The sequence below is a fragment of the Penicillium robsamsonii genome (assembly GCF_028829455.1).
Source record: "Penicillium robsamsonii strain IBT 29466 chromosome Unknown utg000003l_segment0_segment0, whole genome shotgun sequence".
Taxonomy (NCBI): domain Eukaryota; kingdom Fungi; phylum Ascomycota; class Eurotiomycetes; order Eurotiales; family Aspergillaceae; genus Penicillium; species Penicillium robsamsonii.
The window spans coordinates 881,020-1,838,115 of NW_026643221.1; the positions used below are offsets into that span (position 1 = coordinate 881,020).

A 957,096-nucleotide genomic window follows, 5' to 3' on the forward strand; every position below is an offset into this window, starting at 1 on the left:
GGCGTCATTTGTATCGGTTACTGGACAGGCTTCCCAGGAGCTAGCATAAAAGTCAGTACATTGGGAGAAAAGGGAGAGAGGAGGGCAGATAGAGTAATACGGCTGTACTTGCTATCGAGCACTGTTTATGGGAAAGGAGAAGAGGACAGAAGAGGAGCAACCATATACTATGCAATCCCCCACGGATCCTCATGATAGTCCTTGCGTGCTTGGAACTTCTACAGTCTCGAGTATAAAAACTCTCAAGAGTAGCTTACGGGTGGAAAGGACGGTACTATAAGCTAGCGCGTTATCATATACCACATTAATATTTAGCAGTAGGTATAGAGGAGTCTAATGATGTTCTTGACTGCCTAAGGTGCTATAGACTCGAATATCAAAGTACCAGCTTGGTTTCCACATGATGAATGATTTTGGCCTGGGTGCTCTCAATTCTGAACTTTTTTTGGACTTCCAGTTGGCTCATTCCTAGCCACGACTTACATTACCCGGTCAAGCCACTAAGTGCCACACGACCTCTTTCCAAAAACGCCCACCTGTCACGCGAAAAACTAATACGTCTTAAGACACCGTCGTAACTGTGTATGGAAATGCTAACGGCTATATAACGCCGGAGATGGGCCCGAAGGACACACAGGTAAGTGAAGCATACCGCGCCGGTCTAGCGAGGAAGCTCCTGGTGGGAACACCATCTTTACCTCTTCCCTCAATGGAGTTACTGGCAGAGTTGCTCCTTTCCAAAGATATCTTCTAGAGTTATGTCCATGGAGCTAGTGAATAGTTTTGTCACAGCTAACTAGTTAGTGAATATTAACTAGACTTACTATCGAATTATCCTTCTCATTCCCCTCCTTCTACCCAACCATTACAACAGCCTAACCGCATTCAATGTATTGCCGTAACAAGCCTTCCTTTGTTGGGAATGTCTGGACGCCTGCGTGTCTATCTTCTTGCAGTTCACTCCATCTCCTGTGATGTATTTATCTATTACAAGTATAAATTGAGAAAAACAACAACGCTAGCAAGGTATGCTGCGTATGCAAGAAATAATGTAGCCAGCCGTCTATCTAGACGATCGAGGCGAAAAAAATTGGGACGAGCCGGGATTGAACCAGCGACCTTGCGAACTTCAGTCGCACGCTCTCCCAACTGAGCTATCGTCCCACTTGGGATGAAAGAATCAAGAATATTTGGCTCATGAAGCTAATTTACAACTGCTGATGAAGAAATGTAAAAAACATATGGGACGAGCCGGGATTGAACCAGCGACCTTGCGAACTTCAGTCGCACGCTCTCCCAACTGAGCTATCGTCCCATTTGGGATGCAAGATGCAGGGATTATTGGACTCATGAGCTTATTAATTAACTAAATGTGTCTCCTAGACACAACTCTCATTGGATTATATTTCCCGGCAGTTGGTGTGTCTTGGTTGGGCGAGTATTACTCATGCGCTAAGAGCACCATATGGCATCTTAAGAAAAAGTGAACAAATAGGGCGTGTCATTTACTTTAACATAGATTTTCCTTCAAAGGAAGACGCACTCGCTCTCTTTTCCTTATCGCTTCGCATTTGGAGCGTTCGGTACAGTCGGCCTGTAGGCCCTGTACCTCTTGTCGTCTTCGGGCATATAATGCTGCACCTCGAGGGGCTGCTTTGAAGACGATAGCAGGGTCCACATAATCCCCATTATCTGGGTATTTGACTAAACATTCACAGGCGATATAGGCATCATTTCAGCCAGGGCATCTCTCAAAGTAGCTAGAAATTGCGGGTAGGTTACTCTCTCCCCAGTCACAAGAATATGAGGAAAATAATATGGGTAGTCTCGAGGAAGGACCAATAGTTGCGAACGAAGGCGGGACTATAATGCATCCTGGGACCCGTTTGTCTGGGGAAGATGATCTAGCCCGACTTCGAAATCTAGAAAATGCCCTTCGTCCCGATTGAATGGAAATAAAGCCTCGCCAGAGAGAGGGGGGTAAGATGCTGGTGTATAGAAGATGCACTGTAGACAATAGTGAAAACATGGGCATTAGGTGAGTTATCAAACTCGTCTGAGTATTCCCAAAGATCCTGTTGGTTTTATGCACAGCCCACGGCCACCGCTAAGCCTCTGGGGTAAAACCCGATATCGTCTACCCATGTGCGCGGATTCAAATCCCCGAGTGCAGTGTTAACTGTTGAACTGATGGAGCTGATCTCAGGTGTTGCAACCGAAAACCTATCAAGTAGTTGAGGGGTCTTTTTTTCTGTAGAAACTTTGAGTTCTTGGAGTAATTCACTGATGATTTTAACATCGCTGTGCGCTTTGATCGAGCGACCGAGCTTCTTGTTCAGCCAACGCCACCAAGCGCCCCATGAAGTCGTATCAGATAGAGAGAACCGTGAAAGACTAATGTCATGGAGAGATTCCTTGATTCTAACCGTGGCTTGGTTTCACCTGCAATTCGTATCATAGGCCCAGGGTATTCAAGATTTCCCTGGGCATGTGCTACTTCAACGAAGGTCCATTATAGTAGTGTACCGGGGCTGTTCTTTTTTTTTTATGTTAGGGAAGTCAGAATGTTAAGTGAAGAACATCATTCACTCACCCATATAAGGAGGTAGGTCAAATCCGATCCCGGGAACGAATAGAAAAGAAAGCCCACCAGCAATCTATTCGTTTTGAACGGGATTTTGGATTTCATTGCATTTGTTAATGACGGCAGTTAATCTTACGTGTCCCTTGATACATAACAATTTACCCGGAATGTAACTGGTAAATGAGTCGCAGACTCAGGGAAGCAGGACGGTCAACAAAGGAGCCGAAAATGGCTCCCGCCAGAAGAGTGAGGTTGAACGAGGATGGGGCGCGGCTGTAGCACAAATGGGCATCGGTCAATGGGCCTAGGCGCCAGGCACAGCTAACCCGAATCATATGTGGTAGTAAAACAGGTTTTTCCGTGGGCTTTAGTGCACGTAACGCTGTGTGCTATATAGTACATATGTATTCATTCTGAATTTAAATGGATCTAGCAGGATTTTACCTGTTAATGTACCCATGCGGTGTCATCCTTAGTTGAGGTAGGAAGTGTTGTATTGTAGGTGGATATTACGAAATACAAAAATGCATACAATTTGAAATTGCATAGACATGCATATATAGATGTGCTTCGAGGAGCCGGCTTACGTACGGCTAGGCAGTCAGTATCCAATGAGAGCGTTATTTATATCCATCCATGTGGCAGGCACACTTGGTCCGTAACTAGCCGAGCAGACGAATAATGCAAAAAAAATAATGGGACGAGCCGGGATCGAACCAGCGACCTTGCGAACTTCAGTCGCACGCTCTCCCAACTGAGCTATCGTCCCATTTGGGATGAAGAGTTAAGCTCTTGAATACATTATTAAGAAAATATAACATTTTTGTTCCACGTCTTCAATATTGTTTACAAATTCAATGGACAAGCATATAAGATCCGCGGGACGCTAGGGTGCATAAATGCGCATGAGAGGCATAGCTCACAGATTACTTGAATTGATGACCTAGCATGTCAAGAATTTTGGCATAGTATATATCGATATTGCATGGCTGTGAATATATATATAACGCATGCATTATTCTCCGCACCTTATATCGATCTCTCGTACTTATAGTAGGGGTAGGCCATCGGTGCTGCGTATAGCCTACAAGGACCATAATTTGAAATACAGTACATGTATGTAATGGTTATTTGCCATATTCTACCCATTTATGTGCTATGTACACATAGAGGGACGAGCCAGAAAGTAGATGGATGGATACATATTTTTGCCTTGGTTGCTTTTGATTTGGGAAATTTATTTCAAGCACGAATGAATGATAACTAATCTCGCAATTATTTAGATGATTATTGGGTTATCTCACAGAATATACAGACATGAACGCACAAAACGCGGTATCCGCAACTCAAGAGAGTTGAATGTAGTGACCCTAGGAGGTAATCTCCGTAGCAAAAAGTATGACACAATGCTTCACATACCCAAGAAGACCAAGGAGAAGCAGACAAGGAGATCACCCAAGTATTTTATTTAGTTTCATCATTCCACTGTTGGCTTTCTTAATACTCCAATCCTAGCGCCGCATTTCTCTCTTGAGAAATTACAAATATCCACCACAAATGGCATTCAAGCCCAGCAGTATGTATCAGTACAATGCTAATGACATCATTCCAACATGGGACGATAGCTCAGTTGGGAGAGCGTGCGACTGAAGTTCGCAAGGTCGCTGGTTCAATCCCGGCTCGTCCCAATTTTTTTGCCTCGAACTAGATAGACGGCTACATTATTTCTTGTATACCTTGCTGGCGTTGTTGTATTTTCTCAATACTCTGCTGGTAGATCCCCGAACGTTCAGTCAGAATTGAAATATATACTGAGGATCTTGCCCTAATACCTATGTAGTCATCACCATATACTCGGTTCGGGTTCACGCATATTTTGGAATGAAAAGTTCAAAAGGCCCTCTCGCTACATGCTCGAGACATTCAATTAAAAGGCATCATTGACCCTAGGCGTCCAAAACACTTCGCGCTCTAAACTTTCGCTTTTAGTCGTGCCTGGAGATCATGTTGACTTGTACTGTTGATAAAAATCCACCCCACGTAGAACTTGCCCACTTCTAAACCCCAAGTATGTACCTCGAAACAAACACAATATGCTAACTGAAACAGCAAAGGGACTAGGACTAAAGAACTATTATATGCCGCAAGGGCTGGGCACAAAGCATCCGGGTCTTCTCTCATCCAACCATATCATATAGTGGGACCATAGGAAGTTGTCTCTTACGAAAGATATCTGTACATGTGAGATCTGATTTCCAGCTGCTATATGATACGAACCCATTATGATAGGGAATGTCAATCATGGAGACCACTCAATGTAGACATAGCAGAGAGCGTTCCCAAAATTCCCTCTCCACTGTTCCATCTTGCAATATCATGTTCTTCAACCAACGTTCTGCAGCATCGACATCCCGAGAGCCAAATTTGACAATGACAGAGTCTTGCACGGAAGCAGCAGTTCATGCTTTGACAGATTCGCCGGAGTGCAAACCAGCTTGTCCATGGAGTTTCCCATCTGTTTGAATACGCGGGAGACGGGAAAACTCCGCGAGAAAGAAGTCGCCGAGAGAAGGAAATATTAGGCCTCGAATGGTGAGAGTGCCAAAAACCCCGAGATCGTCCATCTCATTCTTATCTTGGTAGACGATGTTTCATCCAGAATCAGACTATCTTGGATCAAGAGTTTCTTCATGGTCCCCCTTTCTGAACCAGAAAGTGACAAAACCAGGTTAGCTAGTGATATAACCAACAACAGAGTAGGCATTGATCAAACCCCGAGCTGGATTTCGACCGGATCAAAGCTTATGGCTACCACCTTGAAACCCGCTGGGACATCCACTCACTTAGAGCCCGGCGACACTAAAATTGTGAATTTGATGCAGATCAGTGGTCTCAAAACCATCAAGCGGGGGAGCAGTATTGCAACAGGAACCATTGACCTGTCCCACACCAACGCAGTACTGCAATGCACCAGGGAGGAAGGGTTCCGACACACTTCCGAGGAGGTGCTCGTTAATATATAAAAGCTCGGGCCCTTTGCGATGGATCAACTTTCATATATCTTAATGCATGGCCTGACTATCGGTGACTTGGTCCGTCTGGGCTCAACAGATCTGTGGGTGAAGATTGAAAAGGACTATATAGCACACGGAGACGAGTGTACGTTTAGAGGTGGTAAGACTCTACGCCACAGAATTGGACAAGCTGCTGGATGTGCAGATGACGAGTGTGCGGACCTAGTTTTGGTGAATGCGTTCTGGAGTGGAATCTTCAAAGCCGATATTGGAGTGAAAGATGGGGTCATTGTGGGGATCGGAAAGACCGGCAATCATGATGTGATGGATGAGGTGAATCCTGCCCCGGTGATTGGATCCAAGGCGGATATTATTGCTGCAGAGGGGAGAATAATCACTGCCGGTGGTATCGACATCCATGTTATGTTTGCGGTAAGCTTAATAAAGTCCTCTTCTTATCTATAAGATATCCTGAGCTGACAACAACCTAGCCCCTTTACCCTCGAGTAGTGTGGTTTTTGTTTCCAAGGCTGGTATGGAGAAGGGCTCCGTCAAATCCTACGACCTGAAAAGCAGGTCGAAATTGTGAAGAATACTCGCACAGTCACTAAGCTTGACATGAAATTCAACAATGCCACGCCAAAGATGGAGGTTGATGCCGAAGCCTTTGTGAGTCGGTACTTTATGTTTGAAACTATGGAATACGACTCGGAGACTAATCATTTACAGACGATTACGGCCGATGGAGTAGAGTGTAAAGTAGAAGCGGCTACCCCGGTTCCGCTTGCGCACCAATGTTTCATATACTAGCTCGACGTTTCTAAAGGCTACATCTTAAGTTTATTTTTATATATTAGAACTCTGCCCACGTACAACTTTGGCTTTAATGTGGCCGAGCGGAAGGGAAACCCTACTTTCCATACCATTCTATTGAAGGTATTTGGAAAAACCCGTAGCCGAAAATAGCTGTATCAGCTTCATGGAACTCAATCAGAGATAATCGCTACTTCAAGTAGCTTGGACTTGGACTTGGATTTAGGGTATCAATCCGGGGAAAGCATGGGGATGCTCGACAATGTTGCGGGTTGAACAGTAAGGGGTCATAATGATATCCGGCATTATCACCTAATTCTGTAAAATAGGCACTTGGATAGGAATATATGAGAACTTAAGCATATTACATCTAGCGACTCAACTCATTCACTCGGTCAGCACGTGTCTCGGAGTTAGTTGTCCTGGCTAGAACCTTCAAACGGTGGGTGGGATAAAAAGAAAGAGTCTCGAAGTAGTATGGACACCGGAAATCAGGGAAACTTGAATTTTGAATTTCCAAAGATAACTATAGAAAGACAAAGTAGACCCAAGCCGAAAACCAAACATGAATAACAAACATAGCAGTAAAATCGACTACATAACCGAACAGAAAAACCACAGCGGGTATAGAAAGCACTTTCATTGATCTCATTGCCTCACAAGACAGGGATCTTACGACCACCCTTCCATAGGAAGCGGCACACCCTCCCATTCACTGCCCTGCTGCATCATAGGAGCACTGACCTCCTCCTCGCAAGTCCCACCGAGCATCTCATCAGCAGCACCCCAGCCCATAGACTCAAGTTCTCGAACGAAGAAATCACGTTCTTCCTCCATCATAGACGCACCCTCGTCACCGCCCATCACATCTTTGTACTGACGCAGATGCCACCAGTGCGTAAGACCACGAAGCGCCTGTTCCAACGGCAAAGCCTCTTCAACCTCAGCGTCGACGTCAGAGCCAGCGAGCCAGTCATCGCGCAACTCGGGACGACAGTACAAGTAGATAGCGGTGATGACACGCATGTTGCTCTGGCGCCATTTGCGACCGCAGTAGGGAACTTGGGATTTGAAGAGTTTGAGGGTGTAGAAGCGAAGGTGCGGGTCTGGGATCTTGAGACCCTTGCGGAGGATGTTGCTTGATTTGTACTGCACTAGTAGGAGGCAGCGGTGGGCTTTATTGCGCGTGATCTTTTGCATGACGTGTAGGTAGTTGATGGCGGAGAAGAAGTTGCGGAAGGAGAATACTTTGATTGGTTCTTTGGGGAGGGGCGCGGTTGGGTACCCTAGTTCGTCGACTTCGGGGCGTGTCGGTCCGCTGAGGATATCCGTTAGGGATTCTTCCTCGGAGAGGCCTGGCATGCTGCCGTTTGCTGTTGGATCGGAGCGGTGGCGGGCGATCGGGGGTGGCATGGCATCGTCTTCGCTTTCCGTGTCACCGCAGGAGTCTTCTTCGGTTTCCACGGGGAGACCGGTGTTGCTTTGACAGAAGTGGAAGAAGCTGGGGTTTGTGTTAGTGGGCGAGCTAGCTTAGCGAATGAGGTTAAGTAACAGAGTAACATACGATAAGTCTTCGCGGTCATTTTTATACGCCACGGTTTGGTCAACATCTTGATGTGCAAACATCTTGAGAATCAAGGGGATGTAGTTAGAGTCAAGTAATAGCTGTGTCATATATTCAAATTTCAAGATATCTTCATGGGTTAGCGGTATGTCACCCATAAAAAAAGATTCGGGGAGTAGACTCACGAGATCGCTTAAACCACTTAAGCAGAAGCAACAGAATTCCAGACACGGCTTTCCCAGTGATCTCACGGAGACGAATATTGTCTAGCTCATCAATGGATGCATCAGAAAGGAGATTATGAGAGGAGCCATTCATGGAATGACCATTACTGAAAATTGTGTTAGAACGCATTCGTTGTTATTTGAAATGTCTGAGCTCACCTCATGCCCTGGGTAGTTTGGCTAGTAGCCTGGCTGACAACTGCGCTGACATTTGTCAGGATAATTTTCAAGAATACGATGGTGATGGACTGAAGATGAGATAGAGTATGGGTCTGGTAAACAGTAAGCGAATGTTGAAATTGGGTCTTAAGAAGCATGTACTCACATAGAATGAGTCAACCGCATCCAGGCGCCGCTGGATATCGGGGTCGTCTGTTTCTTTCTCTGCTGGCTTGGGTTTAGGCTCTGCCTTCTCGTCGTCACCCGACAAATCTAAATGTTCAAAATCATCTGGTAGGTCATCTGAGATGTTATCAGGGAAGTGAGCAGCGTCCTCGGAGTTCCAGCCGCGGTCGTACTGCATGAAGTGTTCACGCTCCTGCCAAAGCTGTCGCATCGCACGGGTCATTTTCACATGCGTCGAAAAGAGCTTTCCGGCTTCAATAATTGACGCAGGGACATCACTGCCTTCCCATCTCTTTCCAACCAAGGCATCCTGGCGCTCCGTTGTGCCCTTCCCGCCAATGCGGTTGCTGGAATCATCCAAGGGAGGGTACATGAAGGGGAAGTTCTGATTGGTCTGATAGTTTTGTTTTTTCCCAGCTTTCCCTCCTGGACCGGCGGGGGATGGAGGTGGAGATGGGGCCGGGGTTGCAATGTGAACAGCCTGCTGAAGAATAGAGCCATTTCCACCGGAGATTGATGGGGCCACACCACAAAAGATACCACTGGATGGGTTCATCCTGGCCACATTGTGGGGAAGAGGGGGTAGAATGGAATTGTTTTCCAATTCCAGTGGGACGATAAGTGGCGGAGGGTTGTAAGCTGGGTATTTGGAAGTGATTTCTTGCCGGAAGAGATGGTAGTCCAGAGGGGAGGCGTGTAAAAATGGAGTCCTGCGTTTGGAATCATCTTTCTCAGAGGGAACGGCAGGCTCCAGCACTTCCTTTGCGCGTTTTAAATCATCGGTCCCGCCGAAGACAAGAAGCAGCGACTTCCACAACAACAGCAGGATCCTGGTCAAAGGAATATTGGCAGATTCGTCCCAACGCAATCGAGCGATGATTTCAACAATGGAGACCAATAGACTAGGATTTGAGCTGGTCAGTGCATCGCGGATCGAGCTGCACTGAGGGTCGCGCGCCTGTTGCCTGCGACCCACTTCCACGGCAAAGTATAAACTTGTAAGGACCAAGTTGGCCTCACGCTCCGGTGCCGCAATATCACCAGGGCCAATTCGCTCGTAATCAACGTCGCTAGAGTCCGATCCGAGTGCCGAGCGGGTCTTATCAAAAAGGCGGCACATGTACTGTACCAAGGCGGTAACGCCCGAGCATTCCTGGAGAAGGGAAACATTCTGCTCGATGCACTGAATCTGCAATGAGTTGTGCAGTGGCGTTTCGGCTGCTGACTCGGAATACCCATCCGCAGGATAGTCGGGTGCTACTCTCCCACCGCTGAGACCCCATACACCAGTGACGACATAGCAAATGGTTTCAAGGGCTTCCAATCGCGCCGAGACTTCAGCAAGCTGCAAATCCCCAAGCAACTGAGAAACAAACGAACGACGTAAATCCTTGGATGCGTCAAGCCAAGACAAGCCGGGAGTGTCTCGCTGGCGTTGCTGGCAAAACGCAGGCCATTTCTGGTTAAAAGTCGTTTTCGTGCCGGTTAACATGACACGATCAAAGGCGTTATACTGGAACCACTCGTCGAGCTCATCGGGAAATGATTGGGCGTCGGCATATTCAAAAGCATAGGCTGGTTGCTCGATCTTGGGCATTTCACCCACAAGTTTCCGCAAATCCGATAAGCTCAGGGAGCTCGCACCCCGATCCGTAGTCTCCTGGGCGGGAGCTGGAGGGGGCGGCTGCATCGGAGGAGGCGGAGCAGAGCCTTCACGACGAAGCTCGGGTCGTTTCATGGATTTTTCGGGCGCAGGGGGCGCCGTCTCAGGAGCGGGTGCGGCCTGTGAGGCCTGTTCCTGGCGGAGCCCCTCAGCCACCTCCTCCATGAGTTGGTCATCTGAAACTGGCGATATATCGGTCCCAGTTTGATCGACCTCATCTGCCTTGACAATATGATGCTCCTGCATAGTGGTTTTGGGTGGATCTGAAGGCATGTCCATCATTGAGGACTTGCTGAGTTCTGTGTTCCTGGCAGAAAGTCGTTCGGTGGATCACCAAGGTACCAACGCTCCATACATCAGGTAAAAGAGTGAAAAGAAAGGAGCCCAGAAATTGAACGCGACTCATGCAAATGGATCACTACACATTTTCTAAGTCTTTGCAGTGCACGAGGGGTGGTCGGTAGCTGTTGAAGCGGGAGGCCAGCTGACACGTGACCAGACTACAAAGCCATTGTGCTATTTATTTCGAGATTTACGACGGTTGAAGAGAAAGACATAGAATACAATTGATTTCACACAATTTAATCAACAGACGAATATCCGCTCGCTACTATGGTAGGATATATACGCGAAAAGGGGACACCCCTTACTCTGACTTCTTACTAAGACCGCGACGCTTCAATCTCTGAGCCTCCCAACGTTGCCAGCCAGCCTCAGCCAGATCCTCACTTAGGACGAGATCACGAATTCTCACCAACCGGGACACAGTAGTCTCCATGGCCCATTCAATAAGCCCAGTGCTTCGGAGCAGGCTGGTGACCATGAACCAGCCACAAGCACATACGAATCCAGCACCACAGCCGGCAAGGACTTGTCTCGGGGTGTGGTAGTTAAGATAGACCCGGCTGGCAGCCACACCAGCAGCTCCAATGCAAAGGGCCAGCATGACCAGGACTCGTAGGAGGACGGCGACATTGGGGTAGGAGCTGGCGGAAGCTTTGCTGTGACGGAAGAGAAGGAAGAAGGTGAGGTAGACGGAGAAGAAGGTCATGAATTGGGCGTGTGAAGATGGCATTCCATATCCCTTGCCGAACATTTCTGTGAATTACACGTGTTAGTTTAGGAAGGTACCCACGAGACCATCAACATCGACAACTCACCTTTCGGTCGCTCTTCCTTGATGAAACGTTTGAGGACAAAGTTTAAGGCTTCACAGCCCATCTGTCCTACAAACATCAAGATGACTTCCACCTCTCTTGTTGACCAAATCAAAGTTGCATAGGACACACATAGTGCCTGTGGGATCAGGGCCAACCATGCTGAGGCAAAGGACAGTCGGTCCTCGGGGTTCTGGAATTAAGTCAGTAAAACATTTTGATATCCAAGCATGTAACTAACGTAGTGGACATGAGTCAGAGACAACGACGCCAGCGGAGTGTCTCCCATTGTTGGGGTTAAAAGAGTGAATAATAGGAAGTTTCCAAAATCCCCTAATTCGGAGATTCAGGGATATCAGGGTCAAAGCCAAGACCGCCAAGACTCTTTTCACCTTATCACGATAAGCAGATTGGGCAGCGGGGACTTCGAGGGCAAATTATTTCCTCCATTTTTAGGCATCCAAGGGGATTTGCCATTTCTTCTTTGGATCTAATCTGGATCTGTTTGTTCTTTCTCTTTCTTCTATTGTCTCCATCTACCCACTTCACTTTCAAACAATGACGCCGTTGTTCTCTCTTCAAACCCCAGACTCTCTATTGCATCATCTTCTAGACCCCTCCCGACTTTCTGCCGAACATTGGCCCATAGAACGAATACTCCGAACATCTTCATCTTTGGTTGGTCTGATTTTTTACCAGGGTCTCAGTCGCAACGCTGATTCGAAGTGATCTTCCTGCAGGATATAACCCCCCCTTTTGTGCCCGATCGTCCTTAGTGACAATTCACTTGGGATCGGTCATCATCATTACCTTCGATAATTTTACGATGAGCCAGTGTTGCTGAGTTTTTTTTGTTGCAGGAGACACTCATTGTCTCCAAATTGCGATTCACTAGCATCATATTGGAGGCAAAAAATATACAACCGCCCCCCCCCCACCTAAGAGAAATCTTCACAAGTGAGCATACTTGGTTTCATCTCGCTATGACCGAACTGGACTTCCCGGAGGATGACCGCTCGGTCGAGCTTTCCTCGATTGCTGCGATCTTTCCAGAAATACAAATCGATCCTTCCTCTCCGTTTAAAGCCGTCCTCGATCTTCCAGTCGCACCTTCCGCCCCAACCTCAATATATTTTCAGCAACCGCTCGAAACTGCACCCGCCATTACCCCTCCAACCTCATTAGATGAGTCCAAGGGGGAATTGGACCACCCACCCATCAGAGATGTCCATGTACTCTCACATTTGCCTCCGCTTAACCTCGAGATTGAATTGCCACAGGGCTACCCAACCGAAAAGCCGCCTATCATTCACCTGAGAACGATCCCTTCATGGCTACCTTCCTCGGTCATCAAACAATTATCCAGCGATTGCCACCGACTCTGGGAAGAATGTGGAAAAGATCTGGTCGTCTTTACCTACATAGATCACCTTCAGCAACTTGCAGAAACAACTTTCAATATCCAGGAGCCGTCTGGGGAAGTCTGTTTATCGCGAGACTTGAAGATCGCACTACTGGACTATAATAAAAAGGCCGAGCGGGAAAAGTTTGAGCAGGGGACTTTTGAATGTGGGGTGTGCCTTGAACCAAAAAAGGGCACCGTTTGCTATCGATTACTTCGCTGCTCCCACGTGTTCTGCATTCAATGTTTGCAGGATTTCTACAACAGCTGCATCACAGAGGGTGATGTTGACAGTGTTAAATGCATGGCACCGGATTGTGAATACAACAAGAGACCTGCAGCTGCACCGGGCGACGGCCAGATCCCGCCCCGCAAGAAGCGTGATCGTACCCTGGGACCAAGCGAGCTACTCCAAATCCCTCTAACCACTGAAACCGTTCAACGATATGCGTTCCTTAAGAGGAAGAAGAAAATTGAAGCCGACAAGACCACAGTCTACTGTCCACGGCAATGGTGCCAAGGAGCTGCACGATCCAAGCGACACCCAAAGCCAGAAGATCCCATGTCGGATGACTTGAATAGTTCTGACGAAGAAGATGGATCCGAGCCCCGCAACGAAGTCAATGATGGGGAGCTTCCTCCCATGGCGGAGCGTGTGTCTATCTGCGAAGACTGCAACTACGCCTTTTGCTGCGTGTGCAAGAAGGGCTGGCATGGCGAGTTGGTACGCTGTTTCCCACGCCGCGACGGCGAACCCACAGAGGAGGAAAAGGCAACCGAAGAGTACCTGCGTCTATACACTACCCCTTGCCCGACTTGCAATGTCCCCTGCCAAAAGCAAATGGGATGCAATCATATGCGCTGCTTCCAGTGTGACACACACTTCTGCTACCTTTGCTCAGCCTGGCTATGTGCGGACAACCCATACATGCATTTCAACGACCAGAAAGGCCAATGCTTCAATCGTCTTTGGGATTTGGAAGGTGGTGATGGCATTAATCCCGACGGAGCCGAAGCACTCCACCGTATCCCAGATGCACTCCTACACTTTGACGATGACCCACCGGTGGTAGCCATTCACGAAGAAACCGATGAAAGCGATGACGACCACCCTGCATTTGAATTTGATAACGATGAAGATGACCTTCATCACCGACACCCTCCTCCTCCTGCCCCCGTTCCACCCCAAGTCAACCGCGGGGGCGGCAGACCTGGCCAGCGTGACCACGCAGCTGCCCGCGCAGCTGCAGCTGAACGTCAAGCCCAAGCTCGTGCCATGGCCGAGGTACGAAACCGAAATGCGAGACGTCAGGCCAGACGCCCTGTCAGATGGGCGGACATTCCTGCCAATCGTCTCCCTCCACAGGCTGGTGATCCCAGACGTCCTGTCCGGTGGGCAGAGGTTCCTGCAGAACCATTGGCAGACGAAGACGGCCCCATCCAATGGGAAGCCCTTGCAATCCGACCAGGTAGAGCACAGGCACACCCTGGTCTCCAGCGATTTTTGGATCTAGTACAAAACGACCGTGAAGACGAATGGGATAGTGATGAGATGGACGATGATTTCTAGATTGGGCTTCTATGTCCACAACTCAACATTCAACCGGATATGAGAATTTTGGTCTTTTCCTCCCACTTAAAAAGCGTCTTGATGATATTGATGCATACAACGAATTCACGGTCTCTTTCTTTTCTTTGTTTTTCTTCACATTTTCCCCTTGCTTTTCATCAATTCCCCCTTTGTCTGCTTTTACACCCCGTTTCATTTCACTCTTGCTTCACTCATGCTTCGGTTTCAATTTGCGATTTGTTTTTATACTCTTGCTTTTTTCTTACTCTCATGCAGGCAATATTCATATATACTTACCCACACACATGGCGCGTGTTGTTAGCCCCTCATCTATCTGATATTCTGCATTTTGATTTGATACTGTCATAGTTTCATCGTGGTTGATCGTTTGACTTTGTCTTTGTTTTTGTAATATTGGGACCTGTGAATTACTGCATGTGGTTAGTTTTCCCGTTCCCGGCTTAGCACCCTTATATGCTGTTCTGTAACCTCCTACTATCGACCTGATATAAAAGACCAAACCTCGCTCTATTAGCCTCTTTTCTTCTTCCCCCCCTCCCTTTAGCTCCTCTATTTTACACTTGTCGCCCCTTTCTTCCTACTCTGGTCCATACTAACCACTGCGCCGCCTCTTTAGCCGACGCACTGCCCTTTTCATTTCACCGAAGATGTCGCTCCATCTGACACCTACTTATTGTCGGGTTTTGTACTACTTATTATCTGGTTTGTTTCCTGGTTTTCATACTCCATCTTTATGCTTAATTAGAAAGAAAATTGAATTGGTTTAACGCTACAGAACTACCATATTGAATCTTCAAATGTGTTGTCGCTACGTATACTGTATCCTGGAACCGCTGGTGGCAATCGGCTCTTAAGGTATAGGAGTAAGGTTAAATCGTAGCCATATATTGATTGGGGGAAAGGAGAGAGGATGTGGTATTATCCCGGTGCTGTACTCGATCTAGGTGTTTGGGCTCGAACCAATCTGGTTCCTGGATGGTGCTAACCTCCCACACAGGACCAACAAAATGTCCATGCGGGTTGCCTTGGAAGACGAATTTCCCAGTCCGAAACATACTACTCAGCTTTGAGGTCCTCGTATTACATTCTCATACTTAAAAAATTATTTGTTACCCTGAATGCTATTGGTGCCAAGTGCTGCTAACACAAGAGCATCTTCTCAACACTCTTTTCAAATACGCACCTCTGTTTCTTTAGAATTCCAGCTCCGCTTTGCCAAATTTTGGCAACGAGTGGAAGAACCTAAGCCCCCCATTGCGGGTTGCGGCTCGGATTCCAGTCTTCTTGGAAGCAAAGCAGGAAACTCGACTTAGGGAAATGTTCGAAGCAAATGCTTCGCTTCGTGAATGAGATCGCGAAATTGCCTTTTCAACATGGACAAGCGGCTCCTAGACGTCATCAGCGAGTTGAGCTCAATCTGGATCTTGAGCAGTCCAGGAAACTTCTCCATGCAATCAAGAGCATCGGTGCTAGCGTAATGCATGTATACCACGCGGCCATAGTCCTTGTGTTCAGAGATCTTCAATATCGTGGTCCTAATGAGCGAAATGTCTAATATATTAACTATTCCCTAATCAACAAACTTCCGCTCTGCAAAGAGCCCTACAACCCGCCTCGGCATGCGGCCGCTGTATATTATTCAGTTTCAGGATCAAGCCTGGTAATTGCCATGGACGTACCTTCATGTACGGAAGACCAAGAGCGCAATACTGTCAAAGCGAAGAAAGAAGAGTTCCTCGGAATTATTGAGCAGGTCAAAAATTAGTATCTTCGGATTCGTGATGACAAGGAACACATCTCACTGGTTCCGCACTACTGGGCTCTCTCTACTCCCGCTTATCCGGCGGGACCAGAAGTACCCCCTGTCCCAGCACAGAATGAGGCGCCCTCAATTTCTATCTCGAGCTTGGGCGTCATCGATAATATTGTGAGACCATGCCACGGCCAATTTGAGCTGGAGTCCTTGGGTAACCGGGGAAGAGTTAGGAAGGGGACTTGGTCTCTTTTGGGCGTGGCCGTATGTATCTTAGTGCTGCATACAACGATGCATGGCATGATGAGAACGAGGTCTCGAAATTTTTGAGAGATTGCAATGAGCTAGTGGCACTTGGCTTAGGTGCATGAAGCGGACTCCTGACTGGGAATTTTGGCGGTTTAAACTTTGGATTTAAGGTTATTATAGAACCAATCAGGTTCACCTCGGTTAGAGCCTCAAGTCACCACTGAACGATGGCATATTAGTTCATACTTTGTACCATTTCTCGACTACGCTTAATATATTTGATGTGGAATTTTGACGCAGGTACTTTGTGTTGCTCAATTAAGATGATTTGACATGCACTTGTACAATTAGATATCAGCATGGGCAAATTTGCGGGTTTGGATGAGCATGTCTCTTGCACCCATGATTCATGGAGCCAACCTGGTTTGGTGATTGCGATTAGCCTCTCCAGTCGTGCCAGAACTCATAGCTCATGACAGACAAATCACAGAATAGCAAAAGCAACCTGTAATGCCGAGAAGGGTGGTAACCATGCCAGGTCTCATGAGGTTGATAGATGTCCGAGGCATAGGCATGGGTTTCAGGAATTGTGAGGTTCGACTCTTTGGTGCAAGGGTCCGGTCCAGAGGGACTGGGAGCCCCACGTTCGGGCGGGTTTGCGACACAGGGCTCAGTTTTATCTGGGTTGAGCAGACGGTGGTTGAATCTCATCCGATCTTTGGGATTGACATCCCGAGGGATACAAGGGACATCCGGCGGTATCTCAAATCCAGGCATGGGGCTTGCAGCAATGCCCATAAGAGGTGGTGTTGGACATTCATCATCTCTCTCCTGGGTGGGAAAAGGGAGAAGCCAGTCTATGCGAAAGGTGTGGCCGATTTCCTCCTGCCATGTAAGAGTGATGATGGCAACTCCACCGGCCTGGGAGGCGGCAATGACAATCCCAAGTTCAGGGAGGTACTTGACCAAGTTTAAGCGATCACAGGAAGAGAACATAGAATATTCTACCAGCGATTGCAGAGGAGACCGAGACAGCGTCCGCGATCCATGGTCCAATGGATAAGGATCTAAAGTGATGTTGTTTCCAGAGAAGTGGATAATAGGGAAAAATCGCGGGTTGCACGCTGAATATCAGGTTAGCATCCTAATCCAATACATCAAAGCACATCTCTCACTTACGATGGGACACAAAGCACTTCAGAACATCCACATCGACAACACAATCCACGCCGCATTGCTCATTTTCTTCTTCAACCAAATTGGTAATACCACGTCTCACGCGGATCGATTGACGGGGAGGAGTCACCTCATGGTCTTGTGATACTCCGGCGCTTATATCAATGCTGTCACCGGCGGCACCAAGAGAGGCAGTTCCAGAGGTTTCTGGAGTTGTATGATCATGCTCTGGGCCCGGATGTTGCGGTCGAGGTTCAGTATGAATAGAACAGTTAGGGGGAAAAATATCGTCTGGTAGAAACAGGCTCGAAATTGTTGCATCTTCCTCATCAGCGACTTTCTGAGCAGCGAGGTTGGATCTGGCTATGACGTCGTCAGCCGTATCAGATACGTCAAAAACCATTCGACCATTCATTATTTTTGGCCGTGGCTCGCATCCACAGGCATCAAACTTGTAGCGGTGTTGCTGGACTCTGCGAGGATGCAAAGGTAAGACAAACCAGCCCCTTTGCTCTCGAGCCTCCCTCGAACAATTGTAACTGGATGTTTTGACAGGAGTCAGGCTGTCCCAGACTCTCCATACAAAGACTCGGTTGAGGATATCGGTGCTGATCATCCACAGACCGTTGGGGTCCAATTCAAAGTTGGCAAATGAAACGCATGGGATGTTGTCGAAATGACCCCTGTAGCTGAGCCGCAGGTTGCGTGTTCGATGATGGGGCATGTCCCTTTTCAGCTCCTCCATCGATGGGGCGCTGTCTATTGACACCCATGTGCTTTCTAATACACCAGAGTCCCCCATGTTCGAGGTCTCAGAGAGACTGGGACTGCTATCATCACTCTCAGACACATCATCCACCAATGCGAAAGCAAAGACGGTGATAACGCCTGTGTTCGCGCTCACGGCAATCAACCGAGCAAATTTGTGGGTGGCCAAGCCCCAGGCACTTAACTGAACATGTTCAGCAAAGAAAGGTTTGACTTCGTGCGCATTAAATGGTCGATCGCCTCCATATTTGGCACTCCTGTTGATTGCCGAGAAGATAGCCTCAACATTGTAGCCAGTGACGTTTCCGGAGTCTGTCGCTAATAGCAAAACCTCGTCGACTCCCAAATCGTCCACAATAACATGATTAATCGTATGAGGCTTGGAGCGATCGATATATCCAGGCGCATTGGGTTCCTTCATCACTGGGTGGATGATCATCTCGGGTTGGGAGCCAAGGAGCTGGCGAGATCCACTAGGAATCCATACGTAGATGTCGTCGACATGAGCTGTAAAAAGCAAATTTCGACGCTGTGAGAGGGCCGCCTTTCAAGATAAAGGTCAGAATTGAGGAGAAATTATACAGTCGAAGCAACATCTAGGTCAGCAGGTACTCACCAGGTTACACCTCCAAGCAGATACAGTTGGTCCAGAAACATCTCTATAGCACAATGATAATCAGTCACAGTGAATCCAGGCTGTACAACTGTAGATGCCCACCTAGGAAACTAGCATAAGTCAGTTCATAGTTCTCACGTGAGGTAACTTGGAGACAATCATACTCGTTCCTCTTCTGTTTCAATATTCAAGATTTGTACCTGTGGCCGATATCCTGGAATTTCCCTTTCAGTTTCTGTAGAGACACTCTCCTCGGTAAGAGGAGAAGACATTGTCGCAGACTAAGGGTGCTTGTTTCCAATGGCGGAGCGCAGAGAAGAATAGTTCCTTAGATCTGAGCAGAATGAGTGGTAAATAGCAAGAGAAGAAGAAGCTTGATCTGTCATTTCCAATGGCAGGAAGTCCAAGCCACAAGAGACAGAAGGGCAAGAACTTTGTAAACAGATCATGATCAAGCTGGTCGAAAACACCTCTATGGCTGCGGGGAGGTGCAATCATCGGATGATGGAATGGCTGACCGCCCGCGCACGGGCCCCGAGTACGTCTACGGGTATGGCTTCGAAGATGTTGGCTTCCTCCTTTCTACAACATAGTTCTTCAACAAGCTTCTCTCGCATAATGGATTTGGTTGCTAGTGTACGCAAAGAAGGCAGCCGGTAAGTTGTGTTGTTATTTTATTTCTACATTTGTTGAAGGTTACTAATTTTTGTCTCAGCGGCGGCCGCAATGAGTTCAAATGGTCCGACGTTCAAAGTTCCGCCCATCGCGAGAACTACCTAGGCCATTCAGTGATGGCCCCAGTCGGCAGATGGCAACAAAATCGCGATCTTGGCTGGTATGCCAAGGGAGACGAAGACGAGCAAGAACGAATCCGCAAAGAACGAGAGGAACTTCAACGTGTCAAGGAGGCTGAGGAGGAGGCAATGGCCATCGCTCTGGGACTTCCCGTCCCCCCGAAAGCATCCGAGAACGCCAACATGGTTCCTCTAGGAGGTTCCACTAGTACCGATACAGTGCCAAAAGAAGAAGAGATGCCAGATGCTGCTACAAGGGAAAAGGACCACCGCTCGAGTCACCGACACAGACGTGAGCGCACCCGAAGCCCGCGGCGGGAAAGACGACATGAACGAGGGGATGACCATACACGTGACAAGGACCGGAGACACCACAGACATCATGACGATCGAGAGCGCCATCATCGCAGCCATCGTCACAGATCACGATCTCGCGGTCGAGACCACCACAGACGGCGCTCGGTCTCTCGTTCTAGAAGTCGACCCAGCCGCAAAGATGAGGAACACCAGAAACGACGACGGATGGAGCGCAGCTACTCACCAGCTGAGCGCCGGCGACACCCCGAACGCAGACGAGACCGAGACGACTATGATCGCCGCCATTGAGCTACAAACTAGGGCTATAAATTGATACATTAGCTTGGCGTTGGAGGGGTCGATTCAAATGTCGGATAAATGATTGCATAAAACTATCAGAATGACCACTATCTAATATACGTGACGGGTTTTTTCACATCGAGCTTTAATAGCTTACAACTCGTCATGAGTGGTCTTTCCGGATCCGGCTAAATCCGGCATGGACATCATGTTCACCACCATACTGGTCCAGCCGGTAAAGTGCTGTGTCCGCTGGCCATTACCCGAGTCAGGGTTGTACTGTTCCCAAGCGAACCCAGTCTTCTTCCACTCGCGGAAGACATTCTCGACCAAATTCTTCCGCAAGTCGGAGTACATCTTCCGCGCCTGTTCCTGATGAGGACCAGATACCGTGGCAGTGTCCTGTGAAGGTGCTGTCAGATTTTGCGGGCAAATAAATCAAAAGATGGAAGCACTTACATAGAGATTCTTCAACACCAAGTAGTTGATGTTAATCCAGATAGGGCTTCTCCAATAGTTCTCATCGGTCTCGTAGAACTTATCCTTCTTGCTCAAACTGCGGATACCATAATCACTCCACAATTCTTGGGGATCACTGATCAAGTCCAACACAGCCTTGAGGCGCGGGCTATCAGGACCCAGCATACCAGTCAGGAAGGGGAATATGGAGATGTAACCCTTGTGGCAGACATGGACACTCTCTTCATATTCATCGATAGTCGCATCGCAGAAGGTTTGCTCCTTCTCATCCCAATGCAGGTCATCAATGTTACGAGTGATAGCTTTCTCGTAGGAGGCGAATTGCTCGACATCTTCTTCCTCGCCGAGGTTCTCGGCAATGCGACGCATAGTGCGAGTCATCATACCCATCCAACTGATCAGATCGACATGCAGCTCACCGGGGTGCGGCGGCTGAGCTCTGGGATAGTCATCGATGCCAGAAGTGAGTATGTGCTGGACGGAACGTCCGCGCCAGCGGTAGCCTTCCTTGGTCGAGAATGCTTCACGGTCGTACGACGCGATGTCGCCGCGCTGAGTATTCCTATACCAGTTGTAGTGCTTCTTCAGGAGCGGGTAGAATGAGCGAAGGTATGCCTCAGACAGTTCCGGGTATCGGACAGTGGCAGAGCGCAGGCTCGCGGTCGCATCTTGGTTGTCCAGGGATTCGAAGTCCGTGCTCTTGTTGCTGCTAGACTTGACTTTGTCCATGAATGCTTCCAGGGCCATGAACAGAGTAGGCGGGTTTGCGTAATGGGGATATTGGACCGTAAACTCCGGGGGAACCTTGCTGCGGGCCTCTTGGCCTAGAATCTGTTCACGAGCAATCCATCCATCCTCGTCCATCAGGTGGAACCAGCTCTTGATAATCTCGAGCCTACAACAAAAAGTCAGTATATCAACCAAAACCAGTAGATGAAACGAAGTAGATGTAAACGCACGCAAGATCTGTATCGTATTCGATCACAGGAACCAAATGGAAACCTTCATCCCAAAGGAACCCTCTGGGGAAGAACGGCCGGGAGGGAACGCAAGTGAAAAGCTCCTTCGGGCCTTCGATGACGGGCTGCACGGCAGCCCTGGCCTCGGCGGTCTCTTCCCAGAAACCTTCATTTTCCTCTTCATATGCAGGGTTGGCAGACCGATCCACAAGATCGTCACCGTGGAAGAACCCAATGCCACCAATGAGGTTAGACAGCATTGCCTTAGAGAAGCTCGAGTACTTTGGAGAGTCAAACGGCGCCTGTGGTGGGAGAAGGTGCTCAAAAGTTTCAGAAAATGAAGCCGAAGCATCATCGATTTCCTTAGTGAGAGTTTCCGAGGTCAACGGTTCGGGGGCGGAGCCGGAGGAGAACAGGACATCAAACTCAAATGCACCTGTGAAAACCTTCTGGACAAGATGAGCATTACCCTGGCCAGGCTTATGCTTGATACTAAACAGTTGAGCCGGGGGCGGAACGTTCTCTTTTCCATACTCTTCAAGGGCATCATCAACCTCCGCCTTCAATTGAGTGAAGAAGATTCCCTTGGCTTGCCAAAGCTGCTCCTCTGGGAAGGTCACACTGGCTACAATGCTGCGATCCAATGGCTTGTCTGTGGAGCTAGGATGATTGTAGCGGGGATGTGAGTTGGTTTCCGGTCCAGTGGTGACATCGATAGCGAAATCACCAAGTTCAGTGGTGTATCCTTCAAGCTTGACATTTCCTTCGACGCCAGTGGAACCAGAAGATTCAGAGTCAGCTCCCAAGTGACCTAAGCCCTCGAGAGTAGAATAAAATACCATCGAAATGGACTGGTCGGGATTTCCGTCTTCTCTAGGCGTGCCCTTGACTCGGAATCCCCAGCTACCTCCGTGTTGGCCACCGGGAACCTTGATGAAATCAATTGTCAAGTCCAAGTTGTTCCCGGCGTCATGAATAGTCTCTCGTCCACCCTTCCGGATGTCGTACTCGTCCCAGCCATACCCGGCCATTCCTTCGTTTTGTTCACATGTGTGTCTGAAGTCTTGGGTGCATGTTAGCTTCACAGTTCATCAATGCAACCGGGCTACCGATGAGCATACTTTGTTGAGCATCAGCGTAATCGTCGACTTTTCCCCATATTAATCCCGCTGTGAGACTCTTCGGAATGCGAGGACGCACTCCAAAGTAGAGGTTCGACTTGTAAGGACCCCATAGCAGGGACTGGTTGCTGGCGCGTCCGGCCTCTCGAATCAAGACGGATACATCATTGGGATCTTCGCTTGCAACGATCCCAATTGCATAAAGGAGCGATGTCAATAACACTGAAATCCTGAGGTGACGCATAATGTAGCCTCAGTCAATTGACTGCTGTCCTCTCCGCGGGATAAGCTATAGGTGTATGTACCTGAACTCACCGCCTACTTAATATGGACTAGTATCACAGGCGTACCGAACAATATCCACGGACGTCACCCGCCTTTCCCTTTCCGCTTTAGTGCTGCTACATGTTGTATAACTAGGTACTATGTCTCATTGACAATCAATATGCGTTCAACACCATAGAAAAAGGTGTGCTATATTTTCTGCTATAAAAATTGTGGTATTAAGTATGTATTCACATGAACTCGCGTGGGTCCAACGATGTAATGTTCGCGCTCTTCGCCTTACCATCAAATACAAACTCACTCATGAGCTTTCCTGTACCCGGCGCATTCTGGATACCCCAGCAGGTATGGCCAGCTGCAATATAAAGTCCCTTCGTATCAGTCAGGCCAACCAGTGGCCCAGCGCCAGAATCACAGTTTGGAAGATAGCAAGCTTGGCGAGTGCGGACCTCTCCGTCGCGCAGCTCGTCAGAAATACTACCCACGTGGTCTATAATTTCCTGGCAGCGTTCCTGGTCGACCTCAACATCTGCAGTAGTCTTTGGTAATGGAACTGTTCTATCTCCATCGCCACATGCATAGACAGTCGCATCAGGACGCGCGTAGATCTCTGGCGCAGCCACAGTTGGGCGGGACTTCTTCTCCGGGTTGAAGTTGGCCGGGATTTCGATATTTGTAAACAGGCAGTATGCACTGACTGGTTTCTTTGGCTGGATCACCACACTGTGGGCCCGCATGGCTGAGATCGGAACCTCCGGGAGGATAGTTTTCGTCCAGGGACCAGCAGCAACGAGCACATCGGTAGCGGCGATGGTTTGTGTTTCACCCGACGTTCTATCGGTGTATGTCACTGATTCGACAGAGCTCTTTGACCGAGCGATATCTGTAACCTGTCCAAGGATGATGTTTGCGCCCTTCTCCTGGGCAAGCTTTGCAATGGACGTAGTAAAGAGGTATGGGTGCACTTGAGCGGTTTCGCCCGGCCCACTCATACTTTCATAGGCCCGCAGAAGGTCTGGCTCAATCCAATCCAAGTCCTGGGGGATTTTGGCAGACCTCAGCTTAGACATTGCTGCTGTGCTACGTTTCTGGAGGGACTCTGTATTTCCAGCCCCAGTTTTTCCTGGGGTGTTCTCAGCGAGAGCACGACCTTTCACGACGAGTTGACCGCAATTGACCTCTCTGTATCCCCATCGGTTGATACCGTCGTGCTCCTTTGCGAGCTCGGCATGCAGCTTGTAGCTGAGACCGACGAGATTGCTCGGGAAAGCCCATTGCGCCAGCATGCCACCCGCTTTTCCCGATGCACCACCTGCGAGTTCAGAGGCCTCGATGAGTGTGATTTTGTGGCGGGTAGGGTCGTAGGATGGGTGTCTAGTAAGATAGTATGCAGAGCAGCATCCAATGATACCACCACCTGTGAGTATTTTGGTCAGCGAGTTGCGAGTATATCGTGCGGGGTACCAAAGCCGCAAATAATCTATTCTTACCAACAATAACAATTTCACGCCGATCTCCTGTTGCTGACATCCTTTTTGGCTTTATCTTGGGCGCTAATGATCGCAATGAAGCCACAGTGTAGGGAGTTGTAACTGACGAGTTTGGACCGCAGGTGTGCTGATATATAGGGAGGCCTACGTCACTGAAGATGTATGCATGCCCACATGTGTAGTCACATGTCGCATCCGCAATCAAGTCCAGCAAGACCGGTTTTTTTTCTACAGGTTTGCTGATGAATCATTCTGATATTTTTGTGGTTCACTAATATTTGAAAAAAAAAAGGGATTGGTAGTAAATCCAACAAGGGCCATTGAATAGGAACGTAAAATATCAAGCCAACAAAACCATGCTCCGCAAATGCAAATCGTGTCGAAAGAAGGCCGAAAAATGTCCAGTATTTTTGAAAAAAAAAAGATGAGACCGTAGGAATACATGTAGTAAGGATTCATCGCGATGGACTGAGAGGCCGGTTGAAACCGCCCTGGCGGTTCATGTACTGTCGGTACTCGATCTTCTTCTCCTTCCGCACACCATAGATGTTGTTTCCGGGGATTTTGGTATTCTTTGTAGTCCGGAACCTGCTGAAACCCATGGTCTTTCGCATTTGTGCTTCCATTTCGTCCTCGTCCGCATCTTCGTTGAAGTCTATGTCCATTTCATCCTCGTGACGTTCCGGTCTTGGTTGTGCGCCAGTTGCCTTCCGCCCATCTTGCAATCTAGGATCTTTGCGGTCGCCATGGCGGTCACCCTTAGGGCCTCGAGGGGGTGACCGGGCCTTTGCGCCATTGCGTTGCGGAGATCGGGAGCGGGAACGTTCGCGGAACTTAACGTTTTTAGGTGTATTGCCTGACATTCATATGTTAGCAAGGCCCAAACCTTCCAATAACTTAGATATTTGACCAACCTCGTCTATCCTGGTTGCGTTCCCGACTAGTGCTCCTTTTTCGGTCCTGGGCCCCACGCCCATCTTTGTCTCCGTCTCGTCTGTCCCTGTCGCGGCGATCTCGAGACCAGCTCCGTTCTCGCCTTCCATCTTTGCGTTCTCGTGAGCGAGAGCGATACCGGCCGTCGCGTCGGTCATCTCGTGGAGCTGGTGAACGTCTGCGGTCGCGGTCTGACCCTTGCTCTGGTACACGAGGCAGTTTATCGTTAGAATCCCACATAGCTGAGCTGTCGACTCGGCGAGCACGCTTTGCAGGTGGCTCCGCCATTATGAAAAGGTCTGGTCTGGTCTAGACGTTGCCCCGTACGGCGTGAGTGTTTGTTGCGGCTGGGGACAGATAAGGATGGCTTTGCTCAAATTTTGAGAGTTTGAGCAATTGGGATAGGTGTAAGGAGTAAAAAAGCGAATGCTCATAGGGGTAGAGTAGAGGGTATCAAGTGTCGCAATGGGTGTCGGCTTGAATATCCCAAGACCAAAGAGAAGTTTATTCCGGCTGGGCGAAGAGACCAGTTGCGCATTTTGTGACATGGCAAATGACCGATCTATAGCCCTACAATCTTATTTGCCAACATTGAATTGTAGAGCTTTCTTCGTTTTGCATGACTGGCTTAATGAAATCAGTATATTTCTATTGATACAATATTCGTCAATCTTAAGTTTGGACAGAGGCAAGGAACCCGGGTCCTACCCTGGATGTATATATATGCAGCTATATAGACAGGATAATGTCTGTCGGGTGGGGCCTTCCCTATCTGTGCTACGGCTATAAATGTCCGCCTGGACTATCCCGCCTACTATCCACGCCAGCACTAGGCTATTAAGTGTCTCTTCGGCTCACCCGAGTTCGATAGCTTATAGTAGACCTCCCTTTAGCCGAACATCTTCTCGCCGCTTATCATGTCCCCTGCTGTGGATTTCATCAAAATGTTCCGTGAGACTAAAGAGTAGGATACACTTCGCTTACTACTATTAAAGGACCGGCATTAACTATCGATCCTGATCAGATTAGTGTTATTACAGCTTATCTCTTATCTCTGGACTAGACCTCTCAATAGCCCACAAAGCCCATAGCCTAGCCCAACCCAACCCACCAAATGGGCTGGGTTTTGGGCCCTACCTTCGGGCCCATTGGTGGGTCATGGGCCCGCAATGAAAGCCCGCAAAGCCCCATTCGGGCCCATAATGGGCCCCAAACAATACAAACATGCCAATTTATCGTAGCTGTATAATTAATGCATTTTTCTCTGGTTTTTTTGGGGGTATTTAAACTACTATCTGAGCGATACATGAAGGTATACAGAAACCTTCTTCTTATAAGTTTATAAATTAACTCATAAGATGGAAAGTTGATTTTTATAAAGCTTTATTTTTTCATAAGGGGTACTTATTTTTGTTAGGGAATTACATAGTAAGTAGAGGTACTATTAGTGCTACTATAATTAACACCTGGTTATAGACCTAATATATATAGTTATATATCTTTTCATACTAATACTCAGTAATCCTCCTAAGTGCGAATTCGTGGTCAAGTTAGATCTTTTGGGGTGATTTTATATGAAATTTTGCATGAAATCTAGTATCATAATGCTTAAATTAGTATAATATTTACTGAATTCCTACTTCTTACTGTAATAATATGATGAAATTGAATATACAGGTTGGTACATGCGTAAAATACAGCCATGAATCAGCTACTTTATACGTGCTAAGACTGTATTTGTGCACAGAAATGGGCTTTTGATGGGCTTTGATGGGCGCCCATTAATGAGCTGTGGGCCGGGGGCTTGGGCCCATTTGCGGGCTATTGAGAGGTCTACTATGGACGACAGTTCCGCCCATAATAAGGCTAAATATGTCCAACTGGACCCGAGGATGTAACGGGGATGCAGATTATTACAATGATTAAGCAGCACATTAGTACGCCCGTCAAGGATATTAGTTATAAGGACGCTTCTTTCATCGACATGGTGTACGAGTATAAGTATGCAGTAACCAAGGAATCGAAGAACGTCATCTACTCAATCAAGTGGGCTCCCGAGACAGCGTGGGAAGACAAATGCTCGGCTTCTACGACCAGCCCAGCGATCTTGAAGTTTGCTGCTCCAAAGCGTACACCTGCGGATACGCTGAAGGTGTTATTGGAGGGCCAATGGAATTACATGTTGAAAATAGTGCTCTATAAGAATATAGGAACTCGCTTGTATTGGGGAATCATGATATCTATTGCTCGTAATCGTAAGAGATTGACAATCGAAGAACAAGGCGTGGCGTACGACTACCCGAAAAGAAGCAATCATGAAACAATCTGAAGTCTTGGTATCTCTAGCGATCTCTAAGAGAGAACAAGAAGACAGGGGAGACAAAGATCTCTTATAGGCCAGCAGGACAAACGGCGCAAGGTCTGCCAAACAGGAGTCTACCGAAGGGGAATCTCCATCTCCATCAGAAGGTATCCGTTCCATCCAGATATTTGCCGTTTAGTATGGGATTGCGAGTTTCGTGCTGGTCTACTTTCTGCGGTAGCATCAAGGTGGAAGTAAGTGACCAAATCATAATATTCCCTTCCACGAGGCCCTCCACGAGGCCCTCCATGGGATTTTCTGCCCGTATCTGAAACTATGCATTTGCGTTTAAGCTTGTCTTTTGTCCCTTGGTGGTAGTCAGAAAGTGAGGTGGATACGGAGATACTATTGATGAAGTCTGGTCAATGCATTATACAGGATGCCTATATTCTCTGGTCGACAATCCCTAAGTGTGTATAGAAGGCCTGTAAAATAGCGAGCGAGATAACTAATTGATTCCGAAACCAGTTTGGTATCCCACCGGCCTCCTATCTACCACCCGTGGGTCTCCCACCATGAGTCGGTCTCCCACCATCGGCACTCCACTCAGCCGCTTTGGATAATACTTTATTTAGCTTTTATATGGGCCGATGATGACCAATTCAGCAGTTCGAACCCTAGCATAAGTTCGGAGCCGGACAGATTCGTGACCCGACAGCAATAGTAATTGGAAATGCAGGTGTATCAAGAATCCCAACCCACAAATTTGGCACTGTATTGATTACTGATCGGGCAACAGCCATGTAGTGATTGGACATGTAGTTATCACCGGGTTGGTTCATAATAGTCATTGAGCCAGATGAAGGAGCAGAACACGTATAAATAACTCGAGGGAGGTGTTGAGTGACCGGTTGACACCCACTGCTATTTTACGGATAGCTGATACCTTTCCCCGTTCGCCTTGGTTGTGTTATGCTACTACCTCCTACGCCCTTGAAAATGACTGCTTTCAATTTCTCGACCACTGGGTCTGAAGTAGTTGCTGCGTTGGCAGATCGAGTCACTGGGAAGACATGTAAGTAACCCTTCCGTCCTGGCAATAACCGGATTTCCGTTATAGTGGGCAATGGAAACGATGTGCTGCTCGATTCAAAGTTACTGAGAAGCCGTTAGTTGTGATTACTGGAGCCAGTCATGGAGGACTTGGAGCCCACACATCCCTCTGCCTAGCAGCCGCCAATCCTGCGGAGATCATCCTTCTTGGGCGCTCCGAGGAGAAAGTCTCCCCAGTCATGAAGGAGATCAGTAGCATCAGCCCCTCGACCATTGTTCGATTCATCAAAATTGACCTCTTATCCTGCGTATCAGTGCGCGCCGCGGTAGCGGAGATCAATGCGTCTGTCTCTAAGATCGATGTCCTCGTCAATAACGCAGGCATTATGGGTGTTAAATTTGCTCTTACTCCTGAGAACGTGGAAAGCCAGCTGGGTGCAAACCATATTGGTCATTTCCTGCTCACCAACCTCCTTATTCCAAAGCTTGAATCTTCTGGTGGCGCTCGCATCGTGAATTTAGCCAGTGCTATGTACCAGCTCAGCCCAGTCATGTTTGATAACTATAACTTCTCCGACGGAAAGACCTATAACGCTTGGGAAGCTTACGGCCAGTCCAAGACAGCGAACATCTTGTTTGCTGTTGGATTGGCCGAGAAACTGGAGAAGAAGGGAATCAAGTCCTATTCCTTGCATCCTGGAGTGATACACACAACGGGCCTGTCCGATGTGGACCAAGCAGCGTGGCCAATTGTGGGAGCTTTGTTTGAAAACAAGAAGCTGGAGATGCCAAAGGAAAAGACCATCGGGCAAGGCTGCGCAACTACTCTTGTTGCGGCTCTGGACCCTACCCTGGACGGTAAGTACACGAATCTTGGCAGTAATCAGTGGGAACCGGGTTGACAAGTTCATACAGATCACTCAGGGTCTTTTTTGAATGACTGCAATCCAGAAAATGTTTTGGACTACGCCTCTGACCTCGTCAATGCAAACAAGTTGTGGAATCTCAGTGAGGTAATCGTCGGGGAAGAATTTCGTTACTGAATTGTCTCTGCGGTTCTTCCAGATGTTCTCCAGATGTGTTTTCGAACACTGCCTTTGGGTTCTCAGTAGCTAGACATATTGAGTCGTATTGATTTGGAACACATTCTTGAATTCTCTCCTCTTTTTGGGCAATAGCAATGTAGAACTACGATTAGTTGACGACCAAATAACAACTGGTGGCATCCACCGAGACATGATTATTTGCCTTGCACACGGTCGTTTATTGTATAGCTAGGGAAGGGTCCGACGGCCACCATTAAAACATGGACGAAAGGTTCCTAGTCCCCATTGTGGATAACTATCCGGAGGAAATCCCAAAGGGCGTGATCAAGTAAAAAGAGTAATAGTCAAATCTATCTAATGCAGCGATTCTGTATTTTATGATTAGTAAACTACCTTCCGAGTCAGGGTTAGGGAAGATGAATGATCGTCCAGAGCACCGTCACACCAAAACAGGTTCTCAACATTATCCGTACATAACATTGATACGCAAATCCGAAAATTATTCATTTACACCATTATTGCACATCCAATCGCCAGCAAATTCACGGCTGAGCGGAGTGCTGATGGTGGGAGGCCGGTGGGAGACTGTTGGGAGCCGGATCGCAGGTTTGTAATCTTCCTTCGGAAGAAATTACCAAGGCAATGAATAAAATTGCGAATGTTGACTCGATTCATGATTTTTTGACAAGCTTGCAATATGCGTGTATACCTCGTGGCGCGGGAGTTAGTATATAAGCAGGGTTAAGAACGTAATTATTTGATATAGATCTCAATAAGCATAACTAATTAACTGATATTCTTTACTATCCATCATTCCAATGGCTCCCCTTTCGAAACAACAACCCCGGTGATACCTATTGTAGAAGATAGGATAACGCTGAAAGGCCTTGAGCGAACTCCTCTCAAACCTACCGGTGTACTAGATGCATTCGAGTCTTTTGATGTGACCCCGGTTATTGGACGCGAGTTTCCCAATGCCAGCCTTAAGGACTTCCTGTCTGCTTCTAACTCGGATGATTTGCTTCGTGAGCTCGCTCTCACCAGTAAGTAGACTGCTACTATCTGTTTTCCTGATGATCTTCCCATACTTACAACCGTGTACAGTTTCGCAACGCGGCGTGGTCTTTTTCCGCAAGCAAGACGGCCTTGATGACAACTTGCAGAAAGAACTCGTCCAGCGACTGGGTGAGCTTTCGGGCAAGCCAGAGACTTCCGGACTTCACATCCATCCTGTTGTCAACTCTGGTCGTGAGCACGGCGTGACAGATGACGAAATCAGCGTTGTAAGCTCCCAGCAACGGCAATTGTTGTCCCCCGACCGCAACAGTCGCGGACAAACTGCTCGCCACGAATGACATAGCGACATCGCCTTCGATGCCATTCCATGCGACTACACTCTTCTACGCTTGACAGAGCTTCCTAAGACTGGAGGTGGTGAGTAAAAAACCCCGGTTCCAGTCTCAATATTCATCACTCATAGACTGGCTAAATACACTGTGGGCTTCCGGCTACGAGGTCTACGACCGTCTCTCGGAGCCATATTAGAAATTCCTCGACGGACTGACTGCCACCTATGCCGGACCAAACTTCAATGACGTTGCCAAGAAAAACGGTTTCGAAGTCCACCCTGGTCCTCGCGGTGCCCCCGAGAACGTTGGGGGGGGGGGAACTATCCGCGGAGCACCCTGTGATCCGCACTAATCCAGTCACTGGCTGGAAGAGTGTTTTCGCTGTTGGAAATATGGTTCAAAAGATCAACGGTGTCACTGATGAGGAAAGTGATCATCTTCTTAACTGGTTCCTTAGTCTGGTCGTCGAGAACCATGATCTGCAAGTGCGCCTCCGCTGGCAGAACCCGAACGATCTTGGTAGGTGTTCTTATTTTTCTCCGTATATATGGCTGCTTCTCTAATATTTCATAGCCATTTGTGACAATCGATCAGTCTTCCACGCTGCTACTTCGGACCACGAGGGGTTTGGCCAGCGAACAGGGCATCGTGCCGTTGGACTGGGAGAGAGACCGTATCTGGACCCGAACAGTACTAGCCGCCGCGAGGCATTGGCTAGGGATCCATAGAGACCGAGATGTAGAATCACTTTGTGCAACAGATTATCAACCGAGATCTTAACATACCTGGGCTAAGAATGATATTTGCTCCTGCTGCAATAGCTACGCTTGACTCTTCACTGCGTAGAACACGAACAGCCTCGTGTACAGCAATTAGACTTGATGAGCACGCAGTGTCAATTGTTATAGACGGACCGTGCCAGTCGAAGAAATATGATATGATAGGCTAGTAGACATGATGCTGCGGGCTGTGCCTGTACCGGTATAGGTAGGAATCTCGTCGATGTCGGTCTGCACCATGGTAGCGTCACACATGAGACCGACGTAAACAGCAGTAGAAGAGCCACGTAACTGCTCTATAGGTAGACTAGCAGAACATAGACCATCGTATACAGTCTCCATCAGTATCCTTTGTTGGGGGTCGATGCTCTCCGCTTCGTTAGGGGGAATGGCGAAGAAGTTTGCGTCGAACTTTCCTGGGTCTTCATCAAGAAAAGTAAGAGCGTTGAACGTTGGTTGCGCCATGATGGATGGGATCAGAGTGGTAGAAGCCTTTAATGTTGAACCTGTCTTCTGGAATCTTGCGAAGTGAGTCCCTAGGGCGTTGTAGGAGCTTCCGAAGTTTAGAAGTGGTACCACAACTCCCAGGAAGCCGGAAAGAGCTTCCCACGACCGCGCTGGGCTCCAGGGTAGAAGATATGCTAAGAGTCTTGCGGACTTGGATGCGGTGATGTAGACCTAGATATACACCTCCATGTGACATACCAGCTATACCTCCGCCTCTCAGGTGGAGCTATGGCTCGAGCAAATTTACATAGTTCAAGAGATAACAGCCATCACCATGTGTTTTTAAAATATTCAAGTATGAAAAGTTGGCTAGGGAAAGGCGTTTTGATTATGTTGATAATAATATTTAGACACAAAATGTATCTGGGTTAACTATCCTAAGCAACACAACGAAGGAATTAAGCCAATTGCTGACATCCAGCAGAAAAAAAAAAAAAAAAAACAAGAACCAGAGCGAGGAGAGAAGAAGTTCAGTTACGTATTCCCCATTTTGTAATCCTCACTTGCATACAGCGAACCCCCGGATCCTTCCTTGGCATGTGACTGGGCGGAGGACTCCTTTGAGTGTGTTGGAGACGCCTCCCTCGCCTTGCGCAGAAGATAGACAAGCATGCTGAGAATATGGTCAAACTTGCCACCAGCAGCTGTAACCATAACCGTGGACCACTATTCGAGAATTAGAAAAAGGCAATTACCTAGGAGATAAGTAAACCAACCCTTGACTTTTCGTCTATTTTAAGGAAGAAGAAAAATTGCGCGTCCGCCGTCACGCCGTACACTGTGCAATTCTTTTTCTTCTCCCGTCGTCTGAGTCGGTGGACCATACCTTTAAACTAGTTAGAATCTGGATAGTATAACATCGGTTATATTATAAGGTACTGACCCATATAGGCAAGGCATTGGGGAACTCCTTGGCTGGTAGAATTTTGAGACTTCGCTTCCATAATAACGATGTTTACTGCTATGTCGTCGACATTGCCATACCAGACTGCATAGTCCGGTTTGCCGACGAGCGCAAACTTCTTCTTCTGATACGTCACCGGTTCAAACACCCAGTTTCTTTCTGTCTGTATGCCGATATTTTGGCCGGCGTCGGGCTGGCTGAAAGTGGCGATGTCATGGGCGTACACAAGCAGTAAATCGAGCGTCCAACGAATGCTAGCTTCATTCAGTGGATTTTTAGAATGAGCGGCATCAACTTTCGTTAGGACACTCTTAAGCTCGGTCGAGGTCGAAATAAAAGGGACATGCGTAAGCTCATTGTCTGGTTGGGTTGCTTTTAGATGAAGGATCTCCTCGACTTTCTGAGTATCAAGGTTGCCGACAGCTAGGGTTGGCAGCTTCGGAGTTTTCTTTTGTGAGTTGCAGTACTTTTCTTCAAGTTCCTCTCGAGTCAGGCGACCCCCAAGGAAGTCTTGTACCATGGTCGACACCTGCTCAAGTTCATTGTGATGAGCCTTGAAAATGAGGTCGAAGACCTTTTGTCGAAGGTTGAATCTTGACGGCATGATGCTTTTGACTTGGAGGACTAGGTGGATGGGGAATAATGAGGTTAGAAGCTGCCTAGATAAGTTGGAAGCTGCATAGTCCCGAGACCTGAATAGGTATGTCCCAATTAGGCCTAGTAGCTTCATATGGACCCACATATTTTCTCCCATTGAGACCACTATAGCTCCACTGTGGAGCTCCCGTGGAGTAACCCTTCTATTGCCAGTTTCTGGATCTCTTCCAGTTAATTCACCGGTTCCAGCGCCAATTATTTTAGTTGTACTGTCTCCAGTTGCTAGGGTTCCTTATGGTTTCAACTGCACGATCACTTACATGTGCACAGTTGAACCAGTATCGAAGATTTACCGGCTCGTCTTAACCCAGTAACTAGCCAAGCCAGAATTGTGATACCAAATCTCGCAAAAATGAAGCCAAAACTCGATTTCATTTAAACTCAGCAAACAACCGTGGTTCTAATATCAATTACCCGATTTCTCAGCAGTCAGCTATTGAGATATCTGTTGGAACATCTGAGATAAAGTATGTCATCGGCCTTGTTCGGGCAAATATGAAGAGCAAGCTGACGGAAGGCTCAGCAATACGGTGAACTAGGCCGGTGGTGGCAGCCTGGGCATCATGATCGCATCAAAGTCTGGACCGGAACAGTCCAAATGGAAACGTCTGTTTTCAACGGACGAAGGGAAACGCATCGACGGGATTATTCATAACGGAGCCCAGGTAACTGGATAGACAGCCATGAAAACCTCGAACCCTTGAACATCCACAGGACCATCAATGTCTCTTTGCTCACCGATTCATGCTGCTGGAGGGTATATGCCAATGGAGTCAGAGAGCCATGCTGGAATTGCCAAGAAGCCCCCGGAAGAATCAGCGTTCAGTATTGTTCAATTGAACGCCTTCAGCCAGGACCTCCAATACCTCACTGTGTTAGGCGTGGATCAAGTTTCCAGTCTAATAACCGATGAGCTCATACAGTCGGACCAACAATCATCAGAAGGAATCGACTGCGTGGGTGGAGTCGCAGTTTCTATATTGCACGACGCTATAAGCAGGCAGATGCAGGTGCCAATTCGAAGAATGATTCATCAGGAGCAGATGGAGTTGTTGCAGACAGATGTTGAGTAAGGCACCTTTGACCATCCACCCATCAAAGTTTTGTTGGTTGGAGGAGCACCTAGGAGTCCATGGTTGATGAAGACAATATCCCACGGAACTGCTATATTGACCAAAAAGAAACGATTGTCGCGTTGGGTTTTGGTGTGAGGTATATGCCTGATATTGAATATCTCACGCAAGATGAGGCTTGTCGGCAACAGCTGGACAAATCGGCTGTGTTCAGCAAGTCCAGCTATTGATAGACAACTCGGAAGAATGATCGAAAAGTCGCCACCTTGTTTCAATACGTTTTGCCATATGTAGCTTTAGTGGCCAAGCAAAATCGCGCAATACATTTCTCCGATCTCAGGGAAAGTAACTGGAGTATTGGAGAAATGCCTCATCGATCTCTGGCGTTTTAGCACCGATGCGGCTCATCTCCGCATAGTTGAAGTTACCGTTCATCCAATCCACAGACGCAGAATCGGACATTAATTCTGGGGAAAGTTGATCAATTGAGCTGTCATCCTCGGCAATGACAGATATTGATGATTCTTTACTGGCAGAGCCTAGGACAAGAGGGCCAGGTTGGAGGTTCAGATGAACGGTGATAGGGTACACCATGGAAGGCAGGGTTTGTCCTATTTTGGTAAGCAGCAGGGGAAGAAATCTTCGACGTCCCCCGGGAAGACTGTGGATGAGAGAGAAGAAATGCTTGAGATGATCCTGCGGACCAAGCTTGAAGCCCGAAGAACGGAGCCCAGCCGCCGAGAGGCATGTCATAACATCAATTAAGGTGCACGCCACCTCAAATATTTTTTCGATCTACAATCTGTTAGAATGAGCTTGGTCTGCTTATAGGGGCAAATCATACAAGACCAATTCCATGGGTTTCCATACCCTGCTTGGATAATTTCCATGTTGCGAAGCAGAGATCTTGAGCAATTAGGAGGGGGTAGCGAAAATCCATGCATTCATGAGCAGGCTTTGTCGAGAGAAACCCAGCAGTTGTAGATAGCTGCCATATCATGATACGCAGCCATTGCTGGGATACTCGCAAGTCCGCCATGAGTATATCAGGCAGACCAAGGTCCGCCGGGACTGCACTTCGGATGCGCTCCTCGAGGCGAACTAGCGACTCAATCGAGCATTTTGCATTCGTTCCATTCCACTGACCCAAAAAGTCTTCATCGAATGGGAGGTAGAGGTTTACCAGACACCGAAAGCCAATAGCTGATGCATTTGGAAGTGGATCATCTTCCAATTGAGGGCTTGCGGGAGTGACCTGGAGGGTAATTGGTCTATGTCGACGGATCGCATGAGCTCTGCTCCTGAATTAGTAAAGCACCAACGAATAGCGTGAGAAACTACCTCTCAGACACCACCAAGAGCCAAAACAATTTGCCTGCCAAGGAAGGGTCATCGTCATCCACCTGTGCTGATGATGCTTGACTTTCCAGCGCGCTGGCCGTATAAAGCGTCGTGGATTCGCGGAGAAAGTAATATGCATGCCGTTGGTTTCCTAGTCCAATGTGACACCCGTACAGAAGGAAAGCGATGATAATGCTTTGTCGTACAGGATCTGTGAATGGGTCGATATGTTTTCGAGCTTCGGTGGCTTCCTCAATCAGGGAAGTTCGGTAATCTTCAGTACAGAACGCCTGAGAGAATTCCAAGGATGAATTCCCCACCGCAAATCCGGTTTGAGTTACCACAAAAGCGCAGAAAGCAGTGACTAAACAATAAGCATGGAGACATGTATCGGCAAGGTCCACCTGTTTTTGAAAACTGCCGGGTTGCAAAATGGGCACCGTTCCTCTCATCCGCGAGAAAAAATATTCCGCGCAGGCGGTGACAAGGTCTCGGTTCAAAAGGCCCGGTGTTTTTGAGAATTGACATCTTCCCGAGGCTAACAGTGACTGGGGTGTTGGTACAGTATCTCCATGCCTAAGAGTTGATGATGGCAGAGAAATATTTGCATCCTGCACCAGCGCCTGCTCAATTTCCTTTGCTCTGAGCTCATTCAGAATATTGGCTGTTTGGCCCTGTCGCCCCTTTTTCCGTCGTAGCGAAGAGGTCCGGCAGACTAGGCCAGCAGCCCGACACTGCTCACAAGGTTTGGGGAAAATGCACTTGACTTTACGTCGGCGACATGCGTCACATGCTTGTTTGACAGGTGGGTCTGACATCTAGAAAGCCAGGTGTAAATATACGGGTAGGAACAAGCACAAAAATCCGGGGTTGCGGGGGGAAGTCGGGGAGAAGCCGGGTGCAGATCACACCCGGGTGAAGAAATGAAACGTGTTGCCTTGTTTGTCAGGCCTAAACATGCCGCACAGGCCCCCAAATCCCAGTGGCTATTTAATTTGGAGGGGAAATTACCTCTTTACTAGCTTTGTTTTCAAAAAACGAGAAGGAAACTATAGAGGATCAGCCAAACCCCCCTTGGGGGTTCCTGATGAGCTACAACCCGTAGATTGCTGAGAAACCACCGATATCGGGGATATCGTCGCCAGCTGTAAGATGTGTTATGCATAATAGTATTCTAGAAAACTGATATTTCAATCAATATTCATGAGAAAATATCGCTGATTGGTACTGGATATCTCAAATATAGACACGTCCTTCGAAAGGCTTCAGGGTGTCCAGCGATGAATCGGAGTAGTTGCCCACAAGCAACTTCATGCCCGCGATCTTCTCGGTCTGTGTGAATGGCTGAGGTTGATCAGTGAAGTTCAGAATGACCAATGCTCGTTTATCATCTCTCGACTTCACAAAGCAAAATGTCTCCTGATTTTCGTAGTCAAGCACTTCAAATGCACCGTGGATGAACAACTCCCGGTAGTCTTTCCGGAGACGCAGAACATCTTTCCAGAAAGACAACACACTCGAGGTATCATTCTCCTGCCTCTTGACATTAATCTCACCATAAAGATCATGAGTTCGCATCCACGGTTTCCCGGTAGTAAAACCAGCGTGTTCTGAGTCATCCCACTGCATTGGCAGCCTAGAATGATCGCGAGCCAGAATTCGGAGACCATCCATGATGTGCTCTTTGCGAACAGGATCAACCCCACTCTCACTGCGTTGCTCTGCTTCTCGGTAATACCCCAAGCCTTCAATGTCCTTGTATTCCTCGATGGACCACTCGCGTGGTGCATTGATCATACCAATCTCCTGTCCCTGATAGATGAACAGAGTCCCAGTCATGGTAACCATCATCAGAGCCAACATCTTGGCAGAGATCTCCCGGAACTCGGGCGCATCAGATCCAAAGCGAGAGACAGACCGTCCGTTGTCGTGGTTCTCACAGAAAGCGGTGGTCCAGCCATCCGATCCCTCAATGAAAGACTGCCACTTCTCCACAATGGATTTCATCTTTGTCAACTTCCATGGCGTAAAGATATACTTCTCCTCCAGGGTAGGTCCCATGCCAATATGGCCAATATCCAAGTGGAAGACCATGCTCAGCTCTTTGGATGATGCTCCCACATACTCGAGGACGTTCTTTGGATTGGGTGTGTTGGATAGTTCGCCCACAGTCATGACATCCCCGTACGGAGCAAGTGACTCGTCATACATTTCGCGTAGGAACTCGTGGATTCGGGGGCCGTTGCACCACATTCCGACGGCAGGTTGGATGTAGCTTTTCGGATCTGTGATGGGAGCATCTGGGAAGTCTGTGTGTTTGCTGTACTTGTTCACTGTGTCCACTCGGAACCCATCGACACCTTTGTCTAGCCAGAACCGCACCGCACTGTTGTAGATAGCCTCACGTGTGGCTTTGTTATCCCAGTTGAGATCGGGTTGCTCTTTGGCGTAGAGGTGAAGGTAGTATTCTTCCGTTTTCTCGTCCCAGGTCCCTACATAAGAGATTTGTTAGTTCAAGATATTGTGTTGTCAAACATTTCAACGCACATGTGCTTCCTGCAAAATAACCCCGATAATTACTCGGAGGCATTCGATTTCCTGCCTCATCATATCGAGGAGGGCGCCAGAAGTACCAATCGCGTTTGGGATTGTCCTTGCTACTCCGGCTTTCCTGAAACCAAGCATGCTGATCACTGGAGTGGTTGACGACAAGATCAAGAATCAATTTCATGCCTCGCGAGTGACAAGCTTCCACAAGATTCTCCACGTCTTGTACGGTTCCATAAGCAGGGAGCACATTTTCATAGTCGGAGATGTCATAGCCCATATCGAGCATAGGTGAGTCGTACATCGGCGATAGCCACACAACATCCACCCCGAGCGACTGGAGGTAATCGACCTTTTTGACAACACCGGGGATATCGCCCCAGCCATCACCGTTGGTGTCATAGAAGGAAGCCGGGTATACCTTTGAACTCGAGCACACGTTAATTCTATGTCTCATGGAATGTCTGAATGTAGTGGCAACTAACCTGGTATACGGTAGCTTCCTTCCACCAGTTATTGGTTCCCGTAGGAACGGCTGAATCCTGTGTCGCGTGTGGTGACATAGTGGCTTGACACTTGCATTTTCCATCCAGACACCCCTCTTATAGTTTTTCATCATAACTCGGCATCAATTCGGACTGGGCAAATGCGGGGATATCTTCAGGAAACCATGTATGCCCGCAAAGCCTCCGGTGGGATGTTGCATATCCGATTAACGACCGACTTGCCGCCGATGGGTGCCTTTCCGGCCTGATGATTCGCTAGGGCTACCCCTCCCCACTCCAGTTTCCCCAGTTTTTTCTAATTTTCGGAAGCAAGTGACTTCCCATGTGCATTTTCCCCGGATCCGTGATACTCGTGGACCAAAACTATGCACGTATTTTGGTTTTGGGATCTTTTGTATAAATCAAGTATCGCCCCGAGGTATATTAGCTTTGATAATGCTTGAAGTATCGGGATATTCTCAGTCTTCAATTCTGTGGCCTTGACAAACGACCTATTGTTCGCAACTTCTTGTTTAGTCTACGATATCCGCTGGGCGCATCCAGCTTCAAAACAATGGTCTCAATGCACGACGCATCCAGGATGGACAGCAAAGTCTCTCCCACCCTCGCAGAGGGCAAACAAGCAGCGACGAAGGAGCAGTCCATGACCCTCTGGCAGGCTTTACGGTTATACCCGAAAGCTGTTGGCTGGTCAGTCCTCCTTTCGTCTACTCTGATCATGGAAGGGTATGACCTCGCATTGCTCAGCTCAATGTACGCATCACCTGTGTTCAACCAAAAGTTTGGAGTACCGACTGCCTCGGGGAAATGGACTGTTCCGGCATCCTGGCAATCCGGCCTTTCCAATGGTGCACGCTGCGGTGAAGTCATTGGACTTCTAATCAATGGTTTGGTCTCTGAACGCCTGGGTTATCGCAAAACCATGATCTATGCCTTAGCCACCATCACAGCAGTCATTTTTCTGTTTTTCTTCGCAGTCAATGTTCAGATGTTGCTAGCCGCTGAGATTCTTGCCGGTATCCCTTGGGGTATCTTCCAGACCTTGCCAGCCGCCTACGCCTCTGAGGTTTGTCCGGTAGTCCTACGACCTTACCTGACAACTTTCATCAACATGTGCTGGGTGTTCGGGCAGCTTGTGGCCGTTGGCGTTAATCGCGGCTCCCTTTCTCGCGATGATCAATGGGGTTGGCGCATTCCTTTCGGTGTGCAATGGGTGTGGCCAATCCCAATCATGATCGGCTGTCTTTTCGCACCTGAATCCCCTTGGTGGCATGTGCGTCAGGGTAATGTGCAAGGAGCTCGACGAGCGTTGCTGCGGTTGACTTCGTCCAATGACCCCAGCTTTAACCCCGACGAGACGATTGCTATGATTCAACACACCAATGAGTTGGAAAAATCGCTCTCTAGTGGGACCACATATTGGGACTGCTTCAAGGGAACAAATCTTCGCCGAACCGAGGTAGTTTGCATTGTGTGGTTAGTGCAAACCCTCTGTGGCCAGAACTTGATGGGTTATTTCGCCTACTTCTGTGTCCAAGCTGGCCTACCCACCATTCAATCCTTCAATATGTCCCTGGGGCAATACGGTCTCGGTGTTGTGGGTACAATAGGGTCGTGGTTCTTGATGTCTTATGCAGGCCGACGAACCATCCACATCTCCGGCCTTGCTAGTCTTTTCATCCTTTTGGTGATCACAGGATCTCTATCTTTTGCCCCAGGAGACAACAACGCCGCCAAATGGGCGATCGGCGTGATGCTCATCATTTTCACATTCTTCTATGATATCAGCGTCGGCCCTGTCACATACTCCCTCGTCTCAGAACTATCCTCTACCCGCCTCAAAGCCAAGACTATTGTCCTCGCCCGATGTCTATACAACATAAGCAACATTGTCGTCAACGTCCTGACCAACTACCAGCTCAACTCCACAGCCTGGAACTGGGGTGCTCGGTGTGCCTATTTCTGGGCTGGTACATGTTTAGCCTCCCTGGTCTGGGCATACTTCCGGCTCCCCGAGCCGAAGGGCCGCACATATGAGGAACTAGATTTGCTCTTTGAGCGCGGAGTTCCAGCAAGGAAATTCGCGACCACCGTCGTTGATCCGTATGAGGGAGAAACGACAGAAGTCCATGAGGCACATGCGGATAAACATTGATAGTTTTACGATTTATTTATCTCCCTAGGATACATACTAGGATATAGTCATTATAAATACTCCTTCTTTCGTTCTTCCATCTCAGACCACTTCGAATTCGACAGCCTCAAAAAGACAGCAACTGTCACAATATTCATTGCACAATTAGAAATTACTAGATAATATCAATAGTTAAAAACTTTTGTAATATTTACATAGGGAGATAAATAACCCGTGGACAGCACCCATAGACCTGAGTCACTTCGGTTATCGGAGTTCGTATTTAATGCTCACACAAGCTGAATTCACCCTCAAAATACTCATTATGCTTTCCTGACCTGAGCCCACGATATTTCAAGAGCTCCAATTGGTAGCCTTTGGCCTTCTTTGTGGTCATAAGGAGCTCCAAATCACCTTGGACGATGTTATGCGGCTCCAGTGACAGACCTGCCAAATCCTGCTTCACAGAATTTTCTCTCTCATAACCCCAAGCCTCCCGCTGCAGAGGCACATTGGCCGAGGAGATAATCCGACGATGAGGATCAACTAAAAATAGCGCGAGAATCTTATGACCGGGCTTCGACGGATCGACTAGGGAGAATGAGGAAACCCGGTGCTGAACGGTGGTGGGGAAGGTGGTAGCCGACCTTCTTTGCACAAGACGGCTCCAAGGTCTTGTTATCGCGGTTACTCCCTTCGCCCTCGACAACCTCTCCAAAGCCAAAGGCGGCTTGTAAGAATTCAAACCCGCTGTACTCATTATCAATATCTTCCATGTTAGTATATTATGTATCTTCAACACTCGTGAGTAACTATACTACATATTCTTTCCACTCCACTTTCATGGGAGGACCACTTGGGACGACGAAAATTCCGGAGAAAAAAACTAGAATATTTGATACAATAGATCTATAGTATTGAAACGCACAAAGGCTGGCCTAACACCCTGGAAATGTTACTAAAGACAGCAAGGGCATTGAAGAGCTGCAGACTGCAAACGCGGGCCGACCCGTCGAGCCTCAACTTTAAATTCCACCACGAAATTTTCGCAGCGCAACCCCACTTCCTGTGTGGTTATCAACCTGCGTCTCCAGAGAACAATTTGCCTATAACAGTATCTAATATCAGACGAAGATGGCGCCTATCAACCTTTCACACAGGCGGACGCACAATTTGCTCCTGATTTCGAAACTCTTGAGCTTGCGGGACACTGCGTCGCCCCTCACACTTGTCTTGGATTCTTTGGAGCAACCGGCTACGCCCCTCTTGAAAGAATACATTAGACGTGCAAAGGTATATTGATCTATAACGTTATCATGAGCGATACCTGAGTCGCCAGATACAGGAGTGGATGGCCATGCTAACTAGTTCGACAGCTGTCCAAAGTTCATGTCACGCTCATCGCTTTTGAAACTCTGAAGCGACCCGAGGGAGTAGATGCTTTTGTATCAACACGCCGCAAGAGCCCCGCCGATATAGTTAAAGAAGTGAGCGTGGTTTATCAACCTGTTGCAGCCTCCAATCCCTCACGCAGTAAGCATTGTGCGTTTACCCCGCTAGTGGACTCATACTTACTCCCTTCTTAGGGCGTCTTATCCTCATTGATTCAATTAACCCTCTTCTGAACTCAAAAAGAGTTGACCCCGAGTTTCACCTAGCCTCTTTCCTTGGCTCGTTTATTACTCCCGCATCGCTATCGGCCAAGGTTGATGCGTCACTCGTGGTGACATATCACCAAGATGTCCCTGGACTTCCACAGCAAAATCCTTACTCGCCATCACCTATTTCTGTATTGACATACCTCGCTACGAGTATCATTACACTCCATTCGTTCTCACACGTTCTAGCACAGAAGGCTGCGCGCGACCGCAGCCTGGCCCCTCCAGTCTTTGGGCTTGAGGAAGAGCAAGAAGGCGTTCTCCTCGGCCGCTTGGATAGATTGGCTGGTACTGGGAAAGCTGAAGGAATCGTCATTGAGCTGGAGCACAGACGGAAGAGCGGTCGTGGTGTACTGGAATGGTACCTTCTCCCACCTGCATCGCAGTATTCGCCACAGCATCTGAAAGAGATTGTGACGTTGCTTGACGATAACGTTTTGTACAACCCTCCCATGGAGCGAGACCCAGGTGCCGGCGATGAGGAACCAACATCGACCTTTGAGCTGGGTCTTACCGACAGACAGAGGCGCGAAAGAGAAGGTGTTGTGTTGCCATACTTCGACGCACAGCATGGCGATGGCCCAGGCGAAGGAGGCCGGATTCTTTACGACATGGGAGAAGAAGACGATTTCGACGAAGAAGAGGATGAGATTTAGACATCATCAAATATGATACATGTTCACGCAATTCTCCATATTCTAGAATCGGCGGATTGTAACCCGCAATCACCGAGGTATTAACTATGCGTACATTCATACAGCGAGGCCCATGAGCACGGCCACGGAGAGGAAGGAATCAGAAGAATCGCCAGAAAAGAAGAATGCAAATCACAAGCCCGACGCCAGCGAAAGGTCCGTACTGTGAGATGGTTAGCCAATCGGTCAGGGGGAGTCTGGGGTAATGTATAGACCCACCTGCTTCAACAACAATTCCCAGTTGATGCGTACAGCTGCCTTTCTGTACTTCTTGCTGTCCTCGCGCAGTCGCCCTGAAAGTTCGCCCATCCGCTCCAAGCTATCACCGCGATACAAGAGGTCCTCGATATTCTTCGTCATCACCTTGGTGACATCACGGAGCTCATCGTTCAGCTTGTCGAGGTTCTGAGATGCGCGACCGTCTTGGTACAGTTTCTTTGTGCGTTGAATAAAGGTATCAAACTCGACAAAAGCATATGGACGGAGGCTGGGTGAGAGGTATTGTGAGGAGGAATAGGTAGTTGTGAATTCGGAGGCCAGATCAGCCAGATAGGTGAAGGCGAGTTTGCGGGGGTAGGACTTGTCACAAATGCATAGGAAGCAGATATCATCCTGGATTGTGTAGCTGCATGGCAAGTGAGAAACTGTCCATTGATAATGTTGTGTGTGCGACTTACTGTAGACTGTATTGACCAGACTCAATACTGGCTTGGGGTGCGGAGTTGCGATTCAAGCGCCGAAAGATCATTTTAGCCTGACCCTTAATCTCAGAGAGCTCTGATTCAGCCTAAACATATCGTAAGCTCACGATTAGCTTAAATAATCGTCGTCACATACCTGCTCGTCGTCGACCGAAGCTGCCAGCATAAGGCCTATTTCACTTCAACATCAGTACTCTACCCCTCTCAACCTCCTAGAGAATTCCTCACCATCGAGCCTTGCAATTTGCGTTGACCTAACCATCCTGAAAACGTTGCTTTCTTGTTCTGAAGGACAGCGCTTTCTCCTTTGTTTTGCCGTGAGAATGGCTCCGAGGAAGAGAGACACGAAAGCGGTAGAGAGGTCCCGTGTGGCAGAACCACATGGTTCGGGGTAAGCTCCGCAATTACATTTCACCCTCTTTCTTACTGACGTCTTATAATGATGCCCTAGTCGTGTTGCTGCTAGTTCTGCCGATGTAGCAGAACAGTTGGGTCTCGCCATGTCGACTCCAAAATCCGAAGCGAGCTCACGAGCTAGAACCCCAAGAAGGCCAGCCGCTAGAGGGAAATGGAGCGAGGAGCATTTATTTACGAGCGACAAATCCCTCCTTATTGACTTTGATCTAGTGGTATGAGGCAATCCTTCACACATGCGGTACGTCATGATTCATGCTAACGATAAGTCCAAAATATCTAGAAACTGCTGGCACAACCTGATGCATGGAATTGTCTCGAGGAAAGCGACAAGCGCGAAATCCTTGCTCTACTCCCCCCAGATGTTCACCCGGAGGCACAAGCTACATCGGATGACCCAGACGCAAAGATACCGCCCATACCCGACTCTTTTATCCGCTACTCAAACAACTGGCGCGACGCCGTTCGACAGTTCCAGCTGGACCTCCAAAACGGCCGCTACGACCCTGAATGGCTGCGCCAGGCGCAGGAAGCCAGAGAGCAGCGCGAAAATGGCGAATTTGACGATTTCAAAGAGCGTGAATACGAGCAGTTTTGGGGACAGAAGCAGAAAGTCATTTGGAAAGCACCTGCTGGAGAAAGTGCGCGTGTAAAGATGGGAACTCTTATCGATCAGGGTGTCATCCAGCTGGGCGATATTTGGAAATTCTATTATGTTTACGGCAGAGGCACCGGCAGAATTGTCATCGAAAAGGAAGTCAGGGTATGTATAAATCTATCCACTCCTCATACAGCTGCGCCATTTCCTGACTGCTACAGGTCCTTGGCCGTGATGGGGTAAAATTGACTTTTGCGATTCCACCTGGTGAACGAGTCTTTCTTCGCAGCAACTTCGACAAAGTAGAGCCATGTCCCACACCAGAGGAGGAAAAGGAAAATGTGAAAGCCGACCTTGAGACAGAGCCACATCCAGCGACATCACCTTGGAATGATAAACAGTTAAAATACCAGGACCCAGAGCCACAGTTCATTAATTCAACATCCCATGGCGAGGAGATGAAGCTCGACACCGATCAAGCGCCACAGGAGGTCTCTGTATCTTTCAGTGACGAGGAAATGAAGGTTGAGAATGGCCGAGCGCCACACGGACACGGGATCCCCGTGTCTACCACCGACGGGATGAATATTGACACGGACACCGCCGCACAGCCAGTCATTGCGCCTTCGAATGATAAGGAGAACCAAGAAGAAACCCCGTTCAGCGTTGTTATCTTTAGCCCTGGTGGTACGCGAAATCAAAAGCCCAAGCGCACAATTCCTGAGCCCGAACCTCAACCCCCAGTGAAACGCAAGCGAGGACGACCACGTAAAATCCCACCAAAACAATCCGAGCCAGAGCCGCCCAAAGAGCAGGAGGTGCCTCAGGAAACAGAAGTGTCCCAACGTGACGAACAAAGCTCAACTGCTCCTCTTTCTTTCATGGCCATCTTGAATTCGAAGATTAAAGAAAACGACAAAGCTACAGCAGAATCCTCCCAGTCAAAGCCCCACTTCTTAGTGCTTTCTTCCACACCTGAGCCCACCGAGCTCCCTGTGCCAGAGCTATCTACACCAGTAGAGGAATCATCTATTCCCAATACCAATGGCAAAAATGATAAAAATGCCGAATTATTGGAATTATCCACAGCCCAGTCCGATCCTCCCGTGGAGAGCGTTGAGGCACCCATCGAGGCCCCCGCTGGGGTACATACTGTTGCATCCGTTGAGGCTGAGCAGGACGAAGTCACTAAACCCACAAATACTGAACAACAGAAGGTCCCAGTCCCGACTTCATCTCAAACTACTACTAGCGAGCCGGACGAGATCATTGTTCCAAATCTTTCTTCGCCACAAGCACTCGTCCTTAAGATCCTACAAATTGATGGCCGCATGCCGAATGCTCGTACATCGAATGCTTGGAAGGAAATCCGGTGCTACCGAAATAATCAGGACATGGGTAGCCTTTTTGATGTGCGAGAGGCTTGGTACCTCCGGCATGGACGACTAGAGTAGCTACCTCCCACTTCTAGCATGGAAATACCGATACAAGAGATCATTTGAATTTCGCGTACACTACCCTTGATATCATGTGAAGATCCGAATGGAAAATAGTCCATGTATCACTCGAGGTAGCTAGCTATCGATGAACAAATGAATCCTAAGGCAAATGAACCCTAAGGTCTGGTAATATTCTACAAACAAATTAACAAGTAGGAGTCTAGCATGGATGGGCAGTTGCCTTTGAGATAAAGAAGTCAGGAACTTTAAGAACGGACTTGCAATGTCAGGTCCTGGTGAAGATAAGTATGTAGAAAGTAGTAGATATGATTTGACGTTAACCCCTGGGAATTGAGTCCAGTCTTATACCATTTAGTCTAGGCTTGAAAACCCCCCTGTACCTTTGCTTTTGATGCTTTAACGGAGAAGCTCGTGTTCTACCCAGGTCTCTCGTTGTTCGTAGCCCGGTCTCGTATTTCATATGCTTCATCTAGCCCATATTTAGCTTGGCACTTCGTATCGCATGCAGGGATGAGGCTCAAGCGGGCTGTCCCACGAACTCAAACCAAATGGTGTGGCTGATCCGGGCGTGATTCTGCCCATAGCCGGCGAGAGGTACGGGGCTAAAATGGGAATCACCAGGTATTGTCAGGTAAAATATTCAGGCCAAGAGCAACGAACTACGCGGGACACAGAACAAGGAATTGAATTGGACCGACAAAATATTCGATGGAAAGTAGGGCCTCTTGAACTATACAGGAAGTACCTCACTCATGACGCCCGTTTCGGAAGGGATTATTTAACTGGACTCCTTATTCTCACTTTTGTGGAGTCTTTTCTCGTATTTCTTGTCGATGGGATGGCGTGGTAGAACTAGCATTGTTGATAGCGTAGTCTCTTGATATTTGAAGTGATATAAGTCGACGGCCAGGTAGAATGAGAATTACATAGCTATCCAAAGCCCGAGCTTATTGGTTAATTGAGAGATAAATATAATTGCAGGCTGATACTCTTCATCAAGGCCCTTCATTCATTTCAGATATACCGGGGATAGGATCTGAGTCCGCGGCAACATCAACAGCGAAGCTGGCCTGTATAAAGTCTTCAAGCTCTTCACTAACAGTCTTGAGCTTCTCCTTGACACTCGCAACACCCTCTTGCCCAACGATATGTCGCGAAGGAGGGTTTTCATGACCGCCAATTGATGTAATGGCATAGACTGTCTCAGCCACAAGCACTTCAAGATGCGCGGAGCTTAATGGTGGGTGCATTGATACAACCTCCGAAGCGGAGAATGGGCCATTTTCAATGGAGCTAACTCGGGCGTTTTCGTCGTACACTCGACTAGGTGTGACAGGACTATCAGATGAGACAGAAGCATCGGGAAGTTGGGGGACAAGGTGATTTAAGATCCCGCGGAAGAGAGGCGCTTGGTTGTTGGCGGGTGAGTAGGCGGGAAATATTGGAGGGACACTGGTTACTAGGTTGGTGAGGATGCCAATCTCGATGCTGCATTGGAAGATAGTGAGTTTGACGTTGAATGGGGCAATTTCGTAAGCCAGACTCTGCAAAGCTGGTTAGTTTCTGCGACGTGGATAATTTAATCAAGTGCTCATAGAGAGGCTGACATCACAGAATCCTTCAAGGGCCCAACCTGCTGCGCAGTACATTCCTAGTCCGGGTGTACCGATATGCGCCGCTATATATCATCAGACAAACATCCAAGCACTGGGCGAGATATCTTTCTTACTAATCCCTGAAATTATCATCATATGACCTGCTCGCTCTTTCCTCATATGGGGGAGTGTGGCCTTGATGATATTGAGAGGGCCGAAATAATTAACCTCGAATTGATCGCGTACGAGATTCATGGTTTGGATTGAAGCGGAAAGTTCTTCAACTGTTCCAATAAGGGCTGAGGAGTAGGTCAGTATATTGTTCAAGAGTACATTCAAGAATAGAGAGTCACCTTGACTTGTACAGCATAGAAGTATGTCTACTCTTCCAAATGTTGCGACTGCATCTGCCACGACTGCCTGGCACTCTCCCATCATTCTGTATCGAAAAATTGTCAGCAACCAAGATAAAAATCCATAACTGACTTGACTGCTTTGATGTAGCGTACCGGATATCTAGCGGAACTGTCTTGATGCGCTGTGCCCAGCCATCATGCTGCTCCACCTCACCGAGAAAAGTCTCAAATTCATCACGGCGACGTTCATCGCGTTCCAAGGCTGAATGTGCTAGTCCAAGAAATGCACAATCTCCATGCGCAAGGACCTGGCGCGCCACTGAGAGGCCAATAGGCGAATCCCCCGCGGTGATGAGCCATACTCGAGGCTCATTATGCGACGGGAATTGCACGCGGGCATCAAAAGGGGGGTTATTGTCCATGAGGGTCAACGCCAATGGCCAGACGCGCTATCCATCACGCGATTGCAATTTCAAAGCTATTTAATAGCTAACAAGTATAAGAGGAAGATGCCCGGAGGGTCGGAAGACTAAATGCCAAGACCGCGCCAGTTCCCGGGCCTCAATCTAATCGCGTGTTAATCGCCCACGTTAGCTGCCCTTCTGGCCTCTTCTCTTTTCTTCCTCATCCATCATGTCGGAACAGAGGCCACGCAGACAGGAGGAGTCCGGTGTACGTGTTGCTGATTTAGTGTTGTTGTGTTGAATTTACTGACCTCCTTTAGTCGGGCTTCAAGGGTGCCCTTCAGGGTCTTGGAATCTTCTTGTTGGCCCAATTTGCCATCAACCAGTACATGGGAAATAAGGATAAGACAGACTCTACCAGCGTCAATTCTGGTGGCATCCCCGCTTTTGCCGATCGCCCCGATCCTAGCGAAGTCGCTGAACACAGTGCTCTCCCTGAAACCATCGCCCCAATCTGGCCCTCCGACAGCGCTGTCGATCTCAGCATTTATGTAACGCCGTCTATCATTGTGCCTAACTTCAAGTCACCGGACAGTACTCTTGTGCTGGATGAGAAGAACTTCACACTTGGAAACTACAGTGACACTCGCGAAATCGACACTACCATCAAGGTTCCAAAGCAGGTCCAAAATAATGGAACTCTTTGGGCTCACTTCTTTTTGGCTCGCACCGGATACCCGTTAGACCCCACCGCTAAGGACTACAACACCGCTGATGCAGTCCACTTCCTCCGACCCCTCAACCAGTACCTTCCCAAGAAGAAGGTCAAGAAGCTGAAGAATCTTCTGTCGGCTCCCGAGGATGAAGACAACCAGGAAGAAGATAACACCCCGGATGTTACAACCGCGTCATACTATCACCCCAATTTCACCCTGTCCATGATCCCAGACTCCGGAACTTTGAAGATGGCCCAGATGAACCCCGCGGCTCGGCAGTATTTGCAGTTGGAGCGCACTGGTGCCCGCGATGCCAGTGGAAAGAACGGATGGTACTACCCGATCGCTTTCTTCAACACTTTTTGGCAACTGAAGACCCACATGACCGAGTTGAACTCTACCGTCGAGACCCTGCCTTTGCATATTACTCTCAACAACATGGCGAACTGGAAGTTTAACATCATCAGCAGTGTTGATGAAGGCTCTAAGCAAAGTGCTCGCCAGGCTGCCTATGGCAAGCCCGTTCCCGGTGGTGGAGATGGAACCGAGTGGGAGATGGTGAAGGAGATTCTCTTGGATACTAACATTTGGCTCCTCTGCACCACGGGTGTGGTCACTGTTTTCCATATGTTGTTTGAGACTTTGGCCTTCAAGAACGATATTGTAAGTGATACTTCACCATTAGAAGGTGTGGTGTCCAGCACCGCTAACATTCTCACTTTCTAGGCCCACTGGCGTAAGAAGAAGGATGTTGTTGGTACTTCAGTTCGGACAATCCTGGCAAACGTCTTCATGCAGGCTGTCATCTTCCTCTACCTCATGGATAACAGCGACAACACCTCTTGGATGATCCTGGCCAGTCAAGGATTTGGTATCCTTCTAGAATTCTGGAAGATCACCAAGACCGTCGATGTTCGCTTGCGCCCGCCGCCCGCTAACTCTTGGTTGTCCTTCTTGCCCTATGTAGTTGTCTTCGAGGATAAGCACAAGCTTAGCGAGACCGAGGAAAAGACCAAGGAGTACGATGAGATTGCCTTCCGCTACTTGTACATCCTGGCTGTTCCCCTTCTGCTCGCATATGCCGCGTACAGTTTGGTCTACAACACTCACAAGTCCTGGTACTCTTACGTTATCCAGACCCTAGTCGGCAGTGTCTACGCCTACGGCTTCCTCATGATGGTCCCCAGTCTCTACATCAACTACCGGCTGAAATCTGTTGCGCACATGCCCGGCAAGGCGTTGACCTACAAGTTCCTGAACACTTTCATCGACGATCTCTTCGCCTTCACCGTCAAGATGCCCTGGCTCCACCGCCTGGCAACTCTTCGCGACGACGTCATCTTCTTCGTCTGGCTCTACCAGGGCTGGAAGTACAAGGTTGACTACAAGCGCGTCAACGAGTTCGGCCAGGGAGGTGACAGTGACGACGAGGAGGAGAAAAAGGAGGCTACTCCTGCTATCGAGGGCGACAAGGAGGAAGTGGCTACTCAATCCTCTTCCAACGCTACCTCCAAGTCCTCTACCCGCAAGAGGAAATGAACGACGGTTTAGATGCAGGTCTTGTCGGCCAATAGGCCGATGAGCCTGGGATCAACGACTTTTGCATACGTAGTGAATCACTCGATTTTACTACTCTTGGCATGATGCTGGTGAGCATTGGATCATAATTATTACGATGTTGTAGCAAGCAATGTTTAATTCCGATTCTTTTAATTAGGATTCTTCGAGAAAACCACTTTAGAGTTCTGAACTTACTTATCCTGTATCATGAAAGTAGACGAGACAAACTTGTGATATGATACGAGTTGGTGGTCGTTTATAATAATAGTGGTAGAAGCTGTCCACGGGGATGTTGATGGTTACCCGATTGGGTTTAAGGCCATTTTCGCATCTTCGCGCCCACTCGTTCTTCTATGCAATTGTCGTCGGATCTGCACTAAAAACGTTCATTCCTTTAGTTTATTAGGCTCAAAATTATCACAGAGAATTGAACTGGACAAAACTTCGTTGCATTTTCGACACGCGTAATTGAAGGAAGCGCGGCATCGTGCAACTACGCGCCAAATACGACCACTCAAACAAACTACATCCTATCGCCCTCGACAACACACCAATTGTGGGAAATTTTGCATTACAATTAGTGTAGATGGATATTGAAACAGGTAAGCTGGTTTTATATCCTTTCAATCGAACTACGCTAACAATTCTTCAGGAAGCGACCAACTAAGTGGCCTGGTTGATGCGGTCGAGCACTTGGAAGCCGGTATGGCCCAAAAGCTCACTCATGTGAGATGGATAGTAAAACATTTTACTAATGAGAGCCGGCAGTTGCATTTGTCCCGCCCAAACAGAGACACACAGATGCAAGTCTACTAACCAAAACAATCGCCTCAAACGCGTACGAGAGCGGCATTCCGCAACCCGTGCTGGCCCGTCTCCTGAAGATTTTGACCACGAAAAATAACCTGGACCAGGGCACAGTTACAACGCTGATCAAAAACCTCTACCCCCAGGAGAGAATTGCGTCTAAGAATGTCACTCAAGTGGTGTGCTGTCTTGGGCCCAGCAAGAACAAACCGAGCCCCGCCACACAGGCTCTACTATTGCGCTGGTTGATTCTTGCGTATGATCTTTTCGAAGAAAGGACGCATCTCGCCAAACTTTATGCTGTTCTTTTCAACCACTTGGACATGATTAGTTTGCGGAAACCACTGTGTCATCTTCTCTCGCTTATCACAAGACGAAAACACGTCAAGCCATTCCGCATTCAAGCCTTGATGGAGTTGATTCAGATTGCTGGTGGCGAAGACAGAGAGCTTATCAGCCTTCTGAGGATTTTCAAAAATTATTACCCCGAGATCATTCTCGGTGAGTTTGGAGGATCAAGAAGGAATGCCCTCTTCTTCAAACATCCAGACCCCGAGTGGTCAAGCCATGTGAAGGTGCTTCAAGATCAAAATATGGAAAGAGTACAGGCCGGCCAGGGATCGAGTTTCCAAGTTGTTCATCGGGGGACTGTGAAAAGAAGTAGGATTGAAGTTGTTATTCCGACTCTACAAACTTCACGGGTATCTCATAAGCACACCTCCCTGGAGGAGCTTCGTGACATTGGCCATTTTGTCGATAGGCTTGACAAGATCGAGTTACCAAATCAGATTATCTCAACTTTGGGCGATGCAATGGCTCAGAAGTATCTTCACCTGGTCCAATCCGAACTTGCGCATCATCGTCTAAATGAATGGCTGAGAAGTTTCCTGGAGGATAGGCTGGAGACGCTACGTGAGGATGAAGATGATGAGCCCGAGACATTATCATATGTGTTAGATTTCGTTGTGGGATATGCATCCTATACCAAGGTGAGTTATTTGGACAGATCACTGTCAACCCAGACACTGACAAAACTTTAGGACCTCCCATCCTCGATACGTCCCTTTTTAAAGTCTTATCTACAAATGTGGAATGGCAAGAATAATCGTGACCAGGTTTTCCGCCTTCTCCAGTACATCCCACTCGAGTCTTTCAAGTCTCTTCGGAGTGAATTATTGTCACCACTGGAGTCAGCTGTTTTGGATGAGTCTCTTCGTTCCAGGACAGCGTTGCTCGGGTTCTATTCAGCATTGGTCAACCAATGGGGCGTGAAACTTCGATCGCAGTCAGATGCCACAGAAGAATCAGTTCATCTGAGTCAAGTCATCGTGCATGCCGAGCTCCTAGCATCTTCGATTTTAGAGTTTTCGGTGGAGGACGAAGATAAAAAGTCCAAGCCAGCTACAGTTTCTGTGCTCGACTTCTACAGAGCCCTTTCAGAACTATTTTCTCACGCACCCCAAGACGGCCGTTTCCGCCTCACACTTCCGCACGCACAAACTGTATACACACTCGCCTTCACACCCAGTGTTGCCGTGATCTCCACCCTCAACTCCATCTTGGCCATCTACAAATCTGCATTCGAGGCTTCTCTGAATTCCCAAGTTCTCCAAGCACAAAACTCCCCGGCTTATGGAACAGAACTCGTTGGTCGGTTCAACGGGTACGTCATGGACATGTGTAATGTGTTATGGCGCAACCGTGCACTGAACACCGAAGACCCGAATGCGCTAGGCTGTCTCGTTCCAGCACCGACCGCCACTGCTCTGACAAACTATATCAAAGACTTGTCAGAGGCAACCAGACACTATGATCGCGAAAGTGCATTCCACATTAATCTTACGTCGATATTCTCTCTCAGCCACCACGCTGCATTCTGCAATCTGTCTGCAGCTTGCTTTGCGGATCTGGAAGAGGACCAACAGGTTGCGGATCACCGCCCGAAATTGAGAAAGCCAGTCACCCAAAAAGCGCTACAGGCATTGGAGAAGGATGGTGGTGCCAAGATTACATGGCAGGAGTACCGTGTACATATGCTGGATTGGTTGGATGCGATTGGGTGCCGGGGTACTAGCATTTTGATGAGAAGCACGATGAAGGCTTTGCGCAAAGAGTAATAATAATAGTTCGGTGAGAATTGACACCAGTTCTAGAAATGAAAGTTCCCATAACGCCGTTTAAATGCTTGGTATCGGTATAATACATATTTGTACATGCTCAGCCATCGATATGAGACAGTCTCGGTTTCAGACTGACCACAGCATAGCGTTAGAGAGGTCAGAACTTCTCTATCGAGTTCAGGTAAATCTCCTGAACACTAGGATCTTCTCGCAGGGCACTCAAGAGGTCTTCAAGTTCTTTCACCTGTTCCTCGTCCTTGACCTCGACCATGCTATCCCTGTTGGGATCCCAGAAGATCTCCAATTCCTCAATGTTGAGACCTGACAGTTTCGAAAATGTCTCGCCCACAGTTTTGGTCTCTGACGGATCGGTCAAGATCATGAGGCGATCCTTGTCATCGGTGGTGATGTCTGCCGCGCCTGCTTCGATCGCCTGATCCAAGTAGTCGTCTACATTTGCACCATCTTTCTTTTCCATAACAACTCTTCCCTTCCTGTCGAAAAGGAATGTAGTTGGGGTGACAATTCCTCCGCTGTCTTTAATCATATAGCGAACGTCTTGTAGCACGCGCGCCTTCTGATCCGTTTGACACTCCACAACCGCAGCCACCGAACCAGGAAGCATGGCCTCAATTGTCACAGATTCTAGTGCTTGACCCGAGACACTAAGTCCTTGTCCGCGAGCAATTGCTGCCTCGATAATGATTTTCGGGATAGAGGCTCGTTTCGCATTCGACAGCGCGAGGGCTAGACGAGGATTGTACTTCGTGTCGGGTCCCCACACTAGAACAGAAGGTTAGGATCTCATATATGAACAATTGCATGAGTATACATACTCTGTGTAGCACTGGCGATTTCCTTTGCCACTATTTGGCGTTCCCTGCTCTTGGCCTTGTCGTTTTTGGCCTTGTCATGCTTGATCGTAGACCATTTATTGTGACCGGAGAGAATGGCCGATGAGGCGCTGAAGTAGCGACACTCATAACAGGCAGAATCAACCCGGGGCTGCCGCAGCAGCCTGCTAAGCCTGAGAGCCATGATGCTTCTCTTTCGTATATTGTAGATGAAGATCCAATCTCCATTGAGATTCCCTCGGGCGGCTGTTTATCCGATCTCCGCAGACCGTGAGGCCACACGATAAGGAGAACATGGGGTTGACGCAACTACTGTGAACTAAATACTCCCACCTTTTTTTTTTTTTTCTTTCTTCTTTTCTTATGGGGCTACGCTTGCCCTGAATCTATCTCATGTCTTCCGATACACCACCCTCTCCTCCGCAAAATGTGGTCCCTGAGCTCGACATCCCTAAACTACACGCCCTCCCCTCCGAACAACAGGAACTGTACATGCTTACGTTCACCTCCGACCTCGTACAATACATAACTGGATTGGAAACAGCGGAAGTTACATCGCAACAAAAGGATCTCAAGAAGGAATTGTTCAAGATATTGAACCTCCCTTCACCGACTATCACTCGTGTCCTCCGCACCAATCTAGGGCGATGTTTTGGCGCAATACTCAGCAAAGGGGATCGTGGGATCCTCTTCGAAACAATCACTGATTTACTGGCAATTGTAAATGCTGGCAAGAGTGAAGCCGAATTGAAGACCAAATTCGCTGCGGCGCACTGTCTAGGGGATGTCTTTGCAACAGCTGGCGATAGCGCGTTCATGCAGTCCAATGTTGCGATTTCGGGCGCTCTCAAACTGCTGAAATCAGCAAGCAATCACACCGGTCTAAGGGGGGCTATCTTTGCAGTAATGCGCAAGGTTGTTGTTGGAATTGGGGTTCCGATCGATGAAGGAACTGCCCGCGACATCTGGAAACAGGCCCGAAATGCTGCTATCAGTGACAAATCCACTTTCGTCCAAGTCCATGCATGCCGCTGCCTGGAGCAGCTGGTTGCCACAACACCATTCTTCGATAACGCTCATGACTTCGAACACCTCAAAACCCTTGTATGGAAGGTTATCGACAGCCCAGCTGCGCCGGTGCGGCACGCCGTAGCTGCGGTTCTCGGTCGGGCACTGATTAATCTACATGCTACGGATGCGCACGTAACGGCCACCCCGAAACCGAAATCGAAGAAATCGAAGCGCATGTCGAAGAAACCTGGTGCGGGGCTTGGAGATGAGGAAGATGCCGAGATGTCAGAGTCGTCGGCTCCTAAGAAAACAGACTCGCGCCTGTACTTCCTTCTTCCGGACTTGTTGAAGCAGCTTTCGACCCAATATTTGAAGAGTACCACTTCGAATCGCTCTCGCGCTGGGATCTGTATATGCTACAAATATGTTCTGCGCAATCTTGGGGACAAGATTGTCGAAGAGCGGTATGGTCAGATTGCGACGAACTTGCTTGTCGAGTTGTTGAATCATCCGACTGTCACATACAACCGCTTCCGCCTACTCATGACCAGGAAGTTTATCAAGAGTATCCTTGAGGATACTATTGGCCAGGAATTGCTGCGTGAGAACAGTCAACTCAACGCCGCAACATGGCTAATCAACGATATCCTCAAGGACTACCCCCAGGTTATCCAGGAACGTCGCGAGCCCAGCAAGTACACACTGACGAGTGCGGTCAGCGCTTTGTCCTCATTGATTTCATCACTTGGCTCCGCCTTCAGCGTTCAGGCTGATAACTGCCGAGATGCTCTGCTTCAAGTCCTTCCTCACCCTAGCTATACTGTTCAAGTCCATGTTGCACATTGTCTGCGAAACTTCGTTCTAGCCGCTCCTCATCAGCTGCTGTCATGCGTGACAATCTGCATGAACAGTTTGAATAGAGAAATCGGACAGCTAGGTACACCGCGTCAGTCGCCCCGCCGGTGTGTTGGCTATGCCAATGGACTATCTGCAATGCTCAGCACTTCTCGTCTACAACCACTGTATGGAGCAGTGGATGTGTTCGCACGCGTTTTTACTCAGGCAACCGATCTTCTCAAGACCAGCGGCACTTCGGAGCTTCGAGTTGCGAGCATCCAAATCCAGGTGGCATGGATTCTAATTGGAGGTTTGATGCCTCTGGGGCCCAGCTTTGTCAAGACTCATCTGTCTCAATTAATGCTTCTCTGGAAGAACGCACTCCCCAAGCACCTCGGAAAGGAGAACGCTGCCCAGCCAGGTACTGTTGAAATCAGTTTCCTGACTCATGTTCGAGAGTGTGCACTGGGCTCATTGCTAGTGTTCATGGAATTCAACAGCAAATTGATCACATCAGATGGTGCAAAGAGAATTGCTGCAATGTTGCAAAACACCGTCGAATTTTTAGATCAGTTGCCTAAACCGAAGACTATGGAAGATCTTTCCCAAAGGCTTCACCCATCCCTGCAATTGCAAGATTATTCTACTATGGTGCGCCGACGTGTATTGCAATGTTTCTCGAAGCTTGTGCATGTTCATCCACCCAGTCATGGGGACATTATTTCCCAGTCCAGACTTCTCAGCCTGGCTATTTCCTCATTCGCAGACCCCGATGCCCAGTACAAGCAACTAGAAAGCTCTATTTCCGGCTCTGCCGGACAATTCGATGGTCTATGGGATCTATGTGATAATTACGGATTTGGTGTCACTGGACTCTCCCGTGAATATATCCGTGCTACACTGTCTGGCACCCAGCAAGATGACAAGAGTCCTGCCTGGTCTGCGCTTGATTCCGTGGACCAGGTCGTGGACGACACCTTAACTTTCCCTATTTGCGAAGCTAGCGAGCATGACGCGGTTCTTCTATACAGTTTGCGAGATGGAGATAAGGTTGCCGTTGATCCCCCAACAACAGGAGTTGTCAACTCGGCAATCGGTTTGTTCTCTGTGGCTCTGGCTCTTCATTCTTCCAAGATCCAGGAAAGCAGTGTGGAACAGATCGCTACATTCCTCACTTCCCCCGGCCTACAAAGAAACCCCGGCAGGAAAACAGCATTGGTCGTCAACATCTCGGTCGCCCTTTTACAGACTCTGAAAGTTGCTGTTAAGGAGACAGATTTTGTGCCTGGCAAGCTAAATCCGTCCACTGATAAGATCTTGCAAGAGCTTCTCCAGAAGTTTGTCATAGATGCTGATCCCATTGTTCGTACAATCGGTGCCGAAGCACTTGGACGACTTTGCGATAGTGCCGGGAACACCTGCACCAATACACAGGTTAATTGGCTTGTTGATACCATTGTGGCGAACAGAGAGCCTAATGCTAGAGCTGGCTGTGCAGCTGCCCTAGGATGTATTCATGCTCAGATTGGCGGAATGGCAGCTGGTCTGCACCTCAAAACGATTGTTGGTGTTTTAATGTCTTTGTGTAATGACCCTCACCCAGTTGTCCATTTCTGGGCTCTTGGGGGCTTGGAGAGAGTCGCGAACTCCGCTGGCTTGACATTCTCGCCTTTTGTCTCAGGCTCTTTGGGGATGCTTGCTCAACTCTACATCGCCGATACCCACAATGAGGAGGCAGCCGCGTTGGCGACCTCCAACATAGAAATGTCATTCTTGACACCCGTCGTGATCAGTCGATGCGTGGATTCTCTCATCAATGTTCTCGGGCCGGATTTGCAAGACATTGCGAAGACCCGAAATCTAATTTTGACCCTGCTTCGCCAATTCCAATTGGAGGAAAACCCAGCATTGGTGACGGAAAGTTCCAAATGTTTGGACCACTTCTCGATGTATGCCGCGAGTTATGTCGACCTTGAGGCGTACGTGAAGCGACTGCAGACTGAGCTTCGGGCAAGGAACTTCCTCATGCGAGATGTGGCAGTTCGTGGGCTCAACAACCTCATGAAACGAGACGCATCGTTTGTGATGCAGACAGTGGGCCAGTCTTTAGAAGATGACATCTGGCTCGCTTTCGATGAAGCACCGAACAACAAGTCACTCAAGTCAATGATCCAGGACTGGCTACAGCAGACTGCTTTGACAGAAACCGAGATGTGGATCCAACGTTGTCAGAACATCATGACCAAGACACGCCACAAGGTAGAAGCTCCTAACACAGCCGTACAAGCTGCAGCTGCCGATATGCCCGATGATGAGGTTGCCGGATTTGCCTCGGCTGCTGGGGAAGGACAAGGTGACGCTGCGAACGAAAGCATCTCTGGCCAAGAACTATTGAAGTGGCAGACCCGCAACTTTGCCATGAGCTGTCTCTCCGAACTTCTGGCTACTGTTCAAGAGGCGATCCTCCCAGACTCTGCCATCCCAGCGGAGTTGGCTCTCCAGAAAAACGTCGGAGATATTGTGAGAATGGCATTTTCCGCATCTACCGCCAATGTCATTGAGCTGCGCATATGGGGATTGAAGATCATCGACCAGGTTCTTACCATGTTCGGCAAGACACCGGATCCTGACTTTGCTGAAGCCTCCCTCCTCGAACAATATCAAGCTCAGATTGGGTCTGCACTTACTCCTGCTTTCGCTACTGATTCCTCTGCGGAGCTGGCCTCGGAGGCTATTAATGTATCTGCGACCTTCATTGCGACAGGTATCGTAACAAATGTTGACCGCATGGGGAGAATCCTGAAGCTGTTGGTGCTAGGCCTGGAGAACTTCGCAAAGAACTCGGAGACTACTGAAATCGGTGATCTCAAGGGTTTAAATTCAAATGCTCGAGTTATGGTCAAACTCGCTCTGTTCTCGGCCTGGGCCCGGCTCCAGATCGCAAGCATCGATCAAGAATACTTGACCCAGGTGGTCCAGCCTTATATTGCGAAACTCACACCTTTATGGCTTTCTTCTCTTCAAGAATATGCTCGATTGCGCTTTGAGCCAGATATATCCGGTAGCTTGGGGACAAGCCCGACCGGTGACTTGGATGAGGTGTACGCCGCGTTAAATCGTGAGACTTTATTGAAGGTAAGCCCCAATCTACCTATTATATCCGGTGAACGCTAATAATAGTTTCAGTTCTACCAAGACACATGGTTATACTTGGTTGATGCAATTGCTGGGCTCGTCGAGAAAGATATCGACTTTGTTTTCGATGCTTTAGATGGCAAGTTGCAGCTACACGAGGAGCCTAGCGGCGCTGAGGGTGAGGGTGAGGGTGAGGAGAAACACGCAAAAGCCCTTAAAGAGAAGAAGGATGAAGGAAAGGGACATGACATTAATTACCGCGAAGAGCCGGTCGCATTCTTCTTTGTCTTGTTCGGGCTGGCTTTCGAATCCCTGGTCGATCAAGGAACTTCGGCATCGCAACGATTGGAGATTCTTCAGGCTCTGAAGCGAATCCTGAGGCCCGTTATCTGTGGAAATGCCATCTACCAAGACGCAATTTTCACAGAGACCATGGACAGTTTCGACCGTCTTGTGTTGACAGAAGCTACTCCTATCCAGACCGTTATTGTCGAGATTGCCCAAAACCTGTCCCTAGATCACCCCGCAGCAAAGGGTGATCTGGAACGCAGTGACCATCTTTCTGATGACATTGAGCAACTCTTCGAGCTCACAAGAAGCATCATTCTTGTTCTTGCTGGAATGCTTCCCAATCTCCGCGAATCGACACCGCTCGCGCGATTCAACGTCACCTCGGATGAGTCTTTGGCTCTTATTCGTTTGGCACTTCATGCTCTTGTTGATGTTGCGTCTGTATTCCCATCCATCATTCGCAACGATCTCCATGCTTGTATCCTACATATTTTCACTACTATCCTCGCAACTGGCATCTGCCAAGCGGGTGTGGTTCCGCAAGCTCTTCCCATATTCAGGCAGTTCGTTCACGGTATTACCCACGCAACGGAATCGGAATCGGAATCGGAATCACCCGAAGACCTTGAGGTCGTGTCATTCCAGCTTCGAGGTTGTCTCACGCGCTTGCTGACCATTCTCACCATCGCTCAGCGACGAGAATCGGATATCTCTATTCCGTGCGCCAAGAACACGCTTCTCGCCATCACTTTCCTCTTGACTGCCGGCGCACACGTCATCCCGCCCCAGGAGCCAGTCTTGATCCGAGTTCTAGATGAGTTGCTTGACTGTCTTCAAGACGTCGGTCTTGCTACTGTGGCAGCTAGCTGCCTCCGTTCAATCCTCATTAAGCCAGGTTCGCGTTCCATCACCGACGAAGTGATCAGCAGATACCTCACCCCACGACTCATTGCCTTCTTGGTTGCTTGCCCCCTGGACAACGGCGATATCCCCAGCGACCCAGAGAACTCCCGCACAGTGGTTGCCCGCACGCTCGTGTCGTGCATCTCCAACGCCACTTTCTGCACTTCTGAGCTGCCCGCCGCGACATCTCTCATCATGTCGGCACTTTTGGCACGCGCCAAGCGTGAAGGCGAGTCTGTGCACCAAGAATCCGCGGGCCATCTCCTCGAGCTTGCCAAGGCCGATCAACTTACTTTCCGGTCGCTGGTAGCTACTATGAACGCAGACCAGAAGTCACTTCTAGAGGAGGTCCTTCGTAGTGTTGGAGTCGGAGCTGTTACTTCGAAGACTGACGCTGATTCGGCAGACAATACTCCGCAGGCTCCGCCGAGCATAGCATTGCGCATGGATTTCTAGAAACTTTATACGGTATAAAAACCAGACGAAACTCTTATGATACAGTTAAATGCACACAACTATTTTTTTTCATATTCAACTCCAGAGGATCTAGGCAAATTATCAAGTGCAAATCAGCTATATATAGACCAAGACCATTGTAGAGGGCCATTATCGAGGACCGGAGCTTATTTTATCCCTACCCGATGCATCAGGTGACCTCTCCATTCCCATTTCGGTTGTAGCTTCATGTCTACATAGACTTCAACTTGGGATCATTGTATCATCAGATCCGATTTCGAGAGCCAGCCTCTGTTTGTGGGGTCGAAATGCCGCCGGACCGGGGTCGTGCCTCCCGAGCATGCACCTCATGCAGAAAACAAAAGACCAGATGCTATGAGGCCGGAATTCCGGGACGAGCATGTATGCGATGCGATCGGCTTCACCAGAGTTGCTCACTCATCCAAATTATTGCATCAGACGAGGAATCTGTAGCCCCCGCGCTAGGCACGGATGCTCGGTATGAATGCTCCAGCCTATGTTTACTCTCATACTGACAGGTTTCCATAGTTTGGAACGTCTTGAGAAGACCGTGGCTACTCTACTCGATCGGCTTGGAGAAGGCCCAGCAAAAACTCCAGGCCATGAGTCAAGTAGGCCTACCACCGCACAGGCGAGCCCGGGTTCTGGCGGTGCGTATAAGGGCACGGAGTCTTCCGCGGCTCCGATCATGGTCATTCGTGATCTAGCAACCGACAGCGACATCAAACCAGTGTCCGATCCCAGATCTCTGGGGGCCGTTTTGGATGAACTGATTTCGCCCGATCTCGCACTTACGCTGATCACAATGTATGCTAACCTTTACATGAATCGCTTTATTATAGCTAATTGTCACTAACGTGTTCTTAGTTTCCTTGAATATTATGGTAGATGGGTTCTCTTCGATCCCGAGTGTGAGCCGAACGAGCTTCTCTGCCGAGTGAAAAAATCGAGCTTGCTATTCTGCGCCTGTTCTCTGATCGCTGTGCGGCTATACTTCTGAGGACTTGGCTGCAAACCTCGCTCCGAAATTGTATGAGTATGCCCGTTCTCTAGCTTCCACCACTCTTCTAGTTGCTCCACAGCCCATTGAATTCTTCCAGGCCACCCTGGTCCTGTCTATGTGGTCGACGACTGTCGGACAGGTGCCTCTGAGTATTGATAGCTGGCTTCTGAGCGGGTTCGCTCTACAACACTCCCATTCAAGTCCACTGTTTACTGCTGTCACGACTCAATCTCATCCTCCAAATATATTGGATGAGGAAACTATGGGTAATTGCTACCTATGGAATCATCTCTGTCTTGCTCATATGCATTATTGTGTTGGCACTAGCCGTCGATCAATGCTACAGCCCTGGCAAATCGAGCGATGTCGTGCTATCATTAATTCAGATCATGCGATAAATTTTGAAGTTCGCATGGTGGCTGAGATTTATCTTTACTGGGCTGTATATGAGCATCTCATTCAGGAATCGGTTGATTTGTTGAAATCCGTGGCAGCTTTGCAGACCTGGCGACGAAAATGGGAATTTGTTCTCGGTATGTTATTTTGGCTTATATTACCTCCTTATATTACCTCAATCCTTCTAATCGATTTTGTGATCAGAGCAACCGAGATCTCAGTTTCTTTCAATGGGCTTCCATTTCTGCCACCTGCTTCTGTACGAGCATGCCCTGAAAGCCAAGTCTTCCCGAGCCCGGGAATCAGTCGTGTCGGAGATGATTCGCCATTCCACGGCAATAGTGCAACTAGCCATGGATACAGTAGATGAACGCACCCGCCATTTGACCGATCACATCTACCACATGATCACCTTTGCGGCGATTGTCATCTGTCGCCTATTGAATGCGTACCAAGAACAGGTTGCCACGACTCACAACATCGACGAGCTTGAATTACTCGTACGTGACCTAGTTCAGTGGCTGTACTGCATTGGGCTGCCATGCCATGCAGCGCATACTTTGGGGAATATCATCGCGAAGGTGCATCAAAAATTACGACCGCACGTCGAGCTACCACCAGCAAATCCACAACCAGACGAGCTACTTGGCGAACTTAACAATTACTATTTCCCGGAATTTCTTGGATTGGGGATGTCGGCTGACGGGAATTGGGATCTTCTGTCCAATATGGGCCTCTTTCCGGAAAGCTCATCTATCCCAGGGAGACCTGACTAAGATACCAAGCGACCTGAGAGATGAGACAAAAACGAGACAAGAACGATATAATGCGGCAACATTGCAATAGCTCTTCACTTGCCCCCATAATGCTTTTCAAGGCACCGAAGCAGAGGAAATGCGACTCCAGAGAACGCAAATGTCAACTCGTGACCTATATTTGCACCTTGGTTGCCAATCAAAGAAGCAATAGGACCTGAATACCACGCGGTTTTCATACCAAGGGCAGCACCCACGAACCCGAAGGCGAAAGCCCCGATCGCAGCCCATCCAAATGGCAAATAAGCGATGCTGTTCCAAGCATCGAAATCATATCCATTCCACCCACGCCGGAAAATGAAATGTTCTTCAATCACTACAGTGATATGGATTATAGTCCAATACCCAATCACGCTAAGCAATGTCTCTAGGGTATCAGAGAAATATCTAGCTGCACAACAGCCGATTATTATCGCCGCGATAAATCCAAAGGTGACCATAACCACACGGGGAATGCGCACAGCCCACGGTCCCAGATTCTGTGCGTGTAGTGCAAAGGAGTAGTTGTTTGGGATGTTATTCTTTTCCAAAAATTAGCACGCAACCTTTGAAACCAACGCCAACTGGCAGACTCATTAACTCACTGGAATTGAGCTCAATGCTGCAAGCACCATCAAGAACTTCCCAAAACCCCCTGCGGGCTCTAATGCCATCTTGAGCAACCCTCCAATCGAGGACACCGTATACGCCTCTTTCCATGCTGAATTCGTGATCGTACCTGTATATAAAGCCGCACCAAGAGTCTGGACAAGCACAGTAGGAACAAATATGCCCACATAGGTAGCGCTGAAGATCTTCCAGCGCGGTGTATCCTTGGGCATGCGCACATTATAATCCGCCGCGCAATTCACCCAGGAGACCGAGAAGGAGAAAATCAAAGCCATGAACGTAAGAATAGCAGCAGCTTTATCCGTGCCCTGAAGTTGTGCATGGTCCTCGCTGGTGAGCTGAGAAGCACCAGTTCCAGCTGCAACACACCACACAATCAAAGGCAGGATCCAGATAAATGTGTCAATACGATGAATCCAGTTGATACCTAGAACGCAGATAACCCAAACAGCCACACAGATCACGATGACGCCGGCCCATATGGGAAATCGGCCATCTGACAGGGCATGCAGCACAGCTGCACCGGAGATGGAGTTGATTGCATTCCAACCTGTTGTGGCGATCATGGAGAATATGACGACGAGCATGTTTCCCCAGTAGCCGAATGAGTATCGTCTGAGGGATTTGTGTGTCAGTAGAACATTCGGTGCAGAGAGAGTTGGTCATGAATAGATTACTCACGAGAACGTTGTCATGCGTAGCCCGGTTAACCCAAATACAGATGTCCAGGCTGGTAACAAGTTGCTTGTGATATTGACCAGGAGTATGACGATGAAACAGTCCCAGAACGGAAGGCCCATAGAACCTCCTAGGGAGCCTATGTTGAGGGTGGCCACGGCCATGTTTGCACTGAACCTATGAACAGAAAGATATATGTCAGTGGTGATTAATATTTACTCAAATATCAGACCTACCAGAATGTAGCAGCATGCCAGAACTTGGTTGTATTCTGTTGTCGCTCTTCATCGGTGACCCGTTCGATGCCACCTTCTTCAATAGAGAATCTTCCATGAAAGAAAGAATGATGGGGCTTCACTGTCTCCGATTCAGACTGTGACTTCTGGATAGATTCATTATAGTTGTTCATTTCGATGAGTAGCCCAAGATAAAAAGCGGAAGTGAACTGGTCAAATTGAAACTATACATCGGGGACATACTCTCCTTTCTATATCTCTACCATGTCTCCTTTTCTCCACATTACACCCGATTAAACACAATACACATGGGATCAACAAAGTTCACACTGAAATATACTGATTAGCATATAATGGGCTTATCTCACGCCATATCGAACGTCTCTTGGCTAATACTTATCTCCCGCGGCATACCGCGGCATGCCGGACCGGGAAACCCTAAAAAGAACGAGTATAATCCACTTCCCTCGATTTCGCCAAACATAAAGTCTCCTTCATCAGCATTGCTTTTCTTCTCTCCAAATCAATCTTTTCAATCAATTGACCCTTTTTCAATGGAGCAACACACCTTCCGCCGCCGAGGCCTCGGTCTCCGCGGAGTTGACGCTGAGCGCGTCTCCCCAGGCTACGTTCTATACGCACCCCTCACCTCCAACACAGCACACTTAGTCTCCACAACAGGCAAAGAAGTGCACCGTTGGGCTCTTCCCCATCGCGCCGGCCGACACGCTCGCATCCTCGCCGACGGTAACCTCGCCTACAACGGCGCGCACCCAGACGCCCCCAACCTCTTCCCAATGTGGGCGAAGTACCGGGGTGGCGTAATGATGCAAGTCAGCCCAGAAGGCGAGATTCTCCGCCAATACAGCGACCCGCTAGCACATCATGACCAGAACCACCTCGATGATGGCACAATTCTGTACACGACCCTGGAGCCGCTCACCAGCGCCGAAGCAGCGCGCGTGCAAGGCGGGATCCCATCCACCGAAGCCCCAAATGGTCTCATTTACGCCGACTGCATCAAACTTGTCCAGCCTTGGCCAACAAGCACCGTCTCCTCATCTGCAGACTTCGACGGCAGCGGTGGCAAATCAGGCGCCAAGCTCCTCTGGTCATGGCGTGCAATTGACCATCTTGACCCTGCAGTCTTTGCTGCGCATGCGCACTATACGCGTGAGCACTGGCCGCTTATCAACAGCGTTTCGTTTGACTCGGCTGGGGATATCATTGCTTCGTCGAGGAATGCATCGAGCGTGTTTGTTATTAGTCGTGCTACGGGTGAGGTCAAGTGGCATCTTGCTGCGCCGGTTGTGAGCCAGCAGCATTGTGCTCATGAGATTAATGAGGCGGGGGATATGTTGATCCTTGATAATGGCGTTTTCAGGCCTGGGATTTCGGTGCCATTTTCGAGGGCGATTATTGTTTCTAGGAAGGGGGTTGTTAAGTGGGAGTATAAGGATTTCTCGACGGGGGGATTGGGTTTTTTTACACCGTTTATGGGGTCTGCACAAAAGTTGGTTGGTGGGAATGTTTTGATTTGTGAAGCTGCTAGTGGGCGGGTTATGGAGGTTACTGGAGGAGGTGAGGTTGTTTGGGAGTTTGTTGTGCCGCAGCTGGGCGATTATAAGGAGGTTATGAAGAAAGAGGAGTTGACAGAGATGGAGGAGATTGGATTTGATTATGCTAGTAATGCGATTTTTAGGGCTTATAAGTATCGCCCTGAAGAGGTGCCTTGGGTTAAGGAATAGTCGAGGGCTTCTAGGGCTGTGAAAATGAAGGTGTGATTTTTGTATTTTGAATATAATGTACATGCGTAGGCCGTAAAATAAAAATCGGCTTTTGTCTAATTGGTGTTGATACAATGTGCGTAAGAGAGGCTGGTGAAGTGGGTGGATACATGAGACCCAAGACAAATGAAGGAAAATAATATGAGGCAGATGGTTATAAGGCATGGGGAGTGAAAAGTATCGAGTAGATAAATGAGAGGAGGGGTGTTAGGCGTCTAGGATTTATGTTCGAGATCTCAACCAAGGGATTCGCCAAGATGCGCTTCAGCAGAAGGAGTGTCTGTCTGGATGCCACCATCTTGGACCACTCGAGGTTCAGTAGCGATTTCTTTGGCGACAACAGGCTGCTCCGCTTTCTTGACTTTCTTGGGCTCAGGCTCCTTGCGCGTGGAAGCATACTTCAAGAAGACGATGATCATGACTTATGATTGGGTTAGCTACACAGAAGAACCAATTGGGGAACAATGGGGCACTTACAAGCACAGATAGCAATCGTCAGCGCGGCACGTCTGGTCAAAATCCATCGAAGACCTTCGATCTCACTCTTTCCATCGCTGTTCAGCGACACGGTGATCTTGTAGTTCAATTCCTGAACTGAGGTATCGATGCTCCGCTGCTGCTCTCGCGTAGTCATCTTGTGATCATTGAACATGCCCTTGATGTCGTCTTTCATGCCTGAAAGCTCTTGGCTGAGACGCTGCGAGATTATATCGGTTTCATGCTGCAATTGTGTGCGCGATGAGCGCTGATGCTGTATTTCTGAGTTGCGAGCTGTCTGAAGCGATGAATGAAGCTCAGAGCAGGCTGCTTTGAACAGGTATTCCTCATTCTCGACATCGGATTTGGAAGTGAGGCTTTCCCTGGCCAGGGAAAGGTTATTCTGTAGGATAGCCCGCACAGCCTTCATGATTGTAGTAGACTGCTCTTCGCTATAACCTCCTTTGGAGAGATCCTGGACCAGCGAATACGTGTCGAAATGGTGCACATATGGTGCTGGGGACAAATGTGGCCGGCTGTCGGACGAGGAGGGCCCCCCAGTTGGGGATAAGTAGACAGACGGCGAGGGCATGTGGAGGACATTATCGAACGGAGTTTGATTTGTGAACGAAGAAGTATCTGTACTTTCTTCCGACGGGCCTTCGGAAGGAGGGAGGGAAGAAGCCGGAGCCGGTTCCTCCTGAGCACCATCTATATCCGTTGCCTTCTCCTCGTGCGGTTCTCGGTCCGTCGGGGGGTTGTCTTTTTTTGCGTCGGCCTCAATTTGCTGATCTAGGGCTGGGGTTGCCGAAGAAGATTCTTTGGCGACATCTGCGGTATTTTGCCCGGCTTCCTGTGATTGCGTTTCCGACTGTGACTCTTCCGGCGAAGCTCCCTCCTGCTCGGAGGTATTTATACCCTCATGTCTAGAAGATGGGTCCTCTGGCACGTCTTGGACCTGATCATGTGGACCCTTCTTCGAGCGCAATGAAGGAGAAGTATTCGGTTCGACAGCTGGGCCGTAACGCCGCTGATAGGAATCGCGCTGGTGTTGCTGACTCGTATGGAAGCGTTGAGTGGGCCGGTATGGGATTCGAATTGAGCGGTATGTTCTCGGCTCGCATGAGCGTACAGCGCGCATCAAATTTGGATACAGGAACGGGAGCCTCGGTGTCGCCATGGTGGTGACCAGTATATGAAGAAGCGAACTTTCTTTCCCGCGGGGAATCATCAACGTCACCCGTCTCCGGGGGTATAAGATTAGTCAGCTTTGCACGTGCAGAGGTAATTTTGAGGAAGTTTTGATTTGCTTTCTGATTTTATTTTCGCATGTAGGCATGTGCAAGAGACCAAGGCATTATCTACAATTGGATATCGTAGAATCGGATTGAATTCCTTGTGATGAGACGAACCTCATTATAAAGATCCGGAGAACACACCTCGAGCTTCCCTAGCTGAGCTATCCGAGCTTGGGAAGATCTAATTGGTTGATTATCCTGGGCGAGTACAACATACCTAGTACGCATCTTTCTTTCTCATTGAATGCACCGAACCTCGAAATGCCAGTAACGTGAAGTCAGTCCAAGAACATGGCCAGCCAAAGGTTGATCCCAGAACCGACCAAGACCATTATGCGGTGTCACTTTGACCGCATTCTTTCCGAGATATGACGAGGTGTCACTGGTGTATCTAAATCAGCGACCATTGCGATATTACTTTAGGGCTAATTAACTGAATAGCTATTCATCGGCATCTTAAAAGATATCTCAAAAGCTATCTCAAAAAAGTATAAAAAAATATATATAGATACATTAATAAGATATCATAGTGGAATTGTAATTACAACGTCTATAGTATCAGCTTAAACAAACTTAATATGTAGATTATTCAACTGTTATTTCATAAATATAAAGGGCTCATATAGCCGACTATGTCCACAGGTATTCTACTTCTGTATAAATGACTATGTAGCCCATAAATACAGCGAAGCTCTCACCGGGTTGTATACTTGAATATCTGTGGCTATGGGCCTTCATAGTGCGCTAGGAACAGATGTCTACCCAAAGGAAGCGCCAATGGGACTTGCTTACACAAGTCAGAGTACGATCCCAGTGTCTTCCCAAGATGGGGAGATCCTTGGGGTAAGTGGTTCTGTTTTCATTGTCTTTGCAGCCCTTTGTTTTCTCTTTTAAAAAAGCCATTCATTGCCCATCATTGGTCAGGTAGCAGCCCCTAATAACTAGAGCTGGACAGTGAATACGCGGCAAATAAAAAAACTGCCCGTTGAACGTCTGCTGCAGTGAATTTGGCTTCTGTGGTACCACCACCTAATTCTGCGGAGATACTAGTGTTGCTGACCCCATGTGTGGCGGCCGCTCAACTACCAAGCGAAGTATGCACCATCACAGCACCTGGGTTTGATTTTATATCTTCAGAACAGCCAAAGATATGAAGCTGTGCAAAAGCAATTCAGCATGAAAGAAGTGTCTGTACCAGCATTCCGGCCGTATTGGCACAACCCCAACGGAGAACTATTTATCATACAACCTGATACCTACAGCCTGGGAGTCTTCTAGCTAAATCCAGAACTGTAGGGGACTTTTGTGGACTATAATGCTGAGGACTCTTCACTTTCAAATGACGGCAACCCGACAAGCACATATCGGTTTCCTTTCTTAGGGGTGTTCTTGATTCTTCGAAAATGCACTATTTTCTCTCGCACGGGGACGGCTAGAGAATAGCGTGTGTTCTCGTTTTTCTAAGTTAGTTACTGACCTGACTTTGTAGATGGCCGTGAGCTCTAAGACACCGATGGCCTCCTGGCGGACGAATGTTTACGAATAGAGCCCGTGGACTTCTAGAAGGAAAGAGATGGGTCTATGGATGTTTGTATTTGTTTTGTTTGGGACAAAGCTCTTAGGGAAAGAGCGACTGACATCTCCAGATCTGGAAGGTACGCGTCTAGACATATTCGCCGACCTCTCCTCTTCTTCTCTCTCTATCTCTTTCTCCCTCCCTCTTCCGTCGACTTGTTTACCTCCTACACATCTTTGTCAACTTAAGCTATCAATTGGCAAGACGGCAAGGAGCCCATCTTGTTTTGACCCAGCTTTCTAAACCTTTCAACCTCTTATCCTAGTTCTGACCACCATAAAACTCAAAAATTCCCCTCAAAAAAAAAAGAGACGTCCTTTGCTAAACACCAGACGCGTCGATCAATCCCATCCTCTGTCGACCGACCTCTCAAACCGTAAGCAACAAGCATTGAGGCTTATCATACCAATGGCGTCTGTACAGACACCATGGACCTCAATCCTGCTGCAGGAGAAACCTGGATTGCACGAGTACAACCATGCTCTGTCGAATGTCGAAAAGTACTACACTCGCTTGCATCGAGCCATGCAAGATGGATCCATCCACGACCAGCTAGTTCTCAACCCTAACCAGACACACTCACGCCTGCTGAGATCCTTCGAAATATTGCGAGGCAAACAGCTCCCAGGCCCTGTTGCTGAAGAGATCTTCAAAGCTATGGTCCTCCCATTCATTCATGGCAATATCTTCTCACCATCACAAATGATCCAACTCGTTGGATCAGCGCTCCCTCTCATAATAAAACAACACTCTCCATTTTTGCGAGACCTCGTCAACACCCTCCTCTCATCACAGGGATTGTTTGATCACCTGGTGACCGATGAGAGATACACAGTGATTTTGAAGGAATGGCTGCTGTCCAAAAAAAACCACCTTCCTCTTGCTCTCATCAGGCAGATTGGAGACAGGCTAACTGCCATGTGCAATGACTGCTCCGCTAACCATGGAACGGAATCGATCGTCGATAGTTGGGGCATTGCACAAAAGCTGGTGGAATCTGTCAGCTCGCTCATTAACACGTCGTACAAAGAAGAGCTGAAGCGAACAAAAGTGGAGAATCTGCCTCCTCTGGAATCAATGAAGCTATTCACTCGGGACGACAAAAAATCGACTCCAGCTCAAAAAGGCACTAAAAGACAATTCAAGATCTCGGATGAGATCCTCATGCAGATGAACCACTTCAACATCCCACCACCGTTGTCCGCTCGAGCTCTCACCCATGCCGCGGAGCATCTTCAAAACGAGATAATTCCGTCACTCATGCGCTCTGCCCTGGAAAGCTTCCCATGCAGAATCTGTTTGGATAGGCTCACTACCGGGAGCCTTACAGGAACTCTGGGCAGCTCAACAGACCTGCCTTTGGATCGAACTACAGCACCGGGAAAAGCCCAAGACATTTTCGGAAAAAGAGTCGGTCTTTGGAAGGTTTTGCTATCTGACGTCGCTTTCAAGAATGCAAAAAAACTGGTCCACGGAGGTAAGTCTAGCTGATTACCTGTTTGCCTCTAGTCTATGCAATTCGGCCGTTTCTAATCGTATCTAGGTGACTTTGACGGCGTAGAACAAAAGCTCAGAGATTTAGCAAGCGGCGAATGGAAAGGCAAAGATCTCTCTCGTCGCGTAGGATCTACACAGCAGAAGAAAAGAATGCAAGTTCCAATTCTAGAAGTGAGCGCTTCTGCGATTGTGTCAATCTTGTGGCAGGTCGATATCGGCTTCTACGATGAGCTTCCATGGGTACAGCAGCAGATTGTCAAAGGTAAGTGTCTTCAAACCATCTCATCAAGACTTGCGGATATATGCTAAATTTGGCAGTTTGGCAAATCGTGACCTCGGAAGAGGAGGTGTGTTTCTGAATCAAACAATATGAAACGTCTGCTAAATTGGTTCTACAGCTGCAAACTGCCATCGAGCAAATACTTTTGGTCCAGGAATCCTATACCCTGGAGCTTGTTCAGCTCTGTTTGAGACGTCCCGTTCAGCAATCCGATGGAACTTGGACGCCACAGCGGTTCGGAAATGTGAAAGAGACTGGGTCTAATAAGATGAAATCCATTGCTTCCTCCAAGGTAGCCCCAGCTCTGATTGAGATGACAAGTATGAGTTTATCCCCCTCAATTTTATCCCAACCCGTATGAATTGTAAGCTGATCATGAGTTTCGAGACAAATTTTACAATCTCACGGAGCCCTTTTTGAAGTCGATGGTTGATGAAAAGGACACGGAGGAGTTTCCATTTGATCTCTCACCTGAAGAATTAGAGATTGTGAAGCACTTCAGCACATCAAGCTTGATTCTAGGACGAAGCGGTACAGGAAAAACTACCTGTCTGTTGTTTAAGATGCTTGCCAAGCACAAAGCAAGACAATCAGACTCCGATGAGCAGCAAGCTCGACAGGTACGCCTCTCTCTCTTCTCACGATATCGGATGAAAAGCTGACACGAATAGCTTCTCTTGACGCGGTCCTCCTATCTGGCTTCAAAGCTTCAAACATACGCCAAAAGCCTGATAGACGCTCAGTCCCAGGCTTTATTGACTGAAGAGGATGTCGACTCTGATTTGAAACCGACTTCGTTCTTTGCCTTAAAGGATTGGCATTTTCCAGTTGTCTGCACTTACGATGAATTTCTTGGGCTTCTGGAGAACACAATCAGGTTTGAACATCTACAATGCCAAGCTTTCAGAGACGTCTCTGCTAACTTGATGTAGACTGGCTGATCGAAAAGACTTCCTAAGAGACATCAATCCCAACAAGACAAAGGCTCTGGACCCACAGGGAGGAGAGAAGCCACAGGTGATTGACTTCAGTATTTTCAAAACAGAATATTGGGGCTCTCTAAGTGGATTAGCTCCACAATCCTGCTCTCCAGAGCTCCTATTTGCAGAGATTATGGGCGTCATTAAAGGTTCTAGCATCACTGCAAAAAGCCTGAAGCCGTTATACCGTGCAGAATACGTCAAGAAGAACTCGAAAGCTTCTCCCGCCTTTACCTCTGAGACAGAGCGCGAGAAGGTCTTTGGAGCATTCGAACGCTATGAAAAGCAAAAGAAACTTCGCAAGGAGATTGACGAGCTGGATCGTGTCAGTGCCCTTCTGAGGTCCCTGAGAGATAACAAAGTTCTAGCTGAGCAGATCCAGCGCTGCTTTGAGGAGATCTATGTCGATGGTGGGTTACGTTTCAAATATTCGAGCGCAAAGTACTGACCATTTGTTTAGAAATTCAAGACTTGCGTTGTCTCGACATTGTACTGCTTTTAGGCTGCCTCAGTGACGCCCGTGGGATTCACCTTGGTAAGGTCCCCAAATATTGATCCGCGAGCTTAATCAACTAACAGAACCTAGCTGGTGATACTGCTCAGTGCATATCAAAAGATTCGGTTTTCCGATTCCCCGAGATTAAGGCTTTGTTCTACGAACATTACGAAGTCATTGCCAATCAACTAAATCAGCCGTCATTTGCCAAGCCTGTCCAATTCTCTCTGGCTAAGAATTATCGCTCGCACCAGGGCATTCTAAGCTTTGCATCATGGGTGATGCAGTTACTCTGGCATGGTATGAAAGATTGCAAAGATCAGAATTGAGTCTATCTAACTATTTATTTATAGGATTCCCGGAAACAATTGACAAATTGGATCCAGAGATTGGCCAGATTGGGGGACCGAAGCCAATTATCTTTGGTATGTCGCATCGCCGCATCGCCACATTGGCATTCAGCTACTAACATTTGTCACAGCGGGTTTTAACTCCTCGATTCTTTCTGCCAAGATGATAGGCCTAGTCAAGCTTAACGACAAGGTCGCCGATTTTGGCGCCGAGCAAGTCATCCTTGTCCGAGATGATGCATCAAAGGACAAACTGCAAACCCAAATTGGCGAGATTGCCCTTGTTTTGACAATCATAGAAAGCAAGGGTATGGAGTTTGATGATGTCTTGGTGTATGACTTCTTCGGCAGCAGTGGGCTTGGCAGTAGCTACCGGTGCCTTTACATGCTTGTTCACCCAGCACGAGCGCAGTTTGATTCTCAAAAACATGCAGTAAGTACTTCATGAAATAACCAGCCTGTTATGATTGCTAACATGTCGAAATTAGGCCTTATGCTCCGAACTCAAGGTATATCTATTCCTTTGTTTATTCATTTTCTTGCTAACAATGACAACCAGTCACTGTATGTTGCTGTTACTCGAGCGAGAAAGCAACTTTGGTTTATGGAAACCCAAGAGAACAGCGTTGATCCCATTATTCAAACCCTCTCACATAGTAACAGTCTCGAGCTTGCTGAAGTTGTGAAGCAGAAAGACCCTGACGTAAGTCACCTTTTAATCCAAGTGGCTCGCATACTAATTTCTCGCAGGTTGCAGCAAAGGTCATGGTTCTGCGGGCCGGCGGCTCGGTAGACCCAGAGAGGTGGCTCAAGAGAGCAGCACATCTTCTCCATCGAAAGAGCTTTGCAGAGGTACTATACTGTTTGACAACCGGAGGAGATCTTCGTGCTAATAAAAGTTTAACAGGCATTATTCTGCTACAAGAAGGCCAATGATCCTCGAGGAATGACACAATCACAGGCGTGTTTGCATGAGCAAGAAGGAAGATCTCACCGAGCAGCTGGAAACACTGAAGAATTCACAGCGTGCTATGAAAAGGCAATCGTTCTTTTCCTTGAGATCGGTTTTATTACCGAAGCGGCGTCATGTTATGAGGGACTTGCGCAGTTCGACAAAGTTGCAGGTTTGTTTTTCAATCGCGTCGAGTTTGAGGAATACTAACCTCTCTCCTAGAAATCTGGAAAGATCGCGAGCAATATGAAAAGGCAGCATCTTTCTATGAGAAAGGCAAGCTTTTCACCGAAGCCTCGGGGTGTTATCATTCTTGTGGTCAATACGAGGCCGCAATCGAGGTCTTGCGTCGCGGAGACCAGTTCGATGAACTTGTTACCTATGCCAACAGGTCTTTACTTCTTATTATTTTCTACATTGGTTACGAGATATTGACTCTATATAGGAACCGCGAGTACCTCAGCGAGTCCATCTTGCTTCGTTACTCAAGACTCTGCAATATCTTGCTGAAGCAGGGACGTGTCTCTGTCAGTCTGCGGGCGATAACCATCAACATGCTTGGATCAGATGTGTCCAAGATTGCTTTTTTCAAAGAGTTCGAAATGTGGGACCAGCTGCGTGCGCTCTATTCGTCAAAATCCAGATGGTTCGAGTACTACGATCTATCAGTGGCTGTTGGTGACATACCTGCGGCGATAAACACAATGCTCGTCCACAAATTGATATCAGTGGTCGACAAGCCAGTTGTTGAGAAGCTGTTCAATTACTCTATGGTTGAAGTCTTGTATGCGCATAGGGACATAATTCCGAGCAACCGTGAGCGAGACGGGCTACTGAAATCAGTCAAATCAACTTACCTCGAAAAACTTGGGGCCCAGTGGAAAACGATCTTGCTGTTGATCGAAGAATTTGAGAATATGGATTCACCCGCTTCAGTCAAAAACCTGGACAAAGGTCTTCTGAAAGATATCTTCTGTCTTTTTGTATGTTTCAATCTTGCTCTCACTTGTGAGCAGTGAGCTAATCATTTTCAGGTGATCGCTTTTGAGCCGTTAGTGTTCACCAAGCAGAAAGCCGAACAACTTCCAATGGATATTGTCATCCGAGTTGGAAAGCTGCTGCAAGACTTCTATGCTCGGAACCGTTACTCCCTTACTTGCCTGGCAATGATTTGCGGCATTTTTACCAACCCAAAACAAGAGAATCAGACGATCTTGCTCCACTGGTCTCCGCTGAGGACTAACACAGCAACAGCTCTTGATGAATCTTCCTTCGAGAACTTGCTTGACTTAGCGAAAGACTTCATTCAAGAGAAGTTTGCCGCAGCAATTACTGAATTCCATGAAAACGCATACAGTCTCATGAAGAAGGAATTTCCGGCGACATGTTTCCAACAGCTTTACAAGGGTAAGCAATACTCACTGATGCCCTCGTTTCAGGATCTCTAACAATTTGGATCAGGATTTTGTTCGAAGCTTAAAGTCAATGAATGCTTCTGGGGCCATGAGAAGCCTACTGCCGAATTCGCTATTGCGAAGTTGAATGTGAGTTAAACACCAAGAAGAAATATGTGATCAACTAACAATTATCTCCCGCAGTGCCTTCTCATCATTGCTGAGGTTTTTGCGCGGCTCACGCCTATTTACTATCAAAGAATCATGGGTGAGGCTTTCAGCAAACCATTTCTGGGTCGTAGTAAGTGGTCGGTCCAATCTCGTCATACGCTCCAGATCTAACTTACTGTAGGGAGAAATTGGATGCAACACATCCAGCAGGAGCTGGTGATAGTCACTTCACTGGAGCAGTCCTCCACGGCAATCGCAAATTTACGTGCCAACTTGCAAAGCAATCCAGAGTTTGCTGCAACCGCATACTGCCTCGAAGAGTTGCTCTTCTATCGCATGGACAAAGAATGGGGCTCGATGAGCAGTCTGAGCTCTTCTCTAGAGAAGGTGCAAGAAGCTCAAGTTCTCGGTATTATAAACTCCTTCTGAAATATCAAAAACTGACTCTAATGCTCAATCTAAATTTGCAGGTCCTCAACCAGCCACACGTTTTCAGCGAGCACTTGTTCTAAACATGGATCGTAGTATGCCACCACGCCCTAGAAGGTCGGGCCACCCGCTCGCGCTGCCTTTCACGACTTTGAATGCTGCTGAGAGGATCCGGTCAGCGGTGGGAAGACGCCACGGTCAAGACTTTGTAAGACATTATCTAACCCACATAGACTACCGAGCTACACTAACATTTTCATAGCACAACGGTGTCAATACATTTCTCCAATGTCTTGAGAAAACACCCAAATCCTCCCTTGGATCGCTCCATGCTGTTCTGTCTGTGCTCGAGTTTGCAGCTACGTACATTGTATGTTTCCAAATCTCGGCGATGATATAACAAGTTACTAATATTGTGCAGCTTTGTATCGCCAATCCAGGAAGGGGCATCGTAGTTCCATGGTCCTGGGCCTTGCAGCATCTTTCGACGATTATGCAATCTCCCGCTAAAGACTATACGTTCAAGGACAGAGAGATCCGAGTGCACACAACCGACTTGATGAACATTGTCGTCAACTTCTGCAACCTCATGGAACAGGTTGAAAATGCCCTTAGCAACGGCACTCTCAGATTCGAAGGAATGGGACGCAATAGCTTTCCAATTTCTATTATCAAACGGCGCTGCACTGAGCTTCTGACGACCGTGAATCTCAACCTGAACTATTGGCCCAAGCAGCCGATTGGCTTTAAGGAGATGGAGAAGGTGGCCAACAAGGTATGTGTTTCTGCTTGTGGAGAGCTTTCATGAAACAAGCCTGACTGGTGGTATAAAAAAAATAGACCCTTCGATCCCTTATTCCACCGGGAATGGCACTGGAATTTTCCAACAGTGATAGGTTCCGACAAAGTTGCATCCGCGAGTATGCAGCCTACAACCACAAAGACGAGCTGTGTGTCATTGCGCTTGATGACAGAAAGTCTGCTCCTCTATTCCTGCGGTCCTTCATACAAGGCAACGCGAAATTCGCCCAGCTAAGTGATATCTTGCGGGTGTCACGCATTGCCGAGAACCCATTATCGATGGGTTTGGGAGAGGATTGGCAAGTTGAGGAATACACCGGCTACGAGCTTGACATGATCACGAATCTTCAGCGACGCTGGCGACAGGTGATGAAAATCCTCGAGAACAACCGCCGCAGGGCACAAAACCGCGAGGGCAAACTTATCCAGCACTTCCATGAAATGTGCACGATACGGATGAGCCTTCTTCCCGCAGCCGCTTGGTCAACTCGGGATAAAATACATATGCGCAAGGTGATCTTTACCGATTGTATGAATATCACCATGTGTCTTAATGGTGTTTTGGCTAGCTTCCGACAGCTGAAGGACCGGTGGAGGCAGCAATTCGACAGCAATTGGTCCACCGCGAAGCTAGAGGAGCTCTCTGTCATTCGCGGTCGAATTTTCCCGATCGACGGGCAGCTCGAGTACATCGTTGAGCACTGGTCTCCCAAGGGCATTGAGGAGGGTATGATGACCGTTCAGGCTGAGAAACTGGGTATCTCGGCCCGTGAGGCCCAGCGCGCTCTCTGGGCTGTTCAGCGCGAGATTGAAATCATTCAATATCAGGTTGACATTATTGCGAAGAGTGCTGACCGGTAAGGGGGTTTTCCTTTCCATTGACCAGCGGAGGCTTGACAACGAAAATCTACAAAAACATTTGAAAATACAAAATGTCAGCAAAAAAAGTTAACCGGGGATGAGCTCTGTGGAAGGATATTGCCGAATTTCTGAATATCTCGCTTCTGATCATTTTATGTCTAGACGAGATACGATTTACGATTGTATGAAGTGAAATGTATGAGATATTGTTTACATACTTCGTAATGGATACTTGTCTGCGTACTGTGTAACAATGTATTTCCTGTTCGAAGATAAATCGTACATTATGTGTCCACTGCTTCTTGGACGAATAATGTAAAGCATAGATGGGTATTGGCAAGATGCGGCACATCCCTAGAGCCACTCAGTGTCTTGCCAAGAGACCAAACAGCAGCTCCGTCCGAGTCCAATACTCAGTTGCAAGCTTCTTAATAGTCTTCACAGTCTCCGCACTAGAACCAGAGCTCTTCTGAGCACGATCGACGACACCAGCCAGCTGATTTTGCTCGCCAAGCATCTGAGACAGATACAGAGAGTCGAAGAAGAGCTGAACCTTCCAGCCACGCAGAGATTCGACTTGATCTGGATCCGGGCTGTGGGTCTCTGGTTTCTCCGGGATCTCATCTTCCTTGTCCTTATCTCCTTTGGCAGCAGGTTGACCATCCTTGGTCTCAGTCTTGTTAGGCGCATCTTCGCTATCGAGATCATCCAAAGCAGATAAGATAGCCGCCCCAAGTTTCGTTTTCAATTCCTGCTTCAATGCCTGCACAGTGGACGGATCCCACAGGTCCAATCCACAAGTATCCATCGAGGAAGTGAGACGACGCAGGAGCTTGAAGCTCGAAGCCGAGGGCTGAACTGGGATGGCAGGCTCGCCTTCCCAGAGTGATCTGCCGGGCACGGTCTTAGCTTTGCCTGTCTGGGGGTTGGTCTTCGGGGACGGAATCAAGCTCAGCGATCCAGCCTTAGCGACTACTTCTGCTGCAAGCAACTTCTGTAGATCAGGGACGATTTCGCTCGAAAATACAAAGTCTCCAGATACAAAGTCAGCGGGGATATCGCGCCGGACGAGTCGTATAAGTCTCAATAGGAAAGTGGCTTTTTCGCTTGAATGTGAGGAGTTGAATGACTGGAAAGCGGTGCTGAATGATGTCTGAAGACTGGTGAATGCGTTGCGAACGGCAGAGTGGAGAGAACCAGATAGGTGTCGGGGGTCATCTTCATTGAGCCGGGGTGTGATGTCGATATCTTCATCTTCGACTTCACCTCCGACGAGAATGTCTGTCCATCGCGTGCGGCGTAGAGAGTCGATGGATTCGTTCACTTCTTGGATTGAGGCCAGCCATGCTTGATACGTCATAAGGACGGTAGAGATGTCTTCATCACGGCCCAATAATCTATCTGCTACAGTTTGTTTGAATCTCTGGGCGCCGCTCGTGTATTCTGCGGTAATAAGATCGGCATCCCACAGAGATCCGACGGGGTTGTGCTCGGTGTTCTCCCAGTCTGATATTAGAGATGAAACTTGAGTACCAACTTCGCCTAGGCTTTGTGCTTTCACATTCAGGATTCTGGTAAGCTGGTCATTGAAAATATTTCGAAGACTTTCGAGGACATCCACTGAGCTGTGAATGATAGTCGAGCCCCAGGATGACAGCCATAATTCCACGGTCTCTGAACGGAGCAAGAGGAGCTCGGAGAAATCGGTGCTGTGGGCCAAGCTCTTTTGGCAGCCTTCGGAGAATTTCTTGAAAGCCCGGAGTGACCATTCCTTAGTCGATTGCAAGCCCTCTGTTCTGTTCAGTTCGCTGAGCTTGATCCAGGGGGTGAAATTTTTGACCTCTGGAGCTACCCAGCGGCCAAGAACTTCAACCTCCAGCCCATCTAGACTCTGAATCTCTGGGTCGGCGAGGAGAGGTCGAGCTTTAAGCTTCGAGAGCACATCTGGAAATTGACGGGATCGCAGGACCTTTGAGGCATGAAGTGTCCGAACAAACAGCTGGAGGGCTCTGGGGATGTTCTCACGAGACACATCCAACTGGCTAACAATGACGTCCAGGCGCACTTTGTGGAAATGATCGATCGCATCGTCAGAAGAAGAGCTCGTTGCAAGGCAATAGGCAGCCAATGATTCAATAATAGTATCTTCTGTAGCGCTTGTAGAGGCAAGGCGTTTATCAATACGCTTGAGGAGTGTTCGCCGGAGAGACGCTAGCTGATTCCGGAGATCATCAATGAATGGGGGGAGTGACTCGTGTTGCGATAACGTCTTGTGTAGTAATCGGGAAACAACTAGAATCTTCGCAACCAACAGAAGCGAGCTGCGACGTCGCAAAAGCCGGCTGATAGAGGTTGTACAACGGTGAAGGAGAGAAAGCTGCGCTCCAAATGCGTGCTTCTCTGCGTCTATGCTCACAATATCAGCTACTGATTCCTGACTTCCTTCATGGCTAGTTTTCGTACCTTTCTCAGCATCACCAGTCTTAATTTGCCGGACATGAACATGCTTCCTTTCTATAAGTCGGGGGTTGCACCGGCGTCCAACATCAGCCAGAATAGATTCCACATCTTGAATGTCTCGGTTCATGGTCACAATCGTCTCAGCGGTTCCAACTAAGTCACGATATCGCGTGCTATAATCAAATTATATCATGATTAGCGAAGAAACAGCTACTCTGGCAAATCAAACACCTACCCCACGAGAGCTCGGAGCTTCTCCTTATTGCTCGCGATGTCCCGGCGCAGCTCCTGTTCCACACGGCGTACCGTAGGAATTGGGTATTGGAATGCATCGTGCCATGACTTCAAGCTCTGAGGATCAGGTGCCTCAGGAGCCATGCTGGCGGGGTTTGTGATGATACCGTTGGTTTATAGAGAACAAGTAATCCATGCGACACGGATGCCTGAGCGCCTTAGACTCCCCTGGATTCTCGGTCTTATCGTTATCGTCACATGATGGCAGAAAAAGTTCCCCGCCACCGAGGGGAAATCGCTCGTCCGGACATCGTCAACGGTCTTATATTTTACATAAACAATATCCAATATGCCGTTGCTTGAGTCGGATGCTGCCATGGCAGAGTCCTCATCCAATGATCTCCCAGATCGCCTCCCTTTCCCACCCACCACATACTCCCATATCCTGCATTGCTCTTATCATGATTGGCACCCGCGGTAAGCTTCCATATATGACTCAACACCGAACATATCTGACCGGAGTTCTAGGTACCGTACACTTGCTCCCAAGTCACGCGTTATTCCCTTGAGCCCTGCTTTTGTTGAATACCTTCGCTCCGACGGCATCGTTCTTCCACCCGAAACCGTCGCTCCAACCGATGATGATAACCTGGACACATTCTCCGATTCGGGCGAGGAGGAACCCGATCCATCTACAGAGTGGCAAGATATTCACACTCAGATCAAGAATACAATCTCTGATCTCGGTGGTATTGTCACACCTAAATTAAACTGGAGTGCTCCCAAAGATGCAGCATTCATGGCAGCCACAAACGACACCCAATGCCGTTCTCCGAATGACATCTACCTCCTCCTGAAAAGCAGCGACTTCATCACTCATGATTTAGATCATCCCTTTGACGACTGCGTACCGGATACTGCCACGGATGAACCTACACCATCCACCGTTGACTCACTGTTGCCGGATGTGCCGTATTCCCTGGTTCTCCGCAAATATGTCAACTTCAACCCTTCACTCGAATTCCGTTGCTTTGTGCGCAACCGCGTCCTTCTATGCATCACCCAGCGCGATCAAAACCATTTTGACTTCCTCTTCCCAATGCGTGATATGCTCCGGTCTCGGGTCCAATCATTCTTCGATGAGAAGCTCAAAGACACATTTCCCGAATCCAACTTCGTATTCGACGTGTACATCCCCGCACCACACCAGCGTGTCTGGTTGATTGATATCAATCCGTGGGCGCAGCGTACCGACCCGTTGCTGTACAGTTGGTTGGAGATTCTCCGAATGAAGGATCCGATTGGTGTGCAGGAGGAAGAAGATGATGGAGCCGAAGAGTTTGTGAGAATTTCGCTCCATGATGGTAAGATCATCTCTACCGGCACAGCGGAAGAGCTCGAGAAAGAAGATGATCTAGATTCTTCCGACTCGGAAGAAGAACATGAGGGTGCCGAAGGAGATGACGAACAAGCCCCCTTCCTTCCAGAATTCCGTCTCATCAAGAAGGATGATCCAGAGGCGTACGCATTCAGCTCCACTCAGTATTCGGCTCACAAGGTGCCGAAGGAGCTGGTTGATGCTTCGCTTGAGGGGCCTGGCGGTATGAGTGAATTTATGGGCCAGTGGCATGAAATCTTGAAGAAGCAGGAGCAAGAGGATCGGGATGCTGGCAGTGACTCTGAATAAAACAATCTCTGCTCAAAGCGCTGAGTGAGATAAAAGCATGGATTTTTGGTCTAATGGCGTTTGACTAGAGCAGGGAAATGATTATGGGAATTCCAAGGTTGCATCATGCATTACAGGTCAATATACGCATTGGCAATGAATAAAAACCAACATGTTTGTCACCCTGGTCTACAGTAGTCACAATCACAAAAATCTCTCAGCATGTATAAGAGACAAAAGTTGTTTACTATATCATATCAAAAAACATGGTGGTTTGATTGAATGGTTGCACTCTTCTGATGTTATGTTTGTTTCTTTTGAACTTCGTCTTAAATATCAAGATAACGTATCAAACGACATAACCCCCCTGAATGGGTATACCTAAAAAAAAGACCCCGAAAAGGTATGCATATACCAAAGTGAGGCCGTAGAAGAGGCAGCCGTAGTCTCTGATAACTATATACAAAGGTACCATCCAGCAACTAAAGCTTATGTCTCTTCTCACCGGATGCCAACCTCCGGAACTCTTCCTGCGGGATTCCCTTCATAAAGCGCTCAAGGCCCATATATGCCTCAATACCATTCTGGCGATCCAAAAGCTCCCTCTCAGGCCGTCTTACCAGCTCCTTAATCTTCAACAGACTAGACTGGTTCAAGTGTGTACCAAGACGATCATCAACCTCCTCAAGCACCTTCTTCAAGAACCCATCCGAGTCATCTTTCTTCCCAGACTCCGGCTCAATAACCTTATTGACAAAGCCAGTCGAAACAAGCTCATCGCAGGTAATCCGCTTGCTCATGATGAGCGCCTCATTCGCCTTGGCAATTCCGAGGCGCTCGACGAAGGCGCGGCTGGCGCCGCCTTCGGCAACAAGACCGAGCGAGGAGAACGGAGTCAGGATGAATGTGTGCGGGGCAGCATAGATGAAGTCAGCGTGCGCGACTAGTGCGGCTGAGAGGCCGACAGCAGGCCCGTTCAAGGCGACGATGAGGATCTTGGAGTGGTTGTAGAAGGTGCGGGTGACGTCGACATTATTTGCGACAAAGCCCTTGACCAGCTCACGACGGACGTTTGAGCTGAGATTGCTACCGCCAGAATGTATGCTTGTTACATCGGCTCCGCTGAGAAGACACGGGTGTTAGGTATAATAAATCTTGTCAAGTTTCCTTTTTGGGATATAGTTGCGGGATGTTTGGGGCTGGGGTGTGGCTTGTGGATGACATACGCGGAGAAGAAACGGCCGGTTCCAGTCAGGACTGTGATAAAGATATCCTCTCGTGAGTCAATCTCGCGTAGACGCTCGCCTAGAAGGTAGTACAGATCACCATTGAGGGCGTTTAGCTTGTCGGGGCGGTTCAGCGTCACGATCGCTACGCGATCTTGGTAGGTAACGGTAATGATTTGCTCGTTCGACATTGTTACTGTATATTTTGGAATAAAACCGTTCAATGGAATACAAAGTGAGACTGGAATTCAATGGTTTATTAGTCGTCTCTACATTAGGCTATCCGGATACAAAGTGAGATTGCGGGGAGCCGAGGCCCGCGGTGAACTAAATATTGGGGCCTGAGGCAAACGTAAAAAGACTGTTTGGCTTGTTTGCTCAATTTCAAGTCATCACACCCGTGACTGATCCAAAGCCCATGGGACCATTCGCCGATTGAAGGTCAACCTACACATTATTATTGCTGCTCTCTGTCTGCTGGAATCGGGGATATTACCAACTGACCACATCTCAACGATAACATTGAACTTCAATCCACAATTTTAGCAATATCTGAAACCCCAACATCCCGAGGGAAAAAAAGCAACGCATCAAACCCATACAATGTCGCAAATCTTCCGCAAGTTGCAGGGAGGCAACCTCGAAGTCCTCAAGGTGCGTAGCTGACAAGCAGGTCTCCTAGGCGGGAAATACCAGCTCCCACCTCCCACCGACTGTTCTTAGGATTAACGGAGTCCATATAGTTTGGGATGTACGTCCTCTTCCCCATCGGCTGGATGTACTATTTCGGTACCAACCTGGACGACCGCTTTGCCACAAAGAACTTCTGGCCCACTGCTGAGCAATCGCACAAGATCCCGTTGGACAAGGCCGAGATTGACCAGGAATTGGCACGTATGCGCATGGTGGATGCCATGAATCGGGAGCGGAGACAAGCGGCGGAGGCACAGGCCCAAGCACAGGCGCAAGCGCAGGCACAGCTCCAGGCAACGCAGAGTGAGCAATGAGGCTGCAATGAGCGGGCATGATTGCGAGAGGCTAGTGGCGTGGTCGGGAACACGACATGTCCTCGTTATCTAAGTCACCGGGGGGAAGGGCCTGGGAAAGGAGCCGCTATGTTCCCCTCTCTCCTTTGGGGGATTGACAATGACCGAGGACAAGATTGGCATCGGCCTGGGGGCTTACACATGTGCTGGTGATGGGTTTACTTGTACAACACTCTGCTCTGGGCACAAAGGCGTTTTGGGGTTTTCATCTTATATGTTGCATTATTCACCATCGTATTGCTTTTTTCTCTACCATCTATCGTCTACATTTCCTCTACATCATTCTGGAAAGTATGCAAATATCAACTTCATGATCACGTTCCAATGATAACACAAACTGGTATCAATCGACCACATAACTCTGCCGGAAAAAGGCATATCTATACACAGTGTGGTGCGAATGACCCCCAAAAAAGAAAAGATAAGAATTAATAATAATGTAATCCGCCGCACCGCGACAATGCAAGTCATAGGAATGTCAAGTTCCAATAACACAAGAACGCCAGCCGACAGAAAGAGGGGATATGAGGTTCCCTTGGATATGATATATCTCAGGTATTAAACAGTTCTCTTGGCAATAGAGAATGCAAATGCAACCATTATGCGTGTCGGGCGTTTATTCACAGTTCAGCTATGCGCTCGGTCGAGGTGGCAGCGGCATTTTTTGCCGTCTCGTACATCATGTCCCCGATTTGTGTGGCTACGCCATTTTCGCCAAAAACTGAGCTAATTGACAACCGGCCGGAGCTGAACAGGCGCTCGCCGGCCCAGTAGTAGTAGAGGCGACCGTAGATAGCGCGGAGGTGGTCGGGGAGGTAGATGTAAGTGCCCATGGCAATCATGCCGACGAGCCCAAGGAGGAGCGTGTCTGGATAGGTAATTAAACATCAGCATGGAGTACTAAGAGGATTTTGGACAGGAGAGAGGCGCAACGTACTGAAGATGAATTTCTCGATCGGAGTAAGCATGTAGAGGGAGAAGGTCACCTCATACTGGTAGACCTTCAATCGCATCCAGCGGAACAGGCTAGAAACAGCCCAGATAATGAAGTCCATAGTTGCGGGGGAGTCAAAAATATTGTAGGAAGCTCCAGTCTTTCGTTGCGTCTTGTGGCGTGTGGCGTGGTTCGTTCAAATTTTTTTCTTTTCACTATGTACCGCCGAGGACAAACGAGATAAGCAGATCCCAGAGACAGTCGTATGCAACACTGGCACTTTATGTACGTCTGGCCGGATCGTAGTGTTGTGAAGCGAAAAAGTGAGCGATGGTGTTCCAAATCAACACGGCTCGTGAAGTGTTGAGGTGACGTCGCGGAGACGTAAGCGATTGGGGGATATTCGTTACAATGAGGAAGAGCGTATGGACACGGAGACGTTGAGGTGGATTGACGATAGAAGTAAAGAAGAGAGGGCGGATAAGAGTTCGTGAAGCTGGGGCAACTGCAAAACCCTTCCCCTTTCCGTGTTTGCCGCGAGAGTTTGTACCCAGTACACATGTTTACACCTGCTTCGCGCCTGAATTTCAAGTACACAGTACTTTGTGTTTCAGAGTGTACAATTTGTACAATTCATATGCCACATTTGATAGTATAATTCAACACATATCTATATCCTTTATATCTCCTCGATACATCCACCCATTTTTGTCATTGGTCTCAGTTGTACGGAGTACTTGTATCAAGCCTTTATAGGCTACAATAGCGTAGATTTGCTAATAACCCCATATAAACATCAAAACAAGAACATGTACCTAATGGCCTGGAACTTCCATTGACCTAAACTACCAAGCTTTTAGGCTTTGGGTCAGAAACCAACCCAAAAGAGCCAAAAGAAAATAATGCGCCTGCGCATACTCCAAGCTTATCTCTTATCGCAAACCTCGGAGTAACTTCAACCTTCAACAAACCACAGCACAAACAAAAGCAATGCTCTCTCGTTTACACTGGTGGACATCGTCACGAATAGTGGCAGCCCCGGTGCGACTCTTCAGCCAAACCCCCATCGCCCCCGCAAAACCCCTCCCCCCACGGCTCAAGATCAACGATGCCGACGTATCAATATCCTACCTAAAAGGCACCGGGCCTGGAGGACAGAAGATTGTACGTCCCAAGCCCCAATCGCATTCCCAGGCTATGCGCTCCCTCCCCTGTCTCTTCCCAGAGCCCGCCACGATCCCCAACCAGCAAAACAGAACTAACAAAACCTAGAACAAAACCAATTCAGCCGTCCAACTCATCCACAAACCCAGCGGGGTGGTAGTCAAATGCCAAGCGACGCGCTCACAGTCGCAGAACGCAAAAATTGCACGCTCGCTACTCGCCGATAGAGTCGAAGCGCAAGAGAAGGGGGATAAAAGCCGGGTCGCGATTAAGGCCGCAGCGGCAAAGAAGAAGAAGGCTAGTAAGATGAAGAAGACGAGGAGAAAGTATCGAGAGCTTGGGGAAGCGGGCAAGGTGGAAGAAATTGATGAGGAGGAAGAGGATGAAATTGAGATTATGTGGGATGATGATGTAAAGGAAGAGGGAGAAAATAAAGAGAGTACACCAGACGTTGCAGATGTGTCTAAACCCTCTGGAGAATCCGGAAAAAAGACGGAGGCTACATCGGGGGTTGGAAATGAGTCTGAATCCTCTGGAGAGTCTGGAAAGAGTACATGATGTGAGCTTCATGCTGTTGCATGTGTTTTGGGATTTTGTGAAGTAGGTCTACTGCATTGGTGTTTGAGCGTTTACTTTGAGAGATCTACAATATCATGGATGTTCTTCTAATGGAAAATCAAACAAGCATTTATTTCATGGATCTAGTGTCTCATCGCAACATGCATATGGTGTAGTGGGTAATTGGGAAATGTGATTGCATTGCTCTCAAGGAGAAAACAAACACACGTAGGCTGAACTTTTTTAGTTTTTTGTGGAACAGAAGGGGGTCATAGCAAAGCAACTAAGAAATGTAATTTGCCAGGACAGTCTTTGACTGGTCGTCAAGGCGCTCCTGGGCGAATTGTGAAATGCGGCCATTCTGCTTCTTGTCAGCCTCCTTCAGGTATGAGCCCACCCAAGCCTTGAGGTCGGCGCCAGTTTCGGGCCACGGGTCCTTCTGCTGGACACGGATGGTGTTCAGAGGAGTAAACCCAACACCAAAGGACATGTCTTCGATGTCTGCATCGTTAATGAGATCATCCCTGCTGGCAGGCAGCGGCGGGAGTTCGAGGAGCTTGAGCAAGGCGGTGCAGGTGAAGCCCCATCCCTTCTGGCTGTAACGAGTGGCAAAGGCCTCCGAGTTGGCAAGGGTCTTGGTGAAGGAAATGATAGCTGTCTTGCGATCCAATGGCCGGGCAAGCTTCTGGGTTTCAGGCAGGATGACATTGACGTAGATGGGGGTGAAGAGTCTAGGCATAAATTAGCATATGAGCGATTTGCACAAGGTGATGATACATACCCCTCTTGTACCTTGTCAGTGACCTGGATGACAAAGTCCGCGCTGTAGCCCTTGTTGTCCTGGGCCGAGATAAAGTGGAAGAAGCGGATGAAGCGAAGAGTCAGGTTCTCTGTCTTTGAGTTCTGCAGGCGTTGAAGAATGATCTGCATGATCATGACAAAGTAGTTCTCAAGGGCAGTTCTAGCGAAAGCGAAGTCAGATCATAGGCACTTGAATGCTTGGCATATGTGATACGTACGGCGGGAAACTAGCAACAACTGTCTCCAGGAGATCAAAGCCAAAGCTCTCATTAGTCTTGGTAGAAACTAGTTTTTGGAAGATACCAAGGATGGGCTCGATCTGGTTGTGTTCCATGATGAACTGCGAACCACGGGGGATGATCGAGGAAAGTAGCCGGACCAAGGCAGGAATATTTCCCTTCGAGTCCCACATAACGGGCATCAGGATAGGGCCAATAAGCTCCTGGTAGTAGGAGGGAAGGGTACCGGACGGGTTGGCCTCGAGCAGCGCCGCGAAAAGCTGGAAAACGTAGGGCATGAATTCTGAGATTTGTCAGTAAGGGGTCGTTCTGACAAGGATATCGACTTCGTTTTGATTTGACTTACCCTGCACGTCATTCTGGAGGACACCTGCGAATGGTGCATAAAGAGCCTGCTCGAGCTTGTCGGGATTAGCAGGAGCAGCAAATCTATCATGATGTCAGCTTCTAGCACTTGGTAACGAAAGGGGATATGGTGTAAGAACACACCGAATGAAGGCGCCCATGGCTTCAAAGTGGAAGTAGTAGAATCGAGGGTTACTTGGGTTCGCGCTGATGATATTGGTGATGTTAATGAAGCGCTGGAGGACGACATCAGTGAAAGGTACCACGCCCTCCTTGATGACAACCAAAACCCGCATCACGCAACGCATCAAGAACTCATTCTCTTGCACTTTTTCAGGAGCAGGATCACTCTGGATCAACTGGAAGATATGTTCGAGAAGATCCTTAGCAAGCGGGGTGATTTCAGTAGGTGGAATGACTGGCTGTCCTTGGCTGTCAGTGAGGAAAAGTACTCGCTCCAAAGCAATGGCAGCGTAAGTGTAGACGACAAAGTTCGACGACGCCAAGTGCTTCACCAGCACAGGGAGGACCTGCTGCCACTGTTCCTTGGTGATGATACTGCGGAAAGTGTACAGATACTTGATAGCGTCGACCTTCAGGATAGGGTGGACGCCATCCTCGTTGACCAGGTCCGCGGCGAGGTTCTGCTGGAAGTAATCCGTGATACTGACCAGCTGGTTGGTCGCAGTAACACCGTGCGAGGAGGTCGCGGTGCCCTTGGCGGCGATGGCGGAGTAAAGGTACGTCGCTGTGTCCTTGGCCTTCCAGTTGGATGAATCCTTGGCATACTCGGCCAGATAGTGCTGGGTATACTTGAGGACAACCTGGGTCACTGGCTCCTCGAATTTCTCTGCCAGTTTGCGAAGGAAATCAGTGGCAGCTCGGCGTCTGGTCTCGCTGTCAGATCCTTCCAAGTCCCGTCGAATGAACTCAATTGGCTCATCCTCGAAGAGTTCTTCGTCGGACTCGCGGAGGCTCACGTTCGGCAAAATGACCTTTTCGACAATCTGGCCTAGGGTTTCCTCGGCTTGGAAAGAAGCAGCATGCTCGGGCATACCTGCGACAGATGTCAAGAAGTGCAATGCCCGGCTGACTAAAATATCATACTTGGTCTCCTGACCGATGGTTGTGAGGAAGTTCCACGAGCTCCCAATGAACTGTCCAACGTGAGGCTGGAACACATCCATGTACTTCTGGACGTAGAGAGTCAAAGCCTCAAAGATTCCAGCACGAACATATTCTAACGGACCAGCCTCTGTATCGTCATCGGTGTGAAGTAATTGGTTATCATAGGTCAAGTATTTAAGGAAGATTGTGGCGATTCCGGAGATGTTGTCTTCGAACATGGGGGGAAGATCGTGGGAGGACAGGTCGTAGAACAGCTTGACCATCAGGTTGAGCTGATTGAATCCCTGGGTCAGGTTCTCTTTGTTGGTCTTGTTTTGCTCAAGATAGGTATCCAATGCCTATGGTTTGTTAGTATTCGGCCCACCGAAGCGAAAATGGGTATAAAGCTGAAGATACCTCAAACTGGGCCAGGAACGGAGTACCGAACTTGCCAAGAACGTGGTTGATCTCGGTATAGAGTGCATCGGACTGGAACAAAGGTCTCCATCTCTTGAAAATTGAGTGTGCAACTTGCAACACACCAATGTTGACGGTGGGGTTGCCGGGTGACAGCTTCGAGACGAGGTCCTAGAGAAACCAAATAATCAGAGATAGCATTACAATGCGTTGTTGAGTCGCAACTTACATCAACCAGGGTATCCCACCGCTCCCAGAAGTCACTGTCGGCGATCACACTAACAGCCTCGCCCAACTGGCTCTGAATCCCTGGCGGAACCGAGATCATCAAGGAGATCAACTCGCGCTTGAGAGTGGTAACTTCATCCTGTTGGAGCTTGTAGTTTCCATCTTCGTCGGTCCAGTTGCGCTTGATAAAGTTTTTGAAGCATAGAGCACTAGCAAGGCGTGTGTTGTAGGGTGTGGCCTCCGACGCGGTAATGTGAAGAAGCTGTAGCGAGAAACCGGGCTTCTGTTCTTCCTGACGAAGAGTAATCTCGGCTGAAAGAGGAAAAAAAACCACATCAGTTAACTCAATTTCCAGTATTGGAAAGTCAACTCTTATAACTCACCTGCCTTATTTTGCCTGGGGTCCAAGCTTGCCTCTAACAGAGCTCCAAGACCCTCCGCCATTTTGTTACGTGGGGTATCAACACAAGTGAGGGGGAAAGATGAGGAAAGAGAAAGAGAAAAAGATCGATGGAGACAGAAGGGAATTAAGTATTCAGGAGGTTCAAAGGGGAGCAGAAGTGTTGACAACCACAGAAGGAAAAAGATAAAAGATCCAATGCTCAAAGATAATAATGCGAGCGCTCAATAAATTGTAAGAACCCACATAAACACTGCAACTACGCTAACCCCGATAGGGTTAGGACGTCACATGCTTGAGCCTCTCTCTGCCTCAGGCATCACGTCTGATATTCTGAGCGCTTTTGCATGGAAATATAGAAAATAGTATGTATAATTTTAAGAGTAGTATTATGTATGTGGTAAATATTTTTATTTAATTCTCTATATTCATATGCTTTTCGTGACAAATACAAACTCCTGCGGAACCATAATTTGGAACCATTAATGCTTAGACAATAATGTTGCCAATGCCGTTAGCCAAGTCCATCTCCTTGGCCTGGGACAAAGCCTTAACCTGGTCGAAGCAGCCAGCTGCGGCGGAAAGGAATCCGAGGAATGGCTTGCTGGGTGCCAACACACGGGAAATGTACTCGGGGTGGAATTGAACACCCACGAACCAGGGGTGCTCCTTCAGCTCGACAATCTCCATGCGTTCACCCTTGTCATCCTTGCCGATGAAGTGAAGACCCGCAGCCTGGAGCTGATCAATATACTCGGGGTTAACTTCATAGCGGTGGCGGTGGCGCTCATCGATAGAAGTGCGGTCCAATCCGTAGAGAGCACGGAGCTTAGACCATTCGGAGTTCTCCTGGAAGAGGGTAGGACGGGAGCCAAGACGCATAGTACCGCCAAGGTTCACCTGGTCGATCTCAGGCATGTACACCACGATCGGGTGGGAGGTAAGCTCGTCAAGTTCAACCGAGTTGGCACCCTCGAGGCCACAGACGTTACGAGCGTATTCGATAACGGCGATCTGCATGCCCAGGCAAATACCAAGGTAAGGCTTGTTCTTGGTACGGGCGTGGTGGGCAGCGCGCATCATACCATTGGTGCCTCTGGTACCGAAGCCTCCTGGGACCAAGATTCCATGGGCAGTGTGGACATCATACCAGGCCTTGTGGTACTCCTTGGAGTTGGTCTCCTCCCACTCGGTTTCAAGGTGAGAGGCATCGACCCAAATGATGTTCAGCTTTCGGCGGGAAGCCATAGCCGCATGCTCCAGCGACTTGATGACAGACAAGTAAGAGTCGTGAAGACTGACATACTTTCCAACCAGAGCAATGTTGACAGTTTCAAATGTGTGCTCCTGCGCAGTCGTAAGGGTCTTCCACTGTTTCCAAGTGGACTGACCCTTGAGAAACTGAGTCTTAGAGATCTCGAGCTTCTTCATGTTGAGAAGTTCACCCAGAACACCAAGGAAACCTTGCTCCTCGAGAAGCAGAGGAACGTGGTAGGTTGAGCTGACATTGTGCACGCCAATCACCTGCTCTGTCTCGACCTGGCAGAACATAGCGATCTTATCGGTCGTGGCCTTGTCAAGGGGTTTCTCGCAACGGCATGCAATAAGATCTGGGCTCAAACCAGCTGAGCGAGCGTCCCGGATGGCCTGCTGGGTAGGCTTGGTCTTCAACTCATCGTGGATGACGGGAACCAGTGAAACGTGCTAGGAAATAGTCAGAATTGTGTGGAATCGAATGGTCTGTTAGCTGAACATACGATCTGGACGAAATTGTCCTTGCCAGCCCGACGACGCAGCTGACGCAGGGCCTCAACGAAAGGGGCACTTTCAATGTCACCAAGTGTGCCACCAAGCTCGATAACACAAACATCCGGCTCCTCGTTGGTATCGTCGGCGGGGGTTCTAGCCACACGCTCGATCCAATCCTGGATGGCATCTGTCAAGTGCGGCACAATTTGCACTGTGCGTCCAAGGTAGTCGCCGCGGCGCTCCTTCTCGATCACATGCTTGTAGACCTTTCCGGTTGTGATGTTGTTATCCCGTCCAAGAGTGACTCCAAGGTAGCTAGCCCACAGAATATCAATTAGTCTCGTGTCGTTCTGAACACATGGAGAGAAAAACAAAACCTACCGCTCGTAGTTTCCGAGATCAAGATCCGCTTCACCACCGTCGTTCAACACGAACACCTCTCCGTGTCTAGGAAATCACCATTAGGAACATTGTTCAAAACTGAGGGCTGATCAACCACATACTCGGTAGGGGCCATGGTTCCCGCATCGACGTTCATATAAGGATCGATCTTGATCGAGGTGACTCGGGCACCCTGAGTCTTCAGCAGCAATCCGGTACTCGAGGCTGGAGAAAGTTAGACCGAGTGGACTTTTTTTTCTAGTTCGATTTATAGAGAGGTGTACCAATTACGCCCTTCCCGATGCCACTGATGACACCTGTTATATATGAGTCAGTCACTGTTTGTTCATGAGAGATCGACTTAGAATAAATACCTCCAGAAACCACAACGTATTTCATCCTGGCGATTATGGGGGATGAGAAACCCGACTGGGATAAGATATGTGAGATTTGATGTTAAGTTTAAAAAAGAGCGACCAGTATAACCAAAGACCCTCGAAAAGAAAAGAAATGTAGGGTGCCGTTCCTGGCTTCTGCCAAGGGGGAAGAAAAGAATAAAATAATTTTTGAAGCTGCAAAAAACCGCCTTTGCGTGGTCACCGCCACCCCACTTTGGTTGACTTTTCTGCCCGCCCGATAACTGTGAGTCATGTGACCTGAACGATATCAACAGGGTGGAGAGAGGGAATTGCTTCAATGGCGTCCACGAGTGTGTACTTTATAGGAGGAAACACCTTAGAAAAATTACATTCCACCAGGCTACATGTACCTTTGTGTAAGTCTTCAGAATCTTTCACACTCATCCCTATATGTAGTACTCCATAAAGTACATAGTAGTAAAACATCTCTAAACTTTACCTCGTCTCTCACCGCCCTTTCTGCCATTCATGCCGGGCGGTGTCTGACATCAGTACTAAGTACATCAGGTGATTGGGCTGGAATATCTTCATCTCCGGTGCGTGATCGATAACCCCCCCTCAGTCCACATCACATCACTTGCTTATTGTGTCATCGCTCTGGTAGTGTACTGGTTCCATTTATATTCATCATCCGACCTTGTGATCCCGGTCCAATTCACTATCCGCTGTCGATCCGGGTCATTTTGCGCTCCGATATTGACCACCAACTACCCACTGTCGCAACTTGCCAGGCATCATTTCAGTCCCTGCATGTGCATTTCCTTGTCATAGGGCTGCCTATGCAGTAAAAAGCTATTGTTTGTCACTTTTAAAAGGTGAATATCCCCTATCTGCCATTCGATGATACCTATCATGGATGATGCAATACTTATACTAATTTAGCTGTCACATAGTTTGGACACCACGTCCTTCTGACTCTACTCTCTGCCACTAGGCGAATGTCTCCCGATGATGTCCCACCACTCTCCCAACACAAGCCCTCGTCAACTAGCCTTGCAGATGTCTTCAAAACTCTAGGTGTCGGTCGACCTAAATCGCAATCCCCAGTCTCTCTGCAAGAAAGCAGCAGCGACTCGCTGCCTCACACGGATAGTCGCGGAACAAGTCGGCTTGGATACGGATTCGAATCAATGCATCGTGCCAGTGTCGTGTCGAGTTCCTCGGACCCTCCCGGTGGCCTGGATTTCGAGACATCCCTCCACAATCTATCGCAAAGGCAAAATTTAAACCAGGCGATTGAGGAAGCGGAGGGTTTATCAAAAAGTCTCTCATGTTTCAGCTCCGAGCAGTCCATGGTGCTATGGGAGGCGGCCGAATACCTCTTGCATCATGAAAGCTCGTTGGATGCGCAGCAAAGTGGTGCCCGGTTATTAGAAGCGATCGCAGCCCGTCAAGATCTGTCCCCGTCAGCTAGGCGCCTGGTTTTTGAATCGATAACTTCTTCGACCGAGCCGGATGTGATCGCTGCGCGCGTGCAGGCGTTGATCTCCTTATCAGATCATGGCAGGAAATTGGACTTCGCGGGTTCTTCAATTATCCATATAATCTCCTCGTGGATTGTTCCGTTCTATGAAACAATCGCATCTGCACGATCAAAGGCGAAAAAGGGAAAAGTGGTTAAACCACACGGACCCGCTGACGATGAAGCAGTTTTTGGAGATCTCTTCCAATTCGCGGTCGACCTGATCACTTTGCAGCGAAAACAGCCAACCCAGGAGGAAATCGAAATACTTCTCACGGAAACATTTACCACTTGCAGGAGAACCAGTGTCGCGGCAGATATCAAAAACTCTTTGGCCGTGTTCGACGCTGTCATTATGTATGCCGATGTGCCTGATGTAAGCTTCTCAACGCTCCTGGAAGTTCTTTGCAGCATCCATGCATCGGTCAAACCGCTCTCTGGGCCGACATCGCGAGCAGTGCGCAGTTTAGCCAAATCACGAAGACAGGCGGAAATGGTAAACACACTCCATGACTTCCTAAGAGAATCGTGCGTCGAAGGAAGTCGGAACTTGAATATTCTCCGTGGTACACTTTATGTGTTCTCGGATTTTGTTCGCGCTTATGGCCAAGATGGCATGCCCCAGCTTCCCTTTGATCAGCTCATTGAATCATTGCAAGTCATTGCCCAAAAAGACGATAACAGAGTGGATGCGGACCTGTTGGATCTGTGCCTAAACATTCTGGAAGGAGATTACGTTCGAGTCGCATTAGAAAGGGATTGGATGGAATTCGCCAATCTTCTCATACTTTGTTCTCGCAGGCTCATGGGCGTGTCGACACCATCCCCCACTTCTACGGCTAGCCCTCAGCTCAAACCTACGTACGACGAAACCAAATCCTACATCCTGGCAAATCTCATTCGCATTGCTTCTGTGATTGAATCTCATTGGGAACAACTCAACAGAGAGCAAAAACAACATGCGGTCCGGTTCCTCATGAAGATATACCAGCACATTGAGCCCCCACAGGCTGAACTCATCATCCATTCGATGAGAGAAGACAAACTTTGCCATCCTTCCGAGAACTCAAATTGGGCTCGGCATTGTCGTGAGCTGGTCGAGTGTTTTATTCAACCACGAAAACAAAGCTCGGACATCCGAATCCTGGCTTTGGATACGTTAAAAGAAGCTCTTTCTGGCCATGAAAACTTGCTTTTCTCTAAGGACCACGGCCTTCTCGGGCTTCTATTGGAAGATTTCGCGGCAGAACATGATCTTCTCTTCTTGGAGTCCCTGGTGTCTTTGTTAACCGACCCAGCGATACAATACAGTGATGATGATACGTTCAAGTTGCTGATAAGCACCATCGGAACGCCGATGCAGACGGAGCTTAATCGAGACGAACCACACGAGCATCCACCGAGCCTTGGATCTCAGCGCCGTACATCCACCACAAGTGTCTTGGAGTTAAGCTTGACAAACGTCTGCGCTGTGGGCCTCGTGAAGATGATGCTTCGTGCCTTGAACCTCTCCTCAACCAAAGCTGTGATGGTCTTCGAGGCACTTCTAGACATTGCTCAATCTCCAAGTCGACCAGTAGACTCTCGTCTAACGGTTTTGAAGCTACTTTTCCGACTGCGATGTGATTCGGCTGGATCAGTCACAGTCATATCAACATCGGAAAGTGATTTCTTGATGAACGTACTGGGTCGCAATCTCGATGGTGGCTCTAAACTCCAGCCCCCTAGCGATAGTCCCACCCGCGAGATTCCTCAGCATGATATCTCACCAATCTCACCAACCGGAAAACTTCCAGCGAGAGAGTCTACGTCGACCCCTATGTCGAGGTCGGCCCCGGGGCGTGGGTCTATCTCTGCCCGTGGATCAAGGCTGACTGCCCCAGTCTGGACATATGCTCTGCCACAAGTACTTCCGGAGCAACCACCTGGAGAATCTAGTCCTGTCGTATTTGCTTACGCCCACCCGGAGGAATCTGCCCCCACCGAATCAACAGCAGAAATAAGAACTACGGGGCTGTTGAAGGTCAAGATGTGGCTCGAAGTTGTCATCACCTTGTTGCAACGAGAAACAGACTGGGATGTTTACAGCTACATTCTTACTCATATTGGACCTCAACTTGGCAACAAAGACTTTTTCCGAGATGCTATCCCTCAGATTACGCTCCTTCGCAGCATTTTGTGTGATCAGGTCAAGAATGGAACTTTCCACGAACCTCCTGAGACTACGGGACTGAAAAAGAGCGATGTAGCTGCCTGTATCTTCGATGCGCTTTGCATGCTTGTCAGCTATCACGAACACTTTGCCAAGAGCGAAGAGGATGACCTCGTCCGAGCTTTCATGCAGGGTATCATCGGATCATGGGGTGGTACATCTCGTGGGTGCATTCAAGCACTTTCACTCTGTTGCTATGAAATCCCCATGTCAGTCACGAAATCCTTGAACAGTATTCTTGATAGGATGTCAAAGGTGATTACCATGTCAAACATTGCTGTCCATATCTTGGAGTTCCTGGCTCTACTTGCACGATTGCCAGCTGTTTACGTCAACTTACGTGAGGAGGAGATCCGCACTGTGTTTGGCATCTGCATTCGATTTTTGCAGACATCTCGAGAGCATCGGTATAAAGCCGCTGAGTTGGCTGCAAGGGCCTCTGTGTCAACCCAATCTCCTCAGTCTAAGCTCGGTGCCGGGGCCAAGGAAATATCCGCCCATGCAGCTGAAGCCATCGAGACCTCCCAAGATGGGATGTCCAAGTATATCTCGAATCTCACCTACCATGTCATGGTCTTTTGGTTCTTGTCTCTGAAGCTCCAGGATCGACCCAAACACGTGAACTGGATCACCAGCAGGCTCATCTATCACGACGAACATGGAAAAGAGGTGGTGGAAGAACAAAGCCAAGTATTTATTGATTTGATGCAGCGCGTTGCTTATTCGGATCTCGGAGAGACCATCCCCTTCGAAACCTTCCCGCCTTCCCCTGAGGATGGCCCAGTTGCAAAGAAGTCCTGGATTGTCGGCATGAGTATCGTCACCGTCGAGAGCGCCGGATTATCTGGATTGTCTCAGATTACGAAGCGCCAGGCATCGGGTACTACATACTCTGTCTATCAACAGCGGACGGCCCCAGTTCTGCCGCATCAAGTCCCTCCAACTCCAGATGCCCATTTACATTCCGACTCGATGCGCACGGCAGTCCTTCCGAGTCATATCATGCTTCAATTGACCGCCACTGCCTTCCCTACACCTACTGTCATGCAGCCTATCCCGGTTCCGGAAGACGATATCACTCGACGTGCAATCAATAACTTTGACCGCACCGACATTGTGGACGGTCACCGGATCGGCATTGTTTATGTTGACAATGGCCAGACAAAGGAGGCGGATATTTTAGCCAACACTGGTGGTTCTGCGGATTATGAAAACCTGCTGTCAGGATTGGGAACAAAAGTGTCACTTCGAAACCCTCAATTCAATCCGCAAGGATTGTATGCTGATACTGATGGAGAGCACACCTACGCTTGGCGGGATCGTGTTACTGAAATTGTGTATCATGTTGCAACAATGATGCCTACGGACTTTGACCGTGACCCGGCCTGCATCAACAAAAAACGAAACCTTGGCAATAACCACGTCACAATCGTGTTCAATCGATCCAACTTGCCCTTTAACTTTGACACAATCCCATCCGAGTTCAACTCTATCAATATTGTCATCACCCCATCGTCTCGGATTGCCTACGACGAGAGTGGCAATTACAATGGCGAGACGGACCCGCAAAAGCTCTACTACAGCGTACAGGTCATGAGCAAGGCCGGGTTTCCAGATGTGTCACCTGCTGCGACACCAAAGGTCATATCCGGCAAGAATTTGGCGGCATTTGTTCGCATTCTTGCCCTCAATGCGTCCGTCTTCTCGCTTGTTTGGAACAACAAGGGTGGCGAGCATACCTCGTCCTGGACCACCCGTCTGCGAGAAATCAAAAAAGTCCGCGAGCGGTCTCTGACAGCCCAAAGCCAAGGCTCTGATACCGCGGAAGGCGCTTATCCAGGTCTACGGCGGAACACGAAAGCCAACATCTTCTCGGAGGAACTACCTTCTCGTGCCCCTCAAGTACAGACCGATTTCGCTGCGGAATGGAACGCAGCGGCAGACACGAACATTGTCCAGAATTTGGATTTCTCACGCTGGGCTCGCTGATCCGTCTTTCTTGCCAATAGTCTTTGTGGTGGCAATGTTGGGCAAGATGAACCGTGTCTCTCTCGTCTTCTCCTTTTACTCCTCTCTACTCACTCACTCACTCCCATCCATTCTCCTCTTGCCTTACATTCCTCCCCCCTCTAAAGACAAATAACCGAATCCTTTCCCCTCTCGATGACCAATGACCCCCAGAAACGACTTCATGTACATCATCTTTTGTTTTTTCGTGATGCAAGACAATTGTCGCATTTGTGAATACCCCTTTCCCGCCCCAAAAGTTTTTTTTTTTTTGAATGTTGTCTTGCCTGTCAGCGACTCGTGATTAGGATTAAGGATCTATTTAGTGAAATAAATCAGTGTTTATACTGGACTTCACATGATGCTTTCTTTTTTGGCTGTTTCAACCCATGTGGCTCGGTTATTAGGCCTTGTTCATCATAATAGCCTCGAGTTCTAGCTAGTAGTGGATAGCTCACCATCGATAACCTAAGAGCCTACCTACCAGGTGACAGTGTCATGATAATAGTGAACAGCATAGCTGCAGCCTACAACACAGCTTCTACATCAGTTGATTGTGAAAACAAATGGTGTTTCTATATTCTAGCGGTATGATATGAAAGAAAGTGGCTCCGCGTTGTGTAATCAATCCAGTTGATTCCGTACACTAAAGGTACATTTGTCCACGTGCAGGCTTATTTGCACTTTCCGAAGGGCTTGTCCGCCAGTTGCTGTTATAGAACAGTTAGCATCTTCTTCTAGCTTTCGCAAATTGTTATATTCAGGCCCGTACCACACAGAGCTTGGATTCACAGTTACCCAAGCTTCCATCCTGCTTGCACTGTCCTCCGGAGGGGATCTAGTATTGAATTAGATGAGTTGAACGGGATATGACAGGTATGAAAGGATTCATACCAAGTTGGCCATGGAGAGGCCGACAAGGGCGAAAGCAGTGAGGATGGTGAAACGCATGACGGTAGAGGATTTGGAAGTGAATGAAGATTGTTGAAGATTATAGAAGACTTGTCTGTTGCGATGTAGCAATCCATGAGAACGGGGACATACTTATACCTATTTTCTGGGATCCTCTAGAACCGAGATCTTCTGTTGCATTACTTTGTTTGGTATACAACCATGCTCATCCCGATTAATCGTACCGATTAATTATAGACGGTCAATTTGGGGATTTTATGGGTCTGCAGAAACCTGATGTCGATCAATGACATGGTTCACCACGTCAATTGCTCTTCATCTTTAATCAACAGTTTTCCTGTGAGAACAAGTCACAAAGTACAAGGTCGACAAGGTGCCTTGCTATCAGTTCTAGATTTCTCAGCTACATTGACATCGTAAACAAACCACCTATTGACGCAGTTGCCGAGATTAAAGCGGTTAAGTTGTACATATGAACGTTACATTATAATTTCTGATAATGAAAAATATTCGGTCTCCGAAGAACTATAAAGACTAATAGAGGCCACTCTACCCGATATAGGGCTGTATATATCCGTGCCAAGACACGCCGAGCCATCTTCAGTTCCATGCTTCTTCGATATTGCAGGCCACTCTTGCTGTACTTTCATCCTATCTCTCTTACTGGCTATCAAAATGTCATCACAGGCAACCCATGTGGTAACTACCAGGACAGCAATACAATATATTCTCGTCAACGAGTCATAAAGCGAGCCAGAACCCCCGTGCAGCTGGCGGTGATCGAAAACAGAGCTTGAACACGCCGAAATTACCCAAACCAGCTTCACAACCTCAAGATTTGCACAATTAATCATGGGGACTGCACGATTATCCTACAATCACCTCCAACAGGTATCCCAAGCTAGACTATCAACAGTCTCGCGGGGCATCTATAGGTCCCGATGAGCCTCTCTCGCTTCATGATGTTCATGCCACCATTCAGTACCATCTATACCATCTAGCATAGCTCATCTTCAACCGGCGTCAGATCCTAGAATCGGGGTTGAGCCTGGCTTCTCAACTCGCAGACGGGTTTGAGGACCCGCATTGAAACAACAAGCCGTCCAATTATTCAAGTACGAAAAGCCTTCTGCCACTTTTTATCTCTCACTAGAGAGGTTTTCGGCGACGAGTCGAATTTGATGGTGGTAGCTCCAGGTCATACATTATAGCAAGTACAGTATCAGGCGAATTCTCTGCAACATAGGGCATGGGCTATGGTCCAGCTGCTGTGGTTAACCCACAAAGCGAAATATCAGGAGGCAAGGAACTTACAAGGCCGAGCCAAACTGGAACCTATTAGACTCTGAAATTTGGCCAAGAAGTCAAGATGATGTAGTTAATCTATTCGAGATCCCAACACATTGGTGAAATTGAAGGGAAAATACGTAGCCAAGTTTCGTCGGGCATTTATGCCGACTATAAATAACCGGTACCAATGAACATGTCTCAATTCGTGGGGATCTAGATACTAGATATATTCCTATAAATGATAGATCAGCGCAGGAATATATATAACTATAATATTAAAATACCTTTCAGTTCCCACTCCCTTCTCTTCAGGTTTATCACACTGTCATTTTTGAGAACTGCCTGTCACTACTCTTAGTTGCAAACCTCGCCAATCTTCTTTTCTATTCGTTCTCTTCATCACTTACTTTACATATTTACATTCCTATATCAATCTGGTATCTATAATGCTGGGCTACTTGAAGTATGCCGCTGCAGGCTTGGCCGCCGCGACTCTGGTCTCAGGCCAAACGTACAGCGAGTGCAATCCATTGAAAAGTATCTCACACTAAAGAATTCAAAACATAGTACCTTCTAATATGCTATAGAAACTTGCCCAGCCAATGTTGGTACAACCGAGTCGAGACTCACTTTCGACTTCACCAAGAGCCCCGGGCTAGATCAGTGGACGACTACTGCCGGCAACGTGAAAATAGGCTCGAACGGCGCGGAGTTTACTGTCAACAAGCAAGGCGATGCTCCCACCATTCGGACCAACTTCCACATCTTCTTCGGCGAAGTATCGGTCACCATGAAATCAGCCCCTGGCACTGGCATCGTCAGCAGTGTCGTGCTTCAGTCGGATGATCTTGACGAGATTGACTGGGTAAGTCATTAGACACCCATTCTCTCCAACATTCCTTAAATATAAACTCCATCTCCATTCCAGGAAGCCGTAGGTGGCGACACAACCCAAGTCCAGACGAACTACTTCGGAAAAGGAGATACCACAACCTACGACCGCGCAACCTTCGAGTCCGTTTCGACTCCCCAGGAGATATTCCACACCTACAAGGTAGTCTGGACCAAAGAAGCCACTACCTGGTCCGTTGACGGCAAGGTCCTCCGCACTCTCTCCTCCGACAACGCACAATCCGGCACCAGATATCCCCAGACCCCCATGAACGTGCGCATCGGCATCTGGGCCGGTGGTGACCCAACCAATGCAGAGGGAACGATTCAATGGGCCGGCGGCCTGACCGATTACAGCAAGACCCCTTACACCATGTATATCAAGGACGTCACTATCGTCAACTACAACCCGGCTGAGTCTTACACCTGGTCGGACCTAAGCGGCTCTGCTAAGAGTATTAAGTTCACTGGTTCTACTAACTCGACTTCCTCGACTACCTCGAAGCCTTCTGTTTCTGGGTCAGTTTTCACATCCTTCTGTTGACGCTATTTCTAACAAGCCTGAACCTAGTAGAAGCCTTATCACAGCTGCTAGCACAGCGAGACCGTCCAGCTCTGGCTCGATTTCTCGCCCCAGTGCCTCCTCCTCTTCTCCGGTTTTTAACGCGGCTTCAAACTTGAGCGCTGGTAACTTGGGCTTCTTGTCCGTCCTTGCGGTTGTCTCTGGGTTTCTTTTCTTGTAGATTGGTTAGTTGATATTGGATATCTATACATCGTCTGCTAATGTTGGCGATGAGTGTATCCAAATTAGGGAGGTGCTCGGAATTACGTCACGTCACTTCATGCTTTCCTTGTCTCCCGCTCTTTCCACTTTTCTCTTCGTCTCTTCTTCTCTTGTCTTAAGCCATATAGAGCCATTGTTCATCCCAGTAAGAGAATTGTACCCGATTCGATCCGTGAGCCATGGTGCAGATATTTAGGGTTGGTATCTGATAGCAAGGTAAATGTGTAGCTTGTGTTTTTGATCGACCGTGGTCATAATTATAATAAAGTATCTATGTAACTACCAACACATATGGTCGAACCAAAAAAAAAAAAGAAGGAGAAAGGAGGGAAATGTGACACAGAGCGCATGTACAAGTGAGAGAGCGAGTCGATGCGGAGAAGGGAAAGAAGGATGTGTGGGTTTTGCTCTGTACAAGGCTGTAGCCAGTAGGAGAAGTTTGAGATGGGCGAGGGAAAGAAAGACCTGGGGACAAAATTTCACATATCCAAGCATGTTCCATATCCAATCCGAGATTTGGGACTTATACTTCCCAGGCCATAATTCCTTTTCAAAACGCCATCACCAACCAAAGATCTCACCAACACTGAGGGTACTCCAGCGCACACCGCCGACAGCAACGATCATCAAGACAACATCAACAACAGCCAGCACCACCGAGCCCATCATGAAGCGAGGGCTGAAGATGCGGTAGAGCATGAGATGGCGTCGAAGATGGCCGGCCCACATCGTGGTAGCAAGATTGATAGTCGCCAAGTAGAGGATATGTGTTCCAGCAGCCTGTACGACATCGGAAAGGATGCGTGTGGCGGGGTTCTTGTTCGGGTTTGAAGCAGGGACACGGTCGTGAGTCTGGAGGGGACGTTTCCAGAGGACGGTGAGGGGGACAGCGATGGCGGCCAGGATCTGGGCACCGAAGGTATTGAGGATGACGAATAGTGGGGACCAGGGGTATTGGATTGTTGCGAGGGGGATGAAGGCTGTTTCCCACTGGATGCTAGAGAGGGTGGCCTGGTGGCCTGTTTTGAAGTAGTAGAAAGAGCCGAGGACGCCGAGGATGACGGGACCGATGGAGGAGTTTGTCATGGTTAGGCTGTTTGTGTCGAGGATTTCGAGGAGAGAGAGGATTTGCCAGAGGAGGAGAGCGATGGCGCCTTGGCCCATTGGCTTTTGCATGAGGATGATGGCGAGGGTGAAGTTGAGTAGTAGGAAGCAGAAGTGGGTGCCGTAGACGTTACCGAAGCCGAGGATTGTGACCGTTGTTCGTGGGCTTTGTTGCTGGCCGGCGACTATAGGGGTCGGTGGGCTGTTGGGATCTTCGATGGGTTTGCTCACGTTGATGCTGACGCAGGGCTTGGAGTAGAAGTATGCTGCAGTGCCTGCTGCGAACGCGAGGGCGAGAACAAACTGGGCTAGGAAGACGCGGACGAACTTGAGGGTTTCGTTGCTTACGGGCAGCCACTCACCGTCGTCGGCGCCTTCGAGGATCCAAAATAGGGAGGTGACGAAGAGACCGAAGCGGAAGGCAAAGCCGATCCATAGCGATGCGGCGCCTTCATAGGACTTGGAGCCGGCGTAGAAGGATCGTACGACGCTGGGAAGGAACAACGTGACCAGGAAAGGAATGGCAAGCTGCCAGGGAGCAGAGGTGGAAGAAGACGATGAAGCATAGTACGTAGAGCGGCAGAAGGGCATCTGTTCTTCGCGGCAGAGACGGGAGAAAGACGCGATTCGACCCAGGATCACGAACAGAATGGAGTGGTATACACCCAAGATGCGATCCGTGGTCTGCTTCTGTCGCATGGACGAGATACCTGCGCACACGCCGAATGTAGTGAGGAAGAAAAGAAGAATTTCATCTTCCCAGATGGTGTACGAGTTCGAGGCAAATCCAATCGACTGAGAAACGGTAAAGAAAAGCGCAAGCCATCCCCACATGCCGTTCGGAAGAGGCAGGGTTAGGTTCGCGGGCATCTTGACGAGAGCCGGCGTGGCGCCAAGGATGCTTCCAGCAGCAGCCAGTAGCACGGCTCCATCGACCATAGACATCTCAGTCAGGCCAGTCAAGCCAAACGCAGAACCGGTCATGGCACCAACACCAGCACCCACGCTTGCGAATTGAAGCAAACGAGACGTGAGTTGGGTTCGATCTGTCTTCAAGCCTCGGGCATAGATGACCAACAAGACAATACTAGTAAAGAGAATCACAACACCTTGGATCATGCTTGGCACGTCAAATTGAGCCCACAATCCACGGCAGATATCAAGAGTATGACGCTGGTACTTGCGGTAGAGTTCATTGCTAGCGCGGGCAGCGGTCGACTTGGACGAAAAGCCCTTGGAAGCAGACTTCCACTCCTCTTCTGCGGCAGTCCAAAGCAAAGCCGACTCTTCATCATCACCAGCACCTCTGGCAACCGCATATTGGTGCTGATACCTCTTGACCTGGGCTGCAGTCAACCGGTTGACAGTCGCCAGGTTTGCCCAGTTGTCCCCGCGTGCGCCAGAGAAACACTCTTCAATAGGCGATCCTAGGTTATTGAATGGAATGGGCATTCCAAGGAGCAAAGACAGCGTCGGAACAAGGTCGATTTGAGGTACGGACCTGTCGCGGGCGAATTGAGGCGGGAGGAGCGTGTTTTTGCTTGTACGTCCGAAGATACCACGCTTGGAATACATCCACAACGCGGCCTCAACCTCGTCATCAGACTCGCCGCCGTGGTCGCCCTTGATGTCCATCCCATGATCTCCCATGACGACCAGAAGAGTCTTATCATCGAGCGCATCAATGATATCGCGAACAACCCGATCCATTTCCTGGAGCTTGGATGCCATGGCAGCATGGTTAGGACCATATCGATGGCCTGCATGATCTACGCCGAGATAATGGCCAAAGATAACATCCCATTTCTTGCTGTTCTCCGGCCGGAGGAGCGGGAAGAGATGCTCCGTGACGCCATTGTCGACGGTATGCAAATCCCAGACGTTGAACGAGTCATACGCATGTGTGAGATTGGTATCAAAGTAGCCCGGAAACAACGCCTGCCAGGTATCATCACCGAGATGAACTAAGTTCTTCCCGGCGCTATGCAACTGTGCGACAAGATTATCCTCATCGATGGCGGTTCCGGCAAAGTTGGAGCCTGCTTCCAGGAAGGTGGGCAGGGTTCCGGTAGTCAATCCTTTCAGGCGGTTCAGAGTGGTTGTCGGGGGATCCGCGATGAATGGCAGGAGGAAGGCGTTGGCGGGGTTTTGCACTGCGGTCTCGTAGAGGACAGGGATGTTGTTGTGGAAGAGGTGGACTGTGTCGCTCTCTCCTTTTGGGGCGAATGGCACAGTGAAGTCATAGCGCAGAGCGTCAATTATGATAACAACGGCCTTGTCAAAGGTTTTCTCGTGCCAGCAGCCTTTCTGCTGTTTACTCCCCAGGGCTGTATTGTGTGGTTGAGCCAAACTGTCCTCGAAAGGCAGTACGTCGCATGATGATTTGTCCTCGAGGACCATGCGCGTGAGGAGGAACCCTTTTGTGAACAGATAAATACCGGCGACATGCAAGAGTCTGTCATTTATCCAGCGTCAGTTCGAATTTATTTTACGACAGGTCAAGCCTGCAGCGGGCCTTAAACCTCAGACTCTGCTAAGCTTAGGGAATCACTCACAGTATCCACGTTAAAACACCCATCACACCAAAATGATTCGCCTTGAACTCATTTTCAAGCTCCAGTGACTTCTTCTCCAATAGAGCAGCTTGCTTCCGCTTCTGCCCGTCAGATAACTGGTCGGAGCTGCGAGAGGTGGCAGCTGGAAGACCACTTTTGGGGCCGTTGGGGTTTGGACTAGTCCCCATAGTCCCTGCATGTGATGTGGCTACCATATCCGCGGTCTATTGTATGGTCTCAGGTCGAGGTCGCAGATCTGGCTGCTGGAGGCCGAAGGGGCACTGGAGGGGCCGTGGATGATGAACACGGTGTGTTTTTCAGGGGCAGGGAAGCCGGGAGCGAGCACAATTGAGCCGGTTGAGCCGGTTCAAGCAAGATCCATCGAAGTCGGAGAAAAAGTATAGGCGGGGCGAGGAGGTTGCGGAGGTTTGTACCCCTTTCTGTACTCTGTCGAACGGCTTCCCTATGTATCAAGAAGCTATAACATGCACATTGCTTGACGGAACAATGTGTGCAAAGCCCAATTAGGGGGAATGTGTTTAAGAAAAGAAATTAATTCGAGATTATGTGACAATCGCGGAACCCACGGGTTGGGGAGCTCGGAATCGGTGTTTCTGATTGGCCGGCCGTGGATACCCATACGGGAGATTCTCCAGATAGGTGAGATGCTGTGATATTGGTACTCAATTTTATCCTCAAATATAGAGAATTGATATAGGCCTAACTGTGTCCGGAATGGCCAGGGATTCGTGATGCTCACGACCCCTTTTGTGTTTCATACCCCACGTGGCTCGATATATTCTGAATGTCCGTACTCACACTGATATTGCCTATCTATCTTTGGGCGAAACATTATCTTTAGTCTCGCCAACCAGCAATATCTCGTATGTCCAAAACAGTTAAGAGCAGGTAGATTCCTTCAGTGGAGAATGCCATTATCGCTCATTCGTCGCAAAGACAGAGCCGCCCCGATCCCGCGCCATAATCCCCATTACATCTTGTAGTCACTCATTGGACCCCACACCGCCAACAATGAGTACCTGGTTGGAATCAACATGCGCCATTGCACGCTCAATGATCTCAACCAGCATCGCATATGCCGTCTCCTGCAAGGAGAAGTAGAGGTGAGCGCGAGTAGGTTTAACATTAGGATTCTGGTCAGCCTCTTTGCCAGTTATCCTCACATCAATCGAGGCTAAGATAACCAGAAAACGAACTGCCCATGCCCTTAACCACATATGGGGGATCAACAAACTGGCGCCCTTTCTTTGCGAGGTGCTCATTATTGCACCCCGGGAATGGCTTGTTGGGAATATGCAGCGTGTGTGCAAATCGATCCAGGCAGTTTCCAACAGCGATATCCAATGTCCGATTGAAGATACGCGTTTATCACTATACGCGGGTTATTACCACCAGGAACATATAGAACAACGGGATTACCAGCGCCAGTAATTAGACAGCCCATTTCAATGTCTAGGTAGGTAGAAATCCCCAAATTATATAAACCACTCTGCACATAGAGGCTTTAATGAAGCGGACACAGTCCACATCTTGCGGCGACAGGCATGCTTCTTGAAGAGCTGTCTTCACCATCTTGACAACCCATGCCCGGTGACGACACACCGTATCCTTAGGTAGGAAGTCCTCTCTCGACCTGTTGGGGCATTGTAGGAGTGTCGACTTCGCGAGAACCTGTGGTGTGCTGCGGTCTGTAGGATGTAGGATGATGCCGATTGCCACCTTGTTAGTAGATCTCTCCATTCCGATGGCGATTATGACGAATGACCAAGGATCCATTGATCGAATGTTGTTTTATACTAGATGTCAGTGGTAAGAGGTAGTTAGCCCGGCTTGACCAATTATTGGGATGGTTGATCTCTCAATCTGGAGATTTGTAGGGGGTGATCAGTTTCACTCTCAAGTGAGCAAAATGCGGCAATAGGTGAGGACTACAAGGGAATGAAAGACAAGAATTGCCAGGCATCCCTACATAGGTACACCGACTAGTATACACACAGAAAAAGAAGCAAAAACAAATATTTGAGAAAATGATAGATTTCAGATTTGCGTAAATGAACATAGGAGGACTAAGTACATACATTATCCAGCTGCCGGGTACCGGGAAAAAGGGCACATAAGAAGGGAAGTAAAATAGAGGAGGCCCCAGTAAAACGTAAAAATAGGACCCCATAAAGGGGATTGAAGAAGAGAAAGTCGAAAGCAGGAATGATGTCACATGTAGATCGGGCCCTAGGAACGTAGCAGGGGCGAAAGAGACATGAGGAACCAGGCTTAAGAAATGAAACGCCAGAAATCAGATAAAGAAAAAATCGGCAGGCCCTCGCTATGAACGATCCAGCTTCGATGAATATTGGAATCCAGGAGTACCCATGAGTCTGTCCAGAAACCGGGTATTCCAACAGTATGTATGCTTTGGAGGCCAAATAGAAACTGGAAGGCATATGTGCAAGCCGTGAAGGCCAGATCAGGGAAGGAAGGGTATGTAAATGGTAGAATCGCAAAAGATATTTGACAGGGTACTCGTCATGTTTTGAGAAGTCGTCGAAAATTGGAGAGAGAAGATTGAGCGCTATGCGGGCGATATATGCGGTCAGTGAATAAGGCAAGTTGGTTTGACAAGATGCTTTAATGATATGTCTTCCTCTCCTCTTTCTCCTTCAATCCACCCATCCGATCCATGTCCAGGGATTGGAAGCGACCGGTGTCGGTGGTTTGGTAAGGAGGAAGCTCCTCGTGGCAGGGTTCCAGGCCGACGCTGCCGGCATCACTGATGCGGACAATGACCATGCGGCCAGAAGTGCGTTTGCCGCTCGCATCTTCCTCCTCTGGGAAGGTAATGCGGATTTCGGGCACAGGGCTAGGTGGTGGGCTGTCGGAGTTTTCCATAAGGCTGCGTTTCTCATCATAGACAAGAATGGAGTCGGCTTTGTTCGTGGAAATGGTTAGACGGCGTCTGTTGGGGGACTGTCCGTTGTGGACTGGAAGCAAGTTTTGTTTACGCTGACGCTTGCGGCGAAGGACGAGCAGTCCACCGACCAGGGCAAGGGAGAGCAAAACGAGAACGAGGAGAGCAATGAGGAGGTCGACCATAGTATTTGAGAGTCCGCTATCGCTGTCATCATCGCGAGCAACGATGCGGGGAAATAGGTTGTTCATCTTGTTGATTGTCGGTTGTCGACGGTTGGATTTTTGATACCGTGTTGAGAATTGTATGGTCGGAAATCGACAGATATGTATGTGATCGACGAGTTCGGATTCCAAGAAAGGTCACGGAATGAATCCGGGGAAGTAAACAGTCAAAGGCGATGGAATGTGCGTGCGAATTATCGGTCACGGGTGTGGTCGAAAAAAGCCGAAGGGTCGAAAATGAGAGTGAGTAGGTTAAAGAAAGAATGGACACAAGGTGAGCCGCTGAAAGAGTGAAGCTGGCACCTGCGATGGAAAGAATGGAGGGGATGGGATGAGAATGAAGGGAAAATGGAAAAGGGAGAAGGGGAGAAGAGGAGTGTAAGCCTAGAACGCTTTGCTATTGTTAGTGTAGAGCTAAGCTATTCAGAGCTTAGTGGTGTTCCTTGGGTTGCACGGGGCCCCTTGGCGACAGGGGCCAACCAATCACAACCTTTCAGTGCCTGGAGAACGGACCCTCTGGAGGCTATTTGAGCCCTCTTACTGGTCAGGCTCCACTGAACTATGCCTGTTTATTTTGGTTCCCCTGAGATCCACGCTCATAAGTTCGCATAAATCTATGAAGTAGAGAGGATGTTATACATATAGATTTACGTCGTTTTCTTCAAGAGTAATTGATGTGTTGTATAAAAAAAGTAGGTCGTGGCTGGCGCTTAGTGTGGTCGCACAAGCGTGAATCCTTCGGGTTTGGGCTTATGGTGGAATAATACAAAGGCTAATTGTCTACATGGTATGATTTGAGCTCCCGATTTGTGCTCTCTCGAGATCGAGGCTTGTGCAAGAAGAAATCAGGAAATGAATGTTTCAGAAAATATGTGGAGGGAGATTAGATCTCATGCAGCTGATGCTCGAGGCATATAAACAAAGCCCTAGTACGCGTCAACCAAACACAACAACTATAGAGGTAAATAGCAACCATTGTTTGTTGTGACATAAACAAGAAGAAGCAAGGAAGAAATAGTTGACTTTGAAAGACGTGAGTTATTATATTCAACAAGGGAAGTTTACTTGGTCGTTGGAGTATGGCAACGTCTATAAACAAGATTAAGATCAACCACGAGTTAGTATGTTGTACATTTTTTATAGAATCTATTGGAATCTGATATGATGACCATAATTAATATATAGTTCTGTTCCTATTGGATTAATTCAAAATAAAGTAATGTGTCAAGCACTCGGGTGTCTTCCTGGGTGGATATTTATTAAAATTATTCATATTTTGGATATATATATCACAATGGAATAGGCTATATCCAAAGCAATTGTTTATAGTATAAGTACAGGCAACACAAGCCAGAGCACGGAGTAAATCTCCATACACCTGACATGCAAGGTAATTATAGCCACTGTTTGTCACATGCTAGATGTGTCAATATCCTGAACTGCAAGTATCCTTCTTGCATGGATTTTGCCGCCACACCGGGAACATACAGCACAAGAGCACGCGCCACAAATAGAACGCCCGGTTTCAATACAAGTTGACTTGGTGCGTGGATTTTCATTCTTGATATATTTGACTACTGGCAGGTGGGTATTAGTAAAGCTATTTCTTTAATATATCCTCCGTACGGAGTATAATGGGTCCATCTGTACTTGGGGGAAGGGACAACCTCAGCCTATGTGCTTGGGTAGTTTATTCCCCCTGCAAGTATTCGCCAACCAATATTGTATGCTTATTTGCAGAATATAATATGACAAGTGGTCTGTACGGAGTACTTTAAGTTCATACGTGGGGACCTTTAACTAGTTATTGCGTTGACACATGAGAGACATCAATGGAAGTACATATCGGGGTTTGGGGGTGATATGAACTAAACCTATTTAGTCGCTTCCCATACAAAAATCCAGAGGCCTAGCCTAGGGGACATGGAACAGATTTGATGCGTTACAACAAAATCCACTCCGGTTTTCTCTCGATACTGTCAAGACCTGACACTCGAGATGAAGAACACAACCAGCACCAGGTCACTATCAAAATTTGTCAACTGCACCGACTGACATGCCCTAGGTACATTCCAAGGTTATCTTGGTTATCTTGGCATACGTCGTAGTGGACAGACTCTGCATCTTTCATGATACGGTCAGGGGCGGCCAACACACAAATTGATACCTCACAAACTCGGAGAAAGGACGATCATCATAGGAAAAGCAACAACCCAGTACCCGGAAACTGGTAACGCGGCCAACGCCTGATAGTCACTGCAAGCCAGCGGTCATCGCGCCCGGGTTCACTGAGTGTTCCTAAGGCTATGGGCATTGGACGCAAGGCGGGCAATGCCCCTCAGAGATCAGATCCGGGGAAGATTTCTGCGAGTGATGGATGGCCTGACACTTGACCTGTGCAACCCCTGTGCAAGGACCCCAAGGCGAGTATCCTTGTCAGCCTGCAAGTTGTATGACTCTCCCTTTGCCAGTCTATGTCTCGGCCTTTTTCCAATCTCGCCGGGAGGGATTACACCGCGATGACTGGATACAGCAACGCGAATGGCAAATATTCAACACATGCTAGATGACAACCATTCTTTTTACTTTTTTTTTTTTTTTCAATGGGGTTCTATGGGCTTCTGACCCAGATGAGCAATTGCATCCCATCATTCAGCAGGGTGCATCCCACGCTTTTACCCACAAATTGATCCAAGGGTCAGCGTGATGATGTGCTGAAGCAAGGGGCTGGCCGAGTCTATGGAAGTCTACCCAAGTCGCGAACCTATTTTTCGCGGATATTCCTTCTGGACCTGGACCTCATGGCCCGAAGCGTACTTCTATCGATGATCGCGTGGGAGACTATTGCATGAGTCGCAGTTGGGGTTTGACTTGATCTATTGAGAGAATCAAGGGAGAAGACAATGCCAATACCAGCGCACGGCCGGATGAAAAACAGAAGATAAAAAGAAAACAAAAAGTCAAAAACACAAGAGCGAAACAAACACCCCCCTCCCATTGAGTTCCTGCCCAGACAGATAAAGTAAGCCAACGTCTTGCCAATCCTGGAATGGCAGGTTATCCACAGTTAGAAAGTGGCTCTTTCAAGAATGTTTCCGGATCCAACCGGAAGTTATACGAGACATTTAAAGAAGTGAGATCTAGCCCTGATAATATCTTACCTATGTAACTAGGTAGTAGGTAACTAGTTATATAACTATAAAGTGTACCTTACTTGAGGTTTTAAGGCTAAAGTGGGAGGGGCTTAGTGGGCCCGATCGGGCTCCAGAAACCTTTAATCGTCAAGCTAAGCTGTTGCCGAGGATTTATATTAAAGCCTTCATTAGTACTTCCCTGAGTAAGGTAAAACCTTGGCTTCGAAGATGCATGCTTTTGCCTGATTCTAGTTAGCGACAAAGCTTCCCTGTGTCTGTATGTCAGGCACCGGCTCCATTCGGGAGTATGCTCTCTATAGGGGGTTTAGGTCCCATGGTCAGCAGAGATGGCGGGGAGTTAGAGTGGATAGGAACTTTTGGCCGAAGTATTAAAATCTCTCTGGTGACTTCAGGTTTGCTCGTTCACCTCTATTACACCCATTCGGTACTGTTCCAGGGACTCTTTGTATTATGGACCATGGAAGATGAGGTTACCTAACACAGTATCAGAGAAGGTAGAGGAATAGAATATAGAATATAATAATAGAAATATGTGTATCATATCATGTATGTCCGTAAGAAGTGAAAACAAGACAAAGAGATGGGGCCAGGCTAAAAAAGAAGCGCCGGGAGTTAGATCGCGGTGACAGTCAGATACGTGTGTCATAAACAAAATGGCTGAAAAAGATACTTGAGTTTACAGCTAAACTCTAACCTAAATCGAAGTACCACCGGGTCCCCAGCCAGGATCGACCTATTCACATGGTCATGGTATTACGCAGCAATACAGCGGCTGATCTGCCTGAGAAATCATCTTTCTTCTTGTTATCTATCCAATTGACTCTGTTCTGTTCTTTTTTTTCTTCTTTTCTTTTCCTTCTTCGTGTGACTCTTTTTTTTTTTTTAATTGTCCTTTTATTTGAACCTCCTCCTCTTTTTTTTCTCTTCCTTTTTGACCTTTTTCTTTTTCCCTTCATCACCGCCTCACCAAAACACCACCCCCCCATAAACAGCCACACAAAAAAAAAAAACCTTTGGGCTGTCATGCTGGCGCCTGTGTGACAGCTGTGGACTACATTAATGCCGTGCCTTGTCTCTCGTCCACATTCCCTTCTATCCACTGAAGCCCGGATTCTTATCCTTCTTGCGCCAGCGCATTCCACTATCCTCTCTTAGTCTGCTCGAAAATCTTCCCTCAGACAACACCCCTTGCCTATCAATCAATCTAGGGTCCCCCAACGTTCTGATTACCATTCTCGGGGATCGCCTCTCCACAAGGCACATGAGGACGATCTGCAACTGGGAGATTCCTGGAGCATGCACGGAGCAGAGTAACGTCGCGGCGCCTCCCCAATTCTGAACCCTCCGGCTACCAACTTTCCAAAACCCCCACTGCAGCAAACGAAAGGGTGATAATAATCGTTCCAATTCTTTGTCACCTTGCATCTTCTATCGCTGTCAAGCTGGATTGATCTTCCTGCCTCAGTCAGCATTTCTCGCCTCATTCAGAGCTCGCTCTTCCTCCCTTCCGTCTCCCTTCCTCTCTTGTTGTATAATCTGTACATGTCCTGAGTTCGCCTCTGAGCAATACAGAAGACAACGTTCATTTTCTTCATTTCGCTGTTTCTTGTGATCCCTTCTATCCCCTCCTTTGGTGAGTCTTCCCCTTCAAGACACTTGGGACACCCTAGGTACCCTTGTACCTTTATCTGAACCTGGCTTCCCGATGCAACGTTGCCCAATATGGCCCAAAGCCTGCTAACTCGGCATTCTCATCACAGTCTTATATTTCCTTCGTGTACGCCGTCTCTGGTGCCTGGTGCCCGTTTGCAAATACTAGTCGACACAGCATCGGCCGATCGTCTCTCTCTGTGATTTATTACCACGAGACAACCCCTCCGAACCACCTACAGATAATCTTCGCCGTTCGAGTACATATCGAATTACTGTTCTACCGATCGGAGATTTACTGGGATGGCTTCTACCATGGCCGCAAATGCAACCAGCGTACACAACGTGAGTGGGACGATGTCGATTAATGGAATGGCGATAATAACACCGAATCTAGGCACGATCAAACCGGGCTTCCAACATGAATTCTTCCGGGATGAACGACCGCAACCGTGGATCACAAGGCAACAGTGTCGGTAAGAGTTTCGGTGCTAGCAAGGCTAGCTGGAAGAACAACATCTGGGGTGACTCCAACCTAGGCGGATTTGGTGATGGTAAGTTATCGTACACCAATTGCAAAATGGGCTACGCTGACGCAGATTGCAGATCAACATCTTAGCGAGACTCCATTCGAAGGGAAATCCGGATCGGGTTCCCTCCTCTCTACATCCGAGTCAGACGGCTGGTCGGGACGTGCCAACCTGCCATGGAGCACTGTCAACACCAACCCCACCTTCCAGAACAGAGGCCTCGCCACATCCCCCACCCAGGCTCGTGCCAATGACCGCAGTGCCCCTGCTATCAATGAAACCAGTGATAGCTCTTACTTTGCCCTACCCCGCACCACGGGCATCAACACCGCTGCTGGCACCGCGAGCCACCGACCCTACCTCAACGCTGGGTCGGAGGGTGTATCTCCCTCCGGAGAGGGTATCACCTTCGGTGGGTTTGCTGGTCGACGACAGATCAACACGACCGGTCTCGGTGGCAGCCCCGTGGGAGCGACTTTCCCTGTGAAGCCTGGCTTCTCGAATCCTCTCGATGGTGCAAGTGGAGATGGCATGGGTGCTTCAATGGGCATGCCATCATTGGGATCTGGAATTGCCGAGCATGTGTCTCCGCCCCAGGGTCGCAGCGCACTATCCCACGCCTCTCACAACTCTGCCTCTTACGCTACTCAACGTCCCGCTCATTCCGCTCATCCTTCCTTCTACTCCGACACTCACAGCATCGATGGTCGCTACAGTGGTGGCTCGATGGACCTCAATGCCGGCTTTAACAAGCTGCAGCTCAACGAAGCAAATTACTCATCCCAGGCTGCTCAACGACCCTCGTTCATTCCTCATGCATCCTTTGATGGCTCCTTCCAGCGCGGGAAATACCAGAACAATGAAGAAGCCTACCAAGCACTTGGATACACCGCAGAGGCTGCACAGGAGATGCAGCTTGCTTACCAGGCCCGATCCAGAGCTGCCAACACCGGCTCAATTTCACCCTCGGACTATGCTCGCATGGATAGCCCCATCTACACCGGAGTTGACGGGGCTGCCGGTCAATACCGCAACACAGGTGTGAATGAAAACCAAGTCGCAGCCTTTGAGCGCAGACTACGAAACTTGCAGGAGCAGGAACTTGCCCAAGGTTCTTCGCGGATGCAGTACCCTCCTTCTTACGATTTCCAAGCTTACCAGGCTTCTCGTTTGAACGCTCTCTCTGGATTCTACCCCGTCGGCCATCTTAGTGGGCTCGGTGCCGCTGCTCTAGTGTCGCGCACCCAGCGCGAGCATGATCCTACCCAGGTTGTCCGCAGTCCCCTCCTCGAAGAGTTCCGGGCCAACAGCAAGGGCAATAAGCGCTACGAACTGAAGGACATTTATAACCATGTGGTTGAGTTTAGTGGTGACCAGCACGGCTCTCGCTTTATTCAACAGAAGCTCGAGACCGCGAACAGTGACGAGAAGGAGCAGGTGTTCCGTGAGATCCAGCCCAACTGCCTTCAGTTGATGACTGATGTCTTCGGCAACTACGTCGTCCAGAAGTTGTTCGAGCACGGCAACCAGACCCAGAAGAAGATTCTGGCCAACCAGATGCGCGGCCATGTTCTGGCGCTGTCGACCCAGATGTATGGATGCCGTGTGGTGCAGAAGGCCCTGGAGCACATCCTGACTGACCAGCAAGCTGCGATGGTCAAGGAACTCGAAAACCATGTTCTTAAGTGTGTTCGTGATCAGAACGGCAACCACGTCATCCAGAAGGCTATTGAGCGCGTTCCTTCGCAATACGTTCAGTTCATTATAAATGCCTTCCGCGGTCAGGTCAACAGACTCGCCGCTCATCCGTATGGTTGCCGTGTCATTCAGAGAATGCTTGAGCACTGCGAGGAGGTCGACCGGCAGTCAATTCTGGCCGAGCTTCATGCCTGCACTTCTACTCTCATTCCTGACCAGTTTGGCAATTATGTCATCCAGCACGTTATTGAAAATGGTGACGAGAAGGACCGCACTCGCATGATCGACATTGTTATGGGACAACTCCTCGCCTACTCTAAGCACAAGTTTGCTAGCAACGTGGTTGAGAAGAGCATTGAGTTCGGTGCGGAACATGAGCGCATCCACATCATCAGCACTCTAACCTCTACCAACGACCGCGGCGAGAGCCCTCTCCTTGGTCTCATGCGTGACCAGTATGGCAACTATGTCATTCGTAAGTTCAACCCCATCCCACCTGTCAATGCTATACTAACCCCCAACAGAGAAAGTGTTGGGTCAATTGAAAGATGCGGAGCGTGAAGCCCTCATCGATCAGATCAAGCCCCTTCTCAGCCAGCTGAAGAAGTTCAGCTATGGCAAGCAGATTGTCGCTATCGAGAAGCTCATTTTCGACCCCAACTCTCCTGCGACTGGCCCCCTGCCTCACACCACCTCGACCACACCTCCTCACTCCCACAAATCCTCCCCACAACCCGCAAAGCGCTCAATCACCACCGAGGAGCCCCGGGCACCTTTCGTGGGTAATGCCCCACCCACCCCTCCTCCGACCGATGCCCAGACCACCGTCGATAACACCATTGAGTCCAAGGGCCTTGCTAAGAGCACTGTGACTTCGGTTTCGAGTCCCGAGACAGGCAACACCGGTGTTACCGTCCCGGTCGATGTCACCAGTGCTCACTAATTCGTTGCACACTTTATCTTGCTCGCCCAACATAATCTTTCTAATCCTGATTTGATCTGAGCCGAGTGATTTCTTGTTCTCTATCTAATACGGGGCGTATACATACCGGGGAATCAGGCGGGATATATGTTACCAACGTCTATGTGATTCTCCCCTACTTGACCATTGCTTTGACGGCGCAACAATGATGGCCTGGAATGTCTTTATTTCTTTTTTTTTCTTTTCTTGTGTTCATCTCGATTCTCGATCTCGGACCACCGACTTATTTCTTATCTTACCTTATCTGTTCTTGTTTCTTTCTTGACATGTTCATTTATTCTTACGATTGTGTTTGTGAATCATTGTCAATTCTTCTCGCTACGAGATCCAGGTCCGAGAATCGATATGACTCCGGCGTCTTTGTTTTGTCCACTTCTTCCATTTATTTTTATTTCGTTACGGGGTTAAGGCGGCTATGATGGGGGGGAAATGCGGCAACTGGCTTGGAAAGGGGGAACGGATCTGATATTTCGCTCTTCATGATTTCCCAGCGCATATGCCCATAGCATGGAGTCCGGGACCTTCCACATTCACATTCGGATCCAGAAAATACCAGGAAAAGAATCAAACCACTTGCACAGTCATCTTGTGCCATGGCATCGGCACGATCTACCCAGAACCACCTACTATTTCTTTCTACACATTTCCTTCCACTATTTCCTGGCCGAGTCAACATATTTCATCTCATGGCTATGATTTTCGATTCCGAGCTCCACGGCTTTCCTTTCACATCAAGGTGTTCTTACTTCTGTGCTCCTCGGTTGGCATGCACGATTCTGCTTGGCTATTGAGAGCTTGTTATAGCTGCTAGGCTCTTGTGGATTTCGTCTTGTTTCCGGGTTGCCATGCCGTGTTCGTAATTTCTCTTGTGGTTTTCTTTTCTTTATCTTGCTAGTGGCTGTATTATCAATGCATTATGACTTGACTTTAACTTTAAATTGAATTCTACTATATGTTCATACATCGTAGCATGTTCAGCGCCTTGCTCATGTCCTTGTGTAGAGTATAGCAATTACCACGTGACCATATAGATCCTATCACACGTGACATCAATCCCGTGATTCTCGATAAGGCGGCGCATTTTGATGGAGTTGGAGCAAACCCCATCTGCCACTTCCACCTTTACATTGACACTGTGACCAGCGCTATTTCTCATCGTGTCAACGGATAAAACCCTACGGTGTCGATTAATCCACCTATTATCGTTGACTTTCGAATCCGAGCTCGAAAGAACCTACATCCAGCCGGGATCCAGATTAGCTCCGAGCTCTCCATCCCGCAAAACTACAACAACCAATACTACCACAACAACCACACACAATCATCCACCAAATAATTTCCCACTCAAACCTCACTAAATAAGCTACAAATCAAGCCACACCCTAAACCAACCCACCAACCACCAAAATGTCCTCCAACGTTGGCCTCACAACCCCGCGCGGCAGCGGCACATCAGGCTACGTGCAGCGAAACTCCGCTCTCCTCAAACCCCGCAACACAGGCTACGGCGCTCCCTACCCACCCATCAGTGACGCAAACGGCAGCGGACCAATGGACCGACCATTCAAGCAGCGGGTGCCGGACAAGCAGATCCTCGAGCACGATCGCAAGCGCGCGATCGAGGTGAAGGTGATGGAAGAGCGAGAGCGACTTGAAGAGGAGAATGAGCGGATTGAAGAAGACACCGATAAGAAGAAGGGGAAGAGTGGGGGTAAGAAAGGTGGTGAGGATGGCGAGGCGGATGAGGGGGAGAAGGTTCTTACTGAAGAGGAGATTGATGAGCGGTGTGATACTCTTCGACAGCAGTTGTTGAAGGAGCTTGAGGAGGATTTGAAGCGTGGGGAGTCGGGCTTTAAGAAGCCTTTCGCTGGGGCTGGGAATGGTAGGGATAGGCGCAACCTTAAGTCTTATCAGGTTCATGAGCTTGCTGAGGCGAAGATTGAGGAAACGGAGAGGTTGCGCCGGGCTTTTGGGTTGAGGGAGGATCGGGAGACTGGGGAGATTTCTAGTTCCCGTGATTATCGGGAGAAGAGGAGGGATTAGATTTGGTCTTGATTTGATTTGTTTTTCTTCTGCTTGTGTTTTTCTCAAGTAATGGTGTTGATCGGTGCCAGGGTTATATTGGGATTATCATGGAAATAGGGTTGCATGAACAAGTTTCTTTTTTTTCTTTTTGTTGTCCATGTTATGCTGTACAATCTTCGAATGTAAAGAAATGAACAATTGGATATCATAACCTCATCTATAATACACCAAAACCAGTACCTATGCCACAAACTTTTCAATAACCCAACCCTCCTTGGCGTCCTTCTTCTGCACAACCTTCTTAGCAGGCATCGGCCAGCCAACACTGCCTGCATCACCCACCAATTCAGGAATAACCCAGCAAGATCTACGCGGCGGCACGCCCTCAATAGCATCAGCCTTACCAATCGGCTTTCCATACTTAATAAGAGGCGTATCATGCGCAATCGCCGAGAGCTGCAATGCGCTAGGCGCAACAAGCGGGAACATCCTAATCTTAGGCACCTGGTCCGAGACCAGTGAAGCAGAAGACTGCTGGAGATGCGAGTAGGTGATGAACTTTGGCATTTCCTTCGGCGAGAGCTTAGCCAGAAGCGAAGAAGGATGCACGTAGACAGCACGTTCCTCCAGATCCTGGCCCTTACCGTCCCGTGAGCGGAAGAGCGTCAGGTAAGGGACGTCTATGGCGCGACGGGGGTGCGCGGGTTCTCCGGCGGGACGGGAGCGAGATCAGCGCGGATAGCGACGTGATCGATGAATCCCGCAGTGACGATCTGCTTGAGGGCCTTGATTTGCTTTGCTGAGGGCTCTGGCAGACGGGCTTCGTAAGCGGGGACTAAGCCTGGGTTGTTTGAGCGCACGATGTCGGTTAACTGGCGACGGAGCTGGGTTGCTTCTTTGAAAGCCTTTGCGCGGAGGAACATTTTTTCGCTGAAGGCGTCGCCGTCTGAGGCGTATGCGTAGGCGCACATTGCGGAGAGGGATTTTAGGGCATCGGAGGTGTCGTCGTGTTTGCTGAAGAGGCGCATGGCGCGGGCGTGCGATTTCACGCGTTGCTCGCGCTCGTCGTCTTCGAGACGGTCTGCGTTTGTGTAGACCTTGCGTCTGTCGCTGTCGCTGTCGCTATCGCTGTCGTCGGCGATTTGCTTCTTGGCTGTTGTGGGCAGGGGTTGGTTGGGGTCGAGTTGGTTCTCGGGGACGAAGAGGTCGCCGACTGCGAGTGCTGCGACTAGGGCGATCACATAGGGCATGCAGCCGTGTTGGTGACCGATGTGGAGCATTTTGCTGAATCGGGGGGAGAGGGGGTATGTTGCGAGACGACGGCCGATGGGCGTTATTTGGCCTTCGGCTGTGAGGGCGCCGAGGTTCTTGAGGAGTTTCTCTGCCTTTGCGAGACCTTGGCGACTTGGGGGTGTGGGGAATGGGAAGTTGATTACGTTGTGGAGACCCATGCTCTTCATCTGGAGGACAACGCCTTCGATGGGTGTGCGGAGGATCTCTGGGTCGGTGTATTCAGCGAACTCGCTTTCGTAGACCGCAGAGGAGTACATTCGGTAACAGTGACCAGGCCCTGTTCGACCAGCTCGACCAGCTCGCTGGTTTGCGCTTGCCTTGCTGATCCAGCCGACCTGGAAGCTCTGAACTCCAGTGAAGAGATCGAATTGCTTCTCCTTGGCGCGACCGCAGTCAAAGACATACTTGATACCGGGGATGGTAAGGGATGTCTCGGCGACGTTGGTTGCGAGGATGATCAATCGGGAGTTCTCTGGAGCAGGCTCAAACACCTTCATCTGTTCTTTCGTGGGAAGTTGAGAGTATAGAGGCAAGACGTGAACGCGAGTTGACGAGTCCATGGCCTCTTCACCTTCCGCAAGTTCAAAACCTTCGTCCTCCTCTGCGTCATCCAGTCCGGTGATCTCCATGTCACTGTCATAATCATCATGTCCTGGATTTTCCATCTCGGTGCCACCCAGCTCAAGGTCCTCTGCTTCCAGAGGTGCCTCAGTAGCCGAGAGCTGCACTTTTGCCTGAGTCGTATCTTCCCGCTGAGTAGGTTTGAATGCCTGCTTCAGTCGCTTGGAAAGCTGGCGAATTTCGTTCTGACCAGTCAAGAACACAAGCATTCCACCGGCAGGTAGTTTGCGGTGTCCACGGGAAACCTTGCGGAACGCATCTTCAACGTAGTCACGCTGCGTGCGGCGGGAGAAATGAACTGCAACAGGATACTGGCGACCCTCAGCTTGGACCAAGGGGGGTGCACCGTTGCGGAAAAGACTTGGGTTTTCGGTGAAATCTGAAATACGGAGAGTGGCTGACATTATGACGACCTTTAAAGGCTTGACAGACGGGTCTTCCTCGCTCAAAGACTTGCGCAGACCCACAATACGACTGACCATTCCAATCAGGATATCAGTGTTGACGCTGCGCTCGTGAGCCTCATCAATAAGAATGATAGAGTATTTGCGAAGGGCAAAGTCGTCCGCAATCTCTCGTAGAAGAATACCATCGGTCATGAACTTGATGGCCGTCTTCTTCGATGCTGTAGACTCAAATCGAATCTGATAAGACACCTTCTCGGCATGTTGCCCCAATTCCTGAGCAACGCGATTAGCCATACTCACGGCCGCGACTCGGCGAGGCTGGGTGACACCAATTAGACCCGGATTAGGGCTGCCTGGGGAGCCAAAGCCGGATTCGAAGAGGAACTGGGGAAGCTGGGTTGTCTTTCCACTACCAGTGGCACCCCAGATGACGACAACTGAGTTGTTGTGAATCGCTTCCATGATTTTCTGTTCTTCGCCAACGACAGGGAGTCCAAGACGGGCGGTTTGGATTTCCTCCGTGCGGTTAACTGCGACGCTGTATGCCTTGCGATTGGGATCGCCATGAGTTACCTGAAGCTCCCGAGGGAGAGGCTCTTCTTGGATGGTATTGTGGGTTGCTGGTAACTTAGATGGGTCGAACACCTGTTCTTCCTCGGTCACGGCTCCCTCGGTGGGTTTGAACCCTGCAGCTTCGTTGATCTGTTGTACCGCCCAAGATTTGAAGGCTGACTGGCGAGTCTTGAGTGTTGGCTTATCTTCGTCCATCTCGTCGTCATCTTCTGACTCTTCTGAGTCTTCTGAGTCCTCAACCTCATCCTCGGAAATGCCCTCAGAGGACGAAATATCTTCCTCTTCGGAGTCCTCTTCGATATCACTTTCAGACTCCTCGTCCATATCGTCTTCATCTTCATCTTCATCTTCATCTTCATCTTCATCTTCATCTTCATCCTCCTCGCCCGAATCAAAGCCCTCCCATACAACCTCGGCTTTTACTGGTGCAGGTGCACGCTTCTTCTTCGGTGCGCGCTTCCGCTTCTTTAAAACAGGGAATCCATCAGGTCCTAGCTCTAGTGGTCGCTTAAGTCCACTTCCAGCAGCTGCCTCTTCTCGTAACTTTTGTTCATTGGGATCTGTTGTGGGATCGGAGACTTTCAGGTGGATATCCGAATCGTCGGTGTCATATCCTGAGATATCTGCGGGGGCATTATCTTTTGGCGCAGAAACCGCCATTCGTGCAGATGAGTCGTCGTCATGTCTCTTGCGCTTGTTGGAAAGATCTCTGGAGCTCTGTAAGGCCGAAGTGTCGACAGATGATCCGGCTAGTTTCTTCAACAATTCGATATTTTCTTCCTTCCTGAGTTTGTTTTCCTGCGGGAGTGTTAGAGCCGTATATTCCAAAGCAGCTATCCACATACAATGTATTTATCCAAGCGCTTCTGCTTCTTCGAGGACATTTGAGGGTGCTGCTCCTGTAGCTCTCCCTTAAGCTTCTGTCGCCGTGCCTCTTTCTCGTCCTTAGAGACGGGCTCGAGCTGAGCGACATTGGTATCAGCCGACTCGCCGTCTGGGTTTTGCCGGTGTCTTTGTTTTCGCAGACGTGGTGTGAATTTAGGCGGCATCTTGAATTACTGCAGCCAGTCTGACTGAGAAAAAAAAAGATTATTGGCTGAGTATGCAAGCTCTGTGATCCAACTGTTTCTTCATCAAGAAAAAAATTAAGGCGGTCGGATATTGCTGATCTGAGCCAAGGCGGTGAAACTAACCGCCCGCTCACCGAAGCACGTCCAAAGGTCGACCTCCGATACACCTAGTTACATAACCTATATCCTTCTCTTCAGCATTCCGATCAAGATCTATTCTCATCACCATGGCTGCCTCTTTTGATACAAGCTACATGCAGGATTCCCTCAACCTGCCATTTCCTGCCACCACCAAGCAGGTTGCGGGGTTAGTCAATGGCATACAAACAGATGTTGGAATAATGAACTTTAGCGATAAAATCATGGTCACGATCTCACAAGCAGGACGATTAGGACACTGGGTATGTTTCCAATATAACATTAGCGAATATCGCTAATGTTATATAGTTGCACGTACCGATGGAGAACCAGAACCCAGGCACTGAGGGCATGCACACCCTCAGTGAGGGTGATGATGCTCTTTTACCCCTCAAAAGTCTAACCACTACCACATTACTAGGGGGTTATTCTTCTGGGCAAGATACGACGGGTCAACTACTTGCTCGTCAGATTGCTACAGCTATTGCAATGAAAACACCTAGTGAAAAGAGGCTACTCCTTGTTGGTCTTGGACTTGACAAATCAACTGCTGATAGAGATTCATTTTTCGCTATCGTCGATCTGGTTCTGCAATGCCTATGAAGCTATCATAGGTCTATCCCTGCTGAAAGCAGGGCAGCCATCAGAACGAGGCCTAGGCCATCCGCTGGGCTTGCTTCAGGAGCCGATCCAAACTCTCACTTCTGATCCATCCGTGAATCCGAATTCTCTCAACGTGAGCAAAGGCCCCGCAGGTCAGAAGGCCGGCAAGGTCCACCTCGGTGAAGCCACCGCTTGTCCAGTTCTTTCGCAATTCTATAATCAACGTGCGAATGGCGAGGAAGCCATCATCTCTGTGCTTTGAGATAAATCTCACGAATTGCTGGTTTCTCCTCGCGGCCTTCTCGGCATCGTCGTCACCCAGTGCGAATTTGAGTGCTCGGAGGCGGACTGTCGACAGATCTCGAAGAATTGGGCAGGGTGGGCCAAGGTAGGCGTGCCGCGGGAAGTCCACCACTACCAGAGTCCGGTTGCTCATTGAATTGACCCAAGCAAACCAAGCTTCCGACATCAAGTCGAGCGACACAAATCGCATGGAAGTTGGGATTTTCGGTGCGATACCATCGTTTCTAAGAAATATGGCCTCCTTGGTGTTGCCGAGGACATACCCCCATATCTTGGCGCGAATATCCAGCGGGAGCCACTTGAATAGGGATGGGCTGCGTTGGTCCACGATCACCTCTGGGGGGTACCTTCTCATATCCTCGTGGAACCTTTCTTCAAACGATTTCCACTCGCCAAACGACAACGGGTTTCTTTCCTTAGAGTTAGGATAGGCGAAAGGGGCGACATAGCAAAGCGGGGTATCGGAACTGGCGCTATGTTAGATCATATGACATTGTTTATGTCAACTTACTACATGTATGCATGAGGCATCTTCTGGGATATCGGGACTAGCTCAATGGCTTGGTCAGACTCGTACGGGACTGCCGAAGCCTCTGAATCCGAAACCACCGAAGCTCTCGCTTTGTTGAACTTGCATATGGCCGTAAACTTTCCTCGAATGCACTCGCCTGTGGCCGAGAGCCCCCCGCGAATGCGCTTTTGCGTGGCCGAAGCCTTCGCTTGGATGCGATGAAAGAATTTTTTGATATTCTTCATTTGTTGAGTTGATTGTGATGCGTGGTGAATGTTGGGATGGATCGTGTCGACAATCGCAAAGCTAGGAATGGATGTTGTCGCCGGCGAACCCAGGCAACGGCTCGGCACTGCCCCACGAATACCGTTCATATATCCGTCTACATTTCATTGCTATCATCTTTTGTGACTCTGATATCCATGGGTGCTTGACTACTTTTCTCGGAAGAATTCTAGTGATCAATTTACTAGATACTTGTTCGGAGTTAGTGGTATACTTCCAAGTGGTTTATTTCGGTGTGCTTTTGTAACTGGGAATTGAGGCTATCTACTGGAAGTGATCACCATGCATCTTCAACAAAGCAGACGAGAGCCGATAACGTTTTCAAGATTAAATTTTGTAACTATTTCTTTTTCTGTTAAACTGGGTAGGGCATGTGTGGTATATTGTTCGGTCTTGTCACTCTCTTAAACATTGGCCAAGCGAGGCTTAGAATATCCACATATATAGATCCATGAGGTATTTCAGACTATTTAACCCATGAGAGGGTCAACTGGAAAATATATGCCTTCAGCGACCAAGCATGCAATTTAAAGCACAACGTGTAAGCGGATATGGATATCCTCCTGATATTGCAACATGGCCAGTCACGTGGCGATTATTGACATAACAGGGGTTCCATAAGAAGACTACATCTGAAAGTAGAACGTGAAAAGAAGCAGTTTAAGGCAATAGGCCACTAAGCCCCTGGGTATCTTGATATCTGCTGGTTCCTGTGAGTCCATTTAGTCACAGCCCGTGCGTACAGTTTCGCCTTGTCGCATTTGAAAATCTTCCCTAGGTCATACTCCACACATCAAACATTCCATTATTACCTGCCATCCACACCCTTTTGTATCCCTTTATCTTCATCTTTCTTTCTTTCTGAAATCTGTATTTCGATTTCTGTTAGGTTCTGCAAGATGGAGCCACTAGTGGATCCTGATTTTAACGCCGCCGTTGAGGCCTCTCGCCAGAACAAGCGTCCTTCATCTCAGGCGTCCCAGGATAACTTTGTGGATCTGACCAATGATTCGGGTGATGACTCGGACATTGAAGAAGTGTTCCCCAAGTCAAAGTCTGTGGTTAGTTCTGAGACCGAAGATGACCACGAGCGTGAGCAACTACAACGTGCTATTGCCATGTCGATGGAGCCTAGCGACGAGACCAAAAACTCTGAGAATGCACGGCCTATCAAATCCTCAAAAGCCCCACATGATGTCGTTGTAGCATCGGCAGGTTCACTATTGAGCATGAACCGGAAGCAGATGGAGGAGGAGCGTCTTGCACGTCTCTCTAAGCGCAAGGCCGATGAGGCTTCGTCCACTCCGCCATCTCAGGCTAGCCGGAAGCTCCCTAGGACAGAGCCACCCCATCCCTCTGTTGCTATACACAATCCGTTCCAATCCGCTCCCCAAGTGAGCACGACTCGGGTGAAATCTCACACCGAAGTCTGCCGACAGCTTACATCAAATGCCCCGAATAACACCCAGCCTACCTCCCGCTCAGTGGCTCAGTGGCCTCTTGGTGCTGTCAAGAAAACACACATTACCGGTTTCCCTCGCAGTGGAAACGAAATCACAATTGAAGAAGTTATCCAGCGAGATGACCTGGAGTTGGGCGTATTTAGCTCATTTCTGTGGGACATGCCATGGCTTTATTCCAAGTTTAACAACTTGACCACGAGAATTATATTCGTCATGCAAGCGAATGACGAGGAAACGGTTAGTAACAAACCGTGACACCATGGCCTCGAATAACACGGAGTAACGACTAACTTGACTTCGTTTACAGCGACAACAATATCGCGAGGACATTAGCAACATGCCCAATTTCCGTCTATGCTTCCCACCTATGGAACCCCAAGTCTTTTGTATGCATTCTAAGCTGCTTCTGATGTTCCACCCTGGATATCTTCGCATCGCGGTCCCCTCCGCCAATCTCACTCCCACTGACTGGGGAGAGGATAGGCTTATGGAAAACGTATGTGGTTATGTATGTCTGATGGCTTTGAAATTTCTAACAGTGTCCAGACTGTATTCCTTATTGATCTTCCCAAGCTCGAAGTTCCTGATGCTGGAAAGACCCCGTTCTACAAAGAACTAGTCTACTTCCTCCACGCCTCCGAGCTCCACCGCAACATCATCAAGAAGCTAGATGAGTTTGACTTCACCGAGACGAATCGCTATGCATTTGTTCATACAGTGTGAGTATTTGTTCCCCTACCAAAATATCAAACCCCCAACTAACAATATAAGTGGCGGAACCAACACCGAAGACAAATGGCAGCGTACTGGATTTAGTGGCCTGGGCCGTGCCGTCAAAACTCTCGGCCTAGAGACAAAGGCACCCATCAACGTCGACTACGTCGTAAGCTTCTTGACCTGCTATGCCTCATACACATGGTATACTAACAACACACCTAGGCCTCATCGCTGGGAAACATCAACATTCCATTCCTGCGCTCCATTTATCTCGCCTGCAAAGGTACATGACCATCCTACAAAAGCCAAGACCAATCAATCTAACCAACTCCAACCCAACAGGTGACAACGCTGTACTAGAGTACGAGCTCCGAACAGCCGCCAAGAAAAACACGGAACTTGTCACATCGCATAATAAAGAATGTGTGGAACACTTCCGCATTTACTTCCCATCAGACGAGACCGTACGAGACGTACACAGCAACCCCAAATACGCCATTGGCACGATCTGCTTTAATCCAGCCTGGTGGTCAAGTGCCAATTTCCCGCGTGACACGCTTAGAGATTGTGTCAGTGAGCGCGGAGTCTTGATGCATAACAAGGTAAGTAGTTCCGCAGCGGGCTGGTTATGACAATTTGTTACTAATACACATTCCTTGGTAAAGCTTGCCTTCGTCCATCCTTCTAAACCGATTGATATGCCCGATAACAAGGAATGCCGCGGGTGGGCTTATGTGGGGAGTGCGAATTTGTCGGAGAGTGCATGGTGCGTACATATTTATATCCCTGTCGCTGTAATGTCAAAACTAACAGCATCCAGGGGCCGTATTGTGAAGGATCCTAAGACGAAACAGCTGAAGATGAACTGTCGCAACTGGGAATGCGGCGTGCTCGTGCCTATCATAAATGAGAAGAAGGCCGGAGAGAAAGATAAGGGACCAGAAACGCAGGTAACGGTTCCTTCGGCTCCTCTCCCAGCCGAGGTCTTTAGGGATACTGTTCCTGTCCCGATGAGAGTTCCCGCTGTTCCGTTGGCGGAAAACCGAAGACCTTTCTTCTTTGGGGTTTGATTTGAACTCGAATCTTGAGACTTGGCTTTATTTGCACTCTACATCAGTCAGATCTAGGGCTATGTCTGCATCTGCAATGTCCAGTGAGGGTAGATTCTCACCATCCTTGTCATGAGTATTTGGGATAGGAGGAGTTCGGATCGGGTTGCCTGGTTGATTCAATGGGAAACAAATGAATGGAAAGCAGGTTGAAGCACTTCATGTATTAAGTACCAACCCACTAAACTGTGACATTCAAACGAAAAAAAAAAGTTTATGTTCTAAAAAAGCAATGAGATATGACTGAAACGATGTAATATAAATCAAATAACAATATGTAGATGTATTCTTCTAAGATTGATCCTGATATATCCGATATCACGCTCCATGTAAATGTATATTGAAATGAAAACAAAAATTAAAAGAAATAACCAAACTTTTGAAGCCTCTAAGCTTCATCACTCTTCTTCCCCTTGAACAACCCCTTCACACGATCGATCATCATTCCACCTGCACCAAATACTGAAGCAAGACCAAAGCTCCAACCTCTCACACGAACCGTGTAGATGAAGAAATAAACCAAAGCCCAGTTAATAATAACAAAAGCTAGGAAAATACCAAAGCATTTCCACTTATCATCAACCTGAACATTCAAATTCGACATATACTGCGCACCATCCGTGAAGGGGCAGTACTGGCAGTCCGCGGTAGCCTGGGGGTTAACCAGGTAACCGACCTTAGCAGAGTTGACAAAGTCACCTGCATAAGCGTCGCAGGTTTTGCCAGGCGGGGGGTTGAAATGTGTAGCTTCAAGTGAGGTACATTCAATCTTGACCTCTGGCAAAACAGCCGAGAGAACACCGCGCAGCCACCAGGTCACAGGGTTGACGTAGTACATCCAGTATTTCCAGAAGACGGGGTAATCCGCGTAGGGGCGGACGATACCGTTGAAGAGGTTGACCATGACGAAGAAGAAAGGGAGGACGTTTGAGATGACAGTGAAAGAAGGTGCGAAGGCGCAGACCCATTGACCCCATGAGGCCTGGAAGAGGAAGAAGAGGATCGTCATGAGGAAGACGTATCCTGCGTTTCCGGAGTCTGTTGGGAAGCCGACGGGGTAGTACCATAGCAGCCAGTAGATCAAGCCTGAGACGATGGCTGCTGGGATCTCGCAGACGACGTTTGCAGTGCAGAAGGCGACCCAGCCGTAGATGCGGGATGGGTATTCGCGAGCTTCCCAGAGAGCGCGATTGATGTAGAATTTAGGGACGATGGAGTTGAGGACGATGGGGGGGGATGAGGATGATTAGGAAGACGGAGAACATGCGGTCTTGCATCGAGGCTACAGTGTTTGAGAGCATGTAGAAGGTAAATCCGTTGAAGATGCCGATGATGACCGAGACGAAGAGTTTGCCGTAGTAGTAGGAAGGGTCGCGCCAGTAGTTTGTGAAGAGACGTTTCGTTAACTGGAAGGTTTGGGTTGATGTTGTTGCTGCGAATTCGTGTTGGGCGGAGCCAGATTCCTCGATAGGGAGTTTGCTGCGGTCTGAGCGGATGAGGTCGATCTCAGCGAGCATTTTGCGGTTTTCGTCCGAGTTGCGCCATTCTTCGTTCCAGTCAATTAGTTTGCCGTTTCGGTGGGTTGCTTTGGCGGCTGTTTCCAGGATGAACTCGGCGACGTTCTTTGATGGTGGGCAGACGAAGCCGCGGTCACCGAAGTACTTGACTACCGAGGAGCCTTCTTTGCCGACAGGACCGAAGTAGAAGGTGTTGCCGCCGGGGTTGAGGGCGAGGATCATGTCGAATTGCTGGATGATCATGGAGGAGGGCTGGTGGATTGTGCAGACGATGGCCTGGCCGGCTTGGGAGAGTTTCTTGAGGAAGCGGACGATGGAGAACGCGGCCTGGCTGTCGAGACCGGAGGTGGGCTCGTCTAGGAACAGAAGTAGACTGGGCTTGGCTGCAAGCTCAACGCCGATAGTGACACGCTTCTTCTGCTCGACGTTGAGAGAGCCGATGATGGCATCCTGGATATCCTCAAGCTCGAGAAGATCGATAATACGGTCCACGTAGTCAATTTTCTCCTGGCGAGGGACATCGCGGGGCTGGCGGAGGATGGCTGAGAACTCGAAGGCTTCACGGATGGTGGAAGTATTGTCGTGCAGATCCATTTGCTCACAGAAACCTGTGCCACGCTGGAAATCAGGACCTAGCTTGTGGCCATCGACGAGCATATCGCCAGTCACGACACCCATCTTCTGGCGCTGGGCCAAAGTATTGAGTAAGGTCGTCTTTCCAGCACCAGAGGCACCCATCAGAGCGATCATGACGCCGGGCTTGGCGTAGCCGTTAACATTGTTGAGGAGCTTGCGTGTTCCATTGCCGTAGGGAACAGTGTATTCAACATTTTGCCAGGTGAAGCAGCGCTCACTCGAGGACAGGCGGTTGAAAGTCGCATCGGCATCGGAAGAGGCCTGGCCACGGGCAAGAGCGGCATTGTCGTTTGCATTGGCGACCTTCTCTTCATCGTCAGCATTGTTGGTCTGGGCAGTGACCTTCTTAGCGCGCTTGGACTTTTTGAAGACCAGAGCACCACCGCCACCGCCAACAAACGAGAGAGTCTCAGCAGCGATGACAGTCACAAGGATATATAGAATAGTGAAAGCAATGACAACGCCAAAGTTACGCCAGAGATGGCTGCGAGTGAATTGGAAGTTGGCAGTCAAGTACTGTGCTCCTGGAACAGATGTTTCGCCCAATGTGGACCCAGTCAGAGCACAGCCCTGGTACTTGGGATCCGTCCCGGGACCCTGTGGGATAAGCTGAGATGGACTGCATTCCATAAGACGGCCGGCGAACTCATTTGTCAAGACCGCCTCGTAACTGTACGCGATTGGGTTGACATAGAACAGCCATCCGAACCAGATAGAGTCCGAGATAAGAGTCTGCTTGGGGATAACATAACCGACATACAGAATGAGCAGGTTCAGCGCAATACCACTGAAACGCACCGCGTCATCGATAGTCGGCGACAACGCAGCGAACATGCGGTAGAGCGAGGTGACGCAGAAGGTGGTCGTGTACACGAACAGGAAGTAGATGAAGAACTTGGAGGCCGTGGTATCGAGACCACACATGAAGTACATGATAAGCGTGAACGGGACGACCATGCAGAAGATGGCAGGGAAGTCGACGACGACACGAGCAATGGAGACAGCAGAGGGGCGGTAGAAAGCGTAATCCTTGTGGCGAGCGACGATGCCACGGCCGGTGACGGCAGGCATCAGCTCAGTCAGTTGCAGCCAACCAAGGAACAGAATCGAGAAGAACAGAGCACCGCCGCGCGAGAAAGCGCCGCTGGTATCCAGCGATTCTCCGTAGAACAAGGACGAAACGATGAGGGCATTAGAGATGACGATGAAGTACTTTGTGTAGAGGGAGGTTTTGTCGCCCCAGAGCAGCCAGAACTCGCGCTGCACGCAGGCCATGACCTGGCGCATGAACGAGACGGTATATGGCGACTTCTTGGAGACAGACTTGGACTTGGACTGCGCGACCATGGATTGGAAGCGGCGGGTGTCCTCCTGCTGGGTGTCATGGAGACGTTTCTCGTAGCTGCTGACATCCTCCAAGATACGGCTGTAGGTCTGGCTGTTCTTGAAGACTTTCTCAAGTTCCTCGGCGGTCTTCGGGGTGGAGGCTTCACGGCCGGGCTGGAACTCGCGGGCATTGGGGTCGCAGAGCGAAGTAAGGAAGTCTGCTGTAGTCGATTGCGGGGGGGGAGTAAAAGCCCAGGTCGATGAAGTATTGTCGTGCTTCGTTGGCTGGACCTTGGTAGAGCATGCGGCCTTCGTCAATGACCATCACCTTATCCATCAGCTCGTAGATGCTCTCTCCGGCTTGGTATAGTGTGACGAAGGTGGTGCGCTTGCTGACATCGGTCATGATGCGAAGGGACTTGGCATAGTCTAGGGCGGTGCTGGCATCCAGACCGCGAGTCGAGTTATCCCAACAGACCACCGATGACTTGGTAGCCAAGGTCTCCGCGATACTCACACGCTTGCGCTCACCTCCAGAAACACCGCGGACATACTCGTTACCAACGAGTGTATTCCGAGTGTGAGTGATACCGAACATCTTCAGCAGGGCATCGATGATAATGGGGATGCTTTCCCGATCATGCTTGCGAGTCTTGTTGATCAGGGAGAATTTGAGAGTTTGCCAGACAGTGAGGGAGGGGAAGTGCTGATCGTCTTCTGGGTTATAGTTGACTTCTCCACGGAAGCGCTTATTCTGGTCCTCGGCTGACAGACCACCATAGCTGACCTCGCCATTGACACCAGCAAAAGCACCACGGTCGTTTGCAATCGCCTTGAGGAAGGTGGTACAACCAGCACCGGGACGGCCCAGCACAAGCATAATCTCACCTTCGCGCACAGCACCGCTGAAATCATGGATGAGATCGCGAACAGGAGGGTGTTTGCCGAAGCGCAGCTGCGGCACGAACTGGCAGACGAGATTATACAAATCCGGACCGAAGGTACCCATCACAGCCTGGGGGAGAGTGCGCACGAAGGATGCACCAGTCTCCACACCCTGCACAGTGAGGTTCTTGAACACGACGCCGACCTTCTTGGCGGGGCCGCCGGCGGTTGTGCGGCGTTCCAGATGACCACCGGTCAGGAACTCACCCAGATCGAAGCTGTCGTCAGCCTCGTCCTCGGTGGTTTCTTCGTCCATGCCCTTTTCTTCATCGCGAGGGCTTACCTGTGACCTGTGGCGACGAACGCTCTTAGTGGCAGAGCGAGTGCGGTGCAGGCTGAGGCGGGTGAGTTCGCGGCGCATCTCTTCCATGTCTTCCATGGCGCCGCTGCGGGAGACGGCCTTTCCGGCCTTCTCTTCTCCCCAGCGGCCATCATCACCGCTTACCGACGAGCCGATGGTTGAGCTGTCGGTTAAAGTTGGATTGATGGGAGATTCGGCGGTCCTGAGGAATTCTTCGGCGGGTTTTTCAGAGCCCACATTCTGGTGGTAGGTCTCGCCATTCGAGCTGGATTGTTGCCTGGAGGTCTGTGTATAGGCTTGGGAATCCGAGACAGGATGCGACTGTTCGGAATGGCCCTCCATGTTGGGGCTCGGATAGGTTCTACTCTCCGGCAATATGCAATGGCAGATACAAGTGTATTATGTTATAGCCAGGCTAATTAGGGGGGGGGGGGGGGGATGATAGAATTAAAAGCAGACAATAATGTAAAGAGAATGATAAAGAAATGATTAGGAAAAAAAATATAGCAGACCTAAACGTCGTTTATATGAGAAAATATCAGAATATTCACTTAACTCCGAGCATTTGTCAGTCGCTAAAAAGGGATTACAGGCCCTGGAAGACTAAGAGGGAATATCGAATCACAAGCGAGATAATGATCCAAAATCGCGACTTGAAGAGCTATAGTGGAGTAGGTGGAATACATGACTCAGGATGAATCAAAAGAATTTTCTGGTTTCAAGCACGGAGATAAAGTCGGGCTTTAGCCGATAGGCTATCCATTGGCTGTTCACGGCCGTTTACTGACTTTATTGGCTATGCCACTTGTCAGCAAGACGCAATATCCATTCCTATCAGCCTTGGGGCTTATGCAAGCACGTGGGATGCCGGGGATAATCTCCCTTTTTTTTGTATGTAATAATAGTATATAAGTGGATTAACAATCTTGCTTACGAATACTCTTTTTAATAGCGAGCCCTCTAGAAAACCCCCTGGATGTAAAGAATGTGGAATAGGTCTGTGCCACATAACGCCGTTCTTTATCGGCCCGCCTACCTAATTCAGCCATCTCAAACACCTGCAGTTCGGCGACTTATAAGATCCCACGGATCCACTCGGCCTAAAAGAGCCCGACTGGCGAGATCTTGGTGATCGGAATCTATCACTTTAATTCGGCGCCTTGGCCTTATAGAGAGCTTGGCTGATGCCTGATGCACAATCCTACCGTCTATATACGGAGTATATACATGCTTAGTAGGCGTCTTATACACATATGTTTTCAAATGCCAACCTTCAGACTAACATGTGTCAAGGGTTCCCTGGTAAACTTCTATCAAACTACACGCCTCCACGTTATCATGTTAGATATATCACATGCCATGCAGGCTACGCTACACCTACTTTTTAGTATCCATGTGGTTCATGATTCAAACTTCATACATATGCACAATCCCCGTTGGAAGAATACGGTCTGACTCTTGGCATAATCCAACACTTGAATTTTATAATATTGTACAATAAAACTTCTCACTCTGCCTTGTTTTTGATCGCTACTTGCGCTTAGCAGCTGCTTGAGCGATTCGCTTCTGGATTTCTTCTTTTGAGAGAATCTTCACAGCGTTGTTGGAGAAGACATAGCTAAGTCCAGACCAGAGAGTGGTGCCGGCAACAAGGTACCTAAAATTGGTCAGTAAAAAAGAACCAATCAGAAACAAACAGCAAGCGAACTATGTATATGTATGTATATGCAAAGCCAAAAAAGAAAAAGAAAAAGCAAAAAACATACAACAGTGAGGATTCGCTGGTGGTCACCCACCCAACTACTAACTCACCGGCGTGTGGCTTAAGTACGGCTGAGCGGACGGGAAGCCCTGTTTTCCACACCCTATGGTCGTATGTACTGGAAGGAGCCTCAATTTGCCTTAGGGCGGACTATTGATCTCTGCCTTCCAGATACAACGAAAAAGAGAAGGGAAAGGAAAAACAAAAAAAAAAAAAACAAAAATGGGTATAAAATAAGAAAAGATCAAACTTACTGAAATCCGGTCATAGCCTCGCTCAAATGCCAGGCACTGACAAATGCCTCAGGGACCACAGGCAGCGCAATCGCACTACCCACCAATACCAGCTGCAAAGCGGTGTTGATCTTCGAGATCTCAGTGGGCTTGACTTCCGCCGACGGAAGCGAAAAATCCCAGTACCGGGCCATAGTTTTAGGCTCAGGCAGTGAAATCCAACGGTAATAGATAGCCGAGATAGCCAGACCAACGTCGCGACCGAGGATGATCACAGCGAGCCAGACTATTTATTCAATGCGTCAATCCATGTGCATATCCGTATACCACCAAAAGATCAGAGTAGACTTACTAGGAAGGGAGCCATTCACGGCCAGACACGCGACACCAATGGTCATCAATAGCTTATCGGCCATGGGATCAATGATGGTTCCAACCACAGTTTGGAGGCTGTACCGCCGGGCGATCCAGCCATCGACGAGATCAGTAATGCCCGCGTAGGCGAACAGGGATAGTGCTGCTGTGTGGTAGTTGTTGACTAAGAGATACCCGACGACGGGGGCGGCGACCAGCCGAGAGAGTGTGAGAATATTGGGTACAGTGTAGATATTCTCGTGTGAGGTTGGCAGGGGAATCCGCGATACAATAGGCTTTTTCTTGGATTCCTCGGGTCTACCCTGGGTTAGTTGCTAGTTCACTTGACCTGTGTCTCATTTGGACGCTGGGTATCTCGGTTTGGAGGCTGTAGACCTACTGTTCAGATGTTTTGTTTTCTGGCGATTTTGACCCGGCCCATCTTTGCTGGGTGAAGAATGATGGTGAGATCAGGGTGGTCTGTATACAACGGGGTTTCAATCCTCTGGTAAACAGTTAGAAGTGCATAAACGAAGCAGCAGCAGACAACCATACCCGGTTGGTAATCGGTTCAATGTTGATTGGACTGATGTAGATAAACAGCGGAATCCATCTCTTCGAAGAGCTTCAGTCTTGAACAAATTTGACCGAACAGAAAGACGTGCGCTCTTAGACAGCACTTGAGACCCCTGCCGGCTTGCCCGAAGGGACAACTGGGCTACGCATGAGCCAATCATGGTAACACGAACACAAAAGTGATGAGGGCAGGCGTTGGTAAAAACCCAAAATTGACCAGAGACACCGATAACCACAAGCTTTTAACCAGAAGTTTCAACTGTGCATGCCCGGTTGGTTTCAGGCTATGAAATGGTGATTCGGTTCAAGTGATACACCAGGAAACAGACCAACGGAAGGTGTCGCGTCGCACAGTCGGTGACAAATCTGCGAATACAAACCCTAAATCAAAATAAAATAGACGAACAAGCTGATAGCGCAATGAATGTAAATAAAAAGGCAGAATGCTATATAGTACAAACACAATCTAGGGATTGTTAGCTGGATGTGTCGGAATTCGGGGCAACTTGGCTGAATGGCACATACATATAAGAGAATTCAGAATATAAATCACCTCTACCAGAAATTCAATGAGCTAGAACCAATAAGTTCTAGATCACGGTCGCCTGAGGTTAGATGAGCATTGGAGATTGCACCTCGGCGATGAGTTTCTGGCCGGATAAATGGTTTATCCGCCCGTCTCTATATCCTCCACATGCAACAAATGGCCTTTCTTATACTTCTCCTACTTTTATACATAGAAACAAATATGACGCCACCTCTGTCTCTGTTGAGTTACATATCCTTGAAAATGACAACATCAGTTCTAGAACCTCAATCCCAGCAGTTGTATCACGGTGATCATGATCAAGCCTATGCTCACCTGACAGGCTCTACCACTCCTATGACCAAGAACCCCAGGTGATGAAAAACATCATCGAACAAGGAAGCTAGAACTGAAGTTTTATTAGCCATCCAAAAGAACATATAGGACAATATGTCACGCAGGCCAAGTCAAATTACAAAGACAGCCATCTGTGTCTAGAGCCCTAGAGCCATCAGAAGAGCGAGGCAAGGCTACCAGAACGAAACTGCGGTCTTGTCGTTTTGCGGTCGCCACGATGTCGTTTACTTCTGTACCAAACGGGCGTGTATCAGATTCACGCTCGTTGACTCCCATCCGCAGTGTACCACCAGTCAAAGAAACGGAACAACCTGATCTAAACCTGGCGAATCCACGTCTGCTTATCAACCGTGGTCTCATCTATGAGCGCCGACTACCAGGCGATGCTTATATCACCGCACATGTCCAGCGCCTTCAGCATGGCTATTACTCCAGCAATGTCGTCTCAGACGCGGATGCTGAACACGTAGATTTTCTCGCTATCGCATTCACCTTTCATTCGCCGCACACCATCACACACCGCATCAGGTCCGCCACCATTAGTGTATCAGTCCACGGACGCCGTGCCCTTTCAAGTTCGAAGTTATACCCTTATGGATATGCGCCCGGTAACCCACGCTTTCTTATGCATGCTCCGCACTTAATCTATGGCACTGTTTCCCCGGAGACCATGGAGTGGACATTCAGTCTGGCTGGGTCTCTTGGAATCTCGGAAATGCCCGTCAGTGCGAGCGTCATTCCCTCGGGGAGTATCAACAGTCGGTATAAGCGGTACGAGATGATGCGCATTCAAGGCTCCGCACGTACTTTAAAGAACCCATCTGGCCGCGAATTCGATGTCGAAGCTGGCAAAATCGTCTGGTCCATGGAAGAGAATAATGTCCAGAGATCTGGTCTACCGCGCGAGTTCACCTTTGTTATGTTGATCCAAAAGCCCGCGGCAAACACCAAGACTTCCCTCTCGATCGATGTCGACCCCGTAATCGACGCAATGATTGGCAGTTACCCGTCCTTGATGTTGAAACTACCCGAGTATCAACCTTTACCGCGCCGGGGTGTGAATTTTCAACAAGAAGTCGGACAGCGGTTTGAGCCCGCGGACCCGGTGCGTGGGTTCAACTTTGCAGAACTTGGGAGCATGTTCGATGAGTACATCGCTATGCCAGGAAGGAAGTTCAGCCGTCAGGTATGTTCACCAACCAAGAGATCAATCGATCTCTCACTGCATAGGTGATGATCCGAAACTAATAGATACTTCTCTCAGATTCACATCCCACCTGAGACTGGCATCCCTGATAATCACTTCCAGGCCGTAGACCTACTGTTCAGATGTTTTGTTTTCTGGCGATTTTGACCCGGCCCATCTTTGCTGGGTGAAAAATGATGGTGAGATCAGGGTGGTCTGTATACAACGGGGTTTCAATCCTCTGGTAAACAGTTAGAAGTGCATAAACGAAGCAGCAGCAGACAACCATACCCGGTTGGTAATCGGTTCAATGTTGATTGGACTGATGTAGATAAACAGCGGAATCCATCTCTTCGAAGAGCTTCAGTCTTGAACAAATTTGACCGAACAGAAAGACGTGCGCTCTTAGACAGCACTTGAGACCCCTGCCGGCTTGCCCGAAGGGACAACTGGGCTACGCATGAGCCAATCATGGTAACACGAACACAAAAGTGATGAGGGCAGGCGTTGGTAAAAACCCAAAATTGACCAGAGACACCGATAACCACAAGCTTTTAACCAGAAGTTTCAACTGTGCATGCCCGGTTGGTTTCAGGCTATGAAATGGTGATTCGGTTCAAGTGATACACCAGGAAACAGACCAACGGAAGGTGTCGCGTCGCACAGTCGGTGACAAATCTGCGAATACAAACCCCAAATCAAAATAAAATAGACGAACAAGCTGATAGCGCAATGAATGTAAATAAAAAGGCAGAATGCTATATAGTACAAACACAATCTAGGGATTGTTAGCTGGATGTGTCGGAATTCGGGGCAACTTGGCTGAATGGCACATACATATAAGAGAATTCAGAATATAAATCACCTCTACCAGAAATTCAATGAGCTAGAACCAACAAGTTCTAGATCACGGTCGCCTGAGGTTAGATGAGCATTGGAGATTGCACCTCGGCGATGAGTTTCTGGCCGGATAAATGGTTTATCCGCCCGTCTCTATATCCTCCACATGCAACAAATGGCCTTTCTTATACTTCTCCTACTTTTGTACATAGAAACAAATATGACGCCACCTCTGTCTCTGTTGAGTTACATATCCTTGAAAATGACAACATCAGTTCTAGAACCTCAATCCCAGCAGTTGTATCACGGTGATCATGATCAAGCCTATGCTCACCTGACAGGCTCTACCACTCCTGTGACCAAGAACCCCAGGTGATGAAAAACATCATCGAACAAGGAAGCTAGAACTGAAGTTTTATTAGCCATCCAAAAGAACATATAGGACAATATGTCACGCAGGCCAAGTTAAATTACAAAGACAGCCATCTGTGTCTAGAGCCCTAGAGCCATCAGAAGAGCGAGGCAAGGCTACCAGAACGAAACTGCGGTCTTGTCGTTTTGCGGTCGCCACGATGTCGTTTACTTCTGTACCAAACGGGCGTGTATCAGATTCACGCTCGTTGACTCCCATCCGCAGTGTACCACCAGTCAAAGAAACGGAACAACCTAATCTAAACCTGGCGAATCCACGTCTGCTTATCAACCGTGGTCTCATCTATGAGCGCCGACTACCAGGCGATGCTTATATCACCGCACATGTCCAGCGCCTTCAGCATGGCTATTACTCCAGCAATGTCGTCTCAGACGCGGATGCTGAACACGTAGATTTTCTCGCTATCGCATTCACCTTTCATTCGCCGCACACCATCACACACCGCATCAGGTCCGCCACCATTAGTGTATCAGTCCACGGACGCCGTGCCCTTTCAAGTTCGAAGTTATACCCTTATGGATATGCGCCCGGTAACCCACGCTTTCTTATGCATGCTCCGCACTTAATCTATGGCACTGTTTCCCCGGAGACCATGGAGTGGACATTCAGTCTGGCTGGGTCTCTTGGAATCTCGGAAATGCCCGTCAGTGCGAGCGTCATTCCCTCGGGGAGTATCAACAGTCGGTATAAGCGGTACGAGATGATGCGCATTCAAGGCTCCGCACGTACTTTAAAGAACCCATCTGGCCGCGAATTCGATGTCGAAGCTGGCAAAATCGTCTGGTCCATGGAAGAGAATAATGTCCAGAGATCTGGTCTACCGCGCGAGTTCACCTTTGTTATGTTGATCCAAAAGCCCGCGGCAAACACCAAGACTTCCCTCTCGATCGATGTCGACCCCGTAATCGACGCAATGATTGGCAGTTACCCGTCCTTGATGTTGAAACTACCCGAGTATCAACCTTTACCGCGCCGGGGTGTGAATTTTCAACAAGAAGTCGGACAGCGGTTTGAGCCCGCGGACCCGGTGCGTGGGTTCAACTTTGCAGAACTTGGGAGCATGTTCGATGAGTACATCGCTATGCCAGGAAGGAAGTTCAGCCGTCAGGTATGTTCACCAACCAAGAGATCAATCGATCTCTCACTGCATAGGTGATGATCCGAAACTAATAGATACTTCTCTCAGATTCACATCCCACCTGAGACTGGCATCCCTGATAATCACTTCCAGGCCACCTACCCAGGCCAATACGGGCCCCTCAACCCAATCCCGTATCAACAACAACTGCAGACCCACAACCTAGCCCTGCAAAACAACAGCCTCTCCCTGCAAAACAACCTCCTGCAGACAACTCTACAAAACATCTGGGCCACCCAGGCGAGGGAGGAAGAACCCCAATTCCACCAGCAGGTATCCCCCCAGACGCAAAACCAAAACCACTCTTCCCCTCAATCTCCCCACCCTCGCCCAGCACCACCAACCCCCTCCATCCCCCAAACCGCCATAACCATCCCCCTCAATCTCCACCTCGTCCGCGACCCAACTACCACCACACACCTCACAAACCTCACCCGGACAAGTCCTGGCCCCTCCCCCCCGGGCCCCACACCACACCCCAAGTTTACGGCGCACACAAGCACAGGAATTCCCCTCGCGCGGGGCGAGCGGAGCATCAAACACATCCACATGCTCCTCTCCCAGCCCCACAGACTCGATGACCCCGCATATGGGCGCGCATTCGCAGTGGGGACGCCCTCTTTTGGAGATCGAGGAGGGGGATGGTTCTGATGAGGAGTATCAGATGCTGCGCCGTCTACCGAGGCGCGTTACGAGACTGGATTCGGTTGGCGCTTCGTCTGTGGCCGGACGGGTGCGTGCTGGTGGTAGAACTCATCGGAGAGGTATGGGTATGGCTAATCCCCCACTGAGGTAGGGAGTTTCTTCCTATCTTTCCAGTGGTGCTCGGGACTTTCATCTGGTTGTCTGGGTCACATGGTGTAAGGTATCCATCATTCTTCTGCTTTGACGAGCCTTGGTTCTTTTTTTGTGTGTTGCTGATTGGTTTTGTATCATCCTTTGTCTTTCGTTCTTGTTTTGGATGAAAATCAAGGTTGGTGTGTATATGTTTGGGATATTTGCCTTTCTGCTCTGGCGAGTCTAGATTCGCTCCATGTGTTTACTTTGTATTTTGCCAATGTTTGTTCGAGTATATGTTTAATTGAGATACACATTGTCGATATATGAGTTCCGGGTACGTCTAATATGTTACTGTTCGAGGTGATGATAGTGTATAAATAGTACTTGGTTATAATTCTCCATTCTATATTTTCTAAATAGTAGGAAACTGTAATCAGAATGAGTGATATGTACTAAGTGACCTAGCTATGCTGTCTTAATAGACTTTAATCTAAGGTTATACATGGAAAAGTACAGTGTACTTGGAAAATCGAGAAGAGTGCCACAATATCTTCAAAAAAAGACCACTGAAAGTCATCACGAGGCCGCACAAGCGGTCAACTATTCTTGTGTACATAGTTCGGAGAGAGGTATCTGAAAACACCATTAAATGTCAACTAGGCAAGAATATAAATAGATTAATAGAGCAAGCAAATCTCAGAAAAGAAGACATATCTCATTATTTACTAGAAGCTAATATTAAGCTTAGTTAGATAGCACAAAAAGGTGAAGATAGGATATACCTCTTGGGAGATATGATATGTGTTATGAAAACATCCATCTTAATTTCATAACACATACCATATCTCCCATGTCAACAAATACACAAAGCCGAGAAGCGCAAAGGCAGCAAAGTATAGAGTATAGAGTATCAATAAAAACACATGGAAAAAAAGCAACAAATCTTTTGTCATGCCGAAGTAACTAATATTGGCATTTGGGAATTGTATATATCAAAAAGCGACCACTGGAGCACAGAGCCTACAATCCATACGGTAGACTGTGGGGAATATAGTATGAAGTACACGAACATACTGATAGCCATGACCAGCACCAGCACCAGCATCAAAGGAAGCAAAGGAGATATAGAAGCAATATTTGACCACAGAATGAGATGGGAATCACTAAAACCTGTCCTTTTGGAACTGGATAGAATAGAGAAGAGGAACCCGCCCAGAACTTGGAAAAGAAACCATTGGACACTGTTCGTGACCGGGACAAACATACAGGGGGTGGCCTTGGCAGCGAATGGAGATATAGCGAAATTGGGAGCAAGTAAAAAGTAGGAGTCAGTGTCCAAAGGTAAAGAAGTAATAAAAAAAATAGAACCGTTTTGGGGTTGGGTTGTTGTTGCATGACATCGTAAAGAGTAAAAGAACGCCGCCACCCGGATTCCCAGAACAGAATCATATCAGAGAGCCGACCGAAAACAAAAAAAAAAACAACAAAAGCAAAACAGTTCAAAGAGCCACCTCCATAACAAACCCATAAAGCAAAAGACCATAACCATATAGACAAAGAGACAAGAGTACAGCCGCTGTCAGGTACATATTGTAGCAATAAAACGGCGTTTTCCTCCCAGAAATAACATAACAGAAAGCGTAGGGGTCTATCTCCAGGAATAAAAGCAAAAGCAACTTGAACAAAAAAAAAAAAGAAAACAAAATTCCCCGACTCCCACGCTCCCATGGCCATAAGCAACCAATCACAAAGGGAAAGGTATCAAGAGATTAGATTTGTGGTTGTGCCATTTGTGGTTGTGCCATTTGCGGTTGCGTCGCTGCTGTAGTCGTCCATGTCGACATGGGTTGTGTGGCAGCGTAAGGCGTGTTTAAATAGTACTGGGAGCGATCCGTATTGTAATAGGACAGCTGAGGAGGGTTTGATTCGCGGCGAGGCACGCTGGGATCGAGACCGGGCATGCTGCGGTCGAGTGATGGGTGGTTATCCAGTTGGCTGGACATGCTGAAGCTGCTGCGGGAGTAGGTGGCTGGGGTGGATGGATCCATGGGTGAAGTAGCGTCTGTTGCTTGGCTGCGCGAAGAGATGGAAGAATTGCGGTAGGCGGAAGGGCTGTGTTCCGAGGTAGATCTGTTGCGCTCGCTGAGCGAACTGGGGAGTCCCGTGTTGAGGCTGCCTGGGATCGAGGCCATACTGTGCCCGCTCATAGAGTCCATGCTGCCGCCGTAGGGCCCTGCGCGGAATGAGTGGTAGTCTTCCTGCTTTGGGGGAATGGATTGCCCCGGGTTTGGCAGGTACTGGTTTGGTGCGGCTTGGGCCATCGGGGTACCCATCGAGTATCCCTGGATCGGGCCTTGCTGCGGGGGATGTGTGGCGGCATACGAGCTGGGGTGCATATAAAAGTCGTTTGAAGGTGTTGGCATGGGGTAAGTGGGTGGGGCCATCATCTGCGGGCGATATCCGTATAAAGCGGCATGGGAGGGCTCCTGGTTTTCCACGGCGTTGGCCTCGAGCTCGTCGATCGGGGAACGGAAGCTTTGTTTCTGGGTGAGTTCGGTACGGGGTCGGATAAAGCGTAGCGAGTCCGACATCGAGGGTGGGTTGAGGATCCCGCGCATCACGTCCTCCACACTGTAGTATGAGACCAAATGGTGGGTCACACCCAAAACCGTCACGCTCATCGTCTTCTTGACTAACCCGGAGTCCTTGAAGCCGTAGGAATCAACCAGTGACCCCACCAATGCCCGCTCAAGCTCCGATTGATGGGACGAACGGTCTGTGAAGGGGGCCGAGCTGGGAGATGTCGGGGAATAGCCCTGACTGCTATCGTGTCGCGGATAAGGTTCGCCTGGCCGGCCGGCTGGCACTGGTCGTCGAGTAGCTTTCTTCATGGCGCGCTTCTTCTCCCCTGGAGGAAATGGCTTGTCTAGCTCGCGGTACACGAGGAAGTTCCCCAAAATGCGACTTGGACTCCAGGTGACCCCATCGGTCCACCGTTTGATACCCGAGGCGTTTTCCTCATAGATGAAGACGCTCCCACTGCGCACGAGATGACTCCGTTCTCGATCGTGAGGGCGACGGGGAACGTGATGCAACACACCGGTCAAGCATGCTTCGAAGAGTATCAGGGCATCTTGAGTGGTTGCGACATACCCGTTGAATGTGGGTTCCAACACGGCGGCGGTCCCGTTCACCATGATGTAGAAATGTGAATCAGATATCCCAACCCCCCGGGCTTTTTGCGGATATATTCAAAAGAAAAAGAAGAATTAAGCTAATAGATCGACCAGGGTATGGAGAAGGATGGAGGTTTTGAGTTGTGACCCCCCTCAGTTGGAGAATTCAGGGATCGGCCAGCACGGGCCTTCTCAAGTCAGCTCAAGGTTGCACTTTGGAAAAAAGATGGGGATCTACTAGAAACCCGTTCCACGGTTTGAGTTGCGGCAATTCCCAAGCTTTCTTTTTTTTTGGGGATCCACTGAAGGGGGGAATAACTATGTACCTAAATAGGGACCCTGGCTAGTTAAAGAAAAAAAAAAGAGAGGGGAAAAAAAGTACTAAAAAAGAAGGGGGAAGAGGTCTGAGTGATATCTCCACATTATTTTGGATTAGTATTACTTTATTCTTTTTACCTTCTTTATACTGCAGTATGGTATGGTCACCCGGGAGTCTAATGGGTTTAATGTTAATGTTAAAAAAATAAAAATAAAAAAACTCGGAGGGTTGGAAGAAACTACACAGAACGCTGAGGCCTAGAGTATCGATGACAGATATGACATGCGATATTATTATGTTTTTGGGGCTTTTCTTTTCTTTTCGATTTTTATTTTATTCCTTTTTTTATTCTCGATTTATTTGCCATTTTCCGTATATGGTCTAGCTCGGCCCAGAAAATAGAAAAGAAAAAAGAAAAAGAAAAGACGGTGGAATTCGGGGCGGAGAAATACGGACAATGAAACATCAAAGTCATGATTTCACCATACCCTCCGCGAGAAGCAGGTACAGTTTCACTTTTATAGAGAACTTTTTCAGGTACTATATATAATCAAGTCGATAGACTTTCAATAGACAGGAATATATATAAAGTATTTAATATAATTAAAAGTTTATCAGTAGAAGAAGAATAGAGCAGGTCAAGATACCATCACTCTCCGTGCCATGGGTGATCCGAGTGGAGCCGTGAATTTGGATCGGAGGGTCTCCGTGACATCTTATACCCAAGGTAGCCACAAGTAGATCCTCACATCGAATGACGGACAATATACCAAAGTCTACCTACCCTTCTGACTCAGCACACACCTGCCCTCTTTGGAAAAGAGAACAAAGTGGTCGAGTACACAGAAAGACTCCCGGGGGTGCGACCAATAGCTCCAGTAGTCACAATATACACCTCTCATTGGCTCCCATATCTACTTTACCCCCACTTTCCCATATGACGCCCCATAAAAGAAAGGATCGACATTTGTCTGAGACAGTGGATTTAACCTTGGGGTCGATACCAATCCTCCGAAGGGCGTCATCTCTACGGGGCCTAGTAATCTCTGGTGCACAAGCTATTGAAAAATTGACCCCCACCTCGAACTCCGGATGGGTCATGATCATCCAACGGTAGTCAAGGATGAGATCCTCCACGGTCTGAGCCAGTCAGACGCGGGTCAAATTCCATCACACTGATGATTATTATATTCTTTTTTTCTTTTTTCTTTTTTCTTTCTTTTCTCCGGGCCTCCGGGTATCGGTGACTGTTATACTTGATGGATTTGCTGCTTCATGACTGGTCTCCCATTTTGACAGTCTATGGAATGCCCCCAAAGAGAAAACCAGAGGACTGAGCGTCAGGTAGATCTCCGCCTTGACCCATTTCAATATACAATCTACATTTGATGTACAATGTATAACGGGTATAGAGACAGAATACAATATAAAGCATCCCAATCAGCATGGTCGGATATGTAGAACCGGGGGACACGCGTAGATAAACAAAAGAAGGTTAGGCTTCCGGGCTTGGAGAGAGTTTTCGGTAACTTCACTTTACTTTTCTCAGGGCTAAGTTCCTCAAAAAAAACTTAAGAAGGGAAGAGGGTCCCGTACCTAACTAAACACCACTAACCAGTCACTAACCAGCTATCGTAAGACTAAGGAATCATGACTGGGGTTCGATTGGATGGTTTAAAACTTTCGCGGGAGATCCTCAGCAGATCCAGGCCAGCCTGCACTGCCACGCTCCTCAGCTGGACCGTAGACCATCTAGTCCCAAGCCATTGACATGTGGCCTGGCTATGCACCCCGGTCGAGCCATGGAGCTAAGGATTGAGGGATCGGCAGTTTTGCTCGAAGTAGAGGGAGATTGAGCGAATTTTGAGAAGGGGATTATTATGTTTGTATAATGTTTATAGTACAAGAGAAGGACTAGAATTAATAGAATGGGGTAGGACGTTAGATAGTCGGAGTACAGTGCTCCGTATTTAGAGTCACGATCTTAGTCCCAGAGAACTGGTTGACGCACGCTTGTTGAAACTTAATTGGCGCGAATGACAGATGCCAATATCTAACAAATTTTTACTTATAGCACAGACGCGAGAATAGTATGATATTTTTTTTCTCCAAGATAACGTAAGTATGTACGTAAGTCAATGTGAGGTATCAAGAACAGTATAATCGCCGAAGTCCGAGCAGAAAATCGGGAAGGAGCACACCGGGCCCAAATTCGATTTTAACATATTAAACATATTTCACTAAAAAGTTCTGGACCATATTATTCTGCACAGCCCATCACAAGCCAAGGATCTAAGCGCGGGGAGTTCACGACTGGACTCCGATTACGAGTTGGAGAACAAAAGATAGTTAGCGTTGGCGGTTAGGCTAACAAAGGCACCCAAAATATGGGAATACGGGAAAAACCAATCTAATTACCCCACAAATGCCTGAACAAATCATATCATAACCTCCGAGATATTGGATATTAGATCGAAGTTTACCAAGAAGATTCTGGATATCCTTTTCTGTCGATCATACCATTCGGCGAAACCCACCACGGACAGCGCCCGTACCAAGGAAGGATTCAGATCCATATAGTTTATGTATTATTAATCTGAGTTCCGCTTCCACGTTTAAACGCGTGAATTAAAAGCTGTCAAGTAGAGTTTCACTGTGAAGAAAATGGATTTTGAAAAAAAATTTTTTTACTAATTAGGGTTCGGCGCCGATACGATCGAAAAGTCGAAAAGTGGCTAGCATTACCAGGATGCACAAGGTAATAATAGGCAAATGCACGCACCTTGAAGAAGAAAATAAAAACTAACAAGAAATAACTCACAATCCTACTAGTCCCGGTGGCGTCCGTGCTATGCTTCCCTTGGATCGGACTAAGAAATCCCGCAACTTTCATGGGTTGTGCACTAAGGGGCGATCATCATTAGGGAACTTGGCGTCCACGAAGATCCGGTTTGGATCATCGGCTTATGGTCTCGGAGGATTGTAGCTTCAACTTCGGTGTCTCGGCGAAACTACAGATATTTGCACTAATACGGAGTAGATTAACCATAGATATCGTTGTCTATCCGAAACATCCACGAATTCTATTATTCTCGACTGAAGGATACCATAAAACGTACAATAAAGCGAGAGATGTGCATCGCATGTGCATCTACACATGCACCAAAATTCAAGTACTATGCACTGTGCCACAAAGCACAAGTCCCAGCCTTGCACAAAGATCATGGGGAAAGGACGAGCGCAATGGTACTACCTCCCTAATCCGTCCACAACCCCGAAGACTGTTTTTAGGGCTTGCTTCTCTCAACGGAATAACCCCGGCGTCTTGCCCCTGACTCTGATTGCCGATTATCTATTGGCTATTTGAATATTGCTTTTAGTGTCAGATTCCCACCTCCAAACACACATAATAAGATTGCCAATCCACCCCTCATTGGTCGAGTCTAGACTTAGGTGTGTATCCGTACAACAGTGATGTGGCCGACAATCAGGGCCATAATGCTTATTATGTGGTTTAAAGATAATGTCAGATGACGTGTATCTATAACTGTGGAGAGTGGAAACACATTTTATTGTCAGCCTCAGAGAGGGTCGAGTGGAATCATGATTCGTCGTAATCGTCTATTTATTCCCTTTCGGGGGGAGACGGAGGATTAGTGGGTGCGCTCTGTCCGATCGCGCTTGTGCATCGAACAATGGGCTAGTTCCTCATTCAGGTACTCTGTATCGGGAGGAAAGAGGCGAATGATGCACATAGGAAATAAGAAGGTCGGGTCATTTGTATAGTTCTCTACTAAGCATCGCCTCCACCTCGTATATCGAGGATATCAGACCCCGTGATCCTCGTGTCAAACCAGCCGATCGGGTGGAAACGAGGAACGAGTCCGAATCCAATTCATTAATTTCCAGTAATAGTTAATGATGGCGTGTCACACACTACCGATCCCACCCATGTGGTCAGAAGGACGACAGGGATTACTGAAACTCCCAGCGCTACGGCTCGTGTCTGGTTTTGTGCGACTTGTGTTTTTTTTTTAAGGAAAACCAATATTCTAGAATTGTACAATGGAAAGATACGTACGTTGTAGGTATTATAAAATACGGTGATGACTCACTTTCACCTGAGTGTAGGGCTTCCAAGGTTGATCGAGGGCTCTGATATTTGGTTAGTACGACAATGATAGAAAGCATTGAAATCATCTAGTTAATGTTTGCAAATTGAATTCTTGCTTTGGTTCTGTTACTTTGGCCCTTCTGGTTAGAATATGAAACGAGACATCAATTCTTGTTATATCTGTATGGATATTTGCCTGATCTCCTACAGAACGACTTCGATCTATTCTCTGTAAAGGCCAATTTGTATATCATGATATGAATTATCGTGATTGTATGAAGAAACCTACCAGTGTAAACAGGAAACCACCACCCTCATCCATTCCCGTTCTTTATTTCCCCATTAAGAGGAGCAAGACTCCACAACCGGCAGCTGATGGCAGAGGAATGCCGAGATGCCCTCTAAGTTAAGGTTTAAGTATTAGACCTCAGGCAGTATGGAGTACATATAACCCTTATACTAATTATACTATAGTTATGGGGTTTTATACTTCACGATCTGATCAAGATACATCGAACTGCCGAATGACCCACTATCAAAACTAGAATGACAGTAGTATAAAAAGGAGCTTGAGACTTCCAAGCAGAAAGTAGAGAATCAAATACCTTGGAAAATACTACGACCGAATAAGTGTTTCTATGTTGTAATTCGCTATAGTCTGTCTTGTATAGCCCGAGAAATTGTTGTATATCAAACTACGAACACAACCAGATTACCAACGACAGCCATATGGACGCCAATACCTGAGCCACTAAGCTTATCAACTTATAAGACTTTAGTCATATAAAATGCCCTTTGATGAGTACTGCAAGTCGAGACACATCGCCATACAACATATATCGCTCGGCATCGTCATAGTGGACATCCTCAACCTGGTGGGACGCGTAAAGCATTTTGATCTATGATATCAGTCAGATGAAATCCCAAATGTGAGATTCCAAGATCTGCAAGACTATTGAGGCTGATGATAAATAATGGTCTCCGTCAATTCATGTCTTTTGTGATTGATTCTAGCTAGAAAGGAATGAAGTACCTATCCGTCTAATGCAGGATAGAACAAAGAATGTATAACGTAGTAGTCTGTATGTTGTAGATCTTGACCCTGGGCTCCACTAAATAGTTCTGTTCCCCGAGATTGATTTAAAATGGAGGCGAACTACATCATATGTCGTATGCGATGTAGGGCTTCGGAATACTACCCACCTCGGCACTGCGGCATACATCATCGCTCTAGTGCCGAGCATTATTATGTTGTACTGAATTGTTTACTCCGTCCGCACAGATTGCCCGATATGCGGAGAACGCGGATGTGATGCACATACATGGAGCTTTGCCACTATCCCAGCCCAGCTGGAACGTGTTCCACGTCCCAGTTCGCAAGATAGTATCCAGCATTCTAGAAGGCAAATACTGACATCTTCCACCGACCCACCATGTGCATTCTTCACCATGCAGGAGAATACTTTTCCAGCTGCCAAGCCGTCTCAAACCATCATGCTGGTGACCATCCGCGAATTACAGGAATCAAACATACATGTACCTACTGCATGGTACCTATGCATCTTCTGAAAGAACTGTACTAGTACACATTATAGCAGCCCAAACCCAAATCTGCATGGGCTCGATCAACCACGCAAAGAAACGCGCTAAGAAGCAAGGAAGCATTCCCCCTTACCATCCCCCTCCAGCCGCCTACCCGATAAACACCGACCCCTCAATAGACCATACAACATACATGCCTCGAGGGGGAAAAAGAGAATGATGTACGGCGCTTACGAAAGAACAGGCCAGGATGCATCAATTCGATAGATCCGAACGCTCCCGCCGATCCACCATTTGCCCTCTCAGCTAACCATTACAACGCCCCGTTCCTCCCCGGGTCTAGTGGAGATGTGATTTGTGATTTCATATACATCACAGCCCCGGATGAGCGGAAGACCAATTGAAAGCGGCCAGCAAGCGATCCAACCGTTTTGGAAAAAAAGGCGATATCAGATCGATACTAACGGCTTATGCACGCCAGGTTTTCTTTTCACAATAAAACAGTGCACAAGCTTCCTGGAATGGATTGCATGGGCCTGCAGAGGTTGTCATGTACGAGGCCCGATTCGGTAGTCTTTCGTCACATTTGAATGAGGGAAGACGGTGTGGATACGCCCTGCAATCGGGATCACCAGATGGTGGGCGAGGTGTGTGCGTTGGTATTCTTTTGTAGGCTAAGGCACCGAGGTCTTTTCTTTTCGATCACCAATCGTGTTGTATAGGGGGAGTAATCGGTGTTCCTTGTTCCTGGCTGTCCTGATTTGGTCATAGACGTCTTGTCGCAAGTCCCCCTTGCTTGTTTTCTAGGTTGTTTGGTCGCGCCTAGGCCTCAAGGGTACATGGCTTAATTCTCCTTTTTGTTATTTTGCTTTTTCTCGCTTGCTTTTTTTAGGAGTATAGGTTTGGGATGCTTGTTTTTAGGTAGTTGGTTTATGCTTTTAGCTGAGAGGTTGTTTAATACTATTTCCCCCTATCTGAACGAACGGTACTTTATTACTTTGGTGTGGCTTGAATTGAGATGATAATGGAGGACCATTGGGAGAATTGTCAATATATTCCATATGCTTGGATATATGTAAATATGCAAATATGCACATTGGAGATCAAATAGTATACATGTCGATATTGTACAGTCAAAGCACATCCAGCGCCGAGTCACTCCCGCTATGCCAATATATCAAAGAAAAGAGAGTCTAGAGTCCATCACGCCTAGATATTCAAGAATCAAGGCGCCGAACGGAGTAGGTCAGCAACAGCAGGGTCTTCTCCATCAATCTCCTTAGAGAACCCAGTGCCCTTCCGCACATGCATCAGCAACCGCAAAGCACCAACAGGCGTCACGCCCTCGATGCGCTTCGCCATGCCAACACTGACAGGCCGCACACGCTGAAGGACCTGTCGCTCCTCATTACTGATTCCGTGAACCATATTATAATCTAGATCCGCAGGCAGCAGCAAGTTCTCATCCTGCTGGAACCGCTCAGCCATCTTCTCCTGTCGCTTCAGGTACGGCGCATAGCGGCCTTCGATGGCGACGCGGGTGAGGATATCCGGTGCAAACGAGGACGGGTTGTATGTGGTCCCCGTAGGAGACTCGATGATAGGAATGAGGGTGTTGATGTCGGCACCGTCCAGACATAAGATATCGAGGGCTGAGCGGATCGAGGTATCAGAACGCACCTTGAAGCCCTTGCGAGACCAGGCAGATGACGAGAGCTTCGTGTTGCTAAGGAGAGTCTGCAGCTCTAGGATCTGCGCTTCGGTATCAGAGAAGTGGTTCCAACGCTTGTCGGAGACGACGCCGGCATCGCGGGCCATGCGAGTCAGACGCAGGTCGGCGTTGTCGGAGCGGGTGGAGATGCGGTACTCGCTTCGCGTCGTGAACATGCGGTAGGGCTCTGAGACGCCCTTGGTGATGAGGTCGTCGATCATAATTCCGATGAAGCCGTCGGACCTGGCCAGGGTGAGTGGTGATCGGTTCTGTGACTCGAGGCCGGCGTTCGTGCCTGCGATGATGCCCTGTCCGGTTGCTTCTTCGTAGCCTGTTGTGCCGTTAATTTGACCGGCGAGGTAGAGACCGCTGATCAGCTTTGTCTCGAGGGTTGGTCGCAGGTTGCGCGGGTCTATGTAGTCGTATTCAACGCCGTAGCCAGGCTGGAGCATGGTGACGTTCTCGAGACCGCGGATTACTCGCAACATGGCGTATTGGGCGTCTGCAGGCACGGTCATCGAGATACCGTTGGGGTAGATGACGTCGTTTGGTGCGAAGCCTTCTGGCTCGAGCCAGATCTGGTGCTGGGTCTTGTCCTTGAATCGGATGATCTTTGACTCCAGTGAGGGACAGTATCGTGGCCCGCGCACAGTCTCGCGGATATGGATAGATTTATCCAGATTGGCGCGGATGATTTCATGGGCAGCTTCGTTTGTATGGGTCATCCAGCAGGTAAGCTGGCCTTCGTCGCCCACTGCAACAGTCTTGTTGAGATAGGAGAAAGGGTGAGGCGGCGAGTCGCCCTTTTGCACTTCGAGAGCGCTGAAATCAATAGTCTTCCTATCCAATCGAGGTGGTGTACCGGTCTTCAATCGTCCCAGTTGGAAGCCAGCTTCTCGGAGGGACTTGCTGAGACCATACGTGGGGGCCTCGCCCATGCGTCCCGAAGGGAATACATCCATTCCGATATGAATCTCACCACCCAGGAAAGTTCCCGTCGTGATAACCACACGACCAGTAGGAATAACCTCCCCGGATTCCAACCGCACGCCAACAATTTTGCCTTGTGCACCAGGTGTGTTCTCAATGCCTTCCGTGGAGAGCACAATGTCAGCCACCTTGCCCTCCACAATGCTCAGATTTTCCGTGCCGGCCAGCTCCTCGGACATATACCGTTTATAGAGATCACGATCAATTTGCGCACGTGGTCCCCAAACAGCCGGCCCCTTGGAACGGTTCAAGACTCGAAACATGACACCAGCCTTATCGATGATTCGACCCGCAACACCGTCCATTGCATCCACCTCACGAATCATCGTTCCCTTTCCAATGCCGCCGAAACTAGGATTGCACGAACAAACACCGATATTCTCCAACGAGGGTGTGACCAACGCAGTGCGCGCGCCAGAACGAGCAGCAGCAGCGCATGCCTCAGATCCAGCATGGCCTCCGCCAATAACAATAACGTCGTATGGCCTATCAACGAATCAATTAGCATACCTCTCCATACTAACAAAGGGGAGAGTAACGAACCGTGTATTGTCTGTAACAGTCGCGAAACCACGACTCCGACCCATAAATGAGCGGAGCCCGCGGCTCTGACGCATCAGTGCCACCGACCGTGCTCGAAAAGCCATAGCGGGGTGTAATGCAAATATTAACCAAAGATAGACAGGTACCAGCCTGAAGATCAAATCAAATCGATAAGGAAAATTGTATTTTATCACGTGATTATTATTATAGCCGTTAACCCCGAGGGCGGTCACACCCTGACATAATCGCTTGCGCCATCGTCCAATTGCGGGGCTGCTGATGTTAAGGTTGTACAAGCTGATCGCCTTTTTTTCTACGACTGACCCCTCTCTACATCTTTGAATCCACCAGCTCAACGAGCAAGACAATACTTCAAAATGAAGGCATACTGGTACGACAACATTGAGGTAAACACACACCAATTGGCTGTACCCAACTTTCCAACCATTTCCAGGTACAGCCCACCTTAGACTAAACAAACGCTGATGTCATTTGTTTACAGGGCGACCAGCGTGAGCCACATGACTCCGGCCGTGCCGTGTCAGAAGAGAAGCTCGCCTCGCTAGGCGTGCTATACAAGCACTGTCCGACAATCGACGCAGTGGACACCATCGCAGCGGAGCGTGGATACCGTAACCGTGACGAGGTCTGCGTGTCTCCTGCGACGATGGGCGCCGTGTATGAGGAGAAGGTTAAGTCGTTCTTCTCGGAGCATTTGCACGAGGATGAGGAGATTCGGTATATTCTCGACGGGGAGGGGTACTTTGATGTTCGCGGACAGGAAGACGAGTGGATTCGTATCTGTCTTGTTAAGGAGGATATGATTATTCTTCCTGCGGGAATTTATCATCGGTTTACTACCAATGAGCAGAACGTATGTTTTCTTATTATTGTGGCTGTGGATATGGGACTGACTTTGTTTGTAGTATGTTAAGGCCATGCGTCTTTTCCAAGACGAGCCTAAGTGGACGCCGCTCAACCGTGGTGCGGATGTGGATGTTAACCCGCACCGGAAGACTTATCTGGACAAGGTCATCAGCCCTACCGCGGCTGTTTAAGATGGACCACTTTGATATTGAGATGCGTTATGACTGAATTCTTTGCACATATACTACTGAACGATGGAAATCGGAATTTCTTGAGATTGTCTTATATCACTTTCGTTGCATGGTGCTTTTAAATGTACACGGGGACAGCAACCCCACAGTAAATCAATCGAAACAATACCTGAGTGAGTAGGAATGGTCGAAGGACACTTTATACTTATATCAGTTGTCTGGAATGCCAGGCGTTCCCACCGGCGTCCCCGCCGGCATCGCACCAGGCATATCAAAATGTTCACTCGTAGCACCGGCGCTCTCTTGCCTTGTCATACTCGAGCTGCGCAAGCCACCCATATCAACGTTGAAACTACTTGTGCGCGAGCCAGCGCGAAGCCCTGGCCGCGCTTCCAGGCCCCCACGGAACCGCAGCCCCTCTGGTTCCCGAAGATGCTCGTTGGAGAACATAGGCGGCCCGGATGCCTCAGTAGAGCCCGCACTGCGCGGTGGCGCGGTGGACCCAGCATCCGAGTCCTCGCCGGGCCGGACGCCTGTTCTGCCCATGCGCGGCCACAGGTCTGGAAGTCCGACGACTTGCACTCGAGGCTCGACGACACGCTCTTCGAACCACGCGTGGACTCGCGCTTCGACAAGCTGGGCTATCTTTGGTACATCCTGCAGTCGGCTGCGGGATCCGATGAGTGAGCGCACGGAGAGGTCTAGGCGGTAATCTGGGAGGAAGGAGAATGCGACGTTGCTTTTCCGGCTGCTTTTTGGTGGGAGTTGATCTTGCGAGGTTGTGTGCTCTCCGTGATCAGAGGATCGATTACCTGCGTTGTACCCTGGGTCTGATGTGGGAGGCGCCGGTGACCCGGCAGGCGTTTGAAGTGGTTCTGGCGGTTCGGTCGATGCTGGGATCAAGGATATGCAAAGTGTTCCTGAAAATCTCACGACCGAGACTGATAGCGCTACTGGCAGGATGGCAGAGCGTGGTTTAGGGTAGTTCAGAACCATGGATGTCTCGACGGCAATAGAAAGATTGTCATCGCTGAGGTCGACATCCAGTAGCGCCTGTAGCCGTCCACCGTCCGACATGGGGTCGTCAACGGCGATGATGCGGCAGTTGCTAAAAATTGGAAACTCTTCACCTAGTGAGATATCGGTGACGTTGATCTTGTCTATGAACGATGGTTTCTTCTCCGGGTTGTTCATGGCTGCCGTTAGGGAGCTGAGGATTGATGAAGTGGGCGAGTCCTTGAGGGAATAGGCCGTCTCCCTGTATTGAGCAATTGTCTGTGCAATAAGCACATTGAACCAGTCCAGCGACTCGGGCTGATGCGACGAGTGATGCATGCGGTGTCGGCCATGTTTGCTAGTAGGGTTGGTAGGAATGGCACTGTAGTAGGTTTTGCGGAGGATGGAGCGGGTGTTTGTAGAGGTAGAAGGTACGGGACGAAGAACATTGGACGTCGAGGGTTTTTCTCGTAATGATTTCTGGCTATCTTGAGGGGGGTTATAGACGGAGCTGTAGCGGCGGTGTGTTGTGCGGTTTGACATGCCCCGGGACGGAGGGGGAGGCGCTTCACCAAAAATGAAAAACTTGATGAAAGCGCCTATCAGGAGTACTACTGAGAGCTGGCCGAGAAGAAACCCTTGGGTAAAGGACAAGCTAAGAGGGTGTTAGCAAGCTCCCATAGTCCACTTCACGGGCAGAGAGCGTACGAAGATTGAGGCGCGAATGGCGCGGGCTCATCTACATTATTATCAGCACACCAATTCCAAGCCCTGGAGGCACCACCACTCACGTTGTTGGAGCGCCATTGTCAGCGGCTGTTGACAATACTTATTCACGGTGCCATCCCCAGATGGCGAAGAAGTTCGGATCTGGCTTGGCTGAACCGCATCTCTTATCGTTGATATGCCACCCGCGACCGCCTACTCCTAAAATTTTAAGGAAATGCCCTTAATCAGTTCAGGCCTAGCGTCATCAGCATCTATAAAATATGATCTACAACATGAATGTCTACCGAATAATGCCTGACACTCAAATTCAATCTTTTCTCTTTTCTGATTTAGTACTTGTATCTTGAATCTTTGTAATTTTAGAGTTAAATTGAGTACACCATTGAGATCATCCCTTTGTTGAGGATAATCCCCAAGGTACCGGATAAACAGATACCCCGGCAAAAGACCATAACTAGTTAGTTATAGTGTAACATTTATAGATGTCACTCTCTTCCGTACCTACACTCAATGACACTTACATCCTGTTATATACTAGAATACACCCACAGTTGTCTATTACCTCTTCATCTACATATGGCAACACCCCCTGAGCATCTTGATCCACTCGCTGATCATCCTCTGAGCGCCCTGGTTTGCGAACTAGGACGAATTGAGCGTACCGATGAGCGGCCTGAATACGCTATATCAATAACCTTTAGAGTTCAATGTGACATCCGTATAATTGTGGGTGATCTATAATTCTACTGACATATCGTCGATTCTGGCTCAACCTTCACATCACGATGCGTAAACGCATTGGCAATTATATCCTCTTAGGCACCCCCACCTCTGCCAGGGACTCCGTCAAACCTAACCTGACCCAATTATCAATCTCCTTCGTCGTAGCCACAGCGATCACCCCCAGCATGCCCAGCGAATTCACCCCAGCCTCCTTATTAATCCCGCCTCGTCTTCTCGGCAACACGATCATCCATCTCTTGGTAAGGATCATATTATGCGGACAGACTGCTCCAGGCGGCGTACTCGCCGTGTGGTCCCCGCCCACCTTCGTAGCCTCCTTCAGCAGGTCTTTGTAGACGCCGAACAACACAGCGGGTGTCACCTCGCCCTCAAAGCGCCGATAGAACCACTTAAACGGAACCTTGGTTTCGGGCTCCTCGGATGAATCCAGAAAGGCTGCAAAACTGTTTGCCGGTAAGGGCATCAACTGCATATGCTTATGCAGCCGACTACATCCGCCATTCTGGCCGCAGTTGAAAAATGCAACGTAGTCTCTCTCCATGGAGATCAAGATCCGCCACATGCTGTCTAGATCGGCTTCCTCAAGCGCTTCATACTGTCGTTTGTATCCATCAGACGTGAGAAGCATGAGGTGGGGCCGCGCAAAGCAGAACTTGTTCACGATCAAAAAGTGGCTATCTAGCGTGCCGAGTTCGAAACCGGTGGTGCTGATGTCGCTGCCGTCTCGCTCTTCGGGTCTTCGACTATTGACCTCGGGCTGGGACTGCGGGGTGGTTAGGGTGGGCTTTTTGGCGAGAGCAGAAGTTAGAACAAATTGGAACTTGGTAATTTTGTTAGTGGATGTTTGATTTAGATTACAAATTGGCAAGTGATACTTTGAGATTCTCATCAATGTGCTCAATGATTCGTTGTTTCTCATCGTATAGGACGAGGCCAGATTGGACGAGATTGTCGAACTTGGAGAGGACGAGGGATTCTTCCATTTTGGTGATTTTATTGCTGGATTATGTTAGACGTAGGTCTATGGTCTATATATATAGTTGGAGGTGGGGTAAAAATCCCAGCCCCCAGGGGGGATTTCAGGTTATTTATAATTCAATACCGGACAACACTCACACTCTTCTTATCCCCAAATCATCTCTGATCTCACTTCCGGGAGAATGTTACTAGTAGAATAGTACTAGTTTCAATCATTGCAAATTGGTATAATGGAATATATATGAAAGTGACTATCATTATCTACGATCAGTAGGCCCTTCCGCCATTCGTTATTCTCTCGGACACACGGATAGGGAAATACAAAACACTACGCATATCTTTCATGTTGGTTATGCGTACATTTCCACATACGAGTTGAAACTGATTATCGCTAGCCTGAATATATATGGGTGTATAGTGCTCTTCGTCACGTCACTTCCAGTGGTAGCCCAAATTTCCATCAAGACTTCTAGATTGGTCTTGCCATGTGGGATTCGCAGTTGCATATTGGGCAGAATGATGATGGAGAGTACGACCATATACGGATGAATGCTAGAAAGAACACTGCCAATTCAGGAAGTTATTCTAGACACGGCAGTAGGCTTTAACAAAATACCCTGCCACACCATGCCGGCCAGGCAAAGGGTATGTCACTCCGCTCCATGCAAGCCACACTAGTATAGTACAATGCTGTTGGTACACCGTAGTGTGTAGATATCAGCCTACTAAGAAGAGTTGGCGTGAACCCCTGGTACGAAGACCTTGGCATGGTGATCGTACCTGGGTTGGGTGCTTGGCTGATATTAAAACTTGTATCGAAACATAGAAAATCCTCGCGGACTCCGACGGCAATGGCTTTCCTGACTCGCCATGCGGGTGGGCGTAAGTCATAGAACTACATGGATAAGTTCATCAAGTTGAACTCCCCTGTCGGCTCGGGCGAGAAGTGAATCTCCGGTATGTGTATTATTCAGTGAGTGCAATAAAACTCCTTATGTGCATTTGTGAGAGACACAATGTTCATCCGGAGCCGTCTTGACAGGGCAAAGATCTAGAATTGAATGGTTTCTGAATATAGAATCCGTGCGCATGTTTTGTTTCTCCTCTTAGACAACTATACATATTGCAGTACGTTGATTTGTAATCAGCTGATACGTGGACCCGTCCGTCGAGCATTCTCGAGACGATGGATATGGCGAATGGGGAAAGAAGTGGTGTTGTGGGCGTGTAATGGGTGTAATGGGTGGGCGATAGCCACCCCGAGAGGAAAAGCTACTATCTACAGATTTTGAGGTCTGGTTCTACATCAACTCGACAATCAAATGGAAGTTCTCTGTTCTTTCCTGTGCCCTATACTAATGCTTATAAACGTGCTAATCCATTCTGGGTAGTTATGATTAACTAGTTAGTTGATAGTCCACCCATGTGTATTAGTCATTCCCCACATATCCACTGATCTCCCCAGGTGGAGTTAATTAGATATCACGGCTGTCGTGTGAGACGCAGTTACATCACATCTCTCATTCTCAAGCGACTTGACCAAAACCTCAGCGAGTTTGTCTCAACGTCTGATTTCCAACAGATTGACAAAGTCAAGTTTTTCGAGTCTCTCAAGTCGGCGATGGAGCGCCTACACACCCTGGGGCTAGCTCGTAACGATATCAACCTGGATAATATTATGGTGAAGAATGAATCACCTGGGTTGATTGACTTTGATTTCTGTCGGCCTTTCAGAAAGCGCTTGCAGTCTTTGGGCACAGAGAGGTGGTATGAAAAGGTGTTTTATACTGCTGAGAAGGAACATGACATATACGTACTCTCTCGGAAAAATACAGGAGTAGTTTCGGACTACTAGGTGATGTTGGAGTAATACACATATTCTTTATTTGGTGTTCATATATTTTCATCTTGACTATGTATGATATTAACATGGGATAAAAAGCCATGCCCGAAGCTTTTACTATCAAAAATTGTGTAGTAACTCTTTAACATTGTACAAGGTTCTCCTGCAATGTAGTTCTAGATGTCCTCCTTAGAGGTCTTTTGGATTAGTGCTATACTCTTATAGCTACTGGCGAATGCGTTGGCCGAGTCTATTTTTATAGCTCGCCCCTTGACTTGGGCAAATTAATGTTCTCGAATTATTGTGGTCGTTTTAAGGTTGAAAGCCAGACGCCAATATCCATAGTAGGATTGGAGGTATATATCCACATATAGATCTACCTGTAACCTTGGAACCCGAATCCCACGGCATACCTAAAATATAAGTTAGTATTGCTAGCGTGAGCCCATGTATGGGTGGTATGTGCACACCCGCAAGGTTAACGGGCACAGCTCCAGTCTGCCCCAGAAGCGAGCTAGGTGTGGTTGGTTCATCTGCATATACTATCAAATACAAAGACTGAGATTTGTAGGGTTAGAACATTCCCAGTTATTTTGCCAATGTCACAATAGGAAAGCCACCGCGGAAGGTCGAAGTTCAATTCAATATAATGAGCACTTACCTCGTGGCTACTACATTCGACTCGTCGTATTGCCGAAATTTTACCAGTCTGCCTAGGATCGAGATCTTTCGATATCGATGCCTCCTCAATATACGAGGAGCTCTGCCACAACTTCAACGCCTCATATACTACCCAGATTGGCTTTTAGAGAGATAACGTCGCTGATATAGTGGCAATCAATGGAGCCTTGATAAACTGCGGATGTATCAGTCAACTTTGGGCCAACTTTGGGGGACATCCTTAGGATGTGCCGAAGATACCCTGAGCTCTCTCTATATATGCTCTGCAATACTTAGTAACGAGGCGCTCAAATCAGCTATATACAATATGTGGATGCAAGATCCTCCTGGGGTCGGATGCACCATCCTCTTGGGCGCTGTTAATACGGCTAAGTACATCGGGCAACTACATATGATGACCGTCCCCGCCCTCGATGGAGTGCGTTGCCTTCCCTTGTTCCTGGATATAGCGATTTTAGTTCTAACTTTCTCTAGTGGCTCTACTAGACATACAGCCGGGCTATCTCTATCTCCAGCTCTAGACGCTAGGGAGCCAGTCACGTACCTCCCAATTCCCATTATTAACCAAATATATAAAGCTATGGGAGCCTCGTATGACATACTAGACCCAAACTCAGGTTATAAATTGCGTCGCAAAACAGAAATATTACGATTTGATATTCTATGATAACAACAAATTTCAACTCGGGTGAAGACAATTCCATGAAGATCGACAACGCAGTATCTGGGCTATTTCAGTGTTTATCACTAAATCTGTCCCAATCACAACTGTAATAATCAGCCTTTATATTAAAATATTTGTAGCCCACTTTCACTTCTAGTAGGTCGTCTGTTACATCTACTGCCCAGTAAGCCACTTCCACTAGCAGGGGCGCGGCGGTTGGTCCGACTAGCACCCCATTACGGGGTTGATTAGAGCATGAGTCTCGCTTACGCATAATATAGTACAAGAATAATTTCCTTCGAAAGTCCTTGTGAAACAAAAATAAAAGAAAAGTTCTATATTGGTAGGAGTTATATAGATCGTGCAAACAGAGCAAACAAAGCTATAGATTATTGTTCTCCACTCCCAAGCAAGGTTGAAGGACACGGAATCCTTAAAATAGTCGCCACCTATTGACTCATAGCATTGGAGCCTAATCACCTGAAAACGCTAGTCACATTGTGCTTACCACTAACAACAACCTCAGAACAACCCTTAACGAATATTGCTCCAGGCACTACAGACCATACATAGACTACAACCCAGAGAGAGAGCTGTCTAGCTCTCAACGAACCAACCATGCACAGTCTCACCAACCTGGCACTCACAGCCTTACTCCTCATCTCACCAGCAACATGCGTCTCAAACCCCAAACCACCCGGCAAAGACGCTATCCTACTATCAAATGTGCAAACCCTAACACTCCGCGCGCACCGCATGACAAGCTCACGCCGCATCTCACCAATCCCCCAACTCAGCTGCGCAGGCCCATCAAAACAAATATGCAACCTCTACCAACCAGAAGTAATGCGCTGCACAAACCAAGGCTATGACTACGACGCCGAAGACGTGCAGTGGACCTGCACCGCAGACATGCCGGCGGAGTTCAAGCTCGGCGCAACAGATGTTATCTGCGAGGGGTACCGGAATGCCGATGATAAGTGGGTGCTGAAAGGGAGTTGTGGGGTTGAGTACCGGCTTCTTTTGACCGAGGCTGGGGAGAAGAGGTTTGGGAAGAAAGGCGGGGACACGGAGTGGGATTGGGCTAGGACGGGCCGGTCCGGGACTGGGGTTCAGAAGATGATGGCGGTGCTTGGGGATTTGATCTTCTTTGGGTTCATCTCTGCTGTTTTCGTTATGATCTTCTGGCCTATGCTGGCGCAATGTTTCGGGTGGGGGAATCGGCGAGCCAGGCGTCCGGGCTCGGCCCCAGGGTGGGGTGGGTTCTGGGGAGGAGGTGGTGGTGGAGGTGGAGGTGGTGGAGATGATCCTCCACCTCCATACAGCAGTTTTGATCCCTTTAAATCTACTGGTCGGCAGCAGGGTTGGACGCCAGGTTTCTGGGCTGGTGCGCTAGGCGGTGGTGCCGCTGGTTACCAGATGGGGAGACGTTCTGGTAATGCATCGCGCGGCGGAATGCCAATGGGCAGGTCTGGTGGATATGACCCAGGTGAAGGCAGCTCGCGTTCGTCGCCACAGTTTTCATCTACGACTGCTAGTACTGGGTTCGGGTCGACTAGGCGTAGGTGATCTTATGAACGTGTCATTTACGCTTGTCGTCATTGGCTACCGACTTGAGGGGAAAGAGACATCAAAAGAGCCAAAAAAAAGGTCTTTGAGAAGGAAGCCACATATCTTTAAATGGCCTTAACTTCTTGTGGCCATTATGAAACTGGTACATATACAATGAGAACGAAGTAACAAATCAATTAGCAAATCAAAGGCTTGAAACTCCTAGCTTGATATCTTGTAATCCTACACCCAGAACGCCGTAATTTATAATCTTTCGCTTCATTAGATGTCCATTAGAATCCCCAACCTAAGCCGTGGGAAAGTCATCAATCGATCCCAAAACCTCCTCGGTTCCGCCTCCCTGGTTCTTCAATCCCACCTTCTTGCGAGACTTCTTGACAACCGTCTTGGCATCATTGGCATCCTTGGAATCCCCAGTTGGGTTGCGCAGCATGTCCTCTTGCATCTCTTTCTCCTTGGCGTGTTGGTCCTCAATCCGCTTCTTTTCATCGTCGAGTTCTTGCTGAACAACCTTGGGATCATCGTAGACAGTGTTCGTCATCTCTGAGTAGGTTGCAATGTCGATAGTCTCAGATGGGCCCATCAAGGTGTCCTTGATTCGTTGCGGATCACGGCGCTCTTCATTGTTGAACTTCAACTTGATCTGACGACGAGACCGGCCTGGGAACATTTTGCTGATAACCATGAAATCGGTGCCGAACATGCGGAGCCCGCGATAGAACAGATCCGTCATCTCTTCATCCCATGCTTCAGTCTTTGTACGCTTGCCGTATGATGCCTGATTGATCTTTCGGGTGAAAGAGCTTTCCACCACGTCTTCGAGGTCGCCGGCGGCTCGAGCGGCATCCGCGTGACGATCCACCTGCAATGACGTATTATCCAGCACGATCTCACCATTAACGATTCGCATAATAGGGCCATTTTGAGGTTTCCAATCGACCGGTTGTTCGGTTTTCTCCTGTTCGGCCTCAGGCTGCTTGACGGGTGTTCCTGGCCCAGGGGTTCCGCCCTGCTTCTTCCGTTCTTCTTCAGCCTTATCAATCTTGCGCAGTTCTGTCTCACGCTTGGACTTCTTTCCAGTTCTGAGATCTTTGCAAAGCTCTGACATTTTCACAACATTCGGCAATATTTCCACTGTCTCTGCGCCTTCCGGAGTGGGTTCGCGCTTCTTGCGGGTGCGTTTAGGCTTCTCGCTACCCTCAACATCCGAGGTACCAGCCTTCGAGTACTTTCGTTTCTTTGGCTTTGTTGGATCTGGAGTCGAAAGGTTGGATCCACCGGGCGTTGCGCTTGCATCTTCGATTGTAGGCACGATTGACTGGGAACCTCGACGGCTTGCCGCTGTGGATACAGACTTCTTCCGAGCTGGGGCCGCAACAGATGTAGTTGATGAGGTTCGAGCACGTTTTGCTGGTCGACCCTCGATTGGGGTAGTTTGTTCGGTTTCAGGTTGAGATTGGGGTAGAGCTTCGGTTGAACCGACGAGGTTTTCTGCGGCCCGCGCTGTTTCAATCCTGGCGTATTCTAAAAGAGCCTTTTCCGGTCCATGTTCCTCGGAGGATGTAGGCTGAGCCTCACTAGTCGGAACATTGGCGGGAGACGGGGTAGGTTGAGTGGAAGGAGGGGTAGGCGGGACAGTTAAGACGGATGTGGGTTGTGAGATAGAGGTAGAGGCATCGCGTTGCTGCGGGAGAGGAACCGCAGCCGGCTTTGGGATAGGAGTTGGCTTTGAAATAGCAATCGGCTTGTGGATCGGAGTTGGCTTCGAGATGGCAGTTGGCTTGGAGATTGGAGTGAGCTTTGAGATGACAGTCGGCTTGGGAATCGGAGTCGGCTTGGCGATGGGTGTCGCGGTAGGTGTGACGATCTGTGTAGCGATGGAATTGGCGACAGTGCTGACATGAGTAGCAATCGGGGGAGCAGCTGCAGTATCCAAAGTAATGGGTGTTTGTTCCGTGGTAGGCGTAGCAACTGACGCAGGTGAGTCCTCTGTGACTGCGCGTAGTTCCGGCTCGACAGCCACAGAAGGCGTCAAATCAGAATCAGCTACATCTTTCGCTTTGTCTTCCTGAACAGGCTCGGCTGGTGATTGTTGAACAACACTAGGTCGTCTCGCGGGCGCGGCGGCAGGCGCACGGCGGATAGGCGCCTTCGGGGCGAATTTCTTGCCGGTTTTATCTGTCAAACACACAGTTAGGGACCGTAAAGGTATGCTTCCAGCTCAGATAAAGCTCACTGATTGCAGAACTGGAGAAGGACTTCATGGCTGCCCATTGCTGTAAGGTGTGGATTGATGAAGATCGTAAAAAGTTCCAGGCCGGGGAAGTGGGCGAGGATCACGTGACGACACTAGCGGACGCTAAACCTCGTTGAAAATCCTCCTGTCTTCAACTCCTCGATCTCTGCCATCCCACCCCTTCTATCGTCTGCTCGCCCACCCTTCCTTTACTTCCACTTCTTTCGCTTTCTTTTAATCATTATTTCTTCTTCTACCGGACTCTCCTTCGACAGGATTGGACACAGTCGCGAGATCTGCGTCTGGCTGACTGACGGACGGTCCGGTGGTGATATTAGCCCTCCCATTCCAGTGTAGCCACTGATGCCGGCCGTCGAACCCCCCGTCCCGTCTTCAGAGCCCGGTCTTGTCAAGATGGAAGACCGGAAGAGGCCCGCTGCGGACAGCAATGACTCGGCTCCGCCGTTGAAGAAACAGGCTACTAGTGTTAACGGCGGCAGCAAGCCTCATCCCGATGCCGATATGCCATGGAAAGATGATCTGGAGGTGAGTTCGTGTTTTGGGTTTACTCCGCGATTTGGAGGTTTGCTTTTGGTCTCCTGCTGGATATATGCTAATCGGACCTTTCGCGATAGCGATTTCAAAAAGAAGCGATTTTGCGACAGATGCAAGAGTATAAGCGGGAGAAATCCTCATTGGAATCGCGTTTGAGCCAGATGTCAAAGGCTGCCACGTTTCACAACGATCATCTTCGTGTTATCGATTTATGGTTCAAACAGGTATGTTTCCATTCTTTTGTTTCGGTCGACCTGAGAAAAACCTGGGAGCAGTAACTAATCTCACAACAGTTAATTGATGAAGTGAAGTTGCTACTTGGATCATCGCAAGCAGAAGACCAAGGTCAGTACCTTGTTTTAGCCCCACATCACCCACTTTTTTCCCCCAATACTGACAATAATCCCAGAAAACCCCTTTAAAAGCTCCTTGCAATTCGAAGACGTCGAAGAGTTCGAGACGCATCTGAAATCGCGATCGGAGGATATTCGCGCAATAATTTCTCAAATTCAGTCTAAGTCTAACGATGCGCCTGCCGATCTATCAGAGGTACAGACTCGCCTTGCAAAGAAGTTGGCCGAGGAAAAAGTAACGATCGCGGAACTCGAAAAAGCACTAGCCGAAAAGCAACAGTTAGAGGAAAGCCTCGAGGAAGCCTCGTTGCGGTATCTGGTAGCCGAAAAGAAACTTGATCGCGCGAAGAGTTTGACTGTTGCAAAATTGGAAAAGCAGCAGTCTATGGGTATTCAACGACCTGGGGAAACGGCACAATCAAAGCGCGAAGAATCATCCCCCGCAAATGGAGGAACTCCCGCTGGAGACCGCAATCCCGAGTTGGAAGAAGCCAATAACAAGCTCACGGCAATTTCGGAGAAACAAAAGGAGCAAATCCGGAAACTGGAAGCCGAAAATGCCAGCCTACTGGGCCAAATTACCGAAATCAAAGTCAAGGTTGGACCCACCCTGTTGTTATATTGTCGTTTTGTCGCTCACATTGTGATCGCAGTCTTCAAAGTTTACCGACGACGATTACGCCCACACAGATTTGTTTAAACACCTTCGATCACAATACGACGATGTAGTTAAGCGAATCAACCATCTGGAAGCAACAAATGTTCAACTTCGTGAGGAAGCAGAGAAATACCGCTCAGAAAGAACCGCATACAAGATCCAGGTGGAGGACGAAACACAAAGTACGATTGCCGAGAAAGAAGCTCAGTTGATGAGGGCTGAAACGGACCTCGCCCGGATACGGAATGCCCGCGATGAACTTCTGGCCGACCAGCAGATGCGAAAGGCCGCGCAAGATCAGAAGAAGATTTCTAGTCTGAAACTGCAAGAACTGGCAGACGCTAGAGAGGCTCGAATCACAGCCTTAGAGTCCGAAAGTCAAAGGTTGCGACTGCAGATCGAGGGCTCCAAGTCTGACGACAACATCAACGATATGCCGCTGGAGGAGCTTCGCGCCAAGTACACCAGCCTGGAACGCCAGTACTCTATGCTCAACACCGAGTTAACATCGATGCAGACGGCATACACGAAGTTTGCTACTCTCGCATCGCAGAAAGTCACTGACTTTGGGGCCATGGAGGAGAAGGTCGCACGGCTGACTGCGGAGAAGTCTAAGGCAGATCAAAAGTTCTTTGCTGCAATGAAAAGCAAAGAGGCACGCGATGTCGAAGTCCGAACGCTCAGAATGCAAAGCTCCAAGACGTCAGATATTGTGTCCCAGCTGAAGGAGTCTGAAGCAACCACCCGGTCATTGGTGTCCAACATGGACAAGCAAGCCAGTGAGACCAAGGAGGCACTGAATGCAGCCCTGAGCAAGTACCGGGCCATTCAACAACAGTTGAACGAGAGCAACATCCTCACGGAAGGATTGAAACAACAGGTATCCGAACTTAAAGGACTTTCAATATCCAAAGACTCGACACTGGGAAGCACCACCTCTGCTTTGCGGCAAGCCGAAACAGAGGTCGCCGGCTTGAAACAGTCGCTTTCAGATACCAAGAAGAGTCTGGACAACTGGAAGAACAAGAGTCTTGGCAATTCGTCCTCAGAATATGAAATGCTGCGGGTATGTTAAATTCCCACTTTTGTTAACGAACCAAAGCTAACCCCGTTCAGACACTTGCACTTTGCACGGTGTGCCGTCGCAACTTCAAAAACACGGCGATCAAAACATGCGGCCATGTATTCTGCAAAGATTGTGTCGAAGAGCGTCTCACGTCCCGCTCTCGCAAATGCCCTAACTGCGGCAAATCCTTCGGAAGCAACGACCACATGCATATTACCCTCTGATTGACCTACAAATCTCCTGTATTATATCTTCCTTTCGATGCTTTCCTCTTTACGCCTATCTTTTTTTAGTGTGTCCTATCCGGACAGGTTCATGGTGTGGTGTTTTTTTGTGTGGTTTAGCAGGTGCAGGTCTGGTTTGGGCCGGCGTTTGATGAGTTATGCACGGTCAGCCCTAACTCGGGGCATCTTATGTTGTTTTTCTTCTTTCTTCTTTTCCTCTTTTCCCCATTACAAACCAAAACAATGGTGGGTTTCCTCAAGGCGCAGGGGCGTCGTTCGTCATTCTCTCTGGATGAGAGACCGGCGCACACTGATTTTCCTCAAGAGGCTGAGCTATTCTAGATTTCTGTGTCATGTAGGACTACCGTGTACGGAGCAAAAAAAAAGTACAAAGGAACATGATGAATGCAATGTGAGGATTTTCCATGCCCCTTATGACTTCAATGTCTCCCATCATAAAAAAATCTTGAATCTTGATATTGTCATATTCTCATGAGTTAAAGATCCGACTATACAACAATTCATGTCTGCCAACCCAAAGATCCAGCGCTGGCACAACCTGTCCAGCCTGCTCAACAGGCGTGTCCCACTCGCGCTCAATGCGCCTCATAATCGTATCCTGCAGCTCCTGGCTAGCCAACACATTCTGCGCTTGGTAAGGGCCCATGACACTCGCTCTAACAGCCGCACTAAGCACAGCCTTAGCATGATTCATAACAAAGACATACGCCGTCTGCTGCAAGTCCAGACCCATAGCCCGACAAACCACACCCCATAGCGGGGCAAAGTGGCCCTTGGGGCCGAGATCCTCGTCTTCCTCGAGACAAGACTTCAATGCATCGGAGAGATCATCAATAGCAGTGGCGGCGGCCTCAGCGTCCTCCGAAACCGGTTTCCCCGCGAAGCTGACTCTGAACGCGCGCTCCCAGACGCCGATGAGGGCACGTCCTTGGGCAATGCTTGCGCGCTGTGCGACGATGCACGGCGTTGATGCGTCCAGGTCGTTATCTAGTGTGTCGAGGGTTGAGGGGTGTCGATACCCGGCTAGCACGTAGGGGAGGGCTGTGCTTGCGATTGATGCGATGGAGAGTTTGAGGAAGCGGTGGAAGGAGCTTATTGCAACTGCGGTGGAGGATTTGTTGTGGGCTAGGTAGGACTCTAGTCCGCTGGAGTAGGCGAAGGAGCCTAGTGGGAGGGCGGAGTCTGAGAGGAGGAGGAGGGCGTGGAGGGATGTGTGGGTTGCGGAGGTGAGTTTGATATTATTTGTGTTATTATATGGCTCTATGTGGGGTTAGTTGAGAGGTATACGGTATTATTGGAGGTATATATTTGCCTACCTTTAACGGCCCATGAGGAGGGTGGACTTGGGTATTCGGAGGCTGCTAGTTGAGCGCGGGCATCTTGGAGGCGTGACTCGAGGAGGGTGACTTCAGCTTCGAGGTCTCGAGTGTCTTTGATCAGCATAGTGTAGTTAACAAATAAGTAGAGGTATAGTATATGTAATTTGTATAGAGTACAGATTTAATAGGTGAGAATTGAAGTATCTGAACTAGAGAGGAGCTTTGTCTTATAGAAAGAAGCTCGCCGATCGGCAAAAAAAAAGTGGGCAGGTCGGAGGCCGCCGCACACGTCCGAGAGCTCCCTATCAGCGTGACTGTTTCGCATTATCAAACTGTTTTGGGGCTTAGACACCTATCTTGCTGATCTTTTTTTTATCCTATTTTCCCCGCGTCATGATCTAGAGTCTTCTCCACAACCATGTCAGGCAAGCGTCTGCTAGACGCCCTCCAATTCCTCAATGTGTCCAAAACGGTGGCAGCCAAACACCTGGCCATTCGGCAACATCAACTAGATATCTACACGCGCACATCCTCCCTGACCAAGGGCATCAAAGCCCAAACAGAGGGGCTGATCCTGACCGCTCAAGCCGCCGCCGCATTGGCACGCCGATTTGACGAACCTTCGCAACCACCTTCGCCGAGCCCGGCAGACTTCCCCGAGTCGACGGCCGATAAGCCGCCCGCCAGCACTGCAACATCACCACCTCCCGACCTCGCCCACAAACTGCAGCGTCAGGCCGAATCGCAGATCCCGGCTTCCGCGGCAACATACAGCGGCAATGAGAAGTCGAGCGCTCTGGATGTGAACGAGCAGCAGGATGTCTTCTATGAGCCATCGCTCCGGTCGGAGCTGAATCTCTCGGGACTCCCGAGAGTGAAGGTACCCAAGGTCGCAGGCGATGCTCAAGTTGGTAGTGATGGATTGAATGCGGATGTCTTCCACTCGTCTGTTGAATCAAAAAAGCCTGCTCCGGTCGAGCAGGAGATGTCCGAGGAGATGATCCAGGGTCTTTTCCACAGCCCGAGAGTGTCGCGCATGATCTCCGGAAAGCCACCGCCGAAGAGGGACTGGAAGCTGGCCGCGAAGCCTCAGCAGCCGACCGTGAATGTTGCTAAGCCCATCTCCGCGGCTCCGAAATCTGAGACCAAGGAGATGGAGGAGCTTGCGGCCAGTGTCGCTGAAGACGTGGTGCCCAGTGCGGCCACCATCGGCGAGCCCAAGAAACAACAAGCATACCAAATGCTGGAGTCGCGTGTGCCGTCCTCTCGACTGGGCAGACTGTGGCAGTACGGTGGTCTGGCGACCTCGATGGCTTTTGGCGCTGTCGGGGAAGGTTTACGGCGGGCCACTGGCAGCCAGGACAATGGGTCGATTATGTTCAGTGCTGGTAACATGGAGCGAATGGTAGCTAAGCTATCAAAAATGCGCGGCGCAGCTCTCAAGCTGGGACAGATGCTGAGCATCCAAGGTGCGTTACATCATCTACCTCACTGGTAACCCTAACGCCCATGCTAATTTCTTTAGACTCCAACATGCTCCCCGAACAAATCCAGCAAGTCCTCCAACGCGTGCAAGACCGAGCAGACTACATGCCCGCCTGGCAGCGCGACAAGGTCCTTACTGACAACCTCGGACCCAACTGGCGTGACCTCTTCACCACCTTCAACGAGGTACCTATGGCAGCAGCCTCAATCGGCCAAGTGCACTCAGCCGTCTTGAAAAGCACCGGTCAACCTGTCGCCGTAAAAGTTCAATACCCAGGCGTCGCCGACTCAATCGACAGCGACCTAAACAACCTCTCAATTCTCCTAACAGCCTCTCGCCTCCTCCCCAAGGGCTTGTTCCTCGACAAAACAATCGCGAACGCGCGCACTGAGCTCGCCTGGGAATGCGACTACATCCGCGAAGCCGAAGGCGCCAACCGCTTCCGCGAGCTCCTAGCCGACGATCCGGTGTTCGTCGTCCCAGAGATAATCGCCCACGCCTCAGGCAAACAAGTCCTCACAATGGAAATGCTAGACGGCGTAGCCGTAACCAAAGTAACCGACTTCACACAAACCCAACGCGACTGGATCGGCACACAAATAATGCGCCTCTGCCTCCGCGAGATCGCCGAGTTCCACTACATGCAAACCGACCCGAACTGGACAAACTTCCTCTACAACGCGTCAACAAACAAACTCGAACTCCTAGACTTTGGCGCCTCCCGCGCCTACCCGGAAGAGTTCATAACAACCTACGTGCGCACTCTAATTGCCGCCTCCCGCAACGATCGCCAAACCTGCCACGACCTCTCCATCGAGCTGGGGTACCTGACAGGAATGGAATCGCAAGCGATGGTGGACGCGCACGTGAGCTCGATTACAACGATCGCGGAGCCGTTCATGCTTTCCTCGCCGGATTTGTACGACTTCAGTAACCAGACGATCACGGACCGCGTGCGCGAGTTCATTCCCGTTATGATTCGGGAACGGCTAGCACCGCCGCCTGAGGAGACGTACTCGCTGCATCGCAAGCTGAGTGGAGCTTTCTTGCTTTGTGCGAGACTTGGCAGCTCGGTGCCTTGTAAGGCGTTGTTTATTGAGGCTGTTGAGGCGGCGCGGCGAAATGGCTTGAAGGTGGAGTAGAGATTGTGGATGTGGCTATGTACTATAGACTGTAGACTGTATACTATATATCAAACGATTTTTGAAATCTTATAGGCTATCTAGAGGTTCTTACCTTGCAAAATAAAGCGAGTATTCTGTTCATGTCTTTCGCTCAAGATAGTAGAGCATAGATCGCAAAGCTTTCCGCCCTAAACTAGTGGAGTTGACTGGGAGCTATTATCGCCCAATGATAGGCTATTTCTGTGATCAAAATGCACTTGAGCCCCAAAATCTTCACTCAGGAGTTCCAACCTCTTGCTATCTTCAATATCACATTTCATTCGAACATGCCGTCGGATCTCACCGGAGACGACTATCTCAGTGACTATTCACATGTCAGCAAAGAGACGATAGATGTGCAACTTCTTCGGCTAGGCTTAGCCACGGCAGCTGTTGGATTTGTTCTAGTAAGTTTTCATCTCACAGAGTATATGAAAAAGAATGTATAGAATAGCGCATTGACTATATGAAGGCTGCATATGTGGATAGGAACGTCACTGCGACATTCATTGCAACCTCAACACCAAGGGAAGAACGGTGGATATTCTCCCTACAGAATTTCCGAGGCTTGCCAATCATTTTCCTTCATCGATTATTGAAGTGCCTTTTTCTTTCCTTATTCCCTGCATCTGGTTCCAGTGTCATGAAATGCTTTCTCCTAAGTGTGATATCAGACTTGTTACTTTCAACTCTCAAGGTATCCAACGTGCATACCGTTCTCAATTTACACGCGCAAGTGCCATTGCATCGACGCATCTTCAGTCAGTCGATATGGTTCGATATATTTCCGGCTACTTTATTATACAGCACAGCGTGGAACTCGTGCTTTTACCTTACCATCTACGCCATGCGTACATTGGGCTTTGTGGATCATGAATTCACTATAGTCTCAAGGAACATTGCACTCTACACTGCTTTTGCCACGTTTGGAATCCTTTACTTTGGGGCTATGGTCCCGGCGCATGCCATTTTTACCCGTGTCGCTGTTTCCCTGAACCCGTTGCAAGACAATCGCAGACAGACTAGGAATCTGGATATCAAAGGTGTCTGGGAGGGTTTGTCATGGCCTACTCTTGGTATGCTTCTTAGGCCGTTTCACATGGTCTTTATCTTTGAATTCCTGGCTGCATCCTGCATAATGTTGTGTTCTCTCATATACTTTCCTGAAGACAGGTACGATGAGGCGGGTCGGTTCTTTGTCAAATACGCTGGGTAGTCCGACGTTGTGCGTGGGGGATGAGCTGTCAATAGAAGACTGGACAAAACCAAAAAGATTTGACAGTGCAGATGGTTTGAAGAAGAATTGTAGATATTATATATGGCAGAAGTACAGCGGCCCTTCGGGGATCGCGAGATGACGAGGCATTGAGCCGCAGGCTGGTACGACGGTGACTGAAAATCCCAACACACAGAACAATGCCCGAGGGAGCAAAACGAGCAAGACAAGAGGTAAAGAGGTTGAGGGGCCTAATGCTTACAGCGAGACCACCAAGCTCGATCGTCACGATGATCATCTCCGCAGAATGCGGGCCTGTAGCGATATCCTAGGAACACGCATAGCGACTTAAGGTCAAATGCCTAATTTTGTAGGGTTGATGCCTAAATATGCTTAAAGCTTTTGCGCTTTTGACGCTCCATGTATTGTAAATGAAATTATAATTGAAGCTATTCCCACCATACAAATCCCCAGATTCATTGCATCCAATGCGTTGCCCGGCCGTGTTAATCCCGTTCAAAGCCATTCCTATAAAATTGTTAGGGCGGGCCTAACACCAGGCCAAAATACTGGTAATCCAAAGGTTTACCAAAACGACTACCCAAAGTCAACTGAATGCTTGGTATGCTAGGTTGCCAATTTATATACCCACTCACTCCACTCTCGGGTTCCATCCTTATTAGAACCCGTATTAGATCCTTATAGAGGGGTTGAAGTATTAGCGAATGAATACAACACATAAGAGATAAAGAATGAATGATTCAACAATAAAAGTCTATAATACAGAAGGAATAGGATTTTATGGAAGCTCGCTACCAACTGACTATGTTGGATGCTCTATATTCCGGTGGCACTTGCCGGCTTGTGTGAACAGCGAGGTTTAGCCGTATTTAGCTGTGGCAGTTTATTTTCCTGCCCGTTCTACAGCATGGAGGGATTATGACATCTCTTATATTGGGCGTTTTCGTATAGCCTATTATTTGAAAATACCTATGGAAGTGGTAGTAGGGGAAATAAAGAAACATGTAACTACTAGTAGAAGAATAGGACGATCTTTCAGTATCCAACACCTTACAGAGAGGTGTTATGGTCTGGTAACGTATTTTCCCCCATTACCCACGTCTTCGTTCCCGTGGCCTTTCCCCTCATTAGGCACCTGGCCTCGCATCTTAAAACTTCCTCCACGAGACATCTCTTATCTTCTAACCTACCATCCACTACCATGGGTGACCCTCTCTCGATCGCAGCTGGCATCGCCGGATTCCTCTCGCTTGGGATTCAGGTGACGCAAACCTTGATGGATTTCTATTCAGTCTACAAAAACCAAGACACTGATATCTCAAAGATCACCCAAAATATGGAGAGCCTTCAAAGCACTTTTCGCTCCCTAGAAATTGCAATCCAACAACGTCAAAGTCGGCCTAACGCAGAAGGGCTACTTCAAGAAGTCGACAAGGCTACACAGAGATGCCATGAAATAGTTAGAGAGCTCGAGGCTGAGTGCCAGAAACTTTATAATGAACCGGGTACCTGCTTGAAAGGTCGTCTTCAAGTCACTGGACGTCGCGTTACCTATCCGTTCCGAAAAAGTACAATTCAGAAAATCGAAGAGGATGTTAGCGACATCCGCGAAAACTTGTTATTTGCACTAAATGTGCTACAGTTTAAAAGCCACAATAGGATTGAGGATGAAATATCGACTGTCCAATCTCTTCTCGAGCGGATGAGCTCAAGCCAAATCTCTTTCGTTATCCGTGCGTGGCTTCAGGCACCCGATGCATCTGTCAATCATGACGCCGTCTATGCCAAACACCATCCAAAAACTGGACTTTGGCTTACCAACAGTCATCAATTTACGAACTGGCTGGTAGAACGAAGCTCTTTTCTCTGGCTTCATGGATTTACAGGATGTGGCAAGTCGGTCCTCTGTTCAGCTATAATACAACACATATCTCGTGGGATGAAGCATAGGACGGATATAGGAATCGCATTTTACTACTTCGCTTTTAGCGACGAGTCAAAGCAAGATGCTCACGGGATGTTACGCACGTTGTTGTTACAACTATCGGTGCAGTTCCAAGATGGCGAAAGGGAACTAGACCAGCTCCGTATACTGTCTAATTCGTCCACTCCCTCCAAGGAAGTACTACTTCAAACTCTTCGAAGATTTCTTCAACGATTCCAGGACAGCTATATCCTTCTTGATGCATTAGATGAGTGCCCACGAGAGAACGGGAGAGAAGATGTTTTAAGAGTGATACAAGAGATACGGGACTGGCGCTTACCTGGTGTTCATCTCTTAGTAACCAGTCGAGACCAACTTGACATCCGAAGATCACTAAATCCTTCCCATAAGTGTGATCTGTCAATGAAAAACTCGGGAATTAATAACGACATTTTTGATTTCGTCTCTTATCAGCTCGAAAATGACACCAAGCTCAAGAGGTGGAAAATGCGACATGGCGAGATTCTAAACAAGTTAACGCAAGATGCGCAAGGAGTGTAAGGATTATCTCATCCCGGTCCCATTCAGATACCCTAATAGGATTTATATAGGTTTCGATACGTGGAATGCCAGCTTAACTCTTTTCGAAGGGCTCGAAATCGAAATCAACTTGACGAATGTCTACGCACCTTACCTCGTGATCTAGATGAGACTTATGAACGCATACTTTGTGGCATCGATGAAACATATATTGAGGATGTACGGCGTATGCTTATCGTGCTCTCTTTATCTGTTCAACCTCTCACTATTAATGAGTTAATCGACGCTCATGCGGTAGAACTTGGTGAATCGCCGTATCTAGATCGGGAGGACAGATCCTACGAACAAGATGATCTCGTTGATACTTGTCTCGGTCTTATAGAGATTGTGGAAGTCAATGATAGTGATAGGGGAAAAATCTCAATCGCTCGCATCGCTCACTTCTCCGTCCAAGAGTACCTTCAATCGGATCGCATTCGTCAACAGAAAGCTGCAACATTTGCCATTGAAAGAGAATCTGCTAGCGCGGAAGTTGCACAAATCTGCCTAGTTTATCTATTAGACCCGAGGCTATCAGACGGCATTCTGAATGAGGTGAAGCTTCGAGAATTTCCACTTGCTCACTTCGCTGCCAAGCATTGGTATCACTATTATCAGGCATCCGAAGAGGGAAAGATAAAGGCTGAAGAGCTTTTGTTGAGGTTCTTCCAGAGGGAGGCAAATTCTTTCCTAACCTGGATTATGCTATACGAGGTTGACCGTCCATGGAACCGAGGGATCAGTTTTCAACAATTCCCTCATATGGGATCGCCTCTATACTATGCATCGTTTCTAGGACTAGAGGCCATTGCATGGAGTATCCTAGCGAGGTACGATGGGTCGTCTAGTCTGAATAGCTCAGTTCATGCCCATGGCGGATTCTATGGCAATGCACTTCAAGCAGCATCGAGCCAGGGTCACAAAGAGGTGGTCCAACTACTCCTAGATCAAGGTGCCGACGTGAACGCGCAGGGTGGATACTATGGCAATGCACTTCAAACAGCATCGAGCCAGGGTCACAAAGAGGTGGTCCAACTACTCCTAGATCAAGGTGCCGACGTGAACGCCTATGGCGGATTCTATGATAATATACTTCAAGCAGCATCGAGCCCGGGTCACAAAGAGGTGGTCCAACTACTCCTAGATCAAGATGTCGACGTGAACGCGCAGGGTGGATACTATGGTAATGCACTTCAAGCAGCGTCAATAGATGGCCACAAAGAGGTGGTCCAACTACTCCTAGATCAAGGTGCCGACGTGAACGCGCAGGGTGGAGAGTATGGCAATGCACTTCAGGCAGCGTTAATGGATGGCCACGAAGAGGTGGTCCAACTACTCCTTAATCAAGGTGCCGACGTCAACGCGCAGGGTGGAGAGTATAGCAATGCACTTCAGGCAGCGTCAAAGGGGGGTCACAAAGAGGTGGTCCAACTACTCCTAGATCAAGGTGCCGACGTGAACGCCCAGGGTGGATACTATGACAATGCACTTCAAGCAGCATCGAGCCAGGGTCACAAAGAGGTGGTTCAACTACTCCTAGGTCAAGGTGCCGACGTGAACGCGCAGGGTGGAGTGTATGGTAATGCACTTCAAACAGCGTCAATGAATGGCCACAAAGAGGTGGTCCAACTACTCCTAGATCAAGGTACCGACGTGAACGCGCAGGGTGGATACTATGGCAATGCACTTCAAGCAGCGTCAAATGGGGGCCACAAAGAGGTGGTCCAACTACTCCTAGATCAAGGTGCCGACGTGAATGCCCATGGCGGATTCTATGATAATATACTTCAAGCAGCATCGAGCCCGGGTCACAAAGAGGTGGTCCAACTACTCCTAGATCAAGATGTCGACGTGAACGCGCAGGGTGGATACTATGGTAATGCACTTCAAGCAGCGTCAAAAGGGGGCCATAAAGAGGTGGTCCAACTACTCCTAGATCAAGGTGCCGACGTGAACGCCCATAGCGGATTCTATGATAATGCACTTCAAGCAGCATCGAGCCAGGGTCATAAAGAGGTGGTTCAACTACTCCTAGATCAAAGTGCCGACGTGAACGCGCAGGGTGGATACTATGGCAATGCACTTCAGGCAGCGTTAATGAATGGCCACAAAGAGGTGGTCCAACTACTCCTAGATCAAGGTGCCGACGTGAACGCCCATAGTGGATTCTATGGCAATGCACTTCAAACAGCATCGAGCCAGGGTCACAAAGAGGTGGTCCAACTACTCCTAGATCAAGGTGCCGACGTGAACGCCTATGGCGGATTCTATGATAATGCACTTCAAGCAGCATCGAGCCCGGGTCACAAAGAGGTGGTCCAACTACTCCTAGATCAAGGTGCCGACGTGAACGCGCAGGGTGGATACTATGGCAATGCACTTCAGGCAGCGTCAATAGATGGCCACAAAGAGGTGGTCCAACTACTCCTAGATCAAGGTGCCGACGTGAACGCGCAGGGTGGAGAGTATGGCAATGCACTTCAGGCAGCGTTAATGGATGGCCACGAAGAGGTGGTCCAACTACTCCTTGATCAAGGTGCCGACGTCAACGCGCAGGGTGGAGAGTATAGCAATGCACTTCAGGCAGCGTCAAAGGGGGGTCACAAAGAGGTGGTCCAACTACTCCTAGATCAAGGTGCCGACGTGAACGCGCAGGGTGGATACTATGACAATGCACTTTAAGCAGCATCGAGCCAGGGTCACAAAGAGGTGGTTCAACTACTCCTAGGTCAAGGTGCCGACGTGAACGCGCAGGGTGGAGTGTATGGTAATGCACTTCAGGCAGCGTCAATAGATGGCCACAAAGAGGTGGTCCAACTACTCCTAGATCAAGGTGCCGACGTGAACGCCCAGGGTGGACACTATGGCAATGCACTCCAGGCAGCGTTAATGGATGGCCACAAAGAGGTGGTTCAACTACTCCTAGATCAAAGTGCCGACGTGAACGCGCAGGGTGGATACTATGACAATGCACTTCAAGCAGCATCGAGCCAGGGTCACAAAGAGGTGGTTCAACTACTCCTAGGTCAAGGTGCCGACGTGAACGCGCAGGGTGGAGTGTATGGTAATGCACTTCAGGCAGCGTCAATAGATGGCCACAAAGAGGTGGTCCAACTACTCCTAGATCAAGGTGCCGACGTGAACGCCCAGGGTGGACACTATGGCAATGCACTTCAGGCAGCGTCAAGGTGGCACCACAAAGAGGTGGTTCAACTACTCCTAGATCAAGGTGCCGACGTGAATGCGCAGGGTGGAGAGTATGGTGATGCATGCCAAGGTGCCAATGTGGGCACAGAATCACCTTAGAATCGATCTCTCAAAATGCAATAGAGAACTTTCTAACCCTCTCTCTGCCCACCGAATACCAGTGCGGTTTTGCTTCTTCATATACGAGGCCGGAAGCCCCTTTCCAGTCGGCAGACAGTCCATAGCACAAAGAAATATCTCACAGGGGACCTTCCAGGCAGCGTGCCTCAAATTGATTGGAAGAATCCTCCGTAGTCGGTTGAATCGAACGCGTGGGATTCAAGGGTTACTGTATCAAACTTGGCCGTTTCACTCGCTTAGGCATGGACTCTAGTCTAGGTGCCAAATTGCTGTTATGTAACTTTACAGAGTGTACGATGTAGGTATGTTTGGAAACACTGTGTCATAGAAAGAAGGGTATACAAATCATAATCCGGATTACCCCTATAGAGATCCTCTAATAATTGAAAATGCTCCGATCTGGCGAAACACCGAGCTGAGACAAATTACTCTCGGGGTTTTCCGGCAGGCTTTCCCATTTTGCTGAAATTTGTTCCACATTGGAATCCTGATGTTCCTGCCCATTGTGTTACTAGCTTCTTATCATTAGGGGGCCATGATCTTCGACTGAGTTGTAGACAACGATCCTGATGATTGACGAAGAGGTATCCGCACCGCAAAACTTGGCAAGTTCATGAGATTTGGCTTTCAATGTCTGGGATCCCCTTATGAATTTGACTGGCGAGTTCCTGTTAGGATACAAGTTCAAATATCATTTAATAAGAGAACTCAGACAAGAAAAGAGACAACGGAATTGTACAAGTTGGCGACGTTACAAATGTTGGTTACAGACGAAAAAGGTCTCATATTTATACCCGAAAGTTCCTAATTATTGGAACACCACACATTCTAATTTAAGGGAAGGTACTAATTTAGAAACACCACTCTGCTCGATAGACAGAGAGTGTGATAGTCATTCCTTTACTTTTAGCAAATTTAGCGTATTGAACTCTCTTCTACCATTAATTCTCCATTCCGTAGGCTAGCTGCTTTTTGATTGATTTCTTTAACTATCATACACAAGGCAGTACACGCAAACCAAGCCAACAACCGGAAGGAAAATACCAGTCATGCCTCCCGGCAAGACCCATGTAATGATCGATAATGCCTAATAGGCATTGCATATTAGGCCCCGAGGGGGTCCAAATCGTCATGCCATGCAGCTCGCACATACAATCAATCCTCCCCAAAGACAGTGTACCAGTAATCCCTCACCCCATCACAGATTCCCTGATACGCAACCCAACTCTCAAACTTATCCTCAAGCTCACAAGCTGTCCAAGTAATCTCCTCCCAAAATCCCTTCTCGACATCAACCTTGGTATTGAACCCGCGTACAACATCCACCGGAAGCGTCCAAGCCCGCGTGTAAGTACCCTCATCCGTAAACGCCGGGTTAACCTCATGCGGCTCGAAGATGGTGGCGGGGTTGAACTTGGGGAAGTTGGCGTGGATGAAGAAGACAGGTGGTGCAGAGGCGTCATCGCCTTTGACACGCCATATCCCACGACTGGTTAGGGCAAAGTCCTGCACGGGATCGAACTGCGCCATTGCAGAGCCGGCTATGCCGCCGTGGGTTCCGTGGCCAAGGGCACAAATAGACTCGCTGACTTGGTAGAAGGATTCGTGCACGGCGGTCGCGGCTGCGACGAAGGTTTCTTTATCACCTTCTCCAGCGGCGCCTTGTGAGAGGAGCGGGTAGTAGTGTGAGGGGCCGTGATAGTTGTAGTATGTTGTGAGTAAGAGGGAGCAGAGGTGAGATCTTTTGGAGAGGAGGACTTCGCCTGATTCTGTCGACTGACGCAGCTCCATTGGCGGGGGTGGGTAGTTTGCGATGTCATAGAAGAGTGGTGAAACGGAGGAGGCCCAGAAATCGGGCCATGTGACCATTCCGCTGGAGAGGAAGGGCTCGGCAGTGAAGAGACGCTCTGGTTTCTCGAGGGGGAAGGCATCTGCGTCTAAGAAGAGGATCTCTTCGAAGGACGAAAAGAGCATTGCGAAGGGCTTGAATTGATATTTCTGGATCCGGGCTGGGGCGGCGATGAGGATGTGGGATAGAACTACGCAGCGCGCGTTCAGTGAGGGTAGGACTTCATCGCATATGTAGGGTTCGTACTCGTCTTCGTCGGAGAGGAAGACTTCCATCGGGAGCGTGGAGCCGGTTCGGCGGAGCATGCGGAGGGATATCACTAGCACTGGGAGGTAGAAGCCACCTGCTGTTGAGACTATGCCTTTTGTACCGTGGATGTAAGGGAGCTCGGGCGGGGAGTCGATGATTGCATTGACGAACCCGGTATGCGCTTCTTTTATTGTGATGATGTCTTTCTCTGGAACGTAGAGGGTATCTGGGCGTGGTGGTGCATTACGAGGATCGAACCCTTCTGTCGATGCCTTCTCATATTTGATGATAGGCTCTGTGTTCGGCGCGTGGTTTTCTAACAGGGCATAGAATTCCCGCCAGAATTGTTTATGTGAGGGTGTCAGGCCTGTGACGGCCTGTGACGAGATGGGCTTGGTGATGTATATTTTGAATCCCAATATTGCCCAGGTGAGAAACATGACGAGTGTCAAGGCTGCCAACAGCATTCGTATGCGCAGAAATCGCGGGATCGGCGGGACCATCGTGAAGTGTCTCGGATGTAAGTCCGTTGACCCCACAGAAGCTTGATCGGACGCTAATATCGACGATCGCACCAATGACGTCGGAGAGGGCCAGGTACCCGTGCAAGTCATAGAAAGCTCACGAAAATGGAAGACTGACATTTCTAGAATGTAAGCTTGTAAGACTATCCCTAGGTTGCACAGTCTGCTTTAATATTGACAACAAACCTCTATCAAAGTGTCTCTAGATGTAGACATTTTGTTATAAGAGATCCTGAAAGAAATAAAAACTCGGTTGATAATCCATTGAACAATAACTATGTACTATATCTGTGTATCAACTTCAAATTTGATACGTGAAGGCCGGAAAGCCCTGTGCCGGTCGCCTAACCTCGTCTCTCAAAGCCTTCAGCTCTTTATCTTTCTCTGCACTTTCTGCTTTCAACTCCTCGTTCTTGTGGGTAAGGTATTCAATCCTCTTAAACGCCATTGAGATGGTGGTCAGCTTCCGGGCAAGCTTATGCGACAAATCGACCACAAACTCCCCTCCCTCTGTGATAAGTTCGTCCAGATGCTCGCCAACCAGCGTGGTGTACCGCAGTGCCACAAACTGAGATAGCAAATTTCTCGCATCGTCAGCAATATCGGTCGTCTGATAGATCAGTCGGATTGCATCCACTAAGTATGGGAATAGGACCTTGTCTGTTTGTTCCAGGGCAACAAGAACCTCGGCCAGACGGTTTAGAGAGAATTGCTCCAGCTTTTCAAAGTCGAGTTGACGTGCGAAGGAATAGACTTTGGCGTGGAGATAAATCTCAGCGGCGCTGTTTCCTTCGGCTTCTGGTTCTGGCTCTTCTTGATATTGCTCCTTCCTTTCATGGTCTAGAATCTTTGGTGCCAAGGTGTGCTCCGTAGTCAGAGTTACCCCATCGCAATATTCCAAAGGTGTCAGGGGTCGGTCATTTATGTCGCAGTCGGATAGGGTCTCGGATGGTGGTGAGTCCGGGGTTATGGGTGAATCGGGAACTGGTGGTGACCTTGCAGGTACAGCAAACATTGGAGGCGAGTTTGGCCATGAAGGGCTTTCGGGTGGTGGAGGGGACCTTGAGGGTGGGGATGGTGGCCATGAAGCATGCGAAGGTGACCTTGCAACCGGTGACGTTGGTGGTTCTGCATTGGCTGCGTATTAGTGTCTCACTCATCTCCATAATGAGATGGTATGATCTAAGAGGGGCGATTTCTTACCGGCTTCTTCATCCGCTTCTTCTGTCTCATCCACTACTTCTTCTTCCCCCTCTCCTTCGCCGTCTTGCGCTGGGGCCTCTTCCCCCACATCTGCCTGATTTTCCTCAACTGCCACAGAGGTCGCTTGAGGTGCCTGGTACCCTCCAGTGTAAAGGAAGCTCAATACGCAATCAATGGTTTGCTCATCAAAAGCGGACCAATCAATCGCATCCTCGTATTCGTTAGTTGACACCTTCAATCGGGCATCGAATGTGGGGTGAACTTCAAGCGTTCCACGGTGGACATAGTAAGCGCGCTCGTCACTGCCCACGCTGATCTTGACTGGCGGCTTTGCGAAGATCGACCTATTTGAGAGTCAGCAAGAATCAGAGAAGTGGTGAATACACCGCTATCTTGTGTGGATATACTTGGGAGTCCTGGAGTCGGACGACATGATGAAAAATAAAAACCAGGGAAAGTAGCAAGATGCTCAGATGTTCCTGGAAAAAAATCTAAGATCAGGATATAATGGTATGATGGTTTAAGTAGGGAATCCCAGAGAACATCTCGTAGCCCAGAAGTACTTGGCAAGTCCTTTTGGCTATGCAGTGAGACCCAATCTATTTTAAAAGTAGGGCGACCTCTAGCAGGAGTATATGTGGGCTCACTAGGCTGTCGCGTTCTGTACATATGTTAGACCGGCATATATATATCACAGCCCATGGCTTTTGCAGCTTTTATCAGTGCGGCCATGACTTTACTGATTACAAGGCATGTTAGTACTTACATAGGTAGCTATATGTACTTGATTTCCTCTGCCGGGTGGGGTTTTCCTATCTTAGCTGCCGGTTTTATGAGGGCGCTCAGAGCCAGGCTCACTGAGTAGATTTCAGTCCGCGCTCCGACTCAGTGAGCTGCTCAGATATATCCAACGTGACTCAACAGTGAGATCTAATGAACGCTCACTGAGCACTCAGTGAGTCTGATTGGATGCTCGCTGATTACTCAGAGACCGCTCAGAGTCCTCTAACTAATGAGCACTTAGTTAGTCTAATTCAGAGTATACCCAAACGACCTGGCCCAGGAGACCGATTTAGTCATTCTGTTGAAAGTAACGATGCTTTTCTACTGCCCAAAAGGCTTTGATGGTCGCTGTACTCGAGACTACTACCTAGCCCGAAAAGCTGCGGGCTCGAATACAGTGACCAAAACCCGCCCTTTTTGCGGGGCGTAGGCATGAGCGGCCTGAGTAAGCACCATCAATAACTAAAATGCAACACGCTAATTACGTCACGTGTATGTTTTTGCTTATCGGGAGTATACTATTAGGTCACCTGACATGTTCTGGTATAATACATGTAATCCAGCAAAATTTCGCTGGTAACCTTTCATAACCGTAATTCCGTCCACCACAACAACTCTCCATTTCTGTTCTTCCAAGGTCTTTTTTTCTTTCCTTGACAACCTCACCTTTCTGTTACTTGACAATGGAAGCTCGAAGTTCAAAGAGAAAGCGGGAGTTTTCCCCTGGTACAGTTGCGTCTAGTATCAGTCTTCCTATTGCTGTACCACCACTGCCGCTAGCCGAGACCGAACCAGGCGTCCCACATTCCAAAACTCCACCGTCATTGACCAGTGATAACGACTCCACCTCGAAGAGCTCTTGCCGTTCGCCACCAACTCCATCTCAAACTCGAAGTGACCAAAATACCTTCACAATGAGAGACGAGAGAGATATACTAGATCTGTACGCAACCGACTACCAACCTGTTTGGGCTGCAGGAATTGAATTCCCCGGTGTCATTCCAGAAGAGATATCACAGTATCTATATGAGGATGGCGAGCAGGTCTCCTTGTTCATCGGACCGTTGTCAAGCCTTTTTTGGCTTGAGGGGGTGGAAGAGCTCGAAGAGCTCATTCGCGATCCCGCATATGTTCTTACAGATGAGTACCGTTCGATCCCACAGGGTTCTCCGCGTCTTTGGATTGTTTCAATTTTGTTTGAAGAAGGGAAGATACCAGCAACATTCATGGACAAGATCTATGAAGAACCTGTCCGACGCCAGGCTTCCGCGCTTTCTTATGCCAGCTCTATTCCCCCAAATCTCACAACAACTCCTACTTAAAACAGGATTCAAGATGTCTTCCCCTCTGCGCGCCTCCAATCTTTTCCGCCAACTATTTCTTGCGTTAAGACAAAACTGAAGGGAAAGAAGAACAACCGTGATGAAAATTACGTTGATTTGATGAATACATTCATCAATTCACTTGGTGGCAATCTTCTTTACAAGGGCTTATCACGTCCGTCAATAGTCAGCCTAGCCTCACTCTTCGCGCCCCTCGTCTCTTCATACACGCTTCAGAACGAGTTCGGACCCGGTTTATACGCTACTTCCTCACTCAAGTATGCGTTGGACTATGCTGGCCCAGATGCGGTCATTTTGATTTTCAAGGATGTTGACTTCCGTCCGTTGGTTAAGATTGATTTGGCCGGCGAAGACTGGCGAACTACGGTAGACTATTGGACCGGGGCGACGATTTCAAATGTTTCTGAGCGTGTACCAGCACTCTGGGAGCGATCCGATATCTTGCAAGGCCAAATCTCCGTCAAAGATCTGAGGTCCAAACAGAGGGTTCCCGGACCAGATTCCCAGGTTGTGGGAGTCAGCTATGCAGGCTTGAATGCATTTGCATCTGCTTTGCACATGATCATTTGGCTAGACAGTTCGCGCTGAGAGAAGTTCGTTGCTTTATGTCATCTTGTTTTCAATTGTCTAGCCAGATCCGGGCTCTTATTCTTATCCAAGGAGCGGATCGTCTCTGTCGACCCGGCGTGGTTGTGGCTTTTGCTTCTGATATTATTTCCTCTATTGCTGTTGCGTGAAAGCCTATAGCTGGTGGAAAGATAATGGAAAGCCAAGAAGCGGCAGAGGAAATCAACTACATAGGTAAATCGCATCTACACCTTTGCATCGGAATATTATAATTGTTTAAGAACATAAGAATATTCAAACAATTCAAGGTCAGTAATGCAGCAATATGACTGGATCGGGTGCTTAGGGAAAATTAGGAACTAACTCTCTTTCCCGACTTATTCTCGTCTTCTTTACTTCTGTTCTCTATTACCCACGTTTAACATAAATTCCATGATACCAAGCCATCGAGCAAAGATAGCTTCATACCCCAAAGAACGCGAGGTAACTACACAGAATGTCGACGCAAAGACTACTTGAGGGTTATGGCATTCTCTGGGAGGTTACTGATAACCTTGGAAGGTAAGATAGTAAGTGAACAATACCTATATGAAGATCCTAGTTTGTTTTAAAAGGGTCCACATTCTATATAGTCCGGGCAGCCGACCGCTATGTTCAGGGCCTAGAGTGACTGAATTCTATACCATAGACACACATAGCCATAACATAGCTCCATTATCATTTTTCGGGGGCAGCCGTTCCTCTTCGAATATCTTTCCAACCCATTCCAAACGAAAAGACCACGATGAGCACACCAAGTGCAGCAGACATAATGAAGACATAACTAATACTTTTCGAATAAGCCACTAAGACACCGGAAAGGTCGCTACTAGATACCGCATTTTGAATGCCGGTAGCGCCCGCTGATATTATAGTCTGGAGGTCGACTTTTGGTGCGTACTTGGGTACAAATGACTTCAACCCCGAGTCAAACACCGCACTTGCTGCAGTGAGAAAAATTGCACCAGAAAATGTTTGAGTGAACATAAGAATCGACATAGCGATTGACACTTGAGTATGAGGGAGAGTATTTTGAACGGCAATGAGGGGCTTCGGCGCTATTCATCAATGATATTTCTCGTGTTTTGGGTGGAAGGGGAACGTACCGTTTGAAACGCAGCCCCTCGGCCTGCACCAGAGAGTATTTGATATCCAATCCATTTCCCGATGCTTGTGTCTGGATTTAAGGTTGACAAGAGTCCACTGCCGATAGAAGTGGAAATTCCACCAAAAATGGTCCACGGGAGATAGTATCCCATTTTCCCAACTAAGAAGTGTGTCAATAATCGGTCATATGTTCACAACAACCAATTGACTTACTCAAAATACCCGATGCTACTGCAACAAACAGTTGAGATAATATACCGGGGAGCGTTGAGACACCGCTCATCATTGGAGAGTTGTTTTTTATAGCTTGGAAATAGACGGGTAGATAGTAGGAGCTGCAGAGCGTGATGGCAAAAATGGCCATGATGACAATGCAACTAGTCCAAACCTGCATTTTTGCAACCATCCTCAGTGGTATCATCGCTTGATCTCCCTGGCGATGCTCCCAGAGCAGAAAGATGATAAACGTGGCGGCAGCGCCGCTGAACAGACCAATTACAGTCGCACTTCCCCATGAATTATTGTTTTTGCCGTATTCCAATGCGAGCAGAAACTGTAGAGCCGCAGGGGAGAAGAGAACGAACCCTATCAAATCAAGCTTATGAAGGATTGTATCGAGCGCCAATCGTACCGAAGGCTTGGCGACCTGGTCGGGGATTTTGATAAAACAAAGAAATATCGCGACCAGAGCACCTACCGGGAGGTTGATGTAAAAGCCTTCCAAGAACTTCAGTTAGTAATGAGCCCGACGCCGAGACTTTAAGTTACTTACACCATCTCCAGGTTAAATACTCTGTAAAAGCACCCCCGAGCAAAGGCCCGCCAATGGTACCAAGCTGAGATACTACATTCCATATTAGCGGACATACGGATCCTTGTGTATGAAGAGATACTGACAACCCATCATCACCCCAATAAGAGCTGTAGTGTGTTAGCAAGCACCTATCGCTCGGGAGCTATTAGCCACTCACGTGGAGATTTGTGCAGTGGAACACAAGACGATATGATGGTGAGAGCGCCGTTCATCAAGCCGGCAGACCCCATTCCAGCGACTGCGCGAGCGATAATAAACATCTTGGAAGAATTTGCGATGCCACACAGTAGAGAGCCGAGTTCAAAGACGAAGAAGAAACCCATGAAGACCCACTGTTATTATGGTGAGTTCTGATTGATCATGGAGTTGATTGGGTGCAGGGATTTTTGAGAGATATACCTTGGTGCTGAAGTTAAAAAAGACCCGACCTGCGAGAGGCTGCAAGCAAGCACTGAGATGTAAATTTATATGAGTTCTCTGGCCGATAAGCTAGTTTTTGAAAAGACTCACCTAGCCATTTGATACGAGCTGCCATACCATCCAATATCACCAAGAGAATGAAACTCTGAGGTCATCCTAGGGATTGCCTGCCGAGTGTGTCAAAAGAACTCAGGGAGGAAGGGCAAATGAGAGCTCACGGTTGAAATAATGGAGGTGTCCAACATAACCAAAAAGCAGACCAAGGTAACCCCAGAAAGCATGAACAGAAGCTTGAGACCGATGAGATATTCTCGTTCATCACTTTTCGCAGGAGAAGAATCCTTCTCCAAATTTTTCTTTGCACCATCTGTTGAACAACATAAATCTTTAGGGCCACCGTCTTCGGATGTAGGTTGAAAGTCCGGAGTGTATTTTGCGGTGGTGTATAGGGAGGTCTCGGCTGGGGTTAGGGCTGGATCTGCCATTTTAGCTTAATGATTGAGGACAACTAGATCAGTGATCTCGAAATTCGCGAGATGTTTTCTAGTAATATTTGTTTCGTTTCATCTTGGAAGATGCCCTACAGCCTTACTTTAATACTTTTGTTAATTGCGAATCCCGCCGTAGATGGCTTATTCAACTAAAAAGTAGGAACAAAGGAGTAATATTGTATAGAGTAGCCAATCACTACCATGCGTCGGACGCCAATCCCGCCGTCCTAATAGTAGTCCTATAGATCGGGGTCGGAATAATAAAGATCCGTGGTGAATCCCGCCGCTCCCTTTACCGTCATTTGGGCATTTGAGCGCCTCGATGATCAAACTCATCCGAAGATCTTGCGAAAATTCTCCCGGGATTTCTCTCGGAACACCTCTATCTCCGCAAATTTGAAGATAAGCCTTTTCATGAATGACGAAAAAGGCACGTTCAAGGTTCGAGAGTCCGCCTCGTACGGCCGAGCATGTGCCGGCTGCTATAAGGCCAAATGCAAATGCATATTGAGAGGACCAAGGCTCAACTGCGAGCGATGTCATCGCTTGAAGCAAGAATGTGAGCCATCTACTGTGGTGCGGAAACGACTTTCCCGGAAAACAGCATATAGGACGGCACATCTCGAAAATAGACTTGATGATCTTGTGGACCTATTAGAATCACAGGCTTCTGGGAGTTCTAGTTACCCGAATAGCGCACCATTGGTACGCTCAACATTTGCAACTCAGCCTGCTGAATATTGGACTGGCGAGAAAGGGTCCAGGAATAAGCCCCTTGCCCCTCGAGCCTGTCAGAATGCGTTACCAGCTCAGCGTACACCGCAGAACACGGACCCTCTCTCACAGATGGAACCTTCTACAGCTCAAGCAGAGCAATACTTGGCGACCTTTCAGCAGCAGCACCTCAATAACTTCCCCTTTTTCTGCATTTCTTCAACGACAACGTAAGTTGAAAATGAGAAGATTGTGGCTACTTGTTGTCTCACTGATGTCGTTTGAAAGACCCGTCCAACTGCAAAGGGAACGTCCGCTGTTGTGGCTTTCCATCTGGGCCAACGGTTGTAAATCCGTGGTACAGCAGCGCGCCATTGAGGTCAGAATTCGTGAAACTTTAGCGCAAAAGGTTTTGGTAGACCTGGAAAGAAACTTGGACCTTCTACTTGGATTAATCGCCTATCTCTCTTGGTAAGTCGATATTGTCTACATAATCCTTCGATCTAGAGGCTAATTGCTCAGGGCGTCCGATAAGTATAGTGGCAAATCTATTCTGGCCGTGTTTGCCAATATCGCCATGTCCCTTCTGTCCGACTTGAAACTTGACAGGTCCTTTCGAGAGTTTCCCTGCCGAGAATTAGATGCATGCAAAGCTTATTCTCATCCCATCAAGGAAAGGGTTCAGTTAAACCACCGCACGAATGAGGAGCGGCGAGCAGTGCTAGGATGCTACATTATTTGCGCCACGTAAGATATCCTCCGCAAGGGAATTGTCGCTATATATCTGTCTGGTTGCGGCTCCCAACTTACTTTACATAGGATTGCTTGGTTCTTGAATAATAGGCCTGTGCAATGGACGGTGCATATGGAGGGCTGCCTGCAAGACCTGGGTGAACACCCTGGAGTACCCGGGGACAGAGTACTTGTAGTACTCACCCAGCTGTTAAAATTGAAGAGCGACCTCCATGAGGTCTCAACTTGGCGACAAATTGAGGATCCTTGCCCGCAGACAAAGTCGCACCGGGCCCTTCATGTCAAATCTTTGCGAGGTGTTCTGGATAAGATCAAATCATCAGCTCCGCCAGAGGTTTTGGGGAATAGTAAGTGACTGTGATTCCCTGGGGTCCCATTTACGCTGACTCGAAAGAAATTGTTCTGTCATATGTGTATTTCACGGAGGCCTTGATCAACGAGCTACCTTTGTACCCGCTAGAAATGTCCGAACAGATGGGCTGCTTGGACTTTGGAAGGACGGAATGCTTCTTTGCATGCCTACAAGCTATTAAACACTGCATAGAAAACTTCGTCACCTTCGCTCCAGAGGCTGTTTATTCTCATACCATGATCCTACATCTACATTTTGGTCGGTGCACCCACATTCTCTACCGCCTGTCACTCATGGAAGACCCATCATGGAATCGTGGCGATATACCACATATTATCGACGTTCTGAGATCAATCGAGCGATGCGCATCTCTTTATGCGTCTGTACCGATGGCCATCGGGATGGACACGGATGGAAGTGACATGTACACCCAATCAGGAGAAATTTTGAGAGCTACGGAGGCTCTATGGCGGAGGAAGTTTGAAGAGGCTGGTTTAATTCCGCGCATTACGAAAGATCAACATTCGGACAACAATACTCTTGAAGCAGATGAGGGCGGTTTTGATCTACCAGCAGATGGCTGGTTTGCGGACATTTTTCAATGGGGCGACCCTTTCCATATCGACACGTAATGGACCTCACAAGTAAAAGGGACCTAGCTTGCCTCTACATTTTTTTTCCAGATTTCTTGGCATGCTGAAGTTCACCAAAGAATGTACGATCGGACTTAAGGCTTATCTCGTAGTTCGGTCTTTGGGGTCCGAACGATCAACTGCATTGAAGTCGACGCTTTTGTGTATTTGTGGAAATAGCGGGTCTGGGGTACTACCGAACCGGAATTAGGCCTTAAGTCCTATAGCCGGTGGAGCGCATCGGGCTCGTTTTGATACTTTGGTTATATTGTGCTGGCGGTCGACATAATGCAGGTCTCAATCAAGCAGCCTCAAGGGTCTCTTACTCCTTTCCTCTCTCATATTCTTCAAATTACACACAAACCACACAGTAACTATGCATGTCCTTCTTACTGGCGGCACAGGCAAGATTTCAATCCGCCTAGCCCGCTTCCTTCAAAATGAGAACATTCCCTTCCTGTTGGCCTCTCGTCGCGGTCACTCCGCAGCCCCCTCTGGCATGCCGGCTGTCAAATTTGACTGGCTGGACCAGTCCACCTGGAAGGAACCCTTCCAGTTCCGCTTCTCTAGTGGCGGAACCATCTCAGCCGTCTATCTCATAGAACCGCTAGTCGACGAGCCCTGGAAACCTATGAACGAGTTTATTGACTATGCACGCAAAGAACATGGGGTGGAGAGATTTGTGCTGGTGGGGGGTAGCACTACTGAGCCGTCGAAGCCGGGCATGGGGATGGTGTGGCAACACTTCCTGGACACTGGAGTCGACTACTGTGTGCTTCGACCCAGTTGGTTCATGGGTATGTACCTGCCTCGAAGTGGGTGTTGATGGTCTTTCGGTACACTAGCTAACCATGGAATTACCTCAACCCATAGAAAATCTCTCCGATGAAGCTCCTAGTATTGTCATCCGGGATCACAGCAAGATATTTTCGGCCTGTGGCGATGGGAAAATTCCCTTCGTGAGTGCTATTGACATCGCCGCGGTCGCATTCCGGGCCATCACCGACCCCAAATCACACAACTGCGACTACCGCGTGCTGGGACCGGAGCTACTAACCTACGACGAGGTGGCGGAGAAACTCTCCGCCGCGCTGGGGCGCTCTATCGAGCATGTTAAGCTGTCTGGGGACCAGCGGTATGAAGCCTTGGTCAGCTTTGGGGTCTCTGACTACTATGCTCGGCTCCTGGCGAGCCTGGAAACTGCGGCATCGACAGGAATTGAAACTCGCATGAACGATGACGTGGAGAAGGTGACGGGAAGGGCCCCCAGGACCCTGGATCTTTTTGCACACGAGAATGCAGAGGTGTGGAAGTCAGTCAGTGAATGAGGGACTCGGTAGCCGGGATGTTCCCCTACATGACTATTTATAATTCTCGCGATATTTACCCCCAAGCATTCAAGGTACAACTCATAAACTTGTATTAAGGAATTCAAAAGGCTATATATACAATACGAAACACATGGGAATCAACTTAGCTCGTGTAGATCGTGTAGTATGTGGAATTATTACAGATGGCACTATACTGCATGTATGTTTGGGATGAATATCTTGCAACGATATTGATATTATTGAAGTAGTACCAGCAGTGAATTACAAAGCTATATAATATCTTCCTTGGATTTGAACCCTCACTGGGAGGTATATATATCAATACCCTAGAAAGCAATTAGACAATTGTCTATTTTAAGCCCAGGATATCTACTTAATGGCGGCCTGCAGTGTGAGCAAGCCAGCGGAGAGGTACTCACATGGCATAAATTTTATGCTGAACCTGATACTCGTATCTTTCGAGGTTGTTGAACGGGGCCGGTATAGTCCTGGAGATTATCTGCTTGAACTTGTCTCTGATTGGCACCGCAAATCCGTCTGACATAGGCAGCGAGGATCCTTGAGATCGTTGGATGGCGATCGTATCAGCGCCAGTATAAATAACTGGGCCACTGCAGCATGTCGTGTGTTCCGATTTTTTAGTGTGCATAACCCGACGCAGAAGCTTCACGTCTAGGATCATCAGTATGATAGAAGACGTCCCAAAAGAACCAAGGAAAAAGACACTTGTGGCTACTGGCGAAGGGAATAAAGAGAAAGAAGAATCTAGAAGAAAGGGTATTTATACCCTACTTCCTAGCAAACAATCCGTTCAGTCTGTAAGCAAAAAAGGGGGATACGATCATCAACAAAGACCACCAAAAAGATCACTAAGAAACTACTTAAAGGCACTACTGTTTATGTTTATATCCGAAAACCCTGATATTTAAGAATATTTAAACAATTCAAGTAGTTGAGTAAGCCGTAATATGACTGGATCGGGTACTCGGGGGAATTGTGGAACTCTCTTCCCCAACTCCTTCTCTTCTCTACTTCTCTTCTCCATATAACCTGCGTTATCATAAAATCGGCTATGAGCCATCGGGTTGGCAAAAATAGCCCCGTCCCCCAAAGAAGGCGAGATGGCTGCACAGAATGTCGACGCAAAAAGGTCAAAGTAAAAACTTCCAAAGTTGCTTGCCAGCTGAACATTGCTAACAAAACGACCAGTGTGATCTAAAGAAACCTATCTGCTCGCGCTGCACCCGGTTTCCCAAGGAGTGCAAATATGATATCAATATCATCAACCAGAATGTAGTGATGCACACAAGGCCGGATGAAGCGAATTGTCGCAATGAGAGTCTCAACCAGAGCCTAAACCCTATCGCCCACCAGCCTGTTCTAAACCTTTCACCATTTCTATCATCAAAAGAATCTCAATTTTTCATGCACATCTTTAACACCGAAACCGCCCCGCGGCTGTTCCCCGCAGCCCCAGCGCTCTTCCTGCAAAGGATCATTGCAAGTTCCCTAGAGACACCCCATCTTCTATATGCCCTCCTCGCATCTGCCTGCAGTCACCACAGCCGACTTGTCCAAGACACAGGACCAAAGTCAAGGGTTTCCTGCTTGAGGTTTACGAATCTGTCAATTTCCAGCTTGCGCTCGGCGCTCAGTGAAAGAAGTGCAACACTGACAGCTGAGACTGTCACGACGGCCATGGCTCTGTGCACTAATGATGTGTGCAATGGAAATATGCAAACATGGAGGACTCATCTTGGCGGGGTAATGCGCCTTTTGGGTGCCTTTTTGGATAGTCAAGAAACACTACCCATTGCTGATCCATACATTCAATGCTTGGTCAAATGGTTCACAACAATGGATGTCCTCGCGGGATTATCAGGATTGAGTACTAGTCGTGTGATGAGCTTTAAGACTGGGCTGCTTGATTTGTCTTCTGATCTGCTGAACCCATATGTCGACGATATATGTGGATACTCCTTGCATTTGGCTCCCCTGCTCGTAAGGCTGTCCCAATTGGTGCAACGCCAGTACCACACTGAGCCTGAAATGCAGGAAGATGTTTTGGTAGAAGCTCGAAGACTTGAGATTCAGATTCTTTCCCTTGTTGAGTGCAGTGTTTCTGGCAGAGACTCCCTTGAGCTGCAGAGTACCCATCTTGCCTTTGTACACTCTGCTTTATTACACCTCCACCGGCGAGTCCAAAGACTCCCAATAAACCATTCGAAGGTGAAAGAGGACATAAAAAACACTATAACCGCAGTGGAATGCATCCCACCATTTTCTTCTGCGAATATATTGATCCTTTGGCCCATGTTCAGTGTTGGCTGTGAAACCGACGATACCGAGGAACGTGAATTTATCCACAACCGAATGGGCGACATGCAAAATCTTGGGATGGGAAATTTTACAAGAGCACGAGATCTGCTGAGCAAGTTTTGGGCATCAGAAACACGCTTGTCCTGGGACGTCTATTTTGCGAATCTTGGATTGGAATTGGTTTTATTTTAGGCGAGTGTCCTCAGCAAGCCAGCGGCAGGTTCTCATACTCATCATGAATGAACTGTCTCAGAGTGTTCAATCCATCAACTATCACCTGGTTATCCTGGACATAGCCCAGTCTCACATATCCGCGGAAGTCTACACCACTCCCGAAGCACTGGCTTCCAGGGACCAGCATAACCCCGGTCATTTCCTGAAGTCGCTGACAAAACACAACATCATCAATTGCCCTCCCTTCCCTATCAGCAAGTTTGATGAATGCAGTCGTTCCAGCCTTTGGCTTTGTCCACTTCATAGCCCAGCTGTGCTCTTCGATGAATGCCTCAAGGACATCGAGATTCTGTCGAGAAAGGCTAAAATTGCGCTGCAACAAGTTTTCCACGCATGGACGGGATAAAGCATGAGCTGCCACACTATCATCGATTTGGCCAACTGAGATGAGGGTATAATCACGGGCAGAGGCACAAGCTTCGAGAATCTCAGGATTCGGCGAAACGATCCAACCCAATCGGATCCCGGCCAAGCTGAAAGCTTTAGACATGGACCCTGTTGCAATGACATTCTCATACCCAAATTCAAGAATCGATGGGGGAATTTCTTGGTCGGAGTCCAGAGAATGGAACAAAGGTCGATAAACCTCATCAGAATGAATTAGGATACCGTGCTCACGCGCGATATCAACAATCCCTTGCAATTCCTCACGACGAAGAATCGCCCCAGTGGGATTCTGTGGGTTGCTATAGACTCTAGTCAATAAAAATCCAGTCAAGGGGCCAGCAAGAGCCATACATACTTCAAAATAATCATCCTCGTGTTCGGCCTAATCAAAGACTTCAGCCTCCCCAAATCCATCCCCCACTTATTCGCCTCATCCGACCGCCATAAAGTGACCTCCGCCCCAAAAGACTCGGGAACAGAGTATAATTGCTGATACGTCGGATATTGACAAATAACATGGTCCTCCGGTCCGATATGAGTATAAAGCGCTAAGAAATTAGCCTGGATGGCACCGTTTGTGACGAGGACTCGATCAGCAGAGACGGGGCTGGTCTCGGCAGACTCAGATCGCAAATACAAGTCCGCGATGTTAGTCCTCAGCGCCTCGGATCCCCGGATCGCGCCGTAGACTTGTTTTTGCGTGAAGTCTACGAGTTCCTTTTTCGGGGACAGGGCTAGTAGATCATTGAGGGAGATGGATGCACAGCATGTTTCAGCCAGGTTGTACTTTGCACTGGTTTCGTAGAGGTCCATCCACTTTTGGATGTTAGTTTCTGTGTAACTAGTAGGTTGATTGGGTATAATAAGGCTTGAGGGTTGCTTACTTGCTCCACGGCGAACGCATTGATTCGGACCATTTTGGGCTAGAAGTGATATTGCAAAGAAGGGAATTTGAGAAACGAAAGACGGATACAGAATTTTCAAGTCTGGATTATGGATTTTGAGGATATTATATACATCGTACCTTGGATTGTTGGAGACTAGATGTGGGCGATGTGATTGGCTAGATCGCATACATGGCCCAATCAGGCAATATGGGGGCCCTGGTCCACCGGACCGTGAAGTGGGTGCATTTGTGGAACATTTCTATCTCAAGTGGAATATAATGTCGCGCAGAGATTGGACAGGTCGCGTCCATTGCCTAGTGGGATTTTTGACACTGAGCGACAGGTTTGTGTCTAGCCCGCCAGTGATGGCAGGCTCGATTGCATCTTGTGATAATATAAACTAAACTTGGAAAGATATCTGTACATCAACCTGACTCGTGGCTGTTCTCTTCCTCCTCCAAGATCGTCGAGTAGGACGGGAAATTGCGATCCTCCATCTGCGCTTCTAGGTAGTCGAAGGATGGGTTCTGAGGTTCGAAATCTAGAAGCTCCTGCTTCACACGAGGCTGTCGTGACTCATTTGACTCTTCAATTTTTAGGAGCTGTGATATGGTGCTCCCGGTGAAATGTAGGATCATGCCTATAGTGGCTCCGACAAGCACAGCCCCGGTCATGAAGTAGATGAACCCCTGTCATGGCTTAGTAAATGCTCCCACCAAGGAGCTACGATATGAAGACATAAGATATCGTAGATGTCTATCTCATTACATACCTCTAGTATCACGAGGATGCGCAATGGAAGCAGTGCCAGGTATAAGACGACATGTCCGATGTAGATCAATGGCGATGCGAGGAAGAGAAGGGTTGTCAACAAGTAGGACAGTAATTGGATTGTAAAGCCAAGAACGAACGACAGAGGATATATCAGGATCGATATCCAGCCCATGATTATTATTATAAACGTATGTTGCAAATCAATCTATGCATCTTGACTCTGTTATGATATCCAAGTAACACGCGCTGCAGTCCAACTGCCAAGCCCTAAGCCCTATATTACCGGATTAGGCTTCCGGCGTCATCGGCGTCTGCATGTACTTTGACAAAGTAAGTACATCAATCGACTTTGTTTACTGCCCAACACCAATCCTTACTTTGAGCTGGCATCGGAAGTGTCTTTCTTCGGCCTGCCATTGTGACTTAGTTTGACCCTCTTCTCTCCTCGACTCCCAGCAAAAAGCTCGGCCCAAAGTCACCACATCTTTCCCCGCCTTCGATGGGCAACAACCCTTCCAAAGGCCCGGTGGGCGACGTGCCGCCGGCCCATGCTCACCACAGCTCTGCAGGCGAGCGTAAAGTCGCCCGTCGATCCTCCCTCAATGCGATCTCTGCCCCCAAGGCCACCGCGGCCGATCCTTCAGCTACAAAGGAGACAGCCGCCGGGCACTCGGCAGGATATCAAGGTTCCGTGCAAGAGCGCCTACAATCCCGAAATGTTCCCGAATCTTCACCCAAGAACATAGAGAAGCCTCCGCCACAGGATGCACGCCGAGTCGAGCCATCCCCGATCAAGGACATCCCAATCCGCGACACCTCAAACCCGGTTCAGGTCCCGATCTCGCGCCATGCCCCTGAGCGCGATCCTGTGGCACCATCTGCCCCACCCCTCAACTCTTACTATAGCGCATCGGCTCACCTACAACGCCCACCGCGCTTGCCATTGCCAATTGGTGATGCCAACACCACGCCCGGATCGCCTGTCGCCGGCCCTGAGGACTCGCATATCCAGTCGCTCCCCGCGAATGGCCTCTTGGATGAACAGATGGATCCGAATACTGCGGCTTCAGGTCATACAACCATTGATGAGGAGGAGTTGCTTGATGAGCTCCAGCCATTCACCATCAGTGGCGCCGGCAAGGCTGTTCCGGTCGTTATCGAATGGACAGCGCCTGCGCAGAAGGTCTACGTTACTGGAACTTTTGTTAACTGGGAGAAGAAGTTCCGTCTGCACAAAAGGTTGGTTAAATGGCTGATTTAATGGCTGATTTGGGATTCACGAAACTCGACTAACATTCGATAGTGAAAATAATCCGTCCGTTATGTCCACTACTCTGAACCTTCGACCGGGCACGCACCACTTGAAGTTCATTGTCGATGGAGAAATGCGTGCTGCGGATAATCTTCCAACCGCCGTCGACTTCACTAATCACCTGGTCAACTACATTGAAATCAGTGCGGATGATGCTCATGACAAGGACTCGACCGTTCAGTCAGGAGCTCAAACCCCAAACGCGGTGTTGGATTCCTCTAAACAGGATCACTCAAGGGATACCGAGGACCACCATCTAGAAAAGGAAGAAAACGAGGAAGAGGTGCCACCCGGTGATTTCGGTGACGCCATTCCACAATTCCTTGCCGATCTAGATAAGGAAGAAGAGAGCCCAGCCTATGTCCAGGCTGCCAATATCATTGGAGATACGGCTACCCCTCCCAGTCTGCCTCTCTTTTTAGGAAAGTCAATTCTCAATGGCACAACTCCCATGAAAGACGATAGCAGTGTTTTGAACTACCCGAACCACACGGTCCTGAACCACCTTGCCACGAGCAGTATCAAGAACGGTGTCCTGGCTACAAGTGTGACAACCAGGTATAAAAGAAAAGTACGTCATGGCTTTATACACTTTTCGTGGATTAACTAATCTTTCTGCAGTATGTTACGACTATTTTGTACAAACCGACCGGCGATATCACAGAATGAGCTATGTCCAGGCATATAGGTCGTTTTCAATTGCATGCATACATTTTTTTACCGAATACTACCTTGGACATGTTGTGGTTTGTCCCATTTGCAGAGATAAAGGGATTTACAAGCAATTTCCTGCCTTGTTCGACTCATTGACCCTCGCCAGTCTGGTTCCTGTCTGTCCAGATGTTCCCAGGTTCCTCGTCCATAGTGGCAACTAGATCCTACTACAAGATCACCCAGTCATTGACTACAACCAACACACATGAATGTGCGTTGAACAATTTGTCTCAGTGAGGAGATCACCACATATTGCATATTTCTCAGGCGTCACTTTTATGTTGGGTATTGGGAAAGGATTGGGAATTTTATCGTGCGCACTTCATACAGCTGTACAGGCGCTTGGATTTATGCAAGAATATTACAAATTTCTCGAAAGTCCACTTGAGATGAGTGATGAATGTTGAATAACTTTTTCCAAATTCATCTAACCGAATGCAAAGGATATCGGATTTGACTCGCTCAATTCATAACACATGATAGATATATTTTTGGTTCAGACAAGACATCGATTGATATCAGTCCCGCCACTTCACAAACACTTCATCTGTGCGGAAGCGCTGGGTACAAGTACTCTCCTTCAAAGGGGTCCGGAATCCGGTCCCATATGCCAGCATACCAGCCTGTGCAATCATAATTCCGTTGTCAATGCAGAACCGCTCATCTGTCGCATAAACACTTCCACCACGATCCCGCGCCATGATGCCCATCATCTCCTGCAAACGTTCATTCGAGCCAACACCACCAACAATAAGAACCTGCTTCGATCCAACATGCGCCATTGCGCGCTCGGTGATCTCAACAAGCATTGAAAAGACAGTTTCCTGGAGGGAGAAGCATAGATCTGCGCGTGTAGGCGTGCTTTCCAATGACTCGTTCGCGGTGGTAGTAGATTCAATGGTTTTCTGCTCATCTTCCCGCGCCTTCTCTTCCCCGCCTAACCCCCACTGCTTAGCGAGGCCATCGATCGCAGCCAGGATCCCAGAGAATGAACAATCCATACCCTTCACGACGTAGGGTAGATCGACTAGCTGCTTTCCTTGCTTCGCTAGCTGTTCGATGTTATATCCTGGTGCTGGGTCGTTGGATATGTGTAGTGTGCGCGCGAATCGGTCTAGACAGTTTCCTACTGCCATATCGAGGGTCTCGCCGAAGATGCGATATCGTTGCGAGCTGTATGCGATGACTTGTGTGTTACCACCAGAGACGTACAGGACGACTGGGTTGGTTGCACCGGTGATGAGGCGACCCATTTCGATGTCTGGAAATTCACATTGTCAGCGATTTGGTCGAGTTCCAACTCCAAATAGTATATCGCGGTGTGTATGAATTACATACGTCCAACACAGTGATTCACCCCGACGAGCTCTTTGCCCCAAAGCAGACTTAACATCCGCGCAGCGACCACCACACTCTGTAGCGGGGCACCCATTCCAGGACCCTTAGTGAAGCAAATGCAGTCCACATCGTCGACGGAGACCTTGGCTTCTTTAAGGGCTTGCTTGACCAGCTTCACAACCCACTGTCGGTGATGGCGTGCTGTATCCTTTGGCAGGAAGCCCTCGCCTGGTGGGGAGACATAGGTGTGTCTGATATTGGCGAGGACCTGCGGGGGGCTACCATCCTTGGGATGCAGCATGATGCCGATGCCCAGTTTGTTGGCAGAGCCTTCCATTCCAATTGCGATCATGATGGGCGGTATTTCAAGGTATCAATGAGAATGTATCAGATGAAATCTAATAAAATCGCAATGTATGCGAGCTTGGGAGACTATGATTTTCGTTATCGTTATCGAGTCTTTAAAGCGGCACCCATCGGTTGACCGAACTAAACCCGAGCTACCCTTCTCGACTTTAGTTTGCCATACTCCCGACTCTCTTCTTCTTTCCCCTCTTCTCCATTATTTTCTTCTTCCCTGTATCCACTTCGTTGGTTTCTTCATTTTACACCCTTCCCCTCCTCTTCCTTTCCCTCCCAAGGGATCTCTTCTGCCATGTCTTCGACAGCCCACTTCCCCGATGCCGAGGGCTTTCAACAACAGTCTGACAACTTCATGTCATGGTTGCAGGCCAGCCCAGGTGTACAGCTCAACCCCAAGCTCAGACTAGCAGATCTTCGGGCAACTGGAGCTGGACGTGGTGTCGGTAAGTGTTCAAAAAATCTATTACCTCAACCACACAAAAGTGAATACGGAGTGTTCCTAAAAAGTGAAGGTTCATAATTGTTCTAGTCAGTTTCTAATATACTGCCTACGCTCTAGTGGCCCAAAGCAGCATCCCGGAAGGCGAAGAACTATTCTCGATTCCGCGCGCCATGGTTCTCACCGTGCAGAATTCGGAGCTGAGGACTCTGCTTGGGGAGAATTTAGAGGAACAGATGGGTCCATGGCTTTCCCTGATGCTGGTCATGGTGTATGAATACCTGCAAGGAGAAAGGTCGAGATGGGCCCCCTATTTCCGAATCTTGCCTTCTCGTTTTGATACTCTGATGTTTTGGTCGCCAGCTGAGCTGCAGGAGCTGCAGGCTAGCACTATCGTCGAGAAGATTGGTCGGTCAAACGCCGAGGAATCTATTAAGGATTCTATCGCTCCTATTTTGGTAAAGAGACCGGATCTCTTCCCGCCTCCTCCTGGTCTTGCGTCTTGGGAGGGCGATGCTGGTAACGCTGCCCTCATCCAAGTGGGTCATGTCATGGGTTCCCTCATTATGGCCTATGCTTTCGACATCGAAAAGGCCGAGGACGATGAAGATGAGGGAGAGGCTAATGATGAGAGCTACATGACTGATGACGAGGAGGAAGAACAACTTCCTAAGGGTATGGTCCCGCTCGCGGATCTCCTCAACGCCGATGCGGACCGAAACAACGTGAGTTTGGACATGGTATTTTTTTTCTTCCATCTCACCTCTAACCCGCTCTCATTAGGCCCGTCTCTACCAGGAGGAGGGTGCTCTAGTCATGAAGGCAATCAAGCCAATTCAACAAGGCGAAGAAATCTTCAACGATTACGGAGAGATCCCCCGCGCAGATCTCCTCCGCCGATACGGCTATGTGACCGATAACTACTCTGTCTACGACGTACTTGAGCTATCATTGGAAACCATATGCCAAGCCGCAGGACTTCCAAACGCAGACACCGAGTCCCAGCCCCGACTTGAGTTCCTCTCAAGCCTCGACATCCTCGAGGACGGCTATGTAATCCCCAGACCTGTCAACGCCAACCCGTCTTTGCAAGACATTTTGCCAGCTGAGTTAGTAGTTCTTCTGGCTACGCTGTCTCTCTCTCCTGAGGAGTTCCAGCAGCGCGTGTCTAAGGACAAGGCTCCCAGACCAGTGTTGGACGCCAATGCGACCGCTATCTTGGTCAGGGCGCTGCAAAAGAGACAAGCTGAATACGCTACGTCTCTGGCCTCAGACCTCCAATTTAGGGCTTCGCTTTCTCCGTTGTCTGATTCTGGTGATGTGAATGAGGGGGCTCGTCGAGTTCGGATGGCCTTGCAGGTCCGCATCGGCGAGAAGGAGGTATTGCAGGCTGTATTGGGCATGCTGCAGCCCGCTGCTTCTGGTTCATTGAAACGTTCTGCCAATGGCGATGATGATGAATCACGACAGTACAAGACTCAGAGGGTGTGAATGCCTTTCGCTCTTGTCTCCATTTACTGCGGCCGATATCAGTCTGTTCTACTGAACCCAACAGAACAAAAAAAAAAAGTGCTTCTTGCGAGTGATTAAATTGTTTTAGATTTTCTGAATGTTTTTGAGCCTTTTTCTTTGCCCTCCCATTCGTCGCTTGCATCATAACTTCGGTTATCCATCATACAAAGGCTGCCCGACACCAGCCAACACCACCGAGATTCGGGAGAAAAAAGATACTATGTACACTAACAAGTGCAGATGCGCTCGGCCATAAGTGGCTAGCACCTGCGTCGAAACGAAATGTCGAGAAAGAGATGGGTGAGGAGAGGGTGGGCGGACAAGCAAGAAAAAGAAGAATCGGGCATCAAACCAGCAACCTTCGCCGCCCGCGGAAATCATCGAAACATGAGGAGTACTAAAACTACAAGTGTGGTAAAAAGGTGGGAAAAGACAAAGAGACGAAAAGATGAGGAAAACAGAGCCACGAAGAAAACGCCCGCCAAATGCTGTGAAAGAGGGAAAAGAGGGAAAGGGTCGGTCAGGTCTCTGACACCGACACGGCACTTGGTGCGAGATTCGACCCCATAGAGCCTTGGTGCTGACCATTTTGGTCCAGCAGTCGTCTCTGGGCCTGGGCTTGGGCTGCCTGTGCTTGCGCCTGCGCATGAGCCTGGGCAGCCACTGCAGCCTGTTCGCGCGCCTTGGCCATGGTGATAGCCCGGTGCTGCATGATTTGAATGCTGTACGCATCGGTATCATAATCGGGCTCCTCGTCAGAATCCTCTTGGTCGAACTTGAATCGGTCGGCCTTGAATGGGTCCATATCGACTTTACCGGCTCCCATGTTTCGACGATCGATCATCAACCGGCCACCACGTCCAACTCGTCGTCGGAAAGATGGCATTCGGTGTGGTTCATCGTGCAGTTCCATGGCGTGCGCAGGAAGCTTATCTCTAGAGAAGAGCGGGCTGGTGACATCTAAGGAAGTATCCATATCGCCAGATGATTCTGATGATGGAGGAGTGGGCAACTGTGCCGTGAATGCGGGTCGGAAAGCAGCCACATCGAATATTCTTTCTGGAGAAGGAGAGAGTGGTGCACGGGTGTGATCCACGTATCCCTCGTTCCACTTGATGTGCTTGGTGATGTTCTGCTTGATATCGCGCAGAATCTCGTTCTCTTTCTCGGCCTGGACATCCTCCAGGAGTTGCAAATCCTCTGCGCCTTGTCCAGCCTTGAGGGGCATACGCAGTTGAGGAGCATTGGGACGTTGGGTTGGCATATCGAGCACTCTCTTTTTCGGCTGTGGGAAAATGGTTAGCTTATGCACATACTGGGTGATCACAGTAGCCATGCTTACCTTTTGGTTGATGAGATCCTCGTCATCATCCTTGATGTTGAGCTTGCGCTTCATCTCCTTAACCTCGCAACGCTGCTTGAATAGCTGTCGCTCCACGGAGAGCATTTCCCTCCGAGCAACTTCACGCTGGCGCACCAAAGCAACAAGCTCGCGAGCATCTTCCAGCTCTTTGCGAAGACGTCTGAGCTTTTCGGCACTCTGTGCATCTCTACCACGAGTCTTGCGGATCTGGCGAACCTCGCGTCTACGGAAACAGACAAATGGATCACTGTCGTCGGTGTCTTGGCCAGTTTCAAACTGCGGGGATAGAAGTTAGTGACTTTGCATAGCCAATGGCATGGGAGAATAACGTACCTTGAGCTGTGGTACAAGTGCGTTATTTTGAACAGCCATCCGACGCGACTTCCAGTGCTCATATATCTCCTTGGCAAAAATCTTCATGGGATCTTCTAATGTGGCATCCATCATGTCTTGCATCTCCGCAAAGGATAACACCGGGGGATTATCAATCGATGCGTACGGCTGCTTTATCTGCGCCGTCTCCTCAAAGAAGTTCATGACCTCCTCGAAGATATCCTCTGTGCAACGACCAGCTGATGGATCGCGCTTCTGATTCATGATCTTAAGGAAGACATCATCCTCCTCTGTCATGTTGTACGGGCATCCGCAGCAATCCTCGACGGTCGAGGAGAACCGAATGTACGTCGCGGGTTGCGAGAAGACGGGAGGATAGAGTTCGTCATATTGGAGATTACTGAGAATGGTCTCTGGAGTAGGAATATGTGCCTCATTTACTTTTCCCTGGGCAGTGGCATTAATCGCGCGTTGCAGGTGAATTTCCTAACACGATTCTAGGTCAGCGCGAGTCATTTTATATTGGGGTGAAAATTTCGTGTCATTTTGGCGATCGTGTCACGTGATTGTGATAGGGATGAGGCTAAAATTAGGACTCACCGACTCCTCGGCTTTTTCGACGCCGGTTTCGATCTGCTGTAGAGAGCTCTGGATTTCATCGTCGATGGCATCGATGTCTGACTCCCGGACAACGGGGATGGATGCCTTGGAGGTGAGCTTTTTAGGGCGCGTCCTCCCCAGGCCCCCGTACCGAGTCATAGCGTCGGGACGCGCAATAGGGCAACGACCATGGGCGGGGACGGGGTAAAATGGGAATCAGAAGAAAGGTCTGTTCATGCGCTTTCTCGTAGACGTATTTTTGAGATGAAATTTGATGGAGGGGGGGAGATATTGACGACTGAAGATGGGGTGATTCACGGCTGGCGGTTGGGTTGACGTTGTAATGTCAGCCGGCGGTGGCCTGTTTTGGCCGAGTGCACGGCCTCAGGGGCTCGCTTGCCTGTCCGGATGCGGTTAGTGCGGGGCTGGGCGATATCAGATTCCCCGGCCCTTGGCAATAACAACTCTCCTGCCTCCTCTTTTGCTATCTTGCTCGATCTGGCTATTTGTATTTGGTGTTTCCCTAGTCCTGCGACCTTTATTTTCTACGCACCTCCATAGGACAAATCGCCACTGCACCTTGTTTTCCTCTCCAGCCACCCACCATGGACCAGTCGTCGTCCACCAATGAGCCCAACGCTGCTGCGATTTACGATGCACGGAGACGTCGCGGCTCCGTGGGTACCACCCAGCTCTTCGATAACATTGTGTCTACTTCCAACTGTATGTCTTCCACGGTCGCATAAGGTGTCAAGGCGATGGATCGGGCTTGTGACTGACTTTGCGACAACAGTCAACCGGGACGAAGTGGATCGCCTGCGCAAGCGCTTCATGAAGCTGGATAAGGTCGGTCACCCAGCATGGATTCAGAAGAATTTCTGGCATATTAAACAGCCTATAGGATGCCTCCGGCACTATCGACCGTGATGAGTTCCTCTCCCTACCCCAAGTGTCGTCCAACCCGCTCGCCACGAGGTTCGTTGCTCCCCCGGACATCCATACCCACACCCCCACCCACGATCTACGATCTGCATTATATACGCCTGGTCCCTGACACATCTCTTTTATGATAGGATGATCGCCATCTTCGACGAAGATGGTGGCGGTGACGTCGACTTCCAGGAATTCGTGACCGGCCTGTCAGCATTCAGCTCCAAGGGCAACAAGCAAGAGAAACTGCGATTCGCATTCAAGGTGTACGACATTGACCGTGACGGCTACATTTCCAACGGCGAGCTGTTCATCGTGTTGAAGATGATGGTCGGCAATAACCTCAAGGATGTGCAACTGCAGCAGATCGTCGACAAGACAATCATGGAGGCTGATAAGGATCAGGATGGAAAGATTAGCTTCGAGGAGTTCACGGATATGGTGGAGAATACAGACGTGAGCCTCAGTATGACGCTGAGTATGTTTTGATCCGGTTTGTCTTTGTCTCATTGGAGCTCTTCGTGCTGACTATAGTCCAGATCAAATATGATTGCCTTTCTCACTGGTTGAGTGGCGACATATTCAATGGTGTTTCTTCTTTTCTTCTCGGTGCTCGGATTTCTCTTTCTTGGTCTCGACATGACATGACTCAATGATCAGCGACGTGTTTGTAGTTTATTTTCTCAGTCCCGATATGGGAAGGACATATTATGGAATCATCTTTTTCGTGACCTTTTCTCCGGCTTTATCTTCCAGCTGTTAGATTTTCCATTGTCAGCTCAGGCGCCCAGTGTCAATGATACAAATACTACCCTGGAAAGTATAGTACGCACGAAAAGCCAAAATATATTAACAAGAATAGTTGGCCGCTTATGCGGCCTTCGGGGGTTTTCTCAGATATTATGTTTAGATGTCTTTTCTCAGCCATCTTTTCACTCTTCTCGGTTTTATACAACATAGGTAAGTAGACGACAGAAAGAACGACGAGGTTTGGTGAAAACGACTTTGCCATGTATACCTGGGAAGTACAGTATCAGCCACCCCTTGCACTCTACATCTCAACCCAACAACTTAACAACTTTATTTCCACCCGGTCCCGACCTCATATCACCATGCTTCAACAACTCCCAAACCCAGCCATCAAAACAAAGCCTTGACGTTTCAGCCGCATGAGCAACCCCCTTCCCATTCGGACCAACCCTGATTCCACACCCGCAGACTAATCTCGGCAGACACCAGCCCCTCTCGAACCTCCCTTTCCTTCTAGACCGCAGTCTCGTGGACTGGATGACGCCTAACAAATTGGGTACGGGAGCAGCCACAATGACAATCCTTGTTGTCCAGCACATTGCGCGTGTCGGTGACGCATCTACATCTTATTGCCTTATCCTTTTGCAGTCCACGAACTATACTCCCCATTATACTGTGTTGTGTTGTTCTAGCGGTTCTCCCGACCCCCAGCTCCCGTTTGATCCCTGCTGCATACAACATATGTAGTCTGTGCATATGGCCACGCCGGTATGTATAAAAAGAAAAGAAAGCGTGAACGTCAAAAGGTATAAGAAGTATGTATACTTAGGTATGTGTACTTCACTTTCTGGGTTATGTATGTTGTCGTGCCTAGGCAGAATGTATATGCTCCAGTGCCTACATCTGTGATTACCGACTATGTACTGATGTACATATGTGTATCTTCAGCCCACACTGCTCCCTATACGCCATTCCTATCCACCGTCCCCTGTATCGGCGACGTTCGTGCTCCTGACTGGGCAACCGGACTGGATGAGCGTGGTGAGACGATAATTTCGGAATTCCGAGGCACTGGATTCGTTGGCTCTGCAGTCCGATATGGAAGTCGTACGAGGCGAGGCACTGGTGTTTCGAGAGAAAGGTGTTTATTTATTTTATTTTTCTTTTAATAGAAATTTTCTTATCTACGAGGGTAGAGGGAAGAAAGAGTGATGGAGAGAGAGAGAGAGAGGGGGGGGGGGGGGGGGGGGGGGGTCATACTTTCGGTTTGCATACACTCTCATCCGATGTAGGTATCAGTGTTTCAGCTGGGAGATTGCCTAACGATGGCCCTTGTATAAGTGGTCATGGGATTAGAGAAGATTTTAGTCCAAGTTTTGTTTTGGGATTCTAAGATTAGATATTAGTGCATGTTTCGTCTGATATGTTTGGAGAGATATCCAAACCTGAAACAGGGAGTGTCATGGCTCTAGGCACGGCTAGAAGGATATCGTTTCCACCATGAACAATAACAATGTATCATTCCCTTTTCGCCCCATTACAAATACTCAGGTCTAGTTCCAGCCTCGTGTTTTGTGTTACCGGTCTATCCAACGTGTCGGGCATCTGGTTGCGGGCGGCCGAGAAGCACGGTGATCTAGGAGTTCGATCAAGTACACGCGGGTTTCTCGATCTGTCCAATGACCTAATTTATTCCTTTTTCTTTCTGGAATTTGATTCATTTCACATGTCGTACATCCGCATATTGGATCCTGTTTCGGAACCTAATCTGGATTTAAAGTCTGAAACGCCAGTATTAAGTACCTTCATACATGTACGGAGGTTAAATGCTCATAGGTACGAAGGTTAATGTTACGGCGTAGATCGTTTCGGAGTGGATCAAAGGTATATACACTCTGTACTTTATAAGCCGGATCTTTTGAGGTCGCATCCGGAGTGATTGTCCTCATCTCAACCAGACTGTCGGATCTAGATTAGAGTGGAATCTGGAATATGGGGACAAAGGTCAATAGTCCATAGTTTATAGTTATGGATGAGTAAACAAATACCTTTGTCTTATAATAATTGCTTTTCTCCCCACCTGAGCAATCAGGAAAAGAAAACGTATGTAGCCGTGTAGATCCAATCGGGCAAGTCTCCACTATTTGAAATGATTTATATTGGACTACGGAGTATGTACTTTGTAGATTCAATAGAATAATCTGACACTATGTCCACTCTGCCCATTAATATTACATATTAACCTCACCTATGCATCTCCGCGAGAGTTCCAGCAGCTGCCCGGCTAATCTCCCCGGAATGTAAGTATCCCCCTTTTTTATTTTTACCTTGTTTACTTCTAGTTGATTGCCTTTAGACTTTTTCAACCTTTGCTTTTTATTTTCCTTTTCTCATAGAACTCTACGCAAGGGGAGAATATTTTGTCTCATGTCAACTCCTTCATTATCAGCCCCAGGCAACATGGACGGCGTTACACACTAGAAGAGACTAGAAAAAAAGAAAAGAAAAGAAAAAAAAACCCCCCACCTGACCTCGAGAGCTGAACTGAATAAAGAGAAAATCGAATAAAAAAAATCTCATAAATCCAAAATGACAAAAATCCCGAGGAGAACCATTGCACCGGGTTCCCGAATAGCGCTAGATGTTAGAGGCGTAGATCCTTCGCCGATCATGTTATGGCTTTAGGGCTTGATATTTGATATTTGATATTTGATATAATTTATATTACTCTACGGAAGAAGCCCTAGTTTATTCCCCCTTGATGATTCCCTTTTTCTTATACTCTTATACCCTTTTATACCCTTTTATACTAGACCATTCATGGACTGGATTGTTATATACTTGATCTATCTACCTTACTATTTTTTACTATTAGATCAGCTCTTTTCAGACCCATCTACTCTTATTAATATCTCTACCTGACCTTGCCCTGATTTTCTGCCTAATTACATTTAATTCCGGTTTCTCTTTCGTTTTCTAAATTTTTTGTTTTCAATTCTTGTGTTATTTTATTTTCTCTATTACTTAAATCTGTGTCGCGGCTGCGTCAGAGGACAAGATTTGAATGTCTACTTGAACCGCAAGGATCACCTCTCATCCTTTCTTTCCCTCTCTCTCTTCTCCTCCCACCAACAAGGGGAAAACTCCTATGGGAAACTAAAAATTTCCTGGAATCCTCAAAACCATCCAAGCTGGCATCCTACGCAAGCCCACCGCTGTCCCCCAAGCATTGGGCTGAGCTTGATCTGCACCGATCCTGTGATTGCCTCATGGATGGCGATCAACGTATGAAGCAGAATGAAAGGTCAATGTCTCGGTCTGGAAATGCCGCTCGCAGAGCACCGGGTCGTGCAACCGATTTTGACCCGGCCATACAACCACGTGGAGACCAAACGGGGATGTCGCAACCCCCGGAGCAAGCCCCGATGTCCTACGACTACGGATACACAGGCAGCTCCTTCCACGGCGGTTCCCTGCAGTCGAATGACTTACAGAACTATCAGCCTCAGGACTTCGTACGGACTCAACGGCCGCAACAAGCGTCTATTCAACATCACCGACGGCGTGCACATCAGGACCCGGCATTCTCACCCTATGAGTCTAGCATGTTGTATGGGTTCAGTCAGCAGGGTCCAACCCAAGGACACTTCGAGGTTGTGCCACAGTACCAGACACGGCAGTCTGCAGCCATTGATGTCCTGTCGAACCAATTTGTTCCACAGTATTTTCCACCAGAGGAATCTGCAGGGTCTGGGGTTGCAGGACTCTCTTATCTGAATGCGCAACTCCAGCCTTATAACCAACCGGGTCCCATGGCACGCCCGAACACCACCCAGTCCTTTTCTGCACCCATCTCGGATTTTACTGTCGGTTCCGGGTCCATGAACCGATTGGATCAGCCCCAAACAGAGTCCCAACAGTCGGATCAGCTCAGCCTGGAGGAGGCCATCGGACGATATCACCGCATCTTGCGCCGCACTTTTGATCAAACGCGAGCCGGAAGGTTGGTAGAGGCTGGAGGATCGCTACTCGAAATTTCCGAGTGGCTTGTGACCAATGCACGGGATCTTGGTAAGATGCAGCCTTTTTTTTTTTTTTTTTGATATGATTTCTTATCGTTGTGCTTTTTTTTTGTCCCGTCGGAGAAGACAGAGGAACATGTGTTCACAGTTTACTGAGGATCCTCGTCTGTAGCACACAAGTCGCACTCCCGACTGGACCCTTCTTTTCTTGTTCATTTTGTCCCTTTAATGTTTCCTCTGAGTATGCAGGCACGCGTCATGCAAGCATCATTTGATACCGTGATGGGTTTACAGGGAGAAATTAATACTGATATGATACATAGGCCTCCTCCATGACGACAGCATCCAGTACTCCGACCGTCTGAAACTCTGGAGCGAATTCAATCTATGTTGGCTAGCCATCTGTCAAAAGCAAAAAGATTTGATAATGGAAGTGATCGCGACAAGCCAACAACCTGCGCATACGAGTCTGATTCGACGAGACCGCATGGAGACTATGGGAAGGGACCTAATTCAGCTTTGCGATCAACTTGAACCACACGGGTTAGTGGATTATCAGATGGGCATATGGGAAGAAGAGATACTATCCGGTGAGTTTGCGCTATACTCCACACCTATATTACCTCCTACTCATACCAAATCCAGTCTTAGGCCAATGCCTTGATCTCATGGACAGTAGACCCGACCTTCATCACATCCCTGTCAGACCCGAAGCCACGGCAGTGCCACAACCATGAACCAAGTCCCAAAGAGGCAACAGAGAAACCGAAAAGCAGAAAACGACCAAAAAAACAAGCCCGAATACCTCAATCATCACATCAAATTGAGCCCACTCCCAAATAAGAAAGACACGAGTGATGTACGCATTGAGCCAAATTCACCCAAGCGCTGCCGCCACGGGCAGGCTATTGCCTACTAGCGTCACGCCAACCCACGAAGAGGAAACCTGTCACCTCTAGCCTCGTCAGGCTCGCATTTGAGAGTTCGACCTCCTTCCATCTTTGGTCTTCCCGTTCCCCCCTCAGTGGGGGCGATCATTCGGTCTTGGCCAGCGCTTGATCCTTCCACATGAATCATACCTATCGCCTATTTAAATCTTAGCGAGGTGACTTGGCGATGTCGCATTCTCGTTCACAGCCATCACAATCACATCACAATCCTCTTTACCATATCCTAATGAATTTGACGAGTTGTACATAGTCTTTTGTGGGCGGTTCTCTTTGACTTCTGTTATTTTCCTATCTCATTTATTTTTTTTGTATTGAATCGATCCGAACTGGCTTTGCATTGGGGCGTGGGCACGAAAAACGGCAAAGGGCATCTGGCGCAAAAATGGAATGGGACCTTTGTGTTCCCGTTTTGGAATTGGGCTTGGGATTTTGGGGTCGTTTCATTCTCTCTTTGGTCTAGTGAATAGTCTATGCTTGTTGCTTCGTGTGATATCAAAGATCCATATTGGGTCCCGGCGTTTTGAATCGCTATCTCGCTAGCATACCCCTCCAAGGATTGGTTTGATCTGTTGGATCTGAGGAGTTGATGGACTTGATATCAAATATCAACTATTTTCACTATTCAGGTTTATATTCGAGACTATGGCAAGCAAGAGTAGTGGGGTTGGTAGTGCTCAAGTTGTAAGTTGTAGAGCAATATTTGCCCTAATTGGTGTGTAATAGTCGGTTGTCATGTTCACCCTGCCCCAAGGCTGCTACCACATCGGTGCTGTCTTGGATTCAATTGAATATTCCGGACAACTTAACATGGCGTCTGACCTCAATTGACATCCGTTTTAGTATCCTTCCCATGCCATTTTTCAACATAGGAAGAATCGCCAAGAGCAACCTTAGAAACATAAGGAAATAAGATAAACTTCATTACTCACGATCCATACTTGTTATAATGTATTCAGTGAGATATTAGAACCATAGGCCTCGAAATGGATGTAAACACGCTGATCTAATCATTCAATTCAAATCAAATTCAGTGTAAACCTTGGAATTGATGCCCCATATGCATTGAGAGTACAGGATATAAAACAAGTCGCGAACTCGGGGTGCCGTGGTTGGTGGAATAATACAATATTGAAACAAAAAGGAAATAGAAAATGCTCGAGCGATCTCGCTGGCCACTTAACGCTTGACCCAGGTAGGCATCTTGCGGGCCTTGACGTGACCAGGCTTCTTTCTCTCGACGCGACGGGCGTCGACTGTGATAGCACCGGCTGTAAAGGAATTAATGTTAGCAACAGTCCCAGAAATGGAATGAGATATAAGAATGGAAGCAAGAACATACCCTTCCTCAGAATCGGCTTCAACCCAGGTTCATGCAACAGCAAAGCTCGGCCAAGAGCCAACGTAATCGCCTCAGCCTGACCAGTAACACCACCACCCCGCACTGTAATCCAAGCGTTATACTTATCCAAACGCTGTGTACACCTCAGCGCCCAAAGCGCACTCTCACGATCATGAACCCGCTTAAACGCCTCCACCAAACTCTTCCCGTTAACCAGCACCTCACCCTCGCCCTCAACAAGCTGCACAACAGCCGAAGACTCCTTCCTCTTTCCCTTGCCGCGAGCGCGACCATTCTCATCCACTGTCCGGGGAACATTCTCCACCGCGTACGGGTTACCCGGACGCAAGAATGCGGCGAGGGTATCGCGCACCTCGACGGGCACCATATCGGGCTGGATGCGGTTCAACCGCTGCAGGATCTTGACGAGGGACTTGTATTTCTTCATAGGCACGGGCTCGCCGACGAAATCACGGAACTGGGCGAGCTTGAACCACGCCATGCGTGGTGCCTCGCTGGTAGCCACTGTAGGGAGCGAGGCATGCTTGGCCTGCAGAGCTTCCAGCTGCAGGACGTGGTCGATGAACCGCGGGCTGCCGGAGAAGTAGGAAGGGGAGGAGGGGATGATGCGAGCGGGCTTTTGGGAGAAGGCGCCGAAGTTGATTTCTGGGGCTGCGGCAGCGGGGACGGATTCGGCTTCCGTTGCGTAGGTCCGCGTGCGGAGGGTGTTGAGAGTTGTTCGGGAGGCTTGGGATGAGGGTTTTGTGAGGGTTGAGGTTAGGCGCAGTGATTGCATCGCCTGTGCGAGGCTGGTGGGTTTGTGCCACGCCATGGCTGGTGGAATTGGCGGGGAATTCGGGGCTGAAACTCGGCTCTGAGGTCCTAGATGGAGGCCGTTGATGGTCTCCGAGTGTCATGTTTTTTGTCAGGTCATGTGATCACCAGCAAGATCAGTTTCTCCGAACGCCGAGGTCGTCCCGCCAGCACAAAATTCTTGCGTGCCCCTCTCCTTTCTCCTCTTTCTTTCTTTTTTTCTTCATCTTCCAAACTTCACATACAAGATGGCTTTCGGAAAGCTTTACGGTCTGCCTGTATGTCCCTATCCATCTCTGTTGCATTGGTTCTCTGTCTAACATTCTCTAGGACAACGGTCGCACCATCTCCATCCTGGTCGCTGCTAAGCACAACGACCTGGACTTGGAGCTGGTTAACACCCAGGCCAACTCTACTGCTGAGTTCAACAGCAGCGCTGAGTACCTCAAGATCAACCCCACTGGCAAGATCCCCGCCTTCGAGGGTGCCAATGGCTTCACTCTCTCCGAGGCCATTGCCATTGCCGTTTATGGTATGTGAAGACTTCGTCCCCCCCTATTCAATATATTTCGCCACCCCACTCGGTCCATATTTCGCCTCAATTTTTTATGATGAGATACCATTAGTTATCCCTGTCAGAAATGTAACTGTTGAGAAAAAACAACTCTGAAAAAATTTTGGCTACCCCGCTCTGCGGGAAAATTTGGACTCGACTTTCCCCTTTTGATATGGACATGTGGTGCCATTGGCAACTCATTGTTCCACCGTTGGACTCGACTGAGTTTCAAAGCAACTTGACTAACACGTCCTGTTCATAGTCACCTCCCAGAACGAGAAGACCACCCTCCTTGGCAAGACCAAGCAGGATTACGCTTCCATCCTCCGCTGGATGTCCTTCGTCAACGCCGAGGTCCTCCCCAAGTTCGGTGCCTGGTACCGTCCTTTGATGGGTCTCGATGCTTACAACAAGAAGACCACCGATGAGGCCGCCAAGTCTGCCCTCAAGATCGTCGGTGCCTTTGAGACTCACCTCACTGCCAACACCTACCTGGTTGGTGAGCGCATCACCCTGGCCGATATCTTCGCTGCCTCCCTCCTCACCCGTGCTTTCGCCACTGTCCTTGACAAAACCTGGCGCGAGGCCAACCCCGCCACCACCCGGTGGTACAACACCATCATCAACCAGGACTCCTTCAAGGCTGTCGTCCCCACCCCCAAGTTCGCTGAGGAGGTGATCAAGTACGTCGCCCCCAAGAAGGAGCCCAAGCCCAAGGCCGCTGCTCCCGCCGCTGCCGCTGCCCCCGCTGCTGAGGCCCCCGCCGAGGCCCCCAAGGCCAAGCACCCCCTTGAGGCTCTTGGCAAGCCCACTCTCATCCTTGATGACTGGAAGCGCAAGTTCTCCAACGAGGATGTCCGCACCGTTGCCATGCCCTGGTTCTGGGAGCACTTCAAGGCCGATGAGTACTCTCTCTGGAAGGTCAACTACAAGTACAACAACGAGCTCAAGCTCACCTTCATGGCCAACAACTTGATCGGTGGCTTCCAGACCCGTCTTGAGGCTTCCCGCAAGTACCTCTTCGGTGCTCAGTCCGTCTACGGCGAGAACTACAACTGTGTCGTCTACGGTGCCTTCATGACCCGCGGCCAGGAGTGGGAGCCCGCTTTCACTGTCGGCCCCGACTTCGAGGGTTACGAGTTCACCAAGCTCGACCCCTCCAACGAGGCTGACCGCAAGCTCGTCGAGGACATGTGGGCCCAGGATGTCCCCGTCACCGTCAACGGCGAGGTCAAGGAGTGGACCGATGGCCACGTCTTCAAATAAGCGTGTTCACCCCGATCCACCCACCCCATCTCCTATAAAATTTCATCCCCCAATACCCCAATGGACGTGCTGTGCTTGAAGACACCCTACCCCTCACGTCCATTCTCTTCTTTCCTCTGCCTGAAATTCTTTGGGATTATCCAAATATCTTGACCTATGGTCTTATGTGTTGATGTTGAATCACGGTTATGAATACGTTGCGACGTGGAATGATGATCGACTGAGCTGGCTTGGGTTTGCTACTATGACAATCCCAGTCGGCCAGGTCGCTGCTAGTTTAGTTCTAGCAATGAAAGAACAGAGACAGTTCTCTGATTTCTTGAGTGCATGCTTCCTGTGCCTTGTAAATTGTCACGTAACACTTAGTAAAAAGAGGTCTTGGGGTGATTCACTTGTGAGTTGTGCGATTTTAGCCAGGATACATCACTCCCAGTCCGCCAATACCGCCTTCCTAAAACGCATAGTATCCATGAATATAACAGTCCTGGAATAGCACGCGAAGCTGCTTCTCGACACACCAAGCTTACCCAGGATTACTACATGTAGATATAGGTATTGGTGTCCCTGGTAGCCATTTATATAAACTGCTATCTGCAATCCCCATCCAACAATGGCGGAGAACAATAGGCAAGTCGAGTGCATATACAATGGCTCCTGTCTTCCTATATCCCTACATGGGATGTCTAGCGTGTAAATTGCTAGGGCCCTTAGTCGTCTTAGCAATGTCTCGTATTAGGGTTCATATACGGCATATCTAGGAGACTTCCAAAGGGTAGGAGAGAATGTTTATCAGAGTATCTTTCAGTCCTTACTACTGGTGATCGTAACAAAGCCTACCCAATCGCTGGTTTACAGGATATCTATACGACGTAAAACCCTGTCAAGTTTGCACTTGCCATATCTCAGTTGCCATGGATGAAGCTCAAGGAAGACCGAGTATGTTCTGTGTCGTTTCCTTGACCCTTTTCTTCCTTCGGACTTTCCTCAAGTACCTCGAAAATGGCGTCTCTAAAAACTGAAGGCTCTACAGGCCCAGATCTTTCTCTTCCTGGCCCTGTCTCTCGTACCACTTCCTCGTCTTCTATCATGGCCAATCTTCCAGATGGATACGTTGTCCACCACTTTTCCTGTTTCGAGTTGCTGCGCGCTCCCTCCCGACTGGCCAACCCTCACCATTGAGACAGGCCTTTCTGAATCTTTATCTCGCCTCAGACAGGAAGCACTATGGTGGCTATCTAACTCTTCTGGCATGGTCCGAATCGTCTTGTTCATATCTATCTCCAAACAAAGAGATAGAGTCTTCGTGGAGAAATGGCAACTGGCGCCACCAAACAGCCCGCGCCCCTTCACAAGGGCATACATACTTTGGGGAAGAGATTCGCTAAACTTATCAATACCCCAGGATATTGCTTTGCTTGTTCATATCCAAAAAAAAAAAAAGTAAAGTCTATAGACTTTACGTAGTATAGCTTAGGGCTCAAAGCTCAATTAGTAAGGGGTCGTGTAGAGGTCATAGCTCCAAGGATAGCATCAATGCCCTAAGATGTCGGCCAACTTGTTAGTCTCCAATGGCAATTAGACCTGGGCCTCAGATCGCACAAAATTTGTAAATCCGTTCAGCTGCTAGTTGACTTGAATGTACACACTTCATACAACATCCACCCTTTGTTCGAGTTTCGTCTTTTTGGTTGTTTTCTCTTTATAGTGGATTCAGAGTCTCGATGAGGGATATGGGGACTGGTCAGGTGGCCAAAGCCAAGGTGAGAAATGATGAGAGCCATGTTGTACTCAACTTGAAACAGAAAGATATTAGGTATGTTGTCGTCTACCAGCCTGGTGTGCACAATTCCGGAGGGTAATTGTTGCTGTGACTTTTATGTGAACGGCTCATGTTGATGTCAATGTATTGACAAGTATAGTTGGCCATTTATGCGGCCGCGTCATGTTTTTTCAAGGGTCTTTTCTGTGGTCTTCTCAGATATCCTGTTTATATGCCTTGCAGATATTTTCTCTCCCTTCTCGGTTTTATAGATAGCAGAAAGACTTTTCCCTGAACAACCGGGTATATATATCTCGAGTGGCAGACATAGGAACAAAACGGCCATGTACCGTATTACGATGTATAGTAACCTGCTATTTACATTTAATCTTCCCTACTAGTCTACTTTGATCTACATAAACAAACGAGACTGGTATGGCGGGGCAATGCCTTGACGTAGTTACATGTAGTATTCCGAGACAACTCATAGACCATCAATTCAAAACCTCTAAAAAGAGGCAACAATACACAGTGCGGGATATCTATGAAACAAGCCAAGGACAAAACAAAAAGATCCCAAACGCTCAGAATCCACGCATCAACCACGACAACTAAGCCATATCAAGGCTTGCGAATCCCAAGCCCCTCCTCAAGACGATCAAGCAACCAATTCCCCGACCCAGCCGATGAAGCCGGCGACGGAGATCGGTCATGCTTAGCACTCGACTCCGTCATAACATCCGGCGGAACATACTCGGCCACATCCAGTTCCATACCAACAGTTATATCCGCGTCTGGGGGGAGATACTCGGGCGATAATCCGCCTGTTACGGTGTTTGCGGCATTGGTGGCGTGAGCTGCAGCAGAGGCGGATTCGAAGGCCGTCCCGGGACCGGAGGCATATCCAGAGCCTGAAATAGAAGCAGATGTAGAGGCAGGGACATCTCCAGAAGCATGCTCATCACTAGACCCGGGATGACAAATACTCCTTTTTCGGAGGTTGTATCTTGGCTCTACCGGATCAGCATTCTCAGACGCAGAAGGAGGCTTGGGGCGATTAGCTTCCATCTGAGCCTTTCTGTTGGCGGCCTTTTGTTTGCGACGAAGCGATTTCTGACTTTTGGCGCTTCGAGAGCCATCCCCGGCACCGTCTATGCTGGGCTCGATACCGGCGATGACTTGATTGCTCGTTGCATTGTTGTAGCTCGGCGTGGGCATGTCATGGGTCTTGGCTTCGGGGACGATATTTGCGGCGCGAGTTTCTTCTTTCTGGGCTGCTTTCTTTGCTCTTTTGCGCGCTTTGCGGGACAATTTGATTTCGGCTTTTTGTTCCTCCGTTTTCTGGGGTTTTGGGTTTGGGTTTGTGGTGGTTGCAGTACTGGTGACTGCGGGAGTTGTAGTTTCAGTGTTCGCGGCTGTGGTTGTATTATTGGCAGCTTCCGCTTTTGCTCTAGCCTTGGCCTTCTTATTTTGCTTGACCTTGGGCTTAGCATTTGTAGGAGCAGGGGCAACCCCCACATCATTGAACGTCATGGGAGCGCCATTAGAGTTGGCATTCGGCTGCTTTGGGAGGAGACTCATCCCGCCATCCTCGTTATCGACAGAATCCTCATGGAGCCCAATATCCAAGTCGAGAATACTGCCCTCACCCTTGTCTACGCGTTCATTCCAGACGCGGAGGACCTTGCTCACGTCGTCGTGGTGGGCGAGAAAATCGAGGCGGTTGAGGACCTTAATGAAGAGCTTCGTCTCATCGATATTGGGATCGTTGTTGAACTCCGGAATCTCCAGAATATTGAATGGTTCGCTGGAAGCCTTGAGCTTGCTATCATCGATGAGGATGGTGTTCGTCTGGTCCCAGCGGTGGCCCGCGGGGAGCTTTGCAGCCTCAGCCTCGCGCTGCTTTTGCTTGCGGTTCTTGTGTGGCGGTTCGGCGCCTGGTAATGAGACAGGGGGGTCTCTTAGATGCTCGTTGCCTGGGAATGCGCCTTGGATATTTGGTTCCGCCCAAACTTTATGCAGTTCCTTGTAGACCTGGAGCTTTTTGTTGTATTGGCCAGCGGTGAGGCCGAACTTGTCGCGTCCCCAGAGGGCAACGAGAGCATCCTGCATGGGATCTGGGAATAGCTGCTCGCAGACTGCGTTTACAGTCGGGGGTTGGGAGCTGGACCAGATCATGACTTTGTAGTTTTCGATTAGCGTGGCTAGGAAGTGATCTAGACCGGTGCGTCTGGCAAATTTGGGTGGGAATTTGCGTAGCTTGCGGTAGATGAGGGTGCCGTTGAGATCGAGAATGACGAGGAGTGGTCGCTTTTCTGTCTTCTCTGGCTTTAGTGATGCTTGATTCATGTATTGCAGTGTTGGAAGCGGAACTTTGACTGGCGGTGTCGGCGATCGTTGTCTTTGGGCATCAGGAGTAAACCGCTGTTTTGCACCACCGGCCATCGTGCTCATGGGTCGGGTGTTTTGGAAGGGTAGTGGGGTATTCATATCGAAAGGGAGGAGAGGAAATGGGGGTGGAAATGTGATCCCGCTATCAAAGCCTGGATGCATCCAGGGCATATTCTGTGTCATTTGGAAGAAAGCTTGATCCATTTCCATTGGGGTTTGTGGTAATGTATTAAAGGCGCCAAATTGTTGGCCTTGTCCCGAAGCCATCTGCGGTTGGCTGTATTGTTGCGTGGCAGGAGCGTGTCCTCGAGATTGATAGGCCTGTGGCGTTTGATTTGCTTGAGGGATCTGATACCCAAAGTTCGAGTTATTATTCGGCGCAGGAGTGTACTGCGATGTTGGAGGATTGCTTTGTACAGGATAGTCCCCATATCCCACATTCCGATGTGTATCCCGAGAGGGCGCATTGCGGTCCCAAGAGCCGTGTGAGGGAGTCGGCCGGTTGCCCCCCCGTCCATTCTGTGTTGGTGCAGGTTTCATGTTCACTGCATAGTAGGCTGAATCGGCATACTGGGGTATCGAACTCGACTGGTATTCAAAGTCCGCGGCGTTAGACGCACGCTTCGTTCTTTTGTTTGCGCGAGACAGCTTGAAGGACGTAGGACGCGATGAGAGAAAAGTAGAGAATCTCAGTCGGGGTTTCAAAGCGCCAGAGTTTGACAATACGAGAAGCTGTTTAAAACAAATCAGAATAAATCAAGCAATTGGCGAACATGCTATCCACGTAGCGAATGGTGGAGGCAATACCTGATTGGCTGCTCTGGGAAGAGGCTGAGAGTGATGCAATGAGAAATTTGCGGATGAAAAACGAGGGAAGTCTCGACGCAGAAAATGCAGGGACATCTATAAAACAAATACAAATTGGCTAAGAGCGTTCCAGGTTCGCAACCCCGGGGGGCATCGCGAAAAATATCTAATCAGTTCTTATCTCTCTGACCGCTCTGGGCGGCAATATTTTTCTTTTTGACAGTTCTTCTTCCTCCGCGGGGTCTACCAACTACAGCAACAAAATGGCTATTACCGATATGCTCAATCGCCGAGTCCGAGCTCGGCCAGATGACGATGAGGTCTACTCAGAGGCATCAGGTTCCGACGAGGGCTCACAAGCTGGCTCTGATGCCGAATCCAACGGTTCCATCCAATCAGTAAGCCAACCCATACATTTACTCTAGAATCACACCTAACAAACAATCCAGCAGCCCGTTGGCTCCTACTCCGAAGATGCAGGCACAGCCTCCGAGTCCGAAGCCAGCAACTCAGAAAAAGAAGAAGAATCCGAATCCGACCACGACGACGGCGACGACTTCAAAGCCTCACTAGCAGACATTTCCTTCGGCGCACTCGCCAAAGCGCAAGCCTCAATGCGCGAAAAGAGCCGCAACAAGCGCACCCCGAAAGACGAAACACCCTCAACCGTCGATGAAATCCGCACAAAGCTGCGCGAAGCACGCGAACAAAAGCTCGAAGCCGCCGCCAAATCCAAATCCAAAGAAAAGAAAAGCAGATCATCCAAACACGCGCCCATGGAACAATCGTCTAAACGTGCCGTGACGCGCAAGCGCACAGCAGTCGAACTCCCGCCCGCGCCGCGGTCCCGGGATCCGCGCTTCGATGCGGCTGTCATGGGCCACAGCGGAGTCGGGAAGCACCCGCATGGCGGGAAAGCGTATGCATTCCTGGATGAGTACCGGGCGTCTGAGCTGAATGATTTGAAGGAGCAAATGAGGAAGACGAAGAATCTTCAGCAGAAGGAGAAGCTTAAGGGGGAGATTCGACGGGCGCAGGATAAGCTGCGGTCTGCGCAGAATAAGAAGCGTGAGGCGGAGGTGCAGGCTGAGCATAAGAAGCGTGAGAAGCAGTTGATCCGGGAGGGTAAGAAGGCCAACCCGTACTATCTTAAGAACTCTGAGTTGCAGAAGCAGGTTCTCGAGCGGAAGTACGAGGAGATGGGATCACGGGAGCGTGCGAAGGCTCTTGAGAGGAGACGCAAGAAGATGACTTCTAAGGAGCGAAAGGAGATGCCTTGGGAGAGGAGGGGGGCTGAGGGTGGTGGTGAGGATGGGGGTATGCCTAATGGTGGGAAGAGGAGGAGATTGGAGTAGACCTTTTTTTGTACTGGATTATGGCGTTGACCTGGGAATGAAGAGCACATAGTATTATGCATATGAATATTGAATATCTACATGTCCACGGGTATATTGTATAGTGAGGTGTGATGCATTAGGATTACCAGTGTCGGAGCTGAGGGCCAATATGGTAATAGCAAAAGGTAAAGAGAAGAAAATAAGGCATTCGAAACAGGCCGGTAAGAGGCAGAGAACTCATTACCATAATGCTTTATCTCCCAAAAACAAGTTCAAAAGGTATAGTACGAAGCAGGGAACCACCAACGCCCAAAGCAAACTTGATGCAGAAAGGAACCCGAACACAAAATTTTACAGGGTGTCAACGTGCCCTGTCAATACTGTCGTAACATAGATAACATAATATTGATGCAAGCATCATTGTGGGAAGGAAGGGTTTCGCGACTCGATCGTCCAGGATGAGTCAGGGAATATGGACATTCGCATTTGCCCAGGCATTGAATTTGGGGTTGGACTTGCCAAAGGAACCAAATAATTGCCTGGGACTTGCAGCATCAAAGGTCTTTGCATTCCAAGGCAGCAAACTCCTCAGATGTGTGCTATGAATGATGGAATCGGGGATGATCTGTTGGGTAGGGCATTTGATAGCAAGTAGGTTCAAGCAAATTCCATCATTACTTGGAACTCGCGAGGTACAGCCAACCCTAGGCCTCCGTAAGAGGCACTGCTTCCGAGACTAACAGAGCGATGTCGTATCACGAGTGAAACAGATCCCAAGCCCGTGCACAGAGACCCAGGAATTCATCCTTCTTTCTCCGCTGCGTCTCGGGCGAGTCTCTTCCTGCGCCGAAAGGTCCAGGGAACGAAGCATGTGGACCGGGTATGGAAGCTGGGTTGGGTCGGTGTTGGGAGTCGGGCCCATGACCCAGCGGCGGACTTCCGTTGTCGTGTTCATACTCGCTCCGAGGGCGACGACGTGCCGTAACATCGGACGGGGCGAACATACCAAAGGAGGCAGGAGGCGGACCGTGGGGCGCTTGGGGTTCTGGGGCAAGAGGCGCGGTCTTGGGGCCGGCGTGAAGTATTTGTGGGGATGGCGGGGTGGGAGGTTGATGACCTCCATAGTGGACAATGCGAGGCAGAAGTTCCTCCCGTCCCCCGGACATCTCTTGCACGGCTTCTTCGGCTGAGTGATATTCGCGCGGTCGATTGGGGGTTTGGGACACGCTACCCGGCAGACCAGGGGAGGGCATTGGGGCCAAGTTGTTGGATTGCGAGGAGTTGCTCGATGCGTTCAAGTGGATATTAGCGAGGCCAGAATCGCGGTCGCGACCCAACGCATCGGAACCGAAAACATCAGAAAGGGGAGGAAGACGATTGTTTGTTTGGGTTGCCGGTAGCTGATGCATGTGGGAGGTCGAGCCCAAGGTCGGACTCTGGTTGACAACATGGCGAGTCAATGGTTGTGGCTGGTACCTGCCCGTGAAAGTCTGGTGTAGCGGAGCAGATTGGATGACTCGCTCGTTTGCGAACTGGGAGGCGGATGGAGGGACGATGGACAGGCCGGCCGGTCGGCGCTTTGCGGTCTTGGGCATACCCATCAAATTCGACTCGGAAGGCTTAATCCCATCCGGACCATCATCCTTGGCGGATCTCTGCATGCGCTGTTCAATGATCGACCGCTGCTGATCCCGCACGGAGAGGCTGCGCTGCAGCTGCTCTCGCATGATCGGATCGTGAGTTTGGAAGCCAGGTGATAGGCACGCGAGGCCTACATGTTGCATCGAGGCTGTCAAAGGTCCCCCGGGAGCGCGAACCGACAAACCACTGGAGGATGGAAGACTAGTCGAAAGGTCCAATTTCCGAGGCCGGGGCCGACTCTGTATGCGTGGGGAGGATCCCGGTTCCTTCTTTACGGTAATCTGTGGGCCTCCGCTGCCTTGAGATCTGATGATTATGTTAGTCTGTGGAGCTCCGATTCTCAGAATCTCTCAACTTACGGAGACGCTGGACCTCTCTTCTCGGCGGGGGAACCGGGTACCGTGGATCCATTCTGGGGACTTTTGGACATCCGGGGCGGAGAGAAATTGGACGGGATGTTATTCGGAGGAGCCAAAGCCGGGAGATTTCTCGGGCTGGGGTTGCGAGTAGGGTGTGGTGATGACAAGGGGGCCGGTGCGGATGCAACTGCAGTGGACATAGTGAACACAACGATTCGAGTTCCAGGTATCACGCAAATGATCAAGCTGTGTATTGACTTGATAAATCTCCTTCACAGGATGCAAGGGCATCCGGCGGGCAAGGTCCGGAAAGCGGATCGAAACGTGGGATCGGCCTCTCGGTTGATATGTCCAAGTCGGAGAGTACCAAATCTCCAAAAGATAGAAAGGGCGGTTAAGCGTCAGGCGGCAGTGTGACAGTCCAGAGTAACAAGCGAGAGAAATGGACGAGAAAATGCAAAGGAGGGGGGGGGGGAGTCTGGGCCCTTAGAAAAAAAAAATATTAAAGGGAAGAAGAGATCGCCCAAGCTATCCAGGGGGAAGTTTAAAAAAAAAGGTGTACCGAGTGAAGATGTACACAGTACGTTGATCGTCTCAAGTACAAGGAGGGGAGAGAGCATTAGCGGTGACCCCAGTTAAGTACCAGATACCCAGCGGAGCCATCTGAGACATGTGTTTTTGGGAGTTCCAGGTCCACCGTTCATTTTATTGTTTTTCACTTATTACCTGTACTAGTATTTACTAGAGATATATGTAGAAGTATGCAGTATATACTGTATATAATTCTCCGTCTCTAATAGTTCACATGTCACCTACTTCTACTGTAGTTATTTACTTGATCATCAATAATTCGCAGGAATATATGTGGACCCCCTTCTCTAACATTAGTATAACAGTAACAAAATAATATTACCCCAAAGTTATCGAATCACATCCAAACACAGACTCGGCACACAAAGAAAAAAAAAACTAAGTCACATCACCTCCATCCTCTCGTACAGCGTTATATGTCAAACATGGCGCAGCGGGCGCTTATATCAAAAGGGGCCACTAGTGGCGTCCATAAAATAGTCCATCGGGGCACCAACCAACACCTGTCCCATGCCATAACACTGAAACTGAAACTGAAACTGAAACTGATTGAGAATATTTCCCCCCTTGATTCAGTGCTTTTCACGGCTTGCTCTATTTCGAAAAAGAACATTTGAATCATTATGGAGAATGGAGTAAGTTACTCGGTACACTAACATCCAATAGATCCTATGTAATCTACCACTGAAATTAGAGATGGCCCACTTGGCTTTTTTCCTGTTGGCTTTGAGCATGTAAATGCACAGACCATGGGTGCGTGCCTTAGACTCGCATATCACATCTGTGCTTAGGTATTGCCGACGCCTACTGCCCAGCCCTGGAGGTGGGCATCAAGGATGACAAATAGCTTGCATTTCCCCCACCTGGCCCCAGGCAGAACAGCCTTAGAGGCCCGGGGGGCATAGGGATTAAAGTATAACGATATTACCTTTGTTTCATGATTTATCTTACTGTTTAGGGCTGTGACTATTCAGAATTTTAATCTATCTGAGATGCCCTTATAACAACTACTTTGTATACTAGTAATTATCAAACTTATACCAGTTACTCCGTCTATGGATACAGGCGAGTGCAGAGTAGATCATTTCTACTACCGCAGTGGGAGGTATATAATCTTACATGAGCAGAGGCTTTATATGTGGGAAATTGTACTTGCATCACATTCCCAACATTATTATGTGCATATGTAGTGAATTGGTACATAGGCAATGGTTGCAGCCATAGGCTATAGTGATCCATACCTAGTCTGAAGGACTTTCTTAACACTCAAGGATACACATACAACACCGTTATACAGATCCTATACTCATAAGCTCTCTAGAAATAATCCTTACACCCTTTACCTTCACAGAAGACAATATCTCAATTTTATAGATGACAAAAACAGCAGGCGGTGAGACCCGACTATCGATAACCCACCTTTTTTTCTTCGTGATAATCTTCGACTTGGAGATCCAGATCGCGCAAATTTGTTACGCTGAAACTCCAATCGAGCTTCCAAACCAAACGCCAGCAAAGACATTAACCAACTGTCTTGCAAATCCCGGAACAGCCAACCACTACCCACCCACCCCAACTCCCACATCCACGCAAACAGCCTTCGACGTAGTGTCGAACTTGTCAGATCACCTACCTCACACCCCTCACCAAATCCAACACAATGCCTGAGTCTGTCCACTCCCAAGACCAGGACCAGTCCATGGTCGATGCAGAGCAGCCCGCCGAGCTGCCCCAGTCCAACGACCCCATCCTCGAAGAGAGACAGATTGTCGTGGTATGTATTAGATCTGCCCAGGATCCGAATTGTTCTCTAGATATGCCTAGAAAGCATCAAGCTAATACTATATTTTCAGCTCCCCGGTGCCACCGAAACCGCCGCTTCTTTCCAGTTCGAAGGCGAAGGCCATACCATGGGCAATGCGCTGCGGTACGCAATTATGAAGAAGTGAGTATATATGCCTATGATTGCGAGGATAGATTCAGTTCTCGCACTGGACTCTTTCCCGCAAGCTTTGGAATCAAATCCTCGAATTCATCTGGAGAACATCGTCACTAACTTGAATAGCCCCGCCGTTGAGTTCTGCGGTTACACCATCCCCCACCCCTCGGATCCTAAGATGAACGTCCGCATCCAGACTACCGGTATGTCCTGCTATCCTGTTACTTTCTTGTCTATCGGACTGTGGGAATATGTACTAACTGCCTGACTTCAGATTCCACTACTGCTCTCGAGGCTCTGGAGAAGGGCTTCAATGATCTGATGGACCTGTGCGATGTCGTAACGGAGAAGTTCACTGCTTCGCGTGATCAATTCAATGCGGAGAGTGGTAACCGTATGGAGGCATGAGGTTGTTGATTTGCATATGTATTATTTAATTGGCGTTTCGGGTAGAGGGAAAAGTACATTTTCTATCTCGGGCATGAGAAGTGCTTTTGGTTTCTTTGGTATATATATTTATAAGAAATACTGAAGATAGAGTTATTCGTGTGATGCACGCTACGAGACCGATATTGCCAAGTTCGTGCTGTCTAGGCCCAGCATCTCAAGTCTGCAGCTAGGCGTATACAGAAACTAAATAGAAATGAAATAAGATAATGGAATGGCTTGTTCAGACAATATATACACATCATGTCTATCGATGGCGCAGTTCCTTTAACTGCCACATCGCGGACCAGAAACGAGATGAAGAAGATAGGAAATGAGAGAGAAAGAAGCAGAAAGAGGGTTTTAATTGCGGCCCTCGAGGAAACCAGAGACGAAGTTGCGGGGTAGGCGCGCGCCAGGATCTTCTTCTGGGCGGAAGTACTTCATAACGTGAGAAAGCTGCTTCCAGTAGTTAAGGGTTTCCTGCATTGGAATGATGTCAGTATTTGATACTGGAATTGCGGGCTGCGATAATGATCAAAGAAAGACAAAGGACAAGCAACTTTTGCTGCTCATAATTGTCTCTTTGAAAGAATTCGTATGGCGAACAGGCATAGACGTATTATATATCCCGGGATAGAAAGGTGGACCTGGACTAACCTGGAACTCGGCGTGGCTCTGGTACAAAAGCACATCCACGACGTTCAATTGGCTGACGTATCGGTGCTTCTCGAACTCCTGGCGGATTTTGGTGCGGATGGCGGACACGGGCATGCCCAGGGAGTACATGGTCTGGATCTCCGGGGACTGTATTCGGTGATATCATGTTAGTTGAGTCCATTGCGGGGTCAAAATGTGGCCTTTTGAGCCATAGAAAAACAGCCACTAATCAATCTGCTCCTGCGATATCCACCTGGAACAGAGGAAAGGAGCGTAACAAGGGAGAAGGTGTATCGGCCTGGGATCTCGGGGTAGACTGACCGCGCGGAGCCATTCACGGTACGACTTCAGGACTCGGTATTTCGCATCGCCCCAGTTGACAGCTAGAAGACAAACAGATATATTAGCACCTTTTCGCGGGTGGGATAGACTCCATTGACGATCCCGCCAGGTGGACGGCGGAACGCATCGGGCGTGGAAGGGACGTACAGGAGCGCGTGCGCTGCGCCAGGTAGGTAGGGTTGATAGTCATATTGGAAGAGATTTAAGAGCCCACTCAATCCAGTGCAGTTCAATCACTGGGTGCAGAGAGACGGAGGGGAATTGAACGTGGGTTCCTGAGCTATGAGGGTGGAGGTTTCGATCTGAGGTTGGTGGTGGAATGAACCAGGCTCACCGCCTGCCTTTTCAAAAAAAATCTTTGCGAATTTGGGGATTATGGGACCGTCTGCGCGACGTTTCTCTGCTCTTGTTTTTTTCCCGTCGAATATTTTTTGATATCTCTGATTTTGTCGCAGAGGTATTGGATTATTTTTGGGTTGTTGAAATAATTACAACTCATTTCTCGCCAACCTATTAATCTTTGCCTTCCTTCCACTCTCAGTCCGCCTCGCCTCAACTCAATCAACCATTCAATTCTTCAAACACTGCGAAATGGCTCCTAGCAAAGGTCCTAACGTTGGAGGTGCAAAGGGTGCCGCAAAGGGAGGTGCAAAGGGCGGCAAGTCTTCCAGCCTCTCGTCTGCTTCGCGTGTCAGCAAATCGAAGGATGGTCCCAAGCGTCCCCCGGCCAAGGAACAGAAGACCAAGCCCCGCACTGTCCAAGAAAGCTTGAAGAAAAAGAAGAAGAGAGTGTACACCGAGAAGGAGCTGGATCTACCCGAGTTGAACCAAATTACACCCGTCGGAGTCATCAAGCCCAAGGGCAAGAAGAAGGGCAAGACTTTTGTCGATGATGCGGTACGTTTGCCTCTTATGCTCTGTTTTATTGGTTATACTCTATGAAAGTCTAATACTAATATATCACCTACAGGAGGGCATGATGACAATTCTCGCCATGGTCAACGCTGAAAAGGAAGGCCAGATCGAGTCCAAGATGATGAAGGCACGTCAATTAGAAGAGATCCGCGAGGCAAAGAGAGCCGAGGCCGAGGCTCGCATGAAGGAGAGGAAGAACAAGTTCGACGACGTCAAGGATTCCATCCGGCAAAAGAAGAAGGGCGGTCGTGGCGACAAGGCCACGGAGGCGACGAGTATCAAGGATAGTATCTCAAAGCCCGGGCGATCAAAGAAGAAGACCGTTGCATTTGCTTGAAAAAAAAAAGTCTGAAGAATTGTGTCTATACTTTGATTATGTACTTAGATGTCGGGGTTCGGCGTTTTCACCTATTTATCAATCTATGTCTATCGGAACAGAAACATCATTTTGCAAAAACACCGTCCATGCTGTGGTTCCCCCATTGTAAACCATGAATGACAGGTCGCTTTCGAACACGGTCTTTGTAGCAGTGGGTTGGGAGGAGTCAATGTTTTGAGGGGCTGCCAATTACAGCCCCAAAGGCAGCGCGAGTTTGCGTCGCATCGAGACGAACTCAGGCTTAGGTGCCAGGTCGGGTTCTTTGTTGTCCCCATCGTGGCTGGCAATATTTCCAGGGAGTCTTTCAGGGTGTTCGACAACACCAGGGATATTAGTATCGATTTCGTTTGCCATTGTGTTCAAGAAGTTTACCACCTGAAGGAAAGGTTAGTATGAAGTTCATTTCGATACTCATGGTCCATTGCAACATACCGGCTTGACAAACCACCTGGACCCTCCAAGCTCGAACCAGCCGAGATGGCCACCCCACGATGTAGTCAACATGACTCCATATGGCGTTTGGGTCATTTCCTGGTAGGGCAGAGCCTCCCAGCAAGCGATCTAATAAAGTCAGCGATGTGTTCACGGTTAGCATGATAGACTTCATAACTTACAGGATCATCCTCTGCTTGAATGCTAAGGAAAGGAATCCTGATAGCAAGCATGGAATCGGTAGAAGTGGCATCACGGTAATACGCTCCTTCGGTTGGGTAGCCCCAAGTTGGGCATTGCAGAGCTCTGTTTCATGTTAGAACCAAATTCATTTTGAGATGCAGAATGAACTCTTCTTACCGGTCGAACTCATGAAGGTAGGTAATGTTTCTTATCGCATCAACATCGATGCGAGGGTTTTTAGAGACTTGGTCAACATGTCTGTTTTCCATGTGGTTAGTTAGCTTTTCACATCAGCTGAACAGACTGGCACTCACGCCTCAAAGAGCTTCTTCATGCTTGTCCCCATGGTTCTACTATATACTTCCTTGCCAATCCAGGTGCTTTGCAACACCATAGAGCTAACATCCAAGTTCCACGGGCTCGCACAAATCACAGCTGCCTTCAATTCACAGGCGTCACCTTCCTCTCCCAGATACTACACAGTTTGTCAGTGGGGAGTGCAGACAATCAGTTTTGCCAGGGGGTCATACATTAGTGAGGATGTTGGCACCGAGTGAGAAGCCGATTCCGAAAAGAGGGCGATTGGGGAACTGCTTCCTGAGCCACTTCACCGATTGGCGAACATCCCAGGTAGCTCGAGCATTGTAGAGAACACCGGTACTGATGTTTGTCTGTGCACATCCTCTAGAATTGACAACACATGCTTCCCAAGCGCCATCTTTCACGAGTGGTGCCAGGACTTCCCGTAAGTATACTTCATGGGAGCCACCACTCAGACCGTGAAGAAGCACAAGCATGGGCTTGGTGTCATCTGAGGGCAACACAGCAAATTCATCCTGAGTGAAAAAGGATGTGCGTGGCGGCATACCAGACTTTTGGGTATACTTTCTCGCTTGATCGATAAGCTCCGGGTCTTGAGGAACGTCGTACGGTGCAACCACGAAATCCATGGCATAATGACCCGTAAATGCAGGGCTATCGGACTCGAACATTTTACGTTTGTAGTAAACAGGAACGTTGTCGTGTTTCATAGTGGTCCAGCATGTCTGTAGGTGCCCATTGAACAAAAATGGGTTCAGGTTGCATGTTTCTGGCGTGGCAGACCGACAGACATCCACGAACGTGATTTGTTCTTTAGCACTTGCGGCGCCGGAAACTTTGGTCAACGTCAAATTATTGTCTTTGGCATGATGAAAAGCTATGCGTCCCTTCGGACGAAGCCATGAAATCAAACCCATGGCGATCAGCCCCGATAAGAGGACTGATAGGGGGATTGAATTCAGAAGCGTTGGGATGAGATCGAGCATGAGGGTTTATAAACACTAAGCGCTGAAATCGAGCAAATGGACAAATCGATATCCTAGAGGTCATTCAACTTTTATATGCTCTTGATAAGAAGAAAAAAACCGGCTTGAAAAGTATGCAGAAATCCCAAATCCCTGATCCAAGGATGCAGACCACCATTTATTGATATCAGACTAGACCTCGGCAAAAAAAAAGTTATGTTTAGAGTTTCCGCTCATATTCTGCCCACGGTTCAGTGTGACTAAGCCAGCTTTATCCCATTTCACGTGATTCACAGACTTATGCAGATGTCAGGTGATCTGAGCCTCGAGGGTGGCTTAGTCATGATCATGATGGCTCCTGGGGCTGCCCAGGTGGCCGGGCACGGACACACCTGATAACATGCTGGCTTTTTTGTCATACGCCCGCAGTCAGTTGACAATGTCATAGCGCATAAAAGTCCTTCAAATTTGATGGAGGAAGGGCCCCCCTTATCTGGTGTTGCAAAAATTTGGAGAGAATTCCGCCGAATATGAAGTGATGATACTATGATGCTCAATGCGGCAATCTACTTTCCGCATGCGGAGGCCCTAAATTCACTTCCGGCGTGAAGTGACAGGGACAAACCCCCATATTTTCCGACAATAGCAATGTCCTTATCGAAACCGACCAACGATAAATGTAGGGAGAAAAGGTTGAAGTATCCGGTGTTCTGCATATGGATCATCGGACAAAGAACGTGCTGAGCCACCGATGATCAGTTCCTCTTCTTCTTTATATGTAATACTGATAGCATTAACGCCCATCTTTTGTGACCCAGTCCCATGGTCCGTTTCCGTGCGTCTTTATCTTCCAGTAGACTATTTCAAGGTCAACGGATCCATATCTTTTTTCTTTTTTCCCTTAAAGGTGATGTCTGTTTTGTCACGAGATGCGTTTGATCTCTGCAACATGATAGCTCCGTCGAAACGCCACTACCTATCTTGTTGATTCACAAATCTCTCATGAGGTCTGGTCATAACACATCTTTAAACGACCTTCGATCTAAATAAAAAGACCAGCCTGGCGCCTATGACTTTAATAAGAGACTTTCCTTCCGACATGTCCGATCGTCTATACCGTGCTACAGAGAAGTTTAAGACCATGATCAAAATGAGACCCTGGTCCCCAAAACGAGTGAGGAAGCAAGAGGGTGGCCGTTGCTACCTAATGGAATTACCCACCGAGCTGTTGCTGGAGATCATATCTCATCTGACAGTGCTGCCGGAGGCTGCGCTTGCGCTGACCAACAAGCGCATGTTCGCAATCTCCGGGGAGATCCTGCTCTCGAAATCCCTTCGATTCAGTCGCGACTTTGCGCCGCTTTTCCACCATTATCGCAATGGACATAACTTTGTCACACCCCGGTGGGCATTTCTCAATGTGTTGGAAAACTCCAGCTGGAAACTATGCTCCAAATGTTTGAAACTCCACCCCCGAGCCGCATTCTCATCTAGAGAGTTGAGACGGAAGCCAGAGAATCGAACATGCAATGTTGGAGAGTTAGCAGGGGTTGTCGATCTGTGCCCATGCAAGAAATTAACTTTCCGAGACAAACTTGATCTCGCAGATCATGTTCGAGTGCGGCAGGTGACGATTCAAGCCTTGAAATCAGAATTCGGGGACGCTGTTGACGACCGCTACTGCTGGCATACATGTACCGAGCAGTATGGCCCAACCGAACTGAAGACATCTTTGTTTCCAGAAATCAATGCCGACAACCAGCTGGTTCTTTGCACGGAATATCAGCTCACCACCGAATCGGGCCAAGTTGGCAAGGAAGATTATATCACACCACGCTTCGGGTGTGCACATCGATCGGTCGACTTGTGGCTCTCCGGCGTTCACCAAACCACTATATGTCGCCTCTTTGACTCTTTCTGCTCGTCCTGCAAGCGTATATCCGTTTGCAGTGCGTGCGATACGACTTTGACATGTCCACGAAAAGCACCATTCCACTCTGAAAAATCCGGCAGAGCGACATATTCATTCTCGACCCAAAGAAACCTCGGGGGGACAGGTCCAACTCCTGATCCAGCTTGGGGAGCACAACGAATTCATCCAGCCGAACCGTCAATCAGTGTTGAAAACTGCAACGAGTTGTGTCCTTGGACAGTGCGCGAACATCCAGCGCTCTCATTCGCGCCGAGTATAGAACAGGAAATTATCGATTCTGGAATAGGTAACCAACCCATCAGCCAACTTTACACATACATCAACACGATTTAACGATTTTGTCCAGCTGCAAGAGAGGCCTTAGGGGCAAGACCATAAAGAGTTGATGGACCAATTGGGGTTCATTTCTTCTCTTGTGTCCGAGTTTCGTCAGTATATATTGTATAGTGAGCGTTGGTTCAGCGTGTTAGATTAGTATTTTGGTTAGCACCAAGTACTTAGGCATATTCTCAAATAATCTAATCATTCAGATTTAATCATTCAGACAAGAAGTGACGGCTACCTTAGTGACTCTTCCTTGGACATTTTTTGCAAGGTCCTTTGTGTGAGTCCTTTGGGTATCTTTTTCGTCTTATCCAATCCCGTTGACCAAGAATACGACCCAAAATAAAACTGCAAATCGTCAAAGACGACTGTTTCATAATTTTTCAGATCTAGAGAAGTCTAGATATACCTCGATGGAGCAGAGTCGCGTAATCGCAAGATCCCTTATCAGCTGACCGCCCTGGGTTTATCCGGACCGACACGATCTACGCTCACTATCTCGCGCGTTCGACTTCATACTCGATTTATACGAATATTGTCTGTTTGTCGGGGCGATGAGCTTCCCACCACCCGGTCCCGGTCAATACCCGCATTATTTACCACCGCCGCAGTATCAACACGGGCAAATCCCCCCGCAGATACTGTACAATAATGCCAGTGCTCCGCCGCCCCCATACGATGGCTATGGCAAGCCAGCAATGTATCCTTCGGCCATGATGCCATATCCTTCATACCCATCGACGTATACTTCACAGCCGCAGTCACAGCAGCAACAGACGCGTCCTCCTCCGCAAACTCCCCCACAGCAGCCGCAGCAATTACCACAACAATCTCTCCAACGACGGCCACAGCCAGGACCACAGCAGCTTCATCCTCAACTACATTCCCCCCCTCCGCCTCAGCCGCCTCCTCCCCCGCCTCCGCCTCCGCCTCAGCCTCAAATCCAACAAGAAGAGCTGCAACATCAGTTTGTCAACCCGGCTCAACTGTTTGTACAACAACCTCTGCCTACTGCTCCGCGATCCCGATACGCTCAACTCTCTCCTCAATATGGCGAGCCACCTTTCATCCAGAATGCTAGTCCGTCCAAAATACCACCGGCTGCCTTGCCAGCTCCGCCGTCAGCCATACCTGTTCATGTTGCTTCTGCCCCGCCTCCTAAACCAAACACCCAAAGCAACCAAGGACAAATCAATATCCATACGCCACAAACACACCCTGTCATTAAATCTGAACCCGTGCCATCCAAGATCTCTCCAAGAGTAGAGTCTCAGAAAATACTTTCCACACCTATTGCGACGCCGAAACGACCCCAGCCTGCTCCTGCTCCTCCGCCGGTGACACATGCGACTCCGCAAGTCATGATCCCGGCTCGTTCTCCAGCGGTTCAAGCAAGAATTCAAGCCCAGACTCCGCAAAAGCAATCTCAACCACAGCATATTGAAAAGAAGGGACAGCCGACTCCACCAAATGTCGAAAAGCATGGGAAGCCCACGCCTGCCAAGTCTACGAAGCCTCCAGTCGACTATCAGGTTTTGCTGTTGTCCTTGGCCGATGAATATCTAAATGCTGCTCATGCTCGTGGAACGACGACCTCTTTGACCACTCGTGAGACGGACATTGAGGAATATTATAAGCTGGTTGCTACCGGATTGGGCTGTTTGGAGGCTGTCTTGAAGGTTGGTGAACTGCTCTATTGGAGAAATTTTGTGCCCATGCTAAGCAAATGATATGATAGAACTGGCGATTGCAACCTCGCAAAGAAGCTCTTGTTAGACTTCGCTATGCGCGTACATTGTTCGAGGAGACAGATAATGACATCGAAGCGGAAACAGCGTTGAGTAAAGGGGTGTGTATTTTTCTCCCTCGTCTGTCCCAGAAATAGTCACTAACTTTGAGCAGATCGATCTATGTGAACGAGTTAGTCAACTGCAACTTGATAGCGAATTTGTTCTGATCTCTAACTGTTATAGAACCGTATGCTGGACTTGAAATACAGCATGCAGCACCTCTTGGCACGAATGCTCCACAAGACTAACCCTAAAGCTTCCCTAAAAGCGGTCGATGGGATGATTCAGGATGTGGAAGCGTATGTGTCATTGCACTCTCTTTGACTATGGGATACTAATAACAATAGGTACCGCCATGCCGCATGGGAGTACGCATTTCGTTTCCTTCGAGTATCACTCTCGTTATCATCTCCGTCACACCAAGACTCCGTGCAAGCGTTACAGCATCTTCACAAAATCACTGCCATGGCTAGTCGTAACGGGGACAAGGCCGTTTCAGCAATGGCGGCTGTGATTGAATCACTTGCACACTTACAACAAGCGACAAATTCCGATTCTATCGAACAGGCGCAGCGTGCCGTAGCAGCCGCACGAAGCCATCAGCTGAATGATGAACTTCGCCATATACCTCAACTTACAACCTTGATTCAGATGGTCGATATCTGCTGCAGTATTCTAGAGTACGACGTCAACCAGTCTGGGCAGAAGTTGAAGGTAATGCAGGCTTTGATGGATGAAACCCTTAGCGACAGCAACTGGCGTCCCGATGGGTCATTTTCGGTCCCTCTCAACGGTAAATCCGCTGGGCCGTCGTCCATCGACACAGGTGACATCTTGCAGGTTCATAATGGCACATTGCTGTTAAGCTTCAACTGGCTTCCTCAGCACGATCTTTATGCGCTTTGTTATTTCTTAAGCTCGATCACACTCAGTGCCAAGAACTCATACGATGGCCGGAAAGCAGAGAAATATCTCGAGGAAGGGCTTCGAATGGTTCAAGGCAATTTCAAGGCCCCCCAAGAAATTTCAGAATCCATGGCCAACGCCAACCGTCGGGTTCGGTGGCGCCAGTCCCTTTACTGCAACCTTCTCCTTCAACGAGTCTTCCTGGCTTGCGCCCGAACCGATTGGGATCTTGCCAGCCAGACTCTCAACGACCTTCGACAAGTCTTCCAAGAGCTTGGTTCCAACCTTCTGGACACCATCGAATGTCTGATGGAATATGCCGCCGGCACCATCGCACAGGCAACTGGTGATCTCAAGGCCGCGCTAACCATATTCCAATCACCAATTCTGTCACTAGACCCGGCTACCAGCAAGACAGGACGCAATGACCCCTGTCGTGATACGCGCATCCTCGCCGGTCTCAACACAGTCCTGATCCTCCGTGATCCAGGTCACCCGTCACACTCGATGCTCAGCGCCGTTCTAGCAACCCTCGAACCCTTTTGCCAAAGCAGTCCAAACAAGTACATCCAAGCTGCCTACTTCCTAGTCTGCGCAACTGTTCACTCCGAGTCAACCATCCAAACAAAACAATACCTCCAGCAAGCTCTGCAGTCTGCCACCGCAATCAGCAACAGCCAAATCACCTGCATGACCCTAACATTCATGAGCTGGAAGTACTTCCGCGGTGTGGTCGGTGAGCAAGCCGAGAAAAGCGCTCGGGCCGGCCGCGCAATGGCCAAACGAGCCAATGACCGTATGTGGGCGAGCGTCACCGACGACATGTTGGCTGAGACTCTGGAGCGACAGGGCAAGGGCGAGGAAGCGCAGAGCGTCCGCGAAGAAGGCCAACGCTTGGTCTCGGGTCTTCCCCCTCGTCTGAGACGTTCGGCCTGATTGCTTTCGTCTATTGTTATGAACATGATATACCGATTTGTTTTCTTAACGTCTTTCCCTTTGGCGTTTGATTCAGAATTGTTCCTAGGGAGGCGCTTTACGATACCATTTGATGGCTACCCGGGGAGGCGTTTGATATTTTCTGCAGTTATTGTTGACAGGGATGCGAGCCGGTAATTGATGTTATTGGCGAATCAAGAAATACCTTTCTGATACCCTAAACACATAAGTTTCCCGATATATTTGTAGGTATTGTTGAGTTGAAAACACTGATAGGATTCAGCGCAGGGCGTGTATACCACACCTTAGGAAGATCATGAATTGCTTCGCTCCCTATAAAGAAGAACATGAACACCCGACATCCATGCGTAATGTACAAACACCATGGTATAAACCAGCCTGCAGTCGCAGACACAAGCTCCACCAGCAGAAGCTGGAGGCAACAGAATAAAACGAAAGGACAACTCCATGCCCATAATACGCCAGCAATGTCCTTGACGCTCCTCTCCCCATCCAGAGAGTAGAGTCACCACACCGCGAAATTAATATTAAACTCGAAAAAAAGCCGCCAAAATCGAGACAGTCAATAGAACAGCTCAGCCCAGCCCAGCCCAGACTCCGCGAATTCTCCGCGCAAGCTGGATATCCTTCTGCATAATCGTAACGCGTTTCGCATGCAGTGCGCACAAATTCGTATCCTCGAAGAGATGAACAAGGAAAGCTTCAGCGGCCTCTTGCAGAGCTTGGATAGCGAACGACTGCCAGCGCAGCTCGGCGCCGACGTCGGCGGGGAGGAGATCGAGCGCGACTTCGCGGACTAAGCGCGCAAAGGGCAATTTAGCGATGAGAAGGTCATAAGAGCGTTGGTAGCGGCGAATTTCTTTTAAAGCGACGGTGCCGGGCTTGTAGCGGCGGCGATGGCCTGTGGGGGTTGGGTCTCCGGCTAGGGGATTGTTAGAATGGGGTGATTGAATTTGTGGGGGATTGGTTGCAGAATTGCGCAAGTAGAGCAATTTAGGGCGCTCGTTGTGGTGGTAGGTGGAGGGTTGAACGTACGTTGGACGTTGGCGGTGGTCTTTGCAACTTTGTTTCCTGCATTTGTTTTGCGTGCTTTCGTTGGTGTGCCATCTCCATCTGCGGGAGCAGCGGCGGGCGCAGCGGCTGTTTTGCGCGCTTTGCCTTTTTGTGCACTGCCTGGTGCTGTCTTGCGGGCTCCCTTGGGTGGCATTGTGGTAGAGGAGAAACGCGGTGCGTGGTTTTTTTTTTGGTAGTGGGGTGCTGGAAAGCGATCAATTGGGAGGTCTATCGCCTAGCAACCAGCGTTCTGCGGATTGCCGCGTTTGTGTCGAGATTGCCCCTTGCAGGAACCGTGTCCGAGTGTTGAGGCTTAGACTTGCACACGAGGTTCAACTGAAGGGATTAGGATTACAAGTCGTATCTGCTAATAATTAGACAGTCTTTGTTGCGAAGGGAAGGCTGGGGGAGCTGTCAATATGAACTATTCGGGCCTTGGCGACCCAGCCCCCGTGATTTCTTACGTAGCAACGCGTCTCGTGTTTTAACACGTGACGATAAACTGGCCTACCTGGTCTTATCTCCGTCATACGTTGGATATACCCCAGAGGCACTTTAGAGAGCTCTCAGTGCTCGTGCTGATCATCTGCCCTGGCTCCAGCTTCTTTCTGATTTCTGTCCCCAGAAGCCACAACCACCATACATCATGGCCGCTTTTTGGGAGAACAATGGGCAGCCAGGCCAGTTTCCTCTCGAACAATGGTTCTATGAGATGCCACCCGTCACCCGGTGGTGGACGGTAGCCACCGTCGCAACTTCAGTCTTGGTGCAGTGCCATATAGTGACCCCATTCCAGCTGTTTTACAGCTTCCGCTCCGTCTATGTCAAATCGCAGTACTGGCGACTACTCACGACATTCCTCTATTTCGGGCCCCTCAATCTCGACTTATTATTCCATGTCTTCTTCCTGCAGCGCTACTCCCGCCTTCTGGAAGAAACCTCCGGCCGTTCTCCAGCCCACTTCGCATGGCTGATCTTCTACGCTATGACATCTCTCCTCATCATCTCACCTTTCCTCTCAATACCCTTTCTGGGAAGCGCGCTTTCATCTAGCCTGGTCTACATCTGGGCCCGGCGCAACCCAGACACCCGTCTCAGTTTATTGGGACTGCTGGTCTTCACTGCTCCTTATCTGCCCTGGGTACTGATGGGATTCAGTGTGATTGTACATAAGATCGTGCCGAAGGATGAGATGCTCGGTGTTGTCGTCGGTCATATCTGGTACTTCTTCAACGATGTCTACCCGCCCCTGCACGATGGCCACCGTCCGTTTGACCCACCTCGCTGGTGGCGGCGTCTGTTCGAATCCGCGCCTGGACCCAATGAGCGTGCGACAGTTGACCGCGAGTTTGTGGCTGCGGCGCCCGAGGTTCGATAAGCCATCTCTTTTTATTGACCAAGCGTCGCTTTTCGGGGACGAAATCTCGAGGTTCCTTGTGCATCGAACGGAAATTGAAAACTAGATCGCATTCAAAGACAGATCTCACTGGTATAAGTAGAGCCGAGGGCGCAATGGGTTCGATTCTGGCCTTGGACTCTGCTCAAAACTGGCTTTGGGCCATTGATATCAAAACTGTGAGCTGTGCACGGGAGGGGGCAAGCTGAACCTCAGCGAGTTCTCTTGGTGGCGCTTTTTTCTCACTCACACCGCATGAGAGCATTCGACATTATTCGGCGAGGTCTGCATGCAATACTGGTTAGCCATGGAAACTGGTCACTTTAGAGCTGTGTCAAAAGATGGTATGACGGAGACTGCCGAGAGGTCTGTCCGGAGCAACTCCTTTTATCTGATGATGTGGGACGTTGCCCATTAGCCCAGTCCGCTCAATGTAGAAGCAAGGATCAGGACTCGTTTTCTTCTTTTTTTTGTTTACAAGAGCGTGCATATGTTTGACATTGGAATAGCCATAGATACCCGAATTACTTTTTATTTTATAGCTATACCCCTTAGAGGTGCATGCAGACGCAGACCCTATGACGATATGTATCAACCCCTCGCCATGACCTCCAGTGCCAAGTACTCAAGTACGATTGCCGAGTACGAGCATTTGAGTTCGCTCTGTCCCTTAAAGTAAACTGAACACCACATGCTTTAAAAATAAAGTAGAACAAGACCGTGTGGCACGCATTAACCGACCACTATCGAAACTCCTTACTGAAGGCAGCCATGCATGATCATATGTTTGGCAGTGCCAAGTTCATTACAGGGCTGTACAGCTTCGATCTTGCATATGCATACGGAGTACGGAGCAGTATCAACAGGCAGCATGATACAGTGTAGTCGGCCTTGTCATCTCACATCATTATTAGTATGTTGTCGGCTATTCTTAGAAGGAGCTGTTGTACCACGATTTTAAGGAACCACGACGTCAGAGCAAGACCACGAGGAAATATGCATTGTACAGCGCCCCAGCGCCCCGTGCATTTTCATGTATTGGGGCCAAATTTCAGTCCAAACCAATATGGTACAGCACTTTTAATTAACCTGGGGTCCAAGAGACACATAGATCAGAATTCAGTAAATATCTCTTCAATACGGAATACGTCCATCTCTCCGTACAAGGTAGATGATCATAAGAGTAACATACGTTAGGCACTGTAATAGCTATCTTATTTTACCAAAGGAGTAATTCGCCGCCGTTTTTTTTTTTTTTTTTTGGCTTACGTCCCGCTTGTTAGCATTCCACGGCAGACGATCTTCGCAATGTACAATGATAGGCAGGTTTGTAAGTTATAGCGATTAGATTGGATTGGGACCACCCACGTCACGAGCTGATCTTAGAATGAAAACCGAAAAACTGGAGTAAGTTGAGCCGATCTCTTTCTAAGTCTGTGCTATGACGAGTTACCAGACCCGTTGAATCGAGATACGACGTGTTGAACCATGGGCGGATTTGCCAGGCCACGACCTCGGAACCATTCTAGATGGTAGGGGTGAACCAGAGATTGGGGATTATGGGGGGCCTAGGTAGTGGGGTGTTTTCTTACAGTTCCCATGGAAATGGAATCTCCAACTATTGATTGTACTCTGCATAGAAGTTATTTCATGGGTTTAGACTGAAACATAGATATACAAAATAATTGAACGGAGTTTTCAAAACCACGTCTAATACCATATACGAATACGCTAAGACCAATAACAATAATGGTACCCTCTAATCGCAGTGTGCACGTCCCGTGCAGGTGGTGGCGGTTCGCTTGGCGAATCGGTGCCAATTCCTACCTCGTGCTCGGTATCCTTGGTTCTTTCTTCTTATGGGAGTTATAGAAAAAGTTCAACCGAGGTATTGTCCCCGAGGTCTGATCAAAGGTCTACGTGCACGCCACACATGTGCGGCGAAAATACACATTCTACGTACAATTTTCTTGTACGGAGTATATTGGGTCCGGAGTATACAGAATAATGTATAATATTATTGAACTTTCCGTGCTCCGTTAAAATTATACTCCGTACTAACCTTGGAACGCTTTCTTTAAGACGAACTAGTAAATTAATAGACTAGCGGGTGCAAGCTAGCCTCGGCTTTAGAAAGGTACCGACCAAGTACATACCCAAATAGGACTAGCTCAATACACTGCTCACGCGTTGGCGTGGGGACTTTTTCCCCACAGCGCTATATTTACAATACGCTGACGAGTCCTTGCACCAATATTGGGATTATTTTAGCGACATGAAAGTTAGACATTTAGAGATACTTCTATTAGGTATATCGGTACGGAGTAGTGCATATTAGATTACTTGAAGAACAATTCAGAAAAAATGTTCAAAGTAATGTAGAAAGCCCAAATTCAGTTACGGGCCACATTCATACAATGTTGAAAGAAAATAAAAGGTTAAAAGAATTCCCCTTAGTTGCCCCACTAACGGCTCACCAATCAAAAAATATCTAAGCCGCTTAATCTTGGAACCACAGCCACCCCTTCTGCTCAGCCTCGTAATCTTCTCAACAGCTTTCCTTCCCATGTTTGTATCGTATTGTTTTCCTTGGTCACCCTTTTTCTTTTTTTGCCTCAGGGTTGTCATTTTTTAAGTCTCCTTTCCTCCTTAAGCTTTAGTCTCTCCACTCCCGGCACTCCTTATTATCGTGAACTAGGCTCCCCTTTTAAATACTCTTTATTCTCCCTTTATTGTCTACTATCCTATACCTTTTATGACCTGCATTTTCATTTGAATCCTTATCTACGGCCTGAGGGTCTGTGAAACTTGATACGACTTTACGAATTGTTGGGGTTCAATTGGTTACACTTCTCCTGTTTTGAGCCTTTGTCTTTCGCCTTCATCATGCGGCGCGGTCTCTTAATCTTCATCCTCGTCAATCTCCTCATCCTCTCATTGCTCGTCCGCAGTGTCTCAACGCTTCTGGCACTACTATTCGAAGATGCTGCTGCCGACGCTATACACCGCGCAGAGCTGCCCTCGCCGAATTCCAGCCTGATCGAGCACCGCCCCCAGATTATTCCAAAAATCATCCACCAAACATACAAGAATGAGACTATTCCAGAGGTCTGGGTAGAAGCCCAACAGAGTTGCATTGACTTGCACCCGGATTATGAATATATTGTCCGTCCATAGCTCCCCCATTCGATCTGTTTATTTCAACGTTCCTAACGTGTCATTAGCTCTGGACAAACGAGAAGTCGCGAGACTTTATCGCCGCCGAATACCCCTGGTTCTTGGACACCTTCGATGGCTACAGTTATCCTATTCAGCGCGCGGATACTATTCGATACTTCGTTCTCGCGCACTTCGGTGGTACATACATTGACCTCGACGACGTAAGCATACCTCCGAATGACCATGGTGTTTCGTTTCTAACGTCAACAGGGCTGCAACCGTCGCTTGGATCCTCTCAACGCTTATCCCGCCTGGGTACGCCGCACTGCACCCACCGGTATCTCCAACGACGCCATGGGTTCCGTACCACAACACCCATTCTTCCTCCGTACGATCGAAGTGCTGCAACAGTACGATCGCCACTGGCTCCTCCCATACATCACGGTCATGTACTCGACTGGACCGCTGTTCTTGTCTGTCATCTGGAAAGAGTACATGCGCGAAATGCCGAGCGAGGCTGGGCGCGTGCGCATCCTCATGCAGGATGAGTACAACAAGTTCTCTTGGAGCTTCTTCACCCACCACCGGGGTAACAGCTGGCACGGAAAGGATGCGCGTTTGATCTTCTGGGTAAGTGACACAATGAGTCTTGGTATCGAAATCTTGGAACAATGCTAACATCTCGCAGATGGGCCAGCACTGGGTCTTCCTCACGGTCTGCGGCTTCCTCCTCGCTGGAGTCGTTGGATTCTGCCTTTGGTGGAGCTACGGACGTGTCATGCTCCTGGGCGCCAAGTACCGCTACCGCTACTCCAAAGTGCCAAACATCATCAACCCGTCGCGACTTTCCTCGTCGCCAACACGACGCTCGCGACTCTCCGTCCCGACGCTCCTCCGCCGCGTCAGCTTCAAAGAAGATGAAGAGTCAGGTGGGGTCACCGAGACCTCGTACGAACTCGGACGTCGCGATGACTAGAGATCTAGAGATTGACTTCTCGACTCGCAACTTCGCCATTTTGCAGCTTGTGTATTTGTCTGTAACGATACGGCCCCGGACATGATCTCTGCATCACCATTTATTGTACAAATTTTGCTCTTTCTGTGTTTAGGAGCGCATTATGCATGGTGTCTCAATCCCGTGGACGGGATCCTGGATTGAATGCTCACCTGGAGCAATTGGGTTTGCTTTTGGACATGTGTGAAGACCAGTGTCTGTGCCTTGGTCTTATTTCACTGTCCCCTATTTTTATTATTTTTTGTCTATTGATTTGTAAACAAGCTAGATTTCGCTTCTTGGGAGACAGTGAAATTTTATGGACATGCCCTCTATGCACTCGGACCAGATATCTCCGTGGAGAAATGATGAATCAATAATGCCTTTCAAATAATCCATGTATAAAATCTGAAATAGAGAACTAGAGTTATAGTCTGTGCAATCAACCCAGTCTGAGAATTTGATACGTTAACCCCAAAGAGCACCTGATCCTGAAACCCTAATTTCTCCCTCCAATGACAAGCCTGTGCCTTGCATCGACAAGCTTTCCAAATAGCCCTATCAAATTTAGGCCTTTGGTCTTTTTACAAATAGTATGAGTATATGTATGTAGCTATAGCATGTTTTCTAAGTAAATAGGTCGTTGATTGTTGGCATTTTCCCTTGATATTGGCCTCTGCCGTCATCTAACATACCTCAGTCCACGTCTAGCATTCTCCGCGTCGAGCCTACAATGTACATACTATTCTTACCTTTGCCTCCCCTTTGTATGTCCCAGCAGCCTTGGACAATGCAAGCCCTTGTTTCACACACTTTCTACCTCTTATAAACATGGGCGAGGACTTATAAAGATGATCTGCTTGCTGCTCTCTAGATCCAGCACATAACCAAGATCCCTTTCTATACTATCCAACTATAACATTCAATCTCGATTCTTGATTTCTACATGATATAGTTACCCGTAACTGATCACCCATTTTTACATACTATACCTACTCTATCCACCATCTACAAAATGCACCTCCAAACCCTTCTCCTCTCCCTAACCCTAACCTTCACCATCCAAACAACCGCGACACCGATCCCATTCTCCCTCTTCACCCGCACCGCTGCCCTAACAGAATCTCAACTCATCGCAATCGCCCCAACATCCAAATCCTGCTCCGACGCACCAGCAAAAGGCGAATGCGCCACAGCAAACCAAGCCGCAAAGTACACCACCGAAGCTTTCGACACTTATAAAGTAACCTCGAAAGCTGAGCAAGCAGCCATAATCAGCATAATGGCTTTCGAAAGTGGTGATTTCAAGTATAATAAGAATCATTTCCCCGGTGTTGCCGGACAGGGCAGTATGTAACCCTAACTCTTACCCATCCAACATCCACATTTTATATACATGCATGCTAACCATATTTTTATCTTCCAGCACGCAATATGCAATCCCCATCCTACAACAAAAAATACGCCTCCTCCCTGCCAGACCTGAAAGACAAACTCCCTAGCGTCAGCAACAACCCGGCAGATCTACTCGATCTCCTGCGCAACGACCCTGCTACAGACTTTGGTTCTGCTGCTTGGTTCCTTACTACGCAATGCTCGAAGGAAGTGCGGGCTGCGCTTGCTGATGGCTCGGAGACGGGGTGGCAGCGGTTTATCTCGGATTGTGTAGGGACTTCTGTTACTGATGAGCGGAAGGAGTATTGGGAGAGGGCTGTCAAGGCTATTGGGGTTTAGATTTTCAATGATTTGGTCGAGGTTTATTCTTATGTGTTTTGATCTGGTTTGCTGTGTTCTTGGAGCTGGTTCTTCGATGTTGGCGTTGACTACTGTGTTTGCCAATTTGGATATTTGATATTTAATGATTTATGGATTATGGGATTAGATTTATGGTATAGAATAGCAATAAAGTTTAATTCAAAAGACCCGATCTCATTGCGTTTCGTTTCATAGCCAGATCGCACCGCTCTATAATGGGTACTGTGTAATCAATAGACAATGCTGTATATCCATCTCATCTCATTCATAACATAATTTTATATTTATATCTAAACCATTGCCCAGACCCCTTACAAAACACCCTTAGTGCTAACAACATCACCGGCACCGACATCACCCGCAACCCTACGCTTGCAAGCATTGCGTATGGCAACAGCAAGCGCCTTGAACGCACTCTCCGCGCGGTGGTGGTCATTATCACCATAAGTGCAACCAACATGCAAAGTAACGCCCGCCGCCTGCGCAAAGCTCTGCAGACCATGAGTGATCATCTCAGTGCTCAAATCACCGATCTTCTCGCGGCGGAAGCCCAAGTTAATGACCGCCCACGGCCGGCTTGAGAGATCAATCACAGCCCATGAGAGAGCCTCGTCAAGAGGCGCATCGCCACGACCGAATCGTTCGAGAGATTGCCGTGCGCCCAGGGCCGCTGTGAAGGCTTCGCCGAGTGCGAGGAAGGTGTCTTCTGTTGTGTGGTGGTCGTCGACTGGGTGGTATTAGCAATGACATTCCTTATATGTTTATTATAATATGTGTATAATGGTTAAGCGGAACTCACTGTATAAATCACCCTTTGCGCGAATTGCAAGACTCATCCCGCCGTGCTTGGCAAGCGCGTGCAGCATGTGGTCTAGGAACCCGATGCCTGTGCTGATGGTGATTTGCTGAGTCGGGGTGAATTGAGTGGCATGGCCGGCATCTTTGGGTGGCACAATGCCTGTCTTGGAGGCTTCGGCTTCTTTGGGGTCTGTTGGGGCGGGGAAGTGGGTTGAGGGTTCGTAGGGTGGGAGGACGCCGCCGTCTAGGGAGAGGGAGATTTGGATTTTGGTCTCGTTGGTGGACCGGGAGATGGTCGCGGTACGTGCGGCGAGAGTCATTTTGAATTTAGGAGTTGGTAGAGGTCAAGTTGACAGGGAATTGAATGAAATCGGTGACTTTGAGATGATTGCGATAATCGGATCTCTTTTTTGTTTGACTCGTCCGCTGGAGAATCATTGATCCGCTTTTTAGAGTATGGGGGAAATACATTTGAGATCGTAAGGTGAACAGTTTCTAAGACACTGGCTGGTCCCGGCTTGTATCCTTGACATCCTTGATATTTGATATTGTCTTTGACACTGCCATTGTCTGAAACACACATCTTCCCTTGGGTATTGTCTTTTACTTCGTTTATCGTCTCGCCGAACTCGGCTTCGATAAGAACTGACATCAAATCCCGAGGTCTCAATCCCGAGTTCTAGAATTCCTTTCCCGAGTTAGGCTGTTGCCTCTTGTTCACCACACACTCACTGTAAATACCAGGATGCCAGCACCATCCAACAAGACGGGCGGCATTGAACCCCCGGAGGAAATCTCCTGGATAGCCGCCCAGGGCTTCATGACCGGCGTGTTCCGCGTAAGCAACCGGACCTCTTCCTAAAGCCCTAGTGCAATCGCTAATATCCTCCAGTTTGGCTCTGTATCCATTTTGGCTCATATGATTCTTTCCTTACCCCACCCCTTCGTCTTCTCCGCGCCAAGTCCGCCCGCGTATCCCGCGACACAACCCCGTCCACGCCCATCCATCTTCTCCCGCGATTACCTCCGCTCACGACTCTTCCACCGTCCCCTGGAGGGTTTCTCAAGCTGGATCTCCCCGCAGTCCCGTATCTACCGCGGTCTAACGCCGCAATTCAAGGTCTTCCTGCAAGTTGCGGTGATGACTTTGGGTGGTTGTATCTGGCAAGAGAAACGCGTGACGGAATACATCGAGCTAGTTCGACGGATTAAACGCGCGGAGCGAGTGGAGGCTGAAAGGGCGGAGGGTAATCGCCGATAAAGAGCTTCAAGAGACATCGCCACTTGTTTTTTTGCGCCGACAAAAGCTTGAGCTTGGAGCATGACCATTTGCACCGGACACAATACACCTACTTTGTTGGAACCTCCGGATCAGCTGAATCTCATTTCCCAGTCATTTCCCAACCCTGCAAGGCCTCGCAGAATTGAGGCGAATACTTTGTAACTGCGTTCATCAATCGCTGATCCTGAAACTCCGTCATCGATGACGCCAAGTTCCTGGGGATATTCCCCCTGGTTGCCAGGATGATCTATTATGATCTCCTTTTTTGCGTGGGCCCGAGACATCAGTTACCCCTACGGAACCTACGGAAGCAGCAACATCGTGGAGTGTCGTAGACGCCGATCATATTTTGGGGGTGGATCCCAGGATTGAACCTATGATGTGTTGTTAATTGCAGTGTAGATCGTATAGGGGCATATGGTAGCTTCTAGGCTTATAAAGAACGGAGGATGATACATGCTCCGTATACCGAAGATGGTTACCGAAGAGAAGTCTAAATTAGTTTCTAATCCTTATACGGAGTAACCCTTAAGCTATATCGACGCTATCAAGTTTAGTGCGCCTCCTACGTGGTACTTATGTATGTGTAGAGATATAACGTGGGTCTTCGGTTTCTCACTATTTGGGTGTAAATAAGCGGGCATATCAAATAGATTATTTAATAGCTTAAAATACAAGCAAGTTTAAGCGCTAAAGAAGAATGTAAATTTAAAAAAATAATTAAATTAAGCCCAAAGAATAGAAAAGAACAAGAAAAAAAATTTAACTCAGCTGAAACATCTCTTGATCGTTACAGTTGGACTGCATCCGTCCATTTCTCTATTCTCATTCCTCCTTTTCCTCTCTCTCTCTCTCTCTCTCTCCCCTCCCCCCGATTGAGGGTTATCCCTGCGAATTTACACTGTTTTCATTTCATTTCCGCATTCAATCAGATCCCCTCATCTGATTAAGGAAGACCTATCAAATCACGGACTTAATTCGCTTGATACTGATATTGTGGATTCCCCCCTTCCGCAACCATCACTTTCGCATTGTTGACAAGGCCGCGGGAGCTATCCTAGATATAATCACTGGTCCTACATTGACCGGAAGATTTTTCCTGGCTTTTTGGCAATTGCTAATTGTTTCTCATGGCGCTGTGACAGTCTGCAGTATGTGCATTTCCCCTCATTCTTTCTCCGCTTCATGCTTTCCATATTGCCTGCCATGACGTATCAAGCTAATTGATCTAGTACGAACGACGTTGAGGTCGTCAATGAGATATTGCTTTCTCAGTACACTCGCGCCGCTACTCTTCCACACGCAATTTCCTCTTCTGTGCCACTAGTCCCTCTCCCCAACCCGACATGGCTGAAATCATCGGCAAACGACAACGAAGAAAGAGCCTGAGCGTGTTCAGTCCATCCCTCACAATATCGACTCCCCTCCGGCCTCCACTCCATGACCGAACACCCTCGGATGATAACTTGACCCGAGACAAGAAAACCCGACGGAATTCTGGCTTCTTCGGCCGCTCTCACAGTCCCAATAGAGGGTCCGATGGATCGAATAACCGTCGCCCTGGGACAGCAGGCTCCGACACCGCCGGCTGGTCAGCAACCACACCCGTCATTGAAACCCCTCGCCCACCACGGAGGAAGTCGCTGCAGAAAAAGCGAACCTCGGTGTTTGGATCTCTGAGGTCATTGCACTCATGGGAGGATGATGAACCTCTGAGTGCCTCCGTTGGTTCGGTGGCGGATGAGCAAACCATGGCCAGTCCCCGAAATGGGATCTGGTCATCTGCAATCCTCCACTACGGGGAAGTGCAGACGACTGGAGGCATGTGGAGGAAAAAAAGTCAATATTTGGTCCTGACGGATACGCACCTCATTCGATTTAAGAACCAGGGAAAAGCCGCCGATGTCTTTGGTTCTATCCCCGCTTCTTATGCCCGAGCTCCGGCTTCCCATCGACAATCAGTGGCTTCAGTCAGTTCTCTGCAGGACGTGCAACTAATAGCTACTGGAGATTCGTCCGCCGGAATCCCATTAAACAGCATAATTGCGGTCTACATGCTGGAGGATGCACGATTGTCCCCATCGGTTGAAGTGGCCTATCTCGATGAGCGCACACACAAAGCTACATTGGTTCAAATGCAGACATCTGATCTGCAAGAATTGAATCTTTGGATGGTGGGCATTCGCCAAGCCGCCCAAATGGCTAGAGCAAATTGTCCGATGCCGTTTAGCGGGGGATCGATTGAGTACGTAACTCGTATGCTGGAACACGAGCGAGATTACGACCCGGAGGTGTTCCGCATGTTCCGGGTCATTCAAATCGCCTCCAGCAAGTCAATCACCCGCTCTTCCTCTGATGACCTGACCAAACTGTCGCCCACGGGCTGCTATCTTGCTATTGGTGCACACAAGCTTCATCTGCTGCCCATGCAGAAGACAACCAATCGATCATCGGTCGTATCCCTGTCAGATTGGGAAGCCGGTACTTCATTTGGTCTGATGAACCTGACTGGTTTGTCGATGGAGTACGGTGACGATAGCCTGCATCTGACCTTCAGGGTTCCTCTCAAGAAATCGTTCAATGTTTTCTTGGCCTCTGTTCATTCTGTTGAAGTCGCTTGCTGGATCCGACAACATACTGAATATCTCCGTCCATTGTGGATAAGACAGCCGTATGAGTTTGTTGTTCCAAAAGAACTGCAAAATGACGACAACTTCCCGCCTGTTGCTTTAGATGAAGATTTTGGATGCTTCGACCGAACCCTCGTCGCCTACTCCGCCAGTTATGACATCGACACGTCAAATATTCGGTACACAATCGACCAGGAATGCGAGGATGCTCCATGCTTCCGTCTCTTGAAGCCTGCTTCCCCCAAGACCCCGCGGTACACCGCTCTAGAACTCATTGCGGTCATGCGCACACTTCGCTACAATGAATTCTTCCGGTCAATTTCATTCCGCGGTATCAACCTTGATGCATTGCAGGGCGTTCGTGATGTTCACGGAGTGGATCCCGACGTCCATCTGGACCGAGGAGGTGCCTCCGTGCACATACCAGGCCAGGAGAATTTGACTGTTCTCTCGCAAGAGGTGCGCGCTTTAGCTCTGAAGAGCAAATGGCTGCGCCGACTCGACTTCTCTTACTGCCTTACAAGAATACCGACACCAACTCTCGACAAGGGTACTCGTGATCCAGGCTGTGGGATTCCAGAAGCGATATTCCCCGTGTGCCGCCGAGAATTGACCAGCGTGGACTGGGTTGTGCTCAACGGCATCAAGCTGGGTGAGTCTGATCTGGACTATCTTGTCGATGCGGCTTCGCAAAGACGTAGTCACCTGCGAGCTCTGGAGGTCGGGGACTGTGGATTATCCGTGCATGATCTAGACCTTCTTCTGTCGACTATCGTCGCACAAGAGTCAACACTCGAAGCGATCAACATCTCAGGCGTTCAGGGCCGATTGAATCCCGATGTACTCCAACAATACATTGGCTACTTTGGACAAATCCGCAAAATCAACTTATCTCGCATCTCACGGACATCCGGCACCGATCCGCTCATCACGGCTGAAATGCTGTTCAACTGGCGACTCGAAGAGCTGGCTCTCAGTCGGACGGCTTTGAACCGCGAGTCCGTAGATGCCATTGCTACTTACCTGGCTAGCGATCGTTCTCGCAACCTTCGTGTGATTCGTCTTGATCAATGTGGTCTGACCGGAGAAGACGTGGCTATGTTTATGCACTCGATGTCCGTTGGACCTGATTCCCCACGTAGTCTCCATCTGCATGTCAATGAGAACCGCCTTGACAATGGCTGCTCTCATATTTTCAATGCTATTGCGAAGAATCAAACCCCCTCGCATCTGTCAATGCGCATGATTGATTTCAAGAAAGAAGACCATTTCCGTCAAATGGTGGATTCACTTCGGAAGAACAGCACCCTCAAGTTCCTAGATATTTCGAAGGCTTCCCTCCCATATGATGCTAGCCCTGAGACCTGCCGATCGTTGCAGGTGATGCTCGAGGAGAATGAGACTCTTGAGGCTTTGGACATTAGCGGTGACAATGCGCATCTTGATGTTGCACGCTTCGGCATTGGCCTCAATCTTGCGCTGACTGGCCTGAAGAAAAACAAGTCTCTAAAGGTCCTGAGAATTGAGCACCAGAAACTCGGTCTTCAAGGTGCGAATACGCTTGCCTCTGTCTTGGAGGAGAATGATTCGCTGCGTGAAGTACATTGTGAAAACAATGATATTAATCTGCAATCATTTACGGTGTTGGTCAACGGCCTCCGGTGCAACCGCTCCCTTCTCACTCTCTCCTGCATGGGCCGGGATCGAACCATGTCACTGGATAAAGTACGCCGAGAGGTTGATAATGTTCGATGGGAGTCTGGCAACAGCAACCAAACTTCCACCGCAAACTCGGTCCGTCGCTCTCTGTATGCAGCGATGAGCGTTGGCCAAGGGGGTCAAGGGCACAGATTGAGCAAAGCACCGCCGCCTAGCGTCGCTTCGGCCTTGGAAAATTCTCCATTCGCCAACCACAACGTTGAACTAGTCTTGCGGTCTCTGAATGATAGATGGGATTCGGAAGTCGCCCGACTTCATCGATACCTCCGCCGCAACTACAACATCGCCCATGGGATTGAGGAAATTGATGATGATGCTTCCAGCGATGGACGACCGGGGACAGCAGCGAGCCTGGGCACGATGCTTGACAATCTCAAATTTGACGTGTCCGTGTCTGCAGATGAGGTCCGAGCATCGTCACTGCCAGACGAGTCTCCTGCTGCCATCCGACTTTCAGAGGCATCCGACACCCTGTCCCAGTCCTCTTCGAACATCGAGCCCACCCCCTCCAACCAAAACGCCTTCCATCCGATACCCGCCGCCCTCATACCGCTCTTCCTGCACAATTCGTTCCATCCGGTCATGGTTCTTCAACCTCAGCTTCTCGCCTGGCTATCCCGGTTCCAGCTGTGCCCCCAGCAGTCCAGAAGGCCGAGAGCGTCCGCAGCGCGCGCAGTTCTTCCAGCAACGCCTCAATAGGCGCCGGCAGTACGCGGAGCGCCTACGGCGTCGCCTCGTCAACCCTAAGAGGCTTCCTCAGCGGCACCGCGCTGAGGGAACGTCGCCGTGCGGATGGAGTGCGCTCCACGCATGTGTATGTCAACAGTGACAAGCCGCCTCGGCTAGACTGGGCACCACCAAAGCTTGACTTGGGAGAGCTCCAGTAGCCTTCCTTACCTCCATCAAACTATCCCCCTCTTCTACCTTGTACAGCATCCTCCACACCTCACCCCAACACGAAACGAAGCCTAGCTCTTGCAGTACATATATACGACGAACCAGCTTTCGATTGCACACCCCTGCCTTCTTCTTCTTCTCCCTGTGAATCATATTCCTATCTTATTAACTCATAACTTATCAACCCAACCTCCATCCAATTCCCATTTCTTGAAACCGGCCAGTCAGCACTGATACCCTGGCGTTCCAATTTCTTTTTACAGAGACACCGCATTCTCCAGGCGTTCCATACTCATTAACTACTCATTTTCAATTACATATCCCAACATCTCTTACCAGCGCAATCGATATCCTCCTATCCGTTTGATCGTGCCTGTTTTTCTTTTTGACTCTCTTGCTCTTATTGGAAGGTTTCGTCCTCATTTATTTTGCGGTTTAATGGCTTGTGTGCATTAATGTTTATTGGGGCTGGGGCTTTGGGCTATTTGCTATTCATTGTGGTGGTTTTTTTGCGCTTGTTCTTTGCTTTGACTTGAATACTGTTTGGATAGACATGAAAACACCATTGTTCCTTTCCATTTGATCTAGTCTTGAGACTTTGTAGTTTAAGCGTACCTGGAGAGTTGCATGATGGTATAAAATATAAACATGATAAGTTGTACATCGTTGAACACCCAAAATATGTAACCAACCAAAACCCTAGAACGCATCCAGTCCAACTATGTAATGAAACAACGCCACGAAATGTATACCCAAACTATCTCAATATACAGTACAGGGAAAATGCGAGAGAGGAATTAATCTAATACTTTACAACAGGGATTCCAATCTCATCCCCCAATCCTCCATCTCCGCCCCAAGGCTTAAACATCCATATCACAAGAATCCTTATAAACAAGAATCCCACGGTCACGGTCAATCTTATTCAAACGCTTCCGGAAAGCACGTCCTTTCTCAGATAGCCTTTGCAAATTTGCGAAGAAGTCATTCGAATGATCTTGCACGTTCTTTCTTAGAACAAGATTGCGACGCTTCTTGATCGCCTGTAGAGTATGATTGCCCTGAACCACATCAATCTCGTCGAGCTCATAATCAATCGTCCATTTGTCAGACTGGGTAAAGTGTCCCGGCCGCTCCACTCGAACCCCGTTCACTTTGTTGGTTATGACGAGTGTCATAGCGAGTAGGTTCTCGTCGTAATCGGCGGATAATTCGGGGTTGGGCACGAATTTGGGCTTTCGTTTGGGCTTGGATCCCGCCTTGGAGTCTGGGCTGAGGCCGGGGAGCTCGCTCGTGGTATCGTGTTCTGGCTCGGCGCTTTGCTCGACAGTGCTGTCGGCCGGGTCTATTGGGAAGAGGGCGTCGGCCAGGGAATCGCCGATGGATTTCGCTTCGGTCTTCTTATCTGCTTCGGTCTTGTCTGCTTCGGCTTCGGTATTCTCTTTTGGAGATACGGGTTTGGATTCGGCTGATTCCGTCATCTCGCAGTTTTCGAACCGATCCGGGTAGAAGAGGCGTTCCGTGATGGCATCGACTTGGGCTTGGTTCTTTGACTGGATGGCGTCGATTTGTTCCTCCGTCACGGGCTGGGCAATGATGTGCATGAAGGGAGTGGAACCATTGCAGGTCTCAAAGTGGAAACGCAGGGACTGCTTGGGGTATTTTGCCGTTGCCTTGTCCAAAATCTTCTCCCACAGGCCGAGACTCAGTTCGAATTCTGTGTCTCCGAGTTCTGTGTTGGACGTGCCATGTAAAGCCTCATCCATCTCTTCGAGGGTGATATATTGGAAACCAAAAATGCGTTCGGTGTTGTGATACGCGACAAAGATGCCGTCCATGCGACCCACGCGTACCTGCAGGGAATACTTAAGGAATGCGGCGCGGATCATGTCGAAGTATTCGCGTTCGTAAGACTCCCACTTGCCAAAGCGGCGTCTGATCTCGTAGCCCATTCCGCGCTGGTGCTCCGCGGGTTCCATGCGGATCGAAACTACCGCACGTGTTTTCAAGTCGAACATGCCAGTACCTGGCAGTCTGGGGTCGTAGGCGTCAAGTTGCGATCGCATGAGGAATTTGCCTATGGTACTGTAGTGGTATGACTCCGGAACGCTTGCTTCTTCCTCGGCGGTGATCTTGTTCGCATCGCTGCGGCGGTAGCGCTCAAACTTTTCCTTTGGCAGCGTGAGTTGTTTCTCCATTGACTTGCCCAGGTGCATAAGGATGTTAGCCGTGTCGTATTCCTTGTCGGCATCAATGGCGTAGATATCCTCCTTCTCATTATAACGGAGGAACATGGCAGTTGGTGCTCGAAGGAGACGGGTGAAGGAGCGTAGAGGATCTCCGTAACTCTGAGTAAGTTTGGAAGTGTCGACAGGCCGCCACGCGGAGAGAAGATAATGGAAATGAGAGAGAACCGAAGTCATGCTCGACGACGAGCCATAGTACTTCTTCTCATGTTTTTTGGTCATTTCGCAAGCCGTCACATCTTTAGAGGAGGTGACGTACGGCTTCAAGGTATCAAAGTCGAATTCCGACACGGGCATGATCTGGTCTAGGTAGGGGTCGAAATTGTAGACAAGAGACCGAGGGTCGCGCAGCTGGTAGACACCGGGGCTGTTTGCTCTTAGTATATCGATCAATAATAGGGTAACCTCAACAACTCACTTGAAAAGCACTCGATCGAGACCAAAGGCGACGCGTGGGACAGGAGGCATGGGGGTACGCACCTCTTGAGTATAAAATTAGCCCAAGTTCAACAGATTTATGCCAAAGCTCGAAACTCACCTTTCAATTGCAGGCTCTTGTCTTTTGAGTTAAGAGACCCAGTGTCCCTAGATGTAACGTGACCCTCAAGGAAAGGAAGAGATTGACTCCTATCCTCGGAAAGCCACACATCCTCCATCACCTTCTCTTCCTTTTCCTCCTTCTCCTCTTTCTCGACCTTGGGTGATGGCTCATTTGGACTTGCAACACCGTTCTCGGAGCTAGTTTCCAATATTTGGGCCACCACATTACTGGACTTCAATTTGAGCGTCTTCTTGGGTTCACTGACCGCTGACGTATCTTCTGGACCGTCTGTTGCAATCTCGGCTTCGAGTTGGCTTTCTTTCTCCTTTTCCTTCGACGTTTTAGCCTCATGTTTGGCATTAGCCAACCATTTTTCTGCCTTGAATTTGGCCTTTCTTTCCCGTCGGGCTTCCAATTCTGTTGCAATCGTGTTCTGTTGCAAGGCCTTGATTTTTTCTGCTTCCACCCGTGCTGCCTCTGACGGGGTCGCCTCTGACAGTGCGGCCTCCAGCGGTGCTGCTTCTTGCTCGGTTGTTTTGGCCCGCGCAATTTCTAACTCCACTGCTTCCTTTAGTGACATTTCTCTGTTGGCTAGCATTGCCTGCTTGAACTTGTTGAATAACTCGTGATGCCTGTATTTGTAATTCTTCCGTTGGACTTTATTCATCTGAGCCCATGCAGCAGCAGTGAGTACTCTCGGTGAGTTAGGCTGCCTCGAAGATTTCTGGGGTGTGGAAGAAGCGCCATCTTTTGTCTCTGGAATCTGACTCTATAGCACACTCTGTCAGGACTTGTTCTCGCGTTGTACTTTGAAATGGAAGACATACATTGGGCGGCAATGGCGCTGGAGGTTCGATCGACGCGTCAAGTAAATTGACTTCCGGCTTCGTTTCACCTGAATCGGTACGGAGAGCAGATATGCGATGAAACTGGCGCAAACCGAGTGTACCAGGGCGCGCTAGACAGGAGAGACAAACATGTCGGCTTGAACGGCCTGAGACAGACCGCAAAGAGGTCCGAAGCATTCAGGTCAACGGTCGAGGAATAATCTGGGGATGGGTATAAACGTAGTCTCCCAAATGTACTTCGAGACGACAATTCAAGAATTCAACAAAGCCGTCAATAAGCCACCGGGGCGAATTGCCTCTCCGGGTTTTTTTTCTGCCGGAAGATTGGAGTCACCGCTTCGTTATCTCGGTGCCTGAGGCAATATATATCAGAAAATATAGTCCAGAGTACGGAGTAATGGGATATTGGTTTTTTTATATGCTTCATATATCAATTGAGGATGTGTAGAGTGTTATCAAACTATATATGTATATACAAAATCAATGTTCTTCAAGACTTATATAGAGTATTGCAATTGCAATCCTAATCCTACAATCTTATCCAGTATGATACAAGACACATAAAATCATAAACACTTAAGTCAATTCAATTCAATCAAATTTATACAAATACAAATATATTTCAGGCCTTTATCATAAGATACTGGCCGAGATCGCAGGGCTGGATTTCTAGGGTCGGAGAAACACCCAGCCGGAGGGCAGAAAAAAAGGTGAATAAAGTTTAACATCTTTGGACTCTTCATTCTCGCATACAAGCTGTTTCAATTTGCTTATAAGGTCTCCGTGAGGTAAGTAAGCTGTCGATTTTCTTATTATCAAATCTTTTTCAAATCGTTCACCTCCATCCCATTGCTCTATGACTCATTTTCCTTGAGGAGGGGCACTACCTACATACCCCGCGGGAATTTCCTACGTACTTGCTAACACCACCAAAGTCGAGACCCAGCTCCAACCATGGCCTCCGAACAATTGCGCATTCTCATTGTTGGCAATGGTGGCCGTGAGCATGCTTTCGCCTGGAAGCTGAGCGAGTCCCCCTTGGTCGACATCATCTATGTTGCTCCCGGAAACGGTGGCACAGGCCGGGGCAACAGCAAGATCACCAATGCCAATATCAAGGGTGACGATTACCCCGGCCTCGTGGCATTCGCACAGAAGAACCAGGTGAACCTCGTGGTGCCAGGCCCCGAAGCACCTCTCGTTGATGGCATCCAGGGTTATTTCCAGGCTGGTGAGTCACATGCCATTTTCTGTTTTTTTTTTTTTTTTTGGTCTTATTTTTTTTCTCCTGTTGTTTACGCCAATTGGTTTGAATGATTCTAACAATGTCTCTTGAAAATAGTCGGAATTCGATGCTTCGGTCCGTCCAAGGCTGCTGCCCGCATGGAGGGCTCCAAGACCTTCTCCAAGGACTTCATGCAGCGTCACCAGATCCCCACCGCTGAATTCGGCAACTTCTCTGACTACGAGTCCGCACGTCAATACCTTGACTCTGTATCGCACAATGTGGTCATCAAGGCCGATGGCCTGGCTGGTGGTAAGGGTGTCATCATGCCCACTACCAAAGAGGAGGCCCACAAGGCCTTGAAGGAAATGATGGTGGACCACCAGTTCGGCAAGGCTGGTGACGAGGTCGTGATCGAGGAGTGCTTGGAGGGTGATGAGCTGAGTATCCTCACTTTCAGTGACGGTTATACCATCCGCTCGCTTCCTCCAGCGCAAGACCACAAGCGCATCTTCGATGGCGACCAAGGCCCCAACACCGGTGGCATGGGCTGCTACGCGCCTACCCGCATTGCGCCGAAGGAGGTTGTGGATGAGATTGACCGGACCATCATTCAGCCTTCCGTTGACGGAATGCGAAAGGACGGTACGTTTTTTTAATAAAATATACATGCCCAAAGCATGTTGCTAATCCTGTCCAGGCTTCCCCTTTGTTGGTATCTTGTTCACTGGTCTCATGATGACCAAGAATGGACCCAAGGTCCTTGAGTACAATGTCCGCGGTGGAGACCCAGAGACCCAGACTCTGCTGCCCCTGCTCAGCAAGGACACCGATCTTGCACAGATAATGGTGGCCTGTGCTGACCACTGGCTGGACGGTGTCTCAATCAAGATCGAGCCCAAATTCTCCACCACCGTCATTGCTGTTGCTGGCGGCTACCCCAACGCCTATGCCAAGGGCAAGACCATCACTCTGGCCCCCGAGCCTGCTGGAACCCTCATCTTCCACGCTGGTACAACTTTGTCCGGCAACGAGTTGCAAACCTCTGGAGGCCGCGTAATCGCCTCCACGGCCACCGCCTCAACCCTTGAGGAGGCCGTTGCTAAGAGTTACGAAGGAATCAAGACCATCAGCTTTGAGGACATGTTCTACCGCAAGGACATTGCCCACCGCGCGTTCCGCCAGACCGCCAGCACCTCGCTCACCTACGCCCAAGCCGGTGTCTCCATCGACGCCGGCAACGAGCTCGTCAACCAGATCAAGAGCTCTGTCCGCCGTACCAAGCGCCCCGGCACTGACGCCGTCATCGGTGGCTTCGGTGGTCTCTTCTCCCTGCCCGCTGCCAACTCCGCGTACCACCCTCACTCCCCAACCCTAATTGGAGCCATTGATGGTGTCGGCACCAAGCTCAAGATCGCCCACTCAATCGGCATCCATGACACCGTCGGTATCGATCTTGTCGCCATGAACGTCAACGATCTCGTCGTCCAAGGTGCCGAGCCCCTCTTCTTCCTGGACTGCTACTCCTGCGGTCACCTTGACGTGCCCACCGCTGCAGCCTTCGTTCATGGTGTTGCCGAGGGCTGTGTCCAAGCTGGCTGTGCCCTGATCGGCGGTGAGACCGCCGAGATGCCCGGCCTCTTCGTCGACGACTCCTACGATGCCGTCGGTGCCGCCGTCGGCGCTATTAACACCACGGGTGACAACGCTCGTGCCATCCTCCCGCACACAGAAAACATGCGCGCTGGCGATGTTCTTCTCGCGCTCGGCTCGTCCGGCCCCCACTCGAACGGCTACTCTCTCGTCCGTAAGATCGTCGAGCGTGCCGGCCTGAGCTACACCGACCCCGCACCTTTCTCCATGCCCGGTCTCGACGCCGGCGTCTCCGTCGGCCGTGCCCTCCTCACCCCGACCCGCATCTACGTCAAGTCCATCCTCAGCGCACTGAACACCCACGGTGCTGCCATCAAGGGTCTTGCTCACATCACCGGCGGTGGTCTCACTGAGAACATCCCCCGCATGCTCCCCGACTCCCTCACTGCTCAGGTTGACGTCAGCACCTGGGCCCAGCCTTCTGTCTTCACTTGGCTCCAGCGTGCCGGTAACGTCTCCTCTGTTGAGATGGCTCGTGCCTTCAACTGTGGTGTTGGTATGATCATTGCCGTCGACCCCGCCTCCGAGGCCGCTATCCGTCAGACCTTCGAGGCTGCTGGTGAGTCTGTTTACCGCGTTGGTGAGCTGCGTGCTCGGGGCGAGGGCGAAGAGGGCTGTGTCCTGTCTGGACTTGAGTCTTGGTCTTCGTAATTTTTACGACCTTGACTTGAAAATTTTGATGTTGGTGATGTTGATGCGTGATGCTTTATATATGGATGGAGAAAATGATTTGCCTGGGTTATCTATCTTATAGATCTTTTTTTGTCACTGTTACTTTTTCTGGTTTCTTCGTATTCCCCGTCTTTCTTTGCTTGGGGCCCATCATAATATAGGGCTTTTGGATGCGTCCCGAACTAATGCCGGTTTTTCTACATGATGCATGATGCATGAAATTATATATACTGTTTTAAAAGAATTCTATTGATGTATATGTTAGATGTGTGCTGTAATTCTGAGTTGATACTCCGATCCTTGTTTCTGTCCAACTTCGCACTCCTGACCCTTCGCAGGGAAGCTACTCAATGTACTCATCACCTCTTCCTATCCCTCTCACTTTTACTTCACTCTGCTCTCACTGAACCCTCTTTCCAAACAACCTTCCCCTACCATCACTCACTCTCATTTAAACATTCTCCTAGATCCCTTTAACATCCCTCTTCTCGACTACTCCTACCCTCCTGTTTGCCGCCCCTACTCCGTCCTCTTCGACCTATACCATCACGACAAAACTGATTCGAACTCAATCGCGGCAAGGACAGCACCAATATACTCTGTTCCCAGTGTATATTTTGCTTGATTCGACCCTCGATAAGGTGACGTGTGACGATTGTGGACGAGGTAATCACAACCCGTCGTGATGAAATCCGAGAGCCACCCGGACGAGACGGCCAAGATGCCCCTCAGAGTACCGGGTCCTGGAAGACGGTCGACATCGGCTATTTCACCCCAGACCCTACGTCAGATACACACGTCCGCACCTTTAGGGGAACCACGCACTACATGAATGTCTACGCCTTCATTAACCAGCTTAAGGCTCTTGTCCCATTGAAATCCGAGGAAGGTGTCCGCGCAAATCTGCCTTCATGCCTGTGAGAAGCAGCCGCCCGGTGGTACCGCGCGGAACTGTCGGACGAAGAGAGACAGGATTTAGGTGTTCGCTCACTACAACTTGGCTGGTACGCCACCCTCGAGAAACGATTCAAGCCACGAACCACGGAGGCAATTGTCAAGGTAATGGCCCCGACATTTATCTACTCCTGGCGTGATGTACGCGCTGGACTCAGCGTCACTGAATGGGCACAGAACATGCTGAGGGAAGCCCGGCTTACTTTGTCCATCGAGAAGTACCCAGGTTTCCTAGTTGTCAAAATGAAGAGTTCCGGAATATGCTCAATGTCTTATCCTATTTTCTTCCTCTGTGTATATATATCTAGTCTTTACTAAATTAAATGGATTTAATACTGACATGGTTCTGTATACATAGGCATCTACACAATCAAGGCTAGCAACCTTGGGAATAATCAGGTTATATAAGGATCCTATTCTCCTCCAAGACTACGAATCGCTGATTGTAATGACGAGCATGTCCCTGCTGATAATCAAGCCATGTACTTCGAGAATAACTAGAGCAAACGGTAAAGAAGAAGACTTTAACTCAAGGGCTGACGTACGATATTAGATCTAGTGGCCCTAAGAATTGACGAAGTAGAAGTGAAGGACTTATAAATTCAAAGTTGCTGACTATATATGAGTGCTTCCTATTCCAGTTTGTTCATTTAGTGCCTAGGATACCTATGGAATGATTGAGTGATAGAAATGATATATATCGGTTATGGTAAAGACTTAATATGGATAAGGTCAAGACAAATGATGTTCTTTAAAAAGCCAGAGTGTAATGCGCAGAAGACATTCTAACAAGAAGCATTAGGTTTATCGACAGGTTTCTAGGAGAATACAAGACAGCAGTGGAAGATTTGAAGTCAAAGTCACGTTAAAAACTACGGCAAAGGCGGGCAATTTAGTTGACAACACAAGGGGCTAACACAAAGGCAGACGCCGAAGACGTTGAGAGAAAAGAAAAGCGCATCTTAAGCCCTATAGCCAAACCAACTCCATATACATCCTCGCCCTACAGGTAGACCATTGTCGCCGTAGCGCCAGAGACCCGTCCAGGCAAAACAATCAGAGGTGGACGAGGCAACGGATTCGAATGAATGAAAAAAAAAGAGAACTGTAAAGATAATAAAATGTTTCAAAGCAGAGATGGTTGGATAGAGAGATCGAGATAAAGAGTAAGGTAATGAGTAACAAAAAGAAAACGACCGACTCTATTCCACTAAAATCGAGATTCCATTTTCAGGCTATCCGCTTGATAATGCGAGTCCAACAACGCTTGCAATCCACCAGTGCCTCCATCCTGCTTTTTGATACACCAGGAAAGTACGAGCGAATACGAGTAGAAAAGTGCTGCAAGAAGCTTAGAAGCACTTGCGGTGAACGATGGAAGGACCGCTCTCGTCGTACTCCTGCTTGGAGATCCACATCTGCTGGAAGGTCGACAGGGAGGCCAGGATGGATCCACCGATCCAGACGGAGTACTTGCGCTCGGGGGGAGCGATGATCTTGACCTTCATGGAAGAAGGAGCAAGAGCAGTGATCTCCTTCTGCATACGGTCGGAGATACCGGGGTACATAGTGGTACCACCAGACTAGAAAAAAAAGAGGTACACGTTAGTAGGGGATCTTGTGCAAGTTCAACTCTAGGGGCTTTTCTTACCATGACAATGTTGCCGTACAGATCCTTACGGACATCAACATCACACTTCATGATGGAGTTGAAGGTGGTGACGTGGATACCGCCAGACTCAAGGCCAAGAACGTTTGGCTGGAACAGAGCCTCGGGGGCACGGAAGCGCTCGTTACCAATAGTGATGACCTGTCCATCGGGAAGCTCGTAGGACTTCTCGAGGCTGGAGCTCTGGGAAGCGGTCTGGATCTCCTGCTCGAAGTCGAGAGCGACGTAGCAAAGCTTCTCCTTGATGTCACGGACAATTTCACGCTCGGCGGTGGTGGAGAAAGTGTAACCACGCTCAGCGAGGATCTTCATCAGGTAATCGGTCAAATCACGGCCAGCCATGTCGACACGCGAGATAGCGTGGGGCAGAGAGAAACCCTCGTAGATGGGGACAACGTGGGTGACACCGTCACCGGAGTCGAGAACGATACCAGTGGTACGACCGGAGGCGTACAGGGACAGAACGGCCTGGATGGAGACGTAGAAAGCGGGTGCGTTGAAGGTCTCGAACACGATCTGGGTCATCTTCTCACGGTTGGACTTGGGGTTGATAGGAGCTTCGGTCAAGAGAATGGGGTGCTCTTCGGGGGCAACGCGGAGCTCGTTGTAGAAGGTGTGGTGCCAGATCTTCTCCATGTCATCCCAGTTGGTAACAACACCGTGCTCAATGGGGTAACGGAGCGTGAGGATACCACGCTTGGACTGTGCCTCATCACCAACGTAGGAGTCCTTCTGACCCATACCAATCATGATACTGCGCCCATGTTAGTATTATTTTTCCTTTCATTGCGGATCAAGTTGGCTGTATATTCCATATACAGCTAAAAATGAGCCAAAAAAAAGGGGGGATTATTTACCCATGGTGACGGGGACGACCGACAATGGAGGCTATCGAATTTTGTTAGTTATTTTATCCTCATATTCAAGGCTACTCCCAAGCGAAGAGGGGAAAAGCCATCCGACGCAAGGGTTGGTGGGATGGCGGCCTTTGCAAGGGAGGGGTGTCATATTCTGTGGGGTTGAACTTACGGAAGACAGCTCGTGGTGCGTCGTCACCGGCGAAACCGGCCTTACACATACCCGAACTACATCGCAAATCATCAGTATCATAGTTCTTGTAGACTTGGGAGCGCCGTCTGGCAGTTGTGGAGGGATGTGGAAAGCCATTGGGATGGATTCCATCTGCGGTCGTGGCGGATTAGGGGTGGCGACGACCGCGACCGTGCTGGTTTGACGACCAGGCCCAAACACAAGCCAGAAGCTCCGGGGGAGAAAGCGTAGCACATACCCATTGTCGATGACGAGAGCAGCAACTTCTTCTATAATGAGATATACAGGTTAGTTTCTCATTCGCAAGATTCGAAGCTGGGTAGGGGGGGGGGCAGCTTCCGGGGAAGCTGCTGATGTGGCCACATCAAGAATAACGTACCCTCCATTGTGACAGATTAAACAAGGAACCTAGGGGAGAAGGGAAAAAAGAAAAGAAAGATGGAATGAGGTTAGAGGGGCGGATATAGTTGGGATTAGGGGAGAAGGGAAGGAGGAAGAGAGTGAGAGAGAAGAGTGGAGAGGGGTTTGTGATGGCTGGGATTGTGCGCTGCCTGAGGCCTTCTCTTTTTACCCCCTCTGATCTACAAATTTCGGGGTACTTTATTTTTTTATATATAAATGAGAATAAGGCAGAACTATTTTCAATATGAATTTCTCGTCTTTTGATTCCTTCAATCTTGTCTACCTAAAGCATTGCGTGGACAATCTTGGGGGGCCTGTCAGATCCTTCTGGGGGGGGGGAACACGTACCTTGACCGGGTTAGTTATTTTAGTGACTTGTATTACAACGATTACAACAGCAAAGCATCCAGTCCAACTCAAGGCTACTGGATTCCCTGAGGCCAGTGGCGTGTTCTAAGTATAGGACATACCGGACCCAGACTTCACTTGGGGTAGACCCAAGGTTGTTGGAAAGTGGATAAGTACGGGATAATACGGCTATCTGAGAGTCTCGGATTGCCTGAGTTGTCTGTTACCGCCATTTCCTTTCCCTTTGAAGAGAAAAAAAAAAGCCTGGGTGAGGCGGTAAGGTGCCACGTGATATGGGGAGGAAGTACACTCGTTTTTCTATTCACCCCTGACTTTGACTCCTATTTTATATCTCCTGATTTTACAAAATGAAATTGCGTCAGCCCACTTTGACCATATCTGAGAATGCCATTTGACCTCTATCGGTAACAAAAAAAGCTGAACTTTCAGCCCCTTGGAATATATCTTGGCATTCAACTTTGATAACCGGGTTCTGGAACATTCGAAGGTTACATATGTACTTTCATCTGAAAAGCCATGACCTTGTCATGATATATCACCAGCACGAGGGCCCGATTATTCCTATCACTATCGAATTCACGCCGTCGTCGGTTGTTTAGTCTAGATTTCCAGTCTGAGATGGCTTAGGCCCACCGAGCTATCCGCTCAACGGTTCCACGCGTTTGAAAATCACACACACCCATTAGGAGCTTTCATTCGAGCCGAAACAAAGCTTGATACCATTCTTTTAGATCTTCCTATCTTGAGGGTTACTATGAAGGGATTGACCTGAAACCGAATATGCATTACGTGGGCCAAGACTGAAAACAGTTCGTAACTCAACAATTTGGGATGAAGATCACTCGGCTTCATAATATACCCTCCTATGCCAGTATACACAAATGCACAACACTACTTTACCACTTCTTAAAGAAAGCGTACATTCCATATTGTAGTCTATGATGAGTTCAGTTCCTTTTTTTTTTTCCACGATTTTGGACATGGTCACATGATCGAACCCGCTGGTCGCCGCGCGAATCACCCAGAGCCCTCCCCGAAACGTCAGATTATGTCAGCGGGGTTTTTTCCAGTAGAAAAGTATTGGGAGAAGATCGCGTTTGCAACAATACTGTGTGATACACAGTAAATCAATTTGTGACCGACACAGACTTTCTTCATACCATCCTCTTCTTTAGCCTTCCCCCAGAACCAATACCTACACCCGCCAGCACAATTACCCCGCCAGCCCACCATGGACCCCGAAATGAACAAGCTCCTCAAATGGAGTGTCGCCAACTCCCAGGCATCTGCAGGTGCCGATGGCGAGGGCAGCGCCCCTAATCTCCCGGCAGCTGCCTCAAACCTGACCCCGCAGATGGTCAACACACTCTTTGGTGGCCCTTCCGATGCCGACCTGATGCGGGCTGCGATGGAGGTCGTGCACGACAACGAGTCCGACCTGGAGAACAAGTTGATTGCATTCGACAACTTCGAGCAGATGATTGAGGGAATTGACAATGCGAACAACCTCGTCCCGCTCAATCTATGGAAGCCGCTTGTCGAGCTCCTCAAGCACGATGAGGCTGAGATCAGACGCTACGCGGCCTGGTGTGTGGGAACAGCTGTGCAGAATAACCCGAAGGCACAGGAACAGGTATGGAAAGACCCCAATTGATCTACCAAGCATGATAATTATTGACATATCCATCAGCTCGTCCTCCTGAACGAAATTCCTACCCTCGTCACCCTCGCCACGACAGATTCCAACCCCGCAGCCCGCAAGAAGGCCGTTTACGCCATCTCCTCCGCAGTCCGTAACCACCAGCCTGCCTTGGATGCACTGAACAAGAGCCTCCCAGAGGGCTATCCCACCGACAAGACCGACGCCGCCGACATGGACGGCATTGATGCCATCATTGATAAGCTGCGGTCCCACCCGGTCGACGCCTCTGCATGAAAAGGGTCCAGCTGTGACTGGACTGTAAGAGTTAAGATACCCAAAGATACAGAGGCAGCAAGATACCCACTAAATGCGAGTTCATCCCCTGGGACTGGCTGTGTGTCGTGCCAAGGGTTGGCGCTCACAGTGCGACAGGCAACTAAGATGTTACTGTAACCGCTTTGAGCGCTGTGATGACGACGCTAGGCTTCACTGCTGGTAAATGCCGGCGATCATTTGACGTGCAGATACCCGAAATGGATCTGCGTTGGTTTCTGGTTACTTGGTTGCCCGAGGGTTGCATCGGCATGATCAACCAACTTGAATTTTTGTGGCATAAGCATATATTTCGATTATCATACCCAGGGATTTTGTCCTACCATAAATGCAATCACGAATTTCGACTGTCAATGTCCATCTCCAGATACCTGGATCCATCCATGTATCTACTTGGATGCCTATGCTGCCTAATTTGTGCCGTTTGGTTGCTGTAATAGTACAGCTCAAATAACCCAATCAATACATACTATACCGTAGATGATTGATGAGAGATCTCAAGAGAAGCAGATATCAATTCGCTACAGATTAGAGCTCATGTTGCCGTTGGTTGATGATATGCATAGATATATCGGAACAACATTTCTCCACCCAGACATCGTCATTAGACTCCAGCTCTCACCAGCAACATCCCCTCAATCAAGATCCCATCCCCACACATCCCAAAAATGGACAGCTCAAGCAACCGACTCTTCCGCTTCTCCAAGCCTGAGTGGCTGAATAACTCTGCCGTCCGCAATGGCGGCGTCTACGTCGCAGGCGCGCTGGTAAGCATCCGATCCATCTCCACCTCCACCCTCCGGGGTCGCTCGTCGCGATAATCAACTCCAAAGCAAAGTGAAATAGAATTGAATCATTTACCTTCCTCAAATAAATACAAACCAGAATAATCCAAAGCTAACAGCCCCTCTTACCATAGTTCGCAGCAGGCTTCTTCTTCCTAATCGACGTCGCCTCATTCTCGCGCAGCCCGCGCAACGGCTCAGACGTGCATATCAAATTTGTCGACTGGATCCCGGGTATCTGCTCTGCACTCGGAATGCTGGTTATCAACTCGATTGAAAAGAGCCGGCTGCAGGCTGATAGCTTTAGTTACAGCGGGAGTGGGGTTGCGTGGAAGGCGAGATTTGTGCTGTTTTTGGGCTTTGCGCTGCTTGCTGGTGGGCTGGCTGGGAGTGTGGTATGTATATGTTTTTTTCCTACTACGTATACCTGTGGAGAGGGTGTGGGTGGTATTCGGGGGCTTTGCTGACTCTCGCTTCTTCGTAGACGGTTATGGTCCTCAAGTACCTCATCAAGGATTATCCTATCCAGACGCTCTACTTTGGAATTGCGAATATTGTGGCGAACGGCCTTGTTATGCTCAGGTACGTGTCTTATCTGATTTGATCTCATTCGATTTGAAGTCGTACTTTCATACTAACATTATTATTCTAGCTCGATCGTTCTCTGGGTCTCTCAGAACATCGAAGATGACTACACTTACAATCTTGCACTGTAAGGCGGGGTATTTCAATCTATAACTTGTCTTTCTGTATTCTACTCGATCTTCTTGGTGTGATGACTTTTTGCCGGGATGCATGATATGCCTCCGCATCTTTGGCTGGGATTGGCGCTTTAGCATGAATTCATTTGCATTTCTCTTACCTTTCACGTTGTCTCAAATTAAGAGTACTTATTATGACGGTCTTTGAAATATCTAGAATGTCATTGTTAGAGTTAGACATTATTGAGAAAAGTATCATTGCAACTATGCATAAAAAAAAAGAGGGCCCTAAGCCGCCCTTTGAACGCCCAAGCCCAGATATGCATTCATAAAATCGTAAAAACCACCATTTCCCACACTGCCTTAAGTCCCTTCAGTGATCCTCGCAGAACAACCTCAGTAACTCATCAATACAAGTCATAGCTTTCTCCTTCTCCAAGACCAAAGGTGCCAACTCCGGCGTCTGCTTCAAATACTTGCGGAGCGCAAAAGCAGCAGCTTTATACGTCGCATGGTACATAGCCTTGAACTCATCATCATCCGCAGTGGTACCCGGCGCAGGCGTTTCCGGACGTAAAGCTTCCGGCGCCGGCGTCATACCCGATACATCAGCTTCAGGCTCCAATCCAGCCCCACCTGGCGGTTTGCTTATGGACGCAGAGCGCATATTCGGATTTGCACGGTGGAATCCATACAGGCGCATACAGGTCAAGATCGTGCGTGTGATGAGATTCTTATTCTCCGCAATCACAGTATCGGGATCCTTAGCCGGCGAGCCTGGTGTAGACACCGGTTTCTCCTCTGAGAACGAAAGAGACGACGGGCCTTGGCTCTGCGACATCTGTGACCCACGACGCAGACTAGAATCTAAGAATGGGTTCGGCGTTGGAGCACGCTTCTGCGGATCGGCGTTGAGGCCTGGTGTTGCGCGGCCGCGCACGCTACCTGGGCGATGTAGGCCTGCCCCGATAGAGACGGATCGGGAACGGTGCGAGACGATCCGGTCGAGAGATGGGAGGGAGGGAGCATCTTCTTCAGGCTCGCGCTTGATGCGAAGTGTTTGCAGATTCTGTGATGAGGAAAGAGGTCGTGAAGGTGCCATTAGTTGTGAGACCGCTTCGCCGCCTCGCTGGCGGACGCGGCGGTGGTGCTGCGCGGCTACTTCGAAGAGTGTTGCTACCCTTTTGCGTTTGGGGCTGGGAGAGCTTATGTCTGGTAGGAACTCCGCGCAGCGCGGATTGGCGATGGGTTGGTCTGGGTTGGAGGGTGGCGGAGATGGGTAGGCTTGGGCCTGGGTGAGTCGTGAAGTTGATAGTGGTGCAGCATAGATTCTGAGTTCGTAGGGAGCACGTTGTGGTGTATTGCCGTGGCCTGGGATCTCGGAGGGGGATGAATGCGGCGGGGTGGGTGGGCGTGTACATGATGCTGCGCTGGATAGCACGCCGTAGACTAATAGGCTTGTTGGGCTTGCGTTGCCTGATTTGGTGTTGCCTTCGACGCTGACCAGCAGACCGACTGGGCATTGTAACGATTGCTGGAGTGTTGGATCTTCTTCATTTAGCCAGAGGGCGCCTGTTAGCTTCCTCTGAAGCCATTTTGATGTCCCCGCGTGGGATGTGTGTAGCTCGAGGTTAGGACCGGCTCGTGCATGCAGTGGGATGAGCGCTGGATTGACGAAGCTGCAGATATTGAGTTGGGACTCTTTGGATAGCTCGGACTGCCAGTAGGAATTCGGATCGACCAACCGAATCTCTTGTAAAGTGGTCAGCGAAGAATAAGATGCGATACGCGTGGGGTTTACCTTCTAACTTGGAGTCCGAGTTGAGAGGAATGGATCCTGTCCAGACATTCATCTTGTTACCTGGATCCCGGAAAGATGTTTCATGTGTTCAGCATGGTGATATCAATTTTGTATAGTTGTGTTGTTTCTAAACTGATCTGCTGCTATCTCCGAATCTCTCAGACGCGCCGAGTCCGCGCGCGGTCACGTGGACCATTTCATAGATCATACGAAAATTATCAGTTGGAAGGGAATAATTGTGAACAATTTCAAAAACAAGGTAGGTTTACATTCCTCGATTTTCAGAAGAATTTTCTATATCCATTGGGTTATAGTACACCTAGAGTAGCACAGCCAGGTGTTGGAGCCATCGCCATTTAAAGTGAGGCACACCCCCGCACCAAATCACTCATACAAAGCATATCAAGCATACGCTGAAATCAAAAGAAACAGTAGAAAAACAGATATCATCATGAAGGCCGGATGCCGCGAGGCCAACTGGCCTACAGTATAGGTATACTAGTCCTTGGCAACCCCGCCTTATCCAGTCTGGGCGATCAGAACTCTTCCTGTTCCTGGAAGAACATTGAGAAGCTAATAATGGTGCCATAGATCAAAAGGCCACCGAAAATAGACATGATCATCGCTGGAATCTCGATTGCGCCGCTGTGGGCGAGGACGATAGGAAGTGCTAAGGGAGAGGTCAGTTGAATATTGATCAATGGTGCAATGGGCCAACTAATATAGACAGATTGTAGTCTAGACATCAAGAGCCGACCATTCGGGGAATGATTTGTCCCACAAGAGGGGGTATTGTTGACGGAACCAACGACGTACCGATACCAGTAAGAACCAAAAATCCGGTCATGAACCGTCCAAAGTCCATCGCGGAGTTGCTCGAGCTGTCCATGAAATCATCTGGGTTTGCGCATCGTTGGCAGATCCAGTTGGGGAGCGGCGCAACAACATAGATGCCGACCACCAGCAACGGCCAGTACCGGTGCCATAGCGCGGAAGAGAGAATAACGAGGAGGAATCCAATTGCGAGAACCTGCTCAGATGTTAGTGTATATTTAGAAGCCAGGCAAACGTGGAAAGGAAACATACAAAGGAGAGCGCGATGATGGTCTTGAGTCCAGCGGCCATGATTGCGGAGACGCCGAAGCCCGTTCGATGAGACTAAAGGTGGGAGGGGTAGGAGTTGTTGGACTGGGTGAAACCAGGAGACAATATCAAGAGCAGATCAAAAATTACTGCCCCATTGGCCGAGTGCAGGATATCAAAGAGGGACAGTACAGCGATAAGCTGGAGATGAGCTCGAGAATGAGTGACGTTGGCGCCTGAAGGTCACTGGATATTGTGGCCTCAGGCACCAACAGCTCATGCTTCACACCGCGTCACTTTACTGCCTGCTCCAGCTCCCCCATTCTCCCTCCATCACCGGATTATCCCTCGGATTCTTGAGTCGCTGTTCCTGAATCTTTATTTATCAACAATAATCCACTTTCTCTGTTTGCTTTGATATCCATTCAACCCTTTCCGCTACGATGTTCAGAAACAATTACGACAACGATGCCGTCACCTTGTAAGACCAGGTACCCGACCTCCCTCGGATTCATCAGATGCTAACTCGAAGGATCTCAGCTCTCCACAGGGTCGGATATTTCAAGTGGAATATGCACAGGAAGCAGTGAAGCAAGGATCCGTCGTCGTGGGATTGGTGAATAAGACACATGCCGTGCTGGTTGGACTCAAGGTTCGCAGACCTACAACAGAAAACGAACAGGTCAACCCGTCAAAACTAACATTTGAATGCCCTCTAGCGCAATGCAGAAGAGCTCTCCTCGTACCAGAAGAAGATCATCGAGATCGACTCGCACATGGCGATCGCCATCGCCGGCCTTGCATCAGACGCCCGCGTCCTCTCAAACTTCATGAAGCAGCAGTCCCTCGGATCGAAGATGACCTACGGCCGGCCCATTCCCCTGGATCGAATCGTTGCCCAGATCGGCGACCGCGCGCAGACCAACACCCAGCAGTACGGGAAACGGCCGTACGGTGTGGGTCTGTTGGTTGCCGGTGTTGACGAGGCTGGCCCGCATCTGTTCGAGTTCCAGCCCTCTGGGCTGACACACGAGATGCTTGCTTGTGCCATCGGTGCCCGTTCGCAGATGGCGCGTACGTATTTGGAGCGAAACCTCGACAAGTTCGAAGACTGCAGTCGCGACGAGCTGATCCAGCATGGGCTGAGCGCGCTAAAGGAAACGCTGTCTCAGGATAAGGAGCTTACGGTGGACAATACTTCTGTTGGTGTTGTCGGTGTGACTAATGGCAAGAAGGAGAGCTTCAAGCTGTACGAGGGCCAGGACACGGCTGCGCTGCTTGAGGTGCTGGAGCAGCGTGAGTCCGCTGGTGCGGAGGGCGAGTCCATGGAGGTTGATTCATAATTGTTTGATTTGGTTTAATGATTCGCATAGACATGAAATCCTGATTATGCTTTGTCTTGTGTTTGCGTCCAAGAACCTCAGTTATTCAATCATCAATTCACAAGGCCCCTCTAACGAAGTAATCTACTTGTGCATATTCATATGTCCACTGAAATTTTCCACCACCGAAACCCAAAAAAACCCCGAAACAAACCCCGAAACTAACGGGGCGATATTGATATCCAAACGCCCCATTGTTTGATGATCAAACAGAGCAACTTCACTCTTCTCCCCAGTTCAACTGCATCCGCCCATTACTGACTTGATAAGCCAGCAACTTCGGCCAGACCTCGGAAACCTCCTTGGCCTCTGCAAGAATCTCCCCATTGCTAGCACTGATATATCCCTCCTTCACAGCATTGCGCACCCAAGCCAACAACCCATCCCAGTACCCATTGATATTCAACAACACAACACCAACCTTATGAATCCCCAACTGATTCCACGTCGTCATCTCCATGACCTCCTCAATAGTTCCAAACCCACCAGCCAGCGAAACAAACCCAGACCCAGGCCCACCTTCGAGGACCTTCTCTGCCATCATACGCTTGCGCGTATGCATATCGGCGACGATGGTTGTAACGCCGTACTCCGACTCGGGGATTCCATTAGCATCAGAAGCATCGATAACCCGCTCGGCGGCTTTGCCAGGTCCTTCCGCACTGGACTGGCCTTCGTGGTGGTCGCGCATGGCGCCGACGGTTGCAATTTTGACTAGTGCGCGTGGGATGATGCCGTGTACGGCTTTTGGGCCCGAGAGCGAGACCAGCGCGCGCGCTACTTCGCCCATCAGGCCCGTTGTGCCACCGCCGTAGACTAATTGCACATTGTGTTTATGGAATTCTTCGGCGAGGGTTCGGGCCGCTTCCATATGTACTGGGCTGTTTCCTGGCACGGAGCCGCAGCTGTGGACCCGAGGGGGTTTTGTTAGTTTAATGTTTCAAGGTAGTAAGGGGTATATGCAACATCTGGGGTCTGGGAGTCATATACGCCAGATTAGACGATATGGTGTTGTGACCTCGAAAGTGCCCAGGTGGCGGTGAGGGGTATGACTCACAATACACAGATAACGGCTGGTTTGGTCTCCGAGTATGCCATTTTGATATATAATTCGAGTTTGAGTGTACAAAGAAAGAGGGTTTGAAGGGGGTTTGAGCAGAGACTGAAGAGAAGATGCTCGCGAGAGGGAAGGGACTAAACAACCCAGATCCCCCACACCGATAAGAGATAGCGAAGTATAACGTCAGGGTCCAATCGAGGTGCTTTTTATGTGATGTAGCTAATATTTTACAACTCTTGTAAACGTAACCAAAGAAAAACCACAAGACTCATCATCCAGACCATACCCATGTATTGAATTCCGGGGCCGAAGGGGAATTCGCAAGGATATCGAAGATTGTAATCTTTTGCTGGCTTGGAATTGACGATGTTGAGATCATCTGGGCTAGCGGATCCGTTAATGACATGAAGTTGGGATCTGCGCTCTGCAGAAGTAGGATGTTGTGTTGTTTTTTTTGTCCTTCCATGTTTTGTTATAGACTAGATCTGGACTATCTTAAGAAGTTTTTAATAGCGAATTTGAGTGTTGCAATGAGTCTGACGTTTTAAATAAGAGCAGGATATTATGACATGTGTTACTAGAAGCCACCGACTTTAACAGGAAGTTAATATCATTATCAAGAGAGATCCTAATGCCTTGAGTGGGATTCCCAAGCTCACCTGCTACAAAGACGAGAAGTGCTGGAAATACGCATATCGTAGCATCCAGACCAACATTGCGATTACGACGCCAGAGCTTGTGCTATGGAATGCTCCGAATCCCCGGACTATATCTCGAAGGATGTCCCGGATCGCTCGCTATACGCTCAAAGTAAGCCGTTCACTTCGTGACTCTATATCTTGTAGAAGAATGAACCTAACGAGAAATAAGAATACCCCAACCGACCTCATATCTCTTGATAACAATTGCTCTAGTTACAACACAAACCACAGCTCCACCGATAGCAATCCTCAAACTAATCCAACTACTCGGGTAAAGAAAAATAACACAACTGTTTTTGCAAGACGTGGGCAGTTATTTTCCAATAAAAGAAAAGAGCTGGGCTGACCAGTTCACCTGCACAATCACCAGAGATGACAAGGCTTAGAGCTGATGAATCCGAGCCTAGAACTAATTACTCCATCCCTGAGACTGGAGCTTCTGGTTCTCTTCCTTCGTATCTTCTAGCCCTAACGGTGATAACTCCTCTTGTGAAGTGATGTGTCAAGCCGTGAGTACGCATGCGTTCTCGGCAGATTATTCAGATACTAACTTGCTGGTTCTATAGCTGCCGAGTTACGCCATATCTCACCACACACATGCGTTGGAAGTGGTTCGAATGTCCTAGTATAAGCTTGCTCCATGGCTACTTTTACACTGCTATCCCACTGCCGTCTACAACAACCGCAGAGCTACAGTGGTTTAGGATATTACAAGTCAAAACTTAACATCAGGCCAAGATATATGTAAAACTCAGCTGATAGTCAGCTCCTAGATACCAACAGAGTAGTCCCCGTAAATGCTATGCCCAATCCCCCAAACGCCCAGAGATGCAACCAAAAAAGGGTATCAAAAAAGCAACTCAGCTGACGATCCGGCTCTTCTTCTTCTTCGCCTTATCACCGGCGGAGCTAGGCGGCGAATTACTCTTCTCGGAAGCCTTGCCAGGGGTCTCGACGCGGACCTGCGGCGTCGAAGCCCTAACAGGCAGGGCAGAAGGCGTACCAGTCGCCGCCGAATTAGCAGCTATTTTTGGCGCAGCTTTAGCAGCCGAACCGATAGTTTCGCCGCCAGTCCGTGATAGGATGAACGAGCCTGGTTCGCCGACGAGGGGGCTCTCGTCCATGAATTCGTCGCCGTAGCGCGTGAGCAGGCTGAATGATTCAGCTAGACTGCGCGTATCTTGGAAGCTTGAGCCTGTGTTTGATCCGCCCAAGCTTGATTTGCTGGCTGTTTGGGAGGATTCAGTGGTTGCGAAAGATACATCTGGCATGGGTGTTGCTTCTTTGCTCTGTGAGGTTTGGTTGGTGGTTCCGGCAGTTTCTTTGCTGCGGACTCCGGGTGGCAAGTAGGTGTGTCCATGGGAGGCGGTAAATGTTGGTAATGTTGCGGCGGATTTCATGAGCTGGGTTAGGGACGTGACGGCCGATAGCTGTAGGGAAAAGATTCATTAGAATGCTTGTCTCGGAGCGGTTGGTGGATTCCGAGCGAATACATACAATTCGGTTGCCCACTACACTCGCAACTGAAGGAGCCATGTAGATGCAGTCGCCGACAATGAAGTACGTAGATATCACGGTCACCTCGTCGTCCATGCCGCTTCTTTTCCGTCGGTTCTGCTTGCGGATCACCCAGATGTTGGACGGCTCGTGGGCGAAGCGATTGTCTGTCTGTGCAGCTGCTTGGAGGGGGTCATATGACACGACAAACTCCAGCCCCTGCATTGTTTTCAGTCGGGCTTCGAACGCTTCGCGCGTCTCGACGAAATGACGGAAGGCATCGTTGTAGTTGGCTTGGATGGCTAACGAGGCGTTGTTGGAGGTCGAATCAAAGAAAGGGGATTCGGCAAAGTAAAACAGAACTAATTGACCAGAAAATTAATATTAGGTCTAGGTGTGGTAAGGTGTGCCACTCACTGTTGTTGGAATGAAGGAAACCCCCCATCATCTGGACGTGCGGGGGAGACCGCCAGAGGATCTCCTCCATTGAGGCATCTTGGTTCGCCATTTGCGATTTTGGAATAGACCGAGTCACCTCCGGTCTATCGAAGCTCGTGGCGAGCTTTTTTTATTAAATTGCGAAAGAGGTTTAATGAAAAGAAAGACGCAGCTCAGAAGTTGAAGCTGCGGAGAAAATGATGTTTGTTTTGTTTGCAACTTGACAGTACAACCTGTATGACGACGGGACCCTATTCAGTTGAAAGAGTGGTGAATATTTGCATTTCGAATTTATATGATTATTTAACAAAGATTGTAGACAAAATACAAGGTGATGAGAGAATATCAAAAAGCCAACCGAAACGCCAACGCTGTATGTTGAATCGAATCTCTATCCCAACGCATAGATCCGAATGTTGAAAGCAAGGAAAAGCGTGGATCATGATGCGACCAGGCACAACTGTCATAATGACCAACAACAAAACACTGCACCGAGTAGTTAAGACGTCGTAGCCGATTTCTCGCCTGCTTCAAGCGGCGAGAAGACGTTGCAAACTACACGCAGTTTAGTCAACATCTCATCCCATTCGCCCTCCGCTGTGCTGAGTGTGGTAATAGCACCCCCGGCGCCAATTCGCCAGGTCTGCTGCTTATTCTCGGTATAGTCTCGACCACCATAACAAGTGAATGCCGAGCGGATCAAAACCGAGAAGCTTCCACCGCCGCCAAGGTCCAGGAAACCCATCACACCAGAGTAAATGCTACGCTTGCGATTCTCAATCGTGCGAAGATGCATGCAAGAGCGTTCCTTGGGTGCACCAGTCATGGAACCTGGCGGGAGGCACCGCTGGAGGGTAGTCAAACCGTGGACGGACATGTTTGGGGTATTCAGCTGAGACATATGTCGTACGGCGAAACCAGGGTGGTTGGGGCGGATCTTGCCCTTAATATGAGTGATCATTGAGTAGACTCGGCCGTAGTCTGCGACTTCGAGCAGTTTCTCAACATGGACGCCGCCTGATCCGCAGATGCCGTACAGATCGTGCCGGATCAAATCCGCAATCATCAGGTTCTCGGCCATCTCTTTCGTGGAGCCAAGGATTTCACGGGCCTTCTCCATAGTCATTCCCGGTGATTTTCGGACTGTGCCTTTCATTGGCTTCATCTCCACTGTCGACTCACGGTCCCAGTTGAGGAAACACTCTGGGCTGCTGCTCGCGATCTTCGTGTCTCCCAAATCTGCAAAGGCGCTGAATGCAGCTGGGTTGTATATTTTGAGTCGCTTATACAGTTTCCAGGGAAACATCAAACGGTCAGATTCTACTTCTGGAACTGGCAAAGTGATTGACGTCTCAGAGGTTAGACATAGCTCATAAGATTCACCAGCTTCCAGCTCCGCTTGGCATGATTCGATTTGCCGTTTGTATTCCTTTTCCTCGGGGAATCTAATTTTGCTTTCCCGGAGAATTGAATCCAAGCCCATATCCACAGATGTATCATTGCCGCTGTTCGAGAAGCCTTGCAGCAGCTGCAGTGTCTCATTAAGCCAACCCGCATCATCATCGCGAGTAGATTGAATAACAATGGTGCCAGTGGAATTGTCAACCACGATACTTCTTTCACACCACAGAAGGTTGACATCAGGTGGATCCGCAAAGGAAGGATTAGAAGAAGATTCCCCGGTGCTGGGGGGCCTTGGTGACTCGGAAGCCTGCGTATGGCCTGGGTGGGGAAGACAAGTGAGGCCAAGTTCATAAGAGAGATAACCCAGGAAGCCACCCCAGAATGGCACCTGAGAGTTTCCTGAGTCCACTTTCTTCATTTCCATCAAATACCGTAAGGCATCCCACAACTGAGCAACGGTAAGATAACTTTCAACCTCTTTGTAGTCGCCATCCAGCTGGAGCAATCGAAGTTTATGTGTCTCAACATTGTATTCGAACCTCCATGAACCAGGACTCGGCACCGAAGCGATGTTGTATTGGCCATTGGATTGGAAAAGAACCGCCGGCGAACCTGGTTTGTTGAACAGCTCACTTATAAGCTCTGCAGTCAATTCAGGCTGTTTAAGGGACCGAGAAGCCGAAATTTTCGAAGTCGACTGGCTCCAGTTGAGCATTTCATAAGCAGCATCAGGGAATGGACTGGGGGCTGTTAGGGGGCTGATGACTGTGTTGGGAAGGGAACAATATCCCCCGCGTCCAACAATCTTGTTGTACCCAAGAGCCATTCTCCACCAATTTCGGAGAAGTGCCTGGCACGCATTGATTTCTGATTTGCAGGACTCCGGGTGGAACTGAACACCCCAGAACGGCTTCTTGAGATGGCGAACTGCCATTGGTATCTGTGTTTTGGCGCGATCCTGTAGAGACAACCAAGCCAAATATTCTAAATTGGTGGATGTTGAAGAAGCCGAGTTGGCATAGAGTGAGTGGTAAAGCGTCACCTCTACCTCTGGTAGATGTTCAAAGATATCCTTTGCTAACGTGGAGATCTTGTGAATCTGGCCATGAATCGGGTACGGGAGCCGCTCGATAGGAACGCCGTTATGAAGGCAAAGACTTTGAAACCCAAGACAGATACCAAAAACGGGAAGGAGATCTGAGTCATGAAGATTCCAAATGTCTCTCATGATACCGACATCGGTGGACACATTTGGATCTCCTGGTCCTGGTCCAAGAACGACAGCTTCATAGTGCTGTAGAAACTCGTTCATATTGGAACCTGGCCATTCTGAGTCGATGGTCATGACTGTGACCTTGACTCCCAGTGTCTCCTCCAGCATGGCAACAACATTGTAGGAAAATGAGTCATAGGCGTCAACATACAGAACACTCTTAGTCGAAGAGCTGGGATCAAGTCGTGGCACTGTGCTTTCCCTGTCTAGGGCATCCCAATCACCTAGCATTGGTGCCATTTTGATGTTTGAAGTTGATGGTGGGGTTTATATTAGGCTTGATTGGTCGAAGAATTCCACACCCGTAATGAACTTTGAGATCAAACAAAACCCAAGTGATCAAGGCTCATCTGCAAAGCAGGAGCTTCGATTCTTAATCTCGAGACCCAGACCTCGGGAGAGTTCGCCGCTTATCTGATGGAGTGAGATTGGAGTGTAGCAGCTCAGAACATGCCCCAATGAAGAAGGTAAAAATAGCTTTGGAATTATAGCTTTCAAAGTCCAATTTCCATGCAGAGAAACTAACAATGCATTGTCGTTGACGCAAGGAAAATTTAAGGTTGGCGAGAGAAAAAGATCGAAAGCGGGTACCGACGGAACTTTCACCGATGTGGCAATGGGACGTTTTTGATATTGAACTACGGAATACCTTTTTACGAGAATAACATCTACATTATTTAACTTGAAGTCATTGAATAGTAAAATGTCGGTGAGAAGCATGTAATGTATCACACAGTACTTATTATAAGCCCCTTAACGGGGTATATATATAGCCTCGAAGTTAGAACCTATAGATAGCATTATTATTGGGTTGTCTCATCTCACCTGTACATCAATGAAGCGTCAGATAACGCTAGCCAAGAAAAGCTAGGAAATATCAGACCCCAGAGAGGAATATATGACTCAAGAGTGCATAGTACCTGTCAAGTTGTGGCCCTGCTCCATGGCAATAACTACTAGCGTGCCAATCGGTAGATCATGGATACATGTCTTATATTAAAATTCCTTCTACCGGAAGATATCATTGAAAGGACTCTCACATTTACATATTTGCAAAAAAATAACTTAAAGTTCTAGAAAAAAAACCAAAGCATTGTAAATCCGAAAGGGGTCGCTAGAGGGTATTTAACAAGGCAAAACATCAAGACTATCTAGATTGAGGAACTGGGGCTGGGGCTGGCACCTGGAGCGAAGCGAGCTTGACAGCAACCTTGGGGAAATACTGGGCCACAAAGCCCTCCGTGTAGTAACTATGCGCAGAACTGTGGTCCCCGACCAAGTTGTGTGCCAGCTCATGGCACAGAATCACCCACCAATATACAATAGCATCAGCGCGATCTGGGCTGGCACTCTTGAGTAGTTCCTGCTCCTGCAAAGACTGGAAGTAAAAGTAGTTGCAGAAAATACTACCCGCGCGGTTAAATGCGATCGTCTTGCCGCCGGGGTCATAGAAGATGGATAGGCTGTCAGCCCGCATAGAGAAGATCGTGCCACAGTCAAGGAGGATCGAAGCAAAGATGTTAAATCCTACGCGATTTTTGGCGAGGAAGGCAGATCGCTCGGTGACTGATTTCGTGAAGAGGACGTTCACGCCACTGCTAGGTAGCGTGGCAACGAATTCCAGGTCGTGGCTTGGGCGTTCGTCACAGTAGGACTTGCTTTCCTGAATTTGGTTTGTCTCTGGGCGACTGTACACATCGGAGGATCCGTGAGGTCGGCACGCTTGGACGGCCGAGAGAAGCTCGGAGTTTAATCGGTGCGGAGAATTGGAATTAACTGGTTGCTCTGGGCGTTTCCCCTGAGTCTGGGGGTCATTGGGGGAATAAGGCGGCGGTGGGGGCGTGGAAGACTCGGGAAGCAGAGACCGGGATTGTTCTTCAGTGCCAGACTTTCCACCATTAAAGTTAAACCGTTTTGCCAGATTTACAAACATGCTTCCTTTGGGCCTCGACGGCATTGGCATTGGCTCTGGGGGAACGGCATGTGCTTCTTCTGACAGGCTCTTGTTTTTCGGCGACTCGGGGAAAACGCCAGGCATCGAATTCTGCGCCTGTTCTTCGGCCCTCTCTTCCTCGGCTCGCTGAGAGTCACGCTGGGCTTGACCCGCCGCCCAGGCAGCTTCTTTCTCCTGCAAGATACGCCTCTCTTCCTCGAACTGTCTTTGGCGCTTATCTTCCGCGATCCGAGCTTCTTGGGCTTTTTGCCTTAGAATACGTTCCACGTTGTAACCTCGAGCCCGGAGTTCTAAGAGCTCGGTCTTCAGCAGCATTTCCAATGTGAGGATTGAGTGCAGCTTCGGTCGCTTCAAAATCAAATGTGCCAAGGACTGGCTGATCTCATACAGGTCGTATCGATCAGGGCAGATGCACAAGACCAAGCCCGCCGTCTGCTGTGCGACAATTGCATTTCGCTTCTGTGTGTGCGACACCCGGCGTCCCTTCAGCGATCTCGTAAGACTGATCGAGGTTACAACCTGGACTTTGAAGGATTTCTCTAACCATCGTGCCCCATGTAAAACAGAGTCTGCAGGCTGATCGTGCAAGAAAAGCCGCGCACGTTCCAGGATCAACTTCTCTAGTTTGTATGCAGATGTTTGGTCGCAGGCGATGCTGCCAAACCGTGTTTGTTGTTCAACAAGACCGCTCAAGGATATAGCCCCAAGAGCAGCGTAGAAATCCTCTAATGTCTCTTCTTGCGGGGCGGCAAAGATGTGTTCTTTGAAAAGGTTGAAACTCTGGAAATCGTCTACTACGACAATATCCCTGGCTGAGGCGAGACTCCATTCTTTGATGTCCATACTGTCCTCATCGTCATGGAATTCCTTCATGTATGGCTTTTCTTTGTTATCATGATTTGACGAAGTAGGCGGGATGTCTCGACTGGCGAGAAGGAATTTTGCTCTCCGCATCTCAACGAAAAGGTCCTTATCCTTCTTCAGCGCCGCGAATTGCTCCGCGAGAGTCCTAAGAAGCATGAGGTATTTCTCCGAACTTTGGAATGAGGCAGATATGCGAGCGGGCTCTTTGACCAGCATGCGTGCAATCTCAATCTTAGTTGGTTCTCTTTTTGAGCCGATGGCCATCAGGAAGAGATTCGCCTCCGGGCCGAAATTGACAAAGTCAAAGATGTCTCTGTAATCTTCTCCGTCTCCAAGATAGCACACCCTAGGGGCCACAAGCCGGTGTTTGACTCCCTTTTCTGATTGATCGCGGATCGGAATTGGGATGATGGGAGTTTGGCTAATGCGGTTTATATCCTGTTGCTTCAGATCGGATACCCTGCCTGCTAGATATTTAAACACAATCCGCGCATCCCTCTGGGTAGTCGGGGGCTGCTTCTCGAGAACATGAAGACAGTCCGTCATGGGAGGATGAGGCTTGACTCCCAGCCTGGAGGCATGGGAGTGCAGACTCTTTCTGAGAAGCTTGAACCCGAACAAGGCAGCACCTTCATCGGTAAAGCACTTCTTCGGGGTGCATAAGCTATCAGAGCCTTCAATGGGAAGGAATGGCACTGTCACCGCACTGATATCGAACGAGGCATACCCATTTGTGTAATATTCGCCGATGAAATATGACAGAGCCTTGCTTGATAGACTATCTTTCTCGTTGCTTCCAGCTGACATGAGCATTACCAGCTCAGCGGCTGATGGGTAACTCTGAAGTCCCATCATCGTGAGGAATTTACCCTCATTGCTGCTGTTGTTATAAATGCCCGGCCACTCGATGATTGGTAGCCCGAGAGCTCGGAGTGCATCCTTCGGCTCATAAAGCTCGGAAATTTTGTACCGTTTGCCATCAGTGCCACTCCCACTTTCGGCAGTACAAATGCTCGTCCCCTTGAGTCTCTGGATATCGTTAGCGGGGATGTCCTCTTGTACAGAGGCGAGGTATCGGATGAGATCAACGTGGTTCCATTTCCTGGACGTAGGACCTTTCACATCAGTAGAGGTTGGAGTATTGATCAAACGGTCAAAGATCACACCAAGTTCCACGGTTTTGCGAACCCCAAGTTGGACCAAGATTTTCTCTTTGACGCCATTCAGGCCATGAACCACAGGCAGATCGTCAAAAAGGCGCACGGAAGCAAAATATGTCTGCACAGGCTGCTTCATTCCGAATTTGGTGGGGATCACAGTTTGGGGTTGAAGCATTGCGATGATACTTTGCTTTGAGGGTTGACTTAGAATTTCCCACTGCTTTGACAAAACAGGCAATATCTGGCCCGAAAAGGTTGCCGACTGCGTGATATCTTGATCTACTGAGAAGATATTGCGGTTTCCGCAATTGCTGACGATCCACCTAAGCCAAGGAACGATTTGCAGCTCGACCCAGCCAAGTGCCTCCATTTCATGCTTGCCCAAAGATTTGGTGAACTTGAAAGGTACCACGCTGGGTGGAACCGGCAGTTCTGCGGGAATGCGCTGAGGGTTCAAAAAAGTGGTGATGTCTGCAAAGATAATTAAACGAGTTGGAACCCCCTCTTTGTCCTCGTCGTTTGCCACCGCTACGCGTAGTAGACTTTGGACCGAAGACCCATCAAGTTGGCCAGCGACTGCTTTACGGCCAAGCCATGAAATGAATTCAAGGACTTGGTTAGGTCGCAAAGTATTAGATTCTAACTCGCGCTTGATGTCTGATACTGTGATTTCCGTGACTAACCCGAAATCTGTAAGCCTTTTGACAAAATCTTTAGAACCTTGCACAAACTCTTCGGGCAAAGCAGGAATTGAGTCCATGAAGCTGAGATCTTTGGGTGCGATGCGCGTCTGATGACTGGGGATGACACCGCAGGTAGAGAGGACCTCAATAGAGGCGTTCTTGTTGCACATCCAAAATGCATCTTCGATTGTCTGTCCCAAAATAGAAGATGGGGTAGATTCACGGAATACAAATTGGTTTGCAGTATGAATAGCCTCTGGGAGTACATCCACAATGTCTTCTTTCCGAATCTTAGATGAGCGCGATGGTCCAACTCTGGAGGCAAGTTTAGATTTCATCGTAGCCATCTCTGCGGACCAAGCGATTCGACAAACAATACCAACTGCCCGCAACATCTCGAGATTCCATTTGCTGATGTAACGAGTGTTTAAATCTATGCTCTCTCGCTCCACAGTAGGAATGACAGATGGAGCAGAGACATGGGCATTCAAGCCGGTCGTCTGCTGTGTTGGGAAACCAATAAAGACTCTTCCACCTTTCGAGGGTAAGATCGATGAAAGAACCTCTGACTGCGACGAGGACCTTCCCGTCGCCATGTTGGTATCGTAAGAAGGAGTCAGGATTGCGAGAGTCGCCTTCTTGGGTGGAGGTTTCCGTGTGGCTCGTTCCAATTCTTTGCTCAGATCTCTACTGATCGATGGTACGAGAGATGCCGTGTTGATATGCAGAAATACTGATGCTGAGAGCATAGTATTCATGCTACCTGAGTCTTCTTGGCGCTCAGGTTCCGGGTTCTGGCCGATAGATTGTTTCTCAGGTGTAGCCTGCGTAAACTTGGAGAAGAAGCTCCTCAGTGAACTGGTTGTATCTCGAAGATTATCAAGGCGGAACAAGCTTGCATTGGGATTCCATTCCACAATTCGCATCCATGAAGCGTCGACCTGCGCAATTTCTCGAGTGACATTGACAATTTTCATCAAACCTTCCGCAGTTCTAGTGTCAATGTCTCTCGGAATCGGGACATCGACACTGGGAGCCGTTTTTTTTGATAGCCCCAGCAGTTTCCAATCATCCAACCAAAGTTCGATCTCTTGCAATGAGACAAATGTCAGACTGCTCGCCAGAAATTGACAGAGCTGCAGCAACGACGGGACTGGGGAGGAATCGTTGCGGTAATCCAAAACAAAAGTTGTGTCTTGACTTGCGACTTCACCGAGGTCCAGTCGGCGGGTAAACAACGCATTCCCCTTCCAGTAGAAGGCCATAGCTTGGCTACCAGAAGACACAAAGGGCTCCTCGCAGTCATCGAAAACACTATAAAAGCCCACACCAAATGCGCCGATCTTCGTTTCATCTGGATTCCCGTCTGCGATCCGCTTCAATCTTGCCCAATCCTTTTCACTGAATGGAGCGCCGTTATTTGAGATCAGAACACGTCGAAGAGTGTGGTTGGTGATGGTATGTTTCAGATGTGCGGTGGGATCATTTGACGAAGGTGATGGTATTGTGGTCGATGGAAGGGTCTCAAACTTGATCGTTACCTTCGTTGCAGAGGCATCGGCGGCATTTTGAATCATTTCTCGAAGGACCGTCCTGTTTACAACAACAAGTAGGTTAATATATAGATCTCAAGATAGAAATGTATCTAGCTCTTACCATTTCCCAGAATATCGAGCAAGCACTTTCGAAATCAATCCTCTTGTATCGACCGTCACAGCTTCCTCGTCGGCCCCAGACCCCATGGTCCGCGCCTTCAACGCGTTGAAGTCCACCTTCGTAGCCATCTTGCCGTGTATGTAGTCTTATATCTGGTTATGTCCAAGCCGTTTATCTCAACCAGGTAGAAAGTTCATCCACACCTCCGTACGAAAGCAGATGAATGACAAACAAGATCGAGTTGTCTAGGCTGTCGTGAAGATTATGGGCTCGGGGGCACTGTTCGCAAAGATTGTGAGATGACTATGCAGCCCGAGAAAGCAAAATTTGATATAACGCTGAGTAGGGTTTAAATTCCGGTAAAAGCAAAAAAGAAATACACAACAAAGAAAGATTATTCGGTGAGAGGAGGCCGAATAGTTTGGGGGGGGATTGCGGAGTTTACGGGCTTATCTTATCGGGTGTATAATTGCCGCTACTCTCCGCCTTTGTCCCGAGCATCGTGTGTACATGTATTCATAGGAGAAGCCCCGGACCCGCTTCTCGTCCAGTACGCAATCTCCCCTATCGCATGACGCCTGAAGCTTGTCTAGGTAATTGTTTGGATGTGGGCTTAATATCATCAATCGTTCTCAACTGACAGGATGGGTGTTGACCCTCTGTCCCCAATTGCGCCTGTGCGCCTCAGGGCGCTCCTCCTTCCCATCGGCAAGATCAAGCGCTCGCGCTTCTTGAGCTTCGCTGCTCGACTACAAGCTGAAAATGTAGTTCGACTAGGGGACATTAGTCCCGATGCGCGGCCAAACAGAAGTATGCCCTACTCATGATTACGAGAAGCTTGTAGATATTGCTACCATATATACTAACGTGCTGCCTTGTTTAGACATGTTCTCACCGCTGGCATTTCCCACCGGATTGATTCTTTACGACCTCTCCTTCTCGGTCCCTCCGACCTCGCATCTCGAATTATTTCCCTTTGAGCTATACAGAGAGCCACTAGTGATCATTGCGATCGCAGATGGGTCCGAATTGCCCGAGAGCACCGGCGGCGAGCAGAATCACCCCACTCCGGAGGGACTGGATCAATTATTGAAAGAACTTGATGGGGTGAAGGAGAGGAATCCACGTGCTTTGGTAAACCAACTTTTGGTCTTTGATCACCATGGCTTGGATAAGATCACGAATGGACCGGATAATGTCCTCTGGGTTCCTCCGCCCCAGGCCTCCAAGGCCACGACAATGAAGACAGTCCTCTGCGATATTACGTCGGTTTTGCTCTCCGAAATGGATGAGTTTGCAAAGACCATTCAAAGCATACCCTCAATCGAGTCGCCTAAAGCATCTTCATGGGGCCCGCACCGGAACCCAGAACTACGGCCACGGCCAGTAGATCGACTTTTGAATCGTATGACTCTGCCCGCACAGCTACCATCTAGCCCGAACGGAACACGGGATGGTACTCCAATAAGCTCCAACGCCAGCTCCCCAGCTCCTAGCGATCATGAGACTCCTACAACGTTTGATGAGATCACTCGGGCAATTCACCTATCCAGTCGTACAAACTCGGGCAGATCACCTTCAATATCATCCCCAAAGGAGCATAGCCGCGACCGGATGTCTGTCAGTGGCATGAGTGCTACTGACAGAACTAAGAACCGGATCAAGGGTCGTGCTGGGGTGATCATTGGAACTCTTTTCCTGCAGGCGGGAAGATGGCCAGATGCTCTCAAGGAACTGACCGAAGCGGTCAATAATGCCCGAGCAAGCAGCGACTACATCTGGCACGCTAAAGCACTCGAAACCATTCTTCTTTGCCTGCTGATGCTTGGGTGGGCAGGCATGGATTTCCAGGTATGTGAATGGCTAACAACGCCATCAAATACCCTCGGTACTTGTGCCAGATCACTTACTTGCTTACTAGATTCCATCAGTCCTGTACCCTGTTGCGGACAAATCTTCCAAACCTTCCCGCGACTCAACAACCCCTAGTAGCGCTGGGAATAGGATTATTTCTCTACACAATCTGGCCAATCTCTTGCCAGACCTCTCAAACAACATCCTAAATCTCTACACCCGCGCCGCAAATATCACAGACGAACCTCTTCCGCAGCTGGTGTTTTCGGAGACGGTGATTCGCTTAGCGCGGCTGATGGTGTCTGCTCGCGTGCGTGATGGAGCTTTGGATGACAATGCTTTGAAGCACATCGTGATGAATGAACAATTGGTTCCATTGCTCCAGCTGGAGCTTCCTCGGGGGACTGTTTTGCTCCGAAAGTCCGAGATTGCCAACTTCTTATACCGGGCTCTGCCGCTTGCCCCTGGTGGGAGTCTACCTGCAACTGACGCTGTTCCCATCATCGTAGGCGTTGTTGCTGTTCTTAATATTCTTGACCTGCCCAGAAAGAAAGCATTCATTCTGCGTGAGCTTCTTTCTGTAATGGTACCAAGTCTAGTGCAAGCACGCAAAATTGGTGCTGCGGAGGTTGGCATTCATCCTGCTGCGGGGCTGGCGTCTCTCGGCGATACCTCATTTGATGTCAATTCTCTAGACACAGGCCCTGGCAATATGGAGTCAAGTGTGCGTCTCCTTCTTGCGACCATTGGAGAAATCTACGGAGTTCAACCTTCATCGTTCTCCGAATGGGAGAAGAGACAAAGCCAATCATCTGGGGTGAGCGAGGCTCGGGAAGGCACTGAATATGATTCGGTTGCTAGTATTGCCGAGCGGGCATTCCGACATGTAGTACTTGATCGTTACGGTGACTTGAACTTGAAAATTGATGTCTTGAAAGCATGCATCAACTGCTGCGAAGCGCTACCAGATTTTAATGGAGTTCTCCGTTTCACAGTTGAGCTTTTGCAGACTATTCGGGGGGATATGATGCTGGGTGAAGGATACAAGTCCCCGCCGTATCTACCGCAAGATGAACAAGTCCGTCTTTTGAACAATATTAAGCGCACCGTGGGCGCCAGCACCAGGCTAGGTATTTCTGATATGGTCGCAGAGTACTGGGATGACTTCCTAGTACGTGATGTCCAGCTATTGTCACTCCCAGATCCCAAAAGGCCTGTTCGGCGGTCCAAAACGGAACTGGATGCGGTTACCACAAGTTCGGACAAGGCGAAAAAGGATCCGTTCTTGTACAACCCCTTCGCCAAGCCTACTAGCAAAGCATTGGAAATGCTCACTGTGGCTGATGAACCTGCATCGTTCCAAGTAACTTTGCAAAACCCATACGAATTTGAGATCGAGATTGAACATTTACGCCTAGAGAGCAGTGGTGTATCATTTGATGCAGTGGCAGAAAACTTTGCCATCGCACCCCTCTCTGTGCAGGATATCACTGTTCTCGGCGTCGCTCACGGGGAAGGCAACCTTCAGATCACAGGATGTATCGTGAAAGTGCGACACTGTCGAACGCGAAGATTCCCCATCTTCAAGACATTCTGGAAACCTGAGCCTGATGTCAAAATTAAGCGAACAGGTTTGGGGGCAAAGAAGCCTCTTACAGAGCGCCCGCTTTCCTGGGCCTCAACGACCTCAAAAGATGGCAAGGTTGATGTCAAGAAAGGTCCTGAAACATCAACTTATGAAGTCAAGGTCATCGCCAAACAACCGTCACTTGTCATTGAATCTATGTCTCTATCGCAGTCGGCGATGATGGTACTTGAAGGCGAAGTTAAAACCTTCACTGTTACACTTCAAAATGCCTCTTCGTGCCCCGTGGACTTTGTCTTATTCACCTTCCAAGATTCAACCACCAGACAGTTACAGTCTGCACTGAGTAACAAGGATCTATTGCCGGTCGAGATCTATGAGCTGGAGCTCAAACTAGCAACCAAGCCCGCTTTACGATGGCGCCGCCAGGGCCAGGACCCCAGTGATTGTTCGATTGTAGCGGGCCAGAAGGCAACATTCACCGTTGATGTTCTCGGAAAGCCTGGTTTGCAGGACACAACAGTCCAGATTGACTACTCCTGTGTTGGGGCAACCCCGGGTGAATTGCCCGATATATTCTACACCCGGCAATTGTTTGTACCGTTAACAGTCACGGTCAATGCGAGTGTGGAGGTCGCCCGGTGTGACATCCTTCCGTTTACCGGTGACTTTGCCTGGAAGAACCATATTGAACCCCCCGTCGACTCGATACAAAAGCCGGATGCGCTACTTTCCACCACTGAAAACGACCCCTTCTCGCAAATTCTCGGGCGTCTCGGTAACGGGGTTTATGGACCTGATCACTGTGTCGTTTTGCTTGACCTGCGCAACGCCTGGCCAAGTCCTCTGTCGGTGTGGTTGCGCGTAAGTGAACACATAATGGCAACCCTTCCACCGAAGGAGACGGGCAAGGATTCTCCTGAGGGCAAGTACTCTGTCGATGGGGAGCTCCAGCCCGGCCAGGTTTCTCGGTTTATTCTGGTTTTGCCTCGCGTCTACTTGGATAATCCACATGCCTCTATCCCCGTCGTCAACACCGGTACTCGGAGACAATTCGTCGTCAGCGCCAACAAATTATCCTTTGAAGCCGAGGCGGCCTCGCGCGAAGCCTTCTGGTTCCGGGAAGAGCTCCTCAAGAGAGTTGTCGGAGGCTGGAAGGAGTCTGCCACAGGCCGCGAGGGATCCATTGACCTTCGAAACGTCCGATTGAACAACCGTATGGTCGAAGCCATGCGCCTCGAAGACGTCGAAATGAAATTCTCTCTGACCTTGCCATCATCTTCACCCGAGACGTCTGACGCAGTGGAACAAACGGGCCGCTCACGCTTCCGCGTCAAGACAGACGACCTCCTTACCTTACATGTCACCGTCCACAACCGCTCCTCCCGCCCCATCCACCCCCTCCTCCGTCTTCAACCCAGCCTCCGCCACCAGCCAAATAACATCGCCCTAGATCTAACCCGTCGACTTGTGTGGACCGGAATGCTGCAACAAGCACTCCCCATCCTACCTAGCGGCGAGTCCACCAATGCCTCCATCGGCGTCACGGTTCTCTGCCGCGGCGAATACGAGTTTGGCGCCAGCGTTGAGGAAGCCCGACTTCTGCGTCCGTCTTTCGATGATGGTGAAGACGATGATTCTGCTCCCCGCTACAACGAGGATGGTATCATGGATACTTTTGGTGCGGATGTCGTGCGGCGGCGTCGCATTTGGCATGCAAAGGAATCGTGTATTATCCATGCAAGTGATGCATGATCTTGGTGTTGGGCTCTTCTGATTTGGTCTGTCATTTCAAGAGCATAGACATCCATCTGTCCTAGCTTCTATTTTCTTGTCTTTAGCTTAATTCGATCATGACCATGTAGCATACCCCCCTGTACAAATCTCTGATACAAAGTTTTGCCACTGAATTACAAATATAAGGATGATGTCCAAGGTTCTGATTTGACCAATGCGGGTAGATGCATGTTCGCCACTTTCTATTGGTCCAGAGTATGCTCCACTATCCCCCGGGTTTCCTAAGGTTCAAATGTAATGTCCGTGGGGTAAAAGTAGTAGGGATATAGCAGAGTGTATACATACTACTTTTCACGAAATAGTATTGTTTAGAATTAGTCATACTGATAACATCTAGATACGGGAATCCTAGATAACCCTAGAACTTACTAGATAAGGATAGGAGCCCTCTTCATATCACCTCTGCGGGGCTCTTTATGTAACATGGCAATCGCGGGCTTTTCCCCGCACTTTACTTAAATAGCCCCCATTTCCTTGGGAAATTCATCTTTGACCTCTCTCTCTCTCTCTACTCGCAATCATGGCCCATCTCGTTACGTTAACCTATAAAGGCGATCACAACAAGCCTGATACCATCCATGAAACCCAAAACTTCGTCGACAATGAACTGGTCAGTTCCAAAACAACCAAATGGATCGAGGTCCACGACCCCGCAACAAACAATGTGGTCTCACGAGTCCCCGAAACAACCCTCGACGAGTGCAAAGCCGCAGTGATCTCAGCCCAGAATGCATTCCCCGCTTGGCGAGACACCAGCATCATGAAGCGACAGGAAATGATGTTCAAACTGACCCACCTGGTCCGCGAGAACATGGATTCCCTAGCAATTTCCATCGTCACCGAACAAGGCAAGACCTTCGCTGACGCAAAGGGCGATGTCCTCCGCGGCTTGCAAGTCTGTGAAACAGCCTGCGGAATCACCACCCAGCTTCCCGGTGAGGTTCTCGAGGTAGCGAAGGATATGGAAACCCGTTCCTACCGTCTCCCCCTCGGAGTCGTCGCGGCTATCTGTCCATTCAACTTCCCCGCCATGATCCCTCTCTGGAGTCTCCCCATTGCCATTGTCACGGGTAACTGCTTGATTCTGAAGCCAACCGAGCGCGCCCCCGGTGCCACTATGATCATCGCGGAACTCTGCAAGAAAGCCGGCTTCCCACCTGGTGTTGTCAACGTCATCCATGGTTCCAAGCCGGCTGTTGAATTTATCTTGGACGCGCCGGAGATCAAGGCTATCTCCTTTGTCGGATCGAATAAGGTTGGCGAATATATTTATGAACGTGGCACCGCAAACGGGAAGCGTGTGCAGGCGAATCTGGGAGCTAAGAATCACGCGGCTCTGCTGCCGGATAGTAATAAGAAGCATGCTTTGAGCGCCCTCGCTGGTGCGGCGTTCGGAGCGGCTGGTCAGCGTTGCATGGCGCTCAGCGTTTTGATCACAGTTGGTAAGGCCCGCGAATGGCTTCCTGAATTGATTGAGAATGCCAAGGAATATCAGGCTGGAAGTGGGTTCAATGCCCGCTCTGATCTGGGTCCATTGATCACACCCCAGAGCCGGGATCGCTGTGTGGATCTCATCTCGAGTGCGGAGAAGGAGGGTGCTACTATCGCCTTGGACGGTCGGGACCAGAAGCCTGAGGGCTTCCCTAACGGAAACTGGGTAAGAAAGTCGCTATGTTTACTTCAACTCCCATGAACCACCCTGCTAACACGTCAATTCAATAGGTCGGTCCGACCATTATCACCGGAGTGAAACCCGAAATGAGATGTTACAAAGAGGAGATCTTCGGCCCTGTCTTGCTTTGCGTTGAAGCCAATACCATCAACAGCGCAATTGACTTGATCAACAGCAACGAATGGGGCAACGGCGCAGTCATCTTCACCCAGTCTGGATCTAGCGCAACACACTTCCAGAAGCGCGTAGAGTCCGGACAGGTTGGAATCAACGTTCCCATCCCCGTCCCCCTTCCCATGTTCTCTTTCACCGGCAACAAGCGAAGCGTGGCTGGAACGGGACTGCTTAACTTCTATGGCAAGGACGGTATCCGATTCTATACACAGTGGAAGACTGTCACGTCGCTTTGGAGAACTGAAGATGCTACTGAGCTTGAGAAGCCGACCTCGATGACTTGATTGGTCATGATCACTTGCATATGGCGGACTCGGAAAACATATCTCGGGATTAGGGTGGATCCTTGATAGGCGTAAACATGTCTTGGGCATTTTAGATCATTGCATGAATAAGGGTTTACTGGCAGAAGCTTGCGATGTAATATACCAAAATTGACTAAGATATGTAGGATATGTTTAGGTGTAGGTACATTCATGGATACTGTATTGATATTAACTGATTCAATTACCCTGCTCGGGTGCCTCCCTGATAGCTTCTTGAGGTCAGGTCCCACAAATAATATGTTTGGATGTCATTTTGGATGTCATTTTGGATGTTTTTTCCCTCACTGATATAGCCAGAAGGAGTGTAGATAGATCTTTGACCGTCGACATTAGGATGAATTGTTGAGAAGTCTTGAGCTCGCGACAGAAGAGCAAGAAGTTCCTCATGGTTATTACGATCATCAAAATATGCGGAATGATTATGGCCGGATCAAGTTGGCTTCAATCTGACAGAGGAATCGCCAGTTTTTACGTCGTTTGGTAGGAGCAAATCTGGGATATTGAGTCTGGAATCCCAGCAGCTCAAGTTCCACCTGGACCGTACGTGCTTGCAGGTAGGAAGACTTGGAAGCGATGGAGAATCTACAGCTACTCCAGTGCAACATTACAAATTTGAAGACTGGAGGCTTTATTTACTAGAAATTGTTGGATGATCGCATCTGTCATTGTTTGCCAGGCATCAAGGTATAAATGCCTGGCTTTTTTCTAGATTGAATAACAATGATTCGTCTTTCTCTCCCTCCCTTCGTCGGTAGCCAGAAGGAAATGTCACTGCAATAACGGTCGAGCTCTTGTCTTCTTTCTGTCTCCATACCAATATCGCTCTTAGTTGGTATTCTATATCCCCTCATCTGACATTGAGCGTGATATGATTGGATTTTCAAAATGAAACTAAAACCCTTAGTTCCTTGGCATCTGCACACAGCCGCCCTGTGAGACGACAAAAGCTAAGCGTCGTCGTTATATTATCAACTGTGCCCTGCAATCATGTTTAGCGATCTACCCGCGGAAATACATTATCTAATTGCGCGCTATCTCAAGAGCAAAGATCTTTATCCCCTGGTATGCTCATCACGTCGACTGCACGCCGTATTCAAACGAAGCCTTTACACCGATGTGACTCTGAACGGACGGCAGGCTAAGGACCGAGCAGTCAACATCTTCCTATACGCCGTGACCCGAACCCCGAGGCTGGCTAGCTTTGTTCGGTCCCTGATGGTGAAGGGCTGGGATCCCAGAAGCTCCAATAGAAAGAATCAGCACAGAGTTGAATTTGACAGCAATCTTGTACGCAAACTAGTCTGTGAGAGGACGGGATATTCCGACGAAGAGAGATCTAATTGGTTGAAAGATCTCGAACGGGACAACGAAGATGCATGGCTGGCTCTGCTTATTCTGCAGTTGAGGGGATTGCGGAAACTCGGGCTCATCTGGCCGTACGGCTCATACTATGTTTTGGTTATGTTGCAAAAAGCTGCTATTGGTTCGGAACCGATATTTCCTCATCTCGAGGAAGCGTATGTAGCTTATGCGGATACAGAGGGCTCCTTCTCATCACATTACATGGACGCATTCTTTAAAATCCCGTCAATGCGCAAAGTTAGCTGCTTTATGTTGGGCGAGAATGAGGATGGCGATGATGAAGAGTATATGCCTGGATCAGATGACCCAAGATTTCCGATGCAAGAAATCATCTCGCCACGCTGCTCGAATATAACCGACATCGACCTCGAAGAAAGCAATGCTGCGGAGGGGATGCGGGAATTGGTTCAGGCCTGCAGAGCACTGAAATCATTCCGTATTACCCATGGTGGAGGACAAGTCTCCTATGATATCTATCAGCCGCGGAAAATTTACGAATCGCTTTCGCTCCACAAGTCAACGCTGGAGTCTATTTGGGTCGAGCCTAATGATGCTGAAGATTATGATGATGAATGGATGGGATCTTTTGTTGATTTTACCGCTTTGAAGGTTATTTGTGCTTTCTTTTGCAATCTTGTGGGAAATGATGAGGGATATGATGAGATGCGAAAACTCCGGGATGTTCTTCCGTTCTCGTTAGAGATCTTATATGTTTCTGTCGAGTACGATGAAACTTTCAATATCGCTATTGATCAGTTGGCAGAATTGACTGCCTCAGAGAGCTTCCCTAAATTAGCTACGATACATCTTGAATTTCATGGTCTCAAGATACCGGAGAATGTTGCGAGGTTTGAATGTTTGGAACAAAGGTGTCAAGAGGCTGGTGTTTTGTGTTTTTCTCACATCTCAAAGTGGACAGAGGAGGAGAAGCAAACGATGGGATTATGGCCCGATAACGAAGCCTACTTGCTTGGGTATCGTAATTGGGAATGAATCAAACAACACCTGGGTACAGAAGTCACTGGACCACCTTTTTCTCATCCAATTGGCCATTACGGAATTCTATTCTCGCTCTATCGCCATATCTTTCGATGATATATGATGAGTAGACATACCATCTATATTATATATAACCACAGCACCGCACTATATCAATGAAGGGAGAGTCATTCATGGGGAGTGCCGACTATTGATACTAAAAATCTTGAAGAGTAAGAGTGATATAGACAAAGGAATATAATTCGCAATGTGAAGTGGTAGCACAAATTTGGATATGATATGTTTGATAAAAAGGAACTACCGTGATTTTTTAGACCTTGGTCAAGTACCATTTTATTCTTCCTCTCTCCAACAGCCCGGCCGGGCTAGCTCAATCGGTAGAGCGTAAGACTCTTAATCTTAAGGCTGCGGGTTCGACCCCCGCGTTCGGCTATTCCTAAAAACCAAACCTGAGATTTCTTTTTTGCTTTGAATTTTTTTGCATGGGACGGATTTTTAAGGTCCACTTAGGGCTCGGGTGAAACTTTGAAATCTTGGCGGCTTACATAATAATGAGTATATAATCAATCAACCTTCCGAGGTTCAAGGTTGCATCCATGTTTGCAGTCACACCTGGCTTTAAGATTTTAATCTATTGACGCGTATGGAGTAATCCGTAGTAGATTATGTTTTAACATGTAACCAAATAATTTACATGTAAGCCTCAGTGGGGGTGATATGGAGAAAAGAATGAGCTAGGCGGCAAGTGGGGTCTGGATCTCCATTTCAATTCACTTTCTGGGCTGACAACCTACGTCGACCCCTTATTTTGACTCAACTTAGGCAATACCCCCCAAGCGCAAACCCAGTCAAATGTTACAACCCTCCCAGTCGAGCTGGCATTTTATATCTGTATTTTTCTGCAGCTATCAGAGTTGCCAGCATTCAGATTAGCATATCGCGACTTATACTAAGTCTCGCTTGATACATGCTCGGATCGGTACTTCAAGAGCATTCGCTTTCTTGCGACAAACGATGGCATTCGTAATCTAGAAGATATCACGAAGGTTGAAATTGCCCGCGAACGAGTTCAGGAGGTGTGGATGATACCAACCGTCTTCGAGGGTAGCGATTGACGACACAAAAGGACATTACAGGAATGCCATCAAAAAGCTGCGAAATGTTGCAGTGTAATGAGCTGGAAGCTCGTTTGGCCATATATCGAACTATGGTCACCGACAGTCGCTCTCTCCTTACATCGGAAACATCATTGTGCCAGCCAGCAATGTGGTGGTATTTACGTTGATTAATTGATGGAAATTCTAATGCGGATATAAGAGATGGCTAAAACCGACTCGACATTCACTTCCTGTTCCTTCTCACCCCGGAAGCGGCGCTGTCTCGCCATGTTGTACAACATTAGCCATAGACGAGTGGCGCAAAGCCATCATCATGAGCGTCTGCCCCCCCCCCAAAAATAGAGGTATTATGACCCATCCAACAAAGCTATACCACATAGTAAAGGTTTTCCATCCCCATTGCCCGCCGAACTCCTCATAATCAAATCATAATCGAATAGAATATGTCAAATACCGGAGCCATATACCCCGGTCGGTTACAGTACTAAAACCCCGGATCGGATACAAGGTAAATTTACCTTGGATCTCCACAAACGTTGGTTCCATACAACCGAACAAAGTGCAAGTGATTTAGTCTATTTATACTCGCGCGTTCATACTGTTTTATTGCTAGTCAGAGAGTTCCAATATACTCAGTTCATACCATACATTTCCATACAGTCAGATTTCTGTCAGAAGATTCCAAATCTATGGAGTATGAGTGCTTCATCACGTGCCATGGAGCTGCATACAGATATACAATGCCAAGCTCTCGTAGCGTATTCCGAGTGCGGGTTGAAGCTAGCCTTCCGCATAGCCTAACCGGACCCGAACCCAACCCGGACCCAACCCGTTAGGCTGGGTCCCTAATTAGGTTATAAATAAATGTATCTAGGTATCCCGACTACATAATTTATATAATCCCTTATTATAATTTTAGGTTTTCCTCTTATATACTACCTTTATTCTGAGTCTTATGGATGCGATAAAATTTAAAGATTATTAGAGTGTAAATTTAAGGTAGGAAGGTACTAATTTAGCTAACTAGGCTCGTTAGAAATTATTATTTATGCTTCCGTCCTAGTAAAAATGTATTCCCTTCGCTGCCCTACAAAAGGGGGCTTTGCAGGAGCTTTGCGCTTACTAACAAGGGTGCTTCGCAGGGGAGTGTTGCGACAATAAGGCCTCCAACGATTTGCAGGAACCTATTCCCCCTTCGTGGTGTCAGGGACCAGCATTCGAGTATTCCAAGAGTATTCGAATAAACACAGCCTCCAATTCAAGTGAGATGGTTGAATGCGATCACCGGATTCCCCTCCATTAGTTCAACTATGGTCAGGCAATACCCCCGGGATCAGACCTACCAGGCATAAACATAAGAAGGTGAAGCTCGAATATACGAATCATTGGCTTGAGTAAATCTAGTGATGCGGTAGGTGTTGTTCCCTGCGTATTCAAATTCATCGCTCTCTGGCCCGTTACATCGTCGGTAGTAGTAGTAGCTAGCCTAAGCTACACTAAAGATGCTCCTAACAGGACAGGGTTTGGTTATAATCGACGCATTGACTGTGGGAGAGACGGCACATTCCGATGGTTGATACAAACGGAGGTGGAATGTATGCCTTCCACCTTCATGGGAGACCCCAACCGTGCTGGAATGCTTCCTATTTGTAGTCCGTGACCCGACAGCTACTTATATAGGCCTCGTTAATGTAGTCCCCCACTTGTGCGACTTAATACATACTTTAATCACCGTTTTCACATCGGGTCACCACGAAACGGGAGTAACAACCCTCTCCCTTTAAGCACCACTCTTCACCAAAACTTTATTTACCATGAAGTGGTATTCACTGCTGCTGGTTCTCTGCACTGCTTCGATTGCCAATTCCGTCAAATTATGTCCTCTCCTGGGCCCGAGCTGGCCTGCTCCCACAGGATTATCCACCGACCCAACTGTTAGATCGGCTCTCCAAAATGTTACCACGACGATCCAGCAAGCTATCAGTGCTGGAAATCTGTCATCGAATTCAATTTCCTTGCAAATCTTCGAGGCAAATGACCCTAGTGCACTGCTTACCCTGTCGCACACTTCCGCCGAGATTGACACCACCATTGGTGTGAGCCAGGTCGACGAGAACACTATATTCCGCATTGGTAGCACATCTAAGCTCTTTACTATGCTTTTGCTCCTGATTGAAAACGGGTTCTCCTACCTGCAGGATCCAATTGCAGAGTACATTCCCGAGTTGCGCCAGGCCGCCGTTGACATTTTCCGGAATTCCACGAAATGGGAGGACGGAATTGACTTTACTAAGTGGAATGAAGTGACCATTGGAGAATTGGCTAGTCATTTGGCTGGAATCGCGCGAGACTGTGAGTGATCCTAGTTGTCCCTTGTTAGGGTTCCCTTGCGGCGACGCCCTATGAACAGTGCAACTGACAGAATACCTAGATGCTGTCCTTGACCTTACGGCGCAAGCTCCGATGGTCGAACAATTGGGATTTCCTGCGTTGCCAGAATCCCAAGTTCCAACCTGTGGTGTATCTACTCCATGCAACAGGAAGCGTATGTTCGCCCGGAATATCCCTATCTGGGTTGACCCGTATTAATATGATCCTATATATTAGAGTTTTTCAAGGGGCTGGTGCAGAGCCGCCCTATTTTCCCCACATCATCAACGCCGGTCTACTCCAATGCCGCCTTTCAGATCCTCGGATATGCTATAGAGGCGATCACTGGTAAAGATTTCGAGGATGTTCTTACATATGAGCTCCTGAAACCACTGAATCTCAGCCGCACCTTTTACAATACGCCCGATATCTCATTAGGTGTTGTTCCCACTTCAGGAGGCCAGAAATATTGGAATTTTCCAATGGGTGACGAGACTCCGTGAGTATCTTGACTGTAATCCATATTGGTCACAAAAGCTCATACATCTCCAGTGCCGGAGGAATTTACTCATCTGCAAAGGACATGGCCGCCTTTGGACGGGCCATTCTTAACAGCACTCTTGTCCCCACAGACATTACAAGACGCTGGATGAAGCCCGCCGCTCATACGGCATCCCTAGGTTATGATGTTGGGGCACCATGGGAGATTTTTTCAATTGGCAAGCAGCGCCCAATAGACCTCTACACCAAAGCAGGAGACATTGGCGTCTACTCGTCGGTGCTCGCTTTGTCTGTAGACCACGGCGTCGGCTTCACAATCCTCAATGCCGGTAACAACACTCATTTCTCGGCTGCACTAGCCTCGGATCTCATTTCAGCAATTTTGATCCCTGCTCTCGAGCAAAGCGCTAAAAACCAAGCACACCAGCGCTTTGCGGGAACATATTCTCTGGGCAGTAGTAACTCCTCAATTACCATTGCCACAGACAATGGGCCTGGGTTGGTTGTTACGAATTGGATCAACAACTCCTCCAATATGCTCAATGCATTCATGGCCCTAAATGGTATCAGTGACCCCTCGCAGCTCAGCGTTCGCCTGTACCCCACCGGCCTCGAGAGTCCAGGGCGGATCTCCTTCAGGGCTGTGGTTCCACCGGCTCTGCCATCTGGAATTGGGCCCTTTACTTCGTCCTGCATTACATGGGTGACCATCGACTCAAATGTGTATGGTAATGTGGGTATTGATGAGTTTGTGTTCAACCTGGATCAGAACGGTAATGCAGTGAGCATCTCCCCTCGGGCGCTGCACACAACTCTTCAAAAGTCTTGACTTGGGGTAATCGTAATAAAATAGAATATTAGGTTCATTCCTGCGCATGAAATGGGCAAGATCAAAAAATTCCCCCTTTATCGTTCTCCCCTTCACTCAACCTTAAATTGTGCCTTCGGTGCCCTAGAACCTTCAGCTGACCCGTGATTACCCTTGTCGCGATTCTTTGTTAGAATGGGCACTAACATTTTACATCGACCGCCAAAACTAGTGGACTTTAATTCCATGAATTTCTCAACCTAGAGTATTCTTGCATGTTCTCCCTTTGTGCATTCAACCCTATGCAAGATATGTTTCTTTTCCACATCTAACCGAATACATACGACCATGGCGTGTGGAAAACAGGGCTTCCAGTCCGCTCAGCCGTACTTAAGCCATGTATTCTACGCGGTCAATATTAAATGCACCCTCAGCACCAAATCGGCACCCCAGCGTGAGTGTGGATGATATGGGTGGGAAGGCTGGAGACTGGGTGAGAGGTGAGAACGAGGTGGCAATTCTCACCGAAGCTCTGGCTTTGCTCAGAATACTAAAATGAAGTCCTTATGGACGGGGTACGATGGATGTAGTTCAGATCCACGTGAATCTGGGGCTTTGGAAACCTTCATGATTATGTCTTGCTTATGCCTCGAAGGTAAGACATCAAGTTAACTAATTACACCCCTCGATCTGCAAGGGACCCTTCAATTTCCCCATCATCTGACTCGCTTCTCCTACTCTGCTGCCGGACACCAATCGTAGTGGCCCTCCGCGTTGTTTCCCCACCACGATGGGAATGGGTGCGAGACTCCACCAGCCCCGAAAACAGCGAATGAGAGGATGAATAGAACCGTCAGACTAGCGCCATCAAAGGCTCCTGCAATCAGATAGGAATAGTCCCTGAAGATCCGCGGCCGGTAGTTTCGGAGATAAAACTGAACGTAGAAACCAGCAAGGATCCAGGTGAAGAGGACACAGGTCTGGCTTTGGTTGTAGGGGATATAACCGGCGTATTGGATGAATTGCGGTAGATTGATTTCTGACGTATCAAAGTTTCCAATTTTGGGCACGAACTAAAAGTACCCGGCGTCAGCTTCATTTAGAACAAGAAAGGGCGAGGATACTTACTCGATGGAAGACGGCGTGAACCATCACAGCACCGGCACCGGCGATTATACCAAGGGGTACAGCCCCATATGGGGTACCGATCTTATAGATGTAAGGAGCCAGAGCCCATGATGCGGCATTGGTGTTGAAAGATTGTATAGTTGCACCACTCCAGGAGGAGTTTCCATCACCCTCGACAAGAAGATCTCGATTGCCCGATACAATAGAGATCATAATGGCGTAGTTGATGAAGCCACCAAGAATTGTGCCATAGATTTGTGTCAGGAACATGATTCGCGGAGGGATTTTGACTAAAAGAGAATTTTCAAAAATAAACATCGGGTTCTAATTAAAGGATGAGGGAGGTACTCACGATATTCGCCCATCTTTAGATCATTGGAAAGATTAACAGCATTGTTAATGACGTTATGCGACCATGCAGCAAAGTACATGTTACCGATTGGGCGTCCAGGAAGGATGAGACCAGCCAGCATTTTGGACAAATTGTTGGTAGCAATACCATTACCGAAGCGAGAATAGATGATGGTACTCTGTAGCACGGTCATAATCAGCATCGTTCTAGGAAGATTATTATCGGGAATCCTGTACTCACAAAGGGTGAGATAATGCATCCCAGCGCGAGTGAGACCACGTATTCCCAAGCTGACAAGGTGATGTTCTCTTTTGTGACGACAATTATACCCAGGATAAAGCTGCCAACGAGCACAGTGATATACCACCACCATGGAGCCTCTTTATAGTTCTTGGCCATATGCTCATGGTGTATATCATCGTACCTACCTTCTCTCGCGCTTTTATAGGCCTTCCAGATATCCTTGCCCCAAAATAGAGCGCAGTGAACGATCAGGGCACCAATCGCTGCGTTGGCCATAAACATTGCGAATGCAAACGTTCCAGTGAGTTTGGGTAGCCCATGTTCGACCAGGGCGGCTTCGCTAAGGACACCGCCGGGGAAGACCTCGTCCAAAGGGTATGTGGTGCCATTGCTCATGAGCATTCTCGTCGACATAAATGGAAGCGATTTCGCATTCCAGGCATTGCCATAATATATCCCCATCATAGCAATAAAACAAGTGGCAATCCCTAAAGCCTGATGAATTTGTAGTTTGAGAGGGAGGGAGGTTTGGAAAGATGTGAGCTGCTTCTGTTAGAGACATGCTAGATCAATAGGTGGGTATAGAGGGCATTTTCTCACATATTGCCAATCGAACGACAGCGTGAATAGGCCAATGCCCTGGTTGTTGGTGGCTCCACCGAAGACATTATTTAGTACGTTGGCGGTTTCACCAGTGGCCTTTTGTGCAGCCAGGCACTATAAATACGAAGTCAGTCACTTCTGTTCAGATCAAATCCCGATAACCGAAGAGAGTCAGAACACATTGAAATAGACAAACCACATACCGGAATAGAAACAGAGTTTAGCCACGGGAAGATATAGGCAGGAATGGTCTCGTATAGCGCCATGCCACTGAATGCATACCAAAAGTATCTAAGAGGCTTCGAGTTTTTAACTGTCTGCCAATGAAGTCCCTGGAGCGTCTTGACAGTAGGCAAAGTACTCCAGTAGACGGCCTCGGTGTGCCAGACAGCGATAGGACGCATAATACCACAGATACCGTAGCCAAATAGACCGATAGAGATAACACTCAATATCACAGTCGCCGGTCTCAAGGGAAGGTTGTAGAATAGATCCTGTGCTGCGAATACCGTCGCGCTAGTAGCAGCATTTGAGGCTGACGTAGCAGTAATTGAACAGATTGCGTGCTCTTTCAGACCCCATTCCCCCTGATTGAAAACCTTCATCGCCTTGATCCAAAAGGGTAGTTTTCCCTCGCCATTTTTCGCCCTCCAGCGAGCTTCAAATTTGTCGCCGCGGGGAAGGAATTTAGCCCAGGCATTGCCAAGGAAGTAGGAGATGAGCACGATGAAGGTTCCCTGAATTGTAACCATGGTCGGTTTGAACTATGGATTAAGTCGTTAGTGTCTGTGCAGGAAATGGATGGATTGAAAGTACCTGATAAATCTGGTACATCACAGCCTGGAAACATGCGAGGCCAGACGAAAGGAATATACTTCGAAGGGTTAAAACACTGTCATGGTCGTCTCGCAGAGGCAGCAGATGGAGAGCTGCATCTGCACCGGTGACGATGATCGCGCCCGGTTGGTCATCGAGGCCATCGTCACCGAGTCCACGCTCATCTTTTGTAGCAAGCACAGTAACACCAGTCTTTTCACCGATGGCTTCCTGACTAGCGACAGAGATGTCACTGGTCTTTACGGGCGACTCGGACATACTGATATATCATGTATATGATTATCTGTTCCAAGGACGCTGAGGTATGGCCATAAATATGGTTGCGCGTGTTTGTTCCTAGGTCCTACCGGCCTCTTATACCCCAATATAGGAGAAATTGCGTTCTTATCGGACCACTGGCGCAAATATCCCCATGGTACCATGCATCCCTAAAATGAGCCACAGGCTTTGAAACGATACAACCCTCTTTCGCCTCACAGCTCAATTATTTAATTGAATCCTGATATTTTTTGAGAACCTCCCGCTTAGTCCCGATGATAACATTTTCCCTAAGATGACAACATGCCAACCCTAGAAAGCTCGGACCCTTGGCCAACATCCGTATGAGATCGCAATTGGTTTCAATTTATTCTTGTGTTTCCCCAGGCCGCGGGGTTGTAGTTACCACCTGAGATAGTATCGCCCTCGAATCAGAATCTTATCATATCGAGTGAGATGCGTTGTGTGTATGGACAGAGCTTTTGGAGGCGTTTTTGAGATAAGCTATGTCCTCGGCTGATTATGCCAATTTGTTGGCGCTGACTTGTGCGTTCTTTCTTTAGCCAATGTATGCCATTTTGATACTATTTGGTCAGCTGGTAGGCACTTGGCAGGCGGAATTCCGACGGACCCCCTAAGATAACGTCGACTCCCCCGAGGTAGGGTAGTAGTTTTCTACTCTTTTTTTTTTTCGGACATTCCGTGGGGTATTTGAACCGAGATGAGATGTTCCTTCTGCTTTTTAAATTAGACTTCTTGGCTAGGCTCGACGCACTTGATAAAGCGCAAAGTATAGTATATTTCAAAAGAAGTGGGGAAATGGGCATCCGCTGTTTTTCCTCCCTGCTTGAAGTTTTATAAATTAAAGTGATCAAATCAATAGAAGGGCCGTGGAAATATTTATCACTCACTGGTGAAATTACGGCGAAGCTTAGAGGGAAAAATCTCCGATTATCATGGAAGAGACAGAGAATATTGGAAGATATTTGGCAGGAAGCAGCACATGGCAAATAGACTATTACGAGTTTGCCAGTTCGCCCGTCCAAATTGTGGCAGTATAATTTGTGAGCGTTTTATACCCCCGAATATACCAATATCGATAGTCAAATCTTAGTGCGCGTGTCCTTGAAGCTTGTCATGCGGGAAGCCCCCCGGGGCCCGGCAAGACTAGCACCTTACGGCTGAGACATGTACGAGGCATAAACATGTACAATTTTAAGACCGCAAAACATACAAACTCAGACCTCTAGGTCAAAGCCATATAGCCATATGCCTCTTTTAAATTATTTTACATGTTCCCTCGGGGGGTTCCAAAAGATAAGCAGCCACCTCCTTTGAGCTACTCGCGTGACATAAAAAAGCAGAAATCTGAACGTCGCCATTTCACTCTGAATTCGCTACAAAATGGCTAGTTTGTATACAGAAACAACCCCAGCGGTGGTCAAGAATGCTAAGGTATTGGCCCCTATAGTCTTATTTCGCTTGGATGCTGACCTCGGGACCGTGAGACTAGGGTTTACATCTTATCACCTGCTTGACTCCTAACGGAAAGAAAGTCCAGATCCTGCTTGAGGAATTGAAGGATATCTATGGACTAGAGTGGACAACTTCTTTGATAGATATTGACACTGATGAGCAGAAGAAACCGTGGTTTCTGAAGCTCAACCCTAATGGTAGAATCCTCCCAAAGTGTGAGGTGGTATGATTTCTTACACATATAGGGAAAATCCCCGTGCTCATTGATAACACGGGAGAACAACCTTTCCCGGTGCTGGAGTCATCAGCTGAGCTACTCTACCTTATCGAGACGACGGACAAGGATCATCAGCTGAGCTTTTCCAATGTCAAAGAGCAGTCTCAGATGATGCAGTGGCTTATCTTCTGGCATGCTTCGGGTCAGCCAAACCAAAGCCAACTGAACCACTTTGGAAGATTTGCTCCTGAACAGATACCCTGTAAGTTGACCTCTCCAAGATATACTTGGTACTGGAAGTGTAGAACAAACCTTGGAATAATTTATTAATTGGTTAATATCTGCAGACGCCATTGAGAAATTCAAGACCGAAACTCTACGCATTTACAACGTACTTGAGATCCACCTTTCTGGGCGTTTGACCTGTCAGGCTCGGGAATATCTTGCGGGAAACGGTCTTGGCAAGTTCAGTATTGCTGATATTGATGCATATCCATGGGTCCAAGCATGGAAGCGTAGCAAAATTTCAGAGGAGGAGATGGCGAGTTACCCGCACTTGAAGGAATGGATAAACCGGATTGGGTCCCGACCAGCTGTACAGAGGGGAGTTAGTGACTTTTACGACGAGGCCATTCATCCCGAATTACTCATTAGCACCTGATCAATAAACAAACTGGGTGTCCAAATGGTCTAGTCTAGTACTGATGGAAACACACGATGAAAGTGTTGCTGATAGCCCAAGGGGTATTTCCCATACGCAGTAGGAAGGCATGTCGAAGATGCCACTGCCTTCTGTAGGTTAAACAAGTAGGTTCATTTCACCGCTAAACTAAAGCAGTTTCACAAATCCCCTCCATAGGCCCTTGGAGGTGAAGATTCCACGAGGATCTACCGCCTTCTGGATATCCTTGAGTCTTTGCAAATTATATTCACCATAACCAGAAAACACCTGGCTGGCCTGCTCGGCTGATGCGTAGTTCATATACGTATACCGATTTGCAACGCCCAGCTTATCGGCTGTCAACGTAATCCTGTCAACGGCATTTGCGGTCATCCTGTTAACGGTCACATCATCACTTGCATTCGACCAGGCTGTGGAGACCAAAATAACTACAGAACGTGTTAGTAGTAATGTTAAAGATATCTGTGATCAGAAGAGCCTGAGAAGGAGAAGCACTGACTAAAAAGAGGCTCATCACGCTCGAGATCAATACCTAAAGCATTGCCGCCTCTGTTCTTCATGGCTGCGATGACATTCCTTTGTATCGGATAACAGATCAAGTTGGTATTTAAGCCGGGCACAGACTTGATAGACTCAACCTCCTGCTGGAAGATCTGGAGAGCCCGGGAGAGTAAGGAGCGAGATGGAGACACGGTCAGGGTAGCAAATAAGTTTCTGCCACACGATAATGAGTAAACAAAGAAAGAAAACCTTGGAAGGGTCAAAAGACCAGCACTTACCGAGTTGTACCCATTGGGATAGAACCATTCGACACACTGCTCATGAATCCTATGGTTGTAGCCCTGCTCAATGTGGGGATTTGGTCAATTTCGCGGAAGACCGGGGGATTCTGAATTGCCTTCCCGTAGCGCTGGGTGCCCATCAAAGTAAAGTCATCACTCGCCGAGCGGTAGCTATAGTATAGATCATAACCCATTTCCACGTCACTGGTGAGATCTTTATCTGTAAATAAGTCGTAGACCTTGTCAAGAACTTGCTCAGTATAATTCGCGGAGTAGGACGTCTGCCCGGTGAAGACAGGGCCTTGGGCAAATGTGCGGATTGTGAAGGCTGTAACAATGGCAAAGTTATTGCCTCCCCCCGGAGAGCAAAATAGAGGTCCGGATCATGCGTCTCGGAGGCGGTGGTAATCGTACCATTGGCGAGGACAACCTGGAAACACGTATTTCAGCGATGAATCTATTTTGCGGTTTGCCATGGAGCAAAACGTACCTCATATTCGAAAACATTATCTAAAGCCCATCCGTACTTGTTTGAGAATGGGGATGTTCCTCCACCGAGTGTAAATCCACCCATACCCACGCTGCCTACTCTCCCACCGACAAAAGACAGGTTCCGAGATTCCAGGGCATGGTACACTTGAACGCTAGTTGCGCCACCACCAACACGTGCCTTGTTCCCATTGTCTAAGACATCAACTTGGCTCAAGAGGTCTAGGTCCACAGTAACTCCGCCAATGGAATTAGAGTCTCCCGCAGTCCTGGAGTGACCACCACCCTTCACCGAAAAATAGCACCAGTGGTCAACGAGAACACTCAATGCTTTAGCCACATCAGAGGCACTGCTGGGCTCGATGCGACAGGATGGGCGAACCTCCTGCTGCTTCGCATCCCATATGGTGAAATCATCACTGTCAGGGTAGTGGACTGCGGATCCGAAGAATGTGGAGAGTTGGGCACACTGCACATGGTTAATATTGGAAGGCCAAAGGGGCATTGACATACTGCTAGTTGACAGTTTGCAGGGGCTTTTGTGATCAAGTGGATGGTTTCACCTGCGTTTGCCATAGCAAGAAATGATATCAACCAAACAGTGGTTCGCAGCATTGTCAGACAGCACACGTGAAAGTATAAGGAAGGGACTTGCGGTAGCCAGAAGAGCTATGGAGATTTATCTTCTACATCTTTCAATATTGTGAGACTTCGGACTTTATATATCACTTTCTGCTACAACGGAGGATCTTCGCAGCCAAAAATGATAACGTAGGCCAAGTGAAGAGCCGGTGCAATGATCGAGGTGGGTGGAACCCAACCTGAACCTCATTCGATGGCGATGAAATATGCATCGTGATTAAATATGTGACCTGCCAATTCGCAAGGGACAACATTCTGTGTAAGGGCAGAGTAATTCTAGACGGTGTATACATTGATCCATGGATCTCCACGGGAAAATATCGGCTAATAGATCCTCTATTCCTAATATGGATAAGCGTTATGCAGGTTGATGACAGGGTGGGTCAATGAGGGGTGCGATTGGCCCAACCTTACAAACTACTTCAAGGTTTCGTACAATTATATTTAGACTTTAGCTTTTTTCACTCTTCACGCTATCCCTACTTCTCACGACACCCATTTACTAATGTCCCGAAATTCCTGTCATCAAGGTGCATAAGGAGTAAATACCGTATAGATGAAACGCACAATGGAGGAGCCCTCTAAAAACCGGATAGTTTTACGGCCGTTCTCGGAGCGCCTCTGCGCATGGCCGGATGAAGATTGGTCAGGCATAACGGACCCAAAAACCCGCCGAAGGCTGCAAAATCGCCTAAACCAAAGAGCTCGACGTATGTTCAATCCATAGCCCATTACCTAGCAATCATGGAACTGACGGTACGTACAGGTCTACAGAACAAAGAACCGACAAAGCGCTCGGACAGAAAGGATCAACACGACATCAACTGTTTCGTTGCTAAACAACACGTGCAATCTACGCGTGATGCCACACATCCAACAAATGAACAAACTTTAGCAGCACATACCATGATGGACGTGACCTCACTGATCCCCTTGGAAGCAATTGAGGATGTGCATATCCTTCACTCCCATTCAACGGCCACAAAAATCACGATGCAACGTTTAGAGATGACGGCACGTGGATATTACATGTTAGGGTCTCCCCGCACTGATCTTCTACTCCACCTGATTCAGTTCAATTTCACCAGAGCACTCATGGAAAACACTACGGTCTTAGGCCTCACATCAGATCAGCTGCACGATGATGCTATCTCACCATTTAATATTGCTGGCCCATGGCAATGTGACTTTGAGAGCTCACTTCCACCCAGTCTACAACCCACTATGATCCAACGCTCTATTCCACACCACCCGTGGCTAGATTTGCTTCCAGTTCCGCAGATGAGGGATAATCTGATCCAAGCTGGAGACTTTGAGGAGGAAACCCAGCTCTGCCTGGATATGAAGGGGAGTGGGAATACTTACCCGGAGAGGACTGGGATCATTGTTTGGAGTGATCCTTGGGATCCGGCGGGGTGGGAGGTTACGGAGTCTTTTGCTTGTTCTTGGGGGTGGATTATCAAAGACTGTCTTGACTTGGCGCATTCCACAAACCGGTGGCGGGCAATACGGAATGAAAGACCGCTGTTTTGTGTGAATTGATATGGTAGATCTCTACTGAAAATTGAAATGAGAATACAAGCCTAGATCGGAAAAGGCTTACATAGGTCAACAATTAACGGAGACAACCAGAGCGACTAGAGCGCCAGGTCTCCAACTACCTAGGAATAATGGATAAATTAATATGCAATGCAAGATGAAAACTAGCAGAATTATGATATTCGATTAAACTAGCTACCAACGAGTCTCGAGGCGTATTCCCAAAACTTCTTTAGATCCTTGCTTGAGACACTAGACTAGTTTCGAATAACATGACTCTCTCCCTTGACTTCAATAATGCATATCTCATTGATGGCCAATCACTTTCTTGGGATCATATAGGTCATCAATGCTCTTCAACTCTTCGGGACTAAGCTCGAGAGAAATAGCGTCGACTGCTTCATCAACCCTTTCCTTCTTACTCATTCCCAGAATCGGGGCAGTGATAAAAGGCTTGGATAGGGACCAGGCAATTGCCACAGTCGCCATCGATACACCATGCTGTTTAGCAATCTTCTCGACCTGTTCATTGACATTTTTGTCTGCATCTGTGATAGGCTGACCAAAAAAACCCTGACCTTGATCCTCCCCCCGTGTGGTAGTAGAGAAATTACACCAGGGCCGGGCAAGGAAGCCCATTGCAATAGGGCTCCAGGGGATGCTGCCCATTCCGAATTTGGCACACGCAGGGTACATCTCCCGCTCCTCCTCACGGTAGATAGCATTGTGGAGGTTCTGCATGGAGATAAACTCGGTCCAACCATGGATGCGGGCGGTGTACTGGTACTCGAGAAGTTGATGAGCCCACATAGACGAAGCGCCAATATACCGCACCCTGCCCGACTTGACGACATCATGAAGCGCCTCCATGGTTTCCTTGACGGGGGTTCTGGGATCGAAGCGATGGATCTGCAGCAAGTCGACGTAGGGTAGGTCTAGCCTTTTCAGGCTGGCATCGATGCTGTCGAAAATATGCTTTCGGCTCAATCCGTACTCATTGATGTAACCAGAGTTATCTTTTTCATCGTCAGTCATCGCCATTGGTTGTTCGAGACCGCGACCGACAGGCGCCCACAGTTTGGTTGCGATGACAATATTCTGACGGCGCCAGTTGTATTTCTTGATCGCCTTGCCTAGGATCTCCTCCGAGAGCCCATTGGAGTAGGCATTTGCCGTGTCAAAAAGGTTGAGACCAGATTCGTAGCAGTAGTTGAGCAGGGGCAGTGCTTCTTCTTCTGGAATTGACCACTTGATACGGCCCTCGGGATTTCCAAAACTCATGCATCCCACGCCAATTGGGGCGATGCGAAGGCCGCTGCTGCCGAGTTGCACGTATTTCATGTTGGCTTGTTCAAGGAGGATGGATGGAGAATATAAATTGTTGGGTGTGAGGATGGGAGTTGTTGGGACAGAGCATGGTTTTATAATTTATGGACGGGGTTAGGGGATAAACAATATTTACAAATGGAGTTTCTGGAAAGACTTGCAATGAGATTGTCTGTCCTCTTTATGCAACATGATGACATATCGAACCTCATTGGTTACAGTTTTAACATAATGGGGCTTTGATTTTATATAGATATCTTGGCATCGGCGCTACAGATAATTCGACGACCACGCGCTCCCTAAAGCTGTCTCTCGATCATATGCCTCCCAATTGACTCTAGATTGATGGTTAGCTGGGCGCTGTTGAGCCTGCGGCGATGGTGTTTTGTTGAAAAATGGAGTACGTGAGGATGTGATGGAGGGTGTCTTCGTTGACTGGAACCCACTGCTGACGGTCGAAACGCGCCCTGAGTGTTTCACCTTGCTCCGACACGTATCCTACATTCTCGACCAGGCCGAGATTTATGGTGTTTTGTGCAGACCGGTGGCGTTACGGTAGCTGGTGAAAGCGTCGAGGAAGGCGTTGGCCGCTGCATAGTTTGCCTGGCCTTTGTTGCCGATGACGCGGGATATGCTGGATAACATGGCGAAGAAGCCCGGAGGTTGAGGTTGCTCACGCTGCATTGCGAGGTGCAGCTTCCAGGTGCTGGATACCTTGGCGTGGATTGAGGTGGTGTAGTCATCGTGGGCCGTGGTGTCGTAGGGTTTGTCGTAGAAACAAAGGAAGTTAGTTCGGGATTTCACTGAGACCACAGCAAATTAGCCAAGCATAACACACCCGGAGAACCATAGCGCCTTGGATCAGAACTGCGATACACCGGAGTTGGATGGACCTGGACACGTGTCGCACGAAATCTAAATCTCCGACGTCGCCCTTGGCCTCGACGATCTCGCATACATATGCATCGCAGTCGACATGAATGCGGGAGGAGGCCGCATCGTGGGCGCCGCTCCGGTTGATTGAGATGATGCAACGACACCCCCCCTCTGGCGATCCAGGTACAAAGCCAGGCTCTAACACAGACTGCGGAGCCCTCCCACAATGAGTTAGGCAGCCGCAGGATCGAGGTTTGGTGTCGGAACAGCCGGTCGAATGGGCAGCTGCAAATCGATCGCCTCCAGCGGATGTGCTTGCCACTGCGTATATACCATAGGGCGGGGAAGGCTTCTTCAAAGGGGTAGCGAATTATGGGATGGATCGGTCCAACATCACGCCGTTTACCAGGTCGAATATCTCGCTGAAAAGGCCGCTAATCAGTTATCGCCGAAAGGTAGAGATTCATCTTGTTGAATCTCGATGTATATGTATGTCGGGCTTCTAGGATGTGACGTCAATTTGTTGAAAACGTGCGAAGGTAGGAAACGCTATCGTCACGAAGGCCTATATTGAAACTAAACAAATTGCAGGCGATTTTACATAGCTAGCTCGTATCAGGTCAACCACCACCATATCTTACGGGCCTAGATCAACCTGCTTCCTATGGCCAGTGGAGAACACATTTCAAGGCTGCGCGTCCCATATCCATATTTACAAGACCGTGTAGACGCGTCGGGCCAACGAGAATGTCGTTTACTCCGTACCTAACCAGATGATATGGATCAGCTGAATTAAATGGAGCCAAACTATTCCGTGCTCGGTAGTAAATCTACCTGCAGGAAGTGACTTGTCAGATCTAAATGTGGAGTCTTGCATATAATGATCGTCCTTAGGGTTTCCACAACTTTCCAACCCCTAACTATCTATGTAGCTAAGTATTAGTTTATGATGTAGATCTGCAATTGGTGGAACACGTACAAAAACCATATTATTTTTTCAACCAGTTCTCCCCTGCACCCACTTTCTTTCTTCAGATCGAGGGTGGCTGGCGTTCACGTACATTAGTATTGCTAGTGTGTGTTTTTTTTTTTTTTTTCCCTTTCTTTTCCCTTAGATTTTCTATACCTAACAAGTTCGACTGGCCACTATTTTGAGTCAATTATTAATGGCACAAGGAAATCCCTGCAATTGTTGCAGAGGGCTCAGCTGCGAAATGATCTGGCTGAGACCAATTTTGATAATTGTTGCCCTAAAATCCACCGTCAAATATTCTTCACTGCATGATGACGAACCCACAGGACTCGTCACACTTTAGTTTATTTCCTACCAGGCTCTCAGTGAATCGTTTTCTCTATTTATTCACATGATCCTACATGAGTGTTGCAAGAACTTCATTCCTAGGTTCGAGATTTTATCTACTTTAAACCATAATGACTTCCGATACATACTCGTTAAGCGAAGTTATAAGGGTGGCCGAGATCCATCCTTTCTATAATTCCGATCGGAAGTATCCGCCTAGCCCAGAAGAAATCCAGAAGGCCCTTCAAAACTCACCGACGGAGCCAAAGAAGACAGACCTTGATTTGCAACCTTTGCTCAAAAAGGATGACATGTAAAGCTACGATTCCATGTATTTCGATTTTCGATTTCAACTGACCAACTTCAATAGTTATCGTGTCATCAAAGAGCTCACAAATGACACAGATCCGAGAAATGAATACCGGCGCAGCGTGTATATCAGTACTACAGGGGGAGGCTCTGGTGGGCTACCACTGATGTTTGCGACAGACACGAAGGAAAACCGCAAGCACAGGGCATTGTTTGGAGAATTTCTGAAGATCTGCAGAGTCATTGAGCCAAACGACTGGGTTCTCACAACCCACACGTCAGGGTTCCTTTACAGGTATGTAGATTCATGTGCGGGCTAAGAATATCCAAGTGTAACATTCTATGAGATAGATCCCTCGATCTTATCAGCGAGATCCTGGAAAACGCGGGAGCATCTGTTCTCTGTGCTGGGAGTCGCATGGATGCCGCAGAAGTTGTCCGTGCTTTGATCAACTACCGTGTGAATGTTTTGACAGGGGACAGTAGTCAAATAATCCATATTGTTCATCACATTTCGACCCTTCCCGCCGATGAGCGAAGTGAAATCAAGATCAACAAAGTGATTTATACCTCCGATTTGATGACATTTACCCAGAGAAGCTATGTTTCGAAGGTACTGGGTGGAGTTAAGATACTGTCGATTCTGGGAAGTGCTGAGGCAGGTCCGTACGCAATCAGCAACCCTGACCTCACCGGACGCTGCACTTCTTCAGCAAGAGACTTTGTCTTTGATACTCGCACCATGCTCATTGAGATTCTTCACCCCTCTATTGTCAACGAAGACTCTTCCGTTGGGAGATTTGGGGGGCAGCCGGTTCCTGAAGGGGAACAGGGAATCATTGTCCAGACGTCACTGCAGCGTCTGCGCAATCCTCTTATACGGTATATAACAGGAGACGTGGGGTCAATCCATTCAATCCCCGAGGCTGCCGCTGGAATTATTCCGGAATCAGAACTGAAGCACTTTCGAGTCCTCCGCCTTGGAGGTCGGGATCGTCGGTTCAGCTTCAAATGGTTCGGCGAGTATTTCAATTTTGAAGGGATCGAGAATCTCATGCAGAACGAGGGTTCAGGCATCCTACAATGGCAAGTTATCCTGGACTCTTTGGATTCGTCTCCGCAGTCCACTTTGGAGGTTCGCATGCTTCGTGCGGCTGCAGGTGATGGAATTCTGGATAGAGAAACTTTTGTGGACTTGGTCGAGACTTTCTTTTTCGTCTTCCCTGAAAATCGACACCTTTTCAAAGTCAACTTCCTTGATGACCTTGAGGGATTTGAGAAAAGCAGCACCGGAAGCAAGATCATGAAGCTTGTAAATAGATTTGATTAAACTTGCCAGTTGACGCTTCGATTTAACACTGGTTCTTGTCGGTGGGAGGGCGACCCTGTCCGGTTTGATGCATTAGCTTCGACGTAATGATCATCCATATGTTGGATACGTCGCCATCTAATTGTATATACCGTGCTAAGACCATATAAGAACAAGCTAAAACAACGATCTCACAACTTCGTACTGGTCAGTCTCATCATAGCGGGGCCTGCTTGGCGCAAGTGATCAGATAGCTCTCCACACCCAAAGATGTCGACCAAGGGTTTGTATTTGCCCCATGTTCGAATGAAGTTATAACACGACAGATCTACTGATTGAATTGCTCTGGAGTGGAGATTCCCAAGTCCGAGTATCTATGAACAGCGAGGATATAATTAGTGGGCTGGCCCTTAGAATCTCGGACAGAACCCTTCAATCCAATCTTGGGAAGAGAAAAATGGGGAATCTCATTACAACAGAAGATAAAAGCCGAATATTACATATAGCATCACCAGGTAAAATGAGCAGAAGCATTTATAAACTACCTGAAGATAGCAAGGGAGACAGTTCTGAAAGTGTTACGGAATAAGCCAGTGGTGGTAAAGATGATCCTATTCATATGCTAGAGCTACGTACGATGTAACCTATGCTTAGTAATGACAGTGAGGCCTAAGGCCGTCACAGAAAGAGGATTATGAGCGGAGAGTTTCTCGAGTCCTTTTCTTGGGATCAATAGGGTAGGAACCTTTTTTGTTGTAGACAAAGAAGTGCAGGCGTAGAATTTCAATCTTTTACATGGCAGAATAGTTAGTAAGGTGGTAGGATCCAATCTCCGATTGGCTCTCTGAGCTCCCAAAACAACTAAAGAGCCGTACAGAGTACTCCGTACATAGCAGAGGATGATTGTCAGATTGACGGAAGAAAATTTCTGATGGCCTCGAGACATCATGCAAGGATGAGCCGAAATATTCTCTTCCCCCGGGCAAGGAACCCGGGGATTCCTGACCCGAACGAATGATAATGCGAAATAATAATAAACACGGAGGAGATCGTAGCAATCAATTCGGTGGCGACCGGGTCTGATGTCACGTGCACCCCGGACCTGAGAAAAAGTCGACCCGCCCTTATCTTGTTATCGATCTGGACTTGTCAATCTTCGACCTTTACACGTCTTTCACCAGTCTCTTTCTCTGGGAGTCATCACCAGCCTTCAATCTTCAACCTCGCGCCTTTCATCGGTCTCTTGTCAGTCGATCTGCCTTTACATCTCCGACTTTCAACCCGCCTCATCTACACATTATGGATCACACACGCGATCCCTGCCCCTGGGTTGCCCTGAGCGATTTTGGCGGTGCCTTCGCCATGGGTGCTATCGGTGGTGCTGTCTGGCACGGTGTTAAGGGTTTCCGCAATAGTCCCTACGGTGAACGCCGGATAGGTGCTCTCACAGCTATCAAGGCGCGCGCGCCGGTCCTCGGTGGTAACTTCGGCTGTTGGGGTGGACTTTTCAGCATATACGACTGTTCAATCAAGGGAATTCGCAAGAAGGAAGATCCTTATAATGCTATCATCGCCGGTTTCTTTACCGGTGGTTCCCTGGCTATCCGTGGTGGTTACAAGGCCGCCCGAAACTCCGCTATTATGTGTGCCGTGTTCCTTGCTGTGATTGAGGGTGTCGGCATTGGTTTCCAGCGCATGATGGCTGATAACACAAAGCTCGAGGTATGATGAACCCCCTGCCCTTAAATTGACCTGTTTGGGGTTGGAGTCAAGACTTGTCTGCTAACCACGACTTTCCAACAGCTTCCTCCTCCACCCCCATCCGAGCACAAGGCTCTTGCTTAAAATCTCTCTCGTCTCCATTCACCAAAACGATCGACCTATCTACATTCGATCGCTCTCAACCTATCCTCCCTTCCATCTCTTTCTTCATACCGACATCCCGGCTTTGATTCTCTCTTCCTGGGTGTTCGATTTTGGTCACCATATTTAAACGACATAGCATAGAGGTTCCTGTTTTTTTTTTACTCGCTTTTAATACCGCATCCCGCAGCCTGTGTTTTCAAAGCATTGTATTTTATGGACGGCGGATTTGTTCTTGTGGCTGGTACCAAGACTGGCGTGTCTCTTTTCCGTGGCCAGGTGGCTGAATAAAAGAATCTCTCCACTACCTATTTGCAAAAAAAAGTGTTGAAGGCGGGTATTTTTTGGACTCCTGTATATTAATGTATGACAAACATGAGACGCATCTCTTTTCTATATATTGATTTCGGCTTAGATCACTCAGAACAGACCGAGTCCGAGTAGGAACTATGGTTTTTCCTAAACTGACTCCACACAATGAGCTTATATAACATGGATGTGGAGTTTAGACTATCACAGTTGCTCTGTTTCATCTATGACTGTCACTGCATCTTCCATAGAAAATTACGCTCGAGACCAGGTATATATATCTTGCATGAATTGATCAATATTTTCTGAACTCCCTAGAGAAGATAGACATTAACAGCATCAATCCAACATGTTCCTTTCTTGTCTGACAAGCTCGAAAAAAAAGTACTGGTGCTATCCGAACTGGCTAAGGGGGAAGGAGATTCGAAAATATTCTATTATGAGATGAATAATATTTAGTCCACTAGAAGTGCGTTCAAGATGGAAAGATGTAGTCTACGACTCTAGCTAGTGCACATGGGAAAATCGGTGGCCGTACCTTAGTGCCGCTAGTTCCGTTCAGCCTCAATTCTTATCTTTTTCAATCTTTCCGTCTTCGTCTAGACAGACCACCTTGCACAGCTGACGAGATGTTGACGTTCAGTCATCTGAACGCAGACGCATTCGAGAACCCCAAGAAAAACGGTCGAAAAAGACCCCGCGTTCGGGAGCCCGTAGCATGTAACCATTGTCGAAAAAACAAAGTGCGCTGCGATCGCAAGTCACCATGCAAACCGTGCCAAGATCGTGGAATGAACACACAGTGCACTTACTCCCGGTCCAAAAGTCCAGTTTCAGAATCTGTATCAATAATATCCCCTCGAAGCGCAGAGATCGATCTACTCGCGTTGCAACAACCGACAACCCGTTCCTCCGATGGCGAGAACTTTGACCCTCGATCAGTTCTACCACACCAAACCACCGTCAGTCATGCCAATAGTGCCTTCAAGGGGTCTAACTTCAAAACAAGGCTGATTGGTGGCACCCATTGGATGGCCGTGTGCAGCGATTTGCCCGTAATAGGGGCCATGCTGGAGAAGACTGTTCATTTCCAACCGACATGGAGAACTTTCGCAGAAGTCAAATATCTCCTTCGTGTCGCAAACTCGGTACCAGCCGGGGTGAATGGAGATAGTAAGAAGCTACAGAATCTCCTTCCCGATCGATCGACCTGCGAAAAGTGGATCAGGCGATATTGTGAAACATATGGTAGAATCTACCATGTGGTCGACCAGAACTGCCTGATCACTGAGCTGGAGGAAATGTTGATCGAATGCGTCGATGCTAATGAAGTGCACGTTCTCAAGATACTGCTGGTCATTGCGATTGCCATGCAGACCGACAAGTCAGAGCGACTACGTGGGCGCATGATACTGCAAGAAGCTGAGAGCCGTATTCACACATCGACACAGTTCCAAAAACCTTGTATCGGCGTTATGCAGGCCTTGTTATTGTTGCTCATCATGAAAACCATCACTGCCTCTGACACTGACAAGATTTATAGCCTCGGAGGTATCATGGGGCTGACTACGCAAATTGCTCTGAGCATGGGCTTGAATAGGGATCCGGCCTTGTTCCCCGGTGTCACTCCTTACTATGCAGAAGTTCGAAAACGATTATGGGCGTGTTTTTTTCGATTGAACCTCGACTATTGCATCCGGAGTGGGTCCCACTTTGGTATACGGCTGGAAGATGTGGACTGTCCTCTCCCAAGCCCTGTCGACCTTCTAACCCTTGACCCTGAGACCATGACGGAGTCAGGTGGCTTGTTGAACCATAGCCAGAAAGCAACGGACCAGGCTTTCAATATCGCTGCAATGAAGCTCGCTATAGTGAGAGCTCCATTGCACCAGCGACTTTGCTCCATAACTCCTCAATTATCAAGCGAAGTACGGAATCGAATGCGCGATTCCTTCCACAAGATCCTGCGTGAGTTGCCTCCGAATCTGCAAGAGGGAGCTTCGTCATGCAGTCCAATGGAAAAGCTTCAACAAGCCTTGTTATCAATGAGCGTGCATAGCTTCATGATCATTATCACACTCAATTTTGTCCTAGGAGTCCCGTCTCATAATTCACAGCGGGCTGACCTCTATGATTTATGGGACAATTCGGCGTCTATTCTCTGTCAGTTGCAGGAGGTGTTACAGATTAGCACTGATCTGTCTAGCGTGGCGTACCATCTTCTTTGGACTGACCTTGCCCGCGCAGCCTTGACCGCATGTTTGGTGGTTGGTCGCCTGCGGAGAATCAACCTGGGAACAACGGTCTCCAATGGCCCCCAGCCAACGCTGGTCATATTTCAACAGCTTTTGCTGAAATATCTAGACTCGTTATCGCACATTCTAGCGGGAAGATACCACCTCGGGCCTGTTGCAGCGAAGACAAGACTTGTCCTTGGTGTCGCAACAGCTGTCACCTCAAGCCTGATCAACGACTTTGGCGACTCACAACATGATTCCAAGTTCTTCAAGGTTGGCATCAAAGCTGCCGAGGATGTCGTAGCCGAGATGGAACGTTCCCTGAAACGTGAAGAACAAGACTCAACCCTAGCCTTGCTGGGATTCAATAGCACAGGGACTTCGGCACTACCAAGTGCACCCACCCCTCTTGCGGCAAACTGGATGGACCATGCACAAGTTCCAGATCCCTTAATTCAGACCTTGTTTCCGAGCGACTGCAACTTTTACCCAGATTCAGAATCTCAGGGTCTGGATATGCAGTCCGATCTATGTTTATCATATTCCATGGCGCCATTCAAATCTACTTCGACGATCCAATCCACGCCTAGTCTTTTATGGGAAGACGTTTGAATTTGAATCCGCTGACAGCTGACGTTCAAATCACTTGTGCATAGACAAATGGAGGATAGATATTATGTGCCACCACCCCTTCTTTTTCTTTATTTCTCTCCCCCATCTTTGACTGCTACCATGCCCCATCGATTTACATGTCGAAGTTACACTACATTGATCTTGTCCTCATTGGCCTCTACTATTCCCGCGAAATTTTACGGGGGGAAAAGCTAGCCGTATTTGTAGGTACTTTTTGGATGTCAGGCCCACATGAAAGGTACCTAAGACAAAAGTATGATTTGGTGGGATAGACTGTACCAGGCGTGACTCACTCTTTCCATTTAGGATCCTTTATTAGCGCCTCCTTTTCCTCCAACCTCGGGACTAGTGTTCAGTTAATGATCAGATGACTATGCAATAGCTCTGCGGTAGTTGTCAATCAAATTAAGCATGCAGATTTACATTTGCCATTGCCTTCTCCATCATACTCATGATCTGATCTTGTCTCAGACATGCTGGCCAGTTCATGGTGTACCCGTCTTATACACAATCTCAAGCCTTCTTCAAAGAGAATCCCACTTTTACCACACGGGCAATGATCAAGCACACACCTCCGGCCATGATGAAGAGTGCGGAGAACGTCAAAGTACCCCAGAAAACATCTCCCCCGGACGTTCGTTGGTGGTCTAGGATCGCACCCGCCACCGGGCTACCGATCAACAATCCCAGACCCGACGCAAAGAGGGTCATGCCAATGTTGGTTCCCAGCTTAGACAGATCGGGACAGAGGAAGGCGACCGTTGCGGGAAGCACAGCCTGGATAGAACCGCTTGTTAAGCCCACAAAGACCGAAATGGCGATCAGACCCGACTGGGATTCCACACTGATCCACGCCAGCATTAAGATACCGGTGAGTAGAACGGACGGGATCATGACCGACAGGTTACCGATCTTGTCAGCGATGATGGACGGCATGATACGGCCGGGGACCGAGCCCGCGTTCATGATGATCAGCATATAAAAGGACGAGTCCCGCGACATGCCGAGGTTGATACCGTACTGCTCAACATAGAAAAATGGGATATATAGACCGATGAAGATGAAGAAAGCGGCTAATAGCCAAATGGCGAAGACAGGGTCCCGGAGCGACTCGAGGTTGATCAGCGGGCCTGACTTGCGAGGCTGAAGGCGAGGCTTCATAACAGCGACCGAGATCAGAAGCGTTCCCAACATGATAAACGCCATGACTCGGACTGCCCAGGGTAATCCAATCTGGACGATCAACCGCCTCAGCACGACGGGGTAGATAATGCCTCCGACGCTTGAACCGGTGGCGGCTAGACCGAGAGCAGTGGATCGTCGCGTCGAGAAATACGTGCCTACGATGGCAACACTGGGGATGAATGACATTCCGGCTCCAATGCCGACACAAATGCCCTGGGCCAAGATAAGCTGCCAGTACTCCTTGCAAATCGAAGTCACTGTTGGATTAGCGTTTATCTCGTAAATGGGTGGCAATACTCACTCATCATGCCAAACACTTCAAATAAGACACCCAACGTGATGTCCATGTAGAAATACCCAGCATCAAGAGCGCGTCCACACAGAACTCCAATCACTAGCATCAGAAACGCCTGCAGCGATCCAATCCAAGCAATCGACGACTGTGACGAGTCCTTCAGCAAACCGGTACTATATTCAGACTGGAATGTGCCAAATGTGTTCAAGAGGCCCCAAGTGTTGAAATTTAGAAAAAAGGCCCCGAGGACTTGGAGCCATGCCGTCGTGCCTCCATTGGGCGGTGGAGGAGGCCCTGTGGGCTTTGGTGGTTCTTCTGCTACTCCTTCTGTCTTTATATAGCTGCCGACAGTCGTTCCATCAGACTCGACGTCTTTTCCAAACATGTAAGACGGCTGGGAGGATGCCATTGGGAAGTGGTATATGATCGAACCGAGGTCGAAGTTGAAAGCGCCGAAGAGAGTGATGAAGATGTCAATGAAGATGTTTTGTTTCTCATGCCATCAGCAACTTGTGGAAGACATTGACAACAACTGAGAACACGCCGAAATATATTGCCCGGGAGAGCTTCTAATCCACAAAACCAATCAACTCAACCAAACTGACCAAACTGACCAAATGTCCCTAATCAAACTAGATTCTATTTCAACAGAGTACTGTCTAACTCGCAATGTCCAATCACAAGAAGGAACAAACACCACATTAACAAATTTGAAATCTTTCCAGCCGATTACCCCATCGGGAAGTGCACGATCCGGAGTTTAATTACCGAAAGTGGAAGTGGATAGGGCTGATCAAGGGTGAGCCTCAATAGGCCTCCGAATCTGACTACCTCGCTCCCGTCTCATGCCGGCGGACTGATATTGTCGCTCTGAGAATACATGGCAAGTCTGGTGTAGGGGCACACGCTTGGTAAACGCTCGGAAGGCGTCCACGGGCCGGGGCCGGGTAGATGTACTAATCAAGATTAGCGCGATCTTATGATCGGCGAAGTATCTCCCTATATAATTTTGTGTGAGAAGTGACTTTAGTAGCAAGACTAACTAGTTAAGAAGCTTATAGTTGACATACAGCGAGCCTTCTGGTTCTAAGTCCAGGCCAATTCTTAGGATAAACATCATGCCATTCGAAAAAAAAAAAACCATACAGCAATGCTTAGAGTTCAACAAGTGTAGAAATTCTGGCGTTTTGTTCGATAGGACCGGACTCCAGTGTCGAAATTTAGAGGGGTGGAATAATTACGAGGTTTCTTCGTCAGTATATTTGGCCCTCGTGATGATACATAACGCTTGGGATCTCAGCCCGTATCCTATGCTGTTTCAGAATCCTACGTACAGCTATCTGGAAAAAAATGTGTTTCCAAAACCACCCAGGGGACCAGTTGGCTTGAGTTTATAGAAATTCGAGAAAGCCGTCCGTACATGCCCAGCCTCATTTATACCGCTGTTACGTCTGCGAATTTGGACAATTGTATTATACACGATGTCTGCGGCTCTAGCGCGATAATTGATCAAACTCGGAAATCTAGACACCTTCGTTCCTCGTACTGTTCCTCGCACTCTGATCCCGGTCCACCACCGAATCCTCATGCCCTACAAACTACTATAATCTATCCAACAAAAAGATGCGCTGATCACAGGGGGCATTTAATAATCAACAGAATAGAATATGAAAATGTGCGTAACTCTTAATTTGGAGTGGTCGTTGGTTTCGGGACTCGGGTAGAGGAAGACGGGATCCTCGTCGAGGATGGTGCGGCTGTTGTGGAGCAGCTTCCCGTGACGGTGGTTTGGGGTAGCTTAGTCCAGTCTGTGTAGGACTTATTGGGCGCGTTTTTCAGCGTAGCCGCCCAGATGTTGTGTCCGTTGTCGTGATAATGGAGGCTAATATCAGATGGACAGCCGGGGTTCCCCGGAGCTGCAAAGGACTGGACCCATCCCAAGTTCACCAGACCTGCGCTCGTGGTGGCGTTTCCACTCGCGCCGCCCTGAGTCCACTGCAGACAGTTTGAGCATCTGAAGATCAAGGAGTAGTGCGTTGCATTGATGGCGGACGAGATCTGGGTTAGCTTGGCGTTTCCGGTGTAGACGTCCGGCTTGTGGTATTCTGTGGTGTAACGGAAGGACGTGAGGATATCTTCACCATTGGGGTAGGCCAGCAGGAGAAGGGAATCGGTCATTGTACCCCCAAGCGAAACACCACACCAACCTGTGAAGGTAGCATTCGTCGAGGAACATAGCTGCAGGACTGCTTAGTACAAAAGACAGGCAGAGCGGAAATACACAAAATGAGCAGAGCCACACACCAAGTAGCCGATGAATTCGGTAGCATCTTTGGTCAGAGCATCGGATGGCAGAGCGATGCCAAACGTAAACCCTCCCTTACTCAGGGACTCTGGAACAGACCAGGTATCAAAGGCGATGCCTGTATCCGGGTCTGTGTATGCCACCGGTGCCCCGCTCTGGGCCATAGATGTTGATAAGACTGGATGGAACCAGGTTAGCTAGTGATTCACGCACCTCCCAGCAGGAAGAGGCGAGAGCTTACACGGCGTAATGGCCGCAATTGCGGCAAAAGCATGGGTGAAGAATCTCATATTGCTGTTCGGCTTATGAATTCAATCGCAGCGTCGAGCATGCCAGTATCAGGAGAAAGTGGTGTGCAACAGCAATCCGGGTGAATAGGCTTCTTATAATGTCAAACGCCACTCGGGCCCCTGGGCAAGTGGATAGACCTGCCGGGCTTCACTCTCCATCCGTACCCCGGTTGTAACCTCGATGGATTACCCGACAGGCAGGATTATATGGGAGGGTTGCTTAATCGGGCCGAGTCTGCATTGAAAGCGGAACTGCAACGACTAGTGCATGCATGGCGTTGACCCCTGGCAGGTCCTTTCTTCAGGTGACTAATACACTCGCTAACCCGTCGACCCGTAAAGGCAAGAAAACGCAGGCCGCCGCCCACGGTGACTATTATCTGAATATGATGAAGTACGACAAAAAAATGAAGCACCTCACACACATTGAGTCCGTCTCAAAGCCTCACAGCTACGAAAGCTAGCTGCGGAAAAGCCCGTTTCTCATCCAAAAGTGAAAGAAAGAGATCGGCAGGGCGGCATCGGAGTGTTTCCGTTTAATTATAGTGAAAGAGGGTACTAGATGCGAGATGACAACAGCCGGCCCGTTATTTGTCGAGCCCAAATCGTAGGGCCGATCGTTATATGAATATAGCTGTCGTTGCGGGGTAGGACTTGATGATTTGATGGCTCCCCGACGAAAGCCCGACGGGTACCTCGGGGGTGCGCTAGCTAGGGCGATCATTACGTCCCCGTCTAGTCCCGGCAAAAGCCCGACAAAATACATCTCTTGTGATTTTATGTTACTTCTATTATTTTTCTTGTCTACTATTTAAAACAATGATGTCAATCACATTTCTACCTCACATTGAATTTGTTGTACCTTTCTGTGCCGCTCCCTAACACTTCTCCTCTGAATTGCCACCAAATACTTTCCTAACAGTCGAAGACTAGAGTAAAAATAAAGGAAGAGAAAGGGTTGGAAACAATGCCGAGCTCTATAATATGAAGATCACTCTTCTTCGGATACCTTAATTGCCCAAATTCAGATTGCTGAACCTCACTAGATATGTTTGACAAGATCGGCTGAAGATGAAACGGCACGACTCGGCAATAGAAAAATGCGTTACAATATCAACATTGCTAAATAATTGAAAACATGCAGAACCAATATACCACTCCTTCAAAATACCAAAACCAGAGCATATACTACTCAATCAGCCTAACCCTAGTCGGCAACCCCAGCGACGGCTTAGCCGTGACATCCAAAACCTGATACATGAACGTCCCCTCTTTATACACAATCTCAAAATCAAACGTCCTCACTGTCATCACTAGGGCAATCTTTAGCTGCATCAATGCCAACGTCTGGCCCAGACACATCCGCGGTCCCTTCTCGAACGGTCTCCATGCGTCGCGGGGGACAAAGTATGGATCTGTGGGGTCAGTAACAAGGTGCCGTTCAGGATAGAACCTCTCTGCATCCTTGAAGAGATCTTCCCGGCGCATGGTGGCGTAGTTGTTGACGAGGACTGCAAAGGGGTATGTGGGCCATTCTTTGCCGTCTGCGTGGAGGGTTTGGTCTGGTTGGCCGCGGCGGAGGCTGACGCCTGTTGGGGGCCAAAGACGGAGGGCTTCTTTGATGACGGCGAGGGTGTAGGGGAGGTTATTTACGAGATTGGGGTCGTTGCGGAGGAAATTTGCCGCGGCGGAGGGGTCAGTGCCGAAGAGGGCGTTGTGTTCTTGTTGGAGGGTGTGGAGGACTTGGGGGTGTTTGCTTAGGGCGGCGTATGAATACTGACTATTGTTAGTAGTGGTGGAGTAAAGACTGCGGAGAACGTACGCAGAGAGTGCTAGCTGAGGTGTCGTGGCCAGCGAAGATGAGCGTCTTGACAGAGGCGATGAGCATATCCCGCGTATATTTATCCATAGAGGCGGTAGGTTGGATGGTCTTGTTGAGGGTGCGGCTGGTCGCAATGGCGTCGTCGATGGCGTAGTATATGGCCTTTTCACTTGGAATAGCAGTCGGGCCGCTCTCGACTCGCTGGTCTACCAGACGACCAACGTAACGGTCTAGGGCACGTCCGTTGCTCCACTTCCGATAGTATCGGCGGGGGCTGATGTCGTAGAGATACCGAGACCAGAAGTCCTGAGGTGCCATGGAGGCCTGTTTCCGGAAGAGCTCGAGGAATTCATCGTCACCCCTCTGCGCGTTGCACTTCAGTCCCCTATACTGTGTCAGTTTATGCTTGAACGGCAAAAAAGGACGTGTAGCTTACAAGATTACCCAAGCCGAGATGTTGAATATCATCCTCGCACCCAGATCTTCCATTCTAAAAATGTCACTCCTTGCAGAATGTTCTCTTAGAACACCAGCAAAAGCCAGCGCCTCATCCACAATCATCGGAATATGCTCCAGCAGCTTCCGCGGCTGGAACCCCGGAGCGAAAGACTTGCGAGCAATGAACCAGTCATGTCCATTCGCAGAGACCATAGACTTCTCGCCAAGGATAGGACCGGTCCACTTCTGCATGACGGCCGACTCCTTGGGAAGATTCATCTTGTGGACGATCTGCATGGCCAGTTCTGGGTGGGCGATTACAAGCTGCGGCGGCGCGAGCGGCCACAGATCAAGGTAGAAGAAGTCACCGAGACCGTACCTCTCACGCATCAACTGCGCGAACAACTGTGGGGTTGCATCGGGTGGTAGGGTGCTTGCGATCTCTCGCATGATTAAAAAGTGACCCCATATAGCGTGATGCGGTGGTCCAGGGAGATTTTTGAACATGCCGCGTTGCTGGCGCAGTCTCACGAGGAAGTAGCTCGTGAGAGCGACTAGGACAAGAAATAGAGCGAGCATGGTTGTATTCAGGTGTTGAGGACCAGGGGTCGTCGCTAGTGGAGTAGATGCAGAGTTGGAGCGGTGAAGAGACTGCGAGGTAGGCCAGGTATTCAGCTCCAAACATACTGTTGAATATGATTCTATTTGAATTGAGTTAAAATCAAGTCTGTTGAGGTCTTATATATTCGATCTCAAGGGGCCAAGGCGGATTCTGCGATGGTTGTGTCGTAATATAGAATCTATTTCTGGCTTTCTGGGGCCGAGTACCCGTATACTAACAATAGCTTGCAGACTGCGATGAATGTCGGATGGGGGCCATGGGGTTGCAAGATTGATCTCACGCCTCTAGAAAAAAACAATGATAATCCTGGCATCTTGGTGGCAATTTTCGAAGCGATTTGTAGTTATAGTTATTTACTACTGTATATTTAGAACCTTGTGCAGAACCTCCTCAAGCTCAACGTCGCACCCATCTGCTTGATAATTTCCAAGCTCACCATGTTCGCCCTACGAGATGCAATTTACCTGATCGAACTGGCATTCTATGCCCCCATCGTCCCAGCTATTCTTTTCATCATTATACTCCATGGCAATAAGCACCCTTACACATGGCGTTCCATCGTGGTCCCCCTCATTATTCTTTCCGGCCTGCGAATCGCCGCAGCAGGACTCGGCCTAGCAGCCATGGACCCGGCAAAATCCAATCTCCTAACAACAGCCACCCTCCTAGACACAATCGGCCTCGCACCAGTCCTGTGTCTCTTGATAGGACTCCTGATTCGAGCGTAAGTTGACTCATCTCATCAACACGTCTTCTAACACCAATTGCAGCAACGCCCCCATATACAAAGGCCTCCCTATCTGGGTCTTCATCCCGCTGCACATCATCACCATAGCAGCTACAGTGATGACTGCATACGGTGGGCGAGACCTCTACACAAGCCGGGATAGTCAAGCGCAAGACCTCCGCTTGATGCGCGCTGGTATCATCCTCTTTATCGCCATTTTTGCTGCGATCGTCCTTCTTTCCATCATCACTATGCCCAAAGTCCGAGTGAAGGTCTACCGCACTGAATGTACGGCTGTTGTTTGTGTCTTGCTCTGTGTGCCCTTTATGAGTGTCCGCTTGTTATTCTCAGCTGGATCGTTGTTTTTGGGGAGCCAGTCTGTGTTGAACCCGATGTCGGAGAATGAGACGGGTGTTTGGCTCCATTTCCTTATGGTCATTGTTATGGAGTATATAGTTACACTCTCAGCCACGGCTGTTGCTCTGACTGCGAAGAGGGTGGTAGTACTGACGGCGGGAAAGTTTGAGTCTCTTAAAGATGAGGATGAGGAGACGTGAGATATGTCGTTGATGTTGGTTTGGAAGCGGATTGGGTGTTTGGTGTCAAGTTTTGTTTGTGTCTTTACTTTGATTGATATCACTTGGTTAGTCTTGTTTTGAAAATGCTCAATGATCCACTACATGATGCTTTGTCCGTATGTGCAATCTAGCTCATCCTTGGGTAAGTAGATGGCTTTAGTAACTACGTCGCATAGTGTGGCAACATATATTTACATGATGCGCTGATACAAACAATCTCGATGCAATAATACAACCCATTCAATCTAACTACACCTGATGTAACCGAGGGACATCTAAAGACAGAGAGTAAATAAGTTAACATAAGCTTCTTTCTTAATGTATGATCATATCAACTCAGCGGTGACAGCAATGTTCTCTGTGGTGCTAGGATAAAGACAAGATAGCCTAAACGGCCTACTGCTAGAAGGCTTCACCCGAGGCACATTACTATAGACCAGAACATTCACAAATGTGAGACCTCTGATTCCGCCTCACACCATGTAGGACCCTATACGATGAAGATGTAACATCAATGCTATCTAATAATAGACACGACACTCATGCGCCGCTAGATACGAAAACCGCCTCAAATAATCTTCTTCGATGCTGACCAGCGCTTTAGCAGCGAAGGGGAGGACTAGATGATGAGCAGCCTTGTGGGCAGGATCTCTGGGTTTTTGGCCCCATGGGGGTTGATAGCCACTCGATCCTGCGATATTCTAGTCATGAAGATATCCCACGCGAGGCACACATGGTTATTTTGATATACGAAGTAAGCCTCCGATGCTGCATGTTTTGGCTGCAGACTGCCCCAAGCTGAACGACCACGTAGGGATCACTGTGGGGTCCAAGGTTACCAATTTAGGACGCCTCGTGTTGGGGCTATCCTTAGCGGGAACGAGTCAAGATCGTCAAGATCCACTATGCCGGTTGGATTGCTCAGGGCCCCATATCATGTCGGATTTGATTTATTCGTGAGCAATTCAAATTCTCCATGAAGTAAAGAAATTAAGCTATTTCTGTCCGCTGGACTGTTAGACTATTGGTTGCTTAGTTCGTGTTGCTTGTTTTGCGATGGGGGCCATATCACCTCACGACCCTGTACACCGCAGCCCACCAAAGATGAGTGGTCTACTAATAGGCATTGAAGGCACGTCAAAGTCAATCACTTCTCACTAACCACTCATCTCAACTACTCTACAACATATCTCACAATGGAAACCACAAAACTGCAAATGGACATGCACAAGTCCAACTCCCGGCTCTACTACAAGCTCGGCATTCACACCCTAGGTCTTGTCCTTCGATCTGGAATCACGATCACAAGCCCCGACCCCAAAGCAGATGCAAAACTCCAAGTCACATCAGGCGTACATCATGGAGGGACCATCAAAGTCATCGTAGTACGTCTACCCAGCAACAAAACAAAACTGACACATAACTAACACAACCTAGGCCGGACTCCCCCGCACAGGCACAATGAGCATGAAGCAAGCCCTTGAAGAGCTAGGCTATGGCTCATGCTTCCACCTCGCCGAACCCCTCTGCCAATTTGACAACCTCCGCCAGAGTGCCGCCATCGTCCACACAAAAGACACAGCCCTCCGGCGGCGCAAGCTCGCCAAACTCTTCCAAGACTGCGAGGTCACCCTCGAGGTCCCCGGGAGCGCATGCCTACCCGATCTCCTAGAAATGTACCCCGACGCAAAAGTCATCCTGACAGAACGCACCTCCGCAGCCGTCTGGCTGCGCTCATGGCGCGGTTTCGGCATCGATCTGCGGTCTGACTGCTTTCGCTGGGTCGGGTACTGGGTTCCCGGCATGGTGTCGGCCAACGATCTCTACCGCGGGTGGATGCAGCTTTTGGCTGAGCGGCTCGAGGTCGAGCCTGAGCCGTCAGAGGAGCTGTACCATGCGTACAGTGCGTGGGTGAAGAGTATTGTCCCGCAGGAGAGGTTGCTGATCTTCAAGTGTCAGGATGGGTGGGGGCCACTGTGTGAGTTTCTGGGGAGGCAGAGGCCGAATCTTTTCCCGCATGGCAATGAGGCGGGCTATTTGCGGTATTATAAGCGGGTAGCGCTTGTGTTAGGCATTTTCCTGTGGTTGGTTGTTCTTGCTGTTACTATTTTGTCATTTTCTGTGATGTCTTTGCTTGAGTAGATTGCTGCTTTGTTTCTATTTGTTAGGTCTTTGCATCTTGTTTTGTGGAGCATGTATGCCAGCCTCGGAAATTTACTTTTGCTTAACTAATTTTAACTGATCTGCGATGCAGGCCCCGGGGCCCCCATTGTGTATGCGCAATAAATTACAGTATATTTCCAATATCCCATTGTTAATTGGCCCGAAGACTCAGGTCATGCAGGTTACCGAATCACTGACCGCCGCCATCTCATCTCCCCCTGAAATTGCCTGTAGTTTGCATCCAAATTATATATAATTCCTATTCTATAGTTCTGAATTCAGGGATCTTGCACTTCATCCTTCTTTCTGTCAACATTTCCTCGCCTATATTCGTCATAATCCTCTAGACTGAGGAACTTCCATTGTATATGTTGTGACCATGAAACAAATAACCCAACTGATGTGATGCGGTAGAGTACACTACAACGTGCAGCTTTCCGGGATATTATAGAGAGGTACTCATGAGGCTATACCAGAGGGGGGGTGCATCATCACACACGAGGGAGGATGAATTGCAAAGGAAATATATTCAACCGGAGATCAAACCAATGTAGTAACCGCCGAAATAACAACTGTGTAGTAACCGCCGAAATAACAACTGCAGCCGTGATGAACGCCCTCGCACGCTCATGAGCACCAGGCATCTTCGTTGCCTCAGCAGTAAACCTTTCCCCCACCATAATAACCAACTCATAGTACGAGCTTGTTTTGGTCACGGGCAGTTTCGAATGACCTTATCAGGAGGGTTTTACCGAAGAACGACCTAAAGTAGCAGCGGCCACAGATACATACTAGCCAGTCGGTCGTTAGGAGATGAACTCGCGAAGTCGCTTGTGTAAGTTCAAGACAAACTTAGTAAATTATAATGCCATTTAACTAGCGAGAAGTGAAAGAATAAGACCTCTGACAGAATAAAAGACATAGGAGGAAAAAACAATTCAGTTCCTAATATGCTCCTTCCCTAATCAGATCTCAAAACAACCATCCAGTCTAATCAGAATTGATAGTGCAGCGGGTGAAGGTAGCACCAGCTTTCTCAACCATCACGCCAACAAAGTTCTTCTTGTAGTCGGTGACAACACGGTACTTGCCGGGTACGCCGCCTGTTCCAATGGTCAGTCTCGGTCCAACAACCATATTCTTGATGACCTACCAGTCCAAGTTCCACCTTGAATGATAGGATACTCGCGCAGGTCTTTGGTGACGCCCTGATACACCTGGGTATTACCGTTCTTGTTACCGAATTTGTGCGGGTAGCCGCCGACGCCACGGTCATCCCACTTATTACACTCCTTGAACGCACTACCGACATCGTCCTTGGAGAGCGTGACGCCCTCACATGTAGCGCTGCCAATCTTCTTCTTCTTTGCGCGGGTGGCCAGGTCGCTGACAGTGTGGCTGGTGGATTCCTCCGCGATCCCAATCTCAGTCGCCTGGACGTTGCGCTCCTCTTTGTTACCCTTCTTGTCGCCGTGCTTGTCCTTGTCCTCTTTGTCTTTGCCGGTCTCAGGCTTGGGTTTTGTGACCCGCGTGCAGGCCGTATAGGCGCCACCAACGGTTGCACCGGTATGCTGCATCACACCGCGGAAGTCGCCGCGGTTGTCCTTGTAGTCTGTGACCACACGGTACTTACCAGGTACGCCTACACTAGTCAGCTTGTGGCAATGTCTTTACTGTTTGTAAAGCTTACCACCAGTGTACTTTCCACCCACAATAATGGGGAATTCCCGCAGATCGGTGCCATCCGGAATATTGTCAAATACCTTTTGATTGTTGCTCTTGTTACCAAACTTGGCCGGATACTTGCCGATGGAGCGGTCATCGAGCTTGCGGCACTCCTTAAAGGCCTCGCGGATGTCATTTTCAGACAGTGTGGTGCCGTCAGGGCACTGGAAGTCACTGAGTTTGGCCCGCTTGCTGAGCTCGGGAAAGGGAGAAGCATGAGCCAGGGCCATCAGTCCGTAGAGGACGATGGATTTCATGTCGAATAACATTCTGAGAGGCTGGTGCTTTGGACAATGGTCTAGAAGAAGCAATAGGCTGATTAGCCGGAGTAGATTGCTTTGATACAGCTAATGATGAGGAATCTGGCGATATTCTCACGGTTTTATATCTTTAGATTCAGCTCACATTTCTAAATTCTAAACTTGGAACACTGATAGAACATCTCATGATCGTCAGTCTGAGGCAATATTCAAGGCTGAGCTGCATGCATGAATTGGCCCCCTACAGAGTAAAGGGTACTAAAAATGCTTGGTACCTTAGACCCTTGGGGCCAAGGATTTGCCAAGGCTGGGGGCCAATACTGGGCCCTGGAATAAGCAACTACCACTAGTCCGGTCGATCAACACAGCCCACCTTTGCCTTACCCGCTTCTGCGCATCTCCCATGTGCTTTTTGTCATTTCTACTTTCCACACATTCTCCATCTCAAACATTCAATCTACCTAACTTCTTTCTTTGACACCATGGGAAAAGAAGACTTCATCCGACAAATCGAAAACTCCGTGGAGTTCAAATTCCTCGATAAAGTAGTCAAGGAAGATGTCACACCGCAAGATGCAGTCCAAGAAACCATCAACATGACCATGAACGCATTGTCCATTCATGGTCCAGACAAACACAACGGCGTCGGTCTCCCAGACTACAACATCTCTCTTGCAGTAATGGAGCTCGCTCAACGCCTGGAGCCATCCAAACACACTAAGCTGGTTGAGTTTATCTCTCATCTCCAGAAGCAAGTTGCCGTTGATCCATCTACGAACAAACCCCTGAGGGTCCAGGATGACATCCTCTGGACAGGCATGCCCTCATTCGGCTACACGGAGCTTGAGACGTGGTACGAGTTTGGCGGTGATTACAAAGGTGATTCCATCCCCCAATTTACACAGTCAGAACGCTAACACATTCAGACCCATGTGATGCAACCCTAGATTCCCAGCAACGAGGTCGCTGGGTGAATCTTAACGCTTTCCTCGCGCAGCTCACTCAGGCGGCAGATATTCACTATACACCTCCCAATGAAGAAGTGCCGTTTTCTCCCCTGGACACATCACTACGAGCCATCTGGACCATGGCGATGGCACTTGAAGGCCAGCACCCTGCGTTGCTCGTAGATACGGCGGCGATGGAGGCCGCTTGCCAGTGGTTCATATACGCTGCAGAGCGGCTGTGGGCGAATGTGCTCAATAGTCGCACGTATCCTGAGGAGTCTGGCGCTGGGTCTGGGAAGAGGTTTGAAGAGAAGGGCTGGACGGGCTATACGCGGGAGCGATGGGGAACCTGGGAGGATGCGCTGAAGGAGGCTCGGGCTGAATGCCAAGATGAGCGGTTAGGGAAGCTGATTGATGATGCTTTGGCGAGTGCGAGAAGGGCAATGGCAAGTCAATAGTAGGTAGACCCATTTATTTCTAGTGGATGTTCATTTAAATGCTCTGGTTGTGCAGTATGATGATGTCTATTTCTTTTCACTTTGTACGAGTCTAGCATCAGCCTGATCTGATTATATTCACATTCATCCAGTCTTAACTGGCTGTGACCCTGTAATCGTGTTAAGCGCCCAACACAAGGTGTCTAAGTATATTTTGTATGTGCAAGCGATACAAAAGATACATTTTGAATCCTATGGGTAATTTGAATCTACTGGTGTGACCCGCACTTGGCACGATTAAAGCTTGGAGTTATACGCAGTAAAAGGGGGTACACTTAGCATACATTGCTGTTAGTGGGAGGTAGAAATTGCGTTTTGTAGCCCTCGATGGATTGCGAGGGTCCCATTCGGGGTTCAAGCGCCGCTTGATCATTTGATCAGGTTCTAAGCCAGGCGACACGAAATCACTGCCATTTGGAGGACTAGAAACCAGCAAACAATTAGATTTGAATCTGTAACATATATGAGACAATGCCTTTCTCATACCACAGCATTTCAATCTGCTTCAAAATTCCCCTAAGCAATGGCAATCGACAATCTTGAATATCATATAGATGTTCATTATCGACCACATGGTGAAGTATACCGAATATCTACCATTCCAATTGTCAGCATCGACTCTATGCAGCGGAAACATAAAGCTTCAGCAGCATCGTATAGTGATTCACTTACCTGCTGGCGATCATAAGTGTAAGCCCTTCTCAACTTGTAAGGTATGGCTGCTTGGGACTTAGTGGTAGGCGGTTAGTCCAGTTGCCCATCTAATTGATTGCCACAATGGGATCAAGGGTGGCATAATAGTTTTGTTTTTTTACTTCATGCACGTGGCCGTTCGGATTGGTAGAAACTACTAAAAATTACATCAGACCTGCCCTCAATCCCAGGGATCCCTTCACCAACAATCCTAACAAGCGGACTCTGCCCACTGTTGCGATAATGCCTCCCTTTAGAATCTCTACTCCACCTTCTGTGGCGGTCTCGCTGGTCAAGTCACCTACGAATACCTCCGCTCTGCCACCAGTAAGTATAGGCTAACTCCTTGTTTTGGCCATGTCGCCTAAGGATTGTCAGTTTAACATTCCCCCTGGCTGGACCTTGAACCCATCAAGTCCTCATTATCAGGAAGAGTGGATAGGCGCCGACTCCGAAGGTCAAATAATTGCTCGATCCTATGGTCTCCAACCAGGACAGCCGGTTATGGAGGATAATAAGGGGTGGCACACAATTTTCCTGTCTAGCAATAAGTTCTATCTTTGGGGGCGGATGAACGACGAAGTCGAAGAATTTGTGTCTTAGGATATCCGCGAGATCGCTTCTTCGATTTCCCAGTCGGGGCTTAGAGAGCTAGCCAGAAAGCCTCTTATTTGACTTCTGTATGAAATATACGACTCTGATCACGAGGGTAAACACCCTAACTATTATATCTCTTTTTTGACCGATAGACTGCGCTGGAGAGCTCGAAGGGCTACACGGGGCCGGCCGTTCGCGCTGGCGATATAAGGGTTAGCGGAGCTCGGTGATCCGGATCAATAGTAAAAATTCCTCACTCGCAAGACGTACATGAGGAACAGAGAGAAAGAAAGAGTAGAAGCGCAAAAAACAGTTAGAAGTTGAAGCGGCGATGAAGGTGACTTTAAAGAAACACGCACGACGATAGTAATGCGCCGATAGGCCCTAAACCCGAATAGACGCTAAACTTTTCTGCGTAATTCATCGTCACCGAATTATACGGAGTATATCCTAAATTATCTCACAGCCTCACTTACAGTGCTGATTTGAGCCTCACGAACTACACTTTTGACAAGGCTATTTTGATTTTGTGGGGGGCTGAACATCCTTTGCAATTTATTCCCGACTTATATTTCAGCCCCAATAAAGCTTTCTTCTGCATTGCCGAGGGGCCAAAGCCTCGTATCTCTGGATCAAGCGAATGGACAAGCTCATGCCAAGCCTCCCACAATGCTTAATACGAGGGACGGGATTTCAGCCTGGCCCGAATGTTGATCCTACCTGAATGATTGGCCCCAATGTCGATCTTTGTCTGTTGGCAACGTGGCGCAGCGGCTGCCAGGTTGACAAGCAAGATACCCAAGAAGGATGTCCTACATGGATGATCCAAGGCCTGTTCGTCTTACTAACCGCTTCTCCTTCTTTGTCTTATGTCGTTTGTCCTCTTCAGTCAAGACAGAACAAAAAAAGTGACATTTCTACGGACTTGCAACAATGACCAACTCCCTCTCTGTTGCTACCTGCGCCATCTACGCCGTCCTTGCTATCCCAGTACTCTACCTTCTCTTCCGACACGGTCGCTACGGCCTTCTAGGATGGCTCTTCCTATTCTTCTTTTGCACCATCCGCATAATCGGTGGCGCGCTATCAGTCAACAACACCAGCGTCGCCGCCAATATCATCTCTAGCGTTGGTCTTTCTCCTCTCCTCCTCGCAACAGCTAGCATTCTACACGAGGCGTAAGTAGTAGTCAGTCCACAAATATGAGGTTCATGCTAAGTCCAGCAGTCGACACTATCGCATCCAATCCCTCGACAAGAAAATGGAATGGGCCTTCGTCCTAGCCTACCATATGCTCGTCGTCGCAGGCGTGGCCCTAACAGCTGCCGGCTCCGTAAAACTTCAGGAACACAACCAGCCCCTCGACAAGGCTAAGAATATTGCCAAGGCAGGTATTTCGATTCTGGCAGTCGCGTGGGGGGTTTTGGCTGGCTGGACCGGGTTCTCGTTTATTGCTCCCCGGGGACGGAATTCCTCGCTCACGAGGGCAGGGAACGTCGTAAGTACTCACCCCCCGCTTGTATCGGAGTGCTATGTTAATGTTTCGGGAATAGCTGCTTATGGCCATCGCCTTCTCGTTGGTCTTCATCGGCATCCGAGTCTTCTACAGTCTTGCTGCACTGTGCACGCAGAGGGCGTCGCTTAATCCCGTCACCGGGTCACTGGCTATTCGTGTAGTGCTAGGGCTCCTACCTGAGGTAATTGCCACGCTTGCATGTATTTTTGCAGGGTTCAGGACGCAGGGGGCGGCACTGTTGGCTCATGTCGAGGAGGAGAAGGTAGTTTCGGTTCCGCCGAAACCGTCTAAACCTTGGATTTAGCTGGCTTGAGATGCGTGCGCTGTATATGTGTGTCTTTTACTATACACGTAGATGATGAGAGTTTGCAATGATCAGAGGAATTATAACAGACCCTGACCACTTGCGAAATAAGAACTGGCAATTTGTCAACACGGGCAGCTACTGCCTTCACCATCAGCTTGGGCCACGAAATGCCTCGTCGAGGCTCTAAGTTTGTCCCAGTAAGTGGCACACTCTACGTATACATGCGCGGATATATATAATTGTGGTATCCTGCATATGGCTGTCGATGCGATGGGCAATGGTAAATGAAGTCATGCATACATACTACAGAGATGGAATTTAACTATTTGTGGTGTACAGGATGTTTTAGCATCATACGGCATTCTGGGTCTGGTGAAAGGCGTTTCAGAGTTCCCTATGGCTCGAAGTGGAAAGACAGACTACGCGGCTATTGTGGACATATTCGTCTCTTGTTCAGACCAACGCACCTGGCTCGATCAATCAATCAATCAATCAAAGTTCAATTAACCTGTTGCAGTCTAACTAGTTGCGTATGACTATGCAGGCGCTTCATCCAACTGAAGCAAGAACTCGAAGCCAAACGCCGAGCGGGATCTCTCCCAGAGTATACAGATACAGATGCTGATCGTAAAGAGTGCGGAATCAGCCCATTCCTGTGGCCTGTAAACCCATAAATCCAACCCCATCCAACCCCATACATAAGAAATTAACATATAATGATAGTTGTGGAGTGCACCCTCCCCTTCCAACCCCCACGCCACTCTCTCCTTCTCTCTCTCTCTCTCTCTCTCTCTCTCTCTCTCTCTCTCTCTCTCTCTCTCTCTCTCTCTCTCTCTCTCTCTCTCTCTCTCTCTCTCTCTCTCTCTCTCTCTCTCTCTCTCTCTCTCTCTCTCTCTCTCTCTCTCTCTCTCTCTCTCTCTCTCTCTGCACCCCTCCTGCCTCAGTTTCAATTAATGGTGACGTTATCCTGGCCAGTTGATTGGCATGCTTGTCAACTCTGGCTGAGCTCTCGTTTCACAGCATCATTTGTCGTCATTGGCTAATACCCATCGTCTTCCACACCTAGATCCATTGCCGCGAGGCCTGTCGGTTCGTCGTCGTCGTCCTCCGCCGTCACATATCGGAACTGTTAGAGGAGACCTGTTCGGTGCATGAAGTTGACCACGCAGCGGGTGGCCTGCAGGTGGGAGATGATCTTATCATAATCTATCTCCTTGATGCCAACTACCCACGGCTGCTCCCACAATTTTGTGCGTGGAATGACATATCGCGGACACTGCATAAGAATATGCTTTGGTGTTTGTGAGCTCTCGTCACAATTACACCGGTCTGTCTCGGCTGCCTTGATCTTGAACAAGAAGTGTCGAAGTCGCTCTCTTAGCGGCTGCGGCGAGGCGGATTATCGGTTCACCCAAGCCCTAAGTGGACCTTGAAAATCCGTCCCATGCAAAAAAAATCAAAGCAAAAAAGAAATCTCAGGTTTGGTTTTTAGGAATAGCCGAACGCGGGGGTCGAACCCGCAGCCTTAAGATTAAGAGTCTTACGCTCTACCGATTGAGCTAGCCCGGCCGGGCTGTTCGTGGCTTCATCTTATTTGAAAACTTAAGGCAAAATCATTGATATTTAGCGTACCGTCCTAAAACTTGATATCAATCACCCCACTGAGGATCACGATCATTTTCTCGATATGGGGGGCCACTCTCTTGAGCATCTAACGCTAGCAAGCTGTGTATCGAAGGAAATTCGTGCCCGTCAAGTCATTGGTTCCCCTCGTCTCCGTGGCCAGGTGGCATTGTTCTCCTCTTATACAGAATATACCCCTAATTGCGTGACGAGTGGGGATGTAGCGCAAAGTCTGACTCCATTAGGAGGCAAAAGTCCGTCTCTTATTGAAGTCGAGCTGTGGCAGAAGTACAATTTGTGGAAAGGATCAACCGCCTTTAACGTTATTATGTCTGCCGCCTAGACATAGCCATTGACGTGGTCAGATTGACTGAGGGATGGAACACTGTCCTTGCACGGCACGACATTTTCCGGTCTCTTTATTACACACATTGATCGCAGTTAGTCCGGACTATGAGAAGTTCGTGGTTCGTGTCCCAAGTGCGTTACGTCTCGGATATTGATATCCAACAAGCAATCAATTACGAATTCGATCTTTCTGAAGATGTTCCCATCCGCGTCTATCTCTCACTCTATCTGCTGATTCTGGTTGCTTCTCACATCATCCTAGCTCTGACATCTCTACAGACAGTTCTACGGGAGGTGGAACTAATCGTCAAGGGCGGTCCCACCAGTGACCAGACGATATAGTGATACCACATGCTGGAATCGGGCTGTCGCTTCAAACGACCTCGATTTCTGGAATTCTTCACTGCGTGGTTTGCCTTTCTATCCAACCCGAAACGAACCACATTCCATGGGGTATCCCGGGTGTATAAACCCCCCGAACACGTCATGTCAAGCATGACAGAGTACGGTGTACGGTACGGAGTCACATTCCATCAGCTCTGTCTCGCCGCTATTTCACTATGTCTGTGTCGAAATAGACCCTCGGATCAGCCAGTGGTATTGGGAGCGCCATTTCTCAACCGAGGATTGGATGATCTTGACGTAGTTGGCCTATTTCTCGAGCCATTACCTATCCGCGTGATGCTCCTTCCGATGGACTTGGACTCAGCTATGTACGCGACACGCAAAAGTCTAGCCGGGATTCTCTCTTTCTCACTCGATCCCATGGCATGCGTTGTTAGATCATTTTGACATTCATCCAGATCACCCCGATGTCCCTTGTATCGAGGAATGACATTCCATGATCATCGAGCAGTCCGTGATTTTGACGTTCCTGGAGTAATACCACCACCTACTGAGGGCCTGGTGTCAGGGCGCAACGTTCAACTTCATGATGGAAGTTTGTGCCCAGAAAGACGGCTCCCTCTTTATACGCATTGAATATGACGATGGGAACTACGAGGCTATCAAGATCGATACTGTCCAGTATTCCATCGTGTTGGTGCTCATGGAATCGACTAAGGGTTTGGATATTGCGGGTATTCAGGCAAAATTAGATAATGTGTCTGAGATTCCACCATATATGGGTGACCAGTAATTTTCTATGCCAAATTTAGATGTTTCATCAAGGACACATAATAGTTGAATACAAAAGCCAAGGTCTGAGTACTCCAGATCCTTTTTACTAACTCGAACCATCACCCCAAGCCAACCTTCCCGTCCTTTCCAAGCCCCCAAGCCAGAAATCCACTCGCGTTAAACGCTCTCCTGTTCTCCGCAACGCTCTTTAAGTACTCAAAATCCCAACACCGTCTCGCAAACCCAGCACCCAAAAACCCATGCTCCGTATCAACCGCCGGCTCAAGCGTACTATCCGCCGAACAGGTAATCGCCTGGGCAAGGTAATCAAAGCAATGCGCTACATGGACAGAGCGGTTCCGACCGAAGTCGAAGCGTTGGAGCTCTGATTCAGGTGTATAATAGGCTCGTCGGAGGAGGTAGAGGCAGTGGAGCTGGTGGAAGGCGGATGGGATTACCACAGAAGAGGACTTTGGCTTCGAGGTGTTTGTGGCTGCGGGGATGAAGTAGCCCAGTCCGTCTGTAGATTGTGTTATTACCATATCTTATATTAGGTGCTGAGATGAGGTGCTGGAAAGAACATACTAGGTATTAACGCATCCCATATAGGCTCTGAAGCGTTCCCCTCCCGCGGTGGCTCCTCTGTGAAAGGAGATTTATGTTTGAATTTGCCTGCAATTTGGGGGAGCGGGAGGTGAGGCGCTATTGGTAGGTCTTCTACAGTCCCGGATTCATAGCTGCACGTTGTGGATGTGGAGATGAAGAGGGTGAGTAATACACCCACTATGAAAGCGGTTATGAGAGAGACGACGAAGCATATGATGTGTGGGACTGTGAACTGTCTCTTTAATGGTTTTGCAAGATGAGGTCGAGGCTCCTCTCGGTCTAAGTCCTCATTGGCATTTGAAAGAGGCTTATACTCGTGCTCTTTTGCAGTTATCAACATTACTGTGTTAACTAGAGCAAGGTTTTTTTTTTCAAAAAAGAAAGAGAAAGAAAAAGTGAATTCGTAATTTGAGGACGTCAGAATTGAAAATACGCCTAAGCTCCAACGCTTCGACTTCGGAACCGCTCTGTCCATGTAGAAGGCCGACTCGGATGTTCGGGTCAAGTCAGAGTATCCCTTGCTTTACGCCAACACAGTCAGAGCGGGTTGGACCGTCTGTCAATCGCCTAGGCATGGATGGTATGTCATCTATTTGATGGAGACCTGCATAGGCCAGTTGGAAATGGCCTGTTGGCGCTGGAATGTATCATAATGCAGGACTCTGCTATTTAAACATTAAATACTCCGTAAAAGGTTGATCCAAGCGCCCTTCTAGGATTGCGTCACTTCGGATCACATTTGCAAGGGTAAGAAAGGCTGTGAGTGTGTAAGGCGGAACACCTTGCATATTCTTTTTAGGGATCTACATACTATTACTGTACTAGTCACCTGTAGGTAGAAGAGGGGTGTGAATCATGCCCTCTGTAGACGCCCTTAACTGGCTGATCAACATGCACCCGGGTTGAACTGGAAGTATGCAGTACTATGATAACCAAACTACGATATTTATGACATTCCTTTCCTCGTGTTCTTGAGTAGGTATATTTAATAACGTCAAGTTGCCCTAGGCCACGGTCTATTTAGAGCAATCTCCAACTTTCAGAAATATCATCTTTGACCGTTCTATCCTCCATACAAACGAGTCCCCCAACCACCCATCATGCGTACATACCTCTTCCTCCTTACCTTCCTGGCCACCTTGGGATTGGCTGCACCCACATCCACTGAAAGTGAGTATATCCCCAAGGAGAGACACATCCTGCAAATGAACAGGGCTAACGGATGCTCTCAAGACACTGCGGTTTCCAGATCCGCGATGATCGCCAGAGAAGAGCAGGGAGCCAACGAAAACCAGGGAAATATCAAGTGGAATAGCAAAGACGTGGTTGTCGCAGATGGGTTTTAAAAGGGTGTTTCTCTGGCAAATCCTGGAGTTCTCCAAATGTACCTACGATCCGACTTGTTCCCTTGATTAAATTATCAGAGCCAATTCTAGTCCTAGCACTCCGTACTCTGTACAAAAGATCTCCCCCTACGTAACATCCTCTATACCTCCCCAGCCCCTGTTGCAATCGACTCTTCGGGCAACCCCACCAAAACCTCCTCCGTGGGCACATACCCCTCATCAACCACATAGCCACTCCCCTCCGGGCAATGCATAAACCTCTTCAACCCAACCTCATCCCCGGGCTTCTCAGGGCGCTTATAGCAAGCCGTATGAGCTTTCGCCCAATTTTCCAACTCCCCCCAATTCCTACAAACTCGATGCTGCCCAAGCCCACTAACAACCTCGGCCCTTCTCTCCGTGGCCCTGGGCGTATCATCCGCATCACATAGCGTCTGGCGTCTCAATGCATCAAGACAATGCGCGATATGGTGCCAGGTCCTCGATTGTTCCTGGCCGGTCCGAAACTCGAAAAGGCTGATGTAGATAATCTTCAGACAGTGCAGGTTGTGGAAGCCGTGGAGGATGTAGATTCCTTTACTGGTGTCCCAGGGAAAACGTTGCGCTGTACGAAGATTATGAGATGCGGCAAAGGAGTCGGGGAGGGCGACAACACCGCTGTCAATGTTTATGGAGTGCCAGAGGGTGTCGGCTAGGGTCGTGTTGTGGGAGTAGTCGGTTAGGAGGACGTAGGGCTCTGTGTGAGTGTGATAAAGGTTGGCGTATGTTGATGGGAGTTGATAAGGTTTGGGGTTTGAGACGATGATAGAGAGGGTGATTATGTTGGCAGTGAGGGATAGAAGCAGGATGGGAACTAGGATGAGGAAGCGACGCCTGTAGGGGTCCTCGCTCCTAGGACCATTTGGTATGTCCGGGTTCTGGGTCTTGTCGATATCGTTGAGAAGACCGGTGCATTCTTCCTTGTCCTCAGAGGGTATTGACATTGTAAACAGACTCTTCCAGAGTTAACTAGATCTTAAGGATTACAAAATTCAGTAGATTAGAGGGACAACACGATCTCCGCTAAAAGTTCGCGACTGCTAGAAAATCAAATCAAGTACCCCCCCCCCCCCCCCCCGGCATGCTGCAGCACGCCCCCCCTGCAGTTACTCGAAAGTCTTGCCCCGTCATGTTCCAAATCAAACCAACTGAGCCTTTGCCCTTCCGGGCCAACTTTATCTGTAAGCCGCTCGATCGAGTAAACATGCCGAGCTTGGGGTCATTCCTGGATGCCTCCCTTGGGTTTGTACAACATATAGCCATTCCTGAGATCATTTTGGAGTCATAAGCTTCATTTCTTTTACTAGCGAACCTTTTTTTTTTCGTCATCGCTAGTGCCTGATGGGTATACGAGCTCATTCTTCTTGCTCCACTTGATCGGTATCTACTATATACACCAAGGCTTCAGAGACAAACTTCAGCGGAAGCGCATTTCGGCGAATATCCAACAATGGCATACCACCGCGCCCTCCCACTCGTCAACGACCGCCCGGGGTTAATAGTCATGACATCGATATTCTTCCTGACGGGGATATTTGCAGTACTGCTCCGCTTCTACTCCAGACGACTCACAAAAATACCCCTGGGGCCGGATGACTGGTTTGCGCTGTCTTCTCTTGTGTGTCCCCCGTATAACCCCAGAGTTTACAGCGACGCTATACTGATGTCGAGGCGAACAGTTCTTCGTCCTCATTCTAAATGGAATATTCCTCTCGGGCATAATACAAGGCGCAATAACCGGTCACTCTATAGTTCTAAACAACTGGCCCCAACCCAGCGAGCTCGAAGTCCTAGTCCAAAAATACAAATATGGTTTCCAGACAACAGAAAAAATCGCCTTTGGACTAATCAAACTCTCCATCCTGTTCCTGTGGAAGCGCATGTTAAGTCCCATCCGCTCTTTCCAGCTGTTTTGCTGGGTTATGATTGGGGTCGTTGCTGCCTGGAGTATCTCTTTCTTCTTTGCGACTGTGTTCCAATGCGGGACGAACTGGGACTGGAACTGGGCGCCGATCAAGTTCTTTTTGACCGAGTGTACTGATACGCTGAATATGCTGACGGTGTTTTGCGGGACGGATTTGCTGACGGATTTTGTGATTATGTTTATGCCTGTGCCGATCATCTGGAAGTTACAGATGTCGGTTAAAAAGAAGATTGGGGTTACGGGTGTGTTTATGGTCGGGATATTGTATGTTCTTTCTCACGTGGAAAGAGTCGGATGACCTGATGCTAACCTTGCTCATAGCACGATCGGCGCTGGAGTTGCGAGGACATACATCTATCTCGTGACGTCTTATGACAAGGAGGATAACCCTGATTTTATTGCCGATTTCACCCTGTTTATCCTGTGGTCCGAGATTGAGGTGAATGTGGCTATGATTGTTTGCTGCATGCCAGTCTTTGGACCTGTTCTGGGCCAATGCCGCGATACTCTATACCGTCGTTTTGGTCGGTCAAACGATGGCGAGTTTGGTCTCCTTGGACATTCTACATCGGCATCAACGAATGACGGGAAGACACCACTCACAACTTTCAGTACTTCAAGTGGGTCCTATGCACACCGTGACCAGGGGTCTTACGAAGCAAAATTGGATGGTCCGGCAGAGCTCGGATATAGAGTTGTGAGGATGTAATATTGATTGGGAGAGACATATTTCCAGGTCATTTTATCCGTGACTATAGCTCAAGTTTTGTTTTCTAGTTTAATGAATGTAATGTTAATTCCCAGGAAGATTGCAAGTAATTAGGTTTAATACATTGGGCGGCCTTGCGTTTGCATGTAACTAGCCGTCAACAAAGAAAACGCAAAAATACAAGGCAGCTAGGCGCCGAAGCATGATCGTCACACCCGGCAGATCATCCGTACGGATATACACATCCCCCCTTGCTGCACCTTAACTCTCAACTTTCCTTATCTTCTCACTCGTGGGGGATACTCTAAGGAACCTTAGACCTCTGACATCTCGCCGTCATGGCTAACCGTTTGTTTGCGTCTGTGGTAGCTGTGCTTCTGGCCATTATCGCAATATATTATCAGGAACTTTGCGATACATTTTTTCTAAGCTCCAGCATAAAGGTAGTGGACTCGGCGCGAGGAATCTCTTATCTTGGCAGTCTATCACCTGTGGGAGTTGAGCATTTCCAGAACATTTTCTACGCGGAGGAACCCACAGGGCAGCGGCGTTTCGCACCGCCAGTCCCAACGAGACCAGTAAAGGGATCGGTCATTGACGCAACCCGGGCTGGTGCCTGGTGTCCGCAAGCGACGGGGGATATACTTCCGTTCACAAGTAGGGTGACCAACATTAGCGAAAATTGTCTGAGCTTGAGAATTGCGAGACTGGCAGGAACGCAGGAAGATGCTAAGCTTCCAGTTGCAGTTTGGATCCATGGAGGTTAGTCGGTTGTTTGGGAGGATGTAAGGCTCTGGAGATACTAATGAGCAGACAGGTGGCCATGTTTTAGGCTCAGCTTCTGATATTCTTTACGAACCTGACGGCTTGGTAAATCTGGCGGCTGCTGATGGACAGCCGCTGGTGTATGTTGGCATAAATTATCGCCTGGGCCGTAAGTGATGCGCCAGGAGTCCTTGAAACCTTGCGCCGAGATTGTGTATTGATTGTTGATTCCTGTTCAGTTTTCGGTTTCGCAACTAGCGAAGCATTGATTGAGAGAAAAGACACAAATGCAGGGCTTCGGGACCAGCGTGTCGCTTTGGAGTGTATGTATCTCGCTGCTCTTTTATCACACCATGAGAAGCTGAAATGTCGAGAAACCAGGGGTCCGCGATAATATCGAGTCATTCGGCGGTGACCCTAACAGAGGTATACTCAAACTACCATTTCCTGTATTCAAACACCGATATGCTGACAGGCTATATTCTAGTGACTGTCATTGGACAAAGCGTGGGGGCCAGTGACATTGGTCTACAGCTGACGGCATTTGGTGGTGATCAAGACGTTCCATTTCAGCAAGGAGTGTAAGTGAGTCCAAGCCTGAAACGGTGCAATGCTGATCCACGGCCCTAGAATGATGTCTGGTGGTCCAGGCCTGAACTTCAACAGCCACCCAGACCTGGTTGCGAGTCACACGGCTGCTATTGCACAGCAAGTAGGATGTGGCAGCAACCAAGATTTGCAGACGCTGGAGTGCCTTCGAGGTGTTCCCTTTGAGCGATTGGCCAACCTATCCGTCACTGCATCTCGCGCAGCCCGTCCGCCTTTAGGCGAAGGGTACTTTTACCCAACGATCGATGATGACTTCATTCAAGATAGACCCTCGGAGTTGACGCGCGAAGGAAAATTTACCAAAGGAATCCCCTTGATAGCTTCCTGGGTCACCAACGATGGCGCTTGGTACGCGCCTCCAACCACTGCGACGGACGACGAAGTTCTAGGGAGTTTCGGATTATGGCTGCACAAGCTTTCCCAATCTACGAAAGAGAAGCTGCTACATCTGTACCCTCTGGAGGACTTCGAACACATGATCAAGCCAGAGCATGAAGGTCAGCTTTCACCGCAGTACTACCGCGCTGCACAGCTGAATCGCGACATCTGGTTCACTTGCCCGGTTCTTGACTTTACATGGCAGTATGTCAAAAATGGGGGTGTGGAAGCCTCCCAGGTACGGCTGTTTGAGTTCAACCAAACCAGATACATGCCAGTCTTTGATTTCATGGGTGTGTCAATGTGGGGTGTAGCTCACCTCAGCGATATCCCCTACCTGTTCAACAATGACCACCTAGGGGCCGGTGCAGATAACTCGGACGCTCAGCTTGCGCTGGCTCGCGATTTCAGTCGGACTATTATTCAGTTCGTGCATGGCACCCCTAAAGGGTCAGACGATCGGCTCCAGTCATGGCCGCCTGCGTTCTCGAATGAGTTGTCGAAATCTTCAATAGGCGACCTGCCTAGTCACATCTCGGTACAGCTGTTTGGTGGACCTCATGGCTCAGCACCCACTAGATGTAGCGAAGGCATTGGAGCTGGCATGGAGGTCATGACCGACGCAGAGAAAGCGCTTCATTGGGAAAAGTTGTTCAGTCGCTGTGCGTTTCTCAATGGCCAGCAATTTAGAGAAGAAGCAGGGGTTTGATGAAAAGGCCCCATTGACCTCCCTCTTGTGATAGTATTGCAGTTCAGATTACCTACATACTCGTCACTCTTAGGTAGATATCGACCATCTTCTTATCAGTCAATTTAACATGCAGCTATCAAAGCCACGTTACGTTCCCATTCTGATCAATTGTTCGTACATTATTCCTGCTGTCTCGGTTGGGGGTGGAAAGTCCTACTTTCTTCGTAGTGATAAGAGGATAAAGTTGTGTTGAGGACGCCAGGGCTACTCGATGACTCCCACCCTATACACAACTGAGTGTCACGAGGGTTTCTCGTCCACCACCCAACCCTTCACATTTTCTACAGTTTGGGCTTTTTGCTGCCTTTTCATCTTTCTATCTACATATATAAGCTAGGAGGGGGGAGATGCCTTAAGAAGACGCCTGGGAAGAATACATGAGAAAGCCGCATAAGTGGCTGACTATTCTTACATAACTATAGTCAAGTAGGATTCCTTGAAAGTGCAGTTTTCGACTCCGCTTTAGCATAACAGCACGAGGCTAAGGAAACGGCTTAGCTTTGTGTCAAATCAGAATGCAGTTTCGACTCTCAATATCAATGTATCTCCCAGATATTCAATTTATGGTTTTAAGATATAAGGTGCGAGATTTGGACACCAACTACTTTTTATATGGTGGTCCTATACAGAAAGTACTTAAGAGTCAAATAGACTCTGTACTAATGAAAATCCCATTTAGTTCGCAGTAATTAACATGAATTTGGGATGATTTCACCGCTAAGCCTCATCCATTATGCCAAGATATGCTTAGCCTGCATCCAGATTATATACTCCGTAGAAGGGGCGGGATTTCAATTCGGACTGTGTTTAAACTGCTTCAACTTGCTTCCTCCGGAGGAATCCGTTGCTCTCTCCATTTCTCCGTGATTCCAACCATGTTGTCATAACAGATTGTATATTACATTTGGGGTTTTATTATTTGTATCTACAGGGGTATGAGCCCCGTAAACATGACCTTCTTACCAGGCGTTGAGAGATTAGACAGTTTACATCTTTTGATCATATACAAGATTTCCGGATGCCTTAGGGTCTGTAGTCGAACATAACTGAGTTACATAAAGACTGGAGGCTACTAATTTCAAGTAGCATTAGAAAGCCATAGGGTATAATGCCGATTAAGTGATGAAATAATAGGGCTAGTGTGTCAAGAAATACGTTTTATAGGAGATATAGATTTGGTCGCTGGCAGAACTATAGTCGGTAAGTCATAATTCCACAAATTGAGCACAATAAAAGAGCACGGGGGCGGTGTACAGACCGTAAAGAATAGCAAAGTCTTGCACACGAATTCACCTTAGTGATGTGAGTGACTTCAAGTATTACTTTGCAAGATCTTTTCCCACAATACATACTTTATGTAGTTTCTATACTCTACGTTTCAACAGTGCTAACCAGGTAATCGCGCCAAGCGCCCAACTCTCGCGCTTAGCACGAATGAAAAAAAAAAACCGCCAAAAACAGTGGGCCCGAGCCCGGGATTGAACCGGGGACCTCGCGCAATATTGCTTTGGGTGAACCCTAAGCGCGAATCATACCACTAGACCACCCGGGCGATTGATATGGTTAGAGTTTACCTATGTAAATGGTAGAGATATGTAATATAATACAAGTTCGACCCCATAACTTTGTGACGATATGGTTGTCGTTATCGACCGCCCTAAGGAATTTCCTTAATAGACCTTGCCAACTCCTACGGGACTACGAAAATTTTGGTCTCATATCCTGGTCCCATCAGTACTCTAAGCCTATTTAGGTAATAATATTATTTAAATTGGTAGTGATAGCCGATCTATGCATTGATTTTGACCGCCAAGACTTTCTCATGGGAGTGGGTCTATGGGAGTTGACAAGGTCTATATAGAGAAGAATCCTTATAGAACACTTCCCTTTACTAAGTAGTAATTTCTAACTATATAGAAGAAAATTGTTACGTGCCAGTTCGATCAATGAAGAAAGGGTGCATTCCAGCTAGAATATCAAAGATAGAGAAGAGGAAGAAAGAAGCAAGTGGCAAATCCCGGGGAATCTTATAGCAGAGTATCCCACGAAAGCAAACAACCTCTTTCCCAATTAGGCTTAGTATCAATTTAGAAACAAAGAAAGAAGCAACGGCAAACAATCTGGGAGAATCATGTGGCAGCATGTGGCAGGAGAAGTATGAGATAGCAGATCGTAACAAATATAATACATTATCCCCCTCTGCGATAATCACTCGCCTAGTCAACAGGTACTAACTAGCCTGACCGCTTAGTGTTCTTTACTCTATGTACTTACAAAAATTACCCGTAGGCGTATAGGATGGTACCCGTCTATGGGTATGTCTATAGCAGGCATTACTAGGGCCCGTGGGCAACCCGCACGTCTATAGGCAATGTCGCAGTCAGGCCTACTAATACGGGATATGTTAATGGGCTTGCCACAATCAAGTCTTGACCTCCTTCCCGGTATAGTTTGCTGATCGCAGCGAAGCAAAATAAAAATAGAAGAGGAATCGGCCCGAGCCCGGGATTGAACCGGGGACCTCGCGCAATAATGCTTTGGGTGAACCCTAAGCGCGAATCATACCACTAGACCACCCGGGCGATTGATGTGAAAGGATTCTTGTAAGAGAGATAGGAACATTTTATAGACGGCCTACCTACTAGTTACCAGCTTAGGTGCATTCCTAATTAGGTACATAGTTGGCTACCGCTCCTACCTTGACACTTCGTTCTGCTACCAATCTCGGAGACGAGTAAAGGCGTAAATCTCGCACAATAGACATATGTTATACAGAGTAGATAAGTATAGAGATCAGAAATAATACGTAAATTTTTATGAAAAATGCAGGTTTTTTCACACCATGTACATTGCTTTTAGTTGACGTATTTCACATGCGAGTGGTTCACACAAGCGAGTGTGGTCCACGCCAAAACACATAGTAGAGGCGATAAATTACAACATGTTAGTGCAACAACAGTCTTGTAGTTATATAGCCTGTTTCTTACAGCCTAGTGCTGTTTACGTGATGTCTAGTCACTTTACATATTTTAGGGGAATTTAATAGGTTGATAATTGAGAGTATATATTTCTAGAGTCCAGCGACGTAATTTTTAATACCACAACAATAGAAGTATTCGATTCGTTCAATATTGATGTACAAAATTAAACATGTCTATTAACCATTATCGGGAAGTCATGAAACTAGATAAAAACGTTGGTTGTTGAAATATAATTGACAACTATATCGCTTTTATTATGTGTTTTGGCGTGGACCACGAAATACGTGAACTAGTTAGTTCTGGCAGAATAATTGATGCCTTATTTATTAGGCAACAAACCACGGAAATCTTGTCTCCTTACTGAGATGTCCCACTCCACAGGGAGGGGCCTGTATACCAATACACAAAAAATATAGGAAAAAAAAGGGCCCGAGCCCGGGATTGAACCGGGGACCTCGCGCAATAATGCTTTGGGTGAACCCTAAGCGCGAATCATACCACTAGACCACCCGGGCGAATTGATATGGGGTTAAGTTCCAGGTAGACTATTCAATATCAAAGTATGCGAGCTGCAAAAAACACCTTAATCTAGATCAAGCTACTAGAGCCACGAAGACAACGAGATAGGCACTGTAGTCATCTATGGTATCAGTTCGACAACTGGAGGACCAGTGAAAGCCTTATTATATGACACAGAGTACACGCCAAATTCTCATACCAACTTAATCTCCCCATGGTCGGATCCTGGAGGGCTCATCTAAATTCAAGAATATGTGCATTGAGACAGCTGATGGAAGACCGATCCTCAAACTTCACTAGGATCAGAATCTCACATGGTTGACACAACTAGCCAAGAAAGAATAACTAGTGCGAACGATTGAGCGCAACAGGCGGATTTGATCGTTTCGTTTTTGCGCCGAAAGAACTATGAAGGGAATGATGAAGGAGGAATCATAGAGTGAGAAAAAAGGAGTCGACTCGGACTTGACATATGGAATGATTTGTGAGAAAAATCCGTCTATCACCAGCCATAAAATTTATGGCCTAGAGGGGGGTATATCTGTTATGCTTCTTGTCTGACACACCTAGGAGAGGTTGGTGTCTTGTATTGGGCTGCCCTATCCAGTATGTACATATCTATGATCATAATTGTCGTTTTGTATCAATGAGACTTGTAGGGATTGGGTCTTATTCCTGTATTTCGACCTGCAGCTGTGAATCCTGTTCCAGTTGTGCGATTCGCGTGTGCAGCATGATTTGAAGTCGCTATGGCTATCAAAACGGTAATCTGAACGGAGAGTCCTGAGGACAAGAATACTTTTCGATATTGCTAAAGCAAATATCTTTTTTTTTTTGTGGAAATTGCTGACGTTGGAGTTGGATAGCACTTGGATGTAGATGAAGTCAGAGAAAACTGAAGTTCAAGTTATAGAGAAGGATCGACGGATTTTTGGGACTTGACCTAAATAGAACGTACGGTTTGAATGCAAAGTCTATAGTTACTTTCTTTTATACATCTCAACTAGTTAGTCATACACAGATGGCCCGAGCCCTGAGATATCAGACCCTGAATGTCTATATCTATTGGAATCTTCTTCTTTCCCCTCATAGATCTCTTCCATCACCCTTGCCCACATTTGTATCTATTATAACGGGTTACCCCAACCATCCCATCGAACTATACACATGCTAGAAGCTCTGTGGAACCGAGTGATCAAGACTTATTTAGAGACCATAAAATTGGCAAAGTAACACACCTTCCATGGTAAGGGTCACTCTAACATCAACAGCCGGCGAAATAGGCGAGTACACGCATCTATCTCACAAAAACTAAGATAACTTTCGAGTCCATAAGCCAAGGGCATTCCCAATATGCAGTCCATTTTGATTGGAATGATGTTTGCACCCACCCTACAATAAATAAAATTACAAGCACGTCTTACACTACGCTAGGTCTTCAAGATCAAATATGACAACATAAAGCGAGGCTCGCGCGCATATCCGTAGATGCCGTCAGCTTAAATCATTAGACTTCCATGAAGTCTATGCATTACGAGGCCAATGTCTTTTAAAATATTTACTACTATTGCTGGGAAAGGCTGGCACCTGCACTATGTGGACATTATGACTACCTTCCTTTGATGCCGAGCTGGAGGAAGGCCGCTCTGCCTGGGGCCCAAAAGGAAGAATTCCCAAATCATATTAAACTGCTTTTGGAGATTATTTATGACCTAACACAATGCTGTAGACTATCTGCTCATTTCCAGGCTACGAATATCCAAGTCGATGCCTCGAGTCTAGATATATTTAGCTTGGAACTCAATATGCTAGATAGATATAGAACATAGGATTTACCAAAAAAAAAAAGTACCTGTATGGTGTACAGTATTCATGCAGTGTAGTATGTAAAAACATAATCTCAAATCTGTGGGTATGGACATCGCAAAGTGCGCGAGTCTTGTTCGGCGACAGAAGCATTCAACACCAGAAGCTGTGTAGAGCGCCACACATGTCTACATAGGGAAAACCCCCATGCAGGGAATATGCAGGTCTGGCCATCCTCTTCAGAGGCCCCTTAATCAGATTTGGGTATCATTGAAGACATTGACAAAGTCCAAAATCATCCATTACCCAATTCACTCCCTTCAGCTTGAACAGACTTATCACGCTCAGCACCAACCGGCTGCGTCTCACCCATCGGGAAACTGAGATGTTTCCAATCCTCAATCTCCTCAATAATACACTTCAACCGATCCCGTATACTCTCCACAGCATACGTCCCCAGAACCAGCCTCAGAGGCGGGTAAGAGCAATGACCAAGCTGCCAGACCAAATGCGCCGCCTTTACCGCACTAGCAGGCTGTTTATCACCCAGCCACATGAGCATACGTCGTGCATGCGCCGCCGGAGATGTAGTCGTATTATACGGCTCACTGGGCGGCTTCACCAAAAAATGGCCGTAGAGCGGCAACGGCGACGACAGATGATGCTCGGAGGGGTTAGTCGCGAAAGCCCCCGGAGAAACAACATCCCCATTATCATCACGACGCATATGACCCGGCTCTACAAGTGTACCCTTAATATTAAAGCTGTCCACCTCATACAGCATACTCTCCATCAAGCCCTCGACGGCATATTTGGAGGCGCAGTAGGGTCCGAGACCCGGCACGCCGAGCGCTCCAGACGTCGAGCTAAAAATGAGGTATCTCCCCGCGCGACGCTGGCGGAAATGCGGTAGAGATAGCTGGATCATGTTCAGGGTGCCTGTGAAATTTGTTTCGAATTGGTTGCGGATGTCGAATTCATCCTGGTCTTCGCAGGCGCCGATCACGCCGTAGCCGGAGCAGTTTGCGATTATATCGATTCGGCCGAATCGCGTGATTGTCTGGTCGATTACGCGCTTGACGGTCTCGCGCGCTCGTACGTCGCATAGGAGTCCGATGCAGTTTGCTGATTCGAGCTCTTTCATTGATGCGGGGCTGTTCTCGTATGTGCGTCCCACTGCTGCTACTAGGTCATTGTTGGCGAGGGCGGTTTTTACTAGGGAGCGACCCATGTGGCCCGTTGCACCGAAGATCTGGGGAGGTGTGTTAATGTGTTGAATGTGACTTTTGTTGCTCGGGGGAGGGGTTGTATACCAGCCATACGAGGGGTTTGGCGGGGTTCTGGGGACCGGGTGGATCAGTCGTTGAAGGGAGATGGAGTCTTGGTTCGCGTGATACTGGAGAGGAGGGCCCTCCTTTGGGGGAAGTCTGTTCCATGATGTGGCTCTCAGATGAGGGGAGAGGGAAAAGATGGAGCTCTCTCCGCATTTGGGGTTTCTTCTCTACGGAGTATATTAGCGACAAATGTGTAATAAGTTGAGTTGCCGTTAACTATTCTCTTTTTTTTTTTTTAGGAAATTTACTATTATTTGTTCAGTCTTTACTTGATATAATGCTATTCCATTACCTATAAACACACTAGCTAAGCACAATTATTGTCCCACCTCCCGTCGCAGCCGTCCCGCAGCCGTCGTAGGTCCTGGTTCCGGCCAGCTGCCCACTGCATCGTCAACCTCTTCCAAGAAGGTTGTACTGTTGTGAATGGAAGTACCGCCCAGAACGACTCGCACACCAGGGGAGCTGGCATTGACCTGCGCTACCATCTTGGCCTCCTCGTACGTGGTACCACCAACCATAAAGATGATGATGTCTTGCGGTTTGTCCCGCGTGTGTCCACTGCCCTCGAGGAAGGGGTATTGCAATTCCTTCAGGCGGCCTTTGATAAGATTTTGGAGAGTTACTTCCAGTCGGGGGGAGTGTTGCGTGTAGACGTTCTCGACGCCTTTAAGACCCTTGAAGCGGTCTCTTGCGCCGGAGAAGAAGGAGGTTGATTCAAAGAGGTCGGAGAACCCGCCTGCGACCGGAGGGGCTTGGAGGGAATGGTGATAGGCGAGTAGCTTGGGGATAATATTTACGCGGTGAGATGAGACTTCGCCGGCTGTGACGAGGAGATCAAGGAGAATTGGTAGCGCGTTGTTGGGTTGCTTCTCAAAACGAAGGGCATAGAGAGCCACTAGGCGCAGCTTATTGTCTGCTGGCACATTTGGCAGCGCGATGATTCGTTGTAGTGACTGGAGAAAAGTGAGTCCGTGAGTAAAGCATCATCAGTTTCACGTTTGAACGTACCCTAAGATCATTGGAGTGGTTATCATTGCATGCCAAGCTCTGCTCCAACTCGCTCACGTCGAGGAGGGTATCCTCACCGACGCGCCGACTGAGTTCACCTACCAGGGTAACGTGCTTGCTGACATTACCTGCCAGCTTGCGGAATTCGGGATAATCCTCCACAAAACGTTTCATGTCCGCAATAGACTCGATATTCGCAGTGCTTTGGGTTTTGGTCTGGTACTGCTCCACATATTCTTTAATGTTCTGGCCCAGATCACCAAAGTTCTGATACATATTTTTCTTGAAGAATGGGTCCTGGTCCTGAGCCAAGACAATCTCTTTCAGTTCTGGTCGGATATCTGGTACATCCTGCAGATCCACGCGGCCATTGTTGATGCCAAGCATCTCATGCACCATCGCCTGGTACGTCCATTGAGTCAGCAACGGCGTAATGGGATCATCGCGGCGGTCAAGAACGAGCAGGATAGGCGGTGTATCCGTCCGGCGGAAGTTAAATAGCTGCTCCTCCTGCGTGATGTGGTATCGGACCTCTGTCGCCAATTTCCGGGCCAATAAACTGTTCTTCTCGTAGCGGATAAGCGGGTTTTTCTTCAAGGCGAGGAGCAGGGCCAGAACCCCCTCCGTGGCTCTTTGTAGTGAATCCGGGTTCCATAAGTCCGGCGATTGACTCCATATCCGTTGCAATGGGAAACCCATACCCAAAGAGCAAAGGTCCGGGTTTATCACAAGGAAGTCGGCAAACTGTTCCTGGACCGACTGGACGACCTCGTGGCTGTCCGCTTCCGCAAGCCGCTCGAGGGCGGATTTGCGGATAATGTTACTAAGGTAGATGTAATATTCGCCGTATTTAGGTTCTCGGAGCTCATCAATCAAAAACTGAATAGAGGTGGGTGATGGTCGCACGAAGCAGAGGCATCGCAGATGTCGCATCTTCTCGCGCGCGGTATTGTCCAAGCGGTCGATTAGGTAGACTTCGTGATTAAGGAGAGCGGATTGGGTAATGGCCGTGGAAACAATAGGGACCTATAACCATAGAAGTTAGCGACCAAATTCAATATATTGCTAGCAGGGTAAAATCACCCACTGTCTCACTATCAAGAAGCAAGATCTTCATCTTTGATGACGACGCTCCTGCCGACTCACCCACGGTAACCATCTTGGAGATGTACCCCGAGGCAGCCGCGACGACGTCCATGGTGGGGAGATCCAATAAATCGAATTGGGTTGAAGTTATCTTAGCTCCTTGATTGAAGCTGTTGAAGCTGTTGAAGACCGAGGGGGTTGAATGTGGAGAGGGCGGGAAGTTGTTGGGGTGGAAATTCCACTTTCCACATGACAAGCTGTTTTTCTTGTCTTGTTTTTTTTTTTTTTTTCTCCTTTGCTTCTTCTTTTCTTCACTCTGATATTTTCTTTACTGTTTTGTCTGTTTTCTTCTCTTTCTACAAGGTCAACAATGTTGCCCTATGTAGATCAGAGTATGTCAACCCCCAAGCTTAAAGCTCCTCGGTCCAACTAACATTTCTCCCCGCAGTATTTGAGGTGCCAGCTCGACTCACTGGCGCATCGACTGATGAGCGTACGATCTTCCATTTCCATAAGCTCCCGACATTGCTAGCAGTTTCTGACTCCCAGCTCCAGTCAAGTTGATCGGCTCGTTCCTTATCTCCTACCCACTGGCCGCCCTCCTCAAACGTATTCCCGATGGCCAACCCTGGAAAAAGAATGCCTTCATTATCGCCGTGTCGATGTTCTATATTGTCGGACTCTTCGATCTTTGGGATGGTCTACGCACCCTACTATACAGTGCCGCGGGCACCTATGCAATCGCCTACTATGTGGATGGATCACTGATGCCATGGATTGGGTTCCTATTTCTCATGGGCCACATGTCGATTAACCACATCGAACGCCAGAGGGCGAACGAGAGCGGGGCCGTTGACATTACTGGAGCGCAGATGGTCCTTGTTATGAAACTTACCTCGTTCTGCTGGAATGTTCATGACGGCCGTCTGCCCAAGGACCAACTCTCGGACTCGCAGAAGTATTCTGCTATTACAAAGTTCCCGAGTATTGTTGACTACCTGGGCTACATCATGTTCTTCCCTTCTCTCTTTGCCGGTCCTTCCTTTGAATATGTGGACTACCGCCGTTGGATCGACACTACGCTTTTCGAAGTCCCGCCTGGCACTGACCCATCCAAGGTGCCACCCACCCGAAAGAAGCGCAAGATCCCTCGCAGTGGAAGACCTGCCGCAAAGAAAGCCGCCGCCGGACTGATCTGGATTTTCGCCTTCATCCAATTGAGCTCATACTTTACCGTCGACTTTGTGCTTTCGGACGAGTTCTTGCAGTATTCCTTCCTGCGTCGCATTTTCAACGTATATATGCTTGGTTTCACCGCTCGCACTAAGTACTACGGCGTCTGGGCTCTGACTGAGGGCGCCTGTATTCTATCCGGCATGGGATACAACAGCTTCGACCCGAAAACAGGCAAGGTCTTCTGGAACCGACTGGAGAACGTTGATCCATGGGCCATGGAGACGGCGCAGAACTCGCACGCTTACCTAGGCAACTGGAACAAGAACACCAACCACTGGCTGCGCAACTACGTCTACCTCCGCGTCACGCCCAAGGGCAAGAAACCCGGCTTCCGCGCCAGCATGGCTACCTTCGCCACCAGTGCGCTCTGGCACGGTTTCCACCCAGGATACTACATGACCTTTGTTTTGGGTTCATTCATCCAGACCGTTGCAAAGAGTAAGCACGACCAAGACATCTCCGTAATCCACCCCCTCCAATAACTAACCTTAAATAGACTTCCGCCGCTACGTGCGCCCCTTCTTCCTTACACCGGACGGCACCAAGCCAACCCCGAACAAGCGCTACTACGATATCCTCAGCTGGCTAGCAACGCAGCTAACCCTCTCCTTCGCCGTTATCCCTTTCATCATCCTCACCTTTGACAAGTCTTTCGCCGTCTGGTCTCGTGTCTACTTCTACGGTATCATCAACTGCGCTGTCTCATTGGTCGCGTTCGCCTCCTTCTCCCCACTCAGAGCCTACCTTGTCTCTCAGCTGAAGCGTCGCAACCGTCCTCATGCCGGTCGCACCACCAGCGCCGACTCCGTGCGTCCGCCCGTCCTCGGCTTGCCGAATGATCCTGAGCGTGACTTTGACGAGGCCGTTGCTGAGATCAAGGCTGAAATTGAGCACCGTGGTAGACGGGGAAGTACGGTTAAGATGCCTACGGGTGAGGAGTTGAAGGCTGCTGTTGAGCAGAAGGTTGGGCGGAAGTTGTAGGTGCCAGTTTTGGTTAAGACTAACTGTGAGTGGTGGATTCATTGGCTAGCAGGGGATTGAAGAGCCGATTTAGATCGGCTTTTAGGTGTTTCCCACTTTGCTATAAAAAAATAATTAGGAGTGTTTCATGGGTTTATGCTTTTTAATGGTGGCTTGGTCGAGATTGGTCTCGTCTAGGTCTGCGGATGTGTCTATAGATTCCAACTTGGAAGGGATGGTTTGGGTTACGGAATAGCAAGCTTTATTTAGATTACAATTACTTCAAAGTAGAGCAGTGAAGAAGTTGATCCTAGCCAAGCAAATTGTGATGCAATATAGAACGCCGAAGAGAAGAGTAAAGTAGCAGAGAACGAGTATGCATATGCGTATGTGGTAAAAAACAGATTCAACTTCAAACTCAAGCAGTAAAAAGCAAAATAACAATAAGCAACAATATATCCGTTGCACGGATGTATAGCAGAAATGCAAACAAAGGCAGTCGCCATGCATAGGAATACTAGCAAACATATGAATCCATAGACGAGTCCGAAGGCAAAAGTTCAAATGCACAGAAAGATGTAAAACAGAAGAGGATATTTATGTGCGTTGAAGTCGTGGAGTCGTTCAGAAGAAATGTGCAGTCAAGGAGAATGCAGAGAAGGAAAAAGAAGAACAATGGTAAAAGGGGAGGCTGAATGAAAAGAGAGAGAAAAAAAATCCAAATCACAGTAAGGATGTATCTGCAGTATTAGTGCAAGGAGAAAAGAAACCAGTCGACTGGTTGAGGGAACTCAACCCCCAAGAAAAAAGAGAAGAAAAGCATCATAGTCTGAAGCAAGCGATGAAAGAAAGTCCAAGTCGTAAGAGCGTAAAAAAGAAAAGATCGCAATAAAACGCAGTCCGAATGCAGTAAATAACCCTAAAAACCCGTGGTAGTCCCAATAACAGCCAACACAATAATAACAACAACAATAACAACTCCAAGGGAAATCATCCATCGATTAAGATTCCTCCACCACCGAGCATTGTCTCTCCTCCTTTGCTGCAAATTAACACACTGAGCCTCAAGCGCCGCACCAACATCCGATCCAGACTCATACTCGACCATCTGCGCCATCTTAGGTTTCGGCGGCAGTGGCAGGAACGCCGCAACACACCATGCAACGGGGAAAATGAACCCCACACAGAATGAATAGACCTGGATATTTCGACGGCCGAAGACAGGCTCGTTGCGAGAGTCGAGAGATGGCGCCCGCCACCGGCTTGTTGAGTGTTGTAGAACACGTCGGTCTGGGATGAGGTGTGGTGACCAGCTGTGTCGGAGACGGTGGAGGTGGTTGCCGGTGAACTCGCCGTCTTCGGGTTGTGGGGAGGGGACCCAGTGGGCGCGTGGATCGCGCGGATCGCTTTCTAGACGGCGTTGAGGGATGGGTTTGCGTTGTGGGGAGGGGGGTCTGTGTTCTGGGGAGCGGGGGCGGGGGATGTTGAGGGGGCCTGGGACGAGGTTGAAGACGCTTGAGTTGGAGGTTCCGGTTCCTGGGCGCGTGGATGGTGGGCGAGTAGATGGTGGACGGGTAGTGTCCATCATGGATAGTGTTGAGTTTAGGCCCATTGGTTCGCGTAGGTAGTAGACTTTTGCCCAGGTTGGGAGGATGCTGAGGATTGTGCTGGTCCCCGTGCCTGGGCGTTGGAGGCTGCGGGTACTGTTGCTGCGGGTACTTTTGCTTCGCTTTGAGCCGGAGGAGAGACTTTGGGAGAAGACTGGGCGGGTGGGGAGCTTGGTTAGACTATCGAGGCGCTCATCTTCGCTGTCGTTGGAGGAGTCGACAAGCCAGACGGAGGATCTGGTTGGCTCTGGACTTAGGGCTGCTGGTGGGGGTGGGGTTGGCTCTGCCATATCGCGGTCTGAATCTGTGTCTGCTTGTCCGGCAAGGTTGGTTAATTCATCGGCGGACCAGATGGAGGAGACTGTTGATAGGTGCGGGTTCCAGCGTCCTGATGCCAAGTGGGGATTGCAACGTCCGGATGGAGGGCCAGGAGTGAAGTCGCGTTCTGATGCAACTGATGTGCCGGCGCGGGAGCTTGAAGACGATGGCACGCGAATACGTGGGTATTGAATAGGCACACCACTGTCGATGGCTGCCTGCAAGTCAGAAGCGGAGCGGAGGCTCCGCGAAGAAGATGTTGCTGATTGGGAACGGCTGCCTGATGGTGCCCTGGATGAGGAGCGGAATGAAGCTATTGATTGCGTGGGTGGGCTGGAGTGGAACGAGGCGATGGACTGTGCGGGTGGGCTGGAGTGGAATGACGGGGATCCATAGCTTGAGTGCTCGGATGAAGCTGGTTGGAAAGCATTTTGGAACCAGGGTGCAGAGCCGACATGCCTGACGACGGTGCCTCGTGAGTTATACGAGGAGAGGGAATTTGTTCGCGGATCTGAGTCGGATGCTGTAGCGGAACTGTGGAAGTTCATGCTCGAGTTATCCAGCATAACAAAGTTGGGACTTGACGGGGCCCCGAGTTGTTCCACGACAGGGCTGGAGTAGCCAGTGACGGACTCGGCAGAGGACTTTGGCGACATGGATGGCTCAGAGATGACAGCTTTGATAGTTGGTGTGGTCGTCGGCAAGACCATCATCTCGTCATCCGAGTACTCGGGTTCTGAGCTCTCGGACCCATAGTCTGGTGCTTTCCCCGTGCCTGGCAGCGACGACTTGCTGGAGGATGGGTCATCGTCCCACAACGGCGGAGGCGAGTTGCCGGTATCCACGGTGGAGGATACATCCCAGCTCTCACCAATGGAGTGGTCTCTGGGGCTGTTGGGTGCCGGTTGAGTGAAGGCCGGTGGGGAATATGCTGACGATCCTAGGTGGTGATCTGAATAGCTAAACCCGGTGTCTGATATGTATTGTTGTTGTCCTTTGCCGGGGAGAGGTAACAGGATCTGCTCGGGTTTGGTCGGGAATGGGGTCGCAGTGTACATATCAAGCTCTTCGTTCGGCACCATGCGCAATGACTGGGTTGGTGATCTTTCGTTTGAGTGAGAGGGGGTACGCTCGTGCAATGCCCTTCGCGCGCGTGGCGAGTTCGACCGCGCGGTAAAAGACATTATTTGGACCTTATCGCATTGGTTGGAAAATAAAGCAACGGCGAAGGTTGTCAGGTGTCAACCCAGATGTAAACAAGATATCAGAAAGAGTGGATTGTTCAATGTTGTTGTTTTTCGAGTATTCAAGGTAAGGAATGTGGTACCCTTCGATATGGGTAGTTTTCTATAGGCTGATGTTCATCAAAAGAGCGTGGGTAGACGTGCAGAGGTTCGTCAATTAGTCCGTTTCAAACAAAGGCTATTAAAGAGCGACAGAAAAACAATCATTAGAACGTTTCAAAACAAAAAAGGGACACAAAAAGCACAGGAGTAAGAAGCCCGAGAAGCAGAACTTGAGACACTGGATGAAGGGGGGAGGATTTTTGTTGGCCAGCGGTGAGCGTCTAAGCAAGTGAGATTCAATTGAGCCAGACCGCAGGGGTTGATGCAAGCTGCATGGGCTGGTAGGCTGAAAAGCGTTGATAAATCGGTGGCTTTGGCTGATTGGTCAAGATGAGAGCAAAAGTACTGGACAAATTCTTTTTTTTTCTTCTTTCAGGGTGTTCATGAGTTGTTTATTTCTTATATTGGACTTGATACCTGGGCTATCATGTTTTAATATACAAAATCCATATTAATGCGGAGTATCAGTCAATTGAGAACCACAATTGACTCCTTCAAACGTGTTTGCTCATTTAATCGCGTATTTTAGGTGGATCCTGTGTGCGTTGTCCCTGATCCTGATGAACTGCCACTAGTTTATAGCGTCAAGGGGCCGAACAGAGCAGAACAATATATGCTCAATGTCAATAGTGTCTCCTCGTGATCGGAGAATAGATGCCCACGATCCCTCGCATTTGACTCACATCTGAAAACTCGGCCTCAAGGGGTGAGAACTATTTTTTTTTTCCCGATTTAGCACGGTCCACTAGTTCGAATCAGGTTTTGACATTTTAAGGAGGTCAAGGTGAAACCAACCTTGTTTATACCTTGTTTATATCCGAGATAGATATCCAGAGATATAGAATGGAATAACTGTCGCGATCACAAAGAACAATCGTAAGAATTGGCATTGATTCCCCTGTATCCATATGACAGTACCATACTGTATTGTACTGTTTCCAACCAATAACCAAATTTTTCTCTGTACGGAAGGAACAAAGAACCCAGGCCGTTCCTTTCTCTCTCAACCATAAAAGAGACAAATAGTCTCCCCCAACTCTGCATATGGCGCCAGTGGGGATAATGAGTCGACTCAAGAGTCTGTACTCCAAGCAGGGTAAGTCAGGGGCAAACCATCCAAAGAGTCTCAACTAACGCGACCCCAGATGAACCTGCCCTGTCAGAACAGACGGTCGCTTTTCTGTCTGTATGTAGAACTCCTAGAACAGAAGAAAAAAAGAAAAAACACACTTCACTCGACGTCCTCGTATCTAACTCCCCATTCAGGTCATCCTCACACTACTCTATGTGGTGCCATTCTATCTCTCGCCAACCACGCGCCCATCCCCAACTCTCAGTCGGGATGCCCCGTCCGTGATTCGCGCCCGCATCCGTGTAGTCACAGGCTCCTGTATTGTGGGCTCAGTCTTCGTCCTCTGGCTCATCGTCGAGGAAGGGAATTCCTCCCTCGGCGCCGGTACTAGACTCCTCGGTTGGTGGCCCGTCGGTGTGCTAGAGACCCTTCGGAGTCTTCTCCTAACCGCGATTCTGTTCCTGGGCCCGCTCTTTGAGCGTGGCATTGTTGAGGGCGAATGGAAGTTTTGGTTCCGTCCTAGTAAGCTCTCCGAGAGTCTCGGTGGCTGGATTGGCTGGAGGAATTATGTCGCGGTATGCACCTACATTTGCATCTTTTTGTTGGCGTTTGGGGGGGTTTTCCCTGTTTCGTCAAACCCAATCTAATATCCTCCCAGGGTCCCTTCACAGAAGAAGTCATGTTCCGATCCGCGATGGTCCCGCTGCATTTGCTAGCACACACCTCGCCGGGCCGAATTGTGTTCCTCGCACCGCTGTATTTCGGTATCGCGCATGTGCACCACTTCTATGAGTTCCGTCTGACGCATCCGGATACACCAGCTCTGGCTGCGCTGCTGCGGTCGCTCTTCCAGTTCGGATACACGACTATCTTCGGCTGGTATGCGACTTTCGTCTATTTGCGGACGGGCTCGTTGCTAGCCGTTGTTCTCATCCATAGCTTCTGTAACTGGTCTGGATTGCCACGATTCTGGGGGCGTGTTGAGGCTAGTGAACCTATCGGTCCCCCTGTGACGAGAGGAAAGGAGGATTCTGGTGATTGTATCGGGGTTCGAGGTAATGGTGGTTTGGGTGTTGGGTGGACGATTGCTTATTATGTGCTTCTTGTTGCCGGGGCGCTTGGTTTTGCTCGGGGTTTGTGGCCTTTGACCGAGTCCTACCATGCTCTAGTTTCGTTTTCGGGGAAGTCGAACTAGATTGGGTATGACTTGTGATCTCCGTCTTGCCTGATCTATTTTGGTTTGCTTCCGGCATATTCTTTCGCGGGGCTGTTATATTTGGTGTTCTGTTGCATCTGTCATGAACCAGATCTGGAGACCCATGTATGTAAAATGGGGGATCCTGACGCCATTTCTAAGTTATGTATACCTCGACTATAATCTAGTATTCATTGCAGACTACACTGGATTCCGAGCATCGCAGGCCAATGAAACTACCGTGGCGGATGTAGATGTTGTAAATATTATTGGTTATCAGAATGGAGAAAAAGAAAAAAAAAAAAGAAAAAGGGCCCGAGCCCGGGATTGAACCGGGGACCTCGCGCAATAATGCTTTGGGTGAACCCTAAGCGCGAATCATACCACTAGACCACCCGGGCGAATTGATATGAGATTGCTCAAAATTTGGCAACATGAGAGAGCTCTTCTTTTTACAACCTAACGGAATTTCAAAATCGCGCCGAGGTGAGGGCCTTGCCCCTTCTATCCCTTAAAACAACCTGAAAGGCACCTCTAACGCTACCGTCTAAGACTCCTGCTCTATTGGTGTCGTAGTCAAGCCTGTACGTAATATAACCAGCCGCAAAAACTAGTAAAACCCCCGGATTGTATGACCAAGCCATCTAGTATGTCAAAATATATAACCTGATACAGTGAGTATATTTAAACATATTTTACTTAAAAACCCCGTATACCATTCCCCTACGCCGAGAATACCAGTCAACCCACAGTAATTAACATCCCCTAGGATAGTTTCAATGCTCACAACAACTCCTGCATCGAAGCAAAGCTAGTCGTGCTCCCTAGTCCCAGTCCGGTCTACATATAAAGTCGTACTAAATTACCAGAGTGTAAGTCAACGATATTAGTTGATTTAGCACCTACCTAAAAGGTAGTCAAGGAGCAAGAGCAAGCCGATTCAGTTGCGGTATAGAGCTTTCATATATGGCGTGCAAATGCCAAAAGACTTGCTCCAGGGAAGAAAAGCACAGTAACACCACACATATACTTGGCAAGGGTAGTTCTCATTCTCACACCATTTTCACCTAGGTCGCGATGCTGAAGCAGTGCTCACCTATTTCTCACTGGGACACCTAACTATGGCACACAAGAAAGCCCCACGCTAGCGAGTTGGTAGGCTATGTAACCCGCACTTTGTGTTATGTTGATTCATAGCCTAAATAAAATAGCATGACTACATAAATTGATTCAATTTACCCAAGTAGTAATTATTTATTTCCCTTATATAGGCAAATTTTGAACCACATAATATCAATTGGCCCGGGTGGTCTAGTGGTATGATTCGCGCTTAGGGTTCACCCAAAGCATTATTGCGCGAGGTCCCCGGTTCAATCCCGGGCTCGGGCCCATCCTTTCTTTTTTTGTTTTTTTCCAGTCCTTTTAGTCCCCCTTCCGTCCTCTTGCTTGTTGTATATGGAGAGGAATAGGGAATATATTGTCATAAGCCCTCAACAAGGTCGAGGCTTACCTGGCCGTCTATTTGATCTCAAATACCGATTTGTGATACAAGCATATACGGGCTCTCACCTTAATATGCGGTCTACCGCCCGAGATATAGATCCAGCTGCTTAACTACTCGGATATCTCTCGTCTTCCGACTTCTATACAAAATCTAAAGAGATCTACTAGTTGTGGGCGAAGGCGATAAACGATTTTATTTTATTAGGTCTTTACATATAAAGTGTAGGTACCTGCTGTCTTGGTATATTGCATGGGGAGTTTAACGTAAAAACAGTGTGTATAATTAGAAGGCGGCAAGGAGAGAGGTAGACAAGAGCAGGTATCAAGGTATCTTTTGTACTTTTTTTAATACTTCGTATGATAACCCCGTACAAAATGTACCTAATTTCAAAATTTATTGTTCACTGGGAATTATCGTTAACTGGGGCGCACCAACACAGGAAGGTGTGCTGGGCGTTTGGCACGGTTAGTACATATATCTTTTTATATCTCTGCTTAGTCTATTATTGGATATGCTGTGTCTAGTTATGTACCTTATGGTTAACTAGTTATGTATTATAGTTACCGTATAAAAAAAAACAATTTCACAATTTAGCACCGGTGGGCCACCAACACTAGGTACAACATACGTATGTGTTGGTTTGTTTGCCACGATTAACACCTATGTATGTATTAAGGATGAGGCTGTACGGCATTTATTTATTTAAAATATAAATAAAAAAAGGATGGGCCCGAGCCCGGGATTGAACCGGGGACCTCGCGCAATAATGCTTTGGGTGAACCCTAAGCGCGAATCATACCACTAGACCACCCGGGCCAATTGATATTAGACGCTCAAAATTTGTTTATATGAGGGAAATGACTAAGTCAGTATGTATCACAACTTTTAAGTATACCCAGTCAACAATAAATTTTGAATTTAGGTACCTTTCATATGGGCTTGTCGTACAAAAAGGTACATAGGCCACAAAACTGATAGTCTCCATTTTCGTCAACCCTTGAACTAGCTAAAAAGATACTAAAAAGACAAAAAGATAAATAATACTGGTATTATAATATAAGTTTGATTGAATCGTTCTGCTACCAGCATCAATTCTAAATAATTAGTGTAAAGGTGAGAGATGCGATAAAAAAATACTAGTGTTACATTTTTTATGATAGCTTAGCCCATACAAAACTTCAAGGTACCTAATTTCAAAATTTATTGTTGACTGGGCATTGTCGTTGACTGGGACGCACCAACACACTTGGCACTATTATACGATGGCACGATTATACGATAGAACTACGGTTTCTAATGAACCTCTATAATTTATTTAACGCCTTGAATCCACCAAATTTTATATATTTAAATTATATTTTGTATAGTCTAAGCTATATCTACTATGTATCCTTAAAATAATTCAAATATATTCATTGAAGGCCTATAAGCGGGCCCTAAACATGCTATGGTACGTCTATTTGCACTATTTATTAAAGAATAGGCCCCCACAAATAGGTTAGGTTTTGAGCATCGTGGGCTCTCCGGAAGCCTAGCGGTACCCTACCTATATGCTGCTTTTCCTTATATAGACATATTTTGAAACGTTTAATATCAATTGGCCCGGGTGGTCTAGTGGTATGATTCGCGCTTAGGGTTCACCCAAAGCATTATTGCGCGAGGTCCCCGGTTCAATCCCGGGCTCGGGCCCATCCTTTTTTTCTTTTTTCCAGTCCTTTTTAGTCCCCCCTCCGTCCTCTTGCTTGTATAACGAGAGGACTAGGGACGGGACCATATTATTTAAACCCTCCATCTAATAAGTCGAGGCTAGGTATAGCCGTTATATTTAATTTTAAACACCGATTTGTGATGTAAGCATATACGGACTCCCACCTTAATATGCGGTCTACCGCCCGAGATATGGATCCAGCTGCTTAACTACTCGAATACCTCGCCTTTCGACTTCCATAAAAACTCAGCGAAATCTACTAGCCTCGTGGGCGAAGATGACCCAATAGCCGTAATAGCGGAAACCCCTAAGTCCACGCCGACTGTATTTTGCTCTAAAGTCGATGGCTAAGAAGGTGGTATTCAGAGATTATGAAAAGACTAGTTGGGACTGCAGAGATGTCGATGTAAGTTCCAGAGGCAAGGAATATTTCCCCTCACATTGGCAGATACCGACCTTAATTGTGTGGAAGTTGCTATCCTAAGCCAATCTTTACATGAAGTCCTTAGCTCTGGCCTCTAGATCGATCTTCTATTCTTACGACGAGAGCTACAAACGGACAGGTTATGCGGCAATATGGGAATACCTCCCATTGTTGCATCGACAGTACATATTCCACCAAAAGCCTGTGGCTAATGAAACTGCCCTCACGAGTGAGTTTCATCTCGGAACTAGACAGTGAGCGAAGTAGTTACTAGGGCGAGGTTGCCGAGGAAAACGCAAACCCATACTATCATATTGGGGTAAGCACCAGTTATGTACGCTGATCTCCCGTTAATGGCCGGGCTCCAAAATCTGCTGGACAGCTATCATCATTCAAAACAATGCCGGCTCATTGTAGTATCCATATATTGCAACTTTTAACTCGTCAGCCAAAACATTGGGAACTTTACAACCACGATGATGAAAGCACATAATATTGTAATACCTTGGATGATAGAAGCATTCACGCGGAACAAGTTGACATGTAATTGGTTGAGTTTCTTGACCCTGCTAGGAGGAGCCTGATTCTGAAATCCCCTTTGCCTGCGTGTCCTTCCGTGGGTGATTGACTAACACTCTTCATAAGCGTTAACCAGCTCAGATAGCTCAAATTTCCTATTCCGATCTTCCTGTCCGATGGAATGGGAGTATGTCATATGGAAATCAGGTGGCATGGATGAGATGGAGTCAAGGAAATAATATCGAGCATTATTATCGCCTGCTTGGATCAATCCTGTCCTTGCACAGCCCCTTTGAATAGTCTCCCAACCCAACAACTATTTGTTGATGTCGGTGTTCTTATGTAGCCCTCGGTCTTGATCCCTCCATTGCTGGCACAGCTTAGCAGCATATGCTGATGTTGGATCGCACGGACTCATAGCATAATCCTGCGAGTACAATGTATGATGAATTCAGTGACTCTCTAAAATGATCAACAGACCGCGGGAGAACGCCTGTACGACGAAGTATAATGATGAATTCAGTGACATGAAAACTCTCTAGCAAAACAGACAGGATAAACGCGCGAATTCAAAGGGACAAAATAACTCAACAATGCAGGACTGGACGCCGGTCGTGTGTTAATCTGGATATTTGAAATTTATTGATAGCACATTTGTTTTGTTCGTTTTCTTTCCCCTTGAAAAGCCAGAAAGAAACCGGATGAGAAGACAAAGCTCTATGCGATACCTAGCAGAAATAATATACAAATCTATCCAAGATAGTAATACAAATCCCACATCTAATATGGATACAGAAAGGGAACTCAGAAAACAACATTGACAAGCTTACCTCCCTTGACAACAATAACTCGTCGTCTCTTCTCCCAGTCATTCTTCTCCTGAAGCCACGACTTCCCCTCAGCAGTCTCCAAGACGCGACTAACAATCCAATCCTGTTCTTCCTGCGAAGGAGCATTCTTGCCCTGCGGCAACTGAGACTCCATACGCGGAATGGTTACAGCACAGCGGAGCTTTCCATTAATCTGGACGGCGACCGTTTGGCCGCCGCGAGATGAGAGAGTCTCGGCTTGGGGGGTGTGAGGAGGGTGCTGGGCCAGGGCGAGGAAAGGACCGACGGCACTGGTGTTGTAGAGATGGTGTTTGTGGTTGCGTGCAGGACTTCCCACGACTCAGAGGCTAAGGCTGGGGCGATGGGGGCTAGCAGACGGAGGAGGGATGAGACGGATAGATATAGGATGAGAGGGGAGGAAGCGGGGTTCGAGGCCAGGGCGTTGGTCAGTTTGGTTAGATCTGAGATGACTGTGTTCAGGCCGTAGGGGTTGCTTTCGATGCAGGTCGTGACGGATGCGATGGTGTTGTGGGTAGCCAGGACTGCGTCTGCGTCGGAGTCGCTCAGGTCCTGGAGTGATGATGGGAGGGGAGCGACGTGGGTGGTAGAGGATTTTAGATCTGCTTCTGAGACGGAGAATGATGCCTCTGTTAGGGTCTGCTGGGTGTCTTGGACGAGTTTCCAGAGTCGGCCGAACCAGCGCTCGACACCGACGACCTTGGCTTCGTCCCATTCTAAAACTTCGCTGACTGGTGCGGAGAACAGGATGTGTGCGCGTGTAGCGTCGGCGCCGTACTTTGATGTGGTGGTTGTAGGGTCCACGCCGTTGTACTTGCTCTTGGACATCTTTTCGAATGAAATGTTAGGGGTGACTGTTGTTCCCTTTATCAAAGGCTTGTCTGGATTGGTCAGATCAACCTCCGACGGGAGAAGGAAGCGGCCTGTCGAGGGCTCAGTGAGGGTCTTTCCATGGACCATGCCCTGGCTGAGAAGCATTTTGAATGGTTCTGCGGGTGCAGCAGAGTTCTTAGCCGGGGACAGCTCGGACTGAGAGAGGAATTTGTAGATGAATCGAGCGTAGAGAAGATGCAGAATGGCATGCTCGACACCACCGATGTACACATCCACCGGCTGCATCGCTGCAGGAGAGAACGGGGCTTCCTTATTAGCAGAGTCCAAGAACCGCAAAAAGTACCAGGACGAGTCCACGAAGGTGTCCATGGTGTCTGTGTCGCGTCGAGCGGGACCATTGCAACTGGGGCATTTTGTGTGGAGCCATTCCTCTGAGGATTCCAGAGGATTTCCCTTCTTTCCCTTGAGCCACTCTCCCTCAATCTTCGGCAGCTTTACTGGAAGATCCTTGTCGGGGACCGGAACAGGACCACAGTCCCCACAGTGGATGATGGGGATCGGCGCACCCCAGTATCGCTGGCGACTGATCAACCAATCCCGCAGGCGCCAGCTCTCGACAAACGCAGCCTGGCCGACCTGCTCCAGGTCATTGACAATCAGTTTTGATGCTTCCTTGGAGTGTAACCCTTGGTACTTTCCACAGCGCGAAGTCAAGAAGCCCTCTGGTGTGAAAGCTTTTGTGTTCGACGCTGGGATGACACTGCTGTTTGCATCACTGCCACTTGGCTCGGCCTCGATGACAACTGGGATCGAGTCGGTGTCCACATTCTCCTTGAAGAACGCCATGTCCCTGGTGTCATGGCCAGGAACACCCATGACTGCTCCCTCGCCATAGTCGCTAAGGACGTAAGGAGCTACAAAGACAGGAAGCTTCCTCAGCAAGTGGGGTGTTTCTGTATCAATCTTGCACAATGGATGAGACACCTCAATGTCAGATAGCCGGTATCCTGCTTTGGAGTCCGGTGCAAGCGATGACGCTTCACCCAGGAATTTGCGAAGCGCCTCGTCTTTCTCGGCAGCCTTCAGCACAATAGGGTGATTCAAAGAGAGTGCCAGATACTCCACACCATACAGAGTGTCTGGGCGGGTAGTAAATACGTTCACATCGACTTGGTCACCCGCGCGTCCGATGGTCACAGGGAATGTGACCTTGGCACCATAAGACTTTCCAAGCCAATTGCGTTGCATCGTGAGGACACGCTCCGGCCATCCTCCAGCAAGAGAATCGAGGTCTTTCAGAAGAGCTTCCTTGAAATCAGTGATTTTAAAGAACCACTGCTTCAAGTTCAACTTCTCAACCTTCGCTCCAGATCTCCACGAGAATCCATTGGCATCAACCTGCATGGAAATTAGATTAAATCAAAGTTGACCCTATGATCCCGACTCACCTGCTCATTTGCCAAAACGGTCTTATCAACAGGGTCGTAATTAACCAACGCTTCCGCCTGGTACGCCAAATCCTTCTTATATAACATCAAAAAGATGCGCTGAGTATGCTCATAAAAGTCCGGGGCACACGTAGCCAGTTCCTAGCCATAGATATCAATTAGCCATCCCATCGCAAAACCAACCCACGACCAAACCCGCCGAATCCAAACAATTAACACCAACATACCCGATCCCAATCAAACTCTGCTGAAATACACCTCAACTGCTCCTTCATCTTCGAAATATTCGCCTGCGTCCACACCGCAGGATCAATACCTCTCTCAATCGCCGCGTTCTCCGCCGGCAGTCCAAAAGCATCCCACCCCATAGGATGGAGCACGTCATGCCCGCGCATTTTATAGAACCGCGAGATCACATCTGAGATCGTGTACACGCGCAGATGCCCCATGTGCAGCGTGCCGGACGGGTATGGGAACATGGACAGAATGTAGGATTTGGGTTTCTGTGTCTCGTCCGGTGTTGAGCGCGGCGCGGCGCGGTCGCTTTCCCATTTTGCATGCCATTTTTTGTCGAGGGCTGGGAGGTCTAGTCGGCGGGTTGAGGTGCTGGATAGTCGGGTTAGGGTGTAGACTGGTGAGAGGGCTCGTAGGGTTGGACGCGTGTGAATGCGGCCAGGCGCGACGGCGCTGGTTAATCTGAGTCGTGAGAGGGATTGCATGGTGGCGGGCTGATCATTTCATCTCTGAAATTTTTAGATATTGAAGTAATTGGAGCGATTGGTCATGCCCACAATTTGAAGGTATGGCTTGATTCACTGCGCATCTTCAAAACTTCCCCGGAGCCCGGGTAGCTTTAGCCCCGATTTGGACTAGCGTATTAGCGGTATACTTTGGACATATTTCTTGAAGCTGTGAAGATGCCGAGGTCTTTTGGTATTTGCATGAGATTTGATCTTTTGGCAATGTTTTTAATGTTCAATGTATATGCATATCCACATGTATCGTACGCTCTACTCTATCCTAAGTTTACATCCTCAAAATATCACCACTCCTGTCAATGCCACCCCGGAAATGATCCGCAACCACTTTCCCTCCGAGAATAGTCTCCTCGACAAGACCCTCCACATGCTTCGGCTCAATGCGGCCGTACCAAATCCCCTTACCCGCCAGCGGGTGGGGCTCTGAAGAAGTTTCCAATGTCATCTTCGGCGGGATATAGATAATCACATTGCCTGCGTATTTGTGTCCTCCAACGTGACTGATCAGACCAATATTAGCATGGTTGGGGCCATCCACTGTGGTCCCATCACTGCCCGCAGAGCTGAATCCTCGCGCTCGCAGCACGCGCTCGAACTCGCTTTCCAACGCGGGGGCCATGATACCACAGCGCATGTCGCGACCTCCATGTCCGCATATTAGCACTGTCGGAGAGTGGTTGATGTCGATCACCCCCGGGAAGTTTGATGCTAGGTCTGGGGATCGGGTCATGTCTGCTTGTTTGCTTGTGGGGAGAGAGGAGTGCATGTCGTGGAGTCGTTCGGGGAGAAGATATGCGCGTACGAAGGTCGTTAGATCGGTTGTTTGGTCGGGCGATGAGGCCGTGTTCACGGGTATTGAGGGGATATATTTGAAGCTGGGGAAGAGGAATACCGACGCGGAGGCGGGAGAGGAGGTTGCAGCTGGCGCGATAGATGAATTCGTGACCAAGATATTGTTGAAAGGCTAGAACGATAGGATCTCAAATCAGCAAGAGTTTGGGTATCTATTGTCGGGTTGTACGATCCACTTACATCAAGATACGGCCCGCCACGACCTAGCAAGCTCTTCAGTCCCCTCACAAGGTTACCCCAGCCTTTATTTTCGCCATCTTCCTCAATGCGACTCGTCCAGTCTGGCTGTCCTGTACAGACGAGAATCTGCTGCGCGTAGGCAGCCATCGTCCCATTCAAGACTTGTTCATGATCGATCGGTAGATCCTCCGGCAGGTCGGGCGTAGGTGGACAATTGCAGTTTGATTCAGGACATGTCTTGGTAACGGGGAAGGGAGGGGGGATTTCCAGGCGCGCGCGGAGTCTGCTGCTGCGCTGAGGTTTACTGGACAGTAGACGGATTGTCTGGGAGTTTCGATAGGTTCGCCCGCTCCAGGCGCGCGTGAGCGATTGCGCGAGTATTGGTCGCATTGAATTTATGATCTTGGATGAAGCGGTAGAAGGTAGACAAATTCAAAGAAAAAGATGTTTAGAAAATAACGGAGATGCCAATGTCCGAGTGCCGAGTCCGAGAAATCGGAGATTCAGAGATTATCAAATCCCCACGTCTGATCTGCAGATCTAACAATTATGAGCAATTATCCCTGAATATTTTTTTTGAAAGGGGAGGAGATAGGTAAAAGCAGAAATAGCAAGAGTCTTGTATAAAAACAATTTTAAAAAAGATACGCAAGATTGAGAATCCTAGCCAGCACCTGTGGCCAGGCTTCCAAAGAGGAAATTTTCCCCAATGCCTTGTGTGGGATGGAGAGCTTTCAATCTTGGAATGTTTGTTGCAATGAACGAAAACCCATCATGTACATGGTTGTCTACAGATACTTTAAATTCCCGAGGTCAGAATTCCAAGTTGCGCCTCGAAATTGTGAATGTACCATAGCATTCAGTTTATCATCGCAATGTTCCCAATTCAAGCTCGTGCCAGCTGAGGATAATGGTATTCTTGGAACTGTCACGCTGGCTGACAAGGGAGCTGGCCCGGTGTGAGATATTCGACGCATACATGTTCCACTCATGATGCAGCTTGTCGTAATATTGACGGAAGACATACTCTTGTAGAAAGTGGGGACTGCAATTATTCTCTGCGTTGTATGGTGGCGGCTAATTTGTCTAGAGAAGTATGATTGAGGCCGGAGGTCTGTGCGGACTCGAGCGATTGGGCACATGATCCAAGTGTCCAGATGCTAGCATCGATATGGAAAAATATCGTGGGAGTATCACCGAAGGAAAGGTGCTGGTAATAGCCTTACGGATAGCCTTGTGGATGGAGATGTTTGGAGGTCTTTTGGAGGTCTTTTTTGAGACAGAGGTAGTTCATCGGTGGAACGTTTTGGGGTCTGACTGCGAATGTGTTAGATTATCTAAGATAGAGATGTTAATGGATCGTCACGCATGGACAATGCTCGAGGTTCCAACGACTGCAGCGTCTCTGGATTTGAAAAGGAATCACATATTTCATATGGCAATAGTACCCGGAAACAGCTTGACGTGCTTCCCCGTCCACTGCAGGCTGGAAGTTCGAGTGACTAATCGAATCCGACCCCCGGGCCTCCCCCGCACTGGTCATACGACATATGCGCCAAAGCCTCGAGACCAGCACTTCATGACTATCCTGACCGGTTGCATGGGTAATTTGAGTAATCTTGGGATGAGTTAGGAAGGGTAGCTAGTGCATCGTCGGCATCCTGCGAAAGTAATGGTGTATAGTCTGTTTTCCGATCGGAGGGCTCGTAACTATAACATCGGTCAGGGAAATGTTTTGAGGGTTCGCTGATCAATGTCCACATGCGACACCCAATGTGGTACATCACATCGTAGCAATGCAATCCCATGTCCGACCGGGGAGCAATGCTAATCAAAACACGCATTGCAGTTGTCCAATTGACCAGCAGTTCAGCAAACGCGCAGCGAAAAGACAAACATAATGGGTCGAAAGACCCGGGATACGGTGGATTAAAAATAAAGGAATCCTGCTCGAGCCCTTGATGCGGTCATGCTATCCGTGATCATGATCTGATCCGGAAAGCTAGTGGACCCGAGGACGGTTCTCCAAGACCTCCTCGCGAGGAGATGTACCTGTATGGAGTATGAAGTAGCGGGGCCGGAGTTGGAGAAGGTGGCACGAAGGCCGAACTTCGGCAGAAAGGCGGTAATTGCCCGGGATTCCGTGAAAGTAGCAAAGATGGGCTGAGGAACTTGGGGGTGAGATAGAATCTAGAGTTAGGAGCTATAGGAGGTTGGAGATGCTAATATCTGTAACAGTTGGGGGTAGATGGTATACCTAGGCGGTTGCGCGTAGATTCCACCCCCTCATTACGTAAGCTTATATCACCTACCCCCCTGCGGGGTAACTTTGGCCATTTTTTTGGTGGGCTGATGAGTTGGGAACTATTGGGAGGGTATAGCGATGTAGATACATATGTAGCTTTGAGAGATGCTGTATGAAAGGTGAATTTTACTTCTGTATAGCTGTATATACTGCATATATATAAATACTATCAAGAGTTCACGTTCATCCCTTTAGAGCTTTCCAAGGTTTAAGATATGCAGTAGTGATACATAGTAAAATATGTAATATACAATGTATGTGGGCTTCGGGGTACGTGGCAAGTTACCTAAAGTCTAAAGATGATAGGCTTTAGTTCCAAACAACCTTGGAATGTGCAACATTGGCCCCCTGTCCCTCATGCGGAGAGATCTCCAAGTGGATGTTCAGTGTCCGGCTCTCCCGTTTCTATGGCAGTTATTTTGAGGGGATGCAATTGCCTGTAAAGAGAGAGGGGGCCTATATATAATCAGCTCTTGCTGTTCTTATTTCTTCTCTATCCAACTACCTACTACACTACGATTTACTCCGATATACTCTACCTGTAAGTCTTGTATCACTTTTCCTATTTCTTCCCCTATAGTCAAGTCACATTTCTTGGCTACAACATTCCCCACTTTTCTCAGGCCTTGCCGCATCCAGCTTTCTATAACGCCGTTCTTGGACATTGACCGCATTGAGATGTGCATTTATTCATTATAACAGAGCGCTGACCTTTTTTTTCTAGCGACGTCTTGATTTTTTTTTTATAATCCATCACAATGGTATTTATCCGCTCTATTCCTCGTCAATTGACAGCCCTTTCCCTCAAGCTCTCTCGAGCAACGATTGCCTCCAGCCCATTCACTCGGACTTCACCGTTGGCCGGCTCTATTCCAGGTGCACGTACGCTAACCGCAACTACCAATCTCCAGGGCAAAGTTCTTTTGGTTCTCTACGATGTAAGTCATGCTCAGTTCATGTGGGACATACTTCAATCGCTAACCTGGACTCTTCTGTCATATAGGGTGGTGAACACTCCAAGCAGCAGCCTAAGCTGCTCGGTACCACCGAGAACGAGCTCGGCATCCGCAAGTGGCTCGAGGACCAGGGTCACACCCTGGTGACCACCTCCGACAAGGAGGGCGAGAACTCCACCTTCGACAAGGAGCTCGTCGACGCTGAAGTCATCATCACCACTCCGTTCGTTTCTCATGGCATAAACTTTCAAAAACTCCCCAACTAACGATAAAACAGCTTCCACCCCGGTTACCTCACCGCTGAGCGTCTGGCCAAGGCCAAGAAGCTCAAGCTCGCCGTCACTGCCGGTATTGGTTCCGATCATGTTGACCTGAACGCCGCCAACACCACCAACGGCGGTATCACCGTTGCCGAGGTCACCGGCTCCAACGTAGTCTCCGTCGCTGAGCACGTCGTCATGACCATCCTCCTCCTGGTCCGCAACTTCGTCCCTGCCCACGAGCAGATCAAGAACGGCGACTGGGATGTCGCTGCCGTCGCCAAGAACGAGTTCGATCTCGAGGGCAAGGTCGTCGGTACCGTCGCCGTCGGCCGTATCGGTGAGCGTGTCCTCCGCCGCCTCAAGCCCTTCGACTGCAAGGAGCTCCTCTACTACGACTACCAGCCCCTCTCCGCCGAGACCGAGAAGGAGATTGGTTGCCGTCGCGTCGACGATCTCGAGGAGATGCTCGCCCAGTGTGACGTCGTCACCATTAACTGCCCCCTGCACGAGAAGACCCGCGGTCTCTTCAACAAGGATCTCATTTCTAAGATGAAGCCTGGTGCTTGGCTCGTCAACACTGCCCGCGGTGCCATTGTCGTTAAGGAGGATGTCGCTGAGGCCCTGAAGTCTGGCCACCTCCGTGGCTACGGTGGTGATGTCTGGTTCCCCCAGCCCGCCCCCAAGGACCACCCTCTCCGCTATGCCGAGCACCCCTGGGGTGGCGGTAACGCCATGGTTCCCCACATGTCCGGTACCTCCATCGATGCCCAGGTCCGCTACGCCAACGGTACCAAGAACATCCTGGAAAGCTACTTCTCCGGCCGTGAGGACTACCGTCCTGAGGACTTGATTGTCCACAAGGGTGATTATGCCACCAAGGCCTATGGTCAGCGCAAGTAGAAAGTGTCTTTACATGATGCAGTGTGAAGCATTCTCCGGCTGAGATGCATCCTTTTATATCTTGTCTTTTTTATGTTCATAACAGTCCCATTTGCTCAGGATGGCATGGGCGATGCTGAAAAAAGTAGCATCTTTCACGATACCGATGAATAATATTTATAACCTTCAGTTCTTTTCCACTTCGATTTGCATTTAAATTTCTATACATTGACGTACAAAGCTCGATATGGGGTATAATATGCAGAGTTGTGCATGATGATCGGTGGAACTCTGTTAGTGGTACCAAATTAATTGAGCCTAGCTGGTGTCTTTTTTTTTAGAAATTCTTGATCAAGTATGATTAGTAGGAATAGTCTATAATACATAGATATCAATTGTTTCACCAAACCAAGTCTTGCTACATGCAATTGCATAAAAACAAACAGAACAACTATATACACGAAGTACACACCCATGCTCGAAACATCAAACATATAAACCAGACCATCTAGCTTGCAAAATATCTCTAGACAAAAACCTAACCCCAAGAATGTAGATATATATATATATGCGAAAATGCCACCAACATTTCAAAGCCTCCCTCCCCGTCCATTCTCACTCCTCTCATCATCACTGTCATCCATAAAGCCCTGCTCCAAATCCCGACTCAAACGACTCTGCGTGTCAGCCATGGTATCACGCCTCCGTTCCTCCAGCGCACCCCGCCTCACAGAATCCATATCCATCCCAACCAAGGTCTCCCCTTCCTCATCGTCAATGCTGATTGTATCATGGTCGGCTATGCGTGCGCCCAACCGCCACCGAGACGGAAGAAAGAAATGCATCACTTTATCGGCTATGCGATCGCGTAGGGAGAGAGTGTGCGCCGATATACTGTGTAGCGGGAGGTATTGCGAGTATCGTTGGTGGTAGCGGCGGAAGAAGGGGATTATCACACATGAGGCTAGGATATAGATTGAGAATGCGATTGCGGCTGGGATGAGTATTGTCTGTGGGGGTTTATTAGTTTGGTTTTTGGTCGCGATCTTCATGGAATGTGCTTCTGCCGGAGATGACGTTGTGCCTCGAGATAGGGAGTTTTGCGCGTACCTTGGCAAAGACACCTGCTGATCCCATGCTGGGTGGGAAATTAGGCTTCGGAGCCTAAAATACAACGGTTGAGTGAGGTTTGGTTTGGCGTGAGAAATTGCGGAGGTCGGGGGGGGGGGGAGCCTAAACTCAGGATCGGCAGATCGACAAAGCACCGACCACTCGGGATCTCAGAGTTTTGTTTGAACTTTTATACTATCACACTCTCGTTACTCAAAAAAGTTTCGGTTTCGTGGAAAACTAGTTACTTGACCTTCTCGTGGCCTAACCCTCAAGGCACTCTAACAAAATGCGTCGATGTTGGACAGTGAGACTACTTAGTCCCAGCGGCCGCATCAGTGCTAGGAGTACCAAGAATAGTCGCTAATAACTCCGAATAAGAACTTCCCTTGTCTTTCATCTTTCTCCTTTATTCCCTTTGCTCATCACTCGATAATATGAACGATCAACAGTAGGTCTGCTACGACTCTCTCGATATCTAGGAGAGTGACATTTTCTTTAATGAATCTCTGTTTTTTTTTTGTCCTTTTTCTCCTTCGTAGACTTCGGCTCAAACCCGCTTGAGTTTCAACTCCTTGGCTATGCCCTCTTGCTGTAATATATATCGCACTATCATGAGTTTATTTACATTTTTCAAACTGTCTAAGTAAGATTTACTAGCTAGGTATGCCACAAGGAGTTGTAAATAAAATATAGCCTATGAACTGACAGGGTACCATATATGGAGATCAAACTCCAGAGAATATATCCCTTTCCCTTCCTTCTCTCCAAGCCCCGCTCAAGTCGGGCTTACATGTTCCTCTATCGTCGTGGGTTGGAGCTGGAAATGCTCCTCTGGGGTTGTTGATATTGTTGTTAGTTGGAAGAGAAGAAGGAAAAGGAAAAAGAAGGGGGTTTATAGTAGACTTTTGGGCTGCGCTTTCCTAGTGTAGTTTTCATGGAAGGAAGCCATATCCCATATGGCTCCTTAACCTAGTACCGATGTATGCGCTCACTTCTATGGCCATACCGGACAAATGCCTCCATGGCATGGCAGTGGAAAAGCTCAAGGTTGACGTGATGGTGATGATTCAGTGCCTGGGCAGTAGTGATGCCCAGGTGAGTTCGTACTGATCTGTCTCACCCTCGGAACTATATAGTGAGAATTCTGCAAATGACGCTAATATGTGGCTGATAGTATGAATACAGATTCTCAATATATGGGTGTTTCATCACAATTGCTCTTCGAAACTCCGTTCCAAGTGCCCTGGACGTCTTTCAAGTATAAGCTTACGTGATATTGGCGATCACGTGCGCGGTCGGGGAGTTTCTCCGGGAGCCCCCTAATATCAATAGGACGGATTAGATGAACGCTCGGGCTTTGATCCTGGTGTCAAACTGGACTTAACATTTGCAAAAAAGGCTTGCATGTTAATTTTCTTTTCTCATAATTTGCCTTCTTTGTGGGGTGAGTGCCCGTGAAGAAATTCCCTTACCCCTCGTCTCTTGCGACTCCGCTGTAGCAACGGGTATACTAACCAGGGAGGGACAATACAGAGAGCCACTTTCGCCCCATTTGAATGTCATCACCTTATCCCATATCACTTGCGATCGACAGCGCATCATCGCGAAACCGACATCTTTATTTAATACGGTTCCCGAGAGTGTTGGAGGGGCTCTTATGCTGTGCCCTGCCTCATCTTAGTGACGCCCGCCAAAATGCCACCGAGTTCACAAGCCGACAAATCTAGGCAAACATCGAGCGGAAAGTCATTCTTCGGACGAAAATTGTACAAAGAGAAACCTACCGAGGAACGATACGATAATTATGGAGGGCCCTACGATAGCCTGGCACCTCCGGGAAGTGCCGCGGGCTCACGCTCGTCCCGCTATTCGAAGCGGTCTTCGATTCAATCTGTCGACATGACCCAGGATTTGGACCCAAGCAGTATCGCACACACCTCGGGCGTCATCACTTCCATCCCCTTTGAAAGTCTACCCACCGACACCAGGACCCCGATTCCCATCGACAACTCTCGCCCTGGCTCATCGCGCCACGAGCCCTCGCCCAACCATCTGGGGAAATCTGGAGGCGACTACCATCAATATCCGACCGTGACCTCTACCTCTGCGCCAAATGGGTACGCTTCACATCCTTCTGGCCCCCGTCCGCCTCCGCACACCTCGAACAGCACCTCAAACAGCACCCTGAGCAGCAGTAACTCCGGCGACCGAGGTGCCAGACCACAACAATGGGGACGGCCAGGCAGCTCTGCAGCGAATAGTGGGCCTAATCACAACTCCTATTCTATTGATTCGTCCTCCAACTCCCGCACTTCCCTCGACCAAGCCAGCATCTACTCCTCCGTTTCTTCGAACACGCGCGGTTCAAGCTACTTCTCCTCAGATAATTCCTCTCGCACTCTCACAACCTCGCATTCTGGTGACCGCACCATGTTCCCCAGCTCCAGCTCGGGCCGCTTGTCAAATGCGGGATCCTCCCACCAGATCTCTGTACCGGCCGCTGTCCCCCGGCCACAAGATAACTACCTCACTCGACCGAGAGATGACCGTATTGTGGATCAGCTGTTTCTAGAGCTGATGCAGAAGCGAGGATGGCAGAACCTTCCCGAACAGGCCAAACGGCAGATGCTGTCGTACCCCGCTTCAAAGAAATGGACATTGGTACATCAGGATCGCTTGACGGAGTTGCAAGGAGAGCAAAAAAGACGACAAAATGCGCGACAAACTCATGGCCACGACGGCTTGTCCGGTTTGCTTGAACGTGCTGATGAAGAAGGTAGTCCGGAATGGTATGTGAAGAAGGTGATGGATGATACCATTACGTCCAAGCAGCTTGCTAGTCTGAGTGTCAGCTTGCGGACACAGCCAATCAGGTATGAACTGCCCTTTTTCTCGATCTGGTGCATATCACTAATAACACAACAGTTGGGTGAAAGCCTTTGTTGAAGCCCAAGGTCAAATTGCTTTAACCAATGTCCTCTTGAAGATCAACAGACGAAAAGTCTCTGGTCCTGTCCCGGCACCTCCTACAGGCGATAAAGATCTAGACCGGGAATACGATATTGCCAAATGTCTGAAAGGTCTCATGAACAACAAGTATGGCGCAGACGACGCTCTAGAGCATCAAAATGTGCTAGTTGCACTCGTCACCTCGCTATCATCGCCACGTCTGAATACTCGGAAACTTGTCAGCGAAGTCCTCACTTTCTTGTGCCACTGGGGTGATGGACAAGGCCACCAAAAGGTCTTGCAATCCATGGACAAAGTCAAAAATGACCACAACGAAACTGGTCGCTTCGATGCTTGGATGCGTATTGTCGAGGTCACAATCGACGGTCGTGGAAAGATGGGAAGTCTGGTCGGTGCGAGTGAAGAGTACCGCAGCGGAGGCATTGGCATGGAGAACCTCCTCATGGAGTACGCGGTCTCAACCATGATCCTCATCAATATGCTGGTCGACGGAGCAGAAACGGACCTGCAGCTGCGTTGCCACATCCGCGCCCAATTCACGTCATGTGGAATTAAGCGTCTGTTGACGAAGATGGAGGGATTCCAGTATGAGGTTATCGACAAGCAAATCGAGCGGTTCCGCGAGAACGAGGCCATCGATTACGAGGACCTCCTCCAGCGGGAGGGCAGCAGCATGAAGGATAGTATCGAAGGCGAAGTCAAGGACATGAGCGATCCTATGCAAATCGTCGATGCAATCACGTCCAAGATCAACGGCAGCCGGTCCCACGACTACTTCCTCTCAGCTATGCAACACATGCTCCTCATCAGGGAGAACTCTGGCGAGGAAGGGCTCCGTATGTTCCAGTTGGTAGATGCTATGCTGAGCTATGTGGCCATGGACCGTAGGCTGCCTGACCTTGATCTCCGACAGGGTCTCACTTTCACTGTACAGAGTCTGTTAGATCGGCTGCACACCGATGCTGAGGCAAGACGGGTCTATGACGAGTCTCTCGAGGCCCGGCAGATCGCCGAGGCTGCCATTGCTGAGCGCGATGAGATGCGAGCGCAGGTTGAGCTTGGCGCAGATGGCCTAGTCTTGAAATTGCAAAAGCAAATCGATGAACAGGCTGGTATTATTGAGCTGCAACAAAGGCAAAATGAATCTTTCAAGGCCGAGGTTGCAGAAGTACAACGGCTACGTGCTCAGGAATTGCAGCGCAATGAGCTGGAAACCCGAGAACTATACCTTATGCTTCGAGACGCCCAGGATATTGCCGCCTCAAATGCCCGAAAGGCCAATAACCCTGAGACGGCGGAGGCCGCAGATCCATCCCAGATGCCTGGTATCATGGATCGCGAAAAACTCATGGAACGTCTGGAACGCCAGCTCGAGCGGACCAAGACCCAGTTCAAGCTCGAGGGCAAGGTCTGGGGCCAGCATGGACCATCTGACCGACTCCGTGAGCTGCGCGAGAAGATGGAAGGCGAAGCGGATGACAGTGAGGACTTTGCTGAAGCTACCCGCCGAAACCTCGACCCTGGTTCTTTGGGATCTGTTTACCGCAAGCGCAGCAATATTCCTACGATGGACTCGACTCTGGAAGACGTGGAGGACATCCCGGTGGATAGTAATGGCGAGCCGATGTACGAGAAGCCTCGTCTGGTGGAAATGCACCGCCCTCGTTTGAATCCCGCCCAGGCTACCGGCTTGCTAGGCGAGATTGCTTCCAAGGTTCCTAAGTTCGATGCCGAAGATTCCGATGCCGTTGAAGGGGAACACGTACTAGAAGACAATAAAGCTGCTGCAAAGGCTATGCCGCCTCCTCCTCCTCCAGGTGGTAAGATTGTTCCGCCGCCGCCGCCGCCGGGAGTTATGGCTCTTCCCCCACCTCCACCGCCAGGAGGCAAGATTCTCCCTCCTCCGCCTCCACCAGGGGGCTTGGCTCTTCCCCCGCCGCCTCCCCCGGGTGGAAGGGTTGGTATGCCTCCTCCCCCACCGCCTGGCGGAATGACTCTCCCACCGCCGCCTCCACCAGGTGGCGCCAAGGGTGTTCCTGGACTGCCGCCTCCACCTCCACCCCCAGGTGGGAGAGTTGGATTGCCTCCGCCGCCGCCTCCAGGTGGTGGTGGATTTGCTCCTCCCCCTCCTCCCCCTATCCCTGGAGCCAAGGGCTTGATGATCCCCCCGCCTCCACCCCCTAGCGGTGCTTTAGGTGCAGGCTGGAGACCGACATACATGGTTGGAGATGTTTCGCCATCTACAATCCACATGCCATCCATTCGACCCAAGAAAAAGCTCAAGGCTCTGCACTGGGACAAGGTCGATACTCCTCAAGTGACTGTTTGGGCTGCTCATGCACCGACTGCTGAGCAGAAGGAAGAGAAATATACCGATCTTGCTAAGAAGGGTGTATTGGATGAGGTTGAGCGATTGTTCATGGCCAAGGAAACGAAGATATTTGGAGCCAGCACTGGTGCGAAGCAGCGCACGGCCAAGAAACAGATTATCTCGAACGATCTATCCAAGAACTTCCAGATTGCTCTGTCTAAATTCTCTCAATACCCGGCCGAGGAGGTGACTCGCATGATCATCCACTGTGACAAGGAGATCCTGGATAATAATGTCGTTATGGACTTCTTACAAAGAGACGAAATGTGCAGTATACCAGAGAACGTCGCAAAGCTTATGGCACCATATAGTATGGATTGGACGGGCCCTGGCGCCGCTAGTACCGAGCGTGAACAGGATCCCTCCGAGATCACCCGCGAGGATCAGATCTATCTTTACACTGCATTTGAGCTAAATCACTACTGGAAAGCAAGAAACAGAGCGCTTGCTCTGACTCGCACCTACGAACCAGAGTACGAGCACATCTCCACAAGGCTACAAGAAGTCGCACGAGTCAGCGAGTCCTTGCGAGACTCTGTGTCATTGATGAACGTGCTCGGTCTGATTCTTGACATTGGAAACTTCATGAACGACGCCAACAAGCAGGCCCAGGGTTTCAAGCTGAGCTCCCTCGCCCGGCTGGGTATGGTGAAGGATGACAAGAATGAGACCACCTTTGCTGATCTGGTTGAGCGTATCGTGCGCAACCAGTACCCAGAATGGGAGGGTTTCCTTGACGAGATCAGCGGTGTCATTGGCCTGCAGAAGGTTAATGTCGATCAGCTCCGCTCTGACGCCGTCAAGTACATTAGCAACATTAAGAACGTACAGTCGAGCTTGGACGCCGGTAACCTGAGTGATCCTAAGAGGTTCCACCCCCAGGATCGTGTCAGCCAAGTCGTCCAGCGATCCATGAAGGATGCTAGACGGAAGGCTGAGCAGCTGCAGCTCTACCTGGATGAGATGGTCAAGGCTTATGACGATATCATGGTCTTCTACGGCGAAGACAACGCAGACGAGAATGCTAGACGAGAGTTCTTTGCTAAGTTGAGCGCGTTCTTGATCGAGTGGAAGAAGTCTAGAGAGAAGAACACGTCTCTAGAGGAATCCAGAAGGCGCACAGAAGCATCTCTCGCCCGTAAGCGAATCAATGCCAACCTCGCCAACAACACTCCCACTGCAGAGGCAGCGCAGTCGCCTGCTTCAAGTGGTGCCATGGACTCGTTACTCGAGAAGTTGCGTGCTGCAGCGCCTCAAGCCAAGGATCAACGAGACCGCCGCCGTCGTGCTCGTCTAAAGGAGCGGCATAACGTCCGCGTAACTTCAGGCTCCAAGCCACCTCCTGATTCGGGCGAGGCGGAAGAAGGCGAAGAAGGGGCTGAAAAAACAGCCAGTGGCGAAATCAATGACGAGAGCGGTCTTCTCAGCCCTCCAATAATCGCAGAAGAAGATGGAAAGCAGGAAGGTCAAGTGTCTGAAGGCGAAGACGTTGCCGATCGTGCTGCCAGCATGCTTCTCGGCCTGAGAAGTAATTCCGATTCAGGCAGTGGCGAGCGCCAGAGACGGAGAAGAGAAAGCGCAGACGAAGAGCGTCGTAATCGCCGCATGAGACGCCGCAATCCCGCTACAAGCGGGAGCAAAGATAGCGCGGATGGCTCTAGTGGCCTTGCTACAGTTCAAGAGCCTGCTTCTCCGCAGGCAGACTCGATGGTTACAGACGACCAACAACTCCCCAGCCCACCCAACGAGTCTCAACCTCCGCCTTCAATTGTTGTATCAGAGCAAGACGCTTCTTGCTCACATGATCCCTCAATTGACGGTTCTTCTCCCCCCAAACCAACTGATTTGTCGGATTGAGTCAAATCACCGACAGCCGATTTAATTTAATGTTTTATCGATTCCCATTGATGACGCAACGGATCTATACTTAAATGGGTTCCTTCGCCATCAACACCACCACTCACTACTACTACAACCGCCCTCGATTGTATAATACCCATTCCCTACCTACACTACTCTTTGAGCCGCCCTCCTTGATTTGACGAGCCGAGCATGGTGTGATGATACCATTTCTTTGTTTCTTCTTTTCCTTTCCCTCCTAACAGTATACCTTCATGTGCAATCATTGTCTCTTTTCTTTTCGTTATCCACTCCCGCATACTCATCTGACACCGACTCCCTGTCTCTCTCTCTCTCTCTTTGTACATAATCTCTTTCCCCCTGTCTTCATCAAACGCTATCTGCCATGGAAATGTCGCCATGATTGGAGGGCGTATCATCGAATTGCATATTGAGCCTGATGCTCAATGTTTCTTGCATTGTCACCTTGTTCTTTACTTCCTATTTCGGAGCGCAGGCGTGATCAAGTTTTATATCTGCTGTGTATCCTTGACCAGAGCTGCATTGGATGGACTGCTATTGCCTATGCCTTTCAGGATCAGGATCTAAATACCCACAGTTAGACAAAATCTATAGTTCTTATTAATCACGTGCACATCTTATCGCAAGATAAACATTGAGCCAACATTTGGACATTTTGAACATTTGAATACTCTTGACATTTACCAATATTGCGTTGGTTTAATCTTGCGCATGCGAGCTACTCACCGAGTACTACGTTGGGCTTCTCCCTTCTGCCCATCAAGGAGTCAACCGTGGCAAACAATATCAAATAAATCCTATATCCGACGTCATGGCTTTCTCTCCGAATCGCCAGGCCCCCGGCGGACTCCCACACAAGCTCGAGCTTTCTCGTCGACCCGCCCTGCCAGATTCATGCTAGATGGAGACTCTACAATCTATGCCCTCTCTACTGCAACCGGGCGAGCAGCTATTGCAGTTGTACGCGTATCGGGTCCGGCCTGTGCCTCGGTATGTATTCCCCTCAAGACAAATCAAAACCACCAAATCACCCGACTAACAACCATATCCAGATATACAAAAGTATCTGCCCAAACCACCCCCTTCCAAAACCACGCTATGCAGCCCTCCGTACCCTTTACGACCCAACCCAACCCCCAACCGCAAATACAATTCTCGACGCTGGCGCGCTAGTCCTCTACTTCCCCTCCCCACGGACCGCAACAGGCGAAGACATCCTCGAGCTCCACATCCATGGCGGACCAGCAATAACAAAAGCTGTTCTCTCAGCAATCGCGCAGACAAACACCCCAGAGCAAACAGTGCGCTACGCTGAACCAGGCGAATTCACCCGCCGCGCCTTCATGAACGACCGCCTCAGCTTGCCTCAGATCGAAGCACTCGGCGACACACTCTCCGCTGACACTGAGCAGCAGCGACGGCTAGCCGTACGAGGCTCGAGCGACGCATTGCTGAACCGATACGAGCGGTGGCGCCAGGGTCTGCTGTATGCGCGCGGCGAGTTGGAAGCGCTGATTGATTTCTCCGAGGACCAGCATTTCGACGAGTCAACTGAGGAGTTAGTTTCGTCTGTTGCGGGGCAGGTGCGCGCGCTGAGCGTGCAAATCGGGTTCCATATTGCTAATGCGTCCCGCGGGGAGTTGCTTAGGAATGGCATTCGGGTTGCGCTATTGGGTGCGCCCAATGCTGGCAAGAGCTCGTTGCTTAATCGGGTTGTTGGGAAGGAGGCTGCTATTGTTAGTACTGAGCAGGGGACTACGAGGGATATTGTTGATGTTGGAGTTGATCTTGGGGGATGGTATTGTAAGCTTGGGGATATGGCGGGTATTCGGGCCGAGAATGGTTCTGGTGATGGAGAAAAGGTTGTTATTGGGGCTGTCGAGAAAGAAGGTATTCGTCGGGCTAGGGAGAGGGCTTTGGAGTCCGATGTCGTTATTGTGGTTGTCTCGCTGGAAGACACTGCTACTGGCGTCCGGCTGTTCGTTGAGCCGGAAGTCCTTGGTGCTGTTAATGACTGCGTTGAGGCGGGGAAATGTCTCGTTGTGACCATCAACAAATGCGACAAGCTGCACACTGCTTTGGAACGTGGTGTACCGCAGTCATTATCTGATACGATCCACGACATCTTCCCTTCGGTCCCAGTAGACCGCGTCTTTGCCATTTCCTGCGAGGAAGCCAAGCAGGGAGCATCATCTCTCAATACCACTACAGACCCAGGTAATCTACAGGTCTTTCTACGTGGACTAATCACGACTTTTGAGCAGATTGCTTCGCCCCTTGGCATGGACGGAGATGGAGATGGTCAAAATAATCTTTCGTATTGGGAAGATTCTTTAGGTGTCACGCATCGCCAAAGCTCTAATCTACAAAGATGTCTCGATCATCTGGACGACTTCCTATCCCAAGCCTCTTCTGCTGAATCCCCTGGTGGCCCCTTGTGCGAGAAAGAACTCGGCCCTCTTGATTTCCATGCTGAACATGAGGTCGATATCGTCACTGCTGCGGAACATCTGCGCTTTGCGGCTGATATGCTGGCCAAGATCACCGGAAAAGGTGAGAGTGGAGATGTAGAGGATGTGTTGGGAGTTGTCTTTGAGAAGTAAGTGCTGAAGGATCTTGATATTGGTTTGCTGGTCCGGATGGTTTGAGCTGACTGTCGTAGATTTTGTGTCGGCAAATGAATACTACAATCCAAATGATGGTTCCAACGACGAGGTTGACCTGGAATGCTGTGGTGACTCGTTCAGCAAGAGTTGTGAAATCAACTTGCTGAGATGATTTAAATGATTGTTGGGAGTGCATTTCCCATCATGCACTTTCTGGACAGCCTAATTTTGGCCAGACAGAAGCTTGGGGCATGGGTGGTTGGCGGGGGCATTGTACCCTCCTCGGCCCATTGCAAGAATCATCATTGTGAATGATTTAGGCAGATATAACTGCTGGAATAGCTTCAAAGTGGTAGACGGGAGGTGATGTGTCGGCGAAGAAGTTGCGACAAGCCGATGCAATTGTGTATGAATAGCAGCTCGATAGACTAATAATGTATGCAATGATTAAACAACCAAGATCACTTTCGATTATCAACCCGATACTTATATAAAGAAAAGGGGCCACCAAAATTGTCTGCCTTGGTTGCCGGGGCCCCATTCATCATCATCATCCTAGGCACCTAGGAATGAACCCCGGGTTCATTTTAGAAAATGAGCCACAACACCCCTATTGTCCTTGTCAAAGATGCAGAGAAGTCTGTCAAACATGAATGATCTACCTGAGTCAGGATCCAGATACGGTCTCCGCAAAGTACCTACATAGTACTTAGTGGAAGTCTCAGTAGGGCCAGATGTACCGATACGAAACACAACACGCCCTAAATTGACACACTCAGGTTGGGGGCTATTCTTGTCATCATAGATGCTACGGTATCATGATAATTCTAATGCCGAGGCGAGCTTCAGCTGTATAGTCCTGGAGAGAGCCTAGTTTGAGGTTGAAACATGCTTGGGAGGGGCGTCGATCATTGTGATTACTCACATAGATACAAAGATATTTCTATGGCTTTTTTCCTATTGGTTATTATATCATATCTATTTGCTATTAGACTAAGATACATGTCGGACTTTGATGATTCAATTCTAAAACTCATGTCAGATCTAAGAATAGCGGGATGGCTGTGTGGAATGTCAACTCCTTCTAGAAGGATTGTAAATAGTCACAGAACATAGTAGAAAAGTGAAAAAGGGAAAGAGCCCTGAAAACAAGATAAAACAAGACAAGAACAAAACTGGACCCCCATCTTTGCTTAGAGAGAATAAAAAAATATATTAATTTATACTCTATAATAAGCCAGTAGTCTGATAGGGAAGGGTGAGGTTTGAAATAGGCCGGATAACCACCGATCTGGTTGTGCAGGGTGTGCTATGAATAGCTTCATCATCCCTGTCGGTCCATGTGGCTTCTTCCTGTAGGGGCTGTTTAGCTTTATTCAAAGATATGTACTCCCCGTTAAGGGTTTGCTAAGCCCTTATTTTTGTTTTTGTGTTTCCTTTGCGTTATTCCTTTGGTTTGTCTATCGTCTAGGGCCATTTCATACATGTATAGGAAGATCGCCTGATAGATGGTATTTGGTGATGTAAACTATTTTACCCATATTCCATGCCATTACCTTTCCGAACAAGGAACAAGGCACTACGCCTCATCTCACTGTAGCCCACTCATCCCCCTACAGAACAAACGAAAAAGAAACCATCGATATCTCCACCACTTTCGAAATGAGCACTAGGCAAATTGATCCACCCCAAAGCGCTCGCACCATACCTAGCAGCTCACAATTCCAATGGCGAATTGGTATCAGAACCCATGGAGAATAAAACTCAATAGTGGACGTAATCAGTACCAGGGCACTCGTAGTACTCAATGTAGAAGTCACGGAGAGCATCTAGGCACTCGGATTTGTCGAGCAGGTGCGAGCAGGAAGAGTTGCGCTCGACATGGTAATAAAGGTATGAAATTTGCGGAAATTGAGCGTGGCATTTGAAGCAGAAGAATGGATTATCGTCGGTGAGATGGTTCCCATAGAAGCCATACTCTGGGGACTCGAAGGCGAGGGTACGGATTCGGTCCTTCTTCACGCAGCGGCCGTCTTCAAGGTGAAAGAGTAGGCCGGAAAAGCCTATCCATCTCGTTGGACAGAACCAGCATTCATAGATCGGAAGATTCAGAGGGTTGCTGGGGTCTTGTTCGGCTACAGGGTGAAACATGGCGGGTAGTTAAGAGCGTGGATGGTTGTGGATGATTGGAAGTGAATTTATCGACGCACGATGATTGATGGGTGGTCGATAGACGATGGATTAAGATGGACAGAGTGATGAGAAGTGAAGGAGCGAAAGAGGAAGAGGTCGACTTCTGTTTGTTATGTAGGTGCTTTTTGTTTCGGGATGTTTACGGTGTCTCTTACCTATTTGCTATTTGACTTCACTTTAACATGTTCCTTCTCTGTCTATAATCTATATATCTTCCTTCTCATTCCGTTCTCTTAGATAACCCTCGCCCTACTAGGGAGCATCTTTGAGGTTGGTCCTAGATCCAGATACACCTACATCCACTCTCAGTGTTTTATTAAGGCTGAGATCAGATAGGAACCTTGGAAGAGACGACTTATCTCGTGGTCACTGGGCACTATCATAACATTATATGTCGATGATAGAGAGACCCTAGACAATATCGCCGATATGGCAGACCTCATTTGAACTAGAAAGGACAAACTACTACATCTGGAAATGGAGTGCCATAAGGTACACACTATTCAGCAGATGCTCAGTGACAAACTAGTGGGATCCATCTATGGAGAGCTAACTATGGCCTAAGCTGTACAAAACTCTCCTGGTCTTCCTTTGACAAAGTTATCTTCATTCTACTTCTATACTGCGACCTTCAAACCTTGGAAAGTTCGAAGATTGTCCAAAATCTCAGAATTATTACCATGCGACGGACCCCTCTCTACATAAGAAAGACCTACACTACTGGATTTACACCACAGTCATAACCATATATTTTTCAATTATGAGTTTGATGCATTATATCGTGGAATATACTTCGGAGACAAACACTGCAAACCAGGCAGTGTAGCATGTGACTCCCGATGTCGGCCTATTATCTCTGTCTTCAGATATTTCACTTTTCAGTAAGAAGAACAGAGGTTATGAAAAGAGTAATTGAAAACAGGAAAAGAACGAGATCTTTGCTCCTATCTACCTTGTCCATAAACCAATCTTGGAAGAACAGCCATTCTGTACTATACAACCTTGTATATGTCGATCAACCCCGCCATTCCAAAGTTGAGCTCGAATAGATTAGATCGTGAACAATTGGAATGCGATACAAGTCTTTGATATGCCTCTACTATGTATATCTAGTCAGTAAAAACCAAAGGGAATAAGTTTGCACCCTCACCTTCTGAGATGGTGACTCAATGGCCCATAACGGATTGACTCATACCCCGCCATTGCCAGGATTGACCTATAAAATAGTCAATTGGGTGTGTAAACGCAGATCCGGTGAATATATTAGGCTGCATGTTGATATTCTAGCAAGTCCTGCCATTTGAAAATATAAATAGCTATATTCCTTCTTACTTTTCCTCCAAGGTTTGATCCACTGCGGTCCACACTTTGAGGTTTTTCTCTCCCGCTTCTTCTCTTTCTCTTCTACCTCAAATCTACCTCAATTAACCTCATCATGCCTTCCCGACAAGAAGTCTCCTACTTTGGAGCTGGTCCCGCTCCCCTCCCAACCCCAGTCGTCGAGGCCGGCGCAAAGGCATTCGTCAACTTCAACGAGGCCGGACTCGGACTCGGCGAGATCTCGCACCGCTCGCCCACCGCCAACAAAGTCCTCAACGATGCCAAAGCCAACCTTTCCGCTCTCCTCGATATTCCTGATAACTATGAGATTCTGTTCATGCAAGCCGGAGGCAGTGGCGAGTTCAGCGCTGTCGTGCAGAACCTGGTCCCCGTCTGGATTGAGCGTCGCCGCCGCAGAGCCGAGGCCGATGCGAAGAAGGCAAAGCCCGATGCGGAACAAGCTGAGGTTGACGAATTGGTCTTCCAGAGACTTCAAAAGGAGGTCGATGAGGAGCTGAAGCTGGACTACCTTGTGACTGGATCTTGGTCGCTCAAGGCTTCCCAGGAAGCGAGCAGACTGATCGGCTCAAAATACGTGAATGTTGCTCTTGATTCTCGCAAGACCAACGATGGGAAGTTTGGAAAAATCCCCGCCGAGGATTCCTGGTCCTTGACTCCTACCAAGAAGGAGGGCGGCAAGGGTTCTGCATTTGTTTACTTCTGCGACAATGAGACCGTCGATGGTGTCGAGTTCCCGCAGTTCCCCAAGTCATTGGAGGCTCAGGGTCAGGATGCCGAAGATGAGCGTCTCGTTGTCGCCGATATGAGCTCCAACTTCATCAGCCGAAAGGTTGATGTCAGCAAATACGCTGTCATCTTCGTACGTTGGCTTCAATCTCTCCACTTTATAGGAATGGTATGCTAATGATATATACAGGGTGGCGCACAGAAGAACATCGGTGTCACCGGTATCACCATTGCTATCGTTCGCAAGGACCTCCTCCCTCCCCAGACCGCGACTCCTTCCCCTGCTCTCCTCCACCGCTTGAACATTGGCGGTCTCCCCGGCCCAATTGTTCTCGACTACGCAACCATCGCAAAGAACAACTCCCTCTACAACACCCTCCCCATCTTCAACCTCTGGATTGCCGGCCAGGTCATGGCCGACCTGATGACTAAGTTCAGCGCTCAAAAGGTCAGCGGCCAAGAGGAAGTCGCCAACAAGAAGGCGCAGCTCATCTACGGTGCTTTGGAAAAGTTCCCGCAATTGTACCAGGTTGTTCCTGACGTCAGCGTCCGCAGCCGCATGAACATCTGCTTCCGCGTCGGCGGCGGCGATGATGCAAAGGAGAAGGAGTTCATCGCTGGCGCTGAGGAGCGTCTTCTCCAGGGCCTCAAGGGCCACCGCAGTGTAGGCGGTATGCGCGCCAGCAACTACAATGCAGTTCCATTGGAGGATGTGCAGAGGCTAGTGAAGTACCTCGAGGACTTTGCTACAGCACAGTAGATTGAGTTTGAAGATAATATCGATGTTTGAGCGAATTCAACCCTGGGGCTTTCGGCCAGGAATGTGTGATGGGTAACGAAATAGGACGCTATAATATGTCCAGGACAGTTGCGACTGTTTATTCAACATAACTCCCAGTATATCCATGCTATATATGCTTTAATGACAAAAAGGTTTCGACGTTTGTACAAAAGTGGTCCAAAAAGCACAAGGGAAAGCAGTCAGAGCTTCCACACACCCCAATCTTTGAGATCAAGTTCTTTGATGACTCCCTTCAGAGGGCCCTGGAGCTCCTGACCTTGCGCCCATAGCTTAGGCCCAGCCATGTAACTGATGAACCCTTCAGGACCGGAAACCATAATCAACTTGCTCTTGCGAGAGTCGCTTGTCGCTGGGGCAATAGCACCTCGGATAGCTTCCTTTCCAATGAACGTATTTTCCTCGTCCAAATAGTAATCCACAGTGACCTGCCCGGGATACTGGGACTTGAGCGCCTCTAGCTCTCGCACAATAATAGAAGTGTCCTCTTTTCGTACAACATCAGCATTTTCCGACCAGGTTTCCTGACTCTTCGATGAGCCAAACCACCCAGAGAACCAGCCCCGGCGTGGCTGCGGCTTCAAGGAATCGCTGTGACCACCGGCGCAGTCGTCCTTCAACCGATTAGCCCACAATATATGGATCTTCGGCCGACGCTCCGTATTCGTGCGATTCAAAAGAGAATACCCAGCCTGCAGAGCCGGCGCAATCCCCGTCCCACCAGCAATAAAGAGAATATCCTCGGTCTCCTTCGGGATCTCACACTCGATCTTGGGTCCACGCATCTCAACGTCGGCGCCTACATCGATAGTATGCAGGTAGCGCGAGACCTCTCCAAAGGGATCCTTCCGAATAAAGAACCGCAGGCAGCCCTCATTCTCGTCGTCGACGCTTAGCGATGTCGCCGCCGTCGTGGGCAGCGGCGTATAATCACGTCCGATTTGTAACTGTGGTTGCTTGAACATCACACTCCAGACTCCTTTCTGCCATGCTTCCTCGTAGACATCGTAATTGCTGTCGCTGGGTTTGCGTGGCCGTAGCGTGAAAAGGCTGCTGGTTGCGGACACAGGTTCGCGTGACACAAGGCTGTATTTGGTAAATGTTTCTGGGTTCAAGGTCGCGGATGATGTGTTTTGAGATCGGATATAGGCACCTGCACCTACTGCTGCTGCGCCCACAAAGACGATGCTTAGCCAGCGCGAGTTGGAACGGGAAGGCTTTGGTGACGTCGAGGCTGAGGTTGAAGCATAGCGCACAGGCTGAGCTACAGCTCTGAGACCTTGGCTGCTTCTACAGCGTAAAGAGGGTAAGTTGTTCATGTGTGGAAGCGCAAATGGAGAGGAAAAGAAATCACGGGCGGAAATTCGAAGGTCGAGGCCAAGAGAGAGCCGATTGGGCGATCGACAAGAAAATACAAGAAAATACACCCCCTTGGCGGTTCTTCTTCACTTCAACTCACTTTGAGGATTTCTCCTCTCTACAGAATTGACATTTTCGACACCCTCGATATTCCTTTCAGGCAATGGAGACTTCCCTTGGCGACTCCTGACGACATACCTTTCCGCCATCCTCTCTCTCCTTAACTTATACACTCTGAACACAAAAGAGACTATGTCGAATACATACCAAGGCAACCGGAATGGCAGCCTCGCCGCCCGTCGAGATTCACTAGAACTTGCCTCTCTCGCATCCTCATCCCCTGGCTCCATAGGCGGGTCCTCACGCTCCTCCTCCTCCGACGGCATCTCCTCATCCCGCAAGCTCTCCCTCGCAGACGAAGATCCTCTCGCAGAATCGCATGATGCCGAGCTAGGAACAGGCCGCCATAGAGCTCAGAGCTCATATTCCATATCCTCGGCCTTTGATTTCGGGGCCACTCTATTCCCGCTGTCGCAAACACAGGGTGGCTACGCGCCCCTCGGTACTCCGTCCGCGGACAGACCAGGATTCACAGATGGGTCGCTGGAGCGGAATAAGACATTGACATATTTGAATGGGCTATCGCTTATCGTCGGACTGATTATTGGATCTGGTATTTTCTCATCGCCGAGTCAGGTCAACGCGAACGCAGGGTCGCCGGGCGCATCGCTCATCGTTTGGGCTGTAGCTGGGTTATTGGCCTGGACAGGCGCTGCTAGCTATGCAGAGCTAGGAGGAGCCATCCCGCTGAATGGAGGCTCACAGGTTTATCTTTCCAAGATCTTTGGAGAGCTGACGGGCTTCCTGTTCGCATGGTGCGCCGTATTAGTACTGAAGCCTGGGTCTGCGGCGATTATCTCTCTCATCTTTGGCGAATATGTCGTTCGCGCATTTGTGGGCGCCGATGTGGGTGATCTCAATCCTTGGATCAATAAGGGTGTTGCATTTGGAGGACTTCTGGCAGTGACTCTGCTCAATTGCATTTCCACCAAGTTCGCTACCCGCATCGGTGACTTTTTTATGTTCTTCAAGTTCATTGCCCTACTGGCAGTCACCGTCATCGGTATTATAGTCGCTGTGACTGGCTTTTCAGCTGGTGGACATGCAAATGAAGAATGGAAGACGACAGGATGGTTCGAGGGAACCAATACCGAGATCTCTGATTTCGCAGTGGCTCTGTATGCAGGTCTCTGGGCATTTGACGGCTGGGACAATGTAAGTTGACTCGCGCATATATCTAAAATGCTTCTACTCACACATTGCAGACCAACTACGTGACAGGCGAGTTCAAGAACCCAAACCGCGATCTGCCACGAGTCATCCACACAGCGATGCCAATGGTCATCATGTCCTATCTGCTCGCCAATATTGCATATTTCCTAGTTCTCCCTCACTCCACCATTGAAGCAAGCAACACCGTCGCCGTACAATTCGGCGCAAAAGTATTCGGTCCCATTGGAGCCCTGGTTCTAGCTCTCGTCGTCTCAGCCAGCTGCTTCGGAGCGCTCAACGCAACCACCTTCACAAGCGGCCGACTAGTCTACGCAGCCGGCAAGGAGGGATACCTTCCCTCAATATTCGGCCGCATCGGTCTCCACGCCTCTCCCACGCCAGGCCCTCCAGCAACCAGCCGACTACGCCGCCGCTCCTGGGCCCGCAAGTCCCTTTCCCGTCTCTTCGGCGATGAATCCAGCCTCGGCTTCACGCCGATCTATGCTATGGCCTTTAATGGCGCCCTTACAGCCATCTACATCATCGTCGGCGAGTTCGGCACCCTCGTCACTTTCTACGGTGTAGCCGGATACACCTTCTACTTCCTCACCGTTCTCGGCCTGATCGTCCTCCGTATTCGTGAACCCCAGCTGGAACGCCCTTACCGCACCTGGATCACCACACCCATCATCTTCTGCTGCGTGAGCTTGTTCCTCCTCAGCCGGGCTATCATCTCCGAGCCCCTGCAGACACTTATCGTCGTCGCGTTCATCATTACTGGCGTGCCCGTCTACTACTGGCGTATCTACCAGCGAGATGGTCGGATTGACCTCCCCAGCTGGAAATTCTGGAAGCGCGGTTCCCGATAAGTTCAAGGGAACTCTCCACCCGCTCCGTTCTGTTCTTGTTTGCTCTTATGATTGTGATTGTCCATGCATATATACCTGGGATGTACGGTACAAAGTGAAAGATGCCTTTGGTTTTTGTGTGCGTATTCGCGCTTCCAATGGAAGTCTTTTTGGCGACGATGTGATGACCATGGCTCTAGGCGGGTGCATTTTGATTGCTTCATCTTGCTGGTTTCATGATGGCCCACGCCGTGTCTGCTTCTACCCTGTTTTATTACTGAGATCCACTGCGCTGCATACTACATGCAGTGTATATTATACATAATGTTCATAATATTTGCATATTGCAGATTCCAACCCTATTTATATACACACAAAAAGGATATGTCTATAACCTCGGCGGTGGATTCGCTAACTCTCGTACACCAAGACCGTCCCAAATAGAAGCTCGCACGAGAACGGCAGCTGGCTGCCCATCATCCACCCCAGCATCAGACTCTGCAAAGAACAGTGCTCCGAAGCAATGATCTGCTGGGTGATAGATTCGTGTGGAGATGACCGTTCTGTCATTGACAAACACTTCTAACACACTCGAGTCAAAGAAAGCGTGTACCCGAAGCGTCTCTTCAATCTCCTCGCCATGTTCGCCCAGGAAAGTAAACAGCGTGTGCGGGGCAGTTTCATAGCCGTCATTCACGTCGGCATTGTCGATCAGAGGTCGATGGATTTCGAAGGTCTCACTTCGTGGATCCCAGGAAATGGTCGTACAGTTTTGAGCATCTAGAAGAACAAGTATCAGCATATGTATCATAGACCCGGAGAAGCAGAACCAATGCCTTACCAGAAGTGTGTAGAATCTTGATACCAACGCGTGCACAAGCTTTACTGATGGAAAATTCGGCATCGATTTCCCATTTAGATGTCCCTAACATCATTGCACTTTGTGAAGGTGAAGTAGATAGGGTAACGCCAGCGATATGGCTCTCCCGGGTACTTTGTCGCAGTCGTGTAAGTCGGCTATCTGGACTGATCTTCATGGTATGGATCGTGAAGGTACCAGTGCCAGGTGCATCGGGGACTACGTCGATTGAGGTGATTGAACTCAATTGCGAGCTCCGTGCGTTCTTGACCTTCTTCAATGTCATCAGTCCCACCACACGAGGAAGTGAAATCAAGCCGCTGAATCCTTGGCGATGACGCAGAGAATCAGACAGGTCCTCTTCTGTGATCCAGCCACAGACGATATGTTGCGAGGTTTGAGGGTCGTAGAATGAGTTGGCCGCATAATAGCAGCCATGATCGAAGATACCAGAGAATGCATATGAGGCCAGAGAAATGTCTGTGGAAGTAGAATTCTTGTCTCCGTTGGACGTGATAGACATCCAGAGCTGGGCTCGGGCTTCTCGTTTCCGGCGTGCTTCTTGGTCCCCGTTTTGGGTTGGATTCGAACTATCCAACGGCACACAGCCTTCAGCTCCCATGATGATGAAGTCCCGAGACGTGCCAGTGTCATTGGTCAGGGTCATTAGATTGGCGACTTCCCAGTTCACGCCGTAATCGCCAGACCAGCGAGATGGTTGTAGGTTGAGGCCAATGTCGACCAATGGGCCAATAAAATCCCACTTGCCGAGGTCTGTTGCCTGGACAGTATAGACAAAGATTGTTGGGGTTTTCTTGGCAATTCCTCCTGACATAAAGCCGTATAGTGTTGATGGTGTGTGTTTGGAAAGAGGTCCCTCGGCCCAAGTTGTAATGAAAGGATCTCTCCAGGCCGTCACGTTAAAATGTGGAGGCGGGCCGGTGAGGACCGGGTTGCAGTCCTGGCGTTCCCAGGTCTTGCCTCCGTCTTGCGAGACAGCTAAACTGAGAGATTCACTTCCGAGTGTATATGGTAGCGTGTGGTGGATCGGGAGATGGCTCACTGAGGTGTATAGGATTGTGAGAGCTCCCGGGTGTCCGGAGGCATCTGTTGCCTGTAGACATCCCGTAAATACGCCCCGGCGGTCGTATTTAGCAGAGGGCGTCAAGATGGGAGTGGTGGATGTCGTCCATGACACTAGATCTGGGGATGTAGCATGGCCCCATGAGATATTGCCCCAATCATTCCCGTGCGGGTTCCATTGGAAGCACAAATGGTATAACCCTGTAGTTGGGTCGTATCCCAATCCACACGGGTCATTCAACCATCCTGCAGGTGCTGTGACATGGAATGATGGCCTCCATTGTGAAGGATCTCGAGGTAAGCTCTTCTCTTCGTGCGCTTTGCAAAGAGCTTGCTCTGGTTTTTGCCCAGGCTTGTGGACAGACATGTCCAATTCTGTTATGATGACAGAATCAGATATGTTTAGCATTGGGTTTGATGCAAAAGCAGGAAGTAGATGATTTGTTTTGCAGCGGATGACCACGTAGAGATATACTCTATCGCAGTTCAAACTTGGCCACGTCGCTTAACAAATGCATGTGATGTTGGGATCCACTAAGGATTTAAAATTATGCATAACTAGTCTGAGAGAATGTGGTCCATAGAAAAGAACGAGATATTGAAGCCCAAATCGCCGATCCCTCGATTCGGAGGTCAATCGGGAATAAGTTCGGCATATGCAGGAGGATCGTCGGCGAAATTAAAATAGACTACTCCGTAGCTGATAGCAGAGTAGACAAGTAGATGGATAGATGAATAGATGAATAGACCTGGTAGTAGAGTGTATGCAATGAGGTATATCACCACATCCCTGCAGTGTCAACTGAAATGGGAAACCTCGGAGAAACTCCCCAAAAAATAAATCCGGGGGGGCTGAGAGAGTTTGGGGCAAAACCTGGGGGATCTGGGGAACTTTCCTTTTGATTGTTTATTCAATATGAATTGATATAGGGCATATAGGGTATCCGCATGGAAGTGTGTCTTCGAGGGTGTACGCTCACACTCCATTGGATCCGGACAATCTGCAACATGCCTTTCAAGTGCGCTTCGACTGAAACCCAACATATCGACTACTCACATTCGTCTCGAAAATCTCAAGCGATCAATGTCCAGTTGATCTTCGCCTGTACAGTATTTGCTGCCGCCTCGTTCTTGTTCGGATTCGACGACAAGATCATTTCCCCGGTTGCTGCATTGCCGGATTTTGTGAGTGCTGATGCAATCATAGCAAAAGATGATCCCAGCTGATTCGAATACAGGTTGAGAAATTTCAAGGACCTAACCCAGCCACTGGGAAGTATGTCCTCACGGCTCGCAATCAAAATCTGGTCTTCTCCCTTCCATTGGCGGGCTCGGTGATCGGAGGTCTGCTTGGTTCGCCAATGAATTTCCACCTTGGTCGCAAATGGCCTTTGATCATTGCGTATTTCGTATCTGTGGGTGGCGGATTACTGCAGGTCTTTGCGCCGAATTTGGGGGCCTTTGTGGGAGGTCGTTCTATCAATGGGGTTGCTTTGGGCATCGTGGGTGTGACTGCCCCTTTGTATGTCTCCGAGGTATTGATCATTTACCACTTGTTCGATGTTGAATGATGCTAATTCTTGTATTTAGGTGGTTCCTGCTTCTATACGCGGAAGATGTGTCAGTTCAATGAACATCTTGAATTTAACGGCTGGTGTGGTAGGCACCGTGGTGGTCTTCAGAACGGAAAAAATCGATGGAAACCTGTCATACCAGATCCCAATAGCTGTGCAGTGTGTCCTGCCTGTCATTCTTCTCATCCTGACAGTGCCCCTTCCAGAAAGCCCACAATGGCTGGCCGGAAAGGGAAATATAGAAGACGCTCGGCACAGCCTGCGGAAATTGCGTGGGTTCAGCGACGCTGAGGTTGAAGATGAACTCCGTCTCATGAAGCTATCTGAAGAAAATGAGCGCCAGATCCACAGCCAGATCAAGTTCTGGCACATCTTCCAGCGACAGCACCTCAAACGCACCCTGACTGCGGGTTCATTCTTCTCTCTTAACCAAATATCAGGCATCATTCTTTCAACAACATATGCAACCGTCTTCCTCACAGAGCTAGACATTGCAGACGCCTTCTCCCTGACAATAATCGCTTCCTGTTGCACATTAGCCGGCACCATTGTTGCACCTTTCGTCATCGACCGTGCCGGTCGACGTCCCACGGCATTTTTCGGGATGGGAATTATGTTCATAATCGACGCCGTAGCCGGTGGCTTAGCCTTCGACAGAGGCAACAAAAAAGCTACCATGGCCATCGCCGGGTTGTCCTTTGTATTCAACTTCTTCTGGGCATCTTCTTTCTCCTCGCTGGCGAACCTCATGCCCTCCGAAATGGCAACTCCCAAATTCCGCCATCACACCATGTCCTACACAGTTGCCTGTGCCCAAACAACTGCCGTCATCACCACTCTCGTCGTTCCACGGCTGACTTCGGCGGATGCGGCTAACCTTGGTGCGAAGACTTATCTCATCTTCGCTGGCTGTATGGCTGCCATCATTATCTTTTTTTACTTTTCCATGCCGGAGACACGTGGCCGAACTTTTGCCGAGATCGATGAGATGTATGCGGCTAATATCCCTATGTGGAAGTGGAGGTCGTATGAGACTTCATTTGAGGTGAGGCCCCATGCGTGAAAGGGCTCATGACATGGTCTCGCAGTTCATCTTTGCAATTGGAGTCTTTTGCCCATATCGCCTTCTATATCCCTTAGAATTATGTAGTCTATAAGATTCTTGTGCCCATGAGCCCCATCTATGCCTCGTTGAATCCAATTGTTGAAATATTAATTACGATTCCACTGAGATGTCTTTCCAATATCATTCGAGATTTCTTTTGAAATGGCTTTTCAGTTAGTTAAGATGTAGATATCTATGGTGTTTCTGGAGAACTTTCTCTGGGTGTGGCTGAAAGAAGCAAGGGTCAAATCGCAGTTTTCCATTACATATATTCCACTTGGGAGGTCTTGATCCCGAAGAGTCTGAGGTCCTCGACAGTAAGAAATATGGATTGATAAGAAAGGACAGAAGACGAAGCGATGAGAGGTGATAGACGGTGACATGCTCATTCAGACCTCATTTGACCAGAATAGGACGGATTGCAAAGAACCTTTGGATTTCGGAAGGCTAACGCTTCCATTAACATTATATTTATAAACACTTCGTTTTATCAGAGGCGGATATCAAGGATTAGTCCAAATTGTAGGTAAGCGAGGACACACCCACACGTATATATACTAGCTTGAACACGCTCTCATGATTTGTACGTACAAAAGAAATAGTTTAGCCCCCTCCATGAGTCATGACTGTTGAAAACTCCCAAGTGTTGAATAAATCCTCCCTGTAGATGCAGATGCCAACCCATAAACCCCGTCTATGCCTTTTGGTTGAACCCAATTGTTGTTGAATGGCACGTTAAATGACTCCTGACATCAGTGTTCGCATGCAAAAATAGAAAACACAAAAACAAAAACTGTCAGATCTCTTTCCAGATTATTTCTCATTCGGGTTTTTCCAGTCCGTAACCTCCAAGACCTTCAAGGGACTGGTAGGTCTTGCCCTGGTTACCACGGTTATCCCGGGGACCTCTGAGCTTCATATCCTCCTTGAGCCACTTAAGAACAAGCTCTCCAAGGCGACTATTCTCCGAAGTCCACTCGGGGACTTCGTCATGGAATGACTCAACACTACCCAGTGCCTTGACCTTGCCCAGGTGCATGTGGACCAGATGGGTAGGCCACTGGGCGAGGTTGTCCAAGATATGGGTAGCGTAAACAATAGTGCAAGCACGGGTCTCAGTCTCCCGCTTCAGGAAAGCCAGGAAATTGCTCCTGGACAAAAGGTCCAAGTCGACGGTGATCTCGTCGAGCAGCAGAACCTGCCAGGGACGCAGCAAGCCCATGGCAAGCTGCACGCGGCGGCGTTCTCCGTCCGAGACGGCATGCATACGCCAGCGTAGATCGATATCGAGGATATCGACCAGCTCGTCCCGGCGCTCTGGGTAGGCATTTCCGCCGACAGAGGCGAGCAGCGTCGGCACGTCGATGTCGGTGCGCACGATGCTGTTCAACACCCACTCGACTCCCAAGTAGGTCACGCCATCGAGGCTGTCTTTGAAGGGATCCTTGCCACCAATGGCGATGGTGTCAGTGGGTGCAAGGCGTTTCCCTGCTAGGAGGCGGAGGAGGGTGGTCTTCCCCGCTCCATTTGCTGTGTGTTTGGATTAGTCTCCAAGATTAATCTAAAATGGGGATGAATTTGACTCACCGCCAATCAATAGGGTGCGGCTTCCAGCTGGGAGGCTCATTTTTATATTCTCCAAGCCATCAGAGCCATCTTGGAACTTGTACGAGAGGTTCTGTACCTCAATGGAGGGGAGAGTGGGATTGGTATCCGCCATGACGAGTATGGGAGAAAAAGAAAAACCACCGAAAGAACTGAGACTTCGGAATTAAAAGGAAGATAAAATGAGTCAGACAAGGGTGTTCAATTCGAATTTATTTAGACTGATTTGATCTTAGCGCTCATGTAACATCGATGAGACGATTCCCCGGGGCCGGTACGCCATGGATGAGGTAACCCGCCTGATAAGGCAGATAACACCTTTTTTTTTCCCCTCGCTGCAATGAGCATCGCGGTATGATCTCGGCTCTACGATCTATCTGGCACGGTCAAAGAATCATGAATCCTCTCATAGCCGTTGTCGGTGCCACGGGCACAGGCAAGTCAAAGGTATGATCCCAAGTACGGTACACTTCCTCCAGACACAATGACTGATAGCTGTAGACAGCTTGCAGTGGACTTGGCCTCTCGATTCAACGGTGAAATCATCAATGGCGATGCCATGCAGATGTACCGCGGTCTGCCGATCATAACAAACCAGATTCCGACAGGAGAACGGAACGGCATCCCTCACCACCTCCTCAGTTGCATCGATTTAGACGCGGAACCATGGCGCATCGGGTTGTTCAAGCGAGAAGCCCTGCGTGTTATTGAAGACATCCGCGCCCGTGGCAAGGTTCCAATCCTCGTTGGGGGCACCCACTATTATACCCAAGCAGTGCTGTTTAAAGAACAGCTCGTGGGCGAGGGAGTGGACGACGAAGGCGAGCGGGAACAGCTCACGGAGTTCAGCACAACCTCGAAGAAATGGCCAATTCTAGATTCATCGCCTGAAGTTCTCTTGGAGAAGCTGCGCGAGGTGGACCCTGTTATGGCTGCACGATGGCATCCGAAAGATGCGCGGAAAATCCGGCGGTCATTGGAAATCTATTTTCAAACAGGACGACAAGCCTCGGAGATTTACAAAGAGCAGTTCTCTCAAAAAAGAAAGGCGATAAACCAGGAGCAGGGGTTGCTAAGGTTCGAGAATACGTTAGTATTCTGGGTACATGCCGAGAAGGAGGTCCTCAACGCGCGCCTGGATGCACGCGTCGATGATATGGTCAAGCAGGGCTTGATGACCGAGGCGGAGAAGATGTCAGACTACTTGCAGGAAAAAGCCTCGCAGGGCATTGAAGTTGATCAAACACGGGGAGTCTGGGTGTCCATTGGATTCAAGGAATTGGCGCCATACTTCAAGGCTATCCGGGACGGAGAAGCAAGCGAGAAAGAAATCGAAGATCTCAGACTAAAATCCCTTGAATTAATTCGCATCGCTACACGGCAGTACGGAACGTCGCAGGTCAAATGGATCCGCAACAAACTCTGGCACGCACTCACAGAAGCTGGAGAGACACAACGTCTTTACCTCCTGGACAGTTCCAATGTCAACGACTGGAGCAAGTGCATCACTGAGCCGTCCGAGAAAATTGTGCAACTGATGCAGCAAAGCAAACCGACCCCGGATCCCAAATCCCTTTCTCAGTTGGCAACGACAGAGTTCGGCGCGAAGGAAGCTCAGACCCAAAAGCGTGTACAAACAGACCCAATTGGGAAATGCTATACCTGTGACGTCTGCCAGAAGACTATGGCTTCTGAGGACCAGTGGAACATTCATCTGAAAAGTCATCGACATAAAAGTGGACTCAGGTCTGCGAGCAAGAGGGCACAACGCGATGAATATTTCCGAAAGAAGGAATTAGAAGCGCAAGCGAGCCAGGCTCCTGAAACAGAACCTCAGCCATGAGTGTATTGGACAGTCCAAGATAGATTAATCATAGAAATACCCAAGATTCTTCTTATACAGTCGAGGGGGATCCATGTAACGGTACCCTGAGGAATTCAGGCCGAACGTTCGTTCCTTCCCAGCCTCCTAGGGAGTCCCAATGAGGCAATTGAAATCATGAAGGCGCGACGCCTCCACCTCCGAGTATAAACTCCCGCCTTCTCTTTTTCATATTCCTACCCTTGTCACTGGCCTGTGCCTAGGTATGTTAGAATGAATTATAATAAGAGGCCAAATATTGCAATGATACATCCAAGCGACAAAGGCACATTAGCTCTCCCTAGCATACATGAGACTTTCCAGTCATGAACTTGCAGCCATGGTCGACCGCCAGGCCTTGAAAGTAGGAGAGAGAATATCGCCATGTCCTTGTTCCTCAACTTGATAGACCTCGATGACCGAAGACTTCTCCTTCTTCCGAATTCTCCACGTCCCCTCCCGATTGATAGTCTGCTTAAGCCCTGGAAATTGTGTCAGTGCTGCTATAAGCTCACCAAGAAGAATCACGCACATTCCAAAAATGCACCAGTAAAATTGATGCAGACGTTTCCATCCCAAGTACGCCGGCCGACACTCAACACTTTCCCGGGAATACTGGCTGTGTCCAGCTCCTCCAAGCTACGGCAAATGCCATTTTCATCGCGGAATCCAACAATGATCTTAGGAACACCGAGTAGGAATGACTGTGCCCAAAATTTGAGCAATTTCCGCTCATACTTTATCATATCGCGATCATTGCGGATCTGAGCCGATGTCTTCAGCTCGACCCAGTTAATGGGGTCTTCTTTTCGTGAGGGCTTGCTGTCCCAAACTAGATAGAGTGAGCACTGGCTATAGCCACAAGAATAAGGGTAAACATACTGGCATCAACCTCTCCACCGAGAATCATACGTACCTTACCGATGCCGGTGCGGACAACGGAACAATACTGTGCTGCGTTATTGACGACTTCGTTCTCACGACCTTCGATCTCTTCGCGGGTTGATTCGTCCCACGTCTTCCGAAGTACTGCCAGATTTTCGAATTTGTAGCCTAGGATTGTTAGCCGGTCTAGGTATATATTTTCATAGGTTGTTTTACGCACCCCAATACATCATGAGTTCCTGCGGTGCCATTCCAGGTGGTGATCCTCGCTTTCGTTGGATTTCCTTCTGTTGGTTTTTGTACTCATTGTTCTCTTCGATGAATCTAGAACAAGTCAGCGCCTCATACAATAAACTTGCTGGCTTAATATACACACATAGTGCCCTATAATTAATGTTAGATTATTGAAGCTAGAAATTTCTGTCGAGATTGATATCATACCTGGAAAAAAGTTGCATTCATCTCGAAGCTAGAGATAGCATTGGGTTAGAGAAATAGCGCGCTATGTTGGTGATGATCGGGGCTACAAACCCATTCATGTTATCAAAGGGAGCTGTTAGAATCTGTATATAGGAGTCAGAATTTGGTTCGAAATCAGATGATAGTCAACGCCAGACTTCAAGCCAACACACCTTGGTCATCATTCCTCTCCAAGTGATGATGTCTACATCACACTTCTTCTCTGTTTCTTTCTCATGGGCAACAATGGTATCAAGTAAAGCATCCAAGTGCTCATCCGGGCCATCATCGAGCTTCTCGAATGTTTCATAACCCTTGTTCAGGTCTGCAGGAAGAGCCGGCGTGTAATAGTAGGCCATAGACGAATCGCCCAGCGAAAAACGACGATGGTCATCATAAGAGAAGCAAGCAATTTCCTAACACTAGGTGAGCTATTTGTTTTCACTTGATTGACATAGCGCCAGGTCTTTGGCCTACCCTTGGTCTCCGGATAGAGGTATTTGCGCCGCCGAAGCGATGCAGGGGCTGGATGTTAAAAGTAGACCGGTTCATGATGAATTTGTCGCACTATTGAGTGATGGACATGGTCGAACGGCAAAGAGCGATTGTTTAGCCCTTGATGTAGATTGTCGCGACCTAGTTAGGAAGCTCGTATACTCGTTAGGGATGCCCGTAATGGCGTCGGTACTATCGTATTATCGCCGGAAACAGGACCAGTAGAATAAACAGATTCGAATCAACAGAAACTGCAGATTTTGCGTAAGAACGAAGCTGGTAGTTCCAGCTATAAAGTTACCCTAAGGTATTTTGGAGGAGATGACGGATATGCACATGTTCTCTGGGCGAATTGCCGCGTCCCCACCAAATCTCAACCTACTCCCCGCGAACGTTCTTACACTGTCCACTCTGCTTGATAGCGTCCTCGATTCTACTTTTCTTTGATTTACATGATCAGCGCTTACTTTTAATCGACAATGTCATCCCGGATTGATAAGGTCATCGCCCGCCAGCGAGAAAAGTGAGAATTCCACCTGGCCCGTAAACACCTTGGACCACCTTGGACCTCAAAAGATCCCATTCTGACTGTCTGTTGCTGTCTATAGGATTGCCGATGGCGCCTACTATGAGGCTCACCAGCAACTACGTGTTATTGCTGTCCGGTATATCAAGCAGTCCAACTACGATGCTGCGGCGGATATTCTCGCTGGTGGCGCGAAGGAGCTATTGAAAGCTGGTTCTCAGAAGGGTGCATCAGCCAGTGGTGGGGATCTGGCCATCATGTTGGTGCTCGAGGTATACAACAAAGCCGAATGGGAGATTTCAGGTGGTAATGATGATGCAGAGGGTCGGGCTCGGAAGAGTAAGTCTATCAAATATCGTTTGACTACTGGGGGTTGATTACTGCAGCATGCGGTAGTCGGTCTTGCCCCCCCAGTAGCTATCACAGACCTAACATTGCTAACTTATATATTTTGTTCAGAGCGCCTGATCGAGCTGCTGCGCGAATTCCCGTCCGAGGAACCTACACGAAAGAGATTTATCCAAGAAATGATTGGATGGAGTGCAAAGTTTGGACCATTGGAACGAGGAGATTCAGATTTACATCATGCTGTTGGCTCAGTATACGCCGAAGGTGAGTGATGTTGGAGCGCAATGTTTGATGTATTCTAACGTAGCGCCTTAGATAACGAGCCATACGATGCCGAGAAACATCTCATCCTAGGAACCTCCGAATCAGCCGAGACCCTTGCAAAGCTCGAGTATGAGTGGTACACCAGCGACGAGCCACACACCGCGGCGATCTATGCGTCACGCGCAGTCTTCCCATACCTCCTCACCGGAAATATCCGCAGCGCTAATAAAGCTCTGCTTATCTTCACTTCGCGGCTTTCAGCGGCCAATCCTCAGCTAGGTGTACAGGATGTCAGCAGCGCCAGCTCCGACATCCGGGTGTTCCCTGCGCTTCCTTTGGTAAACTTCATCAGCATGTTGATGTTGGCCATCCAGCGCGGAGGTGCCGAGCTCTTCCGACAGCTCACTACACACTATGCGGCACAGATTCGAGAAGTTGGTATCTGGGACGATGCTCTGGCTCAGATTGGCGAGCAGTACTTCGCCATCAAGATCCCGCGCCAAGGAAACCCCTTGATGGACATGATGAGCGGTATGTTGTTTGGAGGAGGTCAGAACAAGGCAGGTGGCAAAGCATCGCAATCCAGAGCTGCGAAGAAGGTTGAGGCGCCGCCAACAAGCATGGAGCTTGATTAAAAAAGACCAGATGCGTGGGTCTTTTGAAGCAGGCCTTTGCGGGAAACATATCCAACTGATAGTGTAATGAGATCAAGATGCATGCAGCAAGCGCAGCCCCGTCTAGTTAGAAATCGAGTCCTTCTCAGGCTCAAACATCCAATTATCGTCATCCAATGATGCTACCTTTTTGCGTAGGCTCTCGTGCACGATATTCAGAATCTCTGTTTCCGATCAGTATATGACCGCAAAAACAACCGTGACTCAAGCCAGACTAGACCGTAACTTACCATCAGGTTCACCGTTCGATTGTCTGGTCCGATGCCGAACCATCATCTCCACAAGGGCTGTCTCGAACTCTGTATTAAGTGTTAGTAGACTATATTTCACAGAGGAAAACAGCACCGAGTCAAGAACATACTCTCTTTGTCCCGTCCAGTGAGCTCTGAAGAAGCAAATCCTCCATTCTCCGGCGCAAGTTCAGCCAGCTCCTCTCCATCTTCTCCAACCAGAGCCTGCGGCAATGTCGGAATCTCAAGCTTATAGCTACCATTCTTGTCCCGAACCACGATATCTTTATTCTCCGCCATCTTGAATGGTCGAGTATGCGGTCCCGAGTCCGAAGACGTAGTCTTCAACCGGTGCGAGGGGCGATTGGAAAGGCCGTTGTGGTTCTGAGGAACTGTGCCGTTAGGTGGTCCTGCGGAGGCAGGTCGGCGGCTGAGGTTCCCGTGGAATAGGTTGCGGCGGACAGAGCTCTGGCTCATGATTCCAGACGGTTGCATGATTGTACAGACCGCTGTTTGTGTTTTGTCTGTTGTATTTGGCTGGAAGTTCTGAGTATGCGGGGAGCCGTCCGCGTCGCAGAGAGGAGGCGTGGATGTTTCGAGGAGAGGGTTGATTCTAGCCGTGCATGTCAGGGTGTGTAAAATGGAGGGAATATGGTCATTTCCCAGTTTCTAGGTATTAAGAATAATTGTTGTTGGGGTGAAAGGAGGAAGAATGGCACGGAATGAAGTAGATGAGAAAAAAACCACGACAACCACCATTGAACTAAACTATGTGTGCAATAGTCAGCATATTAGGATTAATTGTCTAATTAGGAGCCCATAGAGATTACACAGAATAAAATAATCAAAACCAACAGCTTCAATGCCTTAAATGTCACACATCCATCTGAAAGTGCACAGGCCAGCTGATAAGCCGTTATCGCGTTTCCCACGCGTGCTTCTTTCGCGTCTTCCTTTCACTGCAGTTCTTCACTTTGGAATCACCAAATCGCTCACAATGGTTCAAGCTGAATCTTCCTCTGCTTCTCGCAATGGTGCCAAGGCAAATACTGCCGGTGCCCCTGTGGACTATGAGCTCCCCTGGTAGGTAGAGTATCCTTTCGGAATATTAGGCAGAGCTAACCTTTGGCTTGTCAATAGGGTCGAGAAATATCGCCCAATCTTCCTCGATGATATTGTCGGCAACACTGAAACAGTGGAGCGGTTAAAGATCATTGCCAAAGATGGCAATATGCCACACGTTATCATCTCCGGCATGCCGGGTATTGGAAAGACCACTTCAGTACTATGTCTAGCGCGGCAAATGCTGGGTGATGCATACAAGGAGGCAGTTCTGGAGCTGAATGCTAGTGATGAGAGAGGTCAATACTTACATCATTTCTTTGAATGTTTGGGCGGTCCATACTGATGCTGTGGTCTAGGTATCGATGTGGTCCGGAATCGAATCAAAGGTTTTGCCCAAAAGAAAGTCACACTGCCTCAAGGACGCCATAAACTGGTCATCCTTGATGAAGCTGATAGGTTTGTTCTCGTTGGAGTTCCGTTTCGGTCATTGGACTCACATCTTCCCGCAGCATGACCGCCGGTGCCCAACAAGCCCTGCGACGTACTATGGAAATCTACTCCTCTACCACAAGATTTGCCTTTGCCTGTAACCAGTCGAATAAGATCATCGAACCCATCCAATCCCGTTGTGCCATTCTCCGCTATGCCCGGTTGACGGATGCTCAGGTTGTGAAACGGTTGATGCAGATTTGCGAGGCGGAGAAGGTCCAGCACTCGGAGGATGGCATTGCTGCACTTGTTTTCAGTGCAGAGGGTGACATGCGTCAGGCTATCAACAACCTGCAGAGTACTTGGTCCGGTTTCGGTTTCGTCAGCGGAGACAATGTTTTCCGAGTAGTTGACAGCCCGCACCCGGTCAAAGTCCAGGCCATGATCAAGGCTTGCTGGGAAGGCAAGGTGGATGTGGCGCTAGAGGGATTGAATGAGCTATGGTATGTTGTAAATGTGTTTGATTCGAAGTACTGGAGGTTTCTAACCATTTTATATCTACAGGACCCTGGGATATTCTTCTCACGATATCATCAGTACCATGTTCCGAGTCACCAAGACCATCCCCACATTGTCCGAACATTCCAAGTTGGAGTTCATTCGGGAGATTGGATTCACGCATATGCGTATCCTAGATGGTGTGCAGTCACTGCTTCAACTGAGCGGCTGTGTGGCGAAGCTTTGCAAGATTAACATGAAACCTGAACTGTTCGAGCCTCCCAAGGCTTGAGACTCAAGAGTGCTTGTCTTGTTGCATATTCCCACGGCGTTTTTCATTTAAGTGACTCTGGAGGCAGATATCCCGTCAAGCTGCATAATGAGTTACGTCTACCATATCTATCCCAAAAATTAGTTCAATCATCGGCGATGTACGTCTTTCAGTCTGCGAGTTGACCCATGTTCATATTCTGCCTATATGTCCTAGATAGCTCAATTGGATTTGTCGACATGACTTTTCCAGAGCTTCTCAATAACCGTAGCAGCCCCCAGTACCTTCTCTTCCTGGAGTTTCTTCCCGATGATCTGCAGATTCACCGGACATCCATCCGCCTGTTTCGCATCGAAGATATTCCAATTCCACTCATCGGGGCCGTTTCTTGGAACATAAGGCTCCGATGGCAACATATCCAGCTCAGCCCTCACTCTGTCCACCGGGAACGTCAAAGCCGGGTAGTCCAGCAAATTCCAAATCTTAGTATAGCCAACCCAACGTAGTTTCCGGTGGGGCACAGTCGTATGCGGCAAAGTAGGACTCAACAGAATATCGACAGGCCGACCCGACGGAGACCGCACCGCATTCCATTTATCCAGATACTTCTTTTGCACCGCAGTCTTCCGCTTGTTCAATTGCCAATACTCATAAACCGAGATAGCCTTGCCGCGGTTAAGCATCGTTTCAACGTGTGGAATAAACGGCTCGCCGGCAGCAGCTACATCCCGACGAATATCCTCACCCCCGTCGACCGTGTAGAAGAGATCCATAATCTGAATGCATTCCTCGTGGTCAGATGTATCCCAGACCACAACCTCGTGGCCATGTGCTTTAAGCACCCCTGAGAGTTCTAGCAGAGCGCGCGCAATAGGCGGGTGGATCTTTACCACACCGTCATCCAGGATCAAGCCGATGACCATAGGTCGGTCTTGGAGTTCTTGGAACGCAGTGTCGTTCCAGGGAAGAGGAACACACCGTGGATCGACATCCCAGGGCTGGCTGTTCGCTATCAGACGGCTCATATAGCAGATCGAGCGAAGATCTCGGGCCATCGGGCCGATAGAAGATGGGACATGTTCTTGGCCTTCGGTGGAGACGGGTACGCCCTGGTATGGGATCCGAGAGCTCTGTTTTTGGGAGATTATAAGCACATATCTCAAGAGAAATAAAGTTGTTCATGGCAGCTGTACTTACGCTTGGTTTGAAGCCATACAAGCCCACTGTAGCCTGTGGGATTCTTACACTTCCGCCGAGATCAGTTCCGAATCCGAATAGTGATCCATGCAATGTCAACAGAGCGCCTTCGCCGCCAGTTGAACCACCGGCTGAAAAAATGGGATTGCGAGGATTAGTCGTCAGTCCCCAGAGGGGATTCTCGGTCTCGGCCCACTGGATGTAAGATCAATGGTCAATGTCCGAATCAGATTCTATCAGTGGTGATCTCGAACGAACCATGATACTCTGTGGAAGGTTTGTCTTCGCGATGACGATAGCGCCCATGTTCTTTAGGATCTGCACAAGCACCGCGTCTTCCTGGGCCGGGGCGAAGGACCTGCCCACATATCCCAGGGTCGTGTCGACGCCTTTGACGTTAAATTGGTCTTTCAACGTGATTGGAATTCCATGTAGGGGGCCTTTGAGCTTTCCGGTTTCTGTGAAAACGGCATCTAGCTGCTTTGCCTGTTTCAGGGCATCTTCGAAAAGAACCTCGGTCAAGCTATTTGTCTATTCATGCCGGATTCTATCAACCAATTGGCCGGGGGCGGAAATTGAAATGAAGATGCGAGGCACATACCAATTGATGTGCTATCACAGCCCTACCGATGATATCAGTATACGGTCCGTTCCAACCCTCGCTAAAAGACATACCGTTGGATGTATGCCTTGACCACCTGCTCTGCTCGAAACTCCCCTTTCTCCAGACGTTCCAGCAGGGCGGCGACATTGTCAATATCTGTAATCTTTTGAATCAAGGGATCTTCTAGTCGAGTACGCTCCTCGGCATTCTGTACTTGCGGCAGACGTTCAGTTACGTCGATTAAGTACGGTGCGATGAGTTGGTCTCTAATGTTCCGTTTCTGAGACACAATTTCCTCCCAAGTCTGTGAGCTACCCATTTTTTTTTGCTATGAATTGGCTGAGTCGTGGAGGTCAAGACTAGCTTTATATAGTCTGCTCGGACAGCAGTCCGAGGGGCCCTCTTATCAAGTGGGGACGTGGCACACTCTTGTCAAATATCATACTTGGAGTCATTTCCCTCTTTATCTAACCGGGATTTGCCGGTCCCCTCAATAATTCGGGGTCATTTCCATATGATCTTTTGTATCTGCGTATTAGACAGAGAGACCGAGAGAGACGAGAAACAGAAGGTGAGAGCGGGGGGCGAATTGCCCATGTGGGTCAAACCTTCTTTGACCTCATGGATTTTATGTCCGACAAACTCCCCGATAGAGCTATAGCTCTGTGGCTCTCTACGGCTTTTGTATCATGGCGATGGAATCCAGACCGACTGGCTCTGCGAGCGCCATCCGCTCACACAAAGCCGCCATTGCCAAGCGTGCGTGCGACCAATGCAAGTTCCGCAAAATCAAGGTGAGACATCCCCCTTTTTATGTATCAAAAATGAATGTACTGACTTGACGATAGTGTAGTCTGTCGCAGCCATGTAAGGCTTGTCAGTCCATGGGCTTTGAGTGTACATTCCTTCAGCCACAGAAGAAGCGCGGACCAACCGGGCAGTGAGTAATCGCCCGTGACTGTGGATAGTATCACACTGACGAGGATGAAGTCGCGTGTCACAAATCAGACAGCAGCAAACTGTCATAAGTCCCCAAGAGGAACCTAAGAATGCCTTCCAATTTCAAACTCCGACCTCATCCGTGGAGTCTGGTCAAGGTTCTGTGCCCGGAGCACCTTGGACCCCCACTCATGGTCCAGCCCCCTTAGAAGGGGCCGGAGGACTGGCGCCTCCAGGTATACCCCCTCCAATGGCTGCATGGGGTGAGGAAACCGCATCTATAGATTCTCACAACAGCGGCGTGAGTTGGAGCGACCGAAATGACGTCGAATATTGGCTTCCAGATAATCTGGATTCTCAAGTCCCTGTCTTCGAATTTCCAAGTAATGTATATCTCAAGCCATCTCTCCCGTCTATCATTCAATCAGTCCCCGATACTGGGGCTATGGGAATGCCTCAGGAAGCTCCAAATATGCCGTTTTCACCAGCCGTAGGGTCTATGCACTCGGATACGCGGGAGACTGAGGCAATTTGGCCAGCTACGATCAACGAAGCAAATATGATCCCTTGGATTGACGTCTACTTTGATCGGCTACATCCGACCATACCCGTCCTCAACCGGTCGTCCCTGTACACTTCAATGCTCGCACAAGAACATCGCAAGAACTCTCAGTTCGGGGCCATGATCTTGTCATTATGTGCATTCTCGCTCACACAGCCAATTGAGATCAATGAGCGGCCAACATCCTCATCCCGAGCTCTGCAGGCACGAGCCATGATGCACGAAGCGACCAAAATGCGAAGCTGTTCGGATTTTGGCGAGAATCCGACCATTGAAGCTGTCCTAACAAGTTTTTTCCTCTTTGGCTGTTTGTTTGGAAGTAACCAGCACAACGCAGCGTGGCTTAGGATACGCGAGGCACTCGACCTTGCGGCCACGCTGGGTTTGAATGATCCCGAGTCATATCACGATCTGTCTGGGGAAGAGAAAGGCCAGCGACTACGAACGTACCTCGTCCTTTCTATCACGGAAAGGTAAGTAAATGACTTGGCCTTCTCAAAATCAACCTCGCTGACCATAATTGTCAGAGCATATGCTTTGCAACACCGACACCCAATAACCTTCTGGGGGAAGCCAGGATTCACTATGCAGTCAGTGCATGATTTTATCCACAGCGCCACGCACAGCGTCGTATCTGGCATTATAGTCCACAACGAGAAAGACGCCGAGGGAATGATGGGTCTTGCACGAATGATGGAACTATTCGATGCCATCGACGAAGATGTCATCGACTGCTGGAACCGCCGGTGTGATATCAGCAACGGATACTGCCAGCGACTCACCGAAGCCAAGGCACTCTCCATCCACCAGAATCTCAATCGAATCAACCAAGCCGAACGATATCGAGGCTATGACTGGTTCGAGCGAGCCAAGGGAGGCCGTAGCGAAACCAACAATGTCATATTTGCCATGGGCCTACGAGAAACCCAAGCAGCGGACGTTTTCATCACCCAGAAATGGCTCCAGAATCGTGTCTGGCTCCTCTCCTCAACCCACGGGCTTCTGAGTGCCCACGCCGAGCAACCCGAGCTAAGCTTCGGATATGCTGTATCCGTTGCTGAATCCACTCTTCAACTGTGCCAGTCATTACGGCTGAGCTCCATGGAAGCCCATGGCATCGGTCTGGTGTGTAACTTGCTCCCATCTATAATCTGTAGATGCGTAGGTTTGGCTTGTGAACATGACCCCATACTAACGACTCAATATCTAGGCCGAAAAACTGTACGATATCGCAATCTGTGCAACAAACATCCTATGCAACACAACCTCGCCTTACGGGGGTCCCCTGAACATCCCTGCCAATTTCACTGAAAGACTACCACCAACTTCAACATGCACGCCCCAGAGTCTCGCAGAAGACTTTTTGTTGCTTATGACCAGTTTCCGGGGTGGAAACCATCCTTATCTGGAGAAGTATAAAGCTCACCTACGCTCACTACAGATTTTGGAACCCAAAGCTCAGGAGTGGGCGCAATGATGGGGCTCTTAGAGGGGTGTTTGATATGGTCTGAGCCGTGATTTGTCCAAATATTTGTACGAAATGGATCTTCGAGATGTACGATTTACTTTTTTCTCTCTGATTAGCCCATGTTACAGATGGAAAACTCATTTTCGACCGATTCTACAGCCCACCAATGGAGCAAGTTTAACTAAACCCCGAATTTATGTATGTCCATGGTCAGTATGATGCGGATAGCGAAGAGCTTAGGCATTTGCCCTGCGGTATATATTTACAGACTCGAATTGGAAACCCCCAGCCCCTGTATTGGTCTTGTAACTAGAAGGATAAGAAGAATCGACTACAAAATATAGAACATACGAGGCTGTGAAAAAAAAAAAGTGTACAGTTTACAGTGTGCAAACCGGTTCTTCTACTTTGTATATACAGGAATAGCTGTCCCTTATGGGGTTCTTTTCGGTGGTCTTCTCAGATATTCTGCTCAGATATCTTTACCTAAGATGCAATATATATCTTACAGAATCTGTGTTTTACGTAGGAAGTGTAGGAACATCTTACAAGGTGGTTAAATTACTCTAACGTAAAAGATGATATCTCTGTGCCTCCAAACCGATCCCAATTGTACTTTCACTGATCCTACCCGTCGACTTCATCATCGCTACCTGATCCTACATCGGGGCCCTGGGTTGTTCTCAATCACGGGCTTCTCTACCCCCAGCTGGAATGCTCTATAGGGTCCTTACCTGGGGGTGGGGGTTTGTGTGCCCTCATTATGGCGGCGTGGGTAGCCGTGATTGTATCCCTCAGACAAGCGGCCCAACCGCGACATTCTTCTCGAGTATGCTCGGTCATCTCACAGAACGTGCACCATTCCTATTCTCAATGGTCAATCTATATATGGGTTGAGGGCAGGTGCTGATCAGTTCAGACGCTCCCACGCGATTCGACGCGTGTATTTCACCTACGGCGACTCGTTTTTTTGCCTGGGTTCGGCATCGCAGCTTATTCCGAAAGGAATGGAGGCAAGAACCAACAGAAACTGGCCTTGTGGAGGTCCGGGCTTGTTCGGGGTTTGAGTCGTGAGAGAGGATAGAGAATAGAAAGAGGAGGGAGAGAGAGGGACGGAGAGAGGATGGTCTTGTCTCGGGACTTCATCTGAAGTGGTAGGACCTCTTTCCTTCAAGGCTTAGACAGGGTTTATTTGGCATCTACAGGGATTGTTGAACACTTGGGAGTTTTCATCATAACTCATAAAGGGGGACTAATCCCATTTTGTTTCTACAAATCATGAGAGCATGTTCAAGATAGCATATATCCGTGTCGAGGTGTCCTCGCTTGCCACCGCCAATTCAAACTGATTCTTGGTATCCGCCTCTGCAGCTGGCACCGGTCGCCATGCTAATTGAGTAATTGTCTTTGAGGGTGAGATCACCTTGTCAATGGTCACAATGTGCTGTGCTTCAAGAGTGTCGGCAGCAATTCCGTGAATAGAGATGACACCACTGTCCTCGCCGACAGCAATCACATATGTGCCTTTGTATGTTGCGGGCAAGAAAGCAATTGCTGAGACCGCAGATGTCAGAGCCACGGTTGTTTTGCAGGCGAAAGTGTCTTCGGACTTTTGCCAGATCTTCACGGATTTGTCACGACCTGCCGTGGCAAAGACATGGTTTGTTGTAGCTGGGGCCCAGGCTGCACCTAGGATCATTCGAGAATGACCCTTGGGATTGATGCTGAGGTTTGTAAACGTAGTTGGGTCTGCATCGCTCCGCTGGAAGACCGCCCATTGGCGATCTCGTCCAACACTGAGAAGATAGCGATCGTCACTCGAGAATGAAAGGTCCGTAATGGTCAACGAGTGTGCAGTGAGAGACGGCTTGATCTCGTGCCAGTCCGACGTATCATAAAGGCGAATTACTGCGTGGTCGATCGAGCTGGCCTTGCAGGCCGTAGCAATGAGCTTACGGTCATGGCTCACTGCCACTGCTGAAATTTCATAGCCATGACCATAGAGCTTTTCATGCTCTGGCCACAATGTGTAACGTGACAACTGATCTTCCAGTGGCGGGTGATCGGCAGCCAGCAAGGCAGAAGCGACTGGTGCCTCAGTGGGGGTTTTTTGCCCATCCTCTTCCACCGGTGCCTCATCTCCAAGTGCCTTATTCGAGAGACCCAGCACTGGGATTTCAGCAGTGTCTGGGAGGTCCTGATCATTTGATTGTTTGAAACCAGTGAGGCTCTCAAGCAACTGAGCAATTGGTTTGGGCTCATTGAAAACACGCAGGAGCTTCTCCTCTGCGCCAGTCACAAACTGTGAGGGGCCCAGTGTATCGACACAGTTCAAATCGTACCCATGAATCTGAGGGCGAGAGAACTCATGCCATGAGCCTGTATTTCCCCGTACCCACTTTGCATGGAGCCGGGTGGTTTGGTCTGAACTGGTTGAAAGCAAATAGCCTCCGGTGGGCTCCCATTGTACACCGTTCGATGAGCGCACATGGCCCGAAACACCGAACCTCTGTAACCAAAGGTCCGAGTCGGAATCATGTCGCCAGACTCTCCAACTACCTGTCCGGCCAAGACTCACCACCTGCCTGCCATCTGGTGACCAGAGCCCAATCCAGAAGCCACCTGCACTACCAGTCGCTGTGGTAGATCCTTTTTGGACACTGATCTCTCCCATTCTCTCTGCGGACATCCAAACGCCTGACGCTTGATCTTGTTCCCAGATTGTGATGGTGTTATCAGCCGAAGCCGAGAGAAGCTGCTGTCGCTTCGAATCAGGATTCCATGCAATGGTATATATCCAGTCTTCATGTCCAAAGAGAAGAGCTTCGAAAGTAATGGAGTATTTCGATCCCGCAGCCTCAAACTCATGGGCTTTGTTCGATAGCGTAGGCTCCATTCCCCCAAGCAGAGGATCCGTATCATCTATCGGAGCAGGGGCACTTGCTTCACCCCGACGCAGTCGCCAAAGACGGATGTATCTATCTTGGCTTGCAGATGCTAGCAGGATATCACCGTTACTCTGCTTGTCCTGGGTGAAGGCAAGAGCTTTGATCCAGGCTTCGTGTCCCGCAAGCACAGCCCGGCGCTTAAACTCTGGCTTACCGACGGAGGTTTCCGAGACGTAGATCTGAACCTTGGTCGTTGTACCTGCAACGGCCAACACCAATGGCTTGTCCGAGTCGCCTTCAAGCGCCTGCAATGACAGAGATAGCGGGAAGAATCGTGGTGTCATTGTAATCGTGTCAAGTAGCTCACACTTCAATTCGCCCTGTGCATTTATTCTCCAGATCCGAACCGTGCCATCAGCTGCTCCAGATGCGATAATGTCCGTTCCATCAGCGACGGCAATCGCATTCACCGAGCTCGTGTGACCCTCAAGGGTAAACGCAAGGACATAATTGCGGGGATCGGCATTGTCCTTCTGCCATACCCGTATTGTGCGGTCGACGGAGCCAGTGACGATAAATCTCGTTCCTGAGGCGGGGCATGTATAAAATCGAACGACACTGACTTTGTCGGTATGACCAACAAGTAGGGCATGGATACCACGATCAGTCTTGTCCTTGGCTAAGTGTCAGCTTTTCCTTTTTATCAATGCGCAGTTGTTCTCAATGGACATACTAGAGGATCCCATAAGGCGACATTGTTGTCCGCACCAAATGCGAGCACACCTGTCTTCACATCCCAATCCGCGGCGCCAGGGTGCCGGTTTCCCCCACGCTAATATATTCTGTTTCGACGGCGACCATGGAGTATTATGAGGGAGTGTGAACCCTCCTGTCTGTCTGTGCTGCTGTATTAGGAATAAGTTGGAGAAAAGCCGCAAAGAAATTGCGGGAAGATTGGGGCTTATCGATAAGAGGCTCTGTCTCCGCCTAGCCCCTCCATCTCTAACAGAATCAACTGTGATCTCTTTTCGTTCTCAATAAGAGAGATAACTGCTATATACTCTATATTTCTCTTCATCTGCAACGCTATGGCTGATACTTCGAACGCGGACCAGGGAGATTTTCCTATCCCTATCACCGTCGAGTTTACGTACGTCAAATCTTTCCTTCAATCGATCAACCTTTGCTAATCATTGATCTCGATAGTGGCGGCTTAGAATTGCTATTCGGGAATGAGCGCAAGCATAAGGTCGTTTTACCTGCTCATTTAGAGGACGGCAGCAGGCCAAACATCTCATACCTGCTCAAATACCTCGTTGACAACCTCATGAAGGATCAGAGGATAGATATGTTCATCATGGAGGACAATGTGTATGTCAACATAGCTTTGGGACTTTCTTCAAACAGATGCTAATGGCTTCGATAGACGACCAGGCATTCTCGTCCTTATCAACGATGCCGATTGGGAACTCGAAGGCGAAGAGACATATGAACTTGAACAAGGGGATAACATTGTTTTTGTGTCAACTTTACACGGCGGTTAAACTTGATGGATTGTATTGATACTATCAACGCAACGACGACAAAAAGGAGACTTGATTCGAAGTGTGGCTAAAGGAATTCAAGAGCAAGATATGGGTGGTATTACCAGGCAAGGCGAATTACTGTGGACTTCTACCTAGACCACATCTTCAACATGCTGCTGTGAGATCCTTTCGCGCTCACGCGGTGTTCGGATTCCACTGGGTGTTCGATGTCCACCCTGTGGGGTTGCTTGACCTTCTGGGGTACCAAGCCCCTGCGTTGGTGATACCACTCCGCTTGGGGGCACTGGGATCTTCAAGTCCCCTGGAGGAGCCAGGACAATCTCTTCTGGGAGGTCGGGTATATGGATCCGCTGAGCCTCGTTCTGATAGCTCTCCGGAACGATCTGGAATAGTGTTAATTAACCATAGATACTAATATAATCCAAAGTCCAACTTACCTCAATGATTTCATCGCGAGGGAACTCAAGGAACGGAATGTCAGCAGCATTGCAGGCCATGAGATAGCCATACAAAACCCTCAAAACACTTTCATGTGCAATGATGAGCAGATCAGTTTGCTCCCTCTCCAGTTCAAGGATAATTGGCTCGAGGCGAACAGCCAAATCATGGTATGACTAATAAAAAGGGTCAGCAGCCACACACTTTTAAGTGGTTGAGGTAAGGCTAACCTCTGCCCGGGGATAACGGTGGTGGTAGGGGTCAAGCTCGTGCTTAGCAACCTCGTCTCCAAACTCTGCTCGGATGGCACTCTCAGACATCTTCTCACAAACGCCAGGGTTTAGTTGGCTCAATTGAGACCTCTGCCGGATTTTATATCCGTATTCATGAAGGTATTTCGCGGTTTCCACTGTCCTGCGCCGTGTGGAAGTCCAAACTTTCAAGGGCCTTGACTCATAGCCAGTCTCTCCTCGCTCAATCATTGCTTGCTTTTCTTCTTCCCGGTGAGCTAGAAGACGTTCTGTCATTTTCTTGGCGTAGTCTTCTCCCTGTTCTGACAACGAAGCATCGGCTTTGTATGAATCTGCCTCTAGCGAAATGCCAGCCTAGATAAAAAGTTAAACGCTGCATTATGGCAATAGGACAGTAGATGACCTACCCGGACAAAGTATGTGCGTCTCGATTTGATGTGGAGATTCAGAAGATAGAAGACTATGCGGTTAGAAAGATAACCAAAGCTCCGATTGTTAACAATCAGTCTCTCGCCGGCGTTGATCATCTGTATTTAGTGAGCAATTGCCATGCGATAAAAGCCAATTGCGCGTACCTTGATATAATTCAAGTCCTTTTCCTCCATGGTCTGGAATTGGGGGATGCGAGAATAGATACGGTTCAAGTAATGTTTCACGGCATCTTCCGATTTCCATGAGACGTACTAGTCATGGTTGTCAGAGATTCCATTCAATGCCAGGATATACAAGAGGCTTACATCAGGAGAGGATATCTTGACCCTGCGAACATTTTCTTCGATGATGCGTTCGTCATCACACCAAGACTCAATGAATAGGGTCTGGTTGGAGACATCAATTATTAGCCACTTATCATATATCCAAAAGATAAATTCTGACTTGCCTCGATATCATGCTTTGCAAACTCCTTCGCAAGCGAGCGCCGTCCTGAGGCTAGAGGGTTGACGGCATCATATATCGCTATTTGACCATTTTCATGGTTCAAAAAGTGATAGATGTCTTCTCGACATTTTCTCACAATCTTTTGGCGTAGAAGAACGGACTTGGCAGTCGCTAAACAGATATGTCAATATGGTCGTTCAGTAAGATCAGGGTACCATGCCTACCATTGACATAGAAATAATCATCTGGCATGTCTTCACCAAATGGGATTGTGGCACGACGATAGTCCCCCAGATGGAAGATTCTGGTTTTGACACCAAGCCTATCAATGCATTAGCATACCTCTGGAAATGCGCAGATTGTAGGAGTAAAGCATACCATCGCAGGTATCGTGCCAAAGCCACTGAGATATGTCTGCCATGGATTTGAAATTAGTTTACACCACAACACCAATCTGAATGTAAAGTATATCATACGTTTTGCCTCTGGCAGGTAAGCCGACGGTGATGATCACAATGCGGCCCGAATGGAAAAGCCGACCAGATTCGGTGCTGTACAGCTGGGCCGGAGCCAGATCGGCCTTTTCCGGCAAGTCATGAATTGCATCGACAAAGATTGACGATTTGCGACGGAATCGTGGGGAGTTGGCTATAATCTCAGCGGTGCTATATGATGTCAATTCAAGTCCATTTTCTGGCTTCACTCTTCAACTTCAGCTTCAACCTCTCCAAGACTATGTATGGCACATGGCTCGTTCTTATTTCTTTTCTTTTTTTTCTGTCTAGTGTTGCCAAGCAGGAATCACAAATTATGGGAGAAAACATGAAACTGCGAAGTGGGCAAGGCAAGCTTACAGTAAGGTGTCCATGGTGGGATGTCGAGGTGACGTAGCCTTGAGATATCACACAATTCGGTATTGAGCGTGTCAGAATTATCGATAGGTAGTGCTGAGATAGATCAGAGATATCTTGAGCCGCCTCAATGATGGTAAGAGTGTGCACGAAACAAGGAACCTTGCAAGTAAGGGTAAGAGGCGGTATAGGTAGTTGATCAAGACCCAGATATCGGGTGCAGATCATCGGCTTTATTTGCCTTGTTTTTCAGGCCGCAAAATACAAAGCAGTCCAAATGGAACCCAAATTCAAGCACAACTTTTTTAAGCATCAAATGGAATTAAATAAAAGAAGTTCTTCAGATGACAATAAAGATCAAATCAAATTCCTCCAGTAAACCCCATGCCCTCCCCCCCAGTCTAGCCTTGAACCGGGAAAGCCCGAAAAAAAAGCTTATGTAACATCCCGGCGAACGACAGCAACCAAAGACGCCGAGGCAGGTGACTAGCATTTTTCACAGCTTGGAAAGTCTTGAATTGCTTCCCCTACACTCCTGAGCGCATCAGATACAGCCCTTTCTACGCTATTTTATCAAAGGTCATCTGAAGACGTTTGTTCGTCCCAGATCCTCGGGCTGGTCTCAATCCCTTTTATTCTCAATTCTTTGTGTTTTCCCCCGAGTCTCAACTGAAGACCAACACGCGTGACGACACCTAATATATTCGTCAATTATCACATTTCAACCAAAATGGCCGATTATCTATCATCTCTCTCCTTTCTCGCAGAGAACCCTGCCGCCGCGGCTATCAACGAAGCATACTCCTCGTTCTCTGACCGAAGGGCCTTGCTCAACCTGCCCAACCCCGGCACCGTCGATAACCTCGCCAGGGAAGTGCAGAAGGATGTTCTCTTGACCAACTTCATGTTCTCCGGCCTCCGGGCAGACCTGACCAAGGTCTTTGGCATGTCCCCTCTGTTCCGTGTGTCGCATGCGTTCTCTATGGGCTCAACCGGCAACCTGCCTCCATATGCTTTCTCCGCCATGTACGGAAGCCCCAGGGTAAGGACAACTATCCCATGCGATCTATGTGTCGATAACCACAATTGTCAGTATCTAACAGATTATTCTCTGATAGGTGTTTATGCAAGGTAACTACGGAAGCGACGGTGCGCTCGCCGCCGTCGCCAACTACCGCTGGAACCAGGCCCTTGTCACCAAGACCAATGCTCAGATCATGAATGGTGGTACCCAGGGCTTGGTCCAGATCGATAACGACTATACTGGCCGTGACTTCTCTGCGTCCCTTAAGGCCTTCAACCCCTCTTGCCTCGAGGGTGGTCTCACTGGTATCTTCGTCGGCAGCTACCTGCAGTCCATCACCCCCAGTCTCGCTCTTGGTTTCGAGGCTATCTGGCAACGCCAGGGTATGACCGCTCGCCCCGAGACTGCTCTGTCTTACTCCGCCAAGTACAAGGGTGAGGACTGGATTGGTACCGCTCAACTGCAGGCCCAGGGCACTTTCAATGCCACTTACTGGCGCAAGCTGTCCGAGCGTGTTGAGGCTGGTATTGACATGAACCTCCAACTCCAACCCTCCCCCGCTACTCTTATGATGGGCGGCCCTGCTCGTGACGGTACCACTGCCATCGGTGCCAAGTACGACTTCCGTGCCTCTTCGTTCCGCGCCCAGGTTGACAGCACCGGCAAGGTCAGCTGCCTCCTCGAGAAGCGCATTGCCATGCCCATCTCTCTCTCCTTCGCTGGTGAGATCGACCAGGCCAAGGTAAGCAACATCCGTCTTTCTTTCTAATCGCAACCTCGATGCTAATTTTTTTTTTTTCTTTTTCTTTCTAGCAAACGGCTAAGCTCGGTCTTGCCGTCTCCCTTGAGCTTGCTGGCGAGGATGTCATGGAGCAGCAGGACAAGGTTGACCCTGCCACCATGATCCCTCCTCCCTTCTAAGCTCTCCTCTCGCATCCCCCGAGATAATAACCCTTTCGTCCCCCATGTTTTAGTAGTTCTTCACTCTCCATGTCTGGAATGACATATGTTGTCTCTCTTCCTCGGTATATCCTCTTGAATCTGGGTTGCTGGTGCAGGTGGCAGTTATTTGGCGCCATGGAGATTTCAGATTTTTTTTGTATAGATTCACACTCCGTTTCTTTGATTTCCCTTTCCATTACCACCTGATGCTGCATCTCTGTTTGGCCTGTGGTCTGATATCTTGTGTCTCCCTTGCTGTCTTTCCAGTTCATTTCCTTGCATGGCCATGTTTTGGGTCTATGGGATTACCAGGTCTGGGATGCATGGCTGCGCCTGCAGATAGCTCTGGTTATGTTTTTCGCATCATAGACGGGCCAATGTAAAACAAGTTTTGATTAGAGTTGATTCGATTGTAATGGTTTCATTGTATTTTTTGTCTTTGACTTCTGGTTCTTCTAGCTAAATACTTCTCCCAGTACGGAGTACTTCGTACAAGAATGAACAAAGTCTGCTCTTTGTCTACCCAGGTGATTGTTTAGGTATTGATATTGCCATAAAATCAGATCATTAGACATATACATAGACCCCAGTATTTCTGAATGAACCACAAATACTTCCGATTTAAGGTATCTAACAAGACAAAGCTCTATATTCCAGAATTGACTCCAAAACAAAAAAATATCCAGCCTTACCCGGGCACACAAATCAAAGCGGAGAGGAAAATGATCCCGAATAATGCCGGTGCATACCCAAAGCGGTGACCGGGACGAACGACGGCATCTTTCAAAGCCACAACAAATCAAACGAATCAACCATACAGCATTGCCCCACTCTATGCTGTGGCACTGGAGTAACTTATCCAATTGGTAGAATACTCCGGAGTGCAGTGGCCTATGCATCCCCTAGACTGGAACCGTTTCTGCTTCATTCTCCACTCAGTTGTTGGACTAAGTTTCTCGGTAAAGTGGGTTCATTTATATATTGGGTCCCTTCCATGTTTCGCTGCTCGAAAATGATACGGAGGATTATTGTGGAGAGTGTTTTGTCATAGAAAATGAAGTACATCCTTTGTACAAATGCTACAATGTTGTATATTAGGAAAATGGTATGTTTCTCTCCTAATAGGGCATGTGGGATCATCAGCCACTTACTCCATATCTCAAGCCTGACGACCCAAATCCACTTGTGAAGTCTCTTGATGGGCCATAGTCACCCAGTTCCCTGCTTTGAGTGTGGCTGGGTCGGAGTTACTGGCTCACGATTGGAAGTCCCGTTGATAGTCGGGGTTCGGACACTGATTATCGGACTTTAGTGACATCATATTCCCCGTTCAACCATTGTTTAGGGCTTTCTTTTTTTTCGTAAATCTCTTCCCGGGTTCCCGACTACTATATAAGAAACTAACTGGCCAGTTATCTTCGAGGCCTGAGATGCACCTAGGGATGTATGTCCCGGATAAATGGCTGTCCCGGGATGATACTCTTCCTAGACGAATGAAAATGAAGAAGAGAAGGAAAATTACAGTTTTGAGGGGTCCGAGTGTCTGCCCAATTGACATGCTCTCTAGTTTTGGTAATATACCTACAACGTATGGAGCACAACATGCTGCTCTCTTGAATAATGCAATTTCCTTTGGAAATGAATGTGGGTAGCTTGTCCACAAGGCAAATTCATTCCTCCCATGAGATTTATTGGTAGATGTCGGCGATTAATGGGAATGATTGCTTGTGTCTTCCTTTCTACTCGTTCCATGGAGGTCTTGCCCAAGGTTCGGTTCATTGTGTGCCTATTCTGGATGGATTACTCCGTATAGGCTGGCACAATGTAAAGCGATGTATTTGTTTCTCGGGGTTACGAGAATCATACAATTATACAATCATATAAGTATGCATATCTACCGTTAGTATTGTTATGGTCTAAATATGAATAGGCGCCATGTGTTCTTTTTCCACAGATCGGTAGATTTAGATATGAACATGACTGATCTAGCCACAGCGTGGGAAAAATAGATCCGATTTCGAGATTAAACCAAGAGCCTCCAAGATGATTCGCATATTTGCTTGGTTGCCTTGGGTACGATGTATGTGATATGAGTATGCAATTCCAATTCCAACCTGGGAAGACGTCAAAGTGCTGTCTCGTAGATCTTATATCTCTCTCTATGCCCACTATTCCGAGAGATAAGCCCACGTGTCTGACAGAGCGTAGAACGGAATGCCGTTCCTTGCGTCCATGCTTTACGATCCGTACATGCCGATGGTGCATTATTGGGCTAGGCATTCCGCCGATGTCCTCCCGTGCATATGCATCGACATTTTAAACATCGTGCCAGTGCCGGGAAGTGTTGCTTTTGCCAGGAACACACCCGGTTCCTCATCCCGGGTCCGTGAAACGATAATGTGACTGATATGTGCATTGTACAATTTTATACATTATCGAGTATGTATATACTCTTGTATATGAACGTCCACGGCTCTATTATATGTGGGTTCCAAGCTGTGGCTAATAGGGAATATCGAATTAAATCCACTCTCCCCGAAAGAGAAGCAGTTGATCAATATTGAGTTGTAAAGTCAGCAAATAGGGTCCATTGTTTGCCGAGACCCGATGGACACTTCGGAATCCCGAGTATGTATAGTCATGGTTGTACCGGTGCATAGTTCTGAATATGACATGGATTCCTCTTATTTTTTTCTCTCTTTCAATTTGACGGCGTCAGACCCCTGCTGAGGGGGCGTCATTTTCCTCAAGAAGATTCACCAAGTCGCATGACAGTTTGAACCAAACTGTGGCGATTCGGATCCCCAAGCCATGGTCACCTGCTCTATGTCTGGTGACGTCGATGAGGGGAAGCTCCAATTACTAGAGACATTATACGGAGTAAATATTACCGTGATATAAAAATTGATATACTACGTAGTAATACTATTCGAAGATGTACCTAGGCAGTGCTAAATGTTAAATGTTGTGTTGAAATTACCAAATACCATACGAATACAAACCAGTACGTAAATGTTCTCAATGTTAACCTTTTGAGCCAGGTGCATCCCTACAGTGCAGGGGCCAAGTTCAGTCGAGGGAACGAGAACGTCTTGTTTTTCAGTACCTGAGTCGGCTGCTTGCTTGTGTCAGGAACCAACATTCCTAAACCCCTTCGAGGATAAGGGTTCCTTTTTCCACTTGAGCTTTTTTTTTTCTTTCTTTTTTTCTGTCTATCGGTCGCTTCGCTTTTCTGATACGTCTCGTCTATGGATGCCGACTCGGGGTTCATCTGCCCGGTCCAGGTTTCTGGTAACAAGCTGCATGGACGGGACTACGGCTGGAACCGCAATTATTGTCCCGAGTTGGGCGTCGGCTGAGATAGCTTCGACTCACATGCCAAGGAACCCCTGCACAGACACACTTTGATATCGAGAGACGCTCGAAAGAATGGAAGAACGGAAGCCCCTTTCAATTCTGATAGATTTTTCCGGGCCGAATAGCTCTGATTAGTATATGGGTTTTCCAACCGGTCTGTTTTCCAATTTACCGGTGTGTCATTTTTGGTTTCGGAAGAGCTCATAAGCATAGCAGTTAGTATATAGTATATAAGTCCTAGTATACTGAACTTGGAATAGTCGGGTCCAGCTCCAATTGCAGCTTGGACCACTTGGCCCAAGCTTCTTTTTTTCGAGGTCAGCTGGTCTCGTGATAGTAAAAAAGATTACAGTACAGTGATTCAACCAATGACAATGGTTCCAGTGAAAATCACCGTTGGGTCACCCGACATCAGTTCTATCGCCTATTTTTGGAGGGGGGGGAATATATATTAAGGTATATATAGTTATAAACAGATACTATGTATAGCTTGACTATATTCCCACTACCCCGGAGACTCCGCTTTCTCCAAAGTCTTTTTTTTCCCTCCCAATATTTCCCGGATTTCACACACCGGCACGTATTGGTAAATACTCCAACACCCGTACCTATGATATCATTTCCCGAATGGTAAATAACAGTAAGTTACAGTACCTATACTGTAAATCAAATAAATAGAATTAGTCAGAGAGAGAGATACATACATATCTTAATAAATATAATGTAGCTAAAGAAATATTAAAAAAGAAAAGAAAAAAAAAAAAAAAGAAGACTAAAAAGACCTTAAAGAGTAGATACCTGAGAAAGTTGGATTTGAACTTGAACTTGTAGCTCTCCCGCCCCTCTCTTTTTCCTCTTTCCCCCCCTTCCCGAATTGCCCACTCCGTAAGACATTGGCTTTCATCTTTCTTGATTCTATCTTTTGATTTTGTTTCTTTCAAAATATTAGATCTTTTTTTAACAAAAAAAAAAAAAGAAAGAAAGAAAGAAAAAAAAAAAGGAAATCTATTCCATCAACGTCACCTTTCTTTCGCCCTGAACCCGCCCCAATTTTACCTAACCTTCCCTAGTCTAACCCGTCTTATTTCACTCGATTCGACTTCATTGGTTGAACATTCTCTACGAAAGTTGCCCACCTTCTCCTCTCTCTCTCTCTCTCATTCTTCTTCTTCCCTACTTTTTACTACATTCTTGGCTCCCGGGTGCCATTTTCTCTTCCCATCGGTCCTTCCGCCCCTCCCTACTCCACCCCGGTTTAACCGTCTTCCCAACTTCACATATCTATCTTCTTGCCGCGATGTCACAGAATCGACCCGGGTTGTTCCCAACTTTGCGCATGGGTGGTAAGAAAATATTGATCTACATTACAATGGGTTGGAACTGACCTTTCCCCAGAGGTGATCCGGGAGAAGGTCCAAGATGGACTGACTGGCGAGTCCAAGGAGATCTCCTACACTCAGTGCAAGATTGTCGGCAATGGCTCCTTCGGTGTTGTGTTTCAGACCAAGATGGCCCCGAGCGGGGAAGATGCTGCCATCAAGAGAGTCCTCCAGGACAAGCGGTTCAAGGTGGGTGCTCGACCGTCTCTGTGTGTGTTTGTGTGTCGGATCACTAACCCAGTCTCTTTAGAACCGTGAGCTGCAGATCATGCGGATTGTGCGCCATCCTAACATTGTCGAGCTCAAAGCCTTTTACTACTCCAACGGCGACAGGGTATGTTGTCTCCTGGGTGTCCCACCCGGTCGTCTTTCCGTCCCCCCGTTCCAATGGGCTGACCGTGTCCCCCCAATTTCCCCAAATAGAAAGATGAAGTTTACCTCAACCTCGTCCTCGAGTATGTCCCGGAGACCGTGTACCGCGCATCGCGTTACTTCAACAAACTCAAGACTACGATGCCCATCCTAGAGGTCAAGCTCTACATCTACCAGCTGTTCCGGTCGCTGGCCTACATCCACTCACAGGGTATCTGCCATCGTGATATCAAACCCCAGAACCTTCTCTTGGATCCCGCTACTGGAATCTTGAAGCTCTGCGATTTCGGATCCGCCAAGATTTTGATCGAAAATGAGCCCAACGTGTCATACATCTGCTCTCGCTACTACCGGGCGCCTGAATTAATCTTTGGCGCGACCAACTACACAACAAAGATTGGTACATATTCCTTTCCTGCGCATCATCTTCAAAGCTCTAACATATCTGTTTTTCTAGATGTTTGGTCGACCGGTTGTGTGATGGCAGAATTGATGCTTGGACAACCCCTCTTCCCCGGTGAATCGGGCATTGACCAACTGGTAGAAATCATCAAGGTTTTGGGCACCCCAACTCGGGAACAAATCCGCACCATGAACCCCAACTATATGGAGCACAAGTTCCCTCAAATCAAGCCCCATCCCTTCAACAAGGTATTTTTCCACCCCGTACCCAGGTCTGTAATGGTGCTGACCAAACTAGGTTTTCCGTAAGGCACCACCCGAGGCTATTGACCTCATCTCCGCTCTCCTGGAATACACCCCGACCCAACGGTTGTCCGCGGTTGAAGCGATGTGCCACCCCTTCTTCGATGAGCTCCGCGACCCAAACACCCGGCTACCTGATTCACGCCACCACAACAACCCCTCCAAGGATCTCCCCGCCCTTTTCGATTTCTCACGACATGGTAAAACATCCTCCCCGTCCCTAGAGAGAAACCCCCACTAATCAACCTTTAGAACTTTCGATTGCCCCTGATCTCAACGCCCAAATGATTCCCCCTCACGCTCGCCCAGCCCTCGAAGCTCGCGGTCTTGGCCTCGATAACTTTAAACCCCTTGCCAAGGAGGAGATGCTTGCACACCTCGACTGAGTTGACCAGTGTGTGTCCTCCGCCCTTCGCGAGGGATACGTCTGTTCGTTGTGCCGCCATCTGCACTGTGCGTGAGAAGATTCGACCTGCCAACCAAAGTTCCATCATGATCTCGAGTAAACTCTGAATTGAGAGTGCACTGCCCTGTCTTTTTTCTTTTTCTTTTTCTTTTTTTGAGGACTCGGTTTGTGTGCCTCAACCCTCGGACCTAGTGGAACTTTGGAACTGGTGAATGAGCAGGGAATGGTATGAAGTGGGAAAAGTGCATCCTTTAATGGCTGGGAAGCGGAAACTATGTTTCTTGGTGGTAAGGGCTGATGGTTTTCACGAAATGGGAGGTCATGGCCTGGAGTTTATTTTGAGGTGTCTGAGACAGCTCTTGGGAGGAAAAAGTGATACCCTTTCTGTGCACGTCTGCCTCTGGGGGTCGGAGACTGCATAGTTTCATCGGTCGAGGGGAAGAAACCCCAGACGCAGCAAGCCGATCTCAATCCCGGATGGAGGGGTGAATTTCCACAAATGCATGAGAGATCTTGAAGATTTCTTTCGATACACGTTTAGGGAGGGCCCCTTCTATGATGGTCAATCTCTCGTCTTGCAGCGCTAGAATCCCCGTTTGTTCTTCCCTTTGCGTCCTTGCTTTCTTTTTTTTTGTTCGCAATATCCTTGTATCAGATTCATCGGGCTTGGCTGGTTCCCCGGTCCTCCGACTTACCGGCCATGAGCTATATGTCGTTCCAGTTCTCAAGCAGACGGTTTTCTTTTCTTCCTTTCTTTTTTTTTCGGTAGTGATGCGTAAAGAATAAATGGGATTTGAACAGTGTAATTGTATAGTAGGTGGAATGTATTCTATTACATCCCTGGTTATATGTATACAATCGAAATTCTGTAGGGTTTACACTTTTTCCACTTTTTTCTACCGTTCAGCTATGAATTTGAGAAGGAAGAAAAAATATCTCAAAGAAAGACATCTCACAAGACATGTAGATGAACCACTAAAAAGACATGACGCCGCCTGAGCCAACTCTTTAAGTGAACTATTGTCCGAAAGGCAGGGGCACCGGGTCCGGAACTTCAATTTCCCCCGAGCTCCCCATTCACCTCAAGCTCCCAAGCTGTCACCTTTCCACTTACCCACTGTCTCTATCAAATCCAGTATTATACTGGCTTATTGACTTGGTTCCAGAACACAATGGCCGAAAACGACCGTCGAAACCAGGGCTACAGGGGTGGGCGCAAACGCCGCTACAGAGGTGAGAGAGACATGGATCTGACAAGTTTCCCGGACAACACGCTAACTTAGCTTGTGATTCTCACAGATGATGATGACTTTGATCGCCGCCCCCAAAGGCGCAGATATGAAGAGCCATTGTTCGTCCAGGTCCGACGGCAGTTGCTGACCATTGCGGAATCGGTACGGGCCTCGTTTTTTTCCGCCGCGCGCATTGCGCTCCACAAATGGTTGATATGAACTAACGCCTATGTCTCATTAATAGGCTGCTCGCAGAGCAGAAGATGATGTCCAGGGTATTGCGAAGACAGTCACGGATAACTACGATGACGAGGAAATCCGCCGTGACTTTGTTAATATCTCCCTTGATCTGTACGTGTCGGCGTACTCAATTGATCGTGGAATTTTACTAATTTGGATATGTGCAGCGTTCTCGAACAACCCATGAAAATTCCTTTTATCGCCGGTACGGTCCTGGTCGCACATAGTCTCAAGCCCGAGCTTGGATCGGAGGTATTGAGCAAGGCAGCGGAGGCCTTGCAGAAGTATATTGATATGGGCGCATGGCGTGAAGTCAAGCTTCTTATTCGCTTCTTGGGTATTCTCCAGCCGGTCTATGAGGGTGACGGCATCTTCCCTCTTCTGGAAGAGCTGTTCGCTCGTGCAGTCGATCTCCAGACTGCCTCTTCGGAAGATGTAAGTTGGGTTGTTTCCCTGTGATGATGAACCTTGTCTAACAGCTTTCCTCAGCTTCTGGGCCTTGAATTGGTGAAGATCATTCAGTTCACTATCCCTTATGTCATGCTGTCCCCCGCCTCTGGCTTCGAGGCCCAGGCTTCCGCGCTTCTGGAGAAGACCGACATTATTGCATCTACGCCGCACGCCCTCGTGGATTTGGTGAACTCGTTCAGCACCGAGGAGAACCAGGAGGCAGCTGGTCAAAGTGTTATCAGTTTGATGCAAACTCAACTTCAAGCGGAGGCCAACCAGGGCTGGGAGCTTAAGTGCCTCCCTCGTCCTTGGAAAGACGTCCGGGATGCCGAAACCGATGAGCCCAAGTCTTTCGAATCGGTGGCCAAGGTTCCTTTCCCCACAATCACTGTTCCCAACCCCGTACCAAACGGCCCGCGTCCTCTCTTCCCGGAGGTCTACCTTTCGGTGTATGCCAACCAAGAAGTAGACACCGTCCCTGCGATTACAGACATCTCCTCTTCGCTTATTCGGGACGCACTGGTTGATACTATTAACCTCCTTGACTTCAACCGTGTTGCTACAGCCAAGTTCCTGATCGATATCGACTGTTATTTCACTCCTACCACATTCGTGAAGCGTGCCACGCCTTTCGACCGAATGCGCGAGCTCATTGGAGAGGTGCAGCCGTGGAAGCCCGAGGATGTGGCAGTGGACGCAGTGTTCTCGCAGCTGTTCCAATTGCCAGCGTCTGAGCACAAACTCGTCTACTATCACTCTGTTCTCACTGAGTGCTGTAAGATTGCCCCTGCGGCAATTGCGCCCAGTTTGGGACGTGCAATCCGATTCTTGTACAACAGTCTGGAGACAATGGATTTGGAGCTCAGCAACCGTTTCCTGGATTGGTTCGCTCACCATTTGAGCAACTTCGGGTTCACATGGAAATGGAGCGAGTGGTAAGTAAAAAACGGCAGCTTCTACACGTTGTAATTAGTCATCTAACCATTCACAGGGCTGACGATCTCGATCTGCCCGCCATAGACCCAAGAATGGCGTTCATCCAAGGCGCTTTGGACAAGGAAATTCGTTTGAGCTTCGCCCAGCGCATCAAGGGAACTCTCCCCGATCCCTACCCAAAGTTGATCACACCAGGCAAAGAGAAGGATACTCCCGATTTCAAATATTCCTCCGAAAGTATGTTTACTCCATGATCAAATGGCAGCGAACAGTTACTAACTTGAATTCCCAGTGGCACCATACTCTAAAGAAGGGCAAGAACTCATGCAGCTTATTCGGAAGAAGGCTAGCGACGAAGAAATTCAGCCCGTCATCACAGCCATTGAAGACCAGGCCAAGAGTCAAGGCGTGGATGACCCCAAGATCCCCTCGACAGATGCATTCGTAACCTCACTCTGCTTCGTCGGATCCAAGTCGCTCTCTCACGTCCTTTCATGCATCGAACGCAGCAAAGATCGCCTCTTAGCCATCGGCACGGAATCTCAACGCGCTCGCTGCCAAATCATCACCTCCGTCATGGACTACTGGGTCGATCAGCCCGGTATTGCCATCAACATCATTGACAAGCTGCTTAACTACACCATCCTCAGCCCGCTCTCCGTCCTTGAATGGGCCCTCTCCGAGTCTGTCGCGGCAGGAACCATCCTCTCAAAGCCCCATGTCTTCGAGATGATCTCCGCTACTGTCGGCAAGGTCACCAACCGCATGCGCCAAATCGTCGCCGCCCGCACTCAACCTGGTCTCTATGAGCCCCAGCTCAGCATCATCGACGAGACCCTCGCCCGTGAACGTGCAGACATGCAAGCCCTCTTCAAGTACATCGAGGACTCCATCGTCTCCGTCGCTGCTGGAAGCAACGACGAGCAGATGGAGCGCGGTGATGGCAGCGGCAATCTGCCCGAGGACGCTATCATCCGCCAATGGGGCCGTCGCTGGCTCCGGGTGTTCCGGAGAAAGGCTGCCGTCGAGGAATCCTTCATTTCCGATGCCCTCGCTAACGCTACTCCCCTCGGTACCCAGGCCCCGCCTGTTTCTGGGCGGGAGGATGCTGCAGATGGAGATTTGGATATTGCCGATGCCGATGCGCAATAGAGTTGTCACATATATGAATGTCATCTCGGTCAGGTATCAGCTTACGCATGTTGCGTTCTCGCATTTGATCTCTTTGAACTGTTTCATTAAATGATTTATGTCGCGAAGAGCCTTTTCTTTTCCTTTTTTTTTTCTAGCTTTCACTCTGTATTGTATACTTTAACTCCGGGTCTCTTCGAATTAAAGCCAACAGAAATCTGAAAACTCGTTCGATTCCTTTCGAGTAATCTGCGCCTCCGAGCTAACTTGTCTTGTCTTGGGGCTTGTGGCTTCAGAATTGTAACTTGGCGCTGATTTCAATATAGTATAGGTGCCATGGTCTAGTGGTATGACGACACATTGTGGTGTTAATGTGTTAACTTGTTAACATGTTAGGTTTCCTGTGTCAGCCCCAGTTCGATTCCGGGTGGCGCCAATCTTTTTTATTGATTTTTGAATCTGTTTTCCCTCATGTCGGAGTAATATCGAGATATGTCTCTTTTATGGGGTGTTTTTTGCACGGGTTGAATACACTAGTTTAGTGCAAAATGTACCTTTTCTATGGGATCTAAAATACATTTCGAAGTATCTTTTATACATCTCGACTACATTATTCTTCTTCTATCAAATAGATATGGAGAGTTAGTATAGCTTGTAGTAGGTACATCAATTTAAAGGAACCATAGCAAGGCAATATGAAGACTATGAAAGACAACCTTGGAATTCAACATTGGAGTTCTTGAAGATAGAGGTTTGTCTTGATCGCTTCAAAGAAAGCCTCTTCCTCTAGGTCCTCTAGAGCCAGTTAACCTGTCTCCATGTTATACCTGGGGTCATCTTTCGAATCGACAAGAATTTCGCCGAAAATGCTCCCAGAGTCCCAGAGACTGTAATGAAGTGACGGGTGATTCCTCCAATATTCTGGATCGCAATGTCTTCCAATTCGCTCACGCAGGCTCAGTGAGTGGCCAAAGTACAGCGAACCCTTTTTCTGGCAAGAGGATTTATTGGATGATGAGTTGCGTGCAAGCCATTCACGCTGACGCGTCTCTTTCTTGGCCAGATGAGGATGCTGGCTGGTAGCAGTGGCATGGATGGGCAAGGGCGCGGAGGGTTCGATTTCTGGACCATATCCAGGTGTGGGTCGATATGCACGTTAACAGTACGTGTTTACTTATAACACTAAGTCACCGGGAAAACAATCGGCCCGATCATACACTAACGGCTGTTCTTGAAGTACTGAGCGAACATCCGTCTGCAACAAGTGGTCCCTTGTGACTGACGGCCTGACCTGCACGGCGTTGGCGAGCCAGGCGGGGATTACGCTGAAGCAGTTTTTGGCGTGGAATCCGGCGGTGAGTAGCGATTGTGTGACGAATTATTGGTTGGGGGAGGCGTATTGTGTTGGTGTTAGTGAATTTGAGATTCGAGTGTGGTCTACCGGCCAGGATTGTTGATTCTGTACATTAATCTGATGAGAATCAGATATAGTCCTCCGGATCCTGCTCCCTCTCTTCCACAAACTCAAAAGCTTTCCACTCCATGTTCTCCCCATCTCCGCCCACAAGATCCTCAAACGCCTTGATGACTCCGTCCTCCGGCCTCCAGTCCTCACCGACCTGCCACGTCACTTTTCCTTTCCCATCTCCAACGGCAGGCGCCTCGTATCTCACCCCCCATCGGAACACAACCGTCTCCTCCTCATACGAAGTTGGAGGCACGTCATCACTCCCTTCATACTCCTTCGCCCTCTGCTTGGAGGGCTGCCACGTAAGCCACGTAAACAGCTCGGCGTCTCGAAGGGCGGGCATCTTTTGCCGTTGCAGAGACGAGGCAAACGCCAAGAGCAAAGGGTTCATGCGTTCCGCTATGGGGCGCAGACGGAACATGTCGGGGTTGCGGAGGTCGTATATGTCCGGTGCGTCGCCCCGGTACTCTTCCTCCTCGTCAGACATCAACTCGTGCGTCTCGTCGTCGTCTTCCTGGCCGGGCGGGTAGTGCTCCTCTCTCGTGATGGCGAACCCTGTCGCGTGGGGATCTTCCCCTCGCGGGCCGGAAAAGTACCAGCTGCCGTCGGGCGCGCACGGGTGGAATTCCACGTTAAGGTGCCGCATGTGTGGCCATGACAAATCGTCGCCACCGGAAGGAAAAATATCTGGGGTGATGAGCGCGCAGACGTCTAGTTCCTCCAGGCGACTTCCCAGTTCCCGCAGGCCAAGAGACACAGGGTCCATGCCTTCAAACTCGTTGGTCGAGGACGATGACGACATGCCAACAAGATCGGGCATCTGCGCCGCTTGGTCCACCTCGTCCCAATGGGAGCTGGGCCTCCAGAACCAGAGACGGGCTTTGGTGAGCGAGGACGCCAACAAGGGCATCGCATGACGCACAGCCCGCGCGAACTCGGCGCGGTCATCGCGCCAAGGACCTGCCCAGACGCGGGAAATTATGCGCAGTGCCTTGGATGTGAAGGCAACGGGAAGGCGCTCCCACAGCCAGGGGCAGTCCAGCTCGCGGAGTTGAGGGAGGCGGGTGGCGAGTTCGAAGGGCGTGCGTAAGGAGACGGGCCGCATGTTGATTGGGTCAAAGGTGGAATCCCGGTCGGGGAGGATGCGCAGTTGAGTGACGCGGTTGAGGAGGGGCAGGCTGTCCGGGTTCTGGACGGTGAGGCGGCGAGTGTGGAAGGCGCGGTGCAAGCAGTCTAGGTGGGGTTCGAAGGACTGGTTGGAAACGCATATGACGGGCCGAAGGCATTCGTCGGGGCGGCAGAGGTGCATGTCGTCCGAGGACGGTTTGTCTGCCATGTCCTCGAGGTCGCTCAGTGCGTTGAAGAAAGCGTGCATTTGGGCTGAAAAGTGGGCGTTGACGGTCTCGAACTCGGCGGGCGGCTCCCTACACGGGAGGGGCCCGCCAGGCCGATTGAGAAGCAGCGGCATTTCCGCCTCGAGTTCGCACGCGCCAAAGACGATCTTGTCGCGTCCGGGCAGTAGGCGCGCATTGCAGGCGCGGACATTTTCGACGAGGGATTTGAGGATGGCGTCTTTGGAGGGCGGCGTGGCCACCTGAATGTGTTGGGACGCCATCGTGGACATTATCTTGGAGTGGTACTCGGTACCGTCGGCATGGCTGATTGGTGTTGTGTGAGCCTGTGATCTATGTAAAGGGAAGAATCCAAGAAAGAGCCCCGGGTGAGATCAAGCTTTGTACGCCATTTGGAAGTGATCTAAGTGGGGCTCCGGTCTTTTTTCTTGCCCAATCGCCTCCAAAAGTCCCTATTCCAAGATCGTTCAATTACCTAGGTATTGAAGTGGTCGATATATCACCATGTGTCCCGGTTGGAAATGGTCGAAAGATCCTTCTTCGGCGCCTAGATTTCTCCAGGATCGGGAGAGTCGGAAACATTAGTAACGAGCATGCCTAGGAATGGCACTTAGCAATCAGGGAAAGTACGTGGAGGCTCCGAGGCGGAGACGATGCATGGGGAGACGCTTGCTTAGAGTCAGAAGATAAACGGCATCCCCGTCGACACCAGCCTGAATGAATAAAGTCACTTTACTACGCACCAGAGTTTATCGGCTGCTCTTGGGAACTTTATTAGATAGTCCAGGCTCTGTGCACAAGTATCAAGAAAGTGAAGATCTTGAAGATGCGTATATAGAGAAAGAATCACGTGATCTATAGATATGATTGATTCCCAGATGGCTTTATGCTGTGGCGCATTGAGAATTGACCGCGTACTATAATGGGCTTAAGTACGGCTGAGCGGACGGGGTGCCCTGTTTTCCAAACCCTATGGTCGTATGTGGTTGGCAACTGGGAAGAGTAGAATATGGATATACAATAAATACCGAGTTTGGATATCCTTCGTATGAACCTTACATGCAAATTGTACTTACTCCTTGATATTTACGCTAGCGTACAGTCTCCGCTAGATACGGGATGGAATATCTGCGTCGCTTGAGGTATTTTCTCCCAAGCAGATTTGGAAGATCCCTGAACTTTGGACATTCTGTAAAACAGAGCCAGCAAAACGTAAGCCGAATACAGAGTACCACTTGGGGCAGAGAGAAGAGGGTTGAAAGCAACCTCACTGAACAAATCCTCCATCTTAGCAAGGAGCTTGGTAACTAGAGGTTCAATTTCGGCACTCTTCAAAGCCCCAAGACAGCACTTCCAGAGTACCTCTCTCACCTTGATGCGTACAGTCTTCCCTCTACATATATAATGGAATATTTGCGCAGTTTGAGTTATTTTACGCAGAAACAAAAGAAAGAGTAAAGGAGGAGCAAAGGTTGATCCGTAGTATTCGACGAGAAGGTAAGCTATCTCAATGAATCTCCGCAACCAAAAGTCTGTCTTTGGAGGCCTCTGTGGTTTAGCGGTCAAAAATCCAATTGACCATATTTTTTCAGGCAAGGTGTTGGACGGGCAATCCGTTTTTGCAAATCATTCCTGATATCGTCTTTTTCTGTTTGCGAAAGGCCAAAGCCTCAAAAGGCCATACAGCACCAGCACTCTGAAGTGCAATGCCCCATACCTTTCTTTCCCGACAGAGATCTGCGTGCGCAACATCCACACCCCCGACTACAGCATCATCTAGGAAACATGTTACGAAGGCTTTGAGTAGATAGCCATCCCCGTCTTCAGAGGGCAGAAGGAAAAGTAGATCGTCACCAACGAGGCCTCCTATGCTCTTCAATGCCTTCAATGTATTTGCGTCGGGCTGTAGAGAGTAATTTTTGCGTGTTACAGTACTGCTCAGCACCGGCGCTATTCCATGCTGCTAGTTTAGCTGGAATATTGATGGGAATCAAGTTGCCAAGTATGGTCCGACGAGCCAAACATAGAACTAATCAACAGCAGATTTCGCACTGTCCTCGTTCGATCAGCTCGTTTACGGTGGCATCCTGTATTTCTAAATATTTTTTCTGTTTTTGAATTAATAGCACATCACATCGTCACTCGGGAACCTATACTATAGTCAGGTTATAGTTCGGCTTAAAGGGCCGTAGCTTCAAAGGTTGCTTGTTTCTCCAGTCACAAGCCAAAAGTGGGTCAACTGGTAGGTGGGTGTTCGGTTCACGGTTGAGCCGAGGTTTTGAAGCACTGGCTTGGAGGAAAATATCTTGAGCCTCTGCTCAGTTTTTACTGACATGAGAAGAAGAGCTGAAACCAAGGCGATGCAAAAAACAACAGGCAAGCTTGGTCATTGTACAATACCGACCGACATGATTAATTTAAGAACGGTTGGGAATGGACAGTCTTTGGTAAAACATTGGGAATGGACAGTCTTTGGTAAAACACATGGTAAATGCGATAAATTGCAACTGGATATCTCAAAAGCACCTGTCCATATGAACCTTTCTAGCCCAATGCTTTTTACATAAAATCTTGCCACTTTGGGGAAATTAAGGAACTCATAACTCAAATCCATATTCCCAGGGTTAAAGACGTAATTTTTGATACTGTGACAGTACGAATTTTTGATCCTACTGGTGGCTACGGGTCATCGATGACCTAACGACATAGGGATTCGAACGGCTACATAGGTAATACCCGAAGTAGCTTAGCGGGAGTGTGTCATACAGATAAGCTTTTATAAACAAAAAATCCGCCATACAATTATCCCGATTTTAAGGAAGTATATATATACAAAGGGAAAAAAAGGATGGGCTCCTAATAATTAGGAACCAAAAAAGAAATGGCGCCACCCGGAATCGAACCGGGGCTAACACAGGAAATCTAATATGAAGAAACACCACAATGTGTCGTCATACCACTAGACCATGGCACCTTATTAATGAAAGAAGGGCCAGATTTAGGGTCCATGAAGCTAAACCATGCCTATGTCTCATCTTTGGCACTTATAGGTAATTAGTTGGCATGCATATCTTCTACTATAATATAAGAAAAGCAATAGTATGACATAGTCCTGTAAAAGTATAAGAGGATTCTAGTGAGAAGTTAAAGATGATTTATAAATGGAGCCCTAGGTAGGTAGTGTAGAGGGCTATTAATAAGCGTTTAGTAATAGATAACATTTAGTTATAGGTCTGGGTGATCTATACCTCCATAGGCCCACCGCACTGGTCTAGAAATCTTTAACAAGTACGTGCATAGGTATGAATACCCCATAGTTGAGGTTTAGCTTAATCAATGCTAAATTTGGGCTTCCTTCCATCAAATAAGGTGCCATGGTCTAGTGGTATGACGACACATTGTGGTGTTTCTTCATATTAGATTTCCTGTGTTAGCCCCGGTTCGATTCCGGGTGGCGCCATTTCTTTTTTGGTTTCTAACTATTAGGAGTCCATCCTTTTTCCCCTTACCTATCTATCTATCTATCTATATTAATTATATATAACTCTAGTTATTAATAAGCATCGAGACATTTTTTGTTTCTTAAACTTATATTATATAGTAAAGTCTGACCGCTCTAACACAAATAGTACTAATCATGTATCAGCCTCAAACTACATAGAATAGGTGCCATGGTCTAGTGGTATGACGACACATTGTGGTGTTAATGTGTTAACTTGTTAACATGTTAGGTTTCCTGTGTCAGCCCCAGTTCGATTCCGGGTGGCGCCATTTCTTTTTGTTGTCAATATTTTTGATTAGTACATTAGGATCTCTTTTTGTTTCTAAAGAGCAAAATCCCAAGTTGCCGGGCACGAGGGAAGGAAGGCGGTAGCAGAATAGCACTGTATAGCAATCCGACTAAGTTGTACAGAACTATAAAAAAAAAAGCAAAGAAACCAAGATCCTGTTCAACCGTACAACCTAGCACGGGGATATCCCAATTCCAAAATACATATGGAAAGTCCTCATGAATCGTATACACCTTGATAAACCCTAAAGGAAAAGAGTAAAGGAGAAATAAGTGTGAAAAGACCAAGTGGGATTTGGATCCCCTTCCTGCCTAGAAGAAAATGAAATAGAATAGAAGAAATTAACGATAAGAATCACAGGGGAATCAAGAAAAAAAGAGGGGATATCACAAAGGGGTGTGCAGACAAATACAAAGCAATATAAAAATAAGAAAAGGCCCGAAACCAAACCCAATCAAGGACCGTGACCGTGACCGTGACCGTGACCGTGACCATGACCATGACCATGACCATGTCCATGAAGATGATCCCTGCGATCAATATAATAAGGCTCCCCATCATCACCATCACTGCTAGAAGTATTATAAACGGAGAAACCATCCTCAAAGCTTCCACGACGCATCTGCACCTGCATCTGCATTTTCGAAGCACCCTCTTCAGACTCAACAGACTGTATTCGATCCATAGAGTCACAGCTACTCTGTCCATCGGACCGTTTTGTCGTCGAGATCCGCCGGTCCTTACCACGGCCCTTGATGCCTTTGTTGCTGTTTTTGTATAGCCCGGCGAAATATATCCACAGTTCGCGGTCTGCGAGGTTCATGTTCATCGGTCCGTTCTCGCCCATTTGTGAGAAGCGGACTGTTAGATTGTGGAGTGTTGCTGCGTGGAATTTGTTCTGGTGGGACTGTTTTTGGGGGAGGGTTGGTTAGCTTTTGTTTAAAGAGGATATTGTATGGGAATGATGCTGACATAGAGGGGATAATGGGGTGGCCAAAAACTTACCTTGAGGTTGCCTAACTGGGTAAACTGTTTGCCGCATTCATCTAGACGGCAGTCGAACCGTTTAGACTGGTCATGGGTGAGCTTGTGAGCGCGGACGTTGCCTCGCTGGGCGAATCGCTTATGACAGATTTCACATTGGAAGGGCTTTTCGCCCGTGTGTCGTCGCTGATGGGTCTAGTTTGAGAAACGTAAGTCAGTGTCTGCCTCGTGTGTCGTAATCACATAGTGCGGCAGCTGGAGGGGGTGTTGTGCTTACCTTGAGGTTGCCTTGTTGCGAGAAACGTTGCCCGCATGAGGGCTCCTTGCATATCTGCCACATCCGAAAATGATTAGTTGCTGATCCTACCAAATCTTGTGTAGGAATATGCCATGTACTCACAAATGGCTTGTCACCTGTGTGTGCCCTAATGTGGATGTCCAAGTGTGTTTTCTGCGCGAAGCTTTTGCCACAGCCTGGGAGGTTGCAATTGTACTTGCGCTTCTTGCCTGTGCGCGATAGCTGGCCTTCGTTGGCATGGTAGCAGCGCGGTGGTGTGGGTGAGGCAGTCGGGTAGGATACGGGATAGGCCTGTGGTGTGGGTGGGGCTAGATGTTGGAGTGGTGGCAGCGATTGCTGGGTCGGTGAAGAAGCATGTTTCGCCTGGATTGCCTTCATCAGGACATCCACGTTGGTTGAGAAGGCGATGTCAGCGGAAGTTTGCTTCTCGTCTGTTGCCCCGACTGGTGAACTGTGGCCTCCAGTTGAAAGCTGCACCCGTGGACCATGGTCAGGAGTAGACTTGACTGTCTGGCTGATGGCATTCTTTGCCGGAGGAATCTCTGGAATAGACTGCAACGGTTGTTCCGTTGTGAGACGCAGTGGTTGCGGCGGTATCGGGTGCTGACTAGGGACAAAGTATTGCTGGTAGGCATTCGGATGTGCATGTGTGTGACCCACGGAATGGGCGAAGCTGTAAGGCAAGCTACTCGGGGTCTGGTAAGGCAACGAGTATGGTGTTGTTTGGTGTGAATAGAAGGGAAAGTTCTGGTTCGGGGTCGAGTCCATCGGGCGTCTGTGTGCAAACGGAGCCACAGCATGGCCGGGGAACTCGTAAGAGACGGGCTCTGCAGTCTCCATCTTTCACTGTTCGTGTGGTCTTCCTCTCAGTATCAGAAAAGCAAGGATACCTTCTCCCTGCGGATCTCCCACGAGATACCAATGTAGCTCAATGTATACTGGTCCTCAGGATGCGCTAGGGTGGGTTTTTCCTGTGTAGTCTTTGACTAAGTTCTGAAACTCAATCCCCGGTGATATTTGGGTTCTGGCTGGTAACGAGTTGCTTTTCAAGAAAGCAAGGATAGGGACAATAGACAAACAGGCTGGCCAAAGCGCAATCAGTCTATAGATCTGGGTCTATATACGAGGGGAAATGAAATAGCAAATATATGCAGGTCATGCCGTGAAGAGGAATATAATGATTGACAACTAGCGATGATCTTCCGCATCGACCGTGGCGCCTCCCGATCTAGATATACCAGGGCCCCAATGCAATGGCGGGGACAACAGGGGGAAGGGAGTCAGCCGGTGAGAAGAGAGTCGAAAAGCCCCATTTTGATCGTCTGTATAACGTTTGGGGAAATGGTAATTTTTTTTAAAAAAAAGGGGGGAAGAAAAGGCAGTTCAAGAGAGGATACATGCAATGCGCACTGTACAGTGTTTGATTCGATCTCCGTAGGCCGGTGATCCTAGGTGATTGAGGCGACCTGACTCCACCGGGAAATAAAAAAAAAAATCAAATCAATCGGGGACGAACTGGGGTTCCTGGGGTTCCTGGAACCCGAAAAGGCCCTGGAGCCCCCGAAGCACTGGTGCATTGCATGGTCCATGAGATGCATGGTTTGCTTTGGACGCATCCATTTTCTGTACCACGAGGAATAGTAATTCTCATTAGTGGTAATGTATTTGGACACATTCGGTGTGAAAATGTGTGTCAGTCACACGAAAAATATACTCGTAGCCGCGACTGGCGACGAAAGCCTTCTCAGACTCCTTATAGTTCCCATACTTCTCCCATAGTCTGCACTTCCTGTGACTGATATTGTTGAAGTGACTGACATCTGTCAGACTCAATCTCCCCCCCCCCAAAAAGAAAGGAAACACGCAAACTCATCGTGCTGTGCATCTTTCCCCTCGAGGAGACGGGCCGGGCCTTCAAATCGCGGAATTCTCAAGTGGACCGTGATCGACCTGCAGTCGACATGTAGATTATTCAGTCGATCTCGGAGTCAGCAATCGCTCAATGGCCAGCTGGGCCGTAATTACGAGTCCCAGGATGCGCCATCCCGATAGTCGCCAATAGTGTCCGATCTCAGCCCATCGAATATCCCAGTTAGCCGCCCATGGCCCTAGAAAATTCTGTCCGGTGATCTGAGTCTCCTTGGAGAGCCAATCAAATTGTTCCTCCAGCCAGTGCGATCTGTCTCTCTCTCTCTCTCTCTCTCTCTCTTTTGGGGCAAGTGGGTGTCCAGGTGGGAGTCGATTTTGGCCCCCGTAGAAGGAGTCAGCACGGGCTTTTGGTCTAGTCTCGATGTTTTTTGCCCCCTTAGACTGCACCAAACGGCTTGGCTCATGGGTCACGTCGATCGTAACCACTCGTGGTCTTAGCTCCATACTGGGGGACGATCCGAAAAGTGACAGCCATGGCAATCTGACACGAGTGGTAACCCTGCACGACCTGCGTCGAGGTGAGGTATCGAGACTTGATAATGGTTCCTGCAGGGATGCGACTAGTCTCCATGAACTACTTCCTGAATGGGCGAAGGCACCTAAATCTGCATACACGCCGCGTTAAACATGTTTTGATGAAAATTGGATCAGCATGTACATTTCCATAGGAAGATCTGAGGTGTATTTTACCAATCTTTCCATTAAATAATATTCAACCCAAGAGTATTCAAAGTATTCAAAGTTTTTCGGAGTCAAAGAGTATTCGGAGGCTCTGTGGTAATTCAGACGGACAGGGATGGTGTTGTTGGGAAATTCAGCTCGTTCCAGAATGTGTGTCCGTGTGACCTTTTACGTCTACAACATAATATACAGCTGTTGTAGTTATATACCAGGTAGTATAGAGAATGGCAATTTTGGAATTGAAAAAAAGGTGTTCACGTATACACCAAGGTGTATAGAGTAAAAAATAGAAACAAATTCAGCATAAATAAAGCCCATAACCAAAGCAAAAACATCATACGCCCATAGGATCAACCCTTTCATCGTCCAGTGTATGCCGAGTATCTAGAAAGGAGTCAGCTTATGATCTGAAATACAGTCAGGGAAAATACTTACCTCCAGATTCGTGCACGCATGTCTCCACTGCCCGTCGCGAACAGGTTGCCAGTAGGACTGGGCGCAACCGAGATGACTATTTGGAGTTAGTTAAGAGATAAATAATGCATGCAAAGGTTAAAACTCACCAGAGTTCTTGTGGCCTTGAAGCATCATCTGGGCATTTCCAGTCACTGGATCCCAGAACTGAACACCGCGGTCCTTGGAACCACTCATCACCCAGGCACCATCGGGTGTCAGGCAAACACTGAGGACAAAGTCCTAAATTGTAGTCAAAAGTTAGCTTCTGCCCGTCTCCCAACGTACTCTTAGATCTTACCTTGTGGCCCTCGAATGTACGAATACACTTGCCACCCTTGATGGCACTGTGAGGGTGCATGCCTCGGGGGACAGTAAGCTCCCAGAGCTTGATAGTCTTGTCCAGACTGCCACTGACAAGGTCGCGGCCGTTGGGCGCGAACGCGACCGAGTAGACACTGTCCTTGTGGCCATCTGGGTTCTCCAGACGCTCCACCAGGTATCCAGTTGTCGTGTCCCAGACGCGCACGCTCTTGTCCAACGAACCTGCAGCCACGTAACGGCCATCCGGAGACATAGCCACAGTAGTGACACCATCCTCAATGCTAAGGGTGTAGACAAGCTTGCCATCGAGAATATCCCAAAGGCGCACGGTCTTGTCTCCACTGCCAGAGGCGATGAATCGACCGTTGCCAGCAAAGTCCAAAGAGTAGATATCCTGCTCGTGTCCACTGAAGATGTGCTTGATCGTGCGCTGGTTGATATCCCAAACCTAGAACCAATCGCATTAAGTCAGTGATCTTCCCATATGCTGCTGATCCCATATAATCCGAAAACTTACCCGAATCTGCTTATCCTCAGCACCAGTCGCAAGATACTTTCCATCCGGACTGAAGCAAACACTGCGAATGTACAAGTCACCGTCCTTATCGACATTCTCGTCCTGAAGAGTGGCCACGTTCTGACCGGTGGTCACGTCGAAGATTTGAGCCGAGCGGTTGCAGCCTGTAGCCAAGTACTTTCCATCACGGCTGAAGCGCACACAGCAAACAACGCTATCGTGATTCAAGTGGTGCACCAGCTCCACATCGAGAACACGCTGGACCTCAGGGTTGAACACGGCGTACCAATCGGAACCCTCACGCTTCTGCGACGGAGGCAAATCATCGGGGTTCCAGTTTGCCAGCATGTTTCCTGGGCGTTCGGCGGTGCGGCCGAGAGGGGGGTTCGGAGGAGTCGGGCGAGGGATCTGAGGGGATGCACGAGGGTCCGGGTAGGCGATGTGCGTTTGCTGGGGGGTACCTGGGCCTGGGGGAACGCGGCCACGGCCCTTACCAGGGCCCGGGGATGCAGTAGGAGGCGGAGGAGGAGGCCCATAGCCTGGGAGATGAACGATCCAAAGAGTCAGCGGACTGGGTGACCATTTTCATAAACACAACGACATACCGTTCACAGCAGCGCCAGCCGGATAGCCTCCAAAGGAGCTCTGCTGGGGTTGCGGTGCGCCAGGCTGGGCGACCGAAGCAGGCTGTTGAAGAGGATGCTGGGGAGGCTGCTGATCCTGGGGGAGGGAAGGGGCAAGACCGGGGCCACTACCTGGTGGGTTGGTCATGATACCGCCAAACAGATTGCTGGGGCCGTGGCCCAAGGCAGGCGGAGGAGCCTGGGAAGGAGCTGTATGAGCCGCAGCGGGTCCGCCGATGTGGGAAGGGATGGTTTGCACGCCGCGTGACTCGAGTTCGTGTCGCAGCATTCGAATTTCAGCTTCGTAGCTAAAAAAGAAGAAGATACGACGTCAGAGAGGAGTGTTCGAGCTTTCGAGGTAAGGGACGAACTCTTGCTTGATCTTGATCTGCGCCTGTTCCAGCTGATAGACCTTCTGACGGATCATCTCCATCTCCTGGAGTTGACCAGTCACTGCATGATCTGTCAGTTAGATAACATTTCAGCGAATGTCGGAAACCCGTGGAGCTGCAGCCATTGGGGGAATGAGCTGACAGCTGTATAAAACGATTGGACAGGGGGAGGGGAAGCTCTGAGGCGCAAGTGGCCCGAGCATAGGGGAGAGGTAACACAATATGTTGGAAGGGATACATACACTGATGTTCAAATTCACCGGTGTTTCGCGACTGGCTCTCAAACTCCTGGCGCAGTTGATCCAGCAACTCCGTCAGACGGGAGTTGGGAGCGGGTACCATCCCGCGATGAGCGTTGTACATGTTGGGATATTTTTTTCCTTGTTTTTCACAAATCACAGAAGGACAAAACGGATGTTCGGATGGCAGCTCTAGGTCAGCGAATGGGATCGCAACCAAGGTTTTGACCTGGACTCAATGATCTTGATCACTGAGGCTTCAATGCTTGGTGGATAGCACCGCGCAGCTAGCCACAGCGATGGTGGGCGGTACAGTATAAGCTGGGGGATGAGAATGGGGGTGTAGCGGTAAGAGGGGTGGAAGAGGCTGGCAGATGACACTTTAAAGCGGGAAGGTTTGAGTTTGGGGGGAAGGGCGGCAGTGGTTTGACGCGAGAAGCGAGTTCATAGGCGAGAAGCGCGGGTACACTATTTTTTTAATCTTGCACATAATACTTTGTATAACGTATAATAAAGAAAGAAAATGTTCAGGCGATTAGATGAGTACTGTATATACTCTATACATATATGAGACTAGAAGGATATAGGATTCTAGTTAAAAGTCCAAAAGTACTTTGTGAATGCGTATATTGGAGTACATGGATGGACCCAGATCGAGAGGGTTCAAATGTTCATATGAAACCTGTATTTTGTATTCCGGCTGAAGATACCCGAAATACAAAGGAATACTTGGATCTACACCCGCAAGTGCGGGCAGTGGAGGTACCTCTGAGTACGGGAAGGGAAGTGGAACTGGCTCGTGCAGTACCAATGTGGTACAATTACTTGTCATGTACTTTTTGTCATCGCCTGACCTATAAGGCTAAGAGCCACAGCATGGCGCAGGCACCAAGGCATCAACTGTGGCAACCAGGGGTATCGGTGTTCTTTTCTTCTTTTTTAAGCTTCTATCTCTTTTTTTACTCTATAGACCATAAGAGGTTATATGAAGTGATAAAAAAAGAACAAAATTGTACTTTCATATATAACACTATCCATTCATAAAATAACTATATCCCGCATCATACCATCCGCCCCTGGATGAATTGGCTTATTAAGAGGTGGCATCGCAACGGCTGTGGCGGTTCCGCGTTGGTGTGACTATTTTGTTATTCGCCGTGGATCTCCTTTTTTTTGGTTCCTTCAAATACCTCTCAATTCCTCTTCCCTTCCACCCCTCCACTCTATCTGTGCCCTCAATCATGGATATCATTCTCGAATTATGGGACACCTTTATTGGTGATCGCCTCTATTCGGCAGTCCTCCCCGCCTCGCTCTCTTCGTCCATCTCGCTGCCGGCCTTCGTCAATGCGGCCGCGAACACTTCAATGGCCCTTTTTGGACCGGAGCCTTATGTCTATGAACAGGCTACACAGATGATCTATCTGGAGCCCTCGAAATACGCATATCTGAGTGCTTGGCCCAGGAACAACATCTACCGTCAATTTACAAGCTTTTTCCTGATTACTTGGTAATGCGCCAATCCCTTCATTTCTTATCGTCACTTTTCCGCAACACAAGAACTAACAATCAATTAGGCTGTTTGGTCTGCTCGTCTACTTCTTGGTCGCATCGCTTTCGTTCATCTTTATCTGGGACAAGACAACCTACAACCACCCCAAATTCCTCAAGAATCAGATTGGTATGGAGATCAGACAGGCCATGTCCGCAATGCCTCCAATGTCCCTCTTGACAGCACCTTTCTTCGTTCTTGAAGTCCGCGGATACGCCAAACTCTACGACACCACCGCCGATGAGCCCTTCCCGTACTACAGCCTCATCCAAATTCCCTTCTTTATCTGCTTTACCGATTTCTTCATCTACTGGATCCACCGTGGTCTGCACCACCCCCGCGTCTACAAGACCCTACACAAGCCTCACCACAAGTGGATCATGCCCAGCCCTTATGCCTCGCACGCCTTCCACCCACTCGATGGCTGGTCCCAGAGTGTCCCATACCACGTCTTCCCCTTCATCTTCCCTCTGCAGAAGTTCGCTTACGTCTTCCTGTTCGGTTTCATCAACCTCTGGACCGTCTTCATTCATGACGGAGAGTACGTTGCCAACAGTCCTATTGTGAACGGTGCTGCCTGCCACACCATGCACCACCTGTACTTCAACTACAACTACGGACAGTTCACCACTTTGTGGGACCGTCTGGGTGGCAGCTACCGCAAGCCCAACGAGGAGCTTTTCCGCAGAGAGACGAAGATGGGAGACAAGGAGTGGAAGCGACAGGCCAAGGAGATGGAGTCGATCCTCAAGGATGTCGAGGGCGAAGACGATCGCAGCTACACTTCCGACAAGAAGAACCTTTAAAATGACCCGTGGACGACTACATCACGTTCTTCACGACTTCACAATGCTTGCTTGGTTCTAGACTGCAGGGACCAATCCGGGCCCATCATAGACTCCGATAGACGGGCTGTCAGCGCTTTCTTGGCCTGAGTTTTGGGTTTGGGCTTTTGCATCCCTGTTGTTCCCCGTGCCATTTTTTACACTAATTCAAGTACATTAATTCGCTCTGTGCATCTCTTATTTGTTTTAATACTTCAAAAACTGACCACCAGCGCTCTGCCTTGTTGGTGATCTACTCCATTCTGTACATAATGTTCTGTTCTTCTTTTTTCTATGGGCGGTCCAAATGCACTTGGTTGGTCTTTCTACACATTTTTCTTTAATGCGTTGGCAAGTTCAAGTGGTCTTAAGGCCGAAAATGAATGCATATGTATGATACTTTCGAATCTATGAAACCACAGATACCAAACTAGTATAAATTTATCCATAAGATTGAAATTAATATTAAGAGCCACCAGCTTTTTTTTTGTTTCCATCAACTACCCCAGCCCCGAGAGCGATGGACACCTTGTGTACGCTACTGGAGAGTCTGTATGATGACAGCCCGCGATCCGTCAGTCACATGAAACCCATTATCAGCCAAATCCTTCTCTCGACTCGGCCAGACCTCCGCACTAAACTTCCCAGATTCCGCCGAAGCAAGTCGCTTGTGAAGAGCAACAACTCGATTAGCCTGGCTAGAATCCCCACATTCCAGCACCGTAAGCTTAGCCTTCAACCTGAATGCCAGAGTGAGAATGCGGTGATAGAAGATATCCTCAGGCATACAGTCTTCTATCCTGGAACACGAGTATGGAGGTACAAGTGCTAGCTTGGGCTCGAAGCGCCGTACACTGCGTGCAGTGGTGCCGTTGCGGAACTCTGTTTGAGATATGTAGGGCGGGTTGGAGATTAATAGATCACATCCACTTTCTTGGTCGGGTGGTAATGTGTCCAATGCTCCAAAATTTTGGAACTGGGCTTCCAGTATTGACTCAATGGACGGTACTGAATTGTCATTGCCATTCCCGAGGACATCGGCGCGGCGGAAGCGGATGTCTGTGCCTGCGCTGGATGCCAATTGGCCCAGTTGCAGATTATGCTCGAGGTTATCCTGGGCGAGGCTCAATGCTGTAGGACTGATGTCCACTCCTGTTATCTCCAGCTGCTGGAAATGGGGAGCAAGTAATGCGTGCAGAAGAAGTGGTATGCAACCTGTGCCTGTGCAAAGATCAATGACGCGCAAGGGTCTCGCCTTGTTGGGAGCCTTGGACGCGTCTTTACGGTCCAGAGCTATTTCACGGACTAATTTGGCCGCTTGATATGTATATGATTCAGTTTCTGGCCTGTGAAAGGTTGTCAGCGAGAAATTTCGCTCTTTTAGAAAGTCGATATACAGACCTTGGGATCAAAACGCCTCTTCGGCAAAGAATCTCCAAGTCGCCAAACGGCTGATCTCCAAGGATATATTGGAGAGGATATCCTCTAGATCGCATCTGGCACATAGATCTCAATCGGCTCCTCCATCCCACCTTGGATGAAAGAGACTGGCTATCGCGAACTGCCCGCTCACGTAGCCAGCGAAGTTCATTGCGAGCAGAATCGATCGTGCGACATTCCTTGAGAAGTATAGGCAGAAGATGATTTTCCCGTTGGGCTTTTATGATGACAGAAAAGGGGATTCGGGGCATTATGGGAATTCGAGGGGTGGTCGGTCGAGGAACTTTGGTGCCAAGGAAATTCCACCTGTTGATGCCAAGATACAAATCATATACATCTAGCAAAGAGGCAATATATTTTTCAGTCTTATTGTTTACGTGGGAAATGAAGGGACATTAGATAGTTGTTTCAATTACCCCAGGGTAGGAGAAAATATCATCGTCCACTGCTAAAGCCCAATCGCGGTGGGTATACAAGATTTTTTTTTCCATAATCTCATCCCAGTTGAGATCATTGTCGTCCTTGCCTACACAGAAGCCCTAGGTGGGTTCCACCTGGCGTGGTTTTTCTTCAATCTGGAGCTTCTCTACAAAGTCCTTGTAGACACTTCTCTCGTCCATCATATTCTGTGGGGCATGGAGAAGCTGCGCTGCATCGGACTGAGAGACACGACCCAATCTCTAAAGCAGGTCAGACACCATACCAGGGCTACCCTCGACAGTGATATCGTAAGTATCAGAGACTATGTTCACTTACAAGTTAGCATAGACCCTTTGAATACTGACGATATTCAGAAGGAATGGGAAGGGACCAGATTGTGTAGATTGGAAACGTTCACGTACTGGACTTGACGGAGGAGGCAGGGCTAGAGGCCTCCACAGAGAAAGTAGCAGCGGGAGGTAAAGGAGGAAGGTGAGAAAGAGGCTGGCTAGTATGTATACATGTATAGGCTTGGATTTTCGCACAGAGTGGAAGTGTTTTTTTCTCCATTTTGCTTCGATGCGATATCAGAGGTTTGCGCAGTCAGAACCAACCCCTTAGTTGTAATGATCAGGCTTGACTCGCTGTCTCCCTGCCTCTATGGCTTTCACGCATCAGCTAGGCTACAGTCGCCGCTATTCTTGCCAGAGCTCGGGGTGCTTCACCCGGTCTCGACATACTTCGGTGATTGCAAATATGTCGCTTGTTCCAATTTTGTCCAGGTATCCACCCACCCGTGCGACCATCTAGTTCTCGCCGAATATCACTTTGCCATGCGGAGAACGAGTGAAGACCATCGGCACTACACATTGGGGATCGGAAGTGTAAGAGCTTTCAGGTATTGCGGTAACCTTCGTGGATGCAGCAAATGGGATATCGTTATCGGCAGCCATTGTTAGTCTTCGAATGTTGATATCGAAGGGTGTTCTGAAAGTGGAGAGGATTCGGTGTGTATGGGAGTGGAATGGGTGATGGGATGAGGATTGATATTGATTGGGGAGGTGGGAAAATGGGAAGGAGACCTGGAGGTAGGAAAGAACTGAGAAATAAAAACACTCCCGAGCGTAACCCAAGTCAAGAAAGACACTTGAATTCGATTAAGATTTATGTAATGAAACGCCATATAGATCCTATTAACTAATACTAGATGGGTTGATCTCTTCTGGTAGACACATATATAGCCTGTCATGTTTGACCAGTCATATGTGTAGACAACTTTCTACTCTACATGTACACTGCTATATTTGGATCAAGCATTGAATAATTCAGATGCCGTACGTTTCATAACACATAACTAGAGGATTAGGAGTATGACAGAAAAGAAATCTAGGTATCTTCCCAGACTCCAAATACACCACAGGATGCAAGATATATACATAAAAAGAAAAGTATGTGATCATCCAACGGCCTCACAGAACCAACATAGCTCCAACTCCGGCAAGGCCGACAGCCAGGTGTTTTGGCATACCTGTCACCCTGGGAAGGGCCATATTCCCTGTAGCAGTGGCAGTAGCCGAGATGCCGGTGGAGCCATGCGGACCTCCAATGCGAGCAGCGGCGCCACCAACTGGCGCGGTCGTCACTGGGTTCGAGACTTCACTCGCACCGGGGACGGAATCACTGCCAGTCCCAATCTCCAAGATATCACTCTCGGTGACGTTGAATCTGGTGTTGGCGAGGGAGATTTCATTATTGGCGAGATCATACACCACGTACGCACTGCGGAGGAAGGTATCTCCCAGGACTGCCGTGCTGCCTCCCGCGGGTACGATACCGAAAACGCAGGCTCGCTTGCCGTTCTTGAAATACAGATCGCCAACATCGATAATCATCTCGTCGATGCCCACGTCGATCGTCGGGGATGAGAAAGTGTAACTGATGGTGATTTCCTGCTCTGCTATGCTGCATTCAACATAGGCAATACCGCTGTCCGCCTCATAAGAAACTCCGAGATCGTCGTAGATTTTCTGAACAAGGGCGTCTGGAAGGTATGAGAGAGAGCTTCCCGAATCCAGTAACACGCCCACAGGAATGGAACTCGAAGAAAGGGCTATCTCGCTGGATGAATTGGTGATGGAAACGTCAGTGAGCGCAATGATGAACTCCGCATACTGTCCCTGGAGCTTCTGGATGGGAACTGTCTGCAGGGTGCCGTGGTATTTCTTCGTGTTGACTCCACCAAACAAAATCGAGCCTGTGCTCGCTTCCAGGTCGTTCAGCCAGAGACTGTAGGCATTTGATTGGATTATTCCTTTATTGACCATTGCCTTGGGCAAGTTGGCATAAGGCGCGTCTCCATTTCTGCCAACCTGAACTTCATTCGCAGGATATCCTATGCCCAGGACACCCTCTGTACACAAATATTCATGTCAGCTCTATAATAATTGGCGTTATATCTATCGCGAATCACTCACCCGGAGAACCAGACGAAAACCCAATGCCGAATTGGAAGTCTTTGATAGTTGTGCCTCCGATGGTAAGAGTGTCGGAACCATAGTCTCCGACGGCGCTAGATCCATCGGCATAGCTAATATTGAAATCAGAGTTCACAAATGAATATGAAGAGGAAGCACTCGAGTTGAAAGTACCCGATTGGGCACAGGCTGCTTTGGTTGATTCACAGAGAGTAGAATTTGGCGTGTTGCACCACAGATCACTACTTCCAGTGTCGAGAACCAAGCGTAAACTCTGCTTCGGGGTACCCAGCGTGACACTGCAGAAATATAAAGTCTCCTAGTCAGAAACATTAGCATCAAAGTGATGATGTTTCTAAATATATGCGTACCTCGTTGTCTAATGCTTGACTGACTGTATCGGCACGTTTCCTCCTTGCTTGATCTCTAGCGACGGGGTCGAGAACATCCTTTCGTTGAATATCCATTTGAACCACTGCGGGATTATCTCTTCGATGAAGACTTATACCCCAGACTGGCAGTACTAGGCCAGTGACCAATAAGATCCATGCATTTTTCATAGCGCCGATCGTCCTCGAATTCGGCCGAAATGTGAGAGATCGACAATATATTCGTTGAACTGTTTGATAGATGTTGTCCCAAGAGGCTGAGTAGTGACTTGGAGCAAGTTAGACAAAGATAAAGAGAAAAAAGAAAATTGGGGCAGTGATATCTAGGATCTAGATGTGTCAATGAGTTATTCGGTCCAGCCGGCTAGGCAGGACCACTTTATGTCTTTTACTCTGCCTTGATAAATTTACTACGGGTTAAGGCGGAATCTTCATGTGCTGTCGTCACCAAACATAAACCCGTACAACCTATAAGCGCAATCCACCACTTTACCTAATATATTAGTCCATAATCTTCGTCTTTGATTCATATTCAATCTTAGAACAAAATAGAATTATACAAGTTGGAAATCCTTAGCATACGTAGGCTACATACGTAGTGGATGATGACGCGGATGGCTCCACTTCAGCCCACTTTGGGCTTCGGAGTCTATACATATCTGACTCGTATACTTATATTTTAAGGTGTACATCTTACTATACAAATCATTCACTACTTTACTATTTTACAATCCAGACATCCTACTTGCCACTCACAGACCCATCGCATCCCGAATCTGCCGCATGGTCTCCCGACTGTTGGCCCGGGCTGCTTCGGCTCCATCCTCAGCCACTGACTCCAGGTACCCCGTCTTATCCTCCATGATCGTGATATAACGATCCCGGATCTCCTGCAAATGATATGCAATCCTGTCTGCAACATGCTCCTTGAGCGAGCGGAGACTTGCGGTGTGGAAATCAACCGCAATCTCTTGGCATGATACACCTTCCAGGTGACTTAGGATCTCGATAAGATTAGACACGCCAGGTCGAGAGATCGGGTCGTAGGTAATGTTTGCTTCCGAGTCTGTTAGGGCTACCTTGACTTTCTTGCGGATTTCGGCCGGTGAGTCGGTAAGGATAATCCGGGATTTCTCATCGGCGTGCGATTTAGACATCTTTGAGGTGGGTTCCTTAAGGGACATTACTCGTTTGGCAGGGGCTAGTCAAGTTAGTGTATGGTCTGAATCATTATGTTCCTTCTGGCACAGGCAAGCTGTTATCTTACATATCAATGCCTCTGGGATGGGGAAGATAGGCCCGTAGAGGTGGTTGAAGCTGTTCGCGGTATATCTGGAAAACTCTAGGTGCTGTCTTTGGTCTTCTCCAACGGGGACATGGGTAGCTCTGGTGATCATTAGTAAAGATCGCGTTAATATAGATGAGCAACATACCTGTGCACAAGGATATCAGCAGCTTGTAGTACTGGATAGGAGAAAAGGCCAAGTCGAAGTTGTGCCCGTGCTGTAGAGTCATCAAGTGTGGCATCGTCTGGTAGTTGCAGTTTACTCTGGAGGGTGTCAATAGAATGGCTTTCGTATATAAAAATTATAGGGCCGCTCACCTTCCACTGTGTCATGCGCGACAGATACCCCATGGAAGCTACCGTGCTGAGAATCCACATCAACTCAGTATGTGCTGGCACCTGATGAATGTCAATATAAGGTCTCCAATGTGTTTAGCAGCCGACAGGTATAAGACGGAACCTACACCGGACTGGTAGAATATCGTAGAGCGCTTAGGGTCCAGGCCCACAGCAAGCAACGTCGCAAAGGCCTCCTTCCTCCATCTCTTCAATTGGGCTGGGTCTTGCGGTACTGTCAAGGCATGTAGATCAACAATAGAGAAAAATAGCTTGGTTCCTTCGGCTGCAGTATCCTGGAGCTTCACCCATTGATGTAAAGCTCCTAGATAATTGCCCAAATGAGGCACGCCAGTGGGCTGAATCCCGGAAAATATAATAGGCTCATGTGCTGGTGGTGTGGTGTTTGAGCTGTTCCATCGATGGCATCTCCTTGGGAGAAGGGAGAGCCCGCTTGGACGGATCTGGAGATGTTTCGCACACAATGACCCCAGCGAGGCAAATTCACGTCGCATCGCGTTGGTAGACATCTCCAACAAACGCTCGATCGATGTGAGAAGGAATTTTTTTTTATGTGCAATCACTTCGTACTGCCGTAGTCCCTAATGACCCCGAAAAACGCGAAACGCGATATGTATCACGTGATTGACATCGTACAATGTGTCGGCACAAGATGGTAATGCCCAGATGGGCATCATTGTCTACACCTATAGGCTAATTTCACATATTGCAAATAATTTCGGAGCACGTCTATCGGGGACCCGGTTGTGGCGAGCAACCTCGTTCAGTATACATAAGCTTCCTTTCATCTGGGCTTAAATGAGAATAGTAAAACAGTAAAATACATATGGCCTAGATCAAAAAGGCTTTTGAATATAATGAAGACAGCGCCTGCAGCAAAGACACCAAGTCCGGATGTTCACGGGTATACAATTTCAGCAGTAGATCGCCATTCCATCTATAAACCCTTGCGCTCTCCGAATCGCTCACTGTTCAAAGTATCGAATATCGTGCCGGGGGCCGAGTTGTCCTTCCGCTGACCGAATTGCGCAAGCTCGGGGCGGAGGGCCTCTTCCACCTCGGCGACAGAAGCGTCCATAGCCTTACCAGCATCTGTTATAGAATCGATGGTTAGTACCTTGACCAATAAAGACGGCCATGCAGACGAAAAAAAGGAGAAAAATAGTGTAACCATACCGAGACTATCGTGTTCCCAGATATTTGCCTTCATACCGACTCCGTAAAACGCGTGCTTTCGGAGGAATGCAAGCCACGTCTGCACCGCTTGCGGGTTTCCATCCTTGATCTGAACCAGTCGGCGGAGGGTGATACGTTCAAAGTTCTCCTGGCTCTTCTTGTGCACGAAGTTGCTTCGGGGGACGGTCCAGCGTTCAACGATGCGGGGGAGAGGCACAGGCCCGGACACGGGGAGGTTGAGGTAGTAAGCGGCACGGATGGCGAAGTCGGTGAAGAACTCGACGTTACGGACGCTGTATGATCGCAATTGAAGGTCGCAAACTGGGAGGCCGTACTCTGCCTTCCTCCGCAAAGGACGTAGGTATATGGCTTGCACGCTTCGTGGCAGTCGGCTCTCCTCGCCGAATGCTCCTAATCGTTCAGACCTAACCAAACTATGAGTAGTGATCTTCGATATATTTTGGCATTGAGCCAATCGTATTGGATACTCACCATTCCTTAACGCTAGGCTTGGTGATCTGCTCGGCTTCCGTCGATCTGAATTGTCTCAATTAGCCACAAACCCAAATTCTACTAGATTTGAAGAGTGTCTCACGCTACTGGAGTAGTTGATGCAGGGGCGGTAGCGGCGGGGGTAGCGACGGGAGTCGCGACAGGTGTAGCGGCAGGAGCAGCGGCAGGAGTAGGGGCCACAGGGGCAGCTTCTGCAGGAGCGACTGGTGTAGGGGTCGGTGTTGGGTCTTGAGCGGGTGTCTTCTCTTGCTCCGGCGGAGTTGGCTGGGTTGGGGATGATAGAGAGCGGAATGGCACAGGCACCTTCCAAGGAGCTATTAGCGCGTGAATCGTGAATCAAACAAAATGAGAACATACCCTAAGGTGTTTGCTCACTCCAATTAAGGAGCGCGATGTGTATGAGAACATTGTTAATCGTGATTTTGAGGAAGATCCGTTGTTGTTAGCGGATGGGTTTTTTCGGGGAGCGACTCTAGGGCGGTGAGTGGGGAATTTGGATATAGAGAAAGCGACTGAGACTACGGAGTACTCCGGACAGTGATATATTCTTTATTTATTATCCTAATATTGATACAATAATGACAAAGGCCGATAGACTACCTAGCTCCCAGGGATTGATAATTTATATAATGATTAAAACCCTGAGTGTGCGATCTATGCCCTATGTTACCGGCTATATAGACATGTTCCCTAAGAGGTGATCAACTCTCTTGCTCCAGCCTTTTAGATGGAATATTCTGCTCAAAGACGCCTAGAGTTATCATAGTTATCCTGCTTATCTCAAGTGATTTCTATTATGAATCAGATTACTGCACCCCCGCCAAATTAGCGACCTAGGCAATGGAACCATGTGACTCCGCACTTAGAAACGTCGCCTTTTTGGCACAATCCTACCTTCCACTTTATATATTCTACTTCTTTAAATCTGTGTATACGACAAGACTGACTTCTGCCAACATGACCAAAACAGACCTTTCCTCGTTCGAGCGGGCCAACGAAGCGGTTTCTTATCTCAGAGCCAAGTTGCCAGAGGCTCTGCAAAAGCCTCATGTCGCAATTGTATGTGGCTCAGGACTAGGAGGGCTTGCAGATACTATTGACCCCGAGTCACGGATTGAATTTGATTATGCATCCATCCCCCACTTCCCTCGCTCAACAGGTTTGGTCATCTATCTCCTTCGGGTTAAAGAGAGGTTCTAACATTGCACAGTGGTTGGACATGCTGGAAAGTTGGTTTTTGGTCTTCTCGGCCAGAAAATTCCTGCAGTGTTGATGGTTGGCCGTGCTCAGTCAGCTTAAGCCCTCATTTCTGCTTGTAAAATCATAGCTGACTTTGGCTTAGTTACTACGAGGGGCACTCGATTGATCAGGTGTCATTCCCAATCCGAGTGTTCAAGCAGTTGCAAGTGAATACGGTTGTCTGTACGTTCTACATGATCCTTGATATGAAGACTGATGTTACAGAACGACAAGAATTAATGATGTTTGGTAGTGACCAATGCGGCCGGAGGCTTGAATTCTGAGTATTCTGTGGGGGATATCGTTCTACTGAATGATGTAAGAGAAAACCCCCATCGAAGCTATCGAGTGGAGTAATTCTAACACCGATTTACAGCATCTCTTCCTCGCAGGTCTGGCAGGAACTCATCCATTGAGAGGACCCAATGAGGATGAATTTGGAGTGCGATTCCCACCGCTATCTGACGCCTATGACCTTGAGCTCCGTCGTCATGTGCATCAGTCATGGAAAAAACTCATTTCACCGGAAAGCAAGAGAAAGTTGCATGAGGGTGTATATGCGTTCTGCGGAGGTCCCACGTAAGTCACCTCACCGCAATCCCTTTGCACTCGATTCTGATAGCATCAAGCTACGAGACAAGAGCCGAAAGTCGCATGCTTCGAATGCTTGGTGCCGACGTGGTTGGAATGTCCACAGTACCGGAGATTGTCACCGCCAGACATTGTGGCTTGCGCGTGCTTGCCTTTAGTTTGGTCACCAACAAGGTCGTCTTGTCTCCGGTGCCTCGGGGAGATGACGATTTGCTCCAGAATAAAGCAGCAGGTGAACTGAGCGCTCTTCTAGAGGAGGGCATGGCAGGACATGAAGAGGTCCTTGAAGCTGGCCGCGAGGCTGCTAATGACATGCAGGTAAGATCATTACATCAATTCTGGAAGACAATGAAATTGACATCGATCCAGAAATTGGTTGTCGAAACCCTTGTGGATGTCTTTGATCAGGTTTAAGACTGGGCTTGACGTGGATGATTGCATATGATGATCTCAGATCGTGACGATCTGAGTCCAGCTTATTAGGATCCTAGCAGAGGCGATGTTGTTGATATGTCGGCCATGTTTAACATGGAGTTGTTGCCGTTCCTGGCATGGTTTGACGAAAGTAGAGACCGAAAATTCACTTGTTCTTCCGGGTTCTCTTTGCCTGCAGGTCCTTGTAGAAGGATTTCTTTCCGCTTGTTTTGCTGGCTTGAATATCCCTGTATTTGGACTGGAAGCGCTTGGTGGCACGCTCGAGTGCCAATGTTTCCTCGACGAAGTTCTTCTTGCGGTCCTTCTTGACGATACGATTGCTGAAGAACTCGGTAGGACCCTGGATGATGGTTCCGACCTGGGAATATTCAGGCGGTTTGGCCTTGCCATTTTCCTTCTTGTAGTGACGCTTGGGATCCAGCACAGAACGCATCCGGATGAGCTGCAGATCTCTCTTAAGCTCTGGGGTCATTTCTGTCTTCGGGAGGTTGAACCACTCAGGCCCAGCAGTAGGCTTGTCCTATCAAGGGCGATAATGGTTAGCAATTGGCCACAAATATCGGACACCGAGAAAATATAGTAATTGTGATGAATGCTCAGAGTAACTATGAATAAAAAAGGCTCTCACTGGTGCAGCACAGCCCAAAACGGACTGCTGACGCCGCATCAAGCGCTTCGCGTTGGGAATATCTTCCTCATAGCATAAAAAAGAAAGGGCAGGGAGGCAATTGGGCGACTCACGGTATTCACTTTCTTGATCTCAACCTTGCGAAGAGAGTTGGCCAACTCCTTCTGTTTTTGGTCAATGATCTTTGCAGCATCGACAGTAGCAACATCGTCTCCCTGGCGAATGTATGTTTCCAGCGAGGACCCAGGTGTCAATTTCGGGATCCTAGTAGATGTTAGCCTAGATCCTAGCTTGTCAAATCTTAAAAAGGTTTCCATACCTGATAGATGCCAGATCATCAGTCTGGGTGCTCAGAGTACTGGGACCCTTCAGGCGGGTCTCTGCCTCGAGAAGCAGCTGCTGAATCTGATCATCAGTCAGGTCCTCCTGAACATCCTGAACACATGTTGAGTCAGCCATCCCTGGTGAATAGGGAGGGTAGCAAAAGCTCAAAAAGTTTCAAGGTGAGTGGAGAGAATTTATATTTTTTCTTAGCTTTGCTTGCTCTTTCCCGGGGCCGGAAAAACGTTTGTGAGAAATTTCTGCTTGCGAGAGTGGATCTGTGTCATGTGATTATTGGTAACTAATTATTTAGTACCTAGTACAAGCTAATTGGTTTATTTAACGCGTAGTAAGTAAGTACTAGTACTTACTTCTCAAGTACCGTCCGAACGGTACAGCTGTATTGAAAGTCGAAGGTCCCCGATTCACCTATCAGAGGTATTTCTCTAAATATGCCCAAGTTATAGATACAAATGTACATTATTTCCATTGCGACAGAGTAATACAATGATATAGAACCCCTTTACTATTCGAAATTAGACCTAATTATATGCAAGAGAGACATATACTACCATCTTAGATATAAATCCCTTATATCACATCCATACATTGTATAGGTATTATACAGCATCGAGCTCGGAGGGGTGTGGCTCGGGGGAACGTCAGACAGCTGAACACCAGCTTGGCACCCAACGCGCGACCTGGAACACCACGAGCTTCGTATAGTCTCTGACTGTGACACTTATCTAATTATCGGTTTTATATCACGTCAATTCTTTCTTTGTTCTAAAATATTCCACCTACCTCCCCGCATCTCACACCAGATCGCGTCGCATCCTATCGGTCCCTCCAGAGCACCATCTGCCCGACACACCCTAGAGGACGCATATAGCTCAACCCCAAAGCCAGCATGGAGCAATCCCCTCAAGGCACTGCGCAGCAGAGCAGACAACAGCCGCAACCGATCTATGATGTTAGAAATGGGGGTCATTATGGTAGGTTCCAAGTTTACCATTACGCCAAAGCTATGTTGTACGCGCCATAACTACGCATCGCGGTCCGTCAAAGGGCCACTCTGCTGGTATATTTGCTACTTCTTGGCTATACAATCGATATAAATGGAGACTGACAATAACCGTTATTATAGGTGCTAGCGCAGCGGTATGTCCATCGCGGTGAGCCGCGCGAGTCTTACAGCCTTACCTTCCCTCTACGATGATCGCGCAAAATGTCTTGAGTAGCAACTAATGAAAGCTGCATTAAAATAGCTCTCAGCGCAAGGTTATGCGCCAGTTGCCGAGTTGTACACTGGTACCTGGGCCAATGTAAGCGCCCAAGATGACCAAACACATATTGAGCTCGATACTCACCAGAACTAGGTAAACCAAGGCCTTCAAGGAACTGCGCGTGATATCCTAACGACCTACTGGCAACATGTCATCAATCACCTGGAATCAGACAACCACGACTACAAGATCCACCAGTTGCCATTGGCCCGCATCAAGAAGGTGATGAAGGCGGACCCGGAGGTCAAGATGATATCCGCTGAGGCGCCCATCTTGTTTGCCAAGGGCTGTGATATTTTCATCACTGAGCTGACTATGCGCGCCTGGATCCACGCCGAGGACAACAAACGTCGTACCCTGCAGCGATCCGACATTGCCGCCGCTCTGTCTAAATCGGACATGTTTGACTTCCTGATTGATATAGTTCCCCGCGAAGAGGCAACCTCCCATGCTAAGCGGTCGAGTCAGGCTGCTGGTACCGCCCCAGGACCTTCAGCTGCTCCCGGTCAGCTGCCCCCTGCTCCGCATGGAGTTCAACCGCACCAGCAGCACATGGGCCCTGCCGATTACGCCTCCCTTGGCCAGCACGGTATGCCTCAGGAGCAGGAGTACCGCCCGCAACCTGCCATGTACCCCGGAGCCGTCCAATCAGACCCATCTGCGGCATATGGTCAACCTCAATCCCAAATGTTCGAGGGCATGTATGCCTACCCGCATCTCCCTCCCCAGCAGGTACGTAGTTGTCACATCTCTCATCTTCAGCAGACAAGCTAATCTTGGTTGTCAAGTGAACGTACCGTCCGCACATGGTCCAGTCCGTCATTTTTATTCATGTAGTTGATGCGCGTTCAAAGGCGAATTTTGGTCCTTTTTTTTATTTCTCACTGTTTTTACTGTTTTTATTCGATTCTCTTATTATTTTATTTTCCCACGCAAGGCAAGGGCAATGCTGTAGTGGTGATTGAGCGACTCCCATCTTTCTGATCTTCCAGGATTCTTATATGTATGGAATGAGAAGGTTTGATCCTGGCCATAAAAGAGAAAAGATGTCGCATTCTAAAGACTCTGTGATATTACTTTCTTGATTATTAGTAGTATCATGTATGTCCTACGGCTGGTGTAGGTCTTGGGAGTATGCCGAGATTACAACCTGAGAGACAAGAGACATCCTCAGACGGTTCGGAGTCTTCAATGTCATAAGGCTTATTTATATATGCTTCGATGGGCCCCAAGACGTACTTCATCCCAGGTTATACATAGAAAAGTGGTTTTCGCCAATTAAGCCTTTTCTTGCTTTCTGCTATCTACCTACCTATGCTGCATAAAACTAAGATGAAAGAGACATCCAACCAGAATTTCTGAGAAGCTCACTGAAAATACACTGGGAAGACTACTGAAAGACATCACAAGCACAAGGCCGCATAAGCGGCCTTGTATTCTTCTTCTTATAGGTAAACATTGCATTACACATAACACACTCATAGATTTATCCAGTCTTCTTGAAGCGCGATGAAAGAGTCGCAAATTTATCCACCTTGGTGGGGGCTTGAACACTGCGTGTGAGCCTATTCGTAACTAGTTAGCGGGCAGTTCACGGCAATAAGATGTAGACTCCAAACCGTACTTTTCAAGCAAAATGGGCCCTTGCATGGCGTCAACACGTCCATATTTCTTGTTTCTCGTAGAAATGTCGTAAAACTCGTCTGCGCTGTCCGCTTGCATCAACTGCACGGTTTGCTGTAGCTCGTCGAGGTTCTCGCGAAGAATCGGGACATTTAAGCTATCCACAAATTCGGCAAGGTATTCAACATCTTTTGCTAACGCTGCCACTCCGTTGGGATTGATTTTCTTCACATCTGGCGACAATGGTTGCGCCTGTATGGCCAGTCAGTAAGTTTCTGTTTCGATGGATTAGGGTCTATAATAAACGCACCAGAATCATGTTAGCAGCATGGCTAAGGGCGTCAAAGTAGATGAGCTCTTTGATCTCCGTCGGCAGACCCAACAACGTGGAGTTCATGATGTTAGACAAGAAACGAGTCAAGGTTTGCATGTAGTTGCTCGGCTCTGTGGGAGGTGTAGGTGTCATCCACTCGTACTCTGCTGTCTCGATAAGGTCATCGATTTTGGAATTGACCACCTCGAAGATACGCTTCTCGGCCGCCTTCTTGTTGCTTTTGAACTTTTCAGTGGCCCTCAACGCAATTGAGATGCCGGTGGAGTTCTGTGATCGGGCTGCTGCTAATAAGAGTTCCAGCTCGCGGCAAGCTAGCTCGAAGTGTTCCAGGTTGATCAGAATCTGAACGATTTGACCTAGATATTGCGAGGAAAGACGTTCCACTAAAGTGTCACAGACTTCGTGTGAAAGGAGGTCATCCAGATCCTACTAGGTTAGTTGTTGAGTCATGGGTCTTGAGTGTTGGTTCGAACTCACATTCTTCAGTGTCTCATCAATCACATTTGTATTAGCGAAGCCGTCACTCGCGAAGAGATAGAATTGGCTCAGGAAATTATGGATATCAATGCAACACAGCGGATACATTCGGGAGAATGGTAATATGCATGGGAATCTAAAAAAAAGTCAATGATCAGCTAGGTCTGAATAAGGACCAATCGGCACTGGCTGATTTACAACTTACACTTGTTCCTCACGAGGTTGATCGGGGCTGTACCAGCTGACGCTAAGGACTTTGTCGTACTCCTCTTGGGTCTGTATGGGCATGGGCATATAATCGTCCGTTGACACAACCTGACAGTGTCAGCATTTGAAATAGATTGGGAGGGGAGCAACCGTACCTCCTGGAAATCGTCACTGAATCTTTTCTTCAGAAGCTCGGCATATTTGCCAAAGAGTGTCAGCAAGAAGTCATCAAAGACCCGCACGGGGAAGTTCCATGTCTGTTATATGGATATCAGTCATTTGAGCTCATGATATTAGAGAAGGGTCTACCTACATTCATCGTCTGCATGAATAGAGCAATTAGATTCTTAATGCTGAGAATGCTTTCAGCGTTGTCGACTTCATGAAGTGCTTTCGATATCAACACTACAGCCCCTTGGCACATCGAATCCCACAGCTCATCAATCTATTCGGAGGCATGAGTCAGATCATTGCTGGAAAGGCCCTCCTTGGAAGGAGAGTAAAAGGAAGGGAAATATGGTTTCTTACATCGACGGATGACCTAAGATCGGGGGCCCTTTTCATTGTGGCCCGTTCAACAATGGCAAATCCAGCCATCTCTTCCAAGAGATTGTGCAGACTAGAACCATCTTCATCAACAAGAGTGATAGAAGACGGAAGCAAGAGTTCTTTTTGTTTTCGGCGGGTGGTTGCGTATTCAATTCGGAATTTATCCATATGTCCCAAAGATTGATGGATATGCAAGCACTCGAACAGCGGCGTGAAGTCAACCTGGAGATCTTCATTCTCGAGTAGGTCATACTCTTCATCTTCATCGGCCACCAATTCGATCGCAGAATTCAAATTGAAATGCTCTAGATAAGGGATTCTTTCCGCTCTTTGTTTTTGTCTTGTCTTTCGCTGGTCTGTGTGGAAGAGTGCAATTTCCCCGAGGTATTGAGACATTTCTCGGATGCGATAAAGCCAGGTGTTCAGATCTGACATCACTGCTTCCGCGATAGCTCTCTGTGTCGCTGGAACTGAGCGTTGTATCATGACTGCAATCTTGTATTGCGTCACCCCCTTCAGATGGACATTTTGTAATTCCTCCAGCGCCCGCAACGCTGCGTAGTGGTTTTTCTTTGCCAAAAGATCATGGACTTGGTTGGCTAGACGCAGCACCTCCAAGCAATCCTGAATCGCACGACTGGTCTCATCAATGTTCTGTCGGTGGCCACGCGACTCCACCAGTGCTTTCTTCTGCTCAGCCAGGCGTTCGGTACTGGTTTGAATAGACTGATTCAAGTCCAGAATCTCTGCTGTCAAGCTCACTGTCCCCTCTCTAATCCGAAGCAGTGAATTGACAGAGGAGACGAACTCCTGGTGGTTTGTGTTGCATATGCTTTCGATCTCGGACTCCTTGTCGCCGGCAAACCGGGACAGTGACTGCAGGAGTTGTGGAGTGCGATTCCCAACACTGTAATCTCTGATTGAAGGAATAAGCTGATCAAGATAGTCTGTATCGGAGGGTGATATGATAATCTAAGGGCAAGAAAGTCAGTTAAGGTACATCCTCCAACGTGCTCGGCTGGCTCACTTGGTTCAAAACATGTGGCTCATTGAGCGTTGGAGCCATGGGTGGCATAATGGCTCAGCTTCATAGCCGAAGGGAAGCCCAATAGTCAATACTTCCCACTTGCTAGGTTTGCAACCTTATCTAGAGTAGATGATCTCAAGCTTATAGGTACTCATTGACGTCCACAGGCGGTCAGACGTTCGATCTGCCACCAATGTGCATTACCGCCTTTGAATGGCTATTTGCCAAGATTAATGCCTGATATTTCAAGTGTTGATGCCTGAATTATGTCTGATCTAGACCGCTTTTGACGTCGCTCTATACGGTGTACTATAAACATAAACATTCTCTATAATTAGAGCTCTTCCGACCGTACAAATCTCCATATTGATGTGATTGAAGCTATTCTTACCTTGCAAATATCTATGCTCACCCGATTCTAGGCGATTTGAAACCTCTTTGACCGCGTAAGTCTCCCTATTCACCCCTAGGCGTTGAAGCATAAATCTTTATATTTGACGAATCTAAAGCGATCCTCGCACAAATCTCTATATTACCAAGCCCTAGGCGTTAAAGCTGTCCCAATCGCATATACCTCGATCTTGAAGTCATATCCGACCACTTCCGGAACATACAGAAACACGTAGAATGAATACCTAGTATAGATGAGAATATCAACCGGACGAAAGTCGCTACGAAAAGCTTCAATCCTGTTTACCTCGGGTACCCAAGGTCATCCATGGATGTCTACAGAACATTGGCGCTAATCCTATTATGTACTAGCCTTGCACTAGCGTGAACCTTCAAATATAAACTCCGAGGACGGGTTTGCTACTATGATAGACAGCACGACAGAGAGTGCAGTTGCTGCAGTCTGAAAGAACACAACCATATTAGCTGATTTAAATTATGATGCATCGTGTGCTGGAAAGTTTACGGGCTAACGTTTCTGACCGAGACAGACCTAGCAATGAGTGCGCTGGCAAATTTACGGTTTTTGTGTCCATGGCAGCTAGCCGGAAGAGATTGCTGGGGTAGGTAGTACGTTTGTTTGTAGCGCTTAGTCGGCGCATGTATGAAATAGATGAGCTAGAAACCGTGACACCCTTTATAAAGTAGATTTCCCCCCGTCGCCAACGACTTTTCGATTCTCCTTTTCAAAATCCCCGTCGCTATTCGCCCCAGAGGTCGCTTCATAAACTTTCTGAACTTTCTGCATCTTCAATCGCTACGTTGCGCCCCTCCGCTCTCGTGGACATCCTTTTCTAGCTTGTATGTCCCAGGATTGTCTTTTTAACACTACCGTCGGCTCACTTTCGCCTTGCTTTAGATTCAAACATGGAGAGGCCCTCGTCAACTCGAGGTTCGCCATCTGAGCAGCTGACTGCTTTCGACCCTATTGGGTATGAAGCTTTCGCTCATCGGGGAAATCCTGTTCCGTTTCCTGGTGTGGGATCTGTCCGCCCGATCGGGTAAGTGCTTCGTTTATACATACGTTGAATAAAAAGCCCTAATAAATTTTGACGTTACAGTGATCCGTTTGCTAATTGGTCCAACGAGTTGCGCATGGCGTCGACCATAACTTCTCAAACGACCCCTACAAGCTCTGCTTCCGGCTATGCCTATGCGCCCCAGGCGTTCGAACACTCCAATGCCTTGGCTCAAATTGCGCCCGCAACTCTTGACGTAACTCTTGACCAGGCAAACACCCATGCCTCAGGCAACCGGTTTGAGTACTCTTCAACTTCCTCACAGCTTTCTCCTACGAATGCTGGTTCTGGTGGAGTGCGATACTCGCCTTCTCATGTCCAGGCATCACGGTCTGTGAATCAAATGCAGTACTTGCCTCATGCGTCGACTCACAGACGTATGCATTTGGGTGATCCACGCTACCTGCTTTCTCCTGTTCAGACAGCTATTGCCAACACTCGCTATTCACCATCCCGTGAGCAAATTAGTTATGAATATAGCCCTACCCCGGCTTTCATATCCAACTTGTTCGCAACCACTCACGATCCCGTAACTGGAGATGCAAATGCTGCGCCTGCGAATGCTGCGTCCCCAAATGCACCAATCCATGGAAACATCGATCACCAAGCTGGTTGCAACACTGGTATCACCGCTTCACGCTCCTTCAGCGGTGGAATTCATGATGCTACTGAGAAGAATCGATCCTTTATCGTGCACAATGTCTCTCTCGACACTTCGCACCGCTCTATCATTATGATGTTCCCTGTAAGTTGCAACACTAACTTGATCATAGGATAAACAAAAGCTGACTTTATCAAGATCGAGGAGTATCCTTCCCTTGAGAATGTTTGCCTCAAGCAGCTTGGGACCAAGGGCGTGTTCTCGTTTTCGTTTGGCGATCTTCGAGAAGCCATCAATGCCATGAACAAAATTCGCTCAACTCGTCCTGGATGGCGCGTCTTCCCGTCCACTGCCAGAGAGATTGCTAACCTGAATGGAACCAATGGACCGTCTGCCTCTGCTCTTTCCGATGGTGCATTCTTGCTTTCTGTGTTCGTCACCAAGTGGCTCATGAAGCCTATGGATGGGGTTGTCGAAAATGTTGTTGCCTCCCTTGGCAAACTGCGTTCATGCAAGCTTATCGAGAATGGAACGAACATGAGTCGGTACCACGTGGAATATTTCAACGTGCGCCATGCGGCTTATGCTTTCTCCTGCCTTGGTGGGTTTAGACTCGATGTATTTTCTTTTCTTGTTTTTCTGTTCTTACAAGTACAACGCTAATATTGGTTTCCTGCAGAGTCTTCATTTCGACGTCTCCCCAATTGATGCGAAAGAAGAGCCCGCTTTGTCTCACAATCAAACTCCTAGTCGTGTTTCCCCTCGGAGCCCTGTGACCCCATATCACCTCGTGTCCAAGGAGAACGAGATCGAGGAGAAGATCGACATTTCTCCTGCTTCTGAGGAGGGTAAGACGAATCCTGAGCACGCGATTGATCTCGATCGAATCAGGCACGGACTAGATGTTCGCAGCACTGTAGGTTTTCTCCACTCTGCTGCCAGACCGATTTCTCACATATTGTCTCATTACAGGTCATGATCCGCAACATTCCCAACAAGCTTAGCTCGGTATGACTATCTTCATCTTGTTATTAAAACCACGAAGCCTAACTCGATGTGATCAATAGGAACAGCTTCAGCGCATAATTGATGAGTCCAGTTATGGGAAGTATGACTTCCTCTATCTTCGCATGGGTAAGTTCTTCTCAATGATTCATTCGCTTCCTCTAGCTAATGCGGTCCCTAGATTTCACCCATCGTTGCAAGTAAGTTTTGAGTGCTCATTGTTGGTTTTCGATGTTACTGATCCTTTGTTTTTCTAGCGTTGGTTATGCGTTCATGAACTTTGGCGATGTGAGTATTTCTGCTGAGATCCCTTTCATCTGGTATCCCTTTCCTCCGATATTTTACTAACACCGTGTGCAGCCAATCGATATTCTCGATGTAAGTTATATCGTAGGCCAGTGTGTGACATGTACTTACCAATTTCCTTTAGCTTGTTCGCGCTCGAGAGGGCAAAACTTGGTATGCCCGTTCTCATCTTCCCCAGAGAACTGCACGGTTGCTGACTCAATTACAGGCCCAGCTGCATCTCCGAGAAGAGAACCGAGATCTCTTATGCTAGTTCGTGTCCCACCCGTTGTCAATGAGAATGATGTCTGACAAGTTTCAATAGCACTTCAAGGAAAGGATGCTCTGATTAGCAAATTCCGCAACAGCAACGTTATGACTCGTCCTCATGAAGAACGACCTCGGGTGCGTTTCGTCCTCTCTTGTCCTATTGCAGTACCGATATTGACTGGATATAGCTTTTCCATATCGACGGCCCTCGTGCAGGCACCGAAATGGCTTTCCCAGGCCCCAATGATGCCAGTAAATTGCGACGTTCAGTTGCTAGCACCACTCAGCAAGGTAAGATGCTATGTCCTTTGGCTTACGAACCTGCCCTGACCCTTTCACAGGCCTTTTCGCACCTCGTACCCGAGGTCCCACTACGCCTCACACCAACCGCATCCGTCCTCAGTCTCAGTCGTTCGGTCAGACTCCCCGAGGTCGAGGTTCTATCCGCACTTCCCGGCATTCTGCTGGTCGATCGGTCCAGCATGCCCCTGGCGAGTTTGCTTCGATGCAGACCGAGAACCGTCAATTTACATCGCAGAGGAATTAAGCTTTCACCACGATGCCGACCAGTCCCATTCTTCATGGGTTTCTGCATTAAAAATTCAGTTCGTACCTTCCCTGAAAACGATCTCGTCGACGAATAATCCGACAATCCATCTCTGTCCTGTTGAACCCGAACACATTTCAAGAGACATTCGTCGACAAGTCTTTGACCAAGACCCTCAAATTTGCCCTCAACAAATGAAATCCAAAAAAAATCGACGATTGCTTACCCTTTCCTTGCCTATTTTGAAAAAAGATTACGGTTGACTGTGCTCCTCCGGTAGATGTCTACTCGAGAGGGCAACACAGACTTCTTTATCGAAAAAAAGATGAAAAACAAAACAAAAACATCTGGGACTCAGTTCATTTCCCTTTCCACCAAAGATACATTCGGCTAACAGAAACTTCTCGTTTCCTGCCATTGATGTGCTCAACATTAATTGCCTCGTTGCCTTTGCTGTTCTTTGCGTTTTCTGCGTTTTTTGCGTTTTCTATTGCTTTTTGCGTTTTCTGCGTTTGCTATTTCTATTGCTTTTTTTGTTTTGAAAATCCGGAAAATCCCAAAAATATTGGGGGGAGTTAGTTAGCCAAATGGAATGATTGAGTATTCAACTCTGATGGTAGAGAGTAGATACATTCGACAGTAAAAGTACGTCGGGAAAACCCACTTTTCATCTTTTCCAACTCCCTACACAAAACATGGACTCCAAGGAAATCCTAGCAGTCCACTCAACGCTGCATCTAATCTTTCACCGTAACAAGAATCAGCATCGCCGTACAAAATGGTGGAAATGGCTATCCATCTTGAAGCGCGCCACCTTGGATCTCGCCCGATCGGGGGTAAAATCCCACCTGGCCACCCACATAATTCCGAGATGTTACATGTATGAAAAGGTTCTATTACTTTGCTGAATCAGACTAACTGTTTCCTTAGTGCCTTCTCAACTGTCATTGCCGATAACCAGTTCTCTACCCTTGGAATCGTGCTTCTAGCTACCTTGGCGCGACTGTCCAAAATCACTGGGATCAGTCATCAGCTGAAGGTGCAACCTGTGGCAAGCAAGTCCAAGCCTACTCCTGTTGTCGCAAAGGAGGATCTTGGGGAACGCATTCGTCGAATTGATGATGCGCCACTCACCCGCCCGGTCAAGGTTTTGCAGTCTGAGTCCAAGGTCTCCAAGGTTCCCAAAGTCCCCAAAGTCCCCAAAGTCTCCAAAGTCTCCAAAGTCTCCAAGGAGAAGAAGAGCACGGAAAAGCTTACCGAGGACGGTGTTTCAAAGCCTACGCTGAAAAAGAAAAAGAAGAAGAACGCTATTGATGATTTGTTCAGCGGTTTGTTTTGAGTCTCATACCCCTCTATGTATAGTGTTTACTTTTTACGGTTTCCAAGGGGTGTATGTCCAGGCCTTGTATTTCTATGCTGAAATATTGCTTTTTATGAATAATGAGATCGAGATCGAGAGAAAATAATCTCCCCCAGTAAATTGACAGCAACATGATTGGCAGTGGCCCACGCCATACTGTAGAGATATTTGGGGGAGAACACGGTCCAGATGAAAAGATGCGTCCGCAGGGCTGTACAGGCGGCCATGACAGAAACCAAGGACATGGCGACATGGAAGGTCAACAGTGCCGAGGGGTTTTGTTCTGCGGGATTCGTCGGCCGGAGACGATGGCTCTGTGAAGCCCACCAAATAGGTCCTGCCCAGTTGCTCGCGAAGGTGAGAATGCCCACGAGCACCACGCTGTAGTTATCAATGCCGTTATACCCACTAGCAAGGTCCACGGAGGAGATTGCGTTGGAGCCGCCAAACGCGAAGAACGTCATATATTGAAAGATTAAGGTTGTGATAGTCACTTCGATCCCAGTGAGGTTCATGGAAGAGAGAATGCCGGCCTGGATTCGGAAAATCAGGAACAAGGGGACGTTAGTGGCACGGGACTGCGTCATTAGGAAAATATGTAGAGCTTCATGGATTATATCATGTGGCGCTAGAGATGCTGGTCAGTAAGGACTCCAAGCTCAGAGGCAATTTAGCACGTGTGGTCTTACCTCGGGCAACTCTTGATCGGTTGCCAACAACGAGCGCTAGCAGAACAACAACAGCGAGTTCATAAAACACAAGCCTGGCATGTGAAACCAATGATAGACTGTACGGCCATTCCTTCATGATTTGCGAGATGAACGTCCCATCGAGGAGTTCGGGGGATTCCGAAGTCACGAAGTGCAATTTGAACGTACAGGCCAACACGACAGGAGCCAATGCACCGAGCTTCATAATCCCAGATATTGGTATACTCTTGAAAAGATGACGACCGGCATCCACGTATGTGAGGATAAAAAGCCCCCAGAAGATTTCTGGATGGCGTGCGAAGAAGGTACGAGCAATATCAGGCTCAGCTGCGAACTTCTGTCCTGTTTGGTTCCATCGTCGCAAGAGCCGCTGGGTGATTGCGAGCACAGGAATCATGAATTTGTTAGACCAATATGCTAACGACCCAAAGTGTTTGCGTGACACTGGGGTTGCAGATGATTGCGATTTGATATGAAGGTAGACAATCCATCCCGAGCAGATCCAGTACCAGAATTGTTGCTCTTCTTCCACGTAACTACTCGCAAACATCATCATCCCACAGGTGATGATCATGAGCATCAAAAACATCCCGGAAGATCCGTGACGTGTGCATTCCTTGTATGTAGCCGGAAGTACAAGCAGACCTGCAGCCAATGTAATTAGAAGACCCAGAACGAGTCTGGAGACATCGTAGTTACTGGCAGTTCGGCTCATGACCTCTTGTGCAATTCTTAAGAACTGCAACAAAGCGGGGCCGGCCGTAGAGTAAGAATCATCTGCTTCATCCCTGCTAGAGAGGATTTGCTGAACTCGAGCCCAAGCACATTGAGCTCCCTCAATACCCGATGAAACTCCCGAAGCACAGGATGGAATGCTATCGGGGCTAAACGTAGATCCAGGGAACGTAGTTGTCAATGTGTTCAGCAGCTGCTCGGCATTTTGATATAAGATTCGAAGTTTATGAGAACCTGTTTCCGAGTTAGTTCCTTGTTGTACTTCGCTTTGGTGCGTTTAGAAATAGAGTGCATACCAGTATCCCACATCTCTAGGAAGTCTGGGATGAATACACCAAGACTGTTTAAAGGAATTGGAATTCCAAGAAGCCCCGCCAAGGTTGGAGCAATGTCCGCTTGCTCAACGGTCTGATAGTACTGCATATCGCCTAACGGTTCCGCGGGGCTTTCTCTTCGGCCGCCTAAGGCTTCAAACTTGGGTGATATGAAAAGTAACGCGGGGGATGTTTCGCCAGCAGAGGACCCGCCGTGGTTTCCAGCCTCGTTCATGCCATGATCTCCGCACAACACGAAAAGTGTGGATTGGAGATGATCTTGTTGCTGCATTGCGGTATAGATTTCAGCCACCATAGAGTCCATCTCATGCTGTTTCGGTACCATGAAGGGACTAGGAAGGTCAGGGTTAAAAAAGCATTTAAGGATGAGGTAGCGGGCCGTATTTACCTTTTCGGGCCAGCCTTATGTCCTATGTGATCCAAACCCAGGTAATGCATAATCATAGCAGACCAGTCATCCTGGGCAAGCTCATTAGGAACGTGTCGAGTCACATTATGATCTACTTCCGTGAAGTCCTGTGAAAAGAAGCTCAGTTTCAATACTAATACTGCGGATACACAAACACCTAAAGTACAACTGACCGACACGAAAAAGCTTGTCGTTCCATCAGCTCGGTCAAACATCCCCGGGAAGAGCTTGAGCCAAGTGTCGTCCCCATACATCACAAGCCGTCCTCCTGCGGCCTTTATTTGCGCTAACCAGGTGTCCTGGTATGCCAGTGTTGATGTGGTATCTGATTCAGCGATGTTGAGAATAACATCTAGAAAGGATGGAACCGAACCAGTTGTGATGGCCTTTAACCGAGGCATTGTAACAGTCGGAGAGCTCGCATAGGCTGTGAATGGCAATGCAGCACCGGACCGAATCAAGCTAGTATCAAATCAGTTACTTATTTCGAGCGATAAAATAGTGGATTTCGAAGGCAACACTCACCTCTGTGTAAACAAGAAACCTGACTCATTCGAGTATACAAAGTCGCTATATGTGACACCTTGTTAGTTACCGGTATAGTTTGGGAGTTGAATTATCCCAACCATACCTCCGGAGCGCATCGACCACCATGAAGATAACTTTGTCAAACATCGCAGGTGTTGTAGCATTTGCGTCTGTTTCATCAAAAGTTGCTAATCCAGGGATCAACGGTTTATAAGGGAAGAATCCTGAAGAGAAGGTAAGTATGCCCATGGGCACTAGCAAATTGGCAATGACCGTCGTCCAGCTGCGGAAGCCCGCCATTTTGCAAACTGACTAGCGTTAGCACTGGCAGCACGACTTTGATGTAAAGAGCCCCCAAATCAAATGGACATGTCGAACTGTCCGGGGGAATCCAAAAGGAGGCAGAATCGTGTTTATGATCGACGCGCATCACCACACCGCCTTCTCGAGTACCTTGGTCTATTGTGCTCCATATAGAAGTCTACATTTACTTCAAAATTTGACCCCTCTATTCATGAGATAGAAGTTAACAGTGTTGGATGAAGCCATAAATTCGCTAATTAATCTTGACTAGGGTTGCTTATTGGTGATTTGGAATTTAAGAGCAACCTCTATTGGCTCCCCGGCCACACTGAGGTTATTCTTTTCCCACCGAGCAAAATCCAAGTAATATCTCAAGCCTTTAATGAAAAGGTATGGTATATCAGACATAGACTATGAAACATATGTACGTGAATCGCAGGTGTAATCGTGGACTCCCAAACGCCTTTTTCTTCTTTCCGCCACACCATCTCATCAATAATCCATTCATTGGCCCTCACTAGGCACACGCCTCACTTCCTCTTGGGACCCTTCATGGTTGTACCTAGACGCTTTTGGAAAACAATCGAGTTGCGGGGCTTCTGGTTGCGCTTGTGCACACGTTCAGGCTTCTTCTTGGACTTAAGTGCGTCGATATCCATCTCTGTGTTAGACGGGTAAGCGTTCTGTATTTCAAAAAAAGGTATAATCAAAAAGTTGAGCCATAGACTAACCTTCACTGTCGGCGGTCTGGGCCTTGACTGCTGTAATATGAGGTAAGCCGGTATCCTTGAAAAATGATGGTAGTATACATACCATCCTCGATCTCTTGCTCCTTCTTTGATTTCTTAGGGGGTTCAGGCCGCGGCTGTGCTGCAAGCTCCTGTAGTTTGGCAGCGAGTCTCTCGGTTCTGGCATCAACCACCGGGCCGAAGACCTTGGTGCGCAGAGTAGCTCTGTTGCGCTTGGAAACGCTGGCTCGGACACTCTTGGCCATTTTATGAAGATATAGAAGAATAAAGAGGTAAATGGGGTATCAAGACGTGAGGATATGGGCAAGAATGTTAAAACTGATGTTGAAACTGATGTCGGGTGGGAAATAAAATGGTCAAACTGATAACACAATCAACTTTTTTTTTTCCCGATAGGCTCGTCTTATGTCATCCGGAGACCGCACTTCCAAGGTTCACCTCCGAGTGTCGACTCGACCTCGCCGCTTTGTGACTGGGTTTGTGGCATTTCACATTTCACTTCAGTCGAGAGATGTATCGATGCAGAGCCCTTACAATTGGCCTGGCTGAATTGGACCCTTGTCTCTCGAGGAACACTGAACCAAGTCCTTGATTACTTTCGCACTTCTCTTATCTGCGCAGTCATAAGCAGCCATGTCGACCAGCCTGGCGTCAGAGGTCGCAACACTCACGGCCTTCATAAAACCTCTCACAAATCCACAACTGAAAGATTTGTTGAGGTATGAGGGCCTACAGGTATCCGGGTTGAAGGCAACCCTACAGTTCCGCATTATTCAACGTTCGTTAATTCCCCCGGTTCTTGTTATGGCTTGTTCATTCTATCCTCTGCATGTTTTACAATCCTTTCTTCTTCATGTCCCTGTTTCACGGCCCATTCTTGCAGAAATCTGGATACTGACCAACGAAATAGGCATCCAATCTCTCGCGGAATCCGACCCTGTCAGTTTCGATGAGCTAGCCAGGCGCATTCGTGCGACTGCTTTTCCAAACACTGTGCAATATCAGTCACCCTCTAGACCACAATACCAGCCGTCGCCTGTCTCTCAATCTCCTGCACAAACTCGACATGCACCGCTTGGCGTCTCCATGTCCCCTCATCCATACTCGTCCGGTCCGACTGCTCCTCTCATGAACCCTCCTGCGGCGGCTCATATATCTCCAGGTCCTTTGGTTTTCAAAGAAAGTCCATTTTACACAATCCTGGAGCCTTTGACCTCAGTCGTGGAATGTAAAAGTATGTTTCTTTGTATTTTTGAAGCTTGTTGAACATCCGTGTCTAATTTTACCCAGTTCGCGAACAAACACGGGATAGTGTTGAACTGAAGGTCATGCTATCTCAGCAAGTTGCCTATAGGCTGCAAACGGACTCAAATCTTCGAGTGATGGTTTATTGCGCCGGTGATTCAGGCCTCACACAATACACCAAGTCAGACATCGCATTTCCACATCAGGTCGAGCTCAAAGTCAATCTTGATGAAGTTAAAGCCAATCTCAGAGGCCTGAAAAACAGGCCGGGGACTACACAACCTGCAGATGTTACCAACTTGATCCGCAAAAAGCCCAATTACCCAAATAATATTGTCATGACTTACGCATTGACACAAAAGGTTGGATGAACTCGCTCCATTTTTACTTGGTAGAGCATATGTTAGGCCGGTCGACTAACTTTTTCTTGCACAGAAATTCTTTGCGCTTGCCAACCTCGTGAAGCAGCATCCCACTGAAGACCTTGTATCGCAGTTGAAGACACGGAAACTCATCTCGAAGGAGCAAGTTTTACGCGAAAGTAAGAACCGGTCCCTTTCCATTATATTATACCATGCTAATCTCGATCTCCAGTGCAAAATCGCGCAAACGACTCGGAGATTGTCGCGACATCAAGTGTCATGTCACTTAAATGCCCTCTATCTACCCTGCGCATCCAGGTGCCTTGCCGCTCTATCGTTTGCACACACAACCAATGTTTCGATGCATCTTCATTCCTTGAATTACAAAAGCAAGCTCCCACTTGGACCTGCCCCGTGTGTTCCAAATCGACTAGCTTTGAGTCTCTGCAAGTTGACCAGTAAGTCCTACGCGCCCCTCATTGACATCTCTATTTCGTTTCCTAACTGATCGCATAGATACGTTGATGACATTCTTCAGTCAACGTCACCGGACATTGATCAAGTCACGGTTGAGCCTGACGGTGTATGGTCAAAGCCCAGTGATTCCGACGCGAACAATTTGGGAGGGATGACTCCCACATCAGATGATGATGACGACGACCTAATTGAGATCAGCGAACCAGGGATGCCCGCTGTAAAACAAGAACCGGGAGCTTCGAAAATCTCCCTGGAGCGAACACCTGCGCAGTCGCAGTCTCAGTCACAGTCACGAGAGGCATCAACTCCGTCCTCTGCGATGCGCATGTCCAGCAAAAAGCGATCCATTGCTCAGGTCATCGACCTTACTGAAAGCGGCGATGAAGATGAAGAGTCTCCTGCGCCACCTCCTAAAAGGCCAGCTACCAGTCTGCCTTCCCGATCTTTTTCTCGTCAAGATTATCATCTCCCGCCTGCCAGCAGCCCTCTGAATGGCGGGTCATACCCACCATGAATTTAGATTCTTATTCTAGTCCAGCTCTTGTCAAGCTGATCACCAAAGCATTGGTCTTTTTTTTACCTGGTGCATATTTCCATGGAGTTATTGGCGGGTGGAGTCTTCAAGATATCACAAGTGGCTATGTATCTAAGGGGCAATTGTATCATTCTAGTTTTAATCGGGCAATGAACGGAAATATATTGACTATGATTATTATCCTTCTATTTAAATAACACAACCAAGGAGTTGTATTTTCTTGTATAGATCAAACGGCCAATATCAGGTGGATTCCGGCCTGGAGTTGTTAGTTTAGACCCAGCTCCCCGACTCCCCAACTCCCTCCAACTCCCCCATTTCCAGTCCTTCCCATCAACACGTCCTCGTTCCATACATCAACCCGGATCACTTGTTAATTCGCTAGACTTAGTCGCCTTTTATTGACTCTTTCATAATGTCAATCGATTCAACCTCCCCGTTAAATACCGATCCAAATGCCCGCGTCTTCAGCTCCTCATGCTTTGACTTCCTACTCATAGAATTGGTGCCAATGGCCGAGCGCATGGCAAGGGAACTAGCGACCGAGGGAAAGGAAACAGAAGACGAAGAGGTTAGAGAGACGACATTCTTCCGTCTAGAGTCTCTGGGTTATCGTGTTGGACAAGGCCTTGCGGAGCGGTAAGCCATATCTCCTTTTACATCGGCCCCTTTGCTTTCTCTTGCAATCCTACAGCGCTCTAACCTGTGTCAATCTCAATAGCTTCGCCCGCGACCGTCCTCGATTTACCGATAATCTCGACGTGATCAAGTTTCTCTGCAAGGATCTGTGGACAGTCCTATTCAAGAAACAGGTGGATAATTTGAAAACGAACCACCGGGTATGTGCAATACAGAGATGTGTTGTCGGGGAAACGCGACATCACTGCACTAGCACAGATGTCCCTGAAACTAACGCGGACCATAAATAGGGAGTCTATGTTTTGACCGACAGCGCGTTCCGGCCATTTGGTAGGATGAGCATGGCGGTACGGAGTGAAGCAATATCCATGGCGCAGGCAGTAAGCATATCCCCTTTTCAATTCAATGGGGATATCTTGGCTTATAGATTGATCTAGTACCTTTGGTTTCCTTGCGGTATCATCCGGGGCGCATTGGCGAATTTGGGTATCAACACGACGGTGCAGGCCGAGACCTCAGATCTACCAGGTGCAACTTTCCAGATCAAAACTCTCCAGCCTCGGCCTTGAATGTGAAAATGGTTGCGCCTGGGCCTGGGCTAGCCCTTTAACCAATTTACGCCTATTGTATGACTTATGACAGTTCCATCTTGCAAAGACCTTGTGGTTCATTCAATTTACTACAAGGGTCATTGATCATTCCAAGTCTCTTGGCTACATGAGACAGGATACCGAAAAACGGCCGAATATGAACGGTGAAATCTGTACTTCTTTCCATTGCAGGTTGGTTGCTACATATATTTGTGCCAAAACTACCCATCTGTTGGACCGTACACTACTCGTGTCTGCTCATTGTTCATAAACTCGTGGTCTCACATTTAAAGCCTATCTTTCCGGGAGAGGATTGGTTAGCAACGTTCTGTCATTTTCCGGTGATATCGCGGCCGTGGAGAAACCAGCGAGAAATGTACCGACACAAAGAGACCCACCTGATATACACGATGGATAACAGACAGGGGGGGAGGAGGGCTTACTTTGGTGGGGAGTTCTTGGCGAACTCAACACCCTTCTCGATGTTGCCCTGAAGTCCCTTGACGCAAGCCTCAAGGAGCTTCTTCTCCTGCTCGGTAATATCGTCAAGGATGTTGATGGCCTTCTCGGCACCGTTGGGCTGGATCGAGCATGTCAGTTAGTTGTCATAACACACTGGAAAATTGAAGACTTACACCGAGTTCCACGGGAGTGGAGAAGAACTCAAGACCGGTGGCCTTGGCAATCTCATCACCGCCGGCAACGCCGGGGAGGTAGACGAAAGTAGGCTCAACAATGCCCTTCTCGCCCTTGGAAGCCTTGATGACAGCCTCGGCGAATCTAGTATTTGTCAGTCATTGTGGTGGCTCCGGATTAGCGGGGTAAACATACCTGAAACCGGCAAAGGCCATAGACAGAGTAGCGGAACCAGCACCGTCCTTGGCCTTGACTACCTCGTCACCACCGAATTGGACACCTGTGGAATATCAGCAAATGCATCACACAGAAAGGACTGGTCACATACGGTTGACAAGAGCATCGTAACGGTCAGCGGGGATCTGGAAGTTGGGGGAAACCTTGCTGAACAGAGGAACAATGGTCTCGCCAGAGTGTCCACCAATAACGGGAACGGTGGCATCAGAGGCGTTCTTAACGCCAGAGAACTCCTGGGTGAAGGTCTCGGCACGAACAACGTCCAGGGTGGTCACACCGAACAGACGCTTGGGGTCGAAGACACCGGCGGCCTTGAGGACCTCGGCGGCAATGGGGACGGTGGAGTTAACAGGGTTGGAGATAACAAGGATGAAAGCCTTGGGGGCGAACTCGGCGATGTTCTCGACGAGACCCTTGACAATTCCGGCGTTGACCTTGAAGAGGTCGTCACGGGTCATACCGGGCTTGCCTAGATGTTACCATAAGACGTTAGCAAAACATCACATGCCGATTATCGGATCTACTCACGGGGAATTCCGGCGGGGATGACAACAATGTCAGCACCGGTCAGAGCGAGCTTCAATCCATCATCCTTGGGGAGGTAACCAGTGATTTTCTAGTCCATTGTTAGCAAGATTATTCACCATGCTTTCAGAGTATCCATGGATACGATACATACGGCAACCGAGGAGATGTGAGAGAGATCTGCAGCAACGCCGGGGGTATTGACAACATCGTAGAGGGCAAGGTCATCGACGAGAGGGCATGCCTTCAGCAAGAGGGAGAGGGGCTAGAGGGATCGATTAGCTGAGGTTCATAATGGAACGACTGAAATGCCTGGAGAAGGGGGGAGAAACATACTTGGCCAATGCCACCAGCAGCTCCGAGAACAACTAACAACGTATCAGCAAATGATAGACAGACCAGTCAAACAAACATACCAGCTTTAACCATGATGAATTATATGTGTGAAAGAGAAAGAAGATGGGGAGGAAAGAAGAGAAGGGGAAGCGTCCGATTTATAAGAGGGGCAGGTCCCCGGTGAGAGGGGCAACCCCAGACTGTTTTTATGTACAACATCGGCTTTCCACATGTAAGACGACATTCCCCTGTTGTACTGTTGTACCTTATATAGTTCTATTCTTTATTTTACTTTAAATTCTTACTATTTAATATTACATCTTCCATTCTTATACTTAATATCCTTCCAACATCCTGCCAATATCCAATATCCTTCAGTTATTGCTCTCTACAGGAATGCCGTCACTGCAGCTCTCGACCTTTCTCCAGACTCCGGCTATTCTTCCGAGGTATTCTCTTCACATACCTAGGTAGTTCCACCCGAAAGTTCCCCGAGTTACGGAGTACCGGGTCGTCATATCGGGAAAAGGCGGACTACATTCAGAAGATACAACCCGGGCATTGTGGCACGGGCCGACCAGTCGGTTGTTCAGTCGTGAATCAATTTTACTTTTATCCGGAATTTGTTTTGGAAATTTGTTTTCTCTTGCTTTAGAAGGTCTCGGCAGGACACTGGTTTTTTTTGTCCTTGGGAGCAGGATTGCTAGATTATGGTTTCCGAGTCCAGCATGGCGTTTTACATACGCCTATCAAGTCTCCCATCTCCTCTCCCCCAAATCCCCGATCCTCCATGGTCCACAATTCATCCTTGTTTCAAGACAAATTTACTCGGACTCCTCAGCCTTCTGGGCCTTGGAGCCACGGGCCTTCTTGGCGGGAGTATCCTTCTTGGGGAGCTGGGAGCGGCGGACGGCGCTGACACGGGCAACGGCCTCCTCGCGGATATCAGCACGGTAGCTGTTCTTGGCGGTACGGTCGGCAACACCCTTGTAGATCCTGGAGAAGATGACGGTCAGCATTGGGCCGTGAAAGTAACATACACCGTGTGTCTTGAATAAAACGAAAGGAAATTGGATGCCGCTTACTTGCGGGTGGAGGTCTTGGGGCCGTAAGTGACGGTAACCAAGTTCTGGCCGGGCTGGTTGGGGTTGGTGGGCTTCTTGGTGGTCACGGCGACACCGTTCTCAGTAGCCTGGACACCGACGGCCTGAAGGTAAAATAGTTAGCACGACAAAATGTTTAAAAGAAAGGCGACAACACCAGTAGTGCAGAGTATAATTACCTTGTTGTTGGCGAAACCGGCATACTATAATGCGCCAAAAGAGACCGTTGTTAGCCATCCATTCCCGGATAGGTTCATGCATTCCGTATAATCCCCGAGATGTCCCGTACCTTCAAGGAGTGCTTGTTGACCAGGTTGAGGGGGTCGCGGGAGAACTGGAAGCCGCCGGCGGAGTTGCGGTTAACCAGGTAGGCGTTCTGCTTGCCTATTCCAATTGATGAGCTCGAGTTCGGTTTCCAAAAGCTTTGACTTGAAATTTCGAAAGGGAAAAATGCGCAGGGTCGGACGTACGGGTGATCTGCCAGATCAGCTCGTTGGAGATGTTGGAGGAGGCCATTGTGATGTGAGGGGATGTTGAGTTGGAGAATTGAAAGATCGAAATCGCTATCAAAACCGTCTTCACGTCGATCAAATTGTGTGTGTCTCGAATGCCAAGACCTCAGATTGGACGGGGTCTCGCTAAGCCGGCTACTTTAGGAATAGCTTTAATGCCTTGGTGCCTTGATTACCTAATATTTGGTGCCTGAGCTCTGAAATACCTGGATGCCTCATCGCCGGTTTAGTAAGGCAGAACTGACAGCTTCCGGCGACCTCCAGGCTGCCAATAATATGAACGCGATGCTGACGTTGCCCCCTCCAAACTCTCCCTTCTAGTTAACAACCACTCTAATCTTCACATGCCTTCTTCATCGACGGCGTCTTACCTGATGTGACACATCATCTCTTACCTCTCTAGCGAAATACTCTCAAGCGCGCCAACTCCTCCTTACACCACAATATCACAAAGCTCTATACTACTTTACTAGCCACTCTACGCCGGAATCTTCCCCGGTATCACTCATCATCATGACCTACATTCTCTTTTATTTCCTACTCTTTTCAGTTATTATTAGCGGGACAGGTAAGCAAGATGTCTTTCCAACTGCAAAGAAAACAAAGAAATCATTCATAACGGATTTGGTTCTAATTGCACTACAGCGTTATATCTCACACGGTCACGATGGATGCCCTTAGTCCAAGTGCCTGATTATATCTATCACCGCCTTCCCTCAAGTTTCACCGCCGATCTTGAGGCCGGCCTGAGCTCGTCACAATTCGACATCACTGCCAACCTTGCAGATGGGGATTCGAGGGCTGGCTTGGATCAACGAGCAAAGGCCGAAGTGATGAAGATTATGAAGAGTCGAAAGGTCAACTTCGATGAAGCACGCCGGATTTACACAGAGCAACGATTCGCAAAGAATAACATCGGACCTGACGGCCGGCCAAGGGATCCCAAATTTGTCTCGTTTTCGTGATTCGCCTACAACCATATCACCAGTTCTAGCATGTTTTCTTGACCATTGTCAGAGCGGCCATCTCGCTGGCAGAATCCATACAAGTAGAGGTCACGGCTTTCGCCCAGTAATATCTCATCTTCGCTGTCAAAGCCCTCGGGGTACTACGATTACCACTTTGGCCAGTGCATTTCTTGTCTCTGTGGATCCTTGGCAATTGAAACCTATTAAGTTGATGTGTTATCAAAATACAACAAGTCTGTCTGTTTTGTCCGTGTCAAGTAGATACTTAATATTACATATTACCATCCAGTGCTGCCATTAGCCAGCCAGCGCCGAGGCACAGTTTGATCCACCCCACATAAAACACGTTTTGAGGCAACCAAGCAAGAGGAGAACATCAAACACATGGACCAGCGCTTTGGTCCTTGGGTCATCAAATCATATCAAAAAAAAAAAACCACCACCTTCCATAGCGACAAGGGCATAACTGTTGGTGGGGAGGGGCTCTCAAGACTGGAGGCCACTTAAGATCACCGATTGCCTCCATATCCGGGCTGTTGGAAGCCCGGTGGCAATGAAGGGGCTCCAGCTGGAGGTCCAAATCCAGGCGGCGGCGCAAACCCAGGGGGAGCTGCAGCCTGTGGAACAAAGGGTGGTTGACCTGCACCATTGAATCCAGGTGGTAAGAAGGCCTGTGGGCCGCCGTAGCCAGCTTGGGAAGGCGGGGGTCGAGCTGGGAGCCCGGGAGGGGGGGTATTGAGTGAAGGGACAGGAGGTGGGATATGTCGGTTTGGAGGGGGGACGGCCTGGTAAGGCATTGAAGGGGGTGCATTCTGGTAGGGCATAGCTGGTGGCATACCCCGGTTCATGCCTAGATCGGGTGCTTGTGATGGGGCTGCACTCAAAGGTCGAGAGATGTCGCCATTCGACGTAGGCGTTGCTGGTACGCCTGGGGGAGCGCCAGGGAACTGAAGAGGTTGCTGAGTCGGTGGCTGTACATTATGCTTGCGAGCCTGGGCTGCCAGCATTCGCTCCGCTTCATCACCATGTCTCTCGCCTTTTCCATCCTTCTTGTATGCATACTGTACCGAAACCTGTTTGTTCATCAGGTATTGGCCATTCATGTTGGCAATGGCCGCGTCCGAGGATTCGAAATCGGCAAAAGAAACAAATCCATATCCTTTAGAGAGATTGTTGTCATCGCGCGCAATCTGTAATGATAAAAAAAGGCTGTTAACAATGTCCATCTTGTTTGTATTAGAGGGAGATCTCACCTTAGGCGGACTGACGAGGTTGCCAAACCGGCTGAATGTATCGTAGAGAACCTGCTCGGTGACCATAGGGTCAAGATTGCCCACGAACAGCTCTGCGCCAATTTCCACGGTCTTTTGCTTATCGGCCGACGCTTTGTTAACACGAATGGGTTTGCCATGGAGACGAATTCCATTCATGATCTTCGATGCATATTCGGCATCTTCCTCGCTTATGAATTCAACAAATCCATACCCCTGGTGTAGCTGCGTGACCCGGTCTTTGGGCAGGTGGACGTTAACGATGCGCCCGGCCTGCAGCATCAGTTCCCATACCAGGCTGTCTGTGACCCGTTCATCGAGGTTTCCAATGTACACGGTCGCCTCTTTATCTTGTTCCCTAGATTGAGTTAGCATCATGGCCCTGTGGTGAGGAAAGAGGGTCTTACCAATGCCTTGTGTTAGACATGGTGAATTAATTGGAGAGTGAGAAAGAGAGGGGAAAAAAGCTCCCCCTAAAGGAAAAGGGCTCAAAGATCCAAGTACAATCAATTGACTAGGAAAATCCTGTTGGTAGAAGACCAACAAAGTAGACTGAGGGGAAGTGGAGAGGTAATAAGGTGTGAAGGTGTTGAAGTGAAGGAAATCCGGAGCTCAGGATCAGTGACCTTTCCCGAAAACTTTTGATTCCGCAAATCCTCCCCGTTTCCACTTCATCTATCAACCACATCTCCCACTGTTCACCCGGATCGACTTTGAACCAATTTCAAGTTATTCTTCTTGATCCCCTTGAAACCCTCCAACTTCAACTTCATAAATTCACAATGGTTCAATTCTCCGAGGAGACCAAGGTTAGTTGCAACCCCCGATCATCTATTATCCTTAAGACCAGGTTTCTAACACTCTGTTTCATTTATTCAGGAGCGCGTCTCGAAGGTCATTGATATTTCTCGCGTTGCGATCCACTAGTGAGCCCCATGGCACCTTCATGTCATCCTCCGAGCTGACCGGCGATAACCTTTTAGCGGATACTTGCCTCTGATTGTCTATCTGGGTATGTATATACCCCTTTGGCGTTTTCAACACCATAGGCTAACAAAAAGAAAACAGGCTACACCTACAGCGAGCCCAAGCCGACACTGTTCAGGTACGCTTCTCAACTCCTTGAATGCAGCCGTCATGACTAACTTGATACCTAGATTGTTCTCGCCTCTTGCCTAAACTACGCGTTGACCGGAGAAACCATACGGGATATGTGGATAGAACGGAGGTGCCCCAGTATATTCTTGAATGACCCTTCAATTATACCCTCTGTGAGGGGTGGTGGGTTTGAATATCTGGATATCACTTTTTGAAGCTTGTGAAAGCTGGATGATTTTGTATTTTTAAGTCTTTGGCCGAATATTTGTCTTTGGTACGAAATGCTGTAACCTTGTGATAATTCGGAGTAAACACTGAGCTTTGTATAAATAAATGACAAGAAAATAAGATATCAATGTGTTTTGATGTATGTTACTAGTACTCTGTACGGAGTTAATCGGCGGTCACATGTTCTGACGTTCTCGGGATATTCCCGATCTCGTCTTGTTTCTTATCTTCTTCTCTTGATATCGTTCTCCATACACTCTCTCCTTTCGTCTTTGTCTCTGTGTGTTCAATTTTCCTATCTTCTTTGAAGGCAGGTTCATGACTGGTCAAGATGGCTTCTCGACATCCTTTGTGGAGACCGTAGCGGGATTCACAGCGGGAATTGTGTCAACTCTGTCGCTACATCCTCTTGATATGATCAAAACAAGGCTACAAGGCAAGCTTCGATGTTATTTTAGCTCCCCTTGGGGTATACAGTAACTAATTTGTTTTGATATTTGTAGTCGATCGGTCATCTTCCCGATTTGGGGGTTCACTGCGAATCATTCGCAAGATCTTCTATAATGAGGGTGGCTATGTCGCTTTTTACCGAGGACTTACCCCCAATCTTATTGGAAATTCCACAAGTTGGGGTTTGTACTTTTTATGCTACAGCAGCCTGAAGGATACCATTCGAAGCCATCGTGAGAAGAGAAAGCAGATTCTCACATCGTCTGATTATCTTCTCGCATCTGGCAGTGCAGGTATGCATATATCATGTCCAACTCAGCATCGTTCCTCCGTTCCTCAATTAACCTGTGGATTTCCATAGGCGTTATCACGTCGGTCCTCACCAATCCAATCTGGGTGATCAAAACTCGCATGTTGTCAACGGGTTCCCATGCTCCAGGGGCGTATTCTTCATTTGCATCTGGAGCAAAACAAATATATCAAGGGGAAGGAATACGCGGCTTCTACCGAGGTCTTGTACCAGCCCTATTTGGTGTCAGCCATGGCGCCCTTCAGTTTATGGCATACGAGCAATTGAAGCTTTTCAGGCTTCGGTCGATGAATACCGGCTCAATTGAGGGCAGCCATTTGGGCGCTGAGCGGGCCCTTGGTAATGTTGATTTTTTTGCCATCTCCGGTCTATCAAAAGTCTTTGCTGGCAGTGTGACGTATCCTTACCAAGTAATTAGGTCCCGGTTGCAAACTTATCAGGCCCATCTGATCTACCGCGGGGCCATTGATGTCATTTCCCAGGTATGGACCAAAGAAGGGATTGCAGGTTTCTATAAGGGTCTTGGTCCAAATCTGTTCCGGGTACTTCCAAGCACATGGGTGACCTTCCTGGTATACGAGAATACCAAGGTCTACCTATCCCGGCTGTCTCAAAAAACATGGAATACTTCCTACTAATTCCTGCTTATACCAATTTGATCGTACTAGAGACCACCTGCTTAGGCTCTACTATAAACTCGGTATCCTCCTTATAGCGTCTGATTATAAATGTCCCCTTGTTGTTCTAAAAAAACACGCCTATTCGATGTAAAGAAGCTCTAATGATTTAAATGTTATTAATAAGATGTTTACATTGTAATGCCAATAAAGCAGCTATACATAGAAATATCCATAGATGACATCGTCCTCAAAACTTGATATCTAAAATTCGACTGTACATATAACCACACCTTTATCGAACAAACACTAGTTATTTGACATGATTGTTAACGTAGCAGATTAAAGAACAGAGTCACGCGTTCATAATCCACATCTGACCCAGGGGGGCCAGATTTCGGGACCCCTCTGGCCGGCCCAGCAATAGCTTCCAAGTCGACCTTCGTCATGCCAGGATGCAGATGTATATCATATGAAAGTGTAGTTGCATCGCCCAATGAATGTAGACGCTGCATACCCATGAGTGCAACGATTTTCACCTGTCGCTGGGAAGTACTAGGCGCTAAACGAGGCCTGACTGTCAGTATATTGTGCGACGGAGGAAGATGGATTGTGATATTCTGTTGCGAAACAAGCGACGAAGGTGGGATATCTAGGCAGAAGTCGGTTTGCAACGACAAAGAGGGATGTGTAAGAATCTGAACATTACGAATCAGAGCCATCTTTGGGTCTAGCTCGAAGTTAGCTGGAAGTCCCATCAATCTCAGCGGGGGTCAAACCTTGGCCTGATCGCCTCAGAAGCGAATCCATGGGCGATGAACCAACTTGTGGTTGGTAAGCTAACAAAGAGTCAGCAAAGGCCTGCAGCCGAGCAACACATTTGCCAAGCGACAAAATATCTACTGGGCGTAACGTACCAGAAGCCGAAGATGAATGCCGGGTGGCATCCGAAGAGACACCAAAAGACGCATTGGGGAGATTTTGCGAAGTGGACGTTGCTAGGGCGGTTACGTTTGTCACCGAGCTCGGTAAGCCATGCGCACCCATAGAACCGTTCTGTTGTTGCTCTGAGCCAGATGGTGTGGCTGTGGTGCTCGACCTGGGACTGTCAAGTTGCCCTCCAAGAGACCATTCTCGAGGAGATCTGCTGGTTTCTTGGCCTGCTAATCCAGCCCCGGAAATATCTTGCTTATGGCCTTGAGATTCGTTCTTGAATGTGACATCTGAGGGTTGTCCATCTTCCTTGGATGGTGTATCGGAGCTCTGCCCAGGCATTCTCAAGGTTAACCTCTGCGCCATTGGGGGCACAGGCGTGCCCACTTTCAATTTGATGCGAGACATCTCAGGGGTTCCATCTACCTGAAGGGGATCCGGAACAAGCTTTTTGGCTTCCGCAACCCGTCGGTGGAAGTGATCCTGGTCCTCCAATGTCAGCATGCCGAAGGGAACGGATAGCAAGGGCGTGGCAGTATAAGCTTACCTCCAAAATCCCCGCCAGAATGGAGATATCGCTGCCGTCTTCGTTGTACTCTCTAGCATTTCGCCATACATAGCTGACCTCTTCTTCAAATGACTTCCATGTAGGATATGCGGTGGTTCTGGATGAATTCTTCCTGCTGTCTGTACCACGAACTCTCTTTTGGATGCTCCGTAAGGACACGGGATGTTGAATGATCTCATAATAATCCCGGTAGAGATTCCGGTCCGGTTTTCCAATAAATGGGTAAGAAACATCCTCGCCACTAGTTCGGGTCATCAGCGTTGAGCAAAGGGTCGGGATCAGTGATAATTACTCAGAATCCTTGAGCCGCGTCAACTCGGACATAATCTTGTCTTGTGCAGTCTGAAGACTATCACCTTCAAAATCTGCCTCGGCTTCGGACTCGGCCTGCGACTCCGGGATTTGATCTGCTTCCTCTAGTGGCTCTGAGTCTAGATGCGACGACGCACGATTGGGCTCTTCGGGGATAATCTCATCATCCTATCAAATGCAACGCATCTTGAATTAGCAATTGAAACATGTGATCCGATCTATATGCGCAAAGAAACAATGTAGGGTTTGTAAATGACATTCGAACAGTGCAGTTCCAACTGTCATAGTCACAGTGTCGCGAGCTCTCCATTCAAGTGTATGATACTTACGGAAACCTTTCGGCGTTTCGTTCTACGAAACTTCATATCTGGGGAAGCTGCGGCAGCCGCTCGTCGTTTTGAGGTCATTTCGGATTACTTCTGATAACGTCCCGAGTCGCGAGTCGAGTCACACATTGAAGATAGTAATATGTGACTGAAGACCACAGAAGAAGTGGAAATATAGCTTTAATAAAGGGACAAATTGATTGAAAGAATTACAAGTAGTGATAGAGTATGGCAAAGGGAGATATTCACATAGACATTCCTCATCTCAGACGTGTTGCAGACGCGTCGGCGGAGCCATCCCGCCTTAGGTAAGGTGGCCCCCGGATAACTAATTATACTGTATGGTATCGAATGGTATCCCCTGTTACAGGTATCAACTAAATATCCAAGGTTTGAATGGAAGTTCAGCTAATCAGGTATGTAAATCTCGTATCCTGGGCTTTATAACTTTGTAATTTCGATACTGAGATTACGTACTGTAAATGCATGTCTTAAATCCAAGCACGTGACTGGAGCAGATTGGGTTGACACCTGAGGCAACAAGTGGTTTGTTCCCCCCCCCCACTATTTTCCCGAGTCCCGCAAAACAAGTCCCGGTGATTGTTGTTTCTACGACTCGCACCTCTTTCTCTATCGTGTCACACTCTCACCTGATCACTCATCCTCGGTACTTTGATTCCTCCATACCAGATCATCTTACACAACCCTAGGACCTCTATCAGAGCCCCGTGAGCGTACGTTTTCGTTGTCGTTACATGCGATAATCATTCCGCCACATTGTGAGGCGCATCCTCAAGCAACTTATTTACTAGCCCTTGTTGCTTGAACACATGGAACAGACTGGTACTGACAATCTGATATATAGGAGATCTTGTATTGCCATTTCTTCTCATTCCGCTATCACAATGGACATCGACCCAGCTAGGCGCAACAAGAAGCCCCGTCTCCTCTTGGAGACGGAGCGCGAGAAACTTGACGAATTTGTGGACTCCATCCACTACTCCGCAAGGTGAGGACCCCATGCCGTTGCGCTGGACTCTCCATTGACCCCTCCGTATAGATACAACGACGACAAATTCGAATACCGCCATGTGCAGCTCCCGAAGAACATGCTCAAAAAAATCCCCGCAGACTACTTCGACAGCGCCAAGGGAACTCTGAAACTGCTTTGGGAGGAGGAATGGCGAGCTTTGGGTATTACACAAGTATGTTGGACCTGATTCGAGGATGTGCATGGGTTCTAACAATGTACGCGCAGAGCTTGGGATGGGAGCATTACGAGGTGCATGAACCTGAACCTCATATCTTATTGTTCAAGTAGGTTATTTGTGAACTATTGCCTTGGCTATGTCACTAACTGTCTTATAGGCGCCCACTTAACTACCAGCCCCCTCTGCAACAATAAGTTAGTCATTGATCTGATCGGCGGCGTTGTGCTTGGAAATATGAGCAGTCGAGAAGACATTGCTTTATAGTCGTTTAGGCACACGCGTTCGCAATATTGCTCATTAGCGTCTACAAAAGCTTCATAATTGAAGTCCTGGAATGAGACAAAGTTTCATTTTCTCCTTACCCGCCATTTCATTGACACGCTAGACCCCGGGGCCAGGCCCTCTCTCTATTATGCCATACGGAAGACCAACATCTGTCTTGTCACGGACGCCTGGACTGTTCTAACGTGGCCATCAAATCGAGTTTTTGGCTGGTTATTCTCCCTACTGGCCAGTGGTGAGGCTGCTACGGATGCTGCGCTTCCCCACTCCCTGAACTTGGTGTGAATATCTTGAAGAACTATCCCAGTCAAGTTATCTTACATTGAAGAGTACTGTGGGCGAAACATAGGCCTCCTGTGTTGGGTCCCTCTAGCCAATGTCAGAGGGAAAACAAAGAGACCAAGTATTTGCAAAGGGACGGACAGATAGATGCATACCTAGGCCATCCACTTAGTGTTGTTGGTCATTTGGTCTCCAGCTTTAGTTGCCTCCCGTGATATATCATTCATGATTAACAAATCAAGTAAATTCTCATCCATTCCCACGCTGTCTGCAACCGTCACTATGTAGCTAGTCGTATAGTTTTCGTCGCGGATCTAATTCATTATGTTGAAAGAACATGGAAGTACAACACAGATTATTAATAACCCTCGTAGACATGGCTTCTTATGGATAGATCTAGAAGTAGTCTCGAAAGTGTGTTGATTCCTTAAATAACTGCGGGATATATGTATTTACATGGTGTTCATACAAAGGGCAAGATGGTTCTTGAGTTCAACACACATTCCGTGACCTGAGGAGGCCCGATATTTTTTGGGCTTTGAGAGGAAAACCTTTGAAAGTCCTGGGTATATGTGATCAACTTCCCAATGCCCTCTGTCTCTTCATGTTCAGATCCTTTAGCGTCATTTCCACTGTCCGCCATTCACGCTTGGCTGGATCATACTCGCCGCTCACTTCAAATCGACAAAACCCATTAGGCCCCTTCAGCCCAACTGGGCCCGTGATAAAGAAAGCTCCGCGGCGAGCAGACCTTGGTGCCAGGGCCTCTTCATGGTTCAATCGTAATTTGAATGCCTGTGATGCCAAGTGTAGTTCCGACCCAGGGCCGAGGTCTGGTAACGGTAGCCGCTGTAATAAAGATATGACGGAGGATGGGTGGTAGTTGGTATTCTCGGTATTAGGCGGCATATTTTCCTTGAGCCCGTCGGCCAGAGGTGGTTGTAGCTTAGATTGGTCTTTTTGTCCAATCCAGTTCCCTCTCTCGTCACCAGGCGCGGCAGAAGAATTATTTAATAAATCAAAGCCATCTAGTGGCTCCCCTTCGGGGTTCCTGAAACGATCCAGTTGCCTTAAGAATAGTATCAGATACGCATCTCTGATTGCTAGAGCAACATGAACCGGTTTCATGAAGGCCTGTAACCTGTCACCTATCTCGGGGTCCATCGGTTTTGTCACCCATGATATATTACCGTCATTAATCTCCAAGCTGTCTACTATCAGTATAAAAACCAAGTTTTAGGGGATCAGTAGTACATACCCTGATCGCACATATCCAGGAGGGGCACGGTTTGGAAACTGATGGACAAGCCAGAATCCTGTAAGGGAGAGGGGCTCCCCGAGTATATGTGCCATCTGCTTCCCCGCATGATCTAAGACGACTTGGGCCAGTTCATCTAGACTCGTAAGCGAATGATCTTGAACGGAGATTGAATCGATCGCTCACCTCTAAGTTTCTGGAGCTTCTTTCGATCTTTGGATAACTTCACGAATTCTTGCCACTCTGGATCCGATGTAGCGTATAGCTCGCCTTCTTGCAACCGAGACCAGGCAAGCGGTATGAATAGCGCACCCTCGTTTTCGACCTCTTTCCCGGTGATTTTGTCGCTTCTCGAGGCTTGACGCGGGGCTGTGTCCCTGGAGTTGGCCACAGGAGGTATGTTTTCGTCGTCGGTATCGTCATCAAATCGTACCAGCACGAAGGTGCTCCAGAGGTGGAAGGCGGTGCCGTACAGAAGACATTTGGATATGAAGGACCTGGGGGATTCTGCGTCAGTCTGACTAAAGAGGCCTTGGGTTGGGTTCAAATGGGGTTCCTTACCTAATCCAAGGCCGCCTAAATCTCACATGTCGCACATTTTCTGGTTTGGAGAAGTTGGAACGAGCATGGGTAGGCCTAAAGAGAGACGAGCGCGCGAGAGGACTTCGAAGCAGATACCTGAGCCGGAGCATTGGGAAAAGCCAATCCCTGCAATTATTCTCACTAGAGTATCATCTCAAATTGGAAAAGGGGATGGACAGAATCCTTGAAGCCTGATATGCACGGGGATTTGTGTTGCGAGTTTGTCGATAGCGACGGGCTCGGCGCTTTGGTCGATTATGTAACATGCGGCGCTGTAGCCCTGAAGGCCGGGCCTAAGTACCAGGATACACATTATGTACACTACAACATATGTAGGTACCTACATATAATAGTTTCTTCGAATAAATGATAATAATGGAAGAACAAACTCTTGGATTAGAGATTGATGACATGGATATTACATCTACAGGTGATACATGTATTTGCCAGAGCTATTTGTAGCTGTACATGCTATACCACGTGATATATATGTGGTATCTTATCGGGTGTCCCCCAAGTCGTCCGTAACCAAATGGTATTCTGTCCTTGACTCCTCGCCGTCGTACCCAACAAAACTCCAAATACCCCTAGAGGAGAACCTTGATGTGGGCATTGCCACGTCTGCCATAATAGTCTTGCCTTACCTCCCGCCGATTCTACCAATATGCGCTGGGTGTCCGCCTTCCTTGCCCTGGGATTAACAGGTGCATTGCAAGCAACTGCACTGGACGCTACGATCTTCACGTTTCCTCCCAAGTCTGCAACCTCTTCAACTATTAATCCCCAACAACAAACAATATCAGAAGATGAGGCCCGGCTTGTCTTGGAGCTTCGCATGAAGTCCTCTGTGGCATCGGTCCTCGGAACTGTGAATGCAGATACCGTGAACCACTTGAATCAATTTGCTCAAGATGATCTCACTCTCTTTGGGGGAGCTACTGGGGGTTTTGTTCCTAAGAAGAGCATTCTTATTCTGGAAGGGGTCAACCAGGAAGTTGGTAAGTGGAAGCGGACGCACACTTGACTGGAAGCTCTAGCTAATGTCCTTGCAGCCCTAGTCATGCAAAAAGCCCAACCAAACCACCTCCATGTTCCGCAAATTTCCTCGCCGTTTATCGGGTTTGACCTCCTGGAATCATTCATCGAAAGCAGCCCCACTTCAAAAGAGGACCGTGGACAATTCTGTACATACTTCAACGATGCCAGCAGCGCTGCATCATCGACATCCCAGGTAACAAAGCCGAATTTCAATGATCCTCATGTTCCCTCGCTAATCTTTCAGTTACATCAGACTCCTAAGGAATGCTTATCCAAGAACCCCATGTTTGCTGATGGGTCTGATTTGCTTACCCGTGACTTCCTTACACTGGTTGATTCAGTGGAATCTTGGATAAGCAAGGATCACAAGGATTCAGCTTTGAAGTTGTCCTTTAAGGTATCAAGTTTTCCCCTCTCTGACCCGTGAATAATTTCTGATTCCACGTCACCAATTACAGAAAGCTTCTGGTGATTCCAAGCTCCTAGAGACATTGCTTCTTCACCTAGCCGAAATATCGTCGACCAGCAACCGGGAAATCACGACAATCGTTCTACCCCCCGGTGTTAAATCAGAAGGATCCAACCCCCGAGGCGCGAGGCAATCATTGGCACCAGTCGCTGCCCAACAAAATGCCTTCAAGAGGTCCACCCCGCATTCTACAATCCCGCTGCACTCAACCCTCGCGCCTGTCTGTCATGTTTCAAACGCCTCGTGTGTCGAATCTACCAACGACTGTTCCGGGCACGGGTCCTGCTATCGGAAGTACGGCTCGGGTGTTGAGGGAAGTTCGGGCAATTGTTATGCATGCCAATGCAAGGAAACTATTGTTCAGAATAGCGATGGCACCACCAAGAAAGTTCGGTGGGGTGGAGCGGCTTGCCAAAAAAGAGACATCAGCTCACCTTTCTTCCTTGTTGCAGGCGTCAGTCTGCTTGCCATCCTTCTCGCTGGCAGTGCGATTGGAATGCTTTTCAGCATGGGCTCACAGGAGCTACCTAGTGTCATCAGCGCTGGTGTAGGAGGTCCTAAGTCTCAGATGTGAGCGTATGGAAGGCTGTGTAGGTGTTAGGGTGTGCTTTTTTCCTTTTGCCGTCTTTTTAGGGGGTCCGCCCTGGAGGGCTTCATGTTATTTACCTCAATCCCTCAACCTACTATGTATAAGCAAATTTTGCCTTTGTTTCCGATTACTCCTTCCCTGCGATCCATCAAGGGGACACTTCCACGATTGGAAGGTTCAATACAGCAGTACATACATGTAAAGTGGCGCAAATTACATATTTCAGGGGAACGCGGCTATATCAAAGAATATGTTGTATAGCATGTACGAAACAGTACTCAGTATGTACTCCAGTGTTGCGCACCAAGAAATATAAAGATGTTCAAGCAATGCACAATCCATTCAGCCCGCTAAATGGATCAAGAATCGGGGGGAAACAGTGGCTGTAAGTAGCACCATAGGACAAAGCTCCTCATAGCAAGAAATAATATGAGAGGGAGACAAAAACAATTCATGAATATCCAACCGAAAAAAGGGGGGGGGGGGGGCTCATGATCCATATGCGCCCCAGTCCAGTCACGCAAAAATCGATAAATTACACATATCAAGTCATAAACAAGGAAAATAAAACTCCAACCAACATTCCAGATGTGGTTCCGGTATGAGAGTATTGTGCAGATTAGCCAAATCGTGAACGGGTATGAAAAGAATAGTAGTCAAAGATCTGTCATGTGGTACCAGCTTCGACTTGACGAGGCGTGCGTCCTTCTGAGGGTAGAGGTTCCACAGGTGAAGTCCCAACTTCAGGTGGTGTGCGCAGTCTTCTTGGCGAGGAATGGAAGGAAAGCTGGCGAAGCCGATTGGGAATCAATCGAGACCAGGTAGATTGACCTGGAGAACGCGAGGCATAGGCTGAGTCCCAAGGCTGATGACGCCCATTTTGCACATGCTGTTCTCGGGCTGGTGTGTCTCTTTCATCCATAGATGCTCTGGATGTCGGTTGAAATATTCGGCTAGGGAAGCCCATTTGAACCCATCCATTTGCCCTGCCACTATTCCAAGCAACTCGAGGAGGTCTGAGAATTTCATCAGCGCCAGTCGAGTCTGTACGACGACCCTGGCGATCTGTGGCAGACGGTACTTCAGTCTGTGCACGGGGTTTAGGGACATAGTAATCAGCCTTGCACAGCGGGCAACATGCCCTTCTGCTAGTCAGCCAGGGGTCGACGCATGAGGCATGGAAAGCATGTCCACATGTAAGTCCCCGAATATCATCATCATCCTCAATGATATCTAGGCAAATCGCGCAAGAATCGCCAGGGTTGGGCAGAAGTTCAGCAGGAACAGCGTTACGAATGTAGGCATCACCATCATGGTCCTCAAGATCAATGTTCATGTTTTCATTGGTCAAAGAATGCTGCCATTTCTCTTTCTGGATACCTGCATCAGTGCACTGCTGAGTAGAAGGCGTCCCAGATACTGTAGGGCCCTTCTGCTCCAAAGTCTGAACCGGAGAGTCATCATGCAGCTCTTGGATGGTGGTTTTTGATGTATCATTGGAATCCACCCGTTCATGACCCTTGGTGGATGGTATTGTTGCTGTGTGAACCCCAACCGCTGTTGTCACAATTTCACTTTCGCCTTTTAGACTCTGTGGTCTGCTATTCGGGGTTGTGATACCTCCTTCTGTTGAAAGGCCCTGGTTGGCACGAGATGATCTCCACACTTTGTACTTGACGAGTGGAAACCGCCCGTTGACTTCATCCATCGTCATTAGCTTCTTCTCCCTTCTCCTGCGATGAGTTCGTGGCATAGCGACCAAGTCTATCGGCTCTCCTAATTCCTCACCGCGGAGCTGACGGTTTCGTTGATTATATCGAAAGCAGTATTTGACACCAACGATGATCCTGCGATGACCGTCAGATGCCATCACTGAAGCCGAAATGCTGGAAGGCTGGCCTGGACAGAGGGATGAAGCGACATACCATAGATTTGTGAACACGACACCAAACCCAAGAGCGACGAAGAACAATAAAGGTGAGCTTGTAGCATTATTTGAACCTGAACCTTCTCCGCCGCTATTAGCGCTTGTGGTTGCAGCACTGCTAGAGGCCGAGGTTGGTGTGGAAGACATTCCGACTTGAAAGTTGATACGAAAATAGCCGCGCTGATCCCACTCGGAACGTGGCCACTTAATTATTGGAGTCTCAGTTGCCCCGAGGTTGATTCTTCATGCCTCGAGTTTTGTGTACAGGGCAGCCCTGTATGTGGATTTTGGGGTAGACTCTAGCCGATTAAGTCCAAGGCAACGAGAAACTGGATAGGGACGACCCGAGAGTATGTATCACATGCGACAGGATGAATATTTGAAGATTAAACTTGATGGCCTGTCATGGATCGACCGTAAGCAGAACACACAGAACTTCCTGCGAAGATAATGTGAATGCCGAGAGTCGATCTCATATCATTATCAGCAGTAGAAGAAACCTTGGCGAGGCGAAAAAAGAGAGAGGGAAAGAGAGAGAGACGGAGAGAGGAGAGAAAGTGGATCAGGGCAAGGATGGAGCCAGGCTCCTGGTTGATTTAAGGATGCATGCGGGACTGACACCTGAGGCTGGGAATCACGGGACTTGGTACTGTCAAAGTCTCAGATACCTCAGATTGACAGGGGTCTAGAACTAAATCAGAGGTGTAAGGTACTTCATGCATTTACAGGGATGAGACACGGCTGTATTTGTCTTCCCCTCTCCTTTCCCGCTTCTATTTGAAATAAATTATAGTGTATTGCATGTTTATTGCATAACCACCTCTAAAAGTACATATGCCTTCATCATATGAAGACTTTAATTATCTGGTACTGTAAATACACAGGGCTTACATCGTATACACCTTGCCACTCTATAAATCAATACACTTGTACTTCATACATGGTAGTATCCGTAGTATATAGTAGACTATACATTAATCCATTAACCCTTTAAATCGCAAACAATAGCTTCAACTGTATTCCGACTTATAATTCTGGATCAGTTCAGTCAAATTTGTATTCACTATCAGTTAGAGATTCTGAAATTTTATTAAGACTGGACTGAAGAGGTTGATACTGCCTTTACATCACATGTTATATGTAGAAAAGTTTGCATTTTACATCCTTTTCACTATGTTCTATATTCTGCTCACTCTTCTTTTCCTTCTGGTATACACGTATATATTATTTGCTTCAGCAAAATGATATTATATTCTATGTATAAAAAAAAGGTCACATGGCCGCTACACCGCTCCGTACTTGCCGCCCCTGGTTCACCTGTGAGGGACATCAGATATCTATCATGCACACGTCCCTCTTCAGCACATCTTAACCACAATTTCACTATGGCACAACCTAATCCAGTGGTTTTCTTTGACATTGCCCTTGGAGGTAAGTCAGCTCACTTATTTGCATACTCTGGTGGCCTTGGCATCTGAGTAATCACCTAACATGACGAACTCTGCTAAGTAATATATACAGGCGAGTCTCTCGGTCGAGTGAAAATGGAGTTGTTCGCCAACGTCACTCCCCGAACTGCGGAGAATTTCCGCCAATTTTGCACTGGCGAGAGCAAGAATGCCAAGGGACAGCCCCAGGGCTACAAAGGAAGCAAATTCCACCGAGTGGTATGTAATGAAGCTTCTTGGGTATCGATTCGGAACTAATGCTCGCTGCAGATCAAAGATTTCATGATCCAGGGCGGAGATTTCATCAATGGCGATGGAACTGGGTCATGTACCATCTACGGCACTTCGAAATTTGCCGATGAAAATTTTACTCTCACACATGACCGTCCCGGTTTATTAAGTATGGCTGTAAGTCTGAACATCTCGAGACTGGGGTATCTATCCACACATAAAAGGACCCTTCACTGACAGCAATAGAATTCGGGCCCAAACACCAATGGCTGCCAATTCTTTATAACAACCACGGCTACACCATTCTTGAACAACAAGCATGTAGTCTTCGGCCAGGTGATTGATGGGATGGATATCATCAAAATGCTTGAACACACCCGGACCACTAAAGATAAGCCCAACCAAGATGTAACGATTGTGCAATGTGGAGAGATGTAAGAATAATTTCGATGGGGGTGATATTTGGGAAACAGCTACGTCCTACAGATCTATAGCTCCCAGAATTGCAAGAAATGACTTTGAATCATGGAAATATATCAATTTCATATGGCTTTAGTAACCAGGACTTTTTTTTTTGGATATTTCATAGTGGTTGGCACAGACGTGATATCTTCCCCCGAACAAAAAAAGACTTCACAGAATCCTGTTCTCATATCTAGAGCTTGAACTTACTCAAGTAGTCCGCAGCCAGTGAGATAGCCTCCTCGACCTTGTCAGGATTGGTACCGTTACCAATGGAAGTAGGACCCTTTCCTCCGGCTTTTCCTCCCACGGCGCCAGAGACGACGGCCGCCCATTCGCTTGCGGAAGCACCTTGGTCACTCAGTCCCTGTGTCTAAATCAGCATAAAAATCCAAAATAATAATATTCCACCATTCCTTCCCCTAAGATTCAAGAGGGATAAGACTGATGTATCCTGTTACTCACCTGAGAGATATAACATCCGTGTGAAACACGACCTTGTTCAGAGTCGGCCGCCAAAACATAGACACTCTTGCCCTGCATTTTTGATTTGACATGGTTGAGAGATTCACTGACAGCCTTGGCATTGGCAGAAATCGGAAGCTCGACCACAAGCCACGACTTATCTTGGTTTTCAGGATCCTCGAAATAGGAGTTAATAGTATCGAGTGCTTTCTTCGATTCTAGTTTTTGTTGGGCCTTCTGGCCATCGAGGACCTGCTTATTGATCTTGGCAAAACGTTCACGGAACTTGGCCTTGACGACGGCGGAGATTGCGAGCTGGTTGAGATCCACCTGGACTTGCTTAGCCTCCTGCTCCTTCTTGGAGCCCAAAGGCAATGCATTCAGACGATCAAGGCGCTGTCCGAATTCCTCGGCAACTCTCTGCACCGCATGTGCGTCCTCTCCAGTGACGGCAATAATTCGGCGAATTCCCTTAGCAATGCCACTCTCTTCCAGGATGATCAAATCCTTGATATCGCCTGTCTTCTGGACATGAGTTCCACCACAGAACTCAATGCTGACCTCCTTCCAGCGGGGATCCTTGATATTCTGCAGGATTTCCTCCAATTCCACGCCGACAGAGACAACACGAACAGGATCGGGGTAAGTCTCGCCGAACACGGCCCGAACGCCGGAAATTTGCTGGGCAGTGGCGAGGGGAAGATCTTTGGAGTAAACAGTACAGTTCTGTCGAATATATTCAGTCGCCTTGGCTTCGATCTTCTCGAGCTCGGCGTCAGAGATTGCGCTCTTGTGGGAGAAGTCAAATCGAAGCTTCTCGGCGGCCACCAGGGATCCCTTCTGGTCAATACCATCGCCTAGGATTTCCTTCAAAGCGAAATTCAGGATATGGGTTCCGGTGTGGTTATTCCGAATGGGCCAGCGTCGGAGCTCATCATACTCGCAAATCACAGAATTGCCGACAGTAAATGATCCGTATTTCATGAAGCCGGTGTGGAGAACGTATCCAGCATAAGACTGCACATTGCCAACTTCAAGCTCCGCTTGTCCATCAATGATGATTTTACCTGTATCATATTCCTGGCCACCCTGTTCGGCATAGAAGTTCGTGCAGTCGAGAATGACGCCAAGCTGTGCCCCCTCGGGAATATCGCCAGTGCTATTATGGAAAGTCTTTCCATGGTAGATAGCCTTGACGCGAGAAGTGATGTTACCGCGGCCAAATTTGGGCGAGTCATCAGTTTTTTGCACGTCGTTCATTTTCTCCAGATTGCCTAGATCGTGGACATCAAGCTTGACTGTGTCTTCGGCAGCCTTCTTCTGACCCTTGCTAGCTTCCTTTGCCTTCAAGCGAGCCTCTTCAAACTCGACGTCGTCAATGCGGAGGCCACGTTCCTCGGCCATGATCCGGGTCAGATCAACAGGGAAGCCGAAAGTGTCGTACAGTCTCCAGACATCGGCACCATGGAGCACATCGGTGCCCTTGACCTTGGCCTGCTGGGCGTATTGCTCAAATTGTCGCTCACCTCTATCCAAGGTCTTGGCAAATGACAACTCCTCCTCGTCCAAGATTTCGATGACATCTTGCTGCTTGCGTTTAAGTTCAGGGAACATTTCACCCAATTGATCCACAACGGTGGGCACTAGCTTAGCGAAGAAATTCCCGATATCAACCTGGAAATATTTCCGGGCATACCGAGCTCCTCGGCGCAGGACACGGCGAATGACATAGCCACGGCCCTCGTTGTTGGGAATGACACCATCCGAGATAGCGAACATCAAAGTCCGCACGTGGTCTGCAATAACGCGGTAAGCGGTGTCAATTCCATCGACATCATCTGTGCCAAATTTGCCGCGGTATTCACGGGCTCCAGTGGTATCCTGGATAGCCTGGAAGATCGGAGTGAAGACATCGGTATCGTAGTTGGAAGATTTGTCCTGGAGAATCGACACCAGTCTTTCGAAACCCATTCCGGTGTCAACGTGTTTGTTGGGAAGGGCTCTCAGGGAGCTATCCGGCTCGCGGTTATATTGGATGAAGACGTTGTTCCAGATTTCCAGCACATTTGGGTCGTCCTCATTGACGAGGTGAGCAGCGTTGCGCCCACCGATCCGATCATAGTGCACTTCACTGCAAGGTCCACATGGGCCTTGGTCACCCATTTCCCAAAAGTTGTCTTTCATATCTCCGGGAAGAATGTGAGACTCAGGAACGCCCACCGATTTCCATAGTTCTTTGGCTTCCAGATCTGGTTCCAATCCACCAGCTTCGTTGCCCTCGAAGTAAGTAACGTAGAGGCGTTCGGGGTCCAGGCCGTAGACTTCCGTCAATAGAGTCCACGAATATGTGATAGCTTCTTTCTTGAAGTAGTCGCCGAAACTCCAGTTGCCGAGCATCTCGAAGAAAGTCTAGGCTTCGTCAGTACTTCTTGTGGCGAGGGATAGAAAGGGGATTCAATACTGACATGGTGATAGCTGTCCTTGCCAACATCATCCAGATCCTGTTTCAGGTCAGTCAGTGTACCAAAGCCCCTCCAACAGCCCCTCTAGGGTTTACCAAGGCACACCCACGTTATGTTTTCCACCGGCACGGAGACACTATTCAATCATGTTAGCAACGGTCCCAAGTCGAATATTTCCGTGATGGTGATTATCCAATACCTTTTGCGAATTCGTTGCGCGCTTCATCTTTCCAAACTCCGACGAGGCGTCAACGGTGCCCAGGAAGATGGACTTGAACTGGTTCATTCCCGCATTGGTGAAAAGAAGAGTCGGATCCGACAGAGGAGCGACGGGGGAGGAAGGGACTGTATCCAAGAATAACTTCAAGTCAGTTCATGTCGTTGGCGGGGGTGGAGGGGTAGTGCAAAAAAAAAAGAGAGAATGGGTTCAACGCACCGAATGTATGGCCATTTTGTTTAAAATAATCTAAAAAGGTGTCTCGGACTCGCTGAGCGGTCCATTCCGAACCGAGAGAAGTCATCCTGTCGAATTTGGGAGGGTTGGTTGACTGGGAGTGAACAAAGCGAAGGTAAAAGGGTCTGGGTTGATTTCTGCGAAAGAGATGAGTCAAGGCCCGTTCCCCGTTCGTCACCACCCCAGAAACCCGCATCGAGCAACGAATTGAACTTGACCCCAGTACACCTAGGAGGAATCCAACCACTTATTTTTTTAAAATCACACACTTCCCAATACTCGAGAGAAAGAGAGAGAGAGAGAGGAGATGACGGGTGAGGGAGGTCACGGGAAGAAGCGCCCGGCCCCAGATGACCCCGATGTCGCGCAACCGTTAACGAAGAGATTTGGAGGCCTACGACTAGGTAGGTTGATCTTGAAGGTGTGGAAGTTATCAAGCTAACATATTTCTAGATAATAGCCTGCCAATCTCCGCTCGGGCCCAACCCAAGGGGCATATTCAGCACCAGCATATCCATAACCAGCAGAACCACATTGACCATCACCAATTTAACCAACTTAACCAAGGGCGTTCTTCCCCCGAACCAATGCTCTTGGATGACACCAAGCATACGACTTACATTCACAACCTGGATCAAGAATTAATCGAAGACGACTCTCCTGGTTTGGTCTTTGCACCATTCGCGGAGAAAGTCCTCTCAGTCCCTCAATCCGTCCTATCCGACTCGAAATCCTCGGGAAAAGAACTCGTTCTTTATACGGAACCATCTTCCCTGACGGTGCCCAGGGAAAAAGATAATGTTCGAAAGGCAATTCTTGAATCTCGAGCACGAGCTAGAGGGAAGGTTGAGAAGGATGAAGTTACGGAGAATGAGGATATATACGATCCAATGGATATTGATTAAAGGAATATAGTACGGATGTACAATATGGGTAATTAAGCTAGTGAATTGTATAATTTTGTACCTTTTTCACATATCGACGTGTATAATGTATGTGATAGTACATAGGAGTACATAGTAATACTACGTGCTCATTAAAAGGTACATTTACGTAGGATATGTGTATGTAGTATGTAATATACACGGTATTTGGTAACCGGAAACACGTGACTCACCGCTAAAAAAATTCTGGTTTTTTTTTTTGTGGCACCGACTAAATATGCACTCGGCTTGATAAAAAAATTTCCTCTCTCCCCCACCATCCCTCTTCCCATCCCTCCCTCAAAATCACATATACAAATTCATAATGGCCGATTCTGAGGTTTACGACGGTGCCGTCGGTATCGATCTTGGTGCGTCTTAACACTATCAAATTCGATCGCACAGTTGCTAATTGCCTTTTTATAGGTACCACCTACTCTTGCGTTGCCAACTACGAGGGCACCAATGTCGAGATCAGTACGCTTTTCCCCCAAAATTCGATCTCTCTCTCTCAAATACTGACTGTTTAATCAGTTGCCAACGACCAGGGTAGTTACACTACCCCCTCCTTCGTCTCTTTCACCGACAAGGAGCGTCTGATTGGTGATGCCGCCAAGAACCAGGCCGCCATGAACCCTGCCAACACCGTTTTCGATATCAAGTGAGTACTTGAAGAAAAAATTCGCGCCTATCAATTCGAGATAATGCGCATTCTCCACAATTCCAAATTGGTACTAACTCGAATGGAACAGGCGTCTGATCGGTCGCCGCTTCGATGACCCCATCGTCAAGAAGGATGTTGAGTCCTGGCCCTTCAAGGTCATCGACCAGGGTGGCAACCCCGTTGTCCAGGTCGAGTACCTCAACGAGACCAAGGTCTTCTCCCCCCAGGAGATCTCCTCCATGGTCCTCATGAAGGTATGGCAAACTATATATTTGAAAATTTGTGGGATTGGTTTGCTGACTACTTGAAACAGATGAAGGAGGTTGCTGAGATCAAGCTCGGCAAGAAGGTTGAGAAGGCTGTCATCACCGTGCCCGCCTACTTCAACGACAACCAGCGTCAGGCTACCAAGGACGCCGGTGCCATCGCTGGCCTCAACGTCCTCCGTATTATCAACGAGCCTACTGCTGCCGCTATCGCCTACGGTCTCGGCGCCGGCAAGTCTGAGAAGGAGCGTAACGTCCTCATCTACGATCTCGGTGGTGGTACCTTCGATGTCTCCCTGCTTAACATCCAGGGTGGTGTCTTCACTGTCAAGGCCACCGCTGGTGATACTCACCTTGGTGGTCAGGATTTCGATACTAACCTCCTTGAGCACTTCAAGAAGGAGTTCCAGCGCAAGACTGGCAAGGATATCTCCGGTGATGCTCGTGCTCTCCGTCGTCTCCGCACTGCTTGCGAGCGTGCTAAGCGTACCCTGTCCAACGCTACCCAGACCACCGTCGAGATTGACTCTCTCTTCGACGGTGAGGACCTTAACTCCTCCATCACCCGTGCCCGTTTCGAGGACCTCAACGCCAAGGCCTTCAGCGGCACCCTCGACCCCGTCCAGCAGGTCCTCAAGGACTCTGGCATTCCTAAGAGCAAGGTTGACGAGATCGTCCTTGTTGGTGGTTCCACCCGTATTCCTCGCATCCAGAAGCTCCTGAGCGACTTCTTCGATGGCAAGAAGCTCGAGAAGAGCATCAACCCCGATGAGGCTGTCGCCTACGGTGCCGCCGTCCAGGCTGGTATCCTCTCTGGAAAGGCTACCTCCGCCGAGACCGCTGACCTGCTCCTTCTCGATGTTGTTCCCCTTTCCCTTGGTGTTGCCATGGAGGGTAACATCTTCGCCCCCGTTGTCAACCGTGGCCAGACTGTCCCCACCATCAAGAAGCGCACCTTCACCACTGTTGTCGACAACCAGAGCACTGTCCAGTTCCCCGTCTACCAGGGTGAGCGTACCAACTGTGCTGACAACACCTCCCTGGGCGAGTTCACTCTTGCTCCCCTTCCTCCCATGCGCGCCGGTGAGGCCGCTCTCGAGTGTGTCTTCGAGGTTGATGTCAACGGTATCCTGAAGGTCACCGCCACTGAGAAGACCTCCGGCCGCACCGCCAACATCACCATCTCCAACGCTGTTGGCAAGCTTTCCAGCTCCGAGATCGACCAGATGGTTGACGATGCTGCCAAGTTCAAGTCCTCCGATGAGGCCTTCACCAAGCGCTTCGAGTCCCGCCAGCAGCTCGAGTCTTACATCTCCCGTGTTGAGGAGATCGTCTCCGACCCCAGCATGTCCATGAAGCTCAAGCGCGGCAACAAGGAGCGCATTGAGTCCGCTCTCAGCGACGCCATGGCTCAGCTCGAGGTTGAGGACTCCACCCCCGAGGACCTCAAGAAGAAGGAGCTTGCTCTCAAGCGTCTGATCACCAAGGCCATGGCCACACGGTAAATGCATACATGGGAAGGCATGAACATAGACTTATGGCCAACGAATTTTCCTTTTTCCCGGGACTCTGCTTCTCAGGGAATCTGCACCATGTAGACCTTGGGCAGAGTTGGTCTCTGTCACGCTTTGTTTATGAAGCCGGGCAACTTGGGCGCAGTTTTCTTTTCTTGAAAAGTACGATTTGTTTTGTTTTTTGTAGACGAAGTTCGCCATCTGCAATTTAATGACATTGTGATGATTTCCTCTCAAAAGTAATACTCGATATATTTGGTAGTTCTAATAACGTATGATTTTTGGCCGAGAGGCGGAAAGGCGGGTAACGTGAGATACCTCAGAACCTGTGCGCCTCCACTCTTAAACCCTTCTACATCAATCACTTCCACCATGCAACGCATTGTAACCCAATCAATTCGCTCCTTTAGCCCTCGTCTTGCTGCACGCCCTCAAGGGACTCAGGCGCTCCGACCTTTATGTCTTCTACCCCAAACCCCTCACGCTGTTCCTCTGAACCGGCGTGAGTTTGCCAACTCGCCTGCCCTATACAAGAAGAAGGACAAGGCTAAGAAAGCTTCTGCTTCTACTTCCGAGCCAGAGGAAAGCTCTAGTGCCCCTGCTGAAGATCCCTTTGATCTTTCCCAGTTACACAAAGGTATTTCCACAGCTGTTGCTCGGCTCAAAGATGATCTGTCCAAGCTTCGCGCAGGAGGACGGTTCAATACCGCGGTCCTAGAAAGCTTGAGGGTCCACCTGAGCAAAGAGAGCAAAGACTCAGTTAAATTGGGAGATCTAGCACAGGTTGTGCCCAAGGGAGGACGCATGGTTACTCTGTTGGCGGCCGAAGAGGATGTAAGTTCATGACGCTCGATTTTTCTTTCTTGTTTATTGCAGCATGAGCCTGCAGCTGTCCCTACGAAGCAGTTCTAATAAATTTCGCGTAGCACTTGAAACCTCTGACTTCAGCGATCGTCTCCTCAAACCTCTCCTTAACCCCTCAGCCTGATCCTCACAACGCCCTCCAGCTCAACATTCCTATCCCACCACCTACAAAAGAATCCCGGGACAAGAACATCCAAGCTGCCAAGCAAGCTTTCGAAAAGGCCGCCGGGTTAGTACGTGACTCTAGGGGTGCCATGCACAAACGTCTTCAGGATATGCAGAAGAAGAAACTAGCTCGGCCAGATGACGTGCGCAAAGCTCACGATCAGATGGAGAAGGTTACAGACCAGGGCCAAAAGGAGGTGAAGGATGCATTTGAAGCGGCCAAGAAGACATTGGAGCAGGTATAGGAAGCCCAATTGGCAAGCCAAGGGAAGATTATGAGAAAATTATAGCCTATGGCAATGGGCGTTTGTAATATAAAAATTTGTATATCCAGGTACAGACAAAGGCATAATCGGGGAAGATATGGGAAGAACATAAAAAAAGGAAAATGAACCCGATCAATGAAACAAATATAATACAAATCACTTCTAGCTAGTTCACATATCCTTAGGTGCTCTTGGTCTTAGCGTTGCGGCCAGCAGAGACAAGAGATTCAATCTTGGCCATGAACTGTGCGGTCTTTCCGGTTGTCTGGTAGGTACTGTTGTTCCTGAGGTTCTTCGACACCTCTCCCAATACGGCATGTCCATCTTTCCCGACTTCAGACGCGGGGTAGTTACCCTGAACGAATGTTTCTAAGAGAGACTTGGTGGTCTCTGCGTCGATTGGGCTAAACTCGACATTCCGAGGCTCCACAAGGTCACCCTTGCGCTGTGAAATTCGATCAGCACGAAGCTGAGACAATCGCTTGATCTCTTCCAAAGCCTCAGTTTTCTCATTCTCGCTAGTGAAGAGAACGTTCTGGCCCTTCCACATGCGTCTTCCAAGCTCATAGGGCGGGATATAGCCATTGCCAACACGGCCGCTCAGGCTGGAAAGCTTCTCATAGATGGCAGCCGAGCGCGAGTTCACGTCTGTGGGGATTGAAGGCCAGGTCTGTTTCAAAGTAGAGTAATTGATCTCCTGGGGCTCGTAGCGAATCGGGGTTGGCCGGGATTTGATGATTTGCTCTTCCAGAACTTGGTCGATAGCTGCACCTTCGGCATCTTCGCCATCGTCGTGCTCGGAAGTTCTGGCGCTCCTGCGCGGGCCATTTCGGTTGCCCTTGGCACCCTTGACACCTTTGGCGCCTTTGGCGCCTTTGGCGGAGGGTTTGGGTTTGCGATTTTGGGGTTGATCGCCGCCACGAACGTTGCGTGTTCTAGGGCTGCGGATAATCTTAGACTGCTCTCCACCGCTAGCTCGTGCTGCCGCAAAAGATCTGGCATCAATTACTCGAGGAGGCCGAGATTGATACTGGTTGGTGCGAGCTGGGGGTCCATTGGGGTTGCGAGGTGGGGGGGCGTTGGGATCGCGAGGCTTGTAGGACATAAAATTGCCCGATGAAGGGCGGGTATTGGGTTTAGGCTTGTCTAATGGTCGTGTGTTAGAATTAAAACGTCCAATGGCGCAATTATTTTGAGGCGCAATTGCATAATTGTATTTATCTTGCCCAATGCCTGCTTCCCTTGGATGTACCTACCGGATGGCTTGTCTTGACCTTCGTCGGCCACTGTACGGGTACAGGAGAACTGGCGAGCCGGGGTAGAAAGGCCAATTTTCGCCCGTTCACAGTGCAGCGAAATCTGCCTCAGCTGTGGCCGAAACATCTTGTATTCTGAATGAACCAGGTCGTGTCCCTGGAACGTTTTGGTAGTGAGACTCGATGCTGTTCGCCGTGGAAAGATTGAATGAGGAATTGCAGTCACGTGAGGCACCGCCTTCCTCTGGCCGCCGCTCAAGTAAACACAACCATAGTCAATTTGGAAATCTTCCTTGATTTATTTTGATATTTTTGACTGCCAAAATGCTTCGTCGAAAGCCAACAGCTATTGCTATTACCTCGGAGGATATTGCTGCCTTTGAAGAAGCTAGACTTCGCAAACTGTCTGAAGAAAACAAACACCCAGAACAGCACGCAAAGGCGACCTCCAATGTCAACCTTGACCCCAGCGATGAGTTGAAACCACTTCCAGGTGACAAGGCTAGGATTGTGCGGACACGTGAAGAAAGAATAGGCATTAGTCGACGTGGTTGATTCGACCTCGGGCCCCCATACCCACCGTTGCATGTTGGAATGACTTGCTCCACGCTGCGACACTTCAACATGAGGTACATGACCCAATCGTGATATGCTCGCATGTATTTCTTGATCCCTGAATCGCCTGAATCACTCCTTTGAGTCATGTCATTCACCATTAACAAGAAACAAATAGTGCAGGATCTTTGGCGTTGAAAATATGACACTCGTCACATACATCACACACCACACCCTCGTATGACAGCGAGCGATCGAACAATCATAGAGCGCGGTGTCTTCTAAGCACCATATGATCATGGTCTTGATAGGGCATGGGGTTTGCTCTCCCAATATCTACCAGTACCCTGGCATATCCCACCATTTCTCCTATGGTGACCCATTGGTTAGAACGGTGATTCAACACTACAGAAGCGAAGTGGCGGATTTGGAACATTTCCTTGACAAAGCAGCAGCAATGTGCACTACTTTTTTCATCTCTCGGGCATCTTGACAAAAACCGATGCTCTAAGCGACCTCTCTCTTTTGGCATATTCCGATATTTTTGTTCTGATCAGAGACTGTAGCTTAAAATGGACATAAAGCAACATATTGAAGAGCAAGAACAAACTGAGATTCCCTTCAGTATAGAACAAGTACTATATTACCACCGCTCTACCGAAATGCCCAGCAATCTGAATAGTGTTTTTCCGAAACTGTCAATTCTTCTCTAGATTCAGTCCACCAAAGAGAATCAATTAAAACAAGTTTATGATGTACAGCAGGATTCATGCATCAACTATCATCCCAGCCCGGCTGGTCAGAGACATCTTGATGGTTGACCATCTCTACCCTCTAACTTTCCTCGTCCATGCTTATGCTTCTGGCGGCCGTAACGTAAAAAGAAAACAAAGGAAATATTTCACAAAAGAAAAAAGAAATAGGGAATATAGAGTGGCAATAGCAAAGGTAGAGGTTTCGGATTTCAATGGCAATGGTTGCCTGGGATAGTTCAAGAACCAGCAGCAGAAAGAGGAAGAATCCGGCGACCGAATGGGATAGAATCGAAGTCGTAGATGATATGGGTATTTGTACGTCTCATCCTCGTTGACGCTTAGACATATTGTCCGGGCCAGGATCAACTGAATAATTCCATCGCCGTTTGGTCCCCTGTGGATCGTACACACTCGCAACACTTTGCTGCCATTCTCGTGCTGAAAACACAACTGGAGGTGCTTGGAACTGGGGAGGGGAGAGAGACTGGGTAGACGTGATAGAAGGCACTTTGTTAGGTGTCTCGTACTGGACGGGGTATTGGGGGTTCATAACGCTTTGTACACCCGGTACTGAGGTGTTTATAGGCATCGGCGGGGAGTTTGCGCTGACGGTAGCGGGGTTCACGGAGAAGGCCATGTCCCATTGACTAGATCGAAAGATTAGTAAGAGACCAAGCGGGAGTCGAGTTGTTGGGAGAAGTGGATCATGGACGTACGTGATGATTCGGGTCGGGTCCCATTGGTGTTCATCAACCGAAGCGGCTTCCATGGGATGAGTTGTCGGAGGCTGATGGGGAACCATTCCAAGAGACTGTATCTGAGAAGATGTGTCGGACTTCGAGTCTTCAGCATCAGTCGAAATTGGAGGAGTTACTGGGTTGTAACGCACTCTGGATTGGAGTTGATTCAAGTGTGGATGGTAGTGCGCATCCATAGGTGGACTGGGCTGATAGGGTTCCGAGGGACTCCCGTATGGGAAACTGGGCTTCAAGTCGAAAGGACGATGCATGTCGGCGGAGAAAGCCAGTCTTAATGAATCGATCTGAGCTTGAATTTCAGGCATGGGCCAGGCGGTGGAGCACGTCTCGAGAATTCGCATATGGCGGGTGAAGAATTCACGGGCATCCGAGTTGAACTCAGGGTCGGGGGAGGTAATCGCAATCTGCTCATATTAGAATCGCCTTGCTGCTAAAGACTCCCACGCGTTGTTGAATGCTTACCAGGTGTAGCATCGTACAAGTCAAGATACAATATATGGCAAAATTGATACCTCTTTGCATGTAAAGCAGGCCAGATAGCCCAAACCTTTGCAAGATGGCTTCTTGTAGTCGACAGAGGCTTTTCGCCGAGGAGTAGCACAGTGACATATGGATCTTCCATTCACCACCGGCTGCAAAAGATTGAGAAGCGAACAGTTGAGGGCGATGTAGCATAATAATGGCGAGATGGCAATGAGAATGCATATTGCCCACAAAATGAGATGGAAGCCACGGTGGAGAGCCATCGGTAGGATAATTGACCTGTAGGTCCGGAGGGAGGCTGCGAAGCCAATCTGCGAAAAGCGGGTTGATTCGCACAAATCTGGCATCTGCACCCCAGTCCTTTTGCTTCTTGACTTTGTGATAGATATCTGTAATGATGCGAATGTGATGTGCGTTGCGAATGAAATAGGCGTATTGTCTTGAGCGGTCCATCTCGTAATGATCGAGACCTCTGATATCTGGCGCCGGGCGCATATCCACTGTTTGAGGATCGACCCCGTAATCCGAACGGCCTACTTTGATCAGAAGCTGGTTGATTTTGACAAACCAGGCGGAATAGACTTACCTTGCGGCCCACCAATCATCACCTCAACCACCATGAGAGCCTGCCACACTCTGGTGTGCACCAAGCATTCAATTGGACCGAGTCCACACGGCTTGCCTTCAGCGTGACTGCTGTAATGTTCGTGGATGTCCAAATCTTTCGCCATTGATACAATAGTCTTGACAGTCTGCCACGACCGATAATAGTACCCTTTCTTTGGCAAAGACTCCCGTGCTTTTAGTAGCAGAAGTAATGCCTGGATAGTACTCAGACGTGGTACATCCATAAAGCTAGTTTCGTGCCCTAGGAAATGTCAGCTTTCTAAGATGGCTAGATGAATGTTTAGTGTCGACTCACTATTTGCCAAGGCAAGCCACTGAGCGCCTTCTGAAGGCTCATCAGATAAACGGCCCGCGCATGCAAAAAGGGCCTCGAGAAGAAGGGGGGAGATGGAATGGCGATCATGCTGCCATTGATAATACAGATGGGCACGAGATATGACAGGAACATATGGGTGTATCTCATCAAAGTAGATCTTGAAATAGGCCATTACGTCGTCTTCGGCAGGCATGAGCTCAGGGGGAATTCGAATCGTCGCACCCGATCCGGTTCTGAGAGGTGGTAATTGCTCTTCAGCCTCATCCTGGACAGGGGCGTCGGGCTCAATTCGATCTGTGCGTTGCCTTCTAATGTATGGGGCTATTGAAGGGGGGTGGAGTGTTAGCCAGTAGTCGCGGGAAAATCCGTAGAAGAACAATGTGCCATACCAATCCCACTCTCGTCAATCTTCAACTCCCCAAGTACATCACTAAGGTTTTCTGCATGCTCGTTATCGGCATACATATTCCGATCTGACGATCCCATAGATGGAGTTTGTGGCCCGGGAAACATTTGAGGCTGTTGAAAATTTTGGTGTGGCATTGCCATTTGTGGTGACTGAAGATCGTTGTAGATGCCAGGTTGAGCCTGAGGAGGGACGAATTGGGAATACATGCTCATTTGATCATACGAGGGGATTGTGTTCATGGTGGGTTGACTGTTGTCTCTGTAAACTGGGGGCCCTGGAAATGTATGAGAGCCCTCGTCTGCATTGGAGGGTCCTCCAGTCTCTAGAGTAGACTCGCCCTGGCCATCAGGGAGAAAGTCTCCATCTTGCCCGATGGTCGGAGGCACGCAAACCAGCTTTAGACGAGTGCATGCAGAGCAAGGCCACGTATTTGTCGTAGCTGCGTCGCACTTGATTTTCCTTTTCCGGCAACCGTTACAGGCTCGCATCACTAAATGTCAAGCTTATTAGTTTTTGTTGACTTGCGATGGACAGCTTTCCCTACCCTTCAGCCTCTTGTGTCGGTTGTGCTCATCAACGAATACATAGTCTACACGGATGAGTGATTAGCTGCCAATGCAACATGCAAGAAACAGATGGTCCTCGGGGCATACTTTTTTGGCCTTCTCTCGGGGGGCCCGCTGGGGGCGCAAACGAATAACCTTGCATCCTTGCCCGTTTGATAACAAGTGGCGGGTTTGGAAAACGGTGTAAAGTACGACGGTAGAGATAACTCAAGCTGGGACTATCAGGGTATCAAGGGAATAAAAAGTCCGTACTGGGTCTATCCACAAGGACCTGCCTCGGGAATTTGCCGCGAGTGATCCAACTGCGCCGTGAGAGACGAACTCCAGGTTGTCCTAAGGATGCGATCGACTTGCCGAGGCTCCGCAGAAATTGATCGGCAGAAGTCACAAAAGACCCGAGACGTAATGTTTTGTGAGGTAGTTGGAAGATTTGCGCTCTCGGCAAACCGAATGCAATATATATCGAAGCGCGCGAGGCTTGACACCGAGATAAAATCAGGTTGTCTTGGGGCTCGAATGTAGGTGAATAAATAGTTTGCTGCAACAAGCGCAGGGTCCAATTAGCGTCCCACACACACACATATATAATCCAGATCAAATATCACACGGAACACCGAGGTGCTTACAATTGTAAAAGGAGTTTCCGGTGCATATCCTTCGATACTAATGTAGAGTACTCCACATTCGAATTAATGAGCCTGGCGCATTGCATCTCAATTGGGGAATGGAAGAAGCGAGCATTAGGAAGAACACGCAAGTGGAGACATAATAGGAACGGGCGAATAAGCTCCTTGAGACAAGAGAAAGGAGGGGAAAATTAGAGCTGTGAGAAAGAGAGAGAGGGAAAGAGAACAGAAGCAGAGGGGTGAGAGGTACGAATGCCAAGTGTGGGAGAGGATCCAATAGCGCGCCTCCGCTGTGGATTTTCCCAGGGTGGAGGGGCGGGTGATTTTCTTATGACCTACATATATTGTAGGAAGATCCGATATTTGATTTATGGAATAATAGGAAATATTATTCCGGCCTATACACATAAAGTAGAGGGATATTTCCCCTGATATTACCTTGAATCAACGCTTCACCTTGCTTATGGAGATTATTGTAATGATTATAAATGTACATAGAATCATATACCTTGGCATGCAATGCCACATAGAAAAGGCAAATAATCCCAAGTATATAAACACAGATTCTAAATATTAAAAAGACACCAAATCTGAAACAAAAAAAGACACGTTCTGTGAAACCATGAAAATAGGCCAAAATTGCCGGGGACACTTCGGACAAAACATGATTTAAAAGCCATCGGCTCGTCGATCATCCCGAGTGGCTGAAATTGTCAGGGGAATTCCGTACAATATAGAACGTTAGTCCTATTATTAGGGGATATGTTAAGATGCTATCAATATCATTAGGGGGATATACTCACCCATTCCCCAAAGTTCTCTAGAGTAATTAGTCAAACTCCAAGAAATCATATATTAAACCCACGATTAAAGACAATGTACTTACCGAGGGCTGGCACGTGAGCCTGATAAGCGTTATCAGCAATTTCCCCCCCCCACCTTAACTCTACCTTCGACCTTGACCACACTCTTGACTCTACCAGATCCTTGCACCCCCTACTTCATCATGGCGGAAATGCAAAATTCAAACCCCACGATCATCAATGCAGCTGATCTCCCCACACGTCTGCGACCGACCGCCACTCGCAAGTCCGAATATGGTGGTATCTTCACATCGGCCCTGCCGCTCGCCCCAGTAGACTTCGATAGTGCCCCGTCATCTGACTCGGAGGATGACAACCTGATGGAGGAGCCTATTGATGAGCAAGAAATCTATGGTAAGACTCTTTCGGACACATGTCTTCAAAAAAAAAGCCCTATCCCTAGAGATGATTGCATAGCTTAGTCAACTAACACAACCAGATCTCATCTCGACAATCTCCGACCCGGAACACCCCATCTCGCTCGGTGAATTAGCCGTGGTCTCTCTCCCCGATATCACAATCAAGCCAACCCTTCCAGACGTCCTTGATTCGCCTTTACAAACTGTCACCGTGCTTATCACGCCCACAATCACCCACTGCAGTCTGGCAACCGTCATCGGTCTCGGCGTCCGCGTTCGTTTGGAACAGTCTCTCCCGTCACGGTTCAGGATGGATGTACGTATTAAGGAAGGTACACACAGCACCGGAGATGAAGTCAACAAGCAGCTCGCCGATAAGGAGCGGGTTGCCGCGGCCTTGGAGAATGGTGCGTTGATGGGGGTCATTGCCAAGATGATGGAGACTTGCCGCTGAAATTTTAAATCCCCCTTTGTACTATAAGCGGGGTCTGATTGCATTGGTGCAATGACGACCCATCACCCGGCAAATAGACCAGGCCCTCTAGTGTGACGACCGCCTACGACGAATGACTTTAGATTTTGAATGACTTGCATTGGAATGAGTATTAGAAGTATGTATGAACTTTGTTACTAATAAGATTGTTGAACACCGGAAGCACTCCCCCTCCCCGTAGCCAATCCTATTTTTTAAGTAGTGAAATTTTCTTCAGATCATGAATCCAACACACCACTTTCCTTCAATCCCTTCCAAAGCTCCGGCTCCAAAAACTTGCTCACAGTAACATCTTCGGCCAGACCCTTGCGCCTCCGTGTCTTCAAGACAAAGTCCCGGGCAGTGGCCATGGCAGGGGCCATCTCTAGGGGCTTAAGTTTGATATCACGGTCTAGTGGATCACCAGGAACCACGCTCCACTTATCGAACGCAAGGTTTACCATAGCCTGACCTTGTGTGTGAATTCGGAGATCGGTCTCAAATCCAAACGAGTCAATCACGGGGATCAATCCACGTACAGAGTAAAGAGGTGTTCCCGCAATAGGACCGTCTGACAGGACGTGACCTCTTCGGCGAGACAAGACTGTGTATACCGAGGCCACGGCGTCTGCAGGTCCTGTCATTGTGCAAGAATAGATCGGCTCCATGAGACGTGGGGACGCCATGAGGAAGGAGGAGTAAACAGCTCGGCGGGCTGTGGGGATAATCTGGCCTCCACCGCGGTAGATAGCCTGATCGGCCAGGGAGACGTCTGTGAGCCTGAACTTTGTGTTTCGAATGGCTAACCTTCAATTAGTGTCACATTCATCATTTTCACCGAGACTACAAGATCACTGGCGAATGAGGGGAGGGAAGTCAAAACTTACGTTCTTCACAAAGAGGGCCTTCCCGTGTACCCCAGCTGAAGCCTTGAGTGATAGAATCCCTGACAGTACCGAGAAGTTTCTTATCCACTTGAGAGGGTAAAGTGTCATCTTGCAGTATATTGGGACCCATTTCATCCGGGCCAAACGCCCAGATGCTTCGGGCGGCAAGCTTATCCCAGTCGTAATTGTCCTCGAAGTATCGAGCGACCTTCCGAATGGGATCCTTGATACTGACTTTACCGCTTTCAATATCTTCTGCAATCCCATCATCTAGAGGCTCCGCAATCATCGTGATCTTATTCTTCTTATTCGGAGTGATCGAGTAACACATGATGGCTGAGGTTTCCACCACAGTCTCACAGAAGCGTGTAACGGGGTCAGATACCTTGATCTCCATCTCTGAATATAGTTTCCGGAGATCATGGAGCACACAGTCCATGTAAAGCTCGCCAGTTCCTAGAACCACATGCTCACCGGACTCCTCAACCTTGGTTGAGATGAGGGGGTAGCTCTTATTGATTTTCCGCAATCCATCCAACATCTTGGGAAGTTCTGATGGATTGACCGGCTCAACAGCGACCTTAAACACTGATTCGGTCATGTGCCGAATTGGGCGGAAGATGTACGCCTCCTCGTCATCTTCGAGCTTCAGGGGCACCAGCGTCGCAGTTTTGACAATAGAGTTGTCGACACCACCCAAAAGAACCCAGTTTCCGGCGGGGACACCGGTGGTCGGGATGTTGTAACGCGTTTCCGCAATCCACGTGTCGGAGATGGTTGCTACTACCATGTCTTCCTCATCTTCCGGCGTGTAGCCCTCACCGAGGACACGGACCTGCTGACCAGGCCGCGCTGTGCCACTCATAATTCTTCCAAACGAGTAAAAGCTTTTAGCATCGGTACTGCTGAAGAGTTTGGTGACATGGATAACCAGAGGTCCGTCTTGGTTACAAGCGAGCATTGAGGCCCCAACATTGGTATCCAAAGGCCCAGTGTAGTATCGCTCCAATGCCCTCTCGGCGCCTTCCACCGGGGAAGGAACATGCTGAACAACCATGTCCACAAAGCCGGTGGCGGGTCCAAAGAAGTTTTCGCAGACCAGACTGAGCAGCTCCTTGGCATCGGTCTTCAGCTGAGATGGCTTCAGATTGACGCCGACGCTAGCTAGAGTCTGTTTCAAATCCTCGGGGCTTTCGCTCAGTGTGTGAGAGTAGAGCTTATAAATCGGCTCCAAGACAAACTTGACAAATGATCGCTTTGCGTTCTCCTCCACTCCTTTGCGAGTGAACTTTCGGCTCTGGGGATTGTAGAAGACGTCACCCCAAAGTCGCGTAGCAAATTGTGTCGAGTCCAGGCTCGGGTAAGTGTCTGCGTACATCCGGGCAAATGACTGCAATGTAAAGCACCAGTTCATCGAGCTTGATGCGAATGCAACATTGCCCTTCTCGGGACTCAGTCGTCGTCGCTCGCCTTGTCCGGGTAAAATGTTCTCGATAATCGTATTCACCTCCTCGATCACATGCTTCAGTTTGAAATAGGCATCATTGGGAGGAAGCTTGAGCTCAAGAATGAGTCGATCCATCTTGTTAACGACCAAGGTCAAGGGGAGATCCTCCAATACTGCATGCTTGATAATTTGCTCAGTATTCGCCTGAACACCTTCGACAACATCAACGACCAGTACCACACCATCAGCTAGGCGGATAGAGGCAGCCACCTCATCAACAAAATTCACATGCCCGGGGGTATCAAGGAGGTTGAGCAGGTGAGATTTGCCTTTAGTGCTTGGAAGAACGAGGGTCATCGGTGCCGACTTGATTGAGACACCGCGCTCTCTCTCTAGGAAATGGACATCGGTGTATCGCAATTGTTCTTCTCTCTTCCGTCCTGTGCGCTTCTCTAGCCGCTCTGTTAGGTCGTGTGTCTGTTTGACCAGCATATCCATGAAAGCAGTCTTTCCATGGTGCAAGTGACCAACGATCGCAACATTCCTTGTCTGTGCTGGGAAGTTCAAGAGATCAGACATGAACTCTCGAGAGAAGTGTACGGGTGGGAGTTCGGTCTCTGCGATCGCAAATTTCTTCTGCTGGACGGGGGCAATGATGGGCTCCGATAATGGCTGCGCATCTTCCTCCTGGACCATGGTTTCGACATCCTCGCCGTAAACTTGTTGTGCGCTGGGGTAGTATTGCTTGTCTTCGTGTAATATGACCGCATTGGAAGGTCCTTCTGGAGATGCGAAATTAGCGAGGTTGCAGATTGCGAATCAGGCATATCAACATACCATCGACTTCCATCAATTGTAGGTCATTTACTTCCTCTTCTTCTTCATCATCGAAAGCCTCATCGAACTTGAAGGCTTGTGGCTGTACATTTTCATGGTGCTCCTCGTCGGATTCGGCATCGCCGATGTAGTTACCGAACCTACGTACAATTAGTAAGATCGTGGATGTAGGGCTAAAGAAACATACTCATCATAGAGGTCATCCATAATGAATGGAGAACGTGAATGTGTGAAGGGAAAAAAAAAGAGGGACCGTAGCTCCAGACGCGTGATGCTGGAGAAGTTGAGGATCTCAACTTTCACTTGGTCCGTGCGTCCTTTCGGAGTACTCGTGCCTACACCGTACAGCTCCTCACTCTCCACCGTACAATTTACTCTTATAGATGCCCCTCCCTCTTTGATCTCTTGTCTCCTTTCTCTTCTGTATATTCTCCCTTTTCTTCTCTACTTCCATAACCGTTCTCTTTTTTTGCCAAAATGTCTTCTCTTCCTCCCGTCTACATTGTTTCTTCTGCCCGTACTCCCGTGGGCTCTTTCCTGGGGTGAGCATTCACGGATTCTTCTGTTTTTTTTTACCCCTGGAACCTTATCTGACATTGGTTACTATAGATCTCTCTCCAGCTTGACTGCTCCCCAGCTTGGTGCACATGCCATTAAGGGTACGACATATCACCCAAACTATACCACCCATCTTCAATACTAATAGTAATTTGTAGCGGCCGTCGAGCGGGCTGAGGGCATCAATGCCTCTGATGTCGAGGAGGTTTTCTTTGGTAACGTCTTGTCTGCTGGGTAAGTTATCTTTGCTACGTCTTATACCACAATTGAGACTGACCTGTCTTCGTTTAGTGTTGGACAGAACCCCGCCAGACAATGCGCCATTGGTGCTGGCCTGAACGAGTCTACCGTTTGCACCACTGTTAACAAGGTCTGCGCTTCTGGACTGAAGGCCATCATTCTCGGTGCCCAGACTATCATGACCGGAAACGCCGATATTGTTGTCGCTGGTGGAACTGAGTCCATGTCCAACACCCCTCACTACCTGCAAACCTCTCGCAGCGGTACCAAGTTTGGCAACCAGACTCTGGTTGACGGTATCCAGAAGGATGGTTTGACCGATGCCTACGGCAAGCAGGATCTTATGGGTGTTGCTGCCGAGGAGTGCGCCGAGGAGCACGGCTTCAACCGTGCCCAGCAGGATGACTATGCTATCCGCAGCTACGAGAAGGCCCAGGCTGCCCAGAAGGCCGGTGCTTTCGACAGCGAGATTGCCCCCATTGAGATCCCTGGCTTCCGTGGCAAGCCCGGTGTGACCATTTCCCAGGATGATGAGCCCAAGAACGTGAGTACCTCTGGTTTCTGCGGTGGATTATTGTGGATTTGACTAACCATTCCTCTCGGTTTATAGCTCAACCCTGAGAAGCTCCGCGCCATGAAGCCCGCCTTTATTCCCGGCACTGGAACCGTGACCGCCCCCAACTCTTCGCCCCTAAACGACGGTTCCGCTGCCGTTGTCTTGGTTTCCGAGGCCAAGGTGAAAGAGCTCGGCCTCAAGCCTATTGCGAAGATCCTGGGTTGGGGTGACGCTGCGCACAAGCCCAGCAAGTTCACCACTGCTCCTGCTCTGGCTATCCCCAAGGCTCTCAAGCACGCTGGTGTGACCCAGGACTCCATCGATGCCTTTGAGATCAACGAGGCCTTCAGTGTTGTGGCTCTTGCCAATCTGAAGCTCCTCGGTCTCTCCGAGGACAAGGTCAACATCCACGGTGGTGCGGTCGCCATTGGACACCCTCTCGGTGCCAGTGGTGCCCGTATTGTGTCCACCTTGCTCGGTGTCTTGAGCGCCAAGGGCGGCAAGCTTGGCTGCGTCGGCATCTGTAACGGTGGTGGCGGTGCTAGTGCCCTGGTGCTTGAGTCCATTTAAAGATAAACTCTGTTAACGAAAAACGGAGATGTGAAACGACCTTTGTTCTTTGCATATGAAATACCAAGTTCATTTTTGACGGGGAAGGTACTTGGTTCTCTGCAGACATACCCCATTCTGCGGCAACGAAAATTCGCAGTATCAGTACCATTTCTCGGTATTTAGAATAATTAATGAGATATCGTTGTGTCATATTCTGCTTCCCACTTGCTTCGTGTTGATATTGATGAAGAGTCGCGGTTTGAGGGCCGGTATTCTAGATTTTCAAGGCTGAGGCACTCAGCTCGTATTCCATCCCCATTTCTATTCTACCCATTGGTCACTGGAATCTGAGCGGCGGTAATATATATCAATAGTGATGGGGGATATATCCATAAACTCATTGCTTATTGGATCATGGATAGCTGTATTAGTGCACTGCCTACGTATACGGGGTAAGGGGTACTTTGATGGTTCAGGAATATATAAAGCAACCACTCTACCCAGGTGAGAAGATGAACCTCGATAGCCTAAGATTATCTATCTCGATATCATTCAAGACCTCAGCCATGATACCTAAAACCGAAAAGGACAATAAGAATATTGAGAAAGCCAGGGCCCTCCAGAATCGTTTCTGGGGAGAGGAATATGAACGAATGATATCGGGGATGCTGTAAGAGATACACTTCCTTTCTAGTATACACTCAAAAGGATCTAATTTATATACAGATACAACCCTCTAGGCCCCGAACTCATAGAGGGAAGGTCTAGAGCAAGACGTTTGATGACTACATTCAATGCACCTGTTTCATCGGAAGCCCCCGAATCGCAAGTAGTCTCTCAGCGAGAAGACATACTTCGAGAACTCTTTGGACGTGTTGGGCAAGGAGTATATATTGAGCCTCCGCTCTTCGTAGACTACGGTTGCAATATCAGTATAGGCACCGGTTTCTATGCCAACTTCCAGTGAGTCGAACTTCTGTAAGCAAAAGAACCAAATCTAACCCGAGCCCCTTCAAGTCTCACTGTCCTGGACTGCGGCCTAGTTTCTATTGGGAATGACGTTATGATTGGTCCTAATGTCAACATCATTACAGGAGAACACGAGACAGGGATCAAAGAGCGAAAGGCACATAAAGGGTTGGAGTTTACGGAACCTATTGCCATTGGCGATGATTGCTGGATTGGAGCGAATGTGACGATCCTGGCTGGAGTCACTATTGGCCATGGATCTTCCATCGGTGCTGGCTCCGTGGTAAAACGGGATATACCAGCCTTGAGTGTTGCAGTGGGTAGTCCCGCTCGAGTTATTAGATCGGAATAAAGAGGAATCAAGTGTTTCACGAGAATCCCCCGGGATGGAGTATATAGCCACAATAATTCCTGAAATGAATAGAGACTATTATTAAACATTTAGAAGAGGAAAGATCGCTTGCTTCGTTAATCTATCAGACGTTATAACCGAGAAATCCCAATCAATAATTAATGCTTTTAAGCAAAGGCTCCGACGAATGCCATGAGGAGAGCACCGCAGGCAACAGATATACAAGCTTCAACACGCCGTCTGCCCTTGAGGGTGTCATAACTTGACTCGCTTAGGAAGTCCTCGGCGAGGAGTTCCACTAGACCCGCGAAGAGCAAAAGACCACTGCTAATCGCATTGGTGATGCCAACCATCAGCAGACCTGTTGCGCTGGCAGGATCGTAGAGATTGTGTAGAACCAAACCGATGGCTTGGCCAAGGGGTGTTGTCGTTCCGTATGCCAGTGACATAAGCCATGGTTTCATGGAATTTGGAGCGAACAGATCCGGTATCAGCGACGCAATCCGCGATCCCAGGGCGAAACCTTCAAAGGTCTGATGGAAACTGATTGCAATCAACAGGACGACAAAGGATGTGCCAGTCGCAACACTGAGCGCCATGCCGATGAAGATGCTGTGAAACAAAATGCCAGCTTCCAAGAGGAGGCATTGCAGAAGCTGACGTTGCGGATTCTGCATTGGCGCATCTGTATCGGTCGGCTGCCGGTGGCTTTCGCTTGCACGGGGTCGATGCCGGTGGACAGGCCGTGACTGCGCGGAATGGGCTGCCTCTCCGCTGATAAGCGCGTCGTCATCCATGTAATCATCCAACCCATCGAGGTCATCCACATCGTCTTCCTTATCAGGTGATGGGTCTGTCAGGTGAAGACGGTCCGATTCATGGTCCGAACCGGAAGCTCTCGTTGCCCGCAACTTGGAGTTGTTCATGCTATCAAGATTGATACTGTCTGAAACCTGCCGGGCCTCTAGCCCCGAGTAATCCACATCTGGATCTCCCCCATCCCTAATTGAGTCACGCCTAGCCTCGCCAATGAGATTATCATATTCGCTTCCGTGCACGTGCTTTGCGCCTTTCATCGCAAAGAACATTTCCACGATCACGACCGCAAAGACTGCTATCATTGCAACGAAACCTGCCATAGCACGATATGTTTGACTCCAAAATCGAGGGAGACATGGGTCGGTGAGAGAGACGAATGCTGTGGGGAGTAGATGGACGAATGCCGTGGCGATCAATACGCCCGTTCCGAAATGTCTCGATATAAAGAGGAACCGACGAGGAATTGGGAGACCGGGGAAACGGCGTGCCAGAACCGGAAAAGAACAAGCTGTCGTAGTTTCAGAATTAGAAAAGGTTAACTGGAGGGATCCGAGAGAAGCTAGTGCATACCGAATGTACTCAACCCAAGGATGAGGAACAATGCCATAACATGCAACGGGGTGTTATAAGACCCGCGATCTTTGGATCCGCATGTCGGTGTATCAGCTGAAGCTCCATCTCGCCGAAGAAGCTCTGCCCGCAAGAGAGCATCGGGGATGTCTGAGATTGCGGAGATGGCACGCTTGAAGTCTGCTCGGAACATAGTTAGAAACCGACCACGATGGATTTGTAAAGATTGCTAACCTGATGGTAAATCCTGCGCATGCTGCATTTTGTTATCTCAAAGCTGTTGAAGCTGTTAATGACATCCCCAGTTGGACTGCCGTGGGGAATGTTTGAGGGTAGGCCGGGTAACGTCAAAGAGATATAGGTAGTCACACAATTGGGTCAACACAAGGGTAGGGGAAATCAACAAGGAAATTAGTAACACATAAGTCTTTTAAAACAAAAAAAAAAAAGCTAGAGGGGTTTGGGACACGCGATAATGTCTCGACTCCGGGCCCCTTGGCTTAGTCATACTGAATCACACGTGGGCAATACGCGTCCTGGGATTTGGTGTTTTACTAAAGTGATATGATATACATGGAAATAGTTGGTATATTAAGCCGATCTGCCTCTACCTGTTGCCCACCTTAGTCCAACCTTTAGTACCTTTAGGTCGGGAAGCATCGCCTTGAGTCCTCCCAGAACGTGTTTTTGAACTTGTAGCTCTGCTGTCTGTGTCCGTTTCTACCCTCGAGGATTGAGAGCCCGAGACAATGCCCTTGGGGGTTTGCGGAACAGATGGCTCAGGTGAATCCATGACCGCATCATCCCATTCTTTTTCTTCTAGCAATTCCCACTCCGCACTGGCCATTTCCCCTTGAAGATTGGACTTCAATTTATCCACAATCTTGGTTGGAGTTGGGAGTTTCCATATTCGCATGAATTCAACTCCTTCCGATGCCCCCAAGAACGAATGTGCCGTGCCATGAGAATAGTGACCCAACATTGGAAAAGAAGTGGTCCGCTGAATTGTTGTTTTGGGTGAATCTTTGGCAGATTTCATCTGTGTCTGTGTGTCTCGGCCGGCAAAAGCTCGCATTAGAGTTGAAGGATGGGCTGGCGGAGCAACCAGCAGTTGCCATAAGCTCTTTCCAATATCGCAGACTTCCTCCCAAGAGTCCGATGAGAGGTTTATCCCTTGGGTTCGACATAACCATGCAACATTCCACGCCAAGAGAGTGGCTCCTTCAAGAAAGAAGGCGTATGTTGCGGGGTCCTCCTTCGCTAGTCGGGCTAGAGGCTTATCAATGAAGAGAGGCCGCGGGTGTGGTGTATGGGTGCGCGAGTCCACTGTCCTTGATGCGGCTGGACTTGACGAAGACTGGTGATCAGCTCCGTCTTGACCGTCGCGCGAACGATATGATGCCGAGGGATTGTAGATTGTAGGCACGGGATAGTTTTTGTGAGGCAATGTAATTTCGGCGGGAAGTCTCAAGGAGAGATAGTGCGACACAATGACCAGAAGATGAGCGATGTTAGAAAAAGAGGAGGATATCTGTTCTTGTGGTATACCTGTACTGGCCCTGTTAGTATGCCACGGGATGAATAACTGTTTGGAAGCGACGGTGAAAACTTGCCATTCATATCCCTCAAATCAACGATAAGACCACTTCCAAGCATATATGTCTCCCGATTTTGGTTCTTTTTCGTAACCTTCCGCAGGCCATAGAGATTGGCGACTTCTCGACAAAGATAGATACGTGACTCTGCCGTCTTGCTATGGAGGGAATGCCAAACGTGTTCCACCCGTTTGCTGGTATTTTGAACGCCCGCCAGAATTCCAGCTTCCCGCTCTTCAAGTTGAAATTTGGCAGATTCGGCATCAGAGCGTCTGCGTGCTAAGGCTTCTTTTCGTTTGGCAATCTCGGCTTTCTTGGCTTCTACCTCTGATTTCAAAGCCTCAAGCTGGTGTGAAACCAATTCTCTCTTTGCCAAAGACACTGCATGTCGAGTGCTTATCGTTTGGAGGACCCAGCGGGGAGAGCAAGGTTTATCCGTATCGAGCAGGTCTTGTTCGTGCGGGGAAGACAAATCACAGGAGCTATCACAGGTAACAGCGACCTCAATTTGCTTTCCAAGGACTTCTTTCTCTAGAAGAACTTGGGTGCTGTCGATTCGTAGTTGATATAGCTCATTGCGGGCACATGTCGGACAGTGGAAAGAAAGGCGGGAATGAGGGACACGTGAGCATATGGAACAGCTCATCGCAGACAATTCGATTTTATTTTCAGCTGTTCTTTGAGAGCGTAAGGGGAATTTCCATGTTGCGTTCGAGGATAATTATGGGTGCTACTTGAGTCGCCGCCGAGAACCATATAGTGGAGTGAAGGGGTCATCAAATAGATGCAAATCCCACATGACTCAAGTAATATGCTGATATAAAGGATACGACCGGCTTCAAGCCCAGCATGTCAAGTTCGCATCACTTAGCCAATGTTTCTTTAGAGAGGAAGAGAAGAAAAGACGGGATGGTGTGCACATGCACTTGTCGACGTCACCTGACGCTCCGTTATCGCGAACCTTATCTTCTGGATAGGAACATCCACGAATCAAAACAAAAGACTTCAGATTCTATTGAATCAATCATTGGTTTTGATATGGATTTGTTCTGATACATCTTTCTACCAGTCAGCGAATTCAGTATGCAGTCAACACCAAACAGGACCAGCAAAATCCCTCGACCGGGGGCAATATCACCCCGTGTCAGTCAAGGAAGCAAAAGCCCTCCAGGCAGTGGGAGCTTCCAAGAGAGCAAGAGCCCTCAATCACCAGTCGAAGCTCGTACATCGACCCATATTCATGATGAGTTTCCACTTGTCTCTGAATTAACACAAGGACTCGAGGACTGCGACTGGGAACAACTTCAAGGGAAATATGCCGATGCAATGGAAGAACACGGCCGAGTAGAAGAGAATCTTCGAGTTGAAACAGCCAAGCTTCTTGAAGTAAGTTTTCGAAGCACATACTACTCGTAATTCTGTATCTGATCAACTGGCAGGTTTTCATGGCATGGTCTCAAACTACCGTTTCGCAAGATGAGAACAGGGCTTTAAAAAGGTTCGACCAACCCAGCTTTGAGCTAAGATATCAACGAACGAATAATTAAATGTTCTACAGGTTTAAGACCCAAATGCAGCATGTTCAAAATTCCGAAGTCAACGTGGAAAACAAAAAGAAGCATTGTAAGTCTTCTCTTACCCTTTTAATTTGAAAACAAGGTCTGATCGCTCGTCTGTTGAAGATGCGGAAGTAGTAAAGGCTTTCCAAAATGCTCTCGCTTTGCTAAACGATCAAATGAAAGTTTAAGCACTTGATGGTCACGACATTTATGACAATTATGAAATTATGTTACTCTGCCCCTTTCATCTGAGAATCGATATTCCAAGACAGGGATTAGATCAGTATGCAAAAAGCATTCATCTTGTATCATCCATCATGTATTTCTCACTTGTATGATGGCTTAAAACTAAAATAAAACCAAATGTACTACAGATAAAGGAAGATACCATTTGAATGCTTGGAGTCATTCAACTGGGACTGCTGGGAACATCACAAATCATTATTGCAGGTAAAAAAAGGGCTATTTAAGCTCTGGCACATATGTGGTCTCGGTGGCTAGAGGCTAGAGGCTCGTAGCCACCATCATCTGTAAGGCCTCGGTGATTAGCCCTGGGAGCGTTCAGTCCGGGCAGCTCTCCCTATGATGTCTTGCCAGCTGGCATTAAAGCGTCTGCCGGTATTCGCCAATAAGCCTTCCTCCTCGGCTTCCTCGGCATCTTCATCGAGCTGCGCTTCATCCAACTGAGGTGAACGGAAAAGGGAAGTAACAAAGACAATCAGATACAAGCCTGCAGTGTTGGTGTTAGATCAATATGAACAAGCAATTATGGTAGCAACGCAACAATATTTAGACATACCTAGGAAGACGAACTGGGCCCAAAAGAACACGACTCCAAAGAATGGGTAGTTCAGGGTGACCCGGTTCAAGAATGTGCTCACGACACTGGGTGTGCACACTTGCTGCGCAGCGGGAGTTTTTGCCAGCTCTGAGCATGGCTTGATAAGTTCTTTGCTGTTTGAGCAATCTGGCTTCCCGATGAAGGTACCCGAATCGCGGTCACAGAATGTCTGTGAGCCGAATGTGGCATACTGGGGGGCGACTACCATCGAAATGGAGTAATTCAGCGCTAGTATGATTAGCATTAACATGGCGGTAGCTAAGAGCAGAGCCTGGGGAGATGTGTGGCCGTTTCTGATTTGGAAAATCCTAATCCATAGGAAGCGGATTCCGACCACAGCGATTCCAACCACAGAACTGCAGAAAAACAGCAATACAAGTGCGGTAAATATGGCGTAGTCAATGGGAAAGAACCTGGCGGATTTAACAAGTGCCCAGTTGACAGGGTTAAAGATGTTAACATGTGCGAGGATGTATCCACAACGATGTTTGCAAATCGAGTTCATGGCTTTGTCGATTGCTGTCAAGAACATGGATACCCACGTGAGGAAAGCAATGAGAAGTAGCAATATGCCTCCCAGGAGCTTGAAGGGACGGAACACTGCTCCGATTTTGTACCATGCCCTCATTAACCAGCTGCGGCCTCCGCCTTGGGATTCTTCGGCAAGACGTTGGCGGCGAATCAGGGTTCTCTCTTCCCGCACCAGTGTATCAAGTTCTCGGCGGTCCTTGGAGGACAGGAGCTCGGGATCTCCAGCACATCGTCCCTCGAGCTGCCGCTGGCGCTCTTGGTTTGTGTCAAGTTGTTGTGCACTGCTCGCTTGCAATGTAGCACTGGAGACTGATGGTGCAGTCTTGATCAAACTGATTGGCAGAAGGGCCAGTCCCACGGATGTGTACAAGACATAAAGACAGAGCCCAATCGTCATCAATAGACCAAGAGCAAAGGTAAGGGCACGCTCGCCATCTTTTAAGAGTTATGTCAGCTCCACGGTTCTGTCAAACCCCAGGATACTCGGATACTCACGGTTTTCAGTCAGTAAGCGCCTGAAGTAATCCAGGTCCATGTCATTATTTCCCTGTGACACTGGCACAAAGAAACCAACTAGGAACAATATAACCACGACTGCAACAAATGAGAGCGTGTATTTGAGGGCACCCCAAATCCGTTGGCCCACAGTTTGCTCGCCCAACTCGGTCGCAACGTCGTCATATTCTTCATACCAGAAATATGTGAAGGGAATGACTAGAAGACAGAGTAGAGCATCCAAGGAATAGAGGAAATAATAGATGATGGTCAATGAATATGTGATTCTGTCCACCACATCCTGTGATGCCCAGTCCTTTCGTTGGCCTAACTTGGACGATGTAGTCGATGATACTAAAGCGACATCGACAGGCAGCAAGAGCACTGTTGCGAGAAGACTAGTAATAGAGATGATGCAAGTCAGAGTGACCGAAGGAGAGCGGTCGCGGGGAGTTTGGTAGACATAGATAAACACCGACGCCACTGCCAGTAGAATAGCTACCACCGCCCCATACAGAGCCCAGATAAGGGAAGTTTGAAGGAGGGCCATATTGCAGGATAACAGTTCACACTGTGCAGATTTGTTGTGAAGTCTGCATCAACACTTCTAGCAAAAGAATGAAGGTATGATGGCAGGAATGAGACCTACAATATTAAATCAAAATCTTCCCTTTCGAAGCTCTGGCGATCGCCTGTGTCGTCATTGTTAATTCGGCGCTAAACCATTTTGAGGCATATGCAGTAAATGGCGGTATGATTTATCTGGCAGAATATTTTGGCCGCTCGATTCTGCCAGACCAGTCAGCTGACCCGCTCCCATCTCCGCTTTGCTTCCGCTTCAAAGGAGCTACAAACTTAACTGCACAAGGCAGAGATCTTGATCTTGATCTTGATCGCTTCTCGTGTTTATATTAAATTTTTTATCTGTGTTTCTCTCTTTGTGCTTACAAGGCTTCACGTTCTCAATTTTCCGTCCCTGGGTTTAACAATTGCAATGTGCATCTCAGGCCATATCAAAAACACAATTTAGCTCATTGGCGGTTTCCTAGCAGTATCAAGCCTTCTACGAGCTTTGACGGTGGACTCAGTCTCAAAATGCAGTGCTACACAGAGCTATTACCCCCCACGGGGGTCACCCATGCTTTGGCAATTCCGTTCACCTCAGCAACCGCCAGCAATTTGATCGTTGTCAGAACTTCTCTATTGCAGGTTTTCTCTCTCGTTAAGGTCTCTCCTCAGCCACAGAAGGAAGGCTCAGAACCTCATTCTTTACAATTTTCTCAACCAGAAACGAAATTAGTACTGGAAAAAGAATACCCACTATCCGGAACCGTGACTGATTTAAGCCGAGTCAAAATCTTGAACACTAAGAGTGGCGGAGAAGCCATCTTAATCGCAGTCCGCAATGCCAAGCTCAGCTTGATCGAGTGGGATCCTGAGCGTTATGGAATCTCAACAATTTCCATCCACTACTACGAGCGGGATGATCTGACCCGCAGCCCCTGGGTGCCTGATCTGAGCCGGTGTGGGAGCATTCTGAGCGTTGACCCAAGCAGTAGATGCGCGGTGTATAACTTTGGAATCCGCAACCTTGCGATTTTGCCCTTTCATCAGGCGGGTGATGACTTGGTGATGGATGACTATGACTCGGAGCTTGACGGAGAACGCCCAAATCAGAACTCTGGTGGAGGCGCTCAGATCGAGAAGAGCAATGAAGGACCAGCGCACCAAACACCCTACTCCTCGTCTTTCGTCCTGCCACTGACTACCTTGGACCCTTCATTGCTACATCCCATCAGTCTTGCGTTCCTATACGAATACAGGGAGCCCACGTTTGGAATTTTATATTCTCAAGTCGCAACCTCCACTGCCCTTCTTCATGAAAGAAAAGATGTGGTATTCTACGCTGTGTTTACACTGGACCTTGAGCAGCGCGCTTCTACCACCCTTCTTTCGGTATCTCGTCTTCCTAGTGATCTGTTCAAAGTCGTGGCACTCCCACTTCCAGTAGGAGGTGCCTTGCTTCTTGGATCAAATGAAATTGTTCATGTGGACCAAGCTGGTAAAACCAATGCGGTGGGAGTGAATGAGTTTTCAAGGCAGGTTTCTTCATTTTCAATGACCGACCAATCAGACTTGGCGTTCCGCCTCGAAGGCTGCGTGGTTGAGCGACTTGGTGGTGATAGCGGCGACCTATTCCTAGCACTTGCGTCCGGCGACATGGCACTGATCAAATTCAAACTTGATGGTCGATCTGTCTCCGGTATCACTGTTCATCCCCTTCCGTCCCATGCAGGTGGAGATATTCTGAAGTCGGCCGCCTCATGTTCCACTTGTCTCGGAGATGGAAACGTCTTCATCGGCAGCGAAGACGCCGATTCCGTGCTTCTAGAATGGTCGCATTCATCTGCCTCTACTAAGAAAGCTCGGCTTGAGTCAAAACACACAGCCGATGGTCTTGATGATCTTTCAGATGATGATGACCAGATGGAAGATGATGATCTTTATTCCTCGGCGCCTGGATTGACACAGATCGATAATCGCATGGGGACCGACAACTCAACCCCCGAATTCTATAACTTCCGACTGAACGATCAACTTCCTAGCATTGGGCCACTGAGGGACATCACTTTGGGCAAAGCTTTCTCGAATACGAATTCCAAAAGTCATGATACAACTGAAAGTGTTGCCGCAGAACTGGACTTGGTGGCATCTCAGGGCTCAGGCAGAGGTGGTGGCTTGGTAGTCATCAAGCGTGAAATCGATCCCTTGACTACCATGTCTCTGAAAGTCGATGATGCGGATGGTATTTGGTCAGCCAGCGTCACCAAAAGAAGAGGTCTCTCCAGCACAGACAACTCCTCTCGTCAATATGTGGTTATATCTCGGTCTACGGATTCGGAGCAGGAGGTGAACGAGGTCTTCGTCGTGGAGGAAGAAAGCTTGAAGCCTTTCAAGGCATCAGAGTTCAACCCGAACGAAGATTGTACAATTGATATTGGATCTCTGGCAGGCGATACTCGTCTAGTCCAGGTTCTGCGGAATGAGGTCAGAAGCTACGACATAGGTACAGTCTATCTCAGCCTGTTAGCAAACGTTGCATAAGCTAATCGTGAGACTCCACAGATCTGGGATTGTCACAAATTTACCCCGTTTGGGATGAAGACACCAGCGATGAGCGCGTGGCTGTGAGCGCGAGCTTTATTGATCCTTATCTTATGATTATTCGGGATGATTCATCAGTACTGCTTCTTCAGGCGGATAAAAGTGGTGACCTCGATGAAGTGTCGCTTTCAAATGAGATTAGCTCCTCCCAATGGCGCTCCGGATGCCTTTATCATGATAATTCTCAGTCATTCGGTGTTGCAGGCTCATCGCCGAAGGACTCCTCAGAAGGCGAAGTACTTCTATTCCTATTGAATCTGGAGTATAAGCTATCGGTAAGTCGTCGTGAAAAGAAAATGCAGGCATTGGTTCTGACATATTATACAGATATTCCGCCTTTCTGACATGCAATTGCTCGCGGTCATTGAGGGTGTCGACTGCTTACCACCCGTATTATCGACCGAGCCCCCGAAACGATCTAATACTCGGGAAACCCTGACAGAATTCGTTGTTGCCAATCTTGGTGATACTTCTAGCCTTTCACCCTATCTGATTGTAAGAACCTTTCCTCTATAGTTTTCTCTGATCTCTAACCCAAGCATTCTAGGTTCGAACCGAAAATGACGATCTCGTATTCTACAAACCGAGCCTAGCCCCGGCAAATGCAGGTCATGGATCGTCTCGTCGCCTGCAATTATTCCGAGAGTCAAATTATGTTCTATCAAAAAACCTTTCAGGGGAGGCATCCTCTCAAATAAAAAAGCAACAGCGATTGAGACCGCTGAGGGTTCTTCCCAATATCTCAGGGTTTAGCACCGTCTTTATGCCTGGGGCTTCATCGAGCTTTGTCTTTAGGACAGCAAAGAGCTCACCGCACATCATTCGTCTCAGAGGAGGCTTCACACGTTGGCTAAGTTCCTTTGACTCGGCCGACACTGGCTGTGAAAATGGGTTCATTTACGTGGATTCTCAGGTGGGTCTTTTCGTTCATAATTGTTATGCTATTTACATTTACTAATTCTCTCTCTTCAGAGCTGTATCCGGACATGTCAACTACCCACTCAGACACAATTTGACTATCCGTGGACATTGCGCAAAGTTCCAATTGAAGAGCAAGTCGATTTCTTGGCCTACTCGACGTCTTCTGAGACGTATGTTCTCGGCACAAGCCATCAAGGTGACTTTAAGTTACCGGAGGGTGATGACCTGCACCCTGAGTGGCGGAATGAAGGTTCGTTATTGCTTCAAGCGTTTCCCATCGTGCTGTGCTAAATTTATCTCAAGAACTATCATTCTGTCCGAAAATTCCCGAAAGCAGCATCAAGGTCGTTAGTCCCAAGACATGGACCATCATCGACAGGTAAAAACCCCCACAAAACCCGCGGCTTGACGAATCCGAATACTAATATTTATAGTTACCCTCTGGATCCTGATGAGCAGGTGACAGCAGTGAAAAATGTGAACATTGAGGTTTCGGAGAATACACACGAGCGGAGGGATCTAATCGTCGTCGGAACCGCCATTGCTAAGGGAGAAGATATGCCAGCTCGCGGAACAGTGTATGTCTTTGATGTGATTAAAGTGGCCCCAGACCCAGAAAAGCCAGAGACAGGCCGCAAACTCAAGCTGATTGGCAAGGAGTCAGTGAAGGGTGCAGTGACCGCACTGTCTGGCATCGGTGGCCAAGGGTTCATAATCGTGGCCCAGGGACAGAAGTGCATGGTCCGAGGTCTCAAGGAAGACGGGAGCCTTCTTCCCGTTGCATTTATGGATATGCAATGCTACGTCAATGTCGCCAAAGAGCTCAAGGGCACCGGCATGGTTATCCTGGGAGATGCCGTGAAAGGTCTCTGGTTCGCCGGTTACTCAGAGGACCCATATAGAATGACACTTTTCGGCAAAGACCCCGAATATCTGGAGGTGGTGGCAGCCGACTTCCTCCCAGACGGGAACAAGCTGTACATGCTAGTCGCTGACAGCGACTGCAACCTGCACGTCCTACAATACGACCCCGAAGACCCCAAGTCCTCCAACGGCGATCGACTCCTCAGCCGAAGCAAATTCTATACAGGCAACTTCGCAACATCGGTAACCCTTCTGCCGCGCACACCAGTTTCATCCGAGCTCACAGAGTCATCTGAGGAAGCAATGGACGTGGATCAGACCTTCGCCACACACCAGGTTCTCATCGCTTCCCAGAACGGGTCCCTGGCGCTTGTGACGTCGGTTCCTGAGGAGTCATACCGTCGACTATCGGCGCTACAGTCTCAGCTGATCAACACCGTCGAACACCCTGCCGGTCTGAACCCGCGTGCTTTCCGGGCCATTGAAAGTGATGGCGCTGCAGGACGTGGTATGGTTGATGGCAATTTACTGCGTCTATGGCTGAATATGGGCAAGCAGCGACAGGCCGAGATTGCGGGCCGGGTCGGCGCGACGGAGTGGGAGATCAAGGCTGATCTGGAGACTATTGGCGGTGATGGACTCGGATATCTATGATGCCAGAAATAGACGTCTTTCGGTGCATTAGTTTTAAGGAAATTACAAACCCCGACCCACTGAGTGATATTCCTCGTGCGAATTGATTATAGTAGCTTGTCTGTATCTCCAAAAGAAAAAAAAATAAATGTTCAGCCCGAGATGGGATTATCAATATATGGCATGCCACGAGAACATGTATAGCTGAAGATTCTCTCAGCCTACACCGAGGAAGTCCCATCACGATAAAGTAAATAGCGTGATATCATAACACAATGGGATATAACTAAACCAGGACCCAAAAGGGAGATGGAGAAAAAAACAAGAGACCCTAGTACCTATCCCAACCAGTCCAACGTGGGTAATCCAAGTAATCCAAAACCCATCCCAATCCCAAAATTCACCACCCAAAAACAAAAGACAATAACTTAAGTCAAAACACCTCAGCACGCCACATTCGCCATTTTCGCCTTGCATGATTCGAATTCAAAGAGAACCAGATCTTTGAAATCGTACATGCCAAATCCCACCCGAGCCCCCACGAGCATCAATATCAGTAACACATTTGGCATGTCAGCTTGGAAACCAACGATGTTTTGTACTTTGTATTTCAGGGGAAAACACAAAGCCAAGTCTAAGAAAAAGCAGTAAAGAAAAAAAGAAGTAAAGAAATACCTCATAACAGAGTGACAATGCAGATGCGAGAAGAAAAAGACAAACGTCACCCAGCGCCATTAGCCCAGCATCCCAGTACTGAGGGGTTTAGCACACATCTTCTGCAGTGAAGTACCGTTTGCTCCGGCCTCTGGACGCCACGAATTTCATCTCCGGCATGTTAGTGTGATGCACTACATGTGGTCGGTAGACGGCGTCGACGGGGGCTTGCCAATCATCCAACCCGAGGGGGAAGTACTCGTAGAGAAGATCGGTGCTTTCGTTCGGAAAGGGGAGCGACGATGCGAATGAGTGGGGTAGGTTGGCAGTTTCCAGCAACGGCATGGACGAAGCAACACTCCGCGAAGGAGTTTGAGAGACCGCATGAGAGAGCTTGCGCATCTTAGAAGGCGGGGCAGATTGGTCGAGGCTCAGCGATCGCTGATGTGACATCTCAGCAGTGAAAGGAGACACCATCTTTTGATCAAGATGGAGATTAGGGTCACCGCCTTCTTCCTCGTCTAGCAACGACAGATTAATTGGCGCAGCGGCCGCTGTTGTGGAACTGACGCGGCGATGTGGGTCTGTCGCCTGGGAGAGTTGCTCCGGGCTGGAATGGGGGAACATTGACTTTGGGGCATGAGACATGACATTGTTTGAATTAGACTGCGGGATGGGGGTCCATTCCGATGTCGCTTTGGTCTGCTGCATAATGCTCGGTGGGGGGACAGATGTTGTTTCAGGAGAGCTGCTCTGGGCAGCTGGCTTCGTCTTGGCTGGAGTCACGCTGGCCCGACGCGGGACGGTGTCGCTTGTTGGTGTGCGGTTCATGGCGGCATTCGAAGAGCTGGCCTGGGCATTCTTTCGCGAAGCGGCAGCACTCCCACTAAGAGGGAGATCTTTGCGTGACTGGAAATTGCGTGGGCTGCGGCCACGAACGATGACGGGACCTGACTGCACCTCTGAGATGGGGATCTTCGCACCAGTGGATAACGTCGCGACCACCTTGAGTCGGACGACGAAGTGTTGCTGTAGCTCCTTCCGACGACCATTGTTGGCGGTCGCGACACGGAATTGTAGGCGTTTCCAGGCAATAGGGAAGGTCGCGTAGTCCGAATCCAGATCCTGACCCGCCATGATATCCAAGGGAATTGGGGGAGGCTCCTTCTCGATCTTAGAACCAGTGCTAGGGTTGCCCTCCTCTGGCGCCGTGCCAGAATTTGCAGCAGCCGCCGAGGGGGTCTTCCATGGCACCGAGATAATCTTCACCGGATTTCCTTCCACGGATTCTGTGGCTGATACGGTGAGTTCCTGGGCGAGGATGGGAATTCGGTCGCCTTGCTCCGTCATGATATAGCGCATCCCGCGGGGCAAAGTTACTGAGCCGGTAATTTGAAACAGATTGCGACGATAACACGTCAACTCGGCACCTTGTTGTGGCGGGGCATTTTCCGAAGGGGATGTTGTATAGGGGGACTCGGCGAGAAAGAACATCCCGTGCAACTGAGCCGACACCGATAAGTTGGTTCGGCGCATGGAATAGTCGAGGAGCGTAAAGTGATATACCGGTAGCGAAAAGCTCAACAGCTTATTGTTGTGGTCGATCGACGAGTCCTGGGGTTGTTCCTGGGGCGCTGGGTCAAAGGGCGCCGCCATCTCAGTGAAAGGGTCATCATATGCGGAAGAGAAGCGCCTCAGTTGATGTGACAAATTAGGAGGTGCGAAAGTGAGATCCTCACTATATATCAAATTAGCAAAACAATTTCCCAGCCGAGCGGAGTGGATAATCCACCCCTCTCGTCCCACTTGGAGATCTAATCACCCACCTAACAAAGGTCTCCGAATCGAAGTTGGACCGGTGATCCGGTAGATCCAAGCCGGACATCGCATTGAGATAGTCAGGACCCTGCAAATTCCCAAGACCCAATGGACTAGCCAAGTACGGTGTCATCGCCGCCATAGTATCGAAGCCCTCCATGGTCAGAGCTGCGATACGGAGGCACACGATGCGGGGGAGGGAGATTTATAGGATTGTCTTTTATATAAAGACAGTCGAGCGAAGAAGAAGAGGAGAAGTAAAAGATGAGAGTAAAAGGGTAAGAGAAAGAGGTCAGACGCAGAGAAGCCAAGGATGAGTAGAGACCTGGGGAATGCTGCAAGCAACGGAGCGGAAAGATAGGCTAAGGCGGGAGTGAAGGCGGAGAGGACATTTGAGACGGAAATGGAAAGGTCAGGATTATAGTGGATAAATAGTATATAGGTATATTAGCCCTGGAGAGTACCTAGAGAGAAAGAAAGAGCAAATCACCGGAGAGAGAGAGAGAGAGAGGAATCTCCGTTCTGCCAAACGATCAACGGATTCGGGGAATAGTGGAGCCGTGGTTTTTGCGGAGAACGAACGCAGCGCTGAGTCATCTTTTTATAGATAAAAGGTTTATGTTTAATTTCCATTTAATCTTTGATAATTCCATTAATTTCTTTTTTTTGGGGGGGGGGGGGCACGGGTGTGGTACGGGAGTATCTCAAGATCTCCAATAACAATTAACATGCAAATCCCTCAGCACCGATGGGGTAAGACTTGATCGCCGGCTCTCGGCTCTCGCTGGGCCCTGAAGATCAAGATGTGAAATATGATAACTCCCAATACGGATTACAGCATTCTATATTCTAATGCTGAGTATTAGTATAATCTGAGATCATTCGCTTTTATGATGAATACCCACCTGCCTATTAAGGTACTGCTGCTTCGGGTTGACTTCCTGAAAACGCCACATATTAATATTAAACATTGGTATTCCGTATTGGGGTTTGGGATGAGTATTGGTGCCTCCTATGTCTACTATGTAGGTCTGAATAGGTCTAGGTGAATATATAGTCATCTATGGTTGTTCTAATATTTTAATATTCCAACATTCCAATCAAATCATGTATCTACAGTATACATAATTCCATTCTTCCATTTCAACAATGCAATCACATTCGCCTCAAGGATGATCATCATCGGCTGTCTGACATGCAGATGTAGGGACCAATCAGAATATGCGGCGCATAGGATCAGAAAACGCCCCTTCTCGTACTCTGGACCCTGTACAACACTTTGGCGCCCCACTGGAAACGGCAGTAATATAACCTGCAATAATCTGCAATAACCTGCAATAACCTGCTATGTAATCATGCATGTAATATGTTCAGCATTTATATGTACTCCGTACCTCGGTGCCTTGGTAGCCTTAAAGTTCAGCTGTTTGGGCTCGGGTCCGGCGATGTCCGGATCTACGGAGTAACAGATTCCAAATTCAAAGTTCATACTTCATACTTTTTAGGTATACTTTCTGATAGTATGTTGTATGCACTTTTCTTAGTAAAACTCATAAAAACAATCATTGGGGAAGGAGATACAGCCAATGTCAGATGGTAAGACTGGGAGATTGGGTGGCGAAGAAAAGCTTCCTCGTTCTCGCATGTGAGCCAATGGGGAGTCTGTGCATTTACCCAATTTGATTATTCCCGAGGGAATGTCTTTCAGGTTTCCTTTTTTATTCTTCTTCCGGCGCGTTTCCCATTGCGGCCTAGAAATTATACCAAGGTTCTGACCACGGGAGTCATCCATGGTTGAACATGGCATCCAGGAAGGTTCCAAGGTTGGAAGCTCTGTCAAATCTATTATTTGGGTTTAGGCCTGAGATCCCGAAAAGCTTCATAGTATATGGGTACTACTGTGTCTGAGGAATATCTCTGCAACATTCCTGGGATCGTAGATCAGGAATGATCGGGAATGTACAAGACCTCTAGACTTCCAGTTCAGCTTCAAAGAAAAAAAAGAGAAAAAAAAGAAGATCCGCTTGTACAACTGAGGGATTTTTAACGCAAACAGAAAACTAAATTGGTTCAAACTCTGAACCAATGAAATTCATTGGTCCGGGTCAAAGTCAGGCCCCGAGGCCCGATAAGCCCGTTTGGAGTTTCGATTCTTTGGTTTGATATAGAAAACCTTGAAGAAAGAGAGAATTTTGCCTTTTATATATATATATATCAAATCTCTTCTAATGTCACATCTTGAATTACACAAAATACTACGGAGTACTCCCTGGCGTTCTTCTTTTTGACCAAAAAGGTGCTTGGCTTTTGTCCACCTCCGGCGCCAAAGCGGAGTTCCGTTCCCCCATCAAACCCACTTGAAGTTAAATGTGCCCGTGGACAAAATACATAGTCTAGCCAAGTTCGACTTCCAACGGACGTCCGATCCAGTTAGGTTTCAGCTTTAATTGTGATGCCTTCTTGAAGATAATTAGAATTCTGATTTCCCCAGGCTTAATTCTTGGACTAAGTTTGGGAACTCACCGACTAGCTATGTCCTCCCGAGGTCCAACACAAGGGTAATTAAAGGGTTTTTCTTACGTGTAGACTGATCCAACCCGATTCCCGAGGACATATACACTTCCCTAATTCACATTGGCATTTCTATAAATCCAGATATCTCTGGTGATCGCCAGTGGGAACCCTGTGACTACAGCATAGAGAATTTATTTGATTGGACCCAATGCGAGAACAGACTACCTGTCCTACCCCAGGCCCTACCAAATGCCTCCCCAAAGAATAGAAAAATAATGTGAAAAGAAATCCCGGGGAAAAGCAGTTACCGGATCGGGTGAAACAAAGAAAAGTGGTCCAGATCCAATTGGAAGAAAGAAAGAAAGAAAGAAAGAAAATAGGTTAAAACAAATGCCAAACCCAATGCGATATGGATATCATAGACTCGAGGAAAACAGGACCGGAAAGAGAAAGGAAATAAAAAGTAGAATCAAATCGAATCGAATCAAATGTGATCTCTACGCATGCATCATCGTCCACGTAGCTGCGTCACAGTTCACTTCTTCAAAGCTGTGTAGCATAGTGAAGCCCATGGTAGAAAGATTGTCGAAGTTGTTGTCGCCGTCGACCTGTATTGTGTTAGCGGATGAATGGGGATAAGGAAGCGAAGAGAACATACACAGTCCATGACCACGGCATTGGCACTCAACTTCCGGATCTGCTTGATAGCCAACAGGATCAGACCCTGCATAACGGTAGAGTAATCTTCGCCGCAGGAAGAAATGACGGGAGACGAAATGCCTCCGACGGAAGCCTGAGTGGCCCGCAGCACGGGCATGTGCTCTGCCAAGGCAGATCGCTCATTGTAGATCACGATACTCCCGAGTATAACCCCGTCGGAGGGCCGCTTGGCCCGGATGATCCCGCAGTTAGGCGCGCCACCCAGAGCCATGCGGTAAATGTCGGCCACGCCCTGTCGCGCATACGTTTTAATGTGATCGAGAATCGCGCGCGAAAAGTCCCAGCCATACACGAGGTCGTATGTGACCTCAGCACTCTGCAGGGTCGCAGTGAGCCCTTCGGGTGGCACCCATGTCGATAGATTGCGCAGGATCACGCTGCATACTGGTCGCGAAAGCGCGGTGTTCCACCCCATGTTCGCGAACCATTGCCGCAGCCGCTTGCGCTCAACAGGGTTGACGGTCGGGATACCAAGGTAGATCCCTGGTAATCGGGATCCTAGCTGGAAGCGTTTGATACCGCTCCGTTGGAGTAGAGTCCGAATCGCGCGGCCGTGGAGAGAATGTCCGATTGATAGTTTCCTTCGAGAAGGGTCCACGATCAGACATGCAAGGACGCCAGTGCCTGTTGATCGAAAGAAGTAGGTCGCGCAGAACCCATAGATGGCCTGGGTGCTACTGTTCCGGACAACGAAATGGGATTCGTCGATATCCTCCTTTCGTAGCAAGAAGCTGCAAGCGGTAGCTCCAAGCAGTTCTGATGGCTGGCCTAGTGCACAGTCGTCTCGGATGGTGTCAAGCAAAGCATCCAACGCGAAAGAGTCGCGGTCCTCGTTCCAAGTTTCGACAAGCCAGTGCTGTCGAGACTGATTGATTTTCTGCGTTCGGCCAATGGAGCCGGGGAGGGCGGCTGAAGGTGTCAAGTCGCCATACAAGACCTTGACCAATGCCTGGAGGGCTGTTTCCGTGAAGTCATACGTGCATATATAAGTGCCAATTGAGGAATCCATGGCAAAATCATATGGCGAGCTAACTGCCACCACAATCAATGGCTTCTCGCGACGTTCGCCAGATGTGGTATACTGTGATTGGCAGATCATGGAGACATGTTTTGAAAACCCTTGCTGATATACATTGCGATTTGCATCTGCCGTGACAACGACTACAGCACTCGCTCTTTGGATGAGGTCTTCGTGAATGGGACGCACACCATTGGAAGTATAGGAGGTGTGCAACACGCGCCCATTCCTCTGCCGTGAGAGTGACCGTCCAAGTTCTTTGAAGACGCCCTCTCCACTCAGAACTGAAGAGGTTCGTTCCGACGATAATGGATCAAGTGGCCCATTCACAGAGTCTGCGACCGAGAGAGAAACTGCTGATGTTGGGAGTGGCTTGACCAGCGGAGTCAGCAGCAAAAGTTCCTCGTCTGCCTCGATGACATTGGACAACGGAAGTAAATTATTCTTATCTCTCATCACTGTGATGGAAGAATTGTAGGCTCGGGTGGAAAGGTTCGTGTGCGAGGGTTGCATCTGTGTAAGTGAAGAAAGTCCCGGAGGGTTTAGTGCCTGTTCCCACGAAGTACACCGCGCCTTCAAATCCAAAACTCGGCGCAACGATTCTTCAATTCGCTGACGGTTGATGATACCGTTCTCCACGCCGAGTTTCAACCCATTGATGGCTTCTTGTTGGACCGGGAATGACCGACATAAAAGGACGACATCGCAGCCGGCGTTCTTCGCCATCACCGTGCCACCTCCTACTCCAATGTTATGTGTGAGTGCCTCCATTTCCAAGCATTCGGAAACGACAACTCCTTGAAACCGGAGATCTTTTCTCAAGAGCTCGTCGACCACCTGATCACTTAGGCAGGCGTGCATCACGTTCATCCCAGCAGATGACAATGAGACACCTCCCACCATCATGGCATCCAGACCCTGACTTATAGCGTTGCGAAAGGGTACAAGCGCGCTGAGACTGAGTTGCTCCAGTGATTCTGTAATAATTGGCACATCGGTCTGGGAGCCGAGAAATTCCAAATTACCATAGGATGGAAAGTGTTTTCCACAGGTCACTAAACCTGCTTCTTGATACCCTCTCATGAACTGGACACCATATTGAGACGCCTCTTGGGGATCGTCACCGGCAGTACGAACACCTAATGGCTGATTTCGCACATTGGTCAAAACATCCAAAACGGGTCCTAAGATCCAATTGACCCCAACGGCCTTCAGCTCCTGTGCTGTCGCGAAAGCCACCTCGTGGGCTAAAGATTTGGACCCAGTGGCTGCAATTCCCATGGTACTAGGGAATTGGCGAATATATATCTCATCATATAAACTGTTGACACCACCATTCTCCTGGTCCAGGGCAATTAGTAAGGGAACGAGATGGCCTGCATCACGCGCAATGGTTTGTAACTCCAGAACTAATCTGGTTGTTTCCTCAGCCGCTATAAGCGCGTTAGTGACTGTTTAAGTTGATGTCGAGGGCCTTTAAAAGATACATTTCAGATTTTTAGCAGATAGCAGCACAGCACCCAAGTGGTAATCCTCAATGAGTGATCGAATCTGTGGATTGACAGACGTTCCATCAAAGCCCATCATAAAGAGCTGACCCATCTGCCTGTGCCATGTCAGCGTGCCCGAGGTTTCATATTTTTATAGAGTGGAAATAGCCTAAAGGACCCTCATCCCCAGGTTGACTAAAGGTTCCACAGTGAAGGGAGGGTACCCAGGAAGATTGGGAAGGGGGGAGGAGGATTAAGGCCGATAGGGGATGAGCCAAGCGAAAAAGGTGATCGACATACCTATCTAGGTCCTCCCAGCCCGGGGGCAGCATGTCCTCGTTCCGGGCCATGGCCCGAGGAGGAATGCCTGCAGCGGCCCAGAAAGGTAGGATGCAAAGGGTGCAGTGTCGGAGGATCAAGGTGTGGACACCGCAAACGTCTGACAGTTAAGGAATATGAAGCCAGTGCACGCGCGTAGTCAGGTGACAGGGGGGTGGGAAAGGGTTGCAAGAGTCAAAATTTGGACCTCGGGAGCTTTGTCTTTCACCCCAGAGCCGCAGAAGTCGGGGAAGAATTAGGACTAGAGAGATAAGGAGATAGGTGCCCCCGCTGTTAGGGTCACGGGATCTTGGCATCTACATGATTTAAAGTATACAATTGATCTAACAGTTAAAAAAAAGTACATAGTTCAATTGTATATACAATCTATGAATTATTGATTATTGAATAAATCATAATATCCACCTGGGTAGTCCCCTGGCCACACACCCCAATATGGCAATCACGTGATGTGTATGTAACTGTAATCGGGTCCCGTCTCAGGTCACGTGCTGTATGTCCCCATACCAATACCATACCGGGGCGGCTGCGACCCTACAACGTCCAGGGTTGCACTCAGCACTATATTTCTCCAGCTTATGCCGACTTCACCGAATGCAACTCCTACACTTCTCAAATGGAACCTTCAGACCACCATGTGTGCTGTGGAGCTTCATACTCCAATCAGAATGTCTTTTTTTCTCTTTTTTTCGGGCGTCATCGCACCCTTGGCCTGATTGTTGGGCCACATGGAATACATCCGAGTGGACCTTGATAGAAACTTTGGAATCGGCCGAATGAGGACAATGGCTGTTTGGCTATCTCAGTGGATTCTAACTTGCCAAAATACGGTTACCCGCAGACGTTAGCCAGTCACTTAGTCCGAAAGACCCTATCCTATCTAAGGGCCATGGGCAATGATACATTTACGAATATAGCACGTGGCTCACTCTCTATACGACGTTCTTTTTTGTCACTGTACACTCCACCACACTGTAACCTGTCCCCTTTCCCTTGTTCTCTTTTATTTCCCTTAGATACCAGCTTCCTCCCTTTCTTCTTCTTCCATACTTCTTACTCCAATCCAAAAACCCTGACGTAATTATGTGCGTGACATTCTATATATCGCATCATGGCTCCATACTAATTTGGCTTCTCATAGGCGTGTCATTATCAGAGAAGATCCCCGTGAGGTGTCTGTGTATATTGCAGACTATATTATCAGTAAGCTGAAGCTCAGATCTTCCATGCGCCGATGCGCGCAACTCTTGCTGAGACTAACTGTCCCATCTTAGGCCGCATCAAGGCATTCAATCCGACTCCCGAGCAGCCATTCGTGCTCGGTGTGCCCACTGGAAGCAGCCCTGAGCTCATCTACAAGATCCTCGTGCAGCGTCATCGCGCCGGCGAGATCTCCTTTAAGAATGTCGTGACTTTCAACATGGTATGCGCAACAAAAATCACGGGGGTAAAAAAAATCCTACTAACCACAATACAGGATGAATATGTCGGTCTGCCTCGCGATCACCCTGAGTCCTACCACAGCTTCATGTACAAGCACTTCTTCTCCCACGTGGACATTCCTCCGCAGAACATTAACATCCTGGACGGCACCGCAACCGATCCTGTAGCCGAGTGTGCATCGTTCGAAGCACGAATCGCCCGCTACGGTGGTATCGAGCTCTTCCTGGGCGGCGTCGGACCAGATGGCCACATCGCCTTCAACGAGCCAGGTTCCTCGCTGAGCAGCCGCACTCGCGTCAAGACACTGGCCTACGACACCATCCTGGCAAACTCCCGCTTCTTCGGTGGAGACACCGATAAGGTGCCCCGCATGGCTATGACTGTTGGTATTCAGACCATCATGGATTCTCGGGAAGTGGTTATTGTAGCCACTGGAGCGCACAAGGCTTTCGCCGTGCAAAAGGGCCTCGAGGATGGCATCAATCACATGTGGACACTCTCCGCTCTGCAGCTGCACCAGCACCCGCTTGTCGTTTGCGACCGCGACGCCACTCTCGAACTCAAGGTCAAGACCGTGCGGTACTTCGAATCCATCGAGCAAGCCGGCACCGATGCCCGTACCCAGGGACCCGCTCTCGTTTACCGTCCTCGGACTTACGTCCCGGCCCCACTCCCAGCCAAGACCCCCAAGTCTCAGCAGCCTACTCCCGATGGAACCCCCGAGAAGACCCCCAAGGATCTCCGCATCAACACTGAGCTGCACCGCCGCGCACTGGAAGAAGAGGAGCTCACCCCGGATAGCATGTCCTCGCGCCTAGTCGACTCGGCTATTGGCGGTATTGACGGTGCGCTGAAGAGCGACTCTATCTTTGACCGCATGGGCACCAGAATTACCACCCTCTAATGGTGAATCTCTCTCAATCTTGTGGCACTTTCATACCGGGTTTTCTTCTTTCGGATTTAATCTTTTTATGGGCGGGAATATGGGTTCTGTCTTTTGCAAATCATATCTGCGTGGTCTCTTTTACTGCTTTCGCTTACAGGATCCATGCATGGGTGTTATCTAAGGAGTTTCGCTGGTCATTTCAATTATTCCAGACTTGATAGATGCGATGCGTTTTCTAGGAGTCAATTGATATCATGAAAGATTTTAGCTATAATTCAAGCTGTGTACATTTAATCTAATTCTAAATTTTAAATGTGCTTGCGTAGCGTGGTGTTGTTCAGTATATATACGTTGGGATGCTGGGACCTTGCGGGGTCAGAAATATGTAGATTAACAAAATGAAGATATAGAAAAAGCTAGGATATTTGCTTTAAATTGTGCCGCTCAAATGGGTCCATATTCTGTACATTCTATGATCATTGCTTTTAAGTCGTACATTGCATGACATATTAACATTATAGCTTGGCGAAGACACTGACCACGGCACCGCTCATATCAACCAGAGTGCTCTTGTTCTGCAGCCAAGCCTCAATGCCGCGGCGACCATTCTCCACGCCTAGACCGCTCTTCTTCCAGCCACCGACAGCCATCTCAGCAGGGCTCTCACCCCACGCGTTCACCCAGGTAATACCAGCCTGCAGCTGGTCAATGATGCGGTGAGCCTGGTTCAAATCTTTAGTGAAGACACCCGCAGCCAGACCGAGCTCAGTATCATTGGCGCGTCGCACGGCCTCCTCGACGGTGTCATAGTACAGGATGGACATAACGGGGCCGAAGATCTCCTCCTTAACGATGCGCATGGAGTCTGTGCAGTCCGTGAAGATGGTCGGCTTGACCCAGTAACCGGCCTGCAGGTCCTTGGGCACCGAGGGCTTCTCGACACCACCACAGAGTAGGGTGGCGTGGTCAGACTCAATACCGTGGCGAATGTATGCGACGACCTTGTCGTAGTGGGGCTTGGAGCTGAGGGGACCGAAGTTGGTCTGCTCGTCAAAGAGCGGGCCAGCCCGCACATATTGTATCTTCTCGAGCAGGCCCTTCTCAAACGCAGCCTTCATGGTGCGCGGGACGAAGACCCGGGTGCCATTGGTGCAGACCTGACCTGTGCTGTAGAAGTTGGCCATCATGGCGCCATTGACAGCGTTCTCCAGCTCAGCGTCCGGGCAGATAATCAAGGGGCTCTTGCCGCCCAGCTCCATTGTCACGTATTTCATGCTGCCCGAGGCGGCGCCTGCGACCTTCATACCGGTTGCCACTTGGCCGGTGAAGGAGACCTTGGCGATAAGTGGGTGGCCGGTCAGGTAGGCACCGACATCACCGGCACCGTTGACCACGTTGAAAACACCATCGGGGAGGCCGGCCTCGGTGTAGATTTCCGCGAGGGTCTGACCGTGAAGTGGGGTGAATTCACTGGGTTTATAGATCATTGTGTTACCGGCGGCTAGACAGGCAGCGGATTTCCAGAGGGCACTGATAAAGAAAAATCCAAGTCAGCTTCTTTTTCTCCATTGCAAACGCATGATCGAAGAACTTACATCTGGATGGGGTAGTTCCAAGCACCAATGCCGGCACACACCCCCAGAGGGGCCTTCTTAGTGTATACCCAGGCATCCTCGCGGAGGTGGGTAGTCTCGCCGTTGAGACCACCGCCACCAATGAAATTGGCATAGTACTCCAAAACATCGGCACCAGTGGTGACGTCGACGGTGCTAGTCTCAGTAAAGGCCTTGCCAGAGTCCAAAGTCTCGACGCGTGCAATTTCATCGTTCCGTTCGCGTAACAGAGCAGCAGCCTTGTGAAGAATTCGGGCGCGAGCAATCAGTGGGGTCTGCGCCCATGAGGCGAATGCACGATCGGCAGCAGTAATGGCGGCATCGACGTCCGCGTTGGAGGCGATCTGGATATCGGCCAACGGAGTTGCAGTGGCGGGATTGATAGTCTGGAAGGACTTGCCAGAGGTCGCGGCTTGGACCTTTCCGTCGTAATAGAGTTGACGAGGTGGGAATGAGAGGGCCATTGTGTATGTGAATTATAGAATGGAAGATAAGAGAAATGATAGACCTCGGGAAGAATGAAGCCCGCCTTATAGTTTCTCCGAAAAAAAAAATCGGGGTTTAGCGCACTACTTAATTTGATTAGGTACTCGGTACTCGGCCGCTACGCATGTTAGTACGTAATGGTCAGGTACTAAGTACGCCATCCGGTCAGCGGCTGAAGGTGGCTTGGAATGGCTGAATCTCTACGCGGGGTCAGACTTGTATTTCCGGGAATTTCATACTAAGAAAGGCATAGCTTAACAGTGCTATCTCGATAATGGAAGGGAATTCCTATCTGGGATCTACCTAGGTATTTCTCCAATTGAAATCACACTTTGAACATACACAGATAAAGCATATAGCCGTTTGATCTCGGGAGAGTCGGAGCAAATTATCCAAGAGATCTCTGACAAGGCTCTCTCCACTTTTAGTGATCGCCACCACTCAGAAGCCAAGGTTCGCCGAGTCTAACGGAAAAAAGAAAAAAAAAGAAAGGTAAAGAGTAGAAATTGGATCCAAGACCTCTCTCCGATCAGACCACCCCAACTGAAAATTCTCTTTAAAGGCGGTCCCCGTCTTCTTTCTTCTCCCACAGAACCTTACATCTTCTTCCCCCGGTATTCAACATGGCCACCACTAACGAGCTCCCCGCTGTCGATGTCAACAGCTACGACTACATTGTCGTTGGCGGCGGTACTGCTGGCTGTGTGATCGCCGCACGCCTGGCTGAGTACCTCCCTAACAAGCGCACTCTGGTTATTGAGGGAGGTCCTAGTGATTTCATGGACGACCGTGTTCTAAACCTGAAGGAATGGCTCAACCTGCTTGGAGGTGAGCTTGACTACGACTACGGTACCACCGAGCAGCCTATGGGTAAGACACCCTCCCCCCCCCAAATTTTATGGGAATGAGCTTATGCTGACTATCCCTGCAGGTAACAGTCATATCCGCCACTCCCGCGCAAAGGTCCTGGGTGGCTGCTCTAGCCACAATACTCTCATCTCTTTCCGCCCCTTCGAGTATGATTGCCGCCAATGGGTTGCCAAGGGCTGCAAGGGCTGGGACTTTGAGACCTTCACCCGCATCATTGATAACCTGCGCAACACTATCCAGCCTGTGCATGGCCGTCACCGTAACCAGCTGTGCAAGGACTGGATCCAGGCCTGCTCTACCGCCATGAAAATCCCCGTCATTGAGAACTTCAACGATGATATCCGTAAGACCGGTGAGCTGACTCAGGGTGTCGGCTTCTTCAACATCTCCTACAACCCCGATGACGGCCGCCGCAGCAGTGCCAGTGTCGCCTACATCCACCCCATTCTCCGTGGCGATGAGAAGCGTCCTAACTTGACTATTCTCACCAACGCTTGGGTCAACAAGGTTAACGTTGAGGGTGATATCGTGACTGGTGTTGATGTTACTCTGCAGTCTGGCGTCAAACACACTCTGCGTGCCAAGAAGGAGACCGTTCTGTGTGCCGGAGCTGTCGACACCCCTCGCCTGATGATGCTCTCCGGTCTTGGTCCCCGCGAGCAGCTGTCCGCACTCGGTATTCCCGTTGTGAAGGATATCCCCGGTGTTGGTGAAAACCTGCTGGACCACCCCGAGAGCATCATCATGTGGGAGCTCAACAGCCCCGTGGATCATAACATGACCACCATGGACTCTGACGCCGGTATCTTCTTGCGCCGCGAGCTGCCCAACGCCGCTGGCCACGACGGCAAGATCGCCGATGTGATGATGCACTGCTACCAGATTCCGTTCACCCTTAACACCACTCGTCTCGGCTACGACGAGCCCGTGAACGCCTTCTGCATGACTCCCAATATTCCCCGCCCCCGCTCCCGCGGTCGTCTCTTCTTGACCTCCGCCGACCCCTCCGTGAAGCCCTCGTTGGACTTCCGCTACTTCACCGATCCCGAGGGCTACGACGCCGCCACCATCGTGGCGGGTCTCAAGGCCGCTCGTGAGATTGCCAAGGAGTCTCCTTTCAAGGAGTGGATCAAGCGCGAGGTTGCCCCCGGCCCCAAGGTGCAGACCGACGAGGAGCTGTCTGAGTACGGCCGTCGTGTCGCCCACACCGTGTACCACCCCGCTGGTACTACCAAGATGGGTAACGTTGCCAGCGACCCCATGGCGGTTGTTGACCCCACCCTGAAGGTCCGCGGTCTTAAGGGCATCCGTATCGCCGATGCCGGTGTCTTCCCTGAGATGCCCACCGTGAACCCTATGCTGACGGTCCTGACCATTGGTGAGCGTGCCGCCGAGCTGATTGCTGGTGAGGCCGGTTGGTCTCGCAACCAGCCCCGTCTGTAAAGCAGGGGCTTTTTACGTGCCAAAGATCTGATATACCTGTAAAAGTTACTTTCTTCATTTTGGTCTTTATTTTGGTTTTATTATAGCATATGAGCGAGCGGCGCATAGCTCCGTCGGAGTCGGGCGTGGAGGATCGCCTTTGAATGCGGGCATCTTTCGAGTCTTGCTTCTCCCCAGCGTCTGCGAGACAGACCTGGATATTTTATTTATCTGACATATATACAATCATGTATAAAACTTGATATTTGAGAATAAGTTTCTCTTGAAATTTGAACTTGAAAAATCTGAAACAAAATATTCGAACTAAAGATGGTGCTGGCGCTATGACCATGCGCTTGCATATGCTCGATGCAAAAACCACAGCCTCAAAAACGCCTGTAACCAACCGACCGAGATGAAAAGAGCTGTTGAACATATGCTGGAATGAAACCAAAGAAAAAGAAACAGATCACCTCCAAGGTCGAAAACCTTATACCGCCACGGCAGTCTTGTCAGTATCGTGGATCTTAGCACCCAGCTTCCACACCTGATCAACCGTCAAGGTCGGCCCAGAGAAGGGATCCTCACTCTCACCCAACACGATGAGATCGGCATCAGCACCACTTTCCAACGAACCCTTAACACCCTCCAAGTTAAGCAGACGTGCCGGCGCAGCAGTGACAGCATTGATAGCCGCAGCCGTCGACGCACCCGACCAACGACGGAAGTTGTTAACACATTCGATAAGCGTCGCTGAAGACCCGGCAATCTTATCAGAGCCCTCAAGCGTCAACCGTGCACCGGTCTTAACAATCCGCTCCCCATTCGTCCAATCATAGACACCGTCCGGTAGACCACACAGACGCATCGCATCGGTAACCAAGATCAACCCATCCGGGTGCGCATTGTATGCGATCTTGATGGAAGTGGGGTGCAAGTGGATGCCGTCGGCAATAACACCGTAAAATGGCCTGCGGCGTTCACTCTGTCCCAGCAGACCGAAGATACCGGGGTTACGGTGGTAGAAGGGACGCATGGCGTTGAACAGGTGGGTGATCATGCGGGCGCCCTGGTGCGTGGCCTTGACAGCCTGCTCATAGGTTGCATCGGAGTGACCGATTGAGTAGATGATTTTGTTGCCCTTGGCGATTTCGGGGATGTGGGCCATCATGTTGCCGACTTCGGGGGCGGCTGTGATCATCTTGATTGGGCTATCTTCGCCCATGTTCTCCGCGCCGTAGCAGTGGATGAGGTCGTCAAAGGTTTCCGCGGCGCGCAGCACTTCGGGCTTGTGGATGCCATTGCGGCCGGGGCTGATGAAGGGACCTTCAGCGTGTGCGCCTAGTGACTCGGCACCATCTTGGGGCGTATGGGTTCCTGCGGTTGGGCCGAGAGAAGGGAGGACCTGAAAGAATAAATATTAATCTTTTTTTTTTTTTTGGTTTCTTTGGGGGAAGTTGGAGTTGCTGTTCTAAGCACTTTTGCGCTTTGCTTACCTTCCAGTACACCTCGGGGGTGGAGCTGACGAGCGTTGGCAAGTAGGAAGTGACACCGGTACGGGCCAATCCACGGTTCACCCTGCGCAATCCCTCATCATATTCCTCCTTTGTCTCGCAGGGTACAGAGAAATCAAAGCCATGGGCACCGTTCAACTGGACATCGATCATACCCGGAGCAATGATACGGCCGCCGAGATCGATGATCTCGTCGGGGGTTAGGTGCGATCCATAGAACGCCTCTTGGTCCTTTAAGATCTTTCCAGTCAGAGAGTCAATCCAGAGATCTTGCTCGACCAATTTCAAGCCGCACACCAGGCGGCAGTTGGTGAACTTGGTAATGCGCGGCCCCGATGTCTTGCCCGGCATTGTTTATTGTTTATAGGAAATACTCCTATCAGATCAGATCAAGTTTGAGAAAAAGAAAACAGAAAGAGGGGGAAAGCTCAAGTACATAAAGATCCAGGTACAATGATGTAACAGTAGGCTGAGTGACATTCGGCATGCCGATGTGGTATACAATATCTGGAGTACGTACCCTTTGTACTATACAGGTCGATACTCGGCCCGTAAATTACCGGCTTTGACAATACCGTACTCCATACGACACTCCCGGATGCGGGTCTTCCTTTTTTTCTTTTTCTTTTCCAATGCAACATCTCTGTCACACTGCATCTCTCACGTTACTCATAATTTATAATATGACTCCTTCTTATTTCCTGGGTTTCTCCAGATGATGACTCCATCTTTCCCCAACATCCCCCCAGCTGACCCAAGGTATCCATGTCGCATTAAAAAAAATGGATCCCTAGATAAGACAAATAGCGTGACTCGGTTATATATTAATTTGTCTACTAAGGACTAGCCTTAGCTTCCTAAAACTTCCTTGCGCTTATTTCAGAATTTCCCTTGGCAAGGGATTTATGTACATTCTTCACGATTCTTCACCTTCACGTGGGGAACATTCCTCGTGCCCCTTGGCTCGCTTGTTGATTTACACTTTTTTTTCCCCTGTTCCTGTAGATCCCATCTCCTACAACCATGACTGAGCCCGAGAAGCAAGCCGAGAAGCAGACAGAGGGACCGACAGAACAATATGCGTCCATGTCTACGACCGTGTCTGGTCCGCAGGACCCTGAATCTGGTGTGGACCAATCAGTGATAGGTCCCGCTTGGATGTATAAGCCACTATTCAAGATTGGCAAATGGGAGGCTCCTTACTTTGCCTCACCCGAGATGCAACTATACTTGGTGTCATTTGTCTGCTTTTTATGTCCCGGCATGTTCAACGCCGTCAGCGGTCTCGGTGGCGGCGGTCAAGTTAACGCCCACGATGTGAACAACGCCAACACTGCGCTATACAGTACCTTCGCGGTAGTCGGGTTCTTCGCCGGCTCCATCACCAATCGCATTGGTTTGCGACTCACCCTCTCCCTGGGTGGGTTTGGCTATTTCCTCTACGTTGCCTCGCTCCTATCGTACAATATTAACCAAAATGCGGCCTTTCTCATTTTCGCCGGAGCCCTGCTCGGTGTCTGTGCTGGTCTGCTGTGGTGTGCCCAGGGTGCGGTCATGTTGAGCTATCCACATGAGTATGAGAAGGGAAAGTACATTGCGATCTTCTGGGTGATTTTCAATTTGGGTGGTGTCATTGGTAGCTTGGTACGTTCAATTGCACACCTTCAATGCCTCCCCCCCCAAAAACAATATACTGATATCAATAGGTCCCTCTTGGCCAAAACATGCACTCGACCGCCGGCAACGTCAACAATGGCACCTACATTGCCTTCCTTGTTCTAATGGCCATTGGCTTCGTTCTCTGCTGGTGTCTTGTCGATTGCAAGCACGTCATGCGCAAGGACGGCTCGCGCGTTATTGTGATCAAGAATCCAACCTGGAAGTCTGAGTTTTTGGGTCTTTGGGAGACATTGATCAACGATTCGTACATCGTCCTGATGTTCCCCATGTTTTTGGCCAGCAATTGGTTCTACGCATACCACTTCAACGCAGTCAATCTCGCCTATTTCAATGTGCGCACCCGGGCCCTGAACAGTCTGCTGTACTGGCTCATGCAGATGGTGGGTGCGTTCGTCTTTGGAAAGTTGTTGGATTTGAAGCACCTTTCGCGTCCGTGGCGCGCCAAGCTCAACTTTGGCATTCTGCTCGCTATCACCATGGGCATCTGGGGTGGAGGATATGCATTCCAGAAGAGATATACCCGGGAAACCAAGGGTCTCGGCATGGATTTCACCGATAGCGGCTACGTTGGACCCATGTTCCTCTACATGTTCTACGGATTCTACGATGCTGCTTTCCAGACCTGCACTTATTGGTACATGGGTTCTCTCTCCAACAACAGTCGCAAGTTGGCCAACTTTGCTGGTTTCTATAAGGGCATCCAGTCTGCTGGTGCTGCTGGAATGTGGAGGTAAGCAACCCACTGTTCTTTGTCCTCTCTATTCTTTCCGTGACTAATGAGATTTTAGCCTGGATGCGCAGGATACCCCTTACATGACTGAGTTTGCCACTTGCTGGGGTATGCTAGTTGGCAGTATGCTTATTGCCTCACCTGTGATCTTCTTCAAGGTCAAGGACAGCACTGCCGTCGAGGACGATCTGCGATTCTCCGATGAAACCGCCGCCGAGGTCCTGGGCCATGCTAATGAAATGTCTGAAACGGATAAGCCTTATACAGAAATGCACTCTCCTACCGATACTATCCGCGAATCTCACGAGGAGAATACGACCAAATAATGAATTGTCGGTCAGGGAATCAACACCCCCACCGATCAGATGTACCACCACGCGGTCAATATTCGATTTAACCACCTTCTTGATTCTTACCACGGTGTGACGAAATGTTCATTTACGAGGCGTGTCGTTTTTATATACTTGCGAAAATCCCGGATCACAACTGCGCCACGGGTCGTAAGGATTGACAATTTTCAACGAATACTTGATGTCAGTAAATTCTTTTTATTTATTTAATGATTTGTACATGGTTTGGGGCGGATCTGCATTTTGGATGCCAAGGGGTTTTATTTGGGGTATTCTTCAGGTCTCCTATAGTTATGGGGGACTTGTTTATCCAAATGCGTACATAAAGTAATTACTATTGAATATTATCAATATATACCCAGATCGATCTATGGACCTCTCCCACAACCTCGAAGCCAAAACTAAGCCTTAGTAGGTGTAGGCAACGGTACCGAAGCCTGGGTATGAGTCGCGGACTTGGGCCCCGTCGAGCCAGAATTGGGCTTCAACTTCTTCTCCCCCTTGGGTAATTCCCACCCATTCAGCGTACGATTGAACAACTGCAACGAAGCCTCGGGTTGATAATACGGCACCTCATGACCCGCCTCGTAGACACGGGTGAAAGAGAAATTACCATACTCCCTCGTCTCACCATACTCAACACCATCGACGAGGAAGGGAGCGTAGCCCGCCTTCCGGAACTGTTTGCTGTGCTTGTATTTGGCCGCGAGGGAGATAGCCTCGCCGCCGAACCAGTTGCAGATGTAGTCTGCGTCGCCGTAGATGAGGGCGACGCGGACGGGGCGCGAGAGGATGTCTTCTAGGTCCTCAAGGAAGTTGGGCCAGACGAAGTCGCCAGTTTGTTGGAAGGCGAAGTAGACTTCGTCGTTGGACTGCGTGTAGTTTACGTCGACGCCTAGGGCGTTCATTACGGAGTCTTTGGCGAGGTAGTTTCCGTAGTAGCTTGGTGGGGTTGGGTCGTCACTTGGATGGCGGATGTCGTAGGTGCCTCGGCCGCTGAAGACGTAGTAGGGGCCCTCTGTATAGGGGAGATTGTTAGTTATTTAGTTGTGGTATATGTAGTCCGGGGGTATAGTTCACATACCGACATTGTCCCGGCACATGTTGGTTGCTTCGCTGCAAATTGCGTGGTCGGATAGCGAGGTGCGGTTTGTATATTTGCAGCTTGCGACCTGGTCCTGGCAGCCGTTTGGCATCTCATTGGCAAATTTCATGTAGTTGTAAACTGTCTCGTTGACCTGTATGTTTGTGTTAGTGTGAACCCATATCATTGAACATTTGAAGACTTACAGCCTTGATGCCATAGGAGTTGTGCACGGCAAATTCGGGGTAGTACTTGGCTTGGATACCTTCATCGATGATACCATTAATGATACCCAAGGTGTTGAAGTCCAGTTGAATGCCCTCATGGGTGCCGTTGGCAATCTTGAGGTTCTCTTCATAGAAGTGATCGAAGAACTGCCAATGTTAGAACTATAGGGAAATAAGAGTTAGACAGGCAATTGACTTACGGCAGGGCCATAATGTCTAGAGGGAAGTCAGTAATAATACATCAACGGATATTTGGAAAGCAGTAGAGGGAACTCACCCTCCATAGCTTTCGGTCCACAAATTGAAGCTCTTCGATTTGATCTTCGAGTCCAACTTGGGGAGACCACCTAGGAATCCCTGCAGGACTTCCCAGGTGGCTTTGGCAGCGAGTTCAGTTGTATCAATTGCAGTGGCATTAATGACTGGATAGCGACCATCAATGCCCGCAAAGGAGGGGTCTTCATATGAACCAGTGAAGGGGTTCAGGGTACCGGCCGCTTTCTCAGCATAGGAGAAACCTGTGACGATGTTAGCCGGATAGTTCAAAAGAGAAGAGAGAATGGAAAGATGTTCATACCGACACCCAGTGGCTGAGAGAGAAACAGCAGATTCGAGACCTCATTCCACGAGTTCTTGTTGATATACGATTCATTATTCTTGTTGACACCACAAGGACCCAATTCCTCGAACAATCCAATCAACGAGTCACTACCCGGGCCACCATTCAACCACAGTGTAATCGGGGCATTTTCAGGGTCATGGCGAGCCTCGAAGAACCAGAAGAAAGTGTGCTCTGTGGGTGAGAGGTCGACATAGCCCGCATAGGATTTGACACCTGGGGTAGTTTCACAAACACCCTCTTTACCAGGCTCTTTATAGCGAATAGTGACATTATTAGCCGTCTTGATAGTCTTGACGTGTGTTGGGTGATTGGGCAGCTGGCGGCGGAACAAGCCCTCCAAGGTATCGTCCGATGGTACCGCGAGTGCCGCTACCGCAGGCAGCAGTGGAATCCAGTGAGAGACACGCATAATGGGCTCTACGGTTTCTTGTACAGATTACCGAGGGTGTCTACAGGGATACTTATAGCCCCAGAAGAGGGGAAATGAGCAGTAATACGTGATCAGAGCCCAACTACAGGGTCGGAAAAGGTCGGCGAAATATGGATCTTGTCTTTGGGATCTCCGTAGGAGCTCCGGGGAACGGCAGCATCGCTTCAAGCGGGGGAAGACTTACAGCTCCACCAACTGTTGGAGGTTCATCTATTCGAGAGGGGAAAGATCGACACCAGATTGTACTTTGTAGGCTGTGTTAGCAAGAGCAGGGATCTCACCGGCATCTCGATTGGCCAAGAATAGGCAAGGAGAGGATGCCCGGGAATATCACGTGCTATATTCCATAGCCTATCGGGATTTATTCCAAGTTGTTTTCCAGAACGCTATAGGTAACCTGCACTATTGTCAAACATCTGCTGCCATATACGAGGCAATAATAGCCAAGCCACACACTGTTCTTCAAATTATAGATAATACCCAAAGGCGAAAGCCGATGTCATAATGTAGATTGTAGTTACAATAAGCGATATCTATAGAGCTTGGCCACATAAGGCCGGTGGGTGAAATAAATGCCAAGGCGGGAATGCCTAAGGAGGAAAGTCCCTAATACACAAATTGGATTTCAAAGCGATCAAAAGCTTATTCTAACATTGTTCCAAGTAACATGAATGTTGTGTTTGTATAGGCAAGTCTCGAGGAAGTAGATGTGAGGCAAATTGGCCAAAATGATATAATGTTCCATCTTACAGTTTTGAAGCTTCTAGACCGATCTCACTATTGGATTTCGCTATGTGGGCCACAATAATCCCCGATCATTCTTCCTCTTTTTCTTTAAAGAACCAGATATAATAGCTTATCAACGTACAGAGTACATCTGTATTCGCCACATTTCAATATTTGAAACAAGTGCTTATAGGGAAACCTCTAATATACCAAAAAAGGAAAAACATTGATCCGAAATTATGCCGTGGTCTCAGACTGCAAGATCGTCCTAGCCCAGCTCTTGTGGTTTGGATTCATTTCCATTCATTTCCGCGATACATTGGCACCAGCCCATTGGTTGGTTCCGTGTGTCAAGTGGGAATAAGTGGGAATAAGTGGAAATAGGTGGAAATATACCCAAAAGACAGCAACCCCCTGGCTAACCCCGTAATAAAAGCCCCATAATAAGGACAAAGGCACGGAAAGATTAAAATTTAGGGGGGAAAAAAAAAGGTAAGATTTAGGTCCGTGGCGATGGCGATTTACTCTCATAGCTTCTCCAATAATTTAGACAATATAGACGGTTGTGAAAAGGGGCCATCGTCTATCCTCTCCCTTCCGTTTACAACCGAAGCTGTGTTTCACTGGTGAAACTGGTAGACTTCCAAGGACATAAACTGTCTTTTATTCAGAATCAGAGTAAGTCAGATCCACTTCTATTGATTCTTTTTCTGATCCGATATAGAGTAATACCTTGCATGATTCAGACACCAGCCATCTACCATGACTAAAGCCACTTTGGGCTGGTTGCGATTGTGATTTTATAAATGGATAGAAGGATTGCTCAAAGCTTCCAAAATTATTGCAGTCTAATTCGCAACTCGGGGAGTTATATCTAAAGTGTGCAATCTCGACTTTGGAGACTATCTACATCGTATACTGCGACAGATCATGGCTTCTGCGCCAGAGACGCCTGTTCATACGTCCGAGGTTGCCGAGAACGAGCAAACAGCCACCCAAAAAACATCCAGCCCTTACCCATCCCATCCGATTGCCCAGCTCCAGGGCCCGTTTGAGGAATCAATCGTGGAAACGACCGATGGTTCAGGAAATAAATGGGTCGTTGACATTGACGCGCAAACCCGGCGACGTGATCTATTAGAGAATGATGAATACGAGCGGCTTTGTGGGCGAAAATGGCGCCAAAGAACCTCGGAAAAGTGAGAAAGCTAGCCTACTCATACTCCATACTTGACACCGAGAACTAACCCAACCGTATAGATATCATCCGTTTTGGAAGTTGATTTCTCAAATGATCTTCGGAGTTCATCTCCTAGCCAAGAGCCTGGCCAAATCCGAAGGCTCGGTCATGAAGATTCTACAGAAACACGTGAATGAGTTGGATGGCTTTTTGGAACGGACCACCGAAGACTTTTTGATCGTCCGACTAGACGTTCGCACTCGAATTCAGTATCTCAGTCTACCGCTGGGAAACCTCGATGTCTTCGATGAGATGCTGCAAGACCGGAATCTCCGGCTAGCAGTTGTCGCCTATAATGATCAGATCGAACATTCCATTGACAGGTTCACCCTTGTCATCACAGACTCGCTCAAAGACCTACAAAAGGCAAAAGAGGCCATGGGCGCACTGTGGTTCTACTTCCGGGAGCTTACAGACGAGGGTTGCTTCAAATCCGAGAGCCTCAAGGCTTTTCAGCAGGCCATGATGGACAATATGGAGGGCTGGATTGTCGCCATCTCAAAACTTCGTCGACGGGGCAGTGCTCTTAAAAAGGCCTTGGCTCAACTTGGCTTGGCGACTACCGAAATGCAACGACGAGTTGGAGTAGCGAGTAGAAAAGATGTGGTGAGTTGACAGAGTCTTGGGTTTCAATTACAGCGCTAACTATCACAGCGATCATTTATTAAACAAACCGGCAAGACGACAAGTCGAACCAAGTCAATTAAACAAAGACTCTTTGATAAAGAGCGGCCGATATCAGAAAAACCTCTTCCTCGCGATCCATTGTCGAAGCCAAAGGGGGCACCGACGGCTTCCAAGCAGGTTGATAGTCCCGCCACGAAAGATAAACTTGACAACCCCACGGACCAACCCGCCCCGAGCGATGGCATTCGTCGCAAAATCATGAGTCGGGCCAAATCATGCAGTGCTCTAATAGCAGAAGCCGGCGCAGGCGCCAGCAGCGAGCCGCCTCCTATTCCATCGACACCGGGAAAGCTCAAACACAGGCTCTCAAAGCCCTTCCTACCCAAACGATCTGCCAGCGAGAAAGTCGAAGTTCGACCGAAAACAGCACCTTCGCAGCCGTCACGCCTCACACGCAACATCTCCATAGAACAACTCCGGGCGTTCTGCGCCACCCCACGCCCTCGAACTGGCCAATCCACAGTCGAATCGCCCACGAAAGCGCGACAGGAGGCCCACAACCAACTCACAAATGGCCGAGAGACCCTGAAGGAGCAGATATCCCAGTTCCTTAAGACGGACCGCGTGGTCGAAGCCTGGGATAGCGTATCCAAGAACGCGTGCTGTACACGCCCGATCGCCAGGACGAAAGATTGGCCCAGCAGTGTCTTCCGGACCAAGTCTTCTACTACCCTCGAAAATAAAGGCAACAACGCAAGCCTCTCCGGGCCGGACCTGGACAGGCAGATGTCCTGGGTACAGGAGACATTCGACGTATTACCTACCTACTCGTTCAAACCGAAGTCTGACATGTTGCCCCGGATTCATGTTTTATCGGTGCAGATGACCCTCGATGAGGAGGCTAATGGGGCTGAGCGAGAGGCGAGTTTGGACTTGAAAAGTGAAGTCGGGTCGAGTATCACCGCGTTACCGGCGGTGCCGACACCCATTCCACCGGTTAGTTAATGGAAGAGCGTATCTCATGTATTATTGCTAACTTTATTATACAGATTACATTGGAGCATCGATCTAGATTGATTGACTCTACTCAAGCTTGAGGAAGTAAGTGTAGTATAACATCACTCGGGACTCAATAGAGACATAGACTTATAGATTTAAATCGAATACCACAGCCCATGTGCGTATTCATACAAGAATTATAGAAGAATAAATCATAATAATTATCTCTTCGTCAGCCCTGCGCCCCAACTGCGCCACCCAGTCTCCCCATTTGATTAGAAATTCTTTTTGTTTTCTTTCTTCTTTTCTTTATAAGATTCCTCTACTCTGTACTGTGAGTAATTTTCTATAAACATATCTTCAAAGTATCAAGTACCGGTACCAATATCACCATACAAAATAAGCAGAGAGACAAGTCATAGGTACCTTCCTAGAACGAAATTGCAGCCTAAACCGCCAAGGACCCACCGCTCTCACCAGCCCCCATTGACGTCGAACATCTCACATCCTTGCAATTGCATTCATCTCTCTCTGTTTTCGAAGGTTTTTTTTTTCATTCTTGTCCCTTCAATAATCAGCATGGCGGTCATATACCCTCGATATTGGTAAGTGCCATGATGAACATCCAAGAGACATATCACTAATCCCTCACAACTCTAGTTCTAGTTCCTATTACGGCAATGGCTGTTATTCCAACTGGGACTCTTGGGGTCGTTGGGTAGCGTTCGCCGTAATCGTCGGTGTAGCGTTCCTACTTTTCTTCGGGTTCGCGTGAGTCCGACCCCCTGAACTCAGATTCTGGATTCTAACCAGCCTTGTTCCAGATGCTTCAACGCACGCCGCCGCAGAACTCATGGCCAACGCCCTATTACAGGAACCGGGTGGATGGCTCCTCCCCCGGGTCCTCCTCCGCCAAACCAGCCCATTTACCAGCAACCCCCCTACGGCGACCCTTACTACCAGCAAAATGCGCCCCCTCAATACAGCCCGAACCCTCAACACCACGGCTACTTTGGTGCGCAAAGCGCGCCACCACAGCAGCAAGGTATCGAGTTGCAGCAGCCTCCGAATGCGTACGGTGCCAGCGGACCTTATGCGCCGCCTTCTGGCCCGCCACCCAACGGCCACAAGGGCTAGAGACGCATCTTTCCAAGGCTTAATGAGCGTGGCTTTGAAGGTCTTCCGATATTACATTTATCTCAATAAATGTGCCGGAAGTTAATGGTTCAGGTTTACGGCGTTGTCAACTGGGTGCGAAATATGGACTTCTTTTTTGATTTGATTGTATACCCGCATGGGTGGATGTTTTTTTTTTCTTTCTGTTATTACTCTACTGCTTCCTCATGTCTTCTGTGTCACATTTAAGTGAAGTTATGTGAAGTTCAGTTAAGTTCGAGCGTTTGGTCTGCAGCATGCGATCCCTGAAAGAATGGGACTTGAGGTTATCAAGTTCTGGGTTCTCTCGTACATTCTTCTTTCTGATAATATAACTTGAATGGCCCAATGGACTTGAAATGATACAAATTAGAATTGCGCTTTGGAAGTTGACTAGCTTTATTCCATTCACTGGGACATTGTGTAAGTTGTAGATCACTCGGTTTCCGGTTTCAGAGCAGAATGTCCAAATTGGCAAACGCTTTCAGACCAGGCCAGTCGAACTCACCAATTTTAGCACCTCAATTATCAACTGTAAACTAGCCTCGCAGATTCATGAACATGTATCATGGATATTTCGATACAGCGGGCTGATTAGTGCCCCAGGCACCCCATCTCCGCCCTATATCGCGCTCCGCCCTGCATTTTCCTCAATGCGACAACCTCTAAGCCCATGGATATCGACGACATTCTCGCGTCAGTGGACCACGGCCCAGGCGCCAGCTCGGAGTCCGCAGCGCTGGACCACCAGCTGCTCACGCGCTTCTGGGTAGCCGAACGCGCCGTGTCGGAGGTACTACCGTGGCCAGCGCCACTGATGGAGCGCATAATGGACCGCGTGCGGATACAGGTACACAGCAACGACACAGCAATGCTCCCTAAAACCAGATCGCTAATACACTCACAGATCGAAACAATCGAAGACCTAGCCGCCTCGTCAGAGTCAGCCCTCCCAACAACAGCAAACACGCACAACCCCAACCTCAACCTCCGCCTCTCAATTCTCCAAACCGACCTTGCCCGCACACAATACATAGTGCGCAGTCTTTTGCGAGCCCGACTATCCAAAATAACAAAACACAGCATGCACTATCTAGTCCTACTAGCCTCGCGCAATAAAAACCCCCTCGCATCGCAAACACAATCAACGGCCTCCTCGCAGAATCCGAACCAGCAACCCGAGGACTCCGTACCAGATATATCAGCCCTTACGGATCTGGCACCGCTGTCCGAGCCGGAAGCGACGTTCCTGCATGCTCACCAGACGCTCCTGGCGGGCCACTACGCGGGGTCTTTTATGGGGGCGTTCCCGCGGCAATTGAGGCGGTTGGATGATAATGCCGGTGGGACGAGTATGATCCAGGGGCCGGAGTTGAAGGAAGTGGTTTTTGTTCGGTGTCTTGGGGCAGAGGTTCCTGTTGTTGTTGGGGGTGAGGACGAGGAGGGGGATGAGACGGGGGTTACGATGCGGATGGGAGATGTTTGGGTTGTGAGGTGGGAGGGTGTTAAGGGAGCTTGGGGGAGAGGGGAGGTGGAATTATTGTGATTTTTCTTTTTGGGTCTTTTGGACTGGGGGTTGATATTCGACTTCATTCTTCATAGCGGAGTAGCGGTTCCTGGGCTGGTGTAATTTGGGCGTTGATTTACGACATATTTTCTTATTTCTACGACTGGGAATTGTTGAGAGATACTATGCATGTTCTGCCAAGGCAGTTTCAATTCCATCAAATCAGATGGTTTTATATGACCATTTCATTTCTTTCAATCCCTCGGAAGACGCCAATCGCTAAGCTCAGAGAAACGCAGGCACAACCTGAAAAAGCAAACACCGAGATGCGAGGACACCCCAGATCATAAAATCATAAGAAGCAGATCAAACGAGTAGATCAGGTAAAAGGCAGATGCATGATCAACTGAGATGGTCTGACTTTATGCGACATACCCGTATGTGGGTGGTTCTTCGGAGACTCGCTCCAGGTATTCGCGATCAATCAGACTTTCAATGCGACGCTTGATCATGTTCACATCTGGAACAAAGCGAGCCGAGAGTTGTGAAAGAGTCTCAGTCATTAGCTGAGAATGTGTAAGCGTTTTACGTTGTCTGCCAGAGATTAGTTCATCAGATCATATACGAGGGGATTATAGAGAGAGACATACTTCATAATGCGGACGATAGCAGCTTCGATGGTACCGTTGCGCTCGTCATTCATCTTCTTCTCAGTGACCTTGCGCTGGTCTTGGTTCTCGACCTTGTTCGCACCGCCGCTGACAACTCCGATACGCACTTTCACAAAGGGGCTGTGGAACTCATGGTTAAAAAAGAAGCGGTCGGTGGGTTTCACGTCCTTGGTCATAGGATCCTTTTTCAGAACCCGAGTCTTCGGGGCAACGGCAAGCGATTGCAAGTTGCGGATTAGATCGTGGTCTTGGATCCGCGTGCGAGTTTTGATCTCGTCATAGGTGAGACCTTCGCCGTTCGGTATGTCATTGAATAATAACAAGATGACCATGGCGTATGTTGACACGTTGAGTTCATAACGCTGAACTTTGCCATTAGGGCGTACAAAAGTGGCCCGAAGATCGCCAGTGCCCATGCTAGCTTGCCACGACAGTTTGCGGCCGCTGTGCTTGTCGAGATAAAACCTCTCAAAGCTTTGCTTCAGTGTTTCAATCTCCCGTGGGAAGATACAAGGCAATTGGACTGTTCCCTCTTTGCTTGCCATGATTTCCATCGGCCACATCGTACTGGTGAGAACGTTAATCTCCAGATCCACGGGTTTCTGGTCGGGATCGCCAGTGCGCGCAATGTGCTCCTTGTAATTGGTAGTAAGGTCTTCCGAGATGGTCATATCCTTGAACATGGACTCAATGCGCTGAGTAAACTGGTTACCGACCTCCATCTTCATCTTGGAAATCATCTGTCTTTCTGCATCCATGCTGATAGAGCGTTTCATCAATAGACGGCGTGATAGATGTTTCTTGTAATAGGTCTCAAAGAGATCCTTGTCCTTAATGTAGCGCAACAGTGTGATACCGTTGTCTAGGAGAACGTCTACCTCACTTTCTGTCTTTCCCTTGATCCCCTTCTTCAAGTTCTCATCGAAGAAAAGAGACAGGTACTCGGAGCTCCGTGAGTTCATGTTGATGAAGTTGGCAAAGCTGGCCCCAATTGAGCCTTGCATGCCCTGGTCGGAGGCGAAGGCATGCTCCCAAATGTGATCGAATTTTCGCTTGAGGCTGAGAATATCGTCGACCCAGCGGATTGCTGACACTGTTTGCTGATTCTGAGGCTTTTCTTTATCCTTCCCCTTCTCCGGTCTTTTATCTCCTTTGCCATCTTTCTCTGCCGACGGGGCTGGGACTTGTGGTAAGAGTATAGACGAAGCATTGATTTCTTTGCCCATTTCCACAATCCGTGTGTTGACCAGTTTTGTCAAAGCTTGCTTCTTCTTGTCGACTCTTTTATTGAGCAGGTAAACATCCCTTAACCCATCCAACTGATCGTGATCCAACATGCGCCGGACACCGGTTCCCTCAAGATTGACGACTTCTTCGATATTGTTCCGGATTAGCTGCTCGTCAAGCAACTCAAGTACCTTCGGTTCTGTCGTGACCGACAGCATATAACGACATCGCTCCTCCTCTTCCGTAATCCGCTGGGTTGCGAGTCGGCAAAAGGTGGCAGCATCTCCCATTTCCAACAACCGTTGCCCTTCTGCTTGGTAGAATTCTTTACTCGTTTTGAGAAAGGCTGGCTCAAACTCAGTTAGATAAAGCTTCGAGCTCTCTTCCTCTGTAGCAGTTTCATAGAGGCCCTCTAACATCTGAATGCAATGCCGAATGAGCGGCCGCTCAATAATGTGTCCAGACCGTTCCAGTTGGATCATAAATAGTATGGTAGATTCGAGCACATCCATAACAGTCAAAGGAGAGCTGGCACGGATGGGAGATCGTAGAATATGGTCTCGGAATAGAGCCATGCAGGCAACGTAGATGGGTGGGTGGGTACGACTTGTTACCATACGGTCCTGTGTAAGAAGTTAGAGCAATGTGGCAATATCTCAGAGCGTAACAACTCACCATGTACATCAGAACATCTGTGACCATGCCCATGCCCAGCTGATGATCTTCCCAAGCATCCTTCAGGACAGTGAGAAACTTCTCCCCCGCTTCCCTCCTCTCACTTGACTGGTCCTGCGCATCGGTGGATTTTTGCGCGCGCACGAGGCTTGAGGAAATTGAATCGACAATGAGGGTTCGGACATTGGTTTTCAGCCAGTCCTGCTCTAGTTGTTTGACATGCTCGTAAAGATCGGGAGCCCGCATCATCAACACGATCTTGTAGGCGTGGCGGTAGATCTCTTCAAATGCCAGGGTTGAGGCATTTTTGGTATTAATTTCTGTTAATGACGATGAAAGGACTGTCCATATAGAATCGAAATCTTCGGTATTGGCATGGGAGACTCCCTAGAAGTATAGTTAGTAGATAGCTTCATAGTTTTGACCCCGCGGTCAACGAACCCTTCGGGGAGCTCGAATCTTGTGACGAGCTCTCATTGCTGCCATCTTGAAGGCGCACACACGGTAAAAACAAGAGAAAGAGAGTAAATAGAGACGTCAAGAAAAAAAAAAAAAGGTGAAGGAGAACTGCGCTCTTCTCTCCGCGGAGGCCAACCCCGGAAATTCTAAAGTTCCGTCTGTCGCTGACCGAGCATCGTCATTTCACTGGTTGTTTTTTTTCCCTTGTGAATAGTATCTCTCCCCGAGTTGCAAACATCTCTACTACCTTTGACTCTTTCCTCTTCCAGATTTCAAATACCTACACATATCATTACCATGCGTCCTTTCACCTCGGGTCTCCGCCCATTGAATGCCCTTGTGTCGCAGGCACAGCCCTACACTACTATTGCACGCACACAATCCTCACGCTTTCTCTCAACACAATCCCTCTCTCTACACTCGGCTCGCCCATCATCTATTCTCCCTCGCTCGCAGCGCATCCTTGCCCAGACTCAACTCCGATACAACTCCCGCGCTCCTCGCCCTCTCACCGAATCACCCAAGAGCCAGACAGAGCAAGAGGCTGAATGGGAAGCACAGAACCGTGAACGTCGCAAGGATGAGGAAGCCTACCGCATTACATTCACCTGCAAGCCATGTGGCCATCGGTCTGCGCACCGCATGTCCAAGCAAGGCTACCACCGTGGAACTGTCCTTATCCAATGTCCCTCGTGTGACTCGCGCCATATCATGTGTGATCACCTTGGTGTATTCTTCGAAGAGAAGACAACATTGGAAGATATTCTGAAGGAAAAGGGTCAGACCTTGACCCACGGCCATACGGAGGGTAACCTAGAATTCTGGGAGGATGGGTCTGTGAAGAGTTATGACCTGGAGGGCAAGGAGATACTGGGATCACGCGATGATGATAAGTCGACTTGAGTTCATTTGAAGCGAGGGTCTTGCAAGGATCCTTGGTAAATTCGGTGCATGTCAGGTGTCGGTTTTGTCTCGTTGGACAGACGTGTATATTATGGCGATGAATGACTCTCCACTCTCAGCATGGCAGGATCCAAGCATCGAGGAGGAAAAAGGATGTATGGGGGCTTTGTACATTAGAAATCACTTTTGACTGGATTCTCGGTCAACCCCCTTAATTTCCAGGACAACTCGATCTTCAAAAAGACTACACATATTAAGAGAACACGAGATGTGTACAGAAGAAATCAAATTGTTCTGAAAAGGTATATACAATGCAAGTATAATTTATTAACCCATTCCACCGAAACGCCCAATTTTTTGTATGCCAATAACAAACACCATTTCATGAGACATGCAAATAGATGCCAAATCCTCTACCAACCGCGTCTCTTTCCACGGTGCTCCAAGCCCTTCTCACGGCGCTTGTCTCTCTTCCGCTCGTTCTTCTTCATCTTATCACGTCCGTACTTCTCAGGGTCAGAAACAGCTTCGATGCGACGCTTGGCCCGTCGTCCTTCGCGACGTTCCTTAATAGCCGCCTGGACTCTAGAAATCTGCTCCACGTACTCGGTGGTGCCGAGTTTCTTCTGGAGAAGATCCAAGACCTCGTGACAGTTGGAGACCAGGGACTTGTACGTGTTCTGGAAGGTCTCATCCGACGAGCGTGGCGCCGGGATTGATGGATCCGTTAGGTGCTGTAGGGGAATGAGAATGACACGGAGCGAGGGACGGATCTGATCAACTTCGACGTGGCGAATGAGTGCAGCAAGAAGCGTGATGGAGGCTGTCTTGGGGATGAGGGCTTCTGCTCGGCCGGAGATAGTTTCCCGGCGCAGAAGAGAGGAGACCTGCTTGAAGATGTAATGGATGGCAGATCTGTTGTACGCCACCTTGGCTCCCTCCTTTGCCTCTCCTTCAGCTCCACTTCCAGCATCCTCGTCCTCGTCCTCATCTTCGGATTCAACATCCTCGCCTGCCAGCTTTGGAAGTTCAAGTCCGTTCTGGGAACAGCAGCGTCCAAGGAAAACAGTGTTGCGTACACTCTGCATAGCCAGTTCCTCGGCAATGCCTGGGGTACGCAGACTGCGGAGACTGGCACGAAGAAGTTGCAGCATGGCCGGCTTGTCGATGGCGAGACCGGAACTTCCAGTCAATGGAAGGGAAGCGTAACCAGTAGCGGCATTTGTCTTGGCCAGATCAGCCATCCACAAGCCTACAAGGTTTGCAGCACAGGTCTTGACCCATGTGTGGGGGAAGAACAAGCACTCTTGGACGGAAGTCCAGATAGAAGCGCATTCTGGGCTCAGAGCAAGCGTGGGAGCCGTCTTGCAAAGCTTTGTGAAAAGTTGCAAGGCATAGTAAAGAGCTTCCCAGTTGCCATTCTCATGGTCATCAAGAACGGGCTTCATCAAACCGGGGAGGAGATCGATGACGAAACGAGCCTGTTTATCCTTCTCAGTTTGCTCGGCCTCGAAGTAGATTCGCATGGCCTGCAATCCTATACTACATAGAGCCATGTTGTTGGTCTGCTCCAACCACGACCGAAGGGGAGTAAGGATGGTTTTCATCTGCTCCCGATCCGCACGGTTGAAGAACTCTCCTAGCAATGTACCCGCCAACTCGCGGCATTCCGGCGAATCGTCGTTGGCCATAGCAAGGACGATAGGCAGGAAGAAGGTGCTGATGATATCCTGTGCCAATTCTGGGCCGGTCTTTGAAAGGAGCGCGTGCATCGCCTCCATAACTGACTGACGTCCAGACTGATGCTTGTAGTCCAGGTTCTTTGCGAAGAAAGCGAGCTGTTTGGTCCAGCGACTCTTTGCCTGCGGATACTCGATCAGGAAATGGACGTAGGTACCACGGGCAAGATCCCGGGCCGACCGAGTCTGGTTTGTCACCATCATGGTGGCGACGTTGTCCATCAGTTCATACATCTCGGGAACGACGAGCTTCCGGGACATGACTGCGCGGATGAAGTTGAAAGTCACACCTTGGCGATCTGGCTCCTCAATGTCGGATGCCAGACGCTTGAGCAAGTATGCAAGATGTCCGTCACGGAGCTTGGTGTCTTTTCGTTCACGCAGCATGGAAGAAATCAACTTCAGGGAGGCCTGTGCCGCTTCGGAGTTGGTGCTAGGAGACTCCTTCACAAGTTTGACTGCTTCCGTGAAATAGACGTGTGAGTTCTCGTCAATCTCTGGCAACGGAAGCTTGATGATCGTGGAGAGCAATCGGAGAGCAGAAACCTTCACTTCCTCCTGAGACTGGACAAGCGCATCGCCGATGATGGGAATGAAACCCGACATGTTAGAAGCCGTCAACAATGAATTGAACTTGTTCAGGATAGCACGAAGCACATCCATGGAGAACCGGGTCAACTTGTAAACATGAGAAGATGTCGTACCCCGGTGCTCGCCCCGCTTGGCTCCTTGCAATCGGACCAAGAACCGCTCCTCGTACCTGGTCTTGGGCGCAGCTGGGCCCGCATCCGGGGCATTGTCCCGATAGGCCTCTTTAATGACTTCGTAACAGAAGATCAACATCTCGCGACTTTCGGCATCGGGGTTTCTTAAAAGACCGATACTGATTCTTCGCATAAGCTCATCAAGCTTGTTGACGAGAGTCGTATTGAGCTTTTCGCGCAGCAATGCCTGCAAAGGCCTAACCAGGTTTGACAATTGGCTGATAGTTGAGATCTTAGCAAGAAGCTCCATAGAATCGTAGCTCTTGCTGCTTTTGACTTCCTGCATTTTGCTGGTGTATCCTTCAGCGTCCTTTTCTTGACCGACTGTGCCGAAGGTATCATCCATCACAACCGCAACCAGTTCTTTCAAACAATAATCCAAATCTCCTTGCTTGAAGTGATCGGTGGTGGTCACAAGCATGGAATGAACGGTGAATGAGAGAACATGAAGCTGGTAGCCTCGTGCGAGAACGTTGCGAAGTTCCTTGAGGATGTAGCCGAAATAAACAGGACCTAAAAGGAGAGCGATCTCATTGAGTGTTTTCCGTGCAGTATCACGAGAATCCTGTGCTTTACTCTTGAGAGTTGTGCAGACATCTAGCAGGACCGGCGGGAGACGAATAGCCAGATCTTCTTCGGGGAGAATCTTGAGAAGCTTGACAGTGGTAATCGAAGCTGGCAGACGCATACTCATCTCCTTCTCTTGCTTGTGGTGGATATAATTGGTCAGGAAAGGAATGAAGTTTGTGGTCAATTCTGTTGAAACCTTCGCAAGAGAAGGAACAGTCTTGGCGAGCGTGCACATGGGCTGCTCGACAACATCCATCTTGTCAATTTCACCATCAGTCTCGACAGCATCCGTCTTCTCAACTTCGCCATCGGTCTTGTTCTCTACCCCCTTCTTTCGGTTCATTGCGCTAGACAGCGCATCGGACATGCGGCCCAGTAGTCTGAGGATGTTCTTCTCCTTTTCAGGCTTGCTTGTCATGTAGCTGCGGTATCTCCGGAAGTTTGCTCGGAATTGGCCCCATTCCAACCATTCGGAGAGAGCGCCAAGGGTCGCAACACCTTCGGCAATCAGATTGTGGGCGTTTTCATCAGCAGCATCCTCAAAGACGAAATGCTCAATGAGAGGAATGAAAATGGTGCCCAAATTCTTAGCCTGAATGCAGCCTTTAGCTGCGTCTCCAGCCAGACGTCGCAAGGCACGTTGCCGGCGGTGCTGTTGGATGTGGAGAATGTTGGTGAAGAAAGAGGCTTCCTCGTCATCGCCAACGAGAAGAACTTGCATGTCCTGCACAGAGGGTCTCGTGGGGTTAAGTTTGACAAAGTAGCCAATGACAGCAACGACTTCAGAGCGAATAAGTTCGGATTTTTGCCGGATGCCGTATTGCAAAGACGGGAACAGGACATCATTGATGAGTGTTTCAAATTCTTCGTCTGGTTCCGTGGACGCTCTGTCGATGAACCGTCTCAGACCAAAGGAGGCACTAGATCGGATAGCAAGCTCGTCTTCATCCCTCAAATGGAAAAGCATGTTGTAAAGAAGAGGTCTCCACTGCTTGGCGCTCAAAGTTTGAGACAGTTCGTCGCTGACTATTCTGAAAGCTTGCAAACGTCTCGCATAATCGGGTTCGAGTCTTTTAGCGGAACGAGAGTTTAGATCTGCACACAAGTCGGCAACTACTTTCAGGTTCTCGTCGTGGGTAGCAAGAGCACCGAAAACCCGGGACAATGTTTCTCTGTTCGCGTCATCCTTGAAGTAGTCGAACATCGAGCACACCGCATCAAACACTTGTTGGGCAAGCTCGGCATCTTCCTTGGGGTCCCACAGAGGCAAAAAGTGTTCGAGAATCTTCAACAAACCAGACTTGGTTCTGGGGCTGACACGATCCGCAGGCTGACGGAGCAGATAAGTCGTAATGCCAATAAGACTAGCGGTCTCCTTGGAGGATTCGACGCAGGGGGCGATCAGAGAAAGAGCATTGACTCCGGAGTAAAGAACGGGTTTGGAGGGGCCTCTTTTGAGAAGACGGCTGAGGTGGAAGAGAGCATGCTCCAGGTAGGGGGAGAGGACTTCCGATTTGATTTGCTCGGCTGGGAAGTCAGACATCTCTTCGGTTTCCTGCAACTTTTTGCCCGTAGACAGCTCAACCAACGGTATGAGAATCTCATCCAAGACAAAGTTCTTGACTTCATCACGAGCAGACTCGACCGCGAGACAGTCAATCACCTTAGTCAAGACCTTGTCATTGTGCTGCACCAAGTAGAAGGCTGACCTTGGGGAAGCGGCCCAAGTGTGGAACAATCGTAGAAGGCCTGAAACACCCTGTGCTGTCTCAATGGGGAACTGATCCAGTCTGGTGTCAATCACCTCCTTGAAGATTATACGGACGTAGGGAGTCCAATCATGGTTCGGGACAATCGAGAAGACCAAATTGAGACAACGAATACACGCTGAGCGAATATTTTGGAGCACAGGCAAGAGGCGTTCATCTGGGCGATCGCTGCCCTCGTTGTAAATCCCCCGGCATGCTCGCACCAAACAGTAGACAACCACATCCATCGTCTGCGATGCAAATTCGGTCATACGGGTTTGGAGGGTCTCAAAGACAGTATCAATCAGCTTGAGCAGACCCAGCTGTCTTCTTGGGGTTGTCAGCTCTTCCTGGAAGACAGTAAGATCGCACTCATTGTTGTCTTTGACAACGTGTACGTTTGCAAGAGGACCGAAGGAGAGCTGCATGAAAAGTCCAAAGTCGTGCTCTGAAAGGTGCGAGATGGTTCGAAGAATGGTCTTTCGTCGGCCAGCTTGGCCAGCAGCGGCTGAACCAGCCTTAGAGATCATTCGACCATAGAGTAGTCGAAGGACCACAGGGAGGAGAACAGCTCGGTGCTCTTGTTGAATTAAACTCTCTTCGTCGCCGACATGCACGAATACAGCCAGCTCGTCCTTGAATCTGGCCTCATCCAGGAGATTAAGTAGGTTTTCCTGATACGGGCGAATATTCGGATCTTTCCAAGTGAAAAGCACTTTGAGTGCATGTTTCTGCAGGTCAGAGTTACCATGGCACAGGAGTCCCAGGACTGCCGCATGGACCTCGGGGGCCTTATACAGGACAATGGGGTTGAGGAACTGCGCGAACAAAGCAAGCATGGACAACCGATCCCGGAATCCCCAGCGCACTTGCGCATCGGCACTCTCACCAGTCTCGGTATTTTCAACCTTCGTCTCGCCAGTTGGAGGCGCGTCATCTTGATCCTCACGCAATGCCCAAGACAAGAACAATGGCACAATCTGGCGCGAGCGTTTCTCGGCAATTCCCGGTGCAGCGTTCAAGACACGAAGTGCATGGGTCCGGGGGCAAGCGGGAAGGATGTCTGCGACTGTGTGGTCCTGTTTGAATTGTTGAGAGAGGACATGATACGGATCTTCTGTGCTCTTGGTATTTGCGGCGAGTACTTTTTCGACCTTTGCAACATTGTAACACTTGAAGTGGCTCTTGACGAAAGAGCTTTCGTCGTCTTCTGTTGGCACATCGCTAGGTGCTTCGGAATCCCGCTCTGACAGCCACTGGATGGACAGATCAGACACAATCTTCTCACCCTGGGGATTCTCGCTAATAGTCTTCAATGCAGCAGCAGAGTCATCCCACAATGGGGCCAACTTCTTCGAAAACAATCCGAAGCAAAAGTAAGGGATCAGGGTGGCCATCCATCTACGGTGAGCGATTTGGGGGTAGAGAATTGCAAGCTTGCGGATATGCATAGAGATGGTTCTCACGGCGTCCATTGTCAGCGGGCTCTCTTCGACTTCGATGGCCAATTCCACGGGTGAGGGATCATCCTTGGCAATGCGAACTATTAATTCCCGTAGAATCTGGAGAGATACCAGCCTCAGCCTGTGTGACGGGCTTGCCAAGTTCACAATTAGGTCTTGGGCAAAGTCTTCCAGAGTAGGATGTTCGAGATCCGCAGAGTCTGGGAGAGAGGAAATGAAAGCAAGCGCACCCTCCAAAAATACTGGCAGGCGGGAGAATTTTGTAGCAGTGGCGATGATCGGTTTCAAGAGACTCGAGTCAAGCTCTCCAACTTTGTTAGCGAGTTCGACATATGTTTTGAATCCTTGACCAAGGAAAAACACCAGGCCTTTCGTCTGGACATCGCTGCCTTCAGAAGCACCATCTTGGAATGCTGATAGGAGGTTACTATGCAACTTGGAAACCATCTTGGACAATGTAGCAGAATCTGCAAACAAAGAGATAGCGGCTGGAAGTTTCACCAACGCGTTCAAGAATGCTTCGTCTTTTGTGGGGTACTCCAATGAATCAGTGATGCGAGATTTAAAGGCATCTGGGCAGGAAATGTAGCCAGGTTGCGAGGTCTCGGGGGTGATGCAACCAGCCTCATGCAGGCGTAGCAGTGTGAAACAAGTCTCCCACTCTGACTTTTGCCATGATGAGTTGATAAACTTCTGGAAAGGCGAAAGAAGTAAGCTCTGGAATCGCTCTGATCCCCACTCTGAAAATGTTGCGCAGAAGAATAAGAAATATTTTGAAAGCGGGCCTGTGGACACCAGGTCCATAATAGGGCGAAGGAAAGGTAGCAACTCGTCCATGGGGGACATTTGCAAGGCGTATGCGACGCTTGTAAGGAGCTGTGATATCATCGCTGGTGATACACCAGATGCTGACACCTGCTGAAGCAGGGACACCTGGATCTGATGAACAATCTTCCAGTTTTGGATTCTGACACCCTTACGAGTTGTCACAAGCAGGAACATTAAATGGCAGCACTCCGAGAGATTGGGATTCGGGGTTGATTTTGAGCGATCTTCGATATAAACCTTGACCGTGTCGAGGACTGGCCCGAAGGTATCAGGAGTTGTGGCGTGGACAAGGCTGACGACCAAACCAAATATAACTTCCGCGGGATCATTGTGATTGTCGCTAGTCGGAGGCATTTGATTCAGAACACAATGGAGGATATCCATGCCATTGGAGTGAAGCCCGTTGTTGACTCCCCTGATAGCATCGGAGAACATAGTCATCAGTCCTTCTCTGTAGTTCTCGGTATCTTTGTTGTCATCGGCAGCTTTCGAGATATCGTCGAAGAGGAATGAGACGGCAGTCTCGAGGGGTGCTTTGTTTTTGTAATAAACAAGACCGGCCTTTCTGATAAGGAATGACATCGACTCAGCGGCAAATCTCGCCACGAATGGCTTTTGTCGTTCTTTTCCGAGATATGGAGTCATGATATTCAGCAGTTGTCGCAGGTCCGGCACCAACAGACGAGAAAGGAATTTGAAGATCCACGCAAGACAGGTGAAACTCCATTCAACAACCTCAATATCGGGATGTGTTGCTGCAACGGACGACACCAGTGTCACCGCCGTAGCAAAATGCTTTTCGAACTTGACGCCTAGATCCCGAGCAAATTGCGCAAGCAAGCTCAATAGCGGCTCCATAGAGAGCTGGTCTCTCTTCTCTATGAATTCCACCAATGTAGCCATAATCTTTTCTTCATGATACAGAACTTGCGCAAAGCTCTCCGAAAGAGGGTTGACACGCCGTACGAATTGTGTAAAGTTGTCTGAAAGGTTCATCTCGAACCAGTGATCGAGGGCCGCTCGGAAATAAGAGGATGTTTCGTCTTCATCTTCGCCGAAACTGGCGCGGCGCACGCGGTGGATCGGGTCGATTTTGAGCTTTGTGATGCGTGATGAAAAGCCCTCGAATCGATGGTTTTTTGTGGTTTCGGTGCCCGTTTTTAGGCGCCTAACAGGCTTTGCTTTTGAGCCTGTCCCCACCATCTTGACGGGTCTGACGAGCAGCACTGTTCGTAAGAAAGGTACTGTAACTTTTTTTTTTGGCTGATCCGCATGGAATACAAAAAAGTTCATCGGGACGGTATTTCCTTATTCCGAAGCCGATATCTATGCTTATCACGTGCTGATAAGGTGGCCCAAGCTCCTGCTTTCGAGAACCCGGGATGTTCTATCCTGTGCATCTAGTCGCATGTAGTTGATCTCTGGTGGCACCTTTGGACAGTTTGGGTGTTTGAAAAAAAAGTCCTTTTCGAGGCTTCTCCTCTTCCTATTTTCCACCTTTCTACCATCCTTTTATCAACTTTCCATCAAATTTTTCAACCATTCCCTGTACCAACTCAACCTACCATCCAAGACAGACCCAAAAATGGTTCCCAAATGGTATGTATGTTCAGGTCTGCATGTATTCCAATCACTAACCCAATACATATATAGTATTGTCTTTGGCAGCTTGAATGGTCAGATACGGCCCGTGTTCACCAAGCTAGCCAAGCTGCAGCCAAAGCAGAATTTCTCCTTTGCCATCATTCTTGGTGATCTTTTCGGTGATGGCTCGACTGAAGACGAGCTCAAGGATATTACCGCCTTGATACAGGGGAATATTACTGTGGCATGCCCAACCTACTTCACCCTTGGTAACCGACCACTTCCACCTCAAGTGGTCGAAAAGATTGAAGCAACCGATGAAGTATGTCCTAACTTGTTCTTCCTGGGAAAACGAGGAACTTTGAAGACAACAGATGGTATCCGTATTGTCGCCCTCGGCGGAACCATGGGAGAGGCAGAGGGTAGATCCAAACCCGAGAGTAATGCTAGCGGCAAATTCCAGCAGACATACAGTGAATCTGATGCTCGTGCATTGTTCGGGATTCACAAAACCGACATTCTTATCACCAATCAATGGCCGAAGGATGTCCGTCTAGGATCTAACTGCGAGGTCTCTGGGGATAAGGAGACTGTGCCATCTGAATTACAATGCATTGCTGATGTCTGCGCGACCTTGAAACCCCGGTATCACTTTTCTCGTTCAGACGGTGCTTTCTTCGAGCGTGAACCTTTCTTTCACATGCCATCGGAGGAGGGTCAAGATGTCTACCAACTCACTCGGTTCATCTCATTGCCTACTTTCGGCTCGTCGAAACATGCTATTTATGCCTTTAACTTGGACCCAACAGCACCTTTCCCAAGCAGTATCCCCACAGGTTCCACCATCTGCCCTTGGTCGGCGGCGCAAAGCAGGCGCCAAATGCTCCCAAGCCAAAGCGAATCATACCAACGCTACGCACCCTCCGACAGAGATAGAGACCCAGGGCACCAGCGCCGACACAAAGAACGCGCTCCTCCCCCAGGCCCAGAGAATTGTTTCTTCTGCCTCTCGAATCCCAATATTGCCACCCATCTCATCACCTCAATCGGCAATGAGAGCTACATCACCACCGCCAAAGGGCCATTGCCCACGAAGGAATTTTACCCTTCTCTGGGCTTCCCGGGTCATATGCTCATCATCCCCTTTGAACATTCCCCGACCATCGACCTAATCTTTGACCCGGCCATCCGAGCCTCGACGTTCGTCGAGATGCAACGGTACCGCGAATCCCTGCACCAAATGCTGAACGAGCGATCAGGAGGCAAGCTCGGTGCTGTCACTTGGGAAGTCAGCCGCTCGAACGGTATCCACACACATTGGCAATTCCTGCCGATGCCAGTGGAGAAGATCCGCTCCCGGCTTGTAGAAATGGCATTCAAGAAGGAAGCCTCGAACCTGGAATATTCGACTTTCAAGACCGTGCCATCCCCCGACGAAATCCACAACCACCATATGACCGACTATTTCCGAGTCTTTATTTGGACACCTACGCCCAGCAATGAAGCCGAAGTTAAAGGCGATAACTGGTCTGCACCTGAGCACAAAGGTGTTTGGAAGACTGAATCTGGAGAGGAGAATGTTATTATTATGAAGATCCTGCCGGAGACCCGATTTAATCTGCAATTTGGTCGTCAGGTTATGGGCAAGGTGCTCTATCTGGATGAGCGTATCAACTGGAGGGATTGTGTGCAGACGGATGACGAGGAGACGAAGGATGCGGAGGCTTTCAAGGAAGCTTTCAAGAAACATGATTTCGCGATGGAAATTGAGGAGTGAATTTGAGATCGGGAAGTTTCTTCTCTACCAGGTTGATACATGACAAATGTATGTCATTATGATCAACATTGGAAGGGATCTTTCAGCGGGGGGAGTCTTCGGAAGCTCCCTCGTGTACAGTACGATGAAATGTGACAAATGAGTTCAAAATTGAAGCCAAAATTCACAAGTTTTACAAATGCCGAAGCACATGTAAAAGATGCCCATATTAACGAGTCCTCCCAAGGTATTTCAGCTAGAAATAGAGAGAATCAAGAAAGATGATGCGACCACGATCGCGATCCCTTCGAGATCAATACCAAATTCACAGGTTCTAGTGCGAGGCCAGTCAAGTGGTCACACCTTGTCGTTACTTTAATATACTACTAGTAGTAGGTATGTATGCATCCATGGATAGTAAAAACCCAACATATCCCAATCGGCAATCTAGAACCCTCAAAGCTCCGGATATCATCAATTCTATCAAGATAATCCAAAGGGTGTGGCATTCTCTGCTAGGCAAAAGCGCGCAAGGTCTACCATACAGGAGTATCAAACGAGTCGACCAAAGCCGACCCGGAGAAATGATGAAAAAGAAGAGAAAATTGTTCAATCCCAGGGCCAATTTCGGCCCGGGGTCATGGTATGGAAGTGAATATGCGAGATGAACGAAAACAAATACAGCCTGAGAATGGTATCAAAAGTACGTGAGGGAGAAAAAAAAGGGAAATGTTCTGCTCGTAACCGCCTCGATCGACGAGGGTCATACTCAAAAGTTGCTAGAAGCATTCAATGTATGCTTTTTACCGCTCTGCAACAAACTCGGGGGTCTGTTTTTGTCAGGTTCGGGGATGGGGGTGGTGTTGGCGTGGGGGTTATAGGAAGTATACTCGGAAGGCGAGGGAGCCGAGAAAGCAGGAGGGGGCGAAGAAGGGGCACCGGGGGAGAAGGCGCGGTATGGAGGCTGGGAGGTGTATGTTGGGGGATACTGGCTAGAGCCGAAAGACGGCTGGCGCTGGAAGCCTTGTGTTGGGGCCGCGGCTGTGGAATGGCCAATCTCCGATGATGGGGAGAAGGACATTGGCACGGGGCTGTAGTTGGTGTGCGGCTTGTATGCAGCCACAGGTGAAGGTGCTGTCACTGCGTGGTAGCCATTGCCTGTGCCGTAGGAGTGGTCGTCGTTGGCATCGTGGTACTGTTGCTGGTCATAAGGGTTGTGGACTGGTGCACCGACGGGCGATGTCAGACCCGGAGAGCGTGGACCGTATGGGTCATGGGCTAGGGGTGCCATGCCAGGCGAGCGGCGCCCGTACGGATCCTGGGTGGCAGCGAACGCCGCGGGTGGGCCCGGGGAACGTCGTGCGTATGGATCCTGCGCAGCACTGAGTGCCGCGGCCGGGCCCGGAGATCTTCTCGCATAAGGGTCAACGGCTGCCCCATGGGATGGCATGCCGGGCGAACGTCGGCCATATGGGTCTTGAACTGGGTTTAATGCTACTCCCGGGCCGGGAGACCGGCGTGCATGTGGATCAGTAGGCCCAAATCCTCTGTATCCTGCCGCGGCCCCGCCCATAGTTGGGTTGGGTGAATAGTCAGAGTAAGCAACACCAGGTGTACCGGCACCCTGTTTTCGGTCTGGGGGATTTAATGGCTCCATTTCGACGTCGTCGCGATGATTCGGGTCTTCAACATGTTTGTCAACGGCACCGGCCCAGGTAGGCATCTCAGGTAAGGCGTCCTCATTGATCTGAGCGGCCGGAGTCTTGGGCGCGTCGAAATGCGCAGTCTGCTGCGCACCGCGGAACGAAGGCGCTCCCTGTTGTGCACCACGATATGAGGGTGGGGCCGGTGGTGCTTGATAGGCTGGATTTGAAGCAGGTGGTGGAGGCTGGTGGAACGGAGGGTCATCAAAGTGCTTGGGCGTTTTGTTTCTGCGCCTGCCTGATGGACAGCAGCAGCTACAGCAGCACTTGCAACATTGATAGCCGCAACAAAGACAATTGATAACGCAAGCTAATACAGCGACTAGAACCACGGCGCCGACGATGATACCAACGATGACAGGCCACCTTGCGCCAATTAATTAGTATGATGCCAGACCATGCGCAAATACGAAGAGAGGGCGCACATTCCCTAGAACACTCACTTGCAGTACGATTTGGCCATACATTTGTCCCAGCTGGAAAAGGTGCTTGGAACTGACTGGAGATCACTCACAGTGTCTCGGGCCCATAGTGTAATATTTGCTGAGCTCATCTTGAGAATGAATAGCGGGTGCGCAAGGCGATAGAAAGAGAACCATCCGATTTCCAATGGCTGCAGAACAGCCTTGGGTAATGTTCTCCTAATATGATCGAAACGAGGGGCAGTCCAGTGTGAGTGAACTGTATCGTGAACTGGAGAGGTACAAGCCGGGGTGGGAGGTAACGAGAGGGGGCGGGGCGCGAGGCCGAGAGCGATAATAACGATGGTTGCGATAGATGCGACACAGTACACTCAATATCAATGAGCGAATATATACTCCGTACAGAGTAAATAGATGCTAATTCAAAGTGGATTGACCAGGCAGCAAGTTACCAAAATAGAACGATTTGACAAATAAAGACTGGAGAGAGTAAGACCCTAGAACGCGATCCAAGGAACTGAAGCGCAAAGTCTCAAAACGACTGAAATAGCCAAATAGGCACTGCTGGACGCGAGAGAAGAGCCCTGAAGAATGAGAGAATGAGTGAAATTGCCGAAACACCAAAAGTTCGACGGGAGGACAAGGGTTGACGAGGACAGAAAACCCCATAGTTCCCGCTTTCCCGCCTATCACATTCATCACCAGGACTCCAAACGACAATCCTCATTAATTCTGTCGATCATTTAAGAATTTTTTAGGAGTTGAAGTTAATTTGAATTGTTTTTTTTTCATTTTCACAAAGGGAAATCAAACATGAAGTCTCCTCCGTTTACCCTTTCCAGACCCTATTAAAATCTCACAAGAGAAACACATCCAGAGAGAGATGGCCTGTAGTACACAGGCAATTCTCGTTATGTACAGCTGTAAAGTCACTCTCGATGCAATATTACATCCTCAAGATCCTCCGCACTACCCCAATGGCACGGTTCAAAGGGGGATTGAATACAAATGCTCCTTGCGTTGAGCATCGAGATGGAAGTTTGGTACAGCGAGGAATGACGATGATCCCACAGTAGAAAGTCTGTACAAAGAAGGACCAAATAGTGGATTAAAGGGCGATAATGGTGTCAAATGAATGTTCGGAGAGAAAAGGAGATGCCAAAGTGCCGGCAAAATGTTCGATGAAAATCGTCGTTGGGGTATTGTTTTTCGTGGGACAAGACCCACGAGAAGTATGAGAAAATGGAAATCTGGCGATGATAGGCCGTCTTCGTGCGCATTTTCGGTGTCGAAGTTGCGAGGTCGTAAATAGACATATGAAATGGGACACTCAGATTCGAATGGGTCATGAGAGTCGATTGCCCGGGGGAGATCATGGGCGATGGTCATAGAGAGATGTGGCGAGATGCCAAGTAAAGGAAATGTTGAGGAAAGCATGAGCCCATGAAGTTAACAAGGGCCGTCAAGGAGAGGACGATACCGATACAGGTATCAAAGAGATGAGGGAAATGGTGAACACAACACAAAACAGACCTCAGCAGGACTGAGGTGGTTGAGAGAAGTTGAGGGTGAAAGGAAAAGAAAAAGCCGCCGTAAAGCATCTTGCAATGCATCAGCCAAACACCACGCTCCAAGGACAAGACAAGAAAAAAAGATAAGATGCAAGAAAATGCAAAGCACCAACAATGAAAGGTACGAGCGAGTCGATTTAGTAGGAAAGCATCCGGCGGCCGGGGGTTCGCGCAGGGACTGGGCTTTGGGAGAATGGGGAGCTTAAGTATCGGTTTCGTTCATTGTCGCCAAGTCGGCAACGTCCAGTTGGGCTGTCCTCCATTCCGGGTGATTGTTCTCCAAAGGCAAAAGTCTGGGCGCGGTTCAGCTTAGAGCGCTGCTTGACCTTGCCGAGCCCACGCTCGCAGGCGAATTCGTGCTCCTTGGCACTCATTTCGACATAGTTCTGAGGGAAACAGAAAGAGCGGTGCTCAGCGAAGAACGAGCTGTATCCCCCATCCAGAATGTACATATCTGGGTATGATAGGTGAGGGTAAGTATCAACGTTGATGGCGCGATCATGGTGACGCAGGTACTTGGCCATGATGGGAGCGCGGTGGGCAGAGTACTCGCAGTGCAGGACAAGCGCAGTGCGGGCCTGGGGGGCACTGAACAATTCACCGGCGAGACGTTCCTTGTCGTTATAGTTCAATGCACCAGTGATGTGGCCACCCTCATACTCGTACTCGAAGCGGCAGTCGATGATGAGAATGTTGTCGAACTGGTCGTTGAACTTGCCGCTCATGAGTTCCAGAAGAGTGCTTTTTTCGATGCGAGGCAGAGAGTCCGCGCGATCCTCAGGGATGAAGTGAGGCAGCTTCATGCTGGGCGGGCTCGAAATGTCACTAATGGACTGGACGGGTGTATTTGTCGCTACCTTGGCCTCTTTATCGGTAATAACATCTGCTGGGTTCTCAAACATGCTCAATGATCGTCGACATTGCTTGCGAGGACGCATCAAAGGATGAGAGGGTTTGCGGATTGAACTGGACGCGGGGGAGCCGCTGCTACGGGCATGGTGGAGTGACGGCCGCATACGGGGCGGCGCCAGGTGAGTTGAAGAGTTGTTGCGAGAGAGTGGACGTTCACGAGGAGGCGAGTCCCCAAACATATCTTCCAGAGAAGTGGACGTGCTAAGAGATGTCTTCGCTCCAGTTCCAAATCGGAACGGAGGTGCCTTGCTCTCTGGCGCAGGTCGAGTCAGTCCAAGCTGGAAAGATTGAGCCTTACTCCTGGCCAGGTTAGGACGCAGGAAAGTGGGCCGCTTCCTCCTGTCAGATAGAAATCCATGTTAGCCGAAGTGATTTGGTGGCTGGCTGAACATCACGTGCACTTACTCAGGTGGGCATAGAGGTGACTCCATTGGAGACGCCTGCAGAGGGCTTGGTAGCGGAGACACCATTGGTGATTCCATAGGACTACCCCCGGGTGTCGGAGACTGTATCTCGATCTCAGCAGTGACATAAAACGCCGGCTTGTGAGGCAGTGGAGACATTTCCATAACGTCCATAGCCGGAGCTGGTGAAGATGATGGGAGCGGCGGAGTGGTCATCACATCATCTATATAAACGTATCAGTCACTACTCCACCCTGCCATTGTAGGTGGCGATTGCTTACCACGTCCATTGGCTTGACCAAGCATACTGGCCGTGAACAAAGACCGCCGTGGTGTGGCTAATTGAGGACTAAATATAGAGTTAGCCGGGCTTTGTCTCTTTGAACCTCATGAAATGACCAAGAAACCTTTGACATACCTCTGATCAATATGGAAGTTCTGAGAAAGATCAGCAGCCAAACTAGCTGTGGGAGAAGATCCTCGAATTGGTTTCATGTTGAAGTAGTCCGAACTAGACTTCTTCATAGACAATTCCTTGAAATTGAACGGGTTCCCACCAAACCCGGACATTGAACCCAGTGAATAAGAAGTGGATGCCTCTGAACGAAAGCAATGGCCGAACATGACCGATGGAGGCTGCATAGCAGCGAGAGGTGAAGAGTGCTCCATGGCCGGTGACGATTTGCAACTGGACCAAAAAGCCGACGTTGTACAATTCCTGGGAAGGGAAGCAACCGGCGAAATAGAAGGCAAATCAGGCCCTGACCACAGATGTCTACCCAGTACTAGGTCCTACAAACTGAGGTTCAAAAAAAAAAGTCTCAACGCACGTCTCCACGTTTGCAATTTCAACGTTATGGGTCCCCACGATCGCCGTGACAACCAGTTCGGGAAAAAAAATCCTAGGTCCCAGACCCTAACCACCAACGGCAAGAGAGTTGTATTTTGTAGACACAGGATTTATCGGTCCATGGCAAGCTTTTCGGAGGATTTTGGGGGGTGAAATATGGTGAATATGTAGGTGATTGGAGGGGTCGGCGTGGGAGCTCGTGGGTGCTGCAGGGCTGAGGGGAAGGTCCAAGAATATGATATGGGGATGTCGGCGAACCCGAATAACAAAATTGAAACTCACAATGTCGAGTGAGGATTGTCGAGAGTAATTAAGAAGAGAAAAGTAGGAACAAAGCGGTTTGAAGAAAGAAGCCGTGAAGCTGAAGGGATGGGCTTGTTGCAATGGGCAACGCAGGTGGGGAGGATCTCCGAATGTACAAGTATTGAGTAATACTGCGGCTCCGATTTTCAAGTAACCGGGAAATTTGAATATTAAAAAGGCTAGAAGGGTAATCGACGTAATAGGCGTAATATAGTATTAAAGTGTATGGGAGATCAAAACAGCTAGTTCCCTTATAACCTGTATAAGGAACCTGTACGGTAAAAATAAAAGACGAAAATATATAATTCATGGGGAAAACTAGATCGGTATGCAATGGTAGTAACCATAGAGAGTAAAAGATAGACAGTCCCCATGCTCTGGCTAGGGGCCAAATACTTTTTTTTCCCTCTCGTTGCCCGGGGCTCCCTTGCCGCAGCAACCCAGCGCCTATCAGAGCTCATCACCTTTTTTCTACTATGTCTTGGGTCTAGCTTTGTCTCCCCTGCTCTATGGAAGGAGGATTGTCTCTCTCGGTACCCTTGAATATGCGAAATTACCTCTATTCCATGCATATTCCTTGGTTCTTCCAATAGTATCCACCAAAAGTGAGAAAACTTTTCTCCCGTGTGTGTCCGTCACCAAATGAACCACAGGCGAGCTGAAAAAAAAAAAAAAAAAAAACGGAGCCAAAGATCGAGTCTAATGCAAAATATCCACTTTCTTGGTCCTCGGGAGAAAAAAAAATTTAGAGCTCCTGCAAGTGATGGGAAGCAAGTGATGGGATGCAAGGGAGCTTCGATTGAACGGCTTCTTTTTTATTATTTTATTGCTTCCAACGTCACGATATGCTTCAATCCAGAAAAATCCTAGAAATCCTAGAAATGTCCCGCTCACTTGAACCTCACCCAATTATAGAACATAGTATAGTGCTCGATCGAGTCAGCCCCGATAAGTGATATTCATTTTCGGGAGAGCTTTAGGTGTTGATTGGCCACACCGGAGAGCGTGGAAGGTTAAGATCTCGTCATCTCCGAGAATTCAGAGTTCGCACTATCTGAGCTCTACTAAGCAATATGAAGAGCCGATCAGAGATTGGAATCTATGTTGCATGGAGTATGGAGTACATCATAGATTGCCGTTCAATTACTTCTAGATCGGAACGTACAACGTAGTATTGAGTAAGGAATGGTAGATAAACTCATTCTTACTCTTCAAGCTATAGTGCTCTCGCTATTCAGACATACCCGTGCTGCCCTTACTTGCACCCGCATTCTTGTTGATCAAGGGCTCGCGATGACCTTCAATGTCGCGCATCCCTTCCATCCCCCTTGGTAGGGTCACTGACTACAATATACATTAATTGCCTAAGGGCAGTTCTATTGAAACCTTCCTGTAGGATAACCTTTGCGCTTTCTACACCTGACAACATTGAAAGCAATTGCACCTGCCGAGGTACATTGCCACCGTCGCTCTAAAGCTAGGGCTACTCCTAACAGCAGTGATAACGAGCTAGTTAGGATCAACATTCATGCCATTGACCCGCCAGACCAATTGTGAAGGACATGTTTCGTCAACACCTTCAAGTTTATTCACCACAGATCTTAGTCCAGTCCCATTCGGGCTATCAGATGCGATATTTACTCCGTACCTAAGATCTCAGATTTGCCACCAGGCGGCTCTTTACTTTGTACTAAGTACGGAGTATGCCATACGAAACTGCTAGTCGCTGGAGTCGGCTATACTAGTGGTCCAGTCAAAAGTGGACACCGGGCTCAGGATTCACTACTGCACCCCACGGTGTGCTATTCTAGACCATCTCGCGAAACACCGGAAATCTCGAGCTTCACTGGGTCATCCTGGTATATCCGATCAATCCGAGATGCATCAACCCCCGGTCCTTTCAGTATTTACAATTGGCTGCCCTTTCTGTATATGCATCTATCAAAGGCCTTGTTACACACACTCACCCCGTGATAGACGATACGGTGTGCAACTCCACGACGTGTTCGGACGATTCCATTGGCCCGTGATGCTACGTCATATCTACTGAACATCAATCTATTGGTGCTCCGTGCACATCTACAAACCTGATGTTCTAATGCTCAATTTACGTTCAAACTCGGCCGGTTTTGAGACTTTGGCAGGTACCTCGCGTTAACATTTGTTTTGATATGTGTTGATATGTTGATCATAACACCGGAACACCTATTCACGAATCAGAAAGCACCTTGGCTCTTTTCAGGCGCTTACAGTTGCGAAACTCGCTGACATGCTGACCGTGTCAGCCCGGTCGCCCCGATCTAAGCACTTCTATGCGCCACGGCTGCAGAGATGCAGCTCAGGTGGGGTCGGGGAGGACTCCGATGATGTGACCGGTCAATCGCATCACAACGCCGCGCACGCTGGGGCCAGTCATATCCGCCCTCCAGCCGAGTGCTTCATTGCTGCGGGGTTCATCACATTTCAACTCGTGTTCTGTCAGATATAGCCTGCAGTGTTAGGGTTGTCTAGACCTTTTCCCCTCCTTGTCTCAAGTTTCTCCCCCTCCCATCGTCCAATGTGATGTCACGATGTTGATTGTTGATGGCGCGTGAAGCTTCATGTAAACAAAGCAAACCAGCTTCCACGAAACTAATACGTTGTCCCGTGATCACACATGACATCGAAGGGAAAATTCCAGATCAAGATTTCCGACCCTCCCCAACTAGGATTTGATTTGTATTTTGGTATTATACATCCTCCAGTACTGGAAATACCCTTACCCTTCATTTCCTTTGGTCTTTCTATATTTGTCAATTACTAGTATCCTCCCGGCTCGGAGACCCCGATCAGCGCCGCTATTGGCAACCCCCGGTCGTTTTGCGCCAGCGCCTCATCGGCTTCGTGCCTGTCAGCTCCCCTCCCCCAATCGTGCTATCACTTCTTAGTGACGCCCCTACTCCTTTTTCGGAAGCTGGTGACTCCCCATATCACACAGCTCCGATTATGGACCATGTCTCTGTCAGATGCCCCCGCCCAGCGTGATAGCTCGCGGGTCATACTTGGACGCCACTGGACTAGTATATTCCACCACCGTATTCTACCAATCTAGACGTTCTTTGTAGCACAGAATAGAGTCTCTTGGTCAATATAGTATATTCCTTTTTTTAACCCCGTATCGAGATCACCGTGAGCTAAACTTGTAGCCACCCCCGTCTTTACTTAAACACCGTGTGCATTCCCCAACCCCAGTGCTCAGACAAATTCCACTCCGAACCTCTGTACAACTTCCCAAGTCACACAAAGCCATATAATACGGTGAAAGTTGCATAATCAGGCAACCTACGAAGCCCCTGAAATCACAAAATCTGACACCCGACTCTACATCTATCACAACGGTTGCCAGGACTCCCAGGCCCACCAAGACGCCGGACTCCATACATTATCACTCCGAGACCCGTCCGCCTACATCAAAACCACCTGCGCAATTCCCACGAAATCCATTCCCACATGTTACCAGCACGACGACTACCCAAAACTAAAAACTACTTAAACCATGCAGATCCACGGCAGATGATAACCCATCCGTTCCAACACATCAATTCGACACAGAGGTAATTTTCTTCCATCTCCATAATATGTGATTCCATCAGTCAAATGGCCTCGCCCTAGCCAAATTGATAGTTCGATGCATGATTTCTGCTTTCTCTATCGACCGACCAAGAAAGTCGCTTTGTCTGGTATACTCGTATACAGATCAGCCCCGGGCGGGTCGGTGCATCCGCCAAAAAAAACAACACAAGCGGAGCCCGGATCCTGAAGCTCGGATCCCGCGCAATTATCGGATTTCTTCGGTGTTAAGCGATTATATAAATGGAAGCTGGTTTCCCGGTTGCCTTTGACAACAGGATATTCCTGCGTCTGGACTGGTGGTTTGAGGTTGATGGTCCGCGGCTTAACCTTGGGTGATCTCGTTTTTAGGATTCGTCATTACCCCTGAATCAGTCCGGACTTCTTTTCGACCCCGGTTTCTCTGACAGCTTCGAATACACTACATTCTTTCGTCTATTGAAACGCCGATTGCATGATGCCATACCCGATCTGTTGCGTGGTTTTTGAGGTATCTTTGCTACAGCTTCCAGGGGGCTCTGTTTGAGGTACGGAGTACTCCGTATATTCCGTACTCGGAGACAGTCTGTCTTGTGGCTTTGGGGGCTGGATTTTTTTTTATTGGCTTGGATCCTAGGTTTGGTGGGTAGAATTTGACTTGGTAGTTTTGAACCATCCTCTAGAATTCTGTGAGTAGAGGAGGATTAGTTTTGCTGGATATCTTGAAGTCTTGCTGTGAACGATATGCCTAGCTACTAGGCATGCTACAATATATATACATATATATATGCCTAGAAAGGTTCAATATAAGTTTGCACCATATCTTTGATTTCCTACCATGATCAATACACTATAGGTTCCAAATATCCTCTTGAACACTTTAGAAATATCTATCTTGAAAGGTTTACCCGTTCAACCCCGGTCTCATGGAGCATCAAAATTCTTATCGGCTTATCGGTCTAGACTAGTCCCAAATAGGCTAAAGCATGAATTTTTCTGAGCAACTTCAACGGCCGCAAGGAGTGTTGAACGTGCTTTTGGTTTGCAGATCTTCATTGTCAAGGCCTGAGAGCGGAGAATTCGATCGTTAATTGCACCTCACACCTATCCGCAACCCCCAACCCCCCCAGACTCAGCAATGGGCCCCCCCTTCGCCGGTTCAAAGAAGCGCCGCCGCGAACCTCACAATGTCGACGTGAAGCTGGTGGAACTCTACGAGGATCTCGCTAGCGAAAAAGATGAGATCCGACTCAAGGCTGCCCAGGCCTTAGTGTCGCAATTCACTCCAGACCAGAACCCTGCAGATGAACAGATCAAGAAGGTGCTATCGAGACTCTTCCGCGGTCTCTGCAGTAGCCGCAAAGCTGCTCGAATCGGATTCTCAATTGCCTTGACCGAGATTCTGAGCCAGGTCTTCTCATCTCCGAGAGAGACATCACGCTTCAGCTTCTCGGATGCACTGAACCTCTGGGAGTCTCAGTCGAGTTCCTCTGGCAGCGAGTCGGGACAGGTTGGTGGCCAAACATGATTTGAAACGTCGCATGCGCTAATGAGGATATCTCTTCGTTTTATATAGGAACAACGCGACCACCTTTTCGGTCGTCTTTTCGGCGCCGAAGCGATCATCAAATCCTCCGTTCTGTTCCAGCCCACCGTGCCCTTCGAGCAATGGACCCAGGTCGTCGATCTTGTCTTCGAGCTCGCACAGAAAAAACCATGGATCCGCGAAGAGTGTGGGTGGATTATCTACCAGTGTGTCTATGACCTGGCTGCACGCAAGATGGAACCCAAGTACCTCCAGTCTGCGCTGGAACAGCTGTGCGTGCGCGACCTCGCCCGGTCGCCTGAGGGTGTTGCTATCTGGCTGGCGGCGAAGGATATGTTCCCCGAAGCCACCTTCCCGAGCAAAATCTGGAAGCATGACGATCCCCTGGATACGAAGGAGCGCAACAGCTTGTCGAAGATCATGAAGGAATCGGGTGCTGCGGCCAGCGACGGTGAGACTAAGGTGAGCACTGCAAAGTCCTCTGGCGTCTGGAACAACAAGCTCCACTTCGCCTGGGATGCGGTTATCTCTCGGACCAGTCTTGAGGTGAAGGACAAGTCGAATAAGTCCCGTATGACCTTTGTTGATTTTTGGACTGAGGTTGTTGACAGTGAGTACCTATCCAGCGCTGGAATGATACATGAGACACATAAGAACTGACAAAAAAAACTCACTACAGACGGTTTGTTTGCTGCTGCGTCCTCGGATGAGCGCAAATACTGGGGCTTCCTTCTTTTCAACAGAATTCTCAACGACGGCGGGTCGAAGCAGGCCCCTCAGACTTTTACCAAAAATCTTATGCGATGCTTGACGAACCAGCTCGCTGTGGAGGACCGGTACTTGCACCGAATGGCCGTTAAGACGGCGAAGGCAATCCAGGCCCGTGTATCCAAGGAGCCTGAATTCGCAGCTGCGGCCGTTCGTGGATTGATGGGAACTAGCGGCACGTTGAACTTCGACCAGGCTACAAAAACCAAGACTGTTGAGAAGATTGTTGCCGAAGCCAACCACGAAGCATTGGAAGAGATTGTCCCATTCTTCGAACAACTCATTCAAAATCCCGGCACGACCGACGAGAAAACTGCCGCATCCAACCGTCAATTTGTTGCTGGTCTCCTTTTGACTATTGTGCGCTCCAAGGCTTCTGCCACCGAAGATGATACCGAAGACCTCCAAGCAAGCCTTGAGAAGATTCTGTTCATTTTCGTGCGCTTCGCGTACTTCATGGATGCCGGCAAGAGCTCCACTGCCCCCGAGCCTGCTCTCTCATCGGCGACACAAGAACTCTTGCGCAATCGAATCAACTCCTGCTTGAACAGCCTTATTTCTAACCAAAAGTTCGCCGCTACACTCCCGTATGCTGTGGTGAAGCAGATTCGCGATGCAGCCAAATCTGGCGAATTCGGCAAGTTCATCATCGCTATCGATGAGAAGCTGTCGGAATCTGTGAAGGCTGCTTTCAAATCTCTGAAGAAGTTATCCAGCAGGGTATGGTTTTCCCCCTCATCGGTCTCGTAGCTGCTTGTACTGACTACCATATAGGAGAAGAAAGACAAGGGCATGGCCGCTTTCAAGCTGCTTTACTCTATGACTATCATGCAGGTGTACAACGGAGACGCAGACGCGGTATCCATGCTCGATGAGCTGGAGTTCTGTTACACCAAGTTCCTGGGCGACAAGGAAACTAAAACGGAAGACGCCGGCGATGCCTCGGATGCGTTGGTTGAGATCCTTCTCAGTTTCGCATCCAAGCAATCGCAGCTGTTCCGTCGTATGAGTGAGCAGGTGTTTAGCGCATTTGCTGACCAGATCACCGAAAACGGATTGGAATCTTTGACCTCGGTATGTAACTTTGAGTTTTGTCAGACATGCATTTTCTAACTAGACCCAGATTCTGGAGGCCAAGGAGAGTCTCGCTGGACAGCAAGAGATGTTCGAAGCGCAAGATGATGAAGGCGAGGAAGAAGAAGACGACGATGCCGAGATGATGGATATCGACGAGGATGAGCTCGACAGCGATGTCGAGGTCGTCGAAGCCGGTGGCTCCGGCTCCACCTCAGATGACGACGAGGAGGAAGAGGAGGAAGAAGAAGACAACGAAGAAGATGCAAAGGAAGTCGCCGCCTTCGAAGCCAAACTCGCCGCAGCTCTCGGCGCACATGGCGCAGACGAAGGCGAGTCCGACTCCGACATGAACGATGATGAGATGGACGAGCTAGACGACAAACTAGTGCAAGTATTCCGCGCGCGTCGCCAAGAAACCTCCCATCGCAAAGACAAGAAAGATGCACGCGACAACATGGTGAACTTCAAGAACCGCGTCCTGGACCTGCTAGAGATTTTCGTGAAGAAGAGCCACACCCGCCCGCTCGCGCTAGATATCCTCCTGCCATTGCTCCGACTATCTCGCCGGACCAGCGTGAAGCAGATCGCCACCAAGGCCAATGGAGTGCTGCGCGAGTACACCAAGGTGTGCAAGGGTAATTCGCTCCCGAATATCGAGGACGATGCACAGGTAGAGGCGCTCTGGGAGCTGCTCCGATCTGTTCACAAGGAGGCTAGCCACAGTGGACCGATGGGCCATGCGACTGCTTGCAGCCAGGCTAGTTTGCTTGTTACTAAGGTGCTTGTTGCGCATGATAAGGATGCTATTGCGGGTGTTGTGGATGTCTACGCTGCTACTCGCAAGGACCAGCTCATGAGCACTAAGTGTCATGTGCAACCCTCGTTCTTTTCGGAATGGAACAACTGGTGTGTTTCTGCGAGCAAGCAGTTGAAGTGAGGTTATGTTTCTTCCAATTGCATAGAGCTCGCGAGTATGATCTGTCGCTAGTTTTCAATGTCAATGTCATTATCATGTTCATAACGGTTCCTCACTGTGAAATCACTACTACGTTCTATTTAGTATTCCCATTCCCGACTTTTTTATATCACGATATATCGTCACATATATATATATATATATCAACTAAACATCGACTTCGAAAGTAGTATCTAGCCTTATAAAAGGAGATCCACCATAAAGCTTGGAATATGTATCCATGAATATTCCAAAATATATACCAAGAAGAGTGAACAATTAGAGAATATTTCATGTTTGCCATTCCAATTTTGAGCCCACTCCCATTCTGTGTATATACAGCCCCCTCAAATCACAACGAATCACATAAACCTCTCTAGAAGCCAGTCATATATCGATGCTCAGTCGTCTCCTCCAAAACCTCCAACTCCATTCCAACCTCAATAGTCCCCTCATTACGCGGCGCACTCAACATCCCAAAACAAGGCTTATATTTAATCCCCTCATCAACCCTACGGTACGAAACAAGCGTGTCCCACGGCTGTTTCTTATGTTTGAGCGCCGTATCCGGATCAACATTAGGCACCTGGCAGCGCGCACAGCGAGCCACAATATCCAGATCAAGCGAAGGCCGAATAACAGCCTCGCCATCACCACACTTCTGACCGTTAATGCGAACCAACTTCCACGAATCCTCACTCCACGGTGCTCCGCCGCGAACAACGATATTCGGACGGAACCGCTCGACAGTAATCGGGTCAACGCCCGCCTTTCCCAGACGAGCATTGAGTTCTGCCAGCGAAGCCTCCGACGCAATCAGCACCGGGTGCACATCCGGAAAACCGGTCGTCTGGACGCGGCCCAGATGGCTGGGCGCGCCGTTACCCTTTAGCACGCGCGGGGTCGGGCCCTTGTAGACGAGGGCGACGTCGCGGCGCAGGAAAGCGGAGAAGGGGGCGTTGATTTCATCGCTGTACCTGTACCCATCTGTATGCGTGTCCCAGATCTGGACGGGGCCCGGATTTGTATTTTCCGCTAGCCATTGCGGGGATGGATGGGAAGGGATACGGATTGTGTGGAATTGATGCTCTTGATCTTGGTCTTGGTCTTGCACTTGATGTTCGAATTTGTCCTGACTGGACTCATTGGTTCCTGGTTTTGGGATACTCACGATCAAATCGTCGCCGTCGGCACTTAGAGCGGTGCGGATGCGGGTCATATCCGGGATTTGGCGGATGGTTAGGAAGGTATTTGAGGATGCGTCGATGAGCATCCAGCGGCGGTCAAGGTCGAGACCGTGCTGTTTTAGGACTGTCGATTGGACTTCTAGGCCTCGGCATGATTTTATGGGATACATGCGCAACGAGATGATCTCGCTGCATTGTTTGGGGCGCTGACGCCATGATCGGAGAAGTTTGGTTGGGTATTGAATTGATTTGGGCCATCCTGCGAGACGGGGAATCAGGATGATTGGAATTAGGAGTATGAGGGCTAAGATTATTGCTGACGCCATGTTGTGCGCCTGAAGTATGTTTGCTGTTTGGGAAGATGTTAAGGTTATACCTGATGTAACAGGTTGGTTTTGCCAAGGAGTGCCGCCTTTCGTTGCGAGGGCCTATGTGGAAGTGCTCAGGTCAGGGAGACGTGGTGCTTCTAGTTCATCATTATAGTGGTCTGTTGATATGCTGTACATTCCTATTATTCTACATTTAGTAGCTGCTTTAGATCCAATAATAAAGGAACCCGAAAGTATGAATTAGACATATGGTATCTGGAAAATGCCACATGAAAACACCATGCATGTATAGATATGCAATAAATGAGAGAGAAAGGAACCGAAAATGCATATAAGTCCAGGAAAAGCAACTGCTGAAGCCGAGTACCCGATATGAAAAAAAAAACCAACATGTACCTAGGTAGACCACCGAAGGGGCAGATGTCAAAGACAAAGCCGACGGCGATATTGCAATCTGTTTATGCCGAATGCTTCTTACCAAGCCAACATGTGACCATTGCCTTAATTAGGGCGAGTGTGACAACCCGGCCTTGCTCAATATCCGCATCCTCAGACCCCCCAGGGACATGGAGGAACAGAACATTGCGGTCCTGCCCTTGTAAGTGGGCCAAAGACATGCTGGTATAGAAAATAAAGTCACACAGATAGTGACCTGCGTCCTTGGAGATCCGGAGATCCGATTTGGGAGCAAAAGAGCGCCACGTCTCCAGGAACTGGTCCTCGGGTTGGTAAGGCGAAGCAGAGGAGGGATCGTCTGTAGCACGACCTGGGGTCAGAATGGGCGGCAGACCTAATTCTTTCCATCGCTTCTCGCCATCCACATAGCCGGGGCGACCATTGACATCGGTGATATTATAGTTATCTCGGTGAGCTAAAGTTTCGACGGAGTAATATTGCCGCGGAGCAGCGATGCCGATATGAATAATGAGATCAGGTCTGCGACCATGAGAGGCAACAAACTTCTCCAGAATTAATGGAAGAGCCTCTCGAACAGTGGCATATGCCACTGGGATTGGAGTGGGATGCACATGGAGTGAGACTCGTGAATCCGAGTCATCTGGGAAAAGAAAAGACGATGGAAGAGAGGAGGCGATTAGATAAGAGGCATTCACAAGGTTTGTCTTGAAGGGCTGGTTACACTGTTAGTTTGGGTCAGGTACTAATGTAGATCACTTACCCCAAAGCCGGTTATTAGAACAGATATCTCTTTAAGCGAGGGGTCGACAGTGGGGAGTATATATGGAGCAGTACCGTAGTCCCCCATTTTGACGGGTTTGAAGTTGAGATTTGAAGCGGGGAATTTATCGGGGAAATGGGAAACGAAGGGTCTTGGCGGAAATAGGCGTCGCCTATTTCTGTTGAGTTATGTAACCAGTTAGACGTTATGCAGGGTGCATATCTTGCTAGCTTAGCTTGTTATATATTACTTTGTTACATGTTCCCTACACTCTTTGGTTACGGAGAATCTTTTTATTGTACCACGGAGTACAGAGTTCCCCATTCTACCGTTCAACAGTCTTGTATAGACCTCTATTATCACTGGCTTATAGCTTGCAAGACATATGCAAGTGGATCCCAGACGGAATAGAAACTAATTCAAGAATTGCCTGTTTGGGTAAAGCTCGCTTAATCTGGGCCTCGTTCTCGCATTTCGCCCACTTTTGGACCAGTGAGGTTAGCTATATACATAATAACTAATCTAAGAACATTATTTATTAGAGCGTTGTCGATCCAGTGAAAGGGGTTGGTTAGCTTAGACCTTATTGGACCTGTGGCTTTTCAATGCTTGGCTTTCGTTTGATCTAGCTCAACTTGATATGTAGCATTTGATATTTTCCGTGGACCCCCCCCCCCCCTGGTTTGAATATCTAGTGCGAGGTCCGTGAGGGGGGAAAAATGGAGTCTCCCTGACTCGCAACCCAAGACTTTATAAATGAGAAAAGTCCCTCGGAGAATATCAGTTCTGTAGAAAACTGGGGTGTCGTTTCTACTGTCCCCCCCCACTTTTTTAAGTCTTGACCTTGACTATGGCAATAATCACCGAACTGATCAACAGTTCCTATGTCGTACAGGGTATGTGCATCGCCCTAGTGGCGGTGCTCATAACAAGTGTCTGGGCAGATATAGCAGATGAGATTCCCTATAGACACATTCCGTTGGTGGGAAAGACCGGGTGGGACCTTACCAACAAAAAGGCCCGGCTACTCTTCACTCGGTCATGTCGTCAATTAATTGCTGAAGGCTTTGCAAAGGTTAGTCCGGATAATAGACTGTAGCATTCTCCTCAAAGATGCTAACAGGCTTTCGCAGGGAGTCAATGTCTTTCAGATCATCGGAGCCACAAGCCCGGTTGTTATATTGCACCCCAAGTTCGTCGATGAAATCAAGAACAATCCAAATCTGAGTTTTAAAGACTCTGTCAAAAAAGCAAGCTATGAACCCGGAATAAGCTGTGACTATGGCTAACTTGCCCATAGACCTTTTTTAGCGATCGCATTTCTGGGTTTGAACCATTTCATAATGGCACGGCTTCAAAAGTGACCGTTGAGGTCGCGCGGACTAGTTTGACCCAGGCGCTCGGTATGTCTTTATATACCTCACCCGACGGACATAATTGACTCATCTTTCCCAATTAAACAGGGTCCATCTCACTTCGGCTCTCAAAGGAGTCTGGTGCGACATTAAAGAAAGGCTTGCCCGCCACCGATGGTATGCTGAAGCACCCCATTCGCACTGAACCCTCTCACTGATGTTGTCTCTTTTGACAGAATGGAAGCCCTTCCACCTCGCCTACAATATCCCGCACATGGTAGCCCGCATCTCCTCCTTGATATTTGTTGGAGAGACCATCTCCAACGATGATGAGTGGATTAATGTTTCCGTGAATTATGCCATAGATTCGTTTATGGCTATGCGTGAACTACGAGGATGGCCATCCGCCATCCGCCCGATCGTACACTGGTTCTTGCCCTCTACCCAAAAGCTACGCCATCACTTGAAAATAGCTCGCTCCATCATTGGCCGCGAGCTCGACAGGCGGGCGTTGATTCGCGCGGGCAAGCTCCCTGCAGAGGATCCACCCCGTGGACCTGACGCTATGGACTGGTATCGCGAGACCGCTGAAGCCCGGAATAACTTTACCTTTGACCAGTCTATTGCCCAGGTTGGATTGGCGCTGGCGGCCATTCATACCACGTCAAACTTGCTAACTAACGTCATATATGACCTCGCGGCGTACCCAGAGTACATCCAGCCATTGCGTGATGAGATTCGTGCGGTTGCTGCCGAGGATGGAACTCTAAAGAAGACTAGTTTGCTTAAGCTGAAGTTGATGGACAGTGTGATGAAAGAATCACAGCGTACTCACCCACTCTCATTCAGTAAGTTATCCACGGTCTGGCGATGTTTATCCGTTCAAAACTTGTTTCGCTTGGAAGAATGACTCGCTGACACTCCACAGGCTCTATGAGCCGCCTCGCCCTTGAGAAAACTGTGCTCTCCGATGGAACTGTGATCCCTAAGGGCGCCAACATCTTTGTTTCTACAAAAACACTGGAGGATGACAGTATCTACCCTAATGCTGCCACCTATGATGGTTACCGGTTTTACAACAAACGCCAGCAGCCCGGCAACGAACACAAGTATCAGTTTGTCACGACATCACCCGAGCACTTCGTGTTCGGCCATGGCCTCCACGCCTGCCCTGGCCGATTCTTCGCTGCCAATGAAATCAAGATTCTGCTCCTTCATTTGCTCCTGAAGTACGATTGGAAACTGGAGAGCGGCGGTCGACCTCCGAACATTGAAAATGGGTTCGAGTCTATCACCGACCCAAGGGTTCAGCTTCTGTTCCGGTCGCGGGAGTCTGAGGTTGACCTAGCTTTCCTAGGAGAGTAGTGGATGACTCTAGGGACATTCCCCCACTTTTGGTTCTATATATATTGGAATTGTTAGGGTTGGTGTTTTAATTATGATTTGATCATGGAAATGATGTTATTTATAAGCTGTGAGCCAAGCTGGATTCCGAGTACCCCATTTGAATATTATCGAGTTTGGAAAAAGGTCGAGTCCAAGTCTTAAGAGTACTTAGTGGAAGACTTTAAGAGTGGAGTTGATTGGCATCTGGCCCACAGTTCTGCGGGTATACTGTGGCTATCCATTGTAAGCGAGATGAGATCTCCCAAGACTAAATCTAAGAATTTCTCGGAGAATTTAACATGTGCACTATTTCAATGCTCGGTGCATATGTAAGTCACACAATCGAGATCGAGATTTCTGGGCACGTGATTGGTAATTATACAGTAATTATACGGTAACTTCCAACACGTGTGTTGGACGCGTCGCGCGTCAACGTGAAGCTCCAACACCCCCAATGGGGTTATAATGGGTCTTTGGGCTCCAGGGCCCCAGACCGCACAATGAGAAATAGTGACCGATCGACGGTACCCAGGTACCCGTACCTTTTTTTCCTTTGAACGTAACAAACCAATTCATGAAAAAGAGCTTTTGCTTTTCCAGACCCAAGCCACTCTATAATTGGTTAAAAAAAAAAAAGGAAAAATGAGCTGAAGAATATTGGTGCAGACTATCAGCTGCACTTCTACACGCAGCCTGACTGTTCTGTTCTGTACGAGCCCTTGCAGCTATAGAGTGAACGGCTGGAGACAATGTCTCGAAGATGGAGCACCGATCTGCCATACGGAGTACTCCGTACATGGTACCTGATCCCACCAGCCCCCTCATTTATGAAGCCTATGTATAGAGTACTTACTCTGTACCGAGTACTCCGTACTGCTTACAGCCTACGTTATACCTTCCAGCCCTAGAGCAAAAAAGTAATGATTTGCCCAGGGTGTCCCTACCTCCCAAACTTCCCTCCAAAGCCCCAATTTATTTGTCGACAGTGCATGCATCAAGCAAGGCCTGTGTCCACCATACACTATAGGAAAGACTCGAGAAAATCTAAACATCATTTTGTAAAGAAAGACCTGAAGAAAAGTTCCTATAGCAAAGTTTTTAGTCGACAACGCATAAGATTTTCGCAGTGGGCCGTTGAAGTAAGTACTAGGTACCAAGTCCAGTAGGCAGTTCACCACAGGGAGCACAGGTACCAAGTACCCCCCACTCCCGCACGCCTCACCCTACGCCCAATCCTCCCCCATCTTCCTCTTCGTCTTTCTCTCTACCAACACTTACTACCCATTATCGCGAGATATTTGCTCGCACCCGTCTCCGTTTGAGGAGACTTTCTTTTTCTTTTGTGTTTTTTTTTTCGGGTAATGACGAAATCCTTCATTCCCTACTACTCGGACGGGATGGAGCCGCAGATGTGATCTGGTGATCCCCGATTTCAAGTTGCCGCATTCCTTAGGAAGCACATCACGCACACCGAGACCTCGGTTTTTTTTTATTCTTTCACGTTCCTCTGCTCTCGTTGCATTTTCCTTTATCTTGCCCCTTCACGATTCACGATATTGACGCGACGCTGCGCGCTTCGACTCGAAGTCGCGCCGTACTCACCTACTCTCAACCTCGACACGTCCTCTTCCCAGAAGTCGCATTGACCAACATTCTGCGGCTCGTAAGACCGTAAGATCGGCAGAATGGCTCAACGTCAACTTTCGCGTACTCTGCCGAAGAACTTTACCTTCTCCCTCGACGACAATGAACCCAAGACTCCCGAGCGCCCTAGCACCACTATGAGTGTGCCTCCTCCACCTCGCCATTCAATCTCCAGCTGCCGTCTGCCCAGAGTTCGGGCTCGCGCCGGTACCAATGTCTGTGCTCGCATGGACATGGATATGTTTCAATTCCACGGCTCCGATGTTCCCCTACCTTCAATTGAAGTGCCCCCCCAACCGACCACCGACCTCGAGGCGCCTTTATTTCGTGATTTCGCCAAAGATGAGGGATATCTTGCGCCTCCTCGCACGCGAAGGGATTTTAAGACGCCGCCTGCGCAGATCCGTGGCACGCCTTTCGACTCCTGCGACAAGGAAAGTACGTGGCCATCGTGGGACCAGACACCTGGCCCAAATGACATCAAGCGCCCAGACTCGGCCTGCTCGACTTTGTCCAATTCTTCAGTTGAATCCATTGAAACGTTCGCGTCACGACCATCTGTAGGAAGTTTCACTAGTGTCGAGAGCGATTTGTTTGACTCATACTTCCCTTTGGAGATGTCCAAAGAACCTGAGGTTGAGTCGCCTTCGCGACCTCAGAAACAGTCGGTGAATGTCAAAGCGTCCAAGAAGTCCTGGACTCGCGAGATGGATACCCACTTATGGAACACCTATCAAATTTACCTTCAGGACCCTACTATGACTCCGTTCAAGATGACCCCTGGTAGTATTCCTCCTCTGGGAGTCACCTCGCGTGTTGCGCGACGCGCCAAGAAGACATGGGGGCAAAAGAGCAGTCGCATCGTTGAATCTGTTTCGATGAAGTCTGTTGACTCTATTGGATTTTCTACACCAAAGGCTGCGGACGAGCAGTTGCAACCAGGCTGGCCCAAGTCTGACTCCAAGACTCGACGACGCCTCAAGATGCTATGTCGTCGCAAATTCTCCATCTCTCCTCATTATCAGCGCATAATGCAGTCTCGCACTCCCGAGCCTGTCACGGAGATGTTTGGCCCTCCTACGGATACCCGCGTTAAAGACTTTGCTGATAACTCGGCCTACACTACTCGTGACCTCGGAATTTCTCTTGTCGCCTCCGAGCCGACTCCACTTTCTCAGGTTACACAAGACTTGCCCTTGACTACGGACTGGTTTAACAACCCTGTACCTACTCATGTCGAGCCACCAGTGGCCAAGACTCCTAGCCAGCATCTCCGTACCGGATCTGCCCCTAACATACCTCGCCTGGGATCTCCGTTCGTGTACAGCACTTGGGGCCCCGGTGGATCAAACCGCCATGTCCATGATCCCAATGCCCGACGTGGGACCGTTCATGTTCCGGGTTATCGTGCCCGACGCAACACATACTTGGACCAGTCCTTGCCCGACACCGACGATGTATTTGCGAGCGTATCTAGGGAGCAGAAGAATCCCTCGGATCAAGAAGTTGAACGTCGCTTGGAGGATTATGTTCGTGATAACAAGTTCCAAGACATGGGCCATGGTCGGGTCCGCGTTCGCAATCGTGGAGCCACCACTAGCGCTGTCAATCCTAGAGACATGGACCAGCTTTTCTCACCGCCCTCGTCCCTCAACTCAGGCCCCATTGAGCCCGAGGAGACCACACCTATTCTGAAGCCGCCCATGAACCCATTATTGGACCTTGGCGAAAACATCAAACGCCTTGGCTCACCCTTCCGGATCGAAGGAGGATTCAAGCGTCGCGAGGCTCCGAAGCGGCTCACTAGACAAACACCTGCGCTGTCTGATCCGTTCTTGAGCGGTGGCCCTTCTCACACCAGACTTGATGACAGCACTTCTCCCATGCAGGTTTCTCCGGCTCAAGTACATGATAAAGCCCCGGATCCTTTGCCATACAATGCCTCGGAGGATGGCCTTTCTGATGCCGAGCGCATCCGCCGGCAAATCTTGAATATGCCCTTTACACGCAACTAGGTTGCGTTTTTTTGCTGTCGAATTTCCAAGTATCCGTTTCATCGTGGCGTCGATTTCTTTGCGAGATTTTATCCCCTTTGCATAATGATTTGAACGAGATACCGACAGGGCCCTGCTACGGCCCTTGCATTTCCAGCCTTTTTACGACAGCAACACCATCCACGACTGTAACGATACGTTTGAGACCTTTTTCACGCTCAACCCTCAAAATCGCAATACTGAACCCAACGACAAAAAAAAAAAAGTGATGGGTCTTTCCACTTTTCATTTGGTCGAAACTCACAGTACATTGGCCTCTGGCTGTTGGTTATCCACCTACGAACATTGAGCTCGTTGGTCTTGTAACAACAACCACCATATGTGTGGTTCTGTTTCGCACCCCTTTCTCGGTGAAACCAGCATTTTCTTGATGCAGTTTCATCATCCATTCGCTCATCTTATTTCCTTCTCTACCAACGGGGCTTTCACCTCCAACAAAATAACCCAAAACCACCAAAAAAGTTGAAAACAACCGAAACCCCATATTTGCTGTCAGCAACCAGCAATCATTCGCTATTTTTGCGACCCACGCTCCTTACATTTTTCTTTATTATCTTCTTTTCTCAGACCTTGTCCAGTTGTTCATCTCCTGAACCTCCTACATGGTACATACCTTACCCATCATGTCATCCTGGAGATACGACACGACTTGATAATGGTCGCCTTTCGAATTACCCGTCACACATGGAAACGACTCCCTGCCTTTATGTTGACTATCGTCAGCCAACATCGATGGCACTGCACCCCCCAAAAGCGAATGTGCAACGATACATATGCAAATACATAGACGAACTGAAACGAAACGAACGCGCATGAATATTGCAGTTGACCAACGACATCCCTGATACGCAAGCGAGGTGTTTGGTTTTCTTTTGCCAGCGGTCCCATTTTCTTCCTAATTCGCATTTCATGATCTCAATCTTGAAGCTGATTTCCCCGGTTAATTCTACTTCTCGATTGTTGATCCACGATTTACCCCATGCTTTCAATTCTCGATTTGATTCAGCTCGTGCTCCATGATTCCCCTTGTGGCGAGCCTTATTGGGTTTGCATTCGGATAATCGCGTGTTTTTTTCCTTCTCTCTGGTCATTTCCTTGCTTCTTCTGCGTCTCCTGGCGTATGGATGTCTGTCTTTTTTCTTTTTTCTTTCAGAGCCTGTTTTTCTGGATCTTTGTGATCTTACTCTGGAGCTTGTGAGAGTTTGGCCGTTTTATCTACTTTTTTTCCTGATCTATTTTTCTCCTGCGGGGGTTGATCTTTTAGAGCCAGCCATTGGCTTTGTTTGACCAAACTGATCCGCCAATTGAAGTATTATTTATCTTCCATTTTCATCTCTTTTTTTTTCCAGTTGTAGGTTACCGATTGTCGGGTAACTCGTACCTGTGTTCTTGAGCTGATCCTCTATTCTCGCACCTGTACTTTAATCACTCTCAAATGCACTTTGCAGGCACCATAGGCAGACGATACACCCCCTATATTCTTCGGTCTCGCTGCACACATGTCACGACTTGTACATGCTCTTCTATAGTAGCCTTGATCAGCCTTGGGTTCCATTCATACTAGCTAGCTAAGCTCTATTTTGTCTGTCCATATACCCTTAATTTGTTGTACTCGGTCACATTCAAGCAGATGATGGATTATTTGTGAAAGTCCCAACAATCCGAAGTGAGCAAGAGGAGCCTAGGATACTTAGGTAGTCAATGAACAGCTGGCCTTAATGTAATGACGACTCAATATTAGATATTATCTACAGATCGGACAAGTACATCAAAAAACAATAGTAAACCAGGAATAAGAACAGGCAACAGGTAAAATGAGATAGCAATGGGGGGTATAAGTTATAAAGATATCTGCAGTGAGGCAATTCAACACAACAAGAAACGAACCAAAAGAAAATCACTTCTCCAATTTCCTCTTCCGCTCAGCAAGTAGAGCCTCAATCTTCCGAATCTGAAGAGCAAGACCCTTCTTCTCAGCATTGGCAAGGAGCCACTCCTCCATCCCGCGACGGACATGCCGCATGGAATGCAAGACAGGCAGAATAGGCGCAGACGACAAAGCTGCATCAGCTCCGTTCTCACGCTCGATGCGCTGCCAGCGCTCGGCACCGGGGTTCAGCAAGAGATCGAAGACACCAGCCCAGAGTTCACGGTCCCAGTATCGTTTCAGAGACTCGCGGATGCGATAGGTGCGGGATGATGCGTTTTCGTCGTTGCCATTGATAGGGGTGGATTCGATGTATTTTCCGAATAACAGGACATGGATCACGCCGGCAATACCGTACAGATCGATATGGTGGGTCCAGGGGCGCATCTCGCGGATTTCGTTGCACTCGTGCGTACCGGTTTCCCAGTCGGCCATGAATTGCACGCCTGGCGAAAAGGCTTGCATGTCGATGCTGCGGCCGAAATCAATCAAGGCTAGGCCCTTTTGTCGCCAGCCGTAGGAGCCGCTTGTGGAATAGTGGATGCTTTCGCGGGGATCCAAGGCGGTTTCATCGGCGCCAAGGTCGAGTAGGGAGAGGGCCTTGGAGGGTGGTTCATTTGGATTGTGGTCGTCTAGGCGGACGAGGCAGTTGTCAGCTTTGATGTCGCCGTGGAGGACGCCGTTGGCGTGGAGTGCTTCGACGGTGCGGAATAGCTCGACAGAGAAGAACATTGCTAAGACCTCCTCAAGACCGCCTTCGGAAGTATGGTTGGGGTTGATGGTTTCATTGCGGACGATGTTGACGAGGTCAAGTATGGTGCCTTGTCCTCGATAGTCCTCCACCAGGAAGCTTTCACGTCGGTGGACATGCAATTCGTGTGCGCGAACAATGCTATCGGTGGCGCGAGAATAATCCGTAGATTCTCGTAGGCGGCTATATGCTGTGCGAATCATGTAAAACTCCCATGCACTTGATGGTCCATTTTCGACTTTGACTGCTTCGAAGGGGAATCGGGGAGTTTCATAAGCGTTTGACTTTCTCAGTTGGGAAGTTTTGCCGTTAGGGCTTGTGCCATCGTCGGAGTCGGAGTCGTAGGATTCAAGACTGTCGACACTCTCCGCGAGGTAGACAGGGGCATATGCGCCGGCTCCTAGCTCACGCCTGATAATGTAGCTTCGTTCCGCTCCTGGAAACTCGAGGATAGGTGTGTCAAATGCCTCATTTCCGCCACTCTTTGATCGCCTGGTGTTAGTTTTGACGAATTTTTGGATCACCGAAGCATAGTTGCTATCCTCAACATGACCGTGATAACCCGTGTACGTCGCAAGTGGCCTTTCCAAGGAATTGAGAATCGTGTTGCGAATGCCCTTGTCAGTCGGATTGCACTGCGCATCCTTGATTATTGCTTCCCGTCTCCGTAGCTTGGGCGCGAGGGCCTTGAAGGCAGTGGGACTGAACGGTACGTCAGCCGTAGACGCAAGAGTATGATCTCCGTGGTATGGCGTGTTTGTCCCCAGTGGACTGGAAAGCAAAAAGCTGCCGGCCGGTGATCGAGGCTTCGAAGGCGTTTTCGCGTTATAGATGCTGTTTCGAGCGGCCGTCAAAGAAGGAATGGATTCCGTTCGCTCCACGATAGGTGTCATAAAGGGAAGGCGGTTTTGGGCCATGATCGCAGGGTCACGGTAGGTCCCCCATGGAGGAGCATAGTCCTCGGGCATTTCTGGAATAAAACCTTTCCTCTCCGGTGTTCCTTGTGTAGGACTACCTTCCGTTCCATCACCCACGACAGAATGTGAGGTGAGTTCAGCATTTTCAATATCCGGAATATCACGATCAGGATTGAACTCTGTCCAATCGCTGCCATCGCCATCAACGCTCTCAGCTCGTGTGGTGTTTGCATAGTCGGTGTCATCGTAGGATTTGTGGAATGTTTGGGTCTCTTCGTCTCCAAAGTCGCTCGAGGCCGCTGAGAGGTGCCCCGTGCCTGTACTGTCTCCAGTACTAGCACAATCGTCATCTTCGTAATCGCTACCGCAGAAGCTATCTGCGTCACCTTCAGTCTCTGCCTTCAATGGCTGGTTGAAAATGCCATAGATTTCATCTGTCGCTGCACGAGTATGCATCGTCATTGTCGGTTCCCGAGTACTCTTTCGTCGGACCTTCTTATTATTGGACGGGGAGTCAAACTTCATTTTGACTGCACAAGTGTGAGTTTAGCCTGCCCAAAGGATGAAAGACTTTTACTACTAACCGGTTTGTGTTTGTGTTGTCTCCCCCTTGATCTTGGTGCGGCTCGCTTTGTTAGATTTGTCTCCATGGCCTTCCTCTTGATATTGGGATTGGGTATGATTAGCTGTGGTGAGATTTTGGCCTAGATGCTCCGGCAGTTCCTCTGACGAGTGGGATTTTCCTAGTAGGGACTCGGTACTGCCAGCGTTCCCAGCGATCTGCTGCAAGGGCTCTTTTTGTTGCCGCCAATTATTGCCCATCCAACCACGCTTGATGGCCCTGAGCTCCTCAAAACTCATCTCATATGCAGGGTTGGTGCGGTCGGGGTATACTGATTCCAGGTCGACAAATACACGCTCGCGTCGGCCGGTGCGCGGGTTAATCGCTTCCCTTACATGATGCTCGGGTACCTTTCTGGGTGACATTGGTTCTTTGGAAGGAAGATCTGGATTGGACTGAATACATAATAAAACACCATAGGTTCATGCCAGCAATTAGTCCTGTGATCGTAAATATGTGGAGGTCTGAAAAGGGAAAGGACAACCAGGAATGGAAACTCACCTCGTCCCTGAAGATAGCCATCTTTTGTGTTGGCGCTGCTTTTTTTCCGGCCTTCAATGTTTCTCCTGCCCACGGCTTTGCCTCCACTTCGTTCTCCTTCTTGCGGTCCCGAATCGACCCAATGCTTTCCCACCCCTTTGTTGACCCACCAGTTGCGGGGCCCGGCGCAGCAGAGTCAGCGTCTGAAAAGATAGCCATCTTGGGCTTTCCGGACTTGGTTTTCGCGGCACCGCCCATCTGAGGTGGGGGTCGTGAAGCCTGTGGGTCAGCAGAGGCATCTGATGGCGCGAACGGGTTCATCTTGGCGGCCAGCGCAGGACGGACAGCTGGCAAAGCAGGCGAGGAGGGCCCAGTATCTTGTGGACGCTGATCATATCGGAATTGAAATTCGCTGTACTTCCGTGCCAATCTCTCGACCGGTCGCGCCTCGCGGTCCATACCGAGCCTGTACACCTCGTCGGCCTGCGACCACCGCCCAGCACCCTCTAGCCACCCGGCAAATTCCTCATAGAAAAGAGCCAGACTTTCACCGATCTGATGACGAGCAAGGAATGCAAATGTTTCGCGTGGGGCATCGGAGAAGAGTCGAACATAATGAAGCCATAATCGTAGATATCGAGGGTCGTTTCTGTAGTGTGATGATGAAAGGAATGACTTCGTCGCTCGTTCCAATAAGGGAAGAAGACCGGATTCTGCGGTCGCTTGTGCGGAGGGGTAGGCGTTCAGTGTCCATTTGACATAACGGTCATAAACATCAAGCGGGTCGTCCGATTCTCCTATCGACTGCAATTCACTCTCGTATTCTTGGCGTATAGCATCATTGATGGTCCTGGTGCCATTTGGCGATGGCGACGGGATCTTGTCACCGTTGCTGCCGGCTGAAAATATCCGGGCGAGTTCTCTGGCTGATCGGCCACCGGGCAGTGATTGGACGTTTTCCTTTTGTGCTTCGATGATATCGAAATCGACCAATTCTTCGGGGGCTGCCATGTTAGCGACAGTTACAACGACAGATGAGATGAGACCACACAGATCTCAGGTTCTGTCGAAGACCAAAAGTTCAAAAAAAGAGCAAGTAATAACTTTAGCGGGGCTACAAGGAGATTCTTTGGTTATCGATAAACATCACATGACCGTTGCCCCGGGGACAGTCACGTGGTACTTCTTCCTTGGGTTCCTAGCCTTATACTCTACTGACAGCATCGGACGAACATTCAAGCTAATCTATTCTACAAGCTCAATTTGTTCTATAAATACAGCCTTCATCTGTATTTTGGTTATTTGGAGTCTTCAGAGTGTGTAGGGTCCTATCTTGATCCACGAAGCTTGGCAATATCAACTTCTTCGGGTCTTCGATCAGGGTTACCCACTTAGCTCAAGAGGCTCTACACCGTGATATTTTCAGTGCTATGTGTTGCCAAGAATCCGAGTCGCCAGCGTGCGAAGACTCTGGATCCAAGGTCAACCATAAACGGAATCTCAGCAATGGAACATCTGAGCTCTCGCCACCCAGACGATCCAAACGACAGAAATCCACTACAAATTTGAAAGAGCCCTCTTCTCCAGAAGCCTCAGAGTCGGAGGCCGAAGAACTTGCTCCTACAGTGAAAAAGGAGGCCGACGAGGCACCTCTGGTTGATACTGCCAAGGATAAGAAAAAGAAGGCTCCAGTTAAGGAGTCCAACGAAGACGTCAAACCTAAGAAGGCGAGAAAGTCTAAGAAGGACCAAGAGCTTGAGAGTATGCCTTTGGCACCGCGGACTAAGGGTCTGCGCATGTTTGTCGGCGCTCACGTCAGTGCTGCAAAAGGTCAGTGTTCTCACCATCTCATCGTCTCAATTCCATAATAACTCGATGCTCATCGAACAGGCGTTTTTAATTCTATACATAATAGCGAGAACATCGGGTGAGTTTGAAGGTCTTCCAATCAGATTTAGGATTGGAATCAATTCTAATCATGGTATTAGAGGGAATGCATTTGCCTTGTTCTTGAAGTCTCAGCGGAAATGGGAGAACCCAGCTCTCCAGGACGACCATCGCGATCGGTTCCGTAAACTTTGCGCGGAAAAGGGTTATGATGCGTCCAAGTGAATTTCCTCAATCTGATTGCACCCGTATGGATCACTAACACCTACTACCCAGACACGTTCTCCCCCACGGCTCATATCTTGTCAATCTTGCCCAGAACGACAAAGCCAAATCCAAGCAAGCATACACCTCCTTCCTGGATGATCTCCGCCGGTGCGAGGCACTTGGAATCACACTTTACAACTTCCAGTGAGTCGACCGTCTACAAACTGTCTCAGCGCACACTAACACACCAAAGCCCCGGAAGTGCCAATCAGACACCTTTGCCAGAAGCACTTGCCCGCCTGGCAGAGATGTTAACCCAAGCCATCACCGAAACAACGACCGTAGTTCCCGTCCTGGAGACAATGTGTGGCCACGGCAACACAATCGGCGGCGCACTGTCCGAATTCCGCGACTTGCTAGCTCTAATCCCGAAAGAGCACCACTCCCGTATTGGCATCTGCATTGACACCTGCCACAGCTTCGCAGCCGGCTACGATCTGACATCCCCAGCCGGATTCAAAGCCTTCCTCGACGAATTCGATGAGCTAATCGGAATCAAATTCCTCCGAGCTCTGCACCTCAATGACTCAAAGGCACCGCGTGGAAGCAAACGCGACCTGCACGCCAATATCGGCACGGGTTTCCTCGGCCTACGCGCGTTCCACAATGTCATGAACGAGCCGCGCTTTGAAGGGCTACCTATGGTCCTTGAGACGCCTATTGACCGTGTCCCGGTACAGAATGTAGCAAATGGAGATGATGTAGCTGGTGGCAGTGAGAGCGAGTCTGGAAAGAAAAAACAGCCAAAGAAGGGCCCCAAGAGACCTGCTGGTGCGGGTGCAGCTGCTGTTCCCGATCCGGGTGTGTGGGCGGGTGAGATCAAACTACTTGAGTCGCTGATTGGTATGGACCCCGAGGGCGAAGAGTTCCTGTCTCTTGAGGCTCGGCTTTCGGAGGAGGGCCGTGCGGAGCGTGAGAAACACCAGGATCAGTATGAGCGTAAGCTCGAGGCAGATGAGAAAAAAAAAAGCAAAGGGGCCAGGAAAGACCAAGGGGCAGAAGAGTCTTATGGACATGATGAAGAGTGGCACTGCGAAGGAGTAGTCTCCTTGAGCTCAGAGGAAAGGTTTGCTAACGTGATGCGAAATGATGCTTGCTTGGTTTCTATGTAGTTTCTACATTATTCGGACCAAATGAAGAACAAAATCATTACAATACTCGAGATGTCTCAAATTCAAATTAGCAAAGATGTGAAAGATGTAGCTGTTCTGAAGCTGTTGAAAGTAGGGAATTCAATTGATGGTATCAGTTAAGCCAAAGCCAAAATCCAAACAACCCCCTTCATACAAGCAGAAATATGAAATTGTGTTTTGGTCAATCCAGAGTTCGACTAATTCATATTTGTGAGAGTAGACATGTGATTCCAAGAGCCACAGGTTCTCTTCGAGTAGGTCGCAGACCCTCCAACATCGAAGAGACAAGGGATGTAAAAGATAACTACATGCATGTGCAATATAGGTAGATCAAGATAAGAGAGGAGTAGTTAAGAATGAGTGTGAAATGCTAGTGTTGAGTGAAATTTTGGTTCCGAATGGGCGACACAGACGAGCTCGATTGCACACCTGGCGACGCTTCATGATCAGGGTTATGTAGGTGGGGGAACCCTGCCTCGGCCATTGTAGTGATAGTCGCAGGTGCTGATCTAAGAGGAGAAGCGGGCCCATCATCTTCTAGAATGATAGAAGTCGAGATTGAGAGACCTCGCCTGGAACCGCTAGCGCGCACTCGGAATGAGCGCCGTTGGTCACCGGCTGATGATGATTGATGATCATCGTTGAGGTAGCCGCCCGGTGCAGGGCTAATTATGCTAGAGTCTTGATGGGCGACTCGGTGATAATCTCCCGGATCGCCACTGCTATGCTCACCTTCATCGGTGTCAGATGCAGGACTCGACTCGCGACTCGATGAATCATTCTCCGGTAGCTCGCTGCGCATTCCTGCAATCTTCATGTAGTTGTACGCTGCAATACTGCTGATAGTGACGATCAAACCAGTCACATTGACCGTTGTGAGCTTATCGTGGAAGATAATGCCTGCGGCACTGATTGTCACTACCTCCTTAAAGATACCGCAGATACTCAGAGTGACAACCGAGGAACGCTTGAGAAGCGCAAACTCAGAGGAAATCATGCAGAATGCAAGTACTCCAGGGAAGATCAGAAGGAACGAGCCAAATAGGTCCCCATGTTTGCTGGCGAGCGCGAGGTATCCTTTGTAAATCTCACGCGGACCCTCGATAGATAGCGCGATTGTGATAAGTGAAAGGAACATGATAGGGGTTAGGAGAAAGAGAGTTGAGAATGGATTTGAAGTAGCCGGATGGCGAAGCAAGAGAATTTGTGTCAGGCCCCATCGGAAGCCCGAAAAGAACGCAGACGCAATGACGAGTGCGAAGCCAAGTGCGTTGAAAGCCGTCTCTCCAGCTACCATCATCACGACACCTATTGTCATTGTGGCAATGATGATGATTAATTTCATCGAAGGTGTTTCGAGTCGGAAAAGGAAGGCGAATAATAGGACGAAGGCAAGTGCAGACGATTTGCACATGGTTAAGAAAGTAAGAGAAATGAACTTTAAGGACATATTTCCGAGACCAACGTCAAGCGAGGTTGCTGCACCACACGGAACAAGGCGAGTGAAATAGAATAATTTGGATACGAGGGGCTGCGGTTGCTCGGGGCCATCGATGGGAGATGTAGACGCAGAACCTGGCGGTTGTTTCGGACGGAGCGATGGAAATATCCAGAGTATTATAGCGGAGAGAGAGAATTGGACAGCCATGTGTAAACTCGTTGTGAAAAGAGGGAAAGGGAAGACGATATCGTTCTCGGAGAACATCCATTTGTTGTACTGCGAACATGACAATTATTAGTTCCTTCTTGACTCGCCAATGCCACGATAAAAAAAAGTCACTTACTATTGAAATGGACAGCGAGAAGAGATACCACAGCAAAATCAGCCCGCCATTGATTAGCAGGTTCTTGACAACGTTTCTGTCTGACAGAATCTCGCGAATAGAACCCTGACCCTTGACATCTGCGATTCGAGCGTCCAACCTGCGGCGCTGCTTTCGCCGTCGACGTCGCTGACGTTTTTGATGTGTTGTGAGTCCCGTTTCTTCGTCATATTGGTCATCATCCGAACTCATCGGGTCCAGCTCCAGAGTCTCTGTAGTGGATATGTTATCGGACGCATCGGTGTCTTCTGCGGTCAAAGGTTCTTGTTCTTCGCGTTTGTGATTTGCTCCATCTCCATGCGACCAGAGTGCGTCATCTCTGCGCTCCAAAACCGGTTGTGAGGATCGCCCTGTCCCGGCAAGCATGGAGCTTCGCCGACGGTGGTGGGCGCCGGCCGAGAGCCCCATTATAATAACTGGGACAGTTACGAGGAAATGAAAAGATCGGAACCGAGATGTATCTCCATTAACGTGGACGGAATAAGAGTGTCACACGAGCACGAGGGCAAAAAGCCTCGGGAGTTGACAGGGGAATATGCTGACAAAGAAACAGGGTAGGGATATTTGGAAATCCAAAGTGAAGGCTCACAGAATAAAACAAGAAAACAAGAAATGAAACAAAAAGGAACGAAAATGGGGGAGAAATGTATCCAGAGGAATGGCAAAACTTGGAATTGAAGGGCGGTGATGTTCATTTCAGGACTCTCCTTTCCCTCTCCTTTCTCAATAACTCCTCTCATTGGTTACACATTTTATATCCCCACTCTCCGGTCGATCCGGGGTCAACGGGAAAAAACAATGAGATTTCGATATTTCGTCCTTCCGATATTGAAGGGTTTGAATGGTTTGAATGGTTTGAATGGTTTGAGAGGGCTGGGAGATGTTCTTGGTTGTAGGTCCTCATTGGTGGACTGAAACCTCCGGCCTCAACTTCGAGCTGTGAACGAAAGCCAACCTCCTTGATCATTCCACTTACCTCGGTGGCCTTAGATTGAACACGGCTTGTTGACAAAAGAGGCCAGATTTTCACTCTCAATATGAGTTTATTTGAAAAATGACAATGTGTGTCTAGTCGAGCTCATCATCTCTATCTCCCTGAAGAAGCCCTAAACCCACCTGGCATAGCCATGACCTCAGATCCATTAACATCATCATGTCGTGGTGTCTCCCTCTAGCTCCGGATATAATATATGTCGGAGGATGCGGATGATATGTGACAATGGGGGCATTGCATCTACCTCTCTGCTTTCATTTTCCGCCCTTCTCCTTCATCTCTTCCATCCTCTTTGGGTTGATGCTGCAAAAAAGCCTTTGATCTTCATCAAAAACCTTACTGGTATTCTGAACTTGCACCGGATTCCTTTAGATAGTTCGCTCGCGTTGTCATCATGGCTGAACCTGCGTACAATGCCATTGAGGACTACGGCTTGATCGGGGACATGCACACCTGTGCCCTGATCAGCAAGGCCGGTAGTTTGGATTACATGTGCTGGCCAGTCTTTGACTCTCCTACCGTTTTCTGTCGCCTGCTTGACGACAAGAAAGGAGGGTTCTTCTCCGTGAAGCCCTACAAGACGGTGGTAGATGCCCACAGCAAGCAGCGGTATCTTCCATACTCGAACCTGCTTGAAACAAGGTGGACCAATGAGGATGGCGTCGCAACATTGCTGGACTACTTTCCCGTCACACCCAAAAAGGGTGCGCAGGCATCCCGGTTGTTGTCAGGATACTGTCCTTGTAATGAACCGGGCACCAATCGCTTCAAGTCGGGACTGCAGCACTCGGGCCTGGTCAGAAAGCTAGAGTGTAGCCGTGGCTCGATGGAATTGCAAGTGCAACTGTTCCCGGCTTTTAATTATGCGCGAGACTCACACAACACTCGTGCAAAGCTGGATGACGACATGTCTACGCACCGGCTGCAGACCGTCCACTTCGAGAGTGAGACAGAGCGGCTGCAACTCGAGATCTTTGCGGATTCACGGGAATCAGATAAGCTTGGTTTCCCCTCGGCATCCTTCAAACTGGAAGAACGAGATGGCCTCCGTGGCCGCGGATTGGTGGCCTGGATCCGTCTGTCGGAGGGTCAGACCATTCATCTGGTGTTGCACAGTCCCGAGAAGGCTGTCCCCAGCTCGGCCACCATGGCTGCCTACCTCTTGAAAATGGAGGAGGAAACATCCGACTATTGGACCGATTGGACACGCAAGTGTGCCTTCCGTGGCCATTACCGGGAGACAGTCGAGCGCAGTCTCCTCATTCTGAAGCTGTTGACCTACAAACCGACGGGTGCAATCGTCGCGGCACCCACCTTCTCGCTCCCCGAAAATGTGGGAGGCGCCAGGAACTGGGATTATCGATACTCCTGGGTGCGTGACACAGCCTTCACGCTGTATGTCTTTCTCAAAATGGGCTACAGCCAAGAAGCGGAAGCGTATGTCAACTTCATATTCGAGCGGGTCTTCCCCCATGCTTTCCAGGACCTTGATCCCAACAGCAAGAAACCCTTCTTGCCGCTAATGTTCACTATTCGGGGCGAGTACGACATCCCCGAGGTGGAACTAGACCACCTCGATGGGTACAAAGGTAGTAAGCCTGTTCGCATCGGCAATGCTGCCGTCTTCCACACGCAGCTGGACATCTACGGCGAATTGTTGGACAGTATCTACCTGTACAACAAGCATGGAAACCCCATCACCTATGACCAATGGAACTCTATCCGGCGCATGATCAATTACGTCGTCGGTGTTCGAAACCAGAAGGATATGTCCATTTGGGAATCGCGTGGCCAGATCCAAAACTTTATCTATTCAAAGATCATGATGTGGGTGGCCCTGGATCGCGGAATTCGCCTTGCGGAGAAGCGTGCTAGCCTACCATGCCCGGATCGGTTTGAATGGATCAGGGTCCGTGACGAGATGTACGACGAAATCATGACCAAGGGGTACAACGAAGAGCGTGGCCATTTCTGCCAGAGTTATGAGAGTCGCGAGGTCCTGGATGCATCCATCTTGATTGCACCCTTGGTATTTTTCGTTGCGCCCAATGATCCGCGATTCATCAGCACACTGAAAAGGATTTTGCAAAGTCCCGAGAAGGAGGGCCTGTCCAGCGCTAAGATGGTGTTCCGATATGACCACGAGAAAGCCAACGATGGTAGGTACCATTTGTGTTTTCTAGTACCTTGAGTTATTGAAACTCTAGAACAAGTGCTGATACTCACGTTGTACAGGTATGACAGGAGGCGAGGGTGCTTTCATCATGGTAACCTTCTGGCTTGTCGAAGCTATGGCTCGTGTAAGTTTTATGAAACTACCCAAAAAAGGAAACATTGAACTATGCTGACATGGGCTGAAATTGGAAATGCAGGCTGCCAAATACGATGTGCCTATTCCAAATCTCTGGAAACTCGCGCTTTCGCACTTTGATAACATCCTGTCCTACGCGAATCATCTGGGCATGTTTTCTGAAGAAGTGGCCATTTCAGGTGAGCAGATGGGCAACTCTCCACAGGCATTCAGCCACCTGGCCTGTATCAGCGCTGCAATTAATCTGGGAAGAGTTGGACGAGTCGGTGACTAGAGTCATCTCTCGCTCAAGTCGGTAGCAGCTATAGACTGACTATGATACTGTTGTCTTTAAAAAAATTGATTGATGCAATTCTATACTTTCTGCTTACAGTTAGAAAACAAAATACAACTTTGTTCCTTTTCGTTATTTAAGTCGCAATTCACTCTAATATGTACTTTTGAAGAAATTGGCTGTAACATAAACCAACCGCTCAACTCCGAACAGTATTGGTGTTTTGAATTGGGAGATATCTGTGTAGCTGTGGCAAATACAGCTAGATAATACACCTTATATAGCTTATATAGCCAAAATATTCTATAGTTATACCCTTGTCCTGGTGTGCAGAATGCTTACATAACGGTCCAGATGATCATCCGGGAGCTCCAGGGTGGCAACGGCTACCCCAGATTCCCTTTATATCATCTTTGATTGTTTTTGTTCAAAAACAAAAATATCTGAACAAAAGAACCTCCAGGGTGTGCTTCTCTTCAGCTTCTAGCTGGAGATGTCTTCGCCACTGACCTATTGTGCTTTATTACCCCCGCGTTCGTACAGGAATCCCCACTCTAATGGCAGGCGCCAGCTTGCATTGGGCTGATAAGCCTAACGCCGATCTCGCCTTGTCATCGGATGAAGAGGACTTTATTTCCAGCCCAAGCACTGCTTCAAGGGAGCTTGAGGACGTTGCCAAGCAAAATCTAACCCTAGCTTTAGGGAAATTGCGCTTGGAGCAAGAGGACTTGAATCGATCCTCCACACAGGACGCGACTCCAACAACTCCCCGCACAGAAGGTCCAAATCAAACCCCCCCCGAACTGGAAATGGCCACCCCTCTGCAGCTGTTGGATTTACCTTTGGACATTTTGAAGGAGATCATTAAAGAGGTAACACAGGTCTTCCCCACAGATCATGAATAGATAGCTTACGGTTTTGGTGTACAATAGGTGACCCATACGACTGACCTAACCTCGCTCGCTCTTACATGCTCTGCTCTTCATTCCCTAGCTATCCCGCATATGTACTCCCGTTTCGACATCGTCTGGCCCGAGTCGCTAAACCCATCAACGGATGACTATTCGGGGGTGGATGCTCTATCTTATGGTCTTTCAACATTGGTCATGGGCGAGGATGTATTCAATCGGATGCCGTTATTTCCATCTGGCCAAGCCAAAAATAGCTGTGCGAAGTGTGGTTGCAATAACCTTCATCATCAGCCGGACTCGGACCCTGGCGACAACGGAGTACGCATCTGGTCACGACGAGGCAATCATTATGCCCAATATACCCGCACATTCTCTATTGGAAATGGCCCGCTCAGCTGGGTACAAGAATACTCGGTGACCAAAGAGGTGGGTAAGATGCTAGGGACGCTGGTCGCCTTAGCAGTTGCACGGATGGTGAACCTCGAGGCCTTTGTTTGGGACATGCCGACTGGAGTGGTCCGTGAAATTTGGCTGGCGCTTGCATCATTGGCAGATCGGCCAGGGCACGATTGTCGCCTGGAGCGCATCTGGGTGCGCTGGCATGACAATTCGGAGAATGCTTTACGCAGTTCCTCGGCAGCGGCAACGAGGCTCTTCCAGAAATACAAACATGTGGAACATCCTTCCTTGTCCGTACTGCCTCCACTCAAGAGTGTGGCTGTTCTTGACATAGATGAACCCGCTTATGTGGAGGAGCTGGCAATTCTCATTGAGCGGTCACGTCGCTGTCTGTCTGAACTCCGAATTGGTATTGCCGAAAAGGCCCACATGAGTACATGGCTGCTTTGTGGGAAGGACTCTGATGGCTCATCGAGTTGGCCAAGAGCTGATGGTGTACTTGGCATCTTAGCACAGCGGAATCTTGACAAAAAGCAGGACAATACTATAATCGCCTCCCTTGAAGAGAAGTCGATGCCATCTGACGGTTCGATGAACAAACCACCAAACACTACGGGAAATGCAGCTCCATTCACTCCAAATGGGGAACAGCAGCCTGCCAGCACAACCAAGGACAAAAGGTCCACACCAAGCTCTGGTTTGCCGAACCGGAGCACCCACTCACCGCTACCTTCCTACAAACCTGACTGTGACATGCTTTATCTCAAAATCCTCGAGCTGGAGCGCGTACCCCTTTCTGTGCCAACACTACTGCCGGTTGTTGACTGGACTGGATTGACTACTCTTACCATTATGCGATGCGAGGATCATGAAAAGCTTTGGAGGGCCCTTCGTCGGAAGTATACCCCTCCTGCGATGCCAGCAAAACGTCCACAAGATCCAGATGATCAAGTAAGCGCCAGCTCAGTTGAATACTCACTAAATCTGAAACATATCCGCACGGACAGTGTTTCGCCTTATCTTATACTGTTTATCAAGGATGCGCTGGCTCCGAATACCCTGGAAAGTGTTTATTTGCATGAAGCCCCAGGTCACGAATCTGCTGTGCAGATCGATGCTATCTACAGGCACATTCTGCGAAAGCACAGGCAGAGTCTGCGAAAGGTATTGATTGACGCCACTGACCGTATAATTGGTCCCGGGTATTCAAGCACACGATGGCACAAGTGGATGTTCAACCACGACATGGTATCATTTGTCACGAGTGGAAAGATGCCGCAGTTGAAAGAGCTGGGAATGGCGATGCATTATCGTGATTGGGTAAGAGAATGATGTCTAGCATGAAATATTTCGACCAGACCTCGGGGGCTTGTGCTAATGATGACTCCGCAGCATTTCTTCCTCCAGAGATTGCCGAATATGCCCCAGCTTCGTGCATTGTATCTGCCACAAATCCACCATACCGTCCACCGTGACTTGAAAGAGCTTGCGCTGCAAGTTTTGGACATCGTCAGCATACGTCCAGACCTGAAGATCGCCTACATTGGTCTCCACGTCAAATGCTACCAAATTCTTGAAGCAAGAAATGACGATAATCCATTAGATTTCGATGATAACCCCGCGATTGATAATTCCCCGGCGCATAGCGAAGACGAGGATGAAGGATGGGCCAACACCAACCACGAATCTGGAGAAGACAGCGATGATTCCGACGATGCCTCAGGAGCAGCTGACACAGACCTCCTTTCCAGTGGCCCGGACGACTACGATACCGAACCCGACGAAGAACCGGGTGCTTCGCGGATTCGGTACCGGCTACAAGAGATTTTATTTTACGACGAAAAAGTTTCCATTTTCAAGGCACGCCACGGTGTTTTGTGATCTTATGGCTTGCATTCTATATGCGCAGGGGTCGTCTGGGCCATTTACGGCGTTTACGGGGGAGAGTACACGAGATACCATGGCTGTGTTAGCTTAGCACTAAGGTTATTTGCTGTCCTTGGAATAATGACAAGTCGTTTTCAGTCAAGGTTGGTTTATTTCATTTGAAAGTAATTGATGGGAATATCACATCTAGCATATAATGGGGATATTATATGTCAACATCTAGCTCTAGCTGCACAATGGTCAAGTGACTGTATATCATTTGGACCAACAACCCGCCTATCTCTGAAGACCATTCCCCATCAAGTGTATCATGATGTAGTTCTTGCCACAGTCATCAGCTCCCCATCCAGTGAGAATGCAATGCAGTACAGTGGTTTGGAAACACCCATCTATCTTTTCTCCCATAGAGTCGTGCCCCATGCCACTGCCGAGACAGCCAACAATCTAGAAATTAATGGCTTGTGATCCGGGGAAAACAGAAAACAAGTGATAGGCCTAGAGAGCTCGAGAGACGTTCTGAGGTACCCTGTCTCTGTATCCCACATGCTAACTCGATCTTCCCAACATGTTGCAAACGACTGGCCATCTGGGGGGAAGTTCATCTCTGGTAGGTAACAGTGGCCTATGGCGCGCAATAACACACCCCAGTGACTTTCAAAGACCGTTAATCATGATATATGATGGGGAAGCTCATGTTCAAACATCTTTCGTACTTTACAATATAGTGGAGCAAAAGTCAATGCAGAGTCATACACCTGAAGGGGAACTGAGGCTGCGATCATCATGTTTTTGAAGAGGAATCTTTTGGCACCAGACCAAAAATCGGAGAATGTAAGATCTGTGTTGGTCTGGATTATTATAAGTTATCTCTTTATGACCATTCTTGACACCAAAGGGGGTCACACTAACCTCAAAAATGGACTGTAAGAGGCCTATCAGACTCACAGTGTATGTGGTATAGTCCCCAGTAAGCTCATGGTCTCTATCCAGTGAAGAAAGGGTTCCTCAAGGAAAGTGTAGATTGCTTTGCTCCAAAGGTGTTTTCACTTTGTCAATGATCGACCGCGGAAGAAACGCCGCAAATTTATCGCCAGGGCCTGGTTAGTTTGGAAATGACCCCGTTTAGGTGATATGCCCAATAGCCACAAGCAGTATAAGAATGCAAGCGGGTTAACATGATACGTGGGACTTTGGTCCTATTGGCTTTTATCGCCATAAAGTTGGCGTTCTCATAATAATTGATTAGGGCACTCATGGTATATTTTATACATACTATGTACCTATGTTCCAATTTATACAAAACAAGTCCCCAAACGGCTATAGATCAGTCACCCCTCTCGCTCTTCATTTCGATAACAACAGTCTTCATAATATTTGACCCAGGCTCCAGCATAATCTTCTGACTGCTATGCCTATCAGTATGCGATGGCACCACCCTCAAGCCCGAACCATCAACAGGCCCACTCTTATCGCCGTCCTCATTCGTCCACATCTCAAAAGCCCTATCATCCCCCGGCCGCAACGTCTGCGATACCGCCGCATCATAGTCGTGTGGAGTCCAAGACGCGTCGTGGCACGGAGCTTGTCCGCAAGAGCGGGCATAAGATGAGCCCTTGAAGGTATTGTTGAACAAGGGACGTAGGGAGGGGGCAGATGCGGAGATGATGGCGACGTTGACTTCGACCTGCGACCAGATGAGGATTTGGATCGCATCGTAGGAGACGTCTTTTGTTATTGTGTATTTGTATAGTGCGCTTAGGCGGATGATGGAGGCGACAGAAGCGAATGTCCCGGTCAGTAAAATGGCGATGAGTGCGTCTGTTGCTAGAATTTGTGATTAGCCTATAACTTTTTATTGTGGGGAGTGCACATAGGCTGAGAGGGAATTGCTGACATTTTCGCCTGTTGCGAAGGTTAAGTTTCATGAGTAGTGGTAGCGGCATGATCAATATTACTACATCTGTGAGGATATTGATCCCGGCTGTGGAGAAATAAGCCTTGGGGAGATTGTTACAGCCTTCGGGGAAGCTTGGATCCCATGCGCGCCAGGGTTTCGTGTGGCATTCGAAGGCCTTGACGGGGTCATATCAGAACATGAATTGATAGGGGGATATGTCAGAGTAGCACACTCACATTGACAAAAATGCAAGTGATAGTGTAGACGAAGACAAAGAGTCCGACCCCAATGGTGGCTATTCGAAATTGCTTGAGAGCGAAAATACGATAGTACTGTGCCAAGATACTGAACTTGACCATACCCACTGAGAGGGGATAGACAAGCTGGTAAACATACCAGTGCTTGAGTGTTGGTATGAGAACTTCCTCCAAGGGTAAATCGCTGAGGTGACGACTGAGGTATGATGCCTGTTAGCGAGGCCATTGAGGGGGAGATATGATAGACCAGCAAAAAGACTAACCCTGTGCCCAGACTGACATGGAAGCCATTCATTATGCCCATGCTAATTGTTACGATCAACCCTGCCACTATTAGGTAGTCGTCCAGTCCAACCTTATGCACGAGAAACACCCGGCAGTAGACTCTCAGCAGGACGCTTATACATGAGAGCAATAGTAGCAAGGTCATGACCGCAAGAAAGGCAGGCTGTAACGAGCCATTGCTTGCTGTTATCCCGGCCATGATGGACCAGATAGAGGTAGAATCGAACTTGAGTTCGTGAGAGCGTTGGTAGCTATACGTGCATATGTGCGAGAGGCTGGGTCATTTATCTTATATCACCTTAGCGAGGTAATAATCCATGCGCGTTACTCCACATACTTTTAAAAGCCGGCTAGAAGCCCCTTGAATACGGAGCATATGCTATTATTACTTAAACCATTGTATAGAATATCTGGCCAAATTTCAAGCAATGAATCAAGTTCAATTGTTTTCCCAAAATTCCCACTCCAAATGAACAAGGCAACGAATCACAGAATCCGAATTAATATACAATACTGTATTCTATGACATTGGAAGTCCAGTAGATTATATCTAGGTTTTACCTACCTTGCAGGATGCAGATGGCCCTACGCTAATGCGGGTGCTAGTTCAAATGTAAAAAGCTAACTGTACAACCATTGGTGGGTAGTCTCCCCCCTGCTTATAGAGACTTGGCAGGGAGATTCGAGGGCTCGGATCAATTTGCGAACGCGCTATCATTAGGGCATATTGGTGAGGATACGGAGTAGAGTAGCTCGAATTATGATGTGTCCGACAAAATCGACCAAAGGAAAATCTGGGCTAGCGTCTGTACATATAATCTTATGTGACTGCCAACGGCCAATTTCGCCAAGATCTCAATGCAAATGTGTATGAGTACCGAGATAATCTGAAAGAATAGCTTGGACAGCTGGAAAGGCAGCCGTCTCTGTGTACATAACCGGAAGGGATAAACCGAAGGCTTTTGTTTACACGAATGCCTGAACCTCCAGTACTTAGTCTCGGGCCACATGGTTGAATGTGCCGGAAAAGCCGCTTTAGCGTTGCTCACCTAATATGTGATAGTCCAGATCGGCCCCGAGATGTTAAAAGAACACCTCTCCCTCCATCTGGTCGAGCGTGCAAATTTTAGATGACCAAAAATGCATTTGATCAAGTTCATTTCGCTAGGGCTTTTGCTTCTGGTGGACAGCGTTGCTTCATGCAATAACCCCCCATTGCGTAAAGAATGGTAAGCCACATGGCGGAGGCTGAATTGATTTGGCTTTTCAATATTGACCTTTTTGCTTTTTTTCTCAGGAGAGATCTGAGTATGCGCGAACGCCGCGACTATATCCGTGCAGTTCGCTGCCTGGCGGCACGGCCAGCTATGACTGGTCTCGAGAATGTAGTTACGCATTTCGATGATTTCCAAGCTACGCACAGTGACCAAACCCCCAATATTCACTGGGTGGTAAGTGCTCATCTTTCCCGATCTATCGATTGTTGATCATGCTGATCACATCACTATGCATAGGGTCACTTCGTCCTCTGGCATCGATACTACCTCGCTACCTATGAGAAGGCTCTACGAGAAGAGTGTGGCTACCAAGGTGGCCAGCCGTAAGAATACACTTTCTGTCGTTTGTAAATGCCTAGGAAATAATCCACTAACCCCAATCACAGCTACTGGAACTGGTCCCTGGATGCATCCTCGACAGACAACAGCTCCATGGCCATCTTTGAGACCGACATCTTCGACCCTGTCCGAGGATTCGGAGGAAACGGCAAATACATGCCGGCCAACGAGACGCAGAACCCCTTGAATCTGACCGGCCGAACTGGTGGCGGTTGTGTTGAGGATGGTCCCTTTGCTCCTCCTAACTTCATGCTTGCCGTTGGTCATCCCAAGGGACAACCCGACTGCCTTCGTCGTGACTATATCCCATCGATTATGAACTTCTTCTCACGCCAAAGTCTCGTAGACCATGTGCAGGCCCAGTCTGACTATACCACTTTTGCACGGGCACTTGAAAATATTCCTGCCTTCACTCAGCCTAATATCCATGGCGGTGGGCATTTCGGTGTTGGGGGCGTGCTCGGAACATTGGGTGACCAAGCTCTCAGCCCTGGTGGTAAGCTTTCTTCTCTTGGTTACTATGACTGTGTGTGCTGATAAGCCTAGATCCTCTCTTCTATCTACACCACGGGAATGTTGATCGTATCTTCTGGGAGTGGCAGCAGAAGGACCTGCCGACTCGCTACCATCAAGTTGGGGGCCCTGTAAAGTCGATGGATTATACTGGAGTGAATGTTACCCTCGATTTCGAGATCAACATTGGAAAGCTCGCCCCCAACGCTACACTTGAGAGTTTGCTTAATACTGAGGGTGGTACTTTGTGCTATAGCTACTGGAATAATGGTAAAAGCTAAAGGTATGCAGGTGCACAGAAAGGCTTTATGTAACGAGGTACATCATACTGTACATCATACTTCTCTTTGTATAGAAACCAATAAATTCAAGCTGTATAGACAATTCTACAGAACGTAGCAATACAGTACATACATGTACTATATGCCTGAAGCCCATTGATTCTCGCAACGAAATTTAAAGCTTTCGCAAATCTCAGTTTGGATCTCAGCCACGCTAGGCAAGTACAAGATTGATCAATTATTCTTTCCATTTGTATAATCGTAATATCGTAGTATTTCTATGTTTATGGTAAGTTTAAAAAAAGGGGGGTATCTAAGAGAGTTCGCTAGTGCTCAATTGATATATATATGGCAAAGCAGGCCGGTTCATGCAAACTCCCGGTGCGCATTCTCATACTGGGCACGAATTAGCTCGTTCTCGATCACGCGTCTCTTAGCATTTTCTTCCTCGCTAGAGTTGTCTTTGAACACATGGTCCATCTGCTCGAGAGTTCGACCCTTGGTTTCTGGCACAAAGAAGTAAGTCCACATTCCGGCGAGTATGCAAAAGACGGCGAAGAAGACGTAAGCACCGTAACCGGTGTCTTGGACGAGAGGCGGGGTGATGAGGCCCTGCATGGATAATTAGCAACTTCGACACATGGTGTAACCTAATAATGACAACGAGAAACTTACAATGATGAAGTTGTTGAGCCAGTTGGAGCAAGTTGAAAGAGCAACACCCTTTGCACGAAGGGAAGAAGGGAAGATTTCTGACTATGTTAGATTGGCGCTTGATAACAGGATGAAAGAAGAAAGACACACCGGAAGGCATAGCCCACGGGATAGGACCCCAGGAAGCCCCAAAGGCAAGCATGTAGAATAGTAGGAAGGCCACACTGGTCCACCCTTCTGCTTTGTGGGACGGCCAATCGGAAGAAAAAATCCCGACCAAAGCAGCAATAATAATGTGGGATACGGCCATGAGAGCTGCGCCAACTATAAGCAACTTGCGACGACCGACGACGTCCATAGTCCAGATACTAGTGGTGACACCCACTAACTGTACCACGTTGAGGACGCCGGACATGATCAGTTGCATGCTCGAATCGAGACCCATTGTCGCAAAGAGGGTGGGAGAGTAGTAAATCAGAGCGTTGATACCGATGAACTATCCATGTGGTTAGCATGTGTCGGTTATCTCCACATACAAAGAACTAACTTGTTGGAAGAATCCCAGTCCAATACCAATGTGAGTACGACGCCAGCAGCCCTTCCTGAAGCAATCGGCCCACGATGAAATCTCCTGCAGAATGGAGTTCTTTGTGCCACCACCTTGTAAATCTGGATGGTTTTCCCTGTTCATTTGCTGGTGGAAGCGAACTTCGGCCTGAATATCCATAAGCTCCTGTCGAATGCGCCTGTCGGAGGCTGGCAGGGAACGGAGTCTGCAAAGACTCTCAAGAGCTTCCTCATCGCGACCCTTTGAAGCCAGCCAACGGGGCGAGAACGGAAGAGCGTATACACCGGCAGCGAGGACAAAACCCGGGATCAATTGAAGTAGGAAAGGGAGGCGCCATGCCCATTCACCGACCATGTATTGTGTGCCATAGGTAATCCAAAAGGCAATCACAATGCCGAGGACAATGCACCATTCTTCGAGAACCAGGAGAGTACCACGGCATTCGGGGGGACCTAGTAGGAGAGATTGGAATAAGCATGTATATTACATATATGAGGAAGGAACCCTCCGAGGAGAATACATACTTATTTCGGAGATGTACAATGGTGCAACCATAGACAACATTCCGATTCCGACACCGCCAATTAGCCGAGCCACCGTCAACATGGGGTAACCATAGGCAGCAGTCTGAAGCACAGAGCCAACAGTGAAGATGGCAACGGCGACAAGAATCGAATACCGTCGCGAGATCTTATCCGCAATCCAGCCCTGGTTGAGAGCACCAATCAAAGCCCCCAACTCAATCATCGCCGTCAACAAACCTTTCGCAAAGCCTGAGCCCGGGTTACCCTCTTCTATCCGCGGAAATTCCGCCAAGAACTGGTCCATGACCAGAATCACCGACACAACACCTTGATCATAACCAAAAAGCAAACCACCTAGCGTTGAGCAGGCGGCACACAGGACCACGAACGGGTTGGCTGCCAGACCGCGCAGACCGGGTGGGCCATAGGGTTCGCGGTCTGAGGCAATGTTGTCGGCATGGTGAGAGAAGCCATCCACCACGGGATCATGGGATAGTTCTTTTGTAGCGGGAATGTCATCAGCCATTTTGAATGGAGATTGAGAGGGGAGTTATAGAACTCGAAGATTATGTGATTGAAGCGGCAAACGCTTTGATATTCACACTGTACCCAGGAGGCACTCCGATATTTATACCCATTCCCCCAAATTAACATGCTGGGGTAGTATAAAAGGTTAGTTTCCTCCGTGAATTGGGGCCTATAGGGAGCGTGCCCCTCCCCCGGCTAGAAAACCCAATGAGACCAGGGCTCGGGATCCAAGTCGGGGTAGATGACGAAGTAACCGGTTCGGCCAGCGGGGTTGGGGAAGATCGGCACCATTTGCGATTGTGGGGAAAACACGGAGAAGGACAATAGCATGTCGTCGATTGGTGGCGGCTATTGGTACAATTCTTGGACGTTTCAACTTCCTTTTGTGTCTATACTCGGCCTTTGAGAAATAAAGCTCTCAGCCACAACTTTATTGCGCCTGGCCCAGGCCAGGATAGGTCAAGTGGAAGACAAGCCTATCCCTGTAGGGCATATCCGCTTTTGCTTTGACCCTAGAAATAGTATGGTGGTTGTCACTACATCTTCAGTATTGATATCAGCTTCTGCTATCCTTTCACTCTACATTTGCCTATATATAGATAGTAAGATATCCAACAGGGGTTGAACAAAGCAATCACTATCACGAGATGCAGTGACGAAACCTGCCAAGTTCGAAGATACATATACATATGTATGATTAGAACTCTATCATTTTCGGGCCGGGGCATGCATTTCGGAAAGTCAAGTGACTATAAGCCGATCTATCCCGTGATGGTGTAAGACATGGGCCTGATCCCTTCATCTGACTGAATTAATAAGTAGAATAGGCAGAATAGGCAAAATAGTCAGTATAAGTAGAGTACTTAGATAATATCCAGAGCAGATTCCCCACGGGGTGTAGGGTAGATTCCTAGATTCCGAAAAATCCCCTTGAGAAGTTCGGAATTCATTGTCCACTTTGACGTGGAGAAAAGCCCAAGCTGAGCGGTGTCGTTTCCGGTAACCATTTTCCCCCCACGGATTCCAGTTCCCGACCCTCCTCACCCTGCAACCTTCGATTTCCCACTTCATTTTGCAAATAATGGCTTCCTTCATGGGGGACCTGTGGTCCAGCATCTTCACCCCAGGACCCACCCCAACGCTTTTGATCGCAACCAACGTCACCTTCGCCGCACTCCAGCTTATCTTCCTTGCACTCCTCCTAGCCACCTACAGCCTCCACTTTGTCGCCTTATCCACCATCAGCGCTGGACTATGGTGGGCCATCAACTGGTTCGCCGCCGAGGTGCAGCTTGCCCAACAGGCGCAGGAGGCCGAGAAAGCAAAACAAGAGGGTGACAACGCGAAGACGCGCCGGAAGAGCCCCGTAGGAGAAAGCGCCGACAGCGACACGGAGACTGAAGCCGTCGTCGCCAAGAAGACAGATAAGTCTACTGCTGTCACCACTGGGAGTGCAACGTCTGGGTTGCTGCCTACGGCGCGCGATCACAAGAAGCGGCCCAACGCCGGTGGTGAGGGATCTGGGTATGGGAGCACTGATAGTGAGTGGGAGAAGGTTGATGATACTCAGTCTTGAGGGATACTTGGCACTCCAGGATGCAACACGTTGCTTCGAAATATCTACACAAGTCTCAGTGGAACATGGTTGCACACTGCATGCTCACCAGGTCCCGGACCTTGCAACGAATGCGTAGGGCGCGTTTATGGTGATACAAACTCTGTCTCGACCTTTTGCATACCGTGGCTGGGATCTGGATTTGATTTTGGATTTGGATTCGTATATACGCAATGCCCTCTTGTCTATTTGTCTTGGATCGATACCCCATACTATGTAGATGGTGAAGTTTACAGCAGCTCGCGCTTGGTTTTGATTTCAGCAGGAGTTCAATACCCTATTTCTCTCTGAATACATTCATTAACAATAACATAACAATAAAAACAACCCATTTACCGTACAAAAGTGAGTATGTAAACAAAACCAGTGGAGTTGAAGCTTTAGCAAAGCATCCACGTGACCTTCCTTCAATCCAAACATTGAACTCCGTCGCAACATAACAGAGGCAACCATCGAACACAATCGAAGCAGCAACCCAAAAACTTAACAGCGAGCTGCATCTCACAATGTCCGATGTCCCTTGATCAAAATGCTTTCAACCGTACCCCTCAATGTGGGACGTAGGCGCGTCTGCGGCTCCGTCTTCTCCCCCGCGTCTCTCGAAGCCCACCCGCCGAAGTCGACCTCGGATTTCCAACACGAGCAGACACCAATCGCGTCATTCCAAGAATCCACCGACTCCTCATCGACCTTCAAAGCAGACTCGCAATCAACCTCATTTGCGACGATTGGGGGATCGACAGACGCTGCATCCCCAGAGGAAGACACATTAAACCAGGCGCGACAGGCGGCGAAAGAGTTTCTATCTGTGCCCAATCTGGGATTCGAGTTACTTTACAACTTCCGGAATACCGATGGAACCCAGGTGTTGAAAGAATGGAACCGGCTCAGCCCTCCGTCGAAGGAGATGGCCGAGGCGCTGGAGTATCTTATGCGAGCTTCTCCGTGGACGTTGTTTGAATGGTATGGGAATGATATTCGGAGGCATTTTCTGGTTAATTTTCGGACAGGGCTATCTAAGGTATGAAAATTGAATTTGGTTGGTCTGTCCATGCTAACGTTCTTGCAGCTGTTGAAGTCCCCGGGAGAAGGTCTGCTCCGCACAATCGTGGACTGCCTACAGCTTGCGCGTCGGATCTATCTCGCTCCCGTCGTGCAATACCTGCTTCCGTTAATAGCTACTCCCCACCCAGGAGGGTTCTTGGCTCAACTACAGCGTGCCTTTCATACAGTGGTTCAATACAGTCTACCATGGAAGAAGATTTCGCCGCTTCTCGCCAGAGAGCTTACGCAAGATGCTGTGATTATCTTAGGCATCGATACCTTAGACGAGGATTCTGATGCGGACAGAATGAGTCTTGATGGAACGGAGATGGAACGGGCATACTCTGTCTCGTACAAAGACTGGAGGCAAGAGTCACCCGAAGCCCAGACACATATGATGACAGAGGGGGAAAATAGCTGTGTGACCATGGCACGGGATCGACTTTTGGCGTTTCTCAACGGTCTGCAACTTGTCGGTCTTGGCGGTGACCAGGCCCAGAAGGTCTTCGCCAACGTGATGAACGTTATGATGGGAGACTTCATTCGCGCTGCATACGCGGGTGAGTGGGAGTCGCCCTCAACCGCACCGCAGCACCTGGAACAATGGGTCGAAAATGTCTATGCACGGCTGGCTGTGCAGGTTCTTGCCATCATCCATTCCGACCCCACTGGAACCCAATCCGGGGCAATGGAAGTGAGCTTTCGCGACGTTGAAAAGTGGCAAGTGATAGGTATTGCCCGGCTGGGAAAGCTGCGAGTTAGTGAGCTCTTTGATGTGGTTGTTGATTGGCCTGTCAGCAGCGGGGCGGTGGAGGATCTGCGACGTTTCACAAGCAACTCGTCTGGAGCACGATTGTATGTGACGCATTTCTTTTCTATTAACTTGCTTCAGCGGTTGCTGCACCCCGGTGCTTCCACAGTTGAAATCTTGCAGGTTTACATCTCGATCATTCGAGCATTCCATATCTTGGACCCCAAGGGTGTTCTGCTGGATCGCATCGCTCGACCGATCCGACGATACCTGAGAGACCGCGATGACACCGTCAAGGTGATTGTTAGTGGTCTATTGGCGGACCCCACGGCAGCCGATGGACCGGCAACTACCGGCGACACCTTGACAGAGCTGGCGGCAGAGCTGACCAAGGTCCACCAGCATTCCATGCAAAACAATAGGAGCGAACTAGACTATGACGATTTGTACTGGGTGCCTGATCCAGTTGATGCTGCTCCCGACTATAAAAAGTCGAGGAGTGTAGATGTCATTGACAGTCTGGTTAGCTTGTTCGACTCGAAGGAAACCTTCGTGAAGGAAATGCAGACTCTTCTCGCCGACCGCCTCATCCAAAAACGCCAGAACTACGACCAAGAGATTACAGTACTAGAGCTCCTGAAGGTCCGATTTGGTGATTCGGCACTACAGGCATGTGAGGTGATGCTGAAAGATATCGCCGACTCGCGACGTCTCGACCTCACCGTACGGAATGATCAGATATTGTCTGGACATCGGAAGGAAGGAGGCGTTGGAAAACTCCACGCCAAGATTCTATCACGCTTCTTCTGGCCGGAGTTCCAAGAGCAAGAATTCAAGGTCCCCGATGAAATCATCGAACTGCAAGAGCGGTACGCGACTTGCTTCGAAAAGCGCAAGGACTCGCGCAAGCTCATGTGGCGTAACGCGCTGGGTCAGGTCACCGTCGAGCTGGAGCTGGAGAACCATACCTTCAAAGACGAAGTGACAACCTGGCAAGCAACCGTAATTTATGCCTTCCAGTCTGACTCAAGCGAACCCGCCACAAAAACAATCCCGGAACTCGCCGACGAGCTCGAGATGACACCGCCCCTTGTACGCAGCGCCTGTCTCTTCTGGGTCAGCAAGCGCATCCTCACCGAAGTACACCGCGACACGTTCCGCGTGTTGGAAATCCTCCCCACAGAAGAGGAGGAACACCATGCGCACACAGCCGGTGACTTTAGCGACGCCTCGGACAGCGAAGCAGGCGACACGGCCAACGCAGCCGCAGCGGCTGAAGCAGCGGCAGCAGCGGCAGCAAAGGAATCCGCCGAGGCGGCTGCCATGGAGAAAATGAATGTCCATTGGCAGTTCATTGTGGGCATGCTCACGAATCAAGGACCAATGGCTCTGAATCGGATTGTTATGATGCTGAAGATAGCCGTTCCTGGTGGGTTCCCCTTCAGCAACGAGGAGTTGCGCGAGTTCTTGGGTGGTATGGTTTCGAAGGGCAAATTGGAGATTGTCAATGGGGGTAATTACAAGATCGTGCATTAGCACCAGGCGTCTATTGAGTGTGGGCTTTTTTTTCTTCTCTTTCTTTGGCGTTGCTGGAACAGATGTACAAAATACCCTTTAAAGAATATGATTTATGAATGATAGATAGGCTAGGTAGGTGTAGGGTCTTCACATCTAAATCTGCCTGACATTTTTTCATGTTCTTCCTTATCACATCAACTCGCTTTACTCACATATTCAGACACAACTTCCATCCTTCAAGTAATTTGACTTGCTTTCCCCCACAATCCTTTGCAGCACAGGGTTTGGTCTGACCTGAGCCACACAACTATAGAGAATAAACATAATGGGAAACAGGCACTCGGCAACAAACAATGAGGAACGAAGAGTGTAAATCAACCCAAGAGAGATCGGACACCGGGTTACGGAGAGCTATCTCATGGCAAGAACAAGAGATCCGCTCAAACAGCATGGTGTTCAGCTCCTGACCGTCAATAGACAGTCATAGTTTCAGATTGGCTGTGCATTAATATTCTCCGCTGGCGATTCTTAATCTACTATCTTAGAGGGGGCAGAAGATCACCAAATTCATTTGCTATGTACAAGAATACAGCTAACTGTAGTGTAATTTATTAAGATAACATAACATATTCGGTAAGCGGGTGGTCCATGTAAGCCAGTGGTCCACCCCAAAACACATAGTAAATGCGATAAATTACAATTTGATATCTCAAACAACGATGGTTTGTGTGGACTTTTCCTTATAGCTGAATGCTTTTTATATGCTATCTCTACACTCTAGGGAGTTTAAAGAAATTTAGTAAACTTGTGAGGTTTATATATACTCTAGAGCTTTTGCCGTGTAATTTTCGATACCGCAATAATGCAAGTTTTCGATTTATTCGAAATTGATATATACTACTAAGAATGCTTATCGGTAGCTATCGGCAAGTAATTAAATAAAACAAAGACGTTGGTTGTTGAGATAGAAGTGTAGCAAATATCGCATCTACTATGTGTTTCGGGGTGGATCACTGGCTTACATGGACCACCCGCTTACCGAATACGTTAGCAGTTTTATACGTCTAAATTAGGAAAGGTGAACTTTTTTAATGTAAATGAGGGCGGGCAGCTAAATGGTTTTAATGAGATCGCCTATCCTGCTGAAGGGGCCGAAGAGTAGGGCGGCAAGAGGGACCTTGGGCTCTAAAATTGTTTATAAGTCTAGATTTTTGTGTTGACCTGTGGGGGAGAGTAGAGAGATCCACTAGCGGAGTAGACAAATGACGCACTGTCAAACTAATACATCCCTTTGTATTGATAATGGGCAGGTAGAGTAATAAGTAATAGAATAGAATCGGTATCTCGGAAAGCAAATGTCTAATGCAGCCGTTTAAACGCCCGGTGGAACCCCGGGAATGAGGTCGATGTTACGCACTTTTTTCACACTTGGACCTAGTATGATCGTCAGAAAAGTTTCTGCACATGCAAACTAATCAAGTCTGCAGGGACGAACAAATACGTGTATTCGGTACGGAGTACATAGGGGAAATAATCTCATCCACGTGGAATTGGGAAATGATCGGTAAATTTCGGTACATGTCTTAGGATTACAGTTCATAATACAGAGCACCATTACTATTTACTTCTATTAATTATGTTCAAGGGCGTTTAACTAGTACGACATACGGAACACGGGGGGTGTTAATTATATCCAATTGAGAACCCAACGGGTTGCAAGATGTCGTTATTATCTTCTCCCTTACCTCTATTACATTGGTAGGCTCCCAGATTTTAGCCGATCGGGGGGCCGATTTATGGGGGTCCACCCTGTTCACTGACCTTGGGAGTATTTCACAGCACAGGATGACTCAGTGGATACCCAGTGTTCACAAACCCTAGCCTTGGAAGGTTTTAATATTGACCATCCTTTTTGTTGATTGCCTTTGCATTAAAAATGTATTGACATGTCCGTCAGAAGATGGCCAATTAAACATACATGGCTAGGTTATTTTCACGAGGTATCCAACATCTTGTCGAGCTATGAATACAGTGAAAAGGAAACTCATTGGAGTTGGTATAGACAAGCGTAATAAAGGTCTCGATCTTCACCGACACAGATAGCATTGTTCATCCATGGTGGTGCCGTGCTTATAGCTTCTTGTCATATCCGTCGTTTTGGCGTTGAGACTGATGTGTCTTCTGCGACTTGCCTGCCTCTTTTTGACCATCAAGTATCGCGAATGATCTAGAAGTAGCTTTTAAGGGCTTTTTGCGGCCAAAAGCAACTCGTTCGAATTGAAACGCGTTTATCAGCTTAGGAAGGTGACCTTTACCATTCATATAGGATGTAACCCTGCGAGGCACAAAGTATGGCCACGATGGTTGTGGATCGGCTAAATCCAAGAGGTAGCATCTAAAATACATATTTAATCTAGATAAGAGAAATAGGGAAGAAATAATTATTTTCATAGGTACTTGGAATGCTTAACCTTTGCAGACGCTACTGGAAGTATGGCCGGATGATTGTGGTCGTGTGAAAAATATTTTACAGGTTCAATAAGGGTCCTTATTAAATTTTTAAGAAACTATTAAAACATGATAAAACCGCAATTTTGGACAATCTGTGCGGACATGATAACTAACTGTAATGTAAACTTTTATGTAGAAATCACTTCGCATGGTTGCGTGATCTTCTGGGTAAGCTGCCCTGTATCGAACATTATCGGTTTCGAGTACTAAGCATGCAGAATCAAGAGAAGCCTAGGTCATCAGCGAGTTCCATAGGTTAACCGCAGCCTGGCCAGTGAGGCCAGCAGTTGCCTCCTTCGCGGCATAGCACTGATCAATAGTGGCCTGCGGCGCATTGCATGGGCTCCTGAGACGGTTGCAGATGAGATCTTGCGGGGTAGCGATGTCATGTGAAGAACCGAATGGGAAGTCTGACTGGTTGTTGGTGGTGTAGGCCCACTCATTGCGATTATCCAGGCCATACTCATACCTGATGGTCGGGTCCGAGCAGGTACCGTAGTCGAGTGTTGGAGTTGGAGTAGGTGAAGTGGTGGTAGTTGTGGTGGTTGTAGGTGAAGTAGTGGAGGTGGTTGCTGTAGTAGTCGGCGAGGTAGTGGTAGTTGTAGTGGTTGTAGGTGAAGTAGTGGAGGTGGTTGCTGTAGTAGTTAGTGATGTGGTGGAGGTGGTTGCTGCAATAGCTGGTGAGTTGGTGGAAGTTGTGGTGGTTGTAGGTGAAGTAGTGGAGGTGGTTGCTGTAGTAGTCGGTGAGGTAGTGGTAGTTGTAGTGGTTGTAGGTGAAGTGGTGGAAGTGGTAGTGGTTGTAGGTGAAGTAGTGGAGGTGGTTGCTGCAATAGCTGGTGAGTTAGTGGAAGTTGTGGTGGTTGTAGGTGAAGTAGTGGAGGTGGTTGCTGCAATAGCTGGTGAGTTAGTGGAAGTTGTGGTGGTTGTAGGTGAAGTAGTGGAGGTGGTTGCTGTAGTAGTCGGTGAGGTAGTGGTAGTTGTAGTGGTTGTAGGTGAAGTGGTGGAAGTGGTAGTGGTTGTAGGTGAAGTAGTGGAGGTGGTTGCTGCAATAGCTGGTGAGTTAGTGGAAGTTGTGGTGGTTGTAGGTGAAGTAGTGGAGGTGGTTGCTGCAATAGCTGGTGAGTTAGTGGAAGTTGTGGTGGTTGTAGGTGAAGTAGTGGAGGTGGTTGCTGTAGTAGTCGGTGAGGTAGTGGTAGTTGTAGTGGTTGTAGGTGAAGTGGTGGAAGTGGTAGTGGTTGTAGGTGAAGTAGTGGAGGTGGTTGCTGCAATAGCTGGAGAGTTGGTGGAAGTTGTGGTGGTTGTAGGTGAAGTAGTGGAGGTGGTTGCTGCAATAGCTGGTGAGGTAGTGGTAGTTGTAGTGGTTGTAGGTGAAGTGGTGGAAGTGGTAGTGGTTGTAGGTGAAGTAGTGGAGGTGGTTGCTGCAATAGCTGGAGAGTTGGTGGAAGTTGTGGTGGTTGTAGGTGAAGTAGTGGAGGTGGTTGCTGCAATAGCTGGTGAGGTAGTGGTAGTTGTAGTGGTTGTAGGTGAAGTGGTGGAAGTGGTAGTGGTTGTAGGTGAAGTAGTGGAGGTGGTTGCTGCAATAGCTGGTGAGGTAGTGGTAGTTGTAGTGGTTGTAGGTGAAGTGGTGGAAGTGGTAGTGGTTGTAGGTGAAGTAGTGGAGGTGGTTGCTGCAATAGCTGGTGAGGTAGTGGTAGTTGTAGTGGTTGTAGGTGAAGTGGTGGAAGTGGTAGTGGTTGTAGGTGAAGTAGTGGAGGTGGTTGCTGCAATAGCTGGAGAGTTGGTGGAAGTTGTGGTGGTTGTAGGTGAAGTAGTGGAGGTGGTTGCTGCAATAGCTGGTGAGGTAGTGGTAGTTGTAGTGGTTGTAGGTGAAGTGGTGGAAGTGGTAGTGGTTGTAGGTGAAGTAGTGGAGGTGGTTGCTGCAATAGCTGGAGAGTTGGTGGAAGTTGTGGTGGTTGTAGGTGAAGTAGTGGAGGTGGTTGCTGCAATAGCTGGTGAGGTAGTGGTAGTTGTAGTGGTTGTAGGTGAAGTGGTGGAAGTGGTAGTGGTTGTAGGTGAAGTAGTGGAGGTGGTTGCTGCAATAGCTGGTGAGTTGGTGGAAGTTGTGGTGGTTGTAGTTGAAGTGGTGGAAGTGGTAATTGTTGTGGTTGTACTAGTCGGTGAGGTAGTGGTAGTTGTAATTGTTATAGGTGAAGTAGTGGAGGTGGTTGCTGCAAGAGCTGGTGAGTTGGTGGAAGTTGTGGTGGTTGTAGGTGAAGTGGTGGAAGTGGTTGTAGTTGGCGAGCTAGTACTTGTTGTGGATGTTTTCGGCGAAGTAGTGGAAGTGGTGGTTGTTATAGTTGTTGCCGGTGAAGTTATCGGAGATGAAAAACTCGTTGTGGGTGACGTAGTTATCGAAGAGGGTGGTGAGGTAGTACTTGTGGTTGTTTCTGGTGAAGCAGTTGTCGATGAACAACTCGTAGTGGTAGTCTGAGAGGTTGGCGAACTAGCGGGCAAAATACTCGTAGTTGGCTCGGGACTCAAAGTATCACACGAGGTGCTATGCTTGGGATGGGTAGCCCAGCTAGGTGGTGTTCTATCTCCTTGATGATCCCCCAGATTGTGGAGCTCCTCATCATGATTATCATTGCCCCATTTGTGAATATTCTGGAATGGATCTGTCGGGGCGGCATTCTCCAAGAATACCAAGGAATCCCTGTTCCACGGGGCTGGAACATCCCTTGACACATGCTCGAAGGGCGTTGCCTCCACACTCTCAGCTGACCCATCGACATGGCCTTCGAGATTGACTCTGTGCGGGTGACAAAGAGATTGCCCGATCAAAAGCAGAGAAGTGACAGCGGCGGTTGCTATTCTCATGTTGGCGGTTTTTCTTTATCCTTTGGCGATTTTTGGCTAAAATTGCAGGAAATATCATAACTTCACGTCTTTTTTATATGATCCAAGAGGATTTTAAGCTTCCAAACTTCCATGTTTTCATACGTGTATGACACAACCCCATTGAGGGTAGATATTCATAGACCCGGATGACCTAACGACAAACACTATAATCCTGACTAAAAGACACTAAGATTGTGTAATGTTCATAGTGATGTTACTACCCGTAAGGGGCCACCGAGCCATATGGAGTTGGGCGGATGTGACATTATAGACTACAAGTTTCTTCTAACTTGTCCAGCAATTGATGCATTACGATGAACCATAGACGTTGTTTCAAACACAAACCATTGATCTCTAATAGACAGAATTCTCCGCAATTAAGTAAATCCTATCTCTTTCATCTCTATCGAGTCAATCTCTATCGAGTCAATCTCGCAACCATGGGCGGCTTTATGATCAAAGAGAACAAACGCCGGCCGAAATCTCGAAACAAATCACTTGCTACACAGATAGCCCTTGTTATTCTATCAATATGGCTCTGCTACAATATTGCACTAAGTTGGAATAGTAAGTGCCAAGCCGGATATCACTTATGGTCTGTAAAGTTTACAGTAATACCAGCCACAGCCAAGCAAAACGCATCCCAATTCTACCAAAATGACCTTGCAGAAGACACTCAACGGTCGACCGCCGCACTAACCGATAGCCTCTCACGCATGCTCCTCCTCCTACCCGACGAAACGGAAACAAAGCAACTCCTCAGCCCTATCGACACAACCGGTGAAGCCAGACTACACGACTTCGGCCTCCGTACAAGACAATACAAAATCTTGTTTGAAGTCTGGACAGAGCTACACACCACAAACTCGAACGCAGACATCTCTATCCGAGACGACATACCCCAAAAAATACGAACCAACCCCCGACTCTCCACCGCCCTCTCCACAAATCCTTCCAACCTTCTCCACGCCTATGAACAATACCGCTCAGCCCTTGCCCGTCTCCAAACCTTCCTTTTCCCCTGGACATTACCCTACCATGCCGACCACCTTTCTCTCCATCATGCCCTCTCAAAAGGCGGCCGAGGCCTCGTCTTCACAGCAGGCACCCATCAACTCCCATACCTCCTCACCTCAATCCCAATACTCAGAAACCTAGGCTGCACCCTCCCAATCGAAGTCTTATACCTTGGCCCAGAAGACCTCAGTCCCGAAGCGCAACGACAGCTTGAATCTCTACCGGGTGTGCTGGCGCGCGACTTAAGTCTCATGATCTCAGATGAGGGCTGGACGCTGCGTGGATGGGCAGGGAAACCATTCGCAATCCTATTTTCCAGTTTCCGAGAAGTGATATTCATCGATGCAGATGCGCTGTTCTTGCAGAATCCGGAGATCCTTTTTGAGGATCCGGAGTACAAACAGACGGGTGCGTTATTCTTTAAAGATCGTCGTATCATGCCGGAGGATAAGAGTGGCTGGATGAGAAAGGTCTTGCCCGCTCCTATTTCTGAGATGGCGAGGGGCTCCAGGTTTTGGAAGGGGATAAGTGGACATATGCAGGAGTCTGGGGTTATGGTTGTTGATTCCTGCAGACATTTTGTGTCATTGCTTCTAGTTACGAGGATGAATGGGCCTGACCGGGATGGGAATAAGGAGAAAGGTCTGAGAGGGGTTTACGATATGCTTTTCGGTGAGTTTCTTGTATTGATTGCTGTCTGTTTCCCTTTTATCAAAGATTAGAGCTGACAATATACAGGCGATAAGGAAACCTTTTGGCTTGGCTGGGAGCTTTCTGGGTCCACATCATACGCATTTCACAAGGGAAGGGTCGGAACTATGGGCACTGTCCAAGTAAACGGACCAACACGCGGGCGACGTCTCGACGAAACAGACTCCGATTCGATTCATTCAGTCTCTTCCGAGAGCATTGAGAAACCTCCGCGGATCCAGCCCGCTTTGAGTACACGGCCTCGGGAGTATACGATCTGCGCACCGCAGCTACTCCACTTGGATCTTGCTGGGCGGCCACTGTGGTTTAATGGTTGGCTCTTACAAGATAAATTTGCAGACTCTAAGAATCAGCAGCCTGGAAAGTTTGAGAGTTTTGTACATGAGCAGCTGGAGGATGAGAAGGATCCAGAGAAATGGAAATTACATGGGAATAATGTTTGTTGCTTGAGTTCGAAGAAGGTGGCGACGTTTTTGGAGGATGAGACGGAGACTTTGAAGATGATGGTTAGGGTTGCGAGAAGAGTGGGCGTCTTTGGTTCAGATTGGCTTGATACATGATTGATTCGCTGTTGCATGTTTTCCGTCATGGCGTAGTAGCAGCATACTATTGGGGCGGTCCGATATAGTGGCGCCTCGTGGCGCACCGTTATTTACTTCTAAAGGGAGGAAAAGTAGATTTTGTTCCATAAGCCATTTCTCTATCAAAGAAAATCAGTACTATAATTGAGCATATTAGGTAATACTAATAGTCGTTCCTAGGATTCTATAATTTCTACTATCGATTTATCTAAGGATATAGCTCTATCTCGAAGCCCCTATGCCGATTAATTAGGCGAGATATCACGTTCGAATGGTCTACTAAGTACGAGGAGGCATTCTCACTTATAAAGGAGAAGCTAGTTAATGATAGACTTCGGCACAACCCACTCTAACCCAAAATGGGTTTTAGGTCAAATTCTATAGCCTAACGATGGGTTTTGGGTTATTAGCTATAACCCAAAACCAATTAACTAGATAACCAATTAGGGCAATAATATATTGTAAACCAGATAAACATACTTCTAATGTATAACTGTATAATTAATGCATTTTTAGCTTATAATATTGAGCATTTTACTTATAGCGCTCTTCCAGAATAAATTAAATGATTAAACCACTATGTATTTTTCTAATATTACTTAAATCATCATCTACTCTACTCTTACGTTTCCTCCCTAACGCCCGTGTCTAAGTTATAGTCTCTAGTAACTATGGCTCCGTCACCTCGATATGTATTAAATGAGGAGATATCTCTCGCGGTCTATTATCCAATCCCTCCTCCTCTTTATTATCACTAATTAGGTTAAGCTAAGTATCCTCTATATAATTATCGTTCTGATCCTCCGCTGTTATGGGACTACGTCGTACGTAGCCCTGTATTGGATGCTTGCTATATTACCTGCTGTGTATTGTCCCAAGTATGCAGACTCGGTATTTGACAATATAATAAGGCACAGGCGCACACAAAACAGCAATTTCTCGGACTCAAACTTCTCTAGTATCAAGACCAGATCCTCAGTTTTGGTTGACAATAGCTTTTCCATTCGGCCACTTCTGACAAGGAACAGCATAAGTATAATCTTAAATCCGAATGCTCCCACACTTCTATATGATCGGTCGAAGAGAACCTACGGGCTTTTATCTGCTATCTATTATATTGAGTTTATTAATTAGGCAGCAATGGTAAAGGTTGCGGGCAAGCTAGCTAACTAACTTGTTAAAATACATAGAGCAAAGAAAGAGGGGGGGGGAAGGAGAAGCCGTCTTTAATAATGAAAGCATACTAGAGCAAATTCTTCACCACAGACGATATTGTTCAACGGAAGATAATCTTTCAAGATGTCAAACCGCCGGGGAGAGACTCATACGGTGCAGTGCCCGACGGGCTACTGTCCGCAAATCTTCTATCTCAAGATAGACCATATTGTTCGGAGGTTGGGTACGTACTGGGTCAGGCAAGAGGGAAGGGACGAATGCTTCTTGACGAGATAATTCAAGTCTTTGAGGGGTCATAGTTCCAGTAGGTGCAGGGAAGATATCCTAAACGCCATTAGCAAATTGACCAATAAAACTCGAGCACTTCAGCATACTTCTCTCTGTCGCCGTACGGGTATGCCTTGCCGATCACGTACATATAGCTCCACGAATCCACTCACAACTCTTGTTTGTCGGTTTAAGTTCCATTTGAGAATTGTGACAGCGCGAATATCTCCGTTACCGCCGACCAGCAGAAGATTCATGTCATCCATTAATGCATCCCAAGACTCGCTCCAGCCTGTCTTAATAACGAAGGACGGGAGATGGTCGTAAATCGAGCGGACGAATAGATCAGGTTCCTTGCGTGACGACCGATACGGACCTTCAACGAACAAAAGTACTGTAGCAATTTAGTATATAAGAAGTCAAAGAGAAGCCTGTATACGGTATCTTACTCGTGCCAACGAGGACATCAAGTTGCACATGTTCACCATCGGTCAAGTCACCAATCCTCCGTAAGTTGGTCTCTGACAAACGCCACCAGCTTTGAGAACAGTTGTGTACTTCAGTCGGCATGACTCTAATTCGTAAAACTCCGATTAACGAATCATAAGTTTTTCTAAGAGAATAGGTGTTAATGAAATTTGACGAGAGAGCACATATGGGCTGTGATAGCTTACCTGATAGAATATCCGTCATCGGTTTCATTGATCAAGTCCACTATCCGCTCTCCCCACGATGAGTTGACATCCGTGAAAACCAATACTTGAGATTCAGACGCGCTGCGAATTTCTTTCAGGACATGATATTCAAAGTCCGTCTGGTCGACGAATTCTGTCGCGGAAGTGCTGCTCATTCCTGGGAAAAGTGGTGGGCTAGATTTTACGGGAGAGTCAGGCTCCGAATGGCGCTCCATGATCGGCTTGGACTAGGGGACGTGGTTTGGAAATCGCGGAAAGAACTGTAATGGAAAGAGCTGTAGACTGTGTGGAGAAGGATGTCAGAATACAGAGATGAATTACGTGAGACAGGGTAATTTACCCCGAAAAGCATATGACCAGTGGTACTCGACATACCAAAAGTGTGTATTACAGTTAGTGATTGTTGAAATAGTGGGTTTTGTCATTTAAAGTTAATAGTCTTCGATATCTGCTATTTTTACCATACGTTTGTGGTACGCTTGATTTCTGTCAAAGGAGGTTTGTGGAGTTGTGGAGCTGTGGAGCTGTGGAGTTGCGGGAGTGGCGGGAGTGGCGGGAGTGGCGTAGGGACCCGCAAGACCGGTCACGTGTACATGGTAACAGGTGCCGAATATCAAGACTCATTCCATTCAGACTTCACAGCCAGTTAGCGAGATAATCCGAAAAGAAGCCCAGATTCCTGAGACTTCCTTTTATCTCCCTACGTGGACTTATAACTTGATAGGGTATTTCTTGATATAAAGAGGTACACGCGCACGCAGTGTGACTAAAGCGTAGTAGGAATACTGATGATACTTGAGTTAGGTCCATATGCAATACAGAGATCTGTGGTCTCAAGAACCATGTAATTCCAAAGTTGGACGTTGGTTTCATCCCTTTAATTCCAAAAAGGTCGCTTGAAGGCCACGGTTGCAGTAAACCTCGAGTGAACCCTTACGGTGTTATAGCCGAAAGGGACTCATTTCTTTATCTTTAAGAATAAGCTAAATTAAAAGGGGCATCGATCCTCCTATGTCGGTAAGCCACTCCGAAAGTGTAGGCGCGATCCTATTAGCTGCGAATCTTCGATCGACGTGCTCGGCCCCCCCGAGATCCCTGTCTAGCACTTTCAGTGGATTTCCGGGTTTTCGGCCAATGATGCCTAGATCTCGGTCCTATATGGACTTACCCTTTGGAACAGGGATCGCGGTTCAGGATGTCGAAAATAATGACTCGCTGTGTTACCGTCTCGGACCTAATGGAATGTGAAGGCGGGGCGGGCTCTCTTTATACTGTGGATGTTACTCGTAAAATGGTTGATTATATTAAGATGCCAGTCTCGATCTCCTACCGAAGCCTGAAAATTCCCACAACCACTGTTTTTCCGCATATGAGAGAACAACACACCCAGACTACATATGAACAGGACGATTTTGCTCTAGCCCTTGCCCTTGTTCGAGGTTCGCCAGGTATGGCAACTGAAGTGTATCCCATATGTGCGATTTTTCGATTGCGGTGTTCTGATCGGGAGCTTTTAGGGATGCTACACGACGTAGTCTCCGCCACAAGTTGAAACAAGTTGAGCATCTGGATTATAAACTTTCAGGTGTTATCAAATATATAGTTCACATTCACCGCGCACTGACAGATAACCAGGAACTCGGGCACTATCTCAGCCGCATACATGCGACTGTATCAAAACAAAGTGTTGGATTATAAAGAGAATCCAGGCAGGGTTCGGGACCCATTAATACCCATATCCAACGAATCCCCTTTCTTCCTTTCTCCTCCCCCTCTTTGCACTAATATTTTGTATGAAATGTACTCTTCTGCTTGGATAATCTGGCAGGTAATCAAAGTCTTATAAATAAATTGTTAAGTCTCTTGGAAGACAGATGAGAGGATGGTAGCTGGTAAAGAATAGGTTCTCTTTGGAGCATATGCTTGCAAATATTTTTGACGTATGAATTTCGAGAAGCAGCCTGTTATGATCAAAACAACATCCCTGTGAGAAAAAATCAGTACGGGAGGGGAAGGACACCTTAGCGGTTCAAGGGCGTGCAGGATATTCAGCTGTAGAATAGTGGTGTTCAGGGCATTCAGGTGAATGGGCTGAAGGGACTAAAGAGTAGGGCGACAAGAGGGAGTTTCTGAATAAAATAGAATCAAAAACGTAAAAACATACAACAGCATGTCTAAGGTGGTGGTCACCTAGCGCCCACGGTTCAGGCATGGATTCAGGGCAGTCAGGATAGATATTCAACCCGTATAGCAAAGAGTACATTTCCTATTATAACTAAAAAAGCTAAAGCACCGTTCCTTTCCTCTCCGTTTTATCACTCCAGCCTTGATTTATCACGAGCAAGATACGTACTAAGTAGACCTAATCTTGAAATATATGGCTAATGTTATAGATTTCGGGGCGTATAGTAATAATGAAATCTAGCGGGTAGTGCTACCACGAATAGAATCTAGTTATAGTTGTAAGCTGCGTATTTTCCATGAGTATGTCCTAGCTCTAGGAGTAGAGAAGCAAATCCCTAAATTATACCTATATCCCTAGTTTTGTCAGTCTATAACTATAGGCCATTATCCAGGCGGATATTAGAGGCTTTTCTCTAGTGGGTTGTAAGAGGAATAGACAGTGGGATCAAAGAAAGGCCTATAGTCGAGGTGATTTGGAATTTTTTTAGGAAATTCGCCACTAGAATAAATGGAAAAAGAAACTTTAAAAATTCTCACTAATCGTGGCTACAGTCACTTGGACTACACTCAATAAGGTCGATACTAGCATCCTTTCAAGAAGTATAGTGTTAATAGTAGATAGTATAGTTATCGTAGGAGAGATAATTATAGATTAAGATTACTCTCTTCTCTTAACCAAGTAAATGAATAAAGATAGCGGTATATCCCTAAAGGACTGGACTATCTTAATAACTCAATTATAGTGTCGAGACCACTATAAGTACCGTACGTAGGACCCCTACCGATTGGGCTAAAGTTTAACTAAGTATCGTAATGCTCCTTTGGACATATCTTATAGTAAAATTCGTGTGCCTATGGTGACTATTCCCATTTATATGATGAATAATTAGAAATAGGCATTTATAAGCTATAGTATTCTATTATCCGAATCTTTAAGCGTTATAACCGGCCCTTTCTTGGGAGCAACGAAGAAACTATCATCTAAGGAATCTAAACCATGCTGAATATATTTATAATCAATGTCTCGAGGGCAGATATATCAACCAGTCTCACTTGCAATGTAGTACCTCCTTAGAGGGAGGACACAATATGTAGGACGAAAGAGATAATCAGTTAGAACCCTAACCGAATATACATTGGACTAAAAGAGCTCGTTAAAATAGTCTCAGTTAGGCTTGATATTCTTTATTTTAGGATACCGCTTGCGAAACTATCGCTGATACTTCAGCTCCATATCATCAATCTGGTTATGCGCTACTATCGATTGGTCATCAAGCCAGATAAACCATAGTTGACGGAGTGTTTCCTCATCAAAATATTCCACAAGACGAGCCCATAGCTTAGTGAATTGGAGTTGATGTTTGAGGCCAATACTTTGGCTGGTGCAATTTCTTCTTTATAAAATTTCCTAGTACATAGTAGTAGTCCTGGCTCGTACTCCTTAACACTCTAAAAACTGAGAGACATGCCTAGGTATTGAAGAGACATGAGTATATGCATATCGTTTAGTCAAGGTACTGCCGTTTGCTTAGTAACGACAGCGTACGTTATGAATAGACGGATTTAGGGGATTCAGGCGAAATATTGAAGAGTGGGGCGGCAAGAGGGACTCTCCACGAATCAAATAAATAGAAATAAAAAGTAAAAACGTACAATAGCATAAGTATGGCCATGGTCATCTAGCGCCCACGGTTCTGTGTCGTGGGCGGCTTGTCGCTCTAGCACTCCTTTTTGAGGAACCCGAGTACCCGTTACTCGTTACTGAAACCTGTTACATACAAAAATAACAGAAATGTTGGGACGCATTTGGGCTAATCCCATGTCACTGTAATGAACAACCCCACTTCTTCTCGACATCTTCCTATTCCAGCCGACTATTCCTAGCTAATAGCTGTTCCGAGATTCTTCCGGACATATGTCTTCAATCGATGAGATTCTGATCGGATCCTCTTCCAGCAGCACTCTTATCTCATTTCTCATAATCCTTGGCCGTAGCTAGGATAAAGAAACCTTCCACCCTTATGTCTCGTAACCATCAAGGATGACTCCCAACTCAAGAATTTGAGTAATTTCTATTACGCTATGAGGTCTGGGTGTTGATAGAAATGAAGCCATGTTGGTCCACCACTGCTCTGTTATGTAACTCGCAAGTTGCAAGCCATGCACATTCGATTCTTCAAGAAATTGTGTCAATAGTCCCTCGAGATCCAATATCAAGGGTTTCTCTTCATCTTGGATCTCTTTTATTTCATCTGGGTCGATATTTCTGTACTCATGGAAGCAAGTACGAGTGATATCCAAGGTTTTGAATGTGATGAAGCGAAGTATGCCAGCACTCAAATGGCTCCTAAAGCGTTCATCAGGCTCGAGTTCGAATTGTGAGTCAAAGAGAATAGCTCTTAATAATTCAGAAAAGAGATGAATAAGCTTGGATAAAGTTTCATGATCAGTTCGTGTGGGCAAAAGTCCGCTCAAAAGGGTCGTCAGTGGAGAGCATCCGATCAGAGAACAGGCACATTCGCAATCATCTCGAGTATTGTCGGAAAGAGTTATTCTCAATAAGGCCTTTGAAGGTTCACTTAGAGAATGAATCTTCGAAGAAGGGTGTTCCTCTTCTTTCATCCCATATAAAATTGATCCAACGCTATTTCATATGTCATGCAAGGTCGATCCGGATGATTTTTGGTGACAGACATCAGCACCTTTGCTGATCAACCAGTGAATCTTTTGCAGGAAGACTTCCAAATCACAGGGTGGTGTGTTTTCCCAAGCCTTTGTCAGACATGTCTCATTGTCATCATCGATTTCATTCACGTCTCGAAAGCCAGCACTCCATAACTGGTCCGCCAAATCAAGATTGACACCAACACAGTCAAAGACTGACCATCTATAATGCTCTAGGAGCCCTTTCAAATCCACAGAAGTCACCACAAGTAGTGTATATGCTTCATAAGCATGGACATTTAGTAGGCTTTGGGATTCGATGCGTAATTTATCTTGGACACTTCTCGGTAAGTGTGTCTCACTTAGTGTCTGGAGCCGCTTTCTGCGATCAATGAATTCGCCAACAATCAGGTCAACGATAGCCTGGTTGGGATGAAAACTGGCGATTACAAGCTCTTCATTTCCAATGAAGCACCTATTATCATTCACCAATATCTTGACGCTCTCCTCGCAGTTCGCTTCGCATGCCGCTTCAAGGGCGCCTTCGGTTGGTGCATGACCAGATTGAAGAATCAGGGCTAAACCATCACCCCAACGAGTATACGTCTTGATCCACCGATGGAAATCGATCCCTCTTCTCAATTGTGTGGTTAAAAGTTTGCTGGATTTGTACACAAGAGGCTGTAGCTCTTCTGGGACATCAATATCTTGATTTAAGTCAGCATCGCATTGATTCAGGCTACTCTTTGAGGTGTAATTGCCCTGGAGCCCTTTCTCATCGGCAATTCTCCAAATAAGGCGGAAGCTAAAGTCTTCGAACAAATCATCATGCCTACGTCTATCTATTCTATACGCATGGTAGCTAGGGTTGAGTACGTTTTCTCGGTGCCTCCAATTAAGGGCTTCGCGGGCCATATATCCTCCAGCTTTCAGTAGGTCTGAACAGATATCAATCGTTATCTGCTGCTTTTCCAGATCGCTGCCTTCATGACCAAAAACATCGATCATGGTGTCAGCAGGAGTCTGACCGCGGTTATTCGCACGCTCTGGAGAGAGGCCCGCCTGTAAGAGATTTTGGATGAATGAACGCCAGGTAAGCCGTGAATGTGTATCCCAGCGAGAACTGTGATGTTGCCAACCAGTGACTACCTGTAGTTACAGTTAATAAAAGACATTCAAGTAAAAGGTCGAGACATCCCAACACCGGAGTATTTCTACAGATAGAAGCGTAGGGCATCTGTGGCTAATTCATACTCACATGTAGAATAGTATCGCCGGTTCCAAGAGAATCCGACTTTGATGCTTTGCCTTCACGAAAGGCTTGAAATAGAGCCTTCTGGGTATTCTGGATCACAGTGGGGACATCTTTCGACTTAAAACTTTTCTCTGCATCATAAAGGGTATTGAATATCTTGGGAATTTATTGGCACAATGGCACGGAATTCAAGTTTAGGGCTAATGGAGAAGCCCCCTGCTCCGATTGTGCTTGAAAAGGATGTCTCAAGGGAGATTCGCAGAGCCCATCTGCAGAATATTCGGCGATATAGCAAAGTTGTGATGGTTTTGCTTTCTGTGTGAAGCTCATATCCGTTAGTACAATCTGAACCAGCATTGCGCGCTTTCCTGGAGTATATCGTGCCACATGAGCATTTGTTCGGCGCCGATTCCGCTGAGAAATAATGGTGGTCCCCTGGTCATGCGACTCTTCATCCAAAATTCGTTGGCACTCCAACGCCGATTGGAGTAGGCCTGGTGTGAGAGCTGGCCGGGCTTTATTGCGGAAGTTGTCACTTTCCTAAGTTGAAGTAAAATCGTAAGTCGCAGCTCAATGATGGTATTCTTCGAGTTCTGAACCATGGGGAATAGCGATACCATCTGCTTAAGATAACCTTCAAGTATTTCTAGTCTGTTCTCAATACTAATACCGCGCTGATCAAACCTTTGAGCCACGAGTAACATCTGACTGGTATTGACGGCGCTCGATGCTGAGTACGTGAGGACCATGTCCGTTTGTTTCTGAGAGATAGCTAGCATAGCCCTTAAAATCTTCGATTAGCGATAAAACACCATCATTCTTTTTAGTTTAGACTCACATATTCAGTATTTGTAGTGAGGTATTGAGATGACCTTGCAGCCAGCTCGCCATTTCCAAAAGTGCCACCAGCGTATCGCGTTTGAAAGGATACAATATCCTACTGATCTAGATTTTGGACTCTAAAAAGCTCGTTCTTGTGCTTTTGCACTTTTCTAGCATCTTGCTTAATCTTTTTAGTCCTTCCTGGCAACTAAAGATGGAGTCGAGCGCAACTGTTGCTGATTGAACCGTCAAAGGGGAAGAAAAAAGCTCCGCGTTACCGAGAACATTTTTTAACGCTTTCAACATGCTGTTAAAACTTGATATACGGTTTGAGACGTCGTAAATTTGTTCATCATACGCTTTGAATGGCCCGTAGTAAGCCAGTAGGCCCTGGCAGACTGTGAGGCCAAGCGAGATAACACCCACCGCGCTCCCAGCCACAGAAAATAGATTGCCCATTTAGAATAAGAATTAGTGGGTTCAAAGGAATTTCACAGATAAATGAAGATCAAGGATTTAGAGACTAACATAGGGTCTATGTTGATATTTATGGGGTAAAGAGCAGCCGGCGTTAGGTGGAAGCCCAAGGGGCCAGTGCAACGCTCGCGCTATATTAGTGGCGCTTATAAACACAGCCCGACCAAAGTCACGCTTATCCCTTTTTTCACCTCATGACAGATGCTAATTTCAAGTCGCAAGTCGCAAGTCGATGGTCTAATGCGAAAAATATTACTAGGAGTTTGTAAAGGCCTTCTGGCTTTTACAGATCATGAGCAGTGCCAGAATTGAAACCTTCATTTGGATGTATAGGAAATATTAAAGTAGCGCAGGGCCAGGATGGCGGTAAGGTATTTTTTCATATCCTGTATCGGCGAATGGTGTCCTTATGTAACCCTCCTCTTTTTCCTAAAATTATATTGCTAACATTTCCTCATAGGCAGCAGTAGTAGTGCAGGAAATGGTGGGGCAAAATCAGTTTCAGGTCCAACGACGTGGATCCAATGAAAATCAAAACAGGGGAAGACAAAAATAAACACTAGACGGGATTCACAGGCAGCCAACAGATTCTAGGCTATATATGATTACTGGCAAGTTTTTCAGGAGGATAAAAAAAAAGACAGTAGGTAACTAAGAGTAATGTTCTCTGCACAATCTACCGCAGCCAGCAATGTGCAGATTATCGGCCATTTATATGAGGACCATGGAATCAGAGTGACCGACAGGAATTTCCACTATATTCTTACAAGAACTGCGCCATAGGGCAAATATCCCCGGGCAAAAACTACTTTTAGTGGCTGAGAGGAAAGAAAGGAGAGGGATGCAGATGTTCCCTTTAAATAAGATGTGTCAGTATATAGGGGGAGGGCAGGCAATCGTTTCCTTTAGTCTCTGCGGCGTAGATGGCAGGAACCGCTGCTATTTGATATGGTAAATAGTGAGACGTTTAGCCTAAATACAGCGATACTATCTAATTCGTATATCCCGCATGTCGCCTCGGTAAGGAACCAGGGTAAATAAACTGTATTTTTAAAAAGAAAGCACATCCACATTCTATATCAGCTTCCATACGTTCAATCGCGTTGTTTCATACTTAGGTATTTGTTAAGAGGTTACAGAACTATTCGCTAGGCGTGCGCGCTCAATTACACTAACATCACAGGGCAAATGGGGGCTAACTTTGAAGGCCAGTCGCCACCCATTCATAAGCTATACCCATTCATAAGCTATATACGGTAACGGCTATGAAAGTGATCGTTCATCCGCCGATTTAATTGGTGCACGTGAAGCAAAATGTAGTTCATCTTCTAAACACCCAGTAACCCCGCAGATTTCAAAGCGTTGGTGTGCCACAAGCCAGATGAGCTCTGCGGTCTGGACCCCACGCAGATGATTCGATTCGGACCATAGCTGAAGGCGGTGTTAACTCACGGTCCTATCGGGCCCAGACTGATTCCTTTACAGGATATCTTAGGCGGGTTGGCATCCTAGGCAACTGGTATCATAAGGCGGATGGAGGATGAGAGAGGCGCCACGTCAGCACTTCAAGGGTATTCAGGGCGTTCGGGTGAAGAATAGAGGGGCTTCAGGACGTTCAGGTGAAGGGGCTTGAAGCAGGTGAAGAGTAAAGTGGCAAGGACACTTGTCCCATCGAATGACAAAAAACAAACATACAACAGTGAGGATTCGCTGGTGGTCACCCACCCAACTACTAACTCACCGGCGTGTGGCTTAAGTACGGCTGAGCGGACGGGAAGCCCTGTTTTCCACACCCTATGGTCGTATGTATTAATTTAGAAGTTGAAAAAGCTTATAAATCCATCAGGTAGGTACATCTAGTGAGTTAGTACACATACTTGGTCAAAAGTATCTTCCCACCCCACTTTTCGGCTACCCTCATCAAATATATAGGAGAACCCAGGAAAGTACAATATGTATCTACAGTGGTCGTAGAGGCACTGCCCGCAGGCTTGTAAGACCACATACTTCGTGCCATTAGACGGAGAGACCCCAAATCTAGTTTCAACCTAACCTGGACCGCGTCAAAGATCCAATCAGTGCCCTCAATAAATCCATTATTGGACGTGAGACTGAAATGCTAAGTAGAGAAGAAAGAAGAAGAGGGAAAGTGGGAGGAGCCAGGTAATCCTGGCTTAAGTCGATGGGGAATCGGGGTGATGAGTGACCCAAAAGGGAAGGCATGGTCTCCCAAGGTAAACGTTCTTATTTCCAGAGCAACCTTAGAAATGGCTATACTGACAGTCAGCAGAGGAGCCTCGATGTCTTCCCGGGCCCGGTAAGCACAGGAAGTTAGGTGCATTCAAATCTTTAGTTAACTCCTTGTCTCGATTCACATTCACGGAGATACCCCAGAGTGAAGGAATTCAAGAGCTGACATCAATGTAACGTAAAATTTTACTCACCATGTCTTCCAAAATTCCCCAGGAGTATCATCGGATGCTATCGAGACTACCGTTATACCGCAATGACACGGAGGAGGCCGCTACCTTCCGATCCATACAGAACCTTGCCCAATCTCAAACAACCCAGAGAAGAAAGTAAAAGATGAAAAAGGTATCATTTGAATCTATAAACCCCAACCCGTAACCAAACCAAGCCTTACTCTGCATCCAAAAGTGCAACAGGAACCTGATCATCGACCTGAATCCCGCCTCTCTTCTTCTCATTACTATCCCAGAACGGCAACTTCCACCCGCCCTCATTCTCAGGTGTTGCCAGCCAAAGACGCATAAGATGGCGGCGTGGGGCAGGTGGCGCATGATCTGTGTATGCAGTTCGGGCATGCAGGACGTGTGCATTTGACAAGAACTGGATATCGCCGATATCGAGAACCATGTGCAGTGACAAGCGCACACATGTTTCTTCCAGTACGCGCAAGGCTTCTTGTTGTGCGTCTGACAGCGGGGGGATGATTCCTGCGTCGCTAAAGCGGCCGAGAGAGCGGACATAGTATGGATCCCATCTGGTATTATTGTTAGATACTGAAATAGAGATTATGGATTTAAGATGGGCGGAGATGGAGGGGCGGTGTGATGTGACTTACTTTGTGTAGACACGGCCTTCCTCGCCGCGCTCGAGGTACACCACGCTGGTGCGGATGTATTCTTCCTGTCCCTTGCTTGTCTCGCCCTTGCGGTCAAAGTACCAGATTGGCTCGGTGAGGGTCTTGAGGACGTCTGGGCGTTCTACGGCGAGGGTGTTGTAGACGTGGTGGGAGGAGACGATGTCTGATTCGCCGCCTTCAAGGGCCTTGGCAATGCAGAGAAGACCAACGATATCTGAGTCGTCGGCGTGGAAGTATTGGCTGGATTGGGAGGGTCAGCTGATTGCTCGTTTTGTGTGCGTGTGCATTCACTTGGCACTGAGACTGTCAAACTCACCGAGCATTAGTGCGATAGATGCGCACTTTGTCAATCTGGGTTGAGTCCTCGCCGAGATCCTTGACGTGGCCCAGGACGTGGCCGCGGCTGTTCTGGCTGACGAAGTAGCCGAGATATGTGCCGAGACCCATGTATGCTACGGCGGACTTGTGGTTGCCCCATTCCTCGACAGGGAAGCCCTTGAAGAGGATGAATCCCTTGCCGTCAATGAGATCTGCGCGCAAGTCGTGTAGGTAGGTCGCTAGTTTTGGGAGTTGGAAGTTGGTCTATTGAAGGTATGATTAGTTTCAGTTTCATAGTTTTGTAGATATGAATTCTTTTGATCTCTCACCTTTGAGATTCCGGTTAATGGAGTCTTGGATGAGAGGAACGCATCCGATGCTGAGCTCAGCTCATCGATCTGGTCCTGGGTGAAGACATGCGTCCACCTTTCTGGGTTCTCGCGGTAGTCCTCCGCCTTCCAGACTGTAGGGCCGGTGATTTGTTTAGGGAATTTCTCGAAGGGGATGATGTGGTCGTATAGTGGGGGATGCTGGCCGGTAGTTTTCAGTCCATCTGGGAACAGATCCCATGAGATGGGCCCCGTAAGGTTGTGAGGGGCAGTTGGGAGAGAGGATGTAGCAGCGGGAGCCATGATTAAGGAGAATGCGATGTACGATATAGCACCAAACGGAGGGCTGTTGGTTTTTATTTATATTCTGCATCAGTTCTATGTAAATGAGCAATGTAGTGGGCTTTATGGCGTGACGGGAGATAATTTTAGGAAGTCTTGTTGTATAGCGGAATGAGGACCGCTGAAGAAGTGAAGCTGATTGGGGGTTGAAGGGCCGAGATGGCGCAATTTGCGGGGTAGAATGTTGTGATGACAGTGGGGGAGCACGTATTTTGGCTTCAAAATATTTTTCAATGCATTGAGGAAAATAAAGAGCATGTTAAATGGAAATATTAGATTCCTGTGAAGTAATTGATGTTGGATCAACGTTGAACTAGGGGCCAGGTACCCGAGGATCCTATAGTATCTATGCACCCCATAGTTACTGAGTACCTAGTTAGTATATATTTAATATAAAACGTATACATCTACATCCAGCCAGTCACAGTCTCGGCCGATAAACTAAGGTTATCCTGTAGCACAACATATTCTGACCACGAGCGATCACCGGCAGCCGTGCATGAACCGGCTGGTCGGGTTACGTGGATCATCGGGTTGCCTGGATCCAAAAGAAGAAAGGCTTCAGGAAGATCTCAGATATCAGCCCATACATGTAAGCAATCTATCGGGCGAGAAGTCGAAGGTCCCTTACCCTTTATGTTAAATATGGGCTGCTCTTAGGGCTTGGGGAAGCACATGGTTAAGAGCTGTCCACAGGTCGCTTTATCAGCCACCCGGCTCTCTTCTGTGATAATTCGCGTTATATTCTTGGATATATCTCAAAATGCCTCCCTTCTTACACAAGCACCTTCGAATATTGCATAGAGGTTGTCATTGGTCTCATGCGCGTTGACTTTACCTCTTAATCATTCTTTGGATGCACTATTCCAACCTCTTTCTTTCTTTCCTTTTACTGTCCCTTCAATCTATATATTTTATGACTTTAATTTCTTTTGATGTCGTTCCTGATGCTATTCTTCGTGAGATCTTCTGCAGACATGGATTCGATTTCCTCTTTGGGATGCCCCACCAGATTACTCAAATCCTTATCGGGCGTGTGGATGCGAACGCCCTTTGAGCGCGAAGTTTTTCGTCTTTTATATTTGTAGACTCACGTATCATATTCTCTCATTTGGCATCTTGCATTCATTTGAATAGAAGATTTCCAAGTCTATGGCCCAACACAAGATCCACGTGGCCGTGCTAGACGCCGACATTCCCTGCCTCTCGGTATATAAAGCGCGAGGTCTATACAGCTCGCAATTCCGCGTCCTTCTGCAAGCAGCCGCCCAACGCCTGAATAAAACGCCCGAATCCCTCCAAAATGGACCTCTCGCCGTCGATGTAACGGCCTTTGATGCCGTAGGTGGGTCCTTGCCTCCGCTGGAAACCCTACGAACCAACCCCAAGTCCCCAGCCGAGCTTCACGCTGGCGGACCACTGAGTCCAATAGACGCGATCCTGATCACAGGCTCAGCATCCTCAGCATACGAAGACCAGCCCTGGATCCGCACAATGCAATCCTACATCCAAACAGTGCATACACACTATCCAGACGTAAAGCTCTTTGGCTCCTGTTTCGGGCACCAGATAATCGCTCAAGCCCTCCTCAGCACCAACGCAAGCCATCCACCGACATCAACTTTCCACGTTGCGCACTCCCCAACCGGCTATGAAATGGGAATCCAGCCCATCACCCTCAATGCCTCCTTCACCGCGCGCTTCCCGCCTCTTGCGCGCGCGACAGCTCGGAGTCCATTCCGCATACAGCTGATCCACGGTGATGCGGTGGTGCCAACACGTGAGGCTCAAGCTGCCGCGGGCGAAGCAGGCACCTCGCTGCCGGCACCGTGGTCTAGTATCGGGAGTAGTGAGCAGTGCGCTATCCAGGGTCTTTATAACCCCGGCCGGGTCCTGACGTACCAGGGTCACTTTGAGTTCGATACTTTTGTCAACGGGGAGCTTGCGCAAGAGTTTGGGCGCCGTGCAGGTTGGTCGGCGGCTGTTGTAGCAGAGTATCTGGAGCTGATTTATCGCTCGCGTGTTCCTGGGTTAGAGGACGATGATGATGCTAAGGCTGCCGCTGAGGCAGTTTTGTTGTTCTTTGCTGGGGAGGATGGGGACTTGACGGGCTGTTGTGGCGGTACTGGTATGATTACACCTCCGCTGGATTGATTGAGAGTTTTTTTTTTTTTTACGGTCGGGGTGAGATTGACGTGACTACATGTATGCTTGGATTATGCATGGGATTTGGCTGTTTCGACTGGAGAGCTGCGCTTTTCTATCAGTTATGGGCACTTTTTGTCCAATCCCGCTTCTGCATTTCTGCATTTCTGCAGCTGAGCGAGTTTGTTGAAGTTGAATCCCTTGAAAGGTAAGCCCCGCAGCAAGGGTTTCGGGTGATGGGACATGAACGGGATGTACGAGTGTACAAGTAGAGTTGGTCAGCCCTCACCCCTTCGGCAGTGGCAACACACCTCACCATGATGATGTTGGGCCCTGCATGGCTGAGGCGCAGTTGGTATGCTGCTCTGCAGGGATCAATGCGGTGTGAACAAGTATGTAAATAGGATTACGAGGTACAATAGCCATAGTCATGCATTAGATCCGAGAGATCGGATACAAGTATGGAGTGAGTATAATTATAGGCTGCATGAAAGCTAGCACCTTACATGAATTCCAAGGCAGAGAAGATACAAGCTGTCCAGAACAAGAAAGTCTCGACTCGCAAGCTCTCCACCATGTCATATTAAGTGGAGCGTGACATGCTTGACATTTGGTATACGGATACATGTAGATAGTGTACATTATTCTGATAACAAATTTATTAGGTATATTTTGTATCCAAATTAATATATTAGTATCAGATATTAGTATCAGATATTGGTACTCCGTACAGCATAAAACCTCGAACTTGAAATCTCAGACTTTCCTAGTGATCCCCCCTGCACGGCCACCCAGAACCGGGATGGCGTTGTGAATTGCACCAATGAGGATGGAGGTAATTGGTGACTCGGTGCCCAGGTGGAGATTAGGGGGCCAATCAGGCTGCTTTGGGATGCTCTTCATCGGCAGTTCGTTATACAGCGTATTAGGGGTATTTAGGTAATTAATGGTTTAGAAGGGTAAGCGGAGGAGATCGGAGCTAGGATTAATGTACTCGAGAAATGTGAATATGTATACAAGTATATCATCCAAGGCATAGAAAATCACACGCTTGACAGACACCCCCATTAGATATAAAAATTAGGAAATAAAATATTAAAACCGTGGAAACCTCGAATAATACGTAATATTACACTGTATCGTGGCGCTAGTTTGCCACCCGGAGCTTCCCTCCCTTCTGGAATGAAGCTCAGGAGCTGGGGGGAGCTTCAAGAGGGGCCGCTGATAGCGCCTTTATCGTGACCGTTTTTTTCCCTTCCTTTTTCCCGGTAACTCTGCGAGTGAGAGTTTTTTGTATAGACATATATGTATATATCTTTTTAATAGTCCGGGTAAAGACTATCATCTCAAATATTAGATAGAAGAATAGAAAAACGCACAGATGAAAATGGCTAGAGCTCGGTGTTCCACCGGGGTATCCGAAAAGCCGTGCTAATTCGGCTGTATTTGAATACCAATACCGTACAATTTTCTTTTTTTCTTCTCTTTTTTTTTTTTCTTTTTTCTTTTCTTCTCTTTCTCCCTTGTGTAATTTCAATCTTAATAGGGAACGTTCCAAGAATGGGGGTATTTTTACAAGGGAAGCTCAGAGCTGCACGCCCCTCTTTTTGGTTATCGATACTCGATAGGGACGATAGCCACGTATGCGAGGCTCAGTAACTAAATAGCTACGGACATAGAAAAGTTGTTCCTGACTAGAATTACTATTACTTGCACATTGGAATTCAGAGAAATACAGAAAATATCAATTAAAAAAAAAGAAGTACGGAGCAAAAAAATAGAATAAGGCGAACTGCGTAATTACCCGTAATACCCCAATGACTTTCACCCACAACTACGGGGGGGCCTCGAAGTACTCTGAATGTATGAGCCGCCCTCTTCCTTTTCCTTTTTTTTCCCTCTTGCCTTTTTCAATTCTTCCCACTTCTCTTTTACTTTAGAGCATGTTGAACTGCATTGCCTATTGTTCACATAAACCCTGTCTGTGCTTGGCTGATCTCTTTATTCGCCCCTCCTTTTTTTATCTCAACTCCCGGGATCTCGGATGACCATATGCACCATGCCTCCTCGAAGCTCACTGACCAGCTCTTTCTCGGTAACCGATGCCAATAATGAGGTGGTCTGTCCCTTGAAGAACAACGATGGTTCCAATTGTCGCAAAAGATGTCTAGGTGTGAGTATTTGCCCGAGCCCCACCTATCACCTTGGACAGCTTGCGAAAGCTATAATAACTCCCGTGCAACTCTTGAGTCCCAACTCGAACTAATCCGGTTGGTGCTCTAGGAAAAACGCTATCGCTCCATGCAGGAGCACATTCGACGTGCGCATCCCAATCATTACATCCCGAAGCTCCCGGCTACCGAGGAGAGCTTCCTGTTGATGGTGAACACCCCGCTCGAGCAACGAGTGCAGCTGTCACCCCCCGAGCCTGCTCAACCTCGGCGACCTCAAGGTCAGTTTTTGCTTTTTTTTTACTTGCTTTCTCGCCACAGGGATACTGACGGCTACCCACAGATGTGGCGCCGGAAAGGGACGTCTATGTCGCTGACGGCTCCCCGGCTACCCCTCGAGCTTTGGATGAACCCCACCCAGCTGCGGCCACTGCGGCGGTTGCTCTGGCACAACTGCACCACCATCGACTGGCCTCGGACTGGGATACAGACATGGTTTGTCGCTCCAGGCTGTTGTGGGCTTCGAAGCCCGAGTCTCTCCACGGTGGCACTGACCCGCATTTCCCCAGGACACCCATTCGGATACCGACTTAGGTCATCCTCGCATGCGTGGAGCTATTGAACTTCCCCCACTCCGCGACCATTTCAAGCAGGAATCTCTCCCGCCGTTCACCCCTCGTCCCCGCGAGCTTCTCCCGTCCATCCTCAACCACTCCCCGCCCGGTCGCTCATCCACATTACCGCCAATCCAGCGGAGAGATAAATTTTGCCGCCCGCGCAAATCTTCCATTACCCAGTCTGCCAGGAAGCCCAAGCAGGATCGTCCCAAGTCAAAGGAATTTGGGCGGCGACCAAGTCTCACTGACCGCAAGGCCCTTTCAGCAGAGCCGCAAACCGCGGCCTGGGCGCAAGGCAAGCGCTGGGAGGATTTGATTGAAGCCGCGACGTCGGCAACTGAAGTAGACGATGAGCAATACTCAGAGGTGAGTTTGAAGTCAATTTTGGACCTTTTTTTCGATGCTGATGCGCCAAACGCAGGCTGGCCGATCTCCAACGATTGCCCCACTACTTTCCAACGTGACGTCTGCTCCCTCTGGGGTGAAAAATCGGTCATCGCTACCACCCGCTTTCCAGTCTGCACCACTGCCTCCTATCTCTTCACATCGGCCCTTCCCACCGCATTCATATGCCGCCTCGCCTTTGCACAAATCATTAACCCCACCACCATACGAGAACAACCGCAACCGTGAGAGCGACCTGGAACCATTCCCATCTATTGAATCATCGCTCGATTCCATGTCTTCAGCCTCCGGCAGGAATTTTGCCTCCTCGGTTTCAGGAGTCGCGCCGTCCGTAAACTCCGATTCCAGCCCAGTTATGAATCTTATCCCGTCCATGTCCCAGCGCCAACAACACAGGTTCTCAAATCCTACTCCGGCGTCTTTCCGCAATAAAGAGGTTCAGGTGTTTTGCGCTAATTGCAAACGACCCTCGGCACTAAATGAGTGCTATGCTTGTACGGAGTGCATTTGTGGAGTCTGCCGCGACTGTGTGGGCATGTTCATTTCAAGTCCACCCGCTTCATTCCGAACTCCAGCGAATGGGCTCTTAAATAATGCCCCCTCACAAGGACCAACGAGTTACCCTGGTCCTCGCGGGTGTCCACGATGTCGAACGGTGGGAGGTAAATGGAAAGCCTTCCAAATCGACATCAAGTGAACGACTTCAATAAGACAGCCTACATTTCGGCTTTACGCATTTTACGACTGATGTTTGATACACGTTCATTCTTATATTGTTATTTATTCTTCATCCTTCGGTCGGCTTTTGGGGGTTTCTGATTTTTTTTTGTTTGTTTTTACTACGATCTGGCAGGATCCATCATCGAGACGATGTTGCGGGAGTTGCTTTTATCAGGCTAGGTCTTTTCGGTATAGGTTTCCGACAGCAAAACCTAGAGAAGCTGGTCTTCAACATTCAAAGGTCTACATTTTCGTTCTGCATTCTGGGGTTTAGGTGGACATATCTTTTGGTCATGAGGTATATGCTTTTGATGCTTTTTCAAGTTTTTCATGTGATGCGAACCTGTACTGCAATGATTCATTCTGCTGCGCTGTTTATAGAAGAGAGCTGCGGCCGTCACAACATCCAATGGATTTATATAACTGTAAATATCTACTCATCCCAGATGACACTACTGAGACCTTCCGCAGTCCCGACCTTCCCAGGCTCACCAACCTGTACAGTAGCAACCTCCTGGCCCAGATTTCCCGTCTTCGGATCCCGACGCACAATTGCAACCGTCGCTGAAGCCTGATTTCCAATCGCAACCAAATCCCCAGCCCGATTAATCACAAAAGTCCGCGGCACTTTCCCAAGCGCAGAAGATGAGTCCCGCAACTCAAGGGACCCATCCTCCGGCGACCGATCAAGCACAACCATCGAGTCGCTCGACGCGAACCCCTGATCGCTTCGAATCGAAACATAAAAATCATCTCCAATCCTACTAATCGCAGCCGGGGTCGCGCCCTCGGGCATAACACCCCCGGGATACGGAACCATCGTCTGGGTCTTCTCAAAGGACAAACACCCAGACCTCGGATACGAAACATCAAACACCATCATCGTACCTCCGATCTCGTTGGCAAGATACATCATCGTCTCGCCAACAGCCTCCGTCTTCTGCGAATGCGTCGACCCAAGCCCAGCTGATCGATCGCTGCCATCTGTCCAGAACACGCCGTGTCGCGGCCCGCTGCCGAAGGTGACGTTCACGCTCGGACACTCCGACAGCTTTCCCGACCGGTCATCCTCGATTGCGTACACGCGCAGCAGATCCGCGCCTAGATCCGGACTGACGATGAACGAGCCGGTCGGGTCAAGGAAGACCTCGTGTGGATGCGGCGAGTCCTGCTGGGCGACTTTTCCCGGCCTGGTCAAGTTGAAATGGAAGGCTTGCAGGGCTGGTTGGTTTTGTTTGATTGGTAGGGCGAAGGTTGAGATGGCCGAGCCTTCGCTATTGGATTGTTAGTACAGGTCCACATCATCACACCTATAACCAATGCAATGCACGACCAAAACCCTGGGAATGCAGGTAAGGAAGGAAAAAAAAACGTACTAATGCGCAATTGCAAGGAACTTCTTCCCCGCACCCGCCTCATAGATAACACTATTTACGCCACCACCGACAGCCTTCGCGACAGCGCCTTCACGCAGCGTGCCATCTGGGTTAACATGCAGGGCTGTCAGTGAGCCGTGCGTGGAAGGATCAGCAGTGCCGGTCTCATCGGAGCAATAGACAGTGCGTGTATGCGCGTCAAGGGTTAGCCAGCTTGGCATATCACCGCAGGTGTCAAGGGTTTGCGATATGGAGAGGTCATTGCTTTTCAGGGTCAGGGTATAGACATTGCCATTGTAGTGGGTTGCCCAGAGATGGACTGGGGGTTTGGAGGTAATGGCGGCTGTTGCTCCTAAGGCGGAGAGGACGGGGAGGAGGGTTTGAAGATGCATCTTTGGGGTAGGTGTTGCTACCTATTTGGTGTGGGATTGATGGTATATAGGTAAATGTAGGGGGGTGGGAAAGACGCGATCAACGTGTGAGATCGGCAGTTCTTGCCGTGCATGTCGTGGAATCGAGGGGTAGAGAAAGGGTGACATTGTGTTTAGGTTGTATTGCTTTAGTTTGTTTCAACTGTGCATAATATCGTGCATGAAGATGTAGTTAATTAGGGAGGTAAGCCTGGTGTAGTATACTCTTTCAAGCCACATCGTCATAAACAGCTTCGAAACCCACTTTGGCACGGTTACATAGATATGATACAACCTATACTATGTCTTGCTGTGCTAGCTTGGTTTCATCCCATGTTGCGTGGGGGTTGCTGAAACAGGGGCTAGACCAAAAGGAAATAGATTCTGCAGGCTGATTGTGTATGCAAAGGCACAAACGAAACGGCCTTGACGTAGTCTTGGGCTCAAGGATAAGCTTGACAAGGGGCTAAAGAAGGAATGCGCTTCGTTTACACCCATAAAGTCAGCAGGAAAGAGCCATTCTGGGAAGATGCAAGTGCTGAGGGTATACAAACCCCCCTCGCCCCCAACTTTCTTTTTTTTTCTCTTTCTCTCCCTCTAGATTGCCCATGTCCCTTACACGCAGATATATCCAGTTGTTGAGGTTCAGGTCCGCACCCAGATCAAATATTTAAATATTTCGTATATATTTCTCTAAACAAGAGTCAAACCTGTGTAACAAGCATCATTGCGCGCAAGCTCAGTCTTAACTCCATCCTCCAATGACACCGAGTATAAGCTACCACCCAGGTCAACCACATACACAATGTTATTCGCCTTATCCAACTTCAAGCCGATAGGCTCGTGGAAGTGACGCGCCAAAATAACCTTCTCCATATCCATCTCTTCACCCCCAACGTACGCACGATTCAGCGTGCAGCCGAATGGGTGCTCACCACGATCAGTCCAGTACAGCGTCTGGCTCTCGTTATCCAACTCAATATCAATAGGCTCAGGGAGGTTGTTCCACAGACGCCGGATATCAGTCCTATTCTCAGCAGTCTCACCGGCAGGAATATCCAACCCAGCGCAGAATATCTGACCCAGACCAGCCTTGGAAGGCCCCTTCTGTGTCCAATACAAGAGACCGCGTCCAGCATCGACAGCTACACCCACACACCAACTCGTCATCTGTTCCAGCAGACTAGAGCCAGGCACCACACGCCGCTGCACCAGGACAACGTGGTTACTACCGTCATAGTCACAGCGGTGCACGCTTGTGCCCTCACGGTCACAAAAGTAAATCTGCTTCCGTGATTCGACAACAGCGAGCTGCTTGGGCGTGTGTACCTGTCCGACGGGAACAAGACAGGTGACATCGCCGCCCTCCAAATCAGCCGACCAGACCGAGCCGTCACAGCCCGCCGTGCTACGGCCCATATTCGTCCAGAAAACGCGCTGCGTGGACAGTGATACGTCAATACCGTCGGGCAGGTTCTGGCCGACCACGACGGGGGTGAGCTTCTGGGTTGCGAGGTTGAGGCGCAGGATTTTGCCGTTCGAATGCACCTGTGAGACGTCCTTGGCGTTTCCACCGAGGCCGACGTCAAGAAGGTAGATATCTTTTGCGGCGCTATGTGGGTTTGCTGGGGTTGCTTCTGCGGACGAGGATTTCGCGAGCGGGGGGTAGAGGCCGCCCTTTTCACTTTTCTTGCCGAGGCGTCCTTGCTCAATATATTCCTTGCGCAGCCAGTCGACGGTTGGGGCGGAGGGGAGACCCTTCTCCTGGATGTAGTTGTCTTCGATGAAGGCGACGGTGTCAAGACCGATTTGGTCCATCAATTGGCAGGGTAGAGGGCCGTTTCTGAACATGTGTTCCCAGAGAAGGTCGATTTCGCTGGCGTCGCTGACGCCTTCGGAGAGGATGCACATGATTTCCCGCTTGATTGCTGCCCACAGGCGGTTGAAGACGAATCTACACGTTTTTTTGTGTCAGTCGGCTGTCCTATATATGGTTTGCCTCTGGAAGAATACATACCCGGTCGATTCGCGGCGAGCTGTCACTGGCAGCAGGCCACACTCACCCAAGACTGTCTCCAAGTAAGGGAAAATCTCGGTTTCGGTCTTGCCACTGGTCATCAGCTCGACCATGCGAATAGCTGGAGGCATAGCGAAGTGAATATTAAACACTTTCTGCTGACGCTTGGGAGTGACCTTAGCAAGCATCAAACTTGACTTGAAAGAGGAGCTGTTGGAGCCGATGTAACAATCCTCCGGAGCGTACTTATCCAAGTCCGCCAAAGTATCAATCTTCAACTGCAGCACCTCAGGCACAGCCTCGATAATCAACCAAGCATTGGAAACCGCAGGCTCGAGCTCAGTGAATGTCTTACAGATACCGTACGGTGCGGAAGTAGACGACTCGAGGCCAATTTGGCAAATGGAGGTCTCGACTTTGTGGTCGCCAGCATTTTTCTCTTCTTCCCGTGCCTTGTGAATGCGCGGCATTAACGAGAACTCGGCTTTGTGGTGATCGATGAACTCCGCCGCGTCGCGGAGAGCCACCGGCGAGGGATCCCGTATGTGGACATGGTAGCCAGCAGCGATGAAGACACAGCCAATGCGCCGGCCGAGGACACCGGCACCGATAACTGCAACGGGGCGGTCTGTTCTGGGCGTAACACCCATATTGGGGATATGTAGGTAGGAGTAGAAAGGGAGGTGGCGTTGTAGATGTTGGTATATAAAAAGTATGTAGATATGACGTGAAGAGCGGGAAAAGCGTTGGCTTTAGTTAGGACAAAATTACAAGGGCGACAGTGGAGTAGATGCTTCCTTATATAAACCCTTTGGATCCAGGATCCGACTTCACAATGATATTCATCTATCCATCAGGAGGCTTTCTATGCACTTGGGTCGCAATATACCACCCTAAGGCTATTGGACATGTTAGGGCTCCGCCACCGGAACCCGGCATTATGGGTATGAATTCTTAGAAACAGAAAGACACGGATATCACGGATGTAGTGTTGCGTTGACGGGGCCAATAAGCATCCAGAGGTGAGGTAGATTTAGGATCTACCTACATCAGAATGAGTTCGGGTGGGGGAATGCTTTTCGGCTCGGAGTCGCAACGGAATCGTAACGGAAATTGTTCGGAGGAACTTGCGGAACGTCTATTGTAAACAAGCTTTGAGCCCAAATATTCTTCAGACTCTGCTTGTTTGGGCAAAGGCCCGGGAACTGCTGCCGTTCAGCCCGGTGTTAACGATTCAGCTCCACTTGATATTGACTATCATTGATGCAAGATTGGTCTATTCCGTTGATTGTTCTAGAAGCACGGAGAGATGAAACTCGGAGGGCTGAAGACGACGTCATTTTTCAAATACCAACCTGAGGCATCAAACATAACATAGTTACGTCGCAATATATTGAGGTTTGATGTGGAAATGTGGGTGCTTCTACTAAGGCATAATAACAATATCTAGACCCCTAAGTACACCAAATGTATACGAAAGATTTGAGAGCTAGAGATTATCAAAAAGAAATAGTGGAAATGCAACTAGTTGCTAATATCCTATCTCTATATCTATATCAAATTCATGAAACTTTTATACAATTCAGACTCTATCCACTGATAATATCACAACGTATGTCCTTAGAACAGGAAGACCTGGTCCGTAGCCTTAGAAACAGCACTAGGATCCTTCCACCCCAGACCAGCGAGAGGCTTCTTCATCGCATTAATCATAGGCGGCGGGCCGCACAGCAGCATCTTATTGTCCTCATCGGCAGGCGCCAAGTATGTCTGGATCAGACCCTGCGAGACAAAGCCATGGTGACCAGTCCAATTCTCACCAGCCTGTGAAAGCACATATTGTACAGAGAACTTGTGCGGGTTCTCACGAGCAAAGTCATCCAGCTCCTTGCGCAGCAAAATGTCCTCTTCGGTGTTATTCGCGTACAGCAAGCTCATCTTGGTAGTATCGGCTTTGTCGTCGCAGATTGCCCGGATGAGCTGGTACATGGGTGTGATACCGGTACCACCTGCGATCATACCGATGTGGTTCGCGTAGGAAGTGGTATATTGCATTGCGCCCTTGGGGCCGCGGATCTCGATAGTGTCGCCGATGTCCATTTGCTCGAGGTGCTTGGTCATCTGGCCTTGGGGGTATACCTTAACCAAGAGCTCGATGCGACCCAGATCGGTGTTGTTGGAGACGGGTGTGTAAGAACGGGAGACGACCTTTTCGTTGATGGTGGCGCGTAGGGCAATGTGCTGGCCTGTGGGGAGACCGAGGATATCATTTTTGTTGGGGAGGCCGAAGGTGAATCGGTAGACGTTGGGGGAGACGACTTCTTTGTGAGTGAGAGGGAAGCTCTTAAACTGACGCGGGTCGAGCGGGCTTGTGGAGAGCGCCTTGGTGGGTGCCTTCTTGGCGGTTGATGAGACTTTCTTGCGGAAGATGAGTCTGTCAGAGCGAGATGTGCGGTGAGGCAAGTGATGGGTAAACTCTTGCTGGACGTCTAGCTTGGATGAAATCCACATTGTCGCTCCCAAGGTGATGGACAGCTGGGCGATACTGGCGATGCCGAATCCAGACCAGAATTGGCCAGAGGAGCTGGGGCGGTTGGACAAAATAGTTGAGGTGCTCTCCGATAGCTTCTTGAAGATCGGGCCAAATTGACTCCATCCGTTGCTGTAGCCGGCGAAAGCTACACCCCCCAAAGCGCCAGTCATGCCAAGTTTGAACAATGAGAGGGCCAACGAACGAGTCCGATCGGGCGATGACTTGACAGATACGACAGCGGTTTGCGCAACTTGCTCAAAGGTTGGACGGTAGACTTCGATTGATTCGGCGTGTTCCTATATCAAGTCAGATTATTGTCATCTCATGTTAGGGCTTGGAAAACATACCTCTGATGGGAGGTCGCCAACATAATATTGCACTAACTCTTCACGAGCCTCGTCAGAGTGACCAGTCTCTTCGAATGCCTCCGTAGCATCTGTGCCAGCGACCTCAATCAAGATGGCACTGCCACCAGGGTGGTCTTCGAGGTATTTGGTGACATCGTAGACTTTGTTGTGCAGAATGATCCAAACATCATCTGGCTTGTTATGCCGTTGAACTTCTTCAAGGGTGTACATTTTGTGAGCTAAATGAATCTCTTAACTTTTGAAATCCACCAAGCATTTATTTAAATATAAAATATGTCAATCCCTATATTCAATATTCTCGTGCGAAGTTCGCCCGAAGGTCGGAAGTCGGAACTACATGCCGATCCTCATACACTAATGAAGACAATGTCCAATGCTCCACTGGATAATTCAGATATTGCCATAAGAGCGAGAAGATATTTAAGAACAGTGGTGATCAAATGGTTCTTCTAAAATATTAACCAAAATTTATCATGTCTGTCGCACTAGCACCTAATATCGTTCCTGTGTTTTACTTGATCGGAGATGAAGTATCAACAGCACAGCCAGTAACCATCGATTCCAAATGGAAGATCGAAGATGTCAAGCGCGCTGTAGGAGCTGTATTTCATGTTGCTGCACCACTTGGTATGTGTTCCCAGCCACTAACATACATACATCACCTGTGCTAACATAATCAGGCTTGACCTTCCACGGAGAAAATGAACAGGAATTCTTGTCAGTAGAGGAAATTCTTGGCGCAACCTCATCACAGACTGCACCTATCGGTCTCCGTGTTGATGGACAATCGGTCCAGAGCCCGCAAGGCCCCGAGGGCCTCCCACTCGTGGGCAGCTTCTATGAGATCTTCCCCGACCACCTGGGCAATCACTACCGACTCTTCCGCAAATATGGCCATGTTATCAAGACCACCAACATGGGCAAGACAACATACTTGACTGATAGTCCTGAAGTGGCAGCTGTCGCCCTGACCGAATCGGTCTACATGACCAAGAAGATTAACGAGAGCCACCCTCTCTGGGGTGTTAAGGACAACACAGCAATCTTTATCGGAGATACCGAGACTGAGAACTGGCGCTTGGCTCATAAGTTCTTGCCATCAGCGATGGGTCCCAAGGCAGTACGCCACTATACCCCATTGATGCAGGAGTGTGTGCGCAAGTCCTTCGCAGTCTTCGATGAACTCGATGCTCGCGGCAAGTCCTGGAATGTCTACCAGTACATGGTGAAGCTAGCATCGCAAACCATCGGAAAATTTTCTCTGGGTACCGACTTCGAACACTTCACCGATGTTGATGCCCCTTTGCATCCGATCGTCACCAACATTGCCAGTCTGTTGTCTCTCAATAAGAAGATCACCTCCCGAGGTGAATGGTACCGCCACCTCCCCTTCGGTGATCCTGCCCGTCTCAAGTTTGTCCAGCGTACAATCTATTCCCTTCTACAAGAGAAGATCGACCTAGTCAAGGGTTCTGACATCGATGGAATGCCTATGAATCAAGCCGCAGTCGAAGCCTCTTGCGTAGTCGACTACCTACTCAACACCGTCGACGAATCCGGCCAAAAGTTCCCCGAAGGTCTGATTGTCGCAAACATGCTCATTGTCACCGGTGCTGGCTTCACAACCACCTCTGCATTGATGTCATGGCTCCTTTACTGCCTCGTCACCTACGAAGGCACCCAAGACCGCCTCTACGAGGAGCTGTGTGAGCGTGGCGTTGCCAACACCGACAAGCCTGTCGACTGGACACCCGAGTTTGCCCACAGTCTTGCATTCCTCGACTGTTTCGTCAAGGAGACTCAGCGCCTGCACAACGCCTCCTTCCAGCCTGGCCGCACGACGAAAACCGATGTTGTCCTGCCCGGTGGATACCGTCTACCTCCTGACAGTGTCATCGTCCCCAACCTATATTCCATCCACACAAACCCAGAAGTCTGGCGCGATCCTTTCCGCTTCGATCCTGATCGCTGGACTGGCGAAGAGACAAAGAACAAGCATCGTTGCGCTTATATTCCTTTCGCTACGGGTCCCCGTGGCTGTATTGGATTCAACTTTGCGCTGCTTGAGGTTAAGATTTTGCTGTCGGAACTTGTCTCGCGCTATGAATTCACCCGTGAGGGACTTGAGGCTGTCGAGTATGATCCTGAATTCCAGTTGATTCGGCCGTTGAACTTCTATGTTCGCGCTAAGAAAAGAAACGCTACTGCTTAGAGTGTTGGAGCACTATTATTTAGATTGGTTTGGCGTTGATATGGATTGATCTTTGTTCATTAGACTCATAGATGGCAGACAATGCTATGTACAAAAGAATTTACACCTGATATTTCCTAACTTCTTAACAAACGGTCTCTGAAGAGGAAAGCTCAGAACTAGGGATCATGATATGTCCATTTGCAACCATCACGCCAGTTCCGGAAATCGTGATGCTAACCGAATCTTCCGTATTCGGCTCAATGCTCAAATGCATCACGCATTTCCTCCCAGTCTGTACACCCTGTACAACCTCAATTCCAGATACTCCAGTCTCCATCGAAGTTAGGATATTGTTCGCCCACAAGTAAGCAGCCAAAGGTCCAGCGGCCGAGCCCGTAGCCGGGTCTTCCATTGACATTCCCGGACTGAAAAATCGGGCCTCAAATCTCGGAATCTTTGGCTCGAACTCATTTGCCGCTGATGCGAAAACATATATGCCGCTATTATGGCTTTCAGTACTAGCAAGCTCCTTTGAAATCCCCTCTTTGTTGGAAAAGCTGACACTTTTCAGGACATCAATGCTTCGAACTGGAACCAAGAGATGACGAGCAGGTGAAGTGGTAACAACCATTGCCCGGTCGAGTACAACATTCAAGTATCTTAGTCCAATATCACAGACGTCGATCCCAAGAGATGTCGCAAGGGAACCGTGGTTGGTATGTTGATTCAAGAACTGTGGTTGTCCCTGGCGCATCGAGACAACAAGATCTCCTAGCTTTGATTGCGATACATCCACCGGTAGAACGTCATTGCCTAGTTGTTGGAAGTAAGTACGACCGAGTTCCGTGTCTTGCGCGATGTCCCCCAAAAGCCCAGAAGCTGCAATCCACCACCAGGCACCGAGCGAGTTGTGACCAGCTCCGAAAACTTCTACTCCGTTGGGGAGAAATGATCGCAGGCCCCAGGTCGCTTTTGAGTTTGTTGGGGGACATATGAAGGTTGTTTCCGATAGATTGAATTGTCTTGCTAGTAGTTTCATCTGGGTGGGGGTGAGAGTGGTGGATGTGGTGTCTACCACTGCGAGGGGATTGCCTTGGTAGGCAATGGATGAGAAGACGTCGATTATATAGTAGCGGAGTTGAGACATTGTGGAAGTTGCGCTCAGGAAATAGGCTATAGTGTGAGAGTGAAATGGATGATAATTTATACACAAAATATGGAGAAATAGGTCCAAGTCCATTTAACAATTCAGCTAATGATTCTGATCTATTATAAATCGATCAAATTAGAAATCTCCCTCGTATTTCTCCTCGTATTTCTCCTCGTATTCGTCACATTCTTCCATCTTGGCCACCTTGTATGCAATGATATCCCATATTCACTAACCATCACTAGTTTCCCGCAAAGCCTTCAAAGCCCGCGAATATGGACCAAAGTACCTTACGTTAGTATCCGTATCCTCCCACACAGACTGTTGCTCCTCGCGCTCCAAAACAACAATCAACCGCTTAACAAGCACCTCAGCACGCGAACGCTGCGGACTAGAAGAAACTAAACTCTGAAGCGTGAGAGCACAACTAACAGCATTATGAACAAATGCCCAGGAGCGGCACACGGTCGCCGCAAGACGGTGCATATCCAAAAAGCTCTCAACAGCTTGAGCAGCGCAGTCAATACATTCCATCTTGATTGAATCAACATCCACAGCTGGACTATGAACTTCACTGGATGAAGACTCCAGAATCAGCCGACACATCCGACAGACTGCGTAGCAGATGTGGATATTCAGGGCTAGACGCTCGAGATGATCTTGCAGGCTGCGACAGTGGGATTTGTCACGAAGGAATGGGGCGGCGTCTTCGAATATAGCTGCCATCCGGCTTTTGAAGGATAGTATTTCGGTGACGGTTTCAGTGTGGTCTTGTCGTGCGCGCTCGAGGAGGACTTGGCATATGGCGCAGACGCATTCTGCGAAGGAAAGTCCAGGACTTGTGTCTTGGTCATGAGGGATGCTGCTGCTTGGCTTGTTTATGTTGGGTGGGCGGTCGTAGGTGAAGGAAAGAAAGGTATCTTGCCATAACAACATCCACCTAGAGTTTAGGTTAATGAGAGTTATTGTATCAAGTTTGTTAGAAGTTGAGCACGTACCATAGACGTTTTCGCTGAAATTGTTCCAGGGTGGAACTTTGTGTGTCTGAGGCCGCCTCTTCGTGCAGTCCAATACTCTGTGCAAGACGTATCGTTGATCCTATAACTAGTCAGTGCTGTTACCTGGTTATAACTAAGACGGGGTACATACCCATCAAAATCCAGGCACTATTAGTATCGAGATTGTTCCGCAGGCAGTTTCCAATCAACGCCTTGGCCTGGATCTGGTTCATGTTGGTGTTGTTGAAGAAGTTTGAGGCTCGGAGGCATTGGAAAGATGAGCAGACTGGTACAATTAGATCCAGATATGGAAGTATGTGGGTTCGGAGTAGACTTACTGAACACCTTACAGCGTAGATCCCGCTCCTTGATGGGGTCATTCGAGAACTGCACTCCACAGGCAAGCACAGCAAAGAGCAGTGCAAGCCACGAGGAATCCACGTCATCTAATCTCATGGTCTCGTTTTCCAGCAGCATTCCTGTGCGCTTGTTCATGAATGCAAATAGCGAGATATTGAATTGCTCGTAAGTTACCAGCGCTGGGTAGAACGGGTGGACATTGGTTTGATAGATTTGCCAATACCTGCGACCATTCAATCAGTACAATAATAGAAGCAATAGTTTCAACATCCATGTGATCATGCCAATGAGAATCATTCATTAAGCAGCCGTGATACATACCGGATAATATCCGACTCGTCAGGTAAAGTCTCGCATATCTCTCCAGCGCCGGGCTCTTGCTTCCACAGATTCGTAAACGGATACGTTCGGGGCGCAAGCTGGTCGGAGAGCATTACATCGTTAAACATAGGGTCACTCCCAGCCTGTCGGCATCCCAGAGCGACAGGCGGATCGGAATGGCTGCCCAGGAAGATGGTAGCGCCGGTAGCATCTTCGACGAAGTGCTTTCCGGGAGATTTGGCAAGTGTAGAGCCTTTTCTCGTAAATGGTAATTCTGTGGGAGATGCAGAATAGGCTTGGGCAATTGTGCCCGACCGATCATTTGAGCGGGTCTGGCGAAGCTCTGCTTTGAGTGAAGATATCTGCTTATCCATGTTGTCGAGCCGGCTGAGAATGAGATCAATCCCCGGCGGGTATTTATTATTTTCATTTAGATATACTGTTTGATCTTCGCCGGAAATACTATTGAGTACGTTGTCAGAGGTTGGAACTTTCCAAGGAAGCCCTCGAAAATATGAGATAATATCCCATGTTCATGACGTCGGAAAACACCGCAAAGCAAGACAAGGAATAACATAAAGACAAATAGTGTTGGATCATACCTGTGAGTGCTAGTTCCCTGCGTTTCTTCATCCCTATCTCTATTCATCGAGCTACCCTTCCCATCGGAAGCTGGCGGCTCATGTCCTGAGCTAGGAGGCAAACAGCATAATTCCGGGTGGTTACGCTGCAAACAACTAGAGCATGGCATATTACCATCGCAGCGGACTTTCCTGTGACGACAAGGGAAACATGACTTGATGCCGCGGGTGCGGCGCTTGCGCTTAAGCAGCTCACTGATGTGGTTTATGTCGTATGGATATATGGTTTGCTGTGAGCCCTGGGACTTAGACGGATCCATGTGGACAGATTTTAGATGTCAAAGATGATCAATAATTCAAAATGAAGATGTGTATAATCGTACTTTCATATATGTCTAATCAAATTTGTTGCAGACTTCGGGAGTGACTGATAATTATGACATTTACTCTGTTCTGATTCGTTGATAGATCTTACCGCCATCTCCCCCATTTTACCTTATTTTAACTAATTTTCACCTTCAATCTTTGGCTAGAATTCGATCCACTTTGATCACTCTACTCCGTATGATTTGCTCTTATACAATCGGGACGGAACCTTGGAAGCCCTCGAGCCCTGCAGGGCTGATTATGTCATTCCAGCCTTTCGAGGTTATCCGTCAAAAGATATATATTTCTTGAGAGGTTCGAGGTTCAAAGCCAGCTCTACCGGTGCTGCTGGACTTTTTATACTACGAAGATATCGTCAAATTAGACTTTTTCTAAGTAAACTCTATCAAAATCTGTAGCTGCAAGCGAAATCCAGCGACCGGGTAAAGTAATGTACAACGCATCTCTGTTGAGCTAGATATAGTTCCGATAACTGACTTCCCTGGCAGAAGACCATCGGTTAATCAGGTATTTTAGCCGATATCCGTTATTCCTACTCCATAGACTCTCAGCCTCATAGAAGCGTTATGACAGTGCCTAGGGAGAACAGAATAGTTCGGCTTTATATTCAGATTCCAGATGACATGAAAGAAGCCGCCCGGCAACACCAATCTCGCTCTCCCTGGGCCATGGTAAAAACGGCTGAGAAGCTAATGAAGCCGTATATGTTGACGTATCACCATATTGCATGGATAGGCAGTATGGAGGACACGGCTGGCTTGGCAAATTATTTCTCAGTTATTCTTGAAAAGTAGGCAAACGAGAGGAGTTGATGGATATATAGTTTTGGGCAGCGTTACTGCAGGACTAAGGACAGAAACACATTTAATTTACTTCAGCAACAGCAGAGAACCACATAGTTACGGGTCTATTTGATATTGTGGAACAATAACCTTGAAATGTTGTGTGACCTTGAGAGGCTGTGTAATGTGATCCTTGAAGTCTAATGTAATATAGATCTGCAGAACCCCCTACCTCGCATCTGACCTACCAATCCTGACTGACAACACTCATTCTATGCGTATCCACCCTCGATGGGCATCAAGCTCGGATTAGCTCGATTAAATAGCCGCCCCCTGAAGCTTAACCGCACCTGGCTCGTCTAATAAGGTAGTCAGCGTCTGGAACACAGTCACAGGATAATGTGACTTAGCCCTTGATGGGCATGATGATCAAGGGGGTAGTCCACGAGAATCCATTGAGAGGATCTATTTTTGAAGTGACTAGTAAGTCTTGACCCCCTTCCCGGTATAGTTTGCTGAGCGCAGCGAAGCAAAATAAATAGAAGCATACCGTATTCAGAGTATTGGCGATCTCATATTTCTGCTGGCGCGTACGAAGTAAACATACAAGATCATCAGACCATTCTATCTCGGCGTTATCATTCTTTAGCAAGGCTTGATTTTACTAAGCCTATCAACCAGACTCAATTGAATAACATGCGCAAGGGAGGGCAGTTGGACGATCGTAGAATCCGTCTCTATCTATAGCTTCTTGATTGAACCATTCACTGCTGCGGTAAATGTCTTATTGGTCTTACCAGTATTCTTAATCATACATTGACAGAATGACTCGGGTAGGATGTAGGGATAGGGTTCGTTCGGAAGGTTCGATGAGAGCGCGGCTGCGTTGCTTTTAATGGCTTTCTTCCAAATTGGCCACGTCGGCAACTATTCCAAGGCCAATTGGCACTATAGCACTCCGCGCTCCTGCCCAGCCCAGAGTGCCGGGTTGCGGTTGTACTGAGCCGACACAATGGGCACAAAGGAAAATGGTAGGTAATACACCGTACCTCGGTATGTTTTCCTTGTTGCGAAAGCTCCCATGTCCGGTTTCTGACCTACCAGGAAGAGACGGAGTTATATCAAGACACGATTATCTCCAACCTTGAGTGCATTTTATGGCCATCAAATCTGATATCGATGCGGTGACTGAACAAAGGCGACTAGTTTTTATTTCATGAAAAGAGTCGTCATTTGATTATTAGCTGAAGGGACATCCTTAGGTCTACCATTAGGTGATTCTGCGGCGCTAGCATAGGGAGTTCGATTGGTGAATAGCCTACATTAATAGTTCTGTTGGTTCTCTGGCATGCCTCTAGGAATCGGGCCAACCCGAGCCTTAATACCCAAATCAAGCGCAGCACGCGACATTCAGCTAGATGGCGCAGGGTAAAAGCACATTTTGGCAATATCACGTCGAGAGCCTGTGCTGCTGGCTATTCAGAGTGAACGAATGGCCAATACAGGATCGCATTTTGTTGCCATGGCGAACCTAACCTACGGGTTTCCAGCCTAGAAAACCGCCTTTAAGGATGTCTGCTGGTTTTGATTACAGAGAGGGGCATTATGACTTCTGTATTGCTTTGAATTCCTCAACTCATACTCCCTCCCACGTGAGCTTGGTAGAAGTCATGTAAAACCAAGGAAGAACATATCGTTAACTTGATCAGAAGTGAACAGTAAACTTGATATCTTCATAAATCTTCATGGTATGAGTATCGGCTCTGTATATCATTACATCACCGATGGCCCTACGTGTCGCATTAGGCAATCTGCATAGCTTGGCGCGAGCCCACACTCTGGAAATAACAACCAATCGTGGAGAATAAGTACTACGTTGTGGACGATGACTATACTTGATTTCAGAGATGAAGAATCTGTCGACTTGCCCAACCTGGAAGCAGCCTTATCTCAAGAGGATAGCCAGAGCTATGCTAAGAGCTTTAGACGAACAAAGATGCTCGTGCCTTCACGTTCTCATCCTAGCGCACCAGACAAACCCCCATTTGAGACAGTAGTGGGGCTTCTGAGGGCACCAATCGATCATGACAGAGATCTGACGGTATGAAAAGTATGGTAAAATCCAGTGCTATATAACTCTCTTATCTTGCTAAATATGATAAACTCGCTAATTTAAATAGACAAAATTACTAATCGACTATGTACTTTTCTGTGGGTTAAGATGGCTAGAGCCAAAATCCGTCATTACGATAGACAACGCCTTATTCCACCACTCAGAGCGGCTTGCGCAAATGTGTGCGGAAGCTAGGATGAAATTGGTTTATCTGCCGCTCTTTCGTCTTTCGCCGGACTTAAATCCAGTGGAAGAGTTATTTGCTGAGCTGAAAGATAATTGGAGTTACTATGAAAAAGCCCCCGGTCAAGGTTTTGATGTCTTGAATGGTGTATCAATGTGGTCGGTGCACAGGAAGAGAGCGCCAAAGGCCATTTTCGCCATGCGGACCTGAAAATAGATATTTGAGGTGGCTAACCACCGAAGGTTGGTATATATTGTGACACTATGTGAGTAAAGGGAAATCCCAAAGACGATGCGAGGTCTGACTTTGCTTGCGGTGGTTGGATCGTCCTTTTGACGGGGCTATATGAGTTGCGACTTTTTGCATATTTCTGCCCCATTGATATGTGATATATTTTTGATCACAAATAAGGACGGAGGTTGCCGTTTTCGCCTTCTATGTAGAAAATATGAAGCCCTGTTTTATACATGCAAGTTTTCAAGTAATATTAACTTGATTTTGTGCTAAGGTAAATGGTAGGCTCGACTTACAGTCACATAAATCTGTCAAGTCACCAAAAAGTCTCTCTCTATTAATGAGAACTAGTAGGGAAGGGGGCGAAAGGAGCTAAAGCCCAGGGTGATATGCACTATCGCGGGAGAAGGGCACAATATTGATAAAGGAGTACAGGGATACAAGTGAGATTCCTGATGAGAAGCGGGATCTGTGAATCCGATACGTGATTTCGATGCCTCATAACTTTGGTTTCCAGAGTTCGGACTAAAATGGAGATGCATTGTGATTTTATCGCTTCAGGGATGATGCCGAGTCTTAGACATTATTTCCTGGTTCATAGGGTAGTGAGAATCCCGTCTGTTTACATTCTTTAATAACCTCAATGTACAAGATATGAATTATAGAATGGATCAGCATTTCAATGATAATTGTAGGTTGGCCCGTCGTGCATAGTGCGAGCGGCCACCAGTTTGTCCGTGATATTCAGCTGTCCTACAAAGGACATGAGCATAAAAAAACGTGCATAAACTCTAATTACCGCGGACTAGTCTACCCCTAGCAAATTAGGATTAAAAGATTTTATGAACAAGTTCTTGGGTGGAGACGAAAGGTCTCTGTGGCTTCAGCAATGTGTAAAAAGGGGGCAAATAAAACCAACAAATGTGAGGAATACAGGAGACGGGCCAATTTGGCACAGAACTCTTTGAGGATTGTGGAGAGCATAGGATTCAGTGAGCATTCAAAGGAGCTTTGGGCGATCTAAGAGGGAAATGATGTACCAACGCGATCCTTTCCGATCGGGCATCCCGTGTAGATCCTGCGACGCACGTTGAGGTTCAGATCGACAATATGTCCCCCCATGGTAGTTACCAGGGACAAGACCCATTACTATTTAGAGGAGCTTCTCGCCATACGATGAAGGGGAGCCCCAGGTCAGAACATCTCTTTCGTGACCTATCGACTTGTCAGCATGTGGTTGACTCACCTCTTGGTGGGTATGGTGGCCCTCTCGACCACCTCAAGTGCCATTGGTCTTCATGGCGCTTTCAACGATCCGCTACAAGTGACACCCTCCTTCTCAGGCGACGACATCGTCCTACACCCAGGATGGGCACCTGGGCACGACCCTGATCACCTCGATCACCTGCGTCCAGGCCTGATAAAGACCCTCCACTACACACAAGAGGGCCATCGCCGTAAGCAATAACAGTTCGAAAGTCTCATTATTAATACCTAGTTGACTTTTCTATAGCTGCCGTCCACGGCGCGAAGCACGCCTCACTCGAGGCAAACTTCACGCGACATGCAGTTGTTCTCGACCACTCTACCAAGATTCAGAGTATCACCTGTGATGATGACGACATCCAGATTTGCTTCAGAACACCCGAGGCGCTCCAAGTGGCTGAAGAGTTTTGGTCCAGCGATATGACCCTAGTAACCTACCACACAGGCTGTGGTGATCACGGCTCTGGGAAGCGCAGCTTCTTCCATACTACTCGCCCCATCACCGTGGCGGACTCCCAGTGCGCTGTGATGGGGATTATCCCGATTGAAGAGGAGAAAGCACTTCACTCGGGAGTAGTTACATGGGGGACTTACCGGTCTAGTGACGGGCAAAAGAGATCAGAACACTCTGGGACAGGCGGGCACATACGCGTTGCCCAACCACCTTCGGATTCGGAGAATGGCGACGATATCACCACCAACCCAGACGCCCTGCATCATTTCTTCAATAACACCGACATTGACACCACCAACATGACCAAAGAGGTGGACTACCTGGATATCATGCCGATGGATGGCGAGATGAATGAGATGAACTCAACAGAGATGGGCGGGACCTCACTTTCCAGGAGATCCAGTCACCAATTGGCTGAGCGGGGAATCTTTTGGGATATTTGGGAAGGCTTGAAAGCTATGAGTGAGGTAAGATGACCTGGGCCATTCTCAGTGGATTTGAAGATCGATGAAGCTAAACTCAAGAATATATAGAAAATTGTCAGTGTGTTCGCTAAGGCAGTACCTGTCCTGCTTACTGTGCATGATATGATGCGCACCTACGTTGTTGTTAGCGCGAAGCTGTGGCTGGTTCGCTTTGGGGTCCCATTTGACCATTCAATCCATTATGATGTAACGGTCGACAAACATCTCGAAGGGAAGAGTGTCACGAACAAGCCCCCCTCCATCTTAGGGATTGGGGATGGCTTCAGCCTGGCCCAGACTATCGACCATGGTATGGAGTTCAATCTGCGGTGTGTGAAGTGCGGAATCCACGCCGATTTCAACATCGACGGACGACTGGCATTCAGCATTCTGGAAGGGGTGACTGAGGGCTTCGTGGAATTCGTTAATCGCGACCCATTCACACTGGATGCAGTGTTCGGGGTTACGATCCATAGCAAATTGGCCTCAAAGACGTGGTCAAAGAAGTGGTCAACACCGTTGGAGGATCGGAAGGCCAAGCAGGTCACCGCGGCCCCGTTTAGTCCTCTCACTATTCCGGGAATCATCACGTAAGTTTCATCCCTCTCCGTGTATATCTTCCATCCCATATGGAAAAGAACCGTCCTCGATTAACACTATGATCATGTAACCTAGGCTAGGGCCCCAAGTTTCCATCAGTGTTGCCTTCGACGCCACGGTGGAGGGAGAGTTAGAATTACTTCTCGGGGGCCAACTTGAAGTTGCAGCTGGAACCGCGCGTGCTAGCGTTAAGGGGAAGGAGGATAGCAAGCTCAAAGGCCTCGAGGTTCGAGTTCAACCTGTCTTCCAGGCATCTGGTAACCTTAAGATGACAGGCGACCTGGGTCTGCCCTTTGCGTTGGAGTGCGGAATAGACGTGCTCAATGGAAAGTTCAAGAAGACGGTCGGCATCATCCATACTCCATCTGTCTACGTCCAGGCGGAAGCAACCTTCGGTGGTAATGCATCGGCACCTTGTCATGACGGTGTGGAACTGCGTGCTGGTGCTAAGGAACGGATCCATGCAGCGGCCCTGGATATGTGGGAGTATGACCTCGTTGATCAGATTCTCTATGAAAGATCTTTGGGTTGTGTCACGTAAGTGCCTATCGCGCCGGATTGTGTTAAAAAGAAAGGCCATTCTAACTGCTTACCAATCCCTACAGGGCGAGCGGCTGGAATGATACCAATGTCCACGAATCCAAGGGGGTTATTAAGGACGTGATTAAGTCTTTCGACGGGAACGACACCGGATCCAATCCGCCGACTCTAAACGATGTGGCGAACACAATGAAAAAGCCAAAGACAACGAACGCCGGGTTCCGGTTAGTGATGGACGGTGAAGCAAACTCGATCATGGTGTCCGGCACGGATGGCGGTATTTATCTGGTTGACCGGGACAACAAGTATGACTTAAGCGCGCCATTTGGAACCACCGATCTGAAGCATAATACTCTGGTGATGGACGTGTTTGGACGTCTCATCGGCTACAAAGGTGTCACTCAGGCGCATGAAGCCTATCCGAATATAGCTGAGGTTCGAGCTGTCGACCCTCACCACGTTCCAGATGGCTTTCTAGCAACGTAAGTCCCTTTCCCCGGATTATACATATATAAATAATCCACCAAAAAGACTGACTCACCTCTGCCTGGACAGCTCAATTGTCGAACTGGAGACCTCTGAGCCTGGTAAGAAGTTCTATGGCATTCCTTACCTCCTTCCAAAGGATGTGCCTAGCGTTTACACGCCGGACATTGGGTATACCACCTTTTGTAAGACAGATCAGGGCCTGCGGCTATATATGACGAGAGCTGCGATCGACAAGGATGGCAACGTACGAAATACCGGGCAAGATTCCCCCAATGCGAGCGCGAAAACATATTACAACGAATTCTTTAGGCAACTAGGTATTGGTCTGAGCAATTGCCGGACCATCCAATTGACCTCCTCAGAGAACTAGGTCTCCTCAATACCGGGTTGCGAGGTTGAGGTCATCAAGGTCCCAGTTATGTCATTAGATAGTTCCTAATAGCTCATAATTATACTCCTACTACTGTTATTACTACTATTAGCTCGATTCAGTCCATGTAGTGTGCAGTGGACAATGCTGCTCGTGTTTCGAAGGCTAGGTGACACCTCCCTATTATTGACTATCACTCGCCACTCTATACGTTAGTGGATACACGTTGGCGGGGCCTCATTGTAGGCTTTCCCATCCTCCCACTCACACAGCTAGTGAAATTTTATGGATGGGATGGATCATGCCAAGCGCCTAACACACCTACCGAGGATTCTGCCAAAACCTGTTTTTTACGCAGGTTTTGTAGGCCTAAGCCCACACGATGGGTCCTGGGTTGATTCCTCGGTGGAGGTCTTCGACGCATTTATGGGGTTTGTTGTTGTCTAATAATCATAAGTAGGATGATCTCTCTCACTATTCCCTAGGCCGTACTCGGGTTGGCGCTATAATTAAATTAAGCGAATGTGGCTGCTCTAACGAAATCCTTCAAGGTATGACCTAATCTTCAGGCAGGGGGAGTCACTCTAGTTAGGACAAGGGGGGAGGGTCGCTGTAGTAATCCCCTCTATGCAACTATACCGTAGATAACGTATTTCACAAGCGAGTGACGCTCACAAGCGAGTGACGCACCCCAACCAGCCTACTGATTTCAACTTCTTTTATATCAACAAAAATGTCATTAAATCAGCTCAACTAATTAAGTGGTCTATTTGGACATGTTTCCCTTCGATGCCCTGGCAATCTGCATATTCCACACCCCCGGGGGGGCCGAGTACGTGGCTGAATACCCGATTCTCTAGAGGTGCTAGGGCCGGGGGGGTTTGCTTCACTTGCTTCCTGTTGCTGCATAATTAATGCAGAAGCTTCTTCAATTGAAAATCCCTCTTCAGAAGTGATCGGCCTTCGAGATCTAGTCCGCTTTTGCTTCTGCTTCTCGTTTTCAGCGCGTAATTCCTTGTTTTCCTTCGCTAAAAAAATAGCACCTTGCATTATAAGACGGAAGCCTTTTATAAGCTGGTTTAATGCACGATCTGACGGGCTGGGCGGGCTTCGAGACCTCGTACGAAGTAAAGCTTTGATTGACGAAGCCTGTCGACGTAGTTCTTTCTCTGTAGTAGGTGTTTTTGGTGTGAAATTCCGGCTTAAATCGCTCCCCCTGCTAGGGGGGGGGGTGTTGGGGTTCGAAGTTAAATATTCAGCTTCGAGATCACTCTTTCTGGTGAAAAAGGGACTAAACCAGCTGCTCCGAAGCTATTCTTGATAGTTTCCGATTTAAAAGCTTTAATTCGTGCGAGGGGGTATGCTTCGAGGAAGTCAAGTTTATCAATATGATTCACTTAGAGCCTCATTTTTGTCTCCACCAGCCGCCCGTATGATCGTTTTAACACAGCAAAACAGCCAATATCGAGAGGCTGTAAAAGATGAGAGGAGTGCGGAGGCATACAAATAGGTATTATCCTATTTTGCTCGCAAAGTTCATCGAATTTTGGGGTTAAATGACTCCCGTGTCCGTCAAGAACTAGCAGCCTATACCTTCCCTTCGTACGAAGAGAAGTGCTAGGAATAAAGAGCTTTTTAAGCCAGCGAACTCCTATTTCATCTGAAGTCCAACCATTAGGACTAACTTCAATTCGCCAGTCGTTTGGTAGGCCTTCAAACCATGATTCTAAGTAGACTTTGCCTTTGAAAATGATACACGGAGGGAGGGCCCACCCCGCTGAATTTATACACTCAATAGTAGTCACCCATTCACGATTTCCAGGTTGTAAAAGCGGGCGCTGACCGTAGAATTCAGCTCTTGTAACTACCTTCGTAGTAGCGATTAATCCCATTGCGAAACCAGTCTCGTCAAAGTTATAAACGTCTTCAGGATCGATCCCAAATTGAAAGATGGTTTTTTGAACAAGATTAAACCACTCTTGGATAATCTTTAGGTCTTCGCACTTTGCACGTTCGAAATTATATCGTTTCGAGAATCGGGAGGAGAGGAGAGGATATCGTTTAATGAAGTTTGTAACCCAATTTTCGCCGACCGAAGGAGCTGGGGTTATGCCACGTTGTTGAAGTAAAAGATTCGCCATTTCTCGTACAGTAGTAGGGCGGGGAGCTGCTCCACGAGAGTCCATAGAGACGATCCATTTTTGAAGAGATTCCTCTTCAATTGATGTCAATTTATGGGAGTTTGCGCGTGAAGTCGCGCGACTTTCAACCCCTCGGAGGCGTCGACGGAGGGTGGCCTCAGGCACTTGAAAACAGCGTGCTGCTCCACGAATAGAGGCGAATTCTTGATTTTTAAAAGCCTTGATAGCTAATAATATCCTACCCTCTTGCTGTGTTGAATTTTGACAGCTTTGAGAGCGAATTGGTGGCATGGTGGGGGGTTGAAATGATTAAGTGCTAAATCATGGACGCGTTTTGGTTGGGGTGCGTCACTCGCTTGTGTGCGTCACTCGCTTGTGAAATACGTTAGTTAACTAGTTAGTTAGCTTGATTGTCGGCCTGGTATTTTAGGCAATTAAGCCACCAGTTAACTATCCACCTCCCAATACGGCTAGTGCAACGCTATCAGGTTAACCAGGAGGAAAACGACGAGTATGGCTTCCGTTCTTTCGCCTCGGCTAAATATCTATGCTGCGATCCAAGAGCCCGGACTAAGAAAGCCTTCATGCGCATCTACATTCAATTTCCCCATCGGAAGACTGAAATGGATGATACATTATGGCCGGTGTTGCAGCTTGAAGAACTTCCTTTCTACTGATATGGCTTCTCCAGATATTGAACCTCACTTGGTTGTCATTGCGAAGTATAATGCGACATATTACAAATAGCAAAGACCGAAAATATTCCTGGCGTTAGTTGTGAAGATAATCACACTTTTTGCGACTTCCTCGATGCTGCCCAGTAAATTCGAGAAAACCAACACGCAGCCACTTCTACCCTTGGCGGCAACATATGATCGTTAAAATGGGAACTCTCTTTCCATGATATTCTGAGGGCCTATTGAGACATCAAGACCAGAAGCATACTCAGATTCGGAAGAAGAGCCTAGCGGCCTCTATCCCCGGAAGACGACTTCTACGAGACAAAGGAAGAGATTTCACAGGACTCGCTGATGATGCAAAAACCAGTGGCATCACTACAGTAAATATTACTATGTCAACGGAGAGCCTAGACCAGAGGATTAAAAACACTAGAAAAAGAGTGGGAAGCCCCCCCCCCCCCCCCCAAGCTCCCAACACCAAACCTAGGTGTATTGGGCGCTTGGCACGATTATATCCTTGCTATTGCCCGTTAAGCGAATCTGGTAACCGAATTTTTCTAATCGCTTTTTTAGGATGGTACTGTTGACAAGGTTATCCTCGGCGACTAAAACGTATAGTTTTGACCTTCCTTTGTATTAGTTATCGTCGTATCGGAAGCTTCGGTTGGCGCCTTAGATTCTTTGAGGATAACGCGAGTCCTTTCCTCTTTTTCTTACTTACAAGCGGTAACAAGGCCTTTAAAAAAGTTATAAGTATCTTCCTATTAAGTGTGAAGAGAATTAGCCTGAAGAAAGGGATCAGTTCTTTGTCTAGGGTCTGTAACTGATCATTCAAGTCTCATTTATACCCGTTGTCCCATGATTTTACGCACTTGTGTATGTACACATATTAATGGAAGGCACGCTAAGCCTTATTTGGCTACCGCCGTGGTGTCTAGCGCTAGGTGAAAAGAAAAGCCACGCCCTAATTACTCCGTACTTCTTACCACTTGCTTAATTGGTAATAGTAATCACCGATAATCCCCGGGACACGCTAGTATGGTATTTATGTCCCACTTTATATGACAACAATAGGATTTGTTTTTTGAATAATTTTAATATGAAGTTTATCGGCTTGGAAAAGTTCTCCACCTCCCGGGGACCTCGGGACAACTACCGAGACACCACTTTCTATGTTTAGCTCATTATTCAGATGGTCGAGTAAAACTTCGCTAATTCATTTATATTTTACATAGAGATATCATATGTATGATCTGAATTGATGCACCAACACTCGTAGGTGATGTTTGATCTAAAGGCTGGACCTCGAAAGGCCATACTGGCTGATCAACTTCTCTGCACAAAGTGCACCAGTGACATACGCAGTAGCCTGAACATGCGCATTCACTAACACAGGCACGACCGACATATCTGCCACACGCAGGTTCTCAATACCTGTGACCTTGAAATCTGGATCCACGACCGCGTCCACGTCACCCTTCTTACCCATCTTCACCGTGCCCGTCATGTGCCAGCTCGACGAGATGTTCTGCCGCCAGTATTCGAGCAAATCCTCGTCTGACTCGCCCTTGGGCATTGCCAACTCTGCCACGTTGTCCTTTGTGTAGGATTCGTGCTTGGCGATGCGGAATGAGTCGCGCAAAGCCTCGATCGCGAGTCGGCGGTCGAATGGGTGGGCCAGGAACTTGGGATTGAAAGAGAGAGGAGCATCGGGATCCGACGATTGCAATGTGACTTCCCCGCGAGTCTGTGCGTTGAACAAGAAGACAAGCAAACAGGAGTAGCTCAATGCCTCGGGCGGGAAATCTGGGATGACCCAGTGAACAGGGAAATGGGTGAGGATCTCGTAGTGAGGGACGGTCTCCTGTAGAAGATACTTCTGCTCATCTGCTGGGAGGGCCTTGAACTCTGATGAGGAAGTGAGCTGCTCAGTCAGCTTGAACCAGCCGATGCCCAACTCGCAGGCAAATTTCGACCAAGGCCCTGTCCCGTCTTCCTGCCATTGCTCCAGCGCGGCATCCATGGCGGCCTTGTCGCCATAAAAGGCTTTTCGGTCCGTGCTATGTTCTGTGCGAGTGTTCACCATTGGTACGAAGCAATGGTCTCGGAGCCCCTGGCCAATGGCTGGTACATCGTGAACGACGGGGATATTGTATTGCTGGAGTTGGGCGGCGGGGCCTATGCCTGAGTGCATCAGGATGCGGGGATCGTTTAGCGAACCGGCGGATAAGATGACTTCCTTTTCGGCGCGGTCTGTTTACGGGTATTAGTATCTGGGTAACTCGCAGCATGGATAGGGGGGCGTATTCACATTCGGTCCCGTTCGACACAACGCCCACAGCCTGCTTCCCCTCCAAGAGGATACGCTGCACAGGGGCCCCAGTGACAATAGTCAAATTATCCAGTTTCTCCTTAATCAGGTCCCCGGCTGTTGAGCGCAACCCCTTGTGCGTCGAGTTAATCAACACCGACATCCCGATTGGATCCCCCGAGTTATGATCTGGGTTCAATGGAAACCCAGCCTCCTCGAACACATCCAAGACGTCTGTTAAATCCCGCTCCCACTCCTGTGCAAAGCCCACATGCAACGGGCCCTCACTTCCATGATCTTCCTTCTTCGGGTCTGCATACTTCCTATCTATGCCCTCCGGAATCTCCCCATGGAACGTCTCTAGATTTTTAAACTTTTGCTGGACATTTCCCCACGCAAAAGTCTCATCCCCGACAATTCTCGCCCACTCTTGGTAATCGTCACGTGCCCCGATACTGTACACGCCAAAATTGATGGAGCTTGACCCGCCCATACACCGGCCGCGACTGTAGTCGATCTCACGGTTGTTGCACTCCGGCTGCGGGGTGGTCTTGTATCCCCAGTTCATTGGCTGCTCCTGGAAGGTGAGCCATCGCTGGCCGTCGATGCGAAGATTGCGATCTTCGTAATTGTCGCCTGCTTCTAGGAGGAGGACGCGGGGCTTTGCGGTAGAGTTTGCGAGGCCGGTGGCGAGGGCACAGCCAGATGGGCCGGCTGTAAGATAGATGTATTAGAAGATTTGGATTTGGAGAATGGGTGGATGTGGGGTGTTTTGTTTGTTGGGATTTGGGCGGATTTGGTCTCATTTCTCAAGTTCGTTTTCTCCATTTACGATCATGAGACCTGTGTGGGCCAACAAAGCTAGAGCGGAATGATGATTACTCACTCCCGACGACGATGAAGTCAAATGTGGACATGGTGCGAAACGACCTGATGAGACGGTACCGATGTCGGATTGGAAGTGAAATCAGCAAAAAAATACAAGCACCAATAAACAAGTTTGAAATTTGGGTGGGAAATTATTTGGAGGAAAGGAAGAATAAATACGTGATTTCCAACGGAGAACAGCGGAGAAAACTACAGGGGAAGACTCTATTCCCAATGTGGTAATTCATGCAAGTCTCAAAGCTTTCTAACGTCCCGATCCAGCTACTTGATGAGTCCGCCAATGATAAGTTGGCTTGTAGCCTGAACCCCCCACCAAGCCTGTAACGGTTCCAAAGTATAACCCGTGGGTCGGGACATGCCTCCCGTGTCGGACAAACGGATTTTCACCCCCCGCACCAATTACAGCGGTATTTCTATCTTAGACGTGGTGGACCTGGTGGAGCTGGTGGGGTTCATGCAAATTTCCATGGATGATCTTTACATGGATGATCTTCCAGGGGTTGACCATTCGCGCTATGGGGTTAGCCTGACAAGCTAAGTTGTATAACATAGTAATTCTCGACGTTCTGGAAATTCCTGGTGGGCCGGTCTGGCTGCAGGCTTTCTTTTTAATTCCCTCCAACTCCCGTCCTCATCTTCCGTTGTCTTGTCTTCCGCTTTGCGAACTACCGACTTCTAGGAATGGCCGGTAACGTCGAGGCATGGACCTTGTTGTCCTTGGCCCTTCTAATCATTATCATACGTATTATGGTACGATGGAAGCTCGTTGGGCCAGCCAATTTCCAACTTGATGATTATCTCATGCCATTGGCGGGGGTATGTTATTTTGCCTGCCCTATGAGCACCGTTGAAAGAACTATAATTGACGCCTTGCTCCTTGATAGATCCTTTTTGTACTCGAAACAGTAGCGGCGTATCTCGTCGGTGCCAAATTCCAGGGCCTGACTAACAGCTACATGACACCTGAGCAGCGAGCAACCCTCGATCCCCATTCGACTGAGTGGTCCAATCGTGTTGCTGGGTCTAAGATCCAGATCATTGGATGGTCATTATACGTGGCTATTCTCTGGCTGGTCAAATTCAGCTTGGCAGTCTTTTACTCTCGATTGACGTGCGCTTCACACATCACCTTGGACATAATGAAACAATTCGCTGAGCATATTACAGGACTGGCCTCCAACACCTCCCCACCCGAGTTCGGCTGGGATATATTATTCTAGGTGTGACATACCTCGCAACAGCGTTGTCCCTCCTGCTGTCATGTCAGCCCTTCCATGCATTTTGGCAGATCCACCCTGATCCTGGCAGTGAGTTACATTGTCACCAGATATAGTAGTCTTCTTATCTGACTAGATTTGCACAGATCTCTGTCAGCCAACCAAATCCCACGTTTATGTTTTTGTCGTCGTCGTACTCAACATTGTCACGGACATCTACCTTCTCTCAATCCCGCTCCCACTTCTCTGGACTGTCAACCTGAACCTGAAACGAAAGCTCCCCCTTATGGTTCTCTTCTCTGGCGCTACATTCGTCATGCTAGCTGGGATTATCCGGGCTGCTACGATTATGAAGGTACGTGCCATGCAATGATAATATACCTATACAGAAAAACACGCCTATTACGTATCATATATCTGACACACATGTTACAGTCCAGCCCTGACGGAGCTGAATCTGGCTCCCAATGGGCCTGTCGTGAAACTTTTGTCTCAATCGTTGTTTCAAACCTGCCCATCATCCAACCACTTATCCGCAAGGGCTTCAGGAAAATCGGTCTCTCTCACATCTTCAGTTCCTCGGGAGGAAAGACATCAGGTCAGCCATACCCGCTCTCTAGCCGAGGTTTACAGACCTTGACAACCCGCGGCGAGGGTGATACCAAGAAGGGTAAGACAAATGCTGCTGCTCCATCACATATGCAGGCATCCGCATGGGGCAGCGATGAGCATATCCTAGCTCAGTCCGAGCCGGGCTCCAAGGATATTACTGTTGTCTCGGAGACTGTCGTGCAGAGTGAACCATGGACCTTCGAGGAGGGATCTGGAGTGGGTCATTCGACATCGCCTCCGAAGGAGTGGGAGAGTCAGGTGTCGCATCGATGAGCGCCACTTACGGAATGCGAGGTGTTGTATATATGTAATTACTTAGGTTGGCGGGTATTGATCCCTGCACCCCAAAAATCTGCAGAGCCTTGATGAATATAGTATGGGCCAAGAAGTATATAAATTATCTATGGGATGGATTCTTATTTGGACATTAGGGTGTTTTTATTTCTTTTCTACCTGTACAAATTGGTCTTGTCCTTGAAATACATTCTGTTTTTTTTTTCACAGGACTGAGCCTCCACACAACATACTTCATATTTCGTTAGTGCTGAAAACATTATAAAGTGTAGAAAGGAAGCCGAGTCATGTGTGCATTATGCCATCGGGTCCAATTCAAACAACCTAGCACACAGCTAGTTTCATTAGCGCTGCAAATTTTGGACTGGCCTGGATATGCAGGTCCCCGTCGAACCATCTGAGCCAATCTCCATTGATCACCACGATCCTGTTCCCCCCTGGTTTATCTGTGTCTCATACCAAGTCTGTCCCATATTATTCTCTCTGGACTCGATAGTTTCAATAGCAAACATGTATTATTTCTTTTCTGGTATACATTATTCCTCTCATTTAACCGATCGCAACACGAAAACCATGCTATTTCATTAACACGAGCTTCTGGTCACGCGCGATATATACCTGAGCCCCCGACTTCTATCACTGCTTCACAAAATCCGTCGCATGTTCCTTATACAAGGTACTAGAATCTAAAATCTCCCCAGTAGAAGATTTCACAAAATCAACCTGTAAGTGCTGCTCATCCAAAAATCTGAGTGTGCTGTAGCTATAGTCATCGGCATACGCAAACTCCGTATAGGCAGGCTTGCTTCCCACATCGCTCAAACCCTCAACATTACCCGGGCCACCAGCAACAATATACATGGGTGCCTTAGGGTTGTGCATACCGTTGGAATCGGCGGTACCGTTAACAACGGGCGCAAACCGCTGCGAGTTGTGAACATGGCCAAAAACACCGAGGTCAACACCATACTGGTAGAACAGGCCCTCAAACGCCTCTTGGCAGGGGCCGCAGATGTTCGATGATTTTCCAGTTGAGTACCACGGTCTGTGTCCGGCAACAACTACCCAGGGAGTGACAGTCCGGTCGACGGAAGCGAGATCAGCCTCGAGGAACTCAAGCTGTTGGTTCTCAGTGCCAAAGGGGCCGCCGTTCAGCTTGGCACTGCCATCTTTGCCGCTTGGTGCTTTAGGGAAGTCTGTTTCGGTGTCGATCATTACGACATGCGCCATACCGTATTCGAAGGAATACCAGAAGGGCGGCTTTGACAGGCTGCGGGCCTTTCGGGCCAGAGTTTGGGCCGTTGGGTTGGAGGACGAGGAAACAAACGACTGGGGCATGGTTTTCTCGTACCGATGCATGAACTCAGTGAAGTTGTTCTGGCCTTTGGGGCAGAGGTTGTTCAGGTATGGGATCTCCGAGCAGTCTGCTTCGTGGTTTCCAGGGCTGGCCATGTAGAGCTTGCGGCCTGCGATTGGTGCGAGCTGGTCGTAGAATTGCTCAACAATGGACTCGTAGGCTTCTTTGCCGTCGAGCAGGTTTGCGAATTTGAGATACCAGTCGTCTGCGTAAGCAAAATCTCCTGGGTGGATGATAAGCTCGTAGTCGTCTACTGTCTGCGCAAGGCGACCAATTGTGGTGTGGTTTAATTCTGGCTCGACGACTGGAATAGTGTCCTTTTTGGTGCTTTTGCTTGTGAAGCCGTCTTTGCCGTAGACACCTAGATCAATGATCACATCCATATTAAAGGCAGTTTTATCGCCTGGCGTGCGAGGGCTGAGGAAATGGCCTATGGTTGAGTTGGTGGACTCGATCTTATAGTAGTAGGTTGTCGCCGGGGTCAGGCCCGTTAGGACGGCGACATTCGACCACGTCCGGGAAGGGTCGTAGGTGCTCGACAAGGATGAGCAGGCTTTGGTATTCAGGTTGTTTTCCGACAAGCCATAATGCACGCAACTCTGTTCCAGCTGCTGAAAGGTGTTCCAACCGACAGATACAGCTATAGCCGAATAAGTTAATCCTGATTCAGATTCATTATATTTAGCAAGTTTCTTACCATCAGGACCATAGACTGCCAATCGCTGCTGGAATGGCGTACTCAAATCCGTCGGAATCTTTGGATAACTAACACCAGCAAAGGCGCAGCCAGCCACAAAGGGCAGTAACTTGAGCGACAAAATTCCACCCATGACCAAATAATATAATTAATTCCCCGAATGTGAGACCTTAGGACCATGCCACAAAGACTCCATGGCTCAATATATATAATTTGTACCTCGGTGCAGGTACCGTAAGCATCATATATTCGCGTACGTCGAAATGCAACCAGGGCCAATCATGCCCGAAGGCCAACGCACGTCGTTCAGTCTATAGATCGTTTTTATGCATTGTCAACTGATCGACGACTTTCATTCGGCACAAAAGGTTACTATGGCCGTTTAGGATTAATGTAGGTATACTAGATGGGAAAGCTCGGGGAAAGCATCAACTTTCAGCGACGGGCGGTTTAGATGTCGGAGGGTAATTTATGGGCCGCCCTTGTTTAGTGTGCACGTGTGGAAACGTGGTGTGTTGGTTGGCTTTCCGGGGAATTGGTTTAGATTAATCTATGCATGTGATTGCTTACGTCTGAAACGTTCATTTTTTCGACTTGGATACACATGCCTACCTGTTGAGAAAACAAGAGTTAGAAACTGATCACCGATATGCCACCGAAATTTGACCAAATTTGTGCCGAAAACGGTGGCCTAATTTCATGCCACCTATTTCTCGCCTGGCAGCGGTTTGCACCATACAAGACCTCTTGAAGCACCCGAATCATGGTGTGTAGCCACGCTGAATGTTCTCTCTGATCAACTGAAGAACCAGATCGAATAGGTCAAAGGAAGCGACCTTTGTCTCTCGCTCCCCTTTGCTCTTTTTCTCTTCAACAACCAGAATGGTACCCCGATATTTTGACATGATCAGGGAGATGTGACTTACACCAACCAAACATCTGCTATCCATGGAGATCAGCCACATACATCTATCTTATTAGTCATCACATCCTGCATCCCAGCTGTCAGCGCCATTAGCAACCGAGTAACCACTAGTATCATAGCCTGGTTGCAGACGATATGGCTTAAAAGCACATCGACCACTAAACTTAAATACAACATCATATGCGGATGTATCGTCCAAGATTTCTGTCATACTGATATAGATGTGATCCAAGTGTCTGAAAGACTGGACGAGATAAGCCTCTTGCCGGTCCCCGCCAAGAAACCCAACCCCCAGGTGTTGGGTTCAGGGGTTTTCCTTGGCGAGTACCAGCGCTGGCTTACTAACTTTCTGCTAAACAAAACTGCCCAAGTGTGCGTTGAGCACACTATAGCAATTTCCCCAACCGAATTCCCCATTGATCTTATTGAAGCTGACCAACTTGCGGGTGGATCGGGTGGATCGGGTGGACCGCTTGATACTATCGGTTTCATGTGACTTTTAGCGGCGCGCAAACGCCGATGGGCAAATCCATATGCCGATCTCTGTGATTAATCGGGGAAAAGGTCCACGGGTTCATTGTGGATATTGTAGCAGCTGCAGGAAGCGGTCGCCTGGCAATTATTAATAATTCCCGGTCATTAACTAACTATTACTTACTATTGCTCGGTAGTGACCGTCGCCTGGGGAAGAATTCCCCGCCCCCACGTTCTTCTCAATGCTACCCCACACATTTGCACTTGACCTACAACTAGAAACTGCAGAAGTTCTAACCGTAGAGGGACCGAACGAATAGAATTATATCACAGTGTGCCTGCCTATAGCAATTCAAGACCGCAGGTGTGCCTTTCCCACATTCATGTGCTACATGTGCTACAGATATACTTTCCGAAACGCATACGGCTATTCTAATGTCTTTTAAAGATCCCAACGGGGGACGCAAGTCTAACACGTACTCAATTACCGGATGAGTCCGGAAAGATGGTTGAGGAAGGATGATCCTTCGGCTTTCAGATTGGAACCCGCGTTGGGATCAATTGTCGGAGAATGTCCGACTTCCCTATGGGTTGAAAACCGATTAATCCTTTTTTTTATTCCCTTATTCTGCTCTCATGATTACACTATTTGCCCAGGTGCCATGGTCAGAATACGCACGGGGGACTTCATCAAACTACAAGCTGTCGAATTACTATATGTTACAACAGAGATAGTTCTTGTCTGTGTACACAGTCAAGCAGAGTCGCCCCAGTGGGTTGAAATCCCCGCAAATTTTATTCCACCAATGCACTTATTCCACCAATGGCAATTGTGCCCAGCTTCGGTTGCCGATAGCCGCCTGTCCAAGCTGGGATTCTATATTGTGCTGGGCGCCCTATATACTTGTTACCGCTAGATCATTCTTCTTCGATCTCCCTTCCACTAATTACACCAGTAAATACAGATCTTGAACCTCGGCACTTTGGTATGGAAGACAAGAAAGAAAACCTCCCAGATGTCCTGGGGTCGCAGAGTGGAAATGATGTCCAGCACATAGAGGAGAACCTCAAGGCCTCGGTGGCAGGAAAAATCAACCAAGGAGAAGACACTGAACTGTATCTTGCAGCAATCCAGAGATATCCTAATGATGAGGCCATCGACAAAGAAGCAGAAAGGAGGTTGAAACGCAAGCTTGACATACACCTCCTTCCACTTCTTGGCATATGCTACTTCTTTTATGTTGGTTGTCTCAAGCCCGCTCTGTTTAGGCCACAGCTAACACTGTCTGTCTCTAATAGTATGTTGATAAGACGACACTTTCCTACGCAGCAATTTTTGGCATCAAAGACGACCTCCATCTATCCGGTTCAGAATACTCGTGGTTGTCAAGTATTTTCTACTTTGGATGGCTTGTTTGGGCAATCCCATCTAACCTCCTCATGCAACGGAGCCGGATGGCTTGGTATCTCGCCTTCAACATCTTCATGTGGGGCGTGCTTCTCATGTGTGAGGCTGCATCGCAGAACTTCGGCGCACTTGCGGCACTCCGAATCCTTTCTGGCGCGTTCGAGGCGATTGCTGACCCTGCCTTCATGCTCGTCGTCTCTACATACTATACCCGTGCCGAGCAACCGTGGCGTATTTCGGCATACTACTTATGGAATGGTATCGGTGTTTCCGGTGGCGGTCTGATTGGTATGTTTCATTCATTATCACTGCCATGAGTGGCGAACACTTACTGTGATGTTTAGGCTATGGAATTGGCAATATCAAAGGTGGTCTCCAATCGTGGCGCTACGAGTTCCTCATCGTCGGTGCTATTTGCGCTGCCTGGGGAATTGCAATCGGTCTCCTGTTGCCTAACTCGCCAGCAACATTCTGGGGCTTCAATCGTGAAGAGAAGCTCTTGATGATTGCGCGACTGCGATCTAATCAGACCGGTATTGAGGGACGGAAAGTTAACTGGGGTCAGGTCAAAGAGGCATTTTTCGATTATAAGACGTGGCTATTCACCGTCTTGGGCTTCCTTGCTAATGTTCCCAACGGCGGAATATCCAACTTCTCTACTTTGGTTATCCAAGGCCTCGGCTTCGATACACTCAATACGGCCCTTCTTGGTATACCCCAGGGAGTAATCGTGGTTATTTGGATCGTCCTTGGAGGATACGCCAACCAATACATGCCTAAGAATAGCCGCACTCTAGTCTGCGCACTTTTCATGATCCCGACGATTGCGGGCGCCCTGGGCTTCTTACTTGCCCCCGAAAATGCATACGTTGGCCGGTTAATCTGCTTGTACGTCGATCTAACTAATCCTTGTCCTTAAAAAGCAACGACTAATTGATATCCAGCTATCTTACCGGATCATATCAAGCCTCCTTCGTGATATCCCTTTCCCTTGTTACCTCCAATACTGGTGGACAGTCCAAGAAAATGATCGTATCTGGAATGATCTGGTTTGGAGCATGCATCGGCAACATTGCTAGTCCCTTCTTCTACAAATCTGAGCAAGCGCCGGCATATCCCTTGGGTATCGGCTCTCTGCTGGTTGCCAACTGCCTTGAGCTCATGCTTTTCTTTGTTCTTCGCTATGCCTTTATCTGGGAGAACCGACGAAAGGAGAAGATACGTGAGGAATTGAGGGAGAGAGGGGCTTATGCTGATCTTATGGCCGATTCCACGGCCTTCGCTGATCTTACCGATACACAAAACCCGAATTTTGAGTACGTATATTGAGAGGAAGATGCCATGGTGGGAACCTGCGCTTCAGAATGATGAATGCAGGTCTTGATCGGAGTGTCAGCGCGGACAATGTGATTCCTTGTGCTAGATAGAAAGATAGATTCGTTTCAGTGACGTGCAAGTATCCGGGATATTTGAAAATATCACAGTCATATCGAAAAAGGTCTCTCCTTGCTGTGATCAATTTAACCACAAGGGCCAATTTATTCAAAGTGGTCCATCTCTTTTGCTTAGAACCATCCTCTGCTGTCGTCACATGATTCGAAATCATAATGCAAGATCACCTCACAAAGCATCAAACGCATGGTATAATGAGCCATTCTAAAATCTTTAAGAATTAAATACAGTAGATCAAACACATCTCGATAACCTTAAAACTCAATGAGTGGACATAATGTTTACCGATGCAATTTCTAGTACCGATACAGAACGATCTCCATACATCCTTGCCATCTTTGGAGAATCCATTGTCTGTCTCCGAAATATATCAACATTGGAAAAGGAAAGAGTCTGGATTATGGGAAACTACCACATAAATATGGTAATCCGGTTCAACTGGATAGGCCCGGCACGATCCATTGATACATGCATTGAGTGGTTTTATTTCGCTCATTGGGGCCATATTGATACATTTTCGTTGCAACACACGACTCTTGAGGAGCTCAGGACATAGTGGCTCTGCTTGGCTGGCACTTCGGGACAGCTCGCCTCTTCATTTTTGACGCACCTTGCAGTCCTCACTGTCGACACAATGTTACTATTTGCTTTCGAGGGTAATTCTCGTTGACTAGGACTCAGTATCATCTAAGACAAAGCAGCGCTATCTAGATTTTGACAGCACACCGATAACGCCTTCATTGAATTTCAAAGTCTCATGGAATCCATAGCCTTCGGTGGAAGGTGGCACATGAGAGGTTTCTGATATTGGCATAAAGTCGACTACCAGACTGTGCCTGATTAGCACACTATCAAGATTCGATGGCAAGTACTGAATCATTTGCACTAGTCTCACTTGGTACAATGAAGGGTAAATCTTGTTTGGGCGACTGAAATCGACATCCCTACCACTTTTACTTTAGAGATACCATAATGGATGACCCTCGTAATAGAGAATGGAAGCCAATAATGACTATATCTAATTAGGACTAAACCTTATTCCAACAGTGTTCTACTTAGCTAGATTGGGGGTTAAGAGAGAGAAACGTGAAACTAAAGGTTTTCAGCAAAAACATGCAGTGAGGATTCGCTGGTAGTCACCCACCCAACTACTAAATCACTAGCGTATGAATCATGTACGGCCAATGGTTCGGTGGGTGTCGATAGGTAAGAAATAGGTGAAGGTCGCTTTAAAGTCGCAGACCAGGGGTGAAAGGGGGGAGAAGCGAAGGAAATCAGCTTCGCTCGGCTACCGCACTGGCCTTCTAGTCTTATCTACGATTGGACAAACCACTCCGTACTGTCTAAAATACTCATTCTCTTGGCATCAGCCCGAGTATTTTTGAGCTTCGTCTCACTCCCCCAAACCCCCAACCCCGACTCATCGATCAACCGACGCGCAAAACAGATGCCACCGATTTGGCAGCATGGCAACGGTTGATATTGCCCATTTTTGCTCCATGGATGTACTTCTCGGGGATCCACCAAACTCGATTGCACCGTCTCGTTTCTCTTATTACGCTGGGGATGAGATCTTGGGGTCAGTCTCCATTAGATCCAAGATTGATGTACGATTTGACTCGTTAGATATATATTTTATCGGTCAGTACCTCACTTGACAAATTTTCTTCCAGCCAATCTACCAAGAAGGTTGCTTATTCTAGGAGTAGGCGAAGAATCCACAACACTGCTGAACGAGAAGACTACCCATCGGTTTCAGACTATCAAATTTCGAATAGATGACACAGATCTTCCGCCAGGGAATATTTTTCAAAAGAATTATGAATATCGCTTTAAATTTGCCTTTGATGGACCTGCTCGTCTGTCTGGGGTTTCCTGCAATCACTTTATTCGCAATGTTCTTGTCCGGGAGGCCCATCTGCAGCCTCCCCCAAGCTTTGGTGATTCAACAATAGCCGGGTTTGATGGCCGGCTCCACAATGACTTCGCACCCTCAGCTTGCAAGATAATTTATAAGATTCAGGCCAAACTAAGTCGCAAGAGTTTAGCCTCAGCGGAACCACAAATTATGCTGCAAAGGAGCCTCAACATACGAGTCAAACCGACTGGACAAGCATTGATTCCATCCTCAATGTACAGTGGGAGCCAGTACCATCCGCAACAGACTATCGATATTCGAAATCGTGGTTCGAATCTTACCTTGGGCCGTTTAGTTGCGACAATTATAGCGCCCGAACTTTTCTATCTTCCCTCACACGAGACAAACGGATCTATGCGCCAGACAGTTCGTATCAGTCTTCGCTATGACAAAATAGGCAGACATGAAGACCTACCCCGTGTTCACTCTCTACGAGGGCGTCTCATAGCTACTACGTTTTTCACAAATACCTTTCATTGTGATATACCGGCGAAAAAGAAAGATATTTTCGGACAGGCCACCAATTTCTCTGACAGCATTCTCACTCGATTTTCTCATCCTATCACGTCGCTTAAATGGACATCCGAGCAATCGGCTTACTCCTCTTCCACTCTGCTTGTGCCGGTCAATATTTCTCACCAATACATAATTCCAACCTTTCATTCGTGTCACATCTCACGCGTTTACACCTTAGAATTACGACTGAAGGTGCACGGTGCTCCTTCAGTGGAAATTGCGGCTCCAATCCACATATTGCCTTGCGAGAATCAACCTATTCTGCCCCCATATAGCGAGTGATGGTTTATGCGGCTGTTGCCGGGCATGAGACCCATGGAAAGTTTTTGCAGAGTAACAAGGTAGATCCGTAAGTGCTCCCCTGTACTGAATCCTCGAGGTTGCTAATGGTTATTTTAGCGGTGCACCCGTCTCCCAGGAGAAAGCCGGACAGGCCTTTGTCGAGAGATTGTGGAAGGACATTACCACGGAGGCTAGCCAGTATGATGCCGAGTTGCAGAGCTTCGCTTGATTTGGAGTTGAGATATATGATACCTCTGAAATGTTTGATTCTCAACGTTTCCTATTCTGTTATCATATTCCGTTATCACTGTGGCTTGGGTCGGGCCGCTGCATTGATACATTTACAATGAAGCATTCGACGTTATTCACACATATGTTTACTAGGTCCGCCTTATAGTAGGCTAGGACAGCTTTATATGGGGTAGCGAGACACAATGATCTATGGAGCAAAAAAGCAATCAAGATAAATCCTATACTATACGCTTTAAGAGATCTTTAGGCGGGTTTACGCTATTTCCGATGTAGACTAATTTTACTATCTCGGTGGAGCCGTAGTGGGACCCATAGCCTTAGTTAACTGGAGATGTCTCTTATTGGTTCTTACTGGAAATAGGAATAAGCACTAAAATCTCACTGATAGTTCAAGTTAGGCTAGCTGACCTCAGGAGATACCGCTCTTCCATGGTTAGGTTACTACATGGATATGGCTAGTGCCCGACATCTTGGCAACTCGGTTTTGTCAGCTAACACTGATTGGCCCGATAAATGGCCCGATGGATCGTTTCCACGCCTGGGGATGACTTCTCCACATGGCTTTATATCTGATGCCTGTTGAATTCTAACATTCGCACACTTCACTTTTCATCTAGAGTATTTCTCTAACTCTTTGGTCGTTGACCCTGCCTCTGAGAATGGAGGTAGTAATGGGTTCACACTCGACAAACGAGACTGAAAAAGGGGGTACTGACCCCACTAGAGGGGACGATTGACGGCAATAACGTGTCGAATGTTCACTATGGCACGCAACTCCCACCTATGGATGGCGGAATGAATGCCTGGCTGTTCCTCGCTGCATGCTTTGTTATGGAGGCTCTCGTCTGGGGATTCGCATTCACCTACGGTGTTTTCCAAGCGTATTACAGCGATATCCCGCAATTCAAGGACTCTGGTAATATCGCTGTCGTTGGAACCTGCGCTATGGTAGCAAAGAATTGAATATCCGCTGTTCTAAACCAACCCGAACTGACCTATATACGCTAGGGAATCATGTATCTCGACCTCCCTCTTGTCTTTGCCGCCTACAGGTAATGGCCCAAATACCAGCGCTTTGGCTACGGTCTAGGTGTACTGTTAATGTGTCCCGCTCTCGGCCTGAGCTCCCTCGCTACAAACACCAACCTCCTCATCATAACTCAAGGAATCTTCTATGCGCTTAGCGGCAGCATCGCCTATGCCCCCTGCATTCTCTTAATGGAAGAGTGGTTCGACCGACGAAAGGGCCTCGCCTTCGGCGTCATGTTGGCCGGCACCGGAAATGGCGGTGTCGTCCTCCCTATCGTCATGGAACAGCTGCTGGGTAAGTACGGATTCCGAATCAGCCTGCGTGCCTTCGCAGTCGTGCTGTTTATCCTCACCGCGCCGCTGGTCTACTTCGTCAAACCACGCGTGCCGATCGTAAATAACTAACCCAGTCCACCACCCCCGAACTTCCGGTTCATGTTTACGTCCACCTTTGCACTCTTCGAATTTTGCAATACTGTCGAGGCCCTCGGGTTTTTCTTACCATCTATCTACCTCCCGACTTACACAGGCATGATCGGCGCCTCGAGCTCCCTCCAAGCACTCACTGTTATCCTCTTTAACTTGGCCTCCGTCGTTGGGTGCGTGCTTATGGGCGCCATCATCGACAAACTCGATGTGACACTGTGCATTCTCGTTTCAACTATCGGATCCTCTATTGGCGTCTTCATCATCTGGGGCTTCTCCATGTCCCTTGCTCCTCTGTTCATCTTCTCAATCGTATACGGACTCTTCGCAGGCTCGTACACCAGTACCTGGCCTGGTATTATGCGGGAGGTAGTCCGCAAAAAGCCCTCCGCTGAATCAAGCATTGTCTTTGCTTGTCTTGCAGTCGGAAGAGGCGTCGTAAATTTGGCTTCAGGTCCCCTTAGTGAGGCTCTAATTCATGGCAAGCCGTGGGAGGGGGATGCTGGGTATGGATATGGGAGTGGATGTGGATCCCTGATTGTTTTCACGGGTGTCACAGGCATCGTGGGTGGTGGAACTTATATTGCGAGGCGTATGAAGTGGTTGTAAATTTTGCCACGCTACTCTTTAGGGCCTACGGTCTTGGTGGATATTGGTGGATTGTCCGACACTCGCTAATATATAAAAGCCTGTATATTTTGGTGCGCATGGTATTAAACTGTTCTAGGAAACAAATCCAGCCCAAACTATTCTCACCCAAGTTCCTTCGCTCTTTGACCCATCGCAACAGGGATTATGAGCCGTAACCTGGTACTACAGGTCTTCTAGTAAGGGGTCGAATAATCTCCCAAAGCACTGCTAACGTGGAAATAACAAGATGGCCTTGACGACCCGAGCACCAACTCTTGTCAAACTTGAATAACCATCAGGCTGCGACCGCTTAATCACACAGATGGAGCGAGACAGATCGCCATTTCGGAGTGTCCACAAATTTGGTCTTGACCAGAACCTCCGTCGCCAAAACGGCCTTGTCAAAGATATCAATCTTTTTGTGGCCTATACTTGTTCCATTTGAAACAAGCTTGAAAGGCACATCCGCAGCACTACTAACATCTTGACTCTCAACGACCTTCGCATGCACCTCGTATGACCGAATCACTTGGCCATTCGTTTGATCCTCCATCAACACAATGCGGTCAATGTTAGTGGGTTTGTCAAGCTTGATAGTATACTCCCCCTTGTCATTGGATGAGTGCGCAACATCACCTGCAACAGGCTTGCCATAGCACGAGTTGATGAAATTACCTAGTTCCTTGTAGCGGGCTGCGTGTTCCTTTGGGATAACTCCGCTTCGATCAGGGGAAAGGTCCAATTCGAGGATACAGTTTCGGCCGACGGTCTTGTGGTAGACGCCTATCATCTCTTCAAGAGATCTTAATGGTTGATCAACGCCAAAGAACCAACGATCCTCGGTCTGCAAGGTGGTATCGCATTCGGCAGGGCAAAAATACGGGCTCGTATGGTCTCCGCCATCATTTGTCAGGCCACTATAACAGTCAATTTCGTTTTCAGTATAACTCAGAAGATTGGTTTTGCATACGTGGACCAATTCTCCTCTGGGGCTTCACCAATTTCCGTTCCAATCCATCGAACTGGAATAAATGTAAGCACGCCATTCCACCCCAAGGGAAACCGAACAAGAATGAAACTCACTTGAATTAGCCGATACGCAGGTTCCCTCCGTGTCACATCCATTGAAAATAACCGCTTGGGGCTGGGTTTCCTTCAAGAGTGTCTCAATCTTATCTTTCTGGTCGTTGCTGTAACCTCCATCAAACCAGATCTTTACAGCAAAACAATTAGCAATGAAACTCTGCCGGCCCTAGCGGCTCAGTCATACCTCAGTCAAGCTGCCATAGCCCTTCCACAATTCACTTAATTGGTTATAGACAATTTGGTCGTATGTACCATTCGTGATATTAACTTGGCCGGGGGCCCAAGTGCCGGCACGAACATCTGAATCTTGCACATTCAGATAATTGTTTACCACGACACTGTAATAGAACCCATGCCCGATATCGTACTTTTTGGCTGAGTCCACAAAGCTCTTGACGATATTCTGGCCATGGACAGGTGATTGGGCGATTGTATAGTCGTATGGGACGGTCTGGTTTTCCCGGTCTTGGAAAGTGACTTCACTCGGCCAGATCGCAAATCCACAGTTATGCTTGGCGACAAGAGTAGCATACTTTGCGCCTAGAGCAACAGCTGAGTCCATCCACCCATCGGTGTTTATTGAGGTTGGGTCAAATAGGGATATGTCAGGAACAAGGTCAGGGACCTTGTTGCAGCCATCAATGTCAAGATAGGTGGCTATCTCAAAATGAATTAGTACTCCAATTTCCTTATCTTGCAAAGCCAATTGCTCCTTTGTTGGAAGTGCAATCTTCGAACCATCGATCGGAGAAACGCGGAACTTGGGCTGGTAGGAGCCGGCCAACGCGCCTGTTGCTGCGCATATGCCGGTCAATATATGGTTGGTGAATCTCATGGTCCGACAAGGTGGTGAGGCTGTTGGAGTCTAGTAGTGTAAAGTGGGCTCGATATAGAATCTGATATTCCTTCGAGCTCATGGTGGGCACTATCGCCAACATTATATGTGAAGCCCTTGGTGATGTAACGTACCAAATATATTCCTACGGTAGTATGAAGAAGAAATGTTAGAGGGGAAGAAACCATTTCATGAAGTCGACATCAGTCACGTCATTTGCTTGAGTGTTGTAGTTGCATCCTTCGGCTACATTTCGATGTCCTTGAAGGGAGCCCTCACCAATGGGCAAATAGAGATCGTATCTTGATTAGGTGGAACACATCTTTTCTGCGGATGGCGTTGATCTTTCCCTGGGGAGAGTAGCTTGCTAGACCTACTTGAGTGCAAATCTGCATATATGCAAGCAAAATTATTTGTCGATATGTTACCCTTCCCGAAACTCCAAGATATCCAATGCGGGGTAAATAGATACAAGCTGTAACGTCACACTGGCTATGGGTTTGAGGGCAACAATCTACGACTCGTAGTTAGTCTAAATTATTTGCCAGCGATCATTTTTGGTGTCCTATTGTCTTGTTAGGTCTTTCGCCATAGTCCCTGGAATTTTGGTTGGCATTTGATCGGCGGGCGATGTAGGATGTAACCATTTTTTTCTATAGTTTATAGATTTTGGGCAGATTGTAATTCGTAAACGTAGCCCGAATCCCCTTGGTCGCGCGATGGCCGCACAGAGCTTTAGACTCTAGTTTATGAGAGGTCGATCATCCTGCTACAGGCGGTGCTGTAACAGTATGTCCTCTGGTATCTCAGTCAGCACACGATACTAATATCGGGTAGTATTATTTATAAGGCAATCTATAACCTATTTATCAGTCTTGTATGCGTTGTACCTCTATCAATGGTATTAATAACGGGTGAGAGGATCTGGAAGTGTCACTAAACAGACAGGACGAGTAGAAAATATATCTGGCATCTTGAAGAAAATATGGTCCTGTTGTGCCTATCGGACTGAGTGAAGTTTTATATGCAACACTGCAGAGTTTCAACGGAAGACAGTCAACTATCCAGACAAGAGAGAATTCTGACATATGAAGACATAGATGGTCACCGCACAAAAGGAGGACCAGACCTTTACCAAATTCCAGTTTTATGCCGTCAAGCATTGGGGCGGAGCGCAATGTGGACAAACACCGCGATACGCGCCGCCTGCTATCTCATGGTCTCTGTTTGAAATCTCTCAAGGAGCAGGTAAATCAGTAACTGCACTCTTCTCCCGCGAAGGGGTGACAGTCATGCCTCTGACTCTCCCCGCCGACAACACTTTCGTCAATAATTATTGGCTTCTTGGCCCTACCCAGAAGTGTGTATACTCCTGTCAGACTTTCTAATCTCTAGCAACTTAGCTTTCACAACTCTGAGAACCTCAACTGACATTCCAACCATAACTGACCGAGACTCGAGATTTTATCACATTGAAACCAAGTCATGGCTGATCATCACCCCACAGGTCCTAATGTAATACACAATCCATCCATGTAATTCCACAAGGGTGATGAAGCTACATATTATGAAACACATACTCAGGGTTCATTGACTCTGAAAGGACTCCGAGACCCCTGCATGCGATCTGCAGCAATATCGCTTATAGTGAGTCCCAGAGCCGATCATGTTTGGCATTCGATTCTCGCAGCTTTATAGATCTTCTCAAAAGAAAAGATGCCATGCACCAACGTTGTGCGAATATCAAGATGCTTGGGTTGCGGAATATTTAATCTGCTTGTAAATCAATGGTTAAACGAGTATAGTTGGATATCTCAGGCTAAATAAGCGCTACTTCAAAGGCTAACAAGACTAACTCACAAAATCGTGTCATAACAAGTCATCGAACTCGCGTGATTCATGTGGCCTGTCACGATGGGACTGTACCAGGAAGACAAGGCGACTAAGGACACCGAATTCAAGCTTTAGTTTGATGCTGTATACCATCGATTTGAGAGTAGTTTGGATGACAAAATAGTTCAGATATTCAAATACCAAGAGGACAACGTCCATCATGATAATCAAGGCGTTGATGACGAGCAGCTGGTACATGATCTTCCTGTTCGGGTTGTGGCCATGGATGGTCGCGAACGACATGCGAAGGATTTCGATAGTTTTGGAGATATAGAGGCCGGAAATGATGAATTCTTGAAGACAGAAGCCGGTGAGTTCGATGCGCTCCATTATTGTGTAGCCATGGGTCCAAACCGGGGTACGGATGAAGTTCGACCCATACGTGAGCACAGTGGTTGGGATATGCAAAACGACGGCGTTGATAATTATCATTGCTAGGACAAGGCGGCTAACAGTCAAATCCTGCACGACAATATTGAGGCGCGAAAATAGCACAAGCGCTTGTCCTGTGACCATAAAATACCATCCGATGGTCGAAAATGTGAGAGAGAACCAAAGTGGCCCTATGTCGTAGTACTTTAGGAGAAAGCTCAGAGACTGCGGGATGACCCCCAGTAGCGTGGAGCAAAGCAGACTCCAGAAGTATAGCCCACGGTAACGGCGGAAGGAGGCGAAAATGAGCGCCAATAGTTCGATGGAGTTGTAAAGAGCGATGCCCAGGAACACGGTGAAAGTGGCCTTGATAGTGAAGTCTTGTCCTGAGTATTCCCCTATCACCCCATCCACAGAGAAGTCGGACATTTTACGCTCAGCGAGTGAATCTGGCGGGCACGGGAGTGAGATGCGCACGACGGTCTGTAAACCTGGACAGGCGCCGAAGCATTGGTCACTGATGATGACCAAGGCACTCAGGGCCCCTAGGGATTTCCGCTCTCAGTGAAGGCAAACGTTCATCGTGGATGGATTCGAGGGACTACGTCAATAGTCATTATTATAATAGCGGAAAGAGCACCGGATACTCTCTGGCCCTCAATTTCCACACTAATAACCGAATGGCAAGATTTCACGCCAACTAACGAACGACATTACGAGACTAAAAACGCCTAAAACCCCTTAACGGATCCAGCTTAGTCACCACGGGTCGAAACAAAATAAAACGGTGATTGTGATTCTTATTGGAGCAAGAGGAGACAAATACGCTAATCTTCACACCTGAGTGCCACTTAATTCCCACATTTCTTAAGCATTTAGGGTTCTTAATAAGTAACTCACATGCCCGGTGCGCACCAACACAAGGTCTGTGCGTTACGGGCTTGACGTGAGAAATCTGTGTTTTCCCCATTAAATCAAGCCAATAGCATATGTACTTCCAATTATAAGCGAGGTACGGAGTAAGTAGGTACGTTTTAGGCTTTGGCCCTTCGGGACTCGCCGTTGCGACGGAAGTATATCGCTTTATGTGAGCAAGTCTAACAGCGGTATCGGGCATTCCTCGCATAGCTCAAGCATTTGATCTTATGTTACAATTGTTATATCTTTATACTCGAGATTGTTTAGGCAGCATAGCAAAGTTACCGAAGGGTTCCTACATTAGTTCTAACCCTATCCTTTCGAATTACTACCTAGATACGTACAAGTGGACGCAGTCCTTTGGCTCGTCAAATAGACGTATGGGCCCAGGTAGTCCCTACTCTAACACTTCACCCCTATCCCACAAAGCGCACAGGCACCTGGAATCCACGTGCTGGTTCGAACTTGGGGTCCCAGGAGTTAGAGTATCCGAGGTGCATCGGCAGTAGTAGTGGGTTCCGCAAAAATCAGAGCTCGGACTTGGATGCTCTTGGGAATTCATTTATTCTCATTCTGCTATAATCATAGTTCTCACACGATAGTTTCATCCGTTTGCATTAATCCGGTTAAAGTCCCACTTGTATCATAAAGAAATTTTTGGTTGCATTTGCCAGGCGCTTTGATTCGTCTCTTCCCCAGACTAGGATCAAAAGGATCCGGGGATACTGCGGGGAGCGGGGAGGATTGGCCACCTGCCCCGACAACTACCCGTCAGCTTATAACAAACGGTCTGTGCTCACGCGCCACGGTGTTAGATCGCACTGGTTTTTCCTTGTGGGCAATAATGAAAAATAAAAATAATAGACCGGATTACAGAGTGAAGTTAAGCCATTCAAAGCTCAATAAGTATTCCTCTGACTACATTTCAACCTTTAATCACGTAAACGGAATCATTGACTCTGCAATTGGATCGAATGTGCCATATGGACAAGCACATATTATCAGGTATTTATGTAGCCAAAATTCTTCACCATAGCAACGTCCTGTTTCTGGCTTTGCCTAGGGGGCTTTTTTCCATTCTTTTTGTTTTTCTGTCAACATATTCGTCTACATTGACCTTTCAAAATTCCAGGGGAAGGTAAATATTGAAACCTTAACCCGTCACTTTCTCCAGTACATACTGCGTCAAATATGCTTCGTCTGTCACCTTTTTACCTACCAACCAAAAAGTCTACGTCTGCCGATGCAAGTCAATTGGCCCGACTCATTTTAAGCCATCTCCATTGATCATATTATGATAATTTTTTCCAAACATGTACGGGCCTAGCAAACCCCTCCTCGTCCCTCTCAAATTGCAGTATCCTCTCAAATCCCTGCGCTTTCAACTCATCCTCAAACGGTGGTCTGATCTGGATCGTCTTATACGTCTCTCTCAATTCTTTATTCTTCTTTGAAGCTCTCGCATAATTGCTCATAGGCTGCGGCTCCATGACAAGATAGCCCCCCTCATTCAGTATGTTTTTTATGTGCGCAAATAGCGTCAGCATCCCAGCGTCTCCGTTGTTGAGATGTATCCACTTGGTCACAGAGAGCAGTAGGACAACGTCGAACTTGCCCAGCGCGGTACCCGTGTACGCGGACGCATCCACGAAGTCAAAGTGCTCAAATGTGCACGGCCCGTCCGGGTACGCCGCCTTCGCCTGCCCGATCAACCACGGGTCGATATCGACACCGACTGAGGCGGCCGCGCCGCAATGCGCTATCGCCTCATAGGTCAGTTTGCCCGCGTTGCAGCCTAGGTCTATGACTCGCGCATTGCGGAGGATATCTGATGGGAGAATGGAAAGGCGCTCGTCCGGAACGGTGGGGGCCCGGAACTTGGCGTAATATTGGTGGTAATTGCCATGGCGCGCGGCGAGGTGCGTAGCTTTGAAGCGCTCTGCTTTGGAGAGTTCTGTTGCAGGTGGGGGATGATGGCATGCTTCTGCCATATTTGGAGATAGTGCGATCAGAGAGGCAGGCATGTTTCGGTAATGATATTGATTATGTCGGGAATAAAATGTGGAATGATGTGACTAACATCAAGTTTATCACACCAGATACGCCATATATTAGAAGTTATAAGTCTTAAAATTCTGTGATCAATGCCAAAGTTTTGTCGCGCTCCCGAGAGGTTTGTGGGGTTTGCATACTCTCAGTGCCTGAGGCACTAGCTCCTTAGCAGATCCTATGGCCCTGAGGTTTCCACAATATGACGTCAGCTTTGCTTACTGTTTTTTTCCGCGTTCTCGCTACTCGTGCAACCCTAACATCCGAGGTCGTACTCAACATGCCATTCAGACAGGCGCTTCAGGGCATTTTCGATAAGGCAGACAAGGCTTGGGAGGAAATAAGCCATCGCGCCCCTCAGCCGGTACCGTCGTACAACAACCATCCCCCACCGCCTATTCCAACCTCTACCAAACCACCACTAGCTTATCAGGAACAGCACTCGCAACCCCAGATCTACTGGCGGCCAAATCTACATCCGCAAGTACCGGTATCCTCCAACTTTCATCACGAACTGGGCCAACATGGATGGGGCAACAATGAGTCGCAGAATTATACCGACAGCCCGCAAAACTCATTCCATTCAACCCAGGGTGATGCGGTGATCGTGCGCGCTCTGATCAACCACGGGCATCCCGACCCTGCCCAGAAGTTTACCAGCGCCAGACTTTCGAGTCTCCAGACCCTCAGCCGACCACGGGGCTGTCTGTCGGCCAGGATTACGGCGCCGGTGGCCCGTGGTATCTGGCCTGCCTTTTGGTTGCTGCCTAAAGACCCCTTCAAGTGGCCCGAGGATGGCGAAGTCGATATAATGGAAGCTTGGAATGGCGATGCTGTCAACCACACGTGTCTGCATTGGGGCCACTTCAATGGCGAGGACTGGAACAAGCATCGCGTTCTCGAAACCCCCATCCCCAACATTAGCTCGCCGGCGGGGGTGAGGTACGATTTTATCTGGGACGAGGACGAAACATCGGGCAGGGGACGCTTGATCTGGTTGATTGACGGCACACCCATCATGAGGGCCGAGAAGCCGCCTGGCACGAGGAAGATGAGTGAGTTCAGAATCCTCATCAACATCGCTGTTGGAGGAAATGTCTGTCAGGGAAATATGCCCAGTGATGGATGCTACGAGACAGTGGTCCGTGAGTTAGCCATGTGGGACGCACCGCCTGGGGGTTGGAACGAGTTTGACAGGGCTTGGTGGAATGCCAAAGACGGCAATGCCATGTAACGAAAGGAAGGAAATTTACATTGCAAAGTATACCCTCATCCCCTACTTTCTACAAAAGGTATCTCTGACTAGCCGAGTGAGATGAGTGTCGCATGGCGATAAACCAAATTTAATAATTTAAATAAAGGTTCAAAGCGATGAGGCCGTCTTAGGTATCTCCACCATTTCGATGTGTTAATCATTATGGTACTATAGTATTCCTAATCATCACATGAATATACTGTCCAGTAGAAATTGTAGCTTGAGACTCCTGGGATTCACCGCAGATGTTGTAGGATGTCACCAAGATGCTAACTGCTTTTCCTGGCTGACATGATCTCATAGACTTTTCCAATATTACCTCTCAGTCGGATACACAACTATCCGATCCAAATCCGCACCCTTGTAATCAAACCCATTGTATAGCCCGCCGACTGTAATAGTATTCTTCTTCCCCTTGTTCAGGGTCAGCTGCAGCGGAGTGGATAGAATGACACCTTTGTGGGTATCTCGTTGGTATAGAGTTTGTATGCTCGAAGGGTCTCCGTTGACGATCACGCTGCTAATCCGACGCAATTGCCATGAACCGCCGATTCTATCAGGGGTACCTCCAGCTATTGAACATATTAGAATATCAGATCCATACCATGGCTCTGAGCAATGTGCAGATGAGAATTTACTTACGTTGGTCGCCGAAGCCCAAATCGTCAATGTCTAATAATAATGTCAGTGTCGTGTATGGAGATGGAAAGTAAAAGCTGTAAACGTACTTTGATAGTAGAATGACACCCATTGAGGCTTTCCAGATCCCTCAATGTTTTCAAATGTAACGGTACTGTCGTTTCCATATATTCCAGTGAGAATAACGCCATCGGTAGCAAAATTCTTTCAGTATATCATATTAGCCACAGATAGTCCAGTGTCTGAAATAATAGAACTGTACTCACTGCCTCCTGCTTATATGTATCACCGTGCGTCTTCGCCTTTTTGGCGCTGTATGTTTTTCCCTTGATAGGTTTCCAGTCCCCGGTTTTCCTAGTATTCAGTTAGTACGGATGCCATGGTAAAAAGGAAGACAGCACACATACACGTCAAGGTCATAAACATCGTGCCACTCTAACTCTAGAGTCTTCTTAGATTCATCGGTCTGAATTGGCAACCAGATATAGCGACTGTCCCAGACAGAATTGGAGTCCCATTGGTCTCCAATGTACAAGTGGGTTGTCTTTTTCGTCCCCTCAATTCTGAGCGTGAATCCCGACTGTGAGTTGAAAGTCCGTGTATATAACGGCGCAATGGTGAAAGGCTGTGACCAGGGGCCGCTTAGTGAGTCGGCCCGGAATGCCACCACGTCTGAATCATTAGCCAAGCAATACATACACGATGGGGAACTAGACCTCTTACTATTTGGCCTATATCCTGTCTTATGGCTCATAAGTGCCCAGTAGCTCTTCTCTGTCTGCATGATAGTGGGCGCCTCCAGATCAAATTTTGGGAATCGATACACGACCTTTTCGAGCGCCGTGAGATTGCTGTTCATGCTTGAGAGATACACATCTCGTCCATCTCGACTATCTCCGTTCGAGTAAAGGGCATAGGATCGGCCATCCTTGTAGTCGGTGAACAAGCCAAAATCCTGGGACCAGTTTCCAAGTGGCGCTGACGCGTCAACAAAGGTGTACGGCCCGCCGATGGTGGAGGACACCGCATGGCCTTGGAGAAGGAGCCCGTAGGTGGAGTTGTCTGCATGCCACCACATCTGTCTAATCAGCCTTGGGGTGCAAAATTTGAGAGAAGTCCGCATGCATACATGATAATCCTCAGTCTCTGGGCTGTATGCCACCTTAGGTCGTTGTATCACGCCACCGGGGGCAATATATGGATGTCCCTTGATTGGGGCTGTATATGTTAGAATATCGACCTATCTCCAGCACGGCCATGGAGCGTTACCTAGGGCCAGTCCCCCCGATTTCCAGGTACTCAGATCCTCCGAACTATAAACAGAGACACCTCCGCCTTCCGGCTCATCTTCTGTCTTATGTTCGCCGAACCACCAGAAGCGGCCAGACTTCTGGTCGAAGGTAATCCCGGCACCGTGCGCATTAATGAAGTTACCATCTGTGTCGCGCCATCTTCCTCCGGGGACAATGTATTTACTTTTTGCTGAGACAGCTAAAAGGGTAGCCAGACAGGCTGATAACAGTCTCATGTTGATGGAGTTGTGCAAATTGATTTCCTTTGGATGTCAGGGCCTACATCTATTCTTCAAGTTGGAATTAATTTATAGCACCATCTACCTACATAGCTATCGGTCTCTATTGTACCGACATTGCGGGGTAAAATATATATAAATTACACCTTATTTTCTTCATCTTGGCATGGATATTACTTGTAGTTTGTCTTTCAAAACATTGAATCCTTATGATATTCATATGCCCCTTTTTCACGCCTAGCAAGTAAATACGTAGTTAGGGATCAATTTAACCCATCTAGGTTCCTCATTCTTACATATTATCATCCCAGTGTTATGCAAGGAATCCTTGCCAACGCGGGAAAATGCCTCCTAATGCCAAGCATCCCCGTAATCTCATCCCCGCAATAAAGCAATAAAGCTCCAATAATGCCGAACTTTTATTGGATGCATTAAGTAGGCTAGCGGGCGACGGAAAGTTTTTATCCGTCTATTGCATGAGAATAACCTTAGGCCTAAGGACGATCCCACGAGTAAATGATATTTCTTGAGGCCAGGCCGCTCAAGCTAGTGGACAGTTACACCACCCTTCTTTGGGCAGCACATAAACGGTCCTATATATTAATGGCGAATCCAATGGGAAAATGCATCCTTTATGATGAGTATAGAAGAAAGAGAGTCCTCAAGATTTGGGATATAAGTCTGCGTTTTATTTGGTGGGCTGGTTCCTTGCTGGTTCCTCTTATAATTTCAAATGATCGTACCTAAGATTTCATCGTGGATGGAAGAGGTAGAAAATATACTAATGAGGATATGTAGACATTTACAAATACTTTCGCCTCAATTTTGAGCCCAGCCTTTTGTCAATGGCCAGACTAAACTGAGGATATTCAGTCTCATCTATCTACTTAGAGAGATGTTTATTTTAGAAGTGGCATGATACTGGAAGGAGAAAGGAAAGTGGAGATGAATATAAGCTTGCGTTGGCTTCACCGAGAGGCTACTAGTCAACAGCACCACGTAGAGGTCCAAGCTCGTGGCTGTTGGATCCCCCGGGACGCTCTCTGCTGTCCCAGGAGACCCCGGTCTTCATGGAAGACCGGTCGATTCGTTGTTGGGACTCGGGTCTGGGTCTGAGTTGTTGTCATGGTCGGGGTCGTGGTCGCTACAAGTCGCGGGTCGGGTTGCACTGCAGATACACATCTAGCAGAATCTCAGTTCCGGCCGGTTTCGTGGTCTCTAGTGAATTTCGTAGCCACTAGCTCGCTCCATCGAATCGATACAAGTCAGACTTCGCAAGCCCAGTGTCTGCAACAAATTAGCGAACTTCTATGCCGAGTGTGATCAGGTTTCCGACTCCCTCGGTTTCCACGTCTCCGTCGACGATTCGAAGTTTTCACTCGGCCACTCGGCCGTCACCTCAGAATCTTTGCCACCTCCGACCGACCCCTCGGTCGGATGCCCTATGTTCTTCATCAAACTCAGTAGAGGCCGTTAGGATCAAGTCATGAAACAGTAAGAATCGATGGATAATGATAGGGGTGGATAGTGCATAGGATTGCTGTAGGAAGGAAATTCAGGAGAAAGAAAAGGAGGAATGGGTGCCCATTATATGTTACCACAAGCAGGATTGCTATGCCCCATCTATTCCGTTTACTAATTAGGAAATAGGTTTGACTTTGACGAAGTAATTGAACTTTGCGATAGGTCAAAGGTTAAATCTACATTTGATTGGCCAGCATACATTGAGATACCACATACGTCAAAGCTTATTCTACTACAAACTTTATTCTATCCATGGATGTATGTGAGCTTCTTCTTGAAAAGAGTCGGGAGCAACACGTTGACAAGCTTTCCAAGGTTGGAGCCCCTGCACAGCAGATTTCGAGTGATACGGCACATATCACCTGTCAAAATTAGCATTTCCGCAGGTACCTGCAGATCAGGCTCGAGATCCACGGCCCAATCTGAGGCCGGGAGGACGCACCTAGACACAAAGTACGCATGGCTTGGAATGTAGGAAACTCCATGGATAAGCCCAAGTCATTTTTGGCGATCAGGCACAAAGTTAAGACTGACTTTTCCTGACTTTTGCCGTCTTTATATTTCACCAACTGTCTCTAGAGTTGATTTACCACATCGCAAGTGAATTCCCCGATGCCAGATACGGGCCGTTATAGGTTTAATTTGAGATTTTTAGTAAAATAAATTGCTAACTTTGAACTGACAATTAACTCGTCGGTCACGCTGACTATACGGCATGTAGGCTAAAGTGACGGCTAGAAAAACTGTATTGCATGCTTGGCTTTAGCTCTGTTATGAGGTGTTTGAAAAGAGGAGCCTAGCCTTTTGACGGGTTTCATTGAATAGCACACTTTGGCCATGTGAACTTGGAAGTCTTACGGGGTGATTGCGAAAACCCACTTAGTTGGAAGGCACCGCTCCTTTGTTTGGAAACTTCTCTTCCTTTCTCCACACCAAATCAAGGCTTCTCATCTCTTTTTCAAGAAAAATTGAAAAGATGAATTCTGTCGACGGCGATCCCTCGGCTCCTCCCAATCCTCCCCCTGGCCCTGGGTCCAGTGCTAATGGTCTCACCAGCCGCCAGCGTAAGCGGTTGAAGGAGAAGCGTCGCCAGCTAAGGAAGGCAAGTCCCGTTCTACCTCGTCACATCATTTGCCATGTCATTTAATCATGTTTCCCCTTTGTGTGTGCACCTCTCAGAAATCTTCCTGGGAATCACTCATCTTTCTGTCGATTCAACATGTGTCGCACATCCCAAGGTTGACGATAGATCCTCCCTCCACAATGCCTGACCCTCCAGATGTTTGCGCAACGACACTCATATCGAATCTAGAAGGAAGCACCAAAGGCCGCTGAAGAACATGCCTCCCGCGTGGTTGAGCTCTACTCTCGCGCAGTACAGGCGCAGGCAAATGTCAGATACTCCCGCTTTCTTTCCCCGTTGATCCAAACCAGTCTTCTTCTGGGGTGGTACGAGTGAATATGAGGTCTGACGAGTATGATCTGACTAGCTTGTTGCCGCCATCTGTGCTGGTTTTAGTGTGCCTAGCAGCGGTATGGTCGGTATGGGCCGTGGTGGTGGCCGTGGTGGCCGTGGCCATGATGGTGGTCGCGGTGCTCTCCACTACACCACCACGGGCGCACCGGCGCTTGCTACTCCCGGTCCCGCCAGTACCACAGGCGCCTCCCCGACCCTCCATACCCGCAATGCCCCCCTCGCGCAGCGAGATCCGGCCCGCGAGCAACGAAACCCTCCACTGGCCTACAACGCCCCTCATTGGGCTCATGCATCTGGACTCCCCCCACGTCAGCACCCTCGTGGTAAGTCGGCTCATCTGTCACTATCTCTTGAATCCTCTTGTGGATGGGTCGTTATACGCGCACAGAGCATGCAATATATAACAAAACTGACATATTCTTCGATTATAGCCAATGATACTCAATGAGGGAGTAGAATGGAATGTCGTCCCCTGCATCTAGAACCTACCCGGGCAGGTTTTAGATTGCATTTTGAATGAATCGAATGTTCATCAGGCCCGACCGGGGCACCCTAGAAAGAGCAGGTCCGGGCCCGCTCTTCATAATTGTTTTTTGATGTTTTTCGCCCAGTGGGTGCTTGTTTGTTTATTCGGGAAAAAGGCATTGGATAAAACAAATATTGCATCGTCACGATAAGATCGATAACTATTGGCCGAGACTAGGTGAAGGCTTTCAAGCAGCAGGTTGAAATAGATTCAACACCTTTAGCCAGAGAACCAAGGCATGTAGTAAAATACAACAATGACTTTGAGGTAAGATTTACCATAGGTACAGTCACTAGGCAAAGTTATCTGTCTGTACCGCCTTCTATTCAAGACCGCCGCCCGTTGTCTTCGAATTTTGAATGGCGGAGAATAAATTTGCCGGCAGAATATTGGATCGGGGTAACTTTTTGCGGAATTCACATATGAAATATGAAGCAAGGGTAGGGATGTACATCACGTGATTGTATCACATGACCTCAAGGATAAAGCTTTTGTTAAACCGGACGGAACACGGAAGTAGCTATCCGCTTCCGGTGAGATCGGCAGGTTAATGTTACTGAATTTATTTTAATCACTCATTATAATGAGGAATGAAATTGGAACGATCCTTTGTCTAATATTATACAGTATTTATAGGGAAAAAAAAAATTCTTAGTAGGCTTGCTCAATGTTCAGACAGTGGCTTTCAGGCAGGGAGAGTGGGCCCGGAGCCGGAACGGAACAGGAACTCATGTTACATGCTCCTTCGACGACGCCAAAGTTTTCATAGAGATTAGAGTATCCATTCCAGATACACTCCACCTAATGCGGGGAAAAGCATTCAAGAATCCGGGGTCTTTCATATTTTTCGATGCGATGTAAGACATTATCCAGGCACAGGGCCAAATAATGCCTGTAGAGACTGTCCTCCCCCCTGGCAGACACGAAAAATCAGTACATAAAAAGATCATCTTGGTTCCATATATTCCGAATATTCCGCTCGAAATCTCGGTTTTATTTGCATATTCCAACCATTGCTTCACTCTGCCTGTTCTCATAGTTATCTTCCCCAGACAAGGAAATAGTGGGGCCATGGGAGTCAGAGATTTCTTCAAAGATCATCGTTGGTGCTCGATGAGTCAACACCAACTTGCAACCAACCCATTAACAATACCAGCATGGAGAAAGACATGGAGAAGGATATGGAGAAAGTCATGGATGTAGAGAAGTCACAAGATCCGTTTGCCGGAGAAGTTGTTGGTGGAGTGCGTTACAGGAGTATGAAATGGTGGTAAGTCTACACTTGCAGGATTCGCAGCAAGCTATCGCAGTAAGCTAATAAAACTTGCGTTCAGGAACTGTGCAATCTGTACGTACGCCCCAATTGGACTAAATCCAATCATGGACCACAACTAAGCAGCCAATAGTGATGATTGCTCAGTCTGTCTCATTGGGAGTTCTCTCCCTCCCATCGTCGATGGCAGTCTTGGGTTTGGTCCCGTACGTCTGATGAAAATTCCTCTGAACTTTATTATGAACTCGTGCTAATCTTGGCAGTGGCTGTATCATTATTGTTGGGATCGGAGCTTTGACAACCTACACTGGATATGTTGTCGGCCAATTCAAACTGCGATACCCTCAAATTCACAACATGGCAGATGCCGCAGATATCTTATTCGGCGCCTGGGGTCGCGAGATCGTTGGAGTCGCCCAGGTTATGTGTTTCATTTTCCTTATGGGCGCTCATGTGTTGACATTCTCTATCATGATGAACACTCTTACTGAACACGGCGCTTGTACCATCATTTTCTGTCTGGTGGGAACCGTCCTCTGCTTCATCCTAACCCTGTCAAGGCGCATGGAGGAAGTTTCATATCTGGGCATTATCTGTATGACAGGACTCCTTCCTGTTGTTGAAACTAAACTAACAACTACTAGCCTCGCTATCAATCTTCACCGCCGTAGTGATCACCATGATCGCTGTTGGCATTGAAGCACCCGATCCCAGAGCATATGCTATTACCCACCCATCTCTGATTAACGGCTTTTCCGCTACACTTAACATTGTCCTTGCTTATTCTGGCCATATGTCATTTTTCAGCTTCCAGTCGGAGCTGGAAGATCCACGTGACTACCCCAAAGCGCTGATTGCCTTCCAAGCAACGGACACATCGCTGTATCTCGTGACTGCCCTCGTCATTTACCGATATGCCGGGCCGGATGTCCTCAGCCCCGCCCTGCTGAGTGCGAGTGAAATCGTTTCGAAGGTTGCATTCGGCATTTCCATCGGTACGATCGTCATTGCTGGAGTGGTCATTTGTCACGTCGGTGCAAAGACCATTTACGTGCGGCTGTTCCGTGGCACCCACATGATGAGCGAGAGGTCTTTCCGTTCATATGGCAGTTGGGTGCTGATCACTTTCCTCATGTGGGTTATCGCCTGGGTGATCGCACTCGCGATCCCTGTGTTCAACGATCTGCTCAACATGATCGCGGCGGCATTCTGCAGCTGGTTTTCTTTCGGTCTGGAGGGCCTCTTTTGGTTGAAGATGAACCGCGGACGGTACTTTTCAAGCAAACGAAAGATCGCTTTAACTGCACTTAACGTCTTTCTTGTTGCCCTGTGTTGCCTGATTGTAAGTTTCCTACGTTTTAATTCACAACAGTCTGGTACTAACGAATTAGTGTGGCATGGGTCTTTGGGCCACAGGAACGAGCATTCGGGTCAATGCGCAGGCTGCACAAAAACCTTTCTCCTGCGCATCCAATGCCTAGACCAAGATTTTTCGTTTTGGTCTTACAGAATATCCTTATATAGATTGTATACATGCTACGATAGATTTAGAATGTACAATTACTTGCTGAAGCGCATTTTTCGCTGAATTCAATGACATTCAACCTGCGGTTTTCAACCGCCCATTACTCCATAAACATAAATACAAAGGGTATTTGGAGATATCATGCTGGGCTCGAACTTCGGGTGGGCGGGAAACGGTACCGTCAATCGGGATTTGACAGTAGATTCGCATGAAGCCCTGCTAAGCAGGGTTGAGAAGATTATGACAAGAGAATCTGATAGCAGCAAACGGCGGACCCAACCCTTGGTCGCATTCCAACTGAGTCATTGTCTGATACTCTTCTGGTAGCTTTTCATCGAGGACAAATGTCTTAGCGGGTAAGGTGGAAGGGTGGTCAAGCCGAACTTCGGTGCCGGCGAGGTTATCGAAATCGCCGGGGCGGGACATCATGATAAGGAGAGAAAATGTGATACAGGTCCACGGCTTAAGAGAGTATAAGGCGTGCTGGTAATATCGATAAATAAGTGAATTATAAAAGTAAAGTTCTGCATAGAGAAAAGAAAGGCGGCGTAGAGCTGACGAGCATACTTATAGGTTAGTGCTCTCTACCTTAGGTGTTAACTGTATTGTGAAATATGTTAGCTACTAGTAAACTAAACTCACCTAGTAACCTGATAACCTAACGAGGTTTTTCCTTAAAAGTGAAAGCGCTATATGTATTAGAAGCTTTTTTTTTTAAAAAAAAAACTTAATTACCGTGCTTAATATGAGATGAACATGGCTCTCTTTCACCAGCCATAACGAAGGCAGCGAGGCGATCCTTAACTTACGGAATGATCCTTTACATGTGTTAAATGTTCCACCGCTCCTTAACAAAAAATCTTTCTCAATATAACTTCACTTATTTTTCCCTTCGTGTTCACAGCTCCTGCGGGCAGCGAGTAAGGACTCGAACGATCTAAAGTAACTTCTCCGTTAGGTAACTAAGCTGTATCTACAGTTTATTCGCATCGCTCTATTGATGCTCACTAAGTTCTTCAAGCGCTACCCTTAACCATTTAAGTATTTTAGCCCATCTTCTTGTATCTATCACCGGGCCTGGAAATCACGGTTCTTACGGACTCGACGAAGTATTGATTATGGCTTATCATAAGGCTTAATTTAGCTGTGCAGAAGTCAATCAAATGATGGAGAAGTGTCAGAAATATCTTCAAGGTCGCTTGACAGCTTTTTGATAAATGTCGAATACTAAGCTGAATAGATGTGTAGTCGGCCCGCAAAATTGAAGGGACTATCACCCAACGAAGACGGTTTTCCTGTACCTCAATCGGGTCGTACGCAAGTGTATAGCGGCCAAGGGTCGGATGCGGTTCCTTGTAGTGTGTCGGCGCATGGAGACCGGCATACCGGAGGATTTATTAAAGCCATGAGCTACATACTGGTAATTGATTCATCGTTATTATTATTACCGACAAGCTATCCCCAAATAGGCTAATGCATTCATATGTATTAACGTCCCTTCTCGAGCTGGAATGACAGGGTATTGTAACCCCAGGTATGGAGGATTCTGTGCTTTACCATAGTTTCCCCGCTCAAACATAATATCTTAGAATTACCACATAATATCTTAGAATTAAAAAAAATTCTAGTTCTTCCAGTAGAACCTCGGGTTTCAATGTGCAAGGTTCTCATCCTTTGGACCGCTTAGACGATTTGAGGGAACTAAGATACTAACCGAAGGCACTAGCACTAGTATAGCTTAGCCAGTGTCTTGTTTTAATTTCCGACTACAGCATCTGTCGCCTGATGTGAAACGATTGGAGTCTGTAACGGTTACTGGTGAAGGGAAGGAAGAGAAAGAAAAAGCATCGTTGTTCAATCTAGCAAGGAGCAGGGTATTTATACCCTGCGTAAATACCCTGCGTTTGACAAATCTGCTCAGTCGGCAAGCCAACGATGGGAGATGATATCATCCAACAAAGTCTAACATTTAAAAAAGATATTTTGGAAGGCATCTACAAATACCAGCAAAGACTACAAGGTCCGCATAAATAGCCGACTATTCTTGTAGAGTATACCCAAGAGAATTAGATATTTAGTAATTTGACCTAAAATGTTGAAATTTTAAAGTATAGAAAGCGAGAGAAGGAAAGAATGAGAGATAAATGTAATATTTCAGCAGCCGTCAAGCCTCCACGTTTATAGTCGATTGTCGGTCCCTAGTTGCCGAGTTTATGGATCACACAAACTATTACGCAAATTATCTTGAGGGGAATAGAATACACAGCTCAGCGACTAAAGGGGCGTATGCCGAGTTCAAGGGAAAATGAGCACTTCCATCAAGATGGCCGAAAGACAATGTATGAAACTAAATTGATTGTATGCAGCCTTGGAACCCTATGGCAACCCTCTAGGAGTCCCAACAATAGACCTAGGATTTTGATATGGTGTATAGTGCGAGCGACCATCCTGCGATCGATCATTCAACGACCCTCCATCCGCCGATCCTGGTATCTGATCCAATTGTGTGAGCGGAAATTCACTATCCGTCTCGTCCATTCCAAACGTCCGTTTCGCTGTACTATTCTTGCTTAGGGAAGGTCCCGTTGACGGCTGCGTCGAGTACGTAGCACAGACACTGGAGAACAAGGACGGGAAAGCGGCCTTCAGAATTGGTCGAAGCATGGGCGCGCAGGAATTTGAAATAGCAAGAGCAGGCTCCGTGACACTCCAAAAGGCAGCCCAGATCATTGAGTACGACAGATCGGTGAAATCGACTGTGGTGAGGACAAGGATGCGGATGATGGTGATGGAAGAGATACTGTGATGCTCGTTAGAACTTTTTGACGGGGAATCTGAGAAAACAGAGAAGGAGAAAACGTACAAGATTCCCAATCCAAAGATTCCAATCAACGCTAACTTGGTCGCAAGAGACATCTGCAATTTCCAGACAAAACGAATAGGCAACGCCATGATCATCACATCGGTGAACAGGTTGAAGGCTCCAATCGTCGAAAACGCCACATTCTGACTCGCACAATGGCCCGGTAGAGTCGGGTTCCAGTTCTTCTCGAAGGGTGTGCAGATTAAGAAGATCTGGAGCATACTCCCGGTCCAGTATGCACCTGCACAGCCCATACAGATACGGGTCAGGATGCGAAATTCCCACGACACAAAGATGCGCAGGTAGAAAGCGAGATAAGAGAATTTAGCCATAACCATGGCGTTATAGTAGACGATCTGGTAGACCATGAGCATTTTTGCGATCAACACAGCATTCTCTGGGGGTATATCGGTGATGTGGTGTCGCATCCCGACACGAGCATAGTGGAATTGCATTGCAAGCATTCCATATGTGTGGAATAAGCCCCCGACGCAGAATGCATCGTCCCATCCTAGATAGGCTTTTCGGATTCGTCGGGAGACGCCACGCAATATTACCAAGAAAGTGGCTAGTGCGACGAGGATTGTGTTGGCGATGAGCTGGTCTCGCACGATTGGAAATTCGAAGACATTGTACAATTGCATTTTTCAGTTTAGGATATAGAGTATAAAAGATGAAGAGTTTCTGCAACATTACCATCCGATCACATAGTGTACTGTGTGCTAGGGTTTCAGACTTTGTGATTGGCCAGCCTAGTCGATCGGCAGGGGTTAACCATGGAATTGTTATGGGCCGTTGTGCGGGCCGTTTTTCGACCCAAAAAAACCTTAAGAAGATTAATTTACCCAAAAGGCTGGAGGAATTGACTGTCATTGGAAAGACTACAAGCCACCAGCTGGGGCTAATCCAAATTTGGAAGGAGCATTTCCTCTATTGTCTCCATTGTTTCGGCTACTAACAAATAACAACCTAGTTACCACCTTGTGATACAAATGATCAGCTTCCGAAAAAGTTATCGTACGGAGCTAACAAGCTGACAGCTGACAGTTAACAGCTAACTCGTTAATATGGGTATGGGAGTCCGGAATTATACCTCTCCGTGTACTCCACTACTCCACTGTCAGCCGATGTCAACACTTGATCCCCAACTATTCCTATAGTCAATCCCTCCATTAAGCTAAATTGCAACATGGATGAATACGACTACATCATCATCGGCGCAGGAATCGGCGGTCTTGTTCTGGCAAATAATCTAAGCCAGGATGCCTCCATCAATGTCCTCCTCATTGAAGCCGGCGCCAATCGGATGGGGGATCCTCGGATCGAGACCCCTGGATTTTTGGCCACAATGTATGGCAACCCGGACTTTGACTGGGATTACATGAGTGTTCCGCAGGTATGTCCCCCATAAGCATCTTCTCGTATGCAAAACTAATTCATGAACAGGTCCATGCAAAGAACCGACAAATCGGCCAGCCCCGCGGTCGCGTCGTCGGTGGCTCTTCCGCATTGAATTTCTCCGTAGTTATGTACCCCACCGCATCAGATTTTGATGCTTGGAAGACGTTAGGAAACTATGGCTGGGGTGCTAAGGATATGGCTCCTTACCTTCGGAAATTCCACACGTATTCCGCACCCAGCGAGGCCACAGCAGAACTACTCGGCACAAGTCGGTACATGAAAGTTGATAACCAAGGATCTCACGGTCCTGTCCCCGTATCTCTGCCCGATATCTATGGGCCGTTTAACAAAGCTTGGAACGAGACTTTTAGGCAATTGGGTTGGGAAACGGATGCCGATCCCCTCGATGGCCACAAATTGGGCGCTTTTACTTCCCCACTGAGCGTCGACCCCAAGACGGGGACAAGAGGGTACGCAGCGGCATACTACTCACCCGATGTTGCGGCGCGGCCAAATCTGCGACTTCTCACAGAGACGATGGTTGAGCGAATCCTCTTCAAACAAGAAGACGGAGAGATCATCGCCACAGGTGTGCAGGTCAAGACTCAAGGCAATACAGACCCGTACCAGATCACAGCAACGAAAGAAGTTGTTCTCTGTGCAGGCAGCCTAAACTCCCCTCAACTACTCGAGCTCTCGGGTATCGGTCGTGCAGATCTTCTCCAAGCCCACGGCATCCCGGTAATCATCGACAACCCCGCCGTGGGTGAGAACCTCCAAGACCATGCCATCACGAGCATCAACTTCGAGATCGCCGATGGCCAGGTCTCGGGCGATATTCTACGCGATCCAAACGTCGTCCAGGCACTCATCAAGCTCTACAAGGAGACGCGCGGAGGCCCGCTGGCAGGCATGCCCCTCAGCATGGCCTATCTCCCGTTAATGGATGGAACTGGTGCCGTGCCGAAAGAAGAAATCGAGACTCTGCTCTCCAAATACCTCGACGACGAGAACACCCCAGCGAACCTACGGGCGCAATATTCTCACATCCGCAAGGTGCTTCTCCAGAGCGACGAGGCTTCATCGCACTATCTCTTCCTTCCTGCCCAACTCCACATGAACCCAGGAAAGACAACTCTTACCGACGTGCTGGCCAAAACTCTACCGGAGAATTACATATCCATCATGATGCTACACAACCACCCCTTCTCGCGTGGCTCGGTCCACATTTCCTCCGGAAAGATCGAAGACAAGCCCACCTACGACCCGAACCTGCTCTCGCACCCGCTCGATCTAGAGATCATGGCCCGGCAGCTGCAGTTCGTGGATCGCATTGCGGAGACTGCGCCTTTCTCAACCCTCCTCAAGACTGAGAAACGCATGCCTGAGAATGCGACCGATTTGAGTGACCTGGACCATGTGAAGGATATTGTTAAGGATCGCTTGTATACGTGTTTCCATCCGGCGGGCTCATGTGCCATGCTGCCAAGGGAAAATGGAGGTGTTGTTGATTTTAACTTGAAGGTTTACGGGACGAAGAACTTAAGGGTTGTTGATGCTAGTATTTTCCCGCTTGAGCCTAGTGGCAATATCCAGGCTACTGTTTATGCGGTTGCAGAGCGGGCATCGAGCTTGATGCGCCACGTTTGACCTCTGTGTAATAGAAACTTCAGCCCGAGAGAGAATATGGACGAGCACCTTACGATGGTGCATCAGGCAATAATTTGATTTAGGCGCTGGGATATGACCAAGACTAGATATGGGACATGACCTCTCTTTGTGAATACCTCCCTAATAGCATATGTTCATTTCGCTAGATTGTATATAGGAAATTGAAACTATGGTTTTACAACACGATGGTCTATAAGAGGTGGCATACAAGGAAGTCTTTTAAAGTATATCAATGCGATATCTTATTCTTTGTAGACCTCTACTGGCAGGTGATGAACCCTCGAAAGCTCTATCAGCTTCCTCATTGCAATCATCCAGGCCCCTTTTCTTCAACGCTCAGCTTCTCGCCTTCTGACCTGTCGTCGTCATTTCCGTTTCGGTGCCTCGGGCTCGACCGTCTATCTGTCAAGGCCCCAGTTTTTACCACCGGCACTGCTTTCGTCTGACCAGTTTTCATATCTACTACATCAGCTCGCAGCAGTACGTCATCACATTTCTCGCATTTATGCCCACTATACGGACCTCGGCATTCCGTATTGGCATCCTCCTTGGCTATCCGGGCTTGCGACCGGCTTCACTCTGAGATGGGTAGGGTTCCGCCGTCTCTAGGTCGATACCTGTTCAAATTGGGAGACCTAGGACATTGTTGGGGTGCAACTTCGACGCTACCTGCAATGCCATCTCGCGAATTACTCGACTGGTGCCAGTTCTGCGAGGGATCAGAAGAAATAGTTCATCAATATCACCGAGGGCTGCTCCATAGTTCGGCGCCGGCGAAGGACGTCTGTCGGATGCAGGGTTCTTGTTTGGTTACTATCCGTAGATTACCTAAATGATAAGATTGATAAGTTCTCTGTAAGACTGTAAAGGAGTGGTTACTACTTGTTGGGATTGCTACGGCGGCCCAGAAAGAGAGGAGGGAAGAGATGTATTACTAGAGGAGCGAACTGATGCCTGAGGCACCAAATCATCGCCACCACAACACTACTTACCGTGCTTCTTTATCGAGTTGAAGGGGAATACGTTTAGTTTCGACAGTGGTTATCGCTGGGCTGCATCCAGACGGGCCCGTTTAATATTAGCTGTGATGAGGTGGTACTAATTATTGTGTTGCAATGCTGTTAGGTGAAGGGCTGCGTGCCCTGAGTCGCGATAAACATAGTCGTTCCCTCCTGTTTAAAAGCAGAAGTCACGTACTCGGAGCGTCCGAAAAGGTAGGAGCAGAATCTAAGAGAACTGCCCAGTTGACTGTTTTGATGCCCGAAATTATACCACTTTTCAAAATCGTATAGCCTATTCCGGCACGGAACAATTCGGCCCGGTAGACCTTTTGAGGCTTTTTATATGATACAAACTTTTGTATCACCACATTTTGAGGTGGTTTACTACTATACTGAACCCTGCCACCAACCCTATTAAGGTTCCTAGCCCTATTTCCTATACTAAGGCCTCTGATCTCTCATTCTTCATTTTTACTTCACAGTTGTTTAATTGACGAGAGCATCCCGTCTTCCACTATACTACCCGTATTACCAATTCTAGGCGTAGGCGTTCTTGCCGCAGAATTCGGCAACATGCGACATAAATATCTGTCCTGGGGTAATAGCTTGGGGTACAGTGGGGATTTTCGCGATGAGTGTAGCCGCTTCATGCGATTCTGCCCAGACTTTGGTGGCTGAGCCAAGATACGAGATTTTCAAGTCAGCTGCTCTACTCCGTACTCTTGAATATCACTCAGGGGCATTGTGTCAAATAGGGCAATCTAGCTGTATACCGTTGCACTGGGAAATATACTGGTACTTATCCGAGCTGGAATAATTAATTGCTCTGATTTCCAAAATGAGAACATCCAGGACTGAGTAAAGGTTGATGCCCTGGAAATGCTGTTGTTTATGGTTTTCTAGGGGTGGCCGCATATGCCGCCTGCGGAACGTTTCTTTGTGACTTCCGGTGGAATAAGCCCGAAGACGTGGCTGCCACAATCGACACCCTGGCGGCTAGGTCGATACGATCTGCCAAAGTCCGGTGATGAATCCAGGTCCGCAGAGCTGGGTCCATTTGCGAGGTCATCTGCCAGCCCCCAAAATATAGGGGGGTTTCACTTTTTTCCTTACCGATGGTAGCGCTGGTTCCGGTTTCAGTGAAGATAATGCAATATAATTGTCTCGTGATATGAAGACTCTACCCCTACTTTATTTGCCACATCCATTTCTATTTCTTTTACGGAGTACTCCGTACTCCGTAGTGAGATTCGTGTTACTAAGTGTGCAATATATATCTGCAGATTAGTCTAGCCAGGCCGATACTCAAATTATAGATTTGGAGTGTGACTATACTATAATTAACAGCTAACACTAACTAATTCACGAACAAGTTTAATAAATTAATAAAGTAGGCTTATCCATGCAACAAAATAAAAAAAAAGATTTATCAAATAAAAAAACAAAAAGAAATGATAAGAGTGGGATTCGAACCCACGCCTCTTGCGAGACCAGGAAACTATTGCTAGTTATGGAGTCAAGGTATACCTTAACCTGGCGCCTTAGACCAACTCGGCCATCTTACCAATTTGATGGGATACGTGTCCTTTTAATGCTCTATAATCAACACCAACATTCCAAACAAAAAACAAGGAAAAAGAGGCAACTCTAGACCGGATTCCCTCGGGTGGGGCTTTCCCATTTCAGCTATGATCTCACAAAATTGGGGAACATATCAACTTCTTCTAAATTTTCAGTCCAGCTGACCCTTTTATCCCTCCAGGGAAACCCCATACCATGCCTTGTCTCGTCGCTTGTTATGAAAAAAATCCCGAAACCATAACAAAAATCCCGAAAGGGACCAATGCATCGGGAAAAAGAATGTTCTCGGCCCCCGAGATCGGAAGCGGACAGCTCTGATGCAAGGGCGCCTATATTATTAGAACCATAACTTTCCAAGGCTGCGCGCGGACTAGTTGAGTTAATCTCCACCAAAATAAACTAATCAGATGCCAAAGGATTATTCCATATGGCTCTTTGCAGTCACAGGAAGGTGGACACCTTCAGGGGTGGCGGTTTGAGTCCACATGATGTAATATTCGCCCTGGCAGATCAGCGGTCAAAACCAGCGGTCACCCTCGCAAGCTTGTCGATTCAGCTGTAAACCTTTCATATTTTCTCAAGCCCCTTCTTTCAATTCCCCTAATCACAATGGCAGCCCTAAGGCTCAACACCAAGAACCTGGACTTAATTGGGAGGGCAGGCCGTGGGAAGCTTCAAATCCCAAGCCACCGTATACGCAATGCTGGCGCCGTTAAGGAGGGAATTGTCCACATTGGCGTGGGCGGTTTCCACAGAGCTCATCTGGCCGTCTACGTCGACCAATTAATGGAGAAGCATGGTATTAAGAACTTCGCGATTTGCGGCGTTGGCTTGCAGCCCTTCGATTCTGCCATGCGTGATGTCCTGAGAGAGCAGGACCACCTCTACACCGTCATGGAGCGCTCTGACAAGGGAAGCTTCGCCCATGTCGTTGGATGCATCAATTCCTACCTCTATGCCCCAGACAACCGCGAAGCCGTCATTGCCAAGATGGCCCACCCTGATACCCATATTGTGTCGCTCACCATCACCGAAAGCGGCTACTACTACAACGAGAACACACACGAGCTGCAAAGCGAACACCCCGATATCAAGTACGATGCCACCGCGGCCAACGAGAACGCACCGCGCACAACCTTCGGTTTTCTCTACGCTGCCCTGGCACGACGTCACCGACAAGGACTTAACCCCTTCACCGTCATGTCGTGCGATAACATGCAGAAGAATGGCTCCATCACACGCCACATGCTAGAGTCATTTGCGCGCATGCGCAACCCTGAGGTTGCCGAGTGGATTGCCGAGAAAGGCGCCTTCCCCAACGCCATGGTAGACCGCATCACACCTCAGACAGAAAGTGTCGATAAAGAGGCACTGGCCGAAAACTTTGGCATCGAGGACTCATGGCCCGTTGTCACAGAGCCCTTTAAGCAATGGGTTATCGAAGACAAGTTCTCCGATGGTCGCCCACCTTTCGAGAAGGTCGGTGTCCAGGTTGTTAATAACGTCCACGACGTTGAGCAGTTCGAGATGCACAAGCTCCGTCTGCTCAATGGAAGTCACTCAGCCATTGGCTACCCAGGTCAACTGGCTGGCTTCAAATACGTCCACGAGGTCATGCAGAACGCCAAGCTGCGCAAGTTGGTGTGGGAGATGATGCAGGAGGAGGTGAAGCCGCTCTTGCCCAACATCCCCGGCGTCGACATCGACCAGTACAGCAGAACTCTCATGAAGCGCTTCTCCAACTCCACAATCCAGGATCAGCTGCCTCGCATCTGCCTCAATGCCTCTGGCAAGATCCCACAGTTCATCATGCCCTCGATTGCCGAGGTGATCATGAAGTCTAATGCAGATAAGCGTGAATATCCTTTCCGCCGCCTGTGCTTTGTTGCTGCGGCTTGGTTCACTTATATCAGGGGCGTCGATGACAAGAAGGTTCCATTCAACGTCAACGACCCCATGCTTGACGAGCTCCGGGCTGCGGCCAAGGCCGACCCTGGCGGTCCTTTGGGACTACTTCAGATCAAGAACCTGTTCGGTGACGACTTGCGCACAGATAAGAGGTTCATCGCCGAGATGACACAGGCCATGAAAGACATTTCCGAGAAGGGCGTCTTGGCCACACTCGATGAGTACTTCCCAGATACAAAGGAAGACCGAAACGACGTTGACTAAGCGTGGTTGATTTCTGGCGAAAAAGTTACACTTGCGTTTGCGAGCGTTGTTTTACATTTTTTTTTTGCATGCGTCCTAAGGGTGAATATACCCGGGATGAAATTACATGACGATGGTAGAGAAAATTACCTGAATATGTATGTACTTGTATATTGGAATGGATCTCGCTCTTTGGAGAGACCTGGCGGATTTGGGATGTGTTTTCTGGTTGTGTTTTGGAAAAAGCTGCACGTTTTGTGGGCAGGGATATATGGTCTGTTAGGATAGACCTATGCGAATCTTAAATTATTTCGTCCGATATAAACCTCGGGAGCAACTTTCCAGGCCTACAAAAGATAAGTGGAGTAGACAGTTTGCCCGGGGCTCACCTCCCATGAGCGTGCCCAGTTTTACATTGAAAAAAGAAGTGAGCACGTACGAAGGAAAGTAACTACGAACGCACATTGGAGAATATTTCAAGCCAATAGTTGCGTTCGATAGGCTATCAAGATGGCAAGTCCATAGGTATGCTCTGACCTTGGATGATTCCTGGAACTAAATACAAGCTAAGATTTGTTGATGACATCAATAGATTTGAATCCGGGAGAATAAAACACCCGCTAGTTTAAAAATAGGAGTATGTATGAAAAATGTTACAAAAAAGCCACACCCATCCAAGTCATTGGTTGGGGGCTATACAAAACAGCCAGAAAAACAAACAGTCGAAATCATGATCTGCGTAAATTCAAGTTTACAGCATGATCATGAAGACACCAGAGGCAACTGCAGCGACTGCATAGGCACCCGCCTGCCAGGTACCGATGTGCACAGCCTGGGGAACAGTACCAGCAGCAATACCAGACGAGGTAGCACCACCACCACCAGCAGAGCCAGAGGCACCAGCACCAGTGCTAGCAGCAAGACCACCACCGACAGCACCAGTACCAGCAGAGCCAGCAGCACTCATCTGAGTAGCGCAGGAGCCAGAGGCAGAGGTAGACTTCTTGGTCTTAGCGACACCATTGAAGTCACAAGCCTTATCACCAGCACTACCCTTGTTCTTCTTGTAGTAAGCGTTCATAGCCCAGGCCAGACGCTGCTTGGCAGAGCACATGGAGTAAGCGCCATAGGTTCCAGAAGTGGCGTTCGACGCCACTCCATCCATAACGCCCTTTTCGCCGCCGAGATAGCCGAAAGTGGATCCGACCTGCTTGTCGGTGATATCGGAGTTAGGGGCACACTCGAGGGAGTTGTACATGCACTCGCAGAGGTCTGCGTTGGGCGCAGGGGGAAGCTTGCTCGCGGCGTTCCAGTCCGAGCCGACGGTGGGGCAGCTGCGGCCAACTGTGGTGGTGACGGAGTATTTGTCTGCATTTACACCGGTCGGGGTTGCGGAGGCCATTTGCTTGGAGAGGTTGTTGAAGTCGGAGAGGGTCTTGACTTCGTCACCGTCGACGGAGACCAGGCCGTATTTGTTGGCTTCTTCGTAGTACATGTAGACGATACCGCCGGACCAGACGTTGGTCATCTTGTCGCTGTACAGGACGGGGACGTCGCTGAACTTGCGAGGGCGGACTTCGTTGCAGCCGTATTCGGAGAAGAAGGCGGGCACGGGGTAGTCGGCGAATTCCTTGGTGCGCTCAGAGTAACCGGATTTCTGGAAGCTGGAGTCGCCGCACCACTCGTAGATGTTGTAGCCGAAGAAGTCGATGGAGTCGGCGGCTTCATCGCAGATCAGGTAGTTGGAGACGGCTTCACGGACGGTGGCATCGTCGTCGGTGGCGTAACCAACGGCGAGGGAAGAGCGGTAGTCCTTTTGCTTGATGTAGGACTTCATATCGCGGACGGCGGCCTTGACGTAGGCCATGGAGTCGGTGTTGTTGACCTTGTTGGCGACCTCGTTTCCGGCGAAGAAGCCGATAACGTTGGGGTACTTGGCGAAGGCATCGACGACCTGGGAGTAGCGAGTGAAGAGATCCGAGTTCCAGGTAGGGTCGTCGGACACAATCGATTCGCTAGGCGAGGACAGATCGGTGATCAGGTAGATACCGGCATCGGCGAGGGCGGTCATACACTCGTCGTGGTCCTTGCTGGGGTCGACGGCGTATGTACGGACAACATTGGTGCGCAATTTGGTCAAATACGGAATATCACGCTTGCAGCTGTCGATGGCTAGCGGGTCGGTGTACGAGTCCTTGCCGGAAGCACCATTGCGACCCGTGAAGTTGGGCTGGTAGGCAACACCACGGATGAAGAACTCGGTACCGTTGTTGGAATAGAAGAACTTCTTGCCCTTGATCTCAATAGAGGGGATGTCGGCAGCCATGGCCGCTCCCAAAAGGGAGAGACCAGCAATGATAGAGGCCTTCATTGTGCAAGGAGATTGAGATCCTTAAGGAATGTCTAACGGGTGCACACCAGAATTAAAGCGAATGTAAATAAGAGAAAGAAGCAAGTTTAGATAGGAAGAAAGAAGGAAGGGGAAGAGGACCCAAGGGGGGTGGATGTACGCGCATTCATGTGGGTATACTGCATATCAATGGATTGCATATAAAGTACATTGGGTTATTTTTCTATTTATTTTCCATATTTGGTTTTTATAAATTGAATTAAAAAGATGTGATTGGCAACCCATATGATGGGTGTAACAATGGAAGAAGTTGATATCCCACGTCATTGGCCCTTACACCCCACCCTATCTCCACCGTCCCTTTCCTTCAAGCCCTTCCCGTTGAGTCCCTTTGCTTATTTGCCACTGCCCCTGAAACAAGTGTATGCGCTAGTAAGCCCGTGGACGGCTGATAGTGCGTGAAAGACTCTGGGGGACCCTGACTGGAGGGTGGTGTGGAGAGTCTGATCCTTTATTTTCTGGTATTAATCCATTGGAAAGTGTCTTATACGGGGTAACTTCAGACACGGCTCACAAAGTAGTACATTGTACATCGTACATACTCCGTACAACATTCTATAGTAGACAAGATATCGTCTTGCTTCCATTCAAACAAATTCAAAAAGCTTGTTCGTTGCCAAGGGCGATCGATACGATGACTTCGGGGATGAAATTTCTGGGCAATCCTTGGCTAAGGCTTGTATATTGCGATAGCGCTGAGAACGGAAATATAAGACATCATAAAGTGTAAATCCTGTCCTAAATCATGGACCTCGTTTATACCAGAGTGTGTGCCCTCAAACGCACTTGTGTAGGTACCTGTGGACTTCTAGGGCATTTCGGGCCAATCCATCCATGGGTATCGCACAATGGAATGCTATATTCTGTACATAACAGTACAAAGTATATTGTACGGAGGAAGCTTCTATTCCCTATCTCGAGGCAAAAACTATCGATATCCAGAAAATTCTCAAATTTGCATGGGCGATCAGACGGCACAGTAGGCACTGCTATTCCCTCCCGTTATCACAGCCCTCTTTTCCATGGGAATAATGATGCCATTATGTTTTTCTAAAAAAAAGCGCAATCCACATACTTTGTATAGCCCAACACATACCATACCATTCAAGACCAGGCAGTGCAGCTCAGGGGTAGCTGTGCCCCTGAATATCATAGATCACGTCAAAAGCGGGCCTTAGCATATGATATACATACTACGATAAAGCTAATCCCCTCCCGCTCGGAGCTTCATGGTACAATATATGTACATTTTTTGCTTTACCAAGCTTTTGTGGCGGCCTAATAACCCGCTTGTTATGGAGTTGTGGTGGATTCTTTGTTTTATTATGTATCAGTATGAGCCATTTTCTGGATATTGGGGCTGAGACAAAACCCTCGAATATTGGCTTTCCGTGAGACATGTTTATTTTTGTTCTACAGACTAACAGAGCCTGATCCACCTTTGCTGTATAGACCGGGGTACATGATGGACGTGCCGGTTAAATATGTGAAGGTCTCTGTTTTGGACACCTATGATGCACCTTATGCCATCGCAAAAGACCGACTTGCCGCAGCGAAACAGACATTCCTGAAGTTCAGTATTATTTAACTTGTTGTTAGAGCTGGAAGATTAAGCCAGTAATCTTCGACAATATGTGTGCGATACTCGCACCCACACTGTTAGACGCAGTGGTCAGGCATCGTAAAAGCGTATTGTATACTATCACATGAGGAATAAGAGTCATAGGATAATCACCGCTAAAATCAGGTTAGGTAGGTATGGGACCTCTAGGATTTATAAGATCATATAATCCTGGGAGTAACTTTCAACCATTTGGTAACCACCCGCGAGAATTTCCCTGCAATGCTCAATGCCCTGAACCCTTTTTAACTCATCATCCAAAGCTTTGAGTGTACGGGAATGACATGGCCGTTTGTCGTCCGGTTAGATGGGAATTTGGGGCAACCTTGCTAGATTTATTCTCTATTTTTAACCGACAATGTAAATACATAATGTGAACTAGGGAAGTCTTCCAAAGCCCTGGCTCAAAGGGGCTAGCGCGAAACTGGCAGGCAGCAGCTATTGTAAGCCTCTTAAGATGCCTCAGAAATCCATAGGGCTGAATTTTTTCCCTTCCTGTGAATTTACACACTTGTTATTTAATTCGACTTTCCTTTTGCTATGCCTGAGCCTGCTTCACTTCGCTTCAGCAACCGACCGTCGGCCTTACAGCACAGACACCAAGCAACAGAGCTGGAAAGGTGACAACAGCTATGTCAGCAACTCAGCTGGGCGAGCTGAGTGTCTCATGGATATATGTTTCCTCGCAGTGGTGATGACCATTTACTTTTCACGGTCAAAGAGTGAGCCCAAGCCACTGACGTCCGCAGTACCTGCCCAAGGACTGGTCGGTCACTGCCTCGTTATGAAGAGCCTGCCTATAACAATTGTCAATATAGACACCGGCGTGCCTAATGATAGGATTAGGGTCACTGGTCCCTTGTTGGGGAGTATGCCCTATCCCAGAGCATTTCCAGGGTCCCCCGGGGGAGGGTGCTTGCTTAGGCGACCACGGGAACTGCCCACCTGGGCAGTGCTTACACAAGTACAAACCAACCTTCAAAACCAACACGTGATCGTTTCATCCTGCGTTTGACCTTGAAAAGCAGTACGATGACATAAAAGAAAAGGGGTTGTGGCGCTCAGGAGTACTGTGGAAATCAATACTCGAGACTTGATTGACCAACAATGCCAAGAGCGGGTCCAAACCCCCCTACACAATTTGTGTTCGCAGAAATTTGCTCCCAATAATGAACGGAAGACCCATATTTGTGGCCCTAGCCTTTGTGCCACGATTGTACGGCTCGTTAACTGCAGGAATGCCCGAGCAAATTCATCGGTGTGACAATACTTTTTGAAACAGCTGGCGATCTGAAAGAAACCAGTTACCAAGGTTCTGCCAAGTAACCCAATCACAAAGCTTCCACTGGCGAAGCTTTCGGTTCCAAGCTTTTGAGTAGCGCTGTTTGGATCCAACGCATCAACATCCCATGCCTGACGCAGCTGGTGCATTTATAGAACTGGGCTTGAAACAAATACTTACCATGACCGGTCCTTTCCCGAATACTAACTACTTCATACCAATCTCGCGATCCAAGCTTGCCTTTTCTACTCCGTAGACGCTAGGCTCATATTTACTCCACTCTACGGAGTACGCACCGCACCATCAAGATCGCCCCAGACGATTGTGGCTGTGTTTTCTCAACTCTGCTCGAAGTCTGTTAGAGAAATCCTGGAAATTGGTAGCAGTCGAATTTTATCCCTTTATTTCCCAGTCCCTCCTTTCGCTCTCTTTCTGACCGCACTCGTTTCATAATTGTCATTCATCTGGTCTTTGTTGATTTCCTGGTTACCCCTTGCTTGCGCGCGACTCTCCCTGTTTCCTTGTGCGCGTGCGCCATTATTTTGGTCCCCTTTGAACATCCCAGATCCGCCATTCATCATCCTACTGTGGCTGTATCCTGAGTCTCGCCCCCATACAGCGCTTAGATTGTTGTAATCGCTTCAGCCTGTCAGCTTACTCAGCTGCCTACATCTCGAAACCGTTAGCAAGTACGTGTTCCCTCAGCTCCTTTTTATAGACATGCGTCGCAAGGATCGCAAGCCCAAGCCACGGTGTGGCGTCTATCGATTCGCCCATGTTGAATGAACGTCCCTGCTGCCCTCTTTCCCCTAATCGCCATTGCTTTGTCCTTTTCCCCTTCGAAATATATCTCGCAAGACTATACTTACGCATAAATTCATCTACAAAGGCTCGCAAAACTCCATCATCATGTGTAAGTCCAACAACCATAGGTAACTGGCCAGCCATACTAAGAACACAACTAGTCTCAACCCGCAGCGCAGCCAACCGACTAGCACGGCAAAACAGTGGAGAACGCTCCTGGAACCCATATCAAATGTTCGGTCAAAAAACACACAACCGATCGAACTCTATGCAGCTCGAGAATGGACTATCCCATTCCCAGACCCTGGATGACCTCCCAACAGACCAGCTTCGAAAAGAAGAAATGAACGCCGGCATTAGCGCCCCGGAGTACTCGAACACGTTCCCGGCAGAGTTTACTGGCAGCGACCATGAGACACACAAGTCTCCGCCTGAACCGTCCATGGCTAGCCAGGATCCGATCAATGTTTCGTCGACGCGCGGGATTGATACTGAGAGTGTTGGATCGGCGCAAACGCGTTACCGGAAGGGTGGCATTTTGGGCAAGTTTAAGCATAACCATGATGACGATGAGGGGGAGGAGAAGAAGCCGCGTCAGAAATTTACTTTCGTCTCGCAGTTAAGGGCTACTCTCTTGAACTCGTGGATCAACGTTCTTTTGGTTGCTGCGCCTGTTGGAAGTACGTCTTGCTCTTCTTGCTGGCTTTGGATTTATGAAAGGGAATGCGCTAATTATATGTCTGTGCACAGTTGCGCTTTATGCTGTTCACGCCAATCCGATCGCGGTCTTCGTCGTTAACTTCATTGCTATCATGTGAGCGATTTATATTGGTCATTTTTGAGGTGATTATGGCTAACAGACATCTACTAGTCCGCTTGCTGCCATGCTCAGTTTCGCAACTGAAGAGATTGCCCTTCGGTATGCTTCATCACTTCCAGGTATATTTCAGCTATACTTACATTTCTTCCAGCACGGGCGAAACAATCGGTGGTCTGCTTAATGCGTCATTCGGGTATGCTTTATACTACCTGTTGTTCCTTCCTTAATATTTCTAACCCATATAGTAACGCCGTCGAGCTGATCGTTGCAATAATCGCGCTGGTCCAACGCAAAACCCTCATCGTGCAGACCTCGCTCATCGGAAGTATTTTGTCCAACCTGCTCCTGGTGATGGGAATGTCCTTTTTCCTCGGGGGTATCCCTCGTATAGAGCAAAATTTCAACGTGACGGTTGCCCAGACAGCCGCGAGTATGCTCGCATTAGCTGTTAGCAGTTTGATCATCCCCACTGCCTATCACAGGTGGTCTAATCGTCAGTTATGACTACATTCCAGGATCAAGCCAACACGAGAGCTAACAAGAATATTGATTGTAGTTGAAAATGGAGACGGAACCGCCGCTCTATCTCGAGGTATGTTGCTACTTGCTGGAGCTTTACATCCTGTCTGTGCCTATCGGTTTTCTATCTTACTCACACTGCACCACAGGAACCAGCGTCCTCCTCCTAATCGTATACGGCTGCTACCTCTTCTTCCAGCTGAAGTCGCACGCCGATATCTACAACAAACCTAGCGAGAAGGTTGAACGGCGACACGCAAAGGTCGGCGAAGGCGACGCTAGTCGGGGCATTGCCCAAATCGGCAAAATGACTGCCGTGCCGTTAGTCGGACAGAACGCGGACCACATGCAAATGGAGGATCCCGATGATGATACCGAGGAGCCGCAGTTGTCTGTTATGACTGCCATCCTCACGCTGCTTATCTCGACTGCGTTTGTTGCTGCGTGTGCCGAGTTCATGGTATGCAAATGCGCCTTTCTCCTAGATCAGTTCCAGATCTTTTTTTGTTATTCTTTTGTGTGATTTCGGTAAGCTCATTTATCTATACAGGTTGAATCCATCGACGCTTTGACTGCTACCGGTAACATTGGCGAGACGTTCGTCGGGTTGATTCTTCTACCTATCGTTGGTAATGCGGCCGAGCACGCTACCGCGGTGACAGTCGCATGCAAGGATAAGATGGATCTTGCTATTGGTGTCGCCGTCGGATCTAGCATGCAGATTGCGCTGCTTGTGCTGCCACTGATTGTTGTTCTTGGGTGGATTATTGGTGTTGAGGATATGGTAAGCATGAGCCCTATGCAGAATATTTATTTGAATTGGGAGCTGGTACTAACTGCCACAGACTCTCAACTTCGATGGATTCCAGGTGATCGTACTCTTCATGTCCGTTCTTTTGGTAAGTGGATTCGGTTCACGGCGAGAAAGCTATATCATTGTACTGACTGTTGTTTCATAGGTCAACTACCTCATTGGTGATGGCAAGTCTCACTGGCTTGAGGGTGTCTTGCTGATCATGATGTATCTTATTATCGCTCTTGCGGCTTGGTATGTGATTTTTATAGATGGTTGACAAGTGTCCGTTGCTGATTGTGTCGTTAGGTTCTTCGTTTAAACCCTCACACTCATTATAGTCATCGGGCTGGGTCCTCGTTGACGATACCATATCGATCTACTAATTTACTATCCCACTCCTGGGGACTTTGGTTATTACTTCTCTGTATCATGTTCATTTGCTTTAATTTTGGATTCTATTATGATGGCTCATAATATACTCACTTTGGCGGTGCTTTCCTTTTCATGTCCGACGCATTTTTATTTTTACTTTTTTTTCCCTCTCTCTATACAACCCGACTGATAATAATTCATATCATAAACAGTAAAACTGAGATAGCTGTTCACTTAACCGGCGTTATAGATTAGGCTAAAAAGTAGAGTTAACCCGGTATCCCCGGGGAGTGGGGATAGGGCTCGGGATTGAGCCCCCGAAGTCAAGTCAGCAGACGCGCACAAATAAGCAGAGTACAATTATGCTAATACCACAGTATATTAAGGCCCGGAGGTACACTTTAGCCATCGGAGAATTACCGGACTAAACAATCATGCACGGTAGGCTCGATTTCCCAATCCGGACTCGGGAGACTCGGTATCCCACCGACATTCTAACCGAGCCGATGTGGGGAGGCATTGTTCTTGGCCTGTTCTTTCGAATTTCATATTTACTATGGGGTACGGAGTAGTGGCATCCGGGATACACTTTCCCAGGTCCTTACTTTTGAGTGTTTAGCCTGGAGAATTAAGACATTACAGCGTATAGTCGGAGTGAATCATGACATCATGAAATCATTAGTAACCACGTGCCGATAAGTTGTAGTCGGCAACTGCTCCGCGCCGAGATGGGACAGGAAGCGGAAAAAAAGAGATTTGATCCCGACAGTTTTGGTAATTTAAAGCCACTATGGCGAGGCTTATTTGGGTTGGAAGTATTTCCTAATCGAAATCCACGGATAATATCGAGGGGTGAAAACGGGGAGAAAGATGTCCGAGAGAGTTTCCTTTTATGTTTCCTTTTATTAACCTTGTCACCTGAGATACGATGTGGGCCAAGAATGTCCACGGGTGGTATGCAATGACCCTTATGTCATGGAAATTGTTCCTTGGAATTTTCCCTTTAAGCTTCCCCACTGGATATCGGAGATTTATGGGGCACATGACCATTGGTACCCTGAGTCATTAAGGTTACTTTGTATATATAAATGCTACTCTATATAGTATTTTACTACTCTATATACTATAGTATACTCCCTACACAGACCTTGGAAAAGGAGACCGAGAAAGTTCGACTTACCTAATATAAAGTAAATGCGGGGTCCGGGGTCCAATCGCTGGAGCCTCGGAGGTTGCAGTCCAATCACTGAATCGGATGGGGCCGAAATGTGACCGGGGGGATGGGGGGGGGGAAACTCGGTGTATGATCTTTCCGATGTGTGACATTCTTGGACATGTGTATAACCTCGGAACTACAATGTGAACTCCGTAAGGGATGAAACAATGCAGTCGGCCTCGGACTGTTTGCACTAATGGAGTATAAGGATGCCAGCAGGATGGTCAAGTCGGTCCAATTGACCATCCTGTAAAATATGCGTGTTCTTCCGAGATGGCAACTCGTTCGACCTTTCGGCAGAGACCTGATCCCTTCCCCGATTCTTGTGACGGGTGGCAAGGGGGGTGGGGGGAGGTCAATGGGGAACATCAACAGGCCACCTTGTAGGAACGTCACACGGAGACCGTCAAATACGGGGTGAGAGGCTAAAGGTCACAGCCGACGCCAATCAAAGGGTAACTCTCAATGTAACTTCCGTGAGGATCTAGGATCTCGCTTCTTTGCGGGGAGCCCCGACCAGGGTTGGTCTTGGAAATATCGGTGATTGGATGCTATATCCCCTTCTCCCCCAGATTGATCCTCCCATAGGCTACGTCGATGGCAGGTTAACCCATATTCTGGGGACAAGGCTATACCCGAGGGATCCAAATGGCCCGAGATACCCCTCTTGAGAGGGAAAAAACACCATGTGGGAAAAAAAAAGAGAAGCCTTATGATCCGGTCCACTGGTGGGTTTTTGGCATTTTGTGGAGTCACCATTCGGTTCTCGGTTCTTTTTCCTACTGACAATGGATTCTCGCTGTACTCTCCGAGAATACCCCCATCAGGGTATACTCTTTACTTCCCGCTTTCCTAATCTGGCGTTCCCGACGCGGGAAGAGACGGTGTATGGATTCCCGCCCAGACAAATGCCGATCGGACATCAGCTGCCACGGGGGTTGACCTAGTCAATTGCCTAGGTAGAGTCAAATGGTACCTTTGTACTCCGTACGGAGCACCCTAGGTACATAGAGGTCTAGGCCACGACACTAGGATGTACAACATTGCATGTCTGATGTTCCCCCAATCTACCGATCCCCCAGATTTGGGGGCTGTTATGATTTATTCTTACAGGCCCCATATGGAAAAAGAAAAGCCGGAGAATGGCCGGAGGACAATCGGCCGGCGAGTGGACGGATATTGTTATTCCAGCCAGTCCGGGTGGTTTGGATATGAATTTGGCCTGGTAGAAAAGACATTGTCCTACTTGACAGGCCAAATCGTTTCTTTCTTTCTCTTTCTTTTTTTTTCGGACCGTAAGCTGAGCCCGAGTCGGGTAGAGATGCAAGATGACGATCATGAGATCACAGGGTAAAAGTTGGGGATATTCCCTATTTAGGCCAGACAGGGTATTTCCCGTGCCGAGAAGGTATATAGTTTATATTGAGAGATATGTATAATTATATAGTATAGTGATATAGATTTATATATAACCTTTACATGGTTTTTTTTATAAATATTTTATATTTGTATATTATAGATGAGTAATAGAAACTAACTCGGCAGCCCGGAAACTGGGGATGCTCCACCTCCAGGAAAAAGCGCGTCCTTGCATACTTTTGGGCCCTCCGCAATTTCAGCGGCTCTCATTTTCTCGGCTTTTTATTATTTTTTTCCCTTTTTCATAAAATAAAATTTCTCTTTCCCCGGTCAAGACATTTCCCCGTTCCCTCCCGACTTGTGTTTCTCCCGGTCCGGTGCCCCGACTCTGAGTTTCCCCCACACTCCACCAATTCTGTTCTTTCTTAGCCCTTTCCCTTCTCTTCCCTTTCATATCTAGTATGTTTCCTTATCCCCCGGCATATGCAATGCTAACTGCCAGAAGAACGTCACTTTAATTCTAGATTCTTTCCCCGCACAACCCTGACACGGATAGTAAATGGGACCGCGATTGATACAAACCGAGTCGTCACCTATCCGCAGACCTCGGGTCTGTCCAATACACCATGCGGTCTAGTATCGCTTGCGCTCGATGCCGGCGCAGTAAGATAAAGTGCGTCAATGCTGGTATCGATACAACTTGTCGCGCGTGCGAGTCGTCCGGGCGCGAATGTGCCTACCCAACCCCAGCAATCGGAGTGAGCGGCGCCAAACGAGATTTAGCCACCCTGGCAGAAGGCGAGGATCGAAATGGTGACTGGGATGGTCCGAAACGACATCGCTCACGCAAGGTGGTAGGCGTCTCTGGCTCCTCGACGGGTTCCAAGCTCGGTATGGATGCGCTGGATTCCTCGATACTTACAAGAAAAGTTTGGGAGGCCGTCTTCGATCTCTTCCAATCGCATTTCGCGACCCTGCTACCCTTCCTACATCCCGCGACCTTTCTCGGCCAGATTCGACAGCTTTCCTCTCCTCCTGCGACCCTCGATGGACAAGATCCCCGGAATCCCGTGTATAAGGTGGACCCATCTTCGTCACTGATTCCCCTGGGTGTACTGGCCTTGACTGCTCGCTTCCACCCTCCATTGGTGGCAGCTCACTCACCAGCATCGCCTAGTCATTCTTCGAATCCGCTCGCCGCATCGGAATACTATGCGGCAGCCCTCCGCAGCCGGCTGGCCGGCTTGGATGGCGCTTGTCTCACTCAGCCTGACCTTGCGCGCGTACAGGCGCTATTAATGCTAGCCTTACACGAGTGGGGGATGTGCCGAGGCAAGAGTGCTTGGGTCTACGTGGGAATGGCCATTCGGCTTGCACAGGCTATGGGTCTGCCCTTTGAACTTGAAAATGAATTCCCAGCGCGAGATCCTTCGCGTTCATCCCCCGGCTTCAAGACTGAGGCAGATCATTTCGGTTTGCCACGGCGTGCAGAGCCCAGGGAGCCGACATCTGATGATATCATTGCACAGGAGACCAAGCGCCGGACATTTTGGGCCTGCTTTATCCTCGATCGATGCCTCAGCAGTGGAAAATACCGCCCTCGGATGGTCAGAGTCAAGGAACTCGGAATTCAGCTTCCGAGCGATAACGCTTTTGCTTTCGGCGAGCGGGTTCGGACGGCCCGACTTAATGAGCCGACCGTTCGGCGTCCGCAGAGTTTCAGTTCCCAAAGTATGCAAATCCCCAGCATCCGTCAAAGTATTGGAGGCTTTGGCGAAGAAAAACTTCCAGGACCCAATGGGACTCCAGATGGCAACTCCTGGTCACCCATCTCTCGCCGCAAGGACTCGAGCGAGGAGGAGGTTGATCGATGGGAGGTTGGTGCAGAGGAGTCGGTTCTCAGCCGGGTTATTCGGATAATTCGTATTTGGGGAAGCATCGCCAAATGGTCTTGCGCCGGCGGTCGACGCACGGAGCAATATCCCCCCTGGCATCCCGAATCTCGCTTCGCCTCCCTCCGTCAGCAGTTGAACGAGTTCCAGGATAGTCTTTCTCGCAACCTGCAATATTCCCTGCGAAATACCGACACACATATCATGTACAAGACCACTCTGGCTTCATATACCGTGATGCATGTTGTCTACTTCCTTTCAGTGATTGTCCTTCACCGTGCCTATATTCCATTCCTGCCTCTCCGCTGCAATGAGCCTTCTGGCCCCTTAGATGAGCCGTTGTTCGCTGTCGACAAGGTCAATGGCCCACCTGACAGTTTCTGGCGGGACAGTGCTCGTGAGCTCTTCAAGGCAGCACGGCAGATGATCGACCTTGTGGCCACCTGCCAAGCCCGCGGTGCACTTGTTGAGAACCCTTTGGTCGGATTTGCTATCTACAATGCCGCTTTTGTCGGTGTCTATGGAACACATTTCCCACACATGGATCCGGATGGATTGATGGGAATTAAGCCGCCCCCCGCGAACCATGATAGCCACCAGCTTGGTGTCGCACAAGCACGCAAGGCCTTGGATATCATACGAGAGATGCGGCCTCGACTGAAGATGGCGATGGGCTGGTTCCGCACCCTGAATCGCCTTCACAGCTACTTCTCCAAAGTCAAGCGTGATTTCCGCAGGGTTTCACGGAATCGCCTGGATAGCATGTCGGATGCCTCTGACCACGCCCTCAATGGGGTTCGCCCCCTTCGCGAAGGCGGTGCTGGTGGTGGCCTTGAGGAATTCAAGTTGCTCGAAAAGCTTTTCCTCGACTTTGGAAGCATTGAGGACCAGTTGATAGAGCCTGGGATGGACGAGGACAGTATCGCAGTGCCCGCAGCAAACGAGACCATGTACGAGCGGAATATGAGTGATGCTGGAAGCAACGCTGTTAGGAGCGAAACTGGTGATCCTGGTGACCAGATGCTCGACGGTGCCGGTGGTCGTCGCGAATCGTGGGTCCCGGTCAATAGCCCGGGTCTCTCGCTACCTGGCCACGACGGCGATCGCCGTCCCAGCCTACCACTTCCCAACAGCCGCCAAATGCCATCTGGATCCCCTTACTCCCTTCCATCCCTCCAGCAACATCATCCAGACGGCCCCGTCTACACCACCTCATCTCCCAGCTTCCCCTCTCTATCCGCAACTACACAGTCCCCATCCCAGTACTTGACCGCAACAAGCAACCGCCTAAACCCCATTAACTCCTGGATCCCAGCCCGCCCGCAGGCTCCTCCTCCGCCATACTCCCAATCACTCCCGCCCATCAACGCAGCCACCTCACACACCATCCCCGTCCTTCCTCCACCGGGATCCGTTACCCAACTGGCCCCTTCCCCGCCTCTGACCTCAACCGAATGCCCAGACTCAACCTTGCTATCAACAAGTCTCGGCGGAGATGATGTCCTCGCCTTCCTGGACGGGTGCGAGTGGGGTCAGCTATCCATGCTTGCGCCTTCTGAGATTGGCATCCCCGCCGGTTGGCTGAGCACGGTCTGGTCCCAATTCGGCCGCTAGAGTTCCCAACAGAGACAATGGCTCTCTGTCCCAGCTCTTCAGCAGACAACCATTGAAGCACTCGCACCAAACGCCCCGCTTCATTGTATTATTACTCTTTACGAATTCCCTCGTATTGCTCTTTACGAATTCCCTCGTCCGTTACGTCTTACGTACTCCCCAACCATCTGTTTCTCTCTCTCTTTATATCTATGATCGCCGGCGACTCAAAAAATGGGACATTCAAACCTGCGGAAAATCCCCCGAGTGCCGAAGGCAGGCGAATTGAACTCCAAATCCAATCATCCCTGGTTTGCTCACTACATGGATTAGTCCAGACCGGGAATTGAAAACGGGATCACGAAGATTGATTATCACCTATACCCAGTGCGCACGACCTCGTCTTTGTTGTCTGTTCTTGTTCTTGCCATTGTTTACTTGCTACATGCTTTTTTTTTTGTTTGGGTTATGTTGTTTAACATGCGCGAAAGGCGTTTCTCGTGGTTTCCAGCCGAAGCCCGAGTTGATTGTTTATTTACCGTTAAAGGTTTTCTCTATTGATCTTTGGCCCGTTTGTTTCGAGCGAAATTTGGGATGGCACGGAAGCTCGGCAGCGTGGCCGGGTTTTTCGACTTTGATTTATTCCTCCTCGTGTCGGTTTCTATGTTTTTATGTTTTTATGTATCGTTCCAACCTCTAAAAAGGGCTGGGTGCTTTTTTGGGGGATACGTTTATGATAGCCTAGGCGTTGCACTTGTGTCTTGCAAATTGCAATTCTCTTGGGTCAATTTATCTGCCCCTATGGCTATTTTTTCAATTCCTCATCCGGTTTCTTTTCGACGTAGAGCCAAGACAACCCACTGCCATAGCGCTCATAGAGCAGATGCCGGTGGGACTAGTTGCGGGTTATGTTTTACAGACTTGCCGTTCCTCGGTTTGCGGCTAAATGTTTTTTCGCCCTGGTGAAAATGGGGAAAAGATGTTGGATGTCGTAATGGCATCTTTTATACAATGTCTCTGATATAGTTTCCGGACAACTATCTCTTAGGTTTCCTTGCCATAGACGACACCTTTCGGTGAATTTTTCTAGGATTTCCTTTTTCCAAACTCTTCAACGGACTATAAACATACATAGAGCACTCGGGAAATAATGAAAATACACCGGGATCTCTTATGACCGAGGCAATCTACTCCGTATGGTCCGAGCAAGCCTACACCTGTATTGCCGAAGTTTTGTTTTCCATGTGGCATCTTCCATAACTGTTCAATATAACCTAGGGGTGTTTTTAGTTAACTATGTAATTATTAATTCCACATACTTAATATTGATATTATATGACGTCATTCCCAACAACAGGCGACACAAGTGGCCAGCCGATTATTCTTATGTTGCCCTCCATTTCCACGCTCAACAAACAATAAAATAGGCAAAAAAGCAAAAACATACAACAGTGAGGATTCGCTGGTGGTCACCCACCCAACTACTAACTCACCGGCGTGTGGCTTAAGTACGGCTGAGCGGACGGGAAGCCCTGTTTTCCACACCCTATGGTCGTATGTACGAGAATATGTTTAAGAATGGAAGATGTAACAGAAGTTGCTGGATGCAGATATGTTCGAGAGTGAGAGCGGGTGATTCTCACCCTCCGTCGCGCGACTGCCGCACTGACCCTCACTCCCCTGGGCTCAGATACAGCGTTATTGGTTCGCCATGGTGCGGCTGAAGCTGTGGTCTCTTTGTATCTGTATATATCATCGAATCCTAACCCAGGAAATCAACGGCAAGTCTGGATTGATATGTCGCCTTGGGCTATCAATTACTATGCTGGATCGTGTGCCCATAATCATGGTTATAGAACAGTAAGTATATAGTTGAACGCAGAAAAGTTGAGAGATACCCCATGATGACTTGCTTATAACACCCTAGCTGACCTATGCAGTCACCTTTGAACCCTTTATGACTTTTCAAAAATCAGATAGATGCCAGTTCTGGTGACGGGATAATCGTAGATAAGACCTTATTTATTATGTGGTTGCTTATAGCAATCGTAGTACCGAACTTTTCGCAAGCCAGGAGAGCGAGGACTTGGACTGTAGGATCGTCTTTAGGGCGCTCTAGGATGATTTTTGTCTTATCAAGCATGGTTTGGGACTCCGTCATTTCCAGTGGTAAAGCACATATCCAGCCAACGGTATATTTACTGTAGTGGTTTATCATCGGTGCTCTGGCCGAAGGTAGATTCAAGTTTTAAAATTTGGACGCAATATAGTTACACATTCTAACTTAGAACTGGGGACCGATACATAAACGACAAACACTGGTTCATATTTCACCTGTTCACCCACAGCATCGCCGGCGAATGTTTTGATTGACCGTTTTCAAATGATAATGTGAAATCGAGGAGAATTGAGATGCCCATTTTTTTCGTGACCATACAAATCCTTCTAGCGCTTGCGTCCTTAGACCAGACAAAATCAAGCTCCAGACTCTTCCTCTTCAACAACCTCCCAGTCAGGCTTCCGCAACAAGACCACAGTTCCTATTATTCAATAAACTACCCCACCGGCTCAGTCCATGAAGAGCAAGTTCTCGTGTCTGACGAGCGGGAACAGTTCTAGGAGCTGTCTTTAGGGCTCATAATCAGGATCTCAAGCTAGGGTCCTTCAAGGGTGCTTAGTCGCCCTATCAAGGATACCTTAAAGCCCCTGATTTTGTGCTTATGAACTCAGCCCATATTGCTAAGGTCCTAGGAGAAGCCAATGTTCCCTGGATAGCAGAACACTGTCTCGATAACCTAGTTGACGAATTTGAGAATGGTGACACAGAACAAACGTTGAGGCACGCACTAGGTCAGTATTATAAGCTATTGATAGGAGATTCTTACTAACATATACCTATAGGCCAAATTGCGCGACATATGCTTGAGATACGTCTGAAATATGGATTCTTAACCACGTACGAGCAAACAATCTTCCTGCGAAAGGCAGATGTCGGTCGAGTATGGGGACTGGAGTATTCTCCCGTAATTTACCATCGCGACAGAGGAAGCACGTCGGGTAGAACAGTGTCATTTTTTCAGAGTCTTTATCATGTTGGATTGCTAGCCCTCGCAAGACTCAGCTTTCAACACAGGCACAGGCATGCGGAACCAGGTTTGGACGCGTAACGCCTAAGAGGGGACCATCTTGTTCGCCACGTCTGTCAATTATATGATTGTATTGTTTCCGAGCATAGAAAAGCAAAGATCAATGTCAGGCTAAACGGAACATTCTACTTCTTCCTTAGCTACCATTTCCAGCGTGAAGTATCCTTATCCCAGTCTTTCCATCTGACTGGAACGTCCGGTAAAGCAAGCTCAAAAGTCGCGATCCGTTAGGCAGGCTCAGCTAAACGTCTGGGTTCACCCTCCATAGTCTTGCTAAAGCGACCGATGAAGTAGCTATATTAAGCTAAGATAACGTGGTTCGCATACAGTGTTTGAGTCTCTCGGTGCCAAACAAGACTTCTTGCCCTATCCACACTCGGGTACCACCCATGCTCCTTCAGCTTGCTAAAACATTAATAATAATTAGATTTAGTGATAGAGAGAGAAGGAATATCGAACTTACATAAGAGCCTTAAGAAAGGATACACGGACTTGCTCTCTTTCATAGCTTTCAAGACCCCAAAATGGACCAGCGCCATCACTATCGCCAAGGCGTAGCCCCGGAATAATTTCCCAAATAAGCCATATGATAAACCCACCCGGAACTAGCCCTGAGCGATCCTGAGTACTGGTCTTATATCCGAGGAGCTTTGGTGTGATATTTAAGCCCTTTTCAGTTAGATCGAGCAGGGAAGCTAATTCTTGCGGGGTCCATGACGTGGCTTGTTGGCCCCTGGTGTCTGCATCATCCATTTCAGTTGTTCGATGGGGAACTTGAATGTAGACTCGCATAAAGGCTTTCGTTGCATGTCGTTGAGGATCATAACATAGGAACTTAGCCGAGGCGAAAGAACGGAAGCCATATGCCTTATTTTGCTCCACGGTGGCCTACGACTTATGCTCGTTCAGATTCTCGAGGATCCTGTAATGGGGCGAGAGGGGTCATACCTGATCGTCATACCCACTCAGCTTCTCAAGAATTTTCCACTGGGAAATTCGAGGTTTATCAAGGGTGATGATAGTTCCAGGGTCGGTGCCCTTGCGGAACCAGGGCAACGAGGATGTCATTGAGCTGCGTTGGATGGGTGCTGTGGGTGTGGGGGTGGGAGAGAGTCGAAGGTGGATCGAAGCCTAAAGTAGAGGGTGAGGCTCTTATGTGGGTCGTATGTGGGCCAAGGCGATCGGGATCCGGAGGCGGTCAGTCATATCATGTAACTATCACTGGACAAGGTCTAGCAGAACTTCCATACACATAGTGGGAGAGAAGTATTCTCATTATGTCAAAGCGAGCTAAATCTGTAACTAGTAAAAAGTTGGGGTGTCCTCTGCAATTCCCTCCGCGCCAGCTGGAACCCGATAGAGAACTAGTAAGAGTAAGTATACAAGCAATCCCAACCAAACCAAGCCACAGAATAAGCCACAGAACAATAGAGACTGGGCCGGACAGCTCTGGCATCGTGCTAAACAATGTCAGTCTGAGTACGGATTGCTTTACACTTATTACTCACAGTGGGAAATATCCGAAGAAATAATAGTAAAGGATTTGGCCGGTCTGAGAGACGATAGTGAAAAAGTGGGCAAGGACGAGTTTCAAAGCTGAAGTTGGGCAAGAGATGCAAAGTGTGAAAAGTGAAAGAGACTTGGGAAGTGTACAGGGCCGCTCGAAATCAGTTTCACCTCTTTGTTTTCTTCGATTCTTTCTCGAACTTTATTCTGAAACGCGCTAGTCTATTTTTAATTTTAGTGTCTCGTAAGGTCATGAAACGTATTTGTGGAAAAAGTCACATGATTGAAACTTTTGTATTGTAATTGAAAAAAATACATGGCTCTACAGTGACTACGCAAAAGTTTTTGGATCCCCCCGGGCCCCACTTTGTTGACCGCCTATATGTTATACGCGACGCATTAGAAGAAATGGAGATCGAGGTAATGATTTAGCCACCTCATTCACCTGATCTAAATCTAATTGAGAACCTATAGGCCCTTCTTAAAGCAGAAATCTATAAGATTCGGCCAGATCTCATACATATCAAGAATAATAATGAGACTAAGCGAATCTTGGTGGAAACTGCATAGATTACATGGCAAAATATGGATATGAAGCATTTGGAACACCTTTCTGAGGCTATGCCTAACAGGGTGCAAGTAATTATTGAATCGGAAGGGTGGTATACGCCTTACTAGGCCTATTAGGTGGCCTAGTGGTGGTGCAGTAATTAGTTCTTTGGTAGATTATTGAATTCATGGAGTTTAGCGGAGGTTTTGCGACCGGCAGTATATTATGTAATATATGGGGTGTGGGGCGGGGGTCCAAAAACTTATGCGCAGTCACTGTATGTCTGGCATTGTCTGGATATTACAGTGAATAAAAGGCTTTCTTTCTATTTACTGTAATAGATAAACCGGCACTACGTGGTCACTACACATATAGACAGGGAGCGAACGTAGCATATATCTTTGTGAATATATCAGGAGTATGAAATCAAGAACATTGGCTCCCCTGATCAAACTTGATCGGTCACCTAATTGCGGGGTAAAATTCCAAGTTAGTAACACCTATTAGGTACCCGAGCATCGGCCTGATTCAAGGACTATTATGGCAACTAATATCTCATATGACGGCCCTAACTCGGGGCTTCAAATTGGACAGAACCGTGGCCATATCACTGCTCAGTTCAGTAGGTAGGAAAAACCACGACTCCACGGAATGCGACTAATTAGTTTGATTGTCTCAGTACAATCGGAACCGTCATTGGATTAAGCGTGCCTCCGGGATCTGCGAACGACCAGTCCTCATGATGACAAAGATCGCATCGAACGAGCCAATGGAGGGTTGCTCGTAGACTCGTATCGCTGGATTTTCGACAACGAGCACTTCAAAAAATGGCAAGACAACCAGAGCCGCCGTTTACTCTGGATCAGGGGCGATCCTGGGAAAGGCAAAACAATGCTGATATGCGAAGTGCGGTGTATCACACACACATATATGTTGACAGATACTTACATTAAGTAAAAGTACCACACTAACTGCCTCGGCGTCCGGTCCGTGTTCTGCTAGCGTCATATTCGATGCCGCTGTCACTGTTGGGCCAGACATTGGCACGGGTGAGACCCCACCGTGGTGGCTGGGGACTGGGCGCCTTAAGCAGAGTACTACTTATTAGACTTCGGCACAACCCATTCTAACCTGGACCCAACCCAACCCAACCCAACCCAAAGTGGGTTTTGGGCCCCAATATAGTGCAAAAAAAACAAACAAAAATTTTATATGGTTAAAATTCAAAGATTTGAATATATATATATATAGTATAGTAACTCAATTTTAAAACAAAAGCAAATTTATATAAAAAGCATTTTATACTACTAAAAAAGTATGTTTAAAAATGCCAAGACTTGTATTTTATGAATTTTATGAATTTTTATGCAAAAATGGGTTCAAATGGGTTATTATTTGGTTTTGGGTCGGAGACTCCGACCCAAAATGGGTTCTGCCGAAGTCTACTACTTATATAAGGACGGTGGAGATGGCTGACACCCTGCCTCTCTTCTGTAATAACAAACCGACGCCTACCTATGCACCTACCAAAGTACTCACTTCAACAAATGCCAATTTAAGGACTGTTAAAGTGGAGTGAAAACCAAGCGATTAGGTCCAGTAATGATAATGGAAACGCAAATAGCTGACCTGGCCATAATTGGTGCTGGTAAATTCGCCCCTCTCATATCCTTAGACTCTTTTACCCTATATGTTCATCAGGAGCTTCCGCAGCTAACCACAATTAAAAATTGATCGCGACAGGCTGGCACGGTCTCGCGGCCGCCAAATCAGCACTCGCGCTCGATCCCAGTGTCAATCTGGTGGTTCTGGATTCCGCCGCATCAGTGGGGGGTGTCTGGGCAGAGGAACGCTTATATGCGGAACTCAGAACGAATAACCTACTGGGATCATACGAATATGGTGACTTTCCTATGAGGGACAACGTTCCCGGTTTAGTTAAACCCGGTGAGCATATGTCAGGCAGAGCGATGCATGAATATCTGAAAGCGTACGCTGCCCACTTCGGGATCCTCGACAAAATTAAGTTGAATTGTAAGGTTGACAGCGTGGAATACTGCGAGGGAGATGATGGAAGGGGAAAACAGTGGGTCATCAAATGCACAACAACAATAGAACCAGGACACGAGAAGAGCAATACTATACGGACGCGGAAACTGATACTCGCTACGGGCCTTACCTCGCAGCCGCGTATTCCTACATTCTCTGGCCAGCAATCTTTCGGCGCGCCATTGTTCCACGCAAAAGAATTTGCCCTTTACCAAGACACCATCTTCGCTAAACCCAGCAATGATAACACAGGCGACCAACATGAAGGCGCCCGTGCCGACCACACACCAATAACGGTACTCGGCGGAAGCAAATCCGCTTGGGACACCGTCTACGCCTGCGCATCAAAGGGACACCGCGTCAACTGGGTCATTAGAGCTTCTGGGACTGGACCCGCGTGGGTGAGCCCGGCCGCTGCTTTCTCGCCCTTCAACCTCCTCCTCGAAAGCCTCCCTCTCGTGCGTGCCTTGGGCTGGTTCAGCCCCTGCATCTGGGTGAGCCACCCGATACGCAACTTCTTACATGGGACATGGCTCGGCTGTATTATTGTGCGTCTGTTCTGGACCTGCCTGGAGTGGGATATGGTTCGGGTCAATCGATACAGCGATCATGAGGAGACGGCGAAGCTAAGACCCTGGCTTAACCCTATCTGGATGGGGACCGCGGTGAGCATTATCAATTTCCCGGGTGATTTCTTTAGATTGATCCGACGGGGACTGGTGAAGGTGCATATTGCCGATGTTGAGCGGCTGGAGCCTTATAAGGTCGTTCTGTCCAACGGTGGCGACAGTCTGGACACGAAGGCACTTATCCTGTGCACAGGCTGGAAAGTATCTCCAGGCATTCGGTTCTTGCCGGATGGAACCGAACAAGAGATGGGCTTCCCGTGGGCTGCGGACCCAATTGATCAAGAGCTCGTTAGGCAGGCCCGCAAAGACATATACACGCGTATGCCCATGCTCCACACCGGCCCAGAGAGCAGGACCTACCACACGAAGGATGCGGAGGGTCAAAATGAAACCGTTCTGCACCCCTTCCGTCTCGCGCGCTTCATTGTCCCACCAGGACTATGGGATGACCATAGCATCGCCTTCTTAGGGACCGTAACCACGTTCAACACATCCTTTGTTGCCGAAGTGCAAGCCCTGTGGGCGCTAGTCTATCTTAACCACGGCTCTGAGCTTCACCATCATCATCAAGACAAGGAGTCAATAGTTAGCGAGACAGCACTACACACAGAGTTCTGTGCGCTGCGCTCCCCGGCGGGCCATGGAGTACGGACTGCCGACTTTGTCTTTGAGGTCATGCCGTATTTGGATCTCTTGCTTGGGGATTTGGGCTTGAGGACTGCGAGGAAGGGGTCGTGGTGGGAAGGTTTGTTTGTTCCGCATCGGCCGAGGGATTATGCGGGGTTGGTGGAGGAGTGGAAGGCGCGACTATCTTCATCCCAGGAGGGACGGAAGATAAAGGACACTTAGCGCTATAGAGAAGACTCTGTACGGGGTGGCTCCGCGTTACTGTTCATGGTAAATACTTTGATGGGTTTCATTTATGAATGTTAGCACAAGGGGATCTAAATGACCTTAGCCACTAGGCAGACGGCATGAATCTAGATTACATATCACACTAATAATGTTGAAATCCGTTGACCATCTTCCCTCAATCAGCTTTCTCGCTAGCCTTGTCTATGATTCCGAACATCCAGTAACGCACTTGGGTTGGAACCTCCGAACACGGCGTAACACACCATCAAGGCAAGAAAAGCATATGACAGAGCCGATTGGGAAAAGATCGGATGGGAGGTGCGGACACTCATGAGACCATGAAAAACCCTGGACTCGATAGAGGCGCTTCATGCTACGGTAGAAAGGCTCACACAAGAAACTGCAAGAGCGATCGACCGTCATACTTCGGGCCTGCAGTTGTCTCTCTCTGCAAAGCGGTGGTCCACCGCGGACTTGAACCCTCCACAAAAAGAGGTAAACCATGCGCGGCGTAGATAGCAAGAGCGCTGCGCGGCGATAGGGCTGGATAACCCTCACGCTTTGGCACTCTTCGGAGACATGCGCCAGAAGCGACAGAGGGCGCGGATAATTGAGAAAGCCAAGACATCACATTAAATATATTTTCTTGACGACACGGGCAAAGGAAAGTAATGGAAAGAGGCAACATACATGAAAGCTACCGAAGTAACCAGGAGTGGGGGCATCCTGCCAATTTGCTTCCGATGGGTCGATTATACGAGGCTGATCTGCATTGTCACCAAAAGAGCTATTGGTCATGGCGAATATGTCCAGAGGAGGGGTAAGCTAGAGCTGTACTACGTAAGGGATTAGCCAGGTATGCCTGATGCCCAATGAACACCGGAAGCCGCCACATGGCGATAAGCAATGATAATCACGACACAAAGCTGTCAAGCCTTGCCTACCAACTTGACTAGAGATGGACACTAAAGGCAGCGTCAAACCCTCTGCAGTGAAGCAACTGAGGGTGGAGGGAAGTTGACACATTGCTAACGGTCGCTGGTTTGCTTAGCTTGCATAAAGCCTGCTAGTGCTAGCCATCCATGCTTCCAGGAACTTGTATCGATACAGCCGGGGTACAAGATCAGGTACTATTACAATGTATATTCAGAACTCGTAATTCACGCGATTCCACATCAGGTTTCTCAGACCACGTGATTAGGGTTTGAAAGAGCAACACTCTGTTTCCAGATATGGAAGGCAATAACGGGCGGCACTATACTGTACTTGATGACTACCTGAGGATTTGGGGCAGTAGAGCTGGTATTATCTTTATATAGCACTGAATCACAACAAATCAATAGCGGGCGATTGAACACGAAATCTACGTATAATATCAAAACGTCTGCCACGCATTCGCACTGTAAGCCTGCGTAGTCAATCCCTCACATCCCTTGCCCATCTACCAATATCGCCTACGAACCGGCGTGCGATACCTACCGCAACTCCTTTTTCGATGAAGAATCCCGCATTATGATCCTCATGGATCTGTTCAAGATCCAAGCCGTTGGTGAGCGTTACATCACAAGCCAGCCGAAATTGGGCCTTGAGGGTTTCATCAATGACGTTTGTTTCTTGCCATGCACTGTATTCTCTCACAGCCACATCTCGGGGTCCATAGATGACGAGCTGATTTGCGTCTTGCCTGTTTTTCAGAGGCGGCAGGACAGATGCCGCTGTAGGAGTAATCACTGCTGGCTGCATAGAAGGCTGCGCTCCCATAAAGTTGATATTGATCGGCGGGCAGCTTCCGGAGACGGCTCCTTTATTGCTTTTGGATCGTGAAGATTCTAGCCTGTGCTGCTCCTCCATATAGAGCTCTTCACGGATAGTGTCAGGAACATCATCTTGGCACTCCAAAACGCCGCCCCCTTCAACGTAAGCTATCAGACGTTTCAAATGATGAGTCCTTAGTTGATAGTGTTTCTTCCCATGAGGATCCTGCCAGCAATGCGGGCCTAGGTGACAGGATGGTGAAGGGTAACCCATCAAGCTGTAGACAGCCCGCCAGATCGACTGTTATCCGGATACGTACTCTTCGGCATCGAGTTGTGCGTCTCGCTCATTGAGCATCTTCTTGGTGACAGGCGACTTTCCCCGTTTATCGCTCCTAGAAAGGTCGTCCTCTATGTAGTGGAAGACGATCACGAGCCTCAACTCCTTGCCCCGGGTATAAAGTTTACTCCACGCAAGTAATTGTTTCTCAACTGCCATCCAATCAATATCGAGAGAGTTAAACCGCTTCTTTAGGTCCCGTTGCTTGCGATCGTTGACAGACACAACTATGGACGTGTCATCGGACCTGACCCGTCGATTACGAGAGACTCTCTCTTGGAGAACTTTCTCCAGCTTACCCTTGAGGACCGAGGGCCAATGAGCACTTGGAGTCAGGGTTACATCCTGTTCCGTGTCCTCCGACCTGAAGCGGTTATTCACCTTCACCTTCCATTCGATTGTATATCGGATAACGTTTGAGGAAGCTCGTCGTCTGTTCTACATTCTTCCCACTCACAGAGTTGAAGAAGCCGTGGGTTGTCTTCCTGGGGAGAAGAGGGGGCTGCAGGGCCATCTTGAGTGTAGCAATCCGGTGAAGGGCTAAATCCATATTCTGAAGGTGGTGTGTGATCATAGTATCCTGGAGTGGGCGCGTATTGCCAATCCTGGCACGAAAGATCGCGCGTATGAGCTTGAGAATCGGAATGGTCGCAAAATGAGTCATTAAACATGGTTGGCATTCTCCTAATGAAGGCAACGTTAGCATACCGGGCTTTTGATTTCAACAGGCGGTGGGATCGGTTGAAAGGTCCAGCAGTTTGTAGAGTCGATAATAAAAGCGTTGATAAGCAATACCCCACCAGATTATTCTTTACTTGCCCACGTCTTTTCGTTCTTTCAACGACCTCTGTCTTGTCCGTGGAATGGGAGGAGTCGACCGAAGTTGGAATGTGTGACATCTGCCCCTTTCTCTTGACATATTTGGCTTGCTTGTTAGAGGGAGCTTCTAGAACGGACAACCCATACAAGACAATACAAAGGCTATTTTTACATAGTATTTTACAGTGGTATTAGAATACCGCCAAGCACGGCTCCAGGAGTAGCCTAACCATAATAGATATAGTTTGATGCAAGATAAAGTTCCAAAACAAATTAAATTGAAAGAAATAGGTGAAACTGATTTCGAGCGGCCCTGTATTGTGAAGAAACAGTGAGCAACTGCTAGATGTTTACATTGTCGGCCTTGAACCATGGATTCTATCCCTCCCCCTCGCAGCCATCTCGTCAATTTCCAAGCTACTCAGATTCTAGGGAACGTTGATTGAACAATAGGTAAGGGCTCACTTACTCTTTGACGCCTCTTTGACACTTTGAGACATTATCGGTTTCCGAATACGTCTGATGCTCGAAACGAACCAACCGCGTGGAGAATGTAGGCCGTTGCCATGCATCCCAGAGCAAGAGTAAGTCAATCTGCATTATTTTATACGAGTGGGACCACTGCGTTGCAAGTCCTCTTACGCCAGCGGATCTGCAGGGAATCGGGTTCCTTTCAGGACGGCGGACTAGGTACTTGGTACTTAAATTCATATGTTTAGGGTACAATACATTTCAATCATATATTCAATTTAGTATTCGATAGATACTTTTTGTGTGAATATGTATATTCTTTTGAGAATAAAAGTGAATCATAGCAGAGCAAAAGAAGGGACCTGGGGTTTAAATTTATGTGAATTAGCCTAGGTGAGAATTGCACCCCATTCTCACCTCTCTCACCCTAGTCTCTAGAATTCTCACCTAGAGTGCCGCTTAGGTGCTAAGGGCACATTGAGTATTAGCCGTGCAGAAGGGCTTGAGTACGGCTGAGCGGATAGGAAGCCCTGTTTTCCACACCCTGTGGCCGTATGTACTTGTTTTGGTGCGGGAAAGGATTATAGAGTAAAGAGATCAATGTAGAATTGATTGTCAGATATTACTGAGCGTCGCTTTATTAGGTACAGGTGTGCTATAGATGTGTGGTTGAATACTGAACGAAGAGCTCCTCTACCCGTTATTCATATTGTTTTATAGATATCAAGAGGAGAGCATAAAGGCACACAAATGTCCGCCTGAGTCGACATCGTCTCTATGCTAGCTAGACGAGTGGCACGAGCATTGTTACCGGCGGGGGTATACACACTCTCTTCCAGACTGATCATCTTTGTACACTACATGGGAAGCAATAGCTTGTAGGGAAGGTAGCCTGCAACTTAATTAGAATCCGATTGTATTGCCACTGGGCCGTAAACGTCAAAGGACTTCACAATTCATCAACACTGTTCACCCAATCAAAAGAAGCCATTAGACATCATCAACTCCGAGAGTAGACAAAACCTGAGCAACAGTCTGCACATCCTTATCACCCCGCCCACTAAGACAAACAACAACATCCCGTCCAGGCCCCAACTCCCCCGCAACACGCACAGCTCCAGTAACAGCATGCGAGCTCTCAAGTGCAGGCATAATTCCTTCAAGCCGACAGAGCAACGAAAAAGCCATCAGGACTTCCGTGTCATTTGCCGCGATAAAAGTAGCCCGACCAGACTCTTTCCAACTCGACAACTCGGGTCCAAGACCAGGATACTCAAGTCCAGCAGAGACAAAATGTGTCTGACGAATCTCCTCGTCCTCATCCTGAGGCAAAAGTTTGCGCAACCCTGGAAATACACCAACAGAGGTAAGAGTCGGCAAAGCAGGGTGCTGCTCCAACAGAGACCCATCACCAGCTGCCTCGACGCCAACAAGAGCAACCGAGGAATCATCCAAGAAGGGATAAAACATACCGACGGCATTTGACCCGCCCCCAACACAAGCAACAATCGCATCAGGCAGTCTACCAGAATTCATCGCGCCGAACTGAACTCGAGTCTCCGCACCGATGATAGTCTGAAACTTGCGCACGATAGTCGGATACGGATGCGGGCCAAACGCCGAGCCGATAACAAAATGTGTCGTCTTCAGCTCTCTCGCCCAGGTACGGAAGGCCTCGTTGACTGCGTCTCGAAGGGTACCCTTCTTGCCACCACCCGCGGCGTCAACAGGGATAGCCACCGCACCGAGAATGCGCATGCGCAGGACAGCCAAAGGCTGGCTTTCAAAGTCCTCGGAGCCCATAAAAATGGTGCATTTCATGCCGAATTGAGCGCAAATAGTTGCTGTTGCGATACCGTGCTGGCCAGCGCCTGTTTCGGCGATTATGGAGGTTTTGCCGAGTCGTCGGGCGAGAACTATTTGGCCCAGGGCGTTGTTGACCTTGTGACTGCCAGTGTGGTTGAGATCTTCACGTTTCAGCCAAATGCGTGCTCCACCTGTGTATTCTGTTAGGCGCGGGGCTAGGTGGAGGGAGGAGGATCGGTTGGCATATGCTGCGTAGGAGTTGATTTCAGCCCAGAAGGTTGGGTCTACATTTGCTGCCTCAAAGCCGTTCTCCAGCTCGGTGATGCCTTCGACTAGGGATCCTGGGACATATTGGTCGCTGAAGGTTCTCAGGTGGGTGTTTGTGTATCTGTGGCTGGTGGCATTGTCGGTTTCTTCGGGTGTATCACCTGCTCCATCATAGGAACGGTAGATAGTAGTGGAGGACAAGGCTTGGGTGGTCTGATTTTTCCTTTCTGGAATAAGAATTTGATCCTCAGTGCGTCCAGCAATCTGAAGACAATACTCCTTGACCTTCTGAGCACCAGTTCCAGGAGCCGCATTTCCCAGTATGGAGATGATTGGGCTGCCAATGACGACTGCTTCAGCGAGACAAGCAATATTAACAAAGTTTTCTCGGGCGTTGATACCGAACTCGACAGCTACTGGGGCTGAGTTCTCAATGCAAGCATGCACACGACGGAGTAGGTCTCCGACACATTCATATGGCTTTTCATGGGTTCCGCTAGCTCCCATCCAAGCTGGAATACAAACAAATGAGTCGGCGATGCTGCAAAGCATCTTCAGGTGAGCGCTCGGGGCGGAAGAGGTAGCAAGAGGAATGTACGATAACCTGGGATCTTGATTAGCCAGATACAAATGAAAGCGGAATATGGGGCACACAGACCCTTTTGATTTATATAGATCATAGAACCACACCGTATCCTCGGGGGGAATATCAGCAATGAGAAGCCCGTCCACACCGGCGGCCTTGCAGTCTCGAAGTAGCTTCTGTTCTCCGTAGGCATAGGTACGAACATGGCTGTAGTACACTACCAGCAGCACGGGGACAGCCAGACCTTGCTTACGGGATGACCTGACCATCTGTAAGATGTGTGAAATTTGCACGCCGTTCTCGAGGGCCTTGGTATTGGCCTGCTGGATGGTTGGGCCTTCAGTCACGGGGCCTGTGAAAGGAATCCCAAGTTCGATGATATCTGCCCAGGAAGTATAATTAGCTGATGTCGAATACAGGAAGGAACATGTCTCACGGAAGAGACACTAGTAAAACAACACCTACCTGCACCTCCGGCCTGCATGGATAGGATGATGTCTGGTATTTCGCTAATCGTTGGATAACTAGCTGTCCCGTATGTGACCAAAGCATCACGACCTTTGGCCTTGCATTCTGCGAAGGCTTCTTTGGTGGCTTCCATGTTGTTGTAGACTGAGAAGACAACAGTTATTTTGTCGAGGAGGGAGCGCTGTCGCACTGTCGAAACCTAGTGGAAAGAGGAGATAAAAGAGGAAAAGAAACGTGAGATGGAACCTGCACCTATTTGAGCTTACAATCCCAGCTTCTTACTTGGAAGTCCTATGTTAAAGGCATTTGTCTGAGGTCTGCCTGTTTGCTCCCCAGGTCCTCTCTTCCGGCCAGACATATTCTTCCCTTTTCCATACTAATTTATTCAAGTCGTTTCCCTAGCGACTTTGCCATAATAATAGAGAGGGGACTCAAAGCTACCAGTATTACAGATAGGAGGGTATACATATAAAGTGTTGATTATACGTGCCACGAGGAGTCCACAATCGTCCGACCAACTGAAGCACAATGGCCCGAAGCACAATGGCCCGTTGCTGAGTCTCCAGCTCATTTGGTAGATCAGCTATTTACCTACCTGTTCGCCCTCCTCACTAGATCCAAGGCTCGAAAATTGAAACTTGCGAATAGCATGTCCCTTCCACATGAGCAACATAACGAACATAAAGGAGAGCACCGCAAAGAAAGCCATCATACCATAAACCCAGCCAACATCAACAGCCTCAACCCAAGGGTTGATATAGAAGCTAATTGTCAATCCATAGACAATGCGATAAGCACCAATAACAATACCAGCCTCAGCCGGATAGCGCGTAAAGCACTCGACAACATAATTCACCGTGACAGGCACACTAGCCAGCGACCCAACAGTCACAATAAAAACTGCCAGAGCGAGTACCATATAGTGCAGATGATACTGCAACGCGGCACCAAAAATACCCAGACCGATGGGGTTGATCACAAGACTAGGGAGCCACAGGACATGCAGTCGATACTCGGGCTTCCAGACACCGCCGTTGTACCGTCGCGCCAGTGCGAGGGGCAGCCGATCGTTCAGATAGTGGCCGTAGAATTGGACGACGATGATGCCAATCCAATGGCAGAATGTGAATGCCGCGTTTTGTTCCAGTGAGAACCCGTAGCCACCTTCCGAAATGGGTTTCTGGAGCCACACCGGCGTGAGGGCATTGACGCCCACGTAGAATCCAAAGGAGATTAGTGTGAACATTCCCATAATCATGGTCACAGGACACATTCCGATTAGGAAGGGGGTGATTCCGACTTTGGCCTGTTCGATTGACGTTAGTTGAATTTGGTTCTTATGGTACAGCATAGAGCGTCAGGCTTTCCCTGTACATACCGTCTCTTTCCAGGTAGTCGGCAAGACAACCTTCTGCCCGAAGAAAAAAGTAGCGAACCTGTTAGCCAAAATTCCACCTGGGATATCTGGGTTCCTTTCAAAGCATTCGCGGTCGAATCCAGTTTCCCAAAGGAAACAGAAACAACAGACAAGCGTGAACCCTAGAAGACCGACCGTCCACCAGAACTCAACAGGGAAAAAAGAGTGCGCAGAAACAAAACCCGAGAACGTCGGACCGGCAATAGTTCCAAACAAGAATGCCATATGCAGAGCAGTAAAAGCGCGGCCTCGCTGGTGCAAGAAGAACAGATCGGTCACGATACGAGGGCCAAGCACTGTAGGCACAGCACCAAAGAAGCCGGTAAAGAGCCGGGACATAATGTATGCAATATAGTTTCCAGGATCAGTCATAACAGCGCCCCAAATCTGGCATACTAGCGTGAATAGCACACACCAGAAGATCACAGAGCTGCGACCGAGCATGTGAGAGATCGGGGCGAAGAAGAATGGCCCCGCGGCCATACCGGCTAGGGCGGCTGAATTCTGGGAGATATTAGATGGAATGATACTAGATTTGATAACCGTACAGTCAGAAGTCTCGGTTAGAATGGAGTTGTAGACATACTGCATAGGACTCTTCCAGCTTTGTCTTGTTGTACAGCTTCTCCTGATCAGCCAGGTTGAGCTGCGCTGATAAAGCCGCAGTAGCGCCGGAGAAAGATGCGAGACATAACACGGAAAGTATTACATATTTGCGGGTAAGAGGCCAATTCTGAAAAGATCCTATAAGTTTATTTCCAGGTATAATGATGCTCGAGGGTCTTCTGCCATACCAAAGGGTCCCGGGGGTGGGCACTAGGTTGGGGAATTAGGACAAGTTGAGCTGTATGGTGCTTTTCCACTGGGGTTAAAGGGGAAGAGGATGCGTTGACATCCAGTACTCCTTTGTGGTCCATAGCTGAATTTTATTGCGTTGTCGGATCTTATATAGCGATCAAGTACGGAGTACCGTCTCTGAGGTTTGTCGCTCGCTATCCCTTGCGTCGACGTCTCCTTTTTTTTCTCCCCAGACTTGGGACACAAGATATCTTGGCGGGCTAGATCAAAAGCTTTAATTTCGCCAAGCTCTTTTGCCGATCTCTTGTACGAGTAGAGGAAAGCTCGCATGGGGACGCGTCAGCTTGGCCCTGGGGTCGGTTGTGGGGTGTTTGGTGTGTGGGATGGAGGAAGCATATAAAGTACTGGAATAATTCCTAACATATTCCACACCGAGAACACACTGTGAGGAATAGCACTGAACAGACCATCTTGGATTTGTGTGTTGTCAAATCGGCGCTGAAGTGGACAGTAAAAACGGAGGCCTGATATTTCAGGTGGTTCAAGCCACAAGTGGCACTTTAATATCAACTTCACACGGTCACTAGTTATCACTGGGATTATGCCTGATTATTTTGTCATGTCTCACATCTTGACAAGCAAAATGAAGCAATCGGCTACCCACGCCGATCGTCCTATCCGATCCACATCAGAGAAAAATGCTCCACGCGAGAAAAAAACCAGGCTTCGGCAATGGCTTCAACACGCCGAGGGATCTTTCATACAAAATGTCCACTGAATCCTGTTAGATTATTCTCTGTGCACATCATTTCACTGCTTGAGAGATGCGGAAATCATAAATCAATCTTTTATATTGATTATATACCATCTAATTCCACCTAACGACCAATCATGGAATCCAGACCAGATCTCGAGTCCCAAAAACCGCAGGTTGATTCTCCTCACGACTCGGAATCAGAAGACGACCTGGTCCTAAAACTCCAGCCCTCAAATGCCTATGGCATCCCAACATGGCGCAAATGCCTCATCCTCTTTGTCGTCAGCTGGATGACCCTGGCTGTCACGTTCTCCAGTACTTCACTATTGCCCGCAATCCCGGAAATTGCTACCGAGTTTTCTACTACATCCGAGATTCTCAACGTCACTAACGCTGGTGTGCTGATTGCCATGGGCTTCTCGTCTTTTATTTGGGGTCCCATCACCCACCTATTTGGGCGTCGCAATGCCTATAATGCAGCTATCCTTGTGCTTTGTGCATGCTCGGCTGGTACCGCCGCAGCGATTAATTTACACATGTTTATCGCAATGCGCATTCTGGGAGGGTTCACAGGTACCTTCTTCATGGTTGCTGGGCAAACTATTATTGCGGATATCTTTGAACCGGTATGTTGGTTTGATTCCGCTTGTCTTCTGATTACTGACAGGATTTGATAGACTGTGCGTGGAACGGCTATCGGCTGCTTTATGGTTGGATCTGTCAGTGGGCCTGCAATTGGTAAGTTGAAATATCTATGCGTGTCGTTATATCTAGGTGACTAACTGTTTAATTAGGACCCTGTATTGGCGGCATCATCGTCACATTTGCTCAATGGCGCATTATCTACTGGCTGCAATTTGCGATGACCCTACTTGGCCTCGTCTCGTCTCTTCTTTTTGTGCCAAGTATTCAAGAAAAGAACCAGACCATCGACTCCAACAAACCCTGGAAGCTTTGCACTGTTATAAGCATGTTCAACCCCTTGCGCATCTTTCGTCAATTTGTGTACCCCAACATCTTTCTTGCGGTAAGCATTCCCTGCCAGCACTAAGATTGCAACTTGTCCAGTTTCTGACTAACAAGCAACAGTGCCTCACATGTGGCCTTCTTTCTACATTCCAATACACACTTCTCACATCAGCCCGCTCAATTTTCAATCCACGTTTCAACCTGACGACTCCACTCGTCAGCGGCCTGTTCTATCTCTCCCCTGGAATAGGGTTTCTGATAGGTAGCGTCGTTGGCGGCAGGCTGTCCGACCACGCCGTGAAGAAATGGATTCTGAAACGAAACGGGGTGCGTCTACCTCAGGACCGTCTGAACAGTGGTCTTGCCACCCTTTTTGGGGTCCTCCCAATTGCAACCTTAATATACTGCTGGACCCTACAGGAAGAAGTGGGTGGTATGGTTGTGCCAATTATCGCCGCTTTCTTTGCGGGCGTAGGGCTTCTAGGTGCTTTCAACGGGCTGAATACTTATTCGGCTGGTGAGTGTTACCTACTTAATACATTACGTATTCCCGAGCTAATCATATATCTTGCAGAGGTTATGCCGCATGTTCGTTCGGAGGTCATCAGCGCAAAGTACGTGGTGCAGTATATCTTTGCAGCCGCAGCGACGGCGGCTGTTGAGCCGGTAATCAGTGCTATCGGAGTAGGATGGACATTTACAATCTGTGAGTCTCCCAATAATATCATGATTCAAACATATCTGACAACCTACTCAGGTGTATTTTTCGCTATACTAAGTGGTTTCCTTGTGCTTGCTATCACGAGATGGGGCATTGATATGCAGCGATGGTCAGAAAGGAAGTTCAGCCTCGATGCGAAATCTTGATCACAACGACATGATGCTTATTTCCCACTTGTACTTATGTTTTTGCATCATAGGCGACATAAAATGCCTGCATGATAGAGTTGGTTTATAGATCGCGATAGACATGACTCAATGATTTTGTGCATAATAATAGAGTTTGATACTAAAGTTTTTCGCTATATGGAAACTCCAAAATGAGACATCTCAGTACATTTCAAGACACATTATTTGTTCCTACTTAGGTCCACAATATATTATGCTCGCCTGGATAGGCCTGGCAAGATTCCAGCGCGACCAGCAGGCTGATTAGTCATCTCCAAATCGGCCAAACCCCCAAACTTGCCGAATGCTCGGGAAAAACCTTCCAAATCTCCGACCGCATGCATCTTTTGTTGCGCAATTTGAAAAGTCCGAAAAAATAATTTGTCAATATGGCACGAAAAAGACGCGCTCTTACACAAGAGCAAGAGCAGGAAGGTCGGGATTCCCAAAGAAGGAAATTTGTTGCGTGCGTATTCCAGGTACTTCACGCCGAAGCCACCGAGTACTGATGCAGATTAATAGCTGTCAAAGATGCCACTCGCATAAAATCAAATGTTCCGGAGACCAGCCGTGTAGCAAATGCTACGCAGTAGGACTCGCTGATGAATGTGCCTACGCTACTCGAGATCGCCAGGTGAAAGTTAGTGAGAAGTATGCAAGCCAAGCCGCAGGATATTATTAGGCCAAGCCTTCTTAAACGCTTGTCTATCACATGTGTCAGACCAGAAGCTAAAACAGCCTTCTCCAATCAGCTATCTAGATCAGATCCTTGCAGAGAATCAGCGGCTCAAAGAGCGATCGATCACTTCGGCTCAAGTTACCGAGACCAACGACCCCTCGCAGAGGTAGACATACATCCCTTGATTTTCCAAAAGATGACCCGCAGCATACTAAGGTGTACAACAGACGCCCTTCCAGAACAGCAGATGTCCCTGATGGAACAGGCATACAGAATCCATTAATTGGAGATCGAGCCTGGTTCCACCGGTATGATCCTTCTTCGCCACCAATCTACATCGGCGAGGCAGCGTGTTCAGCATTCGCAACACGGTTTCGTCGATTCTTGTCGGGGAATAGTGCAATGCCACATATTCCCCGAACACAGTATGAACGTGAAGAGACAATCACCGCAGCGAACGAAGCCGATATCCAGTGGCCGAGTCTTCACCATGCTCGGCTGTTAGTCCGGATAGCAATCCACCAGATTGGGCATCTGTACCATCTCATGATGCGCAAGTCGACACTAGATAAACTGGAAGAGATCTACCAGACACAAGACTTTGACTGCACGGCTAACAAGTGTAAGTTCTTCGCCCTGTTCGCCTTCGGACAGGCGTATTCAATCCGATCTGAGCCCAATTCGGGCTCCAGAGTACCAGGCACGTCATACTTTGCTCGATCAATGGGATTAGTCCAAATGTTGCCGGAGAGAACCAGTGTTACACACTTGGAGACTCTATTATTGTTGGTATGTGGCTCGGCATGTACTATTGTTCAGCACCAGGGAGCTTACCATATCTCAAGTCTCTTTTTTCATACTATCTCAATCGGCGTCATTCAGCGTACATCCTGATCGGAAACGCCATGCGGATGGGTTTGACCATCGGCTTGAACCACAATATTCCAGAATCACAGCTCATCGACCCAGTGGAGCGCCAACACCGCATCCAAATATGGTGGACAATCTACATCTTCGATCGGATGTGGGGATCTAAAATGGGCCTCCCAATGCAAATCCTCGACGAAGATATCCACGTCGACATGCCATCGACCATCTCCCCCCGCTGGCGCCACGAAGAAGAACTCTCTGACTCAGAATATATGACTGCCAACATCAAGCTGGCACGCATAGTCGGCGAGACAATCACTAGACTATACAGCCGGAGAAAGTACCAGGAGACCTTCCTACAGCGCGTTCAGAAACTTCTCAAAGCCCTGAAACACTGGGTGGAGACACTCCCCGAATCACTAAGACTGAACATGGAAGACCTGGAATCGAGCAAGAAACCCATCGTCTCCCTCCACATGGCCTTCAATCAATGCGTGATCTTAACTACGCGCCCAACGCTACTACACCTCCTAATAACACTGAGCAAAAAAAGCAAACCCCACCCCAACGCCGTCAATAATACTAGCAAATTCGGGATCGGGACCGAAAGCGATAGCGAAGACGTATTCGTTTCCCAGCCCGTCCTTACTCTAAGCGAAGCATGTATCCATGCAGCGCGACACTCTCATTCGATGATCCTGACACGGTGGATCAACGGATCCATGCCGACCTTTGGCTATTTCCACGCCCACTACCTCTTTTCTTCCGCGTTGATCTTGGCAATGTCCAGCTTTGTTCCGATCGGCAGTCCGACGGATATGACGGGGTTCGACTCAGCGCTGGATCTGCTGCGCTCCATGACCGAGAACGGGAATCTGGCTGCGGCGGAATTTTATCATAATCTTGAGCAGGTGAAGGTTTGTTTGGCTGCGTATCGGGGGATGAGGCGAGGCGAGGGGAGTACTGAGTTGGCTGCTGGTAGAGGAGTGGCTACTAGTACCAACCCTAATGCTAGTGGTAATGCTCCCTCTGGTGTTGGTGCAATAGCTTTATCTGGGCCTTCATCGGATTTAGCAACAACGCCCTTTTTGAACACCTTGCCACTGAATCCATCGGCATCGACATCTACGCCCCAGCCGTCGTTAATACCAACAACACATGATATCATTGCTTCTGCCACCGCCCATCCTGTCCACAGCCATGGGATCGATGCATGCGCCTATCCATTGAGGGATACCGTCAGCGGGTACACGACCGAAATGGCGTTTTTAGAGCCGACCATGCAAGATTTCCTGGCGCAGTCAGATATCGACCTTGGGCTGTTGCATCCTGTTGATACGTTCTTCACTGAGGCGGAGAATTTATATACGTGCCATGAGTTATGATCGGGTTGGCCAGGGCAAAAGATATATTCATAATCATATGCACATTTTACGCAATGAGACGCAACCAGCTAAGCGAAAAGCATTGATAAAGATAGGCCGAAATCATAATTGAGTCATCACATGAACAAGTATTTCCAGCGTCATAATGAACACGTGATGGATAGAACAAGTTGCATGGTATATGTCGTTGTAGCCTGCAAGCAAAGCAGATGAATCGCTTCAGGTCACTTTCCCCCACCAATCAATCCAGGGTATAGATCAAACTCCCATAACTACACGAGACATGTTGAAAAATGCGTGTTCCTAGAGTTCGGTGTCAACATCGAACCCAAACTTCGAGCCATGCCGTGAAAGAAGGTCCATGCAGACAAGCCAGGCTCGCTGCGAAGAAAGGTCTTTGGTTGACATCTCCTTCAACCAGCGAGTTGCTTTGTTGATCTTCTTGGTGATGTAAACCGCCTTCGTGGTGCCTATATGAGTGCGCGTGAACAGCTCGGTGAGAAGGATGGTAGTCGACTGCATGATGTTGTGCAGGACGCACCACCATGGAGCGACGCTATACAGCCAAGTCGAGTCTAGCTCCTCGGGGAGAAGGTCAAGCATTTGATCTGCCATCTGAACGCACAAGGCTGCCATATGGTCACACACCGTTCCCGGGGAGCTTGCTTCAGATGACTGAGATAGATGGCGGATACAGGGCTGCAAGATTATCAGCTTCGTGGCGTAAAATCGGAAAGCAAGACTAGCACGCTGCTGTATAAATTGGTGAGTTGTGTCTAGCGTTGTGAAATCAAACTCCGCCGGGAGACGAGACAACCAGTTATCAGCATGGTTGTTTAGTGTGGAAATGGCGGTTTCGATCTCATGCCATGACCGTCGCATTGCTCTAGGAGCATACAGGACACCAATAGCCTCCCGTAAGAGATGAGATAGGTCCACTGCATACAGAAAGCACAGAGAGGGGTTAGGTGTCACGTTCTCTGCCCCTGTCTGACTGGCCTTTTCTTGTTTTACATTGCCCGACCCTTGCTGTCCCGGGGTGCTGAGAGTCATGCTCTCCCTTGGCGAGGCCTCCGTGGTATGGGAAACCAAAGAGGCGAGAAAGGCACTTCGAGTCCTTTGGTCGGTAATAAGTTGCGCAACACGCGTATCAGAAAAGTCCTCGTCTGCGAAGGGGACAGGGAGTGGGGTGGAGCAAAAAATGTCCCCAGTACCAGGTGGACGGCCTGTCATCTCACATAGCACAATATCTAGCATAAATAGCGCCCACCAGACCCGATACCGAAGTTCTTTCGAACAGTGTGTGATGCTCTTGCTCTCGCTTCGAATGTTTAGACCCATAGTCACCGCCGATCGAATCGCAAATCCAATGAGTCTCCATGACCTAGATGAGCAGGTCCCGCAGATCAGAAATCAGTCATGCGGAGATGGAGAGAAAGGGGAACCAACCTATTAATTTGGCCAACCGATAGGAGGTAAAAAGCAGCCAAGCCCTCCACCTGTGCCTGTTGTAAGTCGGGATGACTTAGCAATATGCTACCTGCGTTCAGCCTCCACGCTCGTGCAAAATAAGTCTGATGGACATCGCAGTTTGTTTGGGGTTGATCGACGAGCAAGGAATGTCTGGTCGCAATGGCAAACACTAGGTTTAGCATTATCATCCATCGTTTCCCAGGTCGCACATTCTTCGCATAGAAGGATCGATACTGATGCAGGAATATTGCCTTTCCAATAACCGGAAAGGTAGGATGAACGACGTGAAAGTAGGTGTCAACGAGCCTGTTAGCGATTTGTTGTGAAGGCCGGCGTGCGAGGTCGATATCGTCGAGAACCGAAATCTCCAAGTCATCTTGGAAGTAGTTCACTGAAGAAATCGAAGGGCGTTCAGGGGTCTCTGGTGTTTGCAAACCGTTATGGTCAAGGTCGCGTTTGAGTCTGTACAACCATGCCGTCACCGAATGTTCGCCCACAAATCCCGTCGCCTGTACTTTCTCGTCTCCATTGAAGTCATCTTCGGTGTAGTCTACAATTCCCGAAGGAATAGATATACCAGTATTGGCAGGAGAAAGTACCGAGTGATTGATATGGCCTGATGGGTGGGTGAACAAGGCAGGGATCTGGGTAGGGGGAATGACTTGAGTGAGCAAAGTGCGTGCATTTAGCTCCATCAGGGTTTGATCAACCTGCTGGGCCGACGAGACATCCAGCTTGGGATAAATATCGCGGAGCAAGGCATCAAAAGTTTCAACCTGTGTAGTTAGATCGTTCAGCTGCCTATCACACGTTAGAGAATATTGAAACTGGAAAAAGTTACGTACTTTGCCATCTTATCCCTTTTCCGGTCGCCATATGAGCACTGGACGCCGGAATCCAGACATCGATGACAGGCTGGGCGATGGCCACTACATTTGGCCTTTTGTTCACGGCAATTTTCGCAAGCTCGACTGACTCGACCACTGCTAGTCCAACTACTGGGTTGTGCATTCCGGGGGATAGCGACCTTTGCATTCACGCGGTCGCTGTTGGATAATGAATTATCACGGATATCACGACCGGGGATAGTTTCGGCGAACTCGACGGGGGAAGGTTGCGGGTATCCAGGCACAGCCCAGCCGTAATTGAATTCATTTTCCAGTGGATACTCGGAATAAGGGGCACCAAAGTTCTCACTCATATCGTTGATATAGTTTTCAACAAGGTTTGATTATAGGAATGGGTTTTTCGAGACGCGAGACGCGAGACGCTAGCGGGACATCGAGTCATGGGCCGCACTAGAAGGCCGCGGAAGAGGAACCCCGGCCCCCTTGCACAAGAGTAAAAAAAGTCAAAAATCAAAAAAAAAACCGAAGTAGTAGATCCCCCTACAGTGGGTATTCACAAGTGGGTTTTGACCGAAATGAGAGCTTCTGGTATGCCGGATGCCTTTGCCGGGTCGCCACTAAGAGCAGTGATTAAACCAATAAGCGCTTGGCCAAACTTTGGTGGTATTTTTTGACACAGCATGGATGTTGTAAACTCTGCCACGCGGTGAACATGAATTGTATCACATGAAAAATAACATATGTGATCTGTACGATCCTTTCGAAGCTTTCCTTGGTGTTTGAAGCATCCATGATTTCCATGCCGGTAGTTATATGAAACATGTTCTCTGATACGCCACGTGGGACTGACGTCCTCCCTGCCCAAGGAACAGTTCCATCGTGACATTGGACGTTCCGAATAGTATCGCCCTCTTTCAGTCCGAGAATCACCGATGTTCCAAATCTCGGTGATAGCTTGACATTCAAACCACCATCCTTGTTCGAGGACCCGACATGATAGATCATGAATTCATTTCATAAAATAACATCGTTTTGGTAACCAGAACTGGATTCCGTCTGCAGTGAGGTTTCTGCCCGGGTTTCCTCTCCCTTTAAGGCTCTTGGAAAGGGTTGATGAAGGGGGTCAGCGCTGTGCTTTCAGACCCCAGAACACTGAAGGTTGTAAAAGGGCCCCAACTGAGCCAAACTTTCAATGCTTTTCTTTCAATCATATCGTCTTCTTGCCCTTCCAACTTGCCTCGATTTGGGCCGATCGATACTCGTTCGCCATCAAAATGTAAAACCCACCGATGTCGGCACGATCATCCATACTCTAGAGGCAAGCATGACAGCAAGTCATCACGACCCCATTGATAGAGGTGTCTTTTGCTGGATTTCCGGGTCTTTTGTACCAACAAGTCGACAAGTCGACCATTTTTGCTTGCGCGGTCAGTTTCGGTGGACATTCGGGCAGCTGTCTGCAGCATTGCTAACACGGCCTGTGAGCTGCAAGTCATTTTTAGATCCAGAGCTCTGCATCGGGCATTTAAACTCAGATATCACTGTAACCCTGGGGAGAGGTGCGGTGATGTGGCCGTGAGATGAAGTCGTGCTTCCCAGACCTCATTGCAAGCTGTGCTCAAAACTGAGGATGGATGCGACTAGGTCCTACAGTGTTGCCACGAGGTTATGAGGGTGGTCTAATACCCCGAGGGCATGTTGAAAGCATGGACGAGTCTGCGATCTTGCTGGACAAAGGTCGACCCGTGAGTGCGCCACCCGGTTACATCACGGGCTTAGGTGCACTAAGCAAGAAAAGAGCCACTGTCATGAGCAACATCAAAACATAATGAAAAAGGGAGTCCTTATTTGCATGTGAAAAGTCTGACTATTAATCGCGCTTCGGCGATTTCGGTTAATTTTGACGCGCTCGGCAGTCTCCATGGTTTCACGGCACTGACAGTTCCCGTGACATGCACCGGTGCATGAATCTGGACAACGACGAACTCTGATTGAGTCCGGGGCATCCTCAAGACATTCTAATTGGGTACTAGCAGTTGCAATTTCGAATATTCGAGGTGCTCTTGGATGCGAGGATAGGGATGGACTTTGGAGCAATGCGCCCCGTTACTCTTGCTTGTCCTGTGAGTACAACATGCAAAAATTCACAGTCGCTCGGTGCTCATATTCAGGGAGCTCCCAGGGATCAATTGACATAAACCAAAATCTCTGTTGGGGGTAACGAAGAGTGTTGTTTAGATTGGGTTTGGGAGACGACGGACATAGGGGCAGCCGGAAATCAATTCCGCATAGTATGGAACCAATTACGTAGACTCAACGGGTATTGAAGTGACCAATATCTCCGCCCTGTGGTGAGGTAAAATTCGAATTTTCGATCTGAAGCAATTGCGTGGACAATTTTGTGGAAATCCAGCCCCCTACGTCTTTAGTCTGCTTGTCTTTCTAATAATCAAGGAAATTTACGACCAAGCACACCTAAACTTACAAGATGATCGCTTTCCGTTCCTCTTTGATACTAATGGAGAGCCATGCCAAAGACCAAAATGAGACTAGTGCCTCATATTTAGCCTCTTCGGTCAAGCCGCCGTCCAGTTGGGCATTCCTCCGTTACACGGAGGTTTCATGTGTGTGCGCGCACGCGAGCGTGTGAGTGTGTGTGTGAAACTCCAACATCAATCGCTCGAACTGGGATATAAATGCCGATTTGACAAGGGCGTTACGGCATGGCACCCTATGATCGGTCGTTTCAGCCCTCATCTAACAGTAATTACAACCATAACCTATGCGTGATGAAATCATGCTTACTACTACTTACATATGTTACTATTTACTATTTACAATGCTCACCTTGCTTCCAAATATTTTCTTCTGGTTTTATCCTATTGGGTTAATCACACCTGGACATGCGCTTAACCGACCATAGCGATTAATCCAGTCCACCGGAGAGACAATTTACCTGTCCGCGAGCTACAAAATCATGTCTCAATGCCTCGTGCCTAGTGTGTCCAAGAAACTTGCACCAAGCTGTCAGCTAAAACAGGTTATCAATCCGTGGATGTGGGGCTGGCTCTAGAAATCCACAATTCGGGTTGCGCGGGACTAGCAGTTGACTGCTTGTTTCCCCCCAGAATTCGACTATTTTCGTTATTCGTTATTTCTTTTTCATTGTCTCTCAGAATAACACAGATTCTGTTATACATTGAGTCAATTGGTTCAATTCGTATGATATCTGGAAATCAACGGCTGCTATTGTATGATTAGACATGGATCGAGGTTCATATTTTGCCTCAGGCATGAATGCCACGTGACCAATATGATTCACGTGATCGTCATATCTCCCCTTTGCAAAGGCTATCTCTTGCAAGAACTCATGGGCGCATTCTGATATTTGAATTAACTAATTACGGTGAAATGCAAACATAAAGCCATAAAGAAATGTCTTTGCGCGGGCCCATGCGGCGGTCGCACCTGAGGCAAGTGAGCGCGGCGAGTTTGGAGAGCAGCTCCACTCACTCACTGGAGACTTCGAGCCGTGAGCACGACCACGACCAAGCTGCAGATGATCGGACCGTCAGACTATCCTCAGCAAGCTGGACACGACACCAATGTGCGCTTTGGGTGCACGATGAGACGTTTTCGCGTGAAGAGATTTTGTTGAATCCATCGGCTTTCGGCGAAACTGAAGTGCAAGTTGGGGATGTCGTCGAGATCCTACCCATGCGGGGACCTGGCGACGCTAGCTATTCTACCCTAAAGCCCGAGGCCGCTTTGAAAGCTGCCCGCGAGGGTCATGCGGAACTCAACTCGGCGTCCCAAGCGGATAGCACCTCGAAATTCAAGACTCCACTACAGAGCCGTTGTCTATTTGTGGTGAAGGCCTTACCGCCAGAAACCAAGGCTCGAAATCCTCAATTAGAGATTTCAGTGACAAATAACATTGCAAGCATCTTCGGTTTCAAGAACAGAACGCAAGTTCTATTATCGATTGTGGATCGAGACCAATGTGCAGCGTCTCATGTCGACATCGCCTTTCGCGATCAGTACATGGTCCGATCGGACATGTGGAGGCTAGTCATGTCGGAGCTATCAGATAAAATCATATACAAAGGACAAAAGATCATGTTTATGGGGAGCATCAAAGCCACTGTCAAGAACATCTTTATCCGAGAGAAGAAATGCCTCTCAGGATATTTCTCGCCACAAACGATCCCTATTTTCCGAAGCGAGTCCGCCAAATATGTCCTATTCATTCAAATGTCGAAAGAAATGTGGGACTTTGACTCGGAGGGGACTGGTGACATCCTTTTCAGTCGGGTTATCAATGGCTTCCTCCCGGAGCTCTTCAAGAGATGGGCCAATTCAGACGCAAAACATCTGGTGACCATTGTATTGTTCACTCGAGTCGAATATGATAAGCCCAACAATCCAATTCAACCCAAACTCAGCGGTGGGAACTTGAACAGCAAATCTGGACCAAACAAGGTTCCAACTCGAGATTTCTACCGCGTGGTAGTAAATGATATGGCAAGCGGCCATTGGACAACCATCCTAGACGAGCTGAAAAGAGAATTCAGGACCTTTTTGCGAGATGTGTCAATCCTGAAAACGGACGACATTGATGCTGCATCTGGCAGTGGTATCAAGATCCCTTCCAAGCCAAACATGGCAACCATTGCCGGGCACCCAAGCTCAGCCCTACGAGGAAATATCCTAGAGGCCATTCATCTCGCCTCTGCTCACCTGGCTTTCGACCATATCGATCGAGACATGGTCCACACTGGCACCTCGATCATTGTTATCACCCCCGGTAGCGGCGTTTTCGAGGTCTCTTATGAGTCCTTGGCTTCTACAACAGAAGCCCTTGCGAACCGAGGCATAGCAATTGACTTGGTCTGTTTGAGTCCGATGCCTCTCCATTCTGTGCCACTCTTCAAATACCGGGAGCCAGTAGAGCGAGATACTGGGGACTCTGGGGGAGCTAGGTCCAGTGAAGCTAGCAGGGAAAGGATGCCTTCTGAGATACATCATTCCCTGTCAAGCGTTGTGAGCAGATCATCATATCTTTCTCCAAGCTCATACCTATCTGCGACCAGAATGAGGGAACGGGCAACTCCTCAAGCTAAAGATTGGAGCTTTGGTATTCCCCATTGGCTTGACATCTCCTATTGGAACCCTGAAACATACAGAGAGGCCCGGCGGATCTTGAAAAAAGACCCAAATGCGCCCATCTCGCTTACCGTCACTCGGCCATCAAAGGCGTTCACGCCACGAGTGCGCATGTATGAGATCCAAATGATGGGAGTCATGGAAAGTGAACAAGCGAACATTACAATTCCCTATCTTACTGAAGGGCGCGGTGGGACAAGACCTCGTGGATCTTGGCCTACTTACAGTTCAGCTAGTCGTGCTCCCCCTAAAGCCCGTTTCGCGAATCCTTCGTCTTACAAGGCACAACTTAGTGATAGTCTTCGCCCGGGATCATTTATCCAGAACGCGGCAGATCAAAATGAATCGCAAGCCCGAGATACGCAGAGTTCACGCAAGGCAGTGATGTCCTGGATGGACCAATACGACGAAAACCTTTTCGCTATCTTTCCGAAACGGCACCAGGCTACCAAGGCGCCCAAGGCAAAGCGACCCAGTGAATCAGAAGTCCAGGCTGCTGGGGGCGGAGTGCACGAACGGTTATCTGCCCGCTCTATCACACGCCTTCGTCATCATGAAACGAATCCAGCAGACGATAATGATTCTGTGCACTCTGGTCCTCGAAGAATTGACTCGAATATGACTACACCAAGAAGCTCCAGCTCGGGCAAGAGCATGTCTCCCATAAAACCAGCGTTGAAAAAGACACCGGCGCCCATAGCCTCACGGATTTCTCGGACGATTAGCTTTGCGCTTCGAGGCTTGAGCGCTACTCCCCCGAGAGCCTTGGCAAGCACAGGGGTCAATGTGGAACATGCCAGTGCTCTACCCATGACAAACCAAAGAACTCCTGCCGGGTCAATTTCCGATTCCAGGAGTATCACTTCTTTGAGCCCGTCAGAAACAGCATCGACTACATCAGTCTTCGAGGCACTTGGGTCATCTTCAACGCCCACCAAGTCTTCACAGACTCCTGCCAAGCCGATTTCCATCAAAATCTCTCCCAAAAATCCACCAAAAGAATCCGAACAGCCAGAGCAGGTGGGCTCCCATGGATCACTTCCGGTGGAAACGGCAACGAACGAAGTCGGTCGGAGCCATGGTGAATATGATCTGAACGATCACAAGATCGAAATCACTCTCAACCATATTCCACGCGAGCCATATGTGCGGAACTCCCCGAGCAAAGCTTTGTCTCCGTGGGTCCGATCTGTCAATCCATGCAATACCCCTAAAGACGTGCTACGGGATACTAGTTGGTTTGGCCGTTGGCAACATGCGTATCCTCGTCCTCCACATGTGGCTGTGGTAAAGTGGAAGAGCTTAAAGTCACCCGCCGTGCTTCCATTGACGACGGAAGAATTCCCGGCCGCTAGTGTGCTTGCTTCGGACTATCTACAGACACCATATCGTGTCTTCCCAAATGAAGATTCCGAAGGCATTGAAGCACCAAAGACACGTGGAGTGCTTTTACGAGAAATGATCTCGCTGCGGCTTTCTCATGGATTCCAAATCATTGTTGGAAAACACGTGGCCGAAGTGTCCGCGCAGCCTGCCCTTGAATCATTGAACGTCTTCGATTTCCGAGGGCTAGAGCGTGATGGGCTCACAATGTTTCTCTCCAAGGGCAACACGATTCACCGACTTGTCTGCGTCCAAGACGGAGAAGTTGAAGTGACCCGCTTTACGCATCAAAACTCTGCGGTAGTCACTTCTCCCAGGAAGCCTACCTTTACTCTCTATCAACCGGCGATGAAAACAATATTGAGCGCGGAATACGAAGTGAAGGATATCAAGCTAGATCCAACCTCCGAAGAGTACAACTGGAACTATGCCGATAATTATGTGGCTGGTCATCGAGATTATCTCCAAAACCCAGCACAGCAGCTGCACTTCTGGCGAGTCCGTTACGTCTTGATTCCGCTCCAACTTCATGCCAATTCTCGGCGCAATTTGCAGACTTCCCATGAAGATAACGAGGAAGAAATTCATTTGCTCGGTATCAGCCAGCTGACCCATATCTGGCAACGGTTCAAGTACGTGTCACCGGAGGAAAAGCTTTTCGAGACGTCAAATCCCAAGCGAGACCAGAATCCTTTGAACATCATGTACCAAACACGCAATCCATCAGAAATCGTTACAGCAGAGCTAGATCGTTTGCTTCTCACTGATCCAGGGCTTGACAATCCTCCTGCTCAGCTCTTACCCGAGTCAGAACTATTGGATAGATCCAGCATCAGTCTTATGTCGTTGGCACAAATTATCCAAGGCGAAAAGGGTGTCCGGATGATGGACCGAAGGTGGCATTGGAGGTTACACTACAATTGCTTCATCGGGTTCGAATTCACAACCTGGCTGCTCCAAAACATACGTGGTATCGATACCCGTGAACAAGCAGTCAAGTTTGGCAACGAATTAATCGATCATGGCTTGTTCCAACACGTGGAGAAGAGACACAATTTCCGAGATGGCAACTATTTCTATCAAGTATGTGCCGATTATCGTGTCACTCGTCCAGAGTCTCGAGGAAGTTGGTTCCCTCAGCTTAGACCAGACAAATCGATGCCGTCGACACCCGCCATCGGGACTGCCAAGGACTCTCCTGCCAGCCTCAAAGCGCGATCAGACAGCATCGACGAGCGCATACCACAGACTCCTAGCACTCCTTCCAGGGCGAAGAACAAAGTCGCTATCATGCTGTCCAAATCCATGAAATACGATGTTGATCCGCGCAAGAGGTCGAATCGGCCGGAAGTGATTGACCTTCACTGGGACCGACTACATAACCCCGAGAATTGCTTCCACATCGAACTCAGCTGGATGAGCACGACTCCCAAGTTGATTGAAGACACCGTGCTTTCTTGGGCCTCGACTGCCGACAAATTCGGACTGAAATTAGTTCAGGTACCGATCGCCGAAGCTTGCGCTATCGACAAGACGCAGCCATTCCGGAAACCCTACCAGATCAAACTCAAAGTCCCACCACCCAAAGGGCCACTACACACAGTGTTCAACAATGCGTCGTTTGCGCAGCCAGGTCCACCAGATAGTCTTTACTACCAGAAGGCCATATTGCGGAAGTTTGATTTTGTACTAGACTTCGAAGCCTGCTCTGCATTCCCAGCCGACGTCGAAGTATCCTACTCCTGGGGAAAGCCCGATTACCTTTACCCGCAATTCATCCATCGAACCGGTAGCATCCTGGCGCAGATCACCGACGAAGGCGATTTCCTCCTCCTTGCCAATCGGCTGGTGAGTACCCGCAGCACGGCGAGTCGAGACGCGAGCCGTTTCGAGAACCACAATCGGTCCGACTTCCGGGGCCGTGCGCCGAATCACGATGGACTTGACCGCGTCTCGCCTCGACTTTCTCCAATTACCCGGCCCGTTCATGACATTGGTAGCATCGGAAGCCCACTTACCCCATCCGGATCAGCAACCATCGACTCGGCAAACCTGTACCGGGCCCCGGAACACATTCTTAGCGCTCTGGCCGAGTTCTGCAGTGATGTAGCCCAATTGGAGCAATTCTACTCGGAGTCGCATGCTCGTCCATTATCTACGAAGGTGGAGTCGACTACCACAAACCTAATGGATGCATCGATCCCGTCACTCGAGCTTCCTGCTAGTGTAGTCAGTCATCATATCTCACCGCCGCCAGGGTTGCCATCCCGGATCACCCGTGAGTCGCGCGAGGGACTGATGTCGCCGGAAGTTACACGCGCCAGAGCTCGAGGGGAAAGTCTCAGCTACAATGCAAGCCCTAGGAGTGGCAACTTACGACCCTTGATCTAATTCGAAGATACCCATACTCTGATGATTTTGTACCCAATTGAAATGCCACATTAACTATATTCTTTTTCCTTTGAGCAAAAGTCGTGAACGATTTTATTCCACCCCCACGTTCTCCGTACATTTTTTTTCCCATCGATTCGGGGGGGAGCCCAAAATATCCAGTGTTTATCTCGATTTCGCGCGGTACCCCTCGCTAGAGCAAGCCACCATCATATTAGCCTGATATGTGCCATTCAGCCGACATCTTAACCACGCGCTCTGGTTGGTGGGCATCCAATCCAACGGCATCGCCAAAATTCCCGAGGATTTGCCCCGCCTTTATTCTACCCCAAGCTCCAGAAATAGCGGAGCTCTCTGCTGGCGAATGCACGCTATCCAAAATCAGGCCATGGCGGACGATACGCCGTGTCCAATGGAGCAAGTCAGGCGTACACCAGGACGTACCGGCGTAAAACAAAAAGAGCTTGACTCTCCTCCCCTGTCATTTAATTTGTTCTTTCACTCTGCTTTTTATTTCTATCCAAAGCTCAAAGATACCAGCTATCTCTGGGGTAGCTTGTGCAGAACCGATCCCAAGAATAAGGACCTCAATTGAGATTTCCTACCCTTCCTCTCAAGATGAAGTTCACCGCCGGCATGTGGTGCCTGCAGGTAATTTTACTCGCTTAATGAAGCTGGCATAGGATGAATACTGACATGCAAATCATATAGGAGGGCATCAGCATCGAGTGGATGAGCAACGTGGAGCGATTTTCCATTGAAGACGACTCTGTCAATCTGCTGTTGAACAAGTTTCAGGCACACCGAGGACACACCCTCAATTCACGTACGTTTTCAATCCTCCTTTGGTACGGAAAACGAGAAGCTAACAAAGATCTACAGCAACTGTTTCCGCGCGGGTCACCTCGCCACTGGAGGGAGTCATCGGCGTGAAGCTTGTCCACTGGTAAGTAGCTCAAAGGCTCAAGCCAGAGCTCTCCATGTTTCAAACCAATTCTCCAGAGTATACTAACAGCATACAGGGACGGCCAAAACGACAACGGTCCTCACTACCACCTGAACAAGGCCACCGGACACACCAAGATCCAGCACGATAAGGAAGAAAAGAAACTTAACTACACAAGCGGGCCACTCAATCTGGCTGTGAACACCTCCGCCAATGATCTGGCTCTAGAATACCGCTCACCAAGCGGTAAGAAACTGACCGGTCAATCGTTCCGCTCTATCGGATACGTGCGCGACCAGCGCACTGATAAGCATCGCTATGATGACGGCATCTACGCCGAGCGCCAGGGATATATGCTTGCAGGGCTTGATCTCGGCGTTGGCGAGAAGGTCTATGGCCTTGGAGAGCGGTTCGGACCTCTGGTCAAGAACGGACAGACCGTCGATATCTGGAATGAGGATGGCGGTACCTCGTCCGAGTTGGCTTACAAGAACATCCCCTTCTATATTAGCTCTAAGGGATATGGTGTGTTCGTCAATCATCCTGGCAAGGTCAGTCTGGAGGTGCAGTCTGAGCGCACGACTCGCGTCAACATCTCTGTGCCTGGCGAGGAAATTGAGTACTTTGTTGTGTATGGAGCTACACCCAAGGACATCCTGAATCGGTATACTGCTTTGACTGGCAGACCTGCCTTGGTTCCGTCGTGGAGCTATAACCTCTGGCTTACTACGAGTGAGTTCGGATATCATTTGCCCTGAAAAGCTGGATGAAAGAAGCTAACCTTGTTCCAAAGGTTTCACAACCAACTATGATGAAAAAACCGTCACTGGGTTCCTTGATGGATTCCGTGACCGCGACATCCCCCTGGGTGTCTTCCATTTCGATTGCTTCTGGATGAAATCCTACCAGTGGTGCGACTTCGACTTCGATTCGGAGATGTTCCCCGATGCCCTTGGATATCTCAAGCGCCTCAAGGAGCGCGGTCTCCGCATCAGTGTCTGGATCAACCCTTACATCGCTCAGGCATCGCCACTATTCGCAGAGGGCAAGAAGAACGGATACTTCATCAAGGTATGTGGCACACAAAATGACATCAGAAGAAACAATCCCTGACAATTTATAGCGCACCGATGGCTCAGTGTGGCAATGGGACATGTGGCAAGCCGGCATGGCCGTCGTTGACTTCACAAACCCCGCCGCCTGCGATTGGTACAACGCCCACCTGGAGCGATTAATGGAGATGGGTGTCGACAGCTTCAAGACCGACTTTGCCGAGCGCATCCCAGTCAAGGGCGTCCAATACCACAACGGCGCCGACCCCGAGCGCATGCACAACTACTACGCTCTCCTCTACAACAAGGTCGTGTACGAGACACTCAGCAAGCGCGTCGGACACAATCAGGGTCTCCTCTTCGCCCGCAGTACCGCACCAGGCGGACAGGCGTACCCCGTCCACTGGGGTGGTGACTGCGAGAGCACATTCGAGGCTATGGCAGAGTCGCTTCGCGGCGGACTGAGCCTGATGCTGTCTGGATACATCTTCTGGGCGTCTGATATCGGTGGGTTCGAGGGTACGCCGCCACCGGCGCTGTACAAGCGCTGGGTGCAGTTTGGACTTATGTCTACTCACTCGCGTTTACATGGATCGTCTTCGTTCCGTGTTCCTTGGATCTATGGAGAGGATTGCTCGGATGTGCTGCGGGATTGCGTTAAGCGCAAGATCTTGCTTACTCCGTATATTCTGCAGGAGGCACTGAAGGGCCATGGAGACGGCACACCGCTTATGCGGCCGCTGTTCTTGGAGTTCCCTGAGGATCTTAACACATATGCTATTGATACACAGTATATGTTTGGACCCAACTTGTTGATTGCACCGGTCTTCACGGAGGGGGGTGAGGTTACTTTCTATGTGCCTGAATCTCCTGATGACGAGGCTGGAAAATGGATCTCGTGGTTTGATCACTCCAAGTCTTATGAGTCTGGTCGTTGGTACACGGAGACTCATGACTTTGATACCATGCCCATTCTTATCCGTCCCGGCTCTGTTACTGTCACCAATCCCACGATCAAGGCCCCTGATGATGATGCCTTGTCGGGAATTGAGTTGCTGGTCAATGGACGCCTGCGCGGTGAAACTACCGTCGAGATTGTCAACTCGGCTCAGTCAGACGAGATCTTGAAGACTATCAAAGTTTCTCCTACTGCGGATGGAAAGGTTGAAGCAAGTGGTCATAGTGTGAAACTGGTCTATGTTGCTTAGATTCGGATTAAATAGAGAATCAACTTCATGGAACTTAGTATCATTTGCATCAAACTGGTCAATGATCATATTAAAAATGCAGGGGAAGATCCCCCACAAGTAGAACTAAACTTCAGTACGAAGTGAGTGGGTATCATATTCAAAACAGGTCGCAATGCAATAGGCAAAGCCGAAAAAGACGAGAAAAAGTGAAGAGAAAACGTAGTCAAGAACTAAACCCAGGTCTGGCACCATACCAGGCGAGACCATATCACTAATGATTGGGCAGGGGGGGGGGGAAGAAACAATGCATGAGTGCAATAGGCATGAATATGCAATCAGCAAACCTAAAGAAATCAAAGCCTGGTAAAGCAGAATCACCAAACTTCTTCAACGTCAAGGAGCCATTTTCGGATTCCTTCACGCAACGTATTATCAGCACCTGACTGTGCTCTTCTCCGCTCGCGGTCGGCAAGCCCGAGTGTGCTGTCCACATCTTCACGGCAATGCTCGGCAGTAACAAGGCGGACGACTTCTTCCAGGGCCCCAAGCACCATCTTGCGGCATTCACCACGAGGCACCTCAACGGGAGGGGCTTCGTCGCCTCTAGAATAGGGGCCTTTGTCTTCAGCTCTACGAGCACGGTTAGGGGAAGGGGCACGCGATTGTGCCATTGACGAGTAACCACTCTGTCCCAAGACACGCTCGACAGCATCAACTAGAACTCCGTCGAGGTCCATCACAGGCTCCTCGATGAACCGCTCTTCCACAAAGCCCTGGTCCTGTCCATCAGTGGCAGGCCCTTGAGGTTTCTCATGTCCAGAGAAGAAGCTGCTGAATTGGGAGGCCGAGGCACCTCCAGTAGATCCACGGGGGGTAGCGTTGGCAGGGGGAGGCGTACGAGCCCCAGAGCTGTGACCCACTATGATTTTGCGTCGCAAGCGGAGTCGTTTCACCGTAGAGGCCTTGGTGTCTGCAATCAAAGTCGTCGCAACATCTACCCATCTCTCTGATCCGTCCACATCGGAGGCGGAGGCGGCCATGTACGGGGATGGTTCAGCCCGCATTGCCCGTTTGATTTCTGCTTCCAGGGAAGCATAAGGCCGGACCGCTTGAAGCGAGAAATCCTCATGGAAAAATTTCAACCAACCAGCCACATGGGCAGTCGGCCCATCGCTGTCCTTCATGATACCGGGAAATCCGGAGCCACTGCTGTGCGTAGAAGCAACTGCATCCATGCTAGTAACGGAGGTTCGAGTCTTCTTTGGCGAGGCAATGGTTGAATCGCCGGACGAAGAAAGTGACATGAAACCAGGAAGTGGAAGGTCAACATCCACCACGCCCTCATCTGCTCGTACTGACAATTTCAAAGGCGACTCCCGAACTTGGCTAGTGAGTGATGACGGCTCTGGCGAGGCAGCCTGGGTGTTGTGAGGAGCGGCGGCAGAAGCAGCTGGAATTGAGATGTTCCCACTAGGAGCTGTTTCGGGCCGGTGCTCATCCTCATTTTCAGTGACCTCCCTGACCATTTGAGTCAAAGTGGTGGACCCGCGCCTAGCAGGACCAGAGATTGTAGAGGCGGACCTTTTGCGAGCTTCGGATGAGGAATATGGCTCACTGCTTTCGGTAGATGAGCCTTGACGGGAGCTCCAAAGACCGGAGAAAATACCTCCCCAGCGGCCACCAGCTGAGGAAACACTGCCGTTTGTGCTCACTGCAGTGCTATCACTTCGCTGAAGGCTCTTCAGTAGAGTCTCCGATGCTAGGCTATCGTTGCCTTCGGCTGCGCTGCTCTCTGTTCTGGCCTGGGTAGAATGGCTTGGCTGAGAAGTAAAATGGGGAACAGGAACGGTGCTGCTCTGCGTGATCATAGAAGTAGTTGCTCCGCTCGTATTCATGGCCCGAGAATCCTTCGGTAGGATGTTTGCACCGGGGGGTTTGATAGAGCGAGCATCAGACCCTCTGCGGGCCGAGGCTGGGTGTTCCGCCGGTGGAGTTATTTCAGCTCCGTCTATCGACCGCTGGGTTGTCTCCTGAGATGAAACGCTCACTGATCGCTGGTGGTGATCATTATCACCCATGATCATTCGTTGAGCACGGGCTCGGCGTTCAATCGCTCTCCGGAGAGACTCCTGGCGAAGGACAGGCACAGTCGGTGGGCTTTGAGAGATAGCACGTATTGAGGCCGATGTACCAGGCCTAAGAGGGGACGGTAACGGCTCCATGCGTTGTTTGGAGGGCAAGAACGCGGCTAGTAAGAACACGAGGCGGCGAGCAGTCATCTTATCTGGGCATATAATGACTGTTCTGTTTGCAAGAATGAGTTCGCCATCCTGCTGGGCTTTCTGTTGCTGGCTATGGCGGCGTCGATACCACTCTGGGCCAAGGCTATTGAGCCACTCGGTGTGATTTCCCAAAAATGCTGTCAAAACCACTAAGAAGAAGAAGTTCTGCTCTTTGTCGCCCAGACCACGGACAATTGAGCGGCCTTCTTCCCTCCAGACACCCCAGCGACTTTGACCAGTAACCACATATGGGGTTTGAAGAGCAAGGCTAATCCGGCGGGAGCTACGAATAGCTTCTTCTTTGAGCTTCGAATTGACCGATAAAATGTTGGCAGGTAAATGGACAATCGTCTGGTTGGTGCGCTGCATATTGGGAGGCTTCGCGGGCTTTGGATGTGGCCCGGATAAAGAGTCCACCTTCTTCAAGAGGAAGAGAATTTCGTTGCGAACAAGTCTTTCGAGGTGGGAAAGTGTACGAGTGATAACGTCCCAATGATCAACTAACAAGTCCAAACGCTCATCCAGGCTAGCCGGGGGCGAAGCAGAAGATAAGCTGTCATCAAAAAATCCACCTGGCCAGCGGTGGTCAGAATCCAGCGAGCTTGAAAACCTGGGCCGAGGAGAGTCAGGGCCTGGTGTACTAAACCTTGACACAGGACGTCCCGTATTGCGTGGCAGCAAGGGAATCTGAATTGTGATTGCAACCGCGTACATGGGTGTCTTCTTCTCCTTGATTTTCTTGCGCTTAGAAACATCCGGGAATGGGAACTCCATCTCGGGCAATGACTCTTGGTAGAGAGCGTTAGCGTAGTCATGTCGCTCAGCCGATGCTTCCGCTCCTTCGGGAAGATTCACACTAAACATGCGAGTCAAGAGAACTGTGACTTTGGAAGGTGGTTTGTCCTCCACTCCTCGGGCTCCTCCTATCGGAGCCGAGGGACTCCCTGTGGTATAAGCCCGGGAAAGTGGACTGCGGGCAGCAGGTGATGCACTCACCCCAGTTGCTGAGTCTTCGTCGGCGGAAATGATGTGCATTTTTGTAGATGACCCGCGGTAGCTGAAGGCGCTGCTGCCGAAGATGCAGTTCAGAAGGCCGGTATCATTGGAGTCGGGGGAGTGTCGTGATGGGCCATGGTCATTTGTTCCCGGTGGTGCCAGTGTAGAGCTACGGCCTCGAGCCCGGGAAAAGGCGCCCGGGCTGGCTGGTGACGACCTGCGTGCATCTGCAGCTGCGGAGAGGGGACTCGATTCGATGAGGGAGGATTGGGTGAGATTTCGACGTGTTCCACGAGAAAGACTCGAGACTGCCCGAGTATGTTTAAGACCGGATTGTTCGTTGCCTTGTGGGTCGATTCCAAGACCGGCGGGGGATGAATCGGACGCACGAGTGTCAAGTAAGACACATGCGTCTCGGTCGCCCAATGCATTTTGTGCAACAATCACACGAAAATCTTTGATTGCATCCAATTCCATTCCCCCACGATCATCATATGCTCCAGCGGCTGAGGCATTCGGGGAATTGAAGGTTGTCTGTAATGGGAAGGCATGGGTATGGGAACGTCGAAGGAGGCTGGCGTCGGGGAAAAGAAGACCGGAGGTATGTTCCTCTTCAGTCACAGACTCAAGAGGTGTTCCATTGCTTCGTCCAGAGTATGCCGCCGGGTTCAGAGTTGATGCGGCGGTACTCAAGAGTCGGCCAAGCATGGTGAATGAGAACGGGGAAACCCGCAGAGAGAACAGGTACTTAGAGACGCAGGGAAAAGAAAACGGGCCAGTTGAATTCACGCGGTGTAACAATGGGTATCAGACAGCTAGGGATATCTAGGCTGCATCCACCCATAGCTTAATTCAACGAAGCAAGAATCATCATCAAATGATGAAGGGAATTGAGAATATCCAGAGTTATGAGAGGGGAGGAAGTGGAAGGTGGGATGAGGTGCAGCAGTGGGGCTTGGATCAGCAATTAAGACTTGAAAATTGGCTTTGCACCCACGAGGACTCCACAGTCTGATATGAATTGTGTAAAAAACTAGGAGGGCAAGTGAAATAATCCCAGAGCTTCTTAAGGGACCCAGTCTATTGAACAGAGAAACCACCGGGGGGAGCAGTGGAGAGGGAATGTGAAAGGGCGGTGAATAAAGTCACATGATCTCAGCCTCAAGGCTTACAGTAAGGGATAATGACCTTTCTGATCTTTCTTATAGATATGTTTCTCTGACCCTAATGAATGCAGCACTGAAAGCATCACGAGGTATACAGCTTGAAGCATAGGAAGACCCTCGCTTGACCAAATATTCTTGGCTATTGGAACTACATCCAATGATAGCTTTACCAATCACTACTGCTGCTTACCATGTCGCTATCCTCCACCGTCATCGTGTCACCGCACAGTCGGGTTTGCAAGGAGTCGTGTTACTCGGGAGTGGTGATTTTGTGTGATTTGAGACGGAGATGAATTTGGGATTGGATGGGAATGATTTATCTCTCAGAATATTACTCATGTTGGGCACATGCCGTCTCTACACCGTCAATCATACCTCGTGTGATACAAGGATCATGCCTGCAACCCCAGATACCACACCTCTCGACATACCCTATAATCATGCTTGTAAATGCCCCGACCCTAGGGAAAAGGGATGCTCTTCATCTTGACCTACTAAGCTTGTTCTGTCCACGTGGTTCTGCGCTTCGGCCGGTCCTTTTTTGTGTTTCCTTTTCCGTTTCCCATCGTAGTAAGTTGACACAAGACGGCACATTGACCATCAGCTATTCTGAAAAGCATGCTACTAGTATCTAGTTTCATATTGCCCCTGTACATATTTAAAGAGATCATATTTCACAGGTCAATTTCTTTCATTGAACTCCAGTGTATTAACTTCCAAATCGTTTCAGTTATGCTATACTCTTAGTGAGAACGCTTGACTTTTGCCACCAATCGCTTCAACTCTTCAGAACTAGACTCCTTGGAGGACTTCTTCTGCTTTTTCTGGCTATCCCGGTTCTCTGTTGGGGCCTCAGCCTCTGCGTCATCACCGGTACGTCGGCGCTTACGGCCCTCGTCCAACAGGGCCTTCATGCCGGAAGTTGACTTGAACCGGGGGTTCGTGGGATCAATGGCGAAATCATGAGTGTCGTACAGACGTGAGAAACGAGGGTCGCTGACGTTGACTTCAAAGTCATCTACCTGGACAGGTTCCACCGTCTTGCCCTTCTTGCCCTTGCCCTTCTTCCGGGCCTGTTTCTCGGCCTTTTCAATCTCAGTCATATCGAAGTGCTTGATGTTGACCTTTTCGTCATCTACCATCAGTAGCTCCAACTCAGCACGTTGAGCAGCTGACGCGGCTTCCTCGGCGGCACGTTCCTCGCGCTTCTTGCGCCTCTCCTCCTTGCGCCGAGAACCTGCTGTAGCCTTTCCAGTAGGGTCGTCAAAGAAGGGATCATTGAATCCCATCTCTTCTTCCTCTTGCTGTGGCGCCTTGGTTGAAGCAGCCTCGTTGTTTTCACTGTCCGCTGCGGCGTCATCCCCTGAAGATGCCTTAGGAGCCTTGAGTTTCTCCTTTCGGCGCTTTTTGCGCTCACGCTCCTTCCGCACGTACTTGTCAAGAGTGCTCTCTTCAATCTCCGGTTCATTTTCGAAGATGGTATCTTTGCCATGGCCGCCAGCCAAGCCCGATGTGAAAGTAACCTCCATCTCGCCGACGGGGCGTTCCGGCTTGGTGCGGGTAGGCTCGGCGCTCAGACCCAGCAACGCACGCATGCGCTGTCTCTCGACCTCTTTCTTGGATAGTTTTGTGGTCGAAGCCTCTTCTGCCGTGTTATCAACAACTTCAACGCCTCCGTCCTCGTCATCTGAATCTTCGTTGTCGGAACTATCGCTACCGAGGTAGGCTTTCAGGTCGTTCTCGTCAATATCCTGGCGTGAGCCCCGGAAGGCACGTGCCTGAGCTTCTTTTCTTGTCTTGTCGTCCGCGTCCCATGTCAATTTCACCTTGCTGTGTTGCAAAGCATCTGTTACGAATTCAGTAGGCTTGTAACCGTCGGGAATCCGAGAACACTCGTCCCGAGCCTTGTCATCGGAGAAGTCGGTGTCCTCGGGCACGAAGCGAAGATCAAAGAAGTTGGCGCTGGAGAGGTATTCGGCACCATCCACCAGGTCGTAGACATGCTTTGCAACGTCTTTTGATGAAAATTTGATAATGGCGTAGTAATACCGCAGTCGGTCGAGCTGGTACCGCCGTAGCTGTGTAGAGTTGAATTCTTCGCCGTCGTCAGCCTTCAGCATGGACTTCTTAATTTCCTCCTCCTCCTCATCAGAGTCAAGTTCCTCCTCTTCGGAATCGTCGCTGGTGTTCTTTTTCTTCTCAGATCCAAAAATCTCTTTCGGAGGGCCTTCAACTTCCTCCCTCTCCATGCGCTCCTTTCCAAATTCACTGGGGTAGACTGTGGCGTTCAACACCCGCCCCCCAGATGGAAGGAAACTGGAAAATACTGCCATCAAGTCCTCGGCACGAATGTTTTCCCAATCAAGGTTAACGACAGCTATCCGATTCGTCACTTCGCCGAGTGGCACTTCGGACCGCTGCTGGTCCGGGAACTCGATTTCTTCCTCCTCCGCCTCGTCTTCCTCCTCGCTGGAGCTTTCTTCTTCAGACGATGAGGACTCGAAGCCGCCATCACGGGCAGGATCATATGAAGCGGCGTTAACCCGTTTCAGTTCTTTCTGGACTTCTTCGTCGTCGTCGGCGCTGTCCTCATCCTCGTCTTCGTCTTCGTCCTCCTCCACCTGGTAAAACTCCTTCAGCTTTTCTTTGGTGTCATCTTTTCTGAGCTTTCGTCCATATCGATCGACAGGAGCGTTGCTGGAGAAATCCTTATCGTCTAGCACATGCGCAAAGCGCTTATCGAGTTTGACATGAGTCTGGCGTTTGCTAGGAAGACGGTAGCGAGGATCGGTCTGGATATTCGCAAAACGAGGATCCGCTGCAGCGACACTAATAGTCAGTAATCATGGTCATATGGTTTTTTGAAAATAAGTTTTGAGCTTCCACTGTACGTACTGATCGCTGGACCGGCTTCGCCTTTAGGCTTGCCGGCCTTGGACTTTTTCTTGTCTGAGCCTGCCATTGTGAGAGATGGGAAATTTCACTTTGCGCCCACAAGTACGCAATAAAATATGTCCAATGCCTGGATATCAATAGAGATCGTCGGATTCAGCAAGTGAAAATAGTCGAGACCAATAAATTATTTCTTTTTTTCTGCCCGCCGCAGTCATGGCGGTCAGGCACGTGTATTTTCAAAACGGCAAGTCTATTTTTTTACTTTCGAAGGTCACTGTCATGGAAATCAACTCAAGAACATAACTTATGTATAACGGCATTCACTTGGATTCGAGTAAATATGCAGTGTGTATATAAGAATTCTCTGCCCTTGGTAAATGACAATCCTGGTAATCCAATGCTTGGCCTGAGAAATAAATCACGATGAATGGGTCGATATATATATGTACTTGGACGAGCAACAAACGAATGAACATTTCAGCATCCAAAGTACCGCTTCTCTATCCAGCGCGGCTCTCCCTCTTCTTCGATGCGTCCAACAATCACATTGATCCTAGGGTATACGGCAGTAAGCCTCTTGAGGCCCCGTTCACCTGCTGCACAAGTTACGAAAACGATCCTCCCTTGTTCCACTCCGTGATCAATCAAGACACGAACAGCCATAAGTGCAGCACCTCCACTGGACATTTGAGAGTCCATCAGAATGACAGTTGCATGCTCCTCGATCTGTGATGGAAGTTTCAAGTAATGCAACTCTGGCTCATCATTGCTCTCGTTTGTTTGGATGAGCATACGACCAGTAATACAGTCGGGAATGGATCGCTTAAGTGCGGTCTCCATGCAAGAGCCTCCACGTAAGATAGCCACAGCTGATACGATACCCTTGGGATGCAACCCGGCGTATGTGTTCCCTTGTGGTGTTTCCACATTTGCGGATACATACGATGTCATATCCAAGGCCCTGGAATGGTGATGTTAGTAAAGTAACCACAAGGCACGCATTAAGAGAGACAGTGTTACTTTTCAATCAAGATCGAAACTAGTCGATCAAAGTAGAAGATGTAATCCTCTTGCTCAGTTTCGGGGGTCTGCAGAATAGTATTCATGCCAATAAACTGCGGCGTCGAGGGCAACACATGCACATTTGAAGGCAGCTCTACTTCTGCTGCAATCAAGCCTAGATTGCGAAGAGCTTCGGTGTGGTTGTCGGATTTTTCCTGCAGCTTGCGTTGAATGTGTTTGACCACCATGTCTAGATGAATTAGTGTACAGCTCTCAAACCAGCATCCCCAGGAGATTAAATACCGATAGCGGTGGTGTTCTCAATGCCACGCGGGATAATGATGTCTGGGATCCAAAGTAAACAAAAAAGCCTTTAAAGTCTTGCAGACTCATACGACTACCAACCTGAGATATGGCGTTGAGGCTCCACAAATCGAGTGTAAGAAGGCTTCACAAATTCAAACCATTGTTTGATGATTCCTTCAATATCACGTCCTCGCTCACGGACGTCACGCAAGACTATATATTGTCAGTGAGGATTGGCGTAGCACGATTGAGGTAACTCACCCCTGCGACCTAGGCATACATCCATATCTGCTTCAACAAAGATCTGAGCCATCAAATTAGCACCGATAAACACAAGGATAGCGAGGAAGTTATTATACCTTCACATCTAACATCTCGACGATTCTGGGATCATGGAGCGCCAAAATCCCCTCGAGAATGATTACACGAGGGGAGTAGAGGGTGGTCATATTAGGCTGCCGCTGGTGCTCAGTAAAGGAGTAAATTGGGATATTCGCTTTCTTTCTGTGTTACATCTAGTCAGATCAAAGAGAAGGACTATAGGAAGAATAGCGAGTTCACCCTTTCTTCAGATCACGGAGGGTCTCCACCAACACATCAAAGTCAATTGATTCTGGGCAGTCAAAGTCATACTCATTTGCATGGGCCTTGTGGTGTTGCTCAGAAGTTAAGGTCTTGTAGAATGAGTCCTGCATCGAACATGTTAGATCAAGAGGGTCTCAATTTAGATGCACTAAATAGAGTTCGCAAGCTGTACCATTACAAGGATCACTACCCACGGCAAGTTCAAAGACCTGACAATCTCCATTGCGACGGAACTCTTACCGGAGCCAGAGCTGCCAGCAATACCAATAATGCTCAAGTCCTGCCATGGTGGAGCATATCGCACTTCAGTGGACAAAGAATGAAGAGGCGAAATTGATTCCATGTCTACGTGTGCAACAATATAAGGTCGGTATCTTGACCCTCCCCACCCCTCTTGATTTCGATTGTGACCTTGAAAGCTGTCCAGGTGGGGGCCCACGATCATTACCTAATGTTCTAGTCCTAAAGCGGGTTAGTCGAGGCCAATTCCCTGGAAGGTTCCAAGATTGCTGTGGCTTCTCACGTGAGGATCACGTGGTGTAAATCAAGTTATGTAATGATCCTATTAGGGTTTAGCGCATATTTTCGCTTAAGCTACTTCTTTCGCCGCGAGCTTTTCAATTCCTTTTCCCTTTCGCATCCAACCCGGTATTCTCCCACAAAGCGATTTGCCCTTCCCCATGGCCGTCGTCTCTCGGGTTGCCTTACAGCTTTACGGATAGCTCCAGATCATATTAAAGACCGGCTATCCAGTTCATAATGTCTGCTAATCTTGTATGCTTCTCGGCTTGACACCCGTGGATGCTGGCATTTAACACTATGCAGATGTCCCGCACTCCCTCGACTGCGACGCCTACTTGGCATCACTTCGAGCGGAAGCTCGAGGAGGTCAAGCCATCTAAGACGTGAGTTACCCCTGTTCCCCCACCATCACCACCGTGACATGATGTACTTGAAATTAAGTTGGGAATCTCTCTGAAAACATGTGAGGAGAAACAAATTGACTTATCCTTCTGATTCACGTCACCACTGCAAAATTTTCACTCATCTGTTGAATCAATGGTTGCTGACAATTACAATGCAGTGATATCAACTATTTGGTCATGGATTACCTCATCACCAACGGCTATCCCGCTGCTGCGAAGAAATTTGCAGTGGAGGCCAACATCCAACTCAGAACGGATCTTGAAGCCATCCAAGAGCGGGTTGAAATTCGCACTGCGATTCACTCAGGTGATATCCAGACTGCCGTTGAGAAGATCAACGAGCTGAACCCTCAGGTAAGAAATTTTTTTCCCACTAGCTTGCTTCAAACCCTTGGCCCCACTTGCTATGATTTTACCAAGTTTCATGCACCACTCTTAAACTCCTTTCGGGGACATTTGCAGAAAAACAAACATCTTCAGTCCTTAATATGAGCAATTGCCAAATATTGAATCTTACCAGCATATCACACATATCATGTCAAGTGTCATGGCTAACAAGACTTGAATAGATTCTTGATGAAGACCCGTCGTTGCACTTTGCCCTCCTTCGTTTGCAGCTGGTTGAGCTGATCCGCACCTGCATGGACACCCCCGGTAGCGATATTACTCCTGCCTTGGATTTTGCAACCGCACAGCTTGCACCGCGCGCTCCTACAAACCCTCAGTTCCTGGCGGACCTCGAGCGGACCCTTGCTTTGCTGATTTTCCCCAGTGATAAACTGGCCCCCTCGCTTGCGTCGCTCCTGGACCCTGCGCTTCGTAAAGAAATTGCAACCCAAGTGAACGAGGCAATTCTGCAGAACCAGGGTGCCCGTAAAGAGGCCCGGCTGCGCAATCTTGTGAAGACCCGGGCATACGCCGAGCAAAAGGCACGAGAGGCCAAGAAAGATATTCCAGATACTCTGGACATTGGCTTGGTCGGCGATTCCCACGACAACAGTAGCAGTAATGACATTCGTACTAACAATCGTGACTCTTTGATGTCCAGCAACAGTGACATTGACCCAATGGTCTCTTGATTCAACCTTCCTCTCAAGCTGGCCTTGATTCTCAGTCATACTTCTTCGATCCTGTCGCGGCAGAACTTTTTTTTTTCGTCTTTGCTCTTCTAGCGCGGCGTCTTGATTCCACATTTCTAGGTGTTCGGGCGATGGCATCTCGCTGGCTCCAATATGGGGGTTTCGACCCCTTTACAATATAAATGGCTTTTTTAATCTTGATTCTGATCACGTATCTTTTTATCATAATGTGTACAACATGCTATGCAGCTCCGGCGTAATGTCACTTGATTAGATTTGAAAAAGGTGTTGTTTTGAATACATGGATGTATCACAATGCATGTACATACCAGCAGCAAGCAAGGAAGACAGATGTCCCAAACAAGAAATTCAACTTGTAAATATAAATCAAGCTTGGCTATGAAAACTAATGAAGAAGTAACGAACAAACGTAAGATCTATCTATGGGCGTGTTTTTAAAGCAACCAGAATAGCCCCGGACTCGCTGTCTGCCGAGTATCGAACATAAAATCAATTCTAAATGCCTCTAGACCAATGACAGGCCACAAATGAGAGGCAACAATGGCTTCCTTAGAAGCTCATGAGATCTAGAGAATAAAAGCATTAGCAAAGCACGAATGTTGATGGAGACCTCGGGAGACAGTAAGAGAATAAAAGACATACCTCTTCCAAAGAGTGCTCTCTTGCCCCAATCCATGGCCAGCATACACCGCGTACGGAAGCTGACACTCTCGGCGAAGTAGATACTACGCCAAAGATACATAGCAACGACACCACCACTGAAGCTCATACCACCAAAGTCAAAGATAGCAGCGTTGCTGATATACGCCAAGCTTCCGAGGTGCTTATACTTGAACGCCTTGTAGACAGCGTCGTCGAGGTCTCCGTAGTCGATCTCATTGGCCCTGAGACCGGGAAGGGCGGCGGCAATCTTGGTCAATTTACGGCCTAGGTACACGCCCTGCTGGTTAGCGCGTTGGGCAGTGGCAGGCAGGGACGTAAGCTTGGTGTCAATTTGGTGCAGGAGCTCGGATAGCTCGCCGTAGTCGAGAGTGCCGGAGTGGTCCTTGTCGTACTGCTCGAAGAGCAAATTCAAGCGACGGAGATGGTTCGAGGCTTGCGGGAAACGTTTCTTTACCCGACTGGCAAATTCTTTCCATTCGGAGAAAGTGAGCTGCACTTTCTCGGGGTCGCGGCCTTTCTCCCAGGCAACAGTGCGGAGGAACCTGACGATGTTGTCTGCGACGTTATTCTGGACTGTTGAGCAGTCACCGATTGCGTAGACGTCGCCCAAGGGAGCGCCAATTAGACGGAGATGGGAGTCAGTTTCGAGAGCGTGCTTGTTGTTTTGGCCTTCGAGTTTGTTAGAGAGTACTTCTGAGAACTCGGCTCGAGCTAAAGCGATGTTAGTGGTGATTTGATCTAGTATATTGAGTAATAGTGTTAGTATACTAACCGACTCCAGTGGACCATAAGCAGAATCCAGTTGGAATTTCTTTTACAACGGTCTTGCCGTCTTCCACCTGGGAGAAAAGAACCCGATCGCCGCGCACTTCTCTGACACGGGCGTTGGTCAACACCTCAACACCGTCGCGAGTGAATCGACTCTACAAGGCGTTAATATCAGAGCAATTCCAAGGGAGATTCAGGTGTGGAGAAAACATAACATACCTCGGCATACTGGGATAGCGCTTCGTCGTAAGTGTTCAGGATGTGGCTTCGGCTTTGGATGATGTGGACAGACATCTCGTTTCGTACAATGCGAGGGAAAGAATGAAGCAGATCTTCATTTAAGAGATCGTACAGCTCGGCAGCAAATTCAACACCGGTTGGGCCACCTCCACACACCACGAAGGACAGTAGGCGTCTGCGCTCTTCATCAGAGGTGGTAGGGAGACATGCTAGCTCCATATTCTCTAGGATTTTGTTCTTGATTTGACGAGCATCATCAATCGTCTTGAGGAAGTTACAGTTCTCAAGGCCTTTCACACCGTGTGGGTTTGTTACACAGCCTAACACATAGAAATGTCAATAAATTTACTTGCTCGCTTGTTGCTTGTTCTTTTGGTACAACATACCGACTCCGATAACAAGCTTGTCGTATGGAAGATAGAAGTTCTTCCTCTGACCGTCTTGGCCAATCTGGGATACTTCAACCAGCTTCGAAGAGAAATCGACATCAACCGCCGAAGCCTTGAGGAAGTGACCATTGATCTGGTCAATAATGCGCCGAACAGGTTCAACCAGCGACCGAAGACCCAAAGTTCCAACCGTACCAGAAGGTAACATGGGAGTAAATAGGAAATAGTTAGTAGGAGAAACAACAGTAACATGGTAATCGGCAGGATTCAAGTTCTTAAGGAGCGCGATGGTACCCCAGCCTGTTCCCAGAACAACCAGACGAGGCTTATCCTTCTGCCGAAGCATAGCCTCCGAGTCGTAGTCGCCAACCAGCACATCGGCAATGGGCAAGTTCTTTGGGCCCCCGATTTCAGGATTGAGAGCCAATTCCGAGACCGGGATATCCATCCCACTGGCACCTTCGCGGTATGTACTAGCATCGTAGAGGAAGAAGGCGACTACCACCGCGCCGGTGGAGATGATGAAGAACCCGCAATATGTAAAAGCCTTGCGTATAGCAGTAAAAGCACGGGATTGTTTCAAAGGTTCGATTTTAGCTGCGATCTCCGATTTGGATCGGATCGGTATCGAGACCGGCGCCAAGGCTCGCCATTGGGGGGCCGGTCGCCGACGAGTGTGTAAGGATCGGGATAGGGGTTGGCGGGAGGTAAATAATGCCTTCGGAGTATGAATTCGACCTGGTAATGACCCCATTAACTTCAGTGCGGCACCGTCCGCACGGGTCCGGCGCAGCATCGCGTTAAGCATTGTCATAACAAAGGGAGCTTGTGTAGAGGATGTTCAGCGATGGAAAACAGAGACGAAACAGCTCATGGTCTTTCTATGTGTACTCAAATAACGAGCGACCTTGAATCAGTCTGAAATAAAAACAGTTTATCTCATAAAAAGTTTAGAATACAACAGGTATCCATGACCGGCGACGTCATCATGTATCGGTCACGTGCCAGGAGCACTCGGGAATCCGGCATCAACACCTTTGAACTCATACGACAGCCCGTTGTAGATTCACCGACAACTATATCTAGATAAGTCATTCTTTTATGTACCAATGGAAATGAATCCGTGGAATTCTATTATATACCCATAACTAATGGGAGTGGATATCGGGAGCTCGAGGAAAGCCTCAAGCTCAGAGCATGTATGAAAAAAAAGCATAAACATAGCAACCACCCATTTCGGTCTCGAGAAGAAAATAAAAGTCACTCCCCGTGGAATGCTTCATGTGCAAAGGAAAATAAATAAACGCCGACCTCGCTTGACATGCAGATTAAAAAAAAAAAAATTTCCCCTGTATGATGGATGATGTGGATACGAGAAATCAGTCCCAATCCAGGTCCTCGTCCGGCTCAGCGCTAGACTTCTTCCTTCCGGTTGAAATCTTCCGGCCCTTGGGTCGTTTGCTGAGGTTTGAGCTAGAGACGGAGCTCTTGCGCTTCATGGGCCGAGGAGCCACCGTCTCGTCGATATCTCCGACAGTATCCAGGCTGTCCCCTTCTGCGTCCTCGTCTCCATTCACCCTGAACTCCTCGTCGATGGAGAGTAGGGTTGCAAACTCTCGACATTTTTGGAGCATCGCTTCCTCGCTGTCTAGAGCTGTCATATTTCTAGCGATAGCTTCCCAAAACTTGTCACCGGTCACCCCGTGCACCTTGGTGGCAGTTTTATTGAGCTCCTTCGTTGCAGGTTTCCCTTCTTTGTTCTTACTGTGAGCATTGACTCCGTACAGACGACGAAGGTGAGTCCGAGCTTCCCAAAGCATTGACAATGATGCAGCGGCAGTTGCCAACAATCTCAATGTCGCAGGGTTGGCTTGCCGCGGTGTGATTATCGATCGAGGCATCTCAGGCGCAAACCCTGGCATCATGCTATTTGAAGCATCTAAGTGAGGCGGACCAATCGGGGTGGGAGATATGTCCGTCTCAATCGCGTGTGCAATAATAGTGCCAGTCGAAGAAACGATACGCTCCATACACGCGATTGTTGGCACCACTTCGGCCAATTGACCGTAGTCGAAATGGGCCAAGTTTTGGGAGATGAAGCGTGCGAGTAGAAGATGTTCTGGGGGGTTGCCAGTTACATCCAATTTCTTCAGTTCGAAGTTGATTTTGGAGCAAAGGTTTGCGAGGAACTTTTTCTGGTAACGGCTGTTGCTGATTTTCACGATCTCAAACAACGGCGCGAGCTTTGAAACATAAGGCCGAGGATTAGCACCATTGGAGTCGCCGACAATATCACGCTGGTAATAGAACGCTTCTTGCACAGCCCGCATGTATTCTCGCTCAAACATGGATTCGTACTGTTGGTGGAGCATTTTGTGTGTGTCGAATGCGATTTTCGCAATTGCAGGGACCGTAGAAGTCTCCAGAGACACGAGAACGCCCGCGCATTCCTTTGGATGCACTAAGCCCTGTCTATTGATACTCGCAATGAGCTCAATGGCAGTCAGTGAATAAGTGTCCTGGCGCGATTGGGCCACCTGAAGCATGTTTGAGAGAAAGTTTTGGGCGATCAAAGCAGCAGCGCCATCGTTGTCGCTAGCTTTCAAAGAACCACCCAGTCTAGTAGTGTCTTCCTGACTGGCGGCTTCTGCAGTTGGCATGACGGCCTTTTCTGACTTGCCTTCATGGATGGCAAAGAAGTCTGCAAATGATCGGAGAACGATATTTTGTAGGCTTGGGGCGTCTTCCTTGAAAGCCTGAGCGAAAGTCTGCCGTGTGCGTTCTCTGCCAAATTGACCAGGCCAGGACTGGCATATAGATCCCAGGCTTTCGAGAGCCATGACCCTCAGATCGAAGGGTGAATTTGATGCAGTGAAGGGAATAATGGAGTCAACCATCAGCCCCGCAACGGAACCACCAGCCCATGTGGGGAATTCACTCCTGAAATGAGATGCATACTTTTCAAGATCACAATGTCGCCCAACACAGCCTGCAATGCGAATATAACTCTTGGCACGGGCAAGGATTGCATCATGTGTAGCCGAGGAGAGATCAACACTCTTATACTGTTGCAATGGCTTCAGTACTGAAACTGTTAATTTCACCAGTCTGTTCGTATTTTGCAGAACGCTGTTGATGGTCCACAAACAAGCCATGACTTCGTTCAACTCCGAGCGGGCGAGCTTGGCAACACTTTTGAAAAGATCATTCTGCACTTCCTTCAGAAGGGTATTATGGGACGATGATAGAAATGGCAAGACGCAGCGATAGATAACCACAACCGATCGGAATATGAAAAGATCATCTGCGGTAGAAAGGTGCCCGATGTAAGGATGCAGAGCCTCCAGTTGATCCGGGGTGAACAGCTTCGCGTTCGACCTGGCAAAGACGGTGATCGTCTGCAAGAGAGCTTGCTGAAATTCCTTGCTAGATCCATCTGAATCTTCCACCAGTCTCTGAAACATGGTAGAGACCATCGCCTTACAAACTTTGAAGTTCAATGCCGCCGACTTGGATTTGTCCGAAAGGACCCCCTTCAGACATACGCTAAGAGACTCCAGGGCAGTTTCACTGCGCTCGGTCAGGCCAACGATGAGGCCTACCTGCTCTCCGAGCGCCATTTTCAGTTTTGGCCCTTCGGACGAGGAATCAATGGATTCGTGGAATGGAACGAGCCATATTTCTTCAAAAGTCTGGCGAGCCAAAGATGCCACGCTCTCCTCAAGATCGCCTGTGCGTTGGAGGAAACTGTCGAGAATGGCTAGCTTCAGTTCCTTCCGAGATGTTTTGTGGTAGATTTCCTTCAAAAGCCCGATGCAGCGCTTCCGGACACCAGCTGTTTGATCGGCTGCACAGGCCAAAATGCTTCGACATCCTTCTTCTTCGAGCTTAGGTTTCAAACCAATGCATTGTCCGATCAACTGCAACGCAGAGTCTCGAACCATGGGCGAGGCATCTGTCGTACACCGGTGTATTACGCGTAAAACCGAGGGATCTCTGTCAAGAAGGTTCGGATCTTTCTCGAGCATGTAAATAACACTTTTCAAGCTGCGGCTGCGAACCTTGGCCGAGTCACCGAGAAAAGAGGCCAAAAGAACTTTGAGAATGGTGTCGAATGCTTTGCCGAAGTTGGAATTCAAGACCGTGAGAATATAGGCAAATTTGCCATGCACGTTTGGAATGTTGTCGAATTCTTTATGAGTCTCCAACCAGCGTGAATCTGAGAAGGATCTTGTTAAAAGAGCAACCAAATCATCTGTCACCTCGTCGTGTGCAATTTCTTCCTGGTCCTCGGAGTTGTAGTATAGGGCGCAAGCTGTTTTGGCCCATTGAGCCAAGTAGTAACCCCGTGCGCTGGTCAGTTGCCAATTGTCGGAATTCTTGTCTTGTAAAAGGTGCTCGAGCGCAATCCTATACGGACCCGTTGGAGTGATGAGGTCTTGATTATGCAGTGCGCCAGAAGAGAATTCCTCAAATTGTTGCTTGAGGTAATCAGTCAATTCACTGTCGGAATCTTCCAGAGCCGGGAGCATGTGCTGAGCGGTTGCTATCAGGTCTGAGATAGCAGACCCCATCCAGCCAAGAAGCTCAAGTGCCATACTCTTCGCAGTCGCGGCGCTTTTATCTTGGTCGGTGATTTGAATCATGCGTAAGGCCAAGATCCGGAGAAGCAGTTCTGCGGCTGGCCAATCAGCCGAGCCCAGTACATTGATCAGATCCTGAGTGAAAAGATCCAGGATATTCCGATATGGCTGGTCACCAGTTTTCGTCGAGTTCATAGCACGCTGAACGATAAAGTTCACAATGTATTGTGCGGAGCGCATGGCATTGTCGTAAAGTCGGTTGGCCTTGTTCGCCAGGCGTTCCAAGGATTCGTCTGACTCGTCGTCATCCGACTCCCCATTTGCACGGTCCTCGCCATCGCCCATAAGCTCGTCGTCATCGTCATCGGCTTGTGATTTGATTCGACGTTTGGTCTTCGATCGCGAAGGTGTTTCCAACGCAGTTGTCTGAACAAGCTGCAGGACTAATGCGGTGAGAAGTTGGATGTTTTTTCCATCTGCAACTTTGAACTGTCGGGCATTCTGACGTGTGGTGGGAAGTTTCTCCAATGAGACCAGAATCTCATCCAGAATGAACGGCCGCTGCTCAGGATATTTTGAAAACACTTTTGCAAGCACATCCATCGCACCACGTCTCGCAGGCTCATATTTCTGGTATCCTAACGTGGAGTCTTTGTCATTGTGCGCATTTTCCACGAATATCAGCTTTGCGGCAAAGAATTCCGCAGCCGTGATCGTCCCCTCGGAGACGTCAATGCGAGACAAAAAGTCTGCAAAGAGAGTGAGAACTTTCTTGCTCTGGTGGACAAGAGTACCAATGGTCCGCTTCTGGGTCGAGAAAAATTGGAAGTGCTGGCCATCTTTGCCACCAGGACGCGATTCCACTGCGGGAATAATGCAATGGTCAAAGAGGTGATTGAGAACGGTGGGAATGGCATCGATGAGATCTTCTGGGCAAAGCTCTCGCTCCGTCTGACGCCCAGACATCGTCTGCAGCAGCGTTCCGATTGCAAATAGTGCATTCAAGACATCTTCGATTTTACCAAGCCACTCTTGGGACTCAACCTCACTAGATGAATCGCCTAAGCTTATGTCGAGAGATTGTGCAGCAATGATTGGCTTTTCGCACAATTTTTGTATGCGGTTGAGATAATCAGACGGTATGTCCTGGAGTCGGTCAAACCCTGCAACTTTCCGAAGGGCTTTCTGGAGGCGAGTGTGAGCATCAGAAGATAGTATCAACCCGTGCACCTCTAGAGATGTTGGGTTCACGAAAATGGGGTTTGTTGTCTCAGAAGTTGGAGGAGTCGAAGTATCAGGTTCAATTTGATCTTCCGCTTCAAAAACCTCGTGAAGAAGGTCTTGAAGCTTTTGCAAGGCCGCATCTGCTTCCTCTTTCTGGTCTTTAAGTCGTACCACCGCCATGGGGTCCTGGCCGTGGGGTTTCGATTGTTGCTTCTTCGCATTCGCGTAATCGCTGTGTTGGGGTACAGGTTTAACTGGAATAACCACAGACAGTTGGCTCGATGGAGGACAATACTGCTCAAAAGAGGCTGAGAAAGATGCTGACTGCGATCTGTTTGCAACGAATGCGCGCTGATTGAATGAAGCGGCTGTCGTCGGGGTGAGGTCTTTCTTTTCGGGTTTAGTCTTTGGGGGTGCTTCGGGGTCTGCGGCCGGTAAGTCAATTAACTATGTACAAACAGCCATAGCATCTTGGGGCTTACATCTGAATGCAATGTCCGTAGAGTTAAGCATCATCCGTGCGAAAGAACCAAGGCTATTTCTACCGGAGGTGTTATCATCAGGATCGTTTGGGCGCAACTGTTGACTTCGGGTAGAAACCTGAGGAAGCTTGAATTTGCTATGAAATCCAAATGAGTTAACTGCACTTCAAGTACTCGGGCTTCCTTACAATTCTGTGAGCTGGTCTCCGTCCAGCAACTGTTGAATATATTCTCGAGACGTTTCTAAACGGCTAGACTCGTCCCGTCCAGATTGCATCTCCGTGTCAAGTTCACCCAGTGTTTTGCGGCCTTCTTGGAGGACATGATTTATAGAAGTAGTATTTGAGGGTCGACCAACATCGGGACGTAGGATACAGTCTGTGCATATAAGTTGTCAGTAAATTGAGCAGAATTAAAGAGATAAAGAGACAGACGAACCGAGACCAAAGACAGGCGCACTGGACATGGATGAGTATTGCAGTGCTTCATCCACAGATAGCGGCCTTTGTTGAAACTGCGGTGGCATCTGATCATGGCCATTGATGACCACCTGGACGGCGGGTCGTCCATTCTGGTCCATGGTCGCGGTTAAGTCAAAAGAGGTAGGCGCGAGTCACAAGGTTGACATGCTCCTGGTAGAGACATGGCAAAGGAGGCAAGCGCCTTATGACATCCCTAGATCATTTGAGTAATGGGAAAAAAAAATGAATCTGAAAGAAAATGAGCAGAGTTACAGCCAAATGAGTTCATGAATTCCGTATGGGTGAGTGACGGCACGCTTAATGCCGTCTGTGACCGCCTATATGGAGGCTCGTGCGTCAAAAAAAAAGTTGCATAGATTATTCGCTGGATAAGGCCCCGATTCGTTGTCACTTTGCTTGCACTCTTGATCTTCTGCTTCCAGATCGTGAAGTTTATTTCAAACTCTTCAACATGTCTGTCATCGGTTCCTTAATTTTCTGCACAGATTGCGGTAATCTCCTTCGAGAATCTACCGGCAATGCGGATGCGATTTTGCACTGTGATGTCTGCGGCACTCGGAATAAAGGTGGGTGAATGAAAACTTTTTGTCGTTTCTGCCAGGCTGCTAGACGATTCATTGCTAACTTGTTGTTTGCAGATACAATTCCCCAAACAATTGTGTCCGAGTCTAAGCCCTCCGCATTCCCCTCAGCACTGAGAGCCAAACGATCAGCAGTCCAGACCCTATCAGCAGAAGACCGGAAGACTGAGGCCATCATCGAGCGTACATGCAACGACTGTGGAAGAAAGCAGATGTTCTACACTACGGTGCAACTTCGCAGTGCCGATGAAGGAAGTACCGTCTTCTACAGATGTGTCTGCGGATTCAAGTATGTCCACCCACCTGAACAGCATATATCTATGAATGCTCAACAAATACTAATTATTTTGACAGGGAAACCTCCAACAATTAATCTTGGAAACGTGGATTGTACAAAAGATATGGGAAAATGTCTATTTTTGGAGAAAGGCTGTATAACTAGCTATTAAAATCACGACCGTCACGAGACAAATTTCTTTTTTTGCACGATATCCATCACGCAGCAATGGGTGCAGCGCTATCCGGGATCAGCGCATATTGGGTTTCACCATTCTTCTCAAACTCTGCCATGTCAAGAGCAACAATGACACTGTCTCTGACCACCTGATCGTGGTCATTCAAGAATTTCTTCAGGGTCTCCTCCACACCCTCCTCCTCGCCCAGACTGCCAAGGGCCTCCGCCGCTTCGTGTCGTACCATTCCTACTTCTGACAGGTCACTCAGTGAGGCTGTGAGACTAGGGATCGAGGCAGGGTGGCAGAGTTGTCCAAACACAAAGGCAACCTCATGACGGAAGAGAGCAGATGGGTCCTTGAGGCCCTTGGCCAGCGCGTTGACGGCATCGACTGCTGTGGGAAGATCAGGGGGCGAGGCAAGGTCGCGCAGACCGAACATCGCACGGTACCTTTGGAACAGAGGGAGCTTTGTGTCAAGCAGTGTCTTTTCCAGGTCGGGGATACAGGGTTCAGTGCTGGCCTCTAGGGGCATGGGTGGAGCAGGGTCGATAGAGGTGAAATCACTGTAAATCAAAGATCTCAATGTCAGCATTTCTCTTCATGGTATATAATATCCCGCGCAGATCGTACCTAGGCTTCAATTTCTCGGCCTTGCGCTCTTCTGAGTTCTCCCACAGGATTCGGTCGACAGCAATGTCGCAAGTCTCCCGAATGATATCCAGTTCATTTGTATCATCCCTCAGTCTCTTGAGGATATCCAAGCTATCCGCGTATCCAAGAGCGCCCAGCGCCTCGGCAGCCTCATGGCGACACATCGCATCCTCCTCGGCATCCTTCACCACATGCTGAAGGTATGCGACAGATTCGAAGTTTTTGGTTTGGCCGAGGCAGTAGGCAAGCTCATGCTTGAGCAGAGCTGAGGGTGACGCGAAACCTGCGGCGATTGCTTCGATGGCGGGGAGGGTCTGGTCTGTAGTGGGCTGTAGGCAGGCCAAGTGCTTGAGGGAGAAAAGAGCGCGGAAGCGGCGAGCAAGCGGCTCAGATTCGGAAACCAGAACCTTTCGGAGAGTATGAACGGTATTATCTGTTTCGGAAACCATTTTGAGGGGTGTGGTTAGAAGGACCTCGGGAGTATAAAAGGAAAGAAAAGTTGTTAATCTTTTTGATCTTATCAATTTTTAGAGTGGGGGGTGGCGGGGCCCATTCAGGCTTTAGCTGCACATGGGTTTTTGCTCGTACGTTATTGTCTTCAATGCTTCCGGTGTAAGCTCAACCCATATCTCTGGATTGAACTATTCTGATGGTTTTTTTATATGTTGTTGTAGGTTTAAGTGTTGAGTATGCGGGTTTTCCTAGGGAGCGTTGATCTTATGTAGAGAATATATATAACTAGTTATACAATATTTTCCGCCATAAGGACATTCATTCCATATGTATATTCTAGTGATCCTTGAGCCTTAATCAAATAGAAGTTATTACACTTGTTGTACACATACGGTGATACCCAAAATATCTAGTCAATATCGGAATAGAAGCTTGAATGGATCAGTTCGAAGCACCACAAAACTAAAGCTAGCCCCTATTTTATTTTGGAAAATCATTGCTCGGATGCACCATGCTCATGCAATGATTATAGTAGAAAGCACATTGGGATCCGAGCACAGCTGGGTTGAGACCTATCGGACAGTTGGGGCTACAGGCATCGGTTGACGGACTTTCCTAGGCAACTTTGTTCAATGCCATCAATAAAATAAAAATTGAGCTAGCCAAATACCTCGCACTTCGTAGCTACTCACTTATTTATGCTCAGCTCACAGTAAATGCTACTGGACTGGGAATCGGTTTCTTGGCTGGAAGCCCTAAATTGTACATCGTCCCCTTCTTTTTGATCCTGGTGGTTGACTGGTAATTGTTGGCCTTAGATTATAATGTTTAAAGATGATCTATGTTAGAATACGATATATAGGAGTGCTTGAAATTGATTTCGAGTGGGAAACTGGCAAATATGTACATAATACAGCGCGAAGTCAAATCATTTGGTCTTGATGTGTCTGAGCTTCTTGGGTTCGTGAACGAAGTTGTTGGCGTAGGACTTGGGCACAAAACGGCGCTCGTTTGGTTCCTGAACAAAGTATTCATAGCCCTGCTTCTGGGCAAAGTTGATTGCGTCTTCCTTCGACTTGAACTTTAGGTTGGTGCCCTGCATGCAATCGGCAGACGACTGCCAGCCCATGAGCGAGTTCTCCCAACGGTGGCCCCGCTGCAAGATATCCCAATCCATACGCCAGTGGTGCTGGTGCCAGGTGCCGGACTGTGTTGCGGCCTTGGTAGGGCGGTAGATACTGTGGGAATCATTGGTTAGTTTGTGGGGGCTAGGCGATACGGCTTCAAATTTGTATAACATACCGGACAGTGCGGGCCTGGAGATCGGTAGGGGCCCCGGAGAGAACGGCCGCGGGGAGAGTGTTGCCGGGCTCGCTACCATCCATGACGCGCTTGGGCACCGGGGAGAATTGCCTTAATTGAAGCCGAAGAGTTAGTGAAAGGATCTGCGACGGAACCAAAGGGGGATGTCGTACGAGGTGCCATGATCAATGGTGGCCTCATAATCCGGCTGGTGACGGGCCATAGCCTCGGAAGGGGTCTCCTTGGTGATCAAAGAGCTGTCCTTGGGAGGCGTAGTGGGAGCATCCGTGGTGGTGGTCTTCACGGAAGGAACGGCCTTGGGGGCATTGACGGAGACGAAACGGGCATTGACAGGCGCAGCGAGTCGACTGACCCGAAGGCTAGCAGCACCCCCAATTCTGAAGAGTGACATTGTGTCTTTTTTGATGTGGGAAATGGTCGTTGCCAGTGAGGACTCCCTTCAAGTGTGGTTTGGTTGCGAATTACAGGCAGGTCACGACACCGCCGAATCGGGTTTAGCCGGGCTTGGCAAGCCGAACATCCGCAGGGCTCGGTTTGTTCCTCCTTCCTCCTCCATCAGCTTTCTTTGGTTCACTTGCGCTGCGAATCAACGTAAGTCCACGCCTCTACCGCCCTGCAAATACTCATTGTGAGCCGCTTTATTCAGAGCGACCAGTTTCTGACCCCTTTCAGCCTAGACAAGATGAGCTACATTGCCCGCCGAGGTCTCTCGACCTTGATCCCCCCCAAGGTAAGAACACCGTCATTCATAACTATTTGTACTCATGCGATTCTTGAAATGATGCTAACTGTCCCTCTAGGTCGCTTCCCCTAACGTGAGTTACCCATGCGCTGCCATCTTTGACTTAGTGCATTCCTTCCACACCCGTCCCGCCCCGAAGCCGTTTTTCGTGAAGCCCGCAATTTGATTCCAAATGCCGCCTTTCTTCCGCCTTCATAACTGACATATTCTCAATCAAGGCTATCGGTGCCGCCCAGGATGCCGCCCGCATGGAGCGTGTTGTGACCTTCTACGCTGGTCTTCCCCGTGGGCCTGCCGCTGCTGTCAAGCCTACCGGTCTCATCGGTCGCTACCAAGCCCGCTACTTCAACGGCAAGAACGCCTCCGGTGTTCGTACGTATTCGTCAATTGTCCCATTATATTGATATAAGTGCTAATTTTGACGCAGCCCTTATCCACGCTATTGGCGGTATCTTGATCCTGGGTTACAGCATGGAATACTACTTCCACCTGCGTATGTGTTTGCCAGCTATCAAACTGCTTGTATACCCTCTTTATATTAGGGACACCACTGACTTGATTTCTTTGACTAGGTCACCACAAGAACCACCCCCACTGAGCTTTCCTTTCTCATCGAATAGGTGGAGGATTGATGTATATACTGGATCCTCTGTCCTAGTGCAAGGGACTGGTTTTAGCGAGAATTTTAGAATCTCACTGTGTTTCAATATTCAGATTTACTGTCCTTTGTTGTTTTGTCGTAGTTTGGAGTAGATTTGGAAGTATACATATTAAATAGCAGCTTGAGTGACAGGCTCTTTCCACAGTTTTTTTCATCGCATATGGACTTCACACCATATATCAAGAAATCCCCGGGAATTCTGATTCGCAAGCAACGACAGCATCTAACAAAACCACTGCTTAAATCGATCAAAACAACAAAAAACCAGGGCTTTCGAAGGGATTCAAAAGGTGTGTGGGCAGACCTCACAACTTTCGTACGGGCCACGCTAAACCGAAAGCAGCGACCCTCAGCTTCAACCCGAGTTGACTCTTGAATCTCGTATCATCTCCCTATCTTTGTATCATCAACCGTCCTTACGCATACTCCCTCCCTCTTTGCTCTAATCCCTTTCTGGGACCACCTGGGCTGCGGATTTCCCAAGACACACGCGCCTCTCGATTCCGCGATCGTGCTCTCCACACCGAGCCCAACTTGACACGGGCTTTCTCATCAACATCCGAGAAGTTGACCCCATCTCTGGTTGTAATATCCCAAATATTCAGGGTGCAACCAGTCAAGGAACCAGTGCAACTGTGGCGATCCTTGGTATCTGACGATAGGTATGTCTTCATGGGAATCTGGCATGTTTGATCTGCGACTGCCTATTACGTCCCCGGATCTATCTCCCCACTGTCAGGGCACATGGCTGACATGGTCGCAATTATTGTATGGAACAGAATCGAGTATTGTTATGGCAGAGCAGAGCAACCGCGATGTGGTAGATCAGACCCTGTCGGGCGGCGAGCCTTCGCCTTCCGACGTTCCTGCGAGCACCAACGACAACCTATCTGCTGGAGGGGACGCAGGGAAAACCGAACATATCGCAATGGCCACTATATCGAACAACTCAAACTTGAATGATCAGCACAATCACGAGAAAACGAACACTCTTGATTCACGGGGGGAAAGCGCCGCCGGTGACAAGAACGCTGGAGGTTCTACGATGGTGAGCATTGCTTCTGGATGCGCTACAAAGCACTTGGCTAACACGGGTGCAGGATACTTCTAAACAGAGCGCCGGAGTTGTCGCGACTCGAGTTCTTGAACTTAATGGACTGGCCTCGGCATCGGATGGCGGAGACGACACAGCATCACAAGGTGGTTCGGAATCGGATGCGAGCCGATCAGATGGCAAGAATCCCACTCATAGTGGCTCAGTCAAAAAGCCAACAGGATTCAAGCCAGTTTCATTTGCCAAGTTCTCGGTAAACAAGGTCCCGGGGGCCCCAACACCACCTAAGGTGCCGGAGAAAGGTATGTACTTTCTTAAACATCTCTCATAGTTGGTTCTAACTTGCTTAGTGCCAACTTCTACAACACCACTCGGTACCCCACAGCCAAGCTCCCGACCGCGCTTGGTTGCGAAGACTACACTCGGCATGCGTGATTCCTTTTCGAAGACTGGAGCAGGCGGAGGCAAGCCTGGTGGATCAGGGCCTGATCCAAATCAAGTGTGGAATAAAAACAGACGTATGTATTGGTCATGCGATGGGGTGGAATCCTGTAAACTGACATTGATATCTGTGTAGCTGTTGTGCCCGCTCCTCCGAAGCATTTGACTGACGAGGAATTGAAACAACAATACGGGATTCATATGACTTCTCGTATCCAAGAAGATGGGGCTGTTAGCTCTGAAGCAAAGTGGGCGGATATTGATGATGATGAAGACGATTGGGCCCCTGAGACGATTGAGTGGACAGATGGAACTAAGGTCAATCTCACTCAACATCACAATGAACCCCCACCGGCTCCTAGTCGTCGGGAGCCCAAAGAGCTGCCGCCTGTAGAGCCAACCGTCGTGAAGGAACCTCCCAAGCTTGCGCCGAAGCCAACTGTATCAATGGGGTCTCGTGCCATGGTCCTCAAAGTGGGAGCGAACGCTGAACGGCAAGCGAGAACCGCGAGTGCTTCTTCTAGCGGCACAAATGACAAAGTCCCATCTAGCTCTACAAGCCCAGCACCGCCATCCAAGTCTCCTTGGGCCGCTCTGCCTCCCGTCGAAAGAGTGTCTCCAGTCATTGCCCCTCTTCAGCCTCACCAACAGCGCATGCCCGTGAGATACCCCCAGAGAGATGATGGCCACCATGGCCCAATGTCAATACCGCCTAAGGAGATTGCAGCGGATGATTTCAACCGTGCATGGAAAGACCAGTCGGATCTGCCTCAACTTTTCAATCCTCGATCTTCCCAGTACGAGCCGGTGGCGGAAACCAGGAGAGGATCTTGGCGTCATGACCAACACCCCCGTGCTCCTGCGGTTTTGCAGAGGCCAAACGATCATCCAAGTGGACCGGCAGAGCCATCTGCTGCATTCCAGACGCACAGGTCTAGTCATCAAGATGGTATGGGCTGGGGTGGTCGTCGTCGCACATCATCAAACGTGAGCGGAGGAAGCGGAGGGTTTGGCCGTAGGATGTCAGTTGGCCGATTTGATGCCCCTCCCAGACACAATGATGCTCGAAGAGGTTCTCAGGTGAACGGCCTGGGTGATTCAGCAATAGTGGGTCACGAGCAACACCATGGCAAAGACGAAACTACTATGTCTGGTCCAAATGGTACAGCTCGTCCAGCTGTTGATGTAGGTCTGTCTCCTGTGGAAACACCGGCGGTTCCTCAGGTTCCGCAAGAACCTCAGGAGGACCCTGTTGCTTTACAAGAGCGTATTATGAAAGAGAAACGGCTAGAAGCGAGGCAACGAAGAATTGAGCAGGAGGAGAAAGAGGAAGCGGCTAAAAAGGAGAGGATTAGGCAACGTCTCGCGGCGATGGGTCCTGCGCCAGAGAAGAAAACTCCCGAAACGCGCAACCCCCCCTCTCTTCAATCTCAACCTCACCCTCAACCTCACCCTCACCCTCACTCTCTTCATCCTCCCCAAACCCCTTCCCAACTTCCTCATCCACCTATCCATTCTATTTCTTCACCCCCCAAACCTCCTGTTCCAGAACCCAATCGGGAACCGAAACAGTATGGTATGATGAAAGTGCATCATCCCGACTCTGTCAAGAAATTCGTTGGTGCACATGATCGCACATCTGAGAGCAAACATCTCAACCGACGTGTCTCATCACCCCACCAAGAACCCCATCGTGACTCTGCACCTTCATCTACCTCCCACCTCAAGACTGAACCCCACTCACCCGTCCAGAGCAAGGCATCTGATGCCAAGCTTGACGAGCACGGGACTCAGTGGCAAGGTAATTTAACTTCGACTTCACCCTGGTCTCATCCCAATATTGCTGTGCCTTCCACATCCGCCAAAAATCTGTGGAAGCCCTTTGGCAGTGACCGCACTCCGACTCTCGGTAACGGAATCTTTGACCAACCTCTGGGGACTTTTACATCACGTGAAAACCCTCTAGGCCAACTCGGCATGGATTCGTCAAATATGCCTACCCCTCCCAAGTTCTCTGCTCCTAAGGAGCCAACCGATTCATTGCCGTCACCTGAGGCACGCCACCCCTCATTTGACACCCTTAACCCAATTGGACGCCCTAGCCCAATTGGCCCGCCGAGCAACCGGAATTCTCGTGCCATTAATGATTGGAATAACTTCCATGAGAACGCCCTGGAGAAGGAATCCCAGAACGCCAAAGAGTTCCTCAAGAGACTCCATGACAGACAGAACGGAGCCCCAGCCCCGCCACCCGCGCCTGTTGTATTCAGTGAAACCTGGAAAAAAACACGTGCCACTGAAGATGGCAGACGAGTTGTCACACAGGTCACTGAAAGGGTTGTCAACAACGACGAAGACATCGCCAAAGCGAAGGCAGCTGCCGCCAACCAGCAGTCCAATCCTCTTACGAGCCTTGATACTCCTATGGATGGCCTGAACGTGTCTGACATTGGTGTTCGTCCAACCGGCAATGTTCCCACGCGGAGCTCTCGATTCTTCCCCCCGGCATCTGAACAGTCGAAGCGCCAGGTCGCCGAGAAGGAGCGCAGTAGTCCTTCGCCTCCCCCTCCAGAAGAAGTTACCACCCATCCTGTGTACTCCGGAGACTCGAGTCGCCCCCACGTTAATCTTCCGACCCCCAAGCCTCCAAAGCCTGTTGTTAAGCTGCCTCCTAAGGCCATTGGTGCTCCGGCGCCCCCGCCGACATTTGCTTCTATGGCAGCTGCACCACCGCGTAACGTGGGCCCTCCTTCTTCGACTGCGCTGTCGTGGCAGGACAAGATCAATGGCCTCTTCGGCAAGACTACTCCTACGCAGAAAAAGAGTGTCTTAGCTGTGACATCAGCTACCAAGGAGCCCCTTCCGGTTCATGCAGCTCCTGTCTCTGTCTCTATTCCACAGACCAAGCTCAGCTCCCAGCCTGGGGATGGCGATTTCGCCGTTAGACAAGTCAACGAACAAGATGAGATGTTCGAAGACCGCGAACCTGGGTCTCTGCCTGCTGTCCGTGTGCCAAATATGGCACCCCAGAATTCTTGGAGCGCAACTCGTCCTTCAGAGCGATCTCGCGGCAAGAGCTTCAAGCCGGTGCAAGCACAGAGTATTCAGCCGTTCCTGGTTGGACACAATGATCGAGACAACCATGGCAACATTCGTGCTTCGGTGTTCCTTCCAGGCGGCTCTGAACCCAAAGGTTTCTTGATTCAACGCAAGGCTGGTCCGACTCGAGGCCGCAATTCCAATACCAATACAAATGTCAATGCCAGACCCCGCAAGGGAATTAACAATAAATCCGGCGATGTTTCTGGTGGCTCTAAGAAGCCTACCCCTATCACCGCCTCACGACAACAACCGCGCCAGCGGTCGGGCTGGAGCCCCGAACCCCCCACTTCTCGTTAAGAAGTTTTGGTTCTGCAAACATGTGGATTATCTTCAAGCGTTTTCGGTATTTTCGTTTTACTCTATCTTGCCTGGGAGGCGAGAACTTGGGCCATTCTCGCTAACTCCTAATCAACATCTGTTTTCACGACTCTTGTTGCCATTGCCCACTTCGTTGCTCTTCTGGAATTCGGCCACAATCCAGATACTCCTCTACCCTCTTCACGCATTTGCGTTTCTCTTGTAATTGTGATTTCCGTTTTTTCCCCTATGTGTCTCCCCGACCCATTCAGGACTCCGGCCTTTCTTTTGGCTTTTGATGTGTGGATGACCGTCATCTACCTATTCAACGTCCTGTCTGCGTGATCATTGCTCGAGTGGTGCATGCTTGTTCCGACCTAGCAGTATCACATTGCCTCATGTTGCAGAGTATTCAGCCAAATCCGCACCGATACTTACCAAGAGAATTCCATTGTTACAAATTTCAGTCCCTTTGTCTGCCGTAAACGTAATTTCCAACCCTCACGATACTTAAAGAGGGTTTGATACTGTGTGGTCTGTGGGGTTGCCTCGTAACAACTTTAGCAACTTGAATATCCTAAAACATGTATGCTCCGTCAATCTACTACTTCCACAGAGTGATCAATTCCAAGAAAATCCATCCAAGAGGCGACAACGTTGTTCACATCACACTTTCACCTGTCAACTCCCTCGTCAAACCCCAAGCAAGCATCCTGCTCTCGAGGTGCTGCGCCCTGACCACTGTGATTTATTCCAGCGAAACTGCCCAGGTGAAAGCCTTGTGTAAGACCACGACCAAGAGCTCAACGAATGTCTTGTCTAGGCCATGGGCTAAACGTGTCTTACAGATTACTGGGAAGGACGCACGCATTCGAGACCGTGACGAGAACATGCGACTTGGACACGTCCCGTAGCCTTGATTTCAACTGCCCTATTCTTTCGAACCTACTGATCCATAACACCGAACTGTCATGCCCAAGAAGCCACCAGAATTTTAGCTTGAAGCACGCTCTTCGCCGATTTCTGCAAACAAATCCGAATTGAAAAGGCAGGGGGTCATCTCTTTGGGCGTCAGGGAAGAGATCTATGCTATAGCTGAGATGGGATACTTGGTCTTTCTACGGGACTATTGTGGAGGATTGCGGTGATATGGGGGTCACATACTTTATACTCAAGCTAAGTGTGGGAATATGGAATTGGTTGGGTTGTTAGGGGTAGTCTGTTCAAACGGCGCCTTATTGGGTTGTTTTATATGGCTTGGATCGCACACTCAAATGTGCTGCCGAGACAGATATGGAGACCTGGAAAGATTTGATATCCCGAGCAATGAAAGGCTTTCAATTAAAGAACAGGCTTAGAAGCACAGGCAGAGGATAGAAGATAATCAAATAATTTACACAAATGATAGGTATCAACCGAGGAAAGAAAGCCCTTATAAGGCTCAAGATAAACGCCTTGTCCCTCGAATACGCCGCTGAGATCAACCGTAATGCCAAAACAACTGCATCGACGCAGAACTAGTGGCATCTGTGATACCACACGTCCGCAGATGACCATAGTTTTGACATCCATAACGCCCCAAAACCAAGCCCGACCATCCATCAGATAATCACGCATATGAGAAACAGCTCGCAGAGAATTGAACAAAAGAACGTGAGTAGAAACCTCCCTCACCAGTTCCAGGTCCGGCTGGAAGCAGCAAAGACAGGAGGCTTCCACTGGAGACGGGCAGGATCGATTTTGCGCGCGCCCTTGATCTCTTCCTTCTTCAGACGCTTTTCGTGCTCCTCCACGACATGGTCTGTGAGTACAATGACCCAATTACCCTTCTGCAAGAGTGTTAGTAAATTGTACAGTATGGTATGTGCTGCAGTGCAGTGCACACTTGTAAGACCATACTTACATGGTATCGGAGCATGTTGAATACAACCAGAGTCTCGTGAACATCCTTCTCAGTCATGGAAGTGAGCACCGCGAGTTCGTTCTCGCTAATAGCTTCTCGGTTTGGCTCGATCAGTAACTCCACTAGCGTCTCGCGCCAGTACTGTCGATAACCAAGTAGACCGAGATCACTGAGTGGTTTTTCGGGGGAACCGAGCTTGCCTTCGCGCTTGCTGAGCTCGTAACTGAACGAGATGAGCAGGCGGCCGAAACCGCGGCGCTGGTATTGTGGCAAAGTCATAATGCACGCCAGGTTATACCCTTCAGCAGAATCTTTCTCCTTGGAGAAGTAGCCGACAAAATGGCAACCGGTCTCGTCGCGTGTAGTCATGCAGTAGAACAGAAACGGGTCAACATCGTAGTAAAGCGTCTTGTGGTCGAGGAAGAGCTTGCTCAGAAGACACAAGTTTCGGCACCAGGTGCGCTGGCGACGGCCGTCGACTTCAAAGAAGGAGATGTAGTCGTCGCGGTAGATCTCGTTACCGGGTGGGTGGGTCAAGGTACATTTTGCGCGATGGCGCTCAAATGCACGCTTGTTGTCGAAGTAGCTGAGGCAGAACTCGTCGATGTAGACTAGGTCGACGTCCGAGAAGGAATCCGGGTACGGTGAGAAGTACCACGGCTCGACGTCATACTTGCCCATCTGGAGGCGGGTCAAGTTTCGTACGCGATGGATCTCTGTCGGGTTCTGTGTCATACTACCACCTGTACGAAGTCGCTCGATTTCCTCCCCGCGTGTAATCACCTCGCCCGTTGTTGTTTGGACTTGATCTTCTTTTACTGATTTGCTTTCCGCTGCAGCATCCGCCATCTCGAAGTCTTCTGACTCGGTGGCCTTCGGCGTGCCGACTGTTGACACAGCCTCAGATGGGAACATCGATGAGTCTCCTCCAGGTGTCTCGGCACCGAGGTTTTCTTTCCCTCCAGCCTTTGAGGGCCGTGATATCTTGCCGACATTCACGTTCTTGCCGCTCAGAATATCGGGTGTTTGTGACAAATCCCGGCTGTCAGCCCGGGCACGCTTATTAGCAGCCACATTCTTGCTAGGAGCCGCTTTGCTAGCAGCAGCGGTCTTCTTTTTATCAGCCTTTTCTGGCTGTGGCCATTCAACTTCTTGGGAGAGATCGATGCGAGACGACGCAACCCATTCTGGAAAAGATAAGTCAGAAAAAGTTCAACCTGCACCAATGCTGGAGCGGGAACTTACCATCAAGACGCTTGTTGAAATCGACATAGTGTACGCTGGGATCTATATCAGCACCAATTCAAAGCACATGATATAAAGAGAGGCAAACTTACTAAAATGAAGGGCCATCCTTCCGCTGCCTAATAGACAGAATCTCAGCTTTTCGCAGTTCTCCGTCCTACACAGAATAGTCAGTATCAAAGCCCAATTGAGGTCGATCACGACGATTGATAATCATGTGATATAGCCACAAAAATCTGCGACCACAGGGTCAAGACGAACCTTCTGCACCATGGCCTTCACACCGATTCTATGAAGTCAGTTAGAATTTGCGACCGATGAAAGTAGACATAAAAAGTCCATGTCTAATTATTTCAGATATAAAAAGCGACGTACCGGATGGTGTTGAGTGTGGCGAACCCTCTATCGACGGGGTCGGGCGTCCCCGTCATCTCCCCGTGGGAATCTCGGACGCCCATATTGTTGGACTGGCAGTAGGGACCGAAGCAATATCAGAGATGGGAATGATGGAATCGAGTAGATACTGTGGTCATTTGGTGATGGGGAAATGATGCGGGAAAGGGAGCAAACTGGGAGAATGTTATGTAAGCTGTTCCGCATCGGGGGGTGCTATACAGGACTTGGATGTATTTCCAGCTGAAGATTTAAAAAATTACATTACAAAGAGGGTAAATCCTTTCATTGCTTGAAACAACCCAAATAAATGATAATGCCGTAAACACCGTCTCCTGTTTTCGGGATTTGCATCCCCTTCCATGTTGCCATGCCATGATCTTGCACATAAAATACAAAGCTCAAACCAACGCCACGCGCCTTGCAATGAATCAGAGACGAAGGGCAGCCGTGAAAGAAGCGATATGTCTCGATCAAAAGACCGTACATCTTTCCTATCACCCTTCAAACTTTCGCTTGACACCATTTGCATTCGCGGACGGTGGCATAGCCTGTGCTCTCCGTTTTTTCTCCTCGTCCCCGGCAGCCATACTTTGCTGGCGCTGCTTCCAAGCTGTTTTGATGATGGGAGCAAGGCGAATGAGATCGTCTTCGGTGACACGGTCCTCGATACTTTCAAGAACCTTTTCAACAGTGGAGATGTGGTTTGCATCGTTCTTGTCATCACGAAGACGATGGAAGCGCCAGCGTCCTTCATTGTCTTTGGCACACTCAACGATAGTGTCATCAAGAGGAATGCCCATGGCTTTGAGATCTTCCCATTCCTTCGGTTCAAGGAACATCTCTCCAAAAAGACGGTACTCGCCCGCATTGAGCATGACGAACAAGTGGCAGATCGGGATAGCGTCGTAGTCCACGTATGGCTGGGTGATACCCTCAGCCTCATCCTCAGTATCTGGCTCGAGCGTCGGAAATTCGAGGCGCATACGGAAATCAACCGTGTTCTCTTGGGGTGGCTTCCACTTGAGGATGTGTTCGTCGGTGCCGATACGGTATGGAGTACTGCGGCAAGTAAAGATGAGACCGTCGTTACCATGAATGCGCTTGACCTTGGGGATAATTTCGCGGAACATCATCTCAATGCCGTAACTGAATTGCGTAGATTTGTCCTCAACTGCGAAGGGGCGGTGATTTTTCTCTTCCGGGAATTTGCGGTACATGGCATTGTATGGCCTGAGCACCTTTTCCTTGAAGTACGCCAGCCGCTTGTCCAGGGTGCGGTGCATCAAGCTTTGTCCGTCCAGCACCAGACAGTCGAAGACCAGATATTTTAGCTGGGTGGTTCCATCCTCGTAGGTGTCGTTGACAAGCTCGCCGTCAACCAGGGTGTCGACGTGGTATCCCTGGAAACTTTCGTCGTTTGGTAGAGGGAAGTGTAGACCAGGTACATAGCGGTAGTCATTCTTGCGATCGATCAGGTAGTGAATCTCCGGCATGTCGGAGTCGGGATCTCCGCGCGCAAAGTACATCAGGCAGCGGATGCCGTCGGTCTTTTCGCAGACAAAGTAGTCCTCCCGTTGTAGCTCGCTGAGGTGGCGTGACGCGAAGCTGACCGGCTGTGCTCCAGGGAAGTTGAGATTGTTGCGCCCAAGGAGTTTGGCGACTTCGCGACGAAATTGATCAGCTAGGTCATGGTCGGCTTTGATTCCTATCGCATCTAGATCAGGGACAGCGTGGCTCATTGTGAAGATTCGAAGATTCGGAGGGGCAGCTTTTGGCAGTATAAGCGTCTCAGCAATGAGTCTGTAGGGCTCAGACTTCCCTCAAGAGTTGGGAGAGGGGTCAAGCTGCGATTAAAAGACTCGGAGAGCTTGGTGGTGGAGTGATAGCAAATGCGAGGGCGCTCGCCCGCAATCGCGACAATATAAACCAGGCGTTTTTCAGCTGCAGGTGGCTTTGTATAAAGAGGATCACCCAAGGGTCATAAGATGGCTCGTTTTGCTCATGCTGTCAGGTTTCAAAGACAATAGATTGGCGAACAGAATGAATTGAGAGATGTCCTGATGCCTCAGGCGCACATCACGTAATCTGAATAGCTTCCCGACCGCCGAGGTCACTGCGGGCTATAGTGCTAGGTGATCTTGTCTAGTGAATTTATTGGAATGTCCTACATGACTGTAGATAGTATATACGCTTACATATGTGCCAGACAGAACTAGAAAAGGTGGAAAGTATTCAATTGCAACTACTTTCGAAACTTCAAATGTACATATCACGCCAGTCGGGGTATCATATCGTCACCTTTCAAAGCAGACAGAACCAGCCTGTACCCATGGCCTATCCAGGGAAATCGAAGAAAGAGAAAGATGCGAAGAAATCGAAGAAGAATAGTGCGATGGTCAGTAGTCCTCCTGCACCCATGAACGCCAGCATCCAGTATCCAGTACAGGCAGTAAAAGCTCAAACCCAACCGCAAACGAAAAGAGAGTCGTCATAAATCATCGCCTGATATGCGGATATCAACTGATATGTCAATCAAGCGGCTGAAGTAACCGGAGTTTTGCGGCCACCTGGAACAGCGGATCTCTTGTTTACATCCATTCCACCAGCAGAAACATCAGGCTCTCCATTGGCGTCAAGGGACGATGAGTCTAAGTCGGCTGCGACAGTCGAAAAAAGAATACCACCGAAAAGGGGTTGGCTGTCTTCGTTGGAGAAAAGACCACCGCCGTTCCGAACTCCCATGGCATGTGACATCTGCTCCTTGATGCGGACGTATCGGTATTTCGACTTGGTGGTGATGATGGGATGACGAACAAGAGGCTGGGGCGCAGAACGGGCAATGGCAGCCATTACAGCGTCTCTTTCTTCGTCTGAGTCAATAGGACCTGTGTTCTCGATATCTTCCTGCAGAGGAGCGTTGGCATCGATAGCAGCCTCTGTAGTTCGAACGGGTTAGTCATCTTGTCTATAGTGAGCATGAATAAGATAATGGGAAGCTTACTCTGCTGGCGAGCCTGGTTCTTCTTCTGATACTGCTGGAGAAGCATATCATACGGCAGTGTTCGACCAGGAACCGAGCGCTTGGCACCCATTGAATGGCTCTTGCAGGTCAAGGAACGAGCGCACTGCGCGCCGTTGGGAAGAGTAACACCACACTGTTTTTCGACATCGACAGGACCCTTCGGCTTGGCTGTCTTTTGCTTGGGCTCGTCCTTCTTCTTCTTCTTCTTTGACTCCTTTCCGTCGTCTTCATCGGCCTTGCGCTTCTTGCCCTTCTTGTTGCCGTCCTCGGTGCCCTTAGTGGCACTCTTCTTGGCGCTCTTCTGGCCCATGTTGGGGTTGTCTCCATCGGCCTTGTCGGGACCGTCATCGTCTCGATCGTCGCCGGCCTTCAGGCGATTGGCCGCGTCGCGGGCTTCCTTCTTCTTGCGCGCCTTCTCCTGCTTGGCCTTCAAGCAGCCGCGGACATGGTCCGCTGCGGTTTGCTTAAGAGTGGGCCGCTTGCAATGCTTGCAGATTACGGTCTCAAGGAGGTCATCTTCGCGCGGCTTGCCAGTCGGGAACACGGAGACGACTTTGCTGTCGAGGGTGGGGAGGGGAGAGGCGGTAGGGGAGGTATCGATAGGACCATCTTTAGCTTCTATGTGCTTGTTAGTATCATCAATGCCCGTGGAAACATGCCCGGGGAGCTGTACCGTCTGCCTTCTTCTTGGTGGATGCCTTGGCCGTCTTCTTCACCTTGATCTTGCCGGGTTTGGTATCCTTGTCCGTGAAGGTGTACCCGGAAGCATCAACCAGGCTTCCCGGTCCTGCCAACAATCATAGAGTTAGCTCAGTTCGTTTATAAATTTCATATGCGCCGAGCTTGATGTCAAAGTATCCCAAGCCTCTTGCGCTTTTGACACGAACAAGGTATTGCGTACCTCGACCGGGGTCACCACTGTTCGCCATGGTGAGCGCAAACTGAAAGAGTAGCAAGAGACAGAACAGTTTCTTATCACTCGGAAAGCCTTTGAAATGGCGTGGGTGGGAGGTTATTAAGGAATGAGTTCAGTCTCCGGAGTGAAGGTCGGGCTGGGGCTCCGCAGTAGGATCAAATCACGTGCTATCTATTGATCTATTGAATCGGCATCTTGGCCTCTATTATGCTCAAAGCATAACATCAGTTTATTGTTTAAAATGGTCAATTTGTGGGTTTACTGATGTTCTTTCAATATCTTCGATAATAGTACATCGGTCAATCAGATCAATCAGATCGATCAGGCAGCGATTCTTAGTCAAATCAGTATATGCCAAGCTTCTGACCCTAAAATCACATAGTAGTCTCAACAAAAGTATCATACAATATCATATCCTAAAAACATATATCATGAATAATTTGCAAAGCAAAGGCTACTGTTTGTACCACCGAAGCCAAAGCTATTTGTCAAGGCAACATCAATCTGTCGTGACTGAGGATCTTTCGGCGCATAGTTGCAATCAAACCCATCAGCCAAGCGGCCTAGATTGATAGTAGGGGGCATAGTATTCTGTTCCTTATTAGCATAAAACTCTAGCACAGTATGTCCAATGCAAAGCTGCAACTCACCTCATGGATTGCAAGTACACTGATCAAAGCTTCTATAGCACCAGCACCGCCAAGCAGGTGACCGAGAGCACCCTTTGTGCTGCTAACGTTCACATCAGCAGCCTTATCTTTGCCATCAGGGCCAAGAAGAAGTGCCTTGATAGCAGCGTTTTCAGCAGCATCGCCGACAATGGTAGAAGTTGCATGTGCATTGACATAGTCAACTGCAGAAGGGCGTAGCTGGGCTTGCTTAAGCGCTTTTTTCATAGCCATAAATGCACCTTCACCATTTTCCTTAGGCGAGGTCATATGGTATGCATCACTGGAGCAGCCGTATCCTTTGAGTTCTGCATAGATCCGCGCCCCTCTTGCGAGAGCATGTTCTAGCTCCTATATTCCAGACATTAGTATCAGGTTGTGGTACGTAAATAGAAGCAGTGCACATACCTCTAGAATCATCACAGCTGCTCCTTCACCAACCACAAAGCCTACACGGTCGGCATCGAACGGCCGTGAAGCCTTCTCTGGATTGTCATTGAATCCAGTCGCTAGACTTCTTGCACGCGCAAAGCCGCCGATGGCTAAAGGATGGATACATGACTCGGCGCCACCTGCGACCATCACATCGGCATCACCACAGGCAATGAACCGAGCTGCGTCGCCAATGGAATGGGCGCCAGTCGTACAAGCCGTTGTCGCAGAATGACTCGGGCCCATGAACCCGTGCTTCATGGAAATGTGTCCAGCCCCAAGGTTGATCAGTAGCTTTGGCACGAATAGTGGATTGACTTTCTTATAGCCCTGTGGAACAGGTTAGTTATAGGCTTCCATAAACAATGTACGATAGAAGAAACTCACCCCCCTGTCGTAGGCTATGACCGTGTTGTAGATTTCATCAAAGTTTCCAATGCCTGATCCCAGGCAGACTCCCTATCAAAATGGTCAGTAAATACGCCAAACCAGCATATATTACAACACGTACTGTCGCCTCTCTCTGCTCAAAAGACTCAGGCTTCCAGTTTGCATCTTGAAGCGCCTCTTCTGTCGCTGCCATGGCATACTGCGCAAACTTGGCCATCTTCCGCTCCTCCTATCCCAAAGTGTCAGGGTTGCAAAAACACAAATCACAAGGCACAAAAGTGAGAGCATTGGGAAACATTTACTTACACCCCGACCCAACCATTCCGACGCAGTCCACCCTCCATCCTCGCGACTGCCCTGTGGCACAACAGCAGCAACCTGACAGGGCTGCTCAGCAAAGCGCTCATCGCGATCTTTCACGTTAATAACACCACAATGACCATCTAATAAGCGTTTCCATGTACGCCGAATCCCTGCAGCCAAGCAAGATGTTAGTCACAGTAACATTCAAAGATTCCAAACACCAAAGTACGATCAAATGCGTATAGTAAACCCAGTATGTATATGGCGGGTACTGTCTCTTATCTGCAGGTGTCCCGCACTAGTCCACATGCCCTGTCATTGGCTGTCACAACCTTCCCCTTCCGGAGTGGGAAGTGGGGACGTAGAGGGAGCTTGAGAGCCCGGGGTCCGGGGATATTGGATATCACGCATGAGCTCTTGGATAATCAGGAATGGGTAGACCGCGGCAGGGATTGCCTTGCTAACACACATAATTGCGGAATCGCATGCATACCCGATAACATTTCCGGGTGAGCTCCAAGGTCGTCCTCGGAGCTATCAAAACAGAACAAAACCCCTCCCAAAAAGAAAGAAACAACTCACCTACACCTAGCGGTGTTACCGCCCCAAGACCAGTTACAACAACTCGCCGCATTGCATTGTCAATAGCTTTGTATAAAAGCTATCAGAGGAGTGTGTCAAAAGGAAAGAAAACCGAAAAGCGGGCCAAAGCCAAGAAGGGAAAGTCTGCACGACAGACACACCTTATCTGCTCGTCTTTCCCTTTCCAACATCGCTGCTTCAGGAAACTTGACGAGACAATATGTAGAGAATAAAATATCTTCATTCCCAATTTCTCTTTTACTTTATCCCAACCACTCCAGCCATGCCTACTTGGAAAACCCTCCTTACACTGGCTTTGGCCGGCTCCGCAGCCTCCTGCGCGCACCACGATAACGGCGAGGTAGTCCCCGAACATGAGCGGGCGGAATTACTCAAGAAGTGGGATCAGGAGGTATGATGATAATATAATATCCAAGAGATGAAATTCGAACATTCTAACATGTAACTATCCAGTGGTCCTTCTCCGGCATTGCCAGCTTCGCCCACCTGAAGCCCGTCAAGTGTCTAATCGAGCCCGATGAGCACTACGACATTGCCATTATTGGCGCGCCATTCGATACAGCCGTCAGCTACCGACCAGGTACGAAAACAACCCCTTCCGATCCCATCACTCACCGACACAGCATACCACAGGAAACGCAGTTACTAACAAACCCCACAGGAGCCCGTTTCGGACCACGCGCAATCCGCGCCGCGAGTGCGCGCCAAATGGCCGCAACAAGCTACAACACGCGCGCCGGGATCAACCCATACCAATCATGGGCTAAGATCACCGACTGCGGCGACATTCCCATCACACCGTTTGACAACGGGCTCGCCGAGCGACAGATGTACGAAGCGTTCCTGGAGCTTGGATCACGCAGCATCGTGAACAAAGCACCCAAGGCGAACGGGATTGGCGCCAAGCACCCCAAGCTCGTGACGCTTGGTGGAGACCACAGCATTGCGCTGCCAGCGCTGCGTGCTCTGCACCAGATCTACCAGAAGCCAATCACAGTTTTGCACTTCGACGCGCACCTGGATACCTGGAACCCCGTTCGGTACAGTGCGTACTGGCAGTCGGAGCAGACGCAGTTTAACCACGGGTCGTTTTTCCACAAGGCGAGTCGGGAGGGATTGATTTGTAATTCTACTTCTGCGCACGCGGGGTTGCGGACGAGACTTACTGGTGTTGATGCGGGGGATTATACGAATCCTGGGCCTGAGCAGGGATTTATTCGGATTCATGCGGATGATATTGATGAGCTTGGGCCTATGGGCATTGTTGAGACAATTATTGCGCGAACGGGACTTGATCCTGAGCAGCCGGTTTATCTTTCTGTGGATATTGATGTGTTGGATCCGTCGACTGCGCCAGGAACGGGCACACCCGAGCCTGGTGGTTGGACTACGCGGGAGTTTATTCGGATTCTGCGTGGGTTGGAGAAGTTGAATATTGTTGGAGCGGATATTGTGGAGGTTTCGCCAGCTTATGATAATAAGGGGGAGACTACTGCTCTTGCAGCGGCGCAGGTTGCTTTTGAGATTATTACTAGCATTGTCAAGTCTGGTGTTGACGAGGAGCTTGGTGGATGGTATGGGTGGATGGAGCAGGTAGCTGAGAAGGAGGCCAAGGATGAACTTTGAATTAGTTTGGATAGATCTACGAGACGCATGCTGAATGAAGCGAAGGATGAATGACATTGTATAATTTGAATGATTTCATGATCCCGTTGTATAAACTGTGGTGATGTCATGACACAGTAGAAGCTCAGGTAAGCTCATTTAACCCCTGGAGGTATGATATCGGAGGCCTGGACCTCGGCAAATGACTTCATAGAACTAGTTAGATTGGAGTCCACTATCGACTTTCTAAGAGAGATAACGTTGCTCTTCAGTGAGACATAACTCGCAAGACTGCAAGAGATCAAACGCAGAAGGAACATGAACAGAGATGCTTGTATCAAGACCGCGTGCATAGAGAGTAAGTCGCGATAGAAGATCAGATTGGAATAAAGGGCGAAATCATAGGCAAAAAAAAAACGCAGGGAAGCCGAACCTGCAAGGGAACGGTACAGCAACTTCAAATCCATAGTCCGGTTGGTCGCAAAGCTGGAGTAAATAAATAGAACAAAACACAGGGGCATATGGGGGGATATGGGGAGAGTGACGAAACAGCCAAAACACGCCCTGACGTCCAACGCCGAGAGAGACGATCAAAGGAGGTGAAAGCGTCGGGTGCGGAGAAGGTGATAGGTGAGATTCGAGGAGGATAGCTGACGCGACAAAAGAGGAGAAGGTCAAGATTGCTGTCGCTGTAGTTCGTAAAGGAGAGGTATGAGGATCGGGGGAAAGTGGAAGGTGAGAATAGACAAGAACCAAAGGGTCCAGGCCAAGTTGAAGACGGCAGAGCGCAGCCAGGTGAAGCAAGAAAAGAAGCAGAGAAGGGACACAGCAAGTTAGAAAGACCAGAGCTCGAACCGGGATATGCGAACAGAGACAAAATAAGAGAAAAGGGGGGGAAAATCACAGAAGCCATTTTCAACTGGAAAACGTAGATATGGAACGCTTCAAGATAGCATCGCTAGCCATAATACAAGACCACACCCCTCCCCCCCCCTTTTTTTTTTGTCGCTGAATTTGGATATTCCAGAAAACCAGTCCAGCCAGAAATATTTGCCGCCCAATAGAACGTGAAAGAGTAGAAAAAGAGAAATAAACAGGTTCATTCCATCGTAGCTGCTTCGGGGCGCGCGTCAACCAGGCATCAACCCAAGTGCAACATATCCATCGCACTCAAGACCTGTTGCGATATCCTGAAGGATAAGTTCACAGCAAGCGGCAGCCCCTTGACTTCTTCTTGGGCGCAGGCTCGAGTGCCGCGACAATAGCCTAGAAAGTGGAACGGGTCAGTGGCGGTGTGGAGAGATCGGGCAGCAAAAATGAAAGATTCGGTGTACCTCATCAAAGACGTCCTTCAGCTTATACTGTGTCAGGGCAGAACACTCGACGTATTTGACAGCGCCAAGTTCCTTAGCCATCCGGTCACCGTCTTCCTTGCGGATAGGCGACATCTTCTGGCGGGCGAGCTTATCCCGCACTCCGGCATCGTCGCGCAAATCAGTCTGGGTGCCGACGATCAGGCAGGGAACACCGGGGCAGTGGTGGTGGACTTCTGGGAACCACTTTTCGCGGACGTTCTCGAATGAAGCAGGTGAGGTGACGGAGAAGCAGACCAAGAACACGTCAGTCTGCGGGTAGGAGAGCGGGCGCAGGCGATCATAATCCTCTTGACCGGCGGTATCAAATAGTCCAAGGGTGTAGGGCTCGTCACCGATCCTGTAGGAGAGCGATCGATTAGAAGTGTTTCTTTGAGCCTGGACTGACGTATAATATTTTTTTCTCCGGGGGTTCGGCGAAGGATGACTTACATCACGGTAACGGCGTAGTTGTCAAAGACGGTGGGGACATATTCCGAAGGGAACTTGTTCGTTGTGTATGAGATGAGTAGACAGGTCTTTCCTACTGCACCGTCCCCCACCACGACACACCTGGGTTGGGGTTAGCCATGAGATCTGAAGGAGGGGGGGGGGGGGGGTGGGTTGTTTCTCGGTTTCTCGGCAAGAAGGGGATGAAGGGGGATGGAATAGCGTACTTGATGGTAGCGACGACCATTTTGAATTATTTTGAAGTATTGATGTAAGAATGTTAACGAAGAAGAGTGTGGGAGACAAAAAGGGAGGAAGAAGCTGTGGTCTGGATTGAATGGGGCAACCCGCAGAGTGATGGAGTCTAGACGGCTAGTCTCGATACACGGTCTGTACAGCTCTCGCTTGATTAGCAGCCTATGTATTTATTAGAAGGTATTTTAAGGGATATTTGGATATTTTGATATAAAAGATAGTTTTATATTTCTACATTTCCCAAAGTTTGAATATTAATATGATATGTATCTCCTGTCAACGATGTCACTCATCAACTGCCAAGAGAACGGTAAGTATCTCATCTCCCTCGACTCCTACAAATACTATAAACGGCCAACCGCCGTCGGATAAGCGCTGTGATCCATAATTTTCTATTCTCTACACTCGAAGTTAAGGATCAAAGTCTTAAATCAAAGACAACATATTCAAATACTAATAACTATTCCAATGATAGTATAAGGCTCATAGAGCCCGGTCTTATAAAGGATCCAACAAAAGGAGAGGTTACCCCCCGGAGTATTTCCCCCCCCCTTTTCCCTTCGAGTCACTCGTTTCTTTCACCATTTGAAATCCCCGTGACACGAAAGAAAAAAAAAAAGCAAGTCGAGAAAAAAAATCCCCCAATTTCAATCTCGTTTCACCATCACGGGTTTCCGGTCTCCTCTCCGCCCTAAATCTCCACCTTTCAACTCGCCGTTTTACGTCGGTGTGATATCTATAGATACAATAAAAAAAATACAATCCATACCTCAGTATCTATTAGCTCATATACAGTTCAATTCAATCTACCATACTATTACTACTCCGTCCTCCGTAAGTGGCTTATTCCCATCACAGCTTGGCAACACGATCCAGATCCAGTCCTTCCACAACCATCGCCTTACTGGGTGGCCGAGGTCCTTGGCTCACACAACTGACTATGGCATCTAGCTGATGGCTGACAACTGACAGCTGACATGGCATCTATGTACTCCAGGGCTCCAGTGGGCATACTCGATACCCCCGAGGTCCCGTACAGTAACTATACTTTTACAGTAAGCATACTTTTACAGTAAGCACATGCACATACCAGGGGTCCCGGGCAAATTCAATTCATATCTAACCCCCGGTCGCGGTATCTGGTATGCATGCATATATGCAGGTACATGCACGGGTAATATACGTGGGTATACGTGGTGCTTATGGGGCTCGGGGGATATGGTACACGAGCCGAATAAGGGTCGGGGAGAGAACCTTAGAGCAGGATAGGGTAAAAGAGAAAAAGAAAAGAAAGGACAATTCAAATGCTCCCAGGTTTATGTAGGCTTTCGAGATTTGAAATAAAGTCAAAGTCAAATCCAAATCCAACCTCCCGTGGATAGCAGTGGATATAAGGCCGCGATGAAGTTTGGGCTGAACTAGGGAGATTCGATTCTGGTATAAGCCAATGCAAAGTACCTTGTCTAGTGTGCGCGCCAGGGGGGAATCAACTCTATTCCTGACCGTTGCAGAGAAATGAGACCCACTGGGCTGTAGCTGCAGGAGACCTGTCACAGGCCGAAGGTCTTAGAGCGGCAAGCCGGCCGGATCGGAATAGTCACTTGGTTTCAGTGGATGTTTGCTTTAGTGGACGGATTATGCTTGATCTACATGTATCCAAGTCCATTGAACTGTTACAGCCTTAGATACGTCTAACCCCGTGAATAAAGTAATAGTAACGCCAAATGCAAATGATGGACTGGATCGTCCAGTCCGAGGGAGCAGAGTATACCAAGGATGTGTTGCACCTTGCTCAAACAAACCAAAACGTCGCTTGCTGGTTTGTATCGAGATGCAAGAACCAAAGAAAAGTCACGCAAAAAGGTTCAGTTCGTAAGATCGTAATCGTCGTGTGAAACACACACAGGAATGTTGGGGTTTAGGTTCGTTTGGAGTGTCTGTCATCCGGGCTAGCCTCTGCCTCTGCCTCAACTGGGGCCGAGTCACCCCGGGAATTGGGACTACCGGAGCTCATCTAGAATTAAGTCAGAAGGAATCATCAGAAAGCACTGTTTGGCGACTTACCTTGTCAAGTTTGTAGTTGACCATGAGGAGACTCAATGGAATGAGGGGGAGGGTGGCGATGACAGCCAGCGTCAACAGCCGGTTCATGGTCTCTTGATACGCACGGTTGATAGCAATGCGAGTTGCAGATCCCATCGGGTACGACAGAGCGGTGGTCAGCTTGCCGAAGATATCAGCAGCTTGGTCCTTGGTTTCCTCGGGGAGGTAGCGGAGGAGCTTGTGTGGGATAGCCGAGGACCAAACGGCCCCTGAGATAGCGGCGCCGACAGCGCCACCCATCTCCATGGAAGTCAGGAACATCGCAGTGGCTGCTGCGACTTCCTGGTGGCTGGCGGATGCTTGGACGCCCAGTTGGACGGGGACGTTAATCAGACCGCCACCGATGCCAATTAGGACTTGTGTGCCGAGGATTTGGAAGTGCGAGGCTCCTTCTCTTCGGTACAGGAGCATCAGGGCTAGGCCGGTCATGTACACAACACATCCGATGGTAATGTAGATGCGGTATCGTCGAGTATACTTGATAAGAATTGAGACGCCGAATGCAGAAATGGTTGCGGCAAAAGAGAAGGTCTGGGTGATGCGTCCGGCAGTGGCAACGTCGTACCCTTGTACAACCTGCAGGTAGGAATAGAGATAAGGCTGAACAGAGAAGTAGAAGGCCACTAGGTAAGATTAGCGACGATGCCTCGAAGGTCGAGCGAATAATGGACTTACTGAAATACCAGAACGCCAATGCACAGCCGGCAAGAGCAGTCCTCTGCTTGAGAAGGTGTAGAGAAAGCAGGGGCTTGGGAGCCAATTTCCGTGAAGACTCCCAGAGCGGTAACAGACACAGGCAAACAAAACCAAGCGCGATCATGACCAAAATACTGACACTCTTCCACCCGTTCTTTGCGGTGGCGGCAAGAGTCAAAGGCACCAAAATTAATGTGACGGCAGCGGACAAAAGGGTTAGTCCGCCCACGTCCAAATCGTACCAGGTCCGACGCATGATGCTGACCAAGTTCACCCGTCTTCTGGTCCGCTTTTTGATCAAATTCAATCTCTGGGCCTTGCGTTGGTTGAAGAGCAGTGTGAGGGCGAGTGGCAAGAAGGATGCAGGTAATATAATAGCCCACATTCCATAACCCCATCGCCATGAGCTAGTGCGCAGCACCGCGCCCGCAATGGTCGGCCCGAGCCAGACTGTAACCAGGAACGGGAATTGGGGCAAAAGGGCGAGGAAGGCACGGTTCAGCAAGTCACTGCTGTCGGCGATAAAGACTTGTTGGAGGATCTGCAACCCCGTCGAGCCGGCGGAGTAGAAGATTTGGGCAGAGGCGTAGGTCTGGACGTTGGTAGAGCCGGCCATCTGGATGTATCCCAGCATGTATATAAGGATACTCAAACAGAATGCCTCGAAGCGACCGAATACGTCGGCGATCTTAGCCATGGGGGGTTTGATGACAGCTAGAGATCGATTAAAGATTAGCAGCCGCTCATTGCGTTGGAGTAGTCAAGTCTCACCATTGACCACATTTTGAATAACGAGGACGGTCGAGATCAATGAGTGTTGACTGAACGCACTCGTCGCATATGCAGACAACGACATCACAGTCTGACCTTCCAGTGACGTGCAGAATGCCATGAGGAATATACTGTGCGCCATGTTAGCAGGAGTTCAGCGAAAGCACGAGGCTGCAAGCCACACGAACCTGATGTAGGCTATCATTAAAGACTTAGCTGTCCAAGTCATATTGATGGCTTCAATCTTTTGGACTCCCTCCTGCATTTCATCCGGTGTAGACAGTCCACTAGACTGACCCTCGACCTCGTAGTCATCCTGCAATAGTTGATCTCTTTCTTCCTCCATTCTGGCGTCTTCGTGTTCGATAGTGCCGTAGGATGGCCCTAAGCGTGAATCGAGAAGTGGCATCTCGATGACCGATGCACCGTTACCACAAGATCGTATACGTTCAACAGAAGTGTTCTCTGGTGGACAGCATCCATGTAAGAATAACCAGCAAGAGAGTTCGAGTTGGGATTGGTAGAAATCATATACAAAAGTGGGCGATCTTAAAAGCGGCGATTAAGCGGAAAACAGATCATCAAAAAGAAAAGAGTTCATGCGACATCAGACGTAAGTAGCGGCGGGCGTATCACATAAAAAGGACGAAAGCCCGCTCTAACCAGCAAGTACTTTCGGCGCTCTTCAGCCAAGTAGCCCGAGCCAGTCAGGTCCACAGAGAAAAAGCAACGACAACACGAGATGTCAAGAGCGAATCGGAGACCGGATTTGGACAAGACAAGAAGAAAATAAATATGGGGCGCGATATGTAAAAAGTCGTGGAAGCGCGCTTGTCTGAGGGGTTCGACCCATGAAGGGCTATTGTATGTGAGAAATAGGATCCGGTAGGTAGCTATGGGGTAGACTGGATGGGTAGATCCGCCGTGCTTCGGAGGATGACGCCCAAATGTAAGGGGAAGCTGGACTCGAAGAGTTCGGGCCTGCAGGTCTTTTGGGAGTTTTGCGCAAAATGACACCAAGCCCGATCGTCGGTCGCACTTATGCACGTTGATGGGGTCTGTGGCAGAGACGTGAGGTGAGAGGCTGAGGTCGGATCTCAGCTCATCTCTAGCATTCTGGGATGCACCAATACAGTTTCAAACAGTGTCACAGTTGTTCGAGTCATTAGGGATGTTGAAATCTCCAGGTATTTTCCAGTGTATTTTTTCCCTTTATGGGAAGATATGTTAAAGAGGAAAATCAGGGGGAAAAAAAAGGTGGAGTACCACGAGGGAATCATTTAATATTACAATTGGAGGGGTACCCGCGGGATACCTTTGTTCACTTAGTGGTATAAGCTGAGTGTTTGGTACTGCCAAGTCACTTTTTTTCTGGTTCATTTCATCAGATAAGATGTAAGTTTGATTTCTATATTTATTCTTTTGTATTCATTTTTAAAGAAGTTCTTGCCATTTCATCAAGGGCACTGCATACGAAATGTCCCCACTATCTGGCAGCAACATGCATTGCTACCAAATTAACTCCGATCTAGGAAAGCATCAGGTCACTATCGGAATGACGGTGCCGGTCACTTGATCTAGGGCTATATCATTTTCCCTTTTACATCTATGGAACAATATTTAATCATAGTAACTCCGTAGTTGGAAGTTGAGGGAAGAAAATGCAAGGAGTCTCTAATTTACTTTTCTCCACTTGTGTCATATCAACACGCGACTGGTGTTACCTCGGCATCGCTTGTGCAGCATATACCGTACTATAGTAGGATCAGATAACTCCGATAGGGAATGTAGTCTGATGCTCTCTAACGGGGTAATTCACAAAGGATAACATCTCATCCGAACAAAAACAGGACCCAGAGTCTATTATCCATATACCTATACTTTGTAGCTAGAGGCCCAGGAATACATGGCTGATCATTCATAAGTTCGAACAATAAATCCGGGATCAATTTTATTGACTGGGATCTATCCGCATATCGGCTGATCTGCACCATGTTGGTCATCTTTGGCACACACATAGTGGAGCCATGGTATGTTCGCAGCAAATCGGTATCTTTATTTTCTTCCTAGACAGATCATGAATATTCTGTGCTCTATTACAAAATATGATCAAAAGTACTCTTGCTTTACTTTATTGCTTCAACTATCCTATTCGTCATATTTATATCATGAGTGTTCGCAGTGGCCATCGCCATCTACTTATTGGGGCATCAAACTAAGAACATCCCGCTGATCTATTCCTGGTCTATAATCAAAGCACCAAAATGGACAGGCAACTCCTCGCCCCCACCCTCACTTGATGGCCGGGCAGCATAGAGACCAACCCACAAGTCCTTCACATTCTCCTCCTCAAAGACCCAAGTAACCTCCCGGATAGGGGACTTCTGCAGACCCTCAACAAGATAGATCCACAAACTGTTGTCCTTCTCCTTGACCAGTTCGATAGTTGCTGCGCCACCACCTGAAGGCACAGGAAGCAAGCTCCAGTCCGCCCAGTTGTCTTTGGCGACGACGCTGAGGTGGGGTCTGCCGTGGGTGAGCTCAATGCCGCTCTTCACCCACTTCTGCCCACCATCGGCGGTATTCAGGACGAGAATCACGCCGCCCTGGTCATAGTTCTTCTCCCAAAGGCCATTGAAGGCGACACGGATCCGCTTGAATGACTTCAGCGGGATAGACTTGTACAAGATCGGAGCCGAGAAGCGAAAGGTGGAGGGTGGCTTGGCCCATATATCTGTGGAAGCTGGTGCATTGATGACAAACTCTGCTGGAGGAGTGCCTGTGGCATCACTTGGTACTTTGGCATCTGAGTTGGCGAATTTAAATTGTGATTGCGACATGGTGGGCTGTGGAATGCGGGGAAACAGTATAATGTCAGATTAATGTCAGTCACCACGCCGCAAATATTTGGACAAGTGGGTAGATTTGAAGTGGGAGGTCGAGGATTTCAAAGTAAGTGAGCCCAGAGAGTAAGCGGAAAGATAAATGATTTCATCTGGGCGAACAGAACAGGCAGTGCCCCGACTTCAGCTACGTCACTACATACCGAAACTTCCATCAGAAAATCATGTTACACATTTGTTTTTACTAGAGTCACCTAAATGATGAAATGAGTAGAGAGATTATCAACTGAGCTATTACTTTCAATGTTTTATTTCCCTATTCAATCATATTCATTGAAGCGTATAGACATTTGAGCTCTATGTTGTACATCATGAACTTGCCCGTTGTCATCACGTGATTGGGTTGATGATGTAAGTTATCCATGGGGCCCCGGGCACCGGATCAAACAAGTTGCTTTTTGACTATCATAGATAATGGCTGCTGTGTGCCACATTATTGTATCGATTTGCAATTGAAGATAGTCCCAAGGGTTTATACCCGTTTGGAGACACGAACCACCATGACTGCACGATTACTTCATCCCGATGAATGGGAGCTTGCCTCACGGTCCTCAGTTGACTCGCAGGGGACGTTCAACCTCGACGAGGATGATTTTGAAGCACAAGTCCCTTCTTCATCCAAATTTGGCAAACGCCAGGGCGGCTGGCTCTCCCGAATCATCTCCTCGGCATCAGCAGGTTATCGCCGCCTGAACAACCCTTATAGACCGGCCCTCGCAGGCACACCACGACCGAGTTGCTCTCGACGTTTCTGTATTCGTCGCTGTTGCTACCTCCCCGTCGTCGCCGGAATAGTTTTCACCCTCGCGCTTTTCACCTCGATGCTCTTCCCATCATATACCCATCTCCCCCCACATTACTCTACACTTCGCAAATCACTCCTCGAGAGCTCATATCCCGGACGAGGCAATCCCCGGCAGGAAAAGGTCTTTATTGCAGCAAGTCTGTATGATAGTGGCGGTGAGCTTGCTCAGGGCCAATGGGGAACACAACTGCTAGAGTTGATTGATCTGCTTGGACCTGACAATGTGTTCCTGAGTATCTACGAGAATGACAGTGGCGAGGAGGGAGAGCGCGCATTGCGTGCGTTGGAGGAACAAGTGAAGTGCCAGAAATCCATTGTGTCTGAAAAGCACCTGGACCCGAAGACTATACCCACTGTGACAATTCCCGGTGGATCAAAACGAATCAAGCGCATCGAATATCTGGCCCAGGTTCGGAACCGAGCACTACAGCCATTGACCGACCACCCGGAGATGAAATTTGATAAGCTACTCTATCTGAACGACATCCTCTTCCACCCCGCCGAGGTTCCTCAGCTCTTATTCTCAACAAATGCCAACGAAGACGGTGTTGCCCAATACCGTGCAGCCTGTGCCGTAGACTTCGACAACCCTATCAAATTCTACGATACATATGCCACCCGCGATCTTGAAGGTTACAGTATGGGTCTCCCCTTCTACCCATGGTTCACGTCATCCGGCAAAGGTGAGAGCCGAAGTGATGTGCTGGCCGGCAAAGACGCAGTGCGAGTGCGCAGCTGCTGGGGCGGAATGGTGGCATTTGATGCCAAATACTTCCAAACCGGTTCGCCACCTACAACCCCCAACCCAGCACGCTTCCGCTCCGGGAAAGATCTCTTCTGGGAGGCGTCTGAATGCTGCCTCATCCACGCGGACATCCAAGACCCGCCAACCAACGTCGATGATATCACCGATACTGGTATCTACATGAACCCATTTGTGCGAACCGCCTATGACCACCGCACCCTCTCTTGGCTGGGAGTCACCCGCCGCTTCGAGGGACTGTACTCGTTCCTCCACAACCTAGGAAATCACCTTGTCGGTCTGCCTTGGGACAATCCCCGCCGCGCTGAAATCCCCGGTCAAACTGTGCAGGAGACTGTGTGGGTTCCGGATGCCACGCAGGAGGGTGGTTCTTTTAAAGTCGTTGATCGGGTTGCGGGCAATGATGGCTTCTGTGGTCGTCGTGGCCTTCAGGTCATCGTTGAAGACCGTAAGCCTGGGCAGAAAGGCTTCGAGAGTATTCCTATTCCGTCGTAGAAGCTTTAATGTTCTACAATCAGATACCCATTCTACTCATTCTTGTTATATATATTTGCTCATCTTTTGGTGTCTTCGGTGTATTGATAGTTCTGTTGGAGAGATCGTTAGGAACATCAAATAAATGAATAATATACCAATGTTTTTAATGTATACACCTCTTGAGGACCTGTGGATTTGATGAGAATTACCACTTTTGAGGTCAGAAATGGCTGCCCACTACGCTGGACCACCACTATTTGCACCCACCCAGTTGCATATAGTCCTTCTCCAGCCCTGTATAGGTAGCCATCTACTGTTACGGCTATAACCTCCCGGAAACAAAAGCATGCGATGTCTACGGAGCACTGCTGCAAACTCTCCAAGTAAGGCCTGTTCCGCGGGTAGCTACAAGGGCGAAATTATCCCTTTCCCCCGCATTTCCTACAAGATCCAAGGTATAAATAGTATGCCTAATAATTAGGTATACTAGCATAGTATCTAGGAGCTCGAAATACCTGTGGAACGTATCATGGCCATCATCTCAGAAGCGTTGATCTCAGTCTGGTCACATTTACCAGTCATCCTTGTCACTCTTGCTTTATTTCACCTCACTCGCAATTATCTCACCCCAGGAACAAGGTCAATTCCCGAACCATTATTGGCTAATATAACGAACCTTTGGAGGTTCATCGATGTTGCCAATGGCCGCACAGAAGTGACGCTAAAGCACGGGGATTATGTTCGACTAGGACCCAACGTGGTCAGTGTACGGAACTTGGATGCCTTGAAAACCATATATGGCATTAACAAAGGATATCAAAAGGTGAATTCCAACTATAACAACCGGTTGACCTTTCCGCTAACATCCGCAAGACAAATTTCTATTGTGTTCAGCAGTACACTATTCACTACAGCCGATGAAGCTTTCCATGCTGCTATTAAAAGACCTATCTCATCAGCTTACTCAATGAGTACTCTGACCGAATTCGAGGTCTCACAACTCCTCTAGGTAGTATAGCTTGATGAATAAGATATCTAAAACACAAATAGGTTGATAACAGCACAAGCTGTCTCTAGAAGAGCAAGAAAATGCACTGTTTGTCGGGAGATCTCTTTGTTAGGCATGCTGAGAACAATGTGAGTCTTTCTAGAGACCTGTTATAACTGTAAATGTCGAGACGTATAATCTGGGCCTCATGGGAATCACCCTGGGCCCTTCTATCTTTGGACTTGGTCTTCTTTTTAGCATTGTAGTAGACACCATGAGGAATGTCTACTGAGACAGAGTGTCTCAACGGACATCTAAAAAGGATCACAGTCGCAAAAGTTTTCTCACGAGGAAAGAGCCACCTGATCAACGCATGCCTTCCCAACTCGAACCCTTCTACGCCCGTCTATCTAGCAAATCATATTACTTTCCTCTTTCTCCCTCATCCTTCTTCTTCTTCTCCTCCATCTTCGTACTGTCTCATTTCATCATGGAGAAGCCTTTTGTTATTGGACCTAACGGTCTTGCCCCGATTTCTATCAAGCAACAGGCCAATTTTCGCATTACCACGAAGATAATCTACGACGTCATCTCCAGTTGCAAGATGATCAGCTTGAAGGAGAGCATTCATGCTCCGCTCGCTGTACGTAAAAAAGCCCGTGCAAACCGCCTCGGCGTGGAGACGGTGTCAGCTCAGCTGACTACTCGTCGTTCCGCTCAGCCTGGTGTCTCGGATGGCTTGCCTAGTCTTTATGATACCTCAAAGGGTCTTCAAAAGGCTATGCCGCTCGGAAAGGTATGTCGTATCCTTTCCTCCATCCATACCTTTACCTTTCCCATTGCATGTTCATGTTCTTTCTTTGACTCACTTCCGTTCTCTGTTCTTGTTTTGTTCATAGGTCCCTCCGATTTCTATCACTCTCTAGGATAAGGCTCATCTCTTTTCGTTACTTCTGTCTCACACTGATCTTTCATAGGAGAACAAGACTGCTACTGCTCCTGCCCCCACTGCTGCGCAGAAGAACCATGGAATTGATCCACGTGCCAAGCCATTTGTTCCTGTTGCTACCGAGTCTGCTGAACCCAAGGGCGAATTCGCTCATGTGCCTCTGAAGAGTGCACCCCGCAAGGCCACCACTGGACCCAAGGAAGACGCTGGAATCCATCGTGACACCGTCGATGATGTTTCTACCAAGGACCTCGCCGCTAAGAGCAAAAAGGCTGTTGGTACTTTTACCAAAGCTGGAGCCGGAAGCACTGATCCAGGCTACGAGTCCACCGCTGGTTCCAAGGCATCTCAGAAGGCCGAGTCTGTCGGGGATGAGGAGTCCACTGCCTCGTCCAAGAAGTTCAGGGGCCTGACTGACCCCGCCGATTTTATGAAGCAAGTCCGGCTGCTTCACATGCAGAAGGTGATGGCACCCAAGGTCGTTCCTACTGGACCGCCCCGTCGCATTGTCTTTGGAAATCTTCCCGAGTGGACTAATATTTCTGGAATTCTGCACCTTGTCTATGGCGGTGCTATTGAGCGCGCGTGGAGTGAGAATGGTGAAGTCATCGTGCAGTTTATTGGGCAAGGCGACTGCATCAAATATTATGAGAACCACTCTGATGGAATTAAGGTGAGCGATGGTGATGGCGAACTCACTATTTCGGTTACTATGCCTGAGGAGGGTTTGCAGGACAACGCTGAGCTTTCGAAGCGCGTCGAAGAGGGTGCGTCACGTGTTGTTTGTCTCTCTGGTCTACCCACTGGCTTCAAGACTAGCGACAACGAAGATATCCTGGGTATTACCTCCGATCCTACCTGGAGTAGCAAGTGCTTCGATCACATTCTGATCAAGCAGGCTGAGGTAAGTTTGCACGCCGGTGATTCTAGGTTTTGGGTTCCTACTAACATGTGTTTCCCAGTCTGGTGTTGATGTCTACATCTTCTTCTATGATCTCCATGGAGGTTGGGATTTCATGCAGAGCATCAAAGAGGGAGCGTACGACTGCATTGCCAGCTTCGAACCTGACCCGTAGGTTCCCAGTTCCCAGTTTGCCCAGATAGTTTCTTTACTGACTATTTATTCCAGATGCGCTCGTGCTGAGGGATTCCACTTTGTTGATGAGCCCAACCAAATGCTGTCTAACATTATCGTGGAGTAGATGGGTATGAGCTGAATATCCATCGACGGCCACAACCGCGTCGAGGGCCATCATGGCTATCGATTTGATGGCAGTGAAGAGGATCAGCCAAAAAGATGCTCCTCTGGATTAAGATCTTTTCTATCTGTTTTCGACGGGTTTTTCAAATAGTGAGTTTTCCTCTTGTTAGGACATGATTCTATCTACCATAGCCCAATCAAAGAAACACAAGTCGACATTCAATTGAGAACCTTGGCATGGAACACAGAAGCCACCGCAGATTGTAGAAGCCCGCATGCACGGTATATAGCAGCTGCTACAGTCGTAGGAGAAATCCAACATGGACATGCAGGTCTACCATGACAATGCCCGACATTGCACAACGTAGATTCCCAACACGCTCATCCTCGCACAACCTCAATGCTCGACAAACAAAATCCCCGACACCATAATTTAAAAGAAGTGACACGATACGCCAATGGATCACATAGTCCGTAGTCCGTATTCCGTACATCGCTAAGAATGAGTCCTGTCTAATTGGCGAATTTAGATTAAATTGGTCATGAACTATATCGGCATTTACAGTGCCCCTCTTGCCACTTGCGTCTTAGTGCTGATGAGATTCGACAGCGCGGAAGAGGGAGAGCAGTCAATTGGAGCCTTTATTGTGGAGTTCTAACTTTAGTGCGAACTATTGTGGATAGTCAACTAGCTTTTAGATAGTATACAATTCGGAAACATGCAAGTTGCCCCATGTGTAATACTCTGCAGAGTTGCCTTGTCGAGATTGGTTCCTGTATCACTGCAGGCTGTGTCACTTCTATCAACTGGACACTTCATATTGCCTATATTGTATAGTGTAAACTTGGGAAATATTCAATTCATTCCCTTGCAACATATTCCTAAATTATATTTACGGACCCCGGAAAAGCACGAGACACTATCATCAACATCCTATACTCTAAACATCCAAGCCTAGTCAATTTGCAGATTCTTCTAACCTATTTTGCATTTTAGATACATTTACTAAACACATTTGACTTATCAGCCCCTTTATTACACCTAGCCCCACCCAAAATAACCGAGAATACAATGCTCGAAAAACAATGAGGCTGAGACAACGGATCGGGATTTAAAGGAAACCCCCCCCCCCCCTTTATGGCGGGTCAGGTCCCAAACCCGAGCTAGGAATTGCATTGACGTTTTATTTTCGATCTTTGCACTGTTAATAGATAAGATTAAAAAAGGAAACAAAAGCAAGTAAAGCGGGACATGTCGGTTACGTATTGCCTAGACTCATCACAGTCAACTTTAGTACTTCGCGGATATACATGATTGTATTCCCATTAGACGCGTTTATCTACTAAATGGCTAGATATGAAAAATACAGCGAATTATCCGATTGAACCGAGCAATTGGCCCCCAATCTATATGGTATAGCACGGCACATAAGTACGGAGTACCATGTGCCAACAATGCAATCCTTCAGACTAGGCCCCTAACATCCCCATCGGCCCAGTCTTGCACGTATGCACACTTTGATCCAAAGACCCAAGATCTTCATACTTAATAGTACAGACACGGAGTACACTCTTGGCACGAAGGATTGCATGGGACCCCACGATCGACGGATCTGAGGTACCGGGCTGTGGATAAGTTCTTTTCTTAGCACGGTCTCTGGTCGGTTGTATTAACCGGCTGTACGGAGGACTAAAACGTGAATAATTAATTAATTTTTTTCAATCACGCAATAGCTATTATTGCTGCACATACATTTGAAAAACAAAAAACATTCCCAACGGGTCAAATCCAAGGGTTTCGGGTATCCTTCCTAGGCTGAAAGGTAAACCAGATGCGGACCATGTCGAGTATCGATTAAGGTGAGGAAGGGCCATGTGCATTGCTCAGGATTTGGAAGGATTATTTGCTTGGTATGCGTGAATGGGAAGGACAAAAGCAAGGGGATTTGTTTGAGGATGTTCAACGATCATGCAAATAGGAAAATTCAGCCCTGGAAAGATTTATGTGTGATGCGTCAGACCGGTAAAAGCTTGGAAAAGAAAGAAATGGGTTTGAAATTTAAATTCAACCTCAACTCTATAGTGATATCTAGATCTAATCCGAGTGATATTGACTCTCACAAGTATGGATTGCTCCATACAACATATTTGTAGAATATTATATAACCCAGAAACAGCCCGTGGATCTTGGGGAATGTAGTGTGAAGGCGAAAAAGAAAAACGACAGGAAGCCGAGTGGAAATAAATGAGAGAAGAAAGACAACAGACCTCCCACGCTGAACAAGAGGTATCTTAAAGACGAAGACCGACCCACGCAAAAAAACCAAAAAAAAAAAAACAAAACAAAGACAAATTGACCTCCCAGAACGTAGCCAGAACAAAGAATATTCAAATCCGTCGCAACGCAGGATCCCCTTCCTTCCTCATCCAAGGATACCAAACATTAGTATATTCCCGAACCCCAAACTTGGGCGCGGACCCATGATCCCCCGCCAACGCAGCAGTAGCACCCTCCCTCAAGAATTCCCCATCCCGCATCCGCCTCTGCTCACGGAGGGTAGGACACTTCTTCTCCTTGATGAAGCGGTAAAATTTGCACTGAATGCCCTGGAACCCACGTCTCTGACGGTCCGGGAACTGTCGATTGAAAGCCTCACGGACCTCCTTCCACTCCTGACACAAGTCAACACGGTGGTACCAGATGAAGTACATTTCCTCTTCCTCGTACTTTGGCCGAGGAGGCCGACGGCGGTCGCCGTTAGTCGAGGAAGAGCTTGAGACGCTAGAGAAGCGCTCACGGGATTGGTATGGGTCTGGCGAGGAGGGTGCCGAGAGCGAGCTTTGATTTGTGCTTCCGCTGGCGCGGTTGGCTGTGGCTGAGGGCCGGTATGTGAAGAACATTTGGTGGGATTGGGGTGGGTTTACGCTGTGGTGACTGGCGTTTGTGCTGCTGCTCTGGGTTGTTGCTGTGGTAGTGTTGGATAGTGCGCCTGGGCTGGTGTCGTGGTAGTTTCGGTTGTACCAGTAGTTTGGGCTTGGGGGGAAGCTTGGTGAGGGCTGATGGTAGCTGTGACGATGGGATGGGATTGTAGCGTGTTGGGTGCGTGGAGAGTCGTAGGAATCTCCATCACCTGGGTTGAGTAAAGCGTCGATTTTCATTTTGCTTTGTCGTTCTGATGGCAATGCGTATTCTGCTTGGGTTGCCATTTTGGATGTTCAAGATTATATAGAGACCGAGCTTCCAAGTTTTTGATAGTGGGGATATAGAGTTATATATCAAAGAGCCAAGTACAGAAAGGGAAGTATAAGTGGGCGGGCAAAGTTTATAGATCTCGGAACTCTAGAAAAAGAAAAGAAGCCTGGAGCACGCGGTCTTAAATGAAAAGCAAAATAGTCGCTGTTGGGTGTTCCTTTGGCCCCCCTGTATAGCTGTGTATCGCGGATACCAGGCTCCATATGCTAGCAGGGGTCTTTTTTTTTTTTTTCTTTTTCTTTTTTTTTTTTTCTTTTCTAGAGGATCGGTTCCACCCCCAGATAATTAAAAAAAAAAAAAAAAGAAAAAAGAATTTAAACCGGTGAACCGGACAGACTTCTCCGTTCACCTATATACTTTTAGTACTATTTTCGAATGTTGCCACTTAATTTGATATTGAAGATGTGGCAATCTTCGGTCTACTCCGATTTCTTTGACTTGACTAGAAAATTTTGTGTCTATACTAGTAGCTTCATCAACCTGTACTGCAAGTTACGAAACGGGGGCCGGTAATCAAAATTACCTTAGCGCCAAGGCGAAATTCAAGAATGACAAATATTAGAATATCAAGTACCTAAGTACCCGACATTAGAACGATTGCTACTTTGTATATCTCTCCATGAGTGCTTAGGTGATAGGCTCGAGATCAGGAACATATATTAGTTAATATATTAAACAAAAAATCAGGAGATGAAGAGATGAGATGAAATCGCGTGCATTCTCTGTTTTAGCGTCAGTGTCTCATTTGCACTGTCGAACGCTACCGTACCCATTCATGTGAGAAGTGGATATGTAATTGATACAGTCAGATGTCGACGGGTTTTTTTCCTTACTCTTTTCTTTTTTTTTTTCGAGGTCATGGAAGGGAAAAAAAAGACTGCAGAATTTAAGAGGAAAAAAAAACCCAACACAAACGCGCCGCGTCTATTGGTAGACGCAAAAGTCATCTGTTGCGACATACGCCATGGCCCTGGGATGTCGGGGCGAATGAGCGTGAAGAGCTAATGCAAGCTCAATTCGTCACTGCCAACACATTCAAGGCCAGCATGAGGTAAGAGACTGCTCTATAATGACATTGTATACAGATTCTGTAACAAACGGAATGTAGTCTACACCGAGATATAACCATGGTAGGGCCTTTAAATTCTAAACACCCGACGCGGGGGGAAATCCAATAGTAGCGTTAACTCGGCAGCAGCCGATAGAGGTTTCCGCAGTCAACTTGCATAAATCTGTGACGATGCATCTCTCTCCACTTACGGCCTTTAAATATTACTCGCGTGATAAATTTCCTATGCGCCATTTTTCCCTCGATCTGCGCCTTGACCAGGTCGATCGTCAGTCTGCAGCCGCCAACGGTTTCCTTGGATTTTCTTCACGATTTTACGTTTCAGAGGGGGGGGGATATATACAATATAGGCAGGTATAGGCAGGTCTATGTGGGTACAGGTATCATTGTATCAGGGTATCGGTATATAAATCTGTATCTAATCTCCTAAAGACATCCACGCAATCTCCTCAAATTGTGACAGAAGAAAAAAAAAGAGCGACCCAAAAAAAAGAGCAGAAACGTTGTGATATCTTTGCGGCGCAGTCAACTTGCGCAAGCGTAAAATCCGTCAATTAGGGCGCCATCCGTTCTGTATGGCCCGTTACTTCCGAGACCACTTGGCAAGCCTCTCCTCACAATCCTAGTCCCTGAAGCCCCCGATTCCGTGCAGATCGGATCAACATGGCTCCCCCCGGGGGCTAAAACCAGCCTTTCCCCCTCCCCACTTTGTTTTCTTTGTCTATCCATGTCCAATCACAATACTTTTGGCTTTCGTCAGTCGCGTAGCCGCAGACGGTTTCAGTCACGTGGTATGATTTAATATGTTACAGCGGTTCCCATCTATTTTTCTTAGACACAGTATGAAGTACACTAACGTATATCCATAAGATATGCGCGCTTCGGGACCTAAATGATAACTCCTTCAATAGACAATATTGTCGTGCTCATCTGCCGTGCTCATCCATGGTAAAGAATATGGTAATTTTCCAAGTTAATTATTGTCACATTGCGCGAGTCATGATGTGCATATTAGCATGCCCCCTTCTCTAACGGCCAACCAACTATAGCGCACCAAAAAAAAAAAAAAGAAGATTATCGTTTTAATTTATTCAAATTCAGAACGTGGGCAGATTGGTCCAAAATTCATGTGTATCTAACCAATCATCTTCTTTTATCGCTTAACGTCTGATAATTTCCTATTTCTTTTTCCGGTCTGAGCCGCGTAGATCGGTGAGAGGTGTCGAAACTCCTTTTTTCAGGTATTTTGTTTTTTTTCTTTGTTTGTATCTCAATTATGAGAATCTAAGTAGAATATGCAGGGTTGAATTCCAAATCTTAGATCCTTGATTGTTCTCCAGGCTCTGCAGCTGTCCCCAATTCAGCAACCAAGAACGCTATGGCCTGTTGCTAGACGTTAGCGATAGCCGCCGACAGCCCCACGGCTGCAGCACGCAATTAATTGGGTAATATCGGTCTGTTATCCTACTTGTGCATTGCGGAGTACAGAGTAGACAGCATTGTACTTTGGACTTTCGGACCTCGATCTAGAATCCATTTACTCCGTAGATCTGGACCCTTCTTCTCTCGGCTTGAAATCTCCTCTCCCGCATTTGAAACGGGACAGATCCGTCGACAGGGGGGAGGGGGGAATGACTCGTTTGGTGTGCAATTTTTCGGAAATTTGCACCGTGGATGCTACATCGCAGGGAGATCAGGATCCAACTTGTCTTGGATGGATCCCGGAGACGCGCAGTCACTGCGCAACACTCGGGGAACGCACAGGGCTAGAGCGGGCACAACCGTTGCCTAACGGAGAGACACTCCCCCACAACGGGACAAAAAGTTTTGTATATCCATACTCCGTACGGAGCGTGCGGAGTACAAGGTAATCTCTATTGACGCATAATACCGATATATTTGACTGGGCCTACTCCCTTCAAGGATCATCCAAATGATTACAAATATCCCTTTTCGAACCCTGTAGGCTCGGGATTCCCTCATCTTTCCATGGATCAGGATTTGAAGCTCGGATAGTTTCAAAATCTTGGATCGTAGTAGATCCCCCGAACTACACCGAACTCCCTGGCATCATACGCTTACAAGGAGCTGGCACCTCATAACTGCAATAGGTGCTTGCATTGGATCAGTGGGAGGGGGCCCCGTTGTAAACCGGTTATATTGTTCGTAGCTACGACATATACACAGGACCAGCTAGTTAGCTAGCTAGCTAGCTCAAAAACAAAATGGCTGGGCACGAGCACCTGACGGTAACCTCCTGCAGGCAAGACCGACCATCCCGAGCACCCCGGTAATCTCGCAGAGTGTTGGCTTTTGTTGGCTGTTGGTTGTCCGGGCCCGCTGAAGGCGTAAACCCCTGGGCGCCAGTTTTGCGACATCAGATCATGGGTCTGGGTAATCTCCAAGCATCATTTGGCTATTGAGACAAAATTCATTAGTCAGGGTAAAACTACCATTAATAATCAAATAACTATTCCGCAACTCCTCTCGGCCTTTCGCTTCGGATCCGAGTCCCCTATCTAGCTATAGGCCCAGAGCAGCCTTCTGGCTTTTGCTCTCGGACTTCTCGGCGTATATTTCAGCCGCAAGGTGACAAGCGTGCAGGGTTTCTTGCACTAGACTCGCCTCCATTGGCAGTAGATGTCCGATATGTTCTTTTACTACTTGTAGACAAGTGGTAGTGCCGCGTTATGTTCCCAATTCGGTACACGAAGTACTAGACTACGTGATGCGCAATATTAGTGTAGGACTTAAATCCGAATATCTCCGCTTCTTGGACCCCACGCCATCATTCGCACTAAAACGATAAACGGGGGCCGACCCAATCCTGCACGGTTCGATCCAGCGCAACTCATCCGCAATAAAATTAAACATTATCATCTTTCTGTGCTTCATGGCTCGGGTATAGGTACACCTTGGCCTTCGGGTATTCAATATCATCATAATATCATTCAGTATATACCCCCCTGTATATAGTACTATTGAACCAGCGAATCAAAAATGGGGAGAAAGACCCGCCAAGCGAGCTCAATATACAGTATCTACTAGTGCGTCCAGCTTCTTTTCCCATATTCAGTCTAGGGCAAGGTAGACACACGGCCACCTTTGTCTGAAGGAGATCTAAGTTTTTTTTCCGGCAGTCACCAGGATCCGTAAGTAGAAAGAAAGAGAGAAAAGTACCAGTTAGGTTGTAACACCCGAGCACAAAGAGAGAATATGAAGTTTTTTTTTTTTCAATTTCCAAGAAAATTTACTAGATCAAAAGTACTCAAAGAAAAGTAGACTCCACCACGCTTCTGGAATCGATCGACGCGCAAGTCACAAAGAAATGATAAGCGAAGCAGCGAATGAGGATCCTCGGCCGAAAATACAAGGCTAACTCTCTATTATATAAACCTGTCTTGCATATCACTGTATTTTAAATTTTCATTACGTTAATTACTGCTGACTGGCCACAAATAGCAACTATGCTAATACACATCCGGCTACAGTAATATCATTCGGCTTGTATAATTGTCCAGCCACGTGGATAATACAAAATTGTCGAAGCTCACCAATCCCATGGGGTATCCACAAGAAACCTTTTATTGAATCCTAGAGATGGAAATAATATCACGCAAAGTCATTGCATGATGTCTTGCCCGCTATTCGAAAAGACTATAATCTGTAGTCCACTTTTGGATCCCTTTTTTTTTTGCCATTGCCGATCTTCTTCACAACTTGGGTCAGGCTAAGTGGGTATAGCTTCAGATTTTGTATCGAGAATTCGTTTCTCTCATGCTTTTCACTTTATACGGGTTAGTGGCTACTCAGATATAGCACAATGTATGTTTGTACTCCGTAATTCTAGGCTCCTGTCATAGCTAGCCACTATTACCAGCCCCCAAGCCAAAAAGAAAACTCGACCCCAGCTGTGGAGAGAGGTACTTATAAGCACTAGTGACACGTGGAAGTTAGTGACGAACTGACAGAAGCTGTGCTTATTTCTCACTTCTGATGATCTATTCCTTCTTTTCGTCTGACGCTGTCATTAGCTTGATCCTAATTGTTGTTCTAGAACCGGGGTGGTTGTGTCGGGCTTTGCTTATTTTAAGCCTATCAGGTTTAGGCGATGGATCCGGGGATATATATCCATGAACGTAGTAGATTATTACACGGCATATAGTATATTGTACGGAGTACGATGTACACTGATACTCAATGTTTATTTGTTCTATTTTTCTCTGATCGGCAGACAACTCTTCAGCTCGGGAAACACGGTCAACCATGGTCTGTGCAGTACGGTCGTATGGAGCATACATATATTGTACAGACTTTAGACCTTAAATCGGCCCACTAACTGCCGGATAAAACAGCTGTCTCGACTTGTGATTGGACAGGGCGTATATGCAACATTCAGCCGGTTCTATGTGGAGAATAACGGCATTGTAGATCCGGATTGGATACTTCTGACCTATCGTCTCTTTTTCTCTGCGGGACACCCCCGGTATGATTTACGGGCTCATAGCCTGGTAGAGTTACTACGTAGATCTGGAAAAGAAGGAGAGAGTTGATTTCTATGGAAGCAAACCTCCCGAACTATCTAGTTATCTAGTTAGCGAGGTGTGATGCCTAAGGCATAAAGACAGCAACCACCACAACATGCATTGCAAAGAGCTAGTCAGCGTGGCTGTGTGAATACATAAGATCCTGCAGAATATTGAATTTTCCCATTGTGGATCAGCCCTGGCGGCCTGGTCTGGCACGGGAACTGTTACACGGCGGCCGATCGAAGGCTATGCAGTGGAACGAGGATATGTCGCATACCTACGATGTACTATAGCCAATGATCAACCGGAAAAGGGATTTTCACTGCAAGGCTAGGAATGGTTGGATTGGATGGGATGTGGGCTATGGACGAAGGGAGTGACTAGGACATGTGTGTGGCCGTTGCGTATGGGGAGATGTGACATGGAGGATCCTTCGAGGGAATAGAAAAAGCGAAAAAATGAAAAAAAAAATTTAAATTTGAAATGAAATGAAAAAGTCAAGTGAAAAGGTCCAAGAACCAACAGTTAGAATCATCTCTCATTCGTCAGAACGAAAAAGACTACATCCTTGACTCATGATCGTGAGCGACCATGGGGATCATAAGTTAACTTCACGCGCCTTAACGTCCAGACGTTGTACACGTCTTCAATCATCCCTAAAGTAGTAAACAGTCAAATGCGCAACGTCCTCTATAACTATCGGTGAGTACAGCGATCAGGTCAATGCCCACACGTGCGTATTACACCCGAGCCACGCCAATCAGCCCCAAGCACGGACGACATGGCGAAGCACTAATGCTGCCACCATCACACCGAAGCCAGAGACCTGGGTCATTAGCCCCGGGATCAGGCCTTCTGGCGTGAGCTATTTTTGCACTTTGATGTTTCAGCTGATAGACTGGGTTCAAGAGCCTGTTGGATAGTGGACGGTGGATTTTGCATGTTGGATATTGGATGTCTTGATGTGTCGCTTCGGGATTTGCTGCTTGTGGATGGTGAGTGGTTCGAAAGGAGGGGGTGGGGTCTATGATGTTATGTAGTATTCGTCCCAGCTTGAGGTTGAGGTCGTATTGCGTTGATTCTTTTGGCAGGATGTCCGATACTGACTGTATCTAGCTTAGTAGGTCGTTAGATAGTCGATGGCCTTTCAAGGTTTCTGGCTCGTGAATTTCTCCGAATTCTGGATCAGGGTGTAATCGTCAAGCAGTATAGTCAGAGTACAAAGTATCCATTCTACTCCATATACCCACTTTGGCAGGGGGTTTTCCCCCCAATATTATTAGCATTTGCAAAGTATAATCGAATACTATCGTAGATCTTCAGGTATTATTCAGTAAATTTGTGTCTTCAAGGATCCTTCAAAGATCGCAGTATCATATGGAATACCACGTGTAATCCGTGACGAATTGTTCTTTCCGATGTTCTCCGAGACCGCTAGATACTCGAGCCCAATTAATGGCGAATATTCAATAATAGACTCACCGAGCACATGAACCTGACGACAAATTGCACATCTTGACTCGGTTTGGCAACACCCTTTCTTTGGCAGTTAATATTCCCATTGGACAAAGAAAGCACATACTTGAACAAAGCGGACTGGTGACGTCGGCCTCATGGTTTCTTTTGCGAGTCAGAACGTTGCACGGTTGTTTCAAGTTTGGAAGGTGCAGACGGGAGTACGAGTATGTGCCTCAATCAGCGAAGAATGAAGGATTGGCAGGAAAGGTAAAAAATCGTATTTTACTTGGGTAACCGTTTTACTGTAATTGCTTTGGTAAATTACCTCTAGCGCGACGTTTTTTATTATTTTCCTTTCCCTAGGAGCCTCACCTCACAAACTTTCGCTTGTTATATCCGCCCAACCAACTTTGAGAGATTAAATTGCATTAAACGAGAGTGAATCAACCTTGGAATCAGACTGAGCTATAATATAGTTCCATTTCCACCCATGGATATACTTCGGGGTAGCCGTGAATAATGGGTCTAGCGAAATCGGAGAATACGGAGATGGAGACGGAGATGCAATATTCAGTTGATCTTCATTTCAATCTTCAAGGTAAAAAAAAAATGTTAAAAGGTGAAGATTACGAGGTGCCTAGCACCGTGCACCGGATCTGCCCGTTTTCATGCCGAATCCTATCTCTTTATATGATCTTCGAGGTTTGGCATGTTTTAGGCTGTGTCGCCGGATTGACATGGATCTATTTCTGCAAGAAGTAGTGGGGTTGGTAGCCTTGTGAATATTTTGACGAGTCTGCGGCGTGCATATGTAGAATGATATCCAACCTTGCGCCTCTCAAAAAGCCATTAGCCATTTATCTAGCGCCGTTGGAACGTGCGTGCATTTATCATGCATTTATTGAAATTCCATGTCAATTAGAAGCTGTTCGTACATGTCGGGTTGGCTCCCAAATTTGCCGCATCCGATTACGTATAGTGCTACACTAGTGACCGCTATAGGATATATCTCCTGCAGCATGTATATTACTGTTTCGGGACATGCAGGCAGACTGATTCGTATCTCGTCATATCTTGACTTTTGGATGGTCTGTTCTCCCTAGCAAGATGTACATTACATCGATATGTACAATATAGTTGGTTGCCATAAATCGCCATAAACCAACTACTGGAGGAATGAACTACAAATATATATATTTTCCTCCAATAGACTCTAGAGCTACCAAGTACCTATATACAAGATCGACACACCAGCATGTATATATCTAAACACCTGACCAAATATCGTCACCAACGCAAAGTAATATCTTATCAACCTTGGAAACCAACACCAACACTATGTAGCTAAAACCAACGCCTCGTCTACCCGCCTTTCTCCAAACATGACTTCATTCGCATATCTACCCCGCAATACGACCCCCGGCTTCAATCTCATCACATCTCACGATGACTGCATCTCCAAAAGCAAAACCACGTGGCCCTGTAACTAGCTCCTTCCTATCTCGATATGAGACAAGCGAACGCCTCACCTCCCCAACACAAACCATCACCCCTGGTTGGTTCGACCGGGCTACGCCGGAGAATTGAACGTTGGCCCACACACCCTTTCGTTGCTTTTTTATATTTAACTTTGATGGCATGGTCACTTTCGATGCACGGAGTTGTTCCGACTACATTCGTTGTCAAAAGGGAGATATTTTTGGTGGTGGAGGTGTGACTGCGGGTGAAATGGCGCTCGGGGGTCGGTATGCAATTGGTAAATGAATGCCATTGGGAACGGGGATGTGGTGGGGGAGGAGACATGGCTTAAATTCACATGTTTTAGATGCTGTTGGTTGCTACATTTGATGTTACTGGTTGTAATGGCCTATCTCGTATGTATGCATCCCTACACGGCTGGGATACTCGACGGATGTCTAGAAAGGTGGTATAGTATAGTAGTATAGGTTGTGGTAGTTTCGTTTCAGGTTTCATTTTCCATGCAGGATCGGCGGTGGGGAGGGGCCTTGATCCTGGTTTAGTCTCGGGGATAACGCTTTATTCCATCATCACCGATGATACATAGATGTATCGAGTTTGGTAGATTAATGTTTTAGGAGGCATCTCCCGAGCTCGTGTAGATAGGTATACTGCATGTCTAAGGAATCATATCCTGTGAATCATTGCAGCACTTGTTTGCCTGTTGCCTACTTGATCTGCCAGTCTCCCATTGTAGACCAGTGGAGATTAGGCCCAGCCATCTTTTTGTCCTCTATAACTGGAGCTTGCAGGATTACTTCTCGGCTCATTGGCCAAGTCTTGGCTCTTAATAGCCGCAGCAAGTAAGATAGTAGTAGCAAACGAAGCTTGCGTTGATTTCATGGGAATACATATGAAGTTTGAGGTATCTGGGGTAAATCAAAGCAAACGCCCGACCAACGGGGCCCTGCTAAAATAAGAAACAAAGAGAGGTTGGGAAATGGCAAAAAGAGCAGTGTCGCTTTTGGTGCTAGCCATAAACAACCAATTAGATCAGTATTCTTCGTCCGAGTCTACGTGCCCGCGGTAACGAGACATGTACCCAGTCCCGCCATCCTCGCTCGCTGAATCATCAAAGTCAAACTCGTCGTCATCGGATGATGCTTCTTCATCCGGGTAATCGTTGGCGGGGTGATTTTCGGCTGTGATTGAAGAGGGTCAGCGGAAGTCTATGAGTTGGAAATGAAGAGGAAGAAGATGGAAGCGAAGGGTAGAGAGAGGGCAAAAGCGGGGGAAGAATCACATACCATTAGAGTCAGCATCTTCACTATCCCATTCCTCCTCGTCATCTTCAATAAATTCCTCCCAGATTTCCTCGTCCTCGGCCGTGATGACAATAACACCCACTCCAGGCTGAGACTTGGCGATCTCCTTTTTCTGCTGGTCGGACTCATATTCGGCGAGCGGATTCTTCAGCATCTCAGCCTCCGATAGCGGACGGCGGACGTAAACGTCGTAAACATAGTCGCCCTCGTCATCCTCCTCCACAGCCTGTTCAGTTTGCTCCGAAGTCTGCAGTGATGTAGGTGCGACTCTGGGTTCTTTGGGCTGCCGGGGCTGGTGTTTCAACGGGGGCTTAGGAGCTGTGCTGAAAGCAGGCTGCAAAGATGCGGGCGGGGGAGGGGCCGGTTTTCTAACGACCTGAGTATCGAGGTCCATGGCATGGTCTTGGTCATGTTCGAACTCAAGCTCCATCGCGACCTGTTCTAAATCATGGGCCAGGCGTTCAGACTCCTCATCCCAGCTCCTCTGCTGTGTCTGAGCAGATTTCTCTAGAGTTTCAGACAGATGCTGCTTCGCAGCCGAGATGGCACCCTTGCGCTCCTCGCGCCACCGTTTTTCGGCTTGGTTCACGACAGGTCGTTTGCGTGGTTTAATTGGTGACGGGGGCGTGTCATCCTGGACAAGTTGCTTGGGCTTCAGCGAGAGAGCCTGTGCTTCCGCCACCAGATCCGAGACCATGGATGCCTTGCGCGAGTGCGCATTCCGCTGCAGCTGCTCGACCAGAACAGCCACACCAGGCGCAGGACCACCAGCGCGTCGCTTCTGAATTCCTCCAGGCGAACCTCTCAAGGAGTCGAGGTTTGAGCGCGAGATCTGGAAGCGACGAAGGGCTTGCGCGCGGCTGGAGGATGTCTCCGCTGATGCCGGGCTGCTGTCACGCACTGCGGGTTGGTGGGAGATATCAGAGCTAGCCGCAGAGTCGGGCTGCAGGTCGGTGAAAGGATTGGGACCCCCGTAAACGGCACGCTTGTGCCTTTCTTCCGCTTCTTTTCGTGCAGCTATAATGCGCTGCGCTTCGCGGAATTCTGCTCCCGGCGAGGTGGCCCGCACCATGGGCACGCCCATTGAGGATGCTGGCGCGCGCCTATTTACATGAAGACTGCTTACTGAGCGCGGGCTGCGCAGGAGCCGTTGCACAGCTGGCGTTGCTGGTGGGCTTGGAGATGTATCTGCACTCGCGCGCTCGCTGGCTTTCAGCGTGACTCTGTGGAAGACGAAGTCGGTGAAACGCCGCTTGGTTTGGTGGAGTGCGGATTGAATGACTGCGGGGTAGGTTAGTGTCTGTTATCAATATGTCGGTCAATGTTTCATATCTAGAGGCAACCCCTTTCGGGGGTTTATGTATCTCTTTGGATGGTCTACATTGCGGGGGGAAAATAAAGGGATTGTTCTCGTACATAGGGTCTCGACGGGCTCTTCCTCGCGCCGACGCTTGATATTAATTTGCTCTGGTGGAAGCGCCATGATACAAGGTTGGCGCAGATTTTGCGATGGCTTGCTTGGAGTTGTGGAGGAGAGATGAATGGATGAGGCGGTTTGAAGCATCCAATTTGAAGTGTCCGATCTTTGCCCGATTCGGTTTTACAATCACGTGACTTGAATATTGTAGATGTCAATGACAATTGAGGATGATAGTAGAGATAAAATGTGATTTGGTGCATTCTTCTTGCTTTCATGTATAAAATCTGCCTGATTTCTATTACAGATAGATGATCATTTACATTTCTAACTTATGTTTCAAGTTTGATGGGTAGATGGCCAATTTTCTGCTAGCAATAAAAGCCAAAAGGACCAAAGTCCCAAGTGGTCGCTATGCAATGCGGTAATCACCGCCACGACTCGTCCCTCTCCATGGTCATCATCCAGTGAAACATGCGGCGTACTCACAGCCCCCAGAGCAAAATAAAGAGATATAAAAGTCAAAGATAAAAAGATGGAGGAGACTCAAACCCAACTAGCAATACAAGGTGGTAAATGAAGGGAAGATGGCATGAAAGGGATTAATAGGGGAATAGAAAATCATTGCGAACGGAATATGTCCGGACGAAGAAAGGGGCGGAAATCCAAAAAAGCCAAAGAAAAGTGAAGAAAAGAAAGGGGGTTGAAAGTGAATGGCGAAAAGTCAGAAGGGAAAAAAGTGATTATGACCAATACAAGAAACGAATCAGATCAAAATGGGGGGAGGAAAGACATAACAATCAAAAAGGGACTATGTGTAAGAACAGAGAATATTGTGGCATTAGGTTCACCGAGGATGAGTCGATAGTCGCATCCTTCGGAGCGTGCGCAGATAATTATTTGGCTCCGATCTCCTCTTCAGCCCAGCCGGGTAGCGAGTTTTCGTTTTGAATAGCCAGGCCAAACCCTGAGTGATTCAGTCCACCTAGGGCAGAGAAGCTAGAGAAGCTGCTCTGGGGTTGGTGCGCACCTGCGCGGCTGTGGCTTTGACCAGAGACCGGTCCGAAGGGCTCCTGGGAGAATGAGGGCAAGCTGACAGCCCGCGAGTGCGAAGCACGGGGTACACTAAGGCTGCTGGTACTTGCGTGGTGACCGTGTCCCGATCCGTTTGCCACGCTCAGGTAGCTGTTGGAGGACTTGTGCTGGTGCATAGGCGGGTCCATGTTTCCATTTGACATGTCGCCGTTGCTGACACTGTTATACAGCGACTGTTGTGCTTGAGACTGTGCCTGTAAGCTAGCGAGGGCCATCGGGTCGTGAAGATGGTTCTCCTGATCCTGTGCCTGATGAGCGGACATCTGGTTCAGGTACATGGTCAGCGGATTGCTCGAACCGACATTCAGAACCCCAGAGGGAGAGGACACGTTTTGCAGGGGGTGGCGATGCTGTCCGTTTTGAGAGGATCCTGATGCCGGGGAAAGGGCAGGGCGAGTCGGGCTGGATTGGGACCCAGACTGGCTGAGGTTCTGCTGGAACCCGTTGAGAGCGGATGGTGGCGACTGGCCTTCCATGCCGGTTCCATTGCGGTTCTGCTGTCCGTTCTGGTTATTTCCGGCTTGACGCGGTGGGTTTCCGCAGCGGTCCTTTCCAAAGTTGATCTTGAATCGCCGGTAGTCCTCCCGATTGCGCATTCCCTCAATAGCTTTGATGGCATTGGCGATGTTCGTGAAGTTAACAAAGGCGCAGCTCTTCTCACGCAGTGTGTTCACCAACTCGATCTCGCCGTACTCTGAGAAGTCCTGGCGAAGGCGTTCCTCCGTCCAGGCCTCGTCCAAGTTACCAACATAGACATTGCGTGATGCACCACCGCTGACTGCTAACGCAATGGCGGGCGGGAGAGGACCGGAGTGTTTTCCCCATCCAATCTTCAGGCGTCGGTTATGGATCATCAGTCCCTGCAGATTGCTCAGAGCGTAGAAGGAGGCGGCCGAGGTGGGGTCGATGAATGTAACAAAGCAAATGTGCTTATCTGGGATATATCTAACATGGTGCAGCAAGCCTCCGCGGACGACGTTGCAGATCTCTTCAATAGTAGTTTCGGGGTGGATGTTTCCAAGATAAATGGTGCGGTTGCCGAGATTGTTGACACCGCCCGCTGTCGTTGCCACGGCGGCCGCGGCAACAGACTGCTGCGCAAGCGCATTAGAAATCAGATCACGATCCGCAGTGTTTAGCACGTGCGCATATCCGGGTGCTATTCCAAGGAACTGCGCAGCATTTTGCTGCTGAGTCTTGGACACATAAGCACAACGGTCCTTGCCGTAGAATACCCGCTTTGGCGCTTGCCATTGCTGCTCCTGGGGGAGCTGGGTGACAGCCTTCATAGCATTACTGATCGACAGGAAATGAACGAATCCAATCGCCTTCTCCTTGACAATCTTGACGGTATCAATGGGCCCAAATTTGCCCAGATCCTCCCGCAGCTCATCCTCGGATGTTTCCTCGGGCAAGTTTCCAAGATAGACGTTACGCGACGCCCCCGACTGTTGAACAGCCAGGGCGACTGAGGTGGGGACCTGCGAAGGCTTACCCCAGCCAACCTTGATGTCATTTCCCTTGATAGCCAACTTCTTCAAGATGGCATCTGAATGGAAATGAGTGGCAGAGCTGCTATCCAAAAAGGAGATGAAGGCACAGTTCTTATCAGGAAGCAGGCGCACCGACTCAATTTGACCGCTACGCACGTGGTTTAAAATCTCTTCGGCAGATGTTTCAGCCGGGATGTTTCCAAGATACACAGTGCGACTAGTAGTCCCGGACAGCATGCCCGGGGCCACGGAAGCTTGGGGGCTGCCCAGAGCCGCATTGCCCATACCCCCAAGACCATTGATAGGCGATTGAGGGCCCATAATTTGGGAGCCCATACCGTCAGGTGACATCATTCCATACAAACCGTGGTTCTGCATTCCCTGAGTTGGGCTGTGCATATGGTTCTGGTTGTTTTGATTGTGTCCATTGCCGTTGGCCTGTGAGAAGCCACCAAAATTGGCAAACTGGGGCGAAGCAAAAGCCGAGGGAGTTCCTGGTTGGAAAGGACTGCCTACTAGCAGCTGGGAGGGAAGAAGGGGGGTGTAGTTCATGTCGAAGCCGGAAGCCATATCGGAGTGTTGGCCGGCGGCAGTATTTATAGCGGGGATATTGGCGCGACGAGAGTTCCGGTCCGAGAATCCTTGGATAGGGTTGGGGTGGTTATTGTTGTAAGCTCCGTGGGAAAAGCCAGTGTCACCGTTCAACGCGTATTTAGACCCGTGGATTAGACGCGAATTATTCGGGATGCTCGATACATCCGAGGCTTGCATGGCGAGATAGATCCAAAACTTGTCCTTAAGACAAGAACCTAGCCTTAGTCGGGGATAAGATGCCCTGACTACCAGACTGAGAGGCTCTGGGAGGGGGAGAAGAAAGAGAAAAAAAATAAAAAAATAAAGGGAGGATTATCAGATCACCATTCAGGAGATGACTCCACAGGCCAAGATCACAGGGAAAAATAGGGAGGGATTCGGGTGGAGAAGAGCAAGATCCCCTAAAAAAAAAGACGAAGCTCAAATGGAGACGTGTCTAAATTGAAGTTCAAAAGTCAATTGGAATGTTTCATTTTCAATGAATTTGGGGAATGGGGAGAACAAACCCGTCCTTTTGATCTCTTTCAAGAGAATGCCACTTATATATATGCCACAATCCCCATGCAGAACAAAGTATCAAGCTTCCTGAGGGAAAGAGAAGGAGAGAATCAAAAGTCAAAGACTACAAACAATTAGCTCAAAGAGGTTAGGGAAATCCAAGAGAGAAAAAAAAAGACCTGAAAAAAAAAAAAGGGGGTAAGACTGGGGGAGATAGGGAAGAGTTTACAGTTGACAGGCTTGGACTAGTTTTTATTTTATTTTAAGAAAAATAGAAAATAATCCTTAAAATAAAATAGAACGAAGAAACAGAAACAAAAAGGGTTAAAAAAGAGCGTGGAGAAAAGGAATGAAAGGCAAGGAAGTGAATCCAGGTAAGGTATGAAGAGGGAAAAAAAACATTAAAAGGGGGAGAATAGGAGTGGGTTAAGGGGCCGGACCAACTCTCTATATTGATTTTATAGAAAGTTATATGCAGTTCTTCATATTATATACATTGAATATTGAATAGAATATAAAATATAAAATATAAAATAACAAACTTGGGGTTCCCCAAACTTCGAGTTCCCGTGGCTCCTGCAGAACTGGATCAGGACCTAATTTCCCCCCTGACAGGTTCATGGGGTTAATATAAATTGAATAGAAGACGGAGTACGGAGTACAGACAGGACATCTTTTAAATACCTTTCTTTTAATCTCCGTTGCCTCTCCGTCTTTGAGTCCCGTGACCCCCTTTATATACATCTCCAAGACTGCAATATCCCGTGTGAGCTATATAATCACAGACGAACTAGATAGAAAGTTATCCAAGGCTCTAACTCGTGGATGAGTTTAAAATGTTGATCTACTTCATATGGCAGTATATCCCTTGATATACTGCACGTCTTATGAGAAAGAAAATGATATAGATGGATTCAAATCAGATAAAAAATAATACACGTTTAAAATTTAATATCTAGGAATAAACCAGTCAGGCTTGGATCAAAATATAGTCCGAATGATATCCGAGATATACAGCCCAATGCCTCAGGCACCCGTGGGGAATCCCGCATCTATCGGAAATTTACCCCTCCACCTCAATGTGCGATTCCTCCCTTGGACAACTTGCAATTGGGAAGAGATAAGAGTTCCATTCTCTGCATATCATGTGAGTCTGCTCTTTGTCACATTCTAATCTGTCCTTGTATCCCTTCAGCCTTATGGTGTATGACTCACAGATTAGACCCTATATTAATTTATTATCTCTCCCACAGAACTCTCTCGCCACAACCCAATCAATAAAAGCCTTGGGCTGCAAGGACTAAATCAAAAGTCATGCCTACCATCTACATCGACGAAGACGTCGGGACAGACGAGTCCTCCGCCACCGGCACCGAGACCGCCCCCTACAAGACCCTCGTCCACGCCTACGTGGAACACCCCCCACCACCGAAGGCATTCAGTATCTCACACGCAAGTCTCAGACCGATGCCGCCGGTGAGGATGTTGACCCCGCAGCCAAATTGGAGTGGAAGCCCGCCACCAAATCGGCAATGAAGAAGGCCAACAACCTCTGGGAGCAGCGCAAGAAGAAGGCCGCCAAGGAACACGAATTGGCCATCCGCGAGAAGGCCGAGGCCGATAAGCGCCAGAAGGTCCTCGAGGACGCCAAGAAGATCGTGATCAAGGAGGACACCTCGCTGCCCAAGCCCGTACGCGTTCGTCTGGATGTCACCGACCCGGCCATTGTCAAGCTGCGCACCCCCGAGTCCGATGAGGCCGGCACCCGAGTCCGCGTTCTGGGCCGAGTTCACCGTGCCCGCGCCCAGAAGGATGTCGTCTTCATCACTCTTACCGACGGCTACGGATACCTGCAGTGTGTCCTGACCGGCGACATGGTCAAGACCTACGACATCATGACCCTCACCCTCGAAACCTCCATGTCCATCCACGGTGAGATGCGCGCTGTGCCCCCCAAGCAGCACGCACCCAATGACCGCGAGCTGCACGCCGACTTCTTCGAGATCATCGGCAAGGCCGCTGGTGACAAGGAGGCTATCACCACGCGTGTGGCGCCGGACGCCGACCCGCAGACTCTCTACGACAACCGCCACTTGGTTCTGCGTGGTGAGACCTCCTCTTCCGTCATGAAGGTTCGCGCCGCTACTCTACGTGCTTTCCGCAAGGCCTTCGAGGAGACCCGCATGCTGGAGGTGACCCCTCCCGCCATGGTGCAGACCCAGGTCGAGGGTGGCAGCACTCTGTTCGGATTCGACTACTACGGCGAGAGCGCCTACCTGACCCAGTCCTCGCAGCTGTACCTCGAGACATGCCTCCCCTCCCTGGGTGATGTGTACTGTGTATGCCCATCTTTCCGTGCCGAGAAGTCGTTGACCCGTCGTCACCTGTCGGAATACACCCACATCGAAGCCGAGTTGGACTTCATCACCTTCACTGATCTGCTCGACCACCTCGAGGATGTGATCTGCCGTGTCATTGACTACACTCTGGCTGAGCCCGAGATTGCCGGATATATCAAGCAGCTCAACCCTGACTTCAAGCCCCCGTCCCGTCCTTTCCGCCGCATGAAGTACGACGATGCTATCCAGTGGCTGATTGAGCACGAAATCCCCAACGAGGAGGGCCAGCCCCACCAGTTTGGTGACGATATTGCCGAGGCTGCTGAGCGTCGCATGACTGACATCATCAACCAGCCCATCTTCCTGACTCACTTCCCTGCCAATATCAAGGCATTCTACATGAAGAAGGATCCCGAGGACCGCCGTGTCACTGAGAGTGTTGACGTGCTCATGCCCGGTGTTGGCGAGATTGTCGGAGGTTCTATGAGAATGGACAACTGGGATGAGCTGATGGCCGCCTACAAGCACGAGGGCATGGACCCCAAGCCCTACTACTGGTACACTGACCAGCGCAAGTAAGTTTTGATATCTCGCATTTGTTCCTGTTTTATCTTTTATTCATTCATACTAACATTGGAACAATAGGTATGGTACCTCCCCTCACGGTGGCTACGGTCTCGGTCTCGAGCGTTTCTTGGCCTGGCTGTGCGCTCGTTATACCGTCCGTGACTGCTCATTGTACCCTCGGTACACCGGCCGTTGCACTCCTTAGATATGTCAAAAACAAAAACAAAAAGTATAAGCATTATCACGATAGGTACAGGAATGTGGCATTGGTGCTACAATGGACGAAGAATGAAGTCTCTTTCAGATCAATTAAAACTGTTTCTGTTTCTATGTTATATACCCAGGTACAGAGTACCTATGTAAATTGGACGTTTCTCCTTGGAAACACGGATATCAACTTAGACCTTGTCGTACCTTGCAAGATTCTTTAGATCGATGCCCAGTGACACTATACACATACTATAGCCCCCAAACATCACCAGTCTTCCACACTCATCTCTGTATACGAACAGTCCATGCAGCGGTCTTCCACTATATAGGATCTTCCACTATATAGGATCTTCCACTATATAGGATCTTCCACTATATAGGATCTCCCTGAGTATAGTTTCCAACCGCAATGATGCCTAATTCCAAGATTGTTGCCTTTGCTGTTGAAACCTAGCCCAAGACCCTGGTACCTGGGATTACAAACCCAACCAAAACGGAAGTATGCAGGTGTACATAGCCTCAAACCGAATCCCGTCTGCATAGAGGTTTGGCTAGATTCACAACACGGCTGTTCACGCGCGGCGTGACACGATCTGTCATGCTTTCTGCGTCGACATCGCCCCTGACCGGTGAATGGAAGGTGGATTTGAGGCTTTGTTGGATTTGGGGTTGGATTTGGCAGTGGAGAATAGGGAACGGGTGTTACGTTCATGGCTGTCATCGAGGATGGGGTATCGAGTTGTCATTCGTGTATAGAAATAGAATAGATTGGAATCAAAACGAGTTGGATAAAATCTGGTGGTCACGGGGGATCGAATCGGTGTGGTGTGGTCTGTAGTTTCGTTGTTTCGGGGCGCGGGAAACCCTGTCCCTGAACCACCTCTCATCATCCTCATCTCTTAAGGCCGACGATGAGAGATGGGTTAGTGCATACTTTTCTTCCAGAAGAAATGGATAGAATGTCTTGGGCTCCTGTTCCTGGGAGATAGAGAAGGAGTGAGAGAGGAAGAGGGTCTTGGTCTCTTTCCGTCTCCAGAGGTAGACTGTGCAAGGATGAGTCTCAAGTCGATAGATCTCTGAGACGGGTTAGTACCGGCTCTTTGCAAAACAGAGAAAAGCCTTGAAGTATATCTCTAGTATCGGAGAGAGAAGAGGAGCATCTCCGTCTACAGGAAAAGAGGCGCGTAGCGGGTGATCCACTACACCCTGGGCTTCCATTGCTCCAAACCCCACGGAAATAGAATCCGTTTCCATTGTCCAAAGGAGCCAGAAGAGAACTGTATCGGATATTTTGGATGGGATACGCCGTATAGGCGCGCGTAACATCGGCGGCGTACTTGTCCCCCGTTTTCGGCTTTCTGACGTTCTGACAACCACAATTCGCCACCCATGGCAGACAGATACAGCTCAATCTCGGCTCGGTTCACCCACACGTCCCGCGTTGTTTGAATCGTCCATCTTAATGTTCGTATCCTTTTTCCACCTTTGTTTCATTCGTATCATCGCCGGTATCACTTTGCCCATGTACCGGCCGATGGGCTTGCATCGGGGTTCCACACACCATGGGTTAGTGGCATACTGCTGTCACTACAAAGTGTTGGCTGTATTTCACTCTTCATACCGTGGTTGGGTAGGTATTTTCAACTTGACATCCAGGGCATCCGAGGCGTATGGACGTTCCATATCAACGATGAGATCATAGCTGTTGGCTGAACGCCGTCATTGCTACTGGGTACAAGCACTTTTCTTTTTCCTGTTTTTGCCCTTTGAGCCGGACACACGTCATTTTTCCTTTTCCTTTTCAACAACCCTATTCATGCATATCCCGGGCAATACTACGGCGAGAAGCCCTGGATGTCAAGTTGAAAATACCTACCAAATCCCGTGTGGTAAAATACCCCAAGAAATAGCATGGATGTGGAAAAAAAAAGGACAAAGCGTCATGGGCTATACCGTCTACCACTCGACTTGCAGCATTCAATTTGTCTGTCTTTTCCAAGACCTAGACATAGAAAAAAAGGAAGACACTTTCATGATGTTCTCTTAGAAAACATCAACATGCATGAATAGTTCGCTATGTCAACAACTATTCTGGGCCACGTTCCAGGAAACAAAAAAAAAGCAAACAATCATCGAAAGCTAAAAGCCAACGACGGTGCAAAGTCTCATTTCAAGGTCGAAAGCCGAAGAGTGCGACGTTCAGCTCTCGTCTTGGATGTGTTGAAGGGCGATGTGGATGTCCTCGTTCGACGCCCCGGAACGAATGAGCGAGATGATCCGAGCGATGGACTCGCTATGAGCGTCACGAATGACGGCGACCAAGTCTTCCAGGAGCTTCCGGTAGTAGTTCAGGTCGACTTCCTGCTGAAGGATCTCCTGACGGCGCTCAGGTGAGTCGTTGGTGTGTTCGCTGTGGGGAAGTCACGAGTTCTCAGCTTTCAGTCATCTAAGCGTTGCCGAGAAGGGGGATTGTTTACGGGCAGATGCGTTTGGGAGGAGAAAAAAAAGTGAGATAGGTAAGAGAGAATAAAGGTTTGTTGCAATTTGGGCGGGAAAATGACTACTCACCTTGCATTCTCCCTGCCTGACGACTCGGTCTGGCGGCCTCCGTTGCGGTCTTCGGGGGCTCCGCCGTTTGTGGAGTTGGTTGCGGTGCGGTCTGACATCTTGAGTTGAACTGAGTCGGGTGTGCTGTCAAGGGTTTCTGTCCTATGTGGGAAAAAGGCTTGGGGATGATGGATGATCTTGGGCTATCGTGTTCGAAGCTGATCATATGAGGGTTCTTGGTATTCTCTTGTGTCTACCTATAAAATATCACGACTTCATGGCGGTTAACAAGCAGACTACAAACGTTGGGAAGTATAAATATTGACCAGGTAGGAGGGGTTTTTGGGCGGGAGCGGTCGGCCATACGTGTTTATAGGCACGTGTCACCCGACTTGGAGATAGATGGCCTTATACATAGAATCCATAGAAAGGTGGGAAGATGGGACTCGACGAAAGTCGACAGGTCAAAGAGAGAAAGGTGGGACCTTTAAAAAGATGGTATTTGGGGGATACCCTAGGCAGATTGCCGCCAGTCTCAATACAAGGCCGAAAAGACTTGAGGCGAGAAATATCAGACCAAGTATACTTATGAGTTCAAGCTCTCAAGCCTATTTGATTAACATATTTACCTAGTAATTTCAGTGGAAAAGAAAGCTAAAAAATCAAAAAAAAAAAATTAAAAATTGTATTGTTCACGATTCTGAAGACCACAAATGGGCCCGGATAACATTGCCAGCCAATCGTCGATGCTCCACGAACGTCCGAGTATCATATTTAGACCATCCTGAGCTCGTGGTTTTTCTATTATTATTATTTTCCAAATTCGGATTTGCTGTGGATTAATTCTTGATTCCAAAGAGGCAAAGACATCCTTCTTGGATCCGTGGCGACTTGCACTTTCTGCAAGTAGTTGGAGTCGCGCAGTGGCAATGATTTGCACACTTTTGTTCCAAATAGATCCCAGGAGATAGGAGCAGCCAATTGGCACGGCTCCAATTGCACTTTACCTGGGGGAGACTTGAATTAACAAGTAGACTGACTGCAAATTTAGTAAAGATGAAACTCGACCATCTATCACAATGATTCGTTCAAACATGTCGACCTTTTCCCTATACCTCGAAGCGGAAGCTGTGAATACTGGTGGACGATCTGCGGAATGTGGTCTCGTTCAGTCGCAACCTGAACGGTTTCCTTGGGCACTCCTGGAAACTCATGTTCTGTTTCCTCTCAACAGAAAGGAAACACATTGAAGAGGTAATGTTCTGTCTTTCAGCTTTCGTCTACAACATACGGGTAGAAACTGTATGCTGACTCCCGAGGTCGCTCTTTCCGTTTAGGATCCTTTGTTGGCGCCTTCTGTTTCTCCGACGTCGGGATTCAAGTTTCCTGTTCCATCTCCTCTGCCGATAATTGAATCCTCCATATTCACACTGTATACATTGTATATTCGACCGCACCTATAAGGTTGAGCACAGCTCTTCTCGACATTCCATGATCCCGAAGATTTCGCTCCCACCACGACCCTCCGAAGTTTGAAACATGAGCATCACACCTTGAATGTCTTCTAGGACCGTCTAGGCCTCGGTTGCTGGCCGTCAAATAGCAAAACAGTGGTCACATAATAGCCTGGCTGTCCGGTTATGGGGGCCGTGGGCGCGACTGGATGGGCGGGTCGGTTCATCAAATACTCCAGAAATCACTCAGTCTGGCAGTGTCTGGGGATTGGATCAAATACCGCAACTCGAGGATTTGACACAGAACCAGTATTTGACGTTTGAGTCTTGCGTTGGTTTGTCCATGATAGACCACCCAACCCCATCCCTGGCTTGATCGCCTCCTATGCTTCTGTGAGAGTGCGTTGTGGCACCTGTTCTTTATACCAACATTTTTCTTTTATTGGTCCATATGGAGCAGATTATTATTGCCGCTGTATACCATCTCTTGAGTCCGATGGGCCATCTCAGCTGTTTCCGTTGTCGCCTTCGTCGTCACATCTGGGATATTTGTGGGGGTATTTCCAGGGCATATGGGATTGATGGAGGTGTTTCTTGGAACAGTAACGGGGGCAGGAACGGGGATGAGGACGAAAGAAGTGAGCGGTAGTACAGTACGGGCCATGGGCACCGTCATCGAACTATTCTTTGTGGACGTCGTGGGTCGTCTTTGTGCATCAGCTATGCAGTATATGTGGTTCTGTGGCTGTTCAGGCCAAGGGTGATGATGTCTGTTGACCTTGCAATATATGGGGAAGTCCGTGTCTGAAGACCGTCTTTGGGTCGGACGTCAGCTTGAAGAGAGTGTCTCATGGCCACATACTACAGAACACCGTGATCTTCTCTCAGCCAAACGCGATAAGGGGAGCATTGGTCGGTGACTTGAGGGCATTTTATTCGGGCCATGCCGAAGATTGCTTTGGTGTTGTCGGGCTTTCGGCGGGGGTCGTGATGGGCATCGATGTTGGCTTTTTGCACCGCGAAAACGTGTCATCCTGGTTTCTAGACATCCTGGAAATAGGCAACGCTGTCATCATCCTATCTGTCTATGTCAGTCATTACACAGCACGGTCGGTAAGCTAACCTCCCGGGGCCATTTGGTCAGCTCGATGTACGCCCAAGGCAGTTTCTTCCCGTGGTCGTTTCGCCGTCAATATGAGCCTTCCTGGTGGTGTCAATAGGAGGCCTTGGCGATCGTATGTCAAGCTGTCTAGTTATAGATTAAAAGCCATCCTGTTTACTAAGCCTCCATCTCTTTGACAATATATGATTGGCGTGGTAGGTAGGATTGAAATTTAGCAGAGATATTGATAATGGGGAAAATTAATCGAGAAATTATTATCTTAATTTAATTGATTTCATACAGCTTTCTAGCGGTAATAACTGGGCGAGGCACATATGCCCTAAATAGTAGGATTACATTCGAAGACATTAATGATAGTTTTACTATAACGTAACGACCAGACGTCCGGTGAATAAATCTGCAGCTGCTTTATCAGGTATGCCCTCAGCCTTCTCTAGTGGCAGGATGGTAAGATGGCTGATGACCCTATTATCAGAAACAGATTTAATCATTGCTTTAACTTCATTAACGGGGCAATGCAGCGATCCTTTAACGATAATCTCTCGGAACACGAGATAAAACGCATCGAAATATAAGCCAGATTCTGGTAACCCGAGGATAACACAGACTCCTCTAGGCTAAAGGCGGTATAATGCCTAGTCACTTGCTAGTATATCATTAATATAGACCACAGCACCGTTTAACCTAATGCCGTCCGTAAACTCAGAGATTTTTTTAGATAGCATCGTAACCGTTAAAGTTAATGACCTGATCTAGTTAAGCAGGAATCTCGAATATAAGCTTTAGACTAATATCACGACTATCGATAGCTACGACCCGTAAGCCTAGAGATTTAGTAAATTACACGGCTAGAACACTAAGTCCGCTAATTCTAATAATGGTAATCGACTGCCCCTTCTTTAGCCCAGTTTCCTTAACTACATTCTATACAGTGGCCTGCTAGATCTCTTTTAGTTTACGTCTCCTCACGGCCCTGTCGTAGAAGGGATATATATACACTAGCGCATATTAATGGTGCGGCTTACAAGGCCAGGTTATCCGGTAAGTGGACGAGCGCATAATACGAAGTAATCATGTACTCAGTAAAGCCGCCGCTAGCTCTCAGAATACCGCTTATGGTCTTATTTTCGTAATACCGGGTATCTAAGGAGCTATACGTCTTCATTCGCTATCGGCATCCGTTATATTCATTACATGGATTTCCAAAGTTAAGCACACTAACGCGGTCGTTCACCTAATACCCGGTACTTCAGAGCTAAGCTTAACGATAGTGCCTATAGGCTCATAAGAGCCGGTGAATGGCAGCTGAGTTCCATATGCGCCTTAGTAGACTTAGTAATCGGTATGGTATAACCTAGCTGCGGCCACGCGGATAAGGAGCTCTCCTGGCCCAGAAATCGGGACAGGGACATCACTCCGAAGTCAGTAGTTCTCGTTATACTTGCTGATGATCAGCTGGAGTTCCGATTGGTGGACTTTGCTACACGACTCGAGTGTACTAGGGGCGACAACATACCGCCACGAGCCTCAACGCCTTCATGGTCGTTGGTATTTGTTCCTGGGTCATAGTTTCTGCGTGATTCTGATACCTGAGCGAGTTGATGAGTGGAGGAAATTAACAGCCTACAAGAACCTTCCTGATGTGCATCATTCCGAAGGTCCATATCGGTTGAGTGGATACCATACCCCAGTCCCACGTTGGAGTCAAAAAAGGATGAATTCTCAGTTGGAGAAACAATTCAAAATGGGACTCAGGTTTCTCCAAGATTATTCGGAAAGTTTTTCGGGAGAATAAAACGGAAGACGCAGTAAGAAAAGATTTTACCCAACGCAATGATAACTATAAAATGCGATGTGAAATTATTTACTAGGATACAATTGTGCTTGACCGACGGTTCTCTTGATACCTCGACCTCACGAACACCTCCTTTTAATGGGTATACTCCCATGGTGACGTTCTTCAATGAAGACGAAACTGTCAAGTTCACGGGACCAATCGGGTATTTCTCCCACACTTCGAATGACGCCCGACTACTTGACACAAAAAGAAGCTAACCTGACACTAAACTAATTGGTACCGTCTAAAAGTACACCAACCAAGGAATATATCATGCTAACCTGAGAGATGGGCTTCTCAATGGCGTCCCCAAATTAAGGTCTCCGAATTGACAAACAACTCATGTGCCCGTGTGCAGCATTTCCTTCTCCAATGCTCTAAATAAGACATCTAATAACACCAAGTATAAAAGGCCGTCCCACATGTATTTGTATCCTAGTTCACGGTCAGATCGGATCAACACCATCTAAAATACAGGAACTTCTATAATGGTGCCCCAAACCCTTTTTCTCCGTTCAATTTGCGCTCTCTTAGTGGGTGCCTTTGCCAGTGCACACACTCCGCCAACGAACATTTTACCACGATCGTCTCTTCCCGAAACTACCCCACACATCGACCCTTCCCATATTGGGACGTTTACTTTGTCGAGTCTCAATGACACAGATCTCGCAAACACTGCTTTTCTCATGCGTCATGAGGACGAATGGCTCCCAAACCGAACCACCCAAGTTCGCCACGGATCCAAGCGACGCCAATTGGCCGCGGAGAACCAATCAAACTAAAAGCAATAATCAATGGCAGCATTCAAGATATCGACTCCTTCATGTATACCGCTGGATTGGCTGGTGTCATGATCATCAAAGATGGTGTGGTTCGACTTGAAAGATATCAATATGGCAATCTTCCATCTTCTCGCAATGTTGTTGAATCAGTCACAAAATCATTACTATCCACAGCGATTGCGGTACCTCCCAGCAGACTCAACACGCTGTTAAACGCGTCTTAAACGCGTCCCCAACTTCTCTCCTTAAGTCCCTTCGCGATTCCCTCAGTCTTGGACAGTCCACCAGCACGTGGACGACTGTTTCCTGCGCGCCGCATTCACACTGATCATCGTCGCGGAAGCCGAAGGTCTTGGCGTAGGTGAATAACTGGTTATGGCCTGTGCGTAATTGTGTCAGTAGGTACGCTCGGTTCCTAGGCAGGCTTCCGTACAGCCTTCTGGTGTAGGTCGCCGGCAGGGTCTTATCGATACTTCGCAAATGAGCACCTTTAGCGGAGGACTTCCACTCTTGCTCCCACTGAGCTAAGATGTTGCTGCGGATGTGCGCCCGTTCCCTGGTGAGTAGAGGGCGGAAGAGATGTGTCTTGCCAGGGCCCCGTCATCTCTTGCAGATACTCCCGCGCCCCTTGCATTTGCAACCAATGAATAAATTACCCAACGATCAAGGTTCCTCTTGCCACACATGGCCTGGATAGACCATGTCCTTTGGCTGCGAAGCGATGGGCTTTCTACAACCCACTGATCAATTCGACCAATGATATTTTCTTTCGCATGCACTGTGTCCATCGGCTGACCGTACGAAGGACTAGTCTATGGGGGCTTTATCCGTGGACACTTAGCTGTTTTGGCAAACATAACACAAATCAGTCGACGGCCGGTGTCAGGAGGGTTCAGTCTTGTCCGCCAAAGGCCACCCGCAGGAAGAAAGGTTTGGCATCATCGCAAAATTATGTCCTAGATACCGCCGAGTTGAACCGGTACAGTCTTTCGTGTGTATGGGGATCTATACGCCAGAGAAGACCAGCTGGATGGATGGATGGTTCCATTTGCCCTAACAAATCGCGGAGCAATATGCAGGCTACCACAACTATATATATACCCTTGTATCTACATGTAAAGCCCATCACACTTCCTGGCCTGAAACCAATTTGGACGTTTGTCAAGTACATCAGTCTCAGCCCGAATTTAGTCATTTCGTATTGTGCGCTCAGCTTAATCGACCGAAATCTTCTCTTGAGTACCCCCTTTGCTGGCAGACAGAAACATTGCATCCAGAAAGCGATGTCGCCGGACCGCATCCTCAAAAGTAGGGACAGTCCTTCCATCCGAAAATTTCTCATAAAGACTTCCAATATTCTGGGCAGCCAGTGGGAGATCCAGATGATCCTGGAGCCTCGCAAGCTGGATGCATCCAGATTTGTAGTCCTTGACTCGGATTTTGTAGTCGGGTGCCCCGAGATTCAACATGATAGAGCCTCCGGTAAGTCGAATCTCACCTTTGTCGCCGATGATATCCCAAACTAGGCCTTCACTCTCATCAAAGGCATCTCCACCACGTATGGTATAAGTGTACTTAACACCCGAGGTGAGGGTGCCTTGTAAAGAAGCATAGTCGTCTGCAGTCTTCTTCACGTGGCTCTGAAGGACTTTGTTATCGGGGGTGGTTATATTGACGATAGGCCATGTCGTCTTTAACTGCGCAGACACTTGACTAGGCTGGCCCAGCAGATGAGCTATTGGCTCAAAGGTGTGGCCAACATAGATGCTTAGCATGACCTGGCCTGAAACACCCTCAATGTCACGGTCCTTGAAGTATCGATAACGCTCCACAAGCCGAGTGCCCGTCTCCCCAGTGCAAGCGCTACCGGAAATCTGAGTGACCAAGGGGGTGCCAATTCTGCCGCTCTTGATAATCTCCTCTAAAGTAGTCTGTACGTGCGAAACGCACCCCTGAAGACCAACGATGGTACGGACGCCCTTCCTCCTAGCTAGCTGCTGGATCTCCTCGGCCTGCTCTGTCGTAGCACACAGTGGCCATTCAACATAAACATCTTTCCCGGCTTCAATCGCGGGTTTGATGAGCTCATAGTGCGAGAAAACAGCAACAGCACAAACCACCAAATCGATGTCTTGCGAGACACACATGGTTTGTGGGTTGTCGAAAGGCTTGGCAGACTTGAGCCCGTATTGCTCGATGGCTCTTTTGCTGGACTCGGCGGACGAGTTGCAGATAGCTGTGATGGTGTATTTGTTGGACTGCTGCAGGTATGGCAAATGGGCCGTGGCAGCCCAGCCTCCATCGGCGGACAAGCCTATGATGCCGAGCCGGATGGGAGGCATGTCTTATCTTCTTCAGCGATGTTGAGTTGTGTGTAGAGAAGGAGGATACGGACGAAGGACTAGGAGCTAGCAGTAAGGGCAGGATAATAAATAATAAATTTACTTGATGCCCCAATTCTACTACGTCCTGAAGAGCTATGAGAATTTTTACTCCAAACTTAAAGCGCTTTTTAATTCTTGGCCCAAATTTACCCCATTGGATAGATTGGATAGATCCCGAATCTTCTCCATTCCTTCTCCAGTAGGATACATCGACATGAAGTTGCCGAATCCCAACAAATTCAAGTCCGATCGACCAATAGACCGTTCATGTTGCCGAGCTCGACAGAATATTGCGTGCCATCAGCTTGGTGTTCAAATTAAGCCCCGGTTGTTGGAGTTTTACTAGTGGCAAGGAACCATTTTCAATAGCCCGTCCTAAAGGTGTTTGACCGAAGTTGTCGACGCAATTTAACCTCACGTTCGTTTCTTGCAAGAGCAGTTCAGCCATCTTTGCGTCGGGGTTATCCATCGCGTACCAAATTGCGGTGCGTCCATTCTCACAGTCAAGGTACTTCAATGGCGCAATTTGTGACGGTCTCAAGGTATGTTGAGAGAAACCTCGGCTGATTCATCTCGGTTGCTTATTTTGTCAGACACTTGATCCTGTCAATTTGAAATTCAGAGATTTGCATAGCACATTTTAACCATTGCCTACACTGGTTTGCTGTGAAAGTTCCAGGGCTCCTGACCACCTTCCGTCAGTAAATACTCAATTCAACTGATTTGCGGAGCCACTATTTCGCAAACTACAAAAGCTTGCCGCCGCCCATCAGGGCTACCTCGTGTTTGAACGCGAGGTGAACGTTGGCTCGCACAACTGTTTACTTCCCTGTGCCATGGGAGAACGGGTTGTTGAGAGGGACCGCACGAGAAGACCCCGAGCGCCCTCGCCGGAACAAATGTGCCCCAAGGAACTTTCCAGCCAGCAACACGATGCTCGCCAGGTTAGTTACCCAATCGAGTTGTTCTTATGTCACGGTCTCACAAGGTATGAAAGGAGAGCCAACCCAGAAACGTCTTTCACGATAGGTAAACAGTTTACACTCGTCGTCTTCGACCTGGCGCTGAGTCAAACGTGGCATTTTGAAACGAGGTGAGCAAAGTATGCTTGAGACTATCTTTCAGAGCGGATATCATGCCTTATGAGGTTAAGTTTCTCTTTCTTTTAGTCTATAACGACGCCATCTGCCGGTAAGGTTTTTTTGATCCACTGCATTTAAGGTTAGTTTATGATAGTCTTTAAAGGGGAAGTTACGAATAAACTAACCATTTTTATTTCCTTTCGATCGTCTGGGAAGATTTTACTTTTTTAAGAATTATTTAAATCCACTCAAGAATTATTCGGCATACGCACCCACGGTTCTTACCGTAGGTAGTCCATCATCGTTCAGTCGCCCTTAAGTAGAACTTACGTATCAGCGAATGTACACCTTGGTCATCTCATGAGTTAGAGCCGGAGAACTAAGGGAGGTTTAGTAATATTTAAACCCATTCTCCGGGTCTGCAGTGAAATCAAAAGGAAGGTCAGTATAATTCATAATAGGAAAGGGATTACCATTTCAGATGTGGCTTAACTCACTTCAGCCAGAGGTTTATAGTTTCTTAATGTAATTTATTGGTTTTAGGGAGCCTTTTATCTTTCTCCCGAATTAAGTCCTCCTCTCTATGGGCCCCAGGAGCATAACCATTCTTTTCTCTCTACAGACGGCGCCTCTCCCTAACATCTACTCAGTGAGCCTGAGCCTAAGCACCCTCATAAAAGCGGCGGTAGCTCAAACAGGAAAGCCCCACCCGCCAGGGAATATCCAGTACGTATAGGTGCATGTGGACGGTACAAATGCACAGATAAGCACCCTAGGTCCTTTTGTATCCACAAATAAATAAGCTTGAATTAGAGAAGTAAACTAACATAGCTTAAATTATTTGATCCTGGAGAAATAGAGAGAAATAGATGAAAATAATTCCAAAAAAGGTTCATTTGATCTAGATACCAGAGATATCCGCATTAAGAAATCTATATTCGATGGGGGTAGACGTAGGGAATAAAATAAAGAGCAAAGTCCATCATATCATATCATTTTCCACACTGAAGAGTCACAGCTCGCTCGGACCCAGAATTCAAAGAAAAGAAGAAAAGAGAAGCACGGGGGCGAGAAATAAACCGAAAGGAAACAAAGGAAAGAAGCAAAGATAAAACTCATCTCATTGCATGAGATAGCAAATAGTTCATTTCATGTTCTTTGTTCAATTCAGTTTTTCACGCAAGTTTCAGCGGGCCGGCCGCCAATACCCCGCGCCATGCAGATAGGAGCAGATCGTTTCTCATACGAGCTATCTTCCCACACAGCACTGCTGGCCGGGAGGATAGAGCCACTGTCCGAGACACCGATGGTGCCGAGATCCTCATTCGCAGAAGCAATGTGCGGGACGACCAGCTCGACGCCCTTGCTCACGCTCGTACCGGAAAAGTACGGGTTGTGGCGCGGGGGGAGAGGCCGGGCCTCGTACATGCTGCCGAGGTAGTCGGAGGCGGTGCTGCTGAAGGATGAGGCCACGGTGGACGGGGTGTTCGTCAGGCCGGGCACGTTGCTGTAGCCGGGGGCACCTCCGGCCAGGGTGGGAAGGCTGGAGCTGCTGCGTTGGACAGCGGGGCGGGAGAGCATGGGCTCGCCGGTGCCGCGGTGGAACTGGGATAGATAGTTCCATGCGTCGGAAGATGCCAGAGAAGAGGCGCTGCGGGCTAATACGGGCTTCCACTCGGTGGGGTCGAGATCTGACTTGGCATCATGCACGTGGCTGGGTATCCGCATGGTTGGGATTGAGTTACTTGGCACCCTGGTTGGGGTCATTGGGGCCACGATCGTGCGTGGGGAGAGAGGAGGAGATGTGGGTGGTGTAGTAGTGGAAGACATTGAGGACATGGACGGTAATGATGCCGAGAGTGGTTTGCAGGAGTCTTTGCGGCGGCAACTATATAGATGAAAGGAAATGATGAGTATCCAAGTACCAAGATATTATGTAGGTTCCAAACAAAAAAAATGGAGAATTGGAAGAGGGAAAGGAGAGGATATCAATGGCTCTAAATATAGGCCGCGGGAATTGCCACATACCTTTCGCTACAATATAACAAAGTGTTGTTGGGGACAGTAATCTGGTTCTCGCACATGGCGCTGGAATTGGGTCAGCTTTATGTTCAAGAAAAGACCGGTGTATCACAGATGACGGCAACAGGCATGTGAGGGAAATGATCCCTGCAGCAAAGATAAGAGCTTTGGGTTGATCACATACCAAAAGTTCAAGAAGCTGGCCATATCAAACTCAGTATCGTCCGAAGACGTAGATGGCTTGCTCGCTCCCCTTTGTCCCGAGCCCAGTTTAGAGATGTTAACGCCGGATGTCCCTCGTCGATGTAAAGCTGGACGAGTAGACTTGGACTTGGAGATATGAGGAGTAGAAGGAGAGCGGCGGTGGAAGGGGGCTGTTTGAGTCATTTGTGGCGGTGAAGGCATTCAAATGCCTCACTATCTTATCAAAAGAAGAATATCGCCGAGACTGGAGTGTGGAGCACAAGAGCCCCTAAGGGAGCACAGACTGAGGGATTTGTGGTTGAAAAAGTGATGATTCCAACTGGAATGTGCCGGGCCGGTGTGATTGGGAATACAAATGCTTCCGTTCTTTGAGGAACACCGGAGTATGTATACTGAGAAACGTGGGGTGAAGAAATAAAAATGCTGATAAGGTGGTTAGCATCTGACACGGACGTTCTCGAATCCTGATGCAACAGGCTATCTTTAGCCTCTGAGTGGGGGGAGATAAGGGGGAAATAGGCCCTGAAGATAAGAGTGACATACCAGTCTATAGTAAAAAGGTCTATAAAATTGACTTGAGAAGGGAATACAAAAGGCAAAAGAGGGGAATTGCAACATATAAATACAAAGATGGAAAGTGCCCTGAAAAGAAAGAAAACGTGCTGTTGTGGTAGGATGAGACGATCACGTCTAGACTCTTTTGAAGCGGAGTGAAGTACCCGGTAAGTCACTTCCGGTAGGCCCCGACGCCATTATGCACGCTTAAGAGTACTTCCCGGGTACTTTCCGGCTCCCAAAGTTAGCCCGAACACGCAATCCTCCGATCTAGACCAGCTGAGTCACTAGTGACGAAGGTCTCTTCTATAATTAATCGGCCTTTTTTTTTTTTTTTTCTTTTCTTGTCTTCTACTGGATCTGATCTGAATCTAGATTACTGTATTTGTCTTGGTGCTTGTTACAATAGTGTCCTTGGACATCGCCTGAAACGCAATGTAGGTTTCCTAAGTATATCATCTGTAGTGCAGTAACGCAGGGACCATATCTCCGGAGGGGGGTCGGATCTGGCGTGATCGGTAGATTCACATTCTTGACAAGCCAGTATCGCTACAAATTAAGTACTATACATTTTGTACATTATACCGAAGAACTACATTCTACATGACGCCATAAATCGCTCTTCAACTATGGCATGAACTGGTGGGTATGAACACATCATTGCCCACTATTACTCCTTGATAGGGCTGTAGCAAAGTAGTCAAATAGTTAAGATGATACTCCGTAACAGAATAACTGCCGGCTACGGCGACAACGATAATAGATCGGCGGAACAATCGAGAATCTCTGTGGGGGTGAAGTGTCACACACACACGTCTACCTATTACGATAAAGCGTTGCAGGGACCTCGTCACAGGGGGTGAGATCATTCCAGGCCTTGCTAATCGTCGATCCTCCGTGTTTCGGGTCTATGGGGAAAACCGGGGCTTTGTTTCGAGAATGATTTTCGGAAGATAGGGTCTTCACTTGCGAACACCTTTTGTTTGTGACTTTTTTTCCTTTCCCGTTTTCCGCCGGGTACCGATTTGGTTCCTCGGATAAGTCAGGTCGGGGTATAAAATATCACAGGGCAAGCTGAGATTGATTTTTTTTATTGTGGGGCAGGTGACATCTGTCACCCTAGAATACATCATAACAAAGCTTTGACGTTGAAAAATTATGTATATGGAGAGGTGATGCTGACGTTTGGGTCTCGATTCTGGGTATCTACAAATAATCATGCCTTATCGATCTCCATTGGCTCTGATGCTCGAGTCCCTGGGGGTGTCGCAGGAACCCCGAGAGCCATTTTGTCAATTTCCTTCCCTGTCGATTCGGCCAGGCCCTCATCCCTGTCGATCTGTAGTTTTATTGTGCCTGGGCCCGTCTTGCCTGTAAATCGCTCGGGTACTCCACGGGCAGCCTCGGCCGGGCCGACAAAGCATCCAAGCATCGAGCTCCAAATATACCCTTCCGATAGCAGACGACGGATTTGGCCATATGCGTATGAATTGGCGTAAGGGAGAGCAGTCTCTGGATCGCGGTAACGCGAGGGCAATGAGGTGATGACGCAAAGCGATGACGAAATTTCTATCATGTGAGGTTAGCCTTACAGATTCCTAACCAAATCTGATACAACGTACTGGTCAAACGAGCAGGCTTCTTGGCGTTGAAGTACATGCTGTATTTGCGATTGTTGGCGGTCGCATAATCAAAGTTTTCCAAAATCGTAAGAGTGCGTCCCGTATGCTCAATCACTGGAGGGGGTTCTGGAATCTCAGGTGGTGCTGGTTCCTTCACCATCCCATTTGATAATAGTGACTCGGACTGTAAAGTGAAGGGTTGGTTTAGGCTCTGGGCTGGAGCATTTTCGGGCACCGTGGCTTGACTAGGTGCTGCAGTAGCCGGGGAGGCTTGAGGGGCCTGTGTAATTGCAGGGCTGATAGTCGTGACTAATTCAACTGGCTGGGACTTGTCCACTGGTGGTTCTTGTACAATCGTCCCAGCAGCATGTGATATAGGGGTCTCTACCGGGGTCGGTTGGGCACCAGCAACGTGTGGGGTGGCCAAGATTGCCTGGCCTGTTGATTCTGGAACATCTTGATTCATCTTGGTAAAATCTGCACCCGCTACAGCCGCTGGGGGTTGATCAATATCCATGGCATCGTCGTTCTTGGTGGGGGAAGAGTCGGGCAATCTTTGGGTAGAGCCATTGCCCGCAGAAGCTAATGAATGACGAGACGCAGGAATTTCCACAGCAAAATTCTTTCTCTCCGAAGGGTTAGACTCCGAGGATTGCCTTTCAGAGGTAGTGGTTTGATCTTGCGCAGAGGGTGATACTGGTGTATTTGCGACAACCTCCGGAGCTTTCTTTTCCACGGCACTGTCCTTGCTTTGCTCGGCAGGAGTTGCCGTGATTGTCTTCGTCTCTGAAGACTTTGTATCTGGTTGGCTCATGTTCGCCCCAGAAGACACTACGGGGGTGTCTGCATTCTCTGCAGTCGGAGCTGCAGCATTTTCGGGTGGCTTGTTTTCAGGCGTCTTTTGGTCTAAAGTGGGGGTGGGAGGAGGTAGAGCGGAATTTGCTGGACCAGTGGTCTCAACTGCATGAAAGTCTGGTGGTGGCTGCGATGTGCCTGTGGTAGAAGCAGGGGCAGATCCAACAATGCTTGCAGACCCCAAGGACTTTGACTCTGCCGCAGCCTTCTCTTTATCTTCCTTCTCTTTCTTTTTCTTCCTCGATTCTTCTTTATCTGGCTTTGGTTTGATCTCGATTTTACCCACCCGTGTGAGCCGGCCGTTCGTCCATGTAGCCACACCACTCCAGTAGGAAATCACCGGACCATCAAGACGACGGTTTTGCAGTGCTTCGATCCTCGCTCGTCTTTCGTCCGCTTTTCTTTTTTCCGACAGCTCCCAGCGGTTCAAACTTTTGCTATTAAGCCGTTCCACTCTTGCAGCCTCCGCAAGATGATCTTCCTGGGTCATCTCTTTCGGTTTCAAGTGGGCCTTCCGCTTCTCTGCCTCCTTCATTGTAGCGATGATGCGGACTCGTTTCTCTTGGCTATCCTTGAGGCGAGCATGCGTAAGCTCCTTGTTGACCATGGTCTGGCGACGCGATGATTGCCGAGTAGGCCCATCCTCCACAGTGGGAATCCATGAGATGCGCTCTGACTTTTTCTTTGGACGAGGAGCGGCGGACATGGAGGATGGGGCGGTTGGATCGATCTTGACTCGTTTGCGCAAGGTCTGGAACCGGAGGTCATTCTGGGCTCTACGCTTCTTGCGCTCGTCTTTTTGTAGTTTTTGTTCGCCCTCGTAGTCATTTTGCGCATTCGGTCCTTGGTCTTCATCCTCGTCCGACGACTCTAGTAAGTCATCCTCTGCGTCGGGGTCTGCCACATCCGCAAACTCATTGTCGTCTTCGACTTCCTCAAAGAGAAGCGCCAAGTCATCATCGGCAGCGGCTTCGAGGAGGGCAGACATGTGTAGTCCTGCGGTACTCCGTTTCGCGCGCCCTCTGACCAATGATTCCACGGGCATCTCCTCTTCCTCCGAAGATTGTAGCCCAGACGATGGGTCTTCTTCCATAATGTCGGCCATGGTGTTACTGGGGTGGCAGGTGCCTTAGAATGGACGATTAAGCATCGGACGCGAGAAGGGGACGCGTGCGCGACAAACTATGAATCGTGTGTCAACGATAAGCAAAAATCTGGAAAATTATAGCATATAGAGTGTGGATTCTGCCACGCGATTAAGAATGAGCTGTTGAAGTGATGGTAAGATACCGTTGCGGGCAAGTTGGCAAGGAGACCAGGCAGTGGCGCGAAAGAAAATCTGATGCCTCAGGCGAGCAGAAATGATCTGGCCAATGATCTTAACTAACGTGTTTACATTGACCTTGAAGCAACGACACAAGATTTCTCTGATGGTTCATTCGGTCCTACCCTAATTGCATCGTGACTGACACTACCCAACTATTATCCCCAAAATGATAATCCACCCTATTATGTACCACGATGCCACGAACCTCCCGGTTGTTCCGCCGTACCGAATGCTTCTGGAAGCTTGGCGAACACCTTGAAGATCCAGAAAGCACGGGGTTCTTCAAGCTAGCAATCGGCAGATAAAGTCTAGTCTATTTACGTCTCTAAAAACACAGCCACTATGACCAATCCAAGAGGACTCCAGGACGCCTCTGGGAACAAGGACGAGGACATAGTACCTGACCCATACCCCTTGCGCGCATGCAAAACACAGTCTTTTGCTTCAAAGATCTTGGTCAACTCTGCTTAGATGACTGGTATCATATCTCATACCGCAGGGCAATATCTTCACATTGATGGGCTTGCTTCATTATCCTGTCAAGGATTCAAGCGTTGAGGCATGACGCACTGGAATGCGGGGCTTTTTTTCGTTCCCACTCTTGTCTCTTTTTTTAGGGTCATGCCATGAGCGCTTTTCTTCCGAGAGAAAACTTCGAATGGTACTTTTCTGGAGGGCATGGGGGTATAAACGTCTTGTATATGTACTAAACGTATACCTCTTTGGATTTGTTGATATCTCATGTCCAGGCAAAATGGAGCCTCCCAGAAATCCAATGACATCGATGGGGCTATGCCATTGCCAAACGCCTGGAGGAACTGCCGATTCCCGATATTTGTTTCTGTTTAGATGAAAGTACAAACGTGCAAAGTACTTATAGATGTCTGTCTAGGGATTTATGCACCTTGGATATCCCAGAACTCGATAGAAAATGAAACCAACCATAGAGTCATATAGTAAACAGATCCAGTTACAGGCAATCAATCATATTCCATATTTAAACCCAAAATCCATCTGAATCAACAATCGAATTGTGGGTGAAGCTGAAGGAGGGCCCTCCACCAACCACAGCCATCTTCCTCGGGCATCCGGCCAGCTCCCCAACATCTCTTCTCCTTCTTTTCCTCTCCCCTTCTCATCCTCCCTTGACTTCTTCCTCACTTCTCTTTTTTTTTCTTCTTTTGATTTCTGCATTCTTAGGGTGAATTCAACTTTCGGTTAGTGTTGAAAGACACTCTCGGAGCGCAACATTAACTCACTTCCAGCCACCTCGATCGATCCCTTTGGACCCGGATCATCCTTTCCATCTTTTTATTTCTCAACTTGACGCACTCTGTGCTAGACAATCCTTGTGAACTTGCCGTGTTTTTTGGGCCTTGGACGACCATAGAAAAGGACTTGTCCTTTTTTTCCTCAACTCAACTCGATCACTTTTGGACACCCGCAGATTGTCATACACCCCGAGCAAACGGTGAGATTATCATCAAAGACCCTCGACACAGCACAGTGGCTCTTGCATTTGGAAAGAATCGCTTTCGGTACGAAATATCCTCACGATTCATCTCGTATGGAATTGCTTTGTCGGCCCCTCCCACTTTGCGACCCCCCTCCCCAAATAGCAAAACACGTGTTTTGAACACCAACTAATTTCAGTTTCTGTTTCTAGTGTATCCTTGATTCCTCGTTCTATCCTTATTTTATGTTTCCTATTCCACGCCTTTAAACGACAAAGCTCATTAAAGTTCCGACCTTACTACATTTTGGCATTCGCGCGGAGGTCATAATTTGGAAGAGATTCGGGCACTGCCTTACTGAAGGCATAAAGTGATAATCCATAATGTTGCCGGTTTCGCGACCTGACGGTCAGATGAATTTCAATTACATCCCAACCACCCAGCCCATGTCGGGTACCTCGACGGGGCGCAGCTCCCCCAGTGATCTGGCAGGGTCTGGGAACCCAAGAATGCCATTTGGACCCTCTCCAGGGTCCATTGGCAGTTCAAGGCCGGGGGCTGGCTCCCCTTCTCATGATTTGACATCACGTCTGTACTCGAAGCGGTAGGTTTTCTTCTTGCGGGACATGAACCGCGACAATTAGCTGACACCTTGACTCTTCTCGCAGAGCCCGTGAAATTCAAGCGCAAGAAGGCATTTCTCCTAGTATCTGGGGACCTCCTACTAGCGGTCATTCAACCCCGCTTCGCGAGAATATCCCCGAATCGCCGAGTCAAGATAGCTTTCCCGATTTGATTCCTACCACCAATGGCTCCATGGACAGTCCTGGCCGCCGAGCTCGCGCTGGAACAGTGCCATCTCGTTTCCCTCCAATGGGCACACTGAATGAGGTGGATCTTCAGCAGCCTTATATGCCACAGACCTCACGACCAACGCCTTCAACTAGTCCTTTTAGACCCCCCGGTGTTTCCGGGATAGATACAAGTTCTAAGGTTGCGAGTTCAACTGGTGTCCCCAACCCGGCATCGCTATCCCGCCTTCGAGCTGGCTCGATGCCACAAAGAAGCAACTTTTTGGGAGGTGGCGGCCCCTTCGGCCCATCATTGTTTTCAACCAACTGGTCGACGGGTCGCGAGAGAGCTACAACTTTAACCAGCATTCGGTCTTCGGAAGGGCCGACTTCGCCCAGCCACTCTTCTTTCTCGAGGGATGGACTCGCGGACACCGATGTGAAGACCTTGGATTACTTGGGTCTTGCTGAGACCCCTCAACAGGGAATGGCCTCTCTTGCACGTCCCTCAATGGAAGCTTTGATGCAACAGCAACAACAGCAACAGCAAGCTTCTGCGCTGCCGCCACTCTTGGCTGAGCTGGCGATGATGAAGAACAACAATCGATTCCGATCATATTCTGTCAATGCGAAGGAGAAGTACGCGGATGACGAGGATCTTGAATATGAGAGCCGTTACTCGCAACTTCCTTCGGGCACTATGACGCCAACCGCCGCTGCAACTGCCGCGCAACTTGCCGCCACACAGGCCCAGATTCACCAGCATAATCTCGCTGTCCAAGCTTTTGCCAGTCATGCCTCTGTCAGCAGACCCAGGGCGCGAACTGCTGGCATTTTGGAGGCACCTCCCCAGCGATCATCCATCCGCAACTACCTTGCCACGCCTTCCCGCCTTGACAACAGCTTCAGTGCTGCCGACCTACAGATTCCCGAGAATGGCGAATATGATGAATTGTCCGAGGCAGTTCAGCTGATGCATCTCGGCGGTAACAGCATTCCCGCCATGGTTGGCCGACAGGTCGGCGAGATGGCAGATGAGAACAACCAGGATGGGCCTACCCGAGCACTTTGGATTGGTAGCATTCCCGTGTCCACTACTGTCACGTCTCTGGAAGCCATATTTGGCATGTATGGAAAGATCGAATCGACCCGTGTTCTGACTCACAAGAACTGCGGCTTTGTCAATTTCGATCGCCTTGACAGCGCTGTGCAAGCCAAGTCGCTGCTCAATGGCAAGGAAATTTTCCCAGGCGCAGGCCCTGTTAGAATTGGTTACGCCAAGGTTCCTGGTGCATCGGCCACCGGTACTCCTGGCGCAAATGGTATCCAGTCGTCTCCCACTCCTGACCCGAACTTCAGATCAAATCTCGCTGCGGCCGATGGAGCGGATGGAGCGGACAACGCTAACACTGTCCCTCAAATTGCCGCTCTGGCTGATCTGTTGCCTGAGATGGTGCAAATCGTGCAGGAATTCGGCGCAAGTGAAGATGACTTGAAGAACATCACCGCAAGCATCCAGACTTCTATTGCGTTCCAAGCTTTCGAGGATGAAATCCCTTCGGTCCAAGAAACGAGCCAGTCGCGGATGTTCGACGCCCCTCGTCTCCGTGACATCCGCAAGCGCATTGACAATGGTGCATGCTCAATCCAAGAAATTGAAGAGACTGCCGAGGCCATGCTTCCTGAGGTTGCAGAGCTAGCCTCCGATTATCTCGGCAACACGGTGGTTCAGAAACTATTTGAATTCTGCTCTGAGTCCACCAAGGAGAAGATGCTGTCTCACATCGCACCCCATCTCTCCGAAATTGGTGTCCACAAGAATGGAACTTGGGCTGCGCAGAAGATCATTGATGTTGCGAAGACTCCTGGACAGATGCAGTTGATTGTTGATGCTCTCCGCCCTTACACTGTTCCTCTTTTCTTGGATCAGTATGGAAACTATGTCTTGCAGTGTTGCCTGCGATTTGCCAGCCCGTTTAACAGCTTTATCTTCGAGTCTATGCTCAGCCGAATGTGGGAAATCGCCCAGGGACGTTTCGGCGCCCGAGCGATGCGAGCTTGTCTCGAAAGCCACCATGCCACCAAGGATCAGCAGCGGATGCTTGCCTCTGCTATCGCTCTGCACAGTGTGCAGTTGGCCACTAATGCTAACGGAGCTCTTTTGCTCACTTGGTTCCTTGATACCTGCACATTCCCTCGCCGCCGAACAGTGTTGGCCCCGAGACTCGTGCCTCACCTTGTTCACCTCTGCACTCACAAGGTTGCGTACTTGACTGTTCTCAAGGTGATCAACCAGCGCAACGAGCCGGAAGCTCGAGATATTGTTCTAAAGGCACTGTTCTTCAGTCCTGGCGATGAAGTTTTGGAGAAGATCCTGAGCGACCAGACATCTGGTGCGACTCTGATCTTCAAGGTCTTGACCACCCCGTTCTTTGACGAATCTATGCGGACGGAAGTCGTGAAGAACGTGTCCAAGGTTCTCACAAAGCTCAAGGCTTCCCCAAGCCAAGGCTATAAACGTCTGATGGATGAAGTGGGCCTCTCCTCGCGAGGTAGCGGCGGTCGGGAGCATCACCATGGACGTGAGGCGGGCCACTCCACCCCGGAGAAATCCCAACACCGCCAGTCTCGCCACGGAAGCACAGGTTATCCTGCCCAGCCATCCATGGACAGACAATACACTGGGCAGTTTACTCCCAACACTTTTGGACAGAACCCCGACGCCCGTCCTATCTCCGCCGACCAGTCCAACCCCCCGCCCCTTGATCCATATGCGAGCAATGGGCTCGGAAACCACTTGAACAGTCTTTCCGGTGCAGGCGGATACAGCCAGGAATCCCTGGGCCAGCAACAGCTGCAATACCAAGCCTTCCTCGCCGCCCAGGCTCGTGGCGTTACCCCAGGCTATCCTGGCATGCCAGGCGCCAACTACGGCTACCCAGCTGGCTCGCCCGCTGTGGATAATCTGCGATCTCTGCAGCCGCAGCAGGCTTCTCCGCTGTCTGGACCAGGCCAGATGAGTCCCAATCCGATGCTTGCCCAGAACTACCAGCAGTTCAGCCCTGTTGTCAACCCTGCCCAGATGTATCAATATCCCCCGCAATACTACCCCCAGGCACAGCCTGTACAGGGGCAGTCGGGCGGAGGCCGACGTGGACGGGTGAGTTCATTCTCGGATCGGCCCTAAACCATGTAATGCGGCAATACTAACGTACATGCCTTTGTACCCAGCGTTGATCCCATCTTCGCGTATGATTTCTAATCGATCTTCCTGCCTTCCCATCTACATGTATAAATTTTCTTGATCATCTTTTTCTTCTTCTTTATTTTCTCCCATCTTTGAAGTTTCTCATGGAGACCAAGCGGGTTTATCTAGCTACGTGTTGTGATTTCACTGTCCTATCTCTTCGCCCTGATCGGACGCTGGATCGCCGGCAGGGGAGAATCGGACCCGAGGGAGGAACTGGATGTGCATGGGGAATCGGTGAAAAAGTCTTGTGTCTCTTCTGGGTGGAGGCTCAGTTTTGTATCTTCTTCAGCGTTTTTGAATGACCTTGTATCTTGTGATCTTACGATAGGACTTTTTCTCTTCTGTCTATTGTTTTAAGATCGAGATTTTGGCTGCCTAGTGGAGCATAGTGAATTGATTGATGCAGATGTGAAAATTATATTGTAGTGAATGCAAATAAATCGAATCTCATTGCGTTGAAAACAAAATCCGTCTAATCTTGAATTTATACGAGGCTGAGAGAACTCAAACCTCCACAACTACCCGGCGCAATCAACCGCTCAGTTTCGCCATCGCCAACAAGGGGAAAGACAGGGTTGAAGAGATGAGCAATACTAGCGAAGAGACTGCAATTCTCTTCCAGTATACGAATACATATCTCCTCGACATCCCCCTTTCAATTGCGCTCGCGCAAGAAGGAAAACCGACACCACACCAACAATCAGCCCCAGAATCAAGTTCAGGAACAGAAAAGAGTACACATAGGAGGATACTGAACCTACTTTCATGCGAACCCATAAAAGAGCCATTCCCTTCTACCGAGCCCAAAAAGCCAGCTGCTCTTGCCAAGGTCCTCGGCAGCATTCCTATCTCCGAGAGACGGTTCCACTCGGAACTGATACTGCCACTCGTGAGGGATTCTCTCGAAACCATCAGGGCCAGGTTTCCCCATGATCGTCGGTGGTGTGAGGCTCGAGCTGTACCTAGTGCATCCCACGATAGCACCGCGCCGAATCAGCATCCACGGAAGCGGCGGAGGGGAAATGATACTACGTGTTTAGAATCTATGCCGGATGACCATATTTCAACTGAAAATGAACCACCCATAATTCTATCGACCACCTCGTTAAATGACTTTGAGGCTTTATCAGATCTTGCCGTAGTCAAGAATCCATCACCAGAGCCCGCAATTGTTAGGGTTGGAAGCTGGCATGGTGAAACGAATTCTCCATGTGAATATGTGGTCCCATCTGAGTCGAGCTTTGTGCTTTGTACACTACCTCTATTCCGGACTGAGGTCAACCGTCCATCTACATCGAATAACTATCCAATCCCCGGGCTCCCCAAGCACCGGAAGTTCAATCTCATCCTTATGGACCCGCCCTGGCCAAACAAATCCGTGCGGCGCAGCAGACACTACCAAACACATCACTATTCTGAGATGGATGTGCTTAGTGAAGGCTTACGAGATATACTTCGTGTCCACTCGCACGTTCCAGAAATAAGCCAGGGGCTACGGCCATCTGAAACACACACTGGACGCCCGATGCAAAGTGAACAGTCTATAGCTGCTATATGGATCACGAATGCGGAAAAGGCCCGGCGAGCAGCATACGAGGCTTTAAGCGGTGCAGGCTTTTGCATCTGTGAGGAATGGATATGGGTCAAGACTACATGGAACGGACAACCGATTACAGCACTGGACGGCCTTTGGCGAAAACCGTATGAGATCCTTGTCATTGGCCGCAAGAGTGGGCATCATGTCAATGTCAATGCAAAGGCCAGCAGTACAACACCCCTGTCTCAAATGGATGATCTGACACGGATAAGTGAGGCCATTACCACGAGACGAGTCATCGCTGCGGTTCCGGACTTGCATTCTCGTAAGCCAAACCTGAAATCCATTTTTGAGAACGTGTTCTTCACCGAGGCTGGTCAGCTTCAGGGGTATTCTGCTCTCGAGGTGTTTGCACGCAACTTGACCGCTGGCTGGTGCGCTGTTGGTAATGAGGTTCTTCGATTCAATGCCCGTGAATGCTGGGTTAATCTTGGATAGAGAGATGCAAAATGCGCCAATCAGGGGGTTCGGGTCGGCCAGATGCCTTTCGTTGATGGCTTCCAATGCCAGCTGTTAACAGCTATTGACTCAGCGCTAATGTGTATGGAGTCATGATACTTGTTTCACGTGCATTCATGATGCATGACGCATATACATCAAGGCCCTAGTCTGGGCGCACTGCATGCTTATTCTCGAGTCTCACCCGATAACGATCAGCGCGGCATGTTCCGCGCTGACAAAAGAAATCATTTTTTTGGTGACTTTTGATCAGGTTAATAAATTGACATCGTAAGTATCAATTACTATGCCCATTCAGAAACGTTCACAGGGAAATACTTTCTCTTTTGTTAGACATATTATTCCCCCTGTGTGACCACCCCTAAACTGGCCGAATAGACAAAATTTTCGGCCCCAAAAACAGAATCTTCTACTTTAGAAGATTTCTCAGAAATGGCCAAAGATCAAGAAAATGGGACAGAAGTCGACAATTCACAGCGTCCAAAATGCTTCAACAGCACATTTCAAGAAGTTCTCTTTGTCCTAACTGCCACAATGGCCATTGGCCAGCAGTCATTCTTCCAGGGCTGTATCGTGGGAGTAACCGCATCTATTGGCAATGATTTACATATGAATGCCGCTGAAATCACCTGGATTAATGCCGGTGCTTCGTACGTACAATTTTCCATACCTATTTCTCCCCACGTTTCCCCTGGGTTTTATCCGACTTCGATCTCACCCTATCCCCGTATACATCATACAACATCTATCACACAACATACACAACTAACCATGCAACCCCAACAGCCTCACCAGTGGCGCCTTTCTACTCACCTTCGGGAAGTTAGCCGACATGTTCGGACGGAAGATTCTTTTCATAATCGGCATGGCTGGTTTCACCTTCTCGCTACTCATCGCAGGCTTCGCAACAAACGCCATCTACATGGATGTCTTCTCGGGGATCTTAGGTTTATTCGCAGCCGCCGTCGTCCCACCCGCGGTCGGCGCCCTGGGTGCTACTTATGAGAAACCCTCGAAACGCAAGAACCTTGCCTTTGCCTGCTTCAGCGCGGGAAACCCGCTTGGTTTTGTCGGCGGCATGATCATCTCCGGTGTCGCGGCCCATTTGTATAGCTGGCGCGCTTCTTTCTGGGCTCTCGCTGTTGTCTATGCTATCTTTACCGTTTTGACCGTGTGGACGGTGCCGGCGGATGGATTTGATAGGACGCCTTTGAGCGTCAATGCTTTGAAACAGTTTGATCTTCTCGGGATGGTGTTGGTTATTGTTGGGTTTGCGTTTTTTTCGAGTTCGCTTTCGTATGTTTTCCCTCTGGTGGATTCGACATGTTTTTGACATTCCCGCTGACCACTTTATAGTCTTGCTGCAGATGCACCGGATGGCTGGAAAACGGGATACGTCCTTGCTCTGTTTATTGTGGGCTTTTTCCTTCTCATGGCGTTTCTGTATTGGCAGTCCGTTGCTACGCACCCTCTGATGCCCCTTTGGGTCTGGCGAGATCGTAACTTTTCTCTGGTATGTGTGTCCGCTTTCCAAGGAAAGATAGATCGAAACTGACTGCTCAGCTCATTGGAACTTGCTGCATTGGTTTCATGGGGTTCTCTGCCGTCAGCTTTTTCCTCTCCCTCTACCTTCAAAATCTGAAACATCTGTCTGCCCTTGAGATCACCGTCCAGTTACTCCCGATGGTTGTCAGCGGGGTGCTAGTCAATGTTGTCTGCGGCCTGGTCCTGCACCGCGTAAGCAACACAATTCTAACCGGCATCGGAGCACTGGCGTATACGGCCTCGTTCCTTATCCTGAGCTTCATGAGGGAAGAAGCTTCCTACTGGGCATTTATTTTCCCAGCGCTAGTTCTTGTCGTTGTTGGTGCTGATATTCAATTCAACGTCACAAATGTACGTTCAGCTCGTCCTTCATTTCATTTCCTTGTCTTTATGCAATATGTTCCGTCTTTGGGGTATTGACTAACCTCGTCTAGATGTATGTGATGTCAACTCTCCCACCCTCCCAGCAATCCATCGCCGGTGGTATCTTCAACACCGTCAACAAGCTGTGCAGCAACCTGGGCCTTGGCATTGCTACTTCTGTGCAAAGCTCAGTCGCCCTTCGCATGACCGCCTCCACGCCTGCCATTCGGCCTTACCTTTCAGTTTATTGGTTTGCAGCTGCGGCTTCGGGTGTGTCTCTGGCTCTGGTGCCGTTCTTGACAATCGGTAAACAGGGAAATGATGTCCCGCAAGACGTCCCGCTGATTCCCGGCGAGGGGACTGGTGAGGAGGTCGGCGAGAAGACAGCTGTTACTGCCAATATCAATTCTGTGGTTTCTTCTGCGGTTGATATCACGGAGCACGAGAAGAGGTAGACTACTGAGTTGGCCTGTGCAGTTCCGAAGAGGGTCGGCATTGTGATTGAAGGGCAAAATGTGTGCGATATCTGAATACACTAGATATATCTGGGCATGTATATATATACACCACATCCCGGTATATCCTACTATTCTCCGCGGAATGCCAAAGACAGACACATATCATTAAATGTACTTAATAAGCCTTCGAGGCATAGTTGAAGAAAGACACCCTATCTATCCGAATACCAGATTCAGAAATTACCCCTCGAAAAATAAACTCGTCCCCATACGACTCTAATCAAACAAGGGCCCCAAGCTAACCAAGCTAAACCTCAAATCCGGATTTCCCCCCTGCGCCTCCATCTTCAAGAACCTCCTAACCCCCAGCTCCAACGCAGCCTCACTAAGCGCATCCTCCCCCTCCTTCAAAAACCCCCTAGCCAACGGCCCCTTCCTCCTCCCATCCAACTCCCAAAGTGTCCCATCAAGCCCCCGAACAAAAGCAACAAAATGCAAATCAACGTTATCTCCCGCCTCCGGCGCAGCCGTATCCCCCAGTTTCGCCGCATCAGCATGCGCACTCTCCAGCGCCTTACTATCATAAAGCAAATCCGCACGCTTCACCGGCTCCAACCCCTCCGCTTCACGGAGCAATATATCCAAATCCGAGCCGGCAATGACATGTTTCCGGGCCTCGCCGTTCGAGACAGCGTGTAGCAGGCCGATCAGCCCACATGCATTGCGGATGGTTTGCTTGAACCACATGACGGGCTCTGTGGGGCCGGAACCGGTATAGTTTTGTTTGGAGGCATCTTCGGTTTCGCGGGAAGCTTCGTAGGTTTGTGAGACGGGGAAGACGAGCAGGAGGGCTTGGGAGGGGCGGGGGACGAAGGCGAGGAGGTCTGGCTCGTCGATGGAGAATACGTCGGTGAAGCCTAGTGTTGGGGCGAGCCCGAGTTGGTGCACTAGGTGCGACATTACTTCGGGGTTGTTTTCTGGGTGAGGGGTTAGTTTGGAGTTGGCATAACGGAGTTGAGAGGGTTGAGTCGGACCTAATGGCACAAAGGCCTTTTGGGTGTGTGGGACGTCGACGTGTGACATTGCGTGTGGTGATGGTGGTGATGGTGGTGGTGGTGATGGTGGTGGTATATGTATGTGTTCAGGATAAGGTGAGGTTTGGGGGCCATCGGAAGGATTGCGGGGCCCGCCACGTTTTCTGCACATATTAAATTACTTTAGTTGAGCTTTGATAGGTTCGTTGGACTATAGCTTATATTCTAATTTTAAGGAATCTGAATAGTCCAAACTACTCTCCAGGTCTTTGCTAGATTATTATTCGGATAAAGCTTGGAAAGCCGGAAAGCTGTTTCAGATGTGTTTGCAAGATTTGCATATATTAATCGCAACTCAGATCCCAAGCCCTACACCAATTTCGATCTGCATTGACCTCTCTTGAGCAAGATCGCCATTCATCCACAAAAAGGAGACCCTTAATCACCGAGGTTGGCCGGGATCGTTAATAACATAGCTACTTAAGCGGCAAGAAAGTTATTGTTTCCAAAGACGAGCTAGTACACGCCATTAGCGTCATGTTAATCGTGATCGCCACTCTACTTGCTCAAAGTATCAATCAGCCTCGGCAATGATTGACACCACCGGACCCATTACCTATTTCGGACTGCCAGGAAAGTGCGAATTCGGCCAAGTCAAACGAAGCTAAACCTAACGGCGTGAACTAGCTTGCGCAAATCCTGCCAAGCACAGCCCAAAAACACACCTTAGACGCAGATTTTCTTCACAGAAAAAGTCCGTCTTCTTGGCGGTCCACCTCGCCACATAATACCTTCATAATATCCCGGCTATTTCACGATCGACAGTACAATTCGCTCTTAGTCAATATATTTCGATGAAGCCATGAGAGGCGTGTCGATCATCTCGAGGTCGGCTTAGCGCTATTCCAAGGGGGTTTCCCGACCAAAAAAGCGCTTAAAAAGTAAAAGGTTAAAAGGTTCTAGTTCTTCGCTTTGCCCCTGCATTTCGGAAGGTTTCCTGTGGGTCTGGTTAGGGAGAACGGTCTTAAGAATCCTTCCCCCCCCCCACATTCGAATCCTTCAGGCTATGTCAAGCCTTTGATATGACAGACGAAAAGCAACGATGCACGGCGGTTCAGACCGTCGCCGCGGTCTTCCTGCCTATCGCCACGATTACGGTGATGCTGCGCATCTATGTGCGCGGCTGGATCGTAAAGGCATTCGGATGGGATGATGGGACTATGGTAATTGCATTGGTATGTTTGATATTGAATCTTGAATCCTCCACGTTATAGAGATCTAAAAAATTAATTCCACAGTTATTCTACGCCATGTTCTGCGGAACCATGATCGGAGGCACGATTTTTGGCACAGGCTATATGTTCAAAAACCTCGCTGCCGAGAATCGTCTCATAGCAATGAAATACTGGTGGCTCTGCGAGATCGCCTACTGCTTCGCCTCGGTTGGATGCAAGATCTCCGTCTGCATCTTCCTAATGCGCATCACTATCAAACCAGTTCACATCTTCATCCTCTATACCGCCATGGCCTTGACCGTCATGGCAGGCCTGGTGTTCATGTTCCTCATGCTCCTCCAGTGCAAGCCAGTGGATTACTTTTGGACTCGGGTGGCTGGAGATCCTACTGTCACAGGTTATTGTATCGATATAAATATCATCATTAACATGACCTATGTGTACAGTGCATTTGCCGCACTGTGCGATTTCATCGTCGGCATATTGCCCATCTTCCTCGTGCACAATCTTCACATGAAGCGTCAAACCAAGATTGCCGTTATGGGTATCTTAGGCATGGCTTGCATGTATGTTCTTGTTTTGCGTTTCCGTACTAGTTTCAGGTTGCTGACAAGAGATTCTACAGTGCTTCATCGGCGGTTCTCGTCCGTTTTCCGTTTGTCCAAACATTTCGGGACCCCGATTTCCTCTGTATGTACCTACCCCCGAATGATAGAGACATGAGAATAAAACTAACCAAATCCCCCTCACCCCAGATGCAACATACCAAATCGCCATCTGGTCCAATATCGAAGCAGGCCTCGGCATTACAGCCGGTAGTCTCGCAACCCTTCGACCCCTCCTCCGCATCTGGACAGGCTCTCGCTCAGATCCAGATTACTCCACTGGACTTCCGGGCGGACGCTCACGGTCTGCCTCGCGCCAGTTGGGCGGCGGTGAAAACCGTGCTTTTCCCTTAGGCTCGTTGGATGAGAGCGTGCAGTCTCGCTTGAGACCGGATAAACTTGCTGTCACTGTCACGACTATCAAGGGCCATAGGGATGATGATGATATCTATAGCACGAGCCCGAGTAGCAGCGAGGAGAGGTTGACTATTGATCGGCCCTCGCCTCGGTTGCCGAATGATATGGGGTTGGAGATTCATCGCACGTTCGAGGTTACGCAGACTTCGTCGGATAGGCATGATGCTGAAAGGATTGCGATGGAACGTGTATAATTGATCAACGTATATATATGACTTGAAAATTTTATATTAATATCTTATTACTATCATTCTTTTCGGGAGATATATACTACTGCTTTCTAGCGAGGACGAATCCTGGCTAGATGTACCGGGTTGTTGTCGTGGAGAATGGTAGTATTTGATCCATTCAGTCATTACAACTTTCGATCAGTATGTACACTTGAGATGCCTCTTATGGACTAGGCTTCTTTCCCTGCTTCAACGGCTCGAAAATATCCGTCCACAGCTCATTAGCCTCGCCCAGGAAGTATGTCAAATCAACATCAGCCAAACTAGCATCCCCATCTCCAGACAGAGTCTCAAGCTGTGAGATCAAGTTCTCCAGTCCAAAAGCCTTACCCGTCGCCTGCGTCGCCCCAGCTTCGAGCATAACATTGACAACATGGATATGGAAATGATAGTAGGTTGGTTGATCTGCGAGATTGAAAAGTCAGCCAAGGAAAACACCCCAATGCAGTGCAATGCAATTTCAAACACCAACTCACAATGAACATAAAGCTTAATCTGATCCTCCTCCAAACCAGGATACATAGAAACCGTAGCCTCAAGCACCCTCTCCCTCAAATACTTCAACCAAGGCACAAAACTCTTCTTAAGATCCCTCAAACTCCAAATATCCCTCCTCTGCACCAAAGCTAACAAATGCAACGACCCCATACTCTTCCGATCCCAATTCAAATCAGGCAACATCAAAAATCCATCTTCGGGCCCGTGCCCCTCATCCCGCAGAATCACATCTTCCTGCTCGGTCCTGCCCTCCAGGATATTAAACACCCAATTCAGCCGTCCTTCCTCGCGCTTCGCTTGCATGTACGGCCGCACGTGCGTGCGGTATATCTCCGCGGTCTCAGTTACCATGCGCAGTTGCTGATCCGAGTACTTCTTGATGTGCTGTGCTGTGCATGGCCAGATGAGGTTAAGTTTGAGGTCTTGCTGCGGGTGGGCGGCGGCTTCGGCGGGTGTTGGGTCCGTGGTGTTACCGCTTGATGAGGCTAGGTACCAGCGGTAGATGTCGTTGTCGCCTAGGTTGTTAATTCGGGAGATTGCGGCGTGGAAAGCTTGGAGGACGGCCAGGGATTCGGTTGCGAATGCCGCTCGCTCGGCTATCAGGATGCCTTGTGTGTTGTCGATTGTGCCTAGGAGGGCGATTCTTCGGCCATTTTGGTCTGGAGGGGTTTTTTTTAGTTTATTGATTGCTGCAGGGAGTGATGTGGATGAGTTGTACCTTGTTTGAGGAGCTTATTCACTTGGAATTTGGTGATTAATGCCTCTGGGGCGATCTTGCCGGTGTCTGGGGAGTCGGCCATGTTTGGAAGCTTTCAATTTTGGGATGTAGGGAAGTTTGAAGATGTTTTGTACGATTTATCTAGCTTTATCGGGTGGGGCGGTCAGGCTTATCTTTTGGTGTAGATCTATGAGATGGGCTATGTCTCAATGCCTTGAGAAATCATTTTGTTGTTAGAAATCTATATAATATTGTAGCTTTACTTCAATATTCTGATACATCGAGCCCCAAGTGTATCCATTGAATGCATTGAACCAAAAACAATTGCTCTCAAGCCTTCAACAGATAGTTCATATTTGATGAAGGCTAAGGGTATCTCGGCACTTAGGTTCAAGCAAAAGTAAGTATATATAATAGAATTATATATCAGATGCATTGATATATAGCCTGGGATCAATAAAACCCCATCCACCAACTCCATTGTAACCTACACAACAAACCTTCCTCAAGCAGCAGCAGGCTCCTTGTTTCCATTTGTTGTCGATGTTGGGGTTGTATGCATCTAATAGACAATCAGAGAAAACTCAAGGAAAATAGGAACATGGATAGACCATCGAAGGGGGATTAAACATACCGCATCTGCAAACTGCAGCCACTCCTCCACTCCCTTGACAAACGTGTCGTCTGCCGCAGGAAGAGCCTCATGCCCCCATACTACAAACTCATCAAATGTTCCCTGCGTCTCCATAATTTTCACTGGTTCCTCAGGCTCAGTCTCTGCATCCTCAGCGCTATCACTGTCTGCCCGTTGAGCTACAGGCAGCACACCGTCTGTGGGTGTTGCGACTACACCTATATATTTTCAATGGCATAGGATCAGCCAATCATGATTCAATTCCAGATTTTATATTGCTGGGAGGCTCATTTGGACGTTCTCTCGTACCTTGGTAGCCATCAGGAAGGGCAACGCGTCGACCTCGAAGTTTGCGTCCGCGGAAATGCGCCGTTTGTGTATTATCTGGATATAACAGAGATGATGTTAGCTTTTGTTTGTGCATTAGTCCAGCTAGGTTTTTTCTAGCTAGAGCTGTCTGTCTTGCATACCTTTTTCATCTTTCACTGCCCAATACCGATCCAACGAATCAATTGGTCCATCGTGGTGAATTCGGCATGGAATGATATTTGGTGTGCATTGCAGAGTCGAATCATTCTTTTCGGATTGTGAGCTCGCTTTTGAGGAGGGCTGGATGGTGTACATGTCGGGCATTGTGTCGGTTGCTTTTCGCAGATGGATATTCTGTTCTGAGGACTAGTGAGGCAGTAACGGTCTAATCCAGGATATTTGCTGGGACCATTTGGTTGCCGGTTTGCTTTTGTGTCGCTGAAGTCTGGGATTAGAGAGATTTTGTCTGGGATCTGCTGTTTGGATGGTTGCGTTGATTCTTGCAAAAGATCGGAGGTGAGGCGCGACGCGTTCTCCCGCTCTCCGCGTTAAGTGGAAATTTGAGGGACCGAGACAGAAAATATCTACTTAGCTATCTTTACAATATGATTGTAGGCGTTTCCATGCATCCGAAGTCCTAAGAAAAAAAAAAGAAATTATAGACTTCTAAATTTTATTGTGGAAATGCAAATTCAATTGGCAATGATCGGGGTATACATGTACAGAGTATCTAAGCATGTCTCTTCGAAAGCTATATCGAATATTCAACATCAGCGCTTGCGTGTGGTCTTCTTCTTCTTCTTCTTTTTCTGGCCCTCGCCCTTCTCCCGGTTGTCGGCAATCATCCGAGCAGGCCATTTCTTCAAATGCTCCCGCTCAAACGCATCCTTCTCCCGACGATACAAAGCCATCGTAGCCCGAGCATCTTCCACACTAGAATGCGCTCCGTCCTGGATTTTGATGCCCAAAAACTCCTCAGCCAACATCTTCAAACGCGGTGATCCACCGCCTGCAATCCTCCGATATGGCGCGTGCTTGCTGGTGTCTCGGATGTCACGCTTGGGGTGGCTGAGGAGAAGAGCGTCAAGATCATTGCTGACAGCATGACCGACGAGGATGCGGTCCTTCATGATATCTGCAATCTCTTTTTGGACGTGCTCAAGGGTTCGTGCCTCCACCATGTGCTTCGGGGCAATTCCGCTGACATGTGTGCGCCAGTCTGTGACCATCTCCTTCGGGCGCACGTAGGAATCGTATATTTGGTCGCCGTTGAAGTTCACGACACTGACGCGGGCAAGTGCAGAATCGCTGTCGGGGTTTGGTCCGACACCCACCATTTCACAATCCATTGCGACATATTTTCCTAGTTCGGCACTGGAGGTGGATAGTTAGTAGCTGATATAGTAAACGGACGGTTCATATAGTATGGCCCGGGGTGGGGGGAGGGGATTTGCTAGCACTTACGTTGATGAACGGCCTTCATTTTCCTTGTGACGCGAACTCGTCTCGATCTTGGGAGATGATGCGGCTGAATCGCCAGTCTCTGACTTAACAGACATTCTCTTGCGCTTGAATGTTGGTTTGGCGTCTGGGTTATATGGCTTTTGCTTCTCGGTCAACTTTCGTTTCTTCACGATCCCATCTCCGGAGTCGAGCTCGGAGGGCTTGCGCTTGACAGTAGGATCTTTCTTGAGTGTCGCCTGCAGCTTCTTCCAATTACTGGAAAGCGCTGTCTTGTCCATTCTGTGTCTGTTGGTGAGAGAGAAGATGGGAAAGATAAAAAAAGACGATAAGCAAGTAAATTTTCGGGACCCACTTTTATTTTGGGGGTGATAGTTGACCAGGTAGCGAGTCTGAGCCCTCGATATTGTCGTTACATGGACAATTTACTGTATAATTGAGTGCTTGGTGCTTAGTCTGATTTAATTGAAGTGTTTGGTTTACTTTGTGCTTAAAAATATTGAGATGAAACCTGATCCTAACTCATTGAAGGACCACATTATATGTCCAGATAACAAAATGCACGCGCTTTTAGAGGGAATATGCAGAATCACTCGTATCCAGTCTTGAAATCCTTCGCAGACCACTTCTCCGTAATCTGTCTTCTGGCCTTGCGTGCCTGGGTAATTGGTGTGCGGGACTCGAGCTTACCCTGAACGATCAATGTTCGGAATCGATCATCCAAGAGATTGCCTTCCGGCTTCAGGAGTCGTAGGGAATCCTGCAGCTCGTCAGGAAGAACCAGCTCCAACGGCTGCGCGGGTACACTAAAATAACTTGTTAGTCGCAACATGGTATAGGAAGATGAACAAACACGTACGGTCTCTTGCCACCGAAGGTCTTCTTGCGGAGGGCGACCTCAACATCATCTTCAGACTCATCCGCATCCGACTGGTTCTCGCGCTCGAGCTCCCGTTGTTTGATTTGCTCGGCGATTTTGAGAATATGCTCGGCCTGGGCATCTCTCTTTACCCTTTGAGCCTCCCACTTCGCTTTTCCCTCTGCTTCCTTGCGTCGGATAACCTTGTTGCGCTGCGTCTTGGATTTACGCTCGGGGCGCTTCTTGTTCAGCCACTCAGGCTTCTCGTACTCGCTTTCGAAGCCCTCCCAGGCACTCTCGTCATCCGACTTCACCTCGCCGTCGTCATTCTTGGCCTCCTCGATCAAACGCTGCTTCTCGGCTTCCTTGGCCTCTTCCTGCAACCGCAACTTCTCGGCCTCAACCGCCTTGGCACCGTGCGTCTCCAATAGTTTGTCCCACTCTTCGAACACAGGATTGTAACTGGTTCCGGCGTGAGGCACCTTAACGGAGGGGACGGGTTTGCCGTTGGCAGCAAGCGAGATCGGGGCGTGTTTTAATGTGGTCGGCTCAACCTTGGGCTTGGGTTTCTGTAGGAAATCAAAGCGAGGGTCGTCGTACGTGAGCGTGGGTTCGGTATCTTCAGCCCATGGATCGTAGAACTCATTGTCGCTCTTCTTGCCCATAGGGTTTCCCTCCCTCGCAACTTGCTTTAGACGGAGATATTCCTTCTTGCTGACCCAGTCGCTCTTGGGCTTCTTCGTCTTCGGCTCAATGACTCCGTCGGTGACGTTCGGGTTTACACGCTTCCGGCCATCTAGGGCGGGGATCATTGACCGCTGGGCAAGGATCTCGTCTGACTTGAGGGGCTTCTTTTGCTTTTTGGCGATAGACTTGCGTACTTCTTCATTACCAACAGTATCGAGAACGAAAAGCTGATCGGAAGGCTTTTCGGAGATAAGACCACTAACAGGGAGAGAATAGTTAGAATCCTAATCACCAGTAGAGAGCCAAAAAAAAAAGAGAGCAAAGATAGCCTACCCTGTGATCTCGGCGTCCTTCAAATCGCGCAAACCCTCCTGCACCGCGGTGATATCGACATTCTTGCGCCACGCTTTCTTGCCCTTACGGGAAGGTTGCTTGAATTGCTTCGGGGCATCCACGGAAGTCGACATTGTGGAAAACAACAGAGACGGACAGTCAGCGTTGATAGTATGAAAATATTGGCTTATCTTTTTTTCCGGGCCAAAAAATTTCAGGATCTGCTTATCTCAGCACGCGCGGGGGCGGTGATCGCGGCTACCACGTTTAACGCGCTTGCTTACGAACTCGCTTTTCTTCCGCTTCAAGCTGTCATCACTTACGGCGCGTGAACTCCCTATACGCCAGTGGATTGTTACTTTCCATCTTTCTGGTGGCACTCTTGGTCTTCTACTATCGATTTTTAAAGGTTTGACACTGCGCTTAGCGCGATCGCACGCCATGCCTGTCGTCAAAGGAGGTGTCTGGTAAGTGGCATTGGAACCAGCCCACGAGCTTTCGTCGCTAACATACTCCTAGGACCAACATTGAGGATGAAGTGCTTCGGGCAGCTGTATGTTACTCTTGTCTCACTCGGAACTTCTCTGGCCAATGTTTGGTGAAGCAAAAACTGACCGATCGCAGGTATCCAAATATGGTCTCAACCAGTGGGCTCGAGTCTCCTCCTTGCTCGCACGGAAAACCCCAAAGCAATGCAAGGCGCGCTGGATTGAATGGCTGGACCCGGGTATTCGCAAAACCGAATGGTCGCGGGAAGAGGACGAGAAACTACTCCACCTTGCGAAGTTGATGCCCACGCAATGGCGCACAATTGCCCCCATCGTCGGGCGAACAGCCACACAATGTCTTGAACGCTACCAGAAGCTTTTGGATGAAGCTGAATCTCGCGAAAACGACGAGCTCGGTCTGGGAGGACCCGGCGAGGAGAGCGCCGCCCCCAGTGCGGACGATGTCCGCCGCCTACGGTACGTGGATTTTAATTTTACTAAAGGTCATGAAGTTCATGTTGCTAATTCTTTTAGACCCGGTGAACTCGATCCCGACCCAGAGTCTAAGCCCGCCCGTCCCGACACTATCGATCTAGATGAAGATGAGAAAGAAATGCTGAGCGAAGCGCGTGCTCGTCTCGCCAACACACAGGGTAAAAAAGCCAAGCGAAAGGCCCGAGAGCGTCAATTAGAAGAGTCACGTCGACTAGCTGTTCTCCAGAAGCGTCGCGAACTCAAGCATGCCGGTATCAACGTCAAGGTTGTCACGCGGAAGCCTGGTCAGATGGATTACAATGCGGACATTCCATTCGAAAAGCCAGCTGCTCCTGGTTTCTATGATACAATTGAAGAGAAGGATCTGAATGAACGCCAACGGGAAGCATTCGATCCTCGGAAGCAGCAACTCGCAAATAAGAGAAAGGGCGACCAAGACGACGATGCAGAACGCAAGAAGCGCAAGAACGATAAAGGCAGCGCGTCGGCCGCTTCTGCTGCAGCTGCACGAGCAGGTCAAATGCAGAAGATTCGCGAGGCTGAACAAAGCAACAAACGACGGGGTTTGAACTTGCCAGCACCGCAGGTCAACGAAAGTGAAATGGAAGAAATTATCAAGATGGGAATGGCTGGTGATAAAGCTAGTCGAATGAGCGGCGATGAAGCAGGTACTCGGGAACTCCTTGGAAATTACTCGACCATTGTTGGAGGAACTCCTATCAGAACTCCGCGAGCTGCCCCGGAGGACGACCACATCGCCAACGAAATCAAGAATATTCGAGCTTTGACCGAAACTCAGTCTTCCCTTCTGGGAGGGGATAACACACCTCTTCACGAGGGCGGCTCATCAACTGGATTTGATGGGATTGCTCCTCGGAGGCAAGCAATCGTTACTCCCAACCCCATGGCCACGCCATTCCGCCAGGCGAATGGCATGGGTGCAACACCTATGCCTGGCGGCGTTGGGGCCGGTGCTACACCGTTGCGCACCCCGCGAGACCATTTAGCTCTGAACCGGGAGGGAGAGGGTGGTCAGCTCATTGGCAGCACACCCCGGGACATTAAAATGCACGAGAACTTCACTCGCCAACAGATGCGCAGCAAGCTGGCCTCGCTTCCCAAACCCAAGGAATCCGAGTGGGATTTGGAAGATATTCCATCTGAGTCTGCTGAGCCCACCGCCTCTGAGGAGATTAGCGAAGAGGATGCGGCCGAGCGTGATCGCCGTAACAATGAGGCACGGGAGAAGGCTGCCAAGGCTGAATTCAAGCGTCAATCACAAGTTTATCAGCGAGGCCTGCCTCGTCCCGCCGTTCTGGATCTAAACGCCTTGTTGCAACGTGCTTCTCAGGCCACCGACGCCATTGAAGGCTTAATTGCCAACGAAGCCGCCATCCTGATTGCGCACGACTCTCGCAAATTCCCCCTCCCCGGCGCGAAGGTCCAGGGCCAAGCACCAAAGTTAAGTCAATTGGACGACCGGTTCTTGGACGCAGCACGAGCTTCTATTGCCGCTGAGATTGCTTTCGCTGAAGCACAGAAGTCGGAATGGCAAGAGAAATTTGATGACAGTTGGTCGTCAGTTCGCGCCAAGTCTCTGCCCGGTCTTGAGAATTACGAGGATGACGAGCAGGACCCCTTCCAGGAAGAACAACGCATGATTGCGGCCTTCGACACAGTTCAAACATCCCTCTTTGCTACTGCTGAGCGCGGAAATAAGCTCGAGAAGAAGCTGTCTTTGCACTACGGCGGATACCAGAACCGTGCCAAGACGCTGCGGTCGAAGATCGTGGAGGCTAGTGCTGCTTTGTCCACCGCTACAAATGAGCTGGACGCTTTCCGTACGCTCCAGATCTCCGAGGAGTCAGCTGTGCCCCGGCGACTTGAGAGACTCCGTGATGCAGTATCATTGGTTCTGCGGCGTGAGCGAGAGGCTCAGGATTTGTACAAGAAGAGAAAAGATGAGCTTGATGAACTTCTTGCCGGGACGGGTACGGTCAATGGATGGCATTAGGTAGTTTGCTTTTTTTTTGTTCTGCGTCATGACCACAATATCTTGCTCTTTTGTACAATTACTACCTCAGTTTAATTTGACGAACCGTACGCGGTCATTCAATGGAAGATATCCCCGATCTATCCCAGTATGGTGTGCCATGAACAGTTTGATAAAGATTTGGTATTGATTCAGCTGCTTGCTCAGTTGGTATGATAGCCTCCGACTTAACGGACTAGAGCCTCTCCAGCCTTGATTCCATGGATCGATGTTATCCATTCTAGATAGGTTGTGGAAAATATCAAGCTCTACAAGAAATATAAAGTTAAGATCCATTGGTAAAGACGCAAGTCCGCCAATATTCTTTGCACTTACCGATACCATATCAAACGCCAGGCTTTGGAGCCTCGGGCTCTGCATTTTCAAGCTCTGGAATCTGGGGTTCGTCCAACTCGTAAATCCCGGCAAATCGTTTATCGTACTTGGTAAGAGCATCCTTTTCCTGCTGCGAAATAAGAGGGTAATGCCTGGCATGGTGCAAGGTAGGCAAAGTCTCAAGGATACGAATGTAGAGTGCCGTCGCACGATCACCAACAATAGAAGGATCCTCCGCACTAACCATGTGTTTGAGGTACGCATTGACCTTGTGAGCGTTGACCTCGAAGAACTCGCAAGGCGTGCCTCGGTTCGCATATACATGGAAAATCAAAGGGATGTCACGGAACTGGTCACAGAGCTCGACGATGGTCATCTTGTCAGTTGTCCAGCCATCCCAGCCGTTCAGAACGAAGATGCACTCGGTCTTGGATGCGCGAGCTTCCTCCAGTGCCATTCCCAGGAACTTGCCGACTCGGCTAACAGATGAGATTCGGGTGTGGGCGGGCTGGATGATTGTCTGCATCTTGTGGGGACGGATGCCTAGAAGACCGAATCGCTTGCGGTGCTCGGCGATGGCGATTACCAGAAGTCCACGTAGGTATGCGTGCATTTCGGTGTTGTTCCAAGTCGAGCGCTTGTAGTCGTGGTCATCCGTGTTTGTTGCTCGGGCGATGAAGACCACCACTGGGCCGAGGGGGTTACGTGGAGCAGACAGGTTTAGTTTGGATGGGGAATCTTGGGTGTTGTCCTCGACGGGGGTGGACGAGGTCTGTCCGGCGACTGCTTGATTTGAAGCATGGTGATAAAAGGCGAGAGGGGGATGATGAAAGAGAAGAGTGGAACGAACAGAATACCTTGATACGTGTTTGTTTACGATTGTCTGATGGTATATACCCCAAGGAAGGGAAGTCCAGAGGAAGGAGCAACCCAAGCTTGAAGATTACGGCCCTCAAGGAATGAAGTTGGGAAGCTGCGAAGCTGAGAAAAGATTGTAAACATACAAGTCGATTGGTGAGATCCCTTGGAAACGACTATAGAAAAGTAACAAAATGATATTGACATGAACCCGTTTCACGCAGTTCACCGCTTCTTGATGCTGACATCGATCTTTCCAATGCCCCAGGCAGCGACAAAGACTGTAAGCATACCCGCGAAGATAGTAAAAGGCTTGCGTAAGGCATCGAACATGGAGTGATCGTACGTAACCTAATGGCGAGTTAGCATAACTGAGAGATGAACAAATGACAATATAGAGCAATACATACCACAAACTTAGAGTCACGCGCCTCGTCTGTCAGACTGTCAACCTCCAGGGTTAAGGTGGTCCGGCCCAAAGTATCCATGTAAGTCTTGAGAGAGCTCAAGTGAGCGTGAATGTGGTTCACACCAGGAAGACCATTGCTGTTGGTTCCCTCGAGGATCTCGAAGCGGACATTGTGAGCACCTTCGGGGAGAACAACACGCACAATCACACGCTCATACTGGATGCCCTCGGCCATCTTAGGTCCCTCAATGAGCGGGGCCTTGAGGACATAGGAATCGGAGTCGACACCCGCGGCATGGCGCAGGAAGGAAGCAAGGTCATTGTTCCATCCAATACGGAAGCTGTAGTTCCAGCCTCCGAAGATTGGGTAGCGGGGCTTCAGCTCCAAGCTACCCGCACTCTTACCAATGCTGGGACGGTAGCGGCTAGTCGAGACATTGCCGATATCATCAATGAAGTAAGGGTCGACAGAGCCGGGAAGAAGCGGATATGTCAGCTCACGAACCGCTGAGGTAGGCGCTTGCTGGTAGTTGGCGAAGGTCCATTCGACACGCGAGAACTGCTTGGTCAGCTCGGAGCCGTTGTTGCGCAGCCAGTACCGTTCCTCGGTTGCAAGGTTACCGCCCCAGTGGGAGACATCTAAGTCACGCTCCAAAAGGTTTATCGTGATGACGGGCTTAGTGAACTCGTAACGGACGGTAATTGGGTGCTGGGTGCCCGGTGCCACCTTGGCCGTGTCATACGGGCCGTAGGTGTATGTGGCGCCCTTGCGCTCAGGGTCTGAGCCGGACTTGAGACCCTCAGTGGTTGTGTAATCCGGCACATTGGTGCTGGGGAACTTCAACTTGGTCTTCTGTGTATTCGTCGTGTAGGCGGATGGCATATAAGCGGAGAAAGAGTAGGTGAGATATTGCTTGTCCGCCTGTCCAATGGTCGCAGGAAGCGGGCTGAGAGAGGAAAGCACCGAGTACGAGATTCCAAGGGTGATCTGTGCCTTCGGGGCTAGAGGCTGGGGAAGGTGAACGACGAAGTATTGGTTACCGCTGTTTCCATTGATGTTAGAATCAGTGTCACGGTGTTTGTGCCTCGCCTACTACAAGGCTAGACGCCTGGCATGGGCATTGGCTTCCCAATTGATACTCACTCAGATGATACAGCTTCAGTATAGTCCACGTCAAAGCGTCCCTTCTCGGGGGCCTTCTTATCCCTCGCTTCGAAGCCTGCAACACGGTCGAACACCTCGGCAGGGAAGGGGATGTAGTAGTCGTTCTGGGGCTGCTTGTCGATATTCTCCACAACAACATTGATTGTTTCCCGCACATAGCTCTTTTCCAAATTGGTATTCCGAACCAAATTTGTGTTTTTGAAAACTTGCGGAGGTTTGAAGCCGAATGGAAGATCCAATCGACTAGGCGTAGTAAGGTTAGTTGCAGCGCACAGGCTGGGCGCGAGCAGCCCGAGCACCGTGGCGGTGAAAAACCTCATTCTGAATACCTGGAGGACACAATTTCTCCGAGGTTCAAAAGGTTCAAGAATCCAAGATGTGATTGTGTCAGGTCGGTGAACCTTGGGAAGCTTGCGAAGCTGATGATACGTGGTCCCCATTGTATACTAGGGTCGCCGAAGCGGCCATATCGCGCACTCCGGCTTATCACTGATAACAGTCTGGGTGATCTCCGGAGCTTCTCCTCATCTCGCGTCTTTCCTTCTTGCATATTTGTTTTGCATGATAAATTTGCGGGAGGCAGCTGAATCTTGTTCTCAAATATAATCATGCTGTCACACACGATGTTCGCCTCTCGAGCTGCTCTGAGGTCCGGCTGTTTGAGGGGAGCTCCGCTCTTATCTGCTCGTCGTTACCATGGCCTTGCCCAGAGCAAGTTCTTTAAGGTATCAGAGGAGGTGCGTGATGCAGTTGCTACAGGGAAGCCAGTAGTCTCACTCGAGACTACAATCTATACACACGGTGAGTCTCTCTGTGTTCATTCCTGGGATTGAAGAGCTTCGCTCAAAAGCGGGGAAGCCAAGACTCTGATCGGCTGTAGGTTTCCCTTATCCCGATAACATTGCTCTCGCTGCATTGTTGGAGTCTGTTGTGAGAGCCAATGGCGGAGTTCCTGCAACTATAGGAATCCTTGGTGGTGTGGCCAAAGTTGGTCTGAGTACGGAAGAGCTTATCGAGCTGGCCTCGACAGCCCAGGATAAGAGCGCTCTGAAAGTGTCTCGTAGGGATCTCGGATATATATGTGGCATGGTGAGTTAGCTGCTACAATACCTTAAGAGGACCGAAACTGATCTATATTAGGGTATGGTCGGTAAGCCGATGCACGGCGGTACTACAATCTCAGGCACTATGATCTTGTCAGAACTGGCTGGTATCAAGATCTTTGGTACCGGTGGACTAGGTAAATCCAATGATCAAAGTTCAATCGAAACTGAAACCCATGTATCTAACTTGCTCTAGGTGGTGTACATCGTGGGGGAGAAAACTCAATGGATATCTCTGGTAGGAAAAATGTGGAAACGAAAACAACGTACCCAATTGATTGACAAATCATTCTAGCCGACCTCACTGAACTTGGACGTACTCCAGTGACGGTAATTAGCTCTGGATGCAAGAGCTTCTTAGACATTCCTCGAACGCTCGAATACCTCGAGACCGAAGGTGTCTGCGTAGGTACATTCGCTGATGGCCGAGATGGCCCCGTTGACTTCCCTGCTTTCTTTACACGAGAGAGCGGCATCCGCAGTCCCCGGGTTATTCGAAATGAAGCTGAAGCTGCTGCCATAGTTTGTAAGTATACCCCATACGTTGACAGCTACAGTCTCGTTGACAGAATCCCCAGATGCGCAATCCAAGCTTCCAGTATCCTCCGGAATCCACTTTGCCAACCCAGTCCCGCTGGAGCACTCAATCCCCAAAGCCGAGATGGATCTTGTGATTGAAGAAGCTATCCGCCTTTCCCATGTAGAGGGTTATCATGGCAGTGACAACACGCCATTTGTGCTTTCTAAGATCAAGGAACTAAGCGGTGGAAAGAGCGTAGTTGCTAATCGGGCCTTGATTGAGTCCAATGTCAAGCGTGCAACCCTTGTAGCTGTGGAACTTGCCAAGCTTGAACAAGCTGACCTAGAAACAGGGTCTCGGTGAGTTTTGTTTCTAGATACCAGATACGAGATGCAATCAATGCTAAGTTCCGAGATCTCCTTCCGTATAGACACATGCCATCAATCCCAGGTGTAGCTTTACCAAGTCAAGTTGTCTCGCAAGTTGAAGATATCCCCGAACCAGTCAGCACAGAGGAACCTATTACACCGACGCTGAAGGCAGATGTCGTGGTTGCCGGCTCGCTAGCCATCGACCTCTCCTGTGACTACACTCCATTCGGAGACGAACTCACACAGGTTGCACCAGTACCGCATACATCCAACCCAGCAATTATCGGACAAAGCCTAGGCGGCGTTGGCCACAACGTTGCCGTTGCCGCCAGCTATATTGGCAGCGACGTCATCTTCTGCAGTGTCGTTGCAGATGACCTCAGTGGCCGCGCCGCACTATCAACCCTTGAGAAAGAAGGCCTCAGCATCGCAGGCATTCAAGTCCTCCCAGCGACGCCAGGCATCCGCACAGCACAATACATCGCAATCAACGACACCAAAAAAGACCTCGTAGTAGCCATGGCCGACATGGGCATCGTCGAACTACCCGAATCCCAGCTCGACTTCGACGGCTTCTGGGAGCCTCTCCTCGAACGCACGAAGCCCAACTGGGTCGTTGTCGACGCCAACTGGCGGCCCGAGGTAATCGCCAAGTGGAGTGTTGTAGCACGCAAACACGGCGCACGCGTAGCCTTTGAGCCCGTTTCAACAGCCAAGTCCCGACGCCTGTTCGGCAGCGGTGCAAACAGCACCGGCTCGACTATCGGTCCCAATCAGACTGTGCCAAACAACGCTATCAGTCTTGCGTGTCCGAACCGCCTCGAGCTGGCGGCCATGTACACCGCTGCGCGGGAATCGCTTCTTTTCGAGTCGGCGGGATGGTGGCATATCATCAACTCTATGAATATGTCCCCGACGGGCTCGCGCGAGCGCCTCATTGCAATCACTTCGCTGTCTCTCGTCGACGAGGGCCTTCCGCAGCAGACTGTTCAGCTGCTTCCTTTCATTCCTTGCATTGTTACCAAGCTCGGTGGTGCGGGTGCTCTTCTTACTCAGCTTCTACCCCCTGGTGATCCCCATCTCACGGATCCGGAGTCTGCGCCATACATTCTTGCTCGCGCGCCGCTTGACTCGGACGTGCCTTTCGGTGGTGTTTACATGCGTTTGTTCTCGCCTGCTACTATTCTAGATGCAAACGACATTGTCAGTGTCAATGCTGCGGGTGATACGCTGCTAGGTGTTGTGGTGGCTGGCTTGGCCAAGGACACTTCCGTGCGCATTGAGGATATCATTCCTATTGCTCAGGAGGCGAGCCGGAAAACATTGGCTAGCGCTGGAGGTGTGAGCAAGGAACTGGGTGAGCTACGGGGCTTATTGGGGCTGTAATAGTGTAGCTGTGACACCCCAGTACTAATGACGTTGATCCCTAAAGTATGAGGCTCTTCATATGAAGTGGGTGTCCAAGGTGTCTTAGGGTCTTGGGACTAACTTTTTGGAATACAGGCAACTCCGAAGCAAAGCACTTACTAGGGCGATCAAAAGGTCCACAGGTCAACTCGAAGTATTAGCCTGATTAGCGGAGCTTGGTTTTGAGGGCTGAATCTGTACATTGATTAAAATAAAGCATTAAGACTGTTATCTATTATTGCTCCAATAATAAGAATATTCCTAGTATCTTGTAGACTAGTCCTGCCAAGTAGCACGTATAATGCTTTATGTAATAACTTCTCTCACTTCTCTCATTTCTGCGCTTAGTGGTGGTGGTGTACTCCTCCCATTGAAGGTATTAAAGACTCCCCCTTTACATCTTGCATGCGAGACGACACTTCGGAAGCAGATATCTCAAACAAGCAAACCACACATCCTTAGGATACTCAACTTACTCTCGACTTCTTCGGTCGGTCAACAGGTTACCGCCCAAGGTCTGTGTGGATACCAAAGATAAAAGAAAGAGAAATATGATGCTTGATTATGAACAGGCTGTCTTGGTGGACCCGATCTATGTACGTATGTGAGTAATGACCCCCAGACAATATCTATAACACAGAAACATAAGACGAAGACACCGCCCAACACTCAATGGCTTTCGACGGCCTTTGACGACGACACAAGTCCCGGATCCAATAATCCAGCCTGCACAAGCACACCGGCCTGGTCCCAATAGAGACTCTGGCGTGTAATCTGACCGGCAGTGAAGCTTGCCACCACAACGACGATAACTCTGATATCTCGATCCGTCGGTGGAACACCAGGTAACAGCCATGGAACCTCAGCAGTATGTCGACAAGAAAACGACATCTCATCCACGATGCGATCCGCACCCACAGTGCGGGACAAGAGGCGGACCTGCTGATCAACTGGCCCAGCAGGAATATACACATGAGTGAAGAAATCTTTCAGACTTGAGATATCAGAACCTGCAATAAACATATCAGTAAATCCAAACCAGATCGTAGAAAATAGAAGTAGAAGAAAGCTCACCTCCGGCCTGGGTAGGAATACACTTCACAAACACCTCCCCAGCGGGACACCCCACCTCGCCATAATGGCTATGGCCAGTCAACATCCCAACCGTCGACTCAGAACCATAACTGTCGGTCTGTTTCCGCGTCTCCAGCTCGCCAATCACATTATCCCAGTACTCTTCCCAAACAGTCTCAATATCAATAACAGGCCAGTGACTCCCGACATTGAACGAGCGCCGCAGACACGCTAGCGCCCGACTCCACGCCAGCTGCGAGCCGATCTCGTCATCCTGGTTCAAGTCCGCATCCACCTCGCCTTCTTTCTCCTCTGCAATTTCCCGCTCCGCGAACCCAGCTCTGGACCCCGGGTACGAGTACACATAGCACCGGTGTTTTTTCTTGTAGGTGACGTCACCTTCTGAGGCACTGAGGCTTATCCATGGCCACAGCGCGCAGGGCTGGACTCGTGGGCCTGGAACGTGGACTTGGATTGGCAGATATGTTGATTTGGAGACTGGGCCAAAGATTGAACTTGTGTCTGAGCAGCCTGGTGGCGAGCAGTCTTCCCTTTGTCTGTAGGTGAATTCGTCTGTTGAGGAGAGGGGGTAGTAGGCTATCAAGGCACATAGGTGTGGGAATGGGTTTGTGTTGCTGTGTATTGTGTGGTGTGAGGCTAGGAGGAGGTAGGCGGGTCGGCGATATGCTTGGATGTATGGTTAGCTGGGCTTTTGTTCGTCTTCTAAGGCTAAGATACCTGCTTCGAAAAGCGAAGCATGTATATAGCGACAAAGAAAGTCGAATGTTAGACGTACCGACTATCGCATACCGCTCTCCATTCTCAAGTTCGTCCTCTTGCGCGTGTATCGCATTCTCCAGCGCTTTTCGGTCTTTGTCTTCATCCCCGCTGCCGAGGAAGGGGATATAGATCACGTCAAATCCTTCTGCCTGGAAGCGGTGAACTAGATGGGTATCAAACTCCACAGTGTCGGAGACTAGGATGAGGTGTCGGGGAGCCGGTTCTTCATATCTCCAGCGTTTGCCGGAGCTCGTGCTCACTGCCCGGTGTAAACCATGTGGATGGGATGCTGCGGAATTGGGGCCCGTAGTATCTCCGTCCTGATATGGTAATTTACTGCTGGAGCTTGATGCTCGGCGTCGAGTGAGGCGCTGGAATACATTGACCATGATCTAAATGTAATTTGGATGATTGGATAAACTGTAAATTGGAACGTTAAAAGGGCATGTGGCCCTGTTTATATGTATATGAAGATTTGCTTCAGATTCGGAACGCTCGGGTTGCTGCTCTTGGTATTACATATGTCAAGACGTGAAAATGGATGCCGAGCGGATGCCAATGCTTGGTTTCTTGGTCCTTTGTGTCGAATGACAAGTCCGCATTTAGAGACTGGAGTGACGTCGTCTCGGCATGTTGCATTCCGCGATTAGATAGGGCTGCGCATAGGGCTGTACATAAATCTTCATGCAACGCATCTATAGAATCTGATACGAGTCAACAAATATACCCCTCTTCTATGTCTATACAGAGAAATGATCTGCGCTATAAAATAGTCGCAATGCAGGATAGTCATCTCACCCCGAATGCCATGAAATATCTAACCCCACTCATTCAAAGTTCACCAACCACCCACGATCCTCGCTGACTTTTCCAGGTGCTTTACCACTGTCAACAAGATAGCATTTGTAGGCCTCGCGTAACAGACTAGCCCGCGCAACCTCACAGTCTACCCGAATATCCTCCACCAAGGCCTCTAGCGAGACATAATCAAATTCAGGCCGGATATAACCCAGAATGAGCAGGTTGAGTCGCGTTTTATAGAAATCCGGCAAGCGGTTGAACTTAGTCTGACCCTCCTGTCCCGCAGCAGTGGGCGATGGTTCCGTAAGAGGTGGCATGATGTGGATTTCCTGGAGTGAGCAACCACGTCAGTCACATGCCCCCACCAAAATGCTGGTTTCAACATTTGACGGCATTTCGTCTGGTTTATATCACATACCACAGATCGTACAGTGTTCTTATAGAAAGGGTTATATCCGATACTCAACACAGCAGGCAAAACCACCGCAGTAGATGTGCTGCCTTCGGATGAGTCATGTTGGTATGTTTTCGGGTCGAGAGCTACAACGCCGTAGTAGACACCGGTTGTCAGCTCTGGGTGTTTTTCGGACAGGTCATCGGCGGGGATATTGGCGGTGGGGATTCCGAGCTGTAGCCATCCCGGGAGAACGAGTCAGTGGTAGGTCTGTGTTGCCCGCTGCGCTGTGCGATAGCAGCGAGGTTCTGTTCCCAGATTTATGGACATACATCTTTGCTACCACGGCCAAATCCTTTAATCACTGGCCCTGACAATCGCACGGGATAAGGAGGTTCCGGGCCTGCGTCGGGGCCGGCTACCGAGTCGCGCGTCTTGTTGGAGCCCATGGCGGATTCTGTCGGTTGAGGGTACGGTAAAGGGCGGATAATGACACAGACAGATCTGCTAATATTGTCGTTTCGTTTGGTATGTACTGATTGTGTGATTTAGCAATGGGTTGGCGTGATGCTGTTGAGTGTGTCTGGATACGACCTCGGGTCAGCCCTGGTGGGGGTTATCACGATAAGGACGCCTTATGGATATAATTCGGCGCCCGATGTATCAGGCATCGATCCTCAATCATCAGATCTGAGGTTGGATTAAGCTTATTTCTTCGTTTAAAATCAGATGGTTCAGGGCGCAAGGTCAGAAGTGACCCCACTCAATATCATGCCATTGTGCTTATACAGTGAATCGTCCGAGAGATAACATTTTTGTCCGTTTTGAACGCCGCAAAAAAAATACAAAGCATATCGACAATCCTGAAATTGGTTCCAGGAATCCAAGAAACATAACGTATATACGAGAAGTAGAACAAGAAAAAAAACCCCGCCGGCCAGTGATCCGAAGGAAATCAAGATCAAAGAGAATCATACGATTCCAGAACCAGGAAATATGTACTAGGGTAGAACAGCAGAAGAAAAGACAGGCCTGGTGTGTGGCCTTGCCGAGGGTATGAAAAGGCAACCTGAAACAAATGCACGAAACTAAATAATAAAAAAAGATCAAATGCATGGCAAGAACTAGAGGATGGGCGGATTAGCATGAGATCAACTTTGAAGGGTTGCATGATCTTAGAGACTTACATTCATCACAATGAGCATCGGGATATCGAACACATCGCGTTTCACTGTCCAGCAGTACGCGCAATCAACCTTTCCGTCCTTGAAACCAAGTTGGTTCATGCCAGCCTCGCCAGCAATGCCACCCTTGCGGAGGTGGTTGTTCCACTTCCCACTATCATCGGATTGCGCAACCTCCATATCCTCCTTGGTCTTGTATTTAAGCAGCTTGCACCGGGTCATGACACTACCACGAGAATCGCCGAATGCCAGACGCGCAAAGTCCTCGTAAAACTCTACGACGCTGTCATCGTCCAGAAGTTCTGCCAAGAATACCGGCTGGGGGCGTCCACTGCCGGAATTCTCTAATGTTGAGCCGCGCGGTGTGAAGCTACCGCGTGACGTTGTCCCGGACTGGGGTACGCTCGAAGCACCGGTGTTGACGTTAAGGTTTGCCTCCTTTCCTAGAAGCACGTCTTTCTTCCATCCAGTCAGGATGCTGAACTCCTTGCCTACGGCGGCGATCTCGCCAGTGCGTCGGCAAACGATGGTTGGCGTTCCACATGCATTTATGAAGTCCTCGTACTCCCAGAGTGTTCGCTGGAAGCATTTTTCCATGAATATGAGATCATCACGATTAAGGGTCTTAGTAGTTGCGATAAAAGAGGGTCGAATAGATGCAAGCGCCTTGGCAATTCGCACGGTCTTTTGCGGTGTGAAGCGACGTTGAATGAAAGCAGTAAGATTATGGAACCCACTTGTGTAAGCATAGGGCTCCTTCACGCTCTCGTATATCGAGGAAGGATTGCGGTGGCGCCGTTTAGGGCCAACCTGCAAATTTGGGTGCTTCAAGATCGACGCTGACGTTACCTGGCGTTGTCCATTCGGCACCAGGCTGTTGGACTTGGGCTTGGGAGCAGGAGCGATATTGTTGAATGGGCCGTCATCGAACGTAGCCGTTGTGATGTTCGGACTTGTGGCCGATCCAGGACTAGTGAAACTTGCTGGCGCAGTTTCGATCGCAAATGCATGTGGTGCATTTGCTTTCATGTGTTCGGGGAGCATACCATTTTGCCCATACACTCCTCCGACATTCACATGCTGGCCTGAGGCCTGTCCGGTTGACCAATCATTTAGGAGAGGATCACCAAACATGAAAGGTTGATTCCCCGGGCTTTCTCCAAATCCAGGAGCTGGTGTAGAGAATTGGGCCGATCCACTTCGGCCGATCGACCCTCGCTGTCCTGCGGAATCAGTGGGAGAGTCTCCGGCCGCTCCAGTGGCCATATGGCCAAGCATGCCGAATTCCAGAGCACCGTATCGATTTTCGAAGTTCATGCTCGAAAGATCAAAGTTGAAGAGAGCTGGATCACTGGGATCAAAAAATGGTCCTGCAAAAGGATTCTGAGACTGACTTGTATCTCCAGAGAGAGCAGTACTTGGGGTAGGCTGCTGGTTTACAGTCGATGAAAGACTCGAATTTCGACCATTGGTGCTGGTCTTCATGTTGAAAGTAGGTGAAACGGGTGATTGCGCGGTAAAAGGGCTTTGGCTCATGGAGGATTCTTGGTACGGATTGTAAGACCCTGCCTGCGTCTGGGGCGTAGGGTAAAAGTTGTTATTCGGGGTATCGGTTGGTTGTTGATTATGTTGATGGCTGTGCTGCTGACTATGTTGTTGGCTGTGTTGCTGGTTGGAGCTGAGAGCATTTGCGCCATTTCTAGACATAGGCATATTATTCCGGAGTGTGGTGTTGTATAGACTGGTGTTGTTGCTGCTACTAACAGCTGGCATCAACGCCCCATCGGGAGCATCATGGAGATACTTGGCCTTTTTGCGAACACCATCATGACAAGCATCTTGAAGACCACGCTTGATGCAACGTTGACACGGTCGTTCGTCGCCTAAACTCGATATATATTAGTCAGATATTTAATAAGTGCGGAGATCAGTCTATCATCATACCGCATGTCAAATGAGCTCGTTGGCAGGCAAAGCAAGCTCGCCGGGCCTTCTTCCGTCGCGGTCGGGAGGGATCCTTGGCATTGGCTGCTTTGCGATCCGCTTTGCTATCGCCATTAGTTTTGGGCTTTACGTCCATTTGTTCGTGTTCGGTGATATCGGCGGAGTCACGATCCCCACTGAAGTCCTCTGCAGGAACCGGGGAGCCGTTCTTGGTCTCCATATTCATTTCGGCATGTATCCCGATAACGGTGAGCTATGGACACGTCCACAAAAGTGAGGTAAATCGATGCTTCGAACCCCGTAGGCTACTTTAAGTGCCTTCTTGTGTTGATCTAAAAAAAACAAAGCGTGGTGGCGACAATACCAAATGATATCATCCGCGCTTCGATCTCGGCGGGCGAGCGGATTCACGTGGACGAGCTTCAGTCGAGCTTGTGAAAGAGAAAAGAGAAACGATCGCAGATTGTTAATCGTCTGTGTTGAGGCTGAATATCCACCCAGATCACTTCTCGAATATTGGAGGGGTCTCCGGTCCTTGGTTCCTATAATCGCGCGTTTGCGACTACAGTTGGCGGGGAATCGGAAGCGGAATCACGGGGAGTCGAGTCACGGGGAGTCGAGTCACGGGTGTAACGGGGGACAATCGACTGGAGATGCGGCGGATGTACAATGATCTGACACATTGAAGGGTTTCAATGTGGTTTGTAGAAGGGGAGAAATTGGCGCAAAGCTGACAGCAGAAAATCCCGCAACGATTCGGGGCTGAATTTGGAGCGGAGAGGTTGACGACTTGGTTCGGTTGCGGGGAAGATGCGAATTTCTCTCCAGATGCGAGAGGCGTGACAATGCCAGGTCGAGAGCTGGGGAAAGGAAGAAAGAGTCGAGGCAAATAATATTCGTGGGGAGATTATAGAACAAGTGAACTTTCAGAACTCAGCGTTCCCGTGACTGGTATCTAAGCACTCTCAACACGACACAGCCCAATTGTAAAGGACTTAAATAAAATCAGAACAGATTATTTTTTTAAATGGGTTTATTGATTTTTTTTAAAATGATTTATTTTAGAATTTTAGCGCTGTGTTTCGTAAAAGGCGCAGAGCTGGCTATACTTCGTAAAACAGCCACGATTTTACCTAATTAATTTGAAAGCTTTTCCTTTTTGTAAGGTTTTTTCTTTGCTACCCAACGTAATCCCATGTTGGGCGTGTCTTTTAAACATTTACTAATATATATATGTATTGTTCTTTAACTGCTTCATATATAAGGAACATTGAACCAAAGGCCGATGTATGTACGTACATTCTCACATGCTCACGTTCAGGCAGTGCTGGCGGCAGTTCATTGTGACCAGTATTATCTTTCACAGCATTACCGGAGCCAACAGGTAATTTAAGCGCGTCCACTGACTCTGATTGGCTGAATTACAATCTTGCACCAGATCGGGTTCAGTGCATACCGGATGAGCTATAACCCCGCGGGGGCAATTGCGCACGTGCAACTTCCAAGTCGATTGCGTCTGTACCTTGTTCTATTCTGACTTATAAACTTTTAAAGGCAAGTATCTCAATTGAGTCATTATTCTTCTGCCACGGTCGGATCCCGAGACTCTCCGGTCCAGAATTTTCACGTTCCTCGGCGGTCCCGTTTTGTTCCGAGGCTGGAGTGTGGTCTGCCGAGGCTAGAAGGCTAATATATCGCTCAGCTATGACGCCTGCTATACTCTAGAGTAGGGATTGTTATTTCTGCCTGCACCCGGGGGTAAGTTAGTTGGGGGTGGTTACCGGTGAGTAGATTCCAAGACCACATGACTCGTATGCTTCGCAACTGGCCTAGCAGACTGGGAGAGGGGGTGCCATCGGAGAATTAAAGCCCGGGCCAGGTCTTTCCAATATCTATTCATAGAATGAGGGGGAGTTATCTGTTTCCGGGTTGTCAAACATAGTAGTATTAAAGACTTCATGATCTTCTTGGGATCAGGAACGACCAGCTTGAATATACAAGGTGTGTAAAGATGGCATCAAGTAGAGTTAGGTGATGAAGCATATATCCTTGCCGATCATGCGTATTATTGACCAAGATTTTCTGCATTAGCTTCTGAACCGCAGGCGGTACAGCAGCTGAAGGCGTTAGGTCTTGATCTATGGTTGCAGGCCAGATGTTAACCCCATCATCCCCAGTAGCCAAACGTCTCAATCCAGGAGGTTCCCAACATCTGGTCATGGGATGCCGTGTTCAGACGAAACCGGTTGGTAAACCGTTGAGATGCAATGGCACCGAGGGTAGGCCTGTCTCTGCCCTCGTAAAAGAGCCGGCGAGCAACCAGCCCACTTAAAATTGAAGTATGTATAAGATGTTATATGTGCACGGAGGTATCGATGTCGATCACATCTGTGATTTCGCGAATCGGCTCTTACTTCGGATCCAGCTTCCATACCGAAAGAATAGATACCTATTATGAATGTCAGTACAATGTTCAGTAAACAGAACAGCCCATGTTGAGTTGTATGTCGCCAGAGCCACATGCAACTGGGATATCAAACTTTCATGTTTGAGGCGACTCGGTCGAGGTTCAAAATGCAGGGGAAGTAAATAGGTAGGTCATAGCATAAAAGGAAATCAAGTATGTCGACATGAACACTTACGGGAAAGGAGTCATGACAAGGGTCAGGAATGCTAACAAGGAGGTTGCCCAATGATATCCGAGGTTGTTATACACTGCATAACCGTTAGCTATAATCATTGCGTCTCAACTGTGTGCAGGCAAGAATATAGCTGTCAAGCATTGAGGAAGAGCTACAGATCGGCCTGTTCAGAATCCAACGCATCGACCCGTATGGGAAAGATGCGCTTCATGCAAAGCACGGGCCTCCAATTCTTGTCGCAGCACAGAGGTAGTGCAGATAAACTTACTTTGGATTCCAAATAGTGGAAATATGCCTCCAAAAGATGACCGAGTGAAGCTGTTCGCTGCCAGGGCACTGGCGGCAAAAGTTGGATATGCATCGACCAGGAATGTAAAGATACCGGAATAGACCAGGATTGTCCTAGCAGTAACACGACCTATTAGCCTCACACGGCCAAAAGAAAAAGCCACAAGGTAGACAGGGGCTATAGGACCAACGGGTGGTCACCCGGTCAGGTGGGATTCCAAGATTGATCTTACCCTGCACCAAAAACAGTGCTGCCGATGATAGGCGCAATCCAATGGACATTAGGATAGATTGTCCAGGCAAAAATGAAAAGACCTATAGTAACCAAGGGTCCTCCCAGGATCGCTATTCCATCAAAGTCAGCCATCGTTTCCCAAGGGCAATTTGTTGGTAAACTTACCAGGGGGCAGCCGCCACTCCGGCTGGAAGTCATCGACCTTGTTCGTGGCTTTCTCGTGGTTGCGTTCCAAGCGAGCGTAGTTTCGGCGCCAAATCGGATCTGTCAAAATGGCGATAACCATTCCAACAAACATACCAAGGAAACACAGTCCACGCTGCCATATTACTAGCCCATACACCTCATGGAATACTAGCTGGAAAGCACCAAAGAAGAGGTACAGAATACCCAATAGGATGGCCGAGAAAATGCAAAGGCATAAACACATTGGCTCCAACGTCAAAAGCAATACGGGTCTATACATGGATCGTAAGACTGTCTGGGCCACAGAACGCTGAAGCTTTTCTATCGGAGCTTTCCATCGGATGTCCCCGGTGTCCTGGCGCAGCTTCTGCGCTTTACGCCTCAAGAGTCTAAAATATTCTTAGTGTAATTATTCCAAGAGCGGAGAAACACATACACTGGGTGATAAGTCTCCGGGACTAATAATATCATCGAGATAAGCAGCACTCCTGTCCAAATCAGAAGTACGTAAAACGTCCAACGCCTAGTGATGTAAGCTTCAACTACCAGAAATTTAATGTAGAGACATACCATGTGGTAAATGCATTAATGAAGCCGCCGACCCTATTGTTTTACTGTTAGTGCTGAGACCAGAGGGTACCTGAGTAAATGACTTACAAAGGACCAACTTCGGGGCCAACAAATGGGCTCGCAGTGTATAGCATCATGGGAAAGGCAAGCTCATGGCGATCAAACATATCACCAACAGTACCTCCCGCAACACTCAAAAAAGCACTGCCTGACAGTCCAGTGAAGAACCGAGAGATAAGCATGGTCTCGGTATTCTTAGCCACTGCGCTCGGAATAAGCCACACGAGAAACAGCGAGAACGACACGATGTAAATGATTCTGCGGCCATAAAACTAAGTATACTTAGATCAGTGACTCAAATATAGCAGCGAAAGTCTCAAACAAACCTCAGATAACGGACTCAGAAAAAGCGGACCAATTCCTAAAGCGAAAAGCGTCAACACATAGTCCCGCGAAAGACGACCAGATCAACACGAACCAAGGCCCCAAATGAAAAATGACAATCCAAGAGTTGCCACTTCTTGCGAACACCCAAATTCACTCATCAATTGGGCATATGTCGTGGTATACATCGAAGAGGCACAAGTTCTACACGCAGTAAATCAGCTTCTGCGGTGCATAGAAACCAAGCCTAAAGCAGCTGTATACTCACACACAGAGCGAACCCATTGAGATAATTATGACAATCAACCACCGTCGGGCTTTGCTCATATTGCGCGGATTCATAGGATCGTTCTCCTCCCAACCCACAGTATACGCTGCATCGTCTCGTGGCACCTCAGCCTCGTTGACTTCGTGACCGCCAATACTGACCCCATCGTTCAATGACCAGCTTCGGTCCAGGGACGTGACTGATTTAGACGCATTTGAGCGCTGTTGCTGGAGTGGTGCGCTGCTTTTGTCGTGGGTACTGGGGGAGGTAATCGGGGCATAAGTCACATCCTCGGATCTGGTGCAGTCGAGTTCGTCGTCGCTCTTATCGCTAGGGGGTATTTCGGGGCCTACTCGGGCTTTTTCTTCGGGGTCTGCATGCGACACGTCTGTACTTGACCGTGGAGACATAGTCAATGGGAAGGTCAGACTTGCTCATCTAGAATGTTTTAGTGGTTAGCGATGAAGTCATAGAAAACAGAAAGAACGGTCTGGGGCTACCAAGGTACATGCACTGACTGGGTGGGTATGTGAGTCACTATCTTGCGAGCGAAGTTGAAGGATTATTTCTTAGCGTCTAAAATAACGCAAAGCCCGAGCTGATCAATCAAGGCGATCCCGGGGTTAAGGTTTAACGGGTGTTTATTTCCGCGTTTTTGAAGCCGACTTCGGGAGTGATCCCCCGTATAGCTAATTAACAGCCTAGGATCTTGTTTTAAAGGAGATATTTCAGCTAAAATGTAATACTTACACGGGGTGGTTCTACCTAGATACTATATATAATATACTTGTACATATATTTCCATGGGCATAGGTTGTTATCGGTCGCCAAGAGCGTACACACGTGGGAGCGTTATGTGATGTATACACCATGTGGTACAGAGCTACATGTATGTAGGTACATATAATTCTCCGAGCTCAGTCTAAAAATATATAGAAAAAAATAAGATATGATTGAGATAGAGATATGTTCAATTAAGTTGGAGCTAACTACTACGCAACAGAAACAATTCACGGACGTCGCTCCCAAGGGACCAGGTAGTCCAAACAAAACCCCCAACAAAAATTAGCAACCAAAGTCCTGTGTCTCCCAAGTCCTATACTCCTGATAGTCATTCAATTGAACGCCATCCCCAAAAGAAAACACCGGATCTCAAATCGAGATATTCCACGGAACCATCCCAAAGTTGAGCTGTACAAGAAGAGAAAGATGCGCCAGTAGATCCCAGAAATTTTGATCAAGAGGACACGTCCTCTACAGAGCCTGGCTGAGCTGGCTCATTGCACCAGAAGCGTTCTCCTCGGCCCAAGAGCCCCAGAGTGCCTGCTTGCCAGCAATCTTGAGAGGACCACCAATAGACTTGGCGCCCTGGTCAACCTTGACAGCATCTTTTGTGGCCAGCACCAACACTTCGAAGAACATCTTGGTGGCATCGGCCTTGCTGGACCGCTGCTCAGGAAGAAGATCCTGGAACAACACGCTCTTTTTCTGCTGGGTGGCTGAGCTACCGAGCTTCTCGCGAAGAATGTGTACAGCGTGCTTTGTGCCCATTGAGACCGGCTCAGTATCCACGGGATGCGCAATAGTATCGTCCAGCTCGTCCATGGGCTGGTCCATGCCTTCGTCTTCACTCAGATGCAAGACGTGATCTTCGTCATCTCCAGGGAATTCAATCTCAGAGCGCTGGTTCATAGTCGTATCGAGAGCAATCCCCTCGTCAATCGGGACAATGGCTTCCTCGTCACCAAGCTCCAGGGCAGGAAGGTCGACGGCAGCCACATCCATATCGGAAATGCCACTGTCACGCTTGCGCTTCAACTCACCGGCCTTCTTGACGGAATCCAAAGAGAGCATGCCACGTAGCTCAGGTGCCCATCCGCGTCCACGGTCCTCGCCAAACACACTAGACACAAAGTTGCCATTCTGCTGTCTGGTCATGAGGGTGAGTAGGACGGGGTCGCGAGGCAAGAATGATGCGGGTTTCAAAATCGCAGAACGATCATTTTGCTGGTCCTTAATCTTGGAGCTGGAGATTGCGACTTCCTTGTCGAGTCCCATGAGCTTCTGGCGCTTGGTGCGCTGACCCTGCTGGGCGCTAACGGCATCGGGTGTTGCAGATACATCTCGGTTGAATTCTTCTTCCAGTTGATTCATCTGATCGGATCCAGCATCAGAAAGGGGGCTTTCGGAGTCACGTTCAAATCGGTTGTCGGCAGCGCGGGGCGTCTCGCCACCACCAAAGTCGTCATCGTTGTTGAAGTCCATGGGAACATCTGGGAGTAGGTCATTCAGATTGTCGTGGACATCATCGCCAAGATCCATCTTGTCGAGGGCGTCATCATCCCCAAGGTCCAGTCCCAGATCGTCGTCGTCGTTGAGTTTTGGGGCGTCATCAAAAAGATCTTCCTCCATGGGACGAGGAGCGGGAGCATCTCGACCAATTTCCATAGTCGGGTCATTTCCAAGGGGCAATTCATCCTCACCCAAGTCAAGATCAAGAAGGGAAGGGTCTTCAAGACGTGCGGGTTCCTGAGAAACAGAGCGGCGGAAGCTGCTGTCTGGGAGCAATTGGCTTCCAAAATCCATGCCACCAGGGCGCTTGGCAGCAGGTTCTAGGTCGAGGGTTTGAGGGAATAGCAGAGACGTATCAAAGTTGGTGAAAAGATCAGATTCAGTGAGCACATCGGGAAGAGTAATGCCACCTGGAGCGACGACAGTCGATGCCAAGTCATTGTTGTTTGTGAGACGGAAAGCCTGATATATGATTAGACTAAAACAAATTACTATTGATTCAAAATAGTGCGTACCATTTTAATTTTCATCAGAGCTTCATTGCAATCGTCGAGGAGGTAGCGAGCCTTGCGGCTGTAAATTCGAACCACACCTAGCAGCAATTGGCCACTCAATCGCAGAGCCATGGGGGCTTGGCCCTGATCAACAATAGCATTGACACTGCTCTCGATATCCGACTGCAGAATATGCGACTTGGAAAGTTTGCGTTCGATATTAGCCGACAACCAAACGCGAGCCAACGGCCCGGTTTTCGACAAGAGGGTCTCGGAATAGAACATGGTGTGTTTGTCGTAACGTAATACTTTACAACAGTGGAATTTGTTTAACCGAATCCAGTAGGTGAAAAGACCCGCCTGGCGCGGGGTTGAGGTGTAGAAGGACGACGCGCTGTAGCTGGGAAAACAATGACTTGTGCGATGGCTCGCACTCGATAATTGTATGGAAAGGTAGATATGTCACTAAAAGTATAAAAGGTTTATCACTCGATCGCGTGAATTCAAGACATCGAAGTCGATGAAGATGGGAAGGGTATGTGCGCGCGAGGGATATCTTGGAGTTGGCTAAGAAACCAAGGAGGAACGAAAGATGCGCGTCGGTGGGAATATCAGGCGGCAGCCGTGGCCTGGGCGGGATTTTTGCTGATGTAATTGAGGGGGCTGGGAATGTCGAGTCACGTGCAAGGTACACAAAGGAACACGGTAGGGAGCTATACGAAGTATCACAACAATGTTCATTCTTTTTTACTGCGAAAAGAATAGTAGCAACCAGGTGTAGAAAGATAAAAGTCACTAAAGAGACAGCTAAAAAAAAATCTCAGAGAGTCATAGAAAACGCTTGTATAAAATCATTGCTGTAACAGAGTACATCGTATACTCTGCCCTACACTGTAATATTTTGCGCTATTCTAAATGTAGTGTCGGATAAACTCCCTACCCGGAATCACTAAGCCACAACGGGTAAAGCATCACCCATCATGGGACTCAGCCTCTTCCGAGTGGACTCGTTGCTCCGACTGGGATTATTTTGCGGTTTGGATTATAGCAGAAAAGGCTCTTTCGCAAGCGAATTGGAATTTTTTGGTGTTAGGCCATCTGTCAGTCCCTTGTTTGTCGTCGACCCACTTGCGCCAACTCCGCAAATCCAGCAGTTAGTCTAGCCCCCGTGTGCAGCTGCTGCCAGATCGCATCTAACGTGAATTGTCGAAACATAGTCAATCCGCGTCGAGGCGGGATGATAAATACTTCCCGACATATCTAAAGTCCTATTTTATCGTCTTTAATAATCCATCCTCCAAAGCATGAGCAATGTCAAGGTCCGCAACACCTTCATTGCCGTTGCATAATGCATCAAACATCGACCTTCTGCAGCCTCCCTCCACAACACCTCTGACCGGACGGTCAAATACTCCATCGTCGGTAAGTACAAATGATTCACGCACCACGTGTGCTATCTCGCTCCGATGTCCACTTCTTGGCGCCGTTAGACTGGGGATTCTAACGTACGGTCTTCTTCTCTTGCAGACATCCACCTCAACATATTCGTGGCTCGAGTCTCATGAAATTGCTGAGCGACTACGAACCTCCCTTTTACACGGCCTGACACCCGCAGAGGCGGAGATACGCTTGGCCAGAGATGGACCTAACGAGCTTCCCCACGATGAGCCGGAACCCCTCTGGCTGCGGTTCCTTAAACAATTCAAGGAGCCGCTAATTCTCCTCCTTCTCGGCTCTGCTGGAATCTCGTTTGTGATGGGCAACTACGATGATGCCATTAGTATTACTCTTGCGGTAACAATTGTTGTGACTGTGGGATTTATTCAAGAGTATCGGTCAGAGAAGTCGTTGGAAGCATTGAGCCGGCTTGTACCCCATTATGCCCATTTGATCCGTGACGTTCCAACAGCTTTCTCCGCGACAGCTGAGAATGGCGGCACGCCACCCCTGGGTTCAGGCATGGAAATGGACGAAATCCGGACCAAAAGCCCAGGCTCGGCGTCTGCCGCGGTCAAGGCTTCATCAACCGTCCCTGCGAGCGAACTTGTGCCCGGGGATTTGGTGCTTTTCACTACCGGAGACCGTATTCCCGCCGATATTCGAATCACTGCTGCGACACATCTCAGCATTGACGAGTCAAACTTGACTGGAGAAAACGAACCTGTAGTGAAGTACGCGGAAGCTCTGCGCAGCACATCTGGCGGGGCCGCTCCAGGGCTAAAAGGAATAGAACCCCCTCGATCTCCATTCTATGATGCACCGGCCAGCGGTGCTGTTGGTGCTGACATTCGATTGAATGAGCAACACAATGTCGCGTTCATGGGCACACTAGTCCGCTCAGGCTACGGCCAGGGCATAGTGATCTCGACCGGTGCAAAGACGGAGTTTGGCAGTATATCAGCTTCGCTACAAGAAATTGAGAGTCCCCGAACACCGTTGCAACTGTCTATGGATCGGTTGGGCCAGGAGCTAAGTTATATCTCCTTTGGTGTCATCGGATTGATCGTGGTCATCGGTCTTATACAAGGTCGTAAAATTCTCGAAATGTTCACAATCGGTGTTTCGCTGGCCGTCGCAGCAATCCCAGAAGGCTTGCCTATCATTGTCACTGTCACGCTCGCTCTCGGCGTTCTGCGCATGGCTAAGAGGGGGGCGATCATGCGAAGACTCCCTAGCGTCGAAACTCTTGGTTCTGTCAATGTCGTCTGCTCGGACAAGACTGGCACTCTTACCCTCAACCACATGACAGTCACCAAAATGTGGCATTTCGACTGCCCAGAACCATTCGAGGTGCAAAGAGAAATGACTTCGGTGATGCCTCCTGGCCCTGCAGCGCAGACAATCCTTCGCGTTGGTAACATTGCAAACAACTCTCGTTTGTCGCGTATGCACGCAAACTCGCCAGCCAGCGCATCTTCTGCGGCAGTACTTTCTTCCACCATCAATAGTGATTCAGCTGCTGCCAAGAGTCGGTGGGTAGGTCAACCCACCGATGTGGCAATCTTGGATCTAATGGATACCCTGGGAGAAGATGATGTGCGTGATCGTATCAGTGCTCGCGTCCATGAGACTCCGTTCAGCTCCGAGAGGAAATGGATGGGTGTTGTTATAGGCAGTTCTGGTGCTTCAAATGGAGGCTCCCATGTTGCCTATATCAAGGGTGCTCTTGAACAGGTCCTGGCGCGATCGGATACCTATCTCACCAAGGATGGTCGGGAAGTAATTCTAGACGAGCCCCGCCGCAAAATCATCCGGGAAGCAGCAGAGACTATGGCATCGGAGGGTCTTAGAGTCCTCGCTTTTGGCAGTGGAGTTGTTCGTGATATGTCTAGAGGTGGCAGAGGCTTCGGCAGTCGGTCGTCCCCGAAACTCATTCAGGGTGATGATGACGAGCGGTATAACGGGTTGGTCTTTGCTGGACTGATGGGCATGAACGACCCGCCGCGTAAAGATGTGCACAAATCCATTCGACGCTTGATGTCTGGTGGTGTGAGAGTCATTATGATTACTGGCGACGCCGAGACAACAGCTGTGGCTATTGCGAAGAAGCTTGGGATGCCTGTCACCGATTCCCCGCGTGCGCGTTCGGTCATCCGAGGCGATGAACTCGACCGCATGACTGCCGCCGAACTTGCCCAGGCGATCTCAACGGTCTCTATCTTTGCCCGTACAAGCCCAGACCACAAGATGAAGATTGTGACAGCACTTCAGGCCCGCGGTGATGTAGTTGCCATGACCGGTGATGGTGTCAATGATGCGCCCGCTCTAAAGAAAGCCGACATAGGTATTTCCATGGGCAAGCTTGGCACCGATGTTGCCAAGGAGGCAGCGGACATGATTCTAACGGACGACGATTTCTCGACTATCTTGCGGGCAATTGAACAGGGCAAGGGCATCTTCTATAACATCCAGAACTTCATCACGTTCCAGCTTAGTACCAGTGTGGCTGCACTCAGTCTTGTACTGCTGAGCACCACTCTAGGCTTCAAGAATCCGCTGAATGCTATGCAAATCTTGTGGATTAGTAAGTACTCCTGTATCTCATTCCATCCTCTGTGTTTCTCTGACAATCATTACAGATATTCTCATGGATGGCCCGCCCGCCCAGTCCCTGGGCGTCGAGCCCGTCGACCCTACCATCATGAGCCGCCCACCACGACCTAAGACAGCCCGTGTTCTGACAAAACCTCTGATCCAGCGCGTCCTCACCTCAGCCATGGTTATCATGATCGGCACATTGTCAATCTACATCAGCGAAATGGGTGATATCACCGACGGTAGCCCAGTCGACAAGCGCTCGCGCATTGTCACCGCGCACGACACCACCATGACATTCACCTGCTTCGTTCTATTCGACATGTTCAACGCATTGACCTGCCGCAGCGAGGGCAAGTCCGTCCTGCGCGGTGAAATGCCACTATTCGGAAACAAGATGTTCAATTACGCTGTTTTCGGCTCCTTGGCCGGCCAGGCCTGCGTGATCTACCTGCCGTTCCTGCAGCGCATCTTCCAGACGGAGCCTCTCGACCTCGGGTCCTTGTTCAAGCTAGTCTGCATTGCCAGTTCGGTTTTTTGGGTGGATGAAGGCCGCAAGTATCTGCACGCGATCCGTCGTCGGCGTGGAATGGGTTCCGGTTATAGCGTCAATGTCTGATCTGCCGATGCAATGTTTGTACGGTTCGGATTGCCTGTTACGATTTTAGAGGCATCCATGATATAGGCGCGTGTAGTTTATCATATTTGGATTGATATCCCCCACATACATAATAGAATTGTCGGTTTTCAGCATACATATTGTGACATCCCATAGGTTATGGGGCCTTGTTACCTAGGGCTTTTTGGTAGAGTCTTTCTAGGAGTCTTCTCAGGTACTCCCTTGGATATATTTTCTATAGGTATTTCTTCCTAAGGAGTATTATGTGCCTATATCTGTGTAAAACACAACGTTAGAGCTACTTATCCCACACTAGCCCGAATTATGCCCTCTAGTCATTAAACGTTCACAATTTTCATAGCAAAAAAATCCAATCTACACAGGTGGTTCCAGGGGTTTGGGTATACGCAAGATAATAATTCTTGTAAGTCACACTTAACTTATAAATAAAGAAACCCATTGGCTACTGCTAACATAGCCCGCTTGAAAGCGAAACGCTGTAGTTACAACACACATGCTAACTAGTGGCATCGTCACTAGTTATATAACTTCGAGTAATACTGTGACAAACATATATATTGGAAACGCTCTATATAGCTTTCGAGTATCAAGTCCTTGCCAAGTCACACTTAATTACAGGGCCGCATAGCGGAAAATTCTTGTGACTTCTAAATAGAAAGAATTATCTGTAATGCTAGCACAACCCACCCAAAGCGCTGGGACTAATTCACATACTTAGTTATAGCCTTAGCTAACTATGAGATACACCAAGAGATACAATCGGTCCTATTCTGCCATGTCCTGCCACCTTCTCTTATAAAGACATCCATGACTCTATCCATTCCAGTTTCTCCCTCACTGTTCCACTTACCTTTAGGATCTGTTGCCTTGAAACCAAGATGTCTTCAGACTATGATGCACCCAATATCGAAATTTCCAATGCGAAATTCGTTGAGCTCATTAGACAGACGAATAAGGTGTTTATTTGCCGAGCCCGCTGGCAGGACAAAGACTGCGTGCTCAAAGTGGTAAGTGATGCAACCACACATTGTGCCTGCGATCTCTAACGGGTTCGGTAGTTCCCTCCTTATAAATGGGACAGAATTCATCCACCGTTCCGTTCGATTGATCTTTTCAAAAATGAAAGTCGCGCATACAGTCGATTGAAGGCTCGAGGCTTTTGCGAACGAGGATCTGTGCCTGATTTCTATGGGGTGGTTGAGAATATTGACTTTGAGGCGGAGGGCTGGTAACCGCAGCTCAAGAAATTCTGACAAAACTTTTCCTCGGGGTCTTGATCCTAAGGCTCGCCCAAACGGTGTCTTGATGGAATACATTCCCGATGTGAATATGCTTGAACTCTCTAACTACACAGAGCAAAGAGCTCGCAACCTCCGGCGACTTCTGCTCGAGATTCATGAGGCTGGGATTGTACACCTTGATCCTTATCCTCGAAACATGCTAATCCAGGGTGATTCCGATTGGGTGCTCTGGATCGACTACGAACTTGCCCAGATATTTGACCCAGAGCACTCGGAGCAGCCCAGGTTTTTTGCCTAGGAAAAGGAATTTATGGATGCTTTTGTGGAAGCGCTGGTAACTTCGCCAGTCCCAGTTTGATTTTAAAGTTCTCGACTGACTTCTTTCGTAATATAGGATAGAGATCATAAGCTAGGGAAGTATGAAGAAGCGCGGCCGATTTATTTTGAGTAACCATGAGGAGGCGCTTGACATTCAAGAGCCCTTGTGCCATTCCATGTCTTTGTTAAGAATATCTTTCTATCGGAAAGATACTCACTTTTGTCATGTTGCGGGTGATACCAGCAATTTACCTCTGAGTACCAGGAGATACTCTTTGATCATTATCCAATTTCACTTCTGCCTACAACATAGCTCATGGCGAAATGGGCGAAACTGTTTAGTCTCCCCAAAAGACATGGCTGTTCTATGAACTGTAACAGAAGCAAAATCGAACCACATAGTGATGACTTCCACAGAGCCAAAAAAAAAAAACAAAAAACAAATCATCTTCGCCGTATATTTCTATGGGAGAGAAAAAATATTGACCGACGCAGGGATCGAACCTGCAATCTCTTGATTCGTAGTCAAGCGCCTTGCCATTGGGCCAGCCGGCCTTGTTATTGTGGAAATGAGCTAAAATATGCTTTATAAGCGATGGCTGATTTGGGCCTAGTCCCGATGCATCTCGTGGGCGCATTGGTAAATCCGAAATTATCAAGTCTACATACTTGAATTTAAATAGTTTACTTTATAGAGTTATTGTCTATTCAAGTCCTTCAATATGTACGGAGTAGTTCTGATGTTTTTTTTTCGCCACAAGGTATGCCTAATATGGGTGTATAGTATAATCAAGCTATAGAGGGTCTGGGTCATCCATGGATCAAAATTATAGAATTTTCCAAACCCCGGAACGCTATAAATACTCCGTACGTCGTTCTCGGCCCAGACCCGGAGTGGATGACCCTAGCGGATCGCTGCAGAAGGTAATTTTTTGTAACTTATAAAAGATCAAACGTACGATTTTCTAGGGTTCAATATTGGGGGGTGTATGTACGATGTACGGAGTCCATCCTCCGTACTCGGTACTCCGCATGGAGATAGAGTCATCCGGCATCGGTCCCGAACATGCGAATCAAGTCCATCCCTGCCCGACCCGAAATCGGGAAAATACGGAAAGAAAAGTAAGAAAAGGGAGCTTATCTGTCGCCAATCGTTGGCTCATTCCCCTTCGATACGCTACTACCGAAAGGGAAAGGCTTGGCATGCGGCCGAGCCCCACTTAGCGCAAGTGGCAACTTGGGCTTTATCTGTAGCCAATCAGATGTAGTAGAATACAGCGTCACTCGTCCAATTGCTGGTGGCGGATAGGAATTTGATGGAACTTGAAGCTCTGATATCCGCGAGACAGAGATAAGCCTCTGTTCTCTCTCGAGTTCTCCAGAAATTGGAACTCCACGAGCCTATTCTATACAGAAAAGAAGGGGGGTACCTGCAGCATATTTGTGATAAGCTATCTATAACTAGTTTAGCTATCTATAGAGAGATATATTTAAAGATATATAAGAAGGCCCCAGGTCAGAGTGGAACTTTTGAAACCTTCGAGAACTATTCCCCGCGACTAATGGTTTGATCATAATGTAATGTCCAGGTATATCCCTCAAAAAACAAAGCAAGGCCAATTGCTTGAACTATTGGCGGAATACTTATCATCCCTTGCCACTCTGCGGTTGTTTGAGCCGGGAATGACGAGGTTATGTGAATATGTGAATGTGTGAATATGTTAATTATGTATACAGAAAAATAAAAATTTGATCCCATATAACCAGACCAAAGACTGAAAACATGGAGAGGGAAGGGGGATAGGGATTATCCCATTGATACTGTCACAATCTCTGACCAAACCACTTTAACCACCTAGGCAATTTTTCACCTATCTCCCCCATTTTCTCTTCCCGCGCCTTCCTCTCAAAATTTACGGGAATCGTTTCAAAGAATCTCTTTTAACTTTTTTCACCTCTCGGCAGTGCTTTTTTACTTGGGAAACCGAGGGAAATTGCTTTGAATTGCTTTTTTTTTATACGGGGGACCCACCGTCGATCGACTTATCTTTGGATTTTTGGCTCGAGAAGTTCGGGTTTCCATCTTATATCGTCCGTGGCGAATTCCTTTTTTTCCTTAACTCTGGGACATTCGACCTTTTTTTTCTCCCTCTACTTCTCTTCCATCCTAACCTTCCCAAAACTTCGATCCTCTTTTAACAATCATGGCGTTCAGCGGGAAAGCCCCGTACGCCCCGGACTATGCCTCCTACAACTGGATCGGAGCTCCCTCCAACTACGACCTTACGACCAACAAAGACTTGGGCGGCGATTCCCGTATGCCCGCCTTTCTAACAGTGACGTGAGATGTGGTCTAACGTTCCCCTTAGGAACCGAAAATGTGAACAAATGGTTTCAATCTGGTGACCAGGCCTACATCATCGTGGCCTCGGCCATGGTCATGGTCATGGTCCCCGGTCTCGGATTTCTCTACTCGGGATTGGCCCGCCGAAAGTCTGCCCTCAGTATGATCTGGGCCTGTATGGCTTCCATGTCCGTCGTTACCTTCCAATGGTATTTCTGGGGGTATTCACTTGCCTTCTCTCCCACCGCGACCAACGGTTATATCGGCAACTTGCGCAACTTCGGTTTGATGAAGACATTGGCTGATCCGAGCCCCGGTTCTCCACTGGTTCCTAACTTGCTCTATGCCTTCTATCAGGTAAGATCGAACATTGGGATTGATCTTTTTTTGTGATCCCTAGGCCCATGCTGATTTTTTTTATTTATTAATCTCTAGATGCAATTTTGTGGTGTCACTGCAGCTATCGTGATGGGGGCTGTCGCCGAACGCGGTCGCCTTCTTCCTGCCATGGTCTTCGTTTTCATCTGGGCTACCATCGTTTACTGCCCACTAGCCTGCTGGGTCTGGAACGTCAACGGTTGGGCATTCAAGTACGGCGTGCTGGATTACGCCGGTGGTGGTCCCGTCGAAATTGGTTCCGGTTTCACAGCTTTGGCCTACTCGATGGTCCTCGGTCGCCGACAGGAACGCATGATGCTCAACTTCCGCCCACACAACGTCTCTCTCATCCTTCTCGGCACAGTCTTCCTCTGGTTTGGCTGGCTCGGTTTCAACGGTGGTTCCGCGTTTGGAGCTAACCTACGTGCAACCATGGCCTCTTGGAACACCAATCTGACCGCCGCCTTTGCCGCCATCACTTGGGTTCTGCTCGATTGGCGCCTGGCCCGCAAGTGGTCGATGGTCGGCTGGTGTTCCGGTACCATCTCGGGACTGGTAGCTGCGACCCCTGCCTCCGGATTTATCTCTCCCTGGGCCAGCGTCATCCTCGGCATTGTGACCGGTATCGTTTGCAATTACTCCACCAAGATCAAGTACTGGATCCGGATCGACGACTCTATGGATGTGTTGGCAGAGCACGGCATCGCTGGAATTGTCGGACTCCTTTTCAACGCCTTCTTCGGTGACGACGCCATTGTCGGCCTGGACGGCGTCAACACCGGCACCGGTGTCGGCGGCTGGGTCATCCACAACTGGAAGCAGCTGTACATTCAGATCGCCTATATCGTCGCTACCGCCGCCTACGCCTTCGTCATGTCTGCCATTATCGCCTACGCAATCAACGCCATCCCGGGCCTGAACCTGCGCGCCTCCGAGGAAGCCGAGCTGCTCGGTATGGACGACGACCAACTGGGCGAGTTCGCCTACGATTACGTCGAGGTACGCCGTGACTACCTCGCGTGGACCCCCCAGAACCACGACCAGCTCGCAGATGGCCACCAGATTCCCGCCGCGCAGCGCTACGGCATTGGCGAACACAGCGAAATGATGCTTGGTGGCCCGCCGCGTGAGATGATGCTCGAGGGCCACTCGCCCAATGGCGAGGCCAGCCAGAGCAGCCGCGGCGGTAGTGAGGGAGATATGGCTATGCACGAAATCAAGGTCGCTCCTGCTCCTCGCCAGGCTGCTGAGCAGCAACATCACAATATACATGGTGGTGAACCCACTGTGATGACACCGGTCCAAGAGAAGACGGAGACCTAATCAGTTTCGCTACATTCTCCCTTTTTTCCAACTCATTTTCCCTCCATCTTCTTTGCATGGCATACATTTCGCATACGCCATTCCGTCCAGCAAGCTTTGATTTTCTTCGCCTTTTCGCTTCTTTATCTCGATATCCTTTGAGCGTGCTTCTTTTCTTGCAACCAAAAGCCTGGGGCTTTTGCTATGTCTTCAACCTACCCTCCGACTTTCCTCGATACCTCTACCATCAACTCTATACCACCGATCTCATATTACCATCCAATATTTTCACCATCTGTTATTCGTCTTGACCGCACTCTTCCGCTACCAAATAACATACCTCACCACCTCCAAACCAAACTACATCTCCCTCGGGAAAAGCAACTTGAATAAGTCTAATTTGGCCTGGCGCTCCATTGTTCTATGTTTTTTATGGCCTTAAAATGGCCCAGTGGGGTTTGTACGTGTATACAAACTGCTTCATTGAACTGCAAGGGAAATACCTTGTTTTCTGTCTGTTTTCTGGTTTTGTGTCTGCAGTATAGAGCGAGACAGCCTGGTTTACCTAGGTTGAAACTTATCTATTATTTAAAACTGCTCTTCCTATCAACGCTCACTTGTACAATGTAGATTGTGCCCATACATAAAGATAAAAGTTGCTCGCCTAGTGCTGCGAGTCTACATGCAATTTATCCACATAGACTCGATATAATAGATCCCCAAACCTGAACAACAAAAAAAAAAAGAAAAGAAAAACAAACCAAAAAAATTAGTCAAACAAAACACATCAAATAATCCAATCTATACAAAATCACCCCCAACCAAAGCCCTAAAACAAAGACTTTCCTCTACCTCCTAACCATCCCTCTAACCCTAATCAAATCCTCCCTCCCAAGCTTCTCAACAATCTCTGCCGCAGCACCACCCCTCCTAACCTCATCCCACTCATCCTCATCCATCCCCATAACGAGCGTCATCTGCACACAACGCGCAAAGCACTCCCGATACCGATATCTCCCCGGCGCACCAGCAACATACCCAACATCAACAGCAGCTCCAACAATCCCTGCAACATCCCTCTCAAGACGCGCCGCGCCCAGTGCGTTAATCCGCGCCCCGTAGGACCAGAGTCTCTTTTCAAGTAGACGGGCCAGGTACGCGATCGTTACGCCGAGGACGCGGTCGAAGGCGGAGGGCGTGAGGATCCGTGCGTATGGTGTTAACAGGTCATTCCAGAGGGACGTGAAGCGAGGCTTGACGAGTTCTTTGTTGTCGAAGTTAGGATTGTCGGATTCGGTGTTGGGGTTCGGGGCGTATTCGATGTCCCGGAATGTATCTGCCAGGATCGGGCGGAGACGTGGTTTTATGGTGTTGTTGAAGATTACTTGGATTCCGTCTGTTAGGAGGTCGGTTACTTTGCTTTCGAAGGCTGTAGAGAGGGTTTGGAGGGTTTGGTGCACTTTTTGTGCGGTGGCTGGGTTTGAGAAGATTGCGAGGAGGTGTGGGGTTGCTTGTGTGCTGGTGGTTTCTGTTGGGAGGGGAACTTTTGAGCCCGTGTTGTTTTGCACGATTCGTCGGATGTAGTCTACTCCCAGGTCGAGGTTGTTGATTTGAACTAGGAAGGAGATTGTGGTTTGTTCTGCGGGTTGGCCGCCTTGTATGGAGCGTGGGTAGCACTCGTCCCGCATCTTGCGCTGCGTCATGCCGATGAAATCGGAGCCTAGGACGCGTGAGAGGGTCGGGACTACGTTTATCACGACGGTTTCTTGGGAGGTTGCGAGCGACTGCTGGATAACCTTGTTGACAATGTACATTATGTCGTCGACGGCTGAGGTGATGTGTGGTGGGTCGGCTTTTAATGGACGCTGTGGGTTCAGCGTGAGGCCTAATGGGGACTCGTCTAGCTGGAAAGCCTTTTCGACGGAGCGACGGAAGAAGAAGGTCGTCATTGCATTGAAGGGGGCCACCAGACGATCATTGATCTTTTGGGCCAGAGGTGACTCTCGCACGAAGCTGGGAAGTTCGAATCGCTTATCGTCCTCTGCGTCACCATCACTCGAAGACTAGAGAAGTTGTTAGTGCTGGTAGTAAAGAGGTGGCGGAGACTGCAACTCACATTACATGTATCAGCCAGGAACCGACAGTACAGTGACCACCGGCCCAACATGATAGCCATTTCATTCAAAACACCATCGATCTCTTTCATATCCACACCCTCCTCGTCGGCGGCGGTGCCCGCCCCCATGGTAGGGGACTGCGAGCGAGGCGGGCCTGGTCGCTGTGCGGGCAGGAAGCTCTGCACTAAGAAAGTGAAAGCGTAGGATTTGATATCCATCAATTTGCGATCCACATGTCGCTCATCGCTCCAAGTATCAAGAATGATACCACCCTGTACATCAGCCTCGACCTGTAGCCGTTCAATGACCCGCCCCATCTTACGGGGGCCATAGTGGTGCTCAACGAGCCCACCATGACCATCAATAATCTGCGCAATATGCTCAAACAGTTTGGTAAGCGCATTGGCATAGAAGAAGCCATCCTTAGTTTGAGCCCCCCGGCAGCCCCGTTAAGGTTAGCCCGAGCCTTGGCCGCGACGCCCTGGCACACGTAACGCCCATAAACATCGAGTCCAACCTCAGAACGACCAATAAGCGGGAAAAGCTTGAAGAAGCGCGTAATCTTGGCTCCGTCATTCTCCTTAACCGCCTTTTCAAACTCTCGCAGGAATAGCCCGCACAGCGACTCCGCCGCGTTATTCAGCGTCACGCTTGGCGGGTCTGGCACTTCAGCCGTAGGAACCATATCTGCAGCAAACGCACCATTGACGACTGTCGCCGGGATCTGAGCTGCACGGTGTAGGTAGCTGGCGGCTTTCTCCCAGTCTTGGGATGCACCCATCGATCCTGCCACGCCCAGCGCACACGCCTTGAGCTCGGCAACCTGCTCGACAACCTCTAGGGTGGCTTTCACCCGAGCCTGCTCGAGATCCAGCCGGCGGACTGCGCTGGAGATCCGGTCGGCGGTGCCGGCGGCTTCGGAGAGCATTCCATGGCTGATGGAACGGGTCGTGCTGGCATGGGTCCCAATGTTGGCGCGCATCAGGTCCAGCCTGCCCAACTCACGGGAGAGATCTTTCTGGGATGTCACCAGGGCATCGAGGCGGGCGGTCACAGACGCTTCTTGGGTGTGTAGGTGGGACAGCGTGGCTTTGATCTCGGCGACGGAGCTGGCGTTGAAGATATCGGGCTGTGAGGGAGAAGATGCCTGTGTGGGTGAGGCATTGGTATTTGTATGGCTTTGGGGCATAGAGTTAAGCCCATTGGCGGTTGCAGCCATCCTGGGCGCCATTGGTTGTCGCAACTTAGTTTGTTGATGCCACGCCAGTTGTAGGGGGAGCTGCGGGCGGTGAGGGTGGGTTTTACAGCCTCAAGCTTCAAGTTACTGTGCTACGTCAAGACTGGGTTTTAGACTCCAAATTGGTTAAACAAATAGAACTTGTCCTAACGTGCCCTAGAGGTTTTTTTTCCGTTTGTTTGTGATTTTTTATCTGGCGCGTGTTAATGAGGTTGTGAATCAGGCCGACGTCATTTTCCCCCACGCTCAAGATTCCATATCAGTTGCTCTTTTTCAGTTTCCTTTTTTTTCTCTCTGTGAAGCTTTCTCTGTTAATATTTTGACTATTGTCTACACATCTCAAGACTTGACTTTTTATCTGTCAAGTCCCCAGCCGCCAACATCGGACGCCGCAAACCCAGACGTCCAAATCGGCGCACCATGGGTAACGAATCGTCAACCGAGGTGGATGAATCCACGGCACCCTCGGTGCTTGAAGCGCGCAACATTGAGGCGCTCGCCAAATATGTTAAACAGCACAATGTGAAGAAAGTTGTGGTGATGGTATGCATTTTGAACCTCCATGAAACTTGCATCAGAGCTAACCAAGCATGCAGGTTGGAGCGGGCATCAGCACTTCGGCAGGCATTCCAGACTTTCGCTCACCTGATACGGGAATTTACGCCAATTTGGCAAAACTAGATCTACCAGAGCCTGAGGCAGTCTTTGATATTGGTTTCTTCCGGGGTAACCCCAAACCTTTCTATGCGCTAGCGCACGAGCTATATCCTGGACGCTATCGCCCGACCATCGTGCACTCATTCATCAAACTGCTTTACAACAAAGGGATGCTCTTGAAGCATTTTACTCAAAACATTGATTGCCTCGAGCGCCAGGCAGGCGTGCCAGGTGAGAAGATCGTCGAGGCCCATGGCAGCTTTGCGTCACAGCGCTGCATTGAATGCAAGGAGACCTTCCCAGATGAGGAGATGCACCAGATAGTATCCAAGTGCGAAGTACCCCATTGCCACCACTGCAATGGCCTGGTCAAGCCGGACATTGTATTCTTCGGCGAATCTCTACCATCTGATTTCTTTGACAGCCGCTCTCTGCCAGAAGAGGCTGATCTCTGCATTGTCATGGGAACTAGTCTGTCCGTCCAGCCATTTGCCAGTCTGCCTTCGATGGTTAGTCAGGGCGTGCCTCGTTTGCTCATCAACATGGAGCGTGTCGGTGGCCTTGGATCACGGAGTGACGATGTGTTGGTGATTGGAGACTGTGATGCTGGAGTGCGCAAGTTTGCAAAGGCTATGGGATGGGGTGAAGAGTTGGAGGCATTGTGGGAGGAAACCAACCCGGACCCGCAACAAAGGGCGGAGGAGAATGCTCCGCTACAGACTCGAGACGAACGACTGCAGGACGAAGTGGACCGACTAACGGAGGAGGTCGATCGAACTCTGGGGTTGACAGATGCGTATCAGAATAAAGTACGCGAAAAGCTGAAGTCACACGAGCAGGCACACCGCCAGTCTGGAAGTCTCGACCATGTTTTCCCCCATTTGGCGCGTAAGCTGTCACATTGAGATGATTTTCATGAAATGTCTTTGATAGGCAGAAATACGATATTCATTCCAATTTGGAGTGTTTTGTAGAGATCCATAAAATATAACATGGATACAGTCAACGTGCCAAGAGATGGATCTTGTGTCGATCACGACGTTAGCATTGAAGTCATAGGAAGATTTGGTATTTTTGATGTATTTTTTAAGTCTAAGACACAATTTGTAATAAAAATATTTATAGTCCAGAGATATCGCCCCTTGGCTCCAATTGACTTTCCTACTTTCTCTCCGACAGCCAAAACAAGACATCTACAAGTTGCCCCACGTTTTTTTTCCCATATCGTCATTTCCCCCTCCCCAACTTCTTTCCACCTCTTTTTATTTTCCTTATTCAATTCACATTCATCATGGTTGGACTTGGCCCTAAGCACCCGCCGTCCCGGAAGGGTGAGGCTCTTTAAACCCTTGTCCGTAATATTAACTAACTATGTCGTACAGGGTCCATGCAAGAACTGCCCCAGAACTTGTTGGGGCCCATTCAGGACCTCGAGAAGGCTTTCACAGTGGATCGCTCCAAGCTTAAGGAGATTGTCAACCACTTCGTTAAGGAGCTCGAGAAAGGTGAGTCGAGACTGATCCGGAGCTGTCCGATTCCCCGCATCGCTAACAAACATAGGCCTAAGTGTTGAGGGCGGTAACATTGTGAGAGCGACCCCAATCCCCCGCCTACAACATAGACTGACCCTTAGAAAATAGCCTATGAATGTTACCTGGGTCCTGGACTTCCCCGATGGAAACGAGCAGGGAACCTACCTGGCCCTCGATATGGGCGGCACCAACCTACGTGTTTGTGAAATTACCTTGACTGAGGAGAAGAGCGCCTTCGATATCACACAATCTAAATATAAGATGCCCGAAGAGCTGCGGACTGGAACCGCCGAGGAGTTGTGGGAGTACATCGCCGACTGCTTGCAGCAGTTCGTCGAGACCCACCACGCCGATGTAAACCTCGCCAAGCTGCCCCTCGGTTTCACTTTCTCCTACCCCGCCACCCAGGAATACATCGATCACGGTATTTTGCAGCGCTGGACCAAGGGCTTTGATATTGATGGTGTCGAAGGCCAAGATGTTGTTCCCCCTCTGGAGGAGATCCTGAAGAAGCGCGTATGTTTATCCTTGAGATGTTACCTTCCCCATGCAGGTTCAAAAGACTCACAGGGCTACAGGGCCTCCCCATTAAAGTTGCAGCCCTTATCAACGACACCACCGGTACCCTCATTGCATCCTCTTACACCGATACCGAGATGAGGATTGGCTGCATCTTCGGTACCGGCGTTAATGCCGCATACATGGAGAACGCAGGGTCCATACCCAAGCTCGCCCACATGAACCTGCCTCCCGACATGCCCGTCGCCATTAACTGCGAGTACGGAGCCTTCGACAATGAGCATGTGGTACTCCCTCTCACCAAATACGATGAAATCATCGACCGCGACTCCCCCCGCCCCGGCCAGCAAGCCTTCGAGAAGATGACTGCTGGTCTGTACCTCGGCGAGATCTTCCGTCTCGCACTAATCGACCTGGTTGACAACAAGCCCGGCCTGATATTCAACGGCCAGGACGTCTCTAAGCTGCGCAAGCCCTACCTTCTCGATGCCTCCTTCCTCGCCAACATCGAAGAGGACCCCTATGAGAACCTCACAGAAACCTTGGATCTCTTCGAACGCATGCTGGGCATCCGCCCCACCGAGCCAGAGTTGGAGCTAATCCGCCGTCTCGCCGAGTTGATCGGTACCCGTGCCGCTCGCCTGTCCGCCTGCGGAGTCGCTGCCATCTGTACCAAGAAGAACATCGAGTCCTGCCATGTCGGTGCTGACGGCTCCGTCTTCACCAAGTACCCCCACTTCAAGGCGCGCGGTGCCCAGGCCCTGCGCGAGATCCTCGACTGGGCCCCTACCGAGAAGGACAAGGTCTCCATCATGGCTGCCGAGGATGGTTCCGGTGTTGGTGCCGCCGTGATTGCCGCCCTGACACTTAAGCGTATCAAGGCTGGTAACCTCGTTGGTGTCCGCAACATGGCTGACATGCAGACCCTGCTTTGAGTGGGATTGATCTTGTAACGATCGCGACCATCACTGTCATCTGACTCATGACAAAACAAACCTTTACAGATGGGATGGAGTATATCTTTTTGAAATTGTGGTTTATGCCACTTGGTTCGGGGGGTTTGATGAAAGATTTAACGATATATCGATTCTGTGTATGTTTAGCCTTGGAAGGCTCGTGAATAGAATACCTTAGTGCTATTATTCGCTCAACTGTATACTGCAGCCAGTCCACGTGATCTGGATCATCTGCCTCCACACCACATGTGGACATCTCCCATCTCCACCTCTCGTGTCCACTTTACAAAATGGCCGATTCACATCCCGTGTTTAGTCCAGTCTGTCCTATACTCTTCGTCCTGTACCCCGCAGAAAGAACCAGACAGCTGAAAGATTATCTCCCAACAGAAATTGGCCAAGTACAGCGTGTGAACGTGAAAGCTCTCGTCCGCATGTATGAAGGTGGTGAACTGGGTCCACGTTACCTCGGAGACCCATCCGTTTACCTTGAAGGAAAACAGGTTGAGAGAATCTCTGGGAGGATGATTCGGTGCCAAACAATGCAATGAAATGATGCGAGGTATGTTCTTGACCATATACTAGACATTGTATTACACTTACATGGCTCTTTCAGACTGTGTATCAACGCAGAGTGGACCTCGGGAGCACCTCGGGAAAATCTTATGACAAGCGTCGGGCACCACCTTCCTGGTATTGTGCCCCACTGGATGGTTTCGCAGGATGAGGTATAGGAGAATAATCTTTATGCTTGTGTAGTCTTTTTAGCAGTCTTCTCAGATGTTGTTTTTAGATATTATTTTTTATATCTGTTGGGTATTCGTCTCAGTTTTATAGGTAGACACAGAATAAAGCGGATGACCAGGGACTGTGTGTGATATGCCTATGTATATAAAATGTACAGTAGCTATCACATCGGGCCTTCTTATCCCCTCAAACGAAAAATAGTGAAATATGAGTAATATATAATATGAGTATGATTGAATCGTTCTATTATCAAGGTTCATTCTACCTCCCATCTGTGGATTTATGATTGATCTAACTACCCAGCCATCGTAATACTCCAAATATTACATAGGAGATCGGATATGATCTGATGATATGTGGGGGAAAAGGTGCATTTAATATTCATGCAGTAAAGATGTTATAAAGAAACCAGACCTACACCAATGTATAGATAAAGATATAACATCAATATCCGGAGATGATAAATTGGTGATATAAAATATCGGAGCACGACCTACCTACACACGAAGCACACCCCAAAGCAAACAATATATAATCACCGAACCCATCTAGAATCACATATCCGTGGCCTCCCCTAAGCTCCCCTAAACCCCCGAATCCTCCTGCTCAATATCAAAAGCCGCATCATAAGCATTCCAAGAAGCACAATTATCCTCAAGAGCTTTTCGATCAATCAACGGCTCAATCTCACTCTCCCTCTCCAAAAACTGCAACGCAAACCCTTCATCCGTATGCCACCCAATATGACAATGCATAAGCCAGGCCCCGGGATTATCTGTCTCGAACGCAATGAGCAAAAACCCGTTCCCAGCCAACATCGCTGTATCCCTCCGCGGCGGATTATTAGTCGCAACACTCCCATTCCACGGATTCAACCCCTGCGCCAGAACAAAGAAATCATGCCCGTGCAAATGAATCGGGTGCGTCACCGGGAAACTCGTATTGATCATGAGGTAGACCCATTCGTGGGGCCGTGGCAGCTCAATCACTCCACTCGATAATGTGAAGTTGGGCGTGATTTCGTTGTTGAAGAGCTGCAGTAAGGTTGGGTCTTCCCAGAGGACTTGCATCGTCGTGCTGTTGAGGTACCAGCGGAAGAGGTTTGCGTTGTTGCGCCCGAGTGTCACGTCTGTTAGGTTGTTCCAGTCTGCGGTTGAGACGGTCTTGGGGACTTGCGGAACTAGGCTGGAGGCGGGCTCATCGACGCATTCATCCGTGAAGACGTAGGGTTTTGTTGTGGGTATGCGGGGACGATTGCCATAGTAGAGGATTCCTTTTATGTTATTTGGGTTTGCATTTTCCGAGCAAGCTTCTTGGGGAATCGCGCGGATCCAGAATGAGTCGGAGATTTGACGTTTGTTTGCTGTTACAATCACGTCGTAGCGTTGGCCTGTGGGTGTTTTCTTTTGTTAGTTGGAACTTTTTTAGTTTAGAGGAGGGTTGGAGTTAGGGCTAGGGGGAGTTGACATCAAAAAGTAAAAATAGCAACGAACCCATTCCGATATCGATATGATCTGCCGTAAACGGCTTGATTGGCACAAAGTCCGCCGCAATAACAGTCAGTGTATGGTTATCAACCATGAACTTCCAGTGCGTATCAACAGCTGAATTAACAATCCTCAACCGATACGAAGACCCCTGATCAACCTTCATATGGAACCGCTGACCCGTAGAGTTGGTACCATTACCAAAGACGTTCGTCCCGTTGATTAGGCCGGTATCCAAAGTCGGCGGACCAATGGTCTGAGCTTCCAAGTACAGCTCATCGACAGTGGGATGCGACCAGTCCGCCAGGAACAGACTGCCTTTATCGACATCGTAGTTGGCCGTAGCAGGGCCATTAATCACAATCCCACCAAACACACCCTCCCACGCCTGCAGTCCAATGTGAGAATGGTACCACGATGAACCATACTGCACGGCTCGCCATTTATAGGTTATGGTTGAGCCCGGCGCGGTGGGACACTGCGTGATGGAGACCACGCCGTCATTTCCGTTGGTGTAGTTCTGTCTGATCCCGTGCCAGTGGATGCTCGTGCCGTTGTGGGACCTGTGTAGGCTGTTCTTGACGTGGATCACAACCCAGTCACCCCAGTCTGCGAAGATCGTTGGGCCGGGGATTGTACCGTTCACGGCCATCACCGGTCGACGGAAACCATCTGGTGCGGCCATTAGCTCTTCGAGGTTGAGCCAATATTCCCGTGTTACGCCTGTATTTGGTACTATCTGGGTGTAGTCGGTGTTGACGTCGTATTGGCACCATTTGGACCGTGTTCGTGGCGTGTTGCCCGCACAGGGTCTTCCTGTTGGCTTGGTGATCTTGGTGATGGTTTTGGTTTTGGTACTGGTTGTCTTGGTGGTGGGTCTGCCCTTGGTTGTTGTCATGGGTCTGTGGTATTGTGGCTGGATATTCACTTCACTGGCTGGATCCCCCGGAACGGCGGTGACCGAAGCACTCAGGCCGAATACCAGGAGAAGAAGAGCTTGGAGCTTCATAGCTGCCAGTTCTACCCACGTAGGGCACTTTTGCGTCACGAGTATAGCTCTATCTAGAGCTCGAGAGAGACCAAAAAGCTTCGAGTTTAAGAAAGGTGGGATTTGCTGCTGATACACAAACAAGAGACCTGTCCTCTATTTAAGCCACTATCTTATATATGATAACGTACCGCACGACACGAGCGGGGAGATTTGGCCAAGACCAAAAACGCCATGTTTCTTTTCACGGGGTGTCCTGCATTCGTACCTCGCTAGCATACCTCACTAGGATATGCCGGGCAGCCCTACCGGCGATGCCGTGAGAAACAGAATCTTGTGTTACGCATGACGACCTGATAGACGAATAGCCATAGCGAAGAGTTATCGTCATCGTCCAGCTCGGGTGTTGAGGCTATGTCTTCAGTGGATACCAGAATGATAAGTTCAATGCGCCTCGTATCCACGTCAGGGACCGTCCACCATTCAAACCATCAGAAGATGGTCAGCTCAGGGGTCTTCCTAGCGGCTGAATTAATGTTACACTGTCTATCAGAACATGTGCGAACTGTGGACATTGCAGGTGGCTGCTTTTCTCTCGTAAGAGTACTATTGAGAAGATCGATAGCCTGGATTTCCACCGAACTAGGGCTATGTATTTGTCAAATTGTCAAAGTAAAATGCCAAAGAGCTACTGACGGAGATTGACAATCGGGAATATTCTCTAGTTCGATCGCCGTCAGATTGGCTTGCAGGTCTTGCATTAGGGTTATGCTCCCCGACACGCGGTCCTGTTTTATGTTGGTGTAACTGTTCTCAGCCTACATGTATATACGAGCGTAGGTATCCCACGTGTGGATCTCGGAAACTAGTATCGCATAGATGTTTCTGTTTTGAATCAGCTGGTTTGTCCAGGATTGTCAATTCTTGCGAGCGTTGACGCATCACATGGATGGTGAGTGGACGATCAATCTGACTATTGGGGTTGTAATAGCTGGGATCTGGATCCTGATATGGAACACAGCCAGATGACGACAATTTGCTTTTTGACTGGGATCTTGGTCTCATTGTCAGCTCGTATTAGTCCAAATCACAAAACGGGGCTTTGGGTCCTAATGTCGGGAAATGAAGAGAATTATCGATGGAAACCACATATGTCATTGGATAGCCCCTAGTGCGCTGCCTGCTTCTAATTTCTAATTACATCAACTGTTATCTCATCGAATATGCCCTCGTGACTCTTTCTTATTCTATAAGTTTTGCTCAATCCTGCCCCGGTACACTGAGGTGTACACCCCGTATGACTTGTTCATTGCAAGATGCTATCCCTTTCTATTCTTCCCTTTCTAGCCTTTGGGCTCATCTGTTCTGCAAAGCCACTTGAAAAGCGACAGACAACCGACACCACTTCCTTCAAGCTGTATGCGTATGGCCCAGACATTAGCGGACTGCCCATCTTCTATTTGAACGGTATCTCAGCCCTTCTAAACCCGCAAAATAACAGTATTGACTGATTTATATCACTTTGACAATAGGTACTGCCCATGTTGCAGATGTATCCAAAGTAGGCGCAACGACAATGGCCGCAATGACCCCAGTCAACTGTAAGTGCCCAAGATCTCCACTTGATGAGAAAACCACAAGGATCTACAGCTAACCATGTAACAGTCACTGCCTCCACTGATGGGTCGAACACCTGGACGGCACATCCCAGTTCTACCGAGAGCGTTACCACTCTCTCGACCAATACCAATAAACTGTGTCTAGACCAGGGCAGTACAAACTCCAACCCAGTCGGATTTACTGGAACAACATCGAGGGAGCAGACAAACCAGCTCAGCAATGTGTGGTCCCTGTATGGGAACTACGTCCTAGTCACTGTGAGCGGGGCCAACTTTTACGCGAGACAAACCGAGGACGGCTTGTACTCTCTACTTTGGAGTATCTCAGCTGAGGCGATGACGGATACTATACCGCTAGTGCTACGGACCGCTGAGCCGGCGACGGAATCTGTGACCTGAGCTGACCTGGGGTCGGATAGGTTGCCCAGGTAGATATCCTGGATTTGGTGGTGCACGGGGTCTCTATAAACGCAGGCAGCGGTATCGTATGTGGTGGCGTTGTAGTGAATCGATCTCGGCTCTGCTCACCCGGAGATTGTGTTGAATACGATATAGTGCAGCTAGTAATGCGCTATCGCGTATCATCTCTTTATGTTGTCTTGGCTGCATTGTGGGGGAGGGGAATACAAGGGTTACCAAGCGATTACTTCTATATATGACATATAGTATGCACTCGCTGATTCCAAAACACTAGTCCCGCATTCTTTAATTGTCCGACATAGTCCAATTGGAAATATATACCTCGCTAGCACTGATGGCATTTGGGCTTTGGGCCGTAACAATATCTAGTTCTTTGGATTTTGGATTGGGACTTATAGTTGAAATTGCTGAATATGGCAATGAAAAGCAGGAAAACAAAAGATGAATCGATATACATCTATGATATACAAGTATTAGCCACTGGATCATCGGGCAACTAACACGAGAACTCAGCAAACATATCAAAGAACATAGATTCAAGAAGTTGCTACATAGCCCTATTGCTGATATATGCATGAGGGTAACGCAGAGTTGTCTCAGACAAATGGAAAAGAAGTACATATGCGAGACTGTTGCATAAAACACCTCGTTGCTGTGCGCAGCCGAAGGGGGAGAGAAAGCCCAACAAAAGATTAGCAAGCAAAGTGTTGGTTGTGAAGAGGCCCCGGCATAAAAAAAAAAGAATCCACAGGGAATAAAATAGAATAAAGAAAAAGACTAGGGATAAAAGGTGAAATCAGGCCTAGAAAGGCAAAGCAAGGCAAAGAAAAGCATCTGATGCAACAATTGATATCAAAAGCCAAAACTCCCCAGTTCTCCCAGACCCAGAAAACGCCAGAAAATAACATGAAATAACGTGATGCTTGAAAAATAAACACCGGATTTCCCATCCCGAGCGAGCCCTTGATAAATTGATATCCCGAACAAAAAACATAATGAACCATTCTACATCTTTCATCTGTACCGGATGCCTTCTGCGAAACTAAACTCTCGTTGATCGTTTCCGCAGACCAAATTCTTGTTCTTGTAGCTCTCGTATCAAACGAAGACTTTCCTCGTCTGCATCTTCGTCTCCAGTGATGTGATGAGTATGCTTGTGCTGACGTGGAGATAGTGATGTAGGGGCGTGACGATGGAAATGCTTTTCATACATCGGAGAGCTCTTTTTCGCGTGTGAAGACGAGGGACGTGATGAAGGCTTTCTTGTTGATGCTGGAACAGGAGTAGTCTTGCGTGCCCCGATAGTCGAAGACGTGACTTGTGCCGCTGGCTTCGGAGCCCGGGCTGTACTTGCATCGGGCGCGAACCGATCGACGTGCCGAGGTTGGCGAGATGAATGTCGAGAGCTAGAGTTGGGTGTGTGGAGAGCAGTTGACACTTCGCCTTCCACAGACTGTACGGCATCTCCCTCTTGGACCCCATCCATCTCGTCAGCCAGCGACGTGGGCGGTGACACCAAGGAGGTGTTTGGCTTGGACGAAGACACAGGCACGGAATTTAAATCTTTTGCATCCATAGATTCGGCCTGAAAAGTAGGTGCAGGTGGTGGTGATGCGTACAGAGCTTGGGTTTGATGTGCCTCATTTGCCTCAGGCAGATGCTTACCCGAGTCAATTTGACTCAAAGGCTCGTGATCATAAGCATGCATCAGGTCGCCTTGCCTCATCAGTTCATCGCCATCATGATCGAAGAATACTGCAGGCTGTGTCATGGGTGATGTGCTCTCCTGCTTTGCCTTTTTGGCTGTGGTAGGCAGGTCATCTTCTTCAGCAAGGCGTGCTCGTTTAGCGGAAGCATTCGCACGAGGTTTAGAGCGCTCCTGAGCCTTGATTGGATCGATCCGACCGTACTCATCGTGAATGCAACGGCGCTAGTATTAGGTCAGTAACCGGAAAAGGAGCAAAATATGTCTTCGGGGGTACCACAAACCTTGCTCTTCCGACAATCATCGCACGCCTTGCTGCGCCCCTTTTTTCCTCCATTGGTTCCGTCAGGGCTCACATCAATGAGACGATTGGCGGCTATTGTAGAGTTGCCCATGACCGCGGATTGGAATCTTGCCGAGTTTTCAAATCGTTCCAGGTCAACAAGCTGCCCGTTATTTTGGAACCCAGTCTGTGATGCAATCGCTGCCAAAGAATTCAAAGCAGACACAGCATCCTGGGCCAACGAGGACGGCGTGCTCACCCCAGAGCCGGGTGTGAAGGCATTGACTGCGACTTGTCCGTTAAGCACTAGATCACCAGGTTCATCTTTATGTCGGCATCGAATGCGTCGTTTGCGACAGGCGTCACATGCAACTCGCTTGGGGCCAAGACCCGAGGCTCGTTGCACAGCCCGGGGCTTGGGTGTAGCAATATCTTTGATGCTTGTTTCTGGAGCAACACTGAATGGTGCCGGTGTTGCACTTCCATCAGACTGTGCATAAGAAAGGCTGCTGGATGGGGGATTCGGGGTTGCAGGGGCCTCTTCTGAAGGCCACTGGACCGCCTGTCTTTCGGCATAGGTGCGCTGGCTATCGACATTGCGCTCGGATCGGCGGCTTGGCCGTCCTGCGGGCTTCTTGTCTGTAATAGAAACCTTGGGATTACTTTCGATGACGCCAGGTCGAGTCCAGAGGGGTGCCTTTTCGTTTCCACGTTTCCAGGCGACCCAAATTCCGAACTTTCTGATCATGTCCACAGGATCTCCCGTGATTTTGGGAATGGACCTTCTGACAGCGTTTCGAACGTCCATGGAGATGACTCCATCAACTGTATAGCCACCCGCAATGAGTGCGGTCCGTAGCAAATACTTAGTTAATTCAAGTAGGCCTTCCAACTCCGCCTGGGAATAAAAGCGTGCATTATGATGGGGAGAACCTGGAGGTTCTTGGTTGGCGCGTTCTCCAAACTCGTAATAAATTGGATATTGGCGATGGAACCGATAGTTCTCATCCTGCATGAATGCTTCCATCACATTTGGCGGTACAGGGTCATCCTCCAGATACTTTTGAGCCGTATACCACTGGATCTTTTGGAAGAAAGGGTATCGGAACTTCTTGGGGACTTTGGTCTCCTTTTCGATGTTGAGGATCTTGATTTGCATTCCGTAGTTCAGTCTGGTCAAGAAGTTGCCACCAATAACCAAACTGTTTTCTGGGGTCCAAACTGCATGAATCCAGCCGGACGGGATCAGCATGGTGTCTCCCTCGGAGAGATCCACACGATAGCATTCCTTGGTCTGGTCTCCAAGGAAAATAGAGTCCTGGGCGGGAGAGTTGCACCACTCCTCGTACTTCTTGAGGTGTTTGTCTTTGGGAGGAATGAAGAAGAAAGTCTTCTTGCCCTTGAGGATATGGTAGTACACTGAAGATCCTCCGAAGTCGATGTGAAAGTCGGTATAGCAGTCTGCAACTGACATCAGGCAGTAGAATTGAACTTTGGGATATTCGCCAATTGCTTTCAGTTCCTCTGGCCACACAGCATCTTGCAAATCCAAGTCACGCACAACCTTCGGTCGCCGGATAAGTCTGCCAAGTTTGCTCTGCGATACCTCCAAGCTGATGACATTCCTGACAGGCTTGTCCTGCTCATTGCTTTCATAGTAATCGGCCCATTTCTGCATGTTCCACCTCTTGTCCTCTCCCTGCTGAGACTTGACATCGATCACTTCAACTCTTTCGTCGGGTCCGTAAAGCTCCGCCACAGCACGGACAGTGAGGCCCCGTGGAATGACCATACCCAAGAGGTCTTGGCCACAATCGACTATTTCTTCAATATGGGTCTCTTGTTCGGGGTGGTTCTCGAGAAGATCATCGAACATCTCTTGAGACGAAGCCTCCTGTACTAGAGATTCGTAATCTGGATTCCCCGAGGAAACAGGTTCGCGGGAGTTCCAGCAGGCAGGTATAACGATAGGCTCCGTCCACCCGTTTCCTCGTTCGAAATATTCCGCTGTGACCAGCTCAGGCTTCATTCGGGGGAAATTCTCAGGCTGAAATTGAATCTTTCCTTGACGAATGGGCTCGAGATAGTGATGTTCCAACGAGTCAGTGGCAGCTTTGACAAGGCCTTGGTTCAGGCCTGCGTAGTCAATAGCTGTTCGGGCGCGCGAGGACTTGCGCACAAAAGTTGTTTGGCCATAAACTGATCGACATGGCCGGCAGATAAACTTGTCGACTGTGCGGACCTCTCGATCATTCTTGAAGCCCGCGCAAATGATATGGAACCATCGTTTGCATCCATCGCAACTGATCCATGTGTCTTCATCTTGTTCCTCGGTTTCAACTGGGATGCGCACTAGATGACATGCTCCGCAGCTTGCTTGATTGGTATCACCCTCTTCCTCTCCCATTTTTGGTGGAATGGGGAGGGACTTTTGCGGGAATTGAGGTTCCTGAGGATCGGCCGGAGGATGGACCCCATAAGCAGTATGATGAAGCGTATCAACTGGTTGCAGGACTTTGCCTTCGTGTTCGTCCTCCCAAACAATTGGTGGGAGAGTGCCAGAGCTAGTAGTTGGACGGATTCCACGAATAGCAGAACGGGATATGAAGGCCGACCCGTCAGAGCGAGAGCGCATGCGGGCATAAGGCATATCCTCGGAATTGTGGCTCATCCTGACATCGCCGTGGCCTGAATGTCCAACGGCAGGAAACCCAACTCGAGCTTGACGAATCGCGTCGCCTGCGTAGTGATGGAAGGTTTCGTCGATGCTGACTCGTTTTGCATGGTTACTCGGGTGGAAATTAGTAGGCCGCGCGAGATTGAGTAAAAGCTCTGCATCGGTTGTCATGCTTTCAAGCCCGGCTGGGTGTGGGTTTTCTGTCAGCATTCCTGGGCCCGGGCGGTAGGGTGAGGGATGTCTCGCCGACCGCGCCCGCTTGGCTGGTCGTTCAGACTCTGCGGAGTCGGGTGGAAATAAGGGTATTGTCGACGGAAGGCTGGGGGAAGGCGGATTGGGAGGGAGGGATGCGAAGGTTGGACTCGTTGCGAGGGCGATCGTCGCAAGTGTGTCGATAGTCGAGCTTGAGCGGCCATGGCCCGATCGCTGATGCGAACCACCTTCTGCGGCGACATGTCGATTGTGATTCGAAGGACGCTGATCGCGATCAAGACTGGCAGCTCGGGGAGGGTCGCGGCTGGCCCAAGAGGAGTGAAAATCGGTGGTTGTGGATGGAGTGATGGGCTCGACAGCGCGGAGAGGAGGGGACGGAGTACGGTACTGCGGCGGGCGGCCGCCGATGGGATTCGCGAATGATGCCGCGCTCATCATTCTCGCAACGCGGTGGAAGTATAGGTTAAAGAAAATTGAAGATGGAGAGTCGGAGATGCGAAAAGATGCGCTTGCGGTAGGTGGGTGCAAAGCGGGGATACTGGACCACACGGGCTAGCGAGAGGCCGGCGCAGGCGAAGGGAATGTCATTCCTGGCAGGAGATCATGCGCAAGACGGACCGCAAGTATATGATTGATATCTGATGAAAGATTGAGGGCGAAGTAGGTGGTCGACGGTAGTCGCGGAGCGTTGAGGGGGTTCGAATCGAGCGGCGGGAGGACAAAGGCGCCGAGAGTCGCGCCGCAGCCTGCGGGCAGGTAGGGAAGGGAATCGAATGAGATCCAGTAGCCAGGAATTGTTTCCTGTCAACTGGATGGACTTTAACAAGTCTGCGAATGGATGAAGCGCCGAAAGCGAGAGAGGAGCGGATGAGTGCGAGGTGTTAAGGCGAAGGAGGAAGCGGGAGTCGAGTAGCAACTTTGAAGGTATGTATACGGTACAGCTGCGGGCTCCTACATTACGTTTGTGTCCTATCACTTTTACTAGAAAGCTTTGAGTTGTATATAAAGAATATAAAGATCAAAAAGCACTCATTGCAACATGCGATAGTGTTTACTTGGTTGTTTCCCCCCGTGCTCAATTCTCTGTAGTCCAAAGGAAGTTGGCGACGCCGAGAACGTCCGTCTTGATAATACAGTCCGATACCATCACAGTACCATCACGTGCTAGATTTGGCAGATCACCACACTCATTCTTATCACATGACTTGGTCACATACGGTTTAAGAACCAACTGCCACTAAGCCGGGATAAGTAAGCGTACCGCCAAGACAAACCTCGTGGTTGTTCTTGTGCCTTGCTCTGATCTTCTGCCTCTTCGCTACTCCAACCTGCAACTGATACCTTGCGTATCTTTCTTGTCAACACTTTCATCCAACATCTTCTAGGACTCTCTCGCCTCTGAGAATGAGCCGAAAGCTCGCCCCCGAAGCCAATCGGTATGTGAGAATACTTTTTCTATGCCCCTCCCCCGATTCTCGGCACAAGTGCCATTTCGCCATCAAATGCTTGATTGTTGGGTCTAGGAGATCCCTGACATCTTGAAGTGACTAGCGCTAACCTCTTTTTTTTCTGCTTTTACAGGATTCTCTTCGTCAAGAACCTCAAGTATGTACCTGAATTTCGCCGCTTTGCACCGGCCCGCTTTCCCGGCGGATCAGCCCTACAACTCGCCATTTGCAATCGCGATCGGATCGCTGACATCTTTCTCAACAGCTATAACGTAACAGCCGAGCAACTGTTCGACCTATTTGGCAAATTTGGACCCATTCGGTAAATAGTCACCCATGGTCTCGTGTTAGAACCCGATCTAATACCATCTCATTTGCAGGCAAATTCGCCAGGGTATCGCCAATACCTCTAAGGGAACCGCATTCGTTGTTTACGAAGACGTCCACGACGCCAAGCAGGCATGCGATAAGCTCAATGGTTTCAACTTCCAGAACAGATACTTGGTTGGTACGTACTGCATATGGATCAAATGAGCATCAGGCATTCTTTGGAGATGACTAACTTTGGGTGTTATAGTCTTGTATCATCAGCCAGAGAAGATGGTCCGTACGAAAGAGGACATTACGGAAAGGCAGGAGAATTTAGAACGGCTCAAACAGCAACACGGGATAGAATGATGTGACGAATTCTTTTTCTCTTCCCTCTGCTAGCATTTAGCTGTGCATGGTATTGCAACGGCTCTACTATTCAATCGCGGCTTGGTTGAGGGGTTTCCGGCGTTTTTTATTCCCTGGGGTTTTTTTTCTTATTTCAGAGGGTTTGATGGTGGGCGAGGCTGGTTCTGGTCGTCATATATTGACCCAGAAATGATGTGAACAACACGCCGGCGAGATCTGATTTCTTCTTATGTTTATTCTATTTAACCATTATTACTATTACTCTCTTCGTCAATTCGACCCTCCACTTTGCTCCAACATCCTCTGTGCTATGGCTAGGTGCTGAGTATATAGGTTCTTCTGAATGTCACACTGGAAGCGACAACGTGTCGAATCTTGAGCTATTTCGATCATCTGGATTTACAATATCAAGCTAAAACCGGGGCCTAGCTATTTACGTCAGGCGCATCACTGATACCCACTCTTATACAGGGGATTCTAAGCTTGGCATCAACTTACCTAGGTCACTGTTTCCTCTGCCGGGTCTTTCTATCTTAGCTGCCGCTTTTACGAGGGCGCTCAGAGTCAGGCTGGGTAAATTTCAGTCCGGGCTCAGACTTGGTGATTGTGCTTGAATGCTCACTGATTACTCAGACTGATCATAGGAATCTATTGAGCACTCAATCCATGCTCAATCCATGCCTAAAGGAGCACTTTGCCCCACAATATTGTTTATTTTGCGATCATTTTTTTATGGCCCTCACTTCTCACCATGGCCCGATTTCTAGAAGTACACGATCTTCTAGTCTTGTTCCCCTCTCAAAAATAACGCACTGATACACGATGACGTAAAATTGGAAGGCACCGACCTTATCTATAACGAGACGACGCCTAAATTACTGAATTAAAACTCTTCTTTTCTATAAAAGAAGAAATCGCCGGAGAGAAGCGCTATAAATAATTGATAGAGAGCGGCTATATTTTCGGCGCTTATATAAAAGATGATTCTATCCGAGAGAAAGATAAACGGTTACCTAAGACCAAGAAGATAACTAACTAACTATAGTTAACTATGGATAGTTAAGACATGATAAGGCTGCATAAGCGGCAGACAATTCTTATAATAATACAAATAAAAATAAATAACCGGTCGAAAGAAGTAAAGTACAGGGATATCATCGAGTCGAAACTAGCCGCCTTGTTCGCCTGTGAGAAGCAAGCTTGAATTGAAGATTTTTCTCATCTCGTAGGAGGTAGGAATGAAAGTGTTTACCGTAAGCGGCGCCGCAACCTCAAAATCGATAAGAGTCACAGCCCTGCTCTCTCTTGCATATAGAACATTGTGCTTCCCAGGGTCGTCAAGACGAATAGATATTTCACGAAGCGCGTGGATAGCCTTTAAACATTCGTTTTCAATGTAGGCTCGCTCAGCTACATTAAGCATATACCAGATATCAGAGAGTCGCTCCCCCTCCCGGTATTCCATAATAATCACGTAACCTGCCGGAAATAGACTCGAGCATACCACTTGTCTTGCAATACACTTAGGGAAAAGATAACATCCAGCCGGGTGGGCTGTTTCTAGGCGATGGTAAACACCGGCTTCATTATCAAATCTAGTTATATAAAGGCCATTAGCTAAGCCCAATAATAGAACACGGCGTAACCCACGGTGCATCTAAGTCAGGTATCCAGCATTTTAGTACTCGTCGAACTCCATTTATTTCTGCTAACCACACCGCCTTTTCCCGGTTGTCGGGAAGTGACATTTGTTCCACGCAGTTAATAATCACAGGTGTTGTGGTGCTACATTCAATAGCCACGCTAGTCGGTGTGATAGTCTGGGGGGTGCCTAGGGGAGGTAAATCTTGGACGAAGAAGGCATAGCCTTTCTGATGCTGGAAGCCTGGAAATACCTCTTAACTTTTATATATGTTAGCAGCTACCCGTATATCTAAAGTTCACCTAGATAGGCACTTGCCATTATCGCCGTGTTAGGGTCACTTTCATGGTAATTTGGATCTAACCTGGACAGAAGACAAAATCCAAAGAACATTTCTCGGAGGGACGGGCCTTGACAATCATATCCGATGGGCCGTGAGAGGAGGTACGAAAGGTCGCTAGCTCTCTTAATAAACACAATGAAGTTATACGTAGTCAAAAAGGCGTATCTGACCCGTGCCATTCGCATTTGGGCTGTAACTTGTCCGAGAAATGAGAAGGGTTAGCCGGGATTAAGTGATGATATGAGTCAGTAATAAGGGTATATACCAATCAGAGTTTCTAAGCGAGGGTGTGGGTTTGGACAATTGATTTCCATTTCGTGGAAATTCACTGTCCAGGGTGTCTTAAACTCGCCAACCATAGAAGTGCCGCCAAGAGAAGCAGAGGATTCTGGATTCACAACGAGACCGAAAGCGATATCTGGGATAACTCTATCAGAGAAGGTGAGAGCTTGGATATCAGCGAATCGTACGGAGTGCATTTCAGACAGCGGCATCAATGCTTGAATAACAGGATCGCAAAGGTTTCGTACGAATCTTCCGGAAAGACCGAGTTCACTGCCCACAACATAGTTTTCAGACTCATTGTTGATAGGGACTTGATGCGTGAATGGTGTCGAGTGAAACATTTAGGTCATAACGTCTTGCACAAACGAGGCCCAGTGTCCCATATACCCCAAAGCCACACGGTCATTGTGAATAGACGGGTGCGTTATGCCACCATTTCGTAGTAAGGGTGCTAAAGGGCGAGCCAGCTGTAATCGAGCGGGTTCCATGTTGTGTCGGTTAAGAGGAGCATGTGTTGAAGACAGAAGATTGGAGAGTGCAGAAGAGTCGAGGCCCTGTGGCCCATGTATGCGGTCACGTGTCAACTGATTTTGAGCCTAACTTTGGAATGCACGTTGAGAAAAGAGTTCAAGAGTAAGGCGTTCCGCCTGGTCGAGGACGAAGAACTGAACGAGTAACAAGAACGGCTTTTACGTGGAGTCAATCATACGTGAAGATAACTTCAATTATTAGGACTAAGTGTACAAGTGGAAGAATAAATTATTAGGACTAAGTGTACAAGAGGAAGAATAAGTTGGGAGGCATAGATCAAATTAGCCGTCCCGTGCAAAACCTTGGAAGGGAAATGCCATCTTGTCGATCCTGCGGGGACCCTGACACCGCCTAGGACCGCGAGTGGAATCGCCATCACGTTCTTTTCCCTTTCTTTTTACCCTCAGGAAGAACTACTTTTCAATTCAGATCGTTTCTTATTTATCTATTCTGATTCATTGCTACTCATTTCGATGTCACGCGTATGACGTCCGGCTCAGACGTCTCCGCCTTTGACCAACCTTCCGAGGTTACTAGCTTACTATTACCATCTGGCTTCCAGCATATGTCGCGTTCCACCTGCGCTTTCTCACCATCTTACTGGTTTTACCAGACTAAGAAATGATGGGCGACACGACCGGCTCATTGGCTTCGATAACCACGACCACGCTTATCGCTGCTACCGGCACCCTAGCTATTCCAACCCCCTCGAGTGTACACACACTATACTATCATGCAGCAAATTCTTCAAGCCCAGGGCAGGATTCAAATGACGAAGGAGGAGAATGCAAGCTACTTGGTCCATTCTCTGTATTTGTGCAGATTGCTCTTGGTGGCCTCGCATTATTATCTCTAGTCTTTAAGAGATGGAGAGAACGACCACAGCGCCCGGTGAAGGTTTGGGCCTTTGACGTCTCAAAACAAGTTTTCGGATCGGTGATGCTTCACATGCTAAATCTTGTCATGTCGATGTTTTCAGCGGGCCAGCTAGAGATTCGAAACTCGTACAAGCCGAACCCATGCTCGTTCTACTTACTAAACCTAGGAATCGACGTGCGTTTCTACCGATATTGCTTTGATTTCTTCTGAGGAGCTGCTGGCTAACTGATGGAATAGACTACTCTCGGTATCCCCATTCTGATCCTCCTTCTCCGTGTGCTCAATTATTTGGCATCATACACACCTCTTGCAAACCCACCAGAATCGATAGAGTCAGGAAATTATGGCCAGCCTCCACGGGTAACATGGTGGCTCAAACAGGCCATCGTTTATTTCATGGGATTGCTCGGCATGAAGATATGTGTCTTCTTCCTCATCCAGCTCTTACCTTTCATTGTCAAAATCGGCGACTGGGCTCTAAGATGGACAGAAGGCAACACTGCTGTCCAGATCTTCTTCGTCATGCTTCTTTTCCCAGTCATCATGAATGCCATACAGTATTATATTATCGACATATTTATCAAGAAACCAGTCTCGCAGTACGCGGTGGATGACACGATTAGAGATGCTGCCACAGATGACGATGCTGACCGTCGGGAGGCTCTTCTTGCCGACGAGACATATTCAACTGATTCCGACGACGAAGAATCTGGAAAATCCCCGAGAACCACCTCACAGCCGAAGGCTACTGCAGACGCTCTCGCACTCCAAGAATCCGAGCATTTACTTCCCGAGGATCACAATCCTGTTCCTCCATATGAACCTCCGAGCTCGAGTAGTGGTGGTGATGAACCTGGCCCAAAAGCCAGTTCAACACATGACTGAATATTACTTTTGTTTGGGCTTTGGAAATTTCATATTTGCTTTGTTATGGTGTTACTAGTGATTTTTAACGTGTATACGATTATTTCGTTCTTTGCATATTAGTATGACCATTACATATCATTTCCCCTGATACCTTATGTATGTAGTGTGCACACATCCAGGTTATCCATTTGCATACCTGTTGTTCGTATTACTCGTGATCGAACCATCTATTACAGTCAATGTACTGAGACATTGTATCCGGAGCAAAATTGAAGTTAGTGTCTCTTATTCTGTCTGCGTCTTCATCTTCACCTTTTGCTGCCTTTTTTCATGTACAAAAGAAAAATGCTTTAGCTCTAAATATGATCGTTCATACCAATTTCCTATAGCTACGCAGACGATGAAAAGCATGTCAAATGAGTTTATCGAAGTTGATTTGGACTAATTTGATGCCCTAAATTCAAGGCCACATTATATGCCGCCTTTTACACCGCCCTGTTCTGCTGGTTCTGGAAAACTCAAAGAAGAAAAATATTCAAGCTCCGCCTGAGGAACATTCGCAGCCTACAATTGCATTATTGCATTCAAGTGTCAATTCGGTGACCAAGTCTGCAAGCAGTTGTGCTTGATTGGCTGATATTCCTACACCAACCACCATGCCTAACGTAGGCCTAAAGGAAAAGTCCAAGCGGACGACCACCCGGTCTCCGTTCGAGAACACTACGGCCAATCTCCGCCCAGAGGACTCAGATGTCGAGATGGACGACGAAACGAGCTCGGATGAGGACGATGTCCCCGAGAAAGACGAAGCGGAGAAGAAGCTAGAGCGTATGCTTTTTGGCGACGATGAGGGGTTCATGGGCGCATTGAAGGACCAGCAGGCTCGCGAGGCCGGTATGGCTCTTACTCTGCACAGTGATGACGATAGTGATGATGGCGAAGATGCCGAGAAAGGCGAGGGCCAAGATTTGGCTGCTCTAGCTGATTCAGACGTATGCGACTCCACTCCCATGCATTTACAGACCTCAACCTTTCGATCTAACAATTTGCTTTTATCTAGCTTTTCTTCCTTGACTCCGGTGCACCCCCCACCACTGATTTCATCCCATCGCCGGAAGCCCCGTCGGACGCTGAGGACGACGACGAAGAAGAAGAGGACGAACCCGCAGTATGGTACGACAGCGACGATGAGCGCCTCGCTGTGTCGTTAGCAAGCCAAGCCAGGCTGCGCAAACTGCGCAACACCGAAGCCGAAGATGTAGTCAGCGGCAAGGAATACGTCCGACGACTGCGCAGACAGTTCACACGCCTGCACCCGACACCAGAGTGGGCCACGCCTGAGCTCAAACGCCGCAAGACGGACTCGGACTCGGACGCAGACAGCGAGGCGATCGACTCGGATGACGAGAACGAGAACCTCTCCATGCAGCCTCTAGCCAAGCTCCTCCAAAATGCTTCCGACCTAACGCGCATAGAAGACAACGCGCGCTCCGGCGGAAAGCGCAAGCTGCGCCAGGAAGTCATCGACATCCAAAGACTGAAGGACATCGGCAAATCCCAACCCTCCTCCGTCGACTCCCTGAACTTCCACCCACACTACCCGCTCCTGCTCTCTTCCGGACCAGCCTCCACCCTTTTCCTGCATCACATCTCTCCCTCCGCCCCCGCTCCCAACCCCCTCCTCACCTCCCTGCACATCAAGCGCACACCAATTCACACGTCTGCCTTCGCCGCACCCACAGGCAACAAAATCTTCGCCTCTGGCCGCCGGCGCTACTTCCACATCTGGGACCTGGACACCGGCAAAGTCGACAAGGTCAATGGCTCATCCGACCGCAAGGAAGAACAAAAATCCATGGAGCGCTTCAAGCTCTCACCATGCGGCCGCTTCGTCGGCCTGGTTGGCACAGCCCGCAAGGGCGGCGGTCTGATCAACGTCCTGGACGCCAACACCGCCCAGTGGATCGCACAGGTGCGTGTGGACGGCCGCGGCGGTGTCGCAGACTTCGCCTGGTGGTCTGATGGCGAGGGTATGACAGTCGTGTCGAAGAATGGTGAGGTCTCTGAGTGGGATGGCCGCGTAGGCCGTGTTGTGGCGCGCTGGGTCGATGCCGGTGCTGTCGGTACGACCGTTCTCAGCCTTGGTGGTCGCTCTGGCCGGACTCAGCTTGGTGGAGATCGTTGGGTCGCGATTGGTTCTTCGAGTGGTATTGTTAACGTTTATGATCGTCGCGAGTGGGCGGCTGCATATGCGAATGCTTCTGCTGCTGAGAAGGATTCCCCGGCTCAGTCTGGTATCCCGCGCAACCCTGACCCCGTGCGTGTGCTCGATCAGCTCACTACCCCCATTAGCCATTTGGTCTTTGCGCCTGATGGGCAGATGATGGTTATGGCGAGTCGGTGGAAGCGTGATGCTTTGCGTCTTGGTATGTTTTGTGGCCCTTGTGCTTTGTCTTTTGTAGGTTCTTTGCTAACCGGGTTTGTTCTACAGTTCACCTTCCTACCTGCACGGTATACCGTAACTGGCCTACTTCCAACACGCCATTGGGTCGTATTTCCTCGGTGGCTATCTCACCGAACTCTGAGCAGTTGGCTGTTGGTAATGAGCAAGGTGGCATCCGACTCTGGGAGATTCGGGGATAGAGGTCCGATACTGAATAAAATATTTATGTTTTCTTGTCATATATTTTCAACTCTGATAGGGCACATGCTTTTCATTATGTTGTACAGTCGCAGCCGTAAATCAGTATGGTCATTCTATTTTATATTAGGTGATCTCGGTATAGAGTTAGGGCTGAGTTATTGGATTGGATACCCAAAACATCCGCTGACTAGTCTACACCGGTAGGTTACAGGAAAGCACAGAACACCTAGAGTTTAACCAAATATACACGCAATAGTACTTTTGTAGCAGGCCAGTAACTTTTTGAGATTGTTGGTAGCTTTTTAGCAAAGAGAAACAAGTATCCAGGACGCCCAGGATCAGAAGGCAAAGAGTAGGGTTGAAATAAAAGCCATAAACACACCACAGCACATGCAAGTCGTGTCAAGAATGAAGGGTCATGGTCTGATTCGTGGGAGGGTCTATACTGTTGGCCTTGGTCAAGGTTCAGTAACAAAGGGGGTATCTGGGGCAAACAACAAAGGGGAAAAAAAGCATGGGAAAAGAAAAGAAAATATGTTAGCAACGATCATCTCCGGGGTGCTTTGCTAAATTTGGGCTGGGTATAAATTTGGAGGTTTTTAGAAGACTCTGACCACAGGGGAAGGGGGCAGATATTCGTAACCGTAACAGATAGGTGAGACTTGAGAGATTGAATGGATATCCACGAAAAGTTACTCTCCCGGCCCGCTCGAACCCCATCGCTGTGATCGCTTCCCTCGCTCGATATAGTTCTTGATGACGCAGGGAGCGCGATCAGGGCCCTGACAGACCTTGTGGCGGTTGAGATGTTTGAACTTCGGGCCAAGGGGTCCGTTCACGAAGTGGTACTGGCCTGCAAAGCGATACTGACGAGAATCGCCTAGTGGGTAGAACTTGTCACCCCAGTGGCCCCTGTAATGGAACCATTCCGTTGGGGCGGAGGGGCTAAAAGTGGACGCCCGCAGATGCTCTTTTGCAAAATCATAGGTGTAGGCCTGCGAGTTGAGAAGGGGATCCCATAGTGGACCGCGGTCAGTTACATCGTGCAGCAGTCCCCAGGGGAGAATGTACTCGTGCACTCCGGTCGAAGCGTACATGGCATGGCTGCCCTCGGCAGAGTAGATGACAGGCTGGCAAGGCAGAGTTAGTGAGATACTATTTGATGTTTGTGTCATTGAGAACGCACCCGTTGTCCGAGCTTCTCAACGGCTTCATAGCTGTAAGCCTCCCCGCCCTGGTGAGCGCTGAAGAAAAGCGCTTTCGGTTTGCCATTGTGGAATCGAACAAGACAATGCTCCCAGTCGCCAACGTGATTGCCAAAACGCACGTTGGCAACAGTGTTACCGAGGTTGAAGCTGTAAAAGTAGAACCAGAACGCATCGACGATTCCGTTGCCTTTGTCCATCACCACCAGGATTGCAGGGGCATCGCTTCGACCACCGGCACCATCGTCGTAGATTTTCTCTCCACCATAACGTTTGCGGATTTCTTCTTTGAGTATTTGCTGAGCTTGGAAATTTTCATCGGTGTTGGATTTGTGCGCGGCAGCAACCTCTTGTTGTAGTTGGAAATCATACCACTTGGCACGATTTTCCTCCGTGTCACCGGGAATATCACCATCGATTCGACCATCCCAATCTGCCCAGGATTCTTCTTTGTTGTTTCCATCTGTTTGCGGAATATTCTTATCGCCCTCCAGCCATGGTGGACGTGTTTGTACATCATCATTGCTCGTCAAGAAAACGTGTCTGCCCCTTTCCCACTTGTTCAACTCATCCAGATCGGCCAGAGTCGGATGGTCCCATTGGGCCTGAATCGGAGTGTAATTCAGGGTCGGAGTGGTATGATACAAGTGCTCTGCGATATCCCCAGGCCAGAACTGCTCGCCAGAATAAAGGTGAACGAGTGGGGCATAGTGGAAAACATAGTCCGGGATCTGCCGCCGAGCCCGCTCTTCGGCATCCCACTCGGACTCACTAGCCCCGCTAAGCCACCAGGAGCGCCATGGGTCTGGCTCGGCATCTTGCGCATTTACCCACTCCGCTGGATCACGATGTCCGAATTCGCCGTGTACAGTTTGTAAATGGGCTGCACCACAGATGCCGAGCCATCGGCAGGATTTGCGGTCGAACCACGAGTGCGAGCTCGCAATCCAGCTCCGCTCCTCCCGATCCTCGGCAGACCAGACAAAAGCAGCCGGTCGGAGTACGTGTATTATGCTGTTGATGGATACATAAGCGATCAGGGTCGAGAGCACGGCAATGGTTGCCTTGGCCTTCCGGGTCATCTGCTGGAGCGAGTCGACATAGACTGTCAGGGCCGAAGACCTATGTAGGGTATGTTCACAGACTGTGATCTCGGAAATTCCAGTCGAGGCTAAGGGTTCAATGCAGTGGGAGTCAAGTGATAGGGCTGCAGCGGTCGGACATTCCCCAGGAACTATGGTGGGACGAGAGATAACGAGAGTTGAGACGAGGGCGCACAACAGGACCGCGGGGTTACCTATATAAAAAATATACAGCCCTTTGTTAGTCCGGCTTTTCCAAGTCTAAGGTAATATATCCCGATTAATAATTCAAACAAGGGAGAAAAAAAGAAAAGAGACAAGGCAAGAATGGTCTAATATCTTGAACTAGTCAGACCGGGAACCTGCGGAAATGCATAGAAACCATAGCCAAGCCGGATGCGATATACCGAGTGCATAGACTTATCCGCCCAGAGCCGAAGCGGAAGAGAGGGGAACTTACGAAGGGATGATCCCATTGTTCAAGCTGTCCAAGTTGTCCAAGTTATTGCGGTAAACAGATGGGGGTTTTTTTTCTCCCATAAGGCTGACGAGGAGTCTGGGCACAACTTTACTTCCAAGGTTCAATGTTCTTCAATGTTCCAGACAAGTGTATAATATATGTACCTAATTCAGAAAATGATTGATTGCGGAATAAACCCCTCCATCTGAAACATCAAAAAGCAAATAAGCACGTCTTGTCATATTTGCCACCAGGTCCCATTTGTTGATTATATCCCACTCCGGAAGGGAGGGGAACCACTTGGGCATGCCCGTACCTCCAGGGTCTCACCGCTTGCAGAAAGCTGACTCATCTTTATCTTATCTCGGCTTTTTTCCAGGCCCAGACCTTCCAAGGTTGACCTTGCATGAATTCATCATGGATACAATGGGCTCGGAATCCGATGGAGAATATGAATATGAATATGGCACAGAAACCGAGGTAGGAATAATTGATGTCTTCTCTCAATCCTGCTAATCAATTGATAGACCTTTTATCTCAACCTGGACCTGACCGCCCACCATGGCCCAGTTCGCCCTCCACGTCGTCGCCCAAAGGAAGCAGCATCTTTGGAGAATACACAGAACCCAGCAGACGACATGAGCCAAGGATTTCCAAGCGAAGCTTATCATCCGATCGAGAGCGCCGAGACAGGCAGTCTCCCGAACGAACGAATCCAAATTCTCGACCTCCACACGACCAACCCAATCATCTCATACTACAACCAAATGTTCAGTTGCTCCTGGGCCGATCAAATTGGCACTGAGCTAGTTTTTGCCAACCCAGAAACAGAAACCGACGCGGAAACCCCCTTCCCTCAACCACTACACCGTGGACCCTCCTACGAGCTTGTAGCTGCCAACAGCGTGAAGATCCTCGGTCGGAAGGCACACCTCGCCCCCAGCGCTGGGCCAACAGTAACTCAAGGCTTTACCGAAGGATGCCCAACTACAGGACCTACCCCGGAGTCCGCATCTTCTCAGGGAGCCGACCCCCTCGGTGTACCGCGTCGTCCCACGGGGCCATCCCACCAGGCGCAGTTCCTCCACAGGTTGCAGCAGATCAAGAACGCCAAGGGAGAGGCCGATACCGTCCGCACGGTCATGAGTACACGTCGGCAGGTGAATATGACGGACAGACAGCAAGGCTGGGCCCGTACCGAGGCGCAGCTCGCTGAGATCGAGCAGCTGAACGAACGTGCCTCGAGAGGGGACTTGGAGGCCAAGGCGACCCTTGAGCTACTGATCCAAGAGCTCAATCAAACGCTCAACCCTGATGAAGCACAATCTGAGTCCGACTCGGACTTAACATCTGACAGCGACGATCTTACTTCATGAATGTGCAGATAGCAGTGTGCTGGCATCGACACAGAATTCGGGGCTAGACCCTGTGTGTTCGAGTCGATCATCGCCTGAACAACCCACCGGATGCCTGGATCTCACTATATCTACGTTGTAGTTTCTACCCACTTCAACTACGTAGCCGAGTTGTGCTGTCACGTGGAAGCGTGCCGGAAGTCGGGAACCGAGGAGCAACACTAGCGAAGAGATATTGATCCCCTTACTGGGAGCAAAGAGGCTACAACCGTGATGAAGAGACATGGCTGGTTTTCGCTTCCTACCGGAGGAATGGTATTACAACCCGGGACAATCATCCCAACGAGCAATCACCAGAATGACATGCCCCACCCAACTTGAACAGCCTATCGATGGAGCGAGCCATCTTAGCCAGTTTACCGCCCAGGTGGATCTAGAGGGCAACGTCATTCCCAACCCCAATGCAGGAATGACATCCTCACTTTCCTTAAAAACCACCGATCCCGCAAACCATGATATAATCCAACGAATATGTACAACATACTACATACAACATAGATTGCTCTTTGAGCCAATTATATGCTGCATATGGTGTTGCCCCTTTCGGCACCTGGAACGTCTGCATAGAGTACAGAGCTGGTTGTGCGACCCCATCTACTTTCACAATGCGAGACGGGTGATGTCGTGATCGACAGATCCTCACATGCAGCAATCAGATGGTTTGTTACTCGCGTGGGACTGCAGGTTCCTAGCTGTATATCTTGTTCTATGTAGTTGGTACTTTGTATTCCCGACGCACGAAAGTACTATTCTAGCTATTCTTCTAGCAACCATTATGTGAGTCAGTCACACCGTATCTCCGACTTCCCAAGGTTGAGTGTAAATACAGGACTGCCTAGGTTCTATGATTCTATGGTTATAGTAGTAAAGCTATTGATGGCAGTGCAATAGTCGTTGTTTACTACATGCCGGGCAATAAGAATATGTAGCAAATGTGTCTATTCTCCCTATCAAGGTCACACAAAAGCATATAATAAAACATCAAATTATGATTTCTGGTTTGACAGCCCAGGGAAAAACAAAATTAAAGAACACCAATTCCCCAGACTTTTAAAGGCGCCCCTGCACCCAAGAACCAGAACCAAATAATAAATGTTCGCGCCGCCATGCAACACGCTAAATCCAACAGGCGACACGCAAAGGAAGGACAAAGATAAAGACCAAACAACAAGACAAAAGACTAACAAGAATCACGGACATCAAGTCAAGGACGGATAGTAAAAAAACCAAGAGACCAACGGACAGGATGGGCGAATCCGCCACACAGTCCCATATGTCCATGTGCGCGAGACCATTATCAGGGAATATTGGATGATGGTACAATAATTTCTTCTGGAAGAGAAGCACAAGAAGAGGTATTGAAGAAGGATGGTGAGAATGGAGCCGGAAACCGAAAAACAAGACCAGGGTTGAATCACTCCAGGCTCAAGCTGGGGATGTTATTGTAGCAAGCCTTGCCCTTGGCGTAGGCGACGGGCGACGGCGGAGGTGCAGGAGGCATGCCATCGATAAGGATCGAGCGGGTCTTTTCTGCCTTTGGGGTTGAGGCTGTCATCATGGCGCGGGAGAGATCCTGCGACATGGAGTAGTAGGGAGGCATGACGGGAGTTGCGGTTTTGGTTGCGACGGTGGCCATTGTTTTGGTTTTGGATTTCTTGGTTGGAGGTGTAAAGGTTGAAATAGTAGATAAAAACTCTTGAGTTTTTGAGTGTTAAGTTGTTGGGTTGTTGGGTTTTTATACTTGGGGAAAGTATGGAGTTGATCGGCAACCTCGGCTGGGAGTAATGAGATAGGACTATTTTTGAGCTATTCACGAGATCGAATGTCAGCTTGCTATTTGTGCAGAGTGCTTGTGCTTTGTACTTGGGATTTGGCATATGCGCCGTATAGATAGAGCTTGTGGCTCCGAGGTTGCCCGAGGACCCCGGTTTCGGGGGATCGGGTCGGAGCGATGGGATGTGGGTAGTGACCTGGGCTATACTTACGAGAATCAATGGAAGTGGATTCGGGTATTTCCGAGTAAGTGCAGGAGCGAGAAGTGAGTTGTGCTGAGATGACAGGTTGTAGTTGTGACGGTGAGTAGGCTTAATTAACTTGATTATTGCAGTGATAGTATTGCTCCGGTAGAAAACTCAGATAATCAGAGCGAACGATGATAGCAAAGCTGTTCACAGTGCTGAGTATATTGAAAAATAATTGTATAGGTGAATGAACAGAAGAAAAAAAAGAGTGAGACGATTTCAGGGTCAACAGGTCGTTTATATTTTTTTTCTGTACATAAAATAATAATCTAAAAAAAAAAAAATAGATATGAGACACCCAAAACAGATAATTAAATCAAAAAGAAAAAGCCATCCCCGTAAAAGTGTGGAGGAGTACATTCCCTGGAGAAGCACGAAAGTACCCAGTACACGCATACCTGGCCAGGCCTAATGCTTACTCCCTAGAGATCTGCCCGCCAAGCCTAATCGCCTCATTCTAAACAGCCCAATAACCCAGTTATCGAAGTAGGGATGGAGACATTCCCCATCGGAATAGCGGGAGCCCAACCCCGAAAACCAGTCGGGGGGAAAAAAATTATTAAAAAACAAAGGAGATGGGGCCTTACGCGTTAGTGTGTGGGGGAGAAGACCAGGGGGTGAGAATCGATGAATCAACCAATTGATATGTATTGCGTTATTGACATTATTTGCCATAGAAACAGTTAGCTTAGGGGCGGGAACAGCTAACGAAAGCCGATCAAACCGGTTGAATCGGCATGGCCCTTTTAGAGCTAATGATTTAGTGTTAAAGCCATGATTCTATGCTTTCTAGCGTCCTTCCCGGAGAAAACTCCTGGACCTCGGCAGGTGGATAGGGCGATCCTTCGAGAAGCCCAGCGACCAGATTGCCGGGGTTATGTAAGGATCCTTTTCTGTTGCGGTGTAGGAGATCGGCTTGAGGGTGGCGACAGGAATCGAAGCTCTTTGATATGCCCTGCAATATACCCTTCCGGGGAAAGATATTATCCCGACTTCCGATGTTAGCCAACCTGGCAGTTTCACCGTTCGTTGAATGTACTCAAATCAGGACCTTTTTTTTTTCTTTTGACGTGCTCACCGAATTCCGAGGTGCATGGCTAATTAGGATGATCTTCCAAAGATTGAGACAAAATTGGCTAAAAGCTCTGTTTTGAGTTGGATATGATACAAAGGGACGGCTGAAGTACCTGTATACCCGCCTATAGTATATCTCCACAAACCCAACAGGATGAAAAAGTATATTGCACAACGCCACAAATCAACCTTTCTACGCACTCCGTAATCATTTCGGAGCTTCGCTTAAATCCCAAGGGAGAGTGGATTATGCCAGGGGCCGAAATAGTCTGGGGCGCATATCGAATCCTTTGTTTGAGATGTGTTTACATCGTATACGGACGACGGAGTAGATGCCACAGGGTTTATAGAGTACGATGTATCCGAAGCAGGGATACGATCCATGATCCGATAGCTTTTTCCCAATTACGACCCACAGTCACCTCTCACCTCCTTGGTAAATTCAGGGGCACAAAAAGGCTGAGCTGCAAAAGTACCAAAGTCCCCTTGACCGTTCGACAACGGCGTTGATCGACGTCCGAATAGGGAACTCCACAATTCTTCTCCCCCGGATTCAAGGGGCGTAGCGATTTTACTATTTTCAATATGCAATGCACTCCACTCCTCTGCCACATACGTACGCACAATATATCGTTATCTGGGGGAAAGGGGGAAAAAGTGCTACTCTAAAATCTCTAGAATGTCCCATTCCACTGATTTCCTGGGTGCCGGGTCTCCGACGGTGATTCAGGGCGCATTTCCCGGGAATTTTGGACCTCCTTCGATCGCGCATTTCCCCGTAGGGCCTATAATAATAGCAATAATATACTAGGGAGCATCATATTGTGGTATCAGCAACTTCTGTGCTATGTCCAGTATACTTGCATATTGAGGTGCACCATGTACCTCGTGAAACGGTCGTAGATAACATTCTTTTTTCGTGAACA

The 957,096-nt window shown here is 48.7% G+C and overlaps 373 protein-coding genes across 373 annotated transcripts; 181 read left to right on the forward strand and 192 right to left on the reverse strand.

The window, feature by feature from the left end:
- Window positions 1-1,195: 1,195 nt before the first annotated feature.
- Window positions 1,196-3,338, reverse strand: N7447_005049 (uncharacterized protein; the record flags this gene model as incomplete). Its single annotated transcript, XM_057229311.1, has 3 exons — window positions 1,196-1,346; window positions 1,798-1,904; window positions 3,234-3,338. The coding sequence occupies 3 exons, from the start codon at window positions 3,336-3,338 to the stop codon at window positions 1,196-1,198; spliced, it is 363 nt and encodes a 120-aa protein (XP_057084401.1).
- A 2,050-nt stretch (window positions 3,339-5,388) lies between these two features.
- On the forward strand, window positions 5,389-5,607 carry N7447_005050 (uncharacterized protein; the record flags this gene model as incomplete). The annotated part of the gene is made up of 1 exon (XM_057229312.1): window positions 5,389-5,607. The coding sequence occupies one exon, from the start codon at window positions 5,389-5,391 to the stop codon at window positions 5,605-5,607; it is 219 nt and encodes a 72-aa protein (XP_057084402.1).
- Window positions 5,608-5,649: 42 nt separating this feature from the next.
- N7447_005051 (uncharacterized protein) lies at window positions 5,650-6,408 on the forward strand (the record flags this gene model as incomplete). Its single annotated transcript, XM_057229313.1, has 3 exons — window positions 5,650-6,030; window positions 6,109-6,267; window positions 6,328-6,408. The coding sequence occupies 3 exons, from the start codon at window positions 5,650-5,652 to the stop codon at window positions 6,406-6,408; spliced, it is 621 nt and encodes a 206-aa protein (XP_057084403.1).
- A 675-nt stretch (window positions 6,409-7,083) lies between these two features.
- N7447_005052 (FAR11/STRIP family protein) lies at window positions 7,084-10,486 on the reverse strand (the record flags this gene model as incomplete). The annotated part of the gene is made up of 5 exons (XM_057229314.1): window positions 7,084-7,912; window positions 7,976-8,105; window positions 8,161-8,306; window positions 8,359-8,447; window positions 8,525-10,486. The coding sequence occupies 5 exons, from the start codon at window positions 10,484-10,486 to the stop codon at window positions 7,084-7,086; spliced, it is 3,156 nt and encodes a 1,051-aa protein (XP_057084404.1).
- A 367-nt stretch (window positions 10,487-10,853) lies between these two features.
- Window positions 10,854-11,653, reverse strand: N7447_005053 (phosphatase PAP2 family protein; the record flags this gene model as incomplete). Its single annotated transcript, XM_057229315.1, has 3 exons — window positions 10,854-11,305; window positions 11,368-11,557; window positions 11,606-11,653. 3 exons carry the CDS (start codon window positions 11,651-11,653, stop codon window positions 10,854-10,856), a joined length of 690 nt encoding a protein of 229 aa, XP_057084405.1.
- A 694-nt stretch (window positions 11,654-12,347) lies between these two features.
- Window positions 12,348-14,336, forward strand: N7447_005054 (RBR-type E3 ubiquitin transferase; the record flags this gene model as incomplete). Its single annotated transcript, XM_057229316.1, has 1 exon — window positions 12,348-14,336. The coding sequence occupies one exon, from the start codon at window positions 12,348-12,350 to the stop codon at window positions 14,334-14,336; it is 1,989 nt and encodes a 662-aa protein (XP_057084406.1).
- Window positions 14,337-16,797: 2,461 nt separating this feature from the next.
- N7447_005055 (uncharacterized protein) lies at window positions 16,798-19,191 on the reverse strand (the record flags this gene model as incomplete). The annotated part of the gene is made up of 5 exons (XM_057229317.1): window positions 16,798-17,483; window positions 17,539-18,847; window positions 18,920-18,962; window positions 19,022-19,029; window positions 19,084-19,191. 5 exons carry the CDS (start codon window positions 19,189-19,191, stop codon window positions 16,798-16,800), a joined length of 2,154 nt encoding a protein of 717 aa, XP_057084407.1.
- A 346-nt stretch (window positions 19,192-19,537) lies between these two features.
- N7447_005056 (MMtag domain-containing protein) lies at window positions 19,538-20,344 on the forward strand (the record flags this gene model as incomplete). Its single annotated transcript, XM_057229318.1, has 3 exons — window positions 19,538-19,575; window positions 19,635-19,921; window positions 19,971-20,344. The coding sequence occupies 3 exons, from the start codon at window positions 19,538-19,540 to the stop codon at window positions 20,342-20,344; spliced, it is 699 nt and encodes a 232-aa protein (XP_057084408.1).
- Window positions 20,345-20,463: 119 nt separating this feature from the next.
- Window positions 20,464-23,114, reverse strand: cwh41 (mannosyl-oligosaccharide glucosidase; the record flags this gene model as incomplete). The annotated part of the gene is made up of 4 exons (XM_057229319.1): window positions 20,464-20,712; window positions 20,770-21,685; window positions 21,750-22,812; window positions 22,871-23,114. The coding sequence occupies 4 exons, from the start codon at window positions 23,112-23,114 to the stop codon at window positions 20,464-20,466; spliced, it is 2,472 nt and encodes an 823-aa protein (XP_057084409.1).
- Window positions 23,115-23,385: 271 nt separating this feature from the next.
- N7447_005058 (NAD(P)/FAD-dependent oxidoreductase) lies at window positions 23,386-24,685 on the reverse strand (the record flags this gene model as incomplete). Its single annotated transcript, XM_057229320.1, has 2 exons — window positions 23,386-24,572; window positions 24,646-24,685. 2 exons carry the CDS (start codon window positions 24,683-24,685, stop codon window positions 23,386-23,388), a joined length of 1,227 nt encoding a protein of 408 aa, XP_057084410.1.
- A 415-nt stretch (window positions 24,686-25,100) lies between these two features.
- N7447_005059 (SNUT3/LISCH7 family protein) lies at window positions 25,101-25,866 on the reverse strand (the record flags this gene model as incomplete). Its single annotated transcript, XM_057229321.1, has 2 exons — window positions 25,101-25,501; window positions 25,560-25,866. The coding sequence occupies 2 exons, from the start codon at window positions 25,864-25,866 to the stop codon at window positions 25,101-25,103; spliced, it is 708 nt and encodes a 235-aa protein (XP_057084411.1).
- A 1,630-nt stretch (window positions 25,867-27,496) lies between these two features.
- N7447_005060 (NmrA-like family protein) lies at window positions 27,497-27,907 on the forward strand (the record flags this gene model as incomplete). The annotated part of the gene is made up of 1 exon (XM_057229322.1): window positions 27,497-27,907. One exon carries the CDS (start codon window positions 27,497-27,499, stop codon window positions 27,905-27,907), a length of 411 nt encoding a protein of 136 aa, XP_057084412.1.
- A 972-nt stretch (window positions 27,908-28,879) lies between these two features.
- N7447_005061 (short-chain dehydrogenase) lies at window positions 28,880-29,976 on the forward strand (the record flags this gene model as incomplete). The annotated part of the gene is made up of 3 exons (XM_057229323.1): window positions 28,880-28,955; window positions 29,036-29,791; window positions 29,885-29,976. 3 exons carry the CDS (start codon window positions 28,880-28,882, stop codon window positions 29,974-29,976), a joined length of 924 nt encoding a protein of 307 aa, XP_057084413.1.
- An 821-nt stretch (window positions 29,977-30,797) lies between these two features.
- Window positions 30,798-32,056, forward strand: N7447_005062 (TauD/TfdA dioxygenase family protein; the record flags this gene model as incomplete). The annotated part of the gene is given in 7 exon segments (XM_057229324.1): window positions 30,798-30,826; window positions 30,850-31,022; window positions 31,084-31,262; window positions 31,393-31,413; window positions 31,525-31,666; window positions 31,686-31,847; window positions 31,902-32,056. 7 exon segments carry the CDS (start codon window positions 30,798-30,800, stop codon window positions 32,054-32,056), a joined length of 861 nt encoding a protein of 286 aa, XP_057084414.1.
- Window positions 32,057-32,230: 174 nt separating this feature from the next.
- N7447_005063 (uncharacterized protein) lies at window positions 32,231-32,572 on the reverse strand (the record flags this gene model as incomplete). The annotated part of the gene is made up of 1 exon (XM_057229325.1): window positions 32,231-32,572. One exon carries the CDS (start codon window positions 32,570-32,572, stop codon window positions 32,231-32,233), a length of 342 nt encoding a protein of 113 aa, XP_057084415.1.
- Window positions 32,573-33,088: 516 nt separating this feature from the next.
- N7447_005064 (uncharacterized protein) lies at window positions 33,089-34,122 on the reverse strand (the record flags this gene model as incomplete). The annotated part of the gene is made up of 3 exons (XM_057229326.1): window positions 33,089-33,280; window positions 33,331-33,440; window positions 33,498-34,122. The coding sequence occupies 3 exons, from the start codon at window positions 34,120-34,122 to the stop codon at window positions 33,089-33,091; spliced, it is 927 nt and encodes a 308-aa protein (XP_057084416.1).
- Window positions 34,123-34,942: 820 nt separating this feature from the next.
- On the forward strand, window positions 34,943-35,248 carry N7447_005065 (uncharacterized protein; the record flags this gene model as incomplete). The annotated part of the gene is made up of 1 exon (XM_057229327.1): window positions 34,943-35,248. The coding sequence occupies one exon, from the start codon at window positions 34,943-34,945 to the stop codon at window positions 35,246-35,248; it is 306 nt and encodes a 101-aa protein (XP_057084417.1).
- Window positions 35,249-35,584: 336 nt separating this feature from the next.
- Window positions 35,585-37,407, reverse strand: N7447_005066 (Zn(II)2Cys6 transcription factor domain-containing protein; the record flags this gene model as incomplete). Its single annotated transcript, XM_057229328.1, has 3 exons — window positions 35,585-36,043; window positions 36,093-36,549; window positions 36,590-37,407. 3 exons carry the CDS (start codon window positions 37,405-37,407, stop codon window positions 35,585-35,587), a joined length of 1,734 nt encoding a protein of 577 aa, XP_057084418.1.
- Window positions 37,408-37,825: 418 nt separating this feature from the next.
- On the reverse strand, window positions 37,826-39,699 carry N7447_005067 (glycoside hydrolase family 13 protein; the record flags this gene model as incomplete). Its single annotated transcript, XM_057229329.1, has 3 exons — window positions 37,826-39,081; window positions 39,137-39,557; window positions 39,622-39,699. 3 exons carry the CDS (start codon window positions 39,697-39,699, stop codon window positions 37,826-37,828), a joined length of 1,755 nt encoding a protein of 584 aa, XP_057084419.1.
- Window positions 39,700-40,195: 496 nt separating this feature from the next.
- N7447_005068 (putative MFS maltose permease) lies at window positions 40,196-41,797 on the forward strand (the record flags this gene model as incomplete). Its single annotated transcript, XM_057229330.1, has 1 exon — window positions 40,196-41,797. One exon carries the CDS (start codon window positions 40,196-40,198, stop codon window positions 41,795-41,797), a length of 1,602 nt encoding a protein of 533 aa, XP_057084420.1.
- Window positions 41,798-42,059: 262 nt separating this feature from the next.
- On the reverse strand, window positions 42,060-42,552 carry N7447_005069 (uncharacterized protein; the record flags this gene model as incomplete). The annotated part of the gene is given in 2 exon segments (XM_057229331.1): window positions 42,060-42,367; window positions 42,387-42,552. 2 exon segments carry the CDS (start codon window positions 42,550-42,552, stop codon window positions 42,060-42,062), a joined length of 474 nt encoding a protein of 157 aa, XP_057084421.1.
- Window positions 42,553-42,910: 358 nt separating this feature from the next.
- On the forward strand, window positions 42,911-44,090 carry N7447_005070 (Elongator subunit IKI1; the record flags this gene model as incomplete). Its single annotated transcript, XM_057229332.1, has 3 exons — window positions 42,911-43,069; window positions 43,153-43,309; window positions 43,363-44,090. 3 exons carry the CDS (start codon window positions 42,911-42,913, stop codon window positions 44,088-44,090), a joined length of 1,044 nt encoding a protein of 347 aa, XP_057084422.1.
- A 139-nt stretch (window positions 44,091-44,229) lies between these two features.
- On the reverse strand, window positions 44,230-45,092 carry N7447_005071 (SNAP receptor SEC22; the record flags this gene model as incomplete). Its single annotated transcript, XM_057229333.1, has 5 exons — window positions 44,230-44,292; window positions 44,349-44,754; window positions 44,807-44,916; window positions 44,967-45,001; window positions 45,059-45,092. The coding sequence occupies 5 exons, from the start codon at window positions 45,090-45,092 to the stop codon at window positions 44,230-44,232; spliced, it is 648 nt and encodes a 215-aa protein (XP_057084423.1).
- Window positions 45,093-45,153: 61 nt separating this feature from the next.
- Window positions 45,154-47,296, forward strand: N7447_005072 (uncharacterized protein; the record flags this gene model as incomplete). Its single annotated transcript, XM_057229334.1, has 4 exons — window positions 45,154-45,221; window positions 45,282-45,459; window positions 45,528-46,007; window positions 46,064-47,296. 4 exons carry the CDS (start codon window positions 45,154-45,156, stop codon window positions 47,294-47,296), a joined length of 1,959 nt encoding a protein of 652 aa, XP_057084424.1.
- Window positions 47,297-48,297: 1,001 nt separating this feature from the next.
- N7447_005073 (short chain dehydrogenase/reductase family protein) lies at window positions 48,298-49,675 on the reverse strand (the record flags this gene model as incomplete). Its single annotated transcript, XM_057229335.1, has 5 exons — window positions 48,298-48,846; window positions 48,910-48,980; window positions 49,032-49,196; window positions 49,251-49,336; window positions 49,407-49,675. 5 exons carry the CDS (start codon window positions 49,673-49,675, stop codon window positions 48,298-48,300), a joined length of 1,140 nt encoding a protein of 379 aa, XP_057084425.1.
- Window positions 49,676-49,886: 211 nt separating this feature from the next.
- Window positions 49,887-51,912, forward strand: N7447_005074 (CLPTM1 family protein; the record flags this gene model as incomplete). Its single annotated transcript, XM_057229336.1, has 3 exons — window positions 49,887-49,925; window positions 49,978-51,036; window positions 51,100-51,912. The coding sequence occupies 3 exons, from the start codon at window positions 49,887-49,889 to the stop codon at window positions 51,910-51,912; spliced, it is 1,911 nt and encodes a 636-aa protein (XP_057084426.1).
- A 607-nt stretch (window positions 51,913-52,519) lies between these two features.
- Window positions 52,520-54,857, forward strand: N7447_005075 (Mis6 domain protein; the record flags this gene model as incomplete). Its single annotated transcript, XM_057229337.1, has 4 exons — window positions 52,520-52,535; window positions 52,586-52,636; window positions 52,702-53,729; window positions 53,781-54,857. 4 exons carry the CDS (start codon window positions 52,520-52,522, stop codon window positions 54,855-54,857), a joined length of 2,172 nt encoding a protein of 723 aa, XP_057084427.1.
- A 160-nt stretch (window positions 54,858-55,017) lies between these two features.
- On the reverse strand, window positions 55,018-55,898 carry N7447_005076 (post-initiation translation factor DPC29; the record flags this gene model as incomplete). The annotated part of the gene is made up of 2 exons (XM_057229338.1): window positions 55,018-55,643; window positions 55,697-55,898. 2 exons carry the CDS (start codon window positions 55,896-55,898, stop codon window positions 55,018-55,020), a joined length of 828 nt encoding a protein of 275 aa, XP_057084428.1.
- A 209-nt stretch (window positions 55,899-56,107) lies between these two features.
- N7447_005077 (AP-1 complex accessory protein LAA1) lies at window positions 56,108-62,347 on the forward strand (the record flags this gene model as incomplete). The annotated part of the gene is made up of 2 exons (XM_057229339.1): window positions 56,108-60,697; window positions 60,749-62,347. The coding sequence occupies 2 exons, from the start codon at window positions 56,108-56,110 to the stop codon at window positions 62,345-62,347; spliced, it is 6,189 nt and encodes a 2,062-aa protein (XP_057084429.1).
- Window positions 62,348-62,655: 308 nt separating this feature from the next.
- Window positions 62,656-64,543, forward strand: N7447_005078 (Zn(II)2Cys6 transcription factor domain-containing protein; the record flags this gene model as incomplete). The annotated part of the gene is given in 5 exon segments (XM_057229340.1): window positions 62,656-62,846; window positions 62,897-63,175; window positions 63,236-63,350; window positions 63,370-63,904; window positions 63,972-64,543. 5 exon segments carry the CDS (start codon window positions 62,656-62,658, stop codon window positions 64,541-64,543), a joined length of 1,692 nt encoding a protein of 563 aa, XP_057084430.1.
- A 74-nt stretch (window positions 64,544-64,617) lies between these two features.
- N7447_005079 (purine-cytosine permease family protein) lies at window positions 64,618-66,278 on the reverse strand (the record flags this gene model as incomplete). Its single annotated transcript, XM_057229341.1, has 4 exons — window positions 64,618-65,103; window positions 65,167-65,806; window positions 65,873-66,046; window positions 66,106-66,278. 4 exons carry the CDS (start codon window positions 66,276-66,278, stop codon window positions 64,618-64,620), a joined length of 1,473 nt encoding a protein of 490 aa, XP_057084431.1.
- Window positions 66,279-66,659: 381 nt separating this feature from the next.
- Window positions 66,660-67,853, forward strand: N7447_005080 (uncharacterized protein; the record flags this gene model as incomplete). The annotated part of the gene is made up of 1 exon (XM_057229342.1): window positions 66,660-67,853. One exon carries the CDS (start codon window positions 66,660-66,662, stop codon window positions 67,851-67,853), a length of 1,194 nt encoding a protein of 397 aa, XP_057084432.1.
- Window positions 67,854-68,128: 275 nt separating this feature from the next.
- Window positions 68,129-69,549, reverse strand: N7447_005081 (uncharacterized protein; the record flags this gene model as incomplete). Its single annotated transcript, XM_057229343.1, has 2 exons — window positions 68,129-68,313; window positions 68,370-69,549. 2 exons carry the CDS (start codon window positions 69,547-69,549, stop codon window positions 68,129-68,131), a joined length of 1,365 nt encoding a protein of 454 aa, XP_057084433.1.
- A 2,102-nt stretch (window positions 69,550-71,651) lies between these two features.
- N7447_005082 (Tetratricopeptide-like helical) lies at window positions 71,652-79,454 on the forward strand (the record flags this gene model as incomplete). Its single annotated transcript, XM_057229344.1, has 24 exons — window positions 71,652-72,720; window positions 72,787-73,002; window positions 73,059-73,087; window positions 73,139-73,340; window positions 73,408-73,640; window positions 73,692-73,897; window positions 73,953-74,410; window positions 74,461-74,535; window positions 74,587-74,796; window positions 74,850-74,921; window positions 74,978-75,279; window positions 75,335-75,355; window positions 75,406-75,549; window positions 75,597-75,698; window positions 75,754-75,970; window positions 76,021-76,781; window positions 76,833-77,205; window positions 77,260-77,342; window positions 77,397-77,493; window positions 77,545-77,772; window positions 77,834-78,000; window positions 78,055-78,162; window positions 78,214-78,567; window positions 78,633-79,454. The coding sequence occupies 24 exons, from the start codon at window positions 71,652-71,654 to the stop codon at window positions 79,452-79,454; spliced, it is 6,549 nt and encodes a 2,182-aa protein (XP_057084434.1).
- Window positions 79,455-79,818: 364 nt separating this feature from the next.
- N7447_005083 (COG1/VPS51 family protein) lies at window positions 79,819-82,292 on the reverse strand (the record flags this gene model as incomplete). The annotated part of the gene is made up of 2 exons (XM_057229345.1): window positions 79,819-82,087; window positions 82,150-82,292. 2 exons carry the CDS (start codon window positions 82,290-82,292, stop codon window positions 79,819-79,821), a joined length of 2,412 nt encoding a protein of 803 aa, XP_057084435.1.
- Window positions 82,293-82,497: 205 nt separating this feature from the next.
- On the forward strand, window positions 82,498-83,835 carry cdc123 (cell proliferation protein CDC123; the record flags this gene model as incomplete). The annotated part of the gene is made up of 2 exons (XM_057229346.1): window positions 82,498-82,625; window positions 82,677-83,835. 2 exons carry the CDS (start codon window positions 82,498-82,500, stop codon window positions 83,833-83,835), a joined length of 1,287 nt encoding a protein of 428 aa, XP_057084436.1.
- Window positions 83,836-84,296: 461 nt separating this feature from the next.
- On the reverse strand, window positions 84,297-85,231 carry N7447_005085 (dodecenoyl-CoA isomerase; the record flags this gene model as incomplete). Its single annotated transcript, XM_057229347.1, has 2 exons — window positions 84,297-84,936; window positions 85,041-85,231. The coding sequence occupies 2 exons, from the start codon at window positions 85,229-85,231 to the stop codon at window positions 84,297-84,299; spliced, it is 831 nt and encodes a 276-aa protein (XP_057084437.1).
- A 412-nt stretch (window positions 85,232-85,643) lies between these two features.
- On the forward strand, window positions 85,644-86,047 carry N7447_005086 (uncharacterized protein; the record flags this gene model as incomplete). The annotated part of the gene is made up of 2 exons (XM_057229348.1): window positions 85,644-85,694; window positions 85,784-86,047. The coding sequence occupies 2 exons, from the start codon at window positions 85,644-85,646 to the stop codon at window positions 86,045-86,047; spliced, it is 315 nt and encodes a 104-aa protein (XP_057084438.1).
- A 659-nt stretch (window positions 86,048-86,706) lies between these two features.
- N7447_005087 (serine palmitoyltransferase small subunit family protein) lies at window positions 86,707-87,141 on the reverse strand (the record flags this gene model as incomplete). The annotated part of the gene is made up of 2 exons (XM_057229349.1): window positions 86,707-86,954; window positions 87,024-87,141. The coding sequence occupies 2 exons, from the start codon at window positions 87,139-87,141 to the stop codon at window positions 86,707-86,709; spliced, it is 366 nt and encodes a 121-aa protein (XP_057084439.1).
- An 869-nt stretch (window positions 87,142-88,010) lies between these two features.
- N7447_005088 (peptide chain release factor family protein) lies at window positions 88,011-88,742 on the forward strand (the record flags this gene model as incomplete). Its single annotated transcript, XM_057229350.1, has 2 exons — window positions 88,011-88,184; window positions 88,293-88,742. 2 exons carry the CDS (start codon window positions 88,011-88,013, stop codon window positions 88,740-88,742), a joined length of 624 nt encoding a protein of 207 aa, XP_057084440.1.
- A 283-nt stretch (window positions 88,743-89,025) lies between these two features.
- On the reverse strand, window positions 89,026-92,323 carry N7447_005089 (uncharacterized protein; the record flags this gene model as incomplete). Its single annotated transcript, XM_057229351.1, has 8 exons — window positions 89,026-89,473; window positions 89,524-89,703; window positions 89,762-90,065; window positions 90,129-90,211; window positions 90,272-91,593; window positions 91,652-91,822; window positions 91,881-92,191; window positions 92,263-92,323. 8 exons carry the CDS (start codon window positions 92,321-92,323, stop codon window positions 89,026-89,028), a joined length of 2,880 nt encoding a protein of 959 aa, XP_057084441.1.
- A 445-nt stretch (window positions 92,324-92,768) lies between these two features.
- Window positions 92,769-94,815, reverse strand: N7447_005090 (putative CTP synthase; the record flags this gene model as incomplete). Its single annotated transcript, XM_057229352.1, has 6 exons — window positions 94,784-94,815; window positions 94,694-94,726; window positions 94,532-94,634; window positions 94,410-94,475; window positions 94,037-94,343; window positions 92,769-93,983 (listed from the first exon to the last, which is right to left on the reverse strand). The coding sequence occupies exons 1-6, from the start codon at window positions 94,806-94,808 to the stop codon at window positions 92,769-92,771; spliced, it is 1,749 nt and encodes a 582-aa protein (XP_057084442.1). The 5' UTR covers window positions 94,809-94,815.
- Window positions 94,816-95,766: 951 nt separating this feature from the next.
- N7447_005091 (putative GTPase activating protein (Tsc2)) lies at window positions 95,767-100,491 on the forward strand (the record flags this gene model as incomplete). The annotated part of the gene is made up of 1 exon (XM_057229353.1): window positions 95,767-100,491. The coding sequence occupies one exon, from the start codon at window positions 95,767-95,769 to the stop codon at window positions 100,489-100,491; it is 4,725 nt and encodes a 1,574-aa protein (XP_057084443.1).
- Window positions 100,492-101,183: 692 nt separating this feature from the next.
- Window positions 101,184-101,460, reverse strand: N7447_005092 (uncharacterized protein; the record flags this gene model as incomplete). Its single annotated transcript, XM_057229354.1, has 3 exons — window positions 101,184-101,219; window positions 101,282-101,347; window positions 101,404-101,460. 3 exons carry the CDS (start codon window positions 101,458-101,460, stop codon window positions 101,184-101,186), a joined length of 159 nt encoding a protein of 52 aa, XP_057084444.1.
- Window positions 101,461-103,157: 1,697 nt separating this feature from the next.
- N7447_005093 (glycoside hydrolase family 16 protein) lies at window positions 103,158-104,345 on the forward strand (the record flags this gene model as incomplete). The annotated part of the gene is made up of 4 exons (XM_057229355.1): window positions 103,158-103,248; window positions 103,299-103,576; window positions 103,640-104,121; window positions 104,177-104,345. The coding sequence occupies 4 exons, from the start codon at window positions 103,158-103,160 to the stop codon at window positions 104,343-104,345; spliced, it is 1,020 nt and encodes a 339-aa protein (XP_057084445.1).
- Window positions 104,346-104,947: 602 nt separating this feature from the next.
- Window positions 104,948-108,233, reverse strand: N7447_005094 (mannose-ethanolamine phosphotransferase GPI13; the record flags this gene model as incomplete). The annotated part of the gene is made up of 2 exons (XM_057229356.1): window positions 104,948-107,945; window positions 108,046-108,233. The coding sequence occupies 2 exons, from the start codon at window positions 108,231-108,233 to the stop codon at window positions 104,948-104,950; spliced, it is 3,186 nt and encodes a 1,061-aa protein (XP_057084446.1).
- Window positions 108,234-109,049: 816 nt separating this feature from the next.
- Window positions 109,050-109,328, reverse strand: N7447_005095 (Kae1/YgjD family; the record flags this gene model as incomplete). Its single annotated transcript, XM_057229357.1, has 1 exon — window positions 109,050-109,328. The coding sequence occupies one exon, from the start codon at window positions 109,326-109,328 to the stop codon at window positions 109,050-109,052; it is 279 nt and encodes a 92-aa protein (XP_057084447.1).
- Window positions 109,329-110,691: 1,363 nt separating this feature from the next.
- N7447_005096 (uncharacterized protein) lies at window positions 110,692-111,222 on the reverse strand (the record flags this gene model as incomplete). The annotated part of the gene is made up of 1 exon (XM_057229358.1): window positions 110,692-111,222. The coding sequence occupies one exon, from the start codon at window positions 111,220-111,222 to the stop codon at window positions 110,692-110,694; it is 531 nt and encodes a 176-aa protein (XP_057084448.1).
- Window positions 111,223-116,303: 5,081 nt separating this feature from the next.
- On the forward strand, window positions 116,304-119,171 carry N7447_005097 (mRNA-binding protein PUF3; the record flags this gene model as incomplete). Its single annotated transcript, XM_057229359.1, has 4 exons — window positions 116,304-116,345; window positions 116,398-116,554; window positions 116,607-118,703; window positions 118,753-119,171. The coding sequence occupies 4 exons, from the start codon at window positions 116,304-116,306 to the stop codon at window positions 119,169-119,171; spliced, it is 2,715 nt and encodes a 904-aa protein (XP_057084449.1).
- A 1,446-nt stretch (window positions 119,172-120,617) lies between these two features.
- cwc21 (U2-type spliceosomal complex subunit CWC21) lies at window positions 120,618-121,253 on the forward strand (the record flags this gene model as incomplete). Its single annotated transcript, XM_057229360.1, has 1 exon — window positions 120,618-121,253. The coding sequence occupies one exon, from the start codon at window positions 120,618-120,620 to the stop codon at window positions 121,251-121,253; it is 636 nt and encodes a 211-aa protein (XP_057084450.1).
- Window positions 121,254-121,475: 222 nt separating this feature from the next.
- On the reverse strand, window positions 121,476-125,178 carry N7447_005099 (ATP-dependent RNA helicase ECM16; the record flags this gene model as incomplete). The annotated part of the gene is made up of 3 exons (XM_057229361.1): window positions 121,476-121,874; window positions 121,928-124,927; window positions 124,975-125,178. The coding sequence occupies 3 exons, from the start codon at window positions 125,176-125,178 to the stop codon at window positions 121,476-121,478; spliced, it is 3,603 nt and encodes a 1,200-aa protein (XP_057084451.1).
- Window positions 125,179-125,426: 248 nt separating this feature from the next.
- Window positions 125,427-125,940, forward strand: N7447_005100 (uncharacterized protein; the record flags this gene model as incomplete). Its single annotated transcript, XM_057229362.1, has 2 exons — window positions 125,427-125,600; window positions 125,647-125,940. The coding sequence occupies 2 exons, from the start codon at window positions 125,427-125,429 to the stop codon at window positions 125,938-125,940; spliced, it is 468 nt and encodes a 155-aa protein (XP_057084452.1).
- A 52-nt stretch (window positions 125,941-125,992) lies between these two features.
- Window positions 125,993-127,128, reverse strand: N7447_005101 (uncharacterized protein; the record flags this gene model as incomplete). Its single annotated transcript, XM_057229363.1, has 2 exons — window positions 125,993-126,716; window positions 126,755-127,128. The coding sequence occupies 2 exons, from the start codon at window positions 127,126-127,128 to the stop codon at window positions 125,993-125,995; spliced, it is 1,098 nt and encodes a 365-aa protein (XP_057084453.1).
- An 810-nt stretch (window positions 127,129-127,938) lies between these two features.
- On the forward strand, window positions 127,939-130,289 carry N7447_005102 (uncharacterized protein; the record flags this gene model as incomplete). The annotated part of the gene is made up of 8 exons (XM_057229364.1): window positions 127,939-128,739; window positions 128,810-128,998; window positions 129,049-129,221; window positions 129,274-129,385; window positions 129,442-129,502; window positions 129,562-129,821; window positions 129,885-129,985; window positions 130,040-130,289. 8 exons carry the CDS (start codon window positions 127,939-127,941, stop codon window positions 130,287-130,289), a joined length of 1,947 nt encoding a protein of 648 aa, XP_057084454.1.
- Window positions 130,290-130,716: 427 nt separating this feature from the next.
- Window positions 130,717-135,395, reverse strand: atrF (ABC drug exporter AtrF; the record flags this gene model as incomplete). Its single annotated transcript, XM_057229365.1, has 3 exons — window positions 130,717-131,501; window positions 131,554-134,028; window positions 134,099-135,395. The coding sequence occupies 3 exons, from the start codon at window positions 135,393-135,395 to the stop codon at window positions 130,717-130,719; spliced, it is 4,557 nt and encodes a 1,518-aa protein (XP_057084455.1).
- Window positions 135,396-136,583: 1,188 nt separating this feature from the next.
- On the reverse strand, window positions 136,584-138,139 carry N7447_005104 (cardiolipin synthase; the record flags this gene model as incomplete). Its single annotated transcript, XM_057229366.1, has 5 exons — window positions 136,584-136,710; window positions 137,070-137,334; window positions 137,401-137,720; window positions 137,803-137,907; window positions 137,958-138,139. 5 exons carry the CDS (start codon window positions 138,137-138,139, stop codon window positions 136,584-136,586), a joined length of 999 nt encoding a protein of 332 aa, XP_057084456.1.
- A 939-nt stretch (window positions 138,140-139,078) lies between these two features.
- Window positions 139,079-140,215, forward strand: N7447_005105 (uncharacterized protein; the record flags this gene model as incomplete). Its single annotated transcript, XM_057229367.1, has 2 exons — window positions 139,079-140,047; window positions 140,126-140,215. The coding sequence occupies 2 exons, from the start codon at window positions 139,079-139,081 to the stop codon at window positions 140,213-140,215; spliced, it is 1,059 nt and encodes a 352-aa protein (XP_057084457.1).
- Window positions 140,216-141,459: 1,244 nt separating this feature from the next.
- N7447_005106 (uncharacterized protein) lies at window positions 141,460-143,109 on the forward strand (the record flags this gene model as incomplete). The annotated part of the gene is made up of 2 exons (XM_057229368.1): window positions 141,460-142,428; window positions 142,507-143,109. The coding sequence occupies 2 exons, from the start codon at window positions 141,460-141,462 to the stop codon at window positions 143,107-143,109; spliced, it is 1,572 nt and encodes a 523-aa protein (XP_057084458.1).
- A 1,898-nt stretch (window positions 143,110-145,007) lies between these two features.
- On the reverse strand, window positions 145,008-146,435 carry N7447_005107 (camp independent regulatory protein; the record flags this gene model as incomplete). Its single annotated transcript, XM_057229369.1, has 1 exon — window positions 145,008-146,435. One exon carries the CDS (start codon window positions 146,433-146,435, stop codon window positions 145,008-145,010), a length of 1,428 nt encoding a protein of 475 aa, XP_057084459.1.
- A 7,178-nt stretch (window positions 146,436-153,613) lies between these two features.
- On the reverse strand, window positions 153,614-155,737 carry N7447_005108 (tRNA modification protein MTO1; the record flags this gene model as incomplete). Its single annotated transcript, XM_057229370.1, has 2 exons — window positions 153,614-155,576; window positions 155,634-155,737. The coding sequence occupies 2 exons, from the start codon at window positions 155,735-155,737 to the stop codon at window positions 153,614-153,616; spliced, it is 2,067 nt and encodes a 688-aa protein (XP_057084460.1).
- Window positions 155,738-156,010: 273 nt separating this feature from the next.
- N7447_005109 (acireductone dioxygenase (Ni2+-requiring)) lies at window positions 156,011-156,691 on the forward strand (the record flags this gene model as incomplete). The annotated part of the gene is made up of 3 exons (XM_057229371.1): window positions 156,011-156,040; window positions 156,136-156,507; window positions 156,560-156,691. 3 exons carry the CDS (start codon window positions 156,011-156,013, stop codon window positions 156,689-156,691), a joined length of 534 nt encoding a protein of 177 aa, XP_057084461.1.
- Window positions 156,692-156,901: 210 nt separating this feature from the next.
- On the reverse strand, window positions 156,902-158,494 carry mmm1 (ERMES complex subunit MMM1; the record flags this gene model as incomplete). Its single annotated transcript, XM_057229372.1, has 3 exons — window positions 156,902-158,342; window positions 158,396-158,426; window positions 158,479-158,494. 3 exons carry the CDS (start codon window positions 158,492-158,494, stop codon window positions 156,902-156,904), a joined length of 1,488 nt encoding a protein of 495 aa, XP_057084462.1.
- Window positions 158,495-159,221: 727 nt separating this feature from the next.
- Window positions 159,222-160,143, reverse strand: N7447_005111 (uncharacterized protein; the record flags this gene model as incomplete). Its single annotated transcript, XM_057229373.1, has 2 exons — window positions 159,222-159,980; window positions 160,036-160,143. The coding sequence occupies 2 exons, from the start codon at window positions 160,141-160,143 to the stop codon at window positions 159,222-159,224; spliced, it is 867 nt and encodes a 288-aa protein (XP_057084463.1).
- Window positions 160,144-163,944: 3,801 nt separating this feature from the next.
- N7447_005112 (DUF1183 domain protein) lies at window positions 163,945-164,895 on the forward strand (the record flags this gene model as incomplete). Its single annotated transcript, XM_057229374.1, has 1 exon — window positions 163,945-164,895. One exon carries the CDS (start codon window positions 163,945-163,947, stop codon window positions 164,893-164,895), a length of 951 nt encoding a protein of 316 aa, XP_057084464.1.
- A 289-nt stretch (window positions 164,896-165,184) lies between these two features.
- Window positions 165,185-167,162, reverse strand: N7447_005113 (transcription factor TFIIIB subunit BDP1; the record flags this gene model as incomplete). Its single annotated transcript, XM_057229375.1, has 2 exons — window positions 165,185-167,076; window positions 167,135-167,162. 2 exons carry the CDS (start codon window positions 167,160-167,162, stop codon window positions 165,185-165,187), a joined length of 1,920 nt encoding a protein of 639 aa, XP_057084465.1.
- A 335-nt stretch (window positions 167,163-167,497) lies between these two features.
- On the forward strand, window positions 167,498-169,990 carry N7447_005114 (E3 ubiquitin-protein ligase BRE1; the record flags this gene model as incomplete). Its single annotated transcript, XM_057229376.1, has 6 exons — window positions 167,498-167,680; window positions 167,770-167,913; window positions 167,983-168,034; window positions 168,099-168,640; window positions 168,696-169,766; window positions 169,817-169,990. 6 exons carry the CDS (start codon window positions 167,498-167,500, stop codon window positions 169,988-169,990), a joined length of 2,166 nt encoding a protein of 721 aa, XP_057084466.1.
- Window positions 169,991-170,480: 490 nt separating this feature from the next.
- Window positions 170,481-171,454, reverse strand: N7447_005115 (urease accessory protein UreF; the record flags this gene model as incomplete). Its single annotated transcript, XM_057229377.1, has 2 exons — window positions 170,481-171,271; window positions 171,328-171,454. The coding sequence occupies 2 exons, from the start codon at window positions 171,452-171,454 to the stop codon at window positions 170,481-170,483; spliced, it is 918 nt and encodes a 305-aa protein (XP_057084467.1).
- Window positions 171,455-171,748: 294 nt separating this feature from the next.
- Window positions 171,749-173,958, forward strand: N7447_005116 (protein kinase COQ8; the record flags this gene model as incomplete). The annotated part of the gene is made up of 2 exons (XM_057229378.1): window positions 171,749-172,799; window positions 172,856-173,958. 2 exons carry the CDS (start codon window positions 171,749-171,751, stop codon window positions 173,956-173,958), a joined length of 2,154 nt encoding a protein of 717 aa, XP_057084468.1.
- A 233-nt stretch (window positions 173,959-174,191) lies between these two features.
- Window positions 174,192-174,414, forward strand: N7447_005117 (uncharacterized protein; the record flags this gene model as incomplete). The annotated part of the gene is given in 2 exon segments (XM_057229379.1): window positions 174,192-174,386; window positions 174,406-174,414. 2 exon segments carry the CDS (start codon window positions 174,192-174,194, stop codon window positions 174,412-174,414), a joined length of 204 nt encoding a protein of 67 aa, XP_057084469.1.
- Window positions 174,415-176,417: 2,003 nt separating this feature from the next.
- Window positions 176,418-181,025, forward strand: N7447_005118 (uncharacterized protein; the record flags this gene model as incomplete). Its single annotated transcript, XM_057229380.1, has 3 exons — window positions 176,418-176,949; window positions 177,847-180,354; window positions 180,406-181,025. The coding sequence occupies 3 exons, from the start codon at window positions 176,418-176,420 to the stop codon at window positions 181,023-181,025; spliced, it is 3,660 nt and encodes a 1,219-aa protein (XP_057084470.1).
- Window positions 181,026-182,201: 1,176 nt separating this feature from the next.
- On the reverse strand, window positions 182,202-183,647 carry N7447_005119 (alpha-mannosyltransferase; the record flags this gene model as incomplete). The annotated part of the gene is made up of 1 exon (XM_057229381.1): window positions 182,202-183,647. One exon carries the CDS (start codon window positions 183,645-183,647, stop codon window positions 182,202-182,204), a length of 1,446 nt encoding a protein of 481 aa, XP_057084471.1.
- Window positions 183,648-183,969: 322 nt separating this feature from the next.
- Window positions 183,970-185,304, reverse strand: N7447_005120 (uncharacterized protein; the record flags this gene model as incomplete). The annotated part of the gene is made up of 3 exons (XM_057229382.1): window positions 183,970-184,796; window positions 184,872-185,215; window positions 185,279-185,304. The coding sequence occupies 3 exons, from the start codon at window positions 185,302-185,304 to the stop codon at window positions 183,970-183,972; spliced, it is 1,197 nt and encodes a 398-aa protein (XP_057084472.1).
- A 1,033-nt stretch (window positions 185,305-186,337) lies between these two features.
- N7447_005121 (uncharacterized protein) lies at window positions 186,338-187,585 on the forward strand (the record flags this gene model as incomplete). Its single annotated transcript, XM_057229383.1, has 2 exons — window positions 186,338-186,798; window positions 186,982-187,585. 2 exons carry the CDS (start codon window positions 186,338-186,340, stop codon window positions 187,583-187,585), a joined length of 1,065 nt encoding a protein of 354 aa, XP_057084473.1.
- A 696-nt stretch (window positions 187,586-188,281) lies between these two features.
- Window positions 188,282-190,429, reverse strand: N7447_005122 (MDR family MFS transporter; the record flags this gene model as incomplete). The annotated part of the gene is made up of 9 exons (XM_057229384.1): window positions 188,282-188,653; window positions 188,710-188,870; window positions 188,924-189,427; window positions 189,483-189,554; window positions 189,608-189,631; window positions 189,682-189,856; window positions 189,924-189,975; window positions 190,035-190,111; window positions 190,163-190,429. The coding sequence occupies 9 exons, from the start codon at window positions 190,427-190,429 to the stop codon at window positions 188,282-188,284; spliced, it is 1,704 nt and encodes a 567-aa protein (XP_057084474.1).
- Window positions 190,430-191,281: 852 nt separating this feature from the next.
- Window positions 191,282-192,886, forward strand: N7447_005123 (uncharacterized protein; the record flags this gene model as incomplete). The annotated part of the gene is made up of 5 exons (XM_057229385.1): window positions 191,282-191,379; window positions 191,438-191,620; window positions 191,672-191,896; window positions 191,969-192,249; window positions 192,447-192,886. 5 exons carry the CDS (start codon window positions 191,282-191,284, stop codon window positions 192,884-192,886), a joined length of 1,227 nt encoding a protein of 408 aa, XP_057084475.1.
- Window positions 192,887-193,262: 376 nt separating this feature from the next.
- On the forward strand, window positions 193,263-194,214 carry N7447_005124 (fgaFS/easG family protein; the record flags this gene model as incomplete). The annotated part of the gene is made up of 2 exons (XM_057229386.1): window positions 193,263-193,683; window positions 193,760-194,214. The coding sequence occupies 2 exons, from the start codon at window positions 193,263-193,265 to the stop codon at window positions 194,212-194,214; spliced, it is 876 nt and encodes a 291-aa protein (XP_057084476.1).
- Window positions 194,215-196,095: 1,881 nt separating this feature from the next.
- On the reverse strand, window positions 196,096-196,374 carry N7447_005125 (uncharacterized protein; the record flags this gene model as incomplete). Its single annotated transcript, XM_057229387.1, has 1 exon — window positions 196,096-196,374. The coding sequence occupies one exon, from the start codon at window positions 196,372-196,374 to the stop codon at window positions 196,096-196,098; it is 279 nt and encodes a 92-aa protein (XP_057084477.1).
- Window positions 196,375-196,738: 364 nt separating this feature from the next.
- On the reverse strand, window positions 196,739-198,074 carry N7447_005126 (uncharacterized protein; the record flags this gene model as incomplete). The annotated part of the gene is made up of 3 exons (XM_057229388.1): window positions 196,739-197,456; window positions 197,513-197,973; window positions 198,042-198,074. 3 exons carry the CDS (start codon window positions 198,072-198,074, stop codon window positions 196,739-196,741), a joined length of 1,212 nt encoding a protein of 403 aa, XP_057084478.1.
- Window positions 198,075-198,469: 395 nt separating this feature from the next.
- N7447_005127 (uncharacterized protein) lies at window positions 198,470-198,990 on the reverse strand (the record flags this gene model as incomplete). The annotated part of the gene is made up of 2 exons (XM_057229389.1): window positions 198,470-198,733; window positions 198,817-198,990. 2 exons carry the CDS (start codon window positions 198,988-198,990, stop codon window positions 198,470-198,472), a joined length of 438 nt encoding a protein of 145 aa, XP_057084479.1.
- A 327-nt stretch (window positions 198,991-199,317) lies between these two features.
- Window positions 199,318-200,816, forward strand: N7447_005128 (putative Snf1 kinase complex beta-subunit Gal83; the record flags this gene model as incomplete). The annotated part of the gene is made up of 3 exons (XM_057229390.1): window positions 199,318-200,057; window positions 200,122-200,701; window positions 200,752-200,816. 3 exons carry the CDS (start codon window positions 199,318-199,320, stop codon window positions 200,797-200,799), a joined length of 1,368 nt encoding a protein of 455 aa, XP_057084480.1. The 3' UTR covers window positions 200,800-200,816.
- A 546-nt stretch (window positions 200,817-201,362) lies between these two features.
- kae1 (O-sialoglycoprotein endopeptidase) lies at window positions 201,363-202,534 on the reverse strand (the record flags this gene model as incomplete). Its single annotated transcript, XM_057229391.1, has 2 exons — window positions 201,363-202,105; window positions 202,183-202,534. The coding sequence occupies 2 exons, from the start codon at window positions 202,532-202,534 to the stop codon at window positions 201,363-201,365; spliced, it is 1,095 nt and encodes a 364-aa protein (XP_057084481.1).
- A 303-nt stretch (window positions 202,535-202,837) lies between these two features.
- On the forward strand, window positions 202,838-204,475 carry N7447_005130 (ribosomal lysine N-methyltransferase; the record flags this gene model as incomplete). Its single annotated transcript, XM_057229392.1, has 3 exons — window positions 202,838-202,988; window positions 203,105-203,709; window positions 203,768-204,475. The coding sequence occupies 3 exons, from the start codon at window positions 202,838-202,840 to the stop codon at window positions 204,473-204,475; spliced, it is 1,464 nt and encodes a 487-aa protein (XP_057084482.1).
- A 541-nt stretch (window positions 204,476-205,016) lies between these two features.
- On the reverse strand, window positions 205,017-206,951 carry N7447_005131 (uncharacterized protein; the record flags this gene model as incomplete). Its single annotated transcript, XM_057229393.1, has 4 exons — window positions 205,017-205,781; window positions 205,839-206,135; window positions 206,193-206,678; window positions 206,793-206,951. 4 exons carry the CDS (start codon window positions 206,949-206,951, stop codon window positions 205,017-205,019), a joined length of 1,707 nt encoding a protein of 568 aa, XP_057084483.1.
- A 446-nt stretch (window positions 206,952-207,397) lies between these two features.
- On the forward strand, window positions 207,398-208,272 carry cnaB (calcineurin regulatory subunit B; the record flags this gene model as incomplete). Its single annotated transcript, XM_057229394.1, has 5 exons — window positions 207,398-207,515; window positions 207,586-207,638; window positions 207,694-207,767; window positions 207,866-208,200; window positions 208,262-208,272. 5 exons carry the CDS (start codon window positions 207,398-207,400, stop codon window positions 208,270-208,272), a joined length of 591 nt encoding a protein of 196 aa, XP_057084484.1.
- Window positions 208,273-211,741: 3,469 nt separating this feature from the next.
- N7447_005133 (uncharacterized protein) lies at window positions 211,742-213,231 on the forward strand (the record flags this gene model as incomplete). The annotated part of the gene is made up of 3 exons (XM_057229395.1): window positions 211,742-212,543; window positions 212,818-213,084; window positions 213,140-213,231. The coding sequence occupies 3 exons, from the start codon at window positions 211,742-211,744 to the stop codon at window positions 213,229-213,231; spliced, it is 1,161 nt and encodes a 386-aa protein (XP_057084485.1).
- A 1,389-nt stretch (window positions 213,232-214,620) lies between these two features.
- Window positions 214,621-215,615, reverse strand: N7447_005134 (mitochondrial 37S ribosomal protein uS9m; the record flags this gene model as incomplete). The annotated part of the gene is made up of 2 exons (XM_057229396.1): window positions 214,621-214,712; window positions 214,784-215,615. 2 exons carry the CDS (start codon window positions 215,613-215,615, stop codon window positions 214,621-214,623), a joined length of 924 nt encoding a protein of 307 aa, XP_057084486.1.
- A 229-nt stretch (window positions 215,616-215,844) lies between these two features.
- N7447_005135 (putative translation elongation factor eEF-1 subunit gamma) lies at window positions 215,845-217,418 on the forward strand (the record flags this gene model as incomplete). Its single annotated transcript, XM_057229397.1, has 3 exons — window positions 215,845-215,874; window positions 215,927-216,128; window positions 216,415-217,418. 3 exons carry the CDS (start codon window positions 215,845-215,847, stop codon window positions 217,416-217,418), a joined length of 1,236 nt encoding a protein of 411 aa, XP_057084487.1.
- A 999-nt stretch (window positions 217,419-218,417) lies between these two features.
- On the forward strand, window positions 218,418-218,597 carry N7447_005136 (uncharacterized protein; the record flags this gene model as incomplete). Its single annotated transcript, XM_057229398.1, has 1 exon — window positions 218,418-218,597. One exon carries the CDS (start codon window positions 218,418-218,420, stop codon window positions 218,595-218,597), a length of 180 nt encoding a protein of 59 aa, XP_057084488.1.
- Window positions 218,598-219,798: 1,201 nt separating this feature from the next.
- On the reverse strand, window positions 219,799-222,108 carry N7447_005137 (NIF domain protein; the record flags this gene model as incomplete). The annotated part of the gene is made up of 1 exon (XM_057229399.1): window positions 219,799-222,108. One exon carries the CDS (start codon window positions 222,106-222,108, stop codon window positions 219,799-219,801), a length of 2,310 nt encoding a protein of 769 aa, XP_057084489.1.
- Window positions 222,109-222,638: 530 nt separating this feature from the next.
- On the forward strand, window positions 222,639-223,730 carry rrp36 (putative pre-rRNA processing protein; the record flags this gene model as incomplete). The annotated part of the gene is made up of 2 exons (XM_057229400.1): window positions 222,639-222,773; window positions 222,825-223,730. 2 exons carry the CDS (start codon window positions 222,639-222,641, stop codon window positions 223,728-223,730), a joined length of 1,041 nt encoding a protein of 346 aa, XP_057084490.1.
- A 737-nt stretch (window positions 223,731-224,467) lies between these two features.
- Window positions 224,468-225,912, reverse strand: N7447_005139 (uncharacterized protein; the record flags this gene model as incomplete). The annotated part of the gene is made up of 2 exons (XM_057229401.1): window positions 224,468-225,659; window positions 225,713-225,912. The coding sequence occupies 2 exons, from the start codon at window positions 225,910-225,912 to the stop codon at window positions 224,468-224,470; spliced, it is 1,392 nt and encodes a 463-aa protein (XP_057084491.1).
- Window positions 225,913-227,963: 2,051 nt separating this feature from the next.
- On the forward strand, window positions 227,964-228,696 carry N7447_005140 (DNA-directed RNA polymerase core subunit RPC19; the record flags this gene model as incomplete). Its single annotated transcript, XM_057229402.1, has 4 exons — window positions 227,964-228,077; window positions 228,157-228,248; window positions 228,369-228,445; window positions 228,517-228,696. 4 exons carry the CDS (start codon window positions 227,964-227,966, stop codon window positions 228,648-228,650), a joined length of 417 nt encoding a protein of 138 aa, XP_057084492.1. The 3' UTR covers window positions 228,651-228,696.
- A 184-nt stretch (window positions 228,697-228,880) lies between these two features.
- Window positions 228,881-229,896, reverse strand: N7447_005141 (NADH dehydrogenase [ubiquinone] 1 alpha subcomplex subunit 6). The gene is made up of 4 exons (XM_057229403.1): window positions 229,818-229,896; window positions 229,650-229,711; window positions 229,329-229,475; window positions 228,881-229,151 (listed from the first exon to the last, which is right to left on the reverse strand). Exons 1-4 carry the CDS (start codon window positions 229,858-229,860, stop codon window positions 229,032-229,034), a joined length of 372 nt encoding a protein of 123 aa, XP_057084493.1. The 5' UTR covers window positions 229,861-229,896; the 3' UTR covers window positions 228,881-229,031.
- A 7-nt stretch (window positions 229,897-229,903) lies between these two features.
- On the reverse strand, window positions 229,904-230,169 carry N7447_005142 (uncharacterized protein; the record flags this gene model as incomplete). The annotated part of the gene is made up of 2 exons (XM_057229404.1): window positions 229,904-230,011; window positions 230,053-230,169. The coding sequence occupies 2 exons, from the start codon at window positions 230,167-230,169 to the stop codon at window positions 229,904-229,906; spliced, it is 225 nt and encodes a 74-aa protein (XP_057084494.1).
- Window positions 230,170-230,261: 92 nt separating this feature from the next.
- On the forward strand, window positions 230,262-230,922 carry loc1 (the record flags this gene model as incomplete). The annotated part of the gene is made up of 2 exons (XM_057229405.1): window positions 230,262-230,567; window positions 230,641-230,922. 2 exons carry the CDS (start codon window positions 230,262-230,264, stop codon window positions 230,920-230,922), a joined length of 588 nt encoding a protein of 195 aa, XP_057084495.1.
- Window positions 230,923-231,153: 231 nt separating this feature from the next.
- N7447_005144 (putative hydrolase, alpha/beta fold family) lies at window positions 231,154-232,886 on the reverse strand (the record flags this gene model as incomplete). Its single annotated transcript, XM_057229406.1, has 6 exons — window positions 231,154-231,339; window positions 231,397-231,525; window positions 231,579-231,702; window positions 231,757-231,837; window positions 231,894-232,054; window positions 232,110-232,886. The coding sequence occupies 6 exons, from the start codon at window positions 232,884-232,886 to the stop codon at window positions 231,154-231,156; spliced, it is 1,458 nt and encodes a 485-aa protein (XP_057084496.1).
- A 1,078-nt stretch (window positions 232,887-233,964) lies between these two features.
- Window positions 233,965-235,131, forward strand: N7447_005145 (uncharacterized protein; the record flags this gene model as incomplete). Its single annotated transcript, XM_057229407.1, has 1 exon — window positions 233,965-235,131. One exon carries the CDS (start codon window positions 233,965-233,967, stop codon window positions 235,129-235,131), a length of 1,167 nt encoding a protein of 388 aa, XP_057084497.1.
- Window positions 235,132-235,676: 545 nt separating this feature from the next.
- Window positions 235,677-238,754, forward strand: N7447_005146 (uncharacterized protein; the record flags this gene model as incomplete). Its single annotated transcript, XM_057229408.1, has 5 exons — window positions 235,677-236,801; window positions 236,861-236,971; window positions 237,025-237,042; window positions 237,096-237,211; window positions 237,260-238,754. 5 exons carry the CDS (start codon window positions 235,677-235,679, stop codon window positions 238,752-238,754), a joined length of 2,865 nt encoding a protein of 954 aa, XP_057084498.1.
- A 596-nt stretch (window positions 238,755-239,350) lies between these two features.
- On the reverse strand, window positions 239,351-239,982 carry N7447_005147 (histone H3 family protein; the record flags this gene model as incomplete). The annotated part of the gene is made up of 2 exons (XM_057229409.1): window positions 239,351-239,697; window positions 239,811-239,982. The coding sequence occupies 2 exons, from the start codon at window positions 239,980-239,982 to the stop codon at window positions 239,351-239,353; spliced, it is 519 nt and encodes a 172-aa protein (XP_057084499.1).
- Window positions 239,983-240,474: 492 nt separating this feature from the next.
- Window positions 240,475-241,206, forward strand: derA (putative ER-associated proteolytic system protein Der1; the record flags this gene model as incomplete). The annotated part of the gene is made up of 1 exon (XM_057229410.1): window positions 240,475-241,206. One exon carries the CDS (start codon window positions 240,475-240,477, stop codon window positions 241,204-241,206), a length of 732 nt encoding a protein of 243 aa, XP_057084500.1.
- Window positions 241,207-244,110: 2,904 nt separating this feature from the next.
- On the forward strand, window positions 244,111-245,359 carry N7447_005149 (glycosyltransferase family 32 protein; the record flags this gene model as incomplete). The annotated part of the gene is made up of 4 exons (XM_057229411.1): window positions 244,111-244,389; window positions 244,449-244,604; window positions 244,654-245,013; window positions 245,072-245,359. 4 exons carry the CDS (start codon window positions 244,111-244,113, stop codon window positions 245,357-245,359), a joined length of 1,083 nt encoding a protein of 360 aa, XP_057084501.1.
- Window positions 245,360-246,392: 1,033 nt separating this feature from the next.
- N7447_005150 (uncharacterized protein) lies at window positions 246,393-247,111 on the forward strand (the record flags this gene model as incomplete). Its single annotated transcript, XM_057229412.1, has 2 exons — window positions 246,393-246,726; window positions 246,804-247,111. The coding sequence occupies 2 exons, from the start codon at window positions 246,393-246,395 to the stop codon at window positions 247,109-247,111; spliced, it is 642 nt and encodes a 213-aa protein (XP_057084502.1).
- Window positions 247,112-247,443: 332 nt separating this feature from the next.
- his3 (imidazoleglycerol-phosphate dehydratase HIS3) lies at window positions 247,444-248,250 on the reverse strand (the record flags this gene model as incomplete). Its single annotated transcript, XM_057229413.1, has 2 exons — window positions 247,444-247,859; window positions 247,932-248,250. The coding sequence occupies 2 exons, from the start codon at window positions 248,248-248,250 to the stop codon at window positions 247,444-247,446; spliced, it is 735 nt and encodes a 244-aa protein (XP_057084503.1).
- A 425-nt stretch (window positions 248,251-248,675) lies between these two features.
- N7447_005152 (uncharacterized protein) lies at window positions 248,676-249,191 on the forward strand (the record flags this gene model as incomplete). The annotated part of the gene is made up of 2 exons (XM_057229414.1): window positions 248,676-248,768; window positions 248,823-249,191. 2 exons carry the CDS (start codon window positions 248,676-248,678, stop codon window positions 249,189-249,191), a joined length of 462 nt encoding a protein of 153 aa, XP_057084504.1.
- A 1,367-nt stretch (window positions 249,192-250,558) lies between these two features.
- On the forward strand, window positions 250,559-254,448 carry N7447_005153 (uncharacterized protein; the record flags this gene model as incomplete). Its single annotated transcript, XM_057229415.1, has 2 exons — window positions 250,559-254,146; window positions 254,209-254,448. 2 exons carry the CDS (start codon window positions 250,559-250,561, stop codon window positions 254,446-254,448), a joined length of 3,828 nt encoding a protein of 1,275 aa, XP_057084505.1.
- Window positions 254,449-255,321: 873 nt separating this feature from the next.
- Window positions 255,322-258,270, reverse strand: N7447_005154 (uncharacterized protein; the record flags this gene model as incomplete). Its single annotated transcript, XM_057229416.1, has 4 exons — window positions 255,322-257,071; window positions 257,123-257,186; window positions 257,243-258,014; window positions 258,073-258,270. The coding sequence occupies 4 exons, from the start codon at window positions 258,268-258,270 to the stop codon at window positions 255,322-255,324; spliced, it is 2,784 nt and encodes a 927-aa protein (XP_057084506.1).
- A 777-nt stretch (window positions 258,271-259,047) lies between these two features.
- ade1 (bifunctional aminoimidazole ribotide synthase/glycinamide ribotide synthase) lies at window positions 259,048-261,622 on the forward strand (the record flags this gene model as incomplete). The annotated part of the gene is made up of 3 exons (XM_057229417.1): window positions 259,048-259,324; window positions 259,436-259,963; window positions 260,019-261,622. 3 exons carry the CDS (start codon window positions 259,048-259,050, stop codon window positions 261,620-261,622), a joined length of 2,409 nt encoding a protein of 802 aa, XP_057084507.1.
- Window positions 261,623-263,949: 2,327 nt separating this feature from the next.
- On the reverse strand, window positions 263,950-265,702 carry act1 (actin; the record flags this gene model as incomplete). Its single annotated transcript, XM_057229418.1, has 6 exons — window positions 263,950-264,180; window positions 264,249-265,020; window positions 265,124-265,154; window positions 265,296-265,351; window positions 265,555-265,585; window positions 265,696-265,702. 6 exons carry the CDS (start codon window positions 265,700-265,702, stop codon window positions 263,950-263,952), a joined length of 1,128 nt encoding a protein of 375 aa, XP_057084508.1.
- Window positions 265,703-267,318: 1,616 nt separating this feature from the next.
- fes1 (Hsp70 nucleotide exchange factor FES1) lies at window positions 267,319-268,023 on the forward strand (the record flags this gene model as incomplete). Its single annotated transcript, XM_057229419.1, has 2 exons — window positions 267,319-267,720; window positions 267,778-268,023. The coding sequence occupies 2 exons, from the start codon at window positions 267,319-267,321 to the stop codon at window positions 268,021-268,023; spliced, it is 648 nt and encodes a 215-aa protein (XP_057084509.1).
- A 707-nt stretch (window positions 268,024-268,730) lies between these two features.
- Window positions 268,731-269,563, forward strand: N7447_005158 (UPF0220 family protein; the record flags this gene model as incomplete). Its single annotated transcript, XM_057229420.1, has 4 exons — window positions 268,731-268,829; window positions 268,982-269,242; window positions 269,332-269,429; window positions 269,500-269,563. 4 exons carry the CDS (start codon window positions 268,731-268,733, stop codon window positions 269,561-269,563), a joined length of 522 nt encoding a protein of 173 aa, XP_057084510.1.
- A 358-nt stretch (window positions 269,564-269,921) lies between these two features.
- N7447_005159 (uncharacterized protein) lies at window positions 269,922-271,401 on the reverse strand (the record flags this gene model as incomplete). The annotated part of the gene is made up of 2 exons (XM_057229421.1): window positions 269,922-271,300; window positions 271,350-271,401. The coding sequence occupies 2 exons, from the start codon at window positions 271,399-271,401 to the stop codon at window positions 269,922-269,924; spliced, it is 1,431 nt and encodes a 476-aa protein (XP_057084511.1).
- Window positions 271,402-271,885: 484 nt separating this feature from the next.
- N7447_005160 (Vps55 family protein) lies at window positions 271,886-272,474 on the reverse strand (the record flags this gene model as incomplete). The annotated part of the gene is made up of 3 exons (XM_057229422.1): window positions 271,886-272,019; window positions 272,166-272,379; window positions 272,436-272,474. 3 exons carry the CDS (start codon window positions 272,472-272,474, stop codon window positions 271,886-271,888), a joined length of 387 nt encoding a protein of 128 aa, XP_057084512.1.
- Window positions 272,475-272,875: 401 nt separating this feature from the next.
- On the forward strand, window positions 272,876-273,775 carry pre5 (proteasome core particle subunit alpha 6; the record flags this gene model as incomplete). Its single annotated transcript, XM_057229423.1, has 3 exons — window positions 272,876-272,913; window positions 272,973-273,084; window positions 273,152-273,775. 3 exons carry the CDS (start codon window positions 272,876-272,878, stop codon window positions 273,773-273,775), a joined length of 774 nt encoding a protein of 257 aa, XP_057084513.1.
- A 259-nt stretch (window positions 273,776-274,034) lies between these two features.
- On the reverse strand, window positions 274,035-274,912 carry N7447_005162 (LOG family protein; the record flags this gene model as incomplete). Its single annotated transcript, XM_057229424.1, has 2 exons — window positions 274,035-274,719; window positions 274,872-274,912. The coding sequence occupies 2 exons, from the start codon at window positions 274,910-274,912 to the stop codon at window positions 274,035-274,037; spliced, it is 726 nt and encodes a 241-aa protein (XP_057084514.1).
- A 1,523-nt stretch (window positions 274,913-276,435) lies between these two features.
- med6 (mediator complex subunit MED6) lies at window positions 276,436-277,580 on the reverse strand (the record flags this gene model as incomplete). The annotated part of the gene is made up of 3 exons (XM_057229425.1): window positions 276,436-277,005; window positions 277,073-277,434; window positions 277,490-277,580. The coding sequence occupies 3 exons, from the start codon at window positions 277,578-277,580 to the stop codon at window positions 276,436-276,438; spliced, it is 1,023 nt and encodes a 340-aa protein (XP_057084515.1).
- Window positions 277,581-278,009: 429 nt separating this feature from the next.
- On the reverse strand, window positions 278,010-280,427 carry pabA (aminodeoxychorismate synthase pabA; the record flags this gene model as incomplete). The annotated part of the gene is made up of 1 exon (XM_057229426.1): window positions 278,010-280,427. The coding sequence occupies one exon, from the start codon at window positions 280,425-280,427 to the stop codon at window positions 278,010-278,012; it is 2,418 nt and encodes an 805-aa protein (XP_057084516.1).
- Window positions 280,428-281,334: 907 nt separating this feature from the next.
- On the reverse strand, window positions 281,335-286,632 carry N7447_005165 (histidine kinase-like ATPase domain-containing protein; the record flags this gene model as incomplete). The annotated part of the gene is made up of 2 exons (XM_057229427.1): window positions 281,335-286,441; window positions 286,505-286,632. 2 exons carry the CDS (start codon window positions 286,630-286,632, stop codon window positions 281,335-281,337), a joined length of 5,235 nt encoding a protein of 1,744 aa, XP_057084517.1.
- A 516-nt stretch (window positions 286,633-287,148) lies between these two features.
- N7447_005166 (TRAPPII-specific subunit TRS120) lies at window positions 287,149-291,698 on the forward strand (the record flags this gene model as incomplete). Its single annotated transcript, XM_057229428.1, has 3 exons — window positions 287,149-287,314; window positions 287,388-288,355; window positions 288,426-291,698. The coding sequence occupies 3 exons, from the start codon at window positions 287,149-287,151 to the stop codon at window positions 291,696-291,698; spliced, it is 4,407 nt and encodes a 1,468-aa protein (XP_057084518.1).
- A 562-nt stretch (window positions 291,699-292,260) lies between these two features.
- On the forward strand, window positions 292,261-293,870 carry N7447_005167 (CoA-acylating methylmalonate-semialdehyde dehydrogenase; the record flags this gene model as incomplete). Its single annotated transcript, XM_057229429.1, has 2 exons — window positions 292,261-293,397; window positions 293,463-293,870. The coding sequence occupies 2 exons, from the start codon at window positions 292,261-292,263 to the stop codon at window positions 293,868-293,870; spliced, it is 1,545 nt and encodes a 514-aa protein (XP_057084519.1).
- Window positions 293,871-294,899: 1,029 nt separating this feature from the next.
- On the forward strand, window positions 294,900-296,267 carry N7447_005168 (uncharacterized protein; the record flags this gene model as incomplete). The annotated part of the gene is made up of 1 exon (XM_057229430.1): window positions 294,900-296,267. One exon carries the CDS (start codon window positions 294,900-294,902, stop codon window positions 296,265-296,267), a length of 1,368 nt encoding a protein of 455 aa, XP_057084520.1.
- A 2,938-nt stretch (window positions 296,268-299,205) lies between these two features.
- On the forward strand, window positions 299,206-301,091 carry N7447_005169 (serine hydrolase domain-containing protein; the record flags this gene model as incomplete). Its single annotated transcript, XM_057229431.1, has 4 exons — window positions 299,206-299,743; window positions 299,823-299,936; window positions 299,999-300,260; window positions 300,314-301,091. The coding sequence occupies 4 exons, from the start codon at window positions 299,206-299,208 to the stop codon at window positions 301,089-301,091; spliced, it is 1,692 nt and encodes a 563-aa protein (XP_057084521.1).
- A 713-nt stretch (window positions 301,092-301,804) lies between these two features.
- On the reverse strand, window positions 301,805-304,491 carry N7447_005170 (OPT family oligopeptide transporter; the record flags this gene model as incomplete). Its single annotated transcript, XM_057229432.1, has 7 exons — window positions 301,805-302,143; window positions 302,199-302,488; window positions 302,551-302,728; window positions 302,791-303,336; window positions 303,394-303,510; window positions 303,600-304,160; window positions 304,213-304,491. 7 exons carry the CDS (start codon window positions 304,489-304,491, stop codon window positions 301,805-301,807), a joined length of 2,310 nt encoding a protein of 769 aa, XP_057084522.1.
- Window positions 304,492-305,895: 1,404 nt separating this feature from the next.
- On the forward strand, window positions 305,896-306,845 carry N7447_005171 (glutathione S-transferase family protein; the record flags this gene model as incomplete). Its single annotated transcript, XM_057229433.1, has 4 exons — window positions 305,896-305,946; window positions 306,005-306,164; window positions 306,213-306,446; window positions 306,532-306,845. The coding sequence occupies 4 exons, from the start codon at window positions 305,896-305,898 to the stop codon at window positions 306,843-306,845; spliced, it is 759 nt and encodes a 252-aa protein (XP_057084523.1).
- Window positions 306,846-307,013: 168 nt separating this feature from the next.
- N7447_005172 (FAD linked oxidase N-terminal) lies at window positions 307,014-308,752 on the reverse strand (the record flags this gene model as incomplete). Its single annotated transcript, XM_057229434.1, has 6 exons — window positions 307,014-307,294; window positions 307,366-307,580; window positions 307,646-307,976; window positions 308,063-308,078; window positions 308,139-308,606; window positions 308,651-308,752. The coding sequence occupies 6 exons, from the start codon at window positions 308,750-308,752 to the stop codon at window positions 307,014-307,016; spliced, it is 1,413 nt and encodes a 470-aa protein (XP_057084524.1).
- Window positions 308,753-309,523: 771 nt separating this feature from the next.
- Window positions 309,524-310,321, forward strand: N7447_005173 (DUF3425 domain-containing protein; the record flags this gene model as incomplete). The annotated part of the gene is made up of 1 exon (XM_057229435.1): window positions 309,524-310,321. One exon carries the CDS (start codon window positions 309,524-309,526, stop codon window positions 310,319-310,321), a length of 798 nt encoding a protein of 265 aa, XP_057084525.1.
- A 303-nt stretch (window positions 310,322-310,624) lies between these two features.
- N7447_005174 (aldo/keto reductase) lies at window positions 310,625-311,659 on the reverse strand (the record flags this gene model as incomplete). Its single annotated transcript, XM_057229436.1, has 1 exon — window positions 310,625-311,659. One exon carries the CDS (start codon window positions 311,657-311,659, stop codon window positions 310,625-310,627), a length of 1,035 nt encoding a protein of 344 aa, XP_057084526.1.
- A 507-nt stretch (window positions 311,660-312,166) lies between these two features.
- Window positions 312,167-312,643, reverse strand: N7447_005175 (Acyl transferase/acyl hydrolase/lysophospholipase; the record flags this gene model as incomplete). Its single annotated transcript, XM_057229437.1, has 3 exons — window positions 312,167-312,447; window positions 312,521-312,537; window positions 312,603-312,643. 3 exons carry the CDS (start codon window positions 312,641-312,643, stop codon window positions 312,167-312,169), a joined length of 339 nt encoding a protein of 112 aa, XP_057084527.1.
- Window positions 312,644-313,951: 1,308 nt separating this feature from the next.
- Window positions 313,952-315,459, forward strand: N7447_005176 (uncharacterized protein; the record flags this gene model as incomplete). The annotated part of the gene is made up of 3 exons (XM_057229438.1): window positions 313,952-314,133; window positions 314,191-314,424; window positions 314,481-315,459. The coding sequence occupies 3 exons, from the start codon at window positions 313,952-313,954 to the stop codon at window positions 315,457-315,459; spliced, it is 1,395 nt and encodes a 464-aa protein (XP_057084528.1).
- Window positions 315,460-316,737: 1,278 nt separating this feature from the next.
- N7447_005177 (protein transporter TIM17) lies at window positions 316,738-317,283 on the forward strand (the record flags this gene model as incomplete). The annotated part of the gene is made up of 2 exons (XM_057229439.1): window positions 316,738-317,160; window positions 317,242-317,283. The coding sequence occupies 2 exons, from the start codon at window positions 316,738-316,740 to the stop codon at window positions 317,281-317,283; spliced, it is 465 nt and encodes a 154-aa protein (XP_057084529.1).
- Window positions 317,284-318,239: 956 nt separating this feature from the next.
- On the forward strand, window positions 318,240-320,459 carry N7447_005178 (uncharacterized protein; the record flags this gene model as incomplete). Its single annotated transcript, XM_057229440.1, has 1 exon — window positions 318,240-320,459. The coding sequence occupies one exon, from the start codon at window positions 318,240-318,242 to the stop codon at window positions 320,457-320,459; it is 2,220 nt and encodes a 739-aa protein (XP_057084530.1).
- Window positions 320,460-320,993: 534 nt separating this feature from the next.
- On the reverse strand, window positions 320,994-322,369 carry N7447_005179 (MCT family MFS transporter; the record flags this gene model as incomplete). The annotated part of the gene is made up of 2 exons (XM_057229441.1): window positions 320,994-321,922; window positions 321,967-322,369. The coding sequence occupies 2 exons, from the start codon at window positions 322,367-322,369 to the stop codon at window positions 320,994-320,996; spliced, it is 1,332 nt and encodes a 443-aa protein (XP_057084531.1).
- A 1,277-nt stretch (window positions 322,370-323,646) lies between these two features.
- Window positions 323,647-324,555, reverse strand: N7447_005180 (Cellobiose dehydrogenase cytochrome; the record flags this gene model as incomplete). Its single annotated transcript, XM_057229442.1, has 3 exons — window positions 323,647-324,198; window positions 324,265-324,443; window positions 324,507-324,555. The coding sequence occupies 3 exons, from the start codon at window positions 324,553-324,555 to the stop codon at window positions 323,647-323,649; spliced, it is 780 nt and encodes a 259-aa protein (XP_057084532.1).
- A 1,188-nt stretch (window positions 324,556-325,743) lies between these two features.
- Window positions 325,744-327,394, reverse strand: N7447_005181 (cytochrome P450; the record flags this gene model as incomplete). The annotated part of the gene is made up of 3 exons (XM_057229443.1): window positions 325,744-326,331; window positions 326,378-326,762; window positions 326,814-327,394. The coding sequence occupies 3 exons, from the start codon at window positions 327,392-327,394 to the stop codon at window positions 325,744-325,746; spliced, it is 1,554 nt and encodes a 517-aa protein (XP_057084533.1).
- Window positions 327,395-327,874: 480 nt separating this feature from the next.
- N7447_005182 (uncharacterized protein) lies at window positions 327,875-328,721 on the forward strand (the record flags this gene model as incomplete). Its single annotated transcript, XM_057229444.1, has 2 exons — window positions 327,875-328,161; window positions 328,208-328,721. The coding sequence occupies 2 exons, from the start codon at window positions 327,875-327,877 to the stop codon at window positions 328,719-328,721; spliced, it is 801 nt and encodes a 266-aa protein (XP_057084534.1).
- A 1,217-nt stretch (window positions 328,722-329,938) lies between these two features.
- On the forward strand, window positions 329,939-330,884 carry N7447_005183 (sulfotransferase family protein; the record flags this gene model as incomplete). Its single annotated transcript, XM_057229445.1, has 2 exons — window positions 329,939-330,127; window positions 330,180-330,884. The coding sequence occupies 2 exons, from the start codon at window positions 329,939-329,941 to the stop codon at window positions 330,882-330,884; spliced, it is 894 nt and encodes a 297-aa protein (XP_057084535.1).
- A 1,011-nt stretch (window positions 330,885-331,895) lies between these two features.
- Window positions 331,896-332,899, reverse strand: N7447_005184 (putative extracellular guanyl-specific ribonuclease; the record flags this gene model as incomplete). Its single annotated transcript, XM_057229446.1, has 3 exons — window positions 331,896-332,008; window positions 332,059-332,547; window positions 332,596-332,899. The coding sequence occupies 3 exons, from the start codon at window positions 332,897-332,899 to the stop codon at window positions 331,896-331,898; spliced, it is 906 nt and encodes a 301-aa protein (XP_057084536.1).
- Window positions 332,900-333,372: 473 nt separating this feature from the next.
- On the forward strand, window positions 333,373-334,295 carry N7447_005185 (DUF3632 domain-containing protein; the record flags this gene model as incomplete). The annotated part of the gene is made up of 2 exons (XM_057229447.1): window positions 333,373-333,769; window positions 333,817-334,295. 2 exons carry the CDS (start codon window positions 333,373-333,375, stop codon window positions 334,293-334,295), a joined length of 876 nt encoding a protein of 291 aa, XP_057084537.1.
- A 289-nt stretch (window positions 334,296-334,584) lies between these two features.
- Window positions 334,585-335,020, reverse strand: N7447_005186 (uncharacterized protein; the record flags this gene model as incomplete). The annotated part of the gene is made up of 2 exons (XM_057229448.1): window positions 334,585-334,756; window positions 335,007-335,020. 2 exons carry the CDS (start codon window positions 335,018-335,020, stop codon window positions 334,585-334,587), a joined length of 186 nt encoding a protein of 61 aa, XP_057084538.1.
- Window positions 335,021-335,384: 364 nt separating this feature from the next.
- N7447_005187 (uncharacterized protein) lies at window positions 335,385-335,630 on the forward strand (the record flags this gene model as incomplete). Its single annotated transcript, XM_057229449.1, has 1 exon — window positions 335,385-335,630. One exon carries the CDS (start codon window positions 335,385-335,387, stop codon window positions 335,628-335,630), a length of 246 nt encoding a protein of 81 aa, XP_057084539.1.
- A 927-nt stretch (window positions 335,631-336,557) lies between these two features.
- On the forward strand, window positions 336,558-337,444 carry N7447_005188 (uncharacterized protein; the record flags this gene model as incomplete). The annotated part of the gene is made up of 3 exons (XM_057229450.1): window positions 336,558-336,802; window positions 336,852-337,122; window positions 337,178-337,444. 3 exons carry the CDS (start codon window positions 336,558-336,560, stop codon window positions 337,442-337,444), a joined length of 783 nt encoding a protein of 260 aa, XP_057084540.1.
- A 539-nt stretch (window positions 337,445-337,983) lies between these two features.
- On the reverse strand, window positions 337,984-338,893 carry N7447_005189 (uncharacterized protein; the record flags this gene model as incomplete). Its single annotated transcript, XM_057229451.1, has 4 exons — window positions 337,984-338,386; window positions 338,494-338,573; window positions 338,610-338,831; window positions 338,876-338,893. The coding sequence occupies 4 exons, from the start codon at window positions 338,891-338,893 to the stop codon at window positions 337,984-337,986; spliced, it is 723 nt and encodes a 240-aa protein (XP_057084541.1).
- Window positions 338,894-339,523: 630 nt separating this feature from the next.
- Window positions 339,524-339,760, forward strand: N7447_005190 (AMP-dependent synthetase/ligase; the record flags this gene model as incomplete). Its single annotated transcript, XM_057229452.1, has 1 exon — window positions 339,524-339,760. One exon carries the CDS (start codon window positions 339,524-339,526, stop codon window positions 339,758-339,760), a length of 237 nt encoding a protein of 78 aa, XP_057084542.1.
- A 592-nt stretch (window positions 339,761-340,352) lies between these two features.
- Window positions 340,353-340,556, forward strand: N7447_005191 (AMP-dependent synthetase/ligase; the record flags this gene model as incomplete). Its single annotated transcript, XM_057229453.1, has 1 exon — window positions 340,353-340,556. The coding sequence occupies one exon, from the start codon at window positions 340,353-340,355 to the stop codon at window positions 340,554-340,556; it is 204 nt and encodes a 67-aa protein (XP_057084543.1).
- A 100-nt stretch (window positions 340,557-340,656) lies between these two features.
- On the reverse strand, window positions 340,657-341,483 carry N7447_005192 (uncharacterized protein; the record flags this gene model as incomplete). The annotated part of the gene is made up of 2 exons (XM_057229454.1): window positions 340,657-341,057; window positions 341,123-341,483. 2 exons carry the CDS (start codon window positions 341,481-341,483, stop codon window positions 340,657-340,659), a joined length of 762 nt encoding a protein of 253 aa, XP_057084544.1.
- Window positions 341,484-342,243: 760 nt separating this feature from the next.
- On the forward strand, window positions 342,244-342,489 carry N7447_005193 (uncharacterized protein; the record flags this gene model as incomplete). Its single annotated transcript, XM_057229455.1, has 1 exon — window positions 342,244-342,489. The coding sequence occupies one exon, from the start codon at window positions 342,244-342,246 to the stop codon at window positions 342,487-342,489; it is 246 nt and encodes an 81-aa protein (XP_057084545.1).
- Window positions 342,490-342,629: 140 nt separating this feature from the next.
- On the reverse strand, window positions 342,630-343,472 carry N7447_005194 (uncharacterized protein; the record flags this gene model as incomplete). The annotated part of the gene is made up of 1 exon (XM_057229456.1): window positions 342,630-343,472. The coding sequence occupies one exon, from the start codon at window positions 343,470-343,472 to the stop codon at window positions 342,630-342,632; it is 843 nt and encodes a 280-aa protein (XP_057084546.1).
- Window positions 343,473-343,978: 506 nt separating this feature from the next.
- On the forward strand, window positions 343,979-345,161 carry N7447_005195 (uncharacterized protein; the record flags this gene model as incomplete). Its single annotated transcript, XM_057229457.1, has 3 exons — window positions 343,979-344,146; window positions 344,208-344,716; window positions 344,774-345,161. The coding sequence occupies 3 exons, from the start codon at window positions 343,979-343,981 to the stop codon at window positions 345,159-345,161; spliced, it is 1,065 nt and encodes a 354-aa protein (XP_057084547.1).
- A 338-nt stretch (window positions 345,162-345,499) lies between these two features.
- N7447_005196 (Carboxylesterase type B) lies at window positions 345,500-347,622 on the forward strand (the record flags this gene model as incomplete). Its single annotated transcript, XM_057229458.1, has 6 exons — window positions 345,500-345,923; window positions 345,979-346,095; window positions 346,166-346,249; window positions 346,308-346,352; window positions 346,414-346,507; window positions 346,557-347,622. 6 exons carry the CDS (start codon window positions 345,500-345,502, stop codon window positions 347,620-347,622), a joined length of 1,830 nt encoding a protein of 609 aa, XP_057084548.1.
- A 5,643-nt stretch (window positions 347,623-353,265) lies between these two features.
- N7447_005197 (Short-chain dehydrogenase/reductase SDR) lies at window positions 353,266-356,513 on the reverse strand (the record flags this gene model as incomplete). Its single annotated transcript, XM_057229459.1, has 4 exons — window positions 353,266-354,471; window positions 354,634-355,260; window positions 355,316-356,341; window positions 356,403-356,513. 4 exons carry the CDS (start codon window positions 356,511-356,513, stop codon window positions 353,266-353,268), a joined length of 2,970 nt encoding a protein of 989 aa, XP_057084549.1.
- A 258-nt stretch (window positions 356,514-356,771) lies between these two features.
- Window positions 356,772-358,618, forward strand: N7447_005198 (lysophospholipid acyltransferase; the record flags this gene model as incomplete). The annotated part of the gene is made up of 4 exons (XM_057229460.1): window positions 356,772-356,793; window positions 356,850-356,894; window positions 356,957-358,075; window positions 358,134-358,618. The coding sequence occupies 4 exons, from the start codon at window positions 356,772-356,774 to the stop codon at window positions 358,616-358,618; spliced, it is 1,671 nt and encodes a 556-aa protein (XP_057084550.1).
- An 898-nt stretch (window positions 358,619-359,516) lies between these two features.
- Window positions 359,517-361,706, reverse strand: N7447_005199 (putative serine-rich protein; the record flags this gene model as incomplete). The annotated part of the gene is made up of 1 exon (XM_057229461.1): window positions 359,517-361,706. One exon carries the CDS (start codon window positions 361,704-361,706, stop codon window positions 359,517-359,519), a length of 2,190 nt encoding a protein of 729 aa, XP_057084551.1.
- Window positions 361,707-362,912: 1,206 nt separating this feature from the next.
- Window positions 362,913-364,135, forward strand: N7447_005200 (CAAX prenyl protease RCE1; the record flags this gene model as incomplete). The annotated part of the gene is made up of 4 exons (XM_057229462.1): window positions 362,913-362,964; window positions 363,014-363,054; window positions 363,135-363,515; window positions 363,599-364,135. 4 exons carry the CDS (start codon window positions 362,913-362,915, stop codon window positions 364,133-364,135), a joined length of 1,011 nt encoding a protein of 336 aa, XP_057084552.1.
- A 4,959-nt stretch (window positions 364,136-369,094) lies between these two features.
- On the reverse strand, window positions 369,095-372,139 carry N7447_005201 (leucine--tRNA ligase NAM2; the record flags this gene model as incomplete). The annotated part of the gene is made up of 4 exons (XM_057229463.1): window positions 369,095-369,410; window positions 369,458-371,370; window positions 371,421-371,561; window positions 371,648-372,139. The coding sequence occupies 4 exons, from the start codon at window positions 372,137-372,139 to the stop codon at window positions 369,095-369,097; spliced, it is 2,862 nt and encodes a 953-aa protein (XP_057084553.1).
- Window positions 372,140-372,446: 307 nt separating this feature from the next.
- N7447_005202 (sucrase/ferredoxin-like domain-containing protein) lies at window positions 372,447-373,600 on the reverse strand (the record flags this gene model as incomplete). The annotated part of the gene is made up of 2 exons (XM_057229464.1): window positions 372,447-373,142; window positions 373,211-373,600. 2 exons carry the CDS (start codon window positions 373,598-373,600, stop codon window positions 372,447-372,449), a joined length of 1,086 nt encoding a protein of 361 aa, XP_057084554.1.
- A 2,673-nt stretch (window positions 373,601-376,273) lies between these two features.
- On the forward strand, window positions 376,274-377,634 carry fdh (formate dehydrogenase (NAD+) FDH1; the record flags this gene model as incomplete). The annotated part of the gene is made up of 4 exons (XM_057229465.1): window positions 376,274-376,276; window positions 376,427-376,453; window positions 376,519-376,694; window positions 376,749-377,634. 4 exons carry the CDS (start codon window positions 376,274-376,276, stop codon window positions 377,632-377,634), a joined length of 1,092 nt encoding a protein of 363 aa, XP_057084555.1.
- Window positions 377,635-378,203: 569 nt separating this feature from the next.
- On the reverse strand, window positions 378,204-378,750 carry N7447_005204 (uncharacterized protein; the record flags this gene model as incomplete). The annotated part of the gene is made up of 2 exons (XM_057229466.1): window positions 378,204-378,623; window positions 378,724-378,750. The coding sequence occupies 2 exons, from the start codon at window positions 378,748-378,750 to the stop codon at window positions 378,204-378,206; spliced, it is 447 nt and encodes a 148-aa protein (XP_057084556.1).
- Window positions 378,751-379,704: 954 nt separating this feature from the next.
- N7447_005205 (uncharacterized protein) lies at window positions 379,705-380,000 on the forward strand (the record flags this gene model as incomplete). Its single annotated transcript, XM_057229467.1, has 2 exons — window positions 379,705-379,825; window positions 379,912-380,000. The coding sequence occupies 2 exons, from the start codon at window positions 379,705-379,707 to the stop codon at window positions 379,998-380,000; spliced, it is 210 nt and encodes a 69-aa protein (XP_057084557.1).
- A 421-nt stretch (window positions 380,001-380,421) lies between these two features.
- Window positions 380,422-385,924, forward strand: N7447_005206 (formin sepA; the record flags this gene model as incomplete). Its single annotated transcript, XM_057229468.1, has 2 exons — window positions 380,422-381,599; window positions 381,652-385,924. The coding sequence occupies 2 exons, from the start codon at window positions 380,422-380,424 to the stop codon at window positions 385,922-385,924; spliced, it is 5,451 nt and encodes a 1,816-aa protein (XP_057084558.1).
- A 918-nt stretch (window positions 385,925-386,842) lies between these two features.
- On the forward strand, window positions 386,843-388,551 carry N7447_005207 (tRNA modification GTPase; the record flags this gene model as incomplete). Its single annotated transcript, XM_057229469.1, has 2 exons — window positions 386,843-386,938; window positions 387,001-388,551. The coding sequence occupies 2 exons, from the start codon at window positions 386,843-386,845 to the stop codon at window positions 388,549-388,551; spliced, it is 1,647 nt and encodes a 548-aa protein (XP_057084559.1).
- A 1,767-nt stretch (window positions 388,552-390,318) lies between these two features.
- Window positions 390,319-390,705, reverse strand: N7447_005208 (uncharacterized protein; the record flags this gene model as incomplete). The annotated part of the gene is made up of 1 exon (XM_057229470.1): window positions 390,319-390,705. One exon carries the CDS (start codon window positions 390,703-390,705, stop codon window positions 390,319-390,321), a length of 387 nt encoding a protein of 128 aa, XP_057084560.1.
- A 1,477-nt stretch (window positions 390,706-392,182) lies between these two features.
- Window positions 392,183-393,574, forward strand: N7447_005209 (O-phospho-L-serine:2-oxoglutarate transaminase; the record flags this gene model as incomplete). The annotated part of the gene is made up of 2 exons (XM_057229471.1): window positions 392,183-392,947; window positions 393,005-393,574. The coding sequence occupies 2 exons, from the start codon at window positions 392,183-392,185 to the stop codon at window positions 393,572-393,574; spliced, it is 1,335 nt and encodes a 444-aa protein (XP_057084561.1).
- A 221-nt stretch (window positions 393,575-393,795) lies between these two features.
- On the reverse strand, window positions 393,796-394,932 carry N7447_005210 (cytochrome b5 reductase family protein; the record flags this gene model as incomplete). The annotated part of the gene is made up of 1 exon (XM_057229472.1): window positions 393,796-394,932. The coding sequence occupies one exon, from the start codon at window positions 394,930-394,932 to the stop codon at window positions 393,796-393,798; it is 1,137 nt and encodes a 378-aa protein (XP_057084562.1).
- Window positions 394,933-395,224: 292 nt separating this feature from the next.
- On the forward strand, window positions 395,225-397,113 carry N7447_005211 (putative amino acid transporter; the record flags this gene model as incomplete). Its single annotated transcript, XM_057229473.1, has 2 exons — window positions 395,225-396,247; window positions 396,298-397,113. The coding sequence occupies 2 exons, from the start codon at window positions 395,225-395,227 to the stop codon at window positions 397,111-397,113; spliced, it is 1,839 nt and encodes a 612-aa protein (XP_057084563.1).
- Window positions 397,114-397,480: 367 nt separating this feature from the next.
- On the reverse strand, window positions 397,481-399,443 carry N7447_005212 (glycoside hydrolase family 32 protein; the record flags this gene model as incomplete). Its single annotated transcript, XM_057229474.1, has 2 exons — window positions 397,481-397,872; window positions 397,934-399,443. 2 exons carry the CDS (start codon window positions 399,441-399,443, stop codon window positions 397,481-397,483), a joined length of 1,902 nt encoding a protein of 633 aa, XP_057084564.1.
- A 599-nt stretch (window positions 399,444-400,042) lies between these two features.
- N7447_005213 (Major facilitator superfamily domain general substrate transporter) lies at window positions 400,043-401,671 on the forward strand (the record flags this gene model as incomplete). Its single annotated transcript, XM_057229475.1, has 3 exons — window positions 400,043-400,219; window positions 400,273-400,569; window positions 400,625-401,671. 3 exons carry the CDS (start codon window positions 400,043-400,045, stop codon window positions 401,669-401,671), a joined length of 1,521 nt encoding a protein of 506 aa, XP_057084565.1.
- Window positions 401,672-402,533: 862 nt separating this feature from the next.
- On the reverse strand, window positions 402,534-403,433 carry N7447_005214 (putative ABC transporter; the record flags this gene model as incomplete). Its single annotated transcript, XM_057229476.1, has 2 exons — window positions 402,534-403,243; window positions 403,301-403,433. The coding sequence occupies 2 exons, from the start codon at window positions 403,431-403,433 to the stop codon at window positions 402,534-402,536; spliced, it is 843 nt and encodes a 280-aa protein (XP_057084566.1).
- Window positions 403,434-403,672: 239 nt separating this feature from the next.
- On the forward strand, window positions 403,673-405,161 carry N7447_005215 (tRNA dimethylallyltransferase; the record flags this gene model as incomplete). Its single annotated transcript, XM_057229477.1, has 2 exons — window positions 403,673-403,765; window positions 403,824-405,161. 2 exons carry the CDS (start codon window positions 403,673-403,675, stop codon window positions 405,159-405,161), a joined length of 1,431 nt encoding a protein of 476 aa, XP_057084567.1.
- Window positions 405,162-405,503: 342 nt separating this feature from the next.
- On the reverse strand, window positions 405,504-407,075 carry N7447_005216 (DXO/RAI1 family decapping nuclease; the record flags this gene model as incomplete). Its single annotated transcript, XM_057229478.1, has 9 exons — window positions 405,504-405,661; window positions 405,712-406,011; window positions 406,062-406,232; window positions 406,285-406,388; window positions 406,441-406,448; window positions 406,506-406,533; window positions 406,596-406,627; window positions 406,697-406,939; window positions 407,001-407,075. The coding sequence occupies 9 exons, from the start codon at window positions 407,073-407,075 to the stop codon at window positions 405,504-405,506; spliced, it is 1,119 nt and encodes a 372-aa protein (XP_057084568.1).
- Window positions 407,076-407,497: 422 nt separating this feature from the next.
- Window positions 407,498-408,791, forward strand: N7447_005217 (protein GET4; the record flags this gene model as incomplete). The annotated part of the gene is made up of 4 exons (XM_057229479.1): window positions 407,498-407,541; window positions 407,627-407,883; window positions 408,004-408,156; window positions 408,208-408,791. The coding sequence occupies 4 exons, from the start codon at window positions 407,498-407,500 to the stop codon at window positions 408,789-408,791; spliced, it is 1,038 nt and encodes a 345-aa protein (XP_057084569.1).
- A 102-nt stretch (window positions 408,792-408,893) lies between these two features.
- On the reverse strand, window positions 408,894-409,555 carry N7447_005218 (uncharacterized protein; the record flags this gene model as incomplete). Its single annotated transcript, XM_057229480.1, has 3 exons — window positions 408,894-408,994; window positions 409,061-409,129; window positions 409,192-409,555. The coding sequence occupies 3 exons, from the start codon at window positions 409,553-409,555 to the stop codon at window positions 408,894-408,896; spliced, it is 534 nt and encodes a 177-aa protein (XP_057084570.1).
- A 497-nt stretch (window positions 409,556-410,052) lies between these two features.
- On the forward strand, window positions 410,053-411,344 carry N7447_005219 (replication factor C subunit 4; the record flags this gene model as incomplete). The annotated part of the gene is made up of 5 exons (XM_057229481.1): window positions 410,053-410,143; window positions 410,201-410,421; window positions 410,482-410,581; window positions 410,635-411,057; window positions 411,119-411,344. The coding sequence occupies exons 1-5, from the start codon at window positions 410,058-410,060 to the stop codon at window positions 411,342-411,344; spliced, it is 1,056 nt and encodes a 351-aa protein (XP_057084571.1). The 5' UTR covers window positions 410,053-410,057.
- Window positions 411,345-411,544: 200 nt separating this feature from the next.
- N7447_005220 (amidase) lies at window positions 411,545-413,443 on the reverse strand (the record flags this gene model as incomplete). Its single annotated transcript, XM_057229482.1, has 5 exons — window positions 411,545-412,453; window positions 412,521-412,715; window positions 412,779-413,051; window positions 413,122-413,143; window positions 413,196-413,443. The coding sequence occupies 5 exons, from the start codon at window positions 413,441-413,443 to the stop codon at window positions 411,545-411,547; spliced, it is 1,647 nt and encodes a 548-aa protein (XP_057084572.1).
- A 376-nt stretch (window positions 413,444-413,819) lies between these two features.
- N7447_005221 (CeGAL family transcription factor) lies at window positions 413,820-416,102 on the forward strand (the record flags this gene model as incomplete). Its single annotated transcript, XM_057229483.1, has 5 exons — window positions 413,820-413,918; window positions 413,973-414,064; window positions 414,115-415,098; window positions 415,153-415,750; window positions 415,836-416,102. The coding sequence occupies 5 exons, from the start codon at window positions 413,820-413,822 to the stop codon at window positions 416,100-416,102; spliced, it is 2,040 nt and encodes a 679-aa protein (XP_057084573.1).
- A 1,267-nt stretch (window positions 416,103-417,369) lies between these two features.
- Window positions 417,370-419,727, reverse strand: N7447_005222 (Elongator subunit ELP2; the record flags this gene model as incomplete). The annotated part of the gene is made up of 2 exons (XM_057229484.1): window positions 417,370-419,660; window positions 419,715-419,727. The coding sequence occupies 2 exons, from the start codon at window positions 419,725-419,727 to the stop codon at window positions 417,370-417,372; spliced, it is 2,304 nt and encodes a 767-aa protein (XP_057084574.1).
- Window positions 419,728-420,069: 342 nt separating this feature from the next.
- N7447_005223 (ubiquitin-related modifier 1) lies at window positions 420,070-420,525 on the forward strand (the record flags this gene model as incomplete). The annotated part of the gene is made up of 3 exons (XM_057229485.1): window positions 420,070-420,131; window positions 420,188-420,352; window positions 420,408-420,525. The coding sequence occupies 3 exons, from the start codon at window positions 420,070-420,072 to the stop codon at window positions 420,523-420,525; spliced, it is 345 nt and encodes a 114-aa protein (XP_057084575.1).
- Window positions 420,526-420,659: 134 nt separating this feature from the next.
- On the reverse strand, window positions 420,660-422,974 carry N7447_005224 (bifunctional fructose-2,6-bisphosphate 2-phosphatase/6-phosphofructo-2-kinase; the record flags this gene model as incomplete). Its single annotated transcript, XM_057229486.1, has 11 exons — window positions 422,951-422,974; window positions 422,573-422,761; window positions 422,475-422,510; window positions 422,321-422,418; window positions 422,098-422,267; window positions 421,955-422,035; window positions 421,793-421,900; window positions 421,625-421,744; window positions 421,197-421,571; window positions 420,966-421,142; window positions 420,660-420,911 (listed from the first exon to the last, which is right to left on the reverse strand). Exons 1-11 carry the CDS (start codon window positions 422,962-422,964, stop codon window positions 420,660-420,662), a joined length of 1,620 nt encoding a protein of 539 aa, XP_057084576.1. The 5' UTR covers window positions 422,965-422,974.
- A 703-nt stretch (window positions 422,975-423,677) lies between these two features.
- Window positions 423,678-425,088, forward strand: tom40 (TOM complex pore protein TOM40; the record flags this gene model as incomplete). Its single annotated transcript, XM_057229487.1, has 3 exons — window positions 423,678-423,989; window positions 424,066-424,713; window positions 424,785-425,088. The coding sequence occupies 3 exons, from the start codon at window positions 423,678-423,680 to the stop codon at window positions 424,890-424,892; spliced, it is 1,068 nt and encodes a 355-aa protein (XP_057084577.1). The 3' UTR covers window positions 424,893-425,088.
- A 4,479-nt stretch (window positions 425,089-429,567) lies between these two features.
- Window positions 429,568-431,112, forward strand: N7447_005226 (GSK family serine/threonine-protein kinase; the record flags this gene model as incomplete). Its single annotated transcript, XM_057229488.1, has 7 exons — window positions 429,568-429,613; window positions 429,666-429,838; window positions 429,900-429,983; window positions 430,073-430,421; window positions 430,479-430,672; window positions 430,722-430,926; window positions 430,979-431,112. The coding sequence occupies 7 exons, from the start codon at window positions 429,568-429,570 to the stop codon at window positions 431,110-431,112; spliced, it is 1,185 nt and encodes a 394-aa protein (XP_057084578.1).
- Window positions 431,113-432,304: 1,192 nt separating this feature from the next.
- Window positions 432,305-435,142, forward strand: N7447_005227 (NCBP1 family protein; the record flags this gene model as incomplete). The annotated part of the gene is made up of 7 exons (XM_057229489.1): window positions 432,305-432,365; window positions 432,432-432,526; window positions 432,609-432,715; window positions 432,772-433,039; window positions 433,094-433,989; window positions 434,046-434,227; window positions 434,283-435,142. The coding sequence occupies 7 exons, from the start codon at window positions 432,305-432,307 to the stop codon at window positions 435,140-435,142; spliced, it is 2,469 nt and encodes an 822-aa protein (XP_057084579.1).
- Window positions 435,143-436,602: 1,460 nt separating this feature from the next.
- Window positions 436,603-438,213, reverse strand: N7447_005228 (uncharacterized protein; the record flags this gene model as incomplete). The annotated part of the gene is made up of 1 exon (XM_057229490.1): window positions 436,603-438,213. The coding sequence occupies one exon, from the start codon at window positions 438,211-438,213 to the stop codon at window positions 436,603-436,605; it is 1,611 nt and encodes a 536-aa protein (XP_057084580.1).
- Window positions 438,214-442,186: 3,973 nt separating this feature from the next.
- N7447_005229 (C2H2-type zinc finger protein) lies at window positions 442,187-443,854 on the reverse strand (the record flags this gene model as incomplete). The annotated part of the gene is made up of 4 exons (XM_057229491.1): window positions 442,187-442,639; window positions 442,738-442,911; window positions 442,994-443,047; window positions 443,117-443,854. 4 exons carry the CDS (start codon window positions 443,852-443,854, stop codon window positions 442,187-442,189), a joined length of 1,419 nt encoding a protein of 472 aa, XP_057084581.1.
- A 1,128-nt stretch (window positions 443,855-444,982) lies between these two features.
- N7447_005230 (uncharacterized protein) lies at window positions 444,983-445,387 on the reverse strand (the record flags this gene model as incomplete). The annotated part of the gene is made up of 1 exon (XM_057229492.1): window positions 444,983-445,387. The coding sequence occupies one exon, from the start codon at window positions 445,385-445,387 to the stop codon at window positions 444,983-444,985; it is 405 nt and encodes a 134-aa protein (XP_057084582.1).
- A 596-nt stretch (window positions 445,388-445,983) lies between these two features.
- rcoA (uncharacterized protein) lies at window positions 445,984-448,296 on the reverse strand (the record flags this gene model as incomplete). Its single annotated transcript, XM_057229493.1, has 8 exons — window positions 445,984-446,008; window positions 446,060-446,135; window positions 446,188-446,320; window positions 446,379-446,849; window positions 446,919-447,457; window positions 447,524-447,849; window positions 447,913-447,994; window positions 448,176-448,296. The coding sequence occupies 8 exons, from the start codon at window positions 448,294-448,296 to the stop codon at window positions 445,984-445,986; spliced, it is 1,773 nt and encodes a 590-aa protein (XP_057084583.1).
- A 1,117-nt stretch (window positions 448,297-449,413) lies between these two features.
- N7447_005232 (sterol desaturase family protein) lies at window positions 449,414-450,530 on the forward strand (the record flags this gene model as incomplete). Its single annotated transcript, XM_057229494.1, has 2 exons — window positions 449,414-449,682; window positions 449,750-450,530. The coding sequence occupies 2 exons, from the start codon at window positions 449,414-449,416 to the stop codon at window positions 450,528-450,530; spliced, it is 1,050 nt and encodes a 349-aa protein (XP_057084584.1).
- Window positions 450,531-451,086: 556 nt separating this feature from the next.
- N7447_005233 (uncharacterized protein) lies at window positions 451,087-452,139 on the reverse strand (the record flags this gene model as incomplete). The annotated part of the gene is made up of 2 exons (XM_057229495.1): window positions 451,087-451,894; window positions 452,081-452,139. The coding sequence occupies 2 exons, from the start codon at window positions 452,137-452,139 to the stop codon at window positions 451,087-451,089; spliced, it is 867 nt and encodes a 288-aa protein (XP_057084585.1).
- A 388-nt stretch (window positions 452,140-452,527) lies between these two features.
- On the reverse strand, window positions 452,528-452,978 carry N7447_005234 (uncharacterized protein; the record flags this gene model as incomplete). Its single annotated transcript, XM_057229496.1, is given in 3 exon segments — window positions 452,528-452,668; window positions 452,687-452,730; window positions 452,831-452,978. The coding sequence occupies 3 exon segments, from the start codon at window positions 452,976-452,978 to the stop codon at window positions 452,528-452,530; spliced, it is 333 nt and encodes a 110-aa protein (XP_057084586.1).
- An 899-nt stretch (window positions 452,979-453,877) lies between these two features.
- Window positions 453,878-455,349, reverse strand: N7447_005235 (pepsin-like aspartic protease; the record flags this gene model as incomplete). The annotated part of the gene is made up of 3 exons (XM_057229497.1): window positions 453,878-454,818; window positions 454,883-455,201; window positions 455,254-455,349. 3 exons carry the CDS (start codon window positions 455,347-455,349, stop codon window positions 453,878-453,880), a joined length of 1,356 nt encoding a protein of 451 aa, XP_057084587.1.
- Window positions 455,350-456,023: 674 nt separating this feature from the next.
- N7447_005236 (tryptophan--tRNA ligase MSW1) lies at window positions 456,024-457,422 on the reverse strand (the record flags this gene model as incomplete). Its single annotated transcript, XM_057229498.1, has 5 exons — window positions 456,024-456,472; window positions 456,539-456,657; window positions 456,705-456,820; window positions 456,875-456,955; window positions 457,021-457,422. 5 exons carry the CDS (start codon window positions 457,420-457,422, stop codon window positions 456,024-456,026), a joined length of 1,167 nt encoding a protein of 388 aa, XP_057084588.1.
- Window positions 457,423-457,850: 428 nt separating this feature from the next.
- N7447_005237 (mitochondrial 37S ribosomal protein uS10m) lies at window positions 457,851-459,010 on the reverse strand (the record flags this gene model as incomplete). Its single annotated transcript, XM_057229499.1, has 4 exons — window positions 457,851-458,514; window positions 458,582-458,626; window positions 458,685-458,905; window positions 458,960-459,010. 4 exons carry the CDS (start codon window positions 459,008-459,010, stop codon window positions 457,851-457,853), a joined length of 981 nt encoding a protein of 326 aa, XP_057084589.1.
- A 549-nt stretch (window positions 459,011-459,559) lies between these two features.
- On the forward strand, window positions 459,560-460,846 carry N7447_005238 (purine-nucleoside phosphorylase; the record flags this gene model as incomplete). Its single annotated transcript, XM_057229500.1, has 7 exons — window positions 459,560-459,761; window positions 459,813-459,891; window positions 459,945-460,024; window positions 460,095-460,159; window positions 460,218-460,420; window positions 460,471-460,750; window positions 460,802-460,846. 7 exons carry the CDS (start codon window positions 459,560-459,562, stop codon window positions 460,844-460,846), a joined length of 954 nt encoding a protein of 317 aa, XP_057084590.1.
- A 166-nt stretch (window positions 460,847-461,012) lies between these two features.
- Window positions 461,013-461,954, reverse strand: N7447_005239 (Fcf2 domain-containing protein; the record flags this gene model as incomplete). The annotated part of the gene is made up of 3 exons (XM_057229501.1): window positions 461,013-461,387; window positions 461,609-461,759; window positions 461,815-461,954. 3 exons carry the CDS (start codon window positions 461,952-461,954, stop codon window positions 461,013-461,015), a joined length of 666 nt encoding a protein of 221 aa, XP_057084591.1.
- A 772-nt stretch (window positions 461,955-462,726) lies between these two features.
- hapE (CCAAT-binding factor complex subunit HapE) lies at window positions 462,727-463,893 on the forward strand (the record flags this gene model as incomplete). Its single annotated transcript, XM_057229502.1, has 5 exons — window positions 462,727-462,811; window positions 462,964-462,977; window positions 463,085-463,141; window positions 463,196-463,834; window positions 463,891-463,893. The coding sequence occupies 5 exons, from the start codon at window positions 462,727-462,729 to the stop codon at window positions 463,891-463,893; spliced, it is 798 nt and encodes a 265-aa protein (XP_057084592.1).
- A 695-nt stretch (window positions 463,894-464,588) lies between these two features.
- N7447_005241 (Rab GTPase-binding exocyst subunit SEC15) lies at window positions 464,589-467,367 on the reverse strand (the record flags this gene model as incomplete). Its single annotated transcript, XM_057229503.1, has 9 exons — window positions 464,589-464,667; window positions 464,727-464,977; window positions 465,036-465,485; window positions 465,537-465,672; window positions 465,742-465,851; window positions 465,899-466,000; window positions 466,057-466,188; window positions 466,272-467,264; window positions 467,320-467,367. The coding sequence occupies 9 exons, from the start codon at window positions 467,365-467,367 to the stop codon at window positions 464,589-464,591; spliced, it is 2,301 nt and encodes a 766-aa protein (XP_057084593.1).
- A 1,269-nt stretch (window positions 467,368-468,636) lies between these two features.
- On the forward strand, window positions 468,637-471,496 carry N7447_005242 (putative meiosis protein MEI2; the record flags this gene model as incomplete). The annotated part of the gene is made up of 14 exons (XM_057229504.1): window positions 468,637-468,770; window positions 468,831-469,533; window positions 469,588-470,007; window positions 470,069-470,305; window positions 470,362-470,397; window positions 470,457-470,523; window positions 470,576-470,594; window positions 470,652-470,682; window positions 470,755-470,772; window positions 470,825-470,853; window positions 470,909-470,952; window positions 471,005-471,084; window positions 471,138-471,240; window positions 471,291-471,496. 14 exons carry the CDS (start codon window positions 468,637-468,639, stop codon window positions 471,494-471,496), a joined length of 2,127 nt encoding a protein of 708 aa, XP_057084594.1.
- A 695-nt stretch (window positions 471,497-472,191) lies between these two features.
- Window positions 472,192-472,835, forward strand: N7447_005243 (uncharacterized protein; the record flags this gene model as incomplete). The annotated part of the gene is made up of 2 exons (XM_057229505.1): window positions 472,192-472,376; window positions 472,427-472,835. The coding sequence occupies 2 exons, from the start codon at window positions 472,192-472,194 to the stop codon at window positions 472,833-472,835; spliced, it is 594 nt and encodes a 197-aa protein (XP_057084595.1).
- A 92-nt stretch (window positions 472,836-472,927) lies between these two features.
- Window positions 472,928-475,873, reverse strand: las21 (mannose-ethanolamine phosphotransferase LAS21; the record flags this gene model as incomplete). The annotated part of the gene is made up of 7 exons (XM_057229506.1): window positions 472,928-473,484; window positions 473,546-474,535; window positions 474,598-474,968; window positions 475,025-475,152; window positions 475,219-475,507; window positions 475,571-475,615; window positions 475,677-475,873. The coding sequence occupies 7 exons, from the start codon at window positions 475,871-475,873 to the stop codon at window positions 472,928-472,930; spliced, it is 2,577 nt and encodes an 858-aa protein (XP_057084596.1).
- A 533-nt stretch (window positions 475,874-476,406) lies between these two features.
- On the reverse strand, window positions 476,407-476,870 carry N7447_005245 (DUF2423 domain-containing protein; the record flags this gene model as incomplete). Its single annotated transcript, XM_057229507.1, has 3 exons — window positions 476,407-476,537; window positions 476,608-476,637; window positions 476,690-476,870. 3 exons carry the CDS (start codon window positions 476,868-476,870, stop codon window positions 476,407-476,409), a joined length of 342 nt encoding a protein of 113 aa, XP_057084597.1.
- A 388-nt stretch (window positions 476,871-477,258) lies between these two features.
- N7447_005246 (transcriptional regulator family: Zinc finger MIZ-type) lies at window positions 477,259-479,223 on the forward strand (the record flags this gene model as incomplete). Its single annotated transcript, XM_057229508.1, has 6 exons — window positions 477,259-477,403; window positions 477,536-477,859; window positions 477,916-478,232; window positions 478,306-478,411; window positions 478,465-478,690; window positions 478,749-479,223. The coding sequence occupies 6 exons, from the start codon at window positions 477,259-477,261 to the stop codon at window positions 479,221-479,223; spliced, it is 1,593 nt and encodes a 530-aa protein (XP_057084598.1).
- Window positions 479,224-479,659: 436 nt separating this feature from the next.
- Window positions 479,660-480,452, forward strand: N7447_005247 (trafficking protein particle complex subunit; the record flags this gene model as incomplete). The annotated part of the gene is made up of 4 exons (XM_057229509.1): window positions 479,660-479,883; window positions 479,966-480,083; window positions 480,174-480,263; window positions 480,321-480,452. The coding sequence occupies 4 exons, from the start codon at window positions 479,660-479,662 to the stop codon at window positions 480,450-480,452; spliced, it is 564 nt and encodes a 187-aa protein (XP_057084599.1).
- A 315-nt stretch (window positions 480,453-480,767) lies between these two features.
- N7447_005248 (malate dehydrogenase) lies at window positions 480,768-482,300 on the reverse strand (the record flags this gene model as incomplete). Its single annotated transcript, XM_057229510.1, has 9 exons — window positions 480,768-480,771; window positions 480,917-481,053; window positions 481,109-481,253; window positions 481,305-481,389; window positions 481,438-481,815; window positions 481,875-481,962; window positions 482,026-482,136; window positions 482,208-482,239; window positions 482,288-482,300. The coding sequence occupies 9 exons, from the start codon at window positions 482,298-482,300 to the stop codon at window positions 480,768-480,770; spliced, it is 993 nt and encodes a 330-aa protein (XP_057084600.1).
- A 731-nt stretch (window positions 482,301-483,031) lies between these two features.
- On the reverse strand, window positions 483,032-483,826 carry N7447_005249 (uncharacterized protein; the record flags this gene model as incomplete). Its single annotated transcript, XM_057229511.1, has 5 exons — window positions 483,032-483,203; window positions 483,293-483,414; window positions 483,490-483,513; window positions 483,600-483,694; window positions 483,781-483,826. 5 exons carry the CDS (start codon window positions 483,824-483,826, stop codon window positions 483,032-483,034), a joined length of 459 nt encoding a protein of 152 aa, XP_057084601.1.
- Window positions 483,827-484,335: 509 nt separating this feature from the next.
- Window positions 484,336-484,787, forward strand: N7447_005250 (DUF2015 domain-containing protein; the record flags this gene model as incomplete). Its single annotated transcript, XM_057229512.1, has 2 exons — window positions 484,336-484,390; window positions 484,468-484,787. 2 exons carry the CDS (start codon window positions 484,336-484,338, stop codon window positions 484,785-484,787), a joined length of 375 nt encoding a protein of 124 aa, XP_057084602.1.
- A 512-nt stretch (window positions 484,788-485,299) lies between these two features.
- N7447_005251 (U2 snRNP complex subunit HSH49) lies at window positions 485,300-486,488 on the reverse strand (the record flags this gene model as incomplete). Its single annotated transcript, XM_057229513.1, has 3 exons — window positions 485,300-485,980; window positions 486,044-486,419; window positions 486,469-486,488. The coding sequence occupies 3 exons, from the start codon at window positions 486,486-486,488 to the stop codon at window positions 485,300-485,302; spliced, it is 1,077 nt and encodes a 358-aa protein (XP_057084603.1).
- A 355-nt stretch (window positions 486,489-486,843) lies between these two features.
- N7447_005252 (mitochondrial import receptor subunit TOM7) lies at window positions 486,844-487,240 on the forward strand (the record flags this gene model as incomplete). Its single annotated transcript, XM_057229514.1, has 5 exons — window positions 486,844-486,870; window positions 486,941-486,987; window positions 487,045-487,073; window positions 487,130-487,166; window positions 487,219-487,240. The coding sequence occupies 5 exons, from the start codon at window positions 486,844-486,846 to the stop codon at window positions 487,238-487,240; spliced, it is 162 nt and encodes a 53-aa protein (XP_057084604.1).
- A 462-nt stretch (window positions 487,241-487,702) lies between these two features.
- On the forward strand, window positions 487,703-488,785 carry N7447_005253 (putative mitochondrial folate carrier protein Flx1; the record flags this gene model as incomplete). Its single annotated transcript, XM_057229515.1, has 3 exons — window positions 487,703-487,835; window positions 487,891-488,130; window positions 488,199-488,785. Coding segments are annotated over 3 exons (960 nt in total), but the record flags the coding sequence as incomplete, so codon positions are not given.
- A 308-nt stretch (window positions 488,786-489,093) lies between these two features.
- N7447_005254 (bromodomain-containing protein) lies at window positions 489,094-490,984 on the reverse strand (the record flags this gene model as incomplete). The annotated part of the gene is made up of 6 exons (XM_057229516.1): window positions 489,094-489,494; window positions 489,544-489,603; window positions 489,682-490,180; window positions 490,245-490,506; window positions 490,558-490,745; window positions 490,907-490,984. 6 exons carry the CDS (start codon window positions 490,982-490,984, stop codon window positions 489,094-489,096), a joined length of 1,488 nt encoding a protein of 495 aa, XP_057084606.1.
- A 437-nt stretch (window positions 490,985-491,421) lies between these two features.
- On the forward strand, window positions 491,422-492,308 carry N7447_005255 (cyclin-dependent protein kinase regulatory subunit CKS1; the record flags this gene model as incomplete). Its single annotated transcript, XM_057229517.1, has 5 exons — window positions 491,422-491,570; window positions 491,769-491,912; window positions 491,964-492,108; window positions 492,162-492,220; window positions 492,272-492,308. Coding segments are annotated over 5 exons (534 nt in total), but the record flags the coding sequence as incomplete, so codon positions are not given.
- A 946-nt stretch (window positions 492,309-493,254) lies between these two features.
- Window positions 493,255-494,628, reverse strand: N7447_005256 (uncharacterized protein; the record flags this gene model as incomplete). Its single annotated transcript, XM_057229518.1, has 4 exons — window positions 493,255-493,885; window positions 493,937-494,072; window positions 494,123-494,433; window positions 494,498-494,628. The coding sequence occupies 4 exons, from the start codon at window positions 494,626-494,628 to the stop codon at window positions 493,255-493,257; spliced, it is 1,209 nt and encodes a 402-aa protein (XP_057084608.1).
- Window positions 494,629-495,182: 554 nt separating this feature from the next.
- On the forward strand, window positions 495,183-496,599 carry N7447_005257 (DUF3844 domain-containing protein; the record flags this gene model as incomplete). The annotated part of the gene is made up of 3 exons (XM_057229519.1): window positions 495,183-495,516; window positions 495,571-495,953; window positions 496,015-496,599. 3 exons carry the CDS (start codon window positions 495,183-495,185, stop codon window positions 496,597-496,599), a joined length of 1,302 nt encoding a protein of 433 aa, XP_057084609.1.
- A 682-nt stretch (window positions 496,600-497,281) lies between these two features.
- On the reverse strand, window positions 497,282-498,688 carry N7447_005258 (E3 ubiquitin-protein ligase RNF103; the record flags this gene model as incomplete). Its single annotated transcript, XM_057229520.1, has 1 exon — window positions 497,282-498,688. The coding sequence occupies one exon, from the start codon at window positions 498,686-498,688 to the stop codon at window positions 497,282-497,284; it is 1,407 nt and encodes a 468-aa protein (XP_057084610.1).
- A 1,238-nt stretch (window positions 498,689-499,926) lies between these two features.
- Window positions 499,927-500,658, forward strand: cyp3 (putative peptidyl-prolyl cis-trans isomerase; the record flags this gene model as incomplete). Its single annotated transcript, XM_057229521.1, has 4 exons — window positions 499,927-499,972; window positions 500,063-500,208; window positions 500,260-500,397; window positions 500,467-500,658. 4 exons carry the CDS (start codon window positions 499,927-499,929, stop codon window positions 500,656-500,658), a joined length of 522 nt encoding a protein of 173 aa, XP_057084611.1.
- A 217-nt stretch (window positions 500,659-500,875) lies between these two features.
- On the reverse strand, window positions 500,876-504,259 carry N7447_005260 (alanine--tRNA ligase; the record flags this gene model as incomplete). Its single annotated transcript, XM_057229522.1, has 6 exons — window positions 500,876-501,049; window positions 501,148-503,556; window positions 503,613-503,648; window positions 503,719-503,745; window positions 503,809-503,954; window positions 504,046-504,259. 6 exons carry the CDS (start codon window positions 504,257-504,259, stop codon window positions 500,876-500,878), a joined length of 3,006 nt encoding a protein of 1,001 aa, XP_057084612.1.
- A 111-nt stretch (window positions 504,260-504,370) lies between these two features.
- Window positions 504,371-504,968, forward strand: N7447_005261 (uncharacterized protein; the record flags this gene model as incomplete). The annotated part of the gene is made up of 2 exons (XM_057229523.1): window positions 504,371-504,467; window positions 504,517-504,968. The coding sequence occupies 2 exons, from the start codon at window positions 504,371-504,373 to the stop codon at window positions 504,966-504,968; spliced, it is 549 nt and encodes a 182-aa protein (XP_057084613.1).
- A 343-nt stretch (window positions 504,969-505,311) lies between these two features.
- On the forward strand, window positions 505,312-507,421 carry hscA (putative Hsp70 chaperone (HscA); the record flags this gene model as incomplete). Its single annotated transcript, XM_057229524.1, has 5 exons — window positions 505,312-505,357; window positions 505,413-505,463; window positions 505,521-505,647; window positions 505,739-505,904; window positions 505,964-507,421. The coding sequence occupies 5 exons, from the start codon at window positions 505,312-505,314 to the stop codon at window positions 507,419-507,421; spliced, it is 1,848 nt and encodes a 615-aa protein (XP_057084614.1).
- Window positions 507,422-507,802: 381 nt separating this feature from the next.
- On the forward strand, window positions 507,803-508,704 carry N7447_005263 (ribosome-recycling factor; the record flags this gene model as incomplete). Its single annotated transcript, XM_057229525.1, has 2 exons — window positions 507,803-508,264; window positions 508,357-508,704. 2 exons carry the CDS (start codon window positions 507,803-507,805, stop codon window positions 508,702-508,704), a joined length of 810 nt encoding a protein of 269 aa, XP_057084615.1.
- A 202-nt stretch (window positions 508,705-508,906) lies between these two features.
- On the reverse strand, window positions 508,907-510,108 carry N7447_005264 (uncharacterized protein; the record flags this gene model as incomplete). Its single annotated transcript, XM_057229526.1, has 2 exons — window positions 508,907-509,871; window positions 509,982-510,108. The coding sequence occupies 2 exons, from the start codon at window positions 510,106-510,108 to the stop codon at window positions 508,907-508,909; spliced, it is 1,092 nt and encodes a 363-aa protein (XP_057084616.1).
- A 197-nt stretch (window positions 510,109-510,305) lies between these two features.
- Window positions 510,306-510,536, forward strand: N7447_005265 (CDC26 family anaphase-promoting complex subunit; the record flags this gene model as incomplete). Its single annotated transcript, XM_057229527.1, has 1 exon — window positions 510,306-510,536. One exon carries the CDS (start codon window positions 510,306-510,308, stop codon window positions 510,534-510,536), a length of 231 nt encoding a protein of 76 aa, XP_057084617.1.
- A 1,077-nt stretch (window positions 510,537-511,613) lies between these two features.
- N7447_005266 (uncharacterized protein) lies at window positions 511,614-514,592 on the reverse strand (the record flags this gene model as incomplete). The annotated part of the gene is made up of 8 exons (XM_057229528.1): window positions 511,614-511,938; window positions 512,008-512,453; window positions 512,512-513,065; window positions 513,119-513,400; window positions 513,455-513,796; window positions 513,865-514,374; window positions 514,429-514,473; window positions 514,538-514,592. The coding sequence occupies 8 exons, from the start codon at window positions 514,590-514,592 to the stop codon at window positions 511,614-511,616; spliced, it is 2,559 nt and encodes an 852-aa protein (XP_057084618.1).
- Window positions 514,593-516,082: 1,490 nt separating this feature from the next.
- On the forward strand, window positions 516,083-516,752 carry N7447_005267 (iron-sulfur cluster assembly protein CIA2; the record flags this gene model as incomplete). The annotated part of the gene is made up of 2 exons (XM_057229529.1): window positions 516,083-516,293; window positions 516,379-516,752. The coding sequence occupies 2 exons, from the start codon at window positions 516,083-516,085 to the stop codon at window positions 516,750-516,752; spliced, it is 585 nt and encodes a 194-aa protein (XP_057084619.1).
- Window positions 516,753-517,009: 257 nt separating this feature from the next.
- Window positions 517,010-520,148, reverse strand: N7447_005268 (U5 snRNP component Snu114, putative; the record flags this gene model as incomplete). Its single annotated transcript, XM_057229530.1, has 4 exons — window positions 517,010-517,572; window positions 517,658-519,886; window positions 519,942-520,081; window positions 520,129-520,148. The coding sequence occupies 4 exons, from the start codon at window positions 520,146-520,148 to the stop codon at window positions 517,010-517,012; spliced, it is 2,952 nt and encodes a 983-aa protein (XP_057084620.1).
- Window positions 520,149-520,418: 270 nt separating this feature from the next.
- erg10B (acetyl-CoA C-acetyltransferase) lies at window positions 520,419-521,865 on the forward strand (the record flags this gene model as incomplete). The annotated part of the gene is made up of 5 exons (XM_057229531.1): window positions 520,419-520,483; window positions 520,551-520,600; window positions 520,658-520,733; window positions 520,791-521,283; window positions 521,350-521,865. 5 exons carry the CDS (start codon window positions 520,419-520,421, stop codon window positions 521,863-521,865), a joined length of 1,200 nt encoding a protein of 399 aa, XP_057084621.1.
- Window positions 521,866-522,413: 548 nt separating this feature from the next.
- N7447_005270 (sugar O-acetyltransferase) lies at window positions 522,414-523,168 on the forward strand (the record flags this gene model as incomplete). The annotated part of the gene is made up of 3 exons (XM_057229532.1): window positions 522,414-522,517; window positions 522,574-522,810; window positions 522,865-523,168. 3 exons carry the CDS (start codon window positions 522,414-522,416, stop codon window positions 523,166-523,168), a joined length of 645 nt encoding a protein of 214 aa, XP_057084622.1.
- A 167-nt stretch (window positions 523,169-523,335) lies between these two features.
- On the reverse strand, window positions 523,336-524,819 carry N7447_005271 (putative ZIP family zinc transporter; the record flags this gene model as incomplete). The annotated part of the gene is made up of 3 exons (XM_057229533.1): window positions 523,336-524,495; window positions 524,558-524,737; window positions 524,792-524,819. 3 exons carry the CDS (start codon window positions 524,817-524,819, stop codon window positions 523,336-523,338), a joined length of 1,368 nt encoding a protein of 455 aa, XP_057084623.1.
- Window positions 524,820-525,164: 345 nt separating this feature from the next.
- N7447_005272 (Atg14 domain-containing protein) lies at window positions 525,165-526,798 on the reverse strand (the record flags this gene model as incomplete). Its single annotated transcript, XM_057229534.1, has 2 exons — window positions 525,165-526,105; window positions 526,144-526,798. 2 exons carry the CDS (start codon window positions 526,796-526,798, stop codon window positions 525,165-525,167), a joined length of 1,596 nt encoding a protein of 531 aa, XP_057084624.1.
- Window positions 526,799-527,235: 437 nt separating this feature from the next.
- Window positions 527,236-527,899, forward strand: N7447_005273 (uncharacterized protein; the record flags this gene model as incomplete). The annotated part of the gene is made up of 4 exons (XM_057229535.1): window positions 527,236-527,538; window positions 527,592-527,650; window positions 527,711-527,775; window positions 527,835-527,899. The coding sequence occupies 4 exons, from the start codon at window positions 527,236-527,238 to the stop codon at window positions 527,897-527,899; spliced, it is 492 nt and encodes a 163-aa protein (XP_057084625.1).
- Window positions 527,900-528,256: 357 nt separating this feature from the next.
- N7447_005274 (uncharacterized protein) lies at window positions 528,257-530,128 on the reverse strand (the record flags this gene model as incomplete). The annotated part of the gene is made up of 3 exons (XM_057229536.1): window positions 528,257-528,441; window positions 528,511-529,518; window positions 529,579-530,128. 3 exons carry the CDS (start codon window positions 530,126-530,128, stop codon window positions 528,257-528,259), a joined length of 1,743 nt encoding a protein of 580 aa, XP_057084626.1.
- A 545-nt stretch (window positions 530,129-530,673) lies between these two features.
- N7447_005275 (cleavage/polyadenylation factor CFT1) lies at window positions 530,674-535,182 on the forward strand (the record flags this gene model as incomplete). Its single annotated transcript, XM_057229537.1, has 7 exons — window positions 530,674-532,645; window positions 532,705-533,018; window positions 533,071-533,238; window positions 533,291-533,656; window positions 533,716-533,914; window positions 533,968-534,043; window positions 534,099-535,182. The coding sequence occupies 7 exons, from the start codon at window positions 530,674-530,676 to the stop codon at window positions 535,180-535,182; spliced, it is 4,179 nt and encodes a 1,392-aa protein (XP_057084627.1).
- Window positions 535,183-535,923: 741 nt separating this feature from the next.
- On the reverse strand, window positions 535,924-537,793 carry N7447_005276 (p53-like transcription factor DNA-binding; the record flags this gene model as incomplete). The annotated part of the gene is made up of 2 exons (XM_057229538.1): window positions 535,924-537,553; window positions 537,642-537,793. The coding sequence occupies 2 exons, from the start codon at window positions 537,791-537,793 to the stop codon at window positions 535,924-535,926; spliced, it is 1,782 nt and encodes a 593-aa protein (XP_057084628.1).
- A 2,851-nt stretch (window positions 537,794-540,644) lies between these two features.
- On the reverse strand, window positions 540,645-543,725 carry N7447_005277 (putative beta-N-acetylglucosaminidase; the record flags this gene model as incomplete). The annotated part of the gene is made up of 4 exons (XM_057229539.1): window positions 540,645-540,755; window positions 540,806-543,318; window positions 543,373-543,491; window positions 543,676-543,725. The coding sequence occupies 4 exons, from the start codon at window positions 543,723-543,725 to the stop codon at window positions 540,645-540,647; spliced, it is 2,793 nt and encodes a 930-aa protein (XP_057084629.1).
- A 1,006-nt stretch (window positions 543,726-544,731) lies between these two features.
- Window positions 544,732-546,061, forward strand: N7447_005278 (uncharacterized protein; the record flags this gene model as incomplete). The annotated part of the gene is made up of 4 exons (XM_057229540.1): window positions 544,732-544,799; window positions 544,856-544,917; window positions 544,989-545,137; window positions 545,192-546,061. Coding segments are annotated over 4 exons (1,149 nt in total), but the record flags the coding sequence as incomplete, so codon positions are not given.
- Window positions 546,062-546,558: 497 nt separating this feature from the next.
- Window positions 546,559-548,120, reverse strand: N7447_005279 (betaine-aldehyde dehydrogenase; the record flags this gene model as incomplete). The annotated part of the gene is made up of 2 exons (XM_057229541.1): window positions 546,559-547,573; window positions 547,639-548,120. 2 exons carry the CDS (start codon window positions 548,118-548,120, stop codon window positions 546,559-546,561), a joined length of 1,497 nt encoding a protein of 498 aa, XP_057084631.1.
- A 645-nt stretch (window positions 548,121-548,765) lies between these two features.
- On the forward strand, window positions 548,766-550,455 carry N7447_005280 (GMC family oxidoreductase; the record flags this gene model as incomplete). Its single annotated transcript, XM_057229542.1, has 2 exons — window positions 548,766-549,012; window positions 549,074-550,455. 2 exons carry the CDS (start codon window positions 548,766-548,768, stop codon window positions 550,453-550,455), a joined length of 1,629 nt encoding a protein of 542 aa, XP_057084632.1.
- Window positions 550,456-550,924: 469 nt separating this feature from the next.
- N7447_005281 (N-acetylglucosamine-6-phosphate deacetylase) lies at window positions 550,925-552,299 on the reverse strand (the record flags this gene model as incomplete). The annotated part of the gene is made up of 2 exons (XM_057229543.1): window positions 550,925-551,839; window positions 551,931-552,299. 2 exons carry the CDS (start codon window positions 552,297-552,299, stop codon window positions 550,925-550,927), a joined length of 1,284 nt encoding a protein of 427 aa, XP_057084633.1.
- Window positions 552,300-552,971: 672 nt separating this feature from the next.
- N7447_005282 (unc-93 family MFS transporter) lies at window positions 552,972-554,684 on the forward strand (the record flags this gene model as incomplete). The annotated part of the gene is made up of 3 exons (XM_057229544.1): window positions 552,972-553,592; window positions 553,655-554,358; window positions 554,417-554,684. 3 exons carry the CDS (start codon window positions 552,972-552,974, stop codon window positions 554,682-554,684), a joined length of 1,593 nt encoding a protein of 530 aa, XP_057084634.1.
- A 425-nt stretch (window positions 554,685-555,109) lies between these two features.
- On the reverse strand, window positions 555,110-557,050 carry N7447_005283 (Peptidase S10 serine carboxypeptidase; the record flags this gene model as incomplete). The annotated part of the gene is made up of 6 exons (XM_057229545.1): window positions 555,110-555,726; window positions 555,793-555,946; window positions 555,999-556,166; window positions 556,220-556,235; window positions 556,297-556,537; window positions 556,597-557,050. 6 exons carry the CDS (start codon window positions 557,048-557,050, stop codon window positions 555,110-555,112), a joined length of 1,650 nt encoding a protein of 549 aa, XP_057084635.1.
- A 1,677-nt stretch (window positions 557,051-558,727) lies between these two features.
- On the forward strand, window positions 558,728-560,669 carry N7447_005284 (uncharacterized protein; the record flags this gene model as incomplete). Its single annotated transcript, XM_057229546.1, has 3 exons — window positions 558,728-558,996; window positions 559,058-559,643; window positions 559,692-560,669. 3 exons carry the CDS (start codon window positions 558,728-558,730, stop codon window positions 560,667-560,669), a joined length of 1,833 nt encoding a protein of 610 aa, XP_057084636.1.
- A 573-nt stretch (window positions 560,670-561,242) lies between these two features.
- N7447_005285 (resistance to Congo red protein) lies at window positions 561,243-561,800 on the forward strand (the record flags this gene model as incomplete). Its single annotated transcript, XM_057229547.1, has 3 exons — window positions 561,243-561,268; window positions 561,324-561,434; window positions 561,488-561,800. 3 exons carry the CDS (start codon window positions 561,243-561,245, stop codon window positions 561,798-561,800), a joined length of 450 nt encoding a protein of 149 aa, XP_057084637.1.
- Window positions 561,801-562,491: 691 nt separating this feature from the next.
- sld5 (putative GINS DNA replication complex subunit Sld5) lies at window positions 562,492-563,364 on the forward strand (the record flags this gene model as incomplete). The annotated part of the gene is made up of 2 exons (XM_057229548.1): window positions 562,492-562,668; window positions 562,726-563,364. 2 exons carry the CDS (start codon window positions 562,492-562,494, stop codon window positions 563,362-563,364), a joined length of 816 nt encoding a protein of 271 aa, XP_057084638.1.
- A 383-nt stretch (window positions 563,365-563,747) lies between these two features.
- Window positions 563,748-566,384, reverse strand: N7447_005287 (cullin family protein; the record flags this gene model as incomplete). The annotated part of the gene is made up of 4 exons (XM_057229549.1): window positions 563,748-563,919; window positions 563,976-565,846; window positions 565,899-566,285; window positions 566,340-566,384. The coding sequence occupies 4 exons, from the start codon at window positions 566,382-566,384 to the stop codon at window positions 563,748-563,750; spliced, it is 2,475 nt and encodes an 824-aa protein (XP_057084639.1).
- Window positions 566,385-566,654: 270 nt separating this feature from the next.
- On the forward strand, window positions 566,655-567,260 carry N7447_005288 (DNL-type zinc finger protein; the record flags this gene model as incomplete). The annotated part of the gene is made up of 1 exon (XM_057229550.1): window positions 566,655-567,260. The coding sequence occupies one exon, from the start codon at window positions 566,655-566,657 to the stop codon at window positions 567,258-567,260; it is 606 nt and encodes a 201-aa protein (XP_057084640.1).
- A 413-nt stretch (window positions 567,261-567,673) lies between these two features.
- Window positions 567,674-575,575, reverse strand: N7447_005289 (uncharacterized protein; the record flags this gene model as incomplete). The annotated part of the gene is made up of 1 exon (XM_057229551.1): window positions 567,674-575,575. The coding sequence occupies one exon, from the start codon at window positions 575,573-575,575 to the stop codon at window positions 567,674-567,676; it is 7,902 nt and encodes a 2,633-aa protein (XP_057084641.1).
- A 382-nt stretch (window positions 575,576-575,957) lies between these two features.
- Window positions 575,958-577,733, forward strand: N7447_005290 (CwfJ domain protein; the record flags this gene model as incomplete). Its single annotated transcript, XM_057229552.1, has 2 exons — window positions 575,958-575,971; window positions 576,026-577,733. The coding sequence occupies 2 exons, from the start codon at window positions 575,958-575,960 to the stop codon at window positions 577,731-577,733; spliced, it is 1,722 nt and encodes a 573-aa protein (XP_057084642.1).
- A 748-nt stretch (window positions 577,734-578,481) lies between these two features.
- N7447_005291 (uncharacterized protein) lies at window positions 578,482-579,968 on the reverse strand (the record flags this gene model as incomplete). The annotated part of the gene is made up of 2 exons (XM_057229553.1): window positions 578,482-579,781; window positions 579,859-579,968. 2 exons carry the CDS (start codon window positions 579,966-579,968, stop codon window positions 578,482-578,484), a joined length of 1,410 nt encoding a protein of 469 aa, XP_057084643.1.
- A 1,577-nt stretch (window positions 579,969-581,545) lies between these two features.
- On the reverse strand, window positions 581,546-583,393 carry nimT (putative tyrosine protein phosphatase MIH1; the record flags this gene model as incomplete). The annotated part of the gene is made up of 4 exons (XM_057229554.1): window positions 581,546-582,659; window positions 582,726-582,948; window positions 583,006-583,073; window positions 583,143-583,393. 4 exons carry the CDS (start codon window positions 583,391-583,393, stop codon window positions 581,546-581,548), a joined length of 1,656 nt encoding a protein of 551 aa, XP_057084644.1.
- A 2,753-nt stretch (window positions 583,394-586,146) lies between these two features.
- N7447_005293 (uncharacterized protein) lies at window positions 586,147-586,365 on the forward strand (the record flags this gene model as incomplete). The annotated part of the gene is made up of 1 exon (XM_057229555.1): window positions 586,147-586,365. One exon carries the CDS (start codon window positions 586,147-586,149, stop codon window positions 586,363-586,365), a length of 219 nt encoding a protein of 72 aa, XP_057084645.1.
- A 2,238-nt stretch (window positions 586,366-588,603) lies between these two features.
- Window positions 588,604-591,793, forward strand: N7447_005294 (DNA-directed DNA polymerase POL5; the record flags this gene model as incomplete). The annotated part of the gene is made up of 5 exons (XM_057229556.1): window positions 588,604-588,975; window positions 589,042-589,621; window positions 589,691-590,499; window positions 590,554-590,853; window positions 590,903-591,793. 5 exons carry the CDS (start codon window positions 588,604-588,606, stop codon window positions 591,791-591,793), a joined length of 2,952 nt encoding a protein of 983 aa, XP_057084646.1.
- Window positions 591,794-592,187: 394 nt separating this feature from the next.
- Window positions 592,188-593,324, reverse strand: N7447_005295 (MOSC domain-containing protein; the record flags this gene model as incomplete). Its single annotated transcript, XM_057229557.1, has 1 exon — window positions 592,188-593,324. The coding sequence occupies one exon, from the start codon at window positions 593,322-593,324 to the stop codon at window positions 592,188-592,190; it is 1,137 nt and encodes a 378-aa protein (XP_057084647.1).
- A 461-nt stretch (window positions 593,325-593,785) lies between these two features.
- On the reverse strand, window positions 593,786-594,591 carry N7447_005296 (putative pyroglutamyl peptidase type I; the record flags this gene model as incomplete). The annotated part of the gene is made up of 2 exons (XM_057229558.1): window positions 593,786-594,457; window positions 594,505-594,591. The coding sequence occupies 2 exons, from the start codon at window positions 594,589-594,591 to the stop codon at window positions 593,786-593,788; spliced, it is 759 nt and encodes a 252-aa protein (XP_057084648.1).
- Window positions 594,592-595,354: 763 nt separating this feature from the next.
- On the forward strand, window positions 595,355-597,224 carry N7447_005297 (cytochrome P450; the record flags this gene model as incomplete). Its single annotated transcript, XM_057229559.1, has 6 exons — window positions 595,355-595,579; window positions 595,638-595,745; window positions 595,805-595,907; window positions 595,968-596,036; window positions 596,096-596,707; window positions 596,788-597,224. The coding sequence occupies 6 exons, from the start codon at window positions 595,355-595,357 to the stop codon at window positions 597,222-597,224; spliced, it is 1,554 nt and encodes a 517-aa protein (XP_057084649.1).
- Window positions 597,225-598,930: 1,706 nt separating this feature from the next.
- On the forward strand, window positions 598,931-600,904 carry N7447_005298 (uncharacterized protein; the record flags this gene model as incomplete). Its single annotated transcript, XM_057229560.1, has 1 exon — window positions 598,931-600,904. The coding sequence occupies one exon, from the start codon at window positions 598,931-598,933 to the stop codon at window positions 600,902-600,904; it is 1,974 nt and encodes a 657-aa protein (XP_057084650.1).
- Window positions 600,905-602,840: 1,936 nt separating this feature from the next.
- Window positions 602,841-606,651, reverse strand: N7447_005299 (putative checkpoint protein kinase (SldA); the record flags this gene model as incomplete). Its single annotated transcript, XM_057229561.1, has 3 exons — window positions 602,841-605,068; window positions 605,123-605,555; window positions 605,662-606,651. The coding sequence occupies 3 exons, from the start codon at window positions 606,649-606,651 to the stop codon at window positions 602,841-602,843; spliced, it is 3,651 nt and encodes a 1,216-aa protein (XP_057084651.1).
- Window positions 606,652-607,070: 419 nt separating this feature from the next.
- On the forward strand, window positions 607,071-608,906 carry N7447_005300 (DNA-(apurinic or apyrimidinic site) lyase APN1; the record flags this gene model as incomplete). The annotated part of the gene is made up of 5 exons (XM_057229562.1): window positions 607,071-607,470; window positions 607,531-607,567; window positions 607,629-607,748; window positions 607,804-607,938; window positions 607,988-608,906. 5 exons carry the CDS (start codon window positions 607,071-607,073, stop codon window positions 608,904-608,906), a joined length of 1,611 nt encoding a protein of 536 aa, XP_057084652.1.
- Window positions 608,907-609,297: 391 nt separating this feature from the next.
- Window positions 609,298-611,158, reverse strand: N7447_005301 (putative nucleotide-sugar transporter; the record flags this gene model as incomplete). The annotated part of the gene is made up of 2 exons (XM_057229563.1): window positions 609,298-610,644; window positions 610,712-611,158. The coding sequence occupies 2 exons, from the start codon at window positions 611,156-611,158 to the stop codon at window positions 609,298-609,300; spliced, it is 1,794 nt and encodes a 597-aa protein (XP_057084653.1).
- A 980-nt stretch (window positions 611,159-612,138) lies between these two features.
- N7447_005302 (glycoside hydrolase family 15 protein) lies at window positions 612,139-614,329 on the forward strand (the record flags this gene model as incomplete). Its single annotated transcript, XM_057229564.1, has 3 exons — window positions 612,139-613,903; window positions 613,980-614,044; window positions 614,117-614,329. 3 exons carry the CDS (start codon window positions 612,139-612,141, stop codon window positions 614,327-614,329), a joined length of 2,043 nt encoding a protein of 680 aa, XP_057084654.1.
- Window positions 614,330-614,886: 557 nt separating this feature from the next.
- Window positions 614,887-617,520, forward strand: N7447_005303 (uncharacterized protein; the record flags this gene model as incomplete). The annotated part of the gene is made up of 3 exons (XM_057229565.1): window positions 614,887-615,201; window positions 615,262-616,959; window positions 617,032-617,520. The coding sequence occupies 3 exons, from the start codon at window positions 614,887-614,889 to the stop codon at window positions 617,518-617,520; spliced, it is 2,502 nt and encodes an 833-aa protein (XP_057084655.1).
- A 1,330-nt stretch (window positions 617,521-618,850) lies between these two features.
- N7447_005304 (uncharacterized protein) lies at window positions 618,851-619,975 on the reverse strand (the record flags this gene model as incomplete). The annotated part of the gene is made up of 4 exons (XM_057229566.1): window positions 618,851-619,350; window positions 619,421-619,598; window positions 619,660-619,876; window positions 619,944-619,975. The coding sequence occupies 4 exons, from the start codon at window positions 619,973-619,975 to the stop codon at window positions 618,851-618,853; spliced, it is 927 nt and encodes a 308-aa protein (XP_057084656.1).
- A 1,130-nt stretch (window positions 619,976-621,105) lies between these two features.
- N7447_005305 (tyrosinase family protein) lies at window positions 621,106-622,375 on the forward strand (the record flags this gene model as incomplete). Its single annotated transcript, XM_057229567.1, has 5 exons — window positions 621,106-621,194; window positions 621,263-621,416; window positions 621,480-621,565; window positions 621,629-622,077; window positions 622,128-622,375. 5 exons carry the CDS (start codon window positions 621,106-621,108, stop codon window positions 622,373-622,375), a joined length of 1,026 nt encoding a protein of 341 aa, XP_057084657.1.
- A 366-nt stretch (window positions 622,376-622,741) lies between these two features.
- N7447_005306 (sugar porter family MFS transporter) lies at window positions 622,742-624,647 on the reverse strand (the record flags this gene model as incomplete). The annotated part of the gene is made up of 5 exons (XM_057229568.1): window positions 622,742-622,987; window positions 623,051-623,127; window positions 623,180-623,525; window positions 623,577-624,049; window positions 624,122-624,647. 5 exons carry the CDS (start codon window positions 624,645-624,647, stop codon window positions 622,742-622,744), a joined length of 1,668 nt encoding a protein of 555 aa, XP_057084658.1.
- A 1,083-nt stretch (window positions 624,648-625,730) lies between these two features.
- On the forward strand, window positions 625,731-626,225 carry N7447_005307 (V-type ATPase assembly factor PKR1; the record flags this gene model as incomplete). The annotated part of the gene is made up of 1 exon (XM_057229569.1): window positions 625,731-626,225. The coding sequence occupies one exon, from the start codon at window positions 625,731-625,733 to the stop codon at window positions 626,223-626,225; it is 495 nt and encodes a 164-aa protein (XP_057084659.1).
- A 568-nt stretch (window positions 626,226-626,793) lies between these two features.
- On the forward strand, window positions 626,794-629,595 carry N7447_005308 (anaphase promoting complex subunit 2; the record flags this gene model as incomplete). The annotated part of the gene is made up of 2 exons (XM_057229570.1): window positions 626,794-627,285; window positions 627,334-629,595. The coding sequence occupies 2 exons, from the start codon at window positions 626,794-626,796 to the stop codon at window positions 629,593-629,595; spliced, it is 2,754 nt and encodes a 917-aa protein (XP_057084660.1).
- A 2,724-nt stretch (window positions 629,596-632,319) lies between these two features.
- On the reverse strand, window positions 632,320-634,944 carry N7447_005309 (uncharacterized protein; the record flags this gene model as incomplete). The annotated part of the gene is made up of 1 exon (XM_057229571.1): window positions 632,320-634,944. The coding sequence occupies one exon, from the start codon at window positions 634,942-634,944 to the stop codon at window positions 632,320-632,322; it is 2,625 nt and encodes an 874-aa protein (XP_057084661.1).
- Window positions 634,945-635,405: 461 nt separating this feature from the next.
- On the forward strand, window positions 635,406-637,253 carry N7447_005310 (alpha-mannosyltransferase; the record flags this gene model as incomplete). The annotated part of the gene is made up of 3 exons (XM_057229572.1): window positions 635,406-635,532; window positions 635,593-636,654; window positions 636,721-637,253. The coding sequence occupies 3 exons, from the start codon at window positions 635,406-635,408 to the stop codon at window positions 637,251-637,253; spliced, it is 1,722 nt and encodes a 573-aa protein (XP_057084662.1).
- Window positions 637,254-638,576: 1,323 nt separating this feature from the next.
- On the reverse strand, window positions 638,577-639,627 carry N7447_005311 (uncharacterized protein; the record flags this gene model as incomplete). Its single annotated transcript, XM_057229573.1, has 4 exons — window positions 638,577-638,774; window positions 638,867-639,111; window positions 639,167-639,330; window positions 639,392-639,627. 4 exons carry the CDS (start codon window positions 639,625-639,627, stop codon window positions 638,577-638,579), a joined length of 843 nt encoding a protein of 280 aa, XP_057084663.1.
- Window positions 639,628-644,245: 4,618 nt separating this feature from the next.
- Window positions 644,246-645,268, reverse strand: N7447_005312 (uncharacterized protein; the record flags this gene model as incomplete). Its single annotated transcript, XM_057229574.1, has 1 exon — window positions 644,246-645,268. One exon carries the CDS (start codon window positions 645,266-645,268, stop codon window positions 644,246-644,248), a length of 1,023 nt encoding a protein of 340 aa, XP_057084664.1.
- A 4,186-nt stretch (window positions 645,269-649,454) lies between these two features.
- Window positions 649,455-650,870, reverse strand: N7447_005313 (TauD/TfdA family dioxygenase; the record flags this gene model as incomplete). The annotated part of the gene is made up of 4 exons (XM_057229575.1): window positions 649,455-649,818; window positions 649,900-650,160; window positions 650,237-650,502; window positions 650,568-650,870. 4 exons carry the CDS (start codon window positions 650,868-650,870, stop codon window positions 649,455-649,457), a joined length of 1,194 nt encoding a protein of 397 aa, XP_057084665.1.
- A 1,191-nt stretch (window positions 650,871-652,061) lies between these two features.
- N7447_005314 (type 1 glutamine amidotransferase) lies at window positions 652,062-653,063 on the forward strand (the record flags this gene model as incomplete). The annotated part of the gene is made up of 1 exon (XM_057229576.1): window positions 652,062-653,063. The coding sequence occupies one exon, from the start codon at window positions 652,062-652,064 to the stop codon at window positions 653,061-653,063; it is 1,002 nt and encodes a 333-aa protein (XP_057084666.1).
- A 2,045-nt stretch (window positions 653,064-655,108) lies between these two features.
- Window positions 655,109-656,944, forward strand: rfeD (uncharacterized protein; the record flags this gene model as incomplete). Its single annotated transcript, XM_057229577.1, has 5 exons — window positions 655,109-655,227; window positions 655,338-655,506; window positions 655,569-655,720; window positions 655,795-656,208; window positions 656,264-656,944. The coding sequence occupies exons 1-5, from the start codon at window positions 655,114-655,116 to the stop codon at window positions 656,942-656,944; spliced, it is 1,530 nt and encodes a 509-aa protein (XP_057084667.1). The 5' UTR covers window positions 655,109-655,113.
- A 456-nt stretch (window positions 656,945-657,400) lies between these two features.
- On the reverse strand, window positions 657,401-658,735 carry N7447_005316 (lactonase family protein; the record flags this gene model as incomplete). Its single annotated transcript, XM_057229578.1, has 2 exons — window positions 657,401-658,241; window positions 658,344-658,735. The coding sequence occupies 2 exons, from the start codon at window positions 658,733-658,735 to the stop codon at window positions 657,401-657,403; spliced, it is 1,233 nt and encodes a 410-aa protein (XP_057084668.1).
- A 711-nt stretch (window positions 658,736-659,446) lies between these two features.
- Window positions 659,447-661,420, reverse strand: N7447_005317 (Dehydrogenase multihelical; the record flags this gene model as incomplete). Its single annotated transcript, XM_057229579.1, has 2 exons — window positions 659,447-660,707; window positions 660,771-661,420. The coding sequence occupies 2 exons, from the start codon at window positions 661,418-661,420 to the stop codon at window positions 659,447-659,449; spliced, it is 1,911 nt and encodes a 636-aa protein (XP_057084669.1).
- Window positions 661,421-662,390: 970 nt separating this feature from the next.
- On the reverse strand, window positions 662,391-663,881 carry N7447_005318 (Cytochrome b5; the record flags this gene model as incomplete). Its single annotated transcript, XM_057229580.1, has 2 exons — window positions 662,391-663,599; window positions 663,651-663,881. 2 exons carry the CDS (start codon window positions 663,879-663,881, stop codon window positions 662,391-662,393), a joined length of 1,440 nt encoding a protein of 479 aa, XP_057084670.1.
- A 263-nt stretch (window positions 663,882-664,144) lies between these two features.
- On the forward strand, window positions 664,145-665,883 carry N7447_005319 (cytochrome P450; the record flags this gene model as incomplete). Its single annotated transcript, XM_057229581.1, has 2 exons — window positions 664,145-664,298; window positions 664,352-665,883. 2 exons carry the CDS (start codon window positions 664,145-664,147, stop codon window positions 665,881-665,883), a joined length of 1,686 nt encoding a protein of 561 aa, XP_057084671.1.
- Window positions 665,884-666,007: 124 nt separating this feature from the next.
- Window positions 666,008-667,012, reverse strand: N7447_005320 (PhzF family phenazine biosynthesis protein; the record flags this gene model as incomplete). Its single annotated transcript, XM_057229582.1, has 1 exon — window positions 666,008-667,012. The coding sequence occupies one exon, from the start codon at window positions 667,010-667,012 to the stop codon at window positions 666,008-666,010; it is 1,005 nt and encodes a 334-aa protein (XP_057084672.1).
- A 234-nt stretch (window positions 667,013-667,246) lies between these two features.
- Window positions 667,247-669,595, reverse strand: N7447_005321 (Zn(II)2Cys6 transcription factor; the record flags this gene model as incomplete). The annotated part of the gene is made up of 6 exons (XM_057229583.1): window positions 667,247-667,955; window positions 668,014-668,113; window positions 668,165-668,299; window positions 668,352-668,596; window positions 668,695-669,156; window positions 669,297-669,595. The coding sequence occupies 6 exons, from the start codon at window positions 669,593-669,595 to the stop codon at window positions 667,247-667,249; spliced, it is 1,950 nt and encodes a 649-aa protein (XP_057084673.1).
- Window positions 669,596-675,895: 6,300 nt separating this feature from the next.
- On the reverse strand, window positions 675,896-676,556 carry N7447_005322 (uncharacterized protein; the record flags this gene model as incomplete). The annotated part of the gene is made up of 2 exons (XM_057229584.1): window positions 675,896-676,280; window positions 676,363-676,556. The coding sequence occupies 2 exons, from the start codon at window positions 676,554-676,556 to the stop codon at window positions 675,896-675,898; spliced, it is 579 nt and encodes a 192-aa protein (XP_057084674.1).
- A 4,714-nt stretch (window positions 676,557-681,270) lies between these two features.
- Window positions 681,271-683,207, reverse strand: N7447_005323 (GMC family oxidoreductase; the record flags this gene model as incomplete). The annotated part of the gene is made up of 3 exons (XM_057229585.1): window positions 681,271-682,232; window positions 682,291-683,004; window positions 683,177-683,207. The coding sequence occupies 3 exons, from the start codon at window positions 683,205-683,207 to the stop codon at window positions 681,271-681,273; spliced, it is 1,707 nt and encodes a 568-aa protein (XP_057084675.1).
- A 652-nt stretch (window positions 683,208-683,859) lies between these two features.
- N7447_005324 (uncharacterized protein) lies at window positions 683,860-685,280 on the forward strand (the record flags this gene model as incomplete). Its single annotated transcript, XM_057229586.1, has 5 exons — window positions 683,860-683,994; window positions 684,063-684,289; window positions 684,346-684,485; window positions 684,542-684,750; window positions 684,831-685,280. The coding sequence occupies 5 exons, from the start codon at window positions 683,860-683,862 to the stop codon at window positions 685,278-685,280; spliced, it is 1,161 nt and encodes a 386-aa protein (XP_057084676.1).
- A 657-nt stretch (window positions 685,281-685,937) lies between these two features.
- On the reverse strand, window positions 685,938-687,488 carry N7447_005325 (purple acid phosphatase family protein; the record flags this gene model as incomplete). Its single annotated transcript, XM_057229587.1, has 2 exons — window positions 685,938-687,298; window positions 687,356-687,488. 2 exons carry the CDS (start codon window positions 687,486-687,488, stop codon window positions 685,938-685,940), a joined length of 1,494 nt encoding a protein of 497 aa, XP_057084677.1.
- A 45-nt stretch (window positions 687,489-687,533) lies between these two features.
- Window positions 687,534-687,899, forward strand: N7447_005326 (uncharacterized protein; the record flags this gene model as incomplete). Its single annotated transcript, XM_057229588.1, is given in 4 exon segments — window positions 687,534-687,589; window positions 687,629-687,748; window positions 687,762-687,819; window positions 687,846-687,899. 4 exon segments carry the CDS (start codon window positions 687,534-687,536, stop codon window positions 687,897-687,899), a joined length of 288 nt encoding a protein of 95 aa, XP_057084678.1.
- A 1,843-nt stretch (window positions 687,900-689,742) lies between these two features.
- Window positions 689,743-691,491, forward strand: N7447_005327 (Major facilitator superfamily domain general substrate transporter; the record flags this gene model as incomplete). The annotated part of the gene is made up of 4 exons (XM_057229589.1): window positions 689,743-689,994; window positions 690,054-690,450; window positions 690,507-691,050; window positions 691,107-691,491. 4 exons carry the CDS (start codon window positions 689,743-689,745, stop codon window positions 691,489-691,491), a joined length of 1,578 nt encoding a protein of 525 aa, XP_057084679.1.
- Window positions 691,492-693,080: 1,589 nt separating this feature from the next.
- Window positions 693,081-694,330, forward strand: N7447_005328 (uncharacterized protein; the record flags this gene model as incomplete). The annotated part of the gene is made up of 2 exons (XM_057229590.1): window positions 693,081-693,255; window positions 693,318-694,330. 2 exons carry the CDS (start codon window positions 693,081-693,083, stop codon window positions 694,328-694,330), a joined length of 1,188 nt encoding a protein of 395 aa, XP_057084680.1.
- A 911-nt stretch (window positions 694,331-695,241) lies between these two features.
- On the forward strand, window positions 695,242-696,646 carry N7447_005329 (uncharacterized protein; the record flags this gene model as incomplete). The annotated part of the gene is made up of 5 exons (XM_057229591.1): window positions 695,242-695,257; window positions 695,307-695,530; window positions 695,591-695,634; window positions 695,707-695,970; window positions 696,022-696,646. The coding sequence occupies 5 exons, from the start codon at window positions 695,242-695,244 to the stop codon at window positions 696,644-696,646; spliced, it is 1,173 nt and encodes a 390-aa protein (XP_057084681.1).
- Window positions 696,647-696,977: 331 nt separating this feature from the next.
- On the reverse strand, window positions 696,978-698,588 carry N7447_005330 (Glycoside hydrolase family 29; the record flags this gene model as incomplete). Its single annotated transcript, XM_057229592.1, has 4 exons — window positions 696,978-697,584; window positions 697,638-697,689; window positions 697,751-697,880; window positions 697,938-698,588. 4 exons carry the CDS (start codon window positions 698,586-698,588, stop codon window positions 696,978-696,980), a joined length of 1,440 nt encoding a protein of 479 aa, XP_057084682.1.
- A 1,100-nt stretch (window positions 698,589-699,688) lies between these two features.
- On the forward strand, window positions 699,689-700,102 carry N7447_005331 (uncharacterized protein; the record flags this gene model as incomplete). The annotated part of the gene is made up of 2 exons (XM_057229593.1): window positions 699,689-699,948; window positions 700,096-700,102. The coding sequence occupies 2 exons, from the start codon at window positions 699,689-699,691 to the stop codon at window positions 700,100-700,102; spliced, it is 267 nt and encodes an 88-aa protein (XP_057084683.1).
- A 355-nt stretch (window positions 700,103-700,457) lies between these two features.
- Window positions 700,458-701,282, reverse strand: N7447_005332 (uncharacterized protein; the record flags this gene model as incomplete). The annotated part of the gene is made up of 1 exon (XM_057229594.1): window positions 700,458-701,282. The coding sequence occupies one exon, from the start codon at window positions 701,280-701,282 to the stop codon at window positions 700,458-700,460; it is 825 nt and encodes a 274-aa protein (XP_057084684.1).
- Window positions 701,283-703,063: 1,781 nt separating this feature from the next.
- Window positions 703,064-703,762, reverse strand: N7447_005333 (class I SAM-dependent methyltransferase; the record flags this gene model as incomplete). The annotated part of the gene is made up of 1 exon (XM_057229595.1): window positions 703,064-703,762. The coding sequence occupies one exon, from the start codon at window positions 703,760-703,762 to the stop codon at window positions 703,064-703,066; it is 699 nt and encodes a 232-aa protein (XP_057084685.1).
- A 338-nt stretch (window positions 703,763-704,100) lies between these two features.
- Window positions 704,101-705,054, forward strand: N7447_005334 (glycoside hydrolase family 16 protein; the record flags this gene model as incomplete). Its single annotated transcript, XM_057229596.1, has 1 exon — window positions 704,101-705,054. The coding sequence occupies one exon, from the start codon at window positions 704,101-704,103 to the stop codon at window positions 705,052-705,054; it is 954 nt and encodes a 317-aa protein (XP_057084686.1).
- Window positions 705,055-705,390: 336 nt separating this feature from the next.
- On the reverse strand, window positions 705,391-707,242 carry N7447_005335 (uncharacterized protein; the record flags this gene model as incomplete). Its single annotated transcript, XM_057229597.1, has 8 exons — window positions 705,391-705,647; window positions 705,718-705,747; window positions 705,804-705,918; window positions 705,981-706,068; window positions 706,122-706,386; window positions 706,438-706,792; window positions 706,844-706,932; window positions 706,984-707,242. 8 exons carry the CDS (start codon window positions 707,240-707,242, stop codon window positions 705,391-705,393), a joined length of 1,458 nt encoding a protein of 485 aa, XP_057084687.1.
- Window positions 707,243-709,745: 2,503 nt separating this feature from the next.
- On the forward strand, window positions 709,746-710,694 carry N7447_005336 (uncharacterized protein; the record flags this gene model as incomplete). The annotated part of the gene is made up of 4 exons (XM_057229598.1): window positions 709,746-709,880; window positions 710,082-710,218; window positions 710,289-710,569; window positions 710,678-710,694. 4 exons carry the CDS (start codon window positions 709,746-709,748, stop codon window positions 710,692-710,694), a joined length of 570 nt encoding a protein of 189 aa, XP_057084688.1.
- Window positions 710,695-711,929: 1,235 nt separating this feature from the next.
- On the forward strand, window positions 711,930-713,526 carry N7447_005337 (Amino acid transporter transmembrane; the record flags this gene model as incomplete). The annotated part of the gene is made up of 6 exons (XM_057229599.1): window positions 711,930-712,042; window positions 712,107-712,120; window positions 712,179-712,251; window positions 712,309-712,640; window positions 712,690-713,387; window positions 713,437-713,526. The coding sequence occupies 6 exons, from the start codon at window positions 711,930-711,932 to the stop codon at window positions 713,524-713,526; spliced, it is 1,320 nt and encodes a 439-aa protein (XP_057084689.1).
- A 263-nt stretch (window positions 713,527-713,789) lies between these two features.
- On the reverse strand, window positions 713,790-713,996 carry N7447_005338 (uncharacterized protein; the record flags this gene model as incomplete). The annotated part of the gene is made up of 1 exon (XM_057229600.1): window positions 713,790-713,996. The coding sequence occupies one exon, from the start codon at window positions 713,994-713,996 to the stop codon at window positions 713,790-713,792; it is 207 nt and encodes a 68-aa protein (XP_057084690.1).
- A 1,950-nt stretch (window positions 713,997-715,946) lies between these two features.
- Window positions 715,947-717,077, reverse strand: N7447_005339 (uncharacterized protein; the record flags this gene model as incomplete). The annotated part of the gene is made up of 1 exon (XM_057229601.1): window positions 715,947-717,077. One exon carries the CDS (start codon window positions 717,075-717,077, stop codon window positions 715,947-715,949), a length of 1,131 nt encoding a protein of 376 aa, XP_057084691.1.
- Window positions 717,078-717,622: 545 nt separating this feature from the next.
- N7447_005340 (GMC family oxidoreductase) lies at window positions 717,623-719,484 on the forward strand (the record flags this gene model as incomplete). Its single annotated transcript, XM_057229602.1, has 2 exons — window positions 717,623-717,829; window positions 717,880-719,484. 2 exons carry the CDS (start codon window positions 717,623-717,625, stop codon window positions 719,482-719,484), a joined length of 1,812 nt encoding a protein of 603 aa, XP_057084692.1.
- Window positions 719,485-722,696: 3,212 nt separating this feature from the next.
- On the forward strand, window positions 722,697-724,259 carry N7447_005341 (mannitol dehydrogenase family protein; the record flags this gene model as incomplete). Its single annotated transcript, XM_057229603.1, has 1 exon — window positions 722,697-724,259. One exon carries the CDS (start codon window positions 722,697-722,699, stop codon window positions 724,257-724,259), a length of 1,563 nt encoding a protein of 520 aa, XP_057084693.1.
- Window positions 724,260-724,989: 730 nt separating this feature from the next.
- Window positions 724,990-726,609, reverse strand: N7447_005342 (glycoside hydrolase family 72 protein; the record flags this gene model as incomplete). The annotated part of the gene is made up of 1 exon (XM_057229604.1): window positions 724,990-726,609. The coding sequence occupies one exon, from the start codon at window positions 726,607-726,609 to the stop codon at window positions 724,990-724,992; it is 1,620 nt and encodes a 539-aa protein (XP_057084694.1).
- Window positions 726,610-730,460: 3,851 nt separating this feature from the next.
- On the forward strand, window positions 730,461-732,809 carry N7447_005343 (hydrogen/calcium exchanger domain-containing protein; the record flags this gene model as incomplete). Its single annotated transcript, XM_057229605.1, has 12 exons — window positions 730,461-730,464; window positions 730,517-731,035; window positions 731,106-731,169; window positions 731,227-731,274; window positions 731,327-731,368; window positions 731,421-731,668; window positions 731,732-731,767; window positions 731,844-732,154; window positions 732,245-732,478; window positions 732,540-732,593; window positions 732,654-732,742; window positions 732,797-732,809. 12 exons carry the CDS (start codon window positions 730,461-730,463, stop codon window positions 732,807-732,809), a joined length of 1,662 nt encoding a protein of 553 aa, XP_057084695.1.
- Window positions 732,810-736,063: 3,254 nt separating this feature from the next.
- Window positions 736,064-738,943, forward strand: N7447_005344 (putative C6 transcription factor; the record flags this gene model as incomplete). Its single annotated transcript, XM_057229606.1, has 1 exon — window positions 736,064-738,943. One exon carries the CDS (start codon window positions 736,064-736,066, stop codon window positions 738,941-738,943), a length of 2,880 nt encoding a protein of 959 aa, XP_057084696.1.
- A 3,424-nt stretch (window positions 738,944-742,367) lies between these two features.
- N7447_005345 (uncharacterized protein) lies at window positions 742,368-743,344 on the reverse strand (the record flags this gene model as incomplete). The annotated part of the gene is made up of 4 exons (XM_057229607.1): window positions 742,368-742,473; window positions 742,532-742,956; window positions 743,017-743,199; window positions 743,285-743,344. The coding sequence occupies 4 exons, from the start codon at window positions 743,342-743,344 to the stop codon at window positions 742,368-742,370; spliced, it is 774 nt and encodes a 257-aa protein (XP_057084697.1).
- A 2,382-nt stretch (window positions 743,345-745,726) lies between these two features.
- On the forward strand, window positions 745,727-747,651 carry N7447_005346 (monooxygenase; the record flags this gene model as incomplete). Its single annotated transcript, XM_057229608.1, has 2 exons — window positions 745,727-745,772; window positions 745,868-747,651. The coding sequence occupies 2 exons, from the start codon at window positions 745,727-745,729 to the stop codon at window positions 747,649-747,651; spliced, it is 1,830 nt and encodes a 609-aa protein (XP_057084698.1).
- A 1,381-nt stretch (window positions 747,652-749,032) lies between these two features.
- On the reverse strand, window positions 749,033-750,422 carry N7447_005347 (uncharacterized protein; the record flags this gene model as incomplete). Its single annotated transcript, XM_057229609.1, has 4 exons — window positions 749,033-749,057; window positions 749,120-749,689; window positions 749,732-750,115; window positions 750,166-750,422. The coding sequence occupies 4 exons, from the start codon at window positions 750,420-750,422 to the stop codon at window positions 749,033-749,035; spliced, it is 1,236 nt and encodes a 411-aa protein (XP_057084699.1).
- Window positions 750,423-752,031: 1,609 nt separating this feature from the next.
- Window positions 752,032-754,367, reverse strand: N7447_005348 (Aldolase-type TIM barrel; the record flags this gene model as incomplete). The annotated part of the gene is made up of 3 exons (XM_057229610.1): window positions 752,032-753,718; window positions 753,773-754,082; window positions 754,166-754,367. Coding segments are annotated over 3 exons (2,199 nt in total), but the record flags the coding sequence as incomplete, so codon positions are not given.
- Window positions 754,368-754,751: 384 nt separating this feature from the next.
- Window positions 754,752-756,502, reverse strand: N7447_005349 (uncharacterized protein; the record flags this gene model as incomplete). Its single annotated transcript, XM_057229611.1, has 4 exons — window positions 754,752-755,474; window positions 755,547-756,089; window positions 756,172-756,318; window positions 756,380-756,502. The coding sequence occupies 4 exons, from the start codon at window positions 756,500-756,502 to the stop codon at window positions 754,752-754,754; spliced, it is 1,536 nt and encodes a 511-aa protein (XP_057084701.1).
- A 772-nt stretch (window positions 756,503-757,274) lies between these two features.
- On the forward strand, window positions 757,275-758,976 carry N7447_005350 (putative MFS transporter; the record flags this gene model as incomplete). The annotated part of the gene is made up of 5 exons (XM_057229612.1): window positions 757,275-757,766; window positions 757,818-757,878; window positions 757,935-758,167; window positions 758,230-758,626; window positions 758,684-758,976. 5 exons carry the CDS (start codon window positions 757,275-757,277, stop codon window positions 758,974-758,976), a joined length of 1,476 nt encoding a protein of 491 aa, XP_057084702.1.
- Window positions 758,977-760,581: 1,605 nt separating this feature from the next.
- N7447_005351 (transcription factor domain-containing protein) lies at window positions 760,582-761,931 on the forward strand (the record flags this gene model as incomplete). The annotated part of the gene is made up of 1 exon (XM_057229613.1): window positions 760,582-761,931. The coding sequence occupies one exon, from the start codon at window positions 760,582-760,584 to the stop codon at window positions 761,929-761,931; it is 1,350 nt and encodes a 449-aa protein (XP_057084703.1).
- Window positions 761,932-762,234: 303 nt separating this feature from the next.
- Window positions 762,235-764,605, reverse strand: N7447_005352 (putative C6 transcription factor; the record flags this gene model as incomplete). Its single annotated transcript, XM_057229614.1, has 3 exons — window positions 762,235-763,315; window positions 763,381-764,205; window positions 764,250-764,605. The coding sequence occupies 3 exons, from the start codon at window positions 764,603-764,605 to the stop codon at window positions 762,235-762,237; spliced, it is 2,262 nt and encodes a 753-aa protein (XP_057084704.1).
- A 3,082-nt stretch (window positions 764,606-767,687) lies between these two features.
- iml1 (GTPase-activating protein IML1) lies at window positions 767,688-773,192 on the forward strand (the record flags this gene model as incomplete). The annotated part of the gene is made up of 1 exon (XM_057229615.1): window positions 767,688-773,192. The coding sequence occupies one exon, from the start codon at window positions 767,688-767,690 to the stop codon at window positions 773,190-773,192; it is 5,505 nt and encodes a 1,834-aa protein (XP_057084705.1).
- Window positions 773,193-773,810: 618 nt separating this feature from the next.
- Window positions 773,811-776,398, forward strand: N7447_005354 (putative sugar hydrolase; the record flags this gene model as incomplete). Its single annotated transcript, XM_057229616.1, has 6 exons — window positions 773,811-773,843; window positions 773,904-774,018; window positions 774,075-774,138; window positions 774,215-774,870; window positions 774,932-775,209; window positions 775,262-776,398. The coding sequence occupies 6 exons, from the start codon at window positions 773,811-773,813 to the stop codon at window positions 776,396-776,398; spliced, it is 2,283 nt and encodes a 760-aa protein (XP_057084706.1).
- Window positions 776,399-776,754: 356 nt separating this feature from the next.
- N7447_005355 (uncharacterized protein) lies at window positions 776,755-780,366 on the reverse strand (the record flags this gene model as incomplete). The annotated part of the gene is made up of 1 exon (XM_057229617.1): window positions 776,755-780,366. One exon carries the CDS (start codon window positions 780,364-780,366, stop codon window positions 776,755-776,757), a length of 3,612 nt encoding a protein of 1,203 aa, XP_057084707.1.
- A 1,201-nt stretch (window positions 780,367-781,567) lies between these two features.
- Window positions 781,568-783,786, reverse strand: N7447_005356 (pre-rRNA-processing protein ESF1; the record flags this gene model as incomplete). The annotated part of the gene is made up of 2 exons (XM_057229618.1): window positions 781,568-783,642; window positions 783,720-783,786. 2 exons carry the CDS (start codon window positions 783,784-783,786, stop codon window positions 781,568-781,570), a joined length of 2,142 nt encoding a protein of 713 aa, XP_057084708.1.
- A 410-nt stretch (window positions 783,787-784,196) lies between these two features.
- On the reverse strand, window positions 784,197-785,955 carry N7447_005357 (uridine kinase family protein; the record flags this gene model as incomplete). The annotated part of the gene is made up of 8 exons (XM_057229619.1): window positions 784,197-784,680; window positions 784,740-784,971; window positions 785,025-785,066; window positions 785,127-785,240; window positions 785,289-785,331; window positions 785,387-785,531; window positions 785,589-785,716; window positions 785,785-785,955. 8 exons carry the CDS (start codon window positions 785,953-785,955, stop codon window positions 784,197-784,199), a joined length of 1,359 nt encoding a protein of 452 aa, XP_057084709.1.
- A 416-nt stretch (window positions 785,956-786,371) lies between these two features.
- N7447_005358 (glucose-induced degradation complex GID8) lies at window positions 786,372-787,617 on the forward strand (the record flags this gene model as incomplete). The annotated part of the gene is made up of 4 exons (XM_057229620.1): window positions 786,372-786,386; window positions 786,438-786,517; window positions 786,697-786,892; window positions 787,108-787,617. The coding sequence occupies 4 exons, from the start codon at window positions 786,372-786,374 to the stop codon at window positions 787,615-787,617; spliced, it is 801 nt and encodes a 266-aa protein (XP_057084710.1).
- Window positions 787,618-788,187: 570 nt separating this feature from the next.
- Window positions 788,188-790,512, reverse strand: N7447_005359 (putative NADH-ubiquinone oxidoreductase 64 kDa subunit; the record flags this gene model as incomplete). The annotated part of the gene is made up of 5 exons (XM_057229621.1): window positions 788,188-788,204; window positions 788,281-789,012; window positions 789,074-789,224; window positions 789,289-789,629; window positions 789,696-790,512. 5 exons carry the CDS (start codon window positions 790,510-790,512, stop codon window positions 788,188-788,190), a joined length of 2,058 nt encoding a protein of 685 aa, XP_057084711.1.
- A 565-nt stretch (window positions 790,513-791,077) lies between these two features.
- N7447_005360 (putative sister chromatid cohesion protein Mis4) lies at window positions 791,078-796,567 on the reverse strand (the record flags this gene model as incomplete). Its single annotated transcript, XM_057229622.1, has 4 exons — window positions 791,078-795,930; window positions 795,988-796,124; window positions 796,176-796,365; window positions 796,426-796,567. The coding sequence occupies 4 exons, from the start codon at window positions 796,565-796,567 to the stop codon at window positions 791,078-791,080; spliced, it is 5,322 nt and encodes a 1,773-aa protein (XP_057084712.1).
- Window positions 796,568-796,920: 353 nt separating this feature from the next.
- N7447_005361 (DNA-directed RNA polymerase I core subunit RPA12) lies at window positions 796,921-797,423 on the forward strand (the record flags this gene model as incomplete). Its single annotated transcript, XM_057229623.1, has 3 exons — window positions 796,921-797,035; window positions 797,108-797,339; window positions 797,405-797,423. The coding sequence occupies 3 exons, from the start codon at window positions 796,921-796,923 to the stop codon at window positions 797,421-797,423; spliced, it is 366 nt and encodes a 121-aa protein (XP_057084713.1).
- Window positions 797,424-797,545: 122 nt separating this feature from the next.
- Window positions 797,546-798,605, reverse strand: N7447_005362 (deoxyhypusine monooxygenase; the record flags this gene model as incomplete). The annotated part of the gene is made up of 2 exons (XM_057229624.1): window positions 797,546-798,068; window positions 798,136-798,605. The coding sequence occupies 2 exons, from the start codon at window positions 798,603-798,605 to the stop codon at window positions 797,546-797,548; spliced, it is 993 nt and encodes a 330-aa protein (XP_057084714.1).
- A 932-nt stretch (window positions 798,606-799,537) lies between these two features.
- On the reverse strand, window positions 799,538-800,323 carry N7447_005363 (ETC complex I subunit; the record flags this gene model as incomplete). Its single annotated transcript, XM_057229625.1, has 3 exons — window positions 799,538-799,847; window positions 799,912-800,022; window positions 800,085-800,323. 3 exons carry the CDS (start codon window positions 800,321-800,323, stop codon window positions 799,538-799,540), a joined length of 660 nt encoding a protein of 219 aa, XP_057084715.1.
- A 291-nt stretch (window positions 800,324-800,614) lies between these two features.
- N7447_005364 (F1F0 ATP synthase subunit f) lies at window positions 800,615-801,272 on the forward strand (the record flags this gene model as incomplete). The annotated part of the gene is made up of 5 exons (XM_057229626.1): window positions 800,615-800,662; window positions 800,733-800,747; window positions 800,893-801,046; window positions 801,102-801,167; window positions 801,247-801,272. 5 exons carry the CDS (start codon window positions 800,615-800,617, stop codon window positions 801,270-801,272), a joined length of 309 nt encoding a protein of 102 aa, XP_057084716.1.
- Window positions 801,273-802,020: 748 nt separating this feature from the next.
- N7447_005365 (uncharacterized protein) lies at window positions 802,021-806,229 on the forward strand (the record flags this gene model as incomplete). The annotated part of the gene is made up of 4 exons (XM_057229627.1): window positions 802,021-802,383; window positions 802,436-802,691; window positions 802,740-802,907; window positions 802,967-806,229. The coding sequence occupies 4 exons, from the start codon at window positions 802,021-802,023 to the stop codon at window positions 806,227-806,229; spliced, it is 4,050 nt and encodes a 1,349-aa protein (XP_057084717.1).
- A 584-nt stretch (window positions 806,230-806,813) lies between these two features.
- On the forward strand, window positions 806,814-807,143 carry N7447_005366 (uncharacterized protein; the record flags this gene model as incomplete). The annotated part of the gene is made up of 1 exon (XM_057229628.1): window positions 806,814-807,143. The coding sequence occupies one exon, from the start codon at window positions 806,814-806,816 to the stop codon at window positions 807,141-807,143; it is 330 nt and encodes a 109-aa protein (XP_057084718.1).
- Window positions 807,144-807,899: 756 nt separating this feature from the next.
- N7447_005367 (NuA4 histone acetyltransferase complex catalytic subunit ESA1) lies at window positions 807,900-809,835 on the reverse strand (the record flags this gene model as incomplete). The annotated part of the gene is made up of 6 exons (XM_057229629.1): window positions 807,900-808,058; window positions 808,133-809,319; window positions 809,378-809,412; window positions 809,470-809,534; window positions 809,639-809,666; window positions 809,753-809,835. 6 exons carry the CDS (start codon window positions 809,833-809,835, stop codon window positions 807,900-807,902), a joined length of 1,557 nt encoding a protein of 518 aa, XP_057084719.1.
- Window positions 809,836-810,267: 432 nt separating this feature from the next.
- N7447_005368 (mRNA guanylyltransferase) lies at window positions 810,268-811,512 on the reverse strand (the record flags this gene model as incomplete). The annotated part of the gene is made up of 1 exon (XM_057229630.1): window positions 810,268-811,512. The coding sequence occupies one exon, from the start codon at window positions 811,510-811,512 to the stop codon at window positions 810,268-810,270; it is 1,245 nt and encodes a 414-aa protein (XP_057084720.1).
- Window positions 811,513-812,305: 793 nt separating this feature from the next.
- On the reverse strand, window positions 812,306-813,724 carry N7447_005369 (deubiquitination module subunit SGF73; the record flags this gene model as incomplete). The annotated part of the gene is made up of 4 exons (XM_057229631.1): window positions 812,306-812,709; window positions 812,775-813,413; window positions 813,469-813,582; window positions 813,697-813,724. 4 exons carry the CDS (start codon window positions 813,722-813,724, stop codon window positions 812,306-812,308), a joined length of 1,185 nt encoding a protein of 394 aa, XP_057084721.1.
- Window positions 813,725-814,140: 416 nt separating this feature from the next.
- Window positions 814,141-816,007, reverse strand: N7447_005370 (putative beta-ketoacyl synthase (Cem1); the record flags this gene model as incomplete). Its single annotated transcript, XM_057229632.1, has 7 exons — window positions 814,141-814,302; window positions 814,362-814,730; window positions 814,788-815,141; window positions 815,199-815,270; window positions 815,323-815,430; window positions 815,508-815,674; window positions 815,998-816,007. 7 exons carry the CDS (start codon window positions 816,005-816,007, stop codon window positions 814,141-814,143), a joined length of 1,242 nt encoding a protein of 413 aa, XP_057084722.1.
- A 362-nt stretch (window positions 816,008-816,369) lies between these two features.
- Window positions 816,370-817,733, forward strand: N7447_005371 (agmatinase; the record flags this gene model as incomplete). The annotated part of the gene is made up of 3 exons (XM_057229633.1): window positions 816,370-816,498; window positions 816,561-816,687; window positions 816,769-817,733. The coding sequence occupies 3 exons, from the start codon at window positions 816,370-816,372 to the stop codon at window positions 817,731-817,733; spliced, it is 1,221 nt and encodes a 406-aa protein (XP_057084723.1).
- A 1,182-nt stretch (window positions 817,734-818,915) lies between these two features.
- cdc42 (Rho family GTPase CDC42) lies at window positions 818,916-819,761 on the reverse strand (the record flags this gene model as incomplete). The annotated part of the gene is made up of 4 exons (XM_057229634.1): window positions 818,916-818,978; window positions 819,047-819,425; window positions 819,518-819,637; window positions 819,742-819,761. The coding sequence occupies 4 exons, from the start codon at window positions 819,759-819,761 to the stop codon at window positions 818,916-818,918; spliced, it is 582 nt and encodes a 193-aa protein (XP_057084724.1).
- Window positions 819,762-821,687: 1,926 nt separating this feature from the next.
- mirC (siderochrome-iron transporter MirC) lies at window positions 821,688-823,748 on the reverse strand (the record flags this gene model as incomplete). Its single annotated transcript, XM_057229635.1, has 5 exons — window positions 821,688-821,783; window positions 821,834-822,495; window positions 822,548-823,282; window positions 823,340-823,470; window positions 823,528-823,748. 5 exons carry the CDS (start codon window positions 823,746-823,748, stop codon window positions 821,688-821,690), a joined length of 1,845 nt encoding a protein of 614 aa, XP_057084725.1.
- Window positions 823,749-825,573: 1,825 nt separating this feature from the next.
- On the reverse strand, window positions 825,574-826,179 carry N7447_005374 (uncharacterized protein; the record flags this gene model as incomplete). Its single annotated transcript, XM_057229636.1, has 1 exon — window positions 825,574-826,179. The coding sequence occupies one exon, from the start codon at window positions 826,177-826,179 to the stop codon at window positions 825,574-825,576; it is 606 nt and encodes a 201-aa protein (XP_057084726.1).
- Window positions 826,180-826,742: 563 nt separating this feature from the next.
- Window positions 826,743-828,305, forward strand: N7447_005375 (glycosyltransferase family 69 protein; the record flags this gene model as incomplete). The annotated part of the gene is made up of 1 exon (XM_057229637.1): window positions 826,743-828,305. One exon carries the CDS (start codon window positions 826,743-826,745, stop codon window positions 828,303-828,305), a length of 1,563 nt encoding a protein of 520 aa, XP_057084727.1.
- Window positions 828,306-829,765: 1,460 nt separating this feature from the next.
- Window positions 829,766-831,426, forward strand: N7447_005376 (uncharacterized protein; the record flags this gene model as incomplete). The annotated part of the gene is made up of 4 exons (XM_057229638.1): window positions 829,766-830,071; window positions 830,253-831,128; window positions 831,187-831,296; window positions 831,354-831,426. The coding sequence occupies 4 exons, from the start codon at window positions 829,766-829,768 to the stop codon at window positions 831,424-831,426; spliced, it is 1,365 nt and encodes a 454-aa protein (XP_057084728.1).
- A 2,387-nt stretch (window positions 831,427-833,813) lies between these two features.
- Window positions 833,814-834,632, reverse strand: N7447_005377 (uncharacterized protein; the record flags this gene model as incomplete). Its single annotated transcript, XM_057229639.1, has 1 exon — window positions 833,814-834,632. The coding sequence occupies one exon, from the start codon at window positions 834,630-834,632 to the stop codon at window positions 833,814-833,816; it is 819 nt and encodes a 272-aa protein (XP_057084729.1).
- Window positions 834,633-844,245: 9,613 nt separating this feature from the next.
- On the reverse strand, window positions 844,246-846,000 carry N7447_005378 (Iwr1 domain-containing protein; the record flags this gene model as incomplete). Its single annotated transcript, XM_057229640.1, has 3 exons — window positions 844,246-844,394; window positions 844,500-845,798; window positions 845,934-846,000. 3 exons carry the CDS (start codon window positions 845,998-846,000, stop codon window positions 844,246-844,248), a joined length of 1,515 nt encoding a protein of 504 aa, XP_057084730.1.
- Window positions 846,001-846,830: 830 nt separating this feature from the next.
- Window positions 846,831-849,293, reverse strand: N7447_005379 (putative differentiation regulator (Nrd1); the record flags this gene model as incomplete). The annotated part of the gene is made up of 1 exon (XM_057229641.1): window positions 846,831-849,293. One exon carries the CDS (start codon window positions 849,291-849,293, stop codon window positions 846,831-846,833), a length of 2,463 nt encoding a protein of 820 aa, XP_057084731.1.
- A 1,635-nt stretch (window positions 849,294-850,928) lies between these two features.
- Window positions 850,929-852,725, forward strand: N7447_005380 (asparagine--tRNA ligase DED81; the record flags this gene model as incomplete). Its single annotated transcript, XM_057229642.1, has 3 exons — window positions 850,929-851,024; window positions 851,057-852,528; window positions 852,599-852,725. The coding sequence occupies 3 exons, from the start codon at window positions 850,929-850,931 to the stop codon at window positions 852,723-852,725; spliced, it is 1,695 nt and encodes a 564-aa protein (XP_057084732.1).
- Window positions 852,726-854,929: 2,204 nt separating this feature from the next.
- N7447_005381 (uncharacterized protein) lies at window positions 854,930-855,396 on the reverse strand (the record flags this gene model as incomplete). The annotated part of the gene is made up of 2 exons (XM_057229643.1): window positions 854,930-855,140; window positions 855,299-855,396. 2 exons carry the CDS (start codon window positions 855,394-855,396, stop codon window positions 854,930-854,932), a joined length of 309 nt encoding a protein of 102 aa, XP_057084733.1.
- A 2,820-nt stretch (window positions 855,397-858,216) lies between these two features.
- N7447_005382 (Polyketide synthase enoylreductase) lies at window positions 858,217-858,579 on the reverse strand (the record flags this gene model as incomplete). The annotated part of the gene is made up of 2 exons (XM_057229644.1): window positions 858,217-858,471; window positions 858,523-858,579. The coding sequence occupies 2 exons, from the start codon at window positions 858,577-858,579 to the stop codon at window positions 858,217-858,219; spliced, it is 312 nt and encodes a 103-aa protein (XP_057084734.1).
- A 230-nt stretch (window positions 858,580-858,809) lies between these two features.
- Window positions 858,810-859,019, reverse strand: N7447_005383 (Polyketide synthase enoylreductase; the record flags this gene model as incomplete). Its single annotated transcript, XM_057229645.1, has 2 exons — window positions 858,810-858,852; window positions 858,880-859,019. The coding sequence occupies 2 exons, from the start codon at window positions 859,017-859,019 to the stop codon at window positions 858,810-858,812; spliced, it is 183 nt and encodes a 60-aa protein (XP_057084735.1).
- A 109-nt stretch (window positions 859,020-859,128) lies between these two features.
- N7447_005384 (uncharacterized protein) lies at window positions 859,129-859,518 on the reverse strand (the record flags this gene model as incomplete). The annotated part of the gene is made up of 2 exons (XM_057229646.1): window positions 859,129-859,298; window positions 859,371-859,518. 2 exons carry the CDS (start codon window positions 859,516-859,518, stop codon window positions 859,129-859,131), a joined length of 318 nt encoding a protein of 105 aa, XP_057084736.1.
- A 2,169-nt stretch (window positions 859,519-861,687) lies between these two features.
- N7447_005385 (Gfo/Idh/MocA family protein) lies at window positions 861,688-862,815 on the reverse strand (the record flags this gene model as incomplete). The annotated part of the gene is made up of 1 exon (XM_057229647.1): window positions 861,688-862,815. One exon carries the CDS (start codon window positions 862,813-862,815, stop codon window positions 861,688-861,690), a length of 1,128 nt encoding a protein of 375 aa, XP_057084737.1.
- A 2,291-nt stretch (window positions 862,816-865,106) lies between these two features.
- N7447_005386 (uncharacterized protein) lies at window positions 865,107-866,348 on the reverse strand (the record flags this gene model as incomplete). Its single annotated transcript, XM_057229648.1, has 3 exons — window positions 865,107-865,827; window positions 865,968-866,027; window positions 866,146-866,348. The coding sequence occupies 3 exons, from the start codon at window positions 866,346-866,348 to the stop codon at window positions 865,107-865,109; spliced, it is 984 nt and encodes a 327-aa protein (XP_057084738.1).
- A 1,588-nt stretch (window positions 866,349-867,936) lies between these two features.
- On the reverse strand, window positions 867,937-870,302 carry N7447_005387 (putative signal transducer; the record flags this gene model as incomplete). Its single annotated transcript, XM_057229649.1, has 2 exons — window positions 867,937-868,289; window positions 868,343-870,302. 2 exons carry the CDS (start codon window positions 870,300-870,302, stop codon window positions 867,937-867,939), a joined length of 2,313 nt encoding a protein of 770 aa, XP_057084739.1.
- Window positions 870,303-872,361: 2,059 nt separating this feature from the next.
- Window positions 872,362-876,006, forward strand: N7447_005388 (putative RNA binding protein Jsn1; the record flags this gene model as incomplete). Its single annotated transcript, XM_057229650.1, has 3 exons — window positions 872,362-872,582; window positions 872,647-875,929; window positions 876,001-876,006. The coding sequence occupies 3 exons, from the start codon at window positions 872,362-872,364 to the stop codon at window positions 876,004-876,006; spliced, it is 3,510 nt and encodes a 1,169-aa protein (XP_057084740.1).
- A 596-nt stretch (window positions 876,007-876,602) lies between these two features.
- N7447_005389 (MT-A70 family) lies at window positions 876,603-878,054 on the forward strand (the record flags this gene model as incomplete). The annotated part of the gene is made up of 1 exon (XM_057229651.1): window positions 876,603-878,054. The coding sequence occupies one exon, from the start codon at window positions 876,603-876,605 to the stop codon at window positions 878,052-878,054; it is 1,452 nt and encodes a 483-aa protein (XP_057084741.1).
- Window positions 878,055-878,507: 453 nt separating this feature from the next.
- N7447_005390 (Major facilitator superfamily domain general substrate transporter) lies at window positions 878,508-880,438 on the forward strand (the record flags this gene model as incomplete). The annotated part of the gene is made up of 5 exons (XM_057229652.1): window positions 878,508-878,725; window positions 878,862-879,371; window positions 879,432-879,588; window positions 879,639-879,971; window positions 880,055-880,438. The coding sequence occupies 5 exons, from the start codon at window positions 878,508-878,510 to the stop codon at window positions 880,436-880,438; spliced, it is 1,602 nt and encodes a 533-aa protein (XP_057084742.1).
- A 279-nt stretch (window positions 880,439-880,717) lies between these two features.
- N7447_005391 (ubiquitin carboxyl-terminal hydrolase) lies at window positions 880,718-881,524 on the reverse strand (the record flags this gene model as incomplete). The annotated part of the gene is made up of 1 exon (XM_057229653.1): window positions 880,718-881,524. One exon carries the CDS (start codon window positions 881,522-881,524, stop codon window positions 880,718-880,720), a length of 807 nt encoding a protein of 268 aa, XP_057084743.1.
- Window positions 881,525-882,557: 1,033 nt separating this feature from the next.
- Window positions 882,558-883,926, forward strand: N7447_005392 (uncharacterized protein; the record flags this gene model as incomplete). Its single annotated transcript, XM_057229654.1, has 4 exons — window positions 882,558-882,710; window positions 882,774-883,276; window positions 883,336-883,400; window positions 883,466-883,926. 4 exons carry the CDS (start codon window positions 882,558-882,560, stop codon window positions 883,924-883,926), a joined length of 1,182 nt encoding a protein of 393 aa, XP_057084744.1.
- A 199-nt stretch (window positions 883,927-884,125) lies between these two features.
- Window positions 884,126-885,260, reverse strand: N7447_005393 (putative mRNA decapping hydrolase; the record flags this gene model as incomplete). Its single annotated transcript, XM_057229655.1, has 3 exons — window positions 884,126-884,367; window positions 884,439-885,119; window positions 885,179-885,260. The coding sequence occupies 3 exons, from the start codon at window positions 885,258-885,260 to the stop codon at window positions 884,126-884,128; spliced, it is 1,005 nt and encodes a 334-aa protein (XP_057084745.1).
- Window positions 885,261-885,683: 423 nt separating this feature from the next.
- On the reverse strand, window positions 885,684-886,445 carry N7447_005394 (ribonuclease H2 subunit C; the record flags this gene model as incomplete). The annotated part of the gene is made up of 4 exons (XM_057229656.1): window positions 885,684-885,740; window positions 885,813-886,030; window positions 886,122-886,196; window positions 886,283-886,445. 4 exons carry the CDS (start codon window positions 886,443-886,445, stop codon window positions 885,684-885,686), a joined length of 513 nt encoding a protein of 170 aa, XP_057084746.1.
- Window positions 886,446-886,891: 446 nt separating this feature from the next.
- rex4 (putative 3'-5' exonuclease) lies at window positions 886,892-887,863 on the reverse strand (the record flags this gene model as incomplete). Its single annotated transcript, XM_057229657.1, has 2 exons — window positions 886,892-887,495; window positions 887,586-887,863. 2 exons carry the CDS (start codon window positions 887,861-887,863, stop codon window positions 886,892-886,894), a joined length of 882 nt encoding a protein of 293 aa, XP_057084747.1.
- A 308-nt stretch (window positions 887,864-888,171) lies between these two features.
- On the reverse strand, window positions 888,172-889,595 carry N7447_005396 (ribosome biogenesis protein NOP53; the record flags this gene model as incomplete). Its single annotated transcript, XM_057229658.1, has 3 exons — window positions 888,172-888,388; window positions 888,442-889,386; window positions 889,462-889,595. The coding sequence occupies 3 exons, from the start codon at window positions 889,593-889,595 to the stop codon at window positions 888,172-888,174; spliced, it is 1,296 nt and encodes a 431-aa protein (XP_057084748.1).
- Window positions 889,596-889,902: 307 nt separating this feature from the next.
- On the forward strand, window positions 889,903-892,458 carry cef1 (putative cell division control protein (Cdc5); the record flags this gene model as incomplete). The annotated part of the gene is made up of 4 exons (XM_057229659.1): window positions 889,903-889,928; window positions 889,981-890,014; window positions 890,086-890,426; window positions 890,484-892,458. The coding sequence occupies 4 exons, from the start codon at window positions 889,903-889,905 to the stop codon at window positions 892,456-892,458; spliced, it is 2,376 nt and encodes a 791-aa protein (XP_057084749.1).
- A 364-nt stretch (window positions 892,459-892,822) lies between these two features.
- Window positions 892,823-895,684, reverse strand: N7447_005398 (dolichyl-diphosphooligosaccharide--protein glycotransferase subunit OST1; the record flags this gene model as incomplete). The annotated part of the gene is made up of 5 exons (XM_057229660.1): window positions 892,823-893,669; window positions 893,817-893,846; window positions 893,900-894,021; window positions 894,081-895,122; window positions 895,224-895,684. 5 exons carry the CDS (start codon window positions 895,682-895,684, stop codon window positions 892,823-892,825), a joined length of 2,502 nt encoding a protein of 833 aa, XP_057084750.1.
- A 168-nt stretch (window positions 895,685-895,852) lies between these two features.
- N7447_005399 (pseudouridine-5'-phosphate glycosidase/carbohydrate kinase family protein) lies at window positions 895,853-898,624 on the forward strand (the record flags this gene model as incomplete). Its single annotated transcript, XM_057229661.1, has 7 exons — window positions 895,853-896,045; window positions 896,125-896,333; window positions 896,385-896,484; window positions 896,544-896,585; window positions 896,643-896,873; window positions 896,926-897,226; window positions 897,298-898,624. The coding sequence occupies 7 exons, from the start codon at window positions 895,853-895,855 to the stop codon at window positions 898,622-898,624; spliced, it is 2,403 nt and encodes an 800-aa protein (XP_057084751.1).
- Window positions 898,625-899,314: 690 nt separating this feature from the next.
- On the reverse strand, window positions 899,315-900,888 carry N7447_005400 (dienelactone hydrolase; the record flags this gene model as incomplete). Its single annotated transcript, XM_057229662.1, has 3 exons — window positions 899,315-899,655; window positions 899,720-900,406; window positions 900,516-900,888. The coding sequence occupies 3 exons, from the start codon at window positions 900,886-900,888 to the stop codon at window positions 899,315-899,317; spliced, it is 1,401 nt and encodes a 466-aa protein (XP_057084752.1).
- Window positions 900,889-901,326: 438 nt separating this feature from the next.
- Window positions 901,327-902,143, reverse strand: fmn1 (riboflavin kinase; the record flags this gene model as incomplete). The annotated part of the gene is made up of 3 exons (XM_057229663.1): window positions 901,327-901,629; window positions 901,719-901,928; window positions 902,027-902,143. The coding sequence occupies 3 exons, from the start codon at window positions 902,141-902,143 to the stop codon at window positions 901,327-901,329; spliced, it is 630 nt and encodes a 209-aa protein (XP_057084753.1).
- Window positions 902,144-902,869: 726 nt separating this feature from the next.
- Window positions 902,870-905,048, reverse strand: N7447_005402 (Zn(II)2Cys6 transcription factor domain-containing protein; the record flags this gene model as incomplete). The annotated part of the gene is made up of 2 exons (XM_057229664.1): window positions 902,870-904,761; window positions 904,823-905,048. The coding sequence occupies 2 exons, from the start codon at window positions 905,046-905,048 to the stop codon at window positions 902,870-902,872; spliced, it is 2,118 nt and encodes a 705-aa protein (XP_057084754.1).
- Window positions 905,049-907,204: 2,156 nt separating this feature from the next.
- On the reverse strand, window positions 907,205-909,805 carry N7447_005403 (MFS transporter; the record flags this gene model as incomplete). The annotated part of the gene is made up of 11 exons (XM_057229665.1): window positions 907,205-907,271; window positions 907,465-907,537; window positions 907,733-907,866; window positions 907,986-908,097; window positions 908,153-908,562; window positions 908,610-908,696; window positions 908,744-908,776; window positions 908,831-909,075; window positions 909,130-909,164; window positions 909,222-909,331; window positions 909,396-909,805. The coding sequence occupies 11 exons, from the start codon at window positions 909,803-909,805 to the stop codon at window positions 907,205-907,207; spliced, it is 1,716 nt and encodes a 571-aa protein (XP_057084755.1).
- Window positions 909,806-910,649: 844 nt separating this feature from the next.
- Window positions 910,650-912,466, reverse strand: N7447_005404 (kleisin alpha; the record flags this gene model as incomplete). The annotated part of the gene is made up of 2 exons (XM_057229666.1): window positions 910,650-912,149; window positions 912,203-912,466. 2 exons carry the CDS (start codon window positions 912,464-912,466, stop codon window positions 910,650-910,652), a joined length of 1,764 nt encoding a protein of 587 aa, XP_057084756.1.
- A 1,026-nt stretch (window positions 912,467-913,492) lies between these two features.
- On the forward strand, window positions 913,493-916,835 carry pmr1 (Ca(2+)/Mn(2+)-transporting P-type ATPase PMR1; the record flags this gene model as incomplete). Its single annotated transcript, XM_057229667.1, has 3 exons — window positions 913,493-913,603; window positions 913,709-916,205; window positions 916,261-916,835. The coding sequence occupies 3 exons, from the start codon at window positions 913,493-913,495 to the stop codon at window positions 916,833-916,835; spliced, it is 3,183 nt and encodes a 1,060-aa protein (XP_057084757.1).
- An 899-nt stretch (window positions 916,836-917,734) lies between these two features.
- Window positions 917,735-918,395, forward strand: N7447_005406 (uncharacterized protein; the record flags this gene model as incomplete). Its single annotated transcript, XM_057229668.1, is given in 3 exon segments — window positions 917,735-917,863; window positions 917,915-918,084; window positions 918,095-918,395. The coding sequence occupies 3 exon segments, from the start codon at window positions 917,735-917,737 to the stop codon at window positions 918,393-918,395; spliced, it is 600 nt and encodes a 199-aa protein (XP_057084758.1).
- Window positions 918,396-920,619: 2,224 nt separating this feature from the next.
- N7447_005407 (ammonium transporter) lies at window positions 920,620-922,460 on the forward strand (the record flags this gene model as incomplete). Its single annotated transcript, XM_057229669.1, has 3 exons — window positions 920,620-920,731; window positions 920,785-921,116; window positions 921,195-922,460. The coding sequence occupies 3 exons, from the start codon at window positions 920,620-920,622 to the stop codon at window positions 922,458-922,460; spliced, it is 1,710 nt and encodes a 569-aa protein (XP_057084759.1).
- Window positions 922,461-923,287: 827 nt separating this feature from the next.
- Window positions 923,288-925,775, reverse strand: N7447_005408 (Golgi transport complex subunit COG4; the record flags this gene model as incomplete). The annotated part of the gene is made up of 3 exons (XM_057229670.1): window positions 923,288-924,502; window positions 924,556-924,978; window positions 925,035-925,775. 3 exons carry the CDS (start codon window positions 925,773-925,775, stop codon window positions 923,288-923,290), a joined length of 2,379 nt encoding a protein of 792 aa, XP_057084760.1.
- Window positions 925,776-926,213: 438 nt separating this feature from the next.
- Window positions 926,214-927,355, forward strand: N7447_005409 (SIR2 family NAD-dependent protein deacylase; the record flags this gene model as incomplete). The annotated part of the gene is made up of 2 exons (XM_057229671.1): window positions 926,214-926,336; window positions 926,390-927,355. 2 exons carry the CDS (start codon window positions 926,214-926,216, stop codon window positions 927,353-927,355), a joined length of 1,089 nt encoding a protein of 362 aa, XP_057084761.1.
- Window positions 927,356-927,741: 386 nt separating this feature from the next.
- Window positions 927,742-929,436, forward strand: N7447_005410 (putative hexokinase Kxk; the record flags this gene model as incomplete). Its single annotated transcript, XM_057229672.1, has 5 exons — window positions 927,742-927,781; window positions 927,833-927,955; window positions 928,011-928,036; window positions 928,091-928,498; window positions 928,561-929,436. The coding sequence occupies 5 exons, from the start codon at window positions 927,742-927,744 to the stop codon at window positions 929,434-929,436; spliced, it is 1,473 nt and encodes a 490-aa protein (XP_057084762.1).
- A 311-nt stretch (window positions 929,437-929,747) lies between these two features.
- Window positions 929,748-930,191, forward strand: N7447_005411 (uncharacterized protein; the record flags this gene model as incomplete). Its single annotated transcript, XM_057229673.1, has 2 exons — window positions 929,748-929,989; window positions 930,074-930,191. The coding sequence occupies 2 exons, from the start codon at window positions 929,748-929,750 to the stop codon at window positions 930,189-930,191; spliced, it is 360 nt and encodes a 119-aa protein (XP_057084763.1).
- A 597-nt stretch (window positions 930,192-930,788) lies between these two features.
- On the reverse strand, window positions 930,789-932,700 carry N7447_005412 (uncharacterized protein; the record flags this gene model as incomplete). The annotated part of the gene is made up of 2 exons (XM_057229674.1): window positions 930,789-931,594; window positions 931,698-932,700. 2 exons carry the CDS (start codon window positions 932,698-932,700, stop codon window positions 930,789-930,791), a joined length of 1,809 nt encoding a protein of 602 aa, XP_057084764.1.
- A 1,295-nt stretch (window positions 932,701-933,995) lies between these two features.
- Window positions 933,996-934,697, forward strand: N7447_005413 (uncharacterized protein; the record flags this gene model as incomplete). Its single annotated transcript, XM_057229675.1, has 3 exons — window positions 933,996-934,146; window positions 934,212-934,280; window positions 934,345-934,697. 3 exons carry the CDS (start codon window positions 933,996-933,998, stop codon window positions 934,695-934,697), a joined length of 573 nt encoding a protein of 190 aa, XP_057084765.1.
- Window positions 934,698-935,760: 1,063 nt separating this feature from the next.
- jhd1 ([Histone H3]-lysine-36 demethylase) lies at window positions 935,761-940,034 on the reverse strand (the record flags this gene model as incomplete). Its single annotated transcript, XM_057229676.1, has 2 exons — window positions 935,761-936,648; window positions 936,708-940,034. 2 exons carry the CDS (start codon window positions 940,032-940,034, stop codon window positions 935,761-935,763), a joined length of 4,215 nt encoding a protein of 1,404 aa, XP_057084766.1.
- Window positions 940,035-941,000: 966 nt separating this feature from the next.
- On the forward strand, window positions 941,001-941,722 carry N7447_005415 (putative pre-mRNA branch site protein p14; the record flags this gene model as incomplete). The annotated part of the gene is made up of 5 exons (XM_057229677.1): window positions 941,001-941,032; window positions 941,178-941,201; window positions 941,310-941,366; window positions 941,425-941,552; window positions 941,622-941,722. 5 exons carry the CDS (start codon window positions 941,001-941,003, stop codon window positions 941,720-941,722), a joined length of 342 nt encoding a protein of 113 aa, XP_057084767.1.
- Window positions 941,723-942,890: 1,168 nt separating this feature from the next.
- Window positions 942,891-944,333, reverse strand: N7447_005416 (uncharacterized protein; the record flags this gene model as incomplete). The annotated part of the gene is made up of 4 exons (XM_057229678.1): window positions 942,891-943,317; window positions 943,373-943,589; window positions 943,667-943,897; window positions 943,973-944,333. The coding sequence occupies 4 exons, from the start codon at window positions 944,331-944,333 to the stop codon at window positions 942,891-942,893; spliced, it is 1,236 nt and encodes a 411-aa protein (XP_057084768.1).
- An 811-nt stretch (window positions 944,334-945,144) lies between these two features.
- On the forward strand, window positions 945,145-946,287 carry N7447_005417 (STIMATE family protein; the record flags this gene model as incomplete). The annotated part of the gene is made up of 2 exons (XM_057229679.1): window positions 945,145-945,576; window positions 945,640-946,287. The coding sequence occupies 2 exons, from the start codon at window positions 945,145-945,147 to the stop codon at window positions 946,285-946,287; spliced, it is 1,080 nt and encodes a 359-aa protein (XP_057084769.1).
- A 638-nt stretch (window positions 946,288-946,925) lies between these two features.
- N7447_005418 (WD40 repeat domain-containing protein) lies at window positions 946,926-948,912 on the forward strand (the record flags this gene model as incomplete). Its single annotated transcript, XM_057229680.1, has 3 exons — window positions 946,926-947,261; window positions 947,330-948,695; window positions 948,761-948,912. 3 exons carry the CDS (start codon window positions 946,926-946,928, stop codon window positions 948,910-948,912), a joined length of 1,854 nt encoding a protein of 617 aa, XP_057084770.1.
- A 693-nt stretch (window positions 948,913-949,605) lies between these two features.
- N7447_005419 (uncharacterized protein) lies at window positions 949,606-951,676 on the reverse strand (the record flags this gene model as incomplete). The annotated part of the gene is made up of 3 exons (XM_057229681.1): window positions 949,606-950,043; window positions 950,100-951,415; window positions 951,661-951,676. 3 exons carry the CDS (start codon window positions 951,674-951,676, stop codon window positions 949,606-949,608), a joined length of 1,770 nt encoding a protein of 589 aa, XP_057084771.1.
- Window positions 951,677-952,077: 401 nt separating this feature from the next.
- On the forward strand, window positions 952,078-953,036 carry N7447_005420 (TFIIIC subunit 6 family protein; the record flags this gene model as incomplete). The annotated part of the gene is made up of 2 exons (XM_057229682.1): window positions 952,078-952,140; window positions 952,188-953,036. The coding sequence occupies 2 exons, from the start codon at window positions 952,078-952,080 to the stop codon at window positions 953,034-953,036; spliced, it is 912 nt and encodes a 303-aa protein (XP_057084772.1).
- Window positions 953,037-954,489: 1,453 nt separating this feature from the next.
- Window positions 954,490-954,711, reverse strand: N7447_005421 (uncharacterized protein; the record flags this gene model as incomplete). Its single annotated transcript, XM_057229683.1, has 1 exon — window positions 954,490-954,711. The coding sequence occupies one exon, from the start codon at window positions 954,709-954,711 to the stop codon at window positions 954,490-954,492; it is 222 nt and encodes a 73-aa protein (XP_057084773.1).
- Window positions 954,712-957,096: the final 2,385 nt, after the last annotated feature.

What these genes read in the sequence shown, in the direction of transcription:
- N7447_005141 (XM_057229403.1), bottom strand. Translation starts at nt 229,860, where the DNA reads ATGACTATCAACCCTACCTACCTGGCGCAGCGCACGCGCTCCT. An exon ending in GGCGCAGCGCACGCGCTCCT is followed by an intron (nt 229,712 to 229,817) that starts GTACGTCCCTTC and finishes TTTGTCTTCTAG; the next exon opens with CTGTCAACTGGGGCGATGCG. An exon ending in ACCGTGAATGGCTCCGCGCG is followed by an intron (nt 229,476 to 229,649) that starts GTCAGTCTACCC and finishes CACCGAATACAG; the next exon opens with TCCCCGGAGATCCAGACCAT.